General features: G+C 45.2%; 10 protein-coding genes, 5 long non-coding RNA genes and 1 pseudogene across 65 annotated transcripts; 9 read left to right on the plus strand and 7 right to left on the minus strand.

The window, feature by feature from the left end:
* Nucleotides 1-3,213: 3,213 nt before the first annotated feature.
* Nucleotides 3,214-14,904, plus strand: LOC129138464 (uncharacterized). Its single transcript, XM_054675640.1, has 4 exons — nucleotides 3,214-3,398; nucleotides 5,166-5,299; nucleotides 13,480-13,766; nucleotides 14,477-14,904. Exons 1-3 carry the CDS (start codon nucleotides 3,214-3,216, stop codon nucleotides 13,686-13,688), a joined length of 528 nt encoding a protein of 175 aa, XP_054531615.1. The 3' UTR covers nucleotides 13,689-13,766; nucleotides 14,477-14,904.
* Nucleotides 14,905-16,770: 1,866 nt separating this feature from the next.
* C22H22orf42 (chromosome 22 C22orf42 homolog) lies at nucleotides 16,771-41,353 on the minus strand. 9 transcript variants are annotated; one of them, XM_063807565.1, is made up of 11 exons: nucleotides 40,817-41,353; nucleotides 39,900-40,138; nucleotides 35,147-35,221; nucleotides 33,458-33,522; nucleotides 32,961-32,988; nucleotides 32,289-32,449; nucleotides 31,722-31,749; nucleotides 31,100-31,580; nucleotides 29,086-29,194; nucleotides 26,362-26,478; nucleotides 24,493-25,565 (listed from the first exon to the last, which is right to left on the minus strand). In XM_063807565.1, exons 1-8 carry the CDS (start codon nucleotides 40,849-40,851, stop codon nucleotides 31,546-31,548), a joined length of 666 nt encoding a protein of 221 aa, XP_063663635.1. In that variant the 5' UTR covers nucleotides 40,852-41,353; the 3' UTR covers nucleotides 24,493-25,565; nucleotides 26,362-26,478; nucleotides 29,086-29,194; nucleotides 31,100-31,545.
* A 6,662-nt stretch (nucleotides 41,354-48,015) lies between these two features.
* LOC107970230 (uncharacterized) lies at nucleotides 48,016-59,530 on the plus strand. Its single transcript, XR_001712648.2, has 3 exons — nucleotides 48,016-48,367; nucleotides 49,119-49,383; nucleotides 59,365-59,530. It is a non-coding gene; the product is annotated as an uncharacterized LOC107970230 (long non-coding RNA).
* A 1,918-nt stretch (nucleotides 59,531-61,448) lies between these two features.
* On the minus strand, nucleotides 61,449-70,505 carry RFPL2 (ret finger protein like 2). 16 transcript variants are annotated; one of them, XM_001152232.7, is made up of 5 exons: nucleotides 70,138-70,505; nucleotides 67,764-67,981; nucleotides 65,362-65,415; nucleotides 63,918-64,208; nucleotides 61,449-62,367 (listed from the first exon to the last, which is right to left on the minus strand). In XM_001152232.7, the coding sequence occupies exons 4-5, from the start codon at nucleotides 64,201-64,203 to the stop codon at nucleotides 61,754-61,756; spliced, it is 900 nt and encodes a 299-aa protein (XP_001152232.2). In that variant the 5' UTR covers nucleotides 64,204-64,208; nucleotides 65,362-65,415; nucleotides 67,764-67,981; nucleotides 70,138-70,505; the 3' UTR covers nucleotides 61,449-61,753. The 16 variants fall into 16 exon arrangements, with proteins under 16 accessions (XP_001152232.2, XP_016794540.2, XP_063664303.1 ...); XM_016939051.2 differs by having other exon boundaries at nucleotides 65,362-65,507; XM_063808233.1 differs by having other exon boundaries at nucleotides 69,924-70,505.
* Nucleotides 70,506-83,787: 13,282 nt separating this feature from the next.
* On the minus strand, nucleotides 83,788-120,571 carry SLC5A4 (solute carrier family 5 member 4). Its single transcript, XM_525573.8, has 15 exons — nucleotides 120,419-120,571; nucleotides 119,364-119,435; nucleotides 117,001-117,105; nucleotides 113,982-114,041; nucleotides 112,649-112,753; nucleotides 104,275-104,380; nucleotides 102,536-102,616; nucleotides 100,166-100,386; nucleotides 98,191-98,326; nucleotides 96,254-96,361; nucleotides 94,481-94,631; nucleotides 90,981-91,149; nucleotides 89,592-89,807; nucleotides 86,236-86,338; nucleotides 83,788-84,047 (listed from the first exon to the last, which is right to left on the minus strand). Exons 1-15 carry the CDS (start codon nucleotides 120,551-120,553, stop codon nucleotides 83,836-83,838), a joined length of 1,980 nt encoding a protein of 659 aa, XP_525573.6. The 5' UTR covers nucleotides 120,554-120,571; the 3' UTR covers nucleotides 83,788-83,835.
* A 3,306-nt stretch (nucleotides 120,572-123,877) lies between these two features.
* Nucleotides 123,878-191,537, plus strand: LOC129138465 (cleavage and polyadenylation specificity factor subunit 1-like; annotated as a pseudogene).
* Nucleotides 191,538-215,121: 23,584 nt separating this feature from the next.
* On the plus strand, nucleotides 215,122-220,066 carry RFPL3 (ret finger protein like 3). The gene is made up of 2 exons (XM_016939059.3): nucleotides 215,122-217,363; nucleotides 219,156-220,066. Exons 1-2 carry the CDS (start codon nucleotides 217,078-217,080, stop codon nucleotides 219,827-219,829), a joined length of 960 nt encoding a protein of 319 aa, XP_016794548.3. The 5' UTR covers nucleotides 215,122-217,077; the 3' UTR covers nucleotides 219,830-220,066.
* On the minus strand, nucleotides 218,772-230,451 carry LOC104003751 (uncharacterized). Its single transcript, XR_001712649.4, has 4 exons — nucleotides 229,944-230,451; nucleotides 227,546-227,616; nucleotides 226,738-226,762; nucleotides 218,772-219,743 (listed from the first exon to the last, which is right to left on the minus strand). It is a non-coding gene; the product is annotated as an uncharacterized LOC104003751 (long non-coding RNA).
* Nucleotides 230,452-236,063: 5,612 nt separating this feature from the next.
* On the plus strand, nucleotides 236,064-236,520 carry LOC101057802 (uncharacterized). Its single transcript, XR_010156148.1, has 2 exons — nucleotides 236,064-236,136; nucleotides 236,261-236,520. It is a non-coding gene; the product is annotated as an uncharacterized LOC101057802 (long non-coding RNA).
* Nucleotides 236,521-246,949: 10,429 nt separating this feature from the next.
* RTCB (RNA 2',3'-cyclic phosphate and 5'-OH ligase) lies at nucleotides 246,950-271,633 on the minus strand. The gene is made up of 12 exons (XM_001152688.5): nucleotides 271,448-271,633; nucleotides 268,136-268,214; nucleotides 267,556-267,623; nucleotides 266,040-266,139; nucleotides 261,117-261,273; nucleotides 258,974-259,130; nucleotides 257,310-257,469; nucleotides 255,432-255,607; nucleotides 254,385-254,573; nucleotides 253,250-253,360; nucleotides 251,620-251,739; nucleotides 246,950-247,469 (listed from the first exon to the last, which is right to left on the minus strand). The coding sequence occupies exons 1-12, from the start codon at nucleotides 271,538-271,540 to the stop codon at nucleotides 247,362-247,364; spliced, it is 1,518 nt and encodes a 505-aa protein (XP_001152688.1). The 5' UTR covers nucleotides 271,541-271,633; the 3' UTR covers nucleotides 246,950-247,361.
* Nucleotides 271,634-271,665: 32 nt separating this feature from the next.
* Nucleotides 271,666-288,755, plus strand: LOC107970231 (uncharacterized). Of its 3 annotated transcripts, XR_001712651.4 has the most exons (4): nucleotides 271,700-271,787; nucleotides 272,001-272,245; nucleotides 283,801-283,912; nucleotides 286,163-288,755. It is a non-coding gene; the product is annotated as an uncharacterized LOC107970231 (long non-coding RNA). The 3 variants fall into 3 exon arrangements; XR_008541675.2 differs by lacking the exon at nucleotides 272,001-272,245 and having other exon boundaries at nucleotides 271,666-271,787; XR_001712652.3 differs by lacking the exons at nucleotides 283,801-283,912; nucleotides 286,163-288,755 and adding an exon at nucleotides 273,718-273,824.
* On the minus strand, nucleotides 273,221-333,812 carry BPIFC (BPI fold containing family C). 14 transcript variants are annotated; one of them, XM_063808223.1, is made up of 21 exons: nucleotides 333,457-333,559; nucleotides 323,516-323,611; nucleotides 320,715-320,802; nucleotides 318,858-318,975; nucleotides 317,043-317,159; nucleotides 316,396-316,519; nucleotides 312,525-312,645; nucleotides 310,878-310,949; nucleotides 306,359-306,487; nucleotides 304,985-305,140; nucleotides 304,785-304,848; nucleotides 301,819-301,879; nucleotides 296,907-296,998; nucleotides 294,914-295,090; nucleotides 292,984-293,037; nucleotides 291,638-291,808; nucleotides 290,611-290,678; nucleotides 278,777-278,819; nucleotides 276,499-276,562; nucleotides 275,324-275,400; nucleotides 273,221-273,801 (listed from the first exon to the last, which is right to left on the minus strand). In XM_063808223.1, exons 8-21 carry the CDS (start codon nucleotides 310,889-310,891, stop codon nucleotides 273,679-273,681), a joined length of 1,293 nt encoding a protein of 430 aa, XP_063664293.1. In that variant the 5' UTR covers nucleotides 310,892-310,949; nucleotides 312,525-312,645; nucleotides 316,396-316,519; nucleotides 317,043-317,159; nucleotides 318,858-318,975; nucleotides 320,715-320,802; nucleotides 323,516-323,611; nucleotides 333,457-333,559; the 3' UTR covers nucleotides 273,221-273,678. The 14 variants fall into 14 exon arrangements, with proteins under 14 accessions (XP_063664293.1, XP_063664292.1, XP_063664287.1 ...); XM_063808222.1 differs by lacking the exons at nucleotides 317,043-317,159; nucleotides 318,858-318,975 and having other exon boundaries at nucleotides 333,457-333,791; XM_063808217.1 differs by lacking the exons at nucleotides 310,878-310,949; nucleotides 317,043-317,159.
* On the plus strand, nucleotides 333,478-358,058 carry FBXO7 (F-box protein 7). 4 transcript variants are annotated; one of them, XM_001153721.6, is made up of 9 exons: nucleotides 333,478-334,245; nucleotides 338,091-338,385; nucleotides 343,022-343,249; nucleotides 344,193-344,334; nucleotides 346,873-346,956; nucleotides 350,208-350,303; nucleotides 352,349-352,525; nucleotides 354,756-354,793; nucleotides 357,372-358,058. In XM_001153721.6, the coding sequence occupies exons 1-9, from the start codon at nucleotides 334,124-334,126 to the stop codon at nucleotides 357,756-357,758; spliced, it is 1,569 nt and encodes a 522-aa protein (XP_001153721.3). In that variant the 5' UTR covers nucleotides 333,478-334,123; the 3' UTR covers nucleotides 357,759-358,058. The 4 variants fall into 4 exon arrangements, with proteins under 4 accessions (XP_001153721.3, XP_009436519.1, XP_003953925.1 ...); XM_009438244.5 differs by having other exon boundaries at nucleotides 333,800-334,245; nucleotides 338,243-338,385; XM_003953876.5 differs by having other exon boundaries at nucleotides 334,242-334,519.
* Nucleotides 358,059-373,248: 15,190 nt separating this feature from the next.
* SYN3 (synapsin III) lies at nucleotides 373,249-919,916 on the minus strand. 10 transcript variants are annotated; one of them, XM_054675522.2, is made up of 14 exons: nucleotides 919,822-919,916; nucleotides 867,950-868,419; nucleotides 842,348-842,405; nucleotides 793,407-793,498; nucleotides 731,295-731,451; nucleotides 727,258-727,347; nucleotides 457,206-457,268; nucleotides 401,354-401,496; nucleotides 397,813-397,887; nucleotides 393,568-393,670; nucleotides 388,655-388,789; nucleotides 387,699-387,786; nucleotides 377,737-378,028; nucleotides 373,249-373,521 (listed from the first exon to the last, which is right to left on the minus strand). In XM_054675522.2, exons 2-14 carry the CDS (start codon nucleotides 868,258-868,260, stop codon nucleotides 373,389-373,391), a joined length of 1,740 nt encoding a protein of 579 aa, XP_054531497.1. In that variant the 5' UTR covers nucleotides 868,261-868,419; nucleotides 919,822-919,916; the 3' UTR covers nucleotides 373,249-373,388. The 10 variants fall into 10 exon arrangements, with proteins under 10 accessions (XP_054531497.1, XP_016794550.1, XP_016794551.1 ...); XM_016939061.4 differs by having other exon boundaries at nucleotides 731,295-731,454; XM_016939062.4 differs by having other exon boundaries at nucleotides 867,950-868,422.
* Nucleotides 440,764-444,792, plus strand: LOC134809745 (uncharacterized). The gene is made up of 2 exons (XR_010156217.1): nucleotides 440,764-440,958; nucleotides 444,465-444,792. It is a non-coding gene; the product is annotated as an uncharacterized LOC134809745 (long non-coding RNA).
* On the plus strand, nucleotides 663,742-725,380 carry TIMP3 (TIMP metallopeptidase inhibitor 3). The gene is made up of 5 exons (XM_515097.8): nucleotides 663,742-664,176; nucleotides 711,793-711,875; nucleotides 719,585-719,696; nucleotides 720,354-720,475; nucleotides 721,517-725,380. The coding sequence occupies exons 1-5, from the start codon at nucleotides 664,056-664,058 to the stop codon at nucleotides 721,712-721,714; spliced, it is 636 nt and encodes a 211-aa protein (XP_515097.2). The 5' UTR covers nucleotides 663,742-664,055; the 3' UTR covers nucleotides 721,715-725,380.
* Nucleotides 919,917-922,408: the final 2,492 nt, after the last annotated feature.

Consider the following 922,408-nt stretch of genomic DNA (forward strand, 5'->3'; position numbering starts at 1 on the left):
TGAATTAAAATGAAAATGTAACATACCAGAACTTAAGGGATGCAGCTTAGGAAGTGCTCAGAGCACAGCTACTCAAGTATCTAAATATTTATACAACTATTTTTTTCCTCATCTTTAAAACAAAGATGGACCGATAATTTTTAAAATACAACACACTGGGCAGGGCAAGGTGGCTCATGCCTGTAATCCCAGCACTTTGGGAGGCTGAGACGGGCGGATCACGAGGTCAGGAGTTCGAGACAAGCCTGGCCAATATGGTGAAACCTTGTCTCTACTAAAAATACAAAAATTAGCCAGGCATGGTGGTGTGCACTTGTAATCCCAGCTTCTCAGGAGGCTGAGGCAGGAGACTCGCTTGAACCCGGGAGGCAGAGGTTTCAGTGAGCCGGTATCACACCACTGCACTCCAGCCTGGGCACAGGGCAAGACTCTGTCTTGGGGCGGCAGGGAGGAGGGGGGAATACAACACACTGACATGTAGTCTATTTTTAACTCAGTTTTGGATTGTTGTTTGTTAAGGCTATTGTTTGGGATAAATAATACAAAGGGAGGAGAAGGAGAAACAACAACAGATAGAAGAAATAGAAGCAGCAGCATAGGAAAATGAAAAGGAACAAGAAAATGATAAGGAGAAGAAAAACCAGACTAGAAAAAAGGAAAAAGAACAGGTAAGGGACTCAGGAGGCCTATTCTACCTGTTGTCCCCTCCCTGATTCATGAAATTTGAAAAAGTCCAAGACTATCCCAACAGAAAACAAGCAAAAAGATACACAAATAGTCACCCCTCAAACTTTAATAATGACACAATGGTGCCACTCACGCCTGGCTCAGGCCCCAGAAGGAGGAGGGTGCCCTCGGAGAAGACTCCTCCTTGCCCTGGCTGCACGTCTACTGCTGCCACAGAGGTCCACAGTACAGCACCCGCAGCTTCCTACCCAGCCCAGGCTGGCCCTGCAGTGCTCCTACTCGCCTTCCCAGGCCCCAGACTTGCTACTGCTGCCACCACTAGCACCGATGCCAATACAACCACCACTGCTGTCGCCCTCAATGCACCGGCCCACCCTACAGGGCTCCCACCACCTGGCCACCGCTGCAGCACTGCCCTGGCCCTGGCAGCAGCCAGCCGCCCTCCTACCTCTCTGGCACTCTGTGGTCTCCATCGCTGCCACCACACCAACCACAGCGAGGCAAGCCGTGGTGTCCCTGGCTCCAGCCTCCAGCATGTGCAGGTGGCTACTCCTTCTCCTGGCACGGAGCAACTGGGCGGGCAAAGCCAGAAAAGCCTAGAACAGGATGCAGAGTAGTAGTGTAAGAGACTTAGTCATGTTGGCCACTGGGTGGCAGGGGCACTCAAACCCACCTTCCAAAGTCCAGTCTCTCCTTTTGGCCCAAGCTGGCCAGGAACTGGGGCCTGGGGTGGGGACTGGAGACACCACAGTGCCCAGGCTTCCCACTCCACAGGAACCGCTGGGCTCAGCCGGGTTGTACTCCTTGGGGAGCAGGAGCAGCAGAAACTCAACCCCAGCCAGCCTTCCCCACTGAAGTGCCAGTTCCCGTTCCTGACACCTCCACCCAAAGGGCCCTGTTGCCCCATGGTATCAGCTACTGTGTGCCTGGGGATCCCAGGTGGTCTCCGCTAAACAGAGTAAGAAGACGTGGATCCAGGAAGCACAGCGGGTCTAGGGCCCCTGCCATGCTCAGTATTCCCGCGGAAACACTGTGCGCCCGCCACACTTCAGCACAAACAGGAGGAGGTGGCCGTCTAGAGTCTGGAGTCCGGGGAGAGGAGGACCACTCCTCTCTTGGAGACCACCGCTGTCACTGACGTGTCCACCACCCACCACCGGCAGTGCAGCCCCCGATAATGCCCCATAACTCATCCCCATCTAGGATACTGCAGCACCCGATGGTGCCCACAACATGCCCCCTGCCATTGGCAGTGCAGCCCAGGTTAATGCCCCCAAACTGCTCCCTGATGTTGGCAGTGCAGCCACGGAAAGTGCCCCCAACCAGCCTCCCACCATGGGAAGTGACTCCCGGGATAGCACCCCCAAGCAGACCCTAGCCTTGGGCAGTGACGCCTGGGTAGGTCGCCCAACCGCCACCCACCCCGTTGCCGAGAGTGCAGCACCAGATAGCGACCCTAACATGCCCCCCATCACTGGCGGTGTAGCCCAGGATAGCGCCGCCAACCCCTCACTTGACGCGACAGTGTAGCCCCTGATAGTACACCCAATCTGCCACCCACTGCCGGCACTGCAACCCCGGATAGTGCACCCGACACACTCCCTGCCGGGCAGTGCAGCCCCCCAATAGCACCCAACCCGTCCCTCCACCCCTGCCACTGGCAGTCCACCCCCGATAATGCCCCCAACACGTTCCTGGCTGTGGGCAGTGTAGTCCATAGATAGCGCCCCAAACCAGCCCCCAGCCATGGGCAGTGACACCTCAGATATCACACCCAAGGAGTTCCCCACCATGGGCACTGATGTCCCAGACAGCACCCCAACCCGAGCCTCGTGCGACCAATGCAGCCACAGATAGGTCACCACCAAGCCCCCACCCCACCACTGCTTCAGGAAATGACGCCTGGGATAACACCCAACCATTCCCCACCGTGGGCAGTGCAACACCCAGTACTGCCCCTAACACACCCCCCACACAAGATGGCGCCCCCAATCTCCCCCTCACCTTGGGCAGTGTAGTTCACGATAGTGCATCCAACCCTTGGCTCCTGAGCTCACCGCCCCTCGCCCCCCGCCACAAGCCCCTGGATAGCTCACCTACTCCGCCACCTTTCTACCACTTTGGCTGTGCTGTACTCTACCTCACTGCCACCAGCCACAGTGAGGCGAGCCATGCTGCTGCAGGCTCAAGCCTCCAGCATGCCACCGGTGACAACTCCTTCTCTAATCTGGGGTCGGAACAGATGGGCAGGCAGACGTAGAAGAACCTGGAATGGCAAGACTCTCGCTTACAAAGGTTATGCAAATTAGGTTCCTGGACTACATATTCTGATTGGATGAGAGAAAAATCTCTAGGTCTACTATGATTGGGCTTTATTTTCGTGTTGTGACTGGATGAGAGGAAGTCTTAGGATAACCAATCAGAACATGATAACAAAGTCCAATCAGACTAGGCCTAGAGGTTTCTCTTATCCAATCAGAACATGTAGTCCAGGAACTTCATTTGCATAAACTCCACATATAAAGGATGCCAAGTGAGGCGGCTCCTCATTCTAGGCTCTTCAGTGTCCACTGGTGTAGCTGCTCCATTCCAGGCTTACAGGAGGAGGAGGAGGAGGCACTTGCCACGCACGCTGGAGACTCCAGCCTGCCTTGGCTCCCCTTGCTGCTGTGGTTGGTGGTGGCAAGGAAGACGACAGTGCAGCCAGGATGGTAAAAAGGTGGTGGGATAGGTTCGTTATCCCAGGAGATACTGCCTGAGGCATGGGGGGTGGGTGGGGGTCCCTATCCAGGGCGTCACTGCCCGTGTTGAGGGGCTGGTTGGCTGTGCTATCTGGGGCATCACTGCCTGTGGAGGGGAGTGGGTTGGGGCCCTATCTGGGGTGTGCTGCCCATGGCTGGGGGTGGGTTGGGGCACTATCCCAATCTGTACTGCTAGCGGCAGTGGGTAGTTTTGGGGGGCACTATCTGGGGATGCACTGCCTGCGGCCAGGGGGCGAGTTGGGAGAACTATCGGGTGCTGCAATGCCCTTGTTGGGCACAGGTTGGGGGCGCTATTGGGTGCTACTCTGCCTGCGGTGGGTGGGACGTGTGATATCCGGGGCATCATTGCCTGCATCTGGGAGCTGGTTGGGGGCACTATCCATGGCTGCACAGCCCACAGCAGGGAGTGGGTTGAGCGCACAATCTGGGGCTGCAATGGTGGTGGTGGGGGATGGGTTAGGGTCACTATAGGGTGCTACACTATTGGCGGCAGGGAGGGGGGTGTTGAGGTTGCTATCGGGGGCTACACTGAGGCAGAGGTAGTGGGGCTTATTGGGAGTGCTACCAGGGACCAGAATGCCCGTGGAGAGGGGGTGGGGGGTTGGTTGGGGGTGCTACTGAGGATACACTGCCCATGGTTGGTGGGGGGGGGTTGGGCTGGGTGCTATCAGAGATCTGTACTGCCTTTCAGGGAGCCAGTGAGTATGCTATCTGGGGCCACGTTGGCTCAGGGGGCGGGGGCAGGTTGGGCGCGCTATTGGGGACTACACTGCCAGCAGCAGGGCGTGGGTTGGGTGCGTTATCCATGGCTGCACTGCCAGAGGCAGGGAGTGCATGGGGGGCGCTATCCTGGGCTGCTACTCCCGGTGGGAGCAGATTGGAGCGCTATCTGGGGTTGCACTGCTTGCGGTGGGGGGTAGTTTGGGTGCCATATTGGGGCGTCACTGCCAGTGGCGGTGGTCTGGTTGGGGCTGCTATTCATGGCTACACCGTCTATGGCACGGAGCAGATTGAGGTTGCTACCCTGGGCTGCAGTGCCCGCGGCTGGGGGCAAGTTGCAGGTGCCAGCAGGTGCTTCAGTGTCCGAGGCAGGGGCAGGTTGGGGGCGCTATCAGGTGCTGGCGATGGGGGGCAGGGTGTTGGGGGCGCTATCGGGGGGCTGCACTGTCACCCTGGCAGCAGGCAGCAGAGGTGTCAGTGACAGCAGTGGTCAGAGGAGCAGTCCTCCTCTCCCTGACTCAGGCTCCAGAGGGCCATCTCCTCCTGCTCGAGTTTCTGGGGGAATCCTGGGCCCCCAGCCCCGAGATGGTTCCCAGGCCTGCGCCCTCTTGCTACGTGTTGCAGAGACCACCTGGGACCCCCGCACATAGAGTAGCGGATACCACGGGGTGACCAGGCCCTGTGGGTGGAGGCGTCAGGAATGGGAACCGGCACTTGGGTGGGGAGGGCTGGCTGGGGTTGAGTTTCTGTTGCTCCTGCTTCCCAGGAAACGCAGCCAGGGTGGGCCCAGCAGTTCCTATGGAGTAGGAAGCCTGGACACTGTGGTGTCTCCAGTCCCCACCCCAGGCCACAGTCACTGGCCAACTTGGGCCAAAAGGAGAGGCTGGACTTTGGAGGGTGGGTGTGAGTGTCTTCACTGAAACTGACACCTGCCACCCAGTGACCAGCATGACAAGGTGAGGCTCTAATGCTACCACTCTCTGCATCCCGTTCTAGGCTTTTCTGGCTTTGCCTGCCCAGTTGCTCCGCGCGAAGAGGAGGGACCACCTGCTGGAGGCTAGAGCCTGCGACACTGTGGCTCGCCTCGCTGTGGTTGGTGGCAGCGATGGGGACTGCAGAGTGCCGAAGCGGTAGGAGGGCAGTGATGGAGACTGCAGAGCAACAGAGCAGTAGGAGGGTGGCTGGCTGCTGTCAGGGCACAGGTAGGGCTGCAGTGGTGGCCAGGTGTTAGGAGCCTCATAGGATGGGCTGGTGCATTGAGGGCAACATCAGTGGTGATTGTATTGGCATCAGCGCTAGTGGTGGCAGCAGCAGCAAGTCTGGGGCCCAGGAAGGCAGGTAGGAGCACTGTGGGACTGGCCCGCCTGTCCCAGCCTGGCCTGGGGTGGGTAGGAAGCTGTGGGCCTCTGTGGCAGGAATGGAGGCATAGCCAGGGGAAGGAGGAGTCTTCCCCACTTCTGCAGAATCTGGAGGGTGCTCTCCTCCTGCGGGTGCCTGAGCCAGGCATGAGTGGCACCATTGTGTCATTATTAACAAAGTTTGTGGAGGTGACTATTTGTGTATCTTTTTGCTTGATTTTTGTTAGGGTAGTCTTGAACTTTTTAAAATTTCATGAATCAGGAAGGGGACAAGATGTGTAATAGGCCTCCTGATTCCTTTATCTGTTCTTTTTCTTTTTTTCTTTCTGGTTTTTCTTCTGCTTATCATCATTTTCTTGTTCCTCTTCATTTTGTTATACTGCTGCTTCTATTTCTTGTATCTGTTCTTGTTTCTCCTCCTCCTCCTTTTGTTTTCTTTATCACAAGCAATGGCCTTAACAAACAACAATCCAAACCTGAGTTAAAAATAGAGTACTTGTCAGCATGTTGTATTCCCCTCCACCCCTGCTCCCCAGACAGAGTCTTGCTCTATTGCCCAGGCTGGAGTGCAGTGGCACGATCTCCACTTACTGCAACCGCTGTCTCCTGGGTTCAAGCGATTCTCCTGCCTCAGCCTCCCGAGAAGCTGGGATTACAAGTGCACACCACCATGCCTGGCTAATTTTTGTATTTTTCGCAGAGACGGGGTTTCGCCATGTTGGCTATGCTGGTCTCAAACTCCTGACCTCCCTCATGATCTGCCCATCTCAGCCTCTCAGAGTGCTGGGGTTACAGGGGTGAGGCACTTCACTGGCCCAGTGTATTGTATTTTAAAAATAATTGGTCCATTATTGTGATGAGGAAAAAAATTGTTGCATAATTATTTAGATACTTGAGTAGCTGTGCTTTCATGATCCTGTAAGTAGTTATTCAAGGAATGAAAAAATGAAGCATTGAATAAAATATTGGTAGCAAACAGCCAATTCATGTCTCTCACATATTAGTCTGGAGATAGTCAAGAGGCACAGGGGTAATAAGTTCCAATTTATGAGATTGTTAAGTGAACCACATTCCTTTCATTTTATTTCTCTGCCACCATTTTCAAGAGTATTGTCATTTGCATGAGCAAATTTGGTTCATCACCACATCTTTGCAACAGGAAAAGGAAGGGGAGGATCATGTGTATAATGTTTTTAGGCCAAGATTCTCTACCACAAACAAGGCTTCACTAACGTTTGCCTTTAAGAGCCTGCAGTGTTGAGCCCTGTTTTATTCCTAATAATACTATCTTTGGTATGAACTTTTTTTTTTAACTGATTACTCTAGAAATTTGTGCATTTTATTGACTACTTTAAAGAAACAATCTATATTGTATCATTTTTTTCAAGCCAACAGAAACGTATAAGGTCTGTAAGTTTTACACTTTTTAATTATTTTTGAGGTCATGAATATGTAAAATATTGTTGATATACGTAAAAATATGCATATGTACCACTATATAGCTTATTTTGAAGAGATGGTGTCTAAATTTTTGTCCAGAGTAGATTGGTTGCAGTTTCTTAGGTGTGTTTCTCAATATATTCCCTCAATGTTTTAAAGCATATAGAAAAAATTTGAGTACCATTAACCTCATATAGTCCTTTGTTTATAGGTTAATATTTCTACAGACTAAAGGCATCACAGCCTCCTTTAAGATTCAGTAATATTAATAAAATTTGAGATATATAGGGGTAGAATCCAACAAATTCAGAGGAAAATTGTTAAATTATATAGCCATAGATGAGGACATGAAACCCAGGTTCTGAGCTCTCAGAGGGCCATGAGCTACCATACCAAGTGCATCAATGACTGGGCCTAGAGTTAGCAGAATTACAGGATGGTTGAGCAAGCTTTGGAGCCTAACTCTATGCGAACATGAATTTTTAAGCTGTGTGGTACCTCAGTTTATCCATCTTTACAATGGGGACAGTACTAACTTTTTCTTTTTCTTTTCAGTTGACTGAATTATTTCCCTAGTCTGTCTTGTCGCCACTCTTGATGGCCACATGAGAGGAGCTAAGGTAATTTCTGGCAGCCTGGGAGTCCTTGGGAAAAACAGAAGGTGCCACAGACTCCATTTTAGGAGGAGCCTCTGTTTTCCTCATGGACCCCCAAGAAGTGTAAGTGGACAGGTCCCTCTCAAAACCTGGGGAAGGCTCTGCTTTGTTTCGCCTTGCTTTACCTGACCTTTTGGATGTGGGTGGGCATCAGAAATTAGTAGGGGAAAGAGAGCTAAAAAATTTGTGGATAAGAAGATGTATTTATGGTAAGGAAGGTTATGAAGGAAAGAGATTTTGTGGGAGAGAGGATCTTGTATTACAAATTCTTGTTCTAAAGTAGAATGACTAATTATTTAGAAAAGAGGGAAGTAGGCCAGGTGCGGTGGCTCATGCCTGTAATCCCAGCACTTTGGGAGGCCAAGGCAACTGGATCACCCTGAGGTCAGGCATTTGAGACCAGCCTGACCAACATGGAGAAACCCCATCTCTACTAAAAATACAAAATTAGCCAGGTGTGGCGGTGCATGCCTATAATCCCAGCTACTCGGGAGGCTGAGGCAGGAGAATCGCTTGAACCTGGGAGGCAAAGTTTGCAGTAAGCGGATACTGCACCATTGCACTCTAGCCTGGGCAACAAGAGCGAAACTCCATCTCAAAATAAAATAAAAGATGAAAAAAGGGAAGTATAGGACAAGTCAGAAAGTCATAACATGGGAAAGAAAAACTTAGAACTGCTTGATCTTGTCTGGAAGTGCTGTGTATGATGTTTATATAAAGGAGCTTTAATTGGCTTCAAAGAAAATGAAAGCTCCCAAATATTTCATCAGAAAAATAGAAGTTCTCATACCTTTTAGTTCATGTAACTTCAATAATCTTTGGGAAATAAAGGCTTTTAAAAGTTATTGGTAAAATGAAAATGTTTTCAAAATTTAGACATTTGGTTTAAATTAAGTCAGAGATTGAATTCGCTAAGTGCTTTAATGTCATAAACTGCTTCTTTGACTTGGAAAATTGTTCAGTTTACCTGGTTTGGAGCCATTAGATTTCTAGGTGAGGCCTGGGGACAGGTGGAGTTAGCCATGCCTCCTAGCTATGCTAGAAAGAGTCAGACTTTATCTGCAGTTCTGTCTTATATCCTAGACTCTGCACCTGGTATGTAATTAAAATTGCTTACACTAAAAAGAAAAATTATGTGTTTTTGACATGGGAAAATGGTTTTTTCAAAAAAAATGAGTTTTTTCTAACTTCGAAAGTTTAAGAATTATTTTTAGTTGAAAGAAAATAAAGTTTAAGCAAGTTATAGGAGGTTTATGAAACTTTGTAAAGAATTCTGTGAGCAAGTTGACTAAAATGAAAGGGTATTATTTAATTCTTCCATAAATTAAATATTAAACACAAGACCCTGAAACAGAGCCAGAATCTGGGCCCGTACATCAAAATAATAGGGTTTTTGGGAACATTGATCTGTTCTTTAACAAGAAAAAAATTATAGTTATAAATTGTTAGAAAAATCTTACCTTGTAGTCAAATTAATTAAAATTGGATAGATTCATAAAATTTTATTAAAAAGTAACTTTAGCATTAAAGATGCACTAATGCGAAAATAAAATTTAATTTTATGTTGAATTCTTTCTTTTGAGAAATCCAAGAACTCTCTCTTGAGGTCTGGATCGGGACCCCTTTCTGGTAACACCACCACTCCCAGCCCTCCCCTCCTTCCTAGCCTCCACTGGGAGGCGCTCTCCTGGAGGAGCAGCTGCCGCTGGCCCCCACCACATTCAGCACAGAAGGCCAGGCCTGGGCTGCTGCTCTGCCCGCACCTAGCCAGGAAATGAGTTGGATAAACACAGGAGAATTGGCCTGGGTGGGGAGGGTGTTCTGAAAATCTGCCTTGGCTCTCTGGGTCTGTGGCCAGTAGCCACAGAAATGGAGACTCAGTTCCTTCAGCAATCTGTGTTCCTACTGTGTGTCTGGCACAGAGCAAGGCCCTGGGGGTGGGGCCCTGGAGGTGTCCCGGAAAAAACGGAACACCTCCCTGTCCTCCAGGAGCTCACCCTACATCACAGAAGCCCATTTTTATGGAGGATTTACTATGCAGATTGTCTCCCTTAATTCTTACCACAACCCAGTCATCAGTGCTATTATCATCCCCATGTGAAGTACCCAAAAAACAAGGTCCAGAGAGGCGAAGGGATTTGTCCAAGGTCACACAACTCATCAGTGTTGGAGCTGAGAGCTGAAATTCTCTTTTTTGAATTGAACCATTTATTAATAGGCATTGATGTTCTTTTTTTGTTTGTTTTGTTTTGTTTTGTTTTGAGACAGAGTTTCGCTCTTGTTGCCCAGGCTGGAGTGCAGTGGCGTGATCTTGGCTCACCACAACCTCTGCCTCCCGGGTTCAAGTGATTCTCCTGCCTCAGCCTCCCAAGTAGCTGGGATTACAGGCATGTGCCACCATGCCTGGCTAATTTTGTATTTTTAGTAGAGATGGGATTTCTCCATGTTGGTCAGGCTGGTCTCGAACCTCCGACATCAGGTGATCTGCTGACCGCAGCCTCCCAAAGTGCTGGGATTACAGGTGTGAGCCACTGGTCTGGCCTAGGCATTGATCTTCTAAAGACAAATAAACCACGTTGTCTTCAAGCATGTTGAGTTTGCTGTTTATCACCACAGCCACATCAACTTTCTGTTTCATGAGTGTTTGCCTGGCATATCTGCCCAACATCTCTGTGTGTTTATACTTCTGTGTGTCTTCTATAGTTTGTCCAATCTTTATTTCTAAACTCTCCTGTGAAGTCCATTGAAATGAAGTATGAGTTTCTGGTACTATAGAAAGTTGAGCATTCCTTGGGTAGGTATTGTTTAGGTACACTGGCCTTGTTCTGTCTGCATCTTTTCTGGGTCACCCTTTGCTGAAAAGTGTCAGTCTTTGAGAGGAGGGGGGGTGTCCTTTCCTGCCAGGGTGGCTTTGTGTAAGATGGAGATGCAGACACAGTGTTGTGTGACAGTGAGGGGTCACAGTGGGCTGCAGAGGTTTAAAGGCGGCCCACAGGCAGGTCCAACCAAGGTAGAGGTTACAGAAAGGACGAGCAGACGTGAGCAGGTCCCTGGGGCATTATAAATACAGTGGCCCTTTCATCTACTCCCTTGGAAGACGGATTTGTTCCAGGATAGACCATGTCTATCCAAAGGCAGAACAGTCAGTAGTCCTAGGTGCCCCCAACTAGTCCTCAGTGCCCTCTGTGGGAGTCCAATGAAAAGAGCCTGTGGGGACAGCGCTTGCCCATCTACTCATGTGGACGAGGACTGGGTGCTTTGTGAGGAGTGAAGAAGACAGTATGGAGGAGTTCACGGAATCCGAGGGACTGGACATTATCATATCCCATGGCTCAGAGCAGCACGCATGGGACATTCAGCATCTGTAAGGGGACCATGCAGCAGAGGCTGACAGTGGAGAGTGCAGTGCACATAAAGACATGCCAGTGTTTGGTGAGAGGGACTTGATCCAGATCAGCAAAAGGGAAGTGACTGATGTGCACAGTGGTGTGCAAATGGCGACTATGGGATAGCAATGGCCGATGTCAGGCTGCTGGCAGAGAGCGCAAGACATGACGGAAACACCGTTGGCCGCAAGTCTACAGAGGTCTTGGAGCTGACCTGGATGCTTCCTTTGAAGCTGGTAAAGTTGTCCATTTATAACTATGATATTGGCTGCTTTTTTTTTTTTTTTTTTGACGGAGTCTTGCTCTGTCGCCAGGCTGGAGTCCAGTGGCACGATCTCGGCTCACTGCAACCTCCACCTCTCAGGTTCAGGCAATTCTCCTTCCTCAGCCTCCTGAGTAGCTGGGACTACAGGCGCACACCAGTACGCCCAGCTAACTTTTGTAGTTTTAGTAGAGATGGGATTTCACCATGTGGGCCAGGATGGTCTTGATCTCTTGACCTTGTGATCCACCTGCGTCGGCCTCCCAAAGTGCTGGGAATACAGGCATGAGCCGCTGCGCCCGGCCAAGCTGCTGGATGCTCTTATTACCTGCAGTTATGTCCCCACTTCCACAGATGCAAGAGAAGATCTGTTTGCCTTCTGAGAAGACTTGATATACCTCCTGAGAGGCTAACGGACGTGCTCAGGCTCAGCCAGCTTGTGACACAATAAACATACCCACATTGGTGAGAGGACAAGAAGAGCCCAGTGGACACAGAGCTTTGTGGAGAAGGATACCAAGGTCAGGTCAGGATGAGGAGCCTTCCCATGGTCAATAATGTGTCTGGGGCCACCTCCTGTGCTCATGACAGTGGGGAAACCATTCTTGCTGTCTCACACATACACTGTGCACGTGGTAACACACGCACTCACTTAATCACGGCATCTACTGGGCCTGACTAAGAGGCAGCAGCCACAGCCACAACACCAGATGGCCACATGACTGTGCTTGCAGGAGCTGAGGTGGTGCAGAAACCCTGTTGCCAAGACTTCTGGAGGTACAGGATTGTCTCAGCCTTGAAGAGTAGAGAAGACACAAAATGAACAGGACTGTGGCCAGAGAGTCTCCCAGCTCAAGTATGAAGCCACAAAGAAAAGGAAGAATGGGCCAGGCATGGTGGCTCACGCCTGTAATCCCAGTACTTGGGAGGCCAAGGCAGGCAGATCACGAGGTCAGGAGATTGAGACCATCCTGGCCAACATGGTGAAACCCTGTCTCTACTCAAAATACAAAAATTAGCTGGGCGTGGTGGCATGCTCCTGTAGTCCCAGCTACTCGGGAGGCTGAGGCAGGAGAATCACTTGAACCTGGGAGTTGGAGGTTGCAGTGAGCCAAGATGGCGCCACTGCACTCCAGCCTGACACCGAGCTAGACTCCGTCTCAAAAAAAAAAAAAAAAAAAAAAAAACCAACCAAACAGCTGCCTGAGGCCGGGTGCGAGTGGCTCATGCCTGTAATTCCAGCAACTTGGGAGGCTGAGGCAGGCAGATCACCTGAGGTCAGGAATTTGAGACCAGCTACTAGAAAGGGCCCACTAAGGCCTGGCCAACATGGCGAAACCCCATCTCTACTAAAAATACAAATATTAGCTGGGCGTGGTGGTACATGCCTGTAATCCCAGCTACTTGGGAGGCTGAGGCAGGAGGATTGCTTGAGTCCAGGAGGCAGAGATTGCAGTAAGCCAAGATTGAGCCACTGCATCCCAGAGTAGGCAGCACAGCGAGACTCCATCTCAAAAACAACAGCAACAACAAAATAGGCTGGGTGCATTGGCTCACGTCTGTAATCCTAGAGCTTTGGGAGGCTGAGGCGGGAGGATCGCCTGAGGTCAGGATTCTGAGATGAGCCTGCCCAACATGAGGAAACCCCATCTCTACTGAAAATACAAAAATTAGCCAGGCATGGTGGTGCATGCCTGTAATCAATCCCAGCTACTTGGGAGGCTGAGGCATGAGAATCACTTGAACCCAAGAGGTGGAGGTTGCAGTGAGTTGAGATCACACCACTGCACTCCAACCTGGGCGACAGAGCAAGACTCCGTCTCAAAAAACAAACAAACAAACAAACAAAAACACCTGCTCTAGTGGAAATGGATTGAGGGCCTGGAGCTTCACCTGGCAAGCCCCTCTTCTCCAGCCCCCATCCACTCCCAGTAGCCTCGAGGAGCTCTGCAGCAATCCCAGATCTCTGAGAAGCACAGCTGACAAGCATTGAAGTGAGCTGCTGTTGCTGGTAGACAGGCGCTGCTGTGTTAGGAAGCTGGGAATGCTTTCTATGGCTAGGCACTTGGAGCTAGGTCTTTCTTGTTTTTCTAAATGGCAGGCACACTTGTTTTTTTTTCCAGTTTGCAGAGGAGTCAGCAGGGTGAGTGCTTGGAGTTGGTCTCATTGCAGCTCCAGACCCTCCTCATTAGGTCATATTCCTTTCAGGATATTTGACCTCTGACCAGCCAGCATCATTAACGCACTGCCCCCTGGCCTGTGAGCAGCACCTCCAGCCTCTGCCCCTGCCACCCTCTCAACCAGGTGGTGGCCCACGCAGTGGCAGCGCTCTCAGAAATTGCCGAGTCTCACCCGAGCAACAACCTGCTCCATCTGAACCCACAGTTCATCAACAAGCTGCTGACAGCCCTGATTGAGTGCACCGAGTGGGGCCAGATCTTCATCCTGGACTGCCTCACCAACTATACGCCCAAGGACGACCGCGAGGCCCAGAGGTGAGCAGGCTGCCCTTTGCTTGCCAGCCCAGCCTGAGGACCCTGGTCCTCAGGGGCTCCAACCAGGCACTGGGCCTCGGGCCTTAGTGGGCCCTTTCTAGTACCTTGCCCCATAACCCACCGTCAGACACACCTAAAGGGAGGCCTGCCTGCTTCCCACCTCTCCAGAGCCAGGTAGGCAGGAGAGTTGCCTTGGGCAGCTATGGGCATACGCATGGCCTGGCCTGGGAGCTAACAGAAGCCCAGGGCACCTCTGTTGAGTTCAGTACGTGGGTGGTGCCAGAGCCACTGCTCATTGAATTCTCACTGGGTGTCTGGGGCTCTGCCAGGTGCTTTCCACACTTTAGTCTTTAATGCAACTTTCATCATCATCCCCCACTTTCCAGATGAGGGAGCTCCAGCTTAGAGAGGTGGAGGGAATTGTGCAGGTCCCCTGGCTGGGGCTCACCTGACTTATGGTCTTAACCAACAAGATACCCTCCAAGTCAGAGGAAGTGGGGAGTTGGCATCTATACAGGATGTACTACATGCCAGTACTGCGCTTGTTCTTTTTTTTTTTTTTTTTTTTTTTTTTTTTTGAGGCAGGGTTTCTGTCCCCCAGGCTGGAGCTGCAGCCCCAACCTCCTGGGCTCAATCAATTCTCCTAGGTAGCTGGGACTACAGATGCATGCCAACATACCCACTAATTTTTATATTTTTTGTCGAGACAGGTTTTCACTGTGTCGTCCAGACTGGTCTCACCCAAACTCCTCGGCTCAAGCAGTCCACCCACCTCAGCCTCACCCAGCCTTGTTCTTTACATGCGTTGTGTCAGTTAAGCCCCCAGCAACCCTGTGAAGTAGGCATCATCATCTTGATTCTATAGATGAGGAAACTGAGGCTCAGAGTGATTTCAACTTGCTGGGGGTTAGCAGGCAGCAGAACCAGGATTTAGATCTTTCTCCTACAAAAAACATGTTTGTTTTTTGTTTGTTTGAGACAGGGTCTTGCTCTGTCACCCAGGCTGGTGTGCAGTGGCACCGTCACAGCTCACTGCAGCCTCAGACTCCCAGATTCAAGTTATTCCCCTGCCTCAGCCTCCTGAGGAGCTGGGATTACAGGCATGCACCACCATACCAGGCTAATTTTTTGTATTTTATTAGAGACGAGGTTTCACTATCACTGTGTTGGCCAGGATGGTCTTGATCTCCTGACCTCGTGATCCACCGCCTCGGCCTCCCAAAGCGCTGGGATTATAGGCATGAGCCACCGTGCCCGGCCGATCCTCAGCCTCTTAAACTGCTGGGATTACAGGTGTGAGCTACTGCACCTGATCTCCAAGCTTCCATCTTGTTAATTCCTATCCTAATAGTCGTCCCGCACTGTTGCCTGTCCCACCTGAGGCCAGGCACCTGAAGCTGTCCTCAGCCAACAGCATAGTATGTCTTACATGCCTCCCTCTGGTTCATTTGGAAGTTAGATACCGGGAATCATCCCCTGCCAGGGTAGGGAGGGATCACTCGTGCTTGCCTCCTTTCCTTAGGGGAGATCTTTGAGCTGAAGGCAGAGCTCAATAGTGACAAGAAGGAGAAGGAGGAGGAGGCAGTGAAGAAAGTGATTGCATCGATGACCGTGGGCGAAGATGTCAGGTGTGCAGGAGTAGGCCTGGTGGCAGCTGGAAGCTGGCTGACGGGAGGGTTTATAGCTGGGGTCCACTTCAGTCTCTCCTTTAGGGTGTCTAGGGACCCATGTCTCCCCTCATACAGCTCCCTTCATAAAACTTTCTTCCCAGTAGAAAATTTTGTTTACTCAGGAATCACAAGCCCAGATGCCGACAGGTCAGGTGGTGATGGAGTGAGTTAACTGGAGTAGGTGGGAAAGGCAGCAGGCGATGGAGTGGGTGTGGCATGAACCCTCTCAGAAACTCCAGAGGATCAGTACTGGCTGGGGAAGAGGACCCAGTGTGGCCAGGTCTTCTAGTTTTTAAAAAGAATGGGAAATCTGGGCCAGGCGTGGTGGCTCATGCCTGTAATCCTAGCACTTTGGGGGACGCAGGCGGGCGGATCACGAGGTCGGGAGTTCGACACCAGCCTGGCCAATATGGTGAATTCCCGTCTCCTCTAAAAATACAAAAATTAGCCAGGCGTGGTGGTGCATGCCTGTAATGTCAGCTACTCGGGAGACTGAGGCAGGAGAATTGCTTGAACCTGGGAGGTGGATGTTACAGTCAGCCGATATTGTACCTCTGCACTCCAGCCCTGGTGACAGAGCAAGACTCCGTCTCAAAAAAAAAAAAAAGAATGGGAAATCTGGATTTTTCATTTTAAATCTCCCTGTCTTAAGTGGCCAGATGATATTAAACAAACACTGTGTGGTGCAAGTAAAACACACATGCAGATTGGATTTCTCGAATTTGTCACCGGTGTGCAGCCTCTGTCGCACCTGATGGCTAAAGCAGGTCGTGCGTAGAGCGGCTGCCACACCTTGGCTCATGCTTCCCCTGTGGGAGCGCCCAGTGACCCAGCTTGTCTTCTCATCTTTAAAAACCCATTCAAGGCCGGGCGTGGTAACTCACACCTGTAATCCTAGCACTTTGGGAGGCCGAGGAGGGTAGATCACGAGGTCAGGAGTTCAAGACCACCTGGCCAAGATGGTGAAACCCCATCTCTACTAAAAATACAAAAATTAGCTGGGCGTGGTGGCGGGCACATGTAATTTCAGCTGCTCGGGAGGCTGAGGCAGAGAATTGCTGGAACCCGGGAGGCAGAGGTTGCAGTGAGCTGAGATCATGCCACTGCACTCCAGCCTGGGCGGCAGAGCGAGACTCCCTCTCAAAAAAATAAAAAAAATTCAAGGTCTACCTTTCCCGTGTTCCTGCCTTCCCTCATCACCCCAGCCCACTACCCCCAAACTCAAAGCATTTGCTCTCTGTTCCCATCACCCAGCACTAAATGGAGATTGTTCTCTTGTTATGTGTACTTGTGTTTACCTGCTCACCAGATTGTAAAATCTCAAAGGCAGAGACTGGATTTTACAACAGTTTAATATTTGCACAATATTTGAGAGTCTGCACAGAACATTTTGAGATTTGTTTTCTCAGTAGTTCCTTACAATTCCCATATTGTAGGTAATGACAGTTTTAATGCCACTGAAATAAAAACATAAAGTGACCGCCTAAGAGTCACACGGTTTATGGCAGAACTAGGACTCAAGCCCAGTTCTTCTGAAATCCAAATCCAGGCCGCTTTCACCCATGCCCTCGTGGTGCCCAGTCCTATGCCTCATAGCCCGGGTGCTGAGGTGGAGCAGCTCCCGTCCAGGTCCCAAGATAGGCTCCCACTGCTCCAGACGTCCCCATGGATCACCCCCCAAGCAAAGGACCTCCTGCCAGCAGCTCCGGGAAGGGGCTCTGCAGAGAGCCCTTTGGAAGCCAGAGCAGAAAGGAAACAGGTACCTGCTGGACAACTGGGCCTCCTTCCAAGTCAGATTCCTTCCAGGACAAAGCTGCTCTCCTTCACCCAGCACACCACTGTCACCTCCTCACAGAGGAGAAACATGTTTGTTCTTCCATCTCAAAAGAGCTGGCTTTGCTGATATGATAAGCCCCAAAGAGCGAGTCGGCCTCATCAGCAGTTTTTCCTCCTCCCTCCTCCCCATTCTTCCTGGTGCATCATCTTCCAAGGTGACACATACATTTTGGCTTTGGCAGGACTCCTGCCTGTTGGGGATCAGGAAGTTCACTTTGACCTCCTAAGTCTCTATGTTGACACGTCCTTTCCTATAAACACATAAGAATTGAGAGGGGATATGATGATTTCAGAGATAGAAAATTGATCTCTAACCAAATTTCACATCTTACGAAGGCCTGTGACTCTGGGACCACGGGTACCATGTTGAGAAGGGTTCCACCCAGTGGTCATGAGCACGGACCTTGTTCTCAGACCTGGCTCCTCCAGGCAGGTTATTTGACATTTATGAACCTCAGTATTCTGTGAAATGGGGATCATCCCCTGATTTCTAAGGGCAGTTAAATGAGATCAAGCATGTAAAGCTCTTAGCACCAAGCCTGGTGTATGCTGTGTGCTCCATGCATGCTGTGCTGGTTCTTACCGGGTGCCAGAGCTTGTGGGGAAAGCAGCGTGAGCCATCCTGCTTCCCTGCGACCCTCCAGAACCAGCAGCCCAATGTAAGGGGCCACATTAAGTGTCAGAGAGGGAGAAAGGATCATTTTCATTTACTCAGCATCTCCCAGATATCAAGGACCAGATACCTAAGTATGTTGTCTCATTCAGTTATAAAGGCCCTGTGAAGTGAGTTTCGGTTGCACTTTTCTTTAGGATGGTCAGCTGGGTCTCTCTGCTAAACATCAAGTGCTGTGACACAGGCTCATACAAGAACTACTCCCTAGGACCCCCTATGCCCCCCTCCCCAGCCCCCACCTGCAGCTGTGGTGCAGGAAAGCTGAACCCCTGACTCCGGTGGTCATTTGCTCAGCAGAGTGTCCACAACTCTGCCTGCCCTTCTGAAGCTGAGATGAGACAGTCAGCCCCATGCATACAATGACAGGATGTCTGGAAATGCAGAGGCCCAAGAAAATTCATGTCTGGATCAGGTTTTCCCTTTGATTGTGGCCCAGGAATGGGAATGAGCTCCTGGGAGGGCGTTTGCTTCCCCAAGGAGTGAAGTGGCATGGAAGGGGACAGGGATTCTCTACGTTATAGGGTTGTGGTAACCCTGATCTCTTGGTGACCACAGAGTAAGAGCAGGGAGGCATCCTCAGGTATCCCCAATGCCCCAGAGTCTCAGCAGCCACGGGAAGGTCCAATCTCACCACAACCACAACTCCAGGGGTCTCACTTCCATCCTCTCTGGTGTTGCTTTAGCCTGTAGGCTGAAGATTAACCCCCACCCTAATTGCTTGTGCTATCTGTAGATCACAGACAATGGTGTGGAGAAATACTTGCCTTGCTTACCCCCACCTAGTCACATACCCCATGCTTGCTCAGTCTATCACGACCCTGTCACGTGGACCCTTAGAATTGTAAGCCCTTAAAAGGGCCAGGAACTCTTTCTTCGGGGAGCTTAGTTCTGTTCTTGAGACGCCAAGTCTGCTGACCTCCCGGCCTAATAAAGCCTCTTCCTTCTTTAACCCGGTGTCTGAGGAGTTTTGTCTGTGGCTCATCCTGCTACATTTCTTGGTTCCCTGACCGGGAAGTGAAGCAGCCCCTTAGGTGGCTTAGGCTTGCCCTGTGGAGCATCCCTGCAGGGGACTCTGGCCAGCTTGAGCTACGTGGATCCTGAGCGTGCTCCTGGGTAGGCATTTGCCCCGGTGGAATGCCTCGTCAGAGCAGTGCATGGCAGGCCCCAGCAGAGGATCAACGCAGTGGCTGAACACCGGGAGGGAACTGGCGCTTGGAGTCTGTATATCTGGAACATGGTAGGACTGGTCTTGGGAACTTGCCCACTCCATTTGAGTGGAAGCGTGGCCTGATCACCCACGGCATGCCTTTATCGGCACTTTGGTTTTGGTTTTGATTTTGACTTGGTTTGAATTCCTTGGCAAAGGGGCGTGCCTTTGTCGGCACTTTGGTTTTGGTTTTGATTTTGACTTGGTTTGAATTACTTGACAAATGGGCGTGGCTTTATCAGCACTTTGGTTTTGGTTTTGGTTTTGATTTTGACTTGGTTTAAATTGCTTGACCAACGGGCGTGCCTTTATCTGCACTTTGGTTTTGGTTTTGATTCTGATTTGATGTGAATTCCTTGAACCCAGTAACCCACGGGTGGCCCAAATGCATTCAGTCTGTAGCGGCAACTGCTTTGCTGACAGAAGAAAGTAGAAAAATAACTTTTAGAGGAAACCTCATTGTGAGCACACCTCACCAGTTCAGAAGTATCCTAAGTTAAAAACAAAAAAAGCAAAAAGGTAGCTTAATAACTCAAAAATCTTAAAGTATGGGGCTACTCTGTTAGAAAAAGATGATTTAACATAAACCCCTGAAAATTCCCTTAACCCAGAAGATTTCCTAACAGGGAATTTAAATCTTAATTACCATACAAAGATCCGACCAGACCTAGGAGGAACTACCTTCAGGACAGGATGATAGATAGTTCCTCCCAGGTGATTAAGGAAAAAAAACACAATGAGTATTCTGTAATTGAGGAAAACCCTTGTAGAAGCAGAGTTAGGAAAATTGCCTAATAATTGGTCTGCTCAACTTTGCCACCCAGCCAAGCCTTGAAGTACTTACAGAACCAGGAAAAAAAAAAAGCCATCTATACCAATTCTAAGTTAATCTGGACTAAACAAAGTCTTATTAATAATAGCAAAGGATAATTGAAATCCCACACTTACAAAGTTTTCAACAAAAGTAAAGTTGTTTTGCTAAAAGTTAACAGTGTAACGTGTATGATAGTAACTTCTAATCTGTGGCCTTAGACAGTCTAGTCCACAGACCTGAAGGAAGTTTGCTTTGGAAAAGAATGGTTATCATCTTCGAAAAAAAGAAAAAAAGTGGGGGTGCAGAATTTATATAAAAAGGAATGTTATATGGAAAATTCTTGTCCTGAAATAAATTAACTAGTTGTTTAAGGAAAGGGATGTTTCCAATAAGTCAGAAAGTTGAGACATGTCGAAGAATTGTCTGTGAAAATCATGAAAAAAAAGTGTTAGAAAAAGAAATTTATGCAAGAAATGTTGTATAATTTAAATTAATTATCCTCCTGAATGTAAAACTGTTGAAGAAACAGTTTATGTGCAAGGTATATAAGGAAAGTAAAATATGCCTTTGGTAAAAGGATTATAAGGAAGCATAAGAATGTGGATTTTTACCTACATTAAAAGGTTACAAAAATTGTTTTGAAGGTTTAAGCAAGTTTTGAAACATTAATTGTAAAGAAAATTCTGTGTGTAAACATATTGGCTAAAGTTAAAGGGGTATCATCCAGTTTTTCTGTGAACTGGACATTAAAATAAAAACACAACGGATTTTTCTTAAAGCGCTAACCTGCTCTTTGACAAAAATTATAAAAGGTTAAAAAAGTCTATAAAAATCTTATGGTCAGACATTAAAAATTGAATAAATGTGTCTACAAAGTTTTATTAAAACTGTTTAACATTAATAACACTAATATAAAGGTGAAATCTAGCTTATGTGGTATAAACATACAGGAAGCATTGTCAAATATAAAATGGTGTTTGGCTTTCTTCGGTCTAAATGTTGTGCCCGAGCCAGTTAGAAAAATGCCACACCTTGAGATGAACTAAGAGTCCTTTATTAGCCGGCGACCGAGAGACGGCTAACGCTCAAAATTCTCTCGGCCCCGAGGGAAGGGCTTGATTAACTTTAATATCTTGGTTTAGGAAGCGGGGGGGCGTCTAGTTAAAACAATTTTACAGAAGTTAAGTAGTCAAAAAGTTAAAAGGATAAATGGTTACAGGAAAGTAAACAGTTCCAGGTGCAGGGGCTTTAAGACTATTACAAGGTAATAGACGCGGGGCTTTGGGCGTTATCAATCAGACGAATTCTTGGGGACTGCGGATATAGCTTGCCACAGTATCTTATCAGTTAATTGCATTCTTGGATGTGCTGGGGAGTCAGCTTGCACAAGTTAAGTCCTTGAGGGAAGGGGCTGCCAGTGAAAGAGCCAAGATGGAGTTTGTCTGGTTCTCTTAGCTAAGGGAGAAACAAGGCCAGGTGAATAAGGAAAAAACAAGGTTGGGCATTACATAAAAACTAATAAAAATAGGTGCTAAAGGAAATTTCTCAGTAAGAAGGCACCAAGGACTATAAAGTCCACTGCTGATGTCCCCACATTTAAAATAAAAGGTCCATTTCTTAAAAATTATATACTTGATTTATCTCCCACTTTCCTTTCCCTCAAAACTAAAAGTCTTTTAGCACACGTACCACCCCGAGAATTTCTGGTAAACCAGCACCAGCCTGAAGATCATGTTCTCATCAAAGGGTGGAAAGAAGGAAAACTCGAGCTGTATAAACATGTGGCTGCTGGGCCATTGCATGGTCTCTGTTGATGAGGTTCTGAATTTTTAATTGTATATATTTAAATTTATTTAACCATGAAGAGGCACATATATGACTGAGAACCACGCTAGACGGGACAGCTCCAGAGATCCAGAAATGAGGAAGACAAGACTCCCCTATCCTGGTGGGTTTTTTTGCAGAATCGTTTGCTGCTCTGATCCTAGCATACATTTAAGGTTACTTCCTGGGCATCTGCATAAGGGCCAGTCACTGTGTGGGGCTGGGGATATGACCATGAGGACAATATCCAGGTCCAGAGGGATTCCAGCAGGGGGCGCTCTTGCACCCAGTGGAAGAGCATGGCCCTGCACACCCTGTCTAGACAAGATCACAGCGGCAGGAGCAGAGAGGTAGGGGCAACTCGCTGTCCTCAGGAGCTCACCCTCATCTCCAGGGACCCTGAATCATAAGCTGGGCAGGCTCCAGGATGAGTGTGGGGCTCAATAGGCTGGACAGGCTGTGAAGAAAACCTTTCCACACCTGCACTAGATACCAGCCCAGGGGTGATCTAGAACTCATCCCTGGGGTGTGTTCATTAAAACATCCATGGGGCCTAATGTGTCTTCCCCAGGACTGAGCTCTGGGATAAGAACAAATGAGGAAGAGACAGTCACTGCCCTGGCAGTAAACACCCATGGCCAGGGTTCCTCTATCCATCTGGGGGAAGACCCCAAGTTCGATACTGAAGATGTTAAACCATCTCCAAAGTAAGTGGAAACTGAGGTGTTGCGGATTCGATGACCTGGACCCTAGGGTCAGTCCCCACCCCTTTGCTGAGCTCACCCTGCCCTGGAACTCGTGTCCCTCCCCACCTCCCCTGCTACTCGGGAGCGCTGCCACTGCCCTGGCCAAGAACTGGGGGGCTACATCTAGTTGAAACATATTTCTGGGCCAGACAACCATTGGCCAACAGTGTCTACTGAAGGACCGTTCCCCAGGTGACTTCCAGAAGAGGTGAAAAATGAAAACTTATCTGTCCCAGACCCAGGAAGATCAGGTCTGGGACCTCTCTGTGTCTGGCCTGACCCTGAAGTCCATCCCTACTGACTCGTGTCCTGTCTGCTCTGTGTCAGAAAAGTGGGGACCTGATTCCTGTTCTGCCCCTCTCACCAATTTCTGCTGGTGTCATTGCCATCATCACACAAAGAGATGGGGAAGACATGGTACAATAAGGAAGCTGCTTTCTCGAAGCACTTAGGATGATGTTCACACCATACTCTCGGCAGACAGGAAGGCCAGGTCCTGCTCACTCCGACTCAGAAGGGGTCTCATATCCTGCCTGGGCCCCGGTGATGATGTTGAACTGATGCCCCTAACCTTGCAACCTTGAGCTTCTCCTCCAACAATGTCCCAATATCCTCATTTTTTTTCCTTCTGATCCTCTAAATCATGTTCCCCTTCAGGTCTAGCATGAGGCTCTCTCTCACTCTCTCCCATGGAGCCCACTGGGCAGCTGTCCATGAATTCTAAGAACCTCAATGTTGGTAACACTGATATTTTCCTTGAATCATACATAGCAGGGCCCCTGAAGCACCATGGGGAATCTATTCTCTAGAGATGAAAGATGTCTAGGGCAATCTGGTCATGAGAAAATCACTTCTCGGGTGAACAAGTGACATTGCCAAATCAAACAGTTTTATTGTTCTGTTTTGTTCATTGAAAGATACTGACACATACAGGACAATCAAATTCTACTGAAAAGCAATGTATTTCCATAGAATGCCTGCTCCAAAAGAAACCTCAAATCATCATGTGGTCCATTTTATTCACATTCATCATGACTTAAAGCAACTACCTTGGCTTTCTGCGCGTGAAGGTTTTCAGAAGCAAACAAAAACCTATTTCAACAGTAGCATCAACAGGGCATGATGGAGATTCTCCTGTCCCAGTGTTGAGTTTGTCTTCCCCAACCTTGTGAAGCTTGACCTACCCTTTATCCTCCTAGGAAGGAAGCCAAGAGCTCAGCCTGATGCTCAGTCCCTCAAGCAAACCTGTTGTACCCTTTGCGTTTTACAGGATTTCCTGAGCAGAGCACATAGAAACTATGACTAGGCTAAGTGAAGAGAGACTGAGTTTCCACATAAACATGGCATTTCCTATCTCTAGTAACATTATCTGAAGATATCTAACATTTGTTAGATGTCATTAGCTTTTTCCTTCCCAGCTTCCTACCACAACTGAGTGTCACATGTGGCTGGGCCAGGGTCTAACTTCAGAGGAACAAGCCCTGCCCCACTCTCTATGCTAAAGATGGCTTGTGGAGGATGAACTCTGAGGCCTTTCCTAGAAAAGGTTGGTGAAGGAGAGAGGTGGCAGGAGTAAAGTATACAGATGAGTCAAATGCTGTGAGGAATAGAAAGGCTGAGCAAGAGGTGACATTTCTTATTTATGTCTTAAATGAAGTTGTTACTGTGTCTTTTTGTATTAACCTATTCTTTAGGTGACTATTTCACATTGACTAGGTTCCCCTAGTTGGAAAGCCAAGGCTCGGTCATCATTTCTTTCCACCCCTCTCTGCCTTCCTTCCTTCACCACCAAGGAGGATGGCTCAGCAGCAGCTCAGTCCCTGCTTGTCAACCACCGACCTCCATACGCTCCAGCCCCGGTCCACATCCCCCAAGGCTCCTCGTGGGATTCCTAAGCAGCACCAGTGCACTGACTGTCACTCTACTCATTTATTGAAAGAACAGTAGGCAAAATAATTGTATTATATCTTTACTAATCCTTTGTTACAAAGACAAGTAAATAAAAAAAGCTCTTAAAATGCTGCATTTCCCTATTATTTAGAGATAGTGAGTGCTAACCCTGTGATAGTTCTCTTTCTGGTCTTCCCTTTCTTTACACTGTCTGTGCGTCCATTGAGTCGGTGGCTGTTCATGTTCCCACCAGCCCCCGGCAATGAAACGTCCATCATGGGGGTCAGCACATGGTGAGTGCTGAGCCTCACTACTCTAGCTATGCAGGAGGTCTCCAGTGAGGGTGATGGGTGCCAGGCTAACAACAATGTTGTCCTCTGCATTCTGATGTGGCACTGGCCCTTGTCTGTCTCCTATAGATTGGAGCATTTCTGAGGCTTGAGGTGGTCATGTTATTAAATACAATACAATTATCTTCCTGATATTCCCCTGCTTTGACCAAGTGCTGAGGAATGACCCCAGCTCTAACAGATGCTGATGTGTACTGTTCTATGTGGTATCTTACCCTTCTCCGAATCTGTGAGCTGACCAAAAGCCTGTGGGCTTTCTATGTGTGTTTCACAGTAATGCCCATGTTAACGCCTGCTGTTCCAGTATCTTTTGCTACCCTGGGTTATGTGACCACTGAGGCCCCCTTGGATGATGGGCAATGTTTGGCATGCTTTATAGGCCATTACAGTTTCAAGTGTACACATAAGTGCTGGAACTCCCTGGTGTGGGGACACCTTATCTCATGCCAGAGTGACACAGTTGAGTAACACAGAGCATCAACATTGGGACCCATTTCTGGGTTCATGTTTGCCTCTTCCATTCAGGAGGTTAAAATCTGGGTTCATTCTTTTCTGTACCCTCTCCATCCCACAATATCTAAGTAGGATATTCAGCTGGCCTTCCAGTACAGCTGTGATGAGGGAGGAAAGAGGTGATTTATGTGAAGTGTATGGTGGTGGTGGGATTTTTTCTTCCTTTCTATTAGACGGATGACATGACTCGGGAGGCCGAGGTGAGAAGATCACTATAGGCCAGGAATTCAAAAACAGTGACACTTGTACTGTGTTGTGCATGTGGGTCCACATTTTCTGGGGGAAACACACATTGACAAACACACTCACAATCACTACATATTAACTCACTACTAGTTACCTCCCAGCCCTTTTGCACACAAACCCACACCATCTAAATGATATGGCTGTTTCCAGGGACCCTAGCAGATGATCACAGTTCTTCAGTGAGCCATCTGTTTCTCACATCGTACCCCAGGTCCTCACACCTATCAGGAACCTGAAGCCAGGGAGGTTCTCCAGACAAAAGCAGGCAAGAGAATCTTCCTTGACTCATCAGTTAGATTTGCCATTAGGAAGGGAGCAGTATTAGAATATGTACAATGTTAGAGAGGGGAACAATACACAGTGGGGCTCTCGGGGGCTGAAGCAGGAGGGAGGGCGTCGGGATAAGTAGCTAATGTATGCAGGGCTTAATAGCTAGGTGATGGGTTGACAGGTGCAGCAAACCACCATGCCACACTTTTACTTATGTAACAAACCTGCACATCCTGCGCATGTATCTCTGAACTTAAAGTAGAAATTAAATTTAAAAAAAAAGGAAATTGCCAGAGTAGGCAAATCTAGAAAAACAGGAAGTAGATGAGTGGCTGCCTAGGGCCAGGGATATGGGGGTTGGGGAAAAGAGAGAAGTGACTACTAATGGCTATGGGGTTTCTTCGAAGGGGGAATGAAAAGATTCTAAAATTAGATTCTAACAATGATTGCACAACCCTGTAAATGTAAAAACACTGAATCACCCACATTAAATAGGTAAATTGTTTTGCATGTCAACTATGTCTCAATAAAGCTGTTTTTTAAAAAATATACTTACCTGGCCAGGCAGAGTGGCTCACAACTGTAATGCCAGCACTTTTGGAGGCTGAGGCGGGCAATCACAAGGTCAGGAGATCGTGACCATCCTGGCTAACATGGTGAAACCCCGTCTCTACTAAAAAAATAAATAATACAAAAAACTAGCCAGGCGTGGTGGCGGGTGCCTGTGGTCCCAGCTACTCGGGAGGCTGAGGCAGGAGAATGGCGTGAACCCGGGAGGCGGAGCTTGCAGTTGCGCCGCTGCACTCCAGCCTGGGGGACAGAATGAGACTCCGCCTCAAAGAAAACAAATATTTATATATAATATATTATAATTATATAATATATTATAATTATATAATATAATATGTTATGTAATTATATAATATATAATTTATTATATAATATATTGGCCAATATAATATATTATGCCAATATAATATATATTAATATAATTATATATTGTATATTATATATTATATTATATTATATATAAACTATATAATTATATAGTTTATATATAAATTAAGATAAATATTATATATTTAAATATATAAATATAATAAATATAATAAATATATATTATATATTATATATTATATATAATAAATAAATATATAAAAATATATATAAATATAAATAATAAATATAAATATATATAATTAATATATAAATATATAATATAATTATATATAGTATATACTTATATAATATAATTATATATAATATATACTTATATATTATATATAATATATATAATATATAATTATATATAATATATACGTATATATTTATATATAATATATATAATTATATAATTATATATTTTATATAATATATAATATATAATTATATATAATTATATAATTATATGTTTTATATAATATATAATATATAATTTATATAATTATATATTATATAATATATAATACATATAATTATATAATATATAATATATATAATTATATAATTATATATAATATATATTCTATAATTATATATAATATATAATAAATAATTATATATATTATATATAATAATATAACTATATAACTATATAACATATAAGATAATTATCTTATATATAATATAATATATTATCTTATATATAATATAATACAATATAACATATATATTATATAATATATTGTGTATTATATTATATAATATATTGTATATTATATTATATATTATATAATATATATAATATATAATATATGATATTATCTATATTATATAATATATAATATTAATATAATATATAATAATATAATATATAATATATAATATTCATATATATTATATATAATATTATAATATATAATATATTATATATAATATTATAATATATAATATATTATATATGTAATATATAATATATAATAATATATAATATAATATATAATAATATAATCTATAATATATATTATATTATATATTATATATTAATTTATTATTTATATATAAAATATATGTTTATATATGATATATAAATATATATTTATTATTTATATAATATATAATATATATAATTATATATAATATATAATTATATTATATATAATATAATTATATAATATATTATATATTATAGATTATATACAATATATAATATATCATATAATATATGTTATATATTATATAGTTATATATAACTATATAATCTATAGTATATAATATATAATATAATCTATATTTTATAGATTATATTATAGTATAATCTGTATTTTATAGATTATATTATAGTATAATCTATATTTTATAGATTATATTATAGTATAATCTGTATTTTATAGATTATATTATAGTATAATCTGTATTTTATAGATTATATTATAGTATAATCTGTATTTTATAGATTATATTATAGTATAATCTGTATTTTATAGATTATATTATAGTATAATCTGTATTTTATAGATTATATTATAGTATAATCTGTATTTTATAGATTATATTATAGTATAATCTGTATTTTATAGATTATATTATAGTATAATCTGTATTTTATAGATTATATTATAGTATAATCTGTATTTTATAGATTATATTATAGTATAATCTGTATTTTATAGATTATATTATAGTATAATCTGTATTTTATAGATTATATTATAGTATAATCTGTATTTTATAGATTATATTATAGTATAATCTGTATTTTATAGATTATATTATAGTATAATCTGTATTTTATAGATTATATTATAGTATAATCTGTATTTTATATTATATAGATTATATTATAATCTATATTATAGATTATATTATAATCTATAATATAGATTATCTATAATATAGATTATAATCTATATTATAGATTATATTATAATCTATAATATAGATTATATATATATTTATATATGATATATATATATTTATATATTGTTGTGGGAAGTCAGGGACCCCAAACGGAGGGACCGGCTGAAGCCATGACAGAAGAATGTGGATTGTGAAGATTTTATGGACATTTATTAGTTCCCCAAATTAATACTTTTTAAATTTCTTATGCCTGTCTTTACTGCAATCTCTAAACATAAACTGTGAAGATTTCATGGACACCTATCTTTACTTTAGTCTCTTAATCTTGTCAGCCGAGGAGGATGTATTTCGCCTCAGGGCTATGTGATAAGTGCATTAACTGCACAAATTGTATAGCGTGTGTGTTTGAGCAATATGAAATCTGAGCACCTTGAAAAAAGAACAGGATAACAGCAATTGTTCAGGGAATAAGAGAGATAACCTTAAACTCTGACCACCGGTGAGCCGGGCAGAACAGAGCCATATTTGTCTTCTTTCAAAAGCAGATGGGAGAAATATCGCTGAATTCTTTTTCTCAGCATGGAACATCCCTGAGAAAGAGAATGCGCACCTAGGTGTAGGTCTCTGAACTGCGCCCCCCCCCCCCCCACCCCCCGGGGCGTACCTGTCTCTTATGGTCAAGGCTTCAGAGATAAATAAACTCCAGTCTCCCATAGCGCTCCCAGGCTTATTAGGAAGAGGAAATTCCCGCCTAATAAATTTTGGTCAGACCGGTTGATCTCAAAACCCTGTCTCCTGATAAGATGTTATCAATGACAATGGTGCCTGAAACTTCATTAGCAATTTTAATTTCGCCTCCGTCCTGTGGTCCTGTGATCTCACCCTGCCTCCACTTGCCTTGTGATATTCTATTACCCTGTTAAGTACTTGATGTCTGTCACCCACAACTATTCGCACACTCCCTCCCCTTTTGAAAATCCCTAATAAAAACTTGCTGCTTTTTGTGGCTTGTGGGGCATCACGGATCCTACCAATGTGTGATGTCTCCCCCGGACGCCCAGTGTTAAAATTTCTCTCTTTTGTATTCTGTCCCTTTATTTCTCAAGCTGGCTGACGCTTAGGAAAAATAGAAAAGAATCTACGTGATTATCGGGGCAGGTCCCCCAATAATATATTATATGTATTTAGTATATATTTTATATATATATATATATATAATTTTTTTTTTTTTTTTTTTTTTTTCTTTTGAGGCAGTCTCGCTCTGTCGCCCAGGCTGGAGTGCAGTGGCGCAATCTTGGCTCACTGCAACCTCCACCTCCCGGGCTGATGCCTTTCTCCTGCCTCAGCCTCCCGAGTAGCTGGGACCACAGGTGCCCACCACCACACCTGGCTAATTTTTTGTATTTTTAGTAGAGATGAAGTTTCACCATGTTAGCTAGGATGGTCTTGATCTCCTGACCTTGTGACCTGTCCGCCTCTGCCTCCCAAAGTGCTGGGATTACAGGCATGAGCTACTGTGCCTGGCCCACCGTATGTGTGTGTGTGTGTGTGTGTGTGTGTACATACATATATATATATATATATAATATATATATAATATATATATATAATATATATATATATAATATATATATATATATATATATATATATATATATGGCTGGGCACGGTGGCTCACGCCTGTAATCCCAGCCCTTTGGGAGGCTGAGGTAGGGGGATCACTTGAGATCAGGAGTTCGAGACCAGCCTGGCCAACATGGTGAAACCCCGTCTCTACTAAAAATACGAAATACTAAACATACGAAAATAGCCTCATTTATAACACAAACCCCCAATATATTATGTTACCCATGTCTTACCATGATTTCATACAACTTTCAGATTTATTTTCATTTCCTGATTTCTACCACTCAGACTGGGCTGGAGGAACTCTAAGAAACAGACTTCCTGCTGACCCTCCTGCTCCGACTTCTAGGCATGTCTTTGGTCCAAATGTGGGCTCCTCTTCCTCCCTCATGCAAATTAACTCTTAAAGATTAGTCCACCAAGTCTTCTAGAGATGTCTACACAAGTCTGAATTTTAAGGTAAAAGTGGCTGAGATTTAAGTTGAGAGTCAGTGTGGCAGATTCCTGGCTCTTAAAGGTTTTTACTTTGAAGAAGATAAAATGCATGAATCCTACTAGGGCAGAAAGAGTTCACAACAGATGTTTTGGTGACAAAGCACTTGTTCTACATAGCCCAAGGGTAAATGCCAATACCTATTCAGAATGGAGCAGGGAAATTCAAAATAAATTTGAACTCTTCTAATGTAAAGCTTCTGTTTCATATCCTGGCTCTTAGCAGCTGAGTGACCTTGGGCAAGTAATATAACATTTCTGAGCCTTCATTTTCTCACCCTAAAATGGAGATAACATCAATATTGTCTCCATCACTCCCAACCCCCTTACTATTTGGTAAGAATTACATGAGATAAAATATGTAACTAGCACAGTACCTGGTACAAAATAAGGAGTCAGTTAATATTAGATCTTCTTCCTCCACCAGCTCAGCTCCTTTGCTCTTCCTTATCCAGGAAATACAGAAATATATGGATTCACCGTAGAAGCTGGACCCAGCTCCTCAGATGCAGCAGATGGGTTGGCCCATTCTGTAATGACCCAGGATGGGGCGGGTGTTCTCCTGCATGGTGACTGAGAATGTGAGCCTCAGAATGAAATGTAAGAACAGCAGGCTCCATGAGGACTGGCTGCAGCCACAAACTGCAGGTCACTGTTCACAGGTGCTCAGTAGGAAGAGAGAGAGGCTTGTGATTTTTTTTTCACCCAGATGGAAATATGCATTCATAAAATGATTTAAGCTGGGCGTGATGGCAGGCGTCCGTAATCCCAGCTACTTGGAACACGAAAGCCGGAGAAGTCCTTGAACCTGGGAGCTGATGGGTTAATTGAGCCGAGACCGTGCCATCTTAACCCAGCCTAGGGGAAAAGAACAGGACTTCATCTCAAAAAATATATATATAGATAGATATAGATATACATATATCTATATCTGTATCTACATATCTATATCTATATCTACATATATATCTATATATATCTAGATATATATATACTTACAGAGGTAATCTTCATATCTCTCCTTTGCCTGCAATAGGAGAAAGGAAAACGCCATGAGGATCGGATCATGCTGGGCCCTGTTGGCACAGGTCTATTATTCACTTGGTGACAGTAGAAAACAACATGTCAAACAGTGATCAAGTCACTGGCCCCCCGAATGAAGCATAGACGATGTGTGTGGAAAAGGCAATGGGTTTTCATGGAATATTTAGTAAGTCCATGTTGGCTGGCAAACACAAAATTATTTTTCAAGAAGAAAAAGTTGCTACTGAGAAATATGCTCACTACCAGATAGTTTGTAAGTGATGTGCTCATTTTTGACTACCGTCATCCAGCAGGACTCAGTTGGTCATAAACTCCAGTGACCGGTCGCTAGGGTCCATGATCCACTAAGACCTGGTGGACGATGGCAATCGAATATGATATTCCCTTGATGTTCCAGCCAACAAAAAAATTGTATTTGTCTTCTATAATATACATGGTCAGATTTTTATATCTTCATTTCATTAATAAGGCAAGAGGACCTAGAAAAAACATTTCTCTTCCAGACAGAGAAATGCATCTTACCATCTCTGGTGTCATGAGGTCTTCAAGAGAGACAGATTGGCTTTCACTGAGACCCGATGTCATGAAGTCTTCAAGAGAGACAGATAGGCTTTCACTGAGATCCGATGTCATGAAGTCTTCAAGACAGACAGATAGGCTTTCACTGAGATCTTCGACCAAATCTAGGAGAACATAGTGACAGTCAGTGCATTGGTGCTGCTGAGGAATCCCACAAGGAGCCTTGGGGGATGTGGACTGGGGCTGGAGCATGTGGAGGTGGGCGGTTGACAGGCATGGACTGAGCTGCTGCTGGAGCATTCTCCTTGGTGTTGAAGGAAGGCAAAGGAGAAGGGCAGAAAGAAATGAAAGAGCCTTGGCTTTCCAGCTAGGGCAACCTCATGAATGTGAAATAGTCACCCTAAGAACCAGTTAACACAGAAGGGCGCTGTACTATAGAAACAGAAAGTACATTCGTGGCTGCCTAGATCCAGGGGTGTGGGAGTTGGGAAAGACAGAGGAGTGACTACTAGTGGGGTTTCTTTGAGGGGGAATAAAGAGGTTCTAAGATTAGATTGTAAAATGGTTGCACAACCCTGTGAATATAGTAAAAACGCTGAATCACTTAGGTTAAATGGGTGAATGTTTTGCATGTCAACTACATGTAAATAAAGCTGTTTAAAAAAAAATACGTACGGTGGTCGTGCTCGGCCTCAGATATTTCCTGCAATAAGAGAAAAGAAAAAGAAACACCATGAGGATCAGATCATGCTGGGTTCTGTTGGCAAAGGCCTTTTATTCACTTGGTGAAATAAAAAACCGGATGTCAAACAGTGATCAAGTCACTGGCCCCCAAATAAAGCATAGAGGATGCTTGTGGAAAATGCATTGGGTTTTTTGGAATATTTAGCAAGTTTCCATGTTGGCTGGCAAATACAAAATTATTTTTCAAGGAGAAAAGGTTGCTACTGAGAAATACACTCACTACCAAACAGTTTGTAAGTGATGCCGTCCTTTGACGGCCATCGTCAATCAGGCCTCAGCTGGTCATAACCTCCAGTGACCGGTTGCTAGAATCCATTACACTGAGGCCTGAATCATGATGGCAGTCAAAAATGATATTCACTTGATATTTTAGAAGCCCCAGAAAAAACAAAAAGCATTTCTCTTCCAGAGAAAGAAATACATCTTACAATATCTGATGTCATATTCTCCTCCACACCGCCGTGTGCAGACGCCTGCGCATCTTCAATGGGACCTAGGAGAACATAGAGTGACAGTCAGTGCATTGGTGCTGCTGAGGAATCCCACAAGGAGCCCTGGGGGATGTGGACCGGGTCTGGAGTGTGGAGGTGGGCGGTTGACAGGCATGGACTGAGCTGCTGCTGGACCATTCTCCTTGGTGTTGAAGGAAGGCAAAGAAGAGGGGCGGAAAGAAATGAAAGAGCCTTGGCTTTCCAGCTAGGGCAACCTCATCAATGTCACCTTAAGGACAGTTTAATAGAGAAAGGCACCGTATGGTTCAGCGCCAGCATCTCATCACACCTCCTCCCCATTTGAAGGTCCAGGCAAATCCCCAATTTTATGAAATGTTACAAGATCATTTAACTTCTGTGGATCTACATATCCTGCCACTACATTGATCATCTACCCTGTTGTGTTTTTCAAATTGTGGTGAAGCATGCATATTTATCATTTTAATTATTAAGTGTGCATTTTAATGAGATTACATTCAATGAGTTACATTCAGGGTGCTGTGTCAATAATGAGAAATGTCTAAATTCATAATCTTAGCTTCAACTTGGGCAATGAGAGAAAAACAGCAGTGTAATATAGAACAGAGGAAAAATAAATAATGATTGCGGAATACAATGGAATAGGAAACAGGAAATCCTCAGAGAAAATCAACAAAACCAAAAGTCAGTTGTTTGAAAAGATCAGTAACATTGATAAACCTCTACCTTGGCTACCCACAAAGGAAAGAAAGAAGTCACAGTATACTAATAATATCTGTTTAAGAAGACTCAAATCAAAAAATAGTAAATAATAAAGGAATATCCTGAACACATCTGTGCTCACAATTGGATACAGTAGATGAAATGGGCTAACTGTTAAAATCTATTTTAGAAGACCAAAACTCAGGAGAAATAGATCATCTGAATAGGCCTATATTTATTTCAGAAATTGAATCAATGATTAATATCTTTTCAAAAAACTAATACACTATATTCAGATGATTTCACTGGTAAATTCTACAGAAATTCTTAAACAAAGAAAAATGTAGTCTTACCATACAAGCAAGTAATCATAATCCTAAGTATTTCCTCAGTTACATTTTAAAAATTGTGTTTCCAAACAAGACACAGGAAGGTTTATAATAGCTGTATTCATAATTGACCAAACTGAAAGCAAATGTCTAAACATTTGAGATGTCCTTTACTATCAAAGTTGAACTAAGCCTGGGCAACATGGTGAAATCCCATCTCTACAAAAAAAAAAAAAAAAAGAAATTAGCTTGGTATAGTGGCACGTGCCTTATGGCCAGCTACTTGGGAGGCTGAGGTGGAAGGATCACCTGAACCTGGGGAGGTCAAGATCGCAGTGAGCTGTGATTGCACCAATGCACTTCTGGGCGACAAATGAGACCTTTTCACACACACACACACACACACACACACACACAAGAACAACTCTAAGTTGTCAATATTACTTTACTTGTGTAGTTGTATCATCTACCATTGATTTAATGCATTTAAATTGGCACAAATTAAATAAAGAAGAACATGACATAGCATTTACTGAGTTTCTCTAATATGGAGCACTGAATGAATAAACTGGAATTATTTGCTTAAATGAACTTAATGATTTAATTTCCACATTACCTATATTTTCTAGAGGCCAAATCCCGTGCCGTCTCCATATTATTTTTAACCAGCGCTTGGAGTGGGCGTCCAAACCTGCAAGGTAGAGCAGACTTCTTATAGATTCTAGGAAATGTATTATAATAAAGACAGTGCTTGACATGTTACTGGCAGAGGATAGCAGAGAAATTAGTAAAAACTAATTCACAGATGAAAGTTTTGATCCCGGTTTGCACCGTCTGCTTTTCAACTCTACCTGAATTAGATTTGGGTTCTTAGAAGATTTTGCAAGGTTCATTGCACTTAAAACGGACTGTTTGTGCAGGCAGATACCTTTATTTAAATGAGACAATATAGAAAAGCAGCAGATCCAAGTCACCAAGAATGGCCTGGGTTCAAATCCTACTTAGAATCTGCACATACCTGGGAGAGTGAAATGGACCCCTCTGTGCCTCAGTTCCATATTCTGAGATGTGGGAATGTTAGTAGATCTCTGCTATAGACCTACTAAGATCTATAGGGCTAAAAAGGATGAGATACAGATAAAGCCTTAAGAAGACTCATGCTTTGTAAATGCCCAACAGTGTTCAATCATTCAGTGTCTGGGAGAATAATCCAGATACTTGGTAGTGGTTGAATACAGAGAGGGAGCGTGTATGGCTCCCGGGCAGGGGAGGGTGGAAAGTGACTTCACTGTTTCCATGGGGATGATGCTTTCCAGCTCATGAAAGAGATCTGTCATTTCCTTGATCCCCACATTATCCCCGAGGGACGGGCAGAGCAGGGGCTACAACCCGTATTTTCCAATTCAATGAATTAAAACTTAGACGTTTTGAGTGACTTCCCCAGAGTTACCACAGTGAGGCATGAAGATCTGGGACAAGAATGTAATTGGTTCCCTGGGGACAGAGATCCCAGAACATCTGAGTCCTCTAGATCATGCCCTGGACCCTGAACTGAGAGCTCTTCTCACAAGCTTTGTCAAATCCTGCTGCCCCAATATTTCTTTGGGATGGTTGATGCCCTGGAGAGATGGCAGGTGGCTTACTGCATTTACTCACCTGCTCTATTATCCCTGCATTTTCACTTTGATTAGCTTTATGACCCATAAGACAAACATTTAAAGTCTCTCAGTTATGATGCACAGTCTGGGATTTTACCTAAATCCACTCTATTTTGGGTGATTTTACCTAAATCACCCATCAGGTGATTCTCATCTGCTGGCCTGGAGGTGGCCTGCCATGTAAGAGGACACACAGCATACCATGGAGCTGCTGCGTGCCCCAGTCCTGTGCACACTCAATGCCTTGCTTCTGCTTTCCCAGCTCCGACAATCCTAATTCTGGCTTCTAAAGCAATCCTGTATTTCCCTCTCAGTTCTCAGACTTGCCTAAACTGTTTAACGTTTTAATCAATGTTGTGACCATGACTGAGCTGTGACATTTGATATAGTACATTTTTATCCATTTATAGATTTGTTAATAGCATTTAACTTCATTTTTCAGAGTTTTAGGAACATTTCTGGGCTAGGTGTCCTGGCACATGGCTGTAATCCTGACATTTTTGGAGGCTAAGGCAGGAGGATTGCTTGAGGTCAGAAGTTTGAGACCAGCCTGGGCAACATAGTGAGACCTCTTCTCTATAAAAAATGTTTTAAAAATTAGCCAGGTGTGGTAGTGAGCTCTTGTTTACCTAGGTATGTGGAAGACTGACGTGGGAGGATTGTTTGAGCCAAGGAGTTTGAGGCTGCAGTGAGCTATGATCAGGCCACTGCACTCCAGCCTGGGTGACAAAGCAAGACCCTGTCTCTTAAAGATAAAAAGCATTACTGAGTTACAAGTATCTCCATTTTATTTCTCATTATCTAATGTTACTGTTTTAATCCTGAGGCTTAACTACTTTAATAAACTAAAGGAAATTTTTTTTAAAAGAGGTAGTATCCAAAGCAGCTCATATGTGCCTTTTAATAAATTCTAGTTTTATATGCCATGTCTAGAATTTACATTCTTGATCTGACTTTTATTTTTTCAAACCTTGAAAAGCTCACTTTATACTTCTTAGAACCAGCCTTCTCATATGTGACACAAGGAAAATTCCCATATTACACCTAACTTAAAACATTGAGAGGATCAAATAAAATGCAAGAGCAGTCTATTTACTACATAATGCACAATCAATTACAAAGCAAAGCTTCTGGGTGAAAAGTAAACAGTTAACATCCTTTGGAAAACCCATAGCAAAATAACATTTTGAGAAAACACGCACTTTGGCTACCCACTGAAGTTAAGGAGAAAACAGTCACAGGTCAGCATCAAGAATTCCCCAGCGTTGTTTTTTTGTTTGTTTTAATAATCACACATTATTCCCCCTGCTTTCTTTCATGTATGTTACTGCATGTTCTCCCTTTTTGCTTTTCTGTGTAACCTATCTGGGGAATCACTCCATAGCAGTAAAAAGACATCTTACCCTTGTTTATAGCTCCATAGTTCTCCTTTAGGTGGAAGTACCAGTTAATTTTACTAGTCCCTTACTAGACATTTCAGTTATTTCCAATATTGAGCTATTGAAAATAATGCAACAAGGACTTTGTGCATAGGTTGTTTCATATTTATGGAGTATACCCTCGGGATAAAATGCCTCAAAGTAGGATTTCCGGTTTAAATGCATTTGCAAGGTTGTGAGATTGTGCCAAATTCCCCTTCGTGGAGTCGAGCCATTTTGCATTTCCACTAGCAATATATGCATGCAACTTTCCTTACGGCCAAACCAAAGAATGTGTTGCCACGTTTTTGGAATTCCACTTAGTAGGAGAGACACTGCAGTATAGTTGTCATTTGCCTTTCTCTTATGTGTGAAGATGTGTTTAAGGATCATCTGCATTTCTTTTTCTGTGACTTCTCTATCACTTTTATTACCTAGTTTTAGGTTCACTTGAATCTAGAGATTCTCAAGTCAGCCTATTTCAGGTCATTATTGTTTGTCTCTTCACTGTTGACTCTCACCTGAACTATGCCACCAGCCTCCTAGCTGGTCTCCCTGCTTCCACCCTTGCCTGCATTACAGTATATTCTCACAGAGCCGCTGGTCAGTCTTTTTCTTGGAGAATTAACAGTAATCCCCAGGCTATAATCCTCCAGTGGTTTCCCATCTCAACTAAAGTCCATATTCTTTGTCAATGCTCACTACGTGTACAAGGCCTTAGCCCATCATATTCATTTCACTCTGCTGCAGCCACCTTTGTGTCTTTCTGTCCTTTTCCCAAAACAAGTTTGTTCCCATTTCAGGAATTCCAAAGAAGAAATTCCTCTCTGGAAGCCCTCTCCCATCATCCTCACAAAGCTCCCCCTCACTTTTCAATTTATTTTTAAAAACAAATAAGATGGGATCTCTATGTCTATGAAGGTGGGGACCTTCCATCTTATTTCAAAAAGAAAGGGACACAACAATCACCAAGAGGCACAAAAACAGTCATGAGAGTGTAGTCAGAGCTCCTCCTTCCACTACCAGCTACCGACTGAAGGCTGCTGGTCCTGCCCAATGCCTAGTACCCACAAAGCCTCCTGTGTCACCTGCTTACCAGGAAATAACCAAGTCAGGCTAGTGGCTCACAAGGGCCGACCCCACAGACCCACCCAATGGCTCACAATGCCCATCCCTGCTGCTGCCCACCTTGTGGTCACCCTGTCCCTCTGTGGTGACTGCACTATTCGTCCTGGGCTGCCTGAGCTTTACAGTCCTGAGAAAAGTGCAGGGGGGTGGGGGTTGTTATTGGAAGTCACCCTGGGCAATGAACTCAATGGAAAACCCTGGTTACTAAAGTCAGTTCCATTAGCATCTCTGTTTTTCTGAGTCTGGCAGCTTTCGTTTGCTCACCAAATGTAGTTATACACAAATTTCGGACTGCTTTGTAAGTAAATGCTTCTCTCCTGTCTTACAAGTGTTAGTTTTTGTCTTCAACTTGACCACAGCAACTCCTAGAGCCCTGGTCCCACTCTCGATAAAGCGTGATGACTGCGACTTGAATGAAACCCTAGGACACATCACACTTTCCCTTCCTTGTCTATAAAATAGGGACTACACTGTAGTAGGGCTGAAGAGACACTCATGTCAAATTGGGAATTTTAAAGTAATCAGAGCTCCCTGACTAAACTCTTTGGGTAAAACCAACACAAAAACAATTTCTTTACAGCTCTGGCACTAACATTTCACACCTTTTGCAGTCATTTGAAGCATGTCCCCCAATTTTTTTTCCTTCTTTCTTCAAATTACAATTGGAAGAAGTAAAGCAGCTTCTGTCAATGTGCCTTAAAACCATCTATTAAGAATACCATATAATCTCTTCCATGGCAAACTCTATTTTGAATTTAAGAAGTCTCCACATATTTGAGTCTAAATTATCCCAATTATTAGCTACCTTAAGGAATGGGAGAAAAGAAACAATTGGGCCCTTAACTGGCTCCTTCACTTAGGTACCAGACCAGCTGGATGGGTAAGGATAGAGAATGGGATGGGGACTCCAAAACTGGAGTATTTGAAATTTTACTGAGAAAAGGGCCGGGACTAGACCAAAAAGTCCTCAACAAAGAAGGCTCAACAACAAAGACAAGAGGCAGAACCAGCCTTTGTCCCCCATGCCTAGCCCTGGGAAAGCCAGCTATGGGCAGGAGGGAGCTGGAAGCTGAGGATGTCTCTGAGGGTGAGGGACTGCAAAGGGGTGGGGGCGGTGGTGGCCAGAGAGATGCCAGAGAGCAAATGGCACCCATGGCTTCTTTACCTTTGGGCATCTTCGGCATCTTCGGCGTCTTCGGGAGGTTGAGGTACTGCATGAGTTGGGCCTTCTTAGCTTTCAAATCCAATTTGGCAGGCTTTGCAGTGGTGGATGCTGGTGCTGCGGCTGCCACAGTCTCAGGAATCTCACACTCATGGCAGGGTCCCACATCTGGCCTGCAGCAGTCACAGTTGAGGCCCCCGCTGGGGCCCAGGCAGCAAGTCAGTTTGCTCCCCATTGGGCACCTAAACACACAAAAAAGTCCAAGAGGCACAAGGACAGAATGTAGTCGGAGCTCCTCCTCCTTCTACTGCCAGCTACCGACTGAAGGCTGCTGGCCCTGGCCGTTGCCTAGTAACCACAAAGCCTCCTATGTCACCTGGTTGCCAGGAAACAACCAAGTCAGGCTAGTAGCTCACAGTGGCCGACCCCACAGACCCACCAAATGCCTCACAATGCCCATCCCTGCTGCTGCCCACCTTGTGGCCACCCTGCCCCTCTGTGGTGACTGCATTATTCATCCTGGGCTGCCTGAGCTTTCCAGTCCTGAGAAAAGTGCAGGGGTTGGGGGTTGTTATTGGAAGTCACCCTGGGCAATGAACTCAATAGAAAACCCTGGTTACTAAAGTCAGTTCCATTAGCATCTCTGTTTTTCTGAGTCTGGCAGCTTTCATTTGCTCACCAAATGTAGTTATACACAAATTTCGGACTGCTTTGTAAGTAAATGCTTCTCTCCTGTCTTACAAGTGTTAGTTTTTGTCTTCAACTTGACCACAGCAACTCCTAGAGCCCTGGTCCCACTCTCGATAAAGCGTGATGACTGCGACTTGAATGAAACCCTAGGACACATCACACTTTCCCTTCCTTGTCTATAAAATAGGGACTGAACTCATGCTTCCCAGTTCTGAAATGCTAGGACCTACCAACTCTCTTTTCTCCCTCTGTTTCTTTCTTCCATGGCAGGGATATTCAGATATTTCTTTTACTAACAATGCATAAAGCACGTTTTTCTTACACAAAATTGAAAACCATATAGTGGGATACCACTGTCCTCATTTGATGAAGATGAATAGTAAATATCTGGCAAGCCTGACAGTGTTCCAGCTGTGGTATACTAATTTAACCCCCAGAAACCATTCCATTTTATGGATTTTACAGAATCAATCTAGATGGAGAAGTTAAGTAGCTTCCCCAAGTTTCCATGACTGCTCAAGATGGGGCCAGAATTTAATCCTGAGTAATCTTGATCCCCACAAGCCGATCATGATTATCAGAAAGTAAAGGTAGACGTCATGCTTGGAGGGGCAGTGACCTTGTAGATTAGTATTTTTTTTAAAGAATAACAGTTTTTTGATGTGGATTTTAAAATGCCTCCCCTTCATTCAACATTAAGTCTAAGTGCCAATACTGCATGTGTGAAACAGTCCCAACCCTCAGTGGGTTCAGGCAGATGAGCAAACAAAGGCTTAGAGGATTCAATTGTCTGAGGCTACACTGCTGGACAGTGAATCAACCTGGAATGAAAACGCAGATCTATCTGACCCAAAATTAGATGCTGGGGTAGAGTTTGAATTTTATTCTGGAAATGAGAGTCACTGAACCACACAGGGGTGAAGAGTCTCTATCCGATGTGTTTGCAGTGACGTCACTCTGCGCGATGGAGAGGGCTTGATGAAAGCAATGGGGCTAATTAAGATACTCTATGTTCATCTGGAGAACAGTAAGGCTAAAAAGGCAGCAGCAGTGACTGAAGTGGAAGGAAAAGTTTTGTGATCAGCTGGGAGATAGAAGAGGAAGTGCTTGGTGATTAGACGTGGAAGAAGAGGGGAAGGAAAAACAGGCTGCTAAGGCCCTAGTTTGATGGACTGTGTAAATAGCAGTGATTCTCCCCTAGACAGAGAATGCAGGACGAGGAAGAGGTGTGGGGAATGAGACAGTTTTGAACTCTTTAAGTGTCACATTGAAATGGAACCGTCTGGTTGAAAATTGGATATAAACCTCTGTAGGCTAAGTCCATTCTGTGACATCCCAACTCATGTTTTCAAAAGTAACACACACACAGTAACTCAAAGCATTAAGGAAATTTCCTAAAATTTGCATACTAAGAATATAATAGTTTTTTAGTGATTACTTTCTTAGGGAACCTTTGAATTTATGGTTGTAGCGAATGAGGTGTCACGTAAAATAAAACTGTTATATAAGAACAACATTTAAATTCTATTGTCATAACAGCATATAGAAAACAATTGAAGCCATGGGTAAGACCGTGACTGCTTTAAAAAGCTGTGTCTAATAAGGGGAGGGGTTTGGAGAGAAAGGAGGCTTGGGGAATAGGGAAATGTACGTGGCATGAAGTAAAGACTGCAAAAGTGAAAAGTGAGAGGGCACCTGAGTGTTCATCAGCAATGGCTGATCTGGTGAGTCTCATCGGAATGGAGGTGGTGTCTGCTTCTCATTTCTGTAATGGCCTCACCTAGCACAGGGCCTGGTCAGTAGGTACTTTATACCTAATACCCCAATCAACAGAGCCATATTTTGCCAAGAAGGCAGAAAAGCCACAGATGCCATTGCCTGTGGCAACTCAGTGATTGGGGATGTGTGTGAGTAAGCTGAGCATCAGCAGTGGGGAAAGAGTGAACTAGAGGTGAGAAAGTAAAGACATCAACTGAGGGCTTCTCCTCCTAAAAGTTTGGCTGAAAAGAGAGACGTGGGAATAGTTAAAGGGAGATATATGGTTAAGAAAGCTTTCATTCCCCCCTCCATAAAGATGAGTATACTTTTATGTTAAATGGTAAGAACCAATAAAGGAAACACGTTTACAATTGGAAGAGAGGGAGAATGAATAACACATGATGCCCAAGAAGGCACAAGTTCATGCAATCCAGAGTGAGGACAGATTAGCTTCGGACTGATACAAAATCGAGAAGGGAGAAAGCACTGTGTGACTAGAGACATTTCTTCTAAAGGAGAGGTTTACAAAAAGCTCTTTTCATGACCAGCTCTCTGTTTGAATAGACTTGTCAGATAACTACTCTAGGAAAGAGGCCATTGTGTATAGAGAAGTCTACACTTTAGAAAAACTTGATACACCTTACAATCTACAAATAATGGCTTTCCTCAACAGTGAGTAAATTGAAAAGCAATTTAAGCAAAAACCCAGAGGCTCAAATATGAATAGGTGCTTCACAAAAGTTGAAGAGGCGGCTAATTAACTCCCTCAAAGGGTTAAAAGAAAAAGCAACAACTGCGAGAAGAGTGAAAAATAAGAATAAAAGTATATGTAGTTGCAAAAAGTCTGAATGTTTACAAACCCTGTGACCACAAAAGAGACCATAAAAGGGGCCACAGGGAGTGTTATCACAGGAAGAAAAGGGTCGCTTCAAAAAGCAGAGGAGCGAGGGGTAATAAAGATTCCATTTAGTTGCAAAGATTTAAGTAAAGTTTGAGGACAGTTAGGTGACGTGTTGAAATGTGGAAAACCACAGTGGAAGGGGAAAAGACCCGATAAAGTTCAGTTTCAGCAACCAACATCCGATGAAATCCTCAGGACCCAGTGACTGCATTCTGCATAAATAATAATATTGGCTGAGGTCCCAGGAATGTCATTAGATACCATTTTGGATGATTCTTATGGACTTGAGGTGAGGTCCATTTTGTTACAAATCAGCGTGTGCATTTAACAACAGACATACACAAAAATACGTATCCATGACCATGAAAATCTTACTACTTTCCCTAGCTCACACTTTATCACATAATAATGAATTTCTTCTTTAAAAAAAAATAGAGACCTAATTTTGGTCAGCTTTAATATGATTCCTTGGTTGGGTGTGGTGGATCCTGCCTGTATTCCCAGCACTTTGGGAGGCTGAGACGGGCAGATCGCTTGAACCCAGGAGTTTGAGACTAGCCTGGGCAACATGGTGAAACCCTGCCTTTACAAAAAATACAAAAATTATGCTGGTGTGGTGGTGTAAACCTGTAGTCTCAGCTCCTGTGGAGACCTGAGAGAGACCCTGTCTCAAAGTAAATAAATAAATATGGGTCCTTATGACATTAGATGACTCAGACGTGGGTCTTGTTTTTGGTTCATTTATTCTCTTTTCCTCATTACTGTAAGTTGACATGTAGTAACTGTACATAGTTATGGCATACAAAGTGATATTTTGATATGTGTGTACAAGGTAATAAATCAAGGAAATTAACATAACATCACCTCAAACATTTATTATTTCTTTATGTTGGGAACATTCAGAATCCTCTCTTAGGTATTTGAAAATACACAATAGAGTTAACCCAATTTATTTTACAGTGCCATGGAACACCAGAAGGCATTTCTCCCATCTAGATATAATTGCTTATTAAGTAACCAACCTCTCTGCATGCTCTTCCAAGCCTCTGTACCCATAATTTTAGTCTCTGCTTCTGTGAGCTCAAAATGGTTGTTTCTTAGCTCCCACATATAAGTGAGAACATGTGGTATTTATCTTTCTGTACCTAATTTATTTTGCTAGACAGAGACTCAGGTCTTGGCCAAGAGAAATGAATAAATCTGCAGATACCAAAGGCTAAGTGATTGGTTTGTACTTAATTTATAGAATAATAGCTTTGTTTCAAATTTTAAATAACTTGAATATAATCTTACTATTTCCCCTTCCTACACATGTATCACATATTAAATATATATCTTATGTATATAGAAAGAAGAAATGTTATATTTTTAATTCATATATCTATACACACAGATATATATTTTTTAAGATCTAAATTTGGTCCTATTAAAATACGACGCATGCTGGGGTAGAATGACTCCTTGGGATTCAATGTCTGAGCAAGGAAACAAGGCTTGGGAGACAGAATATTGTATGCGATTGGAATAAGTTGCATTCTGATTATAAAGGAATCGTTTAGGGCTTACTTTTTGCTAGATTCAAGATGTAAAGACAGAGTCCAGTCCTGATGTATTCTCTAAGTGAGAAAATCTCTTCCATAAACAGAAACCATATCCTGATGCAAAGACAGAGTCCGTCATGGTGACTCTGAGACAAGTGAGAAAATCTCTGCCTTAAACAGAAACGTGTTTTACACTGGACACAATGTGAAACAGCAAGGATGGCTTATGAAAAGCCAGTTTCACAAGATGATTCTATGAGCTGTTCCAGGCAAGAGGGAGAGAGCAGACAGCAAGATAAATGTGTAGAAGAGGATGTGAGATCAATAAGACAGTGATGCAGGTCAGGATGAGGCACCCTGAGCACAGAGATGCAGGCAGAGCCACTCAGACAGACCTGGGAGGGACTTGGGGCAACAGCCCAGAGAGGGCCTGGCTTCTGTGCAGCCCTTACCGTGAGAGGGGGCGGATGGGGAGGGGCAGCCCTTACGGTGAGATGGGGTGGATGGGGAGGGGCAGGTTCTTGGGTTTCTGCTCTCAAGGTGCCCCCTATCAGATAGGGGGTGAGGAGCCATGATTAAGGGGTATCACATGGCAGTTATTTTGTGGTGATGAAACAGTTTTGTATCTTGATTGTGTTGATTGTTGCACAAATGTATACACGGAAGAAAGCTGCATAGCACCACAGATGCACACACACAGCGAACAAATGTGTGCCTGTAAAAACTGGTGAGAACCCAACAGGGTGTTTAGTGAACAGATTGCACCAATGTCAATTTCCTGACTCTGCTAATGCGCTATAGTTATACAAAGTGTCATATTGGGGAAGCCGGGGAGGGTTCTGGGGATTCTACTTACTATTGTTGCAACTTCCTCTGAGTCTATAATTGTTTCAAAATAAAAAGGTTTTTAAAAGGAGAAAAAAAAGGAAAACCTCTCCTGAGCTCTGCTTCTTCAGTGGGTAGCCTGTGTCTGGATGGAGGGGAGGGATGCGTGTGTGTGTGTGTGTGTGTGTGTGTGTGTGTGTGTGTGTTTCTGAACTGGACATCTTTTTTTTTTTTTTTTTTAAGACAAGGTCTCATTCTATTGCCCAGGCTGGAGTGCAGTGGTGCGATCACAGCTCACTGCAGCCTCAACTTCCGAGGCTCCAGTATCCTCCCACCTCAGCCTCCTGAGTAGCCAGGACCACAGGTGTGCCACCACACCTGGCTAAATTTTGTATTTTCTGTCGAGACAGGGTTTCACCATGTTTCCCAGGTTGGTCTTGGATTTCTGAGCTCAAGCAATCCACCCGACTTGGCCTCCCAAAGTGCCAGGATTACAGGCATGAGCCAGTGCCCCCGGCCAGAACTGGGCATCTTCCTCCGGAGGAGCTGAAGTCAGAAAAATGCCCCTAATCCAGTGCGATTCCAGCCCTGGCTCTGAGATGAAGGTCCCCATAGAGCTCTTTTACTGGGATGAGGGCGAGGCAGTCAGGTCTTCTCATTTTTTACGTGGTATCAAAGGTCTCTGACAGGGCGTCCAATCCAAATTCTGAGATGATGGAAATGTTCTCCGTGCTGTTCAAAAGGAGTGGAATCAGCTCCATGTCACTGTTGAGTACCTGAAATATGGGTAGTGCAGATGAAGAACTGAATTTGTCATCTTAAGTATATGAATAAGTTGTTTAAATTCAAGTAGCTGCATGCAGCTAGTTTTTACTAAACGGGGCAGCGCAGGTCTGGGGAACTAGGGATTGAAGGAAGCTGGAAAGACCTTTCCCTGGCTTTGGGGTCTGTGGTACAGCCAGAGATGGGAACAGGCCCTAAGAGGGCCTGGTGGGGCTGGAGTTTGGAAACAGGAAAGGTGTAGGTCAGGTTTGATGGGAAACAGCTGGGATCTCTTGTCATTCGTGAGCTCTTGGTGACACATGCAACTACAGTAATAAATAATGGAATTCACTTTCTCAAAAATGCATTTCCTCTGTATGTAACCTTTACTCTTTTACAGAGACACACCCTTTCTCCAACACAGGCACATACACACACCTTCTGTCACACACGCTCTGATGTACACTCTCCCACTCTCTGTTCCAGTCTTTCTGTCACACTCACACCTTGTCTCCATCTCTCATCCATAGTCTGTCCCACAGCTGAAACGCACATGCACACCTAACACACATGCGCCCACAGACACGCTTTCCCTGGCCCTTGTCCTCACCCACTGACAGACAAATGTCTGCAGTTCTCTCTGCTTGTGCTGTCTGTGTCTGGCTTTGGAATCAGGGTAAAGCTAATCTCATGGGGTGGACTACGAGATGTCCTCTACTCTTGGATTTTCCGGGCTCTTGCTGCTGCATGGCTGTCATTTGGATCTGTTGATGTGCTGAAGTCCTCCAGCCACTTCCTCCTCAGTGGCATATCTTCCCATTGCATGACCTGCACAAGAGCCCCTCTGAGTCACTGTCTCCTCTTCTTCAAAGTGCAGGTAATAAGGCTGGGCATGGTGGCTCACACCTGTAATCCCAGCATTTTGGGAGGCTGAGGTGGGAGGATCCCTTGAGCCCAGGAGTTCAAGACCACCCAGGGCAACATAGTGAGTCCTCTCCTTTACAAAAAGTCAAAATATTAGCTGGTCATGGTGGCACACACCTGTGGTCCCAGCTAACACCAGGGATCAAGAGGCTGATGTGACAGGATCCTTTGAGAGCCCAGGTGGTCAAGGCTGCAATGAACTGTGATTGCACCACTGCACTCCAGCCTGGGTGGCAGAACAATACCCTGCCTTTAAAAAAAAAAAATGCAGATAATAGCAGAGTCTACCTCCAATGTTGTTCCGAGTAGTAAATGAGTTAACATTTATAAACATTTTAGAACAAAGTCAGGTGCATAAGATGCTGTACATAAATGTATATTAAATATTACTGGAGCAGCCACTTCACTGTTATCCCCATTGCCATTGTTTATAATACAGTCACGTGCCCCATAAGGATCTTTCAGTAGAGGATGGACCTCATATACAATGGTAGTTCATCCCATTATACATTATAATCTCATAAAGTTATAATGGATCTGTCCTATACAAGTGTACCTTTTTATATATTTTATACTGTATTTTTACTGTGCCTTTTTTGTCTAGATGTTTAGCTACACAAATACTGTTGTGTCACAGTTGCCTGCAGTATTCAGCACAGTCACATACTGCACAGGTCTGTAGCCCAGGAGCAATAAATAGGCTGCACCGTGTGGCCCAGGTGTGTAGTAGGCCGTCCCATCTAGGTTTGTGTAAGTGCACTCTGAGATGTTCCCACAATGATGCAGCTAGCAATGCATTTCTCATAATGCATCCCCATTGTTAAGTGACACACCACTGTACTTAGAACAATGTTCACTGACACAGCAAGGACCAGCATGTGTCGTGTCCGTTTAAAAACAGCTATTGGCTTCCTATTACTTTCATGGTGAGGTCTGTTCACAAACAAAATTTCAACCAATGTAAAGATTAAATTGGCTTTTATTAGTGATTCATAAATCAGGTAGCATTTCATCTAGAGATTTGGAAAAGGCACTCCACTGGGCATGGCAGCAGAGTCAATTTTTATAAGGTAGGTTGAACAGGAACAAGGGAACGACATAATAGAAAAAGCGGGGCTGGTTGGCTGGGTGCGGTGGCTCACGCCTGTAATCCCAGCACTTTGGGAGGCTGAGGCAGGTGGATCATGAAGTCAGGAGATTGAGACCATCCTGGCCAACACGGTGAAACCCCGTCTCTACTAAAAATACAAAAAATTAGCTGGGCATGGTGGCGGGCGCCTGTAGTCCCAGCTACTTGGGGGGCTGAGGCAGGAGAATGGCGTGAACCCGGGAGGCGGAGCTTGCAGTGAGCCGAGATGGCGCCACTGCACTCCAGCCTGGGTGACAGAGCGAGACTCCGTCTCAAAAAAAAAAAAAAAGGTAAATTATGAATGATGGCTGTAAAAAAGACTAACTGAATGAATCTTAAGTTGGATATCCCTTTTCACAAGGCATGTTTTTAAACCATAAAATTAGGTTTCAGGCATCAAATGTGGTCCGATGGCACACCTTGAGTAATAACAATAGCTACCATTTATTAAACACCTACCTACTCTGTGCCAGACACCTTGGTATGCATCATCTTAATCTTCACATCTGCCTGAAAAATTGGTGTTAGGATCCCAGTTTTGCAATTAAGAGACTAAGGTCCAGCTTGATGAAACGGTGTGCCTGATGATACCTGGCAGAGGCAGTGAGGGGGCCCAATCCCAGTTCTGTCTGACCCCAAACTCCTGCATTTGTCTCTGCTCGACTTGCCTCTTCTTGATGATGCCTTTACAGAACTGAATAGGACAGCCTTAATGAGGCAAAGAACATTGCTGAAGGTCCACACCAGCAAGAAGTGAAATGAGCTGGCCAGGGTACTCCACTGAATTAAAGAGAATCTGGATCTTCTGGGATATCAGCGGGGAGATTGTCTGGCCTGGAGAGTCTGTGACTAAATCCTTCAAGAGTCAACAGCAAGCCTAGGGCAGGCCAGCAGAGCCCGGAGCCTCCTCTACCCATACTCCTCATGTGGTTTGAGAACTGTGGAAGATTGATTCAGGTCAGTGGGACAGGTCCTGAATGAACACAGAGGGGACATTTAGCTTGTAATTGTGTGGTCTCCAGAAAAACACGGACTGGCAACAGAGATAAAATCCCCTCTCATTCAGAGGCTTCAAAAACAATCAGATTGGCTGGGCACGGTGGCTCACGCCTGTAATCCCAGCACTTTGGGAGGCTGAGGTGGGCAGATCACAAGATCAGGAGATCGAGACCATCCTGGCTAACATGGTGAAACGCCGTCTCTACTAAAAATACAAAAATTAGCCATGCGTGGTGGCGGGTGCCTGTAGGCCCAGCTACTCAGGAGGCTGAGGCAGGAGAATGGCATGAACCCGGGAGGCGGAGGTTGCAGTGAGCCGAGATTGCGCCACTGCACTCCAGCCTGGGTGACAGAGCGAGACTCCGTCTCAAAAAAAAAAAAAACATCTGATTATTAACAAAGGGGTCCCAGGATGGACAAGAGGCACAGTTTTAGAACAGAGGCTTAGGTGAAGAACAGGCTTAGGAAGCCTCTGTTCCTACCCCGCTCCAAACATATGAGTCCCTCTTTACCCTTTAGGGACAGTAGTGAGTTTTGGAGTCAGGCAGCCCTGGCCTCAAGTTCTGGCTTACTAAGTATTAGTGGTGCAACTTTGAATAAGTCACTTAACTTCCTGAGCTTCACTTTTTCCATCTGTAAAATGGGGACAATGATGGTTCCTCTTTCATAGCATTATTGTGAGGATTCGATGGTGACAACAGCTAACGATAGTGCGCATTCACCTGTGCCAGACACTGTTTTAAGCACTTTACATGTAATTATCTCCCTCATTGAGTAAGACAATGCATATAAAGTTCCTAACACAGTACTAGGTACTTATTAGGCATGTAATAAATAATTATATTACTGCTAAAGATGGCAAGATCAGTGCCTGCTGAGGTTCCCACTTCATTACTTGATTCATGAGGTTTTCACATTTTTTTTCCTTAGGCTCCACCAGTCAGTCTTCCTATAGCTTTTACCCGGTTTTAACCTGTGGCAGGAGTCCACAGTGCACCCTCTCACCCATGGCAGTTATTTCCCAGACACAGTTCCTATGCACCCTCCTCACTCTCCACCTCTAGCTAAGTCTTCTTCTGCGGGACAAATGCCCCCATACCTCCCCTGGCCATGAGTCTAGAGTCTGCTCATGGCTCTCCTCAAAAACATTACCCAGAACCAACCACAAAACTCTCCACCTGGGCCAAGAAGGATGTAGAAGAGCAGGGCCGCCCCTCTGTGCTTAGATCTCTGGACTGCTGTCCCCACTGTCCTTGCAGTCCAGATTTACCCACATTTTGCTAGCAGCCGCATCACCCCTTTGGCTTATAGGAAGCTTGTGGTTCTCCAAGAGCCCTAGATTTGTTTTCTATGGGGATATTGTTGCTGATGCTTTAGGTGAACAGCAAGCCACATCTCTCTAATGTTACTTATAAGCTGTTTAATTTGGAGGCCTCTGAATAGGATTGAAACATTTCACTTTTGACCATGTCCTGATGTTGCAGCCTGTTGAAGGCATCCTGCATGGTGAGTCTGTTGTCACTCATATTCACCGTCTCTCTCAGTTAATGCCATTGTCCTTGCACAATCAGATTTTCTTTCTCGTCCTAAAGCATTAGTCAAAATGTTAAATAGGAGAAAGCCAAAGGCACAGCCCTGTGACTGGCCACACTGGGAGTCATCTGCCCCCTCTGGTCCTACAATTAAACCTACTGAAAATTGCTCCCAACTTCCACATTCTGTAGTCCTCATTTCTGTGTCTTGTACTCCCGAAAATCATGAAAAGTCTTCCTAAAGCCTGTGCTGAAACCTTGATATGTGCTATGTCCTAATTTCTCTGAGCTGTCAATGAATAATTCGATGAATAAGGGTGGTTGTAACTGGGTCGGTTCTTGGTGAACACACCCACTCCTAGGGAGCTCTGCTCTCCTCTGTGTGATCACACGTTGTTTGTACAATCAGCTCTTCTCAAACGCTGCTGACGATAAATACCCGAATCCCCTATTGCTGAAGTCACCGTTTTGGGCTCTCAGGAAACCTGAACCCTGCCGCGTCCCCTGCCACCTAACCCTTCCCTTCACTCATCTCCCAAAGATCCTTCAGGTGCTCTTTCTGGATCCCAGCTACAATGTCCTGCTGTCTTGACAGGTACTTACTCTGGCCCTGGAGACATAGGCTCATTGAAAGCATCTAGGTGCCCTCTAACAGTCTCCTCGTCTTTCATTTTATGCTTGCTCCACTATCTCCTGTTTCCTGGTCATTCTCTACCGGTACATCCTGTGTGTCTCTGTGACAGGCCTGGAGATGAGAAAGTTTTGCATTCTTTTCAACATCCATCCATGCTTTCTCCTAATGCACCGTACGAAGTCCCTTTTGTGGTCCATGGCATTATCCCAATGCTTCAGCTCATTCTACGATTGAGCACCTGCAGGGTCCAACAGCTTCCTGCTACCTCCGTTCCAGATCCTGACTTCCAGTTCTTTCCATGGCCCTAAGTATGTGTCATAAATTTTATTGAAATATAACAAACAGTTCAGTGAATTTTCCCAAAGTGAACACACTCATGTAACCAGCATCAAGAACCAGAACGTTACCAGCACCTGAAAGTCATGTTGTTGGCCAGTCACTAACCTTCCCCGGGATGACCACCATGCTGACCGCTAACACTGTAGATTGGGTTCTGCCTCTTCTCAGGCTTGATATAAATGGAATCCCTGTCTGTCCTCTTTGTGTCTGGCTTCTTTCACTCAACATTGTGAAATTCACCCATATTGTTGTATATGACTTTAGATATTTTATTCTCATTGCCATATGGTTGCCTTAACCTTTAAAAAATCTGATGTCATCACGAAGATCTGAATGTATGGTTTTCTTTTCACCTACCCCCAACCTGGCTGGTTGTGGTCTCACTTGTATCTATTCCTGCCTCTATTCTTAAACTTCTCCATGCTATTCTTCATTTACCCTGCCAAACTGACCTTTCCAAATCATGTCACCCCCCACCCCCCGCCAGCTCAATGCATTCAATGGCTCCCTGTTACCTCTGGGGTACAAACTCCCATGCCTGGTATTATAAGCCATTTACAATGTGGCTCCAATGTTTCCAGCTTTAGGACCAGCTCTCTCTCCCTGCACCCTTTATATTCTAACTACTTAGAATATATTAGCTGGCCCATAAACATGGACCACTGTTCTGCCTCTATACCTTTGCTCATGCTATTCCTTCATCTTGGAACACTCTTCCCACTCTTTCTCCCACTGACAAAATCCTTTGAAACTCAGGTCAAATGTCACCTCCTTTGTGATACCTCCTCCAGTCACTCCAGCAGAAATAATTGCTACCTTTTCTCAGCATCCATAGTAAGGCTTGGTTCATGCTGAAAGATAGTACTAATCACTTCTTTAAAAGTTAGTTACCACATTTCACCATTCTAACACAGACATTCTTATTCATCTCTGGAATCAGGATGCACTTTGCCATTGATGGCATCTTGTAGTTGGAAGTATTTTTTTTTTCTTTCTTGTTGATACATAAAATAATGGTGTTTAAGATTCAGTGAAATATGTTTAATGTTTATCTCAGCATATTCTAGGAAAGCTTGCCGCACTGCATTGTATAGTTCGTTGTCTACAATTCTGTGTTCCTTTTCATGTGTGAGACCATAGACACACACAAAGCCAGCAATCTGTTGAATGAAGAGATGTGCACCATGCACTAGTACCTGAACATTTACTAGGTCATGGGAGGCAGCGTGGCAGGGAAGACCTCTGAGTGTGGTTCTTCATGAGGTTCCTCACAAGGTTGAAAGAGTTACCCTTTCCTCCTGAGGTGCTGAGGCCCAGGAGACAGTGGTGGAGGGCTGGAGAGAGCCACAGAAATCTCTCTTCCTTGTGGCTGGCTGTCATGTCAGCTTGCATCGGGGCAGGGGAGGAGAAGTTACATAGGATTAGTTTAATGCCCAATCCTTGATCAGCAAAGCAAGCTTGATTCAATTATAACATCATTCCTATTGGGTAAATAGGATTTGCTTCTCAAGGATCTGATGTATGGCCTGGTTTTCAGGAGCACGCTATGATAGAACGCAGTAGCATCCTGTTGTGCCGATCTTATTCCAAGCCTCCCTTTTTGAATAACAACAGTGGGTCTTTTAATTTGCTTTTTCCTAATGAAATCAGTTATTTCTCCTGCCCCCACCACCACTCTATGTTATATTAAATAACAAAGGACACAGATAGGCTGGCATCTGACTTTAGTGGTATTTCAGTTACCTTTTGCTCGTTTCTTAATATTTCAGCCTTTCAAATTTCATAGGTGGTTTAGGTAAAGGCCAGTATGTTTGTCTTAGTCCATTTGGGCCGCTATAGCACAATACCTTAGACTGGTAATTTACAAACAGAAATTTATTGCTCACAGTTTTCTGGAGGCTAGGAAGTCCAAGAGCAAGGCACCAGCAGATTTGGTGACTGGCGAGGACCTGCTCCTCATAGATGGCGCCTTCTGTGTCCTCACCTGGAGGGCAAGACTCCCTCAAGCCTCCTTCATAAGGGCACTAATCCCATTCAAGAGGGTGGAGCCCCCATGAGCCAATCACTTCCTAAAGGGCCCACCTCTTAATACCACTGCAGTGAGGATTCGGTTTTAACACAATTTTTTACTTTTTTTATTTTTATTTATTTATTTTTTCTGAGACAGAGCCTTGCTCTGTCGCCCAGGCTGCAGTATAGTGGCATGATCTCAGCTCGCTGCAACCTCTGCCTCCTGGGATCCAGTGATTCTCCTGCCTCAGCCTCCTGGATAGCTGGGATTATAGGCACGCACCACCACACCTGGCTAATTTTTCATATTTTTGGTAGAGACAGGGTTTCACCATGTTGGCCAGGCTGGTCTCAAACTCCTGACCTCAAGGGATCCGCCCGCCTTGGCCTCCCAAAGTGCTGGGATTACAGGCATGAACCACCACACCCAGCTGGTTTTAACACAAATTTTAGAGGGACACAAACATTGGGACCGTAGGAGTGTCCTATTGATTTTTCACATGCTTCTGAAATTTGGAATTATGACATAGTCAAATGGTTTGGGATGATCCACTTTGTATGATGAATGATACTCTCATATGTTGTGTGAGACACTGCACTATCCTGCCTGCAAAAGACCCCCTGAATTCAGATGGATCTGTGGCTGTGTTTAAAGGATTGGTTGAGGAGAAAGTTTGCTCCTGGGTTCATTAGGATTACTGAACGAGGTAACAGTTTTACAAGATTTCCTCCAGTTTCGGGTTGGCTTTATAAAGAATCACTATATTTATCAGGTATTGCTTTCTGTTGGATGGTTTTCCTGGGTATTTCAAGGGCATTGGGGATTGCCAGACCTATGAGCATGATAAAGTTCAATTGCATGGCCATCTGGACTTCCTTTGGGGAGTTTCTTTGATCGATATCTTTATTTTGTCAGGATCCAGGAAAGCACTTAATTCTTTCATATGATGTTCATTATCTTTTAGCAAATTAGATGCTGCTGGGAATTTTCTAAATTCCATCTTCTCCTTCAGAAAATGGATACCATCGCTTGCAATGTGAAAAACACAATAAAAAGTTTCTTTCTGCCAAGAGTAGCAAACTCTGGCTAATAGGTCTAAGGATAAGGAATAACTGGCGGGGGGCGGGGCGGCGGGTAAAAACAGATTTATTTTTCACTTCGTACCCTTCTATATTTTGAATTATCTTTTACCGTAAGCATATATTCCTTTTTTTTTTAAAAAAAAGGTTCTTGTATTACTCTGCCATTTTTTATTGCTTTTGTTTCTATTTTTCTCCTTTTCTTCTTTTCCTTTTGTGAAGTTTGTGCAGAGGATGACAAATTCAGTTCATTTAAAAAAAAACTCCAACAACAAAACAGCAACCAACCCACCATATTTGGTTTCTGTATTTACTATTGTTTTTTCCTGTTTCAGTTTTCTTTTTATCTCTGCTCTGGTCTTTCTCAATATTAGATTTACTCTTATAATAGAAATAAAATTAAAAAAAAAACAATGTCAGCATCTCTAAACTGTGGGAGGGGGAGCTGTTAGGAACCCTTTAGACAATCTGAGTGGAGGGGTGGGGGTGGTGGCTCACGCCTATAATCCCAGCACTTTGGGAGGCTGAGGTGGGCAGATCACCTGAGGTTAGGAATTTGAGACCAGCTTGGCCAACATGGCGAAACCCCATCACTACTAAAAATACAAAAATTAGCTGGGCATGGTGGCATGCACGTGTAGTCCCAGCTACTCGGGGGGCTGAGGCAGGAGAAACACTTGAACCCGGGAGGTGGAGGCTGCAGTGAGCCAAGATCACGCCACTGCACTCCAGCCTGGGTGACAGAGCAAGACTCCATCTCCAAAAAAATGAAAAGAAAAGAAAAAAAAAAGTATTTCCTTCAATGGATTCTGGGATTAAATGAGATTATAGTGTATGTGGATCACTTCACACAGTGCCCTAACCCCCCTCTTTTTTTTCCTTTTTTCTTTGTTTCTTTTTTCTTTTCTTTTTTTTTTTTGAGACAGAGTCTTGCTCTGTCACCCAGGCTGGAGTGCAGTGGTGCGATCTCGGCTCACTGCAACCTCTGCTTCCCGGGTTCAAGTAATTCTCCTGCCTCAGCCTCCCAAGTAGCTGGGTTTACAGGTGCCCACCACCATGCCTGGCCAATTTTTTGTATTTTTAGCAGAGACAGGATTTTGTCATGTTGGCCAGGCTGGTCTCGAACTCCTGGCCTCAGGTGATCCGCCCACCTCGGCCTCCCAAAGTGCTAGGATTACAGGCGTGAGTCACCGCGCCCTGCCCCTTCTGGAGACTTGCTGCTTACTTCCTGCAAACCTGGCCTGAGGTGATTTGGAAATGGGGCCTCTTCTTTGGAGAAGAGAAGGGAGGCTCGTTGTGGGGTTTGGGCAGCTCCCTCGGCTCTCCAGCCGCCACGTGCTTGTCTGCATAGTGAGGCTGTTAAGTGGCATCTGATGCTTTCTCCCACGGCTGGTGCTCTCTTCGTCCATGAACCCTGGGATTGAATTAGGGATGGGGATTGCCATTTTGCATTTTCTGTGAAGTCCTATTTTGTTTTTTGAGACAGAGTTCCACTCTGTCACCCAGGCTGGAGTACAGTCATATGATCACGGCTCACTGCAGCCTTGACCTCCTAGGCTCAAGTGATCCTCCCACCTTAGCCTCCTGCATAGCTGGGACTACAGGCACGCACCTGGCTAATTTTTAATTTTTTTTATAGAGATGGAGTTTCACCATGTTGCACAGGCTGGTCTCGAACTCCTGGGCTCAAGCAGTCCTCCTACCTTGGCCTCCCAAAGTGCTGGGATTACAGGCATGAGCCACCTCACCCGGCCATGTGGGGAGTGGGGAGTTTTGAATCATCAAAGGTCTAGAGTTAGTGCCCCAAATCTCTGAAATCCTCTTAAAGCATGTGCTGGGATGGGTTGTGACCCCAAGGTCAGCCCTGCCAGGTGCGAACAGGTGAGCAACACCTGCTCCTTCTCAAGCCACCCATTCACTCCACCTGTTGGAGTCTTTGTTCCTGAATCCAGTGCCCTCTTCCCTCCCCAACACTCTGCCAGGTCTGCTGGGCTCATGCCCTTTCTCCCCTCCACACTGGTCCCAGCACAGGCATGAGGGTCATCAGTGCCCTCATCTCCATGTCTGTCCCCTTGGGGCTTGGAATTGAGCCATGTGCATACACTCAGGGCCTGGTGGTTCCCACACTGCGGCTGGGCCTGCATGTCTCTGCCTCCCAGCTTCGCATCCACAGTATGAGGGGCAGCAAGTGCCCAGATCTGAAGATGTCCCTGCCCCTGTCCACCTCTGCCTTCTGATCAGTTTTCTGCCTTGGCCCCTCCTCCTCCTTGTCCATTCTTCCAGTTGATTTGAGCCTTGGCAGCAACCATCACCCCCACAAGGTGACCAGCTATTGTGTTTTTGCCATGTACCGGGCACTGTGCTAAGTGCTTTCTGGGCGTTATTCTTAACAGCCCATGAGGTAGGTAGTAGTCACACCGTCTTACAGATGAGGAAGCTGACAGAGAAGTGAGATAACCTGACCACATAGCGAATCAGGAGTGGTGCTGGAGTATTGATTAGCAGGAGCATTGATTAGCAATTACATCTCATTCCCCTCTCCCTGCAGCCCCTCCCTGGCAACCACTAATTACCATTCTGTCTGTGGATTTGCCTGTTCTGTGCATTTCATGGAAATGGAATCACACAACACATGGCCTTTTGTGCCTGGCTCCTTTCTCTTGGCGTCGTGCTTTCTAGGTGCATCCGTGTTGTTGCACAAAAATTACATCAGTACTTCATTCCTTTTCTTTCTGTTGCCTTTATAGTCATATGCTATCATTGTTTATTCTGTTTATTTTTATTTTTGAAAACTAATTATTTTTATTTCTTTTTATGGGTGAACAATATTCCACGGTACGGAACAACAGAATTTTATTTATCTGTTTATTGGCGGATGGACACTTAGATAGTTTGCCCCTTTTGGCCATTATGAATCATGTCATGTTTCTTGTTCCTTTTGGTTTGGTGTTCCCAAGAAACTCTTTGCAGTGCCCAGTTGTCTGTATTCCTCTAGCTTGGCTATTTGGAAAGCAAGAGAAAGCATAGCTGAGCATGGGCGAGTGGCTGGGAGGGGTGTGGGGAGGGATGAAGAAAAGGGGAGTTGCAGGCTTTGGGAGAACCCTGCGTGGAGGGGGCCTTACATCTGGCCCCAGAGCCATCTGCTGCTAGGTGGGTGTTTTTCCTGTGGTTGATTATTAATTAGGGACCTGTCTTCATCTCAGGCAACTCTTCCTGAGCACGAACTCTGTCTTTCCACACAACTTGGAATAAAAGGATTGGAGAAAGAGAGTGAAGGGGTCCCTTTGATCAGTGGTCCAGGGCACTCTGTCTCTAGGGAACCAAATTCATTTCTCCCCCCAGATCCTTCACTCATTAGAATGGGATTCTGCAAATCACTCACCCTCTCTAAGTGTTACTCAGCCCCTCCTCTGCCCACCCTGCCGGGCTGATGTGGGGATTACCAGAGATAACAGGAGATGTCCTCCAGAAGTTGTAAGGCATCACACCCACGTAAAAGATGAACAGGGAACCGCCCTCCACTGGCCTGGAGCCACCCAAGCAGCCTCTCTGTGTTCAGCCACTACTAAGTCTCCGGCTTATTCCTTCTGGCATTTAGTAAACCCTTACATATCACTACTGAAGTTCTGATCCTCTTTCTTAATATTCTCCTGCATTTAGTGATTTTTCTAGCCCCATACTGTGATATTAATAAGTAGGCCCTATGAAAAGTTTAACATGACAGTGCAGAGATCTGAGGACCGAGGGATTACATGACCTTCCCAGGTCCATGTGGCTCTAGTGGGATTGGGGTCCAGGCCCCCACTACACCAGCCCTCTGCCTTTCTGTATCGTCTCATCTATGTGAAGCCATCGCCCATGCAGTCTTTCTTTTTCTTTTCTTTTCTTTTCTTTTTTTTTGAGACAGAGTCTCAGTCTGTCACCCAGACTGGAGTGCAGTGGCGCGATGTCCGCTCACTGCAAGCTCCGCCTCCCGGGTTCATGCCATTCTCCCGCCTCAGTCTCCCGAGTAGCTGGGACTACAGGCGCCCACCACTACACCTGGCTGCTTTTTTTTGTATTTTTAGTAGAGACGGGGTTTCACCGTGTTAGCCAGGATGGTCTCGATCTGACCTCATGATCCGCCCGCCTCGGCCTCCCAAAGTGCTGGGATTACAGGCGTGAGCCACCGCGCCCGGCCTCGCCCACTTAGTCTTTCTAATCCACTTTATAAAGTGCTCGCTGAACTCCATGATCTTCCTGAGACCCAACTTTGATTCAGATGGCTCTACTTGGAAGCCAGTAAACAATGGGATCAGAAGTTAGAACCAATTATCACAATTCTCCCTCTGGTCTTTCTGTCAGTAACGTATCAATGGCTGTCTGCATTGCAAAAAGATTAACCAGGATCTTCTCTGATAGAGACTTTCAGAAGATACAGTGTCTACACCAAGAGGCACATGACACAACCTGGACTCTGGGAAAACCACCAGGTGCACCCACATGAAGGTACCATGGAAATTTATTACGTTGATTTAAGAATAACAATTATGGATTATAGTCAGTGTCCCATGTGTAAGAGGAAGCTATGAATCAGTTAAGCCATATGTTCAAATGTGCCAGTTTTTATTCGCCTAGTCAAGAAGTATTGCTGAAATCACAAAATTAAATACACATTTGAAAGTCAATTCTGGTTCACATTTAATAGACAATCTTTCAAGCTAATGTCTAAACATGACTCAATTGTTGAACATTATTGTGAAGAGATCTCCCTGAAACAGTCGTGCTATATTACAATTTAAAAAATGAATATGTTTCTTTAAACAAGAGTTTTAGATTGACATAAAGATTGAGCATGTAATACACAAAGTTCCGACATCATTCTCTTCTCTCATCCTACCTTATAATTCCACCTAATATTCACATCTTACATTACTGTGTTATATTTGCTAAAATTAATGGGCAAATATTGATACATTAGTATCTAAAGTCTGTCATTCACATAGTGTTCTTTCTTCCTGTTACACATTTCTATGAATTTTGAAATATTTACTATGTTATGTTTACCATTTCGAACTCATAAGGAATATTCTCACTGCTCCAAAAATTCCCTCTTCTTTACTTATGAATCTCTGTCCTCTTCTCCAGAAATCATGCCAACTATGGATATTTTTACTGTCCCCTTGGTTTTGCCTTTTCCAGAATGTCGTATAGTTGGAGTCATATATTAGGTTGGTGCAAAAGTAATTGCGGTTTTCCCATTCTTTAAATGCCAAAAACCGCAATTACTTTTGCACCAACCAAATATTATGTAGCTTTTTCAGCTGAACTTACTTCACTCATCGATATACTTAAAGTCACCCTGCTTTGCTGCCTTTCTGTGTGTCTCATCCACATGAAGGCATGCCCTCACAGTCTTTCTGATACATGCCATTGTCTTTTCTATGCTTTGATGGAGAACTCCTTTAAATCACAGAATAATATTGTGTTTTATGGATGATGATTTTTTTCATTCACCTCTTGAACATCTTGCTTCTAGTTTGGGTGGTTATAGATAAAGCTGCTGTAAACATTCCTGTGCAGGCTTTGTGTGGACATAACTTTTCATCTCAACTGAGTATATACCTAAGAGTGCAATTTTTGGATTATATTGTGAAAATATGTTGGGATTCATAAGAATTTGGTAGATTTCATAAGAGAAATCACCTGGTTCTGGTGTTGTCTTTTTTGGAATGTTCTTAATGTTAATTCACTTAATAGGCTGTTTCTAGTGTGACCTTGGGAAGATTATGTCTCTCAAGGAATTGAAACATTTCACCTAGTAATCAAACTGTGGGAATAGAGTCATCCATAACAGTCCTTGATTATCCTTTTAATGACCAGCAGTTTGGTAGACATGGCCCCTCTTTTATTTCTGATATTAGTAATGTGTGTTATCTTTTTTTGCTTTGTTAGCCTGCATATTTATTAATTGTAACAATTACAATTAATAATTACAATAATTAATTGGGGGGAGTTATCATTGTTAATGTAGATGAACACACATCCAGGAAAATGTTACCTATACTGAGCAATGACGGCAACAACTTGTCTTTTCAGTTCTGGATAGGACATAGGCATTTATCCAGCTCTCTGTTCAAATACACACACACACACACACGCACACACGTATACACACACACTCACACTTTTACTATGAATAAAATATATTGCACTCCTATCATTTAGAAAATCATATAATCCAGCTGGGTGCAGTGGTTCATGCCTGTAATCCCAGCACTTTGGGAGGCCGACGCGGGTGAATCATGAGGTAAAGAGTTCGAGACCAGCCTGGCCAACATGGTGAAACCCTGTCTCTACTAAAAATACAAAAAATTAGCTGAGGTTGGTGGTGGGTGCCTGTAATCCCAGCTACTCAGGAGGCTGAGGAAAGAAAGTCACATAATCCATTAGGTGATATTCCAATGTTTATTTAACTCATAACTTCTATAATACATTAATTTGAACTTGCAGAAATAAAAAATAAAGCATTTGGAAATTGATCCCAGAATACAGGACATTTCTATAGGAAACAAGATGTGAACCATAGGACTCAATGAGTTTGATGGTGGCAATAATTAATACTTAGGACTCTATAATCTAATCAAATTAGATTAAGTACAATCAAGAAATGTCCCATATTTTTCTCCTATGACTTTGTATAATGCTTTTACCAAGTAGAGCGTTCCTAAGTCTACCCACCCAAGTAATTTTCTTACCCTGTTTTTTGTTTTTTTGCAGTGGGGGTTTGTTTGGCCTCCCCAGGATGGACTGGAGCATCAGTAGTGCCTGAGTTCATCAAAGGACAGATGCTCAAGACACCCTGATCACCGTTAGGTGGAATTGAAGGAGCCAAAAATGGGCGCAGTGGCTCCTCAGCAGAGACGCTCCTGAATGTATAGACATGGGAACCACCTTCAGCGTCAAAAAAGGAAACGTTCTGCATGCCCATATCCAGAAAAATCCCCACTCGCTGTAACTTGCGGTCTACGAAGAGGAAAGTCAGCGGCACCGTGCTGGCAGAGAGGCGGCTTCCATCCCTCAAACTCACAGTCCAGAATCCACGCTCTGTGGTCAGCTGGATCCTCCCTTTGCGGTGAACAGATTCTCTGCAGACTCCCAGGTCCCATTCTGTGCTTGTTCCCACGTCCACCTCCCAGTAGTGGCGGCCACAGGTAAAGTGAGGGGAGCCCAGGATGCAAACGGACACGTCAAATCTCCCGGCAAGGTCTTGCCGATTCTGTCTGATGTGCCCACTTCGGACGCTCCTGAGGTCGTCAGAAATGAGGAGGAAGTTGTTGGCTGTGTCGGCATCCAAGGTCATATCCACTGTGAAAAGGAAAAATAGTTGCTCAGCAAATGGACAGAAGCCAACCCTATGCCTCTCTTCTACTTCAAAGGCCCAAATATCTCTTGACTTTAGTTTCTTTAATTCTCTTCTTCCCCCAAAATCCAAACTTCATGAGGTAACTTCCCTGACTAGTTCAAATTCTCATAGGTATGCTTTGTGGCAATACCTGACCCTTATTCACAGTAGCAATTCTTATTTTACTTTATGTCATGTGTTTGCTTCATTGGCCTTTTCTTCATTTAGAGTGGAGGGTCTTTGAAGGCACACACCATGCCCCCCTTTCTACCACCTTGATGCATGAACAAATAAATGATAAGACAATGCAAGTGGTCGATATTAAATGATGTTTGTTTCCACATTTTTTTTGCTTCAATTTAAATAGTATCTAGAGCATGATTCCAGGCCTTTGTTTTCCATGTTTGTAAACAAATTAATCGTGTACAGTTCTGACAGCAGATGGAATATCTCTGCAGCTGACAATGTGATGACAGAGGAAGGAGGCAGTGTGATCTGGCCTAGAGAAAATTAATTGTCCAGAACATTCTGAAAAAAAAAAATCTACAGAACATATGATCCTTCAAGTCAAAAAACTGATATGATCACCAATATAGGTTTTATAGATCACAGTAAGACTTGAGGAGACTGATTGCTGTTTGATGGTGAATTAGGGAATGAAATGAATGGACATGGATAAGGAAGGAGGAAGAGGGTTCCAAACATGACTTGGGCAGGGTGAATCTGTCCTCCATATTTCGGCAGAGAGACAGTCAGGTATGGGTAGATGGAAGAGTAGAGATCGTGGGTGTCAGGGCAGAAGCTACCAGTGTCAGGGACATCATAGGGGCCCACCACCATTTATAGGTGTAATTCTGTGCCCAGGCTGACCATAATCTCTTCATGTAAATGTCCCTTTTCCCCAGAGTTATAGAGACGGATAGTATTTTCTGTAGCCAGGACCACTGTTGAAGCCCATGGTGCATGGATGAGGAGACCACTGTCTGAAACTCTCCCCACACTCACAGAAACAAACACCATAGGTGCTCCATTCCCAACTCTTCCCAACCCTGGGGTAAGGTTGTTTGTACAATGGGTGCCAATATTCACCGTGCATTAGAATTACCAGGCCCATTTTAATGTTAGAGTCCTGGGAACCTTTGCTAGAGAGAAATTCAAATTCAGTTGCTCTATGTTTTTGCTACTCAGCAAAGTCCCCAAGCCAGTGGGATCAATCCTGAGACTTCCCAGTTCAGCATCTGCATTTTAACAAGATCCCCAGGTAATCTGAGCACACTAAGTTTAGAGAATCCCTTGTCTAACCCATGACATAGACGTCGGGCTTTTGTTTGTTTTTGTTTTTGACATCACCAGGTGATTCTGTATGTTATCAGGGCTGAGAATCTGATGAAGAAGCATCTCAATTTTAGGTGCCAGACAGCAGCTAATCCCCATGTGGAATGAGGGGCCAACTGCACAAATGATTTTTCCTGGTCTGGTCTTGGGAAGGGGGCAGGGTATACAGATGCCTTACCTTGGAACTTCCGCATCCTTGGGTTCATCTGCAGAATCTTCTTCAGCTTGGGCTCCAGTTCCTTGATGTGGGAAGCCAGCCTCTCTAGCTGCCGATTGCGCCTGATTTTGTTCTTCCGAGAGACCATGGAACAGCAACAGCAAAGTAGATCCTCCCCATGGGGCTCCTTCTGCAGTGAATTGATGCACTTGAAGCAGACGGCGCATCCACACTCCAGGGACATTGGTTTTTCCAGATAGTCTGAGCAGACGGGACAGCTGCTTGCTTCTTGGAAGAGTGCAGCCATGTCCACTGCCAGGGGAAAAGTACACAAGGGAAGAAAATTTCCATGAGGTGAAAGCCTGTTAGTTGTGACAAGTGACAACCTTTTCATGCATAGAGGTATTGTGTTCCAGCTTTGTCACTCCGAGAATAAGACCATGAGTACAAACACTCAAGCACATCCCCCCACCCCCCGTCTTCAGAGATTTGAAGTTCTATTGGGAAAGTCACGAATCATCACTGTGCTCTGAGCTGAGGTGGAGGAAGGGTCCATTCTCCTGGTGACCCAGCAACTGAGCCTGAGCCAGTGACATGGCAGCACCCATGTGAGGAACAGCGAGCTGGGGTCATTTCACCTCCTCCTAGGGGAACCCCAGCAAGAGACTGATTGATGAACATAAGAATTAGGGGCTGGGAGGCCGGGCACGATGGCTCATGCCTGTCCAGCACTTTGGGAGGCCAAGGTGGGTGGATCATCTGAGGTCGTCAAAAGTTCGAGACCAGCCTGACCAACATGGGGAAACCCCATCTCTACTGAAAATACAAAAGAATTAGCCAGGCGTGGTGGCACACGCCTGTAATCCCAGATACTTGGGAGGCTGAGGCAGGAGAATCACTTGAACCTGGGAGGCAGAGGTTGCAGTGAGCCGAGATCCTGCCATTGCACTCCGGCCTGGGCAACAGAGTGAGACACCATCTCAAAAAAAAAAAAAAAAAAAAAAAAAAGAGGGGCTGGATGCAGTAGCTCACATCTGTAATCCCAGCATTTTGCGAGGCCAAGGCAGGAAGATCCCTTGAACCGAGGAGTTTGAGACCAGTCTGGGCAACACAGGAAGACCCCGTCTCTACAAATAATACAAAAATTAGCAGAGAACAGAGATCACGCCAGGTCACTCCAACCTGGACAACAGAGTTAAGACCCTGTCTCACCAAAAAAAAAAAAAAAAAAAAAAAAAAAAAAATCACATCCTTCTCCAGCCTTGGAAATGAATACCAAATTCACTGCCACCACTCTTACACTCCTAGACTGGGGATCCAGGGTGACTGGTTTCCAACTCTGAGGCAGCACTCAGACAGCCTTTGTTGAATTCATTAATTACGAATTTCTCTCATTCATCCCCCAAGGCATAACCCCCATTTCTAGGCATCTAAGGAGGAAAAGCACACACAGGCATGGGCTCACCTCTTCTGCTGGAAGCTCCTCTGTCCTCCAGCTGCTTCCACTGGGCGCTCAGGTCTTGTGGGGAAGGGGCACACGAGGGCCTTTTATTGGTGAGATTCCCACCTCCCACTGGGTCACGCCCTTCCACACCCTCTAACCTGATGAGGCTTTGATTTAATTATAACAGGGAATTAGGTTTTTACTGGTGATATATCTCCAGTTAATTATAACTTCAGTAAATCCTTCATCCTGACAGTGTATTTTTCTTTCATATGAAGGTAAGATTAAATTGCCTTTATATTAAATTAGGCTTACTGTACTAACTTCAAAAGCTTATTTTAGAGATGTTTCCATCAGTTGTCAGTAAAGATAATTCCTGTAATATGTTGTAGGCTTCAAGCTTTCCTTGGAATCCTAAAGTATTAAGTATGATTGGATTTGCAATTTTACAAAATGATTTAAATTCATATACATCAGACTCAAAGGTAATAAGGGCAGGCATTCCATTGAGGAAATTCTAGGTACTTTTTATTTGTTTCCATTGGTTTATTTCCGGTTTTGAAAAAATTTTGTAATTCATAGGAAAAAATTAGATAATTACTATTTTGACAAATGACCATTAAGCTTCTTGGACCTTGAGTACTTCACAGAGTGTTAAGATAAAAGTCACAATTTAAAAAAAAGATGATTTTCTTGTGAAACCTGTGTTTTCAAATAAAAATTGTTACCCGTGAAGTGAGTTGTGCTTTCTTCCATTTGAATCAACCCCGAATCTTTTCGTCTTCATGCCTTTCTGTGTAGTGGGATCTTTACTGCTTTGTTTTCAAATTTCAAATAATTTGAATATAATCTTATCATTTTCCCTATCCCTTTGGCACATATTAAAGGAATTTTCTCTTTTTGCGTAATTAAAAATAAAGACCTAATTTTGGTCAGCTTTAAATATGATTCCTCATGGGATTAGAGGACTCTGAGACACTCAGGTCTTGTTTTGGTTTACTTTTTTTTCCTCTTTACTTTCAGTTGACATGTAATAATTGTACATATTTCTGGCACACAGTAATATTTTGATACATGCATGTGTAATAATCAAGTCAGGATAATTAGCACACTCTAAACATTTCTTTCTTTTCTTTTTTTTGAGACAGTGTCTTGCTCTGTCAGCCAGGCTGGAGTGCAGTGGCACAAACTTGGCCTACTGCAACATCCGGCTCCTGGGCTCAAGCAATTCTCCTGCCTCAGCCTCCTGAGTAGCTGGGATTACAGGCATGTGCCACCATGCCTGGCTAATTTTTTTTTTTTTTTTTTAGTAGAGACGGGGTTTCACCATTCTGGCCAGGCTGGACTTGAACTCCTGACTTTAGGTAACCCGCCCGCCTCGGCCTCCCAAAGTGCTGGGATTACAGGTGTGAGCCACTGTGCCTGACCAGTGTTCCCTTATTTCTATGAGAATATGTAAAGCATTTGGTCAAGGAGAGTTGGTTTTCTCAATGTTGAAGCCAGGCATGTTTTCACAACTAAAAGCGAGGACCTGTCTTAACCAAGGCCTCAATATTGATGGGATTTGGTCTCTGACACATGCACAGGTGACCTGTGTCTGTGAGTGCACCTACAGCTGCCTGGCAGCTCTAGGACATGGCGATTCTCTCAGGTACTTGGCACAGAAAGTCACTGGCCTTCTTTGGAGGACGCATCATTTATAGAAACACTTCTTTATTGGATCCTGGGTCTCGGGTGGAAAACCAGGTCCCACATCAGGACTTTCTCTGTGAGGCTCCCACGTTCTGGGGCTCCAGCTGCTCTCTGAGAGGAAGGTGTGGAGACAGAGAACAGAGCCCAGCCCCACCCAGCCCCTCTTGCATTGTCCCTGCTCTGTAGGGAGTTAGAAAACTGGGGGCACCAGCAGCAGCAGGCCTGTGTCACTGTGGGTGGGGCCAGGGAGGGGCCGAGGGGCATCCTGGGTGAGTCTCTCCCACGGCTCCTGTTTGACTTGCCTATGGCCACTGTCACAAATGACCCCTAATTTAGTGGCTTAAAATAACACACATTTATTCTCTCCCAGGTATGGAAGTCAGAAGTCCAAAATGAGGTCTGAGCTGCTAAGATCAGGGTGCCAGCAGGGCCGGGCTCCTTCCGGGGGCTCTGAGACAAATCCATTTCCAGAACTTTTCCAGCTTCTAGAGGACGCCCCCAGCTCCTGGCCCTTTCTTCTAACTACAAAGCCAGAGCTCAGCATCTTCAGATCTCTCTCCTGATCTTCTCTCCCCCCACTTTCTGTCTTCCTCTCCCTGGACTCCTCTCTCCTTCTCTCTCCCTCCATCCCCACATCTCCTCCTCTCACTGTGACCCTCCTCCTGCCTTCCTCTTTCCCTTATAAAGACCCCACCCTGGAGCCATGCGGAAAACCCAGAATTGTCTCTCACCTCAGGCTCCTTATCACCATCATGTCTGCAAAGTCCCAGTGGCCACACAATACAGCACATAGACAGATCCTGGATTGGGACACTGCAGTCTCTGGGAAGCCTAATTCAGCCACCTCCATCGGAGGCAAATCATGGTGCCACAGGCTCTAGCCTCCAGCATGTGGCATGTAGCTCCTTCTCAGGGCACTGGGCATCCGGGCAGACAAAGCCAGAAAAGCCTAGAACAGGATGCAGAGTGGTAACATTAGAGCGCACCTTGTCATGCTGGCCACTGGGTGGCAGGGGCCGGTTTCAGCGAAGGTACTCACACCCACACTTCAAAGTCCAGCCTCTCCTTTTAGCGCAAGCTGGCCAGGAACTGCGGCCTGGAGTGGGGACTGCAGACACCACAGTGCCCGGGCTTCCCACTCCACAGGAACCGCTGCACCCACCCTGGCTGCACTCCTCGGGAAGCAGGAGCAGCAGAAACTCAACCCCAGCCAGCCCTCCCCACCCAAGTGCGGGTTCCCGTTCCTGATGCCTCCTCCACCCACAGGGCCCTGTAGCCTCCTCGTGTCCACTACTGCGTGCCCGGGGGTCCCAGGCGGTCTCTGCAACACAGAGCAAGAGGAGGCGGGTCCAGGAAGCACCACGGGGCTGGGGCCCCTGCCGCGCTCAGGAAATGCTGTGCGCCCGCCGCACTTGAGCAAGAACAGGAGGAGGTGGCCGGGAAGAGGAGGACCGCTCCTCTCTTGGAGACCACCGCTGTCACTGACACCTCCACCGCCCGCCACCGGCAGTGCAGTCCCAGATGGCGCCCCTAACTCGTCCGTGCCTAGTACATGCAGCACCCAATGGCGCTGGCAGCCTGCCCCCTGCCACGGGCAGCGCAGCCCGGGATAACTCCCCAAACCCGCTCTGTGCTGTGGGCAGTGCAGCCACGGATACCACCCTCAACCAGCCCCTCGCCACAGGAAATGACTCCCGGGATAGCGCCCCAAATCAGCCCCCAGCCTCGGGCAGTGACGCCTGGAGTAGGTCACCCAACCCAACTCCTGCGCGGGCAGTGCAGCACCAGATAGCGCCCCTAAAACGCCTCCCGCCACCGGCGGTGTAGCCCAGGATAGCGCCGCCAACCCGGTACTCGCCGCGGCAGTGTAGCGATAGGGCACCCAATCTGCCACCCACCGCCGGCAGTGCAACCCCAGATAGCGCACCGAACTCACTCCCTGCCGGGCAGTGCAACCCCACATAGCATCCAACCCGCCTCCCCACCCAGCCACTGGCAGTCCGCCCCCGATAATGCCCCATACACGCTCCTGGCTGTGGGCAGTGCAGCCCATGGGTAGCGCCCCCAACCAGCCCCCAGCCATGGGGAGTGATGCCTCGGATAACACACCCAACAAGTTCCCCACCATGGGCACTGATGTCCCAGGTAGCGCCCCCAACCCTTGCCCCTCAGCGACCAGTGCAGCCATGGATAGCGCCCTCAACAAGCCCCTCCACTGCCCCCGCCGCTGCGGGAAATGACGCCCGGGATAACGCACCCAACCCTCCCCCGCCATGAGCAATGCAACACCCACTACTGCTCCTTACACGCCCCCCACTACAGGCGGTGTAGCCAACGATGGCGCCCCCATCTCCCCCTCGCCTCGGGCAGTGTAGCTCCCGATAGTGCATCCAACCCATTCCCTCTGCCCCTCACCTCCCACCGAGTCAACCACCGCCGGCAGTCTAACCCCAAATAGCGCACCCAACCCACTCCCTGCCAGGCAGTGAAGCCCCCCGATAGCACCCAACCCGCACCTCCACCCCCGCCACTGGCAGTCCGCCCCGATAACGCCCCAACACGCTCCTGGCTGTGGGCAGTGTAGCCCATAGATAGAGCCCCCAACCAGCCCCCAGCCAAGGGCAGTGACGCCTCGGATATCACAGCCAACAAGTTCCCTGCCATGCGCACTGATGTCCCAGATAGCGCCCCCAACCCGTACCCCAGCGCGACCAGTGCAGCCACGGATAGCGCCCCCAGCAAGCCACCCCGCGGCTGCGGGAAATGACGCCCGGTAAAGCACCCAACCTTCCCGTGCTGTGGGCAGTGCAACACCCAATACTGCCCCTAATACGCCTCCCACCACCGGGTGGTAGCCCACGATGGCGCCCTCAATCCGCCCCCCCTCCCACCTCGGGCAGTGCAGCTCCCGATCGTGCATTCAACCTGTCCCCCTCCCCGCCCCCTGCCGCAGGCAGTGAGCCCTGGATAGCTCATCCACCCCGCCACCTTTCTACACTCTGGCTGCGGTCTAGTCTCCCTCGCCGCCACCAACGGCAGCGAGCCGAGCCATGCTGCTGCAGGCTTTCAAGCCTCCAGCGTGGGACAGGTGACTCCTCCTCTAACCTAGGCATGGAGCAGATGGGCTGGCAGACGCAGAAGTGCCTGGAATGGCAAGAACCCCTCCCCCCACAGACCGAGGTTATGCAAGTAAGGTTTCTGGACTACATGTTCAGATTGGATGAGAGAAAAACCTCTAGGTCTACTCTGATTGTGCTTTATTTTCATGTTCTGACTGGATGAGAGCAAGTCTTAGGATAACCAATCAGAACAAGATAACAAAGCCCAATCAGAGTAGGCCTAGAGGTTTCTCTCATCCGATCAGACTATGTAGTCGAGAAACTTCATTTGCATTAAACTCAGTATATAAAGGATGCCAAGAGGGGTGGCTCGCCCTTCCAGGCTCATCTGCGTCGGCCTGCGTAGCTGCTCTGTGCCGGGCTTAGAGGAGAAGGAGGAGGAGCCACTTGCCGCGCATGCCAGAGGCTAGAGTCATCTACCGCGCATGCTGGAGGCTGGAGCCTACAGTGGCTCACCTCGCTGCTGCGGTTGGTGGCCGCGAGAGTGACTACAGCGCAGTCAGAATGGTGAAAAGGTGGCAGAATAGGTTCGTTATCCCAGGCCGTACTGCCTGTGGCGTGGGGGGCGGGTTGGGGGCCCTATCCAGGGCGTCACTGCCCGTGTTGGGGGACTGGTTGATTGTGGTACCTCGGGCGTCGCTGCCCGCTGAGGGGAGTGGGGTGGGGGCGCTATCCGGGGGCGCTATCCAGCCTATGGCTGGAGATGGGTTGGGGCGCTATCCCAAGCTGTAATTCCTGAGGCAGTGGGGAGTTTTGGGGGCACTATCTGGGGATGCACTGCCCGCGGCCGGGGGGCGGGGGTGAGTTAGTAGAACTATCAGGTGCTGCAATGCCCTAATGCCCTTGTTGGGGACAGGTTGTGGGGGGCTAGTGGGTGCAACACTGCTGGTGGCGAGGGTGGGTGCTGCTATCCGGTGCTACTCTGCCTGTGGTGGACGGGGGCGGGTGTGATATCCAGGGCATCATTGCCTGCATCTGGGAGCTGGTTGGGGACACTATCCATGGCTGCACTGCCCACAGTGGGGAGCGGGTTGGGGGCACTATTTGGGGCTGCAATGCTGGTGGTGGGGGACGGGTTAGGGTCACTATAGGGTGCTACACTGCTGGCAGTGGGGAGGGGGGTGTTGAGGGCGCTCTCTGGGGGCTACACTGAGACAGGTAGTGGGGGGTTGTTGGGATTGGTACCGGGGCTGGACTGCCCATGGAGAGGGGGTGGGGGGGTGGTTGGGGGCGCTACTGAGGGCCGGGTACACTGCCTGTGGTGGAGGGGTGGGTTGGGTGCTATCGGGGGTCTGTACTGCCTAGCAGGGAGCGGGTGGGTGTGCTATCTGGGGCTGCACTGGCTGCAGCAGGGGCAGGTTGGGTGCGCTATAGGGGGCTACACTGCCCTTGGCAGGGGGTGGTTTAGGTGAGCTGTCTGTGGCTGCACTGCCCGAGGTGGGGAGGAAGTTTGGGTGCTGTCTGTGGCTGCACTGCCCGAGGTGGGGAGGAAGTTTGGGTGCTGTCTGTGGCTGCACTGCCCGAGGTGGGGAGGAAGTTTGGGTGCTGTCTGTGGCTGCACTGCCCGAGGTGGGGAGGAAGTTTGGGTGCTGTCTGTGGCTGCACTGCCCGAGGTGGGGAGGAAGTTTGGGTGCTGTCTGTGGCTGCACTGCCTGGAGGCAGGAAGTGGGTTGAGGGTGCTATCCTGGGCTGCTTCTCCTGGTGGGGAGCAGGTAGGGGCACTATCCAGGGTTGCACTGCCCGGGGTAGGGGGCGATTTGGGTGCCATATTGGGGCATCACTGCCCACAGCAGGGGTCTGGTTGGGGTCGCCACCCATGGCTACACTGTCTACAGCCACTGCCTATGGCAGGGAGCGGGTTGGGGGCGCTATCCCGGGCTGCGCTGCCCAAGGCAGGGGGTGGGTTGCGGGTGCCATTGGTGCTGCAGTGTCCGAGGCAGGGGCGGGTTGGGGTTGCCATCCGGTGCTACACTGCCAGCTGTGGGGGAGGGTCGGGGGCGCTATCGGGGGCTGCACCGTCCCCCTGGTAGTGGGCAGCGGAGGTGTCAGTGACAGCGGTGGTCAGAGGAGGTAAGAGGGACTCCAGTCTCTAGAGGGCCATCTCCTTCTGCTCCTGGCCAGCACACAGCATTTCTGCGGGGATCCTGAGCACGGCCCGGCCCCTAGACCCGCTGTGGTTCCCAGGCGCGCGCCCTCTCACCATGTGTTGCTGAGACCGTCTGGGACCCCTGGGCACACAGTAGCGGACATCACAGAGTGACAGGGCCCTGTGGGTGGAGGTGTCAGGAAGAGGTACCGGCACTTGGGTGGGGAGGGCTGGCTGGGGTTGAGTTTCTGCTGCTTCTGCTTCCTGAGGAGCGCAGCCAGGGGTGGGCCCAGCGGTTCGTGCTGAGTGGGAAGCCCGGACGCTGTACTGTGGTGTCTCCAGTCCCCACCCCAGGCCCCAGTTCCTGGTGAACTTGGGCCAAAAAGGGAGGCTGGACTTTGGAGGGTAGGTGTGAGTGCCTTTGCTAAAACTGGCCCCTGCCACCTAGTGGCCAGCATGACAAGGTGAGACTCTAATGCTACCACTCTCTGCATCCTGTTCTAGGCTTATCTGACTTTGCCTGCCCAGTTGCTCCGTGCCAGGAGGAGGAGCCACTTATTCCATGCTGGAGGCTGGAGCTGGGGGCACCACAGCTCATCTTGCTGTGGTTGGTGATGGCGATGGAGACTACAGAGCACCAGAGCGGTAGGAGAGCAGCAATGGAGACTGCAGAGTGCCAGAGCAGTAGGAGGGCGGCTGGCTGCTGCCTGGGCAAGGGCAGGGCTGCTGCGGTATCCAGGTGGTAGGAGCCTTGTAGGGTGGAGCAGTGGACCGAGGGCAACAGGAACAGTGGTTGTATTGGCATCAGCGCTAGTGGTGGCAGCAGCAGCAAGTCTGGAGGTTGGGAAGGCGGGTAGGAGCGCTGCAGGGCTGACCCGCCTGGCTGGGCCTGGCCTGGGGTGGGTTGGAAGCTGTGGGCCTCTGGGGCAGCGGTGGAGGTGCAGCCTGGGGAAGGAGGAGTCTCCTCCGCTTCCCCTGCAGAATCTGGAGGGCGCCCTCCTCCTGGTAGGTCCTGAGCCAGGCGTGAGTGGCAGCATTGTGTCATTATTAACAAAGTTTGGGTAGCGACTATTTGTGTATCTTTTTGCTTGTTTTTTGTTGGGATAGTCTTGGGCTTTTTTAAATTTCATGAATCAGGGAGGGGAGAAAAGCTGTAATAGGCCTCCTGATTCCCTTGCCTCTTCTTTTTCTTTTCTTCTCCTTATCATCATTTTCTTCTTCCTCTTCATTTTCTTATGCGGCTGCTTCTATTTCTTGTAGCATGTGGAGGAGGGAGTGGGAGATAGAGACCGGGCCCTCTCTAGAAACAGTCACATCCTGGAGGAACGGTGATGTATTTTCTGATGAGGATTTTCATTCATGAGATGTGTGCAGAGTGACCCTGCCTAGGTGCCCAAAAGCCTCCTTGTCTATGGTGTGACTCCAGGCCCAGGAGGCAACCCCGTTTTTGTAGAAGAGCCTGTCCTGGAAGCATCTGTCCTGAGAGCACCTGATGGCACAGTAGGGAGCTGAGAGCAACTGAGTCAGGAGGGACAATGGCCAGCCCCTCCCAGGATTCCTGCCTTGGGCAGATGCTGGCCCACTGACTTACAGCCCAGGGGCTGACAGGGGCATCTTGTCCAAGCCACTGTGGGCAGGTGTTGCCTAGGCAGTGTGGTGTTGGATGACACCGAAGCTGCTGCACAGCCTGGGGTATTCATCTCTGGCAGACTGAGGGCCAGGTACTGCACATCCTGAGGTGTTCATCCCTGCCAGACCGAAGGCCAGGCCCAGGCAGCTCCCCATCCCCTGCCACAACAAGGCCTCATTTTTCCCACAAACCAACTCCATGCACCCATCCTCCAGGCCCCTGAGTATGCCAAGCACCAGGCCCGGTGAGCACTGGTCTCTCTGTGCTGCAGCCACGCACCTGCCTAGGGACCTCCTCCTCACCTTCCTGCCCCTCATGCCAGTTATACCCCACATGCTGTGAGGCTGAAGTCAAGCAGGGAAGCAGCAGAGAAGGCATGGAGAGCGACAAGCCCCACAGCAGGGTGTGAAGGAAGGCCTTTCCAGGTCAGTGTCCTTGTCTAGCCCCCAGGCATGTGCTGCAGGCATTCGGGCCCTTTACTACTTCTTCCAAGGGAACCACAAACAGCCCTGGGGTCCAGGGGGTTATTGGCCAGATCTCCAGAGAGTGACTCCAGGGTCCTGGTCTCCAAGGGAGAAGAGGGTTTGGGGAGAGGCCTTTGGTCAGGCATGTGGCGCATGCTATTCCTGAGCAGGTCGGGCAGCTGGTGCGTGCCTGGCTAATGCAGTTTCTGCTGGGCCCCTCTTCCTGGAGGAGAGTGTGGCCTCTTTCCCAGCTGTCTTTTAGCCAAGATGCACAGAGAGCAGACCAGAGATGCAGGTCACAGCCAAAGCAAGTGGCAAGTGGTGCTGCTTCCCAAGGGACATTGCTGTGGCTGTTCTGTGGCTCTGAGATGCTTGGGGTGCCCACCTGGAGCTGTGAGCTGGCCTGGCAGGCCTGGGAGGGCCCTATGGGCTCTTTTGAAAGTTCACTTTTGTTGAATTTTACATAGAATCTTCCCATGTCCACTCCCCAGTACTCTTTTCTGCTGTCCCCAGACAGTGCCAACAGAGGCCATGTGCTGTCTAAATATGTCCGCAGGCACTCGGTGCAGGGTCCTGGCCTGAGGGGGCATGAGGCCAGCATCCCTCACTTTAGGACCGGGAAATCAGTTCTCAGGCTTCCAAAACAGCTGAGACAGCTGCCACTTCCTGTCACTTAAGCCTGGTCTCCGTACCTCACTTTCCTTCTGGGACCGCAGTGCCTTCTTCCTGCAAGATACTGGTGTTCATGTCACTAGCTCTGGGACTCGGGAGGAGACTGAGGCACACAGACGCTCAGTTGTAATCACACGGGCTCAGGGTGAGGTCCAAAGTTAACCGGCACGTGGCTGAGATCTCAACCATAAAGTTTCTAATTCTGAAGTCAGGCTCTGGGGTGGAGTGAGTGTGTGCTTGGTACGTGGCTGAGTCTGTGATGGTCAGCCCGTGTGAGGGGAGGATCCGGTCAAATGAGCAAAGGCACCATCCCAGGCACAGAATGTGCATCCTGTGGTTGTCGGGGGGAGTCTGTCAGAGTCTTATTCTGGACTAGAGTCAGGACTGGGTCCCATAAGGTCAGGGCAGGGTGAGTGTGACCTTGGGGCTACAGGCAAGGCCAGGCATCCAAGGGGTCTCCACTGCCCCAAACAACCCCATCCTGCCAGGCCCCACTCCCCCTGTCCCTCCCTCCCATTGTTCAGTCCCCTCGCCCCCTCACCATGGGCACCTGCAGTCTCATTCAGAGACACCCTCATCTTAGAGTCCCTGATGGTGGGGAGTTTGGCCCCTCAGAGGCCTTGGTTGCTTTGGTCAATCCATAATGCCTGGGCCTGGGACCCTCACCGTTTCTTGTTCATCAGGGACACAGCAGCTGTGAAGGCAGCTGCCTTCACCAGAGCAGCGATGTAGCCCAGCAAGGGCAGGGACAGAGACGCAAGGTCTGGGGGATTTTTCCACAATGCTGCAGAAAGAAAGTCCCTGTGGAGCTCAGTCTCAGCCATCCCTGCCCCAGCTGTGAGCTGAACTGAATTTCAGGCATCTCAGAGTCCCTTCACCTTTGCATGACCCATTTCCAGGACATGACAGCTCAAGCCCATGGGAGAGGGGATCACCCAGGTCTCCCTCATCTCCATGGACCTCCTGGGCACATTGCCAGGGTCCACTCCACCCCTGGACGCTGTCCCCAAGCTTCACCCTCTTTTTATAAGTTGTACGTGTTTATTATGAAGATCTTTGAACACAAAAATAGGGAGATGAAAGAATAATAATGTCCCCAAGGTTCCCATCACCGAGTCCCCATAATTTTTGATTTTCAAATAATGTTGACTCACCCACAACAGAGTAAACGATTCCCTCAGACAATAGTCTGAAGCAAATGCGAAAGCCATCACAAACTTAAATGGAGAGAATCAATGATTTCTTGACACGAAAAAACAGTTAACGAGGGTCTCACCAAATGTCTTGTGAATTTCATTGTGTATATTTTTAGTTGACTTCGTGGTGCGTTATGTATTTGTGGATTTAACTTTAGTTTCTATGTGGAGTAAATACTTGATGTTATCAGTGGTGAATGTGTTTTTAGGCCCATTCTATCTGCAGCTGTCTCCCAAATGGCTGTCAGGCTTTTCCTGGCAAGGCAGGAGTGGCAGGAGCGGAGAGCTGGTCCTGAGACCCTCCCACGGTCAGGATGCAGCCACTGCCTCCCTGAGCAGGAACCCAGTGCTTCCTTTAGCTTCTCTTTTCCTGAAAAATTGTTCTAGCATCAAGAGACTCAGTGGGGTTCAGGCTGGACATTGGCATAACTGCTTCCTAGGACATGTGGTTACTTCCAGCAAAGCCACCCATGTTCATCATTCTTTTAGTGACGTTAGCTGTGTTTGATGATCGATAACTTTGTGCTTCAGATAAGAAGGAAGACAGAGGGTTGAGGCTTCCGTTCACCTCCTCGTGAGTGCTACAGTGTGTCGGTGAAGGGAGGGCCCAGCAGCTGTGCTATGAACCTAGGAGTGTGCTTCCTGCTTTGGAAAAAAAGAGGAAAAGTAGTTTCTTCCCTTTTATTCACCACTTTGATAATGGACGATCTGGTGCTTGGCCATACTCGAGGGTGAACAGAACAACATAGAGCCAGAGTGAGCTCCAGCATGTGAGGACATCTGACATGTGGGATCCACTGCGGTTATACTGAATTGGTGATCATGATGTGGCTACAAAACATAAACATTTGCCCACTGAGCACCTCCTCAGGGGGCACCTCATTTTCTTTCATTGCTCCGGAAGCTTCAGTGGCTCCTGATTTCTCAGAGGATGAGAGGTCCTGTCTTGTCATGTCCCTTTCCTGCCCCAGGCCTGGGATCCCCCACTGATCCCACTTCCCTTAGTAGGAGGAGGTATTTAAGGACCACACTCTGGAGACTCTCTCATGTCCCCCATTTGAATAAGGAAATGGTAGCCATCACCCCACCTGACCTACCCAATGTAAACCAGATTGAGAGGTCCAGGGATCAAGGATGGAGCTTCCATTTTGTTGAGGGGGACCAGCCGGGCCTCACTGGCCAGGGCCGTCCCAACTGGGTCAAGACCTGGGAAGATGGGGCTGAAACTCCTGGAGTCAGGGCTAGGTTAATGGGAAGGTTCCCAGGACACTGCACTCTAGGGTAACCAGCTTCTCCCTGGAGGGAGAGGGTACTCTCTGCATCACCCCATGGTATCAACAAGCAATCAGTGTTGAGTCAGCTCCCTTAGGGAGACCAGGTATCCCTGTCCATGAAAATTCCTCCTAGTGGCATAAATGCCCTCTGATAAACTCATCCCCATGACTGCATGATGGTTGGTGGGAAAACCAAACCCAAGACGCCGATGTCCTCCAGGGATCCTGCTGCTGGTCACAGGATGTCACTTGTCCCCTTATCTTTGGGGGTGAGGGTGAGGGGTGTGTGGACTCAATGAGCAGATGCCACCAGGGGGAGTGGCCAGAGCTTCCTTCCTCACAGCTGCAGTGGGGGCTGGGGGTAGGGGCATCCCAGGGAGTGGTTTTTGTATGAGCCTGTGTCACAAAGTGGCGCTGGGTCTGCTGGCGGGCCTCCTGATGGTTCATGCCTGTGCCCACGGCAGCAGGTGGGACAGAACAATCCTCAGGCTCCCAGGTGCTTGCCTGGAAGTGCAGCGGCGGCGAGTGGGGCAAGTCTTCCCTCAAGCCCTGGGACAGTATCTGGGTGGGCTGGTTCCCAGACACAATGAAGGTACGTGCAATTGTGTGTCAGCCCTGCTGCTGGGGGTGGGATGTGGGGTTGCTGTCAGTGGCAGCAGCCACAGGCAGATGGCTCTCAGGCTCATGCACTTGGGTTTCCTTTGTCATGGAGCTGGCCTCCTTGGTGCACTGCATTGCCCATTCCCTGGGGTGTAGGACTCTTGTGTGGGCTAGAGTGCTGGAGACCCGGTCACACCGCTGGTCTAGCCGGCATCATGCTGCTGTAGCCCTCTAAGTGGATAAGGGGAGATGTCAGGGGGGCTCTAGGGATGTGGAGATGCAGGGCTGTTGGGCCCCAGGGCAAGAGGCAATCCTCATGGGGGCTGGGCTCTCAAAATGGCATGTGCTGGAGCTGCTTGGATCTAAAGTGAGTGTGTGGTACCCAGCACGACTCCCTCTCTGGAACAATGCCATTGCGTGGACAAGTACAGGCAGCATCCTATGCTGTCTCAGGGCCCACAAGAGCTGAGGGGCTCTCCCATGGCCAGGGTTGCAGGAATCTGTGGTGGGAATGTGGACCCCTGGGAATCTCTCACTTACCTTTTCCCCTGCACTGGGGAGCTCATCTGGTCTTGCTTTTCTCTCCTTCTATATCTTGGATGGTTCTGTCACTTCCCCGCTGAATTCCAGCATTCTCTGTTAGATGCTCTATTTGACATGTGATTATCTGTTTTGCTCCTTCTTTGTGGAGGAGACGAATGTTGGGCACCTCTAGTCAGTCACCTTGAAGTTGGCCTGTTGGTCTTTTTATTCCGGATACAACTCCTTTGTCAGACATGTGCGTACTCTAAGTATTTTCAGTTATTTTGTGGGTTGTTTGGTCATTTCCTTTAAGGTGACTTTTGTTGGCTAGAAGTTTTCAGTTTTGATGTAGTCCAATATATTGCTTTTTTCTCCTATGATTGGTAATTTTTGTGTCCTCTGTATGAAGACATTGTCTATTCCAAGGAGGTTATATATATATATATACACACACACACACTATATATATATACACACACTATATATATACACACTATATATACACACACACTATATATATACACACTATATGTATGTGTGTGTATATATATGTATACATATATATCTATATATATAGCAGGGAAGCCCAAGTCTGTTTCTTCCTATCCAAATGCAGTTCAACAGTTAGGCTTACTTGTCTCTTTCTCATTTATTTATGGGAGCTCTTTTTTTCCTGTTTTGTAATATCTTTTGGACTCCACATTTTCAATTTCATTTGCACTGTCTTTTGATATACAAAATGTGTTTATTATTTTTAGGTTTCCTGTTTTAAGAATGTTCCTCACCTTAAACCACTTGATAGAAAAATAGGAAAAGGTTATAAATAGGCAACTAATTGAAGTTAAAATAACTGATTAGTTAGCACTCCCGTGAGATTTTTCACCAAGGGAATTAGCAAGATATATATATTTTTTGAAAAAGCAACAACTTTTGTTGCTACTGAGCCTGCAGGGGAAACGGTCCTCCTGCTTGTTCCCTGTTGATGGGAATATGAATTGCTTCAACTTTTTGGAAAGTAACTAATCAGTATCTATTAAAAGTGTAAGTAAACATAACTATGGCTAAGTTATACCACTACAAAGATTCTGTCCTGTAGAAATGAAACCATCCAGTGTAAAAGATGATTGCTACAACACTATTCGTGGTGGCAAAGAGTACTTAACTTGAATGTCCATCTGAAGGGGAACTGTTGGCTGGATGCAGTGGCTCATGCCTGTAATCCCAGTGCTTCGGGAGGCTGAGGTGAGTAACTTGAAGTCAGGAGTTCAAGACCAGCCTGGGCAACATGGCAAGATCCCATCTCTGAAAAAAAATAGGGTGTGGTGGCATGTGCCTGTAGTCCCAGATACTTGGAAGGCAGAGGCAGGAGGATTTCTTTGGCCCAGAAGTTGTTCTTTTAATTTCTGGCCTTACTGAATCATTGGGCCCAGGAATTGCAGGCTGCAGCAAACCATGATAGTGCCACTGCATTTCAGCTTGGGTGACAGAGCAAGAACTTGTCTTAAAAAAAAAAAAAAAAGAAAGAAAAGAAAAAGCGGGAATTGCTAAGGAAATAAAATACATTCAATATTATAAATTAGGCAGAAATTAAAATAAATACATTTGATCTAATTAGTTAGGCTTAGTAATGTCCACAATGCAGTATAAAGAGAAAAAAGTAAATTGCAATATAACGTAGGATTTCAGTATGTCATTTCAAACAAAACAGACAACAAAACCCTGAAAAGACAATTGAAAGTAAGTCACAAAACCCAGAAGTCATAAGAGAAAAAGAAACAATTTGACTAAATATAAATTAAAGCTTCTGTACAATGAAAGACAACATAAAGTTACAAGGCAAGACATAGACTTTAAGACAAAATACTTGCTATTCATATGCAAATAATAAATATATAGACTACGTAAAGAATATCTGTAAATGAATTAGAGAATTGGTAAAGGATATCAAGTAATTCACAGAAAAAATATGAATAGCTAATAAATACATGCAAATATATACAATCTCACTAGTAAGTGAAGAAATACCAATTTAAAAAATGAAATTATTTTTCAATCATCAAATTGACAAAAATTCACTATGATTGGTAATATACCCTGTAGTCAAGCATGTGAGTAAATAAAAACTCTCATATACTGATGAGAATATAAATTGGCAAATCCTTTTTGAAACATAATTTTTAATCAAAATATTAATGCTTGTACACTTTGCTCCAGTATTCCATTTCTAGGAAAATAAAGAAAATAAAACTAGCAAATATGTCAAAAGATGATTATACAGGTATGTCTATTTGAGTATTGTAGATAATAGCAAATAATTGAAACCAACATGAATGCTCCTTAGTAGAAAAGTGGCCAAATTATAGTGAACTATCCTATGGAACAATAGTGCAGCTGTAAGAAGAATGAGAGAGATCTATTTGTACCGATAGGCAAAGATCTCCAAGATATATTTTACATGTAAAAGCCAGTCACAAAATAACACATAAAGGAAGATTGCATTTTGTAAATGTATGTGTATGTTTACATATGTATATAAATTAATAGAAAAATTACTTACTAGAACATATGCTTTAACTTGTCAACACTTCTTTGGGAAGTTAGTGACAGTAGATGAGAGGATTAGGTTGTCAGTGAAGAGTATTATATTTAATTCTACAGACCCAAGGGCATTGTTCGAATTTTTATAACAATATGATGGATATGTTTCTTTAATTTTCATTATTTTTACCCAGGAAGAGACAGTCTCCAGCATGTGCTGAAAGTGCTCTCTCTTCCATGTTTCTTTTTTGAGATGGAGTCTCACTCTGTCACCCAGGCTGGAGTGCAGTGATGAGGTCTCGGCTCACTGCAACCTCCGCCTCCCAGGTTCAAACGATTCTCCTGCCTCAGCCTCCTGAGTAGCTGCGACTACAGGCGTGTGCCACCACACCCAGCTAATTTTTTGTATTTTTAGTAGAGACAGAGTTTCACTATGTTGGCCAGGCTGGTCTCGAACTCCTGACCTCGTCATCTGCCCTCCTCATCCTCCCAAAGTGCTGGGATTACAGGTGTGAGCCACCGCGCCCGGCCCTCTTCCATGTTTCTTACGTAATTTATTAAAACATATTTTAGTTTGTTGACTTGCTTACAAAAAGGTGTGTTTTAAACCTCTCTACAATTCTACATAGAGATAATTGTCATGCACTGTGTTAAAACAGAAATAAAGACAGAGAAATATGTATATTCAAGGATGCTAATAAATGTTAATATCTAAAATTGGATTGTGATAATTGTTGCAAAACTCTGTGAATATATTAAAATACACTGAATTATATGCTTTAAATAGATACATTTTATAGTATGTGAATTATATTTTAATGAAGCAGTTAAAAATCAATGGTTTGATGTTTTAGTATTCAGTGACAAATGGCTTTAAGATGTAAGCAATAATTTCCAGTATATTTAAAAGATATTTACAATGGATATTTCTAGTTCACCCCCCTGTCAACTATTAGAAAACATTTTTATATTTTAAATCCTTGAAATAACTGAGTGAAGGTCGCTTCATAGGAGAAGTCACTGTGGTGTAGATGAGAAGGTTACTAGGTGAGGCAGAGTTGGAAGAGGCATTCTTTTCAAATGGAAATCTCTGGAAACTTCAGAAAGCAAGTATGAGGTAGGGAAATTTGCCTGGTGTATTAGTCTGTTCTCACACTGCTAATAAAGACATACCCAAGACTGGGTGATTTATAAAGGAAAGAGGTTTAATGGATCCACAGTTCAGCATGACTGAGGAGGGCCTCAGGAAACTTACAAGCATGGTGGAAGGGGAAGTAAACACGTCCTTCTTCGCAAGACGGCGAGAGAAAGAAGTGCAAAGCGAAGTAGGGGGAAGCCCCTTATAAAACCATCAGAAACCATCAGATCTCATGAGAACTCACGATCACAACAGCAGCAGCATGGGGATGACCGCCCTCACAATTCAATTACCTCCCACCAGGTCCTTCCCACAACGCGTGGAGATTATGGGAACTACAATCCATGATGAGAGTTGGGTGGGGATACAGCCAAACCATATCACCTGGTCATTTTCTTTTTAAGGCTTCACATATAAGTGAGATCCTATAGCATTTGTCTTTCTGTGTCTGGCTTATTTCACTTAGCATAATGTTCTGCAGGTTCATCCACATTGTTGCAAGTGGCAGGATTTCCTTCATTTTTATGTCTGAATCGTATTCCATTATGTATACATACAACATTCTCATCATTCATCCATCACAGCACACTTAAATTGTTTCTGTATCTTAGCTCTTGTGAACAGTGCTGCACTGAAAAGTTGAACTCATAGAAGCAGAGAGTAGATGATGGTTGCCTGGGGCGAAGGGGTAGGTAACTGGGGAGGTATTAGTCAGAGTACAAACATTCATAAGATGCATATATTCTGAGGGTGCAAAGGATAGCATGGTGACTGTAGCTAATAATACTGTATTGTGTGCTTGAAATTTACTAAGAGTCTATCAGTTGTTCTCACCACACACACAGAAAAGGTAAACATGTGAGGTGATAGATGTGTTAGTTAACTTGATTGTGGTTACTGTTTCAGAATGTATACATATATCAAATCATCACGTTGTACATCCTAAATATAAACCATTTTCATTTGTTTACTATACCTCAATACAGCTGGAACAATAGAATTTAGACCTGTGTGTCTTGTTTACACACGTAGAGGTCACTTCACAGTTTTATAAATTATCAACTCTTAGTGACACAAAGGAACAACAAAAGCAAAATATCAAGTCTGTAGTCATCTCATTAGATAAAATTACCAACTGCTCTTTTTTTTTTTTTTTTTTTTTTGCCACACAACATACTATAAAATGAAAATGGCCGGGCACCGTGGCTCACGCTTGTAATCCCAGCACTTTGGGAGGCCGAGGCAGGTGGATCACGAGGTCAGGAGATCGAGACAATCCTGCCTAACACGGTGAAACCTCGTCTCTATTAAAAATACAAAAAATTAGCCGGGCGTGGTGGCGGGCGCCTGTAGTCCCAGCTACTCGGGAGGCTGAGGCAGGAGAATAGCGTGAACCCGGGAGGCGGAGCTTGCAGTGAGCCGAGATCGCGCCACGGCACTCCAGCCTGGGAGACAGAGCGAGACTCCCTCTCAAAAAAAAAAAAAAAAAAAAATTAAAATCACTAAAATTATCCTTTGGTTCATTATTAAGAATTATTCATTATTCTAATGGCTCAGATAGAGTTCAGGCATAGTAGCCGTGAATAAAGACCGTCACAGCCAGGAGGAGGATGGCGTTGATGTTCACTATTGTCCTCCACAAGGGCCTCTCAGACGTGTCTGTGAGCTTCTTGCTCAAGGCTTCCTCCTCCTCCTTGGTTAGCTTGGGTCCCTTCTGCAAACCGCAGAACAAGTCATAAGCTTTCTTGAGGCATCCACGTGATTTCTCAGGATAATCTGGAACAAAGATAAGCAAATGATTGCAGAAGATCTAGATCACAAAGGAACTAGAAATCCTTGTCAGTGTAGTACCTATGACTGTAAAAAATGATTACAATCAGCTGGGAGTGTTAAGAGGAATCCCTGAGAAAATGCAGATAAATTTAATCATATAAAAACAGGCAACTTTTGCATGGCACGAAGTTCAATGAACAAAGTAAAAACAAATGACAAAATGGGGGAAACGTTCGCATATTCTATTACAAAGGGTTTAATATCTTTAATATATAATGGGTTTCTAAAAATAGGTAAGAAAAGGCTATCAACAGCCCCATGTCAGCATGTTAGAGAGATGAATAAACAGTTGAAAGAAAAAAGACACATGGTTCTCAAGCCCACTCAAAAAAGAGAAATGTAAACTAAACCTATACCACTTTCTCATCTGTCAGTGGGAAAAATACAGGAGTTTCACAACATACTGTGTTAGTGAGTTTGCATGGAAACAGGCACTCTTCTATATTGTTGCTAGGGAAGCAAGTCCCCTCTGGAGAGGAATTAGTAGCGTATTGCAAAATCATATAGGCATGAACCCTTTGACCCAACAACGGAACTCCACAGAATCTATCCCCAGCTTACACTGGCAAAAATACAGAAAGACTCATGTATATGGCTATCTGTTGCAGCACTGGAAAATTTAATACTTCTAAACTCAAATGTTTATAAAAATCACAATTAAGGTAAGATTATATTTAAAAAGAAATGATAGTGAAAATTATACAAATTAAAAGCTGTGAGATTTAAAACAGTATTACTTTGAGGGAAATGTATATGGTCTTATTTATATAGAAAAGAAAAATCAAAAGAAAAGTCAAATTTCCAAATTTACCAGAAATGAATGAGTTAATATCCGACTTAGAAAAAAAAAAAAAAAAGAAGAATAAACCTAAATAATGTAAATGGAAGAGAATACAAATAAAAACAGAAAGGATGAAATAGAAAAGAAGGAAAATAATAGAAATGACAAAGCCAGAAGTTAGTTCTTTGAGAAAAGTAAACTAGACAAATCTTTAGTAAGATTAAGAAAAAAGATAAATCACAAAATATACTAGAGATTGAAAGGATAACACAACTATAGAGGCAGCACAGATGGATAAGTAGACACTATGAATAACTTTATGCCAATATATTTGAAATGTGCACTAAATGGGCACAATCCTAGAAATGTATAATTTTCCAAAAACAATTAATGAAAAAATAGAAACTCTAAATAGTTCTATAGCCATTATATAAATTTGATCAGTAATTAAGATGTGCAACACACACACACACACACACACACACACAGCCCTTATGGTATTATTGGCAAAATACCAAAATTCAATGGCAACATTATTTTAATCTTATTGAAATATTTTCATAAAATGGAAAAATGGGCTAATTTCTGATTCATGCTATGATAACTCTATGATCTGAATACCAAAACCAAAGACTTAGTACAAAACCAGAAAATGATAGGCCAGTCATACTCAGGAATGCTGATATAAAAAATCAAAAGGAACAGAAAGCACTGACTCTTCACTTTGAAGAAACCAAACCAAAACAGACAATTATTGTCCAGTTTAAGACAACATATTGTGAAGTGCTAAACCTTATCTGAGGTTTAAAAAACATTAGGTAAACAAAGAGCCAGGGGGATGACTGATGGAGAAGTTTTCATGAAGGAAGTGAGATTAGAACTTAGTTTTAAAGAACAAGCATTTTTTTCCCCCTTGGACAGAAGGTAGAAATATTCTAGGGAGCTTGGCGCATGTGGAAAAGTGAGAAAACCTGTCTGCCTGGAATAGAGGGTATGTTAGAGAAAATACTGAGAAATAAAGTTGGAGAGAAGGTGGGGCTAGATGCTTATTTGCAGACAATCAAGATTGAACACTTACTATGTAACTAGGAACAGGCGAGTCTGTAACTGATTGTCATCTCAGTAACTATGGATGGATGATGGGAGGACAAACCAACCAATGGACAGGCAGATGAATAGATGGATTTAATATGTTGTCTTGGTTTTTGGAAAGGTAAAAATTTAAAGTTTCAGTTTGTCATAAATCTAACAGGCTTTTCGGAAGCTGGATTTAATGACATTAAAAGAAAACCATAAACAAGCCTGTGCACAGAGTTCCTACATGAAAACCAAATGTAAACCAAATATTACCTTCTTCAACGCCATCATCTGTTTCTTCCTGACTTTTCTCTTCTGCATCTATATCGATTCGCTCCTCTGTACTGTTCCGAAGAACCCAGCACAGGCGGTACAGCTGAACAGGGACCATACAAAAGTGCATTAGTAATAGGCAAATGTTTGCAATAATATAATGGAATGGTACCTTTGTTTATTGTCTGGTTTTTTAAAAAAATCAAACCGTACAGGAGAATATAGATCACAAAGAAAAGGCCTCCTACCACACTCACTCACCAAAACACACTAATCATTTTAAATTTTTTTCTGTTTTTAATTCTTTCTGGTTGCTATTTAGAACTTCAAATGATATACTTAAAAATACCTACTCCTGGATTTGTAATTTCAGCAAAGTTGAAGATTTAGCTAACCTACACTATACCCCAGCTTCACTCATTGTCCTTAACATCCAACAGTTATTAGCCACATCATGATTTCCTTCAGTTTATCTAGTGGTTGCTTTTATAACTTTCAAACTATCTTCTTAAATTCTATTTCTGGATCCATCACATTTGGCTGGTATCTATGTACTATTCTTGAATTCCAGTTGCAATTAGTACCCTTACACACTCCTTTTCCTAAACCATCTCCAAACTTCTGTCAGCTATACCATTATTTTAAACTATTATGCTTTATATAATTATTATTTTCTGTAAATATATTAAGATTTCCATGGTTAGTCTGTACGTTGATTTAAGCATTTGAAAATAAATAGAATTGATGCTGTATGTACTGATTGGACACAAGCAAATATCAGCCCTGGGTCATTCTAAGGAAATTGCTCCAAGTATCAATGTTTTTTTTGTTTGTTTGTTTTGTTTTCAATAAGAAGGAGTTTCTATCTTGTTGCCCAGCTGGAGTGCAATGGTGCGATCTCGGCTCACTGCAACCTCCGCCTCCTGGGCTCAAGCAATTCTCCTGCCTCAGCCTCACGAGTAGCTGGGATTACTAAAGGTGACTGCCACCACGCCCGGCTAATCTTTGTATTTTTAGTAGAGACAGGGTTTCACTATGTTTTTGGCCAGGCTGGTTTCAAACTCCTGACCTCAGATGATCCACCCACCTTGGCCTCCCAAAGTGCTGGGATGACAGGTGTGAGCCACTGCACCCAGCCTATCAATGGTTTTTAAACCTTTATAATCTATCATATTCTAAGTTATACCTCATTTTAATTTGGCTCATGACTTTCTTGTACAAATTTACTAGAATTTGTAATTGGTTTTATTTGTTCTTGATGTAACATATGCCTTTACCTTCTCACTAAGATTCCTAATCATGTCTTCATAAGCTCTTATTCACAGGATTTCTTGTATTAGATCCACTTTCTTTGTTAAAAACTCTCTTCTTGGGAGTCCTTCAATTTCTGTTTAATTACACATAGAGTAATTTCTAGTTTTGCTGAAAGACTATCATCCTGGGACATCTCATTTCTGCACTGTTAGGCTAGATTCACAACAGTTTTCATGACTTTCTCTGAAATAACCATGATATTTATCAGTCTATTTTGAAAGTTAAACCTTGCAGCATATTAATGAAACATTAACATAAATCAGAAAAATGGTCTCACTGGTCCTTCAGACAATATTTTTTTCCTAAAAATTAGTAATAAAATTGGTTACTTCTACTGGCAAATAAGAATTTAACATATATATATTTAAAAACTATGATATGTTTTCTAGTGTTCTTTCATCTAACTCAATATTCAGCGTAAATATTTAGTTAGGAATTTCAGTGACATGTCCTTCGTAAAACATTTTGAGCTGTGCTGTATTTCAGGTTTCCCATCCACACATAATCTACTGGCCACTTCTCAGGAAAATATATAAAGAAGCATTGCTTCAAAAATTGTGAGTGATAAATTCAAAATACATAAAAGCTATACATGTTTAGTCATAAATTCAAACAATTCAAACAGTATTAGTATATAAGCAGTATTTATATTTTAAAAATAATTAATTAATATTTGCTGGGCCCCTAGAGTGTCTCCCCACTCCCTGAGATGCCTCTTGTTGAAAATCTTAGGTGGGTATGCTCTAAGATTTTTTTTGTATGCTTAGACAAACATCTATATGCCTACATGTGTTTTATTTCAGAAAGCGCTATTATACATTATTATATTATTCTGCACATATTTTTCCACTTAACCATATTATGAACATTTTTTTCCAAAGTGAATAATAGAGCTCCCTCATGTTTCTAAACAGCTGCATAATGTTCAGTGCCCTGTGTTTGTGTGCTCATTCCTTTCATGATGAAATCTGGATTTTCTCCCAGCTATTTCCTATTTGAAAACTTTTGCAGAGAAAATCCTTATACACATATTTTTCCTACTTGAACAAGTATTTATACACAGTAAGCTCCTAAAACTGGGATTGTTGCTTCATAAGTATTCATAAGTATTTATCCATAAATACTACCCAATTGCTTTACTATAAATTATAAAATCTACGCACTCTCCAACGGTTTTGGACTGTGGGAATTTTCCCACAACACTAATATCAACCACTAACATTAAATATTATTCATATTAAACATTTTTGCCAAATTGAAAGGCAAAAATGCATCTCATTATTCTATTCTTTCTTTTCCTGCCCCCTGGTACCATGTACTTTCCCCCCATCTCTGTGCCAGTCAGTGTTCATGCTGTATATGAAATCCTATTGACCCAAACAGGCACAGCCCAGATGACAGCTTTGCTGTGAAGTCTTTCCCAGTGTCTTTGGAAACACCAATTATTCTCTTCCTGGTGTCCTATGACAATGCTGTAGATTGACTTCCCAACTACACTGTGAAGTTTACAAAATATAATGTCCATTTTCTAATCCCTTACTTTTTAATTCACTGGTGCTTTGCACATCCTAGGTGCAAATTGTTCTTTATTTCAGTGACTGAATGATAATCTCTTAGGGTTCTTCTAGCTCTAGAGGTACAATGAATACATTTCCTGGAACTCATACATTCATACAATAAAAGGCAAATAACTCTTTTTTTTTTTTTTTTTTTTGAGACAGTGTCTCGCTCTGTCACCCAGGTTGGAGTGCAGTGGCCCGATCTTGGCTCACTGCAACCTCCGCCTCCCAGGTTCACGCCATTCTCCTGCCTCAGCCTCCCGAGCAGCTGGGATTACAGGTGCCCACCACCACACCCAGCTAATTTTTTGTATTTTTAGTAGAGACAAGGTTTCACCGTGTTAACCAGGATGGTCTCGATCTCCTGACCTCGTGATCCGCCCGCCTTGGCCGCCCAAAGTGCTGGGATTACAGGCGTGAGCCACTGCGCCCGGCCAAGAACTCTTATTTAAAATTAGCATGTATTCATTACTCATCACTCACATGTACATCAGGAATGGGTTTTGTTAAGAGGGAAATTCCCAGGGTGACCAGCATGGAGCCAAAAAAGAGAACGATGGAAAAGTACAGATAGTGCACTCCACAGATAATCTTGGGACAGTTACTAGGAGCCAAGCAACTCCCTGTTCCATAAGCAAACTCTGTTATCATACGAATGAGGCCCATCGCAAGTCCAACCATTAGACCCCAGAATGCTCCCTGCAAAAGAAGCAAGAAGAAAATCAGAATGTTTAGAAAATATGAGAAGCTTATTCAAGTAAGTCATCATTATAATCCTGCCTGCTTTCTCAGTTAAGGACCAACAAATGGCTAACCTTGGGCACAAGGTTACCGACATAGAGAAAATTGCAAATACATGTGCTTCTTAGTTGGATGCTGCTTTCCATGATCCTGAACTGTACATACCACTGCACCATCGTTGATTCTCCAATACCAGGACACTACTGTCTACACTGACCCAAGCTGAAGTTTTCCTTGACTTTTGTTTCATAGTTAGATCAAAACACTTGTGATTTATTTGATAAAATAGCAGAAGTATCAATTATGTTACACAATTTCCAGAGCCGATATTAGGTAGTTTTGAGAGTTCTATGAAGCTCTTGATAATTTATTTCTGTGAGGAGTTGATGGGGGTGGAAACCTGTGTCTGTTCCTCTGCTCAAGATGTTATGTTTTAGAAAAACTGTATTGCATGGAGATTAATGGTATGAGCTTTGGATGGAAGAAGATCTAAGCCTGAATACCAAGATCCCACTTACTAATATTAAGTAACATGTGGAAAGCACATGGATACTAACCCCTCTGCACCTGTCCCTCATCTGAAAATCATAATAGTAAGGCTAGTACTAAGGAACGATTGAAAGATTAAGGGTACATGATCTACAATAATCAATTAATTACATATATCACAATAGTAATGAACACAATTTGAATTCTTACCAGTGTGGTAGGTTTTCTTCTAAGAATTTCACATATTTTATCTCACTTAATCCTCACAACAATCCCATAGAATAGGTGCTATCATTATCTTCATTTTACAGAGACTCAAGCAATTTGCTTAGGATCACAATACGAGTAGGTGGTATAGCCATGATTGGGCCCTGGCAGTCTGCCTCCCAAACATGTTCCTCAACTCTGCACCATGTATGTACGTAATATTTTGTAAGAAACATATAAAGACTGTACTATGAATGTGCGCTATATTTTTATACTTTAGCAAGGATCAGGAATTGTGGCTGACCTCAACTAAAATTAAGATGGGCCATGATTTGCATAAATAGGGGAGAAAGAATGTATTTTGATACCCCAGTGAAATAAACGATTTTTTTTCTCACTCCAGCAGGGAAATTTTTTTTTCCAGTTTTCACTCACCTGTTCATTGACTCTTTTACAGAAGATGGCAAGCACAAAGACAGCTGCAATTGGAGGCCCAAGGTAGCTAGAAATTGATTCTGTGTAATGGATTAGTTGTCCATTTTGAGACACTTGTACCAATGGGACCCACACAATGCTCACAACAGTTAATAGAAGAACAAATATCCTGAGAAGAAAACAACATAATTTAAACATTAAACAAAAGCACTATAGTTACTTCCATTGTGCTTTAGTTCTAGCGTTCATTCTTGTTGTCACTCATTGATTTTCCAAACAAAATCAAGCTCCTTGATCATACATAAACCCATGCTGTGCTTAATGGTGATCTTTTAGTAAAATGCCAATAAAGCAATTGCTTGTCTATAATTAATCATAATAGCTTCATCTATGAGATTAAATATCTATTCATAAAAATAGTTAAAATATCAGTGATTAATAACTCCAATACACTACACGTAGTATATCAATTGGAAATAAATACCACACTACTTCTATTAACCAGCAATTATTTGTATGATAAAGAAAGCAGACTTCCATTTTTTGTTCTTTTGCTAGCTTGCAGGGAACAAAGTTGGTTTGCATAGGTTAGAATGGAAACAGCCTCTATCTCAGAATGCTGGGTAAATCAGCAAGAAATGCTAACTTGTGCATTTTACTACTTGAGTACTTCAGCAGGTAAAAAGCGTGTTAAAGGCTCCTGTTGTCCAGGGAGCATGACTTCTTCACCTTTCTAAACTGCAGCATTGTCTGTGCTTGTTCTGTGAGTAAGTGAACCAACGCAATTTACTGGAGTGTGCATAAAAGGCCATTCATCTCTCTCTGCTCACATGAAAACAGAGAAGCAGTTGTGGGGTGGAGGAAGGAACAAGCATTTGGGCAGGAGACTGAAGCACAAATGTGTCATTTAAATGTTACAAAATCACTGCATCCTTGCAACAACTAAATGTGATAAACTATGGGAAGTCTTAGCATAATGCCTAAACCACAGTAAGGATTCAATAAATTACACTTACTGTTGGTATTTTTTTTTAATCACCATTGGAAGGCAAATCATGTGCTTTCCAACTCATTCAGTTCCAGTTTCCTATCACATGTAGAATAAAATCCCGTCTTGTTATGACTTCAGTGGCCCTGGATGACCTCGCCTCCAGGCACCTTTCTGACCTTGCTCTTCACTCTCCCACTGGCTTCTCATGGATGAACCTCACTCCTGCTTGTTCTCAAACATACCACATATGTGACTGTGGGAGGAAAGCAACCCTCATTTTTCCTTCCCCCAGAGCACCATGGGGCTCACTCCCACACTTCCTGCATTGCAGGCTCTGCTCAGATGCCACCTCCTCAGAGAGGACTCCCTGAGCACCTGGATGAGGTTACTTCCATCCTTTCTTCCTGCTTTGTCTTTCTAGCACCTCTGGTCACCTGAGGTAGCATATCTTTATTAATTGTCTATCTTCCTGACAAAGGCATACATTCCACAAGGCAAGAATTTTAAAAACATACATGTTTTTTTCCTATTTGTGTTTTGTGAGATAGTAGACATTTGATAACAGAGAGAGGGGAAAAGAAAAAGTTATTACTTTATCATTGAGACTTAAGGAGGCTGTGTGTCCAAGATCTTATACCTATCAGTGGGACGACTGCATCTTGGGCCTCCTGAACACCAACCAGTACCTTCTCTACTAAAGGTACACTCCTGCCCTCCTGTACTCCCTCTCCTGCAGCATTTGTCCAGAGTCAAGCTCTGGGCCAAGTGAGGCCTTTGGGTTTTGCCCCAAGTGTTTAATTTACTAAAGCTATTGTTACTGTCACCAACAAAGTACAGTCTTTTAAATAGTTGGTCGGTTTCTCTTGATACCAATTTCTTTGAAAAGAGTAGACAAATTCTGATATCTTACTACAGTGGAACATCACAGAGAAAGAAATTACACTACAGCTACACATAGCAACACGGTTGAATGTTGCAAACATAACATGAGCAAAAGAAGCCATATTTCGGCAGGTGGGGATGGCTCACGCCTGTAATCCCAAGACTTTAGGAGGCTGAGGTGGGCGGATCACGAGGTCAAGAGATCGAGACCATCTGGCCAACATGGTGAAACCCCGTCTCTACTAAAAATACAAAAATTAGCTGGGCATGGTGGTGCACGCCTCTAGTCCCAGCTACTCGGGAGGCTGAGGCAGGAGAATCGCTTGAACTCGGGAGGCAGAGGTTGCAGTGAGCCAAGATCGAGCCACTGCACTCCAGCCTGGGTGACAGCAAGACTCTGTCTTGAAAAAAAAAAATGTATTTCAAGGGATACAAATTCAATTATTCTACTTATAATAGCCTGAAGTTGGAAAAGACTAAGCTATAGCATCACAAGTCACAGTGGTTAGCTTTGGAACGAGGTGGCCCAAGAGGAACGAACTTCTGGGTGCTGGTAATTTCCATGTCTTGACTTGATCGATGGTTACATGGGCCCTCACTTCGTGGAGCTGTGCATCCATGTTTTAACTGTTTTCTTTATGTGTGCTGTACTTTGATTTTTAAAACATTTTACAAAATGCTATGACAGGCCAGGCTGGCGGTGGCTCACACCTGTAGTCCCAGCACTTTGGGAGGCCGAGGAGAATGGATCACCCAAGGTCAGGAGTTTGAGACCAGCCCGGCCAGCGATGTGAATCCCTATCTCTACTAAAAATACAAAAAATTATCTGGGCATGGTGGCGGGCACCTGTAATCCCAGTTACTCAGGAGGCTGAGGCAGGAGAATCGCTTGAACCCGGGAGGCGGCGGTTGCAGTGAACTGGGAGCGTGCCATTGCACTCCAGCCTGGGCAAAAAGAGTGAAACTCCGTCTCAAAAAAAAAAAAAAAATGCTATGACAATATAGGGTCTTCTCGAAAATTGTGAAGGTGAAAAAGGACATTCTGGTATCGATTTTTTTCCTCTTGTTTCCCTCCATCTCACTTCCACTATCTTCAAGGCCCCCAGGCTGCTCAGGGTCCCCTGGGTTGACTTAACTCTCCAAGCATCCTCTTGGAATTAGTCCCTTCCCTGCTCCTTTGTAACACAGCCCAATCATTAATGAATATGACTGATAAACTCCTCTGTGTTCATGTGTGGAAGACTTAATCTGTTACCTCCATGTGATATACACGGAAACTGCTAGAGACAATGCATTCACCTATCAGAGTAGGTGGGAATTTTACACCCCATTAAAATACTGGTGGAGTTTTATGACGATGTGGATAGGGGGATGATGTGAGGAGGGGAAGAAATAAGAGCCATTCAGAAGCATTTGAAAGACTGAAAAAGTGATTATTTCATTTAAAGGTATGGTTCAAATTTTTGTATCTGGAAAGTGATCACTTGAATTTGATGACTCCAATGTCTCTTCCCCCTACTCAGATGCTATGATTACTTTCACCAAAGCCAAAGACAAGGGAACTCTAGTTCACTTCTACATCTGTACTTCTCCAGAGGATTCTAGGTGGGAACCAGGGGTCACTCACCGTCCAGCTATCAGGAGCTCTTTCTCCGACGCTTGCTTCCGCATCTTGGTGTAGAGGTCAATGGTGAAGAGGGTGCTGGTGCTGTTGAAGATGGAGGTCAGGGAGCTCATGAGAGAGGCCAGCATGACCGAAAGCATCAGGCCTCGCAGTCCTGGAGCCGGGAGAGGGTACAAGCACTGGTTAGTGGCTGGACACTGCCTTACTAAACCAGAGAGGGTTGAAAGGTAAAAGTATCATCTGGAACATAGGTTAACTGATGTCTTTATCAATACACATCAGCATGTGGAGTTTCCTGCATATTTTCCTGCTCACCTGAGAATAATCCAGTATAAATAAGTCAGGCACAGAAAGACAAAACATCACATGTTCTCACTTACTTGTGCCATCTAAAAATCAAAAACAATTGAACTCATGGCTATAGAGAGCAGAAGGATGGTTACCAGAGGCTGGGAAGGGTAGCGGGGGACTAGGGGTGGCAGCGGGGATGGTTAATGGGTACAAAAAAGAGAAAGAATGAATAAGACCTACTGTTTGATAGCACAGCAGGGTAACCATAATCAGTAATAACTTAATTGTACATTTTAAAATGACTTAAAGAGTGTAATTGAATTGTTTGTAACTCAAAAAATAAATGCTTGAGGGGACAGATTAAAGCAAAAAGAATTTTAGTCCTAAACATGAACTTAGAGATCATCTACTGGAACCTAGTTTTAGAAGAGAGGAAACAACATCACACCATCTTTCTTTGGGTAGGGACTGTTGGCTTCCTGAAGACTTAAGAGAACTGGAGGGGAAGAAGTCCAGTAGGCGGTCCTGCTAAGTAAGTCTTTGGAGGGGCAAAGCCAAGAGTTTTGAGCCATGATGGGAGCTTCATCCTCCAGTTCCCTCTGCCCATTAGTAACGGCCCTAAGCCTCCTAGGACAGTGTGTGTGGATGGGAAGCATGTGGTGTCATGGTTGTGGGCCATGACATGGTTGTGGGCCAAAAGTTGAAAGATCATAAGGAAGGAAAGAGGGTCCCTTCCTCCCTCCTGTGTGTCAGGGTGGAGGAAGGTGGAAGAAATGTAGCCAACCCTTGATGGAGTAGGAGATCACCTGGTCAAGTCCTGAGCTCTGTACCCTACTCCATTTCTGTTCACCACAGCAATGATCACCTTCTGGCATCCTAATAATTTACGTATTTCCTACGTGGTTTATTTTCTATCTCATACTACTAGATTTTGAGTTCCAAGAGGTAGGGGACTTTATGCCTATTTCACTGATGTTTTGTTAGCACCAAAGCAGTGCCTGGCACTTAGTAGGCACTCAATAAATAGTTGCAGATTAAATAGATTGAGATCTATTATTTGGTTATCACTAGCCCCAAAAATGCCCCCCAAAAAGCATAATCAATAGTTTATTCTATTTGGTTTATTTGGTTATCACTAGCCCCCAAAAAGCAGAAAAAATAGTTTACCTCTAGGTCTTGTGTTTACAAGTCTATGACTATGCAACTCTTTTATTGACAAATGGATCATTTAATTTGTTTTTGGCTGCCTCAGAAAACAGTCTTGAATCTGAAGGAGTAAGAATTCTTCTAACAGTAATTGGGACCTGGTTCATCTCTGAAATTTTCAGGCCTAGCACAGAGCTGGTAACCTGTGGAAGGTGCTCAAGAAATGTCTGATGAGTTGGATTGAATTAATGGAAGGTGCAAGAATTGCACCATAACCCTTCCTCGAGGCCCGTCTGTAGATAGGCCTCTGGGGCTGTCCCAGCAGGGACATTTTCCTACCTTGGGGCATCAGTTCCAGCACCATTGTTGGGTATGCGTAGTTAGTGCAGCCAACATCAACGCCACAGTGTTTCACGCATTCAGAAGGTACCACACATGCTACCATATCTGGGGAAGAATTTAGAAGTGAGTCCAATGAGGCCCAAATAGGCAAAACCAACAACCATTAAACAAGGAGAAAAGTTGAAAGATCATAAGGAAGGGAAGACATTTGCCTGGAAACTGGAGATTCAATTTTGAACTCCATACCATAGATCTGGCCCCTCTATGCCCAAAACACAACCCCAAGTATCTTATCCCCATAGCCCCTTGCACTGACCCATGGGACAGGGGCTCCCTTGGGACGTGGCTTAGCAAGAGCATTTGAGCAAAGAGAGGGAGTGGACCCCATCCTCTGGGAAAACAGCAAAAGAAGAAATTCTTCCAGGAACACAGAACTCCGGAGACTGACAACAGCAACAGGAAGTTAGGTCCTGTGTGCAGTCACATTTAGCCTAGTATCTTTCACCTGCATCTAAGAAGAGGTGTCGCTTGTGATGGTCAGTTGGGTGACTGTCCCATGTGTGATGACGCCTCACCTCTGTGGCAGCTGCACAATACCTTGTTGGTTTTTTGTTTTTGCTTAAACAACATTATGACAACAGACAGGGAGAATTGATAAAGAATCACGCAGAAAAATAACACTTCAGCACATTAGCTTCTTTTCATTCCTTCCTAATCCTTTTCTATAGAGAAATGTCTTTTTTGTAAAACTACGGTAGTTGTTGAGACATTATGTTGCAAGTTTCTTTTTACATTTAATATCATAACCTCAGTATTTTCCCAAGTTTTGAGATAGTCTTCAGTCTCCTGTTTTCATTTTTCCATAAAGGAGGTGCACAATAATTTCTCTGGCCATTCCCCACTAGTTAGATACCTATACTTTTTTTTTTTTTTAAGAGACGGGGTCTCTGTCACCCAAGCTGTAGTGCAATGGTGCAATCATAGTTCACTGTAGCCTTGAACTCCTGGGTTCAAGCAATCCTCCCACCTCAGCCTCCCAAGCAGCTGGGACTACAGAACACATCACCATGCCTAGCTACTTTATCTTATTGTTTTAGAGATGGGATCTTGCTGTATTGCTCAGGCTGGTCTCAAAGTCCTGGGCCTCAAGCGATTCTCCGGCCTCAGCCTCCCAAGTGGGTGAGATTACAGGCGTGAGCATTCTTTACCCTTATAAACAACATTACAAAGCTGCAATAAGAAGTGATGTTGGTCCCTTGATGTTCACTTAACAAGATTTCAGTGAAATCAACTGATGCCCAGTTGAGAAAACATGAAGTGGATTCAGTGTTGTCTGAGGGATTACCCCAATAAAAATGAGTCCTCGATTAGCCAAGAAAGATTTGGTTATATTTCTTTCACTTTTCGTAATAAAGAAAGGAAGTTGAATTTTTTTAAGGAAGATTTTTAACACTAGCAGTTACTCTTAGCTGACTCAGAAATTTACATATCCTCAAACAACCTGATTCCAAAGCACTGAAAATTGATTCAGTTCTCCAGTTTTCTCAGAGGGACCGAGACCTTCTCAGTCAGAGATGTCACCAAACTCAGACAGTACGGCTCACTCAACTCAAATTAACCCAATTCTACCTCATCCTGCAGTGTCCTTTTGCCATATTCTCTGGACTTCCTTAAATCTAAGCAACTCATGAAGACAGAACTCACAGACTCAAATGTCTACGAGATAGGCAGATGGTATGAAGAAGATAAAGGAACAGAGCGTCCAATATGCCAAATTTTCCTGCCTTTGACCGCTGTGCAGGCTGCTCCCTCCACCTGGAAGTCTGCTTTTACTTCCTTCCATAATGGATTTTCTCAAGGTTTTATGACATTTTAAAAACACTTATCAGAATACAAGCATAAAAAAAGAGAGAACATATGGATTCAGGGCTTACCTGTGTACAGGATGCGGCTGATCATCCCCGGCATCACCATGAGGAACATGGGCAGCAGCTTCAGGTAAGCACACATAATGCAAGCGGCCTTCACGTGAGACATGTCCTTGCCACACAGGCAGCGCTGCACAATGACCTGCCGGGAGAACGTGACACACTCATGAAACAAGCCAGGGGATGATTTCAAAGGCAGTCAGCGTCCCTTTCCAGAGTTTAATGTTGCAATAAGAAATAATGTGGACCAGTATACCAAAGAGCTATCTGCACTACTGTGTTCATTGCAGCACTATTCACAATTGCCAACATGTGGAATCAGCCTGAGTGTCCATCAGCGGATGAATGGATAAAGAAAATATGCATAATACACAATGCAAAACCATTCAGCCATACACAACAATGAAGCCCTGTCATTTGCAGCAACATGGATGGAACCGGAGGTCATTAAGTTAAGTGAAATAAGCCAGGCACAGAAAGACAAATGTCACACATTCGCACTCATTCTCACTTCCTGAGGCCTAGCTTAGGAAGATACTGAAGGCTTTGATTTGCCCTGAAAGATGGAATAAACTAAGAAAGAAGACAATAGGCGATACTGGAAAAAGGAGAAATAACCGGAGTAGGGCAAAAATGAATTCCCAAAGATGATAGCGAAGGGGTCATTGGATAAGGTTGGGCACCAGAGGGAGTGCTGCCAGACTGTGAGAGGGCAAAGACTCCAGGAGAACCTTTCATTCAATGAGTAATAATTAGCAAGAAAATTCAAAATGAAAAATTAAGAATTGGCCAGGTGCGGTGGCTCACACCTGTAATTGCAGCACTTTGGGAGGCCGAGACAGAAGGATTGCTGGAGTCCAGGAGTTTGAGACCAGCCTAGGCAACATAGTGAGACCCTGTCTCTATTTAAAAAATAATGTTTTTAAAAAAGAAAGAAAACAAGAATTAAAATTATTAATTCCAGGAACAACAAAAAAAAAAAAGCTAAGGAAAAGTCAGGCAGTATACATCACATGGTTCAGCTGTGAATTACATTCAGGTAGTCACAAAAATGGTGGCACTGAATGCTGATCTCTCCAAAATTGTGATTGACAGCTATTGGGAGGATGGGGGAACAGGTGTGTTTGCATGGGGCTGAGAAGGGAAAGTTGAAAGACAGCTAAACTCTCATCCTTCATCATAGGGAAGCCAACAATAAAATCCTAAAACCAAGAGAGAGCAACACAAGCATTTATCTGAATCACTTGGGGATCAAGTTAATGAGCAGATTCCAATTCAAAGGGTCTAGATAGGGTTATAGGGTCTGAGAGCATTTATTCCTAGTGAGCTCCAAGGTGATGTCCATGTTGATGGCTCACAGACTGCACACTGAGCACAAGGATTTAGGGAACAGAAATAAATGCCAAAACACTTACTTAAAAGAGCTGAAAGCATTTGCCTCTGAAGGACAAGAAATAGGGTGGAAAGCAGGGCACCATGCAGCTATTTTTAAATAGCAAGGTTTGTAGAAGTGTTTGACTCTTTAAGCTGGGTGCGGTGGCCCACCCCTGTAATCTCAGCACTTTGAGAGGCCGAGGCGGGCAGATCACCTAAGGTCAGGTGTTCGAGACCAGCCTGGCCAACATGGTGAAACCCCGTCTCTACTGAAAATACAAAAATTAGCTGGGCGTGGTGGTGCACATCTGTAATCCCAGCTACATGGGAGGCTGAGGCAGGAGAATCACCTGAACGCGGGAGGTGGAGGTTGCAGTGAGCTGAGATCATGCCACTGCACTCCAGCCTGAGTGACAGAGTGAGCAAGACTCCATCTCAAAAAAACACAAAAAAACAAAAACAAAGAAGGGTTTGACTCTTTAAACGATGTGTGTGCAAAATAGAAACTAAATATTTTTCTATGAGACAAGAAAGAACAACAAACACATGCACACATACAGACACACAGACAGACAGACAGACAGACACACATATACATATACTTCACCTGATTTGTACACCAGTACCACAAAGCTGTAATGGGCATTCCAAATATAATTCCTGGCCATGGAATGTCCCCAGTCACAGCATCTCGGAAGATGTGGAAGGAGTCCGCCCGAGGTGTGTAGCAACTGGCACTGATTGTCAAGTTGTCCCCCTCGACTACGGATGGGGTGGCATTCATGTACTTCTCGGTAAAGCTCTCATAACCTCCAACTTCGTTAAATGCTAAAAAGGCATCAGAGTAAAATGAGATGTCTTACTGAAATCTAAGACGTCCAATGTTTATGATGACTACTTTTTGGTGGAGGTAAACAAGCACCTCCCATCAGCCCAGTCCAATCCTCAGTGACCCTCTCCCAGGTCCATGTCTTTCTGCTACCTCCACTGGCATTGGCCATGCTACCAGATTTACTTTCACGAAGTACACAAAGCAAATAACTGACTTGTCTTCCTATATTGCTCTTTGAAATTTTAAGTTAGTGTTTCTTTTAAGGTAAAAATGAAGCTGTTATCCAACAGGCTGACACTGATGTCTCACAACCATTTAGAGCATAAGCAAACTGGAAGGTGAGCTAACAAAGTGAGCCTCATGAAACTATCCATCAGAAAGCCCCAGCTCCTCTGAAAAAGATCAGGAGGCAAAGGCCTCTCTTCTTGACCCAGAGCTTGGCTCTTTTGATCTTACTTGCAATCTGGTTTTCTGGTGCAACACTATATTTTGCCTGTTACAATAAAAAATTGGAAAGATAAGAAGCAGAAATTGGGAGTGGCAGGTTAGACGTGACAAGAGAAAATACTGAGACTCAGCCTGTTCGGGTCTGGAAAAGCTAGTCAGGTGCAGAAGAGAATTGTGATTGCCCTTAGAAAGCTGAGTCCAGGCATCTGGGGTCCCTTAGTATAGCTTTAAATGATGAAAAATTCATCAGGGTATTATACAGTTGTAGGGCTGAGTTAACATTAATTTACTTCATTATTTAGCTGAAGGACTACTATGCGCCAAACACTGCTAGGATCATGTGCAAAATCAATGTGCAAGGCAGGAACTTAGCCGAGTGGAGGATACAGACAATACAAGGAAGTTGCTTTGATTAGATAAATACGGTTTGCAACAAAAATACATAGGAGACCCTAAGAGATGAGAGTCCCCCTCTTCATCCTAAAGATGGCAGAATTGAGGCTTAGAGACCCTAATGCCAGAGAGTGCATCACTGAGGCCAGAAACCAAGGCACCATGAACAAGAACAGCACAGAAGTTCTGGATAACTGAATAGAAAGTACACAAAGAATTGGTGCTAACAATAGCACTGTGCAATAGAAACATTCTGCAATGATAGAAATGTTCTGTATCCATGCCGTCCAGTATGGCTAGTTTTCCTATGCAAAGATAAATACCATAATAAGAGAAAACAAATATTGGCAAGCAGTAAATCAGATCAATATTGCTTGACGGCAATGAACTGAATGATACTAATAAGTGAGCATTATTAAGAAAACTCCAACCTATATTTGTGTATTATCACAACGTATTGTTAATAGATTTCCATCCAAAATAGTCATAATGAGGTTATGGATGTTTTGGATGAAAATCCACTACAATACATTGTTAGAATACACAAACACAGGTTGTGTATTCTATGTGTATGATTCAGTTGAACTGACGAATATTCAGTTCTCAAATTTTTTCCTACTATTTAATCCTTCATTTCATAAAAATTCTATGTAAATGAAAGGTTTCTAGACAATACTTCTGTAAAATTATCAGCCCAATGCTACTGATTTTGTCTGTCCTTAACACAAAGAAATTAAGGTTAAATGAGATAACTTATCTAAGTAGTAATTTTTTTTTTTTTTTTGAGATGGAGTCTCGCTCTGTTGCCCAGGCTGGAGTGCAGCGGCGCCATCTCGGCTCGCTGCAACCTCCGATTTCCGGGTTCACACCATTCTCCTGCCTCAGCCTCTCGAGTAGCTGGGACTGCAAGCGCGCGCCACCACGCTGGGCTTATTTTTTATATTTTTAGTAGAGACGGGGTTTCACCATGTTAGCCAGGATGGCCTCGATCTCCTGACCTCGTGATCCACCCGCCTCGGCCTCCCAAAGTGCTGGGATTACAGGCATGAGCCACCGCGCCCGGCCTCTAAGCAGTAATTTTTAAAAGAAAGTGATGTTCTCTTCCCCACCATCCATTTCCTCATGCTGAGATAATAAAGCAAGAAAGAAGTCAGGCAGATATTTCAGTGATGGGGATTATGTAAATGACTGGAAAGTGTGACCAGATGGAACTGGAAGGCATCCCAATAAAGAGCAGACAGACCGAAGAGAAACAAGTCCCGTGATTTCCAGGCCCTGGGCACTGCACGCAGGATCATCACTTACCAAACCCCATGAGAATAAAAGAGCCAATCAGCATGATGATGGTCTGGAGGGTGTCTGTGTAAATCACCGAGGCCAAGCCCCCTAGTGAGAGAAAGAAAAGAACCAGGGCATTTTATCCATGTGTCCTCATGTATTTACCTTCATCACTGGGTTCTCCTCCACCCACAACCCTGGAAATGACCCAGTAGAAGACATCAAAAGCTCCTGGGTGAGCCACAAGCTTGTCCTGGCATCATGATCTCCTCAGCACTGGTTTTCCTACTTCCCTTGCCTTGCCCTGATTCAAAGTTTCTGTGAATTACAGTGAAGTTTCATCTTTGTGTGAGTTTTTGAATATTAAATAGGGGAAAAGGCAGCACTTTAATACCATGAAAGTTTCTCTTAACAATCCCTCAATTTACGCCCATTCAGCACAGTGCACCTGCTCTAAAATATCTAGTGAAACCACTTTTGCTCTAGTGCTGGAACGTATTATTGTTTCATTAATTCAGTACCAGATATAGTTACTGTGTTTTGTGTTTTGCTGTAGTGTTGAACAACAACAACAACAAAAACCCAAACCCAACTTCTTTTTCAGTTCTAGACTAACTAGGCTCTCAGTCTAGTTAGTCACCAGCACCTGCAACAAGATATTCCCTTTATGAGAGTGTCATGAGAAAATAAGATGAATCCTGAACACAGAAGACTCATGCCCTTATTGCTCCCTTATTCTGAAACACATGCTCTGTGAAAGTTGTCTGTACCAAAATAGAGACACTTATGCCAAACCGTAACAAAATGGGGCTGGGAGACCATGCAGGTAGGGCCCTCATACACCTATGCCGGTAACAGGAACTGTTGGAAGACATTATCATGAAGACTGTCTCCTAGCAACAGCCAGTACCACCAATGAACAAACACCAGCACCTGCAACAAGCAGGTGAAGCAATCATCTTTGTTTCAAAACAGCTTATGTGGACTCTCCCTCTCTGTCTTTAAAAGCCTCTCCTTGCCCCAACCCCCTTGGAAGTCCTGTGGTCTGCCATAGCACATGTATCCTGGTTTGCAATCCCTCACTATTCCCGAAGAAACTCCTCATTTTGGAGAGTTGGTCTCTCTGTTGCTTATTTTAGGTTGACAGCTCAAATGCACGAAAATGGCCCCAAAACTGTTTTGACTGTTCTAGCTGGTACTTTTCCTTATGTCTTCCAACTCAGCTGGTATACTTTAATTTTTATGTTAGTATGCATGAGAAGCATATCAACACACCTGGTTCATGAGAGCCTGCTTGGACTATTGTCACACATCGTCTCCCGCCAGCAACCCACTGCTCCAGTTCTCCTCTCCCAACTGCACCATTCATGGCCATGGCCATGCCCTGGCATCCTGTGTTCATTTGAACCTTGCCTTTCATTTGCTAGTCTCCTATCTGAGCTGCTACTTCCTCCCAACCGTCTGTGTGGATGATATGCTGAATTCGAAGTGCCAATCTGGGTACCAAACATAGCTGAACCAAATGACCTGTTTCCTACCCCATCCCCCACATAATTCCCTTCCATCAAGATGTTCACATCTAATATGGAGGATTCTGTGTTGTATGCTCCAGTTGTGTTTCTGGTGCTGTGCTTGACTCTCATAGTGGAAATGAAATGGTGCCTTTACCTCGGCAGTGACAAGGTTAACACTGAGAATGCTAATTGCAGGTTGGGGTGGGATCAGCAAAAGATAGCCTGAGTGAGCAAAATATGCAACATACTCACCAGTGATGGTGTAAACAGCAGTCATAGCCAAGAGGATGAAGATTGCCAGGTAAAGGTCCAATCCCAAGGCCAGCTTGATGAATATGGCTCCAGCAAATATGTCTGCCTAAAAAGGGAACAGTCAGGATGAGAAAGAAACATGCATTTGAGGCCACTGGCTTCTCTGCCCCAATGTCCACTCTTCTCAACCCTTCTTTTTCTGATAGACTCCTACTTACCCTTCAAGAATCCACTGAGATGGCCCCAGAGTAATACCTTCCATAAAGCCTCAAAAAACGATTTTCACTCTCTTCACTCTCTTCTGTAGTCGCATAGAAGTTAGTTCATTGCTCAGTTGAGGTGCTTATTAAATGAAGTGACATGTCCTGAGAACTTTTTCTGTATCATGAGGCTTAGACAGCCTGAGTAATTGCTTATAGGAAGCCCCTTGACTGTGATGGAGTATTTAGAAATATATCTTCTCCTTGAGCCCAGGAGTTTGAGGCTGCAGTGAGCGGTAATTGAGTCACTGCACTCCAGCCTGGAAGTGCATATTATATATATATATATAATATATAAAATATATGTATAATATATAAAATATATATAATATATTATATATATTATATTGTGTGTTTTATGTACTATAAAATTTATTAAGGGCAAAACCACAATTACTTTTGCACCAACCTAATATATTGGATAGAAAGTATGTACCAAACGGCCGGGTGTGGTGGCTCACACCTGTAATCCCAGCACTTTGGGAGGCTGAGGCGGGCGGATCACGAGGTCAGGAGATCGAGACCATCCTGGCTAACACAGTGAAACCCCGTCTCTACTAACAATACAAAAAATTAGCCAGGTGTGGTGGTGGGCGCCTGTAGTCCCAGGTACTCGGGAGGCTGAGGAAGGAGAATGGTGTGAGCCTGGGAGGCGGAGCTTGCAGTGAGCAGAGATGGCGCCACTGCACTCCAGCCTGGGCAAGAGCGTGAGACTCCGTCTCAAAAAAAAAAAAAAAAAAAAAAAAAAGAAAGTATGTACCAAAGTAGAATGCAACCAAAGAACATTGTTTCATTTATATTCCAAATAGATATGTGCTACAGTGATGGAAAATTGGTTTGAATTGGGGGGTTAGTTATGATTATTTTTGAAATTGAGGGGAAAATGTACAATTAATTTAGATTATGCAGACTGTGCTGTAAAAGCATGATGTTGGCTGGAATTCAATCAATTACATGTGTCTCTGACCCTCCTAGGGCCCTTAGGTCTAACCATAAAAAAAGGAGACTATGATCAACTTAAAAATCTCTCTAAGGCAAACATATTTCAGTGGGAAGTACATTTTCTTATCTACACTGTTTGGCTCAGCATAATTAACATGAATAATTCAGGACAATTTCCTGCTAGTTATTATATATGTGTGTATATATATGTGTGTGTGTATATATATATAAAACTAATAATGTATATGTTCTTAGAATTAGTATTCTTGTTTGCCAATGAGGATTTTTATAATTATCTGTTTGTTTTAATTTTCCTAAAATTATTAACAGAACTGAGTCCGTTTTAAGAGACAAATTGCGTAACATTTTTTTCTCTGTTCTGGAAAAACTTAAGCTGCCAACAGATCATCTCTTACTTGAAACCTTGAAAGAATTCACCCCTACCCTTCTCCATGTCCCCAAACTACCTGTCAGGTAGGTTATTATTATCATCATTTTGCATCTGAGAAAACTGAGGCTTAGGGAATTTGTCCTAGATCACCCAGATAGAAAGTGGTAAGCTCAGGATTTAAACCTGTGTGGTGTGACTCAGAAGCTTCCATGGTTAAACACTTTGTTATACTGCTATCATGGAATTTTACTTAGTGAAATATGTGGGGAACACTTAGAGAAGTATAGATAAATTATTCTAGGAAGATGGTGAATATGGCAGCATAGTTTGTGAACTTCCATGAATCTCTACATTAGACAGAGCAAGTTTATGGCAAAACCAACAAAATTAGATGACAGGGTATTTCCGTGGGGCCCAAAAGGCAAGACGGCAGGTGCAAATCAACCTCAGCCACAAGACCTGCATGGCAGCAAGATCTGGGAGGAGGCAGAGAGAAACAGCAGCTTATCTGAAGAAACTTAGAGTTAGATATCCCCACATAGCCACCAGGTGACACTGAGGAGCACAGTGGGACAATTTCAGAACTACAGCAGAGCATAGAAGAGGTTTTGCTTTAATAACCAGTGGGCAACTGTAAGGGCTCCTTGGTAAATTCCAAAAGGGTTCAGAGTAGTCTGGGTCAAACAAGCTCTCAAAACTAACAGCCAAAGCTGCCTTTCAGAACAGGGACCTACACCAAGGAGAAGCTTCTAGAAGCGGCAACAAAGTTTGGCAAAATGAGGAACACCATGTTTGATGATACACTAGTCTTATGGTGGGGATGGAGGAGAACTGCAAATAAGTTCTGAATTCATACTTAGTTTGTTTTTTTTGTAGCAGTATGGGCGAGGCAATTCGGAAATAATTTTCTTTTTAAAAATATTTACTTATTTTTGTTTCAGCCGGGCACAGTGGCTCATGCCTGTAATCCCAGCACTTTGGGAGGCCAAAGCGGGTGGATCACTTGAGGTCATTTGTCAATTTATGCTTTTGTTATCTGTGGTTTTGAGGTCTTATCTAAAAAAATCTTTGCCCAGACCAATGTCCTGAAGCATTTCTGAAACCATTTTTGATGCATTATAGGATTGAGCAAACAAATTTTACATATATATATGTGTGTGTGTGTGTGTGCATATATATATATCTGTATGTGTGTGTGTATATATATATCTCTGTGTGTGTGTGTGTGTATATATATATATGTGTATATATATATGTATGTATGTTGATGACTTGGAGGGCCAGGATTCTCAGTTGTGGAAGAGGGAACATATAAATATAGAATTGCAGAAGGCAATAAAATACTCTATAGAGCTGGACTGGAATTGGAGATATTAGTGTGAACTCATGATTTCTAAACTGTATATGTACGTGTATAGCTGCCTAGAAAGTACATGTATGTGTGTGTGTGAATATATCTATTTATGTGTGTGCATTTACATGTGTGTATGTGTGCATTTATTTCCTAATTATGTCAGCTAAAATAGTCAAGAAAAAAAGTCCACCCAATAAGCACACTTAGCACGCAGATTTTTGTTTCTAATACCCCTCCCCACTAAAGGAGCCAGGGCTCTCCCAGAAAAATAGGTGACTCCAGGACTGGAGCAGGGCTGGTACAAGATGAGTCTGAAACATTTTGTTAGGCCAGAATTTAAGAAATTGCCCAACAAAATGATGGCATCATGCCCCATCCTTTATACAGAATCCAGTTTGAGGAACTCTCACTGGCCAAATGTGGTGTAAGTATCAAAATAACTGGCTGGGCGCGGTGGCTCATGCCTGTAATCCCAGCACTTTGGGAGACCAAGGCGGGCAGATCACGAGATCAGGAGTTCGAGACCAGCCTGACAAGCATGGCGAAACCCTATCTCTACTAAAAATACAAAAAATTAGCCAGGTATGGTGGCGCGTGCCTGTAGTCCCAGCTACTTAGGAGGCTGAGGCAGGAGAATTGCTTGAACCTGGCAGGCAGAGGTTGCAGTGAACTGAGGTCAGGCCACTGCACTCCAGCCTGGGCGACAGAGTGAGACTCCGTCTCAAAAAAAAAAAGTATCAAAATAACTGCATATAATAATATTGGTAAACCAATGATAAATAGGAATGTATCAGTCCATATCAGTAATAGATAAATAGAGAAGGGAAGACTCCTGCCCTCAGTAGCCTGCTGAATGCTGGCTGGGAACTGTGGAAGGAGTGCTAGGAGTTTTGGAAAATTATTATTTGGCAACCATCATAGTAAAGATTGGATCTGATAAGAACCATTTATGAATGCTAAATCTAGTGGAAAAATTTGAAGAGGAACTGGATATTTCAGTGGTTTAAAGGATCTGTCACAGACTGCTTATTGGTTACAGGGGAAAATAAAACAGTAATTCTATAGTGGAGAAACTGGGCAATACTTTGACCAGGTGATTAAAATTAACATCACCATTGAGGAACAGATGGGCATTGAATGCTTCTAGATAGGATACTTTTAGTAGGATACATCACTTATGCAGTATTCCAGCCAAGAAGAATGCATAACGTGAATCCAACCATGAAGAAATATCAGGCAAATCCAAAATAAAAATTGTCATATTAAGAAGGGTGGAGTAGGGACTCTATCCTTCAAATTGTCAGTATCATCAAAGACAGAAAAGGGGTATGAAAATGTTCCAGATGAAAGGAGGCTAAAGACATTTGGCAACTGAATGTAGTACCTGACCCTAGACCGCATCCTGTACTGGAGAAGAAAAGATGATTAAAAAAGGTATTACTGGGTCAATTTACAAAGTTGGAATTTAAATGGTAGATTAGTGTATCCATGTTATGTTTACTTGAGTTGATAATTCCAATTGGTTTTGCAAGAAATTATCCCTGCTCCTAGGAATAACAATATACAGGAAAGGCTCAGTTTAAAAAACCATCATTTTACACTGCCACAGTAAAGACTGGATCAGGTAAAAATCACTGGATCAGGTAGAATCATCAATGAGTGTTAAATCTGGGGGAAATTTTACATTGAAATTATTGGGGTTAAAGGGCAATGACATATGCAACAATTTCAAATAGTTAAAAACATATGAGAGACACTTTGGGAGGCCAGGCAGGGTGGATCATTTGAGGTCAGGAGTTTGAGCCCAGCCTAGCCAACATGGTGAAACCCCATCTCTACTAAAAATACAAAAAAATTAGCCGAGCGTGTTGGTGCATGCCTGTAATCCTGGCTACTGGGGAGGCTGAGGCAGGAGAATCACTTGAACCTGGGAGGCAGAGGTTGCAGTGAGCTGAGATTGTGCCACTGCACTCCAGCCTGGAAGACAGAGTGAGACTCTGTCTCTGTTTCTGTGTTGAAGTTGGGGCTAGAAACAGGTGTAGCAGGAGATGGTTGTATTTTTCTCTAAGATTTGAAATAAAATCTGACATTTTATCATCCCACGCGATACTGATGTTGGCCAAAAACCTGTTCTTGATTTTCTGAGCCTAGATCCCAACTCGGTTGTACAAATGCAAAGTACTTTCTGTAACTCTACTGCACATTGGGGTTTCCCAGGAATACCAACTAATATTGAGGGAAGATTTCACTTTTAAAAAAATGTTCACCATTTCAGAAAAAGAGTGTTACCTGTGGAGGTGCCACGTGTGATATCTGCCTCTGCCTGCATTTATAGCTGTCTTCACTCATACTGCTTTATCCTCATCCACAGAGGGGCGAGTATTACACCACAGCATTTTGACTTCATGTGTAGTTCTACTTAATCATTTTCATATTAAAACACACTATCTTATTATGGATTCTTTGACCTTTGTTTCTATTATATAGTACTATTAAGGAATTAAATCCATGGTTTTAAAATTGTATGTAAGTAGTTGACATATTATCAATGAATTTTTTCCTAAAGAAATAGGGACTACTCCAGGTCACTCACGCTGTGGTGCAATGGCATGATCTTAGCTCATTATAACTTAGCTCCTGGGTTCAAGTGATCCTTCTGCCTCAGCCAAAGTAGCTGGGACAATAAATGTGTGCCCCCATACCTGGCTAAATAATTTTTTTTTTTTGTAGAGATAAGGGTCTCACTATTTAGCCCAGGCAGGTCTGGAACTCCTGGCCTCCAGTGATCCTCCTGCCTCAGCCTCCCAAAGTGCTGGGATTACAGGCAGACGTCACTGGGCTCAGCCATCAATGACATTTTTCTTTTATTGTGATGAAACATATATGACATAAAATTTACCATTTTAACCATTTAAGTATATAATTCAGTGGCCTTAATTACACTAACAATGACTGTAAAATATTTCTCATAATAAAGAGGAATTGCAAGGATCAGAATTTTCTTGTGCTATAAAGGACTGTATTAAAACAATAGTCAATATCTGAATAAAGACTGTAGATTAGATAATAGTTTATATCAAATCTCAATACATATGTTATTGCAGGTTGAGAACCAGTGAACAAGATGATCTTTTTCCAACCTGGGCAGAGGAGAGTTATGAAAACTGTCCTGTCCTAACGTCTCATAACGATCTGTTTAATAAGTAACTAGGAGACAATCTGTGTATCAGAGTGTAAGAGTACACAAAAGGTCATGTCTAAGGTTAATCATTATTAATGTCACTTAAGACATAAACCTGCAGGCAAGAATGGACTCCTGCTAAGGTGTCTTTCCAGCCAGCCACGGACTCTGCACAGCCACAGACCTGCACATGGCTTCCCTGCACCCACACCTAGCTCACCAACATTCTGTCCCTCCCCATCCACCAGTGACCCTCCAGCCTGGGAGGTTGCATCCTTTGGGGGCCCCTTTTCACTGTGCATTGTCCTCTGTTCTCTGCCTTCATGCCTGCTCATGCTCTTTTTTAAATAAAAATTTTATTTATCTACTTTTTTGAGACGGAGTCTCGCTCTTGTCACTAGGCCGGAGTGCAGTCGCGCGATCTCGATTCACTGCAACCTCTGCCTCCCGGGTTCAAGCAATTCTCCTGCCTCAGCCTCCTGAGTAGCTGGGACTACAGGTGCATGCCACAATGCCCAGCTAACTTTTGTATGTTTAGTAGAGACGAGGTTTCACCATGTTGGTCAGGATGGTCTCCATCTCTTGACCTCATGATCTGCCTGCCTCGGCCTCCCAGAGTGTTGGGATTACAGGTGTGAGCCACTGCGCCCGGCCTGCTCATGCTCTTCAGAACTGTAAAGCTGTAGATGTCAGCACCAGAGGACAATTGGGAGATTAGCAAGTCCAACGATTTAAGAAACATGTGAACTCTAAGCCCCTGACGCCTGTGAGCTTCTCTGCTTCCCTCTGCCTCGCCTAACCTTCCCATCCTGGGGAATACTTAAGTGCCCTCTCCAAGAGTATGACCCCCAATGCCATCCATCAGGGAGCATCCTCTTCTCTGGGTGTGCACAGCACATTTTCTGTACTTGTCCATGCACTCTAGTTCAGCATGTATTTTAGTACATTTACATGTATTGTCATATGAGACTAATTGTTTCATGTGCAGAATTCTTATTTCCTTAGCCAGATGGTGAACTCCCGTGGCTCAAGAATCTTTGCTACGCTCACCCAAAGCTCAATAATATGCAGTCAGTGCTGGGCAATGCTCACGTTGCATTGGGAAGGCTCATGCCATCTAACCTAAGCAGCTAGTTCACTTCCAACAACAACTCTGTTCAACAGAGGAGCAATAGGAAAGGTCAGCCTTTTCTCTCATGAACTCTGAGGCACCTGCCTAGACTGTAAACTTGAGATTATTTCATTAGTCACCGATACATGAGGAGCAAATAAGTTACTCTTTGTTTTTCACATGTGCTGCTGAATCTTCAAATTCCTTCCTTCTTTCCTCACTGATTATCTCCCCAAAATGTAATGTTTGTTTGTTTATTTATTTATTTTTGAGATGGAGTCTCACTCTGTCTCCCAGACTGGAGTGCAGTGGTGTGATCTTGGCTCACTGCAACCTCTGCCTCCTGGGTTCAAGCTATTCTCCTGCCTCAGCCTCCCGAGTAGCTGGGATTACTGGTGTGCATCACCATGCCTGGCTAATTTTTGTATTTTTAATAGAGATGGAGTTTTACCATGTTGGCGAGGCTGGTCTCAAACTCCTGACCTCAAGTGATCCACCTGCCTCAGCCTCCCAAAGTGCTGGGATTACAAGTGTGCGCCACTGCACCAGGCCCAAAAAAATGTAACTTTATAAAAAAGTACTTAAAATGTACTTTAAAATTTTTTAACACTTATTTGTGACATATGTCTTACCATGGTGGTCTTAGATAGAGTGAACTTAAGAAAAATCAGTATAATAATACAAAGTACTTTCCTTGTGGTTCACGTGTCAGATAATCAAACTGAAAATGAAAATATAAATCTGGACATGGTCTGAGAAAGAATATAAAGGTTATCTTGCAATGGAAAAGGCAGGCGACCAAGTCCTTCTCTTTACTACTAAAGAGCTGTGTTACTTGAATGAGACGTTTTGTTCTTTCTTTACATCCATTTTTTCATATCCTTGATGAGAGGGGAGATTTATACCCAGAGTCTCTCATGACTTAAAAGTCTACCACTCTACGAACACAGGGTCTTTGAAGCTCCCTTTTTCCTCATGAAGACTTTGAAGAGACACCCCTGAGAATTTAAGACATCCATATCCTTGACCCCTTAAAGGCTGTTGACAGTCTACACATCCAGCTCTCTGATATTAGCACTCTGGCCCCATCTGACCAACCTCTTGAAGCTAAAATGCCAGGAGGCTCTGAACTCACAGAAATTAACAAAACCACACAGATGAAGAGGGAGAGGATGGAGAGGTAGACCTGGAGTCGCTCCCCACCAAACCGCTTCTTGAGATATTCCGGCATGGTCATCACCTGCAGAGACAGACATTGACAGGGACTTAACTTACCCTTAGGGCCCTGTGCGTTCAGATTATTCAGCATTTCCTAAGCACCTGTGAGTGAAAGTCCTGTGTGTGGCCCCTTCCTGGTGATGGAACCATGGCTTCTTACTCATAGAGGCATCCCTGATGCCATGCACAGTGACTGGCAGAGGGTGGGTGCTTAAACCATGCTTCTGAAGAGAAGGACCCCCCCATGGATAACTCCAGCCAAGGTCTCTCTCCTGACCAATCTGCAGATCTCACTTTCCCACTGCCGGTTGGGTGTCTCCACCTTAGTGCCTTGAATGCACCAAACATAAGTGAAATCATCATTCTCCTTGTCATCCATCATCTGCCTCTGATCTGGAATCCCTGGCTCCATTAATGGTGGCCTCGGGCACTCCGACCCTCGAGCTTCAAGTCTTAGAGCTGATCATAATGCTTCCCCCTCCATTGCCTTCACTTTTACTCTGCCATCAAACCTGTCATCTCTGCTCCAGGGTCATTATGCAGGGGCACCATTGATTTCCCCACTGGCTGCAGCCACATTCTATACTGGAAACCTCTCTAGGCAAGAAATTTGATTTTTTTTGTCTTCTGTATATTTCTAGCAATAGGCCAGGTGAAGGGCAGGGACCCAGGTTTCATGATTGAAGAGAAAAAATAAGTGAATAAATGAATGCCTGACAGATTTACCCGAACACTGTGGATACGGAACTGGCCCAGTTGTCCCATAGAACTGATGTCTGTGGTTTATTTGAATAAGCATAGAAACTGATCCTCCCAGTGTTACAACTTGAGAAGGTTACCTTTGTCTTATCTGAGTTCCTCTCTCAGGAAATCAACCATCAGTTCTCCCAGATAGGGTCAAAGAGCTGAAACTCACTAGATCAACACACCTGGACAATGAGAAGCCAGACCCCTCGCCCATTATAATTGTCTAACCCACCACCTGCTTCCTGTTGACCGACTTCTCTTCCTTATCCCCACCCCTAATTCCTGTTTTCCCACACATGGTTACATATCTTCCCTGTTATATAAACCCCTAATTTTAGTCCATCAGGAAGATGGATTTGAGACTGAGCTCCCATCTCCTCTGCTGTAGCACCTAAATAAAGCCTTTTTTCCTGGCAATACTCATTGTCTCAGTGATTGATCTTCTGTGCAGTGAGCAGCAGTGCCTAGAACTGAACTCTGGCATTTTGGTAACAGATACTCACCCCCGACTTGATGTAGATAGGGACAAAGATCCACCCAAGAATCGGCAACATTACTGAGGACTACAAGGAACCAAAATAAGAGACAGTGAGACGTTAAAGAGGCTTGGCTTGTGGACCTTCTCCTTCTATGACCTCTGAGTCTGGAAATTGAAAAAAAAGTTGGCTCAATCCTGTCCCATTCAAACAACTATAATCCCGACACAATTGTGAGTTCCTTTTTTTCTGTTTCTATGACTCAGGGGCCACCATTTTCTGAGGATTAAATTGTGGTGAAAAAGGGAAAGAAGATAAGGGATCTGATCCCAGTGGAACCCCTGGAAGGTCATACAATCTTTGCCAAAGGGAATTTTTCTTGAATTGCATAAATGATACATGGAGTGACAAAGCAATGAGAAAGGAACCTGGAGATAGAAGAATATCACCAGTGCTCCCCAAGTCTTCCCACATACAATGACGATAATAATATAATCTAGCATTAACGTGCAGTTTTTACAGAGAGTCTTCACAGAGATCACTTACGCTGCTCTCAGCCTAAGTGAGGCAGATATGAGAAGCACAGTTATTCTTATCTTAGAGAGGGGGAACTTGAGCCTTACAGAGATTAAGGGGGCCCAAGGTCACAGTGACAGGGGGAGCAGCTCAGTTCTCTGCAGCCTGCTCATCACACCCACTTGGTCCATAGGTCATTCTGGCCATGCCTCTGGAGACTGGCTTCATTCTGGTGTCCATGGCACTATTAAAACAAAGCTCTAGCCATAGGGCATATCTGGAGGCTGGGTCCATCCTGGACTCCTGGATACTACTGAAGTAAATGTAGGGGCAAAATCTTCAACAGGGGAGGGGCACAGGCATGTGTGATCTCTCAAGGTCACTTTCTGAGTTCAACCAGGGAATGGTCTGTTTAAACTTTCACTATGATCCAACTTTCCTTTACACAGGCATCGTCTTCTGCCTAATATGCACATGCATGTACATGAAAACACCAGAAAGAGTAAGATAAAAGAACAGAAAAACTCAGGCAACTCAAAAGCTATTGGTGGCATATCCATCACACGTCCAGCCTTGTGCTAGAGCAAACTTGTCCAACCTGTGGCCCAAGCTGGCTTTGAATGCGGCCCAATACAAATTTGTAAACTTTCTTAAAAAATAGTAAGGTTTTTTGGTGATTTTTTTTTTAGGTCATCAGCTATTCTTAGTGTATGTATTTTATGTGTGGTCCAAGATAATTCTTCTTCTTCTAGTGTGGTCCAGGGCAGTCAAAAGATTGGACACCCCTGTGCTAAAGGATGGGCTGGACACATAGTGGGGACTCAGGGAGGAGAGATGAAAGGGAGAGCTAAAATGCTCAAGTGAACATAGGGATTGAGGCATATAGAAATGACATTCCTGGTGGGAATAACTGCTTGAGAAAAATCTTAGAGGTGAGCAGTGATGTGCATGGAATGGGTCAGGCAGAATGGGACCACAGAAGTGCTGAAGGTCAAACAAGAGGTGGAGGCTGGGTGCAGTGGCTCACACCTGTGATCCCAGCATTTTGGGAGGCTGAGGTGAGAGGCTCACAGACCTCAGGAGTTAAGAGACCAGCCTGGGCAACATAGGGAGAACCCCATATCTACAAAAAACTAAAAACCTAGCTGGGCATGGTGGTGCACACCTGTGGTCCCAGCTACATGGGAGGCTGTGGTGGGAGGATTGCTTGAGCCCAGGAGGTCAGTGAGCCATGATCCTGCTACTGCACTCCAGCCTGGGGAACAGAGCAAGGCTGTGGGAGTGCAAATTAGTTCAAACATTGTGGAAGGCAGTGTGGTGATTCCTCAAGGATCTAGAACCAGAAATACCATTTGACCCATCAATCCCATTACTGGGTATATACCCAAAGGATTATAAATCATTCTACTATAAACACACGTGCACATGTATGTTTATTGCAGCACTATTTACAATAGCAAATACTTGGAATCAACCCAAATGCTCAACAATGATAGACTGGATAAAGAAAATGTGGCACATATATACCATGGAATACTATGCAGCCATAAAAAAGGATGAGTTCATGTGCTTTGCAGGGACGTGGATGAAGCTGGAAAGCCCTCATTCTCAGCAAACTAACCCAGGAACAGGAAATCAAACACCACATGTTCTCATTCATAAGTAGGAGTTGAACAATGAGAACACATGGACACAGGGAGGGGAACATCACACACTGGGGCCTGTCAGGGGGTGAGGGGCAAGGAGAGGGAGAACATTAGAACAAATACCTGATGCATGCGTGGCTTAAAACCTAGATGATGGGTTCACAGGTGCAGCAAACCACCATGGCACATGTATACCTATGTAACAAACCTGCAGGTTCTGCACATGTATCCCAGAACTTAAAATTGACAAAGAAGACAACAACAACAAATAAGCAAAAAAAAAAAAACAAAAAACAAAAAACAAACCAAAGAGGAGAACATTCTATACAGACACCCAGAAAAACCTGGGATATGACTTCCATTAATACACCTGGATGCTATGATTTCAACGTGTACCACCAAGTTCATGTGTTGGAAACTTAATCCCCAGTGCAACAGTATTGAGAGGTTGGACCATTAAGGGGTGATTAGGTCATGAGGGCTCTTCCCTCATAAACAGATGGATCCCATTATTGAGATAGTGGGTTAGTTATAGTAGGAGTGGGTTCCTGATTTTAAAAAATGAGTTTCACCCTCTCCTCCCCTTTTCTCTTCTGTCTCTGTCTCTTTCTCTCTCTCTCTCATCCTCCATCCCTCTCTCTCTCTCTCTCGTGCCCTATTGCCCTTCCACCTTCCACCTTCCACCATGGGACGATGAAGCAAGAAGCCCTTGCCAGATGTGGGTCCCTCAGCCCTTGCACTTCCCAGCCTTCAGAGCTGTCAGAGATACATTTCTGTTCTTTGTAAATTACCCAGCCTGTGATATTCTGTCATAGCAGCATAAAACATATTAAGACACTGGATATGGTTTTGATTTGAAGGAAAAAGCCTATGATGTCACTTACAGTCCATTCAAATGTTACGGTGGCAACTCCTGAAGCTGCTCCTGTCCCAGCCAGCCCCACATAGTGGTTGCTGCCGATGTTACTGGCAAAGAGAGAGGCGCCCATCTGGAATGCAAGAGAACAGACTAGGGTTGGAGTTAAAAGATCCAAATCAGACTTCTTGAAAATAGACAGATGCAGCTGGGTGTGGTGGCTCACGCCTGTAATCCCAGCACTTTGGGAGGCTGAGGCGGGCAGATCACAAGGTCAGGAGATCGAGACCATCCTGGCTAACACGGTGAGACCCCGTCTTTACTCAAAATACAAAAAAATAAGCCGGGCGTGGTGGCGGGCGCCTGTAGTCCCAGCTGCTCTGGAGGCTGAGGCAGGAGAATGGCTTGAACCCGGAAGGCAGAGCTTGCAGTGAGCGGAGATCGCGCCACTGCACTCCAGCCTGGGCGACAGAGCAAGACTCTGTCTCAAAAAAAGAAAAAAAAAGAAAATAGACAGATGCTGAGATGTTTCCGTCACTACTCCTCAGAGCAGGAGTCAAGCAAACAATGGCCCCTGGGCTAATCCAGCCCACAGTCAGTTTCTGAATGGCCCACAAGCCAAGAATGTTTTTTACATTTTTGCATTGTTAAATAATGGTTAACAATGTAAATAAGCATAATATTTTGTGAAATGTGAAATTGTAAACATGTGAAATTGTATGACTCAAATTTCATTGTCTGGAACACAGCCATGCTCATTGGTTTTCCATAGGACTTGGGCTGCTTTTTGTCCTACAACAGCAGGGTTCTGTGGCTGCAATAGACTATATGTCTAGAAAACTCTAAAGTATTTACAATCTGGCCTTTTACAGAAAAGCTCGTTGGCCCCTGTCTTGGGGGAGCATTGGTCAATCTACTAAAATGCTCTGAGTTGAGCCTGTCCTTGGCCAAGCACTGCCAGATCTCCCATCAGCTCTTGTCCCTTTAATTATATGCAAAGACCCCAAGCTGGCTAGGAGGGAGTTTCTCTCCATCCTCCCAGCCACAGGACACTCTTTTCATTCATCCCCTCGCCATTACAGTGTCTGCTGTTCTAAAGACCCAGAGATCAAGAGAGGTCTCTTGAGTGGACGTAGATGAGCACCAGTCCTAGCAGAAGAGAATTGGGGTGTGGCTCTTCCCACTTTTTAAGGCCTCTGTAAAATCACTTTTTCTGCTCAGCTACATGGGGCCAGAGGATGGGATTGAGCTGGTTTTTGGCTTCAAGATCACTTGAGCCTCCTTGCATGTTTCACTAAACAATCCTAGAAATGCAATGTCTGATTGGATGTCCCAAATAAAATTCATTTCAAACTTCCAGTTGTTCTGCTTCAGTCACCCCAGCCAGGACAGTTTCCCATTTCCACTTCCCCTCATACCATTTAGAAAATGAGTCAGATCTGTGAAGGAAGCATTTGCTAAGCACCCACTGTATAATGTGATGCTGGGCTGACACTCTCCAGGTGCAGAGGGGAAGACGCAGCCTCTGCTGCAGTGGGACCCTGGCTGAGGGCGCCACACATCAAAACCCCACGAGAACACCCACTGGGCAAGAATCAAGAGGCATCAGCATTAGCACCATCACAGGGAACACAACCAATAACTGCATGGGACATAGGGACCCATGGAGAGAGCCGGGAGGCTCCTCAGATGAGGAAGGGCTGAGGTGAGGCATTGAAAGAGGACAGCAGACAAGGGGAGGCCAATCCTAACAAGAGGGCCAGCATCAGCTCAGGACTGGCAACAAAGCAGGAATGCACAGAGCTTGTAAGAAGCCAGGAGAAGACTCTTGATAAGGAGCAGAAGAAAAGAATATGAGGTGGGGCTGAACTGGGGTCCTTCAGTGCCAGACTGAACTGGCTGTCATAATAGGTGACATATTGTAATGTCCTGGAATTACAGAGAGGAGCCATGAAGGGATTTAGGAAAGGAGCCCCAGCGAGTAGGCAACCAATGTACATCACAAATGATCAACATTCCCAATGTTGTCTACGTTCACTTTTTTTTTTTGAGATGGAGTTTCATTCTTGTTGCCCAGGCTGGAGTGCAGTGGTGTGATCTAGGCTCACTGCAACCTCTGCCTCCCAGGTTCAAGTGATTCTCCTGCCTCAGCCTCCTGAGTAGCTGGGATTACAGGCATACACCACCACGTCCGGCTAATTTTTGTATTTTTAGTAGAGATGGTTTCACCATGTTAGTCAGGCTGGTCTCGAACTCCTGACCTCAGATGATCTGCCAGCCTTGGCCTCCCAAAGTGCTGGGATTACAGGCGTGAGCCACCGCACCCGGCCTACATTCAGTTTTAAGCACACACTCAGGAAATTTATCTCCAGAAAACTTCTGTCCACTTACCGGCCACCAGGCCATATCACGACCAGCGAGGAAGAAGCCTCCTATAGTACCTCGGTTGGTCTTCAGCATCGCCTGAGCAGAAGGGAAGACAGGTGAGGGTCAAGCCCCAGCAAGTGCACCCAGACACCCCAGAGGCTCTGGCCAGGGTGCTGAGAGGGGTGACTTCAGCACTCCTACAGAGAGAAACGTTTCACTGGAAAGTGTTCTATAGCATCAAATTTTAAAGGACTTCAAAAACAGTCGCTTTGTAAAAACCCAGGGCTGGAAGAACTTAAAAAAATCATAATCCTTAACTTCTGTCTTAACTGCTCTGATTATTCTCACTTATGAAAACCATGTGAGGTATCATTGAGCCATGCTTGCAATAAAATTTGCAGTCTCGGCCGGGCACGGTGGCTCACGCCTGTAATTCCAGCACTTTGGAGGGCCGAGGCGGGTGGATCACGAGGTCAAGAGATCGAGACCATCCTGGCCAACATGGTGAAACCCCGTCTCTACTAAAAATACAAAAAATTAGCCGGGCGTGGTAGCGCATGCCTGTAGTCCCAGCTACTTGGGAGGCTGAGGCAGGAGAATGGCGTGAACCCGGGAGGCGGAGCTTGCAGTGAGCCGAGATTGTGCCAATGCACTCCAGCCTGGACGACAGAGCAAGACTCCGTCTCAAAAAAAAAAAAAAAAATTGCAGTCTCAAATTTATTAAAAGAAAAAAATTCAACATAAATGAAGAGTCCAACTCACTAAATCAGAAAGTGAGCAAACAACAAAAGAAAGTGAAAGAAATGCGATAATAAAAATACCCTCTTTGTCCATTATGCCAGGTGTTGGGGATGCATAGTAAATCTGAAGGTCCCGGTGCTGGCTGTGTGCACACGATGGGGTTATTACGAGAATACGTTAGTTCATTGTAAGCGTTATTTATGCAACACACAAGAAAATGATTCTGATAACACAATGACATTTGTGAAAAGCTTTGTCACAACCACACCCCTTCCCCCCTTAAGATACCCCCTCCTAAACCTTGTGCCCACCCTAAAAGCCACTGGGATTCCACCTACCCACAGCCCAACAGCCATCACCACCAGAAAATAGATGACAATGACTGAGATGTCAGCAGCATTTCGGATGCGGTCAGACAATGGAGGTGGCTCTGGGGTCTCAGCTATGGTGCTGGGGCTAACCGTACTGGCCATGGCTGCAGGCAGTGCTATACCCATTCCACGCATGAGCCATCTTTATATAAGTTCTGGGTTAATGATCAGCCTCAGGCAGGTGGGGTGAGATATCAGAGCCAGCTCCTGGATATGGAGACCTTTAAACCTCTTCTCCAAAGCTGTGGCACCCCAGCCCTCCACCAGTGAGGAGGTAGAGTGTGAGAATGAGGGATGCAGGGCCAGAAATGAGGAGAGAATTTGAGGTGGAGCATGGGGTGTCCTCTGAGTGCAAAGACAGGGTCTTTAAAGAGATTTGACCAGGTGGAGGGGGGATTTGAGAGAAATGAAGACAGACAAGGAGCGGAGAAGGACAGACTAGAAGGTACCAGAAACCAGCCAGGAGGGACCGAATGCAATGGTCCTTCAGAGAACAGACACAGTTTCTGACCAATGAGCTATATCCCTTGACAGTGAAGTGAATTATGCCTTTCGTGGATTCCAAAGTCCCACATTTCTCTGAAGTGGGTTTCATGTGCCACAAAAAGACATTGGTGGCCTGTATAGGAAAGGAAGTGGCTCTTCAAGCACCATATGCGGAGAGTTGAGGGCAGAGCTGTGGAGAGCGCTGGGTCAGAGGGTTGTACAAGGAGTGAATCAACCTGGAAGCATGTGATGGGGATCATGAGGACTCAGGAAACAAGACTCCTGGACCACAGCCAAGAAGTTAGAAGTAAAGCCTACGCGGTGGCTGACACCTGTAATCCCAGCACTTTGGGAGGCCAAGGAGAGAGCATCACTTGAGGCCAGGAGTTCAAGACCAGCTTGGGCAACATAGGGAGTCTTTGTCTCTATAAAAATTAGCTGAGTGTGGTGATGCACACGTGTGGTCCCAGCTACTTGGGAGGCTGAAGAGGGAGGATCACCTGTGACTGGGAGGTCAAAGCTATAGTGAGCCATGATCACGCCACTGCACTCTAGCCTGGGCAACTGAGCAAGATCCTGTCTCAAAAACAAACAAACAAACAAAAACAACAACAACAAAAAAACAAAACCAAGAACACACATGAAAAAATGGAAAGCCCAGAAATTCTTCTTTTATACTTAATTTTTTATTGTGGCAAAGTATACATAGCATAAAATTTACCATTTTAATCCCTTTTAAGTATACAATTCATTGGCATTAAGTACATTTACAGTGTTATGCAGCCATTACCACTATCCATTTCCAGAACTTTTTCATCATCTCCAAACAGAAGCATGTACCCACTAAAAACTAACTCCCCATCCCTCCCTCTCTCCAGGCCCTGGTAACCTCTGTTATTCTTTCTTACTATATAAATTTGCCTATTCTAGGTACCTCATACAAATGAAATCATACAATATTTTCCTCTTTGGTTTATTTCACTTAGTATGACATTTTCAAGGTTCATCCATATTGTAGCATGTATTGGAATTTCCTTCCTTTTTAAGGCTGAATAATATTCCAATACTCATATATACCACATTTTGTTTATCCATTCAACTGTTGATGGGCATTCAGGTTCTTTCTATACTTGGCTATTATAAATAATGCTGCTGAGAACACTGGTGTGCAAGGATCTGTTTGAATCCCTACTTTCAATTCTTTTGAGTCTATATGTAGAAGTGGAATTGCATGTGATAATTCTGTGTTTAACTTTTTGTAGAACTGCCAAACTGTTGTTCACAGCAGCTGCACTATTTTACATTCTTTCCACAGTGCATAGGAGAGTTAATTTCTCCATATCCTCTTCAATACTTGTCATTTATGTTTTAATTATAGACAGGCTAGTAGGTATCAAGTGGGTATCACAATATAGTTTTGATTTACACTTCTAACACAATCACTAGTAGTGTTGATTTTTTCATGTGCTTATAGCCATTTGTGCATCTTCTTGGAGAGAGATATATTCAACTTCTTCATCCATTTAAAAATTATGTTGTATTCTTTTTTATACTGCTCCTTGTGGAGCAGGACTACCTCATTGGCAGTGTACCCAGAATAGCCTTATGTTGTATTTTTGTTGCTGTTGAATTATAGAATTTCCTTTTTATTTCTCAGAGACAGGGTCTCATTCTGTCACCCAGGCTGGAGTGCAGTGAGGTAAGCATGGCTCACTGCAGCCTCAACCTCCTGGGCTCAAGTGATCCTCCCATCTCAGCCTCCACCATAGCTGGGACCACAGGCACATGCCACCCATGCCTGGCTAACTTCATTTTTTTAGAGGCGGGGGTCTTACCATGTTGTCCAGGCTGGTCTTGAACACCTGGGCTCAAGTAATTCCCTGTCTCAGCCTCTCAAGGTGCTGAGATTACAGGCATGAGCCACTGAACCCAGCAAGATTTTCTTTTTTTTTTTTTTTTAATTTTTTTTTTTTTGAGACAGAGTTTCACTCTTGTTGCCCAGGCTGGAGTGCAATGGCACAATCTTGGCTCACTGCAACCTCCATTTCCTGGGTTCAAGCGATTCTCCTGCCTCAGCCTCCCGATTAGCTGGGATTACAGAAACACACCACCATGCCTGGCTATTTTTTGTATTTTTAGCAGAGATGGGGTTTCACCATATTGACCAGGCTGGTCTCGAACTCCTGACCTCAGGTAATTCTCCCGCCTTGGCCTCCCAAAGTGCTGGGATTACAGGTGTGAGCCACCTCGCCCAGCTAAGGTTTTCTTTATGTATTCTTTATTTTATTTGTGAGACAGAGTCTTGCTCTGTTGCCCAGGCTGGAGGGTGGTGGTACAATCTCCACTCACTGCAGCCCCCACCTCGCAGGTTCAAGTGATTCTTCTCCTGCCTCAGCCTCCTGAGTTGCTGGGATTACAGGCATGCACCACCATTTCCGGCTAATTTTTGTATTTTTAGTGGAGATGGGGTTGTGTCATGCTGGCCAGGCTGGTCCTGAACTCCCGATCTCATGTCATCTGTGAATAGAGATGATCTTACTTCTTTTCCAATTAGAATGCCTTTTAATTATTTCTATTTCTTACCCACTTATTCTGGCTGGGACTTCCAATGCTATGTTGAATAGAGGAAGTATGGTTGATTCCAAAATATAAAATAACCCCCCACAACTCAATGGCAAAAACAAAAAAACTAATAAGCCAATTAAAATGGGCTAAAGACTTAGACATTTCTCAAAAAAACACATATCAATAGTCAGGAGGTATATGAAAAATTGTTCGACATCACTAATCGTCGGGAAAATGCAAATCAAAACCAGTATGAAATATCACCTCACACCTGTCACGATAGCTATTATAAAAAAAAAGAAAAAGAAAAAAAAAGACAAGTATCAAGGATGTGGAGAAATTGGAACCCTTGTACACTGTTGTTGAGGGTGCAAAATGGTGCAGCTCCTACGGAAAACGGTATGAAGCTTCTTCAAAAAGTTAAAAATTGCAAGTGATCTAGCAATTCCATTTCTGGGCATGTATCCAAAAAAATTGAAATTGGCATCGCAAAAAGATATATCTGCACACCCATGTTCATAAGTACTATTCACAAAAGATGCAGAAACAACCTAATGTCCATCAGTGGATGCGTGGATAAAGACTATGTGGTATATGCATCCATGGAATATTATTCAGCCTTTGAAAGGCAGAATATTCTACAATATGCAACAATGTGCATGAACCTTGAGGACATTATGCTCAGTGAAATAACCTGTCACAGGAGGTCAAATATTGCATAATTCCACTTATATGAGGTACCCCAAATGGTCAAATACATAGAATTCGTGAGTGGAATGGTAGTTGCCACTGAGCATGCGGGGAGGTAAATGGAGAGTTGCTAATTAACAGGCAGAAAGTTCCAGTTAAACAAGATGAATCAGTGGCAGAGATCTGCTGTACAACATTGTACCTACAATTAAGTACTGTTTTGTACACTGAAAAATTTGTTAAGGGGTAAAGTTCATGTTAAGTGTTCTAATCACATAATTTTTTATTAAAGTCATGAAAGTAGACCACATGGTCTAGATCATAATCTCAGGGGAAAAGCTTTTAGTCTTTCAGCATTATTAGCTATTAATGACAAAATTAACCTATTAGCTATAGGGTTTTCATATGTGGCTTTATTATATTGAAGGATTTTTCTTATATTCCATGTTGATTGTTTTTTATCCAAAAAGGGCTGAATTTTGTCAATGCTTTTTCTGCACCAGGTGTTTTTTTTCCTTTGTTCTATTAACGTGGCATACTACATTGACTGATTTTCATATGTTGAACTATCCCTGCATTCTGAGAAAAAATTCCCCATGTTCTTGGTGTATAATTTAATATGCTGCTATATTAGGTTACCTATTTTGTAGATTATTTTTGCATTAGTATTGATAAAGGACACTGCTGTGTATTTTTTGTCCTTGCAGTGTCTTTGTCTCTTTTTGGTATCAGGGTCATGCAAGCCTCATGTAATGAGTTAAGAAGTGTTCCCTCCTCTTCAGTTTTTTTGGAAGAGATTAAGGTGGATTGGTGTTAATTCTTCCTTAATTGTTGGGTACGATTCACCAGTGAGTCATTTGGTGAAGGGCTTTTCAATTTTTTTGAGAATACACACCAAGTTTTATTGGGAGAAGGGAGTATTCACAGGAGTAGGTAAAAGAAAGGGAAGTCACACAGGGTGGAGCGGTGGGATGATTGTGGGTACAAGGCAGACAGGGGAACACAGGGCGATGCCTGCCCCCACCCCAACCCCAGGAAGGGCAGGGGAGCAGCGAAGGCCCAGGAAGATTGAGGCTGGTGAAAGAAAGCAACAGGGTCCCTGGGCTGGGGGACTCAGGGGCTTGTAAACATTGACCACTCTCAGAAGGGGATGAGGGTGGGAGAGGGGTCCCCCTATACTTCCTCACAGGGTTAAGGCCTCTCCAGGTCCCTGGGCCCCCTAATTCCAAAGTTTCTTAGCTGCAGGTAAAGAGCAGAAAGAGACAGTAAGAGTGCCCCACTTCCTCTACATTGGCTGCAGCAGAGGTGGGGGTGCTTACATTCAGTCACAACAGGAATCTCCCCCACACCTGCCTAGGGGAAAGGGGGAGCTGGGGGCAGCAGCAGCAGTCACTCCCCCCAGCTGTCGCTTCTTACTACTTTAGAGAAAATATTGTATTTTCATGGACAAATGCTAACACTGTTGAAACCAGGGAGAAACGGTGGAGGAGCACTTCCACCCAAGGCCAGCTGTATTCCCCCAACACCAACCCAGTTGCCACTTTGGTGCCAAAAAAACCCCAAAACAACAACAACAAAAAAAAACCCCACAAATCATCTTTCTAGGATAGATAGGGAAAGAAACAAGCCATTCTCCATATCCCCAGGGCAGGAGGGAGAAATCTATTCATGGAGGGTGGCAGTGGCAGAACCTTGCCCTAATAGTGCACTCTGAGCAATGAGGTCTACGAGAGGAGTTAGATGAAAAACCCAAAAGATAAAACAAACTATTAAAAATCGGAAAACGGATGGAGACAAATCCAGGTAGGGACCAGGAATAGGAAGTCATGAGGCTGGGCACGGTGGCTCATGCCTGTAATCCCAACACTTTGGGAGGCCAAGGTGGGTGGATAATCTGAAGTCAGGAGTTCGACACCAGCCTGGCCAACATGGTGAAACCCCGTCTCTGCTAAAAATACAAAAATTAGCTGGGTGTGATGGCGGGCTCCTGTAATCCCAGCTAGTCAGGAGGCTTAGGCAGGAGAATCGTTTGAACCCAGGAGGCGAAGGTTGCAGTGAGCTGAGATCGTGCCATTGCACTCCAGCTTGGGCGACAGGGCGAGACTCTATCTCAAAAAAAAAAAAAAAAAAAAAAAAGTCACGAGCACTAGAAAAGGCAGCCTCCCCTGACCCAGGAGACCCACACTTCTCTTCACCCCACCCTCAGTGAAGGCTAAACAATGCATCAATATGCACAGGGGAGAACGCTCACTCCTCTCCCGTTTGGTCAGTGGAGGGGTCAGCTGCAGAGCTGGGTGGTCCACACCCCAAGAGCTGGCTGCAGTTCAGGTCCTGGGTCAGAGCTCCCTCTGCCATTGCAACCTTAAGCTGCCCACTCCTTACCCTTTGAAAGTCTATCCTCCTGCCCCCTTCACAGGCCCCTACTCAGTCCACTTAGCTTTCTCTCTGCAGCCCCTAGAGCAATTGTCCACCTTCGTTGTTCCCAGGAGTGAGGCAGGAGCGAGGTGGGGGCTTGTGGCCCAAAGAACACATTCACATGGCAAGACAGAGAGCTGGAGCTTTCAGGCTCACACCCAGGGCGCCCCCTTCAATGGCACTGGTTGGGGAAGCCCCTTACCAGGGGCAGGGTCAGAGTCCTGCCACCCCGAACTTCCAGCCAGATAAGGTTGGCATACCCTGGCCAGCACAGGATGATCGCCCAGGGAGCTGGGCCACTAGTCCAATTTGTGCAACTCTCCCCCAAAGCAGCAAAGCCAAGGGGCAACTTTGTGTTTGTTTGTTTGTTTTTTAATGTACAATTAATATTGACTATAGTCACCCTGTTGTGCTATCAAATAGTATGTTTTATTCATTCTGTTTTTTTGTACCCATTAACCATCCTCACCTCCCTCCCAGCTCCACAATACCCTCCCCAGCCTCTCATAACCATCCTTCTGTTTCCTATGTCCATGAGTTCAACTGTTTTGATTTTCAGATCCCACAAATAAGTGAGAACATGTGATGTTTGTCTTTCTGTGACTAGCTTATTTCACTTGACATAATAATCTTCATTTCCATCCATGTTGTTGCAAATGACATGATCTCCTTTTTTATGCCTGAATAGTATTCCATTGTGCATATACATCACATTTGCTTTATCCATTCATTCGTTGATGGACACTTAGGTTGCTTCCACATCTTGGCTATTGTGAATAGTGCTGCAATAAATTCGAGAGTGCAAATATCTCTTCAATATAGTGATTTTCTTTCTTTTGGGTATATGCTCAACAGTGGGATTGCTGGATCACATGGTGGCCCCAACTGTAGTTTTTTGAGGAGTCTTCACACTGTTCTCCATAGTGGTTGTACTAATTTACATTCCCATCAATAGCGTGTGAGGGCTCCAAGGGACTACTTTGGCCCCACCCCAGACACCTCTGCCAGTCACAGCCACAGCCACAGCCACAGGTTGCTGCTCACAGCAGGTCTGATGGGAGGGGCTCGGAGGGGCCTCACTGTGCAAACTGATGGCTAGCAGCTTCTAGTTACCCTGATGGCCCACCTTCTAGGGGCAGGTGGGTAAATGCAGCCTCAGGGGCCAGGCAGGACAGGTCCATGTGGCCTGTGTCCCTGCTGAAGGGCTCTTCTTTATCGACAAGTTTTTGATTATTGATTCAGTCTTCTTACCAGTTCCAGGTCTGTTGTTTCCTTCCTCTTGACTCACAGTTGGTGGACTGCATGTTTTTTTTTTTTGTTTAGACTCTAAGTTCTGGGATACATGTACAGAACGTCCAAGTGCAAAAAAGAAAAGAAAGTTCAAATTCCTACAGTCAGAAATAAAAGTGCGTACATCACTACATTTTTATTTTTATTTTTTTTGAGACAGAGTCTCACTCTGTTGCCCAGGCTGGAGTGCAGTGGCGTGATCTTGGCTCACTGCAAGCTCTGACTCCCAGGTTCATGCCATTCTCCTGCCTCAGCCTCGCGAGTAGCTGGGACTACAGGTGGCCACCACCTCTCCCAGCTAATTTTTTGTATTTTTAGTAGAGATGGGGTTTCACTGTGTTAGCCAGGATGGTCTCGATCTCCTGACCTTGTGATCCACCCGCCTCGGCCTCCCAAAGTGCTGGGATTACAGGCATGAGCCACCATGCCCGGAACTACATTTTTTTTTTTGACAAGATATCACTGTCAACCAGGCTGGAGTGCATTCACTGCCTGCTGAGTAGCTACAAGCATACACCACCATGCCTGGCTAGTTTTTGTGTGTTTGTTGTTTTTTGTTAGAGACAGGGTTTTACCATGTTGCGCAGGCTGGTCTCAAACACTGGGTTCAAGTGATTCAGCCTCCCAAAGTGCTGCGATTACAGGCATGAGCCACTGAGCCTTGCCTCAATACTGGTTTTATAAAAATTAAAAAGATTTTAAGAGAATACTATAAACATTTGTATGCCAACAAGTTGGTTAGCCCAGATAAAATGAACCAATTCCTTAGAAACATGCAGTCTACCCATTTATGCGGCCAAGAAACATATGAAAAAAAGCTCATCATCACTGGTCATTAGAGAAATGCAAACCAAAACCACAATGAGATACCATTTCACGCCAGTTAGAATGGCGATCAGTAAAAAGTCAGGAAACAACAGATGCTGGGGAGGATGTGGAGAAATAGGAACACTTTTATACTGTTGGTGGGAGTGTAAATAAGTTCAGTCATTGTGGAAGACAGTGTGGCGATTCCTTAAGGATCTAGAACCAGAAATACTATTTGACCCAGCAATCCCATTACTGGGTATATACCTGAAGGATTATAAATCATTCTACTATAAAGACACACGCACACGTATTTTTATTGCGGTACTATTCACAATAGCAAAGACTTGGAACCAACCCAAATGCCCATCAGTGGTAGACTGGATAAAGAAAATGTGGCACATACACACCATGGAATACTATGCAGTCATAAAAAAGGATGAGTTCATGTCCTTTGCAGGGACATGGATTAAGCTGGGAACCATCATTCTCAGTAAACTAACACAAGAACAGAAAACCAAACACTGCATGTTCTCGCTCATAAGGGGAGTTGAACAATAACACATGAACGTAGAACATCATACACCGGGGCCTGTCATGGGGTTGGGGGCTGGGAGAGGGGGAGCATTAGGAGAAATACCTAATGTAGATGATGGATTGATGGGTGCAGCAAACCACCATGGCACGCGTATACGTATGTAACAAACCTGCATGTTCTACATATGTACCCCAGAACTTAAAGTATAATTAAAAAAAAATTAAAAAAAAAGAAATTGTCCTGAGACCACTTAAAACTGGACGATGACCTTTCTTTTTTTATATTAGAGAATATAATAGAACTAAGAAATCTCAATCAGGTGTGGCAGCTCACACCTGTAATCTCAGCACTTTGGGAGGCCAAGGCAGGAGGATCACTTGAGCCAGGGGTTCTAGACCAGCCAGGGCAACATGGTGAGACCCCCATCTCTACAAAAAATAGAAAAAATTCGCTGGGCATGGTGGCATGTGCCTGTGGTCCCAGCTTCTTGGGAGGCTGAGGTGGATCACCTGAGCCCATGTAGTTAACGTTACAGTAAGCCATGATTATGCCACTGCATTCTAGCAGCAGTGGGCAACAGAGACCCAGTCTCAAAACAAAACAAAACAAAACAAGAAACCAGAAAAAAGAAGACATCTATTAATCAGACCAAAGTCCTAAAAAAGAAATAACATTTAATCAGACCGAAGTCCTAAAAGAGAAATAACATTTAAAAAGAAGACATCTAAAGTTGTAATCATACCCTGCATGTTTTATCCAAGCCTAGAATTCATATTAACACAAAATATATTACTGATAGCTGTTCCACACTTTTTTTGTAGCCCTTGTTAAGACTAAGAATGTATGTATTTTGAATCTGTTTTTGGCTGATAAATGTGTGAACCCCACACGTTTATAGTCTGTTGAAAGAATATACCTCAAATATAGTCACTGTCTCATATTTTCTTTCTTTTTTTCATCTCAAGTTTGGAAATGTTTGAAAATGCCCATGTATAATGATAATTGTAGTCTCTTTCTTAGAAAGGAAATCACAAATAATTTATATAGAATCTTAATATTTCCACTTATTGATGTACTACAACTCAGATATACTTCCTTTGTGTTACTCTTTGGATGATGTAAAATCAAATTTGCTTCCTTGCCAGGCATGGTGGCTCACACCTGTTATCCCAGCACTTTGGAAGGCCAAGGTGGGAAGATTGCTTAAGACCAGTTCTGGCAATATAGTGAGATCCTCATCTCTACAAAATAGTTAAAAAATTAGCCAGTCTTGGTAGCACACACTGGTAGTCCCAGCTACTGGGGAGGCTGAGGCAGGAGGATGGCTTCAGCCCAGGAGTTCGAGGCTACAGTGAGCCATAATTGTACCATTGCACTCCAGCCTGGGCAACAGAGCAAGACCCTGTCTCAAGAAGAAAAAATTTGCTTCCTTAAATTATATTATTGTTTTAGATGACCTCTGGAGAATCATGAAACTGCAAGGAGGATGAAAAGCAAGAGGAAATATGGAGGAAACCAGATTGATTAAATTATATGTGGATCCAACCGTGATTATTTGTTGTCTACTTTTTGGTAAATATTTTTCATATTTCATATCCAAAATGTAGGCCACACACTTTCGGAGGCTGAGGTGGGTGGATCACTTGAGGCCAGGTGTTTGAGACCAGCCCAGCCAACATGGTGAAACCCCCTCTCTACTAAAAATACAAAAATTAGCTGGGTGTGGTGGTGCATGCCTGTAATTCCAGCTTTGCGGGAGGGAGAGGAACGAGAAACGCTTGAACCGGGGAGGTGGAGGTTGCAGTGAGCCGAGATCATGCCACTGCACTCCAGCCTGGGTGATGGAGTGGGACTCTGTCTCAAAAAAAGGAAAAACAAAACAAAACAAACAGAACAAAATGTAGGCCACAGATACAGCTCTCAACTAAGTTTGACTCTTTTGAGACCACATCAATACAAATAAGAATAGTAACAGATTCTGTTACAAGTGTTTATAAATTGCCAGGGGAGGACAACAGAGAAAGGATTTGCCTTGGGGCAAAAGGAAAGGCCCCTACAGGAAGAAACACTTGATCAGGGCATTGGGTGCAGGGGAGCTTAGCCATTTAGCCATGTCATTCAGGGATAAAGGTTTCCAGGGAGCAGGAAGGGGGAAACTTTGCCTTTGAATTTAAACTAGTATAATTTATAATAATTTTGTGAAGAGCAGGTAGTCAGGATATGCTCAGCTATTAAAAAACGGAAATGATGACTGAGTGGTTATGAGATGCCAGGGGTCCGTGTCTTTTGGTGGGCGTTTCAGAAAGTAGAATGGGGACAGAAAGCTTGGATCCGGACCAGGTCTCTTCATAAACTTCCACACAGTGCCACCTGGAGACAGGGAAGAGGGAGGCAGCTGAGAGAAAACCCTAGGTAGTTTCACTATTACTTCATTTATCAAACGTGGTTCAATATGTCTGCAAGAGTCATGCAAAAACTAAAACCTGTTCACACTTCACAGATTAAGCACAAACTATTTACAAATACAGAGAGTAATATTAATGAAATTAAATGTACAGGAATGATTTTGTCTAAAAGCAAAGAAAAAATTATAAATACTGGCCACGGGCAATGTTCTTGAGATTTTTAGATACAGCTGGCCCTTAAAAAATGTGGGGTTTAGGGGCACTGAGTCCCCGGCAGTCCAATATCTGTGCATAACTTTTGACTTCCCAATAACTTAAGGATGAATGGCCCATTGTTGACTGGAAGCCTTACCCATAATATCAAGTCCGTTAACGCATATTTTGCATATGTGTTATGTACTGTGTTCTTACAGTAAAGTAAGCTAGACCAAAGAAAATGTTCTTAAGAAAATCATAATGCAGAAAAAATATATTTACAATTTATTATGTGGAAGTGAATTCAACCTCTTCTAAACGTGGATCTTCACAAGAATAAGTCCTTTTAAATAAATGACTGGTCTAATGAGTGTGGTTTTAGGAAAGACCTGTGAGTAAGTTTGACTAATTTTCTTCATCAAACTGTGAGTTTTTATTTTCATGATCAAAAACAATTTGAAATTAGCTCCATTCATAACAATTAATTTTGATGCCAAATGTTTTGTTTGAACAGTTTCAATCCTGATCCCAAATCTTACCAACGCCCACAATATACAAGACCTAATTTAGAATGATGTGGCAATATTTGTCCATATTAACTGTGAAAACCCTTTAGTGAGGACAATCTCCTTTGTCGCAATCTGCTTATGACGTCAGTAAAAATCTAATATATAGCATAATTAAATCAAAATCTGATTGGATTAAGAATGATAAGCAGGATGTGAATAAGGTGGGAGGAGGGACACTCTACACAAAAACCCTTGTAAGTGGAGCTCACTCCAACTGAGTTGTCAGTGGAAGCAATTGGAGGCCAGGGGAGAACCTAGTGGAGCAGAGGTGAGAATAAATTAAGAAAAAAATTAAAATTTTAATACAGAAAATGTTATCATTTCAGCATGAAATTAACTTTAAGATTGTTTTTAAGAGACAGGGTCTCCCTCCATCACCCAGGCTGGAGTGCAGTGGCACGATCATAGCTCACTGTAGCTTCAATTTCTTGGGCTCAGGCGATCCTCCCGACTCAGCCTCCCAGGGTGCTAGGACTACAGGCACATGCCACTGCACCCAGCCAACCTTTAAAAGTTCTTAACAACATCATTTACATTCTCTATTTCTCATTACATTTTCCAAATCCACTGTGCATTTTACACTGAAAGCACATCTCCATTCTGATATGCCCCATTTCAGGTGCTCAAGAGCCACATGTGGCAGGACAGCCCAGTATAGACACTTTTATGACATCAACTTCCCAAAGAAACAATCAAGTCCTGGCTGGGCGTGGTGGCTCACGCCTGTAATCCCAGCACTTTGGGAGGCTGAGGCAGGAGGATCACGAGATCAGGAGATTGAGACTATCCTGGCTAACACAGTGAAACCCCATCTCTACTAAAAATACAAAAAATTAGCCAGGCGTGGTGGTGGGTGCCTGTAGTCCCAGCTACTCGGGAAGCTGAGGCAGGAGAATGGCGTAAACCCAGGAGGTGGAGCTTGCAGTGAGCCGAGATGGCGCCACTGCACTCCAGCTAGCATTTAAAATATCAGAAGCTCAAGGCCCTGAGTCTTTTATATATGTATTTATATTGTGTTTCATTATGTTTCACTAGTAATTGTGCATAGTAGGCCCTGATATCTCTATGTATATAAGGAGGAAAGATTTCCAAGTCGTGTTGTCCTTCAACTCATGACACTCTAATAGCATGTACATTTTTCCATAGAGAGTGGTCACGGCTGAACAATTTCAAGAAGCGAGTCGATGTCTCATCTCCCTATCTTATCTTGAAAAACCTGTGTACCTAAGTCGTGGATGTGTCTGCTGCATCCGCTGCATCAGTTCACTTCTGAAGGAACCCAATGAGGAAGGTGTAATGTGCTCCTTTCGCTCTGTGGCTACTCAGAAGAATGACATCAGGCCCAATTTCCAGCTGGGAAAGATGGATTCTAAAATCAAGGAACTGGAGCCCCAGCTGACAATTCTATATCAGAACCCAAAGACGCTGAAGTTCCAAGGTAAGAAATCTGTAAAATTTGCTCTCAGCCCATCAATGGCCCTGAAAAAGTAGCCGTTCAAAATGTTCTCCATTAAATATGGGCATAGGCTGAATTCTGGCACCTGAAATATTTATGCCCCCCAAACCATAGTTGAATATAGACTAGAGATGACTAGAGATTTTGAAGGTAATGTAATAGTTAGGTCGTGCTCTAGGCCTGTGCTGTCTAATGTGGTAGTCGCCATTGGCTGCAGAGCCCTTAAATGTGGTTAGTGTCCTCTGTGAAAATGATAATAATTTGGGATATACAGGCTTATAATATACTATTTAAAGTATTTTTTGCATTTTTTCTCTTGAGACAGAGTTTCGCTCTTTCGCCCAGGCTGAGTGCAGTGGTGCGATCTCGGCTTACTGCATGCTCTGCCTTCTGGGTTCAAGCGATTCTGCCTCAGCCTCCTGAGTAGCTGGGACTGCAGGAGCATGCCACCACACTGGGCTAATTTTTATATTTTTAGTAAACACAGGGTTTTGCCATGTTGGCCATGGTGGTCTCGAACTCCTGACCTTGTGATCTGCCCACCCTGGCCTCCCAAAGTGCTGGGATTACAGGCGTGAGCCACCACACGCGGCTGCATGTTTTTTATTACTTTTTAGCATGTCTACAGGAAAATTTAAAATTATACATGTGGCTGTCATATTTCTTTGGGTGTAGCACTGATCTAAAACATAACTTCTCAAGCTTGTTTATATTAAATTACCTGGAGATCTTTTAAAAATCCGTATTTTGATTCCATAGGACTGGGCTGGCCTGTCCTGTAGAAGCTACCTCATCGATGTGCAGGCCCTGGATGAGAAGCTGCTCATCATCATCGACCTGCAGTTCCTGCACGGCTACTACGAGCCCATCCTGTTCGAGCCCAACCAGACCTGGCCCAGGCACGTGGCTGTGTGGCAGGACACGTGCTCCATCGTGGCCATCTTGCTAACATCACGCAGAAGGTGCACCCCGTCATCTGATCTCTCACCAGCTACCCTTTGACTGCACCCAGGCTCTGGCCGTGCCCAAGCCCATAGGTGGGGTGGTGGTCTTTGTCGTCAGCTCACTGTTATACCTGAACCAGAGCATTCCCCCGTACGGTGTGGCTCTCAGCAGCCTCACCACAGGCACCACAGCTTTCCCGCTGTGCACCCAGGTGGGTGTGTGAATCACCCTGGACTGCGCCCAGGCCACCTTCATCTCCTATGACAAGATGGTCATCTCCCTCAAGGGCAGTGAGATCTACGTGCTGACCCTCATCACCGATGGCATGCGTAGCATCCAAGTGTTCCACTTTTGACAAGGCGGCCACCAGCGTCCTCACCACCAGCATGGTCACCATGGAGCCTGGGTACCTGTTCCTGAGTTCTTGCCTGGGCAACTCTCTCCTCCTCAAGTACACGGAGAAGCTTCAGCAGCCCCCGGCCAGTGCTGTCTGTGAGGCTGCTGACAAGGAAGAGCCTCCCTCACAGAAGAAGCGAGTGGACACATGGCCAGCTGGTCAGCCAGGGACAAGTCCGTGTCACAGGACGACATGGAGGAGATTGAAGTGTACGGCAGCGACGCCCAGTCGGGCACACAGCTGGCCACCTACCTTTGAGGTGTGTGACAGCATCCTTAACATTGGGCCCTGCACCAATGCTGCCATGGGCGAGCCTGCCGTCCTCTCTGAAGAGTTTCAGAACAACCCTGAGCCGGACCTGGAGATTGTGGTTTGCTCCAGCCACAGGAAGAATGGGACTCTGTCGGTGCTGCAGAAGAGCATCCAGCCCCAGGTGGTGACAACCTTTGAGCTTCCCGGCTGCTACGACATGTGGACAGTCATCGCCCTGGTGCCTAAGGAGGAGAAAGAGAATCCCAAGGGGGAGGGCACGGAGCAGGAACCCAGCACCCCCGAAGCGGACAATGACCACCGCAGACAGTGATTCCTGATTCTGAGCCAGGAAGACTCAACCATATTCCTGCAGATGGGGCAGGAGATCATGGAGCTGGACACCAGTGGCTTTGCCACGCAGGGCCCCATGGTCTTTGCCGAAAACATCGGGGACAACCACTACATTGCCCAAGTGTCGCTGCTGGGCATCCACCTGCTGGAAGGAATGAATCAGCTGTACTTCATCCCTGTGGACCTGGTCACCCGCAACATGCAGTGCACTGTAGGCAACCCCTGCGTGGTCATCATGAGTGCCGACGGCCACATCACCATGTTCCTGCTGAAAAGCACACTCCTATAGTGGCTGCCACGACCACCTGGTGCTGCACAAGCCCCCACTGCACCATCAGCCCAACGTGATCACGCTGTGCCTGTACCGAGACCTCAGTGGCATGTTCACCACTGAGAGCTGCCTGAGCGGGGCTCACGATGAGCTAGGGGGCCACAGTGGCTTGGAGGCCGAGAGCCTGGGCTCGGAGACTAGCCCCACAGTCGGTGATGAGGAAATGCTGTGTGGGGATTTGGGATCCCTCTTCAGTCCCAGCAAGGAGGTGGCCCGAAGAAGCAGCCAGCCCCTGCCGACTGGGACTCTGTACCCTTCCAGACAGAGCCCATCCACTGGTGCCTGCTGTTGCAGGAGAATGGCACCATGGCGACCTGCCAGCTCCCCGACTGGCGGCTGGTGTTCTTGGTGAAGAACTTCCCTGTGGGGCAGCGGGTCCTCATGGACAGCTCCTTTGGAGAGCCCACCACACAGGGCGAGGCCCGCAGGGAGGAGGCCATGTGCCAGGAGGAGCTGCCTCTCTCATCAAGGAGGTGCTGCTGGTTGTGCTGGGCAGCCGCCAGAGCACGCCTTACCTGCTGGTGCATGTGGACCAAAAGCTGCTTATCTACAAGGCCTTCCCCCACGACTCTCGGCTCGGCCAGGGCAATCTCAAAGTCCACTTTAAGAAGGTCCTTCACAACATCAGCTTCCGTGAGAAGAAGCCGAAGCCATCCAAGAAGAAAGCAGGTGGCCGCACAGAGGAGAGGGCCGGGCCCGGGGCCGCGTGGCGCGTTTCCACTACTTCGAGGACATTTATGGCTACTCGGGAGTGTTCATCTGCGGCCCCTCACCTCACTGGCTCCTGGCGACAGACTGAGGGGTGCTGCGGCTGCACACCGTGGGCATCAATGGCCCTGTCGACTCTTTCGCTCTGTTCCACAATGTCAACTGTCCCCGCGGCTTCCTGTACTTCAACAGACAGGGCAAACTGAGGATCAGTGTCCTTCCTGCCTACCTGTCCTATGATTCCCCGTGGCCTGTCAGGAAGATCCCACTGTGCTGCACGGTCCACTGTGTGGCTTACCACGTGGAGTCCAAGATGTACGCTGTGGCCACCAGCACCAACACACTGTGCACCTGCATCCCACACATGACTGGCGAGGAGAAGGCATTTGAGACCATTGAGAGAGATGAACAGTGCATCCACCCCCAGGAGGCGGCCTTATCCATCCCGTTCATCTCCCTAGTCTGCTGGGAGGCTATTCCCAATGCCAGGATTGAGCTGCAGAAGTGGGAGCAGGTGACCAGCACAAAGACAGTGTCGCTGCAGCGAGGAGACCAGGTCAGGCTTCAAAGGCTACGTGGCCGCCGGGACCTGCCTCATGCAGGAGGAGGAGGAGGTCATGTCCTGAGGGCGGATCTTGATCATGGATGTGATTGAGGTGGTGCCCGAGCCCAGCCAGCCCTTGACCAAGAACAAGTTCAAAGTCCTTTACGAGAAGGAGCAGAAGGGGCCTGTGACTGCCCTGTGCACTGCAAGGCCACCTGGTGTCGGCCATCAGCCAGAAGATTTTCCTATGAAGCTTGCGGGCCAGCGAGCTGACGGGCATGGCCTTCATGGTCGACAGACAGCTCTACATCCACCAGATGATCAGCGTCAAGAACTTCATCCTGGCAGCCGACCTCATGAAGAGCATCTGGCTGCTGTTACCAGGAGGAGAGCAAGACGCTGAGCCTCCTGTCATGGGATGCCAAGACCCTGGAGGTGCACAGCGTGGACTTCATGGTGGACAACACCCAGCTGGGTTTTCTGGTGTCTGACCACGACCGCAGCCTCATGGTGTACATGTACCTGCCTGAAGCCAAGGAGAGTTTTGGGGGCATGTGCCTGCTGCGCTGGGCAGACTTCCATGTGGGTGCCCACATGAACGCATTCTAAAGGACCCTGTGCCGAGGAGCCACTGAGGGGCTCAGCAAAAAGTCGGTGGTGGGAGAATAAGCATATCGCGTGGTTCGCCACCCTGGATGGTGGCATCGGGCTGCTGCTGCCCATGCAGGAGAAAACCTACTGGAGGCTGCTGATGCTGCTGAACGTGCTGCCACACCACACAGGCCTCAACCTCCGCACCTTCCGGATGCTGCGTGTGGACCTCCACACCCTCCAGAATGCTGTGCTGCAAGCTGGACGGGGAGCTGCTCAACTGCTACCTGTACCTGAGCACCATGGAGCAGCAAGCTGGCCAAGAAGATCAGCACCATGTCCGACATCATCCTGGATGACTTGCTAGAGACAGATGGCATCACCGCCCACTTCTAGCTCCATGGATGTCGCTGCCACCACCACACCGCACTACCTCCCACCACCTTTTTTGTACAAAACACAAGGAATATATACTTTCTGGAAGACCATCTGATATTATGTATCAAGAATCTCAAAAATATTCATATACTATAATGCAATAAGGCCATTTCTAAAAATTTACCCTGAGAAGATAATCCAGACCTGTGCTACAATTTCCATTACAGAGACATCTGTTGTAATATTGTTTATGGAAGGGGGAAACAGAAAACAGCCTCCATGTCCACAGAGGAATGATTAAATATGTGGTACACCTACAGGCTGGAGTGTAAAATGTACACAAAAACAAGAAGAAATGCTCATGAGAAAACGCAGTGATAGACGCCTTTTCTAAACAGTTTCTGCTTTGTTTGGGGTAAGTGTTCCACCTTTACCATCCCTAAATGCTCTAGTGTAGTATAGTCTTAATCACATGTTTATTTGTATGCATCTTATAAAATCTTTGAAAACCAAGTCTGTATCTGTCTCATCACCACTGCTGGCACAGCTCACAAGTATTTGCTGAGTGAGTTATTTAATCAGAAGTTACAAAACCAAACCAAACCTTATTTCCTTTTTGATTCTTTCAACTACCTAACTCTACAGCATACGGCACTATTTCCTAAACAAGAGAAAGCAAAACAAACAAACAAGCAAATAAAAACAAACAAACAAACAAACTCCAAATACTTTAAATGCTATTACAGATTATAAAATTACAACACTGCAGACTTGGCAGAAGGAAAGATTTAGATTTCAGAAAACATACACAAGTCATTTGGTAGAAGGCCCAGGGATATGAACAGATACTACACGCAAGAGAAAATATCATGAGTAAAACAAGTACAGAAAACTGTACAAAGCAGTGCCACTTTTGGCATGTTAACATTTGATATTCTTTTTTTTTTTTTTTTTTTGAGACAGAGTCTCGCTCTGTCACCCAGGCTGGAGTGCAGTGGCGTGATCTTGGCTCGCTGCAAGCTCCACCTCCTGGGTTCACACCATTCTCCCGCTTCAGCCTCCCCAGTAGCTGGGACTACAGGCGCCCGCCAACAAGCCCGGCTAATTTTTTTTGTATTTTAGTAGAGATGGGGTTTCACTGTATTAGCCAGGATGGTCTCGATCTCCTGACCTCGTGCTCCTCCCACCTCAGCCTCCTAAAGTGCTGGGATTATAGGCGTGAGCCACTGCGCCCGGCCCAACATTTGATATTCTTATTTAAAAATGGAAATGCCAAATACTGTTACAGATATGATGAAATAGTACCCCTCATAGTTTGTTGTAGATATTATAAATTGGCACTGTTCTTAAGATAATTATAAGTTAAAAAAAGAAAGTTCATGGCCCACTTACACTCTACTGAGAAGTGAACAAAAGAAACAATCTCGAGTATGAAAAAGCTTATGCATAAAAACAGCTCAAAATATTATTTGTGATAATAAAAAGTTGAAAAAAAATCCATATCATGAAATATTAAATATTTTTTAAAACAGTAGCCAGGAAGCCTATGAGCCACCTAGGAAATGCTTCTGAAATAATTTTAATTAGAAAAAAAGCTCCAAAATAGAACATGTGCTGCGATTAAGTTTATGTTAAAAAGACAAATTCAGAGGTGACACCGGAAAGAAATATACCAGAACATTAACAAGAGTAGAGTTAATACATGATTTTATACCTTATCCCTACTTTCCATAATGTGGTGACACTATTTTTCCAATGATTTTCTTAAAACTGAAAAACAAAGATTTAGAATGCTTGTATCCTGGCCTTTCTTTAAAGTTCAGTTCAACTTCCACATGAGTCCCTGATAGCTCAGCTTCCCTATTCAAGCTCTTTCTCTAGTCAGTCTTCATATCATACAATTCACATCTTCATTAACTCACTTGTTTGATTTTGTAATTGTCTAACACTGTAAAATACAGTTCTTATTTTATAGCAGCTTGTAACTCTATTGTACACCAGTAGTACACTAATGGCTCTCTCTGTGTCTGAAAAGTTCTGTGGATGCTGGAGATACAAAAGAAAAATCGACTCTTGATTAATTGAATCAAGGTGCATACTCTGAACAAAAGGGGACCACATTTTTTTTTAACTTTATTTTTTTATTATACTGTAAGTTTTAGGGTACATGTGCACAACGTGCAGGTTTGTTACATATGTATACATGTGCCATGTTGGTGTGCTGCACCCATGAACTCGTCATTTAGCATTAGGTATATCTCCTAATGCTATCCCTCCCCCCACCCCATGACAGGCCCCAGTGTGTGATGTTCCCCTTCCTGTGTCCATGTGTTCTCATTGTTTAATTCCCACCTATGAGTGAGAACATGCGGTGTTTGGTTTTTTGTCCTCGCGATAGTTTGCTGAGAATGATGGTTTCCAACTTCATCCATGTTCCTACAAAGGACATGAACTCATCATTTTGTATGGCTGCATAGTATTCCATGGTGTATATGTGCCACATTTTCTTAATCCAGTCTATCATTGATGGACATTTGGGTTGGTTCCAAGTCTTTGCTATTGTGAATAGTGCCACAATAAACATACGTGTGCATGTGTCTTTATAGCAGCATGATTTATAATCCTTTGGGCATATACCCAGTAATGGGATGGCTGGGTCAAATGGTTTTCCTAGTTCTAGATCCCTGAGGAATCGCCACACTGATTTCCACAATGGTTGAACTAGTTTACAGTCCCACCAACAGTGTGAAAGTGTTCCTATTTCTCCACATCCTCTCCAGCACCTGTTGTTTCTGGACTTTTTAATGATTGCCATTCTAACTGGTGTGAGATGGTATCTCATTGTGGTTTCGATTTGCATTTCTCTGATGGCCAGTGATGATGAGCATTTTTTCATGTGTCTTTTGGCTGCATAAATGTCTTCTTTTGAGAAGTGTCTGTTCATATCCTTCGCCACAATTTTTTTAAAGATTTGCAGTTATATATCAAGTTACTGTTTCCTAATATATAAAAGCATAAATGTTTTACTTCTACAAATAGTGTTACAGATTTATTTCCTTTCAAAAGCCATACCTTATGATCACTTTCTTTTGTAAAATGTAGATGAATAAATCAGATAAAGATAATCTTCCTATGGGACTTTATCTCTTAAGACAATCAATATTTTGTATAAAGTCTGTATAGCTGCATTAAGAAACTGAACTATCAATGAATGTCATCACGGGCTCAGGGAGAACATAATGAAAACTTACTAAATTAGTATCTGCTGGTTTGGTCTCTGTGCAAATTGAATACGGCTGACAAGGCATTTAGCTTTGTATTATAGTTTGCTAAGCAAAGGGACAATGGAAAGAAAATTTCAAAGGGAAATGTTTAACCAACTTTAACCAAGATAACAAACTATTTTCAAGTATTGCAATAGCTCCATTTGCATAAAAATAATTAGGTGCTGATTAAAAATGAATCTTCTTTATTCATTAAATCGAGGGTGCATTGTAAGAGTTTAGGATTACTATTGCTGTATTTCTATATTATAATATAACTACATTTCTTTTAAATATTCCGTAATTCTGAATATTCACTAATTTACACAGACAACCCTCCAGGTCATCCAAAATGGAAGCTGAATCATAACAGGTGGACTATGTTTTGCAAAACTGATTTGACACTGAGAAAACTTACTGATTGAAATGACTGAGCTCTGCTCTTTCAAGATATTCCTTTTAATTTTTTTGGCAAAGCTAGATATACTTTTTGATGTGGAATAATATATCTCTTAATGAATTCATTAATAAGGTCATATAGTTCATTTGTATTCTGATTCTAGATATAAGTTTTCACTTTTTAGATTTTCTTAGGTTATAATTATGCTTATTATAATTTGTTTTGGCATCTCTTATGACTATCAAACTGATGATTTAAAATACTTATTCCCAATGTAAGTGACATGATTTACTCACACTACATTATGAAATAATTTTTTCATTCAAAATTAAACTTCAGTTGTCCTTCTCTTTCTCTCCTTTTCTAATCCAACAAATCAGATCTATTTTTATATTTGTTTATATTTTTTAATCAACTACACATCCCTTTAAATCTGTTTATTGCTTTAGAATTTGAAGGTTCAAAAAAGAGAAGGGCCTATTAAGAAACTGTACAGAAGTTAGTACATATTTCTGGACACTTTCAAACATGTATTTTCTTAAGTCAACCTCTGGGTGTGATCTTTTAATAAAACTCATGAGTCTCCCGGAAATAATAGGTTAGAATAGAAATTATTTTAACTTCTGCTTTCATATGTAGATTAAAAACTTGTGCATAATCGAATTCATAGATTCTAATATAACAAAATTATTTATCCTGAAATTTCACTAATAAAGGGGGAAAACTGTGAAGGATTTTAAGCTCTCATGATGTTCATCACTCTTGAATAACAGATGCTCATAGATTGCCAGTTTTATGTGTTTACTTATTTATTTTTTTTGAGATGGAGTCTCTCTCTGTTGCCCAGGCTGCAGTGCAGTGGCGCCATCTCGGCCCACTACAACCTCCGCTTCCCGGGTTCATGCCATTCTCCTGCCTCAGCCTCCCGAGTAGCTGGGACTACAGGTGCCCGCCACCATGCCTGGCTAATTTTTTGTATTTTTTAGTAGAGATGGCGTTTCACCGTGTTAGCCAAGATGGTCTCGATCTCCTGACCTCATCATCTGCCCGCCTCGGCCTCCCAAAGTGCTGAGATTACAGGCGTGAGCCACCGCGCCCAGCCCGATTTCTGGTTTTATTTTAAAGTTCTGTTTCAAAGGTCTAAATCTCAAAGAAAGTCTATCTTAAAATTGAATTAGGCAACTCATAAAAACTTCCATGACATTCATATCACATCTTCAGAGCTGTGGCCCACAGCTGGTTAGGCAGGGGGAAGGGAAATGAAAGCAGACAGACAGCTTTGGTGAAAAAAAGAGGTTTAGGGCCCCACTGGATCATCTCTTATATGGGACTACAAGAACTCCCTGGGTCTAGGTCACTTAGCGTGTTAGGGTCTACTGTGAAAAGACTTTGAGAACATCTCTCTAATTTTGAACTATGACAACTAAGTTTCCAAAAGGGAGAACCTGAACCTTAGACCCCAAATGGCTTTACAAAATCATTTGAACTGTGAATAATCTCATAGTATAATGGTGAATCCCTAGGTTTAGTCTAACTTCGATCAAGATTCTGTATTTGGGCCAAAATTCAAACTGTTTATGAGTGGTGTTTATTCACTTTGTTTTTCTAGTTATTGTTTATTATAATATGCAGATTTCTTACCCTCATAAAGATGTAAGCAAGGACAAAATTCAAAAGCAAGAAAAGAATTCTTCAAAGTTAATAGAATATATCCCTGTCTACTGAGTTCCAGAAAATGCTTCAGGATTCACCCCAAGTCAAGCTGCTGATTTTTTTGTTTTGTTTTGGTGAGAAAATTTCAATCTTAAATAAAAATGGATCTTTAAGTTTTGGGAACATATTCTGAAGTTTCTCTAAATCAAACAAATATTTGAACTGTGACGTGTGTAAGATTTTAAAAAATACTATATTCAAAGGAGAATGGACCAAAGCATAATTTAAAACGAACTCAAGGAACCCAACAAAAAATAAAAGTCCTCGAGACTTAAAATTCCTCCATAATCAGTCAGAATTTTCTACATTGTAGTTAAATGATATTTTAGCAACTTCAGAAAAGAGAAAGACAGTAAGCAATACTATGAAATGGATAAAAAAGAAGAAAACAAGATTACAGATCAAGTCAGATACAGTTCTTACAGAGAAGAAAATATTTATAATTTATCCCTCAAGATTTAGAAAACATTTTTCATTTCTAGAAGTTAAATACTAATAGAGAAAATATCAACATATCATTTAAAACTTGCTGCTATAGGCCGGGCGCGGTGGCTCACGCCTGTAATCCCAGCACTTTGGGAGGCCGAGGCGGACGGATCACGAGGTCAGGAGATGGAGACCATCCTGGCTAACACGGTGAAACCCCGTCTCCACTAAAAATACAAAAAATTCTCCGGGCGTGGTGGCGGGCGCCTGTAGTCCCAGCTACTCAGGAGGCTGAGGCAGGAGAATGGAGTGAACCCGGGAGGCGGAGCTTGCAGTGAGCGGAGATTGCGCCGCTGCACTCCAGCCTGGGCGACAGAGCGAGACTCCGTCTCAAAAAACAAAAACAAACAACCAAAAGAACTTGCTGCTATAAAATTAAATTGTTAAAAAGTTTATGCCCTGTGCTTAGCAGTAGGTAGGTTGACATCAATGAAAGAAGTATGCTGAATAATCGCTGAGAGCTGGAGAACTCGGTAGTGGCACAACCAAGGAAGAGGCTGCAATGAAACAAAGCAGGTCATCTGCCAGTACAAGAGACACAAAAAAAATGTTAGTGTAGGGCCGGATGTGGTGGCTCACGCCTGTAATCCCAGCACTTTGGGAGGCCGAGGTGGGCGGATCACCTGAGGTCAGGAGTACAAGACCAGCCTGGCCAACACGGTGAAACACTGTCTCTACTAAAAATACAAAAATTAGCCGGGTGTGAGGGCAGAACCCTCATGATCCAATCACCTCTAAAGGCTCCACCTCTCAACACTGCCAAATTGGCAATTAAGTTTTACATGAGTTTTGAAGGGGGTAAATATTCAAACCATAGCAGTGGGCCACTGTGACCTCAAGAGCCTCCTCAACATGTCTGCCCTCTGTGATCTCAAGCCCACCCAGACCCTCCTCCCAGCACCACTCAGAGCAGACAGGAAGGCCAGAAGACCTAGAGTCGGTGGGGCTGGGGAAGGTGGGGAGGTGACCTGGGGGAGGGGCTGCTCAAGGGTGAAGCACACCTGGACAGGTGGCCCATGCCCTGCGACCAAGTGCCCAATTGCCTTACTCCAGTTTTTTTTTGTTGTTGTTTGTTTGTTTGTTTTGAGACATAGTCTCACTGTGTTGCCCAGGCTGGAGTGCAATGGCACGATCTCTGCTCACTGCAACCTTCACCTCCCAGGTTCAAGTAATTCTCGTGCCTCAGGAGTAGCTGGGATTACAGGCATGCGTCACCATGCCTGGCTAATTTTTGTGTTTTTAGTAGAGACAGGGTTTCCCCATATTGGCCAGGCTGGTCTTGAACTCCTGACCCCAAGTGATCCACCCCCCTCAACCTCCCAAAGTGCTGGGATTACAGGCGTGAGCCACCATGCCCAGCCCTCCAGTTTTTGATCCTGGGACTGACTCTTCCCCAGTGAGAATGTCAAGGGTGCCTGCCCACCTCTGGGAATTCCCGTCCCTCTGTTCAGAATGCTGCCCTCACTTGGACCCACACATAGAGCTCCTTCCTGTCACCCAGCTCTCAACTTAGTCGACACTGCTCAATGTCAACTAATGCAAAAAGCCCCCTCACCCTCTCCTGTGGCCTTGTGTCCTCTGCACTGCTAAGCACGAGCTGGACTCTCCTCCCTCCCTCTCTTCCCTATGCTGCTGTGTGTAGGTTCCTGTTTGTCTCTCCACTGAGGGCAGGGACTCTGAAGGATCAGTTCACGGCATCCCATGTCTAGAAAACTGCTCAACACATTACAGGAATTCAAGAAAGAAGTTTGTCAAATGAAGGAACTTTCTAACATTCTGAACCAACTAACGACGGGCATGGACCACTTGGTGGTAGTGAGCTCCCTGCCATTGGTGGTATTTAAGCAGTAGTTGGATGACACTCGGAGGGTGCATTAGAGAGACAAACTCAGGAGGTAGGGTTCAAGCTTAGGGCAAACACAGATCCTTCCCAGGGTCTCTGACCATTCAGGGTCCCCTTCCCTGCTACCATCTTGCCCTGAGACCCTGGGGGACGCCTTTCTTCTGAGCCCCAGTCTCTCAACAGTTCTAGAAAACAAAAGGTGGCAGCATCTATTTGGCTGAGCCACCCAGAAAGAAAAGGCTGTGGAAGGAAAGACCAATATTTATTCATTATCATATTCAGAAATTAGACTGGGGAGCCACAAATCGACATTTCTAACAAGAGCCCGTCTGTCCCTGCCTCTTGGGCTCATCCTGCACACTCCTCATTCATGTCACGTCTTGCTGCCTCCCGCACTGGGGGTTTGGCTTGAATATTTGCCAGCCACTCAGTTATTTTCTGGGGTGATTCATGGGAAGGTGGGACGTCCAGCTGCAGTTGGAATGTTCTTTTAAAACAGCATGTGCTGCTCCCAACGGGGCCGCATCTGAGCAAGGCACAGGGCTGCTCTCCTCTGGGGATGGGCGTGCAGGGTGGGGAAGAGCCAAAGCATGTGCCACTGACTGGAAGGGGCCCCATCAAAGCCTGGGCTTCACCACGGAGCAGTCTGTCTGTTTTGTGCACTGCCACAGGTGCTCCACTCCTAGCACCAGCATTCATGCACCCATTGTTTCTCCATCTTTATTTTATTTTATTTTATTATTTTTTGAGATGGGGTCTCACTTTGTTGCCCAGGCTGGAGTGCAGTGGTCCAATCACAGCTCACTGCTGCCTGGAATTCCTGGGACTACAGGCATGTAACACCACACCAGGCTAATTTTTACAATTTTTGTAGAAACAGGGTCTCATTTTGTTGCCCAGACTTGTCTTAAACTCCTGGTCTCAAGCAATCCTTCCCGCCTCAGCCTCCCGAAGTTCTAGTATTACAGGTGAGAGCCACTGTACCCTGATTGTTCCTCCATCTTCAAAAGCAGTCTTGATCTCTACTTCTGCCCTCCGCTTTCATGTTTGTTTGTTTTTTTTTAATGGAGTCTCGCTCTGTAGCCCAGGCTGGAGTGCAGTGGCACGATCTCGGCTCACTGCAACCTCAGCCTCCTGGGTTCAAGCGATTCTCCTGCCTCAGCCTCCCGAGTAGCTGGAATTACAGGCATGTGCCACCACGCCCGGCTATTTTTGTATTTTTAGTAGAGACGGGGTTTCACCATGTTGTCCAGGCTGGTCTCAAACTCCTGACCTCAGGTGATCTGCCCGCCTCAGCCTCCCAAAGTGCTGGGATTACAGGCGTGAGCCACGGCGCTCGGCCACTTCCGTGTTTCTTTCCCCCTCTGGATAGCAAAGCTCTTTGAAGGAACGAAACTCCTCTCCGTCTTTCTTGAACACCCCCCTCCAGCACACTCTTGACCTCATGGATTCCCTGAGGCTTAATGAAGTCAGCAGTGACCCCCAACCCAAAACCCAGGGTCGGCTGGCAGACATCGGCTGTCTGAGCCACCCGCTGAGTCTGACTCTGCTGGCTGCTCTCTCTCTCCTTGCTGGCCTCTCCTCACCTGGCTGCCAGGACTCTGCTGCTCTCAGCCTCGCTCCCACCTTCTGGTAGTTCCTCCTCACTCCCTTGCTGGCTCTTTTTTGTGAACTTGACTTTGAACGTGTTGGCGCGTTCTGGAGCTCAGTCCTTACTGTACCTTGTTTTATTACCTTCTCATTCCCTTACTGATCTCATCCTGCCTTGGGCTTTTAAATGCCCTCCAGATGCCAATGACTCCCATGTACGCCTCCAGCCTGGACCTCTGTCCTGACTCCTGACCTCCAACCAGGTCTTCAACGTGGATGTCAAAGATACCTCTGCTCACATCCAACACGTTTAACACTGAACTCCTCATCTCCTCCCACCTCCCTGTCTGGGTTGGTGGCTGCCCTGTCTTCCCCATGGCTTGGGCCAGGAGCCTGTGTTTGTTCATGGTTCCTTTTTCTCCTGCACCCTACAGCCAATCTGTCAGGAAATTGTCGTTCCATTGCCCCAGCGCATCCGGGATCTGATGGCTTCTCTCCACCCGGCCCCGTTTCCATCCTAGTGCAAGCCACCTTCATCCTCGCCTCTGCAGTCTGCTCTCAGCACTGCAGTCAGAAGAAGCCTTTACACGGTTAGCCAGATTATGCTGCTCCTCTGCTCAAACCTTGCCGAGCCTCCTCCTTTTCACCTGAAATGCAAGCCAGCGTCCTTCCTGGATTCTGCAAAGCCCCAGATAATTTGACTGGCTCCCTGCACCTTCTCTAACATCCCCTCCTATTGCTCCTTCTGCTTTCTGCACCCCCTTCACTTTCTCCTGTTCACTGGGCTCTCAGCCACATTGCCCTCTTTCCCATTCCTCCAACCTGCCAGGCACACACCTGCCCCAGGGCCTTTGCACTTGCAGTTCCTTCTGCTCAGATGCTCTTGTCTCAGATATTCGCTGGGCTCACACCCTCACCTCCTTTACCTCTGTGCTTACCTTCTCCATGCAACCCCTCTCAACCAACTTATTTAATAATTCAAACTCCTCACCTGTCCCTGCTCCACAATGCAATAGCTACAGACGTGACACACTTTAAAGTTGAATTTGCACCATTAACATTTTCTCCATCACTTGCTTAAGTCTAGACAATCAACAAAACAATCAGTCAGGCCCTGATGTGCATTGTTTGCCAATTCCCATGGTATATATAGTTCCACCAAGGCCAATGTTAAACTACCTATTTGACACCCCTGAACACAGTCTTGGAGAGAGATGCACAGAAGTTCACCATTACATAGTATTTTGTAATAAATGTAAGTCACCCTAGGAGCATCAATAATAGTAAAATGAGGTAAGATAATTAGGACGTGATTACCCTGAGTATGCATTACCTTTGTTTTTAATAAAATGTACTTAATTGGAAGTTTGTGTAATTTAATTTTTTTTAGTGGCTGCATTTAACAGCTGACTCACAAAATTCCTAAAAATTAACAGTAGACTTTCACCAGCCAGTATATGCTGGCTCCAGCACACCCCTGAGAATGGTTGATTAATATGGAATGGCCATGCTGTGGAATTTTATGCAACTATTTAAAAGAATGAATTGGAGCTCTATAGGGGATTTGGAGGGATTTTTACAAAGAATTGTCAAATAAGAAAGCAAAATATAGAACCACAGAATCATTTTTATAACACAGTGATCCCCCCCTCAGTAAAACCCTCTCTATATGTGTCTGTACACATTAATAAATAATTGCATAAGTATCCAGAATCAACTTGATTTGGGGGCATAGGATGTGATGTGTGGGAGGGAGAAAAGGAAGCCAAGCAAAATAGGAAAACAGAACCAAAAAGACTGCCAGGAAAGCAAACTATACAGATGGTAACACGTTTTGGCATTTAAGCATAATATGTGTATGTATTTGTTCATATCATTAAAATAGATTTTTAAACCAAGTCCTCATTTGGACAGTTGTTCAGGTTATCTATTGCCATATAACAAACCACCCTAAAACGTAGTAGTTCAAATTGCCAATAACCATTTATTATGACAAGCCTGTGGGTTGCACATGTGGTGTATCTGCTTCACATGGTGTTGGGATACTGGGATGGCTGCAGGGTTCAACATTACCTCCCTCACATGGCTGGGGGTTGATGCTGGCTGCAAGCTGGGAGCTCAGCTGGGCCTATCAGGAGGGGACCTGAACTCTCCTTTATGTTGACCTCTCCACGTGGCTACTTGGCCTTCCTCACAGTATGGTGACTGAGTTCTAGGAAGAAGCACTCCAAGAAGCAAAGGCTGGAGCTGCGTCATTTCCACCATATTCTATTGATCACAATGATGACAGGGTCAGCTCAGATTCACGGGGAGGAGATACAACATTCACCTTTCGATGGAAGTGGCAAGATAATATCACAACAGTGCATGTGGTAAGGGAAATATTGTGGTAATTGTCTTTGGAAACACAAAAGACCACAATGATCCAAGCCCTTGATCATGTGGCCATGAAATCTTCACTTCCCTGGGGTGAGGATCCAGCGAAATCCTCAGTGACAGCCCCCAGGAGGGTTTTCTTCCAGGTTGACTAAGTTGTCTGTGGGTAACATTTTGTTATATTTGTGTATTGGTTGCAACTATCAATTGGCTGCAGATACAAGACTTTGGCAAAAATCAAAAAAGCATTTTGTGAGAATCAGTTGAATATATACATTTTATAAAACAGTATCATATATTTATGATTATTTGTAAACTTTGTGCCACAAATCTTTTAGTGTTAATAAATTTTATAATAAAAGTAGATGTGTGTGTATATATGATATATATATGCGTATATACGATATATGTGTGTATATGCATTTTTCCCCTGTAGCACACCTCTAAGTCTCCCTCTACTGATAAGCATCATTTTGTTTCTATTCTACCATGGAATTCCATTTTACTCATGCTGAGTTCAAAGTGTATGTGCATTTTTAATTTTAATAGATATTTTCAGATTGCTTTCAACAGAAGGTATAGTTCTCATTTCTAGCAGCAGTGCATAAGAGTACCCTTTTCTCACACAGCTGCCAACAATAGATTTATAGATTTATTTTTTGCTGTCAATTTGTGCATGTTCTCTGTATCTTAAATTTCAGCCTTACAAGTGGCTATGCATTCCAAATCTCAATTATATATTGACTTTACATCATCTTTTGTCATACAAAAATTAATTTTTGCATTACCAAATGTTTATCATTTCTATAGTTTCCGGGTATCTGGTCTTGGTTAGGAACCTGTCCCTTTGTTGAGAGTGTTGATATAACCCTTCAGAATTTCTTGCTGAATTTTTATTGTTCTATTTAAGCCTTTAATATAAATCTTATTTTCTTTTTTTATTTTTATTTTATTTTATTTTATTTTTTATTTTTCTTTTTATTTTTTTTGAGATGGAGTCTCACTCTGTCGCCCAGGCGGGAGTGCAGCGGCGTGATCTCGGCTCACTGCAAGCTCCGCCTCCCGGGTTCACGCCATTCTCCTGCCTCAGCCTCCTGAGTAGCTGGGACTACAGGCGCCCGCTACCACGCCCGGCTTATTTTTTGTATTTTTAGTAGAGACGGGGTTTCACCGTGTTAGCCAGGATGGTCTCGATATCCTGACCTCATGATCTGCCTGCCTCGGCCACCCAAAGTGCTGTGATTACAGGCGTGAGCCACCGCTCCCGGCCCTTATTTTCATATATGGCTAAAACAGGAGTCCAATTTTATTTTTTTTACTGGCTAGGTAGCCTGTTATGCCAGTTAAATATTTGTGGTTTAGTGAAAACCAAAATAATTATGTATTAAATAATAATTCCCCACTGTATTGAAATGCTACTTTTGTTATATTACATTATTATATATACTCACATATATTTTATATTCTAATCTGTCACTCTTATGCCAATGACATATTGATTTGGTCATAGTGTTTTTGTAGTATGTTTTAATTTGTGGGGTTTTAGGAAGGCAGTGTACAACACTATTTCTGGAATGAGGTCATGAGGAGTGCCTCCTTTATTCTGTTTCCCTTTCCATGACATTCACTGCAGGGAGGCTCTGTGTTGAAATTGTGGAGACACAAGATGAAAGTAGTTGGATCCCTGCATCAGTTTATGGAGGAAAGTTTCTTGCCTGGAGCTTTGCCTGATTGCATCATCTTTGTATGAGCGATAAACAACCCTTTGTTTTTTACCTCAGCATAGCCTATCCTGTCCCGACTAATCATTGGTGCTGCTGTATCAAAAAGCCAAAATATACAGCATTAGCTTAGTGGCTGGTGGTGTATGCCAAGGATGCTGATACTGGAGGCTGGGGCATGGCAGTCTGTACTATTAATGGTAACACACTTGTTAAATGGCATACTTGCATTAAGAAGGCTAAGAAAGAAGGCTATTGTAAGCATATCTTGGCTGTTGTCTTCATTCAACAAAGCCTTACAAGAAATAAGTGGCTAGTTTGTGAGCAGCAATAAAGGAAATAGAGAAATTCCAGAAAGTTAGGGCTTAGCAAAATTAAAAAGCTGACTGCTTCCAGATGTCAACTAACTTGATACAGGATTGACAACACCATTGAGCAGCAAAGGCCCAAACTACCTCAGGGCAAAAGGCAGATTAAAAAGATCCAGATAGACTCAAGGTAAGTGCCATGATATTGTGTGTGAGAGAGATGGGGGAGCAAAGAAGGTAAATAAGTTGAGATCTACATCTGAAAAATAACTTTTGGGGGAGTTACGGTACAGGGAACTCTTTGGAAACAAATCAAAAGCAGACTAAGTTTTTAAGGACATTGTATTACAAAAGAAACCCACAGTTTGAACTAAAAAAGGCTCGGACTATTCATGACTTAAAACAAGCTATGGCTCGCTAATTTTCCACGGGCCAACAGCAGCTGAGTTTCACAGTCCAAATACAGCATATTCTTCCACGTCCATTTCAGATGTGGCCAAGGAGAGTGATGGAATGACAAAAGGGCCAGGGAGAACAAGGAACAAGGGACTGCTTCCTAGAGAAGCTTAATGAAGAAACCTTCTCTAACGAGCGTAGGAGCTTTCCCAATGTCTACTCAGAAGGATTTCAGAATTGTTACCCCTACCTGTCTTCATTCTCTCCGTTTAAAAGTAAAAGTGTTTATTGCAGTTGCCCTAACCCTACTTCATCATTGAATATTGGGTCTATATAGGAGGCAAGTAATATGTCTCTTCTAGTTTATAACTCTCCAGACCAAGAAGAAGCAGGTATAGACCTGATGGAGAGCACTAGGCAGTTCACTTGAAGACCCTCAATTTCTTTCTTTCTTTCTTTCTTTCTTTCTTTCTTTCTTTTTTTTTTTTTTAGAGATGAGGTTTCACCATATTGGTCAGGCTGGTCTCAAATTCCTGACCTCAGGTGATCCACCTGCCTTGGTCTCCCAAAGTGTTGGGATTACAGACATGAGCCACTGTGCCTAGCCTAAGAAGACCCTCAATTTCAAGCTGGATTTGCTGACGATTTCAAGTGAGGTTTTCTCTCTTGAGAAAGTGAGAGTATGTTCTACATATGGGAAAAACAATGACCAGAGGGGCGCACAGGAAGATTGCACTTCCTACTACCTGGTAGTTAGGTGGGGCCATGTGACTAGTTCTAGCGAATGAAATGTGAGTGGAAATGCCATGTATCACTTCTGGGCCAAAGTTTAAAAGTTGATATGTTTCCCTAACACTCTGTCTTTCATCATGGTGACCTTGGAGGCCACCAGTGAGGTGATGGTGGACAGGATGAAGGATGCCTAGAACTAAAGGGGTTTTCACCAACCCACATTAGATTTTGCATGAATGAGATAACATATTGCTTTCTGTGTCTCTTTTGTTTTTTTCTTTTTTTTTTTTTTTTGTTTTTGAGTTGGAGCTTTGCTATTGTTCCCTAGGCTGAAGTGCAATGTGCCTCACCGCAACTTCTGCCTCCCGGGTTCAAGCGATTCTCCTGCCTCAGCCTCCCGAGTAGCTGGGATTACAGGCATGCACCACCACGCCTGGATAATTTTTTATTTTTAGTAGACACAGGGTTTCTCCGTGTTGGTCAGGTTGGTCTCGAACTCATGACCTCAGGTGATCCGACGGCCTCAGCCTCCCAAACTGCTGGGATTACATACTTCTTAATGTTTAGCTACTGGGAATAATTTATGTTAGATTATTTTAGGTTTTCTACCTATATGATCATATCATCTGTGAAAGGTGATGTTTGAAAATTTCTTCCTTTTTGATCCTTATACCTTTTATTTCTTGTCTGTGTCTTGCTGTACTGCCTGGGACTTCATAGTCAATGCTGCGTAGCAGTGATGATAGCTGGGACCATGGGCTTGCTTCTTACAGGAAAGGAAAGCTTTCCATATTTCAAGTATTGAGACAAATAAGATTTTTCTGTAATTTTTTGTGGCTATCTAGTGTCTCTTAAAAGAAAGTTCCCTTGGACTCCTAGCTTGCCTAGCTGTTTTTATCTTGAATGGCTGTTGAACTTTACATTTTTTTTGTATCTCTTGAAATGATCATATATTTTTCTATTAAAGAAAAAATGTTAATTCTCCTAATTATATTTATTGTTTTCTGATGTCAAAGCAACCTGATTGATATGGTTTGGCTCTGTGTCCTCACCGAAATCTCACCTTGAATTGTAATAATTCTCAGGTGTCAAGGTTGGGACCAGGTGGAGATAATTGAATCATGGGGGTGGTTTCTCCATGCTGTTCTCGTGAGAGTGAGTGAGTTCTCAGGAGATCTGATGGTTTTATAAGGGGCTGCCGCCATCACGCTTCTCTCCTTTCTGGTTTCATTTGCGACGGAGTTTCGCTCTTGTTGCTGGAGTGCAGTGCAGCTCACTGCAACCTCTGCCTCCCGGTTCAAGCGATTCTGCCTCAGCTTCCTGAGTAGCTGGGATTACAGGTGTGTGCCACCATGTGCCACCTTGTGAAGAGGTGCCTTCTGCCATGATTGTAACTTTCCTGAGGCCTCCCCAGCCATGCGGAACTGTGAGTCATTAAACCTCTTTTCTTTATAAGTTACCCAGTCTTAAGTATGTCTTATAGTAGTGTGAGAATGGACTAATGCACTGACATTCCTGTTCATATACCTGATTAGGTCATGCTGATTCTGTCTTATTGTCTTTTAATTGGTATTTTTGCATCTAGGCTGATGAGTGAGACTTACTTTGTCAGGTTTTAGTATCAGGGTAATTCTAGTCTCAAAAATGAATTGAGGCCATTTTATGCTCTTTAATATTCATTTTCTATTGCTTTTCTATTCTCTGGAAGAGCTTGTGTATGATTGGCATGGTTTCTAGAAGAGCTTATGATTGGCATGATCTCTTCCTTAAATGTTTGGTTGAATTTGTAGGGCCTGGGTTTTTCTTTTTTTCTTTTTACTTTTATTTTAACTTTAAGTTCTGGGATGCACGTACAGACTGTGCAGGTTTGTGACATAGGTACACATGTGCCGTGGTGGTTTGCTGCACCTATCAACCCGTCATCTAGGTTTTAAGCCCTGCATGCATTAGGTGTTTGTCCTGATGCTCTCCCTCCCCTTGCCCCCATCCCCTGACAGGCCCCGGTGTGTGATGTTCCTCTCCCTGTGTCCATGTGTTCTCATTGTTCAACTCCCATTTATGAGTGAGGACATGTGGTGTTTTCTCTTCCTGTGTTAGTTTGTTTGCTGAGAACGATGGTTTCCAGCTTCATCCTTGTCCCTGGGGTTTTCTTAGTGGGAAAGATTTGGTTATGGATTCAATTGATTTAATTACTATAGGACTCTTTAAATTTCTATTTTTCTAATATCAGCTTTGAAAATTTGTACTTTTTAAAGTATTTTATATTTTCAAATGCTTTGGATATGATTTTTTCATAACAATTTCCTTTTTAGTCCTTTTGGGTTGCTGTGACAAAATACCTCAGACTGGGTAACTTACAAACAATAGAAATTTATTTCTCACAGTTCTGAATACTGGGAAGTCCAAGATCAGGGAACTGGCAGATGTGGGGTGTGGGGAAGACTCACTCTCTGCCTCCAAGATGGCAGCTTGTTGCTGTGTCCTCTGGGGATGAATGCTGTGTCTTCACATGGTAGAAGAGATGGAAAGGCAAAAAGGCCCAGAAAGTCCCCTCCAGCCCTTTTATAATGTCACTAATCCCATTCATGAGGGTTCCATCCTCAGGACTTAATCACTTCCTAAGGGCCCCAACTCAATACTATCACATTGGGTCTTAGGTTTCAAAATATTAATTTTGGGGGAAAACATACATTTGAACCATTTCAGCCTCTTTTTTATGCTTGCTGGATGTGTAGTGGTGTCTTCTTTTTAATTTCTGATATTGGAATTTGTCTTCTTTCATTTTTATCATATGAATTTTGCCAGGGATTTATCAATTTTATTTTTTTAAAGAGCTAGCATTTGGCTTTGCTGATCCTCTCTGTGTTATGTTTATTTTCTTTTTCTTTAGTTGTGTATTTATCTTCATTTTTCTCTTCCTTTTTATATACTTTGTGTTTATTTGACTGTTCTTTTTTTTTTTTTTTTTGAGATGGAGTCTTTCTCTGTTACCCAGGCTGCCACCCTCCGCCTCCCGGGTTCAAGTGATTCTCTTGCCTCAGCCTCCCGAGTAGCTGGGATTACAGGTGTGCGCCACCATGCCTGGCCAATTTTTTGTATTTTTATAGTAGAGACGGGGTTTCACCGTATTGGTCAGGCTGGTCTTGAACTCCTGACCTCGTGATCCGCCCACCTTGGCCTCCCAAAGTGCTGGGATTACAGGTGTGAGGCACTGCGCTGGGGTCAACTGTTCTATTTTTAATTTGTGAGAAGTATGGCTGACATTAGTTTTCAGTCAAACTTGTGTATCAACTTGGGGAAAACTGACACATTTACTGTGTTGTCTTCCAACTCATGAACATGCTACGTCTCTTCATTAATTTAGATGTTCTTTGATTTCTTTACCACGATAGGCTCTTAAGCTTGAATTTTCTTTTAAGCACTTATTTATCTGAATCACATAAGTTTTAATATGTAACAATTCCCTTATACTCAAATGTATTCTACTTTTCATTATGATTTATTCCTTGACCTTAGCATATTTATATTTCTTGTTTTCCAAATGTATGGAAATTTTTATATTTTATATATATGTGTGTGTGTATATATATGTATGTATATATATTTTTTTCTTTTCTTTTTTTTTTTTTTGGAGACGGAGTCTCATTCTGTCACTCAGGCTGGAGTGCAATGGCACAATCTTGGCTCACTGCAACCTTTGCCTCCCGGGTTCAAGTGATTCTCGTGCCTCAGTCTCCTGAGAAGCTGAGATTACAGTTGTGCACCACTACGCCTGGCTATTTTTTTATATTTTTAGTAGAGATGGGGTTTTAGTATATATATATAACATATATACTAGATATTATATATATAATATATCATATACTAGATATTATATATTATATATATGCTAGATATATTCTAGATATTATATATAATATATACTAGATATATATAATATATATTTTTCTAATATATATGGAATACATATGGAACTATAGGAATTTCTAATATGTACACACATATTTTCTAATATGTACATACTAGATATATATTTGTTTTTTTCTAGTGTATGTGTGTGTGTGTATGTGCTAGAAAATCCCCATATGTTTGGAAAACAGCATTCATCCCCAGAGAACACAGCAACAGGGTGCTATCTTGGAGGCAGAGAGTGAGTCTTCCCCAGACCCCACATCTGCCAGTGCCTTGATCTTGGACTTCCCAGCCTTCAGGACTGTGAGAAATATAGTAGAAAATTCCTATATATATATATTTTATAGAATTCTATCTTAATGGCATTGTGGTCAAATAAAGTCCTCTGAAGTTCACTGATACTTGCTTAATTATACAGTATAACATAACTTTTTGTAAAAGTTCTGTGTCTGTATGAGGAAAATGTGTATTGGTATGTGTTGAATGCATTGTTCTAGATATCTCCACTAGGTAGATTTCTTAATCACATTCAGTTCTTCATATTTTTACTTATTTTTCATCTGATTATTTGACCTGTTGTAGAGAGAGGTAGGTTAAAATTTCCCAGTATAATTGTGATTTTGTCTACTTCTTATAGTTCTACCAGTTTTGCTATATATATTTTGAGGTTATGTGTCAGTAGGTGCCTACCAATTTAAGATAGTGACATTTTCTTGTAGAATTGGCTTTTATCATTATGAAATGTTATTCTATATCTTTGCTAATACTTCTCATCTTTAAGTATACTTTAATATTATTACAGATACACCAGTTTTTCTGTTTATTGTTTGAGTTAGTGCTTGCACAGCATGTCTTTTCCCATCCTTTTACTTGCACTTATTTTCTGTGACCTAATGTTATAAATGTCTTTTATAAGTAACATATAGTTGGTGTTTTTGGTTTTTTAAAAATCCTATCTGATAGTCTTTGTGTTTTAAATGGTGCATTTCATTCACCTATATTTGATGTAATTACTAAAATATTTAGTTTTAAATGTTTTAATGATGTGGTTTTTTTGGTCCCACCTGTTTTATATTCTTCTTTCTTCTCAATTTTTGTTTTCTTCTTTTGGATAAGTGCATTTTGTCATTCCATGTTTTCCTTAATATTAGCTTGGAAGTTATATTTTCTTTTACTGTTATTGCAACGGTTACCCTAGAGATTACAAAATGCATCCGTAACATAATATTGTAAATATTGTTTGGTATTCCTGGACAATCCAAGGACCTAACGATAGTTTAAGTTAATTTATACCCCTCCTGTGTTCTCTGCAGTTGTTGTGTATTTTATTTTTGTATATTTTAAAACCCATGAGACATTATTACAGCCATCAAATCAGCCATTCTTTATTTAGATTTGCCCCAGATATAACCTTCCTGTTGCTCTTTATTCCTTTCTGTATCATCAACCTCTGCCTAGGATCATTTGTTTTACTGTCTAAAGAAGACACTTTGGTATATTTTTTAAAGTTGGGGCCTATTAGTTATTAGTTATATATTCTAAAAATTGTAATCTTTTCTAAGAAGTCTTAATTTACCTTCACTCTTGAAAGATATTTTTGCTAGGTTTAGAATTCAAACATATATACTGTTTGATATAGTAGTATAAAATAATATTATATTGTCTTCTAGTTTCCAGTACTTTTATTGTAGTTTGTAAGTCTAATTGTGCTTCTTTGAAGTTAATCTCCACCCCCACCCCACCACTTTTCTGACTGCTTTCAAGGTTTTCTCTTTGTCTTCTACTTCAGTTTAGTAGAGCTTCTTGATTTGTGGCTTGATGTCTTTCAGTAGTTGCAGAAAATTCTTAGCCTTTTATCTCTTCAAATAGTATTTCTCCTCCAATCCCTTTCACCTTGCCTACCGGAACAATTGTATTTGTTACATATCTCCTATGACTGCTAAGTACTTTTCTGTGTTTTTCATCCTTTTATCCCCTGCTCTTTATTCTGGATGTTTTCTTGTGAATATCTTCAGGTTGATTAATTATCTCTCCAGTTGTATCTAATCTGATTTTGTAAATTAAACCTTTTTATTCTGTGATAATTGCATATGCACATGCGATTGTGAGAAGTAGTACAGAGACATTCTTTTACTTGGTTTCCTTCAGCTGCAGCATCTTGCAAAACTACATTACAATATCACAACTAGGATACTGACATCAAAACACTTGAAGATACAGGGCATTTCCATCACAAGGATCCCTCCTGTGGCTCTTTGATAGCCACACCCACTTTCCTCCTGCCCCACCCCCTCCTTAATCCCTGACAATCATTAATATTAATATGGTATCCATTTTTATAATTGCATCATTTTAAGAGTGTTATATAAATATAATGGTGGTTGGCTATTTCATTAAGCGTAATATCTGGAGCTTCATCCAGATTTTTGCATGTATCAATAGTTACTTTTTATTGTTGCATAGTATTCCATGTTATGAATGTACTACAATTTGTTTAACCATTCTCCAGTTGAAGTACATGTGGATTTTTCCCACGTGTTTTTCATCATTTTATCTCTGTCATAAACAAAGTTGCTATAAATGTTATTTACAGGTTTTTGTATGAACATTAGTTTTAATTTAAATGGAATAAATGTGCAGGAGTACTGTTGTTGGGTTAGATGGTAGTTGCATGTTCAGGTTTCTTTTTTTTGAGACGGAATCTTGCTCTGTCGCCCAGGCTGGAGTGCAGTGGCACGATCTCGGCTCACTGCGGCCTCCACCTCCCAGGTTCAAGCAGTTCTCCTGCCTCAGCCTCCCAAGTAGCTGGGCTTACAGGCGCCCACCACTGCGCCCAGCTAAGTTTTGTATTTTTAGTAAAGACGGGGTTTCACCATCTTGACCAGTCTGGTCTCAAACTCCCGACCTCATGATCCAGCCACCTCGGCCTCCCAAAGTGCTGGGATTAAAGGAGTAAGCCGCCACGCCCAGCCACATATTCAGTTTCTAAAGAAACTATCAAACTGTTTTCCAGAGTAGCTGTAACATTTTACAGCCCCACCAGCAAGGTTTTTTATTTTTGCTATGCTGATAGGTGTGTAGTGATACTACATTGTGGTTTTAATATGCATCTGCCTAATGATTAATGATGTTAAATATTGTTTCATGTACTTATTTGCTGTCTGTATTTAACAAAACAGTATAAAACTTATATCCTGAAAACTGCAAAACATTCTTGAAAGAAATTTTAAAAGGTCTAAATAAATAAAGAGACATCCTATGTTCATGGATTGGAATACTTAATATTGTTAATGTGACAATACTCACCAAATTGATCTATAAATTCAACAAAGTCCCTCTCAAAATCCTAGCTACCTTATTTGCAAAAATTGACAAGCTGATCCTGACATTCATATGGAAATGCAAGAGACCCATATTAGCCAAAATAGTCTTGAAAAAGAACAAAGTTTGAGGACTCAAACTTCCCAGTTTTAAAACTTACAACAAAGCTATGCTAATAAAGAGAATGGTACTGGCATAAGAATGGGTATATTAATCAAAGGAACATAATCTAAAGTACAAAAAAAAAAGCCCTCACATTTATGGTCAGTTGGTTTTTGATAGTGGTGCCAGAACAATTACAAATTGTACTGACAATTGGATATCCACATGAAAAAGAATGAAGTTGGACCTCTACCTTCCCATATACAAAATTAACTCAAAGTGGATCAAAGACCTAAATGTAAGAGCTAAAACTATAAAGTTCTTAGAAGAGAACATATGGGTAATTCTTCATGACTTTGGATTAGGCAATGGTTTCTTAGATATGAAACCAAAGTCACAAGCAACAATATAAAAAATAGATAAATCGGACTTCCTCAAAATTATTTGCCCTTTGTATATCCTCTTTAAATGGATATCCTCAGTAAAATGTCTCTTCATGTCTACTTTGATTGTTTTTGTCTTTTACTGTTTACTTTTGAGTGTTTTTGTGTGTGTGTGTCTAGCTACTAGTCCTTTGTTGGGTATGTGGTTTGAAATTTTTTTTTACAGTCTGTAGCTTGTCTGTTCCTCTCTTTAACAGGGTCTCTCACAGAGCAAAACATTTTAATTGTGATTAAGTCCAATTAATCAATTTTTATTTTAAGGAATATTTTCCCAAAGTTTTATAGTTTTACATTTAACATTTAAATTTATATTCTACTTTAATATTATTTTTACTTAGTATGTAAGACTTAGGTACTTATCTCAAGGGTCTATTTTATCTTTTTCCTATGAATGTCCAATTGCTCCAGCACCATTTGTTGGAAAGCCTATCTTTCCCTTATCAAACTGCTTTTGCCCCTTAGCCAAAAACCAATTTGGCAAATATGTGTGGGTCTATTTAAGTTCTCTATTCTGTTCCATTCATCTGTGTGTCTGTCCTTCTAACAAAACTATGTAGACTTGATTGTTATAGCTATATAAGTAGTAAAATTGGGTTGAGTGATTACCCCCATTTCTCCCACTTTACTCTGTTTCAAAATTATCTTAAGCTATTCTTGTCCTTTGCTTTTCTGTATAAATTTTAGAATAATTTTGTCTGTCTTCAAAAAAATCTTCCTGGGATTTTGGCAGGAATTGGAGATAACTGACATCAATCTGATTTGGGGAGAATTGACATCTTTGTTGAGTATTTCAATCTGTGAATATGTCACATCTCTTCATTTATTTAGATTTCCTTCAGCAGTGTTTTCTCTTTTTTAAAAAAATAATTTATTTATTTATTGTTTTTTCTTTTTTTAAGCAGTGTTTTGTAGTTTTCAGGATACGGGTGTGAACCCAAAAGTCTCTGAGACAGATCTCAATCAATTTAGAAAGATTATTTTCCCAAGATTAAGGACACACCCATGACACAGCTTCAGGAGATCCTCACGACATGTGTCCAAGGTGGTTGGGGCACAGCTTGGTTTTATACATTTTAGGGAGACATGAGACATCATCAATATGTGTAAGGTATACATTGGTTCTGTCCAGAAAGGTGGGACAACTCAAAGTGGGGTAAAGGACTTCTGGGTCATAGGTAAGTAAGAGACAAATGTTTGCATTCTTTTGAGTCTCTGATCAGCCAGCCTTTCACCAAAAACACAATCTACATGTGGGATGGCGTAGAGTAGCAGCCACTTCTACCTTAGTTTGGCTTTAGTGAAACAGTAGGTCAGAGGAAGAAAATCAGACATGGCATTTGTCTCATGTGAGCAGAAGGAGGACTTTGAGTTCTGTCTGTCCTTTGTCCACAAGGAATTTCCTTGTGGGAAAATCACAATTTCAGATTGGCTTCTTTCACTCAGTAATATGCATCTGTGTTTCCTCCATGTCTTTTAATGGCTTGATACCTCATTTCTTTTTAGCATTGAATAATCTTGTATTGTCTGGATGTACCACAGTTTATATCTGTCCACCTACAGACGGACATCTTGGTTTCTTCCAAGTTTCGGCAATTATGAATAAAGCTATAAACACCCATGTGCAGGTTTTGTGTGGACATAAGTTGTCAACTCCTTTGAGTAAATACCAAGAAGTGTGAATGCTGAGTCGGATGGTAAAAATATGTTTTGTTTTGTAAGAAACTGCCAAACTGTCTTCCAAAGTGGGTACCATTTTGCATTCCCACAGCAGTGAATGAGAGCTCCTGTTTCTCCACATTCTCACCAGCATTTGGTGTTGCTGGTGTTCTGGATTTTGGCCATTCTTATAGGTGTGTCATGGTATCTCATTGTTTTAATTTGCATTTCTGATGACATATGAGATGGAGCATCTTCTCAGATGCTTATTTGCTGCCTGTGTATCTTCTTTGGTCTTTGGCTCATTTTTTAATCACGTTGTTTCCTTTTCCTTTCTTTTTTTTTGAGAGTCTTGCTCTGTCATCCGGGGTGGAGTGCAGTGGTGCAATTTCAGCCTACTGCAACCTCTGTCTCCTGGGTTCAAGTGATTCTCCTGCCTCAGCCTCCCAAATAGCTGGGATTGCAGGCATGCGCCACCATGCATGGCTATTTTTGTGGGGTTTTTTTCGTATTTTTAGCAGAGATGGGGTTTCACCATGTTTGTCAGACTGGTCTCGAACTCCTGACCTCAGGTGATCCACCCGCCTCAGCCTCTCAAAAGTACTGGGATTACAGGCGTGAGCTACCATGCCCAGCTTGTTTTCTTTTTTCTTTTTTGAGACAGGGTCTCACTGTAGCTACCAGGCTGATCTCGAACTTCTGGGCTGAAGTGACTTTCCCGCCTCAGCCTCCCAAATAGCTGGAATGACAGGTGCAAGCCACTGTGCCTGGCTCTGTTTTCTTATGGTTGAGTTTTAAGAATTCTTTGTATATTTTGGCTAATGATCCTTTATCAGATGTGTCTTTTTGCAAATATTTTCTCCCGTTCTTTGGCTTGTCTTTTCATTCTCGATAGTATTTCACAGAGCAGAAATGTTTAATTTTAATGAAGTCCAACTTATCAATTGTTTCTTTCATAGATCGTGTCTTTGGTGTTTTATCTAACAAGTCATTGCCAAACCAAGGTCATCTAGATTTTCTCCTATATTATATTCTAGGAGTTCTACAGTTGTTTTTTTTCTTTGTTTTTTTCTTTTTCACTTAGGTCTATGATCCATTTTGAGTTAATTTTGTGGAGTGTAAAGTCTGTGTTCAGATTCGTATTTTTCCACGTGAATGTCCACTTGTTCCAGCACCATTTCTTGAAAAGACTATTTTTTCCTCCATTCGGTTGCTTTTGCTCCTCTGTCAAAGATCAGCTATTTTATGTAGGTCTATTTCTGGGCTATATATTCTGTTCATTGTCTGTTCTTTTGCCAATACCACACTGTCTTATGTAATCTGCTTTTTCAACTCACGTACTGAGACCTTAATTTGGGTTATTATGTACTTTTTAAAAAATTTCTCCAGTTTCTAATCAGCTCTTTAAAAATTTTCCTGTATCTTTTTTTTTATGGGTTTCAGATGTGATTTTATGTATTTGGAGCACAGTAAGTAAGTGTGGCTGTGTGAAGACACGTGTCTGACTGCTCCTGGGCTTGTAGTCTCTCTGCCTGTCTCCTAATCCTTGTGCCTCTGTTGCTTCTTCACATTGCTGCCTTGTGTACCTGCTGATCTCTGATTGTGTGCCAGGAAAGATATACTTAACAAATTGTTGGCAGAAATATTTTGAAGCATCGGATGACGAGACCTCTCTGGAGAAAAATAGCATTTGCCACCATCCATTGCCTGGGGGGTGCCAGCAGTCTGGTATCCCCATCATCAGATTTCAGGTGGTGAGGGCCTCTGGGCCCCAGGTGAGGTGGGACTGGGCTGCAAGATCTGGTGCCGCTTTTCTCCACTGTGCAGCCTGTCCCTTCTCCTGCATCCTAACTCCTCCTGCTGGCGGGTGGGGCCAGAATCAACTGTGTTCAGCGTGAGGGACACACGGTCCCAGTGTGAGGGACAGTGGCTTTTCAGGAGCACGGTGCTCATTAAAGGAGGTTACTCTGTCCCCTTGCCTATGAGATGAGAAATGAGAGGCACATGGCATGTCACACCAGGGGCCACTGAAGGCATACCATCTGCAGTGATTGGCCTTGCCCCCCCTCACCCCCCCCATGTGCTTTCAGCTCTGTCTTGTCCAGTGCCAGTGCCAGATTCAGGGCACTGTCACTCCTCTCTGACCTTGCCCCTGCCCCTTTAGAGGTGGCGTCCACCTGCCATTGGCATTGAGTGTTCAGGATGGACTCACGTGCCCAGTTCCCCCTAACACCACCTTGGCTGGGACCCCAGTCCCAGATCCTCCACCCTCCCCTACAGAATGACAAATTATGTGGGCACAGGTTCCCTTGAGCTCATTTTGAAACATTGAAGCAAACGTCAATCTAGGGAACAGTTGACATGACACTCCTTTATTAAAACCTAGGGACATTGTTATAAAAACTACTGTATATAGGCCGGGCGCAGTGGCTCACGCCTGTAATCCCAGCACTTTGGGAGGCCGAGGCAGGCGGATCACGAGGTTAGGAGATCGAGACCATTCTGGCTAACATGGTGAAACCCCGTCTCTACTAAAAATACAAAAAATTCTCCGGGCGTGGTGGTGGGCGCCTGTAGTCCCAGCTACGCAGGAGGCTGAGGCAGAATGGCGTGAACCCGGGAGGTGGAGCTTGTAGTGACCCGAGATTGCGCCACTGCACTCCAGCCTGGGCGACAGAGCGAGACTCGGTCTCAAAAACAAAAACTACTGTATATAAAGACAAAAGAGCAACAGCGGTCAGTGAAAAAAACATTGTTACACTCCAGTATTATTAGGCATATTATTGGTTTTTGGTTTTCCTGGTTATCAGCTCTGAGAGAGACCCCATGCCTGCCCACAGGAAGTCAGAGTTTACAGGAGAGAAAATATTTCCATCCCCCAATCCCTGCCGCTGCGTGCCCTTGTCTGGCTGGCCCTGGGAAGGACACATCACCCTTTTGTGGGAGGTTTTCTGCCTTGTTAAGGTGACTGAGCCTCTCACCCTTGCAGCCCCCACCTCGTTACTGCACATTGTCCAGACACTGACTGCTTGGTTATTTGACTATGATGTATGCCACTAGCTTTAAAACGGGAAATGGGGAACAATAGGAAGAAACTGACGTGCAATTCCAAGAAGAGGCGCTCTCTCTCGGGCAACCAGCTTGGTTCCAGCTGTGGCCAGGGTGGCCATGTCATCTATAGTTTTTGATCCTGTGCTCAGGGATGGCACTGACCAATGTGGGATCCTGCACATTTTGGAGGCTGGTTTAGGGTCATTCAACAGGGTACCTCATTGTACAAACCCAAGGGTGACCATTCTCAGTGCAGTCTATGTACACGGTATCCCTGGGAGCCCATTACCATTTATGGGACAGTGTCGTGAATGGTGCCTCCTGGAGGTGAACCCTGCAGCAGCCCTGGATTTCAGTCTGTTAAGGGCAAATCTATCAGGGCTTTGATGTGAAGACAGGAGTTTTAGGTACAGAGTAACTAATAGTCTAATCTGCTCTTCATCAAGCATCTATCTAGCACCAGCTATTGGCCAGGGGTTTGGACTAGAAACTGGGGTGGTGGGGGCAATGACATCTCCAAGGTCACTTTCCTGGGTGGGACTTCTGAATTCATTTTGTGAATCTGAGTGTGTCTGTTAGGCACAACTAGCCATTTCACCGGTGGTCCCAGCTATAGCAGGAATGGTTCCCACAAGGGCCCTGGGTACAGGGCCAGGCAAGCGGCAGGCGTTCGGCAAGTGTCTGTTGAGAAGTCCGTGTCACTGAATGGGTTTTCTAGGAGGGTCCTGACCTCTTCTAGCTCGCCTGACTGCTTAACATTTGAGCTTTTCGGGCCACAACCCCCAAAGTTGTTTGTTTGCATGCATGCACTTAAGCACCAGTGTGGGACGTGTTCGTGCTACAGCAAGGAACTAGGGCACTGTGCATAGTATCTGGCACATAGTAAGTGCACAGGCTTGTCTTCCGGAGGGCACAGGGCATGGTCCCAGCCCGGTGATGTAGTCCTGGACTGCAAAGGGCAGTGATTAGGGCGTCATCCAGTCATGGCCTCTCTGACTGTCCCGATGCTGTGGGGGCCGGGCAGACACCCTCTGATGCCCACCATGTGAGCAGGATGATTAAGAATCCCTGCAGTTTGCTTCCATGTTTCCAACCCTAGTTTTTCACAGCAGACAAAAACAACCCACGTGGATGTCTCCCTGCAGTGATGGGTGGCCCTTCAACATTGATAAGACATGTTCCCAATAACTCCATCCAGGTCTGTTATTCCTTCCTTCCTTCTTACCTACCTACCTAGACAGAGTCACTCTGTCACCCAGGCTGGAGTGCACTGGTACGATCTCAGCTCACTGCAAGCTCTGCCTCCTGGGTTCATGTTATGTTAATTTCAAACATGGGGGAAATCTGTAAATTCACTTCCGAAGGCTCTTCCTGTTGATGGGGGCCAGTACACCCAAGTTGAAAAATTAAAATAAGCCAATTAAAAAATTTTACAAGTCTGCACCTCCAGGAACCCCATGTCCTTGAATGGCACAGTCTCTGATAGACACGGTGATTGCGAAGGCAGCCAAGCCAGTGGAGGGGCCTGGGTGTGGACAGCAGCTAGAGGGATGTAAAGGGCCTGGCCCCACCAGGCTGGAATCCTGACCTGACCTGGACAGCAGCCTGTGGGGGAGTCAGTGTCAGGCTCAGCCACACCCACAGCCCTGGTCTGTTTGACATGACCTGAAGAGAGCTTTTGGGATGATGGTGAACTGGAAACCATCTCCTGGCCAAAGAAGCCTGTTAACCCCCCATTCCTGGCTGTGTTTCCCCTGACATTCCCAAGTCCTTCTCTTCAGCTCTGGGCCACATTTGAATCTTTCTGATGATGAGGGGAGATGCCACCCACCCTGGGAACACTGTCAGCTGCCTACTTGCTGCTTTCTAGAGCATTGGAGACAGCAAGAGGGATCAGATCTACCTATGAAATCACATGTATGTGTGTGAGGGCATGTGCTTGTGTGTCCATGCATGTGTGTGCACCCATGTATGCATATGTATGCATGTGTGCATGTATGTACTTGTGTTTTCAATTAAGGCCTGTTGCACATGTTCCCAATAACTTCATCCAGGTCTGTTATTCCTTCCTTCCTTACCTACCTAGACAGTCTCACTCTGTCACCCAGGCTAGAGTGCAGTGGTACGATTTCAGCTCACTGCAAGCTCTGCCTCCTGGGTTCATGTTATGTTATGGTCAGCTGCTGGCCTGGCGGCTGGAGGGTCCAGGTGAGGTGGGTGAGCAGGCTGCTTCTCTAGGTGCAGGGCATGTTCAGAGGCTAACATGAGGGCAGCGAGCCAGCGGGTACTACCAGCTATTGGTTCTGAAGAGAGATTCCAAAACACACAATAATCACACCATACACGGACGAGAGGGAAAGCATAAAACTGCTCGTGAATCACACAGTTCCCAGTGAGAAACAGTCCTTACAAACGCGGTAGTTCTGCAAAGCAGCCTCGAATGCAGATTCCTCTGTGGACATCTTGTCCTCTTCTTTCTCTCGTGTTTTTCTTTTTGTATTATTATTACAAATTACATGGTGATGGACAGAAGCTCACAGCAAAAAGTAAGAGTAGGCAGCTTAAAAAATCAGGTTGAGTTGCTAAAAAATGATGACTCTAGAAATCTACGCTTAAACTTGTCACTACCCTGCATCCATCTTGTTCTCAGGGACACTCTACTCATTGAAGGACCTGCCAGCCACAACCACAGCAGGATGGGGACAGTGTTTATCACAATGACCTGGGGACCCACAGGGTTTTCAGGAGCCCTTGACACCACTGGGGGATTGAATACACACACACACCTGCTTTCCACACCAAGTGTTCACACCCACGTGCACACGGTTCTCACCCCTCGGCTCCTCCGTGAGACAGCAAGGGCCGTGACCCCCTGGCACCCCACCTCACACACTTGACAGATAAGAAGCAGAGGCTCTGAGAGGTTAAGTGGCTCGTGGGGGTGACCTGCGGGAAGGAGGGTGCTGTGGCTGGCTGCACTCTGCACCTGCCTTTGCTGCAAGCTATCTATACCATGTGTGCTGGGTCTTGATGATCTCTGCTGAGGCCTCTTGCTTGCCACAGAATGTTCCAGTCCTCAGCCCAGCTGCCCAAGAGGGACTTGGTAGAGCAGCAGGACCACAAACCCCATGAGTTTTTCAGTTATTCCTGAAAAGACCTCTGGGTGGTGGCAGGGTGGTGGGGGGGGGGGGGAGGGGGGACGGGGCAGTGGCAGAAGGAATGTCCTCCTAGAAGGTTGTAAATCTCAAGGGATGCTTACGTGGACTCCAGCTCTGTCTGGCAGTGACCTCTGACCTTAGGTGTCCAGGAGAGGGAGGCAAGGCCACCAGTTCCTTTTTGGCAGAGGAAGCACCTATAGAGCATCATCCAGGACAGCAGGACATGAGGGTTGCAAACTCCTTAAATACCCATCTGACTCCTTCCTCTTACTGATGGGGAAACTGAAGGAACAGACCTTCCCTGAGGTCCTGCTGCTCTCAGTGGCAGAGCTGATGTCAGAATCTGGGTCTTGGGCCCCCACCCCAAGGCTTCCTCTGCCTTCCAAGGCACTGCACGTGGGACACAGCTGTGGCTGCCCCAGCTGGGCTAGCAGACAGGCTGTGCACCCCCTTATGGCAACATGGGCCTGGGGGGTGCCCTGGGATTGCTCATGTCAGGGGAGAGGAAGCTATGCCTTTCTCTAATTGAGACCCCCCCCCGCCCAGCACAGGTTCTCCCACTTTGCCTCTGCCAAGCCGTATGCCTGGACACTGGCAACACTGCCTGGAGGAGACAGCTGGACCCAAAGACTGAGGCCAGGGGCCTGGGTCTTCCACAGCTGACCTGTGTGACCCTGGGCAAGCCACTTGACCTGGCTGAGTCTGTCTTCTCATCCATAAAATGGGGAGAGCCCCTTCTTCATGGGGCTGTTGAGAGGATGAAGAGCCAGGGAGAATGGAGGATGCTTTATGCCCTAGCAAGTTTGTTCTGCTTTTCCAAAGGCAGGGCATTGTGTTTGCACAGTGTGATTCACAGTGGAGCCCAGGGCTGGGCACTCTTGCCCTCATCTCCTGCCTTCCCTCTGGGTCCCAGCCACCTGGCTTTCTTATGCTTCCTTGAAACCAACCAGCCTGTGGCTGCCACAGGGCCTTTGCACTAGCTGTTCCTTCTTCCTGGAATGCTCTTTTCCTATCTTTAACACCTATTACTAGCTCCTGTGTGTCATTCAAATCTGGCCTTCAATCATCTGCTCAATAAGGCCTTCCCAGACCACCCCAGGTCCACAAGGGTCTCACTCACTTGTCCCTCAAACTGAGTTCCCGGCAGAACACTCGCCGCCCTTGCCACCTTCACTGTATTCCCGCCCTAGCTAGAAAGCCAGCACAGTGAGCAGGGACCTGCCTTGCTCACTGTTGTGTCTGGTGAATGGATGGGCAGTCAGTGTGAGAACACTAGATCTGATGAATGAGGAAACTGGGTCAGAGGACACATATATTTATTAAGCAGGGCCTCCTGAGCACTGGGGGAGATTTGGTATCACTAACACCCATGGAATGAGTGTGTCTACACTGGCAGTGTGGCCTTTGGAGATGTTTGTGATCATTTAGGTGATGCCATCTCATAGGTGCCCCGGGGCAGGAGTGGAGGTGATTAGCTCTGTGGGTGGATGTTACGGGCATCTAGGCTTATGTGGAAGTCCCACTTGAAAGTGGGTGGATTTCTAGAACCCTCCTCTCTGGGTTTCCATAGCCTCGTTACCCTGCCCAGCAAAGATCCATGTGTCTGTCGCCCCTACCAGATGGGAGGCTCCCCAGGGGCAGAGATGAGGTCTGACTCATCTTTTGTCCCCATCACTGCCCAGCATGGGGCCTGGCACACAGCAGGTGCTTAGCCAGAATGTGCTGAGTGGATCAGCGCTCTGGGCGGTGATGGTGGAGAACTCAGGGCGACAGCCTGTGGAGGCATCAAGGAGATGCTCCTGGCATTGTGCAGGGTGTGTCCTGGCTGGGGAGCACGTCATGTCCAGGGAGTTGGAGCCTGGACTTTGGGTTCCTGCACCCCTGAGGTCAAACGAGGGGTTGGTCTCCTCCTGGCCATGTGGCCCTGGGCACCCCTTCCCCACTGTGAGCTTTTTCTGCAGCTTTTTCTGCAGGGGGTTAATCATACCTGCCTCCCATGTGGTGAGAGAGAGTGCATGAAAACACTTAACTTGGTACCTGCCCTGTGGTCAGCCTGAGATGCGTCCCTGAGTATTTTTGTTACAGGAACGAATTCTGTAAGAACCAACCCTGACTGGCATTTTCAAATCCCCAGTGCTCCCTGAGACACAGAGGGGCTGTACCCTGTGCTTAGCAAGAAGCTTGCAGCCTGGACATTGACACAGATGAGAACCCCCAGCCAGAAGGTAACCCGCACCCATCAGAGAACTTGAGGGGTGAAGCCCCAGTAAAAACCAACCAACCAAACAAGAAGAACACCCCAAATCACACGCGCGCGCACACACACACACACGCACATTCAATATTCTGACACAAATAGCCCCAAGGGGCCGCTATTGGAGGGAGCAGGGGCAAGGGAAGCTTCGGTTTTCAACCACGGGTATAACTCACAGGCCTCAATTCTCCTGGCTGGAATCAGCCAGAGTTGCTTTGTCTTGGTCATCCTGAGGCCACAATAAGTCACCTCTCAGAAGCCACCAGCCCAAAACAGGACTATCACTTGTGGACAGGTGGCTCAGAATCTCCTCCCCTGCACCCCCAGCCCCTACCCCTGAGTTTGCTCGTAATCTTAGAAGTCCGCAGAAGGGGGCTTTGGGCACAGGCAGCATTTCCTTCTCTACCACCTTGGCTGTCCCTGGCATCTCTGTAGAAGTTGTTCTTCTCGGAGGCTGCACTGGGTATTTCAGATCTCATCTCCCCCATCCTGAGGCACAGCAAAAGGGTTTTCTGGAGGAAATACAAGGAAAAAAAATAACACATGGTGTCTCCTCAATGGGGACATTTCTCTCTGGCTTCAGTGCCAGAAGCAGCCAGGTTTCCTCTGAACACATGGGTTTTGTCTTCTGAACATCGTGAACCATGTGACTTTAAGACTGGAAGCAAGACAAAAATGTCTGCTATCATTATAGCTCCATATAGTACTAGAGCTCTCGCTCATGCAGTAAGACAAGAAAAAAAAAGCATAGACTAGGACTGGAATAGAAGAACCAAAATTACAGTTAATTGTGGATAACTTACATAGAAAATTTAATAGAATCAACAGGTTAATTAGTAGAATGGAGAGTGCATACATAGAGGTATAATAGTCAACCTGTAAGACATCAGATCAATTTATAAAATGCAACAGTGTGCATTGACCTCAGCAGTTACTAGGGTAATTATATGTCATGGCTTGGGACAGTCTCAGTTAACACTTGTTGTTCTGACATAATTTTTAATGTTGTTCCCCTTTTACCCTCAAAAGTATTCTGATTTGGATGATAAATTATACTGTCACCCTTGCTATAACAAACTAAATATTAAACACAGATACAGATGCCATTCAAACTGACAAAAACGATCCTGTATTTTGGAATGACACTAAGATATGACCATGACCATGTCATACAAAGCTATAGAGAAGATACCAAGATGCTCCTGGAATAGGGAAGAGCCAGGAGAGCAGTGGAACAAGATCTACAGTATGGAAACAGGTCTGCTGGGCACTTATAGCTTTGAATGGCAGAGTCAACTTGCAAACAAGACAACGAGGAAAAGAAATACAAACTCCATCTGTGGCAGGCAGCATGAACCCCACTGCCCTGTGTCTATTACAAGAGCAATTGCCCAGCCACAAATACTTACCTTCCCAGACTCCCTTGCAAGCAGGGGTGGTCACATGACCCAGTCTGGCCAATGTCATGTAAGTGGGAGTCTATTGGGAAGGGGACATGAGTCCAGGGGAAGATGAACTATCTTGCATGCATGAGAATGAAGGATGCTCACTAACACAGGTGGAGTAGAAGGCAGGGAGAAACTGGGTTCTGGTGGCAGCCCTGGACTGCCCCCTCCACACCACTGCAGTCAAATTTCCTTTACTTGCATAAATCGCATCCGGTGACAGTTCTTAACTGATAAACCATCTTCAACCAAACTACATGTTTTTTGGGCAAACGGAGAAGTCAAGGGAGTGGCTCCGACAAAGCCAGCAAAGCCCACCTCCCCAGAGTGAGAGATACGCCAAGAAGTAGAACCTACTCTCCACTCTTTGCATCAGTGGGAATGTGTACAGGGGCTAAGGGTGAGAGATTCCGTGGGGCCATCTCCTCTGCTTCACAGAACAAAGCCAGGTACTCTCCATCACCGACTTTTTTTTCTCCACAGCACACACCTCTATCCAGCATACCACCTATTGTACTTACTTGAACAGTTTATTGTTTGTCTTCCCCACATAGAAAGTTAGCTACAAGAGGGTTAAGGTGATTGTGTGTTTTACACATTGCTGCATTGCCAGGGCCTAAGACAGTAACTGGCATACTGTAGGGGCTTAATAATATTTATCAAATAAATGAATGAACCAAGAATTTAAAGCCCAATGAACCATCTTTCAAATATAAAGTCAACAGAAAAACATGTTGAACATATTTTTGAATTATATTTCCCATGACCCCTTCTTAAAAAAATTAAGGACACCCTTAGGCAAATCAAGAATGACTCAGAAAAGTTTAATATAAAAGGATGGGCAGATGATTTTTTTAAAAGTTCTGTGGATGGATGGCAGTGATGGCTGCTGTATTAATCCATTTTCATGCTGCTGATAAAGACATACCCAAGACCAGGCAATTTACAAAAGAAAGAGGCTTAATTGGACTTACAGTTCCACATGGCTGGGGAGGCCTCACAATCATGGTGAAAGGCAAGGAGGAGCAAGTCACGTCTTATCTGGATGGTGGCAGGCAAAGGGACAGAGAGAGTGAGCGAGCTTGTGCAGGAAAATTCCATCAGATCTCATGAGATTTATTCACTATCATGAAAACAGCATGGGAAAGACCTGCCCCCATGATTCAATTACCTCCCACTGGGTTCCTCCCATGACACATGGGAATTGTGGGACTTACAATTCAAGATGAGATTTGGGTATGGCCACAGCCAAACCATATCAGTTGCCCTACAGTGAGAAGGTACTTAATGCCCTGTACTGTATACTTAAAAATGGTTAAAATGGTAAATGTTATGTGCATTCTACCACAATTCATAAAAAGGATGAGCAGAAGCATAACAAATGCAAATGAAGAGAAATCAGGGGTCAAGGTGTAAACGGAGCACTGCCAAGAGTGCCAGCAAGGAGCATAGAATTTGTGTAACTGCAGGACTATTACAGCCAATCTAAAGATTATGACCATCACAGAGAAGAATGAAACAAAACAGAGAACTGGCATAAATAATAAAAAGTAGGAGGGGTGGAGGTGAGAAGGAGGGAGGTAATACAAGTAAACTATGTCATATTCATATATAGTTGGGGGTCTAAGTAAAATTAGAGGCATCAAGGTAAACAAAAAATGTAATCAACTAAAATAACTTGATGGAAGGGAGACAAGAAGAGGGAAAGTGGAAATATTCTAATTTTGATATTGTTCACAGTAGGGAGAAAATAAACGCTGTCTAGAGAAATAAAAGGATTAAAGAGATCATGTCATGTTATAATTATGAAGATAACCATGGGATCAAAAACGCAGCTTTCCAAATTATCAGAAGACATACACACGGAAAATAAAACAAAGACAACAGAGACCATATGGTGAAAATTGACAACCCCCACAAAACTATAAAAGCAGAAAGCCTATCAAACAATGATGACAGAACTAAGACCAAATGCATCTGCCATATCAGTAAATGTTAATGAGCCATACACACTTGCTTAAAAAAATAAAAAAAAAGACTGGATCACAAACAAGGGCACTAAAGGTAGAATGATTCAGCAAGGTTTCATAGAAAAGGATGGGCAGGGCCGGGCATGGTGGCTCACACCTGTAATCTCAGCACTTTGGGAGGCCAAGGCAGGCAGATCACGAGGTCAGGAGTTCAAGACCAGCCTGGCCAACATGATGAAATCCCGTCTCTACTAAAAATACAAATAAGTTAGCCAGGCGTGGTGGTGGGTACCTGCAGTTCCAGCTACTCGGGAGTCTGAAGCAAGAGAATCACTTGAACCCAGGAGACTGTCTGGAAAAAAAAAAAAAAAAGGGCAGATGATTTTTATAAAGTTCTGCAGGTAGATGATGGTGATGGTTGCACTACAGTGAGAAGTACTTAATACCCCTGAACTGTATACTTTAAAAATAGTTAAAATGGTAAATGTTATGTGCATTTTACCATAATTTTTAAAAAAGGATGAGCAGAAGCGTAACAAACAAATGCAAATGAAGCTAAATCAGGGGTCATAATCTTAATATCAGACAAAGCTGAAGTCAGGGCAAAACATATTGAATGAGAAAAAAGAAGGGCACTGTGTGAGGGTGAAGGATGAGAGTCACCATGAAGATCTAACAGTAATGAATGTTCATGTACCAAATAGCATAGCCTCAATATTCATAGAGCAAGACTGGAAATTTAGGGAGAAAAAGCAGAGTATGCTAGCATTAGTGCCTTTTTTTTTTTTTTTAAAGACAGAGTCTCACTCTGTTGCCAAGGCTGGAGTGCAATGGTATGATCTCAGCTCACTATAACCTCTGCCTCTTGGGTTCAAGCGATTCTCCTGCCTCAGCCTCCTGAGTAGCTGGGATAACAGGTGCTCGCCACCATGCTCGGCTAATTTTTTTTTTTTTTTTTTTGACTTTTTAGTAGAAATGAGATTTCACCATGTTGGCCATTCTGGTCTCGAACTCCTGACCACAGGTGATCCGCCCACCTCGGCCTCCCAAAGTGCTGGGATTACAGGCATGAGCCACCACGCCCTGCCTAGTGCATTTTAATTCACCTTTCTCAATCCATTCCATATGCAGTTGGCAAAAACAAAAGTAAGGAGATAGGGAGCCAAATAATCTAACAACTCTGTGTGTGTGTGTGTGTGTGTGTGTGTGTGTGTGTGTGTGTGTGTAAAACACAGTCTACCTTCATTCTATTCAAATGCTCTTGAAAGTGCATACACAAAAAGTGACTATCAGGCCACAAAGTAAATTCCAAAAAACAGAAAAAAGACAACAGTCTCTGATCACAATATACTAGAATTTGAAAATACTAATAATGAAACCACAGACCAAACCAAACTTTGCCACCAAGAAGTCTATAAACACTTAAATAAACTTCAGTTAAAGACAGCAAAAAATAAAAACTGCAGAATATCTAGACAATAACAAAATATATATTTAAGGACCTGTGGGATGCAGACGAGCCAATGCTAAGAGGAACATATATAGCCTTAAAACACTGATCTTATTAATAAATTAGAAAGCATGAATTGCCCAACTCAAAAAGAAAAGAAAGACAAACCTAAGAAAGACATTAGCAATAAATAAAACAGAAATGGAGTTAACAGCAGGAGAAAGGAACTCATAAATAACTCCATGTTCTTTTTTTAATTTTTAAATTATTTTATTTTTTTAGAGACAGGCTCTTGCTCTGTCACCCTAGCTGGAGTGCAATGGTGCAATCATAGTTCTCTGCAACCTCAAACTCCTGGGCTCAAGTGATTCCCCTGCCCCCGCCTCCTGTGTAGCTAAGACTATAGGTGTGCACCACTACACCCAGCTAATTAAATAAAAATTTTTTGTAGGGATGAGGTCTTGCTGTTTTGCCCAGGCTGATCTTGATCTCCTGGCCTCCCAAAATGCTGGAATTACAGGCATGAGCCACCATCCCTGGCCCCAACTATTTGTTGTTTGAAAAACAGTGAGACAAGTTCCTGCTGGGGAATCTAATGAAGCAGGAGATATAATACATAGAAGGTGGAGGTGACTGCTTGGAAGGATTCTCTGCATGTTTGCTCTCCAGTTTCACTTCTGACCATCCCTTAGCCCCTCCCAACAGGCTTTTCTTCCAACTTCTCTGCAGAATTTGCCCTTGTCAAGGTCACCAAAGACCTCCATGTTAATAAACCCAGTGGTCAATTCTCAGTCCCCCTTTCACTCATCCTCCCAGCAGCATTGACTCAAGTGATCACTCCACCTGCTTCCAGGACACTGCAGTCCCCTCTCCTGGTCCTCCTCCTCCTCCCACTGCTCCTGCTCCAGCCCCTTGTTGGTCTGTCCACATCTTCCCGACCTCCTCTTCACTCTTTCTACTCACTCATGGACCTCATCTCTTCCCAAGGATTTAAACACTATATGTTGATTTTTTTTTTTTTTGAGATGGAGCTGGAATTTCACTCTGTCACCCAGGCTGGAGATACATTGATGACTTTTGAGCCTCAAACTCTCATCTAAACTCCATTCTGATGGCCAACGTGTCTACTTGATGTCACTAAATTGATATTTAACAGACACCTCAAACTTAATATATCCCAAACTAAGATCCCAACCTTCCTCCCCCATCTAGCTTTTCTCACAATTTTTCTGACCTCAGGAAATACAACTCCATCCTGCCAGTTGCTCTCCTCAGAGGCCTGAAGTCATCTTTGACCCCTCTTTTCCTCTCACACTCCATATCCAACCCAGGAGCAAATCCCATTGGCCCTTCCTTTGGAATCTCAACAAGCCTGACACTTCCTGATGCCTCCACCACTCCTACTGTGGTTCACGCTGGCAGGATTCTTGCAGTGGGTGTCTGCGCTGGTCAGCCCCTTCCGTCTGCTCTCAACACAGCAGCCAGAGGAGCCCTGTGAAAACCTAAGTCCAATTATGCCACCCCTTTCCTCAAAACCCTCAGTGGCTCCCAGATTCACTAAGAGTAGAAGCTAAAGCCCTTCCCACCCAATCACCTCCCTGTCCGATTCCTCACTCTTTTCCTTTTCATTCTCTCCACTCCAATGGTAATGGTTTGTTTAGTGTCAATTTGACTGGGCCACAGGGTGCCCTGATATTTGGTGCGACATTTTTCTGGGTGTGTTGTGAAGGTGTTTCATGATGAGAGGAACATGTGACCTGGCAGATGGAGGAAAACAGTGTCCTCCCCTGTGCAGGTGGCCTCATCCAACCCGCTGGAGACCTAAACAGAACCAACAAGTAAGGGGGAATTCACACTCTCTGCCTGCCTTTAAGTGGGGACATCATTCTTCTCCTCCCTTTAGACTCAGGGTGGGACTGAAATTCACACCATTGGCTCTCCTGGGTCTCAGGCCCTTGACTCATAGTGGAACTCACGCCATCAGCTCTCCTGGGTCTCAGGTCCTCGACTCACACTGGAACTCACACCATGGGTTCTCCTGGGTCTCAGGCCCTCGACCACACTGGAACTCACACCATCAGCTCTCTTGGGTCTCAGGCCATTGACTCACACTGGAACTCACACCATCGGCTCTTCTGGGTCTCAGACCCTCAAATCAAACAGGAACTCACACCATCAGCTCTCCTGGGTCTCAGACCTTCAAATCAAACTGGAACTCTCACCATTGGCTCTCCTGGGTCTCAGGCCCTCGACTGACACTGGAACTCACATCATCGGCTCTTCTGGGTCCCCAGCTTGCTAACTGCAGACCTTTGGATTCCTCAACCTGCATAGCTGCAGGAGCCAATTCCCTACAGTGTGTGTCTTCATGTGTGTCTATATGCGATTGGTTCTGTTCCTCTGGAGCACACTGACTAATACACCATCTGTACCAGCATGCTCCTGTCTCTTCTCCCAGATAAACCCAAGGCTGAATCCCTGATCTCCTTTAAGTCACCTTTTTAGTGAGCCCTTGGCCACATGTTTAAAATTATCCTTTACCTCAAATGCATTATCGCTGTCTAAAAGTCCATATATTTCACATATACATTTTAAAAATTGTCTGCAGTCTCCATAAAAGCAGGCTTTTTGCTGCTTTTGGCCCATGACTATATCCCCAGGGCCAATAACGATGCCCAGCACAGGGTCAGCACTCAATTAAGATGAACTGAACAAACAGAAGAACAAAAGCGACTGCCTGCTCAACTCCACAGAAACCAGGAAGCCTCCAAGAAACGGATCAATTTCCAAGAAAAGAGAAATTACCCGAAGGATCCGGGAAGGGAGAATCTAAACAGACCAATTGCCAAGAAGAAAGAGAGAAACTGTCAAACAGCAAATCCAAACTCTAAAATAAGAGAAATGCAAATTAAAGCCATAATGAGAGAGGATTTCAGAGCTCAGACAAAAGGGAGCATCCGCATTCCTTCACTTGCCACCCTGACACTGATCAAAAGGGCTGAGCACCCAATGCGTTTGCTGGTTTGGGTTTCTGCTTCACTGCTGGTGGGGAGGACGCTGGGGTCATTTCTTTGGAAGGCAATTTGACACATGCCTACGGTACAGATGCCCATATCCTCTGACCCAGCAGTCTCACGTAACGATTATCCTACAGACATGCTCACAAGGGCAACATAGGTACAAGCACATTCATCACAGAAAGGTGGGTCACAGCAGAAGATTAGGATCAGTGAAGTCTCCATCAGCAGGATGCCAGGTCAAAAACAACAGCTCCCGCACAATGGAGAGCCATGCAGAGACCAGGCAGGCTTGGGCAGCTGTCCTCAGCCACCTCCCATGCTCTGCTTTCCTTTCCTGGGTGTTAGTCATTGAGATTCATGATTTGTGGCATTAATGCCACTTACACGCTGAGCCCTCTGCCCTGAACTTTAGTCTTGAATTCCCACCTTCCTCCCCTGGGCCATTTCTGTACTTTCCGCTCAATTTTTCTGTAAACCTAAAACTGCTTTAAAAAAACAATCTATTCATTACCTAGATAACAAAATTCGTAAGACAGTGAGATGTCACTTTAAATCCATCAAATCAGCCAAACTTAGGAGATCAGATGATTTGAAAGGTAAGTGAACACCCGCGAAGGGGACTCACCACCATGCTGTGTGGACGATCCGGCAACCTCTTTCTGTGTACTTCCCAAAGAAGCCCGGGAGCTGGTCTTCAGGGGCAACCCGTCACCTTCCTAGGGAACTGCATTAGCATGAGCTGCTTCTTTTTAAGAAACGTTTAAAGCCAGGCACGGTGGCTCACGCCTATAATCCCAGCATTTTGGGAGGCCGAGGCAGGCGGATCACCAGGTCAGGAGATCGAAACCAGCCTGACCAACATGTTGAAACCCCATCTCTACTAAAAACACAAAAATAAGCTGGGCATGGTGGCGTGCACCTGTAATCGCAGCTACTCAGGAGGCTGAGGCAGAAGAACTGCTTGAACCCAGGAGGCGGAGGTTGCGGTGAGCTGAGATCGTGCCATTGCACTCCAGCCTGGGCAATAAGAATGAAACTCCGTCTCTAAATAAATACAAAACTTAGCCAGGCATGGTAATAGGCACCTGTAGTCCCAGCTACTTGGGAGGCTGAGGCAGGAAAATCACTCGAATCCAGGGGGTGGAGGTTGCAGTGAGCTGAGATCGCGCCACTGCACTCCAGCCTGGGTGGCAGAGCAAGACTCTGTCTCAAAAACGAACACAAATCTTTTAAGTTCAGGGGTACACGTGCAGGATGTGCAGGTTTGTGACACAGCTAGATGTGTGTCATGGGGTTTTGTTGTACAGATTATTTCATCACCCAGACATGAAACCTAGTACCCATTAGTTATTTTTTCCTGGTCCTCCCCCTCCTCCCACCTTCCGCCCTTCAGTGGGCCCCAGTGTGCGTCCTTCCCCTCTATGTATCCATGTGTTCTCATCATTTAGCTCCCACTTATAAGTGAGAGCATGTGGTATTGGGTTTTCTGTTCCTGTGTTAGTTTGCTAAGAATAATGGCTTCCAGCTCCATGCATGTCCCTGCAAAGGACATGATCTTGTTCTTTTTTATGGCTGCATAGTATTCCATGGTGCCTACAGTCTTCCATACAGTTCTCAGAAGTGAGGGTGCAAGAGCCCCTCTGGCAGAATGCATAGGTCTTGCACATAAAACGTTGGGTCAAAGGTGAGAAATACTATACATGACAAATGAAAACACTTCCATGTTCCCAGCATTGTGCATAATTTGGGCATCACACTCAATTAAGATGAAAGAGTGGGGTGGAAGGAGTAGGAGTGGAGGATGGGGGAATGGGCAGGTACAGTAAGGGACCCATCACGGCCACTGATGTTGGAGCTAGGGACCAGGAGGTGTGACCAGCTCAACATTCTAGACCTAAGGGTTGGAAACCAGAATGAAGCCTGGCTGACTCGACCATGAGGCTGAAAAGCTGAGAACATCACACAAGGCAAGTGAAAAAGGGAAGCGCATCCTCACCTGCCCTGCTATGTTCTTAGGTGGAAACTTACAACAGGGTGGCCACACGGTAGAAACGGCCAGAAGCAGGCCAGGGGCAGTGGCTCACGCCTGTAATCCCAGCACTTTGGGAGGCTGAGGTGGGTGGATCACGAGGTCAGGAGTTCGAGACCAGCTCAAACATGGTGAAACCCCATCTCTACTAAAAATACAAAAATTAGCCAGAGGCAGTGGTGCACACCTGTAATCCCAGCTACTCAGGAGGCTGAGGCAGGAGAATCACTTGAACCCGGGAGGCGGAGGTTGCAGTGAGCCAATATTGTGCCACTGCACTCCAGTCTGGGCAACAGAGCAAGACTCCGTCTCAAAAAAAAAATTATTGAAAAAAAAAAAAAGAAACAGCCAGAGGCCCAGGGGAGCTGGGAAAGAGCAGGATGGGGGCTGCTTCCTGGGTGGAGCCCTCGGTTGCACAAATGGGTTCTGAGAAGTGCTTCCTGCCCCTGGGCTTGTGCATGGCATGGCTGTGTGTGGGGACAGGCAGACATTCTCACATGCCAAGGGAAGCTGAAAAGGAAAAGGACTTTGGGTTGCATTAATAGAAATATATGTACCAAAATAGAGCAGATGACCCAAGGTTCTGCTGATCTTTGTGGTGGCTGGACCACAATGTCAGAATTTCAGCTTAGGGGGGCTTGCAACCAAGTGTCCAATTTTCCTAGAATTTATCTTTACCTTTCTTCTTTTTCCCTGTATGTTCACCTCTTAGCTCTTCAGGAATGCAATTGTAACGTTTACCTCCTCTCCACCAGGCGCTCTCTGCACTGCAAGCGTATCTAACTATAGTTCGATTTGCTTAGAAATTCTCAGGACAAAATGTTGAACCAAACCAGGCACCCTCCGGGATTCTCCCCCACCAGGAGATTGGCTCGAGACAACAGTTTACAGCTTAGCTCTGTCCACCATGGCGTCCTCCAGACTACCCAACTGAGAAGACACAGAAGCAAGTCAGGTGGACCCCGCACCTCCTCACCCCCTCCCCTGCATGCTTTTCACACCAAGTTCCCTTTTAAAGACTCCACTTTCCTCCCCAAAAGCTGAAGCAATTCCCTTAAGTCAGGAGCCTGTATGTTTCCCCTTAACCAAGCTCTGGAATGAAGTCCCTTTCTTTCTACCAGACCTCTCTCTGTTCATTGGATTCTGCAAGAGGCTGGACATGGGTTCAGTTACGGCCTGACTCAAGAGCCCGTCTCCAACCTCCATGCTGCACAGGAAGGGAAGAATGTGACATGGACTCATTCTCAACCCAGGACCTGGTGACAATTCAGTCTATGGCCTTGGAGACCCTGTCTGCAGGCACGGACGGTGCCATTAGGCTGGAAAAGGTTGGAACAGAGGGAACCCAGGGGCTGAGGGAAGAAGGACAAAGTCAGGAGGCTTGGAGAGGAGGTCCAGGTGATGGTCGAGGCCTCTGCTTGGTTTCCCCAGGAATGGTAAGCTCACTCCTTTACAGGCCGTTCCCTTTTAAGCTGCTCAGTTCCCTGGAAAACTTTTACAACACAGAGCCAAACCCTTGCCTGTGGGCCACAGTCTGGCCTTTCTGGCCCATGGTGGCCCTTCTGGGATAAGGGTGGCAGCAGCCATGCCCCTCCGCACTCCTTTTTGCTGCTGCAGGCTGATACGTTAAAGAGGTTGTCCATTCTGGGGTGGGGGCAGCCTCACCCGACTTTGGCAGAGACCTCCCGATGGTTGCCCCTGTGTGGCAGTCTTTGCATTCCCCAGAGCGGTGTCCCTGGAGGGCAAAGCAGCTTTGGTCACTCCCTGGGGATACACCTCCGTTTGGGGATGACAAGCACCAAATTCAGGCTGGTGGACCCAGGAGGGGAGGTGTGTCACTGGGGCATGCTGAGGGTCACTATGGCATTGACGTGGCTCTATTTCTCATGCCAGTGGTGAAAACGTGGTGTTTGCTTCATTACTTTTTATACCTCATATATACATATATGTGTATACATATGTGTGTATATATGTGTATACATATGTATGTGTGTATATATATGTATACATACGTATATATATATACACACACATATATACGTATATATACTAGATTCTCTTGCAGAAAATGAAATATTTCAAAATCAATGACTTTTTTAAAAAAACATTCTACTTACAGTTTCTTAGAGGGTAAAATTTTGATGTCTTAGCTGGGCCTCAGGGCCTCTTACCAACAGAACTCTTACCGCTTTCAGTTTTGTGGTCTCCACTCCAAAGTACTCTTTCCAGAAAGCCCCAGTGTGTTCTTCACATTATGGGAACACCCTCCCCTATCTCCACCTAGGAAACTCCTACACATCCTTCAAGACCTCACTCACTGGGCGCCCCTTCAGCGCAGCTTGTCTGACTCCCACAGGCCTTTGTAACACCCTGTACCACACAGCACCGTAGAGTCCTATGGCAGAGATGTCCATGGCCTCAATGTCAGACAAGCCCAGGTTCAGGTCCCAGCTCTGCCCCTCACAAGCTGTGTGACCCTGGGCAAGTCATTAACCTCTCTGGGCCTTAGGCACCCACCTAATACCACTGTAGGCCATCCTCACCGCTGCCCAGCAGGGCTATCACTCCTGTGGACACAGCCCAGCCCATCAGCCCACAGTAGCCCCGGGAACACTTCCACATTGCACAGCCTTCTGGAAGGAATCTTTGGCAAATGTCAACTCTTGTTCTGCTTTCATGGCAAGCACGCCTTGGTCACATGCGGGGCTGTAGCCTGTGAGTGCAGGAAGCTGTTCCTGTGTGGCCATCGACTCCTGCCACGGAGAGCACTCGCCTGCCCTGATGCGGGAGTCACGTGTCCTCCTAGGCACTCTGCAGGTCACCTTGCCCCTCATTGCCAGTCCCGTAGACCCCGAGGCCCAGGCCCACCAGTGCTCCCCTCACTCAGTGTCAACTCTTGGCCCCTCGCACTAGGCCTTCCAGTAAGCCAAAACTGTGGCACCTTTGCCAGGCCTGGGCTGGGGGCTCAGAACTGAGCCAGGTGTGGGCCCTGCCCTCGAGGGCTCCAAGCTGGTGGGGGAGCCACACCAGGACCCCAAAACAAGAGCAGCAGACCCACGCTGTGTCAGTGGTGAGTGTCTAGCAGTCTTGGGGCCCTGGCCGGGGTGGAGATTGGGGAAAAAGTTATCGGGAGCAGCCACAGAGCTGGGCCCTGGACAAGGTTTGTTGGGACGACAGGTGACTCTGGGCAGATGGAACAGCCTCAGCCAAGGCCATTCAGAGGATCACAAGGAGCATGGCTGTCGCGGCACAAGATGCTCCCGGCAGGGGTGAGTATGGAGAGGCAGCAGCCACAAGGCCTTCATCTGCCAGAAAGTGTCTGGACCTGATCCCGAGGCTGTGGGGAGTCGACATAGAAGATCGTTCCTAATTCTCATAGCGGCAAGATTAGGGCTGCAGGGTACTGATTCTCTCTTCTGCGCCGGGCACCGTGCCAAGCACTTCCCATGCATGTGTAGCCTCAGTTCTCTCAGCAGCCTCAGGGGTGGGGACCACTAGTCCCTGCAACTTGCTGATGAGGAAACTGAGGCTCAGAGAGACAATGTCACTAGCCCAAAACTGCGTATCTAGCTAGCAGTGGAGCTTGGCCTGGGCTGCTGACCACAGGGCCACACAGCCAGCCCCTCTCGTCCAGGGTAGTGGCCTGGGCAGGCTGGGGAGCAGCAGGCTGCCCTGCTGGCCCTAGTGGCCCTGGTGAGAGAGGAGCTGAGCCTGAAACCGGAAGCAGGGCCCACGGGGTGAGGAGGGTCTGCAGCTGGCAGGCCTGGTGGGCTGGTACCTGCAACCTAAGTGGGAAGGTAACAGAGCACCTGGCAATTTGAATAACAATGAAAGCTTCCAGAATGCAGACCCTCTGTGACAATAACCCTTCCTGCAGACAAAAGCAGAGGAGTCATGAGGCACAACACGCCTCATCCCAGGTGAACTGGAGACAATGTGTTCCCCAGCAGCGGCAGTGGCTTCTGTTAGTTGGCGCTGACTGTATGCACGTGGGGTATGGGGCTGGGAGCCTTCACGTATTTTTTTTTTTGAGATGGAGTCTCTGTCACCCAGGCAATGGCGCGATCTTGGCTCACTGCAATCTCTGCCACCCGAGTTCAAGCGATTCTCCTGCCTCAGCCTCCCAAGTAGTAGGGATTACAGGCACCCAACACCATGCCCAGCTAGTTTTTTTATTTTTAGTAGAGACAGGGTTTCACCATGTTGGTCAGGCTGGTCTCAAACTCCTGACCTCAGGTGATCCACCCGCCTCGGCCTCCCAAAGTGCTGGGATTACAGACATGAGCCACCGTGCCCGGCCGCCTTCATAAATTTTTCTAAGGGATTCTCACAGGGACCAGAAAGGGGGAGATGCTATTAATCCTACTTTGTAAATGTGTCCCTGCAAACAGTACAGGGACATCAAGGAACCTATTTGGGGCAAGATGGCCATCCCAAGGAACGCTACCTCAATACGGAGAAAGAGACTCTGCTGACACGATAGAGTTGAGGGTTTTGGCAGAGGGAGATGAGGCTGGATTAACTGGCTAGGCCTGATGCCATCACAGGGTCCTAAGTGAGAAAGGCAGGAGGCTCAGAGTCAGCAGAGGGGATGTGGCCACGGGAGCAGAGGTCGGAGAGATGTCCTTGCATCTGGAAGGGGCCAAAAGCCGAGGAATGTGGGTGCCTCTGGGAACTGGAGCAGGCAAGGAAATGGACTCACCCCCGCAGCCTCCAGCAGGGCCCCGTGCTGCTGATGCCTTGACATGAGGTGTTCATGAGTCTCCTTTCCAACTGCTGTCCTCCGGATCTGTACAAGACTAAATCTATGTTGTTTTAAGCTACTGCATTTATGATAGTTTATTACAGCAGCTACGGGACACTCATATAATACCCAAGAGAGATGTGTGCATTCATTTCACCAGGAGACCTGGATGCGAAGGTTCACAGCAGCTTTACTGATGACGGTTAGAAGGTGGAAATAACTGAAGTTTCCTCAAAAGGTGATGGAGGAACATGGCGTGGTACGTCCACACGATGCAATGGGCACAGATCCAGGCTGATAACTATCACTGGGCACAGATCCAGGCTGGGGCCAAGATGGGAACCTTTATCTTTTGCTTCCTGGCCAGAGTGCTCTGCCCCAGCACCTGCCTTGTCAAAGCCCTGGTGGACCCGTGGGATCGCCCAGTTCTTGCACCTTCACTGGGAGGAAAGCAGAGACGATGACTCCATTTTACAGTTGGGTAAAGTGAGGCTCAGGGCCATGCTGCCCAGGGAGGAGCTGAAGAGAGACCCGAGGCCTGCTGGGGACCAGATCTTCTCAATGGTGGTTCCTTTTGGTATCCTCTCTACAAGCCCAGTGCAGAGCCTGGCACGTGGGAGAGCTTTATGGGAGTTTGCTGAATAAATGGCAGAGAGCAGGTGTGGTGTGAGCTCTGGTGGCTGGACTCACCTTCCCATCCCCTGCAGACCTGTCCTCCTGACAGGGTCCAATGTGCAAGGGTTTGGGGCACAGTTGGAGTGTCCTGACGGATGTAGTCACTCTCAGGGGATGTCAGTCCACGGACACAGATGCAGCAAGGTCCCTGGAGCCCTGCCGGCCTCCCTGCATACCCTCTGCGCTCTGAGGAATGCTCTCTGCCGGGATGGGGCACCTCGGGCATGGCATGGGAGGCCTCTAATGTGGCCCAAGATGTTTAAACAGAGTCCTACAGGCCCCAGCCTGAATTGGGCCCTTGGACGAGGTCCCCAACACACACACACCAGAGCCCCAGCAATTCACAAGCCGTGTGACCTTGGACGACGTCCCCAACACACACACCAGAGCCCCCAACACACACACACACACCAGAGCCCCCAAAACACACACACCAGACCCCAACACACACACCAGACTGTTGACTTTTTCCTTCTGCCCTCAGTCCCCCCATCTGTAAAATGTGGCTGCTCACAGCCCCCTACTCTGATTCTACATTGAGGCCTGTAGTATGCAGCCCTAAGACAGCCTCCAAAGAATCCACCTGCAGCTACTCACACCCTCCTTTGGTACCCAAAGGAGAACAAAGGATAGGGACAGAACCAAGTGGCTCACTTGTAACAAATGGATAGAATAGAAGTGACAGGCATGGGATGTCCCTTCCAAGGTTAGGCTCCAAAAAAGTGGGTTCCACTGGGCTCTGCACCTTGAACTCTCTCTCCCAGAGCCCTCTTTTTGGGTGGTCAGCTGTCATGCCATGAGCTACCCTGCGGAGAGGCCCACCCAGTGAGCAACTGACACCGCCAGCCAACACGTGAACCTACTACCAGCCACCTGAGTGAGCTGGGAAGTGTATCCTCTCCAGCAGAGCCTTGAGAATGACCACAGTCTCAGCCAATGCTTTGACTGCAGCCTCCTGAGAGAGCCCAAGCCAGGAGACCCAACAAAGCCACACCATGACTTACACCTTTCTGACTCACAGAAAGGGTTAAACGCTTGTTTTAAGCTGCTGACTTGTGGGGTACCTTGTTACACAGCACCAGCTAGCTAATACAAAGCCTCAGGGCAGTGCTAGAGATTCTGGGAGAGGGAGGATCTTGGAGATTGTGCATCTGGACATCCCTCTACTCTACCCTCAGGGAACGAGCCTCTGACCTTGGCCTGCACACCCCAGTGATGGGGAGCTCCCTGCTTACTGAGGCCAGCAAATCTGCTGTGGAGCCAGGCTGCCTGGGAAGGTCTTCCCTCTGCCTCCTGCTTCCTCTTCCTACTGGTGCCAGCATGGCTCTGGGGGTTCCCTGGCACCAGCCCCATCCTTCAGGGATGTGTGGGTTCCCCCAGAGTGAGCTGGCGTCTGGATCAGGCTTCTCTGCATCACAGTTTCATCCCCTTTTCTGCTTTTTTCTGCTTCAGGGGAGAGTTGTTGGGAGGCAAGTGAGGGCTCGGGCCCAGCCCTGCCATTCAGTGTGCACCTGGCAGAGAGGACCCCAGGATGCACCAATCTTCACTCAGCCTTAGCTCAAAGTCACCATCTCCACCCGCCTCAGTTTACTCATCTGCTACATGGAGATTTCTGTGAGGACATGAAACACTGCATGTAACAACACTTGGCACACAGAAAGCACTCAAGAAATGTATGTCTATTGAGTCGGGAGAAAACATATTCAAAGCGGGGCCGCGGAGATGCTTGAGGGAATTTTTACTTTGTCTTTAGCAAAATATCTTGCTGGGCCATCTAGATGGATGCAGATGGGGAGGGGACGAGGCAGTGGGGGTGTGTGTGTGTTTCTTGGGGGGGCTCTGTCTGTTGGGGGGCTCTGGTGTGTGTGTTGGGGGCTCTGGTGTGTGTGTTGGAGGCTCTGGTTTGCGTGTTGGGGGCTCTGTGTTGGAGGCTCTGGTGTGTGTGTGTGTGTTGGGGGCTCTGGTTGTGTGTGTGTGTGTGTTGGCGGCTCTGGTGTGTGTCTTGGGAGGCTCTGGTGTGTGTGTGTGTGTGTTGGCGGCTCTGGTGTGTGTGAGTGCTGAGAGCTCTGATGTGTGTGTGTGTTGGGGGCTCTGGTGTGTATGTTGGGGGCTCTGGTGTGTGTGTGTTGGGGGCCCTGGTGTGTGTTGGGGGCTCTGGTGTGTGTGTGGTGGGGGCTCTGTGTGTGTTGGAGGCTCTGGTGTGTGGGTTGGGGGCTCTGGTGTGTTTTGGGGGCTCTGGTATGTGTTGGGGGCTCTGGTGTGTGTGATGTGGGCTCTCATGTATATGTGTTGGAGGCTGTGGTGTGTGTGTTGGAGGCTGTGGTGTGTGTGTTGGGGGCTCTGGTGTGTGTGTTGGGGACTCTGGTGTGTGTGTGTTGGAGGCTCTGGTGTGTGTGTGTGTTGGGGGCTCTGGTGTCTGTGTTGGAGGCTCTCGTATGTGTGTTCGGGGCTCTGGTGTGTGTATTGGGGGGCTCTGGTGTGTATGTCTTGGAGGCTCTGGTTTGTGTGTTGGGGGGCCCTGGTGTGTGTGTGTGTGTTGGGCGCTCTGGTGTGTGTGTTGGGGGCTCTGGTGTGTGTGTATGTTGGGGACTCGTGTGTGTGTTGTTGGGAGGCTCTGGTGTGTGTGTGTGTTGGGGGCTCTGGTGTGTGTGTTGGGAGGCTGTCGTGTGTGTGGGGGGGCTCTGGTGTGTGTGTGTGTATGTTGTGGGGCTCCGGTGTGTGTGTTGGGAGGCTCTGGTGTGTGTGTTGGAGGCTCTGGTGTATATCCTGGGGTCTCTGGTGTGTGTGTTGGGGGCTCTGGTGCGTGTGTGTGGGGGGGCTGTGTATATTGGGGGCTCTGGTGTGTGTGTGGGGGGCTGTGGTATGTGTGTTGGAGGCTCTGGTGTATGTGTCGGGGGGCTCTGTGCGTGTGTACTGGTGACTCTGTTGTGTGTGTGTTGGAGGGCTTTGGTATGTGTGTTGGGCCCTGTGTGTGTGTGTATTGCGGGCTCTGGTGTGTTGGGCTCTGGTGTATATGTTGGGGTCTCTGTGTTGGGGGGCTCTGGTGTATATGTTGGGGTCTCTGTGTTGGGGGCTCTGGTGTGTTGGGGGGCTCTGGTGTATATGTTGGGGACTCTGGAGGCTCTGGGGTGTGTGTGTGTGTGTGTGTGTGTTGGCTCTGGTGTGTATGTGTTGGGGGCTGTGTGTGTGTTGGGGGCTCTGGTGTGTATGTGTTTTGGGCTCTGTGTTGGCTCTGGTGTGTATGTGTTGGGGGCTCTGTGTGTGTTGGGGGCTGTGGTGTGTGTGTGGGGGCTGTGGTGTGTATGTGTGTTGGAAACTGTTGTGTCAGGGAGCTCTGGTGTGTGTGTATTGGGGGCTCTGGTGTGTTGGGGGGCTCTGGTGTGTATGTTGGGGGCTCGTGTGTGTGTTGGAGGCTCTGGTGTGTGTGTGTTGGGGGCTCTGGTGTGTGTGTGTGTTGGGGGCTCTGGTGTGTATGTGTTGGAAGCTCTGGTGTGTATTTGTTGGAGGCTCTGGTGTATGTGTGTTGGAGGCTCTGGTGTGTATGAGTGTTGGGGGCTCTAGTGTGTGTGTCAGGGGCTCTGTGTGTATTAGGGGCTCTGGTGTGTGTGTTAGGGGGCTCTGGTGTGGGAGGCTCTGGTGTGTGTGTTGGGGGCTCTGTTGTGTGTGTGTATTGGGGGCTCTGGTGTGTTGGGGGGCTCTGGTGTGTATGTTGGGGGCTCGTGTGTGTGTTGGAGGCTCTGGTGTATGTGTTGGCTCTGTGTGTGTTGAAGGGCTCTGGTGTGTGTGTGTTGGCTCTGGTGTGTGTGTGTGTGTGTGTGTGTGTGTGTGTTGGGGGCTCTGGTGTGTATGTGTTGGAGGCTCTGGTGTATGTGTTGGCTCTGTGTGTGTTGAAGGGCTCTGGTGTATGTGTGTTGGCTCTGGTGTGTGTGTTGGGGGCTCTGGTGTGTGTGTGTGTCTGTTGGGGGCTCTGGTGTGTATGTGTTGGAGGCTCTGGTGTGTATGAGTGTTGGGGGCTCTCGTGTGTGTATATGTGTTGGAGGCTCTGGTGTGTGTGTGTTGGCTGTGGTGTGTGTGTTGGGGGCTCTGGTGTGTGTGTTGGGGGCTCTGGTGTGTATGTTGGGGGCTCTGGTGTATGTGTTGGGAGCTCAGTGTGTGTGTATTGGGGGCTCTGGTGTGTGCGTGGAGGGCTGTGGTATGTGTGTTGGAGGCTCTGGTGTATGTGTTGGGGGGCTCTGTGCGTGTGTACTGGGGACTCTGGTGTGTGTGTGTTGGAGGAGTTTGGTATGTGTGTTGGGGGCTGTGTGTATTGCGGGCTCTGGTGTGTTGGGGGGCTCTGGTGTACATGTTGGGGTCTCTGGTGTATATGTTGGGGGCTCTGGTGTGTGTGTGGGGGCTCTGGTGTGTGTGTGTTGGAGACTCTGGTGTATGTGTTGGGGGCTCTGTGTGTGTTGGGGGCTCTGGTGTATTAGGGGCTCTGGTGTGTGTGTTGGGGGCTCTGGTGTGTGTGTGGGCTCTGGTGTGTGTGTGTTGGCTCTGGTGTGTGTGTGTTGGCTCTGGTGTGTGTGTGTTGGCTCTGGTGTGTGTGTTGGCTCTGGTGTGTGTGTTGGGGGCTCTGGTGTGTGTGTTGGGGGCTCTGGGTGTGTTGGGGGCTCTGGGTGTGTGTGTGTTGGCTCTGGTGTGTGTGTGTTGGGGGCTCTGGTGTGTGTGTTGGCTCTGGTGTGTGTGTTGGCTCTGGTGTGTGTGTTGGGGGCTCTGGTGTGTTGGGGGGCTCTGGTGTGTGTGTTGGGGGGCTCTGGTGTGTGTATTGGGGGCTCTGGTGTGTGTATTGGGGGCTCTGGTGTGTGTATTGGGGGCTGTGTGTGTGTTGGGGCACCAAGGCACATTGTAGGTGCTCTGGGAGAGCCTCTCCCTGGCTGTTTGACTTTGGACACGTGCTTTGGCCTCTCTGAGCCTGAGTTTCCGGCAAAATGGCAAGAAAAACGCCGCTGGCGAGATGGCAGCACAAGGGAAATGGCCGTGCTCTGCAAACTCCCTCGCACCCCAGTCAGCTCCGCGCCCCAGTCAGCTCCCCTGGTCTCCAGGAAATACCAAAATAAAGATCCTGCTTGAGGACAATGAGAATTATTTTGTGCTTTATAGGGCGCCGCATAATCTAAATAATGACACACGGAAACTTTGTTTCCTTCACGAAGAAGCTGGCGGGCAACCCAGCTATAGTAAAAGGCAAGCGGTGGGGTGGGGATGACAAAGCTATTTGGTGCCAGCTATGCCCAGCGGCTTCTGGCAGACAGGACAGTGCCTGCTGTGTTGTTGGAGCCCACGGATTGTATATGGGATGGGGACGTGGGCATGGGAAGCAAGGGACATCGCAGGAGCGACAGGCGAAGGGCAGGGCACGCAGCCCACATCCGAGGCCAGATCCCATGCCCCTCGGCTGCCCTGATCCTCTCGCAGCTTCCAGACCCCGTTCGCCCTGGGGTTCCTCCTGCCACGGGTGGGGGCTGCTCCTCCCCAGGCCCATTGCAGTGGTCTCTCGGGGCATCTCAAACTGAAGACATTACATGCTGCTGAGCCCAAAGCCACATCTGCCCCAAGGTCCCCATCTTGGAAAATCTCCCAGGCTGCTCAGCCCAGGGTCCCAGACATCCTCCTTGGACCCCCACCTCCTTCTGAGCCCCCACCCCAGGCCCTGGCCAATCCCATGGACTCCACTCCCTGGTGCCGGCCCCTCCCCACCACCACCCTCGGCCAAGCCGCAGACATGGCTGCAGCTCGTGAGACAGTGGCAGCCTCTCTGGTGGACTCCCAGCTCCCTTCCCAAAGGCAAGTGCCTCCTGTCACTCTCCTCGAGGGCACCCTTGTCCCTGGACTAAGAAGCCCACATCTCACCATGGCCCTGCACAGTCAGACCTACTTGCATCTCCCACCCGTCCCCTCTTGCACTTCCTTCCTCCCCCACACTCATGCCACCTGACTGCCCTTCTGATGGATGGATGTGTGGCTGTCTCTGCCTCAGTGCCTCTGCACATGCTATTTCCAGTGCTTGAACCACTTACTTCCCACTTCCTCCCCTGGTCTCTTCCAACTCCGACAGGCTCATTCCTTTCCATCCTACAGATCCCAGCTGCCCAGAGAGGCAAGGCCAGGCCATGGAAAGCTGTGGATGCCCAGCTGAGGGCCTGTCCTTATCCTGCAGGCCTTCTGGGAGTCTCTGAGGGGCTGGGAGCCTCTGCAGAGACAGGGCCGGAGGCTGCCCTGGCTTTGGGAGTGGGGTCAACAGGGAGCTATGTCAGTTTTAGAGGCTTCCATTATTCACACCCCACTTGTAGCCTGCCTTCCTGTCGCTTTACCCTCTTGACATTCGGACACTTCTCGGGGAACTTAGGGACTTTATACATCCCCATGGTAAAGGTTAATTTTTAATACTGCTTTGGTAAATATTTGATGCCACTGCTTTAACGGGAGGATGCATTAGACATTAAATACCACTAAGTGCTCTGAGATGCTATCCTTTTCATCGGCAGCCTCTGTCTGTAACTCCTGCCTCCCACTCTGCGAAAATAAAGACTCTTTCTCCTTTGCCTCCTGCTATGAATTTTTCAAAGCGTTTTTCAAATCCATTCTTGCCCCTGATCAGCATCTCCGTTAGCCAGATAGAAAGTCAAAGAGGTTTTAAGCTGAGAGATGGCTTAGAAGCCTCAGTCCCTTCCCTCATCTTACACAAGGGGAAAGTGAGGCCGAGGAGGGACGTGGCCTGCCCGAAGTTAAACAGTGAGTCTGTGGGTGCAGGAGTGGAATGAGGTGCCGGGACTCCCAGCCCAGGACTCTGCTCTAGCACTGGCACCCCCCCCAGAAGACTCAGACCAGTCCTGCCCTCACCCAGTCCAGTGGAAACAGGCCACGGGGCTCTCTGACTGTGCTGGAAGTGGGCAGCAGGGAGAGGGGTCTTTTAGAGGATGGGGAGAGGCCTCCGGAAGGAGCATGACCTCAGTGAGGTTTTGAGGAATGAGTAGGAGCTCGCCAAGGGGCCAGAGTGGGGAAACCTGTAAGGTGAATGGGTGTAGGTAAGCACCTCAGGGCAGGGATGGGGACTGATCCACTCTGTATCCCCAGTCCTGGCCTGGGGCCCAGACTTGGCCCATGCTTTTTAATCCTTATGAAATGAATGTGTCCTCTGCCTCCAAGGCTGTGTGCACTGTGGCCTTGATCATCGGCTCCTGGTCCCACAGGCCCTGGTGCCCTTGCATCTCCGTGCTTCCTTCAGCCCGGGCTCTGACCTGACCAGCTTCCATGCATTCTGCACTCCTGGCCCGTCCCTGATGCTGGGGCTGCTTCGCCGATGTCCTTCCTACTGTCCAGGACAGTAAACATCCACAATACACACACGCACACCATGCCACACAGACACCCACAATACACATAAACACACACCATGCCACACAGATCCACACAATATCACACACCACACCACACAGACCCTCACAATACACACACACACCACGCCACAGACACCCACAATACACACACACACCCCATGCCACACACCATGCTGTACACCCACAACATACACATAGACACACATCACATGCCATGCTGCAGACCCACACAATATACACACACCATGCCACAGAGACCCACACAATATACACACACTACGCCACAGACACAACACACACACGTCACACAGACCCACACAATATACATATACACACCATGCCACACAGACACAACACACACACCCCATGCCACACAGACATCACACAATGCACACACCACACACCATGCCACACAGACTCCTGCTCACCTGTGACCTGTCCTAGCCCCTCAGGACCCACCTCTGCCCTCTCCGCCTCTCCCCTGGTGCTGGCGTCCCATGGTGGTAACAATGCACGACCCTGTGCCCAGCCCCGCCCCTCCAGCGCTGTCCTTCCTGGTCAGCAGCAACACCACGTGTCTCTTGGTTCAGACCCTCGAGGTGTCCTCGTCCTCAGTGTGCCCCTCCAACATCCAATTCCTCTGTGGCTCCTGCCTGCACTACCTCCAAAATACTGCCTTGTGTCCCCCCACTGCCTGGGGCACAGTGATGGCCTCCCCCCGGGCCTCCCTGCCTCCATTCCTGCTGGTTGGCTGCTGTCAGCTGTGTGGTAGTGGCCTCTCACCAAAACCCCCACCTGACCAAGTCCCCGTGCTTCGCTGGCTCCATGTTTCCCTTAAACGAACGGAACCACTCTCTCCCATCTCGACAACCCTGCAGACTTGAGTCCCGAAGCTCCCTCCCTCTTGGATGCTGTCAACGGTGAGATGTCCCAGGGATTGAATCATGGCTTTGGGGAGGAGGTAAGTGGCACTCCAGTAAGCGTACACATTGATCGGGAGCTGGGCCCATTAAGGGCCACTGAACTAAATTGGTTTTTTGGGAACATTACTGCCACCGGCCCAACCACACTCCTCTCTGTAGGATCTCGCGTCTTCCACATTACTCTTGCTGCAGCTCAGAGGGTGATTAAGTGGAATTCCTGTCAAATCAACATAAAGGAGCAGCCTCTGAGCTGGAGGCGTATTCACGAGCCCCCAGATTCACCTGGGCCTTTGTGGAAGCGTCTTTTTGTTAATTACTCACGCAAGCTGGCATCTTTGTTTGCACAGTAGTTGCTGCGTTAGGGCATTTTAATTAAGATTCCAAACTAAAGATTCCAAACTGGCTGGGTGGAGCCATGCGGGTCTCTTCCGGGGCAGGATTATAGGAGCCACCTCCGAGGAGGGGGCTTGTAAGATGCCCGCTGCAGGCAGCACGTCCCCAGAAACAGGTGTGCCATGTTGCCTGTTAGGAGCTTGGGCTCCTAAAGGGAGCTGTTTCCTTTCTCCTGACAGCTGCACCCTGGGCCCAGAGACACAAAATCTCCATCTGAACTCCAAATAGCTATGTTAGGTCTAGTTCATTCTAGAAGTGCCTCTTCAAAATGACTTTTCCAAAACCTTCCCTAAGGAATATTCACCCTTTGGCTGAAGACACTGATTTTTCCAAGCAAAGCCAGGGCAGGGTCAGAATGGATTTTCTACACATCACTGGACAGAGTTCCTTAAGGGCAGGGGCCTGGCCTTTTTTGTCTTTCTGTTCCCAGAACTTAACACGCGGCATGGCCTACGGCCAGCCTTCAATAAATGCTTGCTGAATAAATGAGTAAATTAATCTTGTCTGGGCTGCATCCATACAATGAACATGGATTGTTCCAGAGAAAGAAAAGCAGGACAGGGCTGGAGGCTTTGCAAAGAGGATGCCTAAGACGTTTCCTTGGGGGGACTAAAGACCCAGATGTGTGGCAGGGAGGTCAGATCAGTCTTTCGGCCTCCTCATCTGCTTTCTTTGCCTGGGGAAGGGCCAGGAGCTGCAAAGGGCTGATGAATTGGCCTCCCAGGACCACCTTGCCTCTTGTCCTGGCTATCATCGCCCTGGGTGCCTGTCTGTGGGTGTCCCTGGGAACATTAGGTTGCTGTTTTCCTGTGCACATAAGAAACACATTGGCTGTAATCCCAGAACTTTGGGAGGCCAAGGCAGGCGGATTGCCTGGGCTTAGGAGTTCAGGACCAGCCTGGGCAACGTGGCAAAACTCTGTCTCTACTAAAAATACAGAAAGTTAGCTGGGCGTGGTGACACAGGTCTGTAGTTCCAGCTCCTCAGGAGGCTAATTCAAGAGAATTGCTTGAACCCCGGAGGTGGAGGTTGCAGTGAGCTGAGATCGCACCACGGCACTCCAGCCTGAGCAACAGAACAAGACTCTGTCTCCAAAAAGAAAAAAAAGAAAAAAGAAACACATTGGCTTCCCACAGTAGTGTTCACAGACCACTGGAGCAAGTGAGATTATGTAAGGAGATAAATATATTAGCATTTGAAGGCAAGCTGGTAAACATTTAACAACCTGTTCTCCAGAGGGAGAAAACTCTGGTTTGTAGCACATGCTGTCAATTTCCCGAGTGTAAATACTGGTGCTGTCACTGAATCAAAGACAGGAAGAGATACAAGTAGTCACCACTTAATAAATTTCCACCATACAGACACAACAGATGCAAATAACCTTGCCAGCACAGATGATAGGTAAATGTAGCAAAAGAACTAAGAAGTGATACATTTTGAGTATGTATTACCTCTGTGTTTAATACAATGTATTTAATTGCATGTTTATATAATTTGCAATAGTGGCTGTGTTTAACAACAGGCTCCCAAAATTCCTACAGCTTGAACTCTTTTGAGTCAGTGTGATGCAGCCCCATCTCATACTGGATATGTTTACTTGTTTTAATGCAAATTAGGAAAAATACAACTCTTAAATCAGCGATGATATTGCTTAGAGCAAATCTGAGTTTTCTACAAATTTGACTTGATTTCAAGTCAGTTAAAAATGTATTAAGTAAACAGAATGAGGGATGTACACAAACAAGAACACCAAGGAACTGAAATGTGGGGGATAAATGTTGCTTCATGAAAATGGCTTCAAACCTCAACTGTCCTGGGGGTGGAGTAAAATAAATGGGCAATTCGCGAGAGGAAATACAGTTAACAAATGAAAGTGCTTTATCTCAAAAACCATCAAAGAAATGCAAACAGGCTGGACGCGGTGCCTCACGCCTGAAGTTCTAGCACTTTGGGAGGCCGAGGCAGGTGGATTGCTTGAGGTCAGGAGTTCGGAGACCAGCCTGGCTGACACAGTGAACCTCCCCCTCCACCACCCACCCTGTCTCCACTAAAAATACAAAAATTAGCCAGGCGTGGTGGTGGGCGCCTGTAATGCCAGCTACTCGGGAAGCCAAGAAAGGAGAATCACTTGAACCTGGGAGGCAGAGGGAGGCTATAGTGAGCCAAGATCACACCACTGCACTCCAGCCTGGGCGACAGAATGAGATTCCATCTCAAGAAATGCAAACTGTATAGAAATGGGGGCACCCCATACTGGAGAGGGTGCCCCGAATCCAGTGCCCTCAAAAGCTGCCTCACTCCACCAGCCCTTTGGGAATGAGGCTGGTGCTGAAATCGAGACTCATAAAACTGTCACCCCCTTGGACTCAGGAATCTCCCTGCCTAGCATCTATCCGGAGGAAATCATTCCAGAAAGGGAAAGGCCACAAACTCACAAAGGTGTCTGCTGTTTTCTGGAGTATGTCTCCTCCTCCTGCCCCCAGGAGAGCTAGGATTGGTGTTGTCATCGTATTAATAAAAAGATTACATGCTGTATAAATGCCCCGCTGTAGGGAAATGACTGCATGAATCCCACACATGGAATCCGGACAACTCTGTGGCCGCTGAAATGGTATTTAGAAAGGTCAGGTAAAATCGCAGGGTCATCGCTGATTCAATAGGAGAATAAAATCAAGGCACATCATTAGAGACGCGCAAAAGCAGGTGTGCATTAGAAGGGAGAAAAACGCAAAGCAGTCGTAGCTGCGTGTGAGTGGGATCCGTAGCGGCTTTTCTTTTCCTATTTTTTACTCTTCAAATAATAGTCGCAACAATCATCACAGTTAGCATTTCCTGAGGCATCTGCCACAGGCCGGGCTCTGTTCCAGTCCTTACAATCATCTCACAACCTAAAGGCCACTTGTGTCCATTGTACTGATGGGAACACTGAGGCTCAGGAGAGCTACTGGCTTACCTGCAGTTGCCCACTGGCCCGTAGACAGGATCCGAACTCAGCTCTGATTCGAAGACTACGCAGCTCACCCCTCTGCGGGTTTGCTAGAGTAGAGTACAGCTAGGAGGCGTTCGACGTAAACTCATGAAAACTAAGCGTGGGTGTTGTGTTTTTACCTTCTGTTCCGCCAGGCCCTCCTCTTGTGGGGAGTGGTTTGCAGAGGGAGGTGGGGAGCTGCCAGGTGGAAGAGATGAGTACACCTGCCGCCTCTGGAAAGATTCAAGGCTGCGAAAGACCTTCACAAATGGTGCAGGGGAAAAGACAAACCCCGAGAGCAAAACCAACCATGCACCCCAACAAAGGCTGGCACCCTCACCTCATTTAAACCCCTGCCTGGTAGCCCACGAAGGGGCCAATGGCAGATCAGAAGCCAGGCTGAGTTTCAGGAGGCTCCTGGACCCAGACCAGGACTTGTTTCACTGACACCTGCAGGCCAGATCTCAGGTGCTTTGGGGGACCCCCGAGGTTCTGCCCTGGGGATGGGTGAGACCTGCCTTGCACAGAGAACCCACAACCATAGGGCAGCTATGCACCCAGCATAGAGTGGCATCATCTCAGATTTAGCTCTCACAGGGAGAGAAGTAAAAGCAGAGAAGTTGCTCTTCCCAGTAGAAGGATGTCGGCTTTGGAGTTCACCAGACCTTAGTTCCAATTCCAGCTCAGCTGCTGTGCATTTCCCAGGAATCTCTCTCCGAGCCTCGGTGTCTCCTTCATAAAATGAGGCTCGGGATGGCCAAGCTGCAGTGCAGCTGGGGAGGCTAAATGGCACAATTTGTTACAGCTGCTTAGCTCAGTGAGCCCTCAACAAATGGGAGCTACTGTTACTAACAGTATTAATGCAGTTCATTGATCGGACACTGTCTAGGTGCCTTCTGTGCACAAGGCACTGGGCAGGAAGATTCATTCATGCAACATGGATGTACTGAGCATCTACTGTGTGCCAGGCACTGTTCTATATGCTGGGGTCACAGCTGAGCACAAGAAACACCAATCCCAACTCTCTTGGGGTTTCCATCCAGCAGAGGAGACAGGCACAAAGCCACAAAGCAAACGTTATGTCAGGCGGCGACGCACGTGACAAGGCAGCTGAAGGAGGACAAAGGGAGAGTGACGGGCGGAGGTGGCTGCTTCTATTTTGTAAACCTTGGCCAGAGAAGGCCCCTTTGATCGGGTGACCCTGAGCAGGGGCTGTGGAAGGGGGGAGGCATGAGCCCTGCTGGTATCCCGGAGGGGAGAGGTCTGGCTGGAGGAACAGCAGAGGGGCTGGTGCGGCTGCAGCCAAGTGCCAGTGTCGGGAGATGAGGACAGAGGGACAGTGGGGTGGGGTGGGGTCAGATCATGTTGTTGGCCAAGGAAAGCATTTTGATTCCTAAGTGCAAAGGAGACCATCGGCACGTCTTGACTTAATGTTTTTAAAAGATCACCCTGCTGCTGTCGGGGACAAAGGCTGGCATCAGGGAGACATGCGGAGGCGGCTGCCTCCATCCTGGCCAAAGACGACGGACAAGGAGGGCTGGTCTCAGTGGAGGGGTGGATGCGGATGGATTCTGGCTTCATTTTCAAGGTATTGCTGATGGAACACGTGAAACAGGAAAGAAAGAGAGGAGCCAATGAGATGGCAGGAGGCAGCGGGGACGTGGATGTGCCAGTCTCCCACGTCCATGGGGTATCCAAGAGCTGCTCTTGAGGACTCAGGCTCTGCAATGAACAGCTAGTCTGGATTCAAGGGAGAGAGACCAGGGGAGAAAGACTGGGAGGTGGACAGGATTGGAGCTGTGGGTCTGGGTGGGGGTCCCCAGGGGTGGGTGGAGATGAGAGAGAAGTTAAAGGGAAGAGCCCTGGTCTCTAAGATCAGGGAGATGAGGATGGAGCCGCAAAGAGGAGCAAGAAGGGCGGCCATGAGGGGCCAGGAGCCAGGACCCTGCGGTGCAGAGGACCCAGGGCTCCCTAGTTCCCCTCAGCCCCTCCCTCCTCCGAGGCTCTGCCTATGCTGCCCTCTCTGCCGGGATGACCTCTCCCCACTTTGGTGAACTCCTAGCTACTCATCCACTGGGACTCTTTGTGTTGGCTCCTCCTCCCCTGGCTGACCAGTGCTTAGTCCAGTGGACCGTGAATCCTGGGACAGCAGAGCACTGTCTTCAACAGAGCCGTGAACAGCGGGGAAGGCTCACAGACGTGACGCCGGAGAGCATCCTTCAAAACCTACCAAATGCTTCTTGCCACAGCTGAGTAATTCTGAAGTCCTATCCGTGGCCTAAATGGCCCCTTATGTTCTGCCCCTGCCAACCTCTTCATTTCCTACACTTCTGCTGATGCACTCTGCCTGACGCTGCCTTTCTTGCTGTTCTCCAAATACACCCAGCGTGTTTTCAACTCATGCCCTTTTTACATTTCACTCCCTCCACCTGAGTGAACCATGAAACTATGTGAGTAAAGAGCATATTCAGGTCTCTGCTTACATTGCCTCTCGTTAGAGAGATCTCCCTGGATCGCTTAATTTTTTCCCCGACATTTAACACTACTTGAAATTTTATTGTTATTACAAAAGCATTTTATTTTCTTTGTCTCCCCAGGCAGACAGTAAGCTCTGTTCACCAATGTATCACCACCATTGGCTAGTACAGTCCCTGGTATATGATACAAACTCAAACCCTATGTGCTAAATAAATGGTAGCAGGAATTAGCATAAAATAAAACTGAAAATGGCTAATGCTACACATTATATCTAAAACATGAAATTTGCTTTAGATATAAGAACTGACTTAAGAACCTTTTCCTTTTGATTTCAAAGAACACAAAAAAATTTGACCCAGGAAAAATTAGACCTGGTAGAAACAACACCAAGTAACATTGTAGAAGCCTAAAACCACACAGAATAAAATCTGTAACTAATAATGATGGAAGAAGCAAATCTTGACAATAATCAAGATTTGTAATAACTAATCTACGTGAATGAGGCCTGGTAAATATAACTATAGAGAGAAGAAAACCACTAGCAGGAGCTGAAATCCACAGACTTTAAGATAAACAAAAACAACCCAAAATTTCTTTGTGAAAGTTAATAAAAATAATCTTAATAAATTAAAAATCAAAATAGAAGTACTTAGAAGTAATTTACTTCTACTTCATATAAAATTAATTTAAAAATTCAGCTTATTTAAGCAATACTTGGAAGTAATTCTACTTCATATGAAATTAATTTAAAATTAAGCTTATTTAATAGTGTCCACTGGAAAATATTTTCCCAATAAAAGTTATTCAATATTATAATAATTCTGATTCAAATCTGGATTCCCAAACATGCCAGCTAACATTCTGGAGAGGAAAACACCCATCAGAACAAAATGGCATATTCAAAATTAGAGTCAAAATATATTTACTTCAATTAATACAGAGCACGACAAAACTAGCTTTTTGGCCGCTAGATCACATTGTTGACAACTGCTATTTCCGAGTTTTGTTTGTCTTTTTTCCCCCAATCCCTGCCACGTAGCCATGGCTCTTGTACAGTTGAGTATTTAATCAAACACAGAACTGAAAAAATCATCCCTTTCAGGTCTTACATGGTTGGTTGTTGAATACTTCTGTAATCCTAAAACTTGTTTCTCTTTCTCAGCGGCCTTCTACTATTCTCTCATGCTTTGCTGCATTCTGAAGGTGACAAAGGTCTTTATGACCATGTCATCTCAAACTGTGAAATAAACTGGTCACAACTGTGACACTTTTGGCAGGTGGTTTCACACCCCCACACCTTCCTTTTTCCTAACCATCTTCCAGTTTAGAATGAATGTGTGCCAGAGTGAGTTCTGGCCATAGAGACATAGTCAGCAATCTGCTAGATGGGGCCTTTGGGGAAGACACTGCCAACCTGACAGAAAAGGACAATCAGCTGACATATCTCCTTGCCTTTTTCCTCCTTAGTCCTTTTCCCTTGTTCCTATCTGGATGGCAGAGGAGATATGATGGCAGATGGAGGCATGATGAGAAAAACAACATGGTAAAAGCAACACTCTAAGAATCTTCCATTTTAAGAAATGGAGAAAAGTAGGGTTGCTGATGGCATCACAGAGTTGTCGGCTGCCAACCTCCAGACTCTATGCTACATGAAAACATAAATCTCTATTTCTCTTAGCTACTGTTAGTTAGATTTTCATTGCTTACATCCATAAGCAGTCTTAACGGATAAACTAACAGCTAATCTTCATGCATAGCTACTACATTTTTGTGGTCTCTACCCAAACTTTTCAAGGCTCTGTTGATGAACCCAATTATCAAGTCTGAGGCAGCACTAGATAAATTATTAATAATTAGAAAAGCACGTTTTAAGTCATGCAAAATAAAACAATGCTAATACAACTTTTCTACTTCACCTTTGTTCAATACACATTTTAAGGAGTGAGTCAGAAGAGAAGCAGAATCATTCCACTGGTTTGTTATATTGAACTCATCCCTGGCATTATAGATCTAATAAGTAAGTCATTAGTATATATCTCCACCCACATCTTAACCTGTAGGCTTCGAACAGTTGTAAGAAAACACTTAGCAACATAAATAATGAGACTGTAAAAATGTGAACAGAAAGGAGAGATGATATCAGTGATATTTGTAAGTGCTATGGCAGCGAGGGTGGACAGAATTCAGCTTGTGTGATAGATTAAAGAAAACAGGATGAGAAGGCTACTTTTCAATAGGAAGAAAAGACATCGCTGGGTTCAATGTGTGACCTTAGATGAGTCAGTGTGATATCCACAAAGAAATGTCAGGTTTAAAGGTCAAAAGAGACCTTTCTGAGCCACATTTGCCTCAGTTCACTCCTGCTGTGTTTTGTTTTTCATTGCACTAGTTTCCAGATAGCATTACTGTAGACACACACAAATATAAGAATACATACACACGTACACTTTGATGAGCCTTCTATTTCTCATTCCACATGTCCCCAGCTCTTATTTAAACCTTAATTAAAATCCCTTCAAAAATCTTATTCACTAACAAAGATGCAGGAAAGTACATGTTTTTATGTACATGTACATTAAGTTTTCATTGCATCTAAGTAACTGTCTCTTATGCGATATTGACAAGACATAAATGCTTTCAATATTAAATCCATGTAAATATCCTGCAAAAATATATTAAAACTATAAATGAGATTTTCAGTATTCTTTTTATAGCGATTGGCAGATTTTAATATTCAAGAAAAATTAATTTCATCATACACATTAAAAATATAGGAAATTTCATGCAGACATGAAGCTTCCAATTCAGCTTTTATGGCAACTTTTAGAATGAGAGTTACATATAAATACAGTATATTTTACAGTTAACAAACTTCATAATTTTATACTGAGATTCATACAGCTTCTCCTTATATTGTACATATTCCCCACCTTGCTCACTGATTAGCGTACCCTATATCTGCACTGCTTCAGAATACGGAAATTAAAGAAAAAAACCCACAAGAACAATGGACTATCTCCTCCCATTTCACAAAGTATATGAAAATGTTTGTGTATACAGCTAATTTAAGAAAAACATTTTAAACTTTAAGGCTTACATACTTTGGTAGCTAGGACTAAAATTAATACAAAATTAAAGAAATCCTCCAGGGATACTTCTATTACTGACTGATAACCACATTTTCAAGTTTAGAATGTATTGACTGCAAAAGCTGTAAGAAAAAAAGTGAGGCAAATTTGTATAGAACATTTAAAAAACAATATTCATGATATGAGGGATAAATTAACAAATGAAGTAACCGATTTCAGAATTAACTAAAACGTGCTATAATTTAGAAATGTAACATTATTAAAGAAAACCTAATAGAAAAAAATTAATTCATAAAGCCAACCCACCAGTCTCAACGTGTTTTTGCCTGTGAGAAAAACAAAGATCATTTCTTTTGATACAAGTTGTAAAAAAGTGAATGTTAGTCAGTGAATAAAAAGCACATCTAAGCCATTCAAAAAACATCATGCATTCCTTTCTGTTCAATTGATTTCTTAAAAATATGTAGTTTGCAAGTTTTTTTCTTTAAAAACAATAATTTGAGTCTTTCATTCCTTGCCACTAAATTCAAGCATTCATGTAAATAAGAATTCCCACCAAATGAACATCTGCTAAGTAATGAGGGACACGAAAAAGAGAAATCTTAAAAAAATAAAAACAAAAACAGGTTACAGACTTCCCAGTTTTGACATGTCAAATTAACTGCATCAAACTCTCTATTGCATAATGAGAGTAAATTTCACAAAAGTCCCATCACTGTACACAGAAAAGGTCCCCCCAACTAGTAAGATGCCAAATAGGGTAGTGAGTCCCCAGCCTAAGTGACAACGAAGGTCTAAAGATTTACAAGTAAGTTTTCCTGTTAAAACATGACATTTATGCGACCAGCATGTTACTGAGATTAAATCCGTCTAATTTAAATTGCCACAGAGGTTATTTAAAGCAATCACAATCATCTGTGAAAATATTCAACAAGCGTTCTTCCTTTTCTCCAAGAAAAGGCTAAAACATTAGTCATCTCTACTTTCCAAGCTACTGGAAACAGAATAACATACATTAAAAAATACAAAGGAAAACTCCCTCCAATACAGATCTGCTAGAGGTAGAAATTTAAAGCAGGATATACTGTTTAAGCTCCATCTATCAGGGAACAAAATTGGTATTAATCTGAAATTACATGATGGCTGCGGCTTACAATACTGAAGACACAGACCATAGGCAGCAATTTATCCCTGAATTTCATAATCAATATTGCCAACATTAATACCATTATGACAGTTTTTCCTAGTACATAATTGTTTTAATGAAAAAAGTGCTTGCTTTCATAATCCAGATAATCTAAAGAAAAGACATTATTGTCGCTACCAATGACTTTCTTCACAGAATTGGAAAAAACTACTTTAAGTTCATATGCAACCAAAAAAGAGCCCACATCGCCAAGTCAATCCTAAGCCAAAAGAACAAAGCTGGAGGCATCACGCTACCTGACTTCAAACTATACTACAAGGCTACAGTAACCAAAACAGCATGGTACTGGTACCAAAACAGAGATATAGACCAATGGAACAGAACAGAGCCCTCAGAAATAACGCCACATATCTACAACTATCTGATCTTTGACAAACCTGAGAAAAACAAGCAATGGGGAAAGGACTCCCTATTTAATAAATGGTGCTGGGAAAACTGGCTAGCCATATGTAGAAAGCTGAAATTGGATCCCTTCCTTACACCTTATACAAAAATTAATACAAGATGGATTAAAGACTTACACCTAAAACCATAAAAACCCTAGAAGAAAACCTAGGCATTACCATTCAGGACATAGGCATGGGCAAGGACTTCATGTCTAAAACACCAAAAGCAATGGCAACAAAAGACAAAATTGACAAATGGGATCTAATTAAACTAAAGAGCTTCTGCACAGCAAAAGAAACTACCATCAGACTGAACAGGCAACCTACAAAATGGGAGAAAATTTTTGCAACCTACTCATCTGACAAAGGGCTAATATCCAGAATCTACAATGAACTCAACCACATTTACAAGAAAAAACCAAACAAGCCCATCAAAAAGTGGGCAAAGGATATGAACAGACACTTCTCAAAAGAAGACGTTTATGCAGCCAAAAGACACATGAAAAAATGCTCATCATCACTGGCCATCAGATAAATGCAAATCAAAATCACAATGAGATACCATCTCACACCAGTTAGAATGGCAATCATTAAAAAGTCAGGAAACAACAGGTGCTGGAGAGGATGTGGAGAAATAGGAACACTTTCACACTGTTGGTGGGACTGTAAACTAGTTCAACCATTGTGGAAGTCAGTGTGGAGATTCCTCACGGATCTAGAACTAGAAATACCATTTGACCCAGCCATCCCATTACTGGGTATATACCCAAAAGATTATAAATCATGCTGCTATAAAGACACATGCACACGTATGTTTATTGTGGCACTATTAACAATAGCAAAGACTTGGAACCAACCCAAATGTCCAACAATGATAGACTGGATTAAGAAAATGTGGCACATATACACCATGGAATACTATGCAGCCATAAAAAATGGTGAGTTCATGTCCTTTGTAGGGACATGGATGAAGCCGGAAACCATCATTCTCAGCAAACTATCACAAGGACAGAAAACCAAACACCACATGTTCTCACTCATAGATGGGAATTGAACAATGAGAACACATGGACACAGGAAGGGGAACATCACACACTGGGGACTGTTGTGGGGTGGGGGTGGGGGGGTAGGGATAGTATTAGAAGATATGCCTAATGCTAAATGACGAGTTAATGGGTGCAGCACACCAACATGGTACATGTATACACATGTAACAAACCTGCATGTTGTGCACATGTACCCTAAAACTTAAAGTATAATAATAATAAAATTAAAAAAAGAAAATGAACTCATAACTATAAAATTACCCACAAAAAAAATCAATGCCTATTAAAAAACGGTTCAATTTAAAGAACAGAATTCCAGTTCTCAGCTCCAACACTGATCAGCTTGGACAAATCTGTTCCCCTCTCTGGACCTTGTTTTTTGGATACTTCACATGGGGATAATAACAGCATTGATGGCTGGGTTGTGGTGAGAATTAAGGGAGAGAGTCTGCATAGTAAATCCTCCATAAACATGGGCTTCTGTGACTTAACGGTGAGCTCCTGGAGGACAGGGAGATGTCCCGTTTTTTCCAGGACACCTCCAGGGCCCCACCCCAGGACTTTGCTCTGTGCCAGACACGCAGTAGAAACACAGATTGCTGAAGTAACTGAGTCTCCATTTCTGTGGCTACTGGCCAAAGACCCAGAGAGCCAAGGCAGGCTTCCAGAACGCCCTCCCCACCCAGGCCAACTCTCCTGTGTGTATCCATCTCATTTCCTGGGTAGGTGGGGGCAGAGCAGCAGCCCAGGCCTGGCCTTCTGTGCTGAGTCTGGTGGGGGCCAGCAGCAGCTGCTCCTCCAGGGGAGTGCCTCCCAGTGGAGGCCAGGAAGGAGGGGAGAGCTGGGGGTGGTGGTGTTACCAGAAAAGGGTCCCGATCCAGACCCCAGAGAGACTTCTTGAATTTCTCAAAAGAAAGAACTCGATATGAAACCAAATTTTATTTTTACGTTAGTACATCTTTAATGCTAAAGCTACTTTTTAATAATAAAATTTTACAAATCTATCCAGTTTTAATTAATGACTATAAGGTAAGATTTTCATAACTATTTATAACTCTTTATAATATTTTTTCTTGTTAAAGAACTGATCAATGTTCCAAAAAACCCTATTATTTTGACATATGGGCCCAGATTCTGGCTCTGTTTCAGTGCCTTCTGTTTTGATATTTAATTTATGGAAGAACTAAATAATATCCTTTTCATTTTGGTCAACACGCTCAGACACACAATTCTTTACAAAGTTAAGTTTCATAAATGTCCTATAACTTGCTTAAATTTTATTTTCTTTCAGCTAAAAATAATACTTAAAATTTCTAAGTTTAGACTAAACTCTTTTTTTTGTTTTGTTTTGTTTCTAAGACAGAGTCTTGCTCTGTTGCCAGGCTGGACTGCAGTGGTGCGATTCGGCTCACTGCAACCTCTGCCTCCCAGGTTCAAGCGATTTCCCTGCCTCAGCCTCCCGAGTAGCTGGGATTACAGGCGTGTGCTACCAGCCTGGCTAATTTTTTGTGTTTTTAGTAGAGACAGGGTTTCACCATTTTAGCCAGGATAGTCTCGATCTCCTGACCTCATGATCCACCCACCTCGGCCTCCCAAGGTGCTGGGATTACAGGCGTGAGCCACTGCGCCCGGCCTTCCCACGCCTTTTTAAAAAATCAAAAACAGGTAATTTTTCTTTTTAGTATAAGCAGTTTTAATTACGTACCAGGTGCAGAGTCTAGGATACAAGACAGAACTGCAGATAAAGTCAACTCTTTCTAGCATAGCTAGGAGGCATGGCTAACTCCACCTGTCCCAGGGCCTTACACAGAAATCTAACAGCTCCAAACCACATAATCTGAACAATTTTCTAAAGTCAAAGAAGTGGTTTATGACATTAAAGCACTTAGCAAATTTAACCTCTGACTTAATTTACACCAAATGTCTAAATTTTGAAGACATTTTCATTTTACCAATAACTTTTAAAAGGCTTTATTCCCCAAAGATTACTGAAATCACATGAACTAAAAGGCATTAGAGCTTCTATTTTTCTTAAGAAGTATTTGAGAGCTTTCATTCTCTTTAAAGCCAGTTAATTAGAACTCCTTTATACAAACATCACACACACAGCACTTCTAGACAAGATCGAGCAGTTCTAAGTTTTTCTTTCCCATATTATGACTTTCTGACTTGTCCTATATTTCCCTCTTTTTCTAAATAGTCATTCTACTTTAGGACAAGAATTTGTAATACAAGATCCTCCCTCCCATAAAATCTCTTTCCTTCATAACTTTCTTTACCATAAATACATCTTCTATCTGCAACTTTCTTTAGCTCTCTTTCCCCGACTAATTGCTGATGCCCACCCTCAACAAAAAGGTCAGCTAAAGCAAGGCAAAACAAAGCAGAGCCTTCCCCAGGTTTTGAGAGGGACCTGTCTGCTTACATTTCTTGGGGGTCCATGAGGAAAACAGAGGCTCCTCCTAAAATGGGGTCTCTGGCACCTTCTGGTTTTTCCCAAGGAGTCCCAGGCTGCCAGAAATTACCTTAGCTCCTCTCATGTGGCCATCAAGAGTGACAGCAAGACAAAGACTACCGAAGTAATTCAGTCAACTGAGAAGAAAAACTTAATACTGCCCCCATTGTAAAGATGGATACACGGAGGTGCCACGCAGTTTAAAAATTCATGTACACATACAGTTAGGCTCCAAAGCTCACTCAACCATCCTGTAATTCTGCTAACACTACGCCCAGTCACTGATGCACTTGGTATGGTAGCTCAGGGCCCCCTTAGAGCTTAGAAACTGGGTTTCATGTCCTCATCTACAGCTATATAATTTAACAATTTTCCTCTGAATTTGTTGGATTCTACCCCTATATATCTCAAATTGTATTAATATTACTCCATCTTAAAGGAGACTGTGATGCCTTTAGTCTGTAGAAACATTAATCTGTAAACAAATGACTACATGAGGTTAACGGTATTCAAATTTTTTCTATATGCTTTAAAACACTAAGGCTATGTATTGAGAAACACACCTAAGAAACTGCAACCGATCTACTCTGGACAAAAATTTAGACACGTCTTCAAAATAAGCTATATAGTGGTACTTAGGTGTATTTTTACATATATCAACAGTATTTTACATATTCATGACCTTAAAAATAATTTTTTTTTTTTTTTTTTTTTTTTTTTTGAGACGGAGTCTCGCTCTGTCGCCCAGGAGAGTGCAGTGGCGCGATCTCGGCTCACTGCAAGCTCCGCCTCCCGGGTTCACGCCATTCTCCTGCCTCAGCCTCCCGAGTAGCTGGGACTACAGGCGCCCGCTACCACGCCCGGCTAACTTTTTGTATTTTTAGTAGAGACGGGGTTTCACCTTGGTCTCGATCTCCTGACCTCGTGATCCGCCCGCCTCGGCCTCCCAAAGTGCTGGGATTACAGGCGTGAGCCACCGCGCCCGGCCAAAAATAATTTTAAAAGTGTAAAAATTATAGACCTTATATATTTGTTGGCTTGAAAAAAAGATACAATATAGATTGTTTCCTTAAAGCAGTCAATACAATGCATAAATTTCTAGAGTAATCAGTAAAAAAAAAAAAGTTCTTAACAAAGGTATTAACATTAGGAATAAAAGAGGGCTCAACACTGCAGGTTCTTAAAGGCAAAAGTTAGTGAAGCATTGTTTTTGGTTGTGAATCTTGCCCTAAAAACATTATAATTCCACATGATCCTCCCCTTCCTTTTCCTGTTGCAAAGATGTGGTGATGAACCAAATTTGCTCATGCAGATGACAATACTCTTGAAAATGGTGGCAGAGAAATAAAATGAAGGGGATATGGTTCTCTTAATGATCTCATACACTGGAACTTATTACCTCCATGCCTCCTGCCTATCTCAGACTAATATGGGAGAGAGATAAAATGGCTGTTTGCGACCAATATTTTATTCAACGCTTCATTTTTTGATTCCCCAAATAACTACTTACAACGAATTAACAGGATATGAAAGCACAGCTACTCAAGAATCTAAATAATTATCCAACTGATTTTTGCCTCATCTCTAAAACAATAACGGACTGATCATTTTTAAAATACAACACACTGGGCCGGCGAGGTGGCTCACGCCTGTAATCCAAGCACTCTGAGAGGCTGAGATGGGTAGATCACAAGGTCAGGAGTTCGATACCAGCCTGGCCAACATGGCAAAATCCCATCTCTACTAAAAATACAAAAATTAGCCGGGCACAGCAGTATTCGCTTGTAATCCCAGCTACTCAAGAGGCTGAGGCAAGAGAATTGCTTGAACCTGGGAGACAGAGGTTGCAATGAGCAGAGATCACCACTGCACTCCAGCCTGGGCAACAGAGCAAGATTCCGTCGGGGCGAGGGGTGGGGGGGGGTGAATACAATGAGAAGTCGTCTATTTTTAACTCAGTTTTGGACTGTTGTTTGTTAAGGCCATCGCTTGGGATAAAGAAAACAAAGGGAGGAGGAGGAGAAACAAGAAAGGACACAAGGAATAGAAGCAGCAGCATAAGAAAATGAACAGGAACAAGAAAATGATGATAAGCAGAAGAAAAACCAGGCTGGAAAAAAAGAAAAAGAACAGGTAAGAGAATCAAGGAGACCTATTATACATTTTGTCCCCTTCCTGATTCATGAAATTTAAAAAAGTCCAAGAAAATGTGGCACATATGCACCATGGAATACTACGCAGCCATAAAAAATGATGAGTTCATGTCCTTTGTAAGGACATGGATGAAGCTGGAAACCATCATTCTCAGCAAACTATCACAAGGACAGAAAACCAAACATCGTTATGTTCTCACTCATAGGTGGGAATTGAACAATGAGAACACTTGGACACAGGAAGGGGGACATCACACACCAGGGCCTGTTGTGGGATGGGGGGAGGGGGGAGGGATAGCATTAGGAGATATACCTAATGTAAATGACGAGTTAATGGGTGCAGCACACCAACATGGCACATGTATACATATGGAACAAACCTGCACGTTGTGCTCATGTACCCCAGAACTTAAATTAAAAAAAAAAAAAAGTCCAAGACTACCCTGACAAAAAAACAAGCAAAACGATACACAAATAGTCACCCCCCAAACTTCTGTTAATAACATAATGGTGCCACTCACACCTGACTCAGGTGCCAGCAGGAGGAGGGCGCCCTCCAGATTCTGCAGGAGATGCGGGGAAGACTCCTCCTTCCCCTGGCTGCGCCTCAACCACTGTCACAGAGGCCCACAGCTTCCTACCCACCCCAGGCCAGGCAGGGCTGCCCCCCAATGCTCCTACCTGCCTTCCAGGCCCCCAAACTTGCTGCTGCTGCTGCCACCACTAGCACCGATGCTAATACAACTACTACTGCTGTCACCCTCAACGCACAGGCCCACCCTACAAGGCTCCTAACACCTGACCACTGCACTGCCTGTGCCCTGGCGGCAGCCAGCCGCCATCCTACCGCTCAGGTGCTCTTCAGTCTTCATTGCCGCCCTCCTACCACTCCAGCGCTGAGTCTTTAGTCTCCATGGCCGCCACCAACCACAGCGAGGCGAGCGGTGGTGCCACAAGCTCCAGCCTCCAGCAGGCAGCTCCTGCTCCTGGCATGAAACGACTGGGCAGGCAAAGCCAAGAAAGCCTAGAACAGGATGCAGAGAGTGGTAGCGTTAGAGCCTCACCTTGTCATGCTGGCCACTGGATGGCAGAGGCCGGTTTCAGCGAAGGCACTCACACCCACCCTCCAAAGTCCAGCCTCTCCTTTTGGCCCAAGTTGGCCAGGAACTAGGGCCTGGAGTGGGGACTGGAGACACCACAGTGCCCGGGCTTCTTACTCCACTAGAACCGCTGGGCCCACCCTGGCTGCATTCCTCGGGAAGCAGGAGCAGCAAAAACTGAACCCCAGCCAGCCCTCCCAACCCTAGTGCTGGTTCCTGTTCCTGACGCCTCCACCCACGGGGCCCTATCACCCCGTAGTGTCAGCTACTGCGTGCCCGGGGGTCCCAGGCAGTCTCCGCAACACATAGAGGGCGCGGGCCTGGGAACCACGGCTGGTCTAGGTGACGGATTGTGCTCAGGATCCCCGCGGAAACGTTGTGCATCCGCCGCGCTCCAGCAGGAGGAGATGGCCCTCTAGAGTCTGGAGTCCGGGGAGACGAGGACCACTCCTCTGACCACCCGTCACTAACACCTCCAGCACCAGGGGGGCAGCGCAGCCCCCAACAGCACCCCAACCCGCCGCCGGCAGTGTAGCCCCCAGATAGCGCCCCCAACACCTCACCCCCAACCACCGGCAGTGTAGCATCCAATGGCGACCCCAACCTGCCCTTGCTTCGGACACTGCAGCACCCAATGGCGCCCACAACCCGCCCCCTGCCGCGGGCAGTGCAGCCCGGGATAGCGCCCCCAATCCGCTCCCTGCCGTACACAGTGTAGCCATGAATAGTGCCCCCAACCAGACCCCTGCTGGGGGCAGTAATGCCCTGATATGGCACCCAAACTGCCCCCCAACTGCGGGAAGTGCAACCCCGGATAGTGCCCCAACCTGCTCCCCACTGGGAGCAGCAACCCAGGGAGGCCCCCAACTCACTCCCTGCCTCCGGTAGTACAGCCACAGATAGCGCACCCAACCCACCCCCTGCGCGGGCAAGGTAGCCCCCGATAGCACACCCAACCCGCCCCGCCGGAACCAATGTGGCCCCAGGTAGCACACCCACCAGCTCCCTGGCACGCAGTACAGACCTCTGATAGCACCCAACCCACCCCCTCCCAAAACGGGCAGTGGATCCGTCCCTCAATAGAGCCCCCAACCAGCCTCCCACCCCCTCTACACGGGCAGTCTGGCCCCCAGTAGCACTCCCAATAAACCCTGCTATCTCTGTCTCAGTGTAGGCCCCAGAAAGCGCCCTCAACACCCCCCTCCCTGCTGCCAACAGTGTAGCACCCTGTAATGAGCCTAACCCGTCCCCCACCACAGCACTGCAGCCCCAGATAGTGCTGCCAACCTGCTCCCTGCTGTGGGCAGTGCAGCTATGGATAATGCCCCCAGCCAGCTTCTAGACGAAGGCAATGATGCCCTGGATATAACACGTCCCACCCACCGCAGGCAGAGTAGCACCCGATAGCGCCCCCAACCCGTGCCTGACAAGGGCAATGCAACACCCGATAGTTCTTCCAACTCGCCCCCTGGCCACAGTCACTGCATCCCCAGATAGTGCCCCCAAAACTCCCCACTGCCGCTAGCAGTACAGCTTGGGATAGTGCTCCAACCCACCCCCAGCCAGGGGCAGCGCACACCCCATAGCGCCCCCAACCCACTCCCCTCCGTGGGCAGTGAGGCCCCAGATACCACATCCAACCAGCCTCCTAACACGGGCAGTAACGCCCTGGATAGGGCCTCCAACCCGCCCCACCACGCCACAGGCAGTACGGCATGGGATGGCGAACTTTTCCCACCACCATTTTACCATTCTGGCTACGCTCTAGTCTCCCTGGCCCACACCAACCGCAGCAGCGAGGTGAGCCACGGCAGGCTCCAGCCTCCACTGTGCTAACGAAATTGCTCCTCCTCCTTTTCCTCTAAGCTTCCAGACTCCAGTGTGCTCAGGAAGTGACTCGTTTTCTTTTTCCCTCTAAGCCGGTACTAACCAGCTACACAAGCTGACGCAAGAGAGCTTGGAATGACAAAACTCCCCGCTTGGCATCATTTATATATGAGAGTTTATGCAAATGAAGTTCCTGGGCTACATGTTCTGATTGGATGAGGAAAACCTCTAGGCCTACTCTGATTGGACTTTGTTATCATGTTCTGATTGGTTGTCCTAAGACTTGCTCTCATCCAATCAGAACATGCAAATAAAGCCCAATCAGAGCAGACTTAGAGGTTTTTCTTCTCATCCAATCAGAATATGTAGTCCAAGAACCTCATTTGCATAACCTCAGTAAGGGGAAGTCTCAGTTCCAGGCTCTTCTAGGCTATGTTCTCTGTCTCCACACCTTCCTCTCAGAGAGCAGCTGGAGCCCCAGAACCTGGGAGCCTCACAGAGAAACTCCTGATGTGGGACCTGGTTTTCCACCTGAGACCCAGGATCCAATAAAGAAGTGTTTCCATAAATGATGCATCCTCCAAAGAAGGCCAGTGACTTTCTGTGCCAAGTACCTGACAGAATTGCCATTTCCTAGAGCTGCCAGGCAGCTGTAGGTGCACAGGTCACCTGTGCATGTGTCAGAGACCAAATCCCATCAATATTGAGGCCTTGGTTAAGACAGGTACTTGCTTTTAGTCGTGAAAAGATGCCTGGCTTTGGCAGGAGAATCGCTTGAACCTGGGAGGCAGAGGTTGCAGTGAGCCGAGATTGTGCCACTACACTCCAGCCTGGTGACACAGCGAGACTTTGTCTCAAAAAAAAAGAAAAGAAAAGAAAAGAAAAGATGGCTGGCTTCAACACCGAGAAAACCAACTCTCCTTGAGCAAATGCTTTGCATATTCTCATAGAAATAAGGGAACACCTATTACCCTCCTTGCACTGCTTCCTGCACAGCTCAGATACTACCTTTCACAAGCATCCTGAGCCACCTGCTGGCCTTTTGTGTGTGTTTCCTTCCTGGCTTCCTCCCATTTTTTTTTCCATCTCTGAACCTGCTGTAAGGTGATGAATTGAGGCGGGCCCCAAATGTAAGACCTCATGAATTTGACGATGCAACAGTGTCCTGGACAGCCTGGCTCTCAGGGCTGGGGAGCTGGGCAGAGAGAAAAGAGGGCATTCCAGGGGCCAGGGAGCTCCAGGCCCAGAGTAGGATTTCAAGGCTAAAGAAACAGAGGCTGTGGGTGGGTAGAGGGTCTTGACTAGGGTAGGGACAGAGGGTGCGTCTTAAGGCTCAGCTAGGGACAGCTTCATCCAGGAAGTAGTCAGAAATTGGGGGCCAAGCTGCAAGGAGGAAGAGGTGGGGAGAGAGAATGGAGAGAGAGGTGTTCAGTGATCAAATGCCTGGCCTGGCCTGTTTCCTCAGGAGACACCCCTGGGATTCTGGGAGCCTCTCCCCCTGGGCTGCTATCCAACAGGGGGCAAGTAATCCCCCCTTACACACACTAAGAACCCAGGGTGAGTGTCAAATTATATGTTAGCTAAGAAATGAAGAGAGGGAGCAGGATTTCTGGTTGACAGTGAGGATATTTATTAAGGGTTTACTGGTACAGGGAGAGGGGCTGGATGATTTGGGGTGGGAGGGGATCCCTGTTCTGGGATCCTGCAGCTCCAGGCCCCCATGGGTGGGGTGAGGTTCAGGGGCCTAAGAACATTCTTCAGGGGCCTCTGAACATTCTTCAGAGGCCTCTGTCTTCTCCACAGTGCTCTCTTGTGTGTGACCTTACAGCTGTAACTGCTGCAGGACCTCCACTGGTCGGGTGTCAGGCTCAGGTTGCTTCTGGCTGTGTGCTTGTTGCTCTGTTTGGAGGTCTTGGTGACTTCCGTACCCTGGGTGACAGGGGTGCTGTTTGCCTTCCAGGCCACCGTCACAGCTCCCGGGTAGAAGCCACTCATGAGACACAGCAGTGTGGCCTTTTGGCTTAGAGCTCCTCAGAGGAGGACGGGAACGGTGACCAAGGGGGTGGCCTTGGGCTGGCCTGTGGGTGGGCAAGCAGCAGGAGGTCAGCATCCTGTTGTGTACCTGGGAGACCCCTGACCTCAGTGTATGAAGAGGGGTCAGGCCCCCTCAGTGCCAGTGTAGGACCCCTCAGATGTGGTCCACAGTGTCTCAGAAGGGTGTGACATGAGGTTCCTAAAACAACTCTCTTTCAGGGAACCTCCGAGCCTGTCCCCTGCCCACCAGTGGTGGCAGTTAATTTGGTATTCATTTCCAAGGCTGGAGAAGGATGTAATTTTTTTTCTTTTCTTTTCTTTTGGTGAGACAGGGTCTTACTGTGTTGTCCAGGTTGGAGTGACCTGGCGTGGTCTCTGCTCACTGCTAATTTTTGTATTGTTTGTAGAGATGAGGTCTTCCTGTGTTGTCCAGACTCATCTCAAATTCCTGGGCTCAAGGGATCTTCCTGCCTTGGCCTCGCAAAGTGCTGGGATTACAGATGTGAGCTACTGCATCCAGCCCCCCCCCCCTTTTTTTTTTGAGATGGTGTCTCACTCTGTTGCCCAGGCCGGAGTGCAATGGCACAATCTTGGCTCAGTGCAACTTCTGCCTCCCAGGTTCAAGCGATTCTCCTGCCAAAGCCTCCCAAGTATCTGGGATTACAGGCATCTGCCACCACACCTGGCTAATTCTTTTGTATTTTCCGTAGAGATGGGGTTTCCCCATGTTGGTCAGGCTAGTCTCGAACTTTTGATGACCTCAGATGATCCACCCACCTTGGCCTCCCAAAGTGCTGGGATTACAGGCATGAGCCACCATGCCCAGCCTCTCAGCTCCTAAGTCTTATGTTCATCAATCAATCTCTTGCTGGGGTTCCCCTAGGAGGAGGTGAAATGACCCCAGCTCGCTGTTCCTCACATGGGTGCTGCCACGTCACTGGCTCAGGCTCAGCTGCTGGGTCACCAGGAGAATGGACCCTTCCTCCACCTCAGCTCAGAGCACAGTGATGATTCGTGACTTTCCCAATAGAACTTCAAATCTCTGAAGACGGGGGGTGGGGGGATGTGCTTGAGTGTTTGTACTCATGGTCTTGTTCTCGGAGTGACAAAGCTGGAACACAATACCTCTATGCATAAAAAGGTTGTCACTTGTCACAACTAACAGGCTTTCACCTCACGGAAATTTTCTTCCCTTGTGTACTTTTCCCCTGGCAGTGGACATGGCTGCACTCTTCCAAGAAGCAAGCAGCTGTCCCGTCTGCTCAGACTATCTGGAAAAACCAATGTCCCTGGAGTGTGGATGCACCGTCTGCTTCAAGTGCATCAATTCGCTGCAGAAGGAGCCCCATGGGGAGGATCTACTTTGCTGTTGCTGTTCCATGGTCTCTCAGAGGAACAAAATCAGGCCCAATCGGCAGCTAGAGAGGCTGGTTTCCCACATCAAGGAACTGGAGCCCAAGCTGAAGAAGATTCTACAGATGAACCCAAGGATGCGGAAGTTCCAAGGTAAGGAATCTGTATACCCTGCCCCCTTCCCAAGACCAGACCAGGAAAAATCATTTGTGCAGTTGGCCCCTCATTCCACATGGGGATTAGCTGCTGTCTGGCACCTAAAATTGAGATGCTTCATCGTCAGATTCTCAGCCCTGACAACACATAGAATCACCTGGTGATGTCAAAAACAAAAACCCGACGTCTATGTCATGGGTTAGACAAGGGATTCTCTAAACTTAGTGTGCTCAGATTACCTGGGGATCTTGTTAAAATGCAGATGCTGAACTGGGAAGTCTCAGGATTGATCCCACTGGCTTGGGGACTTTGCTGAGTAGCAAAAACATAGAGCAACTGAATTTGAATTTCTCTAGCAAAGGTTCCCATGAATCTGACATTAAGATGGGCCTGGTAATTCTAATGCACAGTGAATATTGGCACCCATTGTACAAACAACCTCACCCCAGGGTTGGGAAGAGTTGGGAATGGAGCACCTATGGTGTTTGTTTCTGTGAGTGGGGAGAGTTGCAGATATTGGTCTCCTCATCCATGCGCCATGGGCTTCAACAGTGGTCCTGCCTACAGAAAATACTATCACTCTCCATAACTCTGGAGAAAAGGGACATTTACATGAAGAGATTATGGTCAGCCTGGGCACAGAATTACACCTATAAATGGTGGTGGGCCCCTATGATGTCCCTGACACTGGTAGCTTCTGCCATGACACCCATGATCTCTACTCATCCATCTACCCATACCTGACTGTCTCTCTGCTGAACTATGGAGGACAGAGATTCACCCTGTCCAAGTCATGTTTGGAACCCTCTTCCTCCTTCCTTGTCCATGTCCATTCCCTAATTCACCATTAAATAGCAATCAATCCCTAGTCTTGACTAGGGTAGTCTTATTGTGATCTATAAAATCTATATTAGTGATCATATCAGTTTTTTGACTTGAAGGATAATATGTTTTGTAGATTTTTTTTTCAGAATGTTCTGGAAAATTAATTTTCTCTAGGCCAGATCACACTGCCTCCTCCATGAGAATTGGCGGCTTCACCTGTCAACCACATACCCAACGCCTTAAATTATTGACCTTTGTATTTTCTGCCCTTATTCTCTACAATCAGTCAGTCATGACAAACGACTTTCAAATACCTTTCTCTTGGCTCCAAAATTTACCATTGTTTTGCTTAAGGTCTCACCTTCCATGTAGGATAGAAAACATTCTTTCATCTAAAAGGTCCCCCTCCTCCACCTGGCCTTGGAGCCTCCTAATGTCCAGGACCGGCATCTCTGTCATCACATTGTCAGCTGCAGAGATACCCTATCTGCTGTCAGAACTGTGCACAATTAATTTGTTTACAAACATGGAAAACAAAAGCCTGGAATCATGCTCTATATACTGAATTGGAGCAATAAAATGTGGAAGCAGAAACATATTTAATATTGACCACTTGCATTGTCTTAATTATCATTTACTTGTTCACATATCAAGGTGGTAGAAAGGGGGGCATGGTGTCTGCCTTCAGAGACCCTCCACTCTAAATGAAGAAAAGTTCAATGAAGCAAACACGTGACGTAAAGTAAAATAAGAATTGCTACTGTGAATAAGAGTCACGTATTGCCACAAAGCATACCTATGAGAATTTGAAATAGGGAAGTTTCCTCATGAAAAGTTTTGGTTTTGGAGGAAGAAACAGAATTAAAGAAACTAAAGTCAGGAGATATTTGGGCCTTTGAAGTAGAAGAGAGGCATGGGGTTGGCTTCTGTCCACTTGCTGAGCAACTTGTTTTCCTTTTCACAGTGGATATGACCTTGGATGCCGACACAGCCAACAACTTCCTCCTCATTTCTGACGACCTCAGGAGCGTCCGAAGTGGGCTCATCACACAGAATCGGCAAGACCTTGCCGAGAGATTTGACATGTCCATTTGCGTCCTGGGCTCCCCTCACTTTACCTGTGGCCACCACTACTGGGAGGTGGACGTGGGAACAAGCACAGAATGGGACATGGGAGTCTGCAGAGAATCTGTTCACCGCAAAGGGAGGATCCAGCTGACCACAGAGCGTGGATTCTGGACTGTGAGTTTGAGGGATGGAAGCCGCCTCTCTGCCAGCACGGTGCCGCTGACTTTCCTCTTCGTAGACCGCAAGTTACAGCGAGTGGGGATTTTTCTGGATATGGGCATGCAGAACGTTTCCTTTTTTGATGCTAAAAGTGGTTCCCATATCTATACATTCAGGAGCGTCTCTGCTGAGGAGCCACTGCGCCCATTTTTGGCTCCTTCAATTCCACCTAATGGTGATCAGGGTGTCTTGAGCATCTGTCCTTTGATGAACTCAGGCACTACTGATGCTCCAGTCCGTCCTGGGGAGGCCAAATACGCCCTCACTCCAAAAAAAAAACAGGGTCAGAAAATTACTTGGGTGGGTAGACTTAGGAATTTTCTACTTGGTAAAAGCATTATACAGTCATAGGAGAAAGATATGGGACATTTCTGTAATCTATATTCTAATTTGATTCGATTATTGAGTCGTAAGTATTAATTATTGCCACCATCCAACTCATTGAGTCTTACGGTTCACATCTTGTTTCCTATAGAAATGTTCTGTATTCTCGGATCAATTTCCAAATGCTTTACTTTTTCATTTCTGTAAGTTCAAATCAATGTTTAAATTATAGAAGTTATGAGGTAAATAAACATTTGGATATCACCTAATGCATCATGTGATTTTCTAAATGATAAGAGTGCAATAGATTTTATTCATAGTAAAAACATGAGTGTGTGTGTATGTGTGTGCGTGTGTGGGTGTGTGTGTATTTGAACAGAGAGCTGGATAAATGCCTATGTCCTATCCAGAACTGAAAAGTTATCGCCATCATTGCTCAGTGTGGGTAACATTTTCCTGGATGTGTGTTCATCTGCATTAACGAAAATTCCCCCCAATTAGTTATTGCAATTATGAATTGTAATTGCAATACAATTAATTAATTAATTTTATTTATAAAATTAATAAATTAATAAATTAATTTTATTTATAAAATTAATAAATTAATAAATTAATTTTATTTATAAAATTAATAAATTAATAAATTAATTTTATTTATAAAATTAATAAATTAATTAATAATTAAATTTCTATGCAGAGATTAATAAATCTCTATGCAGGCTAACAAAGCAAAAATAATTAATCTCTATGCAGGCTAACAAAGCAAAAAAAGATAACACACATTACTAATATCAGAAATAAAACAGGGGCCATATCTACCAAACTGTTGGTCATTAAAAGGATAATCAAGGACTATTATGAATGACTCTATTCCCACAGTTTGATAACTAGGTGAAATGTATCAATTCCTTGAGAGACATAATCTTCCCAAGGTCACACTAGGAACACAGACAATCTGAACAAGCCTCTGCCTATTAAGTGAATTAACATTAAGAACATTCCAAAAAAGACAACACCAGAACCAAATGATTTCTCTTACAAAATCCACCAAATTCTTACAAATCCCAACATATTTTCACAATATAATCCGAAAATTGCGCTCTTAGGTATGTACTCAGTTGAGATGAAAAGTTACGTCCACACAAAGCCTGCACAGGAATGTTTACAGCAGCTTTATCTATAACCACCCAAACTAGAAGCGAGCAAGATGTTTAAGAGGCGAATGAAAAAACAACCATCTATAAAACACAATATTATTCTGTGATTTAAAGGAGTTCTCCATCAAAGCATAGAAAAGACAATGGCATGTATCAGAAAGACTGTGAGGGCATGCCTTCATGTGGATGAGACACACAGAAAGGCAGCAGAGCAGCGTGACTTTAAGTATATTGATGAGTGAAGTAAGTTCAGCTGAAAAAGCTACATAATATTGGGTTGGTGCAAAAGTAATTGTGGTTTTTGCCAGTTGAAGAATGGAAAAACCGCAATTACTTTGCACCAATCTAATATATGACTCCAACTGTATGACATTCTGGAAAAGGCAAAACAAAGGGGATGGTAAAAATATCAATAGTTGGCAAGGTTTCTGGAGAAAGAGGACAGAGATTCATAAGTAAAGAAGAGGGAATTTTTGGAGCGGTGAGAGTATTCCTTACGAGATCGAAATGGTAAACATAACAGTAAATATTTCAAAATTCATAGAAATGTGTAACAGGAAAAAGAACACTATGAGAATGACAGACTTTAGGTACTAATGTATCAATATTTGCCCATTACTTTTAGCAAATATAACACAGTAATGTAAGATGTGAATATTAGGTGGAATTATAAGGTAGGGTGAGAGAATAGAATGATGTGGGAACTTTGTGTATTACATGCTAGATTTTTATGTCAATCTAAAACTCCCTTGGTTAAACATTCAGTTTTAAAATTATAGCTCCACTGTTTCAGGGAGATCACAATAATGTTCAACAATTGAGTAACGTCTAGAGATTAGCTTGAAAGATTGTCTTACTATTAAATGTGAATCAAAATTGACTTTTAAATGTATATTTAATTTTGTGATTTCAGCAATACTTCTTGATTAGGCAAATAAAAATTTTGGCACATTTAAACATATGGCTTAACCTCCTCTATAGCTTCTTCTAACATATGGGACACTGAATACAATCCACAATTGTTATTCTTAAGTCAACTTAATAAATTTCCACGGTACCTTCATGTGAGTGCGCCCGGTGGTTTGCCCAGAGTCCAGATTGTGTCATGTGCCTCTTGGTGTAGACGCTATATCTTCTTAAATTTTCTATCAGAGAAGAGCCTGGTTAATCTTTTTGCAATGCAGAGAACTAATGACATGTTACTGACAGAAGATCAGAGGGAGAATTGTGATAATTGGTTCTAACTTCTGATCCCATTGTTTACTGGCTTCCAAGCAGAGCCATCTGAATCAAAGTTAGGTCTCAGGAAGATCGTGGAGTTCAGTGAGCACTTTATACGTGGATTAGAAAGACTGTGTGGGCGATGCCTTCACATAGATGAGACGATACAGAAAGGCAGAGGGCTGGTGTAGTGGGGACCTGGACCCCAATCCCACTAGAGCCACATAGACCTGGGAAGGTCATGTAATCCCTCGGCCCTCAGATCTCTGCACTGTCATGTTAAACTTTTCATAGGGCCTACTTATTAATATCACAGTATGGGGCTAGAAAAATCACTAAATGCAGGAGAATATTAAGAAAGAGAATCAGAACTTCAGTAGTGATGTGTAAGGGTTTACTAAATGCCAGAAGGAATAAGCCGGAGACTTAGTAGTGGCTGAACACAGAGAGGCTGCTTGGGTGGCTCCAGGCCAGTGGAGGGCGGTTCCCTGTTCATCTTTTACGTGGGTGTGATGCCTTACAACTTCTGGAGGACATCTCCTATTATCTCCGGTAATCCCCACATCAGCCCGGCAGGGTGGGCAGAGGAGGGGCTGAGTAACACTTAGAGAGGGTGAGTGATTTGCAGAATCCCATTCTAATGAGTGAAGGATCTGGGGGGGTGGAATAAATTTGGTTCCCTAGAGACAGAGATTCCTGAACAACTGAGACCTCTATATCATGCCCTGGACCACTGATCAAAGGGACCCCCCCTTCACTCTCTTTCTCCAATACTTTTATTCCAAGGTGTGTGGAAAGACAGAGTTCGTGCTCGGGAAGAGTCGCCTGAGATGAAGACAGGTCCCTAATTATAAAGCATTCTTTTCCTCTGCCTTTCAAATCTTCCACCCCAAGTATGACACAGTTTCCTTTAAAGGATGTCACCTGTGGGACCTTGGGAGGCACAAATGCGTGGCCTTCCTCCCCCACTCCCTTCACCCTGTCAGCTGCCTCTCAGTAACTGTTTCCTCCAGTGACCACAGTGAGCGACCAGTGTCTGCCTGTCTCCAAGACTGCTCAGGCCTTAGAACAATGCAAAACATCTATCACAAGATGCTTCTGCAAGTAACAACTTCTCTCCCACTTATCAAACCTGAATAAGTAGCTGATGCGAATTAACTGAAAAAGAGGCCATCTGGGCTGGTGCTTTGGTGGTTTAATGAATTTAGTCTGCCACCCCCACTTTCTCCTTGACTGCTGATCTGAGCCACCTGGAACAAGGTGTGGCTAAGAATGGGCAGCAGGTGCACCAGCAGGGAGTGTACACCTTATCAGCTCATTCTTTCCCCATCAAAGATCACTTTCTATTTTACAAACTCCACATTCATTTCTTGACCTTGCCATGGCAGGGGACAGTCCTATCTCCTCTCAGAAAGACCCCTCCGGCCAGGCGCAGTGGCTCACGCCTGTAATTCCAGTACTTTGGGAGGCCGAGGTGGGCGGATCATGAGGTCAGGCGATCGAGACCATCCTGGCTAACATGGTGAAACCCCGTCTCTTCTAAAAATACAAAAATTTAGCCAGGCATGGTGGCGGGCGCCTGTAGTCCCAGCTACTCGGGAGGCTGAGGCAGGAGAATGGCGTGAACCCAGGGGGTGGAGCTTGCAGTGAGCCGAGATCGCGCCACTGCACTCCAGTCTGGGAGACAGAGCAAGACTCCGTCTCAAAAAAACAAAAACAAAAACAAAAACAAAAAACCCTCCATAGCCACAGCCTGGAAACCTCTGCCCCAGGACTCTCATTCAAGGTTCACTCTGATCCCCCTTTCCCTCTGACTCCAGATGTCCCTTCCATTAACCCAATGGCTCTGCCTCTTCTCCCAATCCTTCACTAGTGAAAATGCCACTGATTCTCTCTCGTGAGCCCTCTGAAAGTCCTCTCATAAAATTCCACTGTTCATCCTATTTTTTTTTAAGTCCACCTCTAGATCACTAACATTTGTTTTCAGATTTTGGGTTCTACATTCAGAGGAATGTTTCTGTCCTTCCACTTTCCAGTCAAGTCTATTATTGCAGGAGTGGAATCAAGATTCTCCTAAAATGATAAAGCACTATGGCTGTGTTTGCTGTGTATTCTCTGGAAGTGTGTGCCCAGGATTGCCAGTCTTTATTATTTGGTAGAAATAAAAGTAAGTCACATGGTCCTGATATTTACATTTTGAGTTTTAAAAATTTTTATATTGTTTTCATCAAAACTCACTTTAGATATTAATATGTTCATCTTGGTATTTTCTTCTAAATGCTATAAACCTGTGTTTCCCATTATTTGTTTCTCTTAGTGAGCTATATCCTTCTGTGAACCCCTGCTTGCTCTCAGAGGGATCCTAAATACAGAAATGGAGATTTGCATTCCTGTTTGGAAAGATCTCATTTTCCGTTCTCAGAGCCTCCTATGAGCCTTAGAGACCACTGTGTCCCTGCTTTAACCCTATGTAATAGAAACAAATAAGATCTTTATTCTCAGAAAATTCAACAGTCTTCAGAGGAACCCACATTCTTACACAACTCTGTCATCCAGGTCTCAGGCAAAGCCCTCATAACTTGGCAAAATTTAAGGTATCACAACTTTACAAGCTTCTATTTGTTATCACAAAGATGTGCCCACTTTTAGTAGAGATCTTAGCAACAGTTGCCTAGTTAATAAAAAATAGAAAGTACTAGAAGAAAGCACATAAAGAACATACTATGTAAAATTTGACCTAAAAATGACCAATCTCACAGGGACACACAGAGCTGAACAACACACACGGGGCTATCGGATGGGAGACGGTGGGAGGAGGGAGATCAGGAAAAATAACTCATGGGCACTAGGCTTAAAACCCAGGTGACAAGATAATCTGCACAAGAAATCCCCATGACACAAGTTGACCTATGTAACAAACCTGCACATGCACCCCTGAACTTAACAGTTAAAAAAACTGGTGGGACAAAATGAGATACCATTTCACACCAGTCAGAACGGCTATTACTAAAAAGTCAAAAAACAGCAGATACTGGCAAAGTTGCAGATAAAAGGGAGCACTTATATACTCTTAGAGACTGTGTAAATTAGTTCAACCATTGTGGAAAGTAGTGTGGTGATTCCTCAAAGAGCTAAAAACAGAAATGTCATTCAACCCAGCCATCCCATTACTGGTTATACGCCCAAAGAAATATAAATCATTGTACCCTAAAGACATCCACACATATGTTCACAGCAGCACTATTCATAATAGCAAAGACCCAAATGCCCATCAATGACATATTGGATAAAGAAAATGTGGTACATATACACCATGGAATACTATGCAGCCATAAAAGAGAATGAGATGATGTCCTTTGCAGGAACATGGATGGAGCTGGGTGACAGAGTGAGCCTCCATCTCAAAAAAAAAAAAAAAAAAATTGGGCCGGGCGCAGTGGCTCATGCTTGTAATCCCAGCACTTTGGGAAGCCAAGGCAGGCGGATCATGAGGTCAGGAGATCGAGACCATCCTGGCTAACACGGTGAAACCCCATCTCTACTAAAAATACAAAAAATTAGCCGGGCATGGTGGTGGGCGCCTGTAGTCCCAGCTACTTGGGAAGCTGAGGCAGGAGAATGGTGTGAACCCAGGAGGCGGAGCTTGCAGTGAGCCGAGATCGTGCCAGTGCACCTCAGCTTGGGCAACAGAGCCAGACTCTGTCTCAAAAAATAAATAAATAAAAAATAAAATAAAAGTTAAAAAATAAATGACCCGTCTTATTGACTAACCTCACCACAGTCTTATGGATTCAGTTAACCTGTTCAATTCTTTGTTGTGTTTACTCCATCAACTTCCTGTGTAACTGCACTCCACAAGGCACATAACTGCACTCCACAAGGCACATAAAACCACTGAACAGAGGAGGCAAATGAGGTCTTTTATCCTCCCCTTCAATTGTCTTACAAAGCTCATGCCTGAGTTTAGAGCATAAGTCATCAGTTTAGTCATAAGTCTTATGACTTCCCAAATGAATGCTTTAACTGCAGCTACAGTATGTATCATGCATTGAGTAGCACTTCTCATGTGCTTTTAAGCAACTCTTTCAATATTGAGAGACAAGATTCAATACTAGGGAAATATTCTATGGTATTACATCATTAATTTTATGTTACAGAGACCATAGATTATTGAAAATGTATAAATAATGAAGTCCAGTCTTACTTTCAATACTGTGTGTAAGTTCATTGAGTGTGCAGACCCCTTAAGCTTGCACTCACCTGTGTGTTAGACACACATTCACAAACACATCACACAGACCTACACATAGACACCTTCTGCCTTAGTGCACACAAATCCACCCCACCTAAAGTGAATATGCCTGTTTCCAGGGATTGCACATAGGTGACAAGAGTTTGTCACCTGAAAAACCAGTTTTAGTTCACCCCAAATTCTCGTTCTTTCCAGGTGTCTTGGATCATGGAGATGGTCTAGACGAAAGTCAGCAATTAAGTTCCACATTTCTTATACATACACTTTTTTTTTTTACACCTGGTGAATGATTCCAGAATACATACCATTTATTGTGTTCCTTGGGGTCACCTGCAATTAGAAGAAAGAAAACACTCTGAGGATGAGATCATACTGTGGGCTGTTTGCACAGGTCTTTCGTTCTTTTAGGGGCTCTCGGTAACCAAGATGGGAAAGAATGTTTAAGTCTAAAGCCCCAACATCTAGAGTAGAGTTCATCTGTAGAAAGCACAATAGCTTTTGTTGAAAAGTATCTTTGTTGGCCGGGCTCAGTGGCTCACGCCTGTAATCCCAGCACTTTGGCAAGCCGAGGCAGGTAGATCACGAGGTCAGGAGATCGAGACCATCCTGGCTAACATGGTGAAACCCTGTCTCTACTAAAAATACACACACACAAAAAATTAGCCAGATGTGGTGGCGGGCACCTGTAGTCCCAGCTACTCGGGAGGCTGAGACAGGAGAATGGCGTGAACCCGGGAGGCAGAGCTTGCAGTTAGCTGAGATCGTACCACTGCACTCCAGCCTGGGCTATTCAGCAAGACTCCGTCTCAAAAAAAAAAAAAAAATCTTTGTCAAGACAATTTTGAAGTAGCAGTTACAAAATATTTCATCTAAAGTAGAAAGCTTGTTGCAGAAGAAAGTGTCCCCTAACATGCTGTGTGTGACCCAGCCCTGCTAATTCCAGATGTCCTCTTGAATCAGGTGTCAGTGGGTGAGGTGCACCCCCTCCATCCCCAAGGAAACATTATCTAACACCTACAATGCACCTGATCATTTTTCTCTATCTGATATCAATTGAAAAATGAAATAACCAAGAAAATTACACACATTTTAGGCAAAGACAGGCTACTTTACCTTGGTAACAGAGAAGGGGTCCTCACTTGCCCACTCTTTGGAATCCACCTTCCATTGATCTTCTGGGGGAACTGAAAGGACACAACATGACTGTCAGTTCATTGGTGGTGACATGAACAAAGGGCTAGAACTCATGGATGTGGTTGGTTAACAAGCATGAATTGAACTTCTCCTGGGCCATCCTCTTCCATGGACCAAGGAAGGCAGAGAGACGGGCAGAAAGGAAATGAGAAATAGAGCCTTTGTCTTTCCAGGTAATAGCAGATGAAAGCAACACGAAATACTCAAACTTCAAATGAGCAACTACTAAAATGCATGCTAGAATTCAACCACAGAGTCCTGTCACTCCCTCAGCCCATTTTAAAGTCCCGCAGAACTGCCACTGACTCCTTGATATTGACCAACTCCCTTTCAACCTCCACAGACCTCCATCTGCTGCTATAACATTTAACATCTGGGGTATAGGATTCAGCCCCTGTTTATGTGTAAATTTTTATTGAGGAACTAAATTCAATATCAGGTACCAGGGCTAATTATATTTACTCAATTCTTTGTTATAAATCAATTATTAAAAACTGGAAAATACTGAAATACATGTTAAAATATCCACCGTAAATCAAAGATCTTCCTTTTAGTCTTCCCTTCCTATCCCTTGTGTTTGCAATCATTGCATGAGGGGGCCTAGTTTCAGCCAGGTCTAGTTCACCTAGCCAGATGAGGTCTAGTTTCAGCCCAAGCTACCCACAGTGAAGGAAGGCAGAGTGAGGAGATGACCCCATGTGAGCACCGAGGCTCTTTAACCCAGCTGTACAAGAGAGTTGCCACAAGGGTGACACCTGAGGCTAACTGTGAAGTGGTATCCTGTGTTCTGTGATTCTTGTGCCTTAGCCACCTGAGTAGCTGGAATTACAGGTGTGCACCACCACGCCCAGCTAATTTTGCATTTTTAGTAGAGACGGGGTTTCTCCATGTTGGTCAGGCTGGTCTTGAACTCCTGACCTCAGGTGATCTGCCTGCCTCGGCCTCCCAAAGTGCTGGGATTACAGGCATGAGCCACCGCGCCCAGCTGCCTTATTTATTCTTAACAAATGTAAGTGCCTCTAACTTTCGATCGTTTCCAAGTCATGGAACCAACAACCTCCTTGGAAAGAACTCTGAATGATAGGTCAGGAGAACTAAGTCACACAATCCATCAGAAACAGTATTAACAGTTTTTCAAAGTTACACTTTATATGCAAACTTGTACAATTATCATCTTATTATTTTTAAATGTATCTTTACATATATGTATGTGACCTACGTGTTTCCCGGTGTGAGTAAATCTGTATGTTCTTGGTTAATAGTGTTTACCGATTCATTTCACTTCTCTATCTTTGTATGTTGAAATATGAACTACTCTCTGGATGAGAAAAAATGATTATACTTGATTATATTTACCTTTGGAAAGGTAAGTGGTTTGGGTGATTGACTGTAATTGTTATCTCTATCATTTTGGATAAACCCCAATCATAAAAATAAGTGTGTTTTGTTTCACACACTGACACATAGACAATACACATTCTTACTTCTTTTCAAAAAGTTAATATGTGAATATAAATGACATATTCCAAATTTACTAAACTGAATACACATTTCATGAAAAAGGAGAGAGGAAAGACATACTAAAAACAGGCCAGGGCCTGGTGTGGTAGCTCACGCCTGTAACACCACCACTTTGGGAGGCCGAGGCAGGTGGATCACCTGAGGTCAGGAGTTCAAGACCAGCCTGGCCAACATGGTAAAACCTTGTCTCTACAAAAATACAAAAATTAGCCGGGCATGATGGTGGGTGCCTGAAATCCCAGCTATTCGGGAGGCTGAGGCGAGATAATCATTTGAACCCGGGAGGCGGAGGTTGTAGTGAGCCGAGATTGCCCCGTTGCACTCCAGCCTGGGCGACAGATTGAGACTCCATCTCAAAAACAAACAAACAAAAAAACAACAACAAAAGACAAAGATGGACACACTTCGTTGTGTTAAAAGCCTCAAAGACATCTGCATCATTCTAGCTTTGCTCCTAATTTTTAAAATTAATGATATTAATAGGTTCTTAATTAGGTAAAAACTGCATTAAAACACACTTTGCCATATTTTTCCCAGAAGGATACCTAATTGGGTGGTTTGAGGGGTGCCAGATATAACAGGAAATAAGACATGTCTTTGAAATAAAGCAAAAGCTCAAAGGCATCCTGCTTGATACTAGAACCAAATATATAAATTGAGGAATAAAACATAACCAGGAAACACATTTATAACTGCATATGAAAAATACAGAGGAGAATTTTTTAATAAAATATATTTTTAAATATTAACTAGTACATTTGAGAGGACAGCATTCAACAGGCCGATGTGAACATACCTTTAATGCAGGAACTCAGGTTCCCCATAAGAAAGACCAGAATCTGTGAAAATGACAGCAAGCATGTTCAACCTGCTATGAACTTTGAAAAACTCAGCACAGACAGTGGCAGTTAGGACCGAGGGCAAGATATACCCAATCACATAACCATGGTGATAGGAGCATCATCAACGTCTCAAGGTAAAGTCACAATGTGTATTGTGAGGTGCACTTTCCGCTGCACCAACAAGAGTGCTTTCACACGCACAGGAGGGTCATTAAAGATTAGGCCTTTTACGGCAGGGAGTGGTGGCTTACGCCTGTAATCCCAGCACTTTGGGAGGCCGAGGTGGGCGGATCACGAGGTCAGGAGATAGAGACCATCCTGGCTAACATGGTGAAACCCCGTCTGTACTAAAAACACAAAAAATTAGCCGGGCGTGGTGGCGGGCGCCCCCAGCTACTCGGGAGGCTGACGCAGGAGAATGGCGTGAACCCGGGAGGTGGAGCTTGCAGTGAGCCGAGATAGCGCCACTGCACTCCAGCCTGGGCGACAGAGCGAGATTCCTTCAAAATAAAATAAAATAAAATAAAAGATTAGGCGTTTTACTTCAAAAAAAAAAAAAAACAAAAAACAAACCCAAGCTCATTAATTACTATTCTGTGCTTATTAAAATAAGTTTTAGGAGGAGAAATTGTGTACCCCAAAATATACTCAATGGCAAGAATTTCAAACTGAGCAGGGGCAAAACCGATATGTTAGTAACAACCAGAAGTTCCATTCTCGATTCGAAATTCCATTGCCAGATATTTCTACCATTCCTGAGTCATCTAATATTTCTAGAACCAATAAGCAAACTGTTCAGAATTAAATTAAAGACAGCATAAATGGATATTCAGTTATAAAAGTCTTGTTTCTTAAAAAGTGACATTTTTTAAAGTCACATTTTAAAAGTCATATTTCCCTAAAAAGTCATATTTCTACCATTCCTGAGTGATCTAATGTTTCTAGAAGCAATAAACTGTTCAGAATTAGAAAAAAGTGTTACTTGATATTATAAAAATCATATCTCACAATATAATTATCAAACTTATTTTTCCACTTATCTCTATATATTACTATGCACTTATTTATCTCCCAAACTTTGTGAATTCACACAGGAATTTGTCTACCATCGTGTATGTAAATGGCTGGCCATTCACTGAGTATTTAAAGGAAAAAAAATCACTATATTTTCACCAGTGCATCTTCTCGGTGGGGTGAACACTTTGGGTGAATACATATAATTTTTTATTTGAGACAGGGTCTCACTCTGTCACTCAGGCTGGAGTGCAGTGGCTTGATCACGGCTCACTGCAGCCTTGACCTCCCAGGCTCAGGTGATCCTCCCAACTCAGCCTCCCATGTAGCTGGGACTACAGGTTCTTGCCGCCACGCTCAGCTAATATTTTGTAGAGATGGGGTTTTTCCATGGTGCTCAGGCTGGTCTTCAACTCTTGGATTCAAGCAATCCACCCACCTCGACCTCCCAAAGTATTGGGATTAGAGGTGTGAACCACCATGCCCAGCCTAATACATATAATTAAAGTGTTTCTGAATGCAGAATTTTAGATAACTTTCAAAATGTATAACTACGTGTGTATTCTGGCTGATACATAACACCCAATTGCAAATATTTTTATGATATGCTCAAGAAAACAAGCTGTTGAAAGGAAAGTGACCTGCCCTAAAATAAATAGAACAAATGAAAATTTTAGGGTTAAGATGAGAGAGTTGCTATGTTTCAAAGAGAATAGGTACCCTTCATGATATAAATATTACAGTACAAATGTCTATCATTGCTAAGTACAAATTTCTAGAACAAATAAATAGGTCACAAATGATGTATACAATCTGCATTAATATAGATGATGCTATATTTTGTCCAGTGATTATAAAACAGAGGGTGTAATGGGGTAGGTGCTGAAAGAATAGGTCATTCTGTGTTGTTATAAACAGAAAATTTCAATGGCTTCCAGATTGAACAAATATATGTATATACACAAATTATATACACACACACACGATACTATAGTTATATGTGTATGTGTTTGTATACTCAGAAATGCAGCAAACTAAAAAAAAACTTTAAAAATCCCCAGAGATTCACGCTTCTGAATGCTCAAATGGAGGAGAAAATTTAAAAAGAAGTGGAAAATATAGTGAGAAAATCTACTCATCTTATTGGAGGAGCTGATATCTTTTTTAAGTTTAGAGAGGCAGGCTTAAATAAGTAAATGTTTAGGATTTGAAATTTAATTGTACAAGTATTTTTTTCCTTGAATTTCCTCCCAACTTTGTAAAATCATCAGATCAAAAACACATCATTTGATTAGGGTGCAGTTTTATAGTACCTAACAATCAAGATTTTGGAAAAAAAAAAAAGTTGATGATGGTGAATTTTGATAAATTCTAACATTGTCCTAGTTGAAAGAGGTAAATATGTTTTTATATGTGCTAAGAATTGTCTAATTTAAGAGTACAATGATGTTGTTATGACTTGATAAATTTCAATCGTTTTTGAAATTATAACTAAAAGAATGTTTTTATTTGGCTATTATTCCAGTTGATTTCAACAATGCTGAGTGAAATACATATATCAGAACAAAATCATGATGATGTCACAAATGTTAACTATCTAATAGCTACTGTAGGTCAGACTTTTTTTTAATTTGAGTCTAATTTGTTTCTTCCATCTTAAAACTCTCTAACATGAATTAAAGGGCTAAAAAGATGTACTGATTAGACATTTTTGATTAAAGGTTTGGTAAACTAAACAGTACTTTCATCTAGCATTAGGAATATTGAAAGCAAGAAAATGGACTATTTAGTAACTAATGTAAAATGCATTAGTATTAGAGTTGCATTCCTTAGTATTGTGGTTGTCATCTAGCTTTTTTTTTTTTTTTTTTTTTTTGAAACGGAGTCTTGCTCTGTCGCCCAGGCTGGAGCGCAGTGACGCGATCTCAGCTCACTGCAACCTCTGCCTCCCGGGTTCACGCCATTCTTCTGCCTCAGCCTCCCGAGTAGCTGGGACTACAGGCGCCCACCACCACGCCCGGCTAATTTTTTGTATTTTTAGTAGAGACGGGTTTTCACCGTGTTAGCCAGGAAGAAATGTTAGTGTAGAAAGGTAATATATTCCAAAAGAATCTGTTTCTCTTAATGAAGAGTATCCACATAGACACTCATAGCAAAAAAAAATTATAAGATGCATCAGAGATAAATAAAATAAAGTGTAGTCTTCCTAGAGCTGGATTTAGTTTCTGGTTTGATTTATTTTAACGACAGACATAAGAGATCACTTCGTAATGAAGTACAATTTCACACTATAGAAACAGAGTAAAAATATCTTTTTGAAGAAAATGCCAAATCTACCTTTAATCTCAAGGAAATAGGATCGCTCAAATAGATCTGTTAGCATGTTACATATTAATAGACAACCTGCTGTGTAAATTACTTAAAAGCCATCTTTTGCAAAAATTTTCTCCCATTCTGTAGGTTGCCTGTTCACTCTGATTATCGTTTCCTTTGCTGTGCAGAAGCTCTTTAGTTTAATTAGATCCCATTTGTCAATTTTGGCTTTTGTTGCCATTGCTTTTGGTGTTTTAGTCATGAAGTCTTTGGCCATGCCTACGTCCTGAATGGTATTGAGTTCATGTCCTTTGCAGGGACATGGATGAAGCTCGAAACCATCATTCTTAGAAAACTAACACAGAAACAGAAAACCAAACACCACATGTTCTCACTCATAAGTGGGAGTTGAACAATGAGAACACATGGACACAGGGAGGGGAACATCACACACCGGGGCCTGACGGGGTTTGGGGGCTAGGGGAGGGATAACATTAAGAGAAATACCTAATGTAGATGATGGGTTGATGGGAGCAGCAAACCACCATGGCACGTGTATACCTATGTAACAAACCTGCACGTTCTGCACATGTATCCCAGAACTTAAAGTATAATAAAAAAATAAATAAAAATTTAAAAAATGGTTAAAAAGCCATATTTTAAAAGGTTTTTAAAATTCACAACATACTCCATTTTTGATATAACTTCTAATATTTCTTCTCTGTGGTAGAAATTTGTTCCTGAGAAATAAGAGGCCAAGGATATTACAATAGCACAAAAAGTTTACATAAATGTGTTAACATTTTAAAGGCAACTATATATGAATAACATTAAAACATTGTTAAAAATTTATTAGAATGAATAATAAAATCATCAAGTTTATACTTAATAAGATCAAATATATTGCTTATATAATTTTAAAAGTAGTGCAGAATGTTTATTATTCTAGTCTCACTAAAAATGATAAACTTCAAACATATCTATAGGAAAATAATTACAAAACTCAGCAAGTAATATGGGAGATAATTTGAAGAAATGTTGAAATAGTTTCTTACCTAAAGACACTAGGTATTTCTTTCATAAAGGACACTAGGTAAAAGTTCCAGCAATGAGTAGGGAGGTGATCTAGGTACATTTTATTATTGATTATTGATACAGGTTTTCTCTTGAGAAAGTGCACAGTTGGGTATCAGCAGAGGAGACAGCACAGGCTCCTCAGATGTCAAAGCAGGGATATGTCAATGCCCATCACTCATCAGCATAAGAGTGGCTGTGCCTTCCTGTGTCAGGCTCTGTGCCAGCAGCTGTGTGCCCCGTCTTCCCTTCCAGGGTCCGGCCTGAAGTCTGTGCTCACTCAGCCAGCCCCACCATCTGGGAGTAATGGTCACCTCCTTCTGTACTGGAATCAGCAGCAGAGGTGGGTGGACAGTGTGGCCTGGCCCCACCAGCTCCCGGGAGAATCTCTCGTGCTCTCTCTCTCTTCTCTCTCTCTCTCCTCTCTGTCTCTCTCTGTGTCTCTCTCTCCTCTCTCTCTCTCTGTGTGTGTGTCTCTCTCTCCTCTCTCTCTCCTCTCTCTCTCTCTGCAAGACAGTTAACAACAATAAAACCCACCTGGTCAACCCATCTACAACACTCAGCTTTATCCCTATCCCTCTCTCACCGTTCCTCTAGGGACACAGTTACCCTGTGGTTTCTCCTGGGTTCTTTCTCCTCCCTCCTCCAGATCCCTGGGATCAGCCATCAACCCTCCTGATACCCCCTCTCCTGTTTGGCTGCCTTCAGGCTCTTTGTTGAACCTGACACCAAAGGATGTCTTTTTAAACTGTCAGTTTCATCTATTCTGCCTCCAGTTCACAACCCGAAACAATCCCAGATAATGAATCAAACCAAACCCCTCACTGACACAAGGACCTCTACAGTCTGGATTCAAATGTCCTTACCTGACTTGACACTTACACTTCACTTGTTCAATCTTCTCATCAATGATGTATTCTGTCATCCCCTCAGCATGTCATTGCATTGAAAATGTCTCTTTTTTTTCCAAAGCCCTATCTTTCCAAAGCTAGTGATGTTGTGTGAGTGTTTGTTCCAGAGCAGGACCCCACAGCCCAGTGAGACCCAAGTCACAATCACCTCTTTCCCTGGCCTCTGTGGAAGGAGCTGCCCAGGACTTTGCTCCCAGAGCCCTCTGCAGCCTCCCCGCAGCCCCCTTTCATTGGGTGGGGGTGATATTTTGCCCATGTCCTTCTAGTAATGCAAGAAAAACGTATTGAAAAATGCTGTCTTTCTTTTAGTATCAGCAACTTGGGGCATGACCCAGGGCGTAGCCATAGATACTTCTAGACTGACACTCACTAGGCTCTCAGGCCGACACCACTCACATGATTTCTACTGAGGGAATGCAGTCTGGCGAGAGAGCAGCAGGAGACACTGTGGATCTCAGGGTCTGTGCAGTGGGCAGCCACAACTGTGCCAACCCCCTCCTACCCCACAAATTCCGCAGGGCTGGGTGATGGAGTCTGCACTCACTGAGGCTGACCTGGAAGCTGTGCCCTCCCTGGGTGTGGTTCCAGCACCCACTTCTTCCCAGGTCTGGCCTGTCAGACTTCCCCTGTCCACCAGCCCCTAGGACTTGAATAAATACATGGGGTAAAGTAGAGGCAGGCAATGTGGGGACACATTGGCATCTGTAACTCCTCCTCTGTGAGGTCAGTGGAAGGGATAAAAGAGGCCTGGAGCAGCCCACTCCAGCTCTGGACCTCAGAAGGGCTGTGTCCACCATGGCTCCTGTCCTCCTGCTGCTCCTCTCTCACTTCCCAGGTAGGGACAGGCCTCCCACGTCCAGGGCAGGTCCCCCAGGCTTCAGCAGTCCCCTCTGGCTCAGATCTTCCAGCAACTTCATGCTGGTAAGTGAGCCAGCAGCCATATCCACCTGTGTCTGCAGGTTCCCTCTCCCAGCCTGTGCTGACTCAGCCGCCCTCCCTCTCTGCATCTCTGGAAGCACCAGCCGCACTTCCCTGCACCCTGAGCACTGGCGTCCATGCTGATTTCTATTGGATATACTGGTACCAGCATAAGCCAGGGAGCCCTCCCTGGTATCTCCTGAGCCACTACCAAAATGTTCTTCATGACCAGGGCTCCAGGGTCCCGAGCTGCGCCTCTGGATTGATGGAAGGCTGGTCCAATAAAGGGCTTTTGCTCATATCTAAGCTCCAGTCTGAGGACGAGGCTGACTAATTACTGTGTGATTGAGCACAGCAGTCCTTCGCACACTGACACACAGGTGGGGAGGCGGGATAAAACCTCAGCCTGCTCAGAGTCTTGTTCTCTGACAATGTTTAGATATTAAAATAACTCACATATACAAACTTCACAGAGAAGCACTTTCTGGCTCAAAAAATACTCTCTTTTCAATTCTCCATAGAATGTTTCTGAAGTCTCAGGAATGCTGAAAACAAAAACAAAAACCTCGTGATACCACTGCGGTGTTGCCCGGTTATCTAGATGAGCAAAACTCAGAGCCTGTGGAGCTGACTTTTTAATTATTATTATTTTTTGGAAGAAGAGAAATGAGCCTTTCCTAGTTTTCTTTTCGGCCAGAGGCCGGACACCATTCAAGCAGGTAGACAGTCGCTACAGCATGGACTACTGTCTTTGAGGGATCAGAGCAGAAACCTCCTTTTCCCTCTCCAATCACCTCCCTCCAACCCCGATCATCTGTGCTTGGGGCTGCCTGAGGCTCCCCGTGACTCAGGGATGAGGCACTAAGGTGTGAAATGAGTGAGGACACAGGTCCCAGAGGAGTTCCAGCGAAGATGTGGCCAGAGTCACTCACAGGTAGGTACCTGCACCTTCAGTGTTCATGTCAGGAGGTTGGGGGTACGGATGGGTGGAAATGAGGGCCTGAGGCCAGCAAACCTCTCCGTGGAGCGTGAGAGGGTGAAGGCGAGGCTCCACCATTGCTGGAAAAACACCATGCCTGCTCTGGGGAAGTTGGGGGATGTTGATTTCATGGATGTGACTTTCCTATAGCTGATCCCACTCAGGACCACGGGGACCCCCATGGGTGATTTTCTCAGAGACCACAGAAACTATCTTGTGTTTTCTCCTCTCATACCTTACCATTGGAGCTTTTCAACAGTCCAGGTGGCGGGGAGGGTTGTGGGACATCAAAGAGTAGGAACTCTGCAACCTGTGCATGCAGAATTCCCCCTGTAAAGCTCTTGTTGTGCCCCAGACCCCGAGGTCACCTTCTCCTGCACAAGGGGCAGTAGAGACATTGGGAGTTACCATGGCAACTGGTGCCATGGACTCTGAGGCAGAGCCACTGTGTTTGTCACCTAGGACAGGGAGGATGGACCTTCAGAGATTTGAGCCTCATTATCCAGATGCAGGTTTGTCAATAGAAACCCTCTGTTCACCTCTGGACTCCAGGATTATGGGTAAGGCTGATTGTCTCTGTCACATAGCTGAACATAGCCTCATAAACAGAAAGAGCTCCTGATCCATGGAAAAATGGATAAAAATGTTGTCCCTCTCATCTTACCAGAATGTACGTTGGGCCAAATAGTGGCCATGGCACTAGATGTGTAGGTGGCAGCTGCAGAGCCAGGGGCAGTGGATGGGCCAGGGGGATACGGCAGGGTGGGTGCTTGTGGGGTCAAGGTAGAAGTGGTGAGTCATGGCCCCCCAAGGTTGAATGTGTTTTGGTGCCTGGGGCTGGCTGGCCTCCAGGAGGCTGGGGCTGGACTGGAGCTGGAGGTGGCAGGCCTCCAAACTGGAAACAGTGGTCAAAGGTGGGGATCTGTGCTGCTGCCCCACAGGGGCCCCAGATATGGGCTAAGCAGTGGCTCCAGGGTTAGTGGAAAGTTTCAAATTTGGGGTGGGGCCACAGAACCCCAGTGCAGGAAGGTGGTAGTGTCCTTGGCTGAGGCTGTGCTGCCACCTAGGGATGTGGGAAGGGTCTGGAAAGATGGAAAGTAGTTCCCACTGGAGCCAGCAGGAGGCCCTAGAATGAGAGGCTAGGAAAGGGGAGTGGTGTCCGTGGGGGTGACAATGGTGTCCACTGGGGAGCCAGTCCTGCAGATGTGCTGGCTGAGGGCCTGGAACTGGCTGCACAGGCAGCGAATGGCTGACCAGGGAGAGAGGGGCATTAGGATCCATGAGGAGAGAGAGGCCCTGAGTGAAGAAGACAGGAGAATCCATACACATTTTTGTTGGGGTTGACTACTTCATTATGGGGGTGCTGGGAGACATGAGGAAGGCTGAACTGGCACCTGCTGCAGCTGTGGCTAAGGTCGTGGGGCAGGCCTCAGATGTCTTGAGCAGCCCCCAGCCTGGGTCAGTGCCCTCTGTTCCTCTCTTTGAAGAGCTAGACTTGTATCCTTGCTGCCTCACCCATGAGCATCTCTGTTCCTGGTTTCCTCTCCGAGTATGCACTGACTCACTCACCTCCCTATCTTTATCTCTAAGAACTTCGAGACTTGCCTGTGCCCTGAGCAGTGGCTTTAATGTTGATGACTTTGTGACCATGTGGTATCAGCAGAAGCCAGGGAATCTTCTCTGGGTTCAACTGTACTCCTCAAGTCCACCGTGGGGATTAGAAATCCAGGGGCTGGGCTGGGCACCGTGGCTCACGCCTGTAATCCCAGCACTTTGGGAAGCCGAGGTGGGTGGATCACAAGGTCAGGAGATTGAGATCATCCTGGCTAACACGGTGAAACCCCATCTCTACTAAAAATACAAAAAATTAGCCGGGTGTGGTGGTGGGAGCCTATAGTCCCAGCTACTCGGGAAGCTGAGGCAGGAGAATGGTGTGAACCCGGGAGGCAGAGCTTGCAGTGAGCTGAGATCGCGCTACTGCACTCCAGCCTGGGCAACAGAGCGAGACTCCGTCTCAAAAAAAAAAAAAAAAAAATTACTGTGAAAAATATTCCATTACATATTCCCAAGCAAATGAGCTGCATCTTCTTTACTGTATTTTACAATTTAGTACCACAATTTTAGGCCTCAATCTTCTCTTCACATCACTGGTATTTTAAATTTGGCAATAAATATGAAATTCCTTTTGACTTACAGACTCATTATATTATTACTTTGAAAATGCATTAATTTCTTAGGAAGGTTTTGAGCCTCTATCTTTTTTTGAGTTAATATTTAAATTCTCTGCTTATTTTAATAGCCTGTACTAAGTGAAAATAGTATTTATGCAAGTAAACAAATCACTATAGGTGTTCAAGACTTTAATTTTAAATTTTGTCATCATTGAGGTTTAAATTTTTTACCTGCTGTCCACTTAAAATGTATATTAACAGCTTGTGACGTAAAATAGTTTTAAGTATGATATACGATGCACCTGCGTATAAATGAAGATGGCGTGCACAAAGACACTTTGCTATGGGAACTGTACTGGAAGATTTATGAAAGCATGTGAAATTGCACCTAAAATTGTGCTATTAGTGACTATAAGCAGCAATGCTAAATTTATTGTACTTGATGAATGAATGTATTTAGTCTAGTGACAATTACTTTGGTTTAAATGTATAAATGTCTTGAGTTTTTTTTTTAAAGTGTAATTTGTACTATTGTGGGGGTGTACTTGGACTGCAGGGGTTATTGTCAATGTGTGATTTGTGTTTTTATTTTATGTATAATATATATTTATTTTATATAGTAGATGATTTTATAGAATCATCTAATGTGATATACCAATTTTTTTTTCTTTTGAGACAGAGTCTTGCACTGTCACCCAGGGTGGAGTGCAGTGGCGCGATCTCAGCTCACTGCAAGCTCCGCCTCCCGGGCTCATGCCATTCTCCTGCCTCAGCCTCCTGAGTAGCTGGGATTACAGGTGCCTGCCACCACACCCGGCTCTTTTTTTTTTTTGTATTTTTAGTAGAGATGGGGTTTCACCATGTTGGTCAGGCTGGTCTTGAACTCCTGACCTCAGGTGATCCACCCGCCTGGTCCTCCCAAAGTGCTGGGATCACAGGCGTGAGCCACAGCTACTGGCCAGTGTGGATTTCTAGAGAGGGGGAATTCTTCTCCACACTTGTTGGGGAAGTAAACTAATACATACACTACGGAAACAATGTGAGGCTTCCTCAAAACATTAAAACTACAATGACCATTTCCGTTAGCAATTGTACTGCTAGGTATACATTCAACCCACATGAAATTGGTACATGGAAGGGAGAGGTGGTGGACTGCAGCACTATTCACAGGAGTCAGGGAAATGAATCAACCTACCGTCCTATGCAGATGAAAAAATAAACTCCCATGTGTGTACACAATGGACGACTCTTCAGCCAGGAAAATTCGATGACATCACCTCATGGGGAGCCCTGTGGTTGTACCTGGAGGATGTGATGGTAAATGAAATGAGCCAGGCAGAGAAAGACAAACCTTGTATTATCTCACTCATACGGAATCTAAAAAAAAACAACTTGATCTCAAAGACCTAGAGAGTGTAACAGCGGTTACTAGAGCTTGGGGGAAGAAGGGAGGATGATAAGGGATTGGAAATAGGTGCATAAAAAATTACCACTAAAGTATGCAAATATAAATATGTGGGACTAGGTAAAACTTCAGGATTTCTACAGAGCAAAGGAAACAATGAACCAAGAGTCAAGGCACCCTAAAAACTGAGAGAGAATTTTGGCGAAAATTCTATCTCTGAAACGGATTCTCATCTAACACGTACAACAAACTGACACGACTAAGGTGAAATAAACAGTATCAACAACAAAATGAAAAACCCCTGCAACCTCAAATACCCAATCCTAAAGGACCTGAATAGACCCTGTCTGAAAAGGAGACATGAAATTGACACAAATGAAAAGTTTCTCACAATCACTAATTCTCACAAAAACATAAATCAAAATCACACTCAGTTACTATTTTATTTCACTAAAAATGCATATTACCAGGCCAGGTGTGGTGGCTTATGCCTGTAACCCCAGCATTTTGGGAGGCCAAGGCGGGTGGATCATGAGGTCAGGAGTTCAAGACCAGCCTGGCCAACGTGGTGAAACCTCATCTCTACTAAAGATACAAAAAATTAGCCAGATGTGGTGCCACGTGCCTGTAATCCCAGCTACTCAGGAGGCTGAGGCAGGAGAATCGCTTGAACCCGGGAGGTGGAGGTTGTGGTGAGCCGAGATCATGCCATTGCACTCCAGCCTGGGTGACAGTGTAAGACTCCATCTCAAAAAAAAAAAAAAAAAAAAAAGCATATTACAAAAACAAAAACAATAATTTTTGAAGGGGATGGCCAGTGCAGACGTGCAGAAAGGAAAACTCTCATACACTATAGGTAGGAATTAAATCACTCTACACACTGTGAAAAACAGTTGGAAGTTCCTCAAAACACTAAATACAACTACCGTTTCAGCTAGCAGTCCTACCACTGGGTATACCTTTAAAGCAAGTGAAATCCTCATGTTCAAAAGAGGTATCTGCCTTCCCATGGTGACTGAAACACTAGTCACGACAGCCAAGGTACAGAATAAACCTATCTGTCCATCCTCAGGTGAAGGGATAAAGAAAATGCCGTGTGTGTGTGTGTGTGTGTGTGTGTGTGTGTAGATATATAGATATATATATATAATGAAATACTCTTCAGCCATAACACTCCAGGAAATCCTATCATCTCTGCAGCCAGGTGGAGAAAGCTGGAGGATATTAGGTAAACTATGAAATGACCCTGGTTGAAGAGAGATCTACACTGCATGATCTCAGGCATGCAGGATCCAAAAAATTTATCTCCTAGCAGCAGAAAGTTCAATAGCGGTTATCAGAGGCTGGGAAGATGAGGAGGCCTAGGCAAGGAATGGTGAGCCGAACACTCCCCACTCCAAATGTATTTACTTGTTTAGAGACAGAGTCTTGCTTTGACATCCAGACTGGAATGCAGCGGTGCCATCATGGCTCACTGCAGCACCCACCTCCCAGGCTCAAGTGGTTCTTCTGTCCTAGCCTCCCAACTGGGACCACAGAAATATGCGAACATTTTCAGCTAATATATATTTTTTTAATTTGTAGGGACAGGGGCTCCCTATTTTGCCCATGTTGCTCTCAAACTCCTGGGCTCAGGCAATCCTCTCACCTTGACCTCCCAAAGTGCTGAGATTCTAGGCTTTAGCCACCATGCCTGATCGTATGTTTACATGTTTAAATTCTAACCCTCAATCTCATGGTATCAGGAGGTGGGAGGTAATGAGGTCCTGAGGGTGGAGCCCGCATGAATGGGATTGCTGGCTTATTAAAAGGAACCCCAGAGAGCTCTCTTCCCCCTCTCTCTGCCAGGCGAAGACACAACCTGAAGTCTGCAGTCTGCCACACAGAAGACAGTCCTCACCAGGGCCCAACCAGGCTGGCACCCTGATATCCGACTTCCAGCCTCCAGAACTGGGAGAAATACAATTCTGTCTGCCTGGGGATGAGCTCCCCAGGCTATGGCTCTTTGCTCTAACAGCCTGAACTAGCATAGAAGTGCTATCCCATCATCTGGGTTGTATTCTATTCAGAAAGGCGTCACTAACCCCTCAGTGCTGTGATCCTTGCGGACGCTGCCCACCATAGGCTGAGATGAGGCACAGGGTCTGGTTCTAAATAGAATCAGAAGGCACTGGAAAGTGCAATGTCAGAGGACGATGAGGGCTGAATTTCATTTAATCTCAACCTCTACTGGTGCAGCGTGGAAAACGAGGCCCAGAGCAAAAATGCCTTTCTCGATATCACACTGTGGACCCCAAGCCCATTGGAGTTGTATTCCATGCTACCTCTCACCCCTCACTTCTTCTTGAAATTCTTCCATCTCTAAGCGTGTGCAATATCTACAGGGGACACCAAACAATAAGTTTTATAAGATTTATCTCAAAGACACCTGATGAGTTCACCAGGAAGGAGATGCTAGCAAAACCCCATTGTGCATGTTGCAGGGCTGGGGAGGCCCCAAAACACCAGAAAACTTCTCTAGGGTCACAGAACTGGTAAGATCAAGGAGGTTTGGCCCAGCACTGTCTCCTCAAACCTGGGGCCTTAGTTGCCTCCAGGTCTTCCCAGGGTGATGAGGGGGCACTTTTTTTGCATAATTTGGAACAGGTAAGAAGTTGGTAGGAACAGGTAAGAATAGGGGGTTGGTGAGTGGTCAGAAGCCCAGTGGGGCCTTTGAGGTCTTATGGACGGAAGGAGCATAGGGGTTTGGACCTGGAAGAAGTGAGTCTCCTCTCAGATCCTGGGCCTTGTGATGGGCTTTCTCCCACCCTGGAGTCTTCCAGCATTTTCCCCCTGCCAAGGGCTGAAATGGCCTTAGCTGTTTCTCCAGACTCCCTTTGATGTTAAAGGATGAAATCCAATTATATTCCTTTAAGTTAAAGCATTCTTCTAAAGCATCTTGTCCTGTGCACTGTCTCTAAAATGAGGAGGGGACGAGGCCTCCCCAGGCCCTTTCCCTCCATATCAGAAGTGGAGCTTCAGGTGGCCTAGAGGGGATTTCATGTAGCCCTCCCTCTGGAAGGTGCTGAGTTCTTTTTTTTTTTTTTTTGAGACAGAGTCTCGCTCTGTCATCCAGGCTGGAGTGCAGTGGCGTGACCTCGGCTCACTGCAAGCTCCGCCTCCTGGGTCCACACCATTCTCCTGCCTCAGCCTCCCAAGTAGCTGGGACTACAAGCACCCGCCACCACGCCTGGCTAACTTTCTGTATTTTTAGTAGAGACACGGTTTCACCGTGTTAGCCAGGATGGTCTCGATCTCCTGACCTCGTGATCCGCCCACCTCAGCCTCCCAAAGTGCTGGGATTATAGGCATGAGCCACCACGCCCGGCCAGGAAGGTGTCAGCTCTGACCCAGGTGCTGCTGCACGGCCATTTGACATCCAAAAGCCCGCGTCTCCTCATCTCTACCATGAGGATGATTTTTGAGGACTCACTGGGATGATGCTCTTGTAGGCTACTACTACAGCAGGTGCCACTGCTTCACAGCTGACAAACACCGTGAGGATGCCTTGAAGGCACTAATGTTTTCATTATTCTCCACTTTTTTTTTTTTTTGAGTCTTGTTTTTTCACCCAGGCTGGAGTCCAGTGGTGCAATCTTGGCTCACTGCAACCTCCAACTCCCGGGTTCATGTGATTCTTCTGCTTCAGCCTCTCGAGTAGCTGGGACTACAGGCGCATGCCACCAAGCCCAGCTAATTTTTTTTTTTAGTAGAGACAGGGTTTCACCATATTGGCCAGGCTGGTCTCAAACTCCTGATCTAGTGATCCACCCGCCTCAGCCTCCCAAAGTGCTTGGATTACAGGCGTGAGCCACCGCACCCAGCCCTATTCTCCACTCTTATGTCAAATTTTACTTTGAAAGTCTAGAACCTTTTCCACCATGGGAACCCATGTCCTCCACATCCACAAGTCTCCGAAGGGTTGGGGATTCCTTGTGTGAGCTCCAGATCCCAATCCTCTGGTGGTTCATGGTGTTGTCAATGACATGTCTCTCCTTGTCACCCCAGTATGAAAATGAGGAGACTTACAGGGTGCGAACATTCCAGATAGGTACAGGGGAGAAACTGGTGAAGGCCCTGGTTCCAGCCTTTCTGGGTAGAACCATCTCCTCCTATGCCACCTGTTTGGGCCCCTCCTGGGACTTTATCACTATGCCAGACTTCATGGAGGAACTGTTTACCAGGTGAATGTCCATCCCCTCCAACTCACAGTGGTGACTGTCTCCGACTAGCTGTGTCTCGAGGATGTCACCGAAGCCCTCTGAGCCTGTTTGCTCCTTTGTAAAGTAGTGAGATGAACCTCATAGGGTTCTTATGGGAACTAAATGGCCTAAGGCATGGCAAGCAGGTCCCAAGTGCCTGGCTCTGTGAAAAAGGCTGCTGGGCATGCTATAGTTCACATTTATTATCTTTCCCTTCAGTGGAGCTCTGGGCATCCTGTCTCAATGGCCCATATCCCTGTTTGGAAAAGCACACAGAAAGCAAATCTGTTTTTGCATTTGTAAAGGATGTTTGTGATTCCTTCTAACTGGTCTTTGTCCTTGACAGAGACAGAACAGGGGTCCCTTGAGTCCTGAAGGAGGGGCCCCAGGCTCACTCAGGTATCTGTAGAGGTTGAGGTTCATTCATTCAACAGATATATATGAAAAATGTAATTTATGCAGTCACTTTTCCAGTGGCTTGGCATAATTTAGTAAAGAAAGCAGATGACAATGCCTGGGCCTCAATTCTACTTGAAGTGTCAGATACTTCCAGTAGAGCGCATAAGCAGGTCATATCCACAGAATGTTAGATGTGACAGCCTCATGGCCCCCTCTAGGTACGGTGGCATCTTCTCAGGTTCTGGGACTAGGATGACATAGCCCAGGAACAAGTATAAACTGGGTGGATTTAGGGTTCTGAAGGGTCTTTTGACTTCCAAACATACGTGGAGGAAATATGTGGACTGTAGCTGGGAAGAGACTGAAAAAACCCTGGGTCTCATCTCTCTTATGATTCCCATGAGAAAGTTGAGATCTAGGGACTTTCCCTGCAAAAGGAAAGGAGAGTTGTAGATGGCACCTTAGGTCCCCAGTAAAATATAGGGGAGGCTATGGCCAGGGCCGACCCCCAAGAGAACCATTCCCAGCACAGGGGTTTCCTATCTCTGCCTGTCCTCCACGCCACATCTGCCTCTCCCAACCCAAGCACCAAGTGGCCCAGAGCTGGAGTTTTGATGGGCAACCTGCTCACACATCTGCCTGGAGCTGCAGTTTTGAGTGCCCAGGTGCTCAGCACTGTGTGCCAGGGCCTTTGGGAAGAGAATGTCAGTGGGAAGCCAGGGCCCACAAGGGTCGGTATAGCCCTGCTGCAAGGCCAGGTCTGCCCCTGTCAAGACAGCACAGATGGCTGGGGCTGGAGTGGGGCTGTCCTCTACACAGGCAGCAACAAGCCAGGGGCCCAGAACCACAATAAAAAGCCCTGCAAGGGCCAGGCGCGGTGGCTCACGCCTGTAATCCCAGCACTTTGGGAGGCTGAGGCGGGCGAATCACGAGGTCAGGAGATCAAGACCATCCTGGCTAACATGGTGAAACCCCATCTCTACTGAAAATACAAAAAATTAGCTGGGCATGGTAGCGGGTGCCTGTAGTCCCAGCTACTCGGGAGGCTGAGGCAGGAGAATGGCGTGAACCTGGGAGGCGGAGCTTGCAGTGAGCCGAGATTGCGCCACTGCACGTCAGCCTGGGTGACAGAGCGAGACTCAAGTCTCAAAAAAAAAAAAAAAAAAAAAAAAAAAAAAGCCCTCCAAGGCATGTGTAGGAGGGAGGCCAGGCCTCTGGTTCTGCTGTGCCCTCCATCACCAGCACCATCACCTACCTCCATTTTGTTCACCCGGCCCCATGGATACAAAAACTCTGCCGTGTATTTAGAATAAGAAAGGTAGCAAGGCTATGAAGACTTTGTCTTTTGGGCCGCTATTCCTTAAACCTCCCCATACTCCCTCTTCAATGTGTTCCACTATCCATTCACCTAACAGCCTTATTACAACTCCCTGGGTGCTCTCCAAGTAAGAGGGGTATTTAGGGTTTTGCTGAGTGCAGGGGTGATGCCTAAATGGGTGGATGAATGGACAAACTGACAAAGCAACAGACGAAAGGAAACATTCCAAAACCTTATTGAACAGAACTTTCTTCATGACACCTCTCAGAATGTAAACAGAGCTTGGTGTAAAGAAGATCAATCTGATGGCTAAAGATCTGTATGACTGCGTAAGGCAGTTTGACATCTACCCATCCCTAACAGATTTTCCTAAAACTCTGTGGAACAACCAAGGAGAAGGCATATTCCTCCCTTTCCAAAGGTGGGCAATGTGCCTCTTCCTGGAAGGTTATTTTACAAGCACGGGCCCCTGAAAGCAGCAGCCTCCCCATCAGCCATTTTGGCGTGAGCAGTTACAGCTGCACACTTTGCAACTTGTCCCGCCTTGAGTCTGATGTCAGAAGAGCATGTCAGTCCACTTCCACTTCAGAGAGGGTTGGTGGTGTCAGGCAGCCCTGCTGTCCAAGGTTCTATCCTTTGATCACAGCAATTGGTCTTAGTTTAATGGCTTTCTTGCTGATTCCAGCATCATGGCAGGTATTTACCACATCTGTCACATTCTTATAGGACTCAGGAGCCTGCAGGAGAGGAATTTAAACATCGTACAAGTTCACTGAAAACACAGTCTTTACAAGCACCAAACTTCACTTGTGATGAAATAAATGCACACTAAAATAATACAGAGAGTTTTTTTGCCTATGAAATTAGGAAAAATTTTAAAAAGGAGTAAGCCTGATGTTGGTCAGTGCTGATTTCCAAAACACTTTCATCTTGTTTTTTTTTTTTTTTCTGTATTTTTTCAAAATGTCTTTAAAGAACATGTATTACTTGTATAACTAGGAAATGTAGTAAATGTAAGTAAATAAAACACACACCAGAACCTGATTGGAAGAAACGGCACCCAACCATCATATGTTAGTGATAATTATCTCTTGATGGTAGAAATTACTGGCAACTTTAATTTTCTTTCTTTATATATTTCTGCAGTTATCAAAATTTCTGGAATGAACATGTAGTACCTTCACAGTAAGTCATAAAATTCATATATGTATAAAACAAAGTAAAACTGTGTGCACATGTATATGTGGGTATCTATGTGTACCTACACTCACACACAATTTATTTCTGTGACTTTCCAGCAACATTCCCACCCTTCCATCCTACCCACACAGCCTTGCCACCATTAGCACTAATCTCATCACACACTCACTTTATCTTCATTCCTGTCAATACAAGCTTAGGCCATCCATGCTGATTCCCATACGGTTCTGTACATAATATCCTTTTCTATCCCATCTCCCATTCCCTTCCAGTTTCTGAAACTTTCCCACTGTGGCCTCTGGAACTCCTTCCAGAAGGAGCAAAATCCCCTCCCTCCCTTCTTCTTTGAATGTTCCCTTCACCTTCTTGTTTTACAGAAACACGGATCTTTCCCGAGAATATCACTTTCATCTCCGACTTTCTGAATGGTGACTGCTGTTTTCCCCAAATCAGGTCATGCCATTGGTCCCAGAAGTGGGACAGGTGTGCTCCTGGCTTTCACGGTTGTTTCTATTCTCCTGTTCTCCCTAGGCACTCCTAGTTTTGAATCTTGCAGTCATTACATCGTACCACAAACTACCTTTGGCTGTAGTTATCTGTGGGAGCCTAAATCACTCCCCAGTACTACTTGGCGATTTCTAGCTCCTGGCAATCAGATGAAATTCCACTGGGCCAATGACTATCTCTCCCCTAGATGAATATTTCATACCTTTTCTCAGATCCCACTCTCACTTGCTTACCTTACTATGTAATACACTGAAAAAAATAGAAGCAGCCAGAATATTCATAAACATGCTAACTTTATTTTCCCCACATAACTGTATCTATACCTTCTCTCCTTTTATTTTTTTACTCTGTCACCCAAGGTTGAGTCCAGTGGCACAATCATAGCTCACTGAGACTACAGGCATGTGCCACTGTGCCTAATTTTTTTTATTTTTGTAGAGATGGGGTCTTGCTTTGTAGCCCAGGCTGGTCTCAAACTCCTGGCTTTAAGCGATACCCTCACCTCAGCCTCCCAAAAGTGCTGCGATTACAGGTGTGAGCCACTGTGCTCAGCTTCTTCTCTCCTTTTATAAAGGATGAATTATCTATGCTCCTAGCAAAGACCAACCCCATCCACTTGTACATCAGACTCTATCTCCTCTCATCTATTCAAGGACACTTCTCCAGCAATTTCCTCCCTCTTTTCTGCACCATTAATTTCTCTTGTAGATTCTTCTCATCAACATGCAAACACATTTGTCAGATCACGACACTATTCTGCTCAAAATCCTCCAAGGTTTTTTCATTTTAATCAGAGTAAAAGCAAAAGTCCAAATGCTCTGGCGCCCCCTACCTCTCTGACCTCATCTCCCTCTGGCTTGCTCTTGTCATGCCTGGCCTCCTTGCTGTTTCTTGAACACTCCTTCATAACCTCAGCTCACAGATTTTGCGCTTGCTGTTCTCTCTGCCTCGAAAGCTCACCTCCAGATGCCCAGGTAGCCTGTTTCCTCTCTCTCTTCAGGTCTTTGCTCTATTGTCACCTCACTGAAGTCTTCTCCGACCACCTGCTTAAAACTGTACCCCTTCCCACCTTTCCTTACCCCCTTTCCCTGCTTTTTATTTCATAGAACTTGCATGGTCATTAACACACTGTATGTTTTATTATTTGGAAAGCTCCACAACGAAGGGACTCATGTTTCTTTTGTTCACTGCAGTATCTCTAGCATATAGAACAGTACCTAACTATAGCGGATGGTTAGTAAGTGTTAGCTGAATAAGTGAATCAAATAATCACGTGTTGCAGGTGAAAAAACAAAACAAAACCAAAAAACCAAAAATCCAAATTTTAACTGTAATTATTTCTGGCTGATTGAATTCTAAATGTTTTCTGTTTTCTCCTTTGTATTTTCCAAATCCTTTTTTTTTTTTTTGAGATGGAGTGTTGCTCTGTCGCCCAGGCTGGAGTGCAGTGGCGCGATCTCGGCTCACTGCAAGCTCCGCCTCCCGCGTTCATGCCATTCTCCTGCCTCAGCCTCCCGAGTAGCTGGAGCTACAGGCGCCCGCCACCATGCCCGGCTAATTTTTTGTATTTTTAGTAGAGATGGGGTTTCACCGTGTTAGCCAGGATGGTCTTGATCTCCTGACCTCGTGATCCACCCGCCTCAGCCTCCCAAAATGCTGGGATTACAGGCCTGAGCCACTGCGCCTGGCCAGTATATTCCAAATCTTTTAAATTAAACATGTATTCTTAAGATCAGGGGAAAAATGAATTGTTATTAAAAAAAATAAGTCTTTGTCATACTCTGACTCAGTAATTCCACTTTTTTTCCTTATTTTTTTTTAGAGATAGGGTCTTGCTTTGCACCAAGTCTGGACAATCACATAGCTTACTGTAACCTCAAGGTCCTGGGCTCAAGCAATCCTCCAGCTTCAGTCTCTTGAGTTGCTAGGACTACACCTGGCTAATCTTTGCCCAAACTAATCTTGAACTCCTGGCCTCAAGAGATCTTCCTGCATTGGCCTCCCAAAGTACTGGGATTATAGGCATGAGCCACCATGTAACTCCACTTTTGAGACTTTGTTCTAATTACTATAACAACTGGAAAAAACCTTCATGCATGAAGACACTCATTACAATTTAATTTATAGTAGCAAAAATTTGGAAGCTACTTAAATGTCCACTACAGGCAGAAAGTAAGGTACTCAGCTGGTGGAATATTCAGCAATGATTTTAAAAAGTGACACAAACAATTTTATAATAATGTGCAAAATTTTAAAAATAACTACAAAATGTTTCTTAACTATAATTAAGACTAGCTTTAAAAAAAGCATTTAGGAAAAAACTATGACAATAAGTAAATTTTTTTTTTTTTTTTGAGACAGAGTCTTACTTTGTCATCCAGGCTGGAGTGCAGTGGCGTGATCTTGGCTCACTGCAACCTCTGCCTCCCGGATTCAAGTGATTTTCCTGTCTTGGCCTCCTGAGTAGCTGCGATTATGGGTGTCCACCACCATGCCCAGCTAATTTTTGTATTTTTAGTAGGGGTTTCACCATGTTGATCAGGCTGGTCTCAAACTCCTGACCTCATGTGATCTGCCCACCTCGGCCTCCCAAAATGCTGTGATTACAGGCGTGAGCCACCACGCCCGGCCGACAATAATAAGTATTCTAAAAGATAAGGTAATAACTGTGTCAGGGAATTGAGTTTTTGGATGACTGTTTTTCTTTTCTCTTAAATCATTAAGGAATTATATTGCTTTTAATTTAAATATGTACATATATGTAAACATATATACAGAATTTAAACAAAATCTGTTCTCCTGTGAATCAAATAAAACTTTCTCCAAACATTTATGCCTTCCTTTTTCAAATTTGCTTTCAAATTGAAACCTAAGTATACAATTGTGCAAAAGCAAGAGTCAGCTCAAACTACTCTTGAAAAGCTTAATATGTAGATGGAGACTATAAATGAACAGTAAAAATCATTCTTAAGGACTTGGCTCGTAATTTTAACCAAAAGAAATGAAAACATAAAACTGAAATAAGGTAAACCAAGGAAGATAAGCCAAAATTGAGGTCATAAAAAAAAATAACCTAAACAATTTCTGTTAGTAACACCCTAAATTGCTGTCTCTGTAGACTGGAACAAATTACAAATGGGGAACAATAAATATTCATGTATTTATCAAAATTTTACTTACCTCTTCCATAACCAGTTTGGGTGAGGCAACACGGATCGCAATTCCCATATCTGCCAATTTGTCTAAGACATCCTGGAAATCTAAATTACGTCGAGATTTTGCTCGGGACAATGCACGGCCCTAGAATGGGAAAGGAATGAACTTTACTTTAAACCCTAAGATGATAAGCCCTTTCCCTGATTTTCTCTCACACTAAAAAGGAGCTTAAAAAAACATCTTTTTTACTTTATCAAATTGGTAACAGGCCTTTTAAACCTCATCATATCCTTTTAGATTTTGGACCGGAGAATTCTTTGTTGGGAGGCTGTTCTATGCAGGGTATTCAGCAGCATCCCTCGCCTCTAAGACCCACTAAATGCCAATAGCAACTCCCACTAAACCATGACAATCAAAAAAGCCTCCAGAAATTGTCAATGTCCCCATGGCGGTAGGGGGATCTCCTTTGTTGAAAACTACTGGGTTAAAATTAGGAGTTGGGAGGCAGCTAGAAATGAGAAACAATCAGAAAAAAAAGTAGGATTAAATACATTTGTGAAGGTCTGTCCTAGGAGAAGGTACTCTAGACAGTTTCTCTTTCCCATTTCAACACTGGCTCAACACTCTGGATGGCTTAGAAAAGGGGCCGGCAAATTACGGTGTATGGGCCAAATCTGGCCCACCACCTGCTTTTTAAAATAAACTATTTTGTTTTTTGAGAAAGGGTCTCCCTCTGTCACCCAGACTGGAGTGAAGTGACATAATCATAGCTCACTGCAGCCTTAATCTCCTGGGCTCAAGCAATCCTCCTGCCTTAGCCTCCTGAGTAGCTATGACTACAGGTGTGCCACCACACCCGGCTAATTAAAAAAGTTTTTGTGGAGACGGTGTCTTGCTAATGTTGCCCAGTCTAGTCTTGAATTCCCGGCTTCAAGTGCTCCTCCTGCCCTGGCCTCCCAAAGTGCTGTAATTACAAGTGTGAGCAACCATGCCTGGCCTAAAATAGTTCTATTAGAACACAGCATTGCCCATTTACACAGTACTTAAGGTTGCTTCTGCACTGAAATGGCATAGCTGAAGAGCTGGTACACAGACCATCTGGTCCCAAAAGCCTAAAATATTTACGGTCTGGCCCTTTATGGGAAGAGTTTCCTGACCCCTGGGCTTAGAAGATGAGAGGCAGTGTTTTGAAATGGGTGTGTGTGTAGACTGTACATGGGCTCTAATTTGCAAACAGGGCCTATCCTTCCAATCCTGCGTGGACCTACACAATAGGAAGGGGCAAATTAAACAAATGAGCAGGTCCAGTCAATCCCTGAGATCAACTGTGATATTTGCACCAGTTAAAGTTCTATCACTTATAAACCAGACAGTAAGCTCAGCTAGTGTGACAATTTCCCAGTCTGGATTTTCTGGACTTGCAGAGATAAGAAATGGTCCCTAACCCTACCAGATCTCACTGAGGCAGAGATACTAGGTGACCCCAGTCAGTTCACTAAATAGTATACATTATGGGGAACAATTTGAAGTACAAGACATGATAGGCCCAAGTCTCAACTCTGTTAATGTTCAATCAGCTACATTTACCAGTCAAAATGGAAAACCATAGCTAAACTGAAGAGAGCATTTCTAAGGAAGTTTCTGTTTTCCTTACCGCTCCATGACAGGTTGTTCCAAAGGTCTCAGTCATGCCCTGTTCAGTGCCAGTAAGAACGTAACTACAGGTTCCCATGGTGCCACCAATGAGCACTGGCTGTCCAGTGAGCTGAGGATGCACATAAATCAAACATGTTAAAATTCAGAAAAACATAGGCTTTTTATGCATAAAATTTAAATTTTCTCTTGCACTGTAGGATTGTAGGAGAAACCCAGACTTCTTTTTTTTTTTTTTTGAGATGGAGTCTTGCTCTGTCGCCCAGGCTGGAGTGCAGTGGCGGGATCTCGGCTCACTGCAAGCTCCGCCTCCTGGGTTCACGCCATTCTCTTGCCTCAGCCTCCCGAGTTGCTGGGACTACAGGCGCCTGCTGCCATGCCCAGCTAATTTTTTGTATTTTTAGTAGAGGCGGAGTTTCACCATGTTAGCCAGGATGGTCTTGATCTCTCGAACTCGTGATTCGCCCGCCTTGGCCTCCGAAAGTGCTGGGATTACAGGCGTAAGCCACCACACCCGGCCGGAGAAACCCAGACTTCTAAACGCGCGGCTAGTAAACTATATTAAGATAGTACTTTGATCTTTGATAAATCGGAGGGGAAGGAAGAGGACGAGAGTGAAAATCTGAGGACCAGTAAAAATGCAGAAGAGTCAAAATAAGAGCAAAGCAAAATCCAAAAGTGTAGAGAAGTGTTGCTAGAACCACCATCCTGAGCAAGGTGCTTGTCTTCTCTGTTTTGGGTTTCTCATCTGTAAAAGGAGCAAGCAGACTATGGGGTCTTTCGAACTCCACCACAGCCAGACACCAAGAGGACAGGAGGAATGAAACAGACTGAGTTTACTCTGTCTTCTGTAACTGAGTTACTCCTGTCTTCCACTAATTCAAAGGCCTCAATTCACGGTAGTGGAGTAAAATACACTTCCTGCAGCACTTGCTAGTTAGCACACAGCACCACTGCAAGCACAAATGATGGGGGAAGGAGTTACTGCTTCAGAGAAGATTGGGAATCACTGTTCTCATGAGTGACAGAGTATTTTCTTTTCACAATTGCTGCTTTTCGTTTTAAATGTAATTCACATTTACAACAATCTAAATCGTGCCCCCACTGCTTAAAACTACAAACGTAGCGCTACGTACTTGGTAATCAACAGCAATGAGGGGATGGTGAGGAGGGAAAGCGCGGGTGGATCCCTTCCTGTGTACTAACAGTGTCCGTTCCTTTCCGTCCACCACATGCTGCTCCACTTTGGCAATGTTGTGAGAAACATCATAGATCACATGTAGGTCCAAGTCATCAGGGGTTGTGTTGAAGACCTTGGCAAAAGCCTAGGAGAAAACACAGAAGATAAAAGCAGCCAGAACTTCAGGACTTATGTTCAGCTCTTCGTGACTCATCTCACTGGTTTCAGGTAGTCTGTTCTGAAGGGAGTGAAAGATTTAAAAGTTCAAACGTAGCCGTAAGATTATCTTCACGTAAAGGACAAAAGCTGTCCTTTAGACCACACAGGAAATGCCACCACATCATTTTCATCTTTAGTTGAAAAGCTGCTGGGCAACTTTTGATCCCACCTTTCAAAATTGCTTCTTCTCAGCCTTCTGAATCTTAGTCAATGGCACTTCTATTCTCTATGCTGTTCAAGACAAATTCTAGGAATAATTTTGATTCTCTGCTCTCATTTCTCATGCCTGATACTCTGATGATTTAGTTTAAGACAACACCAAAACCTTGGACACTTCTCTGGTATTTTGAAAGTTAACTATGTGAATTTCCAAAACCAAACACCATAGGCTTTGACTGGACTGCACGATGTTTTTTTCTTTTGGAGACAGGAGTCTCACTCTGTCACCCAGGCTGGAGTGCAGTGGCACGATCTCGGCTCACTGCAAGCTCCACTTTCCAGGTTCACACCATTCTGCTGCCTCAGCCTCCCGAGTAGCTGGGACTACATGCACCCGCCACGACGACCAGCTAAGCTAATTTTTTGTATTTTTAGTAGAGACGGGGTTTCACCATGTTAGCCAGGATGGTCTGGATCTCCTAACCTCGTGATCCGCCCCCCTCGGCCTCCCAAAGTGTTGGGATTACAGGCATGAGCCACCGCGTCCAGCCTGGACTGCACTATGTTTTAAAGCACTTAACATCATCATGAATGACTCGGAACAGAAGAGCAACTTCTACCGTACCTGACGGGTTAAGAAGGTCATGGAAGAGCGGTTGACCCAGGCATAGTTCCCAGCAGCTGCCATTCCCTTCAGATAGTCTTGACCCTCTGGGGAAGCGATTCGAGCACAAGCCAACTGCCGATCATTGACTATAATCTTGTCTCTCTTCATGGCCTTCTCCATAGCTACCAGCGCATCTGGAACAAGAGCCACAAAGTCCAAACCAGTTAGCTTTCCCTTAAATGAACAGTTCAGATTTACTGCAGAAAGGTAGGCTACATTCAAATTCATTCCACAAAAAAACCCAATGAAAGCCAACTTTCCCTTTAATGTGTTTCTGAGTTCATCTATTTGCTCAGTCAAGACGTACTGGAGAATCTTTCAGAGTGCAGTGACAGTTTGTGGGACACAAAGTCAACATTTGCCCTCTAGGAACTTGAAAGAGAATGGGATATGTAAACAAATAGCCACAAGATGGTCTTCATTACTCCTTTCTCAATATGTGAATGCATGGGAATAGTAGTAGCAAAATACATTTTGTTGCCTTCATGATTAATCAAATCCATGACAAAATGCAGAGAAGTACTCAGGGGAATGTTCTGAAACACTAGTCGACACTTCGTACATCTGCTAGGTTAAATAGTCTAGAGGGTCAGGCTGGCACAAATTATTAAATTCTCACACAATAAAATGGACTAGAGGCTGATCTGTAACATGGAATTTTAAGCTTATAACAATTTCCAGGCATCTATATACCTTTTCATTGATTCGCTGTTGGAGGCCGAAAGAATGAGGGTCGTGAACAACTCAGTATACCACTGGAGGCTATGAGTAAACAGCAAACTGTTCTTATGAATGCAGGATGCTGGCAAGCTGACAACTGCGTCTGCTGCCCAGAAGGAATGCTGAGGGCAGCCACGCCCCAGGCACAAGTGTTTCTTGTGACAGGCACATGTGAAGCCTGTTAGCAATAATATGAACCTGTGATCAATCAAGCAGCTGACCAATCGTTACCTCCTCTTCCCTGCTCTTTCTACCCAATAAATACAAAAGGCTGTGGAAGCTCAAGGCCCTTGCTCACTAGAAGCAAGAAGCCCCTGACTCCTTCTTTAAAAGTTTCTTTTGTTTTTTGTTTTCATTTCTGCGTTCATCCCGCTTCATTCAGTCCTGTAGTAACCGTCACAATTCATATATTATTTCACACACCCTCCAAGCTATCCAAAAGGACCTATCCAATATTTCGCTGCTTCCTGCTTTTGTTCATGCTGCCTTTGTCACCAATGTCTTTGTGTGTAATTGTCTAAACTGTGAGATCCAGCTCAACACTGGGTCCATGAAGCCATCTCCAAAATCTTTTTCCTAAATGTGTTTTGTTTGACTCTCCTATATAATTAATTGCTACCTTTTAATATTTATTTTTTCTTTTAAATGGACATGACCTTTACTTCATGAGACAATTTGAGTGCAAAGTATCTGCCTCTTTCATCAGCAAATCCACCATCACATCTAATGTTGCAGAGCAGGTATATGATACATAATCTGCCAAATGAATGCCTATTTCATAAATTCCACTCTTTACACATTTCTTGCTCTTTCTTGGCCAGATAGTAACTCATAAGAGTAAACATAACAATAACTGCAACTAACATTTATTGTTTATTAATGTCAAACATTAAGTGCTTTACATATATTATTAACTTTCCATGATAATTCTATATGAAATAACTATTATACTCATTTTTTTAGACAAGAAAGTTATGGCCCAGTGAATTTGTCCAAGTTATTTGATTGTTGAGGACTCAGGATAAAACCCATGCAGTATATTTCAGAGTTTTCGCTCTTAAATTTCTATCTGGTTGCCCATAAAATATACATTTTAGCACAAAGTCTAGAATATACCTGTGGCTACTTGGTGGCCCAAGCCTCTGCTTCCACTGTGGATCATCACACACACCTGTCCCTTATGGTCGATGCCCATTTTTTTAGCAGCATACTCATTGAAAATCTCATCCACAACCTGGATTTCTGCATAATGGTTGCCTGCTCCCAGGGTCCCCAACTGCAAATGTAAAAATGTCTGGTAAGATAGTTTTTATTCCAGTTTTTTAAAAAAAATCTATTTAAAAACCAAAAAGATAAAAACAAACTAACAACAAAATAAACATACAAATAGTGTTTCAGTAACAAAAAAATTCCTAAGCTATAGAAGTGTTTCATTTACAATATTCTACACAACAAAATAACGTAGACTAGCTCCTGAATTTTGTTATATCATTATATGCTTGGTATACACATATAAAAAACTAACACAGGAACAGAAAACCAAACACCACGTGTTCTCACTCATAAGTGGGAGCTGAACAATGAGAACACATGGACACAGGGAGGGGAACATCACACACCAGAGCCTGTCGAGGAGTGGGAGGAAAGGGGAGGGAGAGCATTAGGACAAATACCTAATGCACAAGGGGCTTAAAACCTAGATGACGGGTTGACAGGTGCAGCAAACCACCATGGCAAATGTATACCTATGTCACAAACCAGCACATGTATCCCAGAACTTAAAGTAAATAAATTAATTTTTTAAAAAAAGCTTCATAAACAAAAAAAAATCAAGCTTTTAAATGGTTCATGGGATATTTTAAACATCACAAAGAGTCAAATTTTGGGATAAATGTTGGTAAATGTTGACTCTTAGACAAGGTCCAAGTTCAAATGATTTTGAAACATCTATGAGTTCATGGACATCCACCATTATTTATAACTGAAAGAACATATACCACAACTACAGCTAATATTAATAGATGATTTAGAGAACTAGAAAATGTCAGTGCTGGAAGAGTCTTTAGAGGTTGCCTAGTTTTAACCATCCCAGTTTTCCATAAGAAAATGAGATCCAGAGAAGACAGTCTTGCCCACGTGTCACACTGAATTAGTGGCAAAGCCTTCACAACTAGCTGTAATTTCAAACATCTAGTATATTCTTATCTCATGGATACCATCTGTAGACTGTCAAAATATGTATATATGTAATTTTGACGTATGAACCTGATAAACATATTCTATTTTTCTCCCATTCACTTCTAATTCATTATTTCTTATTTTATGAACATTTGCAAGCTCCTGATTGCTCTGTCACCCAGGCTGGAGTGCACTGGCGTGATCACAGCTCACTGCAGCCTCAAACTCCTAGGCTCAAGCAGTCCTCCTGTCTTAGCCTTCTGAGTAGCTGGGATTACTTGCATGTGCCACCATGCCTGGCTAATTTTTTTTTTTTTAATTTTTGTAGAGACTAAGTCTTCTTATGTTGCCCAGGCTGGTCTCGAACTCCTGGCCTCAAGCGAACCTTCCTCCTTGGCCTCTCAAAGCTGGTGTGAGCCACCGCATCCAGCCCTGATAGTTTTTTTAGAATAAAAATGAAGCATAAACAAATTTGGATTTTTTGATATACCATAAAAAAACCTGGGAATATGTTTGCTAAATGTAAGATATACATTTTCTTCCCCCAATAAAAACAAAATATGAAAAAAAATTTAACATGTTGCCCCTCCAAAGTGAGTTACCTGAGGAAGGCCTCTTTTCTTAGCCCTTGCAGAAACCTTATTGGGGTCAGCTTGCAGCATCCTTCCATACTCCTCGCAGTGCTCCTTGTCTTCAGCCCAGGCATACCCTTCTCTTAAGGACCAGTCCACCCCCATCTCCAAGGCCTCCTCCAAGTCTCTGGATAAGTATAAAAGGTGCTAGTCATCTCACAGCAAAGGCAGATCAAAACCTAAGGATGACCACATCCTTAAAGGGCAGAGAAAAACTCGACATTTACTATCTCCTGTGTTCCAAGCCTTGAGTCAGACACACAGTTTAAGCTCTCAGTAACTGGTTTTTTGAGGAATGCAGTCATATAAATAATTGCAATATAAAATGATAAATGCCCTATTAGACATCATTATAGTTCTACTTGACATTTATACTGCTCCTTGTTAATTTTCAAATCTTTTTTATATTCAGTTTTGCCTCTCTGATCCTGAATTCCATGAGGTAGTGATTAAACAGACAAAAACAAAACAAAACAAAAAACAACAACAACAACTCTGTAACCTTAATCAGCTATCACTCTCTAACGACTAATTCGACCAGGTACACACCTTAATCATTTATGAATTACGGTCAAATAAATGAAGGTATCTGGAATTCCTCAGGCAACACAGGTTAAATTTTAAGCTCTTTTCCCATCTTCACAGAAGTTCTGAGTGGCTTACTGCACCTCCATTTTGAAGCTGAGGTACACGTACATTAAACCCTTAGAGGGTACAAGCTTTAATCTTCATCCAAGGTCCAGCTCTCTTCTAAAACACTGCCAGGAAAAACTACACTTTTCAATGTTCTCTCCCCACTACCCCAGATGACAGCCCATTTCACTATTATTATTTCATTTTGTTATTATTTTTTACTGCTCCTTGCAGAGCAGGGTCACCCCATAGGCAGTGTGCCCAGAGTAGCCCCATTTCAGTATTAGTAGACAAAATTCCTATCTAAAATGTTTATAAAGATGTTTGGAATTTGTGTGTTCCACATATGCTTTTCAAATTGGGGCTGCATGTCAGGGATCATGTGAAATCACAGACCACACATCATCCAAGTATGATTTTACTTAGGTTTTTTTTTTGGTTAGGGGGAATTAAATAACATTACAAGTAACAGCTAAAAACCTTTTTTTCTATTAATTATAATGCAAAGTTCACATAAATTTGAAGGATAAAGCAAAATATTAAAGAAACATAGCTAGCACACTATTCTGCTACTGAAGTACTCTGCAAAGTTTAGGGTGCACTGCTTTGCATAAGCTATGACACGGTAAAATCTATGGCCATCTGAGAGATACACTGTAGCATTATATTTAATCCTCTACTTACCAAAGAACACATCCAGTGCTATCATTCAAAGAGGAAGGCTGGGGTTAAATAGGCTTAATGACAAAAGGCAGTAGGATTCAGAATACAGCTTCTGAAGTCAAAGGATCTTTGGTTTGAATCCTGATATCACCTACTAAGCTTTTTTTTTTTTTTTTTTTTAATTGAGACAGGGTCACTCTGTTGCCCACGCTGGGGTGCAGTACTGAGATCTCAGTACACTGCCACCTTGAACTCCTGGTCTCTCAAGGGATCCTTCTGCTTCAGCCTCCTGAGTAGGTGGGACTACAGTCACAAGCCATCATGCCTAGTTAATTTTTTTTTTTTAGAGACGAGATCTATGTTGCCTAGGTTCATCTTTTACTCCTGGACTCAAGTGATCCTCCTGCCTTGGCCTCCCAAAGTGTTGGGATTCTGTAAACCCAACCACACCTGGCACTAAGCTTATTACCTCTCTAAACCTCAGTTTTCTTTCTTGTAAGTTAGGGAAGATAATAGGGTTATTGTCTGGATGAAATGATATGATGCTCAGCGCCTTACACATAGAAAGTGCTCAATAAACGCTGGTGGATATGATGTTATTATAAATACTACTCTATGTCAAAGGCTGTTATAACATCGGTTGACTAATGTCTCCAATAAATGGGCTGTACCTCATGCTTAAAAAAACAATTCTTACTACTTCCTGAAAAGTAACTGAACAATCCTCATCTCTCAAGTGTACTGCACTGGAAAGGAAGCTGAAGGTCATGTGGTTATTATCCCTCCCATACCACATACTGGAAACGTGTGCTCTTACTTGGCATTCATTGGGATGACACCTTTTGACCCCACCCCAACAGGAATGTGGTCAAACATAGCTTGGGCAAGTTGCTCCTTCACAGGCTGGACATCACTTTCATCTAAATTGGTTCTTAGCAAGCGGACACCACAGTTGATGTCAAACCCGACACCACCTACAAAATAGAGAAAAGTTAGCAAAACCAGCTGGGTAAGGCACTGTTACCTGCAGTTTCTCGCCATTAATATGGGACTATAAAGATACCCATTCTTTTAAAGATAACTATGTTTTAAAGTAGACAACAAAGTGGTTCTTTGCTGGGTAAAGCTTGATGACACCAAGATAATCTAAAGTAACATACACACTAAAGGCACTTTATGGACAAGGGAGGCAGCAATGAACATTGAGTAACATGTAAAACAGAGATCAAAATATGCCTCTCTTTTCTTCTTGACCACTGTTTTCACAGGTTCATGAATTTTTTCAGTCTTTTCAAATAACCAACTTTTGCGTTTCTTGGTCCTTTCTATAATACATCTTTCCATTTCACTAATTTTACTCCTAATTATTTCCATCTTTCTACTTTTTTAGGGTATAATTTGTTGTTCTTTCTTTAGCTTTCTAGGGTCACTGATATTCCAGCCTTTCTTCTTTCCCAATTTGTGCATTTAAGGCTGCATGTTTCCATTCAAAAAGGACATTAACAGTAACCTCAAAATTTTAGACATAAGTACTTTTATTTTTCATTTTTGAGACGGAGTCTCACTCTGTCGCCCAGGCTGGAGTACAGTGGGGTGATCTCGGCTCACTGCAACCTCCGCCTCCTGCATTCAAGTGATTCTCCTGCCTCAGCCTCCCGAGTAGCTGAGATTACAGGCGTGTGCCACCACACCCAGCTAATTTCTTTTATTTTTAGTAGAGACGGGGTTTCACCATGTTGGCCAGGATGGTCTTGAACTCCTGACCTCATGATCCACCCACCTCAGCCTCCTAAAGTGCTGGGATTACAGGCGTGAGCCACCACACCTGGCTGACTTTTGTTTTTTTGAGACAGGGTCTTGTTCTCTCACCCAGGCTGAAGTGCAGTGGAGTAATCATAGCTCACAGCAGCCTCGACTTCCCGGCTCGAGCAATCCTCTCACCTCAGTCTCCTGAGTAGCTGGGACTACAGGTGTGTGCCACCAGGCCTGACTAACTTTTGTATTATGCGTAGGGATGGGGTTTCACCATGTTTCCTAGGCCAGTCTCAAACTCCTGGGCTCAAGTGATCCTCCTGCCTCGGCCTCCCAAGATGCTGGAATTATAGGTATGAGCCACCGCATCCAGCCTATAAGTATTTTTAAAATCATTTTCCCCCCAGCTTGAGAGATGACCGGCAAATAAATGGCAAATAAAAACTGTATATATTGGCAGGGTGCAGGGGCTCATGCCTGTAATCCCAGCACTTTGGGAGGCCGAGGCGGGCGGATCATGAGGTCAGGAGATCGAGAACATCCTGGCTAACGCAGTGAAACCCCGTCTCTACTAAAAATACAAAAAAATTAGCCGGGTATGGTGGCGGGTGCCTGTAGTCCCAGCCACTCAGGAGGCTGAGGCAGGAGAATGGCGTGAACCCAGAAGGCGGAGGTTGCAGTGAGCCAAGATTGCACCAGTGCACTCCAGCCCGGGCAACAGAGCGAGACTCCGTCTCAAAAAAAAATGAAAAAAAAAAAAACCTGTATATATTTAGGTGTACACAATGTACATTTACATTGTGAAATAATTATCACAATCAAGCTAATTAACCTATTTATGATCTCACAGTTACTTCCCCTTCTGTTTTTCTGGTGAGAACATTTAAGATTTATTTTCTTAGAAAATGTCAAGTACACAATATTTTATTTTAGAGACAGGGTCTTGCTCTGTTGCCCAGGCTAGGTCATAGCTCACTGAAGCCTCCAACTCCTGGGCTCAAGCTATCCTCCCACCTCGGCCTCTCAATTGCCTGGGACTATAGGTATTAGGCTGGCGCAAAAGTAATTGTGCTTTTTGCCATTAAAAGTAATACAATACAATACATTATTATTAACTACAGTCACTACGTTATACATTAGATTTCCAGAACTCATTCATCTTAAAACTGAAATTCTGTATACTCTAACATCCACCCTGTTAGCACCATTCTACTCTCTCTGTGAGTTTAACATTTTTAGATTGCACATATGGGCAAAATCATGTAGTATTTTCATTTCTGTGTCTGGCCTATTTCTCAGCATATCCTCTAGTTTCATCCATGCTGTAGTAAATGGCAGGATTCCCTGTCTTTTCCCTTCAATTTTAAAAGATTGATTTCTTTCTTTATTAAGGTTGAATAATGCATTCAGGCTGTTTCCATATCTTGGCTACTGTGAACAATGCTACAATGAACATGGGAGGGCAGGTATCTCTTTGGATACTGATTTCATTTCCTTTGGATATACACCCAGTGATGCAATTGCTGGATCATATGGTAGTTCTATTTTCGATTTTTTGAGGAATCTCCATACTGTTTACCATAATGGCTGTGCCAATTTACACTCCCTCCAATAGCATAGAAGGGTGTCCTTTACTTAACTCAATGTCAATTTTTAGACACAAGTATTTTCTACTTACATTAGTTATTTTCTCATTTCCATAGTTTTGTTTTTGACTCATGGGTTACTTAAAAGCATACTACTTAATTTCCAAATATATGGATTTTCTTTTTTGAGATCATGCCAGACTACAGTGCAGCGGTGTGATCATAGCTCACTGTAGCCTCAACTTTCTGGGCTCAGCTGGTTCTCTGGATTCAGCCTTCCCAGTAGCTAGAACTACAGATGTGCGCCACCATACCCAGCTATTCTAAAACTTTTTGTAGAGATGGGGGTCTCCCTATGTTGTGCAGGCTGGTTTCAAACTTCTGGTCTCATGTGATCCTCCTGCTTTGGCCTCCCAAAGTTTTTCTAGTTTGTTTGTTTTTGAGACAGGGTCTCACTCTGTCGCCCATGCTGGACTGCAGTGGCGCAATCTCAGCTCACGGCAACCTCTGCCTCCTGGACCCAAGTGATCCTCCTACCTTGGCCCTCCCAAGTAACTGGCACTACAGGCGCATGCCCCCATGCCCGGCTAATTTTTTGTATTTTTTTTTTTTTAGAGACGGGGTTTTGTCATGTTGTCCCTGGCTGTTCTCAAACTCCTGAGCTCAAGCCATCCGCCCGCCTTGGCCTCCCAAAGTGCTAGGTCTAGTTTTTATTTAAACCATTTCTAATTTAATTCCACTGTGGTCAGAAAATATCCTCTTATATGAGTGGGTTCTTTAGTATGGTCCAGAGACCCTGGGGTGGGGGTGAGGGGGAAGACCATTTCAGGTGTGTAAGATTCATTTTATAATACTCAGACATTATTTGTCTATTTTATTCATATTCTCCCATGACTGTACAGTGAGATTTCTCAAAAGCTATATGACATAACATCTTTGTTCTAATGGATGAGACATGTACTTATATATTCTTGTCTTTAAAAAATGTGTTTTAATTTCTAATAAGGTAAACATTGATAAGAGTCTGAGATTAATCCTCAATAATTATTACTAAAGTGGTCCCGAGTGCAAAAAGTTTGAGAACTGCTGGTCTATATGATTTCAATGCTTTGAAATTTGATGCCTGCTTTACCGCTCAGCATGTGGTCAGTTTTGGTAAACTGTGTGCATTTGAAAAAAAATGTATACTCTGCACTGCTTGGCTGTACTACAATGCAAGTGCACATACACACACACAACCACACATGTATATTAGAGGTCACGTGTCAAGTTTGTTATTGGATCATTCAAATCATGTATATTCTTACTGACTGAAATTTGCAGTCACCTCCAAACAGCCCTACATGTAGGGCTCACATATCTGGAACTTTTTTTTCTTTTCCTCTAGATCTTGACTTCGCAAATTCTTACTGCCTTAGCAGATTTTCTGTGCCTTCAAACAGATTTAAGAAAAAATTTTTTACCCAGCCTTTCTAATTATTTTCAGCAAGGGATTGGTCTGAAACAACCTAGTCCACCACTGCTAGAAACAGAACTCTCAAGATGTCATTTGAACTTCATTTCTAAATTCACACTCTTTAACAGCAAAGATATTACTTCTGATATAGAATGTTCATTGAAAGCACCCCATAACCACAGAAGGCGTATGCAACCTTCTGTATATTCAATGTTATCATTGAATAACAATGATAATATTACTGAATATGTTCTACCTGCTTAGCACTGTTCTAAATATTTTACACAGCTGAACTCATCTAAGCTACTAATACTGTGTGGTCATTAACATTATTAGACGTGATCTGTCCACGAGGTAACTGAGTTACAAAGATAAAAAAAATTGCCAGTTTGTTTTGTAGCCAAAGCCTGAATACCATGATGTTTGGTAGGAGCCTCCCAAAATTTTCAATAAAAATATGCTTTGCTTGAAGTTGTAATAGCCTCTCAGTATCCACAAGCAATACTTCCAGTAAATATCAAAGAAAAATGACAGAACATGATGAGACTGAGTCATGCACATGGAGAGAAGTGCTCTGTTTCACAAAGGCTATGGTCCATAGAGAGAAGCTACACACATTTTTTTTTGAGATGGGGTCTTGCTCTGTCACCAGGCTGGAGTACAGTGGCACAAACTCGGCTCACTGCAACCTCCGCCTCCCGGGTTCAAGTGATTCTCCTGCCTCAGCCTCCCAAGTAGCTGGGAGTACAGGTGCGAGTCACCACCCCCAGCTAATTTTTCTATTTTTAATAGAGACACGGTTTCACCATGTTGGCCAAGATGGTTTTGATCTCTTGACCTCATGATCCACCCGCCTCGGCCTCCCAAAGTGCTGGGATTACAGACGTGAGCCACCGTGCCCGGCCAATGCTACACACTTAACAGCAGATTTCCACAGTGATCTTACCTGGGGATACTACTGCTTCAGGGTCATTCATATCAAAGGCTGCCATGTTCCCAATAGCAAACCCATATCCTGAATGGACATCAGGAAGCCCAATAGATCGCTGAAAAAGAATTAGAAAATGAAATACAAGTGTCTTGACCTGCTACCCTGGATGCCCTGATGGACCTGACACTGATTCTCAAACAGGTTGCAGGCTGAAGCTTTCCCTAAATCAAGACTGTGTTTTCACAAAATCTTCTATATGCATGGAAATAGTAAGAACTCCTAATCACAAAGCTAAATACAGTGAGAAAAAAACTTTTTTATAAGATCTGAATGTTAATTAAGGAAATACAAAACAGAAAAGCCTCAAAATAACATGATATAGGAGTAACACATACTAAGTTTAATGTACTATTACATTTTAAAAATAATCTTAAGACACTGACAAACTTTGGTTTGTCAGGTTAAGAAGAGAAAAATAACTGATTTATATAGGTCATTAGTTTAAGTAATCACAGCCAAATGTAATCCATTTGATGGTATAAATACTGTAGACTTCCTACATGTGGAGCCTAGAAAAGGACCCTGACCCAGGAAGAATGCAGGTCAAACACAGGATATATGGAGACACCCAGACACTAACAACTTCCTTATATACACAAGCCATACCATTTCATTCCCTCTACCAAGTGCCCAACATCGTAACTGGCATAAAGAAGACCTCAAAAATGTCTGCCGAATAGATCCATTTTCAACATCTACCTCTAATGATAGAATATGAATGTTAGACTGTGGTGGGGGCTATGCTGTCCTCTCTTCCTCCCCCTCAGTGCTAACCCTTAAACTTCTTGCCATTTCTTCTTCAATGATCCTCTGCATAGGAAGTGAAACTTACAACCAAGCGAAACTTACAATGAAACTTACATTGAAACAGCGAAGTGAAACTTACAATGAAACTTACAATGGTGGTGCACTGATCCAGGAATAATGTTACCATGATAAGAAACAAAACACAAAAGCTACTTCCAAGGTTCTTAACACTTACAGATTCTAGCCAAATGCATTCAGAAACTGAAATACCATCCAGATTCAATTATTTCTTTAGGTCCATGGTTATTTCCTTTTATTTTTTATTTTTAGGGACAGGGTCTCACTCTGTCATCCACGCTAAAAGTGCAGTGGCCTGATCATGGCTCAGTGCAGTGTGGAACTCTGGGCTCAAGCAATCCTCCCACTTAGCATTCTAAGTAGCTGGGACTACAAGCATGTGACATCACACCTGACTAATTTTTTTGGTATAGACAGGGTCTTGCCATGTTGCCCAGACTAGTCTTGAATTCCTGGGCTCATGCAATCCTTCCATCTTGGTCTCTCAAAGTGTTGCGGGTGGCATGAGCCACTGAGCCTGCCTTCATGGTTATGTCTGGCTGTCCAAAGGTCATTGTCTAAATGACACCACTATCAGGCATGGCCATTCATCCATTCAATGGACTTTAAGAAATATAAATGATTAAAGTTCTGAACTCTGACTCACATGAACAATTCCAGGCAGGGCTGCCACATTGCCAATCTGTTTCATGGCTGGCAGGAAGCCACCAACACCTGAAGACAAAAATTGGGTATTAGAAAAGACAACACACTTGATTTTTAGCATGAATTATATTCATGTTTTTAGACTGTATAACATGAAGAGGTAGTCATTAGGGCTACTAAGACAACAAAGCCTAGAAGGATGTTTGAGATGCAAGATGGAAGGGAGCTCCTTTTAGAGTCACTGTAAGTATTGCATGAGATAATCTCTGCAAAGCACCTAGTAACACGCCTGGAATATAGTAAGTGCAAAACAAATGGTAGGTCACTTGCTATTATTGTTCAAGGTTAGCTGAGAAACAAGTTCTACCCAGCTTCAAATTCCAGATGGAGCTTCAAATCCGTTCTATAACGCCAACTGGCTGACAATGTGATCACAAATAAGTAAGTGCTTTTGGTCTTACTTTTAAGTTGTAATCACTCCTTGACAATATTTCAAAATTATAATTATTTGAGTTGCCACTTTTTCAGGCCACAGGGAAGGCACTACCGTACTAACACAAGTGAAACTCTAATGTACTTACCACCACCTCGACAGGCATTCCTTAATTCCTCAAACATCAATTTCTCCAGAGCATCATTCACATAGAAAACACCTTCAACCTAGTACCAAGGAAAGTGAAAAGCAATGTCTGAGTACATGCGCGGCAAGTGTAGGCACTGGACAGAATGCACTGTATGCAATATTTACTGTGCTTTACTCTTTACCAAACACTTTCACGTTACCTTAAGCACACAGAAAACTTCCTATCAAAGACTACGAGCTGCTCCCATCGGAAAATATACCTTAAGAAAAATTTTGCAATGTTCACAAATTGTTTTGTATATTCTCATACCCTCAAAACCACATTTAAGAATTCAACAGATTCAGCATCTTTTTGTGATAAAGAAAATCTTCCAACTATACTCTCACAAAGCCCAAAGGTCTTAATCCTCAAGCTTCAAAAATATCAATGGTTTTTTGAAAATTAAAAAAAAAAAAAACCAGATGAATCAAAAACTCCAATTCTAAACATAAAACGTAGTCATCTAACCTAGTATGTTTATTCTGTGTTTAAGCCAATAGCAAATTACATTTTATTGTGCTCTAGTGGTGACTTACAAATCTCTAGTTAGGTAAATAGTGAGAAGAAAAATTTAACATGCAGCTACGTAGTTGTGTGCTCAGTTCTGAAAGCTATATAATTTTTTTAAAAATCTGTAATTTTAAAGCTTGACAATAGAGGCGGCACACAGAAGGCAATGGACGACATACTTATGTAACACTAAAGAGCAGAACATTTTTATCACAGGTCAAATATTGTGAAAGAGCTGTCCAGTAATGGAGAACCAAATATTTAACACTTAATCAACTGAATGTAGTTTTTATCAGAAAGATGACTTCATCACCACTGCATAAATAACAATTTAATACCCATTGATGGAAAATATTTCCAGTATAATTTCTTAAGGGTCACATTTATTAATTCATCAAACATTAACTGAGGATTTACTATGCATGAAGCACTGTCCTGGGCACTAGGGGAGATAGAAAGAATATAAGATCTTCCTTTCAAGGAGCTCCCAGTACACAATACAGCTCTTACATTCTTTTTTTTTTTTTTTTTTTTGAGACTGAGTCTTGCTCTGTCACCCAGGCTGGAGTGCAGTGGCATGATCTCGGCTCACTGCAAGCTCTGCCTCCTGGGTTCACGCCATTCTCCTGCCTCAGCCTCCCGAGTAGCTGGGACTACAGGCGCCCGCCACCACGCCCAGCTAATTTTTTGTATTTTTAGTAGAGACGAAGTTTCACGTGTTAGCCAGGATGGTCTCGATCTCCTGACCTCATGATCGGCCCATCTCAGCCTCCCAAAGTGCTGGGATTGCAGGCGTGAGCCACCGCACCCAGCCAATACAGCCCTTATATTCTGATAAGAATATCAGAGTGCAATGAAGCAAGTGCCATAACATTAAGTACACAGTGCTATGGAAGAATCTGATGAGGAAGTGCCTCAACAGTCTAGGGAGCTGGGAGAGGTTTCACAGAGATCCTGTAGAGCTGGTTCTTTGAAGACAAGAGACATCACTGGCGCAGCAGAACATCTAGGAACTAAACGCAAAAATGACGTAAAGATGGGAGGGGAGTGTTTTAAGGGAATAAAGAGAAATTTTTAGTCCAACATGTGGGTCTTGGGGGAGAAATGGAGATTTAGTAACAGATGATTATCTGTGTGAAATTCACTGATCTCATAAGGATGGAAGCACAATTCATGCTTAGAAGTCAATAGCGTTTTAAGAGCAATGCATTAACATTCCAAGTCTCTATTCCCAAAGGAAAGGTGGTAGTAAAGTGCTGTATACAAACTTAAACCAGAACTGCCTAGCAAAATTAGACTTGCCCCTAGATAGAATGAGCAGCAGTGTGTGCATCAAAGGCTGAGTCAGAACACCTGCCAGACAATGACAGTCTGTGTTATTAGATCCTACAGATAATCATGTCATGGTGTTTTCTTTTTCTTTTTTTTTTTTTTGAGACTCACTCTGTCACCCAGGCTGGAGTGCAGTTTAGAATGATCACGGGTCACTGCAGCCAAGATCTCCCAGGCTCAAGCGATCCCCCTGCCTCAGCCTCCTGAGTAGCTGTGGTGCACACCACCCCGCCTGGCTAATTAAATTTTTTTTGTAGAGACAGGGTCCCACTATATTGCCCAGGCAGGTCTCCAAAGTCCTAGGCACAAAGGATCTTCCCGCCTTGGCCTCCCAAAGCGTTGGGATTACAGGCCATGAACCACTGCGCTCCCCCTATGTTAGATTTTCTATTCCTTCCTTCAGGGTAACGGTTTCCACACAAAGAAAGTGGCCAAACAGCAAACAGAACACAGATTTATCCCCGTGCGCTTTTTCTTCCCTCAGTGTAAGTGACTTGCCAACAAAGGAAACTCAATAAGCTTTGATTCTGAATAAAAGAATGGAGTGACTATTGGGAGCTGTTTACCAAGACGTGAGACGAGATGGTAAACCTTTGAAGCATTTACTTGGCACCTTCAGGGATTTCAAAAACTATTTAAAAATACGTTGCAAAACTTCACAAACGTTTTCTTTTTTCACATTAATAAAAATATGAGCACAGATGGTGATGAAGGCCGAGAGATACAGAGCCCAGGCTTTCAAACTATCTGATGATCCTGAGCCCTCAAGTCTCCATCTGGGACGTCAAAGCAGTAAACCGGACATCAAGTCCTGGCTGAGCTTCTTCCTAGGTGGGTAGAGGAAGCTATGTCACCGACAGATCCTCGAGGTCCTTCTGTGAAGTGAATATTAAAATCAAACAGGCCCTGCCCTGCGCTACTGCAAGAAATGACATCGCTTTATTAAAAACCAACATGGGATACTGAATGCTGAAAACCTGGTTTAGTGAACAAAGGTTTGTAAACGTTATTTAAATAACCAGCATGACTCAGAGGAGGTGAATTCCAGTCCCAGCAAATGAACCTGGGGCTGGCTGTTCCACCCTGGAAAAGATCACTGAAGTTTCTGCGAACGTAAAACAGCTCACGATACGTTTATGAGACTGATCTGTGAAAACGCTTTGGAAACCCCAATTTCGTATTTATTTAGATTCCCATATCCACCGCACTTAGCTTGTCCTCGTGGTTCGGGGACCTCTCCTGGCGGGAGGTGGTGCCGGAACAGGTTGGGCAGCCCCAGAACCGTGAGGGGAGAAGGACGGGATGAGGGAAACTCTGCAAGGGGCCGGGGCGGACCCAGTGGTCAGGGGAGGTCCAGAGGGCGCAGTGGACGCCGGCCGGGCCGGGGACGGAGCACGGAAGGCCCCGCCATTTGCTCTCCTGCCTTACCTGCATGTTGGGCACGAAGCCCTTCTTGATCCTCCAGCAGTTTTTATTGATCTTCTCCAAGAACTGCAGCTCATCATTATAGCTGCGACTCATGGTGGCGACAACTGTAGCAAAAACTCCCGGCTCCGCTTTGAAGAGCGGCTGCCGCGTTGTCCGGCTTCTCAGAGCACCGCCTTCCAAGAACCAAAGCGCAGGCGCGACCAGCGCCGCAGCAGGATGAGCAACGGCAAGCGCCGAGGCTCGAAATTCTTCAGGCCAATGTCTTTCCTCTGGTTAAGTTGTACTGTCCTGTAGTGTATAACTTTGGGATCTTTATTAGTCGATTTCCTCTAAGCTACAGGTAAGCGAAATCCAGAAGTTTAAAGTATAATCTAGTTATCTTTTGTTTTGGAAATGCTTTTCAGCAGCTTATGAAAACACCTTGAGTCTGGGTCAGGTTCGGTGCATTGGCTTGGAGTTTACACCCTCAGCTGGGAGGGGAAAAAGATACGCCAGCAGCTGAGAAAGAAAAACCTGTTTGAGTAAATACCATAGCTGAACATTTATGTTTCAGAATGAATCTGGATATACACCAAATAACTTTTTTGGTCAGAAAGGAGCATCCCAAAGAATGAAGCATGGCAGCTTATCATTTATTCTAACAAACACTTGTGGGTGCATCTATTATGGCCAGACGTATACTACAAAATGATCGAATCACAGCCCTTATGGATCGCCAAAACTCCCCAGTCTAGCCGCCTTTGATGATCAAGACCTCTTTAATCATGCTTTTATACGCCGTGTCTCTTGTTCATAGTGGTAAGTGAGCTTTAAGTGATTTCAGTTTCGAGTTCGGCCTCATGTCAACAACTGCAACTTTGGGATTAGAAAGACGCAAGATTCAATTTCTATCTGTGCCATTTACTGACTTGGTGTGATTAACCCCTCTTATCTCTGTTTCGTCATCTCTAAAATGGGATCATAATTCTTTCTTGAGTAGAAGGCTAAATGAAGTGACACTGGAGGGGTAATCAGCACGGGGCTTGGCACACGGCAAGCACTCTATAAACAGCTCTCCTCTTTCCATTCCCCCACTAGACTGTAAGTGCTGCAAAAAACAGTATGTAGTTTCCATTCATTTGTTGCATTATCTACACTGGTTCCGCTTTTCTTCTCTTCTGCCCCAATTTCTCCCCATTGATTAGGTGCTCTGACACATTAATATCATTCTCAGTTATGAATTGTCTGAGTTTAGTACTCTGCACTGCCATTTCATTGAATCTGTGGTGGGTGAAAAATCCCAGAGCTTGAAGTGATGCAACTTTTAGAGTTTCCTGTGGTTACCCTGTTCCTTCTTGGAAAGATTTCGGAGGTAAAGAATTCTCTTTTAAAATCAAGCCTTGATGTCTGTGCAACCTTAGGTCTCTTCCCTTTTCTATGTCTTATTTTATTTTTTTGAGTTGGAGTCTTGCTCTGTCGCCAGGCTGGAGTGCAGTGGTGCCATCTCGGCTCACTGCAACCTCCGCCTCCCAGGTTCAAGCGATTCTCCTGCCTCAGCCTCCCAAGCAGCTGGGACTACAGGTGCGTGCCACCACTCCCAGTTAATTTTTGTATTTTTAGTAGAGACTGGGTTTCACCATGTTGGCCAGGATAGTCTCGACCTCTTGACCTCATGATCCGCCCACCTTGGCCTCCTAAAGTGCTGGGATTACAGGCATGGCCTACTGTGGCTGGCCTCCTATTTTATTTTTTAAAAATTCAGGGCAGGCCATTTCTCAAATAAAAAAACCAAGGTTGAAGTTGATAGAAAACAATTTTAATTAAACACAGAAGATAGTAACAGTGAATATAAAACATGAAAACCAATATGCAGGTAGGGGAAAACCACTAGAGGGCCTAAGGGATTTCCACTGAGAATGACCAATACAAATACAGACTTAGAGTTTCTTACCCACCTGGTCAGAAGTACATGCCGAGCTCTTGTCCTAGAATCTTTCTTGCCCCAAACAAACAAACAAACATAAACACAGACACACGCAGCATGCATACACTCACATTCAGACACCTCTATTTAGCCCTTTAACACAGTCTGCCTTATTCTGGGTTCCTGAAGGCTTAAGAAAGAAAACTTTCTGCCTAAGCAATTCACAAGGGCTTTACAATTCCAGTGTGTACTGTCTTTCCCTTCTGGGTTTACAGTAGTTGTAGGATTAAGGACCATTTACTTCCTGGGGTGAATTGCAAACCGGCAATCAAGGGGCTGACTTCCCCCTCCACTGTCCACTTATCAGGTTCAGACCTTCCCATCCGTGGAAACTTGGCTGCTGCTTTGAGGATGTTTCATACTTCAGGTCGGTGGAAATCAAAAGGAAACCCTGGAAAGGATGTGACAATGAAGATAACGTCAAAACTTGGGCATGTCTGGGTTTGTCTGAGGGGTGAGGAAGAGATGGCTTCTTTTTTTTATTATTTTAATTTTGAGATGGAGTCTCAAAGGCTGTCGCCCAGGCTGGAGTGTGGTGGTGCGATCTTGGCTCACTGCAAGCTCCGTCCCTCGGGTTCAAGTGATTCTCGTGCCTCAGTCTCCCAAGCAGCTGGGACTACAGGTGTGTGCCACCACACCCGGCTAATTTTTGTATTTTTAGTAGAGACAGGGTTTCACCATTTTGGCCAGGCTGGTCTCAACTCCTGACCTTAAGTGATCCGCCCACCTCAGCCTCCCAAAGTGCTAGGATTACAAGCATGAGCCACCATGCCCAGCTGAGAGATGGTTTCTTTACCAGGTCCTACAGAGAGTCAGGCCCTCCTCTACCCTGGCCCTACTTTGTGAATGCCCCAGAGAAAGGAAAGGCCATTTTGGAGTACTGTCACCCGATGTGACTTAGCTATTGTAGAAGCAGTGGGGGAGAAGCAGGGAGGTGGGAGAGCATGCACGGTAGTGTAGGGCAGCAGTCCCCAGCCTTTTTGGCATTAGCGACTGGTTTCATGGAAGACAATTTTTCCACTGACTGGGACTGGGGGATGGTTTCGGGATGAAACTGTTCCACCTCAGATCATCAGGCATTAGTTAGATTCTCATAAGGAGCGTGCAACCTAAATCCCTTGCACAGGCAGTTCACAATAGAGTTTGTGCTCCTATGAGAATCTAATGTTGCTGCTGATCTGATAGGAGGTGGAGCTCAGGCAGTAATGTTCACTCCTCGGCCGCTCACCTCCATCTGTGCAACCAGGTTCCTAACAGGCCACAGACCGGGACAGGTCCTGGGCCTGGGTGTTGGGGACCCCTGGACTGTACAGGATTGGAGAATTTCTTTAGAAACATATTTCCACCTCCCCAAACAAACAACAATGCCAAAAAGAAAGAAAGAAAAAAAGGTATTCTGAAGTGAATGCATAATGATGAGCCAGAAAACGATTCGATCCCTGAACTCAGAGGTGTGTGCCTTTGGTTCAGGGGAAAGTCTTCTGACTGGGAGAATCAGAAGAGCCAGTCCTGTCCCAGCCATGCTCCTTTCCAGCTGCCTGAGCCACTTCTCTCTGAGTCCTCCTTTCCTCATCTGTAAAATGGGACTAATAATTCCAGCCTTACAGATTGTCTTGTGGAATAAGTAAAATAAAGCGTGCTAAGGGGCATCTTCTTATACTGTGGATTTGGCTGCTAAGTGAAATTGATCTTGGTCTGATTTTTAGACTCAACTCTAAATATTTTCTGTTAATTGTGATTTAAGAACTAAACATGTTTATAAGATTCCCTGGTCTGGGAAAAAGCAAAGCAGGACAAAAACAAACAACAACGACAAAAACAAACAACAACAACAAAAACAAGCAAAACAGGAGGAAGCTTAGTCTACTATAAAAAGAAATGGGTCAGTTAAGAGGTGAGATTTGCATTCTTACCTCAAGAACTTCAATATCTGAATTGATGAATGAGATTTTGTGTGGATTGGGCAGAGGAAATCCTTGCTGCAATTTTGCTGAAATATAGAACAAGACGTAAAATAATTGGGCACAAGCACAGAGGTTTTAGCAAGCTTTTTAGTAAGAGACTGACTGACAGCTTGCTTTTTTTTTTTTTTTTTTTTTTGAGATGGAGTTTTGCTCTTGTTGCCCAGGCTGGAATGTAATGGCGTGATCTTGGCTCACTGCAACCTCCGCCTCCCAGGTACAGGTGATTCTCCTGCCTCAGCCTCCCGAGTAGCTGAGATTACAGATGCCCACCACCATGCCTGGCTAAGTTTTTTTGTATTTTTAGTAGAGACAGGGTTTCACCATGTTGGCCAGGCGTGTCTCGAACTCCTGACCTCAGGTGATTCGCCTGCCTTGGCCTCCCAAAGTGCTGGGATTACAGGCGTGAGCCACTGCGCCCGGCATGGACAGCTTTTTAATAGTTGATCTTTTCATTCTCCCCGGTTCCATGTTTGCATTCTCTCTGATATGTCCCTAGAATTTTCCTGGAAGAATTGCTCATTAATCTGTGATTAATAAAAAATGCACCTACAATTATGTTCATTTGGACAGTAGAGAAATGCTGTCCATTTTTAGCCTACCCGATGTATATTTTGAAAATACATAATTAGTGGGTCTTGAGAACATTTTGGTGTCTAATATACTGGGCCAGACTCCAGATGCTGCAGTTTATGAACAACTGCTGTGCAAGGAGAAGTCCCAGGATTGTCATTCATGAAAACTTTGTCTATCCAGTTAGTGGTCCTGGCATAAGAACCACGGAGATATCCCGTAGGGAAAATAATCTCGTTTCCGGTTGACTGGAAGGAGATTCTTTACTGCCTAAGGAGCATGGTTTCAATCTCCTTAACTCAACCAGAGTTGGCTGATCTTGCTGAGTTTGCAAATAGAATTGCTAACAGGGCTTCGACCTAGAATAACTAAATATGCCACCACAGCATTGATGGTACAAACTTTGCAAATTCTGAGGCTGGCCTGGATTCATGATAACATGATAGAAGTACAAGCTTCAGGGTGGAAAGTCCCAAACAATCCCCAGTGCAGCCGATGCAGATGTTAAATGTTAGCCGATGTTACAGTCACATTGTTTTCCAATAATCCCTTACCATTGGCCAGTGGGAGGACTCCAAAGTGAAGAATGGAGGATAGAATATTTTCGAACCTCAAGACCTAAAATAAAAGAGGAAATAGAATCAATTGGCAGATCGGGATTTTTTTTTTTTTTTTTTTTTTTGCTTTGTTACCCAGGCTGGAGTGCAGTAGTGTGATCATGGCTCTCTCCAGCCTCGAACTCCTGGGCTCAAGCAATCTTCCTGCCTCAGCCTCTCAAGCAGCTGGGACTACAAGTGTGCACCACTACACCTGGCTAAGTTAAAAAAATTTTTTTTAGGGACAGAGTCTCACTATGTTGCCCAGTCTCAAAGTCCTGGGCTCAAGCAAACTTCCAATCTTGACCTTCCAAAGTGCTAGGATTACAGGTGGGAGCCACCACACCTGGCCAATCATGGGTGCTTCGAAAGTACCATGCCTGGTTTGGATGTGTACTTTCCCAGAACTTCTTAGGCTAGAAAGCAATAACTAGGATCTTTTCAGAGGGATAATAGCTTTGTAGAAAATCATATTACAGGGTTTTCTAACTTTTTCCCTCTTGAGGACAGACACTTCTGCTTCCCTCTGCACTGGATTTTGGTGATAGCAAATTCAGAGGGACTACATGGTGCCAGCAAATGTGGCAGCTCAGGTATCTACCAAGACAGTCAAGAACAACTATTAGATTTCCTAATTAGCAATCTTCCCTTTACTTACTGGGAATCTCAGCCACAGGAATTCCCTTGTGTTACATCACGCTCCAAAGCTATTGCCATCCCCAGAACACCCAATTTATCTTTTTTATTTAAAAAATTTTTTTGAGATGGAGGCTCACTCTGTCGCCCAGGCTGGAGTGCAGTGGGTATGTCTTTATCACCAGTGTGAAAATGGACAATGGGAATTCACTTTTGCAGTTGGGACCTCAGAGTTTATGTATGAAACTATTATGCTACACTGCCTCTTGACGTAAAAGTGACAATAACTGAAATAATTATCGTAAATATGAAAACACAGAAGTGACAATAACTGAAACAGTTACTGCGAATATGAAAATAGTGGCCACTGTTCCTTTAATGCCTACTATGTGGTCAGTGTGCTAAGTGCATTTCATATATAATCTCAGCTAATCCTTTCAACAACCCCAAGGTTGTAATTTCAGCTCCACACCTACTTGCACTGCCTATCCTGATTTCTTTTTCTCTATAGTATTTCTTTTAGTAAACACTATATTTGTTTGTTTGTTGTATGCTACTCTCAGCCTGTCACACACACATAAGCACAATCGCACACACTCTGGAACAGGGTTTCCCAGGAGTGGCACTCTTGACGTTTTGGGATGGATCATTCTTTGGTGTTGGGAGCTGTCTTGTGCACTGTGAATGTTTAGCAGCATCCCTGGCCTCTACCCACCAAATGTCATTAGTATGTCTCCTTCCATCCCAGGCTGTGACAACCAAAAATGTCTTCAGACATTGCCAAATGTTCCTAGCTGAGAATCACTAGTTGAGAACCACTGCTTTACAATGTAAGTGCCTTGAGGGTAGAGATTTTATCTGTTTTGTCTAGAACAGTTCCGGGCTCAATAAGTATTTATCAGTAAATGAATACCGTTAATACTAATAATTAACATTATGTAGTGCTGCCCATGAACTAGGCACTATTCTACCCGGGCATTCTGACACCAAAACCCACTTAACTTCTCTATGATAGTGCCATCCATGAATGTATGAGGTAGTGATTTAGCTGATCTTCCTGAAGCTTGAGGGAAGGGGGATTCCAAGTCACATGTTGGGGTATCATCTTCCAATCAGAAAGTCACAAGGCTGGGAACCCCCCTCCCACAAAGGTATCCATACAAGCAGCATTGACCTAATTTTAGGAGATGGGCAGAAAGTGTTCAAAGAGTAAACCTAATCATGGCTTAATAATTTACATATTCCTTTGGGATATGTAACTCTACATGTCTCGTCTATAACTCTAGAGGATTATTTTATTGAGAAAACAGGCATTCCCTGAGAATGCCTGTTTTTCTAGCATTATACAATGTCTCAACAGTCTATTGAGTTTTTAAAAAAGTATTTCTGCATAAATAAAAGTAAACTGTAGAGTTCCTCTCGTGAATGGTTAATGGGCTCAATTGATGAGTAGCTACATATAGAATTTCAAAGTTAAGTCCTACAATTATGGAGGAATCAAGGACTCCAAGTCACAGAAAACAATTAATTCGCTATTATATATAGTAGGAGAATCCTCGTTCTTCCAGTGCTTGGTAACCCCAAGAGCTCAGATTCCTACCTCAATGTTGCTGCGATTGGACTCTGGCAGAGCAAGGCGGAATCTAAAAGAAAACAAGAAAAGTTTAAAGGATTTGAAAACAACAGCCTTAGTAGAAAGAAACCAAAAACTAAAAGGATATTTTCAGTTCAAAAGTCACTATTTAAAAAAAAACACACAAGGCTGGGCATGGTGGCCCACGCCTGTAATCCCAGTATTTTGGGAGGCCAAGGCAGGCAGATAACTTGAGGTCAGGAATTTGAGACCAGCCTGGCCAACATGGTGAAACCCTGACTCTACTAAAAAAATGCAAAAATTAGCCGGGCATGGTGGGATGTGCCTGTAGTCCCAGCTACTTGGAAGGCTGAAGCAGGAGAATTGCTTGAACCCGGGAGGTGGAGGTTACAGTGAGCCAAGATCATGCCACTGCACTCCAGCCTGGGTATCAGAGTGAGACCCTGTCAAAAAAAAAAAAAAAAAAAACAGATAAAAATAAAACACACACACACAAATAAAATTGGGAAGACATCGAGTTCTATTACATCTTCTACCCCTATATTTTGCTGCTTAAGAAGCAGAGCAGGAATAGTTTAGGGCTTGGATTTGTAACCAGGGTGGGTTCCCCAAGGGCGTTTGCTACACGGAACTTAATGTTGGCAACTTGGAATGTAGAACAATCTTAAGAAACAGTTTTGGCCGGGCACGGTGGCTCAAGCCTGTAATCCCAGCACTTTGGGAGGCCGAGGCGGGCGGATCATGAGGTCAGGAGATCGAGACCATCCCGGCTAACACGGTGAAACCCCATCTCTACTAAAAAATACAAAAAATTAGCGGGACATGGTGATGGGCACCTCTAGTCCCAGCTACTCAGGAGGCTGAGGCAGGAGAATGGTGTGAACCCAGGAGGCAGAGCTTGCAGTGAGCAGAGATCGCGCCACTGCACTCCAGCCTGGGTGACAGAGCAAGACTCCGTCTCAAAAAAAAAAGTTTTCAGGTTTCTGGCTCCGAACTCAGCCTTGTAACTTCCCTGAGCCCTTATAATCCCAGTCTTCTTGACACTAAATTCTATGACCAGTCTAGGCCACACCCATCAGAAAGCCACATCACTCACACCATTTTTTTAGCTGTTCAATCGTTGCAGATAAGGGAAGCATTAGCTAAGAAAGCTATCTGATGTGAAAGGTACAGTATAATTGTTAGTAACCCCATTTCTGCCTCTTCTTAACTCTGTAGATTTACTTAATCTCTCTGGATCTTAATTTTCTCAACTATGAAATATGAATAAGAATATGTGAAATGACTATAGTTAACAATAATATATTGTATAGTTTCAAATAGCTAGAGGGAAGATAGAACAGCCTCAACACAAATAAATGACAAATGTTTGCGATAATAGACACGCTAATTGCCTTGATCTGATCACTATACATTGATACATATTGAAACATCACTAGGTACTCCATGAATATGTAAAATTACGATATGTCCATTAAACAATACAATTAAAAAAGAACAATACCTGCCTCGCAGGGCTGTAGTGAAAATTGAATGAAATGATGCACATAAAATGCTTAGAACTGTGCCTAGCATATCCTTATCACTCTGAATATGAGCCATTTTTATTAGGAAGAGAAATGCTAACAGTTATAACAGCACATAATGTCCTTGATGTTCTTTTTCAAATATCAACAGAGCACTTGCTGTAGGTCCAAGTAGAAGGGAGTCCTCCTCCCTGAACCCTCTCCCAGCTTGGTAAGGCTGAGTGACAGCGTGTCCTGTTGCTTGATATTTTATGGGAATTTTCATAAGAAAACTCAAGGTCAACGTTGTCTGTTTCCCAATTTTGCCAAGAGCTGATCCATAAGTAGTCCTCCCAATATACATAGTTGATTTTTCTATGCAATAATAATAATACTATGAAGAAATAGTAATGAATAGAGAAGACTCCTTCATTTTGCAGAGGGAGAAACTGAAGGTCAAAGATGAGAAATATTAACGGCAGATTTGTTACTGGGACTCAGATCTCCTGATGCCCATCCCACAGCTCTCTTTTTCGTATCTTGCTTTTCCTCTTAGCTTTCTATGGCTCACTTTTGCCCAGGTCTAGAGCCCTACTTCTGCATCAGCCTTCTAACAAATCTCCCTGTTTCCACTATTGACCCTTTCCAATCCATCTTCTACACCATCCCCAGGGGAAGCTATGTTACAGGCATGTCTGATGGAGACACTCTCCTGATCAAAATTCTTGTATTCCTAGGATTGAGTACAGAGGTACTTAATGTTCACTTATTCATTGATTGGGTCATCCAGGAAATATTTATTATGTGTCAGTACTGGGACAGGTGCTAGAGATAGCAGCCTTGTGAGCAAAACTAGACACAACCACTGTTCTCATGTAGCTTACCACCTAGTGGGGTGGCAGTCATTAATCAAATCATCCCACTAATTAAGGTTTAATTACAATTGAGATAAATGCTCTTAAGGAAAGAAACAATTTCGTGGAGTCAAAATACAAAGAGGAACTTGATTTCATTTGGTAGATGTAGGAAGGTTTCCAGGGGAGGGCTGCTTGAGCTGAAATATGAAGGATGAGTAAGATTCAAAAGGCAAAATGGGGAAGGGAGTGGGGAGGGTTCCAGGTAGGGGTTGCAAAAGCCCCACGGAGGGAACTGAGAGCTGGGAGAGCACAGCAGGGCGATGCGAGAGGCAGACAGGATTGACCAGGCTCAGTGCCTCTGGCTGTGTTACGATTTTCATTTTTTATCCTCAGAGCAAGAAATCCAATGAAGGTTTTTTAAGAAAGGAGATGATGTCTGTGTTTTATAAAGATCACTCTGGCTGCAGCATGGAGAAAAGATCAGGCTAACAGGTTACCTAGGTGCTCATTCTGTGCTCAGGAATGTGCGAGGCAATGTGAAGAATTTAACCTCTATCTATAATTATGAGGGATGGCGAGAAGTTGTTTGTAGGAGGTAGAGAACAACACAAAGCAATGTATACTCAGGTGCTTCTTCATGGGTTTACACACCATACAGACTTGCTGCAGAGACTCTAAAAAGGGTGTGAAGCTGGGCACGGTGGCTCACGCCTGTAATCCCAGCACTTTGGGAGGCTGAGACGGGTGGATCACCTGAAGTCAGGAGTTCGAGACCAGCCTGGCCAACATGGCAAAACCCCGTCCCTACTAAAATTACAAGAATTAGCCAGGCATGGTGGCATGTGCCAGTAAACCCCAGCTACTCGGGAGGCAGAGGCAGGAGAATTGCTTAAAACTGGGAGGCAGGGGTTGCAATGAGCCAAGATCATACCGCTGCATTTCAGTCTGGGCGACAGAGCAAGACTACGTTTCGAAAAAAAAAGAGAGTGCGAAAAGATGAAGAAACCAGCGTAGGCTAGAGTTGTGTGTGTGTGTGTGAGCATGCATGTGTGTGTGATATGGGGCATATCATGGGGGGAAAACAAGTTTCCCTTTGAGAGAAGACTCTGTACACCTCTCTAGCATGTCCTTGGCACCCAGTACTGTTTCTCCCACCAGGCTGTGGACCTGGAAAATAGAAACCATTGTCCTTCTGTGTTAAAAACAGTGCAAAGCACATAATAGGTTCTCAGTAAATTCTTACTGAATGGATGTGTGGATAAATGAGCAGATGAAGGACATGGGTTGGGGAGTGTTTGTTGGAATTGGGGTCACTTTGAAGGTGAGCCAGTCTAAAGCAGAATGTTCATTTTAGTGAGCTGAGGAAGATAAGGTTGGCTGGCTTGAGAAGTAGGACCAGTGGATGAAGAGCTTGAAAACCTCAGACTGTGGATTTAATCCAATGATGAAAAGTTTTAAAGGGAAGAATGTGTTGAACCCATTCCACTATTAAAGGACCCTTTTGATGAGTAAGAGTTATCCAATGTTTGAATTTCATTGTTTCCTGCAGCCTGGAAATTCTGGAAGAAGCTTCCATTTGGGGTTTCCTCCTCTGGCAGGGGCCACCCCACTGTGGCATTCTTCTGCCATGGCTTCAAGAGTAGTTCAGAGGAAGGGTGGAGTTGGGGGGGTCAGCCCAGGTGCCAAGTCTGAGCTCCACTGACTTGTCCATCATTGGGAATTGTTTATATGCCCAAGCTTGAGGAGTAGAGTTAGGTAGTGATTCCATCTGCTTGTAGTCAGCTATATTTGCATTCTCTCGCTATGTTGCTTGGGAGGAGTTGTAGGGTGTGTGTGTGTGTGTGTGTGTGTGTGTGTGTGTGTTGTGGATGTGTGTTGATGATGGAGTTCAATTTGGAGTGTCCAAAGTCTCAATCAATGCAATGTCAAAAAAAACAAAAAACCTCCTAAGTTATAGATGGCTCAACAGTAACGTACATCTGATTGCCTTGAGCTTTGCATGGGATTAAGAAAAGAGGGTTAGAATTAAGTGATCTGGATGAAGACCAAAAAAGGGAAAGTGTCATTTAACTTGGCCTCTGAAGTAATCTAAAATATGTCTACTATGTGGGCCAAACTGTACTGAGGTTGCCTCCAAAGAGAAGTATGTTTGGAACAACTCTCAATTGTAAATAGAGCAGTGAGTCTGGTTTAAAACTCCACAGCTTTAAAAACCATCCTGACTTGTCATGTCTCTTGGGATCAGTTTCTCCCTGTTATTTGGTCAAAATTTGATCTTAGAATGGGGAAAAAGAATGAAATACTAGTACTACTAGGAACAAATGTTTCTGGATCAATGACTATATGCTGACTGTTGTGCTAAGTGACTTACATACATTTTCTCATCCACCCATACAACAACCCTATGGAGGGGTGTTTTGTTTTGCTAATGAGGAAACTGATACTTAACGAGGTTACGTAACTTGCTTAAGGTCACGTAGGTAGCAAATGGCAGAGGCAGAATTCAAATCCAGATATGCCTGACTCCAGAGACTGTGCTCTTAACTAGACATGCTCAAAGAGTTCAAGTGTATTATTAGAATTGCTAGTTTTTTACTTTCTTCACCATTTTCTTCCCTTGATTCCTTGATGCAGTGAGAAAAGTGCTGTGTGTTTTTTTCTATTTCAGCACAACCAGTTCCAGTGTTTTCTCTTTCTTTTATCAATGCTGAATATTGAAAAAGGGCATGCTGCCTGTTTCAACTTAGCGTGACTCCATGCTTATGGGTTTCCTCTTCCAGGTAAGGGTATAAAGGTATTTATTTCCTAAATCTTAAGTGTTATTTTCTTCCTTCTTCTTCTTCTTTTTTTTTTTTTTGAGACGGAGTTTTGCTCTTGTCGCCCAGGCTAGAGTGCAGTGGTGCCATCTCGGCTCACTGCAACCTCCGCTTCCTGCGTTCAAGCGATTCTCCTGCCTCAGCCTCCGGAGTAGCTGGGACTACAGGCATGTACCACCATGCCCAGCTAATTTTCGTATTATTAGTAGAGACGGGGTTTCACCATGTTGGCCAGGCTGGTCTCGAACTCCTGACCTCAGATGATCCACCTGCCTCGGCCTCCCAAAGTGCTGAGATTATAGGCGTGAGCCACCACGCCTGGCCTTGTCTTATTTTCTAAGTCAAAGCTCTTCACTACATCAAAGGCAGTATACTGTGGTAAGTAAATACTCACGGCTTTGAAAGCGGACTCACCCAGGTTCAAGTTCTGGCTCAGCCATTCAATAGCTCTGTGACCTTCAGTAAGTTATTTAATCTCTACAAACTGTAAAATGGGGATAATAGTACCTACCTCTAGGACCGTTCATTTAATCTACTGACATTTATTGAGCACTGTGCCAGGCCCTGGAGACACAGAGTTGTAAGATTTAAAATGAAATAATAGAGGTGTTGGGCTTGGCACAGGACGTAGTAGACGACAAAGATCCAATAATAAAGAATAGCCATGAATTATACAAAAAAGGACTATTTCTTAGCTATCCATGGGCAGGATACAGGGGAGCGAAGTGTATTCTGAATCAGGGGACTCTGGAAATGATCTTGTATGATTGAGCACCTCCTTGTCCTGGCTGAGACTATCTCTAAATTTGAAATCATAGTCAAAGCCAACAGCTAAGAAATAGCCTTTTTTTGGTACAGTTCATGACTATTCTTTATTATTGGGCCTTTACCGTCTACTAGGTCCCGTGCCAAGCCCGGTGCCTCTGTCATTTCATTTAAACCTTACAACTCCGTGTCTCCAGGGCCTGGAACAGTGCTCAATAATGGTCAATAGATTAAATGAATGGTCCTGGAGGTAGGTACTATTATTCCCGTTTTATGCTTTATGGAGATTAAATAACTTACACCCAAGATCACAGAGCTATTGAATGGCAACCACACACTTTACCTGTATTAACTCTCATACTTCTCACAACCTTCTCCTGAAGTGGGCTTTATTACACCATTTTACAGAGGAGGAAATGGAGTCCAAGAGAGGTTAAGAAACTCGCCTGAGATGCCAGAGCTAATTAGTGGCAGCACTGGGATCAGAACCAGACCAGCTAGTCTGACTCCAAAGCCTGTGATCCTACAGTCTGTCTAGACCACCAACACAGGGTTTGTCTCTGATTTCTGTATTTGCTGTCTATGCAGCCAGCCCCGAGCAGCTCCAGGAAGAGGCACATTCAGGCAGGGGATAGTTAGAGAGGCCATGTTGTTCTGGGGAGAGTAATTTGGAGCCCCCGTGTTCCCTGGTTCTTCTCAGGGATGTTCCACTGATCCCCACCCACTTGATCCTTTTCCTGCTGTGTCTCTCTGATATCACCCAAGACCAAACCAGCTCATCCTGAAAAGCTTGGGGAGCCCAGGAGTGCAGGAGCCAGCTGGGGCAGCCTGCATGGGAGGCAGGGCTAGGGATCCTACTGCCAGAGCCCAGGGCTGTCATTTCAACACAGCCTTGGCTCCTCTACAAAGTCTTGCCTCCTGGTTTGGCTGCTTTAAACCTGAGTGAGGCCCAGCCCACCTGCCTTGCCCCCAGCCTGCTCACTGCCTGAGGTTTGCTATAACACCCCATGAAGGAGACACCCTCACTTGTGCTTAGAAGGCCCCTGTGCTTGGCTTAATGCCCTGCCATCTCTATCTTAAAATTCTTGACCAGGCACGGTGGCTCACGCCTGTAATCCCAGCACTTTGGGAGGCCGAGGCAGGTGGATCACCTGAGGTCAGGAGTTCGAGACCAGCCTGGCCAACATGGCGAAACCCCGTCTCTACTAAAAATACAAAAATCAGCTGCGTGTGGTGGCACACGCCTGTAATCCCAGCTACCCAGGAGGCTGAGGCAGGAGAATCACTGGAACCCGGGGTGCAGAAGCTCCAGTGAACCAAGATCGTGCCACTGCACTCCAGCCCCGGCAACAGAGCAAGATGCCGTCTGAAAAAAAAAAAAAAAAAAAAAGAAAGAAAAAAGAAATTCTTAATCCTTTTGAAAAGAGGTTCTGCATTTTCATTTTGCAGTGGGCCCTGCAAATTATGTAGCCAGCCCTGCTCAGACCCAGCTAAGGCATCAGAGCACCAGAAACCTGCCCAGCGGAGAATTTCCAGGAGACTGCTGGGCAACAGACAACAAGCCAGGGGTCCTAATTTCAGGGTTCATGTTCATGAGGTCAAAGAACTCTGTGGACTGTAGGAAGCCAAGAGAATGAATTCACACATTTCCGGGATGATGTAAATTTATCAGCTTAAAACAGTTTTTTCTATTACTCCCATAAATAAACATAACAGCCATTGAACGTGCTGTTGCTTACTAGTATTATAGAAACATTAGAGATAAGGCTCAGTTTGATTTAAGCAGAAAAGTGAACCTGGTCTCCATGCTTCTTAAAGTCTTTTGCACCTTCTTGCCACAACCCTGAAGTTGAATCATGATTAAATTATTCCTTGAGATCCTGCCAGTAAACCAGACACCTGCTCAGATGCAAGTGTTGTTTCTACCTTCTCTAGGAACCTTCTGCCTCAGTTAGCAGCCCTGCCCCTGTGCCCCGCTCCACATCACTCCCCATTTCCAGCCTTTCCTTTCCTCCTGGTTCTTTCCTCTTTGTTTCCCAACAGACTGAGCATCACAGTCCCGATGCTCAGGCAATGCTATCCAGATTCTCTCCTTCCTTCCTCTCGTGGCCGATCTCAGATGCTGCAAATTTCTCACCTTTGGTTCCTTCCCCCCTCACCCTCATGCTCTCTGGCTTTCATCCTCTGTATTAGAACTGCCAAATATCACACCTGTAATCCCAGCACTTTGGGAGGCCAAGGTGGGTTGATCACGAGGTCAAAAGATCAAGACCATCCTGGCCAACATGGTGAAACCCCATCTCTACTAAAAATACAAAAATTAGCTGGGCGTGGTGGCGTGCGCCTGTAGTCCCACCTGCTCAGGAGGCTGAGGCAGGAGAATCACTTGAACCTGGGAGGCAGAGGTTGCAGTAAGCCCAGATCGTGCCACTGCACTCCAGCCTGGGTGACAGAGCGAGATTCTGTCTCAAAACAAAACAGAACAAAACAAAACAAAAAAGAACTGCCAAATAAAGATCACTCTTCATGGTTCAGAGTTTCATCAGCCTGATTCCCTGGAAATAGGGTCACCTCATGACTTCTGGAGGCCTGAGGCACTTTTGCCTTTGGGGACCTTTCTTCTGTTAAAAAAAATGAAAATTATATTTCATAACTATTTGATATAAAGATAAGTATGATCAAGTCTAAATTGTATTCATTTTAAAATATTATTTTACAATACATTAAAACGTGTGTGTGTGTGTGCATGTGTGTGTGTGCGCGCATGCGCGCGTGTGTGTGTGTGCGTGTGTGTGTGTGTGTGTGTGTGTGCTTTTGGACAGGGTCTTGCTCTGTCGCCCAGATTGAGATCATAGCTCACTGCAGCCTCGACCTCTTGGGCTCAGGCAATCCATTCACCTTGGCCTCCCAAAGTGCTGGGATTACAGGCGTGTGCCACCCTGCCCGGCCTCTCATGGGCTTTTAAAGTATTGTGGCTCTAGGCACTGTGCCTATTGTGCCTAAAGGAAGCTAATGGAGAAGTCAGGACTGCTTTGAAGGGCTTGGTAAATGGGAGTAAACCTTCCTAAAACCTTTTCTCTCTGGGAAACCATACTACTTTAAACAAACAAACAAACAAACAAACAAAACATTGTATTTCTGGGCGTGGTGGCTCACGCCTGTAATCCCAGCACTTTGGGAGGCCGAGGCCAGCAGATCGCCCGAGGTCAGGAGTTTGAGACCAGCCTGGCCAACATGGTGAAACCCCGTCTCTACTAAAAAATACAAAAATTAGCCAGGTGTGGTGGCAGGCGCCTGTAATCCCAGCTACTTGGCGGGCCGAGGCAGGAGAATCACTTGAACCCGGGAGGCGGAGGTTGTAGTGAGCCGAGATCACACCCCTGCACTCCAGCCTGGGTGACAGAGTAACACTCCATCTCAAAAAAAAAAAAAAAAATTATATTCCCTTTGTTGGAAAAACAATATACTTACAAAGAAAATTTTAATGAAAAAAGAACCCTCTCATAATCCCATATCCTAACACAACTCTTCATTTTCAGTTTTGTGATTCACTTCCTTGTCCAGATGCAAAGCTATTTTCCTCTTCCAGATGCAAAGCTATTTTCCTCTTCCAGATGCAAAGCTATTTTACACAATTAACGGCTGTTGTGTTTGCGCAGTTTTGTATTCTGTTTTTTCCATTTAACATAATTTTCTTGAAAACATTTTCCATGTTTCTTTTCTTTTTTTCTTTTTCTTTTTTTTTTCTGAGATGGAGTCTCGCTCTGTCCTCCAGGCTGGAGTGCAGTGGCGCCATCTCGGCTCACTGCAAGCTCCGCCTCCCGAGTTCACGCCATTGTCTTGCCTCAGCCTCACAAGTAGCTGGAGCTACAGGCGCCCGCCACCACGCCTGGCTAATTTTTTGTATTTTCAGTAGAGATGGGGTTTCACCATGTTAGCCAGGATGGTCTCGATTTCCTGACCTCATGATCCACCCGCCTCAGCCTCCCAAAGTGCTGGGATTACCGGCGTGAGCCATGGCACCCGGCCTTTTTTTTTTTTTTTTTTTCTCATGAAGTCCCGCTCTGTTGCCCAGGCTGGAGTGCAGTGGCGCAATCTCCGCTCACCACAACCTCCACCTCCCGGGTTCAAGCAATTCTTCTGTCTCAGGCTCCCGAGTAGCTGGGATTACAGGCACATGCTACCATGCCCGGCTAATTTTTGTATTTTTAGTAGAGATGGGGTTTCACTATGTTGGCCAGGCTGGTCTCGAACTCCTGACCTCATCATCTACTTGCCTCGTCCTCCCAAAGTGCTAGGATTACAGGCGTGAGCGACTGCGCCTGGCCATTTTCCATATTTCCACAATAGACTTCATAACTACCACGTTGACTTACAATAGACTTCATAACTACCACGTTGACTTGTGATTGATTTACTCCCCCTCTGCTGGTTTCTCAGATCTTTTCTGACTCTGCTTACGTCTGTTTCATTGCTTCCTTTTCTTCCTTCCATACATTTGGTCTGTGCCATCTAATCTTTCTGTAAATTCTCCCCCCAGGTAGTCTGATGGATGACTTCAACTACCAGCTTTATAGGGCTGAGGAAAATGGGCTTTGTAGACGGTTCTGCCGAATGGCACTTAGTGTTCAATGATCTGCATCTGTGGCCTGCACATGGCCTTTCACAGTGCGTCACATGCATTTGACAGTCAGGCAGGCCATGGGGAAGATCTTGTTAACTTCCCTGTTCTAGTAATGGGATCAGATGGTCAGAGTCTGAAGGTACCTTAGGCATGATCCAGTTCAACTTCCTTATTTACAGATAAGGAAACTGAGGCTCAAGGAGGTTAACAGACTTGATCACAGTCATAGAGCCTGTGAGTAAGGACTGGAAACTTGGTTCCTTAACTCCCAAAGCTTTATGCTCTTTCCCCACTAGCATGCTCTATGAATTTGATAAAGAAGAACTGAAGTTTATATTGCTGTACCATTAGAATGTACACTTCTATTACAGAATTATATACATATTCTTTGTATGTTTATATAAAATAAAAATAAAATATAGGAAATATATATTATATATAAAACATATTTTATAAAATGTTTCATATAAATATAAAAATATATTTATTACATATATAATATTTTATGTATTTAATTTGAATATGTATATAAAATATATAATATAAAATATATGAGAGAGATATATAATTTTTTTGAGAGACAAGGTCTCATTCTATTGCTCAGGTTGGAGTGCAGTGGCACAATCATAGCTCACTGTAATCTCAAACTCCTGGGCTCAAGCAATTCTTCCCTCTCAGCTTCCTGAGTAGTTGGGATTACAGGGGTGCACACCATGCCTAGCTAATTTTTAAAAAAGCTTTTGTAGAGATGAGGTCTCATTTTGTTGCCCAGGCTGGGCTCAAACTCCTGGCCTCAAGCAATCCTCCCACTCCCAAATTGCTGGGATTACAGGTGAGAGCCTGTAAGATGGCACCTGACCATATTACAAAATTATATTTATAATTATTTTGTTCCCTATTTTATTTTTATGTTACTATAATGGAAAAAAGAAAAGCTTGACAGTACAATTTTTAGTAAAGTACATACTTTAAAGTTATCTGGCCCATTACAGGAGAGGTGCTTAACTGACTCATGTTCACACAATGGTTAACGTCCCTTTTTTTTTTTTTTTTTTTTTTTGAGACAGAGTCTCACTGTCACCCAGGCTGGAGTGCAGTGGTGTGATCTTGGCTTACTGTAACCTCTGTCTCCCGGGTTCAAGCGATTCTCCTGCCTCAGCCTCCTGAGTAGCTGAGATTACAGATCACTTGTTTTCTTAATGGTCACTTTGTCTCTGATCAGTTGACTCACTTATTACTAAGGTGTCCCAACAGTCAAATCGATTGATCTTACCTGTTCAGAGACAAGGAGCAGACCAGTCTTTGTCCCAAAATAACCAGGCCAACACTGGTACTAGCAACCTATAGACAATAAAAGCATTTATTTTTAAGACGAGTGAGTGTCAATTTTCGCCATCAGTATAATTTCCAATAGTTGAAACATTATAAGCCCAACTTTCCCCCTTAGTCTCAAGACATTGGAAGTCTAAAAGACATTGGAAATACAGACCTCTGAAAGTCCTGTCTTGTAGTTAGGGAAGCTACCTGCAAAGACTTTTTGTTTGATGATCTCCTTTGAATTTTTTTTTCTCCTAATCGCTCTTCTTTATGTACGTGTGTGTATGTGCCTAAGTGCGTATGACATTTTTGTTAGGTTTATTATGTCCTTCTATCAGATTGCATTTGGCCTTCATTTGCTCAAGTAAAAATGAATTCTACCTTGATTGACTTATTTAGATTAAAAAAAAAAGAGAATTCCAGCTCTCCATGTAACTGAGGTAGGTGGTGGGAAGAGCGTGCATGAAGTAGAGACTGGAGAGATTTTACAATGTATGAGAGTGTGAGTGCTTACCTCCCATCCTGCCACACATACCCTTCCCTCAACTCTGACCTCACTGAGACAGGGTCTTACCCTGTTGCCCAGACTGGAGTGCAGTGGTGCAATCATAGCTCACTGTAGCCTCAAACTCCTGGGTTCAGAGCAACACTTCCACCTCAGCCTCCTGAGTAGCTAGGATGACAGGTGCACAACACCACCACACCTGGCTAATTCAAACAATTTTTTTTTTTTTTTTGGAGAGATGAGGTCTTGCTATGTTACCCAGGCTGGTCTCTAACTCCTGGCCTCAAGCAATCTTCCTGCTTCAGTGTCCCAAGACACTGGGATTATAGGCATGAGCCATCGCGTCCAGCCTCCATCCTCACTCTTAATCAATGTAGCATCCCCACCCTCTTCAAACGTTTAAAAGCTGCTGGCCAACAGTCCACAGCAGGAGCAGGATTGGCATCTACAGGCTGCTCCACTGTCTCCCCAGACTTACGAAGTCCATGGAAACGATGGTTTCAACTGTGGAGTTCTTGGGTTGGGTGAGCATCATGATGGAGGCAGGGATGTCCAGGGTGAAATTGCCTGGTTGTAGATTGATCATGGGAGGCTCTGTGGCCATGATCCTCACCATGAAGGGCTGGGACAAGATGTAGATCTCTGCAATCTGCCCACATTCCAAGAAAGAAATAAAGATTGTGAGGCGTGAGTTGGTGAAGGGAGATCACAAGGTTAGGATGGCCTGTGGTGACTAAATCTTACATTGTGCAGTTAGAATAGAAAAAAAGCTCTTTAATAATCATAATTACACACAAAAATCAAACGATGATAACAGTTGGCAGTTACTGAACATAATACTTGATACTACCCACTATGCCAGGGGCTTTATATATTATCACATTTAATCTTCAGAAAATCCCTGTGAGGCAGATTCTATCAGCATCCCTGTTTCGTAGTGGAGAATGTGAGTCTTACAGAGGTTAAATGATGTTCTCAAGGTTCTAGGGGAATAAGTGGTATAATTGGGATTCAAATCTAGGTCTGGGCTGGGCACAGTGGCTCATGCCTGTAATCCTAGCACGTTGGGAGGCTGAGATCGGTGGATCACTTGAAGCCAGGAGTTTGAAACCAGCCAGGGCAACATGAAGAAATACTGCCTCTACAAAAAATAGAAAAATTAGCTGGGCATAGTGGCTTGTGCCTGTAGTCCCAGCTACTCGGGAGGCGGAGGTGGGAGGATCACTTGAGCAGGGGAGGCGGATATTGCAGTGAGCCAAGATCGTGCCACTGCACTCCAGCCTGGATGACAGAGCGAGACCCTGTCTCAAAAAACAAACAAACAAAAACAAATCTAGGTCTATCTGACTCAAGATCCTTGCTCTAAAACCAGGATGCTACATGAACATCTCTTTGTCCTCAAGGGCAATCCCTAGCCCGTAGGTTCATTATGTTCAATACTTAGTGTGCTACGAAGGCACAATATTAACAGTTGCTTTTTACTACAGTTACAAGTGTGGGCACTAATCCTTCAATTAAGAATTGAATCCTTCATTTCCACTAATAAATCCTTTATTTAAACTAATTATTTCAAGTATGATGGAATATTGTGGAAGGCACGGTGATTTATTTTGTGAACTTACAATTATACTCTCACTTGTATGTTAATTGCACTTTAAACTGTACTGTTCAGTAAATATTTGTAGATATTCGATTATGAGAAAAAACTCCCAATAATAGACAGAGGGACTTATCCAAAAAGGAATACGTAGAACCCACAAGTCTTCCAGAAGTAATTGCAATGGAGCCAAATACACCATCAAGACTCAAACCCTGAGCACTTACCCGGGAGAGCACGTTGCCAAGGCCTTGAGAGTTTTGAACAAAATGGTTGGAAATCTGGAAAATAAAGCCCATTATGTCACTGTTAGGATTTTACGTGGATTGTCTTTTCAGGGAAAATGTAGTGTTCCCTATAATTTGACGAATTGTGAAGCTGTTACACCATAAAATATTCAGTGTTTAAAGGTGACCTATCATTTTATAGCCCAATCATAGGGAATCCGAGGCTCAGAGAAGTAAAGTGACTTGCCCAAGGTCACACAGGAAGTTATATTTCTTTTAACTCTGGGAACAATACAGTCTATTGTTAATAACTGTAGAATGTTTACACATGAATTGTACGTATATAGTACAACAAAGTTTTATTTATATATATATATAACTATATGTACATATTCTTTATTTTTATATATTACAACCTATCTATGTGTACATATTCTTTATTTATATATATTACAATCTATGTGTACATATTCTTCATTTATATATTACACTCTATATGTACATAGTCTTTATATATATATTACTCTATGTGTACATATTCTTCATTTATATATATTACAATCTATGTGTACATATTCTTCATTTATATATTACACTCTATATGTACATAGTCTTTATATATATATTACTCTATGTGTACATATTCTTCATTTATATATATTACAATCTATGTGTACGTATTCTTCATTTATATATATTACAATCTATATGTACATAGTCTTTATTTATATATATATTACAATCTATATGTACATATTCTTCACTTATATATATTACAATCTACCTATGTATACATATTCTACAGTCATTAACGATAAGCCTTGTGTTACTGTCCTCACTTTTAGGGATTACTGAGATACTGGATGCTTAAGGAATTTACCTTCAGAGATAAATGATTTTCAAGTCTGCAGCTAGAAGTGTCTAATTCTCAGCATCGTAAGGTAGCCACTGCTGCCATACTTACCATTCTGAACATAAGCTTTATACCTACTTATATAATTAAAACATATAGAATGAGGAGATTCAAAAAGAGATGCTCAATAAAAGTTTTTGGTTGACTGGCTAGAGACAGTGCTGTCATTATAAAAGGGAGGTGCATGACAGAGGATCAATGAATATCTGTATTATTACTGATCATTGTAGATAAACCAGCTGTAATTACAACCAGGATAACTTTATGTCAGCATAATACAGGGAATAATGATGATGACAATGATGATAAGCAACAGTTATATCGCACTTATTCTGTGTTGGGGATTGGTCTGAATGCTTGACATGTATTTAAATCTTTTAATGCCCATATAAACTCTATGAGTATGGAACTATTATTATCTGCCTTTTCCAGATGAAGAAATTCTGGCCCATAGAAGTTATATAAATTTAAATTACCTCTAAGGTCACGGGCAATACATGATGGAAAGGGATCTTGCTATTATTGGAGATTAATCTAGAACAGTGGTGAGTGGTGAGGTGTCATGAAAAAACAAATTTAGCAGAACTGGAAACTTGCCAACTCCCCAACTAATACAGGTTAAACATTCCTAATCTGAATATCCGAAATTCAAAGTGCCCCAAAATCCAACTATTAAATGCTGACATGACACACAACGGAAATGCTTATTGGAGCATTTTAGATTTTGGATTTTCAGATTAGGGCTGCTCAACCAGTAAGTATATATAATGCAAATATCCCAAAATCTGACAAAATCCAAAATCCAGAACACTTCTGGTCCCAAGCATTTTGGATAAGGGATGCTCAACCCGTAACAATGTTCACTCCACAATTCCCTCATTCCTTCACTGTCTTGCTGGGAGTGATAGCCTAAAAAGGTCCCAGAATTGAAATTGTGGCATAAAAGTTCTACAATAGAATACTTATAAAAAGGCTGAATGATGGTGACCATTGACATCCTCAGTTAACTCTCCTCACCTCTTCGGTGGAGAGAGTGACATTGAAAGCCCCAGCTGTGAAATGAGCAAAGGACGCAGATTTAAAGAAATACTCGGCGATTCCAATGTAGAGCATGGAGTTGCTGCGTTCTGGGAGCACAAAAGGAACTGGTGAGAAGGGGGGGTCGGTGAGGTTTTCCAGTGGGTAGAATACACCCTGTGGGAAAAGAGAGAGAAAGACCAGTGTATCAGGTGAAAACTCAAATTCTAAGAAGACTACGAAGATGGACCCTCTGAAGTCAGAATAAGAATTCCAGAAGCTTGGGCCAGGTGTGGTGGCTCACGCCTATAATCCCAACACTTTGGGAGGCTGAGGCGGGTGAATCACTGGAGCACTGGAGTTTGAATTGATTGAATGATTGTTTTTCCATGATCAACCCAGGCAACATGGCAGGCCCCGTCTCTATAAAAAATACAAAAATTAGCCAGGTGTGGTGGCGTGTACCTGTAGTTCCAGCTACTTGGGAGGCTGAGTGAGGTGAATCCCTTGAACCAGGGAGGTTGAAGCTGCAGTGAATTGTGACTGTGCCACTGCACTTCAGCCTCCAGCCTGGGTGACAGAGGGGGACCTTGTCCAAAAGAAGAAGAGGAAGAGGAAGAGGAAGAAGAAGAAGAAAGAAGAGGAAGAGGAGGAGGAAGAGGAGGAGGAGGAGGAGGGAAAAGAAGGAGAAGGAGAAGGAGAAGAAGAAGAAGAAGAAGAAGAAAAAGAAGAAGAATCCTAGAAACTCAGTAATGATGAAAAACTGTTAAGGCTTTCTGACTCCTTGACCAGTGACTATTTTTCAAAGCTCTTAGGATTCTTGAGCATATTTAGGTGTGTCTGTTTCACCCCAGGGTGTAACCCAATGAGAACCCTTGTTTGAACTTTTCTAAGACAAAGAAGGAGGTGTATTTAGCTGGAAGGACAACTCTGAGTAAAAGCACTTCCTGAGGTGCCATGTAGTGGTGTCAAACACTTGACCTTCAAAATCTGTGTCTGCTGAGTACCTGGGGAATCACAGAAAGAAGACCCAAGACTCCAAATGGTTTAAGGCATTTTTGTAGCATTTCTAGCACTGCTCTCATTAGCTATAGGGCGTTATTACAAAATATTGTCTTGTCCAACATTGAACTGAGTTGAAAGACTCTGGTGAGTGAAATATGAGCCTATACGCATTTTAAAAGACAATGATATTAGCTTTGGGGCAAAATGAAACATAAGCACAATGACTGTTTTTCCATGATCAGTGAACACTAATGCCACGTGCTTATGGCCCTGACAGAGGTCAGCAGCCCTCAGTTAAATCCACTAACCTGAACACTTAGGAATGGAAGTGCCAACGTGTACCAGCTACTGATGTGTTTAGTTCCAATAAATGCAGACTGCTCTACTTGCTGCCTGCTAGCCTCAAACCTACTCCTAGGGGCAAAGACATATGATCCTTCTCCTGAAGAGGGCAGACATATGTTGTACAATACAATCATTTGCTTATCAATAAAACGTTCAAGAGTCTTTTGAAAAGGTGTAAACATGAGGCAGTTGCTTGAAAGAAAATTAAATTATTCCAAGAGCATGTATATAGATTTCCTTCTGTACAGAATCATTGTTTTTTGTTTTTGTTTTCGTTTTGTTTTGTTTTTTTGAGACAGAGTCTTGCTCTGTCGCCCAGGCTGGAATGCAGTGGTACGATCTCGGCTCACTGCAACCTCTGCCTTCCAGGTTCAAGCAATTCTCCAGCCTCAGCTTCCCAAACAGCTGGGAATGCAGCCGTGTGCCACCACACTGGCTAATTTTTTGTGTTTTTAGTAGAGACGGGGTTTCACCATGTTGGCCAGCCTGGTCTCAAACTCCTGGCCTCAAGCGATCCACCTGCCTGGGCCTCCCAAAGTGCTGGGATTACAGGTGTGAGGCACCGTGCCCAGTCCATAATCATTGTTTTCTAAATATTGGCTGTTGACAGCCAGGCTGAGGATTCTGATGATGATAAAGTTACCTTCAAGTTCAGGTCAAGGTAGTTCTCAGTAATTTCTGGAGAACTGATTAGGGAGTAATCCAGCAGAGTGTAGTTGTCAATCTTGGTTAAAACTAAATAACCAACAAAGAAAAAAGAAAATCCATATTCATTAAAGGCATAGTATAATATATGAATGATGTCTATCTAGAACAATATAATTTTAAATTCTCTGTTTAAAAGATCAACCTTCCTGCTTTTCAGAAGTAATACATGTTATCTTTTGAAAACCCAGGAAAAGTAGATAAATCAAAAGAAGAAAGTGAACATTTTTTCCAAGCGTATTACTCTGAGAGAAGCATCACTAAAATTTTGGTGTGCAGTGGTCCCCCTTATCTGCAGGGCATATGTTCCAAGACCCCAGTGGATGCCTGAAAGTGTGGACAGTACCAACCTCTACATACACTGTAATAAAAGGAATGTGAATGTGAATGTGAATGTGGTCTCTCTCTCTCTCTCTCTCAAATTCACATTGAGATATTAAATATTTTTAAACCACGGTTGACCACGGATAACTGAAACTGCAGAAGGCAAAACTGCAGATAAGGGAGGACTACTGTATATCTTTTTAGGTATACACACATACACACACACAAAATGCATGTATAGTTTTTTTTTGTTTTTTGTTTTTTTTGAGACAAAGTCTCACTCTATCACCCTGGCTGGAGTGCAGTGGTGCAATCTCGGCTCACTGCAACCTCTGCCTCCTGGGTTCAAGCAATTTTCATGCCTCAGCCTTCCTAGTAGCTGAGATTACAGGCATCCACCACCACACATGGCTAATTTTTGTATTTTCAGTAGAGACAGGGTTTCACCATGTTGGCCAGGCTGGCTTCGAACTCCTGACCTCAAGTGATCCACCCACCTTGGCCTCCCAAAGTACGGGGATTACAGGCGTGAGCCACCACACCCAGCCCTATATAGTTATTTTTTAAAAAGGAAATTAGTACAAACACAAAACTCATATCAATATTTAGAGATATGTATTGGGTTGGTATAATGAAAGACTCTTCAGTTTGATGTTATAAATTGCAGTTAGAACTTTTTTTTTTTTTACAAGGAGTATGCTTTACTGTTGTCATTAGAAATATTTTTAGAAACAGATTGTGTGAGAGAAAATAAAGTCCACTAAATTGGAGAGGCCAAGGAGATTCTTAGGCACAGTGCTGCTAATCCAAATAATTTTATGTATTATCATTTTCAGAATAAAGCAGAAGTCAAGGGGACCAGGGTGCAGTGGTGGGTGAAGTTCCAGAAAGCACAGATTGGGCTGGGTGTGGTGGGTCACGCCTGTAATCCCAGCACTTTGGGAGGCCGAGGTGGGTGGATCACCTGAGGTCAGGAGTTTGAGACCAGCCTGACCAACATGGAGAAACCCCATCTCTACTAAAAATACAAAATTAGCAAGGTGTGGTGGCACGCGCCTGTAATCCCAGCTACTTGGGAGGCTGAGGCAGGAGAATCTCTTGAACCCAGGAGGCGCAGGTTGCGGTGAGCCAAGATTGTGCCATTGCACTCCAGCCTGGGCAACAAGAATGAAACTCCGTCTAAAAAAAAAAAAATAAATGAAAGCATAGATTTTAGTCTCTGAAGCTAGTTGTATGTGCAGTGACTCAGGGCTCAGGTTTCCCACTCGGCTTTGGAGAGCTGCTTTCCTGACCACCATTATGTGTTCTACAATATGAAGACCTACTCCCTGTTCTAGAGAAAGTTACCTGAGCATCATGTCTTCTCTCTTCTTGCATGTCATAGATGGAGATGAAAAGCAAGAAGAGATGAAGTATCTTGCTAAGATAAAGGAATAATATTATCCTAAGCCACCATAGTTTTTATTTTTTATTTTTCACTTTTTTTTTGAGACAGAGTCTTGCTCTGTCACCCAGGCTGGAGTGCAGTGGCACAATCTCGGCTCATTGCAACCTCTGTCTCTCGGGTTCAAGTGATTCTCCTGACTCAGCCACCCAAGTAGCTGGGATTACAGGCCTGCACCACCACCTCTGGCTAATTTTTGTATTTTTAGTAGAGACAGCGTTTCACCCTGTTGGCCAGGCTGGTCTTGAACTCCTGACCTCAAGCGAGTTGCTCGCCTCAGCTTCCCAAAGTGCTGGGATTACAGGTGTGGGCCACTGTGCCTGGCCATTGCCACAATTTTTAAAATACTTTCAAGTTGTTACTCTGAGGGACAGCAATCATTTCACAGATGTGGTGAGTGAGGCTCAGAGGTAAAGGAACTTGCTCAAGGAAAGCTAGAACATGGTGATCCTTGGCTACTTCTTTCCTCACTACATCTTGTTTTCCTTCCCTACATCTCCAATCCATTCATTTTCTTTCATCCATCTGTATCCATTTATCAGTCTAATATATATATTTTTTGAGACAAGATCTCACTTTGTCACCTAGACTGGATCTTGGCTCACTGCATGATCTTGGCTCACTGCAGCCTCAACCTCCTGGGCTCAAGTAATCCTCCTACCTCAGCCTCCCCGTAGCTGGGACTACAGGCGCACGCCACCATGCCTGGCTAATTAAAAAAAAATTTTTTTTTTATATAGAAACAAGGTCTCACTATGTTGCCTAGGCAGGTCTTGAACTCCTGACCTCAAGCAATCCTCCCACCTTGGCCTCCCAAAGTGCTAGGATTACAGGAGTGAGCCACTGCGCCTGATATTTCTTAATCTAATGGGCTAGGTGCTGCGCCTGATGCTGGGGGCGCAGCAGTGAGTCAAAGTTCCTGCACCCAAGGAACTCATAGTCTTGGGGAGTAGACAGATATATCAATAGGAAATTATAATACAACACAGCAAAGGCTGATCTAAACTGAGCTCCTGATGATCCTGCTACAAACTTGTTCTTAGGTTCTTTCCCATCTCAATAAATGCTAAATCCCTTCTTCCAATTTTCCAATTGCTTAGGGTTTTACCCACCAAAGTCACCCTTCACTCTTCTCCTGACCTACATTTGATCTGTTGCACAAAAACCACTGTCTTGACCTTCAAGGTACATCCAGAATCCCAACATGCCTTACCATCTTCATCACCCCACCCTAGGCCAGCCACCATCGTTACTTGTATGGGTCACTGCACTCATCTCTTAAGTAGTCTCTTTGCTTTTGCCCTTGACCCCCCTCCTTCCTCTCTATTTTTTTTAGCACAGAAGCCAGACCGATCTCCTTAAACTGTAAGTTAGGTCATGCCGGCCTTACTCTTCAAAGGCATCCCATCTTAGATTAAGAGGTGGACTTTGCAGTCCCTACACATCCCTGAAGATCAAACCATCCCCTCTTCCCCATCTCTAGCCTCATTGCCTGCTCTCCCCCAACCCCCTGCTTCTAGTGTGTCCTTCTCACAGCCTCCCCAGCACACTTGAGATATTCAGCCTCAGGGTTTTTGTGCCTGCAGTTTCCTCGATCTGGAATCTTCATCTAGATTGAGCAGCAGCTCACTTTCTACTCCCTTTGGGTTTTTCTAGTAATACCACCTGCTCAGTGGTGGCTTTCCTGGTCACTATCTAGAATGGAAATTCCTCTCCACCTCCTCCACTGCTTTATTTTTCTTCTTACCACTTATCACTGCCATAACTTAGATTTTACTTGTTTATCTTGCTTGCTGTCTGTCTCCTCCCACTAGTCCCATGACGGCAGGTATGTCTGTTGCCTGGGAATACTGCTGCATCCCCAGCACCAAGAACAGTGCTCAGTCTATTTTAGGTGCTCAGCGCGCCATTGGTGAATGAATGGATGGAGTGCAAAGTGAGAGAGAGATGTCCAAAGTGTCATGTGAGCACAGAGGAGGCATAACTTTATGGAGTGGGGGCTGTCAGGTAAGGTTTCCTGGAAAAGGCTATGTCTGAGCTGGGTCTTAAATATAAAGAGGAGGGAACACAACATATAAAGAGAGGTAGAGAATGGAAAGGATTAAATCCTCCAGGGTTTAGCACAGTGCTGGCTAAACTCTGCAGGTTTAGAAATGGGCACTCAATATGTATCTGTTAAAGCAGCGGTCCTCAACCTTTTTAGCACCAGGGACCAGTTTAATGGAAGATGATTTTTCTATGGCCTGGGGTTGGGGGGGATGGTTTCGGGATGAAACTGTTTCACCTCAGATCATCAGGCATTAGATTCCCATAAGGCACATGCAACCTAGATCCCTCGCATGCACGGTTCACAATAGGGTTCGCACTCCTATGAGAATCTAATGCTGCCACTGATCTGACAGGAGGCAGAGCTCAGGCAGTAATGCTCAGTCGCCTGCCCACTGTTCACCTCCTGCTGTGCAGTCCAGTTTCTAACCGGTCTGTGGCCCAGGGATTGGGGACTCCTGTGTTAAAGGAATGAAAGGATGGAGGAGAGAGGAAGCTCTTCCAGGCAGAGAAAACAGCAAAAGCAAAGGCAAGGGGTGAGGAGGGCAGTGGAAACAGTTTGATTGCTGGGGCAGAGAAAGGTAAAGAGAAAGATGAAGCAGAGAGAGGTAAGTAGGAGATGGGGTGTGGTGAGTCTTGTAGTCCATGCTAAGGTGCGAGGACTTGATGCTCAGGGCAGCCACTGCAGGCTGAGAACCCCAGAATAACCTGGTCAAGATCAGTGTTAATCCCTCTGAAGAGAAGGGATGTAATGCCACTGCTTGGGTTCGTGCTCGTGAGGGTTTAGTTCCTGAACCTACATCTCATCCCCCTGGAGCCACCCCTCTTGCGGCAGTGAAGTTAGTTATTAGTCAAAGAGTACATATACCCTACGCACAAGGCACATCCTCCCAAGCACCTTCCCGGGGCTCTAATTTGCAGAATATGAAGCAGGATGGATAGCTCAAGCTATACCGCTTTGAAAAGCAAACCCAGGCAGTAGCAGCTTTTGAAGGTAGGAAGACAACCATCTGGAAAAGACAGTTCTAAGACTCACCCTCCAGTGTGCTGAGGTTGGCATTTAGCGCTTTGACTTCACTTGCAATAATGGGACAGAGCTGGCCACAAAGGAATAAAAAGAAAAAAGCAAGTTACCATGTTGTACTGGAAAGCCTTATTGATGGGCCTAGACCCTGCAAACAAAGGCCTTCTGGTTAGCAGTCATTATCCCTTTGGTCATCGAGACATTCTCTTAAATTTGTTGATGTCTATGGGCCTCGCTTTACGTAGATACGGGTGGTATGTCACTGAATGCCAGCTGAACTTTGTAGCAACTAGCACTACATCCAATCAGCCCTGTAAAGAGTGAGTGAGCCCTTGTCGTTTCTTTCTGTGACATGATAGGGCATGCATCCCAGTCCATGCTGTTATACCCGAGGAACCTGCTGCTGGAGCTGCTGTATCTTTCCTGACTGCTGGGGGTGCCGCCAGCTTGCCATCTCCTCTAGGAGCGGTTGCATGCCCTACCTGGAATGGTTAGAGCTGGAGCTTTTTTTTTTTTTTTTTTTTTGAGACGAAGTCTCGCTCTGTCACCCAGGCTGGAGTGCAGTGGCGCGATCTCGGCTCACTGCAAGCTCCGCCTCCCTGGTTCATGCCATTCTCCTGCCTCAGCCTCCTGCGTAGCTGGGACTACAGGCGCTCGCCACTATGCCCAGCTAATTTTTTGTATTTTTAGTAGAGACGGGGTTTCATCGTGTTAGCCAGGATGGTCTCGATCTCCTGACCTCGTGATTCACCCGCCTCGGCCTCCCAAAGTGCTGGGATTACAGGCATGAGCCACCACGCCCAGCCCCAGAGCTAGAGCTTTTACTTTCCCCCTGGGCTAGTTGGAGAGCACATTATATCAGAGATCTACTTAGAGATCTATTTCGTTGCTACCTTTTTGGAATTTGAAAATTAGTCTTGAGTCACATTAATATTTTTAGGAAGGGGCAGAGGTATCAGCATTGATGTGCCTCTTGTGTGCTCATTGATGTGCTTGGCATAGTGGTTACAGCACAGGCTTGGCTGCCTGGGGCCGAGGGTTGAATCCCTTGGCAAGTTACTTGTATTCTTTGATCTCAGTTTCCACATCTGCAACATTTGCATGGGGATGATAATTGTATCCACCTCATCACATTGTGAGTAGAAATGGAAGTAATCCATGTAAACTTGCCCAGCTTATAGTAAGCATTGAGTAAGTGTTAGCCGTTGTTAGTTTAACTCCATTTCACCTTCACTACAGCCTTGAGAGGGAGGCATGACGGTCCCCTAATTACAGATGGGAAAACCAAAGCTTAGAGAGGTTAAGTGAGTTGCCAGGTGTTGCATAGCCGGGATTTGAACTCAGTTTACACAGCTAGATAGCTGTGGTCTCAGCATTCTTTTCTATCTTCCAGTGGCACAGAGAGAATCACAGAAACATCTATTATCTTTAAGCCATAAATCAATTTCAGGCAAACTTAATTATTGGCTTCTGTGACATAACTCATTCTTCACTGGCCTCCTGTCAGAGGCAAAAGGACCGTGCCTCATTTCAAACAGGGGAATGATCAAGTTTGGGGTCCTTGAGGATGACAGTGCACTTTGCCAGGGACTCTAATATGCACACTCATTGGCACTCAGCATCTGTCAGGTAAGGATGGAGAAGGACTATAAGGCTTCTGAGTCCTGGACAGCTGCGCCACCTCCTGGGATGAGGGGCTTGATGCTTCTGAGTGTTGATTTCCTTACGACTTTCATTAAGCACCTATAATGTCTGTCAAGCACCGAGCTGAGCACTAGAGAGATGGACGTGACCAGACCCTGTCTTTGTCCCTTCTTTTCCAGAAGAGTCTTCCTTCTTTTCTATTCCTCCTCATCCCTGTCCTTATCTCCCCCAAAATACAGGTAAACGGTTCAGGGAAGGTGTGGTCATTATTGGAAAGAGAGTGCATAGACAATTCCATCTTTCCCTTCTTCAGACACTGACTTCTGAGACTGGAAGCCTTATAGCTTTGGAAAGGATCTTAATATATTCTATTTTCTTAACTTATTCCTATTGTATGTCCTGGAAATGCCTCTTCTTATCCTTCATTCCTTACATATACAAATCCTACCTATATGTTAAGATCCAGTTCAAGTTCTGCATCCTGTAAAAATTATCTCCCAGGACACTTCCAGGCCCTATTTCTTCAAAATTTTCCATTTCTCTGAACCTCTCCTGTTCAATCTAATGATCGTGTAACTGTATACTAAATTCAAGTCCTCAGTTAGTTATTGTTTCACAAGCCCGAGTTTGAGCTTTTGAATACACAAGTGTATCCCTCTGTCCTATTCCCAACAGATCCTAGTCCATGGCAGCTGAGCATGCAATAGGTACATGATAAGTAAATTCTTGTTGGTTGTTTGCCCACCCTATGGTAAGAAATTTGAGAGATGTGCTGTTGCTTTCTTTATCTCTGCATCCCAAGCACCTACCACAATATTTGGCACATAGTAGGGATTTGAGAAACTGTTATTAAGTTGCAAAGGATATTTAATGTGTGTGAAAGTGCCTTGTATAGTGCCTAGCACACAGTAGATGCTCAATAAAGGTTTCTTGATTAAGAATTAATTAAAGGATTGGCCAGGTGCGGTGGCTCATGCCTGTAATCCCAACACTTTCGGAGGCCAAGGTGCGCGGATCACGAGTTCAGGAGATCAAGACCATCCTGGCCAACACAGTGAAACCCCGTCTCTACTAAAAATACAAAAAATTAGCCGGGCATGGTGGCGGCCACCTGTAGTCCCAGCTACTTGGGAGGCTGAGGCAGGAGAATCCCTTGAACCCAGGAGGCAGAGCTTGCAGTGAGCGGAGATCATGCCACTGCACTCCAGCCTGGGCGACAGAGCGAGACTCTGTCTCAAAAAAACAAACAAACAAACAAAAAAGAATTAATTAAAGGATGATAGAACTTCTACTAATGGCATTTTACTGTGGTTGCCTAACCTCTAAAGACTCACCATTTCATTTAAGTTCTTTAAAATGGGTTTCTCCATGGGCTCAGCAAAGGAGTTATACAGAACACTGAGGAAAAAAATGAAAAAAAAAAAAAAAAGAGGTTACTCAGAGACCATAATCAGCCATTTGTAAACCTTCCCTAGGCGATGCCTGAGTATCCAGCCCCTAACTAGCCACTGCCCAACCCAGGGCTCTCACTCACCTGAGTTCTCCGGAAAATGAGACGTGGGCATGGCTCAGTTGGGCGTAGCAATCTTGGAGCTTCAGGGTAGGATGACCAAAGTCATTTCGGGTTAGGATAATGATACCGGTAAAGTAGACTCCGGAGAGAAACAGATCAGCCCCTCCTGTGTCTTGGCTGTTTAGAGAAGAAGTGCAAGGTTATCCAAGCCTGAGTCAGGCACAGAGATGGATCTTGTTTCTCTGATTACCCAGAGACTCTAAGCTCCTGGACTGCAGTGACTTTGTCATGTTCACCTCTGACTTCCTTGCACCTACAACAGGTAGGAGCAGAGTGGGTGCTGATTGAATATTCCCAGAACAGACGAAGTACTGAATATGTGAAAGCTAACAGCTATTGGGATATTCTAATTATTTCACCCTGAGTGCTCTGGCCCTGGCAGTGAGTGAGCTTGTATTGAGCACCCTTCATATACAATGTTTGTTTGGGGAGAGAAAAGAAAGGGTAAGATTGGCAACACTTTATTCAGGAAGGGCATAGATGAGAAAGTGATGCTTAGATGTAGTCTGTGAACTCCTTGAGGGAGTGGATTGTGTGTTACTCATTTCCATGTCCCCAAGACTTAGCATGTGGCCTGACACAGAGTAAGTACTCAGCATATGGTTGATGAGTCATTGAATAAATGAATGAATACATGAATCTATGTTGCTGTGGGGAACATGTCATTTCTCTACAATCTACAAGACTGGAGTTCTTTAGATGGGGATAAATGTTACACAGCAGGCACTCAATAAATGGTTGTTGACTGACTTAGTGGAAGAATGAATGTGTTATCCTGTGGCACCAACCAAGGCAGACCTAAACATTACACCCAGAACAGTGGTTTACACATTGCAACTGGCCTGTAAAAGTACCTTGAATCTGATTTCTTCCTTCTACACGAGGGTGCAAAGGCCTTCCAGTTGGGCTCGGGCTTAAGCTGACTACCATTCTTCAACCTCTGTGTGAGGGAGAAAGACTCCATTTCCCATCACTTACTCCTGCAGATGGGGAAGTGTGTTGAATGGCTGGCTCAAGATCATGCAGTGATTTGTGGGTGATCGAAAATGTTGAGCATGCATCTGTTTCTCTGATAGTCAGGGACTTCTAGTTCTTAAGAGAATCTTAAATGACATTTGATCATATGCTCTGCCTTTAAGAGAAGAATGTTTTTCATCAAAACCCCCCAGTAGGATTTCCTAATTTAAGCCTCACCTGGAAAAAAATGCTTTTGAGAAAGATTGTTAATAATGAGGGAAAGAAGCCTACTGCCAAAAACATTGGTGAATTTCTACATTTTCCGTTTTTGCTCACATTCTCCCAGAACAGCTGCAGACATTTCAGTGGAATACTCACAAAAGTGGAGACTCGAACCCCCAGTCTGTGCTGATGTTGGCAGTGCCATGGTTGGTTAGCGCTTTGATTCCCACTCCAGGCACAAAAGCCAATGAGGTATTTGGAAATGAAAAGGCACTGATTTTTATACTGTAAAACCAGAAACAAGAAGTTAGGGCAACTCTTCCAGCACATCTCTTCAGTCAAGCAAACTTGGAAACACAGTTGCAGAGCTCTTACCATTGAGGCCATTGTGAATTCCTACAGAGAAAAGAACCTCCTGTCTGCAGGGCTGTCTCTGGGGAACTGCCTCCTAATTCTCCTCAAACTCTTACCAGGAAGTCCCTTGAATCCAGTTGATGAGGGAAATGAGCAAGTTTAGAAATATATATGTAATTTTTCTTCTCTCTCGCTCTTTTTTTTTTTTTTTTTTTTTTTTTTGAGACAGGGTCTCATTTGTCTCCCAGGTTGGAGTGCAGTGGTGTGATCATAGCTCACTGCAGCTTCAAACTCCTGGGCTCAGGTAATCCTCCTGCCTCAGCCTTCCAAACAGCTGGGTCTACAGGCATGTGCCATCACACTTGGCTAATATTTTTTATTTTTTTTTGTAGAGGCAGGATCTCACTGTGTTGCCCACACTGGTCTTGAACTCCTGGCCTCTAGCAAGCCTCCTGTCTCAGCCTCCCAAAGTGTTGGGATTACAGGCATGAGACACCTCACCTGGCCTAGAAATATATTTGTAAATAATCAAACAATCTACTTGTTTAGTTTATTTAAAGACAAAAAAAAGGCACAACATTGCCATCATTATTTTTCCTTCAGCAGTTCCAGTGTTTCACGAAAGGGGTGATATTTGTATTTTGCATGGCCCAGCTATTTTTTTTCTTTTTTCTTTTTTCTTTTTTTGAGACAAAGTCTCGCTCTGTCACCCAGGCTGGAGTGCAGTGGCACGATCTCAGCTCACTGCAATCTCCGCCTCCTGGGTTCAAGGGATTCTCCTGCCTCAGCCTACCAAGTAGCTGGGACTACAGGCGCATGCCACCACACCTGGCTAATTTTTTGTATTTTTAGTAGAGACGGGCTTTCACCATGTTAGCCAGGATGGTCTTGATCTCCTGACCTGACCTCGTGATCTGCCCGCCTCGGCCTCCCAAAGTGCTGGGATTATAGGCGTGAGCCACTGTGTCCAGCCCTTGGCACAGCTATTTTTGTAGAGGACTATCATACACATAACAGGACATTTGGTGCATATGCCGGTAGTGTCCCTCCCCACCTGTCATTGGGACAATCAGAAACGTGCCTTCCTCCTATTTCCAAATGTCCTCTATGTGGACAGTATCTTTGCTAGTGGAGAAACTTAGAGAGTTGACTTCCCCTAGGATTCTCTGGGCTGTCAAAAGGGTAACTAGGAGGCAGTGAGTTGCATGTAATCTGTAAAGGTAGATGGCCACATGCATTATAAGAAATTATTATGAACAGCTGGGCGCGGTGGCTCACGCCTGTAATCCCAGCACTTTGGGAGGCCGAGGCAGGCAGATCACAAGGTCAGGAGTTCGAGACCAGCCTGGCCAACATAGTGAAACCCCGTGTCTACTAAAAATATAAAAATTAACCGGGTGTGGTGGCATGTGCCTGTAGTCCCAGCTACTTGGTAGGCTGAGGCAGGAGAATCCCTTGAACCCAGGCGGCGGAGGCTGCAGTGAGCCGAGATCACCCCACTGCACACCAGCCCGGGTGACAGTGTGAGACTTCGTCTCAAAAAAAAAAAAGAAATTATTATGAATATCTATTGAGTGGTTGCTACCTGCCAGGCATTGTGGTAAGTGCATTACACGCATTAGCTCATTTTAACTCTCACAGTAATCCTATGAGGTGGTTGCTGTTTTTGCAATCCCCATTTCAAAGATAAGAAGATAAAAAAGGTGGCTGAAGTCATATATAAGTGGCAGAACCAGACCTGGAACCCTCCTCAGTCTGACTTCAGACTGTACTCTTCACCACGAGGCTATGCCACTTCACATATTGTGCAAAGAGTGCTTGACTTGGAGCCAAGTTTAGTACCAGCTGTAAAAACTTGGGCAAGGCGCTTAACCAGATTCAATCACTCAAAAGAAGTGCTACTCACAGGTAGGGGCGGGGAGACAAAATGACTTCATTTGTGTATAATTACTGCACCCAAGAAAGGGATTGTTGTGAATGAAGATGAAGAAAAATTTAAAACATAAATGTGATAGCTGATAAGAAACAATTATTTGCTAATAATATTTCCTCTTCTATGCATCCTTTCCTACCTAGTCTCTGCCACACATCCTGAGTCCCACTGTGGGAAGAGGATGGCAGAGATTCATTTACTATATCTTGGAAATATTTTCATTTTGATACATGCAGGTCTAACCAATTCTTTATAACTGCTGCAGAGTATTTCAAACTGTGGATGGATGTACCATTTCAAAAAAATCATTCCTATGTTGGTGGACATCTAGGTTCTTTCTAGCACTTCTGTATTATATACAATGTCACAGTGAACATCCTCATACATACTGCTTGTGTACATGTACTTCTCTCTTTTTTTTTTTTTTTGAGATGGAGTTTCACTCTGTCGCCCGGGCTGGAGTGCAGTGGCATGATCTCGGCTCACTACAAGCTCCGCCTCCCGGGTTCACGCCATTCTCTTGCCTCAGCCTCTGGAGTAGCTGGGACTACAGGCGCCCACCACCATGCCCGGCTAATTTTTTGTACTTTTAGTAGAGATGGGGTTTCACCGTGTTAGCCAGGATGGTCTCGATCTCCTGACCTTGTGATCCACCCACCTTGGCTTCCCAAAGTGCTGGGATTACAAGCGTGAGCCATCACGGCCGGCCGTGTACATGTACTTCTCTAAGGAGGATGCTGAGCAGTGGATTGTTGGGTCAAAGAGCATACACACACACACACACACACACACATATATATACACATATATACACACATATATATAAGATTATATACTGTATTTTTACTGTCCCTTTTCTATGACTAGATATGCTTAGATACAAAAGTACTTACCATTGTATTACAATTGCTTACAGTATTCAGTGCAGTCTCATGTTTTACAGGTTTGTAGCCTAGGAGCAACAGGCTATGTCATATAGCCTAGGTATGTAGTTAGCTATACCATCTAGGTTCGTGTAAATACACCCTATAATGTTTGCACAATAATGAAATCACTTAATAAGGCATTTCTCAGAACATATTCCTGTTGTTAAGCAATGCATGACAGTAATTTAAAATCTTGTAGTAATCACATTTTAAAAAGGGAAAAGAGAGGTGAAATTAATTTTCTTAATATATTTACTTAAGCCAATATATGTAAAACATTGTCATATGAATATGTAACCAATATAAAAATTACTAATGAGATATTTTCTTTTTTAAAAAAAATAAGTTTTCAAAATCTCGTATGTATCTTATACTCATGATACACGTCAATTCAAACATTGGATTTTATGAGAGATACTGACCTATATATGTTTAGCATCCCAAATCCAAAATTTTTAAGTGCTGACATGATGCTCAAAGGAAATGCCCCTTGGAGCATTTTGGATTTTTGGATTAGGGATGATAAGTAAGTATAAAGCAAGTATTCCAAAATTCAAAACAATTAAAAATCTGAAATACGTCTTGTTCCAAGCATTTTGGATAAGGGATACTCAACCTGTATTTAGATTTGATAAGATTTTCAGTTGAAAAAGTAAACTTACAAAATTGTTCCAAACATACTTAAAAGCTTTTCAGTAGTCAAACTGAGCATCAGTTTTTATAATTAAAATTAATGAAAATCAAATAAATAAAAATGCATTTCCTCAGTTGTACTAGCTGCATTTAGTGTTTAATAGCCACCTGTGGCTAGTGGCTACTGTTTAGACAGCACAGGCCTAAAACGATTGTATTGGTTTATCCACCCTGTCTAGCAATGCATGAAAATACCTGTTTCCAGCTTCATCCACGTCCCTACAAAGGACATGAACTCATCATTTTTTATGGCTGCATAGTATTCCATGGTGTATATGTGCCACGTTTTCTTAATCCAGTCTATCATAGTTGGACATTTGGGCTGGTTCCAAGTCTTTGCTATTGTGAGTAGTGCCACGATAAACATATGTGTGCATGTGTCTTTACAGCAATATGATTTATACTCCTTTGGGTATATACCCAGTAATGGGATGGCTGGGTCAAATGGTATTTCTAGTTCTAGATCCCTGGCAAGGACAAAAAACCAAACACCACATGTTCTCACTCATAGGTGGGAATTGAACATTGAGAACACTTGGACACAGGAAGGGGAATATCACACACCGGGGCCTGTTGTGGGGCAGGTTGGGGTAGGGGGGAGGGATAGCATTAGGAAATATACCTAATGTAAACGACGAGTTAATGGGTGCAGCACACCAACATGGCACATGTATACATATGTAACAAACCTGCACGTCGTGCACATGTACCCTAGAACTTAAAGTATAATAAATATATATATAAATAAATTTAAAAAAAAAGAAAATACCTGTTTCTCCCCATCTCCACCTAGACATGATATTGTATAATTCTTCCTGTACTTTCTGCTGTGGCATTATTACTGTAATTAAATAATTAGTTTTGTAAATATATATTTAATGTCCATCTCTCCCACTGGACTTTAAGGGCAGGTATGTTGTTCACTATAATATCCCCTATTGCTTTCTCTTTTTTTGAGACAGGGTCTCACTTTGTCCAGGCTGGAGTGCAGTGGCACAATCATGGATCACTGCAACCTTGACCTCCAGGGCTCCAGTGATCCTCCCACCTCAGCCTCCCATGTCACTGGGACTACAGGTGTGCGCCATCATGCCCAGCTAATTTTTTGTATTTTTGGTAGAGATGGGTTTTCGTCATGTTGCCCAGGCTGGTCTCAAACTCCTGAGCTCAAGTGATCCTCCCACCTCGGCCTCCCAAAGGGTTGGGATTACACGTGTGAGCCACTGAGCGCAGCCTAATATCCCCTGTTCCTAGGACAAGGCTTGATATGTAGCAGGTACTCAATAAATACTTGTTGAATGGCTAACTTTATACAGATCAGAGCATTAGCCAGAAACTTTCCCTAAGTCACCATCTCTCTTCCTCCTTGTCAAAACCTCTTGGTTTTGGGCTGGGCGTGGTGGCTCACGCCTGTAATCCCAGCACTTTGGGAGGCCAAAGGCGGCCGATCACTAGGTCAGGAGATCGAGACCATCCTGGCTAACACGGTGAAACCCCGTCTCTACTAAAAATACAAAAAAAAATTAGCCGGGCATGGTGGCGGGTGCCTGTAGTCCCAGCTACTTGGGAGGCTGAGGCAGGAGAATGGCATGAACCCGGAGGCAGAGCTTGCAGTGAGCCGAGATCGCGCCGCTGCACTCCAGCCTAGGCAACAGAGCAAGACTCCGTCTCAAAAAAAAAAAAAACACAAAAAACAAAAAACCTCTTGGTTTTATAGAATATTATCATTGACAGCAGGGGAATGATCACTCCAAAGGGTCGAAGTAGCAGGGAATTATCACTGGATGGGTAAAATCTTTAACAATTGGGGCAAATTGTGAATCACAGTCACAGAGAACCCCTTAGAAAAGCTTGACTCTCCCTTGACCTTTAAGACTGAGCTCCAGATGGACAAAGCTATCCTCTCCTTATACTGCCTTTGGGGCTTTTGCTGGAGACTATGGCAGAGATTGTCAGTTGCTGTCTGAACTTCCAATTCACTTTCTTCCCTGAACATTCCTGATTTTATTGGGAATGACAAAGTTGTTTGGTTGGAAAACTAGTTTTCCAGTCTCCCTTGCTAATAAATGTGACCATATAATTAAGTTCTGTCCATTGTTGGTTAGGCAGGATCTTATTAGGGTAGGGCTTCAGAAAAACTCATTAAAAAAGAAGACTGACTCAGCTTTTAAGAACCCCTTTACCCTCGTCTCTTCCTCCTTTTAGCTGCCTGAAACATGATGATTTGATGGCTGGAACCGCAGCGGCCATATTGAGCCATGAGGCAAACTTGAGAATAGAAACCAGAGCTAAGGACAGCAGAACAGAAAAAGATAAGAAGGCTGGATTCTGATGAAATCGTGGGGCTTCCATAGGATTCCTCCACTGTTTCCTTTGAGCTTCTTATAAGAGGCAAAATGCTCTTCTTTTTACTTACTTTGAAAAATTGTAGTTTACATAATCAACTTTTAGAAATTCAAGAGACTCAGAACCACTTAAATCTGGGAGTTTCTTTTCTTTTAGCATTTGCTCAATCATCTTCATTCCAGCTTGAACACCTGTGAAGGAAACAAGACAGTATCTGTTGATAATGACAAAGATAATAATAGCATAATAACATTAACCACACAAATACAATTTATTGAGTAAGACATGCCCTTAGATACTTAGAAAACGGCAACCCCACAAAGTGGGTATTATTGTCCCTGGTTTACAGATGAAAACTCTGGTTCTCAGAGAGGCTAAGGAATTTGTCCAAGACCACAGAGCTAACATGAGAAATTTTCATTATGTCGGGAGGACTAAAGAGTTTTATCACAGAACAGTGTGAGAAGAAAAGTATAACATTTTCTTCAGGCCAGGAGCAGTAGCTCATGCCTGTAATCCCAGCACTTTGGGATGTTGAGGCGGGAGGATCGCTTGAGCCCAGGAGTTTGAAACCAGTCTGGGAAACATTGAGACCCTGTCTCTACAAAAACAACAACAACAACAACAAAAAACATTAAAAAATTAGCTGGGCATAATGATGCGTGTCTATAGTACCAGTGACTCAGGATGCTGAGTTGGAAGGATTGCTTGGGTCCTGGAGGTCGAGGCTGCAGTAAGCCATGATTGCACCATTGTACTCTAACCTGGGCAGTAGAGTAAGACCCTGAGCCTCAGAGAAGTTCACTGTTGCCCAAATCATACAGCTAAGAACTAGGGGAGCCAGTGGTCAAATTCAGACACTTTGGCTCCAGAATCTGTGTGCTATGGACAGTTCCAGAAGGTTATTCCACACTCTTTTTTCCTTTCAGATTCTTTAAGCTCAAGAATTTTTGGCCTGTGGTTCTTGGGCTGTAGGAAACTCCTGAACTACATGAAATTCTAATAAAAAACTGTGGGTGAGTCATGTGTGCATATGTGTCTCATTTTTGAAGGGAGAGAATCTACATTTTGACCAGATTGTCAAAGGATCCTGATATGTTTAAAAACTTAATAACCACTGCTTTTGTTTCATCCTGGAATAACTCATCAGCTTCTTTACATGGAAGCATCACACGACACATTTCTCTGAGCTCATTGGGGAAAAGAGACCTCTCCCACATGAAAGAGCTTGAGAAAAGTAACCTCCATAGTTAATGAAGAACATTTACTTTCACCCTTTTCAAGGAGGAAATATTGCCTTTATCCCCTTATTTTGCAGTTTAAGTTCCTTTCCAGTTATCCTATCCTTGTTGGGGATGAAGAAGAGCAGGTTTTATCCTCTAAAACGCCAGAAAAAAATATTGCAATATGGTGATGCAAAGACAGATATAAAGGATGTGAAGATAGAGCCAGAGGCACTACCAGAGAGCTTAGGTTTGAATCCCAACTTTGCCACTGAATAGCTTGTGTGACTCTGCAAGTTACATAGCTTCTCTGTCTCTTACTTTCTTCATCTATGACAATAGTAACCTTGGAGGGGTCTGTTCACACATGTGAAAATGACAGTAGCTGATACTTGTTGGGCCATATTTGCTATGGCCAGACAGCATTCTAAGCGCTTTATGTATGTTAATTCATTTATTTTCCACAACAATCCTATGGGTATGTACTATAATTTTCATTTTCATCTCCATTTTTTTTTTTTTTTTTTTGAGACAGAGTCTCGCTCTATCACCAGGCTGGAGTGTAGTGGTGCGATCTCAGCTCACTGCAACCTCTGCCTCCTGGGTTCAAGTGATTCTCCTGCCTCAGCCTCCCAAGTAGCTGGGACTACAGGCGCATGCCACGATGCCCAGTTAATTTTTGTATTTTTAGTAGAGATGGGGTTTCACCATGTTGACCTGGACGGTCTCGATCTCTTGACCTCGTGATCCTCCTGCCTCGGCCTCCCAAAGTGTTGGGATTACAGGTATGAGCCACCACGCCTGGCCTTCCATTTTAAAAAATATCTTGCAGATATTACTTATAACAGACACATCAGATCTCTTACTAGAAAATGTGGAGGCATAAATCATTGATAAAATTTTAAAAATACCTAATTTGTATTGAGTGCCTGTCTATGCTAGGACTCCACATACGTTCTCTCCTCTCTTCTTGGATCCTCACAGCAACCCAGTGATGAGGTGTTATTATCCTTGTTTCACAAAGGAGGCAGCTGAGGCTCAGGGAGGTTCAGTAACTTGCCCGAGAGCCCACAGCTAGTGAGCAGCATTATCCAGAGCTTGGAGGAACAGGGAGTAGATGATAGAGTGCAGGTTTCAAGCTCCGGCAGCACAGACCTGAATTCATATTTGCCTGAGTCCCTTACTGCTGTGAGACTTGGGAAATGTCATATTCCTCCTCTATAAAATGACAACAGCTTATTTGTAGGGTTGTTGGTGGAATTAGATCAACACACAGCCCAGAAAGCACATTCAAAGAGGCTGGCCATGGTAGATGCTCAAGAAATGATTCTGAATTCAAAGCCTGCCCTTCTCCACTAGCCCATGCTATATTTCCTGTGGATGGGATTATAGCCCATGGATGATCCCGTTTGAGCCTCACCTCACACTAAGTGTAGGTAGGTAGGCACCATTTTTATCATCCCATTTTCCATATGAGAAAATCCACTAGCCCAAGGCCATGTATCAAGGAAAGCAACAGAACTGACATTTACAGCCATGTGGATAGACTTCAGATCTGTTCTTTTAATGACTCTGCTCCAGAAGGTGAAGAAAAGAACTGCACAACTTTAATACTGTTACAAGATATCTGTTTCTGATATGTATTTCTATGCACATCAGCACATCAGTATAGTAACAAGATACACACACATGCATATACACATACATATATTCCTGGTACGTATTTCTACACACACCATTGTCCACATAACATTTGTGCAAGATGGCTCAATTTTAGATCTCCTGCACTAGATGATGTACTAGCAGAAAAACAAGGAGTTGTCTCTAAATCCTTCTTTCTTCCCTCTCTCCCTCCCTCCCTCCTTCCCTCCCTCCCTCAATCCTTCTTTCTTTCTTCCTTCCCTCCCTCCCTCCCTCCCTTCCCTCATTTTTTTTTTTTTTCTGGTATAGTAGAAGAAGCATTTCTTAGTTAGGCTTAGTTAGGTATTTCTTGGTTAGACTAGCAGTGCTTAGGTTGACTGCTTTAGTTAAAGAGGACTGAGGAAGCTCCATCATCAACCTACCTTTAGCTAATCTCAAGTAAAATTTCACAGGAGAAAACAGGTCCATATACTTTGATTTTTGCAGTCCATTCCCTCTCCACAATCTGCTCCCACCTCATCTTAGCCCAAGGAAAATCACATCCCAACATTTGTCTCTCCCTAGTGTTTATAAATGTTCTCTAAAGGAGTGGCTTTTAACCTTTCAGTGTTTCAGACTCCTTCGCACATCCAATAAATATGAAGGAGCCTCTCCTCAGAAAAATGCACAGTCACCCATATTACATTTTAACCCAATTTTAGGGGATTCTAAGTCCCTTTTGAAACCAAGCCCTTTCTGAAGCCCCAAGGTGTTACTTTTACTTTCAAATTTCCTTTCCTGTATCCTACCAATGTGTCTTATTTGGAACCCTCAGATGTTCATTATGTGTATATGTGGGGAAGAGAGAGAGACAATGAGAATCTGTGCTGTGTTTGGACATGCCTCCCATCAAGTTGACTATTTTTTAGGCAACGCTTTCTTCGCAGCCATCTTAGCAGTTTCTGCATAAGGTACTGGATCACCCCACAGTACAGCGTGTCTCAGTCAGGAGACAGCCCATGTTATGAGCTGTTCAGTTTGGGTCACAGACCCCACCTAGTGGGCCTGAGGTCTGGCTTCTGAAAACATCCAACTCACCATAGTCAAGTGCCCTCTGAGTAATCCTTGCCTTGATTCCAGGGTAAATGGTCTGAGAGGATGAGACATAGAGATTCCACAGGAGGAAACATCCCCAGAGGACTGGGATTGTCTTTGTACACATCTGAAATTAACCAACAGTTAAGGTTCCTGTATTATTCTTGACTTTCTCTTTGGTCAATTAAATCCAACATTTCTAGATTTTCTCATTTTTACTGTTTACTTCCAGAACTCAATACATCCATCCAATCCATCCATTCATCCATCCATCCATCCAACCATCCATCTGTCCATCCATCCGTCCATCCATCCATCCATCCATCCATCCATGCGCTCTCCCACCCATCCATCCATTCATTCAGCAATCATTTATTGAACACACCAGCATGTGTTCTAGGTGCTGAGGGTGTAGTGTTGACCTACACATGGCCCCTGACCTATGTTTTTCACAGACTAGTAGTGAATATGCATCCTTCAGGGCCAGCTCCATGTCCCTCTCTGTGAAAACTTCCCTCACCAAGTCATTTTACCCTGGGCTCATCACACTCTACTCTGGGATCCCACCACACTTTACACAGTGCATATGCGTCCATTAGAACATCTGATACACGATGTTGTCTGTTTGCAGGCAGGACTTCTCCTCTTACCCTGGTTCAAGCCAGTACCATTTCACATAGATTTTTGTGATAGCCTCCTTACTGGTCTCTCTGCTTCGGCCATTGCTCCTTTCTGGCCATTCTCCACACCACAGCCAGAGTGAGCCTCTTAAAATGAAAGTTAGATCATGTTACTCCCCACCCCCATTAAAGCCCTTCAGTGGTTCCCCATCTTACTCAGTGTAAACGCCAAAGTCATTTTATCAGCTACAAGGTGTAGAGGGCCTTGTAGCTGATGGAATGACCCTATGCCTCCACTTCCTCATTGACCTCTGTCCTTAACACACACACCTGGCTCTCATGATCCCAGCATCACTGGCTAACTTGATCTTTCTTTAATGATCTAAGTAGCCTGTACACCAGGATCTTTGTATTTGCTGTTTCCTCTTCCTGGCATAGTCTTCCTCAAAGAACCCGGTCTTGCACTTCTTCAGATAACTCAAGTGTCATCTCAGCAAAGTCTTTCCTAGCCACTCAATGCAGAACATGGACACCTTCCCTGTGGCCCTGTTATTATGACTCCACTGTTGCTTTATTTTCTCCAAAGCACTTATTATCATCTAGTGTAGTATCCAGTTACTGATATGTGTACTGTCTATCTCCTCTGCTGGAATTTTTAGGCTTCATGGGGAAGGACTTCATCACTTCAGCACCTTGAATAGTGACTGGCACACAGCAGGCATTAGGGAACTACTGAATGGCAGACGGAATGAATGAATGAATGAATGAATGAAGTCTCTTTCACAAGCTGTGAATTGGGCCATGTGTACCTTATGGGTTCTCCAGCACCTGGGGAAGCCCTTAATCTTAGTATACGCCATCCGGTATTGTGACTGTCTTTTTACTTGTCTATCCCTTTGTCATGGGGATTGTGTCTTACTTCTATAACTCTGGAGTCCAGTACAATACCTGGCACATAGTAGGCACACAACAGATTTCTGATGAAATAAACATTCTCTGCAAAGAGTGGGACCACGTCTTATTCACTGTTATATCACCCATACTTGGCATACATGAATGATTAACGTATGCTTGTTGAATTAATAGACCAAACAAATTAATGGCATCCCATTTTCTTGATAGATGAAGCACAGGTCCCAAAAGCAGCAGTAATTTGGGTTTCTTTTAATGAAAATAAAGTGAGTAATATATTCACAGGCCTTCTTTCTAGTTTGGAAGTTACGATCTGGGTGAGCTATCACTGCTGCACTTACACATGCAAAAGACTCACAGGTGGCAGGTACCACTGTGCTAACACACAAACATGAAACAAATCAAGGAAGGCCCAGGAAGGTGACCTTGTGGATGTGGTCAGAGAGGAAGAAGTAAGCCAGGTGTGGTGGCTCATACCTATAATACCAGCACTTTGGGAGGCCAAGGCAGGAGGACTGCTTGAGCCCAGGAGTTTGAGACCAGCCTGTGGAACATGGCAGGACCCCATCTCTACAAAAAGTAAAAAATAAGGCTGGGCACGGTGGCTCATGCCTGTAATCCCAGCACTTTGGGAGGCCGAGGTGGGTGGATCACGAGGTCAGGAGATCGAGACCATCCTGGCTAACATGGTGAAATCCCATCTCTACTAAAAATACAAAAAATTAGCTGGGTGTGGTGGTGGGTGCTTGTAGTCCCAGCTACTTGGGACGCTGAGGCAGGAAAATGGCATGAATCCGGGAGGCGGAGCTTGCAGTGAGCCAAGATCATGCCACTGCACTCCAGCCTGGGCGACAGAGTGAGACTCCATTTCAAAAAATAAAAAATCAAAATAAAAAAAAAACTAAAAAATTAGCTGAGGATGGTGGTACACACCTGTAATCCCAGCAACTTGGGAGGCTGAGATGGGAGAATTGCTTGAGCCTGGGAGGTGGAGGCTGCAGTGAGCTGTGATCATGCCACTGCACTCCAGCTTGGGCAACGGAGCAAGATCCTGTCTCAAAATAAAATAAAATTAAATTAAAAAAAAAAAAAAAGACGAAACTGTGAGAGCCATGTGTTTAGATAGAGGGAGGGGTCAGGCCAGGTGGTCAGGTAAGGATTCAGAGATGAGTAGGATTCAGAAGCAGCCTGGGTGAAGGAAAAGAGGTCATTGTAAGAGGTGGAGCCCTTGGCCAAAGTAGGTGAGAGGTTTGATTAAGGGGGGTGAGTAGGCTTTAAGGCGAGGCCATGGAGGTGGGAATGGGGCAATGTATATAAAGGGACTTCTAGAGAATTTGCTTGAAAAGAACAGAGCAGTCTGATTAGGGATGGAAGTGTCCAGGCAAGGCCACTGCTAGCCTATCTTGGGCTTTTGTGTGAAATGGGAAAAGGCGCCCCTCTGGAGAGATGCCAGCCTCTTGGCACAAAGTGGAGCCAGTGGAAAGCATTTTAGGAAAACCCCACACCAGTGTATGCAGCTGGGTGGGAGGTGGAAGGGCTATCCTATGTATCCATTGGGCTGGAATTCTGTCTAGTGCACAAACTCCCCAACTTACACAGGGGGCCTGTGCTCAGATTAGTGAATGCTTATGTGGGTATTTTGCTGGAGGCCAAAGGTTTAGAAATAAGGTCTTCACCTGTCTGTGGGTAAGTTCATCTTCAGGTCTGAGAAGGCTGGCTGGGTCAACCTGCTTACATCTCTCACCTGATCTCCCAGGAGCCCCCTCTATACCCCATCATCCAGCCAAACTGAAATACTGGTCCCTAAACACACGCCACGTTTTCTGCCTAATGCTATTGCCTATGTTTTTCCCCTCTGCCTATGCCTGCAGAAACTGTGCATATCCCTAAGGCCCATTTAAAGCACCATCTTCTTTCTAAAGCCATTTATGACTTCCCTGAGTTAATTTCATTTCCTTTTAACCCTTGATCAAAATACATATTTATTCATGTGTGTATGTTTCTTTTCTGGCTTATGATTTGCCTTCCCTACCAGAATATAAGTGCCTGAAGGCAGAGACTGCAACTGGTTTGGAGGTCCTAGGTCTGGCTCAGTGCCTGGGATAGAGTGAGTGACTGTTAAGTGTTGGTAGAATGAATCAATGGTAGAATGAATAAATGAAGGAATATCCCTTACCTTACTCTATCATGTATTACACTTCTTTACAGAGATGGTTAACAAAGTATTTATGTACTAGTAAACTGCAGGCATCCATCGAAACAGATGTTGGCCACAGTCCTGGAGCAGGGGCCAGGAAGTTGAGTGCTAGATCATGGGGAGGACAGGGGATGTCTTACAGGAGGGGCCAGAGTAGTTGGGGGCACTGGGAATAGGAGGGGGACACTCAGAGTATTGGCTCCTTACCCTTAGCTATTAAGGCATTTTGGTATTTTACCACTGATATGGCCTTATGAATCCAGCGTGATATTTCAGCCCTAAAGAGCTGGTTTGGGTTCTACAGGACAAGTTACAGAAGGAAACTGGGCAGCAGTGTTGGGAGCAGAGCTAAGAAAGGATGACTTGAGGGTGGTCAGGGTGCAGACAGCACTAAGGGAAGCACAGGGAAATGGGAGGGTTGAGAGCTGAGGGGAAGGGATTTGGGTAGGAGAGGAGGATCTCTGGCCAAGCAATGAGTGATCTGAAGGTTGGAGGAAATGTGGTGAGTGGGATAAGGGGGTGTAAAGCCCTCCATGTCCTGGGAGGCAGAGTGACAGTAACAGCATCTTAACACTCTGAATGGATGCATGTACCTCCTGCAGGAGCTAGATCCAGCTGGTCTTCTGCTGTGCTGGGCCTTTCTTGATCCTTTAGTTGCCCTTGGAGGTTAGTCAAGGTGTCCTGGAAAGGGGGATAAGTAGAGATGAACTATGGGAGTGAGGAGAACACTTCTGGGACTCAGGTTAGTGGCTGCTGACCAACTGGTATAGGAGCATTTCCACATTTTAACATATGGCGAGGCCAAACTGAAAAGCAGTCTTGCTAATATCACTGCCGGCTAAAAATTGTAAATGGATGTGTTATGCCAAGACAGGCATTAGAGAGATTTTTGTTTTAAAAGAGCAAAAATAGGTCGGGCGTGGTGGCTCACGCCTATAATCCTGGCACCTTGGAAGGCCAAGGTGGGTGGATCATGAGGTCAAGAGATCAAGGCCATCCTGGCTAACATGGTGAAACTGTCTCTACTAAAAATACAAAAATTAACCAGGTGTGGTGGCGCACACCTGTAGTCCCAGCTATGCGGGAGGCTGAGGCAGGAGAATCACTTGAACTCGGGAGGCAGAGGTTGCAGTGAGCCGAGATTGTGCCACTGCACTCCAGTCTGGCGACAGAGCGAGACTCCATCTCAAAAAAAAAAAAAAAAAAAAAGAAAAAAGAAAAAAAAGAAAAAAAAAAGAAAAATATTTTCATAGCAATGGAATGCAATGGGAAAGAATGTTAAGACCAAAATGTCTGTACCTATTAGACTGTGTGCAAATTAAGGCAGACATGATATCTCTCCCTGGCACATGGCAAGACCCAAATTAATATGTGCTAACTGATCAACTGACTGACTTAAAAGATTCCAGTCAACTAAGAAAGGTTCTACAAATGGTTAGAAAAAAAGGAAAAACCAAACCATCATATATAATATAGAGCTCTCCATTTCCATAGTGAAAAAAACATAATAAACCAAAGAAGAAATATTACTTGTGAATGGAATAACAACTAAAACAATACATTTTTATTTCTTTACCCTTTACAAAACTCACAGTTCTTTGAAGTGGATGTTCTTATTATCTTACTCCCATTTTAGACACGTGGACATGTAGGCTTAGAGAATCTGATGACTCGTCCAAGATCCCACAGTAAGTAAGGCACCTGGGAACCCAACCTTGTTCTTCTGGTTCCTAATTCTAGTGTTGATGAATTTATTTTTATTGAATGACTCGATACATGCTAGGGTTTTCATTTCCATCTGGGAATTTTAAATAGGAGTTGCTTGACACCATTTTCCTTTTTGTTGTTGTTGTTTAAAAGTTACTCAATTTTTTTTATTATACTTTAAGTTCTAGGGTACATGTGCACAGAAAACCAAACACCATTTTCAAGGTGGAAAAATTCAATAAGCATCTAGAAACGTTCAAGCATCACAGTGCAAATCCCTTCTTATTTTCTTGGACACAACTGGAGTTTTAAATTCCCTGCCAGCAGTAAAACCTGTTTTCCCTTCTTGGTTAAAAAAAGTTTCTGAAGTGGTACACTTTGATGGAGATCCAGGAATCCAGAATTACAGGCAGGAAAACATATTTTTCCTCTAGAAATTTTATGAGTGAAAAAAATTACTGGGGTATGAAGGGGTGAATTGTACATAACTTTTCATTGAATTGTTCAGTTACGATGATAACTTATGGGCAGGGGAGGAAAGGAACCTTGTCAAGCAAGGTGATGACTACTAAAAGGTTAAGTAATTTGGCTGACAAGTGCAGGCAGGGCTAGTTGCCTGTTAAAAGGATCCAAGATCACTTAAAAACCCCACCAGCAAGTTATCTATTTTGTTGCTTCTGGGGAATTGCTTCTTTCCAAGATTCAAAATCTCAGTAGTCATTATTTTTCCATACAAATACACAGACAGAATAATACTCCTAAATTAAATGGTCCTTGTGTGAGTCATCCTGACAGCTAAGAAAATGCCAGTCCAATTTACAAAACACCTGAAACTCACAGATGGTCCTACTACTACTGCTCCTTGGCAAGAGCTTTGACTGACTCTGGAAAAACTGATTAAGGGAGTAATGAATGAGTAAAATGTAGCCTTCAAAGCAGAGGCGCAGGTTGAAAAAATAAGTTCAACAGGTTTAAAGAAGTCTAAACTAGAAGGGTATTCCGACATATTGGTTAAGACAAAATGACTGTACATAAGAAGTCTAAATCGACAGGTATGGAACGTGGGCAGAATATTTCAAGGGATCCACTCCTCACATCTAGTTTTATAGCAACATCTCTAATGACAAGGACCTTGAGAATTCATAGCATGTCTTTTCCCCAAAACTCTATGCCTAACACCAACAAGTTCAACAGTCCAGGCAAGTGGGTGGCTAGTTTTGCTCTGGCAGGATCTAGGTCACTGATGTGCTTTAAGACCTGCCTTGAAAGCACAGAGATTATAACAACTCCTTAGTCCTAACCATGCTGATTTTGAGAGACAAGATAGAATTTTCTGCCACTGTGCTGGGTTCCCGTCTGAAATGGAGGCAAAAATAAGTCCAGATCACTGAGCAACCCTCTTAACATTGTTCCATGATGCAAAACTAAGTACGTGGTTTAAACCAACTCTTTTCTCTTTCTTATGGCTGTTTAGCTGTCACTAAAGCTTTTGCCTAAGAAGCCTCCAGGTGCGCATATGTGACATCACACAAACAAACAAACAAAGATACAGAAAAATCTAGGCAGACAATAATAATAACCCAGGATATATGACAGCTGCCTGTTCGAAGTGTCCTACCAAATCTGGGACATCTCCAGTTTGGAGATCATGGCTGGCAGAGACCCGAAGTTTGTTCATGAGTCTTACCTCAAGCAGAGGAAGTGTCCAAAGCTGGAGAACACCTTCGATTCTCTCTGCCTTTGAAGCTGATGTGTTCTCCACCTTGTGCCTTAAACTCAGCTGCTGAAAAGCCAAGATAATTAAGTCTGACTCATCTCAGTGGTGAATTTTTTTAATGCCTCTTTCAAAATGTGATACATAATTGCTTCACTACAATTACCCAATGGCATGAATGAACACTACAGTATCTACCTAGATAAACAGACAGTGCCACCTATGCAATAATTATCTTCCTGCAAAACACACACACACACACACACACACACCACTTGTGAAACTGTGATGGCTACTTTACCAAAATGATTGAAAACGGTGTTAAACTGCATTGGAAGAGGAAGAATTTTCCTGTCTGGAATCATAAGCTGGTTCCTTCTGGTCAGGGTGCCTGCGGTGGATGGCTCTACTACTGCCCAGAATACCTTTGGGACTTGTGGTGGATCATCAGATTCAGTCTGAAAGCATGAGGCTTGACAATCGGGCTGACCTAGTTACCTTATCACTCAGGGTAGGACCTCAGTTGGCATCTCTCAGTGTCCGTCCGCTCCTTTTCAGAATGTTAATGACTTACTGTTCCAGCATTCCTTAAACCTAAGTTGGGTGGGTGGGTTCATCAACTATTATGCAACTTAACATTTTCAGATTCCAAACTCCAGCCCTACTCTCATCTCCGATAAATGCATTTTAGTTAATGTGTTTTATCTATTTTTATTTTTATTTATTTATTTTTTGAGATGGAGTCTCACTCTGTCACCCAGGCTGGAGTGCAGTGGAGCGATCTTGGCTCACTGCAACCTCCGCCCCCTGGGTTCAAACAATTCTCCTGCCTCAGCCTCCCTAGTAGCTGGGATTACAGGAGTGCGCTACCACGCCCAGCTAATTTTTTGTATTTTTAGTACAGACGGGGTTTTGCCGCATTGGCCAGGCTGGTCTCAAACTCCTGACCTCAAGTGATTGATCCAGCCATGTTGGCTTCATAAGTGCTGGGATTACAGATGTGAGCCATCATACCCGGCCATTAATGTATTTTAGATGGCCAGGGATTTGATTGTATGAAGTTTTTGTTTTTTGTTTTTTGTTTTGAGACAGTCTCACTGTCACCCAGGCTGGAGTGCAGTGGCATGATCTTGGCTCACTACAACCTCTGCCTCCAGGGTTTAAGCAATTCTTGTGCCTTAGCCCTCTGAGTAGCTGGAATTACAGGTGTGCACCACCAAACTTGGCTAATTTTTGTATTTTTAGTAGTGATGGGGTTTCACCATGTTGGCCAGGCTGGTCTTGAACTCCTGACCTCAAGTGATCCACCTGCCTTGGCCTCCCAAAGTCCTGGGATTACAGGCATGATCCACCGCACCCAACCTGATTGCATGAAGTTCTTATGGCTTGTCTACACTTTTCTGGGTAAGACCCGGTGACCAACTGTCCTGGTTTCCCAAGAATGCAGGATTTTCAGTACTAAAACCAGAACAGTCCTGGGAAAATCAGGATGATAAGTCAGTCTGAAAGGAACCACAGACGCTTTCACTTGGCATTGTCCATACTTCTCACAGCTTTTCAGGGGAGTTATACCTTGGGTTATACTTACTGATTTGAACTGAGTTTCCTTAGGGTAAAGTGGGGATAGAAATAGTAACTTCCTTGATAGGTTCTGGTGAAGAAAAACATAATAACACATAAGAATGTGCTATTAAAACTGTAAACTGCTGTGAAATTCTACTCATTAGCATGTGGCCGTATCAATAATGATACGGTGCAGAGACGCTCTTCATGGGATCATTTATTGTCGGTCATCATAGATGAATCCATTCATTCAATCAACGGATTTACTGAGCACCTACAATGTGCAAAGTCCTCTTCAGCAAAAAAGATGAAATTTTTGTCCACAAGGAGTTTATGTTCTAGTCGATGGAGACAAAATAAATAAGCAAACAATAAAATAAACAAAAATGTATAAATTGTGACATGTACTATGACGGAACTAAGGGAATGTTGTTGGTAAGGTGGTCTTGTTATTGGTAGAGCAATGCAACTGGGGGAGGTGGGCTTATTTTATCAGGATACCCAGGTGGGCGTCTCTGAGGAGGTGATATTTGGGCTGAGATGTGACCGTTGGAAGCCAGGCAGGCAAAGTGCTGAAAGGAAAAGGTGGAGGGAACTGCAAAGGTGAGCCAGTTTGTCTGAAATGGAGTTGGGGCAGAAGTTATGGTATTTGAGATGTAAATGGTGATGTCAGGTGGGTAGAGTTCAGGGAAGAGGTCAACTGGAAATATGAATGTCTAAGTCATCATCCAAAAGGTGGAGTTAAAGCCACAGAAATGAATGAGATCATCGCAGGCAGCTTCCCACGTGCATGTGCTACTGAAAGTGTGGAAGATGAGTTCAGGCGCTATGCAGAGAAACTCTTGAAATTGTACTGTGCATTAGAGAAAATACAGAGCTAGACATGGAAGACGAAGGACAACATGGAAGACGAAGGACAACATCAAAAGCACTATATGGAAAAAAAAAAATCACAAAATACCTCTACATCTTTCTACCTTTTCCTCACTATTTTCCCCGGGTGGCAACATCAATTTCCTCCCCCGCCGCCTCTCTCCCTGCCCTTCTCCAGGGTCCGAGGTCTCCTCTTTCGTTTCTCTCCTCTCCAGAGCAGCTTCTTGGCTCCATCTTCTTCCCCTGCTCCCACCTTCACTGTCTGGCCCCTGCCCGGCCCATCCCCTGCTCATTCTCAATTCCTTTTCTCTGTTAGAAAGAAACCAACAATCGGCCGGGCGCGGTGGCTCACGCCTGTAATCCCAGCACTTTGGGAGGCCAAGGCGGGCAGATCACGAGGTCAAGAGATCAAGACCATCCTGGCTAACACGGTGAAACCCCATCTGTACTAAAAAAAAAAAATTATCCGGGCTTGGTGGTGGGCGCCTGTAGTCCCAGCTACTCAGGAGGCTGAGGCAGGAGAATGGCGTGAACCTGGGAGGCGGAGCTTGCAGTGAGCCAAGATCTCGCCACTGCACTTCAGCCTGGGCAACAGAGCGAGCCTCCCTCTCAAAAAAAAAAAAAAAAAAAAAAAACACAAAACCAACAACCATAAAATAACAGTATCTTTCCATCTTTCCTGATGGAAATACTTTTTCTTCCTGTTACAAAAGACCTGAAAGTCTAACCACATCTTTGGTGAAAACCCCAGAATCATTGCTGTGTATTCCAGGAGTCTGCCACAAGGTAGAAGAAGGAGGATGGCTGGGATGAGAATGATGAGGAGAGACAGTGCAAGGTGTAGAGATTCGCCTTGCAGTCCTGAGGGCTCTCGCCTCCCCTGGACCTGGACCTGCGCTACCCATTCCAACGCTGGGTCCTTGAACAATTTACTTCACTTCCAGGTCTCAGAGCCATCACCTCTAAAAGTGGAGCTCACATTTACTTTGAAGAGTCATTTTGAGAATGAAATTAGACGAGGCATCACCTACGTTTTTCATACAGTATCAATAAATTAGATGCATTTCATCTATTTTTATTTAAAGTTAATAATTACAAAGATATCTTAAACAAGGTTTGTTTTTAAGAAGTATACAAAGTTCAGTTTTCATGGTATTTACTTTTTACAGTTACCCTCTATTTGGAAATTTAAAAAGTTTCCCCTTTATATAACTTTTCCCTTTTAAATAAGATTATATACATTTTAAGAAGTGGGTTGATTTATGGGAAAAAAAAGTAAATAACAGTACAGCTCACATGGGACATAGAATACTTTTTTTTTTTTTTTTTGAGACGGAGTCTCACTCTGTTGCCCAGGCTGGAGGGCAGTGGCACCATCTCGGCTCACTGCAACCTCCCGCTCCTGGGTTAAGCAATTCTCCTGCCTCAGCCTCCTGAGTAGCTGAGATTACAGGCGCCACCACCACGCCTGGCTAATTTTTGAATTTTTGGTACAGATGGGGTTTTGCCATGTTTGCCAGGCTGTTCTCGAATTCCTGACCTTGTGATCCACCCGACTCGGCCTCCCAAAGGGCTGGTATTACAGGCATGAGCCACCGTACCCAGCCTTAGGACATAGAATAATTTCTGAAAAAGGGGCTCAAATAATTAGAGTCTAGGAAACAAAGATCTAAGAAGAGAGTGTAGCTAGTCTGTTGTCTTTTATTTGGAAGAGGCCTTAGAAATCAGCTAATTAGCCTTCCTAATTAGCTGTTTAGGGCACATTTGCCAAATTCATCTTCAGAAACATCAACAACAAAAGCCAGCAGCACCCTATCCAGTTTCACTGTTTATTTTAGCTTTCCATATTTAACAGAAGATTTGCTGGGAATGCCTGCTTCTTCAGCCTACTCACGACGGCAATCTAAAATGCAAGATTGATTATTACACTGTCAAATAGCTGACAGTGTGTTTGTCTTTGCAGATCAGGGAACACTCTTAATTAAGACTCCAAAAGAAAAATCATAAATAACTGGCTAGAAATACTTGTTCATTAAAACGAGATGTCAAGAGATAGTGTTAGGGAACTGAGCATCCCTGTTCTTGGTTTCTAGAATGTCTGGGCTATAACCATACAGAAAGAGCTAACTAGGCGGGGCGCAGTGGCTCACACCTGTAATTCTAGCACTTTGGGAGGCTGAGGAGGGCGGCTCACGAGGTCAGGAGATGGAGACCATCCTGGCAAACACGGTGAAACCCTGTCTCTACTAAAAAAAAAAAAAAATACAAAAAATTAGCCGGGCATGGCGGCATGTGCCTGTAGTCCCAGCTGCTGTGGAGGCTGAGGTAGGAGGATGGTGTGAACCCAGGAGGCAGAGCTTGCAGTGAGCCGAGATCACGCCACTGCACTCTAGCCTGGGCGACAGAGCGAGACTCTGTCTCAAAAAAAAGAAAAAAGAAAAAAAGAAAGAGCTAACTGAAGATCAAACATTTTTGAGATTGGAGGACAAATTATATTATTCTTGCTAGGAGACAAAAGTGGGAGGGAAGAGGGATTATGTGGATATGGAGGGAGGCGCCACATAGGGCAGTCTTGGGGCAAAAGACACTGTGAGTTCCAATCGCTCATTGCCCCCAATGTTTGCGTTGGTGAAATCTGGTTAAAAGGAAACCCTAAAGAAGGATACATAGGGTAGAGAAAAATAAGAGCTAACATTTATTGTTTGTTATGTTCTGGGCACCATCCATATATGAATTCACTAAATACTCATCAAGACTGTATAAGGAACTAATATTATTTCCATTCGCTAGGTGGGACAACTTGCCTAAGCTTAGACATTACAGCTAGTAAGTTGTGGAGCCAGGATTCAGGACCCAGGTGTTCCGTTTTCAAGGATATGCCTTTTTACCACTATACTATGCTGACTTTTTAGGAAGGTCACTAAAGGGCAACACACAACCCAGGGTACGCAGAAGGTGGCAAGAGAGAAGGATGCTGTTGCTAGGCAACCCATCTGGTTTTCTGAGCTGCTAACCGAATCTGTGTAGCACAGATTTATGTGTTTGTTTGAAATAGCTAGTTTATTTCTAGCCAGAAGAAGCTGCCTGGAGTTCATGTGATTCTGAAGGTGATGAGTCATCTTACAGTTCATCCTGGGAGGGCTGGGGAGAAGTCTGGCAGAATCATCCTATCACCCAGCAGTAGCTCCTCCTCTTGTCCCTGCTCTGTCGCAGGCCACACTCCATTGATGTCTGTGTAATGATGTTTCTGGGTGGACATCAATGACTGACTCAGACTGTGACTTCTCACACCAGTCACGCTCTGGAACAGTTTAGAGCAGTGATGCTCTCTTGGTTTTGACAAATGAACCTACTCACGTCGGTTCCTTCCATTGTTACTAGTTATCCAGAAGGGAGTCACATTATCTTACTGCAGTTCAAAATGAACTTAAATTCATGCTAAAATTTAAATTCATATATGACTTTTTGAGATATGAAGGGTATTATGGAACCAAACAAACAAGATAGTGTGATATTACTCTGAAACATCTGGGAATCAATGGTGTGAGCCCAATCCAAGTAGACCAGGATTTCCTTACTTTGGCCCTGGTGGCATTTTGAGCTACATAATTCTTGGTTGTAGGGGGCTGTCCTGTCTATTCTAGAATGTTTAGCAGGCCAGGTGCGGGGGCTCATGCCTGTAATCCTAGCACTTTGGGAGGCCAAGGCGGGCAGATCACTTGAGGTCAGGAGTTCGAGACCACCCTGGCCAATGAAGTAAAACCTTGTCTCTACCACAAATACAAAAATTAACTGGGCGTGGTGGCACACGCCTGTAATCTCAGCTACTTGGGAGGCTAAGGCAGGAGAATGGCTTGAACCCTGGAAGCGGAGGTTGCAGTGAGCTGAGATTGCGCCACCGCACTCCAGCCTGGCAACAGAGCAAGACTCCTTCTAAAAAATAAATAAATAAATAAATAACGTTTAGTAGCATACCTACTATTAGATGCCAATAGCACCACAACCTCCTACCCTAGTTGTGACAAAATGTTTCTATACTATATCAAATATCTCCTGTCAGGCAAAGTCGCCACAGTTGAGAGCCACTGAAATACAGTATATTCAAGTATTCTGTTTAGCCCTTGCAGCAGAAAACAGCATTCCTCTCTATGATCAGATGCTAATATTCCTAATAACATTTTTCTTAACTATCCAATAAATATGTGAACACATTCTTGTGATAAAAGATTCAAATAATTACTGAAGTTTACAGATCAAATTGGGAAAATTACCGCACGCCCCGCCTCCAACTTTGTCCCTATCCCTCCCTCTTTTTATTTCTAATTTTTATTTTTTGAGATAGGGTCTCACTCTGTAACCCAAGCTGGAGTGCAGTGGTGTGATCACGGCTCACTGCAGCCTCAACCTCCCAGGCTCCAGCATTCTCCCACCTCAGCCTCCCTAGTTAGCTGGGACTATAAGTGCGCACCACCATGCTTGGCAGATTTAAAAAAAAAATCTTCTATAGAGACAGAGCTGGTCTCTAATCCAGTGGTTCTCAAGGTGGCATTTCCTCGCAGGGAATATTTGGCATCTTTGGTTCTTACAACTGGGGAGGGAGACGGTTCTACTAGCATTTTGTGGATAGAGACCATGGATGCTGCTAAACATTCTACACACAGAACCGCCTCTTGCAACAACGACTTAAGTGGTCCAAAATGTCAATAGTGCTGAGGCTGAGAAACCCTAATCTATCCCCCACATCCTATCATAATCCCTAGTGATAGATTCACATTACAGATCTGAGCCTGCCCTATTAGTTAGTATACACCTGTCAGATTCAAGGCTTCCCACCATCTTTTGAATAGCCTTCCCTTTTTTGGGAGGAAATTCCAATATTCTACGTCTTGCCTCCCTGAGGAAGGAGTTGAGACCCCAATTCCCAGTGTCCTTTGTAGCCAGGACCCAGGTGTGGGGCCCAGACTTCCTCAATCAGACATCCCTATGAGCTTTTGATGTGGAAGTGAGCAAGGTGAAGAAACAGGTTCTTTTGGAAGTTTGGCATTACGTAGGAGGCTGCAAAAGCATGTGGGATTTGATGTTAACAGTGGCAGTGGCAGCCATTCCCCAGTGAATCCCAGCAGTTGTGATGGCAATTTCCTCCAGCAGCAATCCCAGTCTTAGTATTTTCCTCATCAGGCCAGTTTTCAGCTTGGTTCTGAGCTTCATTCTGGGAAGCTTAGCCTGGGGCCACTTCTCCATCCTCCCTAGAATTCCCTGAGCTGTACAGCATCCTTTTATTACACACCTTTTCTGCTTAGTCAGCCAGAGTCAGCTTCTACTGCTGAAAATTAAGAACCCTGATAGTAAAGACTCCCTGCTAAAAACTGTCTAGCGGCTTCCCATACATTCTAGAATATGTCCCAAACCCTGTGCTTAGCCCAAGGCTCTTCTTTATCTGGGATGTACCTATGCTGTCCATCACTCTGGTCACACAGAGTCATCCTGGTCCTGGCACCATTCCTCATTGCTCACTACTAAAGAATCCTACGGGCATGGCAAACCTCCTCTATGTACCCTCTTAAAACCAAAATGTATTCAAACACCCATGCTAACATTCTTAAATATCTGCTAGCCATAATAAAAAAAATAAATGTACTTTACAATCTTAACTCCCACAATTTAGCCTAAATATTTGCCCTAACATACTTATACTAGTTCAAACAAACATTAAGTCATAGCCTGTTCCTCTTCCTTAAAGGGGTGTTGACCTTTCTCAACATTCCACAAGCTACTTCCTCCTTCCTTTGTTCTCCTCTGCCTTTGCCTCTTTTAAAAAGTTCTAAATTACTAGCCAATCAAGACAAATACAAAATATAAAGTCCCATTCCAGCCAATAAAAACCAGACACAGGCCAGGCGCGGTGGCTCACGCCTGTAATCCCAGCACTTTGGGAGGCCGAGGCGGGCGGATCAGGAGGTCAGGAGATCGAGACCATCCTGGCTAACACGGTGAAACCCCATCTCTACTAAAATAATAATAATAATAATAATAATAATAATAATAATAATACAAAAATTAGCCGGGTGTGGTGGTGGGTGCCTGTAGTCCCAGCTACTCGGGAAGCTGAGGCAGGAGAATGGCGTGAACCCGGGAGGCGGAGCTTGCAGTGGGCCGAGATCACGCCACTGCACTCCAGCCTGGGCGACAGAGCGCGACTCCATCTCAAACAACAACAACAACAACAAAAAACAAAAACAAACAAAAAACCAGACACAGCAGTAAAGTGGACACATCAGGTTATATATGACCCTGTCTCCTTTGTTCGGTGTACTCTCGTGACAAAACTGCTGGCGAGTATACCCTTTCTACAAAAAATAAAAATGGCCTTGCTAAAAAAATTAAATTTATATTCAAGTGCTATTTCTTTACAACATCAAAAAACAAACATTTCTAACAATCCCATTCCTCAGGTCTGTATTTATGTCTATCATAAAGCAGAGACTTTTTACACTCTACTGAAAGAGCTGATTCACTCAACTGTAAACTTTGCATGGGCAGAAACATGTCTTTTTGGTCTCTTGAGTCTCCAGCATGTGGGGTATCTGTCACAAAGTAGGCAATCAATACATATTTATTTGCAGAATCAAGGGCAGGATGTGGACAAGTGCTGCCACCTATTGGGAGAAACTTTATTTGACTCTAAGGATTTGGACTATGGTTATCGCATAAGGATGAAACTTGATACTCTCTCTCATCTAAGTTATCATTAGTTAGACCCTCTATGGTAGCCAGCCTCCTGGATGGCCCGCAGCGATCCCTGTCTGTTGGCATTCATACCTTTGGCTGGATCCTCTCATACATAGGGATGGTTTGTAAATATGACAAAAGCCGTATGTGACCTCTGGAGCTAGGTCATAAAAGACATTGTGGCTTATACCTTGGTCTCTCTGGGATCACCTGCTCTGAAGGAAGCCAGCTGCCATGTCATGGGGACACTCAAACAGCCCTATGGGGAGGTTCACGTGGTGAAAACAGGTCTCTGGCCAACAGTCATGACTGTGCCATCCTAGAGGCCGATCCTCTGGCCCTAGTCAATAACTGCTGCCCTGGCCTACACTTTGTAATCTCATGGGAGACCTGGAGACAGAACCACCCAGCCACGCATCCCCAAATCCCTTACCTCTAAAACCTCTGGGACAACAAATGTTTATTGCGTTAAACTTTGGGGTGATTGTTAGGCAGCCATAGAGTTCTAATAAACTGTCGGACATAGATTACTGGCCACAAATAGTTCTACTTTTTTTTTGAGACAGGATCTCTTTCTGTGGAACCAGGCTGAGGTGCAGTGGTGCGATCACAGCTCACTGAGGCCTCGACCTCCGGGCTCAATCGACCCTCCCGCCTCAGCCACCCAAGTAGCTGGGACTACAGGCAGGCGCCACCACACCTATTATTTTGTATTTTTTGTAGAGATGGGGGGGGGGGGGGTGTCTCACCATGTTGCCCAGGCTGGTCTCGAACTCCTGGGCTCAAACGATCCACCCGCCTCGGCCTCCCAAAGCGCTGGGATTACAGGCGTGAGCCACCGCGCCCGGCCAACCTAAGGATTAACCTAAGGCTTCTCAGAGCAGATGCCGCTGGAACTGAGGGCCACGGAAGAAATGGGGTGACACTTGGTCCTGGGGAGTGGCGACTGTATTGTCTGTCTGCAGCATCCCTATCAGCGCTACCGGTGTTCCACGCACACAGGGAGTAAGTACTGGGAGTCCCAGCCACCGCCGCGGAAAATCTGGGATGCCAGCGAGCGGCCGCATCTCGGCGCCTGCGCACTGTGCCGGCGCTCTCAGGCAGCGCCGTTGCGCGCGGAGTCATCGATCGGCCGACCCCGAGAGGCCCGGCTCCTTTAGGCCGCCTGCCCGCCTCCAGCCCTCGGGGTTGGCTCCAGGAGGCGCCCTCAGGAGAGGGGCGGGCGCTCTATTCCAGAGACCGAGTGGCAGGGCGGCCACTGTGGCGGGGCTCTTTCCCCGTTTCGCCTCAGCTACCCCTCAGCTCCGGTAGTCGCCGGTCCGGGGTCGTCGCCGTTTGGGGCGGGAGCTGCTCGGCCCCGCCGCCGTCCCCGTCGCCGCTTCCGGGTCCAGGCCCCTCGGGCCGCCTGCCGCCGTCATGAGGCTGCGGGTGCGGCTTCTGAAGCGGACCTGGCCGCTGGAGGTGCCCGAGACGGAGCCGACGCTGGGGCATTTGCGCTCGCGCCTGAGGCAGTCCCTGCTGTGCACCTGGGGGTACAGGTACGCGGGGGCCGGGGCTGGGCGGCCCGCGGGGAGTGGGGAGTGCTTGGGGTGGGTGCAGGGCGGGTTGGCGTCATCTGTGGGCTGCAGGCGCGGGCGTGGCCGGGCGATAGGCCAAGTGCGGGGACGCCGGGGGGGCCTTCACGGGAGGCCCGGGCTCTTCCGGGCGTCGCGGAGCCGGAGGGTGCAGGCGACGGGAAGCGCGGGTGGTCGGCTGGGGTCCGGCTCCTGGAGAACATGGCCCGGCCTCCCGGGGGCTCCGGTCCCCTCCTCGGTGAGTCATGGCTTCTGGTTTTGCAGTAAACGGAACCAGGGAGAGGAGGGAACGCAAAATTTCCACAACTGGTTAGATTTCAAGTTGGAAATGATGAGCTTGGCTTGGGTTAAACCTTTCTGGACTGTCAGGGGTCCGAGTTAATTTCTTCAGCTGTTGGAGTATTTCAATGAAAAAGTTTGGAAATTGCTAGAAGTTAAAAATCGGCCCTCAACCCGAGGCCACCGGTAGCTTGTATCGCTGCTGTGAAGCGGCTAGAATTTTAGATACTGTTGTGTTCCTGCGCCAGGCACCGCGGTGAGCGCTTGGACTTCGCCGCTGAAAAGTTTTAGAAAGGACAGCGTGTAGGCGTGTTTCAGACCATTTGATTTTCTTGGGTGAAATGTTGCTTTTTTGCTAAAACTGAGGCAAACGTTGATCTTGAGAGCTTGCAGTTTGGGGGCAGTAAAGTTGAGAAAGGATCATATTCTGTTAGTTTGTGGGACTGCAGGTGAAGCGGCTTTGTTTCCCTAAAAGATATTTTTTGGGGACAATAATTTGGGAGTAAAGCGGCAAGGTAAGAGTGGTCCTTTTCAAATACTGAGCTAGTGAATTTGAAACTTGAGTGTGCTAAGGAAAAATGAAAAAGATGTTCCCTGGGGATTTTTAGGTGAATTCTTCAAAACAAAAGCAAACCTTCCTACGTTTTCACCTTATTTTTAGGGAATTGGGTAAAATGAGGCCGTTATTCTGAACTTCTCCCCCTTTCATTTTCCTGGTTAAGACATTATTAGATTGAAAGTAAGCCTGTTTTCTTCCTGATTAAAAAAAAAACCCCAAATAAGATACTGACATAACTCCTTTTAAACATTATAGTAAGTGACATGCCTACTGTTATTTCTTGTTGTTAAACCTGTGTGTTTTACATACTGGCATCGTTACCAGTAGGTTACGAGTAGAAGATTGAATAAATCTTCAAACTTATTTTTTAAAGGTATTACCAAGTGTATATATATTTTATTATTTTTAAATTAGGCAGTCTTGAAAGGACGTGAAACTCAATATGACTGCCCAAAAGGGCACGTTGGTTTCTCTTTCAGATTTATTTTTACAGTTGAGGCTGGTTACCTGGACAGAATTTAAGCTTCAGCTTGTGAAAGTAAACTCATTTTTTCTGAAAGTATACTCATTTTCTAATAAAGATGCAGTTTTAAAATATGTCCATATGATATTATTTTAAAAATATCTTTACTGAGCAAGCGGAGCTAGGATTGTCATGAAATGCTTTTATTTGTTTTGTTTTTGTTTTTTAAGAGAAAAGTGAAAGCAAGTTTATTAAGAAAGTAAAGGAATAAAAGAATGGCTACTCCATAGGCAGAGCTGCCATGAAATACTTCTAAGAAGGCTGGAGTTTCTAGAATTTCATTTCCTGGAATTAAATACTCCTCTTAACGCCCCAATTTCAGAGGTAGAATCCTGGAAAACTATATATTACTTTAGAAATAGCTTTTCCCTTTTTCTAAAGTGGGAGGAAGAGCTGGTATATTTATTAAGCGGACCATGACCTTTTCTGCAAACAGATACTTGAACGTACCTTGTACTAGATACTGTTTTAAAACCTTTTGCTGTGACAAATGACCCATAAACACATAGTTCATTTGAGGTGTTTTTGCTTTTTCTGCCAAAGTTGGGGTGGTGTTTTTGTGGCAAATGGCAGATTTTCAACATTTTGTTTATCAAAGCATTTTGAAAACAGAAGCAGGGCCACTTGTTTTCTAGCAAACAGGAATAGCTTCTATTTCAGTAATTTTAATTTCTCTACCAAGGACACTTCAATCAGTAAGAAAAAATATATTTACGAGTGAAATAAAAACATGAATTATTTGGAGCACTTTTCAAAATGCAGCATTGTAAGAATAAGTAAACAATATAATTTTTAAAGGACTTCATCTTTTGTTAACCTCAAAAAAGTAATGAAATTAGCATTGCTGAGTGTAAATGTTTTTAAAAATGTTTTATAATGTTTTGTTATTGTTCCTCACCACTGTGTGATGAAAAACATTTTATTCTTCTAATGTCAAATAATCTGTGATGCAGAAAGAATGGGAGTTTGTTGCTTCAGGGCTTATTTGAATTCTGAGCTTGTTTAACGTGGGCTTTTGGGTTTGCGCTATGTTCCACTACAAGGCATCATAACTGATGATCAGTAGAAGGGTGAATTTAGCTTGTCATCATCAGTAAGAGAGATGAATTTATACTCAGTCATATACATAATACTCCTCTAACTTTTTGTGATTATGAATATATGGATCTGGTTTTTCGGAACCATTATAAGTAAACTGTCCTGTAAGGATATTGAATAGACATCCTTGATTTCACGCTCATCTCTTGATCTTCCCAACTAGTGTTTGGTGGTTGCATTTATTTCACAAGTACTTTATTTGCCAGTGTTGAAGATATGGTTTGAACTGTTTAGACAAGATCGCTGATCTTATGAAACTTAAGTTGTAGTGGCAGAGGTAGGGTAGACAGACCATAGACAAGTAAATACGATGTTTTCAAGTAGAACATAACAGAATAGAGAGCGCTGGAGTCTGAATGAAAGGCATCTCTGAAGAGGTGACATTTGGGCTGAGACTGGAATGATGAAGAGGAGTCAGTCATTTGAAGATCTGGAAGAACAAACGGAGAGGCCCGAAGGCTGCAATGAAGTTGATCTGCTTTTTGGAACGGATGGAAAGCTCATGTGAATAGAGAACAGTGAGAGAGGATGGATGGCACAGGATGCAGTAGGAGAAATGGGAAGAGGTCAGACGTTGAGCTTTGGAAGTTATGTTAAGGATTCCAAATAGAAGCTATTGGAAGATTTTAAGTGAAGGAATGATGTGATCTAATTTGTATTTTAAAGGTATTTCACTGAATCTTAGTTGCTGTCACTTGTAAGACACATTGTTTTATGTAACAGCAGGGGAAAATGCTGTCAATTGATATGTCATTGATTTTAGGAAGTATCTTAATTTCAAAGATGTCAAAAAAAATTTGTGCATCTTAGAATTGAGGAAAGCATGGATTAATGATAGAGGATTACTGTATCCCATCCCCCAGGTGGAGAGTTTTAGTCATTAGAAATGTATAGATTAGGCATTCATTGATAAATACTTTTGATAGTTTTCTCGAAACTATAAGCTTGATAGGGTAATGCGTGCCTATAGTCCTAGCTCCTCTGGAGGCTGAGGTGAGAGGATTGCTTGAGCCCAGGAATTTGAGGCTGCCATGAGCTGTGATTGTGCCACTTCACTCCAGCCTGGGCAACAGAGTGAGACTCTGTCTCTAAAAACAAACAAAAACAAAAACAAAAATGTAGCTGGACATGGTGGCTTATGCCTGTAATCCCAGCAACCCAGGAGGCTGAGGCAGGAGGATTGCTTGAGGCCAGGAGCTTGAGACCAGCCTGGACAACATAGTGAGAACTTGTCTCTTCATCACTTAGTTCTTCTAGGGTCATACTGTGTACTTATGTATGCTTCAGATGTGCTATTGAAGGTATTAGAAGTAGGTAGTTCTTACTATGCTTATCTGTCTTTCTTGGCAGTTCTAATACCCGATTTACAATTACATTGAACTACAAGGATCCCCTCACTGGAGATGAAGAGACCTTGGCTTCATATGGGATTGTTTCTGGGGACTTGATATGTTTGATTCTTCAAGATGACATTCCAGCGCCTAATATACCTTCATCCACAGATTCAGAGCATTCTTCACTCCAGAATAATGAGCAACCCTCTTTGGCCACCAGCTCCAATCAGACTAGCATGCAGGATGAACAACCAAGTGATTCATTCCAAGGACAGGCAGCCCAGTCTGGTGTTTGGAATGACGACAGTATGGTGGGTATTAAACACCAATATATCAAATAGAGTAGGTGATAAGTCATATTGAACACCTCAGTTGAATTCTGTGCCAGTCAGGATAATTATCATCGATAGATTGCACATTTTATATATATATATTTTTTCTTTTTTTTTTTTTTTTGAGACAGAGTCTCGCTCTGTCACCAGGCTGGAGTGCAGTGGCGCAATCTCTGCTAACTGCAACCTCCGCCTCCCAGTTCAAGCGATTCTCCTGCCTCAGCCTCCCGAGTAGCTGGGACTAGAGGTGCACACCACCATGCCCAGCTAATTTTTGTATTTTTAGTGGAGACGGGGTTTCAGCATGTTGGTCAGGATGGTCTCGATCTCTTGACCTCGTGATCTGCCCTCCTTGGCCTCCCAAAGTGCTGGGATTACAGGCATGAGCCACTGCGCCTGGCTGCAGATTATATTTTTATAGAATATATTTTTTTTAACTGCCAAATGCCTGTACCAATATGGGGCTGGCATCCCAAAGTACCTAGTGTCTGTCTGTTTTGTTCACATACTCTCCTTCAGATCAATTATTCCTTGACTTCTATTATTGTTCCTAAGCTCATGATTCCTAGCCTTGCTTCTCTGATCTGGTCCGCTCATTAAGGCTATAGATGTGGTCTAATTATTTCCAGATGACTTGCAGGATATTTATACCTGGATTTTAAATTGTCATTGCAGACTTTATATGTTGAACATAAATTTGGAAATATGTGTGCTCAGTTCCCTTCTTTGTCAGTGGCACTGCTGGTTTTCTGTGATTTTTGACTCCTTAAATCTAGCCCATTAATAAGCTTTGTCAGTTCTTCTTTTCCATTTCGGGTTCCATGGCTTTATTCCTCAGTCTGTTTTCTGGATTTGCCTTCTTCCTACATGGTTCTGATGCTATTGTTCCCTTGCTGTCTTTCATAACTCTATCTCATAAACTTGTGCTCATAATTTTTGAGCTGAAAAAGACCATATATCTCTAGTTCAACCCTGTCATTTTACAGAAGAGGAAAATGGTGTCTGTCCTCCTGTACCTAGTGCTCAAGGCTTTCTGAAAAGTTACTCCACTCAACTTTTTTAGGGCTAGTTTCTGTTCTTCCTTCCTTCAAACTGTCATCTCCAATCAGAACAGACCCATCATTTTCCCCCGCCCCCACCAACCAGCACATTCACCTGCTTGCATGCATGTGCACACACACAACCTGGTGACTACTTTTGTGACTTTGCTCTTGCTGTTCACCCAGACTGGAACCTGTTACCTTTCCTCCCTCTCTAGTCTATATTTCTACCCATCTTCCTAAGCCCTTGCCAACCATAGCCCAATAGTTTTCTTTAATTTCTTTGTATTGATTATCTGATTATCTTTATTGCCTTGTAGATGCCTCATCATTTTTCCCACCTTTTTTTTTTTTTTTTTTTTTTTGGTGACAGGATCCCACTCCCTCACCCAGGCTGGAGTGCAGTGGCACAATCTCAGCTCACTGCAACCTTACCCTTCCGGGGTCAAGCGATTCTCCCACCTCAGCCTCCCGAGTAGTTGGGACCACAGACACCACCACGCCTGGCTAATTTTTTATTTTTGGTAGAGATGGGGTTTCACCATGTTGCTCAGGCTAGTCTTGAACTCCTGACTTCAAGTGACCCGCCCACCTTGGCCACCCAAAGTAATGGGATTACAGATGTGAGCCACCGTACCTGGCCTTTATCCGACCTTTTAATTTTTTGAATGGTGCAAATGATCACCTTTATTTTTTTAATGCCAATACACATGCCTTCTTGTTAATTGGTTTTTGCATGTATGCTTATCACCTCAATTTAATTGCTGGCCTTAAACATTTTTGAGTATAAGTATTCATGGTAACTTGTCATGGCATTAAGTATAGACATATTAAAAAATACTTTTTAATAGATTGGTAAATTGTGAAAATTATGTCCAGATATGTGGATTTTAATTTATTTTTAAAATTATTGTTTTATCTGTGTGTTTCTGCCTCATAGAGGTAAACTGGGGAATGAGTAAGAATATTTCGCTGTATATTTAAATTATATTTCTGAGTCTTTTTTGCTGATAGACTTGTTCTGGGATGACTTAGTAGGGGCCATTACTTTTACTTCTGTGTATTTTAAAGTTGTCTAGTAAGATGAAGCTTTTCACAGTATTTGTGATAGTTTGCTAGTTTCCTTTTGGAAAATTTTGAGAAATTAATGTTGCCTGAAGTTACTAATTTCAGTTCTAAGATTTTGCATATTGTTTTGTATTCCAAGACTTGTAAAGGGTGACAGGAAAATCTTTAGAGTATGGAAACAGAGCTCGAGATCTCATAAATAATGCTTTCAAGTACATCACACTCTGTAATGTAGAATGGAGCATTAGAAAAGGAAAATAGATGCGTAAAACTTGAAACCATAGGAGGTAAATTTACTCTTGTAATTAAATATCAGTTTTCTTATTTCATCATATTTGGGAATTCATCGAGTGCCTCTTGAGTCTTTAATGAGAAACGGGTAGCAGGTATCAGAACCTAATATTAGCTCTCATGCATCTTAGTCACTTGTTTTAGTCTTTTGTAAATGACATATGGCAAAATGATCTGTTCAGAGAGGTGTGGTGCTCACCTTTTTTTTTTTCATTTTTACACATGTGAAGAATTTGATAAATATTCATATCAGAATAGCTCAGAGAATGTCAGTGGTTCTTATGGAGTAGGGGTAAGGCTTGACAAGCCCAGCAGGGGATTTTGATATCTCCCTCTCATGTACTCAGCCTAGGGTACCCTTTTTCATTTTTCCTCATATATTCTGTCCCACACAACTGCCAATAAGTAGTAAATGGCCAAAAGTTAGACATAGTGGTAAAGAAGCAAAACCTATGTTTCATAGTTTAGCTTGATGTTAAGTGGTTTTTAATGTAGTTGTTTCTGTTTTCTCAGGAAATATGGAAATATTTTTGTGCCATACCTCCTTTTTGGGTAATGTGACTTGTCATTGGCCTCTAGGTTTTAACAGGTGACTTTGGATCTTTTCCATAAGCCCTAGGGCTTAGGTCCTCAGAGATTTTGGAAGAACAGCTGTCACCTCCGGCTCCCCTCCATTTCTCCAACCTTTTACATATACTGTATAATTTTAATTTCCTTTGCCCCTTCTTTAAACAAACCCTAAAAAGAAGAAACGTATGCTTTGCATTAAGAGTTGGGCATATGCCTAGGAAACAAGCTTTCTGAGCAAACTTAATATAGGTAACTTAGTTTTTTTTGAAGCCATGTATTACATCTCAAAGCCCTGAACTGCAAGTTTAGAGATCTGGGTTCGTTTCAAATTTTTATTAGCTGGTAACCTTGATTATGTTATTTAATCTTTCTGATATATAATTATAGGATCTATAAAAAGGCGATACCTGCCATGCCTATTTTATAGGATTGTTATAAAGTGCAAATAAGAAAACATTTTGAAAATAAAGACATTATGAAGTTGTAAGGTATTATCCTTCAGCATTTGTTCAGCAAACATTGAATACCTGCTATGTGCTAGGTACTTTACTGGGGTTACAAAAATGGGTGACATGTAGTCTGGTTTTTTATAAACTTGCAGTCATGGAAGGATGCAGATATGTAATCAGAAAATTGCAGTACAGTGCAGTGTGATAAGGTGCAGTAATCAAGCCCGTTGCAAGGCAGAGTTGTGGTGTTACCTCTTTTGAAGAAGTGGAAAATACTGGGATGAGTAAGAAGGCACTGGCAGAAAGTGAACTTGATAATGAGTCAGAGATCAGGTAATGAAGGACTTTGTATGCTAAGGGATTTAGAAGTTTGGTCTTCATTTGTAGACCTGCATTTCTCAGTGTCCTCTGAAAATCTAGTTTCATGAGATGGTGTCACAGGGATGTTGACTGCTGAGGATGGAGGATAGTGTTTTTTGGTAAAGTGTTAGGCACACACTATTATTGTTATTAGACTCCTCAGTGCTTATATAATGCGAATAGTGTCTTTTGTGAATATGGAGGGTGAAGTTAGGTGGCTGCAGCATGCAGTATTTTCCACACTTATTCCGTGTGGACCACCTTTTTTCCTAAGAACATCTAAGGCACAATTGAGGGAAATGCTGTTGTTTATGTTGGGGAGGTACTGGTGAATTTTAAGCTGCGACATAGTACATGATCAGATTTTTAATTGTCAAGAAAATTCTGGCAGCAGGGACTGGGGTGTATTGGAAGACAAGAAAGTTGAAGAAGGGATACTTGCAACGGAAGCTCTTGCTGGATGTCAGGAAATAAATGATGAGAGTTTGAAGTGCCAATAGAGCAGGAAGGGGCAAATTTTAGACATATTTAGGAGTTAGTTTCAGGGAACTTTGAAGACTGATCAGATTTGGAACAAGGTTTAGTTAGGGAGGGAGGAGTCTAGGATGATTTCCAGGTTCTTGACATACCAGCTAGAATTAACAGAGGTAAGGAATTCAGGATGGAAGAGTAGGTCGCAGGCTTATTTATTTGTAAGGACTCACTTAAAATGTCTCCCATTTCTGAACCCAATGATGTACTTTGACTTTCAGCACTTAGTTCACTTTAGGATACAAAAATGTATAGTGTAAAAATAAGTCTTTTTAATTAATTCATTGTTTTGTTTTCCTTTTTCAGTTAGGGCCTAGTCAAAATTTTGAAGCTGAGTCAATTCAAGATAATGCGCATATGGCAGAGGGCACAGGTTTCTATCCCTCAGAACCCATGCTCTGTAGTGAATCGGTGGAAGGGCAAGTGCCACATTCATTAGAGACCTTGTATCAATCAGCTGACTGTTCTGATGCCAATGATGCCTTGATAGTGTTGATACATCTTCTCATGTTGGAGTCAGGTTACATACCTCAGGTAAGTACTGCAAGCAAAACACAGACATCTTATGATTGCTCATACATGTGGATGGTTCCTGCTCTCAAGTTGCCCGTAGTCTGAGAGTGGCAGAGAGAGACAAAAATATAAAGCACTGTGCTGTATTGGTGAAGTTCTGGGAGAGACATACTCATATATAGGATGCCAGGAATTCTTGGAGGAGAACATTTAGAATATTGCTTCTCAAACTTTAATGCGCTTTGGAATACCTGGGGACCTTATTAAAATGCAGATTCTGATTTAGTAACTGTAGAATGGACCGTGAACTTCTTCATACTCCTGCATGATACCAATGTTGCTGGTCTGCGAGCCATGTTATAAGTTACAAAGATACAGAGTAGTTCGGTGATCAGTGCACACCTGCAGCATGCCATGCACTGACCTAGAAATTAGGATATAAAAATATTGGGATATTTCTTGTCTTCAGGGAGTCCATACATAGAGGAGAGAGACGAATAAAAAGATACTCAGAAATAACACAGGTAAACATAGATAATAATACAATTGAAGTGTAATGGAAATATGAATAGAATGCTAGGGGATGAAAGGAAATGGCAAACAATTTTTCTTTGAAAAAGGCTTTACGGAGGAAGTGATATTTGAGCTGGAGTTTTAAATAATCATATGGCTTTGCTAGGAGAGAAGTGAGTCTTTGAAGAGAGAGATCAATCCCTGTTTCCATGATGCAGTTTTACCTATTTGAACAAAAATTTTGATTAAAAGTGTTCTAATGTATTATCTTATACAATATGGTTATCCTACAATATAAAATATATTGGCAATATTAATGATTTGATGCATTTTATTAAGAGGACTGTGTGGAGTGATTATTTCAAACAAGTTAGGAGTCTTTTGGATTTTTAATCTTTTTGAGAGTAACACCTTTCTTCATTATTTGTTTCCCTTTCATTTCGTTCCCCAGGGCACTGAAGCCAAAGCACTGTCCATGCCGGAGAAGTGGAAGTCGAGCGGGGTGTATAAGCTGCAGTACATGCATCCTCTCTGCGAGGGCAGCTCCGCTACTCTCACCTGTGTGCCTTTGGGAAACCTGATTGTTGTAAATGGTAATTGGATAGCATAGTCATGGTTGCTGGTTTATGGATTCTTAGACGTTTCTTTCCAAATGTTTTATAGCCACTTCAGTGATTGGCTATCATGATACAGTTGTGAGTCCTTCTCAACTGTATTTAATTCCTAGGCCACTGATAACATGTGTCTGGAAGATCATGGAATATGAGGTTGTTGGGTTGTTTAGGCCAGCACCCTTCATTCTTAGGGCATCCATTTTTTTGATGTCTTAATCTTTGTAATATTTTGCTCTGGGGGATAATATTTAATATTATCCAATATTATCAGTATTTGATAATAGGAGTGAAATGAGCCTATTACACATGAACTCTTTGGAGAATACTTTTTCTTTATGCCTGTGGATGGCTTTGTTTTTTTAACGAAGGTCTTGAACTGAGACATGGGGAGCTAGACCTGGGGTCACCATTTATCCAAGTTGGCATCCCTGTGACCAGCAATGCACAACAACAATGCTAAGTTTACTGGGGCCTTAGTAAGTATGTGTTTTATTTGCTGGGCCTCCCCCAACAAATGTCACTCTGTATAAATAACTTTTCCTGTTTATTTTTCATATTAAGAAATTTCACTGGAATAGCAATGCATTCCATCTCTGTGTTTTAGTTCAGATACCACTTTGTTTCATATCAACTCCTAGTGTTCTGTCATAATCACACATACTGGAGATCCATTTGAATGACTAGGAGCTTTCATTTTTGTTCTGTTTTGTTTTTTGAGATTTATCCTTTTAGTTAGAAAGATAGCGTGGTAAGATTGGGAGGGCTGCGTTTGTTGTTTTTTTATTCAGTATAGCTCATCTTTTTCGTTTAGCAAAGGCAGTTGCTTTGGTAAGCCTTAGGTCAAAGGTTTAGGTCAGAGGTTTTCAGTATGTTCTGCAGCTACTCCTTTCTGCTGAGATGAAAGTTAGGTAGAAGCCCTATCACCACTTAAACCTTGAGCAGCAAAATGTTTATCTGTTTCATTTATTGAAGTTCTGTGTAAGATTCTGTTTGAAAAAATGTTGGGTTTTTTTTTTTTTTCCGCTAAAATCTATTTTGAAAGCTACTGACTCATGCCATCTTGATCTTTGACATGTTGGATAGTTCTCATTCCCCTCTTACAAAGTTTCTTTTTTCTTTTTTTTGAGACAGGGTCTTGCTCTGTCGCCCAGGCTGGAGTGCAGTAGGCAGAGCATGGATCATTGCATCCTTGACCTCCTGGGCTCAAGCAGTCTTCCTCCTTGGCCTCCTGAGTAGCTAGGACCACAGGCGTGTACCACCACACCTGGCTATTTTTTATTTTATTTTTTGTAGAGATGAAGTCTCACTGTGTTGCCCAGGCTGGTCTCAAACTCCTGGGTTTGAAGCAATATTCCTGCCTTGACCTCCCAAAGTGCTGGGATTACAGGTGTGAACCATGCCTGGCCTCTTACGAAATTTCTATTTCTTTAGTCATAAGATTCTTTGAAATGTTATTTAAAAGTCTCAAAACTAGGTTTAATAGCTTTGGTGGTACTTCACATTTGTCAGGACATGACTGTCTGATGACACTAGGACCTAGCAATGTCTATTCAGCAGTTCATCATAATTAGCAAATGTAGCTTTTACTTTGGCATTCTTGTACACAGAGTGTCAACAATTTCTGCCTTCATCTAATCATTCTGCTACATCACATCATAACTTGCAAGGTTGGAGTTACCAAATAGTAAATGTGTAGTTGCAAATTTTGCCTTGATTTTTTATAAAAGCACTTAATGACATGTATAATAACCTCTATTCACTAGATTCAGAATACTTAATATAAAAAGAATAACTGCTGAATGTCTTGATGATTTCTTAATTTCTGATGTTTTGTTTCTTTACTGTTCTTGGCAAATCAGCTCTTGGCAGACTTGCATGGCAGCCAGCCATTCCAGGATTGATTCTTTGAAAAGGAGCAGTGTGTCTTTAAATCTTTCCTTCACCCAAGGCATCCTGCTTGGTGCACATGTGCATAAGCACATCACTGGGCTCTTTCATGGAATGAGATGAAGTGCGCCTTTGTATACATGATTAAAATTGAACCCTCTGGTGATGTCAAGTATATTTGTCCTTTGGGTCTGGAAGAGAGATGATGCTGTGAAAACTAGCAAGATTATTTTAATGAACAAGGGAAGACTCATTGCCAAGGGTTAAATAAAAAATAAATGGAGTTTTTAGTGACTTCATTAGAAATAATGATTTTATTGTGTTTAGTTGCCTCTGATTAACCTTGTTGCATATCTTTCAGTTACTAATAAGCTGCTGCCTAGTGGATTTTATATAAAGATGCTTACTGTAGTTTTTAAAGGTGGTGTTGTAGAGTGATTTTACTTCATGTGATGCCAGGTTTACACTTTTGAACTTGCTATCAGAGAAAGAAATAGGCGAAGAACAGTTTGTTTTGTATAATGTGTCCTTAGTATATTAGGAGCTAGGAAATGCAAGCCCATACTAAAAAAGAAAGGCAGTTGATGAAGTGACAGAATTCTTTATCATCTTTCTTTTGTTTATTTACAGCTACACTAAAAATCAACAATGAGATTAGAAGTGTGAAAAGATTACAGCTGCTACCAGAATCTTTTATTTGCAAAGAGAAACTAGGTAATACAAACATTATTTAACTTTTGGGGTGAAACTCTGTGAAATTCATATAAGAAAAAAATCTGAAAGATAATGTTCAAAAGACTGAAAATTTCTATATGAGATTAAAGCATATTGAAGACAATGTGGTTTGTTTAAGAATGCAAAGGTTTAAAAAATGTGAAAGTTTTGCTTATAATTTGAGGAGTTTGTTTCTTTCCTGTTTTTCTTAGGGTCATAGAGTGCTGAATTATATTGTTATGAGATAACACTAGTATGTAATTTATTACACTCTGATGATAGTTCATAGTTTCTGTACTAATCTTTGGAGATCTCCCTATTGAGATCTCCATATTGGTATTTAACCAATATGGAGGGGATCTGTGTTTCATGGAAGTAATTCAATGTCAAGTTGATTATTGAAGATTATTGGAGGAAAAACTACAATCAAAATGTTTAAACCTATATAAATTTGATGGCTATTTTATACAGATTGATACTTTACCAAAGGTTTGCATTCTAGGTAAGGTTTTGCTTAAACTCTATAAAATTATTAATAGATGCAAAGAAGACAGGTTTTCCTTTTTATCATTTTTCAGTTAAACCAAACTGTGAGAGGCAGTTATAGGTGGTTGGAGGAGAAGAGATAAGGTGGAGAGGGGAACTGACATTTTTTAAGTGCCTGTTTCATTCTGTACTTGTGCCTGTACATACGTTATTCCATTTAATCTTCTTAGTAAACTTAGGAGGGTTTTAAGAGCCTAGTGGGAATGTTGTGGTACAATGGGAAGATGGCATTTATAGCAGTCCTTTAGGAAAGGCTGGCTAGATTGACATTGTTGCTTTGAAGGCCTAAAGGCTTATTCTTGTTCATTCCTAGGGGAGATCAGCCCTGAGAGATTGACTTATACTAACTAAAACTGACAGGAAAAGGAGATAGCAGAATACATATTTATAACGGTCTCTGATTGGATGTAGAGTCAGAAATTGGGAATTAGCTGAGTTGAATTTTTTTTTTTGAGACGGAGTCTTGCTCTTTCGCCAGGCTGGAGTGCCGTGGCGCTATCTCGGCTCACTTCAACTTCCACCTCCCGGGTTCAAGCAATTCTTCTGCCTCAGCCTCCTGAGTAGATGGACTACAGGCGCACACCACCACGCCCAGCCAATTTTTTTGTATTTTTAGTAGAGACAGGGTATCACCATATTGGCCAGGCTGGTCTCGAACTCCTGACCTTGTGATCTGCCCGCCTCAGCCTCCCAAAGTGCTGGGATTACAGGCATGAGCCACTGCGCCCGACCGAGTTGAACATTTAATGTCAGACTAAGCCAGAGTTTCTCAATCTTTTTATTCTCACTTCCCAAAGGAGCCTTTGGAGATTTTCCCCTCAATCTCTCTCCTTCATGAAATTTCATACCACAAATATAGTATGTTTTATTTATGTACTGGGACCCTTTGAAGGATCACAAACCAATATAATAGTTTTTCTTTTTAACCCGTCAAGGACCAGTTTTTGCCCCTGTTGAAAATGCATAAACTGGACTGATGAATCGGTATAGATGGCTTTTATCATAAGAATCAGAAAAACTTGAAATTCCTTGGCTACGACATTCCATATTTATCATTGTATAGGGAGGACCTTGTTATGGGGAGTAGAAATACTCTACACTTTACAGCAGTAGAGGTTTTATGCCCATTTTATAGATCAGGAAACAGATCTAGAGGAGGCTCACTTAAGGGTCACAGAGCTAATAAATGGTGAAATACAGGATAGGAATAGATTTGGCTGACTCCCAGCCTTTTAAAACAACTTTTACAGGAATGTAGCTCAGATTGCTATTCTTTATCTGGTTTCTCTTAAATAAAGAAAAATGAAATGGAAGGGAGGAGGAACATTAAATACTGTTAAATTACAAGTTTATGGACTGTTATAATGAAGTATTTTTAATAAAGTCTTTTATGTTGAGTAGGAATATGCTGCTCATTTGGCAAGTCATTTTAATGAATTTTTACTGTGGTTCATAGCACCTAGTAACTACAACTAGACACTGTTATTTATCCTTTTATTTATAAGTTCCTAATTAAATAGTTATATACCAGGTTGCTGAAGGAAAACATTCATTTAAAGAAAATCAATTTTCACATTTGAAAAAAGCCCTTGAGCCAAATTGATTTTAAAGAATGATATCTTGACAGCAAATTTCAACTCAAGATTGCAAGTCACACAACAAAGATTTAGACATTAGCTGCATATCTCTTTCCTCCTTCTTATCGATCCTGTTATACTGAGTGTTTTATTTGTTATAGATAGTGAAATACATAAATATGAAATGGGGAAGGAGCAAGCATAAATTGCCTACTGATACCCTAGGCACTGCTCGTGGAGCTTTCAATTATAACAACGCTTATCTGGTGTAGTGGTGGTGTCTCCTTTAAACAGTTGAGCAAAAAGGTGAGGATCAGAGGGGCAGGTTATTTGTCCAAGGCTATACACTTGGTAAATAGCAAAACAAGTGGGAACCTCGGCTGCAGTTTGCTAGTGCGTCCGTACTTTACTATGAGTCACCTGGGGATCTTATTAAAATATAGGTTCTGATTTGGTAGGTCTGTGGGGGCCTGAGATTCAGTAGTTCTAAACAGTTCCAGGTATTGTCAGTTCTGGTGATCTGTCGCCCACATTTTGAGTAGCAGTGTGGTGACTAAAAATGAGTGCTTTTGAGCCACACGGACTTGGGTTTGTGCACTGTTCTGCCACTAACCATGGGGCCTTGGACAGGCTTTCTGTACCTTGACCTGTTTTTAAAATGGAGATGGTAATTAGGAAAGAACTTCTGATGTGAAAGCTTGAAAAACGCTTGACACAGGTGCTGATACATAGTCATCATGCGATAAATGCTATTAATTTACCAGGTTCTAAGCGTTACAGGAGCAGTTCTCCACTGTATCCTCAGTGCCCAGAACAGATTGATAGCTATCAGGAGATCTTTGTATGTATGAATCTCTCACAAGTGTTTTCTACAACTGCAGCCTATGAGCTAGAGAGGTTGGGCACAGCTCTACTAATTTGATATCATGGAATTTTTAGCTTTTATATCTAAGATTCAGTTTCATCAAGTCTTGCACTGTACTTCTTCCATGAGGGAATTTGGTTCATGCTTATCTTTGTGAATTATTTGTGAATATTTATTCACCATGTTGATTGGGTTTGGCAGAAATAGAGGACAGTTTTTTCACTTGATTTTGGGTTTTGATTTTACTTTAAAAAATATTCTAGGGGAAAATGTAGCCAACATATACAAAGATCTTCAGAAACTCTCTCGCCTCTTTAAAGACCAGCTGGTGTATCCTCTTCTGGCTTTTACCCGACAAGGTAAGAGATGAAATACTGTCACAGTTTAAATGGCTGTAAAGAATAGTAAGTATACTTAGTATTCTTGGTGAGTATGACATCTGACTGCCCTCTTTTCTGCTCCTGGCGAAATGTTCCTCTTTTAAGACTAAGCTTAATATTCCTTAAGTGCTATTTACTTTATCTTTGTATCTCCATGCCATTTTGTACATATTTTTATTGTAGTCTCTTTTCCATGGACTATAATTGTTGATATGATTTCTTTCCACCTAAGGTTGGGAATACCTTGAAGGTAGGGAATATATCTTACTTTTGTATTCTTGTGGTCTAGCATGAGGTCAGGTACATAATAGATGCTCTTTCTCTCTATGTAGATACATATATATATGTCTATATAGACATATATTTAGATATATATGTCTATATAGACATATATTTAGATATATATGTCTATATAGACATATATTTAGATATATATGTCTATATAGACATATATTTAGATATATATGTCTATATAGACATATATTTAGATATATATGTCTATATAGACATATATTTAGATATATATGTCTATATAGACATATATAAATAATACATGGTCTGTAATTGGATCTAAGTTTTTTTTTTTAAACCATTTATTGGAGGCTCTTTGCAGGCACTTAGTTGGATATTTCACATGCATTCTTATTTACTGCTAATGACTTTGAAGTAAATTATGTGGTACTTATTTTATAGATGATGAAATCATAATTCAGTAAGGTTTATAATTCACTCGAGGTCCTTATATTAGCTTCTCTTATTTTTTTGCAGTTAAAAAAATTAAAATCTCAGTGTCTTACAGTGAAATTTACTTCTCACTCGTGTACATGTTGTGTGTGGGTTTGCTTTGGCTGAAGGAGTTGTCTTTATCCAGGACATGCTCCTCTTGTAGTAGAAGGAAAGGAGTGCCAGTGGCCCAATTATGTGTTGGTTCAACGCTTTTGCCCAGAAATTATATATGTCACTTCCACTCACGTTTTGTCAGAAAAAATAAGACAAAAATGGCCAAGCCTGATGGTAGTGGGATGGGGAAGTATAATTATGTGTAGGAAGTGATTGAGAACCATAATACAATCTACCACAATTCTCCAACTAGTAGGTAGTTTCTGACTTGTATGAATCGATAGTGGCTTTTATTTGCTCTCTATATGTAGAGAAATAAGTAAAACGTTTTTGGTGTCAAGTTGAATGATGGCATGTCTATTATTACAGTAGTCTTCTCTGTAGTTGGTGATAAGGGAAAGGGAGTAATGCCAATTGAAAAACACATGTAGATATGTCTGTTGGATTTTGATTATTTTTGCTAGTGGAGAATAGTATCACAAATATTTTGAAGGTGCTAATAACCAAAACATAATTTTCATTGAACTTGGGACATATTATTTTTCCTTTCCTTTCTTGGCTTTGTTTCTGAATTTATCTATCTCTTTTTAGCCTGCTAGACTTCAGATAATAGTAATTTGCTAACACTTGAGTGCTTATGCTTGGTGTGCCAAACATTGTTCTAAGCACTTAATATGTATTAATACATTTACTTGTCACAACTCATTGAAGTAGGTGGGATGTAATATTAATCCATTTTACAGATGAAATTAAGATAGAGTTTAAATAACTTGTCCAAAGGCACACAGTTAATAACTGGCAGGGAAACAGATATAAAAGCCAGTGAATTATTCATTTTCTGTAGTTGAAGAAATTTTGTTGTATTGAATAATGTTTGAGACAGAAGAGACCATTGGCTAGTATTTAGCAATTATCATAGTTATTTGATTTATATTAAAAAGCATTTGTCTTTCTACTAAAACATAAAGGGAATAAGGGCCTAGAGTTGTATGAGTTAGTAGTAATTATAGTCAAGCTGGGGTTAAAAATTTGTTGTAGATGATGCATACTTGGGGATAATTAAGAGTACCATCTAATTTTTTGCCACTTTAGAAAGGAACAAGTGGCAACTTTGTTGACTATGTGGAGAAAGCCAGATGTTATTTACTCAGTAATGCCTGTTACTTCTCTTTTTTTCCTTTTAGCACTGAACCTACCAGATGTATTTGGGTTGGTCGTCCTCCCATTGGAACTGAAACTACGGATCTTCCGACTTCTGGATGTTCGTTCCGTCTTGTCTTTGTCTGCGGTTTGTCGTGACCTCTTTACTGCTTCAAATGACCCACTCCTGTGGAGGTTTTTATATCTGCGTGATTTTCGAGGTGATTTCCATAATGACATATTCACAAGAAAGGGCTCTTTCTTATTGTCTTGATTACTCAGCTCACCAAAAGGTTTTAGTTGTAGGATTTTTCTGTTGCAAATGATTATAATAAATAGCCTTAAAGAGACTGACTCTAAGCTTCATATACCTGTGCCTGTGTCCCTAAAACTCTCTCATTTTTGTGTTTTGCACAACACAAATCACTCATTAGACTAAGAAGATTATTTCAGGATAGAGAAATGGAAGTAAGACAGGTTTATTTTCTCACTAGAGACCATAGTCAGTATCTGACGTAGAAACGAGCTGGCATTTCTGAACTGCTTTCATGGTTGAGACCAATGTGTAAGTTAGGAGAGTTTTGTTGACCTGTTCCAAGTTGCTAGGGTAGCTTTATTTCTGTATGGTCACATTATGGTGACCTGGTAATTATTGTGGCAGTGATGATGGTAGAACTTGTGCTTCAGGATTTCCTGCTACAAGGCCAAAAGCCTGATTGTGGAACTTTTTTTTCTGCTACCACCATTTTACTACATATTAGTGTTTTCAGATTGTTTGACCCTGGGGTGGGTCATGAAATCCATTTAATGGGTCATGTTACAAAAAAACAAAACCCACAATGGAAAAATCCATATTTATTTTATAAATAGTATTCCTATTTATAAAATAGGAGTAAACTTCTATTTCAATTATGTATAGGTAGGTGTATACTGTGTTGCAATGTAAAATTTTTATGTGGTTCACATAAATGTTTGAATGATACTGCCATATGTGATGTTAACACATACCACCTTAGTAACTGTAAAAATGTGGTGGGTAGATAGCTCCCTTAAAAAAAAAAAAAAAAAAAAAAAAGAATATCATGTAGAGTCATTTGGATTGCTAAAATTTTTTTTTCTTTTAAAATTTCAAAATGTGAGAAGTGTAAATGACCTGGTTTGTTCTTTTTCTTCTTCTGTGATTCCTGAGGTCCTCTTTCTGCTTTATTTATGCCCCTGAATTTGACATTTAAAATGTTATTTTGTCACAATTGGCAGCAAGAAAGCATCATCTCAAAAAATAATTCAATTTTATTTATTTGTGTATTTTTGAGACAGGGTCTAGTTGTGTTGCCCTGGAGTGCAGTGGCGCAGTCATAGCTCACTGCCACCCCCAACTCTTGGGCTCAAGTGATCCTCCCTCCTCAGCCTCATAAGTAGCTGAGAACTGTAGGCATGCGCCCCCACACCTGGCCAATTTTTGTTTGTTTGTTTGTTTGTTTTTAGTGGAGACAAAGTCTTGCAGTGTTGCTCAGGCTGGTCTCCAACTCAAAAAAGAATTGAAAATATAGTAAAAAAAGAAAAGACAGAATGACTGATGTATATGGAAGCACTGAGAAAAAGCAGAGTATGATATAAATACTCATAAAAGCAACAAATACCCTTCCACTTGTATATTCAAGTTTAGGATTAAAGCACAGTTATTCTTTAATTTTTAGATTGTGGCCCACAAGCTCATTTGTAAGCTGTTCAGATTTTTCTGTAGATAAAATGTTACGGAGCTAGAGCTTTTATAAATCTTACTTCCATGCTAATGTAGTAACTTGTAGAGAAGATATCATCAACTTTTATTCAAACTCTTTTGTGTACTTAAAGTTGAATGGGTTTCTCTTTCCTCATTTCACATATTTCAAATAAGTAAGTACATTAAAAAATACTTAGTTATGGTCATGCTTCTGATAGCCGAGTCATTCAGGACATTGTTGGGAGAAAGTAGTGTAACCAGAATATGGATGAAAGCCTAAGTCAGCTTGACCTCCAGTAATGAACGTGGGCTGTAACACAGAAGCTCAGAGGTTGTTGCCCAGTTTGGTGTAACGTGAGATGTTGGATTAGAAGCAGGTGACACACCTAAATGAGATTAGGGGGAGAAGATGTAGTGTAGGACCAGTTAATGCAGGAAGAGAGTAGCCACATGTTCCTCCATAGTCCCTGAGGAATCACACTGCATTGAATTACCATGTAGCACAGAGCAGCGATGATCACCCTTAACCATCAAGAAAGTGTTTGAATTAGATAAGAAAGTACAAATGATATAGTGTGTGTTATATAAATGGTTGTTTTTTTTTTTTTTTCTTCTTCTTATGCTTAACGGGTAAGTTTCACTTTTCTTAGGAGAAAAACAAAACCCACTGTTTAATGCAGGACGAATGAAATGTTTTTAAATCCTTATTTTTCCCTTTTCCTTTGTAGACAATACTGTCAGAGTTCAAGACACAGATTGGAAAGAAGTAGGTATTTTTAAATATTAAGACTAATGTCCATAACACAGAAATGACTAGTGAATTAATATATTATGGGTATATTTTCACATTTATATGATGTAGTGAAATCTGTTTTAATTTATTGCTAAATTTCAGTAAATGAAAATGTTTTCAACTTTTCCTAATTATATGGAAAAAAATGTTATTGTGTTATTTTTCATCTTTATTTATTATAAAACATTCTTTTTTGCAACAAAATTTAAATGAGTTGTCTTTGTGCTGGAGTAGTCATCAGCTGTTCAGCTAGTTAAGATAGTACCTTATGAAAAGAATATATTGTATTGTTTCATAAGGTACTATTCTAATGTCTCTATAACAAAAACTGCAAGGTGGAGCAGCAAGTGCTGATGGAGAAGCTGCTGCAGGTTATCCAGAAGATGTAGCTAAAATCACTGATGAAGGTGGCTGCATTACACAACAGATTTTCAGTGTAGGTGAGACAGCTTTCTATTGGAAGAAGACGCCATCTATTTCATAGCTAGAGAGAAGAAGTCAGTGCCCAGCTTCAAAGGACAGGCTGACTCTTCTGTTAGGGGCTAATGCAGTTGGTGATTTTTGAAGCCAGTGCTTGTTGACCATTCTGAAAATCCTAGGGCCCTTAACAATTATGCTAAATCAGGCCGGGTGCGGTGGCTCACGCCTGTAATCCCAGCACTTTGGGAGGCCGAGGTGGGCGGATCACCTGAGGTCAGGAGTTGGAGACCATCTTGGCTAACACGGTGAAACCCTGTCTCTACTAAAAATACAAAAAATTAGCTGGATGTGGTGGTGTGGACCTGTAATCCCAGCTACTCAGGAGGCTGAGGCAGGAGAATCGCTTGAACCCAGGAGGTGGAGGTTGCAGTGAACCGAGATCGCTCCATTGCACTTCAGCCCAGGAGACAGTGTGAGACTCTGTCTCAAAAAACAAACAAAAAAACAACAAAAAAAGGAATTATGCTAAATCTGTGCCTTTGCTCTGTAAATGGAACAACAAAGCCTGGATGACAGTACGTCATTTATGGCATGGTTTACTGAATATTTCAAGTCCACTATTGAGGCCTACTGCTTATAAAAAATACTCCTTTTAAAATACTACTGCTCATTGACAATGCAGCCATTCATCCCAGAGCTCTGATGGAGATGTTCAAGGAGATTAACGTTTTCGTGTCAGCAAACACAACTGCATTCTGAAGCTCATGGATCAAGGAATAATTTTGACTTTGAATCTTATTATTTAAGAAATACATTTTGTCAGGCCATAGTTGCCAGAGATGGTGATTCCTCTGATGGATCTGGACAAAGGAAATTGAAAACCTTTTGGAAAGGATTTAGCCTTCTAGATGCCATTAAGCATACTGAGGATTCATGGGGGAGATCAAAATATCAACAGGAGTTTGGAAGTTGATTCCAATCCTCGTGGATGACTTTGAGGGGTTCAAGACTTCAGTGGAGGAAGTGCAGATGTGATGGACCTAGCAAGAGAGCTAGAATTAGAAGTGGAGCCTGAAGATGGGACTGAATTGCTGCAGTCTCACAATCAAACTTGAATGGATGAGAACTTGCTTCTTACAGATAAAGAGAGAAAGTGGTTTCTTTTTTAAAAAAAATGTCAATAGTTTTTGGGGTACAGGTGGTTTTTGGTTGCATAGATGAGTTCTTTAGTGGTGATTTCTGAGATTTTAGTGCACCTGTCACCCAAGCAGTGTACAACTGTACCCAATATGTAGTCTTTTAGCCGTCACCTCCCTCCCAGCCTTTCCCCAAAGTCCATTATGTCATTCTTATGCCTTTGCATCCTCATAGGTTAGGTCTCAGAAGATTTGGTTTTCCATTCTAGAGTTACTTCACTTAAAATAATGGCCTCCAGCTGCATCCAAGTTGCTGCAAAAGACATGATTTCATTCCTTTTTATGGCTGAGTAGTATTCCATGGTGTATATGTGCCACATTTTCTTTATCAGTGGTTTCTTGGAATGGAGTCTATTCCTGGACAACAAAGGATTTCGAATATTACATAAATTTAGTTGACAAAACAGAAGCAAGGTTTGAGAAGGTTGACTCTGATTTTGAAAGTTTTACTGTGGGTAAAACGCCATCAAACAGCATCGCATGTACAGAGAAATCTTTCATGAAAGGAAGAGTCAGTCAATGTGGCAAACTTCACTGTTGTATTATTTTAAGAAATTGCCACAGCCACTTCAGCCTTTAGCAACCAGCACCCTGATCTGTCAGCAGCAACGAACATGGAGGCAAGACCCTCTATTAGCAAAAAGATTGCAACTTGCTAAAGGCTCAGGTGATTGTTAGCATAATTTTAAATTAAGGTATGTACATTGTCTTTTTAGATATAATGCTATTGCGCACTTAGTATAGTGTAAACATAGCATTTATATACACTGGGAAACCAAAAAAATTTGTGTGACTTGGTTTATTGCATTGGTTTGGGACTAAATCCACAATATGTCTGAGGTGTGCCTATAGATCTTTACTATGAAAGCAAATTAGAACTAAAGGGAAACATCCAGATCACTTACCTTATCTTGTTATTTTTCTTTTTTCTACAGCTGTACAGGAAGAGGCACATACAAAGAAAAGAATCCCCGAAAGGGCGGTTTGTGATGCTCCGGCCATCGTCAACTCACACCATTCCATTCTATCCCAACCCCTTGCACCCTAGGCCATTTCCTAGCTCCCGCCTTCCTCCAGGAATTATCGGGGGTGAATATGACCAAAGACCAACACTTCCCTATGTTGGAGACCCAATCAATTCACTCATTCCTGGTCCTGGGGAGACGCCCAGCCAGTTTGCTCCACTCAGACCACGCTTTGATCCAGTTGGCCCACTTCCAGGACCTAACCCCATCTTGCCAGGGCGAGGCGGCCCCAATGACAGATTTCCCTTTAGACCCAGCAGGGGTCGGCCAACTGATGGCCGGCTGTCATTCATGTGATTGATTTGTAATTTCATTTCTGGAGCTCCATTTGTTTTTGTTTCTAAACTACAGATGTCAACTCCTTGGGGTGCTGATCTCGAGTGTTATTTTCTGATTGTGGTGTTGAGAGTTGCACTCCCAGAAACCTTTTAAGAGATACATTTATAGCCCTAGGGGTGGTATGACCCAAAGGTTCCTCTGTGACGAGGTTGGCCTTGGGAATAGTTGGCTGCCAGTCTCCCTGCTCTTGGTTCTTCTCTAGATTGAAGTTTGTTCTCTGATGCTGTTCTTACCAGATTAAAAAAAAAGTGTAAATTACATGGTGGTCTTGACTTTTATTACAGAAAGATGTGTAATAAACATTCAGAACAGATACACAATGTTACTTGGACATTTCAGAATTATCAGAGAACACAGCATAGGCAGATGATTTTTGTAAGGGTTTTTTTTTTTTTTTTTTTTTAGCAGTGCTCTGTCTTCTAATAAAGGCCTGATTTATGAAATGAATGAAAACAGAGCTAGTTTGGTTGAACTGGACTTGGGGTGGGTGCTTTGGCTACACACCTACTCAAATCCACCTCTTCTCTCGACTTCTCTCTCTCTGCAGCTCTTTCTTGGGTTCTGTGGTGGAACTCTCTAGGCTGTGAAGCAATGCTGTTGAAAGGCCATTTGGTATTAGGGACTCCTGTTTGTGGCTCCTGGGATGAGGTGGTTATGATTTTGTTTTCCTTGTGTTTTGAACACTTAGCCCCTAATTTGTAACTTAAGTAGAAGATACCTTTTTAAAAAGTTTACTGCTTTGAGTGCTAATCAGGTACTTGTTCTTCAAAGATAGCCTTTTATTTGAAGAACATTTTGCTTTTCAGACTTAAATACACAAAATTCATTTTTTCTACAAGAAAAAGGCCAAACACAAATGACTTACACAAACAACTATAGAAACATGCTATAGTGACAAAATCTGATTCACAACATAGGAATAAAACACTACTAGCATCTACAGAAAATAGGAATATTGCCAATGTCTTCCTGCTTTTTTAAAAATTCTGTTTTGCATATAAGGAAATGGCTTGGAATGTTATGTGCTGCAAGAATATTTTGAGTCCTACATACAAGTGAATTTTTATTTTGCTACACATGTATATTGAGTTTTTTTAATCACAGTGAAGAAAATTCAGTGAATAATATGATTTTCTTGAGGCCTGTTACTTTTAGTAGCTTAATGTGTAGTAAAGAATTGGAGTTGTTGACATTTCTTTCTGTGGTATTTTGTAGTATCTGAGCTACAGGATAGCCTTTTAAAAATGTGTTCACTTGATGCCGTATGGCTTTAATTGGGTCTAACAAGGTCCTCCTGAAGCTTTGTTGGGTCCATATACTAGTTCTCTGATACATTTCTTTGTGGCTTTGCAATGTTATGTTGCACTATGCAGGGGATGTGTGTATGTGTGTAGTGGGCGTGGGAGGACATGGTGACGACCAGAAGCACCAAATACTATAAAACAAGTGTTCAGAATGCAGGCTTTTTTGAGTGGCCCTTGAGAACTCCATGGATGGTGCTGGTGTCCTGTGGATACTGGTGCTGCTTTCCATCCTCACCTCTGACTAACTTGCAGACATTACAGATCTCACTTAGTTTAGGACATCAGCAGTGGCCTAAACCTAAATTTGCAGATCTCTCACAATAGTTTTTTTATAATTCTTAATCCTCAAAGCATTTGCTCTTGAAAAGCTGAATTTATGGTTAGAAGCTTGTGAAATCCTACATTCTTGTCATTAAACTGAGACTGTTGAGCTGTATGTATTGCTGGTGTATAATGAGAGGAAAGTCGTAGTTTCACAGTAGCCTATTCACTGCACAATTTTCTGAGATCACCTGGATGTATTGTCATGGAAGCAAGCAAGAGAGTTTAGGGTGCCACAGCAATCAAAGCATCTTAGTAAGATGTGGTTCAACATCATTGATTTGTCCTATGCCTTTTTGTAGCCCCTTATTCCCCCCAACTTTTTTTTTTTTTTTTTTTTTTTTTTGAGATGGAGTCTTGCTCTGTCGCCAGGCTGGAGTGCCGTGGTGTGATCTCGACTCACTGCGACCTCTGCCTCCTGGGTTCCAGCAATTCTCCTGCTTCAGACTCCTGAGTAGCTGGGACTACAGGTGCCCGCCACCATGCCCAGCTAATTTTTGTATTTTTAGTAGAGATGAGGTTTCACCATGTTGGCCAGGATGGTCTTGATCTCTTGACCTCGTGATCTGCCCACCTCAGCCTCCCAAAGTGCTGAGATTACAGGCATGAGCCGCTGCGTGGCCTCCTCTTTTATTAACAGGAGCTTTCTCTGCCCCATTCCCCCCATTTATAAATGAAAGATACAGGTTTTATGTGGCTGGGAATCAAATCATGGAAGGTGTCCTTCCAACTTAAGATTTTGAGATTCCTTGTGTAAAAACTGTTGAAGTCTGACTCTTCCTTGGTAGCTGCCTGATTACAGAGCTTCAGAGAGGAGCTGGGCAGGTCCCGGTGCTCTGCTGTGCCATATGCATGAGCAGTGCTCCTTTGGGTAGTCTTCAGTTGACTGTAGAAGGTGCGGAGTGGATAAGATTATTGGGAAGTACTGGGTAAGTCACATAGAACAAAGATTTGATTTAAACTGACTAGCTTAAATGTCACTCCTGGCCGGGCGGGGTGGCTCACACCTGTAATCCCAGCACTTTGGGAGGCCGAGATGGGCGGATCATGAGGTCAGGAGATCAAGACCCTCCTGGCTAAGATGGTGAAACCCTGTCTCTACTAAAAATACAAAAAATTAGCCGGGCATGGTGGCAAGTGCCTGTGGTTCCAGCTACTCGGGAGGCTGAGGCAGGAGAATGGCGTGAACCCGGGAGGTGGAGCTTGTAGTGAGCCGAGGTTGCGCCACTGCACTCCAGCCTGGGCGACAGAGCGAGACTCCATCTCAAAAAAAACAAAAAAGTCCCTCCTGAGATTCCCAATAGGTTACAGCACTTAGTTTCTGCTAATCCATAGCAAAACATAGTATGTTAACTGAGTGCCAAAGAATGGTGACCTTGCTTCTGCTCTAGACTCAGTGAAAGACCGTGGAGAACAGACACTTAGAATATGAGAGTATGGAAACAAATTACAGTTGGGAAGACCAATCAGTATAAAAATAATGAAAGGGATTGAGGATTTTTAAGGATTAAAACACGTGTAGCCAGGTGCAGTGGCTCTCACCTGTAATCCCAGCACTTTGGGAGGCCTAGGTGGGAGGATTGCTTGAGGCCAGGGGTTTGAGACCAGCCTGGGCAATATAGCAAGACCGCATCTCTATAAAATAAAGTAAGTGTATTTTATACACACATTGTAGAAAGAATGTTTAGTTTTAGATTGATTTCCCTTGCAGGAATGCCTCACCAGTTCCAAAAAATATTTCCCAACCACTTTCTTCTTTTCCTCTTGGCCTGCCAATTCATCTCAATACAAGGTCTAAGTGTCCACAGCTCATCTCTTTCAGCTGCGTGTCTCGTCCATGGAAACGGGAGCCTCTGTGTCTCTTATGCATTGTGTTTGATAAATGGACGACTTTAACTTACTTGATGCCCAGCCTTCCAATTTGTCTCCTTCCAAACCAAAAGTGCTGCCTTCTATTAGAGTCCAGATATTAGACTGAAACAGTTAATCAGCAGCAACTTAGGAGTGAGTCTAGGACAGCTTTTGACAATATAGTTAGTAACCAGCCAGCTTGCCCTCTAGGATAAAGGAAAAGCTGAGACTCTTTTAAAGTGCTCTCAGGCAATGAGCTCTGCTCCAGGATAATTAAGCCGCCACTTGTATCTGCAAGGCTGACTTAATGAGCTTAACCCGTGACTAACCTGCATCCTTTCACCAATTCAAAACACATAAAATGAGCCACCAGTGTTTTACGAAGTTGAATAAAGCATAAGAGATTAGTCTGCCCTCAGGCGCTGGAAGGGGCAGAACCTGAAAGGACACCGTGTGCTCCTGGGCTGGTTCGAGCCGAGGCTGTGCTGTTTGGAACTCTGCTGTGTTTGTTGTGTGAAGCACAGTCTGTACTTCCTTTCCTTGGTCCCAGACCTTTGCTGCTTAAGCTGTGGAGTTGTCCTGGTCTGCTCACTCCAACCTCCCTGACCGATGCTGACAATGGCATCTCCCCTACAGCTCACAGCCCTGTAGTCACCTCACCTTCTTGGGGGCTGTCAGGCCTCTGAGCCCAAGCCAAGCCATCGCATCCCCTGTGACTTGCACGTATCTGCCCAGATGGCCTGAAGTAACTGAAGAATCACAAAAGAAGTGAAAAGACCCTGCCCTGCCTTAACTGATGACATTCCACCATTGTGATTTGTTCCTGCCCCACCTTAACTGAGTGATTAACCCTGTGAATTTCCTTCTCCTGGCTCAGAAGCTCCCCCACTGAGCACCTTGTGACCCCCGCCCCTGCCCACCAGAGAACAACCCCCTTTGACTGTCATTTTCCATTACCTTCCCAAATCCTATAAAACGGCCCCACCCCTATCTCCCTTTGCTGACTCTCTTTTCGGACTCATCCGGCCTGCACCCAGGTGAAATCAACAGCCATGTTGCTCACACAAAGCCTGTTTGGTGGTCTCTTCACACAGACGCGCATGAAATTTGGTGCCATGACTCAGATCGGGGGACCTCCCTTGGGAGATCAATCCCCTGTCCTCCTGTTCTTTGCTCCGTGAGAAAGATCCACCTACGACCTCAGGTCCTCAGACCGACCAGCCCAAGGAACATATCACCAATTTTAAATCAAGTAAGCGGTCTCTTACTCTCTTCTCCAACCTCTCTCACTGTTCCTCAACCACTTTCTCCTTTCCACTCTTCAATCTCTCCCTTCTCTTAATTTCAATTCCTTTCATTTTCTGGGAGAGACAAAGGAGACACGTTTTATCCGTGGACCCAAAACTCCGGCGCCGGTCACGGACTGGGAAGGCAGCCTTCCCTTGGTGTTTAATCATTGCAGGGACGCCTCTGATTATTCACCCACGTTTCAAAGGTGTCAGACCACGCACGGACGCCTGCCTTGGTCCTTCACCCTTGGCGGCAAGTCCCGCTTTCCTGGGGCAGGGGCAAGTACCCCAACCCCTTCTCTCCTTGTCTCTACCCCTTCTCTGCTTTCCTGGGGCAGGGGCAAGTACCCCTCAACCTCTTCTTCACCCTTAGCGGCGAGTCCCGCTTTCCTGGGGCAGGGGCAAGTACCCCTCAACCCCTTCTCCTTCACCCTTAGCGGCAAGTCCCGCTTTCCTAGGGGGCAAGAACCCCCCAATCGCTTATTTCCACGCCCCAACCTCTTATCTCTGCTCCACAATCGCTTATTTCCACGCCCCAACCTCTTATCTCTGCACCCCAATCGCTTATTTCCGCGCCCCAACCGCTTATTTCCGCGCTCCAACCTCTTATCTCTGCGCCCCAATCCCTTATTTCCGCGCCCCAACCTCTTATCTCTGCGCCCCAATCCCTTATTTCCGCACCCCAACCTCTTATCTCTGCGCCCCAATCCCTTATTTCCGTGCCCCAACCTCTTATCTCTGTGTCCCAATCCCTTATTTCCGTGCCCCAACACTTTCTCTGCTCTTCTGGAGGGCAAGAAACCCCCACCCCTTCTGCGTGTCTCTACTCTTTTCTCTGGGCTTGCCTCCTTCACTATGGGCAAGCTTCCACCTTCCATTCCTCCTTCTTCTCCCTTAGCCTGTATTCTTAAGAACTTAAAACCTCTTCAATTCTCACCTGACCTAAAATCTAAGCGTCTTATTTTCTTCTGCAATGCCGCTTGACCCCAATACAAACTCGACAGTAGTTCCAAATAGTCAGAAAACGGCACTTTCAATTTTTCCATCCTACAAGATCTAAATAATTCTTGTCGTAAAATGGGCAAACGGTCTGAGGTGCCTGACGTCCAGGCATTCTTTTACACATCAGTCCCGTCCTAGTCTCTGTGCCCAGTGCAACTCGTCCCAAATCTTCTTTCCCTCCCCCCTGTCCCCTCAGTACCAACCCCAAGCGTCGCTGAGTCTTTCTAATCTTCCTTTTCTACAGACCCATCTGACCTCTCCCCTCCTTGTCAGGCCAAGCTAGGTCCCAATTCTTCCTCAGCCTCCACTCCTCCACCCTATAATCTTTTTATCGCCTCCCCTCCTCACACCTGGTCAGGCTTACAGTTTCGTTCCATGACTAGCCCTCCCCCACCTGCCCAGCAATTTACTCTTAAAAAGGTGGCTGGAGCCAAAGGCATAGTCAAGGTGAATGCTCCTTTTTCTTTATCCCAAATCAGATAGCGTTTAGGCTCTTTTTCATCAAATATAAAAATCCAGCCCAGTTCATGGCTCATTTGGCAGCAACCCTGAGATGCTTTACAGCCCTAGACCCTAAAAGGTCAAAAGGCCGTCTTATTCTCAATATACATTTTATTACCCAATACGCTCCCAACTTTAAATAAAGCTCCAAAAATTAAATTCGGCCCTCAAACCCCACAACAGGACTTAATTAACCTCGCCTTCAAGGTGTGCAATAATAGAAAAAGTTGCAATTCCTTGCCTCCACTGTGAGACAAACCCCAGCCACATCTCCAGCACACAAGAACTTCCAAACGCCTGAACCGTAGCAACCAGGCGTTCCTCCGGAGCCTCCTCCCCCAGGAGCTTGCTACACGCGCCGGAAATCTGGCCACTGGGCCAAGGAATGCCCACAGCCCGGGATTCCTCCTAAGCCGCGTCCCATCTGTGTGGGACCCCACTGAAAATCGGACTGTCCAACTCACCTGGCAGCCACTCCCAGAGCCCCTGGAACTCTGGCCCAAGGCTCTCTGACTGACTCCTTCTTGACTTACCGGCTGAAGACTGATGCTGCCCGATCGCCTCAGAAGCCCCGTAGACCACCACGGATGCCGAGCTTTAAGTAACTCTCACGGTGGAGAGTAAGTCCGTCCCCTTCTTAATCAATACGGAGGCTACCCACTCCACATTACCTTCTTTTCAAGGGCCTGTTTCCCGTGCCTCCATAACTGTTGTGGGTATTGACAGCCAGGCTTCTAAACCTCTTAAAACTCCCCAACTCTGGAGCCAACTTAGACAATACTCTTTTAAGCACTCCTTTTTAGTTATCCCCACCTGCTCAGTTCCCTTATTAGGCCGAGACACTTTAACTAAATTATCTGCTTCCCTGACTATTCCTGGATTACAGCTGCATCTCATTGCCGCCCTTCTTCCCAATCCAAAGCCTCCTTTGCGTCCTCCTCTTGTATCCCCCCACCTTAACCCACAAGTATAAGATACCTCTACTCCCTCCTTGGCGACCGATCATGCACCCCTTACCATCTCATTAAAACCTAATCACCCTTACCCCACTCAACGCCAATATCCCATCCCGCAGCACGCTTTAAAAGGATTAAAGCCTGTTATCACTCGCCTGCTACAGCATGGCCTTTTAAAGCCTATAAACTCTCCTTACAATTCCCCCATTTTACCTGTCCTAAAACCAGACAAGCCTTACAAGGATCTGCACCTTATCAACCAAATTGTTTTGCCTATCCCCCCTGTGGGGCCCAACCCGTACACTCTTTTGTCCTCAATACCTTCCTCCACAACTCACTATTCCGTGCTTGATCTTAAAGATGCTTTTTTCACTATTCCCCTGCACCCCTCGTCCCAGCCTCTCTTTGCTTTCACTTAGACTGACCCTGACAGCCATTAGGCTCAGCAAATTACCTAGGCTGTACTGCTGCAAGACTTCATAGACAGCCCCCATTACTTCAGTCAAGCCCAAATTTCATCCTCATCTGTTACCTATCTCGGCATAATTCTCATGAAAACACACGTGCTTTCCCTGCTGATCGTGTCTGATTAATCTCCCAAACCTCAATCCCTTTCAAAATAACAACTCCTTTCCTTCCTAGGCATGGTTAGTGCGGTCAGAATTCTTACACAAGAGCCAGGACCACACCCTGTAGCCTTTCTGTCCAAACAACTTGACCTTACTGTTTTAGCCTAGCCCTCATGTCTCCGTGCAGCGGCTGCCGCTGCTTTAATACTTTTAGAGGCCCTAAAAATCACAAACTATGCTCAACTCACTCTCTACATTTCTCTTAAGTTCCAAAATCTATTTTCTTCCTTATACCTGACGCATATACTTTCTGCTCCCCGGCTCCTTCAGCTGTACTCACTCTTTGTTAAGTCCCACAATTACCATTGTTCCTGGCCGGGACTTCAATCTGGCCTCCCACATTATTCCTGATACCACACCTGACCCCCATGACGGTATCTCTCTGATCCACCTGATATTCACCCCATTTCCCCATATTTCCTTCTTTCCTGTTCCTCACCCTGATCACGCTTGATTTATTGACGGCAGTTCCACCAGGCCTAATCGCCACATACCAGCAAAGGCAGGCTATGCTATAGTACAAGCCACTAGCCCGCCTCTCAGAACCTCTCATTTCCTAGGCCGGGCGCGGTGGCTCACGCCTGTAATCCCAGCACTTTGGGAGGCCGAGGCGGGCGGATCATGAGGTCAGGAGATCGAGACCATCCTGGCTAACACAGTGAAACCCCGTCTCTACTAAAAATACAAAAAACTAGCCGGGCGTGGTAGCGGGCGCCTGTAGTCCCAGCTACTCGGGAGGCTGAGGCAGGAGAATGGCGTGAACCCGGGAGGCGGAGCTTGCAGTGAGCCGAGATCGCGCCACTGCACTCCAGCCTGGGCGACAGAGCGAGACTCCGTCTCAAAAAAAAAAAAAAAAAAAAAGAACCTCTCATTTCCTTTCCATCGTGGAAATCTATCCTCAAGGAAATAACTTCTCAGTGTTCCATCTGCTATTGTACTACTCCTCAGGGATTATTCAGGCCCCCTCCCTTCCCTACACATCAAGCTCGAGGATTTGCCCCCACCCAGGACTGGCAAATTAGCTTTACTCAACATGCCCGAGTCAGGAAACTAAAATACCTCTTAGTCTAAATAGACACTTTCACTGAATAAGTAAAGGCCTTTCCTACAGGGTCTGAGAAGGCCACCACAGTCATTTCTTCCCTTCTGTCAGACATAATTCCTCAGTTTAGCCTTCCCACCTCTATACAGTCTGATAGCAGACCAGCCTTTATTAGTCAAATCAGCCAATTAGTTTTTCAGGCTCTTAGTATTCAGTGAAACCTTTATATCCCTTACGGTCCTCCGTCTTCAAGAAAAGTAGAACGGACTAAAGGTCTTTTAAAAACACACCTCACCAAGCTCAGCCACCAACTTAAAAAGGACTGGACAATACTTTTACCACTTTCGCTTCTCAGAATTCAGGCCTGTCCTCAGAATGCTACAAGGTACAGCCCATTTAAGCTCCTGTATAGATGCTCCTTTTTATTAGGCCCCAGTCTCATTCCAGACACTGGACCAACTTAGACTGTGCCCCCAAAAAAACTTGTCATCCCTACTATTTTCTGTCTAGTCATACTCCTATTCACCGTTCTCAACTACTCATACATGCCCTGCTCTTGTTTACACTGCCAGTTTACACTGTTTCTCCAAGCCATCACAGCTGATATCTCCTCGTGCTATCCCCAAACTGCCACTTTTAACTCTTGAAGTAAATAAATAATCTTTGCTGGCAGGACTATGCTGAATCTCCTTAGGCACTCTCTAATCAGATGTCCTAGGTCCTCCCAATTCTTAGACCTTTTATACCTGTTTTTCTCCTTCTTATTCCATTTAGTTTTTCAATTCATACAAAACCGTATCCAGGCCATCACCAATCATTCTATACGACAAATGTTTCTTCTAACAACCCCACAATATCACCCCTTACCACAAGATCTCCCTTCAGCTTAATCTCTCCCACTCTAGGTTCTCACGCCGCCCCTAATCCCACTTGAAGCAGCCCTGAGAAACATCGCCCATTCTCTCTCCATACCACCCCCCAAAAATTTTCGCCGCCCCAACACTTCAACACTATTTTGTTTTATTTTCCTTATTAATATAAGAAGGCAGGGATGTCAGGCCTCTGAGCCCAAGCCAAGCCATCGCATCCCCTGTGACTTGCACGTATTCGCCCAGATGGCCTGAAGTAACTGAAGAATCACAAAAGAAGTGAAAAGGCCCTGCCCTGCCTTAACTGATGACATTCCACCATTGTGATTTGTTCCTGCCCCACCTTAACTGAGTGATTAACCCTGTGAATTTCCTTCTTCTGGCTCAGAAGCTCCCGCACTGAGCACCTTGTGACCCCCGCCCCTGCCCACCAGAGAACAACCCCCTTTGACTGTCATTTTCCATTACCTTCCCAAATCCTATAAAACAGCCCCATCCCTCCTCCCTTTGCTGACTCTCTTTTCGGACTCATCCGGCCTGCACCCAGGTGAAATCAACAGCCATGTTGCTCACACAAAGCCTGTTTGGTGGTCTCTTCACATGGACGCGCATGAAAGGGGCCCCAAGGAGCGGTCTCATGTTCTCATTCTGCCTCCTCCCGTTCCTCTTCAGATTCAGTTTGGAAGAGGTCTTTTTGAGGTTGAAAACCTGCCATTGATCTTCTTCCGCTTCTTTTCTCTATCTCATTTTACTGGGTTTCGGTTTGTTTGATTCTATTCCTGGGCAAGTGACTTCCATATATTGATACTCTTAGAAAAACATCTTTTTACTTCAATCTTAATACTTTTGTTTGGATTTTATTTCATAGTTTTCTAGGAGGGCTGAGCTAAAACATGTCCTGAACACCTGCTGGGTGCCAAGCAATGTGCTCTGAGCTTCACTCTCTTGACCCATGCACAAGATACCTGCACTAGCTTGCCAGATGAGAACTTCCAGAAGGCAGTTGATGTTCAGTTTTATGGGGTTTGCTGCTGTGTTTGTTACCATGTGAGTGAAGACCTATCATCCCCTTAAATTTTGGAAAGATAGAACTGAGTGTTAGTTCTATCTTGAATGTATCTGAATATTAGTTAATTCAGCAGGGACGGAATGTTAGGCTAGAGAATGTAGTAATGAAGAGAATCTGGGGAACTGATGGAAGAGAAAGGATATGCCACTGTTCCTGGAAAGCTGATTTCACATTTAACCAAAGTACAGTACCATTTTATCGCGCTGACGGGAGGAAGATCTGGAAGAACTTTTCTGTGGCTGGTAGAGCTGTCTGCTAAGGCTGCGTTTTTAAATCCCTGTTCATTGTGAACAAATCAAATAGGTCTTTGTTGTGTTTCAGCTTCCCCGAGTCAGCCTGGAGGGAAAATGCTAGCCTCTCTCTGGCTCAAAGTTGTGAAACAAAGCAAAAAAAACAACAAACATAACATTTTAGAGTCTATACAGCGTGACTCCCCTCTCCCTCCTTTTTGCCCTTTCCCATTTCAAAATGTCACAATTATTAAAGTTTACATTTTTGGAAGGAACACGTACTAGCCTATGTGACAAAACAGACTGTTTTAGGGTCGCCATGAGACCTATGTGTCCTTGGTTCCTATGTTCATACACAGACCAATGGGGAAAGTATTATTATTATTATTATTATTTTGAGACAGAGTCTCGCTCTGTTGCCCAGGCTGGAGTGCAGTGGTGCGATCTCGGCTCACTGCAAGCTCCGCCTCACGGGTTCACGCCATTCTCCTGCCTCAGCCTCCCTAGTAGCTGGGACTACAGGTGCCCACCATCACGCCCGGCTAATTTTTTATATTTTTAGTAGAGATGGGGTTTCACCGTGTTAGCCAGGATGGTCTCGATCTCCTGACCTAGTCATCCGCCCACCTCAGCCTCCCAAAGTGCTGGGATTACTGATGTGAGCCACTGCGCCTGGCCCCAGTGGGGAAATTATTTACATGTGTTGGCTATAAACTAGTGTTATGTCATGGATCTGGATATATGAGTATGGTTATAAAAATCAGGATGCCTGGCCTGATTTGGAGCTTGGAAGGAGCTTCTGCTGCTGTTGTACACAGATACTGGAGTATCTGGGAGATATCCTTTGGATGCTGAGGTGTGTCTGAGGCCAAAGGACAGAATATAGGAATATGGGAGAATTTAGGCCCTGTGGTCATTGTTCACAGGGCCACTAGTTTCACTCACTAAAGGAGTGGGTTCCTAGCTACGTTGGAGACTGTAGCACACCCGTAGCAGTACTGTTTCTCATGCGGTGGCTTTCCCACACAGCCCAGCTCAGGGTTGCTGGCCTCACATCAAAGTGCATTCAAAGTGGGGAGATTGACAAAGATGCAGCTTCTGGGTCCTGTGACCAGAAATTCGGACTCCTTTAGTCCGACATGAAGCTTCATCTGCCTTTGTAACTAGCTCTGCCCATGGCCGTGGCCCACAGGTTGAGAAACTTTGTCCAGCCTATGACCATTCAGTTGTATGTTTTGAGCTGTCTTTTATTACTAAGTGAAAACTGGGTGAGATTGTTGAAGAGGGACTATTGCCACAGGGGTTTCCTGTGTTCTTGATCTCCTGAAACTTGAGGACCTCATGGTTACACCCTGCCCTACAAGTTTTCTCTTACCCGTTTATTCAGGATGTCACACAGCATTATTTATTAATATTTGAAAGATCTACCCCTGAGTAAGGAGGGTGGATATATATTTTTTTAAGTGGAAGAAACCAAACTTCAACTCCTATAGCTCTCTGTGCTTGAATCTTGTAATAGGCTGCTCTTATAAGCAGTGCCCCAGATCCTTCTAATGGGGGAACCTCACCTGCTCTTGTCAGGAAAGAAGAGGGAAGGGCCCAGGAACCTTCCAGTCTGAGAGGCTGGTATTCTGGTTCTTTCATCGTGTGACTTATACTAGTGATCCCTATCTTCTTGGGGGCAAGTGGGGAAGCCATTCTCCTCTTGAAGCCGGTTTTCAGAGAACTATGAACTCATAGCGAGGTGACAGGATTTTAGGATGTGCATTTGTCAATTCCAAGTTATTATCCAGGCATTTGTGTGTGTGTGTGTGTGTGTGTGTGTGTGTGTGTGTGTGTGTGTGTGTGTAAGTAATGGGACTCCTAGAATCACTGGCTAATCATCAAACCTTACGTTAATCAATATTTATAATCTCTTCTGTTAGATTTCTTTTAACAGAATAGCTTTAAAAGGTACCCGCATCTGATATTTTGAATTTCACCTCCTGTCTCTTTTCCCTATGCCCCACTTGGCTTTCTTCAGAAATTCCAAGGGAGTGGTGAAAGAATTAAGTGAGCAGCAGCAGGAGAATGAAGCAAAGTTCCACCGGATTATAAATGGTCTGATCTATTCCTTGCCATCACCGGACCTCCCCCAAGCATGACTGTGGGATATTGACCCCAGGACCCCCACCTCCCCCCACCTTGGGGGTCTAGAAGAATGTGTTGACAGTGATGCCTGCAAAGCAGCAGCTTCATGTGTCTGACTGCCCACTGCATCATCTCAGCTGCCTCCGGATAGGATTCTGCCAGCTCCTGGCCAGACTAGTTCTGTTGCACTGCACAGGCTGAGCAAAAAGAAGGGAGATGTGTTACTGGGCAGAGTGAGCTCCAGACATGCCAGACATGCAGGGACTGTCCTATAACATGGAACTCAGCCGAGCATGGAGACAGAGTAAGGGTGGTGGGCTTTTTGGGCACTAGAAAGAGTACCAGGCCTTCACCTCTTCACCTCTCACCTCACACAATGGCTATTTTATTTGCCACTGATCCTAGCCAGTGTTAATCAGGCCTGAGCCTACCAGTCTCCAGCTGCCAAATTATGGCTCCCAATAGTCACTGGCAATTGGACCTATCTGATCTTTCTTATGTCAGGTCTGCTACTTATTATTGAATCCCAGACCAAGAGTCTTGAACAGGAGGAGAGAGAGGACTTCTGAATTATCCTGGGGTCTCTTGCTCTTAAATCCAGACCTGATCATGAGTGAGGGAAGAGGGCAATGTGAAGAGGACCGTCCTAAAGGCCAAGTGGCTTTCTGGCAGCCAGGTGCACAGCTAGCACTTTCGATACTGACCCAGTCTCCAGCCAATAGCCTGTCAAAAGCCAGCTTGAAGGCAGGCTTTTCTGAGGTTGAGAGTTCTAAGTGATCCAATGCCCACAGAAGGAGAGGGTCTCTGGCCCTGACGTCACCACTCCAGTTTGGTTTTGAAGGACCAAAAAGGAGATGATTGCTTTTATGCTCCTGGGAACCTGGATGGATCTCGGCTGATTACCAAACAATCTACATTGCTTGGGCATAACTAGAAGCTGCTCCAGGCCAAAGCCACTTCCATTTTTACCTCCCTCTCTCCCTTCCCTGTGGACAGCAAAAGGAAGACATATCTCAGGTTGCGAAGTGGGAGGCAAGGGGCTAACATGGCTATGTTCTAATATCTTGGGCTCTCTTTGGGACCAGGAGGCTGCTTCTGGCACCTACAACGTTTCTAGCACCAGGTGCTTGGTGATTTGGATCACCGCTGAACGCTATCTAAGCATGAGAGGCAGACTGGTATAGGGGAAAGAGCACTGGGAAGGGAGTTAGACTACTTTTTCCAGCTCTGCAACTAACTTATTGAGTCAAATCAGTTTGGATTTAACAAAGCTGATTTCTTTCCTGCAGGAATTCCGAAAGCCTTTGACATATATTATATACAATGCGTCTCCAAAAAAAGAAATACAAACAGCGGTTCCTAAACATATTTGGCCATGGGGCCCTTTTGAAATTGAGTAACCTACCAATTCCTTGCTGTACAGAGTTTGTGAAATGCCAAACTAGAAGTGAATATCATTGCACTTCGGATCCTATGTCATTGATCTGTTGATTCTCTCTGGTTCCCAACAGATCCATAAAAAGGAAACGGCATTCCTGGTGGGAGGCCAGAGAGATCAAACAGTGGTGGAACAGAATGGGTACAGGAGCCCTAACCTGACCCTTTCCTTGGGAAGTCCAGGGCCTCTTTCTCCTTTGTAAACTAGTCTTTATTCCTACAATAACCTGTGATCTGCCCTTGGCTGTCCAAATAAGAATAATGCTCTGAGTATGAGTGGCATTACAAGGGCCCCCCTGTTTCTGTCGTGTTCTGAAAGACCCCACTTGTCATACAGGGTCTGGTTTCTTTCTTGGCCTCAGGACCCCACTAGTGGCCGAGTGTGATGGGGGCCTTTGCCTGCCTGGTCTAAGGGCGGGTCTTGAGCGTGGATGGAACTAGTGTGGGCAGGTGGCGAGTTCCCCTGGCTGGGATTTTTCTCTTTTTGTTTGTTTGCAAAACACTGTTAAAAGATTATTGCCTCCTATATTGCTGAGGTCTGACTACAGTGTCTGCGTTTGATGGAGGTGGGGCAAGGCCTAGAGGGGGCCTTTGCCCAAAGGTGAGCCAAACACTAGTAAGAATGTGAAAACTAGCCACTCGCAGACATCTCACTTGGTTATCTGGCAGGTAAGCAGGCATGTGGGTAGGCAGAGGGTGTGATGCCCATCGCTCAGGCCTGTTTTGAGGAACCTGGAGGCTCTCAAAGGCCCACCTCACAGTCAGATAATGCTGGAATGTCACGGTAAAGGAAAATGGGAACAAATATAGATAATCGGTTCCTGGGTCAAAGGCATTTAGAAAGTATGTTCTCAGGCCCTCCATTCTGTTCCCATCAGGAACCAAGGCTGAGAAGGAAGATGAGGCAGGAGGGGGACGAGTGTAGCAGAGCACTCCTCCCCTCCCAGCCTGGATGGCGTTAGTCAGAGAACAGGCTGGCAAAAGACTTCCTCAGGTTGCGGATGGTTTCAGCCTTGGCCTCGTCTTCACTTGGGGTCCCACGCTGGGAGGTGTCGGATGTGCTGAGGCTGTTAGTCAGGGACTGAGATTTGCTGAAACAGAAAGGCAAGGGGGTTGAGGAAGACAAGGCGAAGACTATCAAAGAAATGGGTCTTGGGGGCTTGCCTGTAAGCCAGATGGGCTACCCCAGTCATCATAAGGTTATGAAGACCAGAAACCAGGCATTCCAATGCTTACATGATGTCAGGTACATTACACACATAATTTGCAAGGTGGTTATTTTCCCCATTTCTTAGGTTCAGAAATAGGGGTTCACAGAGTCAAGTAACTTGCTCCAGTCCTCACAGCAAGTAATGGGGGAGCACCCAGAGGCCACATTCTTTCCATTATACCAGACTGTTGAGGCAGCAGGCATTGCTGGAGAGTAGCTTGGCTGCTCTCCTGCCTATGGGTACAAACCCACTTTGTAAACTGCAATGTGCTGTATCAACATCAGGTTATAGTTATTTCCAGCACTCGTTTAGGTATCAGGAGGCCTGTATTCTAGAACCTTCTCTGCTCTTTGATGTGTGTAGCCTTGGGCAAGGAACTTACCTTCTCAGGGCTTCCTTTGCCTCATCTGTAGAGCGAAGGGTTTGTCCTGCTGACCCTCAGGCCTCTTCCAGCTCTGACATTCTGGACTTCAATTCCCATCTCTTCTCCAATGTCTTTATGGCCAATTCTGTCCCCCACCCGCTTTTGGAATTCTTTTAGTCCCAACTTTTTGAATGGCAGATGCCATTCTGAGTGCTTCCCAAATGCCAGCCTGTAGCAACTGCTTGCTGAGCACTTCCCCTGTGCTAGGGGACAGGGGTGTAAGACGAATATGATTCAGGCCCTGCCTCGGGAGGCTCAGTCATAGGAGGGGAGGCAACAGACATAGGAAGAGATTATGTACATGTGTCAAAAGGTGAAGAGCTCTGCATGTGATGCTGTCATCACATTAAAAACTGCACCACACTGTGCTGGGCGCAGTGGCTCACGCCTGTAATCCCAGCACTTTGGGAGGCCGAGGCAGGCGGACCACGAGGTCAGGAGATCGAGACCATCCTAGCTAACATGGTGAAACCCCGTCTCTACTAAAAATACAAAAAATTAGCCGGGTGAGGTGGCGTGCGCCTGTAGTCCCAGCTACTCGGGAGGCTGAGGCAGGAGAATGGCATGAACCCGTGAGGCGGAGGTTGCAGTGAGCCGAGATGGCGCCACTGCACTCTAGCCTGGGCGACAGCGAGACTCCATCTCAAAAAAAAACAAAACAAAAACTGGGGACTTCAACACAGGGACTGTCTTTTACTCCTTGCTTATTACCCCTCAGAGAGTCTTATCTAGAACAAGGCACAGAGTAGGTAAATTCAGTAAATACCTGCTGACTTGAGTTGAACCAAGTTCTTAAAGGAATTAGTCAGGAAATTTATGTGTTTTTAGCTAGAACACTGTAAGGTCAGTGACCAAACCTGGTTTAAGGCCCAGAGCCCCTGTCTGTCCTGTGATTAGTTGGCTGATCTCCTTATGTGGTGACAGGCTGTATGCAGATAAGCCTCTGTAGTGGCAGCAGCATTCTAAGCACCAACTGTGCATAAACTCATTGCAATCCTTATAATAACCCTGTGCGGTTATTGTCCCCATTCCGCCTGTGAGGAAATTGAAGCACAGCGAGGTTAGGCAACTTATCTGAGGTTGTGTAGTTTTTAAGTGGTGGAGCTAGGATTTGAACCCAGGCAGTCTGACTCTAGAGTCTGTGCTGTCAACTGCTATTCCATATTGCCAGGAGGGCCATTTGCTAGTGTCTGTCAAACTAAAAATACATTTATCCTTTGATCCAACAATATCATGTCAGGTTATTTTCTCTAGAGTGAGTCTTGAAACTATGAAAGTATATGCTCAGATTTATTAATTGCAGCATTATTTGTAAGATCAAACCAAGTTTCTATTTGTGGTGGATTAGTTAGATAAATTATAGTACAACGGTACAGCGGAATACTATACAGCCATAAAAAATAAAATTCAAAGAAACTCGGTGCTCCAGGATTTTTTTTTTTTTCGAGATGGAGTCTTGCTCTGTCACCCAGGCTGGAGTGCAGTGGCACGATCTCAGCTCACTGCAAGCTCCGCCTCCTGGGTTCACGCCATTCTCCTGCCTCAGCCTCCCCAGCAGCTGGGACTACAGGCGAACGCCGCCACGCCTGGCTAATTTTTTGTATTTTTAGGAGAGATGGGGTTTCACTGTGTTAGCCAGGATGGTCTCGATCTCCTGACCTTGTGATCCGCCCGCCTCCACCTCCCAAAGTCCTGGGATTACAGGCATGAGCCACCGCATCCAGCCCAGGATTTATTATTAAACATGAAAAGCAGTGAGCAGAATGGTGTTGATAGTGAATACTCCTGTGTGTGTAAGAAAATGAGGGCGAGGATCTGAACATTTTTATTATTTATTTATGCAAATATTTTTTATTTGCATAAGGAAGCACTGAAAGGACACATAGGAACTAACAAAAGTCATTTCTGGGGATGGGGGCAGCAAAGCGTTGGATGAGAATGGGGTGGGAACGAGGCTTTTCAACATACATCTTTTATTTATTTATTTATTCATTTATTTATTTATTTATTGAGATGGAGTCTCACTTTGTTGCCCAGGCTGGAGTGCAGTGGCACGATCTCAGCTCACTGCAACCTCAGCCTCCCAGGTTCAAGCGATTCTCCTGCCTCAGCCTCCTGAGTAGCTGGGACTACAGGCGCGCACCAGCACACCCAGCTAATTTTTGTATTTTTAGTAGAGATGGGGTTTCACCATGTTGGCCAGGCTGGTCTCAAACCCCTGACCTCAGGTGGGATCCACCCACCTTGGCCTCCCAAAGTGTTGGGATTACAGGCATGAACCACCACACCTGGCCTGATACCTTTTAGATCTTTGAACTATGTGAATATATTACCTATTCAAAAAAATAGTTGTTAGCATGATCCCTGGACTGGATGTCGTGGGGCTAATCCCAGCTCTTCTAGTTATTAACTGGAAACTTTGGCAAGTTATTTAATCTTTCTTTGCTTACTCGTCTGTACAATGGGGATAAAAAATAGTTATTAACTCCTAAGCTTGTGAGAACTTAAAAAAAAACCCAAGTAAGTAAAGTGCTTGGCACATAGTAAGTGGACAATAGCTGTTAGCTGTGAACTGTGATGATCAACATTTGGCCTTGAAAGAAGGTAGAGCTTTCCAAAGATCAGTTACTTGGGACCTCTCTTTAGGACAAACAAAGAGATGGGCCTGAGAGGAAACAGGATGTATATGTGTATTGTGATGGATGGCTTACAAAAATGACTGCAATGATTCCTCTTGTCCCTGTAGCCTGCCCTTTTGAGATGTGACTTCATGGCTCCTCCTACCAAAAATTTATTTCCTACCTCTTGAATGTGGGTTTGGCCCTGTGACTTGCTTTGACTAAAAGCATGTGATAAAATAACATTTCATAACTCCCAAGGCTGGGCCTCAAGAGGCCTTGCAGCTTGTACTTTCTCCCTTTTTAAAAGCAGTTCTACCATGTGAGAAAGCTCGGCTTAGCCTTGGGGAGGATGAGACCCCATGGAGAGAAAGAGGCCCAGCTGACAGCTAGCACCAACAACCAGATGTGTGTGTGAGGCCTTCTTGGACCATCCAGCCTCAGTGAAGCTGCCAGATGACTGCAGTCGTATGAGTGATCCCAGGAAAGTAGGGTTGCCAGATTTAGCGAATAAAAATGTGTAGATAAATGTGCATTTCAGATAAAAAGCTAAGACTTTTTTTTTAGTGTAAGTATACTCCATGCAATGTCTGGGGCATAATTATACTCACAATCATCTGTTTTTTATCTGAAATGTGAATCTAACTGGGTATCCTATGTTTTATTCTGTAACTCTATAGGAGACACCAGCAGAAGAACCTCCCAGCTGAGCTAAACTCAGAACAAACAGCTGAACCAAAAAATTATGAACAAAGAAAATGATTGTTTTCTTCAGCCACTAAGTTTTGGGGTGGTTTGTTACGCAGCAAACAATAGCTGGTAAATAGCTGGTATGTGTATACACGGAGGGTCACGGTGGTGTCTAATCTATACTCTCACCTTGTTGGGCCTCCCCAGCAAATTCTGTCCTCTAGTCCTGTTTTTACCTATTTGAAGTCTAGGCAAGGCCTCGTTGGGTCTTCCTTTGTCTCCAAGTCCCTAACCCTGAATCAGCCAAGCTCTGCCCACACCCGAGCTCTATCCTATACCTTTTCCAATTCCCAAAGCACTTACTTGAGATGCGGATGGGGTGGTGCTGGCTTCTTGGACTCTTCACCCTGCTGGGAGGTACTACGGCCCTGCACAGGGGGCCGGGGCTGTGAGGTGAGGGTGGCACCTGGCTTGGAGGCCTGGTTTGGGGAGCTGCCACTGGATGCCCGGGATAGCTGCGGAGAGCCTGGTGACCTTTGCTGCTGTGGAGATCCGGACTGGGGGCTCAGGGGCTGCTGGCCTTGTGGGGAGAGCCTCTGTTGGGAGGGGCTTCCAGATCTCTGGGGCTGAGGAGACTGAGCTTGGCGAGGGCCTCCTAAGGGGCCAGAAAAAAAAAGGTTCAGTTCAATTTTTTTTCTTAGGATAGCTATGGCTGTACACAACTAATGTTGCTTCAAGGATGTTCATTACAGTGTTTCTTATAACGGTGAAAAACTGAAAACCGTATAAATACCTAACCATAAGGAAGTAATTAGGAACATTAAGATACATCTGTATAATGGAATATGCTGTGGTCATCACATAGGATGTGGCTGAGTAATACTAAATGACATAGGATACTGTTGATAACATATGCTAAATATTATACTGCTGAACAAAATAGCTTAGAATACAGTACTTACGGTTTTATTTTGGCACATATGTAAAAACATATATAAAAAAGCAAGACTGGAAGATTGTACACTAAAACCAGTGTGCCTCAGACTTTAATGTGCATATGAATCACTGGGGATCTGGTCAAAATAAAGATTCTGATAGAGTGAGTCTCGGGCTGCGTTACGGACTGAATTGTGTTCACCCTGTCCCAATTCATATGTTGAAACCTTAACCCTAACCCTCAATGCAATTCTATTCGGAGATAGGATCTTTAAAGAGGTAATTAAAGTTAAATGAGGTGATAGGGTGGGGCCCTAATCTGATAGGCCTGGTGTCCTTATAAGAGGAGAAAGAAATATCAGGAGTGTCATGTACCCGGGCACAGAGGAAAGGACACACGAGGATACCCAAAGAAGGCTGCCATCTGCAGGCCAAGGAGAGAAGCTGTACCAGAAACCAACCCTGCTAGCACCTTGATCTTGTACCTGCAGCCTCCAGAACTGTGAAAAAAATGTCTGTTGTTTAAGGCCCCCCCAGTCTATGGCATTTTGTTATCAAGGCAGCCTGAGAAAACTAATATAGGCAGGATCTGCGATTCTGCATTTCTAACGGGTTCCCAGCTTATCCTACGTTGAGTAATGAGACACTAAATAATCATTACAAAAGTGGTGAGATTATGAAGGATTTTAATTCTCTCTCTTTTTTTTTCTCACGGGTATTTTCCACACTGAAGATGTATTTCTTTGGAAACAACGACAAGAATTAACTCTTACTTCTTGAGTTGCTCTCTAAACTTTTCCAAGAACTTTCAAAAGCAACTTATCACTTGACCTAGAGAGGTCAGTAGGGAAGATACCATTCTTCTCACCACATAGAGGTGGAGACCGAGTCTTATTAAGGTTTCCCAGTTGGAAGAGGAGCCACAGAAAGCTCAAAGAGAATCTTGGTTTCTCCCTCTCACCGTACAGGGCACACAGGCTTCCACAAGCAAGCCAAGAGGCATCTTAGCTTGGGGATGTTGAAGCCACCCAGAAATGACTTTGAGTAGAATTCCAAGGCCCCAAACAATCAAGGTGCACTCTCCTAACCCTCAAATTCTGGGTGTCAGGGCTGTTGATGGTGAATTGCATTTTGCCAAAGCCGACTGGCTGCCCGTAGGTCTCTTCTCCCTACGACATGCTGCTGCTGGGAGAGTGGGGTTATTCTTGCCACGTTTTTTTGAGAGCACCGTAGGCACGTTAGGAGACTGAAAACTAAAAGGTGCTGGAACCCATCTCTGTGACTCTGTAACAATGGGGCTTCTACTGAGCACCTATTATGTCACCAGCTTTGGACTGGGCACAACAGCTCTGTGGGTTAGGCATTATTTTCATCCCCGCCTCCCAGCCAAGGGAGTGCTGTCCCTGGAACTCTAGAGACAGCCACATGTATAATTATACATTTTCTAGTAGGCACATTTTAAAAAGTAAAAAGAAATAGGTGAACATAATTTTAATAGTGTGTGTATACGTGTATATAGGTATGTATGTATATATATAATTTTTAATAAAAGAGATGTGGTCTCTGTCACCCAGGGCAGAGTGCAGTGGCATGGTCACACCACAGCAGTGAACCCCTGGGCTGAAGCCACCCTCCTGCCTCAGTCTCTAGAGTAGCTGGGACTACAGGCCCAACACCACTTTTTCTTTCTGTCTTTTTTTTTTTTTTTGTAGAGATGGGGTGTCGCTGTGTTGCCCAGGCTGGTCTTGAACTCCTGGCCTCAAGCAATTCTCCCACCTTAGCCTCCCAAAGTGCTGGGATTACAGGTGTGAGCCACTGTGCTTGGCCCCATTTTTACAGAGAAACTGAGACCCAGATAGATTGTGACTTGCTTAAGATGTCACTACGAATAAGGGGACACGCCGAGATTCAAACCTAGATCTCTTTGACTCAAAAACCCTGTTTTATTACTTTTTCCTTTATGAAAACTACACCACGCAGGCTCGCCTGAGTCCTCATAACATCTTTATTGCTAATTAAGAAAAGGCGGCTTCCTTCAGCTGAAGCAGCTCTGAGCCAGATGCCAAAGGGGCAAGGACTAGATTTCAGCCAGCCTCCCTTACCAGATGTCACGTCAGCTGAGCATATTTTCAGAGGACATGCCACCTGTATAACCTCCATGACCTGTGGAGTCCAGTGGCCCTGACTCCACACTGGCACCAGGAGCCTCAGGTCCTGACTCAAGCCTTGCCATTAACTCGCTGTGTGACCGTGGGTAAGTCACTCCCCTTCTCTGGGCTTGTGGGCCCTCATTTGTAAAATAAGGTCATTGGACTGTACATCAAACATCCCTCCCGATCTGAACATTTTTGTGAGCTTGTGGAACACTAAATTGGATTAAATTGCAGCATCAGTTTAGCATCTGATTATATTACATGGCTTTGATTCATTACCTCTTTCATGATTGTATATGCGAGTAGATGGGAGGTCACATTTATCTCAAACACCTCTAGGGCCAACCAGGTATGTAAATAAATAAAGCAGGCAAATATAAGAAAAGTAATGAGGCTTTCAAAAATTTGCCCACTTGAGATAAAAACAGTCCAGAGAACTATTTCTCTGAAGAGGTGCAAGCATAAAGAACATAGCAATTGCCCCTCTCTGTCACTATGGAAGTGAGGAGTAGGGCTGGAGGCAAACGCAGGAGCCCCTAGGAGCCCTTGCTCTGATCAAGGAAGCCGCTGTTAGTAACGCCAGGGACAGTTGCTATATAGAAACACAGGCCCATTGTTTCTAGAGCTTCTGTGCTATCAAGAGATGCTGGAAATCTAGATGTTTAAGCAACACCTCTTGATTTTTTTTTTTTTTTTTTTTTTTGAGACGGAGTCTTGCACTATTATCCGGGCTAGAGTGCAGTGGCGCGATCTCAGCTCACTGCAACCTCCTCTGTCTCCTGGGTTAAGAGATTCTCCTGCCTCAGCCTCTCAAATAGCTGGGATTACAGGCGTCCGCCACCACGCCCAGCTAATTTTTTGTATTTTTAGTAGAGACAGGGTTTCACCATGTTGGCCAGGCTGGTCTCGAACTCCTGACCTTGTGATTCGCCCACCCCAGCCTCCCAAAGTGCTGGGATTACAGGTGTGAGTCACCGCGCCCAGCTCACCTCCTGATTTTTAAATGTTGGTTACTTTTGGGTTTTCTAAACCCACCGCAGTTCAAATAAAACATTTGTTTTCTACTTTTATCTTCAGTTTCCCCTGACTCGCCTCCCTTCCCAGGTTGATATCTTAGAAAATCTGAATACCCATATATTAATTCAGTAACTCTTTGCTGAGTCCCTATCACACACCTGGGATTTATCAAGACAGACACCCTAGTTACTGGATTCAGAGACCAGAGTGCTAACCATTACCACTGCCCTAGTTATTTCTTTCGGCTTCTTGGCAAAGCAAACAATTTAGTATTTTTTATATAAGCACATACACAAAATATTAACATATATAGAAAGTATTTGCCTAAGCACAGACATGAAGCTTATTAAAAGAAAATTTCACTTTTACTGAGTTGAAATGAACAGCAAGTTCAAAATAATAATGTGATTTGTTAATTGGGGAACTCAATGAAAGCGTTGTTTTTCATTAGCCTTGTTATTTTTAATCTGAGTGTTAATTCACTGGGCATTTTCTTTAATTACCTTAATTGGTTTTAAATTGATTGTTTTTCAACTCACTAAAAGTGTGTTTAGCCTCATTTCCCTTAAAATAATATCTCTTTATCAAGCATGTTTTACTCTGGGCCAGAGAGGAAATCAGAATACAGTAGCTCTCTGTTTTAAAATGGCTCTGTTCAAATGTGCTTTTAAAAAGCAGGTCCCAGGGCAGAGGGGAAAGGAGGGTGTGGGGCAGAGGCACAGCCAGGAGCCTGGTAGAGTGAGGAATATGTAGTTTTGGAACACTTATTACTATAGAATTCTTGCTGGGTAACGGGGCACTGCATTAGTTATAAGGATTGTTAATAATAAACATGAAAAGCAATATGTATAAGACACACGTTATTAATAGTAAGCATTATGTCATAGTTATTCGTAGTAAATTATTAGTAGTAAGAACTGACACCTTCTAAGCACTATCTCTGTGTCTGATGCCTTGCTAATTGCTTCACCTGCATTTATTTCATGGACAAGCACCCCATCCTTAAACATGGAAGCTGTTATTTCCTCCTTTACACTGAGGAAACTGAGGCCCCGAGAAGTAATATGACTTGCCTAACACGGCAAAGGCAGTGAGATACGGAACTGGATTCAAACACACTAGATCTGCCTGAAGGAGAATACTAATGTGTATTTATACAGGCGTACCTTGTTTTATTGTGGTCCATTTTATTTCAGTTTGCAGATACCGTGTTTTTTCTAAATTGGAGGGTTGTGACAACCTTGCATTGAGCAAGTCTGTCAATGCTGTCCTTCCAACAGCATGTACTCGTGTGGTGTCTGTGCCTCACATTTGACAATTGTCACAAATTCCAAACTTTTAAATTATTATTATATCTGTTATGGTGATCCGTAATCAGTGATCTTTGATACTACTATTGTATTAATAATTGTTTTTGGGTGCCATGAACCACACTCATATAAGACAGTGAACTGGCCGGGCGTGGTGGCTCATGCCTGTAATCCCAGCACTTTGGGAGGCCAAGGCAGGCGGATCACAAGGTCAGCAGATCGAGACCATCATGGCCAACATGGTGAAGTCCCTTCTCTACTGAAAATACAAAAAAATTAGCCGGGTGTGGTGGCATGCACCTGCAGTCCCAGCTACCCGGGAGGCTGAGGCAGGAGAATCGCTTGAGCCCAGGAGGCAGAGGTTGCAGTGAGCTGAGATTGTGCAATTGTACTCCAGCCTGGGCAAAAGAGCTAGACTCCATCTCAAAAAACAAACAAACAAGACAGTGAACTTACTTGATAAATGTGTGTGTTCTGGCTGCCCCATTTACCAGCCATTTCCCTATCTCTCTTCCTGTCCTTGGGCCTCCCTTTCCCCTAGACACAACAATATTGAAATTGGACCAGTTAAGAACCCAATAATGGCCTCTAAATATTCAAGTGAAAGGGAAAGTCACACATCTCTTACTTTTAAATAAAAAACTAGAAATGATTAAGCTTAGTGAGGAGGGCATGTTGAAAGCCAAGACAAGCTGAAAATTAGGCCTCTTGCACCAGAAAGTTAGCTAAGTTGTGAATGTGAAGGAAAAGTTCTTGAAAGAAATTAAATGTGCCACTCCAGTGAACACACAAATGATAAGAAATCAAAACAGCCTCATTGCTGATACGGAAAAATTTGAGTGGTCTGGAAAGAAGATCAAACCAGACGCAACATTGCCTTAAGCCAAAGCCTAATCCAGAGCAAGGCCCTAACTACTTTCAATCCTATGAAGGCTGAGAGAGGTGAGAAAGCTAAAGAAGAAAAGTTGGAAGCTAGCAGAGGTTGGTGGGTGAAGTCTCAGGAAAGAAGCTATCTCCATAACAAAACTGCAAGGTGAAGCTGCAAGTGCTGATGAAGAAGCTGCAGCAAGTTATCCAGAAGAACTAGCTTAGATTATTGATGAAAGTGGCTGTGCTAAACAACAGATTTTCAGTGTAGATGGAACAGCCTTCTATTGGAAGAAGATACTATCTAGGGCTTTCATAGCTAAAGAGGAGAAGTCAATGCCTGGCTTCAAAGCTTCAAAGGATAGGCTGACTCTCTTGTTGGGGCTAGTGCAGCCGGTGACTTAAAGTTGAAGCCAGTGCTCATTAACCATTCTGGAAATCCTAGGGCCCTTAAGAATGATGCAAAATCTACTCTGCCTGTGCTGTGTAAATGGAAAAACAAAGCCTGGATAACAGCATAGTATTTCCAATATGGTTCATTGAATATTTTAAGCCTACTGTTGAGACCTAGTGTTCAGAAAAAAGATTCTTTTCAAAATATTACTGCTCATTGACAATGCATCTATCCACACAATAGTTCTGATGGAGATGTACAAGATAATTTTGTTTTCATGTCTTTTAATACATATCATGTCTTTTAGTTCATGGATCAAGGAGTAATTTAAAATCTGAGGTCATATTATTTTAAAAATACATTTTGGCCAGGTGCAGTGGCTCATGCCTGTAATCCCAGCACTTTGGGAGGCCGAGGTGGGTGGATCACAAGGTAAGGAGTTCAAGACCAGCCTGGACAACATGGCGAAACTCCGTCTCTACTAAAAATACGAAAATTAGCTGGGCATGGTGGCGCGTACCTGTAATCCCAGCTACTTGAGAGGCTGAGGCAGGAGAACTGCTTGAACCAGGACCCGCGAGGTGGAGCTTGCGGTGAGCCGAGATTGCACCACTGAACTCCAGCTTGGGCTATAGAGCGAGACTCTGTCTCAAAAAAAAATTTTTTTCATAAAGCTATAGTTGCCATAGACAGTGATTCCTCTGATGGATCTTGGCAAAGGAAACTGAAAACCTTCTGGAAACGATTTACCTTTCTAGATGCCATTAATAATATTTGGGATTCATAGGAGGAGATCAAAATAGCAACATTAACAGGAGTTTGGAAGTTGATTCCCATCCTTATGGATGACTGTGAGGGGTTCAAAACTTCAGTGGGGGAAGTAAGTGAAGATGTGGTGGAAATAGCAAGAGAACTAAAATAAGAAGTGAAGCCTGAAGATGTGATGGAATTACTGCAGCCTCGTGATAAAACTTGAATTGATGAGGAGCTGCTTCTTATGGATAAGCTAATAAAGTGATTTCTTGAGATGTAATCTACTCCTGATAAAGATGCTATGAAGGGGCCAGGCGCAGTGGCTCATGCCTGTAATCCCAGCACTTTGGGAGGCTGAGGCGGGCGGATCACGAGGTCGGGTGATCGAGACCAGCCTGGCAAACACGGTGAAACCCCGTCTCTACTAAAAAATATACAAAAAATTAGCCGGGAGTGTTGGTGGGCACCTGTAGTCCCAGCTACTCGGGAGGCTGAGGCAGGAGAATGGCATGAACCCGGGAAAGCGGAGTTTGCAGTGAGCCGAGATCGCGCCATAGCACTCCAGCCTGGGCGACAGAGGAGACTCCGTCTCAAAAAAAAAAAAAAAAAAAAAATGCTATGAAGATTGATGAAAAGACAACAAAAGGATTTAGAATATTACATAAACTTAGTTGATAAAGCAGCAGCAGGTTTTGCGAGGACTGACTCCAAGTTTGAAAGAAGTTCTACTATGGGTAAAATGCTATCACACAGCATCACGTACTGCAGAGAAATCTTGTGTGAAAGGGTGAGTCAATGCATGCAGCTAACTTCACTGTTGCCTTATTTTTATAAATTGCCTCAGTCACCCCTTGCTTCAACAACCAGTACCCTGATCAGTAAGCAGCCATCAGTATTGAGGCAAGACCCTCCATCAGCAGAAAGGTTACTATTCACCCAGGGCTCAGATGATTGTTAGTAATAAAGTATTTTATCATTAAGGTATGTACTTTGTTTTTTTCAGACATAATGCTATTGTACTTAAGAGACTACAGTATAGTGTCAATATAGCTTTTATATGCACCAAAAAATTTGTGTGACTCCCTTTATTCTGATATTTACTATATACTGGGGTGGTCTTGAACCGAACCAGCAATATCTCTGAGGTATGTCTGTACACAGTTGTGTACAATTATACAATTTCCCTTTTCTTAAAAATATCTCCTGCTTTTCCAGAAAGAGAAACACAAACAAGAAAAATGAATGGGACATTTTATCTAAGACCTGTGGAAGAGGAAGCCATTTGGTGGCCAAGGTTAACTTTTTTTCAGGAAGTAATGAATCTGTTGCTTTTAATAATAGTGACTGGAAGACCACAACATGATAGTAATGCCTTCTTTCTGATATATATATATATATCAGAAAGAAGGCATTACTATTTTCTTAATATTTATTTATTAATATTAATAATATTAATAATAAAATATTTAATATTTTATTAATATTAAAATTTATTTATTTTATTTTGTTTTTTTGAGATGGAGTCTCCCTCTATCGCCCAGGGTGGAGTGCAGTGGCGCAATCTCGGCTCACTGCAACCTCCACCTCCTGGGTTCAAGCGATTCTCCTGTCTCAGCCTCCCGAGTAGCTGGGATTACAGGTGCACACCACCACCACATCTGGCTAGTTTTTTTGTATTTTTAGTACAGATGGGGTTTCACCATATTGGCTAGGCTGGTCTCGAACTCCTGACCTCGTGATTCGCCCGCCTCGGCCTCCCAAAGTGCTGGGATTACAGGCGTGAGCTACCGCGCCCGGCCTCTGATAGGTTTTTAAGAAGATCCTTAAAAGATTGCAGCGAGACTGCCTGCTTTGGTTTCTTGGTGCACAGGTGCTCTGAAGCTCCATGCTGCTGCCAGAGCAAGTGTGCCCAGGAGGTTTTGATTGCAAGAGAGGATACGGGGCGGATTTCTCTCAAGACCTGCACGCAAAATATCAGAGCAGCTGATATTCTTTGAGAAAGTTAGTTAGCCATTGCCATGATTGCTTTTCATCTTTTTACAATAGTTTGTCCATTCTCTAATAAGTGGTGGAATGTAGTAATGCTGGAAATATTTGAGGAGGAATTTCAATGGCCAAGGTTTTATAGATGATCTTCCCTTTTTCTATCTTTCTTACTCTAGCTGGTTGACTCACAAAGCAATCATCAGGCACCACTCATTGAAATGAATAAACACTTCCTAGGTTTGAAAGGTCTGAAAGGCCAGACTTGTAAATCTACCATTTTCTGCCTCCTTGGGCAAAGCCTCAACTTTTACCTCGCAGTACAAAGGCTCATGCCTATAATCCCAGCACTTTGGGAGGCTGAGGTGGGCGGATCACCTGAGGTCAGGAATTTGAGACCAGCCTGGCCAACATGGTGAAACCCCATCTCTACTAATACTACAAAAATTAGCTGGGCGTGGTGGTGTGCACCTGTAGTCCCAGCTACTCAGGAGGCTGAGGCAGGAGAATCACTTGAACCTGGGAGGTGGAGGATGCAGTGAGCCGAGATCGCACCACTGCACTCCAGCCTGGCGACAGAGCAAGACTCTGTCTCAAAAGAAGAAAAAAAAAGGAAATAATGACATTTTCACTGCAGGACGGCTGGGAAAATAAAAGTGAGAAAATAGGTGGGACATTCCCTGGCACAGTGCTTGGTGCATATTAGGTTCTTAATAAATTAACCTTCTATTTCCCTTCTCCTTTCTTGACTTTTTAAAGAGGTTGACCAACCCCATAGTCTCATTCATTCTGTGAATAAAGTATTCAGGTGCATTTTCCCAGAGCCCCTTGTGGGAATCACATGTGGATCCCTCGGTGCATTTCAGCACCCTCACTGCATGCTTTCGCGCAGTGGCTCGTCCTGGGTCATACCTTGCGGAGGTGGGCGTGGCTGGGGCTGTCCTAGCTGAGGCCCCAGCTGGGCTTGCCCTGGGGATTTCGCTGATTTAATCTGTGGAGCCTAGAGCAGAAGAGAAAAGAAGCCTGTTGGTATCACCACAGCCCTTTATTTCCTGGGTGAGAGGGCAGCATTTATGAAGATCTTTTTATCATTGAGAAGAGACTCTTACACATAAAGTGTACAGTTCTGGAGTATACAGTGTAGTGAAGTTCTATATGTGTATACGTCGGTGTAACCACTGCCCAGATCAAAACAGAGGGCATTCTCTGCGATGAAGCCTGCCCCGTGCCCCTTCCCAGCCAGCAGCCCCGTCAGTATAATAACTACAATTCTGATGTTTGTTATCATAGATTACTTTCTGTGGGGAAATCTGGGCTGGGAGGTGGAAGTTTGGGGACTTGCTTTTACATAAAGCTGGGGAGCTGGCAAATTCTTTGGAGAGCAGTCTGGTACTCCATGGTGGGAACTGTGGAGGGGAGGAGCGACGTGGGATCTCATTGAGGTTGGGGAAAATGGGAGACACAATAGCGTCCATTGACTGGTTCCCTGGGAGCACACAGAGGGCTTGTGTGTCCATATGCTCTCGCACACGCACGCACACACATCCTGCTCAGGCCCAGCACCGAGGGCACAGAAGGGACAGCAGTCAATCATCTCTGCCCACAGTGCCCAAAGGCCATTTGAGACAAGATTGTTCTCCCCAGGATGGTGAAGAAGGGAAGGGGCCTCTGAAAGCCTCCTCAATTCACTTACTGGGGCAGGCTGTGAAAGCTCTCCCCAATGTCTGGCCTTCGTCCACACCCCCATTCCTTCTCCCCAAGGTGGTTTCTTCCTGGGGGTATCCCCTTTGGATCCAGGGGCTCCCCATTTCCATACAGCCTGGCATTTCTCATGGCTATAAAGTCTCCTTTGATCGTGAGGGTCTTACCCAAGGTCTGAGGGGGGAGGGCGCTGTGCCTCCTGGCATCGGGAGCTGGCTCATTTTGGAGACAACAAGGTCGGCCATCAGCTGTCTGTCCTCTTCCACATGCTCTCCAATCAGCGGCATTGAGCTGTCCATTACCTGTGGGGAGGAAGGGAGAGCTGAGGGACCCCCATACCAGGAGAGATGGCGGTTGGGCATCACATCCCAGAAGTGGGGGCTCAGGGCTCAGGACAGAAGTGACCACCAGATGGCGATGTCCTCCATGCAAATCACCTCCAGCTGGGACTGGCCGTCAGAGACATCAGTTCCCTTCGGTTCAGTCTAAACCACTCCCTGGAGGTAGTTCAATTCGGCCCACGTTTGCTGGATGACAGCAATGCGACAAGGGCCAGGGAGCCTCTGCCGACCTTTTCTGTGCTTTTCTTTGGGGAGCCGCTCTCCGCCCCCTCCTTTCTCACCCTGGCCCCCTCCCAGGGTCGGGGCTGGCCACCTCTCCTTTGGCCCCAGGTCAAGGCTGCTTTCCACAAAGCAGAAACAGTAAAGGTGGGGGCTTGATCATGACAAAAATATGACGCGGGCTGGAGTTGACCCAGGGTTCAGGGGAAAGAGGGAAGAGGAAAGGCCTGTTTTCCGGGGCCCTGGCAAAACACAGGCGGGAGGGAAAAGCATTCCACAGGGAGCTGGGCTGTTCTCAAAGTGCTTCTATCGGGAGGAACCTGAGGGATCCGAGTTTCCCCTTCTGCTGTTTTTACACATAGAGCAACTGAGGCCCAGAGATGGGAGGGGACTTGCCCAAGGTCACACAGGCCAATGCTCCACGTGATTCCCTAGGCATGGGAAGCTATGGGAGATCTGGAAGGGGTGTCTGTCAGGCCTTGGCGCATCTGCGAATCAGCTGGCCGCGTCACCCTCTCTGCTCCACTGCAGGAGTCGGCGGCCTGCATTCACCCACGCCACCCCATCAGACTCACCGTCTTGTCTCCCCTGTTCCCACGCTCTGGACATATTAGGTTTTCTCTCTCCTCCAGGTTCTTATGTAATCCCTCTACCCACTCCTTACCTGGCCAACTCCTTTCATCCAACAGGGAACAGCTAACTAGGTCTTCCTCCAGGAAGCCCTCTCTGATAGGGCAAGCTCTGACGAGCCACCTGACATCTGTATCCTGCCGTTCTCACCTGGTTTCACACGGGACAGCTTATCCACAGCACTGTCACCCCTTGCTTACTATGTCTCCACCACCAGACTGGGAGCCCCCAAGGTTAGGAATGGGCCCTGTGTCCTGCTAAGCAGGTGCGCCCTCCACAGACACCTGTTTAGTGGAGGAATAAGATGCCCTTGTGATAAGCCCGGCTCATAAGGATAAGGATACTAAGAAGCGCCGTATTTTATGGGGCATTTCCTACGTGCTACGCACTATTCTAAGCATTGGGTGTGGAGGATCTCTCATAAACCTCAGAATAGCTCTTTGAGGCAGTACTATTATCCTCATTGTAATCATGAGGAAGCAGAGGGTCAAAGAAGTGGCAAGGTCAAGGACACAGCACTGGCAACCCATGGTCCTCCCGCTGCATCAGGCTAATTCCTACCAAGCATTGGAACAGCACACCAGGGTAGGAATTGAGAAGAGGGAACCTGGGTTCCAGGCTTGGCTTCTGCTGTGGATTTGCTCTGTGATCTTGGGCAAGTTTCTTTTCCTCTACGGGCCTATTTTTTTTTTTTTTTTTTCTCAACAGTGAACTGAGGGATCTGGGCAGCTGCTAAGACCCTTCCAGCTGGGACCTGTAGGGATCTGTGAGTTTAAGCACCCACTTTGATTAGGAAACTGAAAAGCTAGCTTAAGAATGTGAATACTGGCTGGGCGCGGTGGCTCACGCCTGTAATCCCAGCACTTTGGGAGGCCGGGGCGGGCGGATCACGAGGTCAGGAGATTGAGACCATCCTGGCCAACACGGTGAAACCCCGTCTCTACTAAAAATACAAAAAAAATTAGCCGGGCGTGGTGGCAGGTGCCTGTAATCCCAGCTACTCGGGAGGCTGAGGCAGGAGAATCGCTTGAACCTGGGAGTGTCGGAGGTTGCAGTGAGCCAAGTTGCTCTATTTGTAAGAAGAGCAGAAGGGGAAACTAGGATCCCTCAGGCTCCTCCCCATAGAAGCACTTTGAGAATAGCCCAGCTCCCTGTGGAACGCGTTTCCCTCCCGCCTGGGTTTTGCCAGGGCCCCGGAAAACAGGCCTTTCCTCTTCCCTCTTTCCCCTGGCGACAGAATGAGACCCCGTCTCAAAAAAAAAAAAAAAAAAAAAAAAGAATGTGAGTACTGCTTCTAGCAGAGTCCTGAGCTCTGCACAGGTTGTACCTGGGACTGAGGCCTCCTGGATCCCAGCGCCGCAGACAGGGACAGTCTCTCAGTCACCACTGGCTGAGCTCTGACTGTGGAGTCTGCTGCGAAGGTACACAGGCTTGCTGCACCCTGCCTGTCCTCTCTCCCCCTGCCCCTGCCCACCCCATTTTATTCTGGTCTCTGTTTCCTACATTCCCTGCAGTGGAAAACAGCCACCGCAAGGAACCTGAGGTTCATTTTGGAATCCCCACGGTAGACACAGCCAAAGGAAGTGGCCACCCTCATCTCCCCAGGGAAACATTTTTCCAGTGAGCAATGTCATTCCCCGGACAAGGTCAGAGAGGACAAGTTCAAGGGTCTTTTCCCCTGAGTATTTCACTGTGAGCCTCTTCACAAAACATTTCACACACATTTTCAGTTCTCACCACAGAGATGGCTGAAGAAACCAGTGTTTTGGGATCTCTTCTGCCTTTTTTTTTCCCTTACTGGGGGAAAATACCTTTTATATTTCTGGTAACAAGCTTCCCATCTCCCCTGACCCCACTCCAAACTCAAAAGCAAAGGAAACAACTCTGCAATGTTTCTGCGAGGAAAAAAAAATCTGAAAAGCTATCTTTCATTTTTCCTCTGGAACATTCTTGGGAGACATTGTTTTCTTATTTTTTGAAGTCCGAGCCCACTACTTTTACTTTTTTTTTTTTTTTTAATGTGAAAGGTCTTTCATCCCCAACCCTCTGAATGGCTAAAGGCAGGAAGCCTGGGCCCATGAACACAGATTTTTTTTTTTTTCCCTAAGACTGAAAGCTGAGACCCGGAGAGGTAGGGGCTCACAGGGGACAGAGAGACTGCTGGTGCAAGGGAGGAGCTGGCCTTTGGGGGTCAGGGCAGTCCAGGAGCTCTAGGAGACAGGGTCCCTGCTCTTGTGTTTGCAGTTGTACTGTGTCCACCTGGCTTGGGGGCTGGCTCCCGGAGCAGCGGCTCAGTGAATAAACAAATGAGTGCGTGTGTGCCAAATCTGGGTTCATGTCTGGTGGTCCCCGTGAGGGGATGCAGAGGCAGGAGGACCTGGTGGGGTCTCAGGAGCTGCCGTGTTGGGGGTTCTTGCCCCACCTCTGGGCTGAAGCTCCCAGAAGGCGAGGGACCGGCTCCTCCAGGGAGCAACTGTACAGGTCAAGGAGTCTGTTCCCAGCCCCTTCCATGGCTCCTCCAAGTAGGGGCTACTTGGGGAATTTCAGGTGTGGTGGCAGCCAGAGGGAAGGCGTTTCCGGGCCTTGAGAGGAGAGCTGTTCTCCAGAGTGGGACTGGGCCTGCTAATACAGATGCAGCTCTTCCTGCAGGAGCTTCCTGGCCTCTCTGGGGAGTAGAGAGGGGCTGTGTTCATCCTGGACTCCCTCCTCCTACCTCCAAGGCCTGGGTGTGAACACCCTCCTGGCATGACTGGGCTCCCACCCACTGAGTCACCTGGTCCTGCTTGGCCGTGGGCCCCTGGGGAGCGAGGCAGACATGAGGGACGGGAGGACCAGCTGGCTCCTGTGGTCACCCCAGCCATGTGCTTCCCATTAGCCGCCCACACCCCGGGGAGGGGACGGCCGCAGGGCTCTCCCTCACGTGTCCTGGCCTTGTGTCAGCACCGCCCATGGAAAGAGGGGGCTGGACGCGGCACTGGAGCTGTGAGTGTGGAGATGGGAAGTTATGGCGGACTCTGAGGCCGGAGGGGCCTTTTCAGGGGAAAGCAGTGGAGAGCCATGGGACATGGAGTGGGGGGGGGGGCAGGGGAGAAGAGTTGGGGAGGGGACGGGAGGGCTGTGGGACCGTGAGAGACACTGGGAAGACATGGAGGAGAGGTGGGGGGTAGTGGGATACGGGGAAACATAGAGAGGAAGCGGCGGGGATGGGAGGGCTATAGGATTGGGAGTGGCATGGGCTGCTGGAGGGTCTTGAGAGAGATTCCGGGACCCACAGCCCCTCTGTGAGCCCTCTGTTACCATTCTGTTTCCCTACATCTTTCCCTCTATTCATGCCCCTGTACCATTCCATCCCCCTTCCAAATCCTCAATGCTCTGCCACTGTTTCTCACCGTCTCCCCTGCCAGCCTGCACACCCCATGTCTATTATGTCCACGGCTGTATCCCCAGAGCCACACCCATGCTTAGCCCATGGGAGCCCCCTAAGGCCATGTTGGTTGAATGAACAAATGATGGACTGTCTGCATGGTGACCAAGGAAGGTGCCCATTTCACATGCTTGGACACTGGGGAAATGGAAGGGGCCCCATGGGGCAGTATCTTGTTGACCCTTGACCAGATGCCCTTTCCTTCCCTTAGGCCTGTGGGTTGGGGATGTTGTTCAACCTCAGGCCCTGAGGTCTCCCGACTCAGTTCCGAGTCCCCAGGCATGAAGCCTTTCGATGCCTCTGAGGGTGGGAAGGAGCCTCCAGAAGCAACTCACTGAGGCCTGGGTTGCGTGTGCCCTGGAGCCAGGACACAGCTGATGGTGCCAAAGACCATGCAGGGATTCCCTCCCCCTGGCACGCCTGCCAGGCTGGACCAGCCAGGAGGACTCCCTGCTTCATCCCTCACCTCGATGATGTAATCTCTGCCATCCTTGCTGTGGACGGCCTTGACGGCACAGATGTCCAGGCCGCCAAACATTTCCGAGCAGCTGTCCACCCACAGTCTGTACCTGCAGGGACAGATGGACAGACAGTGAAGTGGCCTGGGAAAGTGGGGAAGCGGGTAGAGGGAGAGAAGTGGATTCACATGGAAAAACAGGCAGGGAGGGACAGTGACTCACACATCCAGACGGCGATGGAGAGAGACAGAGAAGCAGCAAGAGAGACAGAAAGACAGAGAGAGAGTTGGAGTCCAACACGCAGAGACAGAGAGGCAGGGAGAGAGGCAGGGACACACATGACAGTGAGAGAGAGACCCAGAGAAAGAACACGACAGAGCCAGGAAGGAGGGGAGAGAGGCAGGGTGAGGGAGAGAAGGAACCTGAGTTGGGAGAGGTCTCCCCCGACCCCAGGACTTGCTGGCTCTGCAGTAATGGGGAGCTTGCCCTGTCCCCATCCGGAGTCATCCTGGACACCCAGCCACCCCTGTGTCCCTTTTCCCTTGGGAAAGCTGCTCTAAGGGCTCCAGAAGTCCCTCCAGGCTGCCCTTCCAGTCCCAGCCCTGGCCGGACGAGAGGCTGTGGAGGACAAAGCGTGCATTTTTCCCTGGGCCCGGGGCGGGTGGGCTGGGGAGACTGGCAGGCTGCTTCTGCCTCGCCCAGGGGGCCTGGCCCTCTAGACCCACTGCTTTTGTTCCCTTTCCAGCCACTTGATGTCTGCAAGGCCAGTTTGCTTTGCTGGGGACAGATCTCAGCACTGGACTTTGACCCTGCAACAAGGGGGTGGTTGTATGTGAAGAAACTGTTCCAGCTTTGCACTTAGCTTCCCCTGTGGGCTGGATTTGGGAGTCACAGGGGACTCTGTGTCAATGTTCTTGCTTCTCACTCTCCAGGGTCACACGGGGCACGCCTACTCTCACATCGCTTTGCGTCTCTGAGCCACAAGTGCTGGGATGAGGAGAGACTGTGACTGGAATGCTCTTAGAATGGAGTCTCATCTCATCCACCAAAGCCTACTGAGGCCCAGAGAGGGAGGGTGGCTGGTCCAGATCACACAGTAAGGCAGTAAGAACACCAGGATTCCCTCGATCTCCTTGACTCCCAGTCCAGTTTTCTCATTCAGCTGTAGCACGGAGCATGTGAGATCATCAAATAAAAAGAAGGATGGAAACTCACACCCATGGAGCTCCTGGTATGTTCCAGGCATTCTGGGCCCGGGGGCTGACTCCTCATTCCCTCGAATCCCAGCACAACTCTATGAGGAAGGTTTTACCCCATCTTACTGATGGAGGAACAGGCTCAGAGCGATGATTAAGTGACTGTACCGCTTCCAAATCCAGATCCTGTCTGATTCCAGATTCCAAGCAAGCCACCCTTCCTCTCATTCTGAAGGTGCCCCAGCCCATCCATTCTCACTCAGCATGGGAGACCAGGGACCTACATTCTTGCTATTAATTCCTTAATAATTTTGGAAAAGCCTCTCCCTCTTATCATAAAATGGAAAAGCCTAGATCTGATTCTGGTTGTACATCAGAATCACCAGGAGAGTTAAACGCACAAACAGCCAGACTTGGGGCTCCACCCTATGTTAGAGTAATTTCTATAATTTTTTAAAGCTTTTCATGTGATTCTGATACGTGGTCACGTTTGGGGACAACCTTGGGTCCTTGGAGCTCAAAGAATCCTCTGGGCTCTCTGATCAGGGTCCTCGTTTTTGGCCCCAGTGGCTGACTTGTGGGTGCCACACACAGGGTGAGCTCTGCCCTGAGACACACTCATAAATCAGGTTTCTTCTCAATGGAACGTGGAAATTTGAGCTGAGGTCCAGAGGCAGCTGTTTCCAGAGGCTATTTTGAAAGGATAAACCTTGGGGTCCCCTGCTGGCTACGCCCCATAGGGCACAGGCATCCCAGGGTCTAGGAAGGGGCTGCAGGTGTACAGCAGCGTGAGAGTGCTTGGAGAATCGGGAGGGGCCCTGCTCCCCTCCTGCCAGGTGGGACTAGCACTGACCAAGCGACATCATTGGTTTTGCCCAGGAGTTAGGCCACCTGGCAAGCAGGCGAGCCAGTGGAGGGCGGGGTCAGGCCCTGTGTATGAGTCCCTGTATGGATTTTGCTCCTGTGGGGATAGGACTGGGGATCTCTCCAGCCCAGACCCTGGAGTTCTGCCTGTGATTGGAAAAGGGAAAGTGGATTCCAGGCCTGGGCAGGCCCACTCCCACGTTAGGTTCCTCCAGGGATGGCCCATGCAGCCTGGGACTTGGCAGAGCCAGGGATAGATGGCCTGCTGGGGACATCTGTGAGTGGCTCAGGAGGCACTGGGGAAGGCTGGGCTCACATTCCGGAAGGGCCATAGAGAAGATGGCCACGACTGTCCTGTGAACACCTGTTGGGGGAAGGAGGTGACTGCCTCAGCCACATGATTCAGTCGTGCCAGGTCATGAGCGCAGCCTCCAGGAGACTCATTAGCACAGGTGGGTTCCCAGGTTGAAGGTGGCAGCTGCCCCCTGGGGTTGATGGGAAGGGCAGGTGTTCCTCCCTGCCAGGGGCTGGTTCTGGATTAGGTGCAGCCCTCTCTCATTCAGTCCTCACACCTGCACTCTGACTTGGGTATTACTGCTTTCGTTTTGCAGTTGAAGAAGCTCAGAAAGCATGAGCATGCCTAAGGTCACACTCAGTCTTTGTTGCTGTAGGGGATGCTCCCACTCCAGTCTCCAGGGGTGCAGACCTGACATAGGCCTCCAATCACAGCGTTGCAGTGTCTTGGGCCATAGTGATTGGTTCAGGGATGGTCATGTGACCTAAGCCAGGCTAACCAGTACATATGGCTCAGTTCTAGGCTTTGATTGAAATGACTGGGAAACAGAAGTTTTCCTTCTTTTGAACCTGACACTGTGAGTATGAAAGCCTGGAGCCACTGTGTGCCACCATAAAATGAAAGAGCCTGCCTGGATGAAGCCAACACAGAAAGAAGCTGAACTTGGGTGGGCAGAGGAGGAGCCTTAAGGCCTTACCTGACACTGTATATCTGGAGTCGTCAGTGACATGAGCCAGTAAATCCCCCTTTCTGCGCAAACCAATTTGGTTTGTGTGGTAGCCCTTGCAACCGATACAGAGTTCTTAGAGGGAAGGATTGGATTTTTTCATCCTTTAGTGCTCAGCACAACATGGCCTGCAGTAGGTACTCAATAGGTGTTTACTGAACAGAGCTTTTTGAGTTCACAGCCCATGCTCTGTCCATTGCTATTGTGTGGCTGCTGGCAGAGGTCACAGGGCATGCAGGCAAGAAGGTATGTATGTGGCAGGCCCTGAGACCAGCTGACTTGGCCCTTCGACCCTTCCCCCCCCTTTTTTTTTAAACAGAGTTTTGCTCTTTTTGCCCAGGCTGGAGTTCAATGGCACGATCTCAGCTCACTGCAACCTCCGCCTCCTGGGTTCAAGTGATTCTCCTGCCTCAGCCTCCCGAGTAGCTGGGATTACAGGCACCCACCACCATGCTTGGCTAATTTTGTATCTGTAGTAGAGATGGGGTTTCACCATGTTGGCCAGGCTGGTCTTGAACTCCTGGCCTCAGGTGATCTGCCCGCCTCGGCCTCCCAAAATGCTGGGATTACAGGTGTGAGCCACCGCACCCGGCCGGCACTTCCTTAAGTGGGGCTGGCACACAGTGTCTAAAGGGAGAAAGACCGAAAAACCCTTCAGCCAGAGAGCATCCCTAAAACATGCATGATTCATGGGACGTCAACCTCTCCCTATTCATATTGAGAGGGAAGGACGCTTGAGAGAGAAGTGGATTCTCCAATGTGCCTGGTCTCCTAATAATGCTTCCTTGCAGCTGTCAGAGCACAGGAGGGACTGGCCGGGGCTTCCTGACCTCTTCCTATAGCAGCTGGTCAGGGCTGGAAAGACCTCGGACTTGGAGTCATGACATCAGGGTTCTACTCTCAGCTCTGTCATCAATTAGCTCTGTGATCCTAGACAAATCACTTCCCCTCTCTGAGTTTTCTTCTCCCATCTGTAAAATGGGGTTATTTTAATACCTGCCCTGTAGGTTGCTGTGGGCAGTGAAGATGATCATGTCTAAAAAAGTGCTCTGTGGATGGTGAGGCACTGGACGGAGGGTGGAGTGGCCTTCTCTTCAGGGCCTTTTGTTGCATTCCCCCTTCAGCTCCTACTATGGCCAGTGGCTCTCCCTACACCTCCTTTGTCTCTTACCTCTCTGTCATGGCCACCTGCTCCAGCATGGCAGAGCCTGTGTTGGCCTTCCAGTTCCCAGAGATGGAGGTTCTCCTGTACCAGAACAAACAACACATTGAGGGAATTAGGGACCCTCGTCACTGATCTGCTTTCCTTCTTTGCTTTGGCTGTTAGGAGGCTCTGATTCAAATAACTGGCTCACGTAATGGCATGTATTCTTACGTACACACCTTGTCTTCAACTATATTTTCCTATGTTTATTTCCCTTCATGCTGTTTGCCTTTTTTATTTGTTGGATCCTAGGTATTGTTTTCTAAGTAATCTTTGAAATTGAAAGATTAAATTAAAAAATGCCTACATCATCTGATGAAATCCCCCAAACTTTGGCCTGTTTTTGAGGAGAATGAGGGCAGTGTGTATAGCCCCTGGTGATTCTGGAATCTTTTGAGGGCCCCAAAATGTTAGAAAAGTGACCCTTAGAGAGAAGTGACTACTTTTCTCTGGTGAAGATTAGGAAGGCCTTCTGGTCTCTGACTGTTTTGCCATCCTTCTCTGTTTCCTTGCCTTTTCTGCTCCAGTAACAACCGACCTCCCTTCCGGTGCTCCACTGCCCATGGCTCTTTCCCAATGTCATGGCCTCTGCAGGTCTTCTTCCCTTTACTCCGTACAGTCTTTGTCTCCATCTTTGCCTCCCTAAGTCCTGCTCATCCTTCAGGTTTCATCTGACATACGACTTCCTGACAGCCCACCTTTACACAGCAAAAACAGACTGCCCGGTACTACGCCCTACACTAATGCTCAGTAATGCTCATCTCCCTTCTGATGATGACTGCATTAGTGTCCTCTCTTCTCTGATGGAGGAGAATCCTGATGGTAGGGGACATGTTTAACTTCATCCCCTGTATACCCAGTATCCAGTGGGATCGGGCAGGTAGTAGGTGCCCAGTAGGCACCTACTGGGTGAGGAACTGTGTACACTGGGGGAGAATCCAGACAAGCTATCTATCACTAATGATGCATCTGGCCTCGGCAAAGACTGAACGAGTTTAAGCATAGTGGTGGAGGTAAAGCTATTTGTCTTACGGTCAAGGGAAGCTATGTCATTGAGATCAAAGGGTGAACTGGTGAGAGGAATTGACACAAAAATGTATCATTGTAAGAGAAAATTGAAGTAAAAATGCTGAGAATAGATGACACCAGGAGCCATAAGGCACTGCACCGTAGTTGGCAAGGTTGTTTCCCATGGAGCTACAGGTGAACCATTCTGAGACTGGGCACATACACTGAGATGGAACCAAAAAAGTGGATAGATGGTGGATGGGGGAGCCCGATTTTTCTCTGTTGGAGCGGGAAGTTATAGATTAGCAATCAGGAAAGGCTAAAATGAACGAAGTGGTACCGGATGAAAGTCAGGGACATCCATAGGACTCTGTTTAGCTTCATAGGGATGTGGATGGGAACATATAGAAAAAATTATGGATATATGTGTATACACGGGTAAGGATACACACATGTACTTCCTTACTGTGTCTGCTAGGACTTAGAAAGAATGACAGCCCAGTAGCGACAAGCACAAAGGCCCGAGTGCAGGGCAAGGAGTGGGCCAGAGAGGGGGTTGAATGACCGGGGAAATTCTACACTGAAGTCTGACATGAACCCCCTCCTTTGGAGATGGGCCAGCCCAAGGTCCAGGAAACTCGGTAAGTAATGACAAAGTGGAGCTGTCAGGCCAGGGAGGCTCAGCAGAAAAATGCTGCAATGAGGTAATCCTCAAGAAAAAAAAACCAAAAACTGGGACAAGATGTCGTCAATGTCAAGTGGAAGCTCAAACAATGAAGAGAGGAGGGAAATGATATCATGGCTGAAGGCAGGGGCCTCAGGAACGCACTGGAATGGGCCATAACTCAGAGGGGGCAGGGAGGAGGTGATTTTATCACCCCGAGGCCATCTGAGAGCAGTGGCAGGTCTGGCTTGCCTCACAGGAGGAAGAGGTTGATTAGTGGAATAGGGCAGTTACTCCTCAAGAATGAGCTCCATCCCTTTCCTGGGAATACTTCCTTCTAGGGCAACTGCCTGCACCTCCTCCAGTTTCACAAGCAATGACAGGGCTCAGTAGTTGCAACAGAGACGATATAGCCCGTCAAGCCTAAAATTACCACCTGGCCCTCTACAGAAAAAGTTTGCTGAGCCTTGGTCTAGGCAATCCAGGTAGTGCTAGAGCAACCACAGGCAATCCATAAATGGGCGTGTATGGCTGTGATCAACAGAACTGTATTTAGAGACAGGTGGCAGCTGGATTCGGCCTGTGGTTGTGGTTTGCCAACCCTAGCTTAAAGCACAAGCTACCCACACAGAAGCCTGCGGATGGAGGGACTTTCCAGCTGTCCAGGGCTAACCCTTGCAGTCCTCAGATATGGAGCCCTGCACACAGTCAGTGCCCCATAAATGCTTGGCAACCACGCAACGATTGGCCCTCTGGGGTCTCATCATTTCAAGTGGAACTAACAATAACATTCCAGAGTGAAAGATAGAGAGGGCTTGGAGCAAAGACCTCTCCCAAGAACGAGACAGTCTGCCTATTCCAGAAGTCCCCATTCATCCTTATAACCACAGCCCCATGTAATCCGTGCTTTGTTGAACCACCTCTAGGGTGAAAGCGGGCTGCTTTTCTCTGCCTGGCATTCCTTCCTTTTCCTCTAGATTCAGCACCTCTATTTCCACTGGGCAATGGCTCTGCCCACACTGCATGCCTTCTTATAAAGTTTTCTGCTTTTCTCTAATCAATAAAATGCGATCAAAGTTGGACTAATCAGTACTTTTTCCATGGAATCACAATCTTGAGTTAAGCCTTGAAAATGACTAGGGCAGATTCATTTACCAGTAGGGATGCCATGAAAATTGTTTATTATCATTTCTGGCTGCCCACCTTCCTGGGGCTACTCTGTATCTGAATGTTTCTGAAATTGATAATTGAGTTGGGAGATATTTTTGTTTGCTTTTTTAAAGTTTCTGATAACCCATGGTTTTCTAGTAAATTCCCTTTAAAAACCCATTAAGTTAATGAGATGTGGTTTCTGTTGCTTGCAGGCAGAGAAATCTGGTGTAACCTCCTAATTGGTCTTATTGGCTTCAGAGAAACCGTTCTGCACCTCCCAGCCTCATGGTCACCTTTTTATAAACACAGATCAGACCCTTTGCTCAGAAGAGAAGAGAAAAATACTCCAAAACCCTCAGCAAGGTATTCAAAGCCCTCCTTGATTTGTCCCCAAATTTCTCTCTCAAAGACATATATCCTGTGTGTATGTGCAGTTCCCTAGACATGCCAAGCACCTTTCTTGCTCTGGAGGAAACAGCCCTTGCTTGGGTAGACACATCTCTGCCCAGGGATAAGCAGTGACTGGACATCAGCCCCTCAGCCACACTGGACAGAGAAGAAGGGCAGTAAGGAGACAGGAAGGAGGATAATGATGCACCCTTGGGTGCAGGAGACAGCGGCTGGACATGCACCTCTGGGCTGCCTTCCTCCCACACTCCCCCAGCCCCTGCCCCAGAGACTCACATGTAAGCCTTGTAGTTGGATCCAATTTTCTGGACGCGGATGTCGTACTTGGAGTCGATGAAGGCCTCGGTGGTGGCGTAGGTTTTGGCCATGGCGACCACGCTGGTGATGTCCTGGAAGTCAAGCTGGTTTTCCACTTTGATCTGTGTGGGAGGACGAGGGGGATGAGTGCCACCCACCCCGCGTTCACTGAGCCCACCCTATGCCAGGAACAAGTGCTCTGTCTACAGACACGAATTCCCTTCAGAAGGTCACCTGCTGGCAGGGGAGACAGACACGGGAAGCAAATCATTCCACCACACACCGCGCGAGCTGCAGAGAGGAAGGGAGTGATTCTGCTTGGGTGGTCAAGAAAGCTTTACAGAGGAGGTGAGCTCTGAACTGGGTTTGGAAGGATGAACACGTTTCAGATGGATGAGGTAGGTAGTGGGGTATGGGGCCATCCTCCAGAGATGCACGAGGAACCCACAGTGGGGGAAAGGGCAGGTGGCACAGACTCGCTGATGGGGGATGCGGCACGGGCCATGCGGGAACAGACTGTGGAGGGCCACAGTCTCTGGGAAGGAGCTAGGATTTTTAGCCTGAATTTTCTGGAAAGCCACTGGAAGAGGGAGTGGAGTTTAAACAAGGAAATGGTGTAGTTTGCGTTTTAGCAAAATCACTGAAGCAGCTGTGTAGAGGATGGAATGGAGGGGTGTGATATGAGACACAGAGGGGCCATTAGGAAGAAGGGAGCGTGCATGTGTGCATGCTGTGTATGTGTAGGGAGCGTGCATGCTGGTGAGTGTTGTGGAGTTTGTGGGAGATGTCTGTGTGTGATGTGTTTGCATATTTGCTGTATGCTATGTGTGGTATGTTCTTTGTGTGTTCATATGTGTGTGTGTATAGTGTGTGATATATGTGTGTGTGGTGAGTTTGCTGTGTGTGCTGTGAGTTGTACATGTGGTGTGTAGTATGCGGTGCTTCTGTGTGTGTGTGTAGTGTGTGATATGTGTGTGGTGTGTTTGCTGTGTGTGGTGTGTGTTGTACATGTGGTATATAGTATGCGGTGCTTCTGTTTGTGTGTATGTGTGTGTGTGTGCGCACACAGGCACACACTGGAGAGGCCAGCTTTGCTAGGCCAGAGGCTGGGAGAGAAACTCACACTGTTGACTAGACTGAGCCAGGAACACACAGAGGTGTCCTGGGCTTGGGGAGAGGTCCCAGGAGAGCTTCCAAGGCCAAGCGCAGAGGACGAGGCCAAGGCTCTATGATAGTGATCTTAAGACAGAACAGAGGCTGACTCCCAGCGGCTGTGGACAGCTGGGCCAGCTGCTCCCTCCCACTGGCCACGGGAGCCCTGCTTGTCCAGAAGCGGCTCCCCACTTCCCTGTCACCCTCACCCCGACAGCAGAGGAGTTCTGATGCTGGGTCAGAGACGGGCAGAGCCCTGTGGAGTGGCCGGGCACTGGGCGGTCCACGTGGGGTTGGTCTCGGCCACACCCCATCTCACGTCCTTCCGATCTTCCTCTCAGCCCTTTTCTGCCTGCCCTTTGTGGCTCAGCTTTGCCTTGGCAACTCTGTCCCTCCCACAAGAATGCCCACTCACATTTGCACCAGCGCTGATGCTTATGCAGAGTCTTTACAGCTCTCCGTGGGGCCCAAACAGGATTGTAAGCAGGCAGGCAGGCTGGGCACTGTCGTGGTCACTTAACAGATAAGGAAACTGAGATTTCTTGACTTGCTCAAGGTTATAAAGCAGCTGAGCCCAGAGCTAGGCTTGAAACTCTGGACTCCGAAGGCACAGCTTTTCCTTGAACCATCTCAGGGGTCTGTAAGTAGGTGCCTGCCTGTTCTACCACAACGGACCTAAACAGCAACAGGAGAGAGGCTGGAAAAGCCATCTCTCTTCTTGGCTCTCTGAGTGATGACTCCAGGTCTCAATTTGCAGAGAAAATAAAGGTGACCAGGCAAGAGTTCCCTATTTTCCAGCCCTTTTCAAACTCAGCTCCCCACTTCTTCCTCCCAGCTGCAGTGGCGGTGGTGGGCCTCCCTCCTTTGTTCTGGGCCTTCTAAGCCCTTGGTTTTAGCTGGGTACCTGGCCTCCTCAGCCAGAGATTACTTTGCTCCAGTCTGTCGTGCGGGTAGATGTGCCTGAGTCTCCAAGCTCTGGCCAGTGAAACCTGGGTAGCCGTGATATTAGCAACCTCTGGGTGGTGCCCTGAAGATGAAAATAATCTTCCCCGTCCTTTTTCCTTCTTTGCTCTGGCAGGGAATGTGAACATGATGGTATGAGCAGCAGCCGCCATCTTGGGCCATGAGATGGAAGCTGCATGTTGAGGATGGCTGAGTAGAAAGATGGAAGGACCTGGGTCACTAGCACTGTGAAGCTCCCTTTCTGAGACAGGGTCTCAATATGTTACTCAAGCTGAGTGCTGTGGCATGATCATGGCTCACTGCAGCCTTGATTTCCTGAGCTCAAGCAATTCTCCTGCCTCAGCCGGCCGAGTAGCTGGGACTACAGGCGTGCACCACCATGCCCGGCTAATTTTTGATTATTTGTAGAGACAGGGCCTCACTATGTTGACCAGGCTGGTCTCAAACTCCTTGGTTCAAGCGATCTTTCCGCCTCGGCCTTCCAAAGTGCTGGGATTACACACTTGAGCCACTGCGCCTGGCCCCTATTATGTGGGTCTTTGTTAAAGCAGCCAAATGACGTTTCTGCTCATTTTTACTCTCTTGCTTTTCATTGATTCTTTATTCTTTGGATTAACGTGATCAAGGATCCACCATTCTCCTCAACATGTTCCCGCTTTTCAGAACCTCAGTTACGCACCACTGTCTATCTCTACATCTTCATTCCCCACTTGCCCCTCAACCCACTTTCTTTAGGTTTCACTCCCTACCATTCTCCTGAGACTGATTTGGCCAAGGTCTCTTTTGGTCCCCTCTTTGGCAAATCCCATAGAATGCCTCTGGTCCTTGCCCTGCGTTGACCCTCTGTAGCACCTGAAATTAGTGAACTTTGGGAAATATGATTTCTGTACCACTGTTTTCCCAGTTCTCACCCTTCTTTCTGGCAACTTCTTCACAGTCTATGTTGCCACCTCTTCCTCCAATGCCCCTTTGATGATCCTGGGGTTTCATCTCAGCCAGTATTCAGGGTCAGGTGGAGAGAATTGGAATTGCCAAAATGAAAGAATCGGGTGAGCGTTTGCAGGGATGGCTTGTTTAACTCACATTTCTGTCCTTGGTGGCCTTGGAAAGAACCAGAATTTCTTTGGCACCTTGGTTTCCTAGACAGCCCTGAGCACAGAGTGGGCTACCTCAGAGGTGTCTAGCTGTCCGCAGCATCATTTTCCTGCTTTACAGTCATGATGCACCCTGATATGGGGGGCATGTGTCCATCCAGGGTACACTTTACACTCTCTCCTCTCCCTGGCATCTTCATACCGCTGTGTGGCCACATTTTGGCCAACAAGATGTGAGCAGAAGAGGTTATGAACTTCCAGGCTGTGCCGTTAAAGGGCAGGGGAGGGCTTTGTACTCCTCGCTTCTCTCCCCTTGCTGGCTGGAGTGTGGACCATCTTTGACAGTGTAGCTGAGGGCAACACACCAGGGATGGATGATCGGTAAGATGGAAGAAGTCCATGGTCATGAAACCATGGTAGTTCCAGGCCAGCCCTGGGCTGCTTTTGTGCAGAGCAGAGAAAGAAAGTCCTAGTTTGTTTATGCCTTTGTAAGTCTTTGTTATGGCAGCTGAAATTTATCCCAATTATTATACAAGCCCTAAGTAAATTTTTGTGGAATACATCATGCATTCTTTCACAGAGTAGACAAAGAGAGCAAAGGGAGAAAGCACAGACTTAGTGGTTTAATGCAGGAGTGGGCAGCCGCCCTCTGGGAACCCTTCTCTTCTGTCTTCGTTTGAGTGGTTGTGCACTGGGGTCCCATTCTGTTGTCTCCAACAGTGAGCATGGAACCCAGGTCTCTCTCTCTCTCTCTCTTTTTTTTTTGAGACAGTCTCACTTACTCTGTTGCCCAGGCTGGAGTGCAATGGTGCAATCTTGGCTCACTACAACCTCTGCCTCCTGGATTCAAGCGATTCTCTTGCTTCAGCCTCTCAAGTAGCTGGGACTACAGGTGTGTGCCACCATGCCTGGCTAATTTTTGTATTTTTAGTAGAGACGGGGTTTCACCATATTGGCCAGGCTGGTCTTGAACTCCTGACCTCAAGTGATCCACCCACCTCAGCCTCCTAAAGTGTTGGGATTACAGGCGTGAGCCTGGGTCTCTTATACACAGGCATTTCAAAGCTTCAGGAGAGGCCCTGGCCAAATGTTCCTTTTTATTTTATTTTCCATTTCTATTTATTTATTTTTTTAAAGAGACAGGGTCTCACTCTGTCACCCAGGCTGGAGTGCAGTTGTGCAATCATGACTCACTGCAGCCTTGAACTTCTGGGCTCAAGCATTCCTCCCACCTCAGCCACTTGAGTAGTTGGGACTACAGGCATCACTACATCCAGCTGATTTTATGTTCTTTTTCGTTACAGAGGGTCTCCCACATTGTATGACACCTGGGCAATAAAAAACGGATTCTACCCCTGGAACCACCATTTCTGTCTCCCCATTAGACTGTGAGCTTCTTGAGGACAGAGTGTTGTCCCCAGCTGTTGCACTGGTGCCAAGCAGATTGTACATGCTCTACACAAGTTTGCTGGATTGAATTTAAGAAGGTTGGATCAAGACCTGCTTATAATTTGGGAGGGGGGCAAGAAACTAGAAGGAAAAACAAGAGAGTTCCAAAAAAAAGGCAAAGAAACTGTTTCAAGGAAACTTGTCTTTTATAAGGTGGATATTTCCATGAATTCTTGGGTAGGTGCTACGCTCTCTGAGGGTTACTGCCTGCCTCACAAGTTCTTGAGAACCGGAAGAATCCCAGGATTCTGGCGAAGGAGGGGGGGTGGTCTGGAGCCTCGGTGGGTGGGTGCTGGCGGGGACTCTGGGATGGTCCTCAGGCCAGAGAGGGTAGTTGGGGTGAGAGGGCACTGGGGACACAGCCCTGAGGATGGTGAAATGGCTGCTAGCCTGGGCAGGGAGTCTTGGCACTCCGCTTTATTTACTGGCTGGAAATCCCTCCAAGGGTTCACAAAGACAAGCTGAAAACAGGAAGCCCTCAATGAGCTGTGATTCAAGATTACCCATTTGCTGCCCCAGGGGCTATGATGGGGCCACTGTGAACTCTCCAAAACAGACCCACCCACACCCTCGCCTCCCTCGCCCCTCTTCTCTCTTCTCTTCTCTCCTCTCTCCTTCTCTCTCTCCTTTCTCTTGCGTCCTTGCCTTCTCACTCTCTCCTCCCTCCCTTTTCTCCCCTTTCCTCTCTCTAACACTCCTTGCCTTCTCTCTTACTCTGTTTTGTTTTTTTGTTGTTGTTGAGACAGAGTCTCGCTCTGTCGCCTAAGCTGGAGCGCAGTGGCACAATCAGGGCTCACTGCAACCTCTGCCTCCCAGGTTCAAGCAATCCTCCACCTTAGCCTCTTGAGTGGCTGGGACTACGGGCGCATGACATCACGCCTGGCTGTTTTTTCTTTGTCGTATTTTTTGTAGAAATGAAATTTCCCCATGTTGCCCAGGCTGGTCTTGAACTCCTAGGTTCAGGTGATCCTCCCACCTTGGCCTCCCAAAGTGCTGGGATTACAGGCATGGGTCACCATGCCCGGCCACTCTTCCTTTTGCTTTTAATGTCATCTGTTTCCCTCTTGCACCTCTTTCCTCCTTGATTTTTCCTTGTTGCTTACTTCTTCTCTTATCTTTCTCCAGCCTCTCCCTTCCACCTCCTTCTCTGTCTCCTTCAGTTTTCCTGACCTCTTTTCAATGTTGGCATTCTTCTTCTCCTTCTCATTTCTTCTTCATTCCTTCCTCTCTGTCTTTCCTGCCTCCTTCCCCTCATGGTCTCCCCATTCAGGTTCTCACACTCTTCTCCTCTCTTGCTTTCTGAATTGCTTTACCCTCTTGTGTGCACACGTGTGTGTATGTGAGTGTGCATGCATGCATGTATGCTCTGTCCTGAGGCTGAGCAAGGAGGGAGAGTGGAAAGAGAGGCAGAGAAAGTGGAGAGAGGAGTCAGGATGCAATTCCAAATCTTCTGAATGGGTTTTGGCTCAGAGGTCTCCTGTTCCAAATTTCAAAATCCAACCCGGGATGGGAAAGTCATCTACATACTTAGTAGACTGTCTGCTATTTGCCTGAATATCTCCAATAGCAGGGAGCTTACTATCAGGCAGGGCAGCTCAATCCCTTTTAGGAAACCTCTAACCTGTTCTGGTGTATATCACACCAGGAATGAATGAATGGCCCTCGTTATTCTATGGAGTAAGTCTTAGCCCTCTGCCTTGTGTCTGCACTTCATCCACTTGAAGAGAGCCACCCAGGTGTGCACAAGTCATTCTTTCCTTAACCCATTCCTAATACGAGCTGCTTCCAGGCCCTTCACCATCATGAAATGCCCACATTTGACAACCTCTTAAACTACATAATACCCAGAATTACACAACAGACCCCAGGTGTGGTTTCACCAGCAGAGATCAGATAAGACTGTCCCCTCCCTCTATCCAGAATCCACCTGGCATATTCCTGCCTCAGGGCCTTTGCACTTGCTGTTCTGAGCCTGCATGGGGTTTCACCATGTTGGCCAGGATGGTCTTGAACTCCTGAGTTCAAGCCGTCTGCCCACCTTGACCTGGCAAAGTGCTGGGATTACAGGCTGAGCCGTGGTGCCTGACCTCAGGTTATTTTATTTTATTATTTATTATTATTTTTTTGAGACGGAATCTTGCTCTGTCGCCAGGCTGGAGTGCAGTGGCACGATCTCAGCTCACTGCAACCTCTGCCTCCTGGGTTCAAGCGATTCTCCTGCCTCAGCCTCCTGAGTAGCTAGGACTACAGGCGCCCACCACCATGCCCGGCTAATTTTTTGTATTTTTAGTAGAGACGTGGTTTCACCATGTTAGCCAGGAGGGTCTCGATCTCCTGATCTTGTGATCCGCCCGCCTCGACCTCCCAAAGTGCTGGGATTACAGGCGTGAGCCACCGTGCCTGGCCTAAAATATTTATATTTTTATGCCACCTGTTCTAGAAAGAATTTATGGCAAATTTCAAAGATATATAACATACAACATGAGACGTAATTAAAAGCCGGGTGATAGTAATTCCACTATTAAAAATCCATCCTAAAGATATAATGGAAGACGCATGAAATGGTATGCACGCAAGGCTGTTTGTTGCAGCACTACGTGTAAAAGAAAGTTTTCTGTCAACAATTGGGCCATGTTCTATGATCTCAGAGGTTTATAGCTCCACCTTAAGCCTTGAGGACAGGATGAAGTTAGATGAGACCCTGAAGACAGGGGTGGGCGGCCTAGAGCTGTGGATGGAGCTGGAGGGATGTTGGGATGGTCCTCTCACCAGAGGAGGCATTTGGGATAAGAAGGTATGTCGGGCGGACTGCCACCGGGATGGTGCATTGACTGCTGACCCACATGCTCCTCAGCAGGGGACAGCTGCATCCATGGTGCTCCATGCACACAATCGAATGCTTTGCAGTCAGGAGAAGGCAATGAGGAGGATCTACATACTGCTATGGCGTGAAAAAAATAGGGTGCAGAATAATGAGGATAACATGCAAGCTTTTTTTTTTGTTTGAGACAGAGTCTCCCTCTGTCACCCAGGCTGGAATGCAGTGGCATGATCATGGCTTACTGTAGCTTCAACCTCCTGGGCTCAAGCAATCCTCCTGCCGCAGCCTCCCCAGTAGCTGAGACTACAGGCATGTGCCACCACATCTGGCTAATTTTTTATTTTTTGTAGAGACAGGATCTCACCATGTTGCCCAGGCTGGTCTTAAACTGCTGGGCTCAAGCAATTCTCCGGCCTTGGCTTCCCAAAGTGCTGGGATTACAGGCATTAGTCACCATGACCAGCCAACATGCAAACTTTTATCAAGAATTTTTTTGTGGACAATGCACATATTTGATTAAAAAAATACAGGCTGGGTGCGCAGGCTCACGCCTGTAATCCCAGCATTTTGAGAGGCCAAAGTGGGTGGATCACTTGAGGGCAGGAGTTTGAGACCAGCCCGGCCAGCATAGTGAAACTCAGTCTCTAGTAAAAATACAAAAATTAGCCAGGCATGGTTGTGTGCACCTGTACTTGGAAGGCTGAGGGAAGAGAATTGCTTGAACCCAGGAGGCGGAGGTTGCAGTGAGCTGAGATTGCACCGTTGTACTCCAGCCTGGGCAACAGAGCGAGACTCTGTCTCAAAAAAAAAAAAAATGCAATGAAGGAATGAACCAAAACCAAATGAGAATGTTACCTATAGAGGGAAGGGAAGCGGGAGGTGATGGGGATGGAGGCTAGTCCTCACTGTATATATCTTGTTTTTATAATTTTGGCTTTGGAATCAAGCAAAAATGGTTATTAATTATAAAACAAAATAAATCAACTGGAGAAAGAATTTCCTGAGAACAGAAAACAAAATAAAGTTAGTCTAACAATATATCAAGCTAGTGGCTTAAACTTACAGAGAAGAATTATTTCAAGTGACTTTGTAACAGAAGGCTGAGCACGTGGATCTCTGTGATATTCCATTTCTTAGATGAATAAATTCTTACTATTACTTATAACCCACAGTATTATAATATACTTATTTGACTGTCCTTCACACTAGAATTTATTTCTTAACAGCCTGATCAGTAATTGGCACATGGTAGATGTTCTATAATTTGTTTAACCACATTAAAAAAAAAAAAAGCTCAACACAACAGTAACTATATATCCCTAGCAGAAAATATCCAAAAGATTTTTTAAAACTGCTAAGAAATAAAAAATTTTATTCAACTTGTTAGTAATAATAATGGTATTGCTATTTTAAACCATGATAATAGTAATAATGCTATTAGGACCCAAGATTTTTAAATATAAGAGAAAAGAGATACAATTTTAAAATAAAATAAATAAGTGTTGTAATCTAAGATTTGAATTCAAAATATCAGGATGAATTTATGATGTATTTTTCTCTTAAAAACATATATGCATTTTTCCCTGTGTCTGCCAAAAAGGCCTAGAAATGGCAAAAAAAAAAAAAAAAGAATAAACATATTTAGCACCCAGATTGTGGTCTCTAAAACCCATTATGTTATTGAAAGGCTTCCATGGCTCCTTGGGGAAATGACTGATTCCAGGTTTGGGCAGAAAATGTACAAGATGAGTTCAAAACATCTTATCATGCTAGTAAAAGGAAAGCTACCATGTCAAGAAGACACATAAATCAACTCAAAAGGGCTCCCATTAGCCAAAGATGGGATAACTTGAGTATCAGAAAGAATAGTGACTTCAATAGATTGAAATACATGAAATTGTTAATAACCAATGACAAAAAGGTCATTGGTCATGTTTGGAGGGTGCTAAGACACTATCTCACTATTCCAAAATAAATGGGTAAATAACAGTGATGAAGAAATATTCTCTTTGATGATTTCTAGCTACTAAATGCAAAAGAAATAGAATTAGGACATCATCCTTCTGCAGCCCCTAATGCAATAACAGATTGAGGCAATGCTGATCAATGCGAAGGCCACTGGGGAAAGGCTGATGGGAAACTTGATAATGTGTGGATCAGGCAGACGATACCTGAGCTCAAGGACCACTCTTGTCATCTCAACAGAGAGACTTGTCAGTCAGATATGATGCAAGATAATGGCCCCTACCCCCACCCTGCACCAGTGAAGTATTCTTGCCAGAATCCAGAACCTGATTCAGATAAAAATCTCTGCATTTAACTACTAGTTTACAGGAAATGCAGGTGATAGAGGAACAACATGGAGCTGCCATTGGCCAAATTAGCATGTAGGAAATTCTACAGGAAAAATGGCCTCCCCCCACCAACAAATAAATGACAAGAAAAAAAAAATAGAGGAGAGTGAACTGTTATAGATCATAAGAGGCTTATGTCATACTAACCATATGAATATGAAGGACTTGTCTGCATACAATGGAACACATCAATTAACAGGAGGCTATTGAACACTGATGATATACTAGATGATATTAAAGAATTATTATTATGTTTTTAGGTCTTTGGCTACATTAGAGACAAAAAAAGAAGCTTTTGTGTGTTAGAAATATTCACTGAAATATTTATGGGTGAAACGACTTGATATCTGACATTTGCTTTAAAATATTCCAGTGATCTACAGAGACAGGAAGCAGAGGAGCAATTGTCAAGGACTTGGGGGAGAGGAATGGGTCGTCACTGCTAATTGATGTGGGATAATGAAAATGTGCTACAATTATACGGCGGTGATGGTTCCACCTTGTAGATATTCCAAAAACACTGAAGGCCAGGTGCGGTGGCTCACGCCTGTAATCCCAGCACTTTTGGAGGCCGAGGTGGGTGGATCACGAGGTTAAGAGTTGAGACCAGCCTGGCCAACACAGTGAAACCCTGCCTCTACTAAAGACAAAAATTAGCTGAGCGTGGTGGCGGGCGCCTGTAATCCCAGCTACTTGGGAGGTTGAGGTGGAAGAATCGCTTGAACCCGGGAGGCGGAGGTTGCAGTAGAGCAAGATCGCGCCACTGCACTCCAGCCCGGGTGACAGAGTGAGACTCCATCTCAAACAAACAAACAAACAAACAAACAAAAACTGAAAACACTTTAGAAGGGTGAATTTTATAGCATGAGAATTAGATCTGAAAAAAGTATCCAGAGGTGTTTGAGAGGAAGATTGGAGATGTAGATAAAATAAAATTGAGCATCAGTGGATAATGGTTGAAGTTGAGTCAAAGTTTTTCTTTTTTTTTTCTTTTTTTTTTTTTAGTGTGAGGCTAAAGGTACATGGGGTTCCAGTTTACCATTTTCTCTTCTTTTGTATATATTTGAAACTTTTAGGTTAAAAACAAGCAGGACTAAAGGAGAAAAACAAAGATGAGGACATAAAATTGTACTTAGACTGGGGTTAACAGTGGTTATGTCTGGATATAGATGTGGCCCCTTTTTTGTGTGTCTGTTGAAGAAAAGAAACTTTGATCAGTAACATGACTCAGTCTCCCTAAGAGGAAAAAGCACTAGGTGCCTAAGAGATTTACAACCCATTCTTGCAATAAAATCATATGATTTTTCTCCTGAGCTCCTCCTATAGAGGACACTGTGATATGTAACAAATGTAAGCCTCAACAATGCTCTCTGATGATTGGCTGTTTCCCATAATGTCACTTAGTTAGGCTTCTGTCTTACTCTACTGGAGCTACTATCACAAAATACCAGAGACTAGGCGGCTTAAACAGCAGACATTTATTTCCCACAGTTCTGGAGACTGGGAAGTCCTAGATCAAGGTGCTGGCATGGTCAGGTTCTGGTGAGGGCTCTCTGCCTGGCTTGCAGATTGCTGCCTTCTGGCTGCGTCCTCATGTGCCACAGAGAGAGAGTGAGCAAGCTCTCTGGTATCTCTTCTTATAAGGACCCTCATCCCATCATGAGGGCCCCACCATCATGACCTCATCTAAACCTAATTACCTCCCATAGATCCCATCTCCAAATCCCATCACATTGGGGATTAAGGCTCCAACATATGGGCTTTACCGGGGACACAATTCAGTCCAGAGCATCTCATGTCCTCATGTCCTCTCCTTAAAGCATGATTCAAAGAAAGCAGTTTGCAGATGGCCAATAAATGCAATGCAGTGATCATTTTGATCTATTTTAAAATAAAGCTTATTAATTACTTGAAAAAATTATATACAGACATGGCAAAAAAGGTAAAAGATATAAAAAGGAAATCTGGAAAAAAAATAATTCTAAACCTCAAGCCTCCTGGTGATAAGATTTCTTTGTACTTGTCTAGAAATATTCTATAAATATAATAATGTAAGGTGATAGAAATGGGTCTCATTCTGTCTCAGTCTGAAATGAATCAAGAAGACAAAGTTGCTATTTCCCAAAGTGTGCTATAAGAGACTGCTATAGTCAAGACCTAGCAGACTCACCCATGTTTATATAACAAGGTTAGGTTGCTGGAGATTAGGGAAGTTTTTTGAAGGGAAGTTTTTTGAAATGGTGGTTTCTTTGGAAAATGTTGTGTCAGCCTACTCTGGCCTTTTGGTAGATAGGTCTGGTAAGAGAGTCTATGGGACACCCAGTGAGGTGGGGCCTGGTGAACTGGTGCTGATCCCTAGGGCATCTGTAGGTGAGCATCCCAGCCTTTGGGGTTGGCCCACATCCCAGAGTTTATCCAGGCTCAGAATGCAAATGCTTCCTGTGGACTACAGTTAGGCTGTATGGGAGAAAGCCTGGCTTTGAGCCACTTAAAAATCTTACATGGGGGAGCAGCAGCTGAAGGAGAGACATTGCCACCTCCACTGCCACCACCACGGTCCACACCATCACCATCCCTCACTGGACCATCGCCATCATCTCCTTTGAAAATTCCCCTTGCCCAGGCCAAATGTCAGGCTGATTTCCTCAAAATCTCCGGAGGTACCAGTGTCTGTTGAAGCCCTGCAGGCAGATGTGTGCAGCCCAGGTTGGAGAGATGGTGTCTGGCCATCTCTTTTTTGCGTTCAGCCAAACTTGGTCCTGCCTCAGTGACTTTGCACTTGCTGTTCCTGCTGCTTGGAACAATTTTCCTGAATATTGTCCGTGGCTGGTTGCTTCAGATTTCAGCCCAGATGGTCCCTCAATACGGGCTTTTTCCAAGTACCTGATATAAAGTGGCCACTCTTCCCTGTCTGCTCTGGGAAGTCTCTACTGAAATCCCCTGGTTTATTATCATTTTTGTTACCACCTTCACCTCTCTGAAATTACTTGTCTGTTAATATATTTACTGCCTTTCTCCTCCACTAAAATGTAAGCTCATAAGACTAGGAACCTTCAGTGTCTTGCTAGGGAGGCAATTTACCAGCATGTTTAAAAATGCAAGCTCTCTGTCCTTAGGCATCCTTAGTCACCTGCTCTGTAACCGTCCTTCCCGCCAAACTATTCACCCCACCACTCCGGCTCGTACCCCTGCTTTCTTTAAAATAGCCAATCGGAATTAGCTTAGACTGTGTGGGCCAACCCTAGCCAATAGGGGAAAGACACAGCAGTAAGAACTAGCTGCATTAGGAATAAGACCCCCTTCCCCTCCCTTGTCCGGTGTGCTCTCGCCATTGCTGCACCTGCGAGACACACCCTTCTATAGAAGTAAAATTGCCTTGCTGACAAAAAAAATGCAAGCTCAAATCCCAACTCCATCACTTATTCACTGCATGCCCTTGGGTAAGTTACTTAACCTCTCTGTGTCTCACTTTCCTCATCAACGAAATGTGGATAACTTGAACACTGGATTGCTGTTGAGCATTCAATGAGATACTACATGTAAGTGCACTAAAAGAGCACCTGGCTCATCACAAATGCTCAATAAATGTTATAACTATCATTATTATTCCTTTTTATACCCCTAGCACCCAGCATAAGGCCTGGCACATAGTAGGTCCTCCATAAATAATTGCTGAAAGAATGAATGAAGAGGCCAGTCATGAGAACTGTGGTGGGAAGAGAGTCTAGGCCGAGGAAAAAAGGAGGTGCAATAGCCCTGAGGTTGATGCTGAAACTCACAAGCTGTAACAGAAAACTGGGTCTTAACATCCTCTTACGAAAGCTGAAGGCTAATAGGGAATAATGCTTGAAGAGGGGGCATCCCATCTCCCCTGAGAGAGGAACACAAGGAGTGAGGCCAAGATCCTTCCCAGAAAGTGATTTGGAATCAATCCTGATACAGAAACACATGAGCAACTGAAGCTTATTGCCCTATTTCAATCACCCAGAAAACATTTAAGGCAACCATGACCAGTTGCTCACCCTGCTGAGTTTCTCTCCAGCAAGCCTCCATAGAAGTCCCAGCTTGGAGCATGCTCCCTCCTGGTGTGATGGCCGGGACATACTGGTTTTTTTAAAGTAAAGATAACTGCATGAGGTAATTTACTGAACCAGGTTATTTACAAATCAGTGAAAAGTCAGGAGGATGCGTACCAAAAATAATCACCATAGGTTCAGAACAGTCACTCTGTGGCCTTTCTTTCTGGCAAAAATTAGCTGGCAGGGCCAACTGGATGTTCAGGCCACTCCTAGTTGGAGATAATAAAACCATAACCCGGGCACACAAATGGATGCTTGTTTTCCTGTTTTTATAACAGGAAGGCATGCATCCAGCTCATTCCAAAGTGGTATCAGCTCATTAAGAAACTAGTCGGATGGGGTCAAGGGGGATAAACTAAATCTGTTTTACCTCCCAGGAAATTCTTCACCAGCCTGCATGTCCCAGACTCTCAAGACAGGATTAAGTACAAGTTCTGTGTGACTAATATTAATACCAGGTCATGCTCACAGAGTGTAGCTCAGAATCAATTCCCAAGCTCATCAAAGGCTTAGAAGAAGCAACGGGGACTTGCAAAAACCCTAAAGCAGAGGTTCCCAAGCCTTCTTGGTTTATGGTGCCCATCTCAAGAATTTTTTCATGGCATTCTTAAGGCCAAAGAAGTACTAAGCAGATTCATGTATTAAGTAGTTAGAGCGAAATAGCTTATTAAGTGTTTACATCCTAACAATTTAGTAACCATTTGAAAAAAAGTACGGAATGTTTTTATTTCATTCCTAAATAACTACAATTACTTACTAATGGGATGTATGTGCTTATTGGGCAGTGCACAAATTCCTGAACCTTAGAATCAGAGTGGACACCACTACCCTCATTTCCTCTCCCACGTGATTTTCACATGGTACTTAGTTTTTGGCACAACCACCACCAAAAACTCAGCTTCACAAAGATGCAACATCACTGAAGGAAACATATGATCCAATCTAGAAACGAAACTACTTCGGCCATTAATTTACATGGCGTCTGACAGACGCTGAGAATTGCTATGTTTCCTTTGAAAATTAAAAATATACTGTGCTACCCCCATGAGTCTGTGGCGCTCCAGGACTTCTCAGTGTCGAGTTTGGGAACTGGAGCCCTAATGTGATGACTTTTGGAGTTCTCCTCTAACAGTAAATAACAGAAGTCTCTGGTGTTATATCCCAGGGAAAAAAGCCTCACTGCTCCTCATGTAAAACATAGGTCTGAGAAACCTATGGGGTGGGCTGGGGGGAGGAGGTATATCCATATACCCAATGACCCAATGACCCAATCTATAGTTTTCTTGTTTTTTTTTGTTTTTTTGTAGAGATGGGGTCTTGCTGTGTTGCCCAGGCTGGTCTCGAATTCCTGGCCTCGAATGGTCCTCCTGCCTTGACCTCCTAAAGTATTGGGATTACAGGTGTGAGTCACTGCACCCAGCCTAGTCAATCTATACTTTAAAAAAGTCCACACTTTAGGAAAATTAAAAGGATATCACACTTTTTAAGATGGTATAGACTCTGTTCAAGACAGATGCATCAGGACAATGTTCTTAATGCATACAAAGGTGGGTTAGTTAGTGAGAGTAAGCTCGCTATTTAGAATAGTCCTTAAACATATCTGAAAAGAAAATGTTGCTCAAACGGTGTATTAAAAAGATTATTAAGGTACCATTCCTATCATGAAGGCATTCACAGTCCATGGGAGAGGCAGATACATGAACAGATAATTCTATAGAGGGTGACCAACACCACAAAGGGCATGCGGCTGAGGGGCCCTGATTCACAAGGGGAAGGGGGATGGGTGCAGAAGTCTTCCCCAGTGAGGGGATGGAGTCCACCTGAATTCTCTTTGTAATGATTATGGAGATTAACCTGCAAAATAACAATTCACAGTGGGTGTTGGCATGGGGCTTTATCTCATTTTCACACTCATTCTTTCAAGACATCTTTCCTGCTTTTTACTGGGCATTAACTATGTGCCAGCAACCGTACTGCACAGTTTACATGTATTATCTCAGTTAATCTTCAAAACAACTGGATGAGCCTCTGGCCATGACGTATCCAGACAAGCCCTGTCTCTGTAAACAACTATAAAACTGGAAATAATTTATGAGCCAACTGTTTCTAGGCAGCAGAAATAGGCAATGCAAGGCTGTGATCCTAAGAAGAGGGGAATTGGGAGGGGAGCCTCGTGTTCACCTGGTGCCTTTCCCAGCCTCGTCACATGCCACTCTGCCCTTGCCCGTGACACTCCAACTTACTGGTCTGGCACTTCCTAAACAACCCAAACTCTTTCCTGCCTTTGGGCTTTTGCATCTGCTGTTCTCTGCCCCCAGAAAGTTCTTCTCCATTGTTCTGTGCCTGGCTGGCTTGTTGTCACTTTTCATATGTTTTGTGTAAGTGTCACCAGGTCAGAAGTTTTTTCTCTGATAGTTCTACTGTGTTTTTCTCTCTTTTAACAATCTCTTCTTCTCACCAAGAAGTACCAAGTTGAGTTTGTAACTGTGTATTTATTTGCTCGCTTTTGCATTGTCTGCCTATTCCACTAGACTATGACTTCTCTACCCAGGGCTTAGCACAGCACCTAGCACATAGTAGGTGCTTAATAAATAGCTGTTGAATGAAAAAAAGAAAGAAGGATTAGATTGGCCCCTCTCCTTCCTGGAGCAAGTGAGGGAATGAGGAGTCAGGAGGAAAATTAGGAGAAAGGTAATTCCTCCTTCCTCTTTACAATGTTACTGAAGCTCAGAAACCCTGTAGGATATAGCTGAGAAGGCTTTGTGAAGGATTAAGGACATGAAGACAGTGTATGTCCACTCAGTACAGCCTCTTGGCAATCTTGGGAGGGAGATGTTGTTCCTCCCATTTCAGGGATGAGGCTCAGAGATGCGAAGAACTTGCCTGAAAGCACCCAGCTAGTAAGTGGAGGAATGAGGATGTGAATCTGGGCCTGGAGAATTCAGAACCCCATGATCTGTCCATGATCTTGCCCTGGTTTGAATGCAGAGGATGGAGGCAACTTTTCCCTTTTCCTATCTTTTCTCTTTCCTATCTTTTCCCTTCCCCACTTCCCCTCATCTGGGTCTTCTGCAAGCTCCAGTGACAGATGGGCTTGAGCTGGCAAAGTGCAGGTTTTGAGAGTGCCATGGGGCAGGTGCCTAGTCTCTTCCTGGAAGGACCCAGGAGGGCAAGCTGTACCAGCCAAACTCTATTGCCAAGGTATCCCCCACTGGAATCATGGCCCCGATGACTCAACCCAAGGGCCCCTTAGCCAAGGCAGACTGTACCAGGGGACCCTAACATGGCCGGGGCTCTGGGCTGACTCACAGGGCAGGCTGCCACCACCTGAGTCACCCGCCCCACCTCTGACTGGAGAGAAGAGGCTGGGGAGGCTGGGGTGGGGCACTGGTCTGGGACCATGTGACTCAGCCTGTGAATAAATAATGATGACAGTGATTGTAATAACAAAAATGATGGACAGTGACAGCTGCCTCTAACGAGTGCTTTCTATGTGCTGGGTGCTATTCTATGCACTATATACAGTATTCATTTAGTCTTCATAACAATCCTATGAGGTAAGTACTACTATTCCCATTTCATACATGAACAACTGCGGCCCAGCAAGGTTATGTCATTGGCTGCAGGACTCACAGCTGGAACAGAAAAGCTGAGATTTCAACTACGTCCGTCTGACTCTAAAGCCCAGACATTCATTCAGTTAATATTTATTGAGCCCCTACTACAAGCCAGACACTGTTGTAGACACCAAGGAGACAATGGCAGGGTTGGGTGGGAAGATAAACAAATAGATATATGACATATTAGGTGGAGATGAGAGATGAGTGCTACTGTTAGAGTAGCTAGTCAGGCAGACATGAGGAGGGCCAAGAGGGCTCTTCCCCATCCACCAGAAATGTCAGGCGACTTTCAGGTGATGGTCAGGCAGTTTTTAATTGTCTCGCTAAAATAATAATTGGTTGCAGCTGGCACCAGAGAAAGGCAGTCTCCTAATGGATAGAAAAAACCTTGGCCGGGCGCGGTGGCTCACGCCTGTAATCCCAGAACTTTGGGAGGCCGAGACGGGCGGATCACGAGGTCAGATCGAGACCATCCTGGCTAACACGGTGAAACCCCATCTCTACTAAAAAAATACAAAAAAATTAGCCAGGCGTGGCGGCGGGTGGTGCCTGTAGTCCCAGCTACTCTGGAGGCTGAGGCAGGAGAATGGTGTGAACCTGGGAGGAGGAGCTTGCAGTGTGCCCAGATCGCGCCACTGCCCTCCAGCCTGGGAGACAGAACGAGACTCCGTCTCAAAAAAAAAAAAAAAAAAAAAGAAAAAAAAGAAAAGACCTTAAACTGGTGATCAGCAGCTTCCTGATTAGATCTCAGGAGTTGGGTGAGTGGGCTCAAGCCTGTGCACTAAGAGGCAAAATGGCGGAGTGTATGTAACTGGTATATGACCTTCTTCTAGGAACACGTGACTGGGAAGGGCAAAACGCCTCCAGTGAGCATGCGCACAACTTCAGTAAACACACTGTGCCTGCAGCCTCTCCCAAGTGCTGGCAGGCCACTGCACATGCAGACAGCCCACCCCAAGGGAAGAATCAGGGGAGAAAGAATGCAAGACCCCGGAAGCAACCCCAAGTCAAAGGTCAAACTGTGCACTTGATCTCTCAAGTTGCCCGACTGGCCCTCTTCCAAGTGTACTTTACTTCGTTTCATTCCTGCTCTAAAGCTTTTAAATACAGTTTCACTCCTGCTCTAAAGCCTGCCTCCTTCTTTCCCTCTGCCTTAGGCCTCTTGGTCGAATTTTAGGCAAGAATGGAGGTTGCTGAAGGTTCCACTGCTAACAGTATGGGGAAAATAAATTACATAAAGTGGGGTAGGGATGATTAGGGGGTCAGACTTGGGACACTATTTCTCATAGAGCAGCTGGAGTTCTCCCTAATAAGACGTCGTCGAGTAAAGACCCAAAGGAAGTGCAGAAACAAGTCACAGGCCTATCCTGTGGATTCCAGGCAGACAATAGCAAGAGCCAAGGCCTGAGGTGCGACATTGACGTGTGTGCTTGGAGAAGAGGCCGATGTGGATGCAGCGGAGTGGAGGGAGGGCTGAGAGGTGGGCTGCAGGTCAGAAAGATGGGGAAGGGTCATGTAGGGTGATTCTCAGAGCCACCGCAACGACTTTCGTTTTTACTGCAAATGGCATGAGGAGCCACGGAGGGTTTCAAGCAAGGGGGATCACATGATCTGACTTATGGCTTGAAAGGTTCGCTTTGTTGTGAGACTAAAGCAAGGACTGAAAAGCAAGGGACCTGTTGGAAGCCCACTTTCATCATAGAATCCCCATGAGAAGGGACAGTGGCTTGAACGAGGGTGGTACATTCTAGAAATATTTTAAAAGTAGAGCTGAAAGGATTTGCTGATGGGTAGGATGTGGGGTGTGAAAGAAATGCAGGAGTGGAGGATGATTCCAAAGGCTTTGGCTGGTGCATTTTGAAGGCAGATCCTGGCTTTCCCCCACTCAGCCCACCCACAAATGGGAAAGCCTGTGGAGGAGCAGTTGTGCTCACGATCAGAGTCCTTGTGGACTGCCCCAATCAGACGACAGAGAAAGTCTCCCTCCAGGTTTTTCCTGCTCCTAGTGGATGGGAACAGAGACCCCTGAAGCCCAGAATGTCACCTGCGGCCAGCGTAGGTCAGGGGAACTCGCTCAAGAAGGAAGTTGCCCCTGAGGCCAGCAGGCAGAGACAGACAGAGCCTAGGGCATCGGTGACTTCACTGAGACACTCATCACCAGGACTTCATGGTGTTTAGGCCAGTTTGAACTGGAATTTTCTAGTATTTACAGCCAAAATAATCGTGATACAGGGTAGGTGCCTTCACTGGCTTCTGGCTGCCCAAACCTGCTTGGCTTGCCTATGGGTGTGTCTGCAGAGAAGGTATTTTTGCTGAGGCTCTAGTCTCCAGAATTTGTCACTCTGGAGGGACTTGGGGGGTCCTGGCTGGTTTTCTTCAGCAGCAGAGGACCTTTCAGTTGGGGGAATGATACTGGGGGCATCTCTTATTTCCAAACTCTGGCAGTTTCCTTCCATGTGGAGGGAACAACATCCCTGGCCTGTCGGCTGCCTGCCACTCACCCGTCCCCGGAGCAGGTGACATTCTGATCAGAGAGTTTGAAGGAGGAACGGGGCAAGTGTGGACCAGTCCATTCTTCTCTTCTTTCCGTTTCCCACGAAGAGCATGGAATCTACTCTGCTTCTGACTGGAGAGTTTGCAGGCCAGGCTCCTACGTGGGGAAGCCTGTAGAGGCCCAACGCTGCCTCCAAGGCTTGGGGGAGGCAAATCTGTCTCATTCTGGGGTTCAGTCCTGAGGAGCCCATTTGCCTGCACAGCAAAGCCACATTCCTCCACATCTTGATTTCTACTAGGTGATATATTTGATTTTGCAAATTCCTTCCTCTTACGACACCCCAGCATAAACCTGCAACGTGGCTGACTAGTTGGAAGAGCATATTGAAGGAGTGAAGCCAAGCATGAGGTGGGTTGAATTCTTCTTCCAATCCGAGATCCAATGATTCTGTCATCTGACAAAAAGAAGCACCCCGGTTCTGTCGAAGAGATAACATCCCCCCCAATACTTAATTCTGAAAGGCACATATTCAATGGTTCGTCATGAGACTTTGCACAGTGGATAACAAATAGCACCATTGCTGGTGGTTTTATAAAAGTTGCCGAAACGTCTCCAGCCGACTGGAACCTTCCTCCCACCCTTTCCCACCTTCATTGCATGACCCCTTGGCTTTGTCAGGCTGAGGACAGGGCAGCGGGCTCCTCCAGAGCTCATTAAGGTTTGCTTTTCCCTTGCTCAAAGTGATCCTTGGTAAATTTCCTCTTCAGGGTCTGAGAACTCGACCTTTAGTCAATGAACCATCTGGGTTGGCTTGGAGGGACATTGCTCACCTGTGAAATGATTGCCCCACAGTGACCGGCCCTGACAGAGAGCTCCTCTCTCCCTGGTCTCTGCCTAATACTCCCCACAATCTGGTCTTTCACGGGGAGTGCCCGACAGTGGACTTGACCGGCTCTGCCCCCTGTCAGCACTTCCTCACTAAGCCGCTCCACCCTACTCCGTTTTCTGCCCAACAGGAGAATAAAGGAAGCATCAGTGCCTCCCAGGCGAGATTCCAGATTGTCTGTAATGAAAACAGACCAAGCCAAGCAAACAAAGCAGATGCTTGGCCTAAGCCCTGCTTATTATTTCAATCTTATATGGACATTTCATTGCTTCGGGCCATGTCTGCAGGTGATTGGCCCAGGGTCCTTCCTTTCTGTTGTTGGGGGGCATCAGCCCAGGCTTTCATGGGAAGGACACAGGACCAACCAGGACAAGGGAAAGAAGAGCCAGGGGGCCTGAACTCCAGTTCCAGCTGGGAAGAGACCTCACTGGGTGACCTTGGGCAAGTAACTTTCCCTCTCTCAACTCTCAGATTCAAATTTCCACCATGCAAGCATAGGGTATAAAAGTAAATCAAGGTTAAGAGAGTGGCCTCTGGAGTCAGAGCATGTGGCTTTCAGTTCTGACTCACCAATTGCCATAACCTCATTGCGTTCCCACTCCTTCAACTGTACACTGGTTATTAGTATCCAGCTTAGAGGCACTATAGGTAAGAGGTTTAAGTAAATTAACTCATGGGAAGTTCTCCAGGCAGGGCCTGGCATGTAGCATGTGCTCAATACATTCATCATGATTATTATGAATAATCCTATGAAGATCACAGCCTGTAAGGGCAATGAGACATGTCAAAGTTAAGTACACCAGCAGATTACAGATGGGGCCCCAGAATTCTGCGTAAGCACAGTGTGGATGCAAAGCAGGGAGGGTCATGTCAACTGAAGGTGTTGGGGAGAAGTTCAGGAAACTCTTGAACTTGAGCTGAGTTTGGTCTTGATGAGGCTGACACAGGTGTAGGACACTCGTGGAAGATAAAATGGAGGGAAAAGCCAGAGAACATGGAACAGCCTGGCATGTTCCGGGATTGGAGAGTGGTTGGGTGTGGCTGGAGCAGTGGGTGTGAGAAGGCATGTGCCGAGAGGACCCTGGAAAAGTTGATGGATCAGGGTGGATCCTGTAGGCTTTCCCCTTGGACAACCTGGAGCCCTGCTAGTTTTTTTGTTTTGAGACAGAGTCTCACTCTGTCACCCAGGCTGGAGTACAATGGCTCGATCTCAGCTCACTGCAACCTCTGCCTCCCAGGTTCAAGCGATTCTCCTGCCTCAGCTTCCTGAGTAGCTGGGATTACAGGCATGCACCACCATGCCTGGCTAATTTTGTATTTTTAGTAGAGACGGGGTTTCTCCATGTTGGTCAGGATGGTCTCGAACTCCTGACCTCAGGCGATCTGCCTCCCTCGGCCTCCCAAAGTGCTGGGATTACAGGCATGAGCCACCGCGCCTGGCCGCTGTTGGGTTTCAAGCAGAGGAAGTGAGGTAGTCAGTTCTGGGTTTTAGGACCCTGGCAAATGGATGGGAGGGGCCAGCTAGGGGGCCACGCAATCCTTAGGCAGTGATTGTTGCAGTTTAGAGCAGAAGTGGTGCAGAGCTGACCTGAGACACCAAGAGCAGGGAGGCAGGAAAATGCAACGCATGCCTGAGCTGGGAACACAGGACTCAATCATGGAGTGGCTGTGAGGGCCCAAAGGGAAGCCAAATGATAGAACCATTTGCCGGCCATGACTACACGTCCTTCATACTGGTAGTCCTGCCCTGCTACAGATGAAGAGGCCCTGGGAGGGTTGAGTCACTTCTTCCAGGTCACATAGCTGGTGAGCAAAGGAGAAGGATGCCTACCGGGAATCTGGCTTCGAAGCTCCCAGCCATAAACCAAGGCTGCTTCTCTGTAACCATGGCCAGCCTTTATTGAATGCTTTTCATATGCCAGGCATTGTTCTAAGTAACTTTCCCAAGGTCACACAGCTAGTAAATGACAGAGCTGTGATTCAAACACAAGCAGTACTCCCAGACTGCACCCAAACAATGCTCCCGGACTGTACACAAACAGTGCTCCCAGACTACACCCAAGCAGTACTCCCAGACAGCACCCAAACAGTGCTCCCGGACTGCACCCAAACAGTGCTCCTGGGCTGCACCCAAACAGTGCTCCCGCATTGTACCCAAACAGTGCTCCTGGACTGCACCCAAATAGTGCTCCCGGACTGCACCCAAATAGTCCTCCCGGATTGTACCCAAACAGTGCTCCCGGACTACATCCAAACAGTGCTCCCGGATTACACCCAAACAGTGCTCCCGGACTACACCCAAATAGTGCTCCCGGATTACACCCAAACAGTGCTCCTGGATTGTACCCAAACAGTGATCCTGGACTGCACCCAAACAGTGCTCCCGGACTGCACCCAAACAGTGCTCCCGGACTGCACCCAAACAGTGCTCCCGGACTGCACCCAAACAGTGATCTCAGACTGCACCCAAACAGTGCTCCCAGACTGTACACAAACAGTGCTCCCGGACTGCACCCAAACAGTGCTCCCGGACTGCACCCAAACAGTGCTCCTGGGCTGCACCCAAACAGTGCTCTCGGACTGCACCCAAACAGTGCTCTCGGACTGCACCTAAACAGTGCTCCTGGACCACACTGCTTATCACTATGCTGAGTTGCTTTGGGTGACACAATGATGCAGGTGAAACCATGGGAGTGGATGGGATTGTCTAAAGCATTGTTGTCTCTGGAACTCTAGTGAGAGTCACATGTATAATTACAAGTTTTCTATCAGCCACATTAAAAAAAGTAAAAAGAAATAGGTGAACATAATTTTAATAGTGTATGTATGTATGTACATATATATACACACACACATATAAAATAGTTTACGTATATACATATATAAAAAATATAAATACATACATAAAAATAGATATAAATATATAAGTATATATAGGAGACCGAGTCATGCCCTGTGCCCAGGCTGGAATTCAGTGGTGCGATCCTAGCTCACTGCAGCCTGGAACTCCTGGGCTCAAACAATCCTCCTGCTACAGCCTCCCGAGTAGCTAGGACTACAGGCATGCACCACCGTGCCTGGCTAATTTTTAATTTAATTTAATTTTATTATATATTTATTTATTTATTTAATTTTTTTTTACTTGCTCTGTCCCCCAGGCTGGAGTGCAGTGGCACAATCTCGGCTCACTGCAAGCTCTGCCTCCCAGGTTCACGCCATTCTCTTGCCTCAGCCCCCCCGAGTAGCTGCGACTACAGGCACCCACCACCACGCCCAGCTAATTTTTTGTATTTCTAGTGGAGACAGGGTTTCATCATGTTAACCAGGATGGTCTCGAACTCCTGACCTGGTGATCTGCCTGCCACGGCCTCCCAAAGTGCTAGGATTACAGGCATAAGCCACCGCGCCCAGCCTATTTTATTTTTTTAGAGATGGGGTCTTGCTATGTTGCTGAGGCTGGTCTCAATCTCCTGACCTAAAGTGATCCTCCTGCTTGGGTCTCCCAAAGCATTGGGATTACAGGTGTAAGCCACTGCACCTGGCCAGGGTATATTGTTTAACCCGATATAAAAAAAGTTCTCATTTCAATGTGTAATCTATATAAAAATTATGATTGAGATATTTTATGTTCTCTTTTTTGTAACTCTAGTCTTGGAATTGGGTGTGTATTTTATACTCAGCCTATCTCAATGGAGGCACGTGTCAAGCACTCAGTAGGTGCACGTGGCTGATGGCTACCGAATTGGACAGTGCAAGATGGAGGGATCTGTGGACAGTGAGAAAGAGAGAGGGGGCAAGGTCAGAACCGTAGGGCACATGGACATTCAAGGGAAGGGTGGAAGAGGAGCTTGCAAAGGAGCCTGGGAAAGCCTGGCTGGAGACAAAGGAGGAAAGGCAGCCAGCATGGTGTCCCTGAAAGTGACGTAAAGTTTGTGTGTTAAGAGATGGGTACAACAGTGACACAACCCGGAGGAGAGCAAGCAAAACAAGGGGCTGAAGACTTTATCAGGATTTTCTATTTGGAGGTCATGAATTATCTTTGCCAGACCAAACTTTGTGGAGTGGTGGGAGCTGATTCAGGGAGCTGGAGAGAATGGAGACAACTACAGGCTCCTTTTTAAGAAACTTGGCTGAGAAGGTAGGTAAAGGGGTACAAGGGCTCAGCAAAGACTTATTTATTCTTTTCAAATCTAAATGAGACTTGAACATTCTTTAGTGTTGAAAGATGCCCTTCAGAAAGCAACACTGAGCGCCAGGAGTGAGAAGAAACGGACAGGTAGCCAAGTCCTAGAGGCTATGATGGAAATGAGAGCCAGAACTCAGAGGTAAAATGAAATCTACAAAGGAGAAAAGACTCCACTGAGATGGGAAAGAAGGTGTGGGGGCAGGCAGAGGTGCAGGAAGATGAACTTTGATACAGGGGAGTGGATTCTCTTCTTCCATGGGAAGGACGTGGGGCTTGAAGAGAGCAGCAAAGTTCTGGAAATGCCACAGTGAGACTGGGAAAGGTAACTGACTAGGGAGATGTAAAAGCTTCACCAGGACCCACTAGGGCCCTGCTGGGTTGGAGATGAGGCATTTGTAGTAGGAGCATGAGATCAGTGATGAGGTTTTCTCCAACTGTGCTCAGCAGTGTCAGTTTAGGAAAGGAGAAGGCCCATCGGTGGATTGATTCAAGGTTGAGTGTTCTAGGGCAGGTGCAATAGAACGATGACGGAGATCCTCCCTCCCTCCCTCCCTCCCTCCCTCCCTTCCTTCCTTCCTTCCTTCCTTCCTTCACCAAAAATGTATTAAGGGACTGCTGCATGCCAGGTACTCTGCTAGGTGGTGGAAATAGAACACAGAGCCAAAAGAGATTAAGATTCCCGCCTCCATGGAGCTTATGGCAATGGTTTTCTGCAAATTCTCAATTGGTCCTTAATATGGAAGGGGAAGAAAAGGGTTATGTATTGGGCCTCAGAACATTAGCTAAAAAATTGGGATGGACTGATACATTTCACATGTGGAGCTGGCATGGTCTACTGTGTGGTTGGGGAGAGGGTGGCTACTTTGGACAGTGGATACTAATCTTGAAGTCATGGAAGTAGGGATTATCATCCACATATCCCCAGATGGGGCTGACGAGCCTCAGAGGCAGCATGTGACCAGCCCGAGGTCACACAGCCAGGAAGTGGGAAGATTGTCTGGGCCCAGAGTCTGCTGTTTTTACTTTTCTATACTCCCAAGCTGACGAAACCCCAGGAAGAGGAGGTTTATTGAACTCCTTGCGGATATAGGTTCCCTGCCTCCCTCCTCCTTCTCTTGCCAACCCTGGTTTGGGCCAGAGCCATGGCCATTTTATGCATCAGTGTTGTTTGGAGGGGGAAGCTTGCTAATGAGGATGATCCCCAGTTCCAGAAGGGACCGGACGGTCACAGCTGCATAAAGTCCTCTGGATGATTAAAGCTCCTCACGGGACAGGCAAGGCTGTTAGAATCTTCCTGGAGTTGACAGGCAAAAGCACAGCCAGACCTTTGCTCCTAGCTGCTGTGGAGAGCTGTGCCTCTGGGAGGTCCTGAATGACACCAGCCTGGGCTCCCTGTACCTTTGCTCTTGTTTCCTTCCTGGAATGCTCTCCTTGCTCCTCTACCTAATTCCTACTCATTCCTCAAAACCCTAAAACTCAGTTCCTCCTCCAGCTCCTAGGAATTTCTCTTTCCTCCTCTGGACTTCCACAGGGCTTTGTATTTAGTCTACAAATATTTATTGAGGGTACTGTGCTAGGCATTGGGAACACAGTCATAAACGAGACAGGTATATTCTAGTCAGGGAAATGGAAAACAAATAAGCAGATAGTGTCTTGGGTCCATTGGGGTTGCTCTAACAAAATACCATAAACTGGGTGGCTTATAAAGGACAGAAACGTATTTCTCACTGTTCTGGAGGCTGGGAAGTCCAAGGTCAAGGTGGGTTCAGTGTCTAGTGAGGCCCTGATTTATTCCTGTAACCTCACAGGATGGAAGGGACAAACAAGCTCCCAGGTCCTATTTTAGAAAGACACTAATCCCATTCCTCAGGGATCCGCCCTCATGACCTCCCGGAGGCTCCACCTCCTAATTCCATCACCTTGGGGGGTAGGATTTTAGCATATAACATATTTTAACATATCTATAGCAGACAGATAGGTGGATACCTAGCTAGCTAGGTTGGTAACAAATTGGCAGAAAATAGCTAGTTTGCAAAGACTGTGAAAGACACAACCAGAGAGTGTCCTAGGGGATGTATTACTTTGTATTTCCTGAATACTGAGGGGCCTCCTGAAGCTAATCAATCAGGCTGGGTTTGTAGAATTCCATTTGATGGGTGTTTAGGCTGCACTATGACACACATTCTTCCCATGCAAGTCACAAAGTTGTTAGAGAAATCAGAAGAAATTTTGCAGGCAGCACAATGCAAGTATATAGATGACGGGGTCAGGATGGTCTAGATTCACATCCTAGCTTAGGGACTTACAAATGCCATGATTTGGAATGAGTTCTTAAGTCTTTCTGGGGTTCAATTTCCTCATGTGTAAAATGGAGATGATAATATTTATACTCACCCTCAGAGAGTTGGGAGGATTAGAAATTCTATCTACCTAATTTCTTTCCTTCTTTCTTTCTTTCTTTCTTTCTTTCTTTCTTTCTTTCTTTCTTTCTTTCTATCTATCTATCATCTATCTATCTATCTATCTATCTATCTATCTCTATCCATCCAAAATCTATCAATCTATCTATCTATCTATCATCTATCTATCTATCTACACCTATCTATCTAAAATCTATCCATCTATCTATCTCTATCCATCCAAAATCTATCTATCCATCTATACCTATCAATCTAAAATCAATCAATCTATCTATCTATCTATCTATCTATCTATCTATCTATCTATCTATCATCTATCTATCTCCATCCAAAATCTATCTATCTATCTTCTCTATCTAAAATCTATCAATTGATCTAAAATCTATCTGTATCTAAAATCTATCATCTATCTATATCTATCTAAAATCAATCAATCTCTCTCTCTCTCTCTATATATATATATATAATCTATCTATTTCTTCTAGGTGATGGTTATTATTGCATGCATAAGAGTTTTAAAAATACAAAATACTCCACAAATGGAAGGTATGGCTTTCAGCATGGTTTGGGAGTCAGGCTTTACTACTTCCTAACTATGTGACCTTGGCACATTTCTTAACTTCTCTAAACCTTAATTTTCTCATCCGTAAAATGGGGTTTGTAACAGTACCTGCTTCACAGAGTTACTGTGAAGATTTAGAAGTAAACTGGCCCAGTGATTTGAACAGTGCCAGGCACAAAGCAACGAATGTTAGCTGTTTGTTGTTAACCGTAAGCACCTTTATCAAAAAGGTATCTAGAGATTTTGTAAAGTCCAGGATACATTAATAGCATTAAAGCTATTGTCCTCATTTTTCTGGCCCCGATGGCTTACATTTTCTGGGCATGGACACCCCTCTCCCAGTCCTCTGAAAAGTGTTTTTAGTACGGGCCATGCTGAGGGTGTGTTAGGTGCCACAATGGCTGGACTTATCTTGCTCATGCATAGCTTCCGAGGTCGATTAAACATGGTATTTAACCAACCTCCCTCCACACACACTGCCTTTTAGGGAGGACTGGAAAGCCTGCTGACTGTCCTGCAGGACTTGGGAGGGGTTTGTCTATATCCAAAAGACAGACAGTGGAGGAGGATGCTGAGCGTGGGGTCCCGCCAGGGGATGGGTTAGACTCCTTGTCTGTCTGGCTCCCTTGTGAAATACTGGGATATTAAAGGTCATTGTAAACATTTCCCAAAAGCAGTAAAGATTTTTTTATGCAGATGGGGATGTGACTCACTTTACCAAAGTTAAAGGGTCTAGATCGTTGTGCTGAGGTTGGGAAGAATTGGAGGTTTTTGTTTTCTGATTAAAACATTGAATTTTAATTTTGGAGTTGAAGCTGTGCAGGTTTCTCTCCCAGGTAGATCTGGGAGTAGGGAAAGGGGGTGTAGTAGGGTGGGGGGAGGAGTCTCAGGAGGGAGGGAGAGGGTGGGGTGCTGAGAAGTGTGCTCTGAGTATGCCGCATTTAGCAACTCTACCCTTATAGAAAAAACAGCTTAGAATCTCAGTGTGAAGGGACGTGAGTTGGCATCTGGTCAACCCTCTCATTTTGCAGCTGAGGCACATAGGGAGGAGCAGGTGACTTGGATAGGGTTACTTACCCATGAGCCAAAGACCAAGACTGGCTTCAAGCCTGCTCAGCACTGGGATGCTGACTTCTCTCTACCAGTGACCCACAATGCGTGACACTGGTGGCCCACAGGATGATTTAGGGGGGGACACAAATGAACATGGATAATTTTAACAGTTAGATATTTATTTCAAGGTGTATTAGGAAAAATTATCTGGCCCATAAAACTCATAATCTATGGTAGTGATACAAAACACCATTTAAAAATATATTTAAGCAGAGCAAGAGGGAATTGTGTGTGTGTGTGTGTGTCTAAAATGTTGGCTAAATAACAGAATGGGTGACCTGTAGGGTGTCCTAAATCATGACTACAGTCCACTCCATCTTTAGGGCTTTTGGTGCTATAGGAGGCAGTCTGGGGAAGGCCTTTCAGGCTCTCCTAGAGTTTTAAGTCTGAGAAGGAGCAAACTTCCCCAGAGCATCCCCCCTCCCCTTCTCATCCTCCTTTATTCTCCATTTCTCTCCTCCTTTGACTTTGTCTTCTTCCTTTCCATCCCCAGTGCCCAGAACAACCAGTGGGCAGCGGGAGTGGCTGGCCCTGGGTTGCTCTGGGAGGTCAGGATCTGCCTCACTCTACCCATTCCAGGAGCTTGGATTTATATGGCACCCTGGCCGCCAGGGAGCAAAGCCTCAGGCCTTTTGCTCATCCTATCTCCAGGCATGTTAAGCTCACTCCATCTATCATTTTGGCCAGGGCTTCCTAACCTGTGAAGCAACCCAGCCTAAGCTATTAATGGGTTATAGTGGATAAATATGTAACAAGCAACCTCCTCCCACAACCCTTGACCTATGGCGATGGTACCTTAATACACCTTCAAGTCCTTCTCCCAAAGTCATAATTAAAAAATAAAACCAACAGACTATGAAAGGTGGCACTGTTTATGTGTGGGTTCTAGCTAGGGTTAAAATAAAATGAATGAAAGTTCTTCTCTGCCAGCCTTCCTAAGAACAGCGACTGCAGGAGACTGACTCCGAGAGTCTTATCTATTGAGTGTCTTCTAGAATCAAACCCTTCATGAAGGCATCAGCTTTGTTTTGTTCACCACTGCATCCTCAGTGCCCAGAACACTGCCTGGCACTGGGTAGGGGTTTAACTGCTATTTGTTGAGTAAACTAATGAGAGTATCAGGCTGTGTGCTCGGTGTTGGCGCTCCAGTTGTGGTTTCTGCCCTTAAGGTCTAGCCCAGAAGAGGAGACTGCAGATGGTGAGATGGTGCAGTAAGATGGGGCTGTGCTAGGCCCAGAGCTCGCTCACAGGAGGGCATGAATTGCATCATGCTTGGGCAAGCAGAGGAGGCTTTAAGCGGGGAAGGTACTTCAGTTGGGTCTTGAAGTATGATTCTCAAGGTGAAGGTAGGCTATGGCGTGATCTGAGGTGTATAAAGTACAGGTAGGTTTGGGAGAGCTTGGCTTAAAGAGGAGTTACCATTTCTGCCCCTGGAGTCAGATTCTGGCTCCTTCCTTCCTTCCTTCCTTCCTTCCTTCCTTTCCTTCCTTCCTTTCCCCCTCCCTCCCTCCCTCCTTCCTTCCCTCCCTTACTCCCTTCCCTTCCTTCCATCCCTCCCTTCCTTCCTTCCTTCCCTTACTTCCCTTCCACCCTCCCTCCCATCTTTCCTTCCTTCCTTCCCTCCCTCCCTCCTGTCTTTCCTTCCTTCCTTCTTCCTTCCTTCCTTCCCTCCCTCCTTTCCTTCCTTCCTTCTTCCTTCCTTCCCTCCTTTCCTTCCTTCCTTCTCTCCTCCTTTCCTTCCTTCTCTCCCCCTTCCTTCCCTCCCTTCCTCCCTCCCTCCCTTCCTTCCTGCCTTCCTTCCTTCCTTTCCTTCCTTCCTTCCCCCTCCCTCCCTCCCTCCTTCCTCCCCTCCCTTACTCCCTTCCCTTCCTTCCGTCCCTCCCTTCCTTCCTTCCCTTACTTCCCTTCCACCCTCCCTCCCATCTTTCCTTCCTTCCCTCTCTCCCTCCTGTCTTTTCTTCCTTCCTTCCTTCCCTCCCTCCTTTCCTTCCTTCCTTCCCTCCCTCCTTTCCTTCCTTCCTTCCTTCCCTCCTTTCCTTCCTTCCTTCCCTCCTCCTTTCCTTCCTTCCTTCTCTCCCCCTTCCTTCCCTCCCTTCCTCCCTCCCTCCCTTCCTTCTTTTCCTTCCCTTCCCTTCCTTCCTTCTCCCTTCCTTCCCTTCTTCCTTCCCCCCTTCCTTCTTTTCCTTCCCTTCCTTCCTTCTCCCTTCCTTCCCTTCTTCCTTCCCCCCTTCCTTCCCTTCTTCCTTACCTCCTTCTCTTCATTTCCTTCCTTCCTTCCCCTTTTCCTCCCTTCCTCCCTCCTTCCCTCCCTCCCTTCCTTCCTGCCTTTCCTTCCCTCCTTCCCTTCCTTCCCTCCCTCCTTCCTTTCCTCCCTTCCTTCCTTCTTTCTCCTTCCCTCCCTCCCTTCCTTCCTGCCTTTCCTTCCCTCCTTCCCTTCCCTCCCTCCCTCCTTCCTTTCCTCCCTTCCTTCCTTCTTTCTCCTTCCCTCCCTTCCTTCTTTCTCCTTCCCTCCCTTCCTCCCTCCCTTTCTCTTTCCTCCCTTCCTTCTTTCTTTTTTCTCTCTCCTTCTCTTTCCTTCCTTCTCTTCTCTTCTCTCTCTTTTTTTCTTTCTGACACAGCATCTCACTTTGTCACCGAGGCTGGAGTACAATGGTGCAATGATAGCTCACTGCAGCCTTGACCCCCTGGGCTCAAGCGATCCTCCTGCCTCAGTCTCCCAAAGTGTCAGAATTATAGATGGGAGCCACTGTATCTGGCTCTCTGGCCATTTCTGACAACACACCAACCCCAGGACTTCAGCAACTCCAGCTCATGTCTTCCACTCCTCTGTTCCCCATCTCACTCTCACTGGCCCTCCTTGGCTCCAGCCAAAGTTATCAGGGCCTTGCGTTGCCACTGCGGGTGTTTGTTTTCAGATGATAGCATTCGAGGGGGCTCGACTCAAGAACACCAACCATGGATAAGGGTTGGAAGCAATGGTGTCCCGGAGCTGGCTCAGACTTGCTTATAAGAGGTGATTGTTAAATATTTAGACATCTTGTCAGCCAGTTATTAGATCATTGTTAGTTTGAAATCATTTGTGGTGGAAATATTTATACCCCAGAAACTGGCAAACACAACATATTAGGGTTCCCCCCCGTTTTCCCCAGAGAGCCAGTTTGCCAGCACACCACTGGCTGGAAGACAGTTTATGACTGTTTTCAGTATTCCAGGTAAGGATATGACGTGTTGCACAAATGGCTTGATTGTCATTTTGTTAAAATAAAATATTTAAAAGCTTGACTTTAAAGCATCGAAAAAGGACACTCAAATGTTCCACATACATGAGCTGCCTGGGTGACCTTTTCTGGTGCAATCCTCAGAATAAGGCCTCTCCTTCCATCTTGGTTTATTTGGAGATTGCAGAGAAAGCCGGTAAAATACTGGTGATTTTGTCAACACTATGCTATTCAAGGACACAAAATAGAAAGGGAAGTTGGGTGCTGAGGCTAATATAGGACTGAGTTCATCAAAAGGGCCTTATTGTTCTCTTGATGGACTCTATCATACATGTTGTAAATGAAAAGTTATTGAATAAAATTACAGCTAATCTAATGCTACTTTTATCCATAATTTCAAGTTCCCTGTAGGATTTCATGCAAAAGGAGAGTTTTGAGTGGCCCAGTTCACTCATGTTTTGAAAGAGGACACAGAAGCCCCCGAGAGGAAGTCACTCTGTTTTGGTGGTACAACTGGAAAGGAAAAGGAAAGGAAAACTCACAGGGGAAGGAAGGGATTTTTTTTTTTTTTTTGGGAGACAGAGTCTCGCTGTGTCGCCCAGGCTGGAGTGCAGTGGTGTGATCTCGGCTCACTGCATCCTCCGCCTCCCAGGTTCAAGCGATTCTCCTGCCTCAGCCTCCCGAGTAGCTGGGATTACGGGCGCCCGCTGCCACACCCGGCTAATTTTTTTTTATTTTATTTTAGTAGAGACGGGGTTTCACTATGTTGCCCAGACTGGTCTCCAACTCCTGAGCTCAGGCAATCCTCCCGCCTCGGCCCCTCAAAATGCTGGGATTACAGGCATGAGCCACTGCACTTGGCTGGGGTTTTTTTATTTTCAAGTTAGGACTCTCATCTCCCTCTCAGGGCCCTTTCCTTGATGAGGAAAGAAGTGAAAGTGTCCAAATTTCATTATTTTGGCAGGAAACAAAACCACCATCGTGAGCCGGGTACAGTGGCTCACGCCCACAATCCCAGCCACTCGGGAGGCTGAGCAGGAGGATCGCTTGAGGCCAGGAGTGTAAGATCACCCTGGACAACATAGTGAGACCCTGTCTCTAACAAAATAAAAAAAGTAGCCATGTTTGGTGGTGCACGCCAGTAGTCCCAGCTACTTGGGTGGCTGAGGTGGGAGGATGGCTTGAGCCTAGGAGTTTGAGGCTACAGTGAGCTATGATCACGTCGCTGTACTCCAGCCTGGGCACCAGAGACAGACTCCAACTCTTTAAAAAAAATCACCATCGCGTTTGATGCCAACAGCACCTGAACACAACCCGCGCTTGCTAGTGTTTCATAACGTGCACCTACAGGGGCTAATGTGGTTTAGCCTTGCTGGTTTCTCTGACCTCATCTCCTACCACTTGCCCCCTCCCTCTCTCTTTTACTTCCTAGAACTCACCAAGCTCAGTGTTGCCTCAGGGCCTTTGCCCTTGGTACTCCCTCTGCCTGCAAAGCTCTCGCTGCAGCCAGTCCCATAGCTAGGCAGCTCCTTCTCATGATCTGAATAGCTGATGGATCATCCCATCTAAAGCAGCCCATCTGTTACTCCCAGTCATATGCTATTGCATTACTCTGTTTTGTGTTTTTCCTCGCACTTAGCACTGTCTGAAATTATTTTGTATTAATAGTTTTCTATACCCTCCAAAATAATAAGCAAAATATAGGCTCTACGAGAGTAGGGACTTGGTCTTTTAAACTTGCAAATGTATTCCCTGCTCCTTGCACACTAGCAGGTGTTTAGGAACAATTTACTGAATGAATAAAGGGATGCTGACCCTGGTACCTGGGCCCTCTTTTGACCTAAGCGGGTGGTTTTCAAACTGAATTCTATGGAGGGAATGGCGCCATGCCGGGAGCCCGGCTAGGTGGGTCTCTAGATCTCTTTTCTTTTTTCATCCAGAACAGCTCCACTAGGATCTGTTTAATATACCAAGTGTTTTCATTGTTCATTGGACAAAGGGCTCAAAGTCAAAAGAGCAAAGCCAGGTCACTGTTGAGGAAGCATTGGGTGGAAGGTTGGACGCCACATCTTTGGAAGTCCTCTTTAACCCCAATACTTGTGATTCCATGAATGGGACACAAGTCGAGTCAGCTTTGATATTGAGATGCGGTGGCAAGAAGAGAAGGACCATGACAGACGTGTTCTGGCGAGGGAGTGGGTGGGGGTTCCCCAGGCATGGGGGTGGGGGTCTTCCGGAGGGCGGCAGCCTGGTTCTAAGTTCTTCCTGCAGCTGCCTCAGCTACCTGCCCCTGAGTCATGACCTGCGATGCACTGGCTGATGCTTTTAGCTGAGGCCACATTTGAGGATCCAGCATTTTCCGACCACAACTTTAAACATAATGTTTGCTCCTCCACTCACCAAGAGAGCAACGGTCTTGCTCTCTGCGGTCTCATTAAATAGGATTCTATTTTCACAGCACTCACTTTTAGAACATTCTTATTTGCTGTTCCAGGCTCTCGGAGAGGCAGCCCAAGAGGCGCTGCTGCTAAAATGACTCTGGGCACGGTAGAGATGGGGAGATACGGAAATGAATAGCAGCTTTGTTTATTCGGCATGGGACCAGGCAAGAAGAGCTGTATTAAAAAATAAATAAAGTTCCCCTTCTTTCCTCAAGACAAAAAAACAAAAAACAAACAAACAAAAAAACCTATTCTGGCTGCGTGGCCAACAACACAATTTCCCTCACAGAACAGAACAGATGTGAGTACACTGAGATTAACTTTGTAGGAAGAAATTTAAAAAAATAAAATAATGATGAGCGGTCGTGGGATAGGGCTGGTGAGGGGGTAATATCAAGAGTATTTGAGATACCCTCATTAGGAAGCCGGAAATAAAATGAAGCAACGGCCTGAGTATGGGTCTATCGACATATAGACACTCTGAGGCACCCACATATCCACAGGGCTCCCAAGTATTCCTGATTCCCTCTCTCGCAGACCTGGCTTGAGGTCTTCCCACCGTGGGGAGGAGATAATAACTATTAATAGTATGGCCATTCTCTGGGCATTCACCATGTGCCAAGCTCTGTGCCGAGTATCCCATCCACACCATAATGGATGTAATTCACCATTCTTCCCACTGGCTTCGCTTGTCTGAGCTTCAGTTTTCCCTTCTGTAAATGGGTTTAATGAGATTACCTACCCCAGAGAGCTGCTGTGACAACTGAGTAGGAAAACGCACATGAACTACGAAGCACAGGGCCTGGCACCTAGTATGTGGTCAATAAATACACGGTTTATGATGGTGACTATTTTCCATAAGCTATTTCAAATTCAAAATGTTAAAACCTGAACCCATTCTCTTTCCCCTTCAAGCCATTTTTTCTTGATTGTACACTTCAGTAATGGAATCGTGATAATCTTGAGTTCTTTTCCCGCCTGGCACAGTCAGTTCCCAAATTCATTCAAGTCTGCCGTTTTTCATATCACTTGACTGCATCCTTATCTCATTCCTCACGGCCTTGCTTCCTGCCTGGGTACAAACCCTTATCATCTCTTCTCTGAACTGCCGCAGTTTCTTCCTAATGGGGCCCTAATCCCCCGCTTCCAACCCCCACCCCTCTCTTCTCTTCACACCACTGCCAGGACGCCTTTTTTCCCTTATGAATCTGACCGTGCCTATTCTTCGCTTGAAACCCACCCGTGGGTCTCTCTCACCAAGAAGATAAAGCCTGTATTCTAGAGTGTAGCATGAAACACTCTCATGATCTGGCCCCAGTCTCACTTTCTCTTCCTGGCCTCACTCCAGCCTAGGGCTTGTCCACACTGGCTTCACATTAGCATCACCAGGGGATAAAAACAATGCCAGCATCTGGGCTTTACTCCAGTCAATCACATTAGAGTCCCTGGGATTAGGCCCTGGGCAGAAGTGGAATTTACAAGCTTCCCGGGTGCTTCGAATGCACTGCCAGGGTTAAGCATCGCTGCTCCCCCCATTCCGAGCAGCTTGCTTGGGCCTTTATGCTTTTGTGTGTAGGTCCTGCTGTGTTGGACAGTTTGCTCTGCTTTTTCTACCTGCGATGTCTCCTTATCTTTGGAGACACAGCTGAAGTTTCCCACCTTTATGGAAGTCTTCCCTGGGACCCCCTCGAAGGGGCTCCTGTTGCCCATGACATTTCCTGCTATGACAATGTAATCATTTGCTTGCATGGCTAGATTCCTGCTAGAAAGGGACCCCCTTGGGAGGCCCAATGTCCATTCATCTTTGGATCCTCACACTGTTGTGGTTGTCTAAGTACAGCGTCTACACACACTTACATGTTTTTTTGATAAATGAAAGTATCATTGGAGATTTGTCCTCCATCATGACTCTAACTGGATTCTCAGCTCTTGGCTTATATTTCTGCTTTAGAGTTTACTCATTCTGCCTTGATCACAGTACATTGTCTACATGATCTTCCTCCACCACCTGTCCTCACTCTGGGAGCTTATTTCCTACCACTTTTTACCTCAAGCACTCACTCCTGCTCCATTGGCCTCCTCCCTGTTCCTTGACCACATAGAGTGGCTCCTGCCCCAGGGCCTTCGTCTGTGCTGTTCCTTCTGCTGTCATGCCCTTTCTCCACATGTCCACATGACTCACTCTCTCCTTCCTTTACATGGCACCTCACAGAAAGGCTTCTGATCACATTCGTCACACTCTGCCTCTTACTTGGTGTCTTTCTTTTTCAGAGCCCTTCTCATCTCCTGACATATGGAAGATTTATTTGTTTATTCTTTTCTTCATCTGCTTCCCTCCATAGCATGTAAGCTGCATGGGGCAGGGACTTGATTGTGTTTGATATTGCATCTCCAGTGCCTAGAATAGTGCCTGGCATGTACAAAGTGCCTGGATGCTATAAATACTTCTTCAATACACGAATGAATGAAGATGATTTGCTTTCTAGTAAGCCAGTATTTTCCTTCTTTCCTTTCTTTTTTTCTTTCTTTCTTTCTTTCTCTCTTTCTTTTTCTTTCTTTCTTTCTTTTTCTTTTCTTCTTTCTTTCTCGCTTTCTTTCTTGCTTTCTCTCTCTCTCTCTCTCTCTCCCCCCCCCCCTCTCTTTCTGACAGGGTCTCACTCTGGGGCCTAGGCTGGAGTGCAGTGGCATGATCATGGCTCCCTGCGGCCTCAATCTCCCACATTCAGGTGATCCTCCCACCTCAGCCTCCCAGGTATCCAGGACAACAGGTGTGCACCACCACACCTGGCATTTTTTTTATTTTTTTATTTTTAGTAAAGATGGGTTTTGCCATGTAGCCCAGGTTGGTCTTGAACTCCTGGACTCAAGCTATCCACCTGCCTCTGCCTCCCAAAGTGTTGGGATTACAGGCATGAGCCACTGATCCTAGTCCAGCCAATATTTTTCAAACTGTGAGTTTGAAATTGGTCATCAAATCAACTTAATGGATCACAACCAACATTTTAAAAAATAAAATACACTAGAACTGAAGATATCACAATTCCTTGAACATAGTAAGGGCAAGTATTATTCTGTAAAACTTATCTTGGTCAATATACAGTATCTAGCAATCAGGTGGCAAGACAAAATGTATTCCTCATTGGGGTTTGTTGTACACATTTTTGGAAAAGCATTGTGTTAGGCCAGAGATTGGCAAACGTTTTCTGTAAAGAGTCCAGTGGTAAATATTTTAGGCTTTGTAGGACATAAAAACTATTGAACTCTGATTTTGTAGTGTGAAAGTAGCCATAGACATTATGTGCACAAATAAGCAGGGCCATGTTATAATAAAACTTTATTAACAAAATCAGGTTGTGGGGCTAGATTTGGCCTGTGGGTGGTAGTTTGCCAAGCCCTGCGCTAGATTGTTGTCTAGACTGTGACTATGTTTTATATGTGTAAATTCCCTTTATACAGGAGCTATGTCTTTTTCATCTCTGAATCTTAACCATGAGTGTGTCATCCCAGCATCTAACCCATTGATTAAACATAACAAATGTTCATGAAATGTTTGCCAATATATTCAATGAACATTTATTGACTCCTTAACTCCAAACAGCTTGGCACCAAATCCATCAGTATTTGTTGAATGAATGTAAGAGCCATGTCTTAGTCTGTTTGGGCTGCCATAACAAAATATCTTAGACTGGATAATTCAGAAATTTATTACTGACAGCTCTGCAGGCTGGGAAGTCCAAGATCTAGGTGTCAGCAGATCAGTGTCTGATGAGGGCTTTATAGATGGTGACTTTTGCTGCATTCTCACACAGCGGAAGGGGCAAGGGAGCTCCCTCATAGCTCCTACGTAAGGGCACTAATCCCATTCACGTGGGCAGAGTCCTCATGACTTAATCACTTCCCAGACGAACCACCTCTTAATACTATCACATTGGGTATTAGGTTCCAACATATGAACCTAATAATATGTTTAGGAAGACACCAACATTCAGACCATGGCAAGCCATTAGTCTCAAATTCTCAAAAGCCTTTGCCCCTCCTCCAACCCTTCTGAAGACCAGGACTTAGAGCTCAAAGGTGTCCTTGCCCCAGCCGCTTGGGTCACTTGCTGCCAGGGGCCAGAAGGGGTGGTGGGAAGGTGATGGGAACAACAGGGTTTGATGGACTGTTTGGGGAACTGTCTAATTATCCTGCTTATCAGTGCTGGTTCCTTTTCTTAGCTCTTTCCCTTAATAAATGAAAACTCCTTCTGTTGTTATTGAACTCCCGGGTCACTGATTCTTTTGAGTCATATAAACCACATGTTTATAGAGTTACAGTGTGAACGTGAAATTGAATGGAGGGGAAGGGAGGCACCAGGGAAGTGTCAGCCTTGAAAGGCAACACTTTCTCTTCCCAGGCTTCTGCTCATTGTGTAGGGCAAAGGACAGGGCTTTCCGCTGTCCAGGGCCCTGGCCTAGGCAGGGAGGGGAGCTGAGGTCACTGGGTACAGCTTGTGCGTCCACAGAGCTTACAGCCTGGTTGGGGAGGGAGACGGCCAGGCTCAGAGTTGAAGATGACCTAGATCATGCGTCAACAAACTATGGCCTGAGGGCCAAAGCCAGCGCACCACCCGTTTTTGTACAGCCCATGGGTTAAGAAGAGTTTTCAAAATTTTAAACAGCAGTCTCCCCTTATCCATGGTTTCACCTTCTGTGGTTTCAGTTACTTGCAGTCAACCATGGCCCAAAAATAGGTGAGTACTATACAACAGGACATATTGAGAGGGAGAGACCACATTCACATGACTTCTGTGACAGTAGATTGCTATAATTGTCTGATTTTATTATTATTTATTATTATTTCTCTCTTACTGTGCCTAAATTTATAAATTAAACTATATCACAGTTGTGTATGTATAGGAAAACCCAGTAAATGTAGGGTTTGGTACTGTTCATGGTTTCAGGCTTCCACTGGGAGTCTTGGAATGTATCCTTTGCCAATAAGGGGGAGCTACTGTAGTCGGGAAAAAAATCAAAGAACAATATTATTCAAAGTGGGAACATGATATGAAATTCAAATTTCAGCGTCCATGAGTAGAGTTCCAGTGGAAGATAGCACTGCCCGTTCATTTACGTATTGTCTGTGGTTGCTTTCCCACTACAAGAGCTGACTGAGTAGCTTCAGCGGAGACCATGTGCCCTGCAAAGCCTCAAATAGGTACCATCTGGCTCTGTGCAGAAAACTTTGATGACCCTTCCCTACATCATGGTCTAGCAGCATTGATATCACCTGGGAGCTTGTTAGAAATTCAGAACCCCAGGCAGGCGGGACTGCAGATCTAGTGAATGAGAGCCTGCATTTTTACAAGATCCCCTGGGTGATCTGTGTGCACAGTCAGGCGCTAGAGGAAGCAAATCAACATATCTTAAGTATCTACAATTTTTTAAGAGTGCGTTACCTCAATTAGTCTTTAGGTTAATCCCTTTTCCACTAGGGACATTTACTGGCCCCGTTTTGTTTTTATTTTTTGAGACGGAGTCTCGCTCTGCCACTCAGGCTGGAGTGCAGTGGCGCAATCTTGGCTCACTGCAACCTCTGCCTCCCAGGTTCAAATAATTCTTGTGCTTCAGCTTCCTGAGCAGCTGAGACTACAGGCGCCCACCACCATGCCCAGCTAATTTTTATGTTTTTAGCAGAGACGGGTTTCGCCATGTTGGCCAGGCTGGTCTCGAACTCCTGACCTCAGGTGATTGGCCCGCCTTGGCATCCCAAAGTGCTGGGATTATAGTAGGCATGAGCCGTAGCTCCCGGCCAATTGGGGCTATTTTACAGGTGAGAAAAACAAAGATCGCACGTCAAGTGCTCGCCCAAGGTTATGTAATTAGGAATTGGCTGAGTAAGATTTAAACTCTTAGGTCCTTTGTACATCCTGTGGCCTTAACCATTAAGCTCAATGGTCCCCTGTACAGAGAGGGTAAGGCCAAATTCAGTGTCTTCTGTCTGAAGCTGGAGGCACTAAACTGGCTCCCTAAGATACCCTAAGTGGGTGGCTGTTTTATTTGACGTATACAGTGTTTCAAAAGATTTTTAAATTAGTTGCCAATATTTAAAAATAAGGAGTCTGGATATTGGAGACCCCAGATAATTGATTCTTTTTTTCTTTTTCTTTTCTTTTCTTTCTTTCTTTTTTTTTTTTTGAGACAGAGTCTCGCTCTGTGGCCCAGGTTGGAGTGCAGTGGTGTGATGACAGCTCATTGCAACCTCCGCTTCCTGAAGAATTGAAGCAATTCTTCTGCCTTGGTCTCCCAAGTAGCTGGGACTACAGGCGTGCACCACCAAACCCGGATAATTTTTATATTTTTAGTAGAGATGGGTTTTCACCATGTTGGCCAGGCTGGTCTTGAACTCCTGACCTTGTGATCCGCCCATCTCGGCCTCCCAAAATGCTGGGATTATAGGCGTGAGCTACCATACCCGGCCTGAGAATTGATTGTTATAAAAGAACCTGGAAATCAGGCTTCCCTGGCTGGGGCTAAGTTGAGACTTCTCTTGCAGGATGGCCTCGAACTCCCAGCCTGGGCTTCTGACTCATGGTAATGCCTGGTCCCTTGGGCATCTGAGTTTGCATCCCTTGGTCAAAACCAGTGGTTATGCAGAACAGCCTGCAAATCACCTGGGCATTTTGTTAAAATGTAGATTCAGATTTGGCAGGTCTGGAAACAGGTCTGCATTCTCCCTTTTTTTTTTTTTGAGACCGGGTCTCACTCTGTTGCCCAGGCTGGAGTGCAGTGGTGTGATCACAGCTCACTGCAGCCTCGACTTCCCAGGCTCTAGTGATCCCCCTACCTCAGCCTCCCAAGTAGCTGGGACCACAGGCACATGCTACCACAACCAGCTAATTTTTATTTATTTATTTATTTAATTTTTGTAGAGACGGGCTGGGGGTGGGGGTGGGTCTCACCATGCTGCTTAGGTTGGTCTTGAACTCCTAGACTCAAGTGATTCTCCCATCTCAGCCTCCTGAAAACTTCTGGGATTACAGGTGTGAGCCACTGTGCCCAGCCTATGTTCTGCATTTTTAAGGGGCTCCCAGGTGATACGGATGCTGCCAGTACTTCCATAGGGCACACTGAGCAGCAAGGCTACCAAGGAGCTCAGGACTGTCTGACTTCAGGGCCCATTGCCCAGATCATCTGAATCGGTGCCCTTGGCTGCTGATCCATTATCTGTTAGAGTGGCCAGGGGCCTCTAGGTCCTTCTCTTCAGCTGTTAGCAGCCTCCTCCATCGACCTGCTGAGTTGTATAGCTACCACTCTTTTCTAGGAGTGTCATGACGTGAACGAGGCTGAGCAGCATTCACTGGCCCATCACAGTGCCTCCTTCATCTTCCAGCTTCACCCCTGGAGGACAGAGCTATTGGTATGGAGGTCTCCTGGGGGTGAAGACCAAGAGTCAAGCAAGAGATCAGGGTCTGCTGCTAGTGTCCTATTGATCTGGAGGCTTAATGGAGGCAGATGTTTGTATTTTAGAAAGCTGCTTCCCCTACCCCCAACACATGGACAGACACACACCCCAAAATGTAACAAACCCATTGTCTGCATCATCTCTGGTCTTCCTGGAAAACAAGCCTGCCATGGCCACCTGTCAGCAGTGATGCCAACTGCTCCCCAGTACAGCTATTTCCAAGATTCCAGAGATGTGGCTGGTTTCACTTCCAGGAAGCTTGCTGGAAGACTGCCCTGTGCCCCACGCCTCAGTAGGGCAGGGGGCCTCCCCTGGTTTTAGGATCATGCTTCTCCTGCCTGCTGATGGTAAGAATGGGCTGTGCCTGAGCATTTTGGCTAGAGAAGCCCTCAGCAGACATATAGGCTGTGTTCCAAAAGGCCTGGCAGAACTCTCTGGAGTCTTACCTCCCCTGGCATGGATGCCAGAATCAGTGGGAAGAACGTGTGCATGTGATATGCAGCCCTGTGCAAATCATTTCTCCTCTTTGATCTCTGCTTATCTCATCTGTAAAATGAGTATCATTGAAACGGTCCTCACAGGGTTAACAAAAATTACATCCTGGGTCCTGTGCAGAAATATAGTTCTATTAAGCACTAATCAGGCCACACTTTGGCCCACTTCCTTGTAATTGAGAGTCAGGTAGCACTAGATACTGACCATCTGCATCCTCATTGTTCCTATAGCTAGGATTTCTAACCTTAGAATCATAGGTTTTTGTTTACGAATTGATTTATATCCCCATTGTTCCTATAGCTACGATCAGTGACCATGGACTCATAAGGCTTTTGTTTAAGAATTGCCTAAGATGTTCTTCAGATCCTGAATTCCAGCAGAAAAGCTAATGCCAACCAGTTTGAAAACAACCACAGAGGAATCGAATCAGCACGAGAATGCAGTTTCTTCATTTCCCTGTCCCATGACTTTACTCTGCACTCTTTGACCAATCAATAATCCTGAACCTTGGCCCACTTCAAACCCCTTGAAATCTCTAGCTCCAACTCCCTGGAGGGGTGGATTTGAGGTTTCCTCCTGTTTCCTTGTTTGGCTGCCGTATGATTATTAAACTCTTTCTTTGCTGCAATCCCTGTTGCCTTGGTTTATTGACTTACTGTGCATCGGGCAAACAAACCTATTATGATGACATCATGACGCAATATCCACCTCAAAGGACTGCTGGGAGCCTCAAAAATTTACAAATTTGTGAATTGTATGTGACTGTCTGATGCCGGGGAGCAGCAAGGAGCTTTTGGTGATTGGAGTGCGGTAAATTATAATGTTCCCCACCCCACTGGGTGATGTGTGCCCCACTTCTGTCTGAGGGTCTCTTAAGGGGAAGAATTCTCTGGCCTTTGTTAGATGCAATGTCAGGATGGCTCAACAGACATCACCAGGAAAACAGAGAAAAGAAAAAAGGAAATCTTATTGCTTTTCAATGTCTGTCAGTTAAAAAAAATTGATATTCTTTGTTTTTCATGGAGGGGTCCTCTGCATCAGTGCTCGTAAGAACAGACCATTTCTTTCTTCCAAATGAGTCTGTTCCTGGGCCTCTGTCCCTCTTGACAAAATGGGGCTTATAGATGGTGTACACTGTCTTTAAAACACAGTGCCAGAGGGTGGTATTCTTTCTTTCTTTTTGTTTAAATCATTCTTTTGAAATGAATGTTCTTGGTTTTGGCTTCAGGCCTGGTGTGAGATCAGTTGACCAAAACACAAGAGCAGTTCATATGCAAAAGGTCAGTGCTGGTCTCAAAGGTACTGACATGTTTCTTGGGTGGGGCCTTGTGAAATTCTTTATAAATAAACTCTCTAATTAAGTTGGCTCCTTGCCTTGTACTGGGAAGAGATGATTACACCAGGGTGTTCCTGAGGGTCCCTGGCAGCAAGCAGAACAGGGCTGTCAATCTCAGTCCAAATTCTGCTTCACCACTTACCTGTGACCTTGGGCAGAATGACTCTTGGCACCTCTATAAAACAGGGATCAGAAATACCTCTGAAATACCTCTGAAGGTTAGAGGAGATGCACAAGGCACTCATCGTGGTGTACGGGCACTTGGGAATTGTTAATATCCTCCTTCTCTTTCCTTATTCATCCATGTAATCTGCTTTGAGCTATCCCAGAGAAGCAGAGGCCCAGGGAAGTTAAGAAATTTGCAGAAGGTCACAATGCTGGCAAACAGTAGAGCCAAGCTCAGAACCCCAGCATCAGTTGGTTTTCCCCAGCGTCAGTCTAAGCCCAAAGCCCATACTCTCTTTTGCTTATCTCCCCATCTCCTATTTCTATGAAGCTTTAGACTTTCTAATGCACTTTTATTCACTAGCTCTCCCAAGTGATTGGGTGAGGAAAATCATGAAATAAGGGAAAATTGCATTTACAGGTTTAAGTGACTGGCACTGGTGGTTACTGCTGGCCCCAGGGAGTGTGAGGCTAGCAGGATGACCCAGATTTCCCAAACCAGGCCAGGGCTCTTTCCAGTGAACCAAGGATGGTGTGAGGATGCAGGAGGTGGCAGAGGAAGATGTCTTAGCTTTAAGTTCTTGTAAGAAAAATGACTTCATGATCTAGATGGTCCTGCCTTCAACAGGTGAACATTGGGTTACACAGAGGTGCAGGATGACTGTTTCAGTTAGCTCTGCTTACGCCTAGAATCACAGCATTTTAGCTTTCAAAGGCAGGAAGCAAATTTAAGGACTCTTCACAAGATGGGCATGTGTGTCTTTTATATGTATATATATGTATATAGGTATATATACGTATATATACATATATACGTATATATGTATATATACATATATACGTATATATGTGTATATATGTATATATGTATGTATACGTATATATGTATATATGTATGTATACGTATATATGTGTATATGTATGTATACATATATGTATGTATACGTATATATGTATGTATACGTATATATGTATGTGTGTGTATATGTATATGTATATATGTATATATGTGTATATGTATATATGTATATGTATGTATATACATACACACATATACATATACACACAAACACATGCACACACATGCAAATATACACATGCAGTTGATTCTCATTATTAATGCTAGTTATGCCTTATAAAGTTGCGGTGAACACTGAATAAGTGAATACTGACCCATTGCTCCTAGGAGAAATACAGAGTTAGGTTCCTTTAAGCCTCTGGTCACAATATTTTCATCCAGTGATTAATATATAAACTTGTGTTATGTGTGTTTCTGCTGAAAGACATCTTAATATATATTGTTGATTCATTGACATTAAACTCAATGCCAATGGTACTATATAACTCATGCCTAAATGAAACTTATCTAACACATGTATTTTTTTCCAAAAAGAATATCACTTAGGAAGACTAGACAGCACTTCAGCACTACACTTCGAGGGCATTTTAAACAGTGAAATCATCAACAAATAGCACAAAAATGCATAAGTGTGGCACCAAATAGACCGCAAGAAGGACACTTGTTTACGGTTTGAGAGCTGAAACCAGGAGACAGAGTGTTATCTTATTTGACTCAAATTTTTCACCAGTCTGAGCAGGTCCGTGAATGGCCACAAAACTGCTGCGAGATTTCATTTTGGGGCTACAAAGGAATTTTCGCAAGTAGATGAATTGGCAAACATGGAGTCTGTGAATGATGAGGATGGACTGTGTGTGTTGCACTTGTGGAGAGGACAACTTCATTGTAGAGGCTGTGTAAAGGGAGCACAGTGCCTAAAGTCTTCATTAAGGTGTAGGGGACTGATGTATCCCCTCCCGAGGGCCCACTGTGCTCAAGAGAAGCAGAGAATATGCCGGGCGCGGTGGCTCACGCCTGTAATCCCAGCACTTTGGGAGGCTGAGGCAGGTGGATCAGGAGGTCAGGAGATTAAGACCATTCTGGCCAACATGGTGAAACCCCATCTCTACTAAAAATACAAAAATTAGCTGGGCATGGTGGCCTGCGTCTGTAGTCCCAGCTACTCAGGAGGCTGAGGCAGGAGAATCGCTTGAACCTGGGAGGCAGAGGTTGCAGTGAGCCGAGATCACACCACTGCACTCCAGCCTGGGTGACAGAGCAAAGCTCTTATCTCAAAAAAAAAAAAAAAAAAAAAAGAGAGAAGCAGAGAATAAAGGAGGCCAGTGGCCATCAAAAGGGAGTGGCGGGTGGGTGAGAGAGGACATAGGGAGGGAGGTGGGATTGAGAGGGAGGGCAGTGGGTGTTGGGGGGAGGGTCCCTCACGGTTTAGCTGGGTCCCAGAACTCCCTCCCTCTGAACACCTCGTGGGTGGGTGCCTCTTCTCTCTCACTTTTGGCTGGACTTCTGCTGATCTGTGAAACACAGAGAGACTCTCCTCTCTGGCTGTCTCCCAGTTGCGGGGAACCTTTTGATTTCTTAACTATTCCCCTGGGATCCATTCCTCTATTTGCTCATTTTCTAATACTCCCTCTTCATCACCGTGTTATTGGGCCACGGACTCCCACTTCAAAGGCCGACCATGCCCGGAAAGCTCATAAAGTGAGTCAGCCTAAGAGAAGGGATCCGAGTCCAGGTCACTTGGAGCTGATGACGGCAGCGAACCTGGCCAAGCCAGCGTGTGCAAGATGCTGGCGCTGCTGGAAACATCGCGTGGAGGAGCGGCCCTCTCATCACCCGGAACAGACAGGGGTGTCTGCAGAGGTTTCCCAACCTGTCACTCATTACTCTAGGGTCTTCTTAGAAGGACAACAAACCCTGTGCCTGCATGGCGGAGTGTTAGGATATCTGGTACCATGTCATTCCCCTGAGCTCAGCCAGACTGCCTGAGGGTTGTGCCCCACTCCACCATTTACTGCTTGTGCCTCAGTTTCCTGATCTGTAAAACGGAAGTTCTAATAGTATCCACCTCATAGGGTTGTTATGAGGACTGCACTACATATATACATATAGCACTGAGAACAGTGCCTGCACAGAGTAAGCTCTACAGAACACTGGCTTTTATTATTGTGATTATTATTATTGCTCGTATTATTACTACTCTTCTCATCTCTAAAGAATGGAATGGGGCTGAACGATTTCAAAGGCCTTTCTTCCCCTTCCTGTTCTGTTACTGGAGATGCTCCCTTGCTGTGTGGCCTTGGACAAGGCCCTTGTCCTCTCTGGGCCGCAAGTTCTTATCTTCTAAGTGAGGTGCTGGGAGTCAAGCCCTGAGAGCCTGAATCTATGAAATAAGGATAAGATGACTCCTAGAGTGGGGTTCATTTGTGACTGCAGCCTCTCCTGCGGATGCTGAATTTCCTTATTTTAAGAATTTACTCAGAATTTAATTCAATTCCTCTCCCCTTTTTGTCTATTGTAACTGCTTATTTCATCTTAGCTGAGATAAATGGTTAAGTAATCAACATAACAGGCTATATTGTAGTGTGTTTTTAAAGCTCCCATTCACTGAACCAACCACCTTCCTCAGCCTGGATTAATTTATTCTATCATCATTATAAGCCTGGGAGGGAGATTATTGTCCCTGTGTTAGAGATGAGGAAATTGAAGCACAGAGAAAAATTAAGCAACTTGCCCAAGGACACACAAACAGTAAATAGTAAATCCAGATTCAAACCAGGAACCTTGACTCCAGATTCTGTAAGCTTTACCCTGACACTATACCAGCGGTTGGCCTTGAACTTAATTTCTAATTCTACGATGGAAACGCTGAGGTAGGAGGCAGGTCTTTACTCCAGACCAGACTGATGACTGGCTGAACCAGGGAAGAGGCAAAAGCACCTCTCCATAAGACATGCTCACCAGTACATGCCAGTTTATCCTTGCCAGTAACTCAGAAGTTACTGCCTCTTTCCATGGCATTGACAGATCCACCCCTTTTCTAGAAATTTCTGAATAACTCTCCTCTTAATTTGCATGTAATTAAAATGGGTATAAATATGACTGAAACACTGCCCCGAGCTCCTATTCTCAACACACTGCCTGTGGGGTAGCCCTGCTCTGCAGGAGGAGTCATGGAGCTGTAACACTGCTGACTCAATAAAGCTGTTTTCTCCTACCACTGGTTTGCTCTCTCGCTCTTGAATTCTTTCCTGAACAAAGCCAAGAACCTTCCCAGGCTAAGTCCCAGCTGTGGGGCTTGCCTGCTCTGCATCAACATGATATTGAGCAATTCCTTCCAATGGACTGCTCATAACATTGGTTAATACCACAGAATCTCATCATTGGAGGATAATGTAAGGGTCACCTCCATGGTGTCTTAATTGGGCTGGTCAGGCGACTAATGAGAAGCTGAAGGAAGTTATGGACCCCTTTCCCCCAAAATGCTCATGTCACATCCACACATAAACACACATGCAAGTTTGTCTCTATTTCAGGGGGTGCAAATATCTCAGGCTAAGAACCTCACATAATACTTAATCTCTTGAAACTCTCAATAAGTTTCCTAACTCTTTCATCTTTGCTCCAACTGTCCAGTGATGAGAACCTCTTACCTAAAGGGGCAGTCCAGTAAGATGTGCCTCTGATTGTTAGAAAGTTGCTCTTTCCACAGGACTGATAACACTGATTGGGTCCCAACTATGCCCACTAGATGTTATGTAGAATCGGTCTAATCTATCTTCCCATGATAATCCTCCATGTTTCTGAAGATGTTGGTCACACTCTCTCTAGTTCTTCTGGGGTATATGCCTCATCCATCCACTACTTGGTTCATTCTTCCATACATTAATTTGTCACTATCCCTTTCAAACACCCAAAATTGGTGCAGCCCAGAACACCAGAATCTTCTGGCTGTGGACTGGCTAGCTAGGTGCAGGGCTCTTGTTTTTGTTCTGGGTATCATCTTTCCATTCATATATCCTAAGAGTGAATTACATTTTTAAAATCTTATTTTGAAATGTAGCACAACTATGAAGAAGGGAAAAAACAAAAAACAACAATTCAATGAACTATCACAAAGCAAATACCCACATAACCACCCCCTAAATCAAGAACTAGAACTTTGCCCACTTCTGCCTCATCTCCCTGACTATCCCTTCCGTCCTCTCCAAAGATAACTTCTATTCTGACGTTTATGGTGATAATCTCTTGCTTTTCTTAGAAGTTCTATCACCTAAATATGTATATGAGTTAATGCTATAGTTGTTTTCCTGGTTTTTAAATTTTATATAAATGGAACTATAGAAATAGGCAATCTTTTGTTTCTGACTTATTTCACTAAATGGTGTGTTTGTGAGATTCATTCAAGTTGCTATATGTAGTTGTAGTTCATTAATTTTTATTGCTGAAAATATTCCATTTATATGAATATACTACAATTGATTTATCTATTCTATTAAATGGACATATGAATTTTCAGCAATTATAAACAAATCTAGCATAATCATGTGCTTTGGTCACACATGCATGTATTTAGGTCAGGTATACCTAAAATAACTCCTGTGTGATCAGCTTAGTAGACAATATCAAGCTATATTCTGAAGTGGTTGTACAAATTTATGCTTTTACAAAAAATATGTACTTTCTGTGTGTGTGTTCCAACTGTTCCATGTTCTCACCAACACTTAGCATTATTAATCTTTTTAATTTTGGCTATTCTCGTGGCTACAAAGTAGCAACTCATTGTGGTTTTAATTTGCATTTCCCTGATGACTAATAAAGTTGAGTCTATTTTCATCTATTTATTTGGCATTTGTTGATTAGAGCTTTTGGCAACCCAGTCCTCATCTGAGTCATACTAAACTTGTAGCCAAGTGAAATAAAGTATCTGACATATGATGCTATTTAATCATATCTCCCCTACTGACTTAGGTTGGATTTTGGGTGCCCAGAGCAGGTCTGAACATTCTTAATAATGACGGGCCATATTTCTGGTGTGCCCACTTGTTTCAGGCACTGAGCTATGTGCTTGACATATATAATGTCTCTTAATCCTCACAACCAGCTTACGAAGCTCATACAATTATTACCATGTTCATTTTACATGAGAAGAAACTAAAGTGGAGGAGGCAACTTATCTAAGGTCTCACAACTATTAGGTGGTGTGACCTAGATTCAAATAAACACCCTTAGCCACCATAATAACAATCTGCTTCCAAAGATGGAGACATATGGCTGCATTTAAAAAAAAAAACCTTAAAAATTGCTAAAAACTGAATAATAAGGCAAACATGTCATTGTCAAAAGGAGAAAATAGTTCCAAAGTATGACAAAGCATTAATGGTTTTCGAATGTGAGATGTTCTTACAAATTAATAAAAGGACAACCATCTCAATAGAAAATGGCAAAAGTTTTCTGGGGTTAGATAAATCTGGGAATTTCTACTTACTTTTCCGTTCTTGTACCCCAACAATGTATACGACCAAATTTATGACTCTAAGAAGTTCTGCGCTAAAAGCTTACTTTAATGCAGAGTTTTCCAAACCTATATGACAAAAATAGATTTTGGCATCCTGAGTAATTATAATTCTTCAGAACATGCTTTGAAACATGTTGAACTCTATTATCACCACGGCTTCCTCTGGTTTCTAGTCTGGTAAAATCTCCAAAAAAGGAAATGAAGTTAGTTTTGTGCAATGTTTCTCAACCTTGATACTCCAGTAGTCCCTTCTTATCTGTGGTTTCGGTTACCCACGGTCAACTGCGGTCCAAATACATTAAATGGAAAATTCCAGAAATAAACAATTCCTAGGTTTTAAAGTGCACACCATCCTGAGTAGCGTGATGAAATCTTGCACCACCCAGCTCCATTCTACCCAGGACGTGAATCATCACTGCGTCCAGCACGTCCATGCTGTATATGCCACCCACCCGTTAGCCACTTAGGAGCCATCTCAGTTACTGGATCCATTATCACGGAATGTTCAAGTAACTGTTATTCTACTTCATAGTGGCCCCCAAAGTTCAAGGGCACTGTGCCTAATTTATAAATTAAACTTTATCATAGGTATGTAGAGGAATAATGATTCAGAACTATCAGTGGTTTCAGGAATCCACTGGGGGTCTTGGAATGTATCCCCAGCAGATAAGTGGAATTGACTGTATTGATATTTTGGGGCAGTACAATTCTTTGTCGTGGGAAGCTGTCTTATGTACTGTGGATGTTTAGCAGCATCCCTGGCTTCTACCTGGTAGATATTAGTACTACCCCCTCACCGTCCCCAAGTTATAACAAATAAAATTGCCTCCAGACACATCCAAATGCCTCCTGCCCGGGGGCAGATCATTTTCCTCCCAACCACTTGTCTAACCTGACTGGCTTCTAAGGAACTTATGGTATCCCCATGAATATGGACCACTGTCTAAGCACTCCCAAAATGGCACAGAGTTTCACCATATTTTGATTTCTGTTTCTCATGATGTCCACTATTTTTTTGTTTTACTACAAGGGGGTAATTGTTCCATCTCTTGTCTTCTAGTCTTTTTTATTTTTTAGAATTTCTTAAATCTCCAGGCACACCCAATCACATGCAGTTCCCCTGATGCCAGGTTTCCTCTTACTAGTTGAATTTTCTCCTTTCCTGGGCATGCTCTTAATCACCAGTGCCAACAAAGGCCATGCACTTGTCTTTCTAAATCAAGCCTCAATTCTCCTAGGATGCCTTTTCCAACTAGGTAGAATTAAGTTCTTTTCTCTAAGCCTCATACCCTCTGCACAGCCTTCTACCAGGCCCCCAACAACACATTATGCATATTTACGCGACTATCTCTCCAATTCCTTGAGGACAGGGACTGGGTCCTATTGGTTTTCCAATTCTCAGCATAGAGTAGGCACCACAAGTATAAAAGAACAAAGGAGTGAAGTATAATTTGGGATAGGCCAGCAATTGCATCCATGAGGGCCTGGGTAGATTTCAAGCAACACTGAGCTCATTGACAGCCTCCTTACCAGCTTTCTTCTAGGAACGTTCTCTTTGCTTGTCTCCAGGAGGACAATCTTCACTCCCAAGAGAAGGTAAATGTACCACAGGTACCAGCTTTGTTTTTCTCTCTCTCAGCTATGAACATGACATTATTTGCTTCATCAACTTGGTCCAGACTGTTACTGCAAGTTTTCTCATTCCAAACATAAGGAGAAAAGTCTCAGCATTTTCGCAAACCTCAGTTTATTCTGGTCTGTGTCATTTTTTTTTTTTTTAATCCTTGGAGTGCACCCTCCTTTCCAAGTTTTGGGAGGCCCTTCTGGACCTGAGTTTCTCATCTCTTTATTTCCTTCTTTTTATGTCCTGTTGGGGATTATTTCAAGCTTTAAGCACAGAGTTTAATTCTTGGGAATGCTTTGACTTTACCAGAGCTGTCCAAGATAGTGGAAATGGGTGGAGAGAAAGATACAGGTCAGAGAAACATTAACAAGGGGCAACTGACAAGACTTGGAGACCATTTGGATATGGAGGAGCGGGAGATGACTCCCAGGTTTCTGTTTTGAGGCAACTGAATGACTGGTGGTTCCTGCTGCAGAGATGGAGGTCACAGGAGGAAGCGGAGGAGGAGGAGAAGGAGGGAGGTAAGGGTGTCTGGGAAGATGCTGAGCCTGGTCTGGGATGTTTAGGCTCTGAGGTTTCCATGGGAGACAAAGTAGAGATGTAGAGGACATAACTGGATATAAGAGCCTGATGCTCTGGGAAGGAAAAAGGTGACTCGGGAGTCTGTTGGCATGCAGATGGCAGCTGAAGCTGAGGTAGTTGACAAGAGTGCTCAGGGATCGTGTGCAGATGGAATAGCCACGGTTAGGGATGATGCAGGAAGAAAAGTTCTTGAAGGAGAACAAGAAGGAGTGGCAAGAGACAGAGAGGAGGAAAGCCAGGAGAGAAGCATGCACCAGAGGCCACTATAAGGAGAGTTTGGGACAGAAGGATGGCCAGCCACTGTAAATGATAGAGAGAGGTGGATTCCAATAAGGACAGAAAAGTGCCTGCTGAATTAGCAACAGAGGATCATTGGAGACCACTGAGAGGACAGCTTTAGTGGAGTGGAGGGGGCTGGAGCCATATGCAGGGATGGAAGAGGCAGTGGGAGACAAGGGAATTGAGGGGCAGACATAGGATGATGGTTAAAGAGGGGTTCGTTCATTCATCCACCCAAGCAAGAAGTGGGGCAGGGGGCCTCCTGTGTACCGGGTGCCACTCAGGGCTCTGGGATACAGCAGTGGAAAACCAGGCAGAACTTCCTGCCCTCAAGGTGTGTACTTTCTAGAGAGATATATTCTGAAGGGAGGTCTCTTTTTAAAAGACAGTTATTAGAATTATCATTTGACTGATGAGGAAACCAAGAGAAGTTAGATGGTAACTCACCCAAGTTTATGAAGATGTCCAAGCTATGGGTCATGCCCTGATCTGCCTGACCCATTCCTTTTGTTTTGATTTTTCTTTTCTTTTTTTTTTTGACTGAATTTCACTCTTGTTGCCCAGGCTGGAGTGCAATGGCATGATCTCGGCTAACCGCAACCTCCACTTCCCAGGTTCCAGTGATTCTCCTGCCGCAGCTTTCCAAGTAGCTGGAATTACAGGCATGCGCAACCACGCCTGGCTAATTTTTGTATTTTTAGTAGAGACGGGGTTTCTCCAGGTTGGTCAGGCTGGTCTCTAACTCCCAACCTCAAGTGATCCACCCTCTTTGGCCTCCCAAAGTTCTGGGATTATAGGCGTGAGCCACCACGCCCAGCCGACCCATTCCTTTTTAGGCTGCCTGAAGGGAATGGAGTTTAGCCATACAGAAGGTATAACAGTGTGGGGAAAACTATAGATGTGAGGTGAAGAATTGTTCACGTCTGGGTGGGCCTACTCAAAGAAAAGTGTTTGCTTGGCCTCACATTGTTTAACTCCAGCTGTACTTTATGTTGGGCATTGTGTCTGGGCTCAAGTCCCCTCCAATGTGAGTGGGAGGTACTGAGATCCACATGTTCCCACTTGTTTCTGAGCCAGAGGTTTGAGAGGCAAACTGTGGGAGACCCCCAGTGCCCCCTTTCCTGTGGGACTCTGATGCACATGGTTTGACTGGTGCTAAACTATCTCTACATCCCATTGCTGAGGCCAAGTACACTGATCCAAGCAAGGTTCCATGTGATTAGATACAGAGGTGCTGGACAAAAAGAGGGTCTTTATCCTTTGGGGATGGTGAGCTTAGGGACCAGGTTGGGTGGCTCACAGCCATTTTGACTGTCTGAAGAAAATGCCAAGTAGAGATGAACAGAGCCAAGAGATAAAGAGGGAGATCAAGCTCTATTTCATTTGAACTCCTGGATCCAGCTCTGCTGGAATCTATCAAGAACTATCTCAGACATCCTAATATCTTGAACATTTTGACACTTGCAACTGAAGGAGTCTGACCAATATAGTTTGTCAGGATGTTATTTGTGACTGTGTGAGATATATTATATTATTGACTTTTGCAGTTAACTGACTCCGGGGGCTTCTTCCATGAAGCCAGATGTGTTTGCCATTTTCTAGGTGTCAGCAGCCCTACAGTGATTGATATGGTTTGCATTTGGGTCCCCACCCAAATCTCATGTCAAACTGTAATCCCCCATGTTGGAAGAGGGGTCTGGTGGGAGGTGACTGGATCATGGGGGCAGATTTTCTCCTTGCTGTTCTTGTAATAGTGAGTGAGTTCTCACGAGATCTGGTTGTTTAAAAGTGTGTAGCACTTTGGCCAGGTGTGGTGGCTCACGCCTATAATCCCAACACTGTGGGAGGCCATGACGGGTGGATCACTTGAGGTCAGGAGTTTGAGACCAGCCTGGCCAACATGGTGAAACCCAGTCTTTATTAAAAATACAAAAATTAGCCAGGTATTGTGGCACACACCTGTAGTCCCACCTACTTGGGAGGCTGAGGCATGAGAATCACTTTAACCTGGGAGGTGGAGGTTGTAGTGAGCCGAGATCACGCTACTGCACTCCAGCCTGGGTGACAGAGCGAGGCTCTATCTCAAAAACAAAATAAAGTGTGTAGCACCTCCCCTTTCTCTCTCTTCCTCCTGCTCCAGGCATGTAAGACAGGCCTGCTTCCCTTTCGCCTTCTGACACAGTTGTAAGTTTCCTGAGGCCTCTCCAGCCATGCTTCCCATACAGCCTGTGGAGCCACAGCCATTAAACCTCTTTTCTTTAAAATTACCCAGTTTCAGGTATTTCTTTATAGCAGCGTGAGAATGGACTAATAAAGAGATGAGTAAGACATGGGCTTACAACATGGCTGTGGAGATGATGACAGCAACCCCTTACAAAATAATTACGCTCAATAAAATGCTCTACATCTCTTTCTCTTCAGTCGCAATCATAGAGAATGATTAGTTAGCAATTCCAGGTAGGATTTGGCAAGGATGGACTGAACTGGAGAGATGTTCTGTGCACTAGGAGCTCTGAGGAAGGTGGGCTGGGAGGGGAAGGAGATGTACTATGGATTCTTTCTAACACTCTGTTCTGGGTGCCTGTGCTAAGGGGTTGATGGGTGACAGAGGGAGAGAGGAACAGGTAGTCTGGGGAATCTCTGGGTGTGTCCACTGTGAGTGGAAGGGCTGTTTCTCATACCTTTCCCATTCCAGCGTGGGCATGTCCCAGCTTGACTACCACCGGGAAGTGTGGGGCTGTCACCTGAAAGAGACAAGAAGAAGTCACTCTTAACATCTCAGAGCATTGCCGCCAAGGCTCTGGGTGCTGCTTGTTCCATAGAAAGATCCATTCACTTGATATGGTCGGGAATCCCCACAAGAATGCTTTGACAGATGGTCACCCAGCCATGGCCCAAACACCCTCAATGTCAGTGCTTTTGGCTTCCAAAGGAAGCTCTGAGCTCTTAAGACCAGCTTGTCTGGGGCACCCATCAATCTGCAGAGACAATGGAGTGGGACAAACCAACTGGTTTCCAATCTTGGCTTTACCGCTGTGCAACTTCAGGCAAGTCATTGCATTGACCCACGCCTCAGTTTCTTCATTTGTCAAATGAAGACGATAATAATAGTATCCCATGGGGTTGCTGTGAGGATTGAGTTATTACGTGTGTGGCACTCAGTGAATGGAAGCTTAATTATTCCTGGCACACTCCTGTCTTACATTATTCTCTCTCTCTTTTTTTTTTTTTTTTGAGATGAGTCTTGCTCTTGTTGCCCAGGCTGGAGTGCAATGGCGCGATCTCAGCTCACTGCAACCTTTGCCTCCAGGGTTCGAGTGATTCTCCTGCCTCAGCCTCCCAAGTAGCTGGGATTACAGGTGCCTGCCACCATGCCTGGCTAATTTTTGTATTTCTAGTAGAGATGGGGTTTCACCATGTTGGCCAGGCTGGTCTTGAACTCCTGACCTCAGGGGATCCACCTGTCTCTGCCTCCTGAAGTGCTGGGGTTACAGGTGTGAGCCACCGCGCCCGGCCCATCATTCTTTCAAATAACACTTCAACCACCTGAAAACTTTCATTACTTCCCTTAAGCCTCCCCAGGCCACCATACGAGGCTGCTTAATAATAGCGGCCGTGTCTGCCTCTGGCACAAGCGTTTATCGACTGTACCACATAGGCTCCGTGCTGAGCGACTGCTCTGCATCACCTCCCTTAGGAAGCCACATTTGAGGACAGCAGCCTTGCTGGGTTGGTTCCCTGCTGCACCCCCAGCTCCTAGAACACGGCCTGATCCAGGCAAGGTGCTCGATACTGAATCTGTCCTTCAGTCAGACCTCTCAGCAAGACCTAGGAGGCATGCATGCTTCTCCCTCTGAAACAAGTGAGACAGTTGGGCTGGAAAGATTGTATACTTCCCCACACACACCATCACTTAACCAGGGAGCTAGGAAGCCAGGACTCAGGCCTGAGCTTTGCTTTCCCCCTTTCATGCTGTTCATGCGTTTTTTGAGAGTGTTTTCTTGATTTCTAGAAGTACATTTTGCATTGCTTGAGGGCAAAGGTTATCCCTCCTAGTTATGTACTAATAACATAACTTCCTTCCATGTGGACCATTCCCAACTGGGGGCCATCCTGACCCCTTCTCCTCGGCTGTCCATGGAAAGCACTGTCTGTCCTCTTACACTGTGGGCACCGAAGGAACCCAGCCTTGCCCTCTTGATGTCTCTTGCCTGGTCTGTCCTGTAGTAGCTGCTGAGCCTCTGCAGAAGGCCGCCTGCGCATCACAAAGCCATTCTGTGGCCCTCATCTCATTTTACCCCCACACTGGCCTTAGAAGGCAACCAGGGAAAGTATTTTAATCACCATTTTACAGATAAGAAAATCGAGACTCGAGTTGCTGGGAAGGGGTGGAGCTGGGACTTGAACTTGGGTCTGTCAGACTCCCAGCTTGAGTTGAACAGTTCCCTTTTAGTCTAGCACAAGAGTGGCCTGCAGTAGACTTTAAATAATTTTTTTTTGAGACAGAGTCTCACTCTGTCGCTCAGGCTGAAGTGCAGTGGCACGATCTTGGCCCACTGCAATCTCTGCCTCCTGGGTTCAAGCGATTCTCCTGCCTCAGCCTCCCAGATAGCAGGAATTACAGGCATGTGCCACCATGCCTGGCTAATTTTTGTATTTTTAGTAGAGACGGGGTTTTGCCATGTTGGTCAGGCTGATTTTGAACTCCTGACCTCAGGTGATCCGCCTGCCTCAGCCTCCCAAAGTGCTAGGATTCCAGCCCCGGAAACCACTGCGCCCAGGCATAATTTTTTTTTTCTTGATTTCAGGCTAAAATTTACCATATCCTGGTGTCTATGGTGAATACATACATGTTAAAAAAACAGCAACATTTGATTTTGATTCCAAAAGCAATAAGTACTCACTATAAAAACTTTGCGAAATATGATGAGATTAATTGAAAGAACCTCATCAATTACCTTATTGATTGATATATATATCAATTACCTTAAGTATAAAGAAGTCAATAAAAATCATCCTCAGACTGCTAACAGTTTTGGTTTATTATCTGCTGCTCTTTTAAAAAAATCTATATTGAGGTTTTCTCTTGATTTGTTCTGTTTTTACAAAATTGGGAGTATAGTGGATATCCAATCTTGGTTCTTGCTCTTTCCACTTAATATTATGTAATGAGAATACTCCTGGTGGTTATTACTTGTTAACTTAATAATAATTATGAAATAGTTCACATATGGAAAAAGCCTTAAAGAGCAATACTACAGACATCAGCTTGCTTAAGAAATAAAACATTGCTTAGACAGCTGAAGCCCCTGATGTACTTTTTTTTTTTTTTTTTTTTGAGGCAGAGTCTCGCTTTGTCGCTCAGGCTGGAGGGCAGTGGTGCGATCTCGGCTCACTGCAAGCTCCGCCTCCCGGGTTCACACCATTCTCCTGCCTCAGCCTCCCGAGTAGCTGGGACTACAGATGCTTGCCACCACGCCCGGCTAATTTTTTGTATTTTTAGTACAGATGGGGTTTCACTGTGTTAGCCAGGATGGTCTCGATCTCCTGACCTCGTGATCCACCCGCCTCAGCCTCCCAAAATGCTGGGATTACAGGCGTGAGCCACTGCGCCGGAAGTCAAGTTTATGTGTCTTGACTCTCCATCAAGCACTCTCTCCATCAAGGCACACTTTTCTGGGAATCATATGCATATCTGGGGTGTAATAAATGCTTCCCCCCCATGATAGTGATCAATAAAATAATATCAAATCAATTCCGTGGGCACAACTGAATGAGAACTATGTGGCTAGTTCTGTGTCTTGTGCTGGTTGGGGCACACCGAAGGTTGAGACAAGATTTCTGCCCTCAGAGGATTTATTATCTGCTTGGACCCATGGGCTGTACAATGAAAGAGCAGAGTGAGGCAGCATGGCAGGAAGCTGTGGGGTACGTTGCAGTCATGTGCAAGTCTCCAGAGCACAGCCCAACATTTTTGGCACCAGGGACCAGTTTAGTGGAAGAGAATTTTTACACGAACTAGAGGGGGATGAGGGGATGGTTTTAGGATGATTCCAGAGCATTGCATTTATTGTGCATTTTATTTCTATTATTATTACCTTGTAATATATGATGAAATAATTACACAACTCACCATAATGTAGGATTAGTGGGAGCTCTGAGCTTGTTTTCTTGCAACTAGACAGTCCCATTTGGGGGTGATGGGAGACAGTGACAGATCATCAGGCATTAGATTTACATAAGGAGAGTGCAACCTACATCCCTCGAATGCGCAGTTCACGACAGGGTTAGTACTCCTATGAGAATTTAATGCTGCCTCTGATCTGACAGGAGACGGAGCTCAGGTGGTCGTGCGAGTGATGCGGAGTGGCTGTAAATACAGATGAAGCCTCACTAACTTACCCACAGCTCACCTTCTGCTGTGCAGCTCTGTTTCTAACAGGCCATGGACCTGTACCGGTCTGTGGCCCAGAGGTGGGGGACCCCTGCTCCAGAGGAAATGAGGCTCTGACCAGGGTTCTGAAGGATGAGTAGGTTGTGGGTGGGTGGATAGAAGGCACAGAGTTCCCCAAGGGTGAATGGTGCAGACCACCACGGTCTTCCCGTGGGGCATGTTTAGATTCTTCATGAGCTCTAATAAACAAAGACCCATAGGGAGGAAGGATTTATTTTATGCCACTTAATATGATTTTTTTTTTTTTTTTGAGACAGAGTCTTGCTCTGTCTGCCAGGCTGGAGTGCAGTGGCACAATCTCAGCTCACTGCAACCTCTGTCTCCTGGGCTCAAGCAATTCTCCTGCCTCAGACTTTCGAGTAGCTGGGATTACAGGCATGTGCCACCATGCCTGGCTAATTTTTGTATTTTCAGTAGAGACCGGGTTTCACTATGTTGGCCAGGCTGGTCTGGAACTCCTGACCTCAGGTAATCCACCCACCTCGGCCTGCCAAAGTTCTGGGATAACAGGCACGAGCCACCCCTCCCGGCCACTTAATATGATTTGATCTGCAATAAATCTATTTTGCAGGTGATTGCTGAACAGAATTGTATATTTGAACGGCATGTCCTTCTCCAGGGTTCTTAAATGAAACTGGAGGAATGTGTTCGTTGTTAGAAATTGTGGAGTAGGTGCTGTATCTGTATTTAGAGAACACAGAAAGTCAATCTAGCAAAATTTGAGAATGTTTAAGTAAGATATTTCACAGAAAACATTTCAGAATTCATCAAAAGCAATGGATTTTCCTGATACTAGGGGAAAATTTCCTTTGCCTTTTTTTTTTTTTTTTTTTGAGATGGAGTCTTGCTCTGTCGCCCAGGCTGGAGTGCAGTGGCGCGATCTCGGCTTACTGCAAGCTCCGCCTCCCGGGTTCACGCCATTCTGCCTCAGCCTCCCGAGTAGCTGGGACTACAGGCGCTCGCCACCACACCCGGCTAATATTTTGTATTTTTAGTCGAGACGGGGTTTCACCGTGTTAGCCAGAATGGTCTGGATCTCCTGACCTCGTGATCCACCCGCCTTGGCCTCCCAAAGTGCTGGGATTACAGGCGTGAGCCACTGCGCCCGGCCTCCTTTGCCATTTTTTACTTTGACTTGTGGGAAACGGCATTCTTTTTAGAACCACGTATGGGCTGCCAAGACTCCGGGGTAGTGCTGGGGACACAAAGAGGTAATTTGGGGCCAGATTATTGGGGGCCTTTGAAACCAAAGAGGGGAGTTCAGGTTGCTTGGATGGACAGTGGGGAAGCAGGATAGTTCTGGAACTGGGGAGTGACCTGCCAGCTGTGGGCAGGATGGATTTGTGCTAGTGGTGACTGAAGGGCCAGGGGCCAGTTTGGAATTCATTCTAAAGACACTAAATGCCACTGGTTGGGCCTGGACTGGGAAGAGATGGTAGAGGGAGTGGGAGCACTCCCAGAGCTTTTCTTTTCTTTTTTCTTTTTTTTTTTGTGACACTTCTTTATTGAAATAATAGTATTAAAATGACCAGAGAAATTCAAGACAAAAATTGTCTACAATCTCATCGTCTAACCAAATCAGTGTTTGCATTGGTCCACATTACATTATAATTTTTATATGTCCAATAAAACCCCCAGGATACTTTACAACAATATTAGAGGTAGAATTTTGCATCTATCTTCTCACTTAATATTATACCGTAAGTGTTTTCTTATTTTTGCTACAGATGTTTTTATTTTCTTCTATCTTTCCCCACTCCCCTTCTCTAGACCAGGTAACTAATCTCACCTCCCCAGTGTGTCTGGGGTGTATTCCTCCCCATCCCTCACCACGTGCAATCTTTGCAAACATGTACGCACGGATATGGCTGAGGCTGATGTTTGTATTTTTGAAAATAGCTCTTATCTCTTAACGTCACAGCATATACACCCCTCCTCCCAGTCAATAAAGATAGTTCTATCCCGATAGTTTTTTTTGTTTTGTTTTGTTTTGTTTGTTTGTTTTTGGAGACAGAGTCTCGCTCCGTTGCCAGGCTGGAGTGTAGTGACATGATCTCAGCTCACTGCAACCTCCAACTGCCTGGTTCAAGTGATTCTCCTGCCTCAGCCTCCTGAGTAGCTGGGATTACAGGCATGAGCCACCATGCCCAGCTAATTTTTGTATTTTTAGTAGAGACGTGGTTTCACCATGTTGGCCAGGACGGTCTTCATCTCCTGACCTTGTGATCCGCTTGCCTCGGCCTCCCAAAGTGCTGGGATTACAGGCATCAGCCACCGCGCCCAGCCAATCCTGATAGTTTTAATAATAGCTGCACCATCTACACATGTACACATGCACTGGTTTCCTATTAATAGACATTTGTGTTATTCATTCTCTCTCTCTCTCTCTCTCTCTCTCTGCTACTATAAACGAGACTTCATTAAACATCTTTGTACACATGTCCTGATGAGCTAGTGTTTTAATTCCTCCAGGCCAGGCCAGGAGATTTTCAAAGGGAGAACCAGCAGAATTTGGAGACATTCTTTTTTTTTTTTTTGAGATGGAGTCTCGCTCTGTCGCCCAGGCTTCTATTTCTAAAGTCAGTTGTTAGAGCTCAAGAAATGAAACCGGATGCCACGGCATTGCATACGGGGTGAATCAGCCACCATATTACCTCCAGGCTAAAAGTGACTGTATTTATTGTCATGTAAGAAGGGCCAGGAACGGGACCAGGCACTTTATGGATGGTAGCATCCTTTCCCTCCCCCATGTTATAGATAAGAAAACACAGCGCTGGCCGGGCGCGGTGGCTCACGCCTGTAATCCCAGCACTTTGGGAGGCCAAGGCGGGCGGATCACAAGGTCAGGAGATGGAGACCATCCTGGCTAACATGGTGAAATCCCGTCTCTACTAAAAATACAAAAAAAAAAAAAAAAAAATAGCCAGGTGTGGTGGCGGGCACCTGTAGTCCCAGCTACTAGGGAGGCTGAGGCAGGGGAATGGCGTCAATCCAGGAGGTGGAGCTTTCAGTGAGCCGAGATCGTGCCACTGCACTCCAGCCTGGGCGACAGAGCGAGACTCCGAGACTCCGTCTCAAAAAAAAGAAAAAAAGAAAAAAAAAGAAAGAAAGAAAACACAGCCCTTTGCCCGAAGCCAGACAGTGAAGACGGTGCTGCTGCCCTGTGGCCACCCCACTTCCAAAGCTGTTCAAACGGGTGTCGAAGGCCATTCCCACTTCTACCCCTTTGCAACATGCCAGCCCCTCCCCAAACACAGACAGGTCACAGAGGACAAAAAACATCTTGCCGGCTATTTTCTCTCTTCCCTTCCCAACAATAGCTTTATTTAGTTCCCCTGGGGATGCCGAGGTCTGCATCAGCCCCTCACAGGCTCCCTGTCCCGCTCACATGCCCCGGGCACTCCAGAGTGCAGCACTTCCCAGTGGCGTAAGAGGCCTGACATCCTGTCAGAAGGGGCAGACGGATTTTGGAAAACAGAGATCCCCACCCAGATAAGGGCTTTATTCAAAAGAACCCAAAGAAACCAAAATACGCGGGGGTAGCCCAGTGCCTATGCTGGGTGTTCCCTTAGGAGGATTAGAGATGGGAGTGGAAGCCCAGGTCAGCCTAGTCACAGCCGCATCCTCAATCCACAGAGTCAGAGAAACAGGACTTTAGAGTGGCCCGGACAGCCTCCCACCAAAGGAGGCAACTCCTCCTATGTTCTTGACTCTGAAGATTTAAATAGGCAGAGTCTGGTCCTACGTAAGCGATGGGAAAATCAAGATCGAGAAGAATCTGGAGGAAGAAATCAAGGACTGAAGTCTGGGAAGACTTCCAGGAGGAGCTGGCCTCCATTTCCTGCCTCCAAGGCTCTGCCTGATCCAGCTCTCCCCCATGTCTTCTGTTTCATCTCATGTGTCTCCCTCCTCCTCCTCAGCCCAACCGCTAACTCCCAGTTACAGCCTACTGACCTTTCAGTTCTTTACTGAATGTGCCGCACTCCCTCCAGCCACGGTCTTTGCATAAGCTGTTCCCTGTTTCCCTGAGATACCCTCCCTCACACTCTTTTCTAGGCCAATCCCGTCTCATACTCATGTCTCCGCTGAAATTCTGTCCCTGAAAAGCCCTCCCTGGCCACTGGTCTCCAGTAGGCACTTCCTGTTATCTTCTCTATCTCACTCTGAGAGTTCTCCTTTCCTAGCTCTAGAAACCATTTAGAATTATACATTCATGACTGGGTGCGGTGGCTCACGCCTGTAATCCCAGCACTTTGGGAGGCCGAGGCGGGCGGATCACGAGGTCAGGAGATCGAGACCATCCTGGCTAACACGGTGAAACCCCGTCTCTACTAAAAATACAAAAAATTAGCCGGGCGTGGTGGCGGGCGCCTGTAGTCCCAGCTACTCAGGAGGCTGAGGTGGGAGAATGGTGTGAACCCGGGAGGTGGAGCTTGTAGTGAGCCGAGTTCGCGCCACTGCTCTCCAGCCTGGGCGATAGAGCGAGACTCCATCTCAGAAAAAAAAAATAATAATAATAATTACACATTCATCTTCTTTTTTAAACTGTCTGTTTCTCCACTCCCCGTAGGTGGTCTGAGGACAGGAACTTTGCTTATTTTGTTTACCACTGCGTCTCTAGACTCTCCACAAGGCCCGGCAGACAGTAAGCGCGTTTGTTGAATGCGTATTAGACGAAGTCTCCCACAACAAGCGGGAGAAGTCATATGCGAACAGGCAGAGTCAGGAGGAATGTGGTGATTCGAGTGGAAGGTTTGTTGGGGATGCAGCCAGAATTAGGGCGGACAGATCAGGAATGGCAAGCTTGGGAGGGGCCTGGCACCAGAGGTAGGAGTTTGAACTGTGTTTCATGGCTACCAGGCAGCCGTCGAGGGTTTGGATGCAGTGGGGTAGACACCTGTAGAGCAGGCTTTAGGAAGAGTTCTCTGGAGGCTGTGGAAACAACAGCTCATATCTCTTGAGCCCTTAGTGCGTACCAGGCATGGGGTTAAGCACTTTACGTATATCGCCCCACATAAGCCTCTTGATACTTCTTCTATGAGGTAGCTCCTATCTTTATTCCATTTTACATACATGGAAATAAAGGCAAAGAGAGGTGAAGTTTTTGGCCTAAGATCACTCAGCAAGAAAGTGGAAGAGCTAGGATTCAGCCAGAGCCACCCGCCCCTGCTCCGTCCTGCATGGTGCCGCCTCTGGACAACTATGATCATCCAGCGCTTCCCCTGCACCCAGAACTGGAGCACGTGGGTGGAGGCCAGCAGACCTGTTAGGACAAGACTGGCTGCAGTCATCACTGGGCAGGGCAGGGCAAGGAGGCAGCAGCATGAACATGGGTAGAAGGACGCCAGTTCACTTCTGGCTCCCACATTTACAGTTGTGAGCCCTTGGGTAAGTCACCGACCACTCTGTGACTCAGTTTCCTCCTGCCCCAAATAGGAAGATCACTTGAATCCCACCAGATTGATGGGAGGAATGGACATTATAATAGATTTTGGTCACTGAGGAGTTGGTCACTGGATGGTTGTTGCTAGTGGAGGGGTGCAAATGAACTTAGAGGATGCCCAGGGCCTGGCTGGCCTGGAGTAGAGGACGGCAGTCTGCCCTTGCTCTCATCTCCTCCACATCTATGATCTCAGGGGCACGGCAGCAAGTGGGGGCCGTGGGATGTCAAAGGCTGATCTGTTATTCCTTGGAAGCAGGAAGGGAAGGGAAGGGGAAGGAAGCCTGAGGCCCAGGTTGTGAGCAGGGAGCACGTTACGAAGCCTTTGACAGAAATGGGGCAGCCCGGAAATGGGGTTTGTGGTAGACATTTAAAACAGACTCATTCAACAGAAAGCACAGGAGCACTCCCACGGCTGCTTCATAAAGCTTAACCTTGCTGTGTAGCATCTGACAGACTCTCCTTGGAATTTTAAGCACGGCACATAGAGACACTCCCGTCAGGAGGAGGAGCACAGACAAGATGACCTTTGCAACTCTTCTGTAATTCTGCCATGTTGTGACAAATGTACAAAATGCCATTTAGAGGAGTGAAATGTGGAAACGCAAATATGTTAAGACAAAACTTCACAGCTTACGGGGCTCTGTGTGGTCTGACCCCTGCCTTCTGCTCCAAACCCATCTTACTCACACTCCCCCATCAGCCTCTCTGGCCCAGGCTCAGTGGCTTTCTCCCCAGCCTGGATACTAGTATACTAGTGCTGTCCCCTCTGGCCACAGGGGCTTTGCATATGCTGTTTTTATTGCCTGTAGCGAAGTCCCTCTCTGCTCCTCTTCATTCAGCCAACTCTTTATTTTTTATTTTTTAAATTTTTAAATAATATTTATTTTAAAAATAATTATTTATTTATTTTTATTATACTTTAAGTTTTAGGGTACATGTGCACAACGTGCAGGTTTGTTACATGTGTATACATGTGCCATGTTGGTGTGCTGCACCCATTAACTCGTCATTTAACATTAGGTGTATCTCCTAATGCTGTCCCTCCCCACCCCCCCACCCCACAACAGGCCCCGGTGTGTGATGTTCCCCTTCCTGTGTCCATGTCTGCATGCTTCAGAAGTCAGCTCCAACATCACCTCCCCAAGCAGCTGGCTTGCATCTCCCTGCCTATGTCACAGCCTGCTCATCTGTTCTTCCTTCTTAGCCATTTCAAATGGATCTGTGTGATTGTTGAGGAATGTCTGACTCCAAGAGAAGCGGTGGGGCAGTGTCTGTGGCTGCTCAACATTGAACCCCCAGGCCTCTCCTGAATGACAGACCTGCCTCCTGATCCCGGCCGCCAGGTGCTGCTGCAGAACTTGCAACTCAACATTTCCAAACAACTGCATGAATTCCCATCAAAAATGTTCTCTTCTCTTCTTGTACCCCAACCTCAGTCAACGCTGCCGCCACCCACCCAGGTGCCCAAGATAGAGATCCTGCCTGCCTTCTTCATCCTTATACCTGTCCTGACCCTGGTCAGGCACACAGGAGGGCCCAGGAGATGTTTGCAGAGTGAGGTCTGTGGTCTCCCTGCCCAGCCTCGAGCTCTCTGGCCTTCTAATCCCACCTCTGAACTCCCTGCATCACCTCCTTCCACCTTAAGTCTGTCTTGGAAAAATACCAGTAGCATATTCAAAAAAATGAAACGAAATCTGCCCTACCAAAAAACAAATATTCCATTCTCTTACATTTCCTGTTTCCCTGAGAAACGGAATAGTCAAAAATAAACAAACTGATAGGATGGCAATATTTGTCTGCTTTTCTTGTTCTTGCCTGTGTGATGTTTATAGCATAGAACAGGTTCAGTCTCCCATGAGGATCCTCCTGGGTGACACTCACCATGCAGACAACATCTCCAGCAAACTGTGGCTCTGGGGAGGGTCTGAATGATCCTGAATGACGGAGAAGTGAAGACCACCCTGAGCCACATGGATACACGCAGCTGCGGGATCACAGACCCTCTGGGCTTGTGCTATAATTTACTTTTTTTGACAGTCTTGTTCCAGCTGCATCTGTAGATGGGGAAAAGCACCCCTTTCCAAGTCAGATGACCCTTTTAAAAAAAGTATTTATTCTTGAGATGGAGTCTCGCTCTGTCACCCAGGCTGGAGTGCAGTGGTGTGATCTCGGCTCACTGCAACCTCCGCCTCCTGGGTTCAAGCGATTCCCCCACCTCCTGGGTTCAAGCGATTCCCCCACCTCAGCCTCCTGAGTAGCTGGGATTACAGGCACGTGCCACCACGCCCAGCTAATTTTTTTGTATTTTTAGTAGAGGTGGGGTTTCGCCATATTGGCCAGCATGGTCTCGAACTCCTGACCTCAAATGATCCGCCCGCTTCGGCTTCCCAAAGTGTTGGGATTACAGGTGTGAGCCACCGTGCCCAGCCCATGTCAGATGATCCTTAATATGGGAATTACTGTTCTTCTTAGTTACTTCAGAAAATAGTTGAATAACAATTACTTCAGTGTCCACATTTCTTTGCTTCAGTTGATGTTCACACATTTAATGTCTTAAGATTAAAGATAAATGTAAACTTTTGTTTAAAAGTACTGTTGTCTTGGTATTGCATAGAAGAAATATTGTTTGCTTGGGGCTGTAGGCAAAGGCATTTCATCTGGTTCAGAGAAACTATTTGTGTAGTGCCATGAAATTAGCTGGAAGAGAGAAGATAGGCTTTGAAGCCAGGCAGACTTGCGTTTAAATATCATTAGCATCAGTTCCTATGGGGATACCCTTGGCAAGTTTCTTAGCCTTTCCAGTCTCAGCTGCTTTATCTATACATGGGAATAAGCACACCCGAAACTGACGTTGTTGTGAAGATTTGAGTTTTCATGTAAAATACATGTTATAGGTATCTGGATCCTAGCCAGAAACTCTTTGGGGATAATTTAAACTGATACGCAGTTAAAATCAGTACAACTCCCCCTCCTTCAAATTAGTACTTGATACAGTGATGGCCATTGCTCTTTTTTTCTTCTTCTTTTTTTTAAAGTTTTCCTTTTTGTACTATTTATTGCAAAAATATCTGCTTTGAATTTATTTTTAAAGTTATTAAATTGGGCCAGGCCTGGTGGCTCACACCTGTAATCCCAGCGCTTTGGGAGGCCGAGGCGGGTGGATCACGAGGTCAGGAGATCGAGACCATCCTGGCTAACATGGTGAAACCCCATCTCTACTAAAAATACAAAAAATTAGCTGGACGTGGTTGCAGGTGCCTGTAGTCCCAGTTACTCGGGAGGCTGAGGGAGGAGAATGGCGTGAATCCGGGAGGCGGAGCTTTCAGTGAGCGGAGATGGAGCCACTACTCCAGCCTGGGCGACAGAGTGAGACTCTGTCTCAATAAATGAATAAATAAATAAATAAAATAAAATAAAGTTATCATTACATTGAATAATGAATTTGTATGATATTCCTTATATAAATAATGATTCTATGTATTTATTTACCTGTGCAGAAATATACTTAAACTCTAGTGATGACATCCTGCCTGGTGTTTTTTTTTTTTTTAAGAGACAGGGTCTTTCTCTGTTGCCCAGGCTGGAGTACAGTGGCGTGGTCGTAGCTCACTGTAATCTCAAACTCCTGTACTCAAGTAATCCTTCTGCCTCAGCCTCTCCAGTAACTGGGACTACAAGCGTGTGCCACCATGCCCAGCTAATTAAAAAATAAATAAATAAAAGTGTTTTTGGAGGAGACAGGGTCTCGCTTTGTTGCCCAGGCTGGACTCAAACTCCTAGCCTAAAGCAACCCTCCCACCTCAGCCTCTCAAAGTACTGGGATTACAGGTGTGAGCCACTGCACTTGACCTCTGCCTGGTTTTTATCCTGTAAATCTTGCATAACCTTTTAATGTAATTCAGTGAAATCTGACCCACTATAGCTGCGGAGATGGTGCCTGAATTTTTAAACTGTTTAAAGCTGTTATTTTACAACTTTATTGAGATACAATTCACATACCATAAAATTCACCCTTTTAGAAATGTGAAGGAAACTAGTCATAAAAGAATGTACAATTCAGACAAGGTGTGGTGGCTCACGCCTGTAATCCCAGCACTTTGGGAGGCTGAGGCAGGCAGATGACAAGGTCAGGAGCTTGAGACCAGCCTGGGCAATATGGTGAAACCCCGTCTCTATTAAAAATACAAAAATTAGCTGGGTGTGGTGGTGGGTGCCTGTAATCCCAGCTACTCGGGAGGCTGAGGCAGGAGAATCGCTTGAACCCGGGAGGCAGAGGTTGCAGTGAGCCAAGATTGCACCGCTGCACTCCAGCCTGGGCAACAGATCAAGATTCTGTCCCCCTGTCCCCCCAAAAAAGAAATGTACAGTTCAGTGCTTGTAGGTTATTCACAGAGTTGTGCGGCCATCAACACTACCTATTTTTAGAACGTTTTCATCACTCAAAAAGAAACTTGGTACATAGTACCAGTCCTTCCCCATTTCCCTGGAGCCCCTTCCAGTCTCTGATGACCAATGCTCTACTTTCTGTCTCTACAGATTCCCTATTCTGGACATTTCAGACACATGGACTCACACAATATGTGGCCTTTTGTGACTAGTTTCCTTCGCTTTGTATGTGTGTTTTTGTTTTGTTTTGTTTTGAGACAACGTTTCGCTCTTGTTGCCCAGGCTGAAGTGCAATCACGCGATCTTGGCTCACCGCAACCTCCCCCTCCAGAGTTCAAGCAATTCTCCTGCCTCAGCCTCCCGAGTAGGTGGGATTACAGGTGCATGCCACCTCGCCTGGCTAATTTTGTATTTTTAGTAGAGACGGGTTTTCTCCATGTTGGTCAGGCTGGTCTTAAACTCTCGATCTCAGGTGATACACCCACCTCAGCCTCCCAAAGTGCTGGGATTATAGGCATGAGCCACCGCGTCCAGCCACTTTGTTTTGAAGGTTCATCCATGTTGTAACATTTATCAGTGCTTCATTCTTTTTATTGCCACACAGTATTCCGTTGTATGGATGGTGTCTGACGTTTAATTATATTTTGGAATGACCTGGATATGTATTTCCAGTGATTGCAGACCATGAAGACAAATGAATGTCTAGCAAATCTCAAGAATATGGGTAATACTTTGGCAACGCCCTGGATCAGAAGTGATTTCTATACCTAACTGGGCAGCTCATGAATTTTTAACATTTGGGAAGAAGGAGGGTTTTCACAAGTGAACCAACACTAGCTTGCAGGGTCTTGCATCCTGTGTGAAACCTTTTCCGTCTCATCCACTGTTGTATCTTTGGCCATTTGAGAGCAGAGGGCTTCAGCTAGAGTCTTTTTTTTTTTTTTTTTTTTTTTGGGGAGGGGGGGATGGAGTCTCGCCCTGTTGCCCAGGCTGGAGTGCAATGGCACGATCTTGGCTCACTGCAACCTCTGCCTCCCAGATTCAGATGATTCTCCTGCCTCAGTCCCCCGAGTAGCTGGGATTACAGTCACGCATCACCATGCCTGGCTAATTTTTATACTTTTAGTAGAGGTGGGGATTCACTATGTTGGCCAGGCTGGTCTTGAACTCCTGACCTCGTGATCTGCCCGCCTCGACCTCCCAAAGTGCTGCGATTACAGGCTTGAGCCACCGCACCCAGCTGAGCTAGATCTTTTGTACAATTATTGGGATGAGCAAGATCTCTGCTTCTGGCTTATTCTTACTTTGTCATCCCATGAGCAAGGTGATAAAGAGAAGGGCTAAGAAGGAAGAATGTTCAGGATGCTGTGACGGGATAAGAAACATGCATTTAGTCTGTGCTTCCAGTTCCTGAGACAGAGCTCCTAAGAGCCTTGTAATTTCCTGAGTGACAGGGGTGCTGGGAGCATCTTTTGTTCTAATGAGGCCACTCTTGGTGGGCTCCTGGATAGCTTCAGGATGGGGGCTGGTCACCAGATGGAGGCTTGAATCTTTCAGTCCCACCCTTCATCCTCTGGGAAGGAGAGACGGGATAGAGATTGAACTAATAATTCTTCATGCCTATGTGATGAGGCTTCCATAAAAATCCCTCAACTACAGAACTGGAGAGCTTCCGGGTTGCTGAAAACCTCCGTGCGCTAGGAGGGTGGTGTGCCCCAACTCCATGGTGATAGAAGCTCCTGTCCTTGGGACCCTTCTGGATTTTGCCCTATGTTCCTCTTCATCTGACTGTTCTTTATATCCTTTCTCACATCTCTTATAATAAACCAATAAATATAAGTAAAGTATGTCCTGAATTATGTGAGCAGTTACAGCAAATTATCAAATATGAGTAGGGACTTATGAGAACTCCAACTCCAACCAGTCAGATAGAAGTGTGGGTATCATGGGCACCCAAATTTGCAACTGGCTTCTGAAGTGGGGGACAGTCTTGTGGGACTGAGCCCTTAACCGGTAGGATCTATGCTAACTCCAGGTAGTTAGTGTCAGAATTGAATTCAATTGCAGGACACTCAGTTGGTATCCACAGAGAACTGGATAATCGCTTGGTATGGAAAACCCACATATTTAGTGTCAGAAGTGTTGCAAGTAGAAAAACAGTTTCGCTTTAGGGGCTAAAGAAAAAAGTATAGAGAAATACTGGAGGCCATGCATGGTGGCTCATGCCTGAAATCCCAACATTTTGGGAGGTCAAGGCAGGAGGATCGCTTAAGGCCAAAAGTTAAAGACCAGCCAAAGCAACATAGTAAGACCTTGTCTCTATAAAAGAAAAAAAATTAGCCAGGCATGGTGGCACATGCCTGTAGTCCCAGCCACTTGGGAGGCTGAGGTGGGATGATCACTTGAGCCCAGGAATTGGAGGCTGCAGTGAGCAGCTGCACCACTGAACTCCAGCCTGGGTGACAAAGTGAGACCCTGTGTCCTAAATAAATAAATAAATGATATGGTTTGGCTCTGTGTCCTCACCCAAATCTCATGTTGAATTGTATTTCCCAATGTTGGGAGGAGGGACCTGGTGGCAGGTGATTGGATCGTGGGGGCAGATTTCTCCCTTGCTGTTCTGGCGATAATAAGGGAGTTCTCACGAGAACTGATGGTTTAAAAGTGTGTGGCACTTCCTCTTCTCTCTCTCCTGCTGCCATGTGCAAATGTGCCTGCTTCCCCTTCACCCTTCCACCATGATTGTAAGTTTCCTGAGGCCTCCCCAGCCATGCCTCCTGTACAGCCTGTGGAACTGTGACTCAATTAAGCCTCCTTTTTTTAAATAAATTAAAAAATTTTAATTAATTTTTAAAATAAATTACCCAGTCTCAGGTAGTTCTTTATAACGATGTGAGAATGAATTAATATAATACAATAAATAAATAACAAATAAATAAATATGAATAAATAAATATTGGTACAGGGTACCAGCAGCAGGGTAGGAGAGAGAATTATCTCTAGCCCTCCCTCCTCCTTGCAAGGCCATTGCCTCCTCCCTTCTGAAAATGACCTTCATTTTTTCAAGAGCTCTTATGCCATGGTTAACTTTGAAGCCATTCAGAGGGGAAGCTTTGAGACCTGGAGTTAATCCTGCCAACAAGGAAAGCTAAAGTTGGGTTTGCCCTGATACATTTATTTCCACGTTTATTTGAGTTCCGTGAAGGCAAGGATAGCATTCATTTTGTTCATTGGTTGCCCAACATGGAGTAGGTCCTCTGTAAGGATTCATTGATGGGATTCATTGAATGAATGTAGGCACACAGATTGCCGAGAGCTCTGTAAACGTCAGGTGCTGTTGTTGTTACCATTATCATTATTACGTATTGACTGAACTACTTTTAGAGTATCAAAAACTCCCCTGTATCAAACCCTCTGCCATTCCAGGTGACTGGTGCTCTCTTGGTGTCTTTGTTGTTTTTCAGCCCTGCCTAGGGTGCACCATGCTTTCTTTAGCCTCTCCTTCACCCCTCCTTCCATCTACGGAAGAGGCTGCAAAACACAGTGAGCACTTAAAACTACAGTCTTTGAAGCCAGACCACCTGGGCTTGAATCTCAGCCCTACCACTGCTGAGCTGTGTGTCCTTGGGCAAGTTGCTTCACTTCTCTGTGCTTCAAGTTCTGCATTTATGAATAGGGCTAAAAGTAGGATGCTCCACAGAGGTTGTCTCAGGGTTTAAATGAATTAACCGGCACAAAGCACTCAGCTGGGCATACAGGGAGTGCTGGCTGTTGGTATTACTGTTGTTAACCCAACTGCATTCCTGCAACTGCTGTTCTGTCTCACTCCATTGCTCTCAGCTTTCCAAAGTGACATCTGACAGGAGGAATCTGGGCTTCCGTGGTGGAGGCTGGCAGGGGTTTAATGGGCTACCGGTGTGCCATGTGTCTGCAGCCGATGGATGTGTGTGGGTAACAGGGAAGGCTGCCCTGAGATACTGACTCTGAGCCCAAAGAGAGAGATGGACAAGGGTCACTCCAGCTCCTTCCTGAGCCTGGGGTCAGGCAGCTCTGTATGGACACAGTGGAGGGATTTGATGATCCCTTGAGGGTTATTGCAGCTGCCAAGTCCCCCAGTTTTCTTCATTACACTATATTGGGGTCTCCCCTTGAGTGGACAGGCGGATGAACCCTGTCTGACCAGTGGTGGGGAGGTGGGGACTCACAGGTCACCCAGAGCAGCAGAGCTCCTTTATCACACAGAGGAGGAAACTGAGGCCTGGGAAGCAGAGACTGTTCTAGTCATCATCCTTCAATCTCCACTTCATTCTGCATTTGTAGCTATTATTAATGATATACAAAAGGCCGAAGGCATTGCCTCAACTTTATAAATAAGGAAACTGAGGTTCAAGTTTATCAAATGAAGCTGTGAAACCCAAGCCTTAAAACTCAAGAGGGGAGCCCCCTCCTCGGAATCCAGAAGTAGTTTTGTTCCATCCCCGGTCTTCTGCACTGGAAAAAAAACTTTATGAAGCACATACTGTGCTGGCCCCATGGAAACAGCCCCTGACTCCAAGGGACCTTTTATTCTGCAAATTCCAGACAAATGTTCCAAAAAAAAAAAAAAACATACTGCCAATGGGGAAGAATAATTGGAAACTAAAAAATTATCCCCACCGTGGTTGGGAGCCGACAGTGGTGACACTCTGCTAAGTGCTGATGTGTGTTTAACTCCTTTGATCCTCACAATGACTCTTTGAAAGCTACAGATGGGAGGCCGGGTGCGAGTGGCTCATGCCTGTAATCCCAGCCATGGGAAGAATCCCAGACTTTGGGATCCACCGCTGAGGTGGGTGGATCACCTGAGGTCAGGAGTTCGAAACCAGCCTGGCCAACATGCTGAAAGCCGGTCTCTACTAAAAATACAAAAATTAGCTGGGCATGGTGGCAGGCGCCTGTAATCCCAGCTACTTGGGAGACTGAGGCATGAGAATCCCTTAAACCAGGAGGCGGAGGTTGCAGTGAGCTGAGGTTGTGTCACTGCACTCCGGCCTGGGCGTCAGAGCAAGACTTCATCTCAAACAAAAAAAGAAAAAAGAAAAAAAGAAAGAAAACTACAGATGGAGAAATGGAGTCAGGGAGGGGACAACAGGGGCACAGGGTCGCAGTAAGTGGCAGGGCTCGGCTCCATCCAGCTCTGCCACATTCTGGAGGAGGTGGGAAAAGTCACGAGGTGGGAACGCCACTGCTCTCAGTTTAGGGAGTGGGCTTTGAGGGATAGCACGCTCTAATAAGGGAATCATACTTGTTCTAAGAGGCTGGCCATGAAGCAGTTTTAAACACACCCTAGTGTGTGAAACATCACAGCAGTGCTCGGAGAGAATAGCACAGGCCGCTTTTTCCCACCTGTCTGCAGGGAGTAGAGATTTGGGAAGAGGAGGGCTGTTTTGGGGCTCGTTCACAGCACGGCTGGGCCAGAGGAGATCTTCCTGGGAGAAAGGGCATCCAGGTACGACAGGGACAGCTTCTCAGCTGCAAAGTGGAGGGAACGCAATGGGGGCGGAGTCTCCCTAACTTCTGTGAGTGAACGTGTGGGAATGGATTGGCTGAAAGCCAAGCTGCAAGATCCTCCCTAGGTCACAACTGGCCTGGCAGATGGAGCCTTCCTAGACACCTGAAGTTCCCAGGGAATGCAGGATGCCAGGAGTTCCCTGCAAGCTGCGAGGAGAGAGGGGCATTCCCCTGGACCCAGCCAGGAGCCGGAGTGACAGCACTGAGTTTCCGTGTAGAAGCCCCCAGGGGAGGGCGCAGAGTTCGCAGGGCCTGCTCTCCTGCATGGGGGCAGGAGGTGGGGGGCAGGAGGTGAGGGGCAGCAGGAGCCTCGAGGTGGTGAGCTGGTCCATGGTCCTTTACTGCAGGCTCAGTGGCCCAGGACCAGCCAGGAAACTTCCAGCGTCTCTGACAGAGGGGAAAACGACCAGGGCCCAAACACGACTAGGGCCTTGTGCTAAGGACGGACATGTCTCTGGCTCAGGGGCCCCTTTGAGGGAGGAGTCATTGCTGACACCTGGTGATAAAGGTCACAATTGTTCAGTGTCTCCTTGTGGCAGTCGGGCCACAGTAGCTGCACAGACACAGGGCATTGAATCCACACGAGAGGCCTGTCATAGTGCTGAGTATAATAGCATCCCTAGTTCACAAACAAGACCATTGAGACTGAATTCAATAGCTTGTCCAGGCAAGGCTGAAGCCAGAATCCATGCTTGGGGACCAGATTGCCTCTCTGGGGGACACAGAAAGGACCCAGACCCTACCCTCGAAGCGTTCCCAGGCTGGTGGGGGCAGCAGATCTGTAAGCAAATGATTTCAACTCAGAAATATAAACATTCAGGAGAATTACGAAGAAAAAATGCTATAGAAGCAAAGAAGAGTGAGTGATGACCTGTGGAGGACAGGAGGTTGTTGGAAGAGGTATCATGGACAGTGCATAGGGGAAATTTACACTGGGCTTTGCTGGTCATGCAGGAGTTTGCCAAACAGAGGAAAGGACATTCCAGGCAGAAGTGGCCACAAAGGACACAAGGCACAAAGGTGTGAAAGTGGTTGGAGGATTCAGGAAACAGGGCCATCCACAGGGATGGAAGGTCAATGGAAGGTGCTGCGGGAGGGAAGGGCTGGCCAAGGCTTCACGTTTAAGAAGGGCCTCAAATAGAGATTCCTCAATGGTCTCTCCAAATGAGGGTAGACATACAATCACTATGCCGTGTGTGTATGGATGTGGGTGTGTGTTAAAAACATTGGCTTGTTAAATGTGCACATTAAAACTGTACCACAAATTCAGTTATTCTGCCCCCAACAAACTTGGAGCCTCAACAAAAAAGAAGGACCCTCCTCATCTGTCAGAAATACATGCTGAAGTATTTTCAGATGAAAGGACATCGTGTCTTGGATTGGCTTTAAAATAATCCAGTGTGGGGTTTGGAGCGGGGATGGGTGGGGACGTGGAGGTGATGAGATTGGGCACGTCCTGGAACTGGGCAATGGGAATACGGAGGCACCTCACATCACTGACTCTGCATTTGATTACATTTGAACATTTCCATAACACATCTTTTTTTTTTTTTTTTTTTAAAGAGAGAGAGAGCCCCTTGTTCTGAGTCATCCCGTGGAGCTCAGGATATTCAGTCTAGGGAGAGAGAAGGATGAATGATGGGGAAGCGGGGTGGGACCCAGGGCTGAAAGGTAGATTTGGAGCCAAATTGTAAAAAGCCTCGTAAACTATTCTGAGAAGTTTGGACTTAATCCTGCAAATAGTGGGAAGCCCAGTAAAGAATTTTTAGTAGGGGAATGACCATTAGATTCTCATTTAAGAAAGAACCCTTCTCTGGCTGGTGCCTGGAAGATGGAAGGGGTGTGTGTGAGGGAGGCAGGGTTAGGGAGAGGAGGGGTTGGGGTCAGGGAGAGGACCCTGCCCGAGGCTTGAGGAGAGCTTGTCAGCTGCGAGTCTAGGTGGGCGACCTGCCTTCTCCTCTATGCTGTTTCTGGAGCAAGATCTCTTCTATCTGCCTTAGTAGTGGGCACTCTATTGTGATTACTTATCACAATAAGTAATCCCTTATTGCAATACATCAATAAGGATCACTTAGTGACTCTCTCTCTGGCTAGACTAGGTGTAGCCACATCACGCCTATCTCAGTCCCTTCTTATCCCCGGAGCCTGGCATGACGCCTGGTAATAAACCACTGTTAAGTGAATACGGAAATGTATAGCACAGGGCTCTCCCTAACCACTAAATCTTTGATGATCGAATGGACAGATCCAGCACAGTGCCTGACACAGAGTCGTAGAGTAGCCCCTCAATAAATGTTCGGGAGCCGAACTGAGCTCGTGTGAAATTGTAGGAAACTGATGCCTGAGTGGGGCGAGGAGGGTTCAGGTCTCCCCTTAGGAAAAAGCAATTTCCTCCCAGCACGAGAGCTTCCAAAAAGGCAGTGGTTTCCAAGCTGAAAGTGGATGGGAACAAACAAACCGGGCACAAGGTTTGTCTATGAATGTGTCAGCCCTCGAAACTTATGTCTCCACATCTCTCTTGGCTCCTTGATGAGGTGCTTCCTCCATTTCAGATGGATGGTGTTTCTTTCCCCCTTCTAAAAAAAGCTTCCAGATGCTTTTAAATTAGGCAAATGAGCAAGGGCAATGTTCATTTTCCCCCCTTTCATTCTGAAAATGTGTGGCGTGCCAAAAGGCCTTTGGACGGAATGTTCAGAGGTTGCATAATAGAACAAGAGAGGCTGCCAAGCTCCTAAATCACTAACCAGACAATCTCAGGCCCTGGGACTTAGAGACCCCTGGGACAACATCATGAGCTGAGTCCGCAACAAGTGAAAAGATGGCCCACAGCCCAAGGTCTCAGCAGGAAAGGAAGCCCCTACCTTGAACAGCTGAAAGTTCAAAGTGGGCCACAGCTCCTTAAGCTCAGCTCTCTAGGAGTTGCCTGGTGATGGAGGACCTTGGGCCCCCTTCTGTAAAACCTCAGGGAGTAGATCCAATGCCAACACTTTCTTTGTGAAGCTCAGTTTACCCACTGGTAAAATGGGTCCAAGCTGAAGGACTGCAAAATAATAGAGAGGACTCTAAATGCAGGTGTTTCTACCTGTGACCTCCTCTCTATAGAATCTGTGAGGTCCAGAGCCTTAATATTGAGCATTTGGTTGCAGGGCCAGCAGCATCAGCATCACCTGGGCTCTCGTTAGAAATGCAGACTCTCAGGCCCCACCCCAGACCGGCTGCTCAGATTCTGCATTTTCACAGCATGCTTAGGTGATTCATGAACACGTTGAGGTCCGACAGCACTGGCCTACCTAACCATATGATCGTGGCTAAGTCGCTTCACCACTGGATTTTAATTTATTCATTTGTAAAATAAAAGTGATTAATTTAAACGGCACATAGACCTGAAATCCTATAAAGTTCATAGCCTGCTAATAAATACCAGCCTTTGATCCCAAAATGTACATAGGAGTTCCACCCCTGTTCTGAAATACCAGGTTTTGAATTGGGTCAGATAATCAACAGTGGAGGTCACTGGGTCAGACTGTGCTAGAGTGATGTGGAGGAATAAATGTGAACATTCATTCTGGAGTGTCCAGGACAAACCCAGTTGAAATACTGTGTTACACTATGAGCCCTTAAATCTCAAATTTTGGTTTGGATAGTAGAGGCTCCCGTAGCATCAGACACAGTCCCAACTCATGTTAGGTTGATTGCACTGATAGTATCAATTACTGACTTTCCTGTGTCCATGACCTTTACAACATGACTATGCAGTTCCTTCCGCCAAGAGAAGGCATCTGTTTTCCCACCCTTTGAATCTGGGCTGGCCTTGAGACTTTCTTTGGCCAAGGCAGTGCAGCAGAAGTGTCCCAGTTCTGCCTAGGTCCCCAGAGACATTGCATGTTTCAGCTCTCTCTGGGACCCCGTAATCATTTTGTGAACTAGCCTGGGTTAGTTGGCTAGAAGATGACAGAATACGTGGAAGAGTGCCTACTCATCTCAGATGAGAACAGCCAGGACTGGCTTACAGCCAGCTGACCTCCAAACACAGGAGAGAACCCAGCCAAGATCAGAGCTACCGACATGACCACAACTGACCACCAATGGATGAATAAGACCAGCTGAGACTAGAAGTGCCACTTAGCTGACTCATAGATTTGTGAGCAATAATACATTCTTATTATTTTAAGCCATTGAGTTTTTGGGTGGTTTGTTACACACCAATAGCTAACTGATACATAAACCTTAAAGATCTTAAATCTGGTTGGAAAAAATTTCAAACTTCTAAGATTGCCTCTAGCTTGAAAATGCCATGGTTCCTTACAAAAGAAAGGTTTAGAATATGGTGTCAAAAGTGAATGCCTTCAGGGGCTTTGAGTGAAGAGAGCCAGTGTACTCCAAAAACTTTTTTTTAAATACATATATGAATCACGAAAGGCATATTTCTCTACTTCCACAGGGAAATCTTGTGGCTTCCATTTTCCTTGAATCCTCTCAGTTTGCCTTTTGTTTCTCCACTTTTGGTGTAGACAAGGTAAATAAGACATATTTTCTTTTCTCCTAATGATAAGGCCAACCAACCAGCAGCCTCAGTATGGGGGAACAACCTGGAGTGGTGGGGACTGGGGCAAAATAAGGAGCATATACCTGGTTTCAGTGGGTCAATGGTTGTCTGAAAAGAAAGAGGGCCCCAAATTGCCAGATCTTCTCAATTTTCAAGAGAACCTGGAAGCCTGCATTTTTGGATATGAACTTACCTAATTTTCAAACTTGAGTTCAAATTGTTTTAAGAAGCTTCACAATCCAAATCACTCTTTTTTTTTTTTGAGACGGAATCTCACTCTGTTGCCCAGGATGGAGTGCAATGGCACTATCTCGGCTCACTGCAACCTCCGCCTCCCGGGTTCAAGGGATTCTTCTGCCTCAGCCTCCCGAGTAGCTGGGACTACAGGCACGCGCCACCAAGTCCAGCTAAGTTTTGTATTTTTAGTAGAGACAGGGTTTCACCATATTGGCCAGGCTGGTCTCAAACTCCTGACCTCATGATCCACCCACCTCGGTCTCCCAAAGTGTTGGGATTACAGGTGTGAGCCACCGCACCTGACCAACAAAACACTTTTGATGGCTGAAGTTGGTCAACAGCTAGAGACTCCTGGTGTGGACTGCTAATGCAGAAGGGCTCTGGAGCAAGAGCGCATGACCATGTACGACATTTACACCAGATCCCTCCATGCTCCCTTGGGCTCACCAGGAAAGCAGCTCCAGTCAGGGAAGTCTCCCTTTGCTGGGCCACTTGTGTTAAATGATGGTACTGCAGCTTTAGGACGGTCAAGCAGGCTAGAACCACGCTGAGGGCCAGGTAAAGCTGGTCCTGGTAACTTTTGCCTTTTTTTTTTTTTTTTTTTTCCATTTTAGGGGCCTCTCTGACCTGTGACTTCATGATCTCATCACCCCAGTGACTTCAGGAATGAACCAGGAACGTATGCTCCAATTTTACCCCTTATTAGGCATTTTAGAGGGGATAAATGAAAGACTGGGGCTCTAATAGAAAGACTGGGGCTCTAATAGAAAAACCATCTCAGATGGAGGGTGGGCAGGACAGCTTGGATTTTGTGACTGCTGTTTACATGTGCTGTGTGGGTGCTGGTCTGCACAGGAGCCCTGGGCTTGGGGGTGAGAAAAGGCAGATCTTGCCAAGCAATGCACCTGGTGCTGGGAACTGCTTCTCGGCCTGAAGCGAGTGCTGCCTTTCCCAAATTTCCCTTACAGGGGGTGCCTTTTACCTACCTCACCCAAGGTCTCCCTATGTGCTAATCTCTATTTCAGAGAGAGGGAGAAAGACATTATGGAATCCCCTCTGTGAAGCGCTGCCTGCAGCATTTCGAAGTTAGGTAATATGGCCATTTCACAGAGGGGAAAACTGAGGCTCAGAGAAATTAAGAGACTCACTCACATTCACCCAGCTAAGAAGTGGAAGAGCAGGCCTCCCGACTCAGATCTACGTGTCCATCCCAATGCCCAGGTGAGCCTTGCTGGGTCCCTAAAGGTGGGGCTGAGGATGGTGACAGATAGGTATAACTCCTGATATAACTCTTCTGCTTGACCTGGGCACCTCATTTCCTCCCCTACAGGAAGGGTGGAGTGAGCTCTGTAAGTACAGGCTAGGGGTGGGGAATCTGAACCCCACAAAAGGCCCTGTTTGCTTACAGTCCGCACAGCTGGGCTGGATTAGTCCAGCTTCGTAAATAGCTTTCGAAAACCAGCCGACTGGAAAAGTCCACTTTGTCCTGGAGAATGCACAAAGGCCCCACCCACATTCATCACTGTCCGCTGCCCTGTCTCCCCAACCCTGACCTCTCTATCTTGTGGCCCATCTCCACCTCCTCCTCTGGGCCTCAGTTGAAAAAAAAATTCTCAAATCCCCGTTCCCACCTCTATCAAACTCTTGAAAGACAGAACTGGAAGGAGAGGCAAGGAAAAGGAAATTCCTTTGAGGTCGAGCTGCCTGGATTTCCTTCTGCATCCTGCCTCATTTCCATGGAGCCTACCTTTATTGATTTGGGACCTGGGTCTTGAGGAAACTGGGGGCTGAATTTGGGGCCATTAGTGAAGCCCAGGGCTGCTTCCTTCCTGAGGGGCAGCTGAGGGGAGGCCCAGCGCTGGCCTCAGAGGAGAGCAGCTGGAATGTGTTTTCTCACAGCCACACTTCGGTTAACATTCCAGAAAGTCAGAGCTGGGAGGGGCTTCCAGATTAGCAAGTCCAAAAGACTCTGACCCTGGGTTCCCTTGTTGAGCTGCAAAGGGGCTGTGGATCTCCAGAAATCGGATGCCAAAAAAAAAAAAAAAAAAAAAAAAAGTTTCTCTGTACTAGTGAGGAATTGGATTTTTGCAGGGAGAGGCTTCAAGCTTCGTTTTCTTAAAGGGGGCTGAGACACTCTTCCTACAAGTTAAGGACACAGGATGTTTCTAGTTTAGCTTGTGTTTTATGTAGAAGGGGAAACTGAAGCCCAGGGAGGGGACATGACATGCTCAGGGACAGAGATGTGACTGAGCTCATTTGAGAGCACAGCAGAAGTGTAGTTTAGGGGAGGGAGGGGCAAGGGAGATTTGTTCCTGGGCCTTTTCAACAGTGTCTACCACAGCAGATTAGCCAAACAGCTATTTAAAAAAGGGATCAGACTTTAATGGAAGGGGCATGAAAGTGAGATTGTGAACCCCAGGGAGAGAAAGTTGTCACAGATTGTCAAAGGATAGTTTTTGTTTCTTTTTTGTCGTAGTTTTTTTTTTTCAACGGAGACAAGATCTCACTCTGTTGCTCAGGCTGGACAGCTGGGGCATGATCATCACTCACTTCAGTCTTAAACTCCTGGGCTCAAGTGATCCTCCTGCCTTGGTCTCTGTAGTAGGCCAAGGGACTACAGATGCATGCCATCACAGCTGGCTACTATTTTATGTTTTATTTTTTGTAGTGATGGGGTCTCATTATGTTGCTCAGGCTGGCCTTGAACCCCTGAGCTCAAGTGATCCTCCCATCTCGGCCTCCCAAAGCACTGGGATTACAGGTATGAGCCACTATGCCTGGCCAAGTTTTTGAAAATATGTATTGTGCACTTCCAGCAATCAATGGCGGTCTTCCCATAACCCCAACCTGCCTGCCCTGCCTGGCCTGCAGGCCTAGCTGGCAAACCTGGATATGCTCCTGGATCCCTGGAATCCAGACGTGCCACTTCCCACTCCATTCCTCTCCTTGTCATTCATTCAGCCAATATTTATTGATTTCTTTAACTCTGTATGAGATGTTGTGGATACAGTGGTGAACAAAACTCCATCTTCATAGGACTTATTCAAATTGAGGAAACTGATGGCATTTTTCTAATAATAAGAGGGGACTTGGGTCCAGGGTGGGGTGGCTGAACTCTGTCGGAAAAACGCTTCTCTGTGAGTGCCGAGGTGTCCCCTCCCACCATAAAAGAGGGTTCTGACGGGAATCGAGGACACCAATGCCCATTTGTTTCAGATTCGACATTCTCCATCTTGACAGGGTCCCCAAGGTTCTCCTGAGTCCAAGGACACTGCCGCCTCCCAGCTCATAACAAACGATGCTCTCAAGCATGCCAGCCCTCTCCTTCTATGAGGCAATCCTCGGAGGCCCTTGCCAAGATCAACTGTTTGGACTTCTGCCTTGAAAACTGATCCTCTTCCGAGTCCGGTTATTGCTTTTCTGAAACATGGGGACAGTGACATCATCGCTCCCTCCCTGGCTTGGGGATTTGGTGGTCAGCATGAAGTCAGGGTTTGGAACGGTGCCTGTTCTCTGCCAATGCCCAGGGAGGCCTGGGTTGGGGGCTCTGGAGTGAATTGGGCTTGCTGGGGAAGTCCCCAGAGGCTGGGTGGGGGGTCACTTTCAAACCTGTTGCCAGCATCTGGGTCTGCCTTGCAGTCCCCAGGATGAGCAGCATTCTGAGGAGGGCTGAACTGATGGTCGGTGGATACACACCTGCCCGGTCATACCCATTGTCAGGCTATTGAAATACTTTCATCTCATTGGTAGTCATTTACCGGGAAGACTTCCTGCCACCTTAGCTGTACTGGCTTCTCCCCTGGGCCACCTCTCCATAACTCCTACCATCTAACACCTGTAGGGACCTGTCCAACAGTACTCTGATTGTTGGTGCCTGCACCACACCCATGGATAAAGATTTCGGCGATGACTCCAGGATCGGAGTGGAGCTGTGAGAACTTGGGCTGGGCCTTTGCTCGCTGGGCACCTGCTGGAAGGCACTGCCATGTGGAAAGAGGCAAGGTCCACGTCTAAAGTTCCCAGGTCTGGGCCCTGCCAACAGGAATTCTCTCCTGCCACAGTGGGACCCATTCCTTGCACAGTCACCGGTTAGCATTTCCTTGCCAGAGGCTGAAAGGCATATCAGGGGTATTCTAGTCCTGCCCGCTAATTGTACAAGGAGACTCTGCAGCTCAGAAAGCGGATGTCACTTGCTCAAGTCAAATAAGCTGGTGACTGACCTAAGCCTTCTGCCTACCCTCTAGGTCATGATTCTCAAGGCACACAAAGATCCTGGCTTCAGAGACCATGAAGACATTCTAAACCTTCTCCTATCACTTGCCCGCTGCCTTTCTATGCCCAGGGTTGGTTTATTGGCATACCCAGCATTTTCTCTAGTTGGGTGGATTTTAGAATTAGCTTCAGCAGGGAGCCCGTCACAGTCATGTCACTCCATAACCTGGCATGCACCTAGGTAGGAACCTCAGTCTGGCAGCCCACAGGCTGAATGTGGACGGATTTCATTGGGACCACCCAGTGTTGTTGATTTTTCTTTCTAATGGAATAGATTGCCCACACTTAGAAAGTGAGGGATTTCATACAAAACTGTGGATATGGGGCTTTTTGGAACAATGGTTAGGTCCAGCCATCCATGTGCCACGTTTCTGCAGGCAAGACCAGCTCCCTATAAATGGGACAGATGCTCTAGTTTGTCACCAACCACCCCTTTCTCCCAGCTGGCTTTGGTCCTTTGCTGGCCTGAAGGCACCCAAGTTTGCCATCCCCAGCCCAGAGTTATCTCAGTACATGACACGGCCTTGCTTTTTGTTTCTTGGAAAAGTTGTGGTCCAGACGGAATAAATAGACCACTTTAGCATCCTTCTTCTTTCTTCACACATTCAGGCCATTTTGGATAAGGGAGATGTTTGGGGTCTCAGGCTTATCACAGGGACAGTCATTGGTTGACCACCTGGCTGTGACTTCCAAGACTCCTTCCTTCTGCTCTTCCCACCTCTTCCCCTGACAGTGCCATGATCTCCAACCAGGCTACCCAACTCCTGACATTCCATGGCTGAGCTTTGGACTGAGTTGTGCAGATGCTTACTGAGCACCTGCAATGTTGACGCCATGTGAGGATTCAAGCAAGAGCAAGACACATTTTTGGATGCTTAGTCTTAAGGATCTAAGTCTTCTTGTGCACAACAGATAAAGATATCGATAACCGTAAGTCAAGGCCAAATATTCTGCATCACAGGAAAGGTTTCAAATCAGACAGAGCTCACGTCTACTGGGTGGGGAAGGAGGAATCAGGAAAGGCTTAAGCAAGGAGGAATCAGGAAAAGCTTAAGGAAGGAGGAGGTGTTTGAGATGGACCTTGAAATGACCGTGAAAGGAAATGGTTGGGGGTAGAGGGAGGAAAGGGTGTTCCCAGTAGGCAGAGGGAATGGCTTGAGAAGAGGCTGGGCTTGGGAGGAGACTGTGCTGAGGGTGCCTCTTGTGCAACACAGCTTGGCCAGCACTCACAGGCAGGACACACCGCACATCTTTCCTGGCACCCTCCTCTGCACCCAGGGACACACACGCATCTCTCTGGGCAGGGGCACACTCAGAAGCTGAGACTTCTGTACACCTCCCAAACCTGACAACAATGTGTGCTGAGATGTTAGGGATGATGTGGGACCTAAGGTGGCGAAGATGGGCTGCGGTCATTTCTGGGAGGGCTCTGATCGTCCTGGTAGAAAGTGGGGTTAGAGTAAGGCAGGGAACCTGTTCAAGTGTAGAGAAAGAGAGAAGAGTTCATTAGGAATTTACAGCTTTGAGTAAACAAGGACCGAGAGTAGGTTTTTCAGAGGGGAGGAAGGAAGGCGGGAAAGGAATGGGCACTTGGGCAGAGCTGAGAAAGATGGGGACTCTGTTGACCTGCCCCAACCGGGGAATGGTGGAGCAGGGAGAAGTGTGGGAGCACAGACTCATGAACTTGCCACAAAAGAATCACAGAATTTCTGATGTGGAAGAGGCTTTGGTGCTACCCAGTTTAACCCCCTTATGTTATGGAGGACACTGGGTGCCCCAAGTGGGGAGGTGCGGGCACCAATCCTAGGGTGGCAAAGCTGTCGTTTTATCTTCCACAGCGTCTATCATGTAGTAGGTATTTGGTGAATGTGTGTTGAAACGATGAAAATGTTGACTTCTACCTAGAACTGACCTCGTAAAATGGAAAATGAGGTCCCTGGACACCTGGTTAGTTGGCAATAATTTCCATGTAAAGGTGTTGTCTCCCTGCACCCCCAGCTTTGGAGGAAGCCCCCAGATGATGCTCTTATGCCCCCACACACAGTCTCAGTTCCCATGGAGGGCCTGCCACTGGCTGGGGCGTCGAGGGGTAGCGAGCTGTGCGGTTCCTCCTTCCCTCGCACCCACCCTCCCGGGGTCGTTGTGTAAGTGGGGGGTGGCAGTGCGGCGGGCGGGTAACTTCCTGCAACAGCGGCAGGGCTGGGCATCCGAGCTGGCACGGTTCAAGTGCACCACAGCATTCTGAACATTTGGGAACACAGGAAGGGCTGCGTTTTTTAAGCTCCCTTTGTTTTCAAGGAGGGTCCAGAGTCCATGGGGAGGAAAGAAACAAAACCAGGAAAACAGATGACTTGCTTTGCAAAGATAGTGTGTACGTATGCTGCAGCTTCTGTGAGCCCTAATGCTCTGCTGTCCCTCTACACTTATGCACACCTACACACCCTGACGCACACTCACGGCAGGTCACACCACACATCTGTACTTCCATCTTTCTCTGGCACCCAGGGATGCAGACACACATCTACCTGGGCAGGGACACACCCAGAAGCTGAGACTTTGATACACAGAGACACCTCCCAAACCTAACCACAGAGGGACATCCACACACATGGATGGGCAAGTGCAATCATACACACATGTAGGAGTATGAAGCTTCCATGCATAGACATCCAGACACCCAGACACACACAGAGACATGCTCGGAAACTCCAAGACCCCCATACTTATAGAAAGATCCAGACTGAACACACACACACATATGCAGGCTTGTGTACACACCCATCCCTCCTTGAAGAAGCTCCACCTGTACAAACACAGAGGAGCATTTTTGTTTGTTTGTTTTTGTTTTTGTTTTGAGACAGAGTCTCACTCTGTCGCCCAGGCTGGAGTGCAGTGGCACCATCTGGGCTCACTGCAAGCTCCGCCTCCCGGGTTCAGGTGATTCTCCTGCCTCAGCCTCCCGAGTAGCTGGGACTACAGGCACATGCCACCACGCCCGGCTAATTTTTTGTATTTTTAGTAGAGACGGGGTTTCACCGTGTTAGCTAGGATGGTCTCGAGCTCCTGACCTCGTGATCCGCCCGCCAAATCCCAAAGTGTGGGGATTACAGGTGTGAGCCACCGCACCCGGCCAGAGGAATGTTTTTACCAGGGGTCCAGGGAGTCTGCACACCCTCAGCCCTGCTCTCGGCTACCAGAAGAGTGTGGGCAGGCAAGATACAGTTCCAAAAGGCTCCACAGAGAGGGGCCAATGAGTCCTTTTGCTTTTCCCCTTGCTCTTGATGTTAGTGTTTCTAGAAGCTTCCATGTAGTGCCCTCATTTAATTTACAAGTTTGAATTCTTCTTTCACAAGGTATATTGAAGACCATTACTGGAAGTGAGGGGAGATGAGGAGGAAGAGGCCCTGGAAGGACATCTGGGACTGGTGGGAACAGCAGCTGGGTTACCTGCTCCTGCCTGGGGATTTCTCTACATTCCCAAGCTGGTGCTGACAAAGTGCAGCCCCAAAGAGGCTGGGCCAGAGAGATTGGAAGAAGAGCTCTCAGGGGACTCCCACAATTCCTCTGACAATAAAACGAGACAGAGAGGTTAAAAGTCATTTAAATTTGGCCGGGCGCGGTGGCTCATGCCTATAATCCCAGCTACTCCGGAGGCTGAGGCAGGAGAACTGCCTGAACCTAGGAGGCAGAGGTTGCAGTGAGCTGAGATCATGCCATCGCACTCCAGCCTGGGGCACAAGAGCGAGACTTCGTCTAAAAAAAAAAAAACCTCACTCAAATCTTTAGTTACAAGCTGGAAGATGCCAGGCTATTCCTCCTGTAAGCTGTGCTGGCCGCTGGTCATGCTTCCTGTGGTGTGCTTTCAATTTCCCTCATTGTAACTGAAAAATGGGGGCCTTTTCTCTGAAGGAAGAGGCTGTGGTCTCCCAGGTGCCCTGTTGGGCTCTTTAGGGAGGGACTTAGACCCAGCAGGGCTCCTAGACCTGGGCAGGTAGAATTGCTCCGCCTGATAGAAAGAGAACCTGGAGCTCTCCAGGCAAGCTGGGCATGTTTATGAGCTCGGAGCCTGAGAGGTGAAAGGTGAAGCTCCTCCCCTTCTGCTCTGACCCTGTCGTGTGTGCTCCCCAAATATTTGGTGAAATCCATCCCACTCAGAAATCGCTTTGGATTTGAGCGTGGGATCTGGGTCAGTGATAGCAAAAGAGCAGCCCTCGAAGTAGGAACAGAGGCTTCCCCATCCTCTAGGAATTTGCATAAATATACTAGGAGATTGTGAAATGAATGAAAGTCCAAGAAAATCACATCTAGATCTGTGAGGCAGGGAGAGAGGCCCAGATGCCATCTGGGTAACATATGGGAAAGTGTTTGCAAACTTTAACCACTACGTAATGCAAAGAATCATTTGCTATCCTTGTTATATACAAAAATCTTCATCAAAATGTTTGCATTGAGCAGTTGAACCTAATGATGAAAGAGGCTTGCAAGAGCAGGCTGGCCGGGTCAGCCCCGGGACAGCCAGCCCAGGCTTTCTCAGGCAGGCGGCACGGTGTGGACGGGAGGTTGGTGGGCAGGGATTGGCTTCCTGGGTCCAAACACCTCCTTTTTCTCTTACTATCTGTCTTGTCTTTCACAGGTTTATTTAAACGCTTTATAAACTTTTTTCTTGGTATTTTGCCAGAGCCATCCCCTGGGAGCCTCTTTGCAATCTTCCTTCTCATCCAGCTCCCAGTATAAGTCACCTCCTTCAAAGCTCTTTGAATCCTGATGGTGCCCTTGACTGGGAGAGGCCACATAGTGGGGTGGTTAAGAGCATGTACCCTGGAGGGGAACAGAGCTGGATGATCAGGGCCAGGACTAGGGTAAGGAGGGTGAGACCTGAAAATTAAATAAAAATGAAAATGAAATGAGATGAAAATTAAATAAAAATCTGAGAAGGTGCCTGCAAACTCATAAATCAAAATAAATATTTTAATGTTATTTTATATAGGTATGTATTTTTTTTTTTTGAGACGGAGTCTCGCTCTGTCGCCAGACTAGAGTACGGTGGCGCGATCTCGGCTCACTGCAACCTCGGCCTCCTGGGTTCAAGCAATTCTCCTGCCTCAGCCTCCCAAGTAGCTGGGACTACCGGCGCCCACCACCATGCCCAGCTAATTTTTGTATTTTTAGTAGAGACGGGGTTTCACCATGTTGGCCAAGATGATCTCCATCTCTTGACCTCATGATCTGCCCCCCTCGGCCTCCCAGAGTGCTGGGATTACAGGCCTAAGCCACCACACCCGGCCGTATGTATGTATTTTTAGAGATGGGGTCTTGCCATGTTACCCAGGTTGGGTTAAAGTGATCCTCCTGCCTCAGCCTTCCAAATAGCTGAGGCTACACGTATGTCCCACTGTTCCTGGCTTATTATTGTGATATTTAAGTAAATGAATATCAATGTAAATAAATTCATGATGAGCAAAATACTAATATTTTAATGAAGATAGGATCCAACCCTACATTTGCATAACCCTGTCTCACTTGCCTGCCCTGATCTGGTCCTTTCTGAATTTGTATCTCGGCTCTGCCTCTTATTAGCTGGGGCACACTTTTAAAAAACTGATGTGCACATTACATACAGTAAAATGAATACTTTTAAAGAGTACAGATCAATAAATGTTTATATACGTGCACAGCTATGTGACCAACACTTAATCAAGACATAGGCCATTTCCATCTCTGCGGCAAGTTTCCCCTTAGGATTTCCTCTTGCTTAAAATGCTTCAGTGGGTGTTCACTGCTGTCAAGATAAACATCAAATCCTTTTGTCCTGGCCCCTTCACAGGCTGCAGGTGTGTTCCCTACTGTTCTATGAGAAGCCAAATACAGGTGTTTGACCTGAAAACACCAGTATATCTAGCACCCCACTGCTGAGCCTCTCAAAGCTGAACTTGGCTCTGAATTTAACAGCGACTCGGATTCCAACCCTAATGCTAACCTCAGCCAGAGGGATGTTTAAAAATACCTGCAGAGGGCCGGGTGTGGTGGCTCACGCCTGTAATCCCAGCACTTTGGGAGGCCGAGGCGGGCGGATCACCTGAGGTCAGGAGTTCGAGACCAGCTTGGCCAACATGGAGAAACCCTGTCTCTACTAAAAATACAAAAATTAACTGGGCGCGGTGGCATGCGCCTGTAATCCCAGCTACTTGGGAGGCTGAGGCAGGAGAATTGCTTGAACCTGGGAGGCAGAGATTGCAGTGAGCCAAGATCATGCCACTGCACTCCAGCCTGGGTGACAAGAGCGAAACTCCATCTCAAAACAAAACAAGAAGAAAAAAAAAAAAAAACAGAAAAACCTGCAGAGGCCAGATGATGTTTGAGATGTTGGGTTTTTGTGCGTATTTTGAAACGCTTGTCTCTTTAGGCTCTTAAATCATTGAGCACATCCTCTGTATAGCTCTGCTTAAGGCTGAAGTCTGCAAATCCTAAAGTTCCTTCAGGGACAAGAAGGAAAGAAAAATAAATTCACCTGGAGTCAAGTAATTTCACAGATCTTTAAAGCAGGAAGGACCTTAGGAAACCACCTGATACAACTCTGGGCTTTTGAAAATGAGCAACCTTAGAATTGCTGTGTCTTTCCTAAGGTTGCAGTAGTATAATAATTACACCTTTTATTGAGAAACTACTATGTGCCAGGCATCAAACTGCTTTACATTCAATATCTCATTTAATCCTCCCACCATCCTATGAGGTAGGTACTGTTAAGATTTTCCGCTTTACAGATGAAGACATTGAGGCCCAGAGAGGGTAAGTAACTTGCCCAAAGTAATACAGCAACAAGCGGTGATGTATTATTTGAACCCAGCATAATCAGACTCCAGCACCTCCACTCTAAAGCCTGCATTGCCCAAGCCAGAGCCCTTTTATGTCACCAAAGGCAGGGAACAAATAGTCTATGAGGTGAGGAATTTGCCTTTGGCTCTTAGATTGACTTCCTATAAAAACAAGACAGAGAGTGAAGAGCCAGGATCTGTGGGTTTACTAGGCGCCGGAGGGATGCTGAAGGGGAAGATAGTGGCTGCCCTAGACAGATAAAGGTCTTGTGGCTATTCCTGGACTGGGGGCCTCATTGCTCAATGCAGGGGTATTGGCGGTATGTGAGTGGGCCTGCGCCCATATCACCAGGCACGGTGTGGAGCCCTGGGTGTTCCAGCATACACTGCCAGGAGGGGTTGGTGAATCTCCCAGGACATTGCAGGCAGCAGCTTAGTGTTAGGAAAAGAGACTTGAACTGGCAACCTGGACCTGGGCTTCTGCTGTCCACTGGGCAGTGTGCTATGGCGGTGAGAGCTCTTGCCTGGGCGTTTAGAATCCCAGCTCTGATATTTACTTGTATGGGATCTTGGGCAAATTACTTCCTCTTCAGGGTCTCAGTGGCTGATCCACAAACAAGACCATGTTTGTGAGTGGTGCAGTGTTTGATAAATCCTAAACTAATGGGAAGTAGCCCTTGACCTTGGCCGAGACACCTTCCCTTTGGGGCCTTCGATCTTTCATCTGTGAACTAATGGGAGACGGGCCAGAGAATCTCCAAAGTTCCTTCCTGCCGTAAGGTTTGATGACTGAGAATCTGCAGCTTGGTGCTTAAAGGTTTGGGGCAGGAAGCTAGGGGCAGAGCAAAGGCCCTGTAGGCATTCAACAGCTGTTTGGCAATCATCCTCCTCAGCCTTTCCCTTCCTATTTACTTCTCAGCCTGGCTCAGGGTTTGATGGTATTACTGGTAGAAGAATTAACCCCAAACCCAGGGAAATCGCCGCTTCACCGTGTTTTCTTACTGTCATTTTCTATTAACGTGACGCATACAGGGTTTGCAAGACCCAGGGACCGCCGTGGACGTCTTTGGCTTCTAATTCCATTAGTTCATCGGGTAGTTATGGATAATAACACAAAGCCTGTCATTTGGCCAGCACTTGAGAATTTATATAGTGGTCAAGCGTGTTCATTCCGAAGCCACAACCCATGGGTTCTCACCCGGCTCCTTCACATACAGGCTCATGACGTTAGGCAAATTACTTCTCCACTCTGAACCTTGGTTTCCTCATTTACCAAATGGGAGGAGTAACCGCACATTGCCTCATAGGGCTGCTGTAAAGATGAAGGGATTTGACGTCATGTATGGCACTTAGCACCAGACTCATAGTCATAACTAAATCATCAGTTATTATTTTTACGAAATACTTCATATTCATTTTCTGACTTGTCACACCCATCACCTCCATCAGACTGCTTTGATTTTATTATCCTTATTTTTGAGCGGAGCAAACAGACTCCGAGGAGCAGTGACTTGTCCCGGGTCACACAGTTAAGTGGCAGAGCCCCTGGGGTTCTAACCTGGGGTTCCTGAAACCTAGGATAGGCCATGTTCCACTGTCTCCCCCTGCCCTTCCCCCAGGACCAAATTTCTCTGTGGAATAATAAGGTAATATTGGATGAAGTACCCCCAAAACATGGTTGGTCCTACGTGCGTAGGCATTAAGAAAAGAGGGGAATCCTAGTTGTTGGGAAGGCCTTTGGGCCTCAGGTGGTACGCCGAGGACAGCAGATTTTGACCTCCGAGGCGGAGGGAGCGAGGAAAGGAAAAGTAATCTTTTTTTAAATTTTGAGACAGAGTCTTGCTTTGTCACCTAGGCTGGAGTGCAGTGATGTGATCACAGCTCCCTGCAGCCTCAACCTCCCAGGCCCAAGCAAGCCTCCTACCTCAGCCTCCCAAAGTAGCTGGGACCACAGGTGCGTTTTTCTCAATCTCATTTTTTTTTCTTTTTTTTGTAGAGAAGGATTTTTGCCATATTGCCCAGGCTGGTCTTGAACTCCTGGGCTCAAGCAATCCATCTACCTCGGCCTCCCAAAGTGCTAGGATTACAGGTGTGAGCCACCCCACCTGGCACAAAAAAAGGCATCTTAGGAGGGAGCTGGCACTGGCAAAGACTTGGTTTTAGAAATGGACAGCCGACTTAGAGGACCGTCAAGGGACTGCCACTGGGAAAGAGGGCTCTTGGAGGGAAGTTGTAAGAGATAAAAATGGAAGCAATACTTGCTAACATTTACTGAATGCTTACAAGGTACTGCTCTGATCACTTTATATGTATACGTAATAACTTACTAAAGTCTCATAACTGTTTTTCCAGGTAGGAACCAATATTATCCCTGTTGTATAGATAAGGAAACTGGAGGCACAGAGAGGTTTAAGTAACTCATCTGTGGCTACAAAGCTGATAAACAGCCGAGCCACTATTCAAACTGAGCAGGCAGTCTGGCACCAGAATCTATGTTCCGAACCACTAGACTATAGCATCTGACTCAATAGAAGCATGATCACCCAAATCAGTTCAGGATTCTCGGCATCTTCTGCTACTTGCTGTGGCACTGAATTCAAATATATGTTCCTGTATTCACAGAGGCAACGTAGAGATAGTGCATATGGGAATGAGGGGTTGATGGCATCCGTGAAAAGGATTCTCAGTTAAGATCTAAAATGCATATCTGACCAGGGCACTCTAACTTAAAATCACTAGACAGCTCGGCACCACCTCCAGAAATACAAGTGTCTGTGGTTCCCTCCCTGCGAGGGGTTTCATGGCTTCCTTGGTTTTTGTTCACGCTGTTCCCCTTTTGTCCTCTTCCTCATCTAACTATTACTTCTCTTTCAGGACTGCCCTCCAGCATCACCTCTGCCCCAGGAATCCCTTCTTGGTTTCCCCAGGCTGGCTTCCAGGCCCTTTCAGTGCTCCGGAATCCCTTGGCCACCTCTACCTTCCCACCCTGGGCAGAAATTATGTCTACTGCAAACTTGTCCAACTTGTGGCCCGCTGGCCATGTGTGGCCCAGGACAGCTTTGAATGTGGCCCAACACAAATCTGTAAACTGTCTTAAAACATTATGAGATTTTTTTTGCAACTTTTTTTTTTTTTTAGCTCATCAGCTATCATTAGTGTTAGTTTATGTGTGGCCCTAGACAATTCTCTTTCTTCTAATGTAGCCCAGGGAAGCCAAAAGATTAGACACCCCAGTCTACTGGGAGAACCCTCATGATGTTCTCAACTCTGTGCTTGTTGTATATCGGTCTACATCTCCCATCCAAATACTAACCAGGCCCGACCCTGCTTAGTTTCCAAGATCAGACAAGAGCGGTGTGTTAAGGGTGGTATGTCTGTAGACTAATCTTTCTATCTGTCTGTATATCTATCTGTCTGTCTGTCTCTGTCTATCCATCCATCCATTTATCTAGTCTATCAGTCATCTATCTTCTATTTTCTATATGTATCTATCTTCCCTCTTCTTTATTTTCCATCTTCAGAATCTGGGGCTATATTCGGCCTGTATTTGGGAAGCTCAGTAGATGTTGGTTGAACTAGGTGGATGAGCATTCCCAGTGACTATGATACAGGGAGATATTTACTCACAGCTGATGCTGAGTTAACCTACTACCTTCACTTATTTCAACCCAAATCAGAACATATCTGCAAAAATTGGGGCCAGATATTTGAAATAGGGACATTCTAGGATATTAGAGCAAATATTTCACAGATGCTTTGAAGGTCCCTGGTGCAATGCTGGGTTTCTGTGGATGGTGAATTTCCTGGCATCTGGCTTAGTACTCGTTGTAGTGCAGGTGCTCAGCTGGTATGTGCTGGATGAATGACGAAGCCACGTTATACAGAAAACGCAGTTTGACGGTTGCTCTCTGGGACTCTGCTCTCCAGATCAGATGGAGGAGACAACTAAGTAGACTCCCAAATAAGCCATGCAAATTTCCCGAATCTCCCAAACTAAACCCAAATGTTATTTTTGTTTTAACTGAGTTAACTTTTTTCTTTAAAAAGACTTAAGAAAGAATGATAAAAGAAAGAGAAAAAATCCTCCTGATCCCTCCTTTGCTTGAAATCATTAGGCAGCTGCTCATTGGAACAAAACAAGATTTTTTGAACTTGAAACTCTACATACGTATTTTTTCCCTTAAAGTATCAATGTAGAAGGAATCTGACATTTTTGAATGTTGTCCCCAAAGAAATGAACCATATTTGTCATTCTGAGGAGCCTGCTAAGAACCCTGACAAGGACTGTTAGAAAATCAAAACCATGGCCGGGCTTGGTGGCTCATGCCTGTAATCCCAGCACTTCGGGAGGCCAAGGCAGGTGGATCACAAGGTCAGGAGATTGAGACCATCCTGGCCAACACAGTGAAACCCCGTCTCTACTAAAAATACAAAAAAATCAGCCGAGCGTGGTGGCCGGTGCCTGTAGTTCCATCTACTCTGGAGGCTGAGGCAGGAGAATGGCGTGAACCCGGGAGGTGGAGCTTGCAGTGAGCCGAGATTGTGCCACTGCACTCCAGCCGGGACGACAAAGCGAGACTCCATCTCAAAAAAAAAAAAAAAAAAAGAAAAGAAAATCAAAACCATTTTGCTGGAACTGCTGTTCCCACCTTCACCAGTCATTGGTAAAAGAGAAGATCCACCTTAAAAGTGGCTGTCCCCATGACGGGCCATTGCTAGATGGACCTGACACCTTGACCTCTCGCCATCTGCAATCAGTGAGGCTCAGTAATGGTGACCTTGATCCTGGGGGGATAATCATGGCTGAACACTCAGTATAGTTGGAACTGGGCAGAAAACTTGGCCTAGGATCTAGACACTCTGAATTCTTTCATTTTTCTTTGCCTTGGATATCTGAGAGCCCCAGAAAGAGAAATAGGCTCTTTAAAGCAGTGTCAGGAGATTTGGACACAGACTCAGTCCTGACATTCATTTGCTGTATGATCCTGCAATAGTCGCTCAACTCTTCTGGGTTTCAGCTCCTCTATCTATAAAATGAGATGGTCAGATTAGACAGGTGGCTTTCAGTTTTTTCTTTTAAAGCAATGAACCTCTTTTTGAAAAAATAAAATTATAGCCAGTGTCCTAGTATATAGAACAGATAAAAGTGAGGCCACTCCACCCTGTCCCGCCTCCACCATAAACTTGACTCATCCTGCAGAGGTGGAGGTGCACAGTCTGAGAACCACTGAACTAGAAATGACAACAACAACAACAAAAATGAATCTTTACTGAATGCTCTTCTGTTCTACACAGGGAGTCCCTGCAGGGAGGAAGACAGTTGTGCCTGCAATTCTAAATCTTACCAGAGGCAAAGTGAAGTGTCGTAATAGAGAACCAATGTCTAGAGCCAGACTGCTTGGTTTCCATCCTGACACTCCTGCTTGCTAGCTGTGTGAGGCTGAGCAAGTTTTCTAACAGCTCTGTGCCTCAGTTTCCTTAACTTCAAAACGAGGATGATGACGGTCCCACCGTCATAGGGATGTTGTGAGGATGGAACAGAGTTATTATATCTAACGTGTTTAAAGTCTGCCGAATACACAGTCTGCGTGGTGGATACGTCAGGTATTATCATTAATTTCCACCTTCTCCCTGGGTTTTTGGTTTTGTTGTTCGCTTTTCTTTTTCAACTTGTCTTTTAGATTCAAGAGGCACATGTGCAGCTTTGTTACCTGGGCGTATTGCATGATGCTGGGATGTTGGGATATGAATGATCCTGTCACCCAGGTACTGAGCATAGTACCCAACAGTTAGGTTTTCTCTTTTTCTTTCTTTCTTTTTTTTTTTTTGAGACAGGGTCTCATTCTGTTGCCCAGACTGGAGTGCAGTGGCACGATGCCAGCTCACTGCAACTTCTGCTTCCAAGGCTTAAGCGATTCTCCTGCCTCAGCCTTTTGAGTAGCTGGGATTACAGGCATGTGCCACCATGCCCAGCTAATTTCTGTATTTTTAGTAGAGATGGGGTTTCACCATGTTGGCGAGGCTGGTCTCGAACTCCTAACCTCAAATGATCCACCCGCCTTGGCCTCCCCAAGTGCCGGGATTACAGGCATGAGCCACTGCGCCCAGCAACAGTTAGCTTTTCAACCCTTGGTTCCCTTCCTTCCCTCTTCCCTTTAGTAGTTCCGTAACTATTGTCATCTTTATGTCCATGAGTGCTTCATGTTAGGTCCCATTCATAAGTGAGAACATGCATTGTTTGGTTTACTGTTCTGCATTAACTTCCTTGGGATAAAAGTCTCCAGCTGCATCTGTGTTGCTGCATAGGACATGATTTTGTTCTTTTTAGTGGCTGCATAGTATTCCATGGTGTATGTGAACCACATTTCCTTTATCCAGGTCACTCTTGGTGGGTGTCTATGTGATTCCATAACTTTGTTACTGTGAATAGTGCTGCAATGAACATGTGAGTGCATGCATCTTTTTGGTAGAATGATTTGTTTCCTTTTGGATATATACCCAGTAATCGCTGGGCTGAATGGTAGTTCTGTTTTAAGTTCTTTGAGAAATTTTCAAACTACTTTCCAGAGTGGCTGAATTAATTTACATTCCCACAGACAGTGTATAAACATTCCCTTTTCTCTGCAGCCTCACCAACATCTGTTGTTTTTTGACTTTTTGATAATAGCCATTCTGACCGATGTGAGATGGTATCTCATGGCGGTTTTGATTTGCATTTCTCTGATGATTAGTGATGATGAACAGTTTTTCATACGTTTGTTGGCCTCTTGTATGTCTTCTTTTGAGAAGCGTCTGTTAATGTCTTTTGACAATTTTTTAAATGGGGCTATCGGTTTTTTGGTTGTTCAATTGTTTAAATTCCGTATAGATTCCACATATTAGACCTTTGTCAGATGCATAGTTTGTGAATATTTTCTCCCATTCTGTAAGTTGTCTGTTTACTCTGCTGATTGTTTCTTTAGCTGTGCACAAGTTCTTTAGTTTAATTAGGTCCCACTTGTCAATTTTTGTTTTGGTCGCAATTGCTTTTTAGGACTTACTCATAAACTCTTTCCCAAGGCCTGTGTTTAGAATGGTGTTTCCTAGGTTTTCTTCTAGGATTCATATAGTTTGAGGTCTTACATTGAAATCTTTTTTTTTTTTTTTTTTTTTTTTTTTTTTGAGACAGAGTCTCACTCTGTGGCCCAGGCTGGAGTGCAGTGGCGCGATCTCAGCTCACTGCAAGCTCCGTCTCCCGGGTTCACGCCATTCTCCTGCCTCAGCCTCCCGAGTAGCTGGGACTACAGGCGCCCGCCTCCGCGGCCGGCTAATTTTTTATATTTTTAGTAGAGACGGGGTTTCACCGTGTTAGCCAGAACGGTCTCGATCTCCTGACCTCCTGATCCACCCGCCTCGGCCTCCCAAAGTGCTGGGATTACAGGCACGAGCCACCGTGCCTGGCCCATTTTGGTTAATTTTTTTACATGGTGAAAGGTAGGAGTCCAGTTTCATTCTTCTGTATATGACTAGCCAGCTATCCCAGTACCATTCAGTGAATAAGGTAGTCCTTTCCCCATTGCTTATTTTTGGCAACTTTGTCAAAGATTAGATGGCTGTAGGTGTGCAGCTTTATTCCTGAGTTCTCTATTCTGTTCCATTGGTCTATGTGTCTGTTTTGTACCAGTACCATACTGTTTTGGTTACGGTAGCCTCTTTTGCTTCTTTCATGTTTGTGAATTAAGTTCCTTTTCTTTTTTTGAGACACGTTCTTACTCTGTTGCCCAGGATGGAATGTAGTAGTGTGATCATGGCTTAGTGGTGCTATCATAGCTCACTGCAGCCTCGATCTCCTGGCTCAAGTGATACTACCATCTCAGTCTCTCGAGTAGCTGGGACTATAGGTGCCACCACAGCTGGCTAACTTTTAAATATTTGTTTTGTAAAGGCAGGGTCTTGCTGTGTTTCCCAGGTTGGTCTCAAACTCCTGGCCTCAAGGGATCCTCCCACCTTGGCCTCCCAAAGTGCCTGGATTACAGGTGTGAGCCACCATGTCCCTTTTTCTTGGATGAGTGCTGTTGTCAGAATCTGTGGTTTAGCACTGAATTGGATGACACTTTGTGTGGCTATTGGATGTTATAAAGTCCTATCCTCTTCCCATTTGATCCTGATCCAATTCTTAAGTCTCATGCTCTTGCTGCCACTCCTTTCTTCAATCCATATGTTCTAGAACTGCAAAACTGTTCTCTCCACAAACACGCAGGCCACTCTTGCCTATTTACCTTTGCACCTGCTGTTCCTCCAACTGAAATGCTTTTTCTCTCCTCCCTCTGCCTGGTGAAGGACTATACTGTCTTCAAGTCTCCACTGAGGCCTCACCTCCTCCAGGAAGCCTTCCTTGGAACCCCACAAATCGCGCTGGCTGCCTCCTCTGCCCATACTCCCAGGAATGAACCTCTATTGTAGCATTTATCCCATGCCTCTCTGCTAGATTGTAAGCTCCTTGGAGGCAGGGACTGTGCCTTGTTTATTTTGTACTCAGAATCGACCAAAGTGCTGGCACAAGATAGCTGTTTAGAAAGGGTTGATGAATTAATGAGACATTATTAATCTCATTTAGATCAAATTCTCCTTGAGAGATGACTTTAAGCTCCTAGGCCAGCGGTTTTTAAACTGTGTTCTTCAGAGAACTAGGGGTTCCACTAAGAAGCTGCAGGAGTACCACTGGGGTGGAGTAGGGGCTAAGCAGACAGGACTCCAGCTCCAGCTCCTCACAGTCTTCATAAATCTATTTGGCTGGGTGCGGTGGCTCACGCCTGTAATCCCAGCACTTCGGGTGGCCGAGGTGGGCGGGTCACAAGGTCAGGAGATCGAGACCATCCTGGCTGACACAGTGAAACCCCGTCTCTACTAAAAATACAAAAAAATTAGCCGGGCGTGGTGGCGGGCGCCTGTAGTCCCAGCTATTCGGGAAGCTGAGGTGAGAGAATGGCGTGAACCTGGGAGGCAGAGATTGCAGTGAGCGGAGATCGTGTCACTGCACTCCAGCCTGGGCGACAGAGCAAGACTCTGTCTCGGAAAAAAAAAAAAAAATCTATTCATATTTGTCAGAGCACTTGGATTCATCTTTGATTTAGAAACAGAGTCACAGGGGTATTATAAATAAGCATCGGGCTTCAAGTCAGAAGGCTCTGGTTTGCTATGTAGCTTAAGCTGGGTGTGCCTGGGCATTCGCCCAGGTCTCTACCTCTGCAGCAAAACGGGGGTGACCAAACCAGCCCCACAGATTGATTATGAAGAGTAAATGTGGTCCCATGGCATCATCATATATGAGAAAAACCTGAATACATTGAGCACGAATGTCAACAATGGTGATTAAATTACAGGCAGTCAGGCAGGGCTGGCCTCTTTCTGACTTGTGAGCTGAACCATGGAGCTCACGTGTTCAGAATGAACATCACCTCACTGGAGTTCAAGGCTCTGCAACTCGTATGTGCTTCAGAATCCCTGGGAAGCTAAACGTTAAGATGTGAGTTCTGGGGCCGGGCGCGGTGGTTCATGCCTGTAATCCCAGCACTTTGGGAGGCTGAGGCAGGCGGATCATGAGGTCAGGAGATCGAGACCATCCTGGCTAACACGGTGAAACCCTGTCTCTACTAAAAATACAAAAAATTAGCTGGGCGTGGTGGCGGGTGCCTGTAGTCCCAGCTACTCGGGAGGCTGAGGCAGGAGAATGGTGTGAACCTGGGAGGCAGAGTTTGCAGTGAGCCGAGATGGTGCCACTGCACTCCAGCCTGGGCGACAGAGCGAGACTCCATCTCAAAAAAAAAAAAAAAAAAAAAAAAAAAAAATTGCCTAGGGCTGCTGGGGTGTGGGAGGAGGGAAGGGGAATGACTGCTTAATGAGTATGATGTTTCTCGCTGGGGAGAGGAAAATGGTCTAAAATTGAAGGTGGTAATGGTTGCACATATCTGCGAATATACTAAAAGCCACTTAATACTACATTTAAAGTGGGTAAATTGTATTGTAAGTGACTTATATCTCAATAAAGCTGATATTAAGAAAACGAAAAAGTGCTTCCTGAGAAATTGGGGGACCTCATTGTTTGAGAAACCCTTTTCAGGGGTACAGATTGCCCCTCCCCAGCCTCCAAAGATGGAAACTCCCATATTCCTAGAGCATTTCCTCTGGCAATCCTCACACTGTGCTGGTTAAGTTTCCGGTTAAGGGCGGGGTGCGGTGGCTCACATCTGAAATCCCAGCACTTTGGGAGGCCGCGGCAGGTGGATCACCTGAGGTCAGGAGTTTGAGACCAGCCTGGTCAATGTGGGGAAACCCTGTCTCTACTAAAAATACAAAAATTAGCCAGGCGTGGTGCAAGCGCCTGTAATCCCAGCTCCTCGGGAGGCTGAGGCAGGAGAATCGCTTGAACCTGGGAGACGGAGGTTGCAGTGAGCCGAGATCACGCCACTGCACTCCAGCCTTGGGTGACAGAGCAGGGCTCCATTAAAAAAAAATAAAAATAAAAAAGAAGTTTCTGGTTAAGGATTCCAACCATTTTCTAGAAGGGCAATCCAAATCACAAGACTGTGAAAGGACTTAAGCCACACTCAGTGTCCTACCCCAAACTTTTTTTATTTTTATTTTGATTTTTTATCTTTTTATTTTTTATTTTTTATTGAGATGGAGTCTTGCTCTGTCGCCCAGGCTGGAGTGCAGTGGCGCAATCGCGGCTCACTGCAAGCTCCGCCTCCCGGTTCACGCTATTCTCCTGCCTCAGCCTCTCCGAGTAGCTGGGACTACGGGCGCCCCAACCACGCCTGGCTAATTTTTTGTATTTTTAGTAGAGATTGGGTTTCACCGTGGTCTCGATCTCCTGACCTCGTGATCCGCCTGCCTCGGCCTCCCAAAGTGCTGGGATTACAAGCGTGAGCCACCGTACCCGGCCTTATTTTTATTTTTGAGATGGGGGTCTCACTATGTTGCCCAGGCTGTCTCGAACTCCTAAGCTCAAATGATCCTCCCACCTTGGCCTCTCAAATACTGGGATAACAGGCTTGAGCCACTGTGCTTGGCCCTATCCCAAACTTTTTGATCAGGCCCCCTATCAAAAAAAGGTGAGGATGCATCTCAATATATGATGAGTTATTTGTTTTTTAAATCTACCTAAAAGTTATACTTGTATTAATATGCTGATCCATATGGACATTATAAAATGTGCACACAATTTACACTTAAAAAGATGAGCTTATAAAAGTGATAAGGAAACCTTTTTTGAGGAAGTTATTTGTTTGTTTTTTGTTTTTGTTTTTTGAGATGGAATCTCACTCTGTCGCTCAGGCTGGAGTGCAATGATGTGAGCTCAGCTCACTACAACCTCTGCCTCCCAGATTCAGCAATTCTCCTGCCTCAGCCCCTCCTGAGTAGGTGGGATTACAGGTGCATGCCACCATGCCCGGCTAATTTTTGTATTTTTAGTAGAGATGGGGTTTCACCATGTTGGCCAAGCTGGTCTTGAACTCCTGACCTTGTGACCCACCCACCTCGGCCTCCCAAAGTGCTGGGATTACAGACATAAGCCACTGTGCCCCACCAAGGGGGTGAGATTTGAGCAGGGATGTGAAGGATGTTTATCTTCACACTTTGCGCTGCCACCTAATCTCGCCCCACAGGGGTCAACTTAAGCCTTCTGCCAAAAGCCCAGAGAATCCTTGAAATCACTGTAAGAGATCTCTAAGAATAATGAGAGGGCAAATTAGAAATGTGTGTGGGGGGAGGCAGAACAGACCCATAAAGGAAAAGATAAATGAAGAACAGAGGAGGGAAAAAAGAGTTATAGTAGAAATAAATCAGAGGACCCCATGTTCAAATCTCAGTATTTCAAACCTCTAATATTTTATGATTGGTATGAATTTGACCTTGAGTTTAGCCTTCTCATTTGTAAAATGGAGGTAACAATACTTCTCCTATAGGACAGTTCAGAGCATTTACTGAGAGGATGTGCTTAAAGAAAGAGACAAGGGGCCGGGCGCGGTGGCTCACACCTGTAATCCCAACACTTTGGGAGGCCGAGGCGGGTGGATCACAAGGTCAGGAGTTCAAGACCAGCCTGGCCAACATGAAGAAACCATGTCTCTACTAAAAATACAAAAAATTAGCTGGGCACCTGTAATCCCAGCTACTTGGAGGCTGAGGCAGGAGAATCGCTTGAACCCAGGAGGTGGAGGTTGTAGTGAGCCGAGATCTCACCACTGTACTCCAGCCTGGGCAAGCGAGACTGTCTCAAAAAAAAAAAAAAAAAAAAAAAGAGAGCGACAAGACTGACTGATGATGGGAGGAAGGAACTATTCAGGGAGGGAGATGGGAGACAGAGTGCAGTTTCACAAACATATGCTGAATACCTACTGAGTGCCAGAAACTGTGCTAGGCAGGACATACAAAATGGAATTTGACCCCATTGCTACCCTTTGGGGAGCCTGAAGTTTAGTAGGGAGACGAGACATATAAGCAGATAGTCAACCGTATATTCAGGGTTGGAGGCTGGCAGTGGAGGGGAGGGGTATGAGGTGGGGAAGAGGAAAAGGGAGGTGCTCTCCACCAGTCCCTGAAGGCACACTGAGGATAAAGATCCTCCTTCTAGGTGGCAGGTGGCAGCTGTCCTGCCACGTGAGTGTCAGGGGCCCTGGGAATGCCTTTTCAGCATGCCCTGGCTCCACGCAACCCTCCCAAATAAACGCCTTCCAGCCCAGACAAGCAGGAAGTGTGCTGGGCTGGCGGATGGACTGACGCTCACACATGCAGGCACATGCACAGGAAACTGAACTGCTGGGCAGGTTATTTTCGTTTTTCCCTTTCCACCACCACTGGAGCAATCAGTGACATTCCTTTCCCTCCTAAACACACAGGTTTGTGTACCAGAGCCTGGCAGGAAGTGAAGAAATCCCCTTTGGAAGAGCAGCAGCGGCCTCTATCCCGTGGCCTCCTCCCTCATTCCTGGGGAGGCTGCCTGGGGCCTCCCAGTGCTGTGGCCTTGGTGGCTTTTCTCCTCTTTTTCTGACTGTTCCGGGAAAGGGGAGGGATGGGGGAGAACCTGGTTCAGATCTCCTTTTGGAATCACAGTGCCTTTGGCCCTCCACTGCCTAGCTCTCTCCAGCCTCAGCTCAGTTCTTAGAATGATGTCGTAGCAGGAAGCGGTTGGGGAAAGGGTGGTGAGAGGTGGCAGACACAGGAGGAGAGAAGAGGTTCCCAGTTCCGAGAGAAAACACCAGAGGGGAGAATCCAGAGAGGACTCAGAGATGAAACTGTGCCTTTTGACAGTGACATTCCTTCCTTCAAAACACTTTTCCTAAGAAAATTAAGAAGGCAAGGACAAGGGACCCAGAATCCTCCCTAAAGCCAGACAATAATTAAATGAGAGCTAAGGGCCGAGGCGGGCAGATCACCTGAGGTCGGGAGTTCGAGACCAGCCTGACTGACATGGAGAAACCCCGTCTCTACTAAAAATACAAAATTAGCCGGGCATGGTGGCGCATGCCTGTAATCCCAGCTACTTGGGAGACTGAGGCAGGAGAATCACTTGAACCCGGGAGGCAGAGGTGGCGGTGAGCCAAGATCGCACCACTGCACTCCAGCCTGGGCAACAAGAGCGAAACTCCGTCTGAAAAAAAAAAAAAGCTAAGGGCCCAGGAATGGCAGAAAAATACCTCCTTGCATATTAAACTTGTCTGCTTTAATAATTTACTCTACAAGTAATACATGCTTTCGTGTGTGTTTAAAGCTTGTGAGGCTGGATGATATTTCTGAAACGTTAATTGGTAATTGTTTCCACCTGGTATGTCCTTTCTCTTGAGACCCTTCTCCATTTCAGCCAGTGGGCTGCTCTGTGGCTACTGCTTTGGGAAAGGGACGTAACTGCTCCCTGCCCTCTGCTTTTGTTTCCAAAACCCAAGTTCTTAGGAAAACCAAAACAACTCTTGGCATAGGAGGCAATAGATTTGGGAGAAACACGGTATGTAAGAGCAGGGCTTCTCACCTCTGAGATGAGACAAGAATTCCCTGTCTGGGGGAAAGGGGAAAAGTGGAGGTAAATCCACAAAAGGGGATATTTTGGGGGTTGGGGTGGGGTGGGGAGCTGTACCCTACTTCTGGCACGTGAGCCTTGGAATAAGGAACAAGTCCCAAGGAGATTCAGGCAAGGAGGGGACCTGCACATTACTTCCTGGTAGAACTATGTCACTGGAGAAGCAGCAGGACCCTAGAGTGGAAGTGGCTGCTTGAAACGTCCAGGTGGATGGAGCCGCGGAAAGGGTGCCTACTGAGGTATGAGAATAGCAGGAAGATTCCCGTGCATCCAGGAAGAGCACAGAGCAGTGGAGATGCATGGAATGGATCCCTGGCTCAACAGCAACCTGTGTGGACCATCAGCTGAGCACCTAGTGATGGACGTCTCCATGAATGCCATTTGGATCAATAACATTGGTGTTTCCTCCCACTGTCTTGGAACTAACTCAAGCTCCAAAAGTCTGGCCCAACTCTAGGAGAAGGGGAGGGAACCCCAAACTGACTTTTGTCCATGCTGGTGCTTAAAATAGAAAATGAACCTTAGAAAAATCCACTTACATTTCTTGCATCTGAGTCCCCCTGGGAAGGTGGATGGAGAACCTGACTCATAAGGTCACTTATTTAGTGTTGGCAGTTTCCATAAATATTTACACCTGAGTTTTAAACATCCGTCTAGTGCTTCTTTGTGCTAGATCTTTTTTTTGGGTAATAGAGGGATAAAGAAGGAGCAGATGTGTTATAATAGGTGCTCCAAGAAGATTGCAAATACAGCGTTATGGGAGCAGGAGGATGTTGAGAAAGTCTTTCCGGGCCCTGCAAACTATGAGTAAGGGTTTTCTCGGGTTTGAGTCAAGGATTGAGGCACTTCTGATTTGACTGGCTTTGTGAGCAGAGACTGAGAAACAATGAAACAGTGGAAAGAATGGAGGCAGATATTGCAGAAATACAAGAATAGCAAATGGCAAGGCCCCCTCTCCCTCTGTGGTTCTGTTTTGGATGAGACATTCCAGATGCAGCAGCTGAAGTGAGTGGAGACCTGTTTGGCTTGTGGAAGAGGTTTTGGTTCTGTATGGAGAGTAAAAAGCCATCAGGTTAAGAGACAAGGGCTAGCTCCCCTGAAGCCCCCTGCCTTCGCTGGTTGCTGGGAACCAAGTGAAACTCTCTTGAACTTGAGTCAGCTCGAATACAGGTCTGTGTGTCCCTGTAACTGCCAAAGGCTTGGGGGCTTGTCTGGTCACCTGTTTTATGGGTCTGGGTTTTACCTCTCCTACTTATGTTCTATGTCATGAGAAAACTGGCCTTTGGTCTTGGAAGACACCACCCAGAATGCCCCTCTGCATGTCTATGAGTTCCAAATCCAAGGGGGTCAGCAGAGGAGGGACCCAGGGATCTCCAGAAGGCCTCCTGGTGTTCTTTTCTCGGAGCCTACTGTGGGCTCCTCTTCCAAGGCTACAAGCATATGAGGTAGGGACAGAGCTCCTGGTGGCATCTGAGATGATGTTTGGTGATGCTTGAAAATAGCATCAACAGACTGAATCATATGCTGAGAAAGTTATTTCCTTTTCAATGAATTTTCTAGCCTTGAGATTTTTCTTTCTTTCTTTCTTTTTTTTTTTTTGAGACAGGGTCTCACTCTATAGCCCAGGCTGGAGTGCAGTGGTATGATCATGGCTCACTGCAGCCTCAGCCTCCTGAGTTCAAGTGACCCTCCTGCCTCAGACTCCTGAGTAGCTAGGACTACAGATGTGTGCCACTGTTCCCAGCTATTTATTTATTTATTGAGATGGAGTCTTGCTCTGTTGCCCAGGCTGGAGTGCAGTGGCGTGATCTCAGCTCACTGAAACCTCCGACTCCTGGGTTCAAGCAATTCTTCTGCCTCAGCCTCCGGAGTAGCTGGGATTGCAGGTGCGCACCACCATATCCGGCTAATTTTTGTATTCTTAGTAGAGACAGGGTTCCATCATATTGGCCAGGCTGGTCTCGAACTCCTGACCTTGTGATCCGCCCACCTCGGCCTCCCAAAGTGCTGGGATTACATATTTTTAATATTTTTTTACATTTTTTTTGTTTTTGGTAGAGATGGAGTCTCACTATCTTGTCCAGGCTTATCTTGAACTCCTAGGCACAAGTGATCCTCTCACTTCAGTCTCCCAAGTAGCTGAGACTACAGACACACTTTTAGAAAAGTTTTTGTAGGGATGTGGGGTTGGGGGGGGGGTCTCACTACATTGCCTAGACTGGTCTCAAACTCCTGGCCTCAAGCAGTCCTGCACACTTCAGCCTCCCAAATTGCTGGGATTACAGGAGCCGCTACACCTGGCTTAGCTTTTGAGACTCTATTAAGGAGAGTCTTAGTTTGGTTCCTGTGCTCTTTCAACACCTCCCCAATATTAGCAAACCTCTCACTTTCCTGGAGAGCTTGGAGCCCCATAGCAAGCAAGAGTATCCAGCACGAATTCAATAATACTGCTTTGTTCTTGTGTTTTTTATGGTTATTTTCTTTTGTCAGGAGATACTGGTTTTCCATTTATGGTAGTCATCAGTTTCTTTGAAAATAGGTTTATTGAAGATAAAACTTAAAAATATCAATAATTATATGAATTACAGTATACATAGTACATAAATATGGTAAAAATTGTAAAGGTTGTGACCAACGATTGAAGTTTGGGAAACCCGGACTTAAAGTTTTGGCCCCAGTGAAAATCCTGCCCTAGTAGTTTAATGGAAAGAGCACAGCATTGGTTAGAAATATCTGCATTTGAGACTTGGCATTGTAAAGCCCTGTTTGGCACATATTAGCTGTATGACCATGGGCAGGTTGATTAACCTCTCAAAGCCTCAGTTTCGTTAGCTGTAAAATGGGAACGTACTACCTCTTGAGGTTGCTGAAAGATTAAATGACATCATACACACACAGTATATGCTGAGCTCAGAGCCTGGCTCACAGCAAACAACTAAGATGGACAATTATGATTTTTGTTATTGTCCAAGAAGCACCTCTTTTACTCTGAGGTGCCACACAACAGTCATTGGCCACTAATACCAATGAATGTGCATTTTACATTTTCTCCCTGCAGGGAGTTTGGATGGGCACAAAGTGAAACAAAGAGGCCCCTGGATGTGAAGGAGTGTATGAAATTAGGAAACAAGTATCTCCTGACCACCTATTATAGTTGATTGTATCATCATTCCTAATTCTTCACCCCTCTCTGTATCAATACCTGTTGTCAGGTGACTTGATAGTTTCTTCCACTAGAGGCGGAGTATACTTCCCCTATCCCTAATTCTGGGCTTGGTCATGTCGCTTATTTTGGCCAATGGGGTGGTAGCAAACGTGACACAAACAGTGGCTTAAAATGTGCTTGTGCATTTGGGTATGACCCTCTTGTACTGCTGCAGTTAGCCATGTCCTGGCTAGCTTGCTGATCCACTCAGCGCCAGGCCTAGAGCAGCCAATTCCCATCTGACCCGTGAGAGCAAGAATAATTATTTTTTAAGCCGCTGAGCTTTGGGATGGTTTATTATGTTTCAAAATTGCGACAATAGATGTTAATGACCCCTAGTATGTACTGAGTACAGGCATTTCATCTTCAAACATCCCCATTTACTAATGAGGAAATTGAGACTTTGAGAAAGCCCTCCTGGTCCAAGATCACACAGAAAGGAAACAGCTGAGCTTGGAGGCAACCCTGTTCCAACTCCCAGAACATGCTCTTCTTACTACACCACGGAAGAATGGGGTGGTGGGAGGCGGAACACAACGAAACTAGCTTCGCGGCTGGGCCCAAGGCTGGTCCCATCTAGAGTCATCTTTGAGACCACAAGAGCCAACATCATAAATCTAGGATTGTGACAACACAGGATGACTCAGGCAGGGGGTGGCCAGACAGGGAAGCCCTGGTGAGGGGCTGGTTGGTTATAAAACCTCAGTCTAAATAGGGACAGGGCGGTAACATTAGTAGACAGGGCTGGGCCACAGAATCGGGTGGTTTAGGACAAATAATGACTTGAAATTTATTTTGGAAAATATTTTCCCAAGTGTCTCACTGGGCCTTGTGGGAATGAGAAAATCAGTGGGGAAAAAGCCAGGAGAAAAAGCTGATGAGGCTGAGAAGGGGCTCATGACTAGTAGGCTTTGATTTCATAAAATTCAGAGCATTAGATGTTCCTGGAGGTGGACTCTTACTCATGCTATAGAACTCTTCCCCCAATTCCCCCGCTCTGTGAGTTATCCCATCATAAGACAGACGCAATCTCAAATTTCTCTATTCATTCTCCAACAGTTATGACAACGGCCAGCATTCATTGAGCATGTACTAATTGCCAGACACTATTCTAAGCTCTTTACACTTTTCTGTCTTTCTTTCTTTCTTTTTTTTTGAGACAGAGTCTCGCTCTTATCACCCAGGCTGGAGTGCAGTGGTGCGATCACAGTTCACTGCAACCTCTGCCTCCCAGACTCAAGCAATCCTTCCACCTCAGCCTCCCGAGTAGCTGGTACCACAGGTGTGTACCTCCATGCCTGGCTAATTTTTGCATTTTTGTGGAGACGGAGTTTCACCATGTTGCCCCGGCTGGTCTCAAACTCCTGGGCTCAAGCGATCCCCTCATTTCGGCCTCCCAAAGTGCTGGGATGGCAGGCCACTGTACCTGGCTGCACTTTACACTTTTATTGGTCCTTTCAATCTTCACAATAATCCTAAGCAGAATATGCTCCTACTCTTTCCCATTACACAAATGAAGGAGAAAAACAGAGGCCCAGAGATAGGAACTACAAAGCCCAGGCTCACACAGCTGGTCAGAGGCAGGGTTGGAACTCTAATTTGAGAGAGTATGCTCTGAGTCACTATGCCGCGTGTTTACTGTATAGCGCTGTGACAATCTGAGTCTCTTATTAAATGAGATAATGCATGCCAAGCACTTAGCTTCTTGCCCAGCATTAGAGACGGCCAAAAATATTACAATACCAAGTATTCTTATGCTGATGTGAATTTTATTTTATTACCTTATAACAGCTGCTTCCCCAGTCCTCCTTAGAGAGGAAAGTCTTTGTAGGGAACATACTTAGCGACTGGAATAGAAGGTCAGTCACTTGAGGGTCTGGGGTCAGCTGGAGCCAAGGCCTCATGGGTGGGAGGGACTGGGGAGAAGAAATTGGAGATCTTGGCCAACTGTGAGGGGTCTGAGGAGTAGAGATGGAAGAGCACAGAAGGCCAACAAGACAGACAAGGGCTCTGTATTGTGAGATAAGACTCCCTTCTTGGGACCTCACTAAGGAGGTCAGTGAGTCTACTAAACACACTGCTCTTGGTAGGAGACATTTTCGCTTGTGGCAGGAGAAAGAGAAGCCACTGAACTTGATGCCAGCATTGATGTGTGTGGGGTGATGGCCATGGGGGAGTCAGTGCCCCAGAGGAAGTTCAGAAGAAGATGAGCCCACCAGTGATTAGCAAGAATCTGAGAAAGGCCAGGGAATTTTCCTTGAGTTAGGAGGTCTCCAGCTGGCCTCTGGGTAGGGTTGTTATTTTCGATGTTGTGGCTAACATTCTTGCCCCTCTCCATGATATGCATGTTTCTGGAGCACACAGGTGGGGCATGATCGTTCCTCTGGCTCCCCCAGGGCCAGCTCAGTGAGAAGTCAGGAAGCCTTGGATGCATGCTTGAATGAATGAATGAATGAAAAGGCTTTAAACTGAGGATGGCCCATGCTTGCTCAGATATACATCAACTCAGCCACGCATGATACCCCATCATCAGAGGATGCTTTAGACATCTCAGTTCGCCATGTTCCTAACCTACACCCTGCTTCCCAAACTGCTACTGATGCTGCAACCAACTCCATCTCTGGGTTGATCCCTCAGATTTACATTAGGGGATGGTGACATATGGGCCTCGTGGCTGCCCTTTCCTCCTCCTCACTTGGGCTGACATTAGAGCAGTGTGGTTCCACCATGAGCCAATGTGTGGAGACATTCTTGGTTTTCACAATGAGGGGAATTGCTGCTGGCATCTAGCGGGTAGAAGCCAGGGATGCATCTAATCCTAGAATGCACAGGCTAGCCTCCTGCAACAAAGAATTAGCCTATCCAAAACGTTAATAGTGCCAGAGTTGAGAGGCTCTGCATTAGAGTGTCATGGTTCAGAGCACACTCACTGGAATTTAAGAGGACTGGTTTGATTCCAGACTCTGCCACTTAGGTTGAGACAGAGATGATAATTGTATTTACCCGTAGGGTCATCAAAATAATTAAAATGGGTCTATCAACAACCAACTTCTACCATCTCCTCCCCGCTAGTCCCCACCAAAATGCACACACTCAATGTAGAACAGCCAGCCAGATTTCACCATGGCCCAGGAACAGAACTCGTATGGGTTCTCAGGCCCAGCAGGTTCTTTGTTCCACGAGCCATGACATGCTTCAGTCCTTCCACGCTAAGGGCATCCTTCCCACACCTAAGTCGGCGATGCAAGTTTTTTTTTTTTTTTGGAAAAAAAAAGTTTTCTTTTTTGGAAGAAAACAAAGAAACAAAGTTTCTTTGTTGGAAATGGCTAATTGTTTTGCTTTCATCGTCTCAACTGGGGAGTTGGGTTTGAGGTAACAAAGTTGTGAATGCAAATGGTTATATGCAACTAGGCAAATCAGATTTATATAAAAATCTAATTTTATTAAAGGGAACACTTTCTGGTAGGGGGTGGGGGACCAGCAGCTCAATTCTATGAAGCAGAAGGTCAGTTCCTTGGAATTTATGCTATAAAAACTTAATGCACATCCACAGAATGTCAGAGGAAGTGATGTCAGAGACCATTTTGTCAAACCCCCTTTGAGAAATTGACGCCCAAAGGGAGGGGAAACTTCCTCAGGGTCACTCCCTAGTTAGCGGCAGAGAGGAGATCAGAACCGAGAGGTCCTGACGCCCTGTCCAGGCTGGCTCCACCCCACAGAATTGCCTCTCCCTAAGGGAAATCCCTATGAGCTTAGGTGTCGAGGAAAAGATGACTTCTCTCTACGTTTTCAGTTCAAACCTCACAGTAAATAAGAATTTAATGTTCAGAATCATCTCTTGCAATGGGGCTTTCATTGCACGTGTTTTGTTCTTCTCTTGGCCTAGAGGCAATATTAAAGTAATTCCCTCTGTGGGTGCTTTGCTCCATATGTAAACACATGTCTACCATCTATACACAGGCACATGCATTTGTCATTTCTTCCCAGAATGACTTAATGATTTCCATGTAACGAATATGTTGCAGCTGTTGGTTTTCTTGAGGCTGAAGCACTCAGAAAATCATCAGTTATCAAATTGCTTTCCCATCACTGTTTTTCCCAAACTGGACAAATTTTCTCCCCCTTTCCTTAAAAGAAAAAAAAAAAAAGGTATGATGGGCCAAGATGATGCCCCTTAGGCTTTAGAATTTTTTATCAATGGCAAAATCACGGCTAAAATATCCCTATCAGTTATTTTCTGAAGTTGATGTCTGCCTTACCTTTAAAAACAAAGGCTTGTGCTGCCAATCAAAAATGCAACAAACAAAAAAGGTTTACAAGAAAAGCATGAAAAGGAGGTTAGAAAACAAGGTAAGAAAAAAATGCTAGGGCTTCATTTCCAGCCAAACCCAGAGTCCTTTATGGGAGGGGCTGCAGGGACCAGGCTCATGGTGTATTTTTGGGGAAGCTTCTTTGGAGGAGAATTTTAGTTTGCTCACACATGGCAGCCAGCTTCCAGTCAGGAGATGCAGGAGGTGAAAGGTTGGGGGTCAGGAGGTAGGAAGTGGCTCTGGGGAAGACAGTGTGTTGAGTTAACGGGATCAGGAAGACTCGGGTCCAAATTCTCACAGCCATTTAGTAGCTTTGTAACTTTGAGAAAATGGTTCAACTTCTCTGAATCTCAATTTTTAAACTCCACATACAGAGCCTTTTCTCATTGGGTACTGAGGATTAGAATGAATGCCCAATAAAGGTATCTCCTCTCTCTCCCTGCTTCCTTTCCAGCCTTTTGAAGTCTGAACTCTGGCTGACAGAACGTAAGAGGTAGGTGTGTTCTGTGAACACGTGCCACTGCACCATTAGTTCCTGCCTGGCCTTGACCCCAACACATTCTCTGCTTACCTGGACCAGGGACAGAAGAAGATCTTCCTGCTATAATGCCAGGGCCCAGTACCCACACTGGGGGCCTGTGGTGCCCAAGGTGTCTCCAGCCAGGCCTATGCCTGAGAGTTAAGAGAGGACACAGCAACAAGGTAAGTCAGCCCAGAGCAGCCTGGACCTGCCAGGTTGCCTAAAGCCCTTTTTGTCTGTTTCATTTCCTCCACCCCACCCTGACACCCACTCCCCTCCCTCCACTTTCTCAGTTCCTTGGTCCTGGCAGTTTTTCTTGTCTGGACTGTACTACTACTACTCTCAACTCCAGCCTGCTCACTCTGCCACATCTGTCTTCTCAAAGCCTGGCTCCAGTCATACCTGATTGTAAAACATAAATCTGTCAATGGCGACCTCCTCAAGTGATCCCCCAAATCAAGTTCCTTGGCTCTGCCTCCAAAGCCTCCTGTGGTCTGGCCCCAGCCTTATCTTCTGCTGGTCCTTTTCCTGTCCCCTACACGCCACCCAGACGGGACAGCTTGTCCCCTGCCTACGTGGCTCAGAGCCTTTGCCCTGGCTGGGTCACTCTTGGAGGTACTTCCGTCTCTCTCCACACCGAGATCTCATTCATGTCCATATCCAGCTCAGAGACTCTCACAGAAGTGTGAACCCTACTGTGAACTGCACATGCAAGGGATCTAGGTTGAACACTCCTTATGAGAATGTAATGTCTGATGATCTGTCATTGTCTCCCATGCATGCTTCCCAGCATGCCTGCCTAGCCCCATTCCACGTGTTCGGCAGCCATTTGCTGCTGCTACTCTGGGCTGGGGCCAGCCTCCACCCCCTTGATATTCTAGGTGCTTGTCCCTTTCTCTCCTGACATTTACCATGTTCTATGTCCTTTTGTAGTTACTTGTGTATATGTCGCATTTCTTCTACTGTTGTCAGCTCTTCTAGAGCAGGAAAGGAAGCCTCATGCATTTTCCCCTAAGCTACAGGGCAAGCATAGAATAATGGAAGAAATTAAGACTTGAAATCACATGACCTGGGCTCAAAGCTGCTATGGTTTGAATGGATGTGTCCCTCCAAATTTATATGTTGTAGCTTAAACCCCAAGGTGATGGTATGAAGAGATGGGGCCTTTGGGAGGCTTCAGAGAGCTGCTTGGCTCTTCCATGTCTCATGCTATGTGAAGACACAGTGTTCGTTTCTTTTATGCCACTTCTGCTGCGTGGTGACAGAGCAAGAAGTACCCTCTTTGAGGCAGAGCGTCCTCACCAGACACTGAACCTGTTAGCACCTTGAACTTGGACTTCCCAGCCTCCAGAACTATGAAATACATTTCTATTCTTTATAAATGACCCAGTCTGAGGTATTTTGTCACAGCAGCAGGAATGGACTAAGACAGGGGTCTCCAACCCCTTGGCCACAGACTGTGGCCTTGGTACCAATCTGTGACCTGTTAGGAATTGGGCCGCACAGCAGGAGGTGAGCAGCAGGTGAGCCAGTGAAGCTTCATCTGTATTTATAGCCCATTTATACCCCATTGCTCGTATTACTGCCCGCACTCTGCCTCCTGTTAGATCAGTAGCGGCATTAGATTCTCATAGGAGTGTGGACCCTATTGTGAACCATGCATGCGAGGAATCTAGGTTGCATGCTTCTTATGAGAATCTAATGTCTGATGATCTGTCATTGTCTCCCATCACCCCCAGATGGGACTGTCTAGCTGCAGGAAAACAAGCTCAGGGCTCCCACTGATTCTACATTAGGGTGAGTTGTATAATTATTTCATTGCATATTGTGATGTAATAATAATAGAAATAAGGTGCACAATAAATGTAATGTGCTTGAGTCATCCTGAAACCATCCCTCCCCATCCCTGGTCAGTGGAAAAATTGTCTTCCACAAAACTAGTCCCTGGTGCCAAAAAGGTTGGGAATCGCTGGACTAAGACAAAACCCCAGCTTCACCACTTCATGACCATTGGAGAACTAATCTCCCTAAGCCCAGTTACCCACTCTCCTTGTAAAACAGGGGTGCAGGATTATTGTGAAAATGAGAGGATATGGTCTCTGGGAATGCCTGCTGTGTGGTAGATGCACAAAAACCAGTAAGTGTCCTTCCTTTAGCAAGGGGTTTTGAATGGCTCATAACACTACCATCTACTGTTTCACAAGTATATCCTTCCATTCTGCAAATTTCTGCAGGGCAGGCCTCATGTCCCCTTTCAGCACAGTGGTTATGAGTCAAACATGTTGAGCTCCATTTCTCCATTTCTGACTCTCTCACTTACTTGCTGCTTGACCCTAGGCTAAAGAAGCCTCAGTTTGCTCATCCATAAATTGGGAAAAATAACATAATCTACCTTACAGACTGTTGAAAGGATTAAGCGACATGATGTATATCAAGTGCTTGGTTCGTGGTAAATCTCAACAAATATGAGCTGCTGTATCAGGATAGTGCTTTTGAAACATGATGCAGAAAGAGCTCTCCTTTGCATCTCCTTGGATGGAAACTTACCCAGCATGTGCTTGTCTTGGGGAGGTTGAGGTTTGAGGTGTTAGCAAAGCAGAGTGGTAGCGGATCGATAGTCAATGTTTAACATTCAGAGTAGGAATTTTTGAGTCTGTAAAAGGAGTCTTGTCTTAAGCAAAATCAGAATTTCTAAATTATTTTAGCTGCTATTGACTTGGAGCAGGACATAGTTTTTTGTTGTTCTTGTTGTTTTGTTTTTTTGTTTTTTTGTTTTTTCTTTTACTGGATAGAGCAGCTACCTCTTCTATTCAGGCTGAGCAAGAGGCTGAATGCCCATAGGAGGAAGACGGGATGTAGGGACGTCCATACCAGAGACGATGAAGAAGAAAGCTTTTCACTGCAGGGCATTGTGGGAGGGAGACAGGGAGAGAGGGGAAGAGAAGTGAGAAGCCCCTGTGTCCATGAGGTCTCTGAGCTGAAGCATTAGCCAAGGGCACCTTGTTGGGTGGAGAAGAAAGCTGGCAAGGTGGGTGGGGAGCTTCTGCCCCATTCTGGCTTGGAATTCTGGGAAGAGATCCCCTCCCAGGCATCCCCCTCCCTACCTACTCGGCATCAGTCTCAGCCTGAGAGACTCTGCATTTGCCCTCCTGAGCCACCCTCACTTCTCTTTTTTTTTTTTCTTTTTGAGACGGAGTCTCGCTCTGTCACCCAGGCTGGAGTGCAGTGGCGCGATCTTGGCTCACTGCGAGCTCCACCTCCCAGGTTCACGCCATTCTCCTGTCTCAGCCTCCTGAGTAGCTGAGACTACAGGCACCCGCCACCTCACCCAGCTGATTTTTTGTATTTTTAGTAGAGACGGGGTTTCACCATGTTAGCCAGGATGGTCTCGATCTACTGACATTGTGATCCACCCTCCTCGGCCTCCCAAAGTGCTGGGATTATAGGCATGAGCCACCGCGCCCGGCCCGAGCCACTCTCACTTCTTGTCTGACATGGAAGGGAACCAGAGGCTCCCATAAGCCACTGAGAGAGACACAGAAGTTAGCTGAGACTCAGACAGGGGTGCTGGCCAAGGAAGGTTGTTGCCCCAGGGCCAAATGGCCTTCGACCAGGGGCTACTCGCATTCAGGCTGCCCGGGCAGAGCAGAGTGGGGGTGGCATCATTCTGAGAACAAGGCAGGGCTTGGTAAGAAGGGCTGCAGACTGTGCTCTCCGGAGCCTTGCCTATGCTCAAAGGACACAGCAGTCACGAACTGGGCTCCAATGTCACTCATCAGCTGAATGCTTGGGACAGGATCAGGCCAGCCCCTCCTCAATGCATGCCAGCCAGGCACAACCAAAGTGCAGACCTACAGCCCCCCAGTGGAGAATGGCCAAGGACCATGTCAGAAGACCTTCACCCTCTCTCCCCTTGCCACCCTAAGTCTCTGGCATTGTGCTGGCACCTTCAACAAACACTTCTCTTTCCCCTCCTGTCTTCCTAGGACAGTGTTTGCATCTTACTCATCCTGAATCTCCCTCAGCACCCTGCAGAAAGTAAGTGCCTCACATAGTGCTTGATGAGTGGATGAAGGTAGCCTTGTTAAAGCCTCTGGGATGGATTTGAGGACGTTAAAGCATGCTGAGGGGGAGGAAAGAGAAAAAAGGAGGGTAGGCCGGGAGTTGGGAGGAGACCTCTCCATTCTTACTGTGAACAGGCCAAGTGAGGCAGAAGGAGAATAAAGGCAGAGCCTAGGGTGAGGGCAGGGGGGCTGCAGACACCCCTAGAGCCCAGGAGAAACCAAAGGAAGGTGGTCGGTGACGAGCAGGTGGGAGATCCCTGGGTAGGCTGTGCTGGCAGCACCCTGTGCTCATAGGTGGTGTTTGACTTCCCCCAACCCCGCTTTCGGGTGGATGGGTGAGAGAAGCAAGTGTGGCCCAGCAGGCTGCAGAGTGAGCTGGTGTCTGTGAGAGGCAGGGGTCCTCCTGGAGACTGGGCCTTGGGTCAGCGAGGGACATGCTGACCCTGCCTTGGCAGGTTAGAAGCTGGACAGCCAACAGCCCTTCCATGATGGCAAAAATACACATCTCTCACGCTCATTGAAGGCTTTGCAATTTACACAGGCTACAGGATGACTGTGGAGTCGCCCATCCCATCCATAAGGCATTTCAGGCAGGTACCATGATCAACAGATGCTATTACACCCCCATTTGATGAGTAAGGATGTTCATGGTGACAATGGGATTTAGGGTGAACATGGGGTCAGGATGTGTACAAAGATGAGGGTGCACTTAACTTCCCCTACTGCTAAAAAAGGGACGTTGAGCTGGAGCTTGAAGAATGAGCTGTTGTCCATCTGAGGGAGAAGGCAGAGAAAGGACATTTCAGGCACAGTGAACATGTGTGAAAGGATGGGGGCGTGAGGAAGCATGTTATATGTAGCGATAATAACAGGAATGATTGCTAACATACATTGCGAGCATACCACATGACAGGCGCTTTTCGGACTTCACATACTGAACTCAAATCCATTCTCACAACAGCCCGGTCTGGTAGATGCTAGCATGAACTCCATTTTATAGATGAGGAAATGAAGGCACAGGGAATTAAGTGATTTCCTTAAGGTCACAATGAGAGCAAGTGGTGAAGCCAGGACTGGAACCTACTTGAGGGACAGGCGTCCTAACAGTGTAACCAAGGTAAGTAAGGGCTAGGCAGGAAGGGATGAAGTATGTAGCTAAAGAGTTGGAGTGGGGTGATGATAAGGGAAGATATTTAGATTTTATCTAAGAGGCAATAGGGAGCCATTGATGGTCTAAGCAGAAGAGTGTTAGAAAGGTCCATGTGGCACAGGAAAGAGGGAAAATTGAGAGAGAGAATGAAGCCACGAAGAGTGTGCTGGGGAGACAGCCAGATCCTTTATTGTTACATGTAAGCCAGATTGCTTCTTCCATCTGGGTAACCATCACCCACTCTGGAGCTCAACTTCAGAACATGGGTTATACTATTTCACAAACTCTTCCTGGGAGACAAGAGCTCCACCTGGACCTGTGACATGACTGGTACCTCCCACATCACATTCTGTGCACCCAGTAACTGCATTTGGCTCTGTTTTCCTTGGATTGCTAGACATTCTTTACCTCTTTATTTAATGCACTAGGTGGTGTTCCTTTTCACCCTAGGAGCACAGGATAGTATTAGAGTCCTTGAAAAGGTGTTTCAGATATTCTTAGTGGGAAGCTCTTCCACTGGGTGTGACCCTGGACAAATGCCTCCTCCCTACTTTTTTTGCTGCCTGCCTTGTTTCTCATATATACATGGGCAGGCAACCTGGATTCTGCCAGGCAACCAGGTGGCAAGTTGACCCGCCCACCAGTCCCAGTTCTAAAGAGTGGCTGTGTGACTTTGGTGAAGTCACTGTGTCTCCCTGGGATGCATCTGAGAGGAAGGAGGCTGTACTAGACAATACAGGCAATACCTAAACTGTCCTCCAGCAAATCATGTTTGCTGTTTCCAGAATCTTTACTTCCGAGAGTCTAATTTTATTCAATGGTTCAATGTATATTTGTAGAGTCAGGCATGGTGCTAGGGATATGGTGGTGCAAGATAGAAAGAACCCTTGCTATCGTTCTCACTGATCATATTCAGTAACTGATCCCATTGAACATCCATGCATTGAGCACCCATTACCTCCTGGATCTGCTGCTAGAGGCTATGAGAGGCATAGACAAGATGAAGATATGGTGCCTGCTCTAAACTAGCTTTTCCTCCAAGTTCACCTCCTTAAAGGGAGACAGCCAGCTGAATGTGGTCAGGAGGACTCCTTAAAAGGCGCTCCTTTTGCTCATCACCTGTAACTTCAGTCAAATAAGTAGCCGTGCCAAACCTGGTTTCTTTGGGGCATGGCTTCCAGGTCTGCGCGTCTCTGACACTTGCCCCAGGTGCAGCAAAGTTGCGAAATGGACACGGCTCCGTATGCCCACCAGATGGCGGCATTCTAGCATATTCCCTAACAGCTGGGGTCATTGAGAAACAGCACCCTGTGTTGGTGGAGGGGAGAGACCACTTCATCTCTAATCCAGGGCCCATTCATACTGATCTTCTGGAAAGTTCTGGGGTTAAGGGGCTGGCGGGGAAGGAATGGTGGTCGGGCAAAGGAAAATGGCGCTAAATGCTCCATCCAACAAACATTTCTGGCTGCCTTCTGGAGCTCCCCTTGTCCCCAAGTCTGCATTTGGTGATAAATTTGCATCATTACTTATTTACCTGTCATTCTCTTTTGTCCAGTTGGCGCCATGTCTATTTCCTCTTGGGATCCATGGTGCCTATGCAGAGTCTGGCCCAGAGCAAGGATTAAGGCTCTTGGTCGAAAAAAAGTGAAGCTTATTTTAAGCAAGAACTTAAAACAGACTCTCACCTAAGGACCACCACCCAGGCGAGGGCTTCTTGGGCCATTAACATCCTTGACCTCAAAGATGGAAATTGCAAGATGGGAGACTGAGAGTGCCGTTCAAGGTTCCCTAATGTGAGCCATTGGAGACATGGCTGGGATCAACTTTAACCTATCTCTGCTCAAAAGGTGTCAACCTTGTCCACATCAGCCAGGATGTCAAGGTGGAGAGGATAGAAATTCCAGATCTGGCTGAGTCTAGTGTCCACCAGAGAAAACTTTGGCCTTTAATCTGGGATTTTTACATCGTTTTCTTCTCTAACAGAGGGAGAGAGAGGGGCATGACTTGGGTCCACCAATTGGGACAAGCAGGTCCAACCTGCTTCTCTGCTGTCTTCAATTCCATTCAGACCCCTACGCCCTGCTGCCTAGCACCTCCACCTTCCCCTCTGGGGCTCCAGCAAAGAGGAAGGCAGTCAGAACCACTCCAAAGGGTCCAATCTCCTTGCATTCCAGCCCTGGCCAAAGTCAGCCCGGGAACAAGTGGAGAGCCCCTCTTGAAGGAAGTGATTCAGAAACCATGATGGCCTGGCGGCCCGCCGTGACTCACAGCACATCAATGGGGGAATTGTCTGTAGAAGCCGAGAATTCCAAAGCTCTTTTCTTTCCTTTCTTACTTACTTTCTTTTTTTTCTTTCTTTCTTTCTTTTTTGCCCTCCCCTTGGCGGCATTGTGCAACAGCAGGGCTGCCCAGAAACATGTGGTTTTCATCATTGGCTCCACAGCTGCCCTAGAGCACTGTGGAGAAAATAAGATGGAGAGGGAACAGGATACAAGGGGACCTGTTGCGGTCAAGCAGGGTCCTTCTCTTTCCCCCCACCTTTCTTGTCAACACCAACATCCTCAAAGAGCATCTGGAACGGAAGGGAATAGAATTTTGGATCTGGGAGAAAACTTAGAGTATGTCTCATCCAATAACTCTATGTACAGATGAGGAAACTGAGGCCTCAAGAGGGGACGTAAGTGGCTTGGCAAATGTCCACAGCCAAGTTGCATCTTGCATCTTGCTGCAGTGACTGACTTTTCTTAGCCTCCAAGTCAGGAAATGTAGTTTGACAAAGGATACTTTTTTTCCATGGAATGTGACAGATGAAAAGTCATACCAAGTTTAGTTCTAAATCTCTCCATTGTCCCTTTCCCCTTATCTACGAGTCTAGGGAGTCTGTTTTACCCAGAGTCATCTGTGGGGACACGTGCAAAATCTAAAGGTCTTTTTGCAGTTGTCATCTGATTGGTCATCTCTGTAGCATGTGAAATTAATGCCCACGGGTTTCCAGGTATTCCCCCTATGCATCCACTCCTACCTCTGCAACGTCTCCTTTTCGGCATTCTTTTCTCCTCCCTTGGCTCTCAGATGCCTTAGTTCTATAGGGCTGTCTTATCTTAACTCATATCCATGTTCACGGTTTCAGTGGCTATCATTCAGCTGAGGACTCCCAAATCTTATCTATAGTCTGTTCATCATTCCTGAGCTACAGACGTGTACATACAGCTGCCTTCTCAGTGCCTTTCTTGGATTCCCCAGACGGAACTCATCATTTCCCTCCATAGCTCTTTGACTACTTTGATTTTATTACCAAGTAACTATGGGACCAATATAGTTAGTGTTCCAAAGCACATGCTTTGGCATCTTATTGACCTGGGCCTGACTCCCAGATATGCCATGGGAGTGGGGCTATGGGGCTTTGGCCAAGTTACTGACCTTTCCAAGTTCCTCATCTGTAAAATGGGGATAATAAAAATACCTACTTCATAAGGCTGTCATTAAGAGGAAATGAGTTAATACAATAGCATTAACACAATGCCTGGCACATAATAAATACTCAATTACTGCTGAGCTGTTATTTTTATTATGTACCTCAGCATCCTCCCAACTTGAGCCACACTGAATTCTTAGCACTTAAAATATTTACTGACCACATATGTGTTCCAAGCACTGTGCTTGGTATAGAATTACATGAGTGGATAGATGAATTTTCTGTTTTAAAATTGCCTTACAAAGTATCCCCATTTTACAGATGAGGAAGACAATCACTTTCTAAGAAAAGCAAACAACCAACCAAGAGATTCCCTCATGTTCCTTCTTACTAGCCAATAATTTATACTGAATATGATGACACAGAAAAAAAGAAAAAGGTAGGCCAATTCATAGTTCACTTTTCTTTTAGTCCTTACTTACTCAACAGTAAGCCTCAAGTAGAGGGGGTTGGAAGAATGTGTGTGCATCCAGAAGTGAAATAAAAACAGTTGAGTTAGTTTTGTGTAGCATGATGGTTGTGTAAGAGGAAACCCCTTTCGCTTGGCTCTCATTTTCTCTTGCTGCCGCCATGTAAGACGTGCCTTTCGCCTTCTGCCATGATTGTGAGGCCTCCCCAGCCATGTGAAACTGTAAGCCCATTAAACTTGTTTTTCTTTTCTTTTCTTTTCTTTTTTTTTTTTTTTGAGTCTCACTCTGTTGCCCAGGCTGGAGTGCAGTGGCGCCATCTTGGCTCACTGCAAGCTCCGCCTCCCGGGTTCACGCCATTCTCCTGCCTCAGCCTCCCGAATAGCTGGGACTATAGGCACCCACCACCATGCCCGGCTAATTTTTTGTATTTTTAGTAGAGACGGGGTTTCACCGTGTTAGCCAGCATGGTCTCCATCTCCTGACCTCGTGATCCACCTGCCTCGGCCTCCCAAAGTGCTGGGATTACAGGCATGAGCCACCACGCCCAGCCTAAACCTCTTTTTCTTTATAAGTTACCCAGTCTCGGGTACGTCTTCATTAGCAGTGTGGGAACTGACTAATACAGCATGTAGGAACTATGAAATATGAATTGTGTAATTTTATTGATTCTGCTTATGAGTTCAATGTTTTCATATTTGCATTTAAAATTTTGCATTGCACAATGTAAAAGTAAATGGTAAAATCCACGTGAATAATGTAAAATTTCATTTATTTATTTTACCTAGAATGATATTAAATATCAATTAAAACAGCATTATGAGAAGTCAAGAGAGAGATAGTGGAAGGAAAGAAAAAGCTTTATATTTAGTATCTTTAACAGCATTCCCCCCGCTACACTGCACATTTTGAAAAAGGGATCCTGCAAATTATGTAGCCATCCCTGACTAAGATAGGGAAATGTCTTTGAATTTTAGACTTGAGGAGAGACTATGAAAAGTCTCTCAGAGAACCCTGCTCTGCTCACCACCCATCATATTGTATGTGAAGATGGTAAGAGCTACAGGGAGTCTTAAGGTCACACAGGGAGCAAGTAGATAAACCAAGACTGGTGCCCATGCCATCTGACTCCATTCCTTCCTAGTCTAGCATTCTTCACCTAATGTGTGCTCTCCCTTCTGTCAGAAATCCCACCTTATGACTTGGAGATAAGATTTCCCCTTTGCAATTGAAACCATCCAATCAGTACTTGGCTGATGATGTGCAATTGATATGCCTTCCATCCAAGGCCAGGGAGACTTGACCAGCACTTGGTTAAAAGTAATAAATAGTTTTCAGGGGAAAACCTAGTGGTCGGTGTTTTAGTCCTTATCTTTCTTGACCTAACAGCAGCATTTATTTATTTATTTATTTATTATTTTTTATTTCCATAGGTTTTTGGGGAACAGGAGGTGTCTGGTTACATGAATAAGTCCTTTAGTGGTGATATCTGAGATTTTGGTGCACCTGTCACTGGAGCAGCATACACTGTACTCAATTGGTCGCTTTTTTTTTTTTTTTTTTGACGGAGTCTCGCTCTGTCGCCCAGGCTGGAGTGCAGTGGTGCGATCTCGGCTCACTGCAAGCTCCGCCTCCTGGGTTCGCGCCATTCTCCTGCCTCAGCCTCCCTTGTAGCTGGGACTACATGCGCCCGCCGCCAAGCCCGGCTAATTTTTTGTGTTTTTAGTAGAGACAGGGTTTCACTGTGTTAGCCAGGATGGTCTCGATCTCCTAACCTCATAATCTGCCCGCCTCAGCCCCCCAATCTGCCTGCCTCCACCTCCCAAAGTGCTGGGATTACAGGCGTGAACCACTGCGCCCAGCCTAATTTGTAGTCTTTTATCCCTCAACCCCTCCCACCCTTTCCTCCCGAATCCCCAAAGTCCATTGTATAATGTATAATTCTTTTTTTTTTTTTTTTTTTTTTTTGAGACAGAGCCTGCTCTGTCACCCAGGTTAGAGTGCAGTGGTGCCATCTCGGCTCACCACAACTTCTGCCTCCTGGTTCAAGGGATTCTCATGTCTCAGCCTCCCACATACCTGGGACTACAGGCATGTCCCACCACGCCTAGCTAATTTTTGCATTTTTAATAGAGACAGGGTTTTGCCATGTTGGCCAGGCTGGTCTTGAACTCCTGGCCTCAGGTGATCCACCCACCTTGGCCTCCCAAAGTACTAGGATTACAGGTGTGAGCCACCACACCTGGCCCATTGTATCATTCTTATTATGCCTTTGCATCCTCATAGCCTAGCTCCTACTTATGAGTGAGAACATACGATGTTTGGTTTTCTATTCCTGAGTTACTTCATTTAGAATAATGGTTTCCAATTCCATCCAGGTTGGTGCAAATACCATTATTTTATTCCTTCTTATGGCTGAGTAGTATGCCACAGTGTGTGTGTGTGTGTGTATATATATATATATATATATCTCACATATATCACAGATTTTTATCCATTAATTTCATTGATTAATAGGCATTTGGGCTGGTTCCATATTTTTGCAATCGCGAATTTTTAGCAGCAGAATTTAATCACGCGCTCTTCTGTCAAACACTTGTGTGTTTTGGCCTTTAGGACCCAACCTCCTACCTTGCTGGCTGCCCTCCCTCAGTCGCCATCACAGATTCCCCTCTACCTTCCTGACTTTGTATCTGTGAAGTGTCTCAGGGGTCAGCTCTCAGACCTTTTCTCTTTTTCTGTCCATACTCATTCCTTTAGTAACCTCATGTAGCCTAATGACTCTTAACACTATCTATATGCTGATGACTCATCTGTTTATACTTCTAGCCCTGACCTCTCCCTCAATTTGTTCTAACATGTCCAACTGCTTTCTTGACATCTGCACTCTGACGTCCAACGAAATCACACACTATATCTGTAACTGAGCCCTTGAATCTCTCCCCCAGCTCCAAACTAAGTCCTACTTCAGTTAATGGCAGCATCAGGTCAAAACCCTGTGGCTCTCTTGATGCTTCCTCATCTTTCACACCTCACACCCAATCCATGAGCAAATCCTAAAGCCTCTACCTTCAAAATACATTCAGAATATGGTCATTTTCCTCCACCATCACTGCTTCACCTTGGCCCAAGTCACCTGCATTATGCCAGTAATCTTTGAATTGGTCTCATTTTGGTCCTCATCTCTCTTTTACCCAGAAGGGTCTCTTTGAACCACATGTCGGAGTGTGTCACTCCTCTATTCAAAACCTCTCAATAGTTTCTCATCTTACTCTAAAGAATAACCCAAACCAAACAATCCAAACAAGCCACAGAGCCTGACAGCCTTCGGGCATTCAGCCACCAGGGCCTTAGGACTTCAGCTCTCTTGTCCCCTTTGTCCCCTCTCTCACTCTGCTCTGGCCATGTGGCCTCCTTGCTCTTTCTCCAACTCACTGAGGACTCTCCCACCTCAGGCCCTTCGTCCTTGCTGGCCCTCTCCCTGGAATGCTCTTTCCCCAGGAATCTGGAAGGCTCCTTCCTTCACCTGCTATGGGTCATTATCAGATGTAACCCCTCTCATGAGGCCTTCTCTGGTCACCTTGTTTAACACGGTGGCCCCTTCTGCTCCCCATGCACATTCCCCATCTCCCATCCCTGATTTTTATTCCCCATAACACTTATCTCCATCTAACATGCCATCCAGTTGACTTTATTTTCTGTTCATTGTCTGTTTCCCCCTGTTGGAATGTAATTGCTTATTTGTCTGTCTTGATGTATTTTGTTCAAGTATCTAAGCCTGCCTTGCGGTGGGCTGTGGTCTAGGTAACATGATGGCCAAGGATTTACCAAGGAATAATGAACCACCTCCCCACCTCGACCAAGCTCCATGAATGTCTTTGACTCCATATTCCAGCCTCTACCTGGAAATGTCCTTTGTCTGTTTCTCTGAATACCATGCCATCCTTCAAGGTCTGGTTGAAAAGTGATCTCCTCACGGAACACAAGGTCAGGAGATCAAGACCATCCTGGCTAACACAGTGAAACCCGGCCAAATTATGCCCCTTTTTGTTTTATTCACAGACTTTAGAACCAAATCTCAGGGTAACATAGAATCTCTCTTCCTTCCTTCCTCCCTTCCTTCCTTCCTTCCTTCTTTCATTCCTTCTCCCTCACTCGCTCACTCCTTTCCTCCCTTTCTTTCTTCTCCATTCTTTCTTCCTCACTCACTCCCTTCCTCCCTTGCTTCCTTCTTTCATTCCTTCCTCCTTCCCTCCCTCCTTTTTCCCCTTTCTTTATTCTCTTTCCTTCCATCATGCTTTCTGTAAGACTGAAAGGATCATACTATGTATATCATTTGACACTTAGTTTTTTTCAAGATGACAAATATCTTGACATATTTTTCTATCAGCATGGAGTAGCCTATAGTACTAAAGTTTATTAAACCAGTCCCTGCTGATCACACAAAAGTATTGCAAAGTCTTGGCACACCGTCTTTGCGCACTTGCTCAGGTTCTTGGTTAGGACAAGTTCCTTAAAGTGGGTTGCGGGGTCAAAGGGGATGCACATTTTTATTTGCTAAATTGCTGGGTTGCCTTCCAAATCCATACCACTGTATACTTTAGTATGTGTTCATTTTTATCTCCATAAGGCATCATATAAGAGAGCTCTCCTTCTGCATTTCGCTTAGCTTTTTGGAAAAGTAAGTCAGTCAAGGTCGGGAAAGAAGAGGATCGGGGAAGGCTTCCAAGAGGAGATCACTTTTCTTTCTTTCTTTTTTTTTTTTTTTTTTTTTTTTTTGAGATGGAGTGTCACTCTGTCGTCCAGGCTGGAATGCAGTGGCGCCATCTCTGCCCACTGCAAGCTCCGCCCGGGTTCATGCCATTCTCTTGCCTCAGCCTCCCGAGTAGCTGGGACTACAGGTGCCTACCACCGTGCCCAGCTAATTTTTTTGTATTTTTAGTAGAGACGGGGTTTCACCCTGTTAGCCAGGATGGTCTCCATCTCCTGACCTGATCCGCCCGACTCAGCCTCCCAAAGTGCTGGGATTACAGGTGTGAGCCACCGTGCCCCGCTTGGTTGTTCTTTACTTTATGCTCCTTCACAGTGTTTGAATTGTATACAAGGACACTTTTACCACAAGGAATGATATAAATGTTTGAAAAATCACCTCATAGATGCAGAAGTAGAAAGTATACACGAAGAGTGTAAATTAGGTTTTACTTTAAAAGTAATCAATTGTTTAAAAGTGTTAAAAGAAACTGTGGATCAGAAATTGTTACATAGTTATTATCTTTTCAATGAAAATGACAATCGGTTTTGTTTCTCCTCACTTCCCTCATTTCCACCCCCCCTTCCTTCACTCCTTTCCCCTTCTCTTTCCCCTCTTCCTGTGGATGAGAAATTGTTACATTGTTATTAACTTTTCAGTGAAAATGACAATCAGTTTTGTTTCTCCTCACTTCCCTCATTTCCCCCTCCCTCCTCCCTTCACTCCTTTCCTTCCTTTCTCCTTCTCCTTCCCCTCTTCCTTCCTCCTCCTTCCTCCACTCCTGCCTTCCCTTCTTCCTTTGTTGTTGTTGTTGGAAGCTGCAGGTATTTCAAGGAGCCAGCAATCCCATTGCAGAACTGATCTAAAGGGACAAACAGCATGGAATTAGGGCTGCTCAAATGTAATGCATGCTACACAAAAATGCTTCCAGTGAGTCTATCTGGGGATGAGGGCAGGGAGAAGGAGGAGAGGTTGGCTTTTAGCTTCACATTGTCCCCGTGCACTCCTGGACCTGCCATCTGCCCCATGAAAGGCCCCAGTGTTCAGATGCTGCTGCTGAAACTCCCCTTAGGATCCAGAGTGGGCCCAGGCTCATGGTGCCCTGTGTTCTAGGAGCCACATGATTTCACAAACTCACCCTTGCATTTGCTACATTCTTAGCAGGGCCCTGGAACAAAGGAGACATTGAATAAAAACAGTTGACATTTATTAAGCTCTTACTATTATGTGCCTGACTTAGGTTACCTTTTATAATTTCTCAAAAATCCTGAGGCAGGTACGTAAATCTATATTTTGCAGATACAGAAACTGAGTCATAGGCTAAGCAATTTCCCTAGGCTTGTAGATTTGGGATTTGAAACCGGGTTCTTAGACACTAAGGCTAGTCCTTTAACTACACCCTTTACTGCCTCCAAAAATTATGCTGAATGCTCTGATATCCTGTCAGGAGATATTTTTCTATAATAAAATAGGGATGGGAGGTGTGTGTTGGGGGAGCTTTCTAGCTTGTCATTCCTTATGGGCCAGCAGGTTGGTGAGGATTAGAGCCAAAAATCTTTGGGGAAGAGAAAAATGGAACCACATGGTCTGTTCCTGAATTCTCCAACAGATCCCTTTGGTCCCAACCTCCAAGTGAGGCTCATTTCATTCTCTCTAGCTCTACACACTAGTTTCTCTAGTTTGGAGTCATAAACACTGGTGTATGCAAATTAGGCATCAGAGAAAAGAGAAGGGCTGTCATTTGCTACAGTTGGAGTAACCACTAGAAAGATGGCAGACTCTGTAAAAGAAGAGAGCGTAACAGTGACAGCAATGGTGGGCACGTTGCTCTCTAATGCCCATTCTCCCTTGTTCCAAGGTTAAAGAACTCCTAATTTGTAGTTTTATACATGGTTGTCCAGAGTCAAAGCTGTATTTTCCAGACTGTTTTCAAATTAGTTGTGACCATATGATTATGTTCTGGTAAGATTTAAGTGGAAATGTCATCTGATAACTGCTGGGAGACTTCCTTAAAGGGGAGCTGACACATTCTCTCCCTTCTTCTTCATCCTTTTTTTCTTTCTGTTGCAATTGGATGCAATTGCAATTGGAAATGCAAATTGGATGGCAGGACAGGGCAGCCATCTTGGGCCATAAGGCAGGTATAGCAATACCTGTACTTTTCAGATAAGAAAACTGAGAATGCAATGAAAGCAACAAGCTAGAAGGAGCTTGACTCCCTGAGGTCTCCATGGAACAGTGTCATTATACTAGCCCCAGACTGCTTACTTCTGGACTTCACTGCATAAGAAAATTAAACTTGTATCATGTTTAAGGAATATTATTTTGGGCCTCTGTTACTTATACCAGTTAATATACATCATCACGGCTTCTTGGAAAGATTTCAGAATTGGTAATACGATTGGTTTTATTTCCATCTTTTCCCCTAACTTATATGCTTCTAAGTTCTCTTGTTCCCAATATAGAAATTAGAACTAGATATATCTCCCTCACATGCATTGATTTTTATATTATAGTAAAATACATTTCATAAAAAGGAGAATAGAGATTTGAGGAGTGGATGCAAAAAAGTCTGAGGGAATCTGATTACACTGGTATATTTTGGCTTTAGGCTATAGGGGGGAAGAGATCCTGCTTAATTAATTAATATAAGCACAAAACAGAGAGAGGATTAAACATTTCAAGTTACAGCAAGACCAGAGATGACGCTGGGTCTCTGAAAAGCTGGAAAGAGGGATCCTCTGTTGTCTTTTAACCCTACTTCTCTATCGTTTGGATTCAGTCTTTGTCATGGTGGCTTTGTGGCTTCTTCCACAAGGTGAGTTTTGTATCTTACAGCATTAGGCATTGAAGAGGGATGACTCCCTTTCTTCACTGTGTTGTGAGGACTCTCAGGGAAGAGCTCTAACTGGCCAATCTTGGTTCAGCTGCTCTTCCTAGAGACCTATCAGTCATTGCCAGGAAGCATGCTGTGCAAAAGAACTGTTCTTGCAGAATGTGGCTATGTGGATTGTATATAACGAGCATGTGTTACTTTTATCGTAAGTGATGAGATGAATGTCTGGAGTAATGAGGTAAGTGTGGGACGTGGTGAGTAGGAGGGCATGGGGGATTCCCCCCTTCCTAAAAAGGCAGCGCTGACAGCACACCCCTAGGTGACCACTACGGTGTTCAGGAATAGCAAGAGCAATTCTATTGACAACGGAGCAAAGTGTGGTGGACCGAGTGGAAGTCAAGAGACGCGGATTCTAGCCCTGGCACCATAAGGCTATTTGGCACATCTCTTTCTTCAGTGGGTTTCAGTTTACACATCTGTCAAGTGATGATGTTAAATCAGCTTGAACTAGCTCAGTTGTTTTCAAAGCTTTTTTTAGTTTACAGAGGTTTTCGGGGGGCACGGGTTAGGGTGCTAGGGATCCTCACTAGATCTTCTTTCCATTCTCTACAAAACCCGCCCATTTTCACACACACACATGCATTGACATGCACTCTTACACACTTACACTCCCACCCATGCTCACAGACACGCACACATTCACACACCTCCTGTCACATACACACACCCATCCACACCCACACTCACTCTTACTTCCTCACACTCACCTGCACACTCCACACTCGTCCGCATCCTCTCACACTCATCTCACATACACACTCACACATCCACCTATAAACACACCCTCCCTCACACTCGGACACACCCACACTTACACACACATGCTGTCGCACAGGTGCACACACACGCTGTCACACAGGTGCACACACGCTCTCACACAGCTACACATACACACGCTCTCACACAGGTGCACACACACACATGCTCTCAAACAAGTGCACACACACGCTCTCATACAGGTGCACACACACGCTCTCACACAGGTATACACAGACGCTCTCACACAGATGCACACACACGCTGTCACACACGCTCTCACACAGGTACACACACGCTGTCACACAGGTGCACACACATGCTCTCACAGGTACACACACATGCTCTCACACAGGTGCACACACTGTCACACAGGTGCACACACACATGCTCTCACACAGGTACACACACACGCTGTGACACAGGTGCACACACATGCTCTCACAAAGGTGCACACACACGCTGTGACACAGGTGCACACACATGCTCTCACAAAGGTGCACACACACGCTCTCACACAGGTACACACACACACATTTAGTGTATGCGGAGTCACATTTGTTCTGCAGAGTTTGTTGGATTGGATGATCTCAAGTGTCCCTCAGAAGTTGTCAGCGTCCGTGGTTCCATTCCAATTGGGAACTGTCCAGGGCTTTGAGCCCTAAATTCTGGAGAGCAGCAGTTGTTACAGAGAAAAGTCATAATGAAGAGGGTCTAAACAACTATGAGAGACTTTCTACCCTCCCTTGCTCTTCCTCCCCCATCCATCATGGCCAGCAGGCGGGCTGTGTCCTTTCACTAGTGATGGAAGATGAAGAACATCTGTAGACCCCCAGGGAGCTGCATTTATAAAAAAAGGTCTGCATAGCCCTATTAATACACAATGTCTTGCCCATCCTTGGGTCCATCTATACAGTACTGATCCATCTTTAAATACATGTAAAAATAAAATGCAAACATAGACTATCTGGCAAAAAATAAAATAAAATAAACATATGTAGATGAGGAATAAAATTAAGATGTATGGTATGTTTTGGTTTGGAGCTGTTTTCTCAGTGAGCAGTCATCAATGTAAAGAAACTGATGTGTGGGGCTGCAGAGAAATGGATTGTCTTGGAGAAGTCTCAGCGCTAAGTCTGGGGTCAGGCGTCTTCTCCCCTAGGGCAGGTGTGTGCTTCCAATGTTCCTGCTGCTTGGGGCAGGGAGGGCCCCGCCATCCTTTGCTATCTCTCTGATCTCTCCACAGGCTGCTATGTCCCTCCGCCTGGTGAGAAGACAGACTCTCCCAAGCACAAAGCCACGCTGTCTTGAGCTGGCACCTTCCTGCGTGGGAACCCAGAATCACTCTCAACAGCCCTTTCTTTCTCCCTGCAGCCTGTGAGCTGGGGAGGCGGCCAGCTGGGGTGGTTCCCACATTAGGAAACTGGGTGGGGCCTGGGGAGCCCCTTGGCCTTGGTCAAGAAGACAGACCCTGGCCCCTCCCTGGGAATTCTATATAATGCAGAAGTGGCGAGAGAAAGAGAGCTTTGTGGAGAGTCGTCTCCCATTGGGACATGGATTGGTTGGCCACTGACACTGATGTGGGCAGAAAGAAGTGGCTGTTGTTTTACCACGGCTGGCACCTGGTTAGGACGAAGCCCAATTCCCTTTGGAGGGCCCCAGATGGGGTTCAAGTGGGAAAAAATGGATCTCAGGGCAGAATCTGATGTGGATTCCTTTCTGGGTGTTGAGAAAAACACAAAACAATAACTCTTCCTTTCGCCTCCTAAGAAGTAGAGTAGGTTCAGCAGGATGAAGTAGGTTTCTTGGGATTAAGGGTACGTAGGATGTTATTTGGCAAAGGCGGTCATGCTTTGAAAAGGGGGATGCTCTATGGAGCTGTGGGGGAGAGGGAAGAGGGGGGGTTCCCACATATAGGGTGTTGTGTCAGAAATGAAGAGGGAGGCAGCTTCTCCTTCCTCACTATCTCCTCCCCCAGAGAGGGACCCAGCAACAGGAGTCAAGGGTTGCCCCCAACACAGCTGAGCAGGACCCTCCCCACTGTGGGTCTTGATGCAGAGCATGGGCCGTTCGGTGATTGCTCATGGATGAAACGACCAAGCCTGTCTTCCATGTTTCAGGCACAATAAACAAAAGATTTCAAGAAGCTCACTGTGTACTAGGGAAGGCAGGCAAGCCAACAGGCAGATCTGACATAGTGCCATGATAGTGGAAGGTTGGCAGCCATGGGAGTTCCCAGGAGGGGGACCCCATCAGGACTTGAAGAGCCAGGGATGGCTTTCTCGAAGAAGCAACATTTAAGCTGAGAGTTCAAAGATGAGCTGGGCTTAGTAGGATGAAGGAGGGGCAGAGGGCGTATTCTAGACAGAAGGATTTGTACGTGCAAAGGCTTAGGGATGAGAGAAAGATGGTGAGTTCCAAGATTTCAATACGGCTGAAGGTTTTACCATATGTAAGTTTCCCCAAATGAGGTGATGCCAGAGAAATGAGCCTGGCTCTGATGTGTAGGACAGTGCTGAGGAGTATAGGCTTTCTCCTGGGGGCAAAATCATCTCCTGGGAGCCCTGATGGGTATGGAGCTCCAGAGTGGCACGATTGCATATGAGCTACTCTGTGGAGGTGTGGCTACTCTGTGGGAGTTGGACTCAAAGGGGATAAAGGCAGGGAGGCTGTTGCTGAAACCCAGGCAAGAGATGGCAAGGGTGAGAGTGTGGATAGTGGCACAGGGGATGAGTGCTGGGCGGGAGGGGACCCAGATGGAGGGCAGCCTAGATATGGGTAGAGTAGGAGAGGGAGAAGGAGAGGTCAAAGGTGATGCCAGGTTCCTGGTTTAGCAGAGACTGAGGTTGTTTTCCAAGCTGTGAATTGCACCGTTCCAGCTTTGGGGAAGCCAATTCTGCAGCCAGTCTTGTTTGTCCCTGAGGGATGGTTCTGGAGTTGGAATTGGGGTGGGGAGGCACCTGGGAAAGCGATGTTCCAGTGAAGATAGTGGTTCTGATAGAAAGACTGGACTCTGGCCTGCATATTTCTCATACAAATCTGCCACCAGAATGTTCATGTCATGAGGGAAGGGGCTTTGCTTCTGTTGCTCTCTTTTGTTGCTACAGGTAATGCCTATCAGTGCTACCATTTGCTAGAATAATGCCCGACACACAGGAGATGCACAGAAAATGTTTGTTGAATGGGAAAATGATGGTGGCTACAGGTACAGGATTGGGGGGATTTACCATTCCAATCAGTGAAATGGGATAATTGGATCCCTTTGATATGTCACAGAAACGTCACTCTGGTTTCATCATTCCTTTTGATCAAAGGGTGTCTAAGATGGTGCAGATGACCAGAATGGAGAGAAGAGGGATAATGGCATATGTATGCACACATAGGTATGTAAAGTACACGCCCTAGATGATAAACAAGGAAATACACCATGATGGCTTAATAACTTTCATTGTCATCATCAGCATGGGTATCATCACTAGCTTAGATTGATACGTTAACGTGTACCAGACACCAAAACTTGCAGGCGCTTTATATCCATTATCTCATCTAATCATCACAGAAACCCTATGGAGGAGATCCTGATATGATTATAGTTGGACTCATGCAGAAACTGAGACTCAGAGAGGTAACAGAGGTACCCCTTGTCACACACCTCAGCTGTGCCGGGCCAAAGACTGAACAAAGTTCTGCCTGAATCTAAGGCCACTTTCCCTCTAGTCTGAGCTCTTGTTTCATGGAAGAAACAAATGTGGTTGAAACAGAAACTAAGGGTAGAGAGAAAACTCTGCAATGTCCCAGGAGGCCTCTAGGCTTGGTAAGAGTCCAAATGGGCTGGAGAACTTTCTTTGGCCCCTGACCTGGCTGGACAGTCAGCAGGAAGTATCATCTTGTGGGTTTGTTAATTTACCATCCACCTGCAAGCCTTGTCATATATCTTCCAGACCTGACAAAATACCCTCACCTAACACAACCCTGTCCCTGCTTAGTGTCTTTTCAAAACCACCCCCAACTCTGAGAAGGGAGAGCCAGGAGCAGGTGCTTGCCACATCCTCTCCTGGAATCAGAGTGCAGCAACCTAGGGCTATTGTCCAGCTGCCCGGGACATGGCATCTTAGGTTGGGGTGATTCTGGAGACACTGGGAGAACGGCTGGCATCTGGTGTGCTGGGCTGATGCTGGAGACGTTATTGAAAAGTGCTTCCTGCAACTCTGCACCCCACCCCAGCCCCAGAGTAACACGTTTCTTCTCTTTCACCCAAGGGTACCCTCTAGAGAGATGAGTCACTGCTCTGGGGGAAGGAAGTTACTATGGAATCTGAAATCAAAGGTGCCACTTTTCTGATTATTAAGCTAAAAGCCAGCTAAGCTGCATGAAGGCTGACAGATTCAGTTGCCTGCTTTTGTTGTTTTTCTTCTCACTGCAAACTTGATGAAAGTCTCCCTGAGCTAGCAAGTGGTGAGCGGGAGGCGAGATCACACACAGGGACCCAGTGAGGGGGAAGAATTTCCCCTTTGCCTTAGGAGCCCCATGATGGCCAGAAACCTAATCAAAGCCCAGGTGTACTGCTGGTTGTTGTTGCATGAGGACCACAGGTGAACTGGAGGAAATATCTGTCTTGAAGACATTGTTCAGCTCTCATCCAAACTGTCATTGTGTGGTCAATCCCCTATCCAGTGGTCCAGAGCACTCTTCCAGCCCCAGAATGAACTCTGAGGATGAAGACTACCTGAAAGGTATCTCAGATGATACCGGCCCAAGATCTCCCCTGAGGAGCCCTCCCAGCCCCTGCCCTTGAGCATGCATATTGAAAGAAATACTGTCTTTCATCAAGCCTCCTGCCTTCACAGCACAGTGTGTCCACTTGCAGAGAAGTTCTGGGTGATGTCCACAATGCTGGTTCAGTAAGGCGTATCCCAGGGACTGGAAGCCAGTCATCTCATCAGGGAAGGGCCTGGGTATTTGGAAGGAGCTGGGCAGAGGCAACAGGTCCCAGACAGCTTGGCACCAGCAAGATTTATCTGGGCATTTGTCAGAACTGCCAGCTTGTCCTAGGGAGTTTCCCTATCTGCAGAAGCCCGGAGGTGTGTGGATAGGGCCCTGTGCCAGTGCAAAGTCTCAGTGTAGCCTCCTTCTCCAGACACACACCAATCATAACAGCTTCCATTTTCTTTCTTTTCTTTTCTTTCTTTCTTTCTTTCTTTCTTTTTTTTTTTTTTTGATAGAATCTCGCTCCATTGCCCAGGCTGGAATGCAGTGGCATGATCTTGGCTCATGCAAACTCCACCTCCTGGGTTCACGCCATTCTCCTGCCTCAGCCTCCCGAGTAGCTGGGACTACAGGCACCCACCACCACTCCCGGTTAATTTTTTTTTTTTTTTTTTTTTTTTTAGTAGAGATGGGGTTTCACCGTGTTAGCCAGGATGGTCTCAATCTCTTGACCTTGTGATCTGCCCACCTCGGCCTCCCAAAGTGCTGAGATTACAGGCGTGAGCCACTGTGCCCAGCCAACAGCTTCCATTTTCAAATGGCACCCACGTGACAGGCCTTGTGCGGCCAGCTCTACATGATCTCATCACATCCTTCTGAGAACCATGCACACTTGGGAATTATTCTTCCCCTTTACAGGTGAGAAAACTAAGCTCAGAGGCTGGTGACAGAACCACGACAATTTGAAGTCTAATCAGTATGGTTTCAAAGCTCAAATTCTTTGCAATTAAACTCAACACATACATATTGGACATACATGTTGTGGCAGACGCGATGCTAGACTCAGGGGCTTCAGAGATGGATAACGCTGTTCCTATCCTGGAGGAGCTTACCAGAAGTTTTGACATACCCCTGAAAATGCTCTAGCACCTGGGATTAAGGAGGCTTAGAGGAAGGAGGAATTCACTCTTTCTGGGTAATCGGTGATGAGTTTTTCAGAAGCAGTGATCCTCTATCCAGCTTTTGAGGAGTGTGCCAGGGGAAGAAGACCCTTCCAAATGCGCTAGTATGTAACACATCTGTACTAGGATGTTTACTGTACCATTGTTCATGGAAGAATGCAGGGCAGTGTGCATATCATAAATCCTCATTGGTAGGGGACTGGTGGAATAAATTGTGGCTCAATCACGTCAAAGAATATTTTGAAACCATTGAAAGAAACAAATTAGAGTCATATCAAAATGACACAAGATTGACTGGGCGCGGTGGCTCATGCCTGTAATCCCAGCCCTTTGGGAGGCCAAGGCGGGTGGAACATGAGGTCAGGAGATCGAGATCATCCTGGCTAACACGGTGAAACTCCATCTCCACTAAAAATACAAAAAAAATTAGCCGGGCATGGTGGTGGGCGCCTGTAGTCCCACCTACTCGGGAGGCTGAGGCAGGAGAATGGCATGAACCCGGGAGGTTGAGCTTGCAGTGAGCCGACATCGCACCACTGCACTCCAGCCTGGGCGACAGAGTGAGACTCCGTCTCAGAAAAAAAAAAAATCATAATAAAATAAAAAAAGACACAAGATTGAGTGAAAAGCAAGCTGGAGAGAAGTGTGTGTGTGTGTACACAGATAGGCATGTATGTTGATAGGAATTCAGAGCAAGGGATTCCCTGCAGAAGACACAGCATAGTCAAAGGTAAGGAGATGTAAATAATGTCTGGGGAACTACAAAGAGCTCAGTTCTACTGGAGTGTCATGAGGAAGGTGAGGCCTCAGAGGGAGGCAGGAAGTTCCCAGGAGCTGAATAGTAGGTGTGGTTGGAATGAGAGTTTGATTTGGCAATTGGATAGGCATCTTTAGGAACTGGCCCAATCTGGGGAGATTCGTGGCTGAATTCAGGCTGGGATTGGGTGTTGTAATGGTCACAGCCCTACAGAAAAGGTGGAAATGAATTTGGCTCTAGAATGGAAGTCCAGTCAATGGAGTGAAGCAGAACATTGGACAGGAGAATCCAGGCACCTGCGGCCCAGTCCAGTCTAGCACAAACTCACTGTGGGCTCTCAGATGTCCCTTTTCCTTTCTGAATCTCTCCTTTATATTCCCACTTCTCTCCAAATGTGTGCCATCAGATCACACAGAACGCCCCAGCCACATCCAGGCCAGGTCCCTCAACAATTAGTCCAGGCAGGACAACAAACTCTAACCACGTATCTGTCCCCACTGCTTCACTGAAAGTACTCTTACTAAGATCATCCTTGTCGTTGAAAGACCCTCCTCCTCCTCCTCCTTCCTCCTCCTCTCCTCTTCCTTCTTCTTCTCCTTCTTCCTTCCTCTTCTTCCTCTTCCTCTTTTTCTCCTTCTCCTTCTCCATCTCCTCTTCTTCCTCCTCCTCCTCCTCTTTCTTCTTTCATCAGAAGCATTTGACTAAGGAGCCATCCTCTCCTTTGCAACACACTATTCATCTCAGCTTGTGTGACAGGACAACTCTTATGGTTTTTCTTCTCTTCCTTCATATTCTTTGCTGGCTCTTCTTTTTTAAACTCTGAAATTTAACTGCTGCTCTATTTCTTTGACTATTTTAGATGCCTCATATAAGGGGAATCATGTAGTGTTTGTCTTTCTGTAGCTGACTTATTTCACCTAGCATAATGTCTTCCAGATCCATCCATGTTGTAACAAATATCAGGATTTTTTCTTTTTTTAAGGCTAAATAATATTCCATTGTATGAGCAGAAGACATTTTCTTTTTTCTTTCTTTCTTTTCTTTTTCTTTTTTTTGAGATGGAGTCTCGATCTGTCACCCAGGCTGGAGTGCAGTGGTGCGATCTTGGCTCACTGCAACCTCCGCCTCCCAAGTTCAAGCAATTCTCCTGCCTCAGCCTCCCGAGTAGCTGGGACTACAGGCGCCCACAACCACACCCAGCTAATTTTTGTATTTTTAGTAGAGACAGGGTTTCACCATGTTGGCCAGGATGGTCTCGATCTCTTAACCTCATGATCCACCCATCTCGGTCTCCCAAAGTCGTGAGATTACAGGCATGAGCCACCGCGCCTGGCAATACCACATTTTCTTCATCCATTCATCTGTCGATGGACTTTTGTATTGCTTCCATATTTTGGCTATTGTGAATAATGCTGCAATGAACATGAGAGTGAAGGTATCTCTTTGAGATCCTGATCTCAATTCTTTTGGGTATATATCCAGAAGAGGGATTGATGGATCATATGGTAGTTCTACTTTTATTTTTTTAAGGAACTTCCATACTGTCTTCTGTAGCAGCTGCACCATTTTACATTCCTACCAACAGTGTGTAAATATTTTAATTTTTCCATAGCTTCATCAACACTTTTGTTTTTAATAACAGCCATGCTAACATCCTAACAGGTGTGAGGTGATATCTCAGTGTGGTTTTGATTTTTGTTTCCTAATGATTAGCCATGTTCAGCATCTTTTCATATATCTGTTAGCCATTTGTATGTCTTCTTTGGAGAAATATCTATTCAAGGTTTTTGCCCACTTTAAAATTGGGTGAGGTTTGTTTTTTGGCTTTTTTTTTTTTCTATTGAGTTTTAGGAATTCCTTATATATTTTGGAAATTTATCCCTTACAGCTTCCACAGTAGTTTTCTTCATGCTTATTTTACTAAATTACCTTGATTATTTACCTTGTCTATATCTTTCTTCTCTGTTTCTCCCACTAGAATATAAACTCCATGAGGGCAGAGCCTAGTCTGCTTTATTTATGTCCTCAGCATCTCAATGCCTGATATGTTATAGAGGTTCAGGTAATATTCTGTAATCGAATGAATAAATAATTATTGATTTCTACTTCTAAAAGTCCTTCTTTATTTACTTCTAAACTACAGCTCGCCATGGTGCCTTGGATAAATCTCTCATTCTAGCCACATCCTCAGATATTCTCTTTCCTTTTCTGTGGCTCCAGCTCAAATTCAATTTTCTCCATGTGTTCTCCTTTGACTTTTTATGGCAGAATTATGCACTCCCTTCTCTGTGCTCCCATACCCTTTGCCTCTGCCTGAATTCATGCACTTGTTTAATTCTACTTGATAGTACTGTTTGTTTTTCCCTTGTTTGTCTTCCCCAGAAGACTGTCAACTCTTTGAGGACAGAGGTCATGCTCTAATTTTGTCTGTATTCCACAGCATCTAGTTCAGTGTATTTTTCAAATCAAGACACCTTGTTGAATGGGATGGGATCTGGCTGACAGCACTCTCACACCGTTGCTTGCACAGACTGGCCAACTGGTTTACCTGGTTTGCCCAACAAAGCCTCCTTAGATCTAGGTTGACTCCCTGTTCCAGAAGGCAATCCTGTGTACTCAACTTGCTAGTGGGTTTCATCCTTTGGATTCAGAATTTCCTATTTGTTCAGAGTTGTAAATTTCAGTGCCAAGCTACAAGTCCAACTCCATTCATTATCCTCTCTTTTATGTTCATGGCATATTTCAAAGTCAACATCTAAAGTCAAAAATCAAAGGATTTCCAAACTTAGTTTTTCCTCTCTCTTGAGGTTCCTTCCATATATCTAGGCTATTGCTAACATCAAATGTCCCAGCTCCAGAAATGTAGGCTGGGCTGACTTTTTTCTATGCTCTAGAAGAAAGCTGTGAAACTCAGCAAGATGTGATTCCTCCCCTTCTCCACATATCTTCACTTGTTAAATTCTACTTCTTATTTAAAGCTCAGCACAATCAATCTTTTCTATGTTTCACATATCACTTGCCATGATAAGGGAGGTGGGAGCTTGCCTGGCAGGCTCAAGGAATGGCAAGAAGGCTGATGTAGCTTGGTGAAGTGAGGGAGGAGAGAGTATGGGAGATGAGGTGGCAGAGTCGACAGGGGTTGCAGAGGGTGTAGAGAAGTGGTTCTCAACCGGGGGGGCCATTAGACCTCCAGGGATATTTGGCAACATCTGGAGACATTTTTGGTTGTTACAACTTGGGAGTGGGGGGTGGGATGCTACTGGCATCGAGTTAGTAGACAAAGGTCAGGGATAGTGCCAAATGGCTTGCCTGGCAGGTTTGAGGGTATAGAGGAATGGTTCTCAACCAGGGGCCATTTTGACCCCAGGGGATATTTGGCAATGTCTGGATATTTACCTTGTGCCTGGATTTGTTCTAGATACACTTTCACCTACATGCCCTCTAATCTTCTCAACAGCCATGGAACACACATATGATCCCATTTACCATATGAGAAAACCACGACTCAGAGAGGCTAAGGTTCCTGGTCAGTATGTGACCAGGGCAAGACTGGACCTCAGCTCACCTGACCAGGAAGACAGTGCTTTCTCCACCCTATTTGGCTGTTGCAGCTGCTGACTCAATCCACCATTCGCAATAGTACCTCACTTTATTCAACAAATATTTTGCAAACACTTTCTATGCACCAGGCAGTGTTCTAAGCACTCAGAACACATTAGTGGATATAGCAAACAAAAGCCCATGAAGGCATGTAGATAGTTATATTCTAGTTGTGGGAGACATACTAAAAACGATCAATAGATAAAACAAGTTATGAAGTACTAGAAAGTAAAAAGAGGTATGAAATGAACTGCAGGGCAAGTGGGATAGAGAGTCCTGGAGGTATGGGATGGTGGACACAATTTCAAATACAGCTGTCACGAAGCCACATTATGATGGTGATGTTTGAGCCGAGACTTAGCAGAGGTAAGAGAGTTAGTCATGTGGGATTGGGGAAAGATGATGTAGCTTGGTGAAGTGAGGGAGGAGAGAGTATGGGAGATGAGGTGACAAAGTCGACAGTCTGTGGAAAGAGCATCCCAGGTAGACAGCTGGTATAAAGGCTCTGAAGTGGGAGCTTGCCTGGCAGGTTTGTGGAATGGCAAGAAGGCTGATGCAGCTGGGAAGAGTGAGGGAGGAGAGGGCATGGGAGATGAGGGGCAGCAGGGGTTGCAGAGGGTGGAGAGGAGTGGTTCTCAACCAGGGGCCATTCTGACCCCAGGGGATATGGGCAATGTCTGGAGACATTTTTGGTGTCACAACTTGGGAGTGGGGGTGGGATGCTACTGGCCTCTAGTAGGCAAAGGTGAGGGATTCTGCAAAACATCCTACAATGCACAAGTCCGCCCCCACAAAATAGAATTATCCAGCTCCAAATATCAATCGTGTAGAGACTGAGAGACTCTGGTTGAGAGCCAAGATCTTTTGAGGATCTTGAACAGAGGAGTGACATGATTTGACTTACATTTTGCAAGATGCCTCTGGCTGCTGTATTGAGAATAGACTATAAGGATAAGGGCAAGGGAGGAAGCAGGGACGCCAGTCCGGAGATTACTGCAGTCACCCAGGAATTAGATGTAGGACGACTCATCCCCTTCTAGGGTGGAAGGCCCTGGAAGCCAGGGAGGAAGGGCAGTAGCATTTACGGAGCACCCAGAGGGTGCTAGGCTTTCATATACATTATCTCTTTAGACCCCATCTGATCATTATTAGTCCCAGCACTTAGATTGGAGTTAAGTTGTTTAAGTAGTTTGACATCGCTGGATGTAAATGAGGCTTTGAGTAGAAAGAAGAGAAGGTTTTTATTGCACAGCGTTTGACGAATCAGTATTTATTCTGGGTGATGTTATTTTTCCACCAATAGGGTGGATGCCTGGACTGCAGGTAGGCACATGCCCTTGTAAAGGCACACGAAGAAACTCTTGGAGAAGCCCAGACAGAGCTCTCCTGTGGTACCCATGTGTTATCATTTAGCAAATATGCCTTTGGAAGGTGCCTTGGTGAGGCTAGCTGTGACACATTCCGTTAAGAATAAACATTTGCATAGGGCACCTGAAGCCAGGCACCTGTGGCCACTTTTCCTGGAAGAGCCAAGCTCTTGAAAATATCTACATTAGGGTCTTTCCTCCAAGAACTGGAAGGTCATCCATGCAAGAGTGGGCAAATAGGTGTGATGCGGGTTGCAGGGGAGCAAGAAGCTCAGCCAATAAAATGCCAGATGGTGACTCACAGCAAGTGATGATGGAGTGAGCTTGTTTGTGTCGTGCCAGTGAAATAATTCATGACCATATCAATGGTGTGGTCCTGCTCTTTCTTCTGCGGAGGGGAGCGGGGTGGGGGGCAGTGCAGGAGATGCTGTTGATGACATTTTCTGCATCTTAATTGCCTTCCCCATTCCTGGGGTAGGTAATCAGGCTGACCAAACCTCCCCTCCTTAGAACTCTCTCCTCTCTAGGCTTCCATGGCCATACTTTTTATGCCCTTAGCTCCTTCCTGGTGCCATTTCTTCTGCCTGGAATGCTTGTTTCTTAGGGCTCCTGTAGCTCTGCTTCACAGATCGGGTGGTTTAAAAACAGCAGAAATGTATTCTCGCAGTTCTGGAGGCTGGAAGTCTGAAATAAGTAGGGGCTTCCTCTTCCTAGCTTCTGGTGGTTGCTGGCAATCTTTGGCATTCCTTGGCTTACAGCTGTGTCACTCCAGTCTCTGCCTCTGTCACCACATGGTGATCCCGTGTGTTTCTATTTTCACATGGCTGTCTTCTATAAGGACAACAGTGATATTGTGGTGACATCTATAAGATGTCTTCATGCTGGTCCTAATGCTCAGTACTTCGGAAGGAAGTATTTACTTGGAAATAGTGTTCTTGCAGATGTCATTGTCCTTACCTTTTTTATGTGTGTTGGGGGGAATACAATTTAACCCATAACAATACCCTTCTCTACTTTCCCCTCATAGTCTAGAAGTACACTAGCAAGCAAGCTAGCACTGCAGTTTCTGGGAGAATTCTTAGGTTCTCTTGCTATTGGGGCCTCACTAAATGGATGGATGCAAGTCTCTTCAGATTGTTGTTTTGCTGCATTCGTGGACTTTTGGTCCACTAGTATTCATTCCTAAAAGGAACAATTCCTATCCCACCCATGTGATCCCAATTGAGCATCAAATATGATGCATAGATTCCCAAACAACAGTGGTTAATCAGAGTGCTGCATCCCTCCCAGGAACAATGATTGATCCAGTGGGGGAACATGACCCAAGAAGGGACGATCAGAGTTCTTCTGTGAAATACTGAAATATGGCGTTAGGAGAGTGGGTCTTCCTTTCTTTTGAACACAGTTGGAGCTTGCAGAAGCCTTCTTGTCTACCACATAAAGTGATCTAATCTAAATAATGAAGCAGGAACAAGCAGAGCAGAGAGAGGAGACAGAGATAGAGCCCTGATGACATCATTTCAGGTCCTAGATCCAGCTGTGCCTGAAGCCATTGGCCCTGGAATTCTAAGAAACAAAAACAACGACTTTCCTTTTTCTCTTAACTACTTGGAGTTGGGTTTTCTCTTATTTCATTTGAAGGAGTTTAGTAATTCAGGTGCCTTCCACCATCACCAAGCTCTTTTCTAAAACAGCAACCACATCATTGTCAAACATTGCATTAACACTAACTCTTTACAATGCAAGGCACTCTACAAAGCAATTTCTTGCACTTGAAAGCACTGAATTAGGATTCCCCTTGCTGAACTCTGAGCCCTCAAGCACACCATGCATTTGGCAAAATGCCTTGGATGTTTTTTACATTCATGGCTTTTTAACTGTCACTGCTACACGTTCATGAAAAGGGGCTCATAATGCAATAAAGAGAGCTCTAAAATGTCAGAAAATGTGGGTTCAAGTTCCGGCTCTTCCAATTACTAGCAGTGTGACCGTCAAAAAGTTACTTGGTTTCTCTGAGCCCCAATTTCTCTATCAGTGTAACAGGCACACTCATTTCCTGCCCTATCTACTTCTCAAGATTGTTGGGAGGACGAAATGAGATAAAGTAGGAATTGGCAAACTGTGGCTCATGGGCCAAATATGGTCCACTGCCTCTTTTTTTATAAACAAAGTTTTATTGGGACACAGCCATGTCCCACTGTTTATATATGGCTACATTCCTTTCACACTACAGCAGCGGAGCCAGGTGACAGACTTTATGGCCGGCAAGCAGAAAAGTAACATTATGTCAAGGGCATTTTCCCATTCTATTTACTGTCTGGACTTTACAGAAGAACTTTGACAATTCCTGCTCTACAAACACAAGGTAGGGTTTCTGTTGACAGCAGGGTTTCCTCAGGTGATTCCTATATCCCTACCTGGAAAACTTCTTCAAGGAGTTTTTCTAAAGTGATAACATCCAAAATTAGCAAGATGAATGATGAAAATGAGAACAAACTTTCTGGAGGGCAATTTGACAACACTTCGAAAGCCTCAGAAATATAGTCATGTGCCACATAACGACACTGTAGTCAGTGATGAACCGCATATACAACAGTGGTCCCACAAGACTGTAATGGAGCTGCCCTATACAGGTGTACCATTTCTTATCTTGTGGCCATATTTTTACTGTACCTTTTCTATGTTTAGATACACAAATACCACTGTGGTACCACTGCCTGCAGTATTCAGTAGTACATAGCATGCTGCACAGGTTTGTAGCCTGGGAGTAACAGGCTGTATCATCTAGCCTAGGTGTGTAGTAGGCTAGACTATCCAGGTTTGTGTAAGTGCGCTCTGTGATGTTCATATAATGATGAAATTGGCTAATGATGCGTTGCTCAGGACATAACCCAGTCATTAACTGATGCAATACTGTATAACATTCGCCTTGACCTCATCATCCCATTTCTAACAAGTTGTCTTAAGAAATAATCAGAGTTGAGATGTATCTACAAATTTAAGAAATGATGGTGGAATAATTGCTTAAATTATTCAGCAAATTATATAGTCTTTCCAAATTATGTTTCCAAAGAATTTTTAATAGGATGGGAAAATGTGCCTGTTATAGTATTAGTGAGAAAAATGTCATTAAAAAACACATTTAATATGATCCCAATTTTATCAAGCAAAACTAGCAGGAAACACACCCCAATTTCATGACGATTTTCTCTGGGTATTGGAATTACAAGAGGCTTTTATAATGTTAATTTTCATCTTTCTTGTTCTTTTTTATTTCTTTTTAATCTGAAAAGGAATAATTTAGCGAATATGGGTTGGATAAGCTTGAGAAATAACTGATGATTTGAGTTACTCTCTTATCATTATACAGAAAAAGGGTATTATCCTCAACAGGGGTCATGTGGGGCATGTGGGTGAGTGGAAGGGGATGAGGGTCCTGGAGCAGGAGAAGAGTCTGTATCCTGCAGTGACAGCTGTCACTCAACTCTGCCGACCATCGCCATGTGGGGATCTGACGTAGACTGAGTGTTGTACATCTTCTAGATCTCCTTTTTTTTTTTTTCTCAAGAAAAGTCAGAGATTTAGATTGCTATGGGGATTTACCACACTGATATGTGTGGGTCAAATAAACCACTCCATGCCTCCTGAATCCAGCTTCCCAAGTCACCCATTTGAAATGCCTGCTCTAGAGCCATTGAGTTTGGCGCTGAAAGGAGAGCTGCAGACTGTCCAGTCCAGCTGCTCCTCCATTTTTTTTTTTTTTTTGAGAGAGAGTCTCGCTCTGTTGCACCTGGGCTGGAGTGCAGTGGCATGATCTCGGCTCACTGCAACCTCCACCTCCCGGGTTCAAGTGATTCTCCTACCTCAGTCTCCAAAGTAGCTGGGATTACAGGCACCCACCACCACGTCCGTCTAATTTTTTGTATTTTTAGTACAGATGGTGTTTCACCATTGGCCAGGCTGGTCTTGAACTCCTGACCTCAGGTGATCCGCCTGCCTCAGGATCCCAAAGTGCTGGGATTACAGGCGTGAACCACTGCACCTGGCCCAGCCGCTCCATTTGATTTTGATGTTATGAAATGCCTTATCCACAGTCACACAACTAAATATCAGCAGAGCTGGAACTGGAGCAAAGAGGAGTTTTTGCTTCTTAGACCAGAACTGACCATTGCAGTGCCATCACCTCTCCCCTCCTATAGCTTTCTCCATCTCAGAAAACTGGTGCCAGAACCGCCCCAGGTGCCCAGGCTGAGTGTTCTCCTTGGTACTTATCAAACATGAATACCCAGTAGGTCTTGTTTTTATTTACTTATTTATTTTTATTTTTATTTTCTGAGATGGAATTCTCGCTCTGTCGCCCAGGCTGGAGTGCAATGGTGCAATCTTGGCTCACTGCAATCTCTGTCTCCTAGGTTCAAGCAATTCTCCTGCCTCAGCCTGCCGAGTAGCTGGGATTACAAGCGCTCGCCACCACGCCCGGCTAATTTTCTGTATTTTTAGTAGAGACAGGGTTTCACCATGTTCGCCAGGCTAGTCTTGAACTCCTGACCTCAAGTGATCTGCCCACCTTGATCTCCCAAAGTGCTGGGATTACAGGCATGAGCCACCACACCCGGCCGGTCTCCCTTTTAAATATATCTTGCCCTTCATCCTGTTTCCCTCTCTTTCCATTGCTGCCCGCTAAGTCTAAGACCCCATTACCTGTTGCCAGGCCCATTGCAATAGCTTCCTAACTACTCTCTGGTCCTGTCATTCTTCTGCTTAAAACTTTGATTGGTTTCCAAAGAGTAGATAAGACCCTGCTCCACTCCCGCCTCCCTCTTGAGCTCCCCTTGTATCACTCTCCCCCTGACTATAGTCTTTCAAGTCCTCGAACCTGCTGTTTTCCTCCTCGCTTCAAGGACTTTGTCCATGCCTCCCAACCTGTCTGGCATTCTCTGTTCACATCTCTCCCTATTGTTAATTCCAAAGAATCCCCGTGGTCTCTGAATAGTGCTGGCCCATCCTAAGTGGCATGTAAGTGTCAGCTGTTGTGATTTTTACTGTTATCATCTCAGCCCAAATGTCACCATCCCAGGTCAGGTCATCCTGTGATTCCCCTTCACAGCAATCGGCACAGCCATAGTTCAGTCATCAACTACCCTTATTTGTTTCCCAGACACTGCTTCCTTGAGACTCCAGGGGACCTCCAGGACAAAGACTGAGTCAGTCTTGTTCAACTCTGTATATCCCCAGTGGATGTCAGACTATATTTGAAAGCACTCAATACGTTGAATGCTGCTGAGTAAATGCTTACGTCTATATACATGTATCAACTCTAATGTCCAGTGGCACCTTCAACCCCACTTCCATGTTGGGCATGTTCAGATGAGGAAACTGAAGATCAGGGGGTCATAAGTGACTCCATGCATCTGTGGCTCATGAGAACATAAACTCCCAACCCTGAGGCCTTAGCGTGGTGCTCTGGCCTGTGCTTCTGGTTCTACTGGCTGGGTGAACAGTTACTTCTGCTACTTCCTGTTCAGAATTGGTCAACATATATATTTTTCAGTGGCAGGAAGTCTTGCCCGAGGTGGGAATGTTACTGGGTTAATATCTGGGGGAAAGAGAAATATTTTTCCCTTTGTTAGCTGGCTCTGGGCAGCCTGAAAACTCTTGATCCTCTCTGTCTGCTGCTTGGGACATAATGACCTGCTTTCAATCCCTTTCAATTACAGGATTTCTGATAGGAATTTGGAAAACAACCTAAATCCCAAAGCTTGGATGGTAGCCCATGTTTCATTCCACGTCTCTGTACCCGGTTTTTCAAAGAGATTTTTTTTTTTTCACCTGCTCCCCAGGCAGAGCCTTGTCCTCCACCACTCCCATTCCTCCCAAATTCCCTGCCTGGGGGCTGTCCAGCCACGCTTCTTGATTTTCTTGCTGGATGGAAGCCTCCTTTTGCCTCCCATGCTGGGCTGTGCTTTTCGGTGCTGGTGGTTGTCCTGAAGCAGTCCTCAGTGGGTAAAACACTTGGGCTGGTGTCTAGGGAGAGGCAGCCGTGGGCAGGGGGCTGGGAGTGAGCAAAGCCAGGTTTGAATGCTTGCTCTTCCTTGTGTTAGCACTGGGGCCTTGGGCAACTGACCTAAGATCTCAAGCCTCAATTTCTTTAATTGCAAAATGGGAATAATCATATGTATCTTTGGGATTTGTGGTGGAAACACACAGCACATAATAGGCAATTTAAAAAATCATTTCTTTTCTCATCTAACTTTTGGTACAACTAGGGGTAGTGGGGGTAGCAGGTACATTGAAGACTACAGTGATGGGTTAGGGAAGGGAGCGTCTCTGCGGAGATTGGGCAGCTGAAAAGTCTAGTCTAGGGCAGAGACTACAGCAGTCTATGCCCCCGCTGCATGTCAGAATGAGTGGAAAGTGAGGAGTGGAAAATGAATGACTTCTGGACATTGGAGCCAGACAGACCTGGTTTGAATCCCAGTTTTGCCACCTAATGGCCGGGTGACTGTGGAGGATTCAACTGCTCTGAGCCTTCGTTGCTGCATCTGTAAAACAGGGAGTCCCGTGTCACGGGGTACCATGAGAATTGGAGTAAGATACAGGAAGCCATTTATTCTGCCCAGTGACCTTTACTCTGTGATCTTCTCCTGCTCTAAAGAAATGGGGCTACTCTGGCTCTGAGTTTGCTCCAGGGCGTCTCCTGGGGAGGCACAAATAGGAACTGGAATTCTTACCTGCTTTCTTTGTTTCCTAAATGACAAAAGTTACAGCAGCTTCTCTTTATTGGGCACCGAGTGTTCTTAGTGTTTTTTAATAGTGAGGAGACTAGAGCCCAGAGACCGTGGCTTGTCCAAGGTCACCAAGAGGGTCGAGGAGAGAGCTGGATTGTCTGGTCCTCATTATGGACTGAATGTTTATGCCCTCTCAATAGTCATGTGTTTAAGTCCCAGATCCTAATGTGATGGTGTTAGGAGATGGGGCCTTTGGGAAGTGATTCGTCATCAGGGCAGAGTTTTTCATGAATGGGTTCTCAGTGCCCTTATAAAAGACGCCCAAGAGGCCGGGTGCGGTGGCTCAGCCTGTAATCCCAGCATTTTGGGAAGCCGAGGCAGGAGGATTACCTGAGGTCAGGAGTTTGAGACCAGCCTGGCCAACATGGTGAAACCCCGTCTCTACTAAAAATACAAAAATTAGCCAGGTGTGGTGGCAGGTGCCTGTAATCCCAGCTACTTGGGAGGCTGAGGCAGAAGAATCACTTAAACCCGGGAGGTGGAGGTTGCAGTGAGCTGAGATCGTGCCACTGCACTCCAGTCTGGCCAACAGAGCGAGACTGTCTCAAAAAAAGAAAAAAAGGCCCAAGAGAGATCCATCTCCCCTTCTACCCTGTGGAGATACAGCTAGAAGGTGCCATCTATGAACCAATAAACAAACCCTCACAAGACACTGGATCTGCTAGTGCCTTGACCTTGGACTTCCCAGCCTCCAGAATGATGAGAAATACATTTGTTGTTTCAGCCTCCCAGTCTATGGTATTTTTGTGATAGTAGCAGAAATGGATTAAGACACTCACAAAGCACATACTTTTTCTCCACACCAACCTCCTCTCTGACTCTCTTCTCACCACTGTGAGCCTGGATTCCTGAGGCTCGGATGGACCTGAGCCAGCTGTTATGGCCTTATTTGGATGGGGTCACTCTCATGGGAGCAGCAGTTTCATCCCCTTTCCCTGCGCTCAGAAGCTCCTTCCACATCTCAATGCCCCCAGTTTACTAACTGCACTGTCCCCAGCATGTCAGGCAGGCGATATCAGGAGGTGGTAGTGGTGGGAATTCTCCACCTTCCCTGCATCCCTCCACCAGGCAGGAGCTGTGGCAGGAAGAAAGGCTGATCAGGTGCTCCCAGGAAGACAGGGAGGAAGAAGCTAAAGATGATCAAGGAAGGACACCGGGGGACAGTTCTGATTCTAGGGCAGAGACAAATTTACCTTCATTTCTTCTGCCCACATGGGAAGCGAGGGCTCATGAGCCTGCCCCCTGCAAATGGGAGAGAGAGGTCCATAAGCATCACACTCCAGAGGCAGAGGCTGGACTGGTAGGAAAGAGGAGGTGGCACTGAATTTGAGCCCCACAGGATGGGGAGGCTGTGGGCTCAGGCTGCTGGGAAAGCCAAAATGTGATGAAGAGAGAGCTTGGGGTGACGCATTTGTGGAATAAGCCCCTCCTTTAAAGCTTGGTTTCTCAGTCCATGCTTGCCTCCCTTTTTTCTCTCCTACAGAACGTCACTCCTCTTCATTCCCCTCCCACTCCCGCAGTCTCACAGAAACTGACCAGTGGCCTTGCTGGGTGCCCCGGTTCCTTCACCCATACCCTGGGCTCTGTGGAACATCAACACAGCTTGATTCAAAATCAGGAAGAAGACTACTGCCAGGACAGCGCTGTGCTTGTCATATTGGCCAAGAGGATGCCACCCATGAAGACTGAGCAAGAGGCAGCTGGTCACCCTCTTGAGCTCCTGGTTAGTTGTAAGAGAGAACTTCCCTTAGCAGGTGGATCTGGGAAGGAGTAGCCAGGGACATGGGCTGCCTTTACTTTTCTGGGGAACTTTTAAAAACAAGCCATATATTTGTGTGTCTGGCAGGATTTAGGTAACGTCTTGCCTAACAGAAGAGAAATAGATGTTTGCCTTCCCGGAAAGTATGGTTACTTCTACATCCACCCGCCCATAATCTCAGGGCATTTCAGTGAATCAGATGAGGGTGAAGACTGGGATTGGGAGACTTTGCAGGGAGTACTCCAGATCAGAGGAGAATGAGAGCAAAGTAGTTGTGGGGGAGAAACGCTTGGCTAAGCTGCCTTCAGAATCTTGTGAGCCGGCTTAGTTCTGGGGGTGGTGGCGGGGAGAGAAAAGACCAAGTATAAGTGAGGCATGGGGCAGAGAGAGAGGGGCAAACAGGAAGAAATGCAGCCACCTGCTAAGATACCCACCAATAAGGGCAGAGTCTAGAAGACACCTGTAGGCCCTCACCACATTCTCTGAAAACTGTCTCTCACCTCCATCCATGGAATGAGCTCCTGGGGTGAAAGTTTATTTTCCCTGGTAGGAAATACACTGGTAGCAGGTGGGACCAGGGTTGGACCCTGGAGTCATGCAGGCCAATCAGATCACCTCTCTTGAAGATTTGGAACAAAAACAAGAAAACAGCTGGGATAATTGGTAGCCTTGCAGGAAAAAGTGATGTTACTCTAGAGCTGCTGTGGTCATTACTTTTTTTTTTTTTTTTTTGCTTTTGTTTGTCATTGATACAAAAAAGAAAAAACAAAAAGCCAAAAAAAAAAAAAAAAAAAGGATGGTCTGCAAAGAGAGAAGAGAGTGAAGCAGACACACAGCTCAAAGAATCTTAATGCAACACATGAGCTAGTAGGTCCTTCAGTTTTGAAATTGCTGCAAACAACCACTGCCTGGTCCTGAGGATCTGAGACTCAGAGCAGCCTGGGAGGTGGGGAAGCCCTGAGAAGCCACCTCTGCATCCCCATCAGCCTGCTGGAGCTCAGAGGATGGCCAGCCTTTGGTCCTCTACCCAGAAATGACCTTTGCTTTATTCTGCATCATTTCTGACTCCAGCACAGCGTGTTTATTAGCATGCATTCAGGCTCTGGGACAAGCAGACCCAAGCCTCCGACGCAGGCCACCAACATGCTCACTGTGGGCTCCAACCACCCTGGAGGGCTTGTCATCTGTGAAAGACCCATGTGCTTTTCTGTCTCCGCTGCTTCTGCTTTGTCTGCTTGATCTCAACCTCAAAAAATGACAGCCATTCTTTAAAGTTCAGCTCATGTGTCACTCGCTCTTCTGAAGCCTTTTCTAGCTTCCTCAGGCATAATTAGTCATAATTAGTTCCTCTCTCCCATCACTTCCCAAAGCCCTGTCTTTGTAGAGTCTGCCATTATGACATTTTTCATATTATATTATACACACTTGATATTTAAATTACATTTCAAAATACAGGTGTACTACATGTTTTCGGCATAAAGTGAAGAACAGAATCCCTCTCCTCCTCAAATCTTTCCAGCACCATTTCCCAAAGCTAATCACAATTAGAAATATATTTGGAGGGCTTCCAGAAATTTCTATGTATAAGTAAGCATACATAAGGACGGTTGGATGTGCAGTAGCCCCCTTATCTGAGGGGGATACATTTCAAGACCACCAGTGGACTCCTGAAACCTCAGATAGTACTGAACTCTATATATATATACTATGTTTTTCCAATTACATACATACATATGATGAAGTTTAATTTATAAATTAGACACAGTAAGAGATTAACAGCAAGAACTAATAATAAAATAGAACGATTATAATAATATGTCAGTATCACTACCCTTGTGCTGTGTGGCCATGATGAAGTAAAATCAGCCCCGTGACACCACCACTGTCGATCTGATAACAGATGGCTGCTAAGTGACTCACAGGCAGGTAGCGTAGAGAGCGTGGGTACAGTGGACAAAGCATGATGCATGTCTTTGGGAGAACAGAGCTGGACAGCACGAGATTTCGTCGTGCTACTCAGAACAATGTGCAACTGAAAATTTATGAATTGTTTATTTCTAGAATTTTTCATTTAATGTTTTTGAACTGAGATTGAGCTCTGGTAACTAAAAACTGGGAAAAGTAAAACCGTAGATAAGGGGAATTACCCTGTATAGGTAGTTGTTTGACCCAAATCGGGTAATATAACATTATTTTTCTGTAGCTTTTTTTTTTTTTTTTTTGAGACTTGCTCTGTCACCCAGGCAGGAGTGCAGTGGCTCAATCTTGGCTCACTGCAATTCCAGCCTCCCGGGTTCTAATGATTCTCCTGCCTCAGCCTCCTGAGTAGCTGGAATTACAGGTGTGAGCCACCATGCCCAGCTAATTTTTGTATTTTTAGTAGAGACGGCATCTCACCGTGATGGCCAGGCTGGTCTCGAACTCCTGACCTCAAGTAATCCAGCCTCCCAAAGTGCTGGGATTACAGGCATGAACCACTGTGCCCGGCCTGTAACTTATACTTTTATTGAACATCTTTATTTTTGTAGAAATGTACATTCTGTTTCCATTAACGTTCTGTTGGATATATTTGGTTGAAATCTGTCATCTTATTTTATTCTCTTTTTTAAAATGAAATGTTTGTTTTCTACTTTTTGTTATATTTTTGAAGTTTCTGTTTTTTCCTTTTGTTTGTGAGCTATTTATTTATTTATTTATTTATTTATTTTTAATGTTTTCTCTCTTTCTAATGATTTGGAAGGTTTATAGTCTGGTTTTCATTCTTGAACTGGTTACCATTATGCTTTAAATAGCATACTGAAACACCTATTTCTTGATTTACCAATTTTATTCTATATCCACAGACTCTCGACTATGAAAGATGTAGAAACTCGGGCATGCATACCTTTCCCCATATCCCTTCCCCTGCCACATATAAGCCATTTCTTTTTATTCTCTAGTGGTTTAGGATATTTACCTTCTATTCTTTAACCAGGAGCCCCTCAGCTGTTTAGCCTTAGTTTGGTATTTAAATGGATACAATGTTTACCATCAATGAATGCTTACTTTCTACAGCTTTTCTATTCCTAAATTGATAATATTGATACAGTTGATCCTGGAACAACACAGGGTTGAACTGTGTTCGTCCACTCATATGTGGATTTTTTCCAATAAAGATAGTTGGCCCTCCATGTCCCTTAGTTCTGCCTCCACAGCCGAAGGCAGTTGAAAAATATGGTATTCTCAGGATATGAAATCGTCTACAGGCAGGACCAACTTTTTGTATCCACGGGTTTCAAGGGGCCAACTGTAGGTGCTAAAGTATGCATGGATTTTGGTATGTGTGGGGATCCTAGAACCAATCCTCCATGGATACTGAGAAATGACTATATATTTTTGGGGGGACTAGATTTCATTATCAAGTTGTCCACCTCCTCTATTGAACTTATGAGTTCCATGCGCTATTTTCTCTGAGTCTGTGCTGGTGAATGTCTTTCAGCTACTTTATACATGAAAGTCAACCAGACTGGCTTTTAAATTTGAAATGTATTTGTTACAATAGCTTCAGAATTTTGTACCTGTTCCTTTTGGCACTAAAGGATAAAGAGAAGTTGGAGGCCAGCTTTATTTTTCCTTCAGAATTTTGACTGAACATTCTCTGTCAAAGTTCTATGGTATATTAAGACCACTTTTAATTCTGTAGAGGCATTTCTTTAGTTCAGAAAAGTTTTCTTTTATAATATCTTTGAATATGTTTCTGTCTTATTGCTCTGTTCCTTTCTTTAGGAATGTCCAGCATGCATATTCATATTTCATAAGTATTTTTCATTATTTTATTTCATTGTTTTTATTATTTCTCCTTTTCTTTCATTAAAAAATCTCTTACTATGTTACTGACTCTATTATCAACTGAATAAATCCCACATTCTGCTGATGCTAATTTTCTCCTCTGTAATGGCTTTCATTATCATTTTCATTTTTTCATCCCATATTAGATCTTGTCTGCTTGTTTGTAGTTTTACTTTGGAAACGTCTTGTTGTGTTCTGTTATTTTCTCAGGGATGGAGTCAAGCTGGGGCTACCAGCAGATTCCATTTGAGTTTGGTGTCTCAGAATTTATCAGATATGCTCTTCCCTGGGGAACATTTCCCCTAGGTTTTGAAGCATTCCCATGAGTATGAGGTCAGTGTGGGTCACCAGAAAGCCCCACAGATTCATGGGTCCTCCGACTGGTCATTTAATGTTTATGCATCTCTTCTGCTGACAAGCTGCAAGGCTGACTGCTGCTCCCTTTCTCTTCCACCTCACCTCTAAGACATTTAAGCAATGGAGGTCAGGGTTTGTACTACTGGCTATCCACATAGTGCCTTCCTATCCACAGCCCTGTCTCCCTTGCCCTTTGCCTTATAGAAATGAGTCACTACAGGGAACTTTACTCTTCTATGACTCACCTACCTCTCTTTTCCTTTTTTTTTCTCCAATAAATGATTATTTATTCAGCCTTTAGGGATCTTTTACCTTACTTTCAAGAAAATCTGGTAACCTATAGGACTCCTCTTTTTGTCTTCCTCTGATGAAACCCAAACTTCACTGAATGTGGCAGATATGGGTTTTAGCCTGTTTTCTTTAGAGTAATATCAGCTTCTGTAACAACTGAACACACCTCCAAATTGCAATGGTTTAACATGTTATATATTCATTTCTCACTAGTGTAAGGGTCCAGTGCTGATGTTCCTGGTCAGCAGGCAGATGCCATATGGTGAGTCAGAGGACTGGGCTCCTTCTCTTTTGAGGGGTCTTGGAGTACCCTGAATTCTACTAGGGGAAGGGCAAAGAGAGAGAGTAGAGAAGGTGTTCCCATCTCTTGACCATGCTGGCCCAGAAGTGACATAGATCACATCTGTTCACATTCCAGCTTTGAGAACTCATCACATGGCTCAACTAAATGCAAAGGAATGGCTGAGAAATGTGGTCCCTGCCTGGGCAATTGTTCCTTACCCACTCCTCTCTATTATGGAAAGACAGGAATGAACTGTGGTGAGCAGTTAATCATCTTAGCCCATAGCCATTTTCTAGTTGTACTGAAGATGGAATTTTCTGTTATATTTTCATTCTTTTTGTTGCTTTCAGTGGGTTTCAGAGAAGGGAGTACAGTAAACATCTTTTAACTTGTTTACAAGTATGTCTTTCCCACCCATCTGTGATCTCCTCTAAATGGGGACCATGACTTAACTTGTTTTCTATTTTCCAGCACCCAGCATGATGGCTGACACAGAGCAGATGCTTAATAAATGTTTCTTGGATGAAAAAATGAATGCATTCCTGTCCTGAGTGGGTGAAAACGGCTCTTCCCACCTTCCTTATTCTCAACTTACTCTTCCTATCCCCTCTCTCTCCTCTCTGTAGGAGAAAGGAAGAATTGTCAGGATGGCTCCATTCTTTTTTCTCTGTTTCCCCTTCTTATCATGGTTTGGCTTAAGGCTTGTGTCTCCTGTCTCCAGCACTGATTTACCTCTCCCCAGAATGAAATTTCATTCTAGCTTTGCCTGTGGTGCAGCCTGCTTCCTGCTGCCCAACTGTTTAACAATGTCCTCCTTGCAGCTTGGGGAAAGATACTGGGGAAAGAAAAATCTCTCTCTGTCCACAGAACCATAACTCACTGGTAAGGGAGCCAGCTGCCCTATCACTCCAGCTGGTGTTAAAAGTCATGGACATTAAGTGGGACTAGGATGTGGATCGAACATGTATGAAGGAGCCTGCCCAAGAAGAGACCCTCTCCTGCTTTAAATGCCCTGATCTAAGTGGGCCACTCTATTAAAATCCACCTACAGTGGCAAGTTACTTTTCTAAAATAGACAATCCTCAGGAGGAAACATCAACATAAATGGAGTAGAATGAAGGAGCTCAGAGCATGATCACTGGAATCCAACAGACTTGTGTTTAAATCCTGCTCTGCCATTTACTGGCTGTATGACTTTGGACACATTATGTAAGCAATTTGAGCTTCAGTTTCTTCATTCATAACACTGAGATAATTATATCTATCCTGTTGAGTTGTTATGAGGATGAACTGAGTTCAATTCTAGGCATGTAAGAGGCATTCCATATTTTTTGAATGAATAAATGCCAGATGTACATAAAGTTCCTAATGTAATGCCTGGCACGTTGATAAGCAATCCATATAAGATGGTTGTATCAGTAATGATAGGCTAGGTTGGCTAGGTTTACAAAAGTACCAAATTCCCCAAATCCCATGTCTTAAAACAAAGAAAGTCTATTCTTGATGATGCAATATGTTCACTGAGGGTCAGCTGGGGACTCTGCTTCAAGTCATCCTGAGGCTGATAGAACAGCCACCACCTGGAATGCTATCAGTCACTGTGCATTCACATTCACAGGCAACATATATTTTTCTAGTTCTTGATTCCGAGTCTGGTCACTTGACTGACTCTGGCCAGTGGGATTTGAAGCAAATACAGACTTGAACAAGCACTCACACATTTCTGCTTGAACTTTGATACTCTGCCATCAGCATGAGAACATGCCTGAGCTAGCCTGCTGGAGCAAGAGAGATGCACGGAGCAGAGCTGAGATGCCCAGTCCCCCAGGCCATTCTAAGTTAGTTGACATCTAGGTGACCCCCAGCTACGTGAACAAGACCAGGCAAGATCAGAAGAGTCAACCCTAGCTGACCCCAGATTCATGAGCAATAAACACTTATTGTTTGTTGTATGTAGAGGTTTGGGGGTTGTTGGTTAAACATTATTATTGTGGCAATAGATAACTGATACACCCTGCCTTGGCTTCAGGTTCTGAAGTATATAGAACTCTGCACCTCTTCACATTCCTCAGAAAAAATTCACACAGTAGATTCTACTGACAACTTCAAGGTGGGGTCTGAAGGGGTTTGACATCACATATCTGCATGAATCTCTATTGATCATGGTTTTTCTCCCCCGTTTCTTTGGCTGAGATGCTAACCAGAGCTTCTCTATCACTCTTACCTTATCAGAATTGTGTACAAAATTCTGCCAACTTATATCCACTCTATTCTCTACCTGTTCATCTCCCATAAAATCTCTTACTATTTCTTTCACAGAACAATTCATCCTTGCCCCAGATGTGGAAGCCCCACATTCCCAACCCAAAAATGTGGCAAAGTTTTTTTTTTGCTGTTGTTGTTGTTTGAAGGACCTACCTCCTTAAAAGCTAGTGTTTTATAAATAATAACCCTTGTTTGTTTTTCTTCATCATTAGAAAGTCTGTAAAGGGCAATGATGGTGGATTATTAGTTCTGTTATCCTTAGTACCTAGCAAAGCTCCAGAATCATTTTAGGTAGTTGGTAAATGCAATTGGAAATACACATTGTTATTGAAAGAATTTTAGAGCATCTATATACCCTTAATATCACTCTTTGGTGATTAACTGAGAGCTAACTGTAGGAAGTAAATACTATTTATCTTCTCTGTACTTGAAGAAGATATGGGAAATTAATTTCTGCAAGTACTCAGTGGCATGAGATGAAGGAGAGTAGATAATGTGTTCCAGGATGGGGGGGTGACACATCGTCTTCATTTTATCTACCCAAGGTTGTGAGGCCCCAATAGGTCATCCGTGTCGAAAGTTAGAAAGCCAATAAGAGATTGACCGGAGACAAACATCTGGACTTACTCTCCACTGAACCAGACATTCAGCCTTGGCGCTAGACGCTCTGAAACTTGGCCGGGCTTCCCACAGAGCTTGGCCCAGGGTCTCCAGTGGCTCCATTGAGCTTGGCGGAGCACATTGACAGTGTTGGCCCAGAAAGACTCCAGGACAACACCCAAACTCCACAGTGCCCCCACCATGGAGTACTTGTTTTGGGGGGCTTTACCTGATGGAGGGCAGGGTGTGGACAGCCCCTGGCATGTAGACTGAAGTTGGTTCTGACAACCCAGACCTCCACATGGGCCGCTGGGCTCCCCTGAACCCTGCTGGGCTCAGTTCAGGAGAAATGCTCTTGCCAATGGGCAGGGAGGCTTAGCATTCCACCCCTGCTCTTTTAATCCCCTCTGTGCAGGAATGTTCCACTGCAGAGACAGCAGAGCTTGCAGAGACAGGAGGTGGTGCCAAAAGGGAGAGAGTGGTGGAGAAACAGTTTTGATGAGATTTAGGGTGGTGTGTGTGTAGGGATGGGGGTAGGTGCTGAGTTAGGCTCTACCATGGACTCACTGTGTGACCTTGACCAAGTCACATTGCCTCTCGGGGCCCAATTTGTTTACCTTCAAAAGATGAGGATAGACAAAAAAGATACAAGATTCATTTCTGGATAAAGCTGTAAAATTCTAAAAGCTGTTTTACTTGTGAAGTCCAAAGTAAGATTCTGTTTTTCATCTACAGGGCCTCTCCTCTAGAGAGATATGTATACAAGTGCATTTGTAGGAAACAGGGTGTCTGTCTTAATGGGAATATCAGAGTCTACCTCTCATCTCAGTTCTAGAATTTTAAGCACCTTGAGGCAAGGTCTATGACTCATACTTCCCAGGACATAGAATTCCTCTGAATGTAATAAATAGAAGAGCACTTTGAGGTCATCGAATCCAATCTTCTTAGTTTTAGATGGGGTAATGGGACCAGAGAAGGGAAGTTGTTCTCTCAATAGTATACAATGAATCTCAGGCCCAGAACTCAGGTTCTCTGCTCCTAGAACAAAGCTTCTTCCAACAATCGAAAATTTCTGCCTGAAATTTCGTATACGGTCTCTGAATTCCAAGGCTTTCAGATGCTTCCTCTTTTCAAAATAGGCTTGACTCCTCCCTCCTTTGGGCAACTTTCAGGTTAACTCAGGGATTGACTATGGAGACTATGAGAGTCTTAAGCTCATATGAAGTCTGTGAAATTCCACAGGCTTAAAGTATCCCTTGGGAATCTGAGAGATTTTGCCCAAGTAGCCCAAGCCTTGGACAGCAGCCTCCCTGGAAGGGATGTGGCTCCTGCATTATCTGGTCCCAACTCCAGCTCCAGGATAGGATCTCTGAGCTGACATAATACGGCCCTATTGTAAACAAGGGAGGGTCATGACCCTCCACAAATGACTAACATGCTAATTTGAAAAGTCTGCCTGGACTAGAAAAACAAACAAGAACAATGAAATTTAAGGCAACATTTTAGACAACCAGGAGGCAAGGGGAAACTCAGAAACATGAAAAAAGGAGTCCCCAACAGCTATTGTCCCTTTCACAAACACTCACTAAGCACCGGTCACGTGCCAACCAATGCATCAGCCAACACAAGAGGAGAACACATCAAGCCAGCCCTCTAAGACCTCACAACTCTAGGGGATTAGACAAGCACTCATATGGCCAGTGCTTCTAGGCTGTAAATGAAAAATAGCTTTAAACACCATGTAATATGAAGCAGCCTCAGCCCAGATTTCTTTATTGAACTTCAGACCAGCAGCCTGCCTAATATCAACCACTTGGATGTCTCATAGGTAACGCATCTTCAAAACAGAACTCATGGTTTTTCACCCCAAATTTCCACTGTTCTGTTAGAGTAAGTGACACCATCATCTACTCAGTTGCTCATTCCAGAAATGGGAATCATCCTTGATAACTGCTTCTCCCTCGTCAACTCCTCATATTCATTCAATCAATCCCTAAGTCCTATAAATTCTAAACATATTTTAAATATGCCCCATCTTAACTGCTGCTTCCCTGAAAGCAAGTCAATATAATCACTTTTCTCAACAGACTCAGAATTAGCCTTCTAGAATCCACTGTTGTTTCTAATCTGTTCTCTGCAGAGTAATAATAAGACTGATTTTTAAAGAAACACACACAGTTGATTCAGTCACACTCTTGCTTTAAAAGCTTCAATGAGGACTTGTGATTCCATCCATGGATAATTAGCTGTTACAGAAACTGCCCTCCCACTGATGCAATTACTTAACTGCTCATCAGAACAAAATCTAGTATTCTTGAAATACACACAACAAAATCCACCACCTAAGAACATAAAAATCACAATACCCAGCATCCAGTAAAAAATTACCAGGTATGTAAGAAAGCAGAAAAATATAACCCATAACCAGGAGAAAAATGAATCAACAGAATCAGATCAAGAAATTATAAAGAAGGTTGAATTTGTAGACAAGGACCATTAAAAAGCTGCTATTAAGTCTTACAAATATGTCCAAGGATATAAAGAAAAACATGAAGCTGATGAAGAAAGAGGTTAAAGATGTAAAAGGATGCTCATAGAATTTATAGAGATAAAAAATATAATATCTGAAATGAAAAATACATTTAAGTGAAATTAAATGCAAATTATATACTACAGAAGACAACTGAAGTTGAACCTGTAGCAATAGAATCTACCCAATATAAAGCACAGAAAAACAAAACAAAACAAACAGTGCCGCAGTGAGCTGTGGAACAATAGCAAACAGTCTGACATTATGTGTTATTGGAATCCCAGAAGAAGAGAGGGGAGTACAGAAAAAATTATGAAAATATTAATGAAAAAATGTTTCCAAACAATGGAAATTTTAAACCCAAGAGGCTCAATGAACCTGAAATAAGAAGAAAAAACACAAAGAAAACCATACTGAGGAACTTATTTTTGTGTGTGTGATTTAAGCATTTTCTTGATTTTCTTTCAGGAATAAATTCATGTATTTATTTTCAATATTTTGGTAACACATAATAGATATGGACAATGTAGACAGTAAACAACAAATCTAATTATTTACATATTATCTTCTGAAGCGTAGAGAATTAGTGACAGGAATGTCTAATCCATTGTTGAGCTCATTGATTCCCAAGATAAAAATAAAGTAATAGAAGCATCGGCCAGGCGCTATGGCTCATGCCTGTAATCCCAGCACTTCGGGAGGCCGAGGCGGGTGGATCACGAGGTCAGGAGATCGAGACCATCCTGCCTAACATGGTAAAAACCTGTTTCTACTAAAAATACAAAAAAATTAGCCGGGCGTGGTGGCGGGTGCCTGTAGTCCCAGCTACTTGGGAGGCTGAGGCAGGAGAATGGTGTGAACCCAGGAGGCGGAGCTTGCAGTGAGCCGAGATCGCACTCCAGCCTGGGCCACAGAGTGAGACTCCATCTCAAATAAATAAATAAATAGAAGCATCTAAATTAAGGTAGTTATTTTTCACCTATCTTGTCTGCACTATTTATCAGTGATTCTGAAACTAAGAGCCCTCAGACCTGAATTCTTTTCATGTTACAAAAGATCTTCTGATATCCACTTAACATATGTTAACCTTTAGCATTTGACATTTATTAGTCATGGCTTTCAAATGAAGTACTTAATTAAAATCAAAGTGCCATTGTCTTTAGCAATCCTGAAAGAACTGGGTATGAATTAAAATTAGAAAAAAAAATGACGGTGGTTTTAAGAGTACCATAGTTCCTGTGTGAATACTGCAGTTCTTTGAAAAATTTTATAAAATATTCTTATTATCAAAATCGAATTTAAAGTTTAATGATGCAGTAAAGTTGAGACATTCACAAAGAAACTAGAATAATAACAGTAAAAATTTAGTCATAGCTAAGTGCAGTCTAACCAAAATGTTCTGGTCAATTGGATTTCGTTGTGCTAAAGACTGACAAACTACAAAAGTAATTAGAAATCACATACTAGTGAGTGTCTAGATGCTGGGGCTAGTTAGAGGTATTTTATGCTGCCAGATATTTTTTTAAATCACTTCTTGGGTCTCCTTAAATCAGGGTAGATAAAATTATTGCAATTTTTATTTTCTTGAAAAAGTTATCACTAGACTATTTAATACATGTGATTTATACAGAATTTACTCTTTGCTCTTTTATTTTCCTTAAGAGGTAGACTTTGCTTTGGGTTCAAAATTAATAAATAAATTAGAGCAGTTAAATGGTCTAACAGTGACAATTCACTGGGAAAATTAAATCTGGTATTATACACACTCAGGATCTGTATATTTCTGACCCAATGGAGTTAAATAAAGAGTTTTGCCTGGCCGGGCACGGTGGCTCATGCCTGTAATCCCAGCACTTTTAGAGGCCGAGGCAGGCGGATCATGAGGTCAGGAGATCGAGACCATCCTGGCCAACACGGTGAAACCCCGTCTCTACTAAGAATACAAAAATTAGCTTGGCGTGGTGGCGGATGCCTGTAGTCTCAGCTATTCGGGAGGCTGAGGCAGAAGAATGGCATGAACCTGGGAGGCAGAGCTTGCAGTGAGCCAAGATCATGCTACTGCACTCCAGCCTGGGTGACAGAGCGAGACTCCATCGCTGAAAAAAAAAAAAAAAAGAGAGAGAGAGAGTTTTGCCTATGTTCTAAGTCCCATCCAAAGGGGAAAAAGAGAAGAGAACTGATGGCAAAAGTCTTGAGGTGCTTTTCATAATGTCCTTAAATGCATCCCACCCAATGTAATTTCATCTAAACAAAATTTTCTAAAATCAATCTACTCATCATGAGATTGGCTTTATTAGGAAAACTCATAGTCTATTTATTTAAAATGCATTTTTGATAAAAATCATTGAAATATTTTTGGTTGGAGGTACATAATTACACTTAACTAATGTAAAAAGCATACAACTTATGTACCTAAAATAAATATTTAAATTTTATTGTATTATTTCAGGGTAGAAATGATAATTTTTGTATTATTAGAACTTATCCTTGAAACTGAAATTATATTGTTACTTTTTTTCTTTTAAGATAATTTTAAAAGACTTTTAGGTTCAGGGGTACATATGCAGGTTTGTTATATAGGTAAACTCATGTCACAGGGGTTTATGTACAGATTATTTTGTCACCCCAGTACTAAGCCTAGTACCTTATGTTTATTCCTTCTGATTTTTTTTCCCTCCTCCCACTCTCCTGGCTCAAATAGGCTCCAGTGTCTGTTGTCCCCCTCTTTGTGTTCATGTGTTCGGATCATTTAGCTCCCACTTATAAGTCAGAACATGTAGTATTTGGTTTTCTGTTCCTGCATTAGTTTGCTAAAGATAATGGCCTCCAGCTCCATCCATGTTCCTGCAAAGGACAGGATCTCATTTTATTTTATGGTTACATAGTATTCCATGGTGTATATGTACATTTTCTTTATCCAGTCTACCACTGATGGGCATTTAGGTTGATTCCATCATATCTTTGCTATTATGAATAGTGCTGCAATGAACATATGCATGCACATGTCTTTATGGTAGAACAATTTATATTCATTTGGGTATATACCCAATAATGGGATTGTGGGGTCAAATAGCAGTTCTGGTTTTAGCTCTTTGAGGAATCATCACACTGCTTTCCACAGTGGTTGAACTAATTTATACACCCACCAACAGTGTATAAGTGTCCTGCACAACCTCACCAGCATCTGTTACTTTTTGACTTTTTAATAAAAGCCATTCTGACTGATGTCAGATGGTATCTCACTGTACTCCTGATTTGCATGTCTCTAATGATCAGTGATGTTGAGCTTTTTTTACATGTTTGTTGGCTGTATGTATGTCTTCTTTTGAAAAGTATCTGCTCATGTCCTTTGCCCACTTTTTAATGGGGTTGTCTGTTTTTCTTGCACATTTAAGTTCCTTATAGATGCTGGACATTAGACCTTTGTCAGGTGCATAGTTTGCAAATATTTTCTCCCACTCTGGAGGTTTTCTGTTTACTAGGCTGATGGTTTCTTTTGCTGTGCAGAAGCTCTTACGTTGAATTAGATCTCATTTGTCAATTTTTGCTTTTGTTGCAACTGCTTTTGGTGTCTTCATCATGAAATTTTTGCCAGTTCCTATGTCCAGAATGGTATTGCCTCCATTGTCTTCCAGGATTTTTATAGTTTTGGGTTTTACATTTTAAGTCTTTTATCCATCTTGAGTTAATTTTTGTATATGGTGTAAGGAAGGGGTCCAGTTTCAATCTTCTACATATGGTTAGCCAGTTATCCCAGCACCATTTATTGAATAGGGAGTCCTTTCCCCATTGCTTGTTTTTGTTGACTTTATCAAAGATCAGATGGTTATAGGTGCATGACCTTATTTCTTGTCTCTCTATTTGATTACATTGGTCCACATGCCTATTTTTGTACCAGTACCATGCTGTTTTGGCTACTGTAGCCTTGTAGCATAGTTTGAAGTCAGGTAGTGTGATGCCTCCTGCTTTGTTCTTTTCGCTTAGGATTGCCTTGGCTATTCAGGCTCTTTTATGGTTCCATGTAAATTTTAAAATAGTTTTTTCTAGTTCTGTGAAGAATGTCATTGGTGGTTTGATAAAAATAGCATTGAATCTGTAAATTGCTTTGGGCAGTATGGCCACTTCAACAATATTGATTCTTCCAATCCATGAGCATGGAATATTTTTCTATTTGTTTGTGTCATCTCTGATGTCTTTGAGCAGTGTCTTGTAGTTCTCATTGTAGAGATCTGTCACCTCCCTGGTTAGCTGTATTCCTAGGTATTTTATTCACTTTGTGGCAATTGTGAATGGGACTGTGTTGCTGATTTGGCTCTCAGCTTGGCTGTTGTAGGTATATAAGAATGCTAGTGATTTTTGTACATTGATTTGTTTTCTATGCTGAAACTTTGCTGAAGTTGTTTATCAGCTTAAAGAGCTTTTGGGCTGAGACCATGGGGATTTTCTAGGTATAGAATCACATCAATGGCAAACAGGGATAGCTTGACTTCCTTTCTTCCGATTTGGATGTGCTTTATTTCTTTCTCTTGCCTGACTCTCTTGGCCAAGACTTCCAATACTATGTTAAATTGGAGTGGTGAGAGAGGACAACCTTGTCTTGTGCCGGTTTTCAAGGGGAACGTTTCCAGCTTTTGCCCATTCAGAATGATGTTGGCTGTGGATTTGTCATAGATGGCTCTTATTATTTTGAGGTATGTTCCTTCAATACCTACATACTGAGGAACTTTTAATTGAATTGCAGAAAACAGTGAAACACAGAGGAATTTTTCAAAGCAGCCAGAAAAAAACGACACCGTAAGTACAGAGAAACAAAAATAAGAATGACAGCAGACTTCTCATCAGAAACTATGCAGGCCAGAAGATAATGGGATGGTGTATTTAAAGTGTTGATGCAGAAAATGCTAAAATTAGAATTCTGCACGCAACAAAAATATATTTGAACAATTAAGAAAAAATGAAGACTTTTACACATCTACAAAAGCCGAGATAATTCACTACCAGTAGATTTGCCCTAAAAGCAATATTAACAGGAATTCTTCAGGCAGAAGTGGGGAGACCAAGGTATAGAAAAAGGGAGACCATGGCAAAGAGACGGGGCAGCTGAGGGGCAGATGGGGGACCTGAGAAGGGAGACTCAGAAAGAATTAATTTGCAGCACATTGACTTTGATCTGACTGATTTAGAGCCTTTTGGTGCTGAGGCACCCTTTGCTCCCTGACCAGTCTCTTTCATATGTACCCCACTGTTTTCTTTTGCCTCTTTTCCAGTAGAGTCCTGAATCTTGTCCCAGGGCTGCTCCTTCTCCTTCTCTCTGTTCCCAAATTGCTCACCCCAACCCTACTCTCTCTTCACCTTCTTCCCTGGCCCCTGGAATTCCCTAGAGGGCTGGACATTTCTCTCTGCCTGCCCACCTCCCCTCCCCAAGAGACCATCTTCCTCCTATTGTCTCCTGTGTCAGCATACTCACATTTAAATGCTTGCTCACCCTTTAAGATGATGTCCTTCTATGACTTTTACTGTTTGCTGTCCTCCCTTCAGTATCTGTTGAATTTTTCTCATGTGCATATATTGCTTCAATCATATTAATGATAAAATAATGATGATATTGATAAAAACCCATGATGGGTAATGAATGAATGAGAGAACGCATAAAGACTCTCAGTCCCAGACTATCACAAATGATGCAAGCTTAGAGGATACATGAGCGGATGTGGACATGTTTCCTAGCCTCCTCTGGAGCCAAGGGCACTTGCCATACAAATAATAAGGGACTCATGTTAGTGTAAGTCAGAAAAACCCCAGGCCATATGGAGGAAACGTCAGTCATCTCTTTCACTCCTAGACCTCAACTTGTAGTCACTTGTGATTCTGAGAAGCATGGGCCTCAGCCTTTCTTTTCCCAAATGCTCTTTGCTTGGATACTCAGGGCCACTGCGAAAACACATTAGGTGCAGAGTGTCAGTCTCAAATGGACCAGGGTTTACTTTCAGCTCTGCCTCTTATTTGTCTGTGTACCTCCAGGTAAGTAAACTTTATCTTCCTGGGACTTGATTCCCTTTCCTGTGAACTGGGAATAATCCACCTCTTGAGGCATCTGGGAGGCCCAAATGAGATAATAAGTGGGAGTAACTGGCATGAAATGGAGATGTTTTTCCCTTTTCCTATCTGTGTCAATTACCTCCAGGTGGTAATGGTTTGGCCTGCTGCCTCCTGATAGTCTTGTAGACAACGCCTTAAGCCCTGGTGCCACAGTAGACCCATGGGGAAGGGGCTTGGAGGCACTCTGTCTCCTTTCCATAAGGGCTCCTGGGCTGTTCACTTCACCTGCCTAAGCCTCTGTCTCCTCAACTGCAAAATGGGCATCACTGTGCCACTTTATAGGGCCAGTGTAAGAATTCGGAGAGAATTTTTGTGAAAACGCTTTGTAATCTGCCAGTGCTCTGCAGCACAGATCAGAAACTAAGACTTAGAGCCCTTAGATGATCTGCTCAGGATCTCCCCATCTATGACATTACAGCTTAGCATTCACATCTGACAGTTGGATTATTAGTGCATATGAATAAGAGCCAATTACATATAATTGTTAATACTGTTTAGTAATAAGAAAAAGCACTGTGACTAATGGAGTGTGTGATCTGCAGCAGGCAGTGGTGTGGCCAGGTTGGGGGCTGTCACGGCAGTCTACACGGATGATGGAGAGTATTTATTACTGGCATTGTTTAGAAACGGTGGTGCGTGGGGATAATACAAAGCAGCTCGGATTTTAGTAAGCTTTATAATGGTTTTTAAATTATCTGCAGACAATGCAGCCCCTTCTTGCCTGCACTCCAGGCGGCCCATTCCCACCACGCTGTAGTAGGCAGTTTCAGAACTTTCTCTAAGGCTCTGACAACCCCGTGCGGGAGGTGTACTTCTCTGCTGGTTTAAAAAAAGGAAACTGAGGTGCAGTTGAAGACATTTTTCCAAGGAAGACACAGTTTTAAAACCATCGTCTCTCCCTGCTGAGGCTTAGATGGTCTCCAGAAAAGCCTCAAGGGCCAGGGTCCTCAATGAGCCCTTTGGGGACCCTACCTGGTGGTTTGGGGAGAGAGGGCTGCCCCATTCATTTCACAGAAGCAGCTTGCCTGAGGCAGGAACTCTGGGGTCCCCTCTGGTCTTTATCACGCTTGCCTCCCTCTCCTCACCTTCACACATTCTTCCAAGAGGAAGGCACCCAGGCCTCGACACAGCCAGAGAGCACACCTTAAAAACCTTTAAAAAGGAGCAAGATGCATGTGCTGTTGGTGAGCAGCTCAGTTACCCCTCACGGGGCCCTTGAGCCAGCCATTTCCTGGCGTGGGATGCATGATGACTCCGTGCGGAAGGACTTTTGCCGCAGGCTGCACAGCCCAGATGGAGCTGCTTTGGGGGCTGTGCACGGGCCTGGCATGGAAGAGAGAATCACTCGAGCCCTGCGGGGCAGTGATGGGAAGTGGGGCCAGCTCCTGTCTTGCAGCAGCAAGCAGAGGCTAAGAGCACAGAGGAGCTGAGGTCCCAGGGCAGCGTGGCTCTGGCCACACTGTGGTTGGGGCCAACAGGCCTTCTGGAAATGTCCCAGCTGTGGCTTTGTTCTGTGCCCTGGGGAAAATGACCTCTTGCAGGCCCTTCCAGGATGAGACAGACAACAATTTTCTAGATAATTCAGGCTCCAAAATCTCTCTCTGCCTTCATTCCAATGATTCAGGGTTGTTGTGGGAATTCTGAGGAACAACTTGAACGGCATCAAACCAAGAATAGGAACCAATGGCTCAAATGGCTGAATCCAGCACCAAATCCCAATATTAACTTTCTATAAACGTAATACAGATGGAATCAAAGTTGTTTTTGTTTTTAAACAAAACCAAACCCAAGTGGATCAGTTGGAACTTGCATCAAACCTCTGCGTGTCCTAAAATTAACAAACCAGAACAAAATTGGAAAATAGAAACTTTTTTGAGTGAAAACACCATTTCATCAGGTTTGTTGAACCAGGGTTTTTTTTACGCCCCTTTAAAAGATGGAAAAAAAAATTCCAAATGTGAAAGTAATAATCTCAGTACAAAACATTCAGAAAAACCCAAACAGTTTAAAAAGGAATATCACCTCCAATCCCACCAGTGGGATATTTCCAAAGCTTTTTCCTTTTTCTTTTTTTTCCCCCACAACTCTTTTCAATGCATCTTTTTCTTTCCTTTTTACATAAATGGGATTGTTCTATAAAGGCTATCTTATCTTCTGCTTTTGTTCATTAAGACTGTCTCATGGAGAAGTTCCCTATCAATATCTAGAAAGCCAAGTTATTATTCTTAATGTTTAAAAAGTATTCCATTGGACATATGCTGGTTTATTTCACTAATCGGATTACTGTACAGGTAGTTATTTAGGTTACTTCCATTATTTTACTTTTACAAATAATGTTTCAGTGAATGGCTTTGCATATAAATCTTCATACCCTGGACTGATTATTTTGGATACATTACCCCAAAAAAGTGTTTCTAAGTCAAAGAATATATATATATATATATATATATATATATATATATATACACACACATACATACATACATACATACACACACACACACACACATATATATGTGTGTGTGTGTGTGTGTATACTTACTTTTCATACATATTTCCAGATATGCCCTGATATGGTTTGGATCTGTGTCCCTGCCCAAATCTCATGTGAAATGTAATCCCCAGTGTCTAGGTGGGGCCTGGTGGGAGGTGACTGGATCATGGAGGTGGTTCCTCATGGTTTAACACCATCCACCTTGGAGCTGTTGTCAAGATAGTGAGTTCTTATGGGACCTGGTTGTTTAAAAGTGTGGGCTGGGTGCGGTGGCTCATGCCTGTAATTCCAGCAGTTTGGGAGGCCAAGGAGGGCAGATCACCTGAGGTCAGGAGTTCGAGACCAGCCTGGCCAACATGGTGAAACCCTGACTCTACTAAAAATACAAAAAAAGTAGCCAGGCGTGGTGGCACATGCCTGTAATCCCAGCTACTTGGGAGGCTGAGGCGGGAGAACCGCTTGAGCCCGGGAGGCAGAGGTTACAATGAGTTAAGATTGTGCCACTGCACTGCAGCCTGGCTGACAGAGCGAGACTCTGTCTCAAAAAAAAAAAAAAAAAGAAAGAAAGAAAGAAAAGAAAGAAAGAAAGAAAGAAAGAAAGAAAGAAAAGAAACAAAGAAAGAAAGAAAAAGAAAGAAAGTGTAGCACTTCCTCCTCTCTCTTCCTTCTGCTCTGGCCATGTGAGACATCTGGCTTCCACTTTGCCTTCTGCCATGATTGTAAGTTTCCTGAGGCCTTCCGAGAAACCAAGCAGATGCCAGCATCATGCTTCCTGTACTGCCTGCAGAACCATGAGCCAATTAAACCTCTTTTCTTTATAAATTACTCCATTTCAGGTATTTCTTTATAGCAATGCAAGAATGAACTAATACATGCCCCCCATGAAAGATCATAACAATTTTCACTCCCACCATCAGCAGATGAACATCGCCCTTTCTCTATACCCTGCCTAACAGTGACATGCTGGAGATGCTCTTCACTCTTCTTCTCCTTCCACATCTCCAAAGGGAGCCGTCCTACCCACAGCTGTAGAGTGACTAATTGTCCCTGTTTGCCCAAGACTGAGGTGGGTCTTTGGACATGGGAATTTCAGTTTTCAAACCAGGAAACTCCTGGGCAAACTGGAATGGGTTGGTCACCCTACACAGCCCATAACAGCTGGGTGGCCAGGATTTTTTGAGTGCACATGCTCCAGTGCTGAGTTTTGCCTCAACTGATCGAACCAGGAGTGGATACCTGGCCCTAGGATGTCTAATGACTTGGCATGGGGAGACGATCTGAACCAATTGGATTTATTCTCTTGGGAATTTGTTTTGGGAACAAGAAAATAATTCATCAGTTAGCAGTGAGAAATAGGTCTAAAAGGTCATTAACTAACGGGTGACCAATAAAGTTTAAACACCAGCCAAAGCGATGGGGGAGAAGAAGCTGAGGGTAAAGAAGAGGAGCTGTTTCTAAGCAAGAGACAGAGAGAGGGGCAAGCAGAGTAATTGTGTTGTGTTTATGGAGAAGAAAGATTCTTCAATGTTCCTGTCCATCCCAAGGCTCTCTTGCTGTCCTTCTCCAGATTCCTGTGCACCTGTACTCAAAATAACTGCCTATGCCTCTTCCTTCTTATCAACTTGCTACCACTGGAAGAAATCTCAATTCCTTGCAAGCCAAGAGGTCTATTCAACACTCCTGGGTATCATCCATCACTTTCACCCTTGCCAACCAATCTGATTGGCCAAAATGGACTTCTTACCTAATTTTGTTAGAATTTGCATTTCTTGAATAATACCAAGTTCGAACATCTTCTCGGAAATGCTTGCTTCCAGGAGTTGGTCTGTGGGCCAGGGGCAGGTGGAGAACGAGGTACAGGGCAAGACTCGCTGGATGGTTTGATCAGGTGTCTGATGCCCTCTTTTCTTAACCTCAGTTTGACAACCTGCCTCAGCTTTCCAGCACTGACTCTGGTCCTATGGGCCACAGCCCTACTTCTTGGTCTTTCTGGCTTTTTAATCCCAGGCTAACAACCTCACCAAGATTAAATCCATATCTGCTGCCGAGCAGGAAGAATTTCACCTTGACTCCTCAATCGAGGCTGCCTTTGTCCTTGGTCTTTCCCCTGCCAGTTGTGCTCTTTAGTTTTCTCATGGCCACAGGCTCCTTATCATTTGGGTTTCAGCTCAAATATTAGCTCCTTTGAGAAGGCTACCCTGACTGTCTCAACTAATGTGGCTTCTGCTTCATGCACTCTTCCTAATATTGCTGTTTTATTTTCTGTATGGAACTTATCACTATTTCAAAGCATATGATTCATTTTCATTGTTTGCCTCCCCCACCAGATACAAGCTTCATGGGACGTGTCTAGGGTGTCCTGCTCACTGTATCCCCAGTGTGTAGGACAGTGCCTTGCAGGTGAGCTGCTACTGACTGCTTGACTGAGCTAATTAATTAATGACAGACAAAGAAAATTTGCTGCAGCAAAAGTGGCTTGGCCTCTTGTCATAATCAGCCTGAGCGGGGATAGCTCACAAGACCATGTGATTTGGGGTTCTGATGTATTTCCCAGAAACTCTGTTGTGGCATTTCTGCTTGAAACTTTCAGTGGCTCTCCACTGCAATTGAAATACCAGGGCTGGCAGGGCTTGACCTCTGTTCATCTGCTCAGTGCCCTCTCCTCCCCTTTGCCCCTTTCTCACTCAGCTTCAGACCCACTGGCATTCTTTGAGATCCTTGAGTCAAGAAGCTCTGTCTGTCTCTGAGCCTTTGCATGCACTATTCCCTCTGCCTGGAATGTGCAAATCCCTGTTTTATCTGCAGTCCAGAGAAACTTTCTGTGACCTTCATACCAAAGCTTCTTCCACTGGGCTTGGCCTCTATCACTTCCACTTGCTCACTTCCTTCATTGCACATGCTGTGATAGTTCCTTATTCATTTGCTTTTAGATTATGTGCCTCTCCCCATTCTCTTCCCCATGAATTTTAAGAGTCATGAGTGGAGACACTGTATTTTTTTTTCCCTTTTTTGGTCTATCACTGTATCGTCAAACTCAGGACAGATGCTTGGTCATTATTTATTGAATGGATGGATGAATGAGTGAGCTATTCTAAAATCAAAGCCAGCCACTGTAATAGGCCACCTCTAACATTTAACTGACTCATGGTTGATCATTCTGTATATTAAATTAATTCAGTTGCCAGAAAATGTCTGCATTCAGTCATCCTCAGGGGTACACCAGAAAGTTATAGGCTTAAGAATAAACACTGTAGGCTTTGTAGAAACTGTTTTATGGGCTTTAAGCTTCACCTACATTTTAAATTTTCTGCCCCTAGTTCCTCCGTGGTCAGGTACACTTTCAGAGCCTTGCTTTGCTTCTCATGCAAGCCTTCAGTGGGCTCCAGCTTATTGCTGAAGATCATGTGGGTTCTGTCTTTGGGTCATTTTAACTATCCTTGCCTTGGTGGCCTGTGCCTCCATTCAGACTTGACAATATGTCCTAGAAAACAGATATCCCGGCTGGGCGTGGTGGCTCACGCCTGTAATCCCAGCACTTTGGGAGGCCGAGGCGGGCGGATCACAAGGTCAGGAGATCGAGACCATCCTGGCTAACACAGTGAAACCCCGTCTCTACTAAAAATACAAAAAAATTAGCTGGGCATGGTGGTGGGCGCCTGTAGTCCCAGCTACTTGGGAGGCTGAGGCAGGAGAATGGCGTGAACCCGGGAGGCAATGCTTGCAGTGAGCCGAGATTGTGTCAGTGCACTCCAGCCTAGGTGATAGAGCAAGACCCCGTCTCAAAAAAAAAAAAAAAAAAGAAAACAGATATCCCAGGGAGCACCAAATCTGCATCAACACCAAAGGAAACCATGCCAAAGAAAATAAAATGCTACTGTACAAATCCCCTTGGAGTGACCTTCCCAGTAACCCAGTTATGTGTGACTACGAAGGAGGATTCTTTCTAGATGAGCTTGAGGAACACAGAAGGAACTATGTGGCTTGATTCTGTACACAGCTCAGGACAATGGTCTCCTTGCAAGGAGGAGCATCTTTTCCTGAATGCCTTTAGCTGATAAGGTTAGCTTTTCCATGGAAAAGTGGCCAAGCCTCAGTTGTCCAAAATGGGTTTGGATTTCAGCTGAAATCATATCTGTTTAGGCAGTGAGATCTGAAGGCCCCTCATGCTAAGTGGAAAGGGCATTGTACAGGAGCCAAGAGACCCAGACTCTAGTCTTATCCAGCAACTGAGAGTTATGTGACTGTGGTCAGGTCACTTCCACTCTGTGGACCTCAGTTTCCCTATCTGTAAAATGGGAGTTTGTCTGGCTGGTCTCTAAGGACCCTTTCATAACAATTTCAGTGGTTCTCAACCCTGGCTGCAGATTAGAATTGCCTTGGGGAGTGGGTAGAGCCAAGCCACCAGCATTTTTAAAAAATGCCCAAGAGATTCAGAAGTCTGGCATATTCTGGAATGCCAGCCCATAGCAGATGACAAGACTGAAGACTGTGGACCAGCTGAGACTTTCAGTAACTTTTCTATTTTTTTTTCTTGAAGTGTCTCTGGCAACTCTAGATGACTAGATTCTAAGTATAGCTCATGACCTGCATATGAGCTATTTAACAAACTCTTCTAAAATGATTACCTAAATCTTGTTGCAAATGCCACCCCACTAGACATTATAATCTCTGATTAAGATCGGCTTTATGCTGCTACTTCCTGGCTGTATGAAATTGGAAAAATTCTTTGATCTTTTGTTTCCTCATTTACAAAATATGGGCACTATTTGTACCTCTTCTAGTGTTTCTGTGGGAATTACATGAGGCCAGGTATATAAAGCATCCAACATCATACTTAGCATATAGTAGATGCTCAATGAATGTAAGTTCTTCCCGCTCATCTCCCATGGTATTTAGTTTGGGTATCTTTGCATGGAACAACTTTCCCCGAAGTATGTTCTGTGGAGCGCTCCTTCCCCCAAGATGCTTCCCACAAGATAATAAAGGAATTTTATGGTGAAATACATTAGGAAAACCTACATGCCACAGTCTTTTCTTGAAGTGGTATTCAGTAATGTGCTGGTAAGCCAGCTCTCTGAAAAACACAAAAACAAAGCCTCAGATATGTAGCGTTTGCTTATTTTCATGGAATAAATACTATCACCCTGGCCAAGTCCAAATTACCAAATTTGTGTCACCGAACAGTAAGAGCTGGTTCCAGCGCACTACTAAAGTAATTGTTGGCATTTTGTAGTCTCTGGTATGTCCTGTAATAAATACAGCTGTTTATTTAGCTCAGTGTTTCCCAAATGTATGGAACCCTTTTGTCTCCTAATACCTCTTGACATCCTATGGCACTGGTGTTTCCTGAAACACACTTTGGGAATTGCTGATGTGAAATAACGTACATATTTGTTCATTTCTAAAAATTCATCAGCATGCTACCATTTTTAAAAAGTGAAAGATGGCTGGGCGCGGTGGCTCACACCTGTAATCCCAGCACTTTGGGAGGCCGAGGTGGGTGGATCACGAGGTCAGGAATTCAAGACTAGCCTGGCCGAGATGGTGAAACCCCGTCTCTACTAAAAATACAAAATATCAGCCAAGCGTGGTGGCGGGCGCCTGTAAACCCAGTTACTCGGGAGGCTGAGGCAGAGAATGGCTTGAACTCGGGAGGCAGAGGTTGCAGTGAGCCAAGATTGTGCCACTGCACTCCTGCCTGGGTGACAGAGCAAGACTCTGTCTCAAAAAAAAAAAAAAAAAAAAAAAGTGAAAGCATAGTCTGCACAATTAGGAGCAGTGTGCAAGGAAAGAAGTACAGAGGAGACATGAGACAGCACACACAAAGTGACTGGTGAACAACAGCTGTGCTGGAACCAAGTACTCCACGGAGGCTTTGATTGTCAGTGCAGAGAATGAGCCCAGAAAGAGCCAGGGAATCCTGGAGAGCCCTCTGGAGGAGGTGGCTGTCAGCTGAGCCTTAGAGCACTGGAGGGCTTGGGAGGTTTTGGAGAAGATCAAAGGAGAGAAAGGATGCTGCAAATGGGTAGAGCCCACACAAAGATCTGGATGGGACAATGAGGCTGTGTTTGGTGATCCTGCCCCAACCCCATCTGATTTCCTTCAGTGTTTTCCCTGAAGCAGTTGGTGTACCCATCTCCAAAGAGTAAAGTTCCCACTTGAGTACCTCATCCCTTCCTGTCTGCCTTCTTGGACATGTGTCTGTGTGTGTCTTTCTGAAACTGGGCACATATCTCTGTGTATGTGTGCCTGTGTGTCATTCAGAGGGCTCCCCAGGCAACTAGGTATGTGGGTAGAACCATTGAGAACTTCAGTTTAATGTTCTTGGGTAGGAGAAGCTTCTGGAGCTCACCATGGAGCCTAAACTCCATAATGAAGGAGGAGGCCATTCCTCTGTCCAGCTGGCAAGTTTTGATTTTTACCCTAGGGCCCCACGTGGAGCTGAAGGTGGCCCCATCAAATAATAACATAGCTGTTATTTTTGTTTGTTTTTTTGAGACAGATTCTCACTCTGTCACCCAAGCTGAAGTGCAGTGGCATGATCTCGGCTCATTGCAACCTCTGCCTCCCAAGTTCAAGTCATCCTCGCATCTCAGCCTCTGGAGTGGCTGGAACTACAGGTGCATGCCACCATACCCGGCTAATTTTTTGTAGAGATGGGGTTTTGCCATGTTGCCCAGGCTGGTCTCGAATTCCTGAGCTCAAGTAATCCACCCATCTCGGCCTTCCAAAGGGCTGGGATTACAGGTGTGAGCCAACACACCCTCTCTGACCTTTTTTTTAAAGTGTGGTAACATACATAACAAAATTTGCCATTTTAAGTATTTTTAAGTGTACAATTCAGTAGCATGAAATACAGGACACTCAGATTGCTGTACAACCATTACCACCATCCATCTCCAAAACTGTTTCATCTCCACAAACTGAAACTCTGTACCCAGTAAATGCTAACTCCCCATTCACCTCTCCTATTATTACTTTTGACCACTCCTTGGGTCCTAGGCAGTCTTCTAAGAAACTTACATATATCAACTCATTTAGTCCTGTTATAACCCTGCAAGGTAACTATCTGCCTTTTACACATGAAGAAACTGAGGTTAAGCAGCTTGCTTGAGTCCACAGAGCTAGCAAGTAGCAGACCAGATTGAGAGCTCAGCTAGATCTGACCCCTGAGCCCACGATGCTATACTCCTGCCTGCTTCAGGGAAGTCTGAACTCACCTAAGATTCAGTAAGAAGAAAGACCCCTGTAAGGTCCCTTGAGTCTCCTGGGTAGATGAAGGCTGGAAGCCCTCAGTGTTTGGGGCCCAATATCTGACATCACCAATCTCTCCCATATCGGGCAAATGAGGCCCCAGCCATGGTGATCTGGGGTAGTCAGGTCACCCTGAGCAGTGAGGGCTGTGCATGTGGCTGGAATGGATGCTGCTTCTCTGAGTTGTCAGCCAGACATGTCCAGGAAGGAGTGGGGGACCAGGTCTGGCAGTCTCAGCCTCTGAGGTGGCTCTTTATTCTGGGGGTGGTGGTGGGGGTTATGGGTGACGTCAGACTTGGGCAAGCTGAGGGCTGGGGCCAGGAAGCGGCTGGCAAGACAAGCTCTTGGCAGAGATGGCTCACTCTGCACTTGAAAACAGCCATTGCTGAGCTGACTCCAGCTCTCAAGAGTAGTCAAGCTGAAGAGTGTGGAGAGAGGTGAAGGATTCTTGGCTGTGGAGACAGACTGCTGGAGTCTGACTGACAAGGCCTGTCAAACACCTTCCACTGGGGATCTGACTTGAAATGGGAGCTTTCGTCTCAGTTTCTGCATGGAGGCCTGGTATGGCCTCACTTCGTGGTGGCCTCATCTTAAACCTTTCTGTTTGTGCATGCAAGCATGCATGTATCCATGTGGGTTCAACAGGTTTAAGAATGAGGCTCTCTGTAGCTATTTCAGATCCAATCACGTCAAGCCCAGACAGAGATTTAAGGCGACTAGCTTGTGTTGTTTCCTGTCGAATTCCTTGGCCTTCTTGGAATAAGACTCACAAGGTTAGTTTACACAGCCAGGATGTCTTTCCCAGCTGGAGCAGGGTGGGGTGGAGATTGATTGGTGCTGTGCTACTCCCAGTCTGGCGGGTAGGCAGTTACTATGGAGGGGCCCAGGCTGGGGAGTTTACGGCCTTGCTTCCCATATTCTCCCACATCCCCTTCTAGGGCCCTCCCTGCTGCCTTGCCCTCTCCATCAGAATCACCCCAGATTCTGCTCCACCAAGTCCACCATGATCTCTGCTATGTCCACCGTGTGCTTTAAAGGAACACTTCTCTGACCTCAGTGCTCTGCCAAGGGAAAGACTCCAAACTGCTTCTTAGAGCAAGGGGTGGTCACTGGTAGGACCTGAGGTGGGCCCCTGACCTGGAAGCAGCCAAGCATGCTATGAGACAAGTACTGTCTCATAGTCCTTTTTTCAAGGACTGAAAAAAAAAAAAAAAGAAAATGTAGAAAAGGCAATCCATATATTGGCATTCTTAGCCATAGACTGTAACAATTGATTTATATGTTCAAGGAAATAAATGAAAAAGATGGAAAATTTCCACATAGAAGTGAAACTGACCAAAAAAAAAAAAAAAAATCAACCAGAAATTCCAGAACTGAATGATGAAATAACTCATTTTAAGTGTCCAAGAGATAGGTTTAACATAACTTTAGACACAGATGAAGACAGGATCAATGAACAGGAAGACAGAAAGATAAAATACATGTGTGACTGATCACACCCTTACAGGTCTCCCACAACTCCACATGACTTACCTACCGGCACCCAGCGTTCCTTTTAATATTATACTCTCCTGTCCCATTTCTCCTCTACATCCAACTTATTCTTTACCCACATAAGAATGACTACTCTCTGTTCCCAGACATGCTATGCATATTCTTGCTTTTATGTCCACTTCTTATTCCAGGAAGTCTTGACTTCCATTTTTATCTGGTCGACAGATCAGCCTCATCTTCCAAGGACCAGCTCAGACATCACCTTCTCTATGAAGCCTTCCTCAGCCTTCTCCTGGTTCTTCCCTCATCCCCTCTTTGAGGTCCTGGGGAGGAGAGGATCCTCTAGAACAGTTCTTAGCACCACATACTAAAATTACTCAATATGTCTATTTCTCTCCTAGAATAGGACTTCACCAACGGTAAGGTACATGTGTTATTCATCTTTTGCGTCTCAGTTCCTGGCATAATTCCTAGCATACAGTTAGTATTAAATATTATAAGGAAGAATGCAAGAACCAAACTCTTTTGGAGCCCACAGATAAGTATCTTACAACCTTTGATAAATGAATACTGGTGAAACTGTGATTTGGTGTTTAAAATCTCATTTGTCCATTTGTTCATTTTCCCCACCACTCCACCAGAATATAAGTTCCATGAAGATAGGGATTGTTTTGTGTGTGGCTGTTCTGTTCACCGTTGCATCCAAATGCCCAGCATATAGTAAATGTTCAAGAAATGAACACTCTAACACTTACTGAGGCCGGGCATGGTGGCTCACACTTGTAATCCCAGCACTTTGGGAGGCCAAGGTGGAAGGATCACTTGAGGCCAAGAGTTCAAGGCCAGTCTGAGCAACACAGTGAGACACCATCTCTCCAAAAAAAGAAAAAAGAAACAAAGCCAGGTGTGGTGGCATGTTCCTGTAGTCCCAGCTACTCGGGAGGCTGAGGTGGGAGGATGGCTTTAGCCTAGGAGTTTGAGGTTATAGTGAGCTATGACTGCAGCCACTGCACTGGGTGACAGAGCAAGACTGTCTCAGAAAAAACAAAAAAAAAAAAGAGAGAGAGAAGAAAAGAAATATTTATTGAATGAGGGAAATAGTCTTTCTAACACCCTGGAGGGGAAGGGGGGACAAGAGGACAGCTGGCTACCCAATGTGGGCACTTTGAGTCTGCTGACAATTGGACCCCAGGAAGCAGGTAGATACCCAGAGCAGAGAGGAGAAGCTACAAACTTCGAAGAATAGCCTAGTAACTTAGCACACACTCTGGAATCCAGTCTTTTCAGTTTAAGCCCTGGTTTCAGCTATTTAAGGGCAATGGTAGTACCGGCCCCATGTGCTTTTTGTGAGGATACGCTAAGATCTACAGCACAGAGCATGGGATATTGTACCCACTGTACTATTGGTTACCTTTTACTGTATTGTTTGAGTGTGAGTCCAGCCTGGGTTTGTCTTCTGGTTTGGTCACAGATTGCTCTGTTGCGTCTAAGGCCTTTGGGCTCCAACCCCAACCTCAAACACCTACCAAGGGCTAGCAGTTTATGTGTCTCTTCTCATTTGACCCTCATTACATGCCATGAGGTTGATGTTATTGGTGCTGGTTACGGTGGAGGAAACAGATGCTCAGAAATGCTCAAGTGACTTGCCCATGTGAGAAGTATCAAAATTTTAAGGTAAGTCCTTTTTGCTATCCAAGGCCCATTGCCTCAGCCTGCCTTGCCCCGAATCACACTTGGCTGAACGAAGGCTAGAACCTAGGTCCTCAGGACCTCCAAATAGTGTTATTTTCACTGCCCAGTGAATAGCAGTGTTGGGATTCTCACTGATCACCACCACTGTGCTAACTGGCTGGAGGAAACTGAGGACCAGAGTCCATAAACCAGGCCTTGTGGCCTCAAAGCCCGTGGCCTTCCCACCCCACAGGTGGCACCTTGGCAGCTCTCAGTACAAAGAAACTGTTGTTATTATTATTAGGCATTGCCTGACTTGGCTCCCAGGCCTAAAAAGAACTCAGCATGATTGGAAGACCCAGAGCTCAGAAGCCCTCTCCCAAGGGCTCCTCTTAACTGCCAGTGGGGACATTGCTCTTGCCTCTACCCCCACCTCCCTGCAACTCCTTCCCCTGCCGTTGAAATAGCTCTGTGGCCCCAGAGAAAGGGGAGGAAACAGTCCCTTAGTACACACGTTCACATCCAGGTTCTTGGGGGCTTTCCTTTGCCTCCTGGGCTCTCAGAGCTGCGGCTGGAGCCAGAGAATCTGTTTCTCATTAGCTGTACTTTTGCTGTGAAATGAAGTGCTCTTTGAACCTGTGGGAGCAGGAAACCCATTTACACCCTTGAGAAGACAGGGACGTCAGCTTTGCCAGCACATTCCTTCGGCTCCTTTTATCTCCTGGGTGGAGCTCCCGGTGGTGGGCAGGCAGCTGCTGCTGCCACCTTCCCTGGTGCAGCCATGGGTAAAGGTGGTCCATGGGGTGGGCACAGAGGAAAGAGGGGATCATGCCTCTCTCTCACTTGGGGTAAAAAAAGCACATTCTGACTGGAGTTATTTGCCCCCTTTCCCTGCCTCCATCTTGCTCCTGATAACTCCTCTGTCCCAGGTGTCTTCAATAAAACCCCCAGAAATCATCCATCCATCCATCCATCCATCCATCCATCCATCCATCCCAAGGGCAACTTGTGGATCCAGAGATCCAGAAAATGTGAGAACAAAGAGAATCCTTTGATACAACCCATTTCATTCTCCTTTATTTTATCAATGGGCAAATTGAAGCCCAGAGAGTTAACTTGTTCCAGGACATAGCACACTTTTGAATTCATTTTACAACTATTTATTGAGTGCTTTTTATGTGCCAGATTCCCCCCAGCTCCCACTGGTGGTACAGTGTAAATATAGCTGTGAAAACATGCACTTTTCTCAGCCTTCATTATCATTCTAGTGAAGGGGGCAGATGGTAAACAACTGAACAATTAAATAAACATGACAATGTCAGATGATAAATCGTCCAAGAAAACAACAGAGGTGTTGAGAAGAGTGAGTGGGAGCAGGGAATGCTTTAGATGGGGTGGTCAGGGAAGGCTTACTGAGAAGGGGACATTTGAACTGGAAACTGACTGATGACAAAGTGCTGGCTCCAGGAACAACTGAGGGTAGAGCCTTGCAGGCAGGGAAGTGGCTGGTGCTACACAGTCCTGTGGTAGGAAGGAGCTTGTTTAACTTGCTTAAGAAGCAGAGAGACCAGCATGGCAGGAGCAAATGAGCGAGAGGAAGAGCGGTGGAAGATGGGGCCAGACGGTTCAATGCATCTCGAAGGGTCTGGAGACCATGTAAAGAGCTTAGTCTTTGTCCAGTTGGAAGCCATAGAGGGTTTTAAGCAGGGAGTTGATGAAGTATTTTCCCAAGCAGATGCCTCTGGTTGTGTCAAGGGGAGGCAGGGGACAACGTACCCACAGGGTGGTGAGTTGGGGTTGCCTAAGTAGACTAAATAAACAATGATGGTGGCTACCAGCACCTCTCCCTTGACCCTTGATGGTGTACCAAGGTGGAGAAAAGAGAGCAGAGTCAGGAAAAAATTTGGAGATTGAATCAAAGAGTCCACATAATTTGCACATGGCTCGGATACGGGCTGTGAAGGAAAAAAGGTGAATGGAGAGTTTTAGGTTGAGCAACCTGGGTCATGCCCCTCACTGAGATAGAGAAGACCAAGGGAAGAGTAGATTTCAAGGGGGAAATCAAGAGTTCTGTTTGGGTGGATTAAATTGGAGATGTCTCTTACTCGGACAGTGCCAAGGAGTCAGGCGGATAGAAGTCTGGAATTGGTGGCCGAGGCCAGTTTCCCACGGAGCTCCACCCGTACCCAGATGCCTCACAGGGGTGGGGAGGAAGTGTTGGCTCTCACAGGGCCATCCACTCTGGACAGCTGACTCAAGGCTGCTAAGAAGTCACGGCCAGTCCCCCAAACCCTATCTCTAGGCTAGGAAGGTGGCTTTGGAGCTGTCAGCATTCCAATTGGACCTTCCTTCTGGAGTCCCTCCCTAGTAAAAGCAGATCTAGCTAATAACCCCAGAACCGAGGGCGGGAGTAGGAGATGTGAAATATGGGAATAATAATAAAAGCCTATGTTACGAGACTGCTTGTCTTGGTCCCGAGCTTCTTCATAAATAATCTTCACCTCAAATTCCCTACACACTATGGCAGATCAGCAACATGGGTTCAACTAGCTCCATTTCATTGATGAGAAAATGGAGGTTCCAAAGAATTGAGTGACTTTCCCAAGGTCACGCAGATGATGAATCCAAGACTCAAACCTGAGCCCTCTGAGATCACACCTACTGCGCTCTGCTCAATAGTAAGCCATCTGCCGCCAGAAAGGTCTTATTTTGAGAGAGCCAGCAGCAAGGGCTCTGGAGCCAGATCACCAGGGTTCAACTCTTGACTTGACCACTTGAAGGTAACGTGAGCATGGGCAAATTAGTCAACATCACTTGCTTCTGTTTCCCATCTATAAAATGGGGACAGGAAGAGTGTTCACTTCAGAGGATCAACATTTATAAAGTGCTTAGAACAGTGCAGGAAGGGCTATACATGTGTTGGCTACTACTGTGCTCATTACTTTCATATACACTAAACAGAGACGTGGGGACTGCCTAGAATCTGGAGAGAAGATCCAGCCCTCTCATGTAAGATATGGAGAAACTGAGGCCCAGATAAGGGAATGGAGGCAGCCTCTTAGACAAGTTGGGCCCAAGAATCTGGCTGGTGGAGGAACTCTCCCTATTCTCTGAAAGTCACCCCAAGCCAGACTATTTTCAGGAGATGAACTTCCAAGCTCGATATACCCTTAATTCATGTGGAATTTCAGCTCTGGGCTCGGCTCCCAGGAGGAGCCCCTCCACCCCTTTATGAAAATAGAGCGGAGTCATTCGGCAAAACCTCAAGCTAATGCTTTTAAGGAACTGGCAGGTTGAAACAGGAAACTGTTCTAAGTAGAAACCACAGAAACAGCACATGCTTGCCGCTGCCGGCTGCCGCCTGGATCCTTGCCGGAGGCCCCAGGGATAGGGGAGCTGTAGGCCGTGCCACGTGAGGGGGCCTCAGGAACCTAGCCCTGGTGCTGCTGACCATACGTGGCCATGTGACAGCAAATGCCACGTCTTGTGGGCATATTTAAAGGTCAAAGCAAGGTGGGGTGGTAACCAACAGGCTACCAGCATTAGACACACAGAAAGCTAGTGTCGGAGCAAACCTGCTCCTTTCTATGCAAGCCCCTCATGTTGTATCTGTTAAAACTGAGGCCCAGAGAGGGGAAGAAACCAGTCCAAGTCATCCAGCAAGGAGTGGTGAAGCAGGATAGGAAATGTAGACTTTCTAGCACCTAAGCCAATGCTATTTAACAACAGTCAGTGCATTTCCTGCCTTCCGTCCATTCACCTCTTCCAATATAGGGTACTTTTTTGTTTTGTTTTGTTTTGTTTTAGAGATAGGGTCTTGCTATGTTGCCCAGGGTGGCCTCAAACTCCTGGGCTCAAGTGAGCCTCCCACCTCAGCCTCCCACGTATCTGGGACTACAGAAGGGTAATTTTGTAAGAGCATAAATTCCAGGTCAGAAGACCAGAGTTCAACAAAGACTCTGCCTATTCCCAGCTGAGTGATCTTAGGCAAGTTACCTAACCTTTCTGTGCCTCAGTGTCTTCTTCTCCTTTTCCTGTTAATAAAATGAGGGACAGTAACATTACTTATCTAATAGGATTTCTGGAAGGATTCAGTGTGATAATCTATATGACCCTCTTTGTATAGTGTCTGACAAATAGTAAGAGCTCAATAAAGTTTTTATTCTTTTCATGTATTAAATGCCCAGTAAGTGACAGCCACGTTGTCACAAAGAGATCAGTCAAGTGTGGGGGACAGAGAGAGTAAATTTTGACATGTCTAGAAATGGCGCAAGAGAGGGAAGGATGCCATTAGAACTCTGGCATCCTGAAAAACCTGGCCCCAGGGAGGAGACGGCTGCTGAGAGGAGTGGGCCAAACACCTCTTCTGGGCCGAGCGCGGTGGCTCACGCCTGTAATCCCAGCACTTTGGGAGGCCGAGGTGGGCAGATCATGAGTTCAGGAGTTCGAGACCACCCTGGCCAACATGGTGAAATCCTGTCTCTACTAAAGATACAAAAAATTAGCCAAGTGTGGTGGTGCACACCTGTAATCCCAGCTACTTGGGAGACTGAGGCAGGATTGTTTGAATCTAGAAGGTGGAGGTTGCAGTGAGCCGAGATCGCGCCATTGCACTCCAGCCTGGGTGACAGGGCGAGACTTTGTCTCAAACAAAACAAAACAAACACAACACAACACAACACAACGCAACGCAACACACCTCTTCTGTGCAGAGATGAGAACCCATGCCCAAGGGTTTCTTTCCACCAGAGCAGGTTTTTTTTGCTACTTTGGAGGATGATCCCAGTAAAGCATGCCCTGGTTTCCTGGGAGTGGGGACACAATGCACAGGGTCATCCCCACTCCAGAGCTGGAATGCCAACTGAGGCCATAAAACAGGATTTAACTATTTCTTATGAAACTTGGCACAAACTTTTGCTTTCAGTCTTTAGAACAATTTCCCGTCCCTCCACTCCAAAGATGCCTATGTCCTAATTCCCAGAGCCAGTAAACAGATCACTGTGCATGCCAAAAGGGACTTTGCTGATGTGATGAAGTGAACGATCTTGAGATGGAGAGATTATCTTGCATTCTACGCGTGGGCTGATGGGTCCGTGAAATTAGGAGGCAGAAGAGTCAGAGCGAGAGGAGGAGATGTGATGACTGAGGCGGAGGTCAGAGTGACCTGAGGCAGGGGCCATGAGCCAAGGCATGCAGGCGGCCTCCAGAGCTGGAAAAGATCAGGAAACATATCCTCCCCTAGATCCTCCAGAAAGAACCAGCCCTGCTGACCCAGTTCAGACTTCTGACGTCCAAACAGGAAGATCATAAATTTGTGTTGTTTTAAGCCACTAAGTGTATGGTCATTTGTTATAGCAGCCTCAGGAAGCAAATATGCTTAGTCAATATTTAGTCTGACGCTGGTCACTGTAGCTCTATTCTCCGCTATGTGTAGTTTGAGTCTTAATTTTGCATAATCCCCAAAATATGTAAAAGCTCTCCTGAGCATGACATACAAGGCCCTGCTTGCTCTGGCTCCTTCCTGGTACATGCCTCCTTTTCATCTTTTTTATCCTAGGACAGGGTCTTGGAGAAAACAGGAATATGTAAGGTGTGCCATGTGAGGTCTAGTCTTCATATTTCCCATGAAATATTCAATAAAGTCTAGATAATAATAACTAGTAATCCAGTATAGATTTTTTTTTTTTTTTTTTGAGATGGAGTCTCACTCTGTCACCAGGCTGGAGTGCAGTGGCACGATCTTGGCTCACTGCAACCTCCGCCTCCCGGGTTCAAGAGATTCTCTTGCCTCAGCTTCCCAAGTAGCTGGGATTATAGGCGTACGCCACCATGCCCAGCTAATTTTTGTATTTTTGGTAGAGACAGGGTTTCACCATGTTGGCCAGGATGTTCTTGATCTCCTGACATCATGATCTGCCTGCCTTGGCCTCCCAAAGTGCTGGGATTACAGGTGTGAGCCACCACACTTGGCCCCAGTATAGATTCTTTTGGGGTACTCAGAGGGGATCCGAACTCTGTATCATATGGGCTTTACAGTGTCATGCCCACAAAATGTGGCATTGTGATCTGGCTGTTGATGACAACAGCTCTCACCTCCTATCTCTGCCACTCCCTAGTGCATCTGAATCAGCCTTCATTTTCATGTATGAGAGCTCATGTTTTGCAAGGGGGAGGGTGCTGGGATATGACATGGGTTGGAGAAAAGAAGCTTGAACGGGACAAAATGGATCTGGACTTCCCTGGTCTCTTTGTCTGCATTACATCCTCAAAGGCCAGGAGGGCATTAGAGGAAAAACCTGAAGAAACTATTTAAAGGCAATGGTGACACTCTTGTTTCAGCTGAACTGGCCTCTTAAGTGGTTCCTCAGCCTCCATTCTTACTATCCCACAACCCATTCTCAACAAAGCACCCAGAAGATCTTCTACAGATAGAAGATAGAATCAGTTGCAGTCCCTTCCCTGTCTAAAACCCTCCAATGCTTGCATTGAAACTGGAATGAAGTTTTTTTTTTTTTTCCCCAACTGTTACTTTAAGTTCAGGGATACATGTGCAGGATGTGCAGCTTCCTTACATAAGTGGCCATGGTGGTTTGCTGCATGGATCATCCCATCACCTAGGTATAAGCCCAGCATCCATTAGTTATTGTTCCTGCAGCTCTCCCTCCTCCCACCTCCACCCTCCTGCAAGGCTCAGTGTGTGTTGTTTCCCCCATGTGTCCTTGTGTTCTCATCATTCTGCCCCCACTTATAAGTGAGAACATGCGTTATCTGGTTTTCTGTTCCTGCATTAGTTTGCTGAGGGTAATGGCTTCCAGCCCCATTCATGTCCCTGCAAAGGACATGATCTCATTCCTTTTAATTGCTGCATATTATTCCATGGTGTATATGTACCACATTTTCCTTATCCAGTCTACCATTGATGGGCATTTAGGTTGATTCCATGCCTTTGACATTGTGAATAGTGCTGCTATTGTGAATAGTGCTTTGCTATTGTGAATAGTGCTGCATACACATATCTTTATAATAGAATGATTTATATTCCTTGGGGTATACACCCAGTAATGGTGTTGCTGGGTCAAATGGTATTTCTGCCTCCAGGTTTTTGAAGAATTGCCACACAATGGTTGAACTAATTTATGCTCCCACCAACGGTGTAAAAGTGTTCTTTTCTCCACAACCTCACCAGCATCTTTTGTTCTTTGACTTTTCAGTAATAGCCATTCTGAGTGGCGTGAGGTGACATCTCATTGTAGTTTGGATTTGCATTTCTCTAATGATCAGTGATGTTGAGCTTTTTTATGCTTGTTGGCTGCATGTATGTCTTCTTTTAAGAAGTGTCTGTTCATGTCCTTTGCCCACTTTTTAATGGGGTTGTTCATTTTTCTTGTAAATTTGTTTAAGTATCTTATAAATACTAGATGTTAGACCTTTGTCAGATGGATAGATTGCAAGAACTTTCTCCCATTCTGCAGGGAGATACCTGTATACCTACAACCATCTGATCTTTGATAAACCTGACCAAACAAGCAATGGGGAAAGGATTCCCTATTTAATAAGTGGTGCTGGGAGAACTGGCTAGCCATATGCAGAAAACTGAAACTGGACCCCTTCCTTACACCATACACAAAAATCAACTCAAGATAGATTAAAGACTTAAATGTAAAACCCAAAACTATAAAAACCCTAGAAGAAAATCTAGGCAATACCATTCAGGACATAGGCACTGACAAAGGTTTCATGATGAGGACGCCAAAAGCAATTGCAACAGAGGCAAACATTGACAAGTGAGATCTAATTAAACCAAAGAGCTTCTGCACAGCAAAGGAAACTATCATCAGGGTGGAATGAAGTTTAATTGCCTATTTCTCCAGCTTCATCTCCCATCATGCTCCCCTGTGCTTCCTGTGCTCCGGCCATACCAGCTGCCTCTGGGCCCAGCCCACATCAGCTCCTTCCTGTCTTAGGGCTTGAGCTCTTGCTCCTCTTTTTAGCTGGAAAGCCCTCCTCTCCAGACCTCTGCATCTTGGTTACTTCACATGATTTGCATCTCGGCTCAAACATCAGTTTCTCAGAGAGGCTGACCTTGACCATGTATCTCAGTTTGGCTTCCTGCCAATCAGACACTGAAAGAGACTTGGTATAGGTGGATTATTTGCAAGGCAATCTCAGGGAGCACAAGAGGTTGGGGGAGTCATGAAAGTATGACACAGATGGGTGTGTTAACAGGATGTGTTACTGAGTTGGTTACCCTTGAGGGAAACTGAGACTCAGTCTTGTTGGAGACCCCTGAGGTGTGGTGTGAAACATGCCTCCAAATTGTCCCACTAAGAGACAGAGGAGTTGAAGTATTTATCCAACAGGCTCTTGCCCTCATGGGTTGAAGGTTGCCCTGGGGGTGCGGTGGGTAGTCAGTCCCTGTGTGTGGGCAGAGCACACTCCTGTGGCACCAGAGAAAGTCTTCAGAAGGAGAAGAGGAGATGCAGGAAGGCAATGTCTGTCTGCATGCCTGGGAACTGACCACATAAGGTGCCAGCGAGCTCAACGGTGGGCCCAGGATACGTGGGGTGGGGTTACCCCATCCTAACTAGTGCTTCTCCAGCCAGACAGTTTTATTTATTTTCTTTTTAGTTCTGAACTCTGTCTGAAGTTTTTTTACTCATTTATTCAGCTATCCATTTGTTAATTGTCTGTTCCCCCTACCCACAACTAGACGATCAGCTATACAAGAACAGGGACCTCTCATTCTAGGTCACCATCCTCTTTCCGGGCTTGAGAGCAGTGCATGGCACAAAGCAGATCCTCAATAAATATTAAACGAATGAGTGAGTGAATGAATGAATGTACTACTTCACGGTGTGGGGGCAAAAGCGTGATCCCGATTCAGTGGACAGTTGACTCCATGTGGATGATGGACATGGATAAGTTGCAGACAGAGCCAGTGGGAGAGGAAGAAGGGGGCTGATACCCACACATAATTACAGCTGGTCACCTGCTTTGTGGGCAGATGGGAGGCACCTTCAGGGGATCCTCCAAAGTAACTGGGAACTACAGTGATGGGGACTGAAGTCCCGCTACCACGCATTTAGAAACTTCCAAGCCAGCAGTCATTGTATTAGTAAGAGTACTGATGTTTGTACAAATACTTCCTCTTTTAATAAATTAGAGTGGGTTCAAGGTTACCCCCATAATGACATCACTCTCACTGACTTGCAATCTAATCTATTTTCTTGAGTGGGAGAGAAAAGGTTGAATTTACAGCATCCACTTGCTCAGCAGGCATGTGAAGTATGATCCATTTTCACTGTGCTTCACTAGGGCTTGTGTTGAAGGTCATTGGAATCCCTTCTCTTCCATTCACTTGCTGGGTGACCTTGGGCAAATGATGGTACCGCTTTGACCCTCAGTTTCTTTTCTTCATCTACAAAATGAGAGTGATAAAACTACCCTATAGGGGCTGTAGTAAACCTTAGTAGTACTTAATAGTGTGCCCTAAACACAGGCAGTCATTCATAGATAATGACTGCTTTCTATAATACTACTACTAATGCTCACGAGATGGATGACAATGATAAAGGCTTAGATTTTCATGAGGGCAATGTGCAGACTCTAGACTATTTCCCTAGATAAGTAATAATTGCCCTTGAGATCAGAGCACATCAGCACTATAGAAGTCACCTAGTCTACTGCCCTTAGACAAGGACATTGGCTAAGACAAAGAATAATCATTGTAAGGGTGGCTACCATTTACTAAATGCACACCTTGAATATATTTCATCCCATTGGCCTGACTAAACCTACTGTGAGGTGGCTGCATCAGACCATATAATGGTCGGGTACCATTAAGCATGTGCTTTAATTGGTTCCCATCACTTCGACACTCGGCTTACTGAGCAGCCACCTGGGTAAGCTGTGGCTTCCCATGTGCTTCTGCCTTTAGAATGGGCTAGACATTGCAGATTCCAGGATCTTCCCATTTCAGCTGATTTTCTCATCATGAATCAATAGACTGGTATTCTGATCTCCATTTGATTTCCTACATAACTTGATGGGAGAGGATGAGTTGACAATGTGTTCAAGAGGATTCTGGTCTAAGTGTTACTTAAAGTTCTCATCTCACTTTTACAGACAATAATATTGTGAGTTTGCTTATCAAGTATCCCCACCTGAATGGTGTACTTCCTCAGGATTTGCTGAAAAATTCAGGTTCTGGCATCTCTTGAGGCACAGAAACTGTGAGGTAATAAGTGGGTGTTGTCTTGCAATGCTAAATTTGTGATAATTTGTTATGAAGCATACAGAACTAATACAGATCTCAAAGCCTTCTGTGTCTTACCTTTACCTACCCAACACATCACTTGCCACTCTCCCTTTTGCCATGTTTTGGTTTCTAGAGTGCCCTCTCTGGTTGCACATGCTGTATCTCTGCCTGGAGCACACCTGCCACCTCACCTGCAACATTCTGTCACCCTGTATGTGTCACCACAAACATCACTTTCCAGGATGGCCTTTCATGACCCCCTGGACAAGGCATGTCACCAGATTGCACGGTCCCAGAGTCCCTGTGCTTTTCTCTCCATGACACTCACCCCAGGGGTGATTGCTTGTCACCTGGCTATCTTCCCTGCTGGCCTATGAGCTCCACAACAGCAGGACATATCTGCCTCATCCACCCAGGCATCCCTAGTGCTCAGCCCAGCTCCTGGCATACAGTAAGTGATCAATAAATGTATTTTCAGTGAAACAATGACTCCAATGCCACGCAGGGGAAAGAGTCTTGGGTTGAGAGTCAAGAGCTGCCCTTTGGTGTGTGATTTCAGTTCTCTGGCCATTACGGCTTCAGATGCCATGCCAGGACTGGGATTCAGGACACTTGGGGGTTGGGGGCATCTTTGCACCCAACTTTACTGGGTGACCTAGAAAAAGTAACTTTTTTTCTGACACCTCCAGCTCCACAACCTATAAATCTGGGATGAAGCTGCCAGCCGCTGTTTCTGGGGAAGCTGATGGAGGACAAGTGAGGTCATATCCAGGAAGTTCTCTGAAAGATACAGCTTCATAAAAGCCTACGATCAGGCTTTTAGATGCAAGATACAACCCAGGCTCTTGGCTTGGCCAGCAGTGATGTCAAGGCCAGTGGTGAGGTAACTACCAAGGCTGTGGGGCCTTGCCAGCAAGTGTCATGGGGTGCTGCTCCCCAGCCTGTAGCCCAAAGTCTGTCTTTATGTCTAAAGTAGGTGCAGGATCAAGACCAGGTATAGAGACTTGTGGGCTAAATCCTCCATGGTTAATGACAAAGCCCTTTACAAGGCTTCCAAATGTTTCTAAATATATCGCCAAGAGGCAAGCAACCAGAGGCAGTAGCATGATGTAGTAGAGGCCATATGGTGTGATATTTAGAACTCGAGGCTCTGAAAGCAGGCCACCTACAATGGAAAACCAGCTTCACTGCTCAACTAGCTGTGAACCAACAATGTCTCTGGGCCTCAGGTTTCTCATGTGTAAAATAGGGATCAATTATAAGGCCTATGTGCAATGTTTTGAGGCAATTGAGAAAATGCATGCAAAGAGCTTAACATCGTGATCAGCACAGCAAAAAATGTTTAATGCATGCTCATTATTATTGCTTTTATTATTGTGTTGTTTTGTTTGTACTAAGTCCCTGTAGAGATGCAAGCACCTTCACTTGCTTAATACTAATGGTGAACCTCTGTTTGGGAAGTATTCCCAATGAGATCTTATTCTCTCATTTGATAGTAAGGCAGGGACCCATTTGTGGCCAGATCATGGTCTTTCTCAAAGCTTCATCCCCAGCACTTAGGACAGTGCCCGACACACAGCAAGCCTGCTGAACCAATGGATTTAATCAGATCTACTCAAGAACTCTGGAGGCAGTGGTTGTTATTGGTGTCATTTTCCAAACGAAGAAGCAGAGTACCTTCACCATTATTGTGAAGTCAGATTCTCACCTGCTGAACTCCAAATCCAACCCTTTCCACTACCTTCAGCTTCCTGGTGACTCCCCACACTAACCTAGCTCAGCAAGATGGTGCAGGCAGCAGAGTGAAGTGGTAGGACCATGGGCTCTGGAGCCAGAAGGACAGGTTCAAATCCCAACTCCACTGCTTCCCAGCTCTGTGACCATGGATGAGTCATTCAATCTCCCTGGACATCGTAATTTCATCTATAAAGTGAGGATTAACAGTGTCTACATATCCTATGAGGTAAATCTTACTGCCTGCTTGACAGATGACGATGTTTCACACAGGTGAGCCCAATCACTAAAGATCTTAAGGTTCTTGAAGGTGGGAACCATGTTCATTTACTTCACCAGATGTACTTAGAACTTACAGATGGAAACCATATTTACTGACCATCCACTAAGTGCCAGGCAATGCACTGGGGGTTTTACATATGCTGTTTCATTGAATCCTGCAATCAACTTTATAAAGCTATTTCCATAAGTCTTATATTATCCTTTGGAAAAAATCAAAACAAGACAAAAACCTGAGGTTCAGAGAGGTTAAAAAAATTGTCCAGGTCTTCACAGCTGATAAGTGATTCAAACTCAGGATAGTTAAACTTTAAAGTCATGTCCTTCTCCCCATGCCATGGTATCTTTCAATAAAGTCTGCCCCTGGAGCACTTGGGGAATTGGCTGATCCCTTTACACAGTGGCTGAGTGTGGGGGGCAAAGGCAATGCAAGGAAGAGGCTCCCAGATATTCAACTCTTGAGAAGTCTAAATCTAATGCCACAAAGCGAAATTTGATTGAAGGGGATCACAGCAGCATCAGCATCAACAGAACTTTATCTTACCCAACCAGGATTTGTCAAGGGGTGGGGTGGAAAGAGGACAGCCATATCACACAATTATGATGATGCATAGATATTTCTTGGGCCTAAAATGCTGCTCAAGTCCTGAGGGGAACAGCATGAATACCTCATTGTACCCATGGAGGAGGAACTAACAAAGACGTCTTATCTTCCAGCTTCCTATTCCAGGATCAGAATTATCTCTGACATTCTGGGCTGTTGTGAGTTCTCCTCTGGCTGTCTGGGCCCAGGAGAGTGGTTCCTAGTAGCTGGCTCTTGGTTTCTATCTGATGTCTAACACGGCTGGCGCCTGGCGGAGCTCAGTCTTTGCCATATCTGTGGCCTCCTTAAGGCAACAGCCTTATCTTATTCATCTCTGTGTTCCAGTGTCTGGCAGAGGGGTTGGTGTGGAGCCCAAACTCACAAAATGCTGAACGAAGGCCCAAGAGTTTGGCCAAGTACAAATGGCTGAAAGTTCACGTGATGCTCTTGAAGCCCTCAGTGTAGACATCTCAGATGGGCCCAGCCAGGATGCTGACTGATAAGAGCTGGGGGGTGGGTTTTGAGGTAATGGGCAGTGGCCTTCATGAGGACACTCTGGACAAGGAGGGGCATTATAGGATCACAGCGCCACACTTAGTCAAAGCCTGGTGGAAAGGACAGAGATTTACACCAGGGAAACCAAGGACTGACAATTATTCAAAAGGACCAAAAGCCAGGGCTGAGCCAAGCAAAGAGCCAAGACTCTAAAGGAGATGCAATCTGAGCAAGAAAAGGTCCAGAACTAAACAGACTGTCTAGGGCCACTGCTGTCATGGTCTGTGGGTGTATTAAGCAGCTGAGTCTGCTGCTTTAAAGGGCCTGGGGTGGGACAGAGGCAATCCCTCATCTGGTGTCTGAGTGTCAGCAGCTTGGAGGCCTCTTTGCATGTGGGAGCAATCGGAAAACTTCCTGAGCCCTGATTAGGCTGGTTAACAGTATGAGTGGATACATGCATGCAGGATATATCTTACAGGGTGTTCTTAGCCTATGGGGCCAACGACCTTATCCGCTCTATCATCTTAACCACCACCTTCATCTCCAGGTGCAGGGGAAGGTGGGGAGAGAGTATGGGCAGCTGCTGTTTTCTACACATCCCCGGCTGCCCCCGCCTTCACGCATGTGACCCGAGGGATGGGGGCAGAGACCCTGATCCAAGGTCAACCAGGTCTCTTCCCCGGGAACTTGGAATGGGTGATGGAGGAGCAGAGAAGAGGCAGGCAGACAGACAGGCAGACAGACAGACATCGCCCTGGGAGGATGGCCCTGTGATGGCTGCCATGCTTCCTGCTGCATGGATTTGGGAAGCAGCGGAACCCCATCTGCAGGGACAGAGAAGGATAAAGACAACACACAGAGTGGGGCTGAGATCTGAGATGAAGAGAAAGTCCTGACAGTGTTTGCTGATTCTAGGACATTCCTGGGTTTATTTGTGCCTCTGGATTCCACAAGACATTCCCCCTAGGTCTTGGGCTAAATCCTCATGGAACCATGCTTACACTGGTTTCTACTACCTGTTATCCAGGAGTCCTTCCTAATACCCTGTGTATCCCTCATGGCCTTTGACTCTCCCCAATTCAATGTTGCTTCTCAGGGTGGATACAGTCTTCGGCATCCATTGTATTCTCCTTCTAATGTGCCTACCTGTTTTGGAAGCATCACAAACAGCTAAATCCACATACCTAGACTTTTTGGGAGCTAAGGCTCCAGGGGTGATTTAGGCTTCCCAATGAGGGGCAATTGCGCAGGATTTGGGGGTGGAAGTGAGAGGCGGTTACACTCCATCTGCCTCCACTGCCACCAATGGGTTCTTCTGTGGAAGTGTTTACTGAGATCCTCGTTTCTGGTCCCTGGCTCTGTGTGTGTTAAGGGGCAGGATACAAGGCTTTTGGCAGGCTCCTGGATCAGATGGAGTGGGTTCAAGCCCCACATCTGCATTTCTAGCTGTGAGACTTTGGGTAAATAACTCATCTTCTCTGTGCCCTAATTTCCTCATCAGCAAGATGGGGATAGTGGTGGCACCTACATGACAGGGTAGCTGAGGTAATATATGTAAAGTGCTTAGGGAAGTATATGGCACGTAGTAAATTCTCAATCAATGCTAGCTATTATCATTACTATCACTACTATTAGCAGATCAAGCCCACAATGTTGCGGTGGGAAGCAAAATAATTTGTACAAATGACCTAGTGCAGGCTGGAACATCATTCCTGTATTTGTTTGTTTGTTTTGTTTTTTGTTTGTTTGTTTTTTCCCCCGGCTTCCCTGCAAATCCAGCCCTGGAATTTGACAGCTCTGGAAATTCTGATTATCTAGAAGGGGCTCTGTCTTAGTCCCAACATGACAGATCTTCAAGCATCACCATCAGCTGACTGCCCTGAGGCCTCCCACGCTGACTCCTGAATCACGGTCAGCAGGCCCTAGCAGCCAGAGAGGTCATTGGGTCCCCCAGCCCACAGGGAGGCTGGTGACATTTTCATCCTTTTATGAGCTAATATCTTGGGCTCCCACTCATGTCTGGGAACTTGAACCACTCCAGCCTGCACCCTTATGTTGGTTTTCTGACAAAGCAGAGAGCTTAAGCTGGCTGACCCGAGGGCAGAGAAAGGGACCAGGACTTGTGGAGGAAGAGGCCCAGAGGCAGGGGGATGGCAGCAAGGGGCTCCTGCCCAGGAAGCTCTATTTGGTGGGGAGAGGAGGGGGCCATGCCTGGCAGGATTTCCTAGAATCAGAGTTAGGCTCATGTAGTTCAACCCTCTCATTTTATTGTGTTTTTGTTTGTTAATTTTAAAATCGACTTTACTGGAGTATAATTTACTTGCAATAAAGGCATCAGTTTTATGTGTTCAGATTTCACACATGAAATACTAATGGACTAATGGATACACATATGGGACCATGACCACAATCAAGAGACAGAACATTTCTAACATCCACGAAATTCCCTGATGCCCACTGTAGTCATCCCAGATCCCAGGCAATCTCTTATCTGTTTTCTGCCACTGTAGAGTAATTTTGTCTTTGCTAGAGTTTCATATAAAAGTGCAATTATGTGCAACTGGCTTGTTTTGCTCAGCATGAAGTTTTTGACATTCATCTATGTTGCTGCTTGTATCAACAGTTTATCCTCTTTTGTTACTGCATAGTGTAGAGTACTTACCCCATTATTTTGATAATATTATCCAACATTGTGGATTCATGTCAGACAAACACAGTGTTAATGCTTTGTATAATTTTTTGTCTCTGGGTCCCCACAATGATCTTATGAGACCATAAATGGAAAAAACTGAGGCTCAAGAATGATAATATAATTGTCCCAAAACAGGCAATGGGCAAAAAAATTAAAACCTACATTTGAACCAAGACAATCTGAGTCCAGAATCTATGCCCTTAAGAATCATGCTCTACTGTCTCCTATTTTACAGACTGAGAAACAGAGACAGGAATGGAAACAATTTGACCAGCATTATATTGTATTGCAACAGAATATTTTGAGAATCTAAGGGCTCAGATTCCTAGCATATCATGTGACTTCCTTTAAAACGGGCCTAAAGACCCCACCAACCCCTTCCTTACTTGCCTGAAGCCTGTGTATTCTTCAAATGCTCTCCTATTCTTTTTTCACTAAACATTTACCAGCTCAGGGCCAGGCATACCAGTAAGCAAGCAGACAGACCTCTCTGAACATAAATCAGTGGGTCCAAAACACCAGCCACAGAAAAACAGAAAGGGGAGAATTGCAAACAACAGTTCAGAATTTTTGTGTGTGCTAAGTTCAAAATGTTCAGTGATGGTGTAGACCCAAAGGGCCAATTGGAGCTGAGCTCCCAATCCAACTAATTTTTATAGAACAGTCTTAATAGGTCAGCTCAGTCTTATAGACTGTCATATTTATCACCCAAACCTCAAAACAACCCACGAGGTTAGGTACTTGTATTCTCCTCATTTTGCTAAAAAGGAAACTGAGGGTTGGTGAAGCTAAGTGACGTGACTGAGCCATTCTTCTGGATCTTTTCTTTTCTTTTTTTTTTTAATTATACTTTAAGCTTTAGGGTACATGTGCACAACGTGCAGGTTAGTTACATATGTATACATGTGCCATGTTGGTGTGCTGCACCCATTAACTCGTCATTTAACCTTAGGTATATCTCCTAATGCTATCCCTCCCCCTCCCCCAACCCCACAACAGGCCCCGGTGTGTGATGTTCCCCTTCCTGTGTCCATGTGTTCTCACTGTTCAATTCCCACCTATGAGTGAGAACATGCGGTGCTTGGTTTTTTGTCCTTGCGATAGTTTGCTGAGAATGATGGTTTCCAGCTTCATCCATGTCCATCTTTTCTATACATAGTCTCATTCTCAAATCCTTTTCAAAGGAGTTGAGGGAGCTATATCTATTCCTGTCCACCTAAATAATGGTTTCAGAGACGGTATTAACTACCATATCTCCCAATGCTCCTCTCCACTTCCCATCCTCCCTAGAGGTCAGGACCAGGCCCCTGACTCATTCTGAGAAATGGACTATGAGCAAAGGGGTTGAGATGTCACTTCTGGGCAGGTCAGAGCTGATGTGCCTCCTCCACATTGCTCTGCTTTTCTGCCATGATGATCATGGAGGCCATGCGCTCCAGAGGATGTGGTGGCCAGATGCAGGAGGACTGCCTGACCCTTATCAGATCTCACATTGTGACATCTTCTTGTGGTAAGCCACTGAGATTCCCAGGGTTTTTCTGTTGTAGCAACTAATTATCAATTATCCTGGTAGTAATACGGTCATCATAACCACAGCTACCACCACTTGTTTAACGTTGACCCCATACCAAGCACTGTGCTAAGCACTCCACATCTGCCAAGTCCTTAAATTTTAGTCGCTTACCTGCACTTATCAGATGTGTGGTTTCAAGTGGGCTCTGGGTTTGTTAACAACATATGAGGGAAAGACTCTCTCTGGGAGGCAGGATTCTCAGCCCTAAGCGACTCTACTACCAGAGATAACACCTGCAGAGGCACAAGCCTGACAAATGCCTGTTCCCATGAGTGTGAACATGATGTCACTAAGTAGAATGCAGACTTACTTCATCAATGAGCAAGAAACACAGCGTTCAAAGAGGAAAAAGAAATTGACAGGTGGGATCCTTCCCTGTCCCCACTGGCAAATGCAAAGCGCCAAGATGAAGCTCCTGCTGCATGACTCTGAATTTGAAGAAAGTGCTTCCTGATATATGATTTCCTGTAAAAATGAATCCCTTCCAGTTATTCCCTGTTGGCTTCCTGTTGTTCTTAGGAATGACATCCTGGGTTCACAGGCAGGGGTAGGCTTTGGTGGAGGGGATGTGTGAACCAAGTATTAATGCATGAGTAGGAATTTGCCAGCCAGAGAAGGGAAAACAGAACATTCCAGAATAAAAGAACAGCAGGCAAAGACATGGGATTATCAGAAGAGAGGAGTTAGCATTTTTAAAAATGATCATTAAAAGCTCAGTGTAGCTGAAACACAAAGTGTGTGACACAGATCAGGCTGGAGACTTAGGTGGTGAGGGAGGCCCTCCTGGACCAGCAGAGTCTGGGACCTCCCAGGTGAGTGGGTCTAATCCTGCATTCAGGTAGGAGCCCACTCACCTGCAGATATAAGCTGAATATTCCAGCCTAACTTTTCTTATGTAATAAAGGTGATATTTTCTTTCCCATCTGCTCATTCTTTTTTCTTATTTAATTGGTTCGAAATTTTGGCAGGAAAGAGGGGATGTTACTTATTGTGTCTGATATGGGTTTGGCTGTGTCCCAATCCAAATGTCATCTTGAATTATAGATCCCATAATTCCCATGTGTTGTGGAAGAGACCTGGTGGGAGATAATTGAATCACAGGGGCGGTTTCCCCCATACTGTTCTCATGGTAGTAAATAAGTCTCATGAGATCTGATGATTTTAGAAGGGGTTTCCCCTTTCACTTGGCTCTCATTCTCTCTCTTGTCTGCCACCACGTAAGATGTGCCTTTTGCCTTCCGCCATGATTGTGAGGCCTCCCCAGCCACATGGAACTGTGAGTCCATTAAACCTCTTTTTTTTTTTTTTTTTTTTTTTTTTTTTATAAATTACCCAGTCTCGGGTATGTCTTTATCAGCAGTGTGAAAATGAAGTATTACAGTGTCCCTTCAAAGTCCCCGGCAGTGGCTACTACATTCAACTCCATTTCACAGATGAGGAAACTGAGGCTTAGAGCACTGAAGTTACTTTAATCTGGTTGTATCCATTACTGATATCCACCTGGTCCACACAGGTGTGGCTGTACCAGCTGTTAAAATGTTCAGATATTGTGTGTTGGTTGAGAATTAGCTGCTTCCCTGATCCCCCACCTCCACCTCTACCCCATGATCCAAAAACCAAAAGGATAACATCAGGCACAGCAGGAGCTTTTTTACTCTGCTCCAAAGCTGTAATTGGCTAGTTAGTTCCTGAACCATGTCAGCTGTTAAATATTTTGAGTATTACCCCTAGTTACATGGCTGATGGATGCCAACATCAGTTTGAGCCCATGTGTAGCTGGCTCTAATGCCAGTGCTCTTTTCATGCTATGAGCCACGTCAAGCCCAGAACAAGTGAAGAATAGTCCTGCTGCCCCCGCTACACATGTCAGACCACTATGAAGTCTCGGGTTCAACTTTGGAAGGCATACATTGAGAAAGATGCTAAATCCCTGGAATTGTCCAGAGGAGAGTGACAGAGGTAAAGAATGACTTGAAACCACATCATATAAGGAAATGCTGGCAGCATTAGGGATGTTAACCTGGTGAAGAGAAGATTCAGGGGACCTGAGAACTGTCTTCTAATATTTGAAGGGCAGGTGTGTGAAGAGGGTTAGACTCAAAATGGAACTTGCACCAACAGGTGTAATTAGCAGCCAATTTGGTGCTTGTTCATTCACTAGATAAATACTTTCTGGACAACTGTCCTGTGCAGGTGCTAAACTGGGCCCGAGAGGTGCAATGTGGAACATGAATAAGGAGCTGCCACTCACTGGGGAGATGGGCACATCAACAGATGATTACAGCACAAAAATGAGAGGTGCTGGAGAAGCTTGGGGAATGGAACCCTGAAACCCTTTGAGGGAACTGGTCACGCTCTTGGAGAATAAGAGTTTTGATCAGAATCTTAGAGAATGTGTAGGAGATTGCCAATCAGAGAAGGGAAGAGAGATGGAACAGCATATGCAAAATAGCAGAGTTGTAAAAGGATGCACAACATTTAAAAACAGGTGAGACGCAGAGTGTGGCTGGAATACCAGGCTTGGAGGCAGAAATGCAGCTTGAAATTGCAGATGTCTTAGGAGTTTGGACATAACCCTGGGGTCAATGAGGAAAGACTGAAAGTTAACTAACAGGGAAATGATCTGATTGGGATGCTTTTGCAGGCTCAGATTTGAGTTCAGTTCAAGAAGACCTTTTCTTGAATTACAGCCATTCAGAGATGAGGTGGGCTGCCCAGGAGGTGGTGAGCTCTCTGCCACTGGAGGCATTCGAGGAGAGATGGGAGGGCTATTTTGAAGGGATATTAGCCAGCAGATCCCAGTATCCAAAGAGGGATCAAATGAGGTGATCTTGATGGTCCATTCCAACCTTGGGCTTCTCTGAGAACTGAAAATCGCAGTCCTGTGGGGGCTGCAGGCAATGGAGACAAAAGAAGGTTTGGGGCACAGTAGGGTGGGCACTGTAGATAAATGTTACCATTTAGGCTTTGGCTTAATTTTATTTCCAGATGGCTGAGAAAAGGGAGACACTGGATCAGGGCATGAGGAACAGGTTCCAAAAGTCTTCCCCCAAAACACTGGGAGATGCAGAGTTGACAATAATAGGCTGGTACTTACAGACATGAGCACTGTTCTTAGCATTTTACATTGGTCAACTCATTTAATCCACATGCAGTCACACACAGTAATATTATTATCTTTATTTTACAGACGAGGGAACTGAGGCACACAGAGGTAAGCAACTTGCCTAAGGTGCCAAAGCTGGGATTCAGACCCAAGCATTCTGGCTCTAGAGCCCAATTTTTTTTTTTTTTTTTTGAGACAGAGTCTTGCTCTGCCGCCCAGTCTGGAGTGCAGTGGCGCGATCTCGGCTCACTGCAAGCTCTGCCTCCCGGGTTCACACCATTCTCCTGCCTCAGCCTCCTGAGTAGCTGGGACTACAGGCGCCTGCCACCACACCCGGCTAATTTTTTGTATTTTTAGTAGAGACGGGGTTTCACCGTGTTAGTCAGGATGGTCTCGATCTCCTGACCTCGTGATCCGCCTGCCTCGGCCTCCCAAAGTTCTGGGATTACAGGCGTGAGCCACCGTGCTTGGCCTCTAGAGCCCAATTCTTAAACATGATACCATACCAATCTGTGCCTTTCCTCATAGGACAAGCTCTAAGAATTAGTAGAAACCTTTGTCAATAGCTAAATTAGTGGGAGACAGTGTTCACTTTATAGATCAGTTTCTCATAGGGTCTCTTAACTAGTATCTTCCCAAACATCTATTATTAATCAGATTATAGTCAAATGTCCCAAGCCAAAGGGTTCCAAACTCTTCCTCTTAACTAAGATAAGGCAAAGAGGAAATTAGTTATTTGATCCAAGTATTTACCTTTCTAGTTTAACACTTTCCATTTTTCCAGACAGGAAGTTAAAGCACCAAGCCCTGGCCGGGTGCGGTGGCTCACACCTGTAATCCCAGCACTTTGGGAGCCCGAGGCAGGCGGATCACGAGGTCAGGAGATCGAGACCATCCTGGCTAACACTGTGAAACCCCATCTCTATTAAAAAAATACAAAAAAATTAGCCGGGCATGGTGGCGGGCGCCTGTAGTCCCAGCTACTCAGGAGGCTGAGGCAGGAGAATGGCCTGAACCCGGGAAGTGGAGCTGGCAGTGAGCCAAGATCGCACCACTGCACTCCAGCCTGAGTGACAGAGTGAGAGTCCATCTCAAAATAAATAAATAAATAAATAAATAAATAAATAAATAAATAAATAAAATAAATACAAAATAAAGCACCAAGCCCTTAGTCACACAGCCCAGAATGACTCCTAGGTCTCAGCTTGGATTCTTATAGGATCTCATGGAAATCTCTGGAAAAGAAGAGAACAGGACAGAAGACCTGGCTCAACTCAGAGCTTCAATACTCGCTGGCTTGGCAGTGGAGTCAAGGAAGAGAATGGCTGGGAGAGGATGGGAAATGAAGGGAGGATCTTACACCAAGGACACTGCTGTTTGAATATCTAGTCTCTGCCAGGCACAGACATGTTCTTTCTCACTCTATAGACAAAGAAACAGAGGATCAGAGTAGAAAAGCAATTCAGCCAAGGTCACCCAGTGAGGAAGCACATGAGCTGGGATGTGAATTTAGCTCTGCCTGAGTCCAAAGCCCATGTTCTTTCCATTTTATCCTACAGCCTTCCCATTTCACCTCCTTGGGCTTGTTTTCTCCTCAGCAACCAGAAGTCCACGTTATTAACAACTTTCCCCATTGTGCATAGTATGCTTTAAAATATTCCGTCTTATCACGCCATTAATAGCAACACTAGCAACAAAAACAGCTCACACGAATAGCTATAAGGTCCCTGGAACTGTTCTAAGCCTTTTATAAGTATTAGCTCATTAAATCCTCACTAAGACCCTATCACGTATGATGCCCTCCGTTTATAGGGAAGAAATCAGAGAAAGTAAGTAACTTACCCAAAGTAACATGGCGAATTGTCCATTCAATAATAGTGAATAATAACAAATCAATGAAAACCTTGAAGTAATTGAAGACTGCTCCAATTACCAATCAAGTGATCAATATGAGATAATCAGCATTTTTTTAACACTAGCTATTTCAGTTACCCCCTGAGTGAGTATAAATGTATGATTCATATGTGGCTTTGGGAAATCTAGGAAGTTGCCAGTGGATGCCTAAGCCCTGGTGGGGAAGGGGGTGGCCTTGTGAGATGTCACAGTCATCTGATGTCTAGTATCCCAGCTCCAATTCTGAACATTCAGTGTCTCACCAGCAGAACAGAAATAAAGGAACAACCCTTGGCTGGCTTCTGCAGACAATTCTGGGCCATCCTGGTGCCCTGAGCCAGCTAGTGGCCTAGAATCCCTTCTAACCAGGGGCAGTGGACACAGAGGAAGGAAAGAAAGGTTGGAGACAGAGGCGAGGGAGGGAGCATTAGGGAGAGAGAGAGGTGGAGGAGACGCTGAAGGCTGAGACAACCGTCCATGCTGCCTGCTGCCCACCTGCTTGGGAAGAGGTAAGTCTTGGGAAGAGGTAAGTTCTATCAATTTCACCAGCCACTTGCCCACCTGAGCTAGATAGGGTGGGTGGTCAGTATCCTTGGGGCTCAGGTGACAATTGTCTTTAGCTGCCTCTCCCCTTGGACTCTAATTTGCACAGATGAGCTTGAAGGCCCGCCTGGGCGGTCAACATCTCCTCCCTCTCCTGTTCCTTCCCTCCTGGAGACTGGGTGGCCTGAGGCAACTGCAGAAGGCAATGAGTTGGTCTTCCTGGGGTCCAAGCCTCCTTTTGGGGGCCTCTTTTTCATCTTGGTGGCAACTGTTTCCCTCCAGAGGCTACAGGTGTCATGGAAAACCCAGCTCTGGACTCAAACAGACCTAGGTTCGAATCCTGACTCATCATTACTACCTGCGTGATCTTGAGCAAATGAATTTTCAGAGAGAATAAGAGGTACCACACCAGCCGGGTGGAGGGATTACTCATGAGATGACCCCTTTCGTGCCCAGGCCACCCCTTGCTCTCATTCCCCCTTCTCAGTGCAAACCTACTGTAGAGAGTGGCTTGTACATCAGTGCCCTCAGGAGTTAAGAGCAGATGCTACCTTCTCTGCATTTTGATAGAGAACAAACAACTCTATGAACGTGTTTACCAGAAGTTTAAGCAAATCTCTTTCCCTCGTTGGGGACTCATTTTTCCCTTCAAAATGTGGAAATGGATGGCAGACCTAGATGATTCCAGAAATTATTCTGAGTCTGAGAGACTGGGCACTCCCAGGAGCCCAGTCCAAGCTAAATTGTAATAGACAAATCACCAACGGGAAGCGATCTATGAGAGCCGTTCCATGTTATTCCAGCTCTACTCATTAATGCCTGCTTCATACCTAACAGTATGCTGGGTATCGAGTGAGCTAACAGGCCATGTAATAATAGCTAAATGTCACCATTCCTGAGGGCCTAGTGTGCTAAGAAATTCATCTATTTAATCTTCAGAACCCAATCCTCTCCTTATCTTCATTTCACAGGTTAATAAGTAAGAGACGGTCAAATGCAAATTTGGGTCTAGCGGACCCTCGAGTCCATGCTTTCACCCAACATGCTACTGTGAGTGTCTCTCTCTTAGTGCAGGACTCTGTCAACCCGGAGAAGCAGCTCACTGTGTCGGTAAGGAGACAGGATGTTGGGCAGAAACCCCGCTGAGAACTAACACCACCACCACCACCACCACCAAGGGCAAGCTCAGGAACAATGATGGTGTGGGCGATTGCCCACGCAGCAGGGTGGTCTGACAAGAGGGCAGACCCAGGCAGAAAAGACACACAGAGACCGGCAGGGAGCAGAGAGAGGAGAGTGGGAGAGCCGGGGAGTCCGGCTTGTCCAGGAAGACTTTCTGGAAGGTGAAGGAAGGAAAGCAATGTTTACGGGGCACCCAGCACTCTGTGCTAGGCATTTCAGAGAAGTGATTTCATTTATCAAAATGTTAGGATGGCTCTGTGAGGGAAGAAACGGCACTCTTCTGACGGGTTAGGAATTATGGGCTGGGAAAGGGAATCAGTGGTGCAGAAGTTCACTGCTAGGAACCAGGAGGAGCCAGGATTTGAATCCAGCCAGCAGGGATGAGGGTCTCTCTCTCTCTAAACTCTGTGCTCCCAGCACCCAGCTGCCCATCCAGAGCAGATGGAGAGCCTGGACTTTTGCTTTCACTGATATTGGCTCCTGTTCCCCATGCACACCCTCAGCTCCCCCAGCTTAAGTGGGTTGTGAAGTCACCGCCTGTCTTTCCTGCCAGCTGCTTCAGCCTCAGGCCGCACATCTGGAGGGTGGGACTCCACCCGTCTTCAAACCAGATGTTCGGGGGTGGAGGGGGTGGGTGGCGGACTGTCACTGACCAATGCCTCCTGTTTGTCTCTTCTCTGGTAATCCTCTTTCCTTTCTTGTCCAGGGAATGTGCAGCTTTGGGCAGGGGCCTTGTCAGATTCCCTCAGTGGCTTCCCCCTCCCACTGCTCCGGGAACTGGTGACTGGAAACTCGGAGAGGTCTGCAAGACGCAGCCACTGCACGGCCCTGGGTTAGTCACAGCAAAGGTATTTGGCACCTCCAAGTACCTGCAGAGCCTTCCTGGGAGGGGAAGGGGAAGAGAGGAGACAGAGGCAGAGAGAGAAACAGACACGTACACCCAGATAGAGAGCAGAGAAAAACACAGAGGTGGGGAGAGAATAAGGGGCAGAAGGGAGAAAAAGCAATATGGAGAAAGAAACGCAGACAGGAATAGAGGCAGAAAGCCAGGAAGAGAGCGAGGAGGACAGAGGCAGGATCAAAAGGCAGGAAAGAGACGACGCTCCAGCCAGCGTGGGGCCGACCAGTCATTCCTGCTGCTTAGAAGGCAATTTTATAAAAGAAAAGAGGAGAGGACGAGGAAACAGTTACCCCTAAGTAATGAAATTGACTTTCCACTTTGAAGTTGGATGTTGACTCAGGGCTCTTTGACTTTTGAAATCAATTTTTCAGTTTCATAGTCACCTCTTAAGAATTGTTGTCTAAACTCAGTTTCCTTATCTGTAAAGCAAGTTAAGTAACAGTCAGTTCACAGAGTTGCTATGAGGACTGAGCGGGTTGCAGGAGCCCGCATAGACTGTGAGATGCTGCACAAGGATCAGGTCCACGGTTGCAGCCTAAGGGGCAGAAGAAAAGGAGCTCCAAGAATCTCCCTTTGGGTTGACTTTTATGACCAGCTGGTGCCCTTTCCCAGAGAGTTGGTCTGATTGGAAATGGATCCCCAAGAAGAAAACATTAATCTTCACATAAAAGATGCCCAATATTTTCAGCAGATCCAGCTGGGTAACCATGAGAAAGTCACTTCAGCTCTCTGGGTCTCTTTGAAATGACAGCTGGACTAAATAATATTTTAAAGCTACATTTAGCTTAAAGCGTGGACAAACCCACGACCACAGGGATGAGGAGGTGTTAGTGCAGTGAAGGCTTCACCATGGGATGAAGGCTTTCGTATTTGGATGTGACTGGGTGAGGGTTGGGCTCTTCTCAGATGTCCCTTCCTCCAGGAAGCCTTCTCTGATTCTTCCAGCACAGGTACAGTGTCTTCCTCTGGGCCCCCAGTCCAGTGCTACCCTAACATGTGTTACGGTTGTCTGTAAGATGACTGTTTCCTAACCGGACCATGAGCTCCTGAGGGCAGAGACTACCTTGTTCAGCCCCAGGTGCCCAGGGCCCAGGGCCTGGCATTTGCAGGTGGTCAGTGGATGCTTGTGGACTTGAATGGGACTGAATTGCCAGCCCACATTCTTTCCCATTAAGCCAGACATTTTCAAGGAGGAAGGGCTGGGGCCAGGCTTAGCCGCCGGAGGCTTTGGAAGCAACCTTTGGACAATTTGTGCTGTGCTCCAAATGCTTTCTGGGAGCCAACTGAGATTCCAGGGCAGCTGAGAGCCAAAAAGGGTGGGAGGTAGACTCCCTGGCTGGAGGGAGCCTGGGTGGGGTGGGGGACAAGAAAGGGGAACTATCTCAACACAATGGCTAGCATTTCTCCTGCATTTTCTACTTTACATAATATTTCCACAACACCATTTTTTTTTTGAGCCTCATGCGAATCCCAGGGCTAAGTAGAGCAGTTCAATAGCACGATTTTTCTTTTTCAGACAAGTCGGACAAGACTGAGAGAGGCGAAGTGACTTGCCAGAAGTCACACAGCCAGATTTGAAGTTGAATCTTGAATCCTCAGATTTCAGGTCCAGTATTCTTCCAAGACCAAAAACAAAACAAAACAAAACAAAACAAATCAAAACAAAAAAATTGGGAGGTGATGTCCATGGGTCTGTGTTATTTTCCCATTCATTGGTAGCTTAATGAATTGTTCTGTCTTTCTCATCCCATCAATATTTAAAAATTACCACAATTGGGGCTGCTATTGATGGGACACCGGTAAAGTGCTTTGTTGTAAGTCCTTTATCAACATTATTATATGTAATCTGATCAATGACCCTATAAGACAGGTTATATTACTAACCCTATTTTACAGATGAGAAAAGTGAGGCTCAGAAGGAATAAGGAACCAACTAAAAATCATAAAGCCAATGAGTAGCCTAGATTTGAACCCAAGATATCAGACTCCAGAGTCTGAGCTCTCAACCACCCACCATGCTGCTAAGATTTAATTCTTTACACCAAAGCAATAACCACGCAGTGAGTGGGTTCCAGCGCTCAGCGATGAGCTCATGCACCAGTGTCAGTGGAGAGGCATGTTGTTGGACTTGTGTCTCCAGACTTGGAGACTGACCTGTCCTGGGCCTGCCCTGTCCACTCATGCCTGATTCTTGCCTGGGCTTGGTCAGTACAGGTACACTGGCCACTATCTGCAAAGCTGGAGCAGCATAAAACTAATGATCCCAAGGGTGAAGCAAACAGAAGCCTTGCTCTTGGCAGCCTGAGCTCATCACCAAGAGTCCACCAGCCTGGACATGGCCTCGTGTCCTGGCATTGTGGAGCAGTGAAAAGAGCTTGGTGTTGGGGTCAAACAAAGCCAGGTTCCAATCCAGCTCCAAACCTTAGACGCTGGATGACCTTGGGAAAGGTAGATAATCTCACCAAACCTCAGTTTTCCCACTTGTAACAAGGGCCTAATATGAGTCTCATAATATGAGAATGAACTAGAACAACCTACCTGAGGTATCTTAATGCAGTGGCCAGCAGATAGTAGATACTTACAATTCTTCATTCAAGAGAGGGTGGCCCAGGAGAAAGAGCATGGGATTTGGGGTCAGACAGATCTGGTTTCAAATGCTGGTTCTGCCAGCTGTAAGTTGTATAACTTTGTACAGACAGCAACCTCTCTGAGCTTCAGGTTCCTCATCAATAAAACAAGGTTGACAACAACTGCCTTAGAGAAAATGGCAAAACCAAGAAAGGGTGTGGGGGGCAAGGGTGTGATCGGAGTTCAGTGAAGAGTATCTTACATCAACAGTAAAAAGTTGATCTTCCCCTCTTCCTTTTCTTGGAGTGGAGCATGGGAGAATTCATTCATTATTTCATGCATCCAGCCAAAATTTAGAAACATTATCTGCCATGTAGATAAATAATGATGTAACTTGGAAGGTGGTTAGACTGAGCTGTTTGCTAAGTGCCCTTGCCAATCTGGGGACAGCGCAGTTGTGGGGAGATGGACTCAGGTCTTATCCTCAACCAGAACGAAGGTAGCCCCTAGAAGGCATGGGGCCAACTACGATGGAACATTAGAAGCCCCAGGTCTCTGCCCCAGGTATCCCCAGTAATACCTGTGGCCTCTGTCTCCCTCGGCCTTCCTGAGCCAACCCATGGCACAGTTCTGGCTTAGTGAGTGACTAAAACTCCATTCTGGTGATACTCTTGGGTTCTGTTTCCTGGGTTTCCCTCTGGGGCTTATTGAAACTCTGGGACATTTTGCCCCCGCTCCCAATTCCCTCTCTGTTAATAGCTGACCCTGCTTGGCTGTGTTAATCCACTTGGGTAGCTGTAACACATTACCAAAGACTGAGGCACTCATAAACACAGTTTCTCACACTTTTAGAGGCTAGGAAGTCCAATATTAAGGTGTTGGCAAATTTGGTGTCCAGGGAGAGTCCACTTTTTGGTTCATAGACGACTGTCTGCTCACTGTGTCCTCGAATGCCAAAAGCATCAGGGGATCTTTCTGGGGTCTTTTTTACAAAGGCATTAATCCCATTCATGAGGGCTCTGCCTTCATGACCTAATCACCTCCCAAAGCCACCCCCCCATCCCAAAATACACACACAAATCCATTACCTCAAAGGTTAAGTTTCAACATATAGCCGTGCGCAGTGGCTCACACCTGTAATCCCAGCACTTTGGGAGGCCAAGGTGTGTGAATCGTGAGGTCAGGAGTTCAAGACCAGCCTGGCCAAGATGGTGAAACCCTGTCTCTACTAAAAACTACAAAAATTAGCCGGGCACAATGACGGGTGCCTGTAATACAAACTACTCGGGAGGCTGAGGCAGGAGAATTGCTTGAACCCGGGTGGCAGGGGTTGCAGTGAGCCAAGATCGCACCACCGCACTCCAGCCTGGGTGACAGAATGAGACTTCATCTCAACAACAACAACAACAACAACAACAACAACAACAACAAAAATTCAACATATACATTTTGTAGGGGGGACACAAACATTCAGTCTACAGCTTTAGTCTTCTCTGAAGATCCCTGCTTTGCAGTACTGTTGGTCCAAACTCTAACCCAGCCCTCTCTGGCAATGATAAACATTCATTTGGTAGAGACTGAACTGTGGTTGGAAGGAAGAGTGAGGAGAATAGTTCCAGGTCAAACTTAGCATGCCAAGCTCCTCTGGATGGTAATGAGTCAGGGCTAGATAGGGGTCTGTTTGAATGAGAGTCTGATGCCTTCCCTAAGTGCAGTAGGAGTCAGTGCCTACTAGTAGAGTTCAAGGCCATGAGCCAGGATTGAAGGAGGGTAGACGTAGGGTCAATATCAAGAGTGGTATCTTTTACAAATTCATTCTGTAAGCACCTACTAAGTGCCAGGTCCTGTTCTAGGTGCTAGAGACACGGTGGTGAATAAGATTGATGTGGTTGGAGACAGGCAACAGACACATAAATACATCACTATATTGTATGTTAGCTGGGAGATGAGCTATAGAGAAAAATAAATCAAGAGAAGGGGACAGAGAACGCCATGGGTTAGAATGGGTTCAAGTTTCAACAGTGCAGCCAGGGAAGCCCTCTATGAGAAAGCAGTATCTGAGTAGAAATCTGAACTAGGTGTGGGACGGAATCATATGAACATCTGGGAGAAGATTGTTTCAGGGCAAGGGCAAGGGCAATGGCCTCGAACTTGGAGCACACCTGTTGTGTTCAGACGACAGCCAGGGCTTCATATCTATTAGAGCTCTTATTGCCTAAACCCCTTCTGCATCATGGGGATGAGGTCTGAGAAATAATAGGATGGTGTACAGGTGGCAGCGGGTGTAGATCATGTAGCACCTTGTCAGACATGGCAATGACTTAGACTCTTTGTGGGATGGGGCCACTGGATGGGGTGGAGTGCTAGAAGGGTGACCTACACTTTGCAGTGTCATCCTGCTCTGCTGAGAATATACTGAAACCGGGCAAGGGCAGAAACCAGAAAGCCAGCTAGAAGGTGGCTGCATCGAAGGGTGAGAGATGGTTGGATTCTGGAGGGATCTGGACCTTGGGATTACAGGGTTTGTTAACGGATTTGATTGGGCGTGAGGGTGGGTGGTGAGAGAAGGGGCACGCAAGGAAGACTCCAAGGTTTGGGGTCTAAGGCACAGTTGCCTAAGCTAACTTGGATGGGAAAGGCTGAGGAAGGCACAGGTTTTGGGGTGGGGAGAAGATCAGGAGTTCAGTTCTGGAACTGTGAGGGTGAAGGCCTATCAGACATCCAGGGGAGACACCTCATAGCAGTCTCTGATATGTGAATCTGGAGCTGCGGGTTTTCAAACCATGACACCAGGTTAGAGCAACAAAGGAATGAAGGTGTGTGTGCAGGCAGGGAGAAAAAGAGGACCAGGAGCCCTGAGCCCAGCCCCCAGCCCCCGGCCCCCAGCTGGTGTTGAACCCAGTGACGCCAGGAGGGACGCTGGTGAGTGTGTCATCCTGGAGCCAAAGTGGAGGGGGTGTTTCAAGGAGGAGCAATGGACCAGCTGTAGGTCAAATTAGGTAAGATGGAGCAGTGACCTCTAGAGGTCACTGACCTTAGCAGGTGCAATTGCAGTGCAGTGGTAAATGGCGGCAGGGCCACTCATAAGTGGCCTCTGCTCTGGCCCTGAGAAGTTAACTCAGAATTCCAGGGGTAAGGCGAAAGTGCTTTTTAAAGAAGAGGGGTGGGGTAGGGAAACAAGGCATGCTCCTCCAATGTTCCCCTGGGATCTGGGGAGTCCAGGTGCAGGTGGTCATGGGAGAGATCAGGGGACAGCTCTCTTGGGCAAGGTGTGTCTCTGACTCAGCCATTGTCAGTCGCATACAGGCCTCCGTGGGTGCCCGGCAGAACTGGCCTATAGGCAGTTTCTGGTGGTGACCTTGGCAGAGGGTGTTGACAGCAGTGGGATATCACCACCTTCAGTCAGAGTTGCAGAATCAGAACAGGAGGAATAATGCCACTTGTTTGCCAAGAGGACAAATTCTGGGAGACCTTGTGACAGGCCCTCTTAGAGCCATTGAGGAAAGGCTTGCAGGGGCTAAAATGCTTAAACAGTGGAAGCAGAGCCAAAGAAATCTTGTTCTATGATGGCCATAGTGATGGTTTACACTCAGACTGGTGAGGCCAGAGCTAAAATAATAGGAAGCATTTAGTGAGCACTTACTATGTGCCAGCTGGGCACTCTCTAAGTGCTTTATGCATGTTCTGATGTTTTAAAGCATAAATGATCCTTCTCTGAGGAAAAACACTGCATGCTACATATTCTCTAGGTTGTTCGTTTATTATCTGCCACTTCCTCATTAGATGATAACCTCTTGAGGGCAAGATTTTTTGATTGGTGCATCCCCAACTCCTAGAACAGTGCCTGATATATAGTAGATGCTTAATAAATACTTGTTGAGTGAGTACATGACTACGAGTCCTCTAGGCATTGAACTTGATGAGCCCTCACTGTGAATACTTACTGAGGGTAAAGCTGGGAACAGCAGCCATCCTTTATTAAGCACCAACTGTGTGCAAAGTGCTAAGCCTGTGCCCTCTAAATATAGGTCGATATCCTGCAACCACTGAGAGCTGTGTTTCTGGTCACTGACTCAGTTTAGAACACTCATCTCCGTCCTTCTCACCAAACATTTGCTCTCCTCACTACCAAAATCTTGCTCATTTATGAGCTATCCTCCTCCACAGAGCCACCTCTGATGGAGCTGGCTTGCCTCTGGCCCCAGCCTCCCTTCAGCCCCCTCAGCACAAGGTTGTGGGTCTGAGCTGCGATTAAATTAAAATGACTCATTAAATCACAAAAACTATAATACAATGACTGCTTCTGCTACTCCTTCTATGACTCACCGCATTTGTTCTGAGCACTTGCCACGTGCCGGGGCTCTGCTGTCCCTGTCCAGGCCTCATCTTGTTTCACCCTCCCACCACCCCAGAAGGGCATCCTATTTCTTTTATTTTGCAGACAAGCAAGCAGCCCCTGCTCTCGGCCAGTCACCTAACCTCCTTCTGGGGGTCCTGGCTCCTTGTCGATCTCTGATCGACAGGAGATCAGAGAGTTCCTGAAGCAGAGATGGTGGGGCAAGGCTGAAGTGCAGAGTGGTGAATGCCATGTTTTACCATGGGGAGCACGCATGGGGGGCCGGCTTCTCTGGCGGAAGTGTGTGGGAAGCAGAGAAATGGAGCGGGGGTGAGTGGAAGCCCCAGGATGCAGCAAGGGGAAAACCGAGCACTCTGGGGAACAGCTCCAGCCTCCCCCAGAACCACTGAAACCACCAGAAGGGTCAGAGGTTGGTCCCAAACAACATGGACTTCCTCCTGGCAGTGAGCCAGCTGGAGAACCTCAGCAGAGGCCAAGAAGAGCCCCTCGGGGCCCCTGAGGAAGATGTATATATGGGGGTTCCATCAGCAGCACTGCCCCTCTCCATCTCTGCCTGAGCTCTCCTTTCCCCCCAGAAAACCAAACAGTAGAGCCTGCTGGGGTCAAAGGGTCAGGTTGTATGAAAGGTCAAAGGTCACGGGTCCTGTGGGCCTGCGGATACAGATCCCATGACTCCAAGTCAGGCCGGTGGGAGCTCCTTCCTAGTCCCAGGGAACAACCCCAGGGGCCCACACTTGGCCACCTCCAGAAATTCTCAACTCCTGACTCAGGCTGTCTCTAGAGGGGCTGCAGCTGCCTCCAGAAGACCCTGACTGCCCCATGACGATGACGCATAGGGAGCTTCCTGGGGAACAGCTGGCTCCACCTCAGGAAGGGCCCAGACCCAACAGACTCCCCAGCAGGGGCCTACACCCAGCCACCGCTGGGCTTCTTAGCCCACCAGAGACCTTCACTGGCTCCCCACGTTTCACAGGAAAAGTCCCTATTTCTGGCTTCCGAGGTTTCCACCACCCTTTCATTCTCATCTATAGAATCTTTAAGAAGCCCCACACTCCAAAGGAATCTATTCTTAGGTGTTGATTTATCCCAGACACTTAACGCCCATTGTGCCTTTCATCGATCCCTCCTTCGGCCAACACAGACCAAGGGGTCACCCCAGGCCAGGCCCTCCAGGCCTTGTCCTAACAGAAGCCAATGAGAGAGTCAGGGGCCTGCTCTCATGGAGCTCATGTGCTTGTGTGGAATTCTCATCCCCATTTTACATATGAGAAATTGAGGCTCTGAGAGTACGTAGGCAGCACAGCAGTGGTCTGCACACAGGCTTGTCTGACTCCAGAGCTCTTCTTTTAATCCCCATCCTTTCTCATAACCACTCGAAGTCCCCGGACCATGGTGGTGGTCCACACCTCTGGGCCTTTGGACAACTACTCCATTGACTTGGAATGTGCTCCTCATCTCTTCTCTAGCTGATTCCCTTTCCTCCCTCCCTCCCTCCCTTCCTTTTTTTCTTTTTGACAGAGTCTCACTCTGTCGCCCAGGCCAGAGTGCAGTGGCGCGATCTTGGTTCACTGCAACCTCTGCCTCCCGGGTTCAAGCGATTCTCCTGTCTCAGCCTCCCAAGTAGCTGGGATTACAGGCACCTGCAACCACGCCTGGCTACTTTTTGTATTTTTAGTAGAGACAGGGTTTCACCATGTTTGCCAGGCTGGTCTCAAACTCCTGACCTCAGGTGATCTGCCCGCCTTGGCCTCCCAAAGTGCTGAGATTACAGACATGAGCCATTGCACCCGGCCTCTTTCTTTAAAAAAAAAAAAATATATATATATTTTTCCCAACTTAACTGAGGTATAATTGACAAATAAACACTGCAGATATTTGAAGGACACAATGTGATGTTTTGATAAACATATACAATGTGCAGTGACAGCCACCATTCAAGCAAATTAACAGATCCAGCACCTCACATGCTTATTTTTCTGTGCTGAGACATTTTAGAGCTGTTGTCTTAGTGAATGCCAAGTACACAATACAGTATTACTAACTGTAGTTACCATGCTGTGTGTGAGGTCTCCAGAAATTGTTGATCCTGAGTAGCTATCCCTTTCTTCTTTAACACTCTTCTTCTGCTCACCTCCTCTAAGGAAGGCTTTCCTGCTTCCCCCTCCTCCCCGGGTTGGGAGAGATACCTCCTGTCCCTTCCCCTCTGATATGGTTTGGCTGTGTCTCCAACCAAATCTCATCTTGAACTGTAGTTCCCATAATTCCCATGAAACATGGGAGGGACCCAGTGGGAGGTAATGGAATCACAGGGATTCGTCTTTCCCCTGCTGTTCTTGTCACAGTGAATAAGTCTCGTGGGATCTGATGGTTTTATAAAGGGGATTTCTCCTGCACACACTCTCTTGCCTGTTGCCATGTAAGATGTGACTTTGCTCTTCCTTTGCCTTCCACCATGACTGTGAGGCCTCCCTAGCCATGTGGAACTGTGAGTCAATTAAACCTCTTTCCTTTATAAATTACCCCGTCTTGGGTATGTCTTTATTAGCAGCATGAGAGCAGACTAATACACCCTCCCAGATACCTCAGGTTCACAGCCATCCATAGGGTCACTCATGCCACCTTTGACCATCATCTTTGCTAGAACGTGGGTCTCTGTGGGCAGGACTTTGTCCCCTGAGGTTGGAGTCACCAGTGCCCAGCAGGGGTGCTGCTTGGGGAGCTCAAGGCCTGTCGGCTCAACCTCCCCTAATCCTGAGACACAGCCCTGGGACTCAGCTGGGCACTGTTGGCAAAGCACCCCCATGGAAGGAAGTTTTGATTCCTGTTGAAGTAAAATGGCCTTGGGAGGAGCCGGCCAAGTCCCTCGCACCTCAGTGGGAATGAGGGTCCCGGCGTTGGCTTCCGTAAGGAAGACCTCCCATCTGCAGGCTTTGCTGCTAAGGGTGCCCTATGGGGGCACTATGGGAGAGGGGCTCTCCTGTGGCAGATGCTTGGGTCTCCTCCCCTTCCCTGCACTTTGGTCATCCTCCCAGTCCTGGACTACTGAACACTGCCCAAGCAACCAGACCATCCTCTCCTGCCACCGCAGACCTGATATGTGAAGAGTTGGTCCTGAGCAAGGCAAACAAAGTTCTGCAGAATCTCGCCTTGTCTTAGCTCCTCCACCTGGCTCCCCCTTCCCCTCACTCTGATCTGCACTGTAAATTCCAGCAAGTCCTCAGACGTTCCCTGAGCATACCATACAGTCCTACACCTTGATGCCTTTGCTCCTTCGGCACTAGCTGAAAGGGAAGGTGAGCGTCTCCATGTAACATTGGCCAAACCCTTGTCCAAAGTCTCCAGATTGAGAAATCACTTTCCTGTGCTTTTCCTGGTGGGTGGAGCCTTGTTCAGGGCCAGAGAGGCCTCCAGAAATTCTCCCTATCTTAGTCACTCTTCTCCCCATGGGCCCCACAGCTGGCCCAGAGAAGGAGGTGGAAACTCCCTGGATAGGAAGGGACTTCTAACCTCTGCTCCCCCTGCAAGGACAATGTGAGACTCAGCACAACTCCAAGTCCTTCCTTCCCAAGTCTGGCACTGGGACTGAGGGACTAGACAGCAGAGCAGAGGCGCAGAGGCTGGGAACTGGTCTGGGGAAGGTTGGAGGAAGGAAACTAACATCGAACATTTACTGAGAACTATGGAGTTCCAGCACTTTTTGCAAAGGTCATCTTGTTAAATCCCATCACCCCAATGAGGTAGGACTATGATAATTCCCATTTTATCTGGGCTAAAACGAAGGCTCACAGAAATGAAATTACTGGTTCAAGATGGCATCTCCAGGTTCAAACCAGTGAATGCTCTTGTCACTTTCACCCGCTGCCTTCAGACCCACCACACTGACTGTTCCAGAGGGGAAAGCAATCTTGAAAGCCCTTGAAAGCTAATCCTTGAAGCATTCAAACGTTACATGGCAAGATCACCTAATTCTGGTCCAAGGGGCTCCCATGATGATGGAGAAACAAAGACCAGAGAAGTTTTGCCTGGTTCCAACATCTGGAGGTGGCAGAACCATGATTCCAACTCAGATCTTTTGACTCCGAGCTCAGCGTTCTTTCCATTAGTTTATCTACTCTAAAGACAAAGAGCTTTCTTGCCCAGGAAATCATGCCCCAAGCCTACTGCAAATCCCATAAGCAGAGCTTCCACTCTTCTGTCCTCCAAGGATGGAGGAGGAAGAACACTTTGTCATTCTGTTGTGGGCAACCTTCATCTACCACGGTGGCCCCAGCCCCAACTTCTCACACGCCAATGCCCTTCTATGACAAATACCACTTAATGCCCCTTGTACTATGTTGAAATAAAATTCATAGTGAACCTACGTACACAATTTTTTTTAAAAAAAGTTAAAACGTGGCCCTTATGCACCACGGAATACTATACAGCCATAAAAAAGAATGAGTCCACGTCCTTTACAGAGACATGGATGAAGCTGGAAACCATCATTCTCAGCAAACTAACACAGGAACAGAAAACCAAACGCCGCATGTTTTTACTCGTAAGTGGGAGTTGAACAATGAGAATGCATGGATACAGGGAGAGGAACATCACACACCGGGGCCTGTGGGGGTTGGGGGGCTTGGGGAGGGATAGCATTAGGAGAAATACCTAATGTAGATGACAGGTTGATGGGTGCAGCAAACCACCATGGCACGTGTATACCTGTGTAACAAACCTGCACATTCTGCACATGTATCCCAGAACTTAAAGTTCAATTAAAAAAAAAAAGTTAACTGGAGTCCCCTAACTGTAACATACAGGAAAAATCAAACAGAAATAATTTATAGAGGGATAGCATTAGGAGATATACCTAATGTTAAATGACGAGTTAATGGGTGCAGCACACCAACATGGCACATGTATACACATGTAACAAACCTGCACGTTGTGCACATGTACCCTAAAACTTAAAGTATAATAAAAAATAATAATTTATAATGAAAATGGACAGTCTGATGCTCGCACCTATGCATAGAATTGCCATGCATTTTACAACTATACATGCCGACTGATATAGTTTGGATGTCCCCTCCAAATCTCACGTTGAGATGTAATCCCAGTGTTAGAGGTGAGGCCTGGTTGAAGGGGTTTGGGTCATGGGAGTGGATCCCTCATGGTTTGGTGCTGTCCTCAGTATAGTAAGTGAATTCTCTCTCATGAGATCTGGTTGTTCAAAAGTGTGTGGCACCTCCCCTGACCCCTTGCCACCTCTCTCACCATGTGACTTTGCCTTCCACCATGAGTAGAAGCTCTCTGAAGCCCTCACCAGAAACTGAGCAGGTGTCGATGCCAGTCCTATACAACCTGCAGAACCATGAGCCAGTCAATCTCTTTTCTTGGTAAATTATCCAGTTTTGGGTATTTCTTTATAGCAATGCAAGAAAAGCCTAACACACCAACTGAAATGTTTCATTAACAACTCAAATGCCAGAAGTAGGATTGCCATTGTCATCAGTGACTTGATTTTTTGAAATGATTAACAACTCTTGGAAATGTTTCAAATAAAGCAAAGTACAATTGTCCCTTAATTGACATAGTGGTTGCACTTTTTTTGGGGGGGGGGTGGTTTGGAGGAAAAGCAAATATTGAAAGTGCTTCCTGCCACTCATCATCACCCCTAGTGATCCACTAGCATGATTTTTGCTTTTGCTTCCTGTTCTCACACCATTACATTCTGCTGGCATATAGGTCTTAGTTCCAGAGGGAGGAACACTGCCACCAGGAGACACAACAATGATTCTATTAAACTGGAGTTAAGATTGCCACCTGGACACTTTGGGTTCCTCCTACCTTTTTTTTTTTTTTTTTTTCAGGTGGAGTTTTGCTCTTCTTGCCCAGGCTGGAGTGCAATGGCGCGATCTCGGCTCACCACAATTTCCGCCTCCTGGGTTCAAGCGATTCTCCTGCCTCAGCATCCTGAGTAGCTGCGATTACAGCGGTGCGCCACCACGCCCAGCTAATTTTGTATTTTTAGTAGAGACGGGGTTTTTCCATGTTGGTCAGGCTGGTCTCTAACTCCTGACCTCAGGTGATCCGCCAGCCTTGGCCTCCCAAAGTGCTGGGATTACAGGCGTGAACCACCGTGCCCGGCCTGGGCTCCTCCTACCTTTAAGTCCACAAGCTAAGAAGGGAGTTACAGTGGTGGCTGGGGTGATCGACCCCAACTATCAAGATGAAATCAGTCTACTACTCCATAAAGGAGGCAAGGAAGAGTATGCGTGGAATACAGGAGATCCATTAGGGCATCTCTTAGTATTACCATGCCCTGTGATTAAGGTCAATGGGAAACTACAACAGCCCAATCCAGGCAGGACTACAAATGACCCAGACCCCTCAGGAATGAAGGTTTGGGTCACTCCACCAGGAAAAAAACCACGACCTGCTGAGATGCTTGCTGAAGGCAAACGGAATACAAAATGGGTAGTAGAAGAAGGCATCATCAATACCAGCTATGACCATGTGACCAGCTGCAGAAACGAGGACTGTAACTGTCATGAGTATTTCCTCCTTCTTTGGTTAAAAAATATGTTTGTGCATTTATACACTTGTACTAAGAAAATATCTTCATTTTATTTCCTTTTCCTTTATCATGCCACATAAGATTTATTGACTTCATATCAGCATTTAAATATTGTTAACTTTATGTAATAGTATTTGGGTTGGGGATTGGTTTGTTTCCGGTTGTACCAAGGATAGTTGTATTATGTTAGGCATAATTATGACCTTATTATTGTCTTTATTTGAAGACTATGTATGATCTGAGGAGATGTGTATGGGTTCAAGTTAACAAGGGGTGGACTTCTGATGGTTAATACTAAGTGTCAACTTGATTGAAGGATGCAAAATATTGATCCTGTGTGTGTCTGTGAGGGTGTTGCCAAAGGAGATTAACATTTGAGTCACTGGGCTGGGGAAGACAGACCCACCCTTAATCTGGTGGGCACAATCTAATCATCTGCCATAAAGCAGGCAGAAAAATGTGAAAAGACAAGACTGGCCTAGCCTCCCAGCCTGCATCTTTCTCCCGTGCTGGATGCTTCCTGCCCTCAAACGTCGGACTCCAAGTTCTTCAGTTTTGAGACTCAGACTGGCTCTCCTTGCTCCTCAAGCTTGCAGACAGCCCCTATTGTGGGACCTTGTGATTGTGTAAGTTAATACTTACTAAACTCATATATATATATATGTCTTATTAGTTCTGTCCCTCTTGGGAACCCTGACTAACACACTGCCTAAATACTTTGTGTTTGAATTTAATATGGAATTAGGTTCTAGGCTCAGATAATTATAAATGACTTTTCACCTATATGGTGTCTGGTAGGACCAAATCCAACAGTCCTGTGGGTAGCAGGACAGCTCTTGGCTGTGCAGACTATCCTGTATGCATTCGCAGTCCCCCTGACTATCTGCCCATAGTGCCCATTGCTTGTGATGATAACCAAGAGTCTTCCCACAAGTTTCCAAACTGCATTCCAAGGGAGGGTCCTGTCCCCATGGAGGACCATTAACCACATCGTTAAGATTTACTCATAAGATTATATCCCAACCTCTCAATATCTCTCTAAGTTCTTTAAGCCCTGTATTCAGTTGTGGTAGCCAGACAGAAGAGACAGAAGCAAGAGGAGGTGGAAGGAGCCCCAGAATTACACAGGGAATCCAGCTTGCCTTTCCACTGCTGCATTCCCAGGCTTAGCCAGCACACATGAGGTGTTCAATAAATATTCATGACATGAAATTATTAGCCGTGTAGGCTTGGGGAAATTATTTAATCTTCCGGAACTGTTAATTCCCTCTTGGTAAATGGATGGTCACACCATGGGGCTCTTGAAAGGACCAAATATGAGAAAGCCCAGGATATGTACAAGGGCTCAATGACTATTAGTTGACCATGAAAATCGTGGTCCTGCTACCATCAGGCTGGGATGAAATTCTCAATCATGGCACAACTAACAGAAGAGTGTTTTCAAATCAGCCTGTGACTAGACTACTTGATATTTTGGAATGTAATTTCTTCCAACCTTGAGATCTCGCAGTTCTGAGACCCTTGTCTTGACAGAGCTGGTGGTGAGGAGAAAGGTCCCCATCCACCCTCAACCTGCCTGCTTCCTACATTCCTACCACCCCCAGCACCCACCCACCCCCAGCCAGCACCCACGGCACCCCCAGCCAGCACCCACGCACCACCAGCCAGCACCCACCCACCATCAGCCAGCACCCACCCACCCCCAGCCAGCACCCACCCAGCCCCAGCCAGCACCCACCCACAAGGAGCCAGCACCCACCCACCCGCAGCCAGCACCCACGCACCCGCAGCCAGCACCCACCCACCAGCAGCCAGCACCCACCCACCCCCAGCCAGCACCCACCCACCCCCAGCCAGCACCCACCCACCAGCAGCCAGTACCCACCCACCCCCAGCCAGCACCCACGTGCCCCCAGCCAGCGCCCACCCACCAGCAGCCAGCACCCACGCATCTGCAGCCAGCACCCACTCACCCCCCAGACAACACCCATGCACCCCCCAGCCAGCACCCATCCACCAGCAGCCAGCACCCACCCAGCCCCAGCCAGCACCCACCCACCCCCAGCCAGCACCCACCCAGCCCCAGCCAGCACCCACCCACCCCCAGCCAGCACCCACCCACCAGCAGCCAGCACCCACCCACCCCCAGCCAGTACCCACCCACCAGCAGCCAGTACCCACCCACCCCCAGCCAGCACCCACGTGCCCCCAGCCAGCACCCACCCACCAGCAGCCAGCACCCACGCATCCGCAGCCAGCACCCACTCACCCCCCAGCCAGCACCCACGCACCCCCCAGCCAGCACCCATTCACCACCAGCCAGCACCCACCCACCCCTAGCCAGCACCCACGTACCCCTAGCCAGCACCCACGTACCGCTAGCCAGCACCCACGTACCACCAGCCAGCACCCACCCACCCCCAGCCAACAGCCACGCACCACCAGCCAGCACCCATGCAGGCCTGCGGCCCTTCCTTGATTGAGTCTAAAGGAAGGTCTCCCTCCATTCTGCTCCTGCCCTGCCCTTCGGGTGAAGGAGAGGAGAAGCAAACAATTACTGAGCACCTCCTGCATGCTTGGAGCTTTATTCTTTCCCAAGTTATGCTGCTAAATCTCGTTCTCGAAGTGGGATGAAGGGGAGCGACATCCCACACATGAGGAAACGGGGCTCAGAGATGGTAAGTAATGTCATGTGCCCAGGGTCTCAGAGTGGGCATGAGGTGGACATTCCTTCTGGAGTGGTCTTCCCTTCCACCACAGTCAGGGGAGGTTGACAGAAGGCACATGCAGGGCCCCCCATGGGCAGAGCTCACATCACACCAGCCTCCCACCGTCTACCCTAGCCCACACCCACAGTGCCCAGGCTTCTGAAATTCACCAGGCTCTGAGGGTGGGGCTCCTCTGTCCTTCCCCACTGGTTCAGAGGGGCAGTGTAAAGACAGACAGGGAGAGGAGATGAGGAAAATGTCAGCAGGCCTCAAATGCCAGGGGTACTGGGAGTGAGTTGGAACCAGAGCAATGGATGGATTTTTAGCAGGACCAAAGAGAAACTTTGAGAATATTTGAGAGTGAGATGCTTTAGAAGACTATGATGGGCCAGGACACTTCACACTGCCCAGGCAGCTGGTCCAGGGTCAAGGAAACACTGGCATCATAGATATTGTAAGGGGTTCCTTTCTTACAATGTTCCTCTCAACCTCCCATTTCCAGTCTGTTCCCTCTAGCAGGGGGAGCTCCCGGGGTACACGGTGTCCCAGCCAGCTCTTCAATCTAGAGGACAGCAGCTGCTGCCAGCCTCTGAGAGCTGGGAGGTGGAGAGTTGAAGCCCACTGGGTCATCTGCTGGTCAAATGCTGCAGGGGGCAATGCATCTTCAGTTCTAGTGTTAACCTTGCCGCAAAGGTGCTGTGTGACCCAGTGCCGGTTATTGTTGCTTTCCTGGCCTCAGTTTCCATATTGCCAAGTTGAGGGGATTGGACTAGTTGATTACCAAAAGCTCTCTTTCCTTTGGTTTTTATGATGAGCAGGAGCCCAGGGAAGAAATGGGACATGAGAGAGAGGCAAGGGGTGGCCGATAGAAGCCATGCGCGTGAGTCACGAGAAGGGGTGTGAGATCCCAAAAGGAAGCTGAGCAAATTTGCAGAATGTCAACAACCCCAGGGCAGGTCACTCCTAGCCCTTCACTGACCCTGGAAGGGAGTGGGGGGACAACAGCAAGGTCAGGCTTCCCAGAGGCCGTGGGATTTAGCCAGCTTGCTCCTGAGGGCTGGCAGCCCAGTTTTGAGCACCTCTTGGAGGCAGTGGGGCAGGTGCTTCTGGTGGGGGTGCCTCTGAAACCCCAGAATGCAGTATAGTCCCAGAGAGGCCAGGTCCTGCAGATTTCTTTGGTGATAACAGCTGCTTTGTTTTGCGGGGAGGCCACAAAATTCCTTTTAAAGCAAGATTTCCTTCCTCCATTTATTTATTTACTTTTCACCCAGTGATTCAGCGAAACAACCTCAAAACCAGTCTCCAATGGGAGGCAGGAAGAACCAAACCCTCAAACATTAGTGTCTCTGTGAGGTTTTGCCTGGTGGAATTTTCCTTAAAATAACTGCACCCGGAGATTGTCGGATACGGGATGGGGAAGGGGAAGACCTGAAAACGGGGTCCTGCGGGGCTTGTGAATGACTCAGATGCTGGAGTGAGGAGTCTCAGGAGTCTGCCCTGAGTGCCACCTGTCCTTAGCGAGGGCTTGGGTGGGTGATGGCATCGGTTTTCTCATTTCACAGACTCCAGAGGGTGCCATCTTCCTGAAGACAGAACGAGCCAGTAGTTTGAACCGTAAGTGCAAGAGAAGGGACTCAAGGCAGCATGGTTATAGCAGTGGGGTAGGATTTTAGCGCCATCTTGCTCCCTGTCCATACATCCTTCCTCAGGGTTAAAGCAGTGGGCTGGGACTGGCATCCTCATGCTCCTGTCCATGCGTCCTTCCCCAGAGTTATAGCAGTGGGCTGGGACTGGCACCCTCTTCTCCCCGTCCATACATCCTTCCTCAGGGTTATAGTGGTGGGCTGAGACTGGCACCCTCTTGCTCCCTGTCCATACGTCCTTCCCCTAATTCCTAATGCAATGGCTTTAGTTTCTTTAACTCAGTGGGAACAACAAACAAACAGAAAATGTCTTTCTCTTTGTTATAACACATCTGAATTGGAAAAGGACCAACAAGATAAAAGGTTGTGGTGGAAATGGTGCCAGATTAGAAATTAATTCAGGATACCTGGGATCTATTTCAGCTTTGGTGTATTAAGCCATGAGACCTTGGGGAGGTCACTTCCTAAAGGGCATAAAGATGGCCAGGGTCGCGGAAACCCAGTGTCTGCAACCAGGAAGTCAGGTGATACAGAAGAACAGGTCTGCTGATGGACAGAGCGAGGTGGGGCGGGCGCCCTTGCATGAAAGTCACATGGACTTGGGGGCACGCCCTGGTTCCCACTTATTGATAGGATGATCTGGGCCAAGTCAACTCCTTCTTTCTGAGCCTCAGCTTCCCCATTTGTAAGGTAAGGAAAATAGTAATCATCTCAAAGGGCTGTTGAGAGAATGCACAGGGAAGAGCTTGGTAAGCCAGAAAGCATGAGTCAAATAGGAGATACTTTCATTACTCTAGACACTTAGGAGCAAGGAATATTAATCACATAGTCCTCAAGGGGACCAAGGCTAAATAACAATAGCTACAATAACAACAATTAGTATCTTATTGAGTGCTTACTATGTGCCAGACACTGTTTTGAATGCTTTGAATGTATGAACTCATTTCATCTTTTTTTTAAAGTGTAACATAACATATACACAGTAAATTAGTAAAGTGATCTATTTGTTGTTGTTGTTGTTGTTGTTTTGAGATGGAGTCTCACTCTGTCGCCCAGGCTGGAGTGCAGTGGCACTATCTCAGCTCACTGCAAGCTCCGCCTCCCGGGTTCACGCCATTCTCCTGCCTCAGCCTCCCGAGTAGCTGGGATTACAGGCGCCTGCCACCACGCCTGGCTAATTTTTTTTTTGCATTATTTAGTAGAGATGGGGTTTTACCATGTTAGCCAGGATGGTCTTGATCTCCTGACCTCATGATCCGCCTGCCTTGGCCTCCCAAAGTGCTGGGATTACAGGCGTGAGCCACCACGCCCGGCCAAGTGCTCTAATCTTAAGAGTACTTCTTGATGAAGTTTTACATTGGTACATATCATATGAGCTCATTTAGTCTTCAAGGCAACCCTACACTGTTTATTTCCATTTTACAGATGTGAAAACCGAGGCAGAGCCAGGACTCAAATCCAGACAGTCTGCATGCTGGTAGCCATGCAGTACTGCTCGGGCAATCCAGTATATCGAGATGGAGAGTGTCTGGAGTGACTGGGAGTCTGACAGGTGAAGCCAATGGAGGATTCTGCCTTAGTAGGAAACTTTTTTTCTGTTTGTTTTTGTTTTGTTTTGTCACTTCCCCAGGTGAGGAAAGGCCAGGATCCCAAGCTCAGGGAAGAAAGTAGATGAAGCTGAAAGGAAAGGGGAAGGAGATCAGGGTATGGAAAAGCAGGCTGAGATAGTAGGGGGAGGATTTGAGGGAAGCAGACAATTGCTGCTGATGACTGATGCCTCCAAAATTTGGTGTAGAAGCCCCCCCCTTTTTTTTTTGAGACTGAGTCTCACTCTGTCGCTCAGGCTGGAGTGCAATGGCGCAATCTCGGCTCACTGCAACCTCTGCCTCCCGGATTCAAGTGATTCTCCTGCCTCAGCCTCCTGACTAGCTGGGATTATAGGCATCCACCACCACACCCAGCTAATTTTTGTATATACTTTTTAGTAGAGACGGGGTTTCTCCAGGTTGGCCAGGCTGGTCTCAAACTCCAGACCTCAGGTGATCCACCCGCCTCGGCCTCCCAAAGTGCTGAGATTACAGGCGTGAGCCACTGTGACTGGCGAAGACCCCATTTTTAATCAGCTTTCTTGAGGAACTGGCAGACAGAGGATCAAGCACAGAAACAAAATGTCCCCGTTTTCTGTAACTGCTCACCACTCCCAGGCTGGGGCCCACTCATTTCCCCATGGATGTCACCCCCAACCCCCAACTTCACCCTTTGTAGAGAAGCCGGCAAAGACTGCATTGAGAAAGCAAGTTTGGAAGAGAATGACCCAACAGCCTCACTGCTGCAGGTGCTGGAGGAACCAGTGGGCTGCTTTCGGATCACGAGAAATGGATCAGAAACGCAGCAGAAGGCAGCCTCATGGCCTGGAAGAACACTGGGCTGGAAGGCAGGTTCTGGTCTTGGCTGGGGTTCCAGTGTTGGCTCTGGCTGTGCATTTACATAATCTCCCGCTAATATCCCAAACTGGGGGAAGTCACGTGATGTCTCTGACTCTTGGTGCCTCCCCACTATGGAATTAGGGGCTTTTAAAACTCAGCGCAAATTCTATCTCCTGACTGGAGACCCCAAGGCGTGAATCTGAACTCAGCCCCTTCAGCAGGTTGAAGTTCACATGTGTGAATATTGCAGTGGGGGGGAGCAATGGCAAGCCTCCCCCATCTGTCCTCATTCTCATTCATGGACATTCTTCCTCCCTCATAGTCTCTCTCCTCAAAGCTCTTAAGTAGGTTGTGAAATCATGACTGAGCCGATTTACATCATCTCCTTATTTGGGAGGCAGGAAGTTGTTCCCCACCCCCACCCTCTTGTCCTTCCAGGGCCCCATCCTGCGCCCCCACCCCACCCCACTGTCCAGTTTCCGGCTTCCTGAGGGTCTTTGAGACCTCGCTGTTTGCTGGCCTGGATGACAACTATTTTTCCCTGGTTTGAGAGCGAGAGAGTGTGTGAGTGCGGACTGTGTGCACCAGAGGGCCAGAGAGGCAGTGGTGAGGGTCACTCAGAACAAGCCAGTCCCAAGAAGTTAAAATTAGCTCTGGGAACTGGAATGTCGGGGTCTTCAAGGAGCAGCAGCTGTGAAAAGAAAGTACAAGGCGAGGAAAGAAAATACACCCCATCCCACACCCGCCACAAACCTCGCTCGCCCACTTCATCTGCCCTGGGGTCTCTGCAGCTTCTCACTCACTCCTCCCGGGATATCTCTGGCCAAGTCCTTGAGGCCGATCAGTGGGAATTTCCCCCTGTATGCTGTCATTTTCCTCTCTGGTAACCACAGAACAAGGTGGCTGAGGATTCCTGATAGGACAAGGTTTAATTGAAAAACAGGAAAGTGGAGGACAACTTTGGGGCTGGGGTGGTGACGATAATGAGAAAATGACAGGCGAGAGGGTGACAGTGGAGGAGGGTCGCATAGCAAGGAGGGTTCACCACAAACGGAAACTACTCCTGGGAGAGCTGGACACGTGAGTGAAGAGTTTGGGCATGGCTGGCAGGAGCGGGAGGCCTGGGAAAGGCTAGAGATAGAGAAGGGGAGGAGGAAGGCTGGGGGACTGTGCACCCCTTTGCACAGAGACAAAGATTGGGTGTTCAAAAAAAGATCACACACCACTGAATGCAGGATCTTGTGTTTTTGAGTGGTTGGAGCTTATGTGTCAAACTCAGGCTGTGTGGAAGAACCTTAGAGAAGGGCCAGGAGCCAATCTGAGATGGAGAACTTATAGAGAGTAATGCCTTATAAGCTGGGTCTGAGATTCCAGTCCTGTAAACCCAGGGGCCCTCCAAGCACTAGGCTTCCTCTTCCAGCTCTTTGTCCAGATGAGAGAGGTTGGTTTTCAAGGTTGTTGTTGTTGTTGTTCGTTTGTTTGGTTTTTGTTTCTGCTGAAAAACCAGGTAGCTTGCACATCTGTGGTTTGGAGAACTGGAGGAGGTATTTGGAGCCATACAATTCTGCCCGACATGGGGAGAAAGACTGGGGCGCGGGTGAGATATAGAGCCTTTGGAAAAGGCACTTAGGGAAGGGATCAGGTGGAAGTTGGTATGTGCTGAGCACCTTTTGTGTTTTCCATGACCCCAGCTGTGTATCTGCAGGCTTTCTTCTTCTACTTCTCATGATCACCTAGAATAGAAGCTCCAGGAGGAAGAAACATGTACAGTTTTCTTTACCGAGAAATTCCCAGCACTGGAAACAATGCCTGGCACATAGTAGGCCCTCCACAACAACCTGTTCAATCAGCGTGATACAGCAGTTCTGCAAGGTCACTGCTGTTGCCTTCTTTTATAGAGGAGGGACCTGATGCTCAGAGAAGTGGAATCATTTTCTCAATGTCCCACAGTGAATGAAAGCCAAGATTTGAATCTCCGCACCCAGAAGGCCATACCTATTGCATCGCACAGCCAATCCTATTCTTATGCACTGCTGTTTCACATCATCACCTGATTTTGTCCTAGGCTCCTGTCCCCACCTCCGTGAGCCCTTCTACTTTCATCATGTCACTGAGAACCAAACATCTTGATGTTTTCCCCCAGGTACCCAGTCTAGGATTCCCAGATATGCTCCAATTCATCCTTCCTCTAAATAAATGAAGTATCAGTCCCTTGTACCCTTCAGAATAAACTTTTCCAGAGGTTTACTTTGGTTGAGTGGGAATGGGTATAGACAGATTCCAGCTGAATGCTGCACTGACTGGGCAACACTCCAGATTATAGAATTAAATACGCTGATACTAAAATACAGGACTTACGTGTGCAATTCTGATAGACAGTTGGGTATCCACAGTAGACCATTTGCGACCCCATGGTCTCAACTTCCTTCTCTCCCCTGACAGTTCTTACATCTCTCCCTCCCTTCCAAATCCAAATCAGTTATAGGCCTGTGCCTTCCGGAATAGAATGAGTCCTATTCTCCAATAATCGGAATTGACTCAATCCCTACTGTGCATCAGGGATGCTACACATGTTATTTGTGTACTTTGCACACCTGCCTACTAACAACTCCTCTTCCTCTGCCCACAAGCACACTTGGGGTTTTGCTTTCGTAAATAAAGTCAAGTGTTCTTCTGACCCTCAAGTAGCCTTCTCTTCTTATTTTTGTCTCCACGTTTCTTAAAGGAATATTATCTGGTTACTGCTTTCATGTCCCCTGCAATCCAGTTTCTGCTCCCACTACTTTCCTAGGATTGCTCCTTCAAATGATTGCTGGTGACTTCACACACACACACACACGTACATGCACACACACACTCTTATTTGCATGTATAAAATTTATCTTCCCTCATTTTGAGATCCATGTTTTGACTGAATTTTCATTTGATTGGAATATATCCTTAAGTAATTTCCTCAGAAAGGGCCTATGGATGGTATCCTAGGGTGTTAGAGCCCCTCTAATATGAATGGCGTCATGACTAGGTAAGGGAATTCTAGTTCATATTCATGTCTTTCATTAGTGTGAGAACATTATTCCGCTGTCTTTGAACTTACATTGTTGCAGATGAGTAATCTGGTATCAGCTTTATTTTCTTTTATTTTCTTTGTAAGTAGACTGTAATCTTTCTTTCTCTAAAAACATTTAGGATTTTCTCTTTAGAGCTCAGAATTGTCACCAGATTTTGTCTTTGTATTGATTTTATCATTCATCTTTCTAGGACTTGGGGACTCTTCTCTACCAACACTTCCTTCTCTTGTTGATCTCACTCAGCCTCATGACTTTAAATATAATCTATGTGTTGATTACTCCCAAATTTACCTAGACTCAATTGCTTCTTCAACATCTTCCCCTGGATGTCTAACGCGCATTTCTAGTTTAACATGTCACCCCTTTGATCAGACAAATTAGGTATTTCTTTAGTTCAGAGACATTTTCTTCTATTATATCTTTAAAAGTATCATTTCTCTTCCAGTTACTCCTCTCTCTCCTTCCAAAGTTCCAATTATTTGCACATAGCTCTGTTGGGTCTGTTCCTTCATGCCCCCTATCTTTTTGCTCATGATTTCCTTTTCTTTGCATTTCTGCTAAGTGCCCTGAGATAACCCAGCTCTGGCTTCCTTCTGGGAAAATTCAGTGGTCTTTCTCCTTCTCCTTGGTCTCCCTGAATAACTTTATACTCCTTTTCTTTCAACTGTCTCATTTCTAGGCTGCTGGAAAGACATGCTTCATCTACATATTCGCCCCTTTCTCTGCCTTCTTTGATGGATGGCTTTCCTCTTTTTACCCCTAAAATTAGGATGTTTCCCAAGTTTATGCCCAACTCTCTTCTCTTTATATTTCTTTCCTGGGAGACCTCACCTACATTCTCAGGTTCAATCGCCACCTCTTTGCTGATGATTCTACCTTTATCCCAGACCTCCTTCTGAGCTCCAAGCCATATATGTATAATCAACTGCTTCCTGGATATCTAATGTGTGTATCCCACGGGCATTTCAAATATATGTTCAAAACAAATCTTGCCTTTCTATGTACTATAAACACTCTGTTTTATTTTTTCTCTCGGTTGCAAAAATATACCACATCTGAACATGGCTGGAGAAAACTGTGACCATGAACTGCAGGACTCATCCCATAGTACTTCCTGAGCCCATTCATTCTCCTACTCTTCCAGGCAACTATTTAACATTGCATCCTTTCATCTCACACTTCTCATATGTCCTTCTCCTCTAGATTCTCAGTGACGATGATTTTGTTTCAAATGTCATTGAAAACATTAGAAGCAATAAGAAGAGAACTGCCAAAGCTCTCAGCACCACATCTACCCACCTTCCAGTACCTATTCCATATACCCTGCTTTCCCTCTTGCTCCTTTGCATGAACCCTGTGCTCCTACTCCACGGAAACCCTTCACTTGTGCCCTAGGTATCACCCCTTTCACCGATTCTAGGACAATGCTCCACCCACATCTCCTCTTTCTCCTGCATCCACTTTTCTTTTTCTAATGGATCATTTCCATTCATTTCAACACGCCATTGTAATATCTTCCTTAAAAATAAAAACCCTTTCTTGACCCTATATTCCCCATCAATTACCACCCATTTCCCCCCTGTTCTACTTTACAGCAAAAAGTCTATACCTCTGGATTCTGCTCTCTCTCTTTCATTCTCTCTTGACCTCACTCCCACCTCTCCACCTGCTATGGTCATCAATGACCTCCATGTTGCCAAATATAATGGCAGAATTTCAGCTCTTGTTTTACTTCGCTATGAAGCTGCACTTGACATAGTTGATCATTCCACCTCCTTGAAACACTTTCCTCTCTTGGCTTCTGGGACACCACTCTCTCACTCTTGATTCTCATCAGCTGAGTTGAACTCAGTCACCTTTGCCGGTGGCTCCTTATCTCCCTGACTTCTGTGCTTTTTTTTTTTTTTTTTTTTTTTTTTTGGAGACTGAGTTTTGCTCTTGTTGCTCAGGCTGGAGTACAGTGGCGCGATCTCGGCTCACCGCAACCTCCGCCTCCCGGGTTCAAGTGATTCTCCTGCCTCAGCCTTCCTGAGTAGCTGGGATTACAGGCATGCGCCACCATGTCCAGATAAATTTGTATTTTTAGTAGAGATGGGGTTTCTCCATGTTGGTCAGGCTGGTCTCGAACTCCCGACCTCAGATGATCCGCCTGTCTCGGCCTCCCAAAATGCTGGGATTACAGGCGTGAGCAACTGCGCCTGGCCTCTCCCTGACTTCTAAACACTGTAGCACTCCTGGCTCTGCTCTTCTCTCCCCACACTCCCTCCCCTATTGATCTCATTCAGTCTCATGACTAAATATCATCCATGTGTTGACAACTCCCAAATTTACATAGATTCAACTGCTTCTTTAACATGTCCCATTGGAGGCCTAATAGGCATTTCTAGTCTAATATGTCAGCAGGCAAACCCTGACTTCCAGCCCCCCTGACTGTTCAATCTGCAGCTTTCCCCATCTCAGTTGATGGCAGCTCCTTTCATTTGCTCAGCCTCGAAACCTTGGAGTCACCCTTAACTTTTTCTCTTGCACTCCACATCCAATCCATCAGCAAATTCTCCTTCAAAATAAAATCAGAATTGACCTCGTTTTACCACATCTATCGCTAACTCCTGATCCAAGGCAAATTCACCTCCATATGCTCTCTCTATTTCTGTCCTTGCCCCACAACCAGTCTCTTCTCATAGCAGAGTGGTGATGCCTTCAGATGTAAGTCAAATGCCACTCTTCTGCTCAATGCTCTGCAATGACTTCCCATCTCCCACTGAATAAAATAAACTCCTTACCATGAGCCACAGGGCCTGTGTGATCTGCTCTTCCCTATCCCCATAACATCTCTACCCTCATCTCTGCCTCTCCTCGTCACTCCCTCTGCTCCCCGTGCTGCTCCTAGAACACCCCGAGTTTGCTACCACCTCGGGGCCTTTGCACTTGATGTTCCCTTGTTCTAAAACCTCTTCTCCCAGAAACCCACATGGCTCTCTCTGTCTCTGTCCTTGTTCATGTCTCTGCTTCGTTGGAGAGACCCTCCTTACCCCTCCTATAATACAGCAACTACGTGGTTCCTGACATTCCATATTCCCCAATTAATAGTGTAAGGCCCTGAGTCAAGGCTCTTAACAGTTCTGTGTCTCTGTTTTCTCCTCTGTAAGGTAACTATAGCAAGAGCACCCATTCTATAAGGATGCTGGGAGGATTAAATGGATTACTCGATATGTAGCACATGGAAGAGTGCCTGGCACATATGTGTTCAATTAACACATATGTGTTGTTATTATTATTATTTATTTATTTTACTTTAAGTTCTGGGATACATGTGCAGAACGTGCAGGTTCGTTACACAGGTATACATGTGCCATGGTGGTTTGCTGCACCCATCAACCCATCATCTAGGTTTTAAGCCCCACATGCATTAGGTGTTTTTCCTAATGCTCTCCCTCCCCTTGCCCCTCACCCCCCAACAGGCCCTGGTGTGTGATGTTCCCCTCCCTGTGTCCATGTGTTCTCATTGTTCAACTCCCACTTGTGGGTGACAACATGCAGTGTTTGGTTTTCTGTTCCTGTGTTAGTGTGCTGAGAAGGATGGTTTCCAGCTTCATCCACGTCCCTGCAAAGGACATGAACTCATTCTTTTTTATGGCTGCATAGTATTCCATGGTATATAACCAGCCTTGCCCTCTGAAGTTGTCCACCATGGAGATGTTAAAATTCTGAAAGTTGAGTACCGGAGGAAAAAGGTTCAACCACAGAGTTGGTGACCAGAAGCCACCCCTAACCTCCCTGCCAGGCTCTTTGGGCCCCTGTGCACTGCATCTGTAACACAGCACAGTGGCCCCTGCCCAGGCTGGTGGAAACAATACTTGGTGAAGAATGGGCACCAGGACCAGGTCTGCATCTACTAGCTGTCTGACATGAGGCCAGTTACTTGATCTTTCTGAGCCTCAATTTTCCTTCTTTAAAATGGAGATAATATCTGCCTGCCTCCCTCACAGGGGAGGGTCACAGGACACACTGATGCCCAAATACATCTACATCATATTTAGTGTACATGACTGGCCATTTCAAATACCCTACAAAAGATGAACAATGCCCATTATTCATTTCCAAGCTTGGGGACTATATTAAACAATGCACACTGCACATGGAGATTACCCGTGAGTCTCTGTGGTATTCGTTCATTCCCAAAGCAAATGGTCATTCATCACATTTGTGCTACAGTTTTACTGGCCAAGGAAGACACTCAGAAACGAACCTAGATCTCTCTTCCAATGGTCAAAATTAGAAAGGGGAGAGGGAGTACATTTCTTAGGCAGCTGCTGCTTGGAAGCAGGTTTGTTTGAGGGTTGGGGAGCACAGCCGTTTAATGTGGGAAGGGTGGTTGTGTGCATGAGGCTGGACTAGGCTGTCTGGAGAGCAGTTTTAGCCCAGAGAGGATGGGGCAAAACCCTCCTAGGACATCTGAAAAAGCCATTAAGCCTGAAAGAAAGGATCCTACATTGGAAAATAGACCTTCTCTGCTAGAAACTTCCCTCATTCTTTCTGTCCCTGAGGATAGTGCTGGGCCACAGTGGGGGGGGAAAAAGCAGGACCAGAAGGTCTAGAAATGCTGCTGATGTTGGTGTTGTTTTGTTCTTCTTCTTTCTTTTTCTTTTCTTTTCTTTTTTTTTTTTCAAGAGGAAGGAGGCAGGTATGAGGGAGACCAAGGCAGCCCTAGGGAGTATCTAACAAAATGGAGAACCCTGGTGTGACCCCAGATACAGATGTGGAGTGAGCCTGGGGCTTCCAGAAGGGCAGAATCAGAGGTAGGAGCTGTCCCATCTCGGGCAAGCTTCCTTGTCCTTCCAGAACAAGGGTCAGCAAAGCTTTTTTGTATAGGGACATGAGATAGGCTGAAAAGTGATCCGCCTCCCTCCATCAATGATATTCTCACCCCTAAAGCCCATAAATGTTAACTTATTTGGAAAAAGGGCCTTTACAGATGTGATTATGTTAAGGATTTTGAGATGAGGAGATTATCCAGAATCATCTGGGTGAGCCCCAAATGCTCACATTTGGGCAGAAGAGGCAGAGGGAGACTTAAGACAAAAAATGATAAGGGTAGGAGACCATGAGGCCAGAGGTTGGAATGATGTGGCTGCAAGTCCGGGAATACTTGCAGCCAGGAGAAACTGGAAGAGGCAAGAGAGGGACTCTCTCCTCAGGCCACTGAAGGGAGGATGGCCCTGCCAACATCTTGATGTCAGCCCAGTAGAACTGACTTCGGACATCTGGCCTCCATAACTGTGAGAGAAAAAATCTAGCTGGTTTGGGGTTTCCGATTCTGTAGTAGTTTGTTACAGCAGCCACAAGAAACTAGTGCAAGCTAGATAGTAAATATCTGGGGCTGTATGATCTCCCTCGCAACTACTCAACTCTGATGTTGCCATGTAGAAGCAGCCATAGACAAGGAACAAATGAATAGGCATGGTTGTGTCCCAATACAACTGGGGAGCACAGGCCCTGTCCAAAGAATGGAACAGTGCCAGGTGTGGTGGCTCATGGGTAATCCTAGCACTTTGGGAGGCTGAGGTGGGCAGATTGCCTGAGCTTAGGAGTTCAAGACCAGCCTGGGCAACACAGTGAAACCCTGTCTCTACTAAAATACAACAATTAGCCGGCCATGGTGGCATGAGCCTGTAGTCCCAACTACTTGGGAGGCTGAGGCAGGAGAATTGCTTGAACCCTGGAAGCGGAGGTTGCAGTGAGCCGAGATTGTGCCACTGCAATCCAGTCTGGGCAACAGAGCCAGACTCTGTCTCAAAAAAAAAAAAAAAAAGAATGCAACAGTGACAGTAGTGATTCAGCTTCAGAAGGTTCTTGCTGGCTGGGGACAAAGATCTGAGATGGCCAGATCCTCCTCTTTCTCAAAAGAGGTGGGAATTACAGATTTTTATGAGAAATTTTCTGGATGTAATTGTTGGTAGCTATCTTCAATTCTGGTTGATGTCATGCAGACTGAAGAAAAACACATCTGTTCAGCCATATCTAGCCCTTGAGCCTCCAATTTGCCCCCACTGGTCTATTGTATGCTGGGCTCTGGGCTGGGCCTTGAGGACAGTGTCTGTTCATAAGAGGATCATGGTCAAGTGAGGGAGACAGACACACTGACTGCAGTGAAGTATTACAGGGCCTGCAACCGAATTAGGTAGAGGGTACTATGGGGGAGGAAGGGTTGCTTCTATCTGAAGAGGAAGGAGGGAGAGTGAGGAAGGGCTGCAGGGAGAACTGATATCCAAAGTGAGTCTTGCAAGATGAGCTGGAGTCAGAAGTGGACAAGGTTTGGAATGGAACTGCCAGTAGGAGGGCTGGTAGAAGCAAAGGAAGGGAGACCCGGGGAAGCAGAATGTGTCTGAGGAGCAAGAAGTTCCAGTGTGTGCTGGTCCCAAGGACAGGAAAGAAAAGAGCGAGATGGGCTTAGAGGGAGAGGAAGGGAGGGTCTTGATGGGACAGCCATGAACGGATCTTGGATTGATCCTGGGGACAAGAAAAACCATGAGGGTTTGTTATGAATTGAAAAATGTAACCTCCAAAAAGATATGCTCAATCCCTCACCCTTGGTCCCTGTGAATGTGACCTTATTTGGAAATAGGGTCTTTGCAAATGTAATCAAGTTAGAATGAAGTCAGTGGATTAGGGTGGGCTTTAATCCAATGACTGGTGTCCTCATAAGAAGAGGAAATTTGGACACAGACACACAGAGAATGCTGTGTGATGATGGAGGTAGAGGTTAAAATTGGCAATGCCCAGGATTGCTAGCAACCACCAGAAACTGGAAGAGATAAGGAAGGACCCTCCTCCCCTCGAGTCTTCACAGAGATGAAGCCCTGTCGACACTCTGGAGGCAAGAAGACTGGGTAGGGTGCTGTTGGAACACCACAGGCAAGAGTTTTCAGGAGCCTCAAATAATGCTCACCCTCTCCTCTGTTTTAAGCATTGCACTTTTTTTTTTTTTTTTCCGATATGGAGTTTTGCTCTTCTTGCCCAGGCTGGAGTGCAATGGCGCACGATCTCAGCTCACCGCAAGCTCCGCCTCCGGGGTTCAAGCGATTCTCCCGCCTCAGCCCCCCGAGTAGCTGGGATTACAGGCATGTGCTACCACACCTGGCTAATTTTGTACTTTTAGTAGAGATGGGGTTTCTCCATGTTGGTCAGGCTGGTCTTGAACTCCTGACCTCAGGTGATCCACCCGCCTCGGCCTCCCAGCTTTGCACTTTTAAATGGGCAGAGTGTTTAGAAACTGAACAGGGGTCTTGTCTGGTTACCCATTCCACTCATTCAACAAATGCTGAGGGCCTCCGTGGAGCTGAGGCAGATAAGACAAATGCCAATCCTGAAGAAGGCCCCCAGCTTCCTCCTCTGACCCATCTGTCTCAGCCTGCTTGGACAGCCATAAACTTAGCAACAGATTTTATTTTCTCATAGTTCTGGAGGCTGGATGTCCAAGATCAAGGCTCTGGCTGGTGAGGGCTCTCTTGCTGGCTTGTAGACAGCCACCTTCTCACTGTGTCCTCATGTAGCCTTTCCTTGGTGTGCATGCAGGAGTGTGGAGAGGTGGACTAGGGAGCAAGTTCTCTAGAGTTTCTTCTTATAAGGACACTAATCCTATGAGATCAGGGTCCCACCCTTCTGACCTTGTCTAATCTAACTACCTCCTTACAGGCCCTATCACTAAACACAGCTGCACTGGAGGTTGAGACTTCAACATGAATTTTGGGGGGACATAATTCAGTCCTTAGCAGCATCTGAGCCACAAACACCTGTGGAATGCCAAGAGAGTGGTGACCTGGTCCTCCCTGTCCCCACTTCCCATAGCAGATAACTGTCGACGAGGAGGATGACAGAGGCAAAAGTACCCCTTCTCCTTTGCATTGCAGTAGAGGATACATGTATCCTTAGCCTAATGCATCCTCCAGTCTGCACAACCCAGAAGGGTGGCCCCAGTCATACAAACTTGGCAACACTCAAACAACCCACCAACCTCAAGGTATCATGGTAGTACAGCCATAAGTCCTTGAGATCAGGAGCTCTGCTGCCAAGGCTACATTCTGCCACTTCCTGGATGTGACCCTTTGAGATAATCCCTCTCCACCTCTCAGAGCCTCAGTTTCTCTTTATGTAAAACAGGATGATTAACAATCACAGCTACTGTTTTTAAGTACCTACCAAGGGCTTAGTATCTGTTGTCAGCTGAAAAATGGCCTTCCAAAAGATATTCATGCCTAATTCCTGAAACCTGTGAATGTTACCTCCTGTGGCCAAGAAAAAGGAAGTGGCAGGGGGCTGTGGGGGGTAGAGGTTTGCTTATGTGATTAAATGAAGGACCTAGAGATCAGGAGATTATCCTAGATCACCCAGGTGGGCCCTAAATACCATCACGTGTATCCTTATACGAGGCAGGCAGAGAGAGATCTGGTGCCCGCAGAGAGAGATCTGGTGCCCTCACAGAGGACGAGGCCAGGCAGATGGCAGCAGAGGTCAGAGCTTTGTGTCCACAAGCCAAGGAACTTGGACAGTCATCAGAAACAGGAAAGGATCTCCCCTAGAGCCTCTAGAGGGAGCACAACCCTGGCGACACCTTTTTTTTTCAGCCCAGTGAGACCAGTTTGGGACTTCTGGCCTCCAGAAATGTGAGGGAATAAATTTCTGTCATTTTAAGTCACTTGGTGAATGGTACTTTGTTATGGCAGCCCAAGGAAAGAAACACACACCCATTATCTCGATAAATCCTCAGAGTCACCCATGAGGCAATAAGATAGTCATGCCTTACCAGGTGCCAGGTAGTGTTCATTCAATATTCACAACAGCACTAGGAGGCAGATACTGTCAACATCCCATTTTACAGATTAAGAATTGCCACCCAGAGAAGTGATGTAGCTTGCCTAAGGTCACACAGCAGGCAGCTGTGCCAGGCTTTGAATGAGGGGTCTGGCTCCAAGTCGCTGCCTTAGGCCACCTTGAGGCAAGCTCTTTGCACCAGAATGGATGCTCTGTTTCCTGAGCCAGCCATGCAGCCTTGAGCAATGGCTTACCATGCTCCCTCTGCACTACCCTAAGTGGCTTATTCTGGGATCCTATGAGGATCATATGGGACAGAGGGCATGAAAAGCATTTTGTAAACTGTAAAGTGCAGTGCACGGAGAAGGCATAAGAATTCAAAGTGGAAGCAAACCTGCTTACCTGGCTGGCCATGGCAAGGCTACCCTGGTCATCACTGAGATAGGTGGGGACACCAGCAGCAGGAGCCGCCCCCTATCCCTTGAGCACACACAGGAAAGTTTCTAAGCCTCGAAGTGCCCGTGGGTGACCTCACAGATGTTACCACCCAGAACCATGATGCTGACCTCACAGCATGATCACTGGATGTCACGTGAGTTCTTCAAGCCTGAATCCAGCCTTGTACCAGCTCATCAGCACCTCCTCCCCACCTGCCCTTCTCCGTGGCTTTCAAATTCAGAACCAATTCCTCCCAGAATCACATAATTTCTTTAGCTGTAATGACTCCTTCATTCCACAGAGAAGGAGACAGGCAGGAACATTTAGTGACCCATCGAAGACCACACAGCTAGTATATTCTATCGAAAGCATCCTTCGTGTCCCAGCTGTGGGTCTCGGTATTCCCAGCTGCCCATTCATCTCAGGCAGCTAGAAATTCTTTCTGGCTGGGAGAATCCTAAAAAGGGGAAACTGGCATCTGGGCACATTAGATTTCATTTCATGGCCTGGAGCCAGCCTGCTCCTTCTTTTTTTTTATCCAATTATTATCACACAGAAACCTGTTTAGGAAGAAAAGTCCTTACTCAGTGCAATATTGTCCCCAGTATGTTGGTAGGGACTTTACTTCAGTGGATCTGTCAGAGCCCCAGACGCCAAGTCTATCTAAACATTCTGTCATCAGTTCATCATTTTTGCATCCATCCATCCCTCATTCACTGAACTTCCTGAGCTCCTGTGTGTCGGGTACCGTGCTAGACACTGGGATATAAAGAATATCCCCAAAGAACCCTCAGATTTACAGGGAGAGAGGCAAGAAAATAAATAATAGCAGCATTTCTGAAACTCACATATAGCTTTTCTTGCTTATGATTTTTGTCATTTTCTTGTTATAGTTTACTCTTCATATTTACTTAGTATTTTCTTTGAATTAACTCTTTTTTTTGTCTTACTTAAATGCTAGCTTTGGGTTCACCCTAAGCAATAATATCCATGAATTCATGGATTTAATTGGCTAGTTTTTTCTGACTACATGTTGTACTAAAAAGTTTAACTATTAAAGAAAGAGTTCCTGGGATGCCACCTAAAACCATCCTGCGTTTCAGACGTATGTGAAGCTTCCAGTGAGAAACACTACATTATTGCTAAGGAGGCCCCTACGTGTCAGAATAGAGTCTGCCAGCTGCCACTCCAAGAGGACAATGCTTTTATCCTATCAAGTGCTGGCTGGTGAAGACACATTAGGATTAATGGTTTGATAAACAACATCTCAAGGCAGGACATTCTATGGCAGGAAGCAGATAAGTCTGTGCCTTTCACTCAAGGATCTCAGAAACATTAACTTCTCAGTTTTCATGCCCTCTAAGTGGGAGACAAGGCTATTCTCATGCCTCATTTCCTAGCTACAGGCAAAGGTGATCTGTGTTGTAAGACTGCATTTTTTTTTTTGAGACAGAATCTCACCCTGTCACCAGGCTGGAGTGCAGAGGCACGATCTTGGCTCACCACAACCTCCAATTCCCGAGTTCAAGCAATTCTCCTGCCTAAGCCTCCCAAGTAGCTGGGATCACAGGCACACGCCACCATGTCCAGCTAATTTTTGTATTTTTTTAGTAGAGATGGAGTTTCACCATGTTAGCCAGGCTGGTCTCGAACTCCTGACCTTGTGATCCACACACCTTGGCCTCCCAAAGTGCTGGGATTACAGACGTGAGCCACCGCACCCGGCCAAGACTGCATTTTTTTAATCTCCTGTTTCCATCACAACACAATGACGGATGATATTCCCATGGGAGCCAGTATCAGGGTTTACGCTGAGTGAAGCGTAATCCCTAGGACTTGCATTTAACTGCAGCCCCACCGAAGAAAGTGCGTCAAAATGCAAGCAAAAGAGGATGACATTATTTTGAAGACAACCTTCAACATACCTTAATTTGTTTCTTAATAAGAAAGCAACACACAAACTCCAGGACTTTTACTATCAATAATAAAAACTGATTTGTAACACTTTGCTCCAAATAAATGAATATACCATTGTATTGGGTACTTCTCATTTCCTTTATTAATTTATTCCATAAATATTTATTGAGCACCTCTTACGTGCCCAGCGTGCCTTAGGCACTGGGGTTAGCATGATGGCTCAAGACAGACATAGTCCCTACCTTCATACTGCTAGTGAGGAAGGCTGACATTAATCAAATAATCATCCAAATGAATGTAAAATGTAATGTAAATCCAAATGAATGTAAAATGTGATGTGTGGCCACAGAGGATTGATAGGAATGGTGAATGATGGATTTAAAATATGAAGCAACCAGCCGGGCATGGTGGCTCACGCCTGTAATCTCAGCACTTTGGGAGGCCGAGGTGGGTGGATCACTTGAGGTCAGGAGTTTGAGACCAGCCTGGACAACATGGCAAAAACCCATCTCTACTAAAAATACACAAATTAGCCGGGCATGATGGTACACGCCTGCAGTCCCAGCTACTCAGGAGGCTGAGGCAGGGGAATCACTTGAACCTGGGAGGTGGAGGTTGCAGTGAGCCGAGATGGCGCCACTGCACTCCAGCCTGGGCAACAGCGTGAGATTCTATCTCGAAAAACAAAAACAAACAAACAAATGTATGAAGCAACCATACAAGAGACATCACTAGTCACCCCTCATTAAGTTTCTTCCACAAACCAGATTGTCTCATTTAATCTTCGCTGCAACTCTCCGAAGTGGGCATTATTATTCCCACTTTACAAGAGAGGAAACCGTGGCTCTGAGCGGTGTAATGACTTACCCAAGGGCACTCAGCTGGCTAGTTGCAGAGCTGGGAATCAAACCCAAACTGTGCTTTTCTCCCAAATGCCCAGTCTCCCCAGGGGATGCATGAATGGGAAAAACAGGACCTTACATATTTTGCAGGTTACTACCGTGATGTCCTTGCTAGCAACTCCTCCACGCTTTAGTACCATCAAGGGTCCAGGTTGGGCAAGTACTCAAACCTCCATTCTGCCCTGGGATAACCTGGGCAGAAAAGCCAAACACGGCAGGGGAGCAGGAACAAAGCGCTCCCTTTTATGGCGAGGCGGTGCAAACCTCTGCATCTGCCTCCAGGCCTTGCCAAGGCCCACAGAGAAATGGCCTGCCCTAAAGGTTGCAGTGAGCTGAGATTGCGCCACTGCACTCCAGCCTGGGTGACAGAGTGAGATTCCGTCTCAAAAAAAAAAAAAAAAAAAAAAAAAGAGAGAAAAAAAGAAAGAAACAGAAATGGCCTGCCCTGACTGAGCCCGAAGCCTTCTGCCCTGATCTGTTTTTCTTTGTGTAACTGTCTGGTTACAAAGGAAGCAGCTGCCAGCTCACTGGTGTGGGACGCCATGTCTGGTCTGTGCTTTGCTGAACTGTGCTGGAATTTCATGGGCTGAAGCTGGCCCTGGGGGGAACCGGGAGGTGAATGAGAGAAGTGTCTCAGGAGTGTTGCTCTGGGGGGTAAAATTACAGGTGATCGGACAACTGCTGTAGGAGATGGAGACAGAGCAGCGCCTGAGTTGACTCTAAAACCAGAGGGCCTCTGTGCAGTGCACTGTTGGCCACTCTGGTTTCCTTTTCGCATCTCTGCAGCCCTTGGTATTTTCTACCTGTGTTATCAGAGAATCTCTGGCTGAGGACCCTGGAAATTTCTGTCCCCATCTCCACCCTTGGAAGCCTTTCCACAAAGAGCTTTGTAATTCACCAGGTGCCTTGCATATGGGAGGGATTACACCTTGACCTCAAATATTTGCTGTTTTCGTCACTGGCTCAGAGCTTGGGCACTGAAATAACACCGCATGGTTGGAATCCTGGCTCCCTGACTTACCAGCTGCATGACCTTGGACAATCTACTGAACTTCCTGTGCCTTAGTTTCTTTATCCTTAAAATGGAGGTAATAATAATATTAACCACAATGTAGGCTTGTTATTATAAGGATTAAATGATTTCATGTAGGTAAGGCACTTAGCAGTACCCAGTGTAATAAGCACTTAATGAGAGCAACTTGGTATTATTGCCTGCCTGCCTGCCTTCCTTGCTTCCTTCCTTCCTTCCCTTCCTTTCCTTCCTTCCTTCCCTCCTTCCTTCCTCTCTCTCACCCCCTTCTTTCTTTCTCTCTCTCTTTTTTCTTTCTTTCCCCTCCCTCCCTCCCTCCCTTCCTCCCTCCCTCCCTTCCATCCTCCCTTCCTCCCTTCTTCCTTCTCTGCATCCCTCCTTTCATTAAACAAATCCTTTTAAATTGTATAAAGCACTGGAACTACCAAGACCTGCAAGGCTCAATAGCTCGTAGTCTTGTCCAAGGTTCCACAGACAGAAAATGGACTCACTGGGAAGTGCCATCTTTTAGGAATTCACTCTTGTCTGACTCCTCCACCATCCTCCCTCTCACCCTCATGGTGCCTAGCATAGTACCTTATACAACAAGTACATCCTCAATAAATCCCTGAGAGCCTGAATAGATGATGGTGGTTAAGGACACAAAGCTTAGGGAGCAAGGCTATGTGGGTTTAAATCCTGACTCTATCACCAATAGGCTACATGGCCTTGGGCAAGTTACCTAACCTCTCTGGGTTTCAGTTTTCCCCACCTATAAATTGGCATTACGATAATGCACTTACCCCACAGGGCTAGGCTCAGGCTTAAAGGAATTAATAATAAAATGTTTATATCAGTGCTTGGCACATAGTAGGAGTTACTTAGGTGTTTGCTATTATTATTATATTAGCAAACACCTAAGGAGGTGTTACTTAGGTGTTTGCTAATATTATTATTATTATTAATATTATTATTGTTATTGTTGTTGTTGTTGATTGGCTGAGCTAGGGCTGAGACACAATTGCTATTTGAGAGTCTCCCAGTTCATTTTCTGATACTTTTCTCCTCCAGGACTGCCTTAGGATTCTTGGGCACAGAGAATTGGATTTCTGAGTAGATTTACAGCAGACTATGCTTCTCCTCCTCCTTTTTCATTCTCTTACAGTTTTCTTTTTTAAACAGAACAGACAAGCAATGTCAAAGATTTCTTATTTCGCAATGAAGTTTTCCTTCCATGTGTTCTCCTCTTTCTATCTTCGCAGAAGGTTGTTTTTTCCCCTTCAGAACTTTTTTTCTGAAGGAAAATTCCATAGTAAGAAGGAAACAAAATAAGTTTCAGGCTCTGTAATTTTTTTTTTTTTTGACAAAGTTTCGCCTTGTCGCCCAGGCTGGAGTGCAATGGTATGATCTCGGCTCACTGCAAACTCTGCCTCCCGGTTTCAAGCGATTCTCTTGCCTCAGCCTCCCAAGTAGCTGGGATTACAGGCGGGCGCCACCATGCTCGGCTAATTTTGTATTTTTAATAGAGACGGGGTTTTACCGTGTTGGTCAGGCTGGTCTCAAACTCATGACCTCAGGTGATCCACCCATCTTGGCCTCCCAAAGTCCTGGGATTACAGGCGTGTGCCACCACGCCCAGCTAATTTTGTATTTTTAGTAGACATGGGGCTTCACCATGATGACCAGGCTGGTCTCAAACTCCTGATCTCAGGTAATCCACCCACCTTGGCCTCCCAAGGTGTTGGGATTACAGGTAAGATCTACCACGCCTGGCCAGGCCTTGTAATTCTTTTTTTTTTTTTTTTTTTGAGACAGAGTCTCGCACTGTCTCCTGGGCTGGAGTGCAATGGCATGATCTCAGCTCACTGCAACCTCCACTTCCTAGGTTCAAGCGATTCTTCCACCTCAGTTTCCCGAGTAGCTGGGACCACAGGCGCACACCACCACAGCTGGCTAATTTCTTGTATTTTTAGTAGAGATGGGGTTGCACCATGTTAGCCAGGATGGCCTCCATCTCCTGACCTCGTGATCCGCCCGCGTCAGCCTCCTAAAGTGCTGGGATTACAGGCGTGAGCCACCGTGCCCAGCCCAGGCCTTGTAATTGTAGCAGAGGATTTGGCTTCCCTCAGCCTATGGATCTGCGCCCTGAAGGATGAGCAGGAATTAGTGAAGCAATTCTCTATTGAGAAGGAGCAATTCTCTATTGAGAAGCAACTCTCTATTGAGAGGAGTTAGTTAAGCACTTCTCATTGAAGCTTCCCAGAGAGTAGTGAGACCAGAACCTGTTATTCCCATTAAACAGTATGGGAATTGAAGATCTGGGGAAGCCAGGTAGTTAATCTTAGTCCACAGCAGAGAACTAAGCTCAATGACCCCCTTCTTATCTTTACTTAGCTTCTCGGACAGTCACTAAGACCGGGTTTCTCCTGTGCTTCCTCTCTTGATGCAGGTTTATATTGCCTGGATGCCTGACTTGGAAGTTCATGGTACAGTTCAGGGCCTTGAAACAGGTGAGTATGACAAATAACAGACCTGTGGCCTCAGTTGGAGAGACAATACAGAAGGCTGTCCACTGGGGCGGGTTGGAGTACACTTGCTTCATCTAACCTGGACAGCATCTTCTAAGCCCCTGCTAAGTAATTCCTTGCAATGTGGACCTGGAGCTTCTGGTTTTTCAGGAGAAGCTGGAAACTGGAATTACTGAAAATCTGAATTTTTCTGAAAGTTTGTGAATTACATTTTAAAATGCGGCATGAACCAAACACAAGGCATCTGTGGGCCAAATCCAGCCTTGAGATTGCTAGTTTTTACATGGTTTTTAATCTTGGGATTTAAGGGGGCTTAGAGGATGTCTTGTCCACTGTTCTTTACCATGCTGGAATCCCCTCTGCACCGTCTCTGAAATACAGTTGTTCAGCCTCCAATTGAAATACCCCTGCTCTCTCCTGCTAGGAGTTTGAAATTCACCAGAACTCACAGTTTTACTTGCTCTTTATCATTATAAACCCCTAATCTACCACCTGGCAGCTTTTACCCTTTGGTCCTAGTGTCTTTTGGGGGAAACTAAACAAACCAATCTCATCTTTGGCACAAACCAATCTCATCTTTGGCATGAATTCTGCAGCCAAACTGCCTGGATTCGACTCCCAGCAATACTATAACTGTGTCGTGGTAGGCATGTGACTTGAACTATCTGTGCCTCAGTTTCCTTACCTGTAAAAAGGGGATGATAATGGTATTTACCTTACAAAGTTGGATGAGGTTTAAGTGAGCTAATATATTCAAAAGTCCTTGTAAAGGCAATATAAGTGTTTGTTATTTTTTCCTCTTTCACAGGTTAAACTTTGCAAGTGCTTCCAACTATCTCCAGACCCTGTGTTTTCTGGGGCTTTTGTCATTCTCTCTACTCTGTTTGGAGGGTGAGCCAACGTGGCTCCCTTGATCCCTGACTCTTGGTATTCACAGCCTTGCCTAATTCCTCCACCTTGAGTGAGGGTGGGGCTTGTGATATGCCTTTAACCAATAGAACACGGCGCAGGTGACAGGGCATATGCAATTATATGAATATGAACAATCATGTTACATGAGGCTGGAATGCCCATCTTGGGAGGAGGTACTTTTTCCTGCTGGCTTTGAAGAAGCAGGTTGCCGCATGGTGAGCTGCCTGTGGAGATAATCACATGGCAAGAAAATGAGGGTGAATTCCAGCTCACAGCCAGGTAGAAACTGAGGAACCAAATGTTGCCATCAATCAAGTGAGTGAGGAAGTAGGTGCTTCCTCAGTCAAGTTCCAGATGAAACTGCAGCCCTGGCTGACATCTTAGTTTCAGCCTTGCAGAGGAGCCAGCTAAGCCATGTCCAGGCTCTTGTCTCACAGAAATCATGAGATAATAAATATGTGTTATGGTAAGCTGCAGAGTGTATGGCAACATTGTCATGCAGCAATACATAGGTAACTAACAACAATGGTAACTCTCCCTCACCTACCTTACTTTGGAAGTTCTCTACTTATGTCAGTGTCCTATTTAAAACAGAAGTTCTGGAAGAGAACAGCATATCGCAGCAGGCATTATTTGCACACTGCATGAGCTGTGGCCATAAAATAATGTTGCTGATTTTCTAATGGGCACGAGAGAACAAATGCATGCAAATGCTCCTGTTTCTACCAGGGCAGGGCTTGAGCCCCAACTGTGCACAAAGCACTGGGCTGGATCTTCTGAGACAGAGGAGCCTTCTCTCCCCTTCCTGCCTCCAGGTATGATCACTTGGTACAAGTGATGGTGGCAGCTGATCTGTTTTCCTTCCTAATTCTCTTCCCTCTTTTTGTTACTTTTCTTTATTGAAGAGGAGGCAGAGGAAGAAAAAAAAAAAGGACAAAAAAAAACCAGGTGAATGCATATGGTCTGTTACAGCTGGAGGGGATGAGAGGGGTCAGTCGGTGCAGCTCTTGTTGTGGAGGGTTATACAGAGACTCCATGGCTCCTAAGTGACAGAGCAAGGGTTAGAACGTCTTTGACACTTGGCCCAGGGCTCTTTCCTTCAATTACAACCTGCCATTTTTTTCCTTGCGAGTACTAGGAAGTTGACACCATGCTTCCGGGTAGAGTCTTGGGTGCTACATGTTGTCAGAGGGTCCCTCGTACTTTCTTTTTGTTCTTGGCCAAAGGGATCCCCTTCTCTGAACCTCAGTCTCCTTCTCTGTAAGATGGAGTCCTGGGGGGCTGATGGAATAACACATCCTGGCTCCCAGCAAGTGGGAGAGAAGCACTTGGCTTGCTCCCATTAGTGTGTTCTTCTGCAAGGATTTCAAATGCTCGTGCATCCCACTGTGCATTCAAGTGTTGGGAAAACATTTATTGTGCCTGACATTTTCCCAGAGAGTGTTTTCTCAGATTAAAAGAAAGTAGTCAAACTTTCCCCTTCTCTGATTACCTTAACTGAAGGAGCCCCTATATGCTCCACATCCCACAAGTTACTCTGTCTTATCATCTTCATTGCACTCATGGCCCGCTGAGATGGTTTATCCATCTGTTTCTGTGTCCACCAGGCCAACGCAAGCTCTCTCAGCTCTCAGAACAGGACTGTGTCTGTCTTGCTTCCTGCTCTGTCTCTGTACCCAGAACAGGGTCAGGCCTGGTGTAGGGGCTCAGTAAATAAAGCCTGAATGAATGACAGAACCTGTCTTGCTTTTGCCTATGAGACTTGGCCTGAGAAGAAGGAGAAATCCAAGGAATTCAAACCACTTCAAAGAAGAAGAAGAAGAAGAAAAAAAATACAGCATTCTAGCAAGATACAATCCCATTTACTTACTGCACACTTTCTACATCCCAAGCAGTGCTTGGCCCTTAGGGCTCCCATTTAATTGGGATATCTCATTTAATTCTCACATTTGCCGTATGAGGTGGGTGCTGTTAGTGCCCTTGTTTGTAGCCGAGGAAGCTGAGTTCCAGAGAAGCAAAATCTTTTGCATAAGAGCACACAGTGAGGCACAGTTAGGGTTTGGAATGTAGGCCTGTGTGCCTCCAGGGCTGAACTGCTCCACACTACAAAAGTTGATGGTGTCTTTATTTCTAGGAAGTACATATTGAAATATTCAGGGGACCAGGAGCATCATGTCTGAAACTTATTCTTTTTTTTTTTTTTGAGACGGAGTCTCACTCTGTCACCCAGGCTGGAGTGCTCACTGCAAGCTCCACCTCCCGGGTTCACGCCATTCTCCTGCCCCAGCCTCCCAAGTAGCTGGGACTACAGGTGCCCGCCACCACGCCCGGCAAATTTTTTGTATTTTTCATAGAGATGGGGTTTCACCATGTCAGCCAGGATGGTCTCGATCTCCTGACCTCATGATCCGCCCACCTCAGCCTCCCAAAGTGCTGGGATTACAGGCGTGAGCCACCACGCCCGGCCCTGCAACTTATTCTTAAACAACCTAAAGGAGGGGGGATTTAATAATATGTTAACATTTGGGGAATCTGGGTAAAAGGTATCTGGTAATTCTCTGAACTATTCCTGCAACTTTTCTGTTAAGTGAATTATGTCAAAATAAAACATTTTCAAAAGCTCATGGTGGGAAGAAGATGAGACTCATGTCATGGGATGAAGGGCACAGGTCCTGCTTGGCTACAATAAAGAGGGGGAATGGGAGGCTGGGGCAGACTCTGGGGGCTGGAAGGACCAGGTTTCATCAGGGAGGCAGTGTTCAACACGGATAGGACCAGTGATGATACTCTGTCTTTAACCAAGTCTACCCATACTTCAGCATCCCGAATGTGCCAACTTCTTTTTTTTCCTTTCTTTTCTTTTCTTTTTTTTTTTTTCCTCACTCTGTTACCCAGGCTAGAGCGCAGTGATGCAATCTCGGCTCACTGCAGCCTCCATCTCCTGGGCTCAAGTGATTGTCCTATATCAGCCTCCCAAGTAGCTGAGATTACAGGTGCATGCCACCACGCCTGGCTAATTTTTGTATTTTTAGTAGAGATAGGATTTCACCATGTTGGCCAGGCTGGTCTCAAACTCCTGACCTCAAGTGATCCTCTTGCTTCAACCTCCCAAAGTGCTGGGATTACAGGCGTGAGCCACCGCACCCAACCCTTTCTACTGTTTTCTAGAGTAGCTGTCTGTGGGGGAAGGTTATACATATCCATGCTAAAATATATGCTTTCAGATCAGACAGACCTCAGTGACATCACTTCTTATTGGTGCCCTTGAGCAAGTGATTTAACCTCCCTGAGCTTAAGTCTTCTCATCTGGAAAATGAGGATGATGATGTCTACCTCATTGGGTTGTTGTGAAGATTCACTATTTCAAAAAAGTATTTACTGAGCCTTGATCTGGGATACTGGGGACAGAGCAGTGAATAAGACAGGCATCTTGCACTGTTTTCTTTGTGCAATTAGAAACACTAATTGTTTAGAATTAAAGGACAATTAATAAACATTTTAATAAGTTTTTTTCAGATACTGATAAGCCCAGAAAAGAAAAATCCATGTGAAAAATGAGACCCTGGGAGGCTCCAGTGACTGGGGATGGCTGTGCTCCTCCGCTGCGGCACACCTCCCCGAGAAGGTAATATCTGAGCTGGAAGCTGCAGAATTAGAAGGATCTGACTGGCCATGGCAAGACCTGGGAGAGGCAGAGGGAGGGTCAGGGCAGTCCTGGAGCTGGAACTGAGTTTGGCTTGGTTAAAGGAGGAAAAGGAGGTCAGTGTAGTGTAAACACAAGTGAGAGTGGGAGAGACATGGACAGCCACAGCAGGGGCAATGCCACGCTGGGTCTAGAAGGCCAAGGCATTTAGACTTCAAGTGCATTAGGGATCCACCATAGAGTTTTGAGCAGAAGAGTAATATGATCTCGTTTTTTTTCTCTTGAAATCGGATAATCCAGTCAGCCCTCTGTATCTGTGGATTCCACATTGGGATTCAACCAACCGTGGATGGAAAATATTTGGAAAAAACAAATAAAAAATAACAATACAACTATATTTAAAAAAACATGAATTTGGCTGGGCGTGGTGGCTCACGCCTATAATCCCAGCACTTTTAGAGGCCAAGATGGACGAATCACGAGGTCAGGAGTTCGAGACCAGACTGGCCAACATGATGAAACCCCATCTCTACTAAAAATACAAAAAATTAGCTGGGCATGGTGGTGTACCCCTGTAATCCTAGCTACTCAGGAGGCTGAGGCAGGAGAATCGCTTGAACTCAGAAGGCGGAGGTTGCAGTGAGCAGAGATCGTGCCACTGCACTCCAGCCCAGGTGACAGTGCAAGACTCCATCTCAAAAAAAAAAAAATAATAATAATATGAATTTAAAAATACAGTATAACAACTACGTAGTATTTACATTGTATTAGATATTATAAGTAATCTAGAGATGATTTAAAGTATGTGGGAGGATATGTTTAGATTATGTGCAAATACTATACCATTTTATATCAAGGATTTGAGCACCTGTGAAAGTCCTGGAATCAATGTTATTAATACAGGACCTGAAACATGATAGATATTTAATAAAGAACAGCTTTATTATTGTTTATCATGCCTTGGCATTGCCACTAGTCATTACGGACTTCTAGAAGGTGGGCGGCCTGTGCCTACCTTCATTCTAGAGGCATGCATCTTGGTGCACCCACCTGCCTGGGGAAAGGGGAGAGGAGTGGGAACAACTCGGGACACCTCTGACTTCCTTCCTCCTCCTTGCCACATGCTGCCCCCCCCACCCCCAACAAGCCAGATGCCAGTCACCTCTGCCAGGCCAAGGGGCGGCCAGGGTAGGATTGCTGGGCCCCCCTCCAGCTGGCTCCGGCTCCAGGCCTCTGAGCTGCCTTCACTTTGCCTTAAAAATGCAAAGCATTCCAGCCATTTTAATTGCTGGGCGTTGCATAAGCCAGCAACCAGTTCATACAAAGGAGCAATAGACAAAAAAATGATTTTTCAACATGCCTTCAGCCTCTCCCCTTCTTTCCTCCTGAAATCAGCCCCCAATCACTGCCTCCCAGGCCTAGGAAAAGCACTCCAGGTATGCACAATCTCTTTTTGAGTTTGTTGATGTGACATCAAGGTCTTTTTTCTCTAAATACTTGAGGCAAAAAGCAGTTCCAGCCACCTTCAAGTGTTTTGGAAAGTTACTGATCATATTCCTACTTGACATGCTAAGACAATCAGAGGACTCCATATTATATACACTGAGAACTCTGATATAAAACAGAGTTCATTGTGCAGTGGGTCTGTCCAGGCACCAATTCAGGGCGCTTTCAGTTCTGGAATGACTTTACTATGGGGTACTCCTAAGAAATGAACCTCAAACACAATGTTCCAGCAATGCTTTTGTGTGGAGAATTATTAGTACTTAAATATTTATGTGATTGAGGAAGCTTCCATATTTCCTAATTCTGATTTTTCAGTAGCCTCTAAACTGTTTTAACTAAATTTAATCCAAAAATTTGTTGAGGACCTACTGGGTATCAGTATTGGTTACGTTCTCGGAAGAGGAAATTCAATTAGCCCTGTCAATTAGCTCACTTTCTAAAGAGGGAAAGTTACACAGAAACTGACAATCCCAGTACAGGGTGATGAACTTCAAGTTAGGTCATCTCTGATGGGTGCTCCCAGCTTGGGTGGGAGGAAAGGCTACTTGTAGATTGTCTTAATAATATTGACAATGACTATTCACTGATTGGCTGGCTCTGTGCCAGGAATTCTGCTAAACGCTTTCCACATATATCATCTTATTTATTCCTTATAACTCTGTGAGGTAGGCGCTATTGTTGTCCCTGTATTACAGACGAGAATACGGAGGCACAAGAATGTTAAGTTACTTGTCGAAGGTCACACAGTTAAGAAAAGGCAGTAGTGAGCTGGTAAATATTTAACAAGTAGCTCTACAGTACAAAGAGCCCTCATTTGCAGTGTTTGCCAATTTCTGTGGTGTAAATACTTCCATCATAGCCAATTTTAAGTTACCAAGGTAATGTTCCTAAATGCAGTAGCACATCATTATATAATATTTCCACCATACAGAAACAACAGATGAAAGTTACCCTGAAAGCATAAATAAGAGTATACTGTAATAAATAATTAAGGAGTGAGGAGTTTCAAGTGTTCATTAATATAATTTATTAGTTATAACATTATATAATTAAATTAAACTTTATTTATTTATTTATTTATTTATTTATTTATTTATTTATTATTGAGACGGAGTCTCGCTTTGTTGCCCAGGATGGAGTGCAGTGGCATGATCTTGGCTCACTGCAACCTCCACCTCCTGGGTTCAAGCAATTCTTATGCCTCAGCCTCCCAAGTAGCTGGGACTACAGGCACGTGCTACCACGCTTGGCTAATTTTTTGTATTTTTAGTAGAGACGGGGTTTCGCCATGTTGGTCAGGCTGGTCTCAAACTCCTGGCATCAAGTGATTCGCCTGCCTCGGCCTCTCAAAGTGATGGGATTACAGGTGTGAGCTACTGTGCCCAGCCAAAATTTTAAATAACGCCTATGTTTAATGACCGACCTGCAAAATTCCCGAATGTATAACAATAGGCTCTGACAAGCCAGGGTGAGCCAGCTCCAGTGCAGCACTGGGGTCTCTAGAACCTTGCTCTTCACCATCGCAGACAAGTAATAGTAGCTACGAGAAAAGGTCAAGGGAACGGAATGAACAAAGACCTAAGATGTGACTACCGGAGAAAAGAAACACAATCACATTTAGTGTTCACAGAATCTTTTTAACTGATCACTAGAGTATTCAGAGATAGTGAGGAGTGCAGGATGGGACGCTGAACTTGGAAATCTCCACCACAGATTAACTGTGTAACCTTGGCTATATTACTAAACGTCTCTGTGCCCCAGTGTTCCTTTCCATAAAATGGGCATGATCATAACAGCCCCTACATCTTAGAGTTGTGTGAATTACATACCTTTACACTTGTATATTACATAGAATAGGACCTGGCACATAGCAGCACTCAGTAAATGTTAGTTACTTATTGTTTGATCTTTGCAGCTGCCTCTGTGAATTAGATGTTTGCCTTCGCTTTATAGGGATTCAATTTACGCTTAGAGAGCAATGCAGGAGGCTGGAGGAGATAGGACTCAAATGTTCTGATTCTAACTTCGGTGCTTACCTCAAGGGCTGGAAGGCATATTGACCTGGCTGAGTACTGTTCTCCAAGAGGGGCTGCCGACAAACTCAATGCCCTACTAAGTGTCACTTCTGATAGGGGCCATATCTAATTAATGGCTCCTCACCCTTGATTGGCGGATACAGGCATTCTGGGAAGAAAGACCCATCTGGTTTCAGGAACTGGGCATCTGACCTTTGCATCCCTTCTTATTTTCCAAACGCTCGCCTTCTGCTTGAAGAGGCAGAGTGGTGGGTAGTTAAGAGGATGGGCTCTGGCTTCCGATTACAGCACCGCAGCATACTGGCGATGTAATCTTGAGTAAGTGACATAATCTCTGTGTACCTTAGTTTTCACTGCGGATGAAAAGGGATGGCAACGATGATCTCATCTACCTCATGGCTTTTGCTATAAGAACTGGTACAAATTAATATATGCAAACTGCCTAGAAGAATACCTGGTACCCAGTAGGCACTCTATAGGAATTAGTTATGACTATCAAATTTTTTTATTCTCTTTTGCCTCCTTTCTTCCATCCCTTCTTTGAGTATTAATTACAAGGTCAAAGGGGATATAAGCACATGCTCTTTCTTTATAAACACAGGTCACTAGACTATAGGCTACTTGAGGGCAGGGGCTGTTCTCATTCACCTTTATACCCCTGGGGCCACACCCTGGTATACACAGTCCTCAGTGAGAATTTACTATTTGCCAGGCACTGTGCCATGCATCTTATTCAGCTTACAGTGTTTGATCTTCATGAAAATCCTACGAGGTATGCATCTCTCCTCCCTTTTAGCACGAGACAGCTGAGGCTCAGAGAGAGGTTAAGGAACTTGTTCAAGGTCACAGTGAAAAAGCAAAGAAGGATTAAAACTCAGACTTATGACATCACAGGCCTTCGTTGGTTCCTAACCTCCCTGTTGGGCTGCCTTCTAGAATATTCCATGGGAAATTTTGAGAGATCGTTAAATCCAACCCACTTGGTTTTACATTTAAAGAAAGGAGTCACTGATTTACTCAAGGTCACACAGCTATTTTATGTGGTAGGACTAGGATAATAACCTGGTATATTGCCTCAATCTCATGTTTGAAATTTCAGGAGGAAATGAAGCCAGGTTCATTAGCTGTTAAAATATACTGATGAGTATGCCACCAGCTTGCCTCTGGTTCTGGGCCCTATCTTTGTAATACGAATGTAAATTTCCTATGGCATCTATCAAAATTTTGAGTAAGGAAGGGCACACCCGCACCCCTAGAAATTGCCTGCCAAGTCACTTCTCCTGCCTTCTCTCCATTGCAAACCAAATGAAACAGAGATGCATCTCACTTGCCTGCAGATAAAGCTCTCTCCCTGGTCGTCAGAGGTAGGTACTATGCTTTTCTCTGCTTGGCTGTATCAAGAGCTCTGAGCCCTCAACGAGAACCCAAGAGACAAAGAGAAAATCACCAGTGCTGCAAATGCCCCATTGAACGTGTGGGCACATTGACTTTGAAGTCTTCAGGAAGAGTGCTGGTTTGGAAAGAGACCCCTGCATCCGAATCACAGCTCTGCCACTTCCTTGAGTGTAAGAAATTGAACACGCAATTTAACTTCTTTGAGCCTCAGTTTCCTTGACCATAAAATGGGCATAATACCATAGTACCTAGTACCTATTATTAAGGGTTGTGAGGATTAGTGGGACTACTGCATTGAAAGTGCCTTGTACATAGTAGGTATTCAACTAATGCCAAGTTCCCTTCTCTTTTACTCATCTTAGAAACATTTTTCAGCTTATCATTCCAAGGTTGACGAGTTGCAGAGCAGGGAGATAATTATTTACTGATTATCTCTTATGGGCCCAGCACTGAATTAGAGCAGCCTGGAGTGATGGGAAGATGATGAGGTACTAAGGGGTCTGATTCTTTGTTTGCTTCTGCCAATAATCCGGTGTCTACCTCTCTAGGCCTGTTTCTGTATCTGTAAAATGAGGGAGTTCAACTTGGTAACCCACAGCTCTCTCCTACTTCTGACCTTGTGTCTTACCATAATCTGAGTTCCTAAACAACTCCCTGCTGCCTGGTTGGATAGGTAGCTCTATGATCTCATGGCACACTTGACTATCCCACTGTAGTTCTTTCCACCAACTATTATTTTCTTGTATTTTTCTCCCAGAAGACTGGGAGCTCCTTGGGAACAGTTCTATGCCTTGTTCACTGTTGTATCTTCAGGGCCTAGCATGGAGTAACAGACATTCTGCCAATGTTTGGTGAATATTTGAAGGAAGGAGGGAAGGAAGGAGAGGACCCTGCCCCTATCCTCCAAAGACTTGATCATCACACTATGACACATAAGATGTGAGGTAAATGGAGAATGTCAGTGGAGAATTCATGATTAAGCGCACACCCAGAACTTGGAAACAAGGTCATCTGTCTTACTGAAGCCATATATTCATGCACCATGCTTGTGCTTAGCCATCTGTGGTAATAAATCAAGACACAGCAAGGGCAGAGTTGAAAATCTGGGAATACCAGAGCCCAAACTAGTTGACCTGGGGGTAATCTTTGAATGGTGACTTGTATACTAAAATGTAGAAGCCAAATGAATTCCAATATTCCAAGTGCAAAGAAAGTGTTGGGGAAGAGAAGGATGGAGTGGCCAGCCTGGTGCTGAGAACCAAGAAGATCCAAGAGCCTGCAGTTGGCATTTGTGTGTCCAGCATTGTCCCTGTTCAGGAAGAGAGGCTTTGGCCAGTGGTTGTGAGCACTGGCATTTCCTCAGCAAAGCTTTTGCTTCCATGAAAAGGAGAATTCCAGGGTATCTCAGCTGAAAGACCCTTCCTATGATGCCCTCAATCCCTGTATTCTGAATCTACACACACCACAGCAACCTTCTGAGGAGAAACTAGCTTCATATTGAAGCTCTCTGTGACTATCAGGAGGAAGATATGGGGGTGGTGTTGACATGAGTCCTCTAGCCTATGTGACAATGAAATACCTCACGGGAAACAAGCCCAGTGGGATTTTGGTTGGTTTGCTGAGCTCTTAGGATCAGTCCGTGAGAATGATCAACTGAGGGAGCCTCATCTAGTTGAGTTTCTGGATCCAAGGAGCTGGATTCCAGAACCTCTGTTGGGGTGAATGTGTGAAGGTGATACTCTGACTCCTCCTTTTCTCCACTCCATTCATTGGTTAGTTTATTCCTTTAATATTTGTTCAATGCCTACTATGTGCATATGATGTGTTAGGCAGTCACAGAAGCACCTGGCTTTGCTCGATATCTAGAAGAGAACCAGGGATATCAACCACTAGGGGCAACAGAGTGTGCGAGGTGCCAAGCTGGAAGCCCGGAGGACCCAGTGTGGGTGGGAGGTGAGTGAGAGAAGAGGAGAGGCCTGAGAGGGGGTGGTCCATTCTGCTGGGGCAGAGAGAGGACCGGAAAATATTCACTAAGTGGTGACTCTAGCTGAATCCTGAAAGATGAATACGTGATTCCTGGCAGATGAGGTGGAGGAGGGTGGGGGAATATATTGGTGGCGGCTAGATTCCAGGCCAAGAGTGCATTGTGAACAAGGCTCAGAGAAACCGATAGCTGGAATATAAAGGGTTGGAAGAGGGCAGCATGGGTTTAGAGAGATAAGCAAGAACAGAGCCTGCTGTTGTATAACTGCAGGGGCAGCCATCTCATTGTATTCTGTGTGAAGAGGGCCTCCTCCAGCTGTGGACCGTGGGGCCCTGGGGAAGAGCCAGATCACAGAGGGCCTTGTTTGTCTTTGGAGCTTAAGACTTTGTTCAGAAAGCCACGGAGCACAAGTGAATCATTTCAAGCAAAGAATAGCATGTTTTCAGATTTATATTTTTAAAAATGTACAGAAGCAGCAATGCAAAGTTGAAGTTGATAGAGAAAGACTCTGGGGAGTGTAACCAATTATGTCACTATTGAAACTGTCAGGAAAGAATCCACGGGGGCCTGATCCAAGGTAGAAATGGTAAGAATGAGAGGAAGGGATGGTTAGAAGAGATGTGGATCATGAGAATCTATAGGACCTGGTGAGTGATGATGTCATCCTTCGGAATGGGTAACCCCGGAGGGGACTGAGGGGAAAAGACAATGAGTTTTGGACACCTGGAGTCCGAGGAGGCCATAGGATCTCCAGGTGAAATTGGGCAGGAGGAAGTTGGAGATAGAAGACAGGCAATCAGAGGGACGCTGTTGCTTGCAGTGTGCACTCCGGTGCACATAGCATGGTAGCGACCATGGGGGTGCGTGGGGTAGGCCTGGGAGAGTGTGGAGGCTAAAAGGGAAGGGGAGAGAGCCAAGGACAGAAAATTGGGAAACAGCTACATTTTAATTTCAGGAAGAACCTGAGGAGTCTGCCAAGAAGACTGAGAAGGTATAGATGGAGAGGTAGAAAGCAGAATCCCAGAGAGAGTAGGGTCTCAGCAGCCAAGTTTAAAGAAGGATGCGATCAATGGTGTTAACTGCTCTTTGGACTGTCCCCACAGCACAGGACAAGACCATATCAGTTCCAGCAGGTTCCACTGAAGAAAGCTCATGTGCCTTGCAGAAACAAGACCTCCAGCCCAGTCTAACAGGAGACCAACCACATGTCCATCCCATTCCCTCCCAAGGCATGACAGCGCCTGGCTGAGATGCTTGTGTGTATTCTCTGTGTGAAGCTGAGCATGCAACCTTCAAAGAAACCACAAAGGAGCTACTCGTTTTTAAAGGAAAAACACATGAACTCCATGGGCATAAGGAAGACATTAAAACAGAGTTGGGGAGAAGTTCTTCTCCTTCCATTTCATCGTACCCTTCACAGAAATAATTGACTGCTTGAATATATGGTCATTGAAACACACATACACACACATACACGCACATGAAAACAAGAGCTGGAATATTTGACTCTGCTTTCCATTTCCCACCACCCTAGATAACATAGGATACAACATGGCTTCACTGCACACATGTGTTTTCTGGCTTAAAAACACTGAGAGTAGATCCCTGTGGAAAGAAATATGAAAACCTGAGGATTCATGCGAATGTAGCCAGAGACTCTTACAGAGGGGTCTTCAATTTGCTGGCAGGGCTGGGGGAGAGCTGGGACAATTTTACTGCCATGAAATTGGCTCCAGATGGAGGCCAGGAAAGGTGTTTACCCCCTGCTGGTGCCAGACACAGAGAGAGCCTGCAGTACCTTGCATCTTAGGCTCAGAATTGCCCAGTGCTGGGCAGCAACCCCACTGAGGGTCTGGCCAGAGCTCACGGGGATGGGTGGACCAGGCTGTCTGTTGCTTGGAAAAGGCCATTTTGAATATAATGACTTTCACATGGACTGTGGGGCTTGGGGGAAGGCATCGTGGCTAGGGTCTGGAGGGGAAGAGGGAGGAAAGCAAAGAGGAGCTTCCCTATGAGGCAACAGAAATGACAGTACCTTCTCCAGGTTGAATTTCCAAAACCCAGCTCTGCCCTGGAAGACTGGGACTGTGGCATCCTCTGCAGTGTTCCCAGACCGCCCTAAGGCCCCCAAACCAATGATTCACAACTATGTTGCTTCCCCAGAGAGCATCTCCCCCTTTGGTTGACATGTGGCCAGCTCAGGGGTGGAGGAGCTCCGGCAGCCACGAACCCAGACGGGATGTTGACTGAGAGCTTTGTGGCCATGGCAGATGGGAGGGGTGAGCTTCACCCACTCAAAGGCACCCGCACCCCACCGATGAGTGTGGAATTGTGCTCTCCCGCCCTCGCAGTGAGACGACCGACCAGGACTGCAGGCTGAGCAAATGGGTGTTCTCTGGCTTATAGCGCCCCCTAGCACCAGCCAGCGGGATAGAGCTCCATGAACTCTCCAAGGAGCCACCACCTGCCTGTCTGAATGCTGGCAAGGGGTCGGTGGTGCTGATCACTGGACCCATTCAACCAATACTTATTAAACTCGTTGTTACCAACACTTAATCCCTGTGTTCTAGGGGCTTACACTCCAGGAAGGGAAACAGATGGGTAAATAATCACATTAGAGTCAGCTAAGTATTGTCAAAGAAGTTAATACAGGGTGTTGTGGGGATACATGGGAGGGGAATCAGAGGAGGTTTCCCGGAGGAGGTGACATCTCAACTGAGGTCCGAAGGATGTGGAAGAGTTCAGTAACTTCTGAAGACCAAAAAAATGGTGATAAAAAAGACACCTTCCTAACTTTTTAGTGCTACGATCCAAGAGACAAACAAGCAGGTGAACGCATAACTACACTGGGCTCCACCATAAGCCAGACCCTGTCTCTCCTAGGACTTTGGCATCACAATCTTCTCTGAAATTCTGTTTTCGGCATTGATTCTTGGGGGAGGTAGCAATATAGGAACTCAGTGTTCGTTGCGAAACTGATGGATGATCTTCAGTCTTGGGTACGTTCCCATGTGTCAAACCTGTTTAAATGGCAGGACCCATCTCCCCTTCAGAAGCATTCACTTGTCCTACAGGATTCCCCGTGGAATGTTGGAGTTTTTGAGGTGAGAGGGATCCTGGATACCACTGAGTTCTATCTTTCATCCAATAAACACAGAAGTCGACGCCTGGACAGGCAAAGTGACTTGACCAAGGCAGGTGCACAGCTATTCTGCAACATTGGGAACAAATCTCAGGTCTTTTGATTTTTTGTTTCCATTTTACTCCCTTTTCATTTCCCAGAAACAAAGTTTTCATGTGCTTTTTTTTATAGTGATATGTTTGGAATGCATTAGCTAGTAATTTAGGAAGGGAAAAAAATAAACACACAAGAGATAAACCTGTCAGGAGGACAAACCTGTATTTCTTCTGATTGGCTCAGAGGGTGATTATTATCATGGTAGAGAATTATTTAATCAGTGTAAGTAAAATTTCTCTGTGGGCTGGGCACTGTACAAAGACTCAAATGAATCTGTCTACAGATCTGAAAAGCAGATACGAGATCTGTGAATGGCTGGGGTTTCCAAGCCCACAGTACAAGCATGGGCCACACCTTACAGCTTGGAGGACTGAGCCCTGAAAATGGGCAAGTTCCTTCATTTGTCTGAACCTTATTTTTCCCACATTTAAAACAAGGATGAGTAGTTTCTGAGGTCCTTTTTATGACTTCTCTTCCTACAGACTCTAGCATCCTATAACTTGATACAAAGAGGGTGGATATGAACTCACCTTTCCTAGAAAAGTTCCAGGAAAGAGAATACCAGGTCATCCTAGTAGGTGTGTAGACAGGCCAGATAGATCTTGAAACTTACTCAGTTCTTCCCAGATGTATAACTCTATCATTGTTCTCAGCTGTCAAGAGAAAGCAGGAGAGCCTGCATCTTCATTCTTTTTTTTTTTTTTTTTTTTTGGAGACGGAGTCTCACTCCGTCACCTAGGCTAGAGTGCAGTGGCATGATCTCAGCTCACTGCAAGCTCCGCCTCCCAGGTTCACGCCATTCTCCTGCCTCAGCCTCCCAAGTAACTGGGACTACAGGCGCCCACCACCACACCTGGCTAATTTTTTGTGTTGTTAGTACAGACGGGGTTTCACCATGTTAGCCAGGATGGTCTCGATCTCCTGACCTCGTGATCCGCCCACCTTGGCCTCTCAAAGTGCTGGGATTACAGGCGTGAGCCACCGCACCCAGCCTGCATCTTCATTCTTACTGTTAGCCTCAGGTTCACCCCACCTAGCTTATTAAGTGATGTTGAATAATCAATTCTTACATATTATTAGGCTCATGGACACCATGACATCCAGACTGATGGGTGCCTGCTGAATGGGGTGACCCTAGCAGGAGGACTCCCCTACGCAAGGATTCATGGAGTTTGCTGTTTCTTTTCCTTAGAGTGAGAACCAAACTGCCTTCACACGGTGGGCAGAGGGGAACTGATTCAGGTTTGGAATAAGAGAGAACATCCCAGCTGAAAAGCTCTTGGAATTCGCTGAACTTCAAGACACTGTGTGGACCAGCTTAGGATAGGGAGTGAGAAGAAATTAACCAAAAGGTAATTTCGTTACTTTTCAGCTGGAAAAAAGATCAGATTACACTTGTGCTTTCATAATTAAGTAGCTGCTGGAAAAAAACGCTTCAGATGCTTTCTATGAGAAAACTGCTGCTTGAAGTTCAGCAGAAGTTATCTACTTGATACTTATATTCCAGGCAAGGCCTTCCGTTGGAGAAAATATCGGCACTTTGGACAAAACTGAAATGTGAAAAGAAAGAGAAGAGAGGGCCTCTATCATGTAAGATGCTTATCCAAAGTGGATTTGGTCTGGAAAGTCTTCTAAAACCTTCCACATGACTGTGGAATAAGTCATGTGGGGCGCGGGGATAAGTGAATCTCTCAAATTCCACCACGTATGCCCTCATTCAACCTGGATCCTTAGAGTGGCCTCCAGGGCACTCTGCTCAGGACTCAGTCAGCTGTTGGCCACACCCATGCTCTCCAGTCTCCTGAGACCCTGTTTGGTTCTGAGAGGGGTAAAAAGCAGTGTGGCTAAATATCCCAGGCCTCAAAGTATTCCTACTGTGGTTGGGGAAGCAATAGAATCATACCCCATAAAACAATGAAAACAGTGCTAGAAAAACATCGAGAGACAGAAACATCTCTACGAGTTAGGCCACAGTTAGAGTGAAGGCAGGGAGGGTTTTTAAAGCTGGGTGGAGGGGACAAGTCAAAAAGATGTGGAAACTGGTTTCCCTTTCCTATGGCTAAAGTGCTCAAAGGGGAAAAAGGAGTTTCAAAAGTGTTCTTGGAAATACCATCTCTCACGAATTCTTCGGCCTCTGCTGTCCCAACGTCACTTGTCTGAGATGTAAACAGAGGAGTTCTGAGAAAGAAGCTGAACTTGCATTTCTCCCTGTTTCTATTTGTTCCAAACTTGTGGCATTTCTAACAGGATGAAGTGGAAGAGAAAGGGAAAGAGACAAAAGTGTAGAAAGATGGAAGATCCCAGCTGCTAATGGCCATTTGCAGTTAGATGGAACAGCTGCTGACGTTCAGGGAAATGCATGTCTCTCTTCAGATGGGAAGGAGCAGTGGAAAGGGGTGACGAGTTCCTGGCTGGCCACCAATCATCCCATCTTTCTGTGCCGGTTCCTCATCTGGAAAGTGGGAGTGATACTTGTGCTTGCTTTTCCTATCTACAAAGATTATTGTGAGAGCTATAATACGGTGAGATACAGAATCCTGCTTTTAAAAATACAAAGCAGAATCAAGATGTCAATCATAAGGATAGTAATTGTGTTAGTTATTTGCAATCATCTATTATAGCTAGTCGTCTAGGATCCTGGATCGTTCTCCTGGTTTTACTACAGTTTTGGATCAGCTCACCCCCAAATCCCTTGCTGAAGGGTGGAGCCCTGTCAGCCATGGGCAGGGAACCACTTCCTCTTGCCTTTCTACTTTCTGTCTTTCAAACATGCCCAGGGTCTTTGCACTTGCTGTTCCGCCTGCCTGGTACCTCTCTCCTGTGGCTTGCCCCAGAGCTGATCCTTGTCTTTGTCCACTTCTTAGCGAGGATGGCACTTCAGGGAGCCCTTCCCTTGCTATCGCAGAGAGAGCAGGCCCTCCCCAGTCATGTCCAACACAGAACTCTGTTTTGTTTTCTTCATAGCCCTAGCATCACAGAAAATCACCCTGTGCATTCATGGATGTCCACGGGGGCAAGGGCTTTGTGTTGCTTAACCCAGCATCCTGAACCGTGTTTGTTGAATGAATACAGAACCCCGTTTGCTCTGGGGGAGCACAAAAAACAGTCTTCTATCATATATCATAGCCAGCTGCAAACAGCAGATGGCTTCCCATATCCCAGAGAGTAAGAACTAGAGAGAGAGAGAGAGAGAGAGAGAGAGAGAGAGAGAGAGAGAGAGAGAGTTTGGGTCTTTCTCCTCTGTGCCTGCTCTCTCCAGAGAAACTGGAGGGGTAGCAGTTAGCATTCCCCCGCTGGTTCCACCAAGCACAGTCAAGGTCTCTAGGATATGGCCACCCCTCACCTGTGGAAGGGGTCCTGCTGGGGTGGGTGGGTGTTAGTTGGTTCTGGTTTGGGTCAGAGGCACCCAGTGGCCCAGGTGGGCCTGGGGCCAGGGCGCAGACGAGAAGGGGCACGAGGGCGCCGCTCCGAGGACCCAGCGGCAAGCACCGGTCCCAGGCGCGCCCCAGCCCACCCACTCGCGTGCCCACGGCGGCATTATTCCCTATAAGGATCTGAACGATCCGGGGGCGGCCCCGCCCCGTTGCCCCGTGCCCCCGGCCCCGCCCCCTTTTTGGAGGGCCGATGAGGTAATGCGGCTCTGCCATTGGTCTGAGGGGGCGGGCCCCAACAGCCCGAGGCGGGGTCCCCGGGGGCCCAGCGCTATATCACTCGGCCGCCCAGGCAGCGGCGCAGAGCGGGCAGCAGGCAGGCGGCGGGCGCTCAGACGGCTTCTCCTCCTCCTCTTGCTCCTCCAGCTCCTGCTCCTTCGCCGGGAGGCCGCCCGCGGAGTCCTGCGCCAGCGCCGAGGCAGCCTCGCTGCGCCCCATCCCGTCCCGCCGGGCACTCGGAGGGCAGCGCGCCGGAGGCCAAGGTTGCCCCGCACGGCCCGGCGGGCGAGCGAGCTCGGGCTGCAGCAGCCCCGCCGGCGGCGCGCACGGCAACTTTGGAGAGGCGAGCAGCAGCCCCGGCAGCGGCGGCAGCAGCGGCAATGACTCCTTGGCTCGGGCTCATCGTGCTCCTGGGCAGCTGGAGCCTGGGGGACTGGGGCGCCGAGGCGTGCACATGCTCGCCCAGCCACCCCCAGGACGCCTTCTGCAACTCCGACATCGGTAAGCGCTCCTGGTGCCCCGCCCGAGCCCCACGCTGCAGCCGGGACTGCAGCGGTGCTTAGGGAGGCAGGGCGAGACCCACTTCTTTCCTCTGCCCCAGGAGAGGGGCAGACGGGGTTGGGGCGGAGTGGAGAAACTCGATGTCCTTGGGCGGGGGCGCTGGCATAGCTGAGAGGGGAAGATGCCCTGCAGAGGAAACTCACAGTGGCTGAGGGAGCCCCTGGCCGCCTTTGCTTTCCTAACTTAGGTCGTGAGGTTCCTACCGGTCCTTTTGACATCTGGAAAATGTCCCATTCAGTACTAACGGAGGAAGGGCTAGAAGAGAAGGGTGGGGAAAGGGTTCCCAAAACTTGGAATGCTAACTAAAGTGCTGGGAAATTGAATAGTTAAAAAAAAAAAAAGTTGCCCGCCATGTGCACGGAAAGTTGCAGGAGAAACTTGGAGTACTCCGAGTCTGCATCATCTCCTGCGCCTATGAAATTCATTCTTTTCACTGAGACCCAACCCAGCTGCAGGCTTCCCAGGCAAGCGCTAACCGAGCTTCTGGGACTGCCAAGTTTGGGTGGATTTAAGGGGGAAAATGAGGAGAAAGCTGTGGCATTGACCCACGCCCTGGAGGCACTGTGTTTGAGAGTGTTGATAGCCAGCAGAAGGTGCGAGGGGTCACTCACCACATAGCTGTGAAAATTCACAGGAAGGCTATATTTTTTCCCCTTGAATGTGTGTGGGGAGGGGGAGAATGGGTAGTGGAAAACAGATTTGTCACCAAAAGAGCAAACCTGCCAAGGGTCACATCAAGGTGACAGTTCCAGACTGGACTTAGTGTCTTGAGTAGAGAGACCCTGTAAAGAGACCTCCTACTCCTTAGTGTGTATGGAGGGCCCCGAGAGCATCCTGGGAGGCTTGTCTGGGAGTGTTTGGGACACTTGTGTTTGGATGGCTAAAGGTGGAGTGGCATCTGGGAAACATCTCTCTCCTCCTTTCCAGCCCATAAAGCGTGCAAGTCCAGTGGCTCTGCTGGGAGAGTGTGTGTGTGCGCGCTGGGCTGGGCTGGGCTGGGCTGGGCGGTGGGGTGGGACAGCCTTGCCGCCCTCTGCCTGTGTCGATTCAGAGGTGAAGAATGGAGCGTGTGTGTTTTAAGTACAGTCATAAAGGAGAAGGAAATTTTCCACTGAGTCTTGGGTGAGGGACTCTACCAGCGTGTTGTGGTGAGGAGGGGGAGGAGGTAGGAGCTTGGCAGGGGAGGCAGTGAGGGCCGGGAGGGGCACTGCTGGTGGGCTGGGCTGAGCCTAGAGGTCAGAGTGGGGGTGTGGTGACCAGAATGTCAGTGCAGTTGGCAGCTGAGGGTGTTTGTGTGACCTGAGGTCACCCTTGTAAGAGGCTCCCTGGGGCCCGCATGGTACATCCTCCCCTCTCCTGGGGGAACCCAGCTGGCCCAGGATTTGTGGATTGCTTAGAAAGATCCTTTTGGGCAGCCTGAAGACTGGGGAGGGTTTTCCTCCCTCCTCCATCTCCACCCACATTCCACTTACCCTTTCCCTCCTCATCCCAGTTGGTAACATTCCCACCTGATTAGTGTGGGGAGTTGCTGCTGCAGCTGAGTTCTGGTTTTGCCCAGCAGGATCACACACATGCGGCCAGGAGGCTGGCAGGTGGAATCAGGGTGTGCAGGGGTGCAGCCCAAGTCCTTTTCTGCTGGAAAATGGGCTGGGTGACTTCACTTGCGTTTTTTTGGTATGTAGTGGGAGTAGGTCCCCATTCTTCCCCCTTGCCCTTTGCTTTGGGGTTTCTACCCTAAAAATTGACCACAGAAAGTGAAAACAAGCATGAGTAGATCCTGCTTCCAATGGGGGCCTTCCCGTCTGCTTACTGCTTAGGTTTCCTGCGGTGGGTCTGAGCAATGCAGAAAGTTTCTTACAATTTCTCTGGATTGATACAAGAAATAGCTCCCTCGCTCCTCTTCATAAATTTCTCAGAGAAAATCTAAGTTACCAGGAAGTACCCAAAGACCAGGAGATTGTGGAATCAAAAAGAAAAAAAGAAACAAAAAATCTTCGATGCTCTGGCATGGATCCCAAATTGTTCTGCCTGGGTTTGGTGAGCTGCACTAGTGGCAGGGATGAGCTAATGCTTTTAAAATGGGAGGTGTGGGTGTGAGCTGCTTGCCTGCCGACCTCCCTCGCCTTGCACAGCACCCTGCTGGCGTCCAGTACTTGGCTCCCAAGTTTCATTGCTCAGAGCCTTTCTGGTTTCCAGTCTGGGTTGAAACTGTCTATTCTCTCCCTCAAACAAATATGAAGGAGCTCCCCATTCCTTGGGACCCACACAACCCCACCAGTCAACTTTGTAGCCCCCTAAAGGTGTTCACGTCAGCCCATCAACTTCCTGTTTGAAAACCATCATGGTGGTTTTCTCTTCATGGCTTGGTGCCGTGTTGGCCTAGCAGAAGGCACAGGAGGCCTGGCCTGGTCCTCTCCAGGGGGGCTGCCCGATGGCCTTTCCTCCTGTCTCTGCTCATCCACAGGTGTCTCTTTTTGTCTTTTTTCCCCAAAGTCCTAGGGCCTGGCACGGCATTCTGGGGGAGGAGGAGTTAAAAGGTGTTTCTATGGCAACTCCAGGCCCTGCACCCTATGGAAGTGTTTAGGAGAAGAATAAACTACATGCCGGCTTATAAGACACACTGTGGGGGAAAGAAAGGGACTTGGCAGCAGGCAGGATGTCTGTGGTCCCCCTCCCTGGCCAGTCATTGCCCCTGAAACTCCTGACAAAACCTTGACTCTAGAAGAGGAATGGGAGGGGGCTGGAGATGAAGAAGGCGGCTTCGGCCCGGGCAAATCTGCCCTGGCAGCTCTGTCCAGCTCAGGAAGGGGTGGGCTGTGCCAAGGGCTTTCTGAAAATGTGCGTGTGTGCGTGTGTGTGTGTGTGTGTGCGTGTGTGGCTTCTGCAAAGGTGGCTGGCAGGGCTGAGGGGGGTGCAGCAGAGAGAGAGAATTTTGCTTGAGAATGCCAAGCCCTTCTCTCCTTCTCTCTTGCCGCCTTTGTATGGGAGGAATGGGGCTGTAGGATGAAGCGTGTTCGGGGCCTGCCTCTGAGCCTGTTGGGAATTTGAGCATGAGGCTCAGCTGGGGGGCCGGGTGCCAGCCCCAGAGGATGGCCCCTGGATAGCTCCAAATTGTTCTGACAGGGGCCAGTGCCAGCAGATTCTTTCAGTATCAGATCTGAGGTTGTCGTTTTAGCAAAGAAGCCATTTTCAAAGAAACCAGATCCATCCCCTCTCCCTCTTACACACAATTACACCTCAACACTGGGCTTTGCAACTTAAGGAAAACAGAAAGAATCAGACTTTGGAGAGGCGCCAGCACTTGGTAGGGCAAGTCTGGGGGACCCAGGCTGTGGATGTCTTGGGAACCATGGAAGGAGGAGAGCTGCTATCCAGCTGGAGGAGGGAAGAGACATCTCTTAGGCCCCTCCTGGTTGCACGCACTTCCCAAATGCCATCTCTTTCACCCCCTCCCCCCACCCCCCACAGCAACCTTAAGAGTAGGTATTGCACCCATTTTTCAGATGGAAAACACTGAGGCTGAAGAGACTGTGCTTGTCCAAGGCCACCCAGTTGCTAAATGATAAAGCTAAAACGTATTATCAGTTATACCATGCTTCAAAAACCTTTCAACTTTCATTGACACATGACATTCTAAGGCGACCAGGAGATGGAATGGATGGTTAACATTTGAAGAATGCTTTTCTTCTACATTTGGGTTTTCTTTAAAAATATGAAGACAGCAAAAATGGCCAGAGGTTTTAATTAAACATCATCTTTAGGGAGGGAGAGCTTATTATTATTCTAGTGTATCATAGAGGAAAATTCTAATGTTCTTTGGCTATTAGATCTGGAAAAGACCCTTGAAACCATCAAGCCACAGTAATAAAAGGACTTGGTTTGTCTCACTGTGGCCCAAGGAGAAGTAAGGTTAATAGAGACAAGACATTTCAGGGCTTCAAGACTCTTCCCTTAAAGGTGGGATCAGTTAGGGCTCCCCAGCGGGAGGTACCCAGTCTGCCAGTGTGGTAGGAGGAAAGCCAGGGGGAGTCAGGAGACTGGGTCTCAGCTGGAGAAGGTGCCCCTCTGACAGTTCTGTGTCCCTTTCACAGTCCCTGGATAGATAAGGCTAGAAAAGTGGCCACAGAAGTAGCTTGGGTGGAGGGGTTTTTGTTTGTTTTGCATGAACAGCAGGAACCATTCAGCTCCACTGCTGAATGGCACATTCCAACAGGTTCATTAATTAAAAACAAAAACAACAACACGATTCTCCATCGCACTTGGCTTTTACCATTCCAGCCAGTATGGACAAGGAGGCCCCTTCTTCTACCTTTTGTTGTAGTCAACTCCTGGGTGGCCTTGAGAGGCAGGGTGGAGTGGTGGAAAGGCAACGGGGAGGGCAGATCTGAGCTCCACTCCTTCCTCTGGGGCTTGTTGGCTGTGTGTGCCTAGGCACATATGGGCTATTTTTGAGCTTTAGTTTTCTTATTTATACAAGGGGAATAACAATTTGTACCATCTTGGCCTGTTTTATCTATATTTTAAAAGCTGCAAGTATATGAATGCATTCTATGTCCATGTATGTATCTCTCTGTATATCTATGATATATCCATTTCTATTTATCATCTATCTATCTATCTATCTATCTATCTATCTATCTATCTATCTATCTCTCTATCTAAAATCGGAGAAGAGTAAAATCCTTTCTGATTACTTTTTCTAACTCTAGCCCCTTCTCCAAATCCTTTTCTTCCTATACATTTACATACATAGGTACCCATAGCAAATTTATAGTAGTTTTTCCCTTAGAAACATGAATAGTAGAACATTAAACATCATGGAATACCACATAATACCACATACAGTATTCTGCTTGTTTCCCATTCAACAACGCGTACTAGAGATCTTTCTACTTAATATATATGTCAGAGGAGCACCTTCTCCAGCTGGGACCCAGTCTCCTGACTGCCCCCCTGGCTTACCTCCCACCACATTGGCAGACTGGGTAGCTCCCTCTGGGGACCCCTAACTCATCCCCACCTTTAAGGGAAGAGTCTTGGAACCCCGAAATGTCTTGTCTCTATTAACTTTACTTCTCCCTGGGCCACAGTGAGACAAACCAAGTCCTTTTATTACTGTGGATTGATGGTTTGGAGGATATATATATAAAAATATATAATTTATATATATAATACATAAATATATAATTTATATATAATATATATTTATAAATATAATATATAAATATATAATTTATATATAATTTATATATAATATATATTTATAAATATAATATATAAATATATAATTTATATATAATATATATTACATATAATATATATTATATATATTACATGTAATATATATTATATATTACATGTAATATATATAATATATATTACATATAATATATATTATATATTACATATAAATATATATATTATATTTATATATTATATATAAATTATATATAATATAATTTATATATTATATATTATATATTATGTATAATATATATTATTATATATTATGTATAATATATATATTTATATATTATATTTACATATATATTTATATATATAATATATATATTTCTTTTATGTATTTCATGAGGTTATAATTTTAAACAGCTAATAAGTATAGAGTGATTACTATGTGCCAGGCATTATTCTAAGTCATTAACTTACATTAACTCATTTAATTCTCTCAGTTTTATGAGGGAGGTGTGCTATTGTCATCTCCATTTTACAGCTGAGGAAACTGAGGCTTAGAAAAATGAGGTAACTCGTTTAAGGTTACACTGCTAGCAAGGAATACAGCCTGTATTTAAGCCCCTTCACCCTGGCTCTAAAATATATTTAACAAGTATACTATAGATCACATTATACCATATCATATTATATACACTACTACATACTCTTATATTATTATAATTATATAATATGCATTTTCAATTTTAATAGTTCCTGCCAATTTGGCCTCCACAGTGGCTGTGTTAACATAGTTCTTTTCATATATGCAACATGAGGGGATGGAGGAATGTTAGAGCCCTGTGCTTAAGAGACTCCCATGCTTCTCTCAAATAGAAAAACAATTTATAATTTTTATTGACTTACTGAGTGTTTTTTTCCCTTCTTTTTGTCTCTTTGAAAGGGAGCAAAATTAGGGCCACGAAGATCAAGTTAATGGGAGTATTTTCATAGGGAGAGGAAGGCTGCAATGCCAGGAAAGCTGTGACCCTTGACTTGTTGCATGCTGGAGTAATTCGGTTGAAGATAGTTTTATGTATTTATTTTGCTTTCATAATAAGCAATGGACCATTTATTACACCAAGTTGTTTGACTTTGAGGACTTACATGGACTCAGGTTCAAAGGTATATGTGGCTGTGTTTTGAACACACATACACAGGGTTTTGCTTTCTGACTCAAAGCTGTCTGCTGGCCAGGCTCATGGTGGCAGCAAGGGCACTCACTCATCTGTCTCCCTTCTTGTTGCCTATGGATGGCACTTGGGTGAGAGCAGTGGGATGGTCACAAGGAGGAGCATGGACTGCCGAGAGGGAGGCTGGGTGGACCCCAGCCAAGAAGGACACTGGGCTCTCATTATTATGGGAGCTAGAAGGCCTGGTTTAGGAAAGAATTCCTGTTCTGATGAAAGCTCTTCAGTGGACTCTTAGGATAAAGTATCATCAAATGGCTTTTACAAGGGCCAGTGTGGACCCTGCCTACCTCATCCTCATAGTCTCATCACTGGTCTGTCCTGCTCCAGCTGTTCATACTCGGTCTCTCTGGCTCTTGGCCCATGACACCCCCTCGGTTTTGAACAGTCCTCATTAACTTCTCATTCTCTAGGTCTCCTTTGGTTCCTTTCCCTGATCACTCCTTGGCATTGGTACAGACGAACAGTCATAAACCTTGCCCATATTTTAAGCATGCTGAAAAACGCCATCTCTAGTAAAACCCAAATTCTCCAAAGCTGCATGGGAAACTCCCAGAGGAACTTATTCCTGGGCTGGGAGAAAGAACTTAGGGCTGCATGCCACCCAGAGGGATGCACCTAACCCACTTTAGAGGGGAAGCACCCACTATGCTCTCTGCATTACTTGATAAGTCTAGTCCTGTCTTCTGGTGGACATGATACCCTAGCACCCTCCCAGAGAAGAAAGTGGAGATTTCTAAATGCCAACCCTGCAGGAGATCACACACATAATACTGTAATTTTCATAGTAAGTGTGGTGCCCTTACTATGTGCCAGGCACTGTACCAAGCTCCTTACTTGCCTATCAGTCATCCCAGCTGCCTGATGAGCTGTCTCAGGCTAGGGAAGCCAAATGGCTTGCCCAAGCTCACACCACTTGCAACCTATACTTGCTTAGCCTATCTCCAAAACCTGTGTTTCCAATCAGTCTCTCGTATAGACCAAGGGCTACAACTTTTTAGACTTGGGAAGATTCTACCCATTTTGCGACCTCTCCACATGAGTCTCTGGCTCCCCACTGTTGGGGTCCCCCTCAGTCTGCTTATCTTTGGTTTTCTTCCTCTCCAGACATGCCTTCCCTGCTGCCCCCAAATTTTATTACTGTATAGTCAGTCTGGGATCCTAACATAACCAAGCCTTATCTCCTAACCCAGTGCCCTTTCAACTCTCTCAGTGGTTCCCAGACTTTTCAACACTATGGAATTTTTTAAAATTAATTTTTCCCTTCAATAAGTTCTGTGTTTGGAACAGTTATCCGTCACAATTTCATGTGTTGAGTGTTGATTAACTTTCCATTAAAAAACAAATTAAAATATAACTAGAACTGCTGATACTAGCCAGTCATTATTCTGACACAATCAGCTAATATACTAATTAATTATAGCCCAAAGCAAGGACGGTTGGTGTTTTCATAAGCCTGGGAAGTTTTCTCATGGGTTCCTGGGTGATTGCATTGTCGGATTTGGGTTGGCTTACTGCTATGCCTAAAATAGCTCCTGGCTTCTTTGGTATATCGCTGTCCTTTGCCCCTCCTGAGAATCTTTAGTTTCATGCCAGCTTAGCATCTCTTCTCCCTGTGGGCAGGTCCCATGCATTTACTGCCATTGTCACTTCTCCCTGTTACCCACAGTGCTGCCACCATGCCTGGGATAGACAGCAGGTAACTGATGTGTCCTAGTTGAGGTCCCTATCCTTTCAGAGGAGGTGACATGGGTTCAGATATTTTCCTATGTTCATGTCTGGCATCCAGGGGTATACAAAGTATTGATTCTAGCTAAAGGGACTTACTAAATACTGTTTGACAGGAGGCCCACAGGTGTCTATCTGGGCTGCAGTGGAACTAAGAGGTCTTTTTGTTCAGCTGTTAAAAAATTAGTGTTTGTAGTTTCAGAGGGGCCCCAGAGAACCTTTCCTGACCCATTTAGAGGCCATCTGTGTGGCTAGGATGGCTTTGCTGTCACAGAAGGGACAGTCCACACTACCCAACACTCAAGTCTGATTTATGTTCATGTAAATCCGATCACCTAATGGTGGCATTCACGGCTTGGAGACAAGAAACTATAAGTGTTTCCAAGCCTGCAGCCACCTGGCTTTTTGTGGGGGTGGGGAAGGGAAGGAAAGCTGTACGATCTGGCCTCAGAGAGCCCAAGGTAAAGTTCAGTTAGTGGAAAAACAGAGCCCTAGATGATTGGGCGGGGGGTGGGTACTGGGGAGTGGAGAGGGGAAGTCCTGAGCTGACCAGGCCTCCAAGAGCCATTCCGGAACTAGAGATCTTAAATACTACATGGTAATTATCCCCTCTGCCTCTGCCCATGAGGGTGTCAGGCACAGGGCCGCCCGGCTGCCTGCAGAGAAGAGCTGTTTCATTCAGAAACTTCAGGGCTCCTGCAATGCCTGGATTAGGATGTGGGGACGGTGAGTTTCGCAACCAGGGTCAGATTTCATGAAGACTGGGTTTCGTGACTTGAGGTGTTTGACTAAGGTGTTTGCATCTCATGTATTTAGGAAGGGCTCCCTTTTGACTTGGACTTTATCACCATGAATAAGCTCCCTGCCTTTTCGATTTGGAAACATGATAGCTCTTGTGAGCTCTGCTACTCCCAAGCTTGGGCAGGTTCTTTGCCTCAGTTTCCTCATCTCTAAAATGGGGGAAAATATATTATGTACCACGTGGTAACTTCATTGGCAATTAAGTGAAATACTTCATGGAATGTTTAGCACTAAATATTCCTTAGTGTTGAAAAGGCTGGGAACCACTGAGACAGTTGAAAGGGCACTGGGTTAGGAGGTAAGGCTTGGTTATGTTAGGATCCCAGAACTGACTACACGGTAAGAAAATTTGGGGGCAGCAGGGAAGGCATATCTGGAGAGGAAGAAAATCAAAGATAAGCAGACTGAGGGGGGCCCCAAAAGTGGGGAGCCAAAGACTCATGTGGAGAGGTCGCAAAATGGGTAGAATCTTCCCAAGTCTAAAAAGTTGTAGCCCTTAGTCTATACAAGAGACTGATTCTTGGCACAGAATAGCTCAATAAGAATAAGCATGAGCTTTTAGTAGTAGTGTTGTTATAGAGCAGAGCTGATATTCTCACTTCACTTTTGGTGAGGAAAATGGCGCTCTGTGGTGTGATGTGATGCTTTCCAGGGTCATATGGAGAGAGCTGAGTTTCAATTCAAAATCATGGTTTGATCCCCCCACCTCCAAATCTAATGTGTTCCATTTTGTCACAGTGCTTCCCACAGGGCAGAGAAAGAAACAACAAAGTTCCTACTCTATTTTCACAACTCTTCACATTTTAGAGTCTTAAGTCCATTTGATCTCATTTGATGACAACTTCGCAACGAGGAAAGCAGGATGGTATTGGGGGGTCGGTCATAGTTCCCAGTTAGTGGATGTCAGTATTGAGAATGGCGGGGTTCTGTGGCTTAGCCATATAGCCAATACACGGAATGGGATTGGAACCCATGTCTTCTGAGGGCAAGCCCAACACTTGTCAAGGATCTGGTGCTGCCCTTCCCTCTTTAGACAGCTCCCATTGATAAGCAGAGGTAGAAGTCACTAGGGTAGCCAAAGAGAGGGCCCTAGAAATGGATTGGTGACAATGAACTTGGCTGAAGAGTCAGCAACCGCTCCCCTATCCACTGCCAGGGCTGGGAGGTGCAGTGCGGCATGGAGGAGGAGCACTGGCTGGAGTTAGGAGGCCTAAGGTCTAGTCCTAGTTCATCATCTGACTCTGGAGTCCCCTTGGTGATACTGACCTCCCTGGGTTTGGTCTCTTATCTGTAAAACAGCAGGATATTGGCTCTATGTGGTGTGTATTTCACTGAATGCCTACTATGGTCAAGTTTTTCTGGCTCTAAGTTCCCTTGGAAAGGGGTCTTTACTTTAGCTGAATAACTCAGCACCTAAATCTGTCGACCACACCCTTTAGTAGGTAACTTTGTTAGAAATATGGTCTATTAAGATAAGAGCCAGGATTTCTGTGGTTGCAAAAGTGGATGCGGGCTCTGAACAAAACCTCTAATGAGCTGAGATACCTTATCAGATGACATATTTGACCACCAAACTTCTGTTGGAGCAGGGCTGATTTGCCAAACAGACAGCAACCTTGCAGACTTAGTCGATGGCTAGAATTAAGACTCAAGGTCACTTCAGGGCCTGTCACTGATTGCGGGAGGGCTTGGTAAAAATTGAACCTCATTAACACCACTGAAGAAGCTGATAGACAAGAAATGGGATTAAGACTCAATACTCATCAAAATAAGGCTTTCCTTATCCACAGCCTACCTGAGCAGTGCCTCACTCTGGAAAATGTGGTTCATGGCTCAGCTCAAACATTTTCTGTTGCTGAGAGGACTTCTCTCGTGGAAGTCTGGCTCAGATGAACACATGTGTGATCTGATGGAACCTTTGTTTAAGTGAATGAGGAGGGTATTTGGAAGACTCAGATCAAACGTGTGCCCCATTGGGCAGTCACTATCTGCTCCCCTGACAGGGAGAAACCCCAGTGACAGGACAGAAAGCTCCAAAGATCCTGAGGAAGTTTGGAAGGTCAAACTTCACCACTGCAAGGACTGAGAGATCCAAGAATCTCAGAATCCAGGTTGGTCTCCAGGGCGCAGTTCTGAACAAATGAGTGCAGTGGATAAAAAGCTTATACTTGAGGTGGGAAGGTGGGTGTCGGTTCCAGTTCCTTCTTTGGCTGATTCTCTTTTGGCCTGGATTTCCTCACTTGCCATCCATGCCATGTCACAAACCCAGTGCCTACAGGGACCAGGCACAGAAGCTGGATATTTGAGTATCAGACATATTGGAATATTACTCACTCCTACCAAATATGTTTATGGTTCCCCATTCTCTTGGTTTCCATTTTGGAGAGCTAAACAGGTACTAAAAATGATTTCTTTATTATAAGACAAGCAATAAAACAGTGGGCAAGTGTGATGATAAACAGCATCTGAGCTTTGGCTTTGGAGTTGGGGAGACAATAGAGAGTGGCAGTAACTGTGGTGAACCGTACAGTCCAGGTCCCTTCTGGAGGGGACAGCTGCTGTCCAGCTCCAAACTATCAGGATGTGAGTCTAGTGATGCCAGATTTCCAGTCTCTTAGGACAAGCAAGAAATCCAAATTTTTAATGTAACATCTTCTGAAAAGACACACACACACACACACACACACACACAGGTGGACCAAACAAAACACGTCCATGGGCCAGATTCAGCCTTGTGGGTCACCAGTTTTGTGATCTGGAATCCATTTTATTTCTAGAATCTCCTTTCAATTCTCAGATCTCTGAGTGAGTAACACCCGATTTTTTTATGGCAAAATGTGTCCTGCATTTCCCACACTTTCTGAGCTGGAGCACAGGTTCTGGAGTTAGACCACTTGGCTCAAACCTTGGCCTCGTTCATGGCTAGTTGCCTGTCCCTGGACAAGTTAATTCCCTGGTCTCATTTTTCCTATCTGTAAAATGGACTATGCAATAATAGTGCTCTTAACCTCATAGGTTGTGGGAGAATTCACAGACACAATGGAAATAAAAGGCCTGGCTCATTGCCTGGCATGTAGTAAGGACCTGATAAATGTCAGCCATCATATTATTACTACGTGGTATTACTGCCTCCCCTTAGATGGGAGCCAAGTCTTGCTCACCAGCTCATTGCCTGATGTTAGTAGGCATTCAATGAAAGTATCATGAATGAATGAGAACATTTGAGAAAGACAGCATTCCAGCCTTTCCAGGCAATACTCGTGTGTGTGTGTGTGTGTGTGTGTGAGAGAGAGAGAGAGAGAGAGAGAGAGAAAGAGAAAGAAAGAAAGAAAAGAAAGAAAGAAAGGAAAGAAAGAAAGAAAAAAAGAAAGAAAGAAAGAAGGAAAGAAAGAAAGAGGGAGGGAGGGAGGGAGGGAGAGAGGGAGAGAGGGAAGGAAGGAAGGAGAGAGAGAGAGACAGAAAGAAAGAAAGAAAAAGAAAGAAAGAGAGAAAGACAGAAAGAAAGAAAGATTGGTTTGAAACATTGGGAGCTGAGCTTGATGAGAAAAAGCCATTCCTAACTGCTAAGCTACCGTATTAAACAGTGGCAAGTACCTTGGAAAATAAAACAGAAACCACTGCCCATCTTTTTCTAACGGAGAAAGACAAGAGATGGCTTGACCAGAGTGGAGATTTAGAACTTCAGGTGCTGATAAATATGGTAACATCATGGGGTGCTTTGGCAGCTGGATAGATCTTATTTATTCAGGGCTCCTTTAAGCCAGAGGAGATTCCTGGAGGCTGCTAAAATAGAATGCTCCACCTGGATAGTTAACATCTGGATTTTATTTTGTTTCAAAAAGTTAATTACAAATAGTTCGAATTCCTTCTGGTATCCCTCTGAGAAGAGTTTCTTACTGGGTGGCTCACAAGCGGGGAGACCTTTCTGGAAAAAAACTAGATCGATATTGCCCAGGAGAAACAGGATTGTGGCTACACGTGAGCCATGTATGCAATTTTGAATTTTCCCACAGTCATGTTTAAAAAAACGAGGAAAAAGTGAAATTAATTTTAATACTAAACCCAATATGTATAAAATATGACCATTTCAATATCTAATCAATTTTACACTTATTAATAAGATCTTAATATTTTTAAAATTAAGTTTTTGACATCCATTATGTATTTTACACTCATAGCATATCTCAGTTTGGACTAGTTGCGTTTCAGCTACCTGTGGTTAGTGGCCACCATGTTAATACTACAGCACAGGTCAAGATAACATTTGCAAAGGCAAGGCATCTTCCCCTCCCCATTTCTAGTTTCATGAACTGTGCACAGGGATATGGGGCTGTTGGAGGTACTTTTGGGCTGACCAAGGCTCAGAGGCTACTGACAGCTTTGCTGCAAGTAACTTCTAGGCCTTGTGGGTCCCAGTGCAGGGAACCCATGTGCGGTGACACTGGAGAAACCATCTGATCCAGGTCTCTCACTTGACAGATGGGGAAACTGAGGTCCAAAGAGGTACAGCAGCTTGGTTTAAGAGATAGAGATGGAACTGGAACAAAAATAATAACCATTTGATAATATTTTAACATTTATTGATTTGTTTTTATATGCCAAGACCTTTTCAAGCATTATCTCCTTTAAACTCTCATAACCACTCATTGAGGTAGGCACTCCTATTTCTACTTTGCAGATGAAAAAAATTGGGACTTAAGAGGAATTAAATATGAAAGCAGCTACTATTTATTGACAGCTATTTTAAGATCTTTATATACATATATACATGTAATAAATTCTATTCTTTACTATAAACATACATGTCAGAAATTATTAGTGTTATCATCCTTGTCCTCCTCACTCCACTTTGCAGATGAAAATACTGAAGCTGAGAGAGACTAGGTAACTTACCTAGTATGTACCTACATAGTGAAGCCAGATTTGAGCCGGACCTCCTGACTCCAGAGTCCGAGCAATCTCACCAATTCTGCCCACGGTCACCCCACTGCATGATGGCAGAGCTAGTATTTGAGCAGGTGTGTCTGTTCTGTGGTCTGTGGTCTTCACCGCCCCACTAGACAGCCTGGATTTTTCTGCTCTTGAGTCTCAACACTTTCTGCCTTACTGTGCCACTAGTAAGGAACAGAACAGGGAGGTTTTTGACCCCAGCACTGATTGAAGGGCCCAGGCAAAGCAGGCTCGTCTCCTCTGGCTTGGCTGGTTCCCAGGCTGCCCTAACCCATGAAGCCAGATTCTTGGCCAAGTTAAGCAGGGTGGGAAGAACACTTGTCCATTCCGCCTTCCCAGTTGGGCGAGGTCAGTGTACCAGGTTGGAAAGTGGTATGTGTCTAATTGCAGGGGCGGGGGTGGGGGGGAGGCCAGAGGATTAACACTCTATAAATAGACATCAGAAAACTAAGAATAGCCTTGCTGCCTGGAAATTGATGGGCATTCCTGACTACGGGCCACACACTCAGTAGGTGCTCGATAAACATGGGTGAAATACAGGAATGAACAAATACTGAAAATGGGTCATTGGGTGAGCAGTTAGCCAGTAAAAATCTGTGCTTTGTATAAAAAGAACTTTGGACTGAGGTTATATGAGTCTTCCTGCAGGCTGGAGACCTCTGTTACCTTTACTTCTCTACTTTTGTTGTCTTGAGACCAGCTTTTTTATTTTTGGCGAGGAGAACAGCAGGCAGTTCAAATGTCAGGGAAAGACAAGTTCAGCTTGCTTTTTCCTTATTTCTGTCTTGTTACCTGCTATCCTGCCAGGTTAGAAAGACGGAATCACTCCCTTTTGCCCTATCATCAAGACTTCAGTGTTCCCTGGAGCACTCTAAATTTGCCATCAGACTTGGATCATCCTCTAGTACCAAGCTCCCGGGTCCTTCCTGAAGGCTGCCTCCTTGTCTTGCTGAGAAGAATTAAGGTCGCTTCCCTGGCAGGAATTCAGCAGCACCTCTTGTAAGTCATCAGGTGTGCTGTAAGGATGGGGCAGGCAACATTTCTTTGTACTGTGGGAAGGCCTAAATCAGTGTTTCTCAAGGTGTGATCCTTGCACCACCAGTCTTAAGAAATGTTCTTTGGAGCCGGGCACAGCGGCTCACGCATATAACCCCACCTTGGGAGGCTGAGGCGAGAGGATCGCTTGAGCCCAGGAATTGAAGACCAGCCTGGGTCACATAGTAAGATTCTCTGTCTCTACTAATTTAAAAAAAAAAAAAAAAAAGAAAAGGTGGTTGGGCCTGTAGTCCCAGTTACTCTTGAGGCTTAGGTGGGAGAATCACTTGAGTCCACGCGGTTGAGGCTGCAGTGAGCCATGATTGTACCACTGCACTCCAGCCAGGGTGACAGAGCAAGACTCTATCTCAAAAAAAAAAAAAAATGTTATTTGGGAGAGCTGTTTATTGTATTCCCCTCTTGGAGAGACATGTGGCTATTAGCATAGTAAAAGCTCTGAGAAGTCCTGCTGCATGGTGACCTGTTTAGCTCTGTTTAATCCAGTGTTCTCTGAACATATCTAGACAAGGAACTAATTTTCCCAAGAAGCACCTACAAATGCAGTTGGTGAGACACTGCCCAGATGAGGATTCTGAAAACCCCTTTTGCCCACTTGCCTGCCATTGTGATTGCTGAGTAGGGGAGAAGAAATTAGGAAGTATCATCTGCATTACACAGGGAAGCTGCTCTCCTAGGGTTGCCAAACAGAAATGGCTGTAGTGGTGCCAGTGGGTGCTTTGTAGGGACCAGAAGAAAAAGGAGGAAGGGAAGGCTGACCTTCAAGGTCACACATTTGCCAGATTTAAAGTTCCTTCCTGTGCTCATGACTTGTTTTATAATCTTGCTTGGCTCAGTTCTGGGCACACATCAGATTTTTAAATCCTAGGATCTTGTTTATACCGTTAAGGACATGATTGAAGGACAGTGTGGTGAGTGTGAAGGTGAGATGTTTCTGATTGAAGGTCCATCAGGCAGGCACCCTGGGAGCAGGTAATGAACAGTAGGGGACATACCGGTGCAACCCCACCCTGGTCCCCTGGTCGTCTGGGCCAGATCTCTCCCCCCTCTGTTCTATACTTCTCTTACATCACCGTCCTACCTAATCATTTTACCGATAGGAGCACCTTTGGGATTCTGATTAAAGCTATGCATACAAATTTCAAGAGGTTCAGAAATTCTCCTAAAAGCTATCTTGGATCATGAGAACACTTGCCCTAGAGTATCACTGAGTCAATAATGGTGTTGAAACTAAACAGCAACAAAATCCCCCCAAAAAGGTAACCTAACTTAGTCTGAAATTGTCTGAAAATTAATGGCACTGCCAGTTCAGTGGCTGCTCAGAGCGTTTTGGTGAAGAAATTGGCTGATGGATATTTTGCAGCAGTCTACAGGATTTGACGTGGGATGCCATCTTTATGGACATGGCTCTGCTGGGCAAAGCAAGGACGGGCACATCCAGCCTATGCGGTCCATCAGGGGCACTCACATTTAGAATGGGGGAGTCTTAGTTAGCCCAGGGGCTGGGGGCAGCATGGTAGTGTAGAAAAAGGGGCCAGTGCCTCCAGAAAATGGGACCCCAGGCCTGGCTCTGCTCCTTCTGCTGTGTGATTCTGGTTGAGTGGCCTTCCCTTTGAGTCCTCTGGATGAAGTTAAGGAGAAGTCTTGGGTTCTCAAGTAGTCACCATTCAGACTCTCGCTTTCAGAGTATTTAAAGGAGGAAAGGAAACAGAAGGATAGGGCTGTTGGACTTAAAAGGCCGTGTGTTTGCCGCCACCCCATTTGCTCCAAGGGCTGGGTGTTTGTCTCCCCTCCAGCGCTGGGCCTCCTGCTTGGCCTCCAGCTCTTGCACCATTAACTGCAGTCAGAAAAGCTGATGTCACTGTGGCCGGCCTAGGGGGAAAGTCTCAGGATAAAACTGCTTCCACCTGGATCTGGAGAAGGGGAAGTGACTGGCAAGAGAGTCGCAGGTAGGGCTCAGAGACCAGGAGGAATCCAGTCTGGGTAAGAATTCCCTGTCATGGGGCTCTGAAGCCACGGGCCAGGCAGGTAGTGGATTTCAAGCCAGCCAGCGGGGTCACTTGGCCCCTGCAGCTACTCCTCGCCCCCTCCTGCATAATTTCCTATTTCCTGCCTCCTCCTCCTCTGACACAGTTATAAATAACCTCGAGGCTGGCCTCTGCGCTTAAGTATAGGTGAGCCAGAGGAAAGTGGAGGGGATCAAGGTGGAGCTGGATCTGCCACTTGGCCAGGGGGTCATAGGGTTTCAGATTGCTCAGGGGAATTTTGTTTTCTTGTTTTTTCCACTAGGGAGTGAGGTAGTGAAAGAGGAAATTAGCCGTGTTGGCATGGGGAGGCTTGGCCTTGCAGGCCGGTGCTGGGTTTCACCTGCAAGGAGCTGCCTCTCTGCTCACTGCAGATCCCCAGGACCAAAGGTCTGGAAAGAGGCTTAGTGAGAAGGCATCTCAGGACACAAAGAGGACAGGATGCCTTGCTGGTGAGGTCCTGCGGTCTCCTTCTCGAGGCCCAGCCCGGCCCCATATTGGAGGCCAAACATGTAGAAGGGTGTATCTCATTTTTTACCTTTTTTTCTCAACCACCAGCCAACGATGGGTATGTGATTTCTAAGGATGTCCATTGACTATAAAGGTCCCATTAATACATATGCTATGGACAGATTCTCTCCTTGAACACAGGTTTACGGAGCACCTACTATATTCCAGGTGCTGGGCAGAGTGCTAAGGTCACAAAAATGAATCAGCTGTGGCCTCTACAGCCTGTTTCCCTCTTGGCATAGATCTGCCCTTCCCCCTCCACAGTCTGGACAATCAAGGACCTGGAGTAAGCACACTCTAGGGGCGGCGTCTCCCAGCATATCTTTTGTTTTCGAAAGTTCAAAAAACAGAAGAGGAGGATTCTGAAACAGCAAACTTGCTGGGTCGTCCATAGCGTATATTAACTGGCTATCTTGCTATCTGTCCATAACTTGCTACCTGTCCATAGTGTATATGAACTTCCTGGGAGCCCACTCACTGCCTGACTTCCTGTTCTGCGCATGGGCCCAAGGGAAGTTCTTGCAACCATAGTTTTCTGTGATATCCATCCTACCACATGGCTTCCTGGGAAACCCATTAGCTTTTTTGTTTGTTTTGGAGCCCAAGGGAATCAGGGCCTTGAGGGGATTTTTTGGTGTGGGGGGTGGTGCAAGCTTCTAACACTGAGAGTGGGTGCTTTTCTGATTCCTATGAAGGTGGAGTGTAGGTGTTGTTCCTGGCTCAGCAGAGTCAGCTCTCTCATCCTATTCAGGCTGTCTCTGAGGCTGGCTCCTGTGCCCAAGCCCTTCCTCACTCCCTCAGGGCATGATCACAGGGCATTTCCTTAGCATTCCTCCTTTCTCCCCCGTGTGTGTGTGTGTATGTGTGTGTGTGTGTGTATGTGTGTGTGTGTGTGGTGTGTGTTCTACTCTGTGTGTGTGTCATCCTCTGCTCATCCACCCATTCCACTGCGTGTGTGTGTGTGTGTGTGTGTGTGTGTGTGGTGTGTTCTACTCCGTGTGTGTATCATCCTCCTCTGCTCATCCACCCATTCCACTGCAGCACCTAGCATCACCTAGGGGCCTGGAAAACCTGCACCTGAAAGCCGTAACTCACCGGCACCTGGCTGGTTGACTTCTTCCCCCTTAACCCCATTTACTTTGAGGATGGAGGTAGTCTTTAGGGTCAGGCTGAGATTTTTCCTGACCCATGCTTAGTTGGCACATCTTGCTTCTGCAACATGCTTGCTTAGGGTTGGGCAGGGGACCGGAGAAAACAAGTCGTGGCATCACCAGGACCTGATTACCCCCAGGCACCAAGGAGCACCTGGGACCAAGGGGAGGTTTGGGGCTTGGGATATGTTTTAGGGTGAAGGATCACAGAAGCTTACTCATACCTATTTGAAAGCCAAGTCAACAGACGTGGGTTCTTGGAAGGGGAAAAGGAGGTTAACTGCTTACTTATTAGATTAGAAGTGATGTATGAATGATAAAGAGCAGAGTTTGCCAGATATTGCTAATTAATTCTCTCACTGCTTATTTTATGGATGATAAAGGGTAGGGAGAGACACGTTAATTGGCTTCAAGGTCTCTGAGCCAAGCATGACCAATCCGAGAAACCCAGGTGGCTTCATGCTCTTTCAATATGATCTCATCCCTGCACTAGAGAATTTATATTTTTGAGCATAAAGAATACCCACTGGTGCAATCTCCCAGGCTCTTCTGAAGGGCTGGTTTGGAGAGACAGTGGAGGATGTCAAAAGAGATGAACTTAGAGTCAAAAAAAGTAGAGATGGAATCCCGTCTCTGCCTTTTACCACTGGAGTTAGTTGACTAAAATGTAAACTCTGAGCCTTGGTTTTCCCAATTGCAAAATGGGAAAGACCCCATTTATAATGCAGGTGGGTGAGAGATGCCAGCAGTGACAGGGACTTTCAGTAAAGGCTGAGCTGAAGCTGAATTTGAAAAGCACATTCTTTACGTTCCATTGAAGATCTGCACTTGCTCTTCTGCTAACCGCTAAGGTGTCATCAGTGCTGTGCTATTAAAATCAGAAGTCAAAGAAGGTGGGTGTGGCCCTCATAGCCAGAGTTGATAGAAATGGATTTATTAATATAATGGATGGTCTATAGAAAGGTGAATGACCTGGTTAACAGACAGGGATGGAGTGGAGACCTGTCTGCCCTGGTCTTCAGGCTGGTTCTGAAATCACAGAATTAAGATGATCTCAGCTGAGGGGCAAGGCAAATCGGATGGAAAAGCGGAGGCCCAGAGAAGCGAAGCCCTTTCCCAATATCTCACAGCAGGTGGGGAGTGGGGGAAAGCAGCTTCCAGGGGGTGGATTCCTGAACCAGGTATTTGTCACTGTCCCGCGTAGCTCCTCTTGTCACCATATGTCCCACTCAGTGGAGGGATACTTCCTGGGAGACAAAGAGGGCCTCATGGTTCCCCCGTCACTCACTGCCTTCCACTCCCTGCTTCTGATTATTCTGTAAGAAGTTGAGGCCGAGCGCAGTGGCTCACGCCTGTAATCTCAGCACTTTGGGAGGCCGAGGCAGGCGGATCACCTGAGGTCGGGAGTTCGAGACCAGCCTGACCAACATGGAGAAACCCCATCTCTACTAAAAATACAAAATTAGCCGGGCGTGGTGGCGCATGCCTGTAATCCCAGCTACTCGGGAGGCTGAGGCAGGAGAATCGCTTGAACCTGGGAGGCAGAGGTTGCAATGAGCCGAGATCGCACCATTGCAACTCCAGCCTGGGCACCATTGCAACTCCAGCCTGGGCAACTCCATCTCAAAAAAAAAGAAGTTGGAGCTCTGTCTGTCTGTCCTTTCCCCAACTCCCCATCTCTGAGGCTGGCTCCTGTGCCCAAAGTCTTCCTCGCTGTCTCTGGGTATGTTCACAGGGTATGATCACATTTCCCCTGCATGCCCTGCGTGGGATGTGCTCCATGTGCTGATGCCTCTGGGGATTTCCAGATGATGTCCCTGGACTTGGCAGAGCAGTGTGGGGAATCTGGGACTTGCACTTCCTATCCTCATGGAGTCTGGTCTCTCACCTTCACAGGCCACTAAGAGGAAAGGCAACTGGTGTGACGTCTGGGGAGGGAAGTATGTTCCTGTGCATCGAAAGCCTCAAACATGTGCATACACTTTAACTAGCAATCTTACTTCTAGAAATTTAGTCCTAAGAAATAACTAGGCAATGGAGTCCATTGCTACATTGTTTATCCCCAAATTAATCTAAATGTCTATTGCAAATAGACTGCTTAGATTATGGTGCGTTCATACAGTGAAGATCTGCACTTGCTCTTCTGCTAACCGCTAAGGTGTCATCAGTGCTGTGCTATTAAAATCAGAAGTCAAAGGAGGTGGGTGTGGCCCTCATAGCCAGAGTTGATAGAAATGGATTTATTAATATAATGGATGGTCCAAAGAAAGGTGAATGAAAGAGTCATAAAAGATGTTGAGGTAGTTCTCTATTGATGCCAGAATAGCCCTATGGTGCACTTTTGAGTAACAGAAGCCAATTTGTTAAAAAAACAAAAACAAAAACAGAGAGAGAGAGATGAATGTGCATCCAGATGCTTAGAGAAGAGTCTGAATGTCTGTATACTAAATATCAACACTAGTTATTCTGCGCTGTGGGATTTTGGATGATTTTAATTTGATCCAGTGTTTTCTGGAAAATAAAATTCACTACACTGACACATCATTTGATAATCAGATAAAAGAACAATGGTGGGAAAGCAAGGACTCAAGTGACCCTTGCTTTTGGGTCTAGAGCATCATGTAGGAAGCCAGCACAGCCCATCCCTTTCCTAGGCGCCACCTTCTGGCTCCTGGTGGGACTCGTAAGTCCCGTGGTCAGTTACCTGATTGCTCTTACGGACCTGAAGCTGGAATTCCTCTCTCTCCAAGGTCCCTGCAGGAGATGGGACCTGCCACAGAGAATGCCGCAAGGGATGTTTCCGTTGGGAGCTGTGGGTGGGGCAGATGTCCTCTCTTAAATAGATGAGCTAGATTTGCACCTGGGGCTGGCCAAAGGGAGTCTCCTCTCAGAAACCAGGATGCAGTGGGCCCTCTGTGTCCCAGCCCCAAAGCAGCCAGGGTCCAGTGGATTAGCACAGAGCCGACCAGGCCTGGAGGGTGATTGTCTGGGATTGGGTGAGCAGCCACCAGCAGGAATAGCAATTGGAGGGAAGGAGAAGCATTGCCAAGAGCAACTTAGGGGGCCGTGGGGGCAGGTCTCTGGACAGACAGCATGGTAACTGGCTGAGGCAGGAAGAAGCTTGGTGGGCTCCCATGGTGCTAATAATAGGCCGTGTAGGAGCAGGGGAGGCAGCTCCAGACTTGGAGTGAAAAGACGTGGGGTGCAGTCAGAATGAACTCCCCAGCCATCCATGTGGTCTCAGGCAAGTCACTCTGCCTCCAGAGCCCCATGTCCACTCCTATAAGATGGTACATCCCCACAGTGCCCTGCCACAGGTGATTATAGGTGAAGGTCTTTTGACACCTATACGTCTAAGGGTCATGGAGTGACATCTTATGAAGTCAGCACATAGAAAGTCAAAAAACCCTTACATTCCTGTAAAATACAGTGCAGGCCAGGCGCGGTGACTCACGCCTGTAATCCCAGCATTTTGGGAGGCCAAGGGTGGCGGATCATGAGGTCAGGAGATCGAGACCATCCTGGCTAACACGGTGAAACCCCATCTCTACTAAAAATAAAAAAAATTAACCAGGTGTGGTGGCACACATCTGAAGTCCCAGCTACTTGGGAGGCTGAGGCAGGATAATCACTTAAACTTGGGAGGTGGAGGTTGCAGTGAGACGACACCTCGCCACTGCACTCCAGCCTGGGTGACAGAGCAAGACTCCATCTCAAAAAAAAAAAAAAATACAGTGCCATCTCTCCATAACTCCACCTGAGCCAGCACTTCCATCAGTGTTGTGACAGATTACTATTTTTTTTTGTTGTCAAGTACCCTCAGGTTGAGCAGCTGAGATGCTTTTAGGGAGTGAGACAATCTCAGGATCTGTCTTTAAACCCTGTAGTCATATAGGGACTGGCACCACCAGAGACAACAGCAGAGCCCTGTCTGGAGCTCATTGAAGAATCAGGGGTGGGAGGAATTGCCCTTTTAAAATGGAGTGTATATATGTATATATTTTTTGCATAATTAAATAATATATATATGTCATTGAACTCAGGCTGGTTAGAGGCATGCATGTATGATATAAATTCTCTGTATACAAATAAAAGGAAGTTACTTGTATTCGTTGAATGGGTTGTTATGATGACTCCCTTCATAGGAAACATTTGGATCCATTTCCTCTGCTTTCGATGTTGTTCTTTCGCTTCTGAACCAGTGTTTGAGGCAGATGTCTTTGATACTGAGTAAAGACATGGCAGTTTGCATTCACTCTCTGACCAAAAGAGATGCTCCTTACTCTTGCAGAATACTGATTGCCCATGACAACCAGAGTACTTTTATAAGAAAAGGAGCACACAGAAGACAGAAAGGGACCTTGTTTGGGGAGGCGGCCTTGAGCAGTGACTTTATGACATAAACGATTAGGCTCTTCCTGGCCCCGCCTGTCTTGGGATGTCTACTCAGACCCTGGAACTTTGAAATCGCAGGCTGGGTCCAATGAGCGCAGAAAAGGGACAGGACTCAGGCAGATAGGATTTCTATCGGGTTTGGTAAACAGCTGGCCTCTAGGGTAGGGACAGGGGCAGTGGGTGGGAGGACTTGGGGGAGGGACGGGTGAGCTCGTGGGAACTGAGAAACTGTGTCTAGGGCTTCCTTAATTATACTGAATGCTGCATGTAGAGGTCTGCAGGGTGGCCAGCTGATGGCTGGCGGAAGGTCTGCTGACTTGGATTCAGTTACTACTAAAATGACAGGTTTAGAAAGAGGAGAGAACTTCTAGATCCAGAGGAAATAATCAGGTAAGTATGCTAAGATGTGTGTATGTGTTAGCCGGGCATGGTGGCTCACGCCTGTAATCCCAGCACTTTGTGAGGCTGAGGCAGGTGGATCACCAGGTCAGGAGTTCAGGACCAGTCTGGCCAACATGGTGAAACCCCGTCTTTACTAAAAATACAAAAATTAGCTGGGCGTGGTCGTGGGCGCCTGTAATCCCAGCTACTCGGGAAGCTGAGGCAGAGAATCACTTGAATCCGCGAGGCAGAGGTTGCAGTGAGCCGAGATCGTGACACTGCACTCCAGCCTGGGCGACAGAGCGAGTTTCCATCTCAAAAAAAAAAAAAAAAAAAAAAGATGTGTGTATGTGTGTTTGCTTATATATATAATAAAGATTTATCTGTACATATGTGCATGTACAGATATAAACACACAAGGATGTTTATCATAGAGTGGTTTATAAAAGCATCCAACTAACATTTCTGTATCTATGCAATTGAAAACAACATAGCCATTCAAAGGGATGAGGCAGAGCTATATGAACTGATATATTGGGATTGAAATAAACCAGATCACCAAGCACATTTTGGATGATTCTATTAGCAGGGGACATATCATCCACAAGTTTATATTAGCATAGGGAAAAGTCTTGAAGGTAATATAAATATAAAGCATAGTTATAACTGGACAGTGGGAGTTTAGGTCATTTACACAATTATTTTATAGGTTTTTGTTTGTTTGTTGACTTCTTTTTTTCCCAACCTTTCTTTAGTGAAGTTGTATTACTTAAGTTAAAAAGGAAATAATGAGCCCGGTGTGGTGGCTCACGCCTGTAATTCCAGCACTTTGGGAAGCCGAGGCAGGAGCATCACTTGAGGTCAGGAGTTTGAGACCAGGCTGGTCAACATGGTGAAACTCCATCTCTACTAAAAATACAAAAAATTAGCTGGGTGTGGTGGTGACACCTATAATCCCAGCCATTCAGGAGGCTGAGGCAGGAGAATCGCTTGAACCCGGGAGGCGGAGGTTGCAGTGAGCTGAGATTGTGCCACTGCACTATAGCCTGGGAGACAGAGCAAACTCCATCTCAAAAATAAATAAATAAATAAATAAAATTTAAAAAGGTAACAATGTAAGAAAATAAAGAGCATGGAGAAAGTAGAAAACCAGATAACCTCGGTCCTATTTTGTTAAATTTTGGGAAATTTCAGTATCTGCATTGTACAGATGACAGGCAGAATCTTGAGAAGTTAACACTTTAAAAGAAAGAAAGAAAAAAACTAGATATTCACTATGTGTCATCTTGTTGACTATTCTCTTCTCTGAACTTCCTGGCATCTTAGCTAGCATATTTGAGCTGGAATAAAATGTACTACGTGTCTTCAGATTCTGCAAACATTTACCAGGCACCAGGGCGTCCACTATCCAGTCCCAAGCCTGCCACTCAGGAGTTCATGGGGGAGTGAGTGCATGTGGCAGGCATTAGGCAGGGTTTTTGCATTCTGCTCTCCCACTTGATCCTCATGACAACCCTAGGAGCCTGCTGCCACTGATCTTCTTATTCCACTTGAGGGAACCTAGAGGCAGAGACAGGATTTGAATCCAAGCCTCCAGCTCCAAACCCCAGCTGAAGGAAGCAAGCTGGAACCCAAGATGCTTTCAATCCCTGCTGCTCTGAGCACTGAGATTTGTTCACTGGAATGCTGGAGTTTTGCTGATCATTGACCTCGCAGGGGCCCACTCTGAAGTTAAAAATCCCCGAGTGAATAAATCTCCAGCCTCTCCTGCTGTTTCCTTCCCAGTTCTGAAAGTGAGGGCAGGAGAGATGAGCTTTGGCCAGGAATTCAGCGAGTGACTTTGCGTGGAGTGTCAGCTTCTCCACATTGCTGGGTGTTAGCTTACCCCTGTCCGGCACCAGCAGCAAAAACAGAGCCAGGCGTGGCCTATAGCAAAGCTCCCAGTTTAAATATGTGAATTCATTTGGGCCTGGACAGCTGCATAGCTCAGGCTGGGCAGAATCTGCCACCCTACCCCGTTTCCTTGAAATCTATACAGGAACACAGTTCCAAATACCCTGGTGCCAGTCCCTGCAAGCTCCTACTTGTACAAATGGATTTTAAAACATGTGATGATATCTACCTCCTCCCGTACCTCTGGGCTTTTCTAGGTGTCAGCATGAATCTCATGTGAGCTTTACAATGACCCCAGAGTGGGTGGGCAAGGGAGAGGTGGTTATGACTATCATGAACTCCCTTGCTTTTACAAGCCCACTCCCCTACAATCCCTTCTCCAACAAGTAGACAGTGAACTTTAAAAAATGTCAGGCACTTCTCTGCCAATGCCCTGCTCAAAGCCCTCCAGTGGCTTCTTAATTCCTCAACAAGCTCTAGAAGTTTCTACGGGATCTGGCCTCTGTCTCCCTTGGCCTTGCTGTTGCCACACACTTCTAGCTGTTCCTCAAATGCTCCAGGCTCCAAGTTTGTCACTGTGTCTTTTGAACTTGCTGTCCTCTCTTCCAGGAACATCTCATCCCTCAGATACTCACTGGCTGGCCCCTTCTCATCATGGAGGTCTCAACTCAAATGTCACCTTCGTAGAGAGGCCTTCCTTGCCTCCCTTCCCCTCCTACCAGCCTCCTTGTCTATTCCCCTTTGCCTCCTAGCACCTGCCATCATATTGGGTATTTGTTTTATTGTTTGGCCTGATTCCTCCTCCGTTACTTAGGCACCAGGAGAGTAGAGACCTTGTTTGTCTTGTTCCCCATCTAGAAGATACTTGAAACTCTAACATTTGTTAAATGCAGGAAAGAATGCCCTTTTGACAGCTAGGAAATTGAGGCTGAGACAAGTGAAGTGTCTTGCCCTGGTTTCCCAGCTAGTGAGTGTCTGTGCTGGATTCAAACTTAGCTCTTATGCTCCAGCCTTCAAGTGGGTGAAACTCAAGAGGGCAAGTTCTTACGGGGCCACTTAGGAGCAGACAGCTTCTCAGGACAACATTCTTTTATGTTGATGTGAAGTAGCAAATCTTTCAGAGATACAGGCCTCTAAAAAATTCTGCCATCTGCCGGCTGCTGTGTTAGAGCCAGCCTCAGAAAAAGGTCAGAGACCCAGTCCCTGGCTGGGTGCTGTGCACCCAGGAAAGAAGGAGCAGAATTGAAATAAGTCTTTTCCACTCTTCTAGATGAGCCTCCTAGGCCACAGGCAGGGCATACCCATGCATAGACTTTAAGGGCCTTTATTTGGTCTGTTTGCTTCCCAGTTGGGGAAACAGGCCCAGGGACAGGAAGTGACCTGCCTGATGCTACCTCATGAGTTAGTGGTCCAGGCAGTTAGAACCAAGGTTTCCCAATCCAGCGGGAGTTCTTACCTACCCACTATAGACTTCTTGGCCGGTTCTGGGAGACTGAGCTCTTTCCTTCCCTGTGTTTGCCTCATCAGCACGCTGGACTGAGCTGAGTTCCCAGATTCAGTGCTGGAGCCAGCGGTGGGGAGGGGAGTAGGGGCTGAAGAGTATATCAGCCAAGCTTGGGGGAGACAGTCACATAAGGAAATTCACACTCTTCCTCTCTCATTAGGGGGCCCCACAATGAGGAGGGGAAAGACAAAAAACAAGGATCTTGGGTACATTGGTCCTTACCTCCCCACTGCCCCAGGAGCGGTCTTGAGGGTTGGAGGAGACTACCAGCCTCCTCCCTATAGCGGACTTGAACTTGGCACATGGAACCAGCTGAAACTGGCACCATTTCTACCCTCAGAGGGTACCGCTGAAGAAGACGGGCAGAGATGAAAGAGGAACCGCTTAATTCAGCTCGGCACTTCTCAGCAGCTCCCCCATCCCATTGCCGGCTTTAGTCCCAGGCCAGAGACCCAGGAGGTGCGTTGAACATTACTGATACCCTCTGATCTAAACCCTCCTTTCGTGATCACGCCTGGTGGCTCAAAGAATTGCTCCCCCAGCTTACTGTTCCTGTTGGTGCCGAAAGAATGCTCGTAATTGTTACCAAACAGTGGACGGAGCAAGGCAACATGTCCCCTTTGCCCAGCTGGCTCCCAATTGGCACTTCATTATGGCAAAGACAGAGGGGGCGGGGTCCCCGGGCCTTCGGCATTTCATTTGCACCCACATGTAGGCTCACTTCTTGGCCTGGGAATTGATCGGTGCCAGATGCTCCATCTAGCCAGCATCCCCACCGCAGCAGGGCCGCCCGCCTCCTGTTTCGTGAAAAACGGCCCGGATTTTCATCAGACCCTAATTGGCCTGGGTCTGGCCTTCATTCTACCCCAGCCTCTTCACAGACTGCTGGCCACTGGCTGTTCCCTCCTCCAGCCAGGACAATGCCGGTCCCCGGGCACTGACCCTGGCCCAGGCAGGCCTGCCAACTCCATAGCTCTCATTGCTCACTCTGCACATCAGTGCTGGCCTCCCACACCCACAGCTCCTCCAGAAGGAAGGCTTGTCGGCGGGCTTCACCATGCACTCTGACGGACCACTTTTGGCCCAACCAAACTACACCCCACCCTTGGGTAGAATGGGACCAAGATGCGACCCTGACAGACTTAAATGAGAAATGAGCATTTTCCAGTGACGCCTCCTCTTCCTGCCTCTTGCTGGGCCTCTCTCTGCACTGCTCTGGGGTGTTCACTGCACTTGGACTGATACCAGTCAATGTCCCTCGCTTCAACCTGACCTGAAACTGAAATGCTCCAAACAAGAGTAAGTGGGGCAGCCGACATTTCAGGAGGAGGAAGGTTGGCAGCCAGGCTGCTGTGAGCTTGCACGGCCCATATGGGTCCCAGCTAGTACTTTGCATTTTCTTTTCTCTCTTCTTGGAACCCCTTCGTCCTTTTTCCCACTACCCTCTAGCCTCTTCGCTGCCTTGGGAAAGGGGGCCTCTCACAAAACAGTAGTCACCGCTGCTGTTCACTGAGTGGTTACTTTGCACCAGGCACTGTGCTAAGTACCTCAAGGGGAGTATCTCCCTTAATGCCTGCAACATCCTATGAGCCTTGTATGATTGCATCTCCCTTTTCAAGCTGAAAAGAAGTTACATGCTTTGCCTGACAGTCTATAGCTAGGAGGAGCTGGAGCTGAGATTCAACCCCAGGTTCTCTGGTGCCCAAGTGCTCATGTCTTTGCCCTGTGTGCCCCTCTTTCACAGAAACAGAGCTTCAGCCAAATCCTGGAACGGAAGCTCTTGGGAAGCTGCCTGTGACCTTTCTTATTGTGTCCCCTCAGCACAGGTCATGCACAGGCAGCTGGGAATAGATATGCAAGTTAAAGGAATTCTCGTTGGAAAACACCAGAAGGATCCACAGGGCCACCCCCCCCCTCCCCCGCCCAACACCACTGTGTGTCTGTCCCCGCAGGGCCCTGGAATCCCACAGTTGTTTCCTGTACCCAGGCCTGGGGAGCCAGCCAGTCACATGGACCACGAGTGTATCCGCCTCACACTTCTCTGTGGCCCCTGGCTTCTCCCAGTGGATTCCGCAAGGTGTTTCCTGCAAATCCTGCTGATGGTCTTTGCTGGCACGTAGCAAAATCCACCCAGAACACCGCGATCTGCTGGCCTCAGCCTGGATGGGGTTTTGTTTTTGTTTAGCCTTTAAAAAAATGTGTGGTTTTTTTTTTCCCCAACCAGGGGCACAGGGGTGGGGGAAGAGGAGAAAAATGAAGGTAAAAATATTGACAGAGTGAAAAGTATTGAATATTCCTTCTATTTCAAAAATAGCAGCTTCCATGGCTGGGATGCAGGCTGGCTAGGTTCAGGTTGGGCTGAGGTTGAAGTTGAGATCAAGGTGGCAGCGTGACCCTTATGCCTCAAGCATGTCCTTCAGGAGGGTGTGGGAGCCTGAGGAAGAAGAGAGCTCCTTCCTGTTTTAAAAACACCTTTTTCTGAGACTCTCAAAGAATGTTTGAAATCAGCCATCCAAGGTGCTCTGCCATTTTTAAGAGGGAGGACGGGGCTGGATGGTGTCCCTGGGAATTGAAGGGACTCAGAGAAGAGGTGAATTGTTTAAAGTTAACTCAGAGCATTAGAGTGAGCTGATATCCTCTGAAGAGTCTACTTGTCTGTGAGAGCTGTTTCAGCTACTTCAAAGCCAGACGATCAGGGCAGCGGGGCTGGATTTTCATCTTCATGGCTGTGCACATCTCCACTTGATATGTGGGGGTCGGAGTTGGGGGGCAGTAAAGCCTGGTCCCCATGGAGATGCTATCCTGGAAGCATTTTTATTACCAAGGACTAGCATATAATTGGAAGATTGAAGGCAGAAGCCCTTATCTTCTCGGCATTCTTTAAAATTCTTCTGTATGTAGATTTCAGAACACACAGAGCCAGAGCAAAAGACCTTACTTGGCATTAACACCAGGATCCACCTGCCCCTCCCTTCCTGGCATTAATGTCCAGTGCTCCCCTAATGCACTTTAAGCTGTGAAGTTATCCCAGGTTTATTTACATTGTAACTAATTTACTCTTGGCTGGACTGTCAGCCTGGAAAATAGGATGTCACTGCCCCCACCAACCTCCACCAAAAAAAGACAGTGGCTAATGAAGAAAACAGATTTTTGAAGGGCACTAAAATTGAGGCAAGGAGCTGAATAATGCGCCCTCCTCAGGGGCAGGCAGGGCAGGCGTGGCAGGCTGTCGGCATTGTTACAGATCAGCAATGTCCCACTAGTTAGCAAATGGGCCCCTCTCAGTTTGAATGTGCAGCTGATGGACCAGGTGGGGTGATTAGGGGCCAACTCTGTACTTGTTTCTGTCCCCAGTTTTGTTAAGTGCAGATCACCCAGACAGATCCCAGGCTGAGAAAGAGACTGAAGACAAAGCTAGAAGAGGCAGCGGAAGCATCCTAATGTCTTAACTCAAGTTTGACTTTTCAGAAATGTGATTTTAGAACATAGCAAACAGGAAGCACGTGACAACTTGGACCACTACAATGAAGAGAAAGTGGAACCCAGGGGAAATGCATGAGTTAGAAATATAAAGTGATGGGACTCTTAGATTCTAGGGTTAATTGGGACACTAGAATATGTCCAGTCCAACGTGTTCATTTTGTACAATAAAAAACAAGGGCTCCAGGAGGAAACGATTTGCCAAACTCACATAGAAAATGAATGGAAAAAAACAGAAAGAGTATCTAGCTTCCAATTCCTGGCCCAGGGCTCTTCTTGCTATTCAATACTTTCTACGTAATAAGCCTGGGTTTTTTTTTCAAAAAAATTATTGTACTTGGCTACCCAGATGAGTACAGTTATTTAGTAGAGTATGTAGAGTTATTCACTAAATCACATCAAAGTTGGGAGACAGAGTCTGGTTTGAAAACCCTTGAGTATTTTATTTTAATTTTTATTTTATTTTATTTATTTTATTTTATTTTATTGTGATAATACTTAACATGAGACATACTCGCCCCCCTCTTTTTCTGAGACAGAGTCTCACTCTGTCGTTCAGCTGGAGTGCAGTGGCATGATACTGGCTTCCTGCAGCCTCAACTTCCTAGGCTCAAGTGATCCATTTCCCTCAGCCTCCCAAGTAGCTAGGACTACAGGTACGTACTACCATTCCCAGCTAATTTTTTTTTTTCGTAGTTTTCGTAGAGACAGGGTTTTACCTTGTTGCCCAGGCTGGTCTTGCACTCCTGAGCTCAAGGAATTCACCTGCCTCGACCTCCCCAAGTCCTGGGATTACAGGCATGAGCCACCGCGCCCAGCAAGATCTACCTTCTTAACACATTTTTTAACACTAGAAGTACTTAAATAGATGATGGTGAAGTCTCAAGCTGTCCTACCAGCAGTAAAAAGATTCCAAGTGGGGAAGGTGAACTCTCAACCTTGTATACTGATCAGTGGCTCCTGGGAAATTTGCATTTATCCCCTAACAAAGCCATTAAGAGAGTCATTGGCCCCCAGCAAGACTGAGATGGTCGAAGGACATGGGACCATGTCATAAGCAGGGAGAGACCATTCTAATCTATGAAAATATTTATCCTGGAGATGATTTGGGAAACATGACCCTTCTTTTCAAATATCTTGTTTTTTTGTAAGCCCAAGATGTCACCTAGGTGGGAGAAAGCCACAGGGAAGCAGTCCAAAGGAGAATTTTTTTATAGTCAAAAAAAATGGCTTGACATGGAACAGGCTGACCTAGGTCAGAGATGGTTGCACACTGGGCAGTTTAACCTTGGGATGGGACTGTAGAAGAAATTCAAAGGAGCTTACACTGGGTGACCCTGAAGGTCCCACCCAACCTAAAGTCTGTGGCCTGTGAAATGTGCCCATGCCACTGTGCCGTAGTTTAACATGTCCTTCTGGAAGGCAGGTAGGACCCAGAGATGAGAAGTAGGGGCTCCCAATTCAGGCTGCCTGGACTGGCATGCTACGTCCACCACTTCCGCATTAGATGATCTGGGGAGAGTCACTTCTTCTTTACAGGCCTCAATTTCTAAAAGATGGGCTAATGACAACACTTACTTTATAGGGCCCTAGTGAGGCTCAAATGGGAAAATCCATGGAAAGCATTTAGCACTGATCATGCATGGAAAGTGCCTGATAGCTGATGGCACCTTTTGTAACTAATAATAGTATTAGAATTAGTATTGTAATCATTGACAATAGGATTTTTATAATTAGGGAAAGTGGGGAACTACCCACATGACCATCCTCCTGCTTTCTGTGTCAGTGTTCGACCAAATGTGTTCATCCCTGGTACTCTCATTGCTTATCCTCCGAGAGCACTGGCATATAATGGAAAATGTATTCCAATTTGTTCTGTTATTCCAGCCAGGAACATCTAGGAACAGGGGTTGGAGGTGTGCTTCAGGGACTACCTGAGCCCACCTTTTTTTTTTTTTTTTTTTGAGATGGAGTCTCATTCTTCTTGCCCAGGCTGGAGTGCAGTGGCACGATCTCGGCTCACTGCAGCCTCCGCCTCCAAGGTTCAAGCCATTCTCCTGCCTCAGCCTCCCAAGTAGTTGGGATTACAGGTGCCCTCCACCACATCTGGCTAATTTTTTTTTTTTTTTTTTTTGTATTTTTAGTAGAAACGGGGTTCCACCATGTTGGCCAGGCTGGTCTCAAACTCCTGACCTCAGGTGATCAGCCTGCCTTGGCCTCCCAAAGTGCTGGGATTACAGGCATGAGCCACTGCACCCGGCCAAGCCCACCTTTTGATAGGAGCCTCCCATGGGCAGGCAGAGTAAGAAGTGTCACATGCAGCCACTGGTCACTTAGGCAAAACCCTGCCAGCTTTCAGATGTGCAGTGGAGGTGGCAGGGGGAGGTGGCTGGTGCTGTGTATGTTTTGCAGATACTCTGTGGTGTGGCGATTGCTCTAGAGGACTCTAGTGTCCAGAAGCAGGCATGTGCAGTTTATCATTACAGCCCTCCTTCAAAGAGGACAGCTGGCCCTGTGCTTTGCAGGGAGAGGTGCACTCCGGGTGGCCCATAAACCCAGAAAATATGATTCCTATCTGGTACAGGGTACCATCCTGGCACCTGGAGAGGGGTCTGCATGAGACCCAGAAATGACTGGATCCACAACAGACCTAGTTTGTGGAACAGTCCTAAAGAATCCTCCATTCAAGCTTATATCTGTCACCCAGGGAACTGGACATTCCCTTCAGTCAGAATGAACTAGTGGCCTCCCCTTCTTCTCTCCAGCCAGGGTCTTTGCAGTCCTCAGCCATGTGACCTCCGACCTGTCAGGCTTGGTCTGATTGCTGTGCCCTTGTTTGTGCTGTTTCCATTGCCTGGACCATCCTTCTTTTCTTTCCATGATCAAAACCCTATACATTCTTCTGAGTCAGCTCATGCAGCGGAATTGGCATTGGAATGCTGCAGCTAGTTGCACATACTGGGTGACAAGAGTGCACAGTAGAGAAAGGTAGGGTGATAGACTCTTCTTAGGAAGCAATCAATAAGGGCCAAGATGGAAAAGATGTCTTATTTCACCCACTGAGCACCTACTATGTTCCAGACACTGTGAGATGTTGCGGTTAGATACAATTGTGAGCAAAGCAAGATGTAATTCCGGCAGAATTTAGTGAGTGTGTCGGGGCAGGGAAGAAAGAGGATGAGACATGATTCAAATGAATCTACAAACATATAGTTACATACACACTAGGGCCCCTGAGAATACAAAACAGGGGTTCTGTTCTAGTCTCATGCTTGCAGGAGGTGGTTGGGGATGGCTTTATGTGAGGAAGTGTCCTTTGATTTTAAATGTGAAGTATGAGTGGCAGTTGATGGGTAATGGGGAGCAGAAGAGGGTCTCATGCAGATAGAATGGCATGTGCAAAGGCCCCAAGGCTTTGCAACTGAGAGATTTAGACCAGGGCTGCCAATCAGATGTCTAGAAAAGTATACTTGTTCGCCCCTTGCCATACTCTTTGGTCCAAAGGCCTGAGCTCCCTGTCTTCAAACCAGGGGGCTTCAGGTCAGTTACTGGACTTCTCTCATCCTGCCCTTTGTCTGCAAGCCAAGGTACCCTCAATCTGGCATTGAGAGCCCTGGGGCCCACCCAGCTTGTAAGTGGAGATTTGAATCCAGACTTCACCATTGGATGAGATTCTTAGACATTACAAGAGTTATGGAGAGTTAACTCCACCTCAAAGTTCTCACCATCTGTAACTTATACAAGCCCTTCTCTCATAATTCAGTCTTGGGAATTTTCCCTATCTCCGCATTTCCAATGCATTTGACTTGGTGGGGTGTTTCAGATTTGTTAAATATTTAGTAGTAGAAAGAAGATGAGCTTTGCTGCTGGGTATATTTGGATTCCTAGCTGTGTGACTTCTGACAAGTTTCTTAACTATCCTGAGACTTGTTTTCTTCCTATACTCAGTGGAAATAAAGCTACACATTTTGGGAATTGGTTTTAAGAGTAAGATATACTGTTTGTAAAGTGTGTCTGTCTTACTCACTTTTCTGTTTCTGCCACCTGACACAATGCCTGGCACATAGTAAGCGCTCAGTGAATATTTACTGAATGAATAAGGGGTTTAGGCACCATGATTGCACAGACAAGATGTTCATAGAGTAGTTGGTCTTTTCCTTCTTTATCAATGACTCCATCTCCCTGTCACACTGCCAGGCCAGGGCAGGTGGTTCAGAAATACCAGAGGTTGGCTTTATAGTTCTGCCATTACCCACTTTGACCAAAGAGGGCAGCAGTTAGCATTCTTTACTTATTTATTTTATTTAAAATGAAGGTTTCCTTAAAAGGACTTGGATCTTCTCTCTAATCATTCCTCCGCACCCTCAGTGCTATTGATTCCTGATAATGGTCTTAGGGCTTGAAGACCTATGTATGGGCTCGTTTTTCTCATACCTGTTTCTACCTGAGTGCCCACTATGTGAGTGATGTGGTTGTGAGCTGGCAGGGAGGTGCTGAGTGAGTAGGGGACACCTGCTACAGCAGGTGGGCCTTCCAAACTATGGCCCTGGGTGTCCACAACCTTACAGAATGAAGCTTGTGGAACTTAAAGGTGAGGAAAGCCTACACTATTTTAAAAGCCACATGAAGGGTAAGTTATAGATGTACCAGGGTCTCCTTGGCATCTGTGCTGCATAAAATCCAGAGACAGAGCAGCCATTGACTCTTGTTCAAACCACAAGAAAGTCTCCTGCCCACTCCTGGTGCATTCTGGGAACAGATTTGCTGTCTGCAAAGGCTGCATCTGCAGGTCTGGCGTGCAAAGGAGGGTGGTTCTTTGGCTAATGGTGGACCTGCTCCTAGGCCTATCCCAGAGTCCCTCAGCTCTCCTAGCAAACAAAATCCCAATTAGGAGAAAAATAAAATGCTATAGATGGCTCCTGAGATGTTGCCAGCTGTTTGGGCTTCAAAAATGCCCCGACCTGAAAGCTGGAAGTTCTGAGAACCGTTTGAGGGCATGGTATTTTTCTGGGCACTGCTTCAAAGGGGCTGTGGTTGAAGACCATGCTGCTATTCTGGTGGCCACTTGTGTGGGATAAAGTTTCCCATGGGCCCCCGTGGAGAGGCTGGAGCACTCTCAGGGGATAGGGGGTGGTCTCAGCCCCCCTCACCGAGTGCACTTGCATGGCAGTAAGCAAGTCGGCGCCTCTGACCCCTGAGTGGGCTTGAGCTTTTGAGAGGTCAGCATGCCCCCTTAAACTTGGTGTCTCCTCAGAGCACAGCACAGACGCCCAGCCAAAACACCCAGGGCGAAACCACTCCAAGAGGTGAAAGGGCTTGAGGGGAGACAGGGTACGGAGGGAGACAGAGATGCATGAAATATTAACGTTGAAGATTAGAAATGGGATGTGCACTGGAATGAGATCATTTGTGGGTCTGATGCAAAGACCCAGGCTTGTTTCTAGGGGTTTCTTGGGGCTTTGGGGGCCTCCTGTCAATGGACTGTTTGGACACCCATTTGGATACATGCAATCCTAAAGTCTATGGGCAGTGACAGAGTGATAAGTCTTTATCACTAGCCTCAGGGAGTAGAAGCCCACCTAAGAAATGGCACTGTCCCATGTTGGAGCAAGACCCAACCTACCAAGCTGGGAGTTACCGCCCACTGCAAGGCACCCCTGTACTTTGTTGGACTCTCTGTTTTCTGTCTCTCCAATGGGCTGGACTCTCCAGCCTCCAGGCCTCTGCCCAACCACGACCAGAAGGTCCTTTCCTTTCTCTTTCTCTTAACTGTCTCTAGTGATTCTCTGATCCCAGCTCAGGCAGGATGTCGCCCTCCGGCACCTCCAGGCTGGCTGGGTGTGTCTGCTGCATGCTCCTGTGGCTCCCTGGACTATAACTCCCTGTCTTCTTGTCTCACAAGAGTAAAATAAGCTTCTTAAAGGTAGGAACCTTGTCTGCCTGCTTATTACTGAATCCCCAAGACATGGCACAGGATCTGAGATGCATAGTTCCTCAAATACTTCTGAATAAATAGCAGATGAGTGAATCAATGAATTTCAAGTAGACTTGAGGAGAAGGAGGGGTGGTGGCAAAATAAAACAAACAATAAACACTATGGCAGAGAGGGACACAGGACCTGGAGATGGGGCCTGGATAAACAGCCTGCCATGCTCTTCGTATTTCCTGAGTGCTACCACAAGGAAGAGGGGCAGCTGGAGGCCAGAGGGCCTGCAGAGGAGTCAGCAGGTCTAGCAAGGAGTGCCTTGGGTGGAGACTCCCTGGGGCTAATTTTGGTGTCACCACTGACTTCCTTGAGGGTGCTGAGCCTTGGGATCTTCATGTGTTGGTAGCTTTTGGGTGCTGTCCTTCCACAGACACATCAACAAGTTCATGGGGGTCTCCTGTAATAGGGTCCTGTGACTTCCTCTTTTTGGAGGTCAGTCTTCAATATTTTGGAACAATGTCGGTATTCGGCCTCTCCAGATCACATTTTTACTTGTCCCTTCCTTTTCTGAGTAACTCTATGGAACAAGGACTCCTGACCCAGCACTCCAGGAAGCCAAACACAAAACCATCCCCGTCTTCGTTATTGTATTACCTTTGGTTCCCTCCCACAGCCTCATTCATTCATTCACTCAACATTTTTGGGAACCCTGGCCACAATCTAGGCTCTATGCCATGTGCTGGAGTCCCAGATGCAGTCCCTGCCATCCGGTAATTAGCGATGCTAGTGAGTGTCCAAGGAACCAGTCATTAAAGAAGAACACGTGCTGGAAGAAAGAGAGGAAAGCCAGGCAGAAGAGAGGTGGACTAGCTTGGCCTGGGGTGGACAGAAGGCTTCCTGGAGGAGGTAGCATTTCAGCTGGGTGGGTCTTGCAGGAAGCCAAAGGTGTGGGCAGATGCACAGGGAGGAAGTGATTCTCACCTAGGCAAGGGGCATCATAGGACAGGTTCATATAGTGATGGGGGCTGGAAGCTTTAGAGTGATAGGATTTGAGGTATGGTCCCAGCTCTGAAGAGCCATATATATGCCACCGAGCTATGCAGAATAATCCTGTAGATACTGCAAACCCAAGGGAGGTGTAGGTGAGGATGTAAATGAGGGTTGTGGATCCCATTTGTTCCTGGGAGAATGTGGGGGACTTAGGGGAGAAGGACTGTGTTTCCCACTGTCTATCCTTTGGGGCTTTGACATTTCCCACCTGACAGCCATTTGCAGAGTAAAAGCCTCAGGGATTCTAATCATGCTTGGTGAACACTTTGGAGCAGTCGCCTCATTGGACCCTTAGAAACCCAGGTCACAGAAACACCATCACCCTTCTGAGATTCAAAGTCCTCCCTCCCCAGGTGAGTCGGCCCTGAATCCAGGAATCAGCCAGCCCTAGGACTTCTGCCCTGTCCCAGGCCAAGGTATCTGTACCTTTCTTCCAAATTGCTGGTGGCCCCAGGAAGAAATCAAGAGTGGCTGACTTTAAGCAGTTAGATTAAACATCAAATGCATTCATCCCAAGTCTAGGCATATACCTAGAAGGAGCGACTCTTAAATTTTGTCATTTCATTGTGTAAAATTGAGGTTGCCCCTTAACACAGGAACGCCAGCATGGGATGCTAATTTTGTGTTGTGTTCTTTTGGGTAATCTCAAAATTCCAGGAAGCCTGACCTTCCTAAGCCTGTGTTTCCTTCCCTCCCCTCCCCGGCCCCTTCATTTCATCTACAACAGACGTCAGCAGGGGCCCTGAGTTTTTCCCAGACCGCTCAAGCAGAAACCCATCCTGCTCACAAGGTGAGGAGAGCCAGGAGCTCACAAAGGCCCCTCCTCCCCTTCCCCGGGAGGTCCAGGACAGGGCATCCCCAGGACAGACCTGCCCTGGGGACCCCGGAACACAAGGCAGGTACTGAGAAACAGGAATCTCTGGGCAGGGAGGTTTTCATATCCTCCAGGTTTAATAGCTTTCCCTGAGATGGAAACTTGGGTTGAAATGATTTGCAGCTTTCCAGATTTTCTGAGTGTGTGTCTTTGGGTTTATTTTTAGCCACAGGCATTCATTTCTTGCCAAAAAAACCTGCTTAAATAAAACCAAGATTAATATTTTTACTTAACGGAAAGAGTTAGTCAGGACAGGCTTTGAACTGGGACTCCTTATCTTGATGGGGAGTGCATGTTAACGGTCTGGCCTTGGCTTTGACATCAACAAAAAGGGCCTTTGAAACGGACGAGAGAGAAGGGCCCTGGAGGACCAGGGTAGGATGCAGGAAAAGCCTATTTGTGGGACTTCTCTGAAGAGAGAGAGAGTTCCTCTTCGCTCAGGCTGCTCGCCGCTCCCCACCCCCAGCCCCCAGCCCCCATGCTCTTGCAGTGGGAGGGGGGTCATCATCTTCCTGGAAAGGCGGGAGATCGGCTCTGGCTTTGCTCAGAGCCCGGCTGTGATTCTGCCTCATTTCCAGCTGCTCTCCTTACCGCCGCCCCCACCCCCCGCCACCCACCCAGATCAGGTCCAGACTTCTTCCTCCTCTGGATTCAGACGCAGCAAACTGAGTCTCTTCTGCAGGATGGGCTGAGGCTCAGATCTGATGCCATCTCCAGGGCGATTCCCTGACACCCCTCCCCTGAGATGGACTTCATCTCTTCTTGGCTCTGTCCTGGCTTTCCGTCCTTGCTTATATTGCTGAGCCTGCCTTACTTGAGTGTCATTGCTGGTCTCTCTCACCTCTGGCCCTTGAGTTCCTAGGTGCCTTATGTATCTTTCTATCCCTGTATACGTCTAGCACAATACTGAAACACCTTCCTGGTTGCTGAAGAGTTGTGTATCTGACCCTGTGAACCGAGAATTGCTGTTACCCCCTTTTGATTGAATAAGACCTAGAAAGATTGGTCATTTGACAGAGCTTGCACAGGAATTATTTATCTGTTTTTAAATCACTCTGTGTATGGCACTTTATACATGAAATCACACTTAGCTTCCCATATTCAGCAAATACATATGAGGTGCCTGTTATGTGCCAGGCACTCTTCGGGCAGCTTTGGCTACAGCAATAGGTAAAGCAAAGAACCTGATGCCCAGGGGAGGCTTACATTTTAATGGGGAGAGACGATCAGTAAAGAAGCAAGTTAATGTATAATGTCAGATGGTGGCCAGTGTCTGATAGAGCACAGTGTCGGGGGCCAAGGGATTGCGAGGAGGGGGAGGAATGTGCATGGATCAGGATCAGGGAAAGTCCCCCGCCCACGTGAAGAAAGAGTGTTCCAGCAGAGGGAACTGCAAGGTCAGAGACCCTGAGAGCATGCTTGGGTGCTAGGGTGTGCAGTAGAGCGAGCTACAATTTCCTGAGATTAAGAAGGCCATGAGAGCCCCGGGTGCAGGGAAGGCCTGTTATCTGGAGCTCAGTGTTGGATGGGTCGAATTTGAGATGTTTTATTAGGCTTGCAGGTATAAATGTAGACTAAATGTAGACTCTGGGATATATAAGTAAAAAGATCATCAGGGAGGGGAACAACGTACACTGGGGCCTGTTGGTGGGTGGGGTAGGGGGAGGGGGAGCATTAGGAAAAATAGCTAATGCACGCTCGGCTTAATACTTCAGTGATGGGTTGATAGGTGCGGCAAATCACTATGGTACATGTTTACCTTTGTAACAAGCCTGCATATCCTGCACATGTACCCCAGAACTTAAAATAAAAATACAATTTGCTTAAAAAAAAAAGTTCATGAGAGTTCTAGGTTGGCGGTGGCAAAAGTGTGGGAGCTGTCAGTTGTGCAGATGGTGCTGAGACCCACAAGCTGGAAGAACATAGCAGAACCACGAGCCTGCACCTCGATGACTGGACTGAGCACCAAGAAGGTCATGGGTGACTTCGACAAGCACTGCTTTGGAGAGGTTAGGGGGGAGGCCGCCTAGGTTACTGCAGGCACCTTTGGAGGCTGGTAATTATCACCCACAATTTATCTGCTGGGATGGGAAGTGACTTGCCCAAGGTCACAGAGAAACAGGGCAGCGACTTCACCCAGACCCCACGTGCTCCATGCCTGTTTTTCATTCCAGTACGCCGTGATCACTTCTCTAGTTTTCTTGATCTGTCCTTTCAGCTTCTGAGTCTTTCAGGAGGGTTTTTTTGGGAGTTGGGATTGTGGTGATCAATAGGCTGGGAATCAGAGGGACCCAGTCCAGGCAGGCCCCTCAGGCCTCTGCTTTTCACCCTTAGTTCCGAAGGCCCTTTCCCCTCACCTAGACATCATCAAAGCATCCCCAGAGAGGCAGCAGATATCTGAGAAGGACCTTGGGAAGGGTCACTGAGGAAGGTTCTCAAGACCCTGGGGGGATGAGGAAATGCTGAATCACAAGAATCTTTCGGGTTCCTCTTGCTGTTTTCCTCTGATTAGTAAATTTAAGAATCTACAAGTCATCACCATCAGCAATATAACAGTGTATCATTTGTCTAGCTTCAGGGTTACAAAGTATCTTTGTACGTATACATTGTCTCATTTAATTAATCAATCTAATTAACTTCAAACTTCCTGTGTTGGGAGAAACCTTAGGGAGCCTGTGGTTTTGTGGTTTCTAAGTTATTTGTTTTTATTCCATGAAAGCCTTGCTGGGGAGCACAAAGGTCTAAACAGATGATATGATATACTGTTATATTGCTGATGGCGATGACTTCTAGATTTTTATTACTAATCAGAGGACATGTGTTTGTGTGTCTGTGTAAGTGATTGGGAAGGGTGGTGGGTGATCAAAGGGATGTGGGGCTCACTGGGAGCTTATCAAGGGTCCTTCCTTTTAGGTATCAATCTTCTTCTCTGATCCTCTGCAGTGAAAGTGGGGAATGCAGTAAAATTATGAACTATTTTGCAACCAGTGTGAATCCCATGTAAAGGTTTTTAGGTGGTCTGCTGTCCTGGGGGACCTCCCATTTTTTTTTCCCCACTAGGATGCAAAACTGCTTACAGGCTACCTGATCCTCATTGTCCACAGTTGGAAAGTAGGGACATTAACAGCCACAACAGTAGCCACCTTACCAGCTTGCCATGAGGACAGAGTTAAAGAACATGCACACGTTGCTTGGCACCTAAGAGGCATTCGATAAATGGTAGTGGTTGTTATCAGTATGTTCTAGTTCCCTTCCTTCTCCTCTAGATTCACTAATATGATGCTAAGAAAAGCAAGCAGTTTGTAATTCTTGAATGGGTGAGCAGCTGGAAGAGTGAGAGAGCCTGGCTCTGCCCTCCTTGGGCAGGCTACATTGTAGAGTGTCCAAGGTGGGCAGGAAAAAGGCTTGCTTGGCGGGCTCCAGGCCGACCTCCCTGTGGGTCCCTGACCTATTGCCTTTGCCATGAGCACTCCGGCCTCAGCAAGGCCGCTCCCTTTGTCATCCTGTGGGAGATGATAAAATACACACGAAGGGGGCGTGAGACAAGCTGGGTGACAGGGATCCCTCTTTCCTCCTTTTTGGTGTGTTTTCATGGGTAGGGCATCATTCCAACACTTCCAGATCCCTCTTTTCCTCCAAGTCTAGGCTGAAGATGCGAGCCCATGGTCCAGGCTTTTCTTCCTACCTAGAGCCTGCCTGCTGGGGTCCCATCAGAAGAGCAGCCCCTTCCCTGGGACTGACACTAACAGTGACTACTGCATTTGAAGAAATGCAGTCTACCCACTAACCAGACGTCCCTTACTTATCCTTGCTGTCCTTTTAAAAACCATGCCTTAAAGCAGCAAAATCATTCTATGGGGTCTTTGGAGAGACAGGAATGGGGGTGCTGTGTGTGTGTGTGGGGTGGCGGTGGTATCTCACCTGCTAGATAGCATGAATCAACTCCTAAGTCATGGAGAGGATTTGTACTGCTCTTCCGTTGATGCCACCATGGGTGGAACCCGGACTCCTAAGTTAGTATACATTAATTAGTTAAGGAGTCCTTGATCCCCAGACCAGCCAAATGGGTAGCATTGTTGCTCGGCCTTCTAGTCTGCCAGTAGGAAAGTCCAACCATTAGGTCGGGGAAGAAGGGTCTGGATTTGGTTGACAATGGTTGGATGGGGGATAGAAGCAGAGAGAGAGAGGAAGGGCAGCTCAAGGGTATCTTGCCCCACTCTGTTTATGCTGATGAACAGCACATGTGCAATTTCTGGAGACGCACCAGTAAGCTTTTCTGGAAACTCAGTCCCAATTGCCATTGGAAAATTGTTCTTTGTTCAAAACTTGTGCCACTGTGGTCCACACTGCTAGAGCTGGAGGTGGGGAGAGGCAGCATGAAGGTATATTTATGGAAGAGGTGTGCCTTGTTTGCCTTGCTTTTGTAAGCTCTTACTAGCACTCTCGCCCAAACAAATATTCAAAGGAAGCAAAGACAGTTCAATAGAGATATATGCCTCTATGCCTGGCTTCTCAGGCGCATGATATATTCAAGAGGGCCCCATATATATTTATAGATCAATGTGCCCATTATATAAGTACACACATCCTAGTTAGTTTCTTCTTAGATACTTTTACATTGAAATACTGCTTATTCCTTAATCAATCTCTTCCTTGTTTCTTCTTTTTTTTTTTTTTTTTTTTTTTTTTGCTGAGACAGAGTCTTGCTCTGTCACCCAGGCTGGAGTGGAATGGCATGAGATATAGCTCACTGTAGCGTCGAACTCCTGGGCTCAAGCAATCCTCCCACCTCAGCCTCCTGAGTAGCTGAGACTACAGATACATGGCACCATGCCTGGCTAATTGTTTTAAATTTTTACAATTTTTTATTTTTTATAGAGACAAGGTCTCACTGTGTTGCCCAGGCTGGTCTGGAACTCCTGAGCTCAAGGGATCCTCCTGCCTTGGCCTCCCAAAGTGGTGAGATTATAGGCATGTGCCACCACACCCAGCCTCTTCCTTGCTTCTTTTGACCACCAGATCCCTAGAAGCCCAGATTCTCTTCCTAAGAGCAAAAGAAATTCTAGAGAGACAAGAGAGGCTCAGAGGCTGAGATTCACACTGAGCCTCACCTCTCCCTTCTCTGATTGGTGCTTCTGTATCTTGGAGACTAGTCCTCTAGCCATAAACTTTTTTTTTTGAGACGGAATCTCGCTCTGTTCCCAGGCTGGAGTACGGTGATGCAATCTCGGCTCACTGCAACCTCCACCTCCTGGGTTCAAGCGATTCTCCTGCCTCAGCCTCCCAAGTAGCTGGGACTACAGGCGGCCCCATGCCCAGCTAATTTTTGTATTTTAGTAGAGATAGGGTTTCACCATGCTGGCCAGGATGGTCTCAATCTCTTGACCTCGTGATCTGCCCACCTCAGCCTCCCAAAGTGCTGGGATTACAGTGGTGAGCCTCCGCACCCGGCCAGCCATAAACTTTTAAACCTTATCTCCCCACTAGACTAGCCATCAGTGGAAGCGGGAAATAGGACTTCTATTTCTTGTTGTCACCCTCACCAGCACCCAACCCAATGTTCCAGACACCAACCTAGTTCATGCCTATGTTGGTTTGATTGTTGGGGGCACTGGGTAGACAGTGTAGGGGCCATACTCCAGCATGAATGGGAATAAAGACAACCTGTGTCCAGCCTGGCCCATCTGTAAAGCTGGCTTCTAGCCACCACAAGGTGGAAGGAATGGCTAGACATGCGGCCAGCTACCAGTTTGAAAAGTGTCTTCTGTTGTTGGAAAAGCACAACCTCCTCCCACCCCACTTCCCTTGTTCCCTGTGGCCCCTGGGCCGGCGAATGCCTCGGGAGAACCCTGATTGCCAAACAGGAGAGTACAAAATAGCACGCATTTGAATTACAGAGGAGAAACTGGAGCAAATACAGACAGATTAATGCACAAACCAAATAGGTGGATCTGGGGTTGGCCAGCAATTCTACTTTGGAAGGACTTTGAGAATCTATTTGGAGGGCAGAATGTAACTTAATTTTAGTTCAGTTTAGTGAAGTTTTGTTTTTGTAAGGAAAACACTGATGTGGCCTCTTCACTGGGCCATCTCTGCCTCAGACTTTTGGAACCATGACTGTGATCTTGTTTGGCTGGTCTTAGTAGGCAATTCTTGGGTTACACATGGGTGATAAGGTGGGATGGGTACATGTGATAGAGTAGGCACTCCTGATTCCAAAATACCTCCTATACTTGTTCTGACTGCTTCATCTGTGCTTCTCCACCTCTCCCTGAAGTTCTGTAAGGCTAGAATATTTTTATGAGGTTGCCTTTCTTCTCATCCTAGGGAGAACTCCCAGGCCTTAGCTTACAGTGCATGTTAGAAGTCTGAAGATGGTATGCCCTACGATGGAATAAAAATAGACATCACCATAGTGGTGATAATGCTAATAACAGTGGTAGCAAACACATGAGGTTTGGGATGGACTACATACTGTTCTCAGTGCTTATATTAATACGACCCTCACAGCAACTTTATGAGGCATTGTTTCATCATTCCCATCTTACAGATTGGGAAACCAAGGCATAGAGAGGTTTAGCAACTTCCTGAAGGTCACCCAGCACCAGGGCTGGGATTTGAACCCTGGCTATCAGGCTCCAGAGACCAGGCTCTTTAATGCAATGCTATGTTGCTGCTCCAATAGTAATAAGCAAATCACTTGTTAGCCACATGAGAGGCACTGGGCTAAGAAAGCCAGAGAGATTCAGGAGGAAAGAGCCCCAGAGAGATCATACAGTAATGGTGGAACCCAAACTCCAATGCAGCTTCCTGACTACAAAAACATATTCTTTTCACTGAACTATCCTCAGAGGAAAAGGTTCCAAGCTCAGGCCATTCGGGGTAAGCAAGGAGTTGGCTGGTTGTATGTGCAGAAGCTTCCAGCAGTACTCAGCTTTATGGGGCAGGTCTGCTTGTGACATCTTCTGTCTAAATCAGGTCAAGCCATTTTTGAACCAGGATGTTGCTATTTAAAGGAATCCCTTTTGCCTTGCCCCTCCCACACCCCCCGGCCAAGACTCGCTCCCTTGTTTACCTTCTGTGTTAATGAAGCAGAGAAGATGGGTCCAAATCATTTCAGGAAGAATCAGTGGTAAAGGCTGGCAGACATGCCTCTGCACGGAGGTGAAGCTGTTATAACCTGCCTGTGAGAGTTAATATGGAGGAAACAGTCCCCGGGGCCTCCGGGAGGCTGGCTTGTCGCCGAGAATACTACCGCAATGTTAGAAACAGAGGTGGATGCAGGATCTTGACAGACATTGGCCTGGGATCTTGCCAACCTCTCGTTTTTACAGCAGACTTGGAAACAACCACTCGCCTCCTCCTAATTTGAGCTGCCTCCGCTAAATTGCTCACTTTGCCAATGACTGTGTGTTTTGCCATCCCTGGCAGGGAAGGTCTGAAGGGGCCATTGATTCATCTGAACCCTGACTTCATGTCTGACTGCAAGGGTAGGATCCAAGCTCATTTGGAAAGAAACAAGACAGAATCCAGTATGGATGAGGAATCAGTTCTTAGTAAAGATTTTTTAAAAACAGAGATTAGAGTCAAATAACTGGGATACATAGTGGGCATCCACAATGAGGAAGGATAATGGAGCTACCAAAATGTGTGTGTGTGTGTTTGTGTTTGTGTTTGTGTGTGTGAAGGGTATTTTACTTAACAAGCATTTATTGAGTATCTACTCCTTTTTGGGCTAAGTGCAACTTGAGATAAGAAAGAATGATAGGATCTCAGGGCTGAAAGAGTTCAATTTGTAATTCAAAGTGTGACTGCATAAGCAAGCCCCATTCCAATTCCTGTTGAGGTCTTAGCATGGAAGTATCCAGCACCCTCATCACACCCCCTGACAGAGGCACTCTCTGCCCTGATGGCAGCCCCCCTGCCTTTTGTTGCTGGTTCTTATTATTAGACGATTTTTTTCTTTGGTTGAGCCAATGAATGTTACTCTCTGCAATTTCCAGTTTTGGTATTCAAGACCTGTCCATTTGCTCCTCCATGTGCCAATTTTACAAATACCTGAAGACAGCTCTTGGGTGCTTCTTTTTCACACAACGCAGAAAGAGAAGCACAACCTTGTAGAATCTAAAAGTCAAGTCCTCTCCTCTTTGTGTTCCCAGTGCATGTGGTAAATGCCTCTCTTTCAGCCCTCGACCCACTGGGTGTAATTACTTTTGTATTCATAGTTAACTAGTATCTACTGGGTAAATCCTTTCTGCCAGACATTGTAGTCGGAAATTTCATAAGATCTTTTGTTCAATCCTGATTCCAATTCCCTGATGTAAAGAGAGTTATACCCTCTTTATAGATGAGAAAATTGAGGCTCAGAAAGAGGAAGTGGTTTCACTTCTTGGTCCGTTTCCTTATCTAGATCATGTGGATGCTAATACTGCCCTTGTAAGACAGTTAAGAGCAGTAAATAAGTGAAATGTACATGGCACATAGTAGGTGTGCAATAAATGGGAGCTGTTTTCATTGGAACAGCCCTTCCATGGTTAGCCCATTTCATTTTTGGTGATGATAATGATGATGATATTAATAACATTTGTCTAGTGCAAACTATGTCCAAGACAGTATCAAGAGTTTCACATTTGTCATCTTGACTAATCCCTTCAGTTCAAGAGATTAGTATCATTATGATTCCTGTTTTATAGAAGAGGAGGCCAGAAACAAAGTTACTTACTTGCATACAGTCGCAATAGCCATAAACAGCAGAGCTGAGATTGGAACAGTTCTGTCTGGCTCCTGAGCCCCCACTCCCAATTGCTCCTTCTTCTAACCACATCCCCATAGAGCTCAGACTCTATTGCATCCCTTGCTATCTAAGCACTGGATACCAAGGGCTCAATCAGAATGCTAACTGGGGGCACTGTGGGAAGCTAGGGTGCACCACAACCCTGTAGACATGTCAAGATGTGGTGAATTAATGCATGCAAAGGAAGAGCCCCAAATGAGGTGGTTAGAAAGGGGTCCTAGTGGAAAGAGAACAGATCTGGGAGACCATGGCATTGTCAGATGGACAAGGGAGGGGGGACAATGGCTCTAACAGGAGAAGTAGGTTTTGGATTATGGTAAAGTCACAAAGTCAAGAAAATCCCCAGGGTCGGCGGGGGTTGACTATAGCCTTGGAAGTTCTGGAGCTGGCAATTGTGAATATTTGGGGTAATTAACTTGAATGGTGGCTGTTTCTTTTTCCTCCAACCTCCCTCTCACCCCAGGGAATTCCCACTCTTGTAAACACAATCATCTATTCCAGTTGGCTCCAAGGTAAGAGTGCAATTCCAGGCTCCACAGAGGCTAGCATGCCCGCCCTGAGATGCTGTTCCTGATGTGGTTCAGGCCTTCCTAACCTCTTATTGTCTCCTTCTGTCTCTGCAGTGATCCGGGCCAAGGTGGTGGGGAAGAAGCTGGTAAAGGAGGGGCCCTTCGGCACGCTGGTCTACACCATCAAGCAGATGAAGGTAGGTAATGTCATCACCCTGGCTCCGGGAAGGTTTTTGGGTTTTTGCCAGAAGAGTCCTGGCTAAGGGAGGCAAAGTGGGTTGGAACTGGGGTGTGTGTCTAAGCACCAGCCAGACCCAGCCCTTCTGCCTGCTGGAGAGGGAGCTGCTAAGGCTGCATAAAGGGATGGGTAGGGAGGGGGCATGGGGCTGCCTTGTCCAAGAGCCCATGCAGGTGGAGTCACTCCAAGGCACTTGTTAGGAAGCTGAGCTCTGGAGCCAGATGGCAGATAGCCTTGTTAGCTCGTAACCATGAGACCTTGGTCAAGTCACTGCCCCTCTCTGGGCTTTAATCTTCCCAATTGTGAAATGAGGGGGTTGGACTAGATCATCTCTATGAACTCTTCTGAGCTCTGACTATCCGGGACTCAACAGTGCTTACAGGTTTCATGCAGCCACTGAGGCTACAGCTTAGGTTTACACCCCTCAAATCTTTACATGGAAACTGTGCTGATCACAGGAACCTCATCCCAAGGCAGGAACTTCACCTTCTTTCCCTATTTTCCCAGCTGATTGTCTTCTTGCATCCTAGATAGGTAGCAATGTTTGCTAAGCATATTCTTATCATTAAACATATTACTGAGGATATGAACATCATGAAGTACAGGAAGGAGGTATGCCCTTAAGAAAAAGAACACCAGATTTGAAATCTAGAGAACCTGCCTCCTAGTCTCACCTCTACTCCTAAATAGCCTGCTTACCCTGGGCTTGTCCCTTTTCCTGGGCCGCAGTTTTGCCACCTGTTAACAGTGTGGGGTTGGGCTTGGTGCTCCTAACATCCTCTCTAGCTCAGGCATTCTAAGCACCCTGGGATGCGGGCCATGTTACTTGTAAGGAGGAGTGGGTGGTATACAATGGAAGGGTGTACTGGTGATTGCCTTAGCACAGAAGATTGGGGCTTCACCTTGAATAACTCAGCAACTGGTTCATCACCCCATCTTTGTAAGCACCTCTCTACATGCAGAGCTCCCAGCTAGGAGCCAGGGAGGCCGTGAGGGAGATACAGTTTCCATCTTTAGGAACTAGTCAGGTTGGGAGAGAAGAGGCAGGTATGTGTGTGACTCATCAGAAGTTCAATGTGGGGTGTGCTGAGGTCCACAGGAACTGTCCAGCCCTTTAACTTATTGCTCATATTTGCATCCCTAGTAATTAGGGTAGGACCTGGCATGCAAAAGTGACTTGGTGAATGCTTATCCGTCTAATACGGGCATGAGAGTGAGACCCCACAGGCCTGGAAACTCCCCAGAGGAGACAAGCCGCAGTGTCCAGGTAGAAGGGAGTGGGGGAGTGACGCAGCCCACGGTGGTACCCAACCATCCCCAAGGCCAACCTCCAGGCTTTCTTATTCCTGTGTCCTGAGGCTGGATGTACTAATTTTGTGGAACCTGTTGCTTTGGATTCAATTTTGCAAACATCCACAGCCTTCTGGTTATGTAATGTCCAGAGTCAGCCCTGGCCAGTTGCCCTTGGCTGCCTAAGCTTGGTCATGAGACCAGCTTATGTCTTCAGACAGCCCTGGGGAGAGAAAAATGGGCGGGGGTGGGGAACCAGCAAGAGCAACAACAACGCAAAAAGCCCACTTTGCAACCTCTGGCAGACAGCGCGGGAATGCCAAAGCATATTAGACCAAAGCAGGGGTTCAGAAAACACATGAACCTGCCTGGTCTGGAACAATCCTCATTACGGGACACTCGGTGGTCAGCAGAGAGCTGAGAGGGAAATAGCTGGGAGGCAGCAGTTCCTAAGCCTGCCTGGTTTCCTTCCTACCATCAGGGCCTGGAGACCAGGGTGACCAGAGGCCCTTCCTGTGGACAGAATGTCCCATTCCCCCTTGCTGGTGTCAGACCAGCCACGGGTGGTTGTTTAGAGACCGAACAACACTTGCTAGCCTATCAGCATCAGACACTCCCACTCCCAGGCTGGTGGGCTTAGAAGACACACTCCCACTCCCAGGCTGGTGGGCTTAGGCTTTCGGTTCACCATCTTTCACCTGAGCTCATGAATCATGGTGCTGGGAATTAGATGTAAGATCCCTCGTCTTACTTCTGACAGAGGCGCAAAGGGGAAATGACTTACTCAGAGTCAAGCATTTAACTAAGGGCAGATCTGATCCCCAAGCTGAGGCATCGGAATTTCTTCCCAATCCTGTGTTCTTTATATGACTCCCAAATCTCCCTGCCGTCTTAATCATCAGTCACCATCTCATGCCTTTCATTCACTCTGACCCTCCATAGAGGGTATCATGATCCATAGAACTGGTCAGTGCCCTTCTATCCAGAGACGCCACTGGAATCTGCTTGTCTCTAGGTACCAGCCTGCAAGTCAGACAAGATACAGGCTAGAAGTAGAAGTAATAGTCCGTCCATCCATCCTCTCGTGCTTCCTTCCCACCCTCTCTCTGTGCTTAGTACTGTACTATGAACTGGGGATACAAAGATAACACTGCTTATAATTATGATAAGACTTGGCATCAGTTAACATTTACTGAGCAATTGCTTTGTGCCAGGCATTCTGCTAGGTCTTTGCATAGATCAGTACTTATACTAACACTGTAAAATAGATAACACCTTGTCCTCTGTTTGACAGGTGAGGCAACTGAGACCTGGGAGGTCATATAACAGTTAAGATTATATGGCCACAAAGTGGCAAACCTGAGCAAAACTACAGGGTCTTTGCCTATAAGGAGATAAAACAGTATGGAGCAGCAGGCTGATTGATCATTCCTACCCACTTTGGGGTATATAAATGCCCACTCCATATGTTTTTAGTTCCCAGGGAACAAAAAGAGGTCAGTTTGGGTTTGTTGGTTTATCATCCAGCAGTGTAGGGCTGGACTTGTAATATCCTGCAAAGGGTGTATCAGAAAAATCTTTGTAGGAGGGAAGGGGGAGAGGCCAGAGAGGCAAGCCTGCATGAGTTTTGGCACTGGTCCCTGGGAGACTTTGTTCTAGCAGATTAGAGAGTCTACCCTAGAGAGTCAGAAGGGGTGAGCAAGGGCTTCCTTAGAGCAGGACTAAAGGAACTTGGAGAACCTGAGACTCCGAGCCACCCTGTCTGACCTCTCTCTTCTCTCACTGATGAAAGGCAGGCAGACCTTCTCCCGTCTGCTAACTCTGGAGCCTCTGACCCATCTCTCAGGAACACTTCAGTACACAGAGACCTGCGATATGTGTGTGTGTGTGAGGGAGCAGGTGTTAGAATGTTGAGAGAGCTTATTGCAATCCCAAACTTGGAAATTAGCTGGGCTGTGGGGTGAAGGTGAAAGTTTCCAGAACTGGCTGCTCTAAGCTGTGGGGACCTTATCTCCCATCAGGACCATGAGAAACCGATCCACTGTGCCAGGAGTTATTGTTTATGTAGCGGAGACGTGCTCTCCAGCTGGCTGCAGGGGACAGAACGTGGGGGACATTATGTCCCAGCTGGTCCTGGGAGGGTCCCATGGGGAGACCTGCTGGTCATGTGCTTTGCATGTCCTGACTGTAGGCAGAGCAGACCTCCAGGGACTTCCTTCCTTTAGTGGTTTGTCTAACCAAATGAGCAATAGCAGGGTCTCGCCTTTGAAGCTCCAGCTGGAAGCATCTTTGACCCCCAGCCCACAGGGAACCATTCTTCTTGCAATGCCCGTGGTTCTTCCTGGCTTAGGACTCTCATCCAGCCCTCTGCAGAGACTGGCTCCATTTCTACATTCTCTGCCTGTCCTGCTAGACAAATTGCTGTATAGAGAAAGATCATGCCCGTGATAGCTCGGTCGGTCTGTAAATAAGAAGTTGTGGGTTTAAGTGAGTCCGTGATGTACACCAGCATCCAGAACAGTGTTGATCTTTGGTAGGCATGCAAGACATAGTTGGAATCATTGAGGCAACTCATGCTGTCAATGTAGAGTGAAGGCCAGACATTTCATAAGAAATATGCAAATGTTCCCAGACTCAGAAACTTCTTTTTTACCTTATTTGTCCCTTCACTCCAAGGGAAGCTAACATCTTGGAACTTTATGTAGATGCTACCAAGAAGAGGGGCCCAGAGGCATGCAGAACCCAGCTGAAAAAGAACAACCCACTTATGTCTGAAGTTCTAAACCAGCTTTAACTACTCTTGTTAAGAGCTGAGGAAGGGACTTAGGAGAAAGGGGACCAAACTCATTCCTCCTCTCCTTACAAATTTCATTATAACTTGTTCTAAGCTAACTTTTATTGAATGTTGTGGGCTGACTGCTATTCTAAGTCATTTGCTTCTCTCAAACACCCTAAGAAGTGCTTTGACCCATTTTACAGATGAAGAAACTGAGACCCAAAGAGGTTAAGTAACTTTCCAAGTGGCGAACAGGTGGCAGAGAAGATTGAAGATTCAAACTCTGGCTGTCAGCCTCCAAAACCTGAATTTACCACTGATCTCCATGGCATTGGTTTGGATTAGATTACCTTTAACATCTTTTCCAACTCTGAGATTCTAGGATTCTCTGATGTCAGGACATTATAAACCTATTATAACTCTCCTAAATTTGTCAAACCAGTTCTAGATCTCTATGATTACAGACATGATACTTTTAGAATCAATATTTAAATCAAGGTAGGATTATTACACAGAAAACACAACTGAGTAGAATCTACCTTTGCCATGTTGTTCTTTTCAGAATTGACCCTAAAACACAGCACTATGTTTGTCAGAGCCAGTCATTTGTAATGTGTCAGAATTTTGACTCTAGGCAAGTGCTAGGAGCTAAAATGCAGGTTCCTTCAAACTTCCAAGTAGCTGCGGTGCCAAGCTGATTTCGATGAGTTGAGTTCTTACTGAGCAGTTCAAATGACCAGACTGTAACCAGGGGCTTCATTCTCTCACCCACGAAGCACTAGGGCAGTCAAGGGGAAAGACTGACGCAGAAGGAATGAGGTTCCCATGGGCTGGGTCCAAAAGACCTAGAGCGAGTGCTTAGTTGAAACATTTGCCAAAACCTCAAGGAACACCCACACAAAAATAAGAAGTTGCTCGGCACAGAAGTCAGGGTAGGGGATGTTCTTCGAAGGCCACACTCCATGGCAGGCATACAGCAGCACGCTTAAACATGGTTCCTGTTAAGGCTAGAGAGGCACCATTCACATAGAAGAAGTCATCATCGTGACTCTACCCACCCCGCGCCCCCACCGCATAATTGAATGCTGAGTGTGGACGGCATTTCTTCCAGCACTTGGCTGCGTTACCGTGCTCAGTTGGCAAGCCTTGGGGGAGAAGAGGGGTTCAGAAGGAAGACCATCTGAGTCCATCAGAACAATGTGTGCTTTTAACAAGGCAGGGGCGCCCAAACTCAGTAGGTCCAACAGACCAAGTTATGCTGTGAAGGTCTTGTGGACCACCTACCCCCGCCAACCAGTCACCACTTAAAAGATGAGAAAACGCCAGCTCACAGGCCAAATGGGAGGCATTTAGAAGAGACACCAATGAAGAGATGTCTGGCTTTGTATTAATTACTGTAAGTAAATTAATACCAAATGCCAGGAAGTAAAGTAGAGGCATTTTCCTATTATAAACCCTTGGGACAAGCCCAGAGACCACCAGCAGTCCAGGGCTTGTGTACGCTGAGAACTGAGGGGATAACAGAATTGTGCAACACCTTGGTGCCCCACCGCCCCCGTTACCAAATCTCACAGTTCACAGTATCGCCTTGGCACACTGGGCTTGTGTAATACTCGTGGACTTGACCTGGAATCACAAAGCGGACTCAGCTTCTGTTACATTCATTCACCCCAGTGAGTCTGGGCACACACTGTGCCTCTGAAGGAGGCACAGTGGCCATAAATGGAAATAGCATTTGCCTGCTTCCGGGGACCTTGGTCATAGACTTCTGAGGCTTTCCTGGGAGCCAGTCTAAGATAATGGGTAAGAGTATGGACTCTGAAGGCAGAGTCCTCTGCTTGGAATCCTAGCCCTGCGATTTCCCAACTGTGTGGCCTTAACAAGCTACTTAGCCTGCCTGTGACTCAGGCTCCTCATCTATAAAATGGGCATAATAGTTCCTACCTCATAGGGTTGTCATGGTGATTCGTGGGCTAATATTAAAGGAGATTTCTCAACCTCAGTACCATTGACATTTGGGGCCGGATAATTCTTTGTTCTGGGGGCTGTCCTGAGTATTATGGGATGTTTAGCAACCTCCCTGCCCTCTACGAACTGTTGTGACAACCAAAAATGTCTCCAGACATTGCCACATGTCCCAAATATTTCCTAGGGGGGCAAAATTGCCTCCAGTTGAGAACCACTGTATTAGATTATGTCGTAGATACAAATAGCCGCATATCAGCAATTTCACGTGGTTCAATCTAACAATTATAAAGTATTTAACAGTTAAAAATCTTTGAACTTTGTAGATACATTTATGTGCTTCATCTGGGATAAACGAACCCAATGCTTTCATCAGACGCTCAGAAGAATAAAAAACATGGAGAATTTCTAGCTTGAATTCAATGTTCACCAGCCAAATAGAATTTCTATAAAGTGGGGTTTGTAATACATCCCTCCCAGGGCTCTTTTAAGGATACTGCAAGGGGAATGTGAGTGAGAATGTTTTTGTGGGCTGGAAAGTGTCACAGAGATATCATGAGAATGCTGGCTGAGTTCACGGGACCCAGGTCCTAAGGTTGACAAAGAAAAAGGACCTTTGTCACAGCTACTTCTCTGGATTTCTGAAAAGGTGCTGGGATGTGAGACATGTGTAGCCGAAGGAGTGTTGTGGGGCAGTTGGAATGGGGGGTATGGCTGGCTGCACAGGAAGGTTTCTCTGGGAAGGCACCAACCTGGCTAGTCAAGAGGATCGGTGGCTTCATCTGGGGTGAAGGGGGCCCTGGGGTGGGTAGATCAGTGACCGGCCACTGGACAGCTGAATAGGGGAGTGAGATTCCCTCAGATCCAATGTCAGCAAGCCTTCTGGGTACTGAGACTCCTCTCCTGTGTTCCTCTTATTTTATTGATACATAATAAATGTACATATTTTGAGAGTCCATGTGGTATTTTGATATACTCAAAAATGTATAGTAATCAAATCAGGGTAATTGGGATATTCATAACCTTAAACATTTATCATTTCTTCATGCTGGGAACATCTGAATTATCCTCTACTAGCTACTTTGAGATATACAATAAGTTATTGTTTACTGTAGTCATTCTACTGATTCAATGAACACTGGGTCTTACTTTTTCTGCCTACTCGTATTTTTGTACCCATTAATTATATCTCTTTCCCCCAATCCTTATTACCTTTCTTGCCTCTGGTAACCACCAATCCACTGTCCATCTTTATGAGATTTACTTTCTTAGCTCCCACATGAGTGAGAACATGGTGTATTTGTCTTTCTGTGCCTGGCTTATTTCACTTAGCAAAACGACCTCCAGTTCCAGCTGCATTGCCACAAATGACAAGATTTCATTCTTTTTTCTGGATGAATCATATTCCATTGGGTATAGATACCAGGTTTTGTCTATCCATTCATCTGTTGATGAGCACTTAGGTTGATTTCTTATCTTGGCTATTGTGAATATTGCTGCAGTCAACATGAGAGTGCAGACCCCTCTTCCATATTCCGATTTCCTTTCCTTTGGATACATACCCAGCAGTGGGATTATGGATCATATGGGTGTCCAAATTGGGAAGGAAGAAGTCATGATGTTCCTTTTGCCCACAGATGTACCGAGGCTTCACCAAGATGCCCCATGTGCAGTACATCCACACGGAAGCTTCCGAGAGTCTCTGTGGCCTTAAGCTGGAGGTCAACAAGTACCAGTACCTGCTGACAGGTAATGGCCAACTCTAGCTTCTAGGCCAGGGTTTGGCCAAGGTCCACTGTTTCTTGACTTCAGAAGAACACATAAGGAGTAGTTGACTCACCAAATGTCCAGTAAATTGTAAGGAGTCTCTAATGTTGAATTCATCCCACTTACCCAGTGCTAGGAGCTTGAGGCTCCTACACTTAGGCTGGACTTTGGAATTAGCTCCACCACTCACCTGGGGGAGGAAATCTCCTAATTTGTAGCTTCTCAACTTTACTGTAAATAAAAGGGGAGTATCTGTTCCTCTCCACCTCACACTCGACCTGTTAGGCCCGTCTTTGAAAGTTATTCATCTTTAGGCAGTCAGTGTAGTAAAGGAGAAAACAAAAACAAAAATCATTATAAAGGGAGGGAAGAGTTGGCCTCTAGTCCTAGCTCCAGTATTTAATGGGCTTGGGACCTTTGGCAAATCACTTTACCTCTCCGAGCCTCATTATCCTCATCTGGAAAATGGGGCTACAGTCCATTTTAAAAGGTGTTGGGTAGGGTGAAATAAAATCATGGGTCTGAAAAGTACCCAGCCACAGTGCCTGGGCTAAGTGGGAACATAGTAGATGTGAATTCTTTCTGGGCTAGGCTCTGGACAAAACAACCCTCTCCTTGTTTTCTTCTTTCCTCCTGCAGGTCGCGTCTATGATGGCAAGATGTACACAGGGCTGTGCAACTTCGTGGAGAGGTGGGACCAGCTCACCCTCTCCCAGCGCAAGGGGCTGAACTATCGGTACCACCTGGGTTGTAACTGCAAGGTAAGCTCTGGGGTCACTGGGGGAAGGAGGGGAGGTGCTGACTTGCAGCCCTAGAAACATTAGCTCCCAATGCACTGGGTGCCAGGCCCTCGGCTGGGAAGGGTGTGCACGTGTTAGGCCAGGGCAGAGGGGCAGGTCTGAGCAGATATAGTAAGGAATGTTGCCCCAGGCGGGGCAGCGAGGAAGGCAGGGAAGGAAGAATGCCTTTCTGCTGTAATCGGCTGCCGCCATGATGACCACTTGGAAGCTGCTGGGGCATGAGGGCTCTTGAGTCCCTGGCCCCATCTGGCAGTTCAAGGCTGGAGGTATAGGATCCTGACACTGGCAGGTTCTCCCAAGTGGTTTCAAGTGGGCTCACCCTGGTAGCTGACTCATCGGTAACCCCACCCCAGGTAGGCAAATGGGCCCAGGACTGCAGAGACCAGATGCTACAGAAGGTCTCTCTTTACCAGGCCCATCCCCCTGACCCAAGTATAGGGCCAAGGTACAGCTTGCCTGCTGTGGGAGGAAGTTGGGCCATTCTCTCACTTCATCTTCAAAACAGTCCTGTGTGGTTTTAATTACTATGATCTCCATTCTGCAGATGAGAGCTCAGAGAACTTAAGTAACTAGGCCTAGGTCCCACAGTTCACTGAATCTGGTTTCCAACCTAGGGCAGCTAGACTCCAAAGTTTATGCTCTAACCTTTCTAATTCCTCGATTCCCTAAAACAACTGAGATCTCCCATCTGAGACGAAAAAGTCCTCTCAGTAGTCTAATTCTGCTACTTACTGGCTGTGTGACCTGCAGCAAGTTACTTAACCTCTCCGAGCCTCCTAAAACTGTGATAAGAATTAAAGAGAATAATATCAAAGCACTTATCAGAATGTCTGTTAGACAGCAGGTGCTCAAGCTAGTGCTATTTATATTATGATCACTGAGGGACTGATGTGGCTAGGCTTCCCGTGCAGTGGCCCCAGGGTCTGAATCCAGGCTCGGCAGCCTCAGGCCTGGGCACACCATGGCAGAGTCCATCAACTGCTGCCTGTTATCTAATTGCAGATCAAGTCCTGCTACTACCTGCCTTGCTTTGTGACTTCCAAGAACGAGTGTCTCTGGACCGACATGCTCTCCAATTTCGGTTACCCTGGCTACCAGTCCAAACACTACGCCTGCATCCGGCAGAAGGGCGGCTACTGCAGCTGGTACCGAGGATGGGCCCCCCCGGATAAAAGCATCATCAATGCCACAGACCCCTGAGCGCCAGACCCTGCCCCACCTCACTTCCCTCCCTTCCCGCTGAGCTTCCCTTGGACACTAACTCTTCCCAGATGATGACAATGAAATTAGTGCCTGTTTTCTTGCAAATTTAGCACTTGGAACATTTAAAGAAAGGTCTATGCTGTCATATGGGGTTTATTGGGAACTATCCTCCTGGCCCCGCCCTGCCCCTTCTTTTTGGTTTTGACTTCATTCATTTCCACCTGGGAATTTCTGGTGCCATGCCAGAAAGAATGAGGAACCTGTATTCCTCTTCTTCGTGATAATATAATCTCTATTTTTTTAGGAGAACAAAAATGAAAAACTACTCCATTTGAGGATTGTAATTCCCACCCCTCTTGCTTCTTCCCCACCTCACCATCTCCCAGACCCTCTTCCCTTTGCCCTTCTCCTCCAATACATAAAGGACACAGACAAGGAACTTGCTGAAAGGCCAACCATTTCAGGATCAGTCAAAGGCAGCAAGCAGATAGACTCAAGGTGTGTGAAAGATCTTATACACCAGGAGCTGCCACTGCATGTCCCAACCACACTGTGTCTGTCTGTGTCTGCATGTAAGAGTGAGGGAGGGAAGGAAGGAACTACAAGAGAGTCGGAGATGACGCAGCACACACACAATTCCCCAGCCCAGTGATGCTTGTGTTGACCAGATGTTCCTGAGTCTGGAGCAAGCACCCAGGCCAGAATAACAGAGCTTTCTTAGTTGGTGAAGACTTAAACATCTGCCTGAGGTCAGGAGGCAATTTGCCTGCCTTGTACAAAAGCTCAGGTGAAAGACTGAGATGAATGTCTTTCCTCTCCCTGCCTCCCACCAGACTTCCTCCTGGAAAACGCTTTGGTAGATTTGGCCAGGAGCTTTCTTTTATGTAAATTGGAGAAATACAGACACCATACACTATCCACAGATATAGCCAAGTAGATTTGGGTAGAGGATACTATTTCCAGAATAGTGTTTAGCTCACCTAGGGGGATATGTTTGTATACACATTTGCATATACCCACATGGGGACATAAGCTAATTTTTTTACAGGACACAGAATTCTGTTCAATGCTGTTAAATATGCCAATAGTTTAATCTCTTCTATTTTGTTGTCGTTGCTTGTTTGAAGAAAATCATGACATTCCAAGTTGACATTTTTTTTTCATTTTAATTAAAATTTGAAATTCTGAACACCGTCAGCACCCTCTCTTCCCTATCATGGGTCATCTGACCCCTGTCCGTCTCCTTGTCCCTGCTTCATGTTTGGGGGCCTTCCTTTAACTGCCTTCCTGGCTTAGCTCAGATGGCAGATGAGAGTGTAGTCAAGGGCCTGGGCACAGGAGGGAGAGCTGCAGAGTGTCCTGCCTGCCTTGGCTGGAGGGACACCTCTCCTGGGTGTGGAGACAGCTTGGTTCCCTTTCCCTAGCTCCCTGGTGGGTGAATGCCACCTCCTGAGATCCTCACCTCTTGGAATTAAAATTGTTGGTCACTGGGGAAAGCCTGAGTTTGCAACCAGTTGTAGGGTTTCTGTTGTGTTTTTTTTTTTTTTGAAATAAAACTATAATATAAATTCTCCTATTAAATAAAATTATTTTAAGTTTTAGTGTCAAAAGTGAGATGCTGAGAGTAGGTGATAATGTATATTTTACAGAGTGGGGGTTGGCAGGATGGTGACATTGAACATGATTGCTCTCTGTCTCTTTTTTCAGCTTATGGGTATTTATCTTCTATTAGTATTTGTATCTTCAGTTCATTCCACTTTAGGAAACAGAGCTGCCAATTGAAACAGGAGAAGAAAAAAAAAAAAGCAGCAGACAACACATTGTAGAGTCTTGCACACACACAAGTGCCCAGGCAAGGTGCTTGGCAGAACCCCAGAGTGGGAAGAGAGTACCGGCATCGGGTTTCCTTGGGATCAATTTCATTACCGTGTACCTTTCCCATTGTGGTCACGCCATTTGGCAGGGGGAGAATGGGAGGCTTGGCCTTCTTTGTGGGGCAGTGTGAGCAGAAGAAGCTGAGGCCAGCATGTCAGTGGTTTTGAAGGGATGAGCCCAGACTTGATGTTTTGGGATTGTCCTTATTTTAACCTCAAGGTCTTGCATGGTGGGGCCCCTGACCAACCTACACAAGTTCCCTCCCACAAGTGGACATCAGTGTCTTCTCTGTGAGGCATCTGGCCATTTGCACTCCCTGGTGTGGTCAGCCTCTCTCACACAAGGAGGAACTTGGGTGAAGGCTGAGTGTGAGGCACCTGAAGTTTCCCTGCGGAGTCGATAAATTAGCAGAACCACAGCCCCATCTGTTAGGCCTTGGTGAGGAGGCCCTGGGCAAAGAAGGGTCTTTCGCAAAGCGATGTCAGAGGGCGGTTTTGAGCTTTCTATAAGCTATAGCTTTGTTTATTTCACCCGTTCACTTACTGTATAATTTAAAGTCATTTATGTAGCTGAGACACTTCTGTATTTCAATCATATCATGAACATTTTATTTTGCTAAATCTTGTGTCATGTGTAGGCTGTAATATGTGTACATTGTGTTTAAGAGAAAAAAAATGAAACCCCCATGCCGCCATTTTCCTGAATCAAATTCTACAGTGGAATGGAGAGGAAAATACTTCTAGGCAAGCAGCTAGACTGGTGAATTGGGGGAAATAGAAGGAACTAGTAACTGAGACTCCTCCAGCCTCCTCCCTATTGGAATCCCAATGGCTTCTGGAGTAGGAAAAAAGTTTAAAGTACATTCATGTTCTTGTTCTGTGTCACTCGGCCCTGGGTAGTCTACCATTTACTTCACCCCAAGTCCTGCTGCCCATCCAGTTGGGAAGCCATGATTTTCCTAAGAATCCAGGGCCATGGGAGATACAATTCCAAGTTCTCGCTTCCTCCTTTGGGCATCTCTTCTGCCTCCCAATCAAGGAAGCTCCACGCCCAGGCTCTCAGCTCTCGGGCCAGTGCTCTGCTCTGTCCAGGACAGGTAATACTGGGAGACTCCTGTCTTTTACCCTCCCCTCGTTCCAGACCTGCCTCATGGTGGCAACATGGTTCTTGAACAATTAAAGAAACAAATGATGTTTTGGAATAGCCCTGTCTAGGGCAAACTGTGGCCCCCAGGAGACACTACCCTTCCATGCCCCAGACCTCTGTCTTGCACGTGACAATTGACAATCTGGACTACCCCAAGATGGCACCCAAGTGTTTGGCTTCTGGCTACCTAAGGTTAACATGTCACTAGAGTATTTTTATGAGAGACAAACATTATAAAAATCTGATGGCAAAAGCAAAACAAAATGGAAAGTAGGGGAGGTGGATGTGACAACAACTTCCAAATTGGCTCTTTGGAGGCGAGAGGAAGGGGAGAACTTGGAGAATAGTTTTTGCTTTGGGGGTAGAGGCTTCTTAGATTCTCCCAGCATCCGCCTTTCCCTTTAGCCAGTCTGCTGTCCTGAAACCCAGAAGTGATGGAGAGAAACCAACCAGAGATCTCGAACCCTGTCTAGAAGGAATGTATTTGTTGCTAAATTTCGTAGCACTGTTTACAGTTTTCCTCCATGTTATTTATGAATTTTATATTCCGTGAATGTATATTGTCTTGTAATGTTGCATAATGTTCACTTTTTATAGTGTGTCCTTTATTCTAAACAGTAAAGTGGTTTTATTTCTATCACACATCTGCTGTCTCTTGCCTTGTTGTGTTCTGATGCCACGGGGAGTTATGTATACACCAGCAGGCCTTGAAAGTCTGTCCCCAGCTCCAGGCCTGGACACATCCCTCCCTCCATGCACCGCTATGGCCTGGCCCCACCCTGCTCCAGTCCTTTTCCCTTGCAGAAGGAATCTTAGGAGAGGTGCCCTGCCTTGACTTTGCTCCCTGATTCTATTGCTAGAGTCCTCCCTAGTTCTGCTGAATCTGGATGTATTAATATATCTGTATCTAATCACCTATTGGTGGTACAAGTACTCCCAGACTGGAGTCCTTACTCAGCCCTCCTTGTTTTCTTCCTAAGAATCCCAACCTGGTGGAGGTGGGGAGGGGCGGCCTGCAAACAGCAGTCCTTGATGTCAACTGCCTGCTTGAAATTCCAAGTATGTCTTGGCCTAGTTGGGAACACCAGGAACTCATGAGGTCTCACGACAGCTGGTGACCTTTTCCCAGAGCTTATAACAACCTCCTTTCAGAGTATACAGCAGGGCCTCTCACTGTCAATGGGCTGGGCTGGCTGCAGACCCCTCGCCCGACTTTCATCCCACCATTGACAACGTTCCAGGTTTTCACCCTTGTTTTAAAGCTACTCCTACTATATGCCAGGTACAGCACTTTAAATACAGGATCTCATGAAATCCTGACTACTCGATGAGGTTGCTCCACAATCATCCACGGTTTTTACCTGAAGAAGTTGGGGCTCACAGAGATAAAGTCATTTTCCTGAGACCTAGTGTGTAGACAGAACTGGCATTCAAATTCAGGCTAGTTTGATAATGAACTCTGAATTTCCCCCACTGTAAGGATGCATACAGTAAGAAAAATCCAGGGTTTGGGGATATGCTGGGTTTCACATGTGCCCTTCTTATCTCAACCAGCATGTTCTGGATTCTGTGACTCTTGCCCGATCAGATACAGGGGAAAGATCATCAATAGAAATTCTGCTTGGTTAGAGTGATTACTCCTGGAACCTGCAGTCCTACCCATCGGTATCTCCAAACAGGACTGTCTAGCCCAGAAGCCTGAGCTTGGACTCTACAAACAGCCACAGTAAGTCCCCATCTGGGACTACAGTATACCCTATTCATTATTCTGCTCCCAAAGACGCATTCCCTGCAAGGCCAAGCGCAGGGTCACAGCCTTGAATTCCTTTGACCAGTTTACGAAGACCACCAACTATGCAAGCAGGCATGTTGCAGGCTCTTTCCTGCTGCTTAGAGCTCCTCCCCCCAACACTTTCTGGCTTCAGGTGGAGAACCCTTCACCTCATTCAGAAAGACATTCACCTCTTCCACCCAGGTATCCTCCAAATGGGAGGCTGTACCACATATCCTGAGCTAAGCCCTAACTGCTTCCCAGAGGAGATCTCAGGTGCATTCAGAAATTGGAAAGTGAAGAGGACATGTAAGGAAACTGCCCTTCAACAACCAATGCAAATCAAATATTAATATTACTGCTTTTTATTAAAATATGAGTTGAAATCAGGTTCCACAAAAGGCTCAAGTAAAACAACATCCCACCTTGAAAACATCTTTTACCTTTATAATCAGCCTCTGGTTCTAACATGCCCCCAGAACATGTCCCCTGATTTGCTGAAAATCTCCAAGTTCCAAGGAATGTGGTTCACCTTTGTTATTTGCCCTACTGCCTGAATTTCACCTGGAGAGACGACTTCCCTTAGGAAATCCAGGCACTCCCACAGGACACTGTGACTCCGCCTTAGAGTCTGCGTGGTCAGTGTACAACCCCTAGAGTCCACCTCCTCCATCCAAAGAGACCGAGGACAAGTCATCTGTATTCATTCCGCATCATGCAAAGAAACAGAGTAAAAAAGGGCACTCACCATTGGCTTATGGTTGGGGAAAAATGTTTGCTCCACAAGCGGGAACTTCTCAGGACCCAGGGAATGGAAGATCTTAATGAGCTGAGAGAACTAGGATAGAAGAGGAGAGAACATTGATCAACCATTGTTACCCAGTATAACAAAACCTCCCACTTGATCTGAGGCCTCAAGCATCTGACTGTTCTGAGCTGAGCTTCAGTAGGTGCTATCCTACCCTGCCTATAGGATAAAGACCAGATTCCTTGGCTGGACATTCATCCTCTCCATCATCTAGCCATATTAACCCCTCCATTTCTGCCCAAGACCTAGTAAGTAGGCAGAACACTGGGTTCAGCCCAACCATATTTAATGAGCACTTACTACAGCCTCAGCATTTCACACAACGTCCTTCTCCACCTGCTGATGTTCATGCCCTGCTCCTTGCCTGCAATACCTTCTTCCTAGAGAGGCAGCGCTGCATGGTAATAGATGGTGTTAGATGTGGATCCAGCCTTCCTGGGTTCAAATTCTTGCTTTGCCACTTACTAGCTGTATAACCTGGGAAGTCAATTCAGGTTTCTGAGCTTTGGTTTCTTCACTCGTAAACTGGAGATCCAACCTCATGGGATTGTTGTAAGGATACAGTGTGTCAGAGGCAGTGCTTTGTCCACAGCAGTGCTAAAATGCTAGGTATTATATTAATAAATATTTTCTCTGCTGTTGCAACCCCTCTCATTTCCAACAGCTCAAGCCACATCCCTTCCCACTGCTCTCCTCCTGCTTCAACACTTGCTTGTTTTGCCAGATACTAGCTATTGTCTCCGGAGCTCAAAGGTGAGCTCTGTCACTATGCTTTATTATTGGAGCAACAAGCTGAACACGGGGGCAAGGCCTGAAGGAAGACAGGCTGCAGGTGCATGGCTGTGATACTAATATCTTGCTGGAGGGAAGCATAGGGGGTGAAGGGATCTGGAAGGGGGACAGAGTAGGGAGTCACGATGATCCCCTGGAGCAGATGACATAAGAGAAGGAGAAAGGGCCCTCCGGGTGTGCATTGAGACTAATGTATGCTGGAGACCCTCTGCAGCTGCCATGCTGTGGCGTCAGTTGCAGGTGATGATGAGAGACGAGGTCGAAGCATGATCCATCACAGACCACCAGCCTTAAAGGCCTGACCAGAAAGCTTAGAATTCACCCAGAAGGTGAAGGAGAGCTGCTGGTGGATATAAGCAGAGAAGAGCAAATCAGATTCCGAACAAGATAAAGGAATCAACTGGAATTTGTGGTCCCATGTGGATGCCCAGTGGTTAAAGGAGTGGCCAACCTGACTTGGAGGTCACTCAATACTAAGAGCCTGGACACTGAAAACAGAGTAACTAGGAACTTTCTGCATCCACCCAGGATTGGTCTGCAAACTCTTGGGGTATAGCCTTCAGATGCAGCACAACAGGGAGTCAACTTTGAGGGTTTAAGAGAACTCAGAAATATGGAAAACGATGTATGTGTGTGTGGGGTCCCTCATTTTGCAGACAAGGAAATTGGAGTCCAGAAAGGGAGAGTGATTCCGCAGGTAAGCACATGAGTTTTGAAGAGGCCTAGCTCTACCACTTACTACTAGCTATGTGAGCCTCAGTTTCCTCATCTGTATGATGGAGATATTAGCAACTCCTACTCATAAGGGTGCTAAGAATTAAACACAATATGCGTGTTAAGGGCTCAGGATAGCACATGGTTAGTGCTGATGAGTTGTGGTTGCTACTATCGTGATAACTGTGGTAAAAGGTGGGGAAGGGCTAACACCATCTAGGACCCTTTCCTAACAGTGGCACTGGAAAATCTTGGATGCCATTGGCCAAAAAGCCCAGTTAGGGCAGAATGAGAAGGAGACCAGGGCCATGACAATAGTGGTAAATTCTATCCATACCTATTAAATTAATGCATGTAGCCATTCAGTAAGTACTGAGTGTTCCAACTCTACATGGAACTTGTTCCAGGTATCTAAGGCAGTGAAAATTTTTACCACTTATTGAGTGTGTACTTTGTGCCAGCCACATTCTAAGCATTTTCATCTATTAAATCATAACTCTACCAGGAAGGCGCTATTACTATCACCACTTTCCAAATAAGGAAGCTAAGTTCAGAGAGGTTAACGGGGTTGCTGCTCAAGTAACACAGCTCATAGGTGGAGAAGCCTGGACCTAGGAATCTGGCTTCAGAGCTCACACTCTCAACTACCACCCTACACCACCAGGTGATCACATAGATAGCAAAACACCACAGACCAGACAGCTATGAGCTTCATAGAGCACATTCTACATACCCCAAGCCTCCATATTACCTATCCTCTTTCTGTCCTTGATCTTCCCCCTTGCCACTGATCATAGGACATATTGCATATTTGGCATAAGTATTAAAGCACCGCACATGCCTCTGCTCACTAGAATGTAAGATCCACAGGGCAGGGATTTTGGTCTGATTCGTTCACTGCTATGTTTCTAGGACTTACAACAGCACCTGGAACACAGTAAGTGCCCAAGAAGTATTTGTTACATGAACGAATAACTTCTAATCAGGGAGACAGATAATGCACAAATGAATGGATAAATTTATCATTCTAGGTGGAGATAAGTATCTAGGAAAAAAATAAAGCAGGGTAAGGGATTTGAGAGTACTTGAGCAAGTGGAGGAGTGGTATTTTTTCTTTGAGTTGGAGTCTCGCTCTGTCACCAGGCTGGAGTGCAGTGGCGCAATCTCGGCTCTCTGCAACCTCCACCTCCTGGGTTCAAGCAATTCTCCTGCCTCAGACTCCCGAGTAGCTGGGACTACAGGTGCACGCCACCACGCCCAGCTAATTCTTGTGTTTTTAGTAGAGACGGGGTTTCACCATGTTGGCCAGCATGGTCTCGATCTCTTGATCTCGTGATACACCCGCCTCGGCCTCCCAAAGTGCTGGGATTACAGGCGTGAGCCACCGTGTCTGGCGAGGAGTGGTATTTTAAGAAGTCTTTCTTACAGGTAACATTTGGATGGAAACTCAAATAAATCAAATGAATGACTGAAACTAAGGAATAAAAGAAGAGAAATTAAACGTTGGGTGTTGGAGAGAAAGATGGCTTAAATTGTGGCTTCACCACTCACTGAGCAAGTTCCTTAACTGGCCTGAAGCTGAGCTTCCATCTCTGTAAAATGAAGGGTTGACACTCACTTCACATGAGAGCGACAGTTTGAGTGCCAGGTAGCATAATTTTCTGGGACATAGTAAGTGCTCAATAAATGGGGTCTGCTGTTAACAACAATAATGATAGAATGTTCATAAAACAATATGGTGCATCTTTATGACTAATAACATAATACCATACCATAATGTTATATAATGTTTTGTTATTATATATTAATAGTATATATTGTCACTGTATTATATATTATATATTACAAAGATCAATTATTACATATATGTAATATCATATATCATATATTACATGTAACATGTATAATATATAACATGTATATATTAACGTATATGTATTTATTTATTACAAATCTTTTTTTCGAGACAGAGTTTCGCTGTTGTTGCCCAGGCTGGAGTGCAACAGCACGATCTCGGCTCACCACAACCTCCGCCTCCCGGGTTCAAGCGATTCTCCTGCCTCAGCCTCCCGAGTAGCTGGGATTACAGCGGGATTACAGACATGCGCCACCATGCCTGGCTAATTTTGTATTTTTAGTAGAGATGGGGTTTCTCCATGTCGGTCAGGCTGGTCTCGAACTACCAACCTCAGGTGATCCGCCTGTCTTGGCCTCCCAAAGTGCTGGGATTACAGGCATAAGCCACCGTGCCCGGCCTATAAATATTTACCATAATAATATATAAAATATAAAATTAATATAATTGTTAGGCAACAATTCCAACAAGAGCCCTAGGATCCAAGTTCAGTTCAGTTGCTTAAATAAGAATTTTTACTACTGAGGCCTCCATGCTGGGGAGTGGGCTTGTCGCAGAGTGGGAGGCCACCCACTGCCTCCCAGATCCCTCCAGGTCAGCCTGCCCTGTCACCTACCACCCAGGGCTTGCTGCAGAAGTTGTAGACGGAGTAGAGAGAGTTGACAGCAGGCAGCCCTCCATACTGCAGGCCGATGACCAGGCTGCGGTAGTCCTCCCCCAGGGCCATGCTGTAGGCATGCTGGCGGACCAGGATGAAGTCTGGCTTGAAGGATCTGCTGAGAGAGCCAACAGCAGTGTTACCACACTGGGACATTGATGAAACATCAGGGCATCCGGCCACAGCTTGCTGGGGATGATAGCACTGACTTGCAGGGCGGCAGCTTAGTTCAGAAGTGGGAGCAGGTGGGGGCTGAGGGCAGTTAAATGCAAAGGCACAGCTACTCCACTATAAAGTCAAAGGGCTGGAAACACTATATATATTCTCTCTCTCTCTCTCTCTCTCTCAGGCTCTGTCCTAAATTCCCTGCATTGAACATCTATTTCATTTGCAACCAGAAAAAAATATATCAAAGTGAATCAACTGAGATTCTGCAAGGTACCACGCACTCTACTGAATGTATGTATTATCCATGGTGAGGACAACTGCCCTAGGAGGTGAGGGTTGTCATCAACTCCCATTTCACAAACGAGCACCCTGAGGCTCAGGAAGACTAAGTCACTTGTTCAAAAAGATACGCTGCAGAGAGGCAGCAGGGCCAGGTCTGTGTAGCCTCATGGCTCCGGCTCTTGTTCCTGCAGATCTCAAATCAACCAACACATCTTGGTTTTTTTTTTTTTTTTTTTTTTTCAAGTAGCAACCTCTGGAAAGCAGCAAGAGTATGGATTTGATGGCCGAGCCCATGCCAGGCTATTTGCTAGGTCCCTCTAGAGATAGGATCCTGATGAGTGCTCACAAACAGACCTGGGTAAAGATCTGGACCATCTCCCCATTTTATAGATGGGAACACTGCAGCCCAGGGAAATTATGAACTTTCCGAATCACAAAGCTCAGAAGCAGGAGAGCCGCATTTGAACTCAGGTCATCTGGCTCCAAGTCCACATGCTTTTGACTCCATCACAGAGCCCCAGGAGGATTCACACATTGTTTGATTCATACCACCAAAGATCAAACTATTTTTGGATTCCTTACTTTTAAGTAACACAAAAAAATCAGCCCAGGCTGGGGCAATAGGGAGCATTATAACCATTTGCTACTTTTATCTGATTTTAAAAGTAATACACATTCTTTGTGTATAAAAAAACAAAAATTCCTTGGCATGTACAAAGAAGTAAACAAAGTGCTCATAATTTTACAATGCAGAGGAAACTCCTAACAACCTTTGTATATACATTTTTGATCCAATGATCAATTTCAATGTATATAATATGCATTCACATTCATAATTGCTCCATACTTTCTTTCAATTGATTTTAATGTTTTCCACATAATAATATAGTGTAAATATTTTTCTCTACTACCAAAAATATCTTCCAAAATATAATTTTTAATTTCTACACAATAGTTCACTGAATGATATATCATAATTAAGTAAACCAATCATCTACTATTATCATATAGGCTATTTCCAATATTTTGTATACAAATCAGTGCCATTATTTTAAATTATTTTCATAAGATAGATCCTAAGAAGTGGGACTAATGGATTAAAGGGTATAAGCTTTTTGTAAGATACCCAAAAAAAGTTCCCTTTTTAAGGTACATCTCACAAATTGTTTATGAGAATGTCCATCTCATTACAGCCTCACCAGCACTGCAGTTTTTGAAAAATATTTTTTTCAATTTGACAACAGAATTCCCCCCAAAAGACACCTTGTATCCTGCTATTCTTTTAGTTTGCATTTGTCTGATTCTAGTAAAATTAAACGCTTTTTATTAACCATCTGCATTTTCTTTCCTGTAAAAGTCTGTTCACATCCTTTTCCATTCAAAACAAAACAGGGTCTCCAGTTTCCTATTGAGATGAGTTCTGTGTATTAAGGATACTGCCCTTTATCCATCATGTGTGGCAATGTTTTTACTAGATGCTTGCTTGTCTGTTTCTTTTTAATGGATGTGCATCTTAAAAAACAACACATAAATATATTGTCCATGGCCCTGGTTCTGACAATGAGACATCCACTCCTCCCTGGCAGCGTGGGTTCCATCACAGACAACAGTGGCAGCAAACGTGGTGTCTTACTAAGAATAACCCCATCCTTCTTTATGAGGAAATAATAAAAGGTCTCCTGCTGGCCAGCCTCCTATTTTTTTTCCCCATTGCTGGGAATTCATAAGAGGGACATGGGAAAAACAAAAAACACCAAACCTGGCTATCTAGAAAAAGAGGATGCCCTTCCAAGACCACCTTCCAAGAGGAGAATCCCATGGCTTGTTTTGGGATCCCCGACTCTGGCTCCAGATATTATGGTGCTCTCTCTCCAGGGCTTCCAAAACTCACCTCTAAATCAGAACCTTTCTGATTCCTCAAAATAAAAGTAGCAGGAAGCTCCTCATTGTCTTTACGGATTTGGAAATCTGCCTCAAGATCCCACATGTGAAGTGCTCTTACAAAATTATACATCACTCCCCTGCTTCAAACCCTCAAAAGGCGTCTCTCTTTCTGACAAGAGATCCCTAGTGCCTTATCGTGGCTACGAGGTCCCAAATGGGTTGCCTGCCACTCCATCCTCATTTATTTTATTTTTTTAAATTATTATTTTTTTAGAGACAGGGTCTCCCTCTGTTGCTCAGGCTGGAGTGCAGTGGTGTCATCACACTCACTGCAGCCTCAAACTCCTGGGCTCAAGCGATCCTCCCACGTCAGCCTCCCAAGTAGCTGGGACTACAGGTGCGCACCACCACATCCAGCTAATTTTTAAATTTATTTTATTATTATTTTTTATTTTTTGTAGAGATGAGATTTTGCTGTTACCCAGGCTGGTCTTGAACTTCTGAACTTAAGTGATCCTCCTGCCTCAGGTTCCCAAAGTGTTGGAATTACAGGCATGAACCACCCTGCCCAGCCTTCCATCCTCATTTTCTATCTTTCTCGCCTCCCTCACTGCCACACAAGCCACACTGACCACCTTCCCTTCCTTCAATTCCCTAGATGCTCTTCTCCCACATTGCGTGTAGGTGCCTCGTCCTCAAAGCCACCGTTCTGTCTACTCTATCAAAATTTGCCCCAACCCTCGTTTTGCCCTATTTTCTTTATTCACGGCTCTGTGACAATTTTATTTCTCCTGTTTGTTTGATTAGCTGCTTAACTGTCTAGTTCTCTTCTCTAAAGATGTCAGCTCAATGGGAACAGAGGACTTGACTGTCTTGGACAAAATAGGCCTCAAAACTGTTTTTAAATAAATGATTGCATGAATGAATGCATATATGAACACATGAATAAATGAATGAACATGATGTGAAATGGCCACTGGAAAGGGGAGGGATCACTTTCCCTGCGATCCTAGAGAAGAAAACTAGACTGATAGACAAAGTAGCCAGGAGACAGCAAGTAGCCCCTTATAACTAAGGGGTTGCCTTACAAGCTAACAAGTAACACCATGAAGAAATTCATAACCCCAGGGAATTCAAGGTGGCCACCATGACCTCTTAAGAGTCTCAGATCTAATATGTGAAAAATAAGCACTTCCTATGCACAATATATCAGGCCAAACCAGGCATGTGTTATAGTGTGAATTCTGCCATTCACTGCTACAGAAGGCATAGAGTCCTTCTTGAAAGTCTAGGGTATGATGGATTTGCAATGACTATAGAGAAATTACTGACTTGAGCTGGGCAACCTGTGGCATTCAGTTCCTCCCTCTGTACCCAGCACCCCAGGTTCTCCATCTGGCCAGGGGGTGGCCAAGTCCTGCAGTCAGCCCAACATTTAAGGTTGTGACCTCCAGTAGTTACCGAGCCTCGACAGTGGGCCAAGCACTCTGGCAAAGGTTGGAGATCCCAAGATGACAGGGATGATTCCTGCTTTTAAGAAACTCACAACCCAAGAGGAGTTGGGTGCAACGTGCCCTAAGCACTTTTTTTTTTTTTTTTTTTTTTGAGAGACAGAGTCTGGCTCTATTGTCCATATTGTCCAGGCTGGTGTGCAATGGTGTGATCTTGGCTCACTGCAATCTCCACCTCCCAGGTTCAGGCAATTCTCCTGTCTCAGCCTCCCAAGTAGCTGGGATTACAGGCATGTGCCCCTGCACCCGGCTAATTTTTGTATTTTTAGTAGAGGCAAGGTTTTGCCATTTTGGACAGGCTAGTTTCAAACTCCTGACCTCAGGTGATCTGCCCACCTTGGCCTCCCAAAGTGCCGGAATTACAGACGTGAGCCACCGTGCCTGGCCAGCATTTGTTAAATTAACAAAGGAGGGAGTGAGTGGGTGAGTGAGTGAGTGAAATAATTGAGGCGTGTAGGTGGTCCAAAGGATGGATTCAACTCTGTTAAGGGATGAGTGTGAGCAAGTGTGTGCTGGAAGCCTTGGTCTTAAAAGCTGAGGTTGTCAAGTGGGTTGGGTTTGGAGAGTATTCCAGGCAGGGGGAAGGCACCTGCGACTGAATGAATGTGCCCTCGTTGTTGGGGGTGTAGTGGACTGTGCTGGTTTTATCTGCTCTGTACCCAGAACTCCTCCTTTTTCTAGAAACAGAGCCCATGGGGAAATCCTCTCTGATCAGAGAACCACATTTTCCTGGGCTGTAACTGGTCTAAGGACGGAACACCTGATGTAAAATGGGCCTGTGAGAACATTCTCGGGTGTGTTGTATCTGAGCTCTGGAAGACAGGCGTGGCCAGCTACACTGAAGTAATGTAAGCTGGGCTGATGGGAGACCATTTTCCTGTTACATGAAGAAATCCCATTTGTAGTAGAAGTACCAGCTGGGAAAAGAGATAAGGAGGGAGGCAAGACACCTGTCAACATTAGATGAGTCGGCCAAATGCAGTGGCTCATGCTTGTAATCCCAGCATTTTGGGAGGCCAAGGTGGGCGGATCACTTGAGGCCAGGAGTTCAAGACCAGCCTGGCCAACATGGCAAAACCCCATCTCTACAAAAAATACAAAAAAAAAAAAAAAATTAGCTGGGCATAGTGGCACACACCTGTAATCCCAGCTACTTGGAAGGCCAGGGCACAAGAATTGCTTGAACCAGGGAGGCAGAGGTTGCAGTGAGCCAAGATCGTGTCACTGCCCTACTGCCTGGATGACAGAACAAGAATCTGTCTCAAAAAAGAAAAATAAAGAAAGTAAAAAGAAAAATCCCCCAACCCTTTAAGCCCCTTCCTTCTCTTCCTGCCGTAGAGCCCCACTGAGCCCAAGACCTGGGTCTCTCGTGCCTGGGTAAGGTCTCCTTTAATCTCACACAAACTGGCACATCCTGGCCGCAGGTTGTAGCTGGGTTTTCTTGTTATTTCACCTTTAACCGTAATATGAGCTATAATATTTGGGCTCCTGATCCCAAGTCTTTCTCAGAAGTGGCTGTTGGCACTTGAGAGGAAATCAAGGACAAGAAATAATTAACGGTAAAGATGGGACAGGTGACGTGTCACAGGGGGATTACTGAATGCTTCCGGCAGCGTCAAAAAGCTGGAGGCCAGAGGTGAAGGGACTCTTAACCATTGGAGAAGTGTAATAATTCTCTCAAATATGCAGAGGTCTGTGGTGGCAAGAACAGCTCTTGGCTGGACTTTGCCTGGGACCTAAGTTAATGAGCAGAAGCCTCATTATTCTCAGTCACTTGACCACTATTTCATAACTGTCCCCTGGTCCCCAAGAGCCAAGTTGGCAAAGGGTGATGTTCATGCTGATTTTGTTCACATGCTGAGACCCATTACACCCAGAGCTGATTCCAGCCAGGCCTGGGAAGACTCCAGACTTTCTGACGTCCATGTCAACGGGCAAGGAGACTTCACGTTTTCTCTTAATTGTCTCCACACTCTTCATAACACTCCACCTTGGAAAATTCAACCTTGGGTATCAAATCTGGGGGAAGGGGACAAAGGGAACCGAGTAAACCAGCAAACGGGGAGGGGGAATTCAAAACGTTGAAACAAGCTCCATGCTCCTGCAGACTTAGGGTACCACTATTCTGCAAGGATAAAGCCGAGGAAATGTGCACGCTTTGCAGATGGAGGGGTTTGAATCGCCCATATGGAAGGACTTTGGGAATTAGTGATGCTTCCCGCCAGCCCGAGGACTGCAAGAAATTAGCCCAGGCCAAAAAGAAATTAGGTGGCAGCCAACCAAGAATCTGGTGAGGAGCAGACAACAGGATGCAGGAGGGAGGCCTGTGGGGCCCCCACGGCAGCTGCCAGATGCACACCGGTGGGGAAGGGGCCCGGTGGGGTTTACAGACAGCCCGGCTCTCTGTTGAATCCGGGGGCCCTCTTTGTAAAGTGCTAGGAGGTTAATAAAACACAGACACGAGTTGCTGGAGGAAGGAAGCTTCCTTGTCTCTTGTTTCAGCCTCACAATCCTGGTATCTTTATTCCGGTCTCTTCCTTCCCTGCCATTTCAGAGACTAAATCCTTGAATCTCTGTCCTTGCTCTATCCTCTTCCTCCTGGTCACCCTGGGAACCCCACATGTTATGGGTTGAACTGTTGCCCCCAAGAAGATATGTCGAGGTCCTAAGCACTGGTACCTGTGACTGTGACCTTATTTGGAAAATAGGGCCTTTGCAAATATAATCAAGTTAAGATGAGGTCACACTGGAGGAGAGTGAACCCTAACCCAATGACTGATGTCTTTAGGAGAAGAGGGAAATTCGGAAACAGACACACACAGGGGAAGAGAATGCCATGTGACGAGGGAGTCAGAGATTGGAGTGATGTGTCTATAATACAGGGAATTTCAAGGATTGCTGGTGACCTTCAGGAACTAGAGAGTGGCAAGGAAGGATCCTCCCCTGGAGCCTTCAGAAGGAGCACGGCATAGGAGTCTTGATTTCAGACGTCTGGTCCCCAGAATGATGGGAGAATGAATTTCTGTTATTTAAGCCACCCAACCTGTGGTGCTTTGTTATAGCAGCCTCAGGAAACTAACACACTGCACGTGCCCACTATTCCCTTTTCCAGTATCTCTCAGGACTTGCTGGCTTCCTTTGTTCTGGTGTACACCCATGCATGGCCCCATTCCCCACTTCCTAAAACAACAACCCTGACTTAGTCTGTTTGGGCTGCTAGAACAAAATACTATAGACTGGGTGACTTATAAACAACAGAAATTCATTTCTCACATTCTGGAGGCTGGGAAGTCCAATATCGAGGCACCATCACATATGGTCTCTGCTGAGGCCCCCTTCCTGGCTCCTCACTGTGTCCTTACATGGCAGAAGGGGCAAGGCAGCTCTCTGGGGTCCCTTTTGAAGGCCACAAATCCCATTCATTAGGGCTGATGACTTCATGACTTAATCACCTCCTAATGGCCCCACCTCCTAATCACATTGGGGGTTAGGATTCAACATAAATTTTGGGGGGACACACATATTCAGACCATAGCAAACCCCAACAATAAAAAACCTTCACTTCAAGGTTCCAAATGGACTGGCAGTTAAATCATGTTCATATTTACATAAAAGAAGGAGTAAGTCAACAAATTGATAAACGCGTGGAGATTTGTTCGGATGGATGTTCACCAAAATGCTGGCCTTAAAGAGTGAGATGGGAAATGGGAACTATTACATTCTTCTTCATACTTTTTGGTACTGCCTGCATTGTTTAAAAAAAAAAAAAAAGAGCACAGAGCATTTTTACAATCAGGAAAAAAAAACAATGAGGTTATCTTCATTCTGGAAAAAAATGGAAAATGAAACAGTGAAGTCACATCATGGAAAATGCTTATGGTACAATTTCATGTGACATAAAACAATAGAATAGAGGACCTGTTTTATGACTAAAGCACTGTAAAAATGACAGGCCTGGAAGGAGAGATGAAAACCACTCATTTGTTAAGGTAGTCAGGTGGCAGGTGATTTCTCTTCTTTTGAAAATTTCCATTTTCATTATATCGCAGTTTGTGCATTTACTAAAACTTTCGGTTGGTACACATGCATAAACAGATAAATAAGTAGATAGATGATAGATAAATAGATGGTAGGTAGATAGATAGATAGATAGATATGAGAAATAAGTCCCCTGCACTTGGCCTTGCAGCCATAACTAGTCATTCCCCTTCCTCTGTCCATTGCTATGCCTGATGGACAAGGCAGTCTGTGCCTTCTGGCCCCAATTCCAATGTGCCCTCTGCACCTGGCTGTTAGCCCCTTTCCACCCCAATACAATTGCTCCGAGGTCACTTCTAAGTGTGAAGCCCCCAGATCAGATGGCTGCTTCTGTGTCCTTACCTTACCCGATTTCTAATTATAACTAAAACACAATGAGGCTCTAGTAAAATACCATGAGACTTCAGGCCCTCTGTATAACTTCACTCATTTAAACCTAACAAGGAAAACCTACCATGAATCCGAGGCACAGAGCAGCTAAGGAACTCACCAAGGTCATGCAGCTATTGGTGATGGAACCATGAGTCAAACTTCACAGCCTGTTGGCTCTAGAATAGGGTTTCCCAACCTCAGCACTGTGGACATTTTCAGGCTGGATAATTCTTTGTTGTGGGGGGCTGTTCTGTGCCTTGTAGGATATTAGGAGCATCTCTGGCCTCTACCCACTAGATGCAGCCACACTCCCATGCCCAGTTGTGACAACAAGCAATGTCTCCCACCACTGCCAAGTGTCCCCTGGGTGGAAATGCACCCTGCTAGAGAAGCCCTGCTGCAGAGCTCCTCTTGTCCTCTGTGGCTTCTGTGGCATGATCACTGTCCCCTTCCTCCACAAACCCTTTCCACCTTGCCTCGAAGACACCCTCCACCCTTGCTTCCCAACTCCCAGCTCCTTCACTGTTTTCTCCCTTACTACAGCTCTTCTCCAAGAGAAGAGCTCCTCCAAGGCTCAATCTTTGGTTCTCTGCTTCATGGAATCATCTCCATTCGGGGACTTCCCTTACCTTGTCCTCACAGGCAATAATGAAAGTGATTCAGATTTATAGAGCACTTCCTTGGTGCCAGGAATAATTTTTAGGATTTTACTTATGTTATCTTTATCCTCATGATAACTCTACAAGGTAGATACGATAATAATAGCTTCATTTTTCAAGAAACAAAGGCATAGAGAGATGAAGCACAGCCAAGAAGGTGTCCACCTGAGACTCGAGTGCAGGTCTTTGGGCTTCGAAGTCCGTGTGCACAATCACCGGGCAACCAGAATCTTCCACCACCCTGAACCTCTCATCATCACCTCCAACTCAATGTGACTGGACCCCAAGTCATCAGCTTCCCCCAAAGTGGATCTGAGGACTTCTGTTAAAGGTCTGTCATGCTCCCAGGAACTGGGCATATGTCACCCTGAAGTCATGTGCAGTTCTTCTCCCTGACATTCCTTAAGTATGGAGCCACCAGAGCTGCTAAGTCTTCCCTCCAGAAGTGTCTAGGATTGGTCCCTACACTCCCCACTCCTCATTTCCACTCTGGTTTTCTCCTCCAATGCCTCATACTTGAGACACCTTAACAGACCTTCAGCTTCTAAATCCTCAACACAAGTCCTTCATCTTATTCCTCTCTGTAGCCCCGGCCTAGTCCAGGGTCCATACTTCTGAGTGTTGAGTGTTATGTGACTTCCCTGCCACTACCCCAGGGGGCCAAGCAGGTACCACCATGGTTGAGTGAGGTGGGCCTCTTCGGTTTTCTCTTCTCACACACACTCTCTGTTTCCATATAAAGCACAGAAGAATATCCTTCATTTCCACAATGCTCTCTTCAACCTTTTTTGGAAGCAGGCATGTCCTTTCACATATCTTTCATTTTGTCACTCAATAGTATGAAGTATATTTCACTTTTCTGTAGGAGGGCACAACCACTAAGACAAAGGGCAGCTAATGGAAGCCTCTGTGGAGGATGAGAAGGGAGAAACCAGGAGTGATGAATAAGCAAATGGGGCCCAGTCTAAGGTCTAAGCCATTATGGCCATGTGGGAATGAGGGTCCTGCATGGCCCTTGTGACTTTTCAAAAGATACCTAAATCTGGATATTTATGTGAAATTCTCAATTACTTAAATGTTGACAATGCACTTAAAAATTTTTTGAAAATCACTATACTGACTGGTTAAAAAAAAAAAGGTAACCAACACACACACAGACACACACACACACACACACACACTTTGAAAACAGTCTTTGAAAACAGTAAAGTGTTCTGCAATCACTAAGTGTCTAGAAACTCTGTAGCTGCAGTCTCTTTAAGATCTGCCTGAGCATCACATACCCTTAAACAGATTTTCTACCCAGGGAGGTAAAGTTTCATGGATCTGCCAAGACACGGACTGATTAATTAATTATTCCATTTATTTAACAAAAATGTATTGAGCACTAATATGTGCCAGGCACATTTATAGATCCTGGAGAGACAGACTTGGAGTTGCTACAGCAAAATGCCATAAACTGAGTGGCTTATAAACAACAAAAATTTATTTCTCACATTTCTGGAGGCTGAGAAGTCCAGGACCAAGGCATCAGCTGATGTGATGCTGGGGAGGTGGGGGGCCTGCTTTCTGGTTCATAGATGGCACATTCTCATTGCGTCCTCACATAGTCGAAGGGGGAAGGGAGCTCTCTTGGGGCCTCTTACTTATAAGGGCATTAATCCCATCCGTGAAAACTGCCCTCATCGCTAATCACTTCCCAAAGGCTTCATCTCCTAATACCATCACATTGAAGGTTAGGATTTCAAGATTTGAACTCTGAGGAACACAGGCATTCAGACCACAGGAATATACTTTTGTGACCCCTTCCCTGAGTACCTAGCCGGTGTTAAGCACATAGTAGGTACTCAAGGGATCCACATGGAAATGGCTTCTCTTCTCAGAGTCCTGGTCCATAAAAACTCAACAACCCTTTTAAAAAAAATAACTGAAAACAGAGGATCAGAAAGTGGTTAAAATAATGAGGAGTGGTGGGAAAAATCAAGACATCTTCTAGTCCCAGCTCTGCTCTTGTGTCTTTGAGATTGTTGCTTCTCCTCTCTCAGCTTCAGGTTCCCGATTGGTCAAAGGAGAGTTGGGCTATGTGACCCCTGGGGGACCTTCCTGGGATGATTGTCTCCCATGCCAGAACTTGGAGCCAAGGTTTTTGACTCCCACCTCCCACTGTAGCTGTGCATCTGAGCTCCCCTGTTACATTCTGTCAGTTGTTACTGGTTTGTAAGAATCACGATTACTCATTATTGGGTACTTGCTGAGTGCCGGATGCTTGCAAAAGGCATTTCAACATGATCTCATAGCATCCTCACCCCAAACCCCTGTAAAGTAGCTACTTCTCTTGGGCTGGGTTCCCTAGAAGTGGAGGCTAAAGTAGGGATTTGCAAGCCAGTGACTCATGGAGGGAGTGCTCTTCAGGAAAACTGTGAGGGGTGAGGGTGGTAGCCCAAGGAAGGGGAAGAAGCCAAGGAGGGATATTGTCTTAGAGAAGCTCTGGCCTTGGCCTGGTCTACAGGGGGGCTCTGGGGCAAAAACAGTGCCATGGAGTTGTCCCACTTTGAGGAAAGAGCGCTGGGCTTCTGTATCCCCAAGAGCAATCAGTCACTGACCCCCTGGTGGGTAGTGGTGGAGAGGGTTTACCCTCTCAGCTGTCTCAGGGATGCAGTTACCATCAGCCCAAGAAATGGAGAAGGCCGCGGGTACAGCGTTACCATGACACCTGGAGCCACTGGGGGCACTGGCTGGCAAAGAGGATGTGAGCAGAGAACTGACCAGCATTTACACTCCACTATTACTAGCCCATTTTGCAGATGAGGATAACTGAAACCTGGAGTAGTTAATATGTTCCTAAGAACTACTAAATACAGAGGTCTGAACTGTTAGGTACAAGTTGCACGTCTCGTAAACAGCCCTCGCCACTGAAGGACAGGGCCCATGTCTGAAATGCCTGTTTGCCCAGCACCCAGCATGGCAACTGCACCCAGGGGCTGCTGAGATGTGCTTGGAAAGGCTGAGTTTGTGAGCTGCAGCTCGCCAGGGCAATGGGGCCTCAGGTGGCATGTCGCTGGGAGGCAGAGGGGTTAGCCCTCACCCACGTGGGGGCCTGGGGCAGCCCTGCTCTCCGACAGCTGCCTGAGCTCCAGCGCTGTCAGCAGCCTGCTCAGCGCTGGGGCGGGCCTCCTGCCAGGCTGCTGCTCGGGGAAGGGGAACATTATTCATCGGAGAGATAAGGCAGCTGATGAGAGATGGGCCTCAGAGCAGCTGTTCCTCGGCAGCGGCTGGAACGGATGCTGGGGGAGTGGAGGGGAGAAGAGAGGAGTGGGGGAAGGGGAAAGCCCATTTTGAGATGAAAAATGATGGTACTGCCGAGGGGTGATGGGAGAGCACATTTCAAACCCAGGCCAGGCGCTAATATGTACTTATACCCAAGGCCTTCCCCACACATATCTCTGTCTGACAGGCCACATCTGTGCTCTGTCGGGTTAACTATTGAACTAGTCAGAGGGCTCACTTATCAGCTCGCTCAGCAGGAAATATCTGCCTGGTAGGGCACCCCCTCCCAAGCTGCTTCCTCAGTGCAAGACTGAGAAGCTGGGCCCAAAAGATGCTAAACACTCCTGCCTGGGCCACAGCCCTAAATCACCCATCTCCGCCCCCAGAGCACCCAGGTGGCGCTGATCTCAGGTGGCCCAGCCACTTCTCGCTGGTTCCCTAGGTTCTCCATCTTCCCTCAAAGCTAGCTGACACAGGATGGAATTTTCCAGGTTGAGGGGCAAGAGTGGGTAAGCTTTCTTTATTTTATCCATTGTTTGATAGTTTTTTTTTTTTAAAGGAAAGATGTGAAAAAGGAAACTTGAGGCCGGGCACAGTGGCTCACGCCTGTAATCCCAGCATTTTGGGAGGCCGAGTAGGGCAGATCACCTGAGGTCAGGAGTTTGAGACCAGCCTGGCCAATATGGTGAAACCCCGTCTCTACTAAAAATACAAAAATTAGCTGGGCATGGTGGCATGTGCCTGTAGTCCCAGCTACTCGGAGACTGAGGCAGGGGAATCACTTGAACCTAACAGGCAGCGGTTGCAGTGAGCCGAGATCATGCCACTGCACTCCAGCCTGGCGACAGAGCGAGACTCTGTCTCAAAAAAAAAAAAAAAAGGAACCTCGAGGGTTTCCTGGGAGACAGGGGAGGGCAGGATGTGACGTCTGTCTGTGACGGGACCTGGGCTGTCAGGTGAAACGCCTGATGGTCTTCCCTGACAAGCTGCGGCTGCCTCTCCAGCCTCCTCCCCTGCCCATCGGTCGGGCCATCTTCCTTTCTGACCACATCAGAGGGTTTCCTCAGAAGCCAGGGCCTTCCCTGTCCCTATGTTCTAACATGGACTTTCCCACCCTGACCGCCTGGCTAACATTTTGTCTGTCATCAGTGCAGGGAAGGGTGTAGACAGGAGTCCTTAAAAGTACCTATGGTATTATATTTCTTTTCATTAAAAAAAATCTAAAACAAATTCGGCTAAATGTTAAGATTTGACAAACTCAGTTGTGAACATAAGGGAAACAACAGTTAGCATTTAAGAGCGCTGGGAACTTGTATTTTTCAGAGTATTACCTTAATTGATCCTGACAGTTGCCCTTTGAAGTGTGTGTTTAAACGAGACAGAGGCACAGAGAGGACAAGCAGCCTCTCCAATGTCACACGGCAGATGCAAGTAGCCTGGCTCCAGAGCGGGTGTCTTAACCACCTTAGTTTATGAGTGTTTGCTAAATTATTCTCTGCACTTTTTCTAGCCTTAAAATAGTTCAGAATTTTTTTTTTTTTAGGATCTGAAGCAAACATGGCAAAATGTTAATATTTGTCAAAGTAGTGTGTTCAACTATCTATGTGTAAGATTATTCCGAACTTTGCAATATGTATATGAATATTTAAAAAGAAAACAATAAAAAAGCCTCAGCGCTATTACCACTTCTCCTCAGAAGCCTTCTGAAGTCCCCCCGCCCCCCAACCTGCTCCTCTAAGCCCTTGCTTCTCTGAACTATTCTCCACCAGGCCCTGACTGTGTCACATCCTAGCAGTTGATTTCCTTCCCATTTCCCCCTCCAGGCTGTGAACTCCACCAGCGAGTGGTGATGTTGAATTTATATCTGAATTTCCAGGGTCTGGCCAATTGCAAGGAATCTAGAAGCTCAATAAAATTATGAAACTAAAGGGAGCTATTTAGGGGGCCCCCATGGGTGAGTATTGAGCAGCTACGTAAAGAGGCTGCAGAGGGTGCAGGGAACAAATGTGGACCCTGCCCTCCCTGCTGGAGACATATGGCAGTAATTTTTAGGACCATAACCCAGTAAGGGCTTCCAGCATAAATGCTTCCAGCTGCACCCTCCACTGTGGACAGGAACCTGGGAACCTCTTAAGACAGGATCTTGATGGCTTCCCGCTCAGTCGCATGCCCATCAAAAGAAGCAGAGGGTAGGAGCAGCTTTCTAGAAAGCCCTCTGGGTTTTACCCACTGTGTCTGGGGCTGTGTGTGTTTACTGGTTTGGCAGCTGTCAGATCAACCCTCTTCATTCTAGTTTAGTGGCTCGCCAATCTTGGCTGTACACTGGAATCACCCAAGGAGCTCTCAAAACTAGTTCTTCCTCCTCTTCTCTGCCCCTAGATATTCTGATAGAATTGACCTGAAGTGCCCACCTGGGTTTGGAGATTTTTAGAAGCTTTCTAAGTAATTGGAATGTGCAGCCAAGGCTGAGAACTCCTGTTAGGTTCTCTTTTTTAAAAAAAGATAGCTGCTACCAGGTGAACTGTGATGATATCTCCATTCAGTGCACATTTACTGAGCATCTATTATGTGAAATGCACCAAGGAAGGAAAGGGTTTGAGATTCCTGTCCTATGGCGTAGCTAAGTTTGATGAGGGGAATAAGTTGGCAAGTTTTGGTGTGTACAGATCCAACAGCCGGCCTCAGAGTGGTAGTAGAATCTTGGTATCTCCTAAGTCCACATCAGACATCACTGATTACAGGATAATTTCCTGCTGAGTCCATAGTGGTGGCCAATCAATGGCTGCTGGACAAGAAAGCAAGGTGGTAACAACACTTAGGTATGTTTCCTCAAGTTCTAGCTGGGACTTATTCTTTCCCCTGCTAGGTGGGACTTCATATACTCATACCAGCCAAGAAACACGTCAGCATGCAGCTACCATGTAAAACAAAGTCTGGCCGAACCTGGGAAACATTTCTAAGCTAACACATTTCCCAACAAATACACGCCTAACAAATTTCTAACACTGCTGGAGCATGAACTACCCTTTGAGAACTACTGGTTAAGGCCAACACTGGCTAAGCACACAAGAGCTCACTTAATTCTTCCAATAGCCCCAGGGGTCAATTGATTGCATGTTTAGAGCACAGACTTTGGGTTCAAGCCCCATTTCTACCACTAAACAACTGTGGGATCCCAGGAACACTAGTTAACAGTTCCATGCCTCAGTTTACCCATCTTTCAAAAAGAGAATGGTAACAATAACATGTACTTCAGAGTGTTGCTAAGAGGATCACATAAGCCAATCCACATAAAGAACTGAGGCAATAAACTTCAGATGTTTTTCTATGACCTTGGATTTCAAAGTCTCCTGTATACTGTTCTAACCTGTTTTTCTTCAAAGTAGCATATCTTCAAAATCATTTCGTGGCCGGGTGTGGTGGCTCACTCCTGTAACCCCCAGAACTTTGGTAGGCCAAGGCGGGCGGATCACGAGGTCAGGAGACAGACCATCCTGGCCAACATGGTGAAATCCTGTCTTTACTAAAAATACAAAAATTAGCTGGGTGTGGTGGCACGTGCCTGTAATTTCAGCTACTCAAGAGGCTGAGGCAGGAGAATAGCTTGAACCAGGGAGTCGGAAGTTGCAGTGAGCCAAGATCACGCCACTGCACTCCAGCCTGGCGACAGAGCGAGACTGTCTCAAAAAAAAGAAAAGAAAAGAAAATCATTTCATATCAGTACAAATGGAGATGCTTCTTTATTTATAATTGTATCTCATTATGTGGCTCGACCTTAATTTATTTAACCAGTTCCCTACAGATGGACAGTTAGGTTGTTTCTAAGCTTTAGCTATTAACAAACACTTCCGAGAATGAAACTAATCTTAACACTTACATAGTGTATAATTTCAATTGCCTGCCACTAATTTTGAATGGAATGTCATGTATAAAAGCATTCATAAGAATTTTATGCACCATGGAGTTGGGTGCAAAAAAAAAAAGACTTTTGACAGTATCTGCTTATATCTTCTGAATATGAAGATGATTTTGGCTGCAAATAACAGTGATGACTAAATCAATAAAGAAAATGCATGAGCTCATATCACTGAGCTAGGGCAATCACAGGGCCGAGTAAATCAGAGGCTCAATGTCAGACTCAAGGATCTAAATGTTTTGTGTCCTTCTGACTCTTGTTCTCAAGGATGGACTTTTGTTCTCATACTGTTCCTTCATGTTATCAGTGAGCCACCCTGGCGCCCCGGGCCATACCCTCACGCCTATGAAAAAGAGTCTCTTTCTTGTGTCGCTTTTAAGAAGCATGGTGGATGTTCCAGAATCCTCCCGGCAGGTACCTCTCAGGCCTCCCTAGTCAGAACTGCATCATCTTCCCTTTCTTTTTTTTTTTTGAGATAGAGTCTCGCTCTGTTGCCCAGGCTGGAATGCAGTGGCACGATCTCAGCTCACCACAATCTCCACCTCCTGAGTTCAATCGATTCTCCTGCCTCAGCCTCCCGAGTAGCTGGGACTACAGGCGCCCACCACCATGCCCAGCTAATTTTTGTATTCTTAGTAGAGACGGGGTTTCACCATGTTGGCTGGGCTGGTCTGGAACTCCTGACTTAAGGTGATCCGCCCACCTCTGCCTCCCAAAGTGCTGGGATTACAGGCATGAGCCACTGCACCAGGCCCATATTCCCTTTTCTAAACACCTTTCCCAGTGGGAACAGAATGACCACAGCTGGCTGAAACGAACCAGGATTCACCTCGTGGCACCAGAAAGGGGCCTATGTTTCCTTGAAGCACATGGCCACCAAACAGCTGAATAAACTCAGGATTTGGCAAGCATGAAAGAAGGCGGGCAACCAACAGTAGACAGCACACCTTCCGAAACCTTTATTTTCATGGACAGCCATATGTTGTTCTTGTAAAGAACTGGCTCATAAGCTTGTGTGTTTTAAAGAACAATATTGCTAAGCGTGTTTACAATGACACGCATGGGTAAATTTTAAAAATGCAATAGTAACTCTTAAAATCTGCTACAAGACTTTAATGAGGTCTGGCAACCCCTTGACCTGGAATCAGAACACATAAGCTTGAGAACTCAGTCACTTCTGCGAGGTCGTGAGAATGTTTCTCTAGCTCTCCAAGCCTTGCGTTTCTCCCTGTGAAAATGGCAGCTTCGAGGAGAATTAGGGGTCATGCATAAAGGAAAAGAGAAGGGGCTTTGCAGTTAGACCTGGCTTAGGATCCTGGCTCCCCCAGCTGTGCGACTCTGGACACATTTTGAGCTTCAGTTTCCTCATCGGTAAAAAGGGGATAAAAATGTGCAATCCATAGAGCCATTTAAAAATATATACTTTATAAAGGCATGATTTGCATAAAATAAAATGCACCCATTTGAAACGTACAGTTTGATTTGCTTTGACATATGTAACACTAATATAATCATCATGCCAAATAAAAGATATACTTTCATCACCTTCACAGGTGACTTGTGTCCCTCTACTGTCAATCCCCTGCCCCTTATTCCCTTGGCCCTGGGCAAACACTGATGTTTCAGTGACTATGGATTAGTTTTGCCTGTTCTAGAATTTCATGTCAGTGGAATCATGAAATGCGTACTCTTTTTTTCCTAGTCTTTTTTTCCTCAACATAATGGCTTTGAGATTTGTCTGCATAGTTACGTGCTGCCAAGTATGGACTGGAAGGCAGCCCGCAGGACCCTGCCTCTCATGTTCAAGCCCTTACGTGCTTCTCCCCCGGAGGGGGTGGGATCTGTGACTGGCTTGCTGAATACGGCAAAGGAGATGGGTCGGCACCCCATGATAATGCTACGTCAGATAAGTCTCAGTCTTGCTCCCAGATGTATTCTTGTTCTCCCTTGCTTTGAAGTAACAAGCTGCCGTGTTATAGAAAGATCCATGGAAAGGCCCACATGACTCATGCTTGTAATCCCAGTACTTTGGGAGGTCAAGGTGGGAGGATCGCTTGAGTTCAGGAGTTCAAGACCAGCCTGGGCAACATAGTGAGACCTCATCTCTACCAAAAATAAACAATATTATCCGGGCATGGTGATGCACATCTGTAGTCCCAGCTACTCGGGAGGCTGAGGTGGGAGGATCACTTGAGCCCAAGCGTTTGAGGCTGCTGCGAGCTATGATCACTCCACTGCACTTCAGCCTAGGCAACAGCGAGACCGTGTCTCAGAAAAGAAAAAAAAAAAAAGAACTGTGTGCAACTTCCCGCTGACAACCAGCAAGAAGCCAAGGCCCTTAATCTCACAGTCACAAGAAAAATGACTTGTGCCAACAACCCAAGCGAGCTTGGAAGTGGTTCCATTGCCAGTTGAGCCTCCAGATAAGAACTGAGCCCCAGATGACAATCTTGATGTCAGTCTTACAGAAGACTCAGCTAAGCCATGCCCAGCCCCTGGCCCCCACAAACTGTGAGATAATAAATACGTATTGTTTGAAGCTGATAAGTTTGTAGACAACTAATATACATCTCTTAGTAGTTTGTTCCCTTTTATCCCCAAGAAGCATTCCCTTATGTGCATGTACCACATTTTGTTTATTGTTCACGAGTTGACAGGCATTTGGGTTGTCTCCAGATTGGGGCTATGATGAATAAAGTTGCTATGAAGATTCTTATAAAAGTCATTTAGATAACATATTTCATTTTTCTTGGGGAAAGGTCTAGAGGAGAATGGTTGGCTCATACAGTGCCTATATATTTAACTTTATAAGGAACTGCCAAACTATTTTCCAAAGAGGCTGCACCACGTCACATCCCCACCAGCAATGTAGGAAAGTTAGTTATTCCACAGCCTCAACGACAGTTTGTACTGTCAGTCTTTTTAATTCAATACCTCATTATAGTTTTTATTTTCATTTCCCTGATGATTAATGATGTTTAATATCATTTCACATGCTTGTTGGCTATTTTTGGATATCTGCTTCTGTCGAGTGGCTATTTGAGTCTCAAGATATTACCATCCCTAGGGATGTTTTAGGAAAGCAAATATATGTAACATGACTGGCATTTAGTAGACACTAAATAAGATAGAACTATTATTCTTGATGTTATTATTTTTAAGGTCACTTAGAGATAAAGTTATATGATTCCATAAAGGGCCCACACAGTATGCTTTAAGAATCTGTTCTAACTCATGTTCTCTTGGGGAAAAGTCTAGCAGGGGAATGATTGGATCATATAGTGCCTATATATGTAACTTTATAAGAAACTGCCAAACTATTTTCCAAAGGGGCTGTACCACGTTACATCCCCAACAGCAATGTAGGAGGGTTACAGTTACTCTACAGCCTCGCTGACAGATTCGACTGTCAGTCTTTTTAATTTGACATCTCATTATAATTTGTATTTTCATTTTCCTGATGATCAGTGATGTTTAACAGAGGAGAAGGAGAAGGAAGAAAAAGGTTAAATAACAGAGGAGGTGAAGCAGGAATGCAAGACGCCCCCAGGATTTGAGATGGAAGACTTCATGGGCAGGAGGTACAGGTCATGCATCTCAAATCTGAAAACCTGAAATCTGAAATGCTCCAAAATTCAAAACTTTTGGAGCACTGACATGACACTCAATGGAAATGGTCACTGGAGCATTCTGGATTTTTTTCATTAGGGTTGCTCAACTGCTAAGGATAATGCAAATATTCCAAAATCTGAAATCGAAAACCCTTCTGGTCTCAAGCATTTCAGATGAGGGATACTTGATCTCTATTGCCCAGTTTAAGGGATGATGAGTTCTGCCTTAGCCACATTGAGGTTGAAGGGAAAGCTGGCCCTCTAATCAGTCTCATCACTGGGCCTCAAAGTAGGGTGAGTGCTGAGGAGCCCAACTTTGCCAGACATGGCATCCCAAAGGGTGCCAAACACCTCTATTTAAAGCAGCAGAGATCTCAAGCATTTTGTTACAATCTGAAGTCTATTAGTGCCTGTGTCAGCCCTGCAGTCACTGGGGTGGAGGCCACAGGACAGAGCTAAACATGTGCAAAAGGAGTGTAGGGATCTTGGAATAACTCTCTATCAGGAAGGCTAAAATTAGCTCATCTCCCTCCTCACCACTCCTCTTGCCCCAACTATAATTACTCACCTTTGCCCCCAGCTCCATTCCTGGGTTCTAAACACTCTTGCTTCAGGGGGGCTTTGGAAGGGTTTGCTTTCTAAAGCTTCCGGGATGGGGTAAGGGTAGAATGAGCTTCTCAGGGCCCAAGTTTTCCTCCATAAGGAAAAAAAAAAAAAAAAAACCTTTTATAGGAATTTTTCTGTTAATAAATGTGACATGTGCTTATTTAAAGAAAATAAAATCAAATAGCACAGCAAGGTATAAAGAAGAGGATAAAAGCAGTAGTCCCAGGATGTAAAGATAATGTTTACACGTCAATGTGTTCCCTCTCATATTTTCAGTATGTAAACAAATCAACGCATATATTTGTAAATAAAATAGAATTATACATATATGCCATTCTGTAATCTTTTTAAAACTGACTGTATCCAGGGATCTTTGCATGCCAAAATATAAACTTTTAGACCTTTTTATTGAGTATCTAGTATTTCACAGTTGTTGGGCATTTAGATTTTAAAAAATATATTACAAAGACTTCTGGGGAAAATGCCTTTATAACTTTTTGGATTTTCCTAACTTTTTATCAAAAGTCATTAGTAGGGAATTTACTTACTGAATCAAAGGCTTTGAATGTATAAAGGTATGTTGTTCTCTCAGAATATTTGTATTAATTTCCATGTTTATCAATACTTTACTAGATGGCCAGTTTCACCTACTCTGAGCAACATTAAATTGATCTTTAATTTTTTTTTAACCTAAAAAAAAATTTCGTGGTTTCCTCCATTTGTTCTTGGGTAATTATTGAGATTTAGCTGCTTTTCTTTTTTTTTTGAGACAGGGTTATTACTCTGTTGCCAAAGCTGGAGTACAGTGGAAAAAATATAGCTCACTACAGACTCAACCTTCCAGGCTCAAGCAATCCTCTCACCTCGGCCTCCCAAGCAGCTGGGACTACAGGTGTGTGCTACCTTTCCTGGCTAATTTTTGTATCTTTTATAGAGCATTTTCCCATGCTGCCCAGGCTGGTCTCAAACTCCTGGGCTCAAGCAGTCCTCCCACCATAGCCTCCCCAAATGCTGGGGTTACAGGTTTGAGCCACTGTGCCTGGCCTGATTTAGCACCTTTTTTTTTTTTTGAGACAGAGTCTCGCTCTGTCACCAAGGCTGGAGTGCAGTGGCATGATCTTGGCTCATTGCAAGCTCCGCCTCCTGGGTTCACACCATTCTCCTGCCTCAGCCTCCCAAGTAGCTGGGACTACAGGCGCATGCCACCACGCCTGGCTAAGTTTTTGTATTTTTAGTAGAGACAGGGTTTCACCGTGTTAGCCAGGATGGTCTTGATCTCCTGACCTCGTGATCCGCCCGCCTCGGCCTCCCAAAGTGCTGGGATTACAGGTGTGAGCCACCGCGCCCGGCCGATTTAGCACCTTTTTAACCTGTTTTTTCACACGCCACTTCTTCTTTTGGGCAAGTTGCCTGTTTATATCTACTGCTTATTTTTAGATTAGAATATCCATCTTCATTGATTTATAATAACTATATATATATATAGAGAGAGAGCTTCCCTTGTGTCTCCTGGGATGGATGCTCATTTGGCTGGCACTGCACCTCCCTACTAGCGTGTCCTCTTGGACTGCAAAGGATGCAATGGAAAAAACTTCATTTCCTAGACCCCCTTGCAGCTGGGAGCCTAACAATACCAGATTCAGCCAACTGGAAGCACTTGCTGGACTCTGGGAGGCAGAACTGAGACCACAATCACCTCCCACCTCTTTGGCTGTTCCCTGCATGCAGACAAGTTCCTGAAGACCTAACTGCATGGGATTGTGGTTTCTGTCCAGGGCCCTGCTCCAGTTTCTTAGGTACCAACGAGGAGCTGAGGTGGCAGCAGCTTCCAGACTTTGCTTTCTGAATCCCAGCTATGGCAGAGGGCTCTTGAATTGACACGTTGGCCATCTGGGGGGGTCAATTTTGCAGGGCTCAGAAGCTTCCTGGAGGCCACTTCTCCAGTCCTTTTGATGACATTCTCGAAACCTAAAGCCACGTCTTAAGCACCTTTCTGCATAAAATCCCTACAACACTTTCTGTTGCTTGTGCTGAGCCCTGATGGATTTTTCTCATACTTCCCATGGCTTCTGAATCCTGTCACTTCTTTGTACTTTCCCAGGTCTTCCCACATCCCACTCCAGCCACTGAGTGATTCCCTCTTCTCTGTAAGGAGGTCTGAAGAGCGCTCAGCATTCTCTGAGGATTTATAGAATTCTTCACATCCAGATTTCTTTGCAAATGATAATAGTGGAAACCAATGAGCTTGCCATCTGACTTCGGTTCATATCCTGGACCAGCCATTCCTGCTTAAGCAAGGTGCTTAAACTGTGCCTCAGTTTGCTTATCTGTAAAAATTACACCATAGCGATGGCAATGCCTAATATACGGACCTGTTTTCAGGGCCACGCACACCAAGGCAGGCAGCAGGTGCTCAATACATACTTCCGTATAACTCATTCAGCCCCCTTTTCCTGTCTTAATGTGACTCTGAGAAAGCTACTAAGCACTCTGAGCCTCAGCTTCCTTCCTTAATACTAGGAACCTTAATACCTTCCTCACAGAACTGCTGTGAGGACCAGAGGAAATCAGACAATTGGAAGTAAATTCCAGGTCTATATAAAAGGTATTATTTGGAGACCAGGTATTGTTTCAAGATTCCTTTTTAGCTAATAATAATAATAATAATAATAATAATAAAAAGCCGGCTGGGCGCATAGCTCATACCTGTAATCCTAGCACTTTGGGAGACCGAGGCGGGCGGATCATGAGGTCAGGAGTTCAAAACCAGCCTGGCCAGAATGGTGAAACCCCATCTCTAATAAAATAATACAAAAAATTAGCCAGGCATGGTGGCACGCGCCTGTAATCCCAGCTACTCAGGTGGCTGAGGCAGGAGAAGTGCTTGAACCCGGGAGGCTGAGGTTGCAGTGAGCTGAGATCACGCCACTGCACTCCAGCCTGAGCAACAGAGTGAGACTCCATCTCAAAAAATAAAAATAAAAAATAAAAAAGCCACCCTGTGCACAGTCATTGTCTTATTCAACAAATACACGCTCTGCACCTATTCTAGGCAGTGTGCTGGGAGCTGAGGATACAGAGGTTAATGGGATAGATGTGATCCTTGGTTTTGTAGGATAGTGTGGGAACAGACAAAACCCAAAACCTATGTAAACACATACATGCTATTACAAATTGTGATGAGCGCTGTGAAGGAAACAGGAGACTCTAAGTAGTAAAAACCAGACACTGGTACCAGCATGGGAGAGAGAGATGTATTTCTGATCCATGAAAGTATAGTATTGGAGAGATGTATTTTAAAGAGGTGATCTAGGAATTCATTTCTGCTAGGTGGACATATAAACTGGATACCACAGCCACCCACAGCCCCAGAATCACCTCCCACCCATCTCCCATCTCCAGTCTTCTGCTGTAGGTCTTAGCCAGGGAGAGGATGCAGAGTTCTTTGTCCCTGGGTTATCAGGGAGGCTGCATGAATGCCAGTTTGCTGAAGCCTGGAGATTATCTGGGGGAAGCTGCCTATTTCTGGGGTAGGCTAGGTGAATGAGTGAATTATAAAAACTTAGAGAAGTGAATTTAAGGGAAAAAGAGAGGAGAAGCTTAGAGAATATGAGAATCAGGACCATAAAGAGAAGCTTGGGAGAAGAAGAAACCAGGAAATGCCCAAGAATTCTGATAGTCTGGAATCTATTTCTGGACACTATAAAATTAAAAAGATGGGCCCTACTTCCTCTGGAGGCAACATGGTAGAATAGAAAGAATCTGAATCAGGGTCAGCTTGCCTGGGTTCTAGTCTCGCTCTCACTTGTATGACCAGGGGCCCAACACTCTGACCCTTCTTCATCTGCACTTCCTCCATTTGCGTATGAGAATAATCAGTGTTTGCTCTGCCCCCCTCCCAGGACTTATCCATTCACTCCATTCCTCAACTATACATTGGGATTAATTGGATACCTGGCACTGCCATAGGCACTGGGCTGTGGAGATGCATGAGACACATTCTTTGCTGTCACGGAGCTCATGGAGCCCTGGAAGAGACTCACATAGACAAAGACATTGCCAACATGGTAAGGAAAATGGTGAGGACACCACAGGAACAGAGAAAGGAGCCTGTGTCAGTTGACACAGTAACAGGGGCCCAGGATATTGTCTCCTGCAGGAGTCAACCCTTCAGTAGAGTCTTAAAAATCAGTAGAGTTTGGCAGTAAGTGGAGATTAGGAATTAAGGAACTCCAATAAGAGAATACTTGCATAAGCACTTTGTAGCTGAGTGACTGTCCACGTGTGGGGAAGGAGCATTTTCACTCCAGAGTCTGGTGAGACCTGAGCAAACCCAACTGGTCCACACCTCCACATGCTGTATATGCTATTCCTTTGGAATAGAATGCCCTCCTCTATTTTGTCTGCTTGGAAAATACCCACTCATCCTTCCAGTTGGCTTCAATATTCCCTTCTTCGCAAAGAAAGCCTTCTTTGAACATGGCAGTGAGCTGGCCTGTCCCTTGCTGGGCTTCACTGTATCGCATACATTCCTCTCTCATGGCCCTCAGTCCTTCAACAGTGCACATTTGTTTCACAACTTGGTTTTCCACCAAGCTGTGAGCTCATCAAGAGCACAGATGATGGTACCTTCTTTCTTGCAACGTTATCACAGCCTATACTATGACAATCAGACAGTGGACACTCAATAAGCATTGGTCCAACTGGATCGAGTCTTGTTCTAGGGTAGACAAGATCCTGGGACCCTGTTACTGGCCTACTTGTGTGTCATTTATCCTCTGAAAGTCTTCACCTTGTAATACTTATGTCTTCTACGCAATAAACTAAGAGCAAGGGCCTGGTGAATCACAGGCCTTTCACAGAAACAGAAATTGGAGAACTGTGGAGTAAAGGCTTCAGTCACCAAATTGTAGCCTAGAGAATAAAATGTCCTTCTCTTTTACATATTATAGAAGAAGAAAACAGTCAAGGGTCCTAATTCTGTTCCTACTACTGATTCTGTGACTTTGCACAGGCTGCTCTGATAAATGCTTTGGGTTGGCTAACCCAACAACTACAACCTTCCTCTCTTTTGTCTCTTTCTATTGCAGAGGGTGGAAATCCAGATATTCAATCTTGCCAGGCTCCCTTGTAGCTAGTGCTAGTGACACGTGACCCAATTCTGGTCAATGAGGCCAACACAGAAATCTGCTAAGGACTTCTGGCAAAGTGTCTTAAAGGAGGAGGCCTGAGAGGAGAAGAGCCACCAGGCACGACCCTTTCATCCTGACCTGACATTGACATGATGCCTCCACCTGTGGCAGTCAAGTTGGGACAGCAAGATGGTTCATCTTATGTGTCAACTTGACTGGGCTACAGGTGTTTAAACATCTGATTAAACGTTATTCTGGGTATGACTGTAAGGGTGTTTCTGGATGAGATTTGCATTTGGATCTATAGACTGAGTAACACAGGTTGCCTGAGCCATTGTGGGTGGGCTTCATCAGATCTGCTGGAGGCCTGCATAGAATAAAAAGCTGAGTAAGGGAGAATTCACTCTCCCTGCCTGCCTGTTGAAGTAGGAGTTGTGAGTAGGAGGATAATGCCAATATTTCAGGTTTCTAGAAATGTAAATGATCCATAGTATAAATCTCCGCCAACATGTAAGAAGAGGCAGATGAAAAATATTGAAGCAACGCTAGCATGAAAATAGCGGACCATTCAGCCGTAGTTTACATCTCAGCTGATATGAGTGACTGAAGAGAAGGCAGTTGAAGTGTCTGATGTGTAGTGCATGGCTAAGAATAATCCTGTAATGATCTGAAGGATTAGGCAGGCACCAAGGAGTGAGCCGAAGTTTCATCATATGGAAATGTTAGATAGTGTGGGAAATCAGTGAATGAGTAATTAATAATTTTTATTAGCAGGTGTGTTGAAAACTAGGACATCAGTCTCCTCCTGACTCTGGACTTAGACTGGGACTCACACCATTGGCTCTCCTGGGTCACCAGCTTGCCAACAGCAGATCCTGGAATTCTCAGATTCCATAATCCAGTGAGCCAATTCATTATAGTAAATCTGTAGCTATACCTGCATGTACATCTATCTATCTATTTATCTATCATCTACTATTGGTTCTGTTTCTCTGGAGAACTCAGACTAATACAGACAGTATAGTATTGAGCATGATAACAAAATGCCAATAATCTAAGAATGACAGGAAAGAATGGCAAAGAGTGACCTGATCCTTGACAGCAAACCTCTCATTGCACCAAATCTGGAAACACCTAGACTCTTGCTATGTGAGAAAAAGAAATGTCTTTATTGCCTATGCCTCTACATGTCAGGTTTTCTGTTACTTGCAGCTAAAAGCATTCCTGATGCATGCAATTATCTCCCATCTCTAAGCCTTATTTCTCGGGTTACACAATGGCCTTAAATGAAACCGACAAACATTTCCAAGCGTCTCTTAGATGCACGGCTCTGAGTGAGGGGTTCAAAGGGAGCCAGCAGAGTAGAGCTTAAGAGTAGGAACTCTGGGGCTAGGCTGCTCGGCTTAGAAGCCCAGGTTCACCAACCCAGCCCGTTATTTAACCTCTCTGTGTATAAGAAGGGTCATACTAGTACTACTAATATTAATAGGGTTGTTGGGAAGATTAAATTAGTTAATCCATGTAAGGCCCTTAGAATAGTGCTCAGCACATAGAAAAATGCTCAATAAATGCTAATTATAGCTAAGAACTAGACATAGGTCAAGCCTTCTGGGAGTTTAGAGTCTAGCTTTCAAGTCAAGAAATATACACACACATATAAATATGATATTGAAACTATAAAGATATACATGTATAATTGAAAACAGAATCATTTAACTTCTTAAATTCTAAAGTAAACTTAGCCTGTAATCCCAGCACTTTGGGATGCTGGGTGGGAGGATCACATGAGGTCAGCAGTTCGAGAGCAGCCTGGCCAACATGGTGAAACCCCGACTCTACTGAAAAAATACAAAAATTAGCTGGGCATGGTGGCATGCGCTGTAGTCCCAGCTACTCGGGAGGCTGAGGCAGGAGAATCACTTGAACCCAGGCGGCAGAGGCTGCAGTGAGTTGAGGTCGCGCCACCGCACTCCAGCCTGGGCAACAGAGTAAGACTCTGTCTCAAAAAATAAAAATAAATAAGGTAAACTTAGCAGCTCATTATCATAAGACATAAAGGCTAAAAACTTAACTGCCTCCAGAGAAGACTTAGATAAATAGGCAGATGATAAAACTATAATAATATGTTAGTCAAAGAAAGTAGGCATTTTGAGGCTAGCCTCAGAATTTGAAATTAATTAGAACCAAATAAAATAGGAAAAGATAACATTTCATAGTATTTTATAGCTTTTAAAGCATTTTCATGAATTCTAACAACTTTGTGAAGAAAGGGTAAACGTGAAATTTTTTCCATATGTGATCTCATTTTGGCTGTCACCTTGTTCGAAGATGTGTGTAATCTCCTTTTACAGTTGAAAGGCCATGGGCTTATGGTGAGGCTTACCTGAGATGATACAAGTGAACACAGTCTCTAACTTTTCTTAAACAACTTCAAAAAATGCGAGACATTCACCAAGTCGTGGCTTAGAAGTCACGTATTCCCCAATGATGTTTGGTAAACTATGCCCCTGTCCCCACCCTGGTCTCCAGAAAAGGACTTTAACCTACGTCTCTCTCTCTGAGGCCTTGAGCTGCAGGAACTCTTACATAGAGGACTCTTTCTGGCTCCCTTTGAGTCTCTAAACTTACCGTCCCCTGGGGCCAAGTAGGTTGTGAAGGACCTGCTCCTGACTCCACCCCAGCCACCTGCCCTACCGCTGAGCACCTGAGGCCTCTCTAGAATGTGAGTACCTGGACCCGGCGCCCATGGGTGTAAGATAAGAGTGCCGGCAGACCTGTTGTTTTCTTCTCGGAAGTCTCAGATTCCGGAAGCATGACTCTCTCTCTAATCTCCTGAGATCTAAGGCCCACACTTAGGGAGCCCCACACATCCAAGGAGGTGCTTTAAGAGCTGGGCTGCTCTCTTGGATGCTGCGTGCAGCTCATCCCTGCCTGGGAACTGGGTCTTTGCCTTCCTGAAGCAGATTCTCAGTCATGACAATCACTGTTACACACAGAGGGGGTTCCCAGGATGCCCAGTGGGCAGGCACTGTAAATCTGCTTCCCAGCCGGCCTCCCATCCTGCAGAGAAGGCAGCCGTGGAGTCAGACCTGGATTCAGAGGGTTAAGAACACAGGGTCTACAGCTAGATGATCTAGGTTCAGATCCTGACTCAGCCACTTCTTAGCTTTATCCCCTCAGGCAAGTTACTTTCATGGTCTGTGACTCAGATTCCTTGTGGAAAATGAAGATCATAATAGCGCTTACCTCACAGAGTTGTTAAGAGGATTTAAGTGAGTTAAAGAAAAAAATGCCTGGCATGTAGTGAGCGCATGATGAATTTTAGCTATTTTATTTGTTTTATGATTTTTGAGCAAGTCTTTTTATATATATATTTTTTATTTTAGGGACAGGGTCTTGCTGTGTTACCCAGGCTGGAGTGCAGTGGTGCGATCACAGCTTGCTGCAGCCTTGAACTCCTGGGCTCAAGCGATCCTCCCACCTCAGCCTCCCAAGTAGCTAGGACTACAGGCATGGGCCACCACACCCAGCTATTGTTTTTTGTTTGTTTGTTTGTTTGTTTTTGAGACAGAGTTTCGCTCTTGTTGCCCAGGCTGGAGTGCAATGGTGCAATCTTGGCTCACTGCAACCTCCACCTCCCGGCTTCAAGCGATTCTCCTGCCTCAGCTTCCAGAGTAGCTGAGATTACAGGTGTGCGTCACCACATCCGGCTAATTTTTGTATTTTTAGTAGAGACGGAGTTTCACCATGTTGGTCAGGCGGGTCTCGAACTCCTGACCTCATGATCTGCCAGCCTTGGCCTCCCAAAGTGCTGGGATTATAGGCTGAGCCACTGTGCCCAGCCCCAGCTATTGTTTTTATTTTTTGTAGAGATAGGGTTTCACTATGTTGCCCAGGCTTAAGCAAGTCTTTAACGTATCTGAACCCCAGTTTCCTTGTCTATGTAAGGGGGATAATTACATGTGCCCAGAGTTCACTCTCCTTTCTCCCTCTGGTAATCACATCACACTTGTAGCTACTCATCTGTTGTCCACCTATCTGCATACATCTGCAGCAAGGCACTGTGCCCATTTACTTCCAGCTCCCAAGGCTTAGTAGAGGGCTTGACACATAGGTGCTCCTAAATATTCATCAAAGGAAGAAATGGCACTGTTGTCAGGATTGAATGAAACAAAGATAGCCAGTCTGATAGAAAAAACAGTGGAATCCCTATACACGTATATGCATGTGTGCGCATGTCTTGGGGAGGGAGGAATTTGGACCATTGAGAAATGGGCTGGTGTCCTAACTTAGTCCTTATGACCTGTGTGACTGTAGGCAAGTAGCTGACCTCTCTGAGTTTCCATGTCCTCAGCTATAAAATGAGATGGTGGGCTGGGCGCGGTGGCTCACGCCTGTAATCCCAACACTTTGGGAGGCCGAGGCGGGCGGATCTTGAGGTCAGGAGACCGAGATCATCCTAGCCAACATGGTGAAACCCCATCTCTACTAAAAATACAAAAAATTAGCTGGGTGTGGTGGCGTGTGCCTGTAATCCCAGCTACTCAGGAGGCTGAGGCAGGAGAATCGCTTGAACCAGGAAGTCTGAGGTTGCTGTGAGCTGAGATTGTGCCACTGCACTCCAGCTTGGCGACAGAGTGAGACTCTGTCTCAAAAACAAAACAAAACAAAACAAAACAACAACAAAAAATGAGATGGTGGATTGACCTGATTAGGAAGATTAACCAAGGTAAGTTATGGTCAGCATCAAGTACTGTGCCTGAATCCTAGCGGGTGGTTCACAAATGGCAGCTCCCTTCCCCACTTTTCTGATGCCTATGGACTGAGCCAGTGCACAATGAAAATGGCAATAATGAACACATATTGAGCACTTACTATACACAGGGCACTGCGCTAAGAACTTAGCTTATATTATCTACAGTGCAGTGGTTTTGAAATGGGGTTTAGGAGAAGAAATCCTTTTGTAAGCAGGAGTGGGACTGGGGAACGGAGGCGTTAATCAAGTGAGACTTTCATACAACTGAGAAAAGGTTAACTTCCCCCTAAAGAAGGAGCGTGTGTGCAGGGAATGAGGGGTTGGTCCATGATGGAGGTTATGGGCCCACCAGTGGCCTCTATATGGCTTTATCTAGAGCATTTCTGAATTCATCCACTTAAAATTTAATTAGGAAAAAGGGTTATTCTGCTTAAAATTAAATTAGCTTGGAAACACCACATATAATAAGGCCTGGAGTTAAAATGCTGGGTTCTTGTCCTGGCCCTGAAACTCACTAGCCAGAAACCCTGAACAAGTCAATTTCCCTCTTTTGAGCCTTCATTCTTTTACAGTTAAAATGAGGAAGTCAGATGGTATACTTCTGAGGCCTTTATTAGCTAAAATATTCTGAGAGAGTGTGACCTTCTAGTACTGTCTCCCATGGAACTGTCCTGGTGAAACCCAGAGATCAGCTCATGAAGATGGACTTGAGGCAAGAGAGAGCTGAAATGAAACTGGGCTTGAGTTGCCACTCAGCCCAGCACCATCTTTTCAGATCCTTGTTCTGAAGCGGCAGATCCTCTTCATCTTTTCAGCCCTGAAGGAATCCCTTACATCCGGGTCACTGCAAAGTTCCGGGCAAATTTCCTGACAAACTTCTGTTCATTTTTTAAAACCCATTGTAAATGTTATGGTCATTTGTTCATTCAATAAACATTTATTGAATAAATACTCTGTGCCAGGTGTTCTTCTAAGGGATTTGGCAGTGAACAACAAAAACAACAAAAATCCATGCCTTCTATATTTTAAGAGACATCCTTTTTTGACCAACTAGTCTTTTGCACAGACTTTGATAGTTTTACTGTTCTAAGTGACATGTCGGCTTCCCTATTAGACTGTAAGCTCTATGAGGCCAAGAGCTGTATATACTCCTCACTTCATCCCCAGTTCCCCAATGGAATACCTGGCAGACTGCCTGTATTTTTCTTTTCCTGAGGATTTAAAGACCTGGACTTTAATTAAAGACCATAATACTATGGTCATTATCTCGCTATCCTAGCCAGGAAATTGACATTTATTTAGCATTTTTTTCTGGGAAGACTTAGTGCCTAGTACTTTCCTACTTATATTCTAAGATGGCACATTTAATTATTTGATCAATATCTGCCCCTTGTCCATTAGACTATCAGCTACATGACGGCAGAGGAAATATTTGGTTTACTGATGCAGCAACAGCATCCAATAGATGTATCTAGCATACAGGTAGCACTCATAAATGTTTGCTGAATGAATGAGTGTTAGGATATGGAGAGGAAAATGTGGTGATGCAAAATTATGCAATTTGCAGTCTTTAATGCTGATCAGTCTAGCTGGGTACTGGGAGCACACAGATGGTGTATGCTTAAAAGCTTATGAATAGGAGTTGGCATTTTAATACAGTAACAAGTACTTGAACATTGAGTAATACACAGTTGCGTGTGACAAAGTGTCACATTTCTGGTATAGATAAGTGCTGGAAAACAGGCTTTGGAGCCAGTGAGATCTGAGTTCACATCTTAATTGTGCTTCTTAGAGGCTGGGTTGTTGGGTGATACTTAATCCACCTGAACATCAGTTTCCTCACTGGGACATGAGCACTGAATTAGCAAGTATATAGTACAGTGTCTGGCTTTTAGTTGATGCTACATAAATGTTAGTGCTTCTTACTTCTTGCCACTAAAGAGAATCTTGTCCCTCCTTTCAGGCCCAAGTCCAATTCCTTATCTTGGTGAACCCTTCCCTCACCGCACAGCTCACAGTCATCCTGCTTGTCTTGGAGCTCCTCTCATAATGATCAGCCAAGCATCCTGCTTCACACATTTAGCTTTCTATTTATCAAATACTTTCAATGTGCCTAATATGCACCATAGCCTCGTGTAGATGTTTTACAGGTTTTAGTTTCTTAATCCCCAGGACAACACTCCGAAGTCAGTTCCCATTTTACAGATGAGGAAAATGGCACCAGTGAGATGTCACTAACTTGCCCGAGGGCACACAACTGGGAAGCAGTCCTGCTAGTATTTAAACCCAGGCAGTCTAGCTGCAGAAGCTGCATTTGGAAACCCAAGGGCCACATGGCCTTTCTGCCTTACAACGTCAACCAATCATGGTTTGAGCTGGGCCAGCCTTGCTGACTGGAGCTGAAGCTACTGAAGGGGAGGACAGGCCAGCTCCTGCCTCCCAGCATCTCTGTTCTTCTGAGGAGAGCAGAGCCCCCTCTTGGAAAGGGCCCTTTCCAAGGTCTCAAAGATTTCTCTATGAGACCTGGGAGGCTGCACAGCTTTGTTGGGCACATGAGAATGGAACCAGAAGACCCCCAACTCTACACCCAATTCCTCACCATGGAAAGGAAGTGGAGGCACCTTCCAGGCAGCCCCCTAGGTGGTGGCTGTTCCCAACACACATTTATTTAGCATGAGCCTAGGGCTTGGTTCTGGGGATAAATTCTTAAGCAAGACAATATGAAACAACTGAAACAATTTGAAACAATATGATGAACTTAAAATCCATGCAGTCCCCAAATTCCAGGCTGGTCTGGGTCAAGGGAGAATGTAGTCAGTGAGGGTTTCTAAGCACAAGTGAGCAGTAACAAGGAATCAGGAAGATGGGTGTGAGTTGGCCATGCCAAAGATATTTTCTGGAGCTGGGATGGCAACATGGGTATTCCAGGCAAGACTGGCCAATACCTCCAAGGTCTGAAGATAGAGGAAGCCATTTGAAATACCTTCACCATTCAATCTCTGCAATCTTGTGAAAAATTCATTGGTTTTTTATTAGCCTATTTTTCAGATGGGAAAATTGAGGCCCAGGTTGTACCTTGCTTATGATCACCTTGCTAATAAATGGTAGAGCCGTTCACTCCAAAGCATTCACACCAGCTTCTGAGAATAGAGGCTTTTATAAAACAAGCAAATGCAAGGAGGATGGGACTCGTGGGCAGGTTCATGGGCCTAGGTTCTAACTGAAGATGTGGTACCGTCAATGACCATGGGAAAATTACTGGAACTTTCTGAGCTCCATTTTCCACATCTGTTGGCAAATAGAGAAGATCTGAATATGTCTCAAGTCAGAGTTCGCAAAACAGTATGCTGCATTAAGCATAACCCCTGGAGACAAAAAAAAAAAAAAAAAAAAAAAAATTGGTGGTCCTGGATGTATTTTACTGAGGAGGACACTGAGGTTTAGAGCAGTTAATAACTTTCTCAGTTTACAGGCTAAAATGTGACAGTGCCAGAATTTAAACTACGGTGGTCTGGATTCAGTATCACAGTCTTAAAAAACACGCTCTCTACTGTTTTTCGAGTACAGAGAAATGATAATTGATGCTCAGCCCCTATGTCTGGGATACATTAGGGAGTGGTGGGGACTCTGGTGAGCTATAGAGTCCATGCTCTGACTAAAGGTACACTCCTGTGACTGACCTTGAGTAAGACCAGTGAATGTTTGGTGCCCCAATTTTCTCTACCCTAAAATTGCTATAATTATCTCTTCATCTCATAGGGTTGTTTTGAAGACTAAATTAATTAACATGCCTGGCACATAGTAAACATTATGTAAGTGCAAGCTGTTATGACCTGTGAGGTGATCTTTGTTTTACACATTCGTTTTTTTTTAAAAATACCCATCTAACAAGTTCTATGTCTTAAACATTCAAAACACCTACTTATATATAGTACAGGGAACTGTGCACACCACTGACGATCAAGTTTTGACAACTGCTCTGGGGCCTTTTCCTCCTCCTTCTGAGCAACACTAGAGCTTGTGGGTAGGGGTAGGGGGCTTGGGAAAAGAACTGAGGTCTCTAGGCCGCAAGCCATGCACTTCGCACATCAGCAGCAGCCTCCATAGCTGGCTGCTGTAGCCCCTCACAGAGCTCATGGTTACCATCGGCCTCCAGGCTGTAAAGAATGTGAGGTGCAATGGGCAGCCTTCCAGGTACCCAAGAAGGGAGGCTTCATCCTTTCAGGATGTCTCAGGCTTCAGATAAAACCCTTCCTGTGTTCCAGCTCATAGCTGGCAGGGGCAATCGGCAATGACTGATGACAATGGGTGACTTGTCAAAAAGATGTGTGTGTGAACCAAATGCCAGCTAGCTGGAGCAAAGCATGCATTCAGGAGGCTGGTGGGAAGACCATCAACTGCACAATGGTTTGTTTTGCACCTACTATGTATTGGGCCCCCGGCCAGGCCCAGTACATAGTAGTACATACATTTCAGGAGGTGGTGAAATTAATAATAATAGTAGTTCACCTGTATTTACTGCCTCAGAGCACCACAACAGACATTATTTCTCTTAATCCTTGGCACAAGTCTATGATGTAAGCAGGCCTCATTTCCTTGCTTTAAAGATGGGTAATAAATGAGACTTGTTTAAAGTTATAAATTATGGCAGAGATATTTGGCCAAGCTTGTTTCCTTTTCCACCTGGGTATCCCCATCTGGACTACATTTCCCAGCAGGCCTTGTGGTTGAGTGTGGGCATGTGACAGAGTTCTGGCCAATGGGATGAATGGAATGCTAGTGATACTGCTGTATTGCTCTGCGAGGCCTGGCCCATAAAAATCTTTCCAAGCAGTCTATCCTCTACTCCTCCCTTGGCTAGCAGATGCAGATAGTCTGCAGAGGGCTCTGAGTATCTAGTGATGGTGGAGTCACAAGATGGAAGGTGCCTGGTTGGATTCCTGAGGAACTCTGCAGAAGGTCATCTGCTGAATGCCACACTCTACTCTTGAGTGAGTGAGACCTAGGCTTCTTTTGTGTTAGACTACCAAGTTTTTTTTTTTTTTCATAACAGATAGCCTGCCCTAATATACACAGTAAAAGCAGAATTGGGGTTTTAGAGGCATTTTGCTTGTACATGTGACAGTTTTTTCTACCATCTTCCAAACAGGCAGAAAAATCTCCTTATGCATATAGAGTCTTGGGATTTTATAAAGCATTTGAACAAGTAATGGGACAGTTTCTTCCTTCCACTCCACGCAACACTTGGACTGTGGACTCTTGTCCACTGTGGGAAGCTTTCAGGTGGGGTAAGATGTCTGGGCTAGCCACAGCTCTGGTATCATTTGCTCAGCCCTTCTCAATTGTCCTGGTAGAAAATAAAGTGTCAGTGTTGTAAGGCATTCTTTGCATGCAATGAATTAACTTCTCTCCTGTCCATGGATAATGGTACAAATTATATACCGTCCCTCAGAGAACTGTGAAAATAGTCATCATTATGTGCTTTTGTGTTCTGTGGTTCAGATGAGAACCCCCAATTGCAAGCCCCTTCCCCTCTCTGAGCTTCAGTTTTCTCATCTATAAAACCACAGGGTGGAATTCAGTGAACTAAAGAGTCTCTTGCGAGCTCGATTTTGCTATACTCTCACAAAAAAGCAATATTTTGTATGAGTCAGACACTTTCCCACATTATTTCACTTAGTCATTGAAATGAAGGAGGATACAAATAAGGTATTTTGGGGAAAATAATAGAGAAACTGGAATTGCCCATCTTCAGTTGTTTCCTCCAAAGTTTGTATTCAATAAACTTTAGGGGAGTGGCAAAGTGGTACACAGTATTACTCTAGCTTGCAACTTCACTGAGCCTGCAATCTAGGTGGGAGGACAAAAACCACACTTAGGGAACCAATAAATGTCCCAGAGCATAAGGCAAAGAGTCTGCATGGTCAGGAAGACAAAGGGGGACAGAGGGAAAGAGACCTACCTTGGTTGCCACCCTCCACCCCGCCTCAAATTCCTGACTGCAGACACAGTTACGCTCTGAGCACTTGCTGTGCGCCAGATGCTGGCTGGGTGTTTTGCTTTCACACTGCATTTGATTCTCACAGGCGCATTGCCAGGAGGGCATGATTCTATCTGGTTAAAGAAGTGGAGCTTAGGAGGCACATGGTCAGTAAGTCACTTATCCAAGGCTCCCACATAGCTGATAAGTACCAGAGCCACAGGGTTTGAAGCAGGTCTGTGTGGCTGCAAGAGCCTGTATTCTCTGCACTCTGCCTCTGCCCTCCTATATGGGCAGCTCTGGCCTGAGATTCAAGCTGCACTCACTTCCCCGGGTCTTGAAGAAGAGATACTGGCACCCCCTCTAAGGGTTCGTGCCCTTTCATTCATGAATCACAGAGTCAGGTATCCTGAGGAAACCTCAGCTTGCAGGTCGGACATTCACAGAGAGGTGCAGCAGGTTTGGTATCATTGGCAGAGCCCTGGATATTCTAACTGGGAAACTCTGGTACAAAAATTCCAAGGTTTGCACAGCTGGAGGCCCATGGGAAAGACCTAGGAGCAGCTGAAACTAACTGACCCCACCTGGAAGCAGATCCCCTCCAAGGACACAGAGGGAAGAAAAGCGGCAGGAAGTAGCTGGTCTGGTTGTTCTCAGGAAGGCGCACGACCTGGAAGAGAGAAACGTCTTTCCCTGCAAACAACGATCTGGCATTTCTCAGTGTGTGCTCCTGGGACCCTCTGCAACACAGCTCACTTAGCATGTTGAAAAAGGGGATTCTTGGGCCTCAAACACAATGAATCAAGATCCCCTGGAGTGGGGAACAGGAACCTGCATTTAGCCAAGCTCATCAGATAGTTCTAATGCTCACCAGGATTTAAAAATGGAAAATTCCACTTATTTGAAATGATTCTACTTAGTTCTTCCTTAGATGCCCTATTCATTCCTGCCATTTTGCCCATCAGTGATGCTTAACCCCAGGGGAAAAATAGTAAATATATTAATATCTTTTTTTTAACTTTAAGTTCTGGGATACATGTGCAGAATGTGCAGGTTTGTTACATAGGTACACACGTGCCATAGTGGTTTGCTGCACCTATCAACCCGTCACCTAGGTTTTAAGTCCTGCATGCATTAGGCATTTGTCCTAATGCTCACCCTCCCCTTGCCCCCCACCCCCCGACAGGCCTGGGTGTGTGATGTTCCCCTCCCTGTGTCCATGTGTTCCCATTGTTCAACTCCCACTTATGAGTGAGAACATGAGGTGTTTGGTTTTCTCTTCCTGTGTTAGTTTGCTGAGAATGATGGCTTCCAGCTTCATCCATGTCCCTACAAAGGACATGAACTCATCCTCTTTTATGGCTGCATAGTATTCCATGGTGTATATATGCCACATTTTCTTTATCCAGTCTATCATTGATGGGCATGTGGGTTGGTTCAAAGTCTTTGCTATTATGAATAGTGCTGCAATAAACATACATGTGCATGTGTCTTTATAATAGAATGATTTATAATCCTTTGGGTATATACTCAATAATGGGAATGCTGGGTCAAATGGTATTTCTGGTTCTAGATCATTGAGGAATCACCACACTGTCTTCTACAATGGTTGTACTAATTTACATTCCCACCATTAATTAATAGATATATTTATATCTATTGTGTGCTCATCATGTGTCCCAGATTCCTGTAAGCATTTTAAGTGAATTAAGTCATTTAATATCCTCACAACATCCTTCTAAGGAAGGTACTTTCACTAGCCTAGGATTACATATAAGGGAACTGAGGCACAGAGAAGCTAAGAAGCTGTGAAAAGCCACACAGTAAGTGGCTGGGCCAGAACATGGACCCAGGCTGTCTGATTCCCAAGCTTGACCTCTAAACCCCTACAGCATGCAAACACTGTGGGAAGATCCATTTATTGAAGACTCACTCTGTGCTAGGCCCCATTTCCAGGTACTTTCATGCATTCAACAGACATTCAGCAAATGCCTACTATGTGCCAGGAACTGCTCTAAGCTCTGGCCAGGCGGGGAGGTGAGTGAAGCACTCACCTTGGGAACTGAATCTAAGGTGGGAGTAGGAAGCCAAAAAATTCACTAATCGAGGGAAACAATATTTTAGTGTAATATTTTTTTTAAAATATCAAATTAACAAGCTATGGCCCATGGGCTGGCTCACCTGTTTTTGTAAATAGTTTTATTAGAGGGAAATAAAAAACAATAAAGAACAAAATACTAAAAACCTTGCTCTAATGGAGCTTACGTAAATGACCTCATCCAATTCTTACCATACATGGCCCCAAAAGGCTGCTATTGATATCATTACAGGGTAACATACACCACTCTGTCTATGGGTAACTAACGATTATAGAGGCTGACAATTATGGAGTGCCAGACACTATTTTTAAGTGCCTTATAGTATTATTGTATTCCTTGCAACCTCCCTATAAGGGAAGATCATTATCATCCACATTTTACAAATGGTGAAACTAATGCACACAGAAGTTTTATAATTTGTCCAATGTCAATGCAGCCAGTAAGGGCTGGAGCTGGGATTTTAACCCAGACAGGCACACTCCAAGAGGCCATACCTTTTTTCTTTTTTTTTTTTGAGACAGAGTCTCACTCTGTCCTCCAGGCTGGAGTGCAGTGGCGTGATCCTGGCTCACTGCAACCTCCGCCTCCCAGGTTCAAGTGATTGTCCTGACTCAGCCTCCTGAGTAGCTGGGATTATAAGCGCCCGCCACCACGCCTGGCTAATTTTTGTATTTTTAGTAGAGATGGGGTTTTGCCATGTTGGCCAAGCTGGTCTCGAATTCCTGACCTCAAGTGATCCGCCCACCTTGGCCTCCCAAAGTGCTGAGATTACAGGGGTGAGCCACCACGCCTAGACTTTTTTTTTTTTTTTTTTAAGAGATGAGGTCTCTCTGTGTCACCCAGGCTGGGGTGCGGTGGTATGGTCATAGCTCACTGCAACCTTTTAACTCCTGGGCTCAAGTGATCCTCCCACCTCAGCCTCCCAAGTAGCTGGAACTACAGATACACTCCACATCTGACCCAAGGCCATACCTTTAACCAGAGATTGGCAAATTATAGCCCAGAGGTCCTATCTGGCTTATCACCTGTTTTTGTAAATAAAGTTTTATTAGGACACAGCTATACTTAATCATATGTGTACTGTGTGTGTCATGCCATAATGATAGAGTTAAGTAGCGGTGACAGACCACGTGGGCTGCAAAGCTGAAAACAGATTAGGACCCTGACCTCTAGGGTCAAGGGCTAAGCAGTTTAAGCTGGTTAATACTATGGATTTAGATGGAGACCACTGAGACACTCTAACTAACTTGGGATAAGCAGAACACTAGGTAAACAGAGAATGAAGACATCCTAAAAAACCCTAAACCTATCAATTAATTTAGGCTGGTAGGGCAGATTGTCATAGCAATGAGATCCCAAGAAAAAGACTGGACATTCCCAAGTAAGGACCATCTAATTCTTTCTTTAGGCTTGATAGGCCTCACCACAATATGATACGCTGAGGTTCGCTCATTCATTCATTCATTCAGTCAACATTTATGAAGCCCCTTCCCTGGACTAGGCGGCATGCTAAACCCTGGGAAAGAAGGACGCATGGGCACCCATGAGGGAGGTACACAGCAAGATACAGTTGACAAGTCATGGTCTTTAGAGATACACCTGGGTTCATACTCCACCTCTGTTCTCTTCTGGCTGTGGACATAACTCCACTCTCTGAGCTTTGGTGTTGAACAATGGATATACCACAGTGGTTAAAGGCAGGTTAAATCCCGGTTCCTTCACAACCATTAGCTGTGTGACCCTGAGCAAGTGACTTTGCCTCTCTGAACCTCAGCTTCCTAATCTGTGCACTAGTTTACTTCAGGGACAGGATCTAGGCAAAGCTGCCCAGCACACCGTAGGCCTCAGTGGATGGCTGCAATTCTTTATTACGATGATGGAGACAGTTTAGGAGAGCTGTCTGCGGAAAGACCCCAAATCTATTATGCATGTTTTATCTTTGCTCTCCCAGGGTCTTGAATAAACAATGTCTTCATCCAGTTTTTAAAAGACACTCTAATTCTGTCTCAGAATATACCGCCACCCCCGCCCCCCACCCCTTACCTCACCCCCAGCTGAAATTTGGCCGGCTCAGTGCCTGGCTGCTGGCCTGAATTTCCAAACACTGTTGGTTTAGCATTTCTCAAATGTATCCCATTAACACTATGAACCTGTCAGCCTTCTCTCCTCTTTGAGCTCAAGTCCGACCATCACGGCGAGAGACAGAGCCAGTAGCATGAGCCCAGCCTCCTAGACTCGCCTTTGTGAAGCAGTGCAGTTCTCGGGTCGGTCGGCCTGGGACTGGGGGCACCTGTCAGCATTTGCATGAAGAGTGTACCCTAGTCAGACGCACATACAGGCGGTGTGCTCGGAGACTGCGAGAAGGCGCGTTGGAATGAGGGGCTCTGGGAAATGCAAGCAAAATACATTCTCTGGGTTGGCACTGGAGGGAAAAAACAAGACCTTGAAGGAGGCTTAGCAAAAAGCCACTGCTCTGGGAAATCAGGAAATAGCTCTGCCCTGGCACAGTCTCCAACTCACTCTGTGTGTCACTGAGCACACTACTTGCCCTCTCTGTGGCATGTTTATTTTAAAATGAATGGGTTAGGCTAGCCCATGTGTTTTTAAACTCTTGTCTGGCAGTGGAACTCTTTTCCGGAAACATTTTTACTTGGAATTTTAAGATATAAACAGATGAAAGTGTTTATAACTAATTCTCTGGGTTAAAGAGATGGGGGTGGGGAGAGGGGAGCTGCAATTCTGCCCACTCAGCACCCCATACCCCCAAAAAGCTCAAAGAAACTAGGAGGCGCCTCTGTGGAACAGGGTTCGAGAACCACATGACATGATGGATGATCTGTAGAATTCCCCCCTGCCCTGGCAGCCTTGGATCCTGGTAGCCTGCTGATAACAGCAATGGCTATTATTTATTGAGTACGTTCTTTGTGCAAGGGACTGGACTTTACTTCTGTGTCTTTTACTTCAAGAGTTAGTAGACAGCTCTGATTCAGACCCCAGCTTCACCAACTGAGCAGCTGTCTGACCTTGGACGAGTTATTCGGTTGGTGCAAACGTAATTGCGCTTTTGCCATTGAAAGTAATGGCAAAAATCACAATTATGTTTGCACTAACTGAATAGCTAACCTCTCAGTGCCTCAGATTCTTCATCTGGAAAATAGGTCGTTCAGAGGATTCAAGGAATTAATCTCTCTAAATGTGCTTAGAACAGTGGCAGGTACATAGTAAACAATTGATGCTAGCCATTTTTATCATGGCTGCCTAGATTTTATCTAACCTTTATAAACACCATTCTATTTCACAGGTGAGGAAGCTGAGGCTCAGAGGTGAAGTGAGTGACCTTAGATCACACAGCTAGTAAGTGATGGAGGGAGAACTTGAATCCAGGTCAGCTTAACTGCATGGCTTGTGGTCTTAACACCCTGCCTAAACTGCTTTGCTCTTGACCCAAGAAGTCACACACAGACATAGGGTCATAGCAATTTGCACGAGGAGTTCCAAGTCTAGATAGAAGAGTTGCTAATGATGACTATAGTGATTTATGCTTATAGGAGCTCTGGTGTCAGCAGTCTGGGGTCTGGGCATCTTTGCAAATTCAGATCCCACACAGAAAGGAGGTATTTGGTTAACAGAGCCCAGGGATATCCAATGTTCTTTCCTGCAAGCCACGTTCTCCAGCCTTTCCTACTGACCTATAAGACATCTGTGCAAATTAGAAAAAGGGCAGAGGCAGCCCCAAGCTAGAGCACAGGTAAGCAGACATCAGGCTGATTTTCAATCCCCACTTGGAGGACACCGTATGCCTTTGCGTGGTGCACAAGCTGTGCAACCTTATCCAGCCATCTTGACTCTTCTCCTGCCTCAGTGTTTGGTGGAGAGAGAATAAACATGGCCAGATGGGAGACAAAGAATGGTCTCAACCTTGCCCTGATGCCTGTGGGGGCCTGGGATGGGAGGGGGGCAGCAGGAGCATGGAGGCGGCGCAGGCAGGAAGCAAATGCAAGCCACACAGTCACTTTATGTCTTTATGTTTCTTTCTCTCAGCTCCGAGGGTGGTAATAAAAGATGGCTGCACGGCTCTCCCCAGGAAACTGAACACGAGCCAAACCATCATGTGGTGAACAAATGCTGTGATCGCTCAACTGCAGAGCTGCTGCTGCACCGTATTAAAAAGGTGACAGCCTCTCCTCTGACCCCTGAACCATGGAAATGGGCAGCCACCAGCCCACCCACTCAGAAAGCCCCAATGCTCTGTCACCAGCAGAGGCCCAACACCCACTCCGACATCAGAAAAAGAAGGTGGCATGGTGTAGTTGTCAGAACATGGACTTTAAATTCAGACAGAGCTGGACTCAAATATCAACTCCACCCTCATAAGCTGTCGAACTTTGGGCAAGACACTGAACCTCTCTGAGCCTTGATCTCACATTTATAAGATGTAGCTTATCATACGCATCAAGAAGGGAGAATGTAAGAATTTAGAAATAATACATGCAAAGTGCCCAGCACAGTTCCCCGACACAAAGCAAGTGCTTAATACATGGGAGCTATACATATAGTTCCTCCACTGACTCAGTAAAGACTGACAGTTGCCCGCAGAGCTTTGGGCACGATGGAGGTCAATATGAGAGGGCATCAGTGGTTTCTCTGAGGAGTGACATTTGAGCTGAGGAAAGGATGAGCAGAAGGTTTTTTTGGTGAAATAAGAAGGGAAGAGCTTCTCAGGCAGAGGAAACAGAATACGTGGGGCCTGGGATAGGAAAGAAGAGATGAAGATTGAAGAGCTGAGAAAAATGTGGCTGAAACTGAGACAACAATTAAAGTTTTAAAGCACTCACTCTTGGCTGGGCACGGTGGCTCACACCTGTAATCCCAGCACTCTGAGAGGCCGAGGTGGGAGGGTAAGTTGAAGCCAGGAGTTTGAGACAAGCCTGCGCAACATAGTGAGACCCCCCATCTCTACTAAAAATAATAATAAATTAGCCAGGGGTGGTGGCATGCACCTGTAGGCCTAGCTACTCGGGAGGCTGAGGCATGAGGATCACTTTAGCTCAGGAGATTGAGGCTGCAGTGAGCTATGATTGTACCACTACATTCTAGACTGGGCAACACAGCAAGACCTTTTCTCTAAAAAAAAAAAGTCTCACTCTAACAAGGCTACATACTGAATAATTCCAACAACATGACATCTAGCAAAGGCAAAACTAGACGAAGTTTGTGAAAAGATCAGTGGTTGCCAAGGTTTGGGTGGAAGGAGTGATAAACAGGTGGAATGCGGGATGTTTAGGGGAGAGAAAATATTCTGTACGATACCGCAATGGTAGATACATGTCACACATTTGCCAAAGCCCATAGACTAAATAACACTAAGAATGAGCCCCAGTGTCAACTAGGGACTTTGGACGACGATGGTGTGTAGATGAGGTTCGATTATAAAAACTATACCCCTCTGGTACAGGATAGTGAGGGAGGGAAGCTTTGCACGTGTAGGGGCAGAGGCCTATGCAAACTGTACTTTCTGTACAATTTTGCCATGAACTGAAAACTGCTCTAAGATGTAAACTCTATTAATTTTTCTTTTTTTGAGATGGAGTCTCGCTCTGTCGCCCAGGCTGGACTGCAGTGGCACAATCTCAGCTCACTGCAAGCTCCAGCTCCCAGGTTCACACCATTCATTCCCACTCCTCCAGAGTAGCTGGGACTACAGGCACCCACCACCATACCCAGCTAATTTTTTGTATTTTTAGTAGAGATGGGGTTTCACCATGTTAGCTAGGATGGTCTCGATCTCCTGACCTCGTGATCCGCCCACCTCGGCCTCCCAAAGTGCTGGGATTACAGGCATGAGCCACCCCGCACAGCCAAGTCTATTAATTTTTTTTTTAAAAGAAAAAAACAGAAAAACTCTCTGGCTCCTGTGTAGAGAAGAGATTGGGGGCAGGCAGAGGAGAATGTGGGCCAGTTAGGTTTTTCTATTTTCTTGCTGGGCTCTTAGGGGCAAGTTATAGAAGCTCTGAGAGCTTCAGTTTCTTCATCTGTGATATGGGGACAAGAATATAAAGTGACACAGTGTGTGGGGAAATGCCTCACAGAAAGCCTGGCACAGGGCAGGCGTTCAATTCATGCTGCCGGAGTGGGGAAGAATGACAATGCGAAGAGCAGCAAAAGGTGTCAGGACACAAGAGCTCTTTGTGCAGGCACAGTGGGCATCCTGTGGTGCCGTTTTGTGGCAGGTCTCACTGTTTATTGGCAGGAACAAATAAAAATAGCAAAAGTCTCACTCTTTAACGGGAGAGGCAAAACAAGCGTATGTTCCAAGCATAAAGTTGTGTTTTGTGCTTTGATGAAAATCGACAATAATCGTAGCTAAGATTTATTGGGTGCTGACTATACGGCATTGTTGCAAGGCATGTTTGTAAGCGTTTAATGTGAATTAGCTCATTTCACTCTCCCAACCATAACTTAGGTTAGTTTCTATTATTATCTCCATTTTGTGTTTGGGGAAACTGGGGCACAGCAAGATTCGTTAACTTGTCCAATGTAAGTGACAGCGCTGGCTTAAGAGAGAATCAAAAGATACAAACCCGAGCTAACAGAGGAAATGGGATGAGCATGCTTAGAACAGTTTTGAAATAGACAAAAAAGACGAGTCATAGTCATACTCAATCATGTAGAAAGCAGCATGGTGTAGAAGTTAAGAGCATGGATTTAGAATAAGCCAGCCTGGATTTAAATTCTGGCTTCTCCACTTTTTGGGTAACCTCAGGCAAGTTATTTGGCTACTCTGTGACTCAGTTTCCCCATCTGTAATATGGGGATAGTAACAGGCCCTATCATGTGGAGTTTTTTTTTTTTTTTTTTTTTTTGAGACGGAGTCTCGCTCTGTTGCCCAGGCTGGAGTGCAGTGGCGCAATCTCGGCTCACTGCCAGCTCTGCCTCCCAGGTTCGTGCCATTCTCCCGCCTCAGCCTCCCGAGTAGCTGGGACTACAGGTGCCCGCCACCACGCCCAGCTAATTTTTTTTTTTGTATTTTTAGTAGAGACAGGGTTTCACCGTGTTAGCCATGAGGGTCTCGATCTCCTGACCTTGTGATCCGCCCGCCTCGGCCTCCCAAAGTGCTGGAATTACAGACGTGAACCACCGTGCCTGGCCCATGTGGAGTTGTTTTGAGGATTAAGTTGGAAAATGCATGGAAGCTCACTAGCTTATCACATTATATGGCAAATAGTAAGAACTTGATACATGTTTGAAAACAAAGGAAGGCTATAGAGATTTCTAAAAGAGTAAATTTGGAGCTTCAAGCAAGGAGTGGGGCTCAAACTAAGGCTCAACAGTTCTCATATAACCAGGTGCTGCAGCTGGTGGCTGCAAATATGAAAGCAACTTGACCTCTGCCTTCAGGGACCGGACAGTCTGGTGGGGAAGGCAGGCTCAAGTGCAAGTTATTTTTTAAAAAGCAGGCTATAAGAATTATTCATTCAATGAGAACACATGGACACAGGGAGAGGAACATCACACGCTGGGGCCTGCTGCAGGGTGGAGGTCTGGGAGAAGGATAGCATTAGGAGAAATACCTAATGTAGATGATGGGTTGATGGGTGCAGCAAACCACCATGGCACATGTATACCTATGTAACAAACCTGCACCTTCTGTACATGTACCCCAGAACTTAAAGTATAATAATAATAAAAAAAGAATTATTCATTCAACCAAAATAGTGCCATTCATTCTAAGTACTAGGGATGGAGTGAATTATTTACAAAACAGATAAAATTCCTGCCCTCAAGGGGCTTATATTCCGGTGCCAGAGGTTGGGTAAGGAACATATAAGCAAGCATAGCAGTAGCAATGAGGGCTGTTAAAAAATAAAGCAGGATGAGGGTATAGAGATCCACCTGTGTTATTCTGGGTAGGATGGTCAGAGAAGGAAGTGGTAATATTTGAGCAAGGCCGAAATGTAGTGAAGGGGAGAGCCATGTTAATATCTAGGGGAAAAGTTTTCCAGTTGAGGGAATACCAAGTGCAAAGGCCCTGAGGAGAGAATATGCTTGACCTACACAGAACAGCAAAGGATGGAAGTACCATTGTGGGTAAGGGGCAGGAGGGTGGAGAGGCAGCAGAAGCCTAGATCATATGAGGTTTTGCAAACCATAGTCAGGATTGTGAATTTCATTCTAACAGGGATGGGAAGCCCTTATAGGGTTTTAAACATGCATTTGGCATCTGATTTAGTTTCAGAAGAATCACTCTGGCTGCTGTGTAGAGAACAGATTGAAGGGGGAAATGGTGGATTAGCATGTCTTCAAATTCTCTGGCCCTCCTTCCACTGAGAGGTGGGGTGTCCTTAAACCTAGGTTTCCTCTGTGCCTGTCTTTGACCACTAGAATGAGGGAGAAGTTGTGCTGTGTAACTTCTGATGCCAGTCCTTAAGATACCTGCAGCTTCTGCCCCTCTTGTAATGTGCCCTCTTGAAAACCAGCTACCACATGAGAAATCTGACTATGCTGAGACCACATGGCTGTGAGGAAGCTCAATAGCCACGTGAAGGAGCACCAAGGCAACAGACTGAATGTGAAGTTTACTTGGACCTTCCAGCCCAGCCAAGCCACAAGCTGAATGCAGTCAAGTGAGTCATCCCAGGCAACACTGCATGGAGCAGAAGAACCACCCAGCTAAGCCCTGCCCAAATTCCTGGCCCACAGATTGAAAGCAAATAAAATGGTTGTGGGTTTACACCACAAAGATTTGGGGTAGTTTGTTCCACAAAAAAACTTTATACAAATCTCCACTTTATAAATGAGGATACAGATCCAGAAAGGAAATAATTACTGTCAGTAAGTGGTTGAGCTAGACTTTGAACTTATAACTTCTCTAGGCAAGTTCAATTTTTTTTTCTTGGTTTATGACTGTTGCTAAAATTTCCACATTTATTTTAAAACCACATAGAACAAAATAAAATCATACAACATGTTATTCTGTGTTTTAGTTGCCTGCATGCTGCTATTTTTCTCAGGCTAGCTGTGCAATGGCTTTTAAAGTGGGGTCTGTAGACCCCTGGTGCTAGAGTCACTTAGGCGAAGCTTGAAAACATGCAAACTCCTGGGTCTCACCCAGGAATCTGACTTTCTGGTACCAGGGCACAAGCATTTGCATTTTAATAAGTAGGGTAGAGGTTTCCTAAATTATTCACATCACGAAAGGTTTGAATGTCAATAAACTAGTGGATCAACAAGCCCTCAGGAAGCAGATGGACATTTTAAATGAAGATAGAGAGTTTGCAAACAGTAAATGCAAACTGTAAATGGAGCACTCCATCCCTGTTGTGGGGCTCTCCTCACTACACTGTGTTGCCTGGGTGAGGAGGGGGCCCTAAGATGGTCTCCCCCCAACTCTTCTCCCCATGAGGCTCATCTCAGGGAGCAGGGAAGGGTGTACAAGACTAGTTGTGGGGTATGAGATGAAGCAGGGGTAGAGGGAACATTCAGAGAGCATTCACTATATTTCAGGCACTAACAATTGAAAGACTTCCTCATTTAGTCCTCAAAAAGAGGCATTCTTTCCATTTTACAGTTAAGGAACCTGGGAGTCAGAGGTAAGATTACTTGTACAAAGCCACACAAACAGCAAACGGGAAGTCAAGATTTGAACCCAGGACTGCCAGACACCAATGCTAGTGTTTTTTTCCAATATTAAGCTGTGTCAACCAGGTGGAAGGATCGTGTGATATGAAATCATATCAGAACTGGAGACCTACTCCTCCACTTGTCAGCTATGTGGCCTCGGAAAAACGTCATTTCACTTCTTTCAAAGGGAGGATGAAATGTCCTACCACTGAGAAGTACTGGGTACCCAACAGCCTTTTATTAAAAGGTGATTGCTTCTGAATGAGAAGACGCCAGGATGCCAAGGCCAAAAGTCTGAAGTGGCCACCGGGCAATTTCTCCCACAGTGGCATATGTCAGGGCAGGACAGGTTCTTGGGGGGTGGTGGAGTGGGACCCAGAGCTGGAGTCATTCCGGGTGTGGCTCCAGCACATGGGAAAGTGCACAGGGTCGGCGGGGCGCAGCCAGCGGCCTCACAGTCTTTCCCATCCCCAGTTTCTGTGCTTCTGGGAATCAGGAGCCACACTGTTTTTCTCTGTCGGACTCGAGCTCTCTCTCCCAGGGGAGTTGGCAGATCTGCCGCTGGCCTGTTGGCTGGAGGTGCACAGCAGCGGAGCCTGGCATCGCTTTACAGGCTCACACTGCCTCTTTCTTGTGCTGCTTTCTTCCCGTTCCCACGCCCCACCTCTGCAAGTCCCCAGGGATCCTGCTTTCTCCGGCAGTGGCAAGGGCAGAGGCCCTGGGTGAAGAGATTAGATGGGGGCTTCCCCCTCCAAGGCTGCTCTGCTGGGCCCCTGGACGACCCTAAGTGCCTGACCTTGCAGACCACATCCCCGCCTGGGGACACAAGGCTGTGGGTGGTGTGCTGTCAGGAAGTCTGTGCCTGGTGCAAGCCAAGGCCTGACTCCCCTCAGCCGTGAGCTTTTCACTTTGCAGAGTTGTAGGATTCTTATTCATGCAAAGAGTCGGCTGGTCATGAATGCCTTCAGCAAAGATTGAGGCATTGTGCCAGGTGCTGGGGCCACAATTCGGAAAAACAGCTTAACTTGATCCTCAAGGAAGGTTCAGTCCAGGGGGAGACGGGGGAAGTAAATAATAATTACCCTCCTGAATCAGTTATAGTACAGGAAGAGCAGTAAGACCAGAACACATAGCTGTTGGTGAAGGGCTGGTGCATTCCTTCATTCAATGAACAAATAGTTATTGAGAACCTGATATGTGATATGGGAATATAGTGGGAACAAAGCAATCTTTCTGGCTATCTAGACCTTCTGTTCTAGAAAAGAAACAACAAAATAAATTATACAATAGCATATCTTATATCTCTATATTATTTAATATTATATGTCTCTGTAATAGCGATCTAGCTAGAATCACTTCAGGCAGTGATAAATGTTTGAAGGAAAAAAAATGCATAGTTGGGCCTAGAGAGTGCGGACAGCATGGTCTGGCAGGGTCTCCCTGAGGAGGCGACATGAGATCAGAAACTCAGTAGGAGGTGCATGGGTGAGAGTGGTCACATCTGCAGAAATGTTTCAGGAAGAAGGAGAACTAGCAAGCGCCAAGCTAGTAACACAGACACCATGGACATGCTTTACACATACCACATCTATGAAGTGAGGACTCTGTCCCCACTTCAGGTGGGGAGGCCAAGAGCTAGAAATAGGGAGTGACTGATCGAAGGCCTTGCAGCTTGGAGAAGGCAGAGCCGGGATCCAGCCCAGGCGGTCTGCTTTGCCTACACAGGTGGCCTCTGTGCCATGAAGCCAGGCCGCCTACCTGGGCTAGTCCTAGATGCTTTGTGAGCTCGGAGGTGGGCACCAAATTCAACTTCAGGGAGGGAGAGAAGCGGGCACGGAAGCACAATCTTGATGGATGAGAGCAAGGTATGCGCCAAGCCAAGGAAGTCTCTGCCTTTCTCCTTCCCCTCATTTGGCCCCCAAGCTGCCACTTATCTGTGTGCATGTCCACCCAAAGTTGAGAGAGAGGGAAGCTCCACCCTCCATACACACGGGGCTCGCTCTGCTCACTCTGTTTTCCTCTCCACTCAAGTCACCTCCTCAGGAGGCCTTCCCTGCTTCCCACACCTCAAATACCAACTTCTCTGTTGCTTTTGCTTCACCTGTTTCTCATGACCTGCCCTTAGCCCACGTATCTGCTTACTTATTGATTGTTTTCCGCAACTCTAGTATCAGCTCCACAGGAGCTACTGTCTATTTCATTCACCACTGCACCCTCTGTGTGTGGCACATAATGAATGAAAGGAAGGAAAGGAGGAAGCAGCTTAATGCATACAGAGACATTTAGAAGAGGTGAAGGGAACACTTTTCCAAACACACGCACAGGTACTTGGGAGTGAGTGCAGGAACTGTGTTCTATGTAATGTTTGCTGGAGCCTGGCACTCGAAATTTGCCTCTAATAAATTCTGTTGAATGAATGGATATCTGGAATTTGAAATTAAAAGTTCAGGAAGCCCAGAAGAATCTGGGCAATTATGTATGAAATAAGGAGTAAAGAAATGTTATTATAAAAATTAAGTTTCTTGATGGGATGTTAGAGAAGTCCCAGGATAGAGATTCAGGAGTCAAGGGCTCATTGTGGCTCAGGAGCTGATATGCTGGGAGGATTTGGAAAAGCCACCCTTCTCTCTTCCCTAAGTCACAGTTTGCCCATCTGTAAAATGGGGACACATAGAAAAGTCTAAGGGGCTCTTCTGACTCTGGAACTCTAAGATTTTATAGACCATCCCCTCCTCTGGAACAAGCCCATGCATCTCCCTCTTGCACCAAACATCCTCCCTACAAACAGTAAGCCTGGGTGGGAGCTGGGGAGGGGGAGGATCTGAGAGTCTCTGATGCCTTTCGTCAAGGTCTTGCGTTACCGATGCTTCCTGGCTCCTGCTCTTCAGCCCTCTCTGAGGTCTGACCTTCTAATGAGCGGATGCACATTATCAGCCGCTGCGGTTTGAACGGGTGCCTATAATTTAGTGTTGCCTAATGCTGGAAACTGAGAGCAGAACTTGCGTAATTAGATTGGGGTCTCATTAACGTCTGCCTCCTCGGGTGTTTTTCATTCTTGGTTTCTCCTGCCCTGTATTTGCAGTCCCTTCTGTCTGTATAAACATGGCTGTCCCTTTTTATCTCTCCCTTGCGGAGCCAGGCTAGAATTTGGGTCCAGAACAGCGAAGGCACTCACAAAGCATGAATTTTAACATGCCCCGGGATGGCCCCTGCTCTGCTTTCTAAATAGAGAACCTGGATGTCTGGGTTGCGCTTAAGCACCTCGAGCTGGCTGGCTGGCCACCCTCGGTTTGGGTTTGGACAAAAACCAGAGGAAGGAGGGCTATCAAGACAGCTGCTGCAAATACTGGTGATTTAACCAACTTGTGTACAATGCTTGGCCATTTACAAAGCACTCCTAGAATCTGACCATGTAAGCAGGGACTTGGTCTGTTTTGTTCACTGGTCCCCTAAGAGTTATTCTCTTTTTGTGCCCTCCTGACCCCATTCTATGCTGTTTCCACTCTTCTCTGCCCTGCTCTGAGCTACAGGAGATGGGTCCCTGTTGGCAGCATCAACTCAGCTCCCTTGCTGAAAGGTTTCTGCTTGCCTTTGGCCAAAGTGAGGCCCCAGCAGGAGACTGGAAGGCAGAGGGAGAGAAGGGGGTGGTACTTCTCTCTAGCGCCCACCGTGCTTTAGTGCCATGACTTTGAAGGTAGCTGAGTTCCTCCCCAGTTATAGCTTCAATGGACCAGCTCTCCTGCTCAAGTCTAGATTAAACCTACTAGATTTAGTCTAGAAATTCTATTTTCTCCTTTTGTCCCTTCACCCCTAGGGATAATGGTTTCCTTCTGTTGTCAGATTCTAAATACCTCACGTTCCCTTAGCCCCTCACACTCCTCTATAAGTTGCCTCTTCCTTAAAGTCTCTTTATTTAGACCATTTAGGGGTGAATTCTGTCTTTTGCCTGGTCCCTGTCTGATACAATACCCAATGTCTGAAGTGGTCCCTGGAACATAGTAGGTCCTTAATAAATGTTTGTGGAATGAATGCACAAATTTTCATAGATGACATCTCATGTCATCCTTACAAAAACTATGCAAAATAATATTATTACGTTTTACAGATTAAAAAACACTGAGGCTCAGAGAGGTAAATTCTCATACCTGAGCAACAGATTTTTAAGGGAGGGCAACACTCCCATACTGTACCCTGAATGAGCTGTAGCTTCACTCTGCACCCTGGAGAAATCTCTACATACTGCTGCTTTCTGTACGCCAGCCTGGTGTGGGCTCAACAGGACCAGAGGCTGGTGGAGTGGACAAAGATTCGAAGACACTTGGAAATTCACTCGGTATAGAATCAGAGACCTGGGTTCAAATCCAAGTGGTGCTACTTTCTAAAAGTGTGATCTGGGGCAATGAAATCAATGACAATGATTTAACTGTCCCAGTTGTGACTCAGTTTCTTCCTCTCTAAATGGGGCTATAATAATTATTATTACACGCTTAATTTAGTGATTATCCTGATCCAGGCATTGTGTTTAGCATTTCACATTATACTAACTCATGTAATCCTCACTGCAACCTTATGAGGAGGTATTGTTATTATTATTAGGAGGAGGAGGAGGAGGAGTAGTATTACAGATAAGTTACTGCCCACGGTCACACAGCTGCTGTCACCGTGACAAATCTGGGATGTCCACCAAGGCAGCCTGCAGCCTGCTCCAGAACTGTGTTCTTAACCTTCAGGCTATACTGGCTGTCTACATTATTATTAGGCCATCTCATGGGTTCGTAACAACTAGGTAAGAAGACCATCTATGATGGGCACTTAGTACAGCCCTGGTGCACAAGGTGCCATCAATAGTGGTGACTGACTTTTCCTTGTTCCCCACCTAAAAGTCAGATGCATGGATCCTCTCCATATTTTCCTTCCATGTCGTTGTTCGACTGTACTCTTGCATGGCATTCATAGTAGGAGACATATGGCTTCTTTAAGCAGCTCTGCCCCTTGCCACACACAGGCCTTGGAGGCAGACTGCCTTGGGCTTGAATCCTAGCTTTGCCACTTATTGGCTGGAGAACTGGATGTCATTACCCCATCCATTGGTGTTTCAGCCTTTTTATCTATAAAATGGTGATTTTAATAGCACACACCCTATAGAGTTGTCGAAAGGATGAAATGAGTTAATTCATGTTAAGTGCTTGGAGCAGTGCCTAGCACGTAGGAAATGCTATAAAAGTGTTTGCTAAATAAATAAAAGTTCATGAATTTTGTATGTGCAATTCAAGCTGGCTTAAACAAAAAGGGATTTTTTTTGGCTCAAGTCTGGGGATAAGTCCGGATCCAGAGCCTTGAACAACATCATCAGGGCATCGTCTCTCTGCTTGGCTGTGTGTTCCTTTACCTTGGCTTCATTCTTGGCAGATTGTTCACTCAAGGAGAGAGATGGCCACCAGCAGCTCCAGACATACATCCCATCCGCTCTGTGGTCCCAGCAGAAAACATGTGCCTTTCATCCAAGAGTTCTGGCACTGGCCTGGCTTGGGTCCCAATGAGATATTCCAATTGACTGGGGCCAGTCATGCGCCATCAGCTGCACACACCACACAGACTGCAAGTTGGGGAGGGGGTCACCTCAATGGAGTCCTAGGTGCTGTTTGCCAAAGCAGAAGGAATGGAAGCTGGAGAAAGCCAGCAATGATCTTCTCTGCCATCCATCCTGGTCACCTATATTAGTCAGGGTTCTCCAGAGAAACAGAACTAACAGGATATATCGAAGAGGAGATTTATTATGGGGATTGGCTCACATGATTACAGAGGCTGACAAGTTCCACAAGATGCTGGCTGTGAGCTGGAGAACCAGGAAAGCTCATAGTGTGATTTGGTCTGAGTTTGAAGGCTTGAGAACCAGGAGTGTCAACCGTATAATTTCCCAGTCTATGGCTGGAGTCTTGAGAATTGGGTGGCTGCTGGCATCAGTCTTGAAGTTTGAAGGCCTAAGAACCAGGAGCTTTGATGTCCAAGGGCAGGAGAAGACAGGTGTCTCAGGTCAAGAGAGAGAGATTTAGCTCTTCCTCTGTCTTTTTGTTGTAGTGGGACCCCCAGCGGATTGGATGCTGCCTGACCACACAGTGAGGGAAGATCTTCCTTGATGAGCCTACTGATTCCAACACTCTTCCAGAAATACCCTCACAGACGCACCAAGAAATAAAGTTTTACCAGCCCTCTGGGTAAATTAACCATCACATCACCATTCCTGAAGTTGCTCCTTGTGAGCAAGACTTCGGGAGATCTAGACCTTGGTCACAATGCATACTGGAAGTGCTTACAGGCAATTTCAATACAACGTCTACGTGTCTTTGAAAGAACACACAGCAAGTCAAGAGCACTGTTCAATATTCCTATTTTGGGAGACCATAGCTAGGACTTGTTATGGCCCTATATGCCTGTGGAAGATTCCACTGTTTTTATTTATTTGTTTATCAAACTTTTATTTTAGGTTCAGGGTTACATGTGCAGGTTTGTTATACCAGTAAACTTGTGTCATAGGGGTTTGCTGTACAGATTATTTTGTCACGCAGATACAAAGCCTAGTACTCAATAGTTATTTTTTCTGATCCTCTCCCTCCTCCCACCCTTCACCCTCAAGTAGGTCTCAGTATCTGTTGTTCTCTCTGTGTCCATGAGTTCTCATCATTTAGCTCCCACTTATAAATGAGAAAATGTGGTATTTGGTTTTCTGTTCCTGTGTTAGTTTGCTAATGGTAATGGCCTCCAGCTCCATCCATGTTCCCACAAAAGACATGATCTCCTTCTTTTTTATGGCTGCATAGTATTCCATGTATATGTACCACATTTTCTTCATCCAGTCTACCACTGATGGGAATTTAGGTTGATTTCATGTCTTTGCTATTGTGACTAGTGCTGCAATGAACATTTGCACGTATGTGTCTTTATGGTAGAATGATTTATATTTCTTTGGGTATATACTCAGTAATGGGATTGCTGGATCAAATGGTACTTTGGAAGATTCTACTGATTCCCCCCACTGAAGGACACACTGAGTCACAGGCTACTTAGTGTGTGTGCACATTCTCATGGGTCTGACATCCTGTAACAAATCTTGCTAAAGTGAGCTACCTGGCTGAGATTGTAAGCACCATCCTGGGCATGAGACAGAATAAATCTCAACAGCCATATGGGTCCCTGAACCCAGGCCTTTAGCTATACTGGCACTGTCTTCACAGCCCTGGCTACTCAAAATGTGATCTTCCAACAGCAGCATCAGCAGCATCCAGGAGCTTGTTCACATCCTTGCTGCTCCAACTGAGCCTGCAAGACCAGATGCACTGGCTTCACCTGGGAGCTCAAAGAAAACTCAAAATCTCAGGCCATACCTGAAGACATAATGGATGAAGATCTGCATTTTAACATGAGATCTCCCAGAGGTGTGTACACACATTAAATTTCAAGAGGCACTGCTATATTCATTTTCTAGGGCTGCTGTAGCAAGGGACCACAAACTTAATGACTTTAAACAAGAGAAATTTATTCTCTCATGGTTCTAGAGGCTAGAAGTCCAAAATCAAGGTGTTGGCAGGCTGGGCTCGGTGGCTTATGCCTGTAATCCCAGCACGTTAGGAGGCCAAGGTGGGAGGATCGCTTGAGCTCAGGAGTTCGATACCAGCTTGGGCAACAGAGCAAGACCCCATCTCTACCAAAAATTTAAAACTTAGGCAGGCATGGTGGCATGTGCCTGTAGTCCCAGCTATTCAGGAGGCTGAGGTGGGTGGACCTCTTGAGCCCAGGAGGTTGAGGCTGCAGTGAGCAGTGATCGCATCACTGTACCCCAGCCTGGGTGACAGAGAGAGACCCTGTCTCAAGGAAAAAAAAAAAGGTGTTGGCAGAGTTGGTTTTCTTTCTGAGGGTTTGGCAGGAGATGCCTGTCTCCTAGCTTCTGATGATTGTCAGCAATTCTTGGTTTGTCAATGTATCTCCCCAATCTCTGCTTCCAACATCACAGGGTGTTTTCCCCGTGTCTAAATTTCCCTCTTCTTATAAGGACACCAGTCATATTGGATTAAGGGCTCACACTACTCCAGTATAACTGCACCTTAATCATCACATCTGCAACAATGCTATTTCTAAGTAAGGTCACGTTCTGAGGTACTACGAGTTGAGACTTCATCTTTTTCCAGGGGAGCACAATTCATCCTACAACAACTGCCTTCAAAGTCTGCCATTCCTGAATGCTGGAAGAACTGCCAATTAGCAAATACCTGGAACATTTCTGTAACTTTATTTTTGTAAACAATGTTGTAAATTTAGGAAGAATATGGCAGGTCTAGAATAAGACTTGAAGATGTCTATTTTTGCAAAGTGATTCTTGTGTTCAGGCAACATACCTAGGAGTGTCCTCAGCTTTTCAGCCCGTCCTGCCTCAGTGCAGGGCCATGTTGAGAACAATCTGGGGATGTTTCCTACTTTGGCTGCCACTAGAATCACGAGGGGAGCTTTAAAAATACGAATACCTAAATCCCACCCTCAGAGATTCCAGTGCAATACGTCTGGGACACTGCTTGGGTATCAGGATTTTAAAATAATTCCTAGGTGATTCTAATCCATAGCTAAATTTGAGGACAAATGGGACAGTTGTTCTTTTTTTTTTTTTTTTTTGTGGCAGGGTCTCAATCTGTCATCCAGGCTCACGGCAGTGGCTCACTGCAGCATCCGCTCCCAGGTTCAAGTGATTCTCACGCCTCAGCCACTCAAATAGCTGAGATTACAGGCGCACATCACCATACCTGGATAATTTTTGCATTGTTATTAGAGACAGGGTTTTGCCATATTGCCCAGGCTTGTCTCAAACTCCTGATCTCAAGCAATCTGCCCACTTTGGCCTCCCAAAGTGCTGGGATTACAGGCGTAAGCCATTGTGCCCAGCCGGGATAGATGTTCTTGTTTTTACCTGTTACAAATGAAGGAGATCCAGCCACCCTTCCAAATAAGGAAGCAGGACACGAGTACAAAAAATATCAAATATGAGCACAGATTCCTAAACAATAGCATTTTAGGCTTTTTACAGTTCTTGTGTGCAAAATGAGGGTGCTATGGAGAAGTACATGAATGTATATATTTAGCATTATTCTCCTAATCTCCAATAATCAGGAACTTCTTTATGTCTCCTTATAGTTTTGTCCGTTTTTGAAGTATATCTTGAGTTATTTTTATATAGTGCTTATACATTTAAAATTATTTCTTCTAAGTAAATGAATCTTTATCATAATTACTTCCTTTTCCCTAGTAATGCTTTTCACCTGCAAGTCTATTTTTTCCCCCAGACATTAATGCAGCTGCATCAGTGAGCTTTCTTTTGCTGCACAGTTGCATGGCATATTTTTCCCCTTTCTTTAACTTTCAAATTTTCTATATGCTTATATTTTAGATGAATGTCTTGAATGGAAAACATTTGGATTTTTAAAAAGTTACACTGATAACTCTTCTCTTTAATTAGTGCATTTAGTCCATTTACATTTAATGTAATTATTGGTATACATACACTAGTGACACAAATATTTAACAACTCCCAGAGTACTTTGTGGGGTTTGCAGTTCTCACAAATGACCATGAGAGGGCGAATCCAGAAGATGCACAGGCATTTATAGCCTTGAAGAGACAGGAGAAACCAGGCATTCACTCTCTGGGGTTCCACTACTACTTCTGAGGTTCTTCCCTACAATGTCTGGGCATCCTCTGGCCAGGGGAGAACAAGAATATGGGCTTGGGGACAGGAGTGTGGTGGACTGGGGGACACAGGAACAGTCTCATGGGGTTAGGGTGGCTGAAGTCCCTCAGTAGGCTCAAGGCAATGGCTATTTACCTACCGGTATAGAAAAGTTTCAATATTTTAATAACCAGCACTGCTGTATAAGCAATTCAGAATGATATCAGATCAGACCTGCTGTTATATTGGGTGTAAATCAACCATTTACTTTGTGTTATTTACAACACCTGTTCTGTGTTGGTTTTTAAAGCCTGCTATTAATATATTTACTTTTTTTTTTTTTTTTTTGAGACAAGGTCTTTCTCTGTCACCCAGGCTAAAGTGCAGTGGCGTGATCACAGCTCACTGCAGCTTTGACCTCCCCGGGCTCAATCAATTCTCCCAATTCAGCCTCCCTGAGTAGCTGGGAGGATTTCCGCTATTTTTTTGTATTTTTCGCAGAGATGGAGTTTCACTATGTTGCCCAGGCTGGTCTCAAACTCCTGAGCGCAGGCAATCCACCCACCTGGCCTCCCAAAGTGCTGGGATTTACAGGCGTGAGCCACCACACCTGGCCATGTTTACTTTCTTCCCTGACAATACAAGGGCCTCAGAATATCTTAATTCCATTTACCCTCAATCTCTACTAACTTAATGTTGTATATTTTAATCCTTCATATATTTTTAAATCCATAAAATTATTTTATTGTCTTTTGAAGACAATACCTATTAACACCACTTTCTTTGCCCTTCATATAATCTTGCAGCTCTATGTTAATCTGAGATCATTTTATTTTTGCCTAAAGTACATACATACTTTACAGTTTCCCTTTGTGAAGGTCTGTAAATGTTTTTATTTTGCCATCATTCATAAAAGATGTTTCTCTGAGGATAGAATTATAGGTTGGCAATTAATTTCTCTCAGCACACTGAAGACATTTTTCCACCACTGTTCTCAGGAAGCTGCCACTCTGTTACTTTCACAAAAGTACAGATGTTCCTTAACTTACAAAGGGGCTGCATCCCAATAAACCCACTGTAAACTGAAAATATCCTAAGTTGAAAATGCATTTATTGGCCGGGCACAGTGGCTCACACCTGTAACCTCAGTACTTTGGAAGGCCAAAGTGGGAGGATCATGAGGTCAGGAGATGGAGAACATCCTGGCTAACACGGTGAAACCCTGTCTGTACTAAAAATACAAAAAATTAGCTGGGCATGGTGGTGGGCGCCTGTAGTCCCAGCTACTTGGGAGGCTGGGGCAGGTGAATGGTGTGAACCTGGAAGGCAGAGCTTGCAGTGAACCGAGATCACGCCACTGCACTCCAGCCTGGACGACAGCGAGACTCTGTCTCAAAAAAAAAAAAGAAAAAAAGAAAATGCATTTATTACCCCTAACCTACCAAACATCATCGCTTAGCCTAGCCTACCTTAAACATTATCAGAGCACTTACATTAGCCTACAGTTGGGCAAAATCTTTGAACAAAAAGTCTATTTTATAATAAAGTGTTGAAGAGCTCATGCAATTTATTAATGTTCTGCTGAATGAGTGTCACTTTGTATCATCACAAAGTCAAAAAATTATAAGTCAAACCATTGTAAATTGGGGACCATCTGTAATCTGCCTTTTTCCCTCTGGCTTTTTCTTTCTAAATATCACTATTGAGTCTTGGTGTGGAATTATTTTTATTTATCCTGCTTGAAATTTGCCAAGCTTCTGCTTTCGGTGGTTTGGTATCTTTCCAAAACAATCATTTCTTCAAATACTGTCTCTGCTCTATTCTCTTTTACCTCTCTCTTTTGAGATTCTGATTAAATGAATATTAGGCCCTCTCCTAGAATCTAACAGTCTTTCCTGCACCTCCAATCTTTTTCTCTCTGTGCTTCCTTCAGGATAATCTCTTCAGCTGTACCTTTCATTTCATAAACGCTTTTTCAGCCATGTCTAATGTGATGTTAAACACAATAATTTTGATTACTCTAGTTTTCATTTCCAGAAGTTGTGTTTAAAAAAAAAAATGGTTGTATCGGCTGGTCGTGGTGGCTCACACCTGTAATTCCAACACTTTGGGAGGCCAAGGCCGGGGGATCTCCTCAGGTCAGGAGTTTGAGACCAGCCTGACCGACATGGCAAAACCCCGTTTCTACTAAAAATACAAAATTAGCCTGGTGTGGTGGTGCATGTCTGTAATCCCAGCTACTCGGGAGGCTGAGGCAGAAGAATTGCTTGAACCTGGGAGGCGAAGGTTGCAGTGAGCCAAGATCATGCCATTGCACTCCAGCCTGGGCAACAAGAGCGAAACTCCACCTCAAAACAAACAAACACAAAAACCTGGTTATATAACTTTTTTTAGTGTCCTTTTCTCTGCAGATATCTCCATACCTGATTTTTTTCAATTTGATATGTATAGTTTTTAAAAATAACCTGTGTGATAATTCTAATGTCTTCTGTCTTTGAGGTTCTGTCTCCATTGTCTATTGTTCCTGTTTCACCTGGTTATCTTTGATTACGTGCTAGCTATTATACAAAAAAATTATTTGAAGGATCATTTGAAGCCTAGCTTGAAAGTGCCTTCCTTTACATAGGATTTGCTTTTATTTCTGGCATGTCTGGGATCACCATAAACCAAGTTCAATGCTTGAGGTTTCCTGGAGGGCCGGGGTATTCAAACTGCAATTCAAGCTGCGAGTACTTGTGAGGGCTCACCTACTTGTAATTCATGTTCACCTAGAAGCTGTAGTCCTTTGGGGAATCTCAGCTTATTGTGGAGAGGGTCTACTGTTACACTCCCTATTGTGAGTGGCCCTGAGTGTTGATTTCTGTCTCCCTTGCCTCCACTAAGCTCTCAAAACCAGTTGCAAATTTGGCTGACCTAGTGAATACTCTCAGGATACAGGTGGCTTTGTACTCATTTACCTGTCTGGGTTTTCATTTTCCCATCAGTCTCTTCCTGGTAATTCCTTACTGTCACACCAACTCTTAGAAGGCCTTTAAAGACTGTAATTATTTAGTATCAGTTTTTACGTTGTTTTCAGGGGAAAAGCTGGTCCAAATGACCTAGCCCACCGTTACTGGAAATAGGAAGCCAAATGTCTTTCGTGGCATACAGTAGGCACTCAATAAAGAATGGCTGAATTAGTTGAATTATCATAATTTCCCAAATGATATGGTTTGGCTGTGTCCCCACCCAAATCTTATCTTGAATTGTAGCTCCCACAATTCCCATGTGTCGTGGGAGGGACCTGGTGGGAGGTAATTGAATCATGGGGGCGGGTCTTTCTCATGCTGTTCTCGTGATAGTGAGTAAGTCTCAAGAGATCTAACGGTTTTATAGAGGGGAGTTTCCCTGCACAGGCTCTCATTCTCTCTTGTCGGCCATCAGGTAAGATATGCCTTTCACCTTCCACCGTGATTGTGAGGCCTCCTCAGCCACGTGGAACTGTGAGTCCAGTAAGCCTCTTTTTCTTTATGAATTACCCGGTCTCGAGTGTATGTCTTTATCAGCAGCATGAAAAAGGACTAATATGCCAAACATGCACCTTTTTTTTTGGATCTGTCTTTATTTGCAGAGGCTGTTTCCTACTCTTAGGATATACTTCTCTTTCACTACACCCAGTCTGAGGATGTCCACATTCAACCATTGGACCAGGCTCAGAACAAATGTTACCTTTTCCTCAAAGCTTTTCCTGTTTTCCCTCCTTCCCCAAATCTGAATCCTGGCTCTTCCTTCTCTAAACCCTCATGAGACCTAGTGTGTATCGTTCTCTGGGTACTTAACTAGATAGCAATGTATTCATACATGTGTTTATCTCGCCTACGGATTTATACATTCTTGTCATTTTTGGCTTCTGAAGAAACCCCTCACTTGCTCTCCAATTTGGCATAAATTACAAACAGATTTTCTGAACATATTATATATCTAGTGCTTTTAGTTTTGGTCTACTTGGAGAAGATTCTATGAACACTTAGTCTGCCATATTGCAGGAAGTTGAATTTCATTTATTCTAATAAACCTTCCATTCGTACCGCACTTCAGAGTTAACAGGGTGCTGTCATACATGTGAGTTTCTGTAAACTTTAGCAGCCTCTAACTTCAGTGCATATCATCATGCTGCAGATGAGAAGTAGAGGACACAAGAGACTAAATAATATGCCAGAGCAGAGCCTCAAAGCCAGAAATGGAACCCAAGTCTTTTCTCTCCAAGCCCATGGCTCACTTGGGGACACCACAGGTGCTGCCCGTACGATATGTGCCGCTGGTCATTACTACTGCAGCCACACCTGGGAAGCAGACATTCTGTACAGGAAAGTACATGTGGCAAAGGAGTTAGGTTGCAGGCAGTGGACGGAGGGGTGGGCTACCTGAGGTTCCACGTATGCAATTCTCAGAAGGTTCTGCATATTTTAGTCCTACTCACCTCACCACTTTGGTCCCATTTCTCACGACCTGCATGTCTACCATGCAGCCCCCGGTCACATAGGCAGCTAGGTTCAACTCTGAGAATTCAGCCTGAAGAATAAAGCAAAGCAAAAAAGGATTCATCAAATACCAATGGTGGTAACAACGGTTAACACATATTGGGTACTTAGAGGTACAAAGTACACCTTTAAAGCTCCCCTCAAACTTAGGAAGTTGCCGATATTATTTTCATCTTTCATTTTGAAAGATGAGGAAGCTGAGGCTCTAAGAGGCCTGGTGGCATGTCCAAGGCAGCACAATTAATACAAGGCCAAATTGGATTGAAGCCCATGTGTCTCTGATTCAAGGACTTATGCTTTTAATCCTTGCTAATTTCTGCCTCTTTGAAGGTAGAAGAAGCAATTCCAGCTCCAAGACCAGAACATGCCAGATGCTGTTTGATGGGACATTTTCTCTAGATTTTCTTACCTTCATGCTCTACAGTAGTATGGCATCGTGACTCTGTGATTATTTATCTCTATTAATGGACCCACCCCCACCCTGGTCATATGCCCAGTTTTCTTCTCTTGGTAATGGCCCCTCCTCTTGCTCCATCCATCTGGTTACAGCAGCAGCACCATGTTTGTTCACTGACATACTGCCCTTTTGGTCACAGCTGATGGGGTAAGCATCTGACTCGGGGTGGAAGAATGAGATACTCTTCCCTGAGAGTTTGAAACTGATGAGTGAGTCATGCAGTTTCTTTCTAGGTGGTTGTATCTTTAATGCACAAACCATGTTTTCTGTCATCTGCACTGGCAAAGCACAGAAAACCAGGGTGGAGAGAGACAGAGAGAGGGAGGAATGTCACAGTCACCAAGAGAGGGGCAGGGGCAAGAGACAGAGATGTTTATGTGCCAGCTACAGACCTACCTTTGGATTTTGTGAGTTCATCTTTTGGGTTGCCTATTTGTTTAAGTGAGCTTTCGTGGATCTCTGTTGCTTACAACCAGAGTCCCATGGAATACATCCCTCTTACCAGATGACATGCTCCCTGGGATTTCTCACTATAACTACCTGTCTTAGTCCCAAGGCTGCTGTAATAGGTGGCTTAAACAGCATAAATTCATTCTCCACAGTTTTGGAGGCTAGAAGTCCAAAATCAAGGTGCTGGTAGGGATGGTTCCTGCTGAGGGCTATAAGGGAAGGATGTGTTCCAGACCTCTCTCCTTGGCTTGTAGATGGCCATCTGCTCCCTGTGTCTTCTTACATTGCCCTCCTTCTATATCCAAAGCTCCTCTTCTTATAAGGACACCAGTCATATACACTACCCTCACTTTAATGGCCTCACTTTAACTTGATTACCTCTTTAAAGACCCTATCTCCAAATAAGGTCACATTCTACTGTGGGTTAGGACTTCAACATATGAATTTTGGGGGTGACAAGTCAACCTATAATGCTATCGGCTAAAATGCATAGCACCAAACCGTGCCTTATACACAGTAGATGCCAAAAGCAATTTCTTTGGGTTTAATGGATAAACATAACCACTCACATGTATGAGGCACTCACTATGTGCCAGGTACCAGCCTAAGCATTTTACATATATGAATTCATTTAATCCTCGTGCTTGTCCAGATGAGGAAATGGAGGCAGAAAAAGATCAAATAACATGCACAGCATCATATAGTAGGTAGCAGAGCTGGTATTCAAACCCAGGCGGTGTGGCTCCAGGACCTGTGTTTTTGTTGTTGTTGTTGTTGTTGTTTCAGACAAAGTTTCACTCTTTCACCCAGGCTGGAGTGCAGTGGCTCAATCTCGGCTCACTGCAACCTCTGCCTTCCAGTTTCAAGCAATTCTCCTGCCTCAGCCCCCCGAGTAGCTGGGATTACAGGTATCTGCCACCACACCCAGCTAATTTTTGTTTGGTTGTTTGTTTTTTAGTAGAAAGGGAGTTTCACCATGTTGGCCAGGCTGGTCTTGAACTCCTGACCTCACGATCCGCCCGCCTCGGCCTCCCAAAGTGCTGGGATTAGAGGTGTGAGCCACCACGCTCAGCCGGCCCTGTGCTTTTAACTGCCACACTCCATGACCCCACTGTTAAGCTGAATGAGGCATTAGGTGGCTTATAACTGGGAATTTTAGGGACCTAAAAACAACCCATTTAAAGAAAAAAGTTTACATTGAAGGGAAATATCATTTCAAGGCAACTTAACTGTATCTCCTTGGAGTCATTTAACAGGAATTATGACCAAAGACCCAGCCATCTCCCCACATAGCATTAGAGCAAACCGGGAGTACTTACACCTCTTGCTGTACTTAATAACCTCATTATGCTGTGGCAAGGCGAAAAGAAAAGATCACTGTGAATGAGTCCAGGTTAGTAAATAGTGGTAATGACCTAGTTATTAAGTTTAATGCCTTAAACATTCAGTCCCATCATGTTCAAGATTCTTAGTTGGCAAGGTCACAAAGAAGAATTAAGAAGAAAAGTTGTTGTTTATGTGCACAGATAAAAAGACATTAGAAGAAAGTTGCAAAACAGGATACCTGGTCACCAAATATATGCAGAGAGGGAGTGAAACAGAAGCTTGGAAGATAGAATCTCTGACTCAAAAGTGGCGAGGACCCAAGGGCTGTCTCGCTGCCCAAATGGAAAGAGAGATACCTGGAGAGAAGTCACACTCAGGCTTGGATGTACAAGTTAGAGGTTCATCTTGTTCAGATGTGGGTGTCTAGAGTTATTTCTCAGTTGTGGTTTATGAATAATTACAGGAGATAACTGCCTGGGTTGCAAGGTAGCCAGCTTCCGTGGGATCAAGCAGAAAGGTGGCCTAGCAAAGTAAAAGGGCATTCTTCTGTTATTTAACTGTCTAAAACCTTCAGCACCATGGAAATGAACACAGAGGTGTCCAAACCACCTTCCCTTCAAGATAGCTTGATAGCCTTTCTGGCAGAATATGAAAGAGCAGCCATTTGGAAGACTCTCACAAAAATTGTAGTGAATTGAACTGTATTCCTCAAAAAGCTATGTCCAAGTCCTAACCTCTGATACCTGTGAACGTGACCTCTTTGGGAACTAGGGTCTTTTCAGATGTAATCCAGTTAAGGATATCAGCTGAAATCATCTTAGACTGGTGGGAGTTGCGGGGGAGGCACACTAAATCCACTAACAAGTCCTTAGAAGAGAAGAGACGAGGAAAAGACAGAAAGACACAGGAAAGAAGACCACGGGAAGATGGCAGCAGAGATGGAGTGATGCTGCCACAAGCCAAGAAATGCTGAGAGTGACTAGAAGCTGGAAGAGCCAAGGAAGGTCTCCCCTGGAGCCTTCAGAGGGTGTGCAGCTCTGCTGAAACCTTGATTTGGGAATTTTGGCCTCCAGAACTGGAAGAAAATAAATTTCTGTTGTTTTAAGCCACTAAGTGTATGGTAATTGTGGAACCTAGGAAATTAAAATAATAACTTTGGGAATTGAATGCAATTTCAGTATCATATTCAAAGTCACCAGGGCTCGAAGAAGGTCAATGTGGCCAGGTAAAGCTCCTTTATTCACTTCACCAAAAACATGCGCATAGAAATCTGCACCTAGACTCATTCTCTCTCTCTCTCTCTCTCTCTCTCTCTCTCTCTCTCTCTCTCACACACACACACACACACAATAACAAATTAGTTATGCACCTATATCGCAAAAAACGCTATTATCAGAATTACTTAAATATTCTGCATGAGCTAACCTTTTCACCACAAATTATTTTGACCTCTAAGGCTTTTGGTATGGTATTTTTTTTTTTTTTTTTGAGATGGAGTTTCACTCTTGTTGCTCAGGCTGGAGTGCAACGGCGTGATCTCGGCTCACTGCAACCTCCACCTCCCAGGTTCAAGCAATTCTCCTGCCTCAGCCTCCTAAGCAGCTGAGATCACAGGCACCCGCCACCGTGCCCAGCTAATTTTTGTATTTTTAGTAGAGATAGGGTTTCACCATGTTGGCCAGGCTGGTCTCAAACTCCTGACCTCAGGGCGATCCACCCGCCTCAGCTTCCCAAAGTGCTGGGATTACAGGCATGAGCCACTGTGCCCAGCTGGTGTGATAACATTTTCATACTACACATTAGGCACTGTGGTATGGACAAATGAGTACTCAGAGAGACTACATTCACATGTAAGCTGTTCAATATACTAGCTGATGAGTTTAGTGAAGTTACTGATTTGAATATCAATTTTGACATCTTTAAAACAGAGGTAATGATATCAACAATATCTATCTTTAAATGTTTTTGTGATGATTCAAGACAATGTACATGAAACATCCAGCACAGGGCTGAGACTCAGTAAATAGTTGCTATTATTATTTTCAAATATTCCATTGTCTTAGTAAGCTTAAACTGAAAGCATCCAAACTGGTGTACCCTGAAAAAGAACAACTCCTTCAAGTATTTATAACATATACATTTAAAAAATGTATGGAGGTGTGAAATGTAAAGACTTCTGCATATGGCAACAATGAAGTACCAGAGATTACATATACACTCCCATCTTAAACAACAATAAAGCCAGACAAACTGCATTACATATCAGTTTTCAGGAACTAGACAACAGGCATTTCAGGACTATGATTCCTGTAAGAAGGAACAAAATTATCCCTATGTTTATCCTAGCTTACTGCCTAGAGGCAGTTTCCAGGCAGCAGAACAGCATGGGAGAAGGCAGAGTTCATCAGTTTCACTGAGTTAAGGATACAAAGATTGAAGTTCAGGGTAGCCATGGCAGCTAAAATTTGCAGGACAGAGTATAGGAAAAGATGAATCTGCACAGAAAAAATAAAACAAACAAACAAACAAACAAAAAACCTCACAAACTCCAGGGAGATCTATGTCTTTCACTGAGTAACTAATTTGAGCATACATGAAAGGAAAGTAATCGAGGCCAGGAAAAAGCCATTAGGAAACAATCTCCAGAATCCACAGAGCTGGGACGAACCCATGTGCTCACCAGCTAGAGGGTAAAGACCTTGTCAAATGGGTAGGTTACTCAAAATTTCATAGTGGGACTGAATTATCCCTGGCCAACAGCATGCTCCGGATCTAGGACGACCAGCTTGTCCTGGTTTGCCTTGGGCTTTCTCAGCTTTAAAACTAAAAGTCCCATTTCTCAGAAACTCTTCAATCCCAGTTTTATAGTGAAAGTCCCATGTCTTGGAAAACTCCTTAATCCCAGGCAAACTAGAATAATCAATCACTCCATGTAGATCTGTCCCAAGAAAAGCTTAAAAGCAAGTCTTGAATGGATCAAGTTTATTACAAGTAACTTAACTGCATCTCAGAAAAAACTAAACCACTGTTTAAAGGAATCTAACAAAACCCAGCACCCAACACATCACATTCACAATGTAAAAGTAGTGACATTCAATCATAAATTACGAGGAATGCAAAGAAGCAGAAGAATATGACCCACAACAAGGAGAAATCAATGAATAGAAACAGACGTGGAAATGGAGAGATGATGGGAAGAGCAGAAATGGAAGTTAAAACAACTGTTATAAAGAGGTTCTCAAGAATGTAGATGGAAACAATACAATGGGAGAGAAAGAAACATATTTTAAAAATTAAAAATGAAACTTGTAGAGATAAAAATTATAATATCTGAAATAGAAAATGCACTGCTAGGCTTAACAACAGATTAGACACTTGTATCAGTCTGTTCTACACTGCTATCAACTACCTGAGGCTAGGTAGTCTATAAAGAAAAGAGATTTAATCAGCTCACAGTTGTGCGGGCTGAACAGACTTCTGCTTCTGAGGAGGTGTCAAGAAACTTACAATCATGGTGGAAGGCCAAGGGGGAAGCAAGCACTATGATCTCATATGGCAGAGAAGCAGGAGAGAGAGAGAGAGAGAGAGCAAAGAGGGAAGTGCTACACACTTTTAATCAACCAGATTTTGTGAGAACTCTATCATGAGGACAGCAAGGGGGATGGTGCTAAATCATTTGAAACCACCCCCATGATCCAGTCACCTTTTGCCAGGCCCCACCTCCAACAGTGGGGATTACAATTCAACATGAGATTTAGGTGGGGCACAGAGCCAAACCATATCATGCTGCTGAAAAAAATGCTAGTGAACTTGAAGAGAAAACAATAAAAACAACCCAAAATGAAGCACAGAGACAAAAATACACACAAAAAAAAGCAAAGAAAGAAAAAGAGAGCAGAACCTCAGTGAGTTATGGCATAATATTAAATAGTCTAATATATGAGTAATTAAAGTCTCAGTAAGAGAAGAGGTAGGGACAGAAAATTTAAAAAAATATGGCCAAAGTTTTTCTACATTTAATGAAAACTGGACCTAACAAGTTCAATGAATCATAAGCAGAAGAAACAAATAAAATAAACAGCAGGATATATAATAATCAACTTATTAAAAACCAGTGGTGAAGAGAAAATCTTCAAAGCAGCCAAAGGGGGGAAAATACATTTTATATAAAGAAAAACAAAGATAAGAATGGTAAACAGCTTCTTGTGAGAAAATAGAAAACCAGAAGATAGTAGTAAATCTTCCTTAAAGAGCTAAAAGAAAAAGAAAACCAGGCTGGGCGCGGTGGCTCACGCCTGTAATCCCAGCACTTTGGGAGGCCGAGGCAGGTGGGTCACAAGGTCAGGAGATCAAGACCATCCTGGCAAACATGGTGAAACCCTGTCTCTACTAAAAAATACAAAAAAATTAGCCAGGCGTGGTGGCGGGTGTCTGTAGTTCCAGCTACTTGGGAGGCTGAGACAGGAGAATGGCATGAACCCGGGAGGCACAGCTTGCAGTGAGCAGCGATCGCGCCACTGCACTCCAGCCTGGGCAACAGAGTGAGACTCTGTCTCAGAAAAAAAAAAAAAAAGAAAAAGAAAAAGAAAACCAACCAAAAAACAACTGTCGGTATAGAATATTATACCCAGTAAAATTATCTTTTAAAAGTGAAGGCATAGGCCAGGCACAGTGGCTCATGCTTGTAATCCCAGCACTTTGGGAGGCCAAGGCAGGTGGATCACCTGAGGTCAGGAGTTCAAGACGAGCCTGGCCAACATGGCAAAACCTCGTCTCTACTAAAAAGACAAAAAATCAACAAGGTATGGTGGCACGCACCTGTAATCCCAGCCACTTGGGATGCTGAGGCACAAGAATCACTTGAACATGGGATGCGGAGGTTGCAATGAGCAGAGACTGCACCACTGCACTTCGGCCTGGACAACAGGGCAAGACTTTGTCTCAAAAAAAAAAAAAAAGTGAAGGCACAATAAAGACTTTTCCAGACAAAGAAAAGTTGAATTTATTATAAGTCCAAAATGTGTTAAAGGAAGCTCTTCAGACAGAAGGACAATGATACCAGATGGAAATTTGTACCAATACAAAATAAAGAGTTCTAGATATGGTAAATATGTGGATAAATACAAAACCCTTATTTTTCAGTTTAAAAATATCCTATAAAAGATTATTAACTGTTTAAAGCAAAACATTGCAGGCATCATGGGAGTTTATAACCTGTAGAAGTAAAATGAACAACAACAAGGACACAAAGAAAGGGAATGAGAAATGGAAATATACTGCTGAAAGGTTCTCACAGTATATGTGAAGTGGAATAACACTATTTGAAGGTAAATGTTGATGAGGTAAAGGTGTACATTTTAAACCATAGAACAGTGCCTTGAAAAGGAAATATAGATAAAATAAATAAAGCATACAAATTTTAAGTTTATAGCTTGATGAATTTTCATTTATTTATGCTGTGTAATCAATCCTCAGATCAAGATATAGATCATTTCTAGAACCCCTGAATCCTCCCTCATCCTCATTCCAGCTGATCTCACCCCCATACCATCATGCTACCATTTTAATGTCTTCTATCTCATAGATTAGTTTTACATGTTCGTGAACTTGCTATAAATGAAATCTCACAGTACATGCACTTTGGTATTTGCCTTCTTTCATATCTGTGATTCATCCATGCTGCTGTGGTTAGCAGCAGTCATTCTTTTTTAATTTCTGTGTAGTATTTCATTGTCTGAATATTCAATAATGTGTTTATCCATTCTGTTGATGCTAGACACCTTAACTATTTCTATTCATCAGCTACTAAGAAAAGAGCTACTATGCACCTTCTTATACATCTCTTTTGGTGGACATATACATTCATTTTCCTGGGGTATATACCTAGAAGTGGAATTGCTGGGTCAGAGGATAGGCATACAGGATTTAGAAGATACAGATGGAGAATTTTCCTAAGTGGTTTTGCCAATTTACATACCGTTAGCAATATGAGAATTACAGTTGCCCTGCTTCAACACTTTTTCAACACTTAGTATTGTCAGTGTTTTTAATTTTAGCCATTCTTCAGATGGGTTGTGTAGTAATAGTACATTGTAGTTTTAGTTTACATTTCTCTGATGATTAATGATACTGACCACTTTTTCATGTGCTAATTAACAATTTAGGTAATTTCATTTGGTGAAGTGCCTGTTCAAGTTTTTTGTTCATATTTGTATTCTTGTTTGCATTTATCTTATTAATTTATAAAGGTATCTCAAAATATATTGTAGATATGAGTTCTTTGCTGGATATATTCATTTGGAAATTTCTTCTTCCATTCTGTGGCTTGTCTCTTAACTTTCTTAGTTTTTTAATGAAGAATATATTTATACACACACATATGTATATATGAAGTACAATTTAGTATTTTTTTTTACAGTTAGTGTATCTATTGTCTTTAGCTTAAAAAATGTTTGCCTATCCCAAGGTCATGTAGGCACTCTCAATGTTTCCTGCTAGAAGCTTCTCTGTTGAGTATTTCACATTTAGGTCTGTAATCCATCTAGAATTTTTAAATATATACTATGTGAGGTAGGACCGAAGGTTCAATTTTTTTCATATGGTTATTCATATACTTTGGTACCATTTATTGAAATGAGCACTCTTTCTCAATAGAATTGCATTGGTACCTTTGCCAACCACCAAGTCACTTCATAGGTGGCAGTCTATTTCTAAATTCTCTATTTTATTCTATTTATCAATTTATCTATCCTGTTTCAAGTTATCACAATTAATGTAGCTTTACAGTGAGTCGTGACATCAGATAGTATAATATTCTAAGACAGAAGTGACCCAAACAAGCCCCAGTGATGACAGGAGCAAAGGCAAGATAGGATGACCATCCTCTGTCTCCTTAACCTACTGATCAGAAAAAAAGTTGTCTTATTTGCTCACTGCAAAATACACATAGACACTGGTCAATCAGACGACCTCAAAGGCTCTGTCCTGAATAAACTGATTAGATGTTTCCCTAGCAATATGATTGACTAGACAGAATGTGTTCTACTACTCCTTGCTTTGCAACCAACCCACCATTGCAGCCAGACTTCTCAAAGACCTCCTCAAGGAAACCCTCACTTATCTTAAAGGTTAAAAAAAAGGTTTTATTAATTAAAAACAAAAAATCCACAATTCTCAACAGCTTGTTAGCATGGTCAGCTGGTTGAGAGGGTAATAAATGGATGAGAAAGCACATCTATTCTTTTAGATCATCACCTATACTGAGGACCGGCACTTATGGCAACTCACTATTGACATGCTCACACACCTCTAAAGGTTTCTCTTTGCTTTATAACGAACTTTCACATTTCAGCATATTTCTAAACATTCTTTAACATTTTAACTTCTTTTCCACCTTGTTGAAAGCTTGAGCCCACTCTCTCATTTGTATTATTTTTTGCACATTTGTTGCTAGCCAGTGCATTTTAAAAAATTTCTTTCCCGGGCCGGTTCCAAGATGGCCGAATAGGAACAGCTCCAGTCTACAGCTCCCAGCATGAACAACGCAGAAGACAGGTGATTTCTGCATTTCCAACTGAGGTACCGGGTTCATCTCACTGGGGCGTGTCGGACAGTCGGGGCAGGACAGTCGGTGCAGCGAGCGAGAGCCAAAGCAGGGCGAGGCATCGCCTCACCCGGGAAGCGCAAGGGGTAAGGGAATTCCCTTTCCTAGCCAAGGGAAGCCGTGACAGATACCACCTGGAAAATTGGGTAACTCCCACCCTAATACTGTGCTTTTCCAAGGGTCTTAGCAAACAGTACACCAGGAGATTATATCCCGCGCCTGGCTCAGAGGGTCCCACGCCCACGGAGCCTCGCTCATTGCTAGCTCGGCAGTCTGAGATCTAACTGCAAGGCGGCAGTGAGGCTGGGGGAGGGGCATCCGCCATTGATGAGGCTTGAGTAGGTAAACAAAGCAGCCAGGAAGCTCAAACTGGGGAGCCCACCGCAGCTCAAGGAGGCCTGCCTACCTCTGTAGACTCCACCTCTGGGGGCAGGGCATAGCCGAACAAAAGGCGGCAGAAACCTCTGCAGATTTAAATGTCCCTGTCTGACAGCTTTGAAGAGAGTAGTGGTTCTCCCAGCATGGAGTTTGAGATCTGAGAACAGACAGACTGCCTCCTCAAGTGGGTCCCTGACCCCCGAGTAGCTTAACTGGGAGGCACCCCCAAGTAGGGGCAGACTGACACCTCACACGGCCAGATACCCCTCTGAGATGAAGCTTCCAGAGGAACAATCAGGCAGCAACCTTTGCTGTTCAGCAATATTCGCTGTTCTGCAGCCTCTGCTGCTGATACCCAGGCAAACAAGGTCTGGAGCGGACCTCCAGCAAACTCCAACAGACCTGCAGCTGAGGGTTCTGACTGTTAGAAGGAAAACTAACAAACAGAAAGGACATCCACAACAAAACCCCATTTGTACGTCACCATCATCAAAGACCAAAGGTAGATAAAACCACAAAGATGGGGAAAAAACAGAGCAGAAAAGCTGAAAATTCTAAAAATCAGAGTGCCTCTTCTCCTCCAAAGGAACGCAGCTTCTCACCAGCAACGGAACAAAGCTGGACGGAGAATGACTTTGACGAATTGAGTGAAGAAGGCTTCAGACGATCAAACTTCTCTGAGCTAAAGGAGGAAGTTCAAACCCATCGCAAAGAAGCTAAAACCTTGAAAAAAGATTAGACAAATGGCTAACTAGAATAACCAGTGTAGAGAAGTCCTTAAATGACCTGATGGAGCTGAAAACCATGGCACGAGAACTACGTGACGAATGCACTAGCTTCAGTAACCAATTCGATCAACTGGAAGAAAGGGTATCAATGATTGAAGATCAAATGAATGAAATGAAGTGAGAAGAGAAGTTTAGAGAAAAAAAGAGTAAAAAGAAACGAACAAAGCCTCCAAGAAATATGGGACTATGTGAAAAAACCAAATCTACGTCTGATTGGTGTACCTGAAAGTGACGGAGAGAATGGAACCAAGGTGGAAAACACTCTGCAGGATATTATCCAGGAGAACTTCCCAAACTTGGCAAGGCAGGCCAACATTCAAATTCAGGAAATACAGAGAACACCACAAAGATACTCCTCGAGAAGAGCAACTCCAAGACACATAATTGTCAGATTCACCAAAGTTGAAATGAAGGAAAAAATATTAAGGGCAGCCAGAGAGAAAGGTCGGGTTACCCACAAAGGGAAGCCCATCAGACTAACAGTGGATCTCTTGGCAGAAACTCTACAAGCCAGAAGAGAGTGAGGGCCAATATTCAACATTCTTAAAGAAAAGAATTTTCAACCCACAATTTCATATCCAGCCAAACTAAGCTTCATAAGTGAAGGAGAAATAAAATACTTTACAGACAAGCAAATGCTGAGAGATTTTGTCACCACCAGGCCTGCCCTACAAGAGCTCCTGAAGGAAGCACTAAACATGGAAAGGAACAACTGGTACATCTGGCATGAAAAAACATGCCAAAATGTAAAGACCATCGATGCTAGGAAGAAACTGGATCAACTAACGAGCAAAATAACCAGCTAACATCATAATGACAGGACCAAATTCACACATAACAATATTAACCTTAAATGTAAATGGACTAAATGCTCCAATTAAAAGACACAGACTGGCAAATTGGATAAAGAGTCAAGACCCATCAGTGCGCTGTATTCAGTAGACCCATCTCACGTGCAGAGACACACATAGGCTCAAAATAAAGGGATGGAGGAAGACCTACCAAGCAAATGGAAAACAAAAAAAGGCAGGGGTTGCAATCCTAGTCTCTGATAAAACAGACTTTAAACCGGCAAAGATCAAAAGAGACAAAGAAGACCATTACATAATGGTAAAGGGATCAATTCAACAAGAAGAGCTAACTATCCTAAATATATATGTGCCCAATACAGGAGCACCCAGATTCATACAGCAAGTCCTTAGAGACTTAACAAAGAGACTTAGACTCCCACACAATAATAATGGGAGACTTTAACACCCCACTGTCAACATCAGACAGATCAACGAGACAAAGTTAACAAGGATATCCAGGAATTGAACTCAGCTCTGCACCAAGTGGACGTAATAGACATCTACAGAACACTCCACCCCAAATCAACAGAATATACAGTCTTCTCAGCATCACATCACACTTATTCCAAAATTGACCACATAGTTGGAAGTAAAGCACTCCTCAGCAAACGTAAAAGAACAGAAATTATAACAAACTGTCTCTCAGACCACAGTGCAATCAAACTAGAACTCAGGATTAAGAAACTCACTCAAAACCGCTCAGCTACATGGAAACTGAACAATCTGCTCGTGAATGACATGATCAAATGGGCTTCATCCCTGGTTGCAAGGCTGGTTCAACATATGCAAATCAATAAACGTAATCCAGCATATAAACAGAACCAAAGACAAAAACCACATGATTATCTCAATAGATGCAGAAAAGGCCTTTGACAAAATTCAACAGCCCTTCATGCTAAAAACTCTCAATAAATTAGGTATTGATGGGATGTATCTCAAAATAATAAGAGCTATTTATGACAAACCCACAGCCAATATCATACTGAATGGGCAAAAACTGGAAGCATTCCCCTTGAAAACTGGCATAAGCCAGGGATGCCCTCTCTCACCACTCCTATTCAACACAGTGTTGGAAGTTCTGGCCAGGGCAATCAGGCAGGAGAAAGAAATAAAGGGTATTCAATTAGGAAAAGAGGAAGTCAAATTGTCCCTGTTTGCAGATGACATGATTGTATATTTAGAAAACCCCATTGTCTCAGCCCAAAATCTCCTTAAGCTGATAAGCAACTTCAGCAAAGTCTCAGGATACAAAATCAATATGCAAAAATCACAAGCATTCTTATACACCAATAACAGACAAACAGAGGGCCAAATCATGAGTGAACTCCCATTCACAATTGCTTCAAAGAGAATAAAATACCTAGGAATCCAACTTACAAGGGATGTGAAGGATCTCTTCAAGGAGAACTACAAACCACTGCTCAACGAAATAAAGGAGGACACAAACAAATGGAAGAACATTCCATGCTCATGGATAGGAAGAATCAATATTGCGAAAATGGCCATACTGCCCAAGGCAATTTATGGATTCAATGCCATCCCCATTAAGCTACCAATGACTTTCTTCACAGAACTGGAAATAACTACTTTAAAGTTCATATGGAACCAAAAAAGAGCCCACACTGCCAAGTCAATCCTAAGCGAAACAACAAAGCTGGAGGCATCACACTACCTGACTTTAAACTATATTACAAGGCTACAGTAACCAAAACAGCATGGTACTGGTACCAAAACAGAGATATAGACCAATGGAACAGAACAGAGCCCTCAGAAATAATACCACACGTCTACAACCATCTGATCTTTGACAAACCTGACAAAAACAAGAAATGGGGAAAGGATTCCCTATTTAATAAATGGTGCTGGGAAAACTGGCTAGCCATATGTAGGAAGCTGAAACTGGATCCCTTCCTTACACCTCATACAAAAATTAATTCAAGATGGATTAAAGACTTAAATGTTAGACCTAAAACCATAAAAACCCTAGAAGAAAACCTAGGCAATACCATTCAGGACATAGGCATGGGCAAGGACTTCATGTCTAAAACACCAAAAGCAATGGCAACAAAAGCCAAAATTGACAAATGGGATCTAATTAAACTAAAGAGCTTCTGCACAGCAAAAGAAACTACCACCAGAGTGAATAGGCAACCTACAGAATGGGAGAAAATTTTTGCAATCTACTTATCTGACAAAGGGCTAATATCCAGAATCTACAAAGTACTCAAACAAATTTACAAGAAAAAACCAAACAAGCCCATCAAAAAGTGGGCGAAGGATATGAACACACACTTCTCAAAAGAAGACATTTATGCAGCCAACAGACACATGAAAAAATGCTCACCATCACTGGATGTCAGAGAAATGCAAATCAAAACCGCAATGAGATACCATCTCATACCAGTTAGAATGGCGATCATTAAAAAGTCAGGAAACAACAGGTGCTGGAGAGGATGTGGAGAAATAGGAACACTTTTACATTGTTGGTGGGACTGTAAACTAGTTCAACCATTGTGGAAGACAGTGTGGCGATTCCTCAAGGATCTAGAATTAGAAATACCATTTGACCCAGCCACCCCATTACTGGGTATATACCCAAAGGATTATAAATCATGCTGCTATAAAGACACATGCACACGTATGTTTATTGTGGCACTATTCACAATAGCAAAGACTTGGAACCAACCCAAATGTCCATCAATGATAGACTGGATTAAGAAAATGTGGCACATATACACCATGGAATACTATGCAGCCATAAAAAAGGATGAGTTCGTGTCCTTTGTAGGGACATGGATGAAGCTGGAAACCATCATTCTCAGCAAACTATCGCAAGGACAGAAAACCAAACACCGCATGTTCTCACTCATAGGTGGGAGTTGAACAATGAGAACACTTGGACACAGGAAGGGGAACATCACACATGGCGGCCTGTCGTGGGGTCGGGGGAGGGGGAGGGATAGCATTAAGAGATATACCTAATGTAAATGACGAGTTAATAGGTGCAGCACACCAACATGGCACATGTATACATAGGTAACAAACCTGCACGTTTTGCACATGTACCCTAGAACTTAAAGTATAATAAAAAAAACTTTTTTTCCCTTATTTTTAACAGAAAAAAAGACCCCATGCCATAATATATTGCTTTAGTAAATGAAGATGGCTGCATGTAATTCTGATTGTTTTAGGGGGGAAAATAGCCATGTTATACATTTGTAGGAGATTATGTCTAGACATCATTAAGGACAAATAGGTTTTAATTCTTTGGTCTCTAGATGAGGGCTATATATAGGCACAGACAGAGCTCTTGGTATTTTGCTACTCTTGTTAAACTAGCTGTGAGAGGTTTTCAACACTGATCTCAATGATAACTGAACGTACTGGACTATCTGAGCTTTTCCGTTTGTGTATAACTCTTTAAACATGTACTTGGAGGAACGAATAAATGGTGGAAAAGGGACTGGCCTTGAAGTCTGGAGATCAGAGATCTAAATCTTGAATTTGACACTGACCCAGTGTATGGCCTTGAGCAAACCCCTCACTTTCTCTCTGCTCTTAACTCTCTTCATCTTTCAATTAAAGAGCTATAATTAATTGAATCAATTATGTCCATGGTCTATTTAACTGTTATATGTTCGTCTTTTTCTCAACCAATGTCCCCTAACTGTCATCAAAGAAATCATCTATTATCACGGCATACTTTATAAGAAAGAAATGCCAGCCAAGTAGGAATATTTTTTATAAGAAAGCTGTTCATTGTTTTATACCCAGCTCCTGGCACACAGTAGGTATTCAAAAATACTTATCACCAAAATTTTTTATATTTTACAGATGAATGGATACCCTCACACATTAAGCAACTTGCCTTCTGAAACTGCATTGCCAGGGCCTCCAGACTGTGACAAGGAGGATGTTTTCAGGCAGAGAGCAGGGGAAAGGCTCAACCTAAGTTTCCAGGAACAAAAGCACAGGTGAGAACACAGGGCTATGGGGCCAATGGAATGGTGAGGTGTCGTTTGTAGCTGGGACATGGAGTATATGGAAGCACATAATAGAAGGCAAAGGTTGCTGGGAGACCAGTTCATGAAGATTTTGAGTGCCCTGTGAAGGAACGTGAATATCATTCTACAGCATATTAGTCTTCTATTGCTGCCATAAAAGTTATCACAAATTTAATGCCTTCAAACAACACAAACTTATTATCTCACTGCTATATAGGTCAGAAGTCCAGGTTAGCTTGGTTGGTTTCTCTGTTCTGTGTTGCACATGGCCCAAATCAAGGTGTTGGCCAGCTGGGCTCTTATTGCAAGGCTCTGGGAGGAAGCCACTTCCAGATTCCTCCAGGTTACTGGCAGAAGTCAGTTATCTGCAATTATAGGACTGAGGTCCTTGTTTCCTGGGAGAGACTCTCAGCTGCTTAGGGCTGTATGTTTTACTTATGACGTTGTACTCCCATCTTCAAACGAGTAATGGCACACTGAGTACTTTTCACTTTTCAAATTTTTATTGACTTCTTGTCTGCCACATCTCCATCTCCAGTATGAGAAAGTTCTCTGCTTTTAAGGACTTGTGTGGTTTGATGGGGTCTAGTTGGATACTGTAGAATCCTCTCCTGTCTTAAGGTCCATAACTGTAATCACATCTGCTAAGTTCCTTTTGAATAACATTTTCATAGGTTCCAGGGACTAGGGCATAGACACTGTAGGGGGCTACTAGGAAACACTAAGGGTTGCAGAGGAGGGGAGTAACTCAATTCCTAACAACAAATATTTATGCAGCACATTCGAAGTTCCAGGCTCTGTTACAGGTGCTAGATATAATTGGAATCATCCATTAAGAAAATCTCTTTGGGCCGGGCGCGGTGGCTCATGCCTGTAATCACAGCACTTTGGGAGGCTGAGGCGGGCAGATCACAAGGTCAGGAGATCGAGACTATACTGGCTAACATGGTGAAACCTCGTCTCTACTAAAAATACAAAAAAATTAGCCGGGCGTGGTGGCGGGTGCCTGTAGTCTCAGCTACTCGGGAGGCTGAGGCAGGAGAATGGCGTGAACCTGCGAGGCGGAGCTTGCAGTGAGCCGAGATCGCATCACTGCACTCCAGCCTGGGTGACAGAGTGAGACTCCGTCTCAATAAATAAATAAATAAATAAATAAATAAATAAGTTCCTCGGTATGGTTTTGTGTTTTTTCTTCTTATCTCATGTTCGTTGAGCTTCTTGGGTTTAAAATTTCCATTAAGTTTGGAAACATTTTTTCATTAAATGTTTTTCATTAAATGTCTCAAAAAAAAAAAAAAAAGAAAGAAAATCTCTTTGACATTGTCCTAGGTCAGAAGGAGATACAGGTTGAACATTCCTTATCTGAAATGCTTGGGACCAGAAGTGTTTCACATTTTGGATTTGTTTTCAGATTTTGAAATATTTGCAGTATATATACTTACCAGTTGAGCATCTCTAATCCCAAAATCCAAAATCTGAAATGCTCCAGTGAGCATTTCGTTTGAGCATCATATCACTAAAAATTTTGGATTTTGGCCGGGCACAGTGGCTCACACTGATTTAATCCCAGTATCTTGGGAGGCCAAGGTGGGAGAATCACTTGAAGCCAGGAGTTTAAGACGAGCCTGTGTAACAAGGTAAGACCCTTATATCTTTTTAAAAAATTAGCCAGGCATGGTGGTGTGCACCTGTAGACCCAGTTACCAGCGGGGGGTGGGGGTGCTCAGGCAGGAGGACGCTTGAGCTTTGAGTTCAAGGCTGCAGTGAGCTATAACTGCACCACTGCACTCCGGCCTGGGAGACAGAGCGAGACTCTATGTCAAAAAATAAAAAAAATAATAAAGCTTTGGGTTTTGGAGCATTCTGGATTTTGGATTTTCGGACTTGGGATGCTTAACCTGTAAGCACCTGTTTGTAATTAAACTCGTGTCCAGTTTCAGGAACACACCCACACACCCACACACACGCATGCATGCGTGCACGCACACAGGAATAGAGATGGAATGCATTCAATTTCCTGTAGGGTCTTTGGCTGCATTTTCACCGGCACTGACACCTGCCAAGAATGTAATGCCAAGCAGATAATATTACTGAAAGCATGGGGTATTCATGTCTAGTTACTAATAATTGCATTTGCGATGATAATCATGTTGATGACAGAATGGAAAATGGTGATTGTAATCATCATCATAATACTAAGCTGAAGCATGTTATTAGGCCAACAGGTCAATAGGAAAGAAGCAGAAATCGAGACATGAACGTGGATGACTGACTGGAATGTACACAAGAAACCAAGAATGTGTGGAAATGTGCAGGTAGCAGCTGTCAGCTTTGACCTTGAAGCCTGACTGAGGGAGGATTGTGACACAATGAGATGTTGTCCAGAGTTCCTGAGAAAGGCAAGATGCTGGCAGATAGATTTGTCTGGAATCCCAGGGTGACTGATAAGATACTGGGAATTCCTGTCAGTTGGTGAAGAAGTATCTGGTCCAGACTGTACCCTTAAACCCAACCCTTAGGCATGTTCCCCTGCCCATGGCCTTGGGCACTTGCATATTTTGCAGGAGAAACAGAGAGAGAAAAAGAGACAGAGAGGAGACAGAGACAGACAGGTACTAAGTTCACAGGAAAAAGTCAGCACTCTCAGCACCTCTCCTAATGCCAGAACAACTTCAGACCCTGTGCTCTATTCCATAAGCTTTTTCTTACTGCATCTCATAAAGAGAAGCAGTTAGTCTACTGGTCAGGAATCACAATGCCACATTTGCTAGTTGGCAGGGTCATGGCCGGGGGTGATTCTGGCCTCCACATTCTGCCTCTCTGTAGCTACGTGTCTGTTGATCTGGGTGGTCATTGTGTTAACTTCCTCTTTCCTGCTTTTTAAGTCCTGAAAGATACTATCTTTAAGCATTCATCTTTCTCTCTGCAACTCTGACTTCCAATCTATGAGTTGGCAGCCATAAACTCTAATTCCCGGGAGCTTCTTCTGATTCCCAGGAGGCCCGGATGTCCTGCTATTTTTTCACAGTTGTCATTGTGAGGCCATGTGACTTTTGAGTAAGAATAGCCACATATCTAGTTAGTAACATCCACAGATGAGGTTTGGCTTCAAGGGAGGGTAAGAGGTTGCACTGCTTAGTTCTAAAGCCTAAACTGAGGGATTCAGCCCAGATTTAGCAGAGGAACTAAGGGTAGCGAACCTAGGGCAGCTAACGCTGGACTGTAATTTCAATGGTGATTTGCCGTTCCTCCTTTGGTTGTCAGCCATCTTAGGAACCTGGAATGAGGGGTGTAGCGGGGGTGGTGCTGGTGATTGTCAAGGAAGGATTAGGGCATTCCTGAGCCCTCTTGCAAATTATCATCAAAATTCTACCCTAATTCCTAGCAGACTGATATGTTTACTCTTGGGAATGAAACTGTATCATTAAATTCCTTTAAAAAACATCAGCAGTCTGCATGTATTATAATCTTCCTCACTTCCTAAATTCTTTCATAGCCAAAGACACTCATTCAAAAAGGATAAACAATAGCAGTGATAATAAAAAGGAAACCCAAACCCTACATGACTTAGAAGGTCTCACATGATTTACTCTGATGCCTCCCCCGACCCCCGCAGTTCCGACTTGCTCAGCCATTGCCACACTGTCAAACACACCAAGCAAGCTCCAGCCTCCTGTCCCCACCACCAAAGGGCTTCCCTGAGCCAGCAGCATGGCTGCCTTCCTCAGGCCATTCAGAGTCCCTCTCAGTGGCGCCCCCAGCTGCACCCTCCCTGCAAAGCACCCTGCTGGGCTCCACAGCCAATTTCCTTGCTTATTCTTCCCTAAAGCACTCATCCCTACGTGACATAAAGATTTATGTCCATCTCAATTAACTATTCAATGGTCTACCTCTCTCACTCGAGTAGAAGCTCTGCAGGGCAGAGATTTTGTCTGCTTTGTTCACCACTCTATCTCAGCTCCTAAAACAGTGCCTGGTATACAGCAGCCAGTGCTCCGTCAATATCACTCAATGAACCAATGCCCATTTTGCAGATGTCAAAGATAAGACTTAAGGAAGCACAGAGACTGTTCCCCAAGTTCCACCCTGGAAATTATGTCAGCTGGGACCCATACCCAGGCCAACATGCTTCACAAGTGTGATTTTCTGGTGGGCAGGAGGTGACATCAAGTGCATGCCAGTTATCTGAGGTGACTCCCGTTGGAGTGTGCAGAGTTGGGCCAGCTCGGACTCGGTTTGTGGCCTACAGTCGCCCTTGCCTTTCACCTTCCCGGTCTTGTGCACACCAGTTTGCAGCATCTGTCAGCGAAGCCCATGGGCCCCCTCCCCTCCTCCACTCGGCCTCTTCTGACTGCTCCACCGATGGCAGACACTTGGCAGGTGGCCCGAGGCCTGCAGTCGGCAAGAACTGCTTCCTGTCCACTTCCCGGCACAGGCTGTATTTTTAGCTTGCTGGGCTTGGGGGGGATCAGTGACTTCCTTGGCTGGCATCTCAGGGCTGAGCTCTTTCCCACCAGTTCAGACTCACCTTGCAGACAAAAGAGGCTTTGAGAGTCTGCCCACTCACCTAGCAGCCCATTCCAGATGAGGAAATCTTGCTCAGTAGAAGCACTCGGCATCTCAGTGAAGGCCTGGCCCACCAGAAAAATCATAGCATGCCTGTGTGTATGTGAATATTGAATGAGTGTGTGAATAATGTGTGGGGGGTGTGTGTGTGGACAGGCAGGGTGGGGAGGGATAAACACATTAAAAATGTCCAAATAAATACAAAAACACAGAAAAAATAAAATAATAAAAACCTACATTCCTAAATGTTCATGTATTAGAATATTCAAAATTAGGATGGGTTTGCCACATTGTATTTGAAAAATCAGACTGGTCTCAGTGGCTCACACGTGTAACTTCAGCACTTTGGGAGGCTGAGGCAGGAGGATTGCTTGAGCACAGGAGTTGAAGACCAGCCTGGGAAAACATAGTGAGACCCTGTCTCTACAAAAAATTTAAAAATCAGCCAGGTGTGGTGGTGCATGCCTATCGTCCTAGTTACTTAGGACTCGAAGCGGAAGGCTCACTCGAGCCCACGAGTTCAAGGCTGCAGTGAGCTATGATTGCACCATCTCCCTGCAGCCCAAGGAACAGAGCAAAACCCTATCTCAAATAAATAAATAAATAAATAGAATTTAAAAATAAAAAGCAGTGTTTTGCAGTTTACAACATGTTTGGTGTAACATAATGTTTTCTGGAATCAGAACAAACGAGTTTGAATCTGATCTCCACCCCTGCCTTGCTGTACAACTTTGGGCAAGTTAGCCTTCTTATGCCTTAGTCTCTCATCTGTAAAAAGAGGCTATGGTGCCTTCATAGGGCAGTTGTGAGCATTAAATGAATTAATCCACTTGAAAGCTCTTAGCAAGGTGCCTAGGCGAAAATAAATGTGTAATGAATGTTAGCTATCAAGGTTATATTAATTAATTTGATTATCACAACAACATTGATAGAAGCATAAGTATTAGCCTCCTCATAGTTGATAAGAAAACTGGAGAGCAGAGAGTGTGCAAATGACTTGGCTAAGATCACAAAGCTATTGCGCCAGAGAGCAAGGACTTGAACTCAGGTCAGTCTGATTCTGTTTGCATCCATTTATTCATTTAGCACATTCTTATTGAGCAGCTGCTCTGCCAGGGCTAGGGGCTGGTGACACAGCAGTGAAAGTAACAGAAAAAATTCCCTGTCCTCACCTTATATTCTAGGGCAGACCATTAACAATAAATATAAATAATACATTGGGAGAGGAACGAGAAACACTGGCAAGAAGACAGAGTGCCAGAAGTTGAGTTTTGTGTTAAATAAAGGGGTCAGGAGAAGAATAAATTTGATCAGTGATATGAGCAAAGTGAGGTAGCAAAACCTATTAATAAGGGGTGGGGGAGGGGGCTTTCCAGGCAGAGAGACCAGCAGGTGCAAAGACCCTGAGGCTGGAGTATATATACAGAATTCAAGGAACAGCAAGAAAATTGGCGTGCCTGGAACAGGGCTAGTAAGGTGGTCAGGAAAGAAGATGAGATCAGAGAGGGGATGACGGACCGGATCACAGCAAGGGTTTAGGATTTTATTCTGCATGAGATGGGAAGATGTTGGCATCTTTACCATCCTTATCACCAACATCATCATCTCCACTATTGTCAATGAAGATAATGATGGAGATGATTCTCCTCCTCATCCCCCTCCTCTTTCTTCATCAACATCATCACACTTGGCAATATAAGATGTTAGGGAGTCAAGTTTGAGAAAAATCATCAGTTAGATGTATTGTTCTGATTTTTAAGGAATTTCTTAATGGCAAAGTTTTGTTCCCAAAAGCCTAGATGTACATTTGCTAGGATCGAGGTGGGGTTCTGGTGACTGGAGGCCAGAGGACCAGGCATGCCCTAATTCTGTCCTGATAGTCGCCCCTTCCTGCTCAGGGTTCCTGAGAGAGTTGTACCCACACCCAACAAAACAAAACAAAACAAAAACCGTACCTGAGAATCAAAGTAAAACATCCATTGCCCTTTGCCCTATGCCAGGGGAGACTTCAAGGTTGGGGAGAGCCTTTAATAATGTCCCTAGGACAGGAAGGATGTTCATCGAAGGGGAGAAAAAGGGGCCTTTAAGGGGAACAGGATGGTGAGACCACCATAGCTTCATCTCTCCCCACCTCCAGAGCTTTTAGAAGGTCGAGAGACCTAGAAACAAATTTTGCTAACTGCAATGAATTTTTGCTACCTGCAGTGGATAGGGCAAATGTTCAGAGATTTTAAGACCACAGCTTAGCTACAAAGAAAAGAACAGTGGTTAACGTTTCCTTGACATTTACGTCCCATTGCTATGAGCTGGGCTCCACATGCTTAGACACCATTCTGCCAAATGCTCTGCAAAGTGTGTGAAAAAGTGTCCTCGCGGCCCTCTGGCTCTCCTGATGGATGGGTTCTGGGTGCATTAAGATCAAGATGTGGAAGCACAGTCCGTTGTTGGGGGCTAACACTCAGTAGTACCACAGATGAACAAGAAACTGCAAGAGGAAAGCAGTCCTGGGAAGAGAGGCTGTTTGGGGTAAGAAGATGCTGCTGGAGCTGGGCACTGTGGATTCTAATTCTGCAGACCATAGTGAGGGGACATATTGAAGGAGCTGAAGCGGGGCTGGTACAGTTATATTTCTGTAAATTTTTTTTTTTCCAAATGGAAAACTCAAAGTTATAATGTGATGAGAGGAACATCTTGTTCATCAAAGCTCTAAGAAATTCAAATGCTTTTTCCTTTTCTTTTCTTTTCTTTTTTTTTTTTTTTTTCATTTTAAAGGTCCAAAATCTTTCTCAGGATTGTAGGAAGGAAAAAAGGCACTCAGACTTCCTTTTCTATTCTCATTGCTACCCATAGTGCAGACCTCGCCTTCTTGTTCTAGAACTGCTGTCTCCCTGTATCTCATTTACCCTCCATATGATCCAGTCTGCACATCCAGGGAACAGCCCTGCACCCCCAGGTGAGGACCTACTACTTCCTACTACTGGGATCTCCAAGAATACGGCCACCTTTGAACCCCAAATGCATAGACCCTGCTGTTCCTATCACAGCTCCAGCTAAGCACCAGACACTTTGAAAGGCCAGTGGATTCAGCACTCAGGATGCTAAATGCTGCGAAGAAAAATGAGGCAGATAAAGTGATGGAGAAGTGTGCATGGAAGTGCCATTTCAGACAGGGGGTGGGGGGGCAAGCATTTCTGAGGAGGTGACATTTGGGCAAAGCACCTGAATACAGTGAGGGCATGAGCCATGCAGACACCTGGGGGATGAGGGGGCCAGGCAAAGGCCTTGATGCACTTGCTTGATATTTTAAAGGTTTTTATTTTTTTCATTGTGGTAAATTATATACAACATAAAATTTACCATTTTAATCCTTTTTTAAGTGTACATTTTAGTGGCATTAAGTACATTAATGGTGTTGTGCAACCACCACCACTAACCATCTCCAGAACTTTTTCATTACCACTTGTGATGGTTAATACTGAGTGTCAACTTGATGGGATTGAAGAATGCAAATTATTGATCCTGGGTGTGTCTGTGAGGGTGTTGCCAAAGGAGATTAACATTTGAGTCACTGGGCTGGGGAAGGCAGACTCACCCTCAATCTGGGTGGGCACCATCTAATCAGCTGCCAGTGAATATAAAGCAGGCAGAAGAACGTGACAAGGCTAGACTGGCCTAGCCTCTCAGCCTACATCTTTTTCTCCATGCTGGATGCTTCCTGCCCTCTAACAATGGACTGCGAGTTCTTCAGCTTTGGGACTCAGACTGGCTTACTTGCTCTTCAGATTGCAGATGGCCTATTGTGTGAACTTGTGATTGTGTGAGTTAATACTACTTAATAAACTCACATATATATATATATGTATATATATATGTATATATATATATAATCTCCTATTAGTTCTGTCCCTGTAGAGAACCCTAATACCGCCCCCCTGAAAAAAAATGTTTTACAGAACCTGTCCCCCTCCCAGCCCCTACTTTTTTTTTTTTTTTTTTTGAGACAGAGTCTTGTTCTGTCGCCCAGGCCGGAATGCAGTGGCACGATCTTGGCTCACTGCAACCTCCACCTCCCGGGTTCAAGTGATTCTCCTGCCTCAGCCTCCCAAGTAGCTAGGATTACAGGTGCCCACCATCACGCCCAGCTAATTTTTGTATTTTTAGTAGAGACAGTGTTTCACTATGTTGGTCAGGCTGGTCTCGAACTCTGACCTCAAATAATCCACCTGCCTCAGCCTCCCAAAGTGCTGGGATTACAGGTGTGAGCCACCTCACCCAGCCACCCCTACTAATTTCTATCCTACTGTGTCTCAATAGATTTGACTACTCTAGGTACTTCAGATTACTGGAATCATATAACATTTGTCCTTTTGTGTCTGACTTCTATCACGTAATATCATGTTTTCAAGGCTCATCTATATTGTAGCATATGCCAGAATTCCTTTTTTGAGGCTGAATAATATTCTATTGTTTGGACATAGCACATTTTGTTCACCCATTCATCTGCTGATGGACATCTGGGTTGTTTCCACCTTTTGGCTATTGCGAACCATGCTGCTGTGAACGTGGGTGTACAAATATCTGTTCAAGTCCCTGCTTTCAATTCTTCTGGGTAAATTCCCAGAAGTAGAGTTGCTGGATCGTACAGTAATTCTACGTTTAATTTTTGAAGGAACTGCCACACTGTTCTCCACAGTGGCTGCCTCATTCTACATTCCCACATCAGTGCACAAAGGTTCCAATCTCTCCACCTTCTCACCAACACTTGTTATTTTCTGTTGTTTGATTTTAAGGAAGAGCAAGACAGCCCGTGTGGATGGATCAGAGTAAGCCAGGAAAATAGGGTCAGGAACAAGGTCAGGGCAGGCTAATCAGGAAGGGCCCTTAGGTATTGGGAAGGACTTTGGCTATGGCTTGGAGTGAGACTGGCACCTCTGGAGAGATGGTTTTCTACCCACAGAGGGGCATAATCTGATTTACAATAAGGAAGTTAAGCCCAGTGCTTCTAACTCCAGAAGCACGAGGGCTCCAAGACTAGCACAATCCTCTTTTCTCCCAAGCTGCCCAAGGGTTAAGTAAAGGCAAACATGGGTAAATGCAGTGAAAGGAGATATTTCCTTCCCCTGGCTGACACACCTGATGCAGGAAGCAGACTCGTGCTCTCTGGGAATGAGAGGCCTGGCCGGACTTGTGCTTCCACAAGAAAATGAACATCGCCGGGATGCAGGATGGCTTAGCACTTCTCCTGTGAGTTTCTGAAAGCTACTGAACAGCCTAAGGCCCCATCTGTTTTCAATCTTGTTAAAAGGGCCTCATGTGCTGGCGCCTATTTAAAATAATGCACACATGGAGTTTTTAAAATGAAGAAGAAAAAAGCCCCGCGCTCTCCCCGCCGGCACAGCTTATGTGTTTATTTTGGAGCAAGCTTTGGAGCAAGACACAGCTAATTTCTCTTCCCGAGGTTGATTTGCAAATCCCCATAGGCTTTTGCTGCAAGCATTTAAGGCAGCTTGGTATGAACTGGTCACCCTTTCAAAAGTCTGCTGTGAAATATCTCCAAGTTAAGCCTGGGCTCAGGAAAGGAGGGAGCCCAAAGGCCACTTTGCTCCTTGCAAATAGGTTGTTTCCCTGATCCCTTTTCCCTCAATAGAGACTCATGTTTCTAAAGACTGAATTCCTGTTCTTCTCAGATGCTCATTTTCTTCCTCAGGGGCTACCGTGGTTCCACCCCAGCATGACTCAGATAGAGCTTCGTGCTAACCCAAACCTAATCCCCAAAATGGGGACTGCAAGGGACAGTGTCAGGGAAAAGAACCCACCTGTGGCGAATGCATTCCGCATCAAGAAGCAAAGGCAATGAGGGCTGTCTGTCCATATTCTGAGGAGCACAGAGGCCCTCTGCACTTCTGAGACAACAACATGCTCAACTCACAATGACATTCACATGTCCAGTGTCCACAAATAGCTGTAATGGATCATTTCCAACACTGTAGGCTCAGAGAAAACATCTCGTAAACGTAGCATCACTTCCACAACCACATCAACAGCAGCTCCACGCATCTCAGGGACTTCATAAATGACTCCCCCTAGACTCAGAGCAAGGGAAGTGCAAACAGGATACAAGCAAAACAGGATAAGTGTGTCCGGAATGGCCTCCCAGTGATTGCTCACGTCGCTTTCTGCATCTTCACACTTGAGTGGTAGCAATGCCCAAGGGTGGTGATGACAATAATTATCCCAGCCAGTACATTAGTAGGAGAAGTAGTAGTTGGAGTCTTTGGAGAGGTAGAAACAAAAATGGTGATACTAGTAGTAATAGCACTAGATGTGGTAGCTGTATGAATACTATTCGTAGTTCCAGTGACAATATAATAATTATTACATACTATATTTATATTAGAATTAAAATCTATCATAGTTTTGTTTTTTGTTTTTGTTTTAGCACTTACTATGTGCCAGGCACTAGTCTAAGGGCTTTGCATGTAGTAATGAATCCTGACAGTAACCTGGTGAGACAGGCCTTATTATCCCCACTTTAGAAAGGGGCACTGAGGCATGATGAGATTAGTATGTTTTATGAGATCACATAGCAGGGAGGTGACAGACCAAGTATGCAAACACGAGTCTGAATCCAAGGTCCCTGCTTTTGACTGTTTCACTAGGCTCCTTCCAACATGCGGCAAAGTCCGAGGCAATGGGAGCAGCAGGACGATAGAACCCCAGTGAGGGAATTACTTCTCGGAGGGGGCACAGTGGCTCACCCCTATAATCCCAGCACTTTGAGAGGCTGAGGCGGGTGGATGACTTGAGGTCAAGAGTTCAAGACCAGCCTGGCCAACATGGTGAAACCCCATCTCTACTAAAAATACGAAAAATAGTAGGGTGTTGATATGGGTTGGCTGTGTCCCCACCCAAATCTCATCTAGAATTGTACTCCCATAATTCCCAGTGGAGATAATTGAATCATGGGGTTGGTTCCCCCATACTATTCTCATGGTAGTCGATAAGTTTCACAAGATCTGATTGTTTTATCAGGGGGTTCTGCTTTTGCATCTTCTGCATTCTGTCTTTGCTTGCTGTCATCCATGTGAGATGGGACTTGCTCCTCCTTGCCTTCCATCATGATCGTGAGGCTTCCCCAGCTACATGGAACTGTAAGTCCAATTAAACTTCTTTGTTCTGTAAATTGCCCAGTCTCGGGTACGTCTTTATCAGCAGTGTGAAAACGGACTAATACAGGTGTGGTGGTGCACGCCTGTAATCTCAGCTACTTGGGAGGCTGAGGCAGGAGAATCACTTGAACCCAGGAGGCAGAGGTTGCAGCGAGCCAAGATTGCGCCACTGTACTCCAGCCTGGGTGACAGAGTGAGACACTGTCTCAGAAAAAAAAAAGAATTACTTTTCAAGAGGCAGCCTAAGGAGAGGCCTCAGACACTTTTTTTTTTTCCTTGAGACTCGGTTGCTCAGGCTGGAGTGCAATGATGCGATCACGGCTCACTGCTGCCTCGACCTACTCTGCTCAAGCAATCCTCCCACCTCAGCCTCCCCAATAGCTGGGACTACAGGCGTATGCCACAATGCCTGGCTAATTTTTAAAATTTTTTTGTAAAGATCTCACTATGTTGTTGCCCAAGCTGGTCTCAGACTCCTGGGCTCAAGTGATCCTTTTGCCTCGGCCTTCCAAAGTGCTGGGATTACAGGCGTGAGCCACCATGCCCAACTTCAGATACTTTTTTTTGAGGCTCAAAGGGTTCAGGACCTTCCAGCTACTCATCAAACAGAGCAGTAATTTTAATTTTTTAATCTGCTTAAATATTGGGTTCTACATAAAATTTAATTGGAAACAAAACTGTTCTATTTTGAAAAACTGTTAGAAAGCAACAGTGTGCTGAGGCTTTGGAGTTAGACAGGTATCACAACTATGTCTTTCATTGTCTGTATTCTGATGCTTTGACCCCTGGGCCTTGCTGGCCCTGGAGGGAATGCCCTTCCTAGGTTAGCCAAGACTTGGAGATACCAAAGAGCTTGCCTGGAGCACACCCTCTGAATGCAAACCAACCAACGCAGGCTCAACCTCCTCTATCTATGGGGCTCTCACGCTGCAGGGCACTGCCCATCTGCCCTGATCACCCCAGGGATAGGCACCAGGCAATGAGGGACAGCCCCTACTCTCCAAGGCCGGTTGAAATAATTCAAACTCACCAATCCTAAACCTGTTTCCCCTGCCTTGCTCACTCCTCCCCACAAATTCACAATAAAAGCTCTCGCCCACATCTCCCTATCCTTCCCACTGTCTATGAACAACCATGGTGCTCCCCTGTGCCCCCCACCTGCATGTGGCATGGGGTGCTGTGCCTCCTCCTTCTAGGGGACTGTGAGTGTAAGAGCTCCTTCCTTCTTGACAGTCATGCATGTGACTGCGCGTCTTGCATGCTCAACTAAAACAAATCCTGGGTATGTTTAAGACAACAGGCTCTGACCAGCTTCCCCCATGCCCCTCAGGACTTTCGACAGGTGTCAGGCCTCTGCTGGGTTGCCAGGTACAAAGCCTGGGACACACTGACCAGTGTGGATCATGTCACAACCAGTGCTGAGCGTGGGGTCAGACGGACCTGGGTTTCAATTGCATTTCTAGAACTTCCTAGCTCTGGGATCTTGGGGAAATCACAGGCCCTTTTCCCTCAGTGGCTCTACCTGTAAAAATAGGGCATAAGGTCCCGACCCTGTCCCTATCCTGAGGCTGCTAACAGGAACTGCAGGACAGAGTGAAGGTGAAGTTTCTCCAGAGTGAAGCCCACACCACCATAAACTGTCTTTAGGGTACCCAAGGGCTCCTTGCACAAAGGTGTGTTTTTGAGTTGTTCAGTCTAGAAGAGGGTTTCTCAACCTTGGCACTATTGACATTTTGAGCTACGTAATTCTTTGTTGCGGAAGACTGTTTTGTGTATTGTAGGATGTTTAGCAGCATCCCTGGCCTCTACTCACAGGTGTCAGGAGATCTCCCCTGTTGTGACAACCAAAAATGTCTCTAGGCATTGCCAAATGTCTCCTGTTGGGGGGATTGGGGCAAAAATCACCCCTGGTTGTTAGCTACTAATACAGAAGAGGAGACAGGTTAGGCTAAGCGTATCTTCCTCTTTCTAGCATCTCTCTCTCTCTCTCTCTCTTTCTCTCTTTCTCTCTACCCTTCCAAGGATGCCCAACAGTTCACAGAGTACCCAGGTATCTCTGTGGTAAAGTAGGGCTCTAAGGAGTATGGTTGGAAAATACTTGTTTCAGTAGACACTCTAGGCTAGAAAAAGTAGAGTTGTGTTGTCAGTGGGTTTTGGTTTCACCCCCATCATATATTTACCAACTGAGCTCATCTCATGATCCAACCACTTTATCCATAATTTACCATCCTGTTTAAGTAGCCTCATAGCAACCCCACAGAATGTGAGAACTGCAAGTTCTTTTCAGGTCATCCAGTGGGTTTGGTCTTGCTGCCAGCTCTGGCTGCTGTGCAGAGAAAGATAATGAGGCCGCCCCTCAGCTGGGCTGGAAGGCATTGCCTTCATTGAACAGCGGAGGGCCGGGGGTTGCACATGCTCTGTATATTTCCCAGTTCCTCCTTTTACAAATGAGTCAACTTACATCCAAAGTTCCCTTAGTGTTAACTAAAACAGACCAAATTCTCAACGTGTGCTGGACATAGTAGCATTGCGGTTACTAGCTCCATTCTGTGAATAGAGAAACATTAGCTTGGAACCTTGAACCACTCCCTTGAAGTCCCCCAGGTAACAGGAGGCAAAGCCACGATTCAAGCCGTTGTCCATCTGATCCCGGGCACAGCTCTGTCCATCAAACCAAAGTGTCTCAAAATATGGCTTCTTCTTACTGAGGCAGCAAAAAAATGTTCCTCCACACAAATAAAATACTATAGAGGAGTCAGTGAGAAGGAGCCTGTTTACTTTTAGAATCATTTTTTTTTTCTTTTTTTTTTTTTTGAGACAGAGTCTCACTCTGTCGCCAGGCTGGAGTGCAGTGGCGTGATCTTGGCTCACTGCAACCTTTACCTCCTGGGTTCAAGCAATTCTCCTGCCTCAGCCTCCTGAGTAGCTGGGTCTACAGGCGCCTGCCACCTCACCCGGCTAATTTTTGTATTTTTAATAGAGACGGGGTTTCACTATGTTGGCCAGGATGGTCTCGATCTCTTGACCTTGTGATCCGCCCACCTCGGCCTCCCAGAGTGCTGGGATTACAGGCGTGAGCCACTATGCCCGGTCTACTTTTAGAATCTTAATGTAATTTCCCATTAAATACATGCAGAGAACAGTTAAGGTAAGACTGAAAAGAAACCCAAAGCCACGCGGAAGCAGTATGATGGGGAGAGCGGATGATATCCCAGGAATGAGGCGGCGAGTTAGCTGTGGGAGTGAGGAGGACACAGTGTTTTATACAGCACAGGCAGCTTGGGAGCCAGACGGAAGCCAGACAGACAGGAGTTCAAATCCTGGCTCTGCCAATTCTAAGCTGCGTTGCTGGGCCTCTCTGAACCTTAGTTTCTTTGTCTGTAATAGTAACAGGTAACTCACAAGGTCACTGTAAGCAGAAAATTGGGTTATAGATAGTAAAATCTTGGCAGAGTATCGGCATCTATCTATCTATCTATCTATCTATCTATCTATTTATCTGTCTTACCTACCTACTTATCTACCTATCTCTCTCTCTATATATATAAATATTTATCTATCAATATAGATAATAATGACTCAAACAATTTCTCTCTATATGGGTATAAATGTATATATATAGATTTGTGTATGTATGTATATGTATATATACATTTATATAGAGAGAGGGATAAATGGCTTAAGATATTATTATTGTCTCTATTATTGACATTACAAAATACTTTTTTTTTTTTTGAGACACAGTCTCACTCCATCACCCAGGCTGGACAGCAGTGATGCAATCTCGGCTCACTGCAATCTCTGCCTCTCGGGTTCAAGCCATTCTCGTGCCTCAGCCTCTGAGCAGCTGGGATTACAGGCATGTGCCACAATGCCTGGCTAATTTTTTTTTTTTTTTTTTTTTTTTTTGTATTTTCAGTAGAGACAGGGTTTCACCATGTTGACCAGGCTGGTCTCAAACTCCTGGCCTCATATGATCTGCCTACCTCAGCATCCCAAAGTGCTGGGATTATAGGCATGAGCCACTGTGCCTGGCCCAAAATACTAAATTTAATGAAGGTGTTTAGGGGAAGGAAAACCTAGTTCTGAACTGATTAGAGACCACAAAACAGAAGCCTGGAGAGAGAGTTAGGTTCTAGAGAGATGGAGAAAGCATAAGTATATGGATGGATGGATGGATGGATGACTGAACAAATGGTCATATGCATAGATATTCATTATATAGAAATAACATTTTTGGACACCAACATGCAGAACTTGAGGGAAAGCCACCATAAACAAGAAACCTTATAAATTAATTATTTGCCTCCTCCAATGTCTCTCATGGGGACCACTAAGCAGAGAGAGGAAAAGAGAGGTGGTGAGAAAACGAGGCTGGTGCCAGGTTAGGAAGGGCCCTGGTGCTGCCTAAAGACTTTGGCCTTCATCCCATAGACATTGAGGAGCCTGCACCGTGGAGAGCTAAGGGAGCCAGTGAGAGACCAAAGCAATTGTACAAGAATAAGCAAATTAAGACGAGTAATCAAAATCTGGTTCTGTCCAATGAATGCAAAGTTTGGGGTTTCTGGCACTTGGCTGGCCCAGCAAGGGCAGGTTCAGGCCCCTCTGCTTTCCCTTGCTTTTCCTGGCAGCACTAGAGGGGGTGAGCCTTCCCGTCTCCTCCCTGTCTGGACAGAAGGAAGGCCCTGAGGTGGGCTGGGTGGGGAGGGCACCAGTTCAGTTCCATTTTAAACAGGCCAAGAACTCACCCATTAGCTCACGAGATGAACCTCAGGGCTGTTGCTTAGGGAAGAAAGGAAGGTTCCAGCAACATGGCTTAAAACTATCGCAAGGACAAAAAACCAAACACTGCATGTTCTCACTCATAGGTGGGAATTGAACAATGAGAACACATGGACACAGGAAGAGGAACATCACACACCGGGGCCTGTTGTGGGGTGGGGGAGAGGGGAGGGATAGCATTAACATGTTAAATGACGAGTTAATGGGTGCAGCACACCAACATGGCACATGTATACATATGTAACTAACCTGCACATTGTGCACATGTACTCTAAAACTTAAAGTATAATAAAAAAAAAAAAAAAAAAGAAAGAAAGGTCAGAAAACCCAGAGAGGCTGTCTGTGGTCCCTGAGAACATGGATCTGAAAAATTGCTTTAGGCTGTAAGAAGCAGGTCATTTTTCAAGTCTGGCTGGGCAACAGGTGAGTCAAGGGAAAACAGGTAGACACAGGTTATGATCACAATTCTGCCACTAACTAAGCAATGACCTATTCAACCTTGCCAAGCCTCAATTTCCTCATCTGAATAATAATGAGCCTTACACCTCAGGAGTTGCTGAAGGACAAAATATGTTGAAAAGTTAAACACATGAGGGCAATGAAAAGCACATCACTGAACTAATAGTTTATTTTCCTTCTTGACCATACTCAGAACTCCACAAGTACAACCCTTGATGCCCCATGACAGAACTTAGCTCCATTTCCTGTCTGGTGCTGACCTTTTATCATTGCCAAGTTCTTCCCCTTAGGATGTCTAAAGTCAGACTTGGCAAGGAGGAGACAAAGGCAGATGGCAGTTTGACTCTACAGTAACCAGCAGCATGACCCAAGTAAGAAACTGCACCTCGATCAGTCCCCATTCAACAGACGAGATAGAAAGGTGGCCAATGCAGGGGTCAGTGGTATGGGCTCTGGAGCATCTGGGTCCACATCTCAGCTCTGCCGTCTCCTAGCTGTGTCGCCTCGGGCAGGACACTTAACCTCTCTGAGTCTCAGTTCCATCAGTACTCTGTGGGGTGGTGATGAAAATTAAATGTATACAGATAAACTGCTTAGAGGATGGCTTGCACATCGTATAAATGTTAATGTCAAATCTTGCTTTACCTGCACTGTACTATAATATATCAATGATTTATCTGCATGATTCCTGCAGGGCTAATGCTTTGTTTGTGCTGTTTACCATGCCAAAGGCTCTTTGGGTTCTTGCAGTAGCCTAAAGCTTTTCTCTTTAGCTTCTTTCATCTTTCCCTACTCTGGATAAGTTTGAGAAATATATATTGAACACAGATTAGGTATCTGGGTCCTTGGAGCACCTATTATGTACCGAATAAGTGTCCTGCCAGCCTCCCCACCACAGTCTACCATAGCACTGTGTACTCTACTTTCACGGCTCCTAACAGTTTGTAATTATGGTGTGTGTGTGTGTGTGTGTGTGTGTGTGTGTGTGTGCTTGTGTGTGTATGTAAGAGAGAGAGAGACAGATAGATAATATGATTAATTTCTGGCCCCTGCCATTAGATGTTAAGTTCCATCAGGTAGAGATTCCATCTGGGTTTTTTGTTGTTGTTGTTGTTGTTGTTTTATGATGGAGTCTCGCTCTTTCGCCCAGGCTGAAGTGAGTGGCACGATCTCGGCTCACTGCAAGCTCCACCTCCCGGGTTCGCGCCATTCTCCTGCCTCAGCCTCCCGAGTAGCTGGGACTACAGGCGCCCACCACCACAACCCGGCTAATTTTTTGTATTTTTAGTAGAGATGGGGTTTCACTGTGTTAGCCAGGGTGGTCTCGATCTCCTGACCTTGTGATCTGCCCGCCTCGGCCTCCCAAAGTGCTGGGATTACAGGCGTGAGCCACCGCATCCGGCCAGATTCCATCTGTTTTTAATCACCATTGTAACCTGAGCACGCAGCACACAGGCAGTCAATGAATATTTGTGGAATGAATAAAGATACTGTCCCTGTTCCCAATGAGCCCAGAGTCTACAGGGAGCGAGGGGCAGGTGAATCAGTAATCTCAAAGTCATCTGGGAAGTGTGATGTAGACACAGGTATGAGGTGCTGGGGAAGTACAGGGAAGAGGCACCTCACCCTGCCTGGATGGAGGGGAAGGGCAGAGGAAGCAGCACAGACATCATGTTGGAGCTAATGTTGAAGAATCTATGGCAAAATCTAAGAAAGGATGTCCCAGGAGGAGAGACTTGCATAAGCAAAGGCATGGAGATGTGACTCCAAGATGGTATTACCATGGGTGGGCATTGGGGAACCACAGCAGTTTGGTGAGACCGAAGTCTAAGGTAGAGCACGGGAGGAGATGAGCAGGGAAAGGCAGGCAGGGGCGAGCTCATGGAGGGCCTTGTGTGCAGAGCTTGAGACCCCCAAAACAAGTCTAATGCACAGGTCAGCCCTTTATGCATGAGAGGAAAGTCACCAAGCCTTCCCTGGATTTTACTTCTTCAGGATACACCTTCCCAGATGAGCCAGCATAAAGATTAAGAACCATAAACAGGCAGGGCACGGTGGCTCACACCTGTAATGTCAGCACTTTGGGAGGCCAAGCTGTGGGGATCGCTTGAGCACAGGAGTTTGAGACCAGTCTGGGCAATACAGTGAGACCCTGTCTCTACAAAATATTTAAAAAATTAGCCAGGTGTTGTGGCGCGTACCTGTCATCGCGGCTACCCAGGAGGCTGAGGTGAGAGGATGGCTTGAGCCCAGGAGGTTGAGGCTGCAGTGAGCCATGACTACACCACTGCACTCCAGCCTGGGTGACAGAGTGAAACCTGTCTCAAAAAATAATAAAATAAAATAAAAAGAACCATAAACACAGATTCTTCAGTTAAACTGACTCTGAATTCCAGTTCTGCCACTTGTATGCTGTGTGGCCTTGGGTAAGCCTCAGGTTCCTCATCTGGAGAATGGGGGAACTCATAGTACCTGTTCATCATAGAGTCATGATAAGGATTAAACACACTAATCCATATGAAATGCTTAGCCTGTGCCTGACACTTAGTAAGCATGTGATTAGACACTGCCTAGGATCATTAATTCCTTCAGAGCCCAGGCTGTACAGCTGCCATCTGCCTCAGGCACCGCCAGTGGAAACTCTTCTCAGGTCACCCTCTAAAACTCCCTGAGATGAGGGGGCCAAGACTGGACCAAGACGGGTCCAGTTTAGGTTGAATTCTATTGTAAAGTAAATAGTGCCTTAGAACTGCTAAAGTCCTATGTGATACTAAAGATAGACATTGTAAGGCACATAAACTCGTTCTCTGATATCAGCCTCCCAGCTCCTTCCTGAGGGACTAGAAAATGCGCCCAGACTGTGTATGATCCAAAGGAAGTCATTTCAATGCCTAAGTCCTGTTGATATGTCAGCTCACTCCCCTCCTCAGGAGACTCTGCTTAGAGTGGGCTGGGAGATTCCTTAGACAATCTAATAGATTAGTTTCCAGTTGAGCATAACAGCCAGACAGATTTTTGCAGTGAAGTCATCCAAGTGAATTAAAAGGCATTTTTCCCTGCTGTGAGTTCAGAAGTCCCTTTGGTTCATTCCAGTTTTCTGGGATGTTTCATAATAGGTTCCACCCTAGGTTAATTAATAACCCTTGATTCCCACTGAAATGCAAAGGCTCAAATCCACTGTGTAAGCACATCCGGGCAGAGGCTGCTGGCAGGGCTGGGGTGAGCCCAGTGGGGGCTCCTCTCATCAGGGAGTGGGCCAGACCCCAAATGGTACAGACAACAGCAGAGCTGGCAGAAAATGTAGAGTAGCCACACAAAAGCTGAAGGCCACGCTGGAGAAGTGGTGTAACCAGGGGCAGTAGCGCATGGGGAGGGAGATCATCAACAGACGAAGGAATCACAAGGCTGGGGATTAGGCAGATTGGGAGCAAGTTGACATGTGCAGTGTGAAATGGCTTCGTCCAAGTGGCTGGACTAAGGTGGTGAACAAGAGGAGGTTGGCAATGGCTCGCTTTCAAGAAATGCCAGCTGAAACACATCATGTGGGTCTGACTCCATCCTCTCAGTCTTAAGAAAAATAGGTCATCTCTTCTCTTCCAGTTTCAAATACGAATTACAGGTATGAGAATGGCTCAAGTGGTTAAGGAACACAGTGGCGAGGATGTACATGCATTCACTTAACACTTATGAAGTCCCTTCCATGTGCCTCCTACCCAAGCATCATATTCAAGGATAAGATGACTTTTGCACCAAATCCAGAGCTGAGTTTTTCTGCCTCCAGTCTCAAGCCACCATTCCTATCCAGCGGATCTTCTAAGACCACTGTCAGCCTGTGCATTCTAAAATGAAATCACGGTCACAGCACTCCATGGCTTAAAAAGTTCAGTACATACATCCTGCCTCTAGGACACAATTCTTAGTTGCATGCCTTGCACTAATAGCCCACCCTGAATAGATTGCCCTCCACCTTCTTTGTCAGCTTCGTCTCCCACCACCCCTTCTCATGCACGGCATACCCTGGTCATTTGCCCTGTATGTGACAAGCTGAGACTTGAATCATGCTCTTTAGCTAGAAGGCCCAATGTGCACATCTGCCCACTCACCCTCACCTAATTCTTGTCCCCAAACCCAGCTGCACATCAGGTTCTCTGTGAGGTCTTTCCTGAGAACATCCCAAGGTTAGACAAATCTCTACGATAGAGAGATCCTCGTCGCAACACATTTTGGCCACTGCCTTCAATGTCTATCTTCCCACCAGATAAAGAACCCTTTGAGTGTGGAGGGCTCTGTCATTAGGACAAAGTACAGAGCAGGTGCTCGGTGAGTGCTTCTTGAATGAAGGAACAGGTTCAGATAAGACAAGCTCTGTTTGTTTTGTTACACATCCTTCAAGAAGTGAAAGTGCTTACTAAGTTCTCCTTCAGAATGTCCACTTAATTTCCACTGGAGTCTCATTTATCAATGGTACTAACAGGGGGCCGTGCTGATGCTGATGAAGTGGTGTGGCAGTAAGGAAAGGTGAATTTCCAAACACAGCAGCTAAAGGCTAAGGAACTGAGCTGGGTTTCCCAGTGCAAGAGGATGGACTCCCTTTGACTCCCATGCCTCCTTCCTTCTCATCTCCAGTGCAGGTGCTGAATGGTGCCACCAAACCAGGATGCTGTACTCTCCTCCAGCAGAAAAGAAGAGGAGAGTCTAAAGGGTCACACAACGGGCAACACAGTCCATGTTGTGTTCAGAATCAGCGGGGCTCATTCAACCTTGGTTTCGGCATTCCCCAGCCCTCACTGCTTGGAGCTCTCCTTTGGCTATCAGCTATGGTTCAGCACTCTATCCTAGGCTCCTCCCAAGAAGAAGGCTTCTCACAGGTAAACGTGAAAAACATAAACTTCATTTGTTTTTTGCTATTTCTTTGCTTGCTATTAAAACCATCAGAAGGGACTAATGGCTTCTTAAAAGGGAAAAACAAAAGATGGCATGGGCAGGGGGAGAAATGCAGTATGAAAAGCAGGGACCCAGGAGATGAAAGCTAGTGCTCTCCACACTTTGGACTCCAACAATAATTTCACGTGTGTGCTAAGTCACTTCCCCTCTCTGAACCTTTCAGCTGTTAAACAAGGGAGCAGGATTAGATAATCTCCTAGGACACTCCCTGGCTCTATCCTTCTATGACTATGTCACACCTTCAACTCACTCACGCATTCACTCAACGAACATTCATTGCATTTTTTCTTCAGAGTCTGTGCTATCTACTATCAAAGAGATGTTAGAAATGGATGACAGGTGCCAACTGAATGTTGTATATCAATGGGAACTATGATTGAACATATGTGTAAATAATCAAAACACACACATAAACATGAGCTTTTTATATTTTTTATCCCACAAACTGCACTGCAAACTTCTTCAGTGCATGGATTATATCCTTTCTATTTCTGAATGCTTCGAGAGACTGAAGCCTAGAAATTACTCAGGCAAATGTGTTCAGTGACGTGAAGCTGATCATAAAAATAGTTCTAATATTTATTAAGCACTTTCTATACGCTAGGCTCTGCTTCAAGTGCTTCATGCAGTCTTAGAGTAACTTATTTCAGTCTCACAACTATATGCGCACTATTATTTTATATGAGGAAACTGAGGCATGGGGCAGTTAAATTACCACCTCAAGGTTACTCAGGAAGTGGTGGGGCCGGGATTCAAACCTAGTTGATCTGGCTTGAGAGTCCGAGCTATTATACTATCCAGATAGTCTAAAGACATAGAGCTTAGCTGGGCGTGTTGGCTCACACCTATAATCCCAACACTTTGTGAGGCCAAGGTGGGAGGATCTCTTGAGCCCAGGAATTCAAGACCAGCCTGGGCAACATAGCAAGACCCCATCTCTATTTGGAAAAAAAAAAAAAAGATATCACGCCACTGCACTCCAGCCTGGGCAACAGAGTGAGACTCCATCTCAAAAAGAAAAAGAAAAAAAAAGGTAAAGATGGAGAGCTACGTTTAAAGACAATAATGGACATCAACCCTTGGGGGAAAACAATGAAAAAATATAGAATTGTTAACAGAGAAACTATGCAGGAATAAGCCAGAAACATGAAATGATGAATAATAACCATTGGGGTTAGTCAGGAAAAGAGGACTGTTTTGCTGGGAAAACACCTCATATGAATTTGTAGTTTACCCAGTAGATCAAAAGAGTAGGGTGAGATAGGAAGATACTGTGGGATACGTACTCAAGCTGGGAGGGGAAAGGCAAAAAGCTTTGTAAAGACAAATTCATGACCAGCATATATTCTGATAAATGTACTTTGATTAAGAACTAAGACTTTGGAGTTAGCCAGACCTGGGTTCAAATCCCATCTTCACTGCATTCTTACTAGCTGTGTCACATGCCTGGGCAATTTATTTAAGCTCTCTGGGTCCCAGTTTCCTCAGCAACAGGCATACTGTGTGGATTGAATGAGTTACTGCATGGAAAACACTTAATGCGGCACCTAGCAAATAGTAAATGTTCAATAAACTTTGCTTCCATCATCAATGTTATTGTTTCTCCATTTTCTGTAGAGTTCTTAAGTTGATGAGCCTAAAGGTAGACCCAGGAAGCTGATAAACCTACATTAATCAATGCCATGGTTAGGAAGGGAAACACTCGCTTCTCTAATGAGTTATGTTTCAGCTAATGGGCCCTAGTATTCCACCTGCTTTTTTTATCCCCCCAGCTGGCTCTTAGATTTGAAAAGAAAAAGGCCTCCATGGAGACCTGCACGCTTTTAAAAATAATACAAAACAGAACGTCTGAGGTCAGGGTAAGCCAAGCCAAACAAATAAATCTTGCAGGATTGTGTTAACAAAACAAGGCTTAGTGGATCAGAGCGGGTAGAGTTCTGTCCGACTCAGTCCTGCAGAGAAACACCAAGCTCTGGTGAATTTCAAACACAAGGAGGTCAAATAGGAAGATCAAATTATGGAGCACTTCAGAGTTCAGCATCCATGCCTGGGCTGTAACCAGGAAAGCATTCTGTGCAGGATGGACTCCAAAACTCACGGGTCACGTACAGTCCTAGAAATCGAGACCAGAAGAGTCTTACGGATGAATTCTATGTGACCTCTATGGAAAGTAATTTTGCAATATCTATCAAAATTATAAATGTGTTCTCTTAGGTTGGGTTCTCTGGAAAGCAGACCCTGGGATGGATATTAGCCTGGGGGGAGGTTTATTAGTGAATTCCCTGGGAGCTCCATCACTGGAAGGGGGAAGAAAAGAAAGGAAGCAGGACTGTGAGAATTTGGGCCACACAGCCGTCTCAGCAGAGGTCTCCGGCAACTCTGCAAGAAGCTCTGAAGCCGGACAGCCCTTCAGAGTTATCCCAAACTGGGGTGATGGGGACAGGGATTTATTATAGCCTCTGACGGCCAGTCATTGGATGTAACTGCCACCAGGAAGGAGATGTGACCTTGGAAGAGGCAGCTCTCCTCATCTGAGGCACTTTCAAGGAGGAATGACAGAGGAATGAAGAAAAGTCCTTCATTCCTCAATGTGCATTACAGCATCCACCACCTGCAATGCTTTTGGAACAAGTTATCCTATTTCTAGAAGTGAATCCTACAGATCGATTAATAAATGTTTGAAATGACATAAGTTTAGCATTGTCTATAACAGTAAAATTATGGAAAACAAATTATGGTGTATCCACATGACAGACCCCAGGCCATCATTAACAAGAATGAGGCAGGTCTGCATATACTCTCATGGAATAAACTCCAAGAAATATTAAGTGAAAAATGAGGGTGCAGAGGAGTATGGATAAGGAGAAAGGCATGTGTAGATGCCAAGTAGCCAAAGGGGTGGACTGTGCCAGTCACTGTCTATTGCCACTCATCCTTCTATAGTCTCTCCTGCACTATGGGAGCTGAAAGCCTAAAATCTGCATTCCCCAGATCCTTTTGCCACATAATTTCAGCTCATTTCTACCAATGGGAGGCATTCATGCAGGAATTGAAGGTAGAAAGAAGTCAGCAACAATTCTGCTTCTGGTGGTCGTTACAGAAGCTTCACCAACAACTATAGCAGTTTGAACAAGTGGGGGCAATTCCTGCAGCCTCAGTGGAAGCACAAGTCTGGCTAAGTGCAGTAGCCCACACCTGTAATCCCAGCACTTTGGGAGTCCCAGGCAGGAGGATTGCTTGAGCCCGGGAGTTCATGACCAGCCTAGGCAACATCGCGATGCCTTATCACTACAAAAACTAAACAAAGAAAAAAAAAAGCTGGGCATGGATGGTGGTGCAGACCTGTGGTCCAAGCTACTTGGGAGGCTGGAGTGGGAGGATCACTTGAGCCCAGGAGTTCGAGGCTACAGTGAACCATGATTACACCATTGCACTACAGCCTGGGTGAAAGAGGGGGACCCTGTCTCAAAAACTAAACAAAACAAAACAACAACAACAAAAAAAAAGAGCCCAGGCTCCTGATTCCTCAGTGACAATAGTGACAGTGACAAACAGTGAATGCAGGACTGTTGTGCCTCTGGGTAAAATGATTTCCCCTTTTGATCCATTTGTAATCAATCCTCCTTGTTAAATTCCCTCTGAAATACATAGCATGGTTGATGTTTTTCTAACCAACCACCCTCTGTGAAAAGCATATATATGTATTTGCTCGTTGCATTTAAAACTTCTCTGGAAAGCTGCCCAAGAAACTAGTGATAATAGTTAAGTACATGGAAGAGAACTAGATTGGTGCGGGCAGAGTGGGAGGCAGACTTTTCACCACATACCACTGTGTAGCTTTTCAATTTGTAACTATTTGAATATACTACTTTTACCCCCCCCCAAAAAAGAAAAAGATTAATAAAGGTTATCTCCTATAAGCACATTAATTTCCTGTGAAATATTCCCCAAGGTAGCCACCCAGTTTCTGCTACAGCATTTCCAGCACAGGAGGCGCCCTACCTACAAAAAAGGCATGGCCCATTCCTTATTAGTCAGCACTACTTAACAGTTTCTGTGTAGACCAAGTTGAAATCCATCTTCCTGTAGGATTGCACCAATAGACTGAACTCGAACCCCAGTGAAACAACAGAGGGTGGTACTTAGCACAGAAACCTGGGTTCAGATTCCTCCTCTATCACCCATTTCTGCTGCTTGTTTAACATCTCTGAGCCCCAGCTTCTTCATCTGCTAAAAGGGACAAAGTACCCATCTTTTGTTTGTTTGTTTCAGATAGAGTTTTGCTCTTGTCGCACCCAGGCTGGAGTGCGATGGTACGATCTTCGCCCACTGCAACCTCTGCCTCCTGGGTTCAAGCGATTCTCCTGCCTCAGCCTCCCAAATAGCTGGGATTACAGGCATGCATCACCACGCCTGGCTGATTTTTGTATTTTTAGTAGAAACAGGGTTTCGCCATGTTGGCTAGGCTGGTCTTGAATTTCTGACCTCAGGTGATTTGCCTGCCTCAGCCTCCCAAAGTGCTGGGATTACAGGCATGAGCCACTGCACCCAACTCAAAGTACCCACCTTAAAGAGGCATTGTGAGGTTGAAATAAGATTATGCATGTCAAGTGCTTTAATCAATACTTTTGGTTATTGTTCTTGATATTTACAACACTGGAAGAAAAAAATAAACAGTGGATAAGAAGAGGACCCTGAAGTCAGACTGGCTAGGTTCAAAAACAGACCCATGCCACTTATTAGCTGGGCAACCTTGGGCAAGACACTTACTCTCTATGAGTCTCAGCTTCTGAAAGATGGAGGTGATAACAGTGCCTACTTCACCCATAAAATGCATTTAGCTTTATCTCATAAGGACTCAACAAATGGTAACTTACTTTATCAACCATACTTGTTCAAGAGGTAGATATTTGTAAAGAGTAGACTGGGACCTATCAGAGACCTTTCTTCCTCCGGACTAAACATCTCCAGTTCCTTAAACGAATCCTCTTTCCTTATTGGCCTTAGTTTCCCTTACTCCAATCCCTTTTCGGAAGGCATTCCAGGTTGCTGCAACCCCCTTCCAGAGCAACACACAACTGGATCTCTTATTAGAGTGTCTCACTAGCATTGTGTGTGTGTGTGTGTGTGTGCATGTAAGAGGGAGTGTATGAACTATCACCTTCCTGCATTCTAACTGCTGTGGTTTGATAGTGCAGCCTGAAGTGACATCAGGTTTTAGGGGAGTAGCAATCTCAACTGTAGTTTATTGAGCACCTAATACATGTGCCGGAAACAAATGTTCAGCATATTACATTAACTCATTTTGTCACACAATAACTCTAGGGAATAAAATTTATTATCATCATTTTCAGGTGAGGAAATTGACTTAGAGATGTTTTAGGTAAAAAGCAAACACAGCTAAAATATGACTGAGCTGAGATTTCATCTTCAGTCTATCTTACTCTGGAACCACGATCTTAACCCCTACACCGCATTTCCTCCCACACATATTAAGCTGTGCTCAACTCAAATGTTAGGTCTTTTTCGTTTTTCTCATGTGATGTTAACAAGATAGGTCTCCCCGGCTGGGTGCGGTGGCTCATGCCTGTAATCCCATCACTTTGGGAGGCTGAGGCGGGTGGATCATGAGGTCAGGAGATTGAGACCATCCTGGCCAACATGGTGAAACCCTGTCTCTACTAAAAGTACAAAAATTAGCTGGGCCTGGTGGCAGGTGCCTGTAATCTCAGCCACTCAGGAGGCTGAGGCACGAGAATCACTTGAACCCAGGATGCAGAGGTGGCAGTGAGTGGAGATCTCACCATTGCACTCCAGCCTGGCGACAGAGTGAGACTCCGTCTCAAAAAAAAAAAAAAAAAAGTCTCCTTAATCCTGCTCCTTCACAGCTGAGTTTTTGAACTCAGCCCATCAGCTTAAGGTCGTCAGTCATCATTTTTTAGTTTTTGTAGAGACAGAGTTTCGCAATGTTGCCCAGGCTGGTCATGAACTCCTGGGCTCAAGCAGTCCTGCCTGGGCCTCCCAAAGTGCCGGGATTACAGGCGTGAGCTACTGCAACCAGCCGAACCTACACTCTCCCTCTCACTGAGGCTACAGGAATTGCCACCACCAACTCGACTTTATATTGTATTCCTATTCAATTTGATCACATCAAATTTAATCTGGCGTATTCTCTCTCCCATCTAGTTTAAAGTCATTAGCAAATGTAATTTCATAAGTCACTAGTAAGAAGGAAAACAAAGCCAAGGACAAGCCTTTTGGCAAGCCATTAGATTTCTCCCAAGGTGTATTTATTTCTACCAAGTAATCATTTCCTAATGAGGATGATGTTCAACCTGTTACCAAACCACCAAACTGAATTAACATCCAACTTCCACTTCTCTATCTTGTTGACAACTGTTTCTTGAAATATCACCTGGTCTTTATGGTCAATATCTACAGCTAAGGTCCATTCTAAGAAATGTCCCAGAAAGAATTGTGGGTTGAAGGCTGAAGTGCATATGAGAAAATATAAATACGGGGTCTGAAGTGTTTAAAATATTTTAAGGGGAATATCTCATCTTTCCATTCAGAAGACATTGATGTTAAATACATAAAGGGCAGAAGATGAACAGGTCTCCCAACAGCAGCCTCCCCTGGACAGTTTCCTAACCCCATCCCAACCCAATATTACACAAGGACAGTACTCAAAGGAGCAACTAGTATTCGTATGTAAATCCATGGGTCGTCTGGCTTCCTTCATTGGATTGGGAGTTGCTCAAGGGCAGGGTTTATACCTTCTCTTGCCTTTTTCTCCACCTGCTGGAGCAAGGCATTAGTGTTCTTTCTGCCTTGGTACCTCTGTCAACACGGAGGAAAGACTGGCCGTGGTGATTTCAGTCTTCTCTTTTAAAAATTAGAGACTGAGGCTCTACCCTAGCAAGTCCTAGTCCACTGATGTCCCAGAACTGTGAGTCTACTTAATATTAATCCATTCATTAACCTCATTGCTTGGTCCCACAGAGGGGTAACCTGTGCCTGTGGAGAAAAAGACCCTTTGCCTCAAATATAAACAGAGGAGAGTTTGACATGCCAACCATCCTGGCCTGATCCTCTCAGACCCTACTAGGATACTGCTGTGAGGGCCCCGCAGAGCCAGTAGGGCATTCTGGGTAATAGAATGCAAAATGTGCTGTCTCCCCCACGGGCCTCCCCAGGGTTTCTTGATTCCTGGCTCTGTAAAAGTTGAGGCAAGCAGTTTTTAGACTGGGGGGAAGAGGATGGAGAGAAGGGGCGGAGGCTTCCTCTAGGCCAACCACAACTAACTCATTCGCTCTGTCCAGCAAAACCCAGACAGTGCAATTATCTGGTTAATTTGGCCCTTGGTTGGGAGACAGGATCCCAAAATGTGAGGCCAGCTCAGACTAAACAGTGGCTTCCGTCCTGAGACTTTTCCCAAGTGCTAAAGGATGCATGTGAGATTCCTGGGGGGTTGCTTGTGTGTTCCACCCATTGATACAGATGGGCAAAGACAAGTGATTCTGATTCCAAGATGGATTTGGAAAGGTATGTCTACTGGGGAAAAACGCCCAAATGACCTGCTAATTGGTTTCCTGGCTAATTCACCTTCTGGCTTTCATAGAGGGGCAGGTTGGAAATCAGAATGACTCTAAATTAGCCAAGGTTTCTCAGTGTGATTGTAGACTTCATAGACTGGCCGACGGGCCCCAGAGCCCCTGGGTGAGTTATTCTTAGGGCAATTCCCTGATGGTCCTGCTCATAGATTTTGTACTGACAAGTTGGGCCAATGGCATTGCTAAGATAAAAGGGGAAAATTAAAACATGCCCCTGGGATTTCCACACATGGGATGAGGCAGGGTGAGCTCAGCTGGCAACCAAGTATTTACCAGATGGTTTATGGAAAACCCAGATTTTTGAGGGGAGATTAAGAAGTGGTAGCCGTGCGTGGTGGCCTGTAATCCCAGCACTTTGGGAGGCCGAGGCGGGCAGATCATGAGGTCAAGAGATCAAGACCATCCTGGACAACATGGTGAAACCCCATCTCTACTAAAAATACAAAAATTATCTGGGTGTGGTGGCAGGTGCTTGTAGTCCCAGCTACTCAGGAGGCTGAGGCAGGAGAATTGCTTGAACCCGGGAGGCAGAGGTTGCAGTGAGCCGAGATTGCGCCACTGCACTCCAGCCTGGCGACAGGGTGAGACTGTCTCAAAAAAAAAAGAAAAAAAGCGGTGACTTATCGCCCCTGGAAACTGACAAGCAGCCTGGAATCTGTAGAATCTACCAGTTATTCATCCTGCAAATATTTCCTTCAATTCTCTTTTGTGCCAGACCCAGTGCTACTTAGGGTAAGATCCAGACAGTCATAGTCTCTACCCTCATGCAAATCATCCCACTCAAAATGTATGGCTAGAAACTCAGATAAGGGCCAGGAAGAAAAAGTTGAGGAGCTATGAAAGGGAATAACCAGGTTACCTGATTTAAATCTGGAAAGACTCAGAGAAGGAGTCTTTGAGGAAAGGATTGTAAAGCTAACACTTCAAAGAACCTAATTTGCTTTTTGAGGAAGACCACTCTAGCGTTGGGATGAAGAATACATTGGAGATGGGTGGAAAACATGAAGTTGTGAGGCTGTTGATGAGGAAGACTGGACGAGAGTTGAGGGTGGTCCAGCCAAGGATCTAGGTGATGGGGATGAAGGGAGAAGTGGAGGGACTAGGAAATATGAGATGCGGAGTCAGCAGGGTCCAGTCATTGAATGGGTGCAGTGGTACAGGGAGAGGGGCACATCCGGGAGCCAGAGCAGGTTTCTGGCTAAGGTGGAAGGTAGATGGCCACACTCTTCACTGAGAGAGAGAATTAGGGAGGAGTAGGGTGGGCACAGGGGAAGATGATGTGTCCTATTTTGGAGAACCACACCGCACTCCCTGTCACTCCATACCCTGTACTTCTGGTCTCCTTATCTTTGCTCACACTGCCTCCTCCATTCACACGCTCTTCACGCCACCATCTCCACTTGTTGACATCCTATCCATCCTTTGATCTATTTCAAACACCACTCCCTCCTCGAGGCCACACCTGAGTCTTTCAGTTGACTGTGACCTCTGCTGCCAGGAGTGCTAAGTTTGGACCTCTCATCCCTGGCTTCTACCTGTAAGTTCAAATCCCAGCTTCACTGCATTCTTACTAGCTGTGTGACCTGCCTGGGCAATTTATTAAGCTCTCTGAGCCCAAGTTTCCTCAGCAACAGGCATACTGTGTGGATTGAATGAGTGACTGCATGGAAAACACTTAATATGGCATCTAGCAAATAGTAAATGTTCAATAAAAGTGTGCTACCATCATCAATGTTATTGTTCTGTAGGCCAGGTGTGGTGGCTCACGCCTGTAATCCCAGAACTTTGGGAGGCCAAGGCAGGTAGATCATTTGAGGTCAAGAGTTTGAGACTAGCCTGACCAACATGGTGAAATTCCATCTGTACTAAAAATAGAAAAAAAAATAAAAAATAAAAAAATTAGCCAGGCATGGTGGCACATGCCTGTAGTCCCAGCTACTTAGGAGGCTGAGGCAGAAGAATCACTTGAACTCGGGAGGCAGAGGTTGCAGTTCACTCCATTGCACTCCAGCCTGGGCAAGAGAGTGAGACTCCATCTCAAAAAAAAAAAAGAAAGAAAAAGAAAAGAAAAGACTTAGCTCACCTCTCCTCCTAGACCACAGGCATTTGGAGACTGGGCCTCTTCTTCTATATACTCGTTCTCCACATATTAGCTAGCTAGCATAGTAGACTCTTGACAAATATTTGCAAAATGAACAAAAATAACCTGTTCTCTGCCATGGAAGGAAAACCAGTAGACATTGGGTTGACTTGAAAGCCACAGAATCAAACTGAAATTCAAAGTGTAGGTGTTTTAATATGAAGCCAACTTAGTTTGCTTAGAAGACCTTTCTGTTTCTCTGACACGGTAAGCTCAAAACGTGCAGGGAGAAGAACAGTCATGCCCCCCATTTTAAAAACTGTATTTTGAAATCATTTTCACAGCAAGGACCGTGTCTATGTTACTTACTGTTTGCCTTTGATGATGAGGAGGAGGAGGGGTAGGAAGAGGATAAAGAATAATGATGCTGATGATAAATGGGTAACATTTACTAAGTGCCCAGTATGTGCCAGGTACGGTTCTGAGCACTTTTCATGGACTAACTCGTTTGATCCTCACAGCACCCTATGAACACAGGCTGATGCTATTATTGCCCCAGTTGGACAGATGAAGAAATTGAACTGGAGAGAGTGTAAATATTGCTCAACCAAGGTCACAAGGTTAGTAAGGGGCGGTGTTAGGATTCAAACCTGGAGTATGGCTCCAGAACCTATGCTCAAATGTGCTCTCCTAAGGCTGAGCACAGTGTTTGGCAGAGAGGAGGTCCTCGCTGAACGAATAGGAGAAAGCTTTGATCTGGAGCCAGGAGACCACACCTTCCACTCCTGATTCTGCCACTGCCTCCCTACACAGCCCTAAAAAAATCTGTGTTTCTTTCCACATAAAATCAGGGACCTGGATATTGATATTAATAGCAATAGCAAGAGATAGTATTTGCAATTCTGGTCCCTTCTGAGGTTTTAAATAATTTAATCCCCACAATGATATAAGGAAATCAAGGCAGAGAGAGATTAAGTCACCTACCCAAAACCTAGAAAATGAGAGAGGCAGGATTCAAGGCCCTTCATTATGTTCCTAAACTATGCTCTCTAGCCCAAGTGGCTGCAAGGAGATGCCCCAGGGGCCAAAAGGAACGGTATAGAACAGACAGAAGTTGGGCTCCACCTGCCCATTTCCATCAGAGCAGCTCTATGTGTCTCTGTTTTGTAGAATGAGTTCCTATTTGACATTTCCCTTGAAGAAAGGGTCTCTGCTAAAACATAAAAGGTTGGAAACCACTGGCCCAAACAATTCTGAAATTTATTGAGACTCCCAACTATAAGCTTGGACTTTTCTGGTAATCTTGGCTCATTATGACCACATAAGATGGGGACCAAGATTGCATGTAAGAACAGCCCCAGCGGCGGAAAAGGTCAGATGACAAGTGCTAAAGACACAGCTCCCACCTACCTGCTCCACTCGGATCTCAATCTCTCCATTCACCTTCTTCCCATGGAAATACTTTGACCTGTAAAGGGGAAGAAATCAGCTGAGTAAGGATGCAGGCTGTTTTACTCTTTTCTCCCTTCTCCCAAAGGCCTTACCCCAGAGGTGCATATTGAGACACATCCTCAGCCATCCTACTCTCTCCTCCCACCTTCACTGCTGATTTTCTCAGTCTTTTTTTTTTACTTTCGAGACGGAGTTTCACTCTTGTTGCCTAGGCTAGAGTGCAATGGCCTAGTCTCGGCTCACTACAACCTCTGCCTCCCAGGTTCAAGCGATTCTCCTGCCTCAGCCTCCCGAGTAGCTGGGATTACAGGCGCCTGCCATCACATCCGGCTAGTTTTTGTATTTTTAGTAGAGATGAGGTTTCACCATGTCGGTCAGGCTGGTATCAAACTCCTGACCTCAGGCAATCCACCCACCTCGCCCTCCCAAAGTGCTGGGATTACAGGCGTGAGCCACCGCGCCTGGTCGATTTTCTCATTCTTTATAGGTGGTGTGTGGTAGAGGGGAGATGGTGGATAAGAAGATTGGAGGCTCAAGTTCTAGTCCTGTCACGTCACTTGACCTCTCTGCATCTCAGTTTTAGCATCTGTAAAATAATGATATTAATAATTTTGTTACAGGGCGGGCGCTGTGGCTCACGCCTGTAATCCCAGCACTTTGGGAGGCCGAGGCAGGTGGATTGCCTGAGGTGAGGAGTTCGAGACCAGTCTGACCAACATGGAGAAACCCCATCTCTACTAAAAATACAAAATTAGCCAGGCATGGTGGCGCATGCATGTAATCGCAGCTACCCGGGAGGCTGAGGCAGGAGAATCGCTTGAACCCGGGAGGCGGAAGTTGTGGTGAGCCGAGATCACGCCACTGCACTCCAGCTGGGCAACAAGAGCGAAACTCAGTCTCAAACAATAATAATAATAATAATTGTGCTACATATTTCTAAGGGTTACTTTGAGGATTAAATAAGAAAAAGGATCCCACATAAAAAGCTTTGAAATGATGGCTATGCTGACTATCCTAATCTAATCATTATACATTACATGTATCACAACACCAATACGTACTCCATAAATATGTAAATTATTATGTATCAATTTTAAAAGAATTAAAGGATGTTTATAGTGTTTTATCCATATTTTTCTTAAATTCATGATTTTCATCATGTTTTCTTCACATATATGTTAATCCTGTCTCCCCTACCCTTTGAAGGCAAAACCACACATGGTTTATCTTGGTATCCTCCAACCCTCCAATTTAGTCTTCAGAAATATGTTGAATGTATAAAAGAATGATGAGTGCTAGAAAGTGTGTAATTTAAAGACTTTAGAAAATACAGTTTTGTTTGATCCAGTTTCATTCTCAAGTATATATGTTTGTGTTCTTTTAACATTAAAAATGTTATGGCATTTTAACTCTTAACAAAAATCAATGTTTTAGTGACGCCCATTATCCAAATCTTCTAACTATTCAAAAAAGAGAATCCTACAAAAATAAATAATGCAGTATTGTTTTATTGAGTTATACCTATATGCCCCACATACTCCACCAAAGACTTATTATTGATCTATCCAGTCTCACCCATTTCTCTATTTTTCCATTTGTCTAATAAAGCAGTCCTCATTTGTTCCTTTGTCTATTTGCCATCCGTCCGTCCTTCCTTCCTTCCTTCCACAGACTTCCTTCTACATCCCTGCCTCTGTCTTCCCCATCATCAGTACATGACATCCCTATCTACCCATTGTTTAGACATCATCCCTACACTCACTGATTCTACATTTTAATTATTTCTCAAATTCATTTACCTGGTGATTTTTCTCCATAAGCACCCTAATCCTGACCTATGATTCATCTCTATACTGAGAGTCTCTTCATATTGTTTTCATACTATTTATTACAACAATAATTATAATTAGTAACTGTGTTTAATGTCTGTGTACCACTAAACTATACCACAGCTCCTTGAGGTCAGAAATAACCTATTGTATTCATCACTTTCTTCCTAACACCTACCAGAGTGCTTAACAAATAGTAGGAAATCGATTAATATTTGTTGAATGAATACATGAGTGAATGGACTGATGAAAAAACACTTGTTGAGTATCAACTCTTGTGCTAGAAACTCTGCTATAGAGTTTAACCTACAGCCTTTCTCATTAACGCTCACAACCACCACCACAAAGTAGATATCATTATTTCCAACTTACAGATGAAGAAACTGAAACCCAGAGAGACTAAATATTTTGCCTAAGGGATTTGAACCCAGGACTTCTAATTCCATATCTGTGCTTTTGCTCAACTCTGAAAAATAGCAGTGAAAATTGGGGTCTTTATAGGTTTGGATATTGTCTCACAAAAAGTAACAAAGTTTCCATTTTCTCTTTTTGATTATTGGTATGATGACACTAATAGTTCTTGGTGATTTGCTGTGAACTGAGCATTGTGTTAAGCATTTCCATAAACCTTCTCTGGGACGGAGACAGCTCTTTGCTTCCTAATACTCATTCTCCCCTTTTCCCACAGTAAGAGAGTTGACAGATTGGTACATAAAAATGTGTACCCCAACTCTCCCATCAGCTGGATGCAGCCACATGATTTATTTCTAATGGATAATTTTTTAAGCATTAAACAACCTTCTTAGTCTCCTATTCTTTTCCTTGGAAGATGGATGTCATCACCCATTATCTTTCAGCCTTCCATTTGTGAAAGAATCCTTTCTACAAATTCACTAACTGCTTCAGCCTGTCTGCTTCCAAAGTCTCTCTACCTACTCTTAGCTGATGCTGGTGGAGTTAATCTCTTCCCAAAACTGACTGACAGCTCTGATATTAGCACCACTTTTTCTTACGTCCTGATGGGCTTAGATGTCAACTAGGCAGTAGTTTAGTAGGAAAGGAACTATTAGTATGACTCGAAAGCAAGATTTTGATTTTTTTTTCTTTCAGCAATGGTCTTCAAATAAATACCCGTGTGGACAGCCTCATGCAAAGAGAATCTTTTCATACAGTTTGTGAATTTTATCGTAATCCTTAAAGGTAGTATCAGCAAATTCCAGACACCAGGACAAGCCCATGTCTAGTATTTGCAGCGCCTGGGGCAAAGCAACAAATGGAAACCTATGTGTCATATGTCTAATATTTAAAATTGACAAAATCAAGCCAGCAAACATTTAAATAAAAGACATCTGTCCACTGGGCATGGTGGCTCATGCCTGTAATCCCAGCACTTTGGGAGGCTGAGGCAGGCGGATCATGAGGTCAGGAGTTGGAGTCCAGACTGGCCAACATAGTGAAACCCCATCTCTACTAAAAATACAAACAATTAGCCAGGAGTGGTGGTGGGCGCCTGTAATTCCAGCTGAGGCAGGAGAGGCTGAGGCAGGAGAATCGCTTGAACCTGGGAGGCAGAAGTTGCAGTGAGCCAAGATTGCGCCATTGTACTCCAACCTGGGCGACAAGAATGAAACTCCATCCAAAAAAAAAAAAAAGAAAAAGAAAAAGAAAAGAAAAAAGAAAAAAAGAGTCTGTCTCCCTTCCTTGGCAGATACAATTTCATAATGACCTTAAAGACTCAGAATGTAAACTTCTCAGAATTCTTTGCACTCTACCCAGCACATGGCAGCACAAGGACTGCCAGCTCTTGGTTCTCAGACCTCACCCAAGATCTTCCTTAATTCCCCACCCACTCTCCTCTGTCCTGCACCACTGAGGCTCCTGGTGCGGGTATGTGGATTGCCCAGACCACGTGGCCAAGCTTCATCTACTCCCTTCCCCTCCCCAAATGGTTGTCCTTTGGCCACCCCTTGGAAAATGGACCAAGGAATTGGCCTATATAGGCGCTGAAGTTGGGTTAAGGTCCCTTTGAGGAGGGAATTCTAGAGTTTGGGTACCCAGGGCATGGCCTAAGAGTGCAATTTGTAGGGTCTTGGTGGGAACATCCCCTCACTCCTAACTCCTCTGCCTGTCAAGAGAGGTGTGGCTAATAAGGACCAGAGCAAGATCCAAGGTAGGCATCCTTCGTGGATTTAAAAATCACTTGCTTTTAAATCCAAGCTCCAAATTTAAAAGAAGTACTGGGTGGGCCTGGGACCAGGAATGGTAACCTATCATTACAATCACCAGCATACTGGGAAAAAAAACATGGATTTGCAATCACACAGGCTTGGGCAAAATCTTAGCTCTACTACTCACTGACCATGTGTTCTAAGACAAGACACTTAGCCCTCTGGGGCTCAGTTTCCTCATTTGTCAAGTGGTGACAGTAACTACCAAGGGAAGGGTGTGGTGAAAAAGTCACATAATCCTCTATGCAACAAGGCAGTAAAGTGCAATGGCTTCAGGGCATACAGCCTGGATAGGACCCCAACTCCTCCACTCACTTGTGCAAGCTTGGGTAAGCCAACCTCTGAATGCCTTAGTTTCCACACCTAGGAAATGAGGCTAATAGTAGTAGCTACCTCACAGGGTTGTTATGAGGATTAAATGAAACAAGGCATACAAAGCACTGAGAATAGTTCCTGGCACACAGTAAGCTGCAAAGTATGTAGCCCACGGCCTGAAACAGAATCCACAAGAGCAAAGAGCTATCGAGTGTTTACCCTGTGCCTAGTGGGTGCTGCGTGCTAGGGGACCCACAAATAAACAAAACAATCTTACCCTCTTGGGGGTTACAAAGCAGAATTATGACTCACCTTGCTTTGATCTGTCTCACAGGTGCAAGGAGTGATGGCTGGTGATGGGGACAAAGAGGTGGCCTTGGCCTATAAGGACAGCCAGACCCTTCACATCCTTCCTCCTATTTGATCTTCATGCCAACCCTGAGGGGTGGTAGGGCAGGGATTGCTCCCAACGTGTTCCAGATGGAGAAGTCTCTGCTCAAAGTTACACGAGTGATCTGGGTACCCAAACTCTAGAGGGAAGAATTTGGGTACCTTTCCTGGAGACACTAAGTGGTCTTTCAGACTTTTTGGATCCAGTCCAGAGCCCTGGCATCCTTCATGATCTGGACCCTGCTGACTGGGGGTCTGCTTCCCCTCCAGTTTGCTGTCTATTTCATGGTTGCATCCAAATTCCTGCGCTTCTCTAAATACTCCCTGTGCTGTCCTGCCTCTGAACCTCTGCACAGGCCTTCACCTCTGCTTGGCGCTTCCTTGATTGTCTCTTTCTCATGTTTCAAGATCCTATGAGTGATATCTACTCTGTTGAGTTTTCCTTGACAGCACCCCCTTCCCTAGCTGGGCTGAGCGTCCTCCCTTGGGTCCTACAGCACGCTGCACTTACAACCATTCCAGCCCTTACCACTTCACGTTGTCATTACACATCACTTAGCTGCCCTCTGCCCCCAAACATATAGTCTGTGAGCTCCTGGAAACCAGAAACTGAGTCTCCATGCTCACTGTGTCTCCAGTATCCAGCACGATGAGCTAGGGCACAGGACAACAGGCTTAACAAATGTTCGCTGACCGGGTAAGGAAATACTGTCTGTAGGCCGGCCTTTCCTGGAGACACTTGACTGCCATCTACTGGCACACCATTGTAATACATTCACAGGTCTACAGCCACTGCGATGTGGGGGTGTGTACGAGGCCAACCTGCGCAACTGGCATTCCTCGACTTGATTCTAACCTGGAACCTGAAGCACTTTGCACTACACCAATACCACCCAAGCAGCTGTGCTCTTGATGAGACCTCACCTTCCCAGGAGAAACATTTGTTTTGCCCATCTCTGGAATGTTTACTGCAGGGCCTGGCAGACGGACTGGGGCTGAAGCTGAGGGTCAGGGAGTCCATCCCCCCGCCTGGCTGCAAGTCAGAAGTCTGTCTCCTGATGGGCCACACAGACTGCTGCCTCCTTGCCGGGGGCTCATTCAGGCTTGAGCCGCCTCTGAACGGTTCTGTCTGGCAGAGGGAAGGGTAGGGATGGTCTGGAATTCTAGATGCCTTTGGGGGCTGGGGTTGCTGCCTCTGTAATTGACTGGCTGTTTGACCTCAGGCAAAATGGATGGACCCGCTGTGCCTAAGGGCTCTGTCTCTCATGGCTGCCTCCTCTTTACGCCCTAATATGTTCAATCTCATAACGAGCTCCCTGAATACCTCAGCCAATCAATCAAGTCCTTGGCCTGGGGAAGAAGGTGGGGGGAGCTCTGGATTCCACGAAGATTCTCTCTCTGTGGGTGGTCTCATATTTTACTGCCACATCTGAAGAATATTATAAAACTGGTGCTGCCTGGGGTGGGAAATCCCTAGTTGAGGGAGGTGGGAAGTGTGTATGAGAGAGATTGATGAGGAATGGGTACGGGGCTCTTTTGTGGCTGCAGCAAGGGCAGAAGAAGGGGAATTCATACAAACAGGATCTGTGTTCAAACAGGACTGTTTTCCAATAAATCGATCCTGTATGTAGAGTTAACGCAGCCAGGGCTTGGTGATGTCCTTCCAAGGAAGGAGAGGTCAGGAATGTCCTGTCCCAGGGACAGCTGTCTCTCCGCAGGCCACCCCCACTGGGGGTGGGGTGGAAATAGAGAAAGAGATTTTCATGTTTCTGATGCAACATGTCAGTTGCTGATTTGTGGCCCAGGCAGAAGCAGGGAAGACAACCAATGGGCTGTGGAGAAAATGAAGGCAAAACACTCAGAGACTTTGCCAGTTAGCAAGAGAGTCACATGGCAGGCTGGATGGGCAGAGGTGTGGCAGAAGAAAGACCTTGGAATGCAAAGGGACCCAAGATCTGATTCTAGCTCCATTATTTTCTCCTGAGAACAGCTCACCCTCCTGGCACCTTCCCATTGCCAGATGGAGGAACCCCGCCCTCAACCCCAAACAATGGTGCAGCCTCTCAGTCCTCCATGCAATTAGCAAGGTCCAATGAACTAGGAAGGGAAGGAATGCGCTAAGAGTGATGAGACTCCCTATGCCTGTATGGGGATCTGCGGAGGCAAAAAACTGAGACATAACAGGGCCCCGAGCCACAGGATGTGACAAATGATCCCCACCTTTTGCCTCTGAGAACAATAGAGAAGGAGATTTTTGTGGGCAGGATCTGATCACAATTCACATCACTTATTCACTCCCTCATTCAATCACTATTTATTGAGCCTTATGTGGACTAGGCACCACACCAGGCATAGGAGTAGATATAGCAGATACAGTGGCAGATGTAGTCCTTGTTCTTGGAGAGCTTACATGCTTATTGAAAAGACAAAAAATAAATAAATAAACAGATAAAAAGAATGAGTACTACGAATAAAATGCACGACCAATGGAATTGAGGATAAGATGTGGGGTGCAGGGGAGATTGGACTTCAGTTGGTAGAAAAGGCTTCTTTGAAAGACACTGAGGCCGGGAACAGTGGCTCATGCCTGTAATCCCAACACTTTGGGAGGCCGAGGTGGGCGGTTCACAAGGTCAAGAGATCAAGACCATCCCGGCCAACATGGTGAAACGCCATCTCTACTAAAAATACAAAAATTAGCCAGGCATGGTGGTGCATGCCTGTAATCCCAGCTACTTGGGAGGCTGAGGCAGGAGAATTGCTTGAAACCGGGTGGTGGAGGTTGCAGTGAGCCAAGATCTCGCCACTGCACTCCAGTCTGGCAACAGAGCAAGACTCTGTCTCATAATAATAATAATAATAATAATAATAATAAAATAAATAGATAAAAAGAAGAGTACTATGAATAAAATGCACAACCAATGTGATTGAGGATAAGATGTGGGGTGCAGGGGAAATTGGACTTCAGTTGGTAGAAAAGGCTTCTTTCAAAGACACTGAACATACACAGATAGACCACCTACTATGTGCCAGAGTCTGCAGGCTGTAAGGAAACAAGCGCAAAGACAACATAGCTAGCTCTTGGTCTCAGGGGGCTTACTACCTAATGGGAGGGACAGACACAAAAATAGAAAATGACCACACAGAGCATTCACACAAATATCCCCCTCAGCCCACAGAAAAAGCAGCCAACTCAGTCTGAAGGTCAGGGATCACCTTCCTGAGGTCACCGTCCACCCATCCATCCAATGTTTGGTACCTAGTCTTTGCCAGGGCTGCAAAGATGAGTGCAGCCGGATCTGGATGTGTGTGTCTGCCAAAAGGACACGGGCAAGGGCAAAGGAAGTAGGTACGTCCTGGGGGCACCCAGGAGAGAGATGAATGTTCCTGGGTGTGTCCTTTAATGTACAACAGGCACAGAGCAGAAGACCTGGGTTTGAGTTGGCAGCTCTGGCACCTGCCGCCTGATTTTGGACCAGCCTCTGCTTCCTCTTCCGTAGATGGGGATAAGAAGATCTACTCACATGGTTGTCAACAGAATTATATGAAGACACAGATTTAAGGGCCTCTGTAACCTGCCAAGAATGTGCTAGCAAATGAGCTGCTCCCCGATGGGCTGCAGGGGTAGAACTTGATCTCCCCAGGTAAGGAAGTGCGTGAGCACCACTAGCCTTGGAGACAAGCCCAGGTCCCTTTCAGCTATTTATTTCCAGTGCTGCCTCAGGCCAGTGTCAACCTTCCTGAACCCTGGTTTCCTTAACTGTAAAAATAAGGACATTACTACATCTGCTGTAAGGACCCCATGAATGATACCCCTGACACATGGCAGGTGTTTAACTAAAGTTCATCTCTTTCCCTCCTGTGCATCAACATGATGGGTGGAGGGTCGAGGGCAGCTGGGTATGTCCCTAAGAACATGACAGGTCATTTTCTCTCTCCAAGAGGAGGTAGATGGCAGCATCTGCCTTGCTCTAAATGAAACCCTGCTTGGTGTCGAGCATGATGGAGACCTTCCCTGTCTTAATCCCTGGGAACTCCCTTCCTCTCCAGCATAGGCCTTTAGGGTAAATAAAGTCATCAGGGCCGGGCACGGTGGCTTACGCCTGTAATCCCAGCACTTTGGGAGGCCGAGGCAGGTGGATCACCTGAGGTCAGGAGTTCAAGACCAGCCTGGCCAACATGGTGAAACCCCGTATCTACTAAAAATACAAAAATTAGCCGGGCATGGTGGCATGCGCCTGTAATCCCAGCTACTCGGGAGGCTGAGGCAGGAAAAATGCATGAACCCAGGAGGCGGAGGTTGCAGTGAGCCAAGATCAAGCCACTGCACTCCAGCCTGGGTGACAGAGTGAGACTCCATCTTCAAAAAAAAAAAAAAAAAGTCATCAAACACCCACTCCCTCTACCCCTCTCCTCTCTAAAGACACAGCACTATGTCACCCTCATTCCTACAGATGTCTGCAAGTTCACACTCTTCATACCACAGAAAGGGTTAACGTTTGGAAGGCTACATCATGCCTTCAGCAAACACTTATTGAGCATCTACTAAGGGCCCAACTGGGGAAATCCCCACAGGAAAGGTAATATACTAAAAAGTAATTCATGCCAAGGTGCAAGTGACTAACATCTGATCATCCCAGAAAAGGGTTTTTGATGGCATAAGGAGGATAAGGGGATCACGGGGATATTGTGTGTCTTGTTTGGCAAGGGAAAGTGGAGCCTGTCAAGGTGAAAAGTGCAGAGCACCGAAAGAGAGGCTAAGACCATTTATTATCCATTCATCCACCCAACTACCCATCCATGAATCCATCCATGAATCCATCCATGAATCCATCCATCCATCCATCCATCCACCCATCCATCCACATATTCATCCATCCATGCATCCATCCATCCATCCATCCATCCATCCATCCATCCATCCATCCATCCATCCGCCCACCTACCCACCCATCTACCCATCCATCCACACATTCGCCCATCCATCCACATATCCATCCATCTAGGACATACTATATTCTCAGCACTGTGCTACATAGGCCTTTGAAATTGCACTGAACAAAACAGCCCCCTTGCCATCCTGGTTTTTACTGTCTAGCCAGGAGATAGTCCCAGAAGAGGAACTAGACCAAATAGTTACTCTGATTCCTGTCTTCTTTATCAGAAGTTGCCAACTAGTAGACCTCATAGAATCCACAGTCTTGTTTTGTTGCACTTAAATTGTACACTTTTAAAATAGAATATTCGCTGGCAAGGTGACTCACGCCTGTAATCCCAGTACTTTGGGAGGCTGAGGTGGGCGGATCACTGGAGGTGGGGAGTTCGAAACCAACCTGGCCAACATAGCGAAAACCCATCTCTACTAAAAATGCAAAAAAAATTGGCTGGGCGCAGTGGCTCACGCCTGTAATCCCAGCACTTTGGGAGACCAAGGCGGGCAGATCACAAGGTCAAGAGATCAAGTCCATCCTGGCCAACACAGTGAAACCTTGTCTCTACTAAAAAAACACAAAAAATATTAGCTGGACGTGGTGCCTGTAGTCCCAGCTACTCAGGAGGCTGAGGCAGGAGAATTGCTTGAACCCAGGAGGCAGAGGTTGCAGTGAGCCGAGATAGTGCCACTGCACTCCAGCCTGGGCAAGAGAGTGAGACTCCGTCTCACAAAAAGAAAAAAAAAAATTAGCCGGGCATGGTGGTGCATGCTACCGGGGAAGCTGAGGCAGGAGAATAGCTTGAACTCGGGAGGCGGAGGTTGCAGTGAGCCAAGCTTGCACCACTGCACTCCAGCCTGGGTAACAGAGTGAGACTCCATCTCAAATAATAATAATAATAATAATAATAATAATAATAATAATAATAATAGAACATTCATATAAAAATTCAGATTTCTGACTTTTCTTGAAAATCAATAACTCGACAACACCAGGCCCTTATTCCCACATGGTAAAAACTGGCTGCAGGGCCTGCAGCTGCTGCCTCAGAGGAGGCATCGGTTCTCACGCCCAACACAGTTCCCAGTGCTCCCTGTCATCTCTCTGCAGCCGAAGCCAAGTGGCAGATATCATCTGTCATAGAGCCTATGCTGCTGTTTTTCTTATAGCAGGGAAATATTTCTCTATGCCTGTGCTTTTTCCTACCACCTGCCCCTTCACTCACGGACTGATTGTCCCCTCTGAGCAGCTGCACAGACAACCCCTAATTTCGCTAAGCCTATTCTGAAGATGGCAATTAGCTTAGTGCAAATCTTCAGGAAACCCACACTCCTGTCCCTTCTGCAAACCCAGGGCAGGAAGTCAGGAAAATGGAAATGAAGCACCATCCCTTCTCCTGCCACCACAGATGGCCTCTCTCCTGTCGAAGATGCACGTCCCAGGCAGGCCTCCACAGGCCCCAAGGGCTTCCTAGACGTTCTGTAATGAGGCTGGCATCTGCCCAGAGCCCTGCCTCCCCCAGGGCAAGGCTGTAACTCAGGCAGAAATCTACTCCACCCCAGGAGTAGCTATTGCTCAAGAAGACCCGTGCATCCGAGGGACTCTTTGGAAAAAAGGTCACTTGGAGGGCCTGGGCCAGAAAACCAGGTTGTGGAGGAGAAAACACGACTCACAAGTGAAACACTGAAACTCCTCAGACTTTGCCCAAGGCAAGGGCATGAGAAGTGATAGAGAAGACATCAGAGAGAAAACAAAAGGCTTCAGGGCTGAGCCTCCTTTTTAAAGGCTTGCAGCCTGACCCTTTCATGGTCTAAGCCCCATTATTTTTCCCAAATGGGTAGCCCAGCTGTGTCTGAACACCTGCACTTGAGGGGAGCTGATTCCCTCACCAGGCAGCCCACTCAGTCTCCGGATGACTTTGCCAATTAGATGAATTTTCTGTATACTGAGCTTAAATATGTCTCCCTCTTTGTTTTCCCCCACTGGTTCCAGTTCTACCAGGTAGGAGCGTCATGAAACAAGTCCTCTAGCTTGGGGGGTTCCTAAATTTGGCTTTACACCACTTAAAAAATTCATCTCGGCCAGGCGTGGTGGCTCATGCCTGTAATCCCAGCACTTTGGGAGGCCAAGGCAGTTGGATCACCTGAGGTCAGGAGTTCAAGACCAGCCTGACCAATACAGTGGAACCCCATCTCTACCAAAAATACAAAAATTAGCTGTGCGTGGTGGTATGTACCTGTAGTCCCAGCTACTGGGGAGGCTGAGACAGGAGAATTGTTTGAACCTGGGAGGCAGACGTTGCAGTGAGGCAACATCACTCCACTGCACTCCAGCCTGGGTGACATAGCGAGACTCCATCTCAAAAAAAAATAAAAATAAAAAAAAATTCATCTCCTGAGCTCCAGTCTAGATATTCTGATTCCATTATTGCAGGGGGACGTCTCCGTGTGGCCTGTCCTGTATCCGTTCTGCCTTCTTCTGGTAACAGCAGTTCTATTTGCATTCGCATTGATGGAAGCAAGCCTTCTTTTTGTGCAGTCCTGGTGGGACTGTCCCAAAGTGCCCGCAGAGCAAGGAGTAGAACAAGCCAGGCTTGTTCTTCCCCAGGAATTTGATTTTTGAACAGAGAGAAACAAGGATGAAAGCAAGCAGGAGCTGATTTATCCCGAGACTGTTCCTGCCACCTAGATCTATAGAGGGGCCCAGGGATCCAGGGACCCAATGGCCCCATCTTTCTGACACTCAAGCTGATGTATCCTGAGACTGTTGCTGCCACCTAGATCTGTGGAGGGGCCCGGGGATCCAGGGACCCAACAGCCCCATCTTTCTGACACTCAGGTCTCCCTATTTTCCTTTGCTTCTGCAAGCTTCCCCATACATTTTCAATAAATCTCTTTTGTTTGTTTGTTTTGTTTTGAGACGGAGTCTTGCTCTGTCGCCCAGGCTGGATTGCAGTGGCGCGATCTCGGCTCACTGCAAACTCCACCTCCTGGGTTCAAGTGATTCTCCTCCCGAGTAGCTGGGACTACAGCATCCCGCCACCACGCCCTGCTAATTTTTGTATTTTTAGTAGAGATGGGGTTTCACCATATTGGCCAGGCTGGTCTCGAACTCCTAACTTTGTGATTCACCCGCCTTGGCCTCCCAAAGTGTTGGGATTACAGGCGTGAGCCACCATGCCCGGCCCAAAGTCTATTTCTTTTTCATGCAAAGAACTGTATCCAACACAGAGGGTGTAGATGGTGCCTGGGAATCTGAATGTCATTGTGATAGAAAGTCTTTTGGGGGCCATGCTCCTAGTCCAACCTCACTGTTTCACATAGGAGAAACAGAGGCCAGAGAAGGTGATCCCTCAGCACCAGCCTCAAGACCCCACAGCATCTGCAGAGTTCTTTAGAAAGGCAGCCAAGAAGAGAGAAATTTAGGAAGAAATAGCACCCATCAGATTTCTCCCCACACTCTCTTCTGCTCAAAGCCATTTCCCCCAGATTTTCTAGCTCCTGTTTCTGAGGGTGAAGCTCTCCCCTAAGACTCCACTAGGGCGGGGGTAACAACTCTTCACTGTTCCCCCCTCCTCCCCGAAAGAGCTGGGTAGGAAGCAGCAGGGGCACTGGGCCGCTGGATTGGACAGCGTGTAGACCTCACGGAGAGGGGTCAGCACTTGAAAAATTCCTCAAGTCAAAGGGCTCGGGGCTTGGGTGCCGCACAAGGCCCTCACTGTGTGCACATTGTCTCCCTGATAAAAGGGGCCGGGCCTGGGAAAACGGAGCTGTCTCCAGGCGACGGGGTAGGCTGCTGAGGAATGCCCAGGACCCCTCCCTCCCCCAGACACCAGGGCCAGGACGGCGAGGGGGTAGGGAGGGGCAGGGGGTGCGGCGTGGGTGCCCAGAGGGAGAGGAATGAAGTCCAGAGCCCCTCCAGGTGGTGTTGGGTGGTGTGTTTGAGTCATGGAATGAAGCAAGCAGAAAGTGACAAAACTCCCTTCATTAGGCCCTTCCTATCTCCACCCCCAGCCCCTCCAGCCATCCCAGAAACCCCTCCATTTCCCCACACAAACAGGCAGGGCCTGCCCTTGTTCAAGGAGAGCCTTAGGGGTAGGGGAAGCGGTGGAGAGAGGCACAAGGATTTTGTTCCTCAGAGCCAAGTGTCTTCAACAGAGAGTTGTGTGTCTCCACTCTAAGCCTCTCAACCAACTGTAGGAGGAGGGGACTGACTTGGAGTCGGCACCTCATCCTCACAGCGGAGGGACTGCCAGCCCGCCAGGATCTCGACACCCTCCTCTAGGGCTTCTGGAAGACAGCCCTCCAGCACATCCAGCTGAGCTGAGAGGCAGGCCAAGTGGCTTCCTTCCCCCTGGCTTCCACAACGATTATATTCACCAGCAATTAGTAATTGCAATTAATTGTTAATAACAGTTACCATTTCAGGGCCTCTTAGGACAGCCTAAGCCGTGTACCAGCTCCACCCATGTCATTATCTCTAATCTTTCCAGTTACCCTTCCAGGAAGATATTCCATGACCCTGCCTTCCTGCTGAGGAATGTGAGGTTCGGAGGTTGGATTTGCCCAAGGTCACATAACTGAGAAGGAAAACACGGACCAGAGCCCACAGTACCCAGGCCGTCTGGCTCTGGACTGTCCCCTCAGCTTTGCTCCCTCCCTCCCTGCTGGTGGCGGACAGCCCTCCTCACAGGCAAGGAAAGCTGCTCTCTGAGAATGGGGTCAATAGGGGGATCTGGTTTGGCTCTTCCCAGCCAGAAAACAAGGAAGCTCTAAGGCCAACCTCTCACTGGCCCCGTGGTAGCAGAGCCAGCTACCACTCTTGTTGCTGCCCTCCATAAGCAGAGAGGCCAGATAAAATCCAGGACATCCAAATTTTCCATCCAATCCAAATTTCCAGTGAACAATACATCATTTTGTAGTATAAGTCTCTCCCAAATATGGCATGGGATATACTTAGACTCATTCATTGTCTATCTAAGTATTAACTGGGTGTCTTGTATTTTTATTTGCTAAATCTGACAACCCTACCCCAAGCCACTGCTGGTTGTGCCAGCTCTGAGTTCACCCCCCATCCTTCCTCCACGTGGCTCAGGTGGACGCAGCATGTCCTGATCACCACAGGGCTGATCAAACCCAATGCAGTCCTTACAAGGACAGGCCAAGATGCCCTGCAGTCCTCATGCCTTCAGTCAAAGCAGCCTGAAGCTGCTTTTTTTTTTTTCTGAGATGGAGTCTCCCTCTGCCACCAGGCTGGAGTGTTGTGGCACTATCTCGGCTCACTGCAACCTCCGACTCCCTGGTTCAAGTGATTCTCCTGCCTCAGCATCCCAAGTAGCTGGGATTACAGGCATGCGCCACCACGCTCAGTTAATTTTTGTATTTTTAGTAGAGATGGGGTTTCACCATGTTGGCCAGGATGGTCTCGATCTCCTGACCTTGTGATCTGCCTTCCAAAGTGCTGAAATTACAGGTGTGAGCCACCGCATCCGGCCTTTTTTTTTCCCCCTGAAGGAAACACTGGCCTCTGAGTTACCAGCTGCACCAGAAGGAGGAGGGGAAGCCTTGGAAATAACACGCAAGTATCAGGTACTCTCCCTGAATTCCAGGGCAACTGAATATTTTCTAAGACTCTCTTCCAGAGCATCCTCAATCCTGAATTTACCCTTAATAATGGTAACAGACTTTGGCAAGAGTATCCATTCATTCCTTAAGTCATCCATCTCTCCCAGCCTCCCGTCCATCTATCCTAGCCAGGCACTGTGCTAGGCTCTGAGGGTCAGTGGTTGCATAGGAAAGGAATAAACTCTGACCTTGAGTCAGAGTTGGTCCCATATGGGTAGGACCAAACAAAGTCACTCACATCTACATTGAAAAACTAAGCACCTACACTGAAAAACAGCTGTGGAGGAGAGGAACTCGGCACTCTCACTGGACACTCATAACATCCCTGTGGAGTTAGTGGTATAGGGAAGGTGGTGGCATTGTGATCCCACTTTACAGACAAAGAAACTGAGGGGCCGAAAGGTACAGTATCTTGGCCAAGACCACAGAGATAGTGAGTGGCTGGGACTTCAAGCCCATGCTACCACCTGTCAGCCTAGAGTTCTCTTGAGTATTATCTTCTTTCCCATTTAACTCTCGGGAATCATGTCTGACATGTGTTAGGAAATCACATCTTTAATATCTAAACATACAGGAAAGAATAGAAAAGATCTTGCCTGAGATCCCTTGGTGCTTTAAAAAGAGGAAAATATTCTCTGCACATCCAAGGACAATTTCTGTAGAAGGTCCAATTTGCAAACCTGAACTTGTAAGTATGTGTATGGCTAAAGGAATTCCCTTTTCCCTGGGCACCCTTTAAGCTCTGGCTGCCCGGAGGGCTCCAGCAGGGCGGGGCTGCCTGGCTCGAGGTGGGGCGCCTTCCTCTGAGGGTGAGGTCACCGGAATCTTGTGCTTGGCTGTGCACTGTAACATGGAGTGCTGCCACCCGTTGCCTCACACTGCTCTCAGACGCTGGGTGTGTGCCGGGGTGTGAGGCCCCAGGGTCCTGCTCCCCGAGGTCAACACCCTCAGGAGCAGTAGAGGAGGGGCTGAGCTTCAGGTGGGAGAGGTCGGGGAGTGGCATAAGAACTGCGGTGCCCAGGCTAGCCCTTTGGATGGGCCTGAGCCAGGTCCCAGATGTCAGTAGCATTTGCTTTGATTTTGGACTCAGAGCCTCAGTCTTCCCTATGTATACAATGAGAATAGTACTGGTGCCCCATACAGTTATTGGGAGAGCTAAATTAGAGAATCTATGAAAGCCATTGAACCCCTGGTCAGGGGACGTGCACAGATGCTTGCCAAAAGATGATGATGCAGACACGACCCCATCCTCAAAGAGCTCTGTCATTCATGTGCTTGTTCAGTCATTTGACCAACACTCTTCAGCATCTATCTCGTGCCACACACTGAAGCAGTAGCAGTGGTCAGCAGGAGGGTGGCACCATCAGAAATTCCTTTTACGACATGAGTCCAGTTCAAGTCCCAGCCCAGCCCCACTTCTGTCTCCTTGAGCAGGTGCATGGTTTCTCCATGCTCTGCCCCCCTCACCTTTAAATGAGCTGACAGTCAACTCCTGCTCATCGGCAAATGCTTAACAACCAGTTCTCTGGATGGGAGAACAAAAAGCCCTGCTTTCTAGCATTTGCCAGTTTCCACAGTGTAAATGCTCCCACAACAGCCAATGTGATTTTCAGCTGGATTGAGTCAAGGTGAGAGGGAAAAAGAGAATTTTAAGAATGCCACCGGCCGGGCGCGGTGGCTCACGTCTGTAATCCCAGCATGTTGGGAGGCCGAGGCGGGCAGATCACAAGGTCAGGAGATCGAGACCATCCTGGCTAACACGGTGAAACCTCGTCTCTACTAAAAAATACAAAAGTTAGCTGGGCATGGTGGTGGGCGCCTGTAGTCCCAGCTACTCAGGAGGCTGAGGCAGGAGAAGGGCGTGAACCCGGGAGACCGGAGCTTGCAGTGAGCTGAGATTGAACCACTGCACTCCAGCCTGGGTGACGGAGCGAGACTCCATCTCAAAAAAAAAAAAAAAAGAATGCCACCAATGTCATTCCTCAGTTTGATTGTCACACCCCCAACCTTGTCATTGCCAATAACGCACCACCCCCAAATTCCTCATTTAGTCAACAGGCATTTCCTACGTACCTATTATCTGCCCTGTTCTAGGCATGGGCAAATACAGACACCATGTAGAAGTGGGTGGGCAGATAGTGGTAGAGGGCACACAGGTGATGATCATACAGCGTAATAACTCTTGGAAAATCTAGAAATGCACAAGGTGCTTACCAATGGGTGTCATTAATCCTTGTTTGGTAGGAAGGTGTAGTCTGATATTCTCTCCACCAGATGGATGGTAGCTGAGGAGGGTTTCAGAGGGTTTCAAACCAAGGACACCCTTTTAATTTCTCACCCAACAAATAAAAGAAAAAAGAAACCATTGGGAAGGGTGGGCAATAACAGCTAAGATAGCAATAGATCATTGCGGAAATGGAAGAGCAGATTTTCTGAGAAAAAGGCTACCAGCAGAGTAAGAGGACAGGAGAGCCAGGGCTCCAGAGGCCACCCAGGGAGGTCCGCAGTGACCTGGGGAGGAACAGCTTCTATTCACTACTTCCCCAACAGCCCTCCTCCCCATTCTATCCAGGCTCCAGAGACCTTGTAGGATAAACTGAGGGCAGGGAGGTACACCAACTCCACTTGTCTTTTTTATTTTTTGGGTCATGTTAAAGGTTTTGATTTTGAAAATCAAACCTGGGATTCTGGTACATTCTATAGAAATAGTTAAAAAAAAAAAAAAAAGTCCCTCCATCCCCCTTTTTAAAAACAATTTCAAATAGCAGCCTTACAGTGACTCTGGCATCCTGGTAAGTAAAGAGCCAAGATTTTATACAGAAGTGAATAAAAATAGAAACTCCTCCACCGTGTGTTCTGTGTTCCTGATCCCTAAGGTGAGGTGAGCTTCAGACTCCATTATGCCCAGTACAAGTTACCCTGCTTGGACTAAGGTAGGGCAATGACATATGCTAACTGAAGAGTTACTGTGTGTTGAGCTCCAGGGACATTAGGAAGAGTAAGAGACAGGCCTTGTTCTTGCAGAAGAGACGATTATAATACAGAAACAGTGTGGTATGTGTGCCTGCATGATGCGCCAGCATGATGAAGTGTGTTTTAAGTTACAAGAGGGAGGTCGATATTAACACTGCAGGGTGGGGTGTGTCAGGGAAGAATTCTCAGAAGAGGGGACACCTGAGCAGGATTTCAAACATGAATGGAAACTTGCCAGGTGTATAAGATAGGGAAGGGTATTCCAGGTAACAGGGAACAGAATGTACTAAGGCGGAAAGGTGTGTTTGAGAACTACAAGCTGCTTACTCTTCCTGCAGAATAAACAGGACAGGGCCAGTCACGGTGGCTCACGCCTATAATCCCAGCACTCCGGGAGGCCGAGGCAGGCAGATCACTTGAGGTCAGGAGTTCGAGATCAACCTGGCCAACAAGATGAAACCGTCTCTACTAAAAATACAAAAATTAGCTGGGCGTGGTGGCCTGTGCCTGCAATCCCAGACCCCCAGGAGGCTGGGGCATGAAAATCACTTAAACCTCAGAGGCGGAGGTTGCAGTGAGCTGAGATTGCGCCATTGCACTCCAGCCTAGGCAACACAATGAGACTCTGTCTCTAAAAAACAAAAACAAAACAAAACAAAAACAAACAATAAAAGCACAGGAAGCAGAGCTGGAGGCAGAACTAGAGGGAGGGCAGGGCAGGCATGCTTATGACTTTGAGGGCAACGATTCCCCCACCACAGGATTATATTAATAAAACGAGATGCATGGGGAGGGGGCAGGCAGGAGCAAAGTGAAACTGGTCAGATTTGTGTTTCAGAAAGATGACCCTTGGGTAGTCCCATGGAAGGTAACCAGGAGGTGAACTCAAGATGGGAGGTTTCAGACCAGTGAAGCTGCTGGAAAATTCTAGGCAAGATAAGCAGTGGAGTGGCAGTGGGGCTGAAGAGAACTGAGTTTGATATCAATTAATTATAATTCTCCTTTCCCTTGTGGTTCTCAAACCTACAGATGAGGCTGGGCACGGTGGCTCACACCTGTAATCTCAGCACTTTGGGAAGCCGAAGTGGGAGGATCGCTTCAGCCCAGGAGTTCAAGACAAGCCTAGGCAACACAGTGAAACCCCACCTCGTTTAAAAACAAACAAACTGCTGATTGTCCCCCACCATCCCAGAGGAGAGCATCACCTTTAGTTCAGACCTACCTGGAGCCAGGCCTTACATCCTTGCCTAGCCAGGCTGGTCTCCTCAGGCACCCCCAACAGGAGAGAGTATCTTTAAATGCCTGGCCATGAGTTCTCCCAGCAAAGACAGCTTTGAGACCCTCTATTTCTCCTGAAGATGAAAGGTCTCTCTCCAGGTCACTGGCCAGGTTTTGGATCGTCCTCAAGGGACCCAGGCTGACTCAGAGTCTACAAGCTGGACACATCAGGCAGGGAAGAGTGGTATCCTGCAATTCCCCTACCTGTCCACAACAAAACCTGATTCTACTGGAAGGCCCTGGACCAGGAATGGGAAGACAGAGAAATGTCTGTCTTCCTGAGAAGGGTAGAAAAGGGGGCAGCATCATCGTCCCTGTTGGGGTTGGGGGTGGGTTCACTGTCTGTCCAGACTGCAGCTCCTCTCCCCTTCATTATCATCTGAAAGGGGAAAGAAGGGGGCCCTGTGAGCTGGCTTCTTCCCTTTAACCACTTCCTCCCCTGGGAGACAGCTCACACAGTGCAGGAGGGGCTGGGGAGGGGGCTGGCCCAGAGGCACAAGACTCTGCAGAACCGCCCAGGCATTGTGGGGCTGCCCTGCCACCTGCTGGCCGCTCCTGGTGGCAGGGGACAGGCATTTTTCCGGGATTCTTCAGGACAGGACCGAGACTCTAAGGCAGTCAGCATCAATTTGGAGAAAGCCGGGAAAGTGTTGAGATTCAGAGAGGTTAGGAAGTTCGTGAAGAATCTAGGATGGAGTTCTGTGGGAGAAGCTGTATGTTGGCGGTAGGAAGTCTCTGTCACAAACATCTAATAATTGCAGGGCCAACTGCCAGATGAGTTAATGAGTCTTAGTTTCTTACTTCTCCCCTTTTTCACCCACTGAGGGGCAAGAACACCATAAACAAAGACTGTCGAGTCCTAATTAAAGTGTGGCCATAGGACGAATGATTGAAATATATTGGGAAAAACTCCTCTGGCCAAAGCTGTGTCCCTACCCTTGCACACAGCCTAAAATTCACACACTGGTCCTTCCTGTGGAATAGAGAGACTGAACATCAAATTCAAAATTTAAATGTTATGTCTGAGGCCACTCATTGCATTTCAACCTCATTCACTGTTCCCCTACCCTACTGTATACCACATGGACACTGGAGGGACAGAGATTAATAAGACCCAACTTTATCACCCAGGACCTACAGGGAAGACTGACCAACGGACCAATGGGTTAAATAAATAGCACAATGGGATAAATCCTAATCCAGACTGCCCTGTATATTTGGCATGAAGAAATTAAACAGGCATGCCTACAAGGGGCTACTGTTAAGATGATTAATGTTACACAGGAAGGATCACAATAGTCAGCAATAATAATATATACTTATGCAGTACTTACTGTCTACCAGGCACATCCCATGCACTGTTATACTAACTCAGATCTTAACCCTACTTACATACATTAACTCTATGACATAGGTACTATCATTATTCCCATTTAGGTGCAGTAATTTACAAAGGTCATTAGTCACTTCAGGGTAGAGATGGAATTTCAACCCAGATAGCCTAGCTCTGATGTCTGTATTCTTAACATTGCACCATACTGCCATTTATTAAGCTCAACCTCCATGCAAAGACGTAACTTCCCTGACAAACAGCTGAGCCAGGGATAACACAGCCAGCAGAGAACACTCAAAATCAAGGTCAAATGTTGGGTTGAAGAGAGAGAGAAAACTTCAAGGGCCATGCAGGCATTTTGACTACCAGGCAGATGGGCATTGTTCAGGGCAGAGGGCCTAAAAGAAACACCCCGGCAGACATCAACCCCTAAGCTCAGAGCCTAATAGTGATGCTTTACATAAACACATAAGCAGAGACAAACAAAGTTTCATGATAAATACCCTTAAGCAAGCAGCAACACCTAAGATGATTCACACTGGATCGGAAGACAGGTGATTCACATGACCACTCTTGTTAAGAAGAGGCAATTTCTGAGCAGGAAGCAGTAAAGTCAGACTGATGGTCTGAATCTGCTGAACATACTTTAATGTTGACTTTATATAGAGTATGTATTAAAAACTATAAATAGCACCGGGTGCGGTGGCTCACACCTGTAATCTCAGCATTTTGGGAGGCCGAGGTGGGCAGATCATGAGGTCAGGAGATCGAGACCCTCCTGGCTAACATGGTGAAACCCTGTCTCTAATAAAAATACAAAAAAATTACCCGGGCATGGTGGCGCCTGCCTGTAGTCCCAGCTACTTGGGAGGCTAAGGCAAAAGAATCACTTGAACCTGGGAGGTGGAGGTTGCAGTAAGCTGAGATCGTGCCACTGCACTCCAGCCTGGGCAAGAGAGCAAGACTCCATCTCAAAAAAACCAAACCAAACAAAAAAAACTATAAATAGCAAAGCATAGATTTAATCATTCCCAAACTAAGTTAATGTCTCAAGGAGTGAATGAGCATATATACATGCACATTGGACTAACAGAGCATCTGGCACATTTAATGAATGGGATGCATTCATTTATTCAGTTAATACATAGTTACTTGGTGCCTACTGATACGGTTTGACTGTGTACCCACCCAAATCTTATCTTAAACTGCAGTTCCCATAATCTCTATGTGTTGTGGGAGGGATTCAGTGGGAAGTAATTGAACCATGGGGGCAGTTACCCCCATGCTGCTGCTCTTGTGGTAGCGAGTTCTCACAAGAGCTGATGGTTTTATAACGCGCTTCCCCCTTCACTTGGCACTCATTCATTCTCTCTCCTGCCACCCTGTGAAGAGGTGGCTTCTGCCATGATTGTAAGTTTCCTGAGGCCTCCCCAGCCATGTGGAACTGTGAGTCAATTAAACCCGTTTTCCTTTATAAATTACCCAGTCTCAGGTAGTTCTTTATAGCAGTGTGAGAATGGACTAGTATAGTAAATTGGTACCCCAGAGAGTGGGATGCTTCTGTAAAGATACCCAAAAATGTGTAAGTGACTTTGGAACTGGATGACAGGCAGAAGTTGGAACAGTTTGGAGGGCTCAGAAGAAGACAGGAAAATATGGGAAAGTTTGGAACTTCCTAGAGGCTTGGAGGGCTCAGAAGACAAGAAGACGTGGGAAAGTTTGAAACTTCCCAGAGACTTGTTGAATGGTTTTGACCAAAATTCTGATAGTGATATGGATAATGAAGTCCAGGTTGAGGTGGTCTCATATGGAGATGAAAAACTTTTTGGGAACTGGAGTAAAGGTCACTCTTGCTATGCAAAGAGACTGGCAGCATTTTGCCCCTGCCCTAGAGATCTGTGGAACTTTGAACTTGAGAGAGATGATTTAGGGTATCTGGCAGAAGAAATTTCTAAGCAGCAAAGCATTCAAGAGGAAGCAGAGCATAAAAGTTTGAAAAATTTGCAGCCTGACAATGTGATAGAAAAGAAAAATCCATTTGCTGGGGAGAAATTCAAGCCCACTGCAGAAATTTGCATAAGTAACAAGGAGCCGAATGTTTATTACCAAGACAATGGGGAAAATGTCTCTAGGGCATGTCAGAGACCTTGGGGGCAGCCCCTCCAATCACATGCCAGGACGCCTAGGAGGGAAGAATGGTTTCGTAGGCTTGGTCCAGGGCCCTCCCTCCTGTGTGCAGTATCAGGACTTGGTGCCTGTGTCGCAGCCACTTCAGCTGTGGCTAAAAGAGACCAAGGTACAGCTGAGGCTGTTGCTTCAGAGGGCTTGCACATGGTGCTGGCCCTGCAGATGCACAGAAGTATTCAGGTTTGGGAACCTCTGCCTAGATTTCAGAGGATGTATGGAAACACTTGGGTGTCCAGGCAGAAGTTTGCTGCAGGGGTGGGGCCCTCATGGAGAACCTCTGCTAGGGCAGTGGGGATGGGAAAGGTGGGGTTGGAGCCCCCACACAGAGTCCCTACTGTGGCACTGCCTAGTGGAGCTGTGAGAAGAGGGCTACTGTCTTCCAGACCCCAGAATGGTAGATCCACTGATACTTCACACTGTGAGCCTGGAAAAGACACAACGCCAGCCTGTGAAATCAGCTGGGAGGGGAAGCTGTACCCTGCAAAACTATAGGGATGGAGCTATCCAAGGTCATGGGAGCCCACCTCTTGCATCAGCATTACCTGCATGTGAGACATGGAGTCAAAGGAGACTACTTCAGAGCTTTAGGATTTAATTACTGCCTCATTGGATCAGAGTTACCTGGATGTGAGACATGGAGTCAAAGGAGATTATTTCAGAGCTTTAAGATTTAATTACTGCCTCACTAGATTTCAGATTTGCATGGGGCCTGTAGCCCCTTTGATTTGGCCAATTTCTCCTATTTAGAATGTGTGTATTTACCCAATGCCAATACCTCCATTGGATCTAGGAAGTAACTAACTTGCTTTTGATTTTACAGGCTTCTAAGAGGAAGGGATTTGCCTTGTCTCAGGTGAGACTTTGGACTTGGACTTTTGGGTTAATGCTGGAATAAGACTTTGGGGAACTGTTGGGAAGGCATGATTGTGTTTTGAAATGTGAGATTTGGGAGGGGCCAGGGGTGGAATGATACGGTTTGGCTGTGTACCCACCCAAATTTCATCTTGAATTGTAGTTCCCATAATCCTCATGTGTCATGGGAGGGACCCAGAGGGAGGTAATTTGAATCCTGGGGTTGGTTACCCCCACGTTGGTGTTCTCATTGTAGTGAGTGAGTTCTCACAAGAGCTGATGGTTTTATAAGAGGCTTCCCCCTTCACTTGGCACTCATTCATTCTCTCTCCTGCCACCCTATGAAGAGGTGCCTTCCGCCATAATTGTAAGTTTCCTGAAGCCTCCCCAGCCACGTGGAACTGTGAGTCAATTAAACCTCTCTCCTTTATAAATTACCCAGTCTCGGGCAGTTCTTCAGGCAGTGTGAGAACAGACTGATACACCTACTAGGTGGCCGCCTTTGGAGACATGCACATGAAACCCTGTTCTCCATCCCCAAAAGCCATGTATGAGTCCACTGTCAGACTTTTCTGGTTCCCATCCATGTATTCCTCTGCTCTGGATGCAATGCTTCCATCTCCATAGTTGGGCTCACTCCCTGAACTCCAATTTCTATGTCTCCAGCTAGACTGATAACATTTATCACCTCTGAGTACCAAACAGCTGGGATAGATTTATTCTCCAAATGCAGCTCCACATAAGCAGGAACCTGTTCCCTACTATACCCGTGCATCTCAGCTATGCCTGGCACCGAATCAGTGCTCAGTAAACTACCTGGTGAATGACTGCTACAGTGATCTTGACACAGGTATCAGGTCTCTGCCACTGTGGAACTTACCAGCTAGGGAGCACTGTCTGAGAAGAGGCTGGCAGTGGTCATTTCTGCCCACCTTTGGTGTTCAGAAGACAGGCTCTGGAGCCAGACTGCCAGTACCTGGAAGAGCTGAGATGCACACTCAGGCACTCTGATCCCAAGGTTTGGGATAAGGACTGTGGACTTGTATTGCTTTCTTTTATCCTCATAATAAGCTCATTTTATGGAAGGAGGGTGGCTGAGGCTGACAGGTTAATCTGCCAAGTACTGCCAGACGTATTTCAGATATTAAAAGTTTTCCATTTTTAGGAAGGTAATATGGTGAATATACCATATTTTATATAACACTTCCAGCAGGCTCTGAACTATACTCCATATCAAACACATTCAGATGCTTGCAGCAAATCATATGAACAAACACACTTAGTATAATTATAGCCTCACTTTCCTGCAGATTAGGCTTTGCTACCAAAAGAATTGCAAAACATTTTCTAGTTTCCAGAGTGTGTTGGATTTGGGATTTGCAGGTGAGGGACTGTGGACCTGTAAATATAAAGCCCTTAGAAGAGAATGTGGCACTAAGTAGGTGCTGTGGGCCTAGCATGCAGCAGCCACTTGGTACATGTTAGTTTCCTTCTCTCCAGCCAGGCTCTGATAGCACCCGAGCCTCTCATAGCTCTCCCCTTCTATTTCCCCAGGAGATGAGATAATCCCCACTCCTCTCTTGCCCCAGAAGGTGGTAGCACTTGCAAATTCCTGCTTACCAGTCTGTATGGGCATCATCGATCACCAACAGGATCCTGGGTCTTTGAACAATGGGCGTGGAGGGACCTGGAGGCTCCATCAGTCCTGAGGTGGCCTGAGGGGCCTGCTTCATGGCACTGGAGAGGGAGCTAAAAAGGCTGGATCCTGGAGAGGAGAAGGAGGCAGCCAGGGGCTGGGGGTGCCTCCTCTCCATGGCCGGGGAAGCAGGTGAGCTGGTGGAGCTATCTGGGCGTTGCAGGTCCGTCATATAGCCATTAGGCAGGTTGGCCACGAAGCTGCTGTCAGAGAGACGTCGCCGGAGGAAATTCATGGCTGTGGATGGATGGAGATGACTGGCTCCTACCCAGACGTGTGTAGGTGAGGCCCAGAAGACAGGCTGCTGCCAGGTACAGGGAGTGGTAGGACTTTAGCCAGAAGAGCCAGGGGGATTTTGCGCAACCAGCAGTCAGCTTTAGCTGCCTTTATTTACCTGCTGGAAATAAGCCAACAAATACATAAGTGGAAACGACCTCCACCCCCTTAAGAGCAAACAGATACAGCGCTTTCCTGTCCCACTGCAGGTGGTAATGTAAATTAGGACATCCTTCTGGAAAGGAATTTGGCAACATGTATTAAGAGGATAGCTTTTTAACCTACAATTTCCATTTTCTGGAATTATATCGCAAAGAAAGATTCTAAGTTACAGAAAAAGCTTCATGCACAAATATGTTAATCACAGGTTATTTACACTAGCAAAATACTGGGAAGTATCTCAACATCCAACCACAGTTTAACAAATAAGTCAACTACAGCACAGTTACTCAATGAACCTTTTGTGGCTATTTTTAAAGGTGCCCTGAAGAACGGATTTTGGTAACAGAAACAATTTCATGTTCTAATGATAAATTTAAAAGATAATGATTCAAAATTATAGGAACCAAATGACTACAAAGATGTACAAGTTGAAAGAACAAAACTTTGGAAATAAAAGAAATCAAAGTGTTAACAGTGATTATATTTTGGTAATGCAACTACATGCCTTTTTTTCTTTTTCTTTCCTCTTACTTATATTTTTCTAATTTTCTAGAGTGCTTATTACTACGGACCGGCATGTCCCCCACCTCACCAAATTTATATGTTGAAGATAATGCTGAATATGATGCTTCGGAAATGAGCCCTTTGGGAGGTAATTATGGTTAGTGGGGTCATTAGGGTGTGGCCCACGCGATGGAAGTACAGCCCTTATAAGAAAGGATGCCAGAGAGCTTGCTTTCCCTGCACTGTGTGAAAGCAAAGGTAAAAGGCAGCCATCTGCAAACCAGGAGAGAGCCCTCACCAGAACCAGGCAAAGCTGACACCCTGACCTTGGACTTCCCAGCCTCCATAACTGTGAGAAATAAGTATCTGTTGTTTAACTCACCCAGCCTATGGTATTTTGTTATGTCAGCACAAGCAGATAATATACGCATCTATTGCTTTTCTAAAGAGAGTAACATAAGTTTAAAAAACCCACACTGTTCATTTGAGATCAAAACATCCCATTGAGAACAATGACTATTTAAAGCATGGAATTAGATTTTATATTTTTTGTTAAGATTATTATATACAATTTTTTTTTTTTGAAACAGGGTCTGACTTCATCACCCAGGCTGGAGTGCAGTGGCACGATCTTGGCTCATTGCAACCTCTACCTCCCAGATTCAAGTGATTCTCCTGCCTCAGCCTCCCAAGTAGCTGGGATTACAGGCACCCACCACCACGCCCACCTAATTATTGTATTTTTAGTAGAGATGAGGTTTCACCATGTTGGCCATGCTGGTCTCAAACTCCTGGCCTCAAGTGATCTGCCTGCTTTGGCCTCCCAAAGTGCTGGGATCACAGGCATGAGCCACTGTGCCCAGCCAGTATTTTTATTGCAGTAAAAGTTACTTAAGATTGAAATGCACAGTTCTTAGGTATACACTTCTTTGAGTTTTGATAAATGTATATACTGGTATAATGTTTATTATATTTCTACACCTCAGAAAGTTCTTTTGTACCCCTTCTGGTCCCTCCACATCTCCTAACAGGCAAATACTCTTCTGATGCATGTCACCATTTATTAATTTTACCTGTTCTTGAACTTCATATAAATGTAATCAAATATATTATGCTTTTGTTAATAACTGCTTCCCTCAATGGTTCTGAGATGTAATACGTTGTATAGCAGTCATTCTATTTTTAAAATCACTGAATACCATTCTACTGGATGGATAAACCACAAATTGCTACTCCATTCTCCTGTTGATAAAAATTTGAGGTCAGGCATGGTGGCTCACACCTGTAATCCCAGAACTTTGGGAAGCTGAGGTGGGCAGATCACTTGAAGCCAGGAGTTTGAGACCAGCCTGGCCAACAAGGCAAAACTCTCTCTCTACTAAAAGTAAAAATAACTTTTTTTTTTTAAAAAAAGCTGGGTGTGGTGTTGTGGGACTGTACGCCCAGCTACTGGGGAGGCTGAGGCACGAGAATCGCTTGAACCCAGGAGGTGGAGGTTGCAGTGAGCCAAGATCACGTCACTGCACTCCAGCCTGGGTGACAGAGTAAGACTTTATCTCAAAAAAAAAAAAAAAAAAAAGAGAGAGAGAAAAGAAAAAGAAAGAAAAAAGAAAAATAAAATCGGAAATGTTTGCAGTTTTCAGAAATTATGCATAAATTGCTGCAAGAAATTTTTATTTAAGTCTTTTTGTGGGGCTAGATAGATGATGAATGGATGGATGGATAAATTGAGAAGTAGATCTTTTCTTTGGGAAAACACCTAGGAGTTAATTTGTTGGGTCATGGGGTAAGTGTATGTCTAACTTAATAAGAAACTGTCAAAAAGTTTCCCATAGTGATTGTTTGATTTTGCACAGTCCATTTGAGGGTTCCCGTTCCTCCATATCCTTTCTCACATTTGGTTGTCGTCTTTTTCATCTTACCCATTCTAGTGGGTGTAGCATAGTATCTTATTGTGTTTTAAATTTATTTTGTCTGATATTTAATGAGATTGAACAAGTTTCATGGGTTTACTGGCCAGTGACATATCTTCTTTTGTGGATATCTATTCAAATCTTTGGCCCATTTCTAAAAGGTGGGTTGTTTATCTTTTTATTTTTGATTTGTAGGAGTTCTTTATACATTCTAGATACAAGTCCTTTCTCAGATATGTACATTGTAAATATTTTCTACCATTCTGTGGCTTGCTGCTTCATTTCCTTCATGAGCAGAAGTATGGCAGAATAAAACAACTCTTAAAAAAGTGAATTGTTTATTTGAGATAAAAGCATCCCAATAAGAAAAAAAAATTATACTATAGGATGAGACCACACTTCTATATTTTGGGTACTGGGAATACTTTACATATCCTTTCATATATACGTATCTAAACACACACACACACACTTATATATGCATATAATATAAACATAATACATATATAAAGTCTATTATATATATCTGCAGATGTTTTGATAAACAGAAACTTTTATTTTTATGAAACCTAATTTATCAAATTTTTCATTTATGGTTAGTGTTTCTGTGTCTGTTCTTAAAAATCTCTGCCAGGCTGGGCGTGGTGGCTCACGCCTGTAATCCCAGCATTTTGGGAGGTCAAGGTGGGTGGATCACCTGAGGTCTGCAGTTCGAGACCAGCCTGACCAACATGGAGAAACCCCGTCTCTACTAAAAATACAAAATTAGCTGGGCATGGTGGTGTATGCCTGTAATCCCAGCTACTCGGGAGGCTGAGGCAGGAGAATCACTTGAACCTGGGAGGCGGAGGTTGTGGTGAGCCAGGATCGCATCATTGCACTTCAGCCTGGGCAAAAGGAGCAAAACTCTGTCCCCCCCCAAAAAAAAAAATCTGCCAACCCCAAGATCACAATCATACCATCCTACAGTGTCTTGTAGAAGCTTTATAGTTCTAGCTTTTCTGTTGAGGTCGGGGATCCATCTAAACTTGATTTTTGAGTGGTATGAAGTAGGGTATGAAGTTCATTTTCAGCCCCGTTCATTTATCCAGGTTGCCAGCACCATTTATGAAAGTATTTTTCTCCCACTAAATTGCTTTGGTGGCCTTGTTGGCACCAATTGGCTGTACATGTGTGGGCCTACTTCTGGACTATGTTTAATATGCTCCATTGATCTCTCTGTCTATTCTTACATTTATTGATTGCTATGGCTTTCCAGACAGTTTTAAAATCAGGTAAAGTGAGTCCTCCAACTTAAATTTTCTGTCTCAAGATTGTCTTAGATATCCTAGGTCCTATTTTCATATGCATTTTAAAATCAACTTTTATGAAAAAGTCTGTTGGAATATTGTTCGAGATTGCATAGACTGAGTAGAATTGTCACTGAACAATATTGGGTTCTCTATGAACACAGTAGACCCCTCTACTCAGAAATTTTTTTGTGATTTTCAATATAGAGATCTCGCATACATTTTGCTAAATTTATTCCTATTTTGTTTGGGGTTTTTTGCATGTTTTTAAAATGACACTGTTTTCTAAATTTCACTTTCCATTTGTTTGCGCTAGTATAATATTATTTTCAATATACTGACATGCTCAATTCAAGTATTGTTGCTACTAGTTGTTTATAGATTCCTTAATACTTTCTTTTTAAATAATGTCATCTATAAATAGAGATCTTTACTTCTTTCTTTCTAATCTGAATGCCTTTTACTAATTTCCCTTATCTGACTGTCCTAGCTAGGACCTCCAATATTGAACAGAAATCATGAAAACACACACCTTACCTTGTTCCGAATCTTAGGGGGGAAACACTCAGTATCTCACCATTAATGTGGTGTTAACTAGAGGTTTTTGGTAAATCCACTTTATTAGATTCAGGCAGTTCTCTTCTATTATTATTTGGATGAGAGTTCTTATCATTTGGGAGTTGAATTTGCCAAGTGATTTACTAAATCTATTGAGAGGATTATATGTTTTTGAAACCATTTATTTGCTTAACAATGTGGTAAATTACACTGATTGATTTTTAAATGTTAAACCAAACTTGCATTCCTGGGATAAACCCCACTTGATCATAGCGTATTACCATTTTTATATATTGGTGGATTCAATCTGATAATATTTTGCTATTTTTGTGTCTATGTTCATGACAAAAAAACATTGGTCTGTGGTTTTATTTTTTGGCAATGTTTTTGCTAGGTTTTGGTATCAGGGTAATGTTAACCTCACAAAATAGGTTGGGAAGCATTCCCTCCTTTTCTATTTTCTGAAAGAGTCTGTGTAATATTGTGTTTTTTTTCTTAAATTATTGGCAGAATTCAACAGTGAAACCATCTGGGGTTGGTTTTTCTTTGTGGGAAAGTTTTTAATAATGAATTCAATCTCTTTTATAAAGCTATTCATATTTTGTTTTTCTTTTTATCTCAATTTTGACAATATGTGATTTCGAGCATTTTGTCCATTTCATCTTGGTTGTGAAACTTACTGATAAAGTTGTTCATAACATATCCTTTCTGTAGGATCTTATGATTCCTCCTGATATTCCTGATATTGGTAATTTGCTTTTTCTCTCTTTTTGACTGATCCATGTTGCTAAGAATTTATAAATTGTATTACTCTTGCAGGGCACCAACTTGCAGCCTTTTCAATTTCTCCATTGTTTGTTTTCTATTTCACTTATTTCTGTTTTTTATTACTTCCTTTCTTCTCCTTACTTTTGGTTTAAGTTTAATTTGCTGTTCTGTTTTCTAGAGCCTTGAGCTGGAAACACAGATCATTAAATTTAAACTTTTTTTTCCCCAATATAAGTATTTAAAGCAATGTGCTTCCCTCCCAGAAATTCTGACGTATTTTCATTATCATTCATTTTAAATTATTCTGTTTATCCCTTATAATTTTTTGACCCATGTATTACTAAAACATGCATTTAATTTTCAAATTTCAGTGCTTTTTAATTATTGTCTTGTTAATGCTTTTAATATAATTCATTTGTGATTCTTGAACACAGTCTATAAGGTTTTAAACCTTTGCCGTTCATTAAGATTAATTTTATGGTTCAATACAGTCTACCTTGATGAATGTTCCAGATGCACTTGGAAAGAATGCATATTTTGTGGTTGCTGGGTGTAATGCTCTACAAATATTACTTAGACTGCTTTCAAGTCCAATTCCCCAGGTAGCTGACACTCCCATGGTGACTTGCAAGCAGGAAGTTTATTAGGCAGTGCTTCCATCTATGCTCAACAACTGTGGGCAGGAATGAAAAGCAGATTTGGGCTGAGAGACAGACAGAACCATCACAGGTTCAACAGAGGTGCCAGTTGATTTTAGTGGGCACATGGACCTGGGGCATCTCTTTAGATGTCCTCATTTTCCAGCCACTCTGTGAGCTTATACTCTGCCCCCTGATTTGTCAAACCAGCAAAGCTGCAGCTCTCCACTTGAGTTCCAGCTGCTCCATGCCAGGTGGCATGGGAAGAGCCACCTAAATGTATATTTCACTAAGTGGGTGTGGTTTTCCTTCCTTCAAGGGTCAAATCCTGTCCACCTCCTGTCTATTTTTTGTTTTTCTCCAGCAACCTCAAATCGTTTTAAATATTTTTTCCAAAGTTTATCATTATCATCTGTGAGAGGGTGAGAGGTTTAGTTCAACTTAGGCTACGCCGTCATTACTGGAACTAAGCCTCTTCCATTTTTCAAATACCAGATGGAAAAGTTAAAATGTTAGGGTTGAAGGGATCTTAGAGTTTATTTAACAATTCCTTCTTCAGGAACTCTGGTCAACCTTCCATTTATATGAATTCCCTGGCTTTGAAAAAAATCACCTCTTACAATCTTTTGACCTACTCCAATGTTAGTCAAAGGCTTCTCAGGTAACTTCTGCCCACTACAGGCCCCAGTGGAACTTACAGGCTGGCAAAGGGAGGCCAATCATGAACATGCAAACAAACATTTATGGTTTAGGGTAAGTGCAAGTAAACAATACACAGAGTGTGGTCATCGAAATTCACTTGGGGCAGGACTTTTGCAGAGAGGATGGTTAGAGAAGGCCTCTCTGAGAAAGTTACTTTTAAAAATTTCATTTTCAATTGACAAGCAATAATTATATATATTTCTGTGATGTTTTGCTATGTTTACATTGTGGAATGATTAAGTCAAGCTAATTAACAAATCTAACATCTCACACACATCATTTTCTGTGGAAAAAAACATTTAAAATCTACTCTTTTAGCAATTTTGAAATATACAATGCATTATTTATAATGCATTATAGTGACTGCAAAGTCACTATTCTGTGCAAAAGATCACAAGGGCTTATCTCTCATAACTGAAACTTTGTACTCTCTGACTGACATGTCCACTTTCCCCATTCAGCCCCCTCTCCAGCCTTAGGCAACCACATTCTACTCTCAACTTCTATGAGTTCAATGGTTTTAGATGCCACTTACAAGTGAGATCATGTGGTATTTGTCTTTCTGTCCCTGGCTTATCTCACTTAGCATAATGTTCTTCAAGTTCATCCATGTTGTAGCAAATAGCAGAATTTTCCCCTCCTTTTTTTTTGGTCTGAGATGGGGTCTCACTCTGTTGCCCAGGCTGGAGTGCAGTGGTGTGATCATAGCTCACTGCAGCCTCAACCTCCCAGGCTTAAGTGACTCTCCCACCTCGGCCTCCAGAGTAGCTGGGACTACAGACGTGTACTAAGATGACCAGCTAGTTAAAAAAAAAAAAAAAAAAAAAAAATTAGGGGGCGGGGCTCTAAGTTGCCTAGGCTGGTCTCGAGCTTCTGGCCTCAAGCAATTCTCCTGCTTCGAATCCCAAAGTGCTGCGATTACATGCATAAGCCAGTGGGTCCTAGCTTCCCCCTCCTTTTAAGGCTGAATGGTATTCCATCGTGTGTATATATACCACATTTACTTTATCCATTCCTCTGATGATGGGCACCTAGGTTAGTTCCATATCTTAGCTACTGGGTATAATGCTGCAATGAACCTGGGAGTGCAGATAGCTCTGATAAATTGATTTCAATATATCTGGATACATACCCAGAAGTGAGCCTGCTGGATCATATGGTAGTTCTATTTTTAGTTTTCTGAGGAACCTCCATGCCGTTTTCCATAATGGCCGTATTAATTTACATTCCCGCCGGACAGGGTGGCTCACGCCTGTAATCCCAGCACTTCAGGAGGCCGAGGTGGTCGGATCACCTGAGGTCCAGAGTTGGAGACCAGCCTGACCAACATGGAGAAACCCCGTCTCTACTAAAAATATAATATTAGCCAGGCGTGGTGGCAGGTGCCTGTAGCACCAGCTACTCGGGGGGCTGAGGCAGGAGAATCGCTTGAACCCAGGAGGCGGGAGTTGCGGTGAGCCGAAATCGCGCCATTGCACTCAAGCCTGGGCAACAACAGCAAAACTCCGTCTCAAAAAAGCCAAGCTTCGCAGTCGAAGGACAGAGTCGTAGAAGCGGTCGAGGCTTTTACGGCTCCGGCGTGCCGGAAAGTGCGTGAGTGGAAGGTGCTTGAGTGCCGCCGCCGCGGAGTTTTGTTCCGTTTCCGGGATCCTGGGGTCTGGAGGCGAAGTATGTTATGCATAAAAGTGGATAATTTACATGATAAATGAAAATGGCCAATTCTTTAAGAGGATAAGTATTAAATCTTTATAAAAATCTGCTGTATCTTGATGAAACCCCGTCTCTACTAAAAGTACAAAAAAATTAGCCGGGCGTGGTGGCGGGCGCCTGTAGTCCCAGTTACTGGGGAGGCTGAGGCAGGAGAATGGCGTGAACCCGGGGGGGCGGAGGTTGCAGTGAGCCGAGATGGCGCCACAGCACTCCAGCCTGGGCGACAGAGTGAGGCTCCGTCTCAAAAAAAAAAAAAAAATCTACTGTATCTTGGACGAGACTATCCAAAAGGAGCAGACTATTTTAAAAGGCGTTTGAACAACATTTTCCTTAAAAACAAAGACGTGAAGAATCCAGAGAAGATCAAAGAACTTACTGTACAGGGCGAATTTGTAATGAAAGAGCTAGAAGCCTTATATTTCTTTAGGAAATACAAAGCTATGAAACAACGCTGTTATTCAGATACCAACAAAAACTAATTGATCCTTACTACTTTAATTTAGCTGACAACCAGTGCCAGCTGTTTATGTACACCAGCTATTGTAAAATAATTCTAACTTAAAATGGGAAGATATACATGTTGTGTAAAAAAATCCCTGAGCTGCCCTACTGAACTAAATAGGTTTCAACTTCTGTTCATACTGAGAGATTTATCAGCAACTTTATGCTCACTTTTTATACAAAGATAGCAATTTAGCTATACTACCGATTATAAATTAATGAGCACCGAATTTTGAATGAAAATATAATACACTTAATCTTGTAACTTAATAGGACTTAGCCAATTATTTTTAGCTTATTTTTCCATTTTACTGACAAGAGAATGCCATATACTGAACATTTAATAGGCAAAATAATTTCTTTTTTTTTTTTTTTAAGACAGTTACACTCTTGTTGCCCAGGCTGGAGTGCAATGGCACCATCTCGGCTCACTGCAACCACCACCTCCTAGGTTGAAGTGATTCTCCTGCCTCAGCCTCCCAAAGTAGCTGGGATTACAGGCGCCCGCCACCACGCCCAGCTAATTTTTTTTGTATTTTTAGTTGAGACGGGGTTTCACCATTTTGGCCAGACTGGTCTTGAACTCCTGACCTCAGGTGATCCACTCGCCTCGGCCTCCCAAAGTGCTGGGATTACAGGCGTGAGCCACCGCGCCCAGCCGCAAAATAATTTCTTACACACTTGTTTCTCTTAACTTTTGAAAGGAATCCCTTATTTTTTTCCCCAGTTTGGTACATTAACAGCACATATTCAAGGTTCACTACAAAACAAAGCAGTTCCTGGTAATGATTTAAATGTAGTTATAGAAATAATAATATGTATGGAGTCATTCCTGCTGAACTTGAAATAGCCTTCTGGTGACAGGCATTACATACATAACTATTCAATTATTTCCATTATTAATGTTGCTGCTGCTACCTTTGGGCCTGAAACCAAGTCACCTGTTGTGTATCAATTAGCTTCTTTGATAAAAGGAAATAAATAATGACATTCTATTATTTTATCATAAAGACAAAAAATTTACATTCCCACTCATGGTGCACAAGTTTTCCCTTTTCTTTACACTCACTCCAACACTTGTATCTGACATCTTTCTGATAATAGCCATTCTAACAGGTGTGAGGTGAGATCTCATTATGGTTTTAATTTGCATTTCCCTGATGATTAGTAATAATGAGCATTTTTTTCATATATCTGTTAGCCACTTGTATGTCTTCTTTTGAGAAATGTCTATTTGGTTTCCTTGCCCATTGTTTGATTGGATTATTTATTTTCTTGTTATAGAGTTGTTTGAATTCCTTATATATTTTGGATATTAGCCCCTTATCAGATGTATGGTTTGCAAATATTTTCTCCCAATCTCTGGGCTGCATCTTTATTCATTGCTTCTTTGCTGTGCAGAAGCTTTTTAGTTTGATGCAATTCCATTTGTTTATTTTTGCTTTTGCTGCCTGTGCTTTTGGAGACACTTGGACAATGTCCAAGAAATAATTGCCCAGACCAATGTCATGGAATTTTCCCCCTTTCTTTTCTTTTAGTAGTTTTATAGTTTCAGGTCTTATATTTAAGTCTTTAATCCATTTTGAGGTGTTTTTTTGTATGATGTGAGATAGGGGTCCAACTTCACTCCTCTGCCTACGGATATCCAATTTTCCCAACATCACTTATGAAGAGACTGTCTTGTCTCCATTGTGTGTTCTTGTCACCTTTGTCAAATTTCAATTGATTGTAAGTGTGTGGGTTTATTTCTGGGATCTCTTTGCTGTTCTGTCGGTCATTGTGTATTTGTCAGTACCATGTTGTTTTGATTACTATAGCTTTGTAATAGATTTCAAGTGCCTCCAGCTTTCTTCTTTTGTCTCAAAATTGCTTTGACTATTCAGATTCTTTTGTGGTTCTATACAAATTTTAGGATTTTTTTATTTCCATGAAAAATGACATTGGAATTTTGATAGGGATTGCATTGAATCTGCAGATCATTTTGGTTAGTACGGACATATAATTCTTCCAATCCATGAACACGGGATACATTTCCATTTATTTGTGTCACTTACAATTTCTTTCACCAATGTTTTATAGTTTCCAGTAAGAAGGTCTTTCACCTCCTTGGTTAAATTTACTCCTAAGCATTTCATTTTTTGGTGCTATTGTGAATGAAATTGATTTCTTAAGTTCCTTAGCAGTTAGTTTGTTGTTAGTGTAAAAAAATGCTACTGATTTTTGCGTGTTGATTTCGCACCCTGCAACTTCACTGAATTTGTTTATCGGTTCTAACAGGTTTTTTTTTTTTTTTTGTAGAATCTTTAGGATTTTCTATATTTAAGATCATGTCATCAGCAAACAGAGACAATTTCACTTCTTTCAGGAGTGATCTTTAGGCTGAAACATAAAGGATGGGGAGAGAGAAGTGTATAAGCAAAGGCACTAAGGTAGGAAAAAGCAAGGCACATTTGAAGAACAGAAGGATGGCCAGCTCCATCAGGAAGTTAGAACAAGATTCTTATAAGAGAAGGTTTAGAAAAGCAGAGAGTGGTCAGATCATGAAGGGCCATGTTGAAATCAATTTTGATTTGAAGCCAATTGTGAAAGTAAGCCATTGGAGGGTTAGAGACAAGAGGGATATCTGGTCTACCTGGCCACTGTGTACAAATAGACCTAGAGGATGTGTCTGTGAAAGGAGCCAGACAGGTTAGAAGGCCGTTGTAGTCATTTTGGTCCACAGATGTGAAAGTGGGGAGCTGGATTATGTAATATTCAAGGTCTTTTCCTCTTGAATCATTAGGACAGGACACAGGATATCGCTCCAATGCCAAACTTAATCTGATGGCAAGACAAGGTGCGGATGAGAGGGATTCTGGTGAAAGCCTAGGAAAAGACAGGAAGGCAGGGAAGACAGGCTGGGATAGAACCCAGTAGGCCCCGTGGGTACCCAGCCCCGTGCTGCCCTAGCACTAACCACTAGAGGGCAGGAGTGACCAGACCAGACAGAAAAAGAGACTTTATAAGGCAAGTTTGCAAGCTTACTTCTTGGAGGCTGTGGCATGAAGGAAAACTTCACTGGGAAAGGTTAAATAAAGGATGAAAGACTTTCCATACTTGATGGTGAAGCCAGAGCCAGAAGTAAGGTGAAAATCATAAGGATACGTTTTGCATCAAAGCAGGAGGAATGAGAGCCGCCCCACAGCGGCAACAGCTACTTTGAGAAGAGATGAGCCACTGATCAGCCTGGACAGGAGAGTGGACATGTCTGCTTGGGTGACTCATTGACACCCCAAACTTCTTTCCTTGCTCACCCTCAGATGAGTTTATGCACCTGGGTTCCCCACTTCCGGAACCCTGTGACCCATCCACTCACTGAGACCTGAACCTAAGTCTCACACTTTGCTCCTCCTTAACCCTGGTGAGTTTCAGCCGCTCAATCTCCAAGTCCTGTCAACTCTGTCTCCACTAACATCGTCAGCATCTTCCCCTCCTCTCCATCATTCCTACCATAGACTTGGTTCACGTGCTGCTAAAGCTCTCTCCCCTTGCCTATTACAACAGCCTCCTAATCAGCTCCCTCCCTCTAAGCTCAGTCATTCAGTCAACTTTCCACAGAGCAGAGAGAAGAGAGCTTTCCAAACTACAACCCTAACCAGAGGAAGCCCCCTCGTGACTTTCCACATATCCCTAGGATAAAGGACACACTGTAACCCAGAAATACCTTAATCATTGCCATCTTCTTCAAGGTTTTCCTTGCTACTTTGGCCATGCAGGATGAAACTCTTCTAATGAGTCATGCTCTTCCAAAAGTCCATATCCTTTGTATATACTTTTCCCTCTGCCCGGAATACTGCACTTATTCTCCTTTTCCTTCACTGCCTGGATACCTAGAGAGGCCATGAAACCTGGAACTGGGAGCACAGGTTTCAAAGGCAGACAGACTCTGGTTCCAATCCCAGCTCTGCCACTTACTCATGTAATATCTATGAGAGTTGGGGTGGCTTATTCAACCTCCGTGCCTCAGTTTCCTCATCTGTAAAACAGGAATAAAAAAATAATGGCTACTTTACAAATTGATATGAACACTGAATGAGATACCTGATGTGACACAGTGCAAGGCCTGACATGTCAGGCACTACATGTACTAGCTCCTGCTGTTATTCATGTATTACAATTGATTTTCTTGTTGTTGTTTGTTTTTGGTTTTGCTTTTGTTTTTGAGACTGGGTCTAGGCTGGAGTGCAGTGGCGCGATCTTGGCTCACTGCATCCTTCCGCCTCAGCCCCCCAGGTAGCTGGGACTACAGACACGTGCCACCACCCCCAGCTAATGTTTGTATTTTTTGTAGAGGAGAGGTTTCACCATGTTTCTCAGGCTGGTCTTCAACTCCTGAGTTCAAGTGCTTGGATTGTAGGCATGAGCCACCACGCCCAGCCCCATTGCTTATTCTTAGCAATCCACATGAAGCTACTGGGAAGATCAAATGAAAGAATGCACAGACGTGCTTTTGAAATAATGAATGATTATACAAATAATAGTAATGAAACATCGTTTTTAGTAGTGGTATCTTTACAATATCATCAGGATGCAGAATTGTTATTCCTGACTTCAACCATCCCTGAGAGTCATTAATGCTTAGAGACTCTGAACACAGAGGCCCCACAGTCACATAGACGCCCCAAAGCATTTAACCAAACACCTTCAGATTTAATTCCTCCAGAGGAGAAGTATTCAGTTGAATAGTTAACCATGGAAACGTGTTTGTTCACATAGACCCAATCCTAGGAAAATGGAGAAAGTGGTGAGGTTTATTTCTGGATCCTGTACCTCTTTCAAAACCCATCTTCCTCACTTCTTCTTCTTCTCAATACCTCACCCCTAAGATCAGATCTCTTGGCAGGACCTTGTCATTGGAGCCTCTAATTCAGAGAAGCCTCAGGACATAGGAGATGGGGTATTTAAGAATAAGAGAGGGTGTCTGAAGAGGAGGACAGGCCAGATGCCCAGCCCAGAGTACCAGCACCTCAACACAATCACACTATTAAAATGATTCTTCCAATGGTATAAGGTATAAGGCCTGAAAGCAATCTTTTTGCTCAGTCTTTAAGATTCAATGAGGTGACTCTAATGATGATACTTTGGGCACCATGAGAAGCAAAAGGGGAGAAATTTCTTTTGCAAGACTGGGTCATACAAAAGGCCAACCTATACCACTTTGAAAACAAATCCTATATAAAAGGGACTCTTCAAGTGCAAGCCCCCTCCCAAACCCAGGCTAAGGACTACAATGGCCTCAGCACTCTGGTGCTGGACACAGGTAGACAGAGGCAGTAAGCTTGAAGGTTAAGTTCATGGATCCGGGGACCAGGTTGCTTGGGTTCCAATCCCAATTTTGCTATCTACCACCTACAAAGCCTCGAGAAAATTACTTAGCCTCTCTGTGCCTCAGTTTTCTTATCTGCAAAATGGGTATAATAGTACCTACCTCATAGAGTTCCTGCAACTTAATATATGCCAAGTATCTAAAACAGTGCTTGGCACATGGTAAACCATCTGTGTCAGCTGCTATTATTATTCCGATTTTTTTTTAGACAATGTGTTTCCCTTTGCCAGAAAGTCTGACAGTGTGGTTAGTTTGGAAGGCAACACGGCAGGTGCAGTATTTATATGAGAATGAGCTTTGGCATGGATCTGACTTTGAGCCCCACCTCTGCCTCTTGCAGCTCAGTGACATCTAAGTCACGGGTTCTTCATCTGCAAAGTGGGGATACCAATACCCTGCCCTTCCTACTTCACAGGTCTTTGAGCAGACCAAAATCAAGTGCACTAAAGTGCTTTTCCAAATGTTTATTTTTTAAGTTAACATAGAATAAAATAGACTTTGGGGTTGTATAGTTCTATGAGTTTTAGCACATTCAGGGAACCACCACTACCAAGATATGGAAGAGTTCCATCACCCCCCCATACGATTGCTTTTTAATCTTGATGACATAGTGTTTCACAGCCTAACACCTGGCTCTCCTACAATGGTACATTAGGTAAGAAATATTCAAGGCCTGGCACATTTCTTAGATAACAAAGAAAGAAGATGAATTCCAGTGATTGAACTTCCTGTGCCTTAGTTGCCTTTGCACTGTCTGTTCCTTCATCTGGAACTCTCTGTCTACAGACACATGCGTGGCCCACCTACCTCTCCCTCAGGTCCTGCTGAAATGTCACATTCTCAGTGAGGCCTCCCCTCTGACTGCCACTGTCTGGCACTTTGGATCCTACTTGTTCTTTTTTTCCATAGCATGCACCATCTTCTATAAACTATATACTGTAACTTATTTTTTTTTTTTTGCTTATTCTTCATTTTCTGTTCCCTTTCATAGAATGTAAGCTCCCCAGGGAGAGAGACCATTGTCTGACTTGTCCACTGATGTACTCTAAGCACCTAGAACAGTGCCTAGCACATAGTAGAGGTTCAATATATATTTGTTAAGTAAACCTGTTTAAAACAACAAGGATGAAGTTAAACTATCTTCACTTGTTGTTTGGGAAGATTAAATCTGTGATTATACAAAAGAAAGCAGCTGTCACAGTGCCTGACACATAAACCTAAGTTGAACGAAAATTGGAATAATGCAAAGGACTGACTGATTCTCCCTGTCCCCCATGTAAACACAACACGGCTTATAAATTCTCCACTCGATGAGGGCTAAAACAATTTTTTTCCTTCCCTATTAGGAATCAGTATTTAGGTAATTAATCCTGAAATGCTAAAATCCCCTCTGCACAAGCAGAAAATTTTAGAAATCATGGAGACAACATAACCTGGGCTTTAGCAATGTATTAATGAGCATAAGCAGTGAAGTCTAGGGACAGGCTGAGAACTCCGTAGACTGTGTCACTCCAGCTGCAAAGCTAAAAGATGCTTAACTTCCTGAAGAGCAGGTCCAACATGCACCTGCTGAGGAAGCAGCTCCATCCTGCTCCTTTCTCACACACAGACCTGCCGGCCCTTTTGACCCCAAAGCTCTTTTCCAGCCACATCAACAGGAAAACATGCACTGTCTTTGATGAGTTCAAATCCACCCACACAGGCCTTGATCTCCTGTGGGTAGCATCATTGTTCTCATGAGTGGGACACCATGGGTCCCCAGACAAGGAGAATTTGGGCTTTGGAAACAGGATTTGTAGGTGAGTGAGCACAAACAACTCCCTCCTCTGGTTGGAGAACACCCCAGGGTGTCAGGAAATTTTGTGGGAGAGGGTCTCCTCGAAGTCAAGAGAGGAGACGAGATTCTTCCATTTATTTGCAACCACTCCCACAAACTGAAATATATTCAAATACAGAAATGCCAAAACAAGGTCCCAAAAAATTTTCATGTAAATGAACACTTACCTTTAGCAAATTAAAGCATTTAACCTCCTAAGATTATAAGGTAACAATAACTGAATTTTCCAAAAAATATTCACAGGATTTATTTACAAACAGAATTTATAGAGCCCTACAGGCAGCACTAGCCAGGACTCGGGCCCAAGCTTTGAATTATCTAATAATCATGCTGGATTGCCTCTAGCTTATCAGGACCCTCATCTGAAGGTCATGTCAAAAATCTAAGTGGCCAGGCATGGTGGCTCATGCCTGTAATCCCACCACTTTGAGAGGCCAAGGCAGGAGGATTGCTTGAGTCCACGAGTTTGAGACCAGCTTGGGAAACACAGGGAGACCCTGCCTGATGTGGTTTGGCTCCGTGTCCCCACCCAAATCTTACTTGAACTGTGAAAATCCCCACGTGTCATGGGAGGGACCCAGTGGGAGGTAACTGAATCATGGGGGCAGGTCTTTCCCATGCTGTTCTTGTGGTAGTGAATAAGTCTCATGAGATATGATGGTTTTATAAAAGGGGAATTCCCTTGCACACACTTTCTTGCCTGCTGCTATGAAAGACATGCCTTTGCTCTTCCTTGACCTTCCACCACGATTGTGAGGCCTCCCCAGCCATGTGGAACTGGAAGTTCATTAAACCCCTTTCCTTTATAAATTACACAGTTTCAAGTAATCTTTATTGGCAGCAGGAGAATGGACTAATACACAGTCTCCACAAAAAAATCAAAAAGTTTGCCATGGGTGGTGACATATGCCTGTGGTCTCAGCAACTCAGGAGGCTGAGGTGGGAGGATTGCTTGAGCCTGGGAGGTTGAGGCTGCAGTGAGTCATGATTGTGTCTCTGCACAATCTGCATGATTCTAAACACTCTGGGTCACAGTGAGACGCTGTCTCAAACAAAGAGAATCCAAATGGAAGCCCTTGATAAGCTGAGGTCTGGAGCTCAAGTGTCACCTGGGCCCCTCTGTGATTGTTGCTCCAGATGAACCCTTCAAAATAAATTTCAATGATTTTTAGCAATACTCACCTACTCTAAAATCAATCATATATGTATTCTAGTCTATCTCACAATATTATTTCTGGACTTTTTGGTTCCAAACTGAAGCTGGAGAGGTGTCCACCTTGGTGATCATCTAGAACGCTGGCCTCTCTGGGCTAGATCCTCTCCTGAGTGTGGACACTCAGGATACCATACGTTCCCTGAGCAAGGAAGGCACTCTCTCAATGACAGCTCTTTCCACGGGCAGCAATGTCTGCCGGGCACAGCCTCCTCTTTTGTGGCATGACTAGGTCTTGTTGTTTCTCAGAACTCAACTCTGTATCAGTCATTCAGAATGGCTTTCCTGACCACCCACCAGCACCCTCCAGACTGGGTATGGTGGAGTGGAATTCCAGTGTTCTTAGAGGCCACTCTTGAGCTTCTTTCCATCACAGACCTATGGCTTTTTTAATGTAAGCATCAAACTCTAATATGCGCCCATATCATCTGGGGAACTTTCTAACCAATACAAATTCCCAGGCTTGCTCTCCAGAGGCTCTGATTCCACAAGCTGGAAAAGTAGTAGCCTGGAATCTGCATGTGATCAAGCTCTCTAAATGACCCAAATGATTCACTGCAGCTGGTCTTGATCTCCAAAATGGGACACTTGTCCCCTAGGGATTTCCAAGATGGTACATTGGAGTACAGGGAAAAATGGTTAGCACTTTCATTCCAATCTTTGATCTCACCCTTAAATTTCTTTTTGGCATGTACATTTTATGGACACAATATATTAGTAAAGTATTGTCAATCTTAAAAGACACTAGAGAAAAGTCTCTCTAGCTATGTTGGGTTTGTCCTGGAATACAATAAAGATTACAATCCAGAATGCATGAAATGACAAGCCACCAGTGCACTCAATGAGGGAAGGATAAAGGGGAGCTTTTATAGCAATGAGAGATTTACATAAGCTGCTTAGAAAGACAGTTCATTGGTTCCAGAGGCTGTTGTTAGTTCATTGGGGGAGATGCCGTTACTGGGCAAGTGTTCTTCCGAGAACATCTTATCTGAATTACTGCAGTCCTAAAGAATGTCGAGTGATTTATCAAAGCAGGAGATGCGTGAAGGACGTGAAAGTGATTTTAGAAAGTCCTTGAAAACAGTTCTCATCTCAGACAGGTAAGTATGAGTCTCCTCTCCTTTCTGGCCCCATTTTGTCTGAGTCTGACAAAAATTATTTTGGTGGGTGCAGTGGCTCATGCCTGTAATCCCAACACTTTGGGAGGCCGAGGTGGGTGGATCACTAGGTCAGGAGTTCAAGACCAGCCTGGCCAGCATGGTGAAACCTGGTCTCTACTGCCAGGCGTGGTGGCTCACGCCTGTAATCCCAGCACTTTGGAAGGCCGAGACGGGTGGTCATGAGGTCAGGAGTTCGAGACCAGCCTGGCCAATATGGGAAAACCCCGTCTCTACTAAAAATACAAAAATTAGCCAGGTGTGGTGGTGCATGCCTGTAGTCCCAGCTACTTGGGAGGCTGAGGCAGGAGAATCGCTTGAACCCGGGAGGTGGAGGTTGCGCCACTGCACTCCAGGGTGACAGTGGAAGACTCCGTATCAAAAAAAAAAAAAGAAAGCTGGTCTCTACTAAAAATACAAAAATTAGCTGGGCATGGTGGCAGGTGCCTGTAATCCCAGCTACTCGGGAGGCTGAGGCAGGAGAATCGCTTGAACCCGGGATGCCGAGGCTGCAGTGAGCTGAGATCGCACCACTGGGTGACAACCTGGGTGACAGAGCAAGACTCTGTCTGAAAAAAAAAAAAAAAAAAAGATTTCATCCTGGTATCTGCAACTTTCTCAGTATTCATGATTTATAAATAAATATGCTTATGTTGGGGAGGGCAATTTACAGTTTGAATTATTAGCCACAATTCTTCATCAGCCCCCAAGGTATACAGTTTGCCAAGTGAGTTTTCAGTTCTCCCAGTAGAAGCTGAGTGACTCTCCTGCCCACTGACTTTGGGTAGTCATGTGACTGCACCAGGCCCCATCATGTGACCAGTTTTGATTAATCAGGGGAGCCTTGATAGTGACCAGTTTTGAACCATGAGCCAAAGAGACGTCCCATGTTTCTACTTGCCCTCTTGCACCTCTGTCACTGCCATGAGAAAAGCATGTCCTGGCTGTCCCACGAATCCAAGGAGCAAGTGAGAGGAGACCTGGACTCAAGCTGCACCTTAGAGCCAACTAGATGGCTGCATCTTAGAGCCCAGCCAAGAAGAGTCAACTCCCAGCCAACCTGAAGGCACATGAGCAAAACAAATGCCTTTCATTCATGCCATCGGGGGTCTGTGTTGTTTATTACAGTAACTCCTGATAGTGAACATTGGTTCAGATCTCAGGCTTGCTGACGGTGTATCTGTATTTCAGCTTTGAACCCATAGCCCCTTGTAGGCCCTTAGTTAATAACAGAATAAATGGAGGTTTTCTCCATTTTCTGGGAAAATTCTGATTGATACTCTCTGTGGCCCTGTCTGAAAGGGTTGATGATCAACTCACTTTTCCAAAACCAGCCACCAGGACTAAGGCTCCTGGAGTGCTCCAGATCACCTTTTTTGCCAGTCAGACTCAGAGCTTGACGTCCAATTGTACCCTGGGCTGTTGCATTATCTTCAAGTCAAAATACTACACCCTATTACCCAAAAAATACAGTATCTGAGTGAACCAAGGGCTGACCTTAGCCTGGGTTCCTCATTTTCCTTTGACCAGTTGGGCTCTCTATGAAGCCAGTTCCCAGTAATCCGGTGAGTCCCAGTGTCTAGGCTCTGCCTTGAATCTCACTCCTTGACTGGGGTCCTGTTGCCCCTGGGAGGACCAACTCCCCAACTCCTAGTTCCCAGAGCTATGGCTGCCATGCCCATCGACCTGGTTGGGAACCCACACCCTAGCCATTTCCAGAATCAGGGCTGAAAATGCTCCCTCAATCCCTGACAAAGAAAACCCAGAAAGCATTGGTATCCTGATGTTGTTGAGAAAACGTTGGCAACTGTGTACTGCACAAACTCCATCTTTTCTGTTTTTATCCCATTAGAAAAGGGCACTTCACCAGAGGCTCGTTCTTGGGAACTCCATCTTTCTTTCCTTCTTCCCTTCTTTATTTTCTTTCCTTCTTCCCTTCTGCCTCCCTTCTTTATTTTCCTCCTTCTTGGTTCTGTATCTTCCATTTCTCCATTAAATCAGAGCTGCTTTTTCAGGAACTAAATTTGAATCTGAAACAGACTTGAGAGTTGATGTGATTTCTTACTCAATATAGAACTTCCCTCTATAGTGTTTCCAATGTCAAATTCATTGCTGTCATTTACTGAGGACCTATAAAGTGCAAAACACTCTGATATATATCTATCTACATATATATATATATATATATATATATATGACGTATATATTCTAATTCAGGTATTAACTAGAATCTGTCATGTAGGTATTATCATTTCCTTTAAACAAACAAAATGAAAACTTCAGGCCGGGCACGGTGACTCACGCCTGTAATCCCAGCACTTTGGGAGTCAGAAGCAGGCAGATCGCCTGAGGTCAAGAGTTTGAGACCAGCCTGGCCAACATGGTGAAACCCCATCTCTGCTAAAAATACAAAAATTAGCCGGGCATGGTGGCTCACGCCTGTAATTGCAGCTACTCCAGAGGCTGAGGCATGAGAATCACTTGAACCCAGGAGGTAGAGTTTGCAGTGAGCCGAGATTGCACCACTGCACTCCAGCCTGGGTGACAGAGTGAGACTCTGAAAAAAGAAAGAGAGAAAGAAGGAAAGACAGACAGACAAAGAGAGAGAGAGAGAGAAAGAAAAGAAAGAAAAAGAAAGAAAAGAAAGAAAAAGAAAGAGAGAGAGAGAAAGAAAACTTCACAGGGGTTAAGTTCCTCATCCAAGATCAAATAGTAGGTCAGTGGCAAAAGCAGAGCTCACTTCACACATTGTTGTGCTGAAAATTCTCAACTAGAATCTTCAGAGGATCCAGTTCAACAACTTCATTTCATCAGTGAAGAGACAAAGAGCTGAGCAAAGAGAGATGAGTTTTATTGAACGTTGGTTCATTTCATCCTCATAACAACCTTATGAGATGTACAAATACAAACGCTTATCAACACTCTTTGCATCTAACAGACGTGAAGGCTGAGGCACAGGGAGATGAAGTGCCTTCCCCAAGGCTGTGTGTCTAGTTCAGTGGTGGAGCTGGGATTCAAACCCAGGCAGTCTAGGTCCTGGGTCCAGTTTTAATCACAGAATGTTGCCTTCCCGGGACACATACCAGATCAGAAGCAGACAAGGACAGAGCAGAGAGGAATCCCAGCCCGTGGTTTCCACAGCCTGCCCTTTCCCCTCCAGCACACTGGCTCCAGTCTCATCATCAGTGAGGAGCACAAGTGGAAATCCAATTCCACATAAGTGGAGGGAGCAGAGAGTGGGACAGCCTCAGGATTTCCCTGGATTTATCATAGCTCCTTCCTCCTCAGCGCCTAGCCCCGAAGCCATCTGTGGGGAATGCTAATGCGCACCAGCTTCAGAGAAGGCCGTGCTGCTGGCCTTTCATGTGACTTAGGGGAAGGCTGAGGATGCAGCTGCCCGCACAGCCAGCAAAGCATTTGAATTGCTGCTGCCCAGCAAAAGGCAGATCATCTTTCCAGGGCAACCCCGGCCCAGATTTATAGCCTGTAATTTCCAGTCTCCGGGCTGGATGATCCATGACGCTTGCTGGGCAGAGGAAGGGATTAAGCAGCAAGGAGGGGCTGGTACAGCCCACTAGGAAGTATAATAAGAACCATGATGGTGGTGGTGGTGGTGGTGGTGGTGGTGGTGGTGGTGGTGGTGGTGGTGGTGGTGTTGCTACCATTAACTGAGCCTCTTTTAAGAATCAGGCACTGTGGCCGGCACGGTGGCTCACGCCTGTAATCCCAGCACTTTGGGAGGCCAAGGCGGGTGGATCATGAGGTCAGGAGATTGAGACCATCCTGGCTAAGACAGTGAAACCCCGTCTCTACTAAAAATACAAAAAACTAGCCGGGCGTGGTGGCGGGCGCCTGTAGTCCCAGCTACTCGGGAGGCTGAGGCAAGAGAATGGTGTAAACCCGGGAGGCAGAGCTTGCAGTGAGCCAAGATCCCGCCACAGCACTCCAGCCTGGGTGACAGAGCGAGACTCTGTCTCAAAAAAAAAAAAAAAAGAATCAGGCACTGCTCAGACAGTCCCTAGATGATCCCCAACTCTCACGACAACCCTGGCCAGGAAGTCAGGAAGTGCTATCACCTCATTTTACTGATGAGGACACTGAGGTCCAAAGATGACTTTTTTTTTTTTTTTTTTTAAGAGACAGGGTCTCACTTTGTTGCCCCGGCTGGAGTGCAGTGGTACAATCTTAGCTCACTCTAACCTCAAACTCCTTGGCTTAAGCAATCCTCCTGCCTTAGCCTACCAAGTAGTCAAGACTACAAGTACAGGCCACCACCTCCAACTTTTTTAATGTTTATTTTTATTTTTGTAGAGACAAGGCCTTGCTATGTTGCCCAGGCTGGTCTGGAACTCCTGGCCTCAAGAAATCCTCCCACCTCAACCTCCCAAAGCGCTGGGATTACAGGTGTGAGCCACCATGCCCAACCCTAAAAATGATAAATAACTTACTTATGGTCACTCAACTTGTATACAATAATTACAGCTCTGTCAGGCACTGCTCTGACCCTGAACTCATGCCATCCTCCCTCCAGCCTTAGGAGGTAGGTGTGCTGGTATTACTCTCCCTTACAGATGTGGACATTGAAGCCCAAAATGACACAACTAGTAAGTGTCAGAGCTGTCATTCAAACCCAGGCTCTCTGGCTCTGGTGGTCACAGTCCTAACCACTAAGCAGCACTTTCCCTCCATGGTATTAGGATTACAACCCAGCTCTGACTGAGTCCAGGCCCTACGGATTTTCCATTACATCATCGAGCCTTGGGTCCCCAGGAGCCTGGAATCTGTCTTCTTGGGCTTCAAACTTAGCTCAGTTATACAGAGGCACTTATAGCTCCATTCCCCATGCCCTGACCCTCACACAGCAGGTTCACGTCTCTGTTCCCTCTCTTGGCATGCCCTTCCCTACGTTTTCCTACTTTCTTCGGTTGGCTGTTTTTGACTCATCCTCACTCGGCTCATCACCTCCTCTAGGAAGGCTTCCCTGACGTGAGGTGGTCTGTGTTCCTGAAGTTCCCTGTGCAAACCCATCACTGTGGGTTTGGGGGAAAGGTACCAAGTCTGGCTTTGGACTCTGAGTTGGAGGCAGTTGGAGGCAGCAGCAGGCAGGGCCAGGCACCCCGTCAATGAGAGATGCCTGCGCTGCCAAGATCTGGGAACCAGACCTGACTCCACAAGCCGCTCCTTTCTGCTGGAGAAGAAAACACATGGTGCCAAATAAGTGCCCTCCTTCCTAGAGACAAAGGGGACCTTCTGGATGCCTTGCTTAGGCCTGTGATATGCGTGAAGTGCAAAGGAAGGCACCGAAATGAGGGGAAAACACCAGTCATCTGAAACACCTGGAGGAAGCTATTGACAGGGGAGGGAGAGCCAGATACATAGAGACAGAGAAGAGAGAGAGGCTGAGACAGACACAGAGAGACAGATATAGAGAGACTGTGACAGAGACACAGAGAGATAAGGCAGAGAGATACAAAGAGACCCACAGAGAAATGGAAAAAATATATAGAGACTGAGAGATAGAGACAGAGAGAGAGAGAGACAGAGAAACTTATATAGAGACTGATAGAGACAGAGAGAGAGAGAGATACAGAGAGAGACAGAGAGATCAACACAAAGAGACCCACAGAGAAACAGATACACAGAGACTGAGATAGAGACAGAGACAGAGACACAGAGAGAGAGGTAGAGACAGATAGACAGAAACAGACCCCCAGAGAGAGAGAAACAGATACAGAGAGACAGAGAGATAGTGACGGAGATAGAGAGACAGAGATACATAGAGACAAATAGAGAGTAATAGAGACAGACAAAGATATATAGAGATACAGAGACAGAGAGACAGATATACATAGACAGACACAGAGAGATAGAGACAAACAGAGACATAGAGAAACAGATAGAGACAGAGAGACCCAGGCACAGAGAACAGGCCCTGCTGAGCACCAGCTGTGGAAGTGGCAGCACTCAGTCTTACCACCTTCAGTTGCCCACGGCCCCCTGCCTAAGGCAGGGCAGATGGCCAGCTGGGCAGTGCTTCTGGTGGCTGAGTGCTGCCCTATTGAGTAATTGGGTGAGTTCCCTCTGGAAAGCAGAGAAAGCAAAGTGAATAGGTGTCTGAAACTCATCACATCCAAGACAGAACTCCTGGGGTCCTGCCACCTCCACTGCAAACTGCTCCTCTCCCACCCTCCTCATCTCAGGAAATGACCCCACTAGGTGTTCAAACTAGAAATGTAGGAGTCTTCTAGGATTCCTCCCTTCCTCTCACCTCCCAGACCCCGACCACCACCAACCCTTATCTTTAAAACAGCCCCGGAATCCATCTCCTTTCAACTCCCTGGTTATCACTGGGAGCCAAGCCACCGACATCTCCCCACTGGACAAAGGCAGCTCTCCTTTGGTTTCCTGCCTCCCCACGGGTTCTCCCTGTTTACTCTTCACAGGCAGCTGCCCCTTTCTAATCCTTCTGTGTCCCCCTGTCCTTTGGGTAATTCAAGCTTCCTTCACAGCCTGAGGGCCCTCTTCCCCTTCTCATTTTCCACATCCGAGCTGTCCTTTCTCTTCTCAAATAAGCCAACCCCATTCCCCCAGCACCCCTGTCCCCCACGCCCTTCTCAGGTCTGTAAACCAAAATTAAAATCCTAAGCCCCCAAGCAACTGGCTGGATCCTTTCTTGGCCAAGAGGACCCCAGAGAAACCGGAAAAACTGAATTCCTGGCTGTGATGGGAAGGGAGGCCAGACGTGTCCCATTCCAGGCCCTCCCTTTTGGAGTTTACGCACAATGGACCAACATTAATGTTGAAAAAGAGATCATTGGCCAGGCATGGAGGATCACGCCTGTCATCCCGGCACTTTAAGAGGCTCGAGGCAGATGGATCACCTGAGGTCAGGAGTTCGAGACCAGCCTGGCCAACATAGTGAAACCCCATCTCTACTAAAAATACAAAAATTAGCAGGGTGTGGTGGCGGGCGCCTGTAGTCCCAGCTACTCAGAAGGCTAAGGCACGAGAACTGCTTGAACTTGAGAGGCAGTGGTTGCAGTGACCTGAGTCTGTGCCACTGTACTCTAACCTGGGTGATAGAGCAAGGCTCTGTCTTTAAAAAAAAAAATGCTGGGCATGGTGGCTCACACCTGTAATCCCAGCACTTAGGGAGGCTGAAGCAGGTGGATCACATGAGGTCAGGTGTTCGAGACCAGCCTGGCCAACATGGCGAAACTCTGTCTCTACTAAAAATACAAAAATTAGCTGGGCCTGGTGGTGGGCACCTGTAATAGCTACTTGGGAGGCTGAGGCAGGAGAATTGCTTGAACCTGAGAGACGAAGGTTGCAATAAGCTGAGATCGTGCCACTGCACTCCAGCCTGGGTGACAGAGCAAGACTCCATCTCAAAAAAAAAAAAAAAAAAAAAATTAAAAAGATCATTAGACTAACAAAATTTTAGTCTTTGTGACAATAAGGTACCAAATTATAAACAAGACCTGAGGCCACACAAGGCAAACATTAAGTCATGCCCTGCAAACCATAAAATCCTGTTAAATTTTTTTTAAAATTCATCCCATATAAGGTAGCTTACTTTCCAACCTGACTCTGGTGTCTTTACTGAAGCATTCCTTTAAGCCTTTAGACAAAGCTGGACTCTTTCAACCAATTGCCAACTAAAGAATCTCTAAAACCCAACTATGATTTGTAAGCACCCCAACACCACCCGCCCCAGCTTCAAGATGTACTGCTTTTTTGTGCCGAATCAATGTATACCTTCCATGTGTTGATTTATGATTTTACTTATATTTCCTGTTTCCATGAAATGTATGAAACCAAACTGTAACCTGATGGCCTCAGGCACACGTTCTCAGGGCCTCTCGACTGCTCTCTAGGCCTAGGTCACCCATGTGTGCTCAGAATAAACTTTTTTTTTTTTTTGAGATGGAGTTTCGCTCTTGTTGCTGAGGCCGGAGAGCAATGGTGTGACCTCAGCTCACTGCAACCTCGGCCTCCCAAGTAGCTGGGACTACAGACACCCACCACCACGCCCAGCTAATTTTTTGTATTTTTAGTAGAGACGGGGTTTCACCATGTTGGCCGGCTTTCACCATGTTGCCTAGGCTGATCTCGAACTCCTGACTTCAAGTGATCCACCCACCTCAGCCTCCCAAAGTGCTGGGATTACAGGCATGAGCCACCAGGCCCAGCCCAGAATAAACTTCTTTAAAATATGTTGTAGAGCTTGGTTTTCTTGCTCACAGGCCTTTGCACCGGCTGTTCCCCTGCCTGGAATGTTCTTTCCTTGCTCCCTCCTTGTCATTTTGGTCCCACCCCAATGTCACCTCATCAGAGTTCTGTTGTAACCCCCAGCACCTCTCACCCTTAACTACGCACTTCTTCCATTATCCCACGGTATTTTCTGTTTAGCCAGAAGGGCTTTATTTCCTGTCAGACTCCCCCATGGAATGGCCTGGGACCCTTCTCACTCAGCCCCCTAGTCTCAGTGCCTCACCCAGGGCCTGCACATGGAACTCACAAGGGGCCAATGTCTTGGGGGACTCTGGGTGTCCAGGAGGTCATGGGCTCTGGGCTGGTAGAAACAGTTTCTGGGAGAGAGATTCCTGTGGAATAATAGCACTGCGCACTGTGGCACTCCTGCTCCAGCCTCTGCAACTCTGATTAGCCAACGGGGAGACTAGGTGCAGACGAGGGAACGGACTTGTCCAGGGTCACTCAGCCAAGCAGACGCAAGGCCAAAGCCACAACACAGGTCTCCAAGGTACAATGATCACAATTAAAAACCATCACAATTAGCCAGGCACAGTGGTTCACGCCTATAATCCCAGCACTTTGGGAGGCTGAGGCGGGTGGATCACCTGAGGTTGGGAGTTCAACATCAGCCTGGCCAACACAATGAAACCCCCATCACTACTAAAAGTACAAAAATTAGCCCAGTGTGATGGTGCACACCTGTAATCCCAGCTACTCGGGAGGCTGAGGCAAGAGAATCACTTGAACCCAGGAGGCGGAGGTTGCAGTGAGTTGAGATTGTGCCACTGCTCTCCAACCTAGGTGACAGAGCAAGACTCTGTATTAAAAAAAAATACACACACACAATTAAAAGACAAGTTCTCAGGATATCTGTGTGTACTACTTTCTTTCTTTCTTTCGAGACAGAGTCTTGCTCTGTTGTCTAGGCTGGAGTGCAGTGGCACGATCTTGACTCACTGCAACCTCCGCCTCCGGGGTTCAAGCAATTCTCCTACCTCAGCCTCCCGAGTAGCTGGGATTACAGGTGCCCATCGCCACACCCCCAGCTAATTTTTATATTTTAGTAGAGACGGGGTTTCACCATGTTGGCCAGGTTGGTCTTAAACTCCTGACCTTGTGATCTGCCCACCTCAGCCTCCCAAAGTGCTGGGATTACAGGGGTGAGCCACCACGCCCGGCCAGTATGTACTACTTTCTAACGACTCACTTCACCCTCTCTCCAGACGGGGAGCATTTTTCTCCTAAATAACTAAATAATAAGAACAACCATCATGTGGCTGTTTACTCAAGCACTGAGCGAATTACAAGCACCATATCATCATTCCTCACACAACCCCGTAAAGCAAAAACTATTTTTAACCCCATTTTACGCATGAGGAAACCGAAGCTCAGGGGGCTTCAGCCACTTGCAGAACATCATGCACCAGGGAAGAGGCAAATCTTGCCTTTGGATCTGTCTAGTCTATCTCGAGATGCAGCCCTTCAACCACTATGATATCCTGGTCTGCTGCCCGGCCCTTGTGTCTCCTCTCCTGGTGCCAAGATCAATAGGGTTCTCTTTGATACCTGATGCCTTCTGGGCAGGACTCTGTGGCAGCCACTGCAGTGCCCTTCACCTTGGAGAGCCCAATCTGGTCACTGGCTCAGAAAATTCCATAAACAGCAGGCTCAGTGGCAAGTATGGGGACACGTTCCCCATTTGTAGGCTAGCAACAGGCAGCTTTACTGCTGGAGGAAAGGAGTGGGGTGGGCATATTGTCACTAAAGGAAGCTGGGCGGTCACCAGCACTGGCTTGCTATGCGACAGTAACAATAATAATGATGACGATGATAGTAATAATAATAATAATAGCAGCTATTCATTTAATGTTTCCTAAGTGCTAGGTACTATTTTAAACTTTGTTCATATATTAAACCAATTAATCCTAAGAGTTGTAGGTGGAAAGAAAAATTAAAAATCTCGGGACCCCCCCCCCCACCAAACTTCTTATGCAAAAGGGACAGTTAAGCCCAGAAGCTGAGTCATTGCAACACCCTCTTCCAAATGAATAGCTGTTACATTATGCATCAGCCAGGTCCCCGTGGAAAGGTGGAAGGCCTCAGGCATCTGCAAAGGACTGCCCCCAAAGATCATTCAAAAGTGACCTTGGCTGCCCTCCCATAAACAAGGACGTGCCAAATGTAACTTTAGGTCCATGATCTAAATCAAGGTCTTTATTTTTATTTGAGACACGGTCTTGCCCTGTCACCCAGGCTGGAGTGCAGTAGCACGATCACAGCTGACTGCAGACTCATACTCCTGGAGTCAAGTGATCCTCCGACATCAGCATCCTGAGTAGCTAGAACTATAGGCACGTACCACAAGGCCCAGATAATTTTTTATTTTTTATTGTAGAGACAGGGGTCTTGATATGTTGCCTAAGCTGGTCTCAAACTCCTGGCCTCAAGTGATCCTCCTGCCTTCTGTCTCCCAAAGTGTTGGGATTACAGGCATGAGCCACAGCACCAGCCTAAGTCTAGCTCTGATTCTGCATTATAATAAGCTAATAACATTGACTATAAGCTTATCTTCCCAGGTCCAGGACAAAGTCAAGACTCATTCTCCAACCACCCAGAGACATCCATAACTGACTCTTCCTTTACTCCTTTTTTCTCTTCATCATTCACCTTATCTTATGTAAAATGGAGATTTACCGGGCACTAAGGAAAGTCTCACAAGAGTATAAGCATTTGCCTTACCGCCTACCTGCCCCTCTTCCTACATGCCTTCCTCCTCTTTAAGAAAATGTATAAAGACTAAATTTCCTGAAAACCTCCTCAGAAAAGCAGCCTCAGATGTGTCTGTGGCTTATGTTTTTCCCAGACGTGCCCTGAAGCTGCCTTCATAAACCTCGATGATTGAGACTTATGCTTCAGTCACTCATTTCAGTTGTCATAGGGGACCAGAATACGCTATCCCAAAATATACCACTTTGGCATAAGGATTATTTTGAGCTGAAGGCAGTTGAGAAGAAGCAGATATAAGAAAAGCTCTCTGCCCTCCCTGTGTTTGCCTAAAAGCAGGACAGAAATTTGCAAAGCTGATCCTCTAAACCTCCAGCAGAAAGGACAGAAATTAATCACTGATAACTTTAAACCCTCATCAGCCCAAGGCACCACAGGCATCTATATAACGAACTTTACTGGCTTCTATCAGCTTTCCCATATATTTACTTTCCACAATTTGCTGCCCTGGAAATTCAAAATCCTTTTCTTTGTCTTGTCCCTTGTCTAAAAAAATTTTTTTAAATGCTGTAAAGCCCAAGTTCTTTTTTTTTTTTTTTTTTTTTTTTTTTTGAGACAGAGTTGTGCTCTTGTTGCCCAGGCTGGAGGGCAATGCCGCGATCTCGGCCCACCACAACCTCCGCCTCCCAGGTTCAATTGATTCTCCTGCCTCAGCCTCCTGAGTAGCTGGGATTACAAGTATGCACCACCACACCAGGCTAATTTTGTATTTTTAGTAGAGACGGGGTTTCTCCATGTCGGTCAGGCTGGTCTTGAACTCCTGACCTCAGGTGATCCGCCCACCTCGGCCTCCCAAAGTGCTGGGATTATAGGCGTGAGCCATCATGCCCGGCCAAGCCCAAGTTCCAATCACCCCTTTGAGTTACTGAACTCCCAGCGCGTCCACGTGTATGCACAGCTGCACTTAATAAATTAAGTATATGCACCTCATAAACTTCTGTTTGTTTTTCTCTTGTTAATCTTTCATTAGTTTATTTACAGGGCCTCAGCCAACGCACCTAAGACAAATAGCAGAAAAAGTGGGTTTTTTCCTCCCATGTATGGCAATCCTTTGTTATTATCTCTGCTTCACATATGGAGAAAACTAAGGCTCAGAAAGGTGGCGTCACTTGCCCACTTGCTGTCCAGATTTTTTGGGCCCAGACGTTCTGGCTCCAAAGTCTGAGCTCCTTTCTCCCCATACAACCTACCACTGGGCTTCTTTCCTCATTTGAAATTGAGGGGCTCAGTCCTGAAGAACTCAGGTGCCTATCTTGATTCTCACTTTCAAGAGCAAGAACCAGACCCAGAAAAGTATTTTCTTTCTCTGCTTTCCTTTATCCTGATTTCTAATAGTGTTTGTCAAACTATATTAATCATAGTCTGTTGCATTCTTGTACATGCCAGGCACTTGGCTAGGCAGTTTCCCTGCACTCTCTCTAGTGTTTCCAGCAATCCAATGAAGAAGCTTCTGTTATCCTGATTTTACGCTGAAGCATCCGAGACTCCGAAAGGTTCAGTAACTTGCCTAAGGTAACCCAGTGAAGAAGCCACTGGTGGGACTCCAGAGTCTAGAACTAACAGGCTCTTAACTACCAGTCCTGCCTGCTTGCCTGTGTCTTCTCCCCACATTCCCACAGCGTCTGAGCTCCTCCAGAGGGAATGGAAGGTGTTACCTGCACCTCCAGCTCTAGCAGGAGGCTGAGAAAATGCTAAATGGATTAATACTGAATTAACAAATAAGTAGATGAAAGGCAGGAAAGAAAAGGAGAAGAAAGACAAAAAGAAAGAAAGGTAAAAATTAGGATGTTAGAAAGTAAAGAAGAAAAATGCAGTGAATGAATAAAATAAGAATGCATGAAGTTAAAAAAAAAAAAAAAAGGAATAAAAACAAAAGGTCGAGAAAATGAAACCAGAAAAAAGAACTAGATTAAAAGAATACCCAGGCAATCCGGTGCCCTGCTGGCTCTCTTTCTCATCAGGGGCTGCTGCCTCCCAGGCTCCCCACCAAAAGCTGCTTCCTGAACCCTGGGAAGTGGCTGGGATTTTGCCAAACAGCAGTAATGCCCCCTTAGGCCAGGCACCAGGATCCCTAAGGTTGATGGCACGCCATAGGCAGAGGGAAGCAGAGCCTTCACATCCTGGCATCAGATTCCACCAAAAGATCCCTAGCTGCTGTCACTTGCAGGCAAGGAAGGGATTTTTCACAGCCAGGATGGGGATTACTGCTGCAGCGCTGCCTCCTCCAGCTCTGCAGAAAACAGTCATTCCTGCTGCACTGTCTGGTTGAGCAGCTGAAGAAAAGCCAACTTGCCTTCCAGCCCACCCACGCTCTCTTAACCTCCACTGTGAGCTCCGATTGAGCAATTCTCACATCCTTTCCCCCAGGGTCCAGACCTGCTTAGGGACACAATCCTTCTCAGAATGGCAGAAAAGCAAGCTCTGGGGGCCTTCAAGAAAGCCTCTAGGGCCACAGAACTGGGCATGACATCAGGACCCAAGACTGCCCCATCCCCAGTGTGCTGCTGCACCCTACTTTATTAAAGAGGCAGCCAGGAGTGGAAGGAGAAATCCAACGTTCCTGGAGCCCCGGCCACCCAACCCAAGGCAGCCAGTCATCCTATTTTACAGAAGAGTCAAGTTGGAAATCTTGAGTAAGAGTCAGATTAGAACTGAGCAGCTCTCGCACCCCTAAACTGTGCCATGATTAGCTGAGGTAGTGCACTACCAAACCCTGGCCGAAGGATCCCTGAGCTGCAGGCGGAAGCCCCGGGGCTGTTCTGGGGCTTCTGCCTCTCTGCTCCAAGTCCCTGGCACTCTGTTCTGCAAAACCTGCAACAGCAGAGCGGAGAGTTCTGGGCAGGAATTCCTGCTTCAAGTCCTCCAGGGCTCATCTCCCAGGGCCCCTTCTCCATAAAGCCTTTGAGATGCCTCCATCTGACTCATCCTCAACATTCTGAAGATGAGCTATTCAGCAAGGACTCTGTGCACCAGGCTCCTGGCAATCCTGGGAGATGGGTGTCACCAATCCTATCGTATAGATAATGACATCAACACTTAACAGGGTGAGAAAGCATGTCTAAGGTCACCCGGGCAGTACGGTGTGGAGCCAGCATTCAAATTTAGGTCTACTTAACCCTAAAGTCCATGCTCAAAGCTACTATGCCATGATGCCTCCAGGAGGTGTTTTAGCCTGTATATTTTTATATTTATAACATTCTCTTACTTCCTTAAGCTCTTTATTCAAATGTGACTTTTTTTTTTTTTTTTGAGACAGAGTCTCACTCTGTCACCCAGGCTGGAGTGCAGTGGCACGATCTTGGCTCACTGCAACCTCCGCCTCCTGGGTTCAAGCGATTCTCCTGCGTTCAAGCGATTCTCCTGCCTCAGCCTCCTGAGTAGCTGTGATTACAGGTGCCTGCCACCACATCCGGCTAATTTTTTGTATTTTTAGTAGAAACGGAGTTTCATCATGTTGGCCAGGCTGGTCTCGAACTCCTGACCTCATGTGACCTCATGTGATCCGCCCGCCTTGACCTCCCAAAATGCTGGGATTACGGGGGTGAGCCACCGCGCCTGGCCTCAAATGTCACCTTTTTAAAGATGGTAGCCCTCCCCTCAACACCCCTCTCTCTTTCCCTGTATTTTCTCTGTCATACCCATTATCTAACATATTATATATTTACTTTTGTAGTGTATTACTTCTGTGCCCTTTCAACTTGTATGTGACCTGAACAAAGACAGGGATTTTTGCTTATTTTTTTCACTGTCATACATCCAGCACCTACCAGAAAGTGTTAGCTCATAGTAGATGGTCAAAAGATATTTGTGAATCAAAAAACCTGAGTGACTCCATCTCTTGTATTATCACTGGTTTCTTAGATGTCTCTAGATTATACACTTTTTTTTCTTTTTTTTTTTGAGATGGAGTCTCCCGCTCTGTCGCCCAGGCTGGAGTGCAGTGGTGCGATCTTGGCTCACTGCCCGCCACCACACCCAGCTAATTTTTTTTGTATTTTTAATAGAGATTTTTTGTATTTTTAATAGAGATTTTTGTATTTTAATAGAGATCCATGTTAGCCAGGATGGTCTCAATCTCCTGACCCCGTGATCTCCCGCCTCAGCCTGATTATACACTTTTTAAGGACAGGGATCCTACCAAATTCACCTCCATCCAGCCCCATAACAGAGAAAATTAGTTTATACTGAGAGTGTGGACGAATGAAAGGGATGCTTTGACCCTCCCTTAATCTCTTTCAATCCCTAGCTCAAACATGCATCATGCCTTTCATGGACCACAGCAAAACTATGCATCCACTGCTCTCCATGCATCCAATTAGTTCTCCTTCAAATCCACTTCCATATCACTGACTGTCACATTTTTTTCAAACATAAGTTTAACCACATCATTCCCTACTGAAACACTACAGTTGCTCCTCGATATATGTCTGATATGGTTAGGCTTTGTGTCCCCACCCAAATCTCATCTTGAATTGTAACTCCCATATCCCCCATAATCCCCATGTGTCAAGGGAGAGACCAGGTGGACGTAATTGAATCATGGGGGTGGTTTCCCCCATGCTGTTCTCGTGATAATGAGTGAGTCTGACAAGGTCTCATGGTTTTATAAGCGTCTGTCATTTCCCTGCTTGCACTTCTCCTTCCTGCTGCCTTGCGAAGAAGGTGCTTTGCTTGCCCTTCCACCATGATTGTAAATTTCCTGAGGCCTCCCCAGCCACGCTGAACTGTGAGTCAATTAAACCTCTTTCCTTTATAAATTACCCAGTCTTGGGTATGTCTTTTTTTTTGAGACAGAGTCTTGCTCTGTTGCCAGGCTGGAGTGCAGTGGCACGATCTCGGCTCACTGCAACCTCCAACTCCCTGGTTCAAGTGATTCTCCTGCCTCAGCCTCCCGAGTAGCTGGGATTACAGGCATGTGCCACCATCCCCAGCTAATTTTCTTTTGTATTTTTAGTAGAGATGGGTTTTCACCATGTTGGCCAGGATGGTCTCGATCTCCTGACCTCATGATCTGCCTGCCTCGGCCTCCGAAAGGGCTGGGATTACAGGCGTGAGTCACTGGGCCCAGTCTGGGTACTCCTTTATTAGCAGCATGACAGTGAACTAATACAATGTCCAAAGCTCCCATGTAGCACTAGGAACTCTTTCTTTTTTTTTTTTTTTTTTTTAGACGGAGTCTTGCTCTGTCGCCAGGCTGGAGTGCAGTGGCGCGATCTCGGCTCACTGCAAGCTCCACCTCCCGGGTTCACGCCATTCTGCTGCCTCAGCCTCCCGAGCAGCTGGGACTACAGGTGCCCGCCACCACACCCAGCTAATATTTTTTTGTATTTTTAGTAGAGATGGGGTTTCACCGTGTTAGCCAGGATGAGTCTCGATCTCCTCACCTTGTGATCCGCCCGTCTCGGCCTCCCAAAGTGCTGGAATTACAGGCATGAGCCACCATGCCCGGCCTGCTCTAGGAACTCTTTCTAACCTGTGCCAGCTTCATCTCCCACTAGGGCATCCTTGCACAGTAGCTCACTGACACTTATCCTCTTACCCGCCATGCATGTCATGCCTCTGCACATGCTGTGTCTGCTTCCTGGAATGCCATCCTTTTTCATTCACTCCAAAATCCCTCCCCACCCCATTGGATTAATGAGCTCCATGCATCTTTCAAAACCCAGCTCAGATATTAGCTTGCTCAGGAAGCCTCCCAAGTACTCCCTCTCTCCCCCTGCCAAACGAAAGCTCAAACCTCTCTCCCAGATCATGCTGTACTCCTGCATTACCTGGAGGACTGCTGTGCAGCAAACTAAACCACTCAGCTGCTAAGGACTGAATGTGTGTGTCCCCCAAATTCATATGTTAAAACCGCAATCCCTAACGTGATGGTATTTAGAGATGAGGCCTTTGGAAGCTGATTAGGTCACAAGGATAGAGCCCTCATGATGGCGTTAATGCATTTACAAGAAAAGACACAGAGCTCGTTTCCTCTCTCATCTGCAAACCAGGAAAAAGGGCCCTCAAGCAGAACCTGACCAGTCTGGTACCCTGATCTCAGACTTCCCAGCCTCCTGAACTGTCTGTTGTTTAAGCTACCCAGTCTGTGGTAGTTTATTATAACAGCCCAAACTGACTAAGAGCCAACACAGTTGAGAACTTGGAAATAAAAGTGTGGGGGTCAGGGGCAGGAAAGGCCTCCAGACCCACCTGTCTACAGCACCTCTCTCTAAACCTTACAAAAAGAAGCAAAGCCCTTTAGTCAGATGATTCTTCCTTAGTAAACAATACACGTATATTTCATCATTTGTTTTCCCAGACTTTAGCCAAACGGACGTGGTAAATCAGAAAGAATCTTGCTGGAAGAAAGTACACTGGCTGCTTGAAGAGAAAGTGGAGAGAAAGATTTTGCAGAGCTCTAAAAACATAGTAATCCAGGGCCCTTTCTCATAACAGCAAACAGTCTCACATAGAACAACCACTCTAAAGGGCAGTTGACACTGGGTCCCACCTGCTCCTGTCCCCAGCATGCTGCTGCACCCTACTTTATTAAAGAGGCAGCCAGGAGTGGAAGGAGAAATCCGACGATCCTGAAGCCCCCGCCACCCAATCCAAGGCAGCCAGTCATCCTATGTAACAGAAGAGTCAGGTTAGGAATCTTGAGTAGGAGTCAGGTTAGAACTGAGCAGCTCTCCCACCCCTAAACTGTGCCGTGATTAGCTAAAGTAGTGCTCCATGAAGTCCTGGCCAAAGGATCCCTGAGCTGCAGGTGGAAGCCCTGGGGATGTTCCGGAGCTTCTGCCTCCCTGCTCCCATGATATTCTCACACTTCCTACTGCTCTTTCAAGTCTCACAGGCCATATACCCTTTTGTTATTAACCAGACAAGAAGGAAGAAAAATAGAAAGTTTCAACCCAAGGACTAACATCAAAAAGAAAAATCTTTAGAACATAAAAGTGTATTATTGAAATAGTCCTTACTGGGACTAACTCTAAGAATACCACATAAGCCAGTGACTGGTCTATAGTAAGTACCTTATGTATGTTGTTGCTGCTGCTACTGCTTCTCCTCCTTCTCATACTCTAAAGATGCCCCTACAAGGTTAGTGCGGCATACTGTTTAAAAGCACAAGCAAGAGCTGGGCGCAGCGGCTCACGCCTGTAATCCCAGCAGTTTGGGAGGCCGAGGTGGGCGGATCACCTGAGGTCAGTAGTTCAAGACCAGCCCGGCCAACATGGCGAAACCCCGTCTCTACTAAAAATACAAAAATTAGCTGGGTGTGGTCACGGGCACCTGTAATCCCAGCTACTGAGGAGGCTGAGGCAGGAGAATGGCTTGAACCCGGGAGATGGAGGTTGGAGTGAGCTGAGATCACGCCATTGCACTCCAGCTTGGGCAACAAGAGTGAAACTCCATCTCAAAAAATAATAATAATATAATAAATAAAAGCACAAGCCATGAAGTCAAAACTACCTGGGTTAATATCCCAGCAATTCTGTTTCTTAGCTCTGTGACATTGGGCCAGTCATTCATCCTTCTGTGTCTTTGTTTGCTCATCGTAAAACAGGGATAATAATTCTAACTCATCCATAAGCTTGTGGTGAGAATTAAGTGAATTAAGCCACATAAAGTGCATTGAACTGGGTCAGGCGCAGTGGCTCACGCCTGTAATCCCAGCACTTTGGGAGGCCGAGGCAGGCAGATCATGAGGTCAAGAGATCGAGACCATCCTGGCCAACATGGTGAAACACCGTTTCTACTAAAAATAGAAAAATTAGCTGGGCGTGGTGGTATGCGCCTGTAGTCCCAGCTACTCGGGTGGCTGAGGCAGGAGAATCGCTTCAACCTGGGGGGCAGAGGTTGCAGTGAGCCGAGATTGTGCCACTGCACACCATCCTGATGACAGAGTGAGACTCTGTCTCAAAAAAAAAAAAAAAAGTGCATTGAACTATGCTTTGCACACAGTGAGGATGCAACAACCTAGCAGTTAGGCCACAGGAAGATGTGGCTGCAGCATGCTTGGAAAGTGGGCAGGATGGTGTACAAAAAGAAGATGTGGAGTCTGTGAGCTTCAACGCAGGCCCAAAGCGGTACTAGGTACAGTGCGTTCTTCCACCAGCCTTCTGCCAACACACCACCTCCAGCCAGCTGGTTCACCGTAGCAGTAGCTTTCCTCAAACATGCCTAGTCACGTGAGACTTTGACAGCACAACAGACATTCTGTCCACGTGGCTCTTGGACTGCCTGGTGTATTTCACCATGGCAGGCCCCCTGTTAATAACTGAGGAGCTGATGAATTGCTTCAATCACTTTAGACTCACAGACTCATTGAGCACAGGAGGTCAAGTGACTCCCATCCCATCCCTAAACAGACATGTGCTCTTTGATCAATCCTCATCACCTCACCCAACATAAGCTTATTCTAGCCTCTAGCCATTCTCTAACCTTATTCCAGACCTTCGCTTCTGCTTGTGCCTCTGCCTGGTTGTCATTTCTCCAACTTTCTCCAAGTCGGAATTCCTACTAAACGCTGAAATCCCATTTCAAACATCACCTTTTCTGTGAACTCTCCCCAGCTCCCCCTAGGGTTTCTCATAGTGGTTTCAACCAATCACCTACACAGAATTATTTCTGGTGCTTGCTAACTACAGGTCTCCTACTTGAGGGATCAGGGCCTAGCCACCTGCATTTTTAACAACCTTCCCAGATGATTCTTTTTTTTTTTTTTTTTGAGATGGAGTTTCGCTCTTGTTGCCCAGGCTGGAGTGCAATGGCACGATCTCGGCTCACCACAACCTCTGCCTCCCGGGTTCAAGCGACTCTCCTGCCTCCGCCTCCCAAGTAGCTGGAATCACAGGCATGTGCCACCACACCCGGCTAATTTTTGTACTTTTAGTAGAGACAGGGTTTCTCCATGTTGGTCAGGCTGTTCTCGAACTCCCAACCTCAGGTGATCTGCCCGCCTTGGCCTCCCAAAGTGCTGGGATTACAGGCATGAGCCACCGCGCCCAGCCCCAGATGATTCTTAAATACATTACAGTTTGAGAGCAGCTGTCCAGACAGCTAGCCTTGCAAACCTGACACTTAGTAATTTGGCCCTCACCTCTGCTCCCCTGATACTTTGCACATGACCTCTGACAGCACACCTGACTGTGTTCCAGGTGAACTGCTTAGAGTAAATCTCTCTCCAGACTGGGAGCCACTTGAGGATAGAAACCTTGCCTGATTTATATTTAAATTCTCAACATCTCCAGGTATGTTACTACTCTCGCCTTCTCTTTTCCCTCATATTCCACATCTCATTCATCAACCAGGTGGCTCTACTTTTTTTTTTTTTTTTTTTGAGATGGAGTCTCGCTCTGTCGCCCAGGCTGGAGTGCAGTGGCACGATCTCAGCTCACTGCAAGCTCCGCCCCCCGGGTTCATGCCATTCTCCTGCCTCAGCCTCTCCTGGGACTACAGGCGCCCGCCACTACACCCAGCTAATTTGTTTGTATTTTTAGTAGAGACGGAGTTTCACCGTGTTAGCCAGGATGGTCTCGATCTCCTGACCTCGTGATCCGCACACCTCGGCCTCCCAAAGTGCTGGGCCTACTTTCAAAAAAGAAATTTTTTTTTAACCACTTCTCACTTCTTTCACCCCAAGGACCTTAGTCTAGCCCATCATCATCTCTTTAACCACTTCTCACTTCTTTCACCCCAAGGACCTTAGTCTAGCCCATCATCATCTCTCCCCCATGAACTACCACAATGACCCACTCACTGATCCTATAGCTCCCACCTTTCCCCCACTATGCCTCTCTTAACACACAGCATTCAGAATGATTCTCTAAAAGCATGTCAAATATTTGCAAGTCATATATCCAAGAAAGTACTGGTATATAAAGAATGCTAAAAGCTCAACAATAAAAAAAGCAATTAAAAAAAAAACAAAAAACATGTAATAGACCTGAAGACACTTCGCCAAAGAGAATATAGGAATGGTAAATATACACTTGAAAAGATATTCAACGTAATTAGCAAATTAGGGAAATGCAAATTAAACCATTGAGATACCACTAAACTATAAAGATGGCTAAAATAAAAAATACCAACCATGCCAACTACTGATTCCAATGCAGAGCAAATGGAACTTTCATACGTTGTTGATGGAAATGCAAAATGACATGGCCACTCTAGAAATTAGTTTGGAAGTTTCTTATAAAGTTAAATGTAAACTTAGCACATATCCTAGCAATCCAACTCTTGGGTATTTACCTTAGAGAAGCAAAAACTCACATCCACACAAAAACCTAAATACAAATGTTTATAGCAGCTTTATTCATAATCCTTAAAAACTAGAAACAACCTGGCTGTGTGCAGTGGCTCACACCTGTAATCCCAGCACTTTGGGAGGCCGAGGCAGGCGGATCACAAGGTCAGGAGTTCGAGACCAGCCTGTCCAACATGATAAAACCTCGTCTCTACCCAAAATACAAAAAATTAGCTGGGCGAGGTGGAATCCCAGCACTTTGGGAGGCCGAGGCAGGTGGATCACGAGGTCAGGAGCTCGAGACCAGCCTGGCCAACATGGTAAAACCCTGTCTCTACTAAAAATACAAACAAATTAGCTGGGTGTGGTGGCAGGCACCTGTAATCCCAGCTACTCGGGAAGCTGAGGCAGGAGACTAGCTTGAAGCTGGGAGGCGGAAGTTGCAGTGAGGTGAGACCACACCACTGCACTCCAGCCTGGGCAACAGAGCAAGTCTCTGTTTAAAAAAAAAAAAAAATCCAAACTCCTTTCCACAGCCCATGAGTTCCCACCAGGCCTGGCTTTGGGAACCTCTCTAAAGACATCTTCTCCAACTCTCCCTTCCCCCACCTCTTACCTGTCCTGAGGTCCATCTGCTGTTCTCTCTGCCAGGTACTCTTTTCTACAGGTATTTCCAAAACTCACTCCCAAACATCATGGCTCTACTGAAATATTTACTCCTTACACAGGTCTTCTTTAACTGACTTTTCTATAATAGTATCTATAATACTATTTCCCTCATACTGTTTCGTTTTTCTTCATGGCACTCATTACTAAGTGGCATCATATAATATATTTGTTTTGTGGTTATTTTCTACCTTTCCTCTGAGAATATAAGATGCATGAGGGTAACCTTATCTGTACTAGTCACCAATACATCCCCAGCACTTAGAATCTGCCTATCACAGGATTAAAACTCCATAATATTTGTTGAATGAATGAATGAGCACACCCAAGAGACGAACACTCAATAATGAAATTCCCAATGCTTTCAACGTGGAGCCATACTTTGACTCAAAAATTTCTTTGTATCACCCCTCAAATCACCTGCCTACGTGGCCCCTGAGTAAAGCAGTCCTAGCCCCCAACATTTAATTCAGCTGTTGGTGCTTTCAAAAAATGTGTTAAGTTCGACGTCTCCCTTCTAAGTGCAGCTTTCTGGTGCTTGGTTAGAAAACTGGCAGGAGGTGCCAGGCTATAAGGACAGCATTCTTAGAGTAATGTCATGTGGGGTTTCCTGAGGGCTTGCAGAAAGCTATCCAGAAGCGCCACTAATGTGAACAAAGAAGTTTGAGGTAAGACTGAAGAAAGAAAAAAATAATAATAAAAACACCTCTCTGTAACACCTTTCCAAGGAGAATGAATACATGAGCATTTACAGAACACCTGCTCTACAGGTTCCTGGCACTCTGAAGGTTCTCTCTTAATCCTCTTATCCTTCAAGGTTAGACCTATTAGTCCCATTTTCACGTGCAGAAAAAAAAAAAAAAAGGAACCAACACAGAGAGGTTAGGTAACATGACCGATGTCACACAGCGATGTCTGGCATTTTGAACTCAGGTCTGTGTTGCCTTCAACTCCATTCTTTTTCCACTTTGGACTTTAGAAGCAATATTCAGGGGCATGAGAATGAATACTGTCCGGAGGAGGCAGGCAGAACATGCCAACCTCAAGTAGAAAACACCGACCAACACCTGGACACTAGTGGCCAGTTTCTTCTCTAAAATGTTTCAAAGACCAGCATGGACCAGTCTGCTGAAGCAATATGCTGATTACCTTCCAGCAAATATTACTGAACACCTACCATACAGCAACATTTCCTGGGCTGGAGGTTTCCACATATATTATCTCATTTAATTTTCATTATTGTTAAAAAAAAAAAACTATTAACGTGATATAGTTTGGATGTTTGCCTTCTCCAAATAGCATGAGGGTATGGCAACACTGCATCTTATTCCTTCTTTAGGTTCTAAACCCATAGTATGGTGTGAAAATCATGTGTAGCTAAAAATACCCTCAAAAATATTTTTGAAATGTGATCCCCAGTATTGAAGGTGGGGCCTGTTGGGAGGTGTTTTGGTGATGGGGGTGGATCCCTCATGAATGGCTTGGTGTCCTCCCCTTGGTGATGAGTGAGTTCTTGCCCTATTAGTTCACACAAGAGTTGGTTGTTAATAGGAGCCTGGCACGTACTCCTCTCTCTGTTGCTCTCTCTCTCACTATGTGATATGGCTGTTACCCCTTCGCCTTCTGCCATGAGTTAAAGCTTCCTGAGGCCTCACCAGAAGCTGAGCAGATGCTGGTGCCATGCTTGTACAGCCTGCAGAACCTTGAGCCAAATAAACCTCTTTTCTTTATAAATTACCCAGTCTCAGGTATTCCTTAATGGCAATGCAAAATGGACTGAAACAACATGTATGAAGGTATTAGAGGCTGTTTATCCAAACTGAATGACAGAAACCTTGCAAGCAAATACATACTCCTAAGAATTCCCTCTCCTTCACCCCATGCCCTAGAGATTTGACAGTTACCTTAAAAACAGAGCAGCATGAAGATGCAGACAACTTCTTTTTTGACCTTCTTTTTCTACTTCTTTTGCTGTAGGCCAGAGTTTTGCACACTGGATAGCACAGGGAATTACTATTCAGGGTTTCATACACAAAAACCATGTATAATGCAACTTTCTGACCATTAAAATATATTTAGGGTATTTTTGGCTACACATGATTTTCACACCATACAATGGGTTTAGAGCCTAAAAAATGAGTAAGACACAGTGTTGCTGTACCCTTAGCTTCCTCTAATTTACTCCCGCTTGATAGATAATCAAGAAATGTTAGCTCTAGAAAGGAAGTTACAGATTGCCAAGTTCCACTCCTTGCCAGGGCTTCAATGATGACAGGGCCTTGGAAGGTGGGCTCCCCCTGCTGGACAGCTCCACTACCAGCACGTTCTTCCTCTATCTGCTATCGGCTTTTCTCCAAATTCCACTGCTGCAGCTAGCTTTGCCCTCCAGCCCTGCAGAATAATTATAACTCCTCTTTCCTATGATAATAATTTGAATTTCTGAAGCCTGTTATTTGGGTGAGACTTTCTTAATGCTATAGTGATCATGAAAAGGGTCAAGTATCTGCACTGTGCTTTTTAATAACCACCGGATGGTTTTTATTCTGGGTGCTCGTCCAAGCTATTGATACCCGCCTCCCCATTAGGCAGCTCCACCAATTAATTAAATTCAATATTTTGGGAGCTGCGCTCTGGAAGCATGCCTCTTAGTCGGGAAGACAAAGAACAAAAACCACACGGCATGTGGCAACTACTCTTACAGTGGCACAGATTCGGTGCCAGCCGCACGCAGGAGGAAAGGGTCGGGGTCTCGGCCCATCCATTGGGAAGGACTGCTAACCTGTGAGCCAGAAGACCCCAGGAAACACAGCCTGAGCCTGCTCAAGGAAAGTGACCAGGTCTCATACTCAGCTTGCCTGTTGCCCTCTGTGTCTCAGACACCAGCCGCAAAGCCGAGCAGAGGAGGTTTTCCATAAGCCTACTCCAATCTCTTGGCACTGGAAAGGGGCCTGGAGGTGAGAATAACTAAATGCAACTCACTCACCCCATGTGTCTCAAATGAATGAGTGTTGTTGTTTTATTTTTTCTTAAAAAACAACAAGTTATAAAAATACAACTCCAAACACCTAAGACAGGGAGTCTTTGTGTCCATTTCTTCCCATCTGTCAACTCATCAAGTGACATGAAACAAATCCCCTAACTTCTGTGGACCTCCATTTTTTCAGCTACAAATCGAGGGGCTTGGCCAGGCACAGTGGCTCATGCCTATAACCCCAGCAGTTTGGGAGGCTGAGGCAGGTGGATCACTTGAGGTCAGGAGTTCAAGACCAGCCTGGCCAACATAGTGAAACCCCATCTCTACTAAAAATACAAACAATTAGCCGGGCGTGGTGGTGCACGTCAGTAGTCCCAGCTACTCGGGAGGCTGAGACATGAGAATCTGAGCCTGGGAGGTGGAGGTTGCAGTGGGCTGAGATCATGCCACCGCACTCCAGCCTGGGTGACAGAGCGAGACTGTTTCAAAAAACAAAAACAAAACAAAGCAAAACAAATTGAGGAGCTTGATCCAAAGAACTGTAAGGTCCCTTTCAGAACCAGGGTCCTCCAATCTTTTGTGGTCCCAGACAGTGAGTGGATAAGCTACAGTGACCTGGCTGAGCTAGTTTATCTCAAAACCAGCACATGACTTCTAGTACAGAGAACAGCATGCAAGGAAACAAAGGCAGACAAAAGATTCCTGCTCCAGCCCCACCATTATCCTGCCATGGATCCCTCCCTCAGTACATCTGCCTGCACAGCTCTAAATACCAGCCCTGCCACTGAGCAAGTGGATCATCTTGGACAAGTCACTCAACCTCCTTTAGCCTTGATTTTCACATCTGCAGAGTGGGGTTAATTTTACCCACTCCCAGCACAGCTCAGATGGTGAAATAAATTAAAACCCGTATAAAGCACCCAGTACCTAGAGGACATATGCCGTGTATCCCTTTATTCAAACATTCTTTACCCACTGAGCCCACTTCATCAACATATTCAAATTCCAAAGGCTTATAGTAATCTGAAGCCCAGGTGGCCAGACCTAGAAGGGCTGCAAAAATCAGCAAGTACAACTCCTTTCTACCTCTGCGATTTACAAGGGAGAGAACTGAGGCTCAGAAACGTTCGGTGACTTGCTCAAGGACCTACATCAGCAAGCCTGGCCTAGAACACAGGGTGGCAAACACCAAGGACCACACAAGACACAAAGATAACCCTTTGTAGGCCCTATTCTCCAAAATTGAGAACCCATCACTTATAACCCAATTCTGAAAAATTAAAAATAGAAAAATTTTCTATTTCTGTATATTTTTGGAGGACCGCAAGAGATAGCCAGCATCGCAGTGTGTCTATGAAAGGCAAGGATTTCTTGAATTACTTATGAAATGAAGGTCAGTGGTTCTTGCTAGCAGTTTTCCTCAGCTGCTCTGCTCCCCTCTCCCTTCCCCACATCTACTCATTTCAATTTACATCTTGAGGCACACATGCCTACATTGGGACCCTTTCTGGACAAGGTGAGAAGTTTTAGGTAGAGGCAATAATCCATTTCCCATTAAACACAAACAAAAAAAAATCAGTTACGCTATCCATAATACAAAAAGAATTCCTCTCCTCACCCCTAAGAGCCCCAGCCCGGGACACCTAGAAAAGTGCCCAAATACATTAAGGCACACAAACAACTCAAGGGTCAGGGACCCAAAGGTCCCCCCAAATGACATGATCAAAATCCATGAGACCACTCAAGAGTCTCTGGAGAAACCTCAGCCCAGATTCTACAAGGGCCGCTGGACTGAGCTGGAGTGCTCTAGAGGGAGCTCAGACAATATAAGGAGGAACCAGATTAGAAGTGGTTTCAGAGATACAGGGATAACCTGACGAGCTCCCCTCCTGCCCAGATTCCCAAAAGAAAGCGTGTATTTTCAGGGAGTATCTGACAGAAAGCTACACCAAGAACATGCTTCCTTGTAGCTCCTGGTGAGCACACTCCCTAGACAGTGTCTGCTAAAACTTGGATTAGGAAGGCCCTAATCCAAGCCTCACATCGTGCACTTTGGCAAACAGACCCAGAGAGGGAGACCATCCTGCCCAAGCTCATATCACAAGCCAGTGGCAGCCACTGGCTTGAGCTTGCACCTGACCTTCAGTCTAGAGCTAGTCCTCCCCGCACCCCACGGCTCCTTCCCACCAGGCCCACTCCCTCTTCCAAAACCTTGGGCTCACCTCCTGGTTCTAAGGATTCTGCCAGGTTGAACAATGCTCAGAAGCAGGTGGCAGTTTAGCAATTCATTCAGAGGGACCTGGGGCTGTGCCCGTCCCCGGTGGCAAGGAGAGACTGCAGTAAGAGACTGCAGTGTGGAACTTTGAAAGGGCTCTCTTCTCTAAAGAATCCTCCTCCTCCTCCTCCTCCTTCTCCTCCTCCTCCTCCTTCTCCTCCTCCGTAGTACTACGGACACATGTGCTCTGTTTGGGAGGAGGAAAGGAGGAGAGTATGGATGTGTAAGCAGAGTGTGGATGTTTGTTGGAAGGAGAAGGGCAACAATCTGCAGGGCCCTGCTGTATACTCACACCTAGCAGAAGAGGAACAAAAAAAAAAAAAGAGAGAGAGAGAGAGAGCTCTAACTGCTTCCACAAAATTATTAACCCTTGCGCTCCAGCTCTGCTCCTCAAACAGCTGAAGCAAGAGAAACAATACACTTAACCAATGGAGCACCAGCCAAAGACATTACATCATCGGTCAGCACCGTCATTGGCTAATAATTCCTAGAAGGCAAAATTCTGCTTCTAGGTGCTTAACCCTTTCATGCTCATCAGAGCAAAGAGGATTTGGTCTAAACCAATGGTTCCTGAACTTGCTTTTATCAGAATCATCCAGGATGCTTTCTAAACATACAGATCATTATTTTTCATTTCAACCCATCTAAATCAGAACCTACAAAGGGAGCATGGATAGCTGTATTATAAATAGTGTACAGAGTGTGGCAACCACTGATCAACTCAGAAAGTCTTCCTCTCCAAACAAGATAACATTTTTCTGAGCATTTTTCATGTGTCCAACACTTTGCTACATCATCTCATTTATTTCCTGCACTGAACAATGGCTCCATATCCCAAGTATAAAAAGTCAGGTTAAGAGAGGCTGAGTTGGCCGGGCGCAGTGGCTCACGCCTGTAATCCCAGCACTTTGGGAGGCCGAGGTGGGTGTATCACCTGAGATCAGGAGTTCGAGACCAGCCTGACCAACATGGTGAAACCCCGTTTCCACTAAAAATACAAAAATTAGCCGGGTGTGGTGGCGGGTGCCTATAATTCCAGCTACTCTGGAGGCTGAGGCAGGAGAATCACTTGAACCCAGGAGGCGGAGGTTGCAGTGAGCCGAGATCACGCCATTGCACTCCAGCCTGGGCACAACAGAGCGAGACTCCGTTTCAAAAAAAAGGATAAGTCAGTTGAGCAAGAGATGGAGCCTTGCTTTGAAAGACAGGCTGTTGGGACCCGACCTTGCTACCCTTTTGAAGCTCCCGCTTGAAGTCAAACCAAGCCGTTTATTTACTTATTGCCTCTAGAGTTACAGAAAACATAGACTCTCTTGATGAGTTGGAGAATGCCAGGAACCTGGGAGGAACGGGGAAATGAAGACAATGGTGGATTATTCTCTTTCTTGGGCTCATTCCCTCTGCTTCTGTTGCAAATTCAGCTTAAACATCACTGTCTCTTGGAAGCCTTCCCCAACCACCCGCCAACCCCCAAACCAGGGATAGATGCCCCTGCTCTGTGATCTTAAGGTCTCCTGGAGTTGTGGGCTGCCGTTTCCTGTTTACTGGATAAACTCCATGAGATTAGAGCCATGTCTACTTTCTCCAGTAACATAAACCTGGACAGTGCCTGCCACGTGTGAATACTCAATCATGACCAAAAGAAGGGAGAGAACGTGTTTGCCGAAGTTCTAAATGGCATCACACTGAGATGGGAAAGACAAAGGATTGGAAGTCTGGAGACTCACAGGAACAAACTGATTTTGGGCAAGTTCCTTTGGACACGGGAGAGGGGGTTGGTGTCCTTATCTGAAAATGAGGACAATCGCATCTCCTATGAATAGTTATAAAGATCAAATTAAAGAATGATCCAAAGCTCTGATTTTCTCCTCCTCTCTCTCTCACACTCGAACTCATCCATTTTATTGGCTGACATCTAAGTGCTGACAACTGCCATATTTATATCTCCAGCCCAGACTCCCCTCTTCGACTCCAGACTCACAGCCAATTCCTGTCTCTATGTGGATGTTTTACGGGCATCTCCAAGAGAGTATTTGAATTGTATCCTCTAAGCACAACCTGCTCCTCGCCTAGTCTCTGTTATGTGAATAATGCTCCCATCCACCCAACTTTTGTTTGTTTTTTTAATTAGGTGAAATTTACATAACTAAAAGCTAGCCATTTTAAACTAACAATGCGTGGCATTTACTATCCTCATGATGATGTACAAACTGTCGCCTCTATCTAGTTCCAAAACATTTTCATCACCTCAAAAGGAAACCACTTAGCCATTAAGCAGTCAAGCCCCAGTCCCACTTCCCCCTCAGATCAGCACAAACACCAATCTGTTTTCTGTCTCTATGGATTGACCTATTCTGGATGCTTCACATAAAGGGAATCATACACTATGTAACCTTTTGTGTCTGGCTTTTAAAACACGTTTTCACATAGTATTTTTAAGGTTCATCCACATTGCAGCATGTATTAGTACTTCACTCCTTGTTATGGCTGAGTAACAATCTATTGTATGCTATACTACATTTTGTTTATTCAGTCACTTACTGATGGAGCTGCCAGACTTTCAGTAGCCAACCAATCTGAAACCATAAGGCTGGCCACCATCCTTCATCCCCACCCTTTTCCCATATTCCCTGCATTTAAAGTATCAGCAAGTCCTGTCCATTTTGCTTCCTAAATAGAGCTCAAACCCTTTTACTTTTCTCCAACACTATTGCTGTCCTCTAGCCCAGACACCAATATATATCTCACTGAGCTTCCAACTGTGACAAGTTCTTTCTTCTCTCTATTCCACTTCTCACCTGGAAGCTGAGATTGACTCCTTTTAAAACATAAACCAGATCATCCATTCATTTAAGCACTATTTACTAAGCACCTTTCTTCAAGGAGTTTTCCTCCCAGAGGCATAACAGACAACACACAAATATACACTATCACATCAGGCTTAAAATCCTTCAATGATTCGTTTGTTGCACTTTAGATAAAAATCTAAGCTCAGCATGGCCTCCAAGACTCCACTGCCTTCAAACTCATCTCGGGCCACTCCACACAATTTGCCCACTATGCGCTCCAACCACAATAGCCTCCATTCCTCCACCTCGTGGTCTTTGAATAAGCTGTTCTCTCTGCCTCTTGATCTTGGCGTTGCTGGATCTTTCTCATTCCCCAGATCTCAGTGTAAATATCACGACTTTGGGAGACCTTCCCTGACTACGCTGTTAAGCACATCCACCCTTCATTCATTTCACTCATTTAAGAAATATGTGCTAAACCCTGTGGTAGGCTCTTGGGATGAAGCAATGTATGATCCCCTGGAGTCTGCAGTCTAAAGGGGAGGACCAACAATAGGAAAGTAAATAAAATAGATAAATGACTGTTACGAAGGGAGAATAAAAGGGAGGGAGTACAGAAGGCCTTTCCAAGAAGGTTATATTGAAACTGAAGGCAAGGAGTCAATTGGACAAAGAGCCTGTTATTCTCTATCACATCCTGGCTATGCAACGCAATGTTCCATCCCTCAACACTTGCTTTTGATGAATCCAAGTATTTAATGTCTATCTCCTCTAATAGACTGAGCTTTCTCCCCATCACCTAGGACAGCGCCTACTCCTCAAGAGACACTCAATACACATTGATTGATTAATTAGTGGATGAATGAATGATTAATCAATCAATCCACCAATGAAAGCACTTTGGAAAGTGTAACAAATCATAGAGTTGTGAGTGATTGTTATTATTATAATTATTATTTTGTGGCAAAAGAACATCAACTTGGTTGGGTTTTGGAAGAGACTGGGTTTACTATAAAATGAGAATAAAAGTACCTAAGTTGGAGTATTATTGGATAACTAGAAGAGAATGTATATACATAATAGACACTCAAAAAAGGGAAGCAGTAGTCTTTGTGGCTGTTATTATTAAAAGCTCCTCACAAAAGCTGACTCAACTCGAATTCCAAAACTCATTTTCAGGTGCAGTCATGATACTTAAAGGTGAGAGAAATGAATACTTTTAAGATATCTACTACGCACCAGGCACAGTACAAAGCACTACTTCATTTGTGAGGTAGTGTAGTGGATACCGTGGGGAAATGCTCAACCCCCCTCCAAGACCAAGACACTCATGACTTCCCCATGTCCAGCTGCCAGAGTGTTGGTTATCCCAGCTCCCAGGTGAGTCCCTAGTCAGGAACTGTCCTGCTGAAGGGACATCCTAGCTCCCTCCCTAGGACCAGCCTGCACCCACTGGCTGATCAACATTAAGCTTCAAAGGCCTCGTCTCTTTGTCTCATGGGAGGGATTGAGACCTCTCTTGCACTGCACCATAGATCAACATCTCCCTCTGCCCAGTTCTGCTTCCCTTATCTGCACAAAAATCTCAGAAGCGCCAAGTCTTTTTCCAGGGAACCCAAACCATGACAGGTGAGTACAATGATTTCCTTTTAAATCAGAAAAAGAAGGTTCATGAAGGTTGCTAATGTCCCCAAAGCCTATGGCTAAAGTGACTTTCTGGTCTGATTTCCCAGCGAGCCCTTGTTCTTTCTACTACACCAATCTACACACAGCCTTGCCTCCTATGGCTGAGACTGGATCTCTGTGAAACAGAAAGGGGAGCCCAGGCAGAGGGGAAGGGCACACAGAGGGCTTGAAGATGAGAAAAGAAGAGCAGAGGCACCCTTCAGAGGCCTGATGACAAGACTGAGGTCACAGGCTCCAGAAACAATATCAAAATGATGTGCAGGCTGCAGAAGCAAGCATTACACGGGCAGCATCTCTTTGCCTGAATCCATGTCCAGAAGCCAGGGAGCAGGGCTCCCGGGCAGAGGGGGCTCCCTTAAGCAGGGAAGAGTATTTGCAGCCAAGGACCAGAAAACAACTACAACTTACCAGCTTTCTGATGCTCCGGCCTCCATCCATTGTCCCCAGAGCTGCCAGAGGGACCTGATCACTGATCAGAATTCTTCCACGGCCCTCCTTCATTCCAGGATAAAATTCTAAATATTCTAAGGCTGCACTTTAAGGTCTGTGCAGGTTTTAGCTCCCTGCCATGTCGAGAGCTCATTTCCTACCTACAACAAGACCCGGTCCTACTCCATTATCTGCTGTAGAATTATCTGATGTTCTAGGTCAGGACACCGGACCTTTTCAGTTTCTTTACCTTTACACAAGAAAACCCACCTGGAATTCCTGCTCCCTATCAACTCACAGTCCCAACACACTTTTCAGCCTGGCAAAACCTCCGACTTCCAGTCAATGGTCACCTCCTCTCTGAAGCCTTCCTGGCTTCCTCACCGTCCTCTTCTCCATCTCGAGTCTTCCGCACTACCCTGCACTGCAATTGCTCCTCCTACTGTCCCTCTTAGCCCCAGAAGCTCCCCAAAGGCCATTCTTCATGCTGCTAGGGCTTGGCACAGTTCCTGGCACTCAGAAAGAGCCAAGTAAGTGCTGGATAGATACACGAGGTGCTGTATCCAGAGCTATTCTCTGCTTCTAGCTTGGCCAGGAAACCACTCTGAAATTTCATCCTGCCCCCAGGATGACTGGAAATCGGAAATGGCATGACAAACCTGACCTCCCAAACCCAAGGCAACAGGTCATGAGGGGTCTGGGGACCTAAGGCAGGTCGTAGGAGCCGGCGCAGAGCAGAGGTCCGGCCGCTGCGGTTCCTGGTTTCCCGCAAGCTCTTCCCCGGGCCGGGCGCTGGGTGGAGGCAGTCTTAGGATCCACAGTCTTGCGCGCCCCCGGCTCCCGGGCCCGGCAGACGGCCCCCGCACGCCGATCTGTCTGTCCCAGGGACCGGCCCAGGGCGCCGGCAGCGGCAGCCTGGGGAGACACCGTGGTGCGCGGCTCCTTGCCTCCCTCCCTGCCCCTCCGTGCGCCCGCATCCCGCGGACACAGAGCCGGAGCTCCAGGGGACGCAGCCCGACGCGAGAACGCACCAGCAGCCCCCGCTCGAGGTGGGGTCTCCCGGCTGTCAGAAACCCCACAAAGTCTACTTTGCGGCGCCGCGCCGCTTACCGTGCGAGCCGCCAGGAACTCGGCGCCCGGTGGTGCCTCGGCGCGGCGCCCGCCAGTCGATCCGCTCCGGGTCCCGGGAGCTCAGCCTCTGCCCCTCAACGCGCGCGAGCGCCCCCGCCCGGCGGCCCGGCCTCCCCGCGCCGCGGCGCCCCATTGGCTCGGGCAACGAGGCCCCCGGACGGCCCCGCCCACCCGCGCCCACTCCCTCGCCCACGCCTCTCCCCTCCTCCCTGCTGGGTTCACCTCTCCAGGCAGGGAAAGTTGCTTCTAGACTCTGAGCTCTCACCGGACTCAGAAGCCCAGTTAGCTAATAATTCTGGGTCCCAGGAGTGTCTAGACGCCCCTCGGGGAGTGCGAAGTGTGCAGTGTCCTTGGAATCCACCTTTGGGAAAGTCAGCTGACCTCCCGGACCTCAGGTGGCACCTCAGAGAAACCAGGGCCCCTTGTCAGGAAATGTCCCAGGCTGTGGGCTAGGCCCTAGGGCCAGGATGCAACAGGGAACAAGACAAAGTCTATCGTCCTCGTGGACTTTGCATGGGGTGGGGGTGGGGGTAGGTTATATACAACAAACGAAAAAAACAAGAGAATGTCGGCTGGGTGCCTGTGGCTCACGCCTGTAATCCCAGCACTTTGGGAGGCCGAGGCGGGTGAATCAAGAGGTCGGGAGTTCAAGACCAGCCTGGCCAAGATGATAAAACCCCGTCTCTACTAAAAATACAAAAATTAGCTGGGCATGGTGGCCCTCACCTGTAGTCCTAGCTACTCGGGAGGCTGAGGCAGAATTGCTTGGACCCGGGAGGTGGAGGTTACAGTGAGCCGAGATAGAGCCACTGCACTCCAGCCTGGGCAACAGAGCTAGACGCCGTCTCCAAAAAAAAAAGAAAAGAAAAGAAAAAGAAAGGGGTCTAGGACTGCTATACCTAGGGTGGTCTCCGGGCCATTTGTGATATTGGATACTTGGAGGACAAAAACGATTCCAGGGCTGAAGCAAGAGCATTGCTGACAGAGGGGTCGGCAGATGCGTGGTTCTGAAGCTGGAACTGGCCCCCAGGGTGGTTGAGTGAGGTGAGCAAGGGGAGAGTGGGTTATGGCCAGAGAGGTAGACTAGTGTGGAATCACCATCACCCAGAACCTTGTAGGCCACCGTGAGGGTCAGGGCTTTGTCATATCAATGTGGAGGGAACAATTCAGGCAAGAGATTATGGTGATGAAGACCAGGGTGGTGACAGCAAGATAGGGAAAAGGTGGACCCCCCTGCAATGTGTGTCAAAAGTAGCACAGGAAGCCTTGATGATGGATTAGGCTGGATTTAGGGGATGCTATGGTTTAAATATGTTCCCCAAAGTTCATATCTTGGAAACTTAATCCCCAATGCCACAGTGTTGAGAGGTGGGACCTTTAAGAGGTGATTCCATTAATGCCAGGAGTGGCCCTCTCCCCACCCCTCTGCTGCTCTCTTCTTCTGCTTTGTGCCATGGGGTGACTCAGCATGAAGGCCCTTACCAGATGCAGCCCCTCAATCTGGGACTTCCCAGCCTCCAGAGCCATGAGCTAAATAAATTGTTGTTCCTTATAAATTACCCAGTCTGTGATATTCTGTTATATTGGCACAAAATAGACTATGACAGGGGTTGACATAAAGGGATGAAAGAAGAAAACCTCCTAGGTGTTTAGCTTGAGCCACTGTGGAGTAATGGTACTATTTCCAAGATCGGGAAGGTTCTTACCCAGCATCTTCCACTTACTGCATGAGCATTAGTACATGATCTCAGTAACTAAGAGGGAGTGACTCTAACCTCAGTAACTAAGAGGGCATAAGACTAGCTGAAGGATCACAAACTTTAATACCGACGTGGCCGGGTAGTCATGTACTAAGTGAGGTTGGCAGGGTATAATAGAAAGGAGGGATGGGGCTTGTGACAGACTGAGGTATGCACACCTGCCTAAGGTGACAGTCACTGCTCAGCTCCAACTGATTTTTGCCATATGTGAATGGAGACCCACCCAGAGTTACCAGATGTTCTGTTTTTTGTTTGTTTGTTTTTTATCGAGACTGAGTCCTGCTCTGTCACTCAGGCTAGAGTGCAGTGGTGTGATCTCGGCTCACCGCAACCTCCGCCTCCCTGGTTCAAGCAATTCTCCTGCCTCAGCCTCCCAAGCAGCTGGAATTACAGGCGCCCACCACCACGTCTGGCTAATTTGTGTATTTTTAGTAGAGACAGGGTTTCACCATGTTGGCCAGACTGGTCTCGAACTTCTAACCTCGTGATCCGCCCACCTTGGCCTCCCAAAGTGCTGGGATTATAGGCGTGAGCCACCACGCCAGACCCTGATTTTTATTAAGAGGCCAGAAACTCAGATTATGTTAAATCTCTAGTTTTTTTAAATGCTGGTAATTAACTAAAACTTTTTTTTTTTTTTTTTCCTGAGACAGAGTCTCACTCTGTCACCCAGGCTGGATTGCAGTGGATTGTCGAGATTGCAGTGGTGCAATCTCGGCTCACTGCAAGCTCTGCCTCCTGGGTTCACGCCATTCTCCTTCCTCAGCCTCCCAAGTAGCTGGGACTACAGGCGCCCACCACCACGT

The sequence above is a fragment of the Pan troglodytes genome, chromosome 23, assembly GCF_028858775.2.
Source record: "Pan troglodytes isolate AG18354 chromosome 23, NHGRI_mPanTro3-v2.0_pri, whole genome shotgun sequence".
Classification (NCBI taxonomy): Eukaryota; Metazoa; Chordata; class Mammalia; order Primates; family Hominidae; genus Pan; species Pan troglodytes.

Excerpts from the sequence above, each read along its gene's own strand:
- LOC129138464 (XM_054675640.1), top strand. The coding sequence starts at position 3,214 with ATGCCAAGTGAGGCGGCTCCTCATTCTAGGCTCTTCAGTGTCCACTGG. Across the intron at positions 3,399-5,165 it reads ACGACAGTGCAGCCAGGATG|GCTTTTCTGGCTTTGCCTGC; the intron begins GTAAAAAGGTGG and ends ATCCCGTTCTAG. Across the intron at positions 5,300-13,479 it reads GACTGCAGAGTGCCGAAGCG|GATATTTGACCTCTGACCAG; the intron begins GTAGGAGGGCAG and ends TATTCCTTTCAG.
- C22H22orf42 (XM_063807564.1), bottom strand. The coding sequence starts at position 40,851 with ATGGAAGAAAGAAACAGAGGGAGAAAAGAGAGTTG. Across the intron at positions 32,450-32,960 it reads TGAGGCCGAGCACGACCACC|ATTTGGTCGAAGATCTCAGT; the intron begins GTACGTATTTTT and ends ATGTTCTCCTAG. Across the intron at positions 31,750-32,288 it reads ACCTCATGACACCAGAGATG|GCAAAGGAGAGATATGAAGA; the intron begins GTAAGATGCATT and ends CTCCTATTGCAG.
- RFPL2 (XM_016939051.2), bottom strand. The coding sequence starts at position 67,882 with ATGGAGGTGGCTGAATTAGGCTTCCCAGAGACTGCAGTGTCCCAATCC. Across the intron at positions 64,209-65,361 it reads AGGAGCTTCCAGCAGAAGAG|TGGACATGGCTGCACTCTTC; the intron begins GTGAGCCCATGC and ends TTCCCCTGGCAG. Across the intron at positions 62,368-63,917 it reads AAGGATGCGGAAGTTCCAAG|TGGATATGACCTTGGATGCC; the intron begins GTAAGGCATCTG and ends TCCTTTTCACAG.
- SLC5A4 (XM_525573.8), bottom strand. The coding sequence starts at position 120,553 with ATGGCCAGTACGGTTAGCCCCAGCACCATAGCTGAGACCCCAGAGCCA. Across the intron at positions 114,042-117,000 it reads CCGTAACATTTGAATGGACT|TCCTCAGTAATGTTGCCGAT; the intron begins GTAAGTGACATC and ends GGTTCCTTGTAG. Across the intron at positions 104,381-112,648 it reads GTGTGGTTTTGTTAATTTCT|GCAGACATATTTGCTGGAGC; the intron begins GTGAGTTCAGAG and ends TTCCCTTTTTAG.
- RFPL3 (XM_016939059.3), top strand. The coding sequence starts at position 217,078 with ATGGCTGCACTCTTCCAAGAAGCAAGCAGCTGTCCCGTCTGCTCAGAC. Across the intron at positions 217,364-219,155 it reads AAGGATGCGGAAGTTCCAAG|TGGATATGACCTTGGATGCC; the intron begins GTAAGGAATCTG and ends TCCTTTTCACAG.
- RTCB (XM_001152688.5), bottom strand. The coding sequence starts at position 271,540 with ATGAGTCGCAGCTATAATGATGAGCTGCAGTTCTTGGAGAAGATCAAT. Across the intron at positions 254,574-255,431 it reads TGACCTTCTTAACCCGTCAG|GCTTTTGCCAAGGTCTTCAA; the intron begins GTACGGTAGAAG and ends GTTTTCTCCTAG. Across the intron at positions 247,470-251,619 it reads CCAAACTGGTTATGGAAGAG|GCTCCTGAGTCCTATAAGAA; the intron begins GTAAGTAAAATT and ends CCTCTCCTGCAG.
- BPIFC (XM_009438245.4), bottom strand. The coding sequence starts at position 316,519 with ATGTGTACAAAGACAATCCCAGTCCTCTGGGGATGTTTCCTCCTGTGG. Across the intron at positions 290,679-291,637 it reads CCATCGTTTCCATGGACTTC|GTTGCTAGTACCAGTGTTGG; the intron begins GTAAGTCTGGGG and ends TATTGTCTATAG. Across the intron at positions 275,401-276,498 it reads AGTCCTCCCACTGGCCAATG|CAAAATTGCAGCAAGGATTT; the intron begins GTAAGGGATTAT and ends TCTATATTTCAG.
- FBXO7 (XM_001153721.6), top strand. The coding sequence starts at position 334,124 with ATGAGGCTGCGGGTGCGGCTTCTGAAGCGGACCTGGCCGCTGGAGGTG. Across the intron at positions 343,250-344,192 it reads AGTCAGGTTACATACCTCAG|GGCACTGAAGCCAAAGCACT; the intron begins GTAAGTACTGCA and ends TTCGTTCCCCAG. Across the intron at positions 354,794-357,371 it reads AAGACACAGATTGGAAAGAA|CTGTACAGGAAGAGGCACAT; the intron begins GTAGGTATTTTT and ends TTTTTTCTACAG.
- TIMP3 (XM_515097.8), top strand. The coding sequence starts at position 664,056 with ATGACTCCTTGGCTCGGGCTCATCGTGCTCCTGGGCAGCTGGAGCCTG. Across the intron at positions 711,876-719,584 it reads ACACCATCAAGCAGATGAAG|ATGTACCGAGGCTTCACCAA; the intron begins GTAGGTAATGTC and ends TTTTGCCCACAG. Across the intron at positions 720,476-721,516 it reads ACCTGGGTTGTAACTGCAAG|ATCAAGTCCTGCTACTACCT; the intron begins GTAAGCTCTGGG and ends ATCTAATTGCAG.
- SYN3 (XM_016939061.4), bottom strand. The coding sequence starts at position 868,260 with ATGAATTTCCTCCGGCGACGTCTCTCTGACAGCAGCTTCGTGGCCAAC. Across the intron at positions 393,671-397,812 it reads CAGGTGGCCATGACAGAGAG|GTACAGACTGTGGGTGGACA; the intron begins GTAAGAGACAAA and ends CTGTCCCTGCAG. Across the intron at positions 373,522-377,736 it reads CCACCCCATCCGCATCTCAA|CAAATCTCAGTCCCTGACTA; the intron begins GTAAGTGCTTTG and ends TTTCTGTTTCAG.